We start from the raw sequence: 965,386 nt of genomic DNA on the forward strand, positions 1-965,386 counted from the left end.
GCAGGGTTAATAAGAAGGTTGCCCTATTAGGTCCTAAGTAAACGAGTTAATCCGACACACCTGTCGAACCGGAAAGCGTAGCAACGTGTAGCAACATCCGATAGACGGGCTACGTCGAATCCTTTTAACTTAACGACCTCATAAACCAGCCGTCTGCTTGTTACCGTATCGAGCTTTTTCCCCTCCTCCTCCTCCTCCTCCTACATGCTCCTTCCCCCCCCCTCCCCTCCCTTTCCAATTTTCTCTTTTCACCCTCATACGTATCCTCTTTTCATACGTAAAATATACGCGACTGATCGATACATCGTTACTCGAGTCGCGTTTTAATCGATCGATCACTTTTAACTCGAAATACACTGATATATACCGATTTCTTTTTTTAATAGAGAGTCGTCGATTTTCTTTCCATAGTCGCGCTATACAAGATTGTGTTATTATATCATCTCGTTTCGATCGTTTATACGCCTGTCAAGTATCGATTTAAGTGAGAGAGAGAGAGAGAGAGAGAGAGAGAGAGAGAGAGAGAGAGAGAGAGAGAGAGAAGAGAGAGAGAGAAATTGCAGCAGCATATATTTCTTATTTTGCGTGACAAGTAACGGAGTAAGATTAGACGATGAAATTGTTAATGATGGATAATTTCTAATTTCTCCAATCGTCTCGATATTATCCTTTTTCTTTCGTTCTCATTCATTTAAGTTCCACAAGTTAATTTTGAAGAAAATTGGACAATGTTTGCCGCGATGATGAGTAAGACGAAGGGAATATTTCAAAATTGTGCCGAAACGAAATTCTTTTGTCTTTCTTACGTAATAAATCCTTTTTCTTCATATGGAAAATTTTTAAATCGCTGGAAAAGATTAAAAACAAGATTCCCCCTTAAATAAAAAAGAACAAAAAAAAGGAAATGTGTGTTTCGAGAGAAGGAGCAGGATAATATAAAGAGAGAAAGAGAGAGAGAGAGAGAGCCTCGTCGAAGCCGCGTATATAAGGGAATTGAATGTTCCGATTACGAGGAACGATCGGCGGCTTGACGTACGTGCGTTACGAGAGCGATTACGTCTTTCTCGTTGATGGCACACCTCTGCGCATCTCGCGTATTAGGATAAACTGGCGCGATTACGACAGGTGGAGCCGGCCGTATTTTGCAATTTTCCTGTCGGGTGCACGACCGGGCCCGAGATGCGGCAAATTGCAGCCGCGGCTATTTATGACCATCGTACGCGCATTTCGTTGCATCACGCCACTTGAGACGGCTCGAACTGCGGCCAAGGAGGAGCACAGTGACTCTCATATCCCCGTGTATATAACAAACGTACATCGTGGAGTGGATTTTAAGCGAGGCGGATAGACGATCTTGGATAGAAATGATTGCTTCTTCATTCACCTGATTTCAATATATTTTCAATCGAGGCAAATTAAGGGAGAAGAATTTGGATTTGAAATAAAAGTTCCGTTCATTTTTTCCTTATTTTTTTTAGAATAACAATTCTATCGTTCGATTTCTGAAAAACTTGAACTCGATGATGATTTAATGTTAAGAGAAAGAAAAATCGAAAAGAAAATAATGGAATTCGCTCCCTGATTGATCTTAATTCACTTGTACATTGGATTTTAAGCGAGACGGATCGATCTTGGATAGAAATGATTGGTTCCTCATTTCAGGAAGGGTGTCAGATGATTTCGTAAATTTTATCGTTCAGATTTCTGAAAAATTAAAGTCGATGATGATTTAATGTTAGAAGAGAAAGAAAAATCGAAAAGAAAATAATGGAATTCGGTTTCTGATCGATCGATGCATCGATCTTAATTCACTCGTAAAACAAATAATGAAATGTTTGATGGATGAATAACGATGAGGACGAGTTTCGAGTGTAATAGAATAGCGAGTATTTGCCTGGGCGATCGGCTACCAAACCTTTTATCACTATGTCAAGTGAAGCGAACGCCAATTAACCGTGTTCTTCTTTCGGTTGAAAATGAGAGAAGGAAAGGAACGATCCACCTGTTGTAAACGCGACGCGTTATTATCCCCTCATCTGTTTCCGATGCTATCTTCATGCTCTTGTTAATTAACACCTATGCCTCGCTGATTGTAGCCCCCGGCTAAAAACGAGATCGCATTCACACGAAGATCTATCGAGATCGCCAACCTGAGAAGCTGAGAGAAACGTTCATAAACGCCTCTTTACTCGTAAATATTTCTCTCCACCTTTTGCCAAATTCCATTTCAATTCGAACGGAATTCCATTGTCGCAATTGTTACAAAGATTTAAATTCGAACATTTCGTTGGATTTTAAGTTTCGTCCAATATTTCTAGAAGAATTTATCCATCTGTCGATCGAAATATTCAAATTGTAAATTCTAAATTCTCTGCTTTTTCGAAAGAAAAATTATAAAACGACGACTTTAAGGATCTATAAACGAAATTATTCTCGCATAATAATAATTTTCTAACGATACAATTATATTTATATCTCTAAATAAAAACCAATTTTCTTAAAATTCCAAAATTCCAAGAATTCATAGACACCCAATTTAATTCGATTTGATAATTTGTAGCCTTAAAAAATTATTTCTAATCGCCACTTAATCGACGAAAGGAATTCGAAGCGACGAGATCGAGCTCGCAGATTGAAAGACGGTTGCAAAGAGAGAGAGAGAGAGAGAGCAAAACAACTGATAGACAGTTGAGAGAATAACTTCATAACTAATAATAATCTTAGCTGATTAAACGGAGAAACTTAATCACCGAATTTTCTGCACAAATATGTATATATATATATATATATGTACGCAACTTGTTCGTACGAAACTTTAAATCTCGCGTGTTTATCCTCCTCCGTTTATACGGGAATCGTCGAAATTGCATTCCTGCGAGGAAATGATACGATCGAGCGAACAACACGCGTACAAACTTGCCAACTCGTTCGCGAAACCGTACAATTGTACAGCTTGAACGTTTGAGATTGTTTGTCAGAGTTGGACGAATTATTGGAAATGTCTGTGACGTTGATTAATCAACGATGAAGAGAGAAAAATTATTGGATATAATATATTGGAATGTAAGAAATGTTTTTTACGATCGTTGGTAATTTCTTATTTTTTAACGTTCTTAAAGAGAGTCGAGAATCTTAAGTTGATCCGATCTTCTCTCGAATTGGTAAAAAGAGAAAAAGTATTTTTTGTTCATTCTTATTAAATTCCTTTCACCGTGAGAAAATTTCTTGGGATTCGAATATCTGATTATTCGATTGTATTTTTCCAAATACTTTCTCTCCAATGATTAAATACAGAAGTTTCGATAAAACGAAATAGAAAATTAACTTTCCAAGATCCCATTCTACCGGTGTAATTCTATAATTCGATAAGCGTAACGTCGTTTTCTTCTTCGCGAAGGTATGTTAATTGGTATTAATTAGAAGTTAGCTGTAAGGAAACAGCGTAATTCTAATTGAGACGCTTCCTCGCATAAGCCTTTGCATTGCGGACGCGTTTCGCATAATGAAACAAAAAGAAAAAGCGCACGTTTTAAATTAGTTTCTAATCCCATCTTCGTTCCACTCTCTTCGTTAATTTTCAATCGAATACTCGATCAAATTTTCATTAATTTTATGAAGATAGTTAAAATTATTTACACACATCGAACAGAGAGAGAGAAGAAGAGAAAGAAGGAGATAAAAAGGATATTCAACGATATTTGGTTCATAAATTATCATATAAAATTTCCTTTCCTTCATCGTATCATAAATCATCGTCGAAGAAATTAATCGTAATACAGCTTGATACTCTTTTTTTACGCGATATTTTTTTTTTTTTTTAATGCACACGTCTCGTTTCATTTATATTTGTTAAAACAATCGTTTCTCTTTCGTCTCCCTCGACACGTTAATTTTTCTTTTCATTTTTATATTTTAAAGATATTTTTTGGATGTAGTATACACACTGTAACCAATTATATTTATATTCGTGTGAAAAGGAAAGACTTTCAAGGATCGAATATTTTAACATCGAGCAAAATTGTTCCAAACAAATTATTCATGTTATGTTATCGAGAAGGCTGTGTCGTGAGAAAAATTGATCGAGCATTTAACGCAAAGGGATGACGAGAAACCATGGCAAATACGTTAGCCGCGTGAAATTTTCCTCCTCGTCGGCTTATGCCACTATCTTTGCACTCTATGCAACACCTTTAATGGCATACTTAACGTTCGAGTATTAAGTTTAATTACATCGAATACCCGATAATTTGTCTTCACCCGTCCACCATTCACCTGGCAATCGCGCGCCTTGCAATTACTTTTCCAAACGCTCTTTAGTTAAGTACCATTCTCATTTTACTTTTTTTCTCTTCCCTCCCCCCCTCTCCCTTCCTTTTCTTCGGTGTAAATAATCTTGAATACAGTCAACGAGAGAGAATATCTATCTATACCTCGCCCAGATGATATCCCTCGACGATGATTTATCACGGAGGAGATGTTTTCTATTAAAATAGATCTTCCAAGATCTCCTACACGCCGCCAATATGATCAAAGACGAAGAGAATTTCCCGAACTTTTAATTTTTAAATTTTTGTATATCTTTTCTAACGTCGAGATTTTTCGATATGAGAACGAATCTATTTTGCCAAGAATTGAAATTCTTTAAATTCGAATTAAATACTAAGAAAAAGTATATCTTTTATTCTAATTTCGAATTGCAAGAAAAATAACAGAGATTTCAAGAACTTTTCGAAAACACAATTTTTTTCGAGATTTCCGATTTTTAAATTTTTGTATCTTTTCTCCGTCGAGATTTTTCGATATGAGAATGAATCTATTTTGCGAAGAATTGAAATTCTTTAAATTCGAATTAAATACTAAGGAAAAGTATATCTTTTATTCTAATTTCGAAAGTTTCGAATTGCAAGAAAAATAACAGAGATTTCAAGAACTTTTCGAAAACTCATTTTTTTTTTTTTTTTCGAGATTTTCAATTTTTATTACACTTGCGCGACAACGAAAAATATTTTCCACTGGGATCACGAAAGGAAAAAGCTATCGCTATCCTTCGTCGCATACCCTCATCATTTACACGAAAATAGGTAAACACGCGGAATGCGAGCAGCAACGTAACGTAAGTTAGCGTAACAAACAAAGAGTGAAAAATATACAGGAGAGAGAGAGAGAGAGAAAAGAAAAAAGCAGATCCGGACTTCACAAATCCACGTTGCATCGCGCATAGAACCGGTCCCGGACTCAGGTGTGCGAACCAACTCTGCTCTTTCTCTCTCTCCTCCTTTTCTAATACCCCTCAGTAGTATTTCATTAGGTTTGTTGACCATTCGAAACCGAGAAATATAAATAACCTTACTATAAAACATTAATCCGCCTTCATATTTATCCGTGAACGTGAAAATAAACGCGTTACTACATGGAATGGAATCGTAATTTATCACCGCGTACGGATATGAATCAAGCGACGCGTTGCGTTATCAAACATATATTAATAAGAATAAATATCAATGAATATCACGATATATACTTTGAATCATTCCCTTGAAAAAAACTTGCGAAACTCTGAATCTAAATCGTCGTTTAGTGTCCCATTATAAACAGAATGCAAGAAGAACCTTCTTTTGAAAGAAAACTATCGATATATTTCCAACGATTAACACCATTCGCTTGGATCCGTAATATCGATCCTTTCTTTTCACCGCGTTAATTCTCCTCTTTCCTCTTTTTCTTTTCCAGAACTCGGAGATATCCCTCTTCGAGACGAACATTCGTTTCATGGGAAGCTTGCTGGCCTGTTACGCGCTCACCGGGGACGTGATGTTCCGGGATAAGGCGGCTCAGCTCGGCGAGCGGATGTTGCCCGCTTTCCAGACGGAAACCGGAATTCCTCATTCCCTCATCAATCTGCACACAGGGGTAAGTTGGAGGATCTCGTGGTCTGGCGTTGAACGTGTTAAGTCATTTCTACTCAATGCCTTCGCAAATTTACAACCGGCTCGAATATATCCGAGGCGGCACAACAACGATTTCTTCGAACTTTTCTCCCCCTCCTCTCCGTTGGCGCGGCTTTTCGAACTTTTGGCCCTCCCTCCCTTTTGCCTCAACTCGGCCTGATTAACGGGGGTGGAATAGGATTACACGTGGAATGGCAGTGGGATTGGGATCTAGGGAAATGTGAAGGGTGGGTTGGTGTTAACTCGGGTTTAATAATTGCATTTGGTCGAAGTTAAAGGTTGAGAAATTGGAGATAGGAGATGAAATTTCCAAGTTGGGTATTGTTGCGATCGAGGGACGGCAATTGGAATTGAAAGGTTTGAAGTTTCGAGTAATCGAAAGAGCGAGCAAGTTGGGAATTAAATATTAAAAATCGATGGTTGCTGCGAGGTGGAACTCTTTTTTTGTCCTTGTCATTCTCTCATAAAGAATAAAAAATAAGAGTAAAAATGGACGTTTACAGGATCATTTGTCTGGAAGAAAATTCGTCTTTCTTTTTTTTTTTTTTTTTTTTTTACAAATAAGAGGAGGCTATAGTTGGTTTTTTACGCGTACGTTCGTTGATTTGATCGAAACGACGACGTTCAACCGAAGCGACGAGGCTATGATTAATATGCAAATTCTTAATTGGACGAATAACGAGGTGTTTTCTGTCGTCATTTTGTCCATCTTACGATATCCTCGTCTTCGTCCCTCGCCTATTTCCTTTGAACTTCCTTTCTCCTTTGTTCTCCATCCCGTGATATTTGAATTTTCGACTCGTGTAACCTCTTTGAGAATTATGATAATGAAATTTGTAAATTTGTCTCGTAAGCAATAATAGAAATCTTTGTGGATTTATCGAAAAAATCGAAATAGAATATTTATTCAGAATATTTATGTATTTTTAAAGAGTATAAATTGAAAAATAGAATCTTTCTCGTTATATTTCTTTCTGTATTATTCGAGACCTTGATTTTTTCGACCAACGCGGCATTTCCAAGTTCTGACTTTGAAAAAAAAAAAAAAAAAGAAAAGAAAAGGCTATTTATTCCATTTTTTCTACATCCCTCTCTTTCCTCTCCTTTCTTTTTTTTTCCCCCATCCGTTCTCGCACTCCCTTTCTATCCAATTCTTTCGCGCTGAACGACACGAGTGCCGATTCCGACGGCTTTTTCCATTCACCCCTCCTGGGTGAGTGGTGTAACGCCGTGAAAATCGTGGTCCGCCGGAATCCGGCTGGAAAACTTGGCCCCTTCGAATGGAAATCCGGTTGGAACTGTTTTGTCTCGCGCAGACAGGAAAAGTGCACTAAATAAATGTCGAAATCAATTTCGATCCCTTTTACTTACAAGATATTTAGAAATTTCTGCAAAGAATATATATTTCCTGAAGCTGAAATAACCTCGTATTCTCCACTATTATACCATCACACGAATCTAAAGATCAACGTTTAAAAATTAAACTTAACTTTACTTTCTGTTTTGATGATTAACGACTCGTGGACAAAACGTGGAAAACTTTTTCTTTCTTGTTGTTCTCGAACATCGAAATCATCGGTCTAAAGCCCCTGTAATAATAACCTTGAAATAATTTCTGCTCGAGAAACCGATAACCAGAAACCAGTTAAATTTTCTTCCGAAAGGCAATCAAGTATCGTTTCTTTCGCGGGGCGAAAATTCGATCAAATTTCTCGAGGGGAGGGGATCGTTTTCACATGGCTGTAATTTCCACGGTTCTCAGGTTAATATTTATCTTGGTGGATTCGTATTCGCGAAGTATTCGAAACCGTCTCGCCTTTGTTATTCCGTTTAATTGGATCCGTTTGATTCAATCGCGGCCGACTTTCGTCGCTGATTGCTCTCTTCACCTCTCTATCTCTCTCTCTCTCTCTCTCTCTCTATCCATCGTCGAATTAATTCGAGAATCGGTTTGGAAATTTTCAGGCGAGCAAGAATTACGGGTGGGCGAGCAGCGGGTGTAGCATCCTGTCCGAAATTGGCACGATGCACCTCGAGTTCACCTATTTAAGCGACATCACCGGGAATCCGGTTTTCAAGAGCAAGGTCGAGAACGTGAGGAAGGTGCTGAAGAATCTGGAGAAACCGAAGGGCCTCTATCCAAACTATATTCATCCGAAGACGGGGAAATGGGGCCAACGTGAGTTGCTTTTTCATTTATTTATTTATTTATTTATTTCTAAACGCTAGAAGATATCTCGAAAAAGGATCATTAATCCACGAATTTCCAATCCAAACTTACTTAAACAGCTAAGAACATTTCTAATTTATTTTTATTTACGTTTTGTTCATTATTTCATTCGGGTTTAACGTATTTTGTTAAAACTTTCGAAATTAAAACTTTCATTTTAATGCTAATGAGGAGTTAAGAGGCATCGTGTATATCAAATCTATCAAAATTTTTTTTCAAAATAAGAGTATATATATATATATATAGCAACAAATTAAATTCCAATTTCCGTTTCATTCATACGCGATACACGCGAGAAAAAGAGAGAGAGAGAGAAAGAAGACGAACCTCTTAATAGCAACGATAAATCTCGCAAGGTGGTATCAAGCGTAGCCGAGTAATCCCGAGCAACTTAAATCATCGTGCGCATCAATTCCGGCGGCAACGATCGGCCGCGAAAACAACACGGGGGCTAATTATTCCTGCTCTACGCGCAATCATAAATTTCATCTCGCTCGCCTAATAAGAGGAACTCGAATGAACCATCGCGTCAATTCTTCTCTCGACGTGACGGAAATTGTTCGAATTTGTAGCAATTTCAGAAAGCGAGCTGGGAACGAGAAACATCGATTCGACGAGGCAGAAAAAAGAGAGAGAGGCGGTTCGAGGAATGTTTGGAGGAGGGATAAAGAGGAGCGAGAGGGACGTGGTGGAGCAACGATCAATGTCGGATGTAAATGCGGCCCGATGCTTTATTACTGTAATTTCATTTAATAAATCTTCCTCTCCGGGAGCGAGAATTTCAGGCAAAATAGATTTTTAATCTGACGGCTATCAATTATAATCGGTGGAATAGTTTCGACGCGACACGAGGCTAAAGATATAGCGGAGGGGTGTCGCTCTCCTCGGCTTCCTTTTGCGCTTCCGCCGCCTCACGGGGGAAGAGGTGGCCACTCTTTGCACACCGAATATCGCATTTATCACGCGGCTCGCATCCCCTCGGGCCGCTGAATCCTCTTCTGCCTGTTCTTGTATTTTCCTCCGTCCTATGACGAATATTTATCATCTCGATCTCTCTCTCTCTCTCGTTTACATCCCCTTCTTGTATTTTTCTTACACCTTATCTTTTTATTCCTTTACTCCCCTCTCTCTTTTTCCTTTCCATCCTCCTATTGTCGTTCCCCCTTTTCCTTTATCCATGGATGGAAGAACGGCTTCCAGCCTGTTTAAATTTATATATTCCATCGAATCTCGCGAGGCTAGAGAAGGGAAAGGTAATTACCCGGCCAGGTAATAAGAGATCTCCTGTTTCCGAATGGAGGGGAGGAAGAGCAGCCGTGCGAAATCGAAGCATTCTTCGAGGAGGATTTGAATCTCTCTATTCTAATTTCTCCTGCGATATAAACAACTGCGAAATAGTAGAGAGAGACAAGAAAGAGATTCGAGGAAAAAAGAAAAAAATTCATCTCGGTTTGTTTGAAAATCTCTCCTAACAATTTACCTTCTTCCCTCTATTTCGATCCCTTCGAGCGTGGTTTCGAGCAGCGAGAAAGGGTTGGAGGAAAACGGAGGGAAAGTAAAAAACCTCGCTCTTTGTCCCTGCACCCTTGTCCCAGACGAGTTGTCGGAGTCGGCCCTCTTCTCCGTGCAAAAACCTCGCGGATATTCGCCCAGGCCACCCCCTCCTATCCTCCTCGCCTTCGAGGACCTCGTCCATTTCGCTGCCTCCCCTCCCAAGATGATTCTCCACCAAGATGAAGCGATCTTAGCAGCTTATCGATCCGCCACCGGAATCGCTTTTAACGAAGCCGAGAATGTATACTTAGCCAGGATCGTACGTGGAAAAAAGATTCGTTCGAAGAAGAAGCTCTCAAGTTGAGACCGAGAGAGTCGCCGTCGTTTCCTTCCCCTCTTTGTTTCTAATTCAATGAGGAAAAGTTGTCTTCCAAGGGATGGAGAGAATTATGAAACGGATAGCTCGTTGCCTTCGTTCCAATTCGAGATGTCTCTCGATTGTTATTAAGATAGAAACCCGTTGTCGACAAGGAAGGGCGGGGGACCCCTCAGAGCCAGGATTCTCGAAGCAGCTCCTTTACCCATCCACCTTTTCAAACGTGTAACGAGCTTAAGAGGAACGGATTCGCGAGTTGTTTTAATAACGAGCTCGCTGCTCCCCTTCCCTTCGTGATTTCATAAACTAATTCCAGAGAATTTGGATTGAATTTGATGATGAAATTTATTTATTCTGCGGTTCGGTTTTAAGTAACCGTCTTCTTTCGCGAATGGAATTACCTTAATGCACCCGGATCCTTATTGATTACGATGTTTATCGTACTCGACTATTCGGAATGATTCAATTTTTAACTTTTGTTTTATTAGAGTTTGGATTATTATTTAAAATTCCGTTCAGGGAAAAATTATTCTTCTGGAAATTTATTTGCATCGTTAGATTTATATTTCAATGGATTCCTTGTTAAAATAATGAAAAATAAAACGAATGCAATTCTTTTTCCTCGTCGAATCGACAGATCACATGTCGCTGGGAGGGCTTGGCGACAGTTTCTACGAGTATCTTCTGAAAGCGTGGATCCAATCCGGCAAGGAGGACGTGGAGGCCCGGCAAATGTACGACGAAGCGATCGTCGCCATAGATCAACACATGATCAAGACGTCGCAGGGCAAGCTGCTCTACGTTTCAGACTTGAAATACGACAGGTTGGAGCACAAAATGGGCCATCTGGCGTGTTTCGCCGGTGAGTTAACCTTCCCTCTCGTGACAAAATGTGACAAAGATTTTTAAACGAAAGAATTATCTCGTCTCGAACGAAAGTATAAAAAGGGAAAAAAAAAATTGATTCGCAGGTGGTATGTTCGCGTTAGGCGCGAAAACATTGCAAAACGAATTGTCCGATAGATACATGACGATAGCCGCCGGTCTGACCAACACGTGCCACGAGTCCTACGATCGAAGTTACACGAAACTCGGCCCGGAAGCCTTCCATTTCATCGAGGGGAACGAAGCGAAGAGCTTGAAGAACGGCGAGAAATACTACATCCTTCGGCCGGAGGTAAGAAGGTGTTCGCTTGGTCAAAAGAATGAACCGGTCGGTCGAAGCAAATGTCAAAAGAGAGTAAAGATAAAAATGTTTCGAAAGCATTAACGAACGAAAGAAAGAAAGAATCCTTCGAAAAATCCTTTCGCGAGCCAACTCTTCGAAGTGAAGTCGCGATCACTTGGCTCCATTTTTGTTACAAATCGAACCGAGCAATTCGAAAAATAAATAAATTAACTGTTCCTCGATTCTTCGTGCGAGAATGCGTATCGTTTTGAACGATAAAGAAGGGGAGAAAAAAGAGGAGGGGGACAGAGGAAAGGAAAGGGGAAGAGATACGCGTGCATAAGTCGTTTTAAGCGAAGCCATTCCATTGGAAGCAATGGAGCGAGCAAAGAAACGAGAGGAACGTTTCAGCATTTATTTCCGGATGTTTTCTCGACCGGTAATGAAAGCTGAAATATTCAATCCGTTCTTTTTCGCGTGATTCGCGACGGGACAAACGGAGAGCCGCTCGCCAAATTCCGAGGTAAAATATTTTTCTTTCAGACCTTCGAATCGTACTTCGTGATGTGGCGGCTGACAAAGGATCCGAAGTACCGTGAGTGGGGATGGGAGGCCGTTCAAGCTCTCGAGAAATACTGTCGTGTTCCAGGAGGGTTCACGGGACTTCACAATGTTTACCTGGTCGATCCGCCGCAGGACGACGTCCAACAGAGCTACTTTTTCGCCGAGACGCTCAAGGTACGAAGATTTCTCTGAAGAGAAATTTTTCTTTCTCTCTTTCTTTTTTTTTTTTTTTTTTTCTCTCTTGGAGAAGATTAATCTTAATCGATGAGAAATTTCATCGTTAAATTATATAGGTCTGTTCTTACAACGATTGAATATCTTGTGATACGATCCGCATATGGCTATAGTTAGAAATCTCGAAATAGAATCGCACGTGGAAACCTATGAGATTAAACAGGCGTATATGTAAATGCATTTCCTATAGAATGGAACTTCGCTAATACTTCCCTTAAACTTCGCGTAATTCCCTTTATTAGTTACTAATCAAAATGATGGGAATTCGCGTTCGGATAAGTGGATTAAATACAGGTTCAATTAACGGAATATTAGCTAAAATTCTGCTGCGAGAAACGTGGTTTTATTTCGATGCAAAATCCAATTTATCGTGTTATGATTTTTTTTAATCGACATCACAGAAAATTTTTCATTCATTAGAAAGTAATAGTAATTGAATTAGGCGGATCACACTTTCCATAAAAACATACTGTTTGTATTAAATAATATATCTATTATCATTCATATTAAGTTTAATTTTCCTCCAATGGTCCCACGATATTAATTAAAAGTGGAAAGAATCGAGTGAAAGTGAAAGATATCGTGTTACACGAGAATATTTTATATTTCTTTATCGCGGATATTAATTGTGTTACGAAATATGATAACGGCAATAATCGTTTAAACGAAAAAGAAAAAAAAAATGAAATATGTGCATGAAGAATTTTCTACCTTGAAATATACCTTAATCGATAGAAATAGTAACATGAACGATGCACTTGTTTTATCTTCCACTTCACAGTAAACTAAGAAGATCAACTTTAATACTGCTATTAGCACGTGGTCCGCCATGTTCTACCACAATCTATTCCCATTCCCAATTAACGAACATTTCTCTTGCACCGTTACACCGTTCGCGTTCACAAATTCTCGCTTAAACTTTCGCGTGCCCGATGAAATATTTTTCGACCGTTTGCAACGCGTTTAAAGTTGCATTATCCCGACTTGCCGAGCTCTTTAACTTCGTATTAAAGGTGGTGGTAAAAGGCAAACAACTGGTATGCAGGAGAAACGATCAAAAGGCACGTGAAAGCAAAAAAAAAGTGAAGATTCTAGATTTAACGAAGAATTTGTAAACACCGGATTTTCCACGTAACTGTTCAAATATTTAACCATCGTCATGGAAAATATATCGTATTGCGTGAAACATGCTACGTTACGTCCTTATATATTTTATATCACGATAACGAACTGTTGCATGCTTCGACTTTTCGCATAAAAAACGTAGGAAGAAATTAAAAATTTTGTCATCGAAATCCACTCGAAAGATAGAGGATACTATGCCATTGAAATTGCTTTTTGTTTTATCCCGATATCTCGATCCGTTACCGAGATATAAAGAGTCAAAGTTTTCATAGCGGTGGAGACCAGCGCAAAGATTATGAATGGGCTCGCGACCCAGTGGCCTACATTATTTCCTGGAAACGCCTACTACGTTTTTCCAGGAATCGCGTCTGTCGCTTGTCTGCAATTGGGATAGGTCAGCGAGACGAGATGCGAGCGAGAGGCCCGAATTAACAACAAGGACGGTGATAGTAAACGATTAAAAATTACCCTTTGCTTTACACGACGATATCTCGGGAACCGGAAGTCGTATCGGGATGAATGAAAAGGCGTTTTAAAGGGGAAGGTTCCGCGCTTCGAATGATCGCTCATTCATCGACCGGAAGTAATTATCTTCGGAATTACAGCGATTCAAAGTTTTCCTAATTTTAATAGCGTTTAATTAGGTTTAAGGTAAATGTTTAAAAATCACCCTTTGCTTCACGCGATGATATCTCGGGAACCGGAAGTCGTATCGGGATGAATGAAAAGGCGTTTTAAAGGGGAAGGTTCCGCGCTTCGAATGATCGCCCATTCATCGACCGAAAGTAACTATCTTTGGAGTTACAGCGATTCAAAGTTTTCCTAATTTTAATAGAGTTTAATTAGGTTTAAGGTAAATGTTTAAAAATCACCCTTTGCTTCACGCGACGATATCTCGGGAACCGGAAGTCGTATCGGGATGAATGAAAAGGCGTTTTAAAGGGGAAGGTTCCGCGCTTCGAATGATCGCTCATTCATCGACCGGAAGTAACTATCTTCGGAGTTACAGCGATTCAAAGTTTTTCTAATTTTAATAGCGTTTAATTAGGTTTAAGGTAAATGTTTAAAAATCACCCTTTGCTTCACGCGACGATATCTCGGGAACCGGAAGTCGTATCGGGATGAATGAAAAGGCGTTTTAAAGGGGAAGGTTGCGCGCTTCGAATGGTCGCTCATTCATTGATAAAGGATCACTGTCTTCGGAGTTAGAGCGGTTTAAAGTTTTCTTTGTTTTAATTAACGGTTTGATTGAACGATGTTTTAAAACCCTATATAATAAAATTTTATGAGTTTCTGAAGGAATTTCCTGTAATTAATTGAGATATAGAAAAAAAAAAGTATTAAAAAAAAATGTAACAGATAAAACTTAGTTAATAGTTAAATTGGGGGGTAAATGATGAATAATCGTTAAATTTATGTTCTTTTCTCTTCCAGTATCTCTACCTGCTGTTCAGCGACGACGATCTCATAAATCTAGACGAATGGGTGTTCAACTCCGAGGCGCACGTGCTTCCCATCAGGGGCAATCCCCTGTACCGGCCAGCTCCCTCTTTATAATTCAAAGAACCCTCATACCTCGAAGAAACCACGCACCGATGACGCAGTGAGACCCCTCCAACGGCTCTTGAAACACCGGAAGTCCTCCGCTGCGCACCAGGAAAGAAGAGCAACGTGATCCATGAAAAGAAGAAACGAAGTCGGAACGATTTTGCTACGAGGGATATAAATAAAGAAGAACGCGAAAAAAATTCGACGGTGTACGTGATACGAGGGGAAAAAAAAAAAAAGTAGAACAGTGATCGAACGTTTCTGAATTTAAGAGAGAGAGAGAGAGAGCGAGAGCGAGCGAGGGAGAATAAGAACAAATCAGAGAAAAATAGTTATATATAACTGTGAAATTGTAGACAGATCGACAAACAATGAAAATAGGAAAATGAAAAGAGTGGGGGAGGCGATACGACGATGTGAATACTCATCCCGAAACCGCATGTCGCCGCCTGTGAATAATTAAAAAAATAATTATTTTAGGTAAAAAGAGATAATAGGGGGCGTGGGGAGATAATAACGAACATTATTTAAACGAGGAAATATATTGCATCTGAGACACTTACACGAAGATATGCACACACGTACACACACTCACAAGACAACAGAGTACGTTTGTAAATAGCGAAAAAAAGGAGCGAATGTGTGAAAATAAAAATAATAATAGAAAACGCGCGAGAAAGTAGAAGTGAAAGAATGAGAGAGAAAATAAGAGGATGTGCGAATGGGAAGGGAGAATTTTGAATTAGGGTGTGAAAGGACGAGAGAAAGAGAGAGAGAGAGAGAAAGAGAGAGAGAGATCGAAATTTTTAACCATTTTGCCTGAATGCTTCGCCCATTTCTTTTTTTTTTTCGCCTGCGACAGAAAAACGGTCCAATCGATCGAAGAAGATCGTTATGATATATATTCTAATATCGAACGTGTTCCACTCCACGAGTTATATACCGACGATTATGGCGAAACAATAACCGCCGATTCGATCGGTGTTTCTCTTTTCGTTCTTCCTTCTGTTCGAGTTTTTTTTTTTTTTTTTTGAAAATGTGGCAAACCAAGGAGGAGGAAAAATTAAAAAACAAGAAAAAAAAGATAATACATCAAAAAAAAAACAAATATTATAAAGATATAATTGGTATATTCGTAAATATAAGAAAGAGATCGGATGGAAATAAATAATAATTCGTCAGGAATATTTTCAAGGAATACCGTGGAAATATCAATCCTTCGTGGGATGATCAGAAGATCGATCGATGGATCTTTTTCAACCATCGTTCGATCCTGCCACTTTTCAAACATCACCTAACCCTTCTTCTTCGCGGCATTTTCTACCTTTTTTGAACAAACATACTGCGCCTCGATCATCTCGGTGGCAGAAAGCGCCGATGGAAATAATTCCTTCGATTTCCACAACACGTCGCGCTACGTTCTCTGACGCGACGACTTCATCCTCGTTTCATCCTTTATTTTAATAACGAACAATTTCACGGAATTGTTAATCGAGATTTGAAAATTGACTTGTTTTAGAAACGTGCGATATAATTTAATAATCGGCGAAGGGTGGCCCTCCTTTTTTCCTTTCTCACGGCGCAATATATTTATAATTCAAACGACAAACAGAACAAAATACAATATTTATCCTTGCATTTTATAAACTCGTGTATAAATCGATACGAACCCATTTACGCTTACGAGGAGTGTTGCCTCGAGTCTCTCCTCTTTGTCCCTTGAACTTGAACACGATTGAAAGCGTTTGCAGCGAGATTTGAAAATCTTGTCGGGGTGGAAAGTTTAAGGGAAACGATGGTGGATCGCATAAATGGGTTACGTTTAAAAGTTCCTCACATATCCCTTTGTTTCCGCGCTCGATCGTTCGGCTGAATTTTAAAACGAATCGCCAAGTGCTTCCATGTTACTCGATGGATAAAATTTCGAAGAAGTTTCGCGCGAAACTTTTCTTATGGGATTCGTAGTTTGAATCTTTATGAATCTAATATGGAAAAGAAACGGACGTGCGAGGAGGAGCTCTCGAGGAAAGATTCCAAGAGGTTTGGTGGTGTACGTGTGCGTGTGCGTGTGCGTGTGTTCGTACTTGTGGATCGACGAAAGAATTAACTTATTTTTAACAACTGCTCGACCACTAATATACATGTAATACACGTATATTTATAATTGTTTGATATATATATATATATATTTAAGGTGATTTTAAATGATATTTCGATGTTTCAGCCAATATACGCGAAAAGATAAGATCGCTAGTGTTGGTCAATTTTATTGGCTAAATATTGGAATATTATTGAAATTAGTTCGTAAGTTTTCATTGTAATATTAGTTCTTTCTGTCGTATTCTATCTGCTTTCGAAGTGAAATTCTTCCAAGTTAATTCTTTCGTTGGACGAACGAGAAACCAAACCGAAAAGTCAATTATCCACAACAATCGTGCCTGTATTCTATCATCACTTTAAGCCTCGAGATTTTTCAATTTTTAATATCTAAATCTATAGAGATTCAAATTTCATTCGAAGCAAGCATCGCATTATTCCAAAATCAAAAAATATCAAAGATCAAAGAGGGTTACCCTTCGAACAACAAAAACACACACATATATATATATATATGTATAAGCTCATCTCATAAGTATTTACTCACGATTTTTCTCAACAACAACAAATTTCTTATTATTGACGAACGTTTCAATTGTTCACCGTTTTTTAATCGAATTTTCTATTTATCTTTTACAAAGTTTCCAAGAAACATCGTTACTTATGGGATGATCTCGTTAAACGATGTTAAATATTTGTAATCACCGTTGCATCGATTCTCGCGTTCAATAGCGTCACCCCCAACAAGAGTTCGTCGCGAATGTCTTTCAGCCATGATCAACGTGCAGCCCCTGTACTTTCCGGTCTTTATGCGCGCGGATCTTTTATTTTTCCTTGTATGTGCTAAACGAATCGAGAAACGCGTGTCTCTCCGCCCTCGCGACGTCCTGTTCAGCACGCAAAGTGGTTTGCAACGCGACGTTTCTGAGATTCTGAAAGAAAGAAAAAAAAGTAGAAAGAAAAGGTGTACGATTGATTTATCCCTTCTTGAATTATTGATCGCGACGTCGTCCCGATTCGACATTGCACGATTCGATATTTTTATATTTCCTATATCCATGGCAATATCGTTTTCTTCGTGTACATTTAGAAATACAAATTGCGTGAAACAATTTAAAAATATAAAGAGTTGTTCGAATCGTACAGCGTCGTCGCCCCTTCGAAATCGTGACGTAACGTCGAATGATATTTAAATAGAGGCGATATATTGCAATTGCGTCGATTTCAGAATCGAATCGAAACATAATTAATAGACTGCCGATTTTTGTCAAATATTATATCGCGATCACCAAATGGAATTTCAATTTTTACGTAAAAAGCGCGAGAGGGAAATTCGATGGTGAAAAATCTACTCGAATATAATATAAATTTGTCTTAATTTCAACGTGGGATCTCGATTGAACGAATTCAAAAAACAACAGACGTTTCCAAGAAGAGTAATATAGAAGACTCTAAATCGTTGTAAAAATAATATGTTCGATAGAACAGGACGAAACTTTGTTACGATTATAAAAGGAATCGATGACCATGTTCCATGAAAATCCGCAGTCTAATTAGTCATCTTAATTAGGCGTCGCTTAATTATCATTGATCCCTACCGTTTCTCGACGACCTCGTGTCCCCATAATTAGAAGACGAATGTTAGCAATTATTCCCGATTATTACTGAATACACACGTGCGATGGGTCGTCCTCTGGGGATTATTATACAAATTGCGCTCCAAAATCTCAAAGGCGTTTGCTTGAACGAAACGACGTCGACGAAGGGTCGGTGAGGCGGCCGCGGTTTCCGGTTAAAGGGGAAAAGCGAAAAAGCGGCGCGCGGGGCGACTCGCGCGCGTGTAGTTTAGAGAACGACCGTAGCAATCGTTAAAAAAAAGAAAAAAAAAAAACTAGCGTGTACATAGAAAAGAAAGAGGAGAGGAAAAAAGAAGAGGAAGAGATTTTCAATGGAGAGAAGAAAAGAAAAAAAGAAAAAAAAAAAAAAAAGAAGAAGAAAGTCATATTCTATACGAGGCATGTAGGGAGCAGAGTTATATATAGCGGTAATTGGGGACGGGGGTGTAATTGTATAGGCTTTGCAACGAATGTGCGCAAGAGAGAGAGAGAGAGAGAGAGAGAGAGATGTATGTATATGCGTGAGATATTGTTTGAAAATTCGAGCTCTCTCGAATTTTCGAGTTCAAGAATTTGCATTCGAATCGCGGCAAACGAATAGTTTAGATCGGATATTCAGATACGAAGGGAGAAGAGAAATTTTGCTTTATGGTTTTTTGGAACTTTGCCGAGAAGAATTGGAAAATTTTGATAGATTGACACAATGGAAACGGATGGAAAGTATTGTAATACGAAGGGGAAGAGAGATTTTGAAAGAGTTATTTTTTTGCAAAGAACGAATGGACAACGTGGAAATTGATCGGGTGTTGATTTGGCAAGTGTCGATGGTATAAACGCGACTTGTCTCGTGATTAAAGATTCCCGAAGAGGAAGAAGATTCGTTCGCCCCTTACACGTAAATTTGCTTACAAATAATCCGAGGCTCGTCCGACGGAAGAACGAACTTCGAAAGTTCGAAACACTGCCCTCGTTCATCTCGCGTTCGACGACAACCGATCCAACCTTCCAATCTTCCTCTTCTTCACGAAGGAATCTTCATCACGAAATTGCGAGCAAAAAATATTCTTCGACGAGAGTGTGGTCTCTGGTGGTCTCTCGTGGAAAGAGGAAACTTATATTTTTCTAACAGGAGGAGAGACAGAGAGAGAGAGAGAGAGAAAGAGCAATAATGAGAAAGAATCGAATCGAAGAAAGAAAGGTTTATTTTTTCACGGGTTTGAGGCTTATCGTTTGTCGCGGTTGAACGCAGGGGGCCGGGAATCGTGGAAGAATGGAAGCCGTCCTCCTCCTTGCGCGAGGACGATTGCCGATCTCGACCACTTTTCCCGCGTCCGCTTTCCAAACAATCAGCGAGCATCGCACTCGTCGATGAGTTAAGACGGCCAGAAAGTTACTTAAAATACATATAAATATAACGTGTATACTTTACGCCTCTTGCCTTTCTCGTTCCTCGAGCTCGGATGGCCGCCCAAAAAAAAAAAAAAAGAATTCACCTCCTTTTTCTTGAGCGTTCATCCTCGGAACGCGCGAAAGCAAGACAGCATAAAAATGTACATCCATAGAGGTATATACACGCGAGGTTACACACGTGGACGTTTCTTTTTTTTTTTTTTTTTTTTTTTTTTTTTTCTCGTACAGAATGAATGATAACACGAAATGCTCGATACGATGATACGAGACAACGAACAAGTGTTTCGATTCGGATTTCTCGTACTCATCGTCGCGTTTCCAAAAGATACGTTAATCCTTTGATATAATTATTGAATATATATATATATATATTGCGAACGTGGATTCGTTCGTGGATGATTCATTGTTACTGTAGTTCTTCGAAACGATTTGCTTTGCGTTTGTTAAATATTCATTTTCCTCGTTTCAAAGTGGCATAGTATAGAAGAAATTCATGGTAAAAGGAGAAAGGAGAATATTCTTAGAAAGTGTTCGATTGCAGATTTTATTCGAGAATATTTGTTATAAATTTTTTACCGGAAGGATAATTGAAAGAAACGCGTCCATTGTATTCCTTTCAATTTTTTTTTTTTTTTTTTGAAAGAAAACAACGAGTATCGCCGAAATCCAATTTTTCCAAAGAAGAAAATCGTTTCTACGACTCGGTAACGATGGACGAGACCACTAAACTTCAGTGTCTTCTAGCGCGTGAACCAGCTCACTCGGAATTGGACGAGCAGAATCTTCGTTTTCCTCCATTTCTCAAGAACAAAGGAAAAAAAAAAAAAAAAGAAACCAATTGCGAACAAAACAATTCTATTTTGCTGTTGATATACTTTTAGTAGCAAAGAGAGAGAGAGAGAGAGAGAGAGAGAGAAGAAATAAAGAAAAAGTAAAAAAAAATAAAAATAAAGAAAAAAAAAAAGGGGGAAACCGTTGTAAGCCGTTGTCCCGTCTAAAGGAAATTGTAAAACGTAGTAAGAGTTAACCGATCAATAACGACGACGGCGACGATGATCGATGAGGATAGATTGACGGTGATGAAGATAGTAATAATAAAAATGATAATTAGCCTATGCATATATTTGTGAATAGATATTTAATAATTTATTGTTAACTAGAGTATTTTATTTGAAGGATTTTCATTAAACGGGGTTTCGGGTACCAATTATATCGTTTCTTACGCCAGAGAAAGGGATTAGAGAGAAAAAGAGAGAGAGAGAGAGAGGGGGGGGAGTAAATGAGGGAGAAAAAGTATGTGAGAGAGAAAGAGAGAGAGAGAAAGATATATAAATATATATATATATAGTGTGAAAAAGAAAGAATAAAAAGAGATAAGGAGCGAGAATTTCTACGTGCGCTTTTGTCGAAAAAAAAAAAAAATCGAGAGAAAGATAGAGAAGAGAAGATAGAGACAATTTTTTAGCTTTACTTACCTAATTTTTGTAAGCAGAGCGACACAGACACGCCGGGGAAAAGGAGGAATAAACAAATGAATAAAAAGAAAAAAAAAAAAAGGAAAAAAAAGAAAAAACGGTGTAAAAGGAAAAAGAAAAAATTATATATATTATATATATATTTATCGTTGGTCGAAGAATGGAGAGAGAGAGAGAGAGAGAGAGAGAGAGAGAGAGAGAGAGGAGAAAATAAGTGAACGAATAAAAAGTAAAAAAAGAATAAAAAAATGGAAACGATGAGCGCGTCGTATGCGAGCATTCGACGAATGCGCGAACTAATAATTATACTTGTAAATACAGTAAACGATTTAGTGATAACGGGGGTTTTACTTTTAACAGCTTTATGTGATTATTACTTTGTCATGATCAGTGAAATAAATAAATGATGATAATACTTTAACCATTGTTTAACGATCGTTCTATTTTATTTTCAGATTTGCACCCTTTATATACTTAACATTTCTATTTTAAAATTTACGTTTTTTTTTTTTTTTTTTACACATACTTCCAATTAATCGAAATATTGAATTTGAATTGAAAAGATATTTCGACTTCAAAAACTTTAAACAAGTCTCTTATCAAGAGTATCCAAGTATAAGGAGGACAAATGCCTGTACTGGAAGATATATATTCCTTATAGCATAGTTGGACGGATATTGGGAATTTCGATGGTGAGTAGAATTATTGTTCAATAATGCAAATCAGGCGCAGCTGGTTCACGTGCTAATTAGGTCTACGGGGGGATGGAGAATCTCCATTGACTTCGGAGTAACAAATCCCTTTGATGGCCGACTGAATCCTCCTAATGGTCGTGCCGCTGGCTATTGTTAATAATCAATCAGAAGTAACTGTTGTTTCGTTAATTATTAATCGATTCTAAATTCAAATTTAAACATGTTGCTCAATTTTTTTCTTTGAAGCAAAGACATTTTTATAGCATTTAAAATATATTGGAATTCATACACGTGATACTTTTTTGCAAAATTTTCTTGCAAGAATGCCAACCCTTGAATAATCAGCTACACAAAAGAGAAAGTTTTTATCGTGTGCACGTATAATATAATCAAATTTCAAAGGAATCTCTTTACTTAATAACTCGATTAATAACACACGATTACAACGTAATCACATCTTCATCTGGAATAAAAAAAAAAAAACCAAAAATATAACTTCACGCATTCTCTCCCTCTAAGATAGTAATCTCATTGCGCACAATTCTCACCTCATCGGAAAAAGATTCGCCCCACAGATATATCGTAATTCTCCCCACAAAGGTAATTACATACACTTTCAATCATCGATTTTCACCTTAACAAAGATTCTTTCCCCAAGAGTAACTTCTTTATTTATAGAATAACCTACGTGATCGTGTGCCATTTCCAATTACCACCGATTCTCACCTCTTCTTCACTCAAGAAAAAAAAAAAAATTCAAGGATCAACTCCAAGAATAACTTGGATTTATTTATAAAGTAATCCAATACAAATATTTTCTACAAATTATCATTGGACCGGCTCTCACTCGCTCAAAAAACGAAGAGATTGAAAGATACAATTTTCAACCTCATTCACAATTCCTCTTGGCTTCCTCGAAGGGTAGGTACGCGGTTTGGACGACGCCTCCTCTTGTGCTCGCATCGTTTCCATTCCTCTTCCTCCGTTCGTCATCGGGTTCGCGACGGGGGATACAAAAATATCATGAATCCTCGCCGTCACGCGAAGACGACGGAGTCGTAGAAGGGGAAGAGTTGGTCGAGAGGGAGAGAGAGAGAGAGAGAGAGAGAGAGAGAGAGAAACGACGACACCGACGTCGGTGTCAGTGGAGTAGGTTGTGGAGGCGGATGAGGCGGAGGCGGACGGAGCGAGGAGACCGAGAGCGAGACAGAGGATTAGCAGAGTGAACCAGTCGCCCTTTCGTTTCTCCATCGTTCAAACACCACGCTCCAGACAAACTTCGACGTGCATAGACAATGCCTGAAGAACGTTGATCTTCCTCCTCTTCCTCCTCCTCCTCCTCCTCGACCCCTCCTAATCTTGTGCCCTTAACCAAGTGTCTCTCGTCCAAAGCGTTTCCTCCGCTTCATGGCTCCGAGTGGCAAGTGACAACCAAGTTGTTGAATCACCGTTTCCAACCACCGGATTCTTCTACGGGAAGGGAGCACCATTCAGGATTTTGGTTTGGTACGAGGATGATCGGTGTAGTGTTATTTTCTTTTCCTACGATTGTTATCCGCGTCGATAATTAGTAAGTGTTGGTTTTTAACCCTTTCGAGATATTTGGAATTGAAACGATTAGCAATAATAATATTTATTGGCTTCTATTGCAATTTAAACAATTCGTAATTATTAAAAATTTGTTTTATTTAATACATATTTAACGCAGATGTCAAAAGGATTAATTTCCAAGTGGGGAAGAATTATTTACAAACTTTGAATCGTTCGACTCGGTCGAGCGACATTCGCGCGCGGTTTTCAAGAAACGAAACGAAACGTGTTTGTTCTTCGAGCGAAACAATCGCTCGAAAATCATTGGAAACGAAGAGTTTCGAGGGGAAGCTCGTCGAACGATCGACACGCTGCCGGAAGAGGAAGGTGCGCGGTGGTGATTGGTCCGCAGACTGTCAAAAGATTCGAATCCCGGAACGTTTCTTCGGCTTCTGCCGTTCTCCAGTTCCTCCCTTCCTCAACGTGTTCGGTGCTATTATTGCTGTGCCGCCTAAATATAGGTGAGAGCGTACGCTTGACGCAAATCGAAAACAGAACTTGTAAACGTGCGTTCACGCTTTTATTTTTTTTTTTTTTTTCTATTTTTTTTTTTTTTTACTTTTTTCTCATTTCACCTCGAACGCCACGATTTTATTTTCCTGCCTCAGTGTCTCGGTGGAAGCATCGACGCGATGAAGCAGCCGATGCAGTGGATATTGGTCTACTTCTGGACTCTTGGTAAGTACCCACAAATTCTTTCTGGATTTTTTGTTCCGTAAAAAAGGATTTACGTGTTATAAAAAAAAAATAGAATTTTACATTTATCGTATCACGTTTGAAAATGAATAATGAATAAATGGAATAAAAATGTCGTGGAGTCAGGATATTAGAAAAGAGATTGTTAATTGCATAACTGTAATTGTGTTTGATAATTTATTGTTGAAACGAGGATTAAAGATGCTTCGAGACAGATGACTTCATATAATTGGTCGAATGAAGAAAGATTCATTTGTGGAGACGTATTATACAATGGAATTTTAACAGATGAATGAATATCGCAAGAATTATTTAATTAGAATTCCATGTTTCAAATTATGTAGAAAATAGTTTGAAACATTGGAATTTATAAAAATTTATAAAAATTTATGAAAATACACGTGTATGGAGCAAACGATTGTGTATTTTATTCTTGTTTTTAAACATGATGCAAAAAAAAGTTATATAACATTTACATAACATTCTCTATAAGAATGATTAAACATATCTCGACATTTTTTTATTCTGAAACATCGAAGCGTCGTAATTTCTTAATAAATAAAGCAAAAAAAAAAAGAGAGAAAGAAAGAAAAAAAGAAACAGGAAATAAACAAAAACGGAGCTTTCCTCTCCAGTGATTTTCACTCACAAAATAAAGAAACTTCTTCGTGGAAAGAATGAAACTTTGAAAAAAAAAGAGAACTATAAGCAGAGAGAACAAATTTGAATATCTTTTTTAAATTTTCGTTTGCTCAAATGCTGACTGAAAATGTAAATTTGCAAATGTTAACAAGGTCGACCAATGCGATGCCTTTATGCTCCAAACGAAAGGAGCAAACCGTTTCTGATTAATTAAAGACATTTCGTTCATACGTGAAATCGGGTTAAGACGCGTTTCCACGCGGTTCTACGTTTTTCGAAAACTTGGCAATTGACAATTTCAGTGGGGAAAAATGTAAAGGACGTGGTTTGAAAACGACGTATATCTTTCGAGGATTGCTTCACAGCGTTTAATTTTTTAATTGCACGTCGCACATGCCATAAAGTGGAAAAGTCGTAACTATTGACATAGTTGATAACAGGATGAATTAATAAAATCTGACTCAAAGAGATCATTGTCAAGAAATGTCATTGAGTAATTAATTGTTTTGCAATTTTTAATTGTAAAATTATTACAAAGAGCAGGCAAAAATTGCGTATAAAGGAAAAGAAAAGTCTTTCTAATTTATTCAATTGCCAATGAATGAAACTTATAACGCACGATCAGATTTAATTAATCAAATAATTAAATCAGGATGAAGAGGATGAAGATAATAATATTGAACTGCCGCTATTTCAAGATAAATTTATCTTGGATACATATTATCAAAGTAGAACATCTGATTACAAGAGAGAGACATCAGTATTTCATTTTTAAATAAAAATATAACAGCTCGTGTAATAAATGAAATCCAAATGAAATCCGCAGACAGATATGAATAAATTTCTACCGACTAATTGCAACGGCAAATAACACGGAGACTGACGCGTTATCGTGACTATGATATATTTCATGATTACATATATAAAACTATGATAAAATCCAGCCTAAGATTGACAAATGTAATTCCCTTGATCAAATATTGACCAAGTCGAATCGGATAATTTTATTCGCTTTATTGCGATTTCTGATCGCCAGATGACGAAAACGGAAGTTATCCGTTTATACATGTGAAAATAAACACGGTCCCCGATGAATCGAACTTGATTGACGTGATTATGATAAGGAAAACCGATATATCTTTAGAAACGTCTGTTTTCGTCCGAAGATAGAGAGAAATCGTGGGATTGGAAGATAGATAAATGATTGGGTTCGATCGTTCGAATGGATTTCTCGTGTTCTCGTGAAGAATAAACGCAATTTCAATTTCGAGATCGAATATTCTTACAGTATATATATATATATATAGTAGTAGAGTATTAATTTATTTAATTAACTAGACAATAAAAGTGTTTGCAAAGCTTCGATGCTCGAAGCTCGTTTTATCAAAGCCACAAAATTTCTGAAAACAATAAATCGCGGCTTCTTACCTTAAGAGAAGAAAAAAGAGAGAAAGAGAAAAAAGAAAAAGTATCCTCGAAATTCTCTTCTCTAATTTAATTAATTAAACCAGAATTTAAATCCAAGCTAAGTCCAAACACAGGTTAAACACAAACGGAAAAGCAGAACAATAGTCTTTGCATTTCTCTCCCTCTGTTAAACAAAACTCCCTCCATACCCGCGTATAAATATCAGCGAAACGGTTATATTATCCCCAACCGTGGAACGATTCCAGGTCGCTATCGTCGCGAGTGGTGGAAAATTGATAAAAAAAAAAAAGGGGGGGGGAAAGAGCGAGGGAATAAAATAAAATAAAATAAAAACAGGCCGTGAAAAATGTAACGAGCGGAAGTGGCCGCGGTGTTGGAAAAAAAAGAAGTTCGATCCCGGAAGAACTCTCTCTCTCTCTCTCTCTCTCTTTCTCTCTTTCGCTCAGCCCGCTCGTTTCAAACTCGATGAATTTGCGCGGACGAGTTTTCGTGGCTTGTTTAAATCGCGGCTTTTTTTACGATCGGCGGAAGCGATAGTGGCGATCCTCTCGGATGCTCGGATATAAAAACATGGAGGGGGGAGGGGGAGGAGAAGGAAAAAAAAAAAAGAAAAAAAGAGACAAAAGAATAAAGAGGAGGGAAGAATGGATAAACCGATCACAGGGAGGACGGTTTGTTTCACGGGAAAATCGAGTTTTACGAGTGCGCGGCAGTCGCTAATCCGCCATTTTTTCCGGCGTGAAAAAGCGTCGCGCATCCAGTTAACGAATATTTATTAAGCTTTTGAAACAAAAGAGTTGTTTTTACCCTCTCTCGCGTTTGCCTCTTATTTGCATCTTTGCGCGCTCGTGAATTGTGTTCTTTCTTTTTTTTTTTTTGGAAAAGGAGGGAGGGGAGGAGGAGATAAATATATTGGAAACGAGCAATGCGTCCTTGGAATTGTATTCTTCTTGTCTTTCGAGAAAGAAGAAGCGCTCTTGTTCGTGGAAGCGTGCGTAAAAGTGTAAATGTGTAATTTATTTTACCTTGATTTTGAAAGTGCGTAACAAGTGTAATTTTTTAGGATTTCTAGGACGAAAGGTGTGATGATTACATTGCACCTTTACAAATGGAGAATTTTGTAATTAATTGTAATCACGACATTTATATTTAATTAAAAAAAAAAAAAAACCATTGGATATTCACCGCGAAATTGAAATATTTCTGATCAACTGAGCATCGCGGAAAATCCGTATTCAAAACCGGTATATCGGATCATCTTTCATTGAGAAATTGCACACCGTTTGTCGCATTTGCGAATGTCCCGTCTGCAAATCGTTTATGAGGCTGGACCCTCGTCATCTGTCATACTTGCCGTACCGGCACGCACACGTCATTTTTTATCAACGAGAAAAAAACGCGACAAGTGTTTAACCACAGACGTGTTACACGTGAGCCAAGTGTTAACAGAGCGGCTCCATAACTTTGTTGCGCTCGTTCGTATCGTGTGTAACGCTCGTATCACGTAACGATACCCTGTTGCAACATTGTTGCAACGCGGAAGAATTACACGCATCGTTTAAACGCTCGTTTTCGAATTTCGAACGTGTTGAATCGTGTCGATGATTTATGAATGTTCGACGGAGGAGGAGGGGAGACTCTGTTGCATAATTCGCGTTGCAAATTTAAAGGAACGAAAGATGAAAAGTTTGTCTATAGATTGGATATAGCCGGAGGTTATTAGCCAGTTAAGTTCAATGTTACATCCTGTCTGAGTGTGATAGAAGGTCCCAGCACTCCCCAGTTGACTTGTGACGTTGCTCGGATAATCTGTTATGATCGACGTCATTTTATCCCGTCGATATTGTTGTTATTTCCGGGTCTGTGGAACAAGCAATCGGACGGACGATTAAAAACTGAGATACATGCTTCTGTCTTTTTCAAAACGTCGATCTAACTTTATTCCATGTCCCACGTTAATTTGAATAGCAATTCTGAATTATTTGCCAATCCTGTTTTTTTTTTTTTTTAATCTAAGATAATCAACGTAATTAACAATATCGGAGAAGAGGAATTGATTAAATTTTTATAAAATTATTTTACCATTGAAATTCAAATATTTGTCTCGCCTATTGAAGATTGTATACAATTTAATCAAATATTCAATTTAACCCATATAATTTTCGTCGAGAGAGAGAGAGAGGAGTTGGCTATATGTAAACGTAAGGACGGAGAATAGGTTGCAACATTGTCGGCATAGATGTATTATGTAGAACAAGATACAGGATGGAAATGAATTTATCATGGAATTGAAAATTGTTATTTAAACGAAGTTCACGTTTCATTTAACAATTGGCCCGCAGCATGGAACACGTGCCCTGTACCCCATCCAAAATTTATTCTGCTTTATTACATGGCGATTCGCGCTGATAAATTATTACACGAGGAGTCCTCGACTTTTGTCAAATGTTCTTCATTCGTGGATTCGAGTAAATTTTAAACTGAAATCTAAAAATAATTCAGCAACATAAATATATAGAGATAAATAAATATATAGAGAAAATTTTTAAATTGCTCCGTTCTTCTAAGAATTGATAATTCCTAGTAGATTCGATAATTTCACGCAAGACATTACGTCACCTCTAATTTAAGAACTGATTCGGCTGTAAGAAAAGAATTTCGCGGGGGTTGATTTTCGAAAAATCCAAGGCTATAGAGAACGTTTATATTTAAGCGCATCGTCATGCAAAAAATTTTAAAAGATGCGTACTCGTCGATCTTTTCTCAAACTTTTTATCTTTGCATAACAACTTTGCGTAACTTCAGAATTTGTTTCGTAGTTAAGAAAAGAATAATTTATCTTCTGCAAATATAAGCATCTAATACTTTTCTTATTATTTATAACAAAATTTGCTTAAAGATTTTAAAACAATATGATACTGCTCGATTTAATTAACAGGGATAAAAATTGAACAGAGATAAAAAACTTCGAAATGTAAAAACGTGATAACATTTCATCAGATTTACATCCATTTGTCTTCAAGTACGGTTACGATAAGATAAATCTTCGAAATGAGATGGAATATTTTATTCGATTTCGCGTACTAGAATTTGTGCACCATTATCTGTCAACTCTATTTCACAAAGCTGCCGGCTAAATCTTTCATCGTCTTATTTATCTTCAGGTCAGAAAGTGGAGCCAAAATTACTCGAATTAAAAAATTCCACGATTCGGTTGCAAATCGAACGAACTTGGATAACCAAAAAATTTAATTGACTAAATTGAAAGGAAAAATTCTAAATAAACCAGCCATAAATTGTGAAAATTTTCGGGTAGATCATGACGAAACATCTCGAATACATTGAGAGATATCTCTAGGTCAACGAGATGAAGAGATTTGAATGTTGTATCAGTGGAATGTTGGATCAAGTGGAACGAAGTTTCTCGCAAGTGAATTTTGAATGAAAATTGGAAAATTGGAAGTTTGATCACACTGATAAAATAATCCTAAGGTTAAAATTTCAATTACAATTATAATCTTCGATCATTCGCTTGAAGAACGTGTATATTTTAAAATTCTATTGAAATTCATGATTATGATATATTTTAAAGTTCTATCGCCTAAAAAAAAAAAAAGAAAAAAAGTAAGAAATTCGAATATTTGCAAAAATTTTTAAAAATCCATGATTCTAATTTAAATTTCATTTACGACTAAATAATCCAATAAATCTATTTGAAGAAATTGCTCGCTGAAATTTGGAATGCGTCAAATAAGGGGAACAAATGACGCAGAGAACGAGAATACGAGTGATGAAGGTATGGGTGGGTGGACAAGAGGTAACATTCATTACGTTCAAACTCAAACGTTGAATTCTAGATTCGATTGGCCGGTGAACGCACCCAGGGAACAGATAGTTGGTCAGGTTGCACTATAAATAACGGAAGTTTGCGAGCGCGAAAGTTATTTCCATGGCGCCTTGGGTCAGACATGCACTTGACTCGACAATGCTGACATAACGAATCGCCACGTGTTCGATTAAGTTTAACCTTTGACCAGTTTTCGATGATCGGAAAGGAACTGTTCTCGGATAGATTTTTGTTTCGAGGAAAACTCGATAAATCAGTTTAGAGGGAAATGATGTAATAAATAGGTAACGCGTGCTTCTGTTGATTCTAGGATTAAATTTGGATCACGAGGGAGTTTAAGCTTCCTGTGTTTAAAATTCGTCGAATTTCTTTCTTGAAAGGTTAATTTCTCCGTAGTTCCGATGAGAAGTTTTGTATTTTTAAATTTTTTTTTTTTAGTTCGAATCATTTTTTATGATAATGGAAAATCATAACGGGAAATAAGTTTTAAAATGTCTCCTAATTAAATGATAAAAATAATTTCGACGAATGGCAATTACTCGTAATTTGAAAATTATTTACACGAAAATCATTGAACTCGAATCATATATGAATTTAGTACAGACTTTGCTTCATAACATTGTTGAACTAGTTCACAGTGTAAGTATTCGCTTTCAATATAGTTGTATCATAATCGTTGGCAGTGTTCACCATGTTATAACTGTCTGGAACGAATAAACGCGTCTCACACTGACTGCATATTTTCTTGCATGCTCCTTTTCTCATAGAGGAAATGCAGCTGTTATTCGAGAACCGACAAAGGTCAATCTCGAGTATGTTTCATCCTCGGAATGATTCGCATAAAAGCAGCTTTGTGTTGAGCTGCGTATCCATAAGTCGAAACTGAATTAATGATCTTCGATGTGGAAACAAGCCATAACACAGTGTAATTGTTATTAAATACTTAAATGGGCAATTCAAAACGTTGAGATCACTTGGTAGTTGCATAATTATATAATTCAAAAATTGCGTTCTTTCGAAGATATTCTTTAAGAACGATTGAAGTTTAAATAATTCTTGTAATGATCCAATAAATCGTTGCTTGAACGTTTCCTATGCATTAATGAAAGCTAATAGCAAATAACATCTTCAAGAAGAAACTTGCATAAAACTTATAATTATAATTGCGAATTTTTATTGCGAATACATATTTTTTATTTTATCGTTAATAAGAGGATCATTGTGAGCAATTTACTTTCAGAAATGAAAATATACATCGGCTTAATTAATTTAATCTGATAAATAAATCTTAAATCTGATAAAAATCTTATTAAAATTAGGAAAACTTTGAATCGCTGTAACTCCGAAGATAGTTACTTCCGGTCGATGAATGAGCGATCATTCGAAGCGCGGAACCTTCCCCTTTAAAACGCCTTTTCATTCATCCCGATACGACTTCCGGTTCCCGAGATATCGTCGCGTGAAGCAAAGGGTGATTTTTAAACATTTACCTTAAACCTAATTAAACGCTATTAAAATTAGGAAAACTTTGAATCGCTGTAACTCCGAAGATAATTACTTCCGGTCGATGAATGAGCGATCATTCGAAGCGCGGAACCTTCCCCTTTAAAACGCCTTTTCATTCATCCCGATACGACTTCCGGTTCTCGAGATATCATCGCGTGAAGCAAAGGGTGATTTTTAAACATTTACCTTAAACCTAATTAAACGCTATTAAAATTAGGAAAACTTTGAATCGCTGTAACTCCGAAGATAGTTACTTCCGGTCGATGAATTTGCGATCATTCGAAGCGCGGAACCTTCCCCTTTAAAACGCCTTTTCATTCATCCCGATACGACTTCCGGTTCTCGAGATATCATCGTGTAAAGCAAAGGGTAATTTTTAATCGTTTACTATCTCCGTCCTTGTTGTTAATTCGGGCCTCTCGCTCGCACCTCGTCTCGCTGACCTATCCCAAATTTCAGATAAAAAAGAGACGCGATTCCTGGAAAAACGTAGTACGCGTTTCCAAGAAATAATATAGGCCAGTGGGTCGCGAGCCATAATTCATAATTCCTGCGTTCTCTACGTTTAACTTTAAATCCTTATATCTCGGTAACGGATCGAGATATCGTGATAAAACAAAAAGCAATTTCAATGGCATAGTTTCCTCCATCTTTCGAGTGAGTTTCAATGACAAAATTTTTAATTTCTCCTCGTAGTTTTTATGTGAAAAGTCAAGAAGTTTCATTTATGACTCGCGTGAATACAATTATTTGTCGTTATAATATAAAGTATTATACGTATTTTAATTAAAAATCCGTAATTTATTTAGAATTTAAAAAAATTAAAATTTGGGTAAGAATTATTTATTATTCTCCATATGCAAATTGATGCATAAATATATATTCGATCACTGAATACGCGCTCATGGTCGGAAGAAATAAGAAATTTGTTAGTTCTATACCTGTTTACATGCAGATAGTTCACTCAACAGCTCAGACTTTGAACCATGTAACTGCAAAGTTTCCAGAAAGCTAGGCCAACTAAACATACCGGAAATTCCTTTGAAAACGTGAATCTTGCATAGAGTAACTTTGTGTTCATTCGAAGTATAAGTTTGGAACGAGATGTTTTAAAGACTAACATTTCTTGGAATATTAGTATACATCAGTTACAAATGAAGTCGTTCTAACCATCACGAGAAATTTGAAACGATTCAAATCGTCAAAGGAAATATTCGTAGCAATTTTTCGACAGAAATAATGTTATCTATTTTTATATACAAGTCCTTTCGAAGATAATATTACGCGATCAAAAAACATATTTCCTTTAATATAAAGTAATTTACCATTTCTTTTTGATTTATTCTTTCATCTTAATTTCGTCTTCATTGTTTGTTGTAATTTAACAACAATAATACATAATGCTTGATAAACATGCCGATTATAGAAATATTACATTACATTTAATTTCCAAAATAATTTAAATCACTTACATCTCTCTGTATCGTATGTAAGAGTGGTAACGATATAGAGCCATCGTAAAATTAATAAATCCCCGGAAAAAGCGAAATCGCGAGAAGAGGGAGAAAAAAAAGGAGGGGGAACGGACGACGTGGAACGAAGAAGGGAATAAAAAGAGAGGGTGGATATCGGAAAATAAGAGCAAACGGTGAGCAGGGCCGCAGCCTTTGAAAGGAGGCAAAACGGGAGTCACGTTAAACTTGTAAAATCCAAAACTCCATCACCTCGAATTATTTTTACATTAATGAGGGGTAAATTATCGGAAAAGAGGCTTGGTGACGTAACAGGACGTCATAGGGGCAGGGAGGTTTCGCAGGATCTCTTTCTCACGGTCACACTTTCACCGTTTGTATCGACTTTCCCTTTCCGGTACGCGATACCACTTCAAAATCCGATAAATCCGACTCTCTCCATTTATGGTTAACGCCGAAACGAGCAACGTTGTTATCCTGGCACGTGGAGTCGCATTCGAACATCGAGAGGGATGCAATATCGGGCGTGCGGCCCTGATCGATTACCCATTCCAACCTCATCCGCCCGATGAACCGCTGCTCTCGACCAGCTGTAATCCAGTATTAAAGCCGCGGATTCGTGATTTTTCAACGGTTGGCCATTCGAGGATAGAAGGTGGATAGGAAAGAGGATCGAAAAGTGTTCGAAAGCTTCGCGAATTTGAGAGGAAGAATTTGAAAGAGAAAATGAGAGGAAAGTTGAGAATGGAAGTTGGAAATTTGAAAGTTGGTAGAGGAAATGATGGGTAAGAAGTTAGAACTTAGGAAACGTAGGAGAAAGAAATTTTAGTGAACGTATCGAATCAAGGAAAGTATGCTGCATTATTGAAATATTTATTTTGGTTTTTGTGATATTAAATATAAATTAAATAAGTAGAAGTAAAATATTATGTTGATGCAAGATGATGACATATTTTATTATAAAATTTAAGGGTAAATATATTTTTTCTTCTTTTTCTTTTTTTTTTTTTTTTTGAAAAAAGACATTATTTCAAATCAATTAAAATTTGCTATCGTCTAAAAAATGTAATTTTGTTTATTTTAATCTATTATGAAAAAGGGAAAGTGTTAAAACATTTGGTGATAAGATAAGAAGCCAAGATAGCGCACTGCACGATCTTATTTATTCGCGGATTTCATCCTCCTTTATGTTTCTGAAATCCTGTGAACAGAGTGGCGCCATGTGGTCAAATGAGAAAGCAAATGAAACAAGTGGGGGATGAAACGTGACACATCTTGAAGGACAAGTAATTACACTCTAAAAAATTTTTATGATTCTTTAAAAATTACATCGCAATTCTTATTCTTTTTCAACAACGTCTTGGATATAAATTTAACAGTATATTCTCTTTATTATTTTTAGTTTAATGTATTTTTTTATTCTGCAAAAACAAAAAACAAAGTTTTATTTTTAAAACTTAAGCTATATTTATAATACGATAGAATTAAAAACGAAGAACTCATTATACCTATATAAAAGATTAATTATTATGGAGAAAAGGATGAATTTTAAAAATGATCTTTGATTTTAAGAATTTTTTAACTCACTTGTAAAAATTATAAAATAAATATTTTCCGTTATTTGGTAGATTAAATGCCAGAACTCGAGTTGTGTTAAGAAAAGAAATCTGATAACAGGGGGCGTAGCTCAGATGGTAGAGCGCTCGCTTAGCATGCGAGAGGTACCGGGATCGATACCCGGCGCCTCCAATTCAATTTTTTTTTATTTTAAATTTTATATATTTTTTTTATTCATTTACATTTTATTCACTATCTTTAGCAGAATTGTAAATAATATATCTAATACAAACATCTTTTTTACACTGTTCACGATAAATATTTTTCCGTATTGTCAATTAATGTTTATCAATCATTTGATATTTAAATTATTTAAAAATTCAAATAATTTCTTCATCTAGAATAGAATATTCTTCATGAATTATTCATAAAATATATTCATTTGAAAATATATGATTATTTTCTTAATTGTGTCATATCACAAATATCTATTACAATTTTTCTATTATTGTTATATTCGCATGAATTTATATTATTTATTCGACAATAATTCATTCACTTTCGTTTTATACACGTAGTGACAAATAAAATGTTAATGGATGAAATGTTAAATGGAATGATTATCTGTTCTTAAAGAGTAGAACTGACCAATACACGAAATCGTAGTGATTTCGTAGTAGCATAGTATAGCGCGTGTGTATACACATATAACCAGGTATAGCGTTTAGACACGTTCTCTATACGGCGCTGTCCTAAGTTCGTTTAGCTCCTCTGAAGACCTCTTCGCAGAATCTGTTTTCCGGTTGATTCTAAATCATGATTTACCAACAACTGGCAGAGAAACTAGTACTGGTTCGTCATTCACGTATCGCCTAATCGCCTCTCTCTAATCGGCACACACTCATAGCCGTGTTTCATGACTATGCGCGTTAAAACCTGTTATTCCAATCTTGAAACACGTATATACACGTGCTCTTTTATCTTTATCAAACTGCAAATCGATCTAATTTAAAGTAGCATGTGTATTAAATTTATTTATTAATAAATAAATTTATTTTGATTCAAGATGTTGCAAGAAGATGAGTAAATAATTTTGTAATAATTCTATCTTGTTCGTTTCTTTTTAATTCTTTAACTTTTTTATCTTTTATAATGCAATTTTATTAACTATGATGGTTTAATAGGATGGTGTAAATAGAAGAAGAGAAGATTTTTATAATTGAATCATTTAAGTAATATTGCATAGAAGAAATAGCAAAATAATTAAGACATGTATATATATTTAATAAAAATTTTGTTAATCGATATAATTTAATAAGATCAAAATATTTATGGTAAATATTTGATTGATTTACTTATATTTCTTATATAAAAACTTTAAATGAGTATATGATATAATTTAAATTTATTTGTCATTTATCTTTCATTCATAAAAAAATTTACTTAATAAAACAACATGATGTATGTATATATAGTAACTGAAATATCATGCACCCCCGCTGATTTCTGTGATCCTGGTTCCTACCCCGATCTACGTTCTCAGAGCTATTGTTCAGATGCGGTCAAGCGTCTTTTTTAAACCGCTCTGCGTGACCATTATCAAGATGCATACCTTCATAAAAATTCACCTGCCCTTTTCCAGTATTCCTCGTTCTATTCACCCCATTTAATTCCATTCCCCACAGAGGATATGTATTGAATACGTGTGATAGTTTTAAAAGATCTATTCTAAACACCAATACAATATAAATTATTCATGCAGACAAATATCTGAATGAAATTTATTTTTCAAGTTATAAATAAATTAATGTTTTCACTTTTCTCCTTGTTTTCTATCTGAAATTATCTAAAAAGTATTATTAATATTACCTATACATTTACAATATCATCAAAATACAATCAAGATATCAATAATTTTACAAATTAATCACGTTAAATCTCTAATTGATTAAATAATACATTAACACTAATTCGTATTCTGTGCTCGCTTTAATTTTCGCCAGATATTCGTCATTTTCGTCCCGTATCCTCGCATACGAGAGAAAGCGAATCGTTCACATCCCCCTTTGATCCGGTCAGGGTTGAGAAAAAAAAGAGTCACAATAAAAGGATCACCGTTCCAAAGTATCCACAAGCAACCCCCTTTCATCTCGTGCTCTCCTGTTGCCCCACGTGTTTTTTCTTTGTTCAACGTTTCAAAATTTACCACCCTTTATCGTACGTATACGCGGGATCAAGTGTATACAAGCGAACATCCCCCTTTGAAAAGGGGGACACGCATACCCCACGTACGATACGTGCGCTGATAAAGAGACGGCGAACCGGTTCTGCAACCCTAATAATGCGTGTGTAGACAAGGTGACGTAATGTGCGTGCCACGTGTACTTGTCGTGAATGAAAATGCGTTTCCTGGCACACGCGCACTCCTTTGCTCTACACATGTGTCATTTCCCTTATTTTATCTTATGCAGCGTAATATTATTGGTTAAATTGAAATTCTTAATTCTGTAAACGAAATGAATGGATCGAATGGAAAAATGAAAATTTTAATTAAGAAAAATTAATTGATTAAATATTTGGAAAATTAGTGGAAGAGATTTAAAAGGAATTAGTGATGATAATTCAGATGCATGTAGGTCCAAGTTTGATATACTAAAACATTTACTATAATCTATATATTTATGTGAAATGAAATATTAAATATTATTATCTAATCTGTTAATTATAAAAGAAAAAAATATCATTTTGTAACGAAATAATTTGTGCTTCTAATCAAAATAATTGATACAGTCATTGTAGAAAAATTTTCAAAATTTTAAAAACATATAAATACAAGGTTGTATTATAAAATTATGAAAGAAATAAATTCGTCGAAAGAGGAGATTAAACAAAAGGATATTCTACACGTACGTGGAAGGAAGTATTTCGAGGAAATGGATATCGAGTGACGTATCTCGAGGATACTCGTTGTTTATGCGTCCCTTGCACAATTGGACCGCAGTCAGGCTTTGGCCTCGCCACCAAAAAGGAGTAAAGGAGGAGTCACAGGAGCAAGGTGGAGATCATGCTTCCCCGATAACTCACGTTCGTGCAGCAGTGCGTGAGTCTAACCAGTCTGCAAACCGTGGTAAAGTTATGGTGGTGTCACGTATAAGCGTACAGTGTCGACTAAAACCCCGAGAAACGAATTAACGAGGAAATTAATCGATTCACCGTGTTTGCTTTGGCGCAAAAATTCGATAATTGATGGAATATCTGGTGATCGATGGAAAATCAAAGCCGTGACAATATTTGGAAATGAGATTGATATGAAGTTATACAATAAATTGCAATTGAAAATTTAACGACTGAATCATTTTCGTATCAAGTATGGGAAGAGTAAAATTAATCAATATTCATATTTGAACGATATGATGATGAAATCTCAAGAAGACTTAAGTTATCTAATCTTAATCAAAACACAGAACATTGAAATATTTTACCGATGATTATTTTATATAGAAAACGTGTGAATTGAAAAAAAGTTATTGAAAGTAAGTTTTAGCTTGATCGAGGAAAATATTGGAATTCTGTTATATTATATATTTTTCACGAGATATTTATTTGAAATATTCGCAATGATACGAATATGAAGAATAACTCTTGTAAACTCTTAATCGACACTGTACGTAATAAAGTGTGCGTACGTGCGTCTTCCGACTGTGTGCATTTATATGTGGAAAACATAAGAAGCAGTCGGGCCCTTTGAACACTCCCTATGAGGGCTGATTCCTTGGTAAGGCCACGCATTGCCCCTCAGGCCCTTCGATCCCTTCTTGTCCTTAATATTCCTTGATATTCCCTTCTCACAATCGAACGCTTCCAACGTTAAAATAGAATAATTGCATTAATTTTATTTTATATTATTGAATTCTTATTATGTCTTATTTTAAAACAAATGTTGTCTTTTAGAAATTAAAACATCTAAATATTTTTAACATTAATATTATATCAATATTCAACAATAGATTTAATTATAATTTCTCGATTTAAATAATATACTTGTTTTTAATTTTTTTGAAAAATTATTCACAAGAATATTTAATTGATATTATTAATAAATTATAGTTATTCAAAAGATTCAAGATTTGCACAAGTTGCAAGCTCCATTACGATTCAACGATATATTTGATTATATTTATATATAACAATTAAACAATTAAACCGATTGAAAAATAATTGAAATAAAACGCTACAAAGGAATATTATCGTGCCAACTACTTCTTCCTTATGTCATAAGTATCAAAATATTTAAAACATCATAAAAGACACTCGATCAAATTCATTCCCAATCGATAAAATAAAATAATTTCCAATAATTCGATCAAGTGTGAAATAAAATACTTCGTTGTTACACAAGAGATTATTTAACAAAAGATTCTAATATGAGGAAAAAGAGGCTTGCAATAAAAATCAAGGTAAAAAACGCGACATACACCAGCCATTCGTTCGTTCGAACCACGGCCATCGTTCGATTTTGCTCGCGTCGACTGCAATGCTACTCCCACGCCTCGATCTCCTTTACCCGATGCTTTCCTGGTAAAAATTCTCGTTCTCTATTGTTCCACCCTAATTAATGTCCGCAATGCACGTCCCCCGGCGCCGAGCACGCGCTTCTTTGAATCACGTGCGATCCTGTTACCCTGCGCTGTCACTTATCCAATATCTGTAAGCAAAAAATGGTCATTGACAACGGGTGGAGGAAGATGAATGGATTTCCTCTTTCGTAGTACGCATGTGTGTACGACGCAACGTATATACGACAAAGAAATAATTGTAAAAGTTTTACGAAGAAATTTTAATACGTCTTTTATGTGTGGTGTGATTTATCTCATGTGATTTATGTATAAGAGTCGACGATTAAATGGAATTATTAAAATTAAAATGATAGAAGAATTAATGAACAACTGATATTCTTTACTTTTTTTTTTTTTTTTTTGAAAACTGTAAATTAACAATTTATGAAAATAATTTATTCGCTATCGTATAGATCCTATTACGATAATTTCTCTTGATTGAAAATTTAAATTGTTTTCATAGAATTTAAAAAATTATATCTTTATTTTGATAAACGTTGCTTGTAAATTTCATTTAATTATTATTATGAATTATATTTGAAGATTATGTAAAATTTTGATGCATATATTGATTTTATTTTTGTTAAAATTTGCATTATTTTAATTTTGTTACAGAATCAGAATATTTATTATGTATACAGAATGTTGATTGCAGAAGATTTCCGACCAATAATAAAAAAAAGTTCGAGTAATTTAATTTATTACATTTATATATATTTTCCATAATTCCATATCATTTTATGTTAACATTGATCTTATATATTTTATTAATTTCTACATTTTAACATGAAAATTTTAATTTGCAAATTTCAATACAAGAAACGTATACATATTTAATTGAAAGATTAAACGAGAGTCTATCATGACTAATGCAGAAAGTTTGCTTCCTCATAAATACGCTCCGATAAATCGTATTATCGAGTGGGAGGGTTAATGAGAGCGTGTCGAACAATCAAACCGTTCAATAATCGAGCTTTTTTTTAAATACAAAATGTCGCATCGCGTACCAGGTTAGCACGCGTCGAGTAGGTGAACTTTACAAATGTAACGCGGCCAGCTTATCGGTAATACATCGCTGTACCTTCTGTTTTCCTGTGTAATTGCAAACTTTACTTTGTTTATAACGATTTGTTGCAAACCTCGTTGCCAAGAGTGCAAAATTGAAATTGGTGCAACGGTTAAGCTTTTACACAGCCTACCCTATTTTCAACGTAGAAATGCCTTCTCTTCTCGCTTTACAACACGCTCGTTTATAATTTTTTTATTATTAACTTTTAAATAAAGTTTTTACAAAATTTACAAAATGTACAATCGAATAAGTATATAAATGATAAGTGATCGTAAAAGAGCAAATAAGAATTAATCACTGTTAACGAATTTGAGAAATAAAACGAATCGTACACGGACTTGTTCATCCTTCGAAATGATGTAAAATGTTAATTTTATTTAATTATTTTATTTTATTTAACGCTACATATATATGTATATATAAATATAGAAGAATCGTGTGATTCCAACGCCGATCGAAATCAATCTCGTTTCTCGATCCTCCTAGATTCCTAATAACCGCGTGTCTCTTCTGTTCTAACCCATTTCTTTCCATGAATGGCAAACTGCTTCCGATTCTCCCTATCTCCCATTCGCTGTGCCTTTTATTCGGAGGTGGCTCACCTCTCTCCATCCACGGCATTCGCGACGTCATGATCGAACATTAATTCATTGAAGCGAACGAGAATAAACTCCCGCAATGTTGATACTCCTCTAATATCACGGCAACGTGCAAAAGCCACCTCCTTAACGCCGTTTAATCTATTTGGCAGGTCTCGTTCACTTTTTTTAAGATCGAAGCAACGCCTTAATCCTTAATGCTATTTCCATACGTCTGCACGATGCTAATCGATTGCAAACTGTTTTCGTTGGAATTGCATCAACGAATTCGCGTTGGAAAATTTTAATAATAGTTGATCGATGTCGATCAACAATTATTTTTGTTAAACATATTTTCTTGGTTTTTTCGTTTGTCTGTCTGAGATGATGGATAATTTTTTCGATGTGATAAAGAAATCTGATAAGCTTCTAAGATTATGTTCCAATATTGTTTCTATTCAGATTTTGAAATTGACGAAGGATGAAAATTAGTATCCCTTTTTTTTTTTTAATGATAATCATTATATTAAAATATAATATTTATTTATCTTTTATGTATCTAGAAAAGTAAATAATGTAATGTTTATATTCGAATTACATAAAGAGGAATTATCTAAGATAATAATATTAAATCGATTTTTTTTTTTTTAGAAATATCAAAAGTATACGATATTTTTTATTGTCATTAAAAAATTAACCTTTCTCTTTCTTTTATCATTAATTTTCAAACATATGTATATATGTGTGTGTGTGTGTGAAACAAATCTACAAATAAATAAAGCATTAAGAATAAAGAAAAATATATCTAATTTCCAAAAATTTTTGAATATTTTAATAAGAATCGATAAAAAATAACACGACACTCGAACATCACTCGCACAATCGCAAACCAGCCATTTCCACAAGTTGAATAGAGTGTGTCACCCGACCCTACCACCACAGTAAACCCACCACTCGTGAGCGCCCCTAAGAGCCAGCTGTGTGAAACCCCTGCGGGGAAACAGGATACAAGCAGCGACCAGTCAATGACTGTTTCGTGATTCATTGAGTGAACACACCGGGAACACCGAGCCACCCTCCTTGGGGTTGAAAATAACCCCCTGCAGCCTCGTGTTACCCTGCTACCAAACCGCCCTTGTTTTCCAATAAATACAAAGTGGCGCGGACTCGTGCAAACCGGCCGGCAAAACGCGTTCCCGTCCTCATTTACAACCCCAACCCCAACGGGGTTAAGGGTGAATTTATTCGTCCAACGTCCAGAGAGCCCGAGGGGGGTGATAGATTTTATCGAAAATTATCGGTAGCCAAACCTTCTGAGAACGATGGAAGCCTGCTCCATTTCCGGTCGAGTTTCCATCGAGAGTGCGAGCGGTCGCGTTCGATTTATCGATTCCCCCCTCCCTCCCCCTCGATGGTCGACCATGGAAGGTACGAGACCTCTAGTACACGCATGCATCCCCGTTCCGAGAACCAATCGGGAATTCCTATTCCCGATCGGCGGCCACCCCTGTATTTATTGGTTATCGAACTCGTCGATACGCACCCCCGTGCGGTTGATGAGCTCTCGATACTTCAAGTTCTCCCAAGATATTTGCAGCGTCGCCGTTTATCTTAACGACGATGACGTCTTGGATCGAACGTGGTGGAGGGAAACGCAGATAGGGGTGGTCGATTGGAAATTTTTTTTTTTTCTCTCTTCTTTTTTCTTTTTTTGGTAATAACTTTTTTCTCTTTATGGTGGAACGTGGCGTGGAAGAGGAAGAGAGAAGGTAGATGGACGCAGAGTCCGATACGCGTGGTTACGGAGGGGTAGTAGATTCGTCGTTGCGCGATTCGTCTTCGATCCTTTCTTTAATTTTCTTGTACAATTATGGTTTTACGTAATGGGATACGTGAACGTGTATTGTAGGCTTGAGTAAGATGAAGGATTCTTTATTAATTTTCTTCTATTTGTTGGTGAATTTATCGAGGTTACACTTGAAGTTTATGAAGTATAGATTTGTTTTTTTTTTTTTTTTTCACCGTTCTTGTTTGTTAATTGTGTCTAAGTGTTTGTACTAATGAGAATAAAGGGGAGAATAATTAGAGGATTGTGAAAATATCGAGTCTTGAAGTTAAATTAGAAATGTTAAAACAACAATGAGATATCCTTATTCGAAGAACCATTACTCCTATTAATGATCCTGTAACCCTGTTCAAAAGGTAATGCCATTGGCAAACCTCCTTGTCGTATTAGTTTCCGATAATCCTTGTCTTCTTTTCTCCTGCCTTCCAACGGATTGATTATAAGATATAAAAATCGCGTCCTTTTTACAATCACCATCTCAACTAAAAGAAACATCTTCTCCCACTAGTATTTCATCGAGAAATCTAATCTCTTTCCAAATACATGCTAAAAATAAAAAAAAAGACAGGAAAAAGAAAATATATATTACAAATGTTAAACAAATAAAATATAACTAACCCCTTAAAAAAAATCCCACTGTCACAACTTTCTACAAACAAACTTATCTCCCCCATGATATTCCAAAACTACTAATTTGAATATCAATTGACATCGCGTCATCGAATTTACACAAGCAAATATTTACGTATTTCGTTTAAAACGTTTTAAAAAATATTCAAGATAAGAAGAAAAACGTGAATAAAAATTAAATATTACACACATAAGTATCGTTCAACACCTTTACACAAGTATCCGGAACTTAGAGAATTTCATTCTCGAAAAAAAAAAAAAAGAAACCATCGAAAAACTCTCCTAAATTCCCATCGATAATCGAGAGAAAGAAACGCGAAATCGATAAGCCCGTCCTCCATATTTACGCTAAACGCGCAAGCATGGCGGCGGTGAGCAGAAGAGAAGGAACGGTGCCCACTCTCCGACCGCAGGGTGGTTTAATCCCCCTCGACGAGGCGCATGGCAGTCCGTGTCCCCTTCCAGCTGCTCGCAGGAGAGGTAAGCTCCAACCGCGGATGCTCGCCTGGCAGGGTGGCGGGCAACGGCGACGCTTCGTCCCTCGAAAGGAGCCGATAAAAACCTCGGGAGCATCTTTTTCTCGGCCCGACTTTGGACGGGCGAACGCCTGGAGACAAGGGAAGGCGGGAGCCTTGGAACGAAGGATCGGCCACTTAAGCAACCTGCCATCTCACTACGGCCAGGATCGTATGTGCACGAGGGGGTTGCGTTGCGGGGTGTCGCGGATCGGCCGCGCGATTTATGATGTCTTTTTACGGCCGCCACTTTCTTCGTTTTTCCTTCCATCTTTTTTTCGTGTTAACTTCGACGGGGCGAACGTGTGCACGCACACCAATCCCGGGTTATCGATCTCTGCCGATGATGGCTGACAGCGCCACCGCCAGCCACCCCCCGTCGCGCGCATATTTCCACGTGCCGCTTATATATATATATATATGTATATATATATATATATATATACATATGTTACGATGTTATCAATGGATTGCAAATCATGTTTTTTTCATATTTTGTATTCCTTTTAATTATCTTTATCGTTTGTTTCTTTTCTCTTTTTCTTTGCGAAGTTTGATTTATATCAGGATAATGGTGATCGAGATTGAATAATAGTTGTAACAATAATAAGTAGTAATCGTTATTTTTGAGATTGCTGCTTTGTATGACATTATAAGGATAGTAAATAGAGGATAATAATCTTTTGCATAATGTGAAAAGGCGCGATGAATTGCTGCCTGTTCTTTCGTTTTACGATTACAATTTTTCCTAGATTATGCAGTTTATTATTTATTCATTCTTCGTACACATCCAATATCCTTTTATTGGATAGATAAATTAAAGATTCCTAATGATTACGTAGAATCGAAAGATTTCATAAACTTAAAGAGATATTGTTAAATTGAAAATTAAATAATTATTAAATGGGATATATTAAAAATTTTTAATTTGCACATTATATCTGTGGATTGTTAGATCGAAGTAATTTTTACCCATATAAATTTGAAACGAAAAAATTAGTGTGTACATCTTTCATTGTAATAACTGAGTCTCGACAAACGTTCCTCTCGACCAGTGTGCAATTCCAATCGTGCGAAAACGAATTCTTTCTCGAGAGAAGATAATAATTCGAAGCTCGAAGAAACAAAAGATAAAAAGGACCTTTATCAAAAAAACAACCCTTCGACACTCAACCCTTCTTCTGTTCTCCTGTTGTAAAAAGCCTCGAGCCATCCCAAATCGAAGCCTGTTCGACCGCGAAACCAATATACGTCCCTGCTACGGTCGAATAAAAGGGGATACCGAGGAATTTTTCGCGTCGACACTTTCTCGATCGCATAAGTCGCTGATCCAACATTCCTTCTTTCGTCTGCCGACGAGCTCGTCGATCTGATAAGACAACGCGACAGACAACGACAGGAGAAACGGTTGCCCGTTTTCTTGAGGGGAAAACGATCGAACAAGACCGCATGAGTACAAGACGAGCGCTCTCTGCGCGTCTCGAACGAACGAGCACGAAGAGGCCGCAGGGATAATGAAATGATGGAGGTAGCGTGGACGAAACGTGGAACAAGAAGTCAGAGGATACGGAGAGAAGTGGTCCAGCCACGGATGAGATGAAAAGATCACTTTGCATCATAAATACCTGATACGTAGAAGCTGAAGATCATCTCGACGCGCGATTCGAATGCGATGAAACGGACTTGTGACTGTGACGAGATTCGACAACTGTTCGAGATTACCAGATAATTTCTCTTCGCATGTATCGTAGAAAAAGGCTGACCCTTTCTTTCGATTATTTAAGAGAATTGAATTTTCGGTGAATTTTTTCTTATGTCGTAAAATTATATCGGAAATTTAATATTAAATATTCTTATGAATATTGTAGATTATGGAAGAATAGATACATACATGTATTCCATAATATGGTTGTTTTACTACGATAAATTGACACGAAGATATTAATAAGATTTCTTTTGAATAATTAATACAATTTTTTGTATTAAAATAATTAATACAGTTTGTCCTGTATATGCGTCAAAATTTTATTTAAAAATTAACAATGCAGTGTATAGAAAATGCAAGAAGTGCAATATTAAATCGATACAAAGTAAAAAAATATCGGGTATGAAAATTAAATGAGAATTTAATTCGATTGATTTCTATACTCAAATATCTGAAGAATAAATGATAAAAGTGTAACGATAGGACAGGTTTATGTGTGTGTAAGATAGGTATAGATAAAGTAAGAAGTTATACAGCTTGAATTACTATAACTATCTGTGAACCTCTTTAACTAAAATGCTATCCTATTACGATGGAAACGCGAAAGTGAGTGACGAACAAATGCGACAACATCGACCTCAAGAAGTTTCTGTTGACACGGAAAGGAAAACGCATTTTTTGTTGCATTTCCCGTTTTCTAATGTTGGAGTTTATTTATACCGGCAATTGCATCACTTAGTACGGTTAGCATTAATAAGTACATGTATACAGTTATTCCTCAACAAGAAAATGGTTACCAGTGATGATACCTAACGCTATAAAACCTTTTAAGGAACACTGATTAATTCTTCCCACGTGTAAACTTATTTAACATCGAATGAATTAACCGTTGAATATTAAATATTAATTTTAAGGATAAAAAAAAAAAATTGAAAGTTTCATTCGTAGAATTTCACACAATCATCAAGTAATACGAGTTGAATTATGCTCTTTAATTTTGTTAGTAAGGAAATGATGTTTATTTATTTAGGAATAAAAAGTGATTTAATCAAATCTATCCTCTACGCTGTATATATATTCTTATTCAGAATGCCAACATCCATTCACCATTAGTGACGGATTTATCGGGTGTCAAACCTAATAATACCAAGAAACTCAATTAGACTATTTAATTTTTCAAAATTTTACTCATTTTTCTCTTCTAATATATCATTTTGTTATAAGCTATTATATTTTTTGTTTATTTTATTTGTATGTATATTTATTGTATATATTTTATTTCAAATTATATCTTTTATGTTGTTACTACGCTAAAAGAGAAAAATAATTGAATTCCATATATATTCCATATATATATATATTATTATTTCTTTTTCTTTATGGTCTTAGAAATTTTAGTTCATTTTGTTAAATTAACAATTTTTCGCCATTATATAAAATATTTATTCTTTAATCTCTTATTATCCGTACACATAATGCAATATTTAAATTGTTTCTAAATCTAAGTCACAAAAAAATTGCATATGTCATTAATTTATCATTAAATAATACAATATTATATACACAAAATGAATAAATTGAGAAATTCAACATAAATATAAATACATATAATTATATAAATACATATAATTTATACGTATAAAACAGATTATATCTTATAAGACAGATTTATTGAAATATTTTAATTAATTATTTTATAAAATACTCTTCCTATTTGTTCATTCATATAATTAAGAAACGCTTTATTTTTCGAATTGTAATTGATCTTTTCCTATACTGGTTCGAGAAATAGGAAATTAGAGAGTGAACAAAGAAGAAGTAGCCAAGCTCGAGCAATCAAATTGGTCCAGAGATTGTGTAAGATGAAATAAATACCAGCTATCCTTACATGACAGCCGGATCAACAGATGTTGAAGATCATCTCGAGAAACGGTCCACTGTCGCAGAATCTCGATCATCTATCTGTTCTCGCAGTCTCGAGGTCATTCGATTCCTCCGCGTCCATCGATAAAATCGAATGATTCGAGCGATGGGAATTGGCGCGTAAATTTAATTCTTCCGCTACGTTCTTCCACGTTTTCTCTATCTTTTTAACGTAACTTCACCGAGTAAAATTTACCATTTCAATCAATAATAACATTTACAATTAAATGATTCATCTATAATCCCAATAAAGAAATTTTATGATATAATTAACTATTTCGATAATGTTTAATCTAAAACATTTAATAAATATCATTTCTGTCGTAAAAAAATTAATAAAAAAAAAAATATGTACAATTTTCTTACCATCTTTTTATTGGACAAATAATACGAAAATTTTGATATCGATTTAAAAGAAGAATAATTCTTTCTCATTCTCGTACTCGAAATTAAATTTATGCGAAATAAATAAGCATAACTAGGAAAAGTATTATCCATCATTCATATGTAAAGCATATGCACGTATGTACAATAAATGTATATTTACGTACGATCAATTCTCGTTTCGTATTCTCTTCGCCAAGTGATGACTCGTGACATATGAATGAAATCGTTTACGCTACGCGCGTACTCACTTATACGAATATGTGTATGGGTCGAGGTCGAGCAACTCCTCGCTTTCATACGACTCTATTACAAGAGAAGCAGAAAAGTGAGTGGTGAACAAATGGTAGACGAACGACGGCAACGTGGTAACGACCAAGAAAACAAATGGCGATGCCCGTTTCACAGAGGTCACTCTATTTTATCATCCTCCCTCATTTAACTTTTTTTCTATCATCTTCTATCATCTTCCCTCTTCTATCTCTTTAATATCTTTTTCCTCTTCTGTCGAGCATCAGTTTCTCCTTTCCATCCTTATCTTTTCATCTTTTTATCACACATTATCTCTCTCTTCTCTAATTAATACTCGTCGCTCTTTCTCTCTCTCTCACTTCCATTTCTTCATAATTATCGTTTTACTCTCTTTATTATTATCTTTTATCCTCTCGTTTATCCTTGCATTTATTAATAATAAATTATTACTCGTTATTTTTTTTTTCTACCTTTGTCTCCCTTTTTCCCTTTCTTTTTATAATATTCTTTTTTTTATTTCTCTCTTTATTAATGTGAAAATATTGAGAAAAGATTATTTCATTCATGTCGAGTGTAATATCTTCGATAATTTTCTCTTTTATATCGATTTCCACGTGGATTCTCCAAATATGTATGTGATGATAGCACATCTCTGTAATCCGAGATTTAATCCGAAGGTTGATTCGTAAACGAGCGAGGTGACTAAACGTTCCTACTAGAATATGGGATCCTGATATCTACAGGACAGGAATACGAGTGGTGAACCAATAGCCAAGAATGAGGCGAGACGAGAAGAACAGAATGGTGCTCGGTGAATGGAAAGTAGGAAAGTAGTTTGATAACGTGACCTGGAAACGTTTAAAAGTATTGGTGTGTCGATTAGCATAGTGAGTTTAAAGTTGTGTTGGAGCGACACGTATTTCGAAGATAGTAGACGTCGTTCTCCTTCTCTCAATTTCTTTCGTTCGCTTTCTTTTTTCATAAACTTGACAATTTTTTTTATTGCTTTAACTATTTATTAGTTCTTGATAATTGTTTGTTTTTGATAATAATAATAAAAATAATAATGGAAATGTAAAAAAAAAAAGAAAAGAATATTATATAAAATATTGTGGAATATAAATCGTATTCTTATATTGATAAGATTGTATTATATGATGTCATAGTTAAATTACAGTTATTATTTTATTGCATGTAGATATCTATTTTGTTTGATTCGAATAGAGATATATTGATATTAAAGATTTTATGGCATGGCATTTTTATATTTCTCTTTCCAATAATCGAATTTATCACTCATTAGATTTTTCTCTAGCTTTGGTTCTTCGTTGATGTTAAGATAATAATTATCACTTCCCATTGGCTCCCAATTCACCGTCACATCTTCATCTAATACCGATGTTGGATTTCTAATAAATATAAAATATATTATATATATTTTATCAATAATTGTTTAATGTACAGTTAGATATTTGATATAAAAATAGCATTACTAACTCATCTTTTGCAAAATTTGTCCACATTTTGGTCATAATATTTATCATCTTCTCTGCTGAGGAATCTGGTTCGGGTAAATTCTTGAAAATCTTGGAATAAAATAAGTAACCAACATCATCGGAATGTGCAACTCCTGTTTGGACGAACAAATTGAAAATGTTTAAAAAAGAAAAAATAGAATTTTATATAATTTTATTAGAAGAAGAAAACTTACCATCGCTGACACCAAATAAACTTTTCATAAAACCAGTTGGCGCTTCATAAGAGAACAGATATTCATAAATAGGAGACGAAATTCGATTCTTCATGATATCAAGCGATAACAACTCTCCAGCATCGAAGAAAATGTCGCTCAACATCTATAAAACGTTTTAAAAAGAATTTTTAAAAAATAGAAACATTTTTTTATTCGACAAACTATAATTACCCTGATATATTCGTTCAAATTATCTTTCGACACTTGCTTCTCCCCAAAATAGAATTTTTTCAAACATTGTCCATTTTCCTTCTTCGTACTCGAATCGGTGTAATTCAAATCGTCTGGTAAAAATTGCTCTGGCTCCGTGTTTAATACTTCGATTCTATCTATCATATCTATAACATTCAAATGGTATTTAACACTTTGAAAAATTGGAAAAATAAATATAAGCTAATATATTTATAAAGATGTTATTTAAGACGATATTAATTGAGTAATTTGTCGTAAAATACATAATTTAAAAATAGTAAATACTTTCTATAATTTCACATACTTTGTGCCATAAATGCACATTCATCGGCTGTAATCCCAGACATCACGGGCACATCTGCGATTCTTCCAGATTTTAACAGGGTCCAAGGATCAGTCGGGAGGAATATGTCTTGTCCCAGATCGACTTCAATGGATGGAACGAAAGCATTCATATGCCCAGATAATACGTTCTATAATTATAAATAATCAAACTTTCTATATAAAAATTACAATAATAATTTCTTCTCGTTCGTTTTAATATTTTCATAAATATGGAAAATTTGATTGCCCAATACAAAAGATCAGAAGGAAGAATGCAGAATATCTTACCTGTTTCTTCATTATTTCACCACTTGCTGCAATGATATCTTTAACATCGAACTCGCTCAATTTTTTGACCAATTCCTCAGAATCTGTAGTTTTTATTCCCAAAGCTTCACCCAACATAAAAGCTTGTTCTCTTGGATTGTAAGTTATCGCCCATGGATTGAGCACTGTCCCACTTTGCTGTATAACAGCTTTGAACAAACCTAAAATATAATTAAAATTCAATTTGCAATATTATTATTACATTACATTTCCAAGAGAAAAAAAAAAAATATATATATATAATAATTTTTATAATTTTAATTTTCCATGCACTTTGATAAATATACCTTCAGACATGGGAGATAACATGTGATACTGAGCAGAAGCACCACCTGAACTATCACCGAAAATAGTTACTCTGTTAGGACAACCACCAAAGTAATGTATATTATCCTTCACCCATTTCAACGCCAACACTTGATCCTTCATTCCAGCATTTCCGGGAGCGCTTTTATCTTCGGTGTTCAAAAATCCTGCGATAAAAAAACACAAATTATGAATATCAATTTTCAACAATATATTCCTTACTTTTAATTCCTTAAGTTGAAATCACGCGTGCCACTCACCAAGTGCCCCGTGTCTGAAGTTGAATGTAACAAGCACCACGTCTCTCTCCACCAAGAAATCTGGACCAAACAAGATATCGTCCCCCATGCCACTGTTCCAACCACCGGGATAAATCCATACCATAACAGCTTTACGCGCTTCTTTGTCCAGAACCGGAGTATAAACATTCAGATAGAGACAATCCTCGTCACCGATTATTCCCTTTTTGATCATGCAATAGAATGGGCAAGCAGAACGATGCGTGGTTGCATCGTACACGTCTTCCCATGGTTCAGCTGGTTCTGATATCTGAAAATTATTAAGATATTGTTAATCAAGAAATTAAATTTTAACATTTCTTCCCATTTTGTTGTATCATGCGTAATTATTTTAATTATACGGAGAATTGTTAGAAGAATTCTAATTTATCATAAAATTCACATCAAGATCGTTTTAAAATTAATTAAAAATATCTATACTTACCTGAAACTTGTTCGAGCCGACATTCGGTTTCGCATAGGGGATGCCCTTAAAACTGTAATACAGCTTGTTGTGAAAAACTGTTTCGGTTTTCAAACCCTTCAACAAACCCTGAGGAATCTTCAGTTGTACATCCTGCTCGGCACAAACCCAAACAATCGCAAATCCATAAAACAGGAACTTGGACAGCCACATTTTAAACTTCGACTGCTACATATAACGTGATTTTATATATATATATAAAAGATGCGCGCTGTGACGATGCGCATTGTCTAAAAAGAAAAAAAAAAAAAAAAAAAACAGAATGCGGAAAAATAGATTACGTAAATCGACGCGAAAAACGTGATCGTAATCGTAAAACGAGTATGGATGATTTTTTCAGAATTCCGTGAGACAATTTTTCCATCGTACGTAATAATCTTATGACGATGATTTTTCATAGCTAAATATCGGATATCCTGATAATTGACATCCTCCATTGTTGATGAGCGAAAACGTTTCCGGAATTATCGAGATGAAATGAACGACGAGTCTAACGTCGTGCATCCTAAAATATTTGTTTTCAAGTGCATTCTCATTACGTCGTAATGGATTTGCAATCAGTTACGCTAGCACAAAGGTATTATTACGCTTTTAGAAGTATTATTAGGAAAAGAATGTTCATGAAAATATGAACAATATTTCACTTTTTTTTTTATGATCTTCAAAATTATTTTTTGAAAAAATTCCTCCATATTTCTAATCTTTGAATCAGTTATTATGTAATTTTCTATTAAACAGAATAATGATCGTTATCATAAAAAGTGTCGTACAATTATATATAATTTTTTGTATGAATATTAAAATTAAAATATTATTAGGAAAATAATCGAATACATATAATTTTGTTTCTAAATAAAAGCTAATACAAATAATCTTATTTAAAATAATTTCGTTACAATTATTATTAAAAACTTGGTTTTAAAAATATCGATTATACAAATTATGACACAAAAATGAAATTAATTTTGTGTCATTATCGTTCGTGTTTCATTTCAAAAAGTTTATCCTACGATTCGTTCTTAATACGTGGAATTACAATTTCGATGCTTACATAAATACTCAAACATTACGATGAAGATCATATACGTGAATGACACGTAATAATTTCATTCGAAACTTACCATTAAGATAAAAAGATATGCAACCAGAGAGAAGAAAGAACGAACATCGAGAACGTTTGTTGATGAACCGAAATGGAGGAAAATCGCGATAATGCGAAACATTTGAAGAACAGGATGGAAAACTCGCGGGGATGAAAATTGTAAAGTTACAAACTCACCTACTAGACGTTCCTACTTTCCTAGTAACATATTTAATATTACTTGATATTTACGTTAAATTATTAAATTAAACAATTTGGTAACCTGGTTACCCCTTTGCACGTTATATAGTTATAACAAAAAGATTCTTCGTCTTCGTATCATTTACGTCATATCGATTTTCCCTAAATTAAATGATCGTAGTATATATCATATAAAGTACGACTTGACGTTTGGAAATATATTCAGTCGTTGATTAAAAATCGTCGGTAAATACGATTATCGTAAGGAAATCGTGTGAAATTATAATATTATTATCATAAAATATTAAGGTCGACGTTGAAATCGATCGAAACGTGAATTTCGGAATGGTTGACCTCTTCGGATGAACTGCATTCCTGTTATATAAGCACCACTCAGCACACCCTCTGGATTCCCACAGGATATGCATGTGTCACTCCACGGATATTAGTATCTATTTTTATACAAGTTACCTCTAATGGTTTCTCTGGGATGAGGAAATTTCGAGAATATTGAATTATTAGATATTCTGTGAATAATATTGTTGAATATATAGAAATAATTATATGGAAATAAGAAAATAATAAATATGATAAATTCTTTATTTAAAATTTTGAATAGAGATAGAAATATTAGTTTATTTGAATATGATCTTATTCTTAGTTTATTGAATAGAATTAAACTGATGAGTATTAAATTATTCTTGTTATTATTATTGATACTCGAAATTGATCAATTTTTAAAATAATAAACCAATTTTATAAATTAAATTGAATTATATCAAGTATTTTTCACAAATTGAACAAAATTTACACAATCACAAATTAGATAATTTATGGTTTAAAAAATAGTATTCTTAAATAATATATATTAAAATATATACTATATAAAATATATACTTATTATAAAATTTAATATATAAATAGATATAATAAATGCATTTAATGAAATTATTCTTAAATTTTTATCATATATGTAATTGTAAAATATTATATAAGTACTATATAATATCCTTAACACGACTTTCGTATCGGGGGCGTAGCTCAGATGGTAGAGCGCTCGCTTAGCATGCGAGAGGTACCGGGATCGATACCCGGCGCCTCCAGAGAAAATTTGTGAATTTATTTTTTTTATTATTTAAGTAATAAAAACTTTGTAATAAAAAATAGAATTATATTTAATATTATTAAATTAAATAAAATACTATTAATATATTAACATTAAAAATCACTGATTAAACTTGAAAGAAAATTTGTTTTAATAAAAAATCTTAATTTATAATTAGGCTTGACAAAGGCGTACCATTTTCAAAACGAAATCGTCGAGCCACTTTTGAATTACAACGGAGCAAAAAGATCCCATTGTCCAGCAATTGCACACAAACAACCAGCCAATAGACAAGATACATCATTAAGATTGAGACAATTAAGATCGGAAATGACTCGGGTCGCTTCCATTCAAGGACCGCCTCTTGATGGATATATAGTTACTTCCGATGACGCACATCAGGTGAATATTATATATATATTATATACATATATATATACATTAAAAATAATAAATATATTATATTTATTATAATAACATAAAATATTCATAACAAAATTTATTATTATATAAAAATCTTGAACTTAAAATTTTATGTTTGCAAATTATTATATAAATAATATTATATAATAATATTAAAATATTATTTCTACGATTCTTTTCTCGATATCCTTCAATTTTCAGACAATGAACTTGGTTTATCATGGCCGCGAGGGCCCTTTGGAGGTATAGAAGTTCGTGTGAATTTATATAATTTCAAAGCTTTTCATCTCAAGCTTTTTTAATCTTCAGCAATCTCAATGCTAATTTAATCTTAGAATATTTTAAAAAAATATTAATATATAATATATATAATAAATAATAATAACAAATAATATCATAAAAATAAGAATCTAGAAAAATTTGTGTTACAAAAAATATTATTTAATAATATTTTCTAGGATTAATAAATAAATATTTATCCTTTTCAAAATATTCCGGATATTATCGAAGCTTCATTTAATTTCGAGTGATTTTCTAATCATGAATGCTGCTCTTTTTTTATTAGCGACCATTAGCATTTTATAATATTTTAATTAATAATGTAATGTTATATCGAATGTATAAGATTAAATCGCAATATCTATTTTGGATAGAGTGATTCTCTAGATCCTCGTGATATGAGAAGAGAATTCATCACTGGATTCTACGGAAGTGCTGGAGAAGCTATTATCACTTTGAGCAAAGCTGTATTCTGGACTGATGGAAGATATTATATTCAGGCGGATCATCAGCTTGATTGCAATTGGATACTCATGAAACGTGGTAGAGAAGATGTAAGTTCAAGATATGAACTTGTATTCAAAAATTTAAAAAAATTTAAAGAATGATATATCTCTATTGCAAAAGAAAAATAATATGAAATATAATATAATTCGTCTTTCTTTAATTAGAATTTTATTTGAATTTATTTATTTGAAAAATTATTATTGCATTTTATATTGTTATTTAATTTTGATATAAATAAAATTATTTTAATCTAAAATATCAAAGTTATATTAATACATATTTGAAAACTATAAATTTTAATCAATTATAGATATGAATTTTTTTCATTAATTATAATATTAGTAAAATAAAATTAATAATTATTTTGCATAATAACAATTATTCTTAAGAGATATATTAGTATACATACTATATATACTTACGTATACCATATAAACTATACGTATACTATACTATATATACTTACTATATACGTATTATGTATACTTATACGCGATTCCATGCGCAACCTGTTATTTCAAAATTATACCGCTAGATGGCTAACTAGTTAAACACTCTCTCACAGTTGAGATTGAGCAGTAAGTACAATATAAAGGCTGCAATAGGAGTGGAAAACTAAGATCGTACTTCACAGGATCGTTTCTGTAGTAGATCTTCTCAAAGCTCTGCCCTAACGTAGAGTTGATGCAGCCACGATGAGGAGGCATAGCATCTTTCCCTGAGCGTGAGGAAAACTCGAGAAATTGACTTTGTTTCAATTTCTCAGTTATCGATGATCGTTCACTCCTTGTACTCAGTATGAGGGGGATGGGAAAGAGGCTTTCTGAGTGGTTTTCTCTTTTAGTATGTTTAAACATAAAATAACTTTTATTAATAAATATAATATTCTAATAAAAAATAAAGTAGTAAGTGTTTATAAAAACCTATATAAAATAAAAAAAACTATTAAGTACACTTACAATATAATTATTACATTTTTTAGATTCTTCTTCATATCAAAATTCATGAATGGATATGATATAATAATTAAGATAAAATGAAATTACAGGTTCCTTCTATAACCGAATGGTTAATACACGAATTTCACAACCAAGCTCTTGTACGTATTGGCGCTGATCCAACACTCGTATCTGCCATTGATTGGGAAATCTGGGAAGATGAATTAGGTAATAAAATGTATCGTAAAACATTTGACTAATCATCTATTTTAAATTTATATGCGTAATTTTACCATTTATCACTTACAACATCATAGTAAATCCTGAAACGTTAAACACATTAATGAATATGTATATCAAATGACCATTAAATTTATGAATATATATCATTATGTAATAATATTTGACAAATTTATTAAAAAAATAAAAATGGCTAGCGTATTAAAATAATATATAAATTATTTAAAATAAATTTCGAGTTATTTTATTATTGTATATTCTTTTTATTATTTTTTTTAAATATCATAAAGTATTTTCTAATACGATCTCAAATAACATTTACAAATTTATATTAAGTAAGTGAGACTTAAATATATTAAACTCATTATTAATCACAATTCTACGATTAACACGTGCAATCTTTTTCATTCATAGTTTTTATTCATAAAATTTACCTCATTCCCAAACGAGATTGCTTTCGAATTAACAATAGCGTTCGTGTCCAGCAAATTCGTCCATAAGATTGGTTCCTGTCCGTAACAACCTGGTGGACTTGATCTGGCAGGTCAATCGACCGAATTACAATCCACATCCGGCGTATCCATTACCGGACAAATATTCCGGAAGAGCATGGCAGGACAAGATTCAGTCGATTCGAATCGAAATGGAGGTATCTAAAGCAGACGCCCTGGTCCTCACGGCACTCGATGAGATAGCCTGGTTGTTCAATGTTCGTGGATACGATTTGCCACACACCCCTGTTCTTAGAGCGTACGCCATAATTACTGGTGAATCGATACATCTGTACACACCACGACACAAGATTTTACGATCGGTAGAGGAACACTTAAAGATGGATTTTTGCTCGCATGCAAATTGCGTGAAGTGAGTACAGCAATGATATTTATAGAAATATTTATATTTGCAGAAAGAATTTCATGCTTTAGTTTTGGAATATTTATTAATTTTGAATGCACATGACAATATATAATTCAAAATATAGTTTTTAATTGATATTTTTACAATTTTATAATTATATTAATATACATATACATATATGTTGCAGATGGCATAATTACACTTCTATTTGGTACGATTTACGAACAATGTCTCAAGCTTGGAATTCAGTATGGTTGCCAACGAGATGCGGTTACAGTCCAGGTGCTTCTATGGAGATATTCAACTCTGTACGTATAAATTTAGTTAATTATCTAGCCTGAAATTATCAAATTCTTATTTCAGACGATAAAATAATCTAAATAATTCATAGCCGATTAAAAAAGAACTTTGATAAAATTTATTCCTTTTTCACTAACTCGAAAATTTTTAATCATCGATATGTAAAATATATTCACGTTCATTGAAATGAAAAAAAAATTAAAAACCGTGTTATCCAATAGAACGAGCTCCATAATTCCCGCCATTTTATCGAGGCTCAACTATACACGTATTAGAGCGGATAATCCTAGGCGAAAGTACACCTTCTCTAACATGTTCTCCTATCTCCGTAGAGCTTGTTGAGCTTAGCTTGATCCCCACGTGACAAACTGACACACGTTCATAGACGTAGACTAAACATTTCCTCCATCTTCATCGTCCATTGCACATGTTCTTGTTATCGAATATCATCGAGGCATAGAAGTGAATATCGTGAATAAATAAATAGGATAGAACAGTGTGTATAATACGGTATTTCCACGATCCACATGGTGGTGAACGGTTTCACCTTCTTCCCAACATGATAGCCGGTGCTTCGAGACGCCTGGACGCCCGCGGCATCAGAAATCAGGGAGCAGTTTTCTTCCCATTCTGTATATACGAGTAATCTTGCAATAGTATTCGATTAATAGGCATTGATCGATTAATTTTTGATGTGATTTTTATAGGGATGCAAAAGGCGAATTATCGTAAAAATTATTATTTTCGAGTCTTATAGTAATAATATATTGAGTAAACGAGATGTTCGTTTACAAAAAAGTATTGAATACATTCGTGGAAGTTCGATTCTATCGAAGCATAAATGAATAAAAAAATATTGGTATACAAAAATGTTGTCGATTGATGATTATTTATTAATTTAAATGCTTGTAATTTAATAAACAACGAATATGTATAAACATTATATTAACTTTGCCACAAATTCTTCGAATATTCTAATTTTCTTTTTTTCAATGAATTAAAAAAAAAGTTTTAACCTTTAACAAGAGATATCATGATTCTTACAGATTCCTCCGGAGAAACGGTTACCAAAACCATCGCCAGTGTTAAGCTTGCGAGCCCAAAAGAATGAAATCGAGGCGGAGGGAATGAGAAGATCCCATTTAAGGGATGCTGTAGCAATGTGCGATTTCCTCGCATACATGGAGTGGCAATACGAGTTGAATTCAGATGGTTGGGATGAGATGCAGGTAGCCAGATTGGCGAACGAGTTTCGTTACGAACAGGAGAAGAATAAAGGCATCTCCTTCCCTACCATCGCTGGATATGGACCCCATGCTGCCATTCCCCATTACGAGCCAAACAATTTGACAAATATTAAAATTGGAAGGACGTCCACCTTGGTGGTGGATTCAGGAGGGCAATATTTAGGTTAAATTATATATAATTAATTATACCATTTCCTTTCCTTTCCTTGCTATCTTCGTTGATTTTGTATAATTTGCGCGAAAATAATCCAGAATTGAAACCTTGAATTTCAATATTTTCTAATTTTTTTTTTTTTTTTTTTTTTTCTCTCTCTTTTCAGACGGAACCACCGATGTGACAAGAACACTTCATTTTGGTACACCAACGGAAGAACAAAAAAAAGCGTATACAAGAGTGTTGATCGGCGCAATACAATTGTCCTCTTTAATATTTCCAAGCAATTTAAAATCCAATCAATTGGACATCGTCGCAAGAGAGCCATTATGGAACATCGGTTACGACTATTTGCACGGAACTGGCCATGGGATCGGTCACTTTCTGTCTGTCCACGAATGTTTGTCTCATTACTTTGGAAAAATTAAAGATTCAATTTCATAGACGATTAATCGTACGATTCAAATATATTTCAATCACGCTCTTTCTATTTGACCAATGATGATTATCATCAATCAAAGAGAGTTCTATTAATTTCTATAATAAAAACATTTTTAAAATTTAAAAAGAAATAAGAAAGAAAGATACCTACAATTAATTAAATTCAAAAATTGAATTTAGAATTTTGTAGAAATTATATTTCTTATAGTATTTCTCGAATATTATTAATGATTCGCACTAATCATAGTGTTCATATTTTTAGCACCTATTGGTATATCGTATGCACATGTTACAACATCAGATAAAGTTTGCGGACCTATTGAATTAAAACCAGGATTCTTTTTATCGAATGAACCTGGTTATTACAAACAAGGCGATTTTGGTATACGTTTGGAGAACGTCCTTGAAACAGTGGTGGCAGGCAAAGTCAGTAGGTCAATCAAATCAATTGATATTAATTAAAAATTCGAAAAGTATATTCTTGGTAAAAAAATATATCTTTTTTTTTTTTTTTTTTTTTTTTTTAGAAAGGCTCAGAAATATTCTTGAAATTCAGGGATGTTACGTTAGTTCCCTATGAACCAAAATTGATCGATAATAATATGTTAAATCCGTCTCACGTAAGTATTTTTATGAACATCTAGCATTCGATCATTTTATCGCGATAGAATTAAGATATTCAAATTATTCATTGCATAATTAATGGTGTTTTTGATTCGATTCTGTTCTTACAATTATATACATATCTTGATTATTTTCAGTTAATTTTTTCTATATTTATATTTTAAAAGTTTATTATAAATAAATCATCATTTTTAAAAATTAAAGAAATTCTTCTCCAAAAAAAGATGAATTTGCAATAATATTTATTTGTTAAAAAAAGAAGAAGAAAAAAAAGGATGGAAAATTTAAACATAATAATTTAGAAGATTTATTGAATAATAATTTTATATTTTTATTCAATAATATATTTCAATATATTTGTACAGATACGATGGCTGAACAATTATAATCGTCGAATTAGAGATGAAATAGGTGCAGAATTAAAAAAAAGATTAAGAATGGATGCTTTCGATTGGATGATGAAAAAAACTGCAACCATTCCAGAAATAAGACGAATCGACGAAGAATTGCTTTTCAATCATTCACATTCGACACCAGCTATATTCAAAAAATTCCATGTATTAATTTATCTTATTTCTGTATATCACATTTTATTCAGTAAGTATTTATATGACAGTGAAAATTTATATGAAATTTTAGATTTCCAGAATAAAAGAAAATTTGAAAACTTGTTGTATTTCAGATCTTCCAGATATATGGAGTTAATTAAGATTCAAATAATGAACAAATTTTATATATATATATATATATATATATATTATACATATATATATATATATATATATATATATATATATATATATAGGGTTTAAAAATAGTTTATTTAAAAAGCAACTTGTTTTATTAACTATATTTAATATATGTTAAAATTATTTTTTTTTATACATTACTGCCAATTCTAGATTCAGGTTTTGCAATCATTAAATTCACAAAATCATTGATTAAAATGAGATATTATCACAGAAATACAGGATCTAATAGGACTTTATACCCTATTATATTGTATGTTCTAAAATATCTATTTAAAATATATAAAAATTGCATCGAAATTCTATTAAGATTTTTAATCATTATGTTCAAGCAATAAAATTAATCAGATATCAGAACTCTTTCTTAAACGTATTTTCCAAAAAAAAAAAATAGAATAATGACAGAAATAAGACAAAAATTGTACAATTAGCGCCATCTCTAGGATACCATCATCAAACATATAAATAAGAAAAGTAAACAGTGCAACAAAGATAGAAATATGATAAGAATTAAACATACAGTGCCATCTCTTGGATATCAAAGACATTTTTTCATGATAAGAAAAAATAAAGATAAAAAGAATTACGCGCCATTTTTGAATATTTTTGAAAATAGATTTTGACGGAAAAATATCTTTTACTCAAAATGACACTGCCTATCAATTCTTATTCTATCTTTTTTTTCAATTATTTGCTCTCATTTGAATCTTTTGACATTCTAGAAATAACGTTGGTTGCACAATTTTTAACTTATGTTTTTTTCTCATTTTTTAAAGATAAAGTGCAAAATGTTAATCGAATATTTTTCATTTCTTTTTTAAAATTAGAATGTATTTGTCTTAATCTTTAATATAAAAATTTTGAATTTTTAATATAAAAAAATATTACATATATTCCAAAGATATGAGAAAAAAACTGTATTGAATATTTTAATTTTAATCTATTCTATATCTGATTTGTATAGTATTATTAAAAATTAAAAAACAAAGAATTAAAAAAATCTTTTATTCATAGAAAATCTAGCATACAAATATAAATATTAAAAAATATTTATAGAATTACATTTTGTAAATAAAATTTATATGTGTAAAAAACAGAGATATTAGGATGTATTTTACTTATTAGTAAATAAAGATTTTTTTAGAAATAATTTTAATTTTCTGTAAAAAATAAAAGAATTAAAATATTTTCATTATTACTTATTTTTATTATTTCTTTTTTTTCTTACCTCTGTTTTTGTATTAAAGAATTTACATATAATAACTAAAATAAAATAACATAATATAAACAAGATAAGTATATATTGAAATAATAGTTACATTTTTATTAAATTTTATCATTATATAATAAAATGAGATACAATAAAATGAAGATAAGTATATTTTTAATAAATTAATATTTATTTACGCTATCTACATGGTTATAAGTTGTTTAAATTTTATTGTAAAATAAAATTATTATTTTTTCTTACCATCATTTAATTTCAATTGTTCAGCATCTGCTACACAATGTAAAATTTTAAAATATGTTAAAATATTTTCTGAAACAAATTAATATAATATAGTTAATTAAAATAGATATATTTTCAAATTCAAATAAAAAGAATATAAAATTCAAATAAAAAACTTTGTTTATAAGCATTTCGAAATAAATGATATTCATAAATTACTTTTGTAATAACAATATATGATTTTTAAACATATGTATATATATTTATTTAAAAATAATAATAATATATTACATATTAATAATATATTTACCTATTATTTGTTTATCTAGTTTGTACTTTTGAGATATTTTTTCTACAGAATATTCTATAGGATTTTCATAGTGCATATTCATGAAATGTATAACTTGTTTTATATTACATTTACCCTCATAAGTTTTAAAATCATAGTCAACTGAAGAACGTTGACTTCTATCCTGTGGTAATTTGGGTGTACTTTGTTTTGGTATATCCTTAAAATAAAAAGAAAATTATTTTCTATTGACAGTTTAATAAACATATAATTATATTATGATATACATTTTAATGAAATACCTTTGGATCTTCTGATTTAACAAAAACATTTTTTAAACGGTCATATAATTGAGAATCCTTCTTATAGTGAATTTCCATAAAATCAGATTTTACTAAAATAAAAAGAAATTTCTATTATTTATCTTAATTTAAATAAATTAATATTATATAATAATAGTTAAATTTTTAAAAAATAAAATATTTAAATAGAAAATAAATCAAATCTTAAATAATTAAGATTTAATTTTTATTTAAAATCTTAAATAATAAATAAATATAGTTGATATTAAATTTTAATTGAAACATAAAATGTTAATATAATCACATTCTATAATTTCTAATAATTTATTTTCTTTTTGAATAGAAGAATTGAAGAAGAATTTTTTTTTGATAAGAATATTTATTTAAAAAATAAAAAATTAAAATTAAAAATTGAAGTAAAAATATTAAGAAAAAATATACATTTATCTACAAGCTTCTTTTGTTTCTGTACTGATGAATGTAAAGGAGCAGGCACTGGTTTATCTTTTGAAATAACTCGTTGTACACGATTTTCAATATTAAATGTACGAATTGGTCGTAGAAGTAGAGAATACACTTTTCCCATTTTATTGACTTCCTAACATAACAAGAAAGGAACTATGCATCTCTGTAACTTAAATTATGTTTTATCTTTCATATAAAAAAAACAAAATTATTATTTAAACAGAAATGATTAAAACTATGTATATATATATATTTAAAAAAGAATCAAAAAAAATTAATTTATTATCAAATTTTTTCAATTATTTGGTTAATAATTATTATCAACCTCACTACTGATCTTTATACTATTGTACTATTTTACTTAAAGCGAATTTTTAAAGTATCAAATTATAAAGCAAAAATTTTTACTTTAAATTATGATACTATTAGAAATTATTATTATCTACTATTCAAAATATTTGTTACTTTGTAATCACATAAATTATAATAATACTCTTATGAGAAAATAATGATTTTATTAAATATATTTTATATTTTTTAAACTTAATTTTACTCAAATAATGTTTCTTAAATAAATTAAATATAAGCATTAATATTTATAAATTATATACAATAAAAAAATATTTTTAGAAAAATAATTTAAAATTCTGAATGCTATTAGTAAAAATTAAAATTTTAATAAATTTTTGAATATTAAAAAAATAATAGTATAATTTTCTATTAATCCATTTTTCAATATTAGTATATTTATATTTTATAAAAAACAACAAATAAGGATAATTATCCAATATATACTGAAATATTTGATAGATATTTAATTTCTATCAAAATATAAATATAGATTTCAAAGAACAAACTTTTGTAGATTTACGAATACAAATACTTATCATTAATGGAATAAGTTTTGGAACGTTCAGTAAAATTAGTTGCAGGTTCTTGTGAAGACGCGCTGAAAAGAAACATACCGTATGTGCTAATGATTTTATAATACAATAATTACATATGATACTTTATATAAAATATGAATATAATAATTTAAGATTTATCGATAACGTCATCGTAATACATTTTATGTGGAAATAAATAAAACATATTACGTGTTCAACATACTTACGCGTAACCGCCAAAATTGTAGATAGAAACGCCATCTTGTGCAAAGATGTTGATATTTTAGTAAATTAAGAAAAATTACATGATTATTATTTGTTCGAGTCCCATGACTCAATTTGAGTATTTATAAATGTTAAAAATGTTAACTTTATATATCAATTGACACATCAATTGGTTTTATCATTATAAGGTGATAATTATGTTGCTAACGAAAGTTCATATTAACAAAATAGTTCTGTTAGGCTTTGTGTTTACAAACAATATGAAACTTTTTTAATAAATTTTATTAATATGATATTACTTTATTTGTAGAAGTGCATATAACACAAATTAAAAATGTTTTACGCACATTTCGTATTGGCCAAGAAAGGCCCATTAGCGCGTATTTGGTTAGCTGCTCATTGGGACAAAAAATTGACAAAAGCTCATGTATTTGAAACAAATATTGAAAAATCTGTGGATGGTATATTACAACCAAAGGTATTTGAAAATAAATTTATCTTAATTAATCTATTATTTTTATTTATATGTATAAATTCAAATTATAGCATTCTTATTGTTATTTTTGATTTATAATAATTCATATTTTTATATTTTTCAAGATTGTATAATATCTATTAAAATAGAATATATTTTAATAAATTCATATTAAATATAAATTTTTTTTTTTCATTTAATTGATATAGGTAAAAATGGCTTTAAGAACATCTGGTCATTTATTATTGGGTGTAGTACGCATATATTCAAGAAAAGCTAAATATCTTTTAGCTGATTGTAATGAAGCCTTTGTTAAAATAAAAATGGCCTTTAGGCCTGGAATGGTAGATTTACCAGAAGAACATAGAGAGGCTGCTGTAACAGCTATAACATTACCAGAAGTATTTCATGATTTTGATACAGCAATGCCAGAATTAAAGTGAGTATATATATTCAATTTAAATAGTTATTAATTAACTAATTAATTTATTATAAATAATTTTATAAAAATATAAAATTATTTTAAATTATAAACATTTTTTAATATTAATTTTTTATTTTAGAGATGTTGATATTGAAGCACAATTTAGTTTAAATCAGTCACGTGCAGAAGAGATCACTATGAGAGAAGATTATGGAAGTTTAGCTTTGGTTACACATGACCAAGGATTTGGTGACATGAGTTTTGATGCAGAACCTCCAGAATTACTTAGGCATGCTAGTGCTGTAGAACCATCATTAGATCAAGTATATTTTTTTTTATCACTTTATATATTAATATTGTTTATACGATATAAAATTTATATTAATCTTTTAGACTCATATGTTATTCACTGATGGACCAGGAATTGAAGCAACTTTAGAACAAAAAGAAAAAGAACCAGTACCAGGTCCGTCAGTAACAGCACAAGCAATGGATATAGATATGCCTATTAGAGATGATGGTTTTGGTGGTCATCTTGGTCAAGATATCATATGTAAATAATTTAAATTAATATAAATAGAAAAAATTATATTATTTAATTATTAATTGTATCATTATTGTATGTATTATATATATCATTTATTTTTCTAGCTGGTGGCTTATTTGAAGGTGGTTTATTTGATGAAGCACCTATGGGTGAAGTACCTGTGCCTGAAGTTAGTACAGTAACAGAAGCTCAAGAACCAAGTGTGGTTCCTGGAGGACCACCTTCTGTACATGATGAATCAGAAGAAGAAATGGGAGATCGTTTTGGAGGTCCACCATCTCCCATGGGAGGAATGAGGTAATCAAAATAATAAATTTAAAATGTATATATATTGAATAAATCTATATCTATCTTATTATATTAAATTTAATATCTTCTGTGCAGTACTGATGAATCCAGACCTGTTTCTCCAGCTGCTCCTGGTGAAGAAATTGAGGGAAGAATAAGTGTTGCAAGTCGTCGTTTCACTCCTGCTCCACCAACTATTCCTGAAGAACGTCCAATGGAAGCTATTGAAGAAGCTCCGCCTTTACAAGATCAAACTACATTGTTACATGATGAAGAAGAAAGTTTTGCTCTTGCACCTGTTGATGCATCTGCTTTAAAAGGTTTATCATATTATAATATTATTTTGTTTCAATTGTTTCAAAATTTATATAATTATTATAAATATAATTTTATATAAAATATTATTAGGATTCACAAAAGCAAAACGTAAACGCAAACTTATTGTGGATGAAGTAAAAAATATTTCTGGTGAAGAAATGAAAGCACAATTATCAGATACTAGTGATATTATTACGACATTGGATTTGGCTCCACCCACAAAACGATTAATGCACTGGAAAGAAACTGGCGGAGTTGAAAAATTATTTGCTTTACCAGGAAGACCAATACCAGCGCGTGTATTATTTAAGGTAGACTGTTATTGATATTTTTCATATTTTCATTTTCAAAATATATTTTTCATTTTACAAAAACTAATTTTATTTTTTAATGACATAGAATTATCAACGACATTTGACTAGTAAGTCTTATGATCATGAAGATTTTGGACGTTTAGTAGGTGAAGAAGAAAGCATGTCTTTAGAACAAATGAGAGAACCTGCAGAACCTGATGCATATGAACAAAGTATCCTTAGTAAACGAATGTCTCGCAAACGAAAAGCACCAGCAGATGAAGAGGTACATTATATTACTTATTTTTCTTTTTGTTCTCTCTTTATCTATTATTTTCCAATTTTTCTTTTTAATATTTATAATTTAATTTTCATTAATGATAAAATAATTTAAATATATTAATGTTTTATTATTTTTAGATAAGGCCACCACCTCCAGCACCAGTACCTCCTCCAATAGAAACTGTCCCTGAAACAGTGGAAGTTCCTAGCATAGTTCCTCAATCAAGTCTTCCTCCTACAGAATCACCTATACCTCCTGAAGTATCTTTACCAACTGAATCATCAGTATCTGAAATTAGTGGTATAGTGCCTCCTATTGAAGAAGTAGAAATGGTTTCTTTACCTTCTGAAGCACCTTTGCTTCCTTCAGAAATCCCTGAAATTTCTACTAATGATGCTATTACTACATCTGAAGAAGCAGTTGTTCCATCTACTCCGGTAGAATCAGAAGTTACCCCTGCACCACCTGTTGAAATGCCTCAGATGGAAAATATGGGCTATGATCAGGTTAATTATATTTCTTATATGTAAATAATATAACATATATATATTATTAAAAAAAGTGAATATATAATAGGCACAACCTCAAGTACCCTACATTGGTTATGATGAACATCCTCCTCCACCACATACACCTGCTGTATCAGAAAGAGGACCAGCAACACCATGGAACCATGAAGATTATGAATTTCCTCCATCTGTAGGACCTGTATGTATAATGTTAATTTAATTATATTAAAAAATATAAGTATATTATACAGTTTATTTATTTTGATAGCAAGAAGAACAACAAATAGATGAAACTTATGAACAATTTGAAGAACGAGTTCTTAATAAAAGAGCATCACATATGTATCATGTTATTAAAAGTAAATTAGATACCAAAGATAGACTGACATTATCGGAAATGGCATATAAAAATAATCGCAAACAGGTTCGTATTCCAGAATGTAATTAACAGAAAATTATATTATTTATATTATTAATTTATTTTTTAGGTTGCACAAAAATTTTACACATTATTAGTTCTAAAAAAATTTCAAGTATTAGAACTCAATCAAGAATATCCATATACTGAAATTGTAGTCAGTAAAGGACCAAAATTCGAAAATCCTGCATTATAAAACTGCTAAGTATTTCTTACCATACACTTACTGTTAAAAATGATGGAAAAAGAAGATTGTAGCTATTTTTAACCACATAAGATAAGCGATTTGTCTAAGTTTTTTTGGAAAAAAATTTGAATATTGTAAAATAATATAAAATTACTATAACATGAAATATCTACATAAGATAAAAAAAATTTTGTAAATCATGTTTTAAACTCCTGGTTGGGAAATGTATTCGTTTTGTATAAACAAAAGAAGAAATATTTTGGACCTTCTGCATTTTTATTATGATAAAAAAAATTCAATCAAAAATATACAAATTTATTAACAAATGTTTTATATTAATAAAAAATCAACTGACTTCATTAAATTTATTATTATCCAATCAGGATTTGTATATAATAATAATATATAATAAAAATATCTTATATCTTAATATTTAGAAACAATTTTTTGCATCTAAACTGCAGAATGGTCCAAAATTACTAATAATTGTGTAATTGTGTAAGATAATTTATGAAATTTGATCAAAAATTCTGTTAAAAATTTCATAAAATGAGATTATGTATTTAAATTCATTTTTAAATATTTAAAAATTTTTCAAATTAAAAATTATCAAACACATTAAAATTTAATTTTTTTTTGTTTATTATTAGAGTACTTATATATTAATTACTATTAAACAATTATTAATAAAGAATCAAGGGAATGTTTTATGGGTAATACTTTTACATATTACATACTTTAGAATCAATAGTGTATTTAAATTATTTTTCAGATTTATATAAATATTGTTTACTATATATTTTGTGTACACTTGACATAACCTGTACAGTTATTGTTTATAAATTACTGAAAATTTATGCGATCCTCTCTAATTTATATTTACATTGTGAACAACATTCCAAAGAGCTGATTTCTCTTTCAATTTGCTTTTCTCTTTTAATATTTTTATTAAATGATTTCATAGTATATTTTAAAAAATTTATTAATTATGTAAAATGATAATTGTTCGATTTCTATTTTTTTATATAATTTTATAATTTACATAATTTGATCACAGTATTCGATAATTTATTGTTATACATATATGTATACCAGTTTTATGGAATACAAATGTTAAATCATATTTTTTAAAAAATGCTATATTTTATCAAATTGATATGTTGATAATTTCTAAAATCAATCGTATAACATTGTAAATATAAGGTGCACAGTAAACAACATAAATTGTCATGACGTATCTAATGGTGTTAAAAAGCGTATCATAAAAAAAAATCGATTGCTATCATATATTTGAAATGCCTTTTGTAAATAATCTCATAATTCACTAATTAATATCTGTTTATAAAATAAAAAAAAATTTCTGAAATATTTTCTTTAAAATTTAAACCTTAAATTACATATCACATATTTAAAAATATTAATTTATTATTTTCTATTAATAAATTATTACTTATATCAGAATTATTAAATGTATTAAAATATTAATATTAAGTATATATTTTTTTTAATACAAATACTACATATAAATATGTGTGATAAATAATTATAATATATTAAAATACTTAATATAATTTTAAATATAATTAAATATATTAAATATTTTTCATATAATAGATGTATTCAATGCATTGAATATATTCATAAAATTATTATTTTAAGTTAAAATTTTTTTTCAATATCATTATAATTTTTAAAAATTACATTTTGAATAATAAATAAATATATTATATTTAGTATTTTTTAAATTCTTATCTTTTCTAAAATTTTCCGCATTAAATCGCATTAATACGATAATTTCATATAAATAATAAAGTTATATAATAAAATAATTTTGTATATAATCTTTTTCATATTAATATGTATTATATAATTTTTTGGAATAAATTCTAAAATACATACACAACATTTTTCTATGTAAAAGCTTTATTTTATTTATTATTAGCAAATTCATTTATGAGAACATATTAACATAAATGTTAGTGATTTTTTTATCGCTAAATTTTAAAATAGTAGTAAATTATAATTTAATCTTTTCAATATAACAAATTATAAGAAAAAAGTAAATAATATATTTTAATATTATTCTTCCAATTCACCAGATTCCATTGCATCACGATATGATTTATCCTTTGATCGTTCTGGATCTAATTTGATCATATCATCAATTCTAAGAATAGTTATCGCTGCTTCCGTTGCAAATTTCAGAGATTTTATTTTTGAAATAGCTGGTTCTAATACACCAGCTTTTTTATTATCTTTAATAGTACCTTCAAGCAAATCCAAACCAACCCTATAAAATAGTATTAATATAATATTATATTTCCTATATGAAAGAAATTTTAATATATAATTTTTTATTAAAAAATATTACCATTTTAAATCTGCAAGATCTGCTTTCGTTTGACTGGAATTATGATAAGCACGTAATTTAGCAACAAGATCTGTAGCGTCTTGTGCCGCATTAACAGCTAATGTTTTCGGTATAACCAATAATGATCTTGCAAATTCAGCAATAGCTAATTGTTCTCGAGAACTCTGTAAAATATAAATATTTTAATACAAATAATTTAATAATTTACAACATTATAAGAAAACTTACAAGTGATGTAGCAAAATTTTCTAAATAAATTGAAAGTGCTGCTTCAACACAACCACCTCCTGCAACCACACTTTTACTCTCTAAAACTCGTTTTACTGCACATAATGCATCATGCACAGATCGTTCCATTTCATCACAATAATAATCATTTGGTCCTCTTAATATCATAGAACTTGCTGTTCTTGCTTTTGGTCTATTATAAGAATATGAATTTAATTTCAATTTTAATTATATCATCTGTATCAAATAATAAATAATCTTAAAAAACGAACCCTTTAATAAGAATGAGCTCATCATCACATATCATTTCTTGTATTACTTCAGCAGCTTCTCCAAGAAAACTTGAATCAAAACTTTCCTCTCCTTCCATATTAGTTAAAGAAGTAAGAAATTGTGCACCTGTAGCTTTTGCAATTCTTTTCAAATCTGCTTTTTTACATCTACGAACTGCCATTGCTTTAGCTTCTATAAAATACTAAACAAATTAAAAATTTATATATAATTTTATTCTTTTTAAAATAAGAAAATATGATAATATTTATATATTATGTATGATAATATTTAGTATACCTTTAAACAAAGATCATCAATTCCTCCAGATACAAGAACAACATTTGTACCTGCTGAGAGAATTTTTTGTATACGTTCTTTTGTAATATCTGCTTCACGTTGGCGTACCGCTTCTAGTTTTTCAGGATCTGTGATTAATACTTCAACACCTAATTTCATTTTTGTTTTTTGTAAAGAGAAATCTAAACATGCAATTTTTGCGTTCACTATTCTTTTAGACATTGCTTGAGAAGCTACAGTACAATTTAATGCATAACCCTGTACTAATACAGATTCTCTAACACTCTTTCCATGAGCTTTTAAAACATTAACTGCTTTCACAGGATATATAAATCCTCCTTTTCCATCACTAACTTTTACTGCATTTGCAGCATCTACAACCATATTTCCAAAGAAATCAGCATCACTAAATAAATTTATTAAGGAAATGATAATAATAACAATATACTTAATTAATATTGCATATATTTAATTTTTTTATATGACAGAATAAAAAAAAGGATACGCTCCAATGATTTTACTAGACATTGAAGTTTTTGCTACATTAACTAAACAATCTCTTCCAAGCTCATCTACACCAACTGTTAAATGTTCTTGAATGTATTTACAAGCTTCCCTAAAATGTAAATGATATGATGTTTTTACCATTATATAAAATGTAAATATATATATAGAATATTTTTACTATTTTATTTTATTATTTAAGAATATTTATTTCTTTATCTTTAGATTTCAAAAATAAGTTGATAATTATTTACTTGCAAGCAAGCCTGTAACCACTAATTACAGATGTTGGATGAATCTTTTGTTTTACAAGTTCATCAGCATTTTTTAATAATTCAGCTGCCACTATTACCTGTTTAAATTATTATCTTATTTAAAAATAATATATTTAAATAAATTATAAATATAAATAAAAATTAAAAATTAAAATAAATTATATATAAATAATATTATATATTATAAATAATATATAATAAATTAAATAAACTTACAACTGAAGTAGTTCCATCTCCAACTTCTTCATCTTGTAGTTGTGCTAATTCTACTAAAACTCTTGCAGCTGGATGTTCAACTTCTAGCAAACGTAAAATAGTTGCTCCATCATTAGTAACAGTAACATCCTATAATATTAATTTAAATATATAAAATACAAATTTAATTAATTTTTATATAGATAGATTAATTTTTATATTATTTAGATATATTTTACAAAAATGTTTACATACACCAATATCATCTACGAGCATTTTATCCAAACCAACAGGGCCCAAAGAACTCTTTACTATATTAGCAATTGCACAAGCAGCCATGACTAGAAAATAAAAAAAATAAATAAGAAAATAAAATAATTATAATTAATATGCAAAATTTATATATTTCAATATATAAATTCAATAAAATATATATTATAAAATCATTGAAATTTATATTTGAATTTTATTAAGTTTTTTTAAAAAAAATAATTCATAAATATTGAAATTCTATTAGAAATTAGAAAGAATAATTTAAATATTATCTTAATGTATTATAAATAATCATATCAATATTATATTACTTATATTGCATAAAAAAAATAAAAATTATAAATATACATTATTTTATAATAATAATTTCATATAGTTAAAAATCTTAATAAAAATAAAACTATTATATAAAATAAAAAATCTGTATTTCATATAAAGATTAAATAAAGCATAACCAAATTCTTATACAAAATGAATTACATACCATTTTGTGTTCTTACAGGAGCTCCAGATTGTCGAACACCACCAACAACTAAAGGACTAGCTACAGTTGACATTTTGCAATATTTTTTTTTATTTCAATCAATACTATATAGTAATAATAAAAATCTCAATTGCCGACAGAAATACTACCATAAAATTATCCGCGTGTATATACCATTGATAATAATGATGATCAATGCCTCTACCAACTTTCCTTTTAAAGGTAATTTTAATATTATTTCCTATTGGTTGAATTATTTTGTATCACTATTTAATTGGACAAAAAACTCTTTCTATTAGTTTTCAGAAACTAATACATAAACATCCGTTTAATATGTATTATAAATTTTAAAACAAATATTTATTTGTGATACAATGAAATCATTTAATACATATCCAAATTATAAATTAAAATATAGACTAAATTTATGTTTTAAAATCTTTATTTCGATCAATCAAATTTTTAAACTTTTTAATATTTTATTTATGTATAAAATTCGAAAATAATTAATATTCAAAAATATTTGTATGCAAAATTACGAAGTTTTTAAGAATTATATTGAATTTTTATTCAATTTGATTGAAACACCAATCAACATTAAATTCAAATTATTTTTCGGTTAAAGAAAGAAAATTTTGTGTACAATTTGATTGGACAATAAAAATATCAGCGGAATTTACATTTTCTATCTAAAAAATTTTATGATTATTATAAAATGATATATTAATTTTTTTACAATTAATCTAATATATAATTATTTATTTAATAAAAAAATTGTCATGATAAATATTTATATAACTAATATCTATAATCGCAGAGATATTATTCTCTTCATATTTAACTTCTAGAATATTAGTTTTAAATTGGATTATATTCAAATTTTCAATTATTATATGATTCGAGTTGGATATATAATATAATACAGTTTGTATTTCCTTGAAAAATATTTTGAATTTGTCACGTTCTGTTCTTTTATTGTTCAATCACAATTTAATTATCGAATTAAATAAAAAATCAATATGGCGTTATGATATATAACGTATAAAAACTTGCAATTTTGCATGCAAATATTTTCTGAACTATTGAATTTTAACAATTAAAACTATTATTTTTCGATTTTATATATCAAAATCTAAAAATATAATAAAAATATATATAAGTTTAAAAATATAATATCTCAAATTTCAATTTTATATTTAAGATAAAAATTTATAAATATATTATATTTTTACAAAAATAAGCGGTTTATTTGGCAAAAGTCATAAAGTAAGTATATATTACAATATCAATCCTAATATTTAGAAGACTTTGCCAACTAACAATTGAAGCATATATCACATAATTTGATTTATTTCTAATGATTTGACTTTATAAACAGACTTTAAATAAAACTAATGATTATAAATATTTAATAATTTTGTTTAAATATATTATTTAAAATTGAAAAATTTATTATTAAAATGATATATTTATTTATATATATTATTATATATTATTTTTATATAAATTTCAGATATGATACTTTTAACACAATTATTTACTTGCATTAAAAATTCTAAATTACTTGTGAAAAGTACTACTACTAATTTAGGTGTGTATAAAGTAAATATTTTCTTAATTTTTTTATATAGTAAATATTTTATATAGTAATCTTAATATTCTTAATTTTTTTATAATAAAAAAATGATAAATATTTTAAATTCATGTAAAAAGTATGTTATTTGTTTATATAATAATTTTTTCAAGTTTTATGAATTAAGAAATTTTTAATAGCATATGTGAGATATGCATCAAAGAAAGCTAGTAGTAGTACACGTAATGCACCTATTAACACAAGACCAAAACATAGAGGATGGAGAGTACAAGATGGACATTATGTTAAAGAATCTACAATATTAGCTACACAACTTAAACCTAGATTTCATCCAGGATTATATGTAAGTATAATTCTAATTTTATTTGTATATAATAATCATTTTGTAGCATGTTCAAATGTTTTTATTGAAATATATATTAATTTATTTCATAGGTTGGTTTTGGTAAAAATGGTACATTATATGCTTTAGAAAGTGGGAAAGTGATGATTACCTGTGAAAAGATTAATCCAAATATGTCTCATTCTTGGGCTAAGTTGAATTATGCAGACAGAGAAAATAGTGTTATATATAAAAAATATTTTAATGTTATTCCTGAATCACAACATAATAGATTTGTATTGATTGATACTCTTTAAGTGAAAATACTTATATTGTATTATTTGAATTAATTGTAAATTAAAGATATAAATAAGAAAAAAAGTTATTTAATTTTTTTGTAAAATTTAAATATTTTCAAGCATAGCATTTTCTGCCCATTGAAATGATTGATATTTTATATTTTGATTTTCAGAAAAGAAAGCATACACTTGTGTTTTTCGAACATGACAAGCAATTCGACACTGTGCTGAAAGTTCAGTTATTGGAATTTCTTCATTTTCATGTTTACATAAAATTATAAATTGAGAATGAAACATAATAGGATCTCCTATAAAAAATACAAATTATTAAAATATTTATTTAAATCTATTAATCATTTATAATCATAAACAATATATAATAAAATTTTATCTTTACCAGGATATACTAAAAAATCTCCTCCAAATTTTTCTCCACTTGACACATAATATCCTTTTTCCCATAAATCTTGATATGTTTTATATCGAAGTTGTTGTTTATAATTAAAGGGATATTTCCATTCTACTATTTTGATATCTTTATCTATCCATGGATACACTAAAAACATATTTCTATAAAATATTTACGAAATAAAATTATAGATATACATAACTATGCATATATTATTGCATTATCCTATATATATTTCATATTTCTTTTCAATACCTGTATGAATCTGAATCAAAGCTTCATTTTTATCTAATTTAGGTAATTTTGCCATTTCTTCTTCTAATAGATCCTGTCTATTTATCTCAATATTATTTAATGCTGCTTGTACTTTTGGATCTGATAATGATTTTTTTGTTTTCTTCTTTTTTGTTTCTATCCCAAGTATTTTTCGTTTTTTTCCTTCTATAATTTTATCCATCATACCAATTACCTATAATAATATATATAATAATATATATAATTAATATATTTTTTATGCATTTATATACATATAAGATATATATTATATTTTTAGGAAATATTTTTTTAATAACCTGTTTTTGTCTTTCTCTCCTTAAACATTTTTCTTGTTCAGCATATAATATATTTCTATATTCTTCAAAAATTTGTTTTAAAGAATCAGATGGTGCTTTTTGAAAACATGAATATTGTATAAGCCTTGCAATTTTTTTTTCAAGTAAAAGAGATACTTCTTCTGGCTGTAAGAGTAATGGAAGACCTAAAAATATATCTTGTCTTGGTTTCTTTGGAAGACAACCAATGAATTCTCCAATTATTCGATAATCTTTTCTAAGTTTTAACCAATCTAGAAACAAAATAAAAAGTAAAAATTAAGTTTAAAAATAAATTATTATTTATTACATAATATTACATAATATTATTTATTACATAATATATTCATACAAATATTCATACAAATTTCATAAAAATAAGAATAGAATTATTACCTTCTGCACTCCATACATAAACATTGTTTCTTGATAAAATTAAATCTATCATTTCTGAAATATAAATTTTTTTTTAATTTTTATAAATATGTGTAATTATTATTACTTTATATAAATATATTTTTTATATATAATATTAAAAATGTATATTTTTTATCATCATCTATTATTATTTAATATCATAATATTAAATTCATTTTATCATATTTTTGATTTTAATAACCAACCACAGATATTAAATACTGATATAAACATATATTAATAGCAGAAATTAAATATATTTAAATTGACAAATCATTGATATCAAAAATATCATCATATATGTATCAATCATACTATATCTTTGAACAAATACTATATTTAAATTTTATAGTAATGTTTTACGAATTTATGTTTTATAGATTTTTTATCTGTTCTCTAAACGAATTTTACGTGTTATCTGCTCTATCATTCATTTATATGCATGTATATCAATGATTTACTTCAATCACTACACATCATAATCTTTGCCAATCTGTTCTATTTACAATTTTAAAAAACTCATGAATTAAGAATACATAATATAAAGAAAAAAAATTAGGATGTAAATATATTTTTTTAAAATTGATGATTTAAAATTATTAAAATTATAAGTAAATTCTTTGTTCTATTTATATATATTATAATGATTTAATTTAAATAAAATTCTGAATACAAAACTGATTGATTAGGCGTAAAATAATTACGTTAATTTTTTTAATAACAGATTTGACTCATTTAAATAAAATTTGTATTGTATTATCAAAAAAAGGAAAGGACTCGAAATATGAAATTTCAATTTAGACATATGTAAATATATAAAAAATAATTTTACTTTTGTTGCATTCTATACATAATTTTTAAATTAACCGCTTTAAATTAATCATAGATATATATCAAAACTGTTCATTTCTTGTACAATTAGTATTTTAAAACACAGAAAAATGTCATTTTAATGATCTAAACTTATCATATATTTTGTAAAATTAAATTATATGTAATCAAATCATTCAAAATTTCTAATTTAACAGTCGATAATTTAAATATGAAATACTCTGATAAGATAATAGATCTAATCTGTCTTATTTGTGGCTAAGTTTATTCTGTACCTCATTTGTAATGATATATCTTTTCTGTATCTTGTCTCTGTTAAAACATTAAACATAGCAAAAATATTTTAATTCAACAGATGTCGCTATTTATCATTTCTGAATAATTATTTTGGTAGAAGGGGAAGGAAGAAGATTGTCGAACATCTGTCACCAAGCGAAGGCTACGTCCGTTTCAGTCCCAAAAACCGCAATACCGTCATGGCACCCGGTTTTATAATTTTTTAAAGAACGTCCAATATATTTGTAATTGGAGTCACATTAAAACAGTGATCTTTTTTTGTACTCAAATATTTGTTCATATTTGGTAAGTGTTTATATGATATTTATAAATCTCATTTACTAATTGTATAATGAATAAATAAATCAAAATAGAAGGACAAGCCCTTCATTAAAAAGCTGTTCATCTTTGTGACTAACCTTTAAATTCGAAACGTGCATTCTTTTGTTTTTTCGAATGTTCCTTTTTTTTTTAAATAATATATATCTTATCACTATAAAATCTATTTTTCTCATAATATTTACTTCGGATAATGTTTATCTTTATTTCAATATGTTCTGTAATTGTTTACAATTAGAAATATATAATTAATACTTAAAATGTTAAATAATGATAAATTTACTTTTCTTATAAAATGATTTACTTAATGTTTAATAAATAATTAATTTTAGATAAAACATTTAATATTATTTTTATTATTAAATATAACTATATTTTTATTAATATATTTTTTATATTATTAGTTTAAAACATATTTTTTTTTTGTTTGAGATATAATAATATGATATTTTTATTATTACTACAGTATTGGAAACATGAGTTCAGGTAGACCAATCAAATGTGTGGTAGTAGGAGATGGAACAGTAGGAAAAACATGTATGTTAATATCATATACCACTGACAGTTTTCCAGGAGAATATGTTCCTACAGTGTAAGTATCATTTTTACATAAGTAAAAATATGTTTCAATTATAAATATAATATAAATAAATGAAAATATATATAATATGATCTATATCAATTACATTTTTTTTTAGAATATTTAATAAAATAAAATAATAAAAAAATACTGGTTATCTTTTTTAAAAAAATAATTTTTTTTATAATTTATTTTTTATATTATGTATTTAAAAATTTTAATATAATGTAAATTTTTTAAATATAAATTTCATTTATTTGACATAGGTTTGATAATTATTCAGCACCTATGGTTGTGGATGGAATACCTGTTAGTCTAGGACTTTGGGATACAGCAGGTCAAGAAGATTATGACAGGCTTCGTCCACTTTCATATCCACAGACTGACGTTTTTTTAATTTGTTTCTCAGTAACAAGCCCTTCATCCTTTGAAAATGTTACCAGCAAATGGTATCCAGAGATTAAACATCACTGCCCAGATGCTCCAATGATACTTGTTGGAACTAAAATAGACTTACGAGATGATCGTGAAACACTTACTGCCTTAGCTGAACAAGGTCTTAGTGCTATAAAACGTGAACAAGGACAAAAATTGGCAAATAAGGTTAGAATAAATATTATAATATAAAAATAAATAAAATAAATTACAATAACTTTTTAATTAATAATTAATTTCAAATAAAATCTATAGATTCGTGCTGTAAAATATATGGAATGTTCTGCACTTACACAACGTGGTCTAAAACAAGTATTTGATGAAGCAGTTCGTGCTGTTTTAAGACCTGAACCTCAAAAACGCAGACAGAGAAGATGCATTATGTTATAAACAATAAATAATCAAGATTCAATATAGGTAAAACCATATATAAACTGACAGACTGAAATTAATTTTCTCACAAATAAAAAGAACAAAATATGAATGTTTTGAAAAAAGGTAGTAAATCATACATTTTAATAAATCTCTCTGGCAGCTATAGTTTATTTCAAAAATAAAGTACAATTTACAGTTTGTATTTTTTTACAAGCAATAAAATTAATATAAAACTAAAAACCTAACATAAAAATATATTATTATTTTAAAAATATTTAATATTTAATTAAATAAAAATAATTACAAATTTGTAATACATCCAAAGTAGTAATTTCATAATTTTATACATGTACTAATCATGTATTAATCTAATAATTATATTTTATTGTTTATTATTTTTTCCATAAATATAATAATAAATTCGTATTTTTAAATATAGTGATTTAATTAATAAAATAAAACTATATTACAATAATTTTAAATATTGAATTTTAAAATTTTGATCATAAAAGCTGCCAGATTTCTAAATTTTTATACCTATAATAGTAAAAACATTCATTTAGTACATTCATATGATAGATATAACAATCAATATACTAACAATTTTTATAAAATGTAAAATAGCATTATAGAATTATTTAAACAAACAGTGCCATAGCAACGAAAAAAAAAATCAAATCAATGACACAAACATTTTTTATGTCTTTTAAACATATGTATTTTTTAAATCTCATATTAGAGAACGTAAAAAAAAAGATGTAAAGGAATTGAAAAATCTCATAAGAAATATTTTATATTTATCTTAAAATTTTTTATAAATATTGCAATTATAATATTTCATTATACTTTAACAAAAAATAATATATATTATGCATGAAATACTGCCAACAAATATTCATGTTTTGTGCATAACAAATTTAATTTATATGGCATATTTTTTTGCTAGAATATAAACATTCTTTTTATAATGACATAATACCAAATACATTTTAATGTATTATGTATATATTAATATTTATTTTATTTTGACTGTCTATTAATTATATTCTGAAAAACATTTATTATAGAATACTTTAAATGTTTTTACATTTGAAATTGTATTCCTGTTAATAAATGTGGCAGATATAATTTTTATTGATTATTGCACTGGTGCAATTTGATTAATAAAAAGTTCTAAATTATTTTTCATAAAAATTAAAGAATGAAAAAAAAATCAAAATATATATTGAGTTATGAAGAAAATGTAATACCAATAACAAACATATGGTGCAAAGTATGCCTATAATACAGAGAACATAGCACAACTTTATTTAAAAAATAACTATAAATTTTTAATCTTTTATTATTATTTTTATAAAATTCATTTATATCAATTTCCATGTTTACAAAATTAATAATACATATTATTATAACGAATATATATATAGAATAAATATTCTTTTTTTTTTATACTTAAAATATTTACACACTCATATGTATATTTAGATTAATTATTATTATAAATTTTTTTTTATTATGTTATAACATAATTTTCATTTATATTCAATAATATTAAAACACATTTTGATACATATTACATGCTCTCTATAAAAGGATTCAATAAAAAAATAGTGTGATGATATCTAAAAATATTCCACCATTTGTGAACATGCTATTTTTTTATATTTGAAAAAAAGCTTAGAATATAGAAAGATAGGACGTGCGTGCCATATGCTTACAGATTTATAAAAAAATATTATACTTTATTCGTACTTGTACTCAATGTGCATTTTGAGTAAATTAAAGATATGTCAACATATTTCAAACAGGAAAGAATTCCTAATGTAAGTGAGAATGAACTAAAAATAGGCATATTAATGCTTGCTAAGTGTACATACTGTAGCATAGCAGTAACATACTCTAAATTTCAATCAAATTTTAAAAATGCTAAACTTTTCCTTTTATTTTCTTTCTTATACATATATATTATATATCTATTATATATATTTCAAGTGTACAATCTATTACAATTAATTATATGATTGAAATATAGAGTGTCATAAAATATTTGCAGTAAGCTTTTCATACTTTGTTATACATGCTATAATCTTAAACAAAACAACATTTTTTAATACTTTTTGTTGCAATATTTTATAAATTTATGTTTTAGTTCCTGCATAAAATAATTGTTTCTTTAATATTTAAAAAGCACAATTGAAGACATTATTATTGTTCTAAACAAAAGGAACTAAACTTAGAAATTTTTTATATTATGTACATACGTACATAAATGATATACATACATTTATTATATGAAATAATCAAATATTAGCAGTATGTTATATAGGAATTGTACGTAAAGTTTGCATTTATTGTAAGTAGTGCATTTATTTTACAGTTATTATATAAAGATAAAGATAAAATTATATAAAAATTAATTGAAAATAAGAACAAAACAAAGCACAATTTTTTAAATAGTATTTAAATGATATTTAATTTTTAAGATTAATATGAGAAACTTTTTCGCAGTATTATGATGTAAATAAAAATTTTAAGCTATTACTCCAAAATTTACTACTTATACCTGAAAATTTTCTTATATACTTAAACGGATATTTATTCGCAATTTATTATAATAAGAATTAATAATGATAGCTTTAAGTGAGAAAAAAAATTAAATTCAGGCAGCTAGTATCAAATATGCAAGTAAATTGTTTTTTAATATGTATATATGATATTTTTTGTTTATTAAATAAGATCATCGATAAAAATTTCTATAAAAATAATATAATGAATTCATACAGGTTGGTAAGATGAATTACACTACTTACAACTTGTGCATTTAATGAAAAATATTTAATATTAACATTCTCCTTTTTTTTCTTTTTTGAATAAGAAAGTAACAGTAATAAATGCTACAAACCAAAGTTGAATGTTACTTTTAATGTTACTTATAATAATTTTTATTACATATTATTGCATAGAAAAAATTAATGTATGAAATGTAAAAATATTCTAGTCATCAAAAATCTGATTTTGTTTGTAAAGGAAATGTGTTTTATTGAAATTTATATTCAATTTACATTTAATTAAAAAATATTTTTTATTAAAAAAAAAGAAATAATCAAATTAAAATAATAAAATAAAGAACATGAAAGTATTGATCTAATTTAAGATATTATCAATTTAAGTGAAGCAGAATAAACCAAACAAGGATAAAACATTAGAATACAATATATGTACATGTATTAAGTAAATTTAATCACCAGTATATTTTAGAAATAACATTATCTATTTTCTTAAAATTTCTGTAAAATTTCTAGTTTCTGTACTAATAAAACAGCACAAGAGGATAATACATTAATATAAATAATATTTTATTTATATTTCATTTATAATTATTAATATTAAATTAAACAATTTATTTAAATTATGTTATTATATCATATAAAAATTGAATTTTGAAAAATTAAGTATTGTATTTTCATAAACTCTGAACTCAGAACTCTTTTGCTGTTAGTACAAAATTGAATAAAGAAAAAAAATTAAAAAACTACTTTTAACACTATCCTATTTTCTTAAAAAAAAATTCAAATTATAATGTTGAATAATAATCAAAATGTAACTATATAAATGCATGTTTTACATACCACTTGCATTTATATTTTATTTTTATTTATGTGTATTTTGAAAAGAACTTCTTAAAATAAAGTACACAATGAAAAATAGTTAATTTTTAATTAAAATCCCATTATAATTTATTTAATTAATAACAAAAATTATAATTTAATTTTTATTTACAGTTATCACAGTTACGTTAAAACATTTGAAATAAAAAATATTTATAAAATATAATTTATTAAAAATTAATTAAATAATTAATAATATAAATAAAATGAATTATTTATATTATTTGTATATAATTGGTTCTAAATAAATAATTTTTATGAAATTATATAAAAATAAATAATTTTCGATTATTAAAATTTTGAAGACAATATATATAAATAAAATTAAATAAATCAATATATCATTTTTGCCATAATGTATGTATAATATATTTAAATAAAATAAAGATTTATATTATAAAAATATAAAAGACAAAAAAAAAATTATAAATTATATTACAAACTAATAAACAAAATGTAATTTCAATATAAAAAAAATAATGTATGATAAATAATATAAATGAAATAATAAGATAAATGAAAAAATGACTTTTTTAAAACATATTTATCTAAAAACTTATCTAATATAAGTGAAAATGAAATGAAACTTTTATAAAAAGTAATATGATATATTAAAAAATTAATTTATTTAATATATGTTGATTTTGAATTTTTATTTAAAAATAGCTCATTTTGTTAATAATAAAAAAAATGCTTATAGATTTTTTTCTGATAAAAAATTAAATTAAATATAAATATTTAATAAGATATTTAGTTTGGCATTAATAAATTTTAAAATATTTGAAATTCATAAATTTTGCATATAACATAAAAATAGGTTCATAATCAAACGTGAAATATTGCTATGAATAATACCTAACCTTTTAAAACCGTTTTTGATTTTAAACAATATGTTACATTGGATAATTTTTAATGTAATACGAAGAACAGTATGTACAAATACACAAATATTTTATACATTAAAAAATATATCAGAGTTTAATTCTAAACGTTATAATTTACATATAAATTATTTAAATCCACAACAAAATCTTATATCTGTAACATTTATAAGATTCAATAGCAACAAAAAGATTTCAAAACAAGTAAGATAATTTTATTACAAATACGTTTTAATAATTTATTTTAACATTCAAGCATCATATTTTTATTTATATGTTCACAAATTATTAAAATTATATCTTGATAATTGAAAATATATTATTAATCAAATATTAATTAAATATATATGCATATGTATATATAGAATAAATACAAAGAAAATCAAACAGAAGATGATGATGAATATGATAATAATGACAATGATGCAGTTGTTGATGATTATTTAAATACAGAAAAGTCAAAAATAATAGTAACTACAGTACCATCTCTTCGATTAGATGCTGTTGCTAAAGCTGGATTTGGAATGTCACGAGCGTATGTTAAATTATTATTTATCAATAGTGATTTTTATAAATAATTTATTATAATCAGATATTAAAGATCAAAATTTTAATGAAATTAATTAATTCTTATATTGTTTTATATTAAATAATTTAAAATAAAAGTTATACAATTTTTTTGGTTTTAGAAAAGTGGATAAAGAATTTTATATGAGTAATATACGTTTAAATGGAAAAAAATGTTTTAAAAAAGGAATAAAGGTATTATAATAAAAATAAAAATATTACATTAAATATTACATGTTAAAGCAAAAATATATCAATTTTAATATGCAGGTTAATCTTGGAGATGAAATAGATTTTATTCAGAAACGAAGTCCTGATAATCCAAACTATTTAATAATAAATCGATGTATATTATTATCAATTAAGACAGAACCAGAAGAAGAAAATTTTAAAATAAAATTACTTCAAAATAAATCTTTATTAATTGAAGAATATCAAGATAAATGGCATAATAAATTATACAACTAATTGAAAATAATTGTGATTATTAATGATTAATTAATAAAGCATGCAATGTATATATAAAATCAATATATAATATATATATGTATAATAGATATATAATAAATTTAAAAAAGGAAATATTAATGATTAACATGTAATAAATTTATATAAAAATAGAATATATAAATGAATAGTATAAATTTCAAATAATTTTTAATAATATATATATATAATAATATAATTCAAAAAGAAATTATTTATTATTTTTCTAAGACAAAAGCTATTCATATTTTATTGAATGTTTATTCATGTTTGTTAATGTATTTTCTATAATTTTATTACACTGAAAAAGAATATTCAATTTGAAATTATATTTTATATTTATATAAAATAATATTTAATATACTTACATAAGCTGTACAAAGTACTCCACTTGAATGTAAGTTATTCAAATTTTCTAATATTTTTGTAATATTAGATGTGCATTTAATTTTCTATAAAAGATAGAATATGTAAATATGTATAATATATATTAATATGTAAACTGATATGTAAACTGATATATAAACATAAAATAACAATTAATACAATTAATATTTTATTAGTTAAATAAAATACAAAAATACTTACTTCCAAAACAAATATTGTATCATCATCATTTAAAAATGGCAAAAATGCAAGTACTAAATGTAATTGTTGGCATTGAAAACAATATTTTATGATGTTAGAGAAATTTAATGCATATAAAACTGGACATGAATATAAAAGTTGTAAAACTTCAATACAATTTTCAATTTGTTCAGAAGTTGGATTCATATCCATTTTTTTGAAAGGTTCTGAAATTATTACTTCCCATCCAAATAAATATCCATTAGAATTTACAATGGTATTTATATTTTGTACTTGTAATAAAATTGTTTTTAATTCATTAATCTGCAAATATAATAAAAATATATTTTTTTTTACATTACTTTAATATTATATTATACTTAATATTATATTAATGATATATACCATTAACAATTTAGCCATTTTTGTTAAATTTTTGTCCCAGAGAGAATATTCGTATATTTCAAAATCTATACAAAGTTGTGCAATAATAATCAGTGCTTGTGGCGAATAATTTTGTGTTTTCCATAAAATTTCTACAAGTTCATGTTTAGAACACATTTCAAATGTATTTATACTATATCCTATTCCTAACAATTCCAATTTACTTATGTATTTCAAAGATCTCATATAATTTCTGAAATACAATTATTTAAAAGTATTATATAAAACAAAATAGTTTTTAACAGTTTTTAATTTTATTACTTGATAAATGATATCAAATAATTTAGAAATAAAATATTTACTTAATTGTTTGGTAATCTCGTTTAATTAAATCTTCTAATTTAGCAGTATCAACTATAGATTGCAATACACAAAGAGCTCTATAACGAACTTCTGGACTATAATCTTCATTTTTTTCACTAAAACCTATATTTATAAGAAAATTAGCTGATAATTCAAGATCTCCACATTCTAAAATATAACATGCTCTGAAAATAATATTGATATTTAAATATTTATATAATATATGTAAGAAAAAAATACTTCAAATAAAATTAATATTATAATATACCTTAATAACTTATCATCACGATTTAAATTCGATTCTGAATTTGCTATTATCGGAAATGTTTCTGTTATACTTTGATTAAATTTCATATATTTAATATCTGGTTGTAACCATTCTTGTAATAATTCTATTCGTAATTTTATCAGATTAATAGAAAATAATTGACTAATTGAACTAACTGCCGAATTTATATCAGGTCTATGATCAATAACACATCGATATCTTTGAGGTATACTTTCATCTGTATATAATTCATGGACTAATTTATTCGGATTTCCGATTAATGATAAATACTTTTTATTACCCAAGCCATGTACATGTAAAATATGTTCCGATGTAAAACGTAAATATTTAACTTTTATTTTCTAAAATAAAAAAGAAAATATTTATGAAAATTAAATTATTATTTTTACTAAGATAAAAAAAAAAAGCAAAACAAAAAATATACTTCTAACATTCCTTCTTCAAACATCATAGATTTTTGAGCTGATAACTGTGCATACTTATAACATTCTTCAACTGCTGCCACTTGATCAGCTCCTAATAAAAAATGAATTATTTTATTTTAATTTATTTTACATATTTTTCTAATAAAATAATATTTTTATTAATATTTTATTATATAAAATACCTGGTGGTGTATGATTTACAACATAATATAATGCTGCAGTGCCATAATACAGTGCATCTGGACCAGTCATTCTTTCTATACATTTTTTTATATGATTTAACAAACTTTTATTTTTTGAAGAAAGGGACCATTTAGCTGTTTTGTGTTTATTTTTCCAAGTATGTGCTACTTCACCTTTTATAGCTAAAGTACATATAATATGAGGTTGTAATTTAAGAATAGCAGCAATATCTAACCATTTTTCATAAGTTTTCAAATTTAATTCAGGAGCTGAAATTGTATTAATATTAAGAGATAATTATATACAATTTTGTACCATTTTATTAAATTTAAACTATTCATTAAAACAAAATAAATAGAATTTATATTAAAACTTTCAGTATAAATTGTATTTTTAATATAAATTTACATTAGCATTACGACTAGCTTTATCAAAAATCGAATAATATAATAATACATAATATATACGTTATTAATCTAAAATTATTCAATCTCTGATGAATGCAAATAAAAATATTGAAAATTATTTATATCTAAAAGTTTTCATTCTATAAATTCTATTCGATATCAGATTTTGAAAGTCTCTGACAAATTTTTGATAAAATAAATGAATAAAATAGAACTCAATAAAAGAACTTTACTTATAAGTTTCCATAATTCAATTTTAGGTAAAAAAGGTAATCGCCATTCTGCTATAAATGGTAAGGATGTATATCCTGGATTTAAATGCATCCATTCATCATATTCTATTTGTGTAGGTGGACTAAAAAAAAATACGAGATATATAATATTTAAATAAACATCGAGTTTCGCAAAATATTATTTAATATCTTAAACATATACTTACCCAGTGCGAATATAATTTTGTAAAAAACATAAATAATTCCTATGTTCAATATTTTTATCTTCTATGAGATCCATAAGAATTATAAATATTTCATAATGATAAAAATTTATCTGAAATAATAAATTTATAATCTTGAACATATTATATCTATTATGTTAATAGAAATAATATTTTTATTCATACTTGTGAGAAAATCGTTGTAACCCAATTTTTTAAGGCAATTTTATCCAAGATATAGGCAGTAATAGAATTACATTTTGTATTTAATTGATTTACATCATCTTCATTAATATGTAATTCTAAAAACATAATTATGATGTTAAAAATATCAAATAATGAAATGAAATTAATTTTTGTATTATTTTACCTTTTTTTCCATTATAATTGCTTATATTTAATTTTGGATTCCATGTTTTTATTATTGTTTGTAGATAAAGTAATAAACAATCTTGAATATCAAAACCAAAATCAAAACAAAATTCTTGAAATAAAGGAATCAGATCTTCATCATAACTCATAATACGTTGTAATATTTCTCTTTTAGCTACTGAGTCACTTGTTAGGATTTCTGTATGTATATATAAATATTATATTTTTTTTATTAAGCATATGTGTATATGCATCTCAAAAATGGGAACATCAATTAAAATGGAAATTCTTGAATTTCAAGTAATTTTCTTTTGTTACAATTTTATTAATAAATTATTAACAAAAAATTGAGTAAATTGGTTACGATTAATCAAACATTAGATGCCAAGCATGAGAAGCAATATCTTTAAGGAAATCTTGAATATAACAAATATTTTTTTATTGAAACAAAATTATATCGAATTTTACTTAAGAATAATAAACTAATTAATTATCATTCGCATAAAATGAATAAATTGTTCATTTGATTTCGCGCTCTGTAAGTCAATATTTTTTGTTAATAATTTGTTAATAATTTTAATTTGTTAATAAAACCGTAAAAAAAATTTTTGTAAAAATTGAAAATATTACTTGAAATTACTTCAAGAATTTTTAGTTAATTGGTATTTCCACATTTTTTGGATATTATATGTATGATAAAAGATGAAATAATAAATTGATTTTTACCTTTATATGAAACTAAATATTTAGATAACTTTTGTGCCCAATAATATAATATTTTATTATTTTTAAATGTTTGCAAAGTTTGATTTTTTGTTAAATAAAAATATTCATATCCAAGCATTGTTATTCTTAAATGTCGAGTATAATCTGATTGAAATCTAAAAAATATTTTTACATTAATTATTATTTTTACATTATATTTACATTAGATACTTACGATTTACAAGTAGAAGAAATCCATTTACATGCTTCAGAATCAGATAACATAAATAAACACGATAGACTAAGCTGAAGATCAAACATTCGATTATTTATTACTTTTTTTAATAATATTATTAAAAAATGAAAATATACTAATTTAATTTCTATTAATATATTATCATTTATGTTTGATATAGCACAAAAATTGAAATATAATGTTTTAATAATTTGCAATAAAATATAATCGCTATGTTCCATTTTTAGTTCCATAATTTTATTAAGCAAATCCTTTATGGGTTCTTCTATATTTGACTGAAAAATACACACATACACACATATATATAATAAGAATATACATATTTGTTATAAAAACATATATGTGTTAATTACCCAATTTTTTTTGTAATTTTGAACATCATCATTAATTGCTATAATGTAAAATAAAAAATTATTTATATATAAATATATTTAAATGTGTATATAAGCATATTTGTTATAATTATTATTGATAAGATTTAAGTTACCAGGTTTTGATATATTCATATAAAATCTTTCTATAGAAATTACATTTCTAAATAATGGTAATAAAAATTCATCAGTTTTAATATTTAAATCTTTATATATTGTATACAATTTCCAGTTTGATCTTGTTATTTCTTCATATTGTACATCCACTGTGTTTATGTTTATAAAGTTTATATTACAACATTTAAAACATAAATTTATCCATATATACAATAATAACATAGATTGTAATTCATCTAAAAAATTTATAAAAATATATATTTTTTTAATAATGTTTCAAATTATTAATATTTAAATAATTTTCTTACCATCTAAACATACACATAATGCAGCAGAAATTAAATTCTGAATTGTAACTGCAATATCTGCATCTATTTTAATATGCTGCATTATAAATAAGCACATTTTATATGCATAATAGCATTCATTTGTCATTATATTTAATTGTCCTTTTTCACATCTAAATAAAAATACAAATTTTCAAGAATAATATTATTGCTTCTTTTTCCATAAAAAGATAAAATTCATTTACCTAATAAAATAATTTAATAGTTTTACATTTTTTGACCATTCAATTAATATAGATATTGCATAAATTCTTTGTATTTTAAGTAAATCTGCAGCTTGAATAAGTTTTTTATAAGTAGTAAATAAACTGTTATCTTTTTCCATATCTACTGTAAATTTATCATTATATAAACTATTTTATTATTATAAAAATTAAAACTTTAATTTGATATTTAAATAAAAAATTATTTCATACCATCACATAGTTTTTTAACATAATTTTGTAATATTTGTTTTTTTTTAATTTGATATTCTTCAAATGTTACATCAATTTCGAGATTTTTTTTTAAATAATATATTGATTTTATTTCGTCTATACTATTAATAACATTGTTGCAATGATATGATTGAGTTTTACATTTTTTTGAAAGTTTTTTTAATTGTATTTTTATCCAACCCAACATCTCAATATTGTATATGAGAGATTTAGGTATAATCTATATAATAAATATAAATATAAATAACATATGTGTGAAAAATATAAATTTTTTTTAAATAAAGATTTTAACATTTTAAATTACTTTTAATGTTAAACTAGCTGTTATATAGTTAACAATTTGTATACAACAATATAATAAAACGTCATCCTCTAAGAAACTTAATATCTTTGTTACATTTTCAAAATTCCTATAAAATCAAAAATTTTTTTTTATTAATTTTTTTTAATAATTTTTGGAATTGTTATAATTTATATTTTTTATTTAACAAATTTTACCCTCTAATTAAATAATAATTTACACAAGATGAAAATGCTTTTTTTCTTGAAAATAAATCATTTTTAGTTATTTGCTGAATATCAGAAATCATACTATCATGATTTTCTTTTATTATTCGGTATATTAATTTCTGCAATAAAATTTAAACATTTATAAAATATTTTTTTAAAACACAGTTCTTTTTTTTCTATAAAAAATTAGTAAAGTTTACTAACATTATTTATACCAATGCGTTCATATCCATATTTTTTTAAAATAAGCTTAATTGGAACAAAGTTATGTTCCATTCTAATTTGAGATGTTAAAATATGATCAAAATCGTAACTTGTTTCTATTAGAGATACAATAGTTGATGTCCATGGAACTACAGCTTTTTTTAATACTTCTAATATTTGCTGTAATTTAGTCTGCAAAATAAATAAATTTATATAAGTTATATCATATTTCTTATATAATCAACTTATATAATCAACAATATAATCTCTTTAGTTTTATATACCTCTATATCTTGAATTAAATCAATAATAATAACAATTTTTTTTTCCCAAGGAGCTTCCTCTCCTGACCACCAACTTTTAGAATTTTTTAGAGTTTTCTATAAAAACGTAATTATTAATATATATTTATCAATATATAATAAAATTTTAATAATTTTATTTTGAATAATTTTAATTAAAGCATACCTGTACATACGAGGAAAAAACATAATCACTTTGTAGAGAATTATTTAACATGTATTGGTTTAAAAATGTATTCACAAATTTTAAAATTATATCTATATGTATTTTATCTAATAATATGTATGATACTTCTATAGGATCTCCAATGTATGAGTTAAGAGATATTGTTAATCTGCAATTTTTTATTCTTATATTAGTTTAATAATTATTTTGAATAATTAAAAAATTTTAAAAATTGTAACACATACCTATAATTAACTTTCAATTTTTGAATATCAGACAATATTTGTATTAAAGAAATAAGCTGTTTTAAATTAGTATCTTTGTTTAAACATTCTTGAAAGTATAAAGATTGATGACTTTCTTGAAATTTCAACAATTTTATAAACTTTCTTGTGAAATCAATTCCAATTTGAGGCCATTCTGAACGATGAGATTGTTCAAATGATTTAACTTTTTTATAACCCCAGACAATAATTTCAGACATTGCATTAGGAATAAATGACAATATATTTGGAATAAAATGTGATAACCACGTCCAAAGGGAAAGTAAAGATATCTTGTCAGGAAGAATCCCAAATATATCCTTTACAATTTCTATAGATATATCTTTCATTATATTTGCAAGATGTCTCGTCCAAATTAAAGTAGCTGCTTCCATTTCTCCCTATAATAAAAAATTTAATTTAGAATTTATAATTAAATTCATTATAAGTTTAGTTTGTACCAAACTCAGATGTATTTTATATTCTTCTATTAAATCTGCTCGAGAAAATCTAATCCATTCTTTCATAGTATCTTCATCATAATATTCTAAATTTTTTTGGTATCCCCAAATCATATGAAAAGTTTCTAATTTATGCAATGTATTATTAATTGAAGAAAGAAGACACAAATAATTATTTTTCTAAAATCAATAAGATAAATATTATTAATATGAAATATAAAAAAATTAATTAAATTTTGTTACTTACAGAGATATTTTCTATTATTCTTGAACGTGCATATAAATAAATTTTTTTCATTTGTTTATAATCAGGTATAAGTGCTTTGCTACAACATTCTACAATATACTGTACATTTTCTATTTTATCAAATATATTAAGAATCATATCTAATTGAAGAGAATTGGGCTTTTCTTTTGCCCAAGGTCCAAATTGTGACAAAAGCAATGCAATCTTTGCATAATAAATAGGATCTGTAGATAAGTTAAATTTTTTTGCAAAAAATTCAGCTGCATCAAATTGTTCTTTTCTTATTAAGCGTTGTAATTGATATTCAGGATCACTTTCTGATATAGTTTTTATTCTAACTGTATCTATATAATTAGTATCATTATCAAAACCATTAATTCCTTCTAGATATAAAATTATTTCATCACAAGGATCCATAATTTCAACAAGGTGTATTATAGTTGGTACATTTATTTGAAACTTTTTTTCAAAATCTGAATAAAATAAAATAAATATATATAATCAATGCAAAAAAAAAAAATATAAACATAAAATTATTACGTTTTTATACCTGGATATGAGAGAACTTGTAATGTATATTCAGTGCAATTAGTATCAAACATTAACACAAGAATCTGACATAAAGTATTATCATTATTTTCAATAATTACAAAATCTGATACAGGTTTTGAATACACTTTTATACCAAGTAAAGTTTGAGGACATATTAAGTTTAATATATAATCTGAACGTAAACATAACATTGCACTAAAATAAAATTATCAAAATTAATATAAATTATTAAAATTAATAATTTTATTGATTAAAAATTTTACAAATACTTACATATAATTTTTAAAAAATTTTATTTTGGTATAATTATAATGTAATGTATTAAAATTGATATAACATTCATTAGGCCACATAAATAACATATTTGAACATAACATAGCTATTGATATTTCTTTATTTATCAAACTTATAGTAGCATATATTACCTATAAATTTTTTTATTATACTTATGAAAAATCATAAAATAACAAATAAAATTACAATAGAAATATATTTTTATATATATAATATATAAACATTGAAATATAAATGTAACTTACTTCATCACAAAAAAATCCTTTAAATAACTGTACACATTTAATTTTTTCTGTCAATTCCATTAATATATTAATATCTATTTCATTTGTAATAGCTGATTGAATAAGTTTAATATTAAATTTTGATATTCTAAAATATCAATAATTTAATTATTTATAAAACTTAATAATAATTATAATGTACATTATACACAACTTAAAGTTGAAATAAATTTTTTTAAAATACATACAATTATTAGATATTTACCTATAAATAATTCCACTTTTTGTGGTAAGATATATATTAATGTATTCTTCAGATTCATTTTGTAAAAATATTGTTATTATTTTATTTTCAGTTGTTGTAATATTTCTACATATAAAAATAGAATAATGTTATAAAAAATATAATTTTTAAAATTATAAATATATATAAAACTTACTTTGTAAAGATTACTTGTCCCTTATTTAATAAATGAAGACAATACAACATTCCATTTGATAATGCAACAAATAAAAATATTCCATCATGAGAAATGCAATAACTTGTTATTAATAATTCAAAATTAACATTTAATAATATTTTTTCACATGTTTCATTTTCAAATATAGTAATTGATTTATCAATTAATACACAAACTCTTGAATATTGTATAGATGCTAAAATATTTGGTTCTTGTTCTACCTTATAAATATAAAATATTTAATATATATATATATATATCAATTAAAAATTTTTTTAATATAATCAATGCTTAAAATATAAATATATTAATAAAATAAAAATATTAAATTAATATATAAAATTTAAAGGATAATAATATTTATAATTATAATTATTAAAATATATTTAAAATATTAAATTTCAATATGATCAGGTATGCATTAAAATTCGTCAAAATTTAGATAAAACTATAAAGTACCCTTCCATTTGATTGTATAGTTGCAACAGTAGAAGTTTCATACAACAAGCCATTATTTTCCACTATAGTTCTTGTTCCAAAATTTACCGTTTCTTCTTCTTTATTATAGCCTGAAATCACTTTATTCCACAACGCCATTTTACCCGCGAAATATTTTAACTGCGCTAATGTGGGGAATTTCACCATGCAATACCATACTGTTTTATCAACTTCAGAAGTTGTGGATCATTTTGATTGGTTTTTACGAAAACTATGTAGTTTATTCAAATTTGCATAAAGATCGAATATTTTGGGCTATTTTTTTGAACATATCTACTACACTATATACATGTATTTACAAGTATTAAAGATAATAAATTGTGAAGTTTATGTACATAAGTGTTTCAAAATCGTTTAAACGCAATTAACTATTATATATATTATATATAATAGTTGATATATAATGCAATGTTTTTTGGAGCTTAATTTTACTTTTGCAGACATAAAACTTTCAAAAATTTTTAAAAGTTTATTTTTCCGAAAATTTTAATTTTAAAAAAAAATTTTTTTTTGCAAATTAATAAAATTTGACAAGTAAATTTTAAAAGTCAATTTTAATGTTAGGAATTCATGAAATAAGTGTTTCATAACATGTTTAATAATACTTTATTTTATATTGATCGCCATATTGACTTCTCTGATTATCCATGTTTACAGAAAATATAGATAGATATTAAGACTAATATTATTATAAAGTTTATTATACTTTCAGATTGTTTTATATTTTATTTTTGTATTTCGCAGATTTAAAGAAACTTAAATTTGAATAAATACTAAAATATTCTATCGAAATATTATTTGAATATATTGTGAATCATTGTGAATATGGTAAATATCCATGTTACTAGTTATTGTTTATACATATGTTACGCTATTACAAGAGGAATGGGAATGAACTTGATTTTTTTTTCATTGGTCAAGCAATAAAAAAAATCAATATGGCGGCTAACACATAAAATAAAATTTTAAACAAAATTTCAATTCTATGCATTTCTAACATTAAAATTTTAAGTTTCAGATCTCTTAAATTTGTACCAATTTGTAAAAAAAAATCTCATTTTTAAATAAATTTCAATTGGGATCTAAAAAAATATAATATATACTTGTATTCATATACTTTTATAAAATAAGGAAAAATTTAGATACATGATTTTTAATATACATATGAGATATATGGACTAGTAACAATAAATTAAAAAAAAAATTTTTTTCCTATAAAATCTTATTTATATTGGTAACAAAAAAAGTTTACAAAACATCTATATGAATAAATGAATAAAAAAATAAAAAAATTTGTGATAAAACGTTAAATTCATCTTTACTATTCCAAAATTTTCATATATTTTTTTAGTGAATCTATCAATAAATCTATTAGGCCAAAAAAACGTTTAATGAATTGGCATATTATTTCAACTTTTAGTTTTCATAATCTTATTACTGCACGACTTGTTTTTCCCTTTCTTTCAATGTGAAATTATCCTTAAGTGATTCTTTACTCTTCACTTACAATTTTCCTTTCCTATACATGATGATATAAATTCACACCAAGAAAATCCATCTTCCTCTCATTCTTTGAGTTATCATTCCCATATATTCCTATTGGAATTATAATATTATTTTAGAAATAGTTTCATCATAATTTTATAAATAATTTGTTTTCTATTGTAATAAATAATATAATTAACTACTCTAAAGAAAAAAAATTAATGAAAAAATGTTATTACATATAAAGAAAAAATATATATCTCAAAATTTAATAATATATTAATAATATATTAATAATAATAACATTTAAAATATATAATTAATAAAATTATAAAATTTACGTACGTGAAAAATAATTTACATCTTATATTTCATTTATTATTATATTAATGATATAGTAGTAAATTTTATCCACCTAAAATCATACTTTGGAATGTATATGTAATTGAATCTTTCTTATTTTTCAAAAAGAAAGAATTATATAGTTTTTTTAATAGAATTCATAAGTATAGTAGCTTTATTACAATATTTGATATTAAATTCACAAGGATGTTGATACCATGGTTCACCATCAATTTGCATAGCACAAGATTTTATTATTTTTACCTACATATATATTTTAAAATTATATAAAATATATAAAATATTATAAATTTTCATTATTCCTAAGATTAATATTCTTAAAAATTTTAAATTATTCAAATAAATTTTATTTATGATAAAATACCTTTACACTATTAGCTTGCCCAAGCCGATAAGGTTGAGATAATCCGACTTGAAGTTGAGCCATATGAAATGAAGAATAAAGTGCAACTATTTCTAATTTACCATCATTGATACTTTGTTTACTGTATTTTTCATGACCTATTCAATATAAAATATTTATATTTTTTTAATTGTTTTATGTAGAAGGATATAAATACCTTCTAATCCCATATTCCACAGGTTAACACCAGCAGCCCATGATGGAATGTTTAATATTACAATACTTTCAATGGATGGCAAATTTATTTTTTTATCATCCAAATATAATTCTATATTTTTATTAAGATCTTTACATTCTCGTTCAACTACTTGTTGCATACCAAAGCACAAATACAATAGCTATCAAAATAGAAACAAATATTGTTTGCTACAATTTCTAAATAATCATTAAATAAAATACAATACCTTATTCAATAATCGACTACTATAAAAATAAAAACGACTCTTTCTTGTACGATGAAAATTTAATGTTACTTGTGCATCTACACCCACACTTAAATAATTATACATGTAGAATATTTGATGGGAACTTCTAAGTCCTAATCCACCATATGGTTTTATTATTACAGTCCATCTAAAAAAAATATTAAAATAATTATACATATTGAAAACAATTTAATAAATTATATTGTTTTATATACCTATCAAGTTCCACTTTTTCTGCTACTTGTATTTCTTGTAGAATATCTTCAGGCTGTTTGTTTAAATCATGCTCTTTTCCCCATCCTAATACTCTAGATAAGTCATTACCTGTTCCCAAAGGAATTATTGCTACAGATGGAATTGGCTGTTACAAATATATTTATTTTAGATAATATCTATTTGTTATTTTTTTTGTAGATTTTATTTAGAATATATTTTAAAAAATTATTTTAAATAATTTAAGAAATTACAAAATAACAAATTAAATATATAAGGCATACATATATACATATTTTACCTTTAGTCCCACTTTATGAATAGCATTTAATAAAGATGCTATTGTTCCATCTCCACCTGCTACAAGGAGTGTGCATGTTACTTTTCCAAGTAAACGACACCATTCAAGAATGGCAACAGGATCACATTCTGATAAATCAACAATTTGTGCAGGATTTAATAACCTCCTAAACAGAGACAAAATTTCTGCTCCATCATTATTACCAGATTTTTTATTTGCTAAAAAAAATGTCGTAAGTTGGATTGTAACCATTAAAAAAATTATATATATACATATATGTATATATATATAATATATAATTGTATTAAATAACCATGCTATAAAAATACCTCCTCAGAATTTTAAATAAAATTTTTTTAGTTTTTATGTGACATAAAAAATTAAACAATTCAAGATAATTGAAAAACATCAATTTGTTTAGCATAATCATTGGGAATTATAATTTAGTTTAATAATTTAATTCGATATTTATAACTAACTATGTTAATGCATATTAGCAAATTAATTATTTTTTACTTAATGTAAATTATAAATTATAAATTTTTTTTTTTTAAATGATTGGAATACAGTTCTTTTTTCTTTTTTTTATTTTTCTTATTACATGTATATTGCAATGATTTGAATAAAAAAAAATTTCTTTAAACTGTGAGAAGGTAACTTTTTAACGAGTTTTTTTTATATTATTATAATATTTTAATTTAATTTACCAACAACTATAAGAGGATTCCATTGAGGCCAATTTGGAGGTATAACTTTACAGAGACGTAATCTACGTCTTACAGTATTTCGTAGATTTATTACTTCTAAACTACTTGGAGGAATGATCATTAATTTAAATTTCCCAAAATCACATATCTAAAGAAATTTAATAAATAATTTTTATACATTGTAAGTAACTATTTAAAGAATATAAAAACATACTTTAGAAAGTTTAAATTTGCAGTCATCATGGACACACCTATGACACCAACAACACCACCAATCTGTTAATCCAGGTTCCATATCACAATCTTCATTACATATGTCACAAATGACATTTAGTGGTAAATTTCCTTATATATATAAAATGAATGAAAATTAATTTAAATGACTTAATACTTTAATTTAAATAATTCAATATCATAATTTTAATAATTTATATTAAAAAAATCAAAGTAAATAATTTAATTTTAAATATTATATTATGCATGATTATTTTTATATATGCATTCAATAATTACATCATTTTTTTAAATGAAAATGTATTTTTTTTACAGATTAATCATTCTCTTTATTTTATGTACAAAAATATTGAGATAAAAATGGTAAAATATAATTTACAAGATATTTCAATAAATATTTTTAATGAAGATATTCAAATACTTCTCTATTATATTCTAAACATTTCATATAACTTTTTTGATTATTTTTATAATTATTATATATTTTAATTTTTATTATTTATTTTAAAAATCTATACTTTTAAATCTTTTTTATGATGTGATGATAAAGAAAAAATATTTGAACATCTTCTTTAAGATAAAAATATTTATAAAAATATCTTATAAACTATTTATTTTTTTATCATTTTATTTTAATACTTTTTTATATAAAATGATTAAAGTATTCAAAGAATGTTCAATTTAGTTAAAAAAAATACATGTATCATTGCACTTATAAAAAACTATGATTCTGTAATATTTTAAATTATTCATCTTCTTCTTGATATTTTTCTTTAATTCTATTGGTAACAAAATTATAATCAAACACAATTATTTAGATGTTTGCTTATACATCTTATATAATATATATATGTAAAAATAGAAAAATAAAATATACCTTTTATCCAATGATGATTCATTGGTTCATTTACATTTGTAGTAATAATTTTACATTTTAATTGCTTATCTGCAATCTTAACACATGTAGGATCAGCACAAACTCCACATGAATCACAGATTAAACCACTAATATTTAACAACAAGCTTTCACAAATACTACAATAATATGCCTATAAATAAAATTTTTAATCATTGCATATTCATATAAAAAATATTATATCACTATGTTATAAAATATTATATAATATATAATATATTTATAAATCATATTTTTAGAGTCACTTTTGGTCAAAATAAACACAAAAGTTGATATATGAAAATAAAACATTTATAGACTTATTATAAGTAATTGAAATTTGTTAAATAAAGTGAGATAAAGAGAAAGTGTGATGTCACAATAATGTGATAGAGATAAAACTGTTTCTCTTTATTTATTTATATTTTATTTCATCTAATAATATAATATAAATTTAAACTATTTATAGTTTAATAAATTTTTATATATAATTAATACATAACATTTTTGTATATCAATTTTTGTTTGTTATGAAAATCTCTCTAAAAGTATTCTATGAATATTAATATCTTATTTATATATTATAATTGTACATTTAACATCTTAAAGAATAATGTTATCCAAAATGAACATTAGTCCTTTATGATCTAAATATGTGCAATATTTTATTCTAATTGATAATTTACTTTTATAAACAGTAACATATCTATAATCTTGAATATTAAATTAATATATAATATAATGTAAACTAACTAAACTAACTAAACTTAATTTGAAAAGAATATGAAAATATATGTTTTATACATATATATATTCATATATATAAATTTACCTTGTTTTCTTTTTTAATGGATTTCCAGTTATGCTCTTTTGTAACATCTCTAATATGAATATACGATTCTCTTGCAAGATATTGAAAAAAATTTAATATAACTACGAAAAATATAATAAAAAATGTACATAAAATAGTAGTAGTAATTCCGTCTTCTAACATGTTATCACATAAATTTTATTTCTTCTAAAATTATCACAATTCTTCATAAAATATTAAATACATATATGTATATATATTTAGTATCATATATCTTTTATACATTTCAAATTTTTATATTAGAAAAGTTTTTTTTATATAATTCAAAACAGTTTGAATTTTCTTTTTTGTTTCAGTTGCACTAAGAAAACGTACATTCACTGAATCAATGGAACTTAAATCACGTGACAAATGCTGCGTCTTCAGCTATTAACTGATGAAATGATAGTATCAGGATCGATTTATTTACATATGTTACTGCGTATTTGTATCGATAATATAAAATTTTTATTATAATTATTATTTGTTATTTATTTTGTTATTATTAATTATTTATTTGTTGAATTTTTATCTCAGAAGTAATTTATATTTATTATTTATGTTTATATTGATAATGAATGATATAAGAATTTAATACATGAAGTAATATTCTTGATTAAATCTTTATTTGGAGCACTAAAATTTTTAAACTCTTTTTTGTTTTTATAGATTTGACATATAGAATCTCGAAAATAATAGCTATCGTAAGTCATTTTAAAAGTGACTTTAAAATTTTCTAATAATTAGTGCTTTTATCTTCTAAACATAAAATTATATTAGATTTTTATATTATATTATAGAAGATAAAAACACTAATTTAAAGAATTCCATGTGATACAATTAATATTCTATATTAATATTCTAATAATAAATTGATATATACGATTCAATATAGATTTTTCGAAAGAAAATTTGAATTTAATGAGCATTGATGTTTCTATTAATTAATTATATAAAAAATTGACATGATATTATAAAATTCTTTAAATGAAAGATAATTTAAAATTATCGCGTTTTTATATTATCCAATCAGATTGGATAAAAATTCAACATGGCGTTATATTATAGAATAATATAAAATATATTGTAATTTATAAAAATCCCTAAAAATGCGAGACTGCATATAATTAATTTTTAAATTGTTAAAATTATTATTTTTAAATTTTGCATATCAAAATTTATAAAAATGCATAAACTAGTCAAAAAATTTTAATTGTTTAAATTAATATTTAGTGATAATTATAAAATATTAATGAAAATAATAAAATATATCTGTAAAGAATGTTATAGAATGTTTTATTATATTTATTACCAAGTCAAAATGCAAAAATTACTTTTCATTCACAGTAACTTTATGCTATATCTTGTAGTACGTTAGAAATTACTTTAAGTTTGTAGTTAAACGTTCCAATTTCATGTTAATTACCTTGCTAGACACAATTGGAACAAGTGAAGATATATCATTACAAAAATAGGAATTACAATGGCAGGTTTTATAAAATTAGTAAAAAATGTTTATTATGATCCTTTTAAGTGGTATGTAATAATAAACTTTTTTTTATATTTTACATAACCTAAATTTTATGAACTTCCAAAATTGAGTAACATAACATTATTTATTAAAATTTACAGTTATTATTTAATTAAGTAAATAGATGAAGTACATTCCAAATAATCATGCACAATCTTTTATTTACAGGTCAGTAGTTAAAAGCATTGGATTATTTGTATTAGGTGTAAAGATTGCTGTTGAATGTAAAGGAATGAATGTAATGCCACCAATTTCTTAGAAATTAAAATGTGGAGCTAAAAAAAAATAGAAATTATTAATGTATTTGTCTTATTGTATATGTGCATATATATTTTATTATTTCCATATAAAAAATAATATTAAAATAAGCAAAATATATTTGTTTTATCTTATTTCCTTGAATTATTTATTTATTTATTATATAATTATTAACAATATATCAGCATTATTATATATTATAAAAAATATAAAACTTTTAACTATATGATTATATATCACTATAGGATGTTCCATTAAAATCAATCTTTTTAAAAACTTTTTTATTGGAAAAGTTTTAAATAAAAGTTGAATAATTTGAAAAAGTATGTATATGAATAATTGTTATATATCTTTGACATCATTGTTACATATATTATATATATTTTTTTTATATTTTAAAGTTATTTATAGCAAGGTATTATTATTTTAGAAAATATTTTAACTTAAATTTTGTAAAAATAAACATAACATCTGCATCTTTTTTATATATTAAATTTTATAAAATTAAAATTAAAATATTTACTGAACTTATGATTCCTTCCTATAAGTAAAAAAATAATTTAATATTTTTTTTTATAAAAAATGACAAGTTTTATATATAATTTCATTTAAAAATTCAAAATTAATAAGCAAATAATGTTATATTGTTTTTAATCTATATATAAAATCTTATGTACAAAAAATAGAACTTTGCAATTTTTTTTACAAATTTATCAGTTAAAAAAAAAATATTCAAATACAAAAAAAATCTATATGTAACTATATTTCTAATAATTTTATATAATTATATTAATTAATTAAAAATTTAGAAAAAATAATTTAAAATATTAAAAAGATTTAAGTTTTTGAAAAGATTAAAAATCTTAAAATGAAAAATAATTATATATAAGTATATAATATATATGTATACTAATGTTTCACATAAAATGTTAAAAGATGATTTCTCTAAAACTAATACAAATCTTAATATGATTATTATTAGATTATTGATAAATAAATAATAAAAATTAATATATCATTCCATTTAAAAGATGAAAGTTACCATTGTTTTATTCTCCAAAGTCTTTTTTAAAATTTAAAAAAAAATTACATCAATATTTATGAAAGTTTAAAAAAAACAATTTGTAACAATTTATATAAAACATTCTGCATAAAGTACATATGTATATTCACAAAAAAAAATAAAAATTTTATATAATTTATGTTGTTTATATATGAACTAATAATACTTTATAAATAAGATATACATTCTTCAGAATGTAGTACATTTTCCAAAATTTCTCAATATAATTGAAGCTTATATCTTTATAAATTTATTATCAAATATTTCATTGAATAAAACAATTCATTTAATTTCTTACTTATTTTATTCTGCTATTACATATAAAATAAGTAAAAAAATATTTAATTATGTAATATAATAAAATTGTTTAATACTAATCTAGAGTTTATGTTGTGTAATATATTTAACTATATTTATTATTAATTATTGTATAAATAAACAGATGTAATTAATTTTGTTTCTTACTCTTTTAAAACGCTACATAACATTTGTACATAACATTCTCTTATAAATGATTATTTTTTAAATTATATATATTAATATCATTAGTTTAAAATATCGTTAATTCATTATTATTTCAATTATATTTATTAAGTAAATCTGCATAATTTGGATTTTATATGTAATTATTTACATGACTTTGCTTTCTGTTTTAAAAAATTTGAATACAAAAATTATTATGAAAATTATGTATAAATCGCATATTGAATAAACAAAAAAGTGAACTTTTGAAGAAATAATTTTTTAAACAAAAGTTACACATATTCTGTTTTATAGTATATTTCAATTTATAGTGCATGTATTAATGAATAATAAATGATTGATGGAAATAGATATAGAGAATTGATTAAATAATTTTGATACATTACGAAGTTACATTAAAGATTATGTAACATATTATAATAAAAATATTTGTATACTATGCTGATTACTCAACTTCAGGAATATCTAAAATATGTTCAACAAATTCAGCAACATTTGTTTCCTTATTGGCATGTTCTGTGATAAAATCAAGTTTTAATAATTGATTATAATTTGGACGGGCAATATAATCTTTCATTAAACTGAAAAAATAATCATTAATTGAACTATATATATAGTGAATTTAAAATAATAATAAAGATAATTAAATTTACCATTTATTGATAAATTCTTCAAAACTAGCCGAAAATTTACCAGCTGGTAATTTGGGCGCTTCATCCTTTACAACTTGTTTTAATTGTTCAAAAGGTGTACCCCAAGATTCATAAGGAAATTTTCCTGTTGCTAATTCAACAAGAGATATACCTAACGACCAAACATCAGATCTGATGTCATATTGTGAAGGGTTACCCAATGGGTCTATCCTTTCTGGCTGAAAAAAAGGTCATGATGGAGAATTTATTGAATAAACTTATTGAATAAATTAATAAATTTATATATATAAAAATTTACATATACAAAATTTCTAATTAGATAAATTATATTTCACAAACAATATCTAAAAAATTTGTAATTAATATTAAATAAAATAAAAATATTACTAATTTAAAAACAACAAATAAATTTTTATTTTTGATTTACTTATTCGCAAAATTCATTTAACTGGAAGCTTTTTAAAAAAAAAATGTTAAAAAATTACGTACAGCCATATATGGTTTACAACCAGCATCAATAGTTTTGGCAACAGAATCTACAAGGTAACCAGAAATACCAAAGTCACAGATCTTAACTTCTCCTTTTCGATTAATTAAAATATTACTAGGTTTTACATCTCTATGAATTACTCGCAACTGTGAATACAGGTAATGTAATGCACTTACTACCTATAATTTTTAAAATTAAAATTATAATTAATATTGTAATAAATATTATAACGAATTAATTAATAATTATTTTATTTTTGTTTTCTTACTGCAAAGGCAATTTTTCCTAAAATATCTTCAGGAATGGCATGTCCATGTTTATATACTTTCATATAAAACTTATCCAGACTCATATCCATGACTTCCATACATATCCAAACATCTCCTTCTCTAAATAATGCTCCATAAAATTGTACTGTATACTGGCATGCTGAACTACGCATAGAAATATCTAAATCCATAAGTAAACGCTTTTGTTCCTGTGTATTAACTGTTGCAGTTATTCTCTATAAAATACATTAAATAATTGAATTATAAATATCAAGAAATACATATAAATATATATTATTACCTTAACTGCCATAATAGTACCACTTTGTTTATGTCGTACTTTATCAACAATACCATATGCTCCACGTCCAAGAATACAGATTGTTTCTAAATCATCTGCTTCTACTACAAATGTTTTATCACCTATAGTTATTGTAGTTCTTTTATCCAAATTTCTTGGTGGTGTGCTATAATATATAGAATTAATTATTAACTTCATAAAAAAGTCAATTTATTAACAATGTTTGACAAATTACGATATATTTGTTTTCTTATTAATAAATAATAATATTAATAATAATTATATAATAATAATTTATGATAAAATTAATATAATATTATTTAAAATAAACATATATATAATACATATATAACAACATTTTGGTAATATAATAATTTATATTGGTAATATAATAATTTTGATGATTAATAATTTGATGATTAATAATATTACATACACAGGTACAGGTGTCTCTTCAGAAACCTGCAATTTCAAATTTCTTTTTCCACGACGTACAGCCATACTTCAATAGAAAATTGATAAATAATATTAAGTCTGCAAATGTCGCAGTACATGCAATTGAATATAATACATATTCAAAAAAATTATAATAAGTGACAGATAGATATTCTGTAAAAAATTATATATATTTAATTTTTTAATTGTATAAAAATAAAAATACTAGTTTAAAAAAAGTATTGAAAAGTGAAGGTTATGCAGTGAAAATTTATCGTAAACAAATATGAATAAATTAATGGATGAAATTATATCATTTTGAAAATAACTATATTGTAAGATCATTAAAAGATAATTTTCATAATACCTTATTAATAACATGACAATATTGTAAAATAATAATGATAAGATTCCAAATTTCCGTTGCCCATATATGAAGTTTTCAATAAATTACGATACTTGCTTGAAATTGCTCACAAAAGCCAATTCAGTTTTAATTCATTTAAGCTTTTTATAAACTCTATGATTTGTTCCATTTCAGATATAGTATAAAATTTTTAAAAAAAGAATTATAATATTTTGTTTAAAAATTTCATGATATAATAATACATATATAATATAAATCGTTTAATAAATTATAAATAAAATTATAATTATTTATATAATATGAAATATTGAACACTTAATCTTAAAGTCACATTCATATGAATTTTCTAAATATATTTATAAAGTTCAATTTCTACTTTATAATATATCAACATATATATTATATATATTAAATTTACAAAATTCTGAAATGAAATTAATTAATAATATTTTTAATAATTAGAAAATTTGTGAAACAATAAAAAATTTATTGTATATTAAACAAAAATTTAATTTACAATATTTAATTAAAAATATAAAATTAATAAAATATTTTCATAAATAGAAATTTTTTGTTAAAAATAACAAAGAAATTGATTTTAAATCTAAAAATGCTTATATCTAAATAATAATCTTTTGTAAATGAAATATAATGAAAAAATATATGTATATTATGGTATTTCAATATTTGTGTTATATATTAAATAAATTAATTAAATAAAAATTTTATAAATCAAAATTAGTTTCAAATTAAATGATTTTTAATGATCTAAAATAATTTTAAATGATTTTTAAAATTAATTTAATTTTTTTATGTAAAATACATTATTTTATATATCAAATAATTATATAACGTTATTTAAATATTATAAAATACATTTAATGATATTTTTATTTAAAATTAACTTAAAATTATGATTATTTAGTGAAATAATAATGAAATTATTTTTCTATATTTTTCGTATATTGTTATTTATATTTAATAATAGAATTTATTTAATGTTACTATAATAATATAGAAATATATATGATGTAATAATATAAAATATAATAATATATATAAAAATATATACTATCAATGAAAAATAGTTATATAAGTTTAGGAAGAGAAACAAATTTTATATGATTATGAATGATTTTTATTATAAATAAATATTTGGAAATTTTAACATATAATTTATTAAAAAATAAAAATAATAATTTTAGACTTTTAAAATTATTTAAAGATAGTAAAAAAATGAATTATATATTTAAAAAGATTTTTTTTTATTAAAATTATTTTAACCTTTAATATCGATAATAAAATTAATATTAATAGTGAAATATAATAATATATATATAATTGATTTACATATAAAATATATCTATAAAATAAATCTATTTAGAAATTATAGAATTTTAAAATTAATATAAATAATAATAAATATTTAAATTATTTAAAATATATATATATAAAGAAATTTCAAAATACAAAAATATGTCTAAAAATATAAAAACAAATTAATTTTAATTTTTACACTTAAAATATTTAAAAAATATTTATTTGATTTTTTATTATTAATATTAAAAAATATTAATTATTTAATTGTCCAATAATCCAATAATTATCTAAATATAATATTGTAAAAGATTATTAAATAAAGTTATTGATAAGATGCCTACTGCGCATGCGTTACTGGAATCAGCTGGTTTCATTACATATAAAAAGATATACATAAAATGTACATTTTTTCTACAAAATCGTATTATTTATTACATGATATTTCATTTAAAATGATTTTTAATGTAACACGATAAACGATATGCAATAAATTTATGGATAATTCAATCTTTTTTATATTGGAACCATCTTAATTGTACCACGTCAGATTTTTGGTGCGTAGTAACTGTTATAGTAGTGATGGTTATAAAAGGGGTTATGAACATGGTGATAGAGGCGATGATAATAGCGGTAGCGGTAGTAACGGCGGTAGTGACGATAGTATAGTGGTAAAGTGATGATACATTTGTACATTTACAAAAATATCCATTTATTGACAGTAAAATTTTTGATGAGAAGAGTAATGTAAGCACTTAAAGAAATGAAGATTTATATTACGTACGTGTATCAGATATTACTTTTTATATCAGTTGCTTCCAGGTAAGTATTTCGTCTTTTTTTCTCATGAACAATTTACATACATGTGTAATTAAATTATGAAAAATGAAAATCTTTAATAAAAATAATTATTTTTGTATTTTTATAATATTAATTAATTGCTTTTTATTTTTATATATATCTTATATATTTTATATATAAAATGTATAAAAGACTTTAAAATTGATATTTGAAATAATATATTTTTTACTAAATTATATTTTGATTACATACTTTTTGTTTTTACTAAGATATTTTAATTTCTTTTTTTAATATTTTAATATAAAAATATTTAATCTAAAGATAAGAAAAAATATTTTAAATGTTTTTTTTATTAAACTATATACAAATAATTTACAAATAAATAAAAATACATGTTATATGAAATTTATTGCAATATTCTTTTATGATATAACTAAAATTAAGTGTAAAAAGTATATTAAGTTATATAAAATGAAATTTGATGAAAATATTTTAGAATAGTTTATATAAAAAAAGATTAATTTTATTTATATTATATTTTTTTTTGAAAGAAATAATTATTAAAAATAATTATTAAAAATATATTGTATAGTATTATAATTGTAATAAAATTATCTTTCTAAAAGTTATATATAATATTTATAATTTCAAATTATTTATTGTTTTAAAATAAGATTTATATCTTTTTATATTACAAAATAGAAAAAAAATATAAGATACGGATTTTAAAAATATTGTCATTTTTGTAATATAATATTAATTTTTTTTTATCTAAAAAACAAAACAGATAATCTATCTACATTTATGATGTTTAGCATTTTATATAGTTTTTGTAATAATATATATATACTAAAATATTATAATTATTATATAAAAATATATATATATGTATACACACACACACACAGACACACACACATACATATATATGTAGGCATAAAAAATAATTATTATTCTATTATTATTCTTATCAAATAATATCAAAATAAAAAATACCATATTAAAAATATAAAAATAAAAAACTTAATATTATTAAGATATTATTTTTCATTTTTGATTTATTTTTTTAAGAAATTAATTAAATTAAAATTATTAAGATTTTATTTGAATGAATGAAACAACAAGAATATTATATGTTTCAATTTTGAATAATTCATCTTGTATAATATTAAATATTAATATTAATTATATATATATATATCTTTCTTTTTATATTATTTTATTAATTCATATGTTAACATATTTAATACATATTTTTTATAATAATTACAATGAATTTATCATAAAAAATGGAATAAAAATAATAATATATTGAATAGGGAATGATTTTGTAAAAAATAAGTAAAAAATTTAATATGAAATTTTTGTATAAAGCTTTATTTCCAAGAAAATTGATTTTAATAATTCATCAGATATATATTATATATATTATATACATATAAGTAAGTATATTATGCATTGCTGGGAAATATTCAGCTCCCTTCTTGTTCACCTACATGAGATGCTATTATGATTTTATTTGTAGATATGAGGCCAATATCTATGCCTATTTTATTATGATTGTATTCCCTTTATCACAAATATCCATTGAAACCTGCATTCCTTTCAGAGGACTTCTTCTCAATAATCTATAGTAAGAGTATTTCTTTATATTATTTGTGTCTGAATAGTGAATTGGCTATAATAATTTTGTTACTGATAACAAATATTTTTTTTATATTATTATAAATGTTGATACTAATATAATTCAAATGATACAACAGGTTTTTGCAGATTATTTGTTTGTGTTTTTATTATTTTTATTGTTGGAAATGTTATCCCTGTTGTTGCATATATAATTCAGTATTTTAAATTAAAGAAGAACTAATGGACTCTAATATGTTTTCGCTTTTTAATTTTTCAAATTCTTGCATGATTTTTTGTTTCAGTTGTATAATATTTTCAACATCTTTTTATACCTGCTGTTTGATATGCTCTCATAAGTGAAAATCAAGGGGTTAAAATGTGGCGATTAGAAGGTACTGTACCAACGCGACTGATTTAACACAAATAATTTTAATCTCAGAAACTTATAACTGATATAGTAAATTATGACAGTATTCTATTTTATTAAATTAAATAGTTTCTCATCAATAGAAGTACTTTTTTTAATACAGAAGATAATTTATTGCTATATGTTTATAAATCATGTATTTGATAAATTTTTAAAATCTATTTTTTTGGAAATGAAGCCTTAGAAAATAAAATTTCATAACAAATTTTTTACTTAATTCTTTATGTAAAAAATAGCTTTTTTTACTTATATTATGATTTTCATCTCATCCTGATCCTTTACATTAATATTAATACAATTAATGTTATATATAAATTATTTATAAAAATATAAATTAAATTTATTTCATAATATATATTTTTTAATTTTTATTTTTTGTTTTAAATATAGTTTATTATAAAATAAATACAAATTTTTTTAAATATGCTCAACAATTCATGCTTTTTATTATTTTGATATAAAAATAATTTAAGAATTTTATAAAATTTTAAATTATGATATTTATTATTATATTTAGATTATTATGTATTTATCTTTGTATAATTTAAAAATGATTTTATTTTATTTTTTAAAACAAAATAAGAAAAATAATTTTTTCAAATATTTAAAACTTGTCTTTTTTACTATTTAGTATTTTTTTATTTACAGTGCACTTTTATTTATCATAGTAGCTTCTGAAAATGCACAAACCAGTTATTACTCTTCTTCTATTAAAACAAATGAAACATCTGAGACTGATAATAATACGGAGGTGATAAATATGGGAGTTGATGATTTAGATACAACTATACCAATTACTGAATTATATGATCTACACAAATTAGAAGTAAGGATTAAAATAAAGTATGTTATAAATATAATAAAATATTAAAATGTTAAATATTGTTAAAAATTATTATATTAATTTTTATTTGTAAAATATATATCTATGTAAAAATATTTAATACATATTTAAAAATTTAGGAAAAATATATTGAAGAATCTACAACCTTTGAACCTATCATAAATGGTGAAGCAAGAAAAAAAGAGAATTCTTATAAAGATACAGATATTGTAGTGGAAAGTTTTACTCAAGCCAAGTAAGTTTTTATATTTATCAATATTATATAAAAAGATCTTATTATATTTAATTACATAAAGAAAGTTTATACTATTATATTCTTTTTGATTTTGTTAAATATGAATTGTTTACAAACAAAAACATTATTTTATATGCTTAATGCTTTAATGATTGTTAATTTTTATTTAGAATTTTTTAAAATATAATTATTGAAACATACATTTAAATTTTATATATATTTTCTATTATATTTTCTATTAGAATTTATATAGTCAATATATAAAATTCTATATATATTTCAAAAGTTTTTCTTATTAGAATTTCAATTTAAACTTTATAGTTATTAAATTAAAAAATTAAGAAAATGATAAAATAAAAATTTATTTTATATTTATATATATTCTTGTAGAATGTTTTCAATGTTTTGTACAATAAATGAAAAATAAATAAATCTTTACAGAAATATATATGTATTGGCTTTAATTTCTATTCATTTTACTAAAATAATATTTGCATTCTAAAAATTTTTTATTTTTACATGAATATTACCATGATATCTATGTGAGACTATTAAAGTCACAATTAATTTGAAAAATCCTTATATACATAAGTGATAAATTTATTTAATATATTACACATAAAATTACTGAAACAATGAGAATAATTTAAAAAATATTGCAGCATGATTGTAATAATGTATGAAATATTTAATTTTCTAATAGTCTTATTAAAATTACTATTAGAAACAAAAAAATATGAACAATAATTAATAATTTGTATCTGAGAAATAAAACAAAAGATAAGATAATGTTAAAATAATAATTGATAAGATAATGTTTGTAGTTAAGTGAATAAATTGAAAATGAAGAAGATAAAAAAAAAACAAAAAAAAATCTAGATAGAAAAAATATAAATATATTATTTATTTTGATAAGTTATTATAATAAAATGTATATTTTATTGTATAAAAAAGAATAGTAATAATTATAATAATCTTTAACTAGTTTTATGATAAAAATATTATTGCTAATTAAGGAAAAAATTAAATGATATATTTTAAAAATACAACATTTTTGATATGTTTTAATTTAAACAATAAAAAAAATATTGTAGTAAGAATTACTTTAAACATCTCTTTATTATTAAATATAAATAAATCTGATAAAAATTTTTAATTATATTTAAAAAATTTTAAATCATATTACAAAAGTTTTAAAATTTTTTACATTAAATAAAAAAATTTGATTATTGATTTTTTTAAATAAAAAATAAAATAAAATTTTTGGATATTTATATTATTAATTATTTCATATAAAAAAATATTTTGCAAATTATCAAAGACATTTATATATTTAGTTTTCTCTGTTACAGAATTTCTGAACATGAACAAACAATTTTAAGTTTGATGAATACGACTGTAACAGAATCGCAAAGTTTAACAGAATCAAATCTTAATCCTGAGTTTTCAAAAAGCAAGAAATTAAGAAATATAGGTCAAAAAATAGAAAAAGAACAAGAAGAAATTCTATCTAGTATACAAGCACTACCTATTATAAATGAAATTACTGAAAAATCTAATGAAACAAATAGTCTCAACATAGAATCTTTATTATTGACAAATTCAGTTAGAGAAGAAGAAACACCTGAATTAGTAGTAGTAGTAAGAGCTGAACAAATACCTATTGTTACTGATGGATCAGACTCAAAAGTTGAAGATAGTATTAAAGTACTTCCTACTAAAGATGAAATTTCTAAAATTTGCAATAAAATGACAACAACTCCAGAATTAAGTGATACTGATGCTAAAGCCCGATTAGTAGGAGATAATAGAGATGAAACTGCTGCAGTTGTTTTTGGTGAAGGAATTGGATCTGTAGGATCTTCAAATCCACATGAAGATATTCCATCGTTTAGCGAATGGACACAAAAAAGATTAGAAGAAGCTGAAAGGAAAAAAAGTAAATGCTATTTATAAATTCAATAATTATAATATTAAAAAATATAAAATTAGTACAATTTTTCTTATTTTTCTATAACATCTATATTAAAATATTTTAATAAAAATAAATAATTTATATATTTTTATATAATTATAATATAAAATTCAATAAAATTTCAAATAAATATTATTTTTAAAAATAATATTTTTGTTTTGCAAAAAAATTGCAAAATTTTTTTACTCATTTTGCATATCAATTCTATTTGAAATTTTTATTCATTTTTCAAATATGTTTAAAAATATATATATATTTTAAAGATATAAAGTTTGGTATTTTTAAATCATGTTCTATTATTTATAAAAAAAATTTCTTGTATTAAATTTTGCTATTTGATATTAAATTATTGATATTGAATATTAAATCTTATATTATATTATCAGTATTGATTTAATTTTTAATTATATTAACTATTTTATATATATTTATATTTTTTATAGCACATCCAAATGTATCTGTTCAGAATTCTGGAGCGCCAACACGAGGAATCGGTGGAATGAAAATTCGTTCTAAAAATTATGCTTCTCCAGATTGTGGTGCAAAAATTGTAGCTGCAAATCCAGAGGCGCGAAGCGTTAGAAGCGTTTTAGTTTCCACTAGAGATGAATATATGCTTAATACATGTACATCACGTATATGGTTCGTGGTAGAACTTTGTGAAGCAATTCAAGCCAAGAAAATTGAATTAGCCAATTTTGAACTTTTCAGTTCATCACCAAAAGATTTTTCAGTTTATATAAGTGATCGTTTTCCTACTAGAGACTGGAGTCCAGTTGGTCAATTTACTGCGAAAAATGTAAAAGATATCCAAAATTTTGCTTTACAACCACATCTTTTTGGAAAATTTATAAAAGTAGAACTTCAAACTTATTATGGATCTGAACATTTTTGTCCTATTTCTTTATTTCGTGCTTATGGTACTAGTGAATTTGAAGTTCTTGAAACAGAGACAGAGAATCAAATTCCGAGAGAAACGCATGTAAATGTAGATGACGAAGAAGATAGTGATGAAGAAGAAGTTTTGGATGTTGAAAATGGTGAACCACCAAGAAATTTGTTTGGTAGTGCTAGAGATGCTGTATTAAGTATTATGAAGAAGGCAGCTGAAGTATTAGTAAAGTCTAGTGATTTGACTTGTAATAACATTACAAAAATTCAACAAAGTATAGATAGTGGTAATATTCTTGAAAATTCTTTTGTTAGTTGTACCACACCAAGATATACTATTCTTTGTGATCATTGTTCAGATCAAAAATTTGCAAAAGTTTTTCAATTAATTAGTTGTAGGGAAAAACAGTTAAATGAATTACTTAAAATTGACCTTGTGAATAGAACTTTAAGACAAAATGGACTTTGTAAGATTCATGGTGTAGAATTTGAAACTTTTGCAAAGAAAGAAATAAGAGAAAAAAATGAAAATGTAAAAAAAACAGAAAAATATGACAAACTTGATAAAATGTTTGATTCAAATTTGCGTTTTCAATTAACATTTATAACGTCCATACTTAAATCTGAATATATCGCGGCACTTTGTAATATATTAGCAATAAAAGAATGTAAAATGGTAATGAATGCAAGCCATGAAATACAGTTTGATAATTTTAAAGAAATCATTAAGGAAGATATATCAGATAGAGATAAAGAAGATTCCAATAGTAACACAGTTAAATCATTTCATTATACAGCAACACGTACTTCGAATTCAAATATATATACATCTTCTCAGGAACTTAAAAAAGATACTCAAGAACTATCTATAAAAACTAGCAAATTCACTAGTACACCTGTTGAAATTTCATCTAGCTTTAAAAGTATAGCTTCGCAGATAAAACCTACTAAAACTTTTGGAAAAGAAGAAATCAAGAATGAAACATCATTACCAATTTTAGAAATTGAAGAAACTATTCAAGCTGAAGTGTTAACAACTGTTCCTGTATCTTTAAATATTGATCAACATTCAATTTTAAAAGCTTCTGAAGAACCATTTACAACTCCTAGTATTTCTATTGAAAATTCACCTCAAACAACTGTTTCTGTTTCAATAACTACTACTGATAGCAATGAATTTGCAAGTGATGATATGATATCAGATATAGAATCTTTGGAATTTGCTAATATACCAAATAAAGTGGAGAAAGAATATCTGGAACAAGAAGGAAAACAAGAACAAATAGAAATTCCAGATCAAGAAATTAAATTACCTTCTCAAGATTCTTTAATGTTTGATAATTTATTGTCTGATCTAAAAGATTTAGAAGGAGAAGCAACACATATTCAAAATGGTCCTACTGCAAGTACTTCAGTGACACAACCACAAAAAGAATCTGTTTTTTTAAGATTATCTAATAGAATCAAGGTAGTATAATTATTTATTATATAAATAATACTTTTATCATATAATATATAATAAATATTATGTAATTTTTTAAATTTTTATATTTTTACGATAAAAATATAACATTTGTCTTAATACTTGTACATAATATATATTAAAATATATAAAATAGGTTTTAATAATATTATTATTTTTATTAGGCATTAGAAATAAATATGTCTTTAAGTGGACAGTACTTAGAAGAATTAAGTCGTCGATATAAAAAGCAAGTAGAAGAAATGCAAAGATCTTTTGAACGCACAGTCTCAGCAATGAATGAAGAAACACGAAAAAGAGATGAACGCGAAACAAAGAGAATAGAAGAAATTGCTATTTTAAAAGAAAAAGTCGTTAATCTTTCTAATTCAATAAAAGATCTTTTATATGATCGTGAAAGTTGGCGTGGAAAAATTTCTATGATAGGTCAACATATGTTGTTAATATGTTCAGAAGTTCTTGTGATATATTTAATTTTAATTTATTGCTGGGGAAGTAACCATAAAAAAGCTGAAGTAAAAGTAAAACAACAGTCAGAAAAAGATGCGATGCGTCGTAAAAGTGCAGAGAATTTTAATTCACATATGAAAAAAACAAAAAAGCGAAGACCAAGCGAAATAGCTTCTAACATTACGGGTACATATCGTGAATTAATGATTATTGATAAATCTCATGAAATAAAAAAGGAAAAAAAAAAGAAACGTAAAAAAACAACTACATCAATTAGTAATCAAACAAATGTAAATAATGATATCAATATGTATCCAATTACACAGTACAGAAATCAAATAGATGTTACACATGAAGCGGATATAACACCAGAAATTGTTTCGTCTATTGAAGTATTACATACAAATGTTTCTCGAAAACAAGCTTGTGAAAAGTTTAATTGGGTCCCGGAAAATACAATTGAATGGTTCAATAATGTTCACGAAACAGGATGTAATATGATGTTATGCACTAATAATTCCAAAATAGATTCTATTCAAAATTCTGAGTTAAATAATTCATATATTAAAAATTCAAATGAATCAAATTTGCTGTCATCAGATGTGTTTCCAGAAAAAGTTCATTATAGCGAACAAACTGCTATTGAATCTGAAGATCTTTTAAATATTAGTGGCATATTAAAGGATACAAGCTTAAGTGTAACATCTTCTTTTATGAAAACTGCTTTAAGTACAAGAAAGAAAAGAAAATCTTATTCAAATGATATGAATGAAGAATGGAATAAAAATTCAGGTGATTCTAATGATAATACTGTACAAGTAAGTCTTATTTCTTCAAAACCATCTTCAGAAAATATTGATCCTGATATTGAAACAAGCAGTAATGGTCTGTTAATGGACCAAAGTGATGAATCTAGAAGTAGTAGTATAACATCAATATCAAAAAAAAAGGAAAAAAAAAATACTAGTTTTAGGAAAATGGTGAAAAAATTTTTTTGATTAAAATAGGTTTACCAACGATAGTTGGTTGAAAAAAATAACTTGAAAATATTGAAATTTATGATTCTTATTAAAGCATACAATATGCTTGGTTTGAATGCTTCGCTCGTATGAAGTCATTTAAGGTGTGTATAGATTTACAGGCATTGTCTGTAAACATATACTCTCATATAAGGATTTTAGATGCTGCAGATAGATCGCGGTTAGTTAGTGAAGTTTTGTAATATGTAATATTAGTATCATCTAAATGCAATATAACAATATACAATATCCTTGAACAGATTTTCAGTATATATATAACATATATATAATATATATAATTATATATATATATATATATATATATTATGTATCTATATGTTATAGACCTTCATCAACTGATCGCAGACTATCTTCAGAAATGTTGTATATTTATCATTGTATAAGCTATCTACAGAGAATGTCTATATGGTTACAATGGATATAAATTCACACGAGTCGCTCTTCTGAAATAAGGTACTATTTTAGTAGATATGTATTTATTTTTATACGCGCGAACAATCAAACAAATAAATTCTTATACATATGGTTAAAAATTCTAAAAAATAGTTGGGTTTAAATGATGCACAAATTTTCGATATGTTAAAACGAGTTTGATTTTTCGCTCGTGTTCATGCTACAATCAATTGAAAAATTAACGAGTCTAATGCATGAAAATCATTGAATTTATAAATTTTTAGAGGTGTGTGGGAATCTTAATATTTATTCGGAATTTTGAAAGTTTTGAAATCTCTTTATAAAAAAAAAGAATAAAAATTTAAAAAGATTTATTTTTTTCACAGATTTTTTATCATCAAAAACATTCTGTTACATTAATATAATTGAAAAATTTATAAATATTTAAAATTAAAGATATATTTAAAAATTGGAGGAATTCCAAAATTATGGACTAATTTAGATGCGATCAGATGAAATCTCAAAACTTTCATATTGTTCATATCTAGAATTTTTTGGAATAACAACAATATAAAAGTTTCGAAATTTTGTTTAAGCCCATCCAATTTTTCCATTCCAATCGGAATCCCATACAACTCTAATTTTAAGTACTTATAAATTATGATACTTTTCTTAACTTCTTATAATAGAATGTTTGATGATTGAAAAATTCATAACAAAAATGACTTTTGTCAATTTTCATGTAACAATTTTAATTTTTATTCAATAAATTTAAGTATTCTTTATGAAAGTATTCATAATATATTATTACTTCAATGTTATTACATAATATATTATTATTATTATTTATAATATATTATTATACAATTATTAGTTATATGTGATTATATTACAGAAATATTATATTTAATCATAAAATTATATGAATTAACAATTCATGATTAAAATTGGATAAAAGTCATTTTTGCTATGTATTTCTTAATTTAAAATACTTAGAAAACTTTTTCATTGAACTTAGTAGATCTTAATTGAATATTTATGGTACATCTCATTCTTAATAAAAATTTTAATAAGAGATTTTTTAAATGCGTATTCTTTTAAATTCGACAACATTTGACAAAAAATTCGTATATATTCGTATTTTTCCTCATAAGAATTTATTCGTTTCATTGTTTGTGTGAATATCTACATATCTATTGAAACAGTAATATTATTCTAAATAATTCGTATTCACATGAACAATTTTTCTGCAATATAATTATATTATGTGTCCATAATAATGAAATTAATTTATTTTATTATTGTGTGCGTTCGTATACATGAATGTATTTCCGCGCATTCTCGTGAATTGTAGTGGAACTCTGTACATAGTATAATAAATGCAATATATATTCAGATCGTAAATTAGATATATTACGAGATAATATTTATTGATAATAATCATATTTAGAACATCTTTTAAAAATATTTGGTACTTATATAGTTTAAGTTGGAATCAGCTCCAATGACCTTAACTTTTTAATAATCTGAAAGAAATAACAATTCTGAATAATTTTCAAAAAGTTTTAACTATTGATTATTATTTATTAGAAAATTATTAACAAAAAGTTTTGATAATTCAAAAGAAAAATTATTTTTTTATTTATTCTTTACAAGTTCTTTTGTAAATTTGTGTCAATCTTTTATTTCTTCTTCTAGGACACTTATCTTTCTCTTATTTATACATATATTCTTTTATTCTATTATTTTAATCTTAATTTCTTTTATTTTATATGCTTTTCTTAATACTATTGCACATTTTCTTTAAATTTAACTTTATATTAAATTAAATTAGATCTAAGAATGTATCATATATTTTATTCATTATATTTCTATTCTTTCTCCCTTCATTTTTTAATTTATCTTTATTCTATCATTTCCTTTTCTCTTTCCTTTATCTATTTTTGCATTTTCATTTATTTTCTTCCTCATTTTTTTTTCTTCTTTGTTATTTTTTTCAAACTTCTTAAAAAAACTTCCTAAACAATAAAAAATTAATCATCAATTTAATCAATTAAAAAATTGTTCTTTATAGATTGTGAAAAAATTTAATCAATTAATTTAATTTAAAAAAATTTAAAAATATAAAATCCAATATATGTTTATATTTTGAAATGAATTATATTTTGAAATGAATACATTGAAATGAATAAAATTGATTATAACATTTTTTAGATGTTATAAATTGAAGTCTAATCTAAAATTGATTAAATTGTATAAAAAAAAAAAAATAATATTAAATATATAGTATTAAAAATTTTTTTGTTTATCTTATCTTAAAATAAAATGATTATATAAATGAATGTGTGAAAAATTATTTAGAATGTTATGTGTGAATGTTGTGTTTAACAAATATCAAAAAACATATCCTATTGAAATCAGAAAATGTGATTATTTTGTAAATATTTATCAAAATTTTTATTATTAACAAATAACAAATATTAAAATAACATTTTAACAAATATCAAATATTTAAAAGTTTTAAACATTAATTAAATTGTTTTCACAAATATTGAAAATTATTTTCTTTACATATATGCAAATCAAAATCGTTGGAGTTGATTTTTTTATATTGTATAATTATCAAATATTTTGAATCTCAGAATCGAAAATCATGAATTGATATATAAAATTTCTTCATAATATATATATGCATTGTTTGGAATATACTAAATTTTATATTTCTAAATTTGCTTTAAATGTTATATACTATTAAGAATTATTCTTAATATTTTTATTTATAGTTAATACTAAATATGTAATTGCTCCAATGCTATAAAATCGGTCACATAATTTTATATACATTATTATAGTTATTTCCTTTATTTTTGGCGTACAGATAGCCCTCAAACAACATGAAGGTTAGAAATGTCAAATTTCTGCATAATCGAGATTTTGTATAAAATTTTTCATCTTAAAGATCTTAACTGTACAATAATTTTGAACTATTGAACAATAAACTTTATTTTGTATACATACTATGTATGTATATGTGTTATTATATATTTAATGTATATTTTTACAATAAAATAAGTTTAAAAAATTAATTAGAAAAGTGATTAAGACAAAAAATATATATATAGGTATAATATATATACATATACATATAAATATATTTATTTATATGTATGTATGAATGGATCCAATTGGAATCCAATGGAAAATATTGTGCATGTGTGTGAAATGTAATTTATAATTTATAGATATATGACTCTAAAATTTGTCAAAAAATATTTGCGTGTAACAAAACCTGTGTTGTTTGAGGGTAAACTGTTCTTTATTATTATTGTTACGCATATCATTTGTTTTCTATTTTTTTTTTTTTTTTTTTGAGACTTTCAATAATGAAATGTGAATTCTATTGATTATATTTTAAAAAGTAGATATATCGAAATAGAATCTAATAATTGGAGCTGCATATTTTCTATTGCATTGCTTCTTATATTAGTTTTGAATTAACATGCTTAAAAGTTTTTTTATGTGAATATATAGATTCACTATATGAAAATGAAGAATCCAAGTGGAATAAGAATCAAAAAAATGAAAATAGATTTGTACGATATTTTTAATCGTCAATTGTCAATTAGTTACAATGGAATGACTTTATGATTGCAGTCATTTGACGATCTTTTTAATTGAAAATATATGTTTCATCTAATTCATTTATTGTCATTCGAACTATTCGAATTTATTTACGAATATAAAATTTTTGGCCAATATTATTTCTTGATTATATTAGATCTATCAGAAATAAGAATCCTTTTAAAGGATTTTTTTAAAATATAAAAAAATGTTGAATTAGTGAACAGAGATCTATAAATAATCTATAAATAATTGTTATCTATATGCTTGGTTTTACGAGTTAAAATTTTCACTTTTAGAAAAAATCATAATAGAATTTTATATTACATCCATATTAATAAAAAGATTAAAATGGCCAGATAAAGAATATTTTTAATTATCAGAATAATTTTTTTTTTATATTAAATTTCATTTATTTAAATTCAACAATTTAAATAGTTTATTTCAATAAATTTTAAGAATTTGATTTTTAAATTATATAAGTTAACATAATGTAAGTAATGTAAATAATTATAAATAAAAATTAAAAAATAATTAAGTAAAATTAAATTTCTTTGCAAATATCCAGATGTTGTATATTATGATATATTTCTTTAAAATCTATATATTTTTATATTTTGAATTCATTAATTTTTCGAATAAATAACTCTGAATAAATTATCAAAAATTGCCAAAAAAATTACATTTTTAATGATATAAATAATTTCTACTTGTAAATGATATAAAAATATATATTTCAATTTTTTTTTACTTGTTTTTTTTTTTTTTTTAGTAGTTGCTTCGAGAAATTTAAAACATAAGCTAATATTATAATTTGGAAAATAATGTTTTCTTTTCATATGCATATGTATTTTTGTAGATTTTTTTTGAATTCTTTGAATGTTTCTAATATAATTTCTATAAAATATTTTTTCAATCTACCAATATTTAATTGGTTTTTGTAATATTTAGATATCATTATATTCTGTAATTTCTTGTAATTTTTTTTTACTGTATACATATATAATATAAAAACATGTTATACGCGCGCGCGCGCAAATTTCAGATAATTTGATCATAAATAAATAAAAATTTTTTATATTTTTTGGGTAATATTCATATTTTGGTTTGCTTTATTAATATTTATATTATCTTTATTTAAGATATAAAAATTTATTAAAAGTAAAAATAATTTAAATTGATGTTAAATATTAAATTGTATAATCTTTATTTATTGTTGTACTATTTTGTATATATTATTTAAAAATATTATTGCATATATATATTATTTAAAAATAAATATAATTAGAATTTAAAATTAAAGTTAATAGAAAAAAAATATTTTCTATTTCAAATAGAATTAAATGAATATTATGGAAAATAAGAAGCATATTAAAAATGATACTATTAAATAGCATCATATTTTTTTAAAATATATTTATTTGTAAAAATTATACAAAAATATTTGTGAATGTTAGTGACTAAAAATAGATACATGAAAAATATAAATTTTATACATATTTTGTATGCAATATACATCATATATTATAATTAATATATGTAATTTTGCAATTAAATTTGATCTTAGGAACATTTTTTCTATTTATCTATTATTAGATAATTCACTAAATCTAAAACTCAAATTTTATTAAATAAAATTTAAAAATATATTAATAGAACTTAATTCTATAATAAATTATAATTAAAAATTTAAAAATTTTTTCGAAATTACAAATATATGTATAAAATATTAAAATAATATCATATCATTTTTAAATTATGTTAATTTAAAATCATTAAAAAAGGACATATTCAAGAACATATACAAAAAGTATTATTATATTTAATATAAATGATTTTTTTAAGATGTCAATCTACATATAAAAGTTAATTCCTTTAAATTAATAATAGACTTTTTATCTATATATTTTTTACTTTAATAGATACATGAAAACAAATGAAAAAGATATATGAAAGAAAATATTATTAAAGTAATAATTTGTCCAAAAAATAAATTCATTAATTAGAAGACACTTCATTCAATAATAATAAATAATCAGTCAAATAAATTTTTTTAATTTTACAGTTCATTATGTCATAAACTAATTACATTTATTTTGGCTTAATGAATAACTTTAATAATATATTTAATTTTTTCATTTTTTTTATTTTAAAAATTATGATTTAAATAATTATGAATGATGGTATATATATAATTATTCAGTAGAACAATTATTTAAACATATAAACAAATATTTAAAAAAAACTTAATAAGTACTATTTTATAAAATAAAATAATATAATAATAATAATAAATTGATATTTAAAAAGTATTAAATACTAGTTCAGATATTTTACTAAATAGAATAAATTGTTAACTGAATAAACTAAATAGTCATAATTATCATAAAAAAATTAAATATATTTTAATATACTTGTGATTGTAATATTGCTTTTTGTAATAACATACAAAAGGTCTCATTAACTTCATGACATAAAATATCTGCAGATTTGTCTCCTAAAGCTGCTTGTGCAGAATTAACTCTTCCAAGTTGTAATAATAAACCTGTAGTATCTTCAGCTAATGGTGGAAAAGCTAAACATATACGTGTTAATGCTGGTAATACAGGCATAAATAAAATCACTCTGTCTTTAGCAGATAATACTCCTAAAAGTGTTATCAAAGTATTAATAGCTAAACGAGAAACACTTAAAGCCTTTGGTAAAGCATACTGAATTGCAAGATATGAAGCTAAATCCACAGCAAAAATTTGCTTTTCTGGTTCTGGTTGTGACAATAATTCAGGAATCCAATCAAGACAAATATGCATAGAAGGAATACCAGTAACTGTAATAGGTAACAATTCTCTTGGATAACCCTATAAATATTATAATGATATATTATACTAAATTTTATTTTATATAATAATGACATATTAACACTTAATATTAAATATATTTTATTTATTAATGAGCAAAAATAAAAATAAATTATACACATACTTGAAAATGAACTAATTTAGCCAATGATGGATCTGCTATAAATACTTGATGTAAATATGAACAGATTATACTTTGTATTTCTCTTAATGACCACATTTGTCCAGGAGTTTCTCTATCTTCTTCTGTTTCTAAACATGCCTCTAATAATATTTGAACAGCTGCACTTTCTTGACCTGCTACTAATGCTGTTCTTAAATCTTCTCTTTCAGCTTCATTTGATAATTGACCAATTTTTTCTGTTAATGGTTTGTCTTGTATATGTCTAGATAATTGAGACCGAGAGGCTGCTAATGCGGCTTGTAATATTCTAAAAATATTTATTATGAAATAATGATATTAACTAAATATTAAATGTTTAAAAACTCGTTTTTCAATTTTCAATTTTTTTTTTTTTTTTTTTTTTACCTTAAAATAACAGATAAAATTGGAGCACATCTAAAAACTCTTGTATCACATCTCAATACTTGTAAAGGATCTAGTACAATATTTTCTTGTGTTAAAAAAACATTTTTTACAAGAGAATTTTCTATCAATAAAGCATTTATTGATAAAACCCATAAACATCTTGGTAGAACTGTATTTAGCCTAAGCCATATTTGTTTATATAATTCTGAAATAATTAAATTAATTTATTATTACAAATATATTTAATAATGTATTATAATATTTATATATACATATATAAAAAATATTAATAATATTAATAATACTAATATAATATTTTATTATTAATTATAAATTGAATATTATATTTTTATTTTATATATATATTTATAAATATAAACAATATTAAAGAGAGAAAATCTACTATAAATTGTATATTGTGCATTAGTAAAATAAATTAATAATATTCTATTAATTAAAATGATATATATTAAATATTTGATTTTTGAAAAAAGAAAGAATTACTTTCAAAGCATTAATATAGTAATTTTCATATTTCATTTAAAGAAATAAATTATTACCTTGAATATACCTAGGAACTCTTGGACTTAAGGTTGCTTTAAAGTAATGAATTAGAACTTCAGCATGAGGCCAAATATCAGTTGGTTTCATTAACATTAATTGTCTCAGAAGTCTTCCTGTTCTTGAAGGACATGTTTGAATATGAGAAAATGTTTCTATAATCATGATATCAGTAATTTTTACATCTTCATAATTTGTTACTGTAGAATCAATGTTAATCATTTCATTATCAAGCCAATCATCTACTAATGAGAGATGAGGAAAATGTGTAGCTAGTAGTCTAAGAAGAGGAGAAAATAAACCAGCATAATTCATTTGATCTCTTTGAACCAGTTGAAGTAAATATTTTATTGGTAATTCAGATAAAAATTCAGTTGAATATGATTTAACTTTTCTATCTTGTGATATAAAAGTATGCATATTAGATAATCTGACATCTTCATACAGCAATAAATAATATAATAATAATAGTTGTGATGTAAGAGAAGGTTTTGAAATATCAATATCCATACCATCTGTTTCAGTTTGAGGAAGATTGTTAATATTCTTCTTAAAATCAAAATTTGCACCAAAAATACTATTTTGAAATACTCTTCTAATTTCATCTTCAGTAATTGGTTTGTTTGTATGTTCTGATGTTTTATTATTTGTTACTAATATTGAATTAACATACACTTCAACTAAAGCAGGAAGAACTGGATGCAATGGTGGCACACTATTACAAATTTGTTTATAAATCCAATTTTTTATGGGTACTCGATGTTTAGCAAATGCTCTTGACTTCAATAATTGGTGAATACAATGAACAGGTAAAAATCCTGGAATGTTAGCATTTAAATTGGCTGTTACTGGTACTTTTACAGCATGAGAAGTGACAACTTGTTCAGTAAATATTTCTTGCATAAAAATTTGCTTCATTCTAGTTAAATTATTTGGTCTAATTGGTATTTTCATACCTAAAGTTGCACATACAAGTTCACAAATAGCTGATAATTGATTGCTATGAAAATGTATTGCCATTAAAAGTAGCATTTCTCCAAAACTTGCTGTTACACCACTAGCACTTTCAAAATAAGCTTCTTCTCGTACAAGCCATTGCACCCATTCTATGCTTCGTTTTTCAAGATTATGATGACCTATTAAGGAAGAACATGCAATAAGCATACAAAGACCTAAAGAGACAAATCTCACACCAGCTGGTGATGGAGGAGGATGAGATGTCAGTAATTGTACTATCATTGCTACTTCATCATCTTGAAATTTAATACCACCAATGCCTCTTAATGCACAATAAAGACGTAATAATGCACTAGCTTGAACAACTTGACTTTCTTGTAATTGACCTGCATTTTGAGAAGTCATTGCTTGTAATCGCTTAAGTAATTCTTCTCTTAAAGACTGTAATGCTGTATGAGATTCCCATTTACGTTTTTGACCATTTCTAATAAACATTGCAATCCATGTTCTTACTTGTTGATCACTACCAAGTAATAATCCTGATACAAAAGCAACTATATCACTTTCTGATAATGTATTATTTATATTTTCATGTTCCAAACTTAATGTTATTGCTAAAGCAGGCATTCTACAAAGTTCTACACATTTAGCTCTTACTGCTAATGCTTGACTTGGATTCATTTGACACAGCATTGTCAAAGCCATTGTTCTAATTCTGCCTAATGCCGATTCTTCTTGTCTTTCTCCATTAGCTATTAAATGTGCACAAACTTCAGAAAAACTATCAGGAATATTAGCAACTATCCAACAAATTATTTCTGGACCATATTTAACATGTAATAACGTTTCTGTTATATCCAATATTGATAATACTGTTGGTAATTCTGATAAAGCAACACAAATCACATAACTAATCTCTTCCATATATACTGCATTATCAAATAAATCAGATTGTTTAATTTGAAATTCTTGATTTTTCTGTTGTTCTTGTACTTGAGAAGCTATGTATAATAATTCACTCAATACTAATCTTATTCTTCTAGTAGACTCACTGCGTTCAAATTCCAAAGCAAGACCACTTTGTAATGACTGAGTAAGTACACTATCTCTTTGTAAACTTCCCATCTTTTGTCTAAAAAAAAAATCATATTTTTCTTGTAAATATATTTCATATAATTTATGATATATTTAACAATACTGAACAATAAAAAATGTCAACAATAAAACTAACCTTAATTGTTGTTCTTTTCGAACATCTGTTTCTAATGCATGAAAGTCAATTGAAAGTAATGCAATTATTGAATTTACTGATTCAATTCCAGATAATATTGTCAAGACCTGTTTTCTTTGTTCTACACATTCTTTTGTTACATCTAATGGAGATATAAGACTCATTCGAACTAAACATGGTAAAATTGGTCGTATTTCTTTATGAGAACATACAGCTAAAACCGGTATGTCTACATTTTGTATTGCAGTAAAAACCCGTGGTGATACACGGGCACTTTCTTGCATGATTATTATTTATTTGCTATTGATTTAAATTGATTAAATATGAAAATTATACACTATAAAATAAGTTTATGAACTAATGTAATTGTACTTTTATCTATCACGATATATATATTTATGTTAAAACTATTATTTATAAATAAAATTGTATTGCGAATAAAATATTTTATAGTATTTATTAAATTCATAGAATTAATAGTTTAAATTGATCAAAAGTATTACTTCATTCAACTTCAATTAGGTTAAGTAATATAAATCTGTCATCCATTCGTACCGCCACATGTGTATAAAATTAGATGGAAAAATTACTCAGAATTTCTTTGACTAATATATATGATCTTATTTATTTATGAAATTAAACTAAAATTATAATATATAGTAGAACATAATTTAAAAATAATAAAAATATAAAAATATTAAAAATATTGGATTAAATTTTATTATAAATTTTATTATTTTGAAGCACTAAAAATGTTAGACTTTTCAATATCATTTTATAAACATTAACAAATAAATTCCAAAAATGTTAGCCTTATTTAATATGCAATTAATATTTAAATTGAATCAAAAATATAATATTTAAAATATAACATTCTTTAACAAAGAAAAGTAATTTGAATTTATCGCATGCTGGTATTTCTATCCTCCAATTAGGTTGAGTAAAAATCCAACATGATGTTATAACTAACATAACTAACAAAAATTCCAAAAAATTTACAAATTTGTATACAAATAATTTTTGAATTATTTCAATTATAACAATTAAGATTGTTGTTTTTGAATTCTGCACATTGAAATCTATAAAAATACATAAAGAAATTTAAAAATTTCTTTTTTTAAAAATATGCTTATCATTTTATTAAATCTTATTATATCTTAATTTTAAAATAAAAAACAAATTATCAAATTAAATTCAATTTAAGCAATAATAATAATAATTTGGCACGAAAAATACAAAGAATATTATCACAACTGCCATCTATTAAATATCCTAATAAATGTTGAAGTATGTTATTTTAAAAGACGACGTGATTATAGTGCATATAATATTTTAATTTTGATTTAAATATGGAATATATATATCGTTTACCATTTTTAGCATTAGAAGTACCTAACTTAAAATTAAAGAAGCCATCATGGTTTGTGAAACCTAGTGCTATGATAGTTTTTTCATTTATACTTTTATCATATTTTCTAGTAACTGGAGGTTAGAATTGCATAGAACAACAATTTTTGGAACATTCTTAGCAAACTCTCAGGAAATGAAATATATGTGATATATATTAATTTTTTTGTCTTAATAAATAAATCACAAAATTATAAGAATTATTTTGTGAAAATTTTTTTAAAAAATATTTAAAAATTAAAAAGTTAATTAAAGTTTGCTTTCATGAAAATGTCATTAAAATAATCACTTAGTTTATATTTATTTCAAAATTCAATAGAAAAAATATTTATAATATTTATTTATAAATATTTATTTGATTTATATAGATATTTTATTAATATTTTAACAAATTTTGATAAATTTGTCAAAAAATTACTTCTCATGAATCTAAATGATATATATGTGTATGTATTAAAAAAAATAAAAAAAGAAATCAGTAAATATCATTTATTTTGAAAAAAGTAAAAAAAAATTAGTTTCAGACTTTTAAGGCAAGCAAAATAAATCTAATCCAATTTAAATCTAATATTCATAAAAAAAATCGACTATGTTAATATAATTATAATAACATATAATATATCAAAATTTTTTTTTCATATTCTTGTCTATTAATATGTAATATATATATATATATATATTAGTATATATTATATTATTTTGTTATTTTGCTATTAATTATAATACTATAAATATGAATACTATTTTAAAAATATAAAAAAATTTAAAATAAAATTTCCGAAAAAAACGCTTTCTGAAAAATAATTTTTATAATTTATATCTCTATTTATATCTTTTTTAATCTTTGAATTGATTGAATATATCATATATTGCATTTCATATTCTAAAGTTTTGTTAGGAATATAGCCAATTTTTTTATAAATTTTTTTAATAGAATGAGATAAATATTATTTATATTTTTATAATAAATTTTTTAAAGGTATAATATACGATGTAATTGTGGAACCACCCAGTGTAGGTTCAACAACAGATGAACATGGTCATACAAGGCCTGTAAGTAAATGAATTAAAGATAATTTTATATTAATATTTCTTAAAACTTATATTATTCATTTTTTATAGGTAGCATTCATGCCATATCGAGTAAATGGGCAATATATTATGGAAGGATTGGCATCTAGTTTTCTTTTTACTTTAGGTGGAATTGGTTTTATAGTATTAGACCAAACACATAATCCATCAACACCTAAGCTCAATAGAATTCTTTTAATATGTGTTGGATTTATTAGTGTTATTGTCTCATTTATTACCTGTTGGGTTTTTATGAGAATGAAACTACCGTAAGATTTTTATATATATATTGTACATTGTAATTTGTAAGAAAACATACTTTTATCTAAGTAACATTGGTTAATTTATAGAAGAGTTACTTCTTTATGCTTTTGAATGAAATTTCTTTACATATTTTGTTGCAATATACATATATAATACAAATATATACATAAGAAAAATTAAAAAAAAGATCAGATTATTTTAAGAAAAATTTTAATCATTTTAAGAAAAATTAAATCATTATCAGAAGTTTATATTTTATATTCTTATTTTTTAATTTAAGTTAAATATTTTTAATTACTTTGTCATATATAAATCATAAATAAATGCATATTAAATCAATTTCAAATATCAAATATTAGGAATTTTGTTTAATCTCAGATATATATAGATCATGTGCAACTAGAAATTTAATCATTCCTTAAAATCATTTTGTTTAGAATTTGTTTTGAAACTATTGTTAACTGATTCATGAGATTAGATTAATTTAGATTTTAATTTGACATATATATCACAATAAAGTAATGAAAAATTATTCTATTCAAATCCACTAAAAACTTGTCAACAAATTTAAATTCTTTTTAATTTTATTCAAAATAATATTTATTCTTATTTTTAAAATGAATCATCTAAGAGTGAAAGTTGAAATATTTTTAAAATTATTAAAAAAGATATATATAAAAGTTGATGATAAAAGTGAATGATTTCAAAAAAGACATAATTTGATATAATTTTATTTAAGAAAATAAATTTAATTTTTATAGTCAATTTCATTTCGTATCACGTGAAAAAATAAATTTGATTTCAACTTTGATTTTAACTTTTTTTGTTACATATATAATTAACGCTTTCGTAAATATTTTGCCAAATTAAAATAAAATATTTTATATATAATTTTATATATAATTTTTGTTTCAGGGGATATCTGCAATCATAAATTTAATAAATTTAAAATAATATGGCTTAAAGCTCAATATTTTGTACTCATCAAAGTTGCATTTTGTATTAAATATGTGTATTAGAAATATGATTTATAAATAATATTATAAAAAAATTCTATCAAATATATTTAAAAAAAAATAAATTTTTATTTTTATTTAATTTTTTTCCTAATTTCTTTAAAAATTTTCTAGTTTTATCATTATTTAGTTTAACTTGTTATTGAAACTTAATATTGGTTATATTAAAAATATAAATTATTAACAATGAGCAAATTATTATAAAAAAAAAATATTCAGATATTAATAACTTTAATTTTTGTAATTAATTCACATTTATAAATGTACATAAGTTAATAAAAATATATAAAGAATAATGTATTATTCTATTATTGAAAAATAAAATACTTTTGATTTAGTATAAAATATTATTTGAATATTGAAAAAAATGTAAAAATAAATAAATTTTCATGCTATAAAAATATTCAGACATTTCAAATTTAATTTAAGGAATTAAAATATCTTATCTGCTATATTATATACTGATTTCTTGAAATTAATTTACAAAGAATATTTAATATACTTAATTAATAAATGTTTTAAATTATAATTTTTATTTTGATATCAATATCTATTCAAAATACTTTCTTGCATGAAAAAGTCGAATTCGTATGCGAATTTAACTCTACATAAAATAAATTTTACGATATAATTATACGATATATCAAAATTGAAATTTGAGAAATATGAAATATTAAAAATTATAGAGCTGAATTATAATTTAAAATTGAAACAATAGTAAATATTAAATGAAATATTAAATGAAAATAAGAATTAAAATCAAAAAATTATAATCTTGAAATTATAAAATGCAAGTATAAGAAAATCCTAACCTAAACTACAAAATGAATATTAAATAAATATTAATATTCATGATTATTAAAATATTTGTTATTCACAATATTTTCCATATCATATTTATATAAACATATAATAAAAATAGTTAAAAATTACTAATTAAATATTGAATAAAATATTATAATTATATTATTAATATTATAATTATGATTATTAATAATATATGAAAATATAAGTGATTATTTATAGATATTTTATTTTAATTAATAAAATATATATTATAATGAATAATTAGAAACATGAAAGTAAGGTTTATTTTTGTAATATTTTGTACCAGTATTTTATTTATTTTATTTTTAACTATATTAAAAACAGATCTTGGAAATAATACAAAATATTTATATAATGCAAATAACACAAATGAAAATATTTCTTCAATCATAAAGTTTATTATTGAACCAAAATGTGATATTAACTTTATAGTTTGGATTGTCACATCCTCTGCAAATGATGTTGCATATAGAACAGCATTACGATATGCATATCCAAGTGAAATGTTAAAAAGTTTGAATGTCACAAGAGTTTTTTTATTAGGAAGACCTAAAGAAGAAAATATGTGGAAATATATATTAAAAGAATCACAAAAGTTTAATGATTTGTTACAAGGAGATTTTTTGGAAAATTATAAAAACCTTACATTAAAACATTTGATGGGTTTAAAATGGGCATCAAGTAACTGTAAAGCTAATTTTCTAATAAAAACCGATAATGATATTGTATTAGATATTTTTGAGATATTAAAACTTTTACAAGAAAAAACAATAGAAGAAAATACTATGTCTGGATATATTTTAAGAAATATGAAACCAATTCGAATATCAAGTAATAAATGGTTTGCTACAAGAGAAGATTTTCCAGGTGAAATTTATCCAGATTTTCTTTCAGGATGGTTTTATATAACCAATTTAAAAGTTGCACAATTATTAGTTAATACAAGTGAAAAATTTAAAAATTTTTTTTGGATAGATGATGTATTTGTTAGTGGAATTTTAAGACAAAAATGTGATATTAAACTTAAAGAATTAAATAGATTTTATGCAACAGATTATAGGTAATTATATGTAATTACTAAAAAATAATTATTTATTTTATAAATTTTATCCTTTTAGAATATTTAGACTGTACTGAATAAAATAAAAAATTTTTCTTATATAAATAATAAAATTCTTTATTTATTCAAATTAAAATTTCAATATCAAATTTTTTTATTTACTATTTTAATTAATTTTATTAATTTCTAAATATTTTTTTCCTATTTCTTTAAAAAAATTATAAAAAATTTTCTAATATTTATTAAAATTATTAATTTTTTATATTTCATATTATATATTTTATATTTTAAAATAAAAATTAAAAATTATAAAAATTAAAAAAATATAGATATAAATATAAAACTTATATTTTCTAGTAATAAATTATTATGAAAAAATGATTTGGTCATTATTGATTATTTATTTCATATTAATACACACATTAATTATTTACATTAATTTATATTTGAAATATTTTTAAAAACTTTAATTATTTCATTATTATTAAATAATTATTAAAATTGATTAAAATTTTCATTAATTATATGCAATAAAATTTATAAATACAAAAGTTTAAATGGATCATATTTTTAATTTCATAATCTTTCTTATTAAGTTTTTTTATTACAGTAAATTATTGTAAATAATAAGTTTTCATAATTTCATTTTTCTTTTATTTTTAACTTAAAAAAATAAATTAATTTTTAGGTATTTGGAATGTTGTATACGAGATAAAAAAAAAAAACTCAAATGTGAGTTTATTGCAGGACCTGATGGAGGTAAAAAAGAATTACATATCAAGTTTAGAAAATTTTCTGAATATTGTCAATGGAATTGCTATAAAAGAAGAAAAGAACAATTAGTATCAAAAACTTGTGTAGTTGCTTATGAAGAAAAAATGCATATTGTGAATTCTAAAGCTTATGTTTATTATGTATAAAATTTATAAAGTTAAGTAAGTTATATTTGTTAAATTAATAATTAATAAACATAACATATTTTTAAATTATTAATAATGATAATAATGAAATTTGATGTTTTTATCAATTAAATTTTTTAAATTAAAAAATAATTATTAAGTACTAAATATAAACATGTTAAATTATATAATTTAATCTTTATTTCATTTCAAATTTATTATAATAATAATGATAAATTTATAATTTTTATTTGTAAAAATATTTTATTATTATATATAATTTTATTTTTGTTATATTATATTAATATAATATTATGTTACTATTTTTTAAATATAATTATTTAAATATATTTAATATAGATATACAATTACAAATTACAATATATATAATATACATAATTATAATATATATAAATGTTTACATTTAAAAATAAACATTTATTATTATATATTTATTATTATATTATATATATATATATATACATTTATATATTATATATATATTATATAAGTTTCTCAATTCTTATTTCTTGATTCAACATAAATTAAATTAAATTAAATGAGAATTGACATATAATTAATAAACACATTAAAAAATTGCTTAAATATAAATAATATTTAGGATTAATCAGAATTATCAGCTATTAGAAATAGGAAAAATGTATAATAATATGAAGAAATAAGAAATAAATTAAATTTAATAAAATATAAAAACTGACGCACATAACGATTTTGAATTATTATAAATATAATATATTTTTATATATTATTCTGATTTTTTAATTTCTTTTTTTAATGATAAAAACAAAGCTTCTAAAAAAAGTCAGAATCAAATAATTAAAATTAAAATAGAAAAATTGAAAAAAAAATTAAAAAATCCCTAAAGTGTAGTATAATTTTTTTTAACTATTAAATTTAAATATATTTAAATAACAGAATTTAATTGATTTCAATAAGAATTCAACAATTTTTATAATAAATTTAGAATTAATTGAAAATACATTTTCATATTTCAAGATACAATTGTAATAAAAAATAAAAAATAATCTAATAAAAAATTCTTAATATGATGAACAGGTTATATTGGAATTATCTCCAATTTAAGTCAGAAATGCCAAATTACAACTAACTTTGCGATATATGATATGAAGCAAATACACAACACCAAATTCATACAATATTATAACAATAACAAACTAATGCGCATACGTAAATTAGTTGCGCGAATGGCGATAACTTGAGTTTATATATAATCTTTATTTAAATAAACTAATATTAAATATAATTAAAAAAATATATATTAAAAATAAATATGATGGAGGCTGAAACTGTTGGTAATCTCGTCCAAAAAATGATTATTTCGCTTTGTGGAGAACAAAAACCAGGTAAAATTTAATTTTTCTATATATTCTTTAATATTAAAAAAGCATTTTGTTAAATAATAATTGTAAATGAAATATTTATAATTTTTATTTGTAAATTATATTTTATTAAAAAAATTAGAAATATTTCATAATGAATTGTTTATAAATAATTCACATTTAGAAATTAAAATTTTATGTATTTTGTATATATTATATATCAATTAAATTATCAATATATTATAATTATAATTAAGATTATTAATTATATTTTTAATTTGAAAAAAGTTATATTTTTTATATTAAATTATGATTTCAGAAATAATAAGAAAATGGATGCGTTTCTCTCTTGGATTATTATCATCAACTCAAGGAATAGAAACATTACAAGAGGATGAAATTAGTATAGGAAATCAAATAAGAGAAAAATTGTCAATATGTGATGCAACACAGTTTGACAAATTATATAATGAATTAAAATCTGGGGTATGATATAGATTTAATTTTTAAATTTATAAAATCTATATTTCATAAAATGAATATATTAATTAATGATATCAATTAATGATCTTAAATATACATTAATTATTTAGGGAATAAATATTTAACATATTTTTATATTAGGATTATAAATATTTTTATTAAAGTTCATTGAAAAAATATTATTCAATTAAATTTTGTTTTAAGGTATCAAAAAAATTTTGTTAAAAAAATTTTTAGCTAATTTCTTAATAATTTTCAATAAATAAAATCCTAAAATATCAAATTTAAATTTAAAAAATATTCATAGTTTGAAAATTATATTTTATATTTGTAGTGTACAATATATATATATATATATATATAAAATTTATCTTGATGCCACATTGGTATATACATAATAAAATTACAATTGATTATAACTGCATATTTTTTGATAACAAAGCTTTTTAACATTATTTGATAGATAGATAAAATAAAATTGAAACAAAATTAAATTGAAGTTTTACTATTTTAAAATGTTTTCAACATATTCTATAATAGTTTTCTAAATTTAAAATTGAAATATCAATTTTCAGTTTTCAAAATTTTATTAAATTCTACTCTTCAAATATTTTTAATATATAAAAATTTGTCAAAAATTTTATTTTAAATGTTTTAAGACAAAATTTTACCATTATATTTAATAATTTTTATTAAAATTATTATTATTTATATATGCTCATCTGTTCCTTAGCCATTAAAGAACAGGACACAAATTCTGATATTCTTGTTAAACATGTGTAATTCAGCAGAACAATTAAGGGGTAGAGTCTTTTCAGCACCTGAATTAAAATTAGGTTTATCTTCATCATCTGCATCCACTAGTGGTAAGCAATATATTTTATAATTTAATTTTTTTGAATTTTTTTATAATATATAAATTATAATATAAGTTTTAATATTTAATATTTAATATATTTTCTCATTTAGGACAATCATCTGAAATTTCTGCATCACCACAAATTGTGTCCATAAATAGTGCAAACAAGAATACAAGAGACTATTTAACAAGTTCTAATAAAATATATGGAGAAGAATATATTTCAGAAGATGTATTGATTCAAGACCTTATATATTCTTTCTTAGGTATAGAAGGAAAAATATTAAAATTAGATTCTAATTATGGCTTCCAAATAGATCCAATTATTAGCATTGATAGACCACGAAAGCAAGCAACATTGAGATTAAGTGAACTTGGATATTTACATAATATAATACAAAAAGGTTTAGAAAGAATGTCAGTTGCTTCAAGTGGTCAAGTAGCTGATAGTTTTGTTGCAGCATTACATTCTGAATTGTCTGAATACTATAGGGTTATTGCCCTCATTCAAGAAGAAGTAAACAGGTATTAATATAAATATAAATATAATATTTTACAAATTTGTTATAAATGGTAATATATCTGAATATATAATAGAGCTCAGTCTGAATCAGGATTATACAGAGTTACATTATCCCATTTACATCTTTGGGTATATGATCCTTTAGAAATTTTAAAATGGCTAGCAAGTATAGTAAAAGCTTGCCAAGGACAAAAAGGTGGTGCATTAGCTTCTGCAGTGTATGAATTTAGTAATCATGGTGATACTAATGTGAAAAAATTAGTTAAAAGGATTTTACAAAGTGTTTGCAATCCATTGTATAATATGTTGATAAGATGGATGGCAGATGGTGAATTAGATGATCCATATAGAGAATTTTTCATTGAAGCTTGTGCTGATATTACTGGAGATAGAATGTGGCATGAGAAATATCAAGTTCGCAACAATATGTTACCATCTTTTATTACAAAAATACAAGCTAAAAAAATTTTAGGAACGGGAAAAAGTATTAATTTTCTGCGTGAAGTATGTAAAGATTTTACTCCATGGCAAGGAAAACATACAAAAATGTTTGAAAATTTTAGTGAAGAATATAAAGGTAATTTAATTTAATAATTAAGTAATTAAATAATTCCTTATAGATATAAATATAGATAAAGCTATAGATCACAAGATTATTTTATCTTATAAACAAAATCGAACAAAATATATATTTATATGTAAATATTATATTATATTATAACATAAATAAATCTATAATTTATAAATTTAAATATATTTTTTAATTTACAGCTATTGTGATTATTTTTAGCAATTAATTTTTTCTAAAAAATTAAATTCTCTATAAACTTAAATATGTTTTAGTTGATGTTCTTTTTGACATGGATCCTGATGGTCGATTACAAACTATGATGGATACAGCTTATAAAGAAACTTCAACCAGAGTAGTGGAAATTTTAACAAAACAGTATCATCTTATGGAACATTTACATGCAATTAAAGGTTATCTATTATTAGGAGAAGGAAATTTCATTCAATATCTTATGCATTTATTAGAGTAAATACATATTATTTTTCATTATAAATTTTTATATTTCTATGTGGAATATAATTATATAATACTTTTAAAGGATTAATTTTAAATATCAAAATAAATTCGAAAATAAATTTAAAAATTTCGATTATAATTTTTTTTTTTTAAATTATAAGTATTTTAATTTTGCATTAAAAATTTTTGTATTTAAGCAAATTATTGATTATTAGCAGACTTAATGAGTTGAATGACAAAAAAGATTTATAGATTAGACAATTTGCAAAACTTTTTTCAACAAAAAGTTATGGTGCAATATATTATTTTACATATATAATTATAATGTATCAAAACATAAATGCTTAAAATTTCATAAAATTTTAAATATATTTTATTATACAATTTAACAAAAGCTTATTTCAAATAAGCTGTAATAAATTCTATGTAACTCCATATATAATAAATAGTAAATTATATATTATAAAATCCATATAATTCACCAATAATTTTTCTTGTTGATATAGTTAGTTATATATATTTCAATAATATATATATTTGATAATAAATAATAATTTAAATAATTAAATATTAATTTTAGCAATTAATTTTTTTTATTTTATTCACATTTAATGTTAATTATTTCAGTTTTCGATAAACATAAAAATTGCATTAATCGAAATTTAATTTTCATAATATATTCTTGATCACATTGATACACATATATTTTATTGAAAAAAACATACTCATTGTGATTATTATATAATATATAATATAATCATACATTATATAGAAATATAATACAAATATATTATATAAATATATAATAAAAATAACAACGAATACGAAAAAAAATTTTATATAAATAATAAGCTGATATTTTTGTACAAAATTTTTATATTTATTTTGATATTTAAAATTGATGTTTCAAAGATTTTGTGTATTTTTTAATATCTTATATAGGGATTAAAATACTAATCTATTATTCAGATTATTTCTGTTTTTCTATTTTGTTTTTTTATATTTGTTTATTGTAGACCAGAATTAGATAAACCAGCAAGTTCTGTATATCCACACAACATATCTTCAATTTTGGAAACAGGAATAAGAGCAACTGTTACAAAGATAGATGATTCAGATACACATAAACGTCTTGATGTAAGATTATTAGCACCTTCAGAAAATGAAAGAGGATGGGATGTTTTTATTCTCGATTACAATGTGGGAGGTCCTATTGGAACAGTATGTATGAAAACATGATGTACAACAGTATGTATGAGATATAAAATTTTCATTTGTCACTAACATTAAAATTTCTATCAAAGAAATACTCTAAATATATTAGAAATTTGTAAATTTAAAAAATATTCTTTTATCATTTTTAAAAATTTAAAAATTTTTTAATATTTTTTTGTAATAATATATAAAATAATATATATTCAAATAATTTTATTTATTTAGATTCTAGAGCCTTGTAGACAAATCTATCAAACTGTATTTTTTGCTTTATGGAGAGCGAAACGAATGGAATCTATATTATCTGCGATTTGGAAACGTCAAATAACTTCAGCAAAAATGTTTCGTAAAATGCCCGAAGTATTACCTATTCAAACTCATATTCATTTAATTACAAGTAGTATGGTACATTTGGTTCATCAAATGCAATATTTTTTCCTATTTGAGGTAAGATAGAAAATTTTGATGAAGTGTTAACAGTATATTATTATAAAATATTATATTTTTAAAAGAAAGTATTTTAATTAATTAATTAATTTTAATTAATTAACGAATTTTAAGGTAATTGAATGTTCTTGGGATGCTTTTGCAAAACAATTGGCACAAGCAACATCTTTGGATGATATAATTACAGCACATACTCATTTTATAGATACCGTAAGACGTGGTACCTTGCTAGATGAGAAATCACAAGTAAGTATATATGTATTAATATAGGATATCAGAATAAAAAATTATTATATAGTATATAATATTATTTTCAATAGGAACTTATGGATCATTTACGTTCTGTATATGGTCCAATTTTAGACTTGCAGAACCTAGAAGAAACATTTCTTGCGCGTGCGACACATGAATATGAAGCACGATTAAAAGATAATAAATTATTAAATACAACTGTTGTAATGTCAAGTCATTTAGATCAAACTATGGATGCAGAAATCGCCAAACGTCAAGCCACATTTTCGAAATATTTAAATACACTTTCAATTCAACTCAGATTGCTTTCAAGAACATATCAGGTAACATCACTTAAATTATTAATTTTAAATATTATTATTAAAGTATTATTATTAAGTTTTATTATTTTTTTCTTACAAAACTAAATTAACTAAAATGATCCTTGAATTAATTTTTAATAATTTTTATATAATAATTAACATAAAAATTAACAATATATTAAATTAAATAAACAAATGTTGATATTTTTAATTTTTATCTAATTTAATTTTTATATAATTTTTAAATTAATTTTTTTAAAAAAACTATATTTTTATGTTTTAACGAATTAATTATAATATAAAATAATCGAATTTCAAAATATTCGATTTTCAAGAATTTCGATTAATATTGAAATATAAAATGACTCGTGTTTGATTATTTAATTTCTTAATTATCCGATCAATAAAAATATTTAAATTTAAAGATATATTAAAGATAAATTAAAAGATATAATAATTTTTTATTTTTTTATAAAAATATAATTTATTAAATAATTTTTTATATAAATATTTTTTATATAAAAATATTTTTTTACAGGATAGAGTAAAAAAGTTTCTTATAATGCTTGCTTCGGCGGAAGATGTGTCTTTACAATTATTAAGCGTACGATTAGATTTTAATGAATATTATAAAAGTAAAGATAATCGTCTTGTTGTGCCATTAACTTATTTGCATCGAAGACAAAGTGATCAAAGTTATCTTAGTTGTAAATGATAAATATAAGAATCATTTTTTTTATTATTAATTAGATATAAATATGATTTTTTGAACATGTTATTTTTTTTAATAAAAATTTTTCAAAGAAATATGTGTCTATAGTAATTTCTCTATGTATATATTACTTTATCTATAATTCTTTAATTTTTGTAATTTATACGACTTGAGATATAAAGTATTTTCTCTATTGATTCTCGTTAATTGTCCGATCTGTCAATCATTTTTGCCATTTTCAATATTTTTCCATAAATTCAAAAACACAAAGCTCTAATAGCTAGAAGCCGATCAATCGAACGCATTTATTTTATACAAAAATGATGTACTTTAAAAGAGAAAAAGAAAATATGCAATCAATAAGAATCTTTTATTTTACGATAAGAATGAAACATTACGAACTCAATATTTTCAATTAAATTTATTTTATATTGTTATTATATTGTTATTTAATATTTTTAATTGCATGTTTCAACAAAATGATTTTTCGATTTTTATTAAATATATTTATATCATTATATTTATATGTTAACTTTTTCTATATTAACATATTCTATGTTAACTTTTTTACAGGGTTCAAACAATATTTATAATTACTATTATTGCAATTCGCTTTTTCTATTAAGAATATCCTAATGAATACTATATTAAAATATTATATCTGATTTACTAAAATTTGTGATTCAGTTTTTTTATTATACTTTTTTATATTTTAAATATGCAAATGTGAGTTTCGAATATTTCAGAATTATGCAATTATTTTTCCTTAAAATTCAAAGATAAAAAAAAATAAAACAGAATTTATTCTGAAATCAAATATGGAACAAAATGTTTAAAGCATATGGAAAAATGTATTATTTTGTTGATAAATAATTTTTTTACATAAATATATAACACATAATAATAATAATATGTAATATTATGTTATTCATATGTCATAATTATATAACAAATAATAAACTTACTAAAAGAAATATTATACTAATATTATACTAATAGAAATATATAATATATGTGTATAATGATTTACATTTTTAATTCAATTTCTATGTAAATAAATTCATAATACTCCAATTAAGAGAGAAATGAAAGAATATTTTTTTTAAAAAAAGAAAGAAGATACATAGGAAATACAAAATATATTAAAAAATTTTTTTTCTCGTAACAACGTTTTTACTTTTACAATAACTAATGAATATATAATTAAGAAATGTCATCAATTTTTGAAAGAAACACTGGCTTTATTTTTATGAATCAGCTCAATGTTCTGATGTTCTAATGACGACTAAAACTTCTAAATTTAATCACATTCAACTCTTTTCATATATTTAATAATACGATTCCTTTATCAAAAGTAAATTCTATTTAATTGTATTAATTAAATGTAATTTTATTTCTTAAAAGAATAAATAAAAGAATAAATAATGAAGTTATAAAATTATAATGATATAGCAAAATCTATAGAGAAATGCCAAAAAATCGTAATATATATAGAATTGTGTAAAATACGAACAAGATTTATTCGAGAAATCTGAAAATATTTTCATTGGAAAATAATTGTCTTAGCAAAGTATTTTCGGTATAGTCCTATTTCTAGCAAAATGTACGTTTTAAATGCGAATTTTAAAAAATATTTATTTAATAGTATTATTATTTAATGGTATATATTATTACACAGTTTATAAGTATATTATATATAAGTTATTCATTTATCAAGAAGATGCGTAAAGTACTGAAGAAACTATTTATTTCAAAGTGTCAATTATTGATTTCCCAATATTAGCCGATCAAAATTATTAAGTAGGTATGAAAGATTGGTATTAGAAAATGTTTTGATATTAAAATATTTACGGAAGATGAATTAGAAAATAGTATTTTAGAAATGATAACTAATAAAGTGTAATATTACTAATTAACTTTCATATTATAAAAATGTTAATATTTTCATAAGATTTTTGAATTATTATATTAAGTTGATTCAAGAAGTTAAAATAAACACAAGCCATTTTTGTTAAGATTTATTTATTAAATAAGTAATTTAAATTTATATTAGATGAAACAAGAATCTTTTTATCTTTGATACAATATATTACGAATTTAACACATAATTGTTTTGATTTGATTAATTACCTGACTGAGTTCGAATTAAATCGAATTATGAATATATTGATTTTTACATTTAAATTCGATGCATAATCGATTACATTTTAACTCGATCAGCTCAATTCAATAAAAACTAAAATTATTCTGTTTCATCTTTTACAAAGAAAGAATAACTTATATTCAATTGGGTATGAAAGATGTACTACTTCATAAGACTAAAAAATCTAAAAAAAAATCTCGTTTGGTGGATAGAATATGCAGACGGACAAAAGATGCTTTGCATTATCACTTTAATTTGGATATCTTGGTACCAATATTATGACATAAATATTATATTAGTTTAATAATAATATCAATTTTAATTGTTTTATTTATATTTTATATAATAGCAAAGTTTCTCATATATATTTTTAAGAGGATGAATATTTTTATATGTCAAAAACTAAAGATAAGTTAATCAAATATGAAATATAAACAAAAAAAAAAAATGTTGAATATCTGAATTATAAGTAAATTAATTTTATTTATGCAAATAGAGTTAAATACACATAATAACCAATAGATAGATTATATTAGATATTAGATATATTAGATTATATTCAGATTTTTTACTTTTCTTGTTATGAATAATAGATAAGATTCATAAATTGAATTATTCATGAATTAAATTAAAAATAAATTATTTTTAATTTATTTTTGTTTGTATTTTTTTTATGACCCAATTTAATAATAACAATTTATCATATTGATAGTTTAAAAGTCTTAAAATTTTCAATCAATAAGTTAAACAAAGAAATTAATAAAATCATATTAATTACATATCATACACATATACTTCGGAATGAATAAAGTTTGCGGAACATGTATAGACAAAGAGAGCATATAGTGAGAGAAAGACAGAAATAGAGTAAAAATATTGAAATCAGCGCCATCTTCAGAGTGCCGCAAATGAAACTCAAAAAATAAGGATAGAGAATAATGGAAGAAGGACAGAGATAGAATTAGAATTAACTACTAGTGCCATCTTTCGAATACCAAAAGTACTTTTTCAAAGATGATAAAATAGAGTGAGAAGAATTAAAAAGCAACGCCATCTCTTGAATTTTTTTTGAAAAGGTACCTTTGATAATTAAGAGATGGCGCTAATGATCAATTCTTATTGTATTTCTGTCCTTTTTCTACTATATTTTATCCTTATTTTCTGAGTTTCATTTGCGGCACTCTGAAGATGGCGCTGATTTCAATATTTTTAGCCTATTTCTATCCTTTTCTCACTATTTCTTTTCTTTGTCTACATGTTAGTTTCATTTAACATTCTACAGATGGCGCTGATTTTCTAATTTTTATTTCTGTTCTTTTTCTACTTAATCTCTTTATTTATATTTGTTCTTGATATGTAATAAATTAGATATGGGATGTTAATTGAAAACGATTTTCATTTTTTTTAACAAAAAATTACAATTTCTAACTGTAGAACGATGACTGTATGAATTGTGTGCCATCAATAGTTTGTAAAACTAAAAGAAGACATATATTAGCAACATATTGAATGCTATGTTTAAACAATGGAATTTTTTATAAAAGATTGAAATCATAAAAGATTTTTACACGTATGATTATAATTAATCAATATTATTGATATTTACTTTGAATCCTTTAATATTTTTAATTTAAATATTTTATTTGTAAAATATAATATATTCCAAATTTTATATAAAATCTTGTATGAGTATATGCGAAAAATTGCTAACAATTATTTCTAAAATTATATTTACTGGAATATAATGTTTATTTCACATTTTTCATTATTAAATATATTTTAATAAGAGTAAGAGGATTTGGAAAAAAGAAAAGGAAAAGTAAAATACACAAATTAATTAAATAAGATATCTGCATTTTACAAAGCAATAAGTTACATGTGTAAGAAACCAAATAACTGAGTCGCAGCTCGCGTTTTATAATACAAACTGTATAGCCAAGATTGTTGGCTACGTATAGCGAAATGTTAAAAAAGCGTGAAATGCTTTCCATTTCTGAGGAAGTAAGGCTTGATATTTTATTCTTCATGGTATGTTGCATGTTCGAACTTTGGACTGTTGGAAAGGTAACCATTTTATAATTGTATAAATGGACGTGTTTTCACATATCGAAGTCACTGCATCGAGAAGTCTTTTCTTTTGGAAGACTGGAACAACAATATAGTCCATCAATAAAAACTACTGTCGGATTATATAGCACCAAAAACGCGCAATAAAAAGCGGAATATAAATAGCCACGACATCAACACGTTTCTTGGGATTTGAAATTAGCACCACCTATAAACTTATTATCTTTTCGATTATATTGATAAAAAAGTCACGAGTATGTAACTATGATCGTACAAATTGATAAATTCACTCATTATTTTTCAGTTTTTGTTTATGAGTTTACTCTATTATGATAGACCTTTATATATAGAGTTAATAATTTGATTTTTAGCTTTCAAATTTGATTCGCCGTCGTTAAATTTGAATGCAACCGACAGTGGTGATGATGTTGATAGAAACAAACTAAATCTAGCAATTTTGACTAATGTGTCTTCTATCTTTCTTCTTTTGATATCGCCTTTGCTGTTTATTTTTATTATTTTGTTGTTCTCTTTCAGCCTTATAAATCAACAAGTATCCATCGATGATTCGACGAATGACAATTCATCAGCAATATTTTCAGCTATACGTTGAACAGTCGATTCCTTATCTTTTTTTTCGTCGGATTCAAGATCCGACAACTGTTCGCATCAATCACTAGAAACAAAAAATAACAATAGTTATAAATAGATAGTTACGTACAAATATTAAAGCATTTTTTCATAATACAATAAAAATATATAATATCATTAAATTGTTAAATGATAATAGTGATATAATTTTACTTTATTACTTTACTATTTACTAAAACTTTTGTTAATTAAAAAAATGATTAATTTTTATTGATTGAATTGATTGAATCGTATGTATTTTAATATTTGTATTTTAAAATTTTTTAAATTTTACTCATTTAATTCCTTACAAATTAATTATTCAATTCAAATTTAATTCATATTATATTGTTGTTAATTTTCATAATATTTCTTTTATGATATTTGCGAAGAAAATATAAGAAAAGGAAAATGAAAATATCAAATTATTAAATTTTTAATTATTAAATTTATTTTGTATGATAATATATTATGTAAAAAGAAATATTTATTATAATAAATATTTTTGATATCATATATTTCATAAAATTAATATTGTAAATTAATTCTAAATTTAAATAAAAAAATTATATTATTTGATATATTATTTATTAGAAATTTTTAATGGAATTTAATTATTTTAACTAAGTTGCAGATTTTTACAAATATATAAACTAAATTGTATGTAAAAATATATGTAATAAAATGCAGTACATATATGTATCATATGTGCAAAACATACATGCTGGGTTTTTTAAATAATGATGAAGTAGGAAATATATATGAGTATGTAAAGAATTATAATATATTAAACATATATATTATTGTATTATATATATTAAACAAAATATATTAAAATATGTGTAAAATGTAAAAAAAACTAATATGAACAGAAGTATTTCATATTTTTATTATATATATTTTACATATTCCTATGAATATTTTTGCATATTACACATAATTTATCATGCAACATAATAACATACCCATCAATCATTCCATTACTTAATTAAACAATTAATACAATAGATACCTATCACTATTTTCCGTTGTCCCTTCCTCGCTGCAATCCAAATCAAGTTCACCTTGAATAGCGCTTTGCAGATCATCGATTCTTTGAAGCGCCAATCTAAGATCGTCTCTAGCAACTTTAGTTTCTGCTTCAGCAGCTTCAAGAGATTTTTCCAATTCACGACGGGCACGGGTAGATTCTTGTTCACGTGCTAGGGCTGAACTGGCCTCTTCTCTTGCTTCCCGTAATGATCTTTGCAATCTTCTGGAAGTATCTTGGGCACTCTGTTCTTTCGTACGAAGTAGTGCACATTCAGTTTGTAATTTTTCCACACTTTCTTTCAATCTTGCTATTTGAGTCTATAACAAAACAATATTAAAAACTTATTAAAAAAATACTTAAATATATACAACCAGATCTAAATTTTTTTTTATAATTTTTTTTTAACATTTTTTAATTTGTATTTTCTAATATTTAATTCTTTTTATTTGAACAAATACATAAATTTAGAATCTTAATTTTTAATCTTATTAATTAAATCTTTAATTCAAATAAATAAAAATTAACTTACTTCTAAACGTGCTCTTGTGGTTTGTTCCAATTCTAGCTTACTTTCAAGTTCCTTTGCACGGAACTCGAGTCGCCGTGTAGCAAGGCTATTGGCAGTTGGATCACCGAGTTGTTCAACGGATTCGAGTCGTTGTGTCAACTCTGATAGTTGATCCTTCAACGCAGATTTTTCTGCCTCTAATGCAGCAATCTGTACTTGTGCTTCTTGCAATTGACTCTGTTCTGCCGATACTTGCTGCACTGCTGCCCGATATTTCTTCAAAACCTTTAAGACCAATTGTAAATTATTTATTTTATATATATATTATTATATATTTTATCTTAGTGATCCAAGACATTTGTACGATATTAAATAGAATATAAAATAAAAAAACATACTTCAGCTAACTCTTCTTCGTTTTCTTCCAATTGTGATAATAATTCAGTTCGTTCACGACTAGCTACATTTGCCCGTTCTTCCGCTTCAGAACGTTGTCGTTGAGCTTCTTCTAGCGAAGCCTGTGTCTCATTTAATTCTTGTTCCAATGCTTGTTTCGCTTTGACAGCAGCTGCTCTAGCACATTCTGCATCTTCCAATTGATTTTTCAATTGTCGTAGAGCTGCCTTACCAGTTGAATCACCTTTTGATCTCTCCAGCATCGTTTGAGCATCTCTTAGCAAAGCTTTGGTTCTTTTCAAGTCTCTCTTCAGTCTATAAATAAATTAAATATTATTATTAATTATAAATTGTATTATTATTAAAAGTAATAATATATTGAAAACTTAAAAAAATTTTTTCAAATATTCTTCTGGGAAAGAACAAAAATTGCTTTAATGACGAATCTTTCAATTCAGAATAATTGATTTTATTCTATATATAAAAAAAGAAATAATATGGTACAATGTTACATATAATATACCTATGCATAGTTTCAGCTTCTGCGGCACGTTCAGCACGATCCTGTTCTTCGATAGCTACCAAACGACGTTCTAGTTCGTGTTTTTCTCGAAGCAATATCGTTCTCTCTTCGTGTTCGTTTTCCAGTTGTGATTCCAGAGCTTTCACTTTTTTCAACGCGTTACCACGAACATCTTCCAATTCCTCGTCCCTTTGTTGCATCTCTTTGCGTATTTCTTTACGCTGTTGCTCGATACTCATCTCTAGCCTCAACTTCGCTTGCTCAAGAAGCTGCACTTGACCAGCAAGGTCATCCAATTCTTCTTCTTGATCCTTTACTCTTTTCTCCAATTCGTGCTTCGCTTTTTTCAACTGTGCTACTTCCTCTTCCGTTTTCCCGCCAAATGTTAATTCTTCGAGTTCCTGACTTAATGTCCGCAGTCTTTCTTCCTTTAATTCAATTTCTAATCTTGCGTCCTGTAATTTATAAAAGTGAAGAATAGTAATAAATTAAAGTAGAAATTAAAGCACGTTTCATATAGTATTAGATTAATTGTCGATATCTCGTTACATTTTCTATGATCAAATGTGTAAAATGTGAAATTTTTTAGGTATTATTTGTAATAAAAATATGAAAAATGAAGCTTCCAATATCTCATAATTTCTAAACATTATCTATAAATGTTTATTATAAATGAATTACAATTTTTTTATGAATATTAATGTTTTTATGCTTTATATATTTATTAAACTGTAAAATAAAAATTCTATAGAAATAAATATATACAAATGAATATTTCATTATTGTTAATAAATAATATATATTCATTATACATATTTCAATTTAAATTTTTACTTTACTTACGCTAAGATTTTGCTCTATGGTAAATTTCTCTGCAATCGCAATTTCTTTTTCTCTGGCTAATCTTTCACGTTGCGCTTTTTCTTGTCGTAGATCGTTCATTAAATTTTGAGTTTCCGAATCGAACCTAAATGAAAAAGCATTTCAAATTTAAAAAATAAAAGGAAAGTTCAAAAAAATAATTAAAAAAAAAAAAAAAAAAAAATTTTCATAACATATACTTGATTTATCAAATACATAATTGAACGAGTTTTTTTATTTTTTCATTTTTTCTTTCTTTTTTTTCTTCTTTTTTTTTTTGGAATAACAAGGAGATCCTAGTTTCGAGGGCGATTATAACAGCCTATATTTGGAGCAGTCAATCACTTTATATGCATCCAACGAACTTCCAACCAGTGGCTGATGTCGTCGGATGCACAAAATTACTGATTTGGCAAACTGCCAGAAACACTTGTTGCCTCATACGAAATCGGAATAGAGCAAATCTCGATAAATGGAAATTCGAATTTAATGAAAAATAGAGAATCGTTCATAAATAAAAGTGTCCTTGAATAAATAAATATTATCAATTATTATTAACAATTAACTATCAATATAAATTTATCAAAATATTCAAAACAACAAAAATTTGAAAAAAAAATGCAATAATAAGAAACAATATATATATATATGAAATAAAACAACAAAAGAATATATCACATCAAGGAATTTCATTTTAAGAAATTTGATCATTTCAAAAAATCTTAAATTTCGGAAAATTAAATATAATATAAATTTTGAAATGAAGTGACGTTTTACATACATAATGTACAATAATTAAAAAATTAATAAATCGATATTTAAAATTTCATCAATAGATGTGTTCTTCTTGCTTATGATTTATCATGATTTTTTATATTAAAAATTTATATTCTTGAATATGTGACATTCTTCGAACCTGTTCAATCATGCTAGCTCAGTAACCGTTTACGTAGAAGTATCTAAAAATAGTTTCTACCTAGTCGTGATGAAACAAAATCCGTTATTGAAATATTGAACAAAAAAAGATAGTGTAAAAAGAATTTTCAAGAATCACTTACTTGCGCTGTTTCTTTTCCAGAAGATTATTCCTGGCTGTTTGTTCCTCAAGCAATAATCTTAGATCATGCATTTCGCCATTCAATTTTTGCACGCGTCTCTTCCATTGTCCGACGACTTGACGTTGCTCTTCAACCTCTTCGTAAGCATCGGCTAACTAGAGGACGAAAAAAATATCTTTAAGATTATTATTTGCTTTTTTCAAATAATAAGAAGATCCATCAATCGTTCATTCCTTCTTCCATACTCAAGAACCAGACACGTATCTATCATATATTTTTTGATATAAATACAGATAAGATCACAAGTTTTTAAATTTATACAGAGTGTTCTATTATTCATGATACAGGATGATTTCTCGTAATTCAAACTGTATATTTCCATATTATCTTTCAGATATGTAGAAAATAATACATTTTAAAATAAAAAACTCTCAGAGAGTTGTTCTCTGCGTATAACCTAATAAAATTATTTCTTGCTAGTGGAATTACTACATTAAGAATAGCAATTATTCTCCATACAAATCTCAAACATATTTGCATCGTATCCTAAATTTTCATCCTTCTATTTACCTTCTTTTCTAATTGCTTTTTAAGCCCGACAAGCTGTTCAAGATCATCCTCGTGCTGTTGTGCCATTTTTCTTTTCGTGAACTCGAGCTCTCTCACGGCGTGTTCGTATCTCTGCTTGTATACGCCACCGTCTTCGCCATCCTCGGCATCCGATGCGACACCGTTCAAATCTGCGGCCCTTGCATACAAAAGTTCCATCTCCAAACGTTCAGTCGTCTGCTGAAGATTCTTATTCGCCTCGGTTATATCCTGGAGTTCACGTTCCAATCGTAGACGTTCCGATGTTTCGGCGTCAATCCTCTCGGCCGCCAATGTCGACGTCGAATGCTCTTCCGCAAAATCGGCGGTCATTTCGCTCAACTGGAATAAAAAAACAAATTATTCATTTTTTTCATTCGTCATTCGTCGATCATTTAATTCTATAAATGCAAGGGTAGGACGAAATTTTTACTTCTTGATTTCTAATAATTGCTCTCTAACACTCTCTCTCTGGTAATAAACTGTTAAAAATCTAAATTTAATTTTTTTTTATTGTTGCAAATATGAATGTTATTTTAAAATTTATAATGAGATTAAAGAAAAAATATTATAATTGATATTGCATTTAAGCAGAATAAAATAAAAAAAAAAAAAATTCTTTCATCAAAAATTTTACAGAAATTATCATTTATAAACATTGTATCTGGAAGATTAATAGATACAATTTTACTTTTTTCTTTTCTGCTTATATCTGTACAAATATCGGGGGTTAAATAAATTGATCTTTGTAAATCAATTTGTTGATCAGAGATTAAATCATATTACATATAATTCTCGTTTGTTTCTCATCTATCAAATGACACACTTCTCGATGTCACGTATCAGGATTTACAACTTCATCCTGTGTTCTAAAACGAACACGACATTTAGAAACGTATTTTCCGAGCTCAGTATTAAATATAGTATCAAAAGCTGTTACTCGAAAATACAAGCGCGGTATAACAGTATAAGTGGGTGGTCCAACATCCATCGACATGTTATTTCGTGAAAATCGATTCAACATTGTTTTCCCAATTTTAAGCGTTCTTATTGACCGTTTGATTTGAAGAATGACTATACAAACGTTCGAAAAGAGTGTTACGAAGATTTATTTTGAAAAGTCAATATTCTTGATTGATGTGTGAATTAGAAGTGGAGGAAGAATGATTTGGAAAATTACTGTGATTATATGATTTTTAAGCTTCGTTATATCCTTTCTTTTATATATTTTTATTCTGAAGAATTATATTTTAAAAAAATTTCCTTCTATATTTATCTATTATATAATTTTCGTAACAAGATATTAAGGTAATAAATTATACTGTAAGGAGGTCTACTACGTGATGAAAACACAACCTAGAACGTATTTGAGTTCAAGGCATTCTGCACACGTGAAACTAAAACAGATTATAAGATGTAACAATAGTTCGTTGGCAAAGTTTATGAAGTTATGCGTGTGAATATTCGCTATCGCTCAAACATAAAATCTCTCGCAATTCATACGGGAAATAAATTCAAAAGAAAAATACATATAAATTTTCTTTTTTAAAAAAAAAACAGGTTTCAACACGTCATTTTTAAATCATTTTTTCAATCATTTTTTTCATATCTTTAAAACGATAGAATTATTTAAACCTCTTATTTAATCCTTTGTACTATAATTTTTTTCCAAGGAAAAATAGCATGATCTCGATTTCATTTCTCTACGTCCAAATTCGAATTTTCATAGAAATTCGCAGTTTACCGATAAATGGTAAATCTGCAAATTAGAACTCCATATACCTCCTGACCGATACTATCGGAAATGGTTCTATCTTCCGAAGCACGAGAAATGGAACGCCTCGAACAAGAGTTTTTCCCAACGCTGTTCGACCTGCTGTAATACTGATAACCGCGAATCATGATGTTCGTGGCGCTCTGACTTCTCCCCATCTGCCCTCTCATCTGGCCTCGCGTCATCATCGAGTTCAAATCGTTATCCGTGTCGTCTCTGTGGCCCAGGTTTCGCCACTCGTCCATTATGTGATCGGTCCTCTTGAGGAATTGCGAGATCTTGGAGGACAAGTAAGAGGAGGCGGTCGATGGCTCCATGTGAGAAGCTGTTGGTCTGAAAGATTGTCTCACTTTTTGCTTGTCGCAGCCCAAGACAAAATTGAGGCTGGCATCGAACACAACCGGAGCCTGTTCCTTCACGGACAGATCCTCCATCGAATCCAAACACGAGTTATTCTCCACGGGAAAGATTCTTCTCGGAGGTGTGGTGAGATTGGTCGGCGAGTCGAGGCCAGCTCGAGTCCTGGAGGACAGGACGGATGCCGATCTCGAACGACAGGAGATGCTGGACGAGAGGCTGCACGGCGATGGACTCCTGGTCAAATTCAACTTGCTAACCGGTCTCCTGAACGGTGGCAACGGCGGTCTCTTCGCTAAAACGTTCAGCTCCATTGGTTTCCGTAAATTCTCCATGTCCGTCGAATCGTTGGACCCATCGACCAACAATTTGCCGATACGAGTCTCCTCGAAAGTTTGCGGGTTGTCGCTCGGAACGGGCGACATCGAGCTCGTCGAGTACGTGATCGGCACTGACGGCATCCTTCACGATTATCTTCCGATAAGCTCGATCTCTTACTCCATCGGGTGAATCTCGAGACACTTGCGAGAACTTACATTTATCATAATCTTTTTGATTTTCCTCTCGCACGTAGCATCATTTCTTTCTTTTTTGTTTAAGCGTCGTTTACTTTTTCCATTGAAATTTCACATAGACATAGACGAGAAGGTAATTCTCTTGTCGCTAACGGGAGATAGCGCGACGATCTTCTCAATGGGAAGGGAAATAGCCAAGAGAGGAGATCTCGCGAGATAGGGTCCACCGATCGAATTGCATCGTCGCTATAGGAAGAGGCGTCGTTGGCGGAGCAGGGTACTCTCAGGTTCGGTTGGCACGAGGACTTAATTGCGTAACGAGTGGAACCACGTCGACGCCCGTATTGAGAGGGAGTCGCGGTGCAACTGGCCGACTCTTCCTGGGTCAGCCGATAGACCGGTGGCGGTGGTCCGTTGGTGGAGACGGTCACCTCCGAGTTATTCTAAGGGAGATGGGGTGCAAGCGAGATGGAAAACACCGGGCGAGGTGTAGATAGTACGGTCTCCACGATTTTGGATCGAAGCCAATTCTGTCGGCGTTATACCCGCGAGAAAAGTGTCGAGGAGGCGAGCAGGGGATCGCGAGCAGCTGAAACGAGAGGTGAAACGAGCGGAAAATCGTTCGATAATTCGGATGAAGTGGTCAAGCGTGGCGGATGAAAAGAGATAAAGTCGAGAAACGAAACCGGTTAGAAATCGCGAGAATAATAAACTAAGCGGCGATCAGGTGAGGTATATACGGCAATGCCAAGGTCGTGAGAAGAATTTTCATACGACACCAGGAAATGTCGGTCACTGGAACTTTTATCCGAGATGGCAAAGGCAGGTCGCTTACGATGCTTCGTTGATCATAAGATTCATAACTGCGGCACGCTTCGTCTCACGCAGTTAACCCAATTGCGCGATTAACCAAGGATCGCGAGCATTCGGAGATACTTAACGAACTTTCCTGTATTTCCTGGACAAACGAATTTTATTGTCGATTGCCTCGTACAAATATATCGTTGACGAAGTGGCTTGACGCGATGAAGTAGGCGCATAAATGATCTACGTGTGGCTCTTTGACGGGGAAAAAGGAAATATTTTAGAATTGTAAAAGAACGACATTATATGTACTATTTAATTAGGGTGGTTATCATGTTATTATTCGGAGATCAAAAAATTAGTGGTAAATACAAAAAAATGTATTTAACGGCGGAAAAAAAGAAAAGCAGAAGTTTCATCATACCTTAGCTTCCAATCTATCATTGTCGTGTTTCAGATGATTCCGTTCCTGCTCCAATCGTTCCACTTTTGTTTTGAGAATCTCAAGTTCCTCCTATTGTATAAAAATACAATTATTCGTTATTCAATTTATAATTAATATTTATATTTATTATTATTATTATTATTAGATCAAATAATGATAATAAAATAAATTAATCAAATGTAATCTACGTTAAAATAATATTTATGATATATTGATTGAAAGTCATTCGAACAAATTAGATTTCTTTAAAAAAAAATAGCAAATTCTTGATCAACTCGTTTCCAATTTCTCTCACAAGTCTGGCGATGAGAAATGGTAAGTATGTAAAAATAGATAGCATGTGCTCACCGTCTTTGCCTTCAATTGATCCTCTGTTCGATGGACGTTCAATAAAGGTGCAACTTTCACGTATAATCTCCACCAGGGCCATTCTCTTACGGACATCCACTTCCTCACATTCCTTTGTATGCATCTAACTGCAAGATCTTGCAGCTGAAAAAATATTATTATTAAAAATATATCATCTCTCATCATTGAATTATTAACTATTATTTAATTCAATGAATTATGCTCACGGGCAATTATCATTTTTCAAAAATAACCTTATTTTTCAAAATAAATAATATTGCTTATATATAAATATGCAAAATTTTAATTGATTTTATCTCACAACTTTCTAAAAATTATAAAAATTTTAAATAAAATTTATTATTAAAAAAAATCGATGCCATATTAATTAAGCAGTTTCAAAAAATCTGAGATGATGTCAAAGATTACGTTTACAACACACGTTCTTGGATTATTATGAAGGAATACAATGGAATTTACCAACACTAACTCCTTTCTCACAAATACTTTGTGAACTTGCTATAATTGGATACAATAAACATTCTCATTAAGGAACAATTTCAGCTATTCATAAACTGTTCATACTCAACTTTTTCAAATTTACAACAATCAATTGCAACATCGAAAAACTGTAAAAACAGTTTTGTAGTCTTTTCAAGTCATAGATTTTATAAAACAAGTACCTATAAGCTTATTAACGGTCGAGGAAAGCTAATTGGCGTGACTATCGGGAAAAGATAATTGTATGTCACAGTTGCTATTAATAATAAACGAAATGATTATTTTCTATACTTTTTTTTTTTTTGCAATTCTCTTTTCTCTTATAATAAAAATTTTCTTGATGAATAAGAAGTTTAATGCAAGATATTTCATTATAGAAAAATAAAAATAGAAATTTAAAATCTTAAAGACTTATCTTTCTTTGCTCGTAACAATATTATGAAATTAATCCTAATATTGCTTCGATGAAAGTTACTTTAAAGACAATGTACTTAGTTTAATATTCATCTTAAACGAACATGCAAAAAAAAAAAATGTTATAATAGAAAATACGCTTTCACAAAAGTTGATGCTTATATTTTTTATATTTTAAAAGAAACAAAATAAAATAGAATTGTAAAAAAGAATCATAAGAAAGAAAAAGTTATTTTATCGAAACGCGGAAATAAATAAAGGAGCCATTTCGAAATTTCTCGATGAGTGAAAACTACCGGTACAGGTTCACAAGTGAAGGTGCACTTTTATAAACTCAAGAAGATGTCATGACATACTTTCAAAGTGTTGAGTTTACGACGTGCCAGATAACCTCTACACCTTGCTTGAAGAAGAATAATGTGTCCAGTTAGCTTCTCGTCTCTCTGGGCCTCGAGTCGCTCCAGGGTACCTGATCTGAAAAACATCTATCGAAAAGAAATCGAGAGATTAATTCACAGTATTCGATATTTTCCATCGCACCATAATTTTTTAATTTTTTTCAAATACGATATCTTTGCATTTCACATAACTCTTATATATATTTTAAAAAATAATAATTTTCCATTCAATTTTCCTTTATCTTCTGTTAATACATCGATATAATATCGATTTAAGAAAATTTTTTTTAACAAATTTTTTTAATAAAATTACGTGTTATGGAAATGTAAGTAATGAATATTTAATTTATCAATTAAAAATCTAATTGAAGATAATTTTAATCGTATCGTGTGAAGATAAGATATTTCATTAAAATCAATTAAAATGGTGTTTATGAAATGGTATGTATTAGAATTCGCGAGAAAAAGAATAGAATGGAAAAAGGAACGGAGATATCCCTGACACGATTTTCTCGATTACATTCAGCGTGAAGTGCATTATAGTAAAAAGTAGTCACTCTCTCTTAGGAGTAATTAAACAATAAAATATCACGTATGAAAATCACTGTTGCTTCAAGCCAAGCAGGCCAATTAAATTCTTAGTAAATTTAAAAAAATTTTTCAATTATTTGTTTATGCTAATTAAGTAGTAAAAAATCGTACTTATTTTTAAAATTACATATTTAAATATAAAAAGTAATATTCCGTCTACAAAGATTTAATCCAAGAATCGTTTTCACGTCAGAAATATGTTGCAAGTTTATTTTAATACCGATATAATAATATATTTGATGCTTCAATCCAGCATAATTGTATCCACTTAGACACTTGCAATCAACATTTATTATCTGAAACATCATCTTGCAATCTTAATGTTTCTAAACATCCAGATAATACAAGGTGAATCATTTTCAAACCGTTCTCTTCGTAGGAGAGCAGTTCAAGTTGAAAGTTGCAAGAGCACTTTCTATCAGGAAAGTCGATCGAATGGTATCAACACAAGTACTACTTAATACTGCTATATGATTAAAAAAAAAAAAAAAAATGTTTACTTGACTTTTTCTTCCTGATCGAATCAATATTTTATAACGATATTATATATAGCTAAATATCGTAAGATTTCACAAATAAGAAAGATACATACACCTTTTTTCCCCCCCCTTCAATATCTACTAATCCATACTTCATATCAAAATCACTCTAAATACCCGTGCAAACTTATCTTCCTACCACAATTAAACAAAATTTTCAAATTCACCGATAACGAGTCATTTGTATATAGACTTATATATATTTAGTATACGCCTCAGGTTAGTAAGAACATTTTTATCGGTTAAACTTATCGTCGATATTTAATTAAATTAGCGATCGTTCTCGACAAGTATCTAATGGATCTAGAAGGCCAATAATTAAGCGACGGACCTGTCGTTCATCGTTGTAGGATCTGCAAGCTTTCCACTGGTCTTTACCCGCTTGCTCGCCAACTTTCGCATTCTCTCCTTTGCAGCTGTCGATGCTACTAGCACCGCTCGAAGTCGATACGCTTCCTCGAACGACCACCGACGGCTTCTTTTCCGGTTCTAGCCTGGTCACGATCGACGTAGCGTCGTACACACCGATCTCACGAAGCTCGTTCCGCTCGAAGAACGGTTCTTTGCCAAAATCCCGGGTCACACTTTGCACGCCTTCCTTCCACTCGATCTCGTTCTCGTTGCTCATGTGGCCACTGTCCTCCGAGCAATTCCCATCCGAAGTGTACCCGTTGTAGTCGTGTATGTTTTTAACATCCATACTCTTCTTCAACGTGGTCATCGTCGGTTCGATCGTGGCCGTGTCAGTTGTGGATCGCGCCTTGATCCAAGGATCCTTCACCTCCTTCGACGCTTCTGCGTTCTTACAATTGAAAAAGTTCACCAGATGCTCGATCTCCTTGGCCCTCTTGCCCACCGACGACTGTTTACTCTTCGCCTCCTGTTTTACCTCGTTGTTCCTCTGACAATTGGACTTTACCTGTTCCGCACCCGCCTCGGATACATGCTCGATCTTCCTCTCCGTGTCTTTGACCACCTGTTTCTCCCAGTTCTTCCTCAACTCTTGAATATTCGACGTCTCCTTTTTCTTCTTCGATAATTCCTCGTTAACGTACTCCTGCCTCTCCACCTTCTTCTCGTACTCCATCCGACTTTTCAACCCTTTGGCCGAGTTCGCTATGTTTTTAACCTCCGCCGAGTTACTCTTTTTCTCGTTGATTTGAATCTTCCTCGTCGATTCTTCCCTTCTCTCCGAACTCTCTTCGATCCTGATCACGGTATATCGTTGAGACTGGCCGATCTTTCTATCGGATTCGTCGTTCCGTTTAACATCGATCCCTTGCGCCTCGTAGACAGGACTGGCTCTACGAGGGGGAGCAGCGTCCACGCAGTCGGTAGACGCGACCATGGTCGCACGGGCGTGCTCGTCGTCATCGACGTCGTCGTCTAATTGAGCCATCAGTCGGGCGACGCGTTCCTCCAGGTTGCTGGTGTACGCTCTTGCCGGCTGACGACGATTCTCAATCGGGGCGCAGCTGAACGCTTCGCGACAATTCTCGTAGATACGTTCGTCCATAGAACGATCGAGGTCGACGTCGTCGAACGACACCGGGTGCATCGTCGGCTCCACGGCTCGATCTACCTGCGATAGATCGGCCAGAGATCGACCCACACGAATGTTTCGATGCGCCAAAAGGGGGATTTTACTTGGTTTCCTGCCGGGGATATCGTTCTTGTTCGAAGCTTGTACGCTCCATAAGCTGGCCGATCTATTGATCGCTTTCCGCCGTGGAACATCTTGCTTCTTCTCCATCGTCATCCGTCTGCTCGATTCGCAATCGTACGCCCCGAACGATTCCTCCGCACCGTTTCGAGGGTCCACGGACACGCAGCCCAAACTGACCGAACGATCAAGGGCAGCCTTCTTCCTCAGTGCTTCCGGTTTCTTCGGCAATTTTCCAGGAACGTAGGACAATCCCTTTTTGAGGAGCGCTCGATCCTCGAGGATCGTGCAGGAAGAGCTGATCGATCTCGTCACGTGTCTCTTCTCGTTCCGCGTTATCTTCTGATTCGACGTGCATCTCGTCGATTCGACGCCGCTGTCCGGTGTCGAACGGCCGCGTAGCTTGCCGCTCGGACATGTGACGCGCGTCTTCGTCGATTCCACGGAAAAACCGGGACGAATGGTGGTGTAGTCGTTGGATACGATCTTGCCGCTCGTTCTAGCAGGTGGCACGGTTTTTACCACTCGTGGCGACTTACTTGCGAGTGTCGATCTGCTCTGATCCGGCGTGTTCATCGTCTGTTTCTGTCTTGGAACCGAGAGCGGTGTTTTCGACACGTTCGGGCTGCTCTTCGCTTTGACCAACCGCGAACCACCGTTCCCTGGCCATCTGGCTGCGCTCTCTAACATCTTGCCAATATATAGAATATATATGTATATATATATATATCTTGGAAATTAATTGGAAACAAAGAAATCTTCTATAGACACGATAGATTTTTGTTTTTCGATCGATCAATATTCATCCAGTTTGAAAAGACAACAATTGCCTTTGAATAAACGTGGCGATGTTTCTTCTCTCGTTGGACGATCTCGATATACAGGAATTCAAGCGACTTTTCTGTTCACTTGCTTCAATACCCGGTACTCCGTATCTCGTCTTCCTCTTCCGCGCCGATCAGCACCGGCATTTTCCTCGAACCAACAGCCGTCATTGGCTCTGAACACCGGCCGCTCCTGGACAACAACCGTGTCGTACGTTTCCTGCACTTGAACACGTTTGGGAATGGAGCCTCGAAGAGAGATAGAGAGAGAGAGGGAGGGGGGAGGGCTTCCTCTTGCGTGGAGAACGAGCCGCGACTAAGTACCGTAAAAGCTGCGTAAAAATGGACGCGCGTTTTATGGTTGCAATAGGAGGGGGGAGGAGAGAGAGAGAGAGAGAGAAAGAGAAAGAGGAGAGAATGCATCAATAATGGCGAAGAGAGAGAGAGAGAGAGAGAGAGAGAGGAAAGCTAAATGGATACAAAGAGAGGGACGTAGAAAGAAAAGAAGATAGAGAAAATTTGAGAAAGACATTAGAGAGAGAGAGAGATAGAGGAAGATCGTCTCGTTTTCTTCTTATATCTTTATAATAAACTCTTAAGACTCTTTAAGATGATGGAACCATTAAGTACTCGGCCATTTGTCGATCATCTTAATTGAAACCAACAAAGTTTCTCTTTTTCGATATAAAATATTAGACATTCCAAGTTGTTTTTTTAATTTTTTCTATTTGTTATAGAATTTGGTAATATTTCTGAATAAATTGGTTAACTGGGAATGAAATATTGAAGTTTTGTATAATATTTTTTATATATTCATTTTAAAATACATTTAAGAAAAAAGAAAGAAATATTATAATTGGATATTCTTATAATAATGCTCGGGATAATTAGCATGATAATCAATTATTGGTGCAAATCATGGTAATCACTATATTAAGTTTTATCACTATATCAAATGCTGTTTTATACATAGGTCGTTATTTATAAGAAACCGTAGTTTAATTTTTATATTGTAAAATAAAATTAAATATTTTGAAATTGCATAATTTGATTTAAATTGTTATCGTCCATTTATGTCTCAAAAGTAATATGGAATTAAGAAGTGCTTCATTATTTGATATTATAAATTATCGAGATACGAATTTTCTTTTTATTAATAAGAGATGGATAGAAGAAGCTTTCTTATTTCTTTAGAGAAAAGCAGGATAATTTCTTTTAATTGAAGACTCTTGACTTTCTTCTTATGAATTGAATCTGTGATATTAAGAAGTCAAAGGATTTACTAAAATAAAATGTTATCCATGATTAATTAAATCCTTGTTTTAAATTAGCCATTGTAAAGAATTTAAGCATATAAAATGGAATATTTATCTTGGAAAAGTTTTCTTAATTGAATGCATTAATGATCAAACAATAAAAAAAGGATTTCCCTCGCATAGAATTAATTCAATTTAGTCAAAGAGAAATTAAATTGAATCGAATGAAAGCGATAAAATATTTACCACGTGTCGTATAAATTAAAAAAATCATATATATATTTACTTCATTTCTCAAAAGAATGACAATGTAAAACAATGAATGACAACGGAAGAATCATAAAAATGGAGAAACATATAAAGAAATGAGTTAAATGCAAATTAGTCATTGTTTTTCAATTCAAGAATACGACATACAACAAGCTCGTAAATTTCGTTTTATTTGCCAAATAAGGACATTTAATCTTATTCCGAGCTTATAAATTACCTTATTAGAAAAGTATATAAATCGTGTAAAAGTTCCAAAATACGTAACTGAAATATCCCACAATTTTGACATTAATAAGTCAGACGTAAGTCAACGTAAGAAACTTTGAATAAACTCTGCCCATAAAACAACTATTTATTATTACTTTCCTTTCAAACTAAGACCAAGTTTTACTTGAAATATTTTTCAAATAACGAATCAAATGATTTTGCGTAGAATTTTGTACACAATTTAACAAAACGGATTTTTTTGTTTCGAGATTATTAACAATTTTAGACAATCCTCCAATTCTTATCAATATTTCAATTTCTTACTTAAAAATTCCTGTTCTCGTCGAAAAAACGATCTAAAATTCTACGACCCCGTTTCATCAAAACGTTTGCAAATAACTTTAACGATCAAATCGACTTCTTCTCGAACAATTTTAACTCTTGCAGGTAATCAGTTCTACGATTATCCACTAACTCTAGTCATCTCCAGTAATTACTATACACGTTTATTTTATCACTTTCTTGCAACACATCTTCTTACACGTTATGCTTCTCCTTAATAACTCCTTACTCGTTATAATTCCCCAACTTAATGCCTATTCGCAATAACGTTTAATTAGCAAATAAATAAACAAATGACACCTGTGACGAATTTCCATCAACAATTGCATCAATATTTTTTTTTTTTTTTTTTTTTTTTCATAGATTCGTGGATCTCAAGCGCGAGATCCAAAATTTCGTCTCCGAACGTGTGTAACGATCGGTCGTCCCGAAAAGAATCCCGTTACGCCACCAACTTTCTATCGTTAAGCTAAAACGCCGCTCGATTTGTCGTTGGACGCGAGAGTACGTTAAGCAAATGGACGACAAGCTTTACGATAGAACGATCGAGCAATGATGCTTTCGACAGGATAATTCAAACGAAGATGATGATGAAGCGGTGTGCGCTCGCGCGAATGCGAGTCCGCTACTTCCAACTTGATCTGTATTTACCGTTATCGAACTTAAAAGGTACCATACAGGCCATAGACTCTCTTCTCTTTCTCTCTCTTTCTCCTCTCCCTCTGTATCTCTCCTTTCTGCTTTTCTTACCGAGTTAATTGAGAAATCGACCCTCCACGTTATCCATTCTTCCCTATCTTCCTCCGTCCGTCTCCGCATGATCAAGGCAATCGACGATCGTTAAAGCTCGATTCATAATAGCGATCAGAAGGCACGCTCAGACATCATTTTCATGCGTACGGAGAAAATGTTCAGAAAGTGATTTGATTAAATCGAATGAAAAATGTTGATCAAGATCGAGATACTTATTATTTAACTTGGATCGTTCACTGAGAACGAACGATCGAAAAGAAGTATGGATGCGATTAATAGAATTCGAAGATTAAATTGTTATGATTTCAGCAGTGAAAAGTAAGAATTAAAATTGCGGATCGAAATAATTCCGATTATTTCCCTTGGTGAAATTTTAAAACATTAGCTCGAGATCTTTGACCGCTACTGTGAATCAAGCTTAAATCGGTATTTAACGTGCTCGCTCTCCACGACAATGCAGCCATCTCCACCGGCTGCTCGTTTGTTTCTTACATACCTACTTGACAATGGGAACGTGCTTTACCACACTTGTTCCGCGCACGAATACGAATCACCGAGGGGTGGTTCTTCGTCACGCTTGATACTCGAACCTCGATAACCTCCCTCGATTAGGAAGAAATCCTTCGAGAAGCTCAGGAAACACTTTGATCGCCTGTCGCGACGATCGACTCGATCATGTCGAACGAACGTCCCATTCTTACGAGCCCTCCTTGTTAACCGCACCAAAAAAAAAAAAAAAAAAAAAAACGGAACCACTGGAGGTGAAACGGATGATGAGAAGGTGGATGATGGGAGAGTGATGGCGCGCGGGTGATCGCGAACAAAAATGTTAATGGAACGAAACGAGAGTGATTAAGCGAAGCGTTTCCAGCCTGATACGCAAATCGTGGAACCGGAATGGAAACCGATGCCCCTGATCGGAATCGAGACCAACCGCGAACTGACTGAGTGCAGAAAACTTTGTACGAGTCAGGTGCAAGTTCCTGCCCCCCTCCTGCTCGCTCGCTCGACCCCCCTTTACTCGCGATATGCTACACGGTCTCTCCTCCCGTGGTGCTGGCTCCAACAGTTTATTCCCTTTTACACGCATCGTATTATTCGTGTCTCGAGGGAACAATCTAATGGGGAAGAGAAAAGGGGACGGAGGGAGGTAACGTTAGAATCTCCGTAATCTTGTGAAAAGTGGGAATAGCTTAAAACCAGCCAGACGTTCGTAATACGGCTACATAATGGTATAGTTATCGAAACTTTTTCTTTTCTTTTCTTTTTTTTTTTGCTTTTCGATAAAATAGATTTCTACTTAAATGTGCGTCCAATATCTTTCAAATGTGTTTAATTTTTTTTGTAACTTTTCTTTTGTCACGGATAGATTTTATTCTCGTTATTATCTTCGTAATGGAAATTTCGTGAGGATTAATGCTAATAACTGTTTCGTTACACATGCGATCGCGCAAATTCAAGTATAAATTAAAGAAGAGACTAGAGACTGCGTCGCCAAGAATCCGATTTAAATATGCAGAAGTTGTTTCCGCAAACTAAGTAAGATTACGTTTAAGGGTAGCGGTGCGGGGGTGATCATTGCATAATGATCGAATTAGTATTCTCGTTAGCAGAGATACGGGGGAAAACGAATTACAATTGATCCACGCTGGAATCTTTCTCTTTCTTTAAATTTCAATCCAAAGAATTCGAAGGATGCGAGCGGAGAAAATGCGCATGAGACTGTCCCACACTGTTTTTACGGATTCGAACAATGCAAATTTATGGTAAACCGAGACGTTAAACGATTTTGTTAGTAGTCGTAGCAAGCTTGCAATTAAATAATACTTTCATCATTGGAATACGTAGGTACTAATTAAAAAGCAAACGGGCAAGAGTGAAATAGAGAAAGAAGATTTTGTTTCTTATTTTAACCAGCAACCTCCATTTATTTTAATGCCTTACGATTAGCATGGGATATCAACAGGTACCACTAATAGCTTAGCATTTCGTGTCTAGGATTTATGACACGTTTGTCTCGTTATTAAAGATATAAATTTCCTTGTTCATCCTTTTATTTCCAACACGGATATTCACACAATGCTTCCGTCTCCAATACCTGTTAGTTAATTTGTAGTTTATGCCATATTAATCCCACCGTGTCTAAATATATCCCTTTGATGTTTAATGTTTCCTTTTAAAAGGAAACATTCGTATATATTTACAATTTAATAAGTATACGTTATGCGATACGAACGATTATCGCCACCAATAATCAATCCAACCAATCTTCTCCCCACCTTTCGACACTTTCGAATTCGAGTTTTTTCTGAAAATCAATAAATTTTTTAAAAAAACATTCCTCGACTTGCTTCCAGACAACCGCCGTGTACAACAGGCGGTGCACAGAAGTTCGGGACGGAAATTTCGCAGGTCTCGCGAAAGCGAGGTCGTGGGGCCGTTCCTCCCGTACGCATAGAAAAGGCCGCGTTCAGTCCGATCGATAGATCTTCGCGGAGATGGCAGTTGCATCGCGAAATTGGAAGCCATGTCGGTGTTGGAAAGCTGTTGTCGGGAATGTCCGCTGGCCTACTGACGAACAGGAGAAAGGAGACGACATGGGAGGAGAATATATACGGGAGAGCATCGGCAGGAGAAAAGAACATTGGCCGCGTTATGAAATCGCGGGATTCTTTTACTCTTAAAATCGAAAATATCGGATTGCCCGTTCGGTTCGTGACGATTTTTTTTTTTTTTTTGGCAACGATTGAGAGGCGAACGATTCGATGATACGATTGTATAAACTGTTCGCTTCGTTCTTTTGGCAAAGATCTAAACTAAAATTTGTCTTACTTATTTTTTTCCCTTTCTCTCGATTTAAATTTAAAATTGCCGGAATCGCGAGGATTTTTAAGTAGCTCATGAGTTGAATAAGATGATTCGAGGAATGATATTAGAATTTTTTTCATTATGAAAAGATGAAGTTGTAATTGTAGAGGAGGATAGTTAGTTTGTATGTAAATCATTATGAATTTAATGTCAAGTAATAATAAATTCATTAACCTCATTAATGGTTAAAATTAATTTGTTAATTTGTTTTTCCAATATCGCTGTCATAAATTTCTAAATATTCATGTTTCTTCATTTAAAGAAACAATTTTTCTTCCATCTAATTATAAAATAAATTAAATAAATCTAATTGTAGAATAAATTAAATTTTCTTATTAATCTTTTGCAGTTAGTAAAAGGAATAAAATGCGGTTGGTGATTAGTAACAACTCGGTAAACATTTCTAAGTAAGAAAAGATATCAGATTCAATCAGAAAAGTGAAAGCGTATTAACATCCTGAACAAATCTATATTTACGTCTAATTTATGAAAGATGTTCCGCGTGAATTATGATTGATATTCACGATAATTCCAACGAATTTCCTGACGCGACAACTGGAAGATTTTTTCTCGTTTTTTTAATTGATATCGAAGGTGTGCGACGTGATAAACGGCTTTCTATTTTGTCCAACTCTTATTATTGAATATTTAAAATCGTGTTGATTTTACATTAGATTACTTCCTCCAACTAAATTTCACTTGGATATCGATTAAATTCAACGTGAATTAATGCCGTGTGTATCTTTTAATCGATTCAATTGACTAAGTTAAACGAGGCTTTAGTTCTTCAACAGGATAAAAGAAACGAGGAATTCAAGGTGAACTTGGACGATGTAACAGAAAAGCTGAAGAAACCGCTTCTTGGCATCCGCTTCCGCCAGAGAAGAACGATCACGTGGGAGAAATTCATTGTAAACTATGAATACTAAGATCTTCGATATATCTCCATTGATAATCTTGATGTTCTTTCATTTTGTTACTTGTGTGTTAAGTAATGTTATTCTACTTAATATTATTTTTACTTTGTTTCTCAAGAAATATTATGATACGTATCAAGTGCTTTTCAAAAAGCAAGTTTATTTCTTTTCAACATTCTTTAGAAACATTTATCTAAAAAAATATTATTATTATTATTGTTGCAAAATTTTTTTGCTCGTTAAATGCAAACAACGTTACAGAATTTATTTCCAAAAAGAGGAAAAAATCATATTCAAAATTTTTGCATTCTTTTTACATTCTACATTTTTTGCACCAAGTTAACTTTTGCTATCTGTCATATTCATCAACATCATTCACTTTTGTTTTATCCACGCTCTTTTTATTCCTTTTTTAGTACACTTTCGATCTTTTTACGATTCGCACCTGTTTCGTGACAAATATGAAATTATTCATACGAGTCACGAGTCATTCTTTTCAAAGGCGTTCAAACAGATCCCTCGAAGAACCAGCGTACCAAATTTATATTCCGTCTCGTCATCCATCTTTCCTTTGAACCTGATTTCGATTGAAACAAGGTAAATACACCACTGTCTATTCGTGAACACGCTTGCTTACACAGTATGTGTATACTATTAAATCGTGTATACTAAGTGTAATTTAAATTGGGAAAAGCTACACATGTGAAATTGTTTCTTACATAATAACACGCGCAATAAAATCTTTCAACAAATAATAAAAAAAGAAAAAATATATATAAAGATATATATATATTTTTTTACATTTCTTTCCATTGTGAATTCCTTTAAGAGCCAACAATAATTAAACATCAGGGGTGACTGCTACTGGTTCCGTGATCTCGATCACGATCTGGCAAGTTACCGCGTTTGTCGTGCGAACCTGACCTAGCGCGTTAGCCAGTTAAATTAAAACTTGTCGCGTTTCTCTATTACCAGGCTACGATGGATTTCCAAACGCGCCAGAGGCATTAACAGCACGCGGAAAACCGACTTAAGCCTCGTTCAAATTAATCGAACGTTACTTGAATTTAAATAATGAAGAATGATTCGAACTTCAAACGACAATAATTCAACAGCTGAAATGGCGATGAAGAAGACGATAAGTAAATGTAGCGTGATCAATAATAATAATAATAACATAGAGAAATTTTGAACTTATTGTCAAATCGCGCCTGTGTGTGCTTTCACCTCTAACATTTCGATTGCGATTCACCGAGCGGAAAAAAATTGATCGAATGCAAGAGACGACGAGGTCTGATCGCATCGAACGTTAGTATCGATATTAATTTCCAACGAATCCGTTCACGCGTCTATTCGTGGTGCACGGTATCGATTGGTGGAATCGAACAGCGAATTATTTGCGATGCTAGACACGCACGAATAGCAGGCGTACACGATCAACGGTCACATTTCCGCTGTGGAAACCTTACTCCGGATATTTCGGGAGTGAAGATTCCTAGCCACGTATTTAAACAGAAGCGATACTATTCGAACAGCTGTGTACGTTTGTTATCGATTGTGTTATCGATTGTGCGGATTCTGTTCCACCACCTCTTTTCTTCGATTAATAATTTTATTAGGAGGACTTGCATTCGTAAAAAGGAGGTTATGTTAGGTTTTTATCCGATCGAATTTCATTCTCTTCTCTCTCTCTCTCTCTCTCTCTCTTCTATTCTATAAAAGTAGTATATAAATATTATTTTTATATATATTTTTTTTTATTAATTTTGTAATTTATTACATAACATATAAGATACGTAAGTGGGTAATATTGAAATATATATATATCTACATATACTGGTCCTACATGATGTTCTTCATTTTCTATTTCGATTGAAACTTTCTATGCGGTACCCACATAAGACAAAACACTTTAAATGTATTTTCATAATATTATATGGTGTTTACGATATATACTTTCTAAAATTTAATGTATTGAGAACCGTTTCTACTTATATATTCAATGGGAGTTTAACTGTCTTCAATTGGTGTCTTCATCCACATACACATTCAGTGGGGTGAACATTTAGTCATATTTAATATCGACACATACAGGTGCATCATATCAGTGAACTAACAGGAAAACCTATAATGGCTATGATGTTTAGAATGCGACGCCAATCGTACACACAGTAATGTTTATCAATATAACTGTTCAACGTATTTAGGATTTGGAAATTGCTTTTAGTTATCATTATCTTATAATATTATTTTAATTTAATCTCATCTTAATTTGCAATATATTTAAATATTTCTTTTACTTTAAATTTTTCAATTAATATAATATGTTAATTTAAGAAAAATCTCTAACAAACTTTACGAGTTAAATAATATTTTGTAATAATTCGTTACTTCAAATAAATTATTTTTTAAATTATTTCTTTATTTCAAATGAAATTTGCACAAGCTTGTTATGAAATATATTAATCTAATAATTTGTATAAATTAATTGATGTTCGAAAAATTTCAAAAAAAAATCAAGAGTATAAAAGTGTCTGGTTAACTGGTTCAACGACTGTCCTATAAAAACACCCGAATCATAAGTGGTCTGAACATCAGGAAAGAGTTGCAATTAATGTAGGTCAATTATGTACATCTTATAATATACATTTTAATTTTTTCTAACTTTGTTTACATAGATTATTTATCACCATGACTCAATAAAATTAATATCAAGCAATGATTATTAAAATAATAACATTTTATTCAAATAAAATGTATGATTTATCTTAATTAAGTCAATAAATTATGTTTCATATGATTCGAGTCAATAAATGTTTCATTCAAACCTGTTATTTTATTGTGGATGCAATTATTAACACATTATTGAATTTTACTGTGAAAGGTTAATAATTATGTGTGGAAGCATAAATATTTTTTTCGTCTGGTGCAACTGAAACTAGCAGAATGCTTTCTCGTTAAATAATTTATACTTCAATGAAATCCTAACTTCTCGACCACCTTTAGAAAACGCACTGTGCACATTATTCTTCATTCCATTATCTCCGTCTAAAGCATAATTACGTCCCACAACATAATTATTCTCGTCGTATTCGCGTCAAAAGAAATTCGATCTTTCCTGTTGTCCAGTAGATCTGGACACGTTCGTAATAATGTTATATAAAATAATTGTTGTTGTTTTTTTTTTTTTTTTTTCATAAGTTTTTTCTGACACATGGATATTCAATAGAATTTCTGTTTCTGCGTAATAACATTATTACGCGCTTATCATGATCATTATTATATTTATTACTCGATAATTCTCATTTTGAATTTTATTTTTAAACAAATTTCGAGCAAATTAATAAACAAATGGCATCGATTGAAGCACGCTACTTATCAAACAATTATCATCAAATAATAAGAATTCTTATTCTTCGATTTTTTATTTCAATTTCAAATCAAATTTGGCCAGATATATCATATAAACATCATGGTGGCTCGTATTTTTTTTCTACTTCCGTGTTCGTTAATTCGTTGCGGGGAACAAATTGGACCACACGGTTGTCTCGAAGAAAAACAGACGGTAGAAAGAAAAGAAAAGAGGTGTACGTGCAAGGTGGAACACTTTCGCGACGAAAAGGCCCCGGGCAACGCAAGTTCTGCGAACAAGCAGAGGTTCTGAAGAGTGCAACGATTTCTATATGGGCCACGAGAAAGTCACTAGCGCGTGTCGCTTTTTTTTTTTCTTCCACGGGTATTCGACCCTTTTGCACTTTCGCGGTCAAACGATCCTTTTGGCTTCGAGAATTAACCTTGCCACGATAATCGATGATCCGAGTTGATAATGAGATCAAGAGTCTTCTTGGATCCAAAGATTCCAAGATTTTTGTAGAAGTAAATATGATAATAGGTATATTCGTGAAATTTTGGAAAATCAATTTTTTTAAGACCAAAACAAACAAGAAAATTGATGTATAAAAGTATCGGTTAAGAAGTTTATTTATTTAAATTGAACAAGTAATTAAAATTTTATTTAAACGAAGCGAGACAGACAGAGAGAGAGAGAGAGAGAGAGAGAGAGAGAGAGAGAGAGAGAGAAGAGAGAGAAGATAAAATAAAGAAGATAAACTTAAGAATAATTAATTAAATTGTTTATGACTTCGATATTTTTTTGTATCAACTTTTGTGTTTGTTTTTAGATTCGATCTTTCAAACATGTACCATGAATATATAAAATAAATAAATTTTCGATTAAAAATCACAGCAGTAATCGAGAACCATTGTTTTATTACACTGTAATTCTATCTATTAATTTTCAAAAATTTTATCGTGTTCAAAAATTTTCGTTTAATTTCGATCCGCAAAGTACATTATTTACTTTTTACTTTACTTATTTTAGGATTATTCCTATAACGGAACATTCTAATAATCGGAGTTCATCTTTTAAATGTGCGTAGTAATTTCACATTTCGGAAGAAAAAAAAAAAAAAAAAAAAAAAAAAAAAAAAAACAAGAAAAAAAAGAAGGAAAGAATAGGAATAACGGTATTTTTTCCCTTAAGCAAACTTAGTTACATCAGCAATGTTCTTCATATATCCTTAATAGCATAAGAAATAATTGCATGTACATAAATTGAACACATCATTTAAATGAATATACTTATTGCATATATGTTAAGTGCACGTACAAAAGATCGTAACGACATAAAACGAGTCTACTTTATAGCTTGTGTGACATTTTCTTCCCCACAGGTTAAATAATATGCAATTATAAATGTGTTTTGTTTTCTTTCGTTGTTTTTTATGTACACAATCGTGTGTTAATTCATTAGGAATTGTGTTAATAGAATAACTATTTTTTTTTTTTTTTTTTTTTTTTTTTCAGTCAAAGATGACACACATAACTGTTGCTCGCAGCTTGTTCGTATTACTCTGCATTATTGTTGAATTATTTTGACACTTGTACACAAAGAAATAACAATGAGAGAAATAAAAAAAAATTTTTTGTAAAATTAAATACGTTTACCGTTTAATCAAAAAACAAACGATTATAAATTACAAAAAAAAAAAAAAAAAATTAAAAAATATATACAAATCATGTCATGTAATTACAATGTTACTTTCATGCATCGTAAAGTAACGACATAATAATTCATCAATAGAAAATACGCATTAATGTTCATTTCTAATGTACAAGCAAATTGCCAGTAGTTTTATTCTCACTGTGTTATTCCATTGTAAAAAAAAAAGTGTCAATAAAGATATGCAATTGCGGTTATTGCACATAAAACTCTGTTTGATTTCGACAACATATCACATTAATTATGATTACAATTTCCATGGAATTATGAAGATGCCCGTCTATTAGATAGAATCATCAAAGACACAAATCGTGTTTCGTAATTGCCCTCTAATCTATATTATGAAACATTATTCTGCATAAATCTACAGTGTGTACTGGCAACGTTTGTCCATATTATTTCTGGTAAAAAAGATTTCCACCAAATAATACGTAATTCTTTAAAAATGCTATGTAGTTTTTAAAATTGAAAATATTATAAAGAATATATGATAATAAATAATAATAAATCGTATAGTAAACAACAGATAATACAGATAAAATATAGTAAAAGGAAATACACAGTGAGCATATAATTTTCGAATAATATTGATAATTCAAATATGGCCAAGTCTGATTCCAACGATGTTGTACTGACGAAATCGTAATCGAATTCATGGAGAAAGTTGACCGAAATCACGTAAAGCAATTCTCCTTGAGAAAACGAACGTTCGTTTCAGACGTATGACGTTACCGAAATTCTCGATCGAACGATCAACGGTGAATCGAATCAAGGAAGTGATCGAATACATGTAAATCCAGGTAATATTGAGCCATCTATGTCATCGATGATATTTAAGACCGGTATTACAAGTTAGGATAACACCTATCGATATGCCTTTCCATTTCTTTTGCTTTGATAACGAGAACATCGAGTAAAAGCATTATTGCCTGTACAGAAAAAAGTGAAAGTGCTTCTACTGTGTGCGAAAGATATGATATTGTAAATTCGATCCTTGTTGGAATACGCATGGTATCGAAATAGACAAATTGAAAGTCGAAGAAGATAAAATGAGAAAGTTAAGCATAGCCAATTTGCATAACAATAAAAGGTTTGGATGTCTTTGTTGTAAGATTAAATTGCGAAAAAAAGAAAGATTTAGAAATTTTGAAATTTATTCAATTATTAGAATATTCAAGATATTCATAAGTAATTGATTATTTCGAAGTTAGATATTATATGTAAATGAATTTAAATTTTTTTTATCATTCATCAAATAAATTATACATTATGATCCTTGCCATCTTTTTAGTAAATTTTTGATTTCTCATTTATAAAAATGTGTAGGCTACGATAAAAAATATGATTCAAGGTGAACTTCTCAATGATTTTTTATTTTTAAAATAAATTTTCTAAACTGAAGTTAATATTTTTTCGAAATCCCAATCCTCCGTAGATATTACAAATATATATATATATGTTATTTTTTTTTAATTATTCTTGCAATGTTCGAAAATGAAACAAAACGAAATTACGTAAGTACTTACGCATTCCCTTCAAGATTAGTAATCCATTACGAATAATAATATTTGATAACATTAGAAAATAATCAAAATGTTTGTATAAGATGTATTATATACATTTATATTTTTAAAAAATTATCTTTATGATATTTTTTCATACAGATTTTATACTACAAAATTATTAGCTATTAAAAAATTTATTTCATAGTGAAAAGTACAATAAAGTTGTTTGGAATGCATAGTCAAAAGAGAAAGTTACTAGACACCAAGAGTATTAAAGCAACAGAAATAAATTTGTTTTTAATTAAAGAAACTTTTAAATTTATAATCAATTTAATTAACTTGAACTTAATTAATCTTTTATGACACATTAACGAATTTCTAATACATACCAAATATATTTGTTTTGAATAAAAAATAAATAAAATAATTTTGTATACAGTCCTTAAAATTTCGCGTATTTTTCAATCCAAAATATTAATTTAATATAGTGAAAATATGTAAGACAGTGACTTACCTGACTTTGACCAACTCGATATAAAGCTGGATCGACATCGATAGTAAGCATCATATCTTCCACAGCACGACGTTCATCAGCTACGGGACTACCTGGTCGCGTATTTACATCGTTTGATAATAAACTGAATCGTCTTCTGAATTCGCCCAACGCTATATGCTTAGGAAATCCGACTTTATGTAATCGAACTGCATCAATTATTTGACTTCCACGGATCTGTAACAAAAATGAAATTTTCTTTTAATATTAATATTGAAAACTGATATATTATATTTAAATTTATGATAATTTGAATATTGTATCAACTTGAAATCATCTTATTAATTTCTGTTTTATCAATTGTTCAAAATTATGAATTATATTTATAATTATGAATATATAAACTCTGATTAGATATATTTATGAAATAAAAATTATATTTTTACCTGTGATCGAAGAAGAGGAACATTAATAACACTGTCCTCGCTTTGATTAGATTTTACTGATAACAGACTCTTATTATCTGTACAGCCAGCGTTGTGTTGTGGTAATATACAGTGGATGAATTTAACTCGTGTTCTTCGTAAAGTTTCAATTAGACCATCCTTTAACAAATATTTTTAAATATTTTAAATATATTTTAAATATAAAATTATAATTAATTTTAATAATTTTTAATAATTTTAATAATAAAAAAGGAATTCATCTATTGTATCTTGTTTTTCGTATTCGTAATAACATAGAAACAATGATATCATAACATTTTCAACTCTACTATCTCGTTTATACTCTCATACAACTTTATATAACTCGTTCATAAAATGAAAACCAATATAATTTCAATTACTCGTAAAATTATGTAAATTAAATCATTGTTTGAAGATAACATAATATATAATGGCACATAATATAATTATCTTTTATACAAATATGAGTACACACATGAAAATCTGAATATTTTTAGATAAATATGTACTTACAAAACACAAGTCATTTATGGAATATTTACTTATGATTACTAAACAGTAATAGCGTTATGATATTAATACTTACAACAGTAAATTTGACTTGAAGACAGATATTTTTTCTTTTTACGGCAGTGAATGTTCGTCGTATACTAGATGCTCTTCTTAATGATTGTGATCCCTCTAAACCAGGCATGGAACTGCATAAAGTTCCAGAAACTCCAGCTCCACGTGCACTAACGAACAGCATACTAACATCTTCTCTGTTATCAAAATAAAATAAAATATAAAATTAATTATTAAAACATAAAACAAATAATATTTTTTTAGGAATAATATATCAACAGTACTTAATTTTTTTTTATATAAATTTAAATTAAAATATGATACTTATTAAAAAAACTTAATAACATTTATATCAAATACCTTGTACTTTCTTGAAGTATTGTAATGGCACTTTTAGTAACAGGATTTTCTCGTGTTGCTTTTAGCCATCCTGTTGCTGTGTAAAGTACAGGATTAGTACCCAATAGATGTTGTAAGACAAACTGATTGTTTCCAGGTGCTTTTCTAAGCAATATTTGATGATCTATCAAAGAAAAAATTAGCAAAATAAGTTAAAATTTAATTTTCAAGATCATATATGATATATAAAAGTGTTTAAGTACCTCTATCTCCATAATGAGAGAACAGTCGATCTAAAAATGTTTCGTCACTACCACCAGGACATACTGTTTCTTCGTCTAATAACCACAGGAGACCTTTTCGTTCCATTTGCCTACTCCCACTAAGGTCACTTTGACTAGTTCGCAACATAGTCGCACCTTGCGAACTTCCACGATCTAATAGCGAAATTAAACCCTGAGGTGATCCAATTCCATCTTCATCGCAGTCATCTTCATAATCTACATCAATTCCTTCTTGAACGTACCTATATTTGGAAAACATTTAAACGAATCAATAATTTTACATATAATATTTATTATAGTTGACTAGCACTATTCATTATATATTTAAATAAAATCATATTATATCCTACAATATCATTTTCAAAACAAATTAATTTTAATTATAAAGTTTTTATAATATTACTCGTAATTTTTATAATTTACGGCTTGACATACCTATCCTTTGGTGCCACCAATGTCGTATGATGAAACAGCAGCTGCAATCGTTCTTGCAAGTAATTATGACACAGGTCTTCGAAACAAGCTCCAGTTTGTTGTCCACAGGAGGCTGGATTTTGAAAACCTGGTGAGTCACAGAGTAACAAAGACGACACTGTGTGTACAGAGGATGATATGGATCTGTAAACGCATAAACTCGACATCATCATCTTTACTTTTGTTCAGTTGTTCAATATCGATATTTAAATTAAGAAAAAAAACATACCTATTGATGAGAGCAGCTACGCAGTGAAATATTTCAGAATAAAGTCCAATCAAAAGACCTTCCAATGCATCTAAACCCATGATATCTTTGCTCTGTTCCGTAGGACTCGGTGTACGTAGAGCAGGTCTCGGAGTACTTGGTGTACCAGCACCACCTCCATTGCAAGAAAATACTATTCTACTCAATTCCTCGACAGTAGTGCCTAGCAAATTGGCAGCTTTTTCTGCACACTCTACTCTCGCGAACTGCCATCGACTTTGCGAACTGGTGCCAGCTTTAACTGCACCAGCACAACTCAGATGATATATACCGGCAAGAACCAGCCAAATGACTTTCTCGTCGGCCTCGGACACCCCAAGAATTCTAAAGGCGGCTACGATTCGATTAAACTCGACCATAGCACGCTGCTTATCCTCGTGTTTTTGCAGAGGTGTAATGAAAGTATTATTCTCTGCGACTAGATTTGTAAGGTGCAATTCTTTTCTAAGAGCACCCTCTGCGCCTGCCAGCAAACGATAAATCGCATGGAAAGTTGGATCTCCATTTGCTCTTCTGCCTATTCTTGACTTTTCCAAAAGCAACACCTTGTGAAGAAGAAGACAGTTAAATTGATATCTTAGAGATCATTTTAGATATAAATTATGTAGATAGATTAATATATAATATGTCTTCGAATAATCCACATATATATATTATTTTCGATGCTTTATCAAAGTTATTATTTTTGGAACCCATAACATTAGTATAGTAAAAAAAAACTCTATAAGTTAATTTTTAAATTTTCTTTCTAAAGAATATCAATAACAATAAATTAAATAATACTGAATTCTTTCTGATTATATAAATAGATACAAAAATATTAAATATAATTAATTTATGTGGATTAAAACAATATATATATATATATTATATTAGAACGATTAATAGTTGGATAATAAAAAATGATAGTAAGTAATATAGATATTACCTGTAAAGAAGCTGATGCTATTTGCCCTGATTGGTCGAAATCTAAACTAAACAATTGTGTAAATCGCGTTGCATTGGAATTCATATGTGTTCTACTATTTCCAAAAGCCTCCAAGACTGTGAATAAGGCGTTGAGTTTCTCGATAGTCAAAATCTTGAAAAATAACATAATTTTCTTAAAATTGGCCACAATTTAAAAAGATTTTATTAGTTTTAATCTTCAAATAATTTGAATTTTAATTTCATTATTAATTCAAAATTTTTAAACAATTTTTTCAATGTAATATTGAGCATGTATTTTTGTTAAAATATATTCCTTGATGATATATCCATGATAATAATACATCGACAGTATTATTAAATAATGATAGAAAATGTTGGCTCACCTTGTTAACTGTACCTGCAGCCAATACAAGATAATGAAGGGCATGTTTAAAATTTGTCGTTTTTCCTGATCCGCTACGACCAAGAAAAACTAAGGAATGATCTCTTCGAGTTGCCAACATCCCTCTATAGGCTGCTTGCGCCATCGCATAAATATGCGGTGGCATATCCTCATTTTTACATCCTCTGAACATATGTGCTACCTGAAGAAAGAAAATTATGTAATGAAATTGAAAAAAAAAAAATTATTTCGTCAAATATTAGTTATTATAAACATTAACTGACGAGTTTTATTGATTCTTTATTTAAAAAGGTAAATTAACTCCTTCCTCTTTCATTTCTTTTCTTTTATTATATTTAATTTCACTAAATCAATAAGACAAATGCTTAATCCCTTAAGTTCAATTCAAATTAAATCGTCAATTTTGAAAATGAAAAGAACTAAGAAACCTGTAAACACCACTTGCCTTTTCCGAGTAAATTGCCAATGGCGCCACCGGATTGATAATGATCATGCTATCTCCCGCATAAGTGTGGATTAAATTACTGGCGTAACGTTGTCTCAGTGTGTGGAGAACAGAAGATTCATTGAGAAAACGTAATTGCGAGAGTTCCTCGGCCTTGTCAAACTGAGGGGGATTGGCCTGTAAAAAAAAAAAAAAAAGATTGGTTTATTTAATTTAATTTAACCTACTTGTTAGACCACACCGCATTTCTACGAATCGCAATACATTTTTTTTTCTTTCATTATATCGATACTGCCATAAATCAACGAAAAATTAACAACCGAGTTAAAATATACAAGTTAAAATATAAGCGACTGGTCTAATAATTTCTCATTGACGTTAATTGACTATTAAACGACGATCATAAAAAGTCGTAAATTAACGAAGAAAATAAATGTATCTCGATACAAGTTTAAAGAAAATAGCAGAACTTTTCAACAGATTTAATATTACGTTTAAGAAATCGATATTAATCGAAGAAATTTAATTTAAAGAACAAAACCTTCTCAACGTCCTCTTCGTCGACCAAGAGTTCTTCGCCGGAAGTAGTCAAACGAATCCTCAGCTTTCCTGTATCTGGATCTGCCGGACCACATTTTGTCGCAGGGGTGAAACCGCCCCGATGTAACAACCAAATTCTCTCAGAACTCATCCATGCTTGTTCTTGTGCAAGATGTTCCTCGGATCGTGCCTATTTATCGATAAAAAAAAAAAGAAGAAAAATAGAATAATGAAAAGAACCAAGACTTCAAACGTACCTACATTGATTTTCTAATCGAACGTGATTTATTTTATGAATGAGAAATAGGAAGATCATGATCGTTTATGAGTGAAGTAGAAATTGTATAGCAAAATACCATATATCTTTGAACATTATATATACGCGTCTTTAATGTTTAAAAATTTATAATAAAATCATTTGATTGATTAAATAAATTTGATTGAAAAATCTGTAATTTTTTGTATCATTTCATACAAATATAAAACGATTTACACGATGTCGAAAAAAAAATGTTACTAATATCTTCTAGATGTAATCTATTTATAATGGATAATCTACATATGGATCACTTATTTTACATGGAAAAATACTACTGAAAATACTATTTCAAACATTTTACGATTACCTTAAAATTCCTTTTCCTCTCTTCAAGTGTCTTTTAATTAAAAATAAAACAAGAAATTTATATTTCAAAGTGAATGAAAGTCTTTTATCTTACAAATAAGAGGAAAAATAATTCAGAGAGCCAATTATTTCTGAATGGCTATATAAAGAAAACGTTCTAGGGAGCAATTAATTGTATTATTGTTACTTAGCATTACCACATGCTGCGTTACATTCATTTTCGATGACCAGGAAGAAGCTTGTTATGAATTCACCAGAGATGTATAAATCTGATTTGATTTCATCTAATGTGCATGTACAGGATATTTGTTGAGAAGCGAATGCAAGTATTTCCCCAACTATATATACATTATTCCTTTTTAAATATGTATATATGTAGAATTTACTTCGTTTCGAATGCACAATTTGATAGAGATATAAGAACATGTGAAGATCAACTTCATCTTTTTTTAATGAAACTGTTTTTAATGTTGCTTATGTCATAAGCAATTGAAATTTGCATTAGATGGAATAGAGCGATATCTTGCTTCATTAAAATATTTCAATTGCTTATACGTAATTTAATAAATAACTTAATCAATTTTTATATTTGTTTTGGAATCGATTTTCGAAATCGACTATCCACCCTGTATGTTTTTTAATATATAAATCAAAGTATAGTAAAGCACGTATGTGTTTGCTCATTCGATCAATAGTCTCGATTAAAACACAGTAACCGTACATAAAAATTTATAGCGAATGATATAATTCATTAGGAAAATGTGTATCATTTTTGAAGTTCTGTTAATGATCCTTCTTATAATCGTATTTTTAAATTTTTCGTTTTTTTTCCAATTCGTAATAAAGATAAATTTTACTAACGAACTGGCAATAACATTATAAAAATAATTTGTAGTATTCTTAATCACTAACATAAACCATTTTTAACGATATAATATTTTTAAAGTAAATACGAAATTTAAATTATCAACATCCTTCAAAATGACAGCATTATTAATACCGGTTTTGCACGCCTAATACACTATCGTTTGCATGCTATCTTTGCTTGCCTGACCTTAATCAAATAGAACAGTTTTATGAATTCAAGGTTTATAAAAGTCTGATACTAGACACTAATTCTAATCGACCAGATGAATTTCAATTTTATAAATGTTAAATGGATATTATCAGTATCACGACATTTACCTCTTTATCTATACGCATCTATACATACTACATCTAATTTCATGATTTCATAAAAATATCATAAAAATTTGTTCATCCATAATGTATAAAATATAAAATCCATATTTATCATTTTTCCCTGCTAAGAAGAATACAAATAATTACTATAACAAATAAAATTTTATTTTCTAATTTCTTGTATCCTCTTGAACGACAAAAAGCTTGTTAATTGCTAATTGTTAAAAAGAAATTTATTAGATGTAAAAGTCGCATTAAAATTAATCACTCGATTTCTCGTAAGTTTCGAAATTCTAGCCGAAATTAATTTTCGCATGGTACGGAAGGCACGAGGAGTGTTTCTGTTTCGATAACAGTTTCCCTTAATTTCGTGAATCACGCGGTGAGTCGCAAATGCACGTATAGTACACATATCGATTTCCTTGTGTCGTGTCAGAGGCGTTTTGCTAGAAAGCATACTGACTCGTTCTATTCTACCATGTAAGACGACTTCCTAGTAATAAATTACCATGAATCAGGCCCCAGGCTCCACGGATACAGTGTATACAACGGTCGCATTGTTTCGCGAGACAAACAGAACACGGCATGCCTTCAAACACGGAGAGTTCCTAAATGGGAAAATTACACGATTACGAATGTGTTGCCCTTTTAACTACGTTCCGTACCGCAACAACCGACCTCTATTTCTAAACGATTTGCTCAATTATACCTTGTCGGTAATTATGCTATATATACGTATATAGAGAAGAGCGTTTAACGCTTAAAATTAACGTTGTGTAACGTTTGCAAGCTGTACGTGTTTACATGTAACTACTAGAGATGCGTGAAATTAGTTGAAAATATCCGGATTCCTTTTTTAATAAACATTACATTTAGATTAAATTTTACACGTTTTCAAAATTTGTATACATCATCCGCACGATGCGATACAATATCAGTTTTTCAATTTTTTAAAAGATATTTAAAGCAACGTTAAAGAAACGATCAGCAGTACAATATTTGCATAGAGATTTAGTTTACAAGACGTGAAATACAATTCGAACATCTATCGTAAAAACGGTACCTAATTAAACGCCTCCGGAACATGGCACCGCGAACAAAACGATCAATTCATCAATCGTGAATAGCCATATTCATCGACTCTTAGGAATCCCTTTATCGCTATCGTCGAAACCTTAATTTCCACATACATGGCTCACCCAACTCCGTGCGTTTATACGTTCCACAAATAAAGGCTAACGAACTCTCGTTTCCAGAGGCGTGTCGATAATGACATACCTCACCCGTTTGCGGCGGTAGTCTATTCTGCAGAAGCACCTCGAGCCGTTTCATGCACAACCCCATGTCGTTCGCCGGCTCACCCTCCATTCGCCCACGATTCACGCCCTCGTCGACCACGTCCTCGCCGTTCTCGCGCTTTCTTTTCCTCTTTCCACCTCCTATCTTCTTAGCAAGGGCCATTTCCACGATCTCCTCCCACTCGACGATATCCTCGATCGGCTTCAATTTCCTCTGGGACACGGTATTTTTCCGGTTTCGTTTCTGCGGCCCATTGTTCCAACTCCTCAACGGACCTCCTTTCAGCCCCTGAATTCTAAAATCACCCGCTAACTTGCCACTAGGCACCCTTTGTTCTATCTCCGCCGTGATCCTTCTCCACTTCCGCTCTCTAGGAGCCTTGATCACGCTGCTGTCGTCCCAACCCTCCTCCATCCTCTTGATCCGGTCGTCGATCGAACCGACCCGCAGCGTATCCGCCCAACTCTCCTTCCTTCTGCTGCTCTTCGCGCCAGTTTTCGACAGGCAAGGGGACACGTATTGGTTTCGATTAGCCTTCTTCTTCGCGCTCGTGCCACCGTGCACTCGAGCAGGGGTGCAGATCGAGATATTCCCGGACGAGTGTAGACTGTCGCTGTCGCTGCATTCCCATGAACTGGTGCCATTCCTGTTTATTATTCTCCTATTGGCGGAGTTAGTCTCGTCCAAGGTGATGGAATCTTTCGAGTACCTGGTGGCGGGAAAAGAGATGGTCGCGCGACGATTGCTTTGTTTCGCTATTCCATTTCCGTGCGCCTTGCCGCGACATGATCTGTGAAGCAAGTGATGCGCCCTCAGCGACTCCTCGTCGCCTTTGTTTGTAAGTGGCATCTCGTTGATAAAGCAAAACTTTCGAAGACTTTCTTTCTCTTTTGTTTTCGCGCTCTTTCCTCTCGCGATAATTATCTTCCCTTCCTCGTGACACGGGAATCATCTATATGCCCGAGATTCACGCGCGTTTTTCTCACTCGAGCGAAGTTTCATCCGCCAGTTTGAGCGCCTTGAGAATTCTGCTTGGTAGCTCGCTTGAAAAAAACGTACCTCAAGCTAGTTTTTATTACGGTAAAAGTAGAAATGCGTTTGTGTCTTGTGGGACCGGAATCGTTCGCCGATACTGTTGCTTTTTACTCCCTTCATCCTCGTATTTGTTCATTCTTTCAGAGCATATTCAGACACTTTTATATATATTTTTATAACAATCATCCTCTGTAAATTGATGTCTTTGATCGATCGAATTGACGACAAACAAATTTTACGCTTCTCAACAACAATCCTAAATTCACTAATCATATTAACAGTAGAGAAACGAAACCATCGATGTTACACACACGATAAACTTTTCTATAAACTCATTACATACAATGCAATTTATACGCACAAATGTCAACGAATTACGGGACGAAACTTGGAAAAGATCGAGGAGATCAAAATAAGTTGCGATAAAGTTTCGAAAAATGTTGTTCTCTGTTTGGACGATCGAGAAATCGGGAAAGAAGATAGGGCTCCATTACGAGAAGCGCCTCGAGCTCACCGAGTCTCGACTGAGGCAGCGGTGGTACCGAAGACCGAAGCAGATCAAAAAGAAACGATGGAGGCAGGCGTGCTCCCACGACTGAGACGCTCTTTCTCAGCACCGTCGTGTCTTTCTCTCGCTTCTGCCACCATCACCGCCGCTCGATCCCTTCTTCCTTCTATTCTCCATCTCCGTCATTGGTATCCAACTCTTTCACTTGGCGAGTGTCCTCGTCATTTTCGCTCGCGAACATGATTTTACCGATTACGATCCAATCGATTTGCTTCTGTAGTAAATACGGAAACAAAACGAACAATCAAAAGTGATAACTGCTTTGTTTGTTTTGTACGACAAAACTTTGATTTACAAGTGTATTGCTTCTTAAACAAATTATATCTTAATGATTTTTCATATCGGTATTGAATTATTCGCGTGTAAATAAACATAATAATAATTTCCAAGAGAATTTTCTTTATAGCATAGAATATTTGTTATATTGTTCTGAATTACATGTATATATACAATATAGTTACATGTGATAGTTGATAACTTATTATAATTATAATAATTTAATAACAATGGCAATGCTTGATTATGCACAGCAAATAATAGCAAAAATAGAACAATATAACCGATATTAATAGATTAAATATATTACAAAAAATATACAATGTTTTTTTTTTTTTTTTTTTTTTTTTCATTATAATTCATCGAGAAAAACAACAAATGCTAAAACGTTGTAAAGCGAGAAACTATCGATTCATCTTTAAACACCATCCTTTCCATTCGAAGGGAACAATTCGCGCGCGCCTGTTTTGCCGACAATTTGCATAAACACAGTTTTCACAGACACAACGTAGGAAGAAAAGAAGATCCATAAACATGGAGGATATATTTTTGTCTATAATCTTTTCGATGGCCTCGTCCTCTTTCTCTACACAAGTACATATTATTGTATTAGACATCGCTAGAATTCGATAAATATAAGGAAAAACAAATTGAGTTCAATTTTTTAAATAATGTAAGGGATATCGATTCAATTTTTCTAGTGAATTTCTGCAAACTCTTAAAATCTTTACGGTGCAAAGCATGAGAACACATATGAAACAATTAACTTGCGTAGTTTAAATAATTTAATTATATAGTTGTTACATCTGATTCTTCATGATTATGAAAATTACTTACTCTGCCTTGTAATTAAATGATATTACAACAATGAATTGCGCGCATTTAAAATACGTCACATTATTTTAAACAGGAACTTCTTCATAATGAAACTTATCATCATGCGGATATTAATAAAAATAAGAAACACTAAAAAAGATTAAGATATAAGATTATAGAAAACTTTTTTCATGTAATTGTAAATGTTGTTTCGAAATATTAAGAGTGCGAAACATATGAGAAACAATTGAATGATATGAAAATAATTATGAACATTATGAAGAAATAGATTCAATATCATTATGATTTTATAACTTTCATATAATATAATATAATGTAATATGTGTAATATGTAATGATTATAAATCCAAACTTAAACTCGATTACTACCTAAATTAAATACAATAACATATAATCAAAAATTTAATCTAATTCAAACTTAATTATTATAATTCAAATTTAACTTATATTTATACCAAATTCAACAAATTTATCTAACCTGAATCTATCCTGTATTAATCTAAATCTATTTCAAACTTTAAAAATACATATAATATTGAAAATTAACTTAAACATAACCTTAAATTTTTTATTCTAAACTTTAAAAATACGACATTTATTATCGAAAATTTTAACAGTTTCATTCATTCATTTTTGGATTTCATAAATTCAACAGTAATCCTAGATATCAACAGTTTCTGGAAATAGTAACCTTTTTCAAATTCTTGTGTCTCTTGTTACTGTCTGAACACACGGAACGCATGCACCAAGCGCACGTGACGAGTCTGCGAATGCCTACTCTCACAGCTGGGGACTTGCTTTTTTTATCAAGGCTTTTTACACACGTTTAAGAAGTTCCAGCTTCTGTTTTTGTGCGATCCCGGCATCCTCTCGGTGATATATGCCTTCACAGATTTTCGTGTATTCATAAAATTAACCAAGTTTGCTCGATTACACTCGTGCGGCGAAAAAAATTGAAAAAAAAAAATGACTAAGCGGAACGAAAGTTTTTTCATTTCGTTCCTACACACAACACGATTAAATATAGTCCTCGCATTCCTTTTAGGTTCTCTTAGGTTTAGAAATATATTAATTATTACATTTAAATTCCATTAGGATATATAAGATATAATAAATACATTATTAAAACGTATATTTTCAATCACATGATTGCATTTCAATCATGATAAAATTCTGAAGATTAAATAGTTAGCAATTGAAAAGATTATTCTATGCTATATTTCTATATATTATCAATTGATGGATATGGAGAAATGAGCATTGATGAAGTATCGCAATGATCAAATTTGTAAAATATATGTTTCTATATTCCAAGCATAATTTCTATTAACAAATAATATTCTAGCTCAATGTAACTCTAACATTTAAATATGTATTAATTCAAAAGTTTTTAATATTCTAACTATACTATTAAAAAAATTGTTACATCTATAAGAAATAATTATTATATTTATTTAATAATTTATATAAAATAGTTTTAATTATATCAAACAATTATTCATATTCACTTTTGTTTCTAATGCTTGATATAATTAGAACTACTTTAGAATATTTATATGTAAAATATAAATGTTTAAATATGTAAAATTTTTCAATTTGTCCAATGGTTATTTACCAACTTAATAAATCGTATTTCTGATCCGAAAGACAAATAGGTTATGTACCTGCGAATATTTTTTAAATTTATCACTTGAAAGAACTTCTTATTTCCAAGTCACAATGAGGAACAAATGATGTATAAGATCTGTAAAAATGTAGAAGACCGAACGCGTGGTTACACGAAGAATTGAAAGGCGACACGTAACAGATGAACGAGAATACATTGCGGAAGGCGTGGGAAGTTGGGTTCTCAATCGCGCTGAAGAATTCCTTTGTCGCTGGATTTTTAAACGAATGAAATATGTTGTCAATGTTCCACCTCGTATCTAAAATCATCGTGGACCGATGACATATCTACGTCACACGTTCTTCGACAGACCAAAGACTTATTACTATTCAAGCAAAAGACGAGAAACGATGAAATCGTACGAGGCATGCGCATGCGTGTGCACGTGCGCATGCGTGGGCGAATTACCGCGGGACAATTTCTATGCTCTTGTTACATGAAACGCCGATTCATAAAAGTCTAGAGGGACACGACATAAATATATGCATAAGTATATAAGTATGTGTATTAACAAGTTCCAGATCTAACAAAGCCTTCCAACTTGCGCAAGTTAAGAAAGTATAGGAGAAAATTTGAAACACGTGTTTGTTGGCGTATTGCGCATTCAGAATACCTTCACTAGGTTATCAATTTTATTATCAAATTTTTAAAAAAATATTCTAGAAAAATAATTTTTATTATGAATTTCCCTATTATTTATTATAAAAATCATGTCGTATATTAAGATGTAAAAAAGTTTACTTTTATATTTTTGATATAAAAGTATAAAATCAAATAAAAAGTATGGAAAATATAAAAATTATTTTGTGTTATACTTTCGAAATAATTTAAAATTTGTTTGTCATTTAATTATTCATATCAAAATTAAAAAATTTAGCATAGCATTTTTAAAAGTAAATTTACGAAATTTTAAATTAAAAAAAGAAATTGAAACGAAACGAACAGTTTTATCTACAAGCAATTTTTTTAAATTTATGATAATTATGATGTGAAAGTTTATGAATTATTTCAAAGAGTTATTTGTTCATTATGTTCTCAAGAATATTTGAAATCTTGTTGAGTCGAGCGCAACAACTACTTCAAAGACTGACGACACTGCATTAAAAGTTATATTTGGGAATGGCGACTTACCGCCCTATTTCTTCTCCTTACTTCTATTTCACTTATTTCCCAAGTACCAGCGTTACCCTGCTTAAAAATGTTCGTTCTCAATTTAATCTCCCTTAGAAAAACCTGGTCTTAAGTTCAGTTTAATAAATAATTTTGATTTATAGATTAGAAGATTAATTATTTTATGGATTAAACTCAATCAAAGCTTTATGATTTGTTCAAATTTTTCCTATGAACATTCTAAATAAAATTTGCCTCGTGTTCGATTTATTACAGTACGAGTAGAATAAAACCTGTTACAGTTTTTAAATGTGTAAAAATATTTGCTTACGTGAAGAATGTCATTCAGAAAATACATATATACATAGAGAACTCGAATGTAGAAAGGAGAACATAAGAGGTGAAGCAACTTAGAATTAAAGCGTAGGCTTAAGATGCCGGATTCCTACCAGGCTTGTAACTCTGCTGTAACCAATACATTCTGCCTAGTAGCAAAGCAAATCATAGAGAACAATCGCGAAGATTTAATTAGCCGTTACTTTCTAACGCGTTTCGATACAACTTCTATTCCTGTTAATCCAACAAAGAGTTTGCTTCATCTCGCTTTCATTCCTTCCTTCTACAAATCATCATTTCACGAAACGATGATCCTTATATATATGTATAAAAGATCTGATAATAGATTTGATAGAGATATCTAGAAGTTTGCAGATATCTTTCCTTATAGATTATTTATCCCAATATTTGTTCATCGAAATTTAATTTGTTTTCTTCTTTTTTTTTTATTCTATCTCACAAGAATCAAATTTGTTTATCAATCAATAATCAATTTATCACAAATGATCAATCGTTTTAAAATGATTGCTAAAATTATTAGCTTTTATGGAGCTAATTACAGAACTATTAGATTTGCATTATTTACAATATCGTTTTCATTTTGCATTGACAAAGACAATTATTTTATGTGAAATATCAAATTTGAAAAATTAGAAGTTCAAATTTCTTTTATTATTAAAAAAATCGTATAATTTTAATTACTTCTATCCTACTCATCAGATTCAGCAATTTTATTTTCTTCAGTAACAATCTCTTTTTTTTTTTTTTTTTTTCTTCAAAAAACAAACCTTGTCAATTTTCATTCAAAAAACAGTAACCCCATTTGCATTCTTTACTCGAGACCTTTTCACAGAGTTTATCCGTGCATGCATGAACAAACGCAAGCACAAGTCACATTGATTTTCAACCAAAAAACTGGCAAACGTGACACGAATGATGTTTCGACTCGAGAATTGCCTTGTTTCGAATAGATGTAAGTATGCCACGGCTTTGTTGCAAGTATTGGTGTGCGTATTCGCGACAATTCGCAATATTAACCGGTGTACTTATTCACCAGTGTCAGTCCTGCCTGTTACTCGATATGAGTCATCAACCTTATCCTCTTGCAAACGACATTCAATATTTGCATAGGAGTTCATTCTCTACACATCGTTCCTCTTACCTATCGATTATTTAATCACGACCAGATCTACGTTTAAATTTCACCGCGAATTTACTACTGTTTCTCCTCAATATTTTGATCCTCCTCGTGTTTATCGGTTTGTTCCAACGAGTTTCTTTTTCTATCTTAAGATTAACATATACTAATTTACAGAGAAATTTTAGAATTAGATTGGCGAAACTTAAATTCGAAATTTTGCGAGATTGTCAAATTTTCGAATTTTTGAGAACATTTTTTTTTTTTTTTTTGAGAATTAAAAAAAATTAAACTTTGATTTTTAAAATTCTTCAAAAAGCAGTCAACAGTAAAAATAGTTTTCCTTTTGGCTTGCAAAATATTAAATATTTATGGTTTATTAAAAAAAATTCAACTCTATCCTATCACTCGTAAGAAAGATTAATATTATAGAATTAAATGGAAAAACAAAGAAACCTTGCATGGTAGCGATTAACGGAAACTCCATAATCTAGGTTCGGTGCACGCAATCCCATTATCATCGATCAAATGTTCGTAAGTACGCAACCACTCTTGCTAGACTGACTTGCTATTCTGTGAACAATAAAATTGAAAGTTTTAAAGAAAGTAGGATTCGTAACTTTGGATATAGTGGAAAATATGTAATTAATGCAAAATCCAATAAATCAATCTTTCAGCAACATATCATATCTAATTTTAATAGTAAATGAAGATTGGACGTACTATGAAAGGATTGTAAGTGCCACAATACCGTTTAAATACTCCTATTCTAATAATAATATAATACTTACAAAGTGCCTTACAGGGCTACTCGTGAGAATATCAAAGATTTAGGCAGAAATGGCGATGAAGACGGTCATTAAACTCTCGTAACTTGTTGTTCGCGTTGCAAGCGTGGGCAACGAACTTCTTTTGGAAACTCGATATTTATAGAAAGGCAATAGGTTGACGTCATTCTCGGACTGCACCTATAAGTGCATCCTTTTCGGTGCCTTCTGTTCCTGCGTTATGTTACTTCGAAACCCTAAGTGACGATGCAAGTAATGTTCAAGAGTCTTGCTAATATCTCACGATATGTATTTATTACAACTCCGTTAAGCAATATCTATCATGTGGACATTGATTATTTTTAGCATAGTCGAACAATTTTAGACATTTTAGAAAATCTTTGAAACTTCTTCTATTCATTATTAAATCCCTTTTTTCAAAAGGGAAATTATTAATCATTGTATACGATATAATAATTATCAATAATATAATGAAATATAAAAAATTTTTCACAGTCTGTCAAATTGTCAAATTTATCAGTTTCGTGTAATCCAATGTTTCTCAACTAATATACTGCACAGATATTTTAAGAGTGTTCATCAAAAAATATCATTAAACATTTCTTTTCTGATCTGTTTAATTGTAATTATTATAATTAAAGGAAATTGATTTTTTTCGTGAAAGATCTCGTGAAAGACGATGTATCTGCAGTTGTGTAATTTATTTTAAGACTTGAAATATATTAGCCACATCTATTACATGGATCAATTTCATGATGTTATCGAATTAATCGTTATTCGATCTTATTTCAATTATATCGATAACTGTTGGCCAATGATATAGAAATAGACTACTTCTATAGCTATAGCAATTACATAATATAATAGTTAATTACTTGTTACCTAAATATTATAATTAACATTAAAAATATTGTAACATTAGAAATTATAACGAAAAGTAAGATATTTAAAGAAACATAATTTACTATTGTATCCTTACTAATGAATATTCATGTTTATACACATTTTCATTCAATTGTTAAAATATCCAAATTAAAATAATAGAATTTCTTATTTTTAATTACTATACGTGTAAGATAGATAATGACCATGTAATAAAAATAAAAAATATAAATTGAAAAACAAAATATCAAAATCACTTTCTGAATGAAATTGATAATTCTTAATTTAAAAATTATTAATATTATTATTTTATTTATTTTTTCTAACTTTTCGATTTCTATTTTTAATATATACTTAATATATTATATAACGTAAAATCATAAGTTCAAATTTAGAATTTATTTTTAATTTACTTAAAAATGTAATAAACCTCAATGTTTCCCTTCAGAAAGGATCATTTATTTTACTTATCAGATAAAGAATACTCATAGAGTAAATTACTATGAGAATAATAAAAACGAAAGTTCAAGAAAATACATTTTTTTATAACAAAATAAAGTAATTTGATAATATATGAAAAAAGGAAAGCAAAATGCAATACTATAATATTTATATATATAGTATTAAATTAATTATACAAATTAATAAAAAATAATGCATAAATTGATAAATAATTAAATAAAAAATTTTTAAAAATTAGTTCTTTATCGAAAAAAATGCATATATTACTTTAATATTATTTTCTCAATTGTAAAATAATTAATTATTATAAAATTATTATTATAATAATTATAAATTATTATATTTTTATAAATTATTAAATAACAATTAAAAAAAAAAAAATATAAGTAATTTGAAAATTCATAACGTAGCAACTGTTGATACTACTAATTCCCTGATGTATTCTATTTTACCGACTGTTAATACATAATTCAAATATCTTTCGTGTTTTTAGTAAGGACACAAACCATTTTTTAATTATAAATAAATTAATAATAAAAATATACGTATATATTTACAAATATAAATTATAAATTTTGTTATGAAATATAATTAATATAATTACTTACTCATACCGAATAATATAATTATATAATATATATTAAATAAATAATTAATAATTGAAAAAATAATCGAGAATATATTATAGATTTTTCAATTAATCAATATGAAATTTTAAGAATAATAATCTATAGAGAAATAATAATAAGGATTTTATTTCGAATTAATATTTTCCCATATAGCATAGAATAATTTAATAATGAAAATTGAAATAAAAATTATTAATATTTTTTTATGAAATAAAATTCAGTGATGAGTATTAAAAAATTCTTAAAAGTAAATAATAGACTTAGATCATCCACCTATGGGAAAATTCTAACGATTTACTTTTACTTTCTTGCCATTTAAAAGGTTAAAGGCTATCTATTGACCTTACTTTTATTGCAATATTACTCAATATATATGAAACTAAATAGAATATTTTAACTAACAATTTCGTAATAAAATTAGAAAAAATACAAAATATCAGATTTTATCAACTAATTACTTTATAATGATGAAATTCAATAAATTTTGATAATTATTAAAGTTAATTCATAAGCAAATAAATAAATACATACATAAGAAACATAAAGAATATATAGAAAATGTAAAAAATATGCAAAATGTATAAACTAAAATATATTTTTGAAATCCTTTAATATTATTTTCCTATTATCATTTTTCCTAATATTATCACGACAATTAATAGATAGTAAAATGTTTTTCTCTTTTCTAGTTGAATTCTCGTTATGTATTAACTTGGAAATGATAAGAAATTGTATACGATATTTATCGCGAATATAACCATTCATAACCATTAGAAAGAATATTTTTCATTATCAAGAATCTATTTGCTTTTGAATGATATTAGAAATAATTGATTGATTATTTAGTATTTTTATAAACAATACGATGACAAAGCAAGAAATATGATTGAAGAACAAAATAGTCTTCACTAAATAATGGTTTCTTTTATTACATTTGATTAAACTTTATCTTCACTACTGTAATATTTCCAATAATCTCATTGCAATGTTGGCAAATACTTTCAGCAATTTAATACCAATTCGTAACAATTCAATGTTAAACAATATATATATAATATTTGAATAATAATCAATGCATACGTAAATTTTAACCTTTTTTTTCTTTAAAATTTATGTACATAGTAATTAACGAGGAAATATCATTGCAGCTAGAAGAATAATTTAATTTATTCGACTTTGTTCGTACATTTATTTCGACAATTTAGAATGTTTAAAAAACTGATTCAGCAAAAATTAAAAGATTACAAAATTTAAAAAATATTTATATAAAGATATATTATACTTTATTATTATGTTTATAATTTTGTTAGATATTTTATAAAAAAAAACTTAATCTTTTCTGCTATTTCCTAAGCTTTTATGGAAAATTATTTACCAAGTTTGGTAATGATTTTTCCAAACTAAATAATATTGGTTAATTTTTATTTTAAATAAGAATTTTTACAAAAATTTAATATATCGATTCCTAATTTTTTATAGAGAAGATTAATATATATTTAAATAATTATTAATATATTAAAATGTAGGAAGATTATTGTTTTAAAAATACACTGATTTCATAAAAATAATAATTTTATATGGAATAACTTAATACAATTTCTAAAATTACCATTTTGACTGCTTAATTTACGATGTTAAAAAATGACAAAGCCTTATTATCGTAATAATAAATCGTTAATAATTGCATTATTATCGTAGAATTACGGTTTTCGTTTCAACCGAAAGCTAGTATTATGGAACAGGCAAGTCAGTAGAGAACCGTTAACCCATTACTATGCCACTGCTCTGCCGCGAGGAATGTGGGTGGAAACCATCCTACCATTGTCTTTTTCTCTATAGTTACACCTTTTCTACTATATTACAACCGAACATCAACCGATCCATCGCGTCTTTCACTTTTTCCGCTTCCTTAATTATCATTGCTATGTCATTCTTTTTATATTTGCGGTATTTTTGTATTTGTCATTTTTATAATATTCTTTTTTATATTTCGATATAACTATTCTAGATAAATGTTATTCTACAGTAGCCATTTGATAATTGAATTTATGTTTAATTTAAGTTATAACATTCACACCCAAGAGATAACACAAAGTTAATATAGAATAACAGTTTAATTAATTAAATTTTAATCCATTTTCAAATAAATCTAAATTAAGATCAAATTTATTCAATTGCTAGTTAATAAACTGGATTAAAAAAAATAACACATACCTGTCTATTCCGGATAACTTAATACAATCGAAACCTAACCTAAATCTATCCAAAATCTAATCCAAATATATTTCAAATTTTAGAACTAGAATATTTAGAATTTAAAATATTTTTATTTACATTTCGAAAAAATAAAATTATATGTAGATATAATAGTAAAAAATTGATCAGAATGATAATTTTGACAACATATTTTAAAAATACCGAAACAATTAATACACCATATTTTAAATAATTACCTACACATTTTTTATGGTGACAAAAAAGACATCTTCCAGATCTCTTTGAAAAATGATCCCATCGTAGTCCCATAGAATTAGAATAGAAAACAAAAATACTCACCATATTTTGATGAAACCGCAAACTACCAGATCGACGAAGTGTACCGCCACGAATATTCGCGGCCGCAAGTTCAACCTGACGTCCGTCGCTACCACCGCGTCTTGATAATTCCGACAATTCTGCAACTGGTTGCACCTGCAAACAACAAAGTATTCGATTACATTCTAATATACATTTGTTGTTATATTTTCTTGCTTCTATTGTCTCTTGTCTAGGTGGCTCCAATGTCTCCAACGTTCACAGTGCTATTCTAACAATTCGAACATTTGATAACATTAATGGACTAACCGGTGCATAAATGATACGTATTCTTCTTTGTTCAAAAAAGTATTTTATAAAAGAAAATATATTTTAAAATCCAAGAATATCGATATTTAACAATTGTTCTGATATTTTTCATTTTCATCTTTTTGTTTTTTTTTTTATTTCGCACAAAGTTTTAGAACAAATTTTTGATGGAATATATTTTCAAAGCCCAAAAGATTGTCTCCTTCGTTTTTTTAAAAAAACGGTATCAATAAATAGTTCATGATAAATCAAAAAATCGATTGGTTGTCGTGAAGAATTTGCAAATTATTTACAAGCGTTATTTGTTAAAGCCACGTTTTCAAGGAAAACGATTTTTCAAGTTGCATATATCTTGAAAAAGTCAATCTTGTTATTTATTTTTATTCGAAGATAAAAGAAGATATTCCTATAAGTGTTTATTCTCTTAAAATAAGAGGCGATAAAAAGTTGCTCAATATTGTTTTAGTGAAGACAGAGCTTAAATGACTTGCTATTGAGTATGCACCTTAATAGATACCATGTAACGGGTGCTTGAATCTACTTTCTAACCGCATACACGCGCTCGCAAAGATTAAAGCGGTTTCCGTCTATCCTAACAACACAGGAAACAGGATGTTGACCAAAAGAACACCTGCAAGCAGCTTCATTATAGATAATATAAGTATGTAAATCACGTAATGTTCTTTCTGTTAAAATCGTTTCGTTTACCAAGAAGGAAAACCAGGGCATGGACCCTGAATAGCGGAATCTAATCGTTACATCTTTCTCTGTTAAGTTTACAATTACAACTTGTTCTATCGGCAAAACTAAATAAACTGGTACAATTTGTTTAAATAATATATTTTCTTTACGGTTTCATATTGAAAGTTTTTATAAAAGTTTTTTAAAAGTCACATTCAAATCCATAAAAAAGTACCACGAAAATTTGAAATAATTATTTTTATCCATATTTTTAAAATGGTATGCTAGCAATATTAGCAATATATAGTAAAAATAACTGAGACGCTCTATAAAATGCACAAAAATGTATATTTTATAGAAAATAGCAAGAGAAAATTTACATGAAATTCTAATTTATTCTTTTTTTTAGCCAATTTAAATTTGCATAATAAATTGCTTTAGTCCCTATTTATATACATAACGCTTAATATATGAGAATAAAGCTAACAAATGACACGCTCGTATATTCCATTCTTGTAACAAGGGCGTCTCAACATTTTTGGCATTCCACTGCTACAATACAAGGTCGAATGATGTTCCAGCTTCGACTCCGCAACTTCGGTTTTTTTTTTTTCTCTTCTTTTTAAATCGATGATTCACAAGAAATACATTATAAATGCTATACAATTATAAATACGATTTAAAGAAAAATTATAAATACGATTTAAAGAAAATTATAAATTAAATATTGTGTTAATACTCTGTAATATTGAATGGATTAATATATTAGAAACTCGATTGTTTATAAATTATCTTTTTATATCAAATCATAGGAAGATGGAAAGTTACGTTAAATAAATATATATATTAAACAATATATTATATGAAAACGTGTAAAGATTTCATGACAATTATATAAATAAATATTATATATTTATACATTTATTTTAAATTGATTAAATTTTAAATTAAAATTAAATTAAATTTTAAAATATTTTACTTTTTACTCAGAAAATTTAAATGATCGAATTGTAAAACTTTAAAAGTTTAATTAATGTTTAATAATGTTAAGTAATATTTATTTTTTGTAATAAAAAATTTACTTTTACATATAATTTAATTATAAGAAAACATATTTAAAAAAAGTTCAAAACATAGAAGAGACCATTGGAATTTATTTGTATAACTTTTCATTAAAAATGAAACAAATATAATTCTAAAATATCTTTACTTATAGCAATTACATTAATTAGATTTCTCTAATTTAAAAATATTAACATTTTTTTATAATACTTCAAAAAATGTTCATGTTTACAAGTAAAATTAAAAGCTTCGTACTAATTTATTAAGTAAATCAACATTGATATTTTTGCGGAAGTTTCTTATTAGTTGATCAAATTAGATGATCTTGTTTGGGAACAAAAAGAGAACAATTTATTTAATTCTTACATAAACTGATAATTCGCACTTTTGATAAGTTTATCTATAGCGGAATGATGAATAATTCAAAAGATAAGAATTAATTATTAATAAAATATAAAATGAATATATAAAGTAAACTGTATTTATTATTATGCCAATATCACTTTGCATTAGAAAAAGAATTCTCATTGTTAGAATTAAAATTAATCATATTGAATTCATATTAAATCATATTTAATTTTATAAAAAAATTTATATCGTAAAATTTTAACTTTTTTATATTTATTATATATATATATGAAATATAGTATTATGAAAACTTATATTATATTTATCTTTCATAACTTTCTATTAATCTAAAGAATGCTTATAGAATATACTTATATAGATGAAAATTTATTGATTTTTACATAGCTATTATTATCTTTTAATATTTATATTTTTCCTTTGTTTTATTCGATTTTTAAAATATAAATGATAAAAAAAAATTGATTTCAAAGAAAAATTCCAAAAAGAGATTTTTAAGTGGAATAAATTATAGTCTTCATAATATCAATTACAAATTTATAATAACGAAATTTAAAATAAAAAAATTTAATTTCCTATAAATCTAAAAGATGACTATTTTTATTATTAATTATGAAATTTAAAAATTTCCAGAAATCAACATTCATTAAAACTTCAACTAAAAAAAAATCATTCTGAAAAAAAAGAAACAAAATAGATATTCCATGTTTTAAAGTTTGAGACTTCAGTTTCATGAATTTAAAAATCAAATTAGGTAGATCTCTAGTTCTTCGATGAATCAGAAGAAGGCTAATAAAAAGAAAATTCGTTTACCGGCTGTAGACACTGAAAATATACAAAATAATCATATTTCAAGTTCATATTATGTGGATGAATCTAAATGTATAATTTTGAAAATCCAAGTATAACTTTTAACAATAGAAGGCATAAAAATTCTAATGGTGCAAATATATTTGATTCTTTCGATCAACTGTCGCATCAAACGACCAATGGAAGATCATCGGTTGAATCTCACGGTAAGAAGTTATTTTCACGCAACTCTCCCGATCCAAGTATAGTTTTATTATGGGCCATGAGTCACGATCCCGCTATATTCGGTGCACCAGTGGCAATGAACCAACCGTCATCGGGCGGGAAACACCGGTTTCGCTGTTCCGTACACCGATCACCTTTCGAACCGACCAAGCGTACCTATGAACGCTCTCACTTTTACCGGCAACACCATCGAGACCTCATGTAACGTCCAGGAGAGCGAAACGAAGAAATGGCTACTGAACCTGTTATTTTTTATCATTTGGTTCGTATTTTTAATTAAAATAAAGAATTATAGAATTTACATATCAAAATTATTTAAAATTTGGTTTGTGACACAATTTTAAATTTGGATAAATTATATTTGCAAACGCAATAATATTTAAGCATATTTAAAGCATATAATAAATAGCTTTACAAATTTTTATAAACATTTTCATCATATTTTTATAAAACACCCTGTATAAATCTATAAATATATATATATCTAATCTATATCTAATCCAAATAAAATTTCACTTAATTGTTGAAACCAATCGTCTTATTATAGTATGATCAAGGAAAATAATCTAAATCTAATCTTAAATCTTATGAAGTATTAAAAACATAGATGAAACATGTGAACAATGAACAAAATCATGGTCAACTTCTTAAAAAACAAATTTTTTGTAAGCTAAGATGAATCTAACCTAAATTAAATATAATCTGATATTCTTTTAAATAGCATTGGGTAAATAAAACTAGTGTAGAATATAAAATTGAATGCAATTAAAATATACATTATAATATATGTATTTAGAAAAAGAGAAAATAGATATTTCATAATCATAAAAATTTTTTCGTAAATTTTTTTAAACTCTCGAACATTCGCTTAATAAAACTTGTTATAAAAAATCGTGACGGTGCATTTTCTTTTATTCCTTTTTAAGACATTATAAATTTTTTCAATGGCTTAGGTTATATAATTTCAATCAATTTAATATTTAATTTTTGTTATTATACGTATAATTATAATATATATATGAATAATCTTTTTGACAAGTCGATAGTCGATCTTATCTTTGTTTATACTCAGGTCGATGCTCCCTCACCACGATAACTCGATCCTACACTCACATATATACAAAATATAAAACAATTGATCAATAATCAACATTTGTAGTATTTATCTTTGATTTTTAAAATTTTCGCTAATTTTAAAATTTCCACAATCAATTTAAATTCTACAATAGAATATCTTTTAAATATCATAAATCTAACCTAACCTAAATGTAATTCAAACCTGTGTCAAATTTAAAAAAACATAATATTAAAGAATTAAAAATATTTTTCAAAAATTAAAATCAAATATCGATTGTGTATAAAATGTATAAAATATTAGCTTATTGATTTTGATAATATATTTAAAATTATTAAAATTATATTATATTTACGAAAATATTTACGCGATCAAAATCTTTAATCGAAATCATGAATAATTAAGATCATTATATAATATATAAATGTCATAATAAATGATATATTTTTTGTAGCTTTATACATTGTAATTTTATATATTGTTTCTTAACTTACCTTTACAGTAACACTGTTAACGGAGCCTTTAATAAGATCGATGATTTCCTCGCGCGATTTGTCATCAACGTTAATTCCATTGACTTCGATCAATCTATCACCTGGTAGTAAACCGGTATCGTTGTTGTGTTGTATCAATGAACCAGGCTCAGCAAAGATCACCGGCCTCATTTGGGTGACACCGTTTGCGGTTCGTTCCACGATCACAGCTCGGCGCAATGAGAAACCGAAATCGTTTCGCGGCGGTGGTTGCCTCTGAATCGTTAGCTCTCGAGGTTCAGGCAGTTCCAGAGGGACAATCTCTGGTAACTGCAGCTCGACCCCTTGCTCTTCGAAGGATGCCGAGGATCGCCACCTCGACAAACCCTGAGATTCTCCTACAGGCGACAGACTGAAAGGTGGTGTAGCGAAACTGGAATTCGTTGTATCTGTTAGAGAATCTGCAGAGGGACTTGCACTGGTCACCACCTGTAAAAGATGAAATTTCAATAATGAAATCAGTGTAATAGATATTTTTATATTAATACTAAATAAATAATAAATATATTCTTTTTCGGTGATACAGAATTCAAATTTTAATAAATTATATCTTCTTAGAAAAATATCTTATAAAAAATATGTTTTTATTATTAATCATTGATTTTCCGAACTACATCAATGCTAATCAACAAATTTTAAATGAATTTTATATATAAATATAGTCCAAAGATTAGAACTGAAAAACTATTTTAGTTTAATGAACAATAAATATATGGTTGCAGTTTCTTTTCATAAGAATATATAAAGAGAAAAAAAAACCATGCTAACGAGATGAAAGTTTACAAAATATAAGTTTACAATAAAAAATAAAACTAAATAAAAAATATAAAAAAACGACATTAATAAATACATAGATTGTCCTATAGAATATGAACCGTTTCAAAAATGGATTTAGCACATGAAATTGATAAAAAAACATATGTTTTACTTAATCTTTGTTTTTGAGTTATATATTAGTTTTATACTACAATTCATTTGATAATATTTGAATTAATTCCACCTAATTATTTAATATAACTCAATATCTGACATAGAACTTATGATCTAATTTTATAAATACTTCTCCTTACAATTATCTCATATAATTGAATCATCAGAATATTAGATGTTACATTATTGCAATATTGAAGTAAAAATAAAAAATTATTCTAATCAAAAAATGGTAAATGTATATCTAATTAATTGACAATTTCTATGCTCAATCCATTTCTATGCAATATCTGAAAATTATTTATTTAAAAAAATCTTAAAGTTTAATTTGAAGAATTAATTTATCAATTTAAAGAATTTATGAATATCTCAAACATTATCAAACATTATTATAATATCTTCTAAAATCAATTAATTTTTTTTTAACTAACCTGCAGCAATTTGGTGTCGCTTTGATGATGATGGTGATGATGATGATGATGATGATGTTGTTGCTGATTTTGTTGTTGATGTTGTTGAATCTGCTGGGATGTTCGCTGAGGCGACACTTGCCACGAACTCTGTCCAATTTGTGTCTCCTCCTCGCTACAAGCTTCTTCTTTGTTAACAGCGTTCCCAAATCCTGATAAATGAGTGGGCACGTTCTGATACGCAATCACTTCGTTCTGCAAAGTGTTTCTGACCAATAGATTGCTAGCCTCCTGATAATTTGTCTCGTTTCCGTTTGGCAATTGATTTTCCTCTGACAATGAATTCACAGTGCTGCTGACGCTTAAACGTGGTCCTTTAAGAATTCCTCGTTTCGGAGGTTTCGGTGGCAGTGGTGGCAAATTTTTTCCCGATTGACCAGACACGTTCGTCGGCGTAACTGAAGAGGTAGTTGTCGTAATGGTCAAAGAGGTTAAGGAAGTTTCTGATGAATCGCTTTGCGTTAAACCATCTGGTGTCCTATTGGACCAATTATTACCGGCACGAACACTTTGGCCTGAGCTCGATGAGTTTTGCGAATTTTCCAAGAGATCACGATCTAGATACGCGAAAAATGAAGCACTATAGTCCGCAGTGATACCACTCGGTAACTTTTCCTTCTCCTTCCGCCGACCAGGAATCTTCAATGATCTTCGAACCTGCAAAATAAAATAGATATATTTTGTTATTATATTTTACATTAATTTATTTATTTTAAAATTCAAGAAACTTATCCGAAAATTCTGATTTTATTTTTTAAACTTGGTAAATTTAAACGACTTTGAGAGAAATATCAAAGAATTTCAATCATAAAAATATAACGTGAAATTTTTGAACATTGTTATATTTTTTTTTATATATAAATATTATATATAGCAAAGCAAGGAATTGAGAATATTTTGTAGATTCCATAAAACTCATAAAATAATTCAATATTAATATCATTATTTATTAGAAAAAGAAATATAAACTGTGAAATATAGTTTTAAAAAAATATAGAAGATGAAATTATAAATTTTTGTATAAAAATCAACCAATTAAAATAATTTTTGAATAAATTTTTATATACGGATAATATATATAGAATTTTATATAAATAAATAAGACTTCAAAACCATGCATATATTATTTCATAATATATGCAAAATTACATTTTTTTTATCTATAAATCTAAACGTAAAACTATTTTATGAAAGATGTATTAATGTAACGTAATGTAATAATTATGTGTATAATATAATAATTATATATCCATATATAAAAAGATATAATTTCATATTTTTTAGTATAAATATTTAGATTCTGAATAACTTAATCACCATCAACTGGGAATTAAGCTTAATGTTACTTTCACTTGAGTTCTACTACTTGCTGATGAAGCATCTGTATTTCCTCTTTAATTACAAAGTGCTATTATTACTACCGTACTATTACGATATTTCTCTAAGATAAACAAATTATAATGTAACTATAAATCATACGATTTATCATGATATTTATCATTATGCACAATAAAAAATATTTTTCTGGATAAAATAATAATAGAGATAAAAAATAATTAATGTTATAAAAAAATTATATTAGCATAGAAGAAAAAATTGAAGGAATATATAAAAATAAAAAAAAATCCTAAGTTATAGTAAACTGTGTTATAATACTCTATATTTTTTTTTATTTTCTTTCTAAATGGATTAAATTTCTTGAATATATTAACTATTCTTAATTAAATAATTTGATTAACAAAGCTGTACATTAATAGAGTCAAATTTATGCGCGATTTGTTTATATTCCGTTAGTAAATACTTATATATCTATTTCCCGTTATTAAATACGTACAATGCTATGTATGCTAATTAGATAAATACAGATAAATGTTATTACATTGTATCACTATACTAATAAAAACTATTAAATTTTATAATATTATAAAACGATTTTTCAAAATATTCTTCTAATAGATCATTTATGTATCTAACAATATTTCGTCTTTAAAATATGATTTCGCAAAAATCATTATAAAAAAATTATTATAATTTAAATTTATATATTTACCCAATAATTATCGAAATCGCAATAATGTTCTGTAATAAATGATATTCAATTATTAATTAAAATTTATTTTTATTTAATTTTCTAAAAGAAAATTTGATATTATAAAAAATCCTTGAAGAATTTATGTTATAATCAAGATAATTCTAACTTTAATAAATTCTTTGAATATAAGAAAAAAAGTTACGTAAAAAAATATAATTAAAAACTATATTAACTAATATTTTTGTACTGTATATTATATAGATCTACTACATATAGATACGATAAAAACGACCTATAGATATTATCATTTATCTTATCATTTATCATATTCTTTCTAAACATATTTCTCAAAAAAAAATTTAATCAGATTCGAAATCGCTATTAATTATAAAGATAATAATAATGAAAAATATATGAAATATTTATATAAAAAATATTTTAATACATGATTAAATTAAGAAAAACTATAATTATTTTAAAACATTAATAAATCGATTAAACCTTCGTATGCGTTTAAAATATTTTGTTATTATATTGAATGCTATCATTTATCAAATGCTATTTTAAAACAATTTGTTTAAAAATGTTTGAATCCAGAAAAGTAGATTCATAAATACAAAGCTTAACCATGATGAATCAAACTTGACAAATCTACTTATCTGTATATATATCCACACTGTTCTTGATAAGCAAGAAGAAAAAAATATATGTATGTAAGTAAAGTCAGTATGTATATAAAGATCAACACTCAATATTTTCAGCATAATACTTCAACAATTTTTTAATCTAATAAACGAGATAAACATTATAAAATAGACTATATATATTTATATATATTTTATATATGAAAAGAGTATATATTTTATGAAAAAAGAAATTCTTAAGAATAAAAAATTATTTATTGATCTATTATATCTATTTTTTAATTCGATTAATATTATAAAAGAAATAAAAAAGAAAACACGTACTTCATCTAAACGTAGTAATTCCTCAGCGGACATACTACTGCGATCTCGTTTCTTGACATCTTTTCGTTCTTTCTTCTCGCGCTTCCGCTTCTCCTTGTCGTCCTTCTCCGTAGCCTTCTTCATAAAGTTAAACATCTTCTCATTCACAGCACCAATCTTGAGTCGAATGTGAGAAAGAGATAATACAAGATATCTCTTCTCTTTTGATTATTCGCGCGTGTATAGTTTTACGCGCAGACGCGTATTTCGGTTGGCCCCACACGTATAACACGACACTGTCCATCGAAACGACTATATGTGCTTGGTCACACTGTCGTTACGTGCAAACACTAAACAACCAACAAAATCACTCCCCTACGACAACTACACGATCACTAGAAACACGAGAGGGGAAGGGGCGTGTACGCTCGCGCAACGTTGCGTACGCGCCAAGCGAGCGCAAATCGGTAACAGGAAATTCCCTGTCACGAATGAATTCCGAGTAAACGATACGTCACTTTCGATGCCCCGTTATTTTACGATACAATACGAGGCACGTTTTCAACACGTTTCAATATATTCTCTCTTCGAAACACAATGAATAAAAGACACGACCACCACTCACGCATTACTCCGATTAAATTTCCAACACTAGGTTTTCACGCAACACAAATCACGAAACACTATATACATTGATAGATTTTCAGTCGATGATTGACGATATAGCAAGACGTGACGCGTATAGGGGCGTGAACCTACCAGAGCAAACTGTTTCTTCATGGCCGGTCGTTTCCGGCATTCAATCCCAACAAGATATTTCAAAGCTGAATTTTTTCTAAGATTCTTCCATTTCTTCTATTTCGTGCGTCTTTTTATCAACAGGAAAATAATTTTCTTCTCAATTAAAACGAGTTGAAAATGTTCTTCTATATACAATGCAAGATAATTGATTAAAAACACAATTTTAAGCACTTTAATAGTCTTCCTTTATGTTGATCGTATTAAATTTTTTCTTCATTACTTCATCACGGAAAGTATCGTTCCGTGTGAAAACAATACCGTGACAATCGCGCGTGACAGCGAACTTTTACCTTCGCAAGGCTTTCGAATCGCCGGTATACGGATGGGTGAAGGCAGGGAAGAATGGATGAAGGAAGAGAAGAATAGGAATACGCGTGCCTAGAACAAAGAGGAAGGGGAAAAGGTTGGAAAGGAGAAAGAGAAGCAGGAGTGAAAGAGCAATGAGAATCTACATGTCATTTTTCACCACACCTTACTCTCGCACTTTTTAGGCAATCGTAAACTTCTGCTCGTAAACAAATGCCACACAGTTATGAAAAGGAATGTTAAATGTTACAACAGCATATATATTTAATCCTTCGAGGCACAATTATGCGAACTATAAATACGATCAATGATGTCACACGAAACTTAGAAATGATGCGATTTTTGATACATGACAAAACTGACAGTCAACGCGGCACGAGACACACGTCACAACACCGACACCACACCACTCGCCGCCATTCACTAGGCCGAAGACGCGTGCAATATAATTCTGTAGATCTTAATTGCTTATTATAATTGTGCCGTCGCTTCAAAATGATTATACGATGTGTTGTCAGAACGTATAATAGCTTAGTTCATTGGATTGTTTTCTTTGTCAGAAAGATACAGTCAATAATAGATGAAAGTTTAATAGTGCACTCGTGTGACACCGACGACTGTCATGGCAGACTATGTTGCAAGTTACAAGTTGGACCGGTGGCGACTGCTGGCGTCTTAAACTGAATGATGGTCTATAGATTCGTACCCTTCTTTCCGTTACATATTTTTGCGCATGCGCTGCTAATCGATAATACGTTATCGACTGAACACAAAATAAACGGTATGTTTTGAATTTAAAAATTTTAAGCTATATAATTATCAATTTAAGAAGACAATATTACATAAAAAAGCAAAGAAATAATTATAAAATAATTATATTTTAAAATAAATTATAATTGAAAAATAGACTTTTCAAACATGCAGAATACATTTTTATTTTATATTATTTTTGAAAACCATATATTTTATTTTTCTATTTAATGAATTTTCGTATTAAAATATGTATTTTATATATATATATATGTATATATATAAATATTTATAATTAAATAAGTTGATAATAATAATTTACTTGCCCCATAAAATATTTAATTACTTCTTCTCAACTTTTCTCTGCACGATCGACGTTGTAAGTTGTATTGTAAGTAAAAATAATTAAATGTGTTTGTCAATAGCTGGCAGCACATACTAGAATTTAGCAGAGAGTTAAGAATTGTGAGTTTAATAAATAGATAGAATATGTATTTAAGTATTTTGTATGTCACATGTACACATTATGTGTAATAATTTTTCGTTAAAAGCGTAATTGATTAATAATAAATTATTTTATATGAAACATAATGTTTCGCTGTCTTTCGAGTACTCGATCTTTCTTGAGTATTTTAAGTGCAGAAGCATATGTACAATGTAGTAAAGCTAAAATAACCACATTTAATCGATCAACACGAAATCTATCCACAATAAACGTACAATGTCCTACTGTCGGTGAAATAATCGAAGAATGGAGTAACCGGTTTAAGAACGAACATATTCCAGAACCCGTAGAATCGATTGAGCACATTGTTGCGCACGTCATAGGCACTAACAAGGTATCACCATTATTATACTATTATAAGCATTAAATATTTTGTAATATAATTTTAATTTTTTATTTATATACTTTTTTTGCTATTAAAAATATTATAATTAATAATAAAATATTAAATCTTTGCATGATCTTTAATGATTTAATAATTATTATTCAATGTTATGAAATTAAGTAATATATGAGAAAAAATATAAATAAATAACAAATATAATTAAAATAAATACAATTATTATTTAGTGTTATAAAAATAAAATCAAAAATATTTCAGTTTACTTTCAAGTTTTAAAATAAAATTATAGTGTTAAATTATTTTCAGATATTAGATCTTGTAGATATAAAAAATAAACGACTTACGTCAGTTCAGCGCGATACATTAGATTCATTATGCGAATGTCGATTATCGAGGTAAAAATTTAATTGTTACAATTATAATTCTATAAAATTTATATATTTGTTATATATATTATTTTTTTAATAAAATCAAATCTTTACAGAATGCCAGTTCAATATATAATAGGAGAATGGGATTTTTGTGATATTACTTTGAAATTAGTTCCGCCAATTTTTATTCCGCGACCAGAAACTGAAATATTAGTCCATTATATTTTAAAAGCTTTAAAGTCTTCTGATAACAATAAACAGGAAATTTTAGAAATTGGATGTGGTTCTGGAGCCATATCTCTTGCGATTGCACATGCTAATAAAACAGTAATTATTATAATAGATCATTAACATAATCATACATTTATTTGATTGAAAATAATTTCTTATAATGTATAATAAAAATTTTATTATACAACATAAAATTATTTTGTAGGTTAATTGTATAGCAATTGATTCAAATCCAGAAGCATGCGAATTAACTAAAGAAAATCGAGATAAATTAGATTTAAAAGATCGAATCAATGTTGTGCATGCAAGTCTTAAAGATAATGGATCGATAGAAATTTCGAATGTATTAAATGAATCTAAAAATCTCGATTTGAATTCTAAAACTTTTGATTTTATAGTTAGTAATCCACCTTATATACCAACTAAACAAATATCTACATTAATACCTGAAATTAAAATGTAATTAAATTATTTTTTATATAAATTTATATATTTTATATTTATAATTATATATATTTATATTTATAAAATTGTATTTTTTATAATCTTGCTTTTATTCTTTAGTTACGAAGATGTAATGGCATTTGATGGGGGAGATGACGGTTTGAAAATTATTAAACCTTTATTAAAATATGCTGCTACTGCTTTAAAACCGGGAGGACGATTGTTTTTAGAAGTTGATACAACTCATCCTGAATATATACAATTTTTTACAAAAAAATATCCTATTCTTAAGCTTCAATATGAACATACATACAAAGATTTTTGCAATAATGATCGATTTATTGAAATATTAAAAGTATGATAAAAAATTTATAAATATCTTTAAAAATTAATAAACCAAAACAAAATAACGGAATTTATGTATATTCATCGAATGTACAAAAATAAAAATATCAATAATTTATTTGTTTCGATTATTAAAATATACATCGTATTTAAAAATAGTCTTTTATATTGGACGGAACTAATTATAAAATTGTATTTTTTAAATTTATAAGATTTATAACATAAAATTTAAATAATTGTTAAGAAGTGAACGATTTATATTAAACAATTACAAATACAATAATACAAATTAGTAAAACGATTTATATTAAACAATTACAATAGTATAATAATATGATTAACTAGTATAATAATATGTACAACGATAAATTGAAAAATATATTAATTAATAAATAAATAAATGATTTAATAATAACTTATAATGACAATAATAACAACATACCAATTTTTGTCTATTCAAATATATTATTTGAATAAACAAAAATAGAATATAAAAAAAATATGCAAAAAAATATTTAAAAAAAAATTTTTTCTAATTTTGGCAGTCTTTCTATATTCAATAATTGTAATAATTTAGTATGATATATAATACATATATAGTTTTATAGAAAAAATCGACTAAATCGCTAATAAAAGTCACACTGTATTTGTATATATCATTTCAATGAATGAGTTCAATCTCAATAGATTTCAATACATTATGTTATATATATTACATGGAATAGAAACATTGATTGTACATATAAAATTTTGTTAAATATTTACAATTATTATAAATGCAAATTTAAATACTGATTTTTATATATTTTCTTCCCATCTTACAAATTACTTATAGAAATTATATAATTTCTATTATGTGATATTTTCATACTAATAATCATCATAATTAATTTTTTTAAATTATAATCAAGAAAATCTTGTCATATAATCATTTTCGGTATAAGAAATATAACAATTTTTTATTTGAATATTTTCAATAATATTAATCTTTATAGAAAATAAAAATAGAAATATAATTGAAATTATACTTATTAATCTCTTTAATAGTTTTTTTCAATTATATCTTTGGATTATATTTAATTGTACTTCAGTTTTTAATACTTTTTATTGCTTAATATCGTAATTCTTTGATTGTTTATTGCGAAGAAAATTTTTCAAGTTCTTTCTTAATTGAAGCTATCAATGGTATTGCTGGATCTTCTTGTGAAAGTTGACAATCTGTAAGTATGCGTCTCGAATTTACAATCGGTAAATTAGGCTTATGAAATGGACCAGCACTTAATGGTCTGGAACCCCAATTATTACGAGATGATACAAAATGTCCATTTTCAACAGTTCTATTGTTATCTATCGTATTATATTTTAGCAGTAACGATGTGCGAGGTCGAGTATGCATTTCTGTTGATGGTGAAGATACAGGACTAAAAAACAATATTAAAATAATTATTTTAAATTTTAAATATAAATAAATTATAATTTATTTATATTATAATATTATAATTAATTATTATGAATATTTTATTATTATATTATATTATAATTATTATATAATAAATAAATATAATTATATATATAATTATAATTATAATATAATATAATTATAATTATAATTAATAAATAAATAATTATAATAATAGTAACAAAAAATATATTATTATGTATTTATAATAATATATAAATTTAACATAATATTATAATCTTATATTAACATAATATTAACATAATATTATAAATTGCATTTCAAAAAAAAAAATCTAAAAATTTATTTAATCAAATAAATAATTTTTCTTCATCAAATTTACAGTATATAGATACAAATTTATTTTTATTTATTAATGATGTTTAATGGAAAATATTTAAAAAATAATTACAATTTAAATACCTCGCATGAGTAGATCTTTCTTTAGTTTCTGAAAATATTGTAAAAGTGTCTGGTATACGTCCTATTGAAGTCGATTGTGTGGTATATAATTGTACATCTGATTTTTGATCTCTACTTCCAAAAAGACTAAAAGAATCTTCAAGAAGTTCGTGAAGTCTTTTTCTTGCTTTTCCTACAGGTCCAGATGACATTATGTAACTTGAATCAGCTTCTGTTTCTAATGTACCATTATCTGAAATTATATTAAAAAAATATTATATATATATATATATATCTATAATATTTTTTATATGTGTTTTACTAAGAAATTACTAAAAATTATTTAAAAATTAATTTTAAAATGTAAAAATAAGTATGAATAAATTATATAAATAAAATAAAATAAGTTTGAAATTCATTTTTATTTTAATTCATTATATCAATTTCTATAATGCACTTGAAATATATAAAAATATATTAAAAACAAGGCTATATAATAGAAAAATAATATAAAAAATATTATCAATAAATTAGTATAATAAATAAATTAAAAAAAAATCGTACTTTCAGCAGATAAGTTTTGTTTTCGAAGATTCCAAACTATAGGACCTACAACTCCAGGATCTTTGATTGCACTTGAAGTTCGCGCAAAAAATTTATCTTCATCATCTCTATAAACATCAAAATGATCTTTTTCTCGTCTCATTTCTTTTGGAGAATCTATATCTAAATGTTTGACCTAAATAAAACAAATATATATATATATATTAAAAAAATTTTAATAACATAAAAATTGTGACAAATATGAAATGATAAATCATTTTTAATATTTTTATTTTAATAATTTTAAATTTTTAATTTTATATTTAATATTATGTATTCCTTATAATTTTAATTAAGAATAAAAATAGAATAAATAATATAAAAATTTGCTCACCATAACTGGTTCCAATACTCTGGAAAGTGGTTCAACACTTTTCATGCTGGGAAATGTCTTACAAGATGGCATAGAAAGATAAGAATATGGTGAAGCAGTAGCTTCTTCTTGTTTTGTATAATTATTTTCCAAAGAATCTAACGTTTCTAAATGATCTACAATTACATCTGTTGAATCAGAAGTTCGAGGTGTATCAATGGCATTTGTTCGAGACATTCTTCCATGTATGAGTCTACAATTAAACAATATCAATTAAGAATACATTAAATATTACAAATTACATTTTTTATAATAAATGCAAAAACTTATATTTATTAATTATATTTATCAATTTAATATAAAATAAATAATTTAAAATATTTATTAATTTATTATAAAATTTAAAATTATTTTCAAAATACAAAATATAAGTACAATTGAATCTAAAATTTAATAAAAAAATATATAAACAATTTTAGAAAATTCATTTTTTATTATTTTTATAATTTATTATACCTTGATTTTTTTAGAGAATGTTCCCACGGACTTGATTCCCGTACTTTACTTTTTTGTTCGTCGTCGTTGTCGCTCGAAACTTCATGAATTCCTGCCTCAAGACTATCGGGAGTTTCAATAGAGACTGGAGTTCTCGACAAACTACCAAGGGTTTGTCTCTGACTGGTACCGTCAGTCTATAAAGAAGGATAGAATTTGCAAAAGATCAATAGGACTATTTCATAACAAATCAATTTAGAAGAAAATACATTATTTCACTGATGTCAATAACTCATTATCATCATCAAGAACAAATACATAAGTTTGTTGCTATGATTCTCTGTAATTTTAACTGTCTATTTTTGTTATAATGAGTCTAGATTCGTTATAATATGAATATATAATTTTATTATATTTATTATATGAATATATATTTTCTTTCGAAAATTTTGCATTTGTATAATTAATATTATACAAACTATTAAGCGAATTATAATTTTTTAAATTATAATTGATATTAAAAACTAATCAATATACATATTAATTAAATAAATATACCTTAATTTCCATTTCCGATGTTGAACAGGCATTATTATCAACAGTTGCTTGTATATATTCTCTTTTTTTCTTTAAAATATGATGACTTGGAGGTGCAGCTACTGCACTATGTGCTCTTTTTCTTTTTGCTGCAAAAATTAATCCCATCACAACAAATGCTAACAAAATAAAACCAGCACTTGCTGCACCAATTAATAGCCATGCATCTCTTTTTCTTGAAAGAGCCAATGGTCGTGTTTCTTTCAAATAAGCTATAAAAATAAAATAAACAAGCTATAAAAAATACAAGATAATCCTATTAAAAACGGTTCATACTTCTATTTTTTAATATATTAATCTCTTTTTAAAAATATTATATAATTTTTTAAATATAAAAAAACTAAAATTATAAGTACTGTAAATTTTTTTTTATATCATGATGATCAATTAATAAAATAAAAAGTTGCAAAAGATAATTGATAAATGTATTTATAAATAGACATTTACGTTCACTTTGAATAAGAACTGGTGCACCAAGTTCCAATGCAACTTCTTGGGATGACAAAAGAGCCATATCTCTAGCAGCTGTTTCTGCAGGTACAGGTTTTCCACCTAAGTGAACAGAGTAAATCAACTTTGTGGCACCATTTTCAGTTATGCTTGTATTTTGCATTCTAACTTGAACAGTTTCCTCTCCAGTATGATCTAATAAACGTAATTTAGAATGTTTGCTTATATTCTTTCCATCAATATTAGATACTTCTTGTTCTGACATTGAATAATTATTTTTATAATCTTGAAGATTATTCATCATGGAAGACAAATTAAAGGATACGTTATTCTCCAAGGAATGTTGATTTGTGTAATTTGTGATATTTTCATTGAAATCTAATGATGCTGTTGTAGTTGGTACATTTTTTTTATCTTTGATAAGACTTAATCTTTTTAAATAAAAATTATCCATTTGAATATGTTCACTATGATTTTCAATATCATTAACATTAGATGTTGGTAAAAGAGTATTATTAAAAGTAGATACTTGAACCAATTTTATGCTATTTGGCATTGTTGAAATTTGAGCTTCTGAATTCGTTTGAACTCTCAATTTAGTAGGTGAGTTTGCAGGATTTTCATATATTTCATTTTGATCAGCAATTTCTGACTAAAAAAATATTTAAAGAATATTTTTTTTTAAATTTTGATTTTAATTTTATATATAAATTAATATTTTTAATATATAAATTAAAAATTATATTTATATATTAAAAAATCTTATTACTTATTATAAATTATTTATTCATATTTTTAATTTTAAAAACATGCAAATTTAAATATGTCAGATTCATATATACCTTAGTTTTAACAAGTGCGTGTCCTCTTGTACTTCTTCGTAATCGTGTATTTGTTTGTAAAAGTCCAAGATGACGTTGTTGTTGTCTTAAAAATGCAGTCTTATATAATCGAGCTAATTTCAGTTCAATTTTAGGTGGTATAGATTCACCTGCACGAAGAACTGTTAGCAACCAATATCTAAAAAGAATAAACAATAATAATATTAATTTATTTAAAAAATTAAAAACAATTTATTTACAATATTTTAAAAAATTATTTACAATAAATAAATAAAAAACTAAAATTGTAATGAATAATGATTATATTAAATATTATTTTTAAAATTTGTTTTATATAATTATATTTATTTTTATGTTTTATATAAACAAACTACAATAATTATTTGAAAAGACTTATAAAAAAGACTTACATATCACTAATTTTAATGACCTCGAAATATATTATTAAATACATTATTAAGATACTGTTAAGCATTATAATACAATTTTAACTTAATTTTTACATAAAATTTATTTATATAAAAATAATAAATAAATACCTTGGTCCAGGATCTTCTCCAATAAGGATACCAATATTTTGATTTTCATCATTATTTAATCTAGGTGTAGGTTCAATACAAGTAATGCATTTTGGTTCAGTAGAATCAGTTTGATCAGGAAATAGTGATTTATGATTATCTTTGTCTTCTGCAGATGAATATAATGTTACAGTATGATGAACTGTTTTAGTTTCATAAAAAGTCAACCCTTGATCTATCCATGATGGAGCATCTTTTGCATCTGACCAAAAAAAATCCTGAAGATGTACCCGACGTCCTGGTAGATGTTCAATGAGAATAATTTCATCCTCTGTGATAAAATATATTTATTAATAAATTATAAAATTTATAATTATAAAATTAATAGAAATTAAAAAAACATATTTTAATATGATTTATTTGATTTATTAATCAATAAATTTAAAATAAATTATATTGAAATTAGAACAAAAAATTTTATAATAATATTTCATAATAATAGAATGTAAGGAGTAAATAAAATAAATAAATGTAAAATTTTATAAATTTTTATAAAATATATTTTTTTTAATTTTTTAAACATTGTAAATTTTCACATAGCTAATAGTAAAAGAAAAAAAGACAAATGCATGAATGCATCGATGCTCAAAAACTTTACTTTTCTAGGAATTCATTGGCTATTGATAAGGACAATAACCTTGTGTCATGCAAATCGTTTGCGAAACTGCGATCGTATAATCGCAGACGAACTCAAATATTGATAGAGTTATCACGCTATCTTCTTCCTTTGTGAAAGTTGCAAATTATTCTCCCTGTATATAACAGGGAGAGAGAAACAGGAAGTAAAGAATATTACTATTTAGATTTTTGTTTTAAAAATAATCGAAATTGAATAATAATTAAATATTTCGTTATTAATTTTTAATTTTATTTATTTTAAATTTATTTTCGAATAATTTTTTGAAATAAATAAATTGTTTTAAACTTGAAAGAAATGAATGAATTTGTTTGGTATTACAGCAGCTTGATTTTATGGTCTGTTTGTAGTTCCGGACCGGAAGTATCATCCGTATGTACTTTGTCGACTACAATTTTGTGATTAGATTACCCATACATATGTATAGTCAATATTTTCAATTATTAGATAGTTATATTATATTTATATTATAATTTGGATATTTAATACCTTAATTAAAATAAGTTTTTCTATTTGAAACATAAAATTTGAAATTAATATATAAAATAAAATACATAAAATAAATTCATAAATATTATTTCATTATTCTATTAGATAAATGAATTAAATCTCTAATAGAAATCTCTCATAAAGAAATGATCTCTAAATAGATAATTAAGTTAACTTGTTTTTGATTCGATATTATTGAATCGATCGATATTAATTATAATATATATAGAACATGTCAATAACAAATTTGGAAAATTATTTCAACAAGTTCAAGAAATATGAGATTATCGATTAAAATAAAGTGCACAAACTTACTACACAAACTTCCAAAAAGTTTGTCATGCCAATGCGTGACTATAAATTACTTATTACTTTATACGAAGTCATTGACCAATGAAATTATTATAATATATAAAATGAATCACTTAATTTTTTTTTTTTTTTGATTAAAAAAAAATTTCATGATCAAATTTCAAACTAGATAAATCTTGATTTGACAAATAATTATCATTAAAATAAAAAAGATGAATAAAATTATTCATTTATTCGTAAATAAATAAAATTTGCTACTAAGATCATCATATAACCAATTTTTATAGAGAATTTTTAATATAATAGAGATTTTATTCTATTCTAAAATAAAACAAACATAACAAATAGAAAGATTTTACGATTACGCAAACTTTTGATTTATAGTCGTTTAATGTAAAGATTCATGATGTACACCTTGAGTATTTTTAGACAATGATGGTAGTGTTAAATCGATAGGGAACTGAGTTCCTATGGTGAAAATAATGTAAATTGATTCTTATTAGTCTCCTCGAAATTTTACCTTCTATTCTATTACAAACCGTGCCTTTATAATCCTTTCTGATGCGCATTGTTACAACTTATTGTTGGTTACGTAATTAAACTCTTACTATTATCTAATTTCAATTTATCGTACGTAAAACTTCATTGCCAAGAATTTAATTGCATGGTTTAATCAGTTAATCATTGCAAACGATACATTTTGCTTTTATTAATTATTAATTATATTTAATTAATTAATAAATTTCGAAAATATTTATATATAAATACTTTAATTGAATCTTAAATGAAATTAATTCTCTTCTAAGGTGAAATTTAATATATTCGATTTTTAAAATTTTTAAAATATAATGTATAAATATATATAAACATTGTGTGCTTTATAAAATATTTATAATTTTTTTCTTTAAATTGATATAAAATTGAACAATTAAGATTGTAATTATGCACAATTAATGATGTATGAAATAGTATTTTTTTGAAAAAATTAAATTATGAAATTGTATTAAAATATTAATAATGTTTTAATAAAATATAATAATATAAATTTCTTATGATTTTCATATTTAGATACATGCAACGAACTCAAATTTTCGTTGTCTTATATTTGCGAAAATAATGCATATCGTACAACTACTTACATATCCTATAATTCGCAGTGTTTATTTTATTTGTACTTCCGGTAGTTCTGTTTCAAAAAATTTTAACACGCAACAATTAAAAAATTATCTTTGTCAAGAAAAATATTAAAAAAATATCTAATATTTTTATAATCTAACATTAAAAATGTCATTACGTTTTATAATAATTATTTACATATGATAAAATTACACAATGGATCAAATTTGCGTAAAAATAAAAATATAAAAAAATACACGATGAATTTATATATATTTAATGTGCTTATTAGGATACAAAAATACAAAATCTATAATTATTTAACTAAACTCAAATATCTATGTATCCATTAAATTATTATTAAATTATGTTAAATTTAAAGATTTTTATCTTAAAAAAATGTATTCTTTAATTAAATTGTTCAACAGAATATAACAGAGTATAACATTTGTTATATTTACTTTCAAAATTTCATTGAAACTTTGCACCAAATTATATAGACTACATATTTGTATACAAAATAAATTATAAAATGATCTAATACGATTTGCCGAAGGTCTTTGGCATTCAAGTTCAATATCATTCGCATCCAACAAATAGTTCTGGTTGCGTGGGAATGTTCAATGGAAGCGTGACTTTAGTCGGTATTAAATGTTCCGTATGTCAGCGAATTGTATAGTACTTACATAAAACTTGATGTTATATGTGCATATGTATGTACTTATGTACATCGGGAAGTGTGGCGTCGATAATAATATCGATTAGTGGATATATGCAGCTGACCGAGGAATTACCTAAAGTCTTCTAAATTCTGCCACCTAATTTCTTCAGCGATTTTGAGTAGGTCGACATGAAACTCACGCATTACAATAATATACATGGTCACGGAAACTTGAATTCTATGACGTACAAGTTGCAAACTTTCTTCAACTGTGACGTATCCACACCATCATATAAGTTATACTCGTTTTCGAAAAATGCGCGCCAATGAGAAACTGAATGAATGAGAATTGATAAATCATATATGTGAGCGAAATAAATGTTCACTTATAAAATATGAACATTCTATGTAGAATTTTTATTATTTTTCATCTAATATAATATTTGCAATTCTTTTGACTATTTAGGAATTCATATATATAAACTAGTATAACGAAAAATATACATATGAACGATAAAATTAAACAAAATCTAAACAATAGAAACTATACTGGAATAAATTTAATGCATTATCATATAAGAACTAAAAAAACGAATATTATGAAAATATTAATCTTATATACATATATATATATATATATATATATATATATATCGTAGATTTTCTGACATTAACCGGCATAACACAAAGTGAAACAACAAGCCCTTCAATTTTAAATCTATAAAAATATAATATGAAACACAAACTAACCAGCTCCCGGTGGAAGGAAAGCTTGCACTTTCAAGATATTTGAATTTTGAAGAAAAAATATTAGAATTTGTATAATTGCCCCGAAGGAAATTGATAAAACAGTACGTAAAACAACATATAACAACATCACGCCGGATGCACTGTGCTATACTAAAGAGTTAGATGCTGTTCACAAATCTACTGAACTATACAACCAATCCAAACTCGAATATTTATGTATTGCGCCGGCGCAATTTTATGAACATGCGCAAATATATTTTATACTTTGTTTCAATAAAAAACTTTCACTTTTTTTTATTGTTAAACATTATTTAACGAATGTTGTTTATTCTGAATTTAATATTATTCATTTTAAAACTTTAATATATATTATATATTGAATAAATTATTTAAATAAGTTGTTTTACTTTAACTTAAATTTAAAAGTGTAAGTATAATTTTTGAAGTTCCAATAATTTATAAATTAATTATCCAAAGTAAAAATTTATAGTTTTTACAACTTCATTTTTGATATTATAAGTATATTGTCTACTTTTTTAAAAATATTTTTCTGATATAAAATTTTTTAAAAAATATTATAAATATAAATAAATATTTATCCAAAATATAAAAAAGAAAATTAATTCTGAATATTAAACAATTGTGTTATATTAAGTGCATAATTTTTAAATGTCATATTTTTATATTACTCAGACTGTTTTGTTAGAATGATTTTATTGCACCACTGCTTAGTTAGTCACATAAAAAATTCAGGAATTAAAAGAAATATATTAATTATTAAAAGTCTGAGAAACAAAATTTACGATACAAAATAATATGGCAAGAATATAATATATTTTTTTTCTTTAATCATACGAATCACTACCATTTAAATCATTATCATTAATTACAAGTCATACTGTGGTTTCTCGGAGGATGTACGTGTTTATGTAGGTGTATATATTTCATTACGAACTTATTATACCGTTATTACTATTCTTATCAATATCAGTACCATGATTCATATTTCATGTTCTATTATACTCATTGCCACCACTTTAATATTGCCATTATCATTAATACCTTTGTTAATAGCATTATCGTCAGTTTTTTAACTATCGTTTGCATAACCGCATTACCATTATTATTTACTATTGTCATCGACATCAACATTGTTATATTTGATTCAACACAGTAAGACAAAGTGGTACATAATATGTTAACGTAAATTAAATACATACATACGTAATAGATTCTGCACTTTGATAGCGTAGTTCTATTACATAAAACAACTCTTGTTTTTTTCTGTATATTAGAAAAATAACAAAAGTTGTTATATGAATTGTACATATTTTTACCATAATAATATGTATTTGCGGTTCATACAAATTTATTGCGTAATTTCTGACTTACGCATTATAGATACATACATACATACATACATATAACATATGTTGAAACATACATACACACACGCATGCACGCGTAAATACATGTGAATATATGTATATATAAAAAATTTGTATCTATATATATATATATATATATATATATATATATTTATATTTTATAGACGCGTAAACTTGATTGTCGATGCGTATATACAAAGTTATTTACATAATCGTTGTTTAGAAGATTTTTACTAATCCTCCAAAAACAATTCCAACTAGGTTCCTCAATATACATACAAAATGATCATGCATAAAATTGAAATTTAAATTCTCATACTTTAAATTTAAATTCTTATACTAATATAAATTTTTTTACAACAATTTATATATATTAGAATATTCTTAATTAATTATTATTTTTGTATTAATTTTTAAGAAAGAAACGTATAAAATAATTAAATAATTTTTACAAATAAAAGTCTTTTTTTACAAATATTATTATATTAATTCCGCTTCAATGAAATAATCACATTTTTAAAATAAAAATAATTTTTAACAAATCAGAATTAGTATCTTCAATAACAATTGCAATTTATTAATTATTTTTAATATTTAGAAATTCCAATTAGTATCCATTATAAATGATATAATACATTTAATAATTTTTTCAATGAATATAATCTCGAACTCAATCTCTCTCTCTCTCTCTCTCTCTCTCTCTCTCTCTCTCTCTCTCTCTCTCTCTCTCTCTCTCTCTCTCTCTGTCTGTCTTTTTTTATTTCTCTGTATTAAAAAGATATTCTATTAAACGAAAAAAATGAAGAAAACAAAGAATTCGTGCATATGCATACATATATATAATTTGTGCCAATATTATATACAAACAGTTGCACGAAAAGACATTTGCAATTTGCTTTGATTCTACAGAAAATTATTTAATTGAAACGGAACATGGCTGAACTCAACTCATAATAAAAATATAATAAAAAGATAATCACTGATCATATCGTAGCCAAGAATATAAGAAGGATACAAGTATCCGAAATTGTAACTACAAATTACAAATGGCAGTAATGAAATCAAGGCAGAATTCAACCAACCAGGGCGATAGCCTTTTCCTCTTTCCTTTTTGCCTCTTTTCCGTTATTTATTACATTTTCTATATTGCAGTCCAGCTGCTCAGTGGGACCATTATTCTAAAGAGAAAAAAATAAAGGATAGCAAACGAAGCAATTTAACATAAAAATAATGAACCGGGATTTAAAAGAGGAACCCAATGGAATTGATTAAAATTAAATAATTCTCGCATAAAATCTCATTTAAATAATTTACGATTTTCGTATGTACAAAGCGTTCATCTCACGCATTTTTTTCTATAGTTTCTTTCTATAGTTTTATAAGTCTTTCTAAAAATTTCTTTTGTGGCATCGCGTTCTCGCGTCAAAACCAATAATAAAAAAAAAAAAACAATAACAATATCAGTAACATTTTGTTCAATTTATTATATTAATTACACTAGCATCACTACGTATGTGCTGTTCAAATGTACTTCGATAAATGTACTTTATCTATTCTTTTTTCAATCATCGTGCATGGCACTTAGAATTCGAAAAAAGCAAAAAAACAATATTCTATTGTTTTTTTTTTTTTTCCATTCTTTGTTTTTGCCCGAAAGTCACTGGATTGATACGTATTAATTAAATTATCCAATAATTTGAAGAACTTATCCATTGATAAAAATAATAAGTGTAAACGTTACACTTCAACACCGAGAACTCTATCGACAACGTATTCGTACCTTCTTGGCTCTTCACCATCATTCGATGTATTTTCATTAGGAACACTATCTGACTGAACGGTCAAATTCGAAACATCTTGAGCACCAAGTTTAGTAACCATATATTCGGTAGTAACTGGCTCCGAAGTGTGTCTCCTATGCTGAATAAATGATGGTGATGATAGATTTTCACATATTGAATCTTCGGGTGGAAGTACAGGAACATTGAGATTAACGCGTGTAAAAAACGCCATTTTTTCTCTGAAATTAATTTATAATATTTCCAATAAAAAAATATAATTTAATCAATGCAATATTATAATATTATATAGTTCATAAGAATTAATTTTTTTTATTATACAAATATTATTATATTAATTAATATCACTAAATTAAAAAAATTGATAGATGTTATAATAAAAGATAAACATTTTAAATATATTAAATAATAAAATATACATACTTGAATGAAATAATATCTGGTTTTCCTTTACCAGCTTTTGTTTTCCGTAATTTATAGATTTCTTTTGAAGTCTTTTTCAACATTTTTTCTACTCTTTTGTCCTCAGCACTTTTGCCATTTTTTCCACTTTCAGCTTGTGCCATTAAATTTTGAAATTTGTGATCCTCCAACAACCATGTTGTAAAGTCGGTATCCCCTTTCTCTCGCGCTTGCTCTAACCTTTGCTTTAATTCACGTAACCTACTTAACTCATCTTGAAGATTATTTAATCTAGCATGTTGTGCTTGAAGATCCAATTCAAGATCTAAAGATGTTCTAGCGGTAGGTGGTAAATTTGTAGATTTTTTTGAGACAGTTTTACAACTGAGTGCAGATAAAGGTCTCCGCCATCTAAGTGATCGTCTTTCGACTGAATTTCGTTGAAAAGGTCCGCCTCTACGATAAAGTGGCATGCTACTATCACTATCGCTACGATTTAACTATAACAAAAAAAATAAAATCGATTAAAAAAATAGAAAAAAAATTTGAGAATATCTTAAAAAAGAAATAAAATTTACCCGACAAATATAATGATTTTTGCTGACTGCAGCACTAGGTGAAAACGTTTGACTTCTTTTAATTACAATAGAATTTTTGTCATCGTGAATAGCGCTAGAAACAACACCAGCTGCTGAAAGTTTCCTCTGTTTTCCTTGTTCTGGGATAAAAACACATTCAGTATTGGTTTCTTTATCCTGAGTCTGTCTTGCTTCTTCGTTTAATTCTTCATCTTCCTATAAATTTTATTTATAAATAAAATTTACAATTACAAAAGGATCATTTTTATATAAACTAAAGAATTATGGATGAAGTAAAATATTATATAATAATTTAAAATATTATTTACCTCATGCTCCAATACATCCTCCAGAACATTATCTTCCATCGTAAACTCCACAATGATACCTTCCTCATCGCTATCCTCACTTCCGCTTTCGCTACCACCATTTTCATCCTCTTCTTCTGGACTTCCCAAACAATTGGCTAATTCTTCTAGTCTTAACGAAATTGCTGTCTGAAGTTCATCGCATCCCTGATTTCTCGTCAAAGTCGATGTTTGAGAGCTAATGATCGTGCTCTCGTCACTACTTTCTTCTTTCATATTTTGTACACCACGATATACCGATAAATCTGATTCTTGTTTGTCATGTTTGGCCTGCCTCATTACGCTGGTGGAGATACTATTGCTATTGCTGGTGCTAGTACTTGGGCTATCGGATGGTTGCATGAAGCGGAAAGAGAGTATGTTATACCATTTTACACTTGGTGATTCTGGACTAAAGTCTGCAAGAGACACTTGGGCGGATCCCTGAAATAAAGAACATCAAGTATGAATTGGAGAAATGATGAAATATATGAAAAAAAGTATATTAAAATATTGTAATAATTATTTGATTGACATTTAATCAAAATATTATCGCATATTAATCAAATATTCAATGTAATTTTTTATATCTTATTGTCATCTGTTCTTTCAAAAGAGAGAAATAAAAAGAAATCAGAAGACATGTACCAAGCATTCCTCAGACTCATTGCTCGTGCACCAAACGTTGACTTGTAATGTCTTCGTATATAATTTGTTGAGCGGAACTGCAATCGGGAATGTTTCACCGAAGGTTGGTTTGCGCAGATCCACAACTGGTTTTGTACAACACATGTGATTAACAGGCGGTTGCATTGGAAGCAATGCAGCCTTTATATATCTAAATTTAAACAGAGAAAAGACAACTATTAGTTTTCACAATGTTTAATTTTCATTCAATAATTTATTATAATTTTATATAAATTTCTTTTCTCTCAATACTTATCATTAAATATGTATTCTTGCTTTGAATATTTTAAAAGAATATCTTGTATAAAAGAATTTTATGGCTAGGAATTTTTCATTCTAGTTAAATAATTTGTAATTTGTAATACAAATTAAATTGAAATTTTTATTAAAACAAGATTTTAATAAAACAATATAATAAAAATCTATTATACGATTAGAAAAATACTTACACTTGCGCGTTGTTAGGAATAAAAAGAGCAGCCAAATTTCTGGCACGTTCAATTCCAACATGGAGCAAACCGTCACTTACAGAATATCTATACAAATAAATTATTTATTTAAGTATATATATATACTTAAGAAATTGTATGAAATTAGAATTTTTTTAATTAGGATTTGTTAATATCATATTTAATAAAAATTAGATTACACTTTAAAAATCTTTTTCAATAAAATGATTCAAGCCCTGATTATTTCAATAATAAATAATGTGTAATTTTATACATACTTTATCATATTTCATTAAAATGATTATTAAAAAGCAATTTTCTTCAGCATAATCTTAAATAATATTCAAATATTAATAATTCTTTGTATATTGTACGTTTGTATATTATAGAAAAACTATAAATATGTAATTCAATGTTCCTTTCTATCATATTTTCATGATTTATATATAATCTATTTAATTCAGTCAGAATCAATTATTATTCATTCATTCACGAAACGAAAATTTCTCAATTCTTGATATATCTTATAAAGCTCTTTTATCAATTACTAAAACAATAAACAAAATTAAAAGCTTAAAACAAACCTAAGTTTAATTTGCACCTGTGCCGTCTCTAAGCTCATCTCCCCCAACGCCAAAGAATTCACGTCATCAATTGCTCCAGGTAGTTTCCTTCGGTTAGAGGCCTCGAATACTCCTGAATCACCTGCAACACTTTCATCGGAAACGGCAGCCGAGACAGATCTGGTATTCGTACCGGAACTGCTAGCTCTCGAACGAATACCGGTGGGAGGAGGTGTTTCGCTGATAGGTGAAAGAGGCGGTGGATCCTGCGAAGGATGCTGCATCACGCATACAGGCCTGCCAAGGCCGCTGCCTTGGGACATATTTCCAGATTGCAATTCGACCGGTGGATGTGGACCACCGACCAACTTGAGACGATCTTGGGAACCAGCACAGGTTTGTTCTTGCGACGACGTTTGCTGTTGACTAAGCCTAAGCTCCGCCAAACGATCTTCCAACTGATTTCCGTCTAAGTGAACGTTAGACGAGGCGGTGAGTCTCTGATGTCGTCTCTGCATCTCCACGTGTTCGTACGCGGGTGGTGGGCCCATCGGGGCATTTTCGTATAAGGGTGAAACCGGTGGACTGACGCTAGACAGGCTCGATCTTGGTGACAAACTTGGTTGCGATCGACCCGGCGATGGTGTGCTCACAAGATTGTTCTGTTCCGAGCCTCTGAGCAATCTCTCCACTCGTCTATGGAGATCAACCATGTCGACCGGTCTGTCTTGTTGAGATGTGACAGGACCAAGGCACTGGGGGCCACCATAAATATCGGTGAAACTCAATCCAGAACTTAGGGAACCTTTACTGCTAGTCGTGCTCAGACTTCCAAGACTGGAACTACTACTGACCGAAAGCGTGCTCGCGCTAAGAGTTTTCAACTGACCCTCGAGCATCGCCATCGAGCGTAAAGCGTCCCTCAATTGCTGTAGTAACAATTGTTTTTCTTCGTGTAGCCGCACGCGATCGGTAATCGTCTTGTTCGACAATTCAAGCGCGTTGTTTAGATCCTGCTCGAGGCGGCGGATCTCGTTCTGGATCTTCTTCATATCTTGTTGCGTTCTGGTACGTGGCGTGATACTTCTTAATTCTCGGAGCAATTGTTCTTTCTCCTGGAAGAGCAGCAATTTGTCCTTGTCGCTTTCCGTCTGGCCAGGAGTTACCTTTTCCTCGAGATCCGCTAATTGTTGTTGAATGTGCTGTATCCTCTTTCTCGCCTCGTCATATTGCAACCTCATCCGAGCCATTTCGGCCAAACGCGTGCCGATAGGCACTAATTCGCCGGATAAATCGGTCTGAGATGCCGTGCTAAGTTTTTCCTGAGGTAAACTGAGCGTGCTGGCCTCGGGACTACCTTCGCAAAGCTGCAATCTCGTCAATTCATCCTTCAATTGAGCTAAAGACTGCATCAGCTCAGCTTTCTCCTTTTCGCCCGAGCTCAGCGATTTTTGAATATTTCGAAGCTCTGTCATAATCGCCTGAGCCTCCGTGATGTTGTAACAACCGCCATGATGACCACTCAATTTTTGCTCAACACTGCATTAGAAATAAGAAGAAAAATTAAAAATTTGATTTTTTTTTTTTACAATTATGATTTTAATTATAATTTTTACCGATATAATACGAATTATTTCTTTTATTTTATTATAATGTAGAAGGAGAGATATTAAATGAATTTTAAACGAATCTCACATGAAAAATTTTATTCTTTAAAATTCAAATTAATATACTTCATGTTCATTTTGCAAACCAATTAATACAAATAAACTCTTTTCTTGTAAAAATATTTTAAAATATTAATTTTAAAATATTTTCTCTTCTCTGTATTATTAAATTTTTTCAAACATTTCAAAAATTGTGTTAAATCATATAATAAGACAGTGTAAAAGAAAAGGAAATTCATAATTATTATTGTTATAAATATACATAATATTGTTATAAATTTAAAAATGAAAAAATGCATCTATCCACATGATCATATCGATCAACAACGTTCAATTTTTATCGTTGATCTCGTTATCTATAATTTTAAGGATCGAGTGCTTAGAATTCGTTCATTTGCTTCGTCACACTCACAAAAGATATATATTCTTCTTGTTCAGCTACCCTTTAAAGGTGAATCTCAAAATAAGACAATGACATACCTTGCAAGAGTGTCCACTCCTCGTTGTGTGCAGTTCATTTCAGCTCGGATCTGTTCGAGCTCTCGTTTCAGGCGGGAAACTCTACTCCTTGCGAGTGCGACATCGGATTTCAAGAGATCCGGATCGTACTTGGTACTCAATGAACTTGAACTGGAGCACACTATAGGTAAGATAAATCATTATTGTCTCGTTTGATTTATTACACGTTTAAAATATATTTTTCATCGATTCTTTGTAACTCATCATTATAATGAATTATAACAAAATGAAAACGAAATATTTTCGAATAAATATTTTATCTCGATAATTCGAGTTTCGTATAAAAATAAAATTCGCATAAAGATAGAATAAATATTTTTATATCCAGAAAATATCGAAAGATTAATAAAATGTGTGAGATTTGCCAAAGATTGAACGCGATAACACGGCAATAATTGTTTTTAACGTGATACTATCTAGATGAATAATTACTTTGCACAGTAAATTAGATACTTTGAATGGTAAAAAAAAAATAAATACCGCTAATATCAAGGTGTACTTACAACTTGTACGCGAAGCGCCAAGCGTCGTTAAAGCGTTGTTAAGGTGATTGTACTCATCTTGGGCCAGACATAGCCTCTGTTGTTTCACATCGTAGATCTCCTTCTTCGCCTGTAATACAGATGGAAAAAACATCGTCGAAATGAAAATTCATTATCTTTTCAAAAGAAAACACGTTAAAAATTTATATATAAATATTTATACATTACAAAACGAATTTGCATTCGTATTAAAATATTCATTTGATCTTTTAAACGATTTATTTCATAGTAACGCTTTACCCTCAATGTATAGACGTTTGCGTTAAAAATAATTCATATTAATAAATTAAAACTTATCTAATTTTTGTTAATGCCAATTAATTGGATCGAAAAATGACTCAGTCATCGAACCATGAGAGTTAAAGATACGTTGTGGATAAAATTATTGAAATCAATGGTAATTACTTCATATATAGAAAGATTCAATTTTCGCGCGTATACAATGTATATAAAGAATACTTATTAGAAAGAATTTTCCGATTGTAAATAACATTTGGAATTTGGAATAGCACGTCGTTTACATTTTCACGTCGATCACGCTTAGTCGAAATCCGATAGAAGCCACGCAACATCACGTACCAGCATTCTTTCGGTTTTCAGACAAGGAAATACCATTACACATGATTTATGTAGCGCTACGAGTGCCGAACGATCCCTTCATCACCTCAAATTCTTCCATAGTTGGTCGTCGTAAAACGAAATAAGAGGGAAATAAAATAACGTACGACGGAAAAAAAAAAAAAAATATTTTAAATTTACAGAATCCCGTGAAATTTTGCACTTTCCCCACTCTATTCTTAAATAAATTTTTCAAACAACTGCTTTGAACTACTTCTAATTATCATTCGACTTCGGAATGAAAAATCATTCAACGTCGACATGCGAATGGAAGCCAAGAAAACAAAAAGGAATGATTCGAAATTGAAACACGAGATTACAAAAAGATAGAGATATTTTCAACGACACGTTCGCAACGAAATATTAGATCCGATAAATACAAAAGAGAAAACACCGACAGAATCCGCGTTGATAATACACCATAGAAATTTCACTTCGACAGATTTAAAACGATTCGAATAATGCACAAGGCACAAAATAATCCTGGAAAAGTCCTTACATATTCACAGTAATAGTATGCAGTGGCGTCGGTATCTTCACGTCTATAGCATTGCTCCCAGTAAAACCTCTGTATCTGCTCGTCATTTTCATAATCGTTATGATAGCACATTCTCATTCGATATTGAGATACGACGTTCTCGTAAATTTGTTCCTGTTGATAAGGCTGCTTGCACGAACGTTGTTGTTCGGAATATTGTTGACGTTGATGTTGTTGTAACCGTTGATGCGCCTGTTGATGGTAATTGTTCACGTAGGTGCGGTATTGGTGCGCTGGTACGAGTACGCAGAGTGTGTACTGACGGTCCATGCCGGGTACACAGTAGACTAGGCACGATTCTTCTTCTTCTTCTTCTTCTCTTCTTCTTCTTCTTCTTCTTCTCCTTTTTCTTCCTCTTCTTCTTCGTTGTAGTCGTGATCGTTGTCGCTTCTTTCTTCTTCTATATACTTCTTCCTTTCCTTCTCCTTCTGGTCTCGGCGTCTTTCTCTTCTTCTTCTTCTTCTTCTTCTTCTTCTTCTCCTTCTTTTTCTTCTCCTTCTTCTTCTTCTAACCCGTCGAACGTCTATCTTCTCTTCTCTTCACCTCATCTTCGCGAAGGCCTTCTCGAGACTGGCCGGTTTACGGGGCCCGAAATTCCGATCCCCACCTCTGTGGGTCTCAATTTTTAAGGGATCCCACCTTTTTTCCTCCTTTTTGCCTTCTCTTCCTTCGTTTCTTGCACCACCCGGTCGATTCTCTCCTTCCCTTCTCGTTTCCATCCTGCTTTTACCTACCACCCTTCCCCCTACCATCCTATCCCACATCCTTTCTTTTTACTCTTCTATTTCTCTCTCTTTCTCTCTTGTTCGCTCGCTCCCTCTCTCCTTCTTCCGTTTAATCCTTCGATCTTTGCCTCTGTCTTGCTTGCTTACACACACTCGCGGACTCTATCTCTCTCAATCTTATATAGACCTTCTTTCCTCTTCTCTCTTTCCATCTACTCTTTCCATAGTATTTTCATTTATCTCGCTTCAACCACGGTGGCCTCAAGCGGTTCTTTCTTATCCGGTGTAAAAAGGCGGGCCTCATCCTGAGGCCTGGCAGGACCGTCGCAATCGAGCCCTTGCGCTGCCCCTTGCTCCCCACCCACCACTCGCTTTTCCTATTCTCCCTCTCTATCCAATACTGTCTCTAAATCCCTTCTTCGTCCTTCCTACCTTGCTTTTTTCCTTTCGGATATTATACATTTCACGTAAACATTTTCGTGAATCTAATTGATAGTAGAACGTACGTACGTACGTACGCTACGTTTTACTCGCGCATCATGAATATTTATGACATTACATGTTGAAATTTTGCTCCTCCTTTTTAACCTTCCCGCCACGTTTAATCTTCTTTGATTCTCGAATCGATGGAAATTCCATTGAAATGAATTTTTTTACTGGCCAAAGTTATCCTGACCTAAATTTCTCTAAAATGAAAAAACATTTTTTTTTTTACCCATCGACAGATATTTTGCATCAACAGGAACATCATGTCCGATGAAGAGGAACCATCAGAATACATCAGAATACATCAGAGTATTATTCGAGTCTATCCGTGGGGAGTGTAAATTTTTTTCAGCTCAACGATCATAATGGTATGCAGGGGCTCTATATGCAGGGCGCTGCGGGGCAAACGCACGATCCTGTTGCTGGCGGAGCCCAGCCTGTAAGGGACGACAGCAGGGACGGAGTAGGGGGTTTGTGAAATGGGAGGAGAGGGGAAGGAAGACCTGACGAGGTCACGGTACGACCCTGCTGAACGTGGTCCCATCTCGGACTCTCTGGTAGTAGAACCGACCTTGAGTCGCGCATTATGCCCCGTCCTTGTTGGAATTTCTGGGGCCACTACTGGCCCATCAGCCGTGTCTCTGATCATCTAAGAACAGGCCCGGTGGACCTTGGTATATGTCCCCTCTCCATCAAAAGGTCCGTTCTGTACCAGTAGTGATGGGACCAATTTCCCTTCCTTTGTATATCTTATCAATCTTTTTCTCCACTATTCTACTCTTTTAAAATATTAATCTAATATCTGATTGAATTATACACAAAAATTAATTAATAATTAAATATATTTTCCTCTATTTTTATTCGAAATTGTTTTCTACATAATACCATATATATTATTATATTGGCGATTTAAATGTTTGTATTAAATTAATTTATTTAACGCAAAAGTTACATTTAAAAAAAATATCTCGACACGATCCAATTCCATTTATTAGAAAATTTATATGTATATCTATATTATATTATATTATAGCGGATTGATATTCGTATTTTTTAAATAACTTCGATATAAAAATGAATAAACAGAATTTAGAAAATATTATATAATTTACAATCAAAGAGAAAATCGGAAGGATAAATTGTTTGGAAATGACAAGTACCGGATCGATTCCATCACTACAAAGCGGAGAATTTCATCCCACCAAGCGGACTTTACCTCCGTACACCACCTCACCACTCCAAAACCACCGAAGGATTCACGAGGCTCGGACTCCGCGCGCATATTTCTCGGTCCACACTATTATTGTCGGAGGCTCCACAGATGCTATCGAATACGAGCCGGTTCGCTCGCCTCGCGGAAAGAGCCTCTTATTTTTCCCCTCCTTCTCCTCCCATTCTCCTTCGCTCGTTCTCCACCTCCACGAGGCGAAGCTCTTCTTACTTCGATCCTTGCATCTCCCTAACGTATCTATCATTCCTTTTTTTCTCCATGTAAAAGATCGAAGCAAGTCGCTTCCTCCTCATCCTTCCTTACCACATCCCGAAATCTCTTCCGCTTTATCCGGCTTTTTATGCCACGCACAGCCGGTAGATATGTCCGTCGTGATGTCACGCGGCAATCTTATTTCGTTCCGAACAAATTCCAGTTAGAGAGTTAGACGGTCCATCAATCGATTGGAATGTCTCCCTTCTGACGTGTGTTATCGATCTATTATGAAGCTAAGCTATTGCTCCCTGTGAGAGAGTCATTTGTCATTCTACGAACAGAGGTCAACAGCCATTTATCATTAAATTTACCGATGTATGCATAGAAGTACCTACTTGTATACTTGTATTCTCTATAGCGATTATTTTTAGTATTATCTTATTTTTTTATTTTTTATCATTTTTTAATTTAAATATGTGTGTTTTTGATGAATGAATTCTTTTCTTTTTTCTTCTTTTTTATATCGAGCTTACAATGTTTGAGAAATATTTTAGTTTATTATATATTCTGTCCTTATTTCTTTATCGTACTTAATTTCTTCAAGTTGTTTTCAAAGTCTTGCTGGTTATTTTTGTTTATTAAGAATAAAATGGATAAAATGAGTTCAACTTCAATTTTTTTCAACATCTTTTTTACATATTTTCTAAGTTCTCATTTTGTAATTTTTTAGCATCCTGTATAGTATTGTGTATTTTTAAAATAGAATTTTCAATATAATCTATTTCATTTGTTGTGCATCTGAAAAATTCTAACGTATGATAAACAACAAAATAAAAATAAATGTATACTTATTTAAGAAAGTAGCAAAGAATGAAATAGCAACGTACGAAACACGAAATATGCAGTAATATTCAGTGTATCATTAAGGAATTCCTCTTCGAGAAATATTGGTAAGGAATGTCTGTATGGTAAAAGGAGATCTTCGACCATAAGGGTCAATCTGTAAAGGTCGTATGCATTTTAAAGAAAGATTCACCATTTACAATGATAACTTTTGTGAAACAACTTCAATTTAGTGCATAAAAAAAATTTTCTGATTCTCTGATTTTCAAATTGCAAAAATGAGTTTATCTCTTTTTCTATAATTATTAATATTGACATATAATAAATACTTCGAAAAATATATACAATATTTCCAAATGAATTTTTCATTCGGACATCACGAATCACAATATTTGTATTCTGAATTAACAAAATTTATCTAGAAATTTATTTATAAAATCCTATAATATTTGAAAGAATAAATATGTATATTTATTTTCATTTATTTAAAAAAAATCTCTTTCCTTTTATTCATAACAAACCTAATTTTAATAATATTCGTAACGAAAGAAAGATTTCAGAAAGTGTCACATGAAAAGGAGAACCTAACCTATCTTAATCTAATACACGTTAATAATTTATCGTTGCATATGCACAATGTGTTACGTAATATTTCGTTTAAAAATGTTTTATAGCTATTTTTATAGACATGTTATAACAAATTAATATGAATTCATTAATTTATATATTAAAATTACCATAAATGTAATTACATCTTTTCATCATGATCTTAAAATTAAATATTATAAAATAAAATAAAAAAATAAAAAAAACTTTACTTTGCAATCGAAAAATCACAATACCATTAAATTTCTATGGAAATTCATAATATAATATCATCAATATTATTACTGAAAAATTCAAAAACTTGATATTTACGGTTATTATTATTGTCACTGAGATAGTGATATTTGTTGGTATTACTGCATCACTAGGTTTTCCTGTTGCTGCGTGGTTGGGACGATGGTTGTGTGTAACAGAGTGCAAATAACGACGACCATGCGCGCGTGTAGTAGTGGTGAGATGGCGGAGGAGGAAGAGCGATTGGAATGCAGCCGAGTGAGGAATTCCGGCCCCTCCCGCATATTTATCTGAACGCTGCTCACCGGTCCGCGGGGCCCCGCTCCGAGCGAAGGGCCTCTTTTATAGTACGGCAACTACTCTTCGTCGCTCATACCAACGGAGAAACGAAAGAGGGATAGATAGCAGCAGCCGCACGAAGTATCGGGCCACTATGCGTACAGATCTCAGGAATGCCCACGGTGTTTTGTAATTGGGCGCATGCGTGGCATTTTCTCCTGAATACGCAACCGCGTTAAATTTCGAAGATAACGTTTTCTGGCCAATATTAACAACATGGATGCATGGACTGTTCTTTTCGAGAATTTTTTAAAATAATTTATGAAGTAAATTACTGAGAGTAGAATAACGTTTTCGATGTATTTTTAGAGATTTTAAAATGGAATGACATAGATAAATGATATGGACATATTCAATTCGAGGAAGTGGAATTTGTGATAATTTCTCCAAGGAAACGGTGTCTCCACAAATTTAACGAGTATGTTTCTTTTCTGGAAAAACTTTTCTAAATATATGTAATGATCGCTGTATTACATTTAATTTTGATTTTTTTTAATTGTATTTTTATTTGAAAATTAAAATAAGAATAATCTTTGAATTTTGGAAATACTCAGAATGGAATATTTATAAAATTGAATTCAACCTAAATTTTTTAAAATTTAATTTTAAAAAATAAATAAATAACTGTACAAAAAAAATGATTGGAATATTAGAGGATCTTTCTTTTTCTTTATATTTAATTTTTTAAATATGAAGATGAAATTTCATATTTAACGTTTGCTATAAAAATAATTATATCATATTTTATGATCATAAAAAATATTCACCTATACGTTTCACATTAAGAATTCTCAATTTATTTATTTATTTTATTTTTTTTTAATAAATTCACAAAAGAAGTCCGGTAATCAATAATTTAATTCAAATTTAGATATGGTAGCTAATATGGAGAGAAAAGAATCAGCAATAAGCAGACTGACGGAGAAAAGCATTTCTTCGGCCGGACAGCTGTTGCCGAACAAAGGCCGAAGGATACAAAAGAGGAATTTCTTGGGCCGCACGTGGCTCCCGAGAGAAAGAGAGAAGGGAAGGGAGAAGAAAAAGGAAGATTCACAGCTAATGCAAGGGACCGACTATATACACGTGACCTGCTGCACCCTTTCGGACATTCCTCCCCTTTCGTCAATTTCCTCTTTTCCTAATTTCAATCATCTTTCATTTCTCTTTTCTGATTATTTTTTTCTTCCTTTTTTTTTTATTAATCTCATAAATGAAACTGTAATTTGAAGAATTATCTAGCAGAAAAAAGTGAAAAAAATGCAAAATCTAATTATTCTTGTTTAATAGAATCTTCCTTGATAAAAACATAAATATTCATTTTCATTATTTGACGAAATGTAATTGTATTTATAAGCTTCAATCTCCAAGACTGTGAACCAACTTTCCACCCATAAAAAGTAGATTTATATATTTTACATCTGTTTCAAAGTTGTTTTATTTTAGATAACATTAGATATAGTCATTTTAATTATATTCCTACATTTAGAAGAATGTAATTTTCTAAAAAATTAATATTTAAATATTTATCAAATACGATCAAATGATTTTGATATATATCTGAGATATTTTCAATTTATATATATTTAATGTAATTTTATTTTTTGAATCAATTTTTTTTTTTCCTTTCTTTGATAATTCTCAATGAATTAGCATAATGACAAGCGTTAATAATGTATTTTCGGAATATTAAAAAGAATCATTGACTTAACGAATTCATAAATATGTATAAATGTCTAAATAAATATACACCCACGTGTATAATTTATTTATTTATCATATTATAAATTACAATATTAAATTATAATCTTGTACTTTAATGTAATTTTTTTCATTTCGATTTCGATATTATTTTTAAACCAGTAAATAGCTTGTTAATTAATTATATTATATATATTATATATTGTATAATATTGAACAATATTTTTATTTTAGATCAAATATAAAATTTAAATTCATAAGATTATTATCAACAATTAATGAATGTAATGAATCTTTATTATTTTAATTAAATATAATTCGATTTTAAAATATTAATATTTTTAATTGAAATGAAAATAAATGAAGATTCTGAAAATTCAATAAGATCAAAATTGAATAAGAATATATATAATGTATTTATATATTTTATAAATTTTACATATATTTAAAATAAACGAAAATAATATAACTGTAAGAATTTTAGAATTATTATTCTTTATGGATAAATTATGATTCATTGCATTCGCGAATACTCAACGACAAATAATGCGATTGGAATATGTAATACATTCTCATGAATTTTGAAATAATATGCGAATAAAAAATAAATAAAAATAAATTATTTTTAAATTATATTTTAACATTGTAGAGTTTTCGAAGCAAAGCAGAAAAGAACGAACAAAATTTTAGTCTTACAAAAATTTTCGAGTTACAGAAATTTGATTATATTTCTTGCTATAAAGGTTGAACTACTCAGAAATATGTAAGATCTTGAAATCTCCTAACATATAACACATAACATTAAGATAAATCTCTCCTTTGAGTCAAGATATCATTCTTTTAATGCTACTATACAATCAGCCACAATATTCATACATTATAAAATATATTAAATATAATACTAAAAAGAGAAAAAAAATAATTGCACATCTCTTTCTTTATCTTAAAATAAAAACACAATGGATTCAACGATAATTCATCAAACAATTAACACTCGAACAAATAATCAATTGCGTTATAATCATGAAGATATTCTTTGATTAAAAGAAGTGGCTCATCAAAGGATAAATCCATAAATCCAATCAAATCGTGCGAATTGGCGTGTGAAATAAGATTTATTTTTATATTTGGTAGATATCGCGATAATCAAATGATTGATACCGACGCGATCTCCGTTTCAAGCTATATTTATATGATTTCAATTGTATGCATCATGTACATATATTGCATATAATGAATTGAAAAAAATATTATGAAATATGTTTTGTAATGCTTGATTGATTTTAATAAATATTTTATAAAATTATTTTTCTTTCAACTATATATTATTTGAAATAAATAATATAAGAATTAAATGACAAAAAATATGTTCTTAGCAATATTATTATTTTTTATATAGAAATAATTTTCAATTTAGATTTATTATAATCATATAGCTATTTTATTTATCTCCATTTCCATTATTTATACTAATTCAAATACATGTCAATTTTATTATTTCATAATAATGAATATTAGTGATATTTTTTCCTCTATTTTTAACGAGTTTTTTAGTATATAAAATAAGAAAAAATGGAATAGACAACAATATTATGCATCTTGTTTGTTAGGTACATGTTTGTATATATTTTTATCGTATATTTATCTTTCTTTATATTTATTACATTTTCAACATTATTGTAATAAATATAATTTTTTTCGCACCCTTTTAAAAATGAAAAGATATACTATTAATAATTTATGCATGGTATATAAGTATTGTATGCAACGATTATTAAATTCCAATAAGTTTGTAAAAAGAAAGAATTTATCAAATAAATAAATCATAAATCATGTATAAATAATAAGAAGGAAAGTATATCTGTACAATGATATTTGACACCGTTACCTTATCATTAAAATATAAGAATTCTTCGTGGAGAAAGTTTGAATATATTTACTATTTGTTATAGTTGTGATACACTAAATGGTGAACATATAAAAATGTTACAAATATAATTTACAAATATATCGCATTCAAAATGTATTCAAATAAAAAAACGCGATATAATTGATATTATATATATATTATAGATTTTCTTTTTTTTTTTTGCAATAATTTTTTGTATAAAAATATTATTTAAATTATTACATGATCTAACTTATTTTTAATTCGTATGTAATACGAACAACACTGAAAAGTATATACAGCTTCTCAAAGTTATAGTCAATTTATATTTACTTTTAATCTGGCAAAAATAAAAAGATATAGAAGAACATCACTTAACCTGATATTTTATATAATAAGAAAGATATAAAATATATTAAAAATAATATTATAAAAAAAAATACATTATTTTATGTTATAAAAAAATACATGTAATTTAAAATCCATAATCTTCAAGAAGTTTTATTAAGAATAAAAGGTATTTTATGACTTGAGAGGGAGCATAATATACGTAATACATGCCATTTACGTCACCGAGGCCTAAAAATCTAATTATAAAATAGGAAAAAAACGCCATTACCGACGAAATCGGTGCAATCGAGACCGAACTGCACCGCTCTCTCTCGAGATAAGTTTTCTCGGAGAGCCGTTTTCCAACAGTTGCAGAAGGAATGTACACCAGGTGAAGCCTGCATGACGATCGGCCGCGTAAAGGTGCGTTCACATTCAGTAATCGGTCGGGTCGTGTCAGTTTGCGTTCCAACGATGCGCGCAACGCGATGGAACAAGCCTGCGCATACGCGCGTCTGACTACGGAGAGGGAAGTAAAAGGAGTGGGGAGCGAGAGAGCGGGTAGGCTGCGGTGGCGAACGAGCGATGCTGATATGAATGGAATGCGATGCCATTATCGTGGTGTATATACCGATAACTCGATGCCCCGTTCAGCGAACGAAGGTGCTTGTACGGACCAAGCAAAATCTCTTAACTTTCCAACAATCCTATCTTTTTGTATAAATGCATCTTCCATATGTTTTTTCTTTTTCGCGTTTTCGAATTTAACAGACTCGCGAAATTAAAATTTGAAAATCATACGATCGAAACTATCCTGAAACTATTTTATAAAATAAAAGAGGATACCAAAAAATATAATATAAAGCATATATAAAATATAATTATATTTAATATATGTCTATTAAATGTATAAAAAAGTATAGATTTTCTTTATTTTTGTATCAACTTTACTATCAATAGATTTTATACATGATTTAAATTTTTCTATCATTCATGCATTCCGGTCATTCATTCCACTTAATCATTCCACATATTCATTCGTGTTTGTCGCTTTCACCAACGTTTCAATGGGGCCATTGGACAGTTGTCCAGTGAATATAATCTACATAATCTTCAATATTGGCATCATACAGTCTTTCATCGTCAAATTTTTCCAAGTTTTGATTTTATTTCAATATTTTTTATTAATGTTTTAGAATGTTAATTCAAAGAAATATTTTCTCTGTCGTGTCATTTTAATTGTCACAATCAGTAATTTCAATTAGATTATGCAGTTCTAATATTATTTTAATTATATGTATATATATATATATATATATATATATATATATATCAATAGTTATATTCTAAAACAATGTTTTTATATATATATATATATATATATATATATATATATATATATTGTGGGAATATCTAAAATATATCTAAAATATAAAATTTTATAAATAAATTAAATTAAACAATTAAATCATATCATTGTTGCAACGAGATATAATATTTTGTTTATTTCTTTTTTGATTAATGTATGATTTGTTGAGTAAAATATGTTATATGAATTCGTCTTCTTAACTATATTTCTATTATGATGATCTGTGTTTATATTTCTTATATTGAATAGTTTTTTCCTTGTATTGAATTTCATCTTTTTATGCTCCTTCTCATTTGATATTGTATATATATATATATAATAGACATATAATAATGAAAATAATTGAATGTTAAATGAAAATAATGTTTTGTGTGCTTTCTAATATATATCTTATGTTATTAAAAAATTGTTTGGGTTCCTTTTCTTATAGTCCCATAATATTATTTTTATATTCATTTCTTCCATCACTTTATTTTATTTATTTGTATTTTTCTTTTTTTTTCCTTCTATTCTCACACCGAATATTAACTTTGTGAGTGATCAATAAATTCAATCTTAAGTAGAATTAATTTTTGCCAATAGCATCTGTAGCACTATTGAATTTTTAGTAAATATACGAACAATAAATTTTTGAAATCCATATTTACCTTTAAAATTATAAAAAAGAGAAAGAAAAGAAGAAAAAGGAAAAAAATAAGAGGAAAAAAAAGAATATATTGCAAATATTTGAAAAAAGAATACAGAATACATCCACATTTTTGTGTCGCCCTTCTAGGAAGAACAGCGTGGAGAAAAAGTTAGAAATCCTGACGAATGTATTCGGTATGCATATCACTTTACCGAGCTCTCCCTTTCGGAGAAATCGGCATCTGATGCTCGTGCATTCCCTTTGAATGAATGTCGAGCGTTATATTAAGATTTCAAAGAAATCAGCATATCACCGAAACAAACATGACCAGTTAAAAGCAGCCCTTAGGTCAATCCGTTACGCGATCGTAATAATGACTCGATATCCATTTCGGTAATTCTATAATTAATTGCGTTTTCCAATTATTATTATTATTATTTTATTTAATTTAATTTAAGTTTATTTTTTACTTTGTCAGCAAAAAAAAAAAATTCAAATCAACAGAATTTGAAAAAATATTATATTTTAACCTTGCAATAAAATAAAAATTTAAGAAAGCTCAATTTAATATGTTATTTTCTAAATTTACATAATAATTGAACTTGAATGCGAAAAAGAATAAAAAAAATTAGATATTTACCCTAAAGTATTTGAAAATAAATTTTCTTAGATTTTATTTTAATTATATATCAATATAATATAACAAAATAGTTAAAAAAATTTGAAAAGAATTTCATTTATAGTATAATAAATTTTTTTATATAGTTATAATAAATTTTTTTAATTTTTCCTGGCTTTCTTTTTTTAGTGATAAAATAAAGCTTCAAAAAAAAAAAGAAAGAAAATGAAAATATAAGTCAAAATTAAGAAATATTATTAAATTGCAGAATTAACAATTTCAATCACTGTCGACGAAGAAATGTAATATTCGTCGCGACAATAGCGAAATGGCGTTTTATATGAATATTTACAACTCGCCATGATTCATTGGAAATGATAAGAGACGATCTTGTAGATTTACGAAAAGTTCTTGCATTTCATCGTCTGTTTTCATAAATTAAAAAAATTCGACACATTCAACAATTTAGATAATATTTCGACAATAAAAAATATAACAACTGATCGAAGTACATTGTTATTGAAATTCCGAATAAATATTTTTTTTTTCATTTATAGAGGAAATACTTGCTTATAAATTAAATAATTTAAAAATATTTTTAAATGAGAAATGATAAAATATAGTTGATTAAATTCTAAATCCTTGAGAAATTGCGATAAGGGGGGAAATAGTTTTTTTTTTTAAAGAAACTACGATAACCAGTAGTCAAGATCGGAATCTGGAATACGTCATTTAGCTGTTAATTATCAAGCCACGATAACTTTCTGACAATCAACCTTCATGCATTCTTGTGTTGATAAGAGGCAATCATTTTGTGAGTCAAGCTCATTTCTATAGTCTAAAACACATACACATTTAAAGAAAAAAATGCAAGTTATCGAATGCAATGGCAACTCCATCAACTTTTGTATATATTTGATTAAAAATTACATTTTTTATAGAATAATAAAAAGTAAAATTTTATAAACATTTAAATATAATATTTAAGGTTAAATGTTATAGTTTTGATTGAAATTAACTTTATTAAAATGTTCGATTAAAGAAGTCAATATATTGCGAGCATTTGTAAATATAAAAAAAATAACAAAATTATAATAATATTGATAAATCGTAATCGATAAATTAACATAATTTAAGATAGAAATTTCTACAAATTGTTCAACTGTTATAACAATTTCAAAAGTTTTTTTATCTTTTATTTTGCCTTTTATTCTACAGTATTAACTAATCTCTAAATTTGATAAGTAACATCTTTAATTATGATAATTACAAGTACCAAGGCTGTTACTTCTTTCAGCTTTTTGTATGAAATGTGAAAAATTTCCGATATTAAAGTCACTTAATAACATTGTAGTTTGCTTAAATGACTTGATTAGATATCTCGCGACTATATTATTTTTAGAATCAATTCCGGAACATTTCAAACTTGTTTTTGTCATAGCATAATAAATTATCAAGAATAAAGGGAAAAAAATAAAAATGAAAATTCTTTTTGATTTTTTCTCGATTTTTTTTTCTGATTTGATAGTATAACATATATAGATGTTATAATATATAAAATTCTACAATTATTTCTATATTTTTTCAACGATTGTTTTTATATTTTATCACACAATTCGTATTATTCAATTTTATTAAAAAAAACTTTCATTTTATATTATAAATCTATAAAATCGATCTCAAATATGATTATTAGAATAAATGATGAGATTCAAAAAAAAAAAAATACAAGAAAAGAAAGGATAAGATAAAAGTAGAAACAAAGAAGAAAAAAAGAAGCGTGAAATTCCAACGAACGTCTAAAAATAATCAGTTACAAAAAGGAATAATAACGCATGTATATATGTATATCTGGTTGCCGAGTAAAAGCGTCGGCCTATTTATGTATCGCATGGTAAAGATGGAATTTCGATCTCTTCGCGTGGTAGTTAACATTGTTTGCCCCTGAAGAGAAGCTAAGGAATGTGAAAAGCTGCGTTGGCAAATGGCGAGCAACAACATCGTAATGCTGGTTGCTCTCCTTATTACTCCTTATGTTCTCTCTATTTTCTTCTATTTCGAAACTACGTCCGTATTTGAGAATATTATCCAAAATCTTTTGCTTGCTATTCTTTAAACAAAAAATAAATTGTTTTGTCTTTGTTTGTAGATAAATATACATTATGCAGCGAATTTGAACTTGGTGAATATATGTAATACATGTTTTGAAACAATGTATTATATAAAATATGGGAATATGTATTATATACATAATGGGAAAAAAGATAAAAATATGCGAGCCACATTGCTATATAACGATAATATTCTGTGTTTCTTGGTCATCCTATTTCTTTCGCGCGCAAAAGAGTAAACGGTATAGTCGATTTGCAGCACCACGGGGGCATCATCCAGAGTATCGAAGGACAGTAGCACATCCGCTCGTGCACACGATCGTACACCCTCGGGAGTCCTCGTAGCTCTTCGTGAATCCGTTCTTGGACCGCCTGGGGGCCCTACGAGCGTAACACCGGTAGCCACTACGCCAAAAGGGTCGCATTCGCGCGGGAACAGAGAGAAAAAAAGAGGAAGACAGAAGGATACAGACAGAGAGAGACAGAATGAAAGAAGCAGCCGAGGACGGAATATCCAGGGCCGAAGCCTGAGAGAAGATAGACTGTAGACTTGAGAGAACTGGCATCTTTTCTTCAAGATGCATTTAAATTTAGAAAAGGTATACATTTTATCGAGCGATCAATATTTTTTCCACACCAGATTATATTATTCATAATTTATTTTTCTTTCCTTCTATCATTCTACTAATGATATTCACAAGCTGAATGCATCAATTTTTTGGATTTATAACACATTTATTATTATCTAAATTTAATTGAAATTTTTATAGGCAATATAGAAATGATGAGGAATAAGGAACAAGAAAATATCTTGACATATAATTGCTAGTTAAAGATCCTAAAATCAAATCTCAAGGCAAATTCCTTCATATTTCTTCTACTTTTATTGAAAAAATACAACTTTTTATGTTTATATATATTGATTATAAATACTATTTTATATATTGTATTTTATAAATTTAAAATCATAATTATGTATATTGAATTTTTTAACAGAAATCTAAAGATCATTCAATCAGGAAATAATTCCATAAAAAGTTATATCTAAAAAACAATATTATTAAACAATTATTTTACAAACAATATAATTTAAAATAAAATAATCACACATGAATTCTAACAGCGAGCATGTCATGTAAATTGCGAAGTACCAAATAGCTTGAAAACTATGAAAACGACCGCTGACGATAAGTTAAGCCCATCACTAGCAATTCCTTTCGTCTTTGACTGTTTTTCTCTTTCTTACTATTCGTCGCTACCTTGCACACTGAGATTCAGCGAAATAAGAATATAACATTAGATGAACAGAGAGAGAACAGAGCGGGGGAGGAGAGAGGAAGTCACTGGCAGCGGCCACTATAGGAGCTACGGAGGGAAGGAGAGGAGGAAGAGTGAGGAGGGGGACAGGGTTCGAACGGACGGGAGACATTCCAATCTCTCGTGGCAAGCTTGCCTGCTTTGCTTCGTTCGCTTGTCTGCTTGCCCGTTTACCAAGATATCGTCGTCTTAAAGCCGACCCACGCTATATCGAATGGCATACAGCATCGTAACCATATAATCTCACGATACGATTATTAAAGTCGATTTTGAAGAGAAAAGTATTTCTTAAAAATCCAGTTTCAATATATAATATATATATATATATATCATATACATATACATCAAAATCATCCTCGAAGAGATTCGATGACATACGTTCGAACGGAACGATGTCCATGATAATAAAGGTTACGTAACGTCATTTTAATGTTATTCCACTTATAGATATTTTTATATTGAATTCGTTTCTTTAAAAGAAATTTTTAAACAAATTTAGAAATCTAATTTAAAAAAAATTGATCAGAATTTAGCTCTACTGACTATACCAATGACGATGTCAATGACTGCAAAACCGTTATGACGCATATATGCAGATGCAAAAGAATGTCCTTGGTGAAATACGTCTGTTATATATATATATGTAATAAGTATGTAGTATTTCGAGTGTAAAGGTATATGTATTTCGATATATGTACTTTCTTCGACAAGCACACTTGTGCTTGCATAACTAGATAGAGCCAATATTGCTTTGGAACATTAAACTGTTGGTATGTCTTAAATTAAGTCAGACATCGGCTAATTGTTCCTATTTACTAGGAATAATGATACTTTTTATTTCGTTTGCATAGACTAATGTGAACAAGAATGAATTGAGACTGGTCAGTGATAAGAATAGTCACGAGAAACCTATTGTCTATTAATTATAGAGTAAAACTCCTTATTTTTTTTAAAATGAACTTTTCAAATTCAACAAAGTTTCAAATTAACAGTTTTTATATATTATGAACTAATGTCGAATATTATTTCATATGTATATTATATATAATATCCGTTCTTCAGTTATATAAATCAATGAAAACAGAAACATAATGTATTAAATTAATACACTACATAATTTGAAAAATGAGATATATAATTGAATTCAATTACATGAACATAAATTCTTGATATATAAAAAAAAAAAAATGATGATTTTTCTTTAATTGATTGCAGATCTAATCCCAATTTTAATTTCTTCGTTTAAAATTATTTTTAATAAAAAACATTTGGTAAAAATAAAAAATTAAAGTTCTGTAAGTTATTGAATAAAATAAAATCAATGAAAATAATTATTTTTAAGTGATTTGCAACATCTCCAAAAATTTATTGATCAAACTTAATCTCGAAAATTTTAATCATTTGGAAATTCGAAACAATTCGAATAATATTTCTTTTGAAATTTTTACATTATTAATTTAGATTCACAAATTACCTTCTAATAATATCATCAATCGATTTTGTATCTGTAAGACGACAAGACGCGAAATGACGAGCGATACGAGAACTTAGCGAACAAAAATAAATAGCAATTAAAATTCTATTTGCACATTTTGCTACCTCGAGAATCATGAGACATTGTAGAAGAGGAAAGAAACCAGCAGAGCATGCCGAGAGCATGTGAAAAAATTAAGAAAAATATTGAACGCGATGAATCAACAGAGACAACGAAGAAAAGATGACTAATTTATATTATGCAATTTACATTCCAAATTTTGAAAATCCTTGATTTTTCACAATATGATTTTTTTCTCTTTTTTTAATTAATAATCAAATAAATTATGATTATTTAAATAAATTTATAATTTTAATTCATTCCACCGATAACTATTAATAATATTTAATGATATTAAGTTGTACGAATCTATTAATCTAAGGATTATTCATTTATTATAATTTATTTTCACATAAATTTTCATTATTCTCTTTTCTTCTTCTTTCCTTTTTTTTATTAACCTTTTAAAATTCAAACAAAATTTTTAGTTTTTAATTTGTATTTTTGTATTCTTATATGACATATTTTCTTTAAAATACATAAAAAATCTATACGATTCATTTTATTTTAAATCTACTCAACTAATTAATTAAATACCGTGAAGAAAACACTAACCCAGTTAGATTAATGAATTATTTAAAAAGATAAATTAGCGGAAGTATTACGGTATATCCTAGTTTTTTCTGTTGTCTATCTCGATTATGATTTTTTTATATATCTACATATGTAGAAAATCCAAGAATACATAAATACATAAATAATTTCTTCAAAAATATTTTATTTACTATATGGATATTTATAATTATTCTTAATTATTATATTATAATTATATATTAATATAAATATATTAAAACAAGATTCTATTTTAGTATTATTTTTATTATTATTTTTTGAATATTCATAGTGCCAATTAAAATAACAAAATAACATTTTACATTAATACTAACATTTATTTATAACTAATTTAACTCGATGAATTTTAAAATGAAAATTATAATAATTTATTTTAGAATAATTATAATAATTTTTTTTAGAAATTGAAGAATTTCAAATTTACTGTTGCAATTTAAAATTATTATTATTAATTATTATTAATAAATAATAGAGAAATATCACAAAATGTGATTTAATTGGTCTCTATTGGATCACAAATTAAAAAATACCGATCATCTAATCTTTCAATAAATAAATCACCACATTAATCTTCATCTTTGAATTTTTCTGTATGAAACTTTCGAAATTCCTAAAGATTACGTCATGTCGTGTCATCGATGTTCTTTAGTTTGTCACGGAATGTCACGGAAATTGTTTATTAAAATTGCGTCACATAATGAATCAAAAAAATTTATTTTATAATTTTAATTCATATGATATGAACTTGAATATGATATAAATTATTTTAACATCTTGTTATATACATATACTTTATATATGAAAAAAATACTAATTAATTGCAATTTTTTACTTTAATCAAAAAGTTAGCAACTCATTGTTGCAAATATAATACTTATGTAATTTTTAACAATAAATACAGTCAAATTTTTATATCCTTATAATTATATACAACTACAATTTTACTTATTTCCTTCAATTGCAAAATAAAAACATTAAAGAAACAAAATCTTCATCCACAATCAATGGTTTGTAACTACACTAAATAATTAGAGATACATATATATCAATGATTGACGAATGTTTTTTACGATTGTTGCAGGATAATAATCCAAAATGCGGCAGATGATCCATTACTCGAAAAAAACGCAGTTTCGTATGAAAATTATGACAAAGAGAAAGACATAAAATACAAAAGAAAATACGTGAAAACGCAATAGAAGAAGCAAAAGAAAGGACTATTTATCGGAATGCAAGCTATCGACCAAGCCAATTGCGTATACTTGTGATAGCATATTACTTACATGCAACGTGCGTATCTATCTACTTAACGCGTGAAATTTCCAAGGAAGGAAGCCTTATGACGAGTCCTCGTGAAACACGTGTCTCGACGATCGATTACCTTTTGCCCTGACACATGAATACGTGTCGTCGTGGCGGAACAACTACCGGAGAACGCGACAACTTCCGACCGGAAGTTCTTCGCGATTTCTCGACTCTTCAACATTTGAGCTACATTCTCTATGCAATTTATACTTTTATAATTATTGAAGAAATTAATTCTTCACGATATTATTTCTCTAGTTATTCTCTAGTTTTTATTTAATATTAAATTGAGCGAAAAATTATTTTCACTATTTGTGTATAAAATGATTATGAAAGAAAAATATTAGAAAAAATTTCTATAATAGATTTTAATAATAGAAAAAAAAGAATTTAAGGGACAACCTAATATTTATAAATATAATTTCAAAAAATAAATATAATTTTCTTCTATAATTTTAAATTTTTGATTGAAAATTAACAAAATTCATTATTTATTTGACGAGTTTTCATACGAGAATTTCGAATGAAAGAATTTTATTTTGCATATGTATCATGATTGATCTTTTTCACGTAGAATCTTTTCACGTTTCTCTTCCTAGTTACGTCATGTTTACATCATGAAATACTTTATATACGTATAAAAATATATGCATATTATGTACATATATTTCAATGAAAAAAAAAAAAAAAAAAAAAAAAAAGAAAAAGAAAAATAAGAGATAGCGAGACGAGTTATTCTTTAATCTGTGAGACGAATTCCTCTTGCTCCTCAAATTACGCTGTCACTTCGTCTCAGAAATCTTCAGACAATCTCGAAACTAGAATCAAGCCGCGAGCCAATCTCGAAAATCGACGATGACATCACGCGAACAGTATTTCGACCGAAATAAATATACCGTACATCGACATTCTCCCTCTTTCTGACCTGTTCCACGTGAAAAACCATCTTTCTTTTCTTTTCGCGACCTCGTGCAGAAAATTCATCTGCAAATATCATCTATATTATATATCTATAATATCAATGTTTTCCAAACGGCGAATTCGCGAAAAAGTCGTAAAATAGCTTTTGGAGGATCGTCGCAGTCTTATATACTTTTATTTGTAATTACTTATATAGAAAATTTTATAATTTTTATATAGTTGATAATATAAAAATACAAATAGAAATCTTTCATAATTTTTAAATCATTTTTATGATATTTTTATAATGTAAAAAATATTAAAGGTTCGTCACATATTAAAATTTCTGTACATTCTTGTCTATTAGATTTTTAATATTTCACTTTAATATACATTTCACTAATATTCTCTCGAACCTTGATTTATTCCTAAAAATAAATATGTATTATGAACCGCATATAATAATGTTTGTTCGAATGGAATCGCATCACTACTGCTCCACATTTATGCGGATAATGTAAACTGATCTTTGTGCGTTTCTTCCTAGCAATGCAAAAAATTTATTACTAAACTATAAATTTGTAGAATTGTAAAAAAGAAAGAATGACTTTTAAAAAACTTTATAAAAAAAGTTAACAAAAATAACTAGAAATTATCCTATCATCATAACTTATTTTATGAATATTTTATAAAAAAATATGAAAGAGAAGAAATGAATGAAATATAAATTGAAATTGGAAAAGAACTAGAAGTAGCTGCAAGACCAATATAAAATATTCGCAGTGGCAGCGAAAATTTTGCACATTTGGCATTTATGGAAATTCACGTTCCGCGAATAGGTTAAAATAAAATATTGCCAAAATGTGTTTCCTAAGATTTTTAAATAACTAATCCTTTTTTTAACTGATTACATATTTAATCTTATTCTCTTAAGATTTTTCACATTTTTTTCAAGATAAAAAATGGATTAACTTATTAGTCATTAATTACAGTAGTATAATAACAATCTACAAATTTCATAATCAAAAACTTATTTTTTGAATGACGTTCAAAACGTAAACTTGACATGACTCGAGAGGAAAAAATTATTTAATCCATAATCTAGCGACAGATATTAATACAAACAGACGAGAGGAAACAGTTAGTGACCGGAAGTAACATGATTTCTCACGAAATAACTTCCTGTGTAGAGATTCTACCGTCCCTCGTTTAAAAGTTTATCGTTCCCTCGTTATTCATAATCTCAACTAACAGAGGTTCATCGACATAAGAATTGAAGAGACAAAAAATGCAATAAATATTGCATTATTGAATGTTACTGTCTATTGTTAATTTTCCATCGTAATGAAAATTAATACATGAATAATTGAGAAATCTTTGCAATATATAAATGAATGGAAGTTAGAATTGTATACAAGTTTCAATATTCACAACTTTTAAAAAAAAATTAAGAAAATTTCAAATATATCAACGTAAACTTGTATCATATACATACATTACATATATTACATTATATTGATTAAAATGTAACAAGTGATCAATTATTTTTCAACTGTTCTATTTTTAGAATGGACAAGGACTAGTAAGGAATTTCTGTTTCATAACAGAAAAACATCTGGATTCAATTTCCACCGTTAAAAATATATATAATATTTTCTAATCTTTCTTAAGAAAAAACTTCTCAACTCTACATGCACATTTTTTATCCATAAATAAGCAGACGATATAATTATATAATTTGATCCTAAATGAAGAAGTTAATTCTACTTAAGTTTATTTTTTTACATAGTAGAGCTCAAAGTTAAACTAAATATCAATTCGAACAACATGTAATAATATCTCGAGCATTTCGATTTACAATATTGTTCTTCAAGAATGTATCAATTTTCCTAGAATATATATATTATTCGATAAAGTATCATATTTTACTATATGTATATGTACTTAATGATTTTAACTTAAACTATTATATTAAGAAGGAATTGACATTCCTGTTAAATATCCGTTTCCATAGACGATTCAGACGTATTTAAGAATGATTGAAAAAACTTTTCAAAACTTACCTCGAGTACATCCTGTGCCGTCTGAAGATATTCTCGAAGCATGGCCTCCTGAATGGCTCGCCATTCTTGCCTTGGATCTTCGAGTTGCGTCGTCTCTGAAATTTTTTTTATTTAATTATATAAAATGAAAGAAATAAAAGATTAAGAATATATCTTCCAATCCTCCAAAATGATAATTTTATACTTATAATTATTTCTTTTATGATATATATTTCATATGATAAGACTTTTTTGATTTAAGATTTATGAGAAACTAAAATAAATCTGCAAATATATATATATATATATATATTCTTGAGAATTGTTTTCAAAAATATACTTATTTTCAAATTTTTTACATATTGATAAATAAAAAATTATTTAATATAACATTTAAGAATAACAACGAATTTATATTATAAGTTAATTACATTATAAATACAATAATCGAATTATTATTTGATCATATAATGATCAAAAAAAATCTTTTTAAATATTCAAATCTAAAATTTTTAATATAATTTGGTGTAATTGAACAAAAAAATATTTTTGATATGATACTCACGATTGACATGATTAATATAATATGCACCCACGTGTTTGTCATAAGCTTCCTCCCATCCAAGTGGAAGTTCGTTTCCGATACAGTCTGCAAATGTTTGAGGTTTTGTAAATCTGAAATTAAAACAAAAAAAAAAAAAAAATCTTTAATTCACATTTAAAGGCATATTTTTTTTTTCAATTAACTATAAAAATATTCAACACGCGAGATCTCGTCATTATTAGAACTAGAAAAAAAAAATCTTATAATCATATAAAAAATAGCAGATTTTCATTCTTTTCCATTTCTATTATAAAACAAATATTTGCAAGAAAAATAAGTTAAATAAGAACAGTAAATATCTTGTACATTAATATCTATGCATATATGTAAGAAATACTGTATATATGTATGTATATTTTTATGAAATTAAATAAGTTTAATTAAACATAAACACTAATTTGCTTGTTTAGTAAAATTAAAAAAATTAAAAATATAATTATGTAGAATAAATATTTCATCATATTCATAATTCCAAAAATAATTGTTATAATCGACTTATATCACTAGGTTTATGATGTCAAAATTTTATTAAAGATTTAAATTATCATTAAAGTAAAGTCGCTCGAAATAATACAATAATACATAAAACATTTTCTGAAATCATATGAATTAAAAATAAGATTTAATTTTATTTAATATTTATCGAAAATTTTAATATTTGTAAATAAATAGATTATATTATTCGATTCTAATTTCTAAAATAAATCAATATGTACTTGATCCTAATTCAATTTCCGCATTTTTTTATCCAAATTTTGCAGGTAAATATATTTCTAAATTAAATTTATCTTAATACCATTATAACTTTTTAATTTATATTTAAATTTTTTCATCGTTGAAATATTTTTCACTTTTTTGAATCATTAAAATAATGACATATTTGTTTGTAATTTATATTATTAAATATATATATTTTTTACATTTATTGTGCATTGTATTTTTATATCGATAACGATTGTTTTCGTATTTTAATGGCAATGAGATCAAAGAATACCGACGAAACTATGGCGTAATCCTAAAAGATTTCCAAGATTCACAGAGGAATTCACCAAAATAAAAACTAGCCTTGATTCAAAAAGTTTAATATTGAAAAATCGTAAAATCGAGCCTGTAATTTTCCATATTATATACGTTGTTAAATTATCGATTTTATTTTTTAAATTTTTGCCTTGAAAATGGCTTTTCCTTTATTCTTCTTTCTTAATTAATTATTTTTGTTTCTATTCTGAAAATTCCCATCAATAATTACACAATGGCATTAATTAGGCAATTAATTAGATAAATAACAATGATTACTAAATATATTAAATAATAACAAATAAAAAATTACTTTGATCAAATACTGTCATATTTTCATATGTGTATGCGCAACAACGAGATTATATCTTGCATACAAAATAACCTGACCTCCAGAGGCCAGCGACCAACTCGAGTTTATCGTGTCGAAAGTGAAATGGAATCGGTAATCGGCACAAGAAGAATGCGAATACCAACAAGTACATATTACAATGCAAGAGAAAGAAAGAGAGATTGCATATGTTTGAATAATTTTTTTTTATCATCGAATTTTTTCTATCCTTCATTCAAAACTATCTATTACTTAATTTTTAATAATATAACTATTAATTCGTTTTTACTATATTTCTTTGCTAATACTTGTTAATAATTTCGTTGCCTTGAAATTTTATTTTTATCATATGCATATCTTCTATATTTAGTATCACGATAGCGTGTGAACAATGTCGTTCATTTCATATTAAATCATGTACATAGATATAATATATATTTAAGCATATGTATATACCTGTTATTAGCATAAAAATATTTAAAAATATCTAAAAATTGTACTACATTTAAATAATTATTTTTTTACAATAATTTTTAGATACAATTATTATAAAATTAATTTTTTAAAATTTCAAAGAGCATATTATTTTATCATTGAGAAATAACAATGGAAAATTTACAATATTAAAAAGATTTTATTAACAAATTGTTTTTTATTCTAAATTTTATACTTTGAAGATAATTATTATTTATAGTTTTAGCTTGTGATAAATTTTGTGATATACTGACACATGAAAAATCAAGATTTATTTCAATTAAATTTACTTCAAATTTAAAAATGTAATATACGAATTAAATAACAAATTAAATAATTCATGAATAATTATTAATTATTATATTCTTGCGTACAAAATACAAATATATGTGTATATAAAAATGATTTTTTTTATTCAACAACAATTTTCAACCTAAATATTACTTTTGCACACATATTCAATATAATTCTTATTCATCAATATAACACGTTAAGATAAATGTAAAAAAATAAATTGTACTATATATTTTTTTATTATTTTTATATACAAACATTTTTATTTTTATATGAATTGTGATCCTAAGTTATTTATTTACATTAAAATGAATTTGTAAATTTAGCTACTTATCTTTTCGATATATTTACTTACTGTCATTATATTAATTCAGTGTGACAAAATGAAACTAATAAAAAAAAAACAAGCTAAAATTTTTTCGAAACTTTCATTTTTGCTACTTATATTATTACAATATATTACAATATATCACAACAAGTAAAGTATTTAAATATTTAGAAAATTGTACATATATTAACGACAAGAAAATACTAAACGTCATCATAAATAATATAAAAGCTTTGAAAATATTAGTTGTCGATACAGAATTTCACTGACAATTCCTTAATTCCTTTTCCACCGCGTGATTCACGTTTTAATGTGCCCTTGGCCTTACCGCACCGTTGTCCTACAATACGAAGGAGGAAGGAGAAGGAGGGTCAAGAATGTACATCATGACGAAGAAATAACGTGAATAAGAGAGGAGGGGGTCAGTTGAAGGGGCAAGAGGAAAGGAGAAACGACATTGGAGACGGCGCAGTAGAAATGGCAACTTAAGAAGAAGGAAATTTAACTTTGAGATAAATCGAATGTTAAAAAATTGCACAAATGCAATAGATTCTATATCGATAAAGTTATGCTATATACATTACAACCTGCGAAGTGCAATGATAATAATAAAATCCTTTCTTACAAGTTTACGATTTTCTTTACGAAGTAAATCAGTAATAATAAATAGTTAGAAAGTTTGACATTGACAAAATTTATAAATATTTCAACATTAAAATTATTCTAAATAAATAAAATAGTATTATAAAAATAATTAAATGATAATTTTTTTATCTAAATAAAAGATGATAATTCATTTTTTCAAATATTATTCAATTCGTCATCTTATAATCATTTATATTATAGAAAAAATTATTAAAATTAATAAGTTACAATATTAAAACATGATATTTCGATATAACATGGAATTTATGAACTTATATAAGCTACTTTTATTCCAATATATAATATATCATAACAAAAAGAGAAAAATGCAATACAGATTTTATTTTTGTCATTGAAATATCTCTTCGTATAACAATAAATGTCCTTTTTTTGCATTGTTATAAAAAAACACAAAAAAATGAACACATCATCAATGACAATATGGTATTGTTATATCGAGACAATAAATATGTATATCGCTAATGTAACGCTACTCTATCAACATACCATTTGTTAGAAATTTCAAAGGCTGCGTTTATGATACATTCACCTGACTACTAATCTTCTACGAAGGAAGCTAAGAAGTGATGTTTACCAAGGGAAATTACAACAGAAGTCATGACAACGACAGGAAGCATAAAATAACTATTACTATCACGTCTGTTTCAATTATACTAGATGTATTGCAAACTCATGAAATAGAATGGCGAACTGATGAAAACATTATATTGCTATACATTGATTATTGAATTCGATTCTTCAATTCTTTTAAATAAAATCTATACGAAAAGGAAATAGAATATCTTATTTCAAAGTTAATAAGAGGAAAGAAAAAAAATACAATATTTTAATGTAATATTTTATATGTAAAAAGAATTGTGTATAACATATGATATATATGACATATATGATATATATATCTAAAATTAGTTTACTTTAGATCTTTTACATTAAATAATTTGAAGAATCAATTTATATAAAAAATTTTAAGCTTTCATTGAAAAAAAAAAATATAATTTCACATTTATGATAAAAAATAATAATATAATAAATTATATTGAAGTGCAAAGTTTTTTTCTAATTTTTCATACGATAAGAATTATAATCTCTATTTATTTATTAGATATATATAAGATATTACTTAATTTATTTATCAGTAACATTCAATTGCAGAAATCTTCCGCAATATACTATGTATATCAGATATTTTTAATTTACGATGATAATCAAATGAAAATCGAATTTGTTGCACGATAATAAAGATTTCTAATATAAAAGATAATTTACAATTTTATTATTGTTACAATATATTATTGTTATTATATATAACAAATTATACAAAAATTAAAAAGATTACATTTGTATTTCTTTAATCTTTTCTTTTATCTATGTCAAATATTCATTTTTCTAAATATTTTTTAGGAAAATAATTATGAAAGAATTATAATACACAAAAATATTTTATTTTTAATATTAATTAATCTTTTCATTTTATAATTCATCAATAATAAGAATTAAAAAATTGGGACTAGAATCGATAATTTATAAAATAGAGAATTCGAAATTTAATACCAATATAACTCAATTAAAATTCAAAGTTTAAAGTTTTGTATTTTATCGAACACAGAAAAAAAGGAGGAATGAAAAAAGATCTTTGTTAAATATTCCTTAATATTTGTTTCATTTCATTTAATTAAATTTCAGTTAAAAAATCAACGGAAAAAAAAAAACATTAAAAGAATTTGGAATACTTTGATATTATGATCCATGTTAAATTTAATTTTTCATTCTTATAATAGTTATGTAGTTATATAGTTAAAATAATAAATAAGATTCTTATCAGAAGCTAAAGTTAAAGTTATATATCTTTAAAAATATAAAAAAAGAATCGGAATTAAAATTGGAAATGTTATCAAACTGAATATTTTATGTTCGATGCAATAAAAATATGATATCTATTTTTAAAATAAAAAAGAACATAAATTAGAATGAAAATTATCCAATCGTTAAATTTCATTAGTTTCGCTTCTGTTTAAGAATATTGGAAAGCAGGTGTGGTTATTTATTTCATGATTAGATGAAACACACGGCCCTGAATGTAACGTCAATCGCGTAGTATAAGCATGTATATATGGGCATGTAAATTGCGTAGGTATTCTTCGATTATATATCTAGCTTTGACCCATTAATTGAGTATTAATGCGTAAGTTGAATATTGATCACATTTTCATATTTTTATCTATTCAACCTATTTTTATAAATCAATTCGACTATTGAATATTATTAGCTACTATTACCAAAAAAAAAAAAAATTAGGCAAATAATCTGGTTATTTAATATTTTTAATTAAATACCATAATCGTGATGTTTATTTTTATATAATCATGTTTATACTATGATAACTTTGAATATTTATTCTATAATCTAACATTCTATATTTTATATATTTTATACTTATTTTCATTGTTTTATTTTAAATAGAAGTAAATAATCAAAAAAAAATGTTAAGTGATCATTAAAATCGTTTGCAATTTTATTAAAATGCCATTAAATCTAACAAAAAATAATAATTGAATGAATCTTGATATACATATACACATATGCAGAAGAATTAAAACATTATCCTAATGATTTCTTATTTGCATTGTTTTATTTTTTAAATGAAATATCTGTTGCTTTACTGATTTTTGCTTCAATATTGAATGATCGTATACATGATATATTTCCAAAGTGAGTTTTTCGATATTTTATTTTGAAAAAAATTCATTATTTATTTCCAATTTATTTTCCACGTATCTTTCATTAGTTTGTTAGATTTAAAATGTTAAAAGTTTATCAGAATAAATAATTGCAAGCAATAGTAAGAGACAGTTAATCAAATTGGTGAAAATATACAAAAACGAATTGAAAGCATTTAATTGCGACGGGCAAGAAGAATATTCTACGATGGGTCACGTAGAGGCCGGTTAAGCATATAAATCGTGATTACGAATGATAGCTGAAAATATTTCTAACGACATAATGACTGTTTGCGTTGATGGCGAGACGGTCGAGTTGCCGAGTCGTTTTGAAACGTGTTCGAGCGTAAAAATTCCAAGAAGAAAATAATAGTACTCAGCTTACAGGAATCTCTTTGCCTTCATTCTCTGTACATGGATGTGTCATAGCCTAAGAATGTCTCGAATTTCCAAATTTGGGAACATTGCTTCGTAATTCGTGCCATGGCTTTGGTCATGCATGTGTGTACGCAATATCATGCTGTCCATCCCTTTATTTCTTTGCGCTAACAATGATAACTTCGTAAATTATATCAGAAAATTTTGGTCAAATTCAATTTCATTATAATTAATCAATATTCATATTTTTATAAATATGTTAAAACAAATACTTTTTCTTCTTTAATTCAAGTAAGATAAAAAATCTAATTCAAACTATTTTAATTCTATTAATTTGCAATTATAATAGCATAAGATAAATTCGAGAGAAATAAATATTATTTTCTCAATGTTTCTTTGTATAATGAACATGAATTATAATATAAAATTTATCATACTTAACAAAAATAAAATTTTTAACATAATTTCTCCCTTTAAATATTTTATAACTTTCGCTTAGAATAATTTTTCGAAATCCAAATCACTATTTTTAAAAGGATATAATATAATAATATTTTTTTAAATTAGAATATTGCATAATGCAGGCGAGAAACAATTGTTATCTCTTTTTTTTCAGAATATTCTTCCAGTCTTCGTATAAAGAAATAATTTATGTTTCATTTTATATAAATATAATCAAATAATTAAGATCGTATCGAATTTCAAATAAGAATTTAAAAAATCAACTTATATACTTATAAATCTATAAACAATCGCATATTGAATCGTAAATTCATGAAACGATATTGTATGTATATACGAATAGTTGGCATCTGCTCGACATCGAATTCCAACCAAAAGAATGCGATGGAGAGGAAGAGAGACAGAGAGAGCAGTTGTGAGCATGCGCGCTTGTGAGAGATCGAAAGAATTTTCCTAAACACAGATGTCGAGCAAATACCATACATTGCAGTGCATAAGGAACGCACAGTAAGAAACTGGACGAATGAAATAAACGCGAATTCGATTCAAAAAAGAATTTTTAAAAAGAATCAGAGGCGAGAGGCAGTGAGAGAAACTAAGTAATTTCAGAGAATGAAATTTCGAGATTTCGAGGAACGCGAAATTTCGTCATTATACGAAATAACCGTACATCGGTTCTGTTGTTCGCGTGCCAAATGTGCAAACGAAAACAGCAGCAAACATAGATCGTGTAATTTGTGCTCAAATTTCCGAACGATAATTTGAGTGAACAAATATTGATTTTATATCAGTGATATTTAAAATATAAAATATATATATAGTTTTCAATTTGCATTATTTTTATATATAGATATACAGACACTGATGGTATTAATATATTATATTTGAATTGATCAGTTAAACAAAAAATTATTTAAATATAATATTACTTGTGTACTGTTAATAATGAATTGCTTATTGCGATTTATAAATATATGAACAATCTCTCCGTAACAAAATTTATTTGCACAATAAAATTTATAAAAAATTTTATATATTAAAAATATTATATTTTTGTATCACATTAATATTTAGATTTTAATAAAAAAATATTTATTTATATTATTATATTTTCGTATTAAATAGAATAATAAATTTAAATAATTTTTTTATAAAGTAAAAAAATGTTAATATTAATGTTAATAATTTTATATTATATACATTATATACATTATATTATATTATATTATATTAATATTATTCATCAAGATTTAAAATTGTTGCATCAAAACAATTCATTTGTAATATACACTTAATAATTTAAATAATAATAATTAAATATTTATAAATAATAATTAAATATTTAATAATTTAATAATAAATTATTTTATTTTATTATTTTTTTAATATTATAATTATAGAAAAGTACTCCAAGAATTTGTTTAATATTTTTTTCATTTTTTTAAAATTAACAAGATATTATAAAAATATACATATAGGATTTTAAAAACTTGAATTTTTTGTTAAACGAAAGAAATATCTTTCATGCTTAATGTTATTTATTGTATAATGAGCTTCTATATAAAGTGTATTATACTACTCTTTGTATTATAATACTCTTTTGATAAGCTGAAAAGCTAATTGTTTAAATTTTTTCATAATATTCATATTTTTTTTTATTTTGGTAAATAAACTATAAAACTAGAAAATTTAATAGATTTTATAATTATTCAATTTTTTTTAAGTTTCAATATTAATATGTTTCAATGTTAATTCAACTATTAATACACTTATTCATATATATATATATATATGTAAAATATAATATTTTATATATCTCAAATATATTTTCAAATAATATATTTTTAATTTCTTACATAATATTTTATATTTTTTATATAAAATTTTTTTTAAGCATCATCAAGTAAATATGTATAATTATTTCGAAACAAAAAAAAAAATTAAATGAAAAGAAATATGCATAACGAGATTGATGCTTAATAACAACATCAAAATCAGAAGAATAATACCCTTGTACCAAAGTCTATTTTTAGGTACGGGTCAGTTGCATGTAGTAGATACATATACATATACCGGTTAACCCCGTAAGATGGTTCACTTATATTACATCGCTCTGCGATTACACGTATATACATTAATCTAAACAACGTGAACACGTGGAACACTATGCTATGTAAACCAGTTTTATAACAAGATTTTAGCTTTTTACTCGATAATAAGCATTATTCGTTGGATTAATTATGAGATTAAAATTTTATTTATTTGTTCGTTATTTCGACAAAATCAAAAAAAAAATTTTATATAATTTTGCATATTAAAAATATTAATATTGCTAATTGCATTCCAATATCAAACAAGTAATTGAATAATTAACTAGAGAAATTGATTCAAATATAATAATTCAACATGTAAATTATTATACCACATGTATTAATTAGTATTTAATTTTTTTCCTTTTTTATTTATTATCAAAAATAAGTAACAATTAATCAATTAAAAGAAAAATGTCCAAATTATATACATTTTTATATATTTATTTATATAAAAGAATAAATTTATTTATATAAAAATAAATAAATTTTATACCATAATAGTAAAATAATAATAAAAAAATAATGTCCAAATTATATACATTTTTATATATTCATTTATATAAAAGAATAAATTTATTTATACGAAAATAAATAAATTTTATACTATAATAATAAAAACTTATTATCAGATTCAATGTAAAAAATTTTATGTTTTTAATTGCCATAATTGCTATGAATTAAAATACAATAATTATTAAAATGGAATTTTATCATCAAAATGTTGAAATGAATAGTAGTTTTATTTTCGCATGCGACCATGGTCACCAGATTTCTCGAGTTTTTCATCGAGAACGCGGCGGCCCTGGCGACTGGAATGCGGGCGCGGCGAGTCCTCGGTGTATGAATATACGCATACACATAGTTGATACACACATTTAAGAAACTTAAGGGGCGCTCACACGAGGGCAATATAATTTTAAAAAATGAAAAATATTTCGTGTTCCTATTTATATGTATCTATGAATACATATAATATATGTTAATTATTAGAAAATTTCGTTCGCTATGTATAAATTCGCAAAAAATATGATCTTGCATAAAGACGCACTTAATTTCATATATATATACTCGCTATTTTAGCACGTGTACGCATGCATACAACATATACATAGAAAATGGCATACCTGTCTCTAGGATCGATCCACGTTGTTTTTCTTGTGTTATGATCGATGAAATACACTTTTCCATCAAAATCTTGTGCGACGTCCCACCCTTCCGGAAGCGGTATCTCCCCATTCCGTCTCCTTGGCATATTTCACTGCGCTCTAAATCCATCCAAAACTCTCTATCACCGACCAGTCGACAGGCACATATCTGTGCGCGCGAGCACATACTCCCCGTGCCACATACACGCTGTATTGATGAAAGAGAAAGAAAGATAGCTAATGTAAGATAGACAAAGAGGAACAATCGAATATTGGTAAAGAGAAGGCATACAATAGTAATACACACTGATATACCAATATATACAGTAGAATGGAGATAGAAAGGATGTATTGCATACCACATACGCACACATGCATAATATACGTATACCCGCATATACATATTTCATCGAAAAGAAAGAGAAAGAGAAAAAAGAGACAGAAAAGAAAAGAAAGTATATGTATATATGTGTATATTCATATATACAATATGTAATATATATAATATATAGTATATATTACATATATAATACTTAGCATACCTTGTCGCTTATACACGCGCGCACACACATACACATTATATATCACACACGCGCACATTCTCTCTCTTTCTTTTCTTCATGTACTACTCCGCCATCATGAATACCTCATTATCATGAGCGGAGTGACGTCAGAGTCCCCGCCTTCAGATTCCTCTCGAGCGGAATTCCACCGTTAACATAGCTGGCCGTCAAAGAAAAGTCCACTGTTGATATCTTGCCTTGAGACGATACCGTGGTTCTACATTTGTACAGGAACATATATGTACTCGTTATTGTAACACTTTTTTCTTTAAATTTCGCACTGTCACTTTGTAATATCGCAAAAAAAAAAAATATAGCACAAAATTTTTTAAATTGCTTTCTTCACATCACTAAGAAAATTAAATTTAGTAAAAGAAAAACACTTTCACTGTCTTGTCGTCTCACTTATAGTGCACTTTTATTTACACTCTTACCCTCTATTTATCTCGACCTTGGTTTTACGTATCACGTGTATAATGTTCTTTTTACACATTTTTCGATTTTTATTGTTCTCATGCAATTATTATACTTTTACACTATCAAAAAATAGGTTCACTCTAAATATATTTACGATATTGTTCCGATACATAAACGCCAAACATTTGTAAATATGATTCAGATGTAGATTCCATTGGTAAATTTAAAGACAAAAACTGGTAAATTGTTCCGGTATGTAGGAATCACGTTCTCCTTTTCGAGTAGCAGAAACAACGACTTTCTGAGAGTAGAGACAGGGCAGCATCTGCGGCTGCGACCCGCTTTAAGAAATGCACACTAATGCCGGTACTGTCGCGTACTTACATTTCACTATGCTTCCTTTTTCTTCTTACATTAAACTTTGCTTTCGTCGTCTGTAAAAGATATAAATCAATGCGACGTTTCTTCTTGAAGGAATGTCAAAATTCGCTTTATGTTCCCCCACACGTTATTTCATTCCGTTTTTACTTACACAGCAGGACACTATTACGATTACTGTAAGACACTTTTGCTTGTTCATATGTCGAATTAAACATGGCTTCGTAAGAATTGTACACTTTGTCAAGTCCGTTGTTTCAAGTGCAAAGAATACGCGCAAACTACTCTTTCGTTTCAACGATATTACAACCTCGCGCCAACTACAAGCATGTTGAGTGTTTGAAACATGCCACTGAACGTTCATACCGTGTGCGCTTGGCAATGCTTCTCACTCACTCTCTCTTCCTCTTCGCCTCAACGCGTACATCGATGAGAACCGAACGTAATCCCTTCCCAGTTTCATATTCTCCTTCTTCTTCTTTCTTTCTCTCAAATTACTCTTTCCACAGACTGAAAGCTCTCGTGTCTCTGACCGCTGTGCACGAACGACGACGGGAACAGACGAACGCGATGCCCTTTCAATAGTTTCGCATATTTTCCGTTATATTGCATTGGCGGCACCACCATACAACTTCTATCGCAGGTGCACTCAAGATTATTGAACATCCGGGACGAATGAGTAAACTGATAGTAATCCGTCGATGCCCCTTAGAGAATGTCTCATAAGCTGATGGTATTCGCATATGCTTCCTTTTTACTTTTTTCGTTATTATTTTATACTTAATATATAACTTCCAAATGTCATCAGAATTTTATTAAATTTTTTACTTAAATTATTTATTGCTGTTTAATCTTATTGTTTTGTTTTAATAATAATTTAATTTGTATATATTATTGGAGTAATTATATAAATATTATTTCACATTTTTACGATTTTATACAATTATTAAAATTTTTATTTTATTATAATTCTAAGAATAACATTCTAATATTTATAATATGGAAACATATTTTTAATATAATTTTTATTCGATCAAAAATATGAATATTTAATTATACTTAAAAATATATTTGATTTGTAGAAGTTCATATTTGCTTTATAATTTCTATTTCTTTTATCTTATTTTAATAAAAGAAATATTAAAATTAAACGAAATTAAAGTATGTTTCAAAATATTTTATAAGTGCATTCAATTTTATAATTTACAAATTTGATATAAATTTTACAAAATAGATATGTAAATTGTTACTTACTCTGTAAGAGACATGTGACGTGTACATATATATATATATATATATATATATATATATATATATATATATGCATTGTACAAATATGGACGAGTATTCTTTAAAAACGATAACCTTCTTAATTCAAATTTTATAAAAATTATACAAAAATTGAAATCAAGATTATATCGTAAACCTATTATATACAAATCTAAAATTATCTAAATTATTTTTGATTAAGAAACAATAATTTAGTGTTTTATATTAAGTTAATATGGCTACATCCGAGAGTGATGACTTCGAAAGTGCTGACGAGGAAATGAACCATGATATACCAACAAAGAAATGTATTCAAACACAATGGAATTTACCAACAACAATAGATTCAGAATCTGATGATGATACAGAATATGTACCTCGACAATCACATACAAATATATCTTTTGGTAGAGAGAAAGAAAAATATTGTTCAATGATAGATACAACAATTGACAAAAAAATTTTTGATAAAGATATCAATATTAGTGATACACATAATTATAAACATGAACAACCAATTATGAATATTGACAAAACTTGTGATAAAATTGATGAAGATATTATAATTCTTAATTCCAAGAAAATAGAAGATCCACAGACCAATATTGATACTATAAATTTAAAAGTGAAAAATAATAATAAAATAATAGAATTAGATAATGAAATAGATACATCTCTTGAAATGAATATTAATATGAAATTATATTCTGAAACATCTAAATTTAATGAGAAAGAAAGAATTCATAAAGAACAAAAGTTATATAAGAAGAAATTAGGAACTAAAATTATACCAAGTATTAATCTTACAACTAATACAATTAACATGAATACAAATATTAATGAAAGCAATATACCAATGACAAAAGAAAATATTATGTTTGATAAGACAGATGAAATAACTGAGTCAGAAATGCCAGAAGAAATGAAATCTAATAAAACATTCAAAGAAATATTTAAACCTCAAGGTTGGGAAGGACTTGGAGATGCAATTGAATTACCAGAGGAATTAACTGAAGAAAAATTGCAACCAGTATTAAAAAGATTATCATTGTCTGAAGAAACCGATAACTCTTCAAGTTGGGGTTGGGCTAATTGGGGTGTAAGTTCGTTAATTAATACTGCTACTGCTGGAGTTTCTACATTAACTAGCCATGTATCACAAGGACTTACACTTTTAGAAGAATCTATAACTATATCTGAAGAACCAAAATCTATTATTAATGAAGAAAAACAAAATAATATAGTTAATGGTATTATGTTGTTTTATATTCAATTCTACTGAATATGCTATATATCTATTTATGAATGATATAGGATAAATATATTTAATTGTATTTTTAATTAGCCAAATTAAATTATTATATTTTGATTTTAGTTAACTTAATTTCCAGATGATAATAAAAATGATCAGTTCAAAGAGCAATTATCTTTTGGATTTGGAAATTTTATATCAAGTGTATCATCAATAACAAAACTGGTTGAATCAACTGGAAGCAAAGTTATGAGTGGAGGATTAGATACATTAGAAGCTATTGGTAAAAAAACAATGGAAGTCTTACAAGAAGGTGATCCAGGATTGAAGAAAAAAAGAGCTTTTTTTATAAATGAGCCAGACAAGCCAAATTTATCTCAGATTCTTCGAGAAGCTAAAGAAAAAGCAGACAATGTTGAAAAAACAATTGAAGAAAAACAAAAAATGAGAAAAGTACATTTTGAAAGTCTTTTTGATGATTATCAAGGACTTGTTCATATAGAAGCATTAGAAATGTTATCAAAACAAAGTAATATTAAAATACAACAGCATTTGAATAGTTTAGATATAAATGAATTAAATTCTGTACAAAAAATGTTGGAAGAAGTTGAAGAACTATGTGAATTAGGAGAAGATGAAAATGATGATGAAACACATGAAAAAGATTTAAAATGTAAATTAAAACAAGCTACTTGTGACCTTGGAATTAACATTACATATGATAAATTGTACGAGGTAAATAATTATTATAATTTCTATACTATAAATAAATACATATAAATTTACTATTACATATAGGATACATTATACAATATATATAAAATTAAATATTATTTTTTAGATTTGTCAAAACTCACAAATTTATACAACTCAATCTATGACATATACCAATCAAGAAATATTTGAACATGCTATTTCTATTTTGGCACAATTTACAGCAGTTTCTGTAGAAAGATTTCATAAAACTGCAGGATTACTTTTAATCAAAGAACATCGAAGCACTGTTAATGAAACTGATTCATTAGTTCAGTTAACAAATATTTTGTCTAATCAAATTGGAATATTATCTAATACTTACTGTAGTATTTTATCTAAACTCGCTGAAATTTCAGACAAATCTGATAATATTAATTCTAATATAACAACGATTTTTATGGAGGTAAAAAAATACTCTTATATATATATTATTATTATTATATATATGTTAAGAAATTAATCTTTATTTTTTCTAAATAGGCTTCAAATGCAAGTTCTTATATTCAACATGCCTTTAAATTATTGATTCCCATTATCCAAGTTGGTGCTATATAATGATTATTAATTATATTTTTTAATATTTGAATAAATATATATATATATGCAGTCTTTCATATATTCTTAAAATAAACAATTCATTTATTTGCAATATTAATCCAAATAATTTTTAATTTTATTATATTGCTTTTCTAATATGTTTCAAATAAATAAAAAAATTTTTAAGTATGTAATATGTCAAAAACTTGAAAATAAAAGAAAAATATAAATAATTTTTATGTAAATTGTATAAAGTTATAATTATATATACTATATATAACTATATATAATATAAATAGTTTTGATAAAGAATTAAAATTTTGACATAAAAATATAAATAGATATTCTTATAATAAAATCACATTTTTTACATTTCTATCATTTCATCATTCAAATATCATATATCAATTATAATTAGGATTAAAAATTAATATATTTTATAAATGAAAAAATTTAATATAATATAAAATATATCATGTTGAAGTAAATAGAAATCAGTAAAATAGTAAACATGAAATATTTTTAATAATTTGTTAAATCTAAATAATTTCTGTTTAATTTATTCTTTTTAAAAAATTATATTCTAAATATTTTAAATATTTTTAAAATATTTTATGAATGTTTTTGATTTATTTTTAAATTTTGTATTTAAATTTGAACTAAAATAAAAAAATAATTATAAAAAATTTTTATAAAATAAAATTAAAAATTTTACATGAAATATATTATTTGTGCATGAAAAATATAAATATAAAAAACAATAAAGTATAAAATATTTAGATATAAATAAAATATTTATTCAAAAGATAAAAAAGATTTTTAAACTTCTTTTTTGTTGATTTATAATACTAATTTTTAAATCTTTTATGATTATGACATATAATCCTTTTATTATTCTTTAAAATATATAACTTACTTTAAAATAATATTTAAAAGAATAATTATTTAACTATAATAATATTATGTATTTTTAAATATGGTTATATTATTCAACATATATGAAATGTTTATAATTATAAAAATTTAAAAATTACACATATTTTTGTCTTTATAAATCATTTTTAAAAAAAAATAAGAAAAATATATACTATACATATTATATTAAAAAAAATTATATTAAAAAAAATAAAATTTTAATGACATTTTGATGAAAAGTATAGCAGAATAATTATCACACATTTGTTGCAATAATAACATAATTCAAAAATTAACGACTTTAAATCTTTTAAATTGCTATAAGCATAAAAATTTCACATCAAAATATCAAAGTGGAAATATATAATTGGAAAAACATTTATAAGATTTTATCAATGAAAAATACAGTAACAAGGATTTTTTTTGTACCAATAATTCAAAAATTAGAAGTTTTGAGTTAATCATTACAAAAAAATGTAACATGTTAAACATATTTAATATAATAAATATTATTAAAAAAATAATATTAAAAAAAACAGAATTTTAATATTATTTCATGATAAAAACTAAAACAGAATATTTATAACCATATGTTAAATATACTTAATATAATAAATAAACATAAATATGATTTAATGTTTTCCTCTTTTATTACCAATAGGAGGTTTTTGAAGTTGAAAATTTGAATTAGATTCACTCGTTGGTAAAGGTGTAGTAAGATTTGATGGAGTATTAAAGGTCAAACTTGCTGTTGGTGGTTTCAATGATGAACTTAGAGTAATGTTAGTAGCACATGGTGTTGATATTGTATTTCCCCAAACTGTAACAACATATATACTAAATTATTTTGTATCTATTTTTAAGAATTAAATTAACTTGCAATTATAATGATGTACTTGTCAATGAATTTAATATATATCACATATATCATATATATATATATATATATATATTATTTTTTTCATATATATTTATTTTTATTCATATATATATATTATTTTTTTTGAATGATACACACACACACACACATATATATATATATATATGTATCATTCAAAAAAAATAATTGAATAATATTAATGTCGTTATGAAGTTAAAAAATGTTTTGTTTTAATGCAACTAACATTTCTTGATATTCTTAAATAATAAATAATATTTTTGTTTTATTAAATATGTTTTAGTTAATATGACTCTTATAAATACAAAATGCTGATTCTTGCACAATAAATATATTAAAAAGCAAAAACAATTAAAGCACATATAAAATATACAGCCATTCTTTAATAAGCATAAATTTCAATTTTTTTTTTTATTATTTATTACTTTAGAAAAATTAGCAAATTAAACAAAAAAATAAAAAGACAAAACGCCATTTATGATATTATTATAAAATTAAATATTCGTATGTATAATTAGTAAATGTTATTAAATACAAAAATTATGTCCCTTTTCATGTTTGACAGCACAAACAGAAACTAAAGAAAAACTTAGTACCTCGTAAACTAAAATAGATTCCTTACTCTTTTCCTGGAAAAGTAAAATAAAATCAAATCATCGAAATTTTCAAATCACATTTATACAAAATATAAAAGTCTTAATAATTTCACTATTGATGTAATTCTACAATATTTGATAAATAATATATGTTAATTATATATGTTAATAAATCTACCTTATACTAAATCCAGGCAAGACCTAAAGATAGGAAATATTTATGGGATAGTTAAAACAACAAAAATGTTGTTTTAGATATTTTTTTAAACAAAAAAAAAAATATATATTAATGCTATAAATTTATATAACAATTTCATTTACCTAATGGATTTCGTGTTTCATAACTTCCTGGTCTATTAGAATTTAATGCTGTTGATGAAAGAAAACTTTTATTTCCTACAAAAATATAATTATATATATATTAAACTTATTATACATTAAAATAAATTATTATTATATTATATTTTATAAAATATAATAAATATTAATAAAAAATTTTTAAATCATTAATTACCCGGGCCAAATGGAGTAGGACCTGGTATTTTTCCAATACTATTTCGTGATGTTTTTCCATCTATTTTAATATCTTCAAAAACATTGGTATTATCTTTTAAAACATATTTTCTGAAGTTTAAATATTGTTCTTTTTGTTGCTGTACTTTTGAATGTACACCTTGTAATTTACCAGCAACAGCTACAAGAGATTCATGAAGTTTACTCATAGCCATTGTCAATTCTAAAAGCAGACAAATAGACAATGTAAAATTTTGTAAATATTAATATTGAAATAAAATTACCTTGTGGTGTTAAAGTTTTTGGAGTCATCATTGTTTGTATATGTTTTTCTGTTGTTTCAATTTGAGATCTAAATAACATTAAATCGTGTTCAAAACTATCAGCTAATTCCATAAAAAATAACAATGGTGCATTATTTTCATATTGTAATCCTGATGGAGTATCATGTGTTCTTTGAGCTATTTCAGCATTTTGTAATGCTTTTGCAGTATCTTGTTTTAATTTATCAGCAGCAGAACGATCTCGTTGAACAGATCCAGCTAATGTTGTTAGAAGTTCCATCAATGATGCTGTATCTTCTGCACATCGATTCAATGGTCTTGCAGAACCTCTTGCTATATCTGAAGACAGTACTTTCTGTTCTTTTACAAATTCTCTATAAATAAAAATATACATTAATTTAATTATCTTTATAATAATCTATATAATTTTCTAATATTTTTCAACAATTACTTGAACTTTTCTATTGTTTGTAATAATTCTGGTGGCCAAATATTTTCTTTAACAGTTTGATTAACATTTTCTTGTGAAAGTCCTTTATTACTTAAGGATACATCTATTCCACCTAATCCTTTGTTTATAATACTTGTAGTAGTTATAGTACCAGTACCTAATTTTGATCCTAATAAACTACTACTACCAAATAATGATGCTATAAATTAAATTATAAATATTAAATATATATCTTAATTATTAATAATAATAAATTATTTTTAATTATGACATACTTGTAGTACTAGGTATACCAAAGGTAACATTTCCAGTTGTAGATGTTGCAGATGGAGCACCAAATGTTAAAGTAGTATTTGCTGCTGGTGTACCAAAAGTAAGGCTACCAAATAATGGTGCAGATGTAGTTGGAACTGGAAATAAACCAGCTGTAGTTGTTGTGCTAGTTATATTTGATCCTAAAAGTAAACCACTTGATTGTGTTTGTGCAGAAGTTGCAGGTGCAGTATTGAATCCAAAACTAAGACCAGTAGTTGTTGCTGGCGTAGAAGAAGTTCCAAAAGTTAATGTTGATGCTGAAGTATTTGAACCAAAAGGTGTACTAGTTAAATTAAAGCCTGTTGCAGGTCTAAAATATAACAGAAAATTAATATTTTAAAATATTTATATGAAAATTATTAAATTTTAAATACAAGAATATTTATTTCAATTTCATACAGAAAGGATTTAATATAAAACGTAAAATTGTATTTACTTTTGTCCAAATCCAAAATTTGTGTTGCTTGAAGTTGCAGGCGTTCCAAATGTAAATGTTGACATAATTTTGGTATGTAATAAATAATAATATAAATGTCATCAAACGACACAGCGTATTATATATAAAATATTAACTTTTTATATAGGTTAAATTGTTCTCATTTGTACGAAAATAGTTATTCGAAAAGCGCCATCTATAATGTAAAGAAATTTGATTTAAATTTGAATATATATGTAAGTAAATACTAGTTATAATATATAATTCATATATCATTTAAAATATATACATACTATATATACACTTTTATAGAAAAATTTTTATGTAATACAATTATTTTATATTTATTTATATTTATATTTAAAAAATAGAATATTTAAAATGTTTATAATTAAAATTTTACTTAAAAATATAATTTAAATATAAAAGTATAATATATATATATATATATATATATATATATATATATATATGTATTGTGTTTTATTAATTTATTAATTATTGTATGTTTTTAATAAATAAATAATAAATAATATTATTATTAATAATTATATATTATATTTATATAAAACAAATATCATATATCAATTATATATTAATAGCTAAGTCAATAGAAAATAAAAAAATTATAATATTAAATTATAAAAATTAATAAAAAATTATAAATTATAATTTTATTTTAAGATTGAATAACGAATAATTTCTAGATAATATTTCGATTTATTATTAAATGTACCTATACTACTATATTATATAAATCAAGGGACAATACAATGTCTTTATTATTTCATAAAGTAATAAATGTCTTCTTTGTATGTACGCGACAAAGTTCTAGTAATTATACATTTCATCTATAGGAAATGGGATCAATTCAACAAAGTTTGCCAAATCGGTACACAGACTATCACAAAGTTGATTGCTGGTTCGGGTTCGTACGTGGGCGTTTCTAAAATGATCACAGTCGTATAGACAAAAAGAATGCGTGTAAAAACAGTTTTTTTTAGTAATAAAATTTGTTTTTAATATCTTTAGGAATTATTTAATCTTTTCTTTATCTTTAATAATTTAATAATTTTAAATATGGTTTGTATTCATATTTTTTTGAATATGTATTTCAGTCTCATTTAAAATGAAAAAAAATAATTTAACGCTTGTATACAATTTAGAATACACCCGGTACGTAACATCGTACAGAGTACGAATTATTTAATAATTGTAAAATGACATCGCAATATTATATACTCTGTAATTACAAGTGTAATGACATATCGTACTTTTTTAAATTTTTTTTTTTTGCATTAAGAATATATTCCTAGGTACTTTGCGATGACATACATCCTACATCTTTTGCTCAATTTGTATAAATATTATTACCGTTGTGCTAAAATGAATAAATAATATTCAATAATTTATAAAAAATCGATAAATTATTCATTGACTTTAAATTTTTTCATTGACTTTTTAATATTAATGATAATTCATAAAATATTTAATAAATTATTTTACACTTTTTAAAATTTATGCTATTTGCAAATAAATTTTTACGTTTCCCATATTACTATCATTTCTTTATAATTTCGATATATTATTAATTTTGTTATATGTATCTAATTTTCTATTTCTTACTTTTTAGTCGGCTTAAGCATTGTTTTAACAAAAATGTGTAAGCAAAATAACTTACGTATATCATAAGCGGGATATAACTTAATCAACTTCATTCATTCTTAATATAATAAATAATTCATTTTATGTACAAATTGAATATGTTTTAAAACGCTCAAATCCACAAAGACAGTTTCCTAAAATACCAAACACTCTTATTCGTTCGCCGTAGCATTCTCAACCATAAACGTTGCTTTCAGAATAATGATATTATTTCGTGCTTTCAAAACTTTTTAAAAGTTTTAACAATTAAAATGCAAACATTAAATATTTATGTCATATCCATTATTCTGATAGTATCGCCGGACTCTCAGGTGTTATATTCTAAAGTGGAAATATTATTTATAATATAATTTTTTCAGTAATTATATAATATTTAAAATAGAATATTTTTCTTCGAGAAAAAGTACTATAATATCATATAGTGACAACGGAATGGGCCTCTATAAAATCGATAAATTATTCATTGTTGATTAAATATTTGTTATAGTATTTTTTATGCTTTGGTATGGCACAAGGATTATTTTTAATTTTTTCAATTATGCAGATGCAAGTTATGTTTGAAGAATAAAAGATAAAAAAAGAAAAATATAAAAATTATATGTTATATTTAATTGCATGCTTTCTTTAGCATTTTTGTTTTTGTATGTACAGATGAGACTTATTCTGAACAATGATATAAAATAATTAATGTTTCAAATTCTTACTATTTAGAATATAGCAGTCGAATCTGTTGATTCAAATTAAAATTATTATAATAATAAAAATTATTCTTTATTTTTCTTATATTTTTTTAAGAAAATGTATAATTATAGAAATCTTTAGATTATTTTATCTGTAAATTAAGGCCATTTTATACAGAAACTATAGAGTATTTCTATAAGAATAATCATTTAAATGATTAATTCTTTTTATATTTAAAACTTAGATAAATTTTAGACATTGTTTTAATGTAGAAAAAATAATTTATGCTAATAAATAATTTTTGTTCTTTTAAAATTTCTATTTTAATAACAGATTGGCTTAAGATTATCACATAGTGTTGAAAAGGATTTTGATATTTTTAAGAACAATATAATTTAATAAAAATAAATAATTCTTAAAATTATTAGGCCATATTTAAAATTAAATCTATTTTTCAAAAATTATAGAATAAAAATAATTTTTTTCTGTTATTTCATAGAGAAAACAATACTTTAAACATAATTTATAATAATTTATAGTATAGTATAGTAGTATATTTAATCTTATATCTTATATATTTAAATCTTATAATAATAAGAATCAAATATATAAAATATAAACATATATGTATTTAATCCAAATATTCAGAAACTTTTCTTCAATAATTGAATATAATTAATATAAAAAATATAATTATATATAAAAAATCTGAAAAAATATATAAATGATTTAATTAAAAAAAAAAAAAGCTATTGCCAATAAGTCTCATAATGCTTATATTCATAATTATTTTTTTATGCATTTGAATTAAATTACTGCATTAATAAATATTTTGTACTATCATTGAAATAATATTTGTGTGCCTTTTCATTCATCAGAATATATTTTAACTGTCGTTTTAATGACCAAAAATGTCATTGGCTGATCACAGCATTAAATATTGTCACATCACCATATTCAATATATATAAAAAATATTAGATAAATTTTCAATCAGATCCAACTGCCATCAAAACATTTCAGTGCCAATTTCATTATTATCTGGAGAACATGGAACATGGCAGTTTTATGTTAAAGCCAAAGCATTGAGTTTTCCATATAAAACTGGATGTTAGCTGGTTTATGATACATAATATATCAATAAAGATCAAGAATATTTTTCGATTTTGTTACAAATAAGTATGTATGAAAGAAAAGTCATATAAACTTGTATCTGCAAATGCTTATCTTATTAATTATACTTCATAGAGAATATTAATAAATATCATATACATTTTTAAATGAATATATTAATTAAAATAATATTAATTTTTAACTAAATATTTCAATAATAATTCTTTTATATATATAAATAAATTTTATATATATAAACGAATTTAATATAATAAAATATAATAAATATTTATTTTAATCAGATTTTCTCTCGAAAATTGATTTCTTTTAGAAATTATTTTCTTAACTATGAATGTTATTTAGCCATACAAAAATAGTCTTTATACAATATAAATTTAAAAGAATCTTTTAATTCATAAATATAAAAAAAGTTGTTTAAATACTTAAAATATATATTTCGGAATCAATATTTTAATTCAATAATTCAATTTGATTTATTTTAATACATTAAAATAATTCGAAAAGAACTAATTTAAATAGATCAAACAATTTAAATATTTAAACAACTTAATTTAAAATAATAAATATTAATGTTTTTTTTCGAGCTAACTCTTAAGTACTCGATTAATGTAAAATTTGAATTGATTTAATAAAATCAAACCATTCAAATTTCAATTGTTCGAATATTTCGGATATTCATAGTTTTAGATACAAGATTATACAAACTTTTTCATTGTGTTTTTATAATAAATAAAAAAAAAATCTCGATTTTTATTAACTCTGAATAATATACATAAAAAAGAAATTTAGAATAAGCCGATATATGTCACATTTGATACATATAATAAATATATTTAAAATCACTATTTGGAACAGCATTAATAATAATTAAAATTCTTAGTTTTTTTTTAGTATAAAATTTTAATATTAAATTAAAATACTAATATAATAATTTAAATAAAAATTTTGTATATCATTCCATGCCAATAATATATATACATACCAATAAAAAAAAATATATATATATAATATTTATTCATTATTTAGCAATTTTGTTGACTAAAAAAGGGAATGTAACATGAAATTATAATTTCTTTTTTTATATAAGATCATAATTTGATAAATGTATTTTTTCAAATTAGAAAAAATTATTTATATATTTTACTTTTCATGATTATTTGTTTTGTAGATAAAATACATATGTATATATATAAAAATAAAACGAATCTATATGTATAAAAAAAATTTATAAACGATTGCCGCGTAGATGACTGTTCCGATGTCATGATTACAAAATGTACAAGACTTATAAAATTGACTAACTCGTTAACTGCCACGCTTGTGTATGTATAAAGTTTAAGATATGTTTTATAAGTTAACTCAACATAAAATATATATAACAACTAGTCATAATAATTTTGCTAATAATTTACTAAAAAAATTTTTAACAACAATGAAGTGAAATGTACATCGCACAGAATGGCAGTGAACGTGTCATTATATTGTAAAACTTTCAAGAGTTTTGGTTCTGTAACTATGTGCTATGTCCATTTTTAGCACAAGTATTCCATCCAATTATAAGATGGAAACAACAAAAGTTTAGATCAGATAAAAGTTTTACAATATAACCAATATTCAAAAATCCTCACTTAAACGATTAATAACATTTTCATGCATAATATGCGATATATATTTTTTTAAGTGAGAGTTTTGAATATGGCTTGGGTATTTGAAAATAGAATTGTGAGATGCAAAAATTGAAAAAATTTCGATACATAATTATACTCTAAGCAATTCCAAAAAGAGTGTATATGATTTTCATATGTTATTAATGACCATTACTTATTTCATTTAATATATTATTACTGTATACTTTTACGCTTTTATTTTTTATGGTGCTTATATGTTATGTTGAGAAAATAATTTTTTTTTATATAACAAGCAATGTGTTTAATTTGTTCTTCCATAAATATTTAATTTGCCTTAAGTCTTCTTTATAGATCAATGGTTCCCGTAGAAATGCTTGATTTGCACGCAAGTTTTAAAGTATATCCATTTTCATTGATAACAAATAATTTCTATCTAATTAAAAAAAAAATTTCTAACCACTGATCTCAGAATCATATTATTAATTATTATTGTATTATATCCAATAGTGAGCTTGTCGTAATGCTAAAAATTTTCATACAACATGAATAGCTAGAAAGCACAAAATGTGTTATAGTTTTGGTACCAATTTTTTCTGTACCAAAAACTTTCTAGCTTGCTTTGGTTTTAGTAAATTTTTGGATATCACGAGTATATAATAAATCTCTTACTTGACAAACGAGATAAATTTAAACATTGCCCTATTTATTATAAATCACTCATTTGTTCACGTGATTAAACGAGGACTATGTAAACCTTCAACTTGAGTGTCAATTTGTGGACAATGTTGAGTATCTGGCGGACCCCAATCATGCAAGTTTCCACTATTTGCTAGTCTGTGCGTAAGTCGATGTGCTATTGAAAAACCTCCACTACCTTCCAATTGTGTTAAAACTATAATGACTTGTCTATAATAAAATTATTAAATTAACTGATGTAAATATCAATTTCAAAAATAGAACTAAAGAATCTTATTTACCTGTGAAGAGGGGGAACACTATCGGCAGTTCTGAGTTGTCCTCTTGTGGACACAACATTATAGCTTTCATGGCAGTCACATTTTACATGAATCCACTTATTTACATGACGATTTTCTACCATTACTACAAGTCCAGCCCAACCTTTAGTTAAATAATAAGCAGTCATTCCTTCTCTTCCCTATAAATAAATATATATTATTAAGTATTATTAAGTATTAAGAATTATTTAGTAATATAAATATAATAATATAATATAATGTATATTAATAATATAAACATTTTTATAATGATCATGTAAATTACAGAACTATTCTTACTTCATGTCGCTGTCCTTTTGTTAGAGTTAAACTTATTATAGCATCAGCTAAGACAAATGCTGGTGGAGAAATTTGTTCAACTAAGAGTCTTTTCGAACTATGGATGGCAAGAACATATTCAGGATAGCTAGAAGTATCTTCCATTCCTGTATGCCAATGATTAAAGGCCAAACAAACAACAATATATAAATCCCTTTCTAGCATTTTGTGACATCCAACAAATCCACGTACTTGTCGTTTGCTATGTTCTACTAATCTTCCCACTTCTGGTGCTGCTGGCGAACGTGTACGAAAAACAACTACACACAAGTCCAATTGAGAACGTTGTGATTTTTCAGAATTCCTAAATATATATATAATATTTTATAATTTAATATAATTATACATGTTAATTACATTAAATGATAAAATGAAATAATAATATTTACCTCTGTCCTTCTTGAAATAATGTAAATTCTGTTTCAGTCGGTTCTAGTACCGTTAAAAGTACACATGATAAATGTCTAAGAGATGATAAAGGTGGAAGTGTTCCGCGCAATCTAACTTCACTCCATCCAACTCTAGTTTTACAAATATCAATACAATCAAAATATTTTAATACATCATCAAAAGAAATCCAGAAAACACCATCAGAAGCACCATGTGGCATAAGCATTTCTCGTAATTGCGGTGTCCAGATAGGACTATCATCAGACCAATCACCCTTCCAACTGTAGTGACCCCATGGATTACGTAATCTCAATAATCGTATTCCCTGTTAAATATATTATTGAAAAACATATTTTATTTTTAAAGTTTTTAATTAAACTTGTATATTTTTTACCTGTACATCCCGTACATCAAGAACAGAATAAGCATGCCTAAAAAAATTATATATATATTTATATACATATATGTCATGTATATTTTAAAAAACTAACCAAATATACTTTAAATTTTTAACATTTTTTGAACATTTTCTACCTTGGCCTTAAACCTTTACGTTGATATTCTTCCTCATCAACTTTCATGTTACCACCTCCACAACTAGCACCCATTAAAAACATAGCTTGCCTTGAAGATAAAAGTTGAGCCCATATTAAATCCTTATCAAGTTCATCTTCACTTGGCAAAGCAGATGGTTGTAAAGGCACACTCTCACAGGGAGCACCTGTAAGTGTTGCTAGACCTTCTATTGCACGTCCTGATACTAAAGCTTCATAGCAACCATGAATTTTAGCCACTGCTTTTTCAATTAATGGCACCCAAAGTTGTTTTCTTTTTGCCTATATTTTATCAAAATTATAAATAAATAATTAAAAAAATAAAATTTATTCATATTTAAATACCGATTTAAATACCAATAATAATATTAACATATGAACCTGAGAGTATACTAGATGGCCTCTTTTATCACAGGGTAATAAGTCATCAACAAGTACTGTGGTCCATTTTCCATCTTTACATAGTCTTACTTGATAAGCTCCTTCTGGGCAGGTTTCTCTCATTACTAAAACTCTCTTTACAAGTTCATCACTTTCAGCTAAAACAGCTAAAGCTGAAAGTAACCAACAATTTCCTAATACACCTTGTGAGATATCAGAAGGTAAAGGTTTTCTAAAAACAGCCCAAGGCAGTTTAGAATCAACTGTAGAATCAACATTAATTTGATGAGGCCTTCTCCATTGAACAACATGGTTATCTTTTGTTTCAGCTGGATTATAATATAGAGATTTTGGAGCTGGTGGAAATGAATCATCGACAAAAGGTTCATTCGTCTATATAAAATAAATAAATTAATTATTATTAAAAATATTTTATTCTTTAGAAAATTTTAGAATTTTCTCTTTTATTAACTTTGTTTTATTTATATGTATATTAATATTCATTTGTAGAATGTAATCTACTTTTTTTATCAACAATCAAATAATTTCCTCTTATAATTTTAATTCTTTTTATTAATAATTCAATTATTATTTTTGAGAAAATATAATATACACACATATTTAATATAAAGTTAAATATTCAGCCAATTTTCAAAAATAAATATATAATTTTTTCATTAACATAATGATATAAAAATATAAAATTTGAATAAGATAATAAAATTCAAATTAATATAAAGAAATATATGATATTAAAAAAAAAAAGAATAATGATAATTTACATATTTGAAAACGAATTAATTTCGATATATTGTTTTTCTTCTATTATTGTTTTAACTATAAAATATATATAATTGTTTTCATTCATTTTACGCGTAATAATAAATTTTATGTTAATAATTAATCAATATACCTCCTTGCAATAGCGAACAATTCGTTCCCATTTTTCCAATGCTTCTCTTTCTTCAATTTGTCTCAAATTTTCCATAACTACACTTTCTTGCCGTTGCATTGTAAGAGTACTTATGCCAGATTCAATTCTAGGTCTTTCAATTGGTAGTTGAGATAAATTTTTTGAGATTTGGCACATTTCACAAATTCCATTTGTACTCTTATTTTCATATGTGCACAATTTACACTGCCACTATAAAAAATAAAATATATATAAATTTGTAAAAGATAAAAAGTAAAGAATTAATAAAAAAATATTAATAATATTTATATTAATAATATGCAGTTATATATAGTTATAAAAAAATCATACTTGGCCATGAGCAGAGTCTTTAATTCTTGAATGTCTTTTATCTCCAATTGAAGAACTGTTTCTTCTTACAGAATTTTTATGTCTTGAAGTAACAATTTTTGAATTTATAGGAGTCGAACAGAGTCTTGGACTTGGACTTCTTGATCCAAAAAATTTGTTATCTTTTGGTATATCTAAAAAATCTGCTAATGTCTTACAAGCATTACAAGTTTGTGCTGATAATGGATTTCTTAATGTACATGATGGACACACCCAGCTTTCTCCTTTTCGTAATGTTGCATCTTCTAAATGCATAATGCTTTTAAGCTTTGAACCACCACATGCCTCACATGTTGTTCTTGAAGCAGCATTTAATAATGTACATTTTTTACAAGTCCATACAGGAGAAGGTGGATCAATTTGATCATCTAAATCAGATTCAGCTGTAGCCAATGTAGCAGTTTTTTGTGGAATGTATCTTACACTATCTCTGGATACTACAATTGGAGATTGTGTATGCATTGAACAATTTGTTTCATCTTTTGTGACAGTTATTAAACTAGGTTGCATTAATGAAGGCGGTGATCGAGAAGATCCACATATATCGCAGCCTGTTGACCATAAAGGATTATAGGCATAAGAACATTTTCGACACGTCCACATACGTTTTAATGAATTTACATTTGGTACATCAACAGGACTAGTTGCTTCACTATGTGCTTTTGTGGGTACAAGACCTAATTTATTATTTTGTTTTTTTGGCAATGGCGGTGGTATATCAGGATCAGTAATTCCAATATAAGAATACTTTGGCTTTGTACTAAAACCAGCAGAATGAGGTGGTACTGCAGGTGGTTCATCTTCATTGAGACTTCTACGATTGACAATTTTTTTCTGAGATACATTTGTAACAGATTCAACATCAGAAAAAGAACGTCTATAAGAGAGTGAACCTGCAGAAGATAGAGTTCGTGGTTCCCAGGCAGGTACACTGATAACTACTCCACTGCAAGGAGCTGGACTTCTAGGAGCTTCACATGCTTCACATTGTTCTAGGCCAGGAGCATTATCAAGAGTACAATTATCACAACTCCAGAGAGCATCATCTTGTTGCGATTCTGAGACTACTAAACTTGTTGGTCTTTGAATTGCATGTTCAGATAACTTATGTACAACAGATCCATTAGATAAAGAGCGACTAACTTTAGATTTAACTCGTTCATATATTGAAGGACTATGTCTTTTTGGTGAACGTTGAGAGGTATCAGCAGTATTTGTAAAAGAAAGTGTAGTAGATTCCATAGTTTCTATTGGTGGTAAAGTCCAGTCTTCTCTATCTTGTCTCCTTTCACTACGGCTTATACTTGTTAATTGTGCCATATCTATAAAATATATATAAAATAATATTAATCTCATTTCATTTGAAGTATAGTAATTTTTATTAAAATTCTAATTAAACATTTATTATATACCTTTATTAATTTTTGCATCATTTGTAGAAGAATTTGTATTGAAACCATCTAAAATATTCGCCAGAAGTTCAGAGGCAGCTTTAAGACGATTTGTTTTACGTAAATTTAATTTTTTACTTCTACGTGCACCAATCTGTTTTTTGTCAGTTTCAGCTATAGAAGAATTTGCATCACAAGCTATGCAAATTATACCAGAACTGCAATTGTTGTCTAATAGACAACGAACACATGTCCATTGTGTTACTAAGGAAGGTAGAGAAAAAGATCGTTTAACTGATTCCTTTTTATAAGATTTTCCCTTCCATAAATCATGATGAGATTTCTTTGTATGATTAGATAGAATTAAATTTCCCTCTGAGCTAAAAATTAATATAAAAAATAGTATAACAATTAGTAAATAATATGTGAAATAATATGTGAATAAGTATGTGAAAAATATTTATATATAAAATCAAGGAAGAGGAAAGAGTTAAAGAATGTATAAATTTTTTTTTATAATGTAATTATGTATTTATTTATCTTTTAAATATTGTTGTAATAAAAATTTAAAAACTATCTAAATATATAAAAAAATAAATACTATCAAAATATATACTAATTTTGATATTAATCTAAACATAATATATTGATAGTAAATGAAAGTCTATATTCGTAGATGCAATAGTATTTGTCATATCTACGTTTATGTGAACATGCAACAAATAAACATTTGTATTATATTCCCCTTACAAACCATTGTTTTGTGTGAGGTACAAATCCTTGGCACAAATTAAACTTGTTCAGTGAGAGGTAGAGGAAATCTCATACTAAAATATCTTGCTCAAAAAATGAGATATTGCACCAAAATGATTGCACTGATAAAAAATAAGTATTAGACTTCAAGAGAATTCCACAAAATTGTGGAGTTTGGTAGACTGTGTACAAACACGCGAGAAATCGAAGAATGGTAGGAGGGGGGAGAAAGGAGAAAGGGTTGTGAATAGATAGAGAAAGAGAAAGAGAGAGAGAGAGAGAGAGAGAGAGCAGAGAGAGAGAGAGAGAGAGAGAGAGATGAGTTAACAATTTTCTCACCAATGTATGAGATCGGTTTTGACGTATTTATAAGCTGTCGGACATATATCGTCCACTGGTAGTTTCTTCAAATGAAGTTTTGGTAGAGATGTTGGTGCAATGGAGACTGAGAAAGAGTCACCTTCCTTGTCGTTTCTTTGCTTTCCCTCTTCTTTTTGTCCTGGAACTTTGTGCTCCAAACTCAGGTTCAACCTGAGATTTGCCTTCTCATCACTCCTAAGACGAGTAATGCCGCACCTGGCGCATCGCGTGCTCTCCGTTGGATTTATCAGAGCGCACTCCGAGCAATGCCACTGCAACACCGATGCGATCGAGCCCATTCTTTACACGTAGTCATGGCTCCTTTGCTAACAGGATCACTGACTTTTATAGCCACGATCCCTTTATTTGAAAAATCACTACACCTCTACATGAGGACGAAGATCAACGATATCGTAAAACACATTTCGTGAAAATTGTTTTCGGCTGCGGCGGTTGCCCGCCGTTCTTTGTCATATGTTTCAGAACGGCCATCTTTTTTAGCCCCTTCCTCTTACTCATTCAATGTTTTATTCTATCTTTTTCTTTCTTTTTTTCTTTTTCTTTTTGTCGTCGCATTACACAGTAGAAATCCAAATGTACACAAAAAATTCAGTGAATCTTATTTTTATCTTTTTTTTGCCTTTTTTACATTCTGTTTTTTAATAATTTCTTTTTTCAATTTATTGTTAATAATAATTACATTCTAATAAACAATAAATACAATCATTTAATCCATTATTCAATTTCCTTAAAAGAATAAGAGAAAATATCAATGGATACGAATGGATAAATATATCTATAGTTTGAATTGATGTATTAACTACATCGGTTGTAGTATTACATCCATCATAATGAAAATGTAATGTTATGGTGAAACTTTTTAAATTTCGAAATTATTATAAAATTATGTCATATTTGCATTACTAAATATGAGAATTATTATTTAAAAATTATTTTTTTATAATAATTAAATTCGAAATTATTAATAATGTAATATGATAATTAATTTGGCTTTGAATATTTGAAATGTATTTCATTATATAAAAATGTTTTTTTTTTATTGTTTAATTTATGTAAAACTTATTATAAATACAATATGATATAAAAAAAGTTTATACTATATTTACAAATAAAATATATTTATAAAATTAGATAAAAAATATCTTATCTTATTATACAATCAATTTTAAAAAATTCTTTAATATATTGGTTAATTATCTAGAAACTTATATTTAGTATTTTGTTTTTTTTTTAACATAAACTATTATTTATATTAGTGACATCTATGAAATATATAATTTACAATAATATGGAATTATAAGAATAATTATAACATCAAGTCCCTGTGGCGCAGAGGATAGCGCGTTGGACTTCTAATCCAAAGGTCGTGGGTTCGATCCCCACCAGGGATGATAAAAAGAATATATATTTTTATTTACTTTTTTGTCATTTTCATTTATAAATTATTATATTAATATTAAATATCAATTTATAATTACTTAATGATACTAATATATATATATATATATGATACTACATAATTATTTAATGATACTAGAGTTTTTATTTTTTAATATTTTAATCATAAGTATAAAAAGCGAAAATACTTCTTTATTTTATTAAGAATTATTTTACTTTTACCATACTTATTGTCATATTTATAATTCCATTATTATTCTTATTTTTTAGTTTTAGTTTTAGTCATTTATTTTTGAAACAAAAATAATTCCATAATTTCCATGAAATACAATTCCATAAATAATCCCATGAAACAATAAAAGATTATAATTATGAAAAATATATAATAAATACGAATATATAAATACGAATAAATTTCATTTAAATATTTACATATATATCATAGATGATTTTTTGTTTATTATTTAAAAAACTTTATACCGCATTATTTAATAAAAAAAATATTATTGCATAAAAATACAGATACAATAATGATATAAAATAATAAATAAAATGAATAAATAAAAGTAATGATATCAATAAAAATAATTATACAATAAAATTTTTTATATAATTATATTTTTTATTTAATCATTTTTTATGTAATTATATATTTTTTAATACGCATTTTTTAATATTGTAAAAAAGAAACAAGATAATTTCTTCATAAAGTTATATGAAATATCCAATATATTTTTATAAAATTTTATAAAATTATTTTATTAAAGAAATTAATTATATAAAATATAATATATACGCAAAAAAAAACTTTCAATATCTCTACATTTAAGAAAATATTGAAAAAATATTTAAAACTCAAAAAAATAGCAAATGCAACAAGTAAGTATGCAAATAATAAATATTTCACAAGTAACCAACAATAAAATTTCATAAAAATTCTTGTTTTTGAAAATATTAGAAAAATTTCGCATATTATCTCCTATCCAATTATATTCTTTTTACATAAATTGAAAAAGTTGAAAATTTAGATAAAAATTTTTACTTCATTTATATAATATATAAATATATAAAAATAGGCATATAAACTTAAATTATAAACTTACGACATATAAAAATTGGCTTGAATTAATTCTTTTAAGATTTTTAATCAATAGGTTAGGTAAAGACAATAAAGTTAATCAAATATCAGAATCGTTTCTTGAACATATAAATGTTACAGAATAAGTATAGACAAGGAGAGCAAATAATAAAAGAAAGATAGAGATAAACTAAAAATTATGAAATCAGCGCCATCTCTAAAATGCCGCAAATGAAATATATAAAAAAAGAAAATAATAAAAAATGAATAGAAATATCATAAAAATTAACTGCTAACGCCATCTTTTAAGTATCAAAAATATTTCATCATACGATAAAGTATGATAAGGTAAGTAGAAATTATAGATCAGCATTATCTCTTCAAAAAACATATTTTTAAAAGATAGCGTTGATTTCCAATTCTTATTCTACTTTATCTACTATTTTTGAAGAGATGTCTTTGATACTTAAGATTGCGCTAGCAATCAATTCTTATATTATCTCTATCTCTTTTTCATTTCTTTCTGTCTTTTCTTTATATGTTTCATTTGCGGCACTCTGAAAATAGCTCTGATTTCAATATTTTTTATCTTATTTCTATCCTCCTACCATTATTTTTTCTTCTTTTTTATATTTCTTTTTGATACATAATTACAGACGAAGATAATATGAGATATCAATTACACATTTTTCAATTTTTCTTTCAAAATTACATGTCGTTTAATCTCCAATGTGAAAAATATATATATTACATCTTGGCTTTATGATGTACTTTTATTTTACTCAACGATTTGAATATTTTGATACAAAAAACGCCTCGACAAAAATAATTTAATTATAATAATATAATGATTTAAATAATATATTATTAATTTATAGTTTGTAATAAGTTGATTTTTATTGCTAATATAAATTAATATCGATTATTAAAATAAATTATTAATAAAAATCTAATAAAAATAAATTATAAATTTGAAATAATAATAATATTTTTTCTGTTTTCTAAAATAGCAAAATTAAATTCAATTTTTATACGATAAATACAAATATTGTAATATAATATAATTATACAAATTATTGAATACAAATTATAAGTTCGCGTGAATCATATTCGCAGAATTAATTTTTTTGCAATTTTGCCACATATGTCAAATGTAACACTATTCAATTAATATTATATTTATAAACAATATTATTTGTAAAATAAATTCACTTATTATTAATATTTATTATTCAATACAATTTTTATGTTATATTTTTTATTTTTAATTATATGATATTATTAATAACATTAATTTTATTTCCTATATATATTATTTCATTTTTATACATATTATATTTTTTCTTTTATATTTTTTTTTTTTTACAACAGAAAATAAAATAGAGATAAGATAAGACATAATTAAATAATATTATAGTAATAAATAAATATATATTTTCTAAGTCAAAAAATTAATTGAAATAAATAGTTATATATATTCGTATGATACTATCAAAATATATATATATATATATAATGAAACAGTTTTTATTTCTTACTTCATATAATATAAAATTAAATTATTTATAGTTAATAAAATACATACTTTATATACAAAATATATATATTATATATACTCTATACAAAATATAATGTATTTTATTTTTTCAGAAAGCAAACATTATCGCTTATTTATATTATTTATCGGTATTAAAAATATTATTAAATATTAATAAATATTAATAAAAATTGTCGAATAAAAATGAAAGTCAATAGCAAAAAAATTGTATAACCAAATTATCCTATATTCGCATCAAATATATTCGGATACGAAATTGGCTTGATAATAATTGGTTTGGAAGTTATTTTTAGTCCCATTTGACGATCATGTACGAAAAACGAACATACATGAACAACACAGGGACTGTGGAATAGAAATATTAATAAAGAGAAAGAGAAAAATGGAAAAATTCGAATAAAACCTCAGTTAGTTTTCGAACCTACAACTATCTTCTTACGAAACTTAACTTTTACCTACTTCGCTATTTTATCTTACATGTAATACGAGAAATATATATATTATATATCTATCAACATGTTAGTATTTAGAAAAGTTATTTTAAATATGAAATTATTTTAATATGCAAAAATTCAAATGCGGTTTATTCTTTAAAATTATAGATAATTTCATTTTATAGTAAATTAAGTAAGATAAAGATAAAATAAGACTTTGCGCAATAAAAATAGTTTAATATTGTATTGTTTGAACAAAAGAAAAAGTTACATTGAATTTTATTTATGCAAATAAATTTTACATAAATTATTGCAATTTTTATATAAATTATGTAATATTTCGTAATAAATGAAAAATAATATGACAAAATGATTGAAAAATGATGGATAAATATTTGATCGAATAATGATAATGACATTATTGAAAGAATGTCATATGATAATATCATAGTAAAATCCATAGTTGAAATAAGAAAAATACGAGAAAAAGGAAACAATCATTTTAATAACATATTTATTCGTTTCTAAATATTCACGGTGTAAAAACAATTCGACGCGTAAATCTATAGAAAAAGTGATGACATTGATAGGATTGAGAACAATGCGAATGAAGCATAATGGAGATTATATTTCTTAATTAAAATGATAATTTTATAATAACAGATCCTTTTGAATTATACAGAAAGAATTATATAATATAAATAATTTTTAAAATAATAATATTATATATAATGAATATATAAATTATATTAATTGTAATGTAGTTAACTAATTGTTATAAATACATAAAATGATATTATAAAAATTTTACCAATGATTTAATAGATATTACATTAATAGAATAAAATTGTGAAATAGAACATAAATATATTAAATTCACTAATTTTACAAAAAATATCTTTTTATCATGTTTAATAATCTAAAATAATTATATTTAATTTATGTTTATATTAAATTTTAAAAATAATTACCTTATTATGTATCGAAAATCTATATTTTTTTCTTCATTTTTAATTATCATTAAAAAATTTAAAAAACTTTGAATTTTAAAAATTATAATATGAATGAATTAGATAAAAATAAATAAATAATGACGTCAAAAAAAGATAGTTAATAATGAGCAGTATTGTCATCGTTAATTAAATAGGGAGACTGGGAATAAGATGGCGATCGGGATAATATGGGAAGCTGTTTTTAATTCCTAAATTGACATTATATAACCTCGCTTATTGGGATGATAAGTTAAGAAATGAATTTTTTAAAAATGATTTTGATAGTTTATACAAAGCATATAAAGATTATATAGAAATATTTTTTAGAATATTAATTATTTTTTAAAATATTATATACGATATTTTAATTATATAATTTAAGATTTTAGCTTTCTAACGATATATTAATTTCTAATTTCTAATTTCTAATAAATATATTAATTTTTCTAATTAATTAATTTCTTATTGCTGATTTATATTATAATGTTATTTTTTAATATGATTTTTTTTGTTAAAATTTTTTCTTCAAAGAAAATTGACAAATGTAAAATTTTAATTCGTTAATGATTTTATATTTTAAAATTATTTTATCTCAAAATTTTTTATTAAAATATTATTTTTTGTATATTCAGAAATTTGCGTTTTTTAAATTCACAATGTTGATGAAGAAATAAAAATTTTACTTGTAAATTCTAAGATAAAAATGATTGAAAATAAAAAAAAATATTTATTAATTGTTATTAATATGCTATTATAATTGTTATATGTTATTATTTATTATATGTTATTATATCTTTAAAAATATTTATTTATCTTTATTTTTATTTTTCATTTCATTCAAATATATTTTTTATTATTTAAAATACAAATTGAAAGATAAAGTATTATTTTAACAATATCATCAGCATATAACATTAAATAAATACTTAATTAAACAATATTTTAAATTTTAAAAATCTTATAAATTATTTTTCTTAATTTTTCTTATTTTTCTTATCATCATAATATTATGTCTGAGAAGAGAGGAAGTTCCCATATATAATATATTTATACCATACTTTGAATAACCTCACATTTTTAGAAAAAGGAAAAATCGATAAAAATCATTGAACCTAAAGCGCATTATCATAGACATCGTAGACAATAAAGAATGTTTTATTGTGATTCCCATCAAACTATTGCACGGAGGATATAAAGGAAGAACGAAAAATGTCATAAAATATCTTTATTGGAAAAATTCTAATTTTAACAACCGTTAAAACTAATTCACGTAATTGTTAACATAATTGTTAACAGGAATGGAAATTTACTAAAAAACTTATATAGTCTTATTGCAATAATTTGGTTTTATTATTTGTTGCCATGCAGTTATATCGAAGCGAATTAAAGTTATCATCTCAATCTCAATTGACTTGATAGAGATCATCCAGACCCCCTATGAGTTTATTTGCAAATATATATATGTATGCAAATTAAAGTCAATTATGGACAAATAGTTATGTAAAAGAGATGATACTGTTCAATTTTGTGTAACAGAATCCGATATCATAGTGAAATTGCTTTAAACGAACAGCATTATATAATCTTAAATCATGTCGAATTGTAATAAAAATAAATTGCAGAAAAAATAAATTCTAAAAAACAATTCTAAGAGATATTTCATCCATTATAAATAGAGTGATGAATTGATTATAAAATTATTAAATTATTAAATTATAAAAAGCATTCAAAAGCATAATTAATAAACAGAAACAATTGTAATAAAAAAATTAATTAACAATTAATTGTCAGTTCATAATTAATTGACAAGAAACAAAGAGAGATGAACAAGGAGGATGAACTGTTTTCGTATTTTAAAGAATCTCTTTTAAAGTTAGTCATTATGATTTGAAAGATCTGCTGCTTTTGAGATTGACAAGTCGTAAAAAGTTATTGCTCGTTTCTATTATTTGTATTTCTCATGTATTCATTCTTTTATTCCGACAAATATTACTTGCAGTATCAGTATAACTATTATTTTTGGGAATAAAAAAATGAAAAATTATTATATATATATATATCGATTACAAAAGTTGAAAAATTCTGTTCCAAATGATTCTTTAGATTTATATATATATATAAAAATTTTTTTAATTTATTTTTTAATTTATTATTTATAAATTTATAAATATTTATTTATAACACTATTACTACAACAATTCATGTTATTAGATACTTGTTTCACAATATAGTATCTATGCATTATCTATATTGGGAAACTATATTTTATTTTTATATGATGAAAAGTATTCGATTCTATATTCAGATTTTCAAATGTCATATTTATGATCTTAAAATTAAAAGTTTTAAAAGCATACGATATAATGTTAAATTTAAGTTATATTAATGATAATTATTATATTACATACATTTCATATTATACAAATCGTACAAATATTTTTTCAATAGAAAATTATTAAATAGTAATATTATAAATTTAAAAATTAAAATATATAAATCAGACTTAATCTAATTAAATATTAATTATAATATTACATTCATAAAGAAAACATACAATAAATAGATAAAATTTAAAATGTCTTTATACTGATCCAAGTTTTATGAAGTATTAAAAACCACGGCATTTTTATTAATAATAGCAGCAACTAAAGGATTATTGAATATAAATAATAAGTTTTCACCTTTAAACTTTAACAGTTTTTTATATGATTATGTTAGAAGAATATTATAATTATTATTTCATACAGGATATAAAACGATATTAACAAATCTACATTTTTTCTTTGTCATTATCTATGTTTTGCTTCTTTTTTTTTTCATTTTGTATCTTTTAAACAACTAAAGAATATCAGAAGTTTTTACGATAACAATAAAAAACATTGATAATAGAATAAAATGTGCGTTACGTTAAATAGTATTCTATAAAATATCTTATATATATTCATTTCGCTTTTATTCTTTGAAAAACTTTTCAGAACTTTTTACATGAATTCAGAAAATGTACATAGATGTTTATTTACATCAAATATGATTTTATCTTAAAGTAAATTTATCTTTAGATATTAGAAATAGAAGATATTTATATAAAAGATACACATGATAACATTGCAAAGAATTTAATATTCTCTATTTCAATAACGAAACACAAGGATCAGGAATCTATTTTTCGATCTTACGAAATAAAAATAATAAATAATATACAAAATTATAAAAAACAAAATCATCGTAATGTACCATGTTAATATATTCCTGAAATACTTTTGATTATTTATTAGTTATTTTTCGAAGCCAAATGCAAAAAATGTGAATGAAGATTTATGTTATAAGTAATTGATGAAATAAAAAAAATAGCTTTATTTATATTGCACTTCTGCTTCGTTCTAACTCTTTATTTAATATAAATTTAAATTGCTTATAATATAATGAATAAGTTTCCACCGAAATTTGTATATATCAATTTTTGTATATTAAATTTCTAGTTCATTCTTCTATTTCATTTAAATCTCTAGAATCGAGGTAAAATATTCTATGAACATATTAATACTTTATGTAAATAAACACTATATATATATATAATCAGACGTTAATAAACAAATAAAATTATTTTACAATACGATACATAAACATTTCTATTTGTAAATAATAATATTGAATTTCATAAAATCAACTTAATTTAATATATTAATTATTATTTATAAATTATATTTATAAAAAAATGCAGAAATGAATATTGTTTCAATATATTACATTTATTTCTAGAAATAGAATGTAGAATATAGAATATAAATATGAATATGTAAATATTGAAATCTAAAGTTAATATATATTTTATATATTAATAATTTGCTTTTAATGATAATAGGAAGAAATTTTTTAAATTACATATTTGAATTTTTTGAATTATATATTTAAAAAAACACATTATACATAAAATTATGATTATTGAATTATAAATAGCTTGAAAATAATTTATGATTGGTTAATATTTTTTAAATTTAATAAATTTATTTATTTGAAAGTAAATTCTATTATAATAATGAAATTAATAAGTGGACTGAAAAAAATTTAATCAATGATTTTGATAATATGAAATTTCCAAATAAAAGAATAAATTAGTCAAATATCTTTTATTAATAAATTTTCTATTTATATCTATTTTTTTAAAAAATTAAATAAAACTTAATATATAATTAAGTAAAAAAAAATTTTCTTTATTATATATATAATATGCTTGATATTTATTTGTGATATACATTCAAATACAATTTTTAATAATACATATATACAAAAGTTGTTGCATATATATATAGTATATAATGTAAACATGAAACTACAATATTTGACTGATATATAATCTTAAACGGAAAAATTTGAAAGCAGATTGTTGCTATTAATTTACATGCAAATTTTATGAAAAATCTCTCTAAAAACTATATAAGACTATCATGTATAAGAGATTATCATGTATCAATACAGGATTATAATAATCTTGAATGACAATTTTATAAGAAATTACGAAAAACTTAATTACAATATATACTTGAATTTATGTAATGTGATATATATGTATATATCCATTCATGCAAATGATAAAATTTAAATATTCACAATCATTTGTTCAATATATTCCTAGTATTTACAAAAAGAAAAAAGTTAAGATAGAAAACAAATATGATATCAATATATTGATAACAGATTTGTTTCGTTCTCATTTCATAAAATTAAATATTTCATATAAAATAATATATTTCATAATAAAGTAATCGAAAATAAATTTTTCGAGAATTCTTTTTATTTTTATTGTGCATGGATTGCTATAACGTAATATGGATATTGTGTTTGAAGCCTATTGTAACTATGATTCCATCGTCTACGTAATATCACAGACAGTCTTAAAAATATCACGAATTGATATCATCAACAATTCAAGATAATATCAATTACAAAAATGCTTCATGATTTCTGTTATATCGAACGAAACATATATCTGGAACGAAACATTTTTGGAAATAACGTATAAAAAAAAATGATAAATATCTTTGGATATTTCACAATAACAACTACAATTCTTTATATATATATATATATATAAATATGCTTGATATTTTCTTGACAATATATTTTATATTACGAAAAAAATAAATTTTTACTATATATTTAAACAAATATTTAGTTTAAATTCCTAATAAAAAATGAAATTTAAACTATATACATGAAAACAATGTTATTAAGTTCAACGAAAAACATAAAATAATTTTTTAACAATTTTTCTTATTTTTGCCCCTATCTATCAAGATGCAGATAAGTTATACAAATATAGAAATATATATTATTAGAAAAATATTTAAAAAATCAAATTTGTAATCATTTCATCAATATTCAGCATTTTAATTTGCAAATCAATAATTCTTGATTTGATTATAATAAGTTAAAAATGAATACGCAAATTATTTTATATATTCTGATATAATCTAATAGTTATTTATTAACCATATTAATATTCGTATTATTTATATATACAGTACTGTTCATTATGCAATCGTGTAAAATATTATCACATTACTTATAAATTAAAAAAATAACTGGTATTAAAATTGTTAATTAATATAGTTGTTAAAATTATATTAATTATACATAACATTTCAATATTTCAACATTTCAATTGAAATTGAAAATCAATAATAATATAAATGTGTACTTGAAAGAAAAACGAACAAATTATTTCGATTTTATCTAGATATTGATTATAACAAATAAAAATATTAACCGATATGTATTAATTGGCAGCTCAGTCAGTCACATTCATATAATTTATTTTGAAATGTGACTAGACAATTTAACTTGTAAATACAATATTTTAATTTTAATCACATTAATAATCAACAAAATCATCGTAACATGTTTAGCTAGTGATATTTCCTGAATGAATGTTTTATGAAAAATAAAAAAAAAATGAGACAAAAAAAAGATTAAAATAATAATGATAATTCGTTGATTATATATATTTTTCATTTCATTTAAAAGGTTTCAATAATTTTTCAGAAAAATTTATCGAAATTGAATTCTAAAAAATTATTCTACTATATGCTTTTTTACTTCGACAAATCATTTGAAAGCTTTTTCTTAACTGATGATCAGTGAAATATAACTGCGATAACTCACAGTTGCCAGGTCAAAATTAACGGTTATTTTCACATAAAAAGAAAGAAATCACCGATGTGCACAGTCAAATTGCGTAGTTTTATATTCATAAGAGAAACGTTAACTTCCCTCCTTTTCTTTTACTTATTCCTCCTTTTTCACTTCCTCTGATTTTTTTTCTTTTATCTTTGTCTTTCTTGCTTTTTCGTTTTATAAAGATTGATTCTTCTTCATGTTCATTCTATCTTCCTTCATCTTTCGCAGTACGCCGGTTAAAAGGAAAGCTACGATTGGTCACAGCTGGCTAGGATCGATGATGCTGCAGTTGTTAGAGCCTAGTGACAACATGGCCTCGCACTACAATTTTCTAGACTATTAAAATAATATGTTCATAAAATAATATATCTATGATATATGAATACTTTTATGCTTGATCAAGATTCCATAGAATTCAATAAATTCAAATGACATGTGATTACATTTCTCAACTCTTTATCAACTCTTATTTCAATGTAAATTTAGAGATATATAGATAAATCGGTTCATGACCCATCTTTGTATTGCATAGCTGGACATTTCTAGAACCAGCAAAATCCATTTTCTATCAACAATAATTGGACTTTTCTAGAACCAGAATTCTAGAGGGACTTTTTTGATATAAAAAAATCAAAAAATTCTTCCCAAATTACATAGGATGAAATTATACGTAGGAAATTGGATATATTAGGTCGAGGAAGCACAGCAATTGAGTATAAAAATTAATACTCTTCTTTTTGTTAAACTTTTCTTCTAATGTATGAAGAAGGATTAATCAATATAATTTTTGAAAAACATTTTTAGATCTCTTCTTCTTCAACAATTGGCAAACTGCTCTGATGCATCAACGGACTCGTTCTTGCAGTAAAAGCCATTATCCAGTAATCAAGTTCCTTTTTATTCTCCATAAGAAAAGTTAACGCAATGGGCGAATCGAAACCTTTTTGTCTAACTAGAAAACCTTCTTCCCCATAACGTTCGATCATTGTATTTCTCAAATTCAATACGCCTAATGGTCTGCACACCTTTTTTTGTGGATAAATTACGGCGAAATGTTCAACACTCGTCCGGTAAACCTTCACTTGTACGCCTTGGCGATGGCCATTCGGCCCCATTAAGGTCATATAACCGCTCATATTTTCAGTATTCCAGCAAGAATCCACATTTGAATCTTTTAAACTCGATTGATTAAATTGCAGGAAGCTAGTATGCATTGCTACGTCAGCCGGCATGTTATTTTTTTTCTTTCTTTTTCTATTTACTTTAACCAGAAAAATTAATTAATTCTCAAATCAAAAAAAAAATTAAAATGATTAAGTATATACGATTTAAATTACAAAAAGTTAATGATGATTTGTCTGTATAATTTTTCTCTGTCCGAGAAAAAAAATACAAGTACACTCCCAAAAACCGCACAAAACTGTTTTTCACAGTAAACTGTCTGTATGAACTTTCACCGCCTCTATTTATACGAGATGTGCATTTTGACAATATATGCGCATGCGCATTACTATTATGTAAGTATTTAATAGATGTCACTATAAACGAAACTACATATCGAACGAATTATGATTCAAAATTATTGGTTGAATTTATAAAATTTAGAAAAGAAAATTATTCTAACTTCTGTAAAATGTGAATTAGAATTTAGTTCATATATTCTTTTGCCAAATAATTAGTCAGTATAAATATTGATATTTATTAACCATCAAATGTTTTTATTTCTTTTTTAAAAAAATCATTTCTTTCTTACTAAATTTTTTTTTAATAATAATATTTTAATAATATAATTGAAATTTATTAATAATAATAAATTATTAATATTAATAAATTATTAATAAAAAAAAAATTAATATCGAACATAAAAACAATTATAAAATATTATTATTTATTTATTATATTTATTATATTATTATTTATTCAAAACCTTAAGTTTGAACGAGTTTGCATATGAACTTTATTAAAATTTAATTCATTAAAATTTAATTGCATATTTATAATGATAATTTATTTTTGGTTAATAAGATTATTATTTAATAAAATACTTAATTATTTCATTGTATTTTCATTTGACATTATTTTGATATTTTGATGATACATACTATGATAAAATTTGCATATTACTATAAGCAAGTATTTAAAAATATTATTTACATATAAAATTGAATATCATAGAAATCCAAAGTTGAATGAATTAAATTATTCCTACAATGATTTGTAAATAAAGCCTGATACACATTACTTATGTGTATTAGACTTTATGTCATTTTGTCACAAACTATTGTTTGAATTTGTATAATGGCACTACGTCATTAGATTTACATCTATGTTAAAATAAACTATGGTTATGTACATATACATAACCATATATTCTTATTATCTTTATCAATATATGTTGAAATTATACAAGTGTAGTTAAATGTTTATACATATTACATATTCTGCATAAATTGTAAGTAGTTAGTATTTCAGAAACTATCTTTTTTTTTTAATAATATAAAGTGTATATTATAATACATATACCATTGATATTAATTATATATTCTATAATAATATTATATTACGATTTAAAAAAAAAGCAAAATGAGACAACAAATAACTGATATAAAAATTAATTCTCACACATCTGGAGAAGCTGATGAATGTCTTTTCGAATATCTACATTCCGAAATGGTTAATTATGCTTTAAATAAATCATGTAAAAATAAGGTAATTATATATTAATGCAATAAATTTTTTATATAATTTGATAATTTTATATAAATTAATAAAATGTATTTATTATATCTTATTTTTTATTATTCAATATATTTTATTATGTTTCTTATGTATCTTGAATAAAAAAAACAATTTAAATCTTTTTTAAAATATTCTCTATGATATAATAATGATTTTATTTTTTAAAAATATTTTTAATATATAAATAAAGTAAGATCTTTCAATTATATTTAAATTATTAATACTATTGTTTTCAAATATTTTCATTCATTATATGAATTATTTATTTCTATAAATTTGTTATTCAATAGCTTTGCAAATCATTTTCTTCAATAATATACATTATCAATTGAAGAATATACATAAAAATATGTAATTTTACGTTAGAAAATTAATATTATTTTTTAATATGAATATATTTTTTAATCTTTAAAAACGTGTAATAAAAAATTATTGACTAGAAAAGAGCAATTATAAATATTTCATATATTGAAATTTTTTGTAATTGTATTATAATTTTGAAAATAATAATAGTAATAACTTTTTCTTAATGAAAAAATTTATATTACATAATTTTTAATAATATATAGAAATTACAATATGTAAATTTGACAATGTACTATGAACAATATATTAATATATAATAAAATTATTTTTCTGAACTAAATATTAATTAGATTATTTTTATTTATATGAAATAATATATAATCATTTTCTTATAAATTTTTAATGATTCATTGAACTTGATATTTTAGAAATATAAAAATATAATAATATGATATAATCAAAATTATAATTAAAATGTGCAATAATAAAATTTGTTTGAAGTTACATTTGATATTTATCATATTTGTTATAATTATAACTGATTTTAAAATTTCAAAAATTATAAAAATTTATTTTAAAAATTTTAAATTATATTTTTAAATAAAATATCAATAATATTGCACTATAATTTTAATATCTATCTGTCTATTTGTAATAATAATAATAATAATAATAATAATAATAATAATAATAATAATAATAATAATAATAATATTTAAAATATAAAGGAAGGAGAAGAAGAACTATCTCGATTAGAATGGATGGGATTCAGTGTTGGTTACAGAATCATTGAACGATTGACACGAGAATGGAATCGATTTAAAGATGAATTGGATATGATAAAGTTTATCTGTACTGATTTTTGGTCAAGTCTTTATCATAAACAAATTGATAATTTAAGGACAAATCATCATGGTGTATATGTATTACAAGATAATTCATTTCGATTATTAAATAAAGTAGGTGCTAATAGTAATAAGCAATATTTACAAGAAAGTCCACGTTTATTAGCATTTACTTGTGGACTTTTAAGAGGAAGTTTAGCAAATCTTGGAATTATTAGTACTGTTAATGCAGAGATTTCTACATTACCAAGTTGTAAATTTCATGTACAAGTTCAAAGAATTTAATATTAATAAATGATACAAAATATGTACAATAAAAATTAAAGCATGTTATAAAATGATATAAATCATATTAAGAATTTTATGAATAATTAGAAAAAATTATAAAATTTTATATATACAATTATATTTTAATTTTATTCATATTAATAATAATAAAATATGTTTTTCATATTAATTTTGACATAAAATTTTGAAATTTTATTTAACTATAATATAATAAATAAATATTGATATAATAACACCTGAGAAAACACTATTTTCTGATTTTTTCAAATTTTCTGTAACGAATCTTTTTTATTGAAACATGAAATACAGAAAAAAATAAACGAAAATATCAAAGTATTGTCTTCATCATATTTTATGAGACATTATATTTATTAATTAAGTAAAAATAATTAATTAAAAATTTACATGTATTGGAAAAATTTTTAATCAGAATGATTTCAGAAATTTAATCAATTTCACATAACTATTGAATATCTATATTCTAAAAAAAGAAAATTCGATCACTCAAATTAAATATATGTATAAAATTTGATGGGAATAAAAAAGATGTGTTTTCTGAGGCATTTCAAGTTGTATTTTCTGATATTATGTATATGTATTTTATTTAAGTTTAATTTAAGTATAAAATTAAATCATATTTATATGATCTAAAAATATATAAAAGTAATTATTTAATTATTTATTTTAATTTTTTTAAAAAATGGAATATATGTTTTAAATATTTATAAATTAAATGCATAATTAGACTTTTACTTATATTATAAGTTTCTAGATAGATCTAATTTTCGTTTTTAGTTAAAAATTAAGTATAATAAAAAACTTGAGAAATATAATAATATAATCAATTTCAATAATTTTAAAAGCATTTTAACAATTGAATGTTATGTTTAAAATTTAATTTATTAAATAATTATTAGATGTACCATTTTTCGTTATAAATTGCAAAATATGAAATTGATTTATAATTCCGATAAAAGCATCATCATGTTCATCATCTAAAATTATTACATATGGTTCTTTTTCAAGAATACGTGATATGTAACCAAGAGTTGCTGAATGTTTAACTTTCACATATTGTTTAACCATAGTTTTATCTACAAAATCTGTACATTTTACTATACCAGATATTATATATGACATAAGTTTGTTTAAACTAATAACACCTTTTATATGTATATTATCATTACTAATAATTAATAATTGTGAATCTGCATTTTTGAGCATATACATAGCTTCTTGACATGTTACTGTATTTTCCTTTAACAATGATTGTCTATCAAAAGATAAATTTGAAATTTTTATATTCCACCACCATTTATTCATTTCATTTTGACATACAGGTTGCTGTAAATTATTTAACAATTCATTATTTAAATTTATAAAAAAAAAATTTTTAAATAAATAAAAATAAGTAATTTACCAAAAATCCTCTAGTTTCCATCCAATAATCTGATACAAATTTAGTTAAATAGTTTCGTATTCCATCAGGTAAAACAATCACTATACGTTTTTCTTCAGGAATATCTTTAGCTATCTTAAGAGCAGCTATAAGAGCAGCACCACTACTACCACCACAAAGTAAACCTTCTTGGCGTATAAGCATTCTAGCAGCATTTAATGATTCATTATCTTCAGTCTTTATCCATTTATCAATTACATTACGATCTAACACTGTAGGTATAAAATCATAACTAAAAATAATTGATTATTTAAAATAAAAAACAAAATTGTATACAATATTAGTACATAGAATAAATAAAAAAATGTCACACCCAATTCCTTCTACTTCATAAAAGCCAACTTCATTTTGTGATTCAATTGATGGATCTAAAATACTTCCTTTAGGATCTACAGCAATAATTTTTATATTTGGTGATAATTCTTTCAGTTTTCGCCCAATACCTGAAATAGTACCACCTGTACCAGCACCAGCTATCAAATAATCTATTTTGCCTTCACACTGTTTCCAAATTTCAATTGCAGTTTGATCATAATGAGCCAATGGATTTCCAGGATTAGTATACTAAACATAATACAAATAGGAAACAATTAAAATAAAACTATGCAATAATATAATAGTAGTACCTGATCAAGAATAATACTATTTGGTATTTCTTTTTGTAATTTTTGAGCAACACTGATATGTGCTTCTGGACTATGCCAAGTTGCTTCAGTTGGAGTTCGTATAATTTCAGCACCAAGTGCATAAAGCGTTGATACTTTTTCATCAGACATTTTTTCTGGCATAACAATAATGCATTTATATCCTCTAACTGCAGCAGCCATTGCTAAACCAATTCCAGTATTACCACTTGTAGGTTCGATAATGGTACATCCAGGTTTCAATAAACCTTTATCTTCTGCATCTTGAATCATTCTATATGCAATTCTATCTTTCACAGAACCACCAGGATTAAGAAATTCACATTTTGCATCTAAAAATAAAATTATATTTATAAAAAAAAAAACTTTATAAATAATATAATAAATTAACAAGATCAATACTAACATATTTCACATTTTATACCATAAGATTTAGGAATATTATTTAATTTTATAAGTGGTGTTTGTCCAATAGCAGTTAAAATATCAGGCATTATCTTAGTACAATCACCATTTCTGAAATCATATTAAATCATATTAATGAAATATAATAAAAAAAGTCTATAATAAATTTAAATTTAAAAGAATAAAAAAATAAATTAAATTTTCTAATTAGAAATTTAAGAATATATAAAAACTAATTAAAAGATAATATTTGTAGCAAAAGTAATTTGTTTTAAATTTTTCATCAGTTATATGGATTTTTACATAAAATAAAATATCAATGAAATTAAAATTATTATTAATCATAATAAAATGAATTATAAAATATTTTTATAATCTTAATAATAAATAATATTTTAAATATTAAATAGATTCACATTCAAATTATATTATACAATTTTTTATATGATATATCATCAAATTTTCAATATTTTTATATTAATTAATTATCAAGATTAATATAATAATTTATATAATTTATGAAAATTGTAATATTGTAATTGTAATTGTATTATTATATATATTATATTATATATGTATTTATATATTTATTATTTTCATCATAAAATAATATATAATATATAATATATGCAACAATAAATTTAAAATTTCAAATTTTTTATTTTTGAAACAAAATTATATTTTTATTTCAGATCTTAAATTTTTTTATAAATTTAAGAAATATTATTTAAACAAAAATATGAATACTTACATAATAAAAAAAAATATTTTATATTAAGTTTAAATAATATATTAAAATTTAAAATAATTTTTAAAAATACTGAAAGTAATTTAAGAATACTGCAAGTTTTCATTTTTATTTTATTTATTAAATTATTATTAAATCTCATTAATAAATATTCTTATTACAAACTTACTGTATTCTACATGTATGTGGTGAATTTGTTGCATTTAATTCCCATGTGCAGTAACTAGGTCGATTAGGTTGTTTAAATTCCATAATTAAAATTTAAATTATAATTGAATTCTTCAAATTTATTAAAAATAAATAATAAAAATAAATTTTAAACTTTTTTTCAATTCAATTTTTAGCAACTCAAATATTATATTAAATTCTTTAATGTTATGTTGATTTCAAGATTGAGGAAAGCAAACTGCTTGTAATCATGTAATCATGCTGCGTAACTTTTGAAATACTATTCGATCATATAATGATGTAATAATTAAGATAAATATTAGAAAATAATTATGACTTCATATGTGTCTTTTGACTAATATATATTTATCATATATAAAATGTAATTTTTAAAATATGAAAATAAAACGACTAATAAATTAATAAAATTGAAGTTTTCATGAAAACTATTGTATTATGAATATTGCATTGAAAACATTCCATTTAAATTTAAATCTAGCATTATTTTTCAACAGTTCGATCAATTAGCATATGTATGATTTTATCAAGAAGTTTTGTTTCTTGATAATATATAACTATCATTGCTATTTTATTTAATATAAATTGCATATATAAATATTAATTAAAAAGAAGATATACACTTATAAGATTTCTTTTAAAATAATTAGTACTATTTTATATTATTAATTTTTTTATATTAAATCAAAGCTTTATATTATTTTTTTATTAATAGTTTAGACATTTTATTATATCTATTCTAGATGTTTAGATGTTTCTTCTACTAGATGTTTATAATATTATATTCATATTAATTTCTTGAATTTTTTTTCTATATTTCGAAGCGAAAAAAATGATATACTATTTCAATATGGTGGATCGTTTTTGAAGTACTCAAGTATTTTTTGTTTCATTTTAAATAGTGATATGCATTGATAAAGATTTTAAATGATAAGAAAGTGTGAATTTAATGATTAGAAAAAAACTTCATAATAATATAAGACTATATAAATGACAATGATTGATGTATGTTATTTGAAATGACTTGTCATTTCCGTAACGATTATATAGTTCGTGAAAATTACACATATGTTGTGTTTCCAAAATGTATTAACAATAAACATAGTGTATTATATTATTAGTAATTATTATTGAACATTAATTGTAATGCTATTATGCTTTAATGTAAATTATTGTATTCTATTCTAAAATTGTGACAAGTTCATAGATTCAGTAAACAAAATTTATAAGTACGCTATATAATTATTATGTACTTTGAAGTAGAATCTATTCAAAAATATCCAACCGCAACCATGTATGTAATATTATAATAAATTTTATCGTTATTTTAATAATGATTTTATTTTTGATTTTTTTATTATCTATTTATTTATTATTTATTCATATTTAATTTTTAAGTTAATTTTTTTTAATAACTTATATTGATTTAATAGGAATAAATCAGTGGAAGATTTGTTAATATCTAGTCGTGAAGTTATGACTAATGTAAATTCTACTGGATTTGAAAATCAGAATCCAACAATGAATATAGGAAATGGTATATCAGATAATATTCAAGAAACAATTATTGGAGGAACTGGAGAAAAAAGTAGTCCAGTTTCAAGTCCAAATTTATCTCCACGCCCTAGTCCAAAAGTTCGTAATAAACGAGATCATTCTAAACTAAATCATGATTCAAATACCAAAGAATCTAATAGTATGAACAAATTGGATGAACATCAATTACATGTAAGATTTTAATACTAAAATATTTTGTATTATATTTATTCATTGATATCCAAAATTTTTTTTACTATAACATTATTAATAAAAAACATGATATAGCAACAACAAGATATAACAAACAAATCATCAGATTCTTCTCAAGCCGTAAAAAGTTCACATGAAGGAAAAAAAGAAACACGGAGTAGTGAACGAAATAAAAAAAAATCTTGGTATCATGTTTTATATCCAACTTATAAATCTAGATCTGATGATTTTAAGAGAATATTTAAAGATGTACCAGATGATGAAAGATTAGTTGTTGGTAAGTAATGATTGTTGATAAATAATTTTATATTCATTTAAATAATTTAAATATTAATATAATTATTAATAATTAATTATTATTGTTATTATTATAGTATATTAATTATATTATATAATTTTTAGATTATTCATGTGCACTGCAACGTGAAATATTAGTTCATGGAAGACTCTATGTATCTCAAAATTATGTATGCTTTTATGCAAATATTTTTAGTTGGGAAACTTTAGTATGTTTACGTTGGAAGGATGTTACATCTATTACAAAAGAAAAAACTGCACTTGTAATTCCTAATGCAATTTTAATATGCACTGCCACTGATAAATTTTTTTTGACCTCTTTTGGTGCAAGAGATAAAACATATGTAATGTTATTTCGTGTATGGCAAAATGCACTTATCGGTGAGGTATGAAATTAAATATTTTTATAATGTTAAAATATATAAAAATGTTATAAATATATAAAGAAAATATTTAAATTGATTGATTTTTATATAAAATAACTTAAAATTTAAAGTGTAAAAATTCATTAATTACATATATTTACATGTGAAATTTATTTGTCATACTATTCTTCAATTTATATTATTCTTATATCATTGCATATTATTTATATTGTTTCTATATAACATAGAAAATAATTAAAATTTATTTGATGTATTGTATTCAAATTACGTTTGTAAAAATAATAAATTGGATATTTTAGCCAATGAATGCACCTGAACTATGGCAACTTGTACATTCTTGTTATGGAGATGAGTTAGGTTTAACTTCAGATGATGAAGATTATGTTCCACCATTACCTCCAGCTGATGAAGAGAAACTATCTACAAGATTATCTGTAGAATCATTCTCTGAGGTAATTTATTGATTGTATTAGAGATTAATAGAACTATAAAAGTTTATGATAAATTTTATCAATATATATAATTTCTAATCAATAAACTTTTATTTTTTGATATTTTATATAAACTTTAATTATATTTTTAATTTTATATTTTATGAATTAAAGGTAGAAAGTGGTAACATAGAACATTCAATAACTGGAGCACCAGATACAATTGAATCAAAGGCAGAAGTACATCATTTACCTCGACCAGATCCTACTATTGATGCAACAGACTTAAGTGATACAACAGAAAGTGAAGCTGAAAAACATGCATGTAAGTCTTGATAATAATACTTTTTTTATACTTTTTCTTAAAATTTTTCTATTATAGAAGAATATACACAGAATTTATTTATTTCATTATTTTATAATATCATTATTTAAGACACACAAGATACATAATATATATTATTTAAAGATAAAAAAACTTACATTATATATTGAAAAGTTATATTGATAATTTTATAAATATGATATAATTTAATTATAGTTGATTTTGTCATATATATTTAAAGAAAAATTTAAAAACAGATGACTTAAAATGTTTTATGTTTTTGTAAATTAATTATTATTTAAAACATAATAATTATAATAATTTAATAATTTTTATTATTTATAATAGATATATTTATAATATAAGATATATATATATATTTTTTATATCATATTTAAATATATTAAAAAATTAATAGAAAACAAATTTTAAAAATGTAAAAAAGAAACCTAAAACATTTATTTGAATATTTTATTACCTTTGTATTCTTATACGAATATAACAATATATTTTGTTGAATAATATAATATATAATAAAATTATTTATTCTTTCTAATTTAGCAATATTATAAATGTTTTAGGTACTAAAATTAAATGGATGTGTGGAATACTTCAGAAATAAATAATCAAACATTAGGAATATGTTCTACTCACCTTGAAAATGAACAAAATCACATTAGGATAGGTCCAAAAACATATCTCAAAGATATAAACTTTGTTAACGATGGAATTTAGAAAATATCTGTTAAGTATAAAGTACTGTCACTTTTTCTTGTAAGAGTCAATAATATTTTTTTTTTAATTGGGTAAATTGAAATGACAATATATGTCTATGCTTATGATTTATTCATAATAACATCAATTTTCTTATTCAATTAATTTTTTTACTTACTTTTAACACTTTCCGTGCCGAATTTTTGATGATTTTCCGTTCAGATCACAAATATATTCTTCACATTATCATGATTAATAGCTTTTTCTGAAATATTTGCTTTAGAATATTTAAAATATTATAAAAATTATATTTATCAAGAAAAAGGTATAAAGTTTATAAGTTATAAAGATGAAAAAAAAATATATGATTTTATAATAAATTTTTTCAAAGATTTCTATTTCACAGAAAAAATTTCAAACAATTTAAACGGAAAGTTCAGCGTGAAACGAAACATATGGCACGAAATGTGTTATTAACAATAATTATAAGCAATTTTTAAAAATAAAATTTCTTATTTTTTCGATATTTTATTAAAGAAATAATAGTTACATAAAGTTTACATGTATATGATAGAATCCTAAAAATTTTTAATCATATAGTTTTCATTAATTCAAGAAAAAATCAATTTTTATAATTTACATATGTAATATGTATCTAATTGATTTTAATATTATTTTCATTTATTATTTCTAATTATTATTTTTATATTTATTTATTATAAAACATCTCTCGAATTTTTAAATATTTATGACATATAAAATTTTTATACAAAGTACATCTTGTTATAGTACTATATGAAAAAAATTATTTTTAATAATTATTATGACAGATTATTCATATTCTATAAAAGTTTTATTAAAATTTCGAATAAAAATATTTTAATTATCAAATATTACATTTTGTTATAATTATCTATATGCAGTTAATAATAATTAAATTAAAAATAAATTTAAAAATGTATTTTTCATTATTATATGAATATTTATATTATTATGATTGCAGTAAAATTAAGTGTTCGAGGCACTGTAGTATGTACTTCACCACATGAAGGTCGTCAAATAGGCAAAGCTACATTTCCTATTCATATTGATCAACTATTTACCTTGCTGTTTACAAATTCAAAATTCTTTCTTGATTTTCAAACTGCTCGCAAAACTACTGGTAAGATAAAAATAATTTACATAATTATAAATAAAATTTATGAAAGTATAATTAAAATTAATATAATTAGAATAAATGAGAATATATTTATATGAGAATATTATTTTATAACAAAAGAATATTATATTTTATTAATAAAAAATCTTTAGAAATTATCTTATTAAATGATTTCTTTATTTTTAATTTATTTAGATTTAGTACAATCAGCATGGACTCAAAATGAACAAACTGGTCAAAAAGTTAGAAATTTATCATTTACAATAGCATTATCTCAAGCTATTGGACCAAGAACTTCTAATATATCAGAAACTCAGGTATTATTATTTTTATGAAACTATCATTAATATAGTTTTATGAAAATAATAAAATTTTTTAAATCATTCTATAAATATCTTGATTTTATTTATGTATAATTTTAAATTATGATTTATTTTTAGATAATGTTGCCATGTAGTAGACCAGGTTATTTATATAGTATTGATGTAGAAAGTGTAAATGCTGGAATTCCATATGCAGATTCTTTTTCCGTTTTAATTCATTATTGTATTACTAGTATTTCTGAGAATGAAACAAATATGGCAATTTATGCTCAAATAAAGTACAAAAAAAATGTATGGGGTTTTGTAAAAAGTAAGAATTTATGATACAAATTCTTTTTTTACTTTTATAAGTGATAATTATATATTTTAAAAAATAATAGGCGTTATTGAAAAGAATTGTTGGGCTGGAATGGATGAATATTTTACAAGTTTAATAAAAGCATTAACTATAGAATGTGAAGAAAATAGCGGAAGTGGAGGAGTAAAAAGGAAAACGAGAAGAAGACGTCGTGTTACAGGTCCTGGTATTTCTTTACAGACTCATTCTTCAGATCATACATCTTCCACTCTACAAAATTCTTTAAATTTGCCACATATTAATGATAATACTGGTATGATATTAATGGTATAATAATCTATTATAATACAATTAAATAAATTTAGTAATTTTATAAAAAATTAATAGTGTTTACAATTTAAAACTTTTATATACAAATACAAATTTTTATGTACAGTTTCTGCTGCACGAGGTGATTCTAATATGATAATTAGTTCAATGCTTTTGATTGCTGTCTTATGTTTAATGGTAATTAATGGTTTATTATATTATAAATTATGGGGTTTAGAAGAAGCTGCTGCCTATACTATTATGGATTTACATGTATTAAAGTATGTATCTTATATTTAATATGATTTAATATTTGTGTATTAATATTTAATATTATTTATTATATAGAAATACACCAAAAACTGAAGAAGATTGGATTCATTTATTACAACAGCAAGAAAGTTTACATAATATAGAAATGAGAAAATGGCAAAGAGTATTGCATACTGCTGCACAATTGCTTAGACAAGTAAAATATTCATTTTATTTTTATGGAATTATAATACTGCATTTATTAATTACAGTTTTTTAAATTTTAAAGACAGAAGAATCATTAACAGAATTACAAATGAGTATTCATCCTACTGCAACAGAAAAAATGTTTTCTGTGTTAAAACCAAGTTTAAAAAGCTATAATTCTCATACAGAACAACGAAGTCATTCAGAAATATAAAAAAAAGGAATATATAAAAATAATCTGACAAAAATAACGTGAGTATTATAATGTCATAATTCTGTAATCAATTTTAGTAAACTTTAAGTATTTGATAAGAAAAATACACTTCTTATTACATATAATTTATAATTAGGTATACAGTGCGCTGTGATGATGATGATGATGATAATGGTGATGATTATCTATAATTCCAAATGCACAACAATAATATGTATCTAAATTCAAACTATTTATGATCAATAGAAAATGCAATTTAAATTTGTTCGTTTTTATTACTTTTAATGTTTATAGAATATGTTATGTGTAAAATTTTTTTGCACATAGAATATTATAATAACTTAAGTTACATTATTGTGTAATATATTCCTGTACTACACACATTCAAATATATATAAATATAAGTATGAATATTTATATTTATATGTTTTTGCATATGAATAAAAGTTGTATATTAGTACAATGTAAAGGAAAAAAATAAATCATTTTTAGAGCATTATTGTTTTAAAAAAATATATTTTCATTTTAATAAAAATATATATTTTTTATAATATGATTTGAAATAATATAATTGTGAATATACATTATATTAATTATATATAAAATGTAATCATAATATATAGAAATATGCAAAATCATCCCATTTCTTAAAATTCCATTCTTTAAAATGGATTGAAAAATTTTAACAGAAACTCTGAAAATTTTAAACGATCCCATCTGCTTTAATTTTTTTCAGTAATATCTAATTTGTATAATAATATGAATATATAAATAGTTAAAAAAATAAAAAAGCTTCGTATTTATGAAATTTCTTTAATTAAGTAAAATTACATGTTTTTAATTTATTTATCTTCTGGTTTGTTAAATACAAGAGTATAACCGCATTTACCACAATAATGACGATCTTCCATTGCAGCCATAAAAACTCCCGCACCACATTGTTCCATGGGACATTCCCTTCTTAATCGATGAATTTTTCCATTTTCATCTACCTGTTTAACATTGAACAAAAATGTTTTATATAAAATTGTAATAACAAATATTGTAAAAATTTTTTCACTTAAAACTTGTTTAAATTTAATTTAATAGAACCTAATATAGAAAAATATTATTTACAGATATAAAAGTTTTTAGTTATTTTCAAAATGTTTTAAATCTTGGTTTATTCATTTTATATTTTTAATTAATGTTACAATTTTTTTTGTAACTCAAATTATAATTGCATTATAATTATTAAATTGTTAAATTAAAATAAAAAGATTATTAAAATAGAAATGATTATTTAAATACCTTATAAAATTTGAGTACAGCAAGTTTAACCTTCTTCTTCTTATGTTTGATTTTTTTTGGAGTTGAATAATTCTTCTTCTTACGTTTTTTAGCACCACCCCTTAAACGTAGCACCAAATGTAATGTAGATTCCTTCTGAATATTATAATCTGAGAGTGTCCTACCATCTTCCAATTGTTTTCCAGCAAAGATTAATCTTTGTTGACCAGGTGGAATTCCTAAAATTCAAACTCAAATATTTAAGAAATTAATATTTAATATAATGTATTTTATATATTACCTTCTTTATCTTGAATTTTTGCTTTAACATTTTCAATGGTATCTGATGCTTCAACTTCAAGAGTAATAGTCTTGCCTGTTAGAGTTTTCACAAATATCTGCATGGTGAATCTAAACAAACAATATATGAAATTTATTTATTTTACGATTTATGGTTTAAAATTTTTATAATCATCAAAAATTTTTGCTATTTATATAATTTATCTATTTACAATATTATTGAATGTAAAAATATTTAAGTAAATAATAACAAATTATGTTTATTATATTATTTATTATAATATTTATTACACATCATACAAATCACAATATAATTATTTAATAAAAATTTTTTATACAAGTAATATGGCATTAATGCAACCATCATTTTCAGGATTATTTGTAACTTGAGCATATTTTCCCCAAACCACTTTTCCTGATTGAGTTACAAGACCTAATTCTGAAATGTTTACTTCAATAATTGTTCCTTTAGTAATAACACCTAAACTTGTATACATTGGTGAACTTGGATTTTTTTTTACTCCAATAATTGGCAAACAAAATGTAGCTTTTAATTCAGGATGAGTTACATGTGCCTTTTTAAAACGTAGTGCCATTGGTCTAATAAATCTTTCAAATTTAGGTGGTTTCCTGGTAAAATTTTCATTAACAAATGTTACTTTTGTTACCATTCTTTTCCAAGATTTACGTTTAGATTTTCCACTTCTCATTACTTTAAAAACTTCAGATTCTGATTGTGTTTTAACTTTAGGTATTGGTACATCCCATTTTCCAGCTTTTTCTTTACGTTTTTGTTTTATCATATTTGATAATATTTTAGCATCTTTTTTAATATCACGATCTAATAGATATACTGGTAACGCTCCTTCTGGTACATTATTTGATTTTTCTTTTACTTTCTTTTCCATATGACATTTTATTTTCTTTTTCATTTGAATCTTTTCATTTCTCCGTTCTTTATTAAAAATCTTTGCTTTTATACCACGTAAAGTACGAGCACGTTCTGCTCGTTTATGTGGTTCACGAGCTTCCTTTTTTCTTTTCCTTTCTTCATAGTCTAAACGTCGTCCATATAGTTTACGGTGTCTTTCAATATATTCGTTTTGAGGCATGTTGAATGTTGATTATTCTTTTTTTACAAATTATCTGCAAAGCAAATTTTCTTTTCTTTTTTTCAAAAATTTTTAATCTTTATAAAGATTTTTAAGAATTGAGAATTTTTTAGATTCAAAAAAATTTTAATTCTAAATATATCCATATTTAATGAAATTTATCTTACAAATATAATTATATTTAAATTTCAATATTAATTAATTTTGAAAATTTGTAATAATTAAAAAAAATTATATATATACTATTATATATATTATTAATATATATATATTATATTATATATATTATTAATATATTTAATATAATACATTTTAATAATACTATAATATTCTTTATTATTATGATACATATAATAACATATACTTTTATATGTATTTAAAATCTAAATTAATAATATTTATTATATCTATCAATATATATTTTAATATTTGTTTTTTATTTTTTAATATTTATATGCATACATATATTTTGATTTTTATTCAAATGTAGTATATTATAAATCTTAATTTTTTATAAGTTTATTAGTAATAAATAAATGTAACGAAATAATAATCAAACATTAATTTATATTCGCATTTTACATGTATGTGCATTGAGAAATCATTATATATTTATGATACTTTAAAAACAGTTCTAATGCTTCATATAATTTATATTTTTTGTTTTCATGAGATAAACATGAGATAAACATATTTTATTAATTCTTAATATAAAGTATCATTTTCTTGGACATACACAACCACGTTTATTAAATGTACCATGTGTACTATTTTTATTCATATTATATATATTAAAATATTATGATTATAAATATAAAGATTTAAAACAAAAATTTATAAAAATTATCAAATTATTATTCAAAAAAAATATCAAAATGATTGCAATTTATCAATAATTTTAAACATTTTATTAATTTAACTTACCTTCACTTACGCCATGTACATGTAAGAAGAAATTATAAGAACGGACAATCTATTGTCAAAAAAGAAACAGCGTCATCTGTGTTATGCAAACTTAAGTTTCTCATACTAGTAATATGAATTCTTTACTTAAAAATATATTTTGTAAAAACATATTTTATATTTTATTAACAAATATTTAAATTCTAATTTTAATTACTTTTTCATAAAATCAATTTATATTGATAATGATATAGAATATAATATTTTCTAAAAAAAATTGATTATTTAAAAATTTCGATAAACGATAGAAAAAAATATATAATGTTATATGATTTTGTTTGTTAATATGTCTATTTCTATGAATTAGTCCTATCAGAATCAATTCAAAAGATCCATATCTTTTATCTAGTTTATAAATTATTTTTATACATTTTTATAATGTATATTAGTTTATAAATTATTTTTATACATTTTTATAATATAAATGTAATGTAAATGTAATGTAAATATTATAAATGTTAAAATAGAGGTTTGAAATAAATTCATAATTTATGTACAATAGAGCAATATATATATAATAAAATCGTATTCTAAAAAATTTTGGTTCTAAGATTTTTCGCGATTAGTTGAGAATTCTATTATGTATATGTGTATATATTTATGCTAATATTTTATTTATTAAATATAATTACTTAATTAATTATTAATATCAAATTTGCAGTATTATACAACTTATTATAAATAAATTATATTTGAAATTTTCAAAAAGTGATCATGAATATAAAACATGAGAAATAAATAATTATTTCAAATTAGTACACATATATATATATAACCAAATATAGTATATATAAGCTTATTTAAAGATAATATTATATCTATTATATGTTATAACTTTCTAAAAATATCTTATTAATTATAATAATTTATTATAATAATATTATATTATAATAATTTATCCTTTATTATTAAAAGTATATATATATTTTATATGTCTTGCAAAATGTTTTTATTTAAAATTATATTATATTAATGTATATTTATTATCTTTTAAATATTTAATAACATCAAAATCAAGAATATTAATAAAATAAAAAGGAACTAAACTTATTAAGCTTTTCCATCAATTATTAATAAATTAATTTTTAAATTATTAAATTAATAATAAATAATTTTGTATATATTACATATCAATTAAAAACATTAATAATTTATAAAAATAAAATAATCTATATAATAAATTAGTAAAAACAATAATATAAAATTGAAAATTATGAAATGTAATATTAATAAATTTTAATTATTATAAATTTTATATGTATCAATATTTTCAAATATCTTTTATTATTTTTCTTTATTTAATAAACAATTTAAAAAACAAAATAAATATATAAAAATATTGTTTATTGCACTTTATTTAAATACATAGTATAAATATTAATAAATAAATATTAATTAGATATTTTCAAAATATTTAAAGTTCATTAATAAATTATTTTTATACCATAAAAAAATAATGAGTTTGTTTCTAAATATATATTGTTCTTACATTATTTTTATTGTTTCACATACATATTTAGTTCAGAAGATAAAAATAATATTAATATTTGTATTAATCCTTCTTGTAATGAAATATTATTGGGTAGAGAAAGTACAAAATCTGTAAGTTTTTTGATATTTTTTGAATTAAGAAAATTAATTATTAATTCTGCTAATTTTTTTCTTTGTTCTGGAGTAGTTTCATTCCAAATAATATATGGAACAGATTTAAATTCATTTTGTGCAACATAAGTTGTTATAAGACTGCTGACTGTACCTCCTAAAAATAAATTATTTTTATGTTGCAATCTTATATCTTAACTTAAATACATGAAAATAAAATTTAAGAATAATACAAATTCATAATAAAATAATCAATATAAAAAATAACTACCTACTGCTAGTCCAATAGGTCCACCAAGTATACCACTAACAATTGTTGATAAACCGACGATTATTCCATATTTGATAGAAGATTGTATCGAAACTTTCAAATTTTTTACAACATCAAGTTTTAGAACTTCTTCTAATAAATCATTTGTTGAAAAATCCATCATAATTTATTTATATGAAATAGAAAATTAAGCAAGTTTAAATATTTAATTCTGACATTAAATTATTTATAACACTACTTAAAATGTTAAATAATGAATAAACCTTTTATAGAATATATATATGATGTATATATGTATTTATGAAATGTGATAATAAAATGTATAAGAGTAGGAAATCAATTACGGGAATCCAAATCTAGAATATTTATCTGACAAAATAAATCATTGGATGTGAATATAACCAAATCAATGTGATCAACATTTAAAAAAAATAAGGCTGATTTATTTATTAAAAAGAGTGTTTCACCAAAAAAATATAGGATTTAAAAAATAATTTTCGAGTTAAATTTTTTTTTATTTTTTCAATAAAATCATGCATTATAATTGTTTTACTCAAGTAAATTGTAGTTTTACTCAAAACGATAAAAGAAATGAGAAATTTAATTTTGATGCCATTTTAGAACAAAAATGGATAGAAGCCCAAAAAAATAAAATATTTCGTTATATATTAAACATTAAAGAATCAAAAATATTAAAAGGCAAATATCATTTTTTAATCCAGGTAATATTTAAAATTATTTAATTATTAATTACTAAAAGAAAAATAAAAATATAATATTGATGATTTGATTTTCAAATATATTGATTGCTTTCATTCAAAAAATACATCAAATACATCAAATATTTTCAAAAATTTCAAGAACTTACATTTATGAAAAATTTAAATTAACTTAATTTTTTTGGAATAAATATATTAATCATTTCTATAATAATTAAATCATTAAAATTATTGTTTTTATATATATATTTTATAAAGTTTGAAATATTCTAAACAAAAGAATAAAATGAACTCTTCTTATAACATAAATTAAAATTCATGAAATAGATTTACTTACTATAACATGAATTTCAATTATTCAATTAAATTTCTATTATTTCAATAATCTAATTATTTGCATTATTTTATCTTTTAATAAAATAATTTTATAATAAAAAGAAAATTTATTATTGAATTTTTTATTAATTTCAGCTCAATACTGATCGTGGTTATAAAAGAAGATCTCCAGAGAATATAATATCAATGAAACAATCATTCAATGACAAACAATTTAATTTTACAAAAGTTAAACCAGAAGAACAAATAATGAATTTAGGTAGTATAGATAAAGATGATGTAATTGTAATTAATGTTAGTCCAATTGAATATTGCCATTCTTTATTGCTGCCACAAAGAAATAAACAATTACCTCAAGTTATAACCAAATATAGCTTATTTAAAGCTATTGAATTATTTTCATTAAGTTCTTCATTGTAAGTATATTAGAAAGTTTAGAAATGAGACAAAAAATATCAAATTTTTAATTAAAATTAAAATTTTAAATTAAATATTTATGAACATAGTAAAAACAAAATATATTATAAAATTTATTTTTTGATTCAAATTGACAAAGGAATTTTTAAATTATGTCTTTGAATAATAATGTATATTATAAAATGTTATAAAAAGTAGTGTGTTTCTAAACTTTCTCTAAATTTTGACTATATTTTTTGCCATTTCAATTTTATTTCAATTCTTGTTAAAGTAAATATTTATATATTATATTGATAATTGAATGAATATTTCATTATATATATGTATATTATTTTTTTAGATATCTCAGAGTGGCTTTTAATAGTCTTTGTGCATATGCATCTGTAAACCATCTTCATTGGCATTTATATTATTTGAAATGGAGAATGTTATTGGAATACATTGTAAATAAATTTATATATATTTTTCTATATTTTCTATATATTAATGCTTAAAAAATTGAATATAGGAATTTATTCATTGTTTAATTTTTTAACCTTAAATATTTCTTTTTCAAATTTTTCAATTTTCTTTTTTTATTATTATACTAATTTTATAAGGAGTATAATTTTTAATTTTTAGTTTTTCTATTTATTTATTTAAATCTTCAAAATATATACAATATGCATTTTTACGTGTTCAATAAATATAATTATACAATATTCTAATTATAATTAAACAGTCTAATACTGTGTACTTTTAATATATACTATGTTATTTTAAATATAATATCTTTAATATATTAAAATCAATTTTAATTAGGCTTAATAATCAATTGACTGTTATAGGATCTCAAAGAATATATAGGACCTGTACAAATATTAGAAAAATATCCAGCAAAGGCATTTTGTATAAAGTATTCTAATGTTCAGAACATAGATGATTTTGTTAATTGGGCATTTTTAATAATAAATTATTTACAAAATGCACAAATAGCACATAATGTTTATATTACAAGAGCAAAATTAAATTGTACAGAAGAATATAAAGATTTACGGATTTATATTTGGAGTAGGAAATCAAGTGAAGGTACAAAAAATATTAATGCTTTTAATCCAGCAGCTTGTGAACTTTTTGGACATTTATTATTAAAATGTAAGTAATATTTTAAAATCAAAATTATTCACAATAGATTCTATTAAATTAGATATTAGAATTTATCTGTACTAGCATATAATAAAATATTTCTTTCCTATAATATTTTATTTAAATTAAATAATTTAATATTTTATTCAATTATAATTAAATTTTTTTTTTTTATATCTGTTTCAGCTGAAGAAACATATAAGAACATTTCTGAGGAATATGTAGTGAATATTTTACAAAATATAACTGAAGAAACTTTCTATTCAATTTTTTCTGAAATAAAAAATTTAATAAAATATCAAATAAAATAAATTTTTAATGAATTAGAAATTCAATTACTGTCTTCTTCAATTTGTTTATTTTATTAGAAAATTTATCTTTTATATCATTATTTTTCCTTAAATTTTAATAACGTTTATTATATTATTTAAAAATTGATTTAATTTCCTATATATTATATGTTATATGTTATTATTTTTTTATTTTATTATATAAACAAAATTATACACACATACATGCGCGCGCGCGTAAGTAAAATAAAATAGAATGCTTAAACTACAGATATTGCAATATATATAGTTTGTATATTAGGAAAACCATCGCGATATGTAAGTTACTTTGATATTTTCAGGATATTCTCTATACGAGATTGATTCCAAAAATTTCATATTACGCGTTTTCTTTCTTGAATTTCGGAAGTTTTTAAAAGATTTTTCCCACATACAAAAAAAAATACTGCAATGGTATGTATATTATAATTATTATATATTATAATATATTATAATATATTATAATTTTTTTGTAATACATATGTCCTAATTCTAACCTTAATATTTTATATAAGTAATAAATATTAACAGGTTTTTTATTTTTTAAAATAAATTTTTTAATAATTACGTAATATTTATATATATAAAAATATATAAATTATATATTAAGTATTTAATTATTTTCAATAATTTTTTTCTATTCAGATACTTTATACACATATATCACATACAACATTCATTGATAAATTAAAAAAAAAATTGATTATATATATATATATACACTTTCACAATTAAATAACAAAGAATGCAAAGATAACAAACAGTTAAGTTCAATTAGATGATATAAGTTATATAAAACATTGCTAATTGATATAAAATGTTTATGTTTATAACTTTTTATATCCTATATTTGACATTACAATATTATTGAATTCATATTTTCTTGTGTAAGATTTACAATAATTTTTTCTTTTAAAATATTTATAAAAATTGATAAAAAATTATTAGTTATGTTTTTATTCTAATATGTAATATAAAATATGACAATTGACAAATTCAAATCTGATTAAAATCTAATATTTTCTCTTAAATGTAATGAATTTATATTTTCAATTTTATATTGTATATAAAATTATACTAAAGATTAAATGTTTTATATATATGTGTGTGTGTGTATGTGTGTGTGTGTGTATAATAAAATATTATTTAAATACAATAATCTAGTCTTAATCTAGATTAATTTTGTTAATACATAATTGCCTGTGATGTATTGATACTAATCCAAAAAAATAAAAATAATTTAATAAATTAATTATTTTAATTTGAATTGTTGCAGTTACATCATAAAAATGTATACAATATATTATATTTACATTTGTATTTGTCTGGTAATCATTGGGAGAATATATTTTGTAATATTTTATACATATAAAATGAAAGGGAGAAAAAAACCAATTCGAAATAATCCAGCTAAAATAATGATAATATTAGGGTCTGGTGGACATACTGCAGAAATGATAAGAATCCTTAAGTATTTAAACTTCAAAAATTACTCACCAAGAATATATGTACATGCTGATACAGATTTAATGAGCATTGAGAAAGTTAAATATTTAGAAGAAGATAACAAAGATTATAAAATTATTAAAATTCGTAGAAGCAGAGAAATTCATCAATCATATTATACAACTATTTATACTACTATTTATGCAATTCTTGAATCAATTCCTCATTTATGGAGAGAATGTCCAGAATTACTTCTATGTAATGGTCCAGGCACTTGTGTTCCTTTGTGTATAATAGCATTTTTATTTAAAGTTTTGTATATTACACAAACTACTATAATATTTGTTGAAAGCATCTGTAGAGTGAAAACTCTATCATTAACAGGAAAAATTTTGTATTATATAGCTGATTACCAAATAATACAATGGCCATATTTAAATAAATCAAATAATCAAAATAATAAAATATTGTCCATTTAAATAAAATTAATTCATATTTTTTATTAAAGTATTTTTTATTTTATTAAAAAAAATGTTTTTTTTTATAAATGATATTTATTTTAAATGCCATTTATAAAAAAAATTGTATAATTTTACAAACATATAATATTATTTACAATATATCACAATATTCAATTCATAATATTGAAATAAAATTATATTTGACACATTAAGGTAAATGTAAAGATATTAAAAATATTAAAATAAAATCTAAAAAAATTTAAAAATTGACATAATTATAGAAATTTATTAAATTGCAATATGTAACTTTTAGTGAACATTATTCATCATTATTATCATTATCTAATATTCTATATTCAATATAATCAATATATAATTTCAATTTTATATTTTATTGTAAAATAAATTATTATATATTTAGTAATATTAAAAATAATAAATATTTAATATTATATTTCTTATAAGTTAAAAATATAAAAATTATATCCATAATTTGAAAAAACTATCAAAATTATTTTAAATATTATTAAAATTTTAAAATCTTAAAATATAAAAAAATTATGCATTAATATTAAAATATTACGTTACTTTAAAAAATACAAAATTTTAATTTGTAATATATTAATAATATATTAATTTTACAAAATTAATATATATAAAAAATAAATTTATTACATAATTTATTATACATTATTTATATATTACATACATTTATATATTATATACATATAATACATTTTATAAAAATATATTATATTGTAATTTTATTAATGTTTAGTCAGTGTGTTTTAGTATAAAAATAAAAAATAAATATATTATTAAAAACAAATAAAATCGTGAGAAATATGATTAATATTTATAATCATATAAATATTAATTTAATATTTATAATGATTAATAATAAATTATTTCTTTCATGTAATCAAATTTTTACTAACTATTTATAATATTTATTTATAATATATTACAAACTATTACATTTATTGCTAGCTTATATATTAAATCGATTATGTTATATTAGTTAGTTTAATTTAGTAATTTAATTTAAAAATTAATATTTAAACCTTTTTTATATCTTTTACAATTAAAAATACAATTTTTTGATGAAAATTAATTTTTATGAAATGAGATAATATATCACCATAAAAATGAAATATTATTAAAATAATTATTTTATAATTATATAATAAATATAACTTTTTAATTTAAGTAATATTAATTGTTTTATTATTTTATAAACAATATTTTTTATGAAAACATGTCACAAGTATAATGAAAATAGATTTAATATGGATTATGAAATATACAACTAGTTGTACATCATATATTAGACTGTACATCGAAGACCTTTTATGAGCGCTCACGCCATTTTTATTTATATGTGGTGGGGGGTAACAAAGTGTGCAACATTGTATATGGGATTTATAATTATCAAAAAATTGATCTTAGAATGGAACTTGATTATGCGATGTAATTGTAATATAAATTGTGATTATACATAAGATAAAATTATATTATCGCCAAGCATATAAAGTTATTAATGCAATTGCTGGACCTTCGTATTATTGGTGTTAACTACAGGTTTTTCTACAATTACAATTCGGATAAAATGGATTATCGTCAGAAGGTAATTATAAACTTATTATAAAGATTAATAAATCAAAATAATATATTATTCAATTATTAATATGATATATAATTATTCATTTCCGATAATATATATAATGCTGTCATAAACTATATGTATAAGTCACTTTAAAATTGTTTAAAAATTGATAGTGCATGACTACTAATTTATAATATTTTATATTACTAATTATTAAATTTTGTCAATATATAAATGCGCGTATAAATACATGTGCATATGTATACACACATATACGTACACGCGCGCGCGCGCGAATATATATCTTGTTTATTTTATGAAAAAAAGTATTTTATATTATAATTTTGAAAAATTACAAAATTGTAAAATTGTAAAATATTAAATTGTAAAATTGTAAACAATTTTAGTATTTATAATATATATAATTATGTATTATATTTACAATAATATTTACAATGATTGTAAAATTTATATAGTTATATTTATTATCGACAAATTTTAATTATTTAATATTTAAAAATTATTTGTATTATTTCTTATAGATGGTTATACCAAACAATACTCAACAAAATACAAAAAATGATGATGAAGATGATGAAGATTTAGAAGCATTGCGACTTGCAGCTCTTCAATCATTAAGAACTAAAGATACTGTGCATAATAAAAAACAGCCCCCACCACAGAAGAATATTTCAGATATAATACATATATCTCATTCATCTTATAAAGGCCAACGACCTTTAAGAAGAGGATATTTCCACAATCGAATACAACAGCGGCAAAATGGCGTAAGTTTCTAATTATTATTATAATATTTATAATAATTATTCATAATTCACATTTACTTTATGTATAAATAGTTTATTATTAAATAGTTATAATATTTATATATATAATATATAATATATATATATATATATAATATATATATAATATATAAATAGTATTATAAATATATATAAATAGTTATTAAATAGTTAATATTAATCAGTTCATTATTTAATATAAATATTTTATTAATAATAGTTTTTTTTGCTATTATTTTTAATTTAAATGAAACAATATATGATGAAAATTTCTGATTTTTTTTTTGAAAACTATTGAATCTTTTTATTGAATAATAAAAAGTAATTGCATTTATTATATGTATTTATAAAATTATGATATAATAAAGTATTATCAAATAAATTCTCTTTTAATTTTTATTAAAAGTTTATAAAAAACATTTGAATATTATTTAATAAAAAAGTATGTAAAAACATTAATATATACTTAAAAAATTGAAGAAAATGTGAATCAAAATTTCAAGAATTTTTTTTTTAAGTGTAATTTTATTATATTTAATCTACAAAAATTATATAAAATAATAATTTATAATATATTTTTATTATAAATATCAAGTTATTTTAAATATTTGTTTAGAAAATTTATTTAAAAATAAAATTAAATAAATTATACATTTTATATTATCATCATATATTATTACATATTATATTACAAATTTTTTATTAAATATTTTATATTATATTTTATACATTTTATGACAAATCTTTATGCATTTTAATATATTTAAAAAAAATTAATAGGAATAATATTTTGATCTTAGAAACATTATTTGAAATATTAATATATTAGTAGCTTTTTTATTCTTTTGTTAAATAATAATATTTATTTGTGATATTATATTTTTTAACAACTATTTCATATAATTTTGTTTTTCATAATTTGTTGTTCATAATTTTCAGCATTTCAGTTTTTAATTATATATCTTATTAGTAATATATATAAATATATTATAAATATATATTTATTAGTAATTCTTCCATTATGAGATACAATGATTTGGAACAATTTTCTTGAATAGTGCAACAGATTTGTTTTAGTAGAAATCTTTTGATTATTTTGAGCATTATATATAAATAAAAAATTCAATTTTTTGTAAATTTTATGTGATTTTTTTGTACTTTTCTTCTATTTCTTTTATAATTTAATGAATATAATATTAATGATTAATTCAAACAAAAATCTAATTTCAATTTATTATATAATTTATTGTTATATTTATTGTTAAAATTCTTATAGAATTTTTTAGAATTATCAGTGATACTTTTTTTATTTGTAATACTAAATTATATTGTGATATACATTATAATAAAAGTATAATAAATACAAATTGTGCTATTATACTTGTAATAATATCATTTTTAGTTTTGATAAAGTTTTAATCCATAACATAATCAAGAAATATTATTGTCAATATTTTAAAACACATTAATATTTTTAATACATAAATAGAAATAAATAATTAATTTGTATAATTTTAACAATGAATAAGGAATGAATTTATTTGAATCTTATTTAATATTAAATATAATGAATGTTAAATATTATGTAATGAATATTAAATATATTTTATTAAATATATTTAATTAATGAATATTATTATATATTTAATCAATAAATATATATTTTATTTAAATATCATATATATATATTATTTATATTATTTACAGAATTTATATTATCAAAGTCCACGTAATCCAAATTTGATAGCAATTGTTCCTGTAGATGAACGTTCTGTGCTGCAGCAAAGTGATTTAACTTGTTCAGTAGAGAAAACTGTTTCAAATATAGACTCTTATTCTGCAGGTATGTAAAATAATAAAGATATTTAATATTGTCATAGGATATGCTACAAGAAATTAATTGGTTTTAGAATTTCTTTTTGTTATTGTATCTGTTTATTGTATCATAAATTAAAATATATATACATATATTTTAAAATTAATACATTTTGATACATTGATACAATAAAGTTCTTCCAAATAATTTAAATATAAAAAATAACAAAATAAAAAATATAACTAAAATTATAAATATAGTTGTAATAAATTATATTTTTATATTTATATTTATACATTTGTTCATTTATATTATTTTTAATAATGAAAATCATTTATTGTAGCATTCATTCATTGTAATATTGTTTGTTATAATATACCTCACTCTAGTTATGTTTTTTGTATCATTTTCTGAATATTTTATATATAAGAATAATATTTTTAGAAGTATCAAAATTTCATCGATTCAAAGATAGTGGAAGTGGTTCAGATGAAGAAGATAACAAAGAACAGAAAACTGTAATTACAAAATCAGAAGATATTAAAAAAGATGGGATAGATGATAAAACATCTATGATAAATGAGAATCAAACAGAAATTATAGAAAATTCGAAAAAAATTGAAGAAGATCAAGAAGTTAATGACGATGATGATGATATCATTATAATGGCTGATCTTGAAGAAGAAGATAGTTTAGAACGCTTAATGGATGAAATGGAAAGAGAAATGAATGTTGATAAACCGTCCGAGAGGAAAGAGAAGAAAGGTAATAAAAGAGAAAATAGAGAATATATGAAAAAGGATGAAGCAAACAAGAATATGAACCAGAAAAATAAAATAGATGATAATAACACTCGAAAAGAAAGATATAGTCCAGCACCAGCAACAATCATTTTAAAAAATGAAAGACGGTCTATATCTCCCCATACTGTCAATCGAATTTCACAAAAGCGTAGATCATTATCACCAAGATCACGATCAAGAAAAAAATCACCTAGGAGATCCCCTAGAAGATCACCCATTCGACAGTCAAAAAAGTCTCAACGAGAAATAACAAGGTATAGATCACCTAGAAAGTCTCCCGTACGTTATTCTCCACGATCACGATCACCCAAGCTTTCATCACGTTCGAGATCACCACGATTATCACCACGTAGATCTCCAAATAAATCTCCAATAAGAAGATCGCCTATTAAAAGATTATCTCCAAGAGGACGTTCTCCAAAACTTTCTCCGCATTCCAGATCTCCTAAACTAATACGATCGCCTAAAACATCTATGATGAAATCTCCAAGACTGGCAAGATCACGTTCTCCAAAATTTTCACCACTTAGATTATCTCCTCAATCTAGATCACCATTAAGGTCAAGATCACCTAAGTTATCTCCAAGACGAATATCACCTATACGTAGGTTATCACCTAAATCAAAATCTCCCGGATTATCTCCTCGAAGAGGATTGTCACGTATGTCACCAAAAATATCGCCTCGAAGGATGTCACCACGATCAAGATCACCGAAATTATCACCACGTAGATCACCATGGTCATCACCTAGAAATTCTCCTCGAATGTCTCCTAGACGAAAAAGATCTCCTAGATGGTCACCTAAAGAATTATCTCGAAAACATGGGCCTCGATCTATTTCTCCAGATGGAATATGTAGTCCATCATATACAAAAAATTTATCACCAATAATTAAAAATAGAATATCTCCAGAAACAAATCGTGTGAAAGCAAAGCAAAAAGAAGAAAATTTGGAATCTATTATAACAGAAAAAGAAATTGATGATATTATTAATGATCCTGTATTAGAAGCCAGACGAAGAAAGTTTGAATCTACAAGGCCTATAGATCCAATAAATGCAAATAAAAAAATTAAATTGAATAAAAAAGAAAACACAAGTAAAAAGATAGATTTTTTAGAAGGCGGAGATATGCAATCAAATGTAAGAAAGATTAACAAAATTACAGAAGATTATGATATTCAAGAAACAAATTTATGTTTAGATACTCATTATGAGTTTGAAGAATTTGAACAAAATATGGAAAATGCTTCTCCTATTGCTATAAGTTCCGTTAATTCATGTATAGACTTAGAAATTCAAAATCCAGAAAAAGAAAGATCATCAAAAAAAAAGAAAAAACGTGATAAAGAATTGTATCAAGTGGGAAAATTAAAGAATGAACTTCCTCTTTCTGAACGTATTGGGAAGGATAAAAAGTGTAAAAAACGTAAAGATGTTATTTCGGACGGATCCAGTGAAGATATGGACGCTATTTTCGAAGATTTAGTAGTTGATAAGGAAAGTGATTTACGAACTGAGTTAAGTAGAAGACGCGCAGAAAGATTAAACAGGACAGTGCCAATTCAATCTGCAAGATTAGTGCAATCTGCTTTTAAAGGAGTTGTTAATGAGTACGTATTTATAATATATATTATAATAAATAAATACACGCTTTTTTATTATATAATTAAAATTTAATCTTATTTTTTCAAATTTGAAAATAGTACTATAGATATTTTTTCTTCTAAAAAATTAAAAATAATATATATTTTTTAAGCTTAAAATTAAAAATGTGTTTATATATTCACAAAAAAATAGATACATATAATTATATAATTATATTATTTATTTATTTATTATATTTATTTTCAAAGAATCAATATAATATATTTTTATCAAAGATTTTAAATATAGATAGATATTACTTAATATATATATATATATATATATATATATATATATAAATGAAAAATTTTTTTTAATATATCTTTATTCTTTAGCACATTATTTTTTGCTTGAAATATATATTTTTTTTATTTTTTTTAATCCATATATTTTTTTTAAACTTTAACATATTTTTCATAAAAAATATTATTTTTTTGCAGAGTTGTCAAGAGTAATGCAAAAGTAAATCAAAGACATTTAGTTAAGGCGGATGAAAAAAGTAAGTATACATAAAAATTTTTATTAATTTTTATACAATACAAATTGAATCATTTCAGTAATCCTACATAAAATAGTAATCTAATATTCTTTTGCTTAATATTATATTATTTTTCTCTTTAAATTATTCAATTATAGATATTGCAATATTTTATGAAAATTAATTTGATTATTTTATGAAAATTGAACATTTTTATAAAAATATTTTAAATTATTTTTCTATTGTTTATATTTTATTAATCATAATAAAACACTTTAATAATAATAATATTATATTAAAATAATTATTTATTGATTGCAAATTAAATATTCGATAAATAAATAATTGATAATAAATAAAATCTAATAAATAAAATTGATATATAATTGATTGAAATATAATTAAAAAAAGAATCAAATTTCAAAATTTGTAAATATATTTAAAATATGTTTAAATATATAACTTCATTTTGTATATTTATTTTATTTTGTATTATTTTATATATTTTTATATATATTTATTTGATTTCTAATTTTATAAAATATATAATTTGTCTTTTTTAATTCACATTTTTTTTTATTTTTCAGCTAATCAAAAAGAAGTTAGACGAGTTACTGTTCTTCATAGGTCAATATCAGATATACATGATTCTGAAGGTTTGTATGTTTTTATATCAATATAAAAAATATTGTTTTGTTTTTACTTAATAAAAATTGTTTCACTTTGTATATCAAATGTACTTTTATTTCTAAGAATACTATAGCAAAAGTTAAAAATAATCGTTATTTAATAATTTCTTATTATATTAGTAATATAATAAATATTAATAATTTTTTATTAAAAATTAGGATTAACTTTTTATTAGTTTTTCACTTATTAGTTTTTTAGATTTTATTAAGAAAATGTAAAAATTATAAATTACATTATAATTTATTTTTCTTAAAATCCCATTAAAAATTTTTGAATTATCCCATTGATATTAAATGGAAATTAATTCTAATATATATTTAAATTTCTAAAATTTGAAAAACTAATGTCAATTGTACAAAGCAATTAATGTCAATTGTATATCCGCAAACATTGTATATATTATATATTATATCATATGTAGTTTAATTTTTTAACTATTAAGCATTATTAAATGAAATTTCAGGAAGATTTTGTTGTTTAAAATAATATAAAAATTCTAATTTAAAAATGATTTTTGAAAAATAAAAAATTTTTTTTATGGATTACAAATTGTATTTAAAATATATTTAAATATATAACTTTATTTTGTATATTTATTTGTTTTCTAATTTTATGATGATAATATAAAATGATGATAAATATATAAACAATTTTTATTTCGTAAATATTCTATATAATTCTATATATATTATTTATGTTTACAGATGAGAGTTCTCTTGATTCAAAAATGCCTGTGCGTTTTAGACTGGGTTTAAATAAACAAGATTCCAGAGAGTCAAAAGTTTCACGAAAGGCATCTAAAAGACAGGGTCGCAAGGTAAATCATAAAGTCAATTTGGCTGTAACAAATACAGAACATATTTTATAGTATAAAAGTTATACTTTATAACATATACAATTTGCATCTTTAAATTCTTTTAGAAACATAATATGTGTACACAATTTCATGTATACACTACTAATATTTTATTTGCTATGTTTGCTAGATTTGCTATATGCCAATATATTTGGCTTCAATAAATTAATTGTATCAAATATTATAAAAATATTGCAAAATATTGTTAATTCTCTTTTTTAATAATTAGAATCATAAAAATGGATCAAATAAATGTATATAATTTATATTCACAGTAACAAATTTATGTAGAAACTTTATTACAGATAAAAACTATGAAAAAAATAATTTTGTTGATAAACATAAAAAATTAGTTTTGAAAAAAATTTATTTATCTTTTTATCACTTTTGAAAATATAACTATATACGTTAATTTTTGACGTTTAAATTTTTAATTTTCTTAATAACATCACATTTATAATGTTTAATGATAATGAATTGTATGATTTTGAATCATCATTTTACATTAGATAATACTTGTATGTATGAACTTTTTAAATATCATCTTAAAAACTGGATAGTACAAAATAAATATTAATTTGTGTCAAATGTAGCATTTAATATTTCACAATATAGTAAAATATATTTAAGAATATATTTAATATAATAAACATGTTCATTTATAATTTCTATTTTTTTATAATTATGTCATTTTGTTTTATATCATAATATTAAAATAATTTAAATAAATTGTAGCAAAATGAATATTTTTATGAATTAAAAATTTCTTAATATATTTATATAAATATCTTCTATATTCGTTAAACAAATATAATAAAATTAAAAATCTTAAATAATTTAAAAAATAAAATTAATTTAGGAAATATTTCTATAAAATTAATACAATTTTAGATTATTTACAAATTTATATGAATATTAATATATTAGTATCAATTATTTATATTATTAATTTTAAAAATTAATATTTTTAAATTTGTTGTATTAAATATACTTTCAAATAGTAAGTTTTAAAATGAATATGCAATTTATCAGTCTTTTTTTTATGTTTTCGTGTTTAATTATATAATATTATAGTTCATAACTTATTATTTTAAATATATTTTTTAAGTAGAAATCTTAAAATAAATATAGCATAATAAATATTTGTAATATAATATGAATAATTTACAGATAGCATTTTTTAAATATTGTATGATGCATTATATATACATATAGTAAATATATTTCATATATTCATATATGTATATTTAAAAATAAAAAATATATAAAAATGTTTATAACATTTCATTTTTATTATTATTATGAAAACAAATTACAACATTATTGATACTGAAAATTGTATCTTGTTCAATATGCTAAAAATATTTTAATATATTATAAGTATTCAATTTTATTTTAAAATATTATTTAAAATTTTTTTTATCTTATTTTTATAAATGAATAAACATTATATGTATTGAAATCATATATACATATATTTCATTTAACATTGTAATTATATTTACAAGTAATTAAAGAATATATATAGCAGAAATCATTGGACACAATTGTTGAAAAGTATAAATTTTAAGGAAAGTAGAACAGATATATTTGAAGTTATTTAACAAGTATTAAACCAATTTTTTCTTTTTTGATAAAGTTTAAAAATTATAAAATTATAAAATTTTTAAAAAAGCTCTTATAAATTTAGATGAATTTAGTTTCTTTTGCCAAATGATAAACGTATCTACTCTTTTTTTTTTGTTTAGGAGTAAACTAAACGTGTGTTCTTCTGATTGCTTATATATATGAAGAGTGCATAGCTGTTCATCTTACCTCCTATTTTATTATCAGCATATGAAGATAAAATCTATTAAAACTTTAATTGTATTAAAAATTGCACTCTTGTAGAAGAAATATCTGTTTTATTTGGCGTGTGATCTAGCATAAAAATGAAAAAAACATTCTTCTAGATGACAATATCAATATTTCAAAGTACTTTATGTATGATTGTATCTAATTATTTATTGTTAAGTGTTATAGTAGATAGTTGATTACATGTGATTATAAATCATTTGTTGTGTTAAAGTATTTGTAAATAATTTACATCAGTCACTCATTTAATAAATAAGTATCATTAATAATCCCAAAGTCACCTTTTGTAAACCTAAGTATATTAATATTTTAAAAAATTCTGTATAAAGGAATCAATTGTAAATAAGAATGCTGTTAATAAGCGTGTAAAGTGAAAAATAAGTTGTATATCATGTAAATTGAGTTATTAATAATATTATTAAGATATTGAATACATCATATAAAGTGACTTCTATAGCAATAGAAAAATGATTTTATTAAAATATATTTTATTACATAGTTTTCAAAAGTGACAAGCACGAAGATTTGAAATTTGAAAAATGCAGTGTACCTTAAAATGGCTTTTATCGGCTTGTTATTTCATACTTGAATTATTGCAAATGATTATATTATATTTAAGTAAAAATAAGAGGGTGTATCTACATATAAAGATTATATGTAATTAAATATTATGATTCAATTATTAGAATTATATAATTTTCCAGAATTAAAGAATTATTTAGTAAATTATAATAATTTTAATTTTTCATTATATTCTCTATTATAATATTTTAGAAAAATATATAATATGGTTTTTTGTATTTTACATGATATTAATTATGATTTTCTCATATAATTAGATTTTATCATTATATCTATAATTGTTTTATTTTTATAAATAGCATGTAAAATACATATTGAAAGTAAATTAGTTAATCATATGTTACCAATAAGCTGATTTAGTAGCTAATATACTTACAAATGTAAATTTAGATTATTTCAGATATTATATTTCACATATGAAATAGCATACTTCATAGTATCTATGAAGATGTAAGTGTTATTTTTAATTAAATAAAAAGATAATTATTATATTTATATGAACTTTTTTTAATAGAAATTTTGATATAAAAATATTTATATATGATACCTTAGAATAAATTTATATGATTCTGAAATTTATATGATATGATTCTCATAAAAAATTTAATCATTATGTATGTTATGATTTATATTTTGTTGGTCATATCATAATGATATAATTTTAAATATACATTAAAAAGGCAACATATGCCTTGTGTCAAACTATGGTTTTTATATTTTTTTATTTATATGCCTTTATGCATATGTTTTAAATATCAACTCCAAGAGTTGAATAATTATATTATTGTTATAAATATAAAATAACTCAAAAGACTTGCAATTGTTGAATTTATCTACCGTACAAAATGTGATACATAAAGACTTTTACAATCTTATTAATAATAAGAAAATGACTTATTGTAGAATAACACCGGTAATTTTTCAAATTTATTTAAAAACAAATCATAAAATATAATGCATAGTTCATGAACATAAAAATTTATTTTATATTACATTTAAATTATTCTTCTTATTTCTTAATTTTTAATTTATATGCATTATTTAAATAATTATTTTTAATATAAGATAAATATGATAATAAATATATATAATATATATATATGAAAAGTAATTTAATTTATTTATGAATTTTACTTGTAATTGTGTTATTCTATAATAAGAATGTAATAAATTTGTAACTTTGATTACTATTGTGATGTTTGATTTATTTATCTATTTTTTGTCACTGTAGTAAATACAGATGGAATTAATTAAACAATTTTCATAACAATTTACAAACTTGAATGATAAAAGATAACAATAATTTGCATATTTTCATTTTAATATTTTATTATTTATTATATTATTATAAAATATAAACTTTATTATCTATTTATTATGATTTTATTATTAAAAATTTAATTTTCTTTTCCATCTGTAATTTGCTACATAAATATTCTTATTATTGCGTACAATTGTACTATTTGTATAATTATGTACTTGTACTTACATTTTTTTACAAAATAACATATAGGTTTTAAACTGTTTAGACATAACAAAATACAAATCTCAAGTATTAATATGAAGTAAGATTAGTAATATATAATAATATATTCATATTATTTAAAATCAAGATTCTTATTTCAGAAAAATATAAAATAAAATATTTTTGACTAAACTGTTTAATTTTATTTTTTACTATCCTAAAATTCATGAAAAACAATATATTTTATTAGATATAATTACAATTATTTTTAAACTATTTAATTATAAAATAAAAATTATGTATCTTTTTTTTATATTGTGTATAGTTTATAGTTTTTAGCTATATTAATTTCAATAAATCATATAATTTAAATTATTAATATAAAGTTAAATTTAATAAATTATTTAAATACTAATTCTAATTATATTCTGAATATTTTCCTACTTTTTTTTCTATATTTCATAGTACTTGAATTTTTTTTTTTTTTGTAATTTTTACATTTAGAATATAATGCTCAAATACGATATGAAACATTTTTAAAATTTAATTTGAATTTTTGAATTTAAAATTTAATCATTTGAAATATTTTTGGAATAAAATCTGATAATAATTAATTTATAATAATTAATTAACCATAATAATTAAATAACTATAAACTAATAATAATTAATTAACTATTATTAATCCATAAATAAATTAAACACGATTCAATATATAATTTTTCAAAACTTGATGAAGTAAGTAAAAAGCGCAGACGCAACTAGAGTGTTTTAAACGGGTGGTAGTACGAAGTTTACTAGTAATCAATGGCGTGACATAGCATACTTAAAACTTGAAGATCATTAGTGTAGACAGTATTGAATTTAACTGTATTAAAAATAGTTACATTAACCTGGATCTTATAATGTTGTGTTTCATTATAATCAAATAATCGCGTATTTAAAAAAAAAATTATTTCTTGATAAGTATAATAACATTATTTTTAATTTGAAAAATAATATACTCTTTAGACACTGTAAAATACAATTTCTCTGCTAACTACTGTATTATTAGATTTTCTTAATACGGCAGCCATAAAACATTTTAATTTAAAGAATTGTTGAAGTAACAAAAAATGAAACAATCATGTGATATAATTACAATAAAATTAAAATGATAATGTATATAATATATAATAAGTAGTTAAATACATTATGAATGATAGATTAAATATAAAATATGCTATTATAATCTTTGATGAAAAATGTAAAGAAGGTATGTCATATTTTGTGATTTAAAAAAATTTGTTTATAAAATAATATATATTTAATATATATTAAATGTAATAAAGTAAATAAATTATAATGTTAATACACATTTTTATATATTATTTACAATAAAAGATTTCTTTATAATAATAAAATTCTTTATATTCTTTTAAAAATTATAATATTTGATATAATATTTTATAAAAGATATATATTTTATTGAAATGACAATTTAATATTTTTTCTTTTAAATTTAAAAAAATTTATAAAATAATTTATATTTATATAATTATACATAAATAATATTATTTCTAAATACATAAATATAAAATTTTTCTTATTTTTTTTGATATAATATAAATGATTTTTTAGCATTCATTATAAATATTATATTAAAAATAAAAAAATTGTTTTAAAATATTTATATAATTGATTTTTAAAATAAATATTTTAAAATTTATTAATGTAAAAGATAACAAATAAATTTAAATTAAACTTCTTAAAATTTTAATATTAAAAAGAATATCAATATTTCTGTTATAATTTTTTTTGTAACAGAATATTTTATCATATCATAAATTTAAAAAATGATTCATATGAGTTAATATGAAATGAAATTACACATTTATATAAATATGATAATAATAAATATTACATGTTTCAAAGAATAAATAAACCTAAATATGGGTAGTAGAGGAATTGGGGATATTCCAACAATATTTCATCCCCAGCAGACTTACACACCAAATATTATTCTTGGTGATAATCAGCAGAATCATGGCTCTCATAATACTGGTCAAGTTACTCATGACAATTCTGGTAAGTATTAATTATTTATGTATGATATAATGTGTACACACACACACACACACACACACACACACATATACATACACATTATATTACTTCTTTTGCCAATCTTGTATAATTCTAAAAATAATATTTTCAATTATGTTTTTAATCTTAAAATTTTTTGATATCATCATCAATAATCATAATCAAAGAATATCATAATCAAAGAAGCTAAAATTAAAATCTAGATTTAAAAATTAGATTTTTTTAGAATTAAAATTAGAATTTTAAAAAAAATTGTATAACAAAATTAATTTTTGTAATAATTGACTTTAATATAAAAAAATGAAATAATATTTTCTTTCAAAAAATTTTATAAATATTAAAATTAATTTTTATGATAATTGATATAAAAAAATAAAATAATATTTTCTTTCAAAAATTGATTTTTAACAAATTTTTTTTCTTCTTTCTTTCAAAATTGATTTATAATTAATAATTAATAATTATATAATAATTAAAATTAAATCATATTAAATGATATCAATTTTAAAACATTATTTATATATTTCTTTCAAAAACTTACTCATATTTTTGTTCAGTATTCTTTAATTTGATTCTTTAATTTGATGATTACTATGATATTCAATGATTGCACGATTAATATTACTTATTACTATGACAATTAATATCAAAAAAAATTTTACTTGAATTATATAATTTCTAAATATTTAGGCTGTGAACAGCAACAGGGATGTAGCGTTAGTGGTGGTTGTGGTGATTCCGTACCAAGTTGTCGTTCCTTGGAGACAAGTGGTAGCGGAATCGCTTCTGGGGGAACCGATAATCAAGGGCACAATACGAGTCAAACTCAAGTTCAATCCCATGTGACAGTATCGCCAGTTACTTATCAACAAAGATCCAATTCTCTATCCGCTTGTTACGCATCTTGTTGTGCCGAATCTGCGAAAAAGGTTTAATTTTCATATCTATATAATTTATTATTAATAATCTTAAAAGAAAATAGAAAATTATATTTTATATAATTTAAAAAATTCTTATTTTTAAAATTAAGAGCTTGTTTTTCTCTTTTTTAAAGTACAAATTTTGTAATCATTTTATTTTTTTGTATAATTTTTCGAATTCTAATTCTTAAAATTAATAATTTTCTTATTTTAAAATCCAAAGTCATAAATTTAATAATATAATCACATAATTTATTATATATATATTTCCTTTATATATTCTTTTATATTTATTAAAAATATATAATTTATTATCTGATGTTCGCATGTTACAATTTCAGATATATTTTGGGGTGTGCGTTACAATATGTGTTACAGCAAGTTGGGTCGGTGCAACACATTGTATTAAATATTTATATTTTCACAAACACGAAATTTCTACTTATTCACCGTTTTCTAACTCGTCTATTACAGGACATCACCAGCATGTAAATATATAATATCTTTGCAGTTTTACAAATTTTTATTATATTTAAATAAATCCGATATATTTCTATAAAATAAATTATAATTAATTATAGTTATATGTATTTCTATATAAATTTGATAAAAATTTAGATCTATTTATTTCAATTTATTTCATAATTCAATTATTTCATAATCATTATTTCATAAAATAATTCAATATTTTAGTAATAAATAATATAGTATATATAAAAAAATATAATTTTCAATCGAGTTATATTTATATTAATTGTTACATCACTTATTATGTAACAATTTAAATTTTATAATTTTTTCGTTTTACATAATAAGACATAAAATCTAAAGTTCAACTTAACTAATTTAATTTATTTTAGTTAATTTAATTTATTTCAAATCAAATATTGTTTTTAAAATTTTTTTTTAATTTTTCGATAAATTCGATATTATTTTATTTTTGAATAACTATTTTAATTTATTTGTTACATATTTTTTTCTTTTTTTTTCCAGTTTATTTCTTTTATTTTGAGATTTACATTTTATGATGATATTTTTAAAATATAAACAATACATTGCAAATAATTCATTGATTTAAAATAAAAAAATGAAGAAATAGCATTTATTCTTTTAAAAATTTTCTTTTCAGAATAAATGTATAAATTGCAATTGATATAATGATTATATGATACGAATGTCGATATTTATAAATAATTATAAATAATATAATTTATTATATTATTTATAATTATTTATAAAAATATAAACATAATATTAATTTAATTAATTATTTTATTTTAAATAAAATCTATTATCATTCTTAAAGTTATATAACATTCTTAAAGTTTTTTTCATATCTTTCTTTTTAGGCGATTCCATATAATGCTCCATTCTTTACAACTTGGTTTTGTACAAATTGGGAAATTCTTTACTTCCCAGTTTATTTTCTTTGCCAATCTGCAAGAATTAAATGTAATAGTCCATCCGAAATAATTGCAGAAAGTTTACGAGGTTTTCGTGACAAAGGATTTACCGGTGGTCGTTTCTTAATTAGATGTAGTCTTTTTTGTGGACTTTGGGTAGTTACAAATTATATGTATATTTATTCGCTTAGAATATTATTAGCTACCGATGTAATGGCACTTTTTGCAACAAACGTATCTTGTGTGTATTTGTTATCGTGGGTTATTCTTCATGAACAATTTGTTGGAGTAAGGGTGAGTATTCATAAAATTTATAATGTATTTTTAATTATTAATTAATGTTAAATTATTGTACTTATTAAGCTATTTATAATAAACCTATTACAGATAGTAGCAGTCATTTTATGCAATACTGGAATTGCACTTTTAGCATATATGGACGGCATAACTGGAAGTCCAACTTTAGGAGGTGTTGTTTTAGCAACATCGGCAGCAGCTGGTTCAGCAGTTTATAAGGTAAAAATCAATGTTTTTATATCTTTATTATTTCAAGATTTCATGCGCGTGACTCCAAGCATGCTTGTTATTACTCATTTCATTGAATATTACTTTACTATTACTTTCGAATATTTGTCAAATTTTTTCTCAATGCGACCATAATTGTTTATGTTAAAAAAAAGATAATAACTATTTAATTAATTATATTTGAATCTAATAAAATAAAAATAAAAATAACAAGATAAGCAAAGACAAAGCACGCTAAATAATTCGAGCGATAAGGATTAAGATTATAATATAATTTATCTTGTTACTATTTTAATATTGTTTAAATTATTAATATATCAATATTATATCAAGATAATTCAATGGATCTTATAAAAGTCATAATATAATGTTAAATTAGGTGCTGTTTAAGAAAGTCATAGGGGAAACAACATTTGGTCAAATGTCTTTATTCTTTTCACTTATTGGATTGTGCAATGCGGCATTATTGTGGCCAATTTGTTTAGCTCTTTACTTTTCGGGAGCGGAAAGCATACAATGGGGACGATTACCATGGACGGCATTACTTTTGGCAAGCATTTTGCATTTAAGTTAGTATTTTACTTAATATTAATTATCTAGAATTCAAAAAAAGAGATTAAAATTATATTTTATTATTATTTAGTTGCAAACATGCTTGGTAACTTCAGTATTGCTTTGACCTATGATCTATTCATTACATTAGGATTGATCACCGCTGTACCTGTATCCGCAGGTACGGTAAAAATATAACTTTATTAATTTAATTTATAATAATCATATTTAATAATTGTTCAATATTATGATATTACAGCATTGGATGTTCTTTTATACGGAGCTCATTTTATGGGCATGAAATTGGCAGGAATGATTTTTATAGCAGTTGGCTTCTTTCTCGTGATGTTTCCAGATAATTGGCCAGATTATATAACCAGACTACTCCGGTATGCACTTTAAATATAATTTTTATACATAATTTTATGGTATGTTTATAACTTTTAAATGAATTTTTTAAATGAATTTTAGTTTTTAGTTCTGTAGATATTCTAAGCGTCCTATGTTTGTCCTTTTTACATACACGTGTGCGCGCGTGTATGTGTATGTATATATGTATACATCGTATGTATATATACATATTTATATATTTCTTCTTTCCATTTTTGCAAGAATATTAAAATGTCGTTTATTTTGTTTTGCACCATAGAGGCAATGTAGTCTCACTGATGTAGGATATGCTTGATATATAAAAATGGCCTATAAATATCTATCTTTCTATTATTCACTTCTGTATTTGAATTTCTTTGAAGCATATCTAACTTCATATTTCATATTTGTGAATAGCTTTTAATAAAAAAGACAATCTATTTTCAAATTATGCAATTATATATAATATGTTTGTATATAACATTTTAATATTATGCATAAAATTATCACGTATAGTGCTTCTGCTATCACGTTAATTCTGTCAATAATTTTAAAAAAGTTGAAATATTTATAAATATAAATAATATATTTTTATATTAAAATTCTATTACGTTAATATTTTCATTGATAATAATATTATATTTTTTTTTAAAATGCTGTACGTGTGTTTACATGTATAGGTAAATTTAAAAGACTGATTTGGTCTAAACAAAATATTTTTTTATGTTTAATTAAAATATTATGCTTAATTAAAAATGTGTGATAGTTCATTTAATGGTTTTATATTTTTGCTGTGTAGAAAAGATTCAAAGCAAAGAGTAGACATTTTCTTTGCCATTAGAGGTACTGTGTGTTTCATGAATTAACAAAAATGAAAAATGGCATTGATATTATTTTGCAGGATGCCTGGAATATGCAACAGGTTTAAAGTATAATTAAAAAAATATCTTTTATATCCAAGATAAATATTTCATGATATTGAATAAATTAGTTTTTATTCGTTGAAATGATAGACTTACAAAGCTCAAAGTTTATAATAATAACTTGAAATTGCTATCTTGTTAATACAGCTTTTAGATACTTGCAAATTGTGGAAATATATAGTAGTTAGAATATATACAATTTGCTAATAATTAATGTACAATATAATGATAAATTAAATGCACATAAATTTGTTGAATGAAAGCTACTATTATTATAAAATATCTATAAAAATATTTAATTTATTTCTATATGCAATATTTCTTTTAAAAATTCAATTTTTAAAAACTGTCAGACTGACTACAGTCTAATCAATTAATAATTAATTTGAATTATTATTATTAATATTAATATAATTATTAATTATCGTTCATAATTTAAAAATAAAATATCGTAAAATATTTTTTGTTAATAATTAAAGAATTTAATTAAAAACTATAATTTTTTGTATTTTATGCATTATAAAAAAATAATTAATATTGAATCTTAATTTATAAAATAGAAGAATTTTTATTTGTATTTGGTTTCTATTTCGTTAGAAAATTTTATTATTATTTTTTTTTTTTTTATAAAATTTATCTTATTTTTTAATTTATTTTTAATATATTGGTTACTAAAACATTTGAAAATAATATCATATATTATATTCTGTTTTTTGTAATCGAAAAAGGATTTTTACGTGTTCATTAATGATCTTTTATGTGTTTAGAATATTTTAGAGTAAAAAAATAAAATTTAAAAATAGAATTATAAACATACTAATAAATTATATATATATTATAAGCATATATATATTATGTATTTTATATGATATTTTATAAATTATTTTAAAAATATTTTCTTATCTTGTTTTTAATACAGTAATATTAAAAAAAAAATTAGCTGCGATTGATGATCGACATATTAATATAAAATGTGTATATATAAAAACAAATAAGAAGTAAAGCAACAAGATTAAAATTAAATAAAATAATTTAATAAATTTAGTTTAATTTAATTCAATTTAAAAAATAATAAATAAAATAAAACCAATTAAAATATAATAAAATATATAAAATAAATTATGAAGAGATAAAAAATCTGTAACATTTTTTTTTTTTTTGCGTTATTTATATTTTAATTTACATTTTCGTTTTTTTTCTATTCGCTCACTTTGCTTATTTAGATATTTCTAATGTTATAATTTTACATTGCTCCATTAATCCTTTTTAATATTTTTAATATTAGAAATAAAATTATATAATAAAAATTAATAAAATTATATTAGAAATTAATATTAGAAATAATGATATTATATGAAATAATAATGAATATTAGAAATAACATACAAGAAATAATTATATTTATACTTGTATAAATACTTGAATAAATGCAGGCATTATAGTACATGAAATATATTTGCAATAATTATTTTTTAATATATTGAAACAAATATTATAATTAATATTATAATTAATATAAATATAAATATATTAATATAAATATATTTTATTTCATCATATATATTAAATATTTATTCTACTATATTAAAGAACAATTAATTAATTCATTTATTAAAAAATAAATATATATATAATGTTTCGTAAATCATTTTATTTAAATTTTAATGCGAGTCATTAAACTTAGATATGTTTTTTCTTATGGGGAAAATATCTTATTTAATGGAAAAAAAAAGGCAAAGTAAAAGATATAAAAATTATAAATATAAAAAAATTTCTGATAAATGAAATTTTGTTTATACAATATAATTGATTCTATCTGTAACTATGTTTTGCACAATATATAATTTAAAATTTAATATATAAATTTATAAAAAATATTGAATATTTTGAATTTAAAAAAAAAAATGAAAAATTGTTATATATTTTTGATTTAATTTTTGCAAAATTTGAATTAAAATTTTTAAAAAATTAATTTAATTTTATTTATTAGTAATATATTTCAATTTTTTTTAAATTTAATTTTAAAGGTTAAAAATACAATTTACTTGGATATTATATATTCAGAATTTGTTAATGTTACTTTCAATATGAATCGGAACATTCAATTACATAAGAAAATACAACAAAATTGCTTGAGCTGCTTGTTGTGTTGTTTATGATTCAACGTCAACACTTCATCACTCGCTTCCCAACAATCAGGATTATATGCTGTTACAGAAACATAGTCCTCATGAGTCACAGTTCGAGGTAAGAAAAAACATCGCCTTCGTTTTATATGTTACTTATATCGAAAATTCATCTGTATTAATATCATGTTAATCATTATATTATCACTTATAGTACTTAAATATATATTACAAAAAATTATTTATAATTAATAAATAATAAATAAAATAAGCATTATTATTAATAAGTAATGTATTAAATGAATAGCATTGGATATGATATTTTTATATTTTTTATATTATATTTATATTTATATATCAATTATCTAGTATTATATATTTTTTTATATTATATTATGTTATATTTTTCAATTATCTGTGTATTAAATGCAAAATTTATAATAATTATCAAATTATTTTTTTTAATTCAATAAAATATGTTAAAAAAATATGATAACAATATGAACTATTGTTAATTACTAAATATTAATTAATAATATTTCTTAAAATATATATTTTATATTTTAAAATGTAATTTTTAAAATTTTCAGATGAATTTTCTTCAAATGACAAATATAACGAAATGCATGATATGTCGGATGTTATGTTACGTTTAATATCTTATCTCTGTATTTATAAAATTCTATGTGCCTCTTTTTTTTTTTTTTTTAACTAAAAAGCATGTACGTTTGTTATTTTTATACACTTTTATGTTATATTTTAATCTTTACTCTAATCTTAATGTATTATATATTTTATTAAATATCAAATTTTTTTCTGAAACAAAATAATAAAAAAAAAATAATACAAATAAATCAATACAAATTTAATTTATTGTTTTATATATTATTGAAGAAATGTTGTCTGTGAATTAATGTTAAAAAAGAAAATTTTTCGTTCATTAAATTTTCTATTCGATATTTTCTTATGATATTGAATATTGATTTAATCGACGTAAAAATTCTATAAATATAAATTGCATCTTTTAAATATTTAATATATTTTTTTATATTGTCTTTTTTCTTCTTATAAATTAAAAATTTATATATAATTGTAATATAATTCATTCAAGAATATTAGAAAATTTTTTTTATATTATATTTGCATACAATTGTGAAAAAAAAATAAATTAAATTAGAATAAATATTATATGAAAGTTTGAGCATTCAAACTTAGATTAAATTTTAGTTAATGACACTGAAATATTTATATTCTTTTATGTTTTTAGATATGTATATAGATATTTATGTAAAGGGCTAAGAAATGATGATTTTAACCAATGAAATTCATTGGTTAAAAATTTTGAGCCAATGAGTTTCAATATCAGAGGCAAACATTTTTTGAATTCAAATCTATCAAAATCTAAAAAAGATAAAAAAAAAGTTCAAAATTTTTAATGTCTTAAATTAAGATTTAGCATTGATTTATATATGTATATATTATTTTTCAAATCGGTAGGACGGTGAAACAATAAAATAAAATGAAAGAATAAATTCTTTCTATATTAACGAACTATCTATAATTTCTTTAATAATGATAATAATGCATACATATCGTATAATAATATATTACAACATAAAAAAAAAACGGATAAAACTAAAACCACTGTCGAAAGAAGCCGTCTACAGGTCCTCGCAGGAAATAACGAAAATACTGATGAAAGGGATTAATATATGCAGTACCACGGGTGGACAGCAGCGAAGGAGCACTTTTGCTAGAAGCCGGTATTCCTCAATTCAACAACGGCAATATCGGCTACGAAGCTACGGTGTTTCATCGGCTTATGGTGATGGCCAAATGTTACTGCCAATGAACAGCACTAACAGCAATCAAGTTAACAGCAGCCAGTCAAGCAGCGAGATGCCGATGACAACGTGCGCGAATCTGACACATCGGCACATTAACTCATCCCAGCAGAACAACACGGGTTCCGAATCCCAACGTCGCCGAATCCCTATTTCCATTACGACCTCAACCTCAACTCCGATTTCAACTTCCATCATGACAACTATCTCGACTTCGACCTCGACCTCAACCTCGATCACAACCTCGACCGCGACGAATAATCATCAACGTTCCCATCCCCCTGGCCTTCAGAACTAATGACAAGGTATGGCTGAATATTAAAAGCCGCGAATTGAAGTTCTGAATTTATGTGAAGTTACATCGAAAAAAATTATTAATATTTTTGCAATCAATTTCGTCGATAGGTTCATTTTTCTTTTTATGTTTCTTTTTTTTTTATTTTTCATGTGATATCGTTATAAAAATTAATTCCATGATATATCCAGATAAATAAGAAAAAATAAAATTAAAAAATTAAAAAAGAAAGTTAAATAATATGAAAGTTTATTTCATTTTGTAAAAATTATGTTGAACGACATTCAAGCAGTAATAATTTATATGCGATTAATCAAAATACAAATTCAAATTTCTCTATAAATTTATCTATATAAATTATAGATTTATGAAGGGAAAATTGTATCAATCTTTAATTGAATATGATTTGTCTAATCGATTTATTAATTATCTTACAAAAGAATCATTCTAAATACAATTGAAATAAAATATATTAATTTATATCTCCTATTTTTATTTTCAGGTTATTGAAAAATACAAAAAATGTTTTGTAAATTCTATAATTTTTTCTATAAATTTATAAATTTTTGTTTAATATTAATTTTTACGAAGAAAAATGAAATGTAAAAACAACAATGTCATATAATTTTTTATGAAATCAAGTGTTGTTTCTTACTTAAATTTTTCAGCAATCAATTGGTCAGCAAAAAATTAAAAGAAATAATAAAAAAAAATATGTTTATTATTGGATTTAAATAATTTTTCATATTAATCATAAATTTTATATAATTATATTAAATATGTGTTTGTATATATATATTTTTTATATATATGTTCAGTATATTTCATCGTATGTATTAAATGTATCACATTGAATGTAACTTATTTAACTTGACGACTTCAAATTACTTGCAATTTACTCGTTGTATGATGATCGTAGTATTAATTATTTTGATGTGTATTTGTTTTAATTAATTTTTTGCTATTTAATTAATTTATTTCTGTATCTATACAAAAAATATCACTATTATAAATATTTCAATTATCTATCAGTTGAAATTGTGTTATATAAATTATATAATTAAGGATTTTTATTTTATGGATTTTAATTTTATTTTTATTTTAATTTTATAGTAAATTCTATAATATTATGATAAATAATCAATGTTTAGATTTAGATAAACTTTATACATTTTTTGTTCTCAGAAAACGGTCCAATTTTCACCTGTCATCGTATCGAGATCTACATGGAAGAAACTTTGAATATCGTACACAGTTTTGTCGGTGGTTTCATTTATTAAATTAATATTTACTTGTTAGTACATAGTTCGAAATATCATTTGAAATAACATTTATCTTACAGGTATTTTGGTACTCGGTACCTTTGGCTTTCATGTGTACGTCTTTCAATTGGCTTTTAATATTACTTTTCGTGTTTCATATTTTTTTGTTAGAAATCTTATCGAACAAATATTGATAATAATAATTTATATACATCGGTATTCTTTTCGATTTTAATCATATAATTTTTATCAAAGCGATTTTATTATGCAATGAAAAGCTGTGAGTACTTTAATGTTGTCGAGTTAATCATTTTATATTTTAATATTTTAAATAACGAATGATCAAAGTTTTAAAATTTTATCTAATAAAGATATTTGCCTTTGTAATATATATAAATATGTAGATATCATATATACAGAATGCAATTGATATCCAAAAATTTAAAGAATGATTCGAAACGAAAATCAAGAATTTACTTTCTTTTTAATCAATGACATTAAAAAATACATACAAATACAAATATGAATAATTCAAGTAAAAAAAAGAAAAGATTGTCAAAAAAATTTTCTCTGTGAAAGAGAAATAGAGATAATAGAACATAATGTATTTTACCATATTCTACTATTAAAGATCTTGCCCTATTTTAATAATAGAATAAAATATTTCTTATTTCATTTTTAGTTCTATATTATTCCATTTTTTAAATTTTTTTTACAAAAAAATTTTTTGCAAATCATCAGTAATAAGAATATAATGATTTTCAAATTCAATAATGGATAACAACTTATCTCATATAAATCATAGAACTATAACTTGAGGATCATTATATTATTTTTCATTTCTTAAATTATTGTATATTTGTTCATAAGAATTGTATACATCCAGAATTATTTTCATTAGTTTTTTTTTTTAATTCTGAATAACTAAGAAACAAAGTCGAAAATATAATTTTTATAATCTTGATTTTCGATTTATTTTAGAAAATTGTTTAATTCATCTTTTAAATTTTTGCATATCTGTAACTAAATCGTTAATTTTGAAATGTTAGTTTCTGGTAGATTGTATTTTTATCAAAATTATTATTACTTAGTACATGCAATAACATGCCTGCATTTAAGAATGACTGGAAACTTTTCCCTGTAGCTAGATAATTTTGTTAGTATTTCTTTCTCCTATTCTTTAATGTAATATTCATTTAAATGTAATTTAATGGAATGAGAAGTCGTGACTAATGTCATGCTGCTTGGCGTTTCGCGTAACAATTTTCTTTTTTAAATTTAGTTTATGATGTAATGTATTGTTAAAATTTGCGGATACTTCTATTAATATTTTTCTATATTTAAAAAATCTTTGCTTTTAATTTATTAATCAATATAACTATATTTATAGATAATTTTATAATATACCTTACATTTTCTTGTTGAAAAATATTATACATAATATTATATATTTCATTTAATTAATAAAATTTTTAAATATATCAAAAATAGATGAAATATATTATAAAGAATTGAACAAATTAATAATTTTCTATAAAAATGTTTGAAACATTATCTATATAGTTCAATTCAGTATTTTTTTTTATTTTTTCTTTGAACAAAGAAACAAACCGCAAATTTTAAAATTAAAGATGTGTAAAGCTATCTTTGTAGAAATTTTCTATAATTCATATTAAATTAGAAAAATTTTGTTCAAATTGTATGAGATAATTAGATAATTTCTACAATTTAGCCGTTTATTGCTGAAAAAAGAAAGAAAACATATATAATATTTGCATGTAAATGAAGATGTTATTTAGAAAACCAAGAAATGAATAATCAAAGATTTAATTACAGATGGAGCAGAAGACATGGACACGGAGTATCAGGAAGTACGCAACGTGACGTAATTGATTATCGTACTGGCTATATAAAATCACATCTTCGTTCTCCTTCAGGAAGAGTTCGGTGACTACGAATACTATCATTTCAGGTAGAATTAATTTGCCAAAACAATAATGTGTGGATCTTCGAAACGTTTACATTTCAATTTTAAAAATCTCAAAAAAATATTGATAAAAAATACAAAAACTCGGATAAAAAATTTTAATTACACTAAAAATTATACTTCAATTTATTCGTCGTATTTTATCTAAATATTTATTTTAGTTTATATTATTATTTTCAAAATTTTTATAAAAACTGTTGAATTTTCTCTTTCAATGATTCTATAGTAAATATTACATTATAATTCAGTTAAATTATTTACACTTAAAAAAGTTCAGTGAATTTTTTTTTTCAAATTCTGAGACATTATTTATTAAATTTATAATCAAAATATGTGTTTACAATTTATTATTAAAATATTATTAAATATTTATAAATTATATAAAATTGAATAAATTTGAAAAATTTTTTATCGAGATAATATATAGATTTTATCTTTGATAACTATCATATACACATATCTCTAAGAAATTTATTACCAAAAACTGTTAATTTTTTAATATCGACAATTATAATAAAATTCATTCATGATTTTCGATTTTAATAATATTTTTATTTTTAAAATTATAGCTACTTTATATAGTTGCTTCTTTTATGAAAGAAGATATATATATATATATATAAAACATCAATTATTATATATATAAAAAAAAATATATAATGCTATATGTTTATATATAAATCTATATGTTTTATATCATAAAAAAAAAGGAATATTATGAATGATATTGAACAATCATATCTCTATAGTCAATAGCAGATTAGAAATAAGATATACTATAATTAATTAATCAAATAATTTAGATTTTTATTAATATTACAATATAAATTTCATTTAAATTTCTTTTTTTTAGAAACGTGATGTACAATAAAAATAATAGATATATTAAATTTTTATTTCTTAATTATATTTAAATTTTAGTATTATTCATAGTATCATGAAATTAATTTTATAATTAAGATAATTAAATTTAAAGAAAGAAAATCAAATTAGTTTGAAAGAGAAAATAAAACAGTCTTAAAATTTAATTATATAGATCGTCTATTAAAGAAAAATATTTAGAACTATTAATATAAAATATTTAGAAATCGTTCCTATCATGTTACTCACATCAAGTAGAGATATCTAACTTTTTATCTTGATAATTTTCCTTTTATTTATAATAAAAATTCTCTTGAATATTTTACATTCAAAGAAATACAAAAATTTTCATTTTTTTAGAAGCTTTCCATCAGTATTAATGTAATATAGTCAAGATTAGTCTAGAAATACGTGATTCATATATATACTATAAAGACAATCAAATATAATAACAATGAATGAAATGAAAAGATTTTAATTTAATGCGATGTATTTAGTTATAATTTTATAAAATGCAATCTTATAAAATTATTATTTTATTATATATATAATTTTATTATCTGATTTAATACAATATTTAAACGATTTCTTAATGATTGAATAAGAAATAAATGTTCTTTAGTAAAGTGTTCTTATCAACAAATAGTATTGCGAATTTTTGGTTCGTGTTATCAAAAAAATATAAAATATTCGCTCAATTAAATTATATATATTATATATAATATATCAGTTAGTTTATTTTATAGTATAGATTTGAACTTTACTTCCATTTAAGAATTACTTATTTTTAATAACTAAAATTAAAATATAATTTTGCATGATTTATTTAAAATTTACGCAATATATGACAGTGATTTAAAACTACTTGAACGCATTCTATTAAATAATAAAAATATTTTAGATTCAAATCTTAAAAAACAATATTATGTTTATATTAACATTTTATGTTTTAGAATAATATTGTTTTCAAAACGTAAATTAAACATAAAAATTTATATTAAAATTTAAAGTTCTAATGGCATGTATTCGAACATTTTTGTGAGCTACTATGAAATAAAGTATGTAAGTACTTAAAAGTACTACATATCAGAGGACTGCTTATTAGATATGTATGTCATATTTATATTAATATTCATTCATAAAATTAATATCCATTTTTAGAAAATTTAATTATATTAAAGTCTATTAAAAATTATAGATCTCAAGAATTTTTAAACTTTTATATTATATATATGATAAACAAAATTGTATACTAAACTATCATTACGGTATTATTATTCCTCTTTTAAATAATCAAATCTTTGTTAAATAAAATGGAATATAAAATTAGATTACAATACTTGTATGTATTTATTTGATCATATTTAAAGTATATATCAAATTTATATAAACTTTTTTCCAATTTTAAGTGCAAATATAAATTTGTTTGATTAAAAATTATTCATTATTGATATTCACATATTATATAACTTTTTAAAAATGAGGAATTAGTAAATAAAAGTAAATAATAACACTTATGATACTAAATAAAAAGTATTAAATTATACAAATTTCAATTATTATTATTTAATATTATTTAGAAATAAATAATTTGTGTAACTGTTCTTGTTTTGTTTAAAACATATGTATATTATATAATTTATATATTATTTGACATATAGCTTTCAAAATTTTCTTAAAGTTCCTGAAAAATTTTTGGAAGTAAATTCTGTATATTTAGATGTACTTAATCAACGTATACAAAATTATAATGAATCTTCATGTTATTTTTAATAAGAAGAATTATTTATATAATGAATTTATTAATAAAGAAATTTATTAATAGGTATGGACAATTGTACAAATATACAATAAATTGTTATCATTATTTGTTTATTTCAAAATTAGATAAACTATACATTTAGCTCAAGTAAAATATCTTGTAATTTATAATGCATACGTCAATTATACAAATCATTAAACATTCTATATAAAATATATATAAATATATATAAAATATATATAAAATAATTGTATCTGTATAAAAAAATATAATTATTAGAGTATTTAATACATATATGTATATACAACGTAGCTTTAGTTAGTTTGAAGTTAATGTTTAAAAAATTACAAATATCATGTATGTCAATAAAAGCATTCAATTTATTAAAATATAATCGATATATTGACATCTAATTTTAATAAATAATTTATAAATATTTTAACATTTTTAACATATGAAATTGTTTGTCACTTATAACTTGTTTGTTACTTATTAATTTTACGAATTGGATGGATTGGATGATCTATATTAGATAAATCAGGTGGATTCTTCTCGTAATAACTAAGTTCTTGCATACCTTTTGCGGCGATTTCCCATAATTCTGGATGTTTCTGTTTAAAATTATTATACCATTTTTCTAAATAAGACCATGTATTTAATTTGAAATCGATAACTTCTAGACACATAGTTGCAGTAATTAAGGGGAAATCGGCGATAGTCAGTGTATCTATTAAATAAATATAATAATTGATATGTAACAATAGAAATGATACGAAGCGAAAGATCTAAAACTATCTCTTTTTGTAAAATATATCAGTATTATTAAAAAGTATTGTTTGTTTTTACAAATAAGAAAATAAATTTCTTAAATCAATTAAATTTTCGTACATTCACTGAAAAATCTTATAATCTTTTTAGTAATGTCTATTTTAGGAAAGTTTCATATCAAAACTCAAAATACTTACTACCCGCAGCATATTCTGAATTTTCGCGTTGTAGATATGTATTAAAAATATCTAAAGCCATTTTCATTTTTTTCAAACCCAGAGGAGTTCTTTTATAATCGAAGAATATAGGAGTTATCTATATAAATATTTTAATAAAAAATAATTTTTATTAGTAAAAAAAGTATTACTAAATAATTTCATATTTAATTTTTTGAAATTAATATATAACAAATATGATAAAAAAAGAATTTAAAATGTTGCATTTTTATTTTTATAAAAAAGCAATTTTAAAATTCAAATATTCTAAATCAATTTCACATTATTAAATTATCAAAACAACATTTTTGTTTAATCTTAATCAAATATGATGTTTCTTTCATCTTATTAAAAATTTTAAAAAATTAAAAAAATAAAAAATAAAAACTGATAAACTAATTTTCACAATAAAAAAAGACAGAGAATTTTAGATGATTGACATATGTTGATCAAATACAGGAAAAGTTTTTAATCAACAAACAATTCCGATATTTTTATTGCATCATATTTATAATTGTACTATTGAATTATATTATAATAATATCATACAATCTTAATACAAATAAATCACTATGAATGAATCAATATAAAAACTTGTAAAAAAGTGTAACATTATACTTACCACGTATTCAGAAATATTACGATAATACATAGCCAAATTAAAACACAATCGATGATTAATTATTGCACGGGCTTTTGGATCCTTCGGATATAATTTTCCCATTTTATCGTATTTATCACCAAGATATTGTAGAATGGCATTGCTAATACATACATATTTAATGAAATAAATTAAAGAAAAAAAAAATATGTATCAAAAACGAAAATAATATTAATTTTATCTGTTCTTTCAATTCGTTACATTTAAATTAAATACATATTTTTTTATAGTCAGTTAAACAAAATAATAATATATGTGTATTTATATATATATTCTTATTTATTCATTAACATATACATAAGAAAACTTCTATGCATTTGACATTTGTATAAATTGTAATCTATTTTGAAACTTTGATATTTAATGTATTATTATTTTGTTCAGAATCATATTATCATAGATATGTATCATTATATTAATATATCGTTTATATTAATTTACAAACAATATTAATATAAATAATATTAATTTTTATAGAAATCATTTATTATAAAATAAAAAAAATATATTTAATTTATTAAATTTTTTTTTAATTAAGTAATGAAATTTATTTTAATTTATAAATACCTTTCTCCCATTACAAGATCATCATCAATTAATACAGGTATCTCTTTTTGTGGATTTAACTATAAAAATGATTACACGTATTAAATATTATATTACGTAACAAAATATTTATAAATAAATTATTAAAATAAAAATACTTGTGCATATTTATCTGTTATATGTTCTCCCTTGCCAAAATCTACATCGATCAATTCGTATTGAATATTTAAAGCTTTTAAAGCTTGACGACAAGCAAGAGATGGTGGTCCATCAGAAACGCTATAAAGTTTCATTATAAATCTAAAATAAAATATAATTAATATATGATTTTATTATTAATAAAATAAGGATTCAAATTTTTATATTTATTATTTATATTTTACAAATAATTTTTAAATCTCAATATGACAGAAATTTATCTATTTTTTTAAATTAAAAAATTTTTAAAATTTTGTAATATCATTTTATTAAAATTTTAATTTTATTTAAATATTATCGTATATTTTTAATTTGTCATTTCGGCAGATATATATAATAATATTAAATTCAAATAATATCAAGAATGAAGTATTAGAAAATAAAAATAAATTATTGATGTTCATTAAAAATTATATAATATAAAAATTATATAAATATTTTGCAAAAATAAAAAAAAATTTTTTTATAATTATTTTTTTGCGTTTTATTTTACATATCAATTTTCAACATATCAATTGTATTAGTATTTATAATATATAATTTATTTATATTTCATATTTAATATTTCATATTAATTCAATCATTACAATATATTGAATTTAAAAAAAAAGAAACTAATGTATAGTAAATTTTTAAAGAAATAATACTCACTTGAAAATATCTAATTGACAATAATTTAGGAAAGAAAAGTCGTGTAGTATTTATTTGAATGTAAGACTGTACTGACATTTTATTGCACAAAGTTCCTTTCTCTTTACTGTTTCTCAAGGTTTTGATGTTAATGATAACCTATTTATAGGATAATTATAGAATGATAACTTAAATTATAATATATAACAGTATTAAAACAGTATATACATATACAATAATATTTAAATATCATATATGCTGATTTAGATATTTGATAATAAATATATATTATTAATAAATATATTTATATTTGTAATAATATAATCTTTTATTTAATAATATATTAATATTAATTTTTTTAATATTTCACATTTTAAATATTAATGATTTATTTTAATATTGTTAAATAAGCTAATATTTTTATCATTAAATACTAAAATACTCTGAAAATATTTGGAAAAACAAAAAATATAACTTTTAGGGATATATTCTACCTGATAATATCATAAGTTTTTTCAATTAAAAATTTTAATCATATATTAAAATATACATGTGTTCTAATATATGCATAAATAATTATAAATATACTAATATATATACAGATTATAAATACATGCTATATGTTATAAAAAAATCTTATGAAAGCAGAAAAATTTGTTATTTTTTCTTTCTGAATTATATTATTCTAATGTAAAATTTCTAACAATAATTCTAGAAATATATTGAATAATATATTGAAAAAAGTTCTATATTTTGAAAAAGATTTATATTTTTTATATTAAAAATTGAAACGCGATTTATTTTTAAAAAAGAATGAAAGTAATGATTAATTGGTATTCTGTATTTCGTCTTTAATAATGCGCAAAAAACAAGGATAACAAATAGTAGAAGAAGGACAGAGATAAATGGAAAATTGTGAAATCAGCGCCATCTCTAGACTACTATAAATGAAACTAATTAGATAAACAAAGAGAATAATAAAGAAAAGACAGAAATAGAAAAAGAATTGACTATCAAGACTATTTTGCGCTACAAAATTTATGTAGTTAATTTTATTGTTTTCTAAAATAATGATACAAAAGAATATACAAAAAAATATATCAAGGCATACATACATATATAAAAGTGATGTGTATATATAAATACATATAATAGAAATATATTGTACCTGTGTTCTAAAAATTATATAGATTGAATTATATAGATTGATTTCATTTATTAGAATGTACAGATATATTTAGATAAATCTATATATATTTTTTTTTTAAATTTTATATGGTTTTATCAATATCTTCTAGATTTTCAAATTTATCATCAAAATATTTTACGTTAGAAAAAGTATATTAATAAATTTAGTACATAAATTAAGAAGTTTAAAGTAAAAAAAGTTTAAAAACTACACTGATTGTTATATATAAATTTCGCTTTTATTATTTAAAATTATTATAAAAATTATTAATTCGTTTTAATATTGAAATACAATATTTATATATATTTATTATATTTATATTATATACATTTTTTTTGTAATCTTTTTCCATAAATATTAAATTTTAGTAAAAATCTGCCCTTTTTTTTTTATTTTGATTGTTGATTTTTTTTTCATCTTTCTTGTCGCATTCTCATTGGTTTCAATTTCTAATTTATATAGTATTTTTTTTCCAATGATTCTTAATGGTTGGTTCTAATTTATGTAATATCTTTTTCCAATGATTGGTTGTTTTATGTTATTCTAAATATAAGATATTTCATCTCTATATATAAATATATTCATGCACAAATTAAGCCTATTTACAATTCAGTACCGCATGGACGAAACGTATTTCAGTATTTATTTTATTGAATAGATATTTAATTTATTAAATAAATATGTCAGTACCCGATAAAGTATTGATGCGAAAAATTAAGAAACGAGAAAAAAAGAAATTTGAAATTTTAAAAGATCGAGAAAAACAAATACAAAATGGTAAGTATATCTAGAACATTTAACCTAATTGAATATTGAACCTATTATAACTTATTCTTGCATAAAATTATTAATATTAATTGGTAATTTATTAAAAGGTGAAACTGCAATTGAAAATTCAGAAAATAATAGTCAAGAAAATAAACTAAATGATTTAAATGGATTAAAACGATATAATATACAAGAAAATGGACCAATAAAAAGTAAGTTAAAATAATTATTTATTTAAAATTTGTTATTAATTTTTGCTAATATTTTATTAATTGTTCAAACCAAAAATATATATTATATTTATATTAATATGATATATTATATTTGTATTATATTATACTTCTAAAATAAACAGATATTTTATGATTATATTATATTATAGAGAAAAAAAAGAAAATAAAGAATGATGGAATATTAGAAGATAATATTAGTTGTACCACAGAAGGTGGTATTGATGATGCAAATTCTACAATAAAAAATAATATTGATAATATAACTATAAATTGTAAGTATATATATATATATTTTATATGGATAGTTATGTGTATATTATTTTGATTTATTTTTATGTTGTAGTACCTGGATCTACAATAGGCTTAAAAGTAGCAAATGATACTAATTTCAAAGTATTAGAAGAAATTGTTTGTGAAAATACTTTGAAAGCAATAAAAGACATGGGTTTTACAAATATGACAGAAATACAAGCAAAAGCTATTCCTCCTTTATTGGAAGGAAGAGATCTTGTTGGTGCTGCAAAAACAGGATCTGGAAAAACTTTAGCATTTTTAATACCAGCTATTGAATTAATTTATAAATTAAAATTTATGCCTCGTAATGGTATGTGAATAAGAAAAATATTTATGATATATTTTATTACATTATTATTTGTAGGTACTGGTTGTATAATTATATCTCCAACACGAGAATTATCTATGCAAACATTTGGAGTTTTAAAAGAATTAATGAAATATCATCATCATACATATGGTTTATTAATGGGAGGTGCTAATAGACAAACAGAAGCTCAAAAACTTTCAAAAGGAATTAATATTGTTGTAGCTACACCTGGTAGATTATTGGATCATTTACAAAATACTCCAGATTTTTTGTACAAAAATCTTCAATGTCTTGTTATTGATGAAGCCGATCGCATTTTAGATATTGGTTTTGAAGAAGAACTTAAGCAAATTATTAATATTTTACCAAGTTAGTTTAATATATTTTAAACATAAATAATAAAAAAAAGAAAATATACAATTAATTATAAAATATTTTATTATAGAAAAAAGACAAACAATGTTGTTCAGTGCAACACAAACTAAGAAAACAGAAATGTTAATGACTTTAGCTTTAAAAAAAGAACCAGTTTATGTTGGTGTTGATGATGATAAAGAAAAGGCAACAGTAGAAGGTTTAGAGCAAGGTTATGTTGCATGTCCCAGTGAAAAAAGATTTTTACTTTTATTCACTTTCTTGAAAAAAAACAGAAAGAAAAAAATCATGGTTTTCTTCAGTTCATGCATGTCAGTTAAATATCATCATGAACTTTTAAATTACATTGATTTGCCAGTATTAAGTATACATGTATGGTCATGTAATGTAAAGGATTTGCAATTAACATAAAAATATGATTTTTATATTATATATTTAATTATTTAATAGGGAAAACAAAAACAGACAAAGAGAACAACAACATTTTTCCAATTTTGTAATGCTTCTTCTGGTATTCTTCTCTGTACTGATGTAGCTGCACGTGGTCTTGATATACCAGCTGTTGATTGGATTGTACAATATGATCCTCCAGATGATCCCAAAGTAAATTTCTTATAACATATAAAATTTTAAAATTCATAAATTCATATGTTCAGAATAAATTTTTTATATATCATATATAAAGCTGATAATGATAATATTAAAAATGAATATTGTTTTAGGAATATATTCATCGTGTAGGTAGAACAGCTCGTGGAGAAGGTAGCAGTGGCCATGCTTTACTTATTTTAAGACCAGAAGAACTTGGCTTTCTTCGTTATCTTAAACAAGCTAAAGTACCTGTAAATGAGTTTGATTTTTCATGGAATAAAATTGCTGATATTCAATTACAAGTAAATATATAAATTTTCTTTTCTATTATATATATATAATTAAATACTTTTAAAATTTGAAAAATTTTATGTTTGTTACATTCATTATTTTATTAAACTTTTTTCTAATTAATTTTATTAAATTTTTCTATTTGATTTTAGTAAATTTCTTTTTACTATAAGATTAAGTTGTGCTAGACTTTCTTAGCAAGTAGATTTTAAAACAACTTTAACACTTAAAACAATATAAAAAAATACATATAAACATAAATTTTAATATTTTCATATTTCCAATTTTTTATTTAATTCTTTTAGATTTTATTTTTAATTAATTGCAAATGATATATTTCTTAAATAAATCAACTAATATTTATTACTTATATTTATTGTTTAAATTTATTGTCATTTAATGTTAAATTAAAAATTTCTTATTATATTTAAATATTTTAATAATTTATTATAGTTTATTTAACAATTGTTATTTTATTATATGCTAATTGTCATTATTTAAATTTTATTATATTAAAATAAATAAATTGCTTTTTATCTTTTTAGCTTGAAAAATTGGTTTCAAAAAATTATTTTCTTAATATGTCAGCAAAAGAAGCATTTAAAGCATATGTGAGAGCATATGACTCTCATCATTTGAAACAAATTTTTAATATTGAAACATTGGACTTAGCAAAAGTTGCAAAATCTTTTGGATTTGTTGTTCCTCCAGCTGTGGATTTAAGTATCCTTTTTAATATTATATATAATTATTAATAATTTAAATTTTAGATTTTATTTAATTCTAATTATTACATTTATTATGTTTTTATAGAAAATTAAATTTATTTATATAAAATATTGAAAATATTTTATTTCTTATGTTTATAGAATATAGAGTACAGAAAATCTCTTGTTTATTATTTATATAAATTTTTGTATGGATTATTTTATATTTTTTTTGTTTTTATAACAATTATAAAAGATGCTTTTTTCTTAACATCATATCACTGTAGAAGTAGGAGTTAATAAAAATTCACGTCCACGAAAGAGATTAAGTGAAGGCGGTTATGGATACTTCAAAAATACGAACAATTCAAATTCAGAAAAACAATTACAACGCAGTAAAACTTATCGTTTAATAAATAAACATACAAAAGATAATCGACAGTTTGTTAGATAATTATTAATATAAATATTTCTAGTAAATTAAATAATTTTTATAAATTATATTTACGATTTTTGTTTATATAATTCAAAAAAATCGATAATTATCTGATAAAAATATAACTATTGTAAAATTCTTATAATAAAATACTTTTTACAATATATACATAAATTACATATAAATAATAGTATTTAAATTTAATTTACAGTTTAATTTTGATGCTTAATAATAAATAACTTTATAAAGAAATAACAAAACTAAAAAATATCTAACTGGTAAGAAATAATAAGAGAAATACTTTATAATGTGTACACCTACGCTATTTCTCAGTAGGACCATGTATGGTACATGTTGTATGACGTCAACGCTACTTTACATTACCAACACATGTGTGTAGGCGTGTTGGATATGGCGCAAAAGGTAACGCTCATGGAACACTAAGGTGACAAACTTTAAAGTCGATCTTTATTTTTGAATATTTTTATAGATTATTATTTATAAAATTGTTCATTTTTTAAAGATCTAAATATATATATATATGTTTTTGGAATTTATAAACATAATATATTTTAAACATTAAGAAACAATATATTGATACATTATATATGTATTGAATTTAATGATGTTAGATTTGTAACATAATATAAAAACAGATACTAATTAAAAATTTTTAAATTGTTTTTATAAAATTAAAAAAAATTGACTTTTTATATTGAAAATTTAATAAGATTATTATCCTTAAAAAAATATATTTTTTTTAAATAAAATATAAAAAAATTTTTTCTTAATAATATTTAATATTTAATACTATTTTTTTTATATAACATCTTTCTTTATATTAAAATAAAAGAATATGTATTTTATTATGAATAAATAATAAAATAATAAATTCATTCTATTAATCAAATAATTTATTTAAATTTGTTTCTATATATAATGATATAAATATATCTTGAAAATTTATAATATTATTCTGTTATTAATTATTTATTCAATTATAATAAATAACGAAATAAATAAATACGAAAAGCATAAAAATGTAAAATATTGATATGACCTTCATCTACAACTTTTGCTAGATACTGTTGTACAGCACAAGTTACAAGTTCTGAATCATAATTAGATTTATTTAATTTAATACATATGTATGTATAAAATTTATATATATATATGTCATTTTATAATATTTAAAATGAAAAAATGTTTTAAAAAAGAAATATAATTAAATACACTAATTAATAATTGTAAATTTACGATTTTAAAACATATGCAATGATAAAAAGAAGTCTAACTTAAATGGATCAGATGATTTTTAATTCATATTGATATTAATACTTAAAAGAAAAAAATTTTTTTTAATTTATATTTTTTTTATAATTTATAATTTCAATTTCAAATACATTTGAAAAACTTCTAATTGCTTTTGTTATTATAATTTATATATTCATTTTATTTTACAAACATTAACATACATATTTTTAGAGATCTTCATTGATTTATCGAAATCAATATCCTGTAAAAAATAGAATTTTACATTTTAATGTAGAGATTTAATATCGATTGTGATACCAATATTATGCAAACTTATCGATAATATCAAAATCGCATATCAAAATTGATTTTTTATATTATATTTTGTATATTTAAAATCGATTAATTTCATCATTTTATATTTTTCAAATTTACATAAAAATAATCTTAATATAAAAAATAAATTTTATATAATATATTTATATTGTATGTTTTTTTTTTGAATTTTGAGATTTATTAAGAATCAATTATAAAAAATATATATATATATTGAAATTAAAACTTTGCCATAAAAATTATTAAAAATATAAATATAACATTTAAATATTATAAAAATATATTGTGTAATTTTAAAACAAAATCATAAAATTGAGATTTTTTATTTTAAAATGAAATAATAAGATAATTTGAAAATATTGTTGATAATGTTTTCCTTCGAAAACTGATGCTGTTTCAGACAAATGAAACATTTATAACTATCTTATTGATCATGGATCATTAATGACATACTAACTATTTCAAAAATAATATCTTTTTTAAAAATTGCATATTATTTATTATGTTATCATTATTAGATTATTAATCAAAATACTTGAAAACAAAATTTTTTAAATTTTTTAATTGATTATTCTTTATTAAGCCAGGATTTATTACTTAAAAGTTAAAAAATACTAGTTAAGAAAATAATCCATTATAATTAAAAATAAGACTTACAGTATTTTAAATAAAAATAATTTGTCATTCGAGATAATGAAAACTGGACAAGCAAAGAAAATTAATGAATGAATTCCGTTTACGATAAGTTAAACAATATATAAAAACTTAAAATGAAACTAGTCATTTTATTATATCAATAAAATAAAAATATATCATAATTTATGACAGAAAATCGTGATCATAATATTCAGTAAAATTAACATTTAAATAAGTAAAATATAAAATAAGTAAAAATGTAGACATTATGTAGATATTAAAATCAATTTCAAGAAAAATAATAGTGATGATTCGATGATTCATTTGTAAGATTTATTTATTATGTATTATATATTCAATTCGATATTATAATTAGAATAGGAGATACTGTAAATAAATGCATATAAAATAAATATGAAACAATTTATTAGTGAAAAATTAGAATTTTATTATATAAATTACATATTTGTTTGTATATTAAAAATAATTTCATAAAAATTTTAAGAACCAAAATACAAAATTTTCTGGAAATCTTTATTCACAATCTTTATTCACAAATTATTATTTTTAAAAAATATTTTAATGGAAAAAATATTAAAAATTAAGAATTTTAATCTAATATGTACTCGCTTCATAGAAAAAAAAAAGAATATTAATGAAAAAATATAAAACAAATAAATAATATCTTGATTATAATATAGATATATTTTGAGATATATTTTCTTTAAACATAAATTTCATTCATTTTAGTTAATTTTTTTGTGCAATAAAGTTTAATTCAAAAAACATTATTTATTAATTTTTTGCAATTTATTAATGATTATCATATCTCCTATGCGATATATTAATTAATTCATAGTTTGAATCTGTATGATATGACATTCTGTGTGGTTGCAAATTGAAAGTAGGTAGTACTAAATTAATTATGCATTCTTCAAAGTATACTGCTTTGAGATTATAACGTAGTTAAATGCGTTGATATTTCATAATATTATAATCGGAAAGATTTTGCATGCTAAAATAAATCCTATGTTCATGTTATGTGATCAATTAAAAATTTTTTTGATCTTTTAATATACTTAACAATTTATTTTTTTTATAAATAGATAGTATACACAAAAACAAAAGATATAAAATAAAAATTTATAAAATATAAATAAATAAAAAAAAATAAATTTATATTTTATTTGTAATTTCTTTTAATATAATATTTTTATTATAATTTACATAATATAGATTTAAGAAAAAGAAATTTTTTATTAAAATAAATAATTATATAGATTGATATTCGTACATATTATATAATAATGCATAATAATATATTATATAATCAATTTCTTGATAATTAGTTTTCAAATAAATGTTTAAATTATAAATAATATTTATATTTATACTATATAATATAATAATTTTATATTATAACTTTATTTATATATATAAATATTTATAAATAAAATAAATATTTAAATTAAATAAAAGTTTTTACGCTACCATAAATTAAAAAACTATTTATAATAAATATTACAACAATTATTTTATGATTATTTTATGGAATTTTATTCATCTATAAAGTTTTGTATACAAAATGATTTTCAGCTGACTCTAAAATATCGAGTTAAAGCCGAAATCTATATTTAGCTTGCAGTTTATTTAAAGCATTACATGTGTTTCGTTAGATGATCAGTTAATTTCATCGAACTTATAAAAATCAGTCATAAATGATAAATCAGAAATAAAGAAAATTATTAAAGAAAAGTAAAGATATGTTTAGAAATAAACTTATTAAAAATTTATCAAAAATGTCCAATTCATTTTCTTATATTAAATATATAATAATTAAATGAATAAAATTTATATAATAGATTGATTATTTGTAGATAAACATCCTTCAATCTAGTGGTTCTTTACATAACGATAGAATATGTGAATATATATTTCACGATGTCCATTAACAAAAAGAGTTTTACGAAATACTCGTCGAGTTGTGAATCATGAGGATTATAAGATACAGGGTACAGTAGTAGATAACTACGACCCTGAATTATCCAACTTGTATGCGACGATAGTATGGTGCGTACCTCAGTACTCGCGCGTATGCAGAGGCCGTATATGGTAGTGGGCGGTAGAAGCGCGCCGATAGAGGTACGCAAGAACCAATGCGCGCGGAACATATGCGCAAAATGAATGCTGCGCATGCGTCTAAACTCAAGAATCTATGGGTAGTTCACCGCGGCACATGCACGGATGGTGCAGTAGAGCCGAGAATCCCGTAGCGTGTGTTTGTTTTTAATTTCGCGATCTACGATCTAACTTTTTAACCTTAACAGAATCCGATTCGTAAAAGAGGCTGTATTCTTTCTCTCTCTTTTTCCCCCCTCTTTCTCTCTTTTTCTCCTCTCTCTTTCTTTTAGTGTCTAATTTTCCTGCCTTTTCCTTCCTCTATCTCTTTTCCCTTTTTCTCCTTCCCCCTCTTTCGTTCTTTTTCTTTTCCCCTTCTCTCTCCTCTCCTTTCCTTCTTTTCCTCCTCCTCCTCCTCCTCTTCCTTCTCCTCCTCTTCCTCCTCCTCCTCCATATCCCCTCTTGCTTCTTTGCTTCTCTCTTATTCTGAACATTACTCTCTCTCTTGCTCTCTCTTTTTCCCTCTTACTACCTTGCCTGTTTCTGTCGCTCTTATATACTTTTCTTCCCCTCCTCCTCATCCTCCTTTTCCTCCTCCTCCTCCTCCTCCTCCTCCTCCTCCTCCTTACACATAGTATACTGACTCCGCTATTTCTAAAAACGTAACGCAATCGTGGCGACGTATGCGAGGAGCGCGCCAGAGAAAACACGAGTGAGAAGGCGCGACGTACGAACAGCAAGTTATATTAATTACGAGATATAATTGTGCGAGAAAAATAAAAAAGCAAAGTGATATAATAGTGAATAACGAAAAAAAACAGCATTACCATTGTGCAAAACTAAACGTGGAAGGATTGCTGTTGTTTTGGATCTTAATCGCAACGTCGTCTGTCTCTTGCTCGTTTACGTTTAACGTTCACTTTTTCTTTCCGTTTCCCTTTCTTTGCAATACCTTTTTGTTTTTGTATCTTTTTCTATTTTCGCGTGACCGCCATAGGAGTAATCAAGTAATTGCGATGTGTGATAATACTAACACGACGACGCAGAGTATAGCGGACTACCTGTCACAGTTACTAAAAGATCGAAAGCAGTTAGCTGCTTTCCCTAATGTCTTCATACATGTAGAGCGCCTACTAGACGAAGGTAAGCAACCATTAATCCACTAATATCTTCTATACCTTCGGTAATGCATCATTTCATTCGCGACACGCCTTACTTTGGTTTGCATGATTAACGCCCACAGCGATTCATACTTAGAGTTCGGTCCAAACATGTTTTACATGCCTGTGAAACTTTCGCCATGGTTTCCAAGATCTTATGGATTTCGTTACGGCATTCGTGCACGCGAAAAAAATACATAACGTCGAGAAACGTTGCTCATGCCATGCCATGAAAGACTGGTTTTTGTTGCCTTGTAGTTTGCCATAATCGGCAACGAACTGTTCGCAAACATAGTATCTCGATCATGTGTCACGTGTTACGCGTCCCGGTCTACTCTTCGTGTCTTCGAGCCTGCCGTTCACTTTATTTTTCCAATTTTCAACATCGGAGTGAGAAGAACAGGAAATTAACTTATTCAATGTAAGTTGATCAAAATAACTTACAATTTCATGTGACTTACGATTCATATAACTGATCGATTCCACTAATTTTCACACGATTCGGTCTATTCAAGTTTGATACAGAATGGCATACTATTGAGAAAACAAAATATATAGAGAAAACAATTATTAATAAAAATTAAATATATCAAGTATTTTAGAACACTGAAAAATATTGCGGAAATTTGTGATAAACATTTTTTATGAATTTTATCTAAAGATATTTTTTATGTACCTTTTTTTATTTTTAATATATATATATGTATTTTCTAAATAATTTGTTTCACTTATATTAATTGTATTTCTGAAGAATAGTTTTTCGCTCTCTACTTTCTTTTTTGGACAATTTTATGCGTGCTTATATGTACACATATGCGCGAATATATGCTACGTTTATATTTTTTTTATAAAAAATTTATTTCTAAATAAACTTAATATTGTTTAATAAATATATTGTAACATATATATGCTAACAAATCAATTTTATGCATATGTATATTTAAAAATTATTTGGAAATATTAGTATTTATTTTTATATATAAATTATTTTTTTGTTTTTTTGAATTGTATTTCTATATTCTGTTGTAATAATATATTATATATATAATTATAATATATAATAATATATAATTATAAATGTATATATATTATAATATTATTATAATTATAACAATTATATATATATAGTGTATTATATTTGCAATTTTATATATAAGCATATATATATATTATATATTTTATATATATAGCATACAATTATTTGATTTCATGTTTATATTTTTTTAATTTTTATAATTTACAATTTCATTTATATATATATGTATATATATATATGTATATATATATATATATATATATATATATATATATATATATATATATATATATTTATACTATACTATATATTACATTTATAATATATATATATATAATTATAAGAGTGTTTGTGTTAAAAAATTACTAAACTAAAATTTTATATTATAGTTCATAATTATATATGTCATGTGTTTGATTTTCTTTTAATTTTAAAAATAATTCAAAATATTGATTTTTTATACAATTTAAAAATACTTAAGGAATTTAGATGAAAAGGATTATTTTTTTTTTAAATAAAAAGATAGCATGTGCTAATTAAATATGATAAAATATGACAAAATTCTTAAAATTGATTCGGTACATAATTGTATAAATTACATTAAAATCGACATATTAATCACTATTGGTTTCTTATTAGTATTAAAACTATAATTAATAAGCATTAAAATCTGGAAAAAATAAATATATAAAAAACATATTAATAATTGCAAGAAAAAAATATCTATGTACATTATATATTACATTTATTTTAATATTATTTATATTTATTTAATGGGAACGATAATTGATTGATTGATTAAATTTCTATTATAAAAGAAAATATTTTTAATTTATATATAATATCTTGCTATATTTATCACAATAATTTTTGTTTGAAAATGAAATAATAACTATTTCACTTCAATTTAACTAAGTACTTCAATTTAAGTTCAATATAAAAAAATTCAATTCAATAATTTCATTTTTATTATTGTTTAAATATTGTTTTAATAATTACAATAAATAATAATATATATAATTTTTTTAATACATATGTATTTAAAAAATTAGATGAAAGTTTCTGTTATTAAAGTTATTTTTTATTAAAAATAAATTTAAAAATTAAACATTATTTAAAGTATATGTGTATTTGAGTCGTGTATATTGCTTCACAGGAAATGTGTCAAATGACGTTTACGACGAGAACCGGTTTTACGAAAGCTCTCGGATCTCGCGCATTCCTACGAGGATATAGTCCTGTTGATGCAAAGAAATTCATTTTATTCTCCTCTTTTTCGATTCAATTTATTGAAATATATTATTGAGTAACGTCCATAATTTTATTGTTTCTTGTTTATATTGATTTAAATACATAATTTAAATTATGTACAAATCTATAAATGAATAAAAATCACAATATAATATTTTTAAGAACTAATTTCTTATACAAAAGTTGAATTTATTCGAAAAAACATGATATATAGCTTTGACATATGTATATATTGTCTACGCACAGCGTCCGAGGACGAAAACACAAATCCGATTGTTTTTAGTTATATAGTAATTTTTATTTTCTTAATAAATTTAAGAATTGTAACGTATGGAAAGTATTTTACTAATTATAAATTAAATTAATTTAATTAATAAAACGAAAATATATAAAATATAATTAAAGAAAATTAGTAAAAAGCATGAAAGGATAAACATCGAATGTACTACATTATGACACGAACCTGGAATTTGTACACAATGTTGTTCATCGTAGTGCATAGTTCATGATGGCTGAACCGTATTGCAATCGTGTCCGCGAGATCTATTTCGAACACGACGTAGCAAGTTTTCTCGGTGACCTAGTGGCGTGAATAGAACTCGTTGTCAAGCGCGTCCTTTCGAAACTGTCTAGCGAAAACTTGGACAGACACGAGGTCTAGTTTTCTTCTGCCACTAGGTCGTTGTGCTTAATCATTTCAAATGGAAACGTATGAGATCATACATGTTCCAAAATATAATAAATTGATTGTGTGGAATTGCACACAGTTACTGAGCAATTCATGTTTCAAATGAATTGAACATTTATAATCAAACTAATAACATTTATATTAAACATGTCTATCTATATTATATTAAAATTTATATTGTAATAGTACAAAGTATAGTACAATGAAGGCAATTTATTTTATTTTTTTTATCTATTTCTAAGATTTTAAAGCTATTAAAAAAATATTGTTATTATTTTATTTTATTTTTAATTGTTTTTGTATAGATATTAAATCTTTTAACTAATTAATTAGTAGTTAATTAGTAGTAATTAGTAGTAGTTTTAATTAAATTAAATTTAAAAATAAATTGAAATCTTGCTCTTTTTAAAATTTGTTGTTGAGTGAACTTTCAAGAGTTGCCAATATTTTGATTTTTGTCTGTTCATTTTCGTCATTCATTAGTAACTCTCTGCTCTGAAATTTCTTGCACTTGACCTGACCTGTTTACAAGTATTCAAAAGATTAAAGCGCAATCGTTAATCTACTATAAGAAGATATATAAATAATATATTTTTTATGTCTATATATGTATCAAAGAGTTTACTAAAGATGAATTAATTAATTAATTTAATTTTTATTTATTATATAACAGTGTTTGATATATTCTTTCTCTTTTTTTTTGCGTCAAGGATGTCTCAGATATGATATAAGCAGATAATAAATGATTTTATGTAAAAATGAAACAAAAATAAGAATAAAATTTGAAAAATTTTCAAATACAAATAAATTTTATTAATTTTCAGTTGGAAATATATATATTGAAAAACTATTGCTAGAAATTATTTATACATATAAAAATAAATGAAAAATGTAGAATTTTCTTTTTTAAAAATTAATTTTTAAGGAAATCAAAATTGAAAATTCATTGAGTAAACTATCGAATTATTGACGATTTGAATAAATTTTAACTATATATGTTCAATTTCAATTACATAATAACATATTTTCAATTTTTTAATGTATGAATTATTATATATGTGTAAAGAGATACGTATATATGTATGTGTACCTATGTTATCTTTTTTCTTTTCGCTTGTATATGCAATATATGGTATATATATTTACTTCTTGAATATTTCGACATATATTTAATATTTCAAAATTAAAATATGACGTTTATATATTTTTGAATATATCAATAATCACATTCATACAACCAAATAACGTTAATTTCAGTTTTTTTTTTATAATATAATTTGTAAAATCAATAGTTATATTTTAATAATTCATGATATTTTCTTTATATGTTTGAAAATATTATATGTATGAAAATATTTTGTCGAAATTCGATATATTTAATAATGATAGTGATTAAACGGAATATACATATAATTTCGTGTGTGATCAACATGAAATGGTAAACATACAGTGTATGATAGTTTGTTGGTTGGCATTTGACCTTAAATGTGTTGTATAAGTCAAAAATGAAAAAATATCCACTGAGTAAGTGTTGCTCACAAATGACTACCTACGAGAATGATACATGTATTGTTAGTTGGAAGAAAGCTGCTGAGGAACGTGATTTCCTTGGAAGAAGATCGCGTATTTATACTTTCTTCATTTCGCTTTGATTTCTTCAATTGTTAAATAGCGAATAACATGTTCATAGCCATTACTAGAGTTTCAGAAGTTGGTCGTCTTTTTTTTCTGATTGTTTCTTTTAATTAGTATTTAGTCTAATGATAAGTAGCAAGGCGACAGTGGCAATAGCGACAGCAGTGGCAGCAAAGACCGTAGCGGCCGCATTCCTTTTTTCTTCTTTGTTCCTCTTTGCTTTTCTTCCTTTTACTTCAGCGAAGAGGTTACATATACCCGTTAGCGATCGTGGCCAATATCGTACATAACTACAGTATACATAAATATTTGCCGAAGCAGAAAAATTTGATTAATACTTCTTTTTTCTAATACATTCAATGAAATTCTAATTCCCAATATTTTTTCTAATTAATTAGATTCAATAATTAATTTCTTTAGATTTCATAACTACTTGGGGTTTTTGACCGTAATAGCAATATTTAAATGATTTTTATCTGATATAATAGCCACTTCATAATATAAAGTTTTTCAAGTATACCACGCGTTTAATGTCAATAGATCATAATCGTTTGATAACAAATTTTTCTGATAAGTAACCGATAACGAATATTGTTTTAGTTACGTATAAAATTATAAGTGATATCTTGAATAGATATATGGTACATTAAATAATGATTAGCATAAATGATCATTTAAAAAACAAGTTCATATAATATTATATTTCATATTTCATTTAGAATGTTAAATGTTATAAGGGATTAATCGCTTTTGATATAAAAAGAATTTTTTATAATATTATATTATATATATTTATAGCTCATTTTATATGAAAATTTTTTAACAATTATTAAACTTAATTTTAGTCGTAAGAATATAAATATAAAATTATTATTATTAATCAAAAAAATTGATATGTTTATCTTAATGTTAGATTTTAGCAATGGATCCATTATTATTAAAATAAATTAATATCAATATATTAATTAGAATTGTATTATTAATATATTTCTTTTTTGAATAAATATTTCTTTATAATATATATTTTTATATATGAATATTTGTTTTAAATGTTAATTATTTAAATTATAAATATCTTTTCTAATATCATTTTATTTTCTATATATATATAAATAGATAATTATTTTTTAATTTCAAATTTTTCTTCAATTTTGTACTTTTATATTGAAATTATAAAATAAAAATTGTTTATTTTTAAATTAAATAATACATTTTTAAAATATTTTTTGTAAGTAAATAAGTTTTATAAGTTAAAAGATATATAAAATAACTTTATAATTTCTAATATAAGAATGTTTAATTTAAAATTTTATATTTAATTGTTGATCATACTATCCAAATAATTTGTATTTAAATATTATGTAAAAATATATAAATATACAAATAATATCATAATTTTATTTAGATTTTCTGTTTTTGTTATAGTTAAAAGTTATTATATTCTAATATTAAAAGTATAATATTATAAGTTTTACATTATTGCAAAGTATGGAAGTATTGATATAATTGTCTCATATATATTTTAAAGATATTTTATTTTATTATTTTATTTTATTTTATTATTTTGTTATTTTATATTTATTTTTCGTGCAAGAAGATTTGAATTTTAGCAAATACGCGCGCGCAAAATAGCTGCTTCACTAGGCAAAGACGTTTCTCTGTTTCTAAATAAGGAAATGCTACGCATCCCCACTTTTGCGGTCCTTACCATGGTCGACACTATCGTTGTTTTCGTCTCACATAGCCACCATATACATTCTTACGTATGCATATACAGGGTGTTCCATAAGCTTGCCATATATATATATATAGATTTTTTAGTTATTTGTAAATTTAGTTTACACATATGATTATATATTCATGCATGCATATTAATTGTCAGTTTCTCAAATTAACAATCATTTATATTAAAATATTTAATATTATATAAATAAATATTTTTACTTTATATTTTTTTAAATACTTTACCTATTTTAATATAATACTAATATAAAATTTAATATAATTAAATTTATATTATATAAATATATTATATATATTTCAACATACTAAATTTTTATAATATATCAATATAATAATGAATTCATATTAAATATAGAAAATAATGAAATATTTATATCATTTAAAATGATTAAAAAATTTAATTCAATAAATATTCATATTTCTTTCTAAATATCAACGTGTTAGTAGTTAGTTTATATAGATAAAAAAACTAAAAAAATTGTAATATTATATTTAGTAAATTCAAAAATGATATATAATTATTTTATAATATATATTTACAAAATAATCTTGATATCTTCTATAATTATGAATCTTTTCTTATCAATGTCTATAAATTTCAATTTTTCAAAACAATTTTAAAAATTTATATATACTTTTATATAAAATTTATATAAAATATATTTATAAAAATTTTTAAAGATTTATATATTATTAATATATCATCTTAAAATTTAATATATCATAATATACATGTTTGAATAATAATGTGAAAAATAATAGTTATAATAGTATATAATATATTATAATAGTAATAATAGTAATAATATATTATAACTATAATAATATAATAATATAAATAGAATAATAATATTTTGTAAATTTTTGATGATATGATTGAATCGATAATATATAAAAATGATTAAATTTATTAATTATTTTAATTAATGATATTATTTATGAAATCTATATTTTTATTATAAAATTATTAAAGTGATGGAACTTATTTTTTTATTTTATACGGTATTAATTTTATTTATCTTATATATTATTAATTTGTAATACTTACAATATTTAATATTGCAATAATGAAATAATGTCAATAGCATGAATGGATTGAATTTTTTATGATGTAATTACGTTTACGAGAATTTTATTCTAAAAACATTGTAGAAATTATATAAATTATCTCTTATATGCATATGCATCAATTTATTAATATTAATAAGTGAAATAAATAAAACAATAATTAGTAAAAACAATTAATAATATAAAAGGAAACAAATGAAATGATGGAAAAATTAAAGATTTAGATAAGAGAAAAATACCATGAAACACCCTTAACAGTGGCCCTTGAGAACACATAGGGGCCGATGACCGGATTGACCTGCAGTTCGCTTCATGCCGCATGGCATCTACCAACAGGCTCGTGCCACTTCGGCTTCGTTCCATTCTCGTCATTCTCTGTCTCTCTTTATTCCTCTTATTTTGTTTGTTCATTCCTTCACTTGTTCATTTGCTCGCTCGTGCGTACTTTTAACTTCTTTTTTTTTTCATCTCCTTAAGATGATTTTTGTTATGTTTCTGTCTTTAATAAAAGAGAAAATCTCATATTCTTTAAATGCCTTGATTATAATTTTGTATCTTTTCTATTTCGAATATCAATTTTCCCTCTCTTTCTTCTTCCACTCCCACGATTTTCATTCCATCATTTTTTAATCTCCTTCTCTTCGCTTTATTGACTCCCTCCCTTCTACATATCCTCGGTATCACCATTTCTTTCCCCCTCCAGGCAATTCAAGTCTTTTACTTTAAGCTTTGAAAAGTAGGTAGGGTGAAAGGAATTCTCTACCGTCTCCGTTTCCAAGCAGCACTCTTCGCTCTTCTCTTCATCATTCTTTCTGCTTGCCTTGAGTTGGGCGTGCACTCACACACATTTGCTTGGGTCATTATACCAACCGTATATTCCCGTACTGTACTCACAAGCCTTAGTCGGTCAGCTTTGCTTCGAGTTAAGAAGCAGGTTCAACATCTACAGTTGTAGGAACTTCAAGACACCAGCGTTTATTCTGGTATTTTATATATATATTCTTTATTTTTGTTGTTAACTTTTTCGTTGATTTTATTTTAATTAGTAATAACATACTTTGTTTTCTTTTTTTCTAAAAATTTATTAAAAATATTAATTATTTAATTAAATTTTAATCAAATCTTTTTATTGAAATTAAAATTAATTTAAAATATATCATCGAGAAATAAGTAGAGAAATAAAAATTATACTAAATATATTATAGATAAATATTAAAATTTTATTTATAAATGATAGAAAATTTTATTTCTTTTATTTTACCTTTCATTATTTCATTCCTCTAGTTTCTGAAATTGATTAAATTAACCTTGATTTTTAAATTAACATAGTACATATCCCTAAATTTTTCATGCATTATTTCAAGCCATATCCAAATAATTAAGTAATCATTGAAATAATAATAAATAAATATATATATATATATATATATATATATATATATATATATATATATAGTTTTATAAGAAAATATTTAAAATTTATTTTCTAGATTTTAATTATTTATTTATCATTTTTTCTTAAATCATATTTATTTTTTTTGTTGACAATTATGCAGTATTGTGTGCAGTATTGAGTTATATATAAAACAAAACACTTAACATATATATAATTTAAAAGTTTAGAAGTATAAATATAAAATGAATATTAAATCCTTTATTAATACTAGAATTATTTATCAGTCTATAGTATCTAAGTATCATATTTTATAATTATATATCATATATATATTTTATATATAAATAATTATAATTAAAATAATGTTATAAAAATAAATAAATATTTCTATTTCAGTAAAATACAATATTTGGCCAAAATATTTTCATATTTTCAATAATCATGAAATAAAAATCATTATTTTTGACTGATTTGATTGTTTTAAAATTAAATTTTTTTACAAGTTAAGTTACAAGTATTTTTCTTCAAATATTTCTATACATTTTTATAAATTAAAAAATTAAAAATTTATTAATATATTATAATATATTATATTATGGATTTTTATTCCATTATATTAAATAAAAATATTGCATATATTAAATATGAATTATGAAAAATATTTTATTACGAAATAGATTTAATATATTTTGATTAAAATTTTCAATAATATGAATGACTTTTCTAATATTCCAAATATATTAACATTATATTGAAAGAAAAGATTAAAGATATGACTACTCTTATATCCTAATTAATTTAATCGAGTTTAATATATAACGCGAAAATATCTTTTCCAGTGATATTTTTAATGTTATATTTGTATAACTAATTTCTGTAACTAATGTTGGAAATCACAATTTAGTATTGGTATAAAATTTCTTGAGCACCGATTTATAAATATATCCTTGTGACTCATTGTGTGAAAATAAATTGTGAATTGCTTAAGAAACTTGGCTACTAAAATATAATCTAATATTCAATACAGGTGACATTGATTTAAATCTGAATTTGTAACATGATTAAAATATACTTTGTATTAATTACAATCCTGAAAAAAATTAGTCTAATATTTTATAATAAAAATTATATATAAAATTTATATATAATAATATTATTATATTTATGGTACAATAATATGTTTGTCAATATATATATGTATAATATATATAATATACTTCAATTATATAAAGTATAATATTAATTTATATACTATTTAATTCGTCGTTCGATCAATAATATAATTGGATAAAATGAAATAAAATTTCTTATAATATTTGTTTTATGACTTGAAAAACAATATAAAAATGTTAAAAATAATACTCACAATTTTGTGTTTTTATTTTCATTTAGAGAGTTAAATTAACTATTAAAAAATATATAGCAAATTTCATATATAATTTTATTCTTATGCAAAAATGCAAATGTAATGTGTACGTATTTTAATAGATTTTAACTTTGTAAATGTGTATACTTAATGATTTAATAAATCATAATGATTTTACATTTTTATATTTTTGTTTTTATTGTCTTTTAGTTGTATTTAATAGGTAATATAATGTTTTTAAGTATTTTTTATTAATTATTTTATAAATATATTATTTATATATAATATTTATGATATTTAATCATAAATATATAGATATAATATTAATCATAAATATAATCGTAATCATATCATAATTCTATCATAATTAAAATCAGCTATTATGTTCATAAATTAATTTTTTTTTTACGTTACATACTTATTTTTTTTTGATGATATATATTGTTGAATATAGTTTTTTACGTAAAATGTTCACTTATATTGCTATTTATTCTATTATGCAATATCTTAAGTGAATCGAGTTACATTTCTTCAAATAAACATTAAATTTTAAAAATATATACTTAAATTGTTTTTTTGAAATATTCTTTTTGAAATATTTTGAAAATCATGTAAAATTATTTAATATTATAATATAAATTATTATATAAATATAAATTAAAATATAAGGTATTATAGTTATTATAATATAAATATTATAATATATATATAATATAAATATTATATTTTTAAATAGAATTTAAAAACATAAATATTAATTTGACTTATAAAACTATGGAAACAAAATTATTATTTTTATATTTAAATTTATTTGAAACCGTTTATTTTTATAATTATTATTATTAACATATTTGTATTTGAAAAGATAAAATTTAATCAATTAAAAAATTGATATTGTATATAATTATTAGATATAATATATACCTAATAAAAATAACAATAACTTTCATATGTACAATATGCACAAAAGTGAATGTAAAATACAAAAATATATTTTAAAATAATTATTGAAATATTTAAAATATTTAAATTTCATTAAAATATTTAAAATTTACATTAATGATAATTATAAATAGAATTTTTAATGAATATTTAAAATAATACTTTCTATTAATGATTTAGATATATAAAAATATAAATCTTCTTTCTAATTGCAAATTAAACATCTATCTTTGTAAAATATGATTGTCTTCTTTAACTATTTGATCTGTGTCATGGATCGTAGTCTTCATGATTACGCCATCGATGATATCATAGATGCTGCAACTAATACCAACATCGATTCAGCATCATATTCTACGCTTATACAGATTTTTATTTTCACATAAAAGAATTTTTATTTTATCCTAATATTAATAGTTTGATTTTGATTTTATTTTTTTGTTAGTTTAGAAATAATTTCATAATTGCAATTTTTATTAAAAATTTTATATATATTATATATTCATTGTTTGAAAATAATTATAATATAAAGTTATAGTTAATATAATTATTAATATATTATAAATTATATAATTATAAATTATAATATAAAGTTATAATTTATATTTTACGAAATAATATAATATATATAAATTATATAATACATAATATAAAATAAATTAGTTACAATATGACAAACAATAAATATAAATAATATATATTTTTGTTTTTTTGAATTATTTATGTTTTATATAACTATCTAAAATATTTTTTCTTTTATATCATTTTCACATTATTTGTATTTACTCTAAAATAATATAAATAAAAATTATATTTCCATTAATGAAATTAATCAATTATATCACATGACATACAATATGAGTTAAACATGTATGTAATAATATGCTTCATGTTGTTTAATATCAATTCTTTAAAAAAATTGTTCATCTTTATTCTGTGTTAAATATTATAAATATTTTAAATATTTTTATTATCAATAATAACTTCAAATATGAATCTAATAAATCTAATATTATTCATATTAGATTTAATTTTTAACGTTAATTTTTATTTCTTATTACAATTCATAATATAATATATATAACATGACTTGTATTTAAAAAAAATTATTTTAAATATGTAAAACATTAAATTATTAAAACAGAATAAAACAGATGTAGTAGAAAACAGGAAGGTAAGAAAGCTATGGAATATAATACAGCTGATGTCAGCTGTAATGAGCAATGTTGCTAAAAGTGGATATGATGCTGTATTCTTCTTGTCTATGTATTTCGTCTACCCTCTCTTTTCATTCACATTCTTATGTCTACTCACGCATGCGTACTACGGTAAACATGTATCTGTCACTCTATAGTTAGTGATACTTAAATTCATATATAAATAAAAAAAAATTTAATTTTTTATATAATAAAAAAATAAAGCATATCAATAATAGTTCTTAATAGAAGAAAAGAAACATTTTTATGCATTATATTTTATGCATTTTTATTGTTATTATTGCATTTTATATATTTATATATATATTTTAAACATATGTACTTATGGTTCATATAATGAATAACTTTTTGAAAATTTTTTGAAAAAATAAAATGATATGCTTTTAATTAAACCGAATTGTATATTAGACTTTGATAAATTAAAAATGATATTTTTAGTAAGTTTTTGATTTGGTCTACTAATTCACTTATACATATATAAATAATTCTAATGTGTCAAAAATTTTAAAGAATTATTGTTATTTGATAAATGTTTGTAGTGGAGATGATAATAAGAAGAGAGATAAAAGAAAATAAAAAATATATACAATATATATATATATATTTGCAAATATATACAGTATAGATGAATTAATATATATAAATGGAATAAATAGACAAAGTTAGATTTTTTTTGATTATTATATTTTTTTATATTTATTATATTTTAATAATAATTATATATATTTCCTTGATAAAATAAAATTTCTTTTTATCATGAAAGATGTCATGAAAGTCAATCAAAAATACTTAAGCTTTAGCATAATTAAAACTATTTCTATTTAAATATTTAAAAAAAAAATTAAATAGATTGAAATATATTTACTTTCTTTTTCTTGATTGATTTTATAATATGTTTAAATTTATTATTTTATTATATCTTCGTTATATATATATTTTTTGGTATTGAGTGATATTTTCATGTTTATATTATTAATCAAATCTAGCATTCTAAAAATTAGCGATTTTAAATTGCAATAAATAATTTTTTTATAATTTTTATTCAATAAATTCATTTATATAAATAGATATTTTTAATTCGTATAATTCTGTCATTTATTTAGTATTATTATAAAATAGTTTTAAGTATTTAATCTTTAATTTTTTATTATATCTGTTTTTTGACATAAAACTCATAAAAATAGAAAGATATAACAAAGATGTTTTATATGATAATAGCGCTATATGTATTAAGTTTATTTATGTAATAAAAACAAATAAAACGTAGAATTTTGTGAAAAAAATGAATACTTTTTTATTTTTAAATGATGGATTAAATCATTTAATATGATATTTAATTTTCGTTTTATTCATATTTCATAATCTTGTTTTATTCCATCTTATTATTCTAAGAAAAAACTTTTCACTATAAAATTTTGATAATGTAATATAATATAATTAGCAATAATTATACAAGATATTACATAATATAATATAATAATATAATACAAGATATTTTTAAAACATCAAATAAAGAGTTTCAATTAAATTTTTTATAAATATTTATATTACTATCAATATCAAAAAATGATACATATAATTAAAAATAATTAAATAATTTTGCCTTCCTGTTTTATTCAAAAAATAATAATAAATCGTCTGATGAAAATATTTTAATTGGAATTAAAATCAAATATATATTTATTTATGCATATTCATATTTTGTTACAGAAATTGCAAAAGTACGAGCAAGTCTTTTTCAGATCAGTGGTGTCAAAAAAGAGCCACTGGTCTTGCCAGAACCAGAGGGTGAAGTCACAACACTTATGGAAAAAGTTTATGTACCTGTCAAAGAACATCCAGATGTAAATATTTATTTTTATTATGATATATTAAGGAAAATTTAATTTTTAAGAAATATCTTGAATCATATACAATTAATGTATATAATGACTTTTTTTATTAATTTTTTATTTTTTTTTATAAATAAACATCAAGAGCGCATATAAAAATCAATTTAAATATTTACTCAATACAAATTCAAGAAATATTCAGTTTATTTATTAACTAAGATTAATACTTTTATGTTTTTATTTATTATCATATTAATATTAATTATATAATTAATATACAGTAGATCTGTTAAAAAAATTATATAATTTTAAGTGTTAAAAAAGAAAAGGCAAGTAAAACAAAGTTTTTGAAATGAAGTTTTTAATGTTAAATTAATGCTAAACATATATACTATATATATTATTAATTCAAATTTCTATTATGAAATGAATAATAATAATAATAATGAATAAAATTAGAATAAGAAACAACAAAAATAAAAGATTAGATTATATTAATAATTATTATTAGACTAAAGCAATTATTTATTTATTAAAAAATATTTAATATCATATCTATTTGAATATGAAATTTTTAATTTGATGTCTTATTAAATACTGAGTTTATAAATTATATAGTCCAAAGGATATAATATAACAATAATATATATACATTGAATCTATTCATTTATATAAAATTATAAAACTTTTTATATAATTTTATTTAATTAGAAATATGAAAAACATTTATAATAATAATATATAAAATTTATTTTCAATTTTATATATATATATATATTTTTTCTAAATTTGCTTATAATTTTGTTTGTTATAGTTCAATTTTGTTGGAAGAATCCTTGGACCACGAGGAATGACAGCCAAACAATTGGAGCAAGAAACAGGATGTAAAATTATGGTTCGGGGGAAAGGCTCTATGAGGGATAAAAAGAAGGTAAAATTTTTTATTATATCCATATTTTATTAATTTATGTAAATATATTTTTACACTTTTTTGTAATATATATAGATATAGCTAAGTTTTACAAAAAAATACATAGTGTTAATGTTGCAATTTTAAATTAAATATTATTTCCAAGCTGCGTATGATTAATGAGAAAAAATTTTATCGTAAGTAAAAAAATAATAATAAGAATGTAAAATTTATTTTTTATATTTATTTTTTTATTTTTAACAGTATTTTGAATTGATTATAAGCAAATTGATATTAATATAAATTGATTATATACGGGATAATTATAAAAAAGTTTATAATTTTTAGATACTTATCAAATGAAAAAAAGATAATAACTTTAAAATTATAAAATTATAAAACAACAAAATTTTTTATATAATTTTATTTAAAAAAATATTAATTTTTTATTAATATTTTTTAAAGTTATAAACAATTTCTCAATTAACTTCTTGAAAAAATATGTTGTGTAAAAACAATGAATTACCTTATTTATATCTTATTTATCTATATTTTCTATTTTTTTTAATTAAAAAAAAATTCTTTATTTACATATCCTTTTTTCATTTCATTCATTTGCATAATTTTTTGAATGAAAATACTTAATTAATACTAATTAATCGTCTTTGTCGCATGAAAAATGTTGTTAACTCTTTTTAATTATTTATTAATTGTGAAAAAAATATAATAAATATAATAAATCATAGTAAGATAATTCTATGATATGTACAAAGTAAAAAGATAAATAATCCATTATTTACATGCAGTATGATAATTTCTGAAATGATCTCAATTCATTAACTTACTTTGATGGAAAAATTATTTATAATTTTGAAAATATTAATTTTTCAATCCATTTTTTAAAGTTTCTTTTTATTTATTTTATTTACTAAATAATTACTAATATTCTATTATATAATTCTATATAATCTAAAAGTTATGAATGCTTTTTTGATTATCTTATATTCAATTCATTTTTTAAAGATTCTTTTTATTTATTTTATTTACTAAATAATTACTAATACTCTATTATATAATTCTATATAATCTAAAAGTTATGAATGCTTTTTTGATTATCCTATATTCAATCCATTTTTTAAAGATTCTTTTTATTTATTTTATTTACTAAATAATTACTAATACTCTATTATATAATTCTATATAATAGTTATGAATGCTTTTTTAATTATCCTATATGATCATCATATTTATAGAATATACATATGATCTATACACATATGATACATATATATAGAATTTCTGTAATTTTATTTAATTATTAATTGTGATTAAATGAACATGAATATCATTTCTTATTTTGAATTAATTATATAGTTGTATTAATAGTTTACGAAAAAATATAAACATATAATATTGATTAAAAATAATTAAAACTGATTAAAAATTAATAAAATATTTATTTTACTTTTTTTGTGTAATTAATATTTATATTGAATAGTATCGACGGTTCTTATAATTCTAGATAAACTATTTTAATTTAATTTAAATTATTATAAATTAAGTTATACTATTATATTACACACGATATTAATTCGTTTATTAGGAAGAATTAAACCGAGGTAAACCAAACTGGGAACATCTGACAGATGAATTGCATGTTTTATTGACAGTCGAGGATACTGAAAATCGTGCCACTTTGAAACTTGCCAGAGCTGTAGAAGAAGTCAAGAAACTCCTTGTTCCCGTGGTGAGAAAGTTCCTATTATTAACTATAATATTTAAATTTATTGTAATATTTTTTCTTTAATTTTAATTGATGCATTATATTTAATGAATATTTAAAAAAATAAATATAATAATAATAATAATATATTAATCTTTCAGATTATATCATGATTTATTTAAACAATATTGATATATTTCTTATTAATTATGTTAATTGTTAGCAGGCTGATGGAGAGGATGAGCTAAAGAAACGACAATTAATGGAGCTTGCTATTATCAACGGTACTTACCGAGATTCTAACACAAAAGTTGCAGCAGCTACTGGTATATATCTTAAAATTTATTTTTTTTTACCTTATAAAAATAAAATATAACACATCTATATAATACGTTAGTTTAATAATAACATAATAAAATAGATATTTTAGGGACATACAAATAATTATACAAATTGTTGATATATTCATGGAATATCTTTGAAGAATCAAGAAAAGTCAAAATAAAAATTAATATACAAAAATATCTTAAGTCTTATTTATTAAATTATAAGCAATCAAAATTTGCGTTAACAAAATAGAGATAGAAATAAGTCATCTTCGTTGCATCGTTATCTCGCTTGATTTTTTATTTAATACAAAATTGTTGATACAATTAACTTATAACTTAATAAATAAGCTTTAACTGATATTTTTGTATACTAACTTTTGTATTTATTTTAATTTTTAGAACCGACTCCTCAAAGATGAATATATATTTATATTAACCCTCTTTATACTATATATATACAATATATATATGCTTTCTTATTCCTTACAAATAAATTATCATTATTTTTTCATCATAATCATACATAAAAATGTATTCAGTTTTTATTTATAACTACGAGTCATATATTATCATATATAATCATATTTTAGCTTGTGACGAAGAATGGAGACGTGTTGCAGCGGCTGCGGCAGAAACGCAGCGACTTCTTCCAGGCTTGGCCACACCTATGAGGACGCCCAGTGCTCCGTTGGGAGCACCGTTAATACTCTCTCCACGGATATCTGTTCCAACGACCGCAGCGTCTCTTTTGAATGGTTCCGGCCCACCAGGATCGCTCCTTTCTGCCGGTGATCCACATGGTTTAATTTACACACCATATGCTGATTATGCCAACTACGCAGCCTTAGCAGCATCGCCTCTTCTCACGGATTACACAGCAGCTGATCATTCTGGTGGGTTGTTTGCACGCTGATCTTAGTTGCAACAACGTTTTTCATGAATATTTTCTTTGATTGCTATTATTATTATTATTATTACTATTATTACTATTATTATTATTATTATTACTATTATTATTACTATTACTATTATTATTATTATTATTATTATTATTATTATTATTATTATTATTATTATTATTATTATTATTATTTTTATTATTATTATTACTATTTTTCCTATTTGATCTCTTCTCGATCTTCTAGCAAAAAAAAAAATAGAGTTTGCGAAAAAAAAAATAAATAAAGGAAAGAGATAAAAAAGGAATAATTCAGAGAAATGAAAAACGATATAATATATTTAGATTTTTTATCAATAATTTTAAAAATATTAAAATTTTTAATATTTTTTTGTGGAGAATCTTCTTTCTTTTATCTTCTTTAAATATACTTAAGTAATTGTACATTTATATATTTTGTAAAAGAAAAAAGTTGTTGTTAAAATTTTATTTTATATTTAATTCCATATGATATGATGATATGATTTTGCATACAGAGTATATCCTATTCAATTTTAAATTTTCTATTGATCTAAATAAATAATTGAAAAGTTAAATAGTAATAAATAATATCAAATTGAATGTTGAAAATTAAAATTATATTTTTCAATATATATTTAGAAAAAATGAAATATTAATTTATATAAAAACAAACTTATTAAATATTTCACATATTTATTATGAAATTATATATTTTTATACTTTTTGTTCTTAACTTTTACATAAACAATTATATAACATTTTATTAAATTAAATATTAAGATGTTTAAATCTTTCAAATTTACTAGAGTTCAATGCCTATGAAGAAAAGATATCGTGAAAAGTGTTTTAAAAAAATTTTTTAAAAATTAGAAGCGTAACAATGGTTACTCTGTATAATAATGTTAACATATATATATATATATATATATATATATACACATATCATTTTATATATACACATATATAAAATGTGTATATATATATATTTTTTGAAAATAAAAATAATAAAAGGATTCTCCATTGATAAATAAAAAAATACATATTTACATATGTGTTATATGTATTTTTTTATATATATCGTAAAAAAAGTTATATCGTAAATTATTTTATCGCACTTAAAAACGATTATTATTATTATTATTGATATTCTTATTATTATTTATTATTAATATTATCATTATTATTATAGAATTCTATTATCATTATATATTATCTTTTTATTATTATTATTATTGATATAATCTTTTATTGATGCTATTATTGTTTTTGATATCATTACATTAAATTTGTGATTATCATTCTGATTGGCATGGAAATCGTGATGATTTTAATAGATTCAGAATTCAATAGTTAATATTAAAAAATAAAAATTAAAAATTTGATATTATTTCAGGTAATAGGATTAAGTGGTATTATTTTTATTATATTATTGAAGGTTTATATTAAGAAATTCACATCAGTCATTTGCTAGTCGTATCAATTTTGATAATTATTTAACAATGATTAATTATTCAATAATATTATAACTCGCATTTCTGAAACAACAGCTAGAAATACTAGAAGTATTTGATGTAATATGTATATCGTAAAGAGAAAGTCGTGGAGTTCCAAAAAAAGGATTATAGTAGTTGCTAGATACTAAACATGTAATATTATAAATTTTTGTATCATATCGCGTATTTATATGAACAAGAAAAATATTAATTTTGACAAGAAAAATTTTCTTATTTAATTTTTAGATTATTTTTTCTAAATATTTAAATAATTTTTGGAATAACTTCGTAAGATTATAAATAATTTATTTTCTCTTATATTTTAAGTAACAATGTTACTTATTTTTATCCGGTATGACTGTTTTCTCTTTTACTCTCAAAAAAAGTAAAAGAATTATTTCTTTAAAGGTTGTATATTGTTACATTTTTATTGTTAAATTTTCTATATTGTTTAATAGAATTATAAATCCTATTCATATAATTACAAATTTATTAAAGTCATATTATGATTTAAAAAAATTTAATCAATCACATTTTTATTCGAAATTTATCAGATGATATATAGTTTTAAAATGATGTTCTCTTGAGATTTTTTAAGGTATTTTAATATCTTTGTTTTATATACTCGAATTTCATTAATTGTTTAAAACAAACAAGATTTCAATACGTACAGTATTCAAACTTTTACGCGATTAATATAAGAAATCGATTCGCATATATGTATATACATAGTTACGCATAATCGTATCGATTAAAAATGAAGATTAATCTTCTCTTTGTTAATAAAATACTCGATTATTGTATGACAAATTATACACTCATACATTCGTTACCATTTATTACACATAGTGTAAATCATCAATGTGTTCAGTAGGTATGATATGTTTGAAAAATAAAATACTCTCAATTCAATTATAAATCTTATTATAATTGAAAATAATAATAATTTTCTCTGTATAAATACGTACATGAATAAATAATTATCGAAATTAAATTATTTATTAAAGGTTAGATTGATTGAAATTTATTTTTTATATTATTTTATATTCATTATACAATTTTTTATTATATTGTTTGTTTTTTATTTATAATTCTTATATATTTTATTTATATTCTTATATCTATCATCATTTTCTTATTGCATTTAAGTACTATAACATGCTCGAATATTATATTTATAATATAAAAGAATTCGTAATCAAAATTTCAGTAAAACTTTGATATAGATTTTATTTAAAAAATTAATTCCTGATATATAAAATATTCGTATAAAACAAAATATTAATTAACATATTTACTTCAATTAAATAGATCGAATAAAATCGATTTAAATGTAATTTAAAAATTATGATTGAGGATATATATAACTCATATAAAATAATAAATTTTGTAATTATAAATATAAAAAAAAGAGTCGCTTTTATATGAATTTTTTTTAGAAGAAAAGTTCTAAAATATCTATAAATAAGCCAATTTTGGATATTGAATATTTATATATATAAACATTAATCATAATTTTTGTTTTTACATTTGACATTATTAAAGGAGAGTAATTAATAAAAAATTTTATTTTTTAAATATATCAAGTCCTATGACATGCAACGTATTTTATTTGTATTATTTAAAAAAATATGAAAGAACGAATATGCACATGTCAACACATCTGTATGTCGATTCTATGGTGCATTGCTATATTGATTATATATATATATTATATAATGAATATTTAATGAAAAAATCAAATATTATTTATTGTTATAATTTTAATAAAATGATCAATATTAATATAATTTAAAGAATAGGAATTAAGAAAAGAAATAAGCCAATTTCTCGTCAAAGAAAACATTAAATATATCTCTTTTCTTTTTATATTTTCAGATTTTCAGTTTTTATATTTAATTAATATGACATATTATACAAATGGATTTAATTTTTATAAGTGCAAATATTATATTATAAATCAAATATAAATTTTATTAATATTATAAATTTTATTAACATAAAATATAATTTAATATATTTTATTTATTGTTGCAAATTTTGAAATGTTATAAATTTCACTGTTATATATTGTGGAATTATATTTTTAAATGTTTATTATATATATTATATTTATTCTCATTGGTGCGAGAAATTTGTTTATTTTTAGTCTTAAAATATTTTAAGGCCTTTTACAAGATATAAATTATAAATAAATTTAAAAGTTACATCGCATTTGAAAAATGAAAATATCTTAAGTCAAAAGAATAAGGCCATTTCTTATATTTATATATGATATTATTATTATTTATTTATATAAAGTTTTACACTATAAAAAATAAATAAACATTAAATGTACGCTTATTAAATTTATGTAAAATTTAATGTACAATAGTTTGATACATAATTTACAAATGCACATCTATATTTCTAGTTTTTTTATTCTTCATTAATAATTGCTTTCTAAAAAAATTATATAATTAGACATATTAAATATTTCTAATTATATGCATAAAAAATATATTACATTATCTATTTATTTCGTTTTTATTAGTTTTTGTCACTTTATTTTTTATCTTTTTAAATCATATTGAAAATTGTATTGAAATCATAAATGTAAATAAATATTTTTCAATTATATGATTATAATGTTTTTGAAAATTTCGATATATATCAATATATATATTGAAGCTGGATCATACATTAGATGTGCATAAAGTAAAAATAATTTAAGGATTAAGAAAATTAAATTGAGATGAATAAATTGCGCTCAATTTTTATCATATATTGAATATAGAGAATCATCGTACAAAAATATCTTGTATATATCTTTCTTCTAAAGAAAGAAACGTATAATAGACATATTTAACTCTAGAAATTGTATTTTATGCATAAATAATAGTTATCACTTACAAATTAAAAATAGATATTTTTTATATATTTTTACTTTATCCATTTTTACTTTCTGAAACTAATCGAATGTGATTTATAAATAAATCACAATTTTTTTATAGCAAATGTTATAAACGACTGTCAAAACTTGGAAAATAATTATAATATGTACATGTATATTTCTTAAAAGAAAATCAGTCTTTTTTTATACGTTAATAGATTTTTTTTTACTAATCATCGTTTAAATAAAATATTATATTAACACAAAAAATATAAATTTTTCAAATTTATAATTATAGTAAAAATTTTTTTTAAAGATTTTACTCAAAATTGATTAAATATGAAATCAAAACCAAAAATAATTTATACTCAATAGTTTTTGGTATTGTATTAATAAAATTATATATTTTAGGAAATATTAGTAACATTTTCTGAATTTTTTATACCAAAACTATATTTTTAAATTGTCTTATTATTATTATATTTTATATTATTTGTTCTTTCTTTAAAAAAAATAAAATTTATTTTTAATATTTTTTTTATTAATATTTATATCAAAATTACACAGATTCAAAAATAAAAAAAAATTTGACAGCTAAATATTAATAAGAAATAAGAAGTTAAGTATTCTTTTAATGTTGTTATAATATTTTATATTTAATATTAAAAAGTCTCAAACGTATAAAAATTTTTATTCTAGAATTACTTTAATAATAATTAAATGCAATTTAAATATAAAATATATAGGAATTTATTTTATTGAATTTTTTTATTCTAACAAAATTTTACTTGATATAGATTTAAAAAGCAATAATAAAAACAATGTTTTAGGGACCAAATATTTCTATGCAATTTTATATTAGTATTAAGTATTAATATATTATTAATATATATTTAATGTATTTGATAGATAATAAGAAAGGAAAAAAAAATGAAAATTTTGTAATGCATATATTTAATATTTCATTGATATATATGATATATTATATTATTGATATTATTTTTACGATGATTATGCATGAAATATATTTAAATAACAAAGTATAAGACAGATAATCAATTTACTTCTAAAAGTCATATTGATCTATCTGAATTCTTATAAAAATTACATCGGGTTTTGCAACACAAATGAATATTAAAATAAATTAAAAGTATTATAAATATAAGAAATTAGTGATTAAATGATTTTTAATTAATTATAATTTATTTTAAACAATTTTCAAATAGTAATAGATGCGTGCTAGTAGTTTAAGCATTCTAAGTTTAATTAATAGATTAATAATATAAATATTCTATAAATTTTGAATGTTAAAAAATAACGACAGTTTAATATAATTAATGTTTTATTGTTAAATATATATTTTTCTTGCTTGCTCTTTTTTATATATACAAGTGTAAAGTATTAATTATTTATAAATTGATGAAAAAAATTAAAATTTTAGAATGATAAAAATATTTTAAATATATATAGCAAAACATAAAAGATTTAAAATAATATAATATTAATAATTAATACTATTAATACACGTGTACATATACTTTCATATTAATTAATATATTGAACATATCAGATATATCATGTATAAAATATAATATGAATATGATATGTATGATATGAAATATAATTTCTGTTTCGAATTTAAAAATTTGCTTCATTAAACGCAAACTGATAGAAGGCAAAGAAAATTTCTGATTTATCATATCGCACATGCAAATATAAAATATAAAATTTAAATATAAAAAAGAAGAAAATACTTGGGAAAATGTATAATATTAAAAGTATTGGTTTGCGTTTTAATTATCAATTTATGGATAATTTTAATTTACTATTATTGTTTGTAGCGGCGGTTAAGTGACCTGCCGAGGACTGGAAATTGATATATGCATATGGAAGCAGATGAATTATACACATTTGTATGTTGGGGACAGGTGCAGCAGCCGCTGCGAAACAACGTAGGCACTTGGGTCAGATTCGCGAACACCCTTATCAAAGGGCTGGTGCTTTGTCGTGAATCCGGAGAGCGCAATTTCAATACTGTACGCGCCTCCGCGAAAAGGTTAGTTTCCTAGAAACGTACCATTTTTTATATTTTATTCCGATTTACTTTATTCTTTTGTAATATCCATATATCGTGTATCTCTATATGTATATAATATCCATATATATTATATAAAAATACAGATATATAGATATCACGCTGTTATACATTATATTTAGAAATATAATACTCGAAATTTTAAAACTCTTTGAAATTCAAAAATTCAAAAGTTTCGAAATTTTTTGCTAATTTTGCGATTATAAAAACTGAATGTTGTAATATGATTTTATTTTTATTTAATCAATACTAATCTTAAGTGTTTAAAGCGTTTAATTTATTTTAATTGCTATAATTTTGCATTACAATAATTTCTATAGAGAAATCGAAACTTTTGTAAATTAAAAAAAATGATTGTTATTTTTATTATCTGACTATCAATTTGCATTTGAAGAATTTCAAAAATTAGAATTAATAAACATTTCTTGGTAAAATCTTTAGATAAAAAAAAGAAGAGGAGAAAAAAAGATTTTGAGTTCTGAAAGTTTCGAGTATTTTGAAATCTTATTTTCGAATTCGAGCTTCACGAATCTGAAAATTAGGTTTCGTCCCATTTTTAATTGTATTTTTTTTTTTTCACATAGCTCGCGTTACTTGTAAAAGAAGTTTTTTTTTTATAGAATTCGCTTATTATTCTTGAACTTTGTTACTTTCAATTATTATATTAATATTAAAATAATTAATTATTTGTAATAATAAAAATTCTATATTTATTTCAAATTAGTGGAAATGAATGTCATAAAGATGTATTATTTACTTGAAATTTTCTTTATCAGAAATTTGTCAAAATAAAAATATTTCTTATTATTTGATTATAAAATGTTTACAATATAATGATTTTACATATATTAAAAAAATGTACTCATATATTAAAAAATATATGTATAAAAATTTGAATACATATAAAGATAAAATTTTTTGAGAAAGCTTCAAAGTTCAAGAAAAATTATTGAAATTTTTTAGAAAGAAATTCTTTCTTTTTCTTCTTCATTCTATCTTTTTTATTTTTTTTAGTTATAAAAAAATTAATAATTTATTTATTAAATATTTATATTATTTATATTATGAATTTTACAAAGCTTATATATTATTACAAAGATTTTATAAATAGCCTATATATTGGAATTTTTTCAAAATTATAAATCTTTTTAATTATATCGTAGCAACAGTATATTTAATTAATAAAATAAATAATTTTAAATCTTAATTTTAAAATATACTTATCATTTTAAATGTGTTGTTTCTTAGACTTTTTATATTTAAAGATTTTTTAAAATATGTGATTCTCAATTAAATATGTTTAGTTTTTATTTAAAAAATGTTTATAATATAAATTTTATATTTTTATAAAAATAAATTCTAATTCATATTTTTCTACAGGAGATTTTAAATTAAGAAAAAAAGAAAGAAATATATTAATAATTTAGTTTTTTCTGCAAAATATTGCAATTTGTTTTATTAATTTTAATTTATTATCGTTATAAATAATTTTAAACTATTGTTGTCGCATAAATTGATAAAACTGATAAAATATATGTAGCATTACAGTTTTTATATATTACTCTATATCTTTTTAGATTTTTTTTTATATACTTGATTATAAAAGTTTTAAAGTTTCAAGATAATGTTAACTCCCCGCAATTAGGTATCAAAACTAAAAATATTTAAAAAAAAAATATTGTTAGTCATTCTTTCTTTTTTATGTTATAAAACAAGAAGATAGATGATCGAGAAACTACGGTATGGTATGGGTGCGCACCTATCCATTTTTTTTCAGTTTTATAGCAATTTCTCGCATTTTTATAATATTAGTATTAAAAAAAATATTTATTATTTATTATAATTATTAATAATTAAATAATAGTTTATAATATAAAGTATATAAATTAAAAATAATAAAGGTGAAAGGGAAAGAAGAAGATGAAACTTTCATTTTATGACTAAATATGAAATCAATTTCGAAACAACATTACTACAAGAGATTTATACATAATATATATATATTTTTTAAACATATATAAAAATCTATAATCACGATCAAATTATCAATCATATATCAGAATTGATTAATATTTTGGCAACTTGTGCCTGTGGAACACTTATTCATTCCATTCACGTCTGCCGTTTTATGCGTGTATATGCGTATCACGCGCGCATTTAAAATAAATATTTATACAAAATACAAAATATTAGTTTATTTATTTCGAACGAAGATAACAGGGGTGGTACTACGATACGATGCGAAGGCTTGCTATATATCAACATATATTCAAATATTATTTTATTGTATTATTTTTCAATTTAGGATGTTTTCGTTCCACCTGAATCCAGGACATCACTTAATATCGCACGAAAATATACAAATTTAAAAATATACGTACCATAAATATTTTCCTGTAAATATCACATTTATTTAATCGTAACTTTCTTTAGCATCCCAAGAAGAGAACATAATCAACTAATTTTACTCTATTAGTTCAAGTTTTTTTGTCTCTTCATGAAGCAATTTTCTTTTTTTTTTTTTTTTTTTTTAATAATAATTTTTGGTGAATTTCTATATGTAGAAGTAAAATATTTCATAATTTAATCCTAAAAATGCATCCTATCCTTTTTTATGTATCACCACTAACAATACCACGCATAATTTATAATGGCACCTTTATTATAGAAGCGATTTCATTTTTTTACACGAAACGTATAACTATGCATTGTCTTTATAAAACTAACCAAAAATGCTCCACACGGCCAAGTTGACACTAACTTGATGTTTTTATTTATATAGTATATATATTTTCATGTAGTGTATATAATATATTTCATAGCAATATATCTATAATTTAATAATTTAGATGAAAACTAAAAAATGTTTGTTATTTTAAAGCAATTTATATGCTTTAATTATTTATATCATTTTATATTTAAGTAATATTACGTATATATTTATCATATGTTACAGTATTAAAGAGTTAATTTTTAATTCTAAAATCATCCAGAGTTTGAGGAAAAAAAAAAGAGAAAAAGTAATTTATCAAATTCAAAATTATAATGAAAAAACATTGGACGTGTTTCATAATATTCTAATATCAATATTTATTGTAATATAATATTATTTTTGAACTTAAAAATAAAAAATAATATCTCATATTTTTATATAATTAATAACTTTTCTTTTACATTTCATATATTAATGAAAAAAACAAATATTATCAATAATAATAGAAATAAAAATGATTTAATGCATTAAGACAAGCAAGTGATTAGCTAAAAAATTTATGAAATTTATTAATTTGTTATATATATATATATTTCCTTTCTACATGTTTTGCTAGACAATTAACGCTACATATATATATATATAGTTTAATATATACAAATTTTAACACTATACAACAGTATGCTTTTTTTTTAAAAATTGTACAATAAATCCTTGTTGTACAACACGCGTGTAATTCATTGGCCTTTTGACACCTGCTTGTTGATAGGATATTAATTGTTATAATTAATACAATTCAGAATAATAATATTACTGTAACTATGTATTTAATATCATACACACGTACAATGTCATTTAACGCTACTATTTGGTGGCAGGTGCACACCCAAGCTGCCTACAAAATGATACCAAGTTTTTTGGGAAATAACGAATTCCTTGCATTTTGAATAACTAAAATCATCTTATCATCTACTATTCTAAATCTGCTTTTTTACATTTGTTTATATCTTAAAATCATTTTGTTTTAAAATTTTGTACGATTTATCTTCTCAACTATCCTAAACGCGGGGAGGGTACATGATTATATAAAACTTATAACTAAAATACATAGTTTTAACTCTCTAATTATCGATCAAATTTTTTTTATAAAAAAGAATATCATTTTTTAATATTTTATAAATATCATAACTATTTTCGTCAAATCATATGCATATGAAATTCATTATTTTTCTGTAATTAGAAGGCCTATTAATTGTAAACGATGAATGACAAGTAACGAAGTATGAGCTTTATTTCGTCGATATATAATATTCTGACAATGTCTCTGTCACGTTTTATATAAAATAAATGCTTATATACTAATATTGATCAAAAGGAAGTGCGAAGCAGTTGCTTGTTAGTCGTTATTTGTTTTATTATATTCGTTTCTTCTAATATATTAATTTTTATCTCTCATGTGTGTATGCAAAATAATGTTGAAATAAATGAAACAAATCTCTTATTAGATTTGTGTAAATGAATTTTTTTTTTTTAATCGTACAATTTAAAATAATTAAATATCTAAGGAAAGGCAGTGCTTCCCACTAACTGTATTTCTTTCAACTATCGAACTATTCAAAAACTTAATGTTAACATGAATCAATCATAATTAAATTACTAACAAACTGTTTTTCTTTTCTTTCTTTTTAACCTTGGTTGCCCATGGCCTATAGGCTTGGAGTGCTAACAATGGAATCCACTCGCCCCGTGCTAACACCTGGACTCTGGAACAACATCCGCGTTCGATCGGTTCACCAACCAGATGACCACCTTCGTCGTTCGCATCACCAGCCCTGTTCTTCGTCAAGTTTATCCATCCTGTACCCTCGTGTCTTTAAATTGTAAAGCCTCGTTTAAATTGCTTTGTTCGTTTTGTTAGCGTTTACTTTTACTGGCGTTTACTTCAACGTCGGACAGGTAATTAAGTCTTTGATTCTGAGTTACTTATTGATGAAAAAGGATTCATTTTCTGTTTTCGAACAATAAGAAATATATCATTCAATTTAAGTAGGATCATGATTAAATGTATCTTGATTTTCAATATAACGAACAACACTTATTCTATTCTGCAACAATGGGTTACAATCATGCCTATTTTTCTATTGCGCAGATCTTTTCAATGAATAGAAATTTATTAACAATGCAAATATAATTTATTATTAATTTTTTTCTCCTTAAAAAAAGGAGAATCATTCGAATTATTATTTTTTAATACATTCTATAATGATTGATTTTTTATCAATTTGTTTAAATATCGGATACAATCCGATACAATTTATGAAACAGTTCGATTTTTCACTTAAAATATTAACTTATTCATTATTAAGATACGCAAAATTTTAAACTTTTCCATATATAAAACGTTTCATAAGGCGTGATATAACTAAAAAAATGAATGATTTTTAATAAAATATTTGTTGAGAATTATTGAATAATTTATAAAAAGTCATTTGGCATAATTTATAAAAATAAAAATATTTTGATATTAAGATACATTTTTAAGATTTATTTTTTTGTTTCAAAAAATTAATTTTTTATTATTATTTCTCATTCATGAATTAATTATTTAAATTGACTCGTAAATTACTTTAAATTGATTCGTAAAATTCACTGTATTTAATAACTTCGATACCATTTTTCAAATATATGTGATTAGTAAAAGTTGAATTTCTGACGATATATATTATAAAACATTAGTAGGTGCATTATTATTATTATAACATTATCATAAATAGGAATTTATAATGTATATAAATAATTTTTCTTTTATTATACTTATACATTGTTTTTAGCTAGAAAATATTCTGAAAATACTTGGTTCAATCATCATAATGATGATAAAATATTAAATTTTTAATAATGCATTTTATATTTATGATCAATATCTGATACATTTATAATTAAGATAAATTTTGATTGAGATTATTTTAATAGATAACTTCATGATTGAGCATAGTAAATGCAATTATTTGATTACATGCATAAGAATATTTATATATAACTAATGGATAATAATATTGCAATTAACAATAATATTGTTATTTACAAGTTATTTTTTAAATTATTTTGTTACTAATATAAGAATCTCATTTTTTTTTGTTATATCACACTTTTTAAACGTTCTGTCTAAAATAATAAAAATTCATTTTAAGATCACATTATGATATACACATTTTTTTTATTTAAGACAATTATCGCAGATTATAAAACGAAATTTTTTTGCATAATAGTTATATCAATTTAGTACTTACATCTTTATTAGAGCAAAATGAATAGGAAAAGAAAATGGGCTAAAAATTTAAATAATATTATATATTTTATGTAACATAGAAAATAATATATTCATGTGTAATAGGTGCAATATAAAATCAAAATTTGTTTTCATTTTGATTAAGTGAATTGAATACTTTGACTCAGGAAAAGAAAAAAGCTTGAAGATACAAATTTAAGAATATTTCTATTTAATGTAAGTAAGACAGTTCTTCACATAGGTAAAGTTTTAATGGCATATGAATTAATTGTAATATTAATACGTACTTTAAATACGTATTACATAATATAATATAAACGAATTCTTATAGACTAAATATTTTACATTTGTTTCTTCGAATTTACTTATTAATTTGATCAATTTACTAATTCTTATTAATTTGATCAAAGAAAAGTAAAAAAATCAAAATATTCGATTATATTAAATAGATATTAAGAATATTAAATGTTTCTTTAAATTCTTTGTTGTGTGGCTAGAAAGAATCTCCATTTTTTAACATAAAAAAGATATAACACTTTATTATTTTATAATTTAAAAATTCTATTATATAATTACGGTGCAATTTACTTGTAAAATAATAGATATTGATCATTTATTGAATATTTTCAATTTTGCTTATTTAGATAAATTTGCATTTTTAGACAAAAAATATCTTTTTATTTTTTTTTAATAAATGTAGATAAAAAAATCATGTTTAAAACTGATATTCTTATACAAATACAAATCGTAATTTAAATTAATTAACAACAGTTGTTTTAAAAAAGAAATTGTTTATTATTATCTTTTTCGTTATTTGCAATATATCTACATTTATAATGTTATATAATGAAGTTATCTATAGATGAGAGTGTTTATATGTGAGATTGATTTATTTACTATTAAATATACCATTTAGATATACAAGAATATTTTGTTGATTCTTTAGATTTGCCATATGTACATGTATTAATAAGAACTTTTTATCATGTTCATTTGTGTATATTTAGTAATCTATATAACAAGCTTGTATTTTAAACAAGCATTTCGAACATTTTCGATTATATAAGGAGAGATAACTATTATTTTGTGTAAATAGATTATATTTCTTGGTCTAATTGTACTCTAAGAGTGATCTGAATTCTACTTAAGTTTATAGCTTAAAGTAGTATATTCATTATATTATATTCTACAATATGTATAATTAAAAATATATTATGCAAAAGAAACATAAATATTTTACAAATTCATATAAGAGTAGGGGAAGTTGAAAATTGATGAAACTTTTGCCGTGTATTTAGTGCAATAATATGATTAGAATATGTATTTCTTCTTTTATTGACTTATATGATTTATGATTATGACTTATATTGACATAAATGAATATAAATATAATATGAACATATATAAATATGAATATAATATGAACATAAAGATTTCTTTTAATAATAATATTAATCATTTATTAAATTCATATATTATTCATTATGAGCAATTTTTTACTGTAATTTCTTTTAATGATAAGGAAAAAATTGAATAAAAATATTCTAAATTTCAAAAATTAAAATCAATAATCGATATATAAATTAATTTGTATAATATATACAATGATATATATATATAAATAAAAGTTATATATTTTCTTAAAAATTAAACATTTTCCAGTTTAAGAGTATATTATTATTATATAGATTATGAATTAGTTATGAATTAGTATGAATTAGTTTGATTGAATATATATTCAATCCAATATATTTAACATATTTTAAATTCGGCAAAGTAATCTCCACTTTTTAACTTTCCCTTAAAATGGATATTCACTTGTTTTTTTTTCGCGTATGGTATTATCACTACATATCAATATGAATAAGCAAATGTTTCACTGAGCATGTTAAAATTTAATATACAATACGAATATAGATCAATCGATTATTTAGTTTTTTTACTATGATACTAAAAATATATGATATATCTATTCTAAATCTATATGATTTAATCTATATGATCAATAAAAAATGTTTTATTTTTAATTTCTTATTTACTTTTTGTTTATTTATGTATACGTTTTATCAACTTTGCGTTTCAATAAGTCATACTCATCTTTTGATACAAATACGTAATGATGAAACAAGTGGATACCTGTTAACATTATATTGTTAAAACTATTATATATATATCTATTGACTGTTTATATGTAGATGAACTTACATGTTTTTTAAGCTTTATACTAGTATTGCAGGTACATACGCATATTATGTTATAAAAAATATATACAGAATTTTGAAAATTTAAAAAAAATGATAAGAGAAATTATAAAATTAACAAATATTATGTGTAAAATATTTGTATTGATATGATGATATTAATAATACTAATACAAATCTTTGATTGGTATTATTAATGATTAATAATAATAAAAAATATATATTTGTTTATTTCTATGTATATTAAATATAATAACAATATGGAATATATTGTTATAAAATGTTGAAAAAAACATTATTATTTAAATAAAAAATTTTTTAAAAATTAAGATATTAAAATTTATAATTATAATACTTTATATAAACAACATGTGTATGTACCCTTTATGCATATATATGTTTTTTGTGTGTATGTGTGTGTGTGTGTATACGTGCGTGTGCGTGTGTGTATGAATGAAAGTTTTGTTAATATTTGTATTTACTATTTACATTTATCGCAATAATTGCTTAATTCTTGTCAAAATTTATTAAAATGATTTGTTTTATATTTTATTTTATTATTGATATTCAAATCAACAATATAAAATATGTAGTAAATACAGGTCAAAATATAAAATAATTTTATTTTCAAATTATTTAAAAAATTTATTTATTAAATGTACTTTGTTTTTCCATTATTTACTGAAATTGTTTTAAATTTATTAGAAAGAATGAAGAAAATTACTGTAAAGATATAGTAATGATATTTTAATATTTTCAAGTACAAATAAGATAGAAAAAAATAAATTGTAATTGAATAAAATTAATAGTATGTCACTTCAAATTTTATTAAAATGTAATATTTATAATTTAATTATATGTATATATACGATTCTTTACAATGTTATATAATATACTAAAATTATCTATATCTATAAATATTTACAATTTACGATGCTATGAATTTAACTTCATTAATAATTGAATTTATTATGTATATATTTTATTTATGTACAAATTAGTATTTTATTTATATTATTAGCAATTATTTTCTGTTTGTAATATAATTCATAAATTAGAAAAAAATGAATTTCATTTGATTTCTTTTGCATAGTGCATAATAAAATTTAAATATTAATATAAACTCTATTCTTTAATGATGTTATCAATGTCTATAAATTTTGAATTTTTAAAAACTTTATTATTATGTAATTAACTTTTTAAATATTAATAGATTTATTACATATCATTATAATTATAAATAATTAAGTAATAATTTAATAATTTTATGATTTTGGTAAACGATATAAGCCACCTGAAAACAATAATTGATGTTCTCTAACTTTTCTATCAAGAAATTGCCTCAATTCAGGTAAGCCACATTCCATTGCTCCTGGACCTTGAGATGCAAACATTTTTAACATCTGATGAATTCTTTCTAGAGGCATAGAATCTAAATTAGTTAACATGCCAACAATATAAGACCAGAACACTTGAAGTTCTTCTTCTCTTTGATCACTTGCAGATGCCATTGCGCTTTCTATTTCTTCTTCTTCAACAATGTCTGTTACAGATCTATTTTTGGTTGAACTTTCTTCTTGTAATATAAAAATATCATTGGAAATTTCTTTTAAAAGACCTTGGGAAACCCAAAAAGTTATTTTCCTTCTTAATACAGTTGCAGGAGCATGCATTATTTCTGCAAGTTCTTCTAGAGCCCATTCTTCTGCAAATTCAATAATATAATAACATTTAATAAATTAATAATAAATTTAATAAAAATTTAAAAATTAAATGACCTATAATGAATTAAATAAAATGTAAATATTTCTTACTTTTATCTTGAAAATGTAAAATAATTGTGGCATGTATTGGTGTTACATTTATATCTAATTTTCTATCTTTTAATTCTATTTCTAATGTAACATTTCCAAGATGAGGTTTCCAACAAAGTGTTCTATTTCCTTTCAAAGTTTCAAATGCTTTTACATATTTATTTAATTGATTTTGTACAATTTTAGGTAACTCCAATTTCCAATTTTCTTTAAATGGTGGCCAAAATTGGGCTGATAATATTAATGCAGATGTAGGAAAATGATCTTTCTCTAAAGTATAACTAGTATTAGATTGTATATGTCCATCTATTCTTTTAGAATCATATACATCTTTTAACATAACTTCACAATAATGAAGTTGATTTTCTCCAAAACGCCTTTTTAACAATTCTAAATGACGAATTTCTCGTTCAGTATGATAATTTAATTGAGATAATAATCTATCTGCTAACAATGTACGATATTCATTTACAAATAAATCTTGACTACCATATACATTTACTAACATTGATATTATATCTGACATTCTGCGTTGTGCTGATTTTGCTATAGAAAAAAGAAAATATAAATATATTATATATTAGTAAATAAAAATGCATGCTTTATTTTTGTATTTTAGTTTTTTGTATTATATAAGATAATAGAAAAGATAAGCTAATATTTTAAATGCAAGTATTATAAAAAAAACTATAAAAAAGAAGTCAAGTAATGAATATCAAAAATGAAAATAATTATTTAAAAAATAAATTTACAAAATTATTATAAGTATTTTTTAAATATTCTATAATAAGCAGAAAAAAATAGTTTCTTATTCTATATGAAAATTGCAAAATAAAAATTTTTACATATTTTAAAAGATTAAAAATATTCAAATTAATAAGAAATAAATCTAATGATCATAAAATGAATTTTTTTTATTCATTTATATTTAATATTAATAATCATTTAAATAATTTACTTAAATATTATCTAATCAAATGCTAAATATTATTTAATCTAATGAAATGAATATAAAAATGAAAAATATGTTAAATGAGAATGAAGATTGAAAACAAGATTGAAAATAATTAATGATAAAATAAAATATATATTCAGTGATTTAATTAATTTTTTTAATACATTATAAACATACCAGGATCAGCATCAACAGGATCTGGCATCCATTTATCCCAATCTTCATTTTCTTCATCACCAGAACCATCATCTAACTGTAAAGATTCACCCTTGACTAATTCATCTGCTAGATCACTTGGTGAATCATCAAGCAAATCACTTACTACACAACGTACAGTATCTTCTCTGGTTCTTAAATAAACTCTAAAAATATTCAAATAAATTGCAAATTCAATAATAATATTAATTTAAAAAATTAATTCACTTTGAATATTTTATAATAATTACTTAATAGGTTCTGTTATTGTCTCAAGAAGAACACCTGTGGGATCCAACTGTCTCAGTGCTCTTATAGCTGCAATATATGCTGTTATTATATCTGGTGTATTTACACCAGGATGTAATAATCTTGTTTTTAAAGCTTCTTGTAAACTTTCTATTAATATTTTTCGTAAATCAGTTCTTTCTAAACAAACACGTAAATCATCTATTGCAGGTTGAGAATCAGGATATTCTACACAATAAAAAAATTAATAAAAATAATATATAAATATATATATATGTATATATAAAATAATATATGAATTGAAACAATTTTTATGACCTATTATAATATCAAAGAGTTGTTCAATTCTAAATCTTGTATATGTTTCATATAAGAAATGAGATAATTTTTGTTTAAATTTGTCTATTGCATTACGGGTTTGATCACTTAAGAATGTAATCTTTGAGAAACCACCAGAATATATTCTTATTAACCAACTCATAACAACTGTTTCAAGCCACTAAAATATAAAATATTGATTACATTATTTATTGGATATTCAATAAATAATATAAATATAATATGCATTATATTTATATTATTTACTGAATTATATTATATAATTTATATTATACTTATATTATATGAATAAAATATAATAAAATCTTACATTTTCTAATGATGTTAATTGTGATACATCAAATGTTTTATCACATGATTGACTTACATGATTTTTAATACGTATATGTATCAATGATGTAAGAACATTACCAACTAATCTTTCTAATAATTCTAATTCAATTAATTTCCCATTTGTTTCATGGAACATGTATACTATCATCTGACATTGACATTTTTCCACTTCTTGATAACAACCCATACATTTTCCAGGATCACTTCCAATAGTTACTATAAAATAAATAATTTTATTTGAATTTAAATTTATACTATATATTATAAATTACATTTATATACTTTAATGCTTAAATTACATTATTCTTTATAATTAAATTATAAATTTAGCCAATTATAATAATAAAAAATTATAAAAATAAATATTAAATAAATAAAAATTAAAAACTTGTAAAATATTTTATAATGTCAAATACCTTGAGCAGAACCATCTGCACTACAGAATATATTGAATGCAATTTTATAAAATTGTTCAACTATATGTTCATAGTGAAGTGGTAATTGACTTAATAATGTAGATCTCACAATTAATTTAAATCGACTTAATACATTGTTTCCATTTGTTATAGATTGAGTTGTTTCATTTTGTATCAAATATTCTAACCTTTTCAATAATGGTAAAAATTCTGTTAAACTTGTATATAATCCATCTACTGCACTTTTAAAATATTCAAAACCTTGTTGTTCATTTATATTATTTGTAAACTTCTTCCAAAATGCAGGTGCTACATTTTGTCGGATATATAATTCTATATGATAAATAACTACATCTTCAACAAATTGTGTTAAATTCAATGTTTTTATTTCTTTAACCACATCAATAAATTCTTTATCTGAACATTCATTTTGAATCTGTATAAAATAAATATAAATTAAAAACAAATATTTCAAGAATATCATATATATTTGATTGATTATTAATAAGTAATTAATAAAAAAATAATAATTAATATATTTTTTATATTTATATTTATTAGAATATTTATAAAATATAAACAAACCTTTTCATATAAAATAGGAAATGCATATTGTATACGAAGAAAAAAGTCATTTTTATTACTCTCAGATTTATCCATATTATATGTAACAATATAATTTTCACTTATTCTAAATTCTCTTTAATTTATTTATATAAATTATATATATAAATTTTGAAAATATAACTTTTCAAAACATAAATTAAGCACTATTTTCTGAATTATGAAAACATTATACATATATAAACAACATGAGAATCTTCTAAAATAATATATGTATATTATTTCGCTATATGAAGTTTGTATTATATGAAATATGTATTATAAACGAAATATATTGAATTATATTCATAAATCTTTTGATTTTTACGAAAATTGAATTATTTTATAAAGTATTTTGTAAATTAAATTATGCATAAATTATTCATGAATTATTTTTTATTACAATATAATAAATATAAATATCAACTTATGAAATCTTGTCATTGAATAATGTTTAATATAATGCTATTATATATAAGGCTAAATTTATTTATACATATTGTTAATGTAGTTTATACAATTGTAAATGTTATTATTATTTATGTAATATAAACAACAAAATATCGAAATTTAATAAAAATTTTAATAAAAATAAATATTAAAATAAAATATAAAATATTTTATTTAATATTCATACTATAAATTTTTAAAACGCATAAATTTTACAAAACAAATATAAATTAGAAAAATAATGAAAGAAAGATAGAGATATTATAAATTTGAAAATCAGCGCCATCTTTATTAAGGTATTGTAAATCAAACATATAAACAAAGAGAACAAATAATAAGAGAAAGATAAAAATAAGATAATAATATAATATTAGTATTAGTTATTTTTTGAATGTCAGAAAACATCCAGAAATGGCGCTGATTTTCAATTCTTATTTTTTTACTATTTTTAAAAAAACGTTTTTGATACTCAAGAGATGACACTAGCAATCAATTCTTATATTAGCTCTATCCTTCTCTCACTATTTTCTGTCTTTTCCTTATATATATTTATATATTTCATTTACAGTATATTGAAAATGGCGCTAAATTTAAAATTTTTGCTCAATCTTTATCCTTTTCTTAATATTTGCTCTCTTTATTCGTACTTCTTTTTAGTGCATAGTCACAAATGAAGTACAATTAAATAAAGATATCGATTGAATATACTTTTATCATTTTTTAAAATTATAATATGTCTAATTTTTAATATAAAAAATACAATTATTACATTTTACAATGTTTATCTAAAATAATGATTTTATAAAAACATAATATATATAAGTATATGCAACTATTTTGAAACATCGATCAGCGATAATATAAGATTTAAACGAAAAAAAAAAAAAACTTAACTCAGCAATAAGGTGAATAAAATATATGTAATATATGTACTTTAATGTACGTTCAAAATTATATTTATTTGTACAAATTGATATCAAATTCAAATCATTGTTTATTATAAATTTTATAAATATAATATAAATATAATATATATAAATAATATAATAAACAAAATCCTATTCAATTAATATTTTATTATACTGAATCTGATTTCAAATTATTATTTACTACAAATCCATTTTTGATATTAATAATTGATTAACGCTTGGCGATCATTATCAAGTGTTATATTTGAATTTTCCTTTAGTATAAAATATATAAAATCAAACAATAATAAATTAATTAATAAATTTGCACATAATTTAAAAAAATATATATAGAATAAAGTAAAAAAAAATACATAGAATATAAAATCTTCATATAATTTAAATAAAAATATATTAAAATAAATATAAGGGAATATTAACAATTATACTACATTAATTTCCAATTTAAAATTTAAATTATACTTCAAATTGTTATATATATTTTTGGAATTAAAATTTCGTGCATTTTAATTAATGATTACAATTTAATAGAAACATATTTAAAATAGTGTTATTATAAACTAGAGATTCAAAAGCTAAAACATTATTATAATGGAAGAAATTCAAAAACAAATTAATAAATTTATTAAAATTAAATCACTATTCTCAATGTTTCATAATTTTAAACATTGATAAATTCTCTATGAAATATCTTTTACACGTCATCTGGACAAGAATGAAGTTGCTTCTGATTTTGTACTTATAGCAGATTGCAAACTCATCATGGAACCCCTAAACATTAAATTATATAATTATATTTATGATATAGTAATTATATAAAAATTAAGAATTAAAGAAATACCTATAATGAGTTGAAGATAATGTCTCATAGAAGTACATAAGTTGTGCTTTATGGCTACTAATGGATGGAAGAAATTCTCCTGGATCATCTTGATTATGCCATTGTAATATATATATACCTGCTTCTTGCATTATGTGAGAACCCTGTATAAAAATAAATAAGTTTTATATAATTATTACGTATTATATTGTAAATTCCTTATAGAATCTTTAAAATTATTTAAAAAGAAAAAATTTAGCAAAATTTAAAATTTTTTATTTTTGATTTCTTGCTTTTGTTTGAAAAATTACTCTAAAATTACTTAAATTTTTTAATATTTGTAATTGAATATGCTGTACATATACTTATTTTATTTCTATAACTATTATTACTTTTATTACAAATTTGATAAGAGAAAGAAAATAATTTCGGAAATTAGTTATTTTTTATTTTCGAGTTTGAATATCATTCAATTCTATTATATGATTATATAGATATATTATATATTATATGTATGCTATATGTTATGTAAAATATTTTACATAACATATAGCATACTTGTGTTATATTATGTACAATAAGGAATTAGTAATAGGAGATTTTATGTAAATTATTATGTATTTTAATTGTACTTCTTATTTAAATTTTTTTTTATACTTACTTGAATACTTTCACCATCATGACAAATAATACTAGGTTCAACTTTAATGAAATGACCTTTTATTTCTTTTGTTTCTAACAGTTCTGCATCTTCATCTGTAACAGTTTCTGAAAAATTTATATTAATCATTTATACAATTATATACAATAATAATAAATGATAATAATAAATAATAAAATTATATACAATATATTACAAATAATAATTGTTAAAGTTAAATTTTAATCTGAGTACTAACAATTTTTTAAATATTTTTTTCATTTTAAAAGTTATATGTATAATTTTTTAAACTTAAAATTATTTTACATTTTATTGATATATACATACCTAAAGAAGGATTAATTGTATCATCATGACCTTGATAAAGTACGGTAAATATGATATTATGGCGCATTACATCAAAATCCCATGTTAAAACTGATCCTGGATCATTTGAACGAATTATTACACGATGAATTTGTCCACGACTTAAACTAATCGAATGATACAGATTATGTTCTTCTTGAATAGATGTAGGTTCTAATTCCATTTTATAAAGATGTTTGGGAACAATTCCTCCTTCGGTGATGTAAGTCTAATATAAATAGAAATATATGTTAAATATAGTTCTATTTATCTTATAATATATCTTATAATCCTTTATAAGTATTATAAAAGATAACATAATAAATAATGCATACAGTATTTATTTGTTATATATTTCGAACTTTTCACGCAAATACGTATGCATAGATATCATCCCCATCATTAAAAGGGAATCCCCATTGAATTCAGTAAAGTGAATATCAGGTATTTCAATTTTTTTTTTAATTTAATCCTTTTAAATATAATAATTAATAATTTTTCTTCTTCGTCTTCAATTTCAACGGGAATGCCCTTAGGCACCATTTTTTAAGTCCATAATGTATTACGTATATTTTACGTATATAGAAAGGAATAGCATAAGGAAACAAATTGGAGATATAACATGATGTGACATTTTTGTATTAATATATGTGTAAGTACATAATTTATGAACATATATGAACTGTAAAAATACTACCACTAATTCTCACATCACATACTTAAATTGATACGCAGTAAAAATTGAATAATTGCTGAAAAATCGACATCCAAATTAAGTACTTATAATAGCAGTTGTATAATAATATTATAATATAATAGTTGGATAAAAATAGAATACTTATAGAATATTTATAGAACAGTGAAAGTAAAATTTAATATAGACCAGAATACAAAATTCTTTTTATCCAATAAATAATCTCTTAATAATTTATTTATTAATATTAATTTAGATTGTCAATTATTCAATTTTTATTGTATAAAATTCTATGTGATGAATTTTTTCCTATAAAATTTCATAAATTTTTAGAAATACATATATGTAAAAAACTATTTTATATTTTATATATTTATCTTTATTGTGTTTTATCATATTTTTTAATAGCAATTTATACAATTATTGATAAAATATTGTAAAAAACGATGCAACTTTTTTCTATTCTAAAAGATGAAAATATCATCCGAAATAAATATCATTACATGAAACAGATATTATTAAATGCAAAATAATAATAATTTTGAAAAATATAAAGAAAAAGTTATAATATTATCTCATTTAATAAAAATGCCGATTAAATGTTTAATTGTTCTATACCTATTTAATATACCATATTATAGCATAGTATATCATTCATTATTATAACATAACACTTAATTACATTAATTATCAATTCTCACCTTATATCTTAATAATTATTAACTTGTTATTCTTTTTTTTCGTCAATTAATTATTTTTTATTTAGCCAAAAATTTAGTTATAATATCTAATATCTTATTAATTCTTTTATATATGATTTATATGAAATTCATAAAAAGAATAAATGAATTCATATATTTAATTACATTTTAAATTAACATGATACCTAGAATTTAGTATTTTCGTGCATCAATTAGATAACATTTTACATGTATATTTCTTCTTCTTTTTTTTTTTTTAATTATTAAATCAATTAATTATTAAATTAAAGTATATTTTCAATAGGTGCAAATATTTCATAAAAAAAGATAATAATGAAACGTAAACAACACAAAATATAACTACAATTTTCAACAAATAAATCAAAGATATAAAAATCCTTACGTTATTAGCAGTTGCGTTGAATATATAATATCTTCGAGGTACCATACCATATATCTCGCACACATTGTCCTACCATATTAAAATATATTATTGCTAAGTATAAAATTTAATACTAAAAAATGTTAATCACTGGAAGTACTAATTCTTATATTACTTTTTACCGCATATAAATGAAAACATACACGTTCACATCTGAGAGAAAGATATGTTTTATTAATATTAAAATTACATTTTATACCTAAATCAAGAATCAATAAATTATAATAATTCATTCTTACCTCAGACGATCCTCCAAGAAAATCTGGCATAAATTCAGGATCAATATAATCACTTAAATTGCCTGGACCTTGTTCTTGATAATTGGTGCCACAGTAAAATATGAACTTTTTTCTTGTATTTTCATCTGTGTGTGAAAATTAAAAATATTAAAATTTTATACATAAAAATTACATATAATAAGATATTATTTTTTTTATTAATATTATTAAAAATATTCGAGTTGATCTGTTAAGAAATAATAAAATGTAGATAATTTAGTAATGTTAAAGAATTTATTTTTCTAAAGCAATTCTATTTTTTTATCAACGTCGCTTTGTCAAAATCAACTTATATTTAGATTTTTTTCTTTCATCTTTTTCTTATTTACTATATAAATTTAAAGCTTAGAATACTTTAAACATATACAACACAATATATAAATGTATAAAATATATTTATTTCTTAAAAATAAATAAATTAAAAACAATAGTGGTAAATCAAATATTATTTTTAATTATAAGAATAAAAAATTAAAATTTTAAAAAAATATATTATATATTATCTGTAATTCTGTATAATTTCGCTAAAATTCTTTTAAGGATTTATTGAAATGTAATGTTTTTTTTTTTATTTTTGTTATTGAATTATTAATTAATTTAATATTTATAAGAAAATTGATTTATTTTCTTATAAATCGAATTATTTATAAATAAGTATTATTGAAAAATAAACTCATTAATAGATATATAATTGTGACATCTATGATTAGAAAATAATACTGTTATGTTTTTTTTTTATATTCGCGATATATTAAGGATTGAAACCTTTTTTCTTTCTTTCTTCTTGTTTCGGACGTCGAATAGTAAACATAGGTATGTAATATAATACATCTTTGTAATAATGTAATAATATACCTTTTATAGAATTAATAATTATAATTAGATATATTTAAAATCATTATTAATCAATTTATAATTCAAGATAAATTTAATAGCTGATTTATAATTTATTAATTTTATTATTAATTTATTTTATATTATCATAAAATCATGAATTTTGAATAATAATAATAATTCATTAAGAGAATCGGCATGCCGACTAAATTACGTATTAAGTAAATTTTATACAAAATTATTTTTATTTAGTTTTTTTTTTTAATACAAAAACTAAAAATCAGCAGTTATAATTTTGTTATTATTTTATTAAATGATATTTTTGAAAAAATATCATTTAATTATTATGGAAAATTATTTTGAATGAAATGAATATGAAAATGGTAATATTAAATGTAATAAAAGTTATTTCTATAATTATGTTAAAAATAAATAATTCTTTGAATTATGCCTCGTAAAAATTCATTAAGGTAATAAAAATAACGTTCATTGAAATTTTAAATGTATTGATTCTGTAGATATTTAATAAAATCAAAAAGTGTTGACAGTCATTTGTTAAAGATAATAGGAATAGATTTAACGAAACTTATAAAGATTCCTATTGCTTTAAAGATTGATTAATTTTGAAAATAAGAATGAATATTTTTCATAGATCAAGAAATTATTTTATTTATTTATTTATAATTTTTATAATAAATTTTTAAATTAATACTTTTTATTTCGACAAATATTATCTCTAATAAAAAGACAATAATAACAATAAGATTTTTTCTTATCATTAGACAAAAATTTTTTTATAAAGATTTTTATTAGATCAAAGATTTTTTGTTATTAGATATTCAATCACTGGGGATAACTATCAAATATTTAGACTACAATTATTTTTAATGAGTAACTGAAAGAGAAAATATAACTAAAATAGTTCGAAGATTAAGCTATAGACAAGGACAAAGTTAACCGGCTGAACAAATCACTGGGGAATATGTGGATTAAAATAAGTATTTCAAAATTTGGTATGTTAAAATCCATTTTTTATTAATAAAATTAAATGTAAAAATAGATTTTTTAATTTTTTCTGCTATTTCTATAAATACTTTTATATGAAGGTATATATTTATATGAAAGTAAGCTAAAAATTAATATTATAATAATTAATATTTTAAAATATACTTTATATTATATATTACAAAGTAATTACAAATTTATATTTGTATTATATATTAGAAATTCAAACATAATTCATATCAATTTCTTTATACAAATATGATTTAATATCATATTAATTTTCTGTATAAATGTGGAATATTTATTAATTTTTTACATTTCTTAACATAGATTAAAAGTAATATAAGTAATAGTTTAAAATAATCAATTTTCAAATATATTAATTTTTTCTATATCGATATACATGCATTGTTTGCCCGCTGTGTCATTCAAAATTATAAAATTGTTTCTCTATGCTTCTTAATAGAGATTGAAAAACTAAAATAATCAATTTTTGTATGCATCAAATGCATTAATTTTCTATATATATATATATATTTTTTTTTCAATTTGATCTTCTTATTTTTTTTCTATTATTTATCTATTTTTCTTGTTTTTTTCTTCCTTTTTGATGGATGTATCCAAACATTTTGAATACTTCGAAAGAATTGCTTTCATATATTTCGTGCTTCAAACATTTTGAATAGTACGGAAGAATTGTTTTCATTATTGACAATTTTCTACAGTTAAGCTATTCAGATTAAATTGATTGAAACTCTACTTCATAAGTTTTTAATTTTTTTGCCAAAATACTTCTAAAAAAAATCAAATGATTATTTTAATGGAATTAAACAATTTAGTTTTCATATCGCTAATTCATTCATATGGGTGCTTTCTAAGAAGCTTGCAATCTTATCGAAGGAATGTATTCAGCTGTAACAAGCGAGAATAGATTTTTTTTCAAATTTGTAAAAATAAAATGAATAATTATATTAAAACAATTCTTCACCTTTTTGATCATGTATCAATATAATGTATATGCATATTCTGTGTTTTTTAATTTTCTTCTTTATACTAGAAATTTGTCTAATAAATTATTCGTTTTTATCCAATAGTAAGTTGAGAATAATACCAATTTTTACGAGAGTTGTTCAGAAATATATATTCTTCATGAATGATAATAAATTATTGAATCAATTACATATTTTGACATTTAAATTTCAAATTATTTTTTGGGGAACATCGCTGGATTACGATTTCTTCATTGATTGCATTCTTTGTTGTTATTTTTCTTTTCTAATGGCGTTTAAAATGATTACAATAATTATTGTTCTTTAATTTTCGTTCCTTTTGAAAAGTACATTGTAAACAATTCTATAATTATTTTTTGATTTGATATTTCAGTACTATGAGAAAATTCTTATTTCTTGTTAACCATATAATATTTATCTTGAGTATTTTTTCAACAAGAAGAATTAGATGATAATACAATCTTTAATTTTTTTTTTGGCAAAATATTAAAGAAAATTTTACAACTATTTTTTAATTTGATTTCTTTCGGTATTATTATAAAAAAATAATTATTTAAAATAGCTAAGAGTTGTGATTGTTCATTTCTGCTAGGTGATGGATTTTCATTGATATTATTAACACACTTGCACATTCTTGGAATAAAAGAGTAGATGAAATCATAAATCAAAATCATAATTAAAACATTATTCATTATCATATACAATCATACACGGTATGTATTATTTAGTTAATTGAAATCTTTGAATAAAGTTAAATTAAAATTACAGTTACAACTTTTATTCAAAGCTACATTTAATTGTTCTTTGATGCTTCGAATAATGAATAATAGTTAAAATAATTTTATTTATTATTTTTTTTATTAAGATTTCCATCTGTATAATATAGTCATAACAGAAAGTAATATAGATATGTTCTCATTGAACAAGAATTATTAGTACGATCTAATTACAACCGAATGAAAATATATAATCTCATTCTGACAGAATGCAATATAAAAATGACGTAATTGAATAAAAAATAAAAATTGTAAAATATAAATAGATAATATCTGAAATATTTTTTACTATAAAAATACTATAAGTATACAATATTTTTATTGATTTAAGATCGAATGAAATTGTTATAATTTTCAATTAATTAAAAAATAGCAGTAATTTTTTGATTATTATCTTTTCTATTTTAAAGAATAAAATAAAAAATAATTATAAAATGAAATAAAGCTTTTATTGCATATATATTTGCATAAATTTTTATTTTCATGAAAGTAGAAAAAAATTACAATTAATTATTTATACTTTGAAAAAAAATATGACAAGCAAATTTTATATTATATAAATTAAAATTAAAATCGTTAATGAAGTTGTTCTATATTGTTACTTAAAAATTGAATTTTGAATATTACATTGAGCAATATGATAAATAAAAATTCAAAATAATAAACAACAACATCTTTAAAGAAAAAACAGCAAAAAGAAGTTTTATATATATATATATATATATACATTAATATGTACATGTATAATGAAATAATATATTAAAATATTAGAATAATCTTTTTATTGCACAAAAATACAATGGATATTCTTCCAATAAAATAATGATTCCAAGCATAAAAGTGAATAATTAAAATAAAATAAAATAAAATTTTTTGAAAATAATATAAAATAATATATTGAAATAGTTTCCATGAAATTTAAATTCGAATTCTATGGAACATTTATGCATCTTATAAAAAAAATAAACTTTATAAAATGTATAACTTGAATCGCCATAAAAATATATTATATACAATAAAATATTTAGAAACTCACATAGCTTCAGAAACTTATCATGTCAACATAAATTATTTTAAAATATAAAAAAATGTAGAATATATTAACTTATTTTTATATTTTATATAAGAAAAAAAAGCTGATTGATTAATTATCTAAATCAAACGCGAATCTTCCGCTTGTCAGGCAATTGTTCTAACTATTAAAAACTACCTAGAATCGACTAACAATTCTTTTTCTCTTTATCTATATAATAATTATAAAAATAAACAAATGAAAGATATTGATGCATATATTCCTATATTTATTCTATTAATTATTATGTAAAAAAATTATGTTAATCTACAAAATTATCTACAAAAAAAGAAATAATTTAAAAATTAAAAAATTAGTAACTGTTATCAATAAAGTTAACAATTTCATTCGATTTTTGTTCATAAATTCATATTGAAATTGATATGTAATAATGATATGATTTTATAAAATTTGATTATTTACTTACTTATAAACGTGCTTATCAGCGTCCACAAAATAGGAAAACATCTAGGTGCTCGCATAATTAAAACTCTTCCCATTGTTTCTGGATAATTTATTTCAACGATTTCAATAATATGTAATAAAGCCTAAAACAAAATATAAAAATAATAATTTGAAAAGAAATTGTTTACCTTTCAATTTCAATTTGCTATGTGCATATTATATTAAGTGAGAATAATATGAAAAAAATAAAATCTAAGTATGTAAGTAATAATGCATATTATTATTATTATTATATACTTATTAAACAAAAAATATATTATAGATTATATTAAATAAATTTTATGTACCTTTATACCAGGTCTCCATAAGTGGCGCATATTTAGACCTTCAAGATCTATAAGTAAACACCATTGAGAAACTGGATGACCAGAAACAGCAGTTGCTTCTTCCATTAGAACTAATCCTTCTTCACAAATATGTAATACCTATAATAATTCTGAACATTATAAGAAACTATATAATATAATATACAATTTTATCATATAAATAAGATTTACCAGCATCAATAAATCATCTTCTCCAATAGATTTCAATAATCCTTTTACATCCATTTGCCCCATTCTTAAAATATATAAAGGTTGACCATCTATAAATTAATAAATTTTACTATTTTATTATTATTAAATTACTATATTTGTTCTGATAAGATCTAATAATAATAATAAAAACTTTAATAAATAAATATAATAATAAATATGAATTAAAAAAATTTTTCTTAAAAAAATATTATTTTTAACACAGTTATAAAATAGATATAATTATAATTTTTATGCAGCATAAAAAACAATAAAAAAATATTTATTGCATATAAAAATTCAAATTTCACATACAATATTTATATGATAAATCATTGAATAAATCATTTAATGTAATGATTTTTAATATATATTTTATTCTATAATAATTAAGAAATACATGTACTTTTTTATATTATTGACAAAAAACTAATGACTATAAATAACAATAGAAATTAAAAATACCTTTATCAAAATAATGCCAGCCACCAGGAAAATAATCTTTTACAACTTGTGGTACTTCATATTCTTCAAGTAGTTTATCTATTTGGTGCTTTTTTCTCCAATGTAATGTTTGTGTTAGCATTTCCTTTGCTTTTTCAATTGAAAATTCAGTTGCTCTTAAAAATCTCAAAAGTGTTGCGTCTCCCGGTACTGAACTTCCCCGCAATTCTTTTATGCCTTGTCGTAATTGAATAAGTTTGCTTTCTTGCATCATATCAAGTTTTCCTAAGTATCTTTCTATGTAATCTGAAGATAACTGCATTTCTAAAATTATATTTTTTTTATTTAAAATTTTAATATAATTTCAATATAATTTTTCATATTTTTAACTCAATAAATTTATAAATATTGCGTATAAAACAATAAATAATATAATTTAGTATACCTCTATTTTGTAATTTATTGTCTGTATAAGAGTAAGTTTCTTCTTGATTAAGAGATTCTTGATTTTTTACAATATTTCTAAAAAAAGAAATAAATAAACTGATATATTTATTATTATACAGATATTTATTTAATTAATTTTTTTATATAAAAAATAGAAAATCTTTGAAAATAGTAATAAAATTAATAAAATTAGTAATAAAATTAAAAATATAAATTTATTTTTTAGAATTTTAAACTTACCCTTCATTCTTTTCAGACATCTCATTTGGATCTTTCCATGGAGCTACATATATAATACCTTCCTCCTTCAATTGATTTATAAAATATTCAATTATCTCTTTACCCTAAATAATATTCATTATATAACATTCATATATTTCATTAAAATAGGAAATATTATTTTAAGAAAAACATTATCAATACCTTGGCAATATTTTGAGCATATTGTTTCATTGCTAATTTTTCCATTGAATTTTCAAATCCAAAAAAATTTTTAATATCTAAACTTGCAGTTTGTTCAAAACATGTCCATTCTGAATTCTCAGGATGAACCTATAATTATACAAAATTAATTCTTCTCCAACATTCATTCTTATAATTTACATTAAATTAATATTATATAATAATATATTTTTTTATTTAAAAAATATATTATATAAAGATACTTTATTTATAAAATATTAAAAATTATTTGATTAAACTAATTATATTAGTTTTTTTTATATTTTTTTATAAACTTTACATAAATAAAATCACAACTAATAAATTAATTTAAAAACTTTACATAAACTTTATATTTTTATATAAACTTTACATAAATAAAATCACAACTAATAAATTTTTTTATATTTTTTTATATTTTTTTATAAACTTTACATAAATAAAATCACAACTAATAAATTAATTTAAATACTTACAAAATACCTGCACTTTTCGATAACCGTTACTCTGGACGAAAAACTTTCATTGTATGCTTCTATTTCTAGAATACTATTTCGTCGGTCTAAAATATTTTTTTGAATAAAATAGACAAAATCTACACCAATGATCTGAAATAAGAAAAAAGAAAGTATATAAAATATTGTAGTAGAATATATAAATTATATAATTTAAATATTATAATATCATTATCATATTTTAATAATTGATATGAAATAATTTATTATGTTAATCAAATCTAAATTTTTGAATTACAAAATTTAAATATTATATACTACATCATTGAACTCGTTTTAAAATAATACATTTTAGAATTATATTAACTTAAAAAAAATTTGATTAATTAACGAACTTTTACATATACGTACTTTTTTTAAAATATATGGAGCTTCAACGTTTAATTTACATCGCCGTTCCGTTATTCTAATAGAACCATTTTTACTTTCTTCATCAGAAACTATTTCGCAACCAACAAAAACAGGAATTTGCGGACAGGTCGGAAATCTGCGCTCATATGCCTATAAATAAAATAAAGATTTATAAGAATTAAATGTAAAAGCTTTCATAAATTAGTATTAAGAGTACATGCAAAAATCATAAAATAGAAAACGTAAAAATATTATAAAATGAAATTTTAATGTATAATATAACATATAAATTTACAAAAATTTATTGATAAAAGTAAGCTTTAACTTGCTCTTTCTTAAGTCAAATAGCAATGCACTCTATTACAATGTTTTTTATATAACATATTTATATTTTCAATATATCAAGTTGAAATTGACATTTAATAATTTATTTATTATTTTGTATATATATGTGAAATGGATTTGTATGTATGTACATGTGCGTATTTTCATTATTTTTTTTATATTTTTTAATTTTCATTGGTATTTAGAGACAGAAAAGACAAGAGAAAAGAAGAGAAGAGAAGAGAGAGAGAGAGAGAGAGAGAGAGAGAGAGAGAGAGAGAGAGAGAGAGAGAGAGAGAGAGAGAGAGATTCAAAATTTACCACTTTAGAAAAATACTTTTTTATATAAAAATACTAATAAATTGTTTTTCATATTTATAACCAATATTTATGATTAATATATTTTGTACTTTCATACATATATAAATATAAATTTAATATAATATATGATACTATTATTAGTACAAATTTTAATAAATGAAGTACCATCCACTAAAAAATTTTATATTTTCGCTTATAAAAGTAATTCTATAACTATTTTCAAATCTTTATCATGCAATGATTTTGACAATTTCATATTCTGATTTGCTTACTGAAATGTATCCATTGCTCGCTGGTGTTTAACTTAGCTGTAGCAACTTGCAAGCTCGCATCATGACAATTAAGGAAGATACTTCAGGAATTGTCTGCTGATATTTGCCTTCTGCTTTCTTGAATCTGAATTGATGATGAGAATGAGAATCAATGAAAGCGAATGATATAATGAAATGTAATTTAATATTGTGTATTCTATTGCAATCTTTGTATATAAAATTTAAAATCTGAAATCGTATATATGGATAAAAAATCGTAAAAGCGGAGGAAAGATTTATGATATTATAAAGAATATTGTGATATTTCGATGATATGATTTATGAATCGAATGTTTAGATGAATTTTTTTAAAATATCAAATAGATATATGATTTAAATAATTAAATCGAACTAAGATTGTAAAAAATACAAGAATATATTTACATAGCAATCAAGATCAAGTACAAGACATATAAAATTATATAAATTTATTATTATCGTGTTCTTTATGTATATAATGTATATTATTTAGAAAATTGCTCAACATAATATTATCATATGCATATATATAAAATAAAAAATAAATATATATATAAATATAAAAGCATTTATAATTAGTCACAATAAAACTATAAGATACATATGTTAATTTTGCAAAAAATTAATACATAGAATTCATTTTTATATATTTTTATATTCACTAATAATATTTATTATTATTCTTATTTTTTATAATTTCTAACATTTTTTTATAGATATAGATTTAATTACTCATATAGTAAATGTTTAATAAAACAAATAAATTGCATATTATTAAATAGCATATATAGAATAAAAATGATGCAAGTTTTAAATGTTAACATGTTAAAAAAATATTCAAATAACAATAATGATTTTATGAAACAGTGCGATATAATAAATAAAACAATTTTAAAATCTTATCTATCAAGAATGAGAAAGAATGTTGTATCTAGAAAATAAAACGATATATTCTAATGACATTATAACAAATTCTAGATCTAAAATATATATAATATTAATTATAATTTCAAATAGTTAGTCTGTATAAAATTAAATTAATATTTAATAAAAAATTAAAAAAAAACTTATTAAAAAAAAATTATAAAATTATTAAAAATTATATTATAAATATTTTTAAGATAAATTGAATTTGTTCGGATGATTATCTCAAGAGATTATAGGATTATCATTTAAGAAAAGAAATATATTTCGAAGAATATATTGTATATATATATATATATAAACAATATATATATATATATATAAAGCTAAAAAATATATAAAAATAGTAATTTCATTAATAAATTGAAATTATTATTCACTAAATTAATAAGATGAGGTTATGTATGGTATTTCGCCGTTTGAAACATAAGTATGCGTACATCCAAAGATGATACGATAAATCGAAAAACAAGAGATATTGTAAATGTTAAAAAGTATCATAAAAAATGCAAAAAAAATAAATTTTGTATAAATTATAAAAATATTCTGGTAATATTCATTAAGAATCTAAAGATTCAACAGATACATAGCCAGCATCCGGTTTTTGATTATTATCTCTAACACCGAATGACTAAAATTTTATTTTATCCTTCTTTTATTCTTACACTTTATAATATCAATCTATATCGTTATGTTTTCACTGTCAATAAGGATACCAGTGATTAAATCCATTAAAGGATTTATAAAAGCGAATACGGATCTCAATCTAATACAATTGCCAAAATCAAAACCCAAAAATTTTATTGAAATCTTATAAAAATATTATATTTTATTTTAAATTATTTATTGGTATGCGATTTTTTTACATTTTCAAACGTAATTAAAAATATAATTTAATGAACAATATTTTCTTTTTCATTGTATAGTATATATTGCTTGATATTTTATGGAATCATCTTACAGAACATTTTGGGATTAATATTATTCTTTTATATATATATGTATAAAATTTTATATATGTGAAAATTTTATATATATGTGAAAAAAAATTTATAAATAGATTGTATGAAATGATATTAATAAATTATTATTTCCAATCAGTTTTAATTTATTTTATCACTTATATTTGTTGTAAATTTCTATCTCTATATTTGGCTTATGTCTTTTCTATTTCTTTTATATGATAAAATATTATTAGAAATAAATATTTCAATACATAAAAAAAAAAGAAAAAAATACAGCTTATATTATAAAACATAACATATAATGAACAAGAATTTTTCTATAATTAAAATTATTGTAATAATTGCAAATGAATACTCCTGATTAATATTATAATATATATCTTAGATGTATAATTAAATAGCAAGATGCATAGTGTTAAATATAATGTATAAATGATATGTAGGAATAAAAAAATTATGCATTGCTCAATATAAATTTAAAACATTATTACAAATATTTAAATAAAATAAAGTTAATTTTTTTTTGTTATTAAAAATTTGGCTGTGCTATTGATTTCAAAAAAAGAACAAGTTACTTGTGATTTGTATTTTAAATACAATATAAATAATAAGGAATTCAATAATAATGATAAATATAGAATATAATAATAAAAATATAAAATAAAATGTAAATGAACTATTTTTAATATCATTATTTTAATTACTATGCACAGCAAAAAAAAAAGCTGAATAACATAGAAGCAAGAAAAATATATATAATCTGGTCTCTTAGTTGTTATAGAAAATTATACAATCTTTATATATATGAAACTTTTTGACAAAAGTTTAATAATATTATCTTTATGATTATATAAAATGCATTGAAATGACTAATTAATTTACATTTCTTTTAATTACCTTTTTTTTGCTTTGCATAATATATGGTATTAAAATTATATTTTAATTTACAAAATTTGAATTATTAGCATCAACATTTTAAAACAAATATATCCATTTGTTTTCAAATTCAAAAATTAACTAATAATGAGTTCATTTTATTAATTTACATATTGTACGTAATTTAATATTTAATCTATGAGTTACGTACATAATATACATATATTATGTTATATACTAAACATAATACAATGATTTAAAAAACAATATAAAATATAAAATAACACAAATAATTTATATATCTATAATATTAAGATAAAATAAATGTATTAGATACTATTACTATTAAAATAAAAAAATATATAATAAACGCACCATCATCACGAGTGGAAAAGGATGCTTATACACCCGAACAGGCGATTGATATTGTTGAACCATATCACGTCTTCTTATAAATTGACTGCTAACAAAAACTGTAAAAATATAAATAGAACTAAATAGAACTATTATAATGATTAATTTAATTAAATAATAATTAAATATATTAACTGACCGAGAAAAAATAAATTTTATAGGTTATAATAAGTCAATTTTTAACCTTCTTTTATTTCATTTGTCAATATCAATGTCTCTTCACTTTATAATTATTAAAAAATATTTCAATATGAATTATAAATTATGCAACTTATAAACAAAAACTTGATATAATTAATATTTCATTATATATTATACAACACAGAAACAAAATAACATAAATATCACAAAAACAGTTTTTGCTAAATGGCACAAATATAGATTACAGTACAACCAATGAGCACAAATCATATATGTCCCTAGACTAGAACCAATCAGAAAGATTACATTAATTAAAATAGATAACATTTAAATATTTAAATAACTTTAAAACAAATTATATATTTATAACTATTTATTGTTTAAAAAATCTAAAATATAAAAAAATATATACGTTTGTTTAACATAATTAGATATTAGTTTCCGGTGATACCTAACCTATAAAAAATTTATTTTATAATTTTTAATTTATAACACTTTATAATATTGAAGCTTATAAAATTTATTAATTATTATTTTATATATTATTAATTTATAATTTAAAAAGAAATTATTATTGACATTATTTTACATTATCTAGTAGATAAAAGTCTTTTTAGATGAAAGGTATTTATCGATCGTTTCAGACGAGTATATATATACGAGTATAATGCAAACACCAAAACTTTAAAAAAATAGACATCTCATGTATGAAAATTGTGTATACAATAATAAATAATAATAAGCTTTTTCAAATTTTTTTAAAAATGGGAATAGGTAAAAGTCAGTTTTCTGAAGATGAACTACAAGATTATCAGGTACTATTATTTAATAATTGAATAATTCATAAATTTTATTTATATTTTATATTTTAGGATTTGACATATTTTACGAAAAAAGAAGTTTTGCAGTAAGTATATTTATATCATTTATATAATATATCTATAATATATCTATTTAATAATATCTTAATAATTACATTAATAAATTAAAAATAAACTATTTAAAGATGTGCTTAAATTTCAAAATAAAAAAAATTTATTTATTCAAATTATAATATTAATAATATTAATAAGATTTTATTGTAGTAATATTATATTTTTTTATAAAATTATTATTTTGTATCAAAAATCAATCAAAAATCAATTTTTATATTTTTATATATTATTTTTATATTTCAAATAAATTATTTATAAAAAATTACTAATTAATGTTTAAAATTTTTATTTTGTATGATAGTGCACATCAAAAGTTTAAAGCACTTGCTCCAGAAAAAGTTGGTCATAACAGAAATGCAAAACTTCCAATGTCTAAAATCTTACAATATCCTGAATTAAGAGTAAATCCCTTTGGAGATAGAATTTGTAAAGTTTTTAGTTCAAGCCAAGATGGAGATTGTACCTTTGAAGACTTTTTAGACATGATGTCTGTTTTTAGTGATGCAGCTCCAAAAGCTGTCAAAGCAGAACATGCATTTAGAATATTTGGTAATATTTATATCTTATTTTTCTTATAAATTTTATTTCTATATAATTATTAAGTTATAACATATTATATGTAGATTTTGATGGAGATGATATGCTTGGTATTGGAGATTTAAGACAAGTAGTAGATAGACTTACTGCTCCACAAAGATTAAATGAAACAGATATACAACAAGTTCTTCAATATATACTTGATGAAGCAGATTTAGATGATGATGGTGCACTTAGCTTTGCAGAATTTGAACATATTATAGAAAAAAGTAGTGATTTTTCAAAGTAAGTAATCATTTATGATATGAATTTATTAAATTACACATTGAATATGGTATTTAATATTCATATTTGTTTTTAGGAGTTTCTGCATACGTTTATGAAATATAGAATATTAGTAAAAAGTAGTAAAAGAACAACATAAGACTGAACATTATATTATTATTGAAGTATTTCAATATACTCAATAAGCCTAATTATTATAATATTTAGTATAAAAAAAAAAATAATCTTATGAATTTAAAGTGTGCCAATATTTTCTAAAGGCCTACTATATTAAAAATAACTTTCTTGTTTTCTAAGGAATATAGTTATAGAATTGTCTTAAACTAAACTGCCATATATAACTAGTAATATACAATATAATAGTTTATTAAAATGTTTATTGACTTTAAATTAAATTTTTTTGTTTTAATATTTTGATGTAAATTCATGTTGTATAGATTAAAATATTTACATATATATAAAATTATTATCACAAATTATAAATATATATAAATATTTATAATATAATTTAATTAATTTATATAATTATATGTTATAAAATATAAAATTTTTTTTTATTACAATATAAAATATTATGATTAATATCCTATTATTTAATTGATGTTTATTTATTATACACATTATTATACACATACTAATTTTTAAAAAATATATGAATTTATATAGAAAGGAAAACTAATATTTATTTATTGATTTTTTTATTAATTTATATTAAAAATATATATAAGGTCAGCCACTAACAGTTGTTGTAGAAGTGCAATAAATTATTTATAGAATATTATTATAGAAATTAATTATAGAATAATATTTATAATAATTATTGAACAAATAATAGTTTGAAAAAAATTATGGCCTGTGTAAAGAATTAAAATATTATACTAACAGAATCGAAAAAGTTTTTTTACTTATTTGTAATTTTATATTGAAATTTAATTTTAATTCCAACCATTATTAAATATAAATTAACGAACACATTTCTTGAAAATATCGATTTTTTTTCGATATAAGTTATAAATCGAATTAATGAAAAATATCGATAACTACCTAGGTATCGAATCAATAAAAATCATCTTCATTCCTCAAAAAAATATTTCAATCACAAAATGATTATACCGTTCATATATTAAAAGTTATAGCATAAATTTATAGAAAAATAAAAATGATAAAAAAAGAATATATAATATATTATAAACGTTAATTTATTAGAAATTTTATTTTGTAAATATTTTGAATATTATATTAATTGAATATAATGTTTTATATAATGTATATAATTATAAAATGATTGTTGATGATTTAAATAATATTATATTATGAAAATAGCATATACAAATATTTTTAAATAAATAAAAAACATACAAAAACAATGGAACAATGTTTGAACTGATGCAACTTTTCAAATGCTTACAGCACATACAATTTTATTTTCATTAAAAAAAGAATAAATTAATTTTAACCTAATAACTTATCCAAAAGCAATTATAATGATATATTATAATATATTTTCTTAAATATGAAAAAGTTATAAATTTTTGAGGTTAATAACATTTTTTTATTTAAGTTGTGCAAATCTAAATTATTGTGTTTTTGTAAAATGAATTTAATACTTTCGACTACATAAAGAGTATTTATATTTTTTTCAATATTTTGTGCCTTTTAATATTCATAATTATGAAATATAATTTATAACATATATTTATTTTATTTATGGATTTGCTTTAATTAAATATTATTATTTTTCGATTTTTTTTAAAATTTCGCTTAAAAAACATAATTTAATATTTTAACATGATTATTAATAATATAGAAATTTTGTTTTAATAAGTATTGTCATAATGAAATTTGCTTTTAGTTATTGAATCATAATACTTACTTATGAAGTAAGTAATGTGTGAGATTAATAAGATTTTAATCCCCTGTGTACAATTATCGTTTTATCATTACTATTACATTAGTCTTTTATTAGCAATACAATTAATATAATATAACAATTAAAAAATTTAATACATGTATGAACAAAAAAAATCGTATAAAGTAATATATTTAATACTAGCTTAAACGTAATTATTTTATATTTAAAATTTTGAAAAAGTACTTCCTTTATTTATTACATGATTTTAGTTTGCATTTATTATTTTGAAACGTATTAAGAACATTTATATTATTAACAATAAAAAATATGAATACGAAATTTATTCTAATAAATTTTATTAATAAATAACAAAATAAAATTATGACTAGATCATAACAATTAAAAAATAAAATCTATATTAATATTTTCTAAATACCTGTATTTATAGAAAAAAAAATCTTTTAATTACCATATATTTCCAAAATCACATGATTTTTTTTAAAAATTATTACTTTTTGCAGTTTTGAAAAAAAATGTATTGTTGATTATTAAAATAAATAATACATTCTATATAATAGTTATCATTTGTATTAATAAATATAATTTGTTAAAGATAATGTAAAAAACATATATTTACATTTCTAATTACACATGGATAATAGAAAGAAAAATAAACTATATTTATTTATCTCAATAAGAGATAATAAAAATTACACAATGTAAAATAAATAATAAGTTATTTCATAGTTTTGTAAAATATTGAGCAAGAAGAGCATATAGAAAGAATAAAATAATGCAAATCTAAAAATTTTTACTGAGATTAAAATATTTTGTAGATTCTTAATATTGACTTTAGTATCGAAGGTATATTTTTATGAAATAATAATTTATAAATATAAAGTTTATCAATAAAGAAACATTAATTCCAAACTAACTACCTACATATTTTAATAAAATTATAAATAATATTTTTATTTGTGTGTGAAATTTTAATAGTGTATAGCTTTAGAATAAAGTTTTTTTAAAACCTGATTAATGTATTACACTTAATCATTTTTTAAATGGAAAACTGAAAAAACAATGAACGAACTCATAAGTATGAAACTGAATTATATATAGACTTGAAATAATAAAAACAATTAATTAATTATTTTTGTTAGCATTAAGTGTAACGTCCAAAGGTTCATCGATATTTTGCGAAGGACTGAGTTCTTGCTGGGGTAATTGATGAAATAAAGTGGCAATCGGTGTGTGTCGAGGTGGACCTTTCACAGTGAGATCCATTTCAGCTTCCTGCGGCCTATCTCTAACACTTAAATTGATATCTCTTTCTATTGGACTACCGCATATTCTTGGTGGAGAACCACAACCACATTTCATTCTCTCTGGAGATTTTTCACACGTCAAAGAATATCTGAAACAATAATTATTTTTTATATATAAGAATGCAAATTCAAGTAGAAATATAATACAGAAAATTATAATATAGAAGTAAAATACAGAGAAGAAGCGATATTTTTTTATTTTGATTTTTTTTTCAAAGTTATATTAATTATTAATTAATAAAATTCAAATTTATTATATATAATATAAAATATCGATATATTTAAAGGATAAAAAAAAATTATTTTGTTACCCGTGAGGAGGTGGCAAAATTCTATAATCTCTGCAAACGGATAAAGTTGAAGTGTCGGATATTTTGTCAGCATTGGTTGCCGTCAAAGATGGTCCATTGGTAGCAGAGGCAGAAGATGGTGGAGGCGGTGGGGGTGGCGGTGGTGGTGGTGGTGGTGGTGTCGTAGCATCAGGTCGTTCTAAAGAGGTTGTGGGTGGCGGCCTCAAAAGAAGAGGTGCCGCACTTCCTAATCCCAAACATCGCATTCTCCATGCATCTTGTAACAATTGCAATCGGGCTTGTTTTCGCCATTTTGCTCGCCGATTCTGGAACCAAACCTAAAACAACAAATAATTTTTTTTTATCTTTATCACATAAAATATATGCATTTACAAATATTATTAATTAATTTACGTTTATGAAATATAAATATTATGTATTATAATAAATGACATTATGCATTTAATGTTATTATTTGTTAAATTTTTTTAAAATAAAAATAAACATTTATAAATTCACATTTATTTACAATTATTATATTATTATATTATAATATAATAATAAACAACATAAATTATTCTAAATAAGAACTAAGATTAAAAAGATAAAGAAATATAAAAGAGATTAAGTTCTTAACAAATTATCATTTATTCTAATTCTATTAATTTGATATCAAAAAAAAAATAAATAAAATATGTAACAAAAAAATATTTATTTTTTTTAACCTGAACACGAGCCTCTGACAGCGAAATTCTAAGAGCGACTTCTTCTCTTAAGAAAACATCTGGATAGTGGGTCTTCTGGAAAAGTGATTCCAATTCTTGAAGCTGTTGTGGAGTGAAAGTCGTCCGATTGCGTCTCTATTCAGACATGATTAAGGATAATTAATAATCATACATAAATATTATTGTATTTTATGTTTTTTAATTTATAATAATTTTGATGGAAAATGAAATATGCAATAATATTACTATCTACATCATATGAAAGTTAAAGAATCGAATTAAATATTTACAGAAAAACCATAACTATACTATTTATTTATATATTCCTATTTTCACTTATGTTTTTGTTTCATTCTTTTATTTCATTCTTTCAAAGCCGAAGAAAATATTTAAAGAAATATCTAATGATATAATTTTTTTGTACTAGAAAACATGTGTATTACAAAATAATTTAATGTATTATGTTAAAAATAATACTATATAATTGAAATATAATTACTAATACAAATTAATCATATTATAATTCTGTAAATATTAGTAGTATGTTTTATATAATCTCTCTTTCTTTCAAATTAATCTTTTAAAAAAGAAATTAAGAAGATTATTTAATATAAAAATTTAAAAATTTTTTTAATTATGTAATGAATTTATAATGAATTTTTTTAAAAAGTGAAAATTTTACTTAGTAAATGTTTTCTTTTTTAGAGATAAATAAAATTAAATGTAAAAATAAATAGTTAAATAATATATATTTAAATTTCAATTAACAAGCAAAATAAAAATATAGAAGATATGAGAAAAATACTACTAACAATCAATGATTATTTATATAATAATTCATGAAATTTTATAGAATTATATAAATATAAAATATAATATAAATATAAAAAAAATTAAGAAAACTCTATGTGCATTTTTAAATCTTTATGAAATATACATTTATATTTAAAATTATAAATTGAGTAATATCTAAGATTGTTCAAGATCTACAATAATGATATCATATTTTACACATATTATATATATTTAAATAATATTTTACAAACATGCTTTCTAATTTACATGCTTAAGTACATGCTTAATGGATATAATAAATTTTTAAAAATTCAGTAAACAAGGAAGAGAAAAAAATACATGAAAAATATATAGGTTTAAAAAAGAAATAATGAAAATATTGACGAAAAGTATATTCGTTGAAATAAGAGACATAAATAATGAATTAATAAAAAATGTCCAATTGACAGAATTTTGAATATCAAAGAAACACATCTTATTAAGTAATTTTAGAAATACAAGTAATATGCATTATTTAAATTAATAAAAAAAATAAAATTAGAAGAAATAAATGATGATTGATATTTTTATTAACTCTAAGATTTCTTTAAGAAGTTTTTCTTATAACTTATACATGTAAAATTTGTTTTATAAATACATATTTCTATAATTTCACTTTAATTACGCATTACATTAAATTTTAATTTGAATTATTTTCATAATTCATAACATATCAAGAAAAATGATAAATAAGAAAAATATATTTTCTAAAATATTTATATCATTTATATATTTATATTACATTTATATTAATATCTTTGAATAATTATTAAAAAAATAATTTCTTTTTGATTTTTATTTTATTTTATAATATAATATTTTTTTTCTAATAAATTATTTATGAAATAATAAATTTTATGTATTATTTTGTATTGCGAATAAATAAATATATTTTTATGTCTATTTCTTTTAAATTCTTTAGTAGTAATTAGTAATTATTAATTAATTGTTTCTGAAAATTATAAATGATATTTTTTTATATGTAAAGCTTTAAAAAACCTTACAAATCACAAATTTTATATTACATAATATTGAAATGTAGAATATATAAATTGCCGCCAAAACAAATGAATCAAGTACAACCGTAAAGAATTAATGAAATGAATTAATGATTAATTTAATTAAAAATGTATAATAAAATGAAATATTTGTTTATAGACAGAAACATATTATATAGAAAATTATTAACAAGATTACAAATTATAAAAGTGTATAAGAAAAAAAAGGATTTTGAAAAGAAAAACTAGAAAATATTGAATATGTTTTGATTATTTTCAATAATATAAGCGTAAATATATGAAAATATAAAGAAAAAAGTAAACAGAACCAAAAAAGAAACGTACACTGACCTGACGACGTCTCCCAAACATATATTCGGTAAGTAAGTCAGCCTGAGGGCCCAGTGGTGATAAATACGGGCCTGCCATCCTGTTGTAATCAATTGTTCGACAAAACTAATAAGGATGTAGTTCTGCGACTTTTTTTTCTTAATAAATTTTTTTTTTAATCTGGAATCTCACTGCAAGAGAGTCGTTTTATCGTTCTCGATAGACGACACCGAGAAAACTGAAGTCTCCTTTCGAGAGTTCACCCTCGATCAAGCTCCGAGTTACGTGCGGAACGGGGGTTGGTTTATATCACGGGATTGGTCCGTCTGTTTTAGGGGCGGTACCACTTCCATGGAGATAAGTACACACCCCTCTTGTGGAAAATTCACTAAATCGTACCGCGCAGAATTTTTCCTTCAAAGAAGGACGATACCTGATTTTTGGTTCTTTCAAGATTTTCTTTCACTTTTTGGAATTTATGTTCTCAAAACTTTTCTTCGTTTCGCGTTTCATTCTATTTCTTAGTTAGTCATTTTTCCAAAATTTAATATCTATTTAACATTTTATTTTAACATTTAATTAAATTTTAACTTTCTTAATATTTTACTTTGATTTATGTTATAAAATGTTGAATTTATGTTATAAAATATTATTAATTAACATGAACAATACAAAACAAATCTAAATAAATAAAAAATAAATCGACAAATATAATCGACACATATATGAATAGATTAAAGTGAAATTTAATAAATGTAACATAAAGTATAATTAATAAATGCATAATATATATAATATAAATGTATAAATGTATAATATAATTAATTTAATTGTTATAGATGTATTTAATATCTAAAAAGTTATTTGGAGAAGTAAAATCTATTTTATTTTATATAGATTAATAATTTAATGGTATTTCTAGATACATTCATTTTTTATTTTATTTTGTAAAGTAAGTAATTAACAAATTAAAAATTTGTAATAATTTAATGAAATCATTAATATCAAATATATATTATCACTCAACATCATGGTGATTCTTAGAAATATTTAATATATTATAATACATCATAAAAAATAAGAAATGAATAAAATAATGAAAAAGAGAATTTAAAAAGTAATTAAACAATATTTATTCTTTTTATCAATATTAGAGACATAGATTAAAATATTTTTGTGACTTATTTTCACTTATTATCTTTTATTTTATATGATATCAAATTGCATGTATATTTATTATATGAACAATGAAATAATTTCAAAATATTAGTCTTGTAAAAAAAAATTTTGTAAAAAAATATATAAAACAGAGCAAAAAAATAAGAAAAAAAATAATAAAAAATGGAAGCAAATGAAAATGAGGAAGTAAGAAATGACCATGGAAAACCGGGTGAAAAGAAAAAAGGGGTAAGAGAAGAATATAAACAGAAGAAGGAACGTAAGAAAAAGAAGAGATACGGAGGAAGAAGATGCGCAAGTTTAACGATAGGAGCCTAAGCGAAAGCTAGAAAGTGATGCTCGATATTCGTGTAGCGCATCAGACAGGCATATACCCCGAAGCCATGTAATTCATTACTAAAGCAATCTCACCCTGCCCTATCTCTGCCCCTCTCCTGAACCCTATCCCGGCCCTGCACACCCTCTCCTGACTTCGGCGGTGCGCGCGCGTTATAATATAAAAAAAAAAGAAAAAAAAAAAAAAAAAGGAAGAACCAGCCGGATGAGGAAGGAGAAGGGCCCGAATAGAATAGCGCCCCTGACGACAAAACAAAATGAAACACAAAGCCGTGTTTTCATAATTAAAAAGATTGCATGCACTGAGTACAGTTCTCTCTTGCTCTCGCTTTTTCTCTCGTTGGCGTTCTATGCTCGCCTCCTGTACGGAGCCTTTCTGTTCGCTACGCTGTATTTCTCTTTTTCCCTTTCCATCTGATTTTCTCTGTGATTGTCCGCCGAGTCTTTCTTTCTGGACGACGCTCTCTCTTTCTCTCTCTTTTTCTCCCCCGTCTCATTCTCTCTTACTTCCGACTCTTCTCTTTATATTCTCGCCATTTTAATGATCCAAATATACTAGCGAAATATTTTCATATTAATTTCATTATAATTACACTTTATTAATAAATTTACTTTATTAATAAATAAACACACATGCACGCGTGCGCGTCTTCCTTGTAAAATGTAAAATATAAATTAAATTATTCGTTGAATATTTTTCTTATTTCTTACAACCTGTAAACTTATTTATAGAGAGGTGAATAAATAATCATTGTATTCGTATATCAATGGAATAACATTAATATAAATAAATATGGGTGGAAGATTGTAAAAAAATTATCAAAATTCATGTATATTTATTATTCTCTCTTTGATCTACTTTTTTATTTTTTTTTATTTTTTTTAATTTCAAGGAATGATGCATTTGATGAAAATGTAATGGCATGTGTGTTACGCATATCGTATATTTATTTATCATTTGTCTATTATTTTTCGTATATACAAACTTATGGATATTAATATTAATATATTAAATAATGCGTTTTTAACTCTCCATATACATTTAATTTCTTGACAATTATAATTAACATTTGATTTCGAAAATAATTATAAATAAATTAAAATATGGAAGGATTATATATGACTTTTATTATATGTGAACTCTTCTCATTTAAATAAAGTTAATTTAAAGTTATATGAAATATGTTATTTCATTATATAAATGTTCAATGTTAGTTGTTTCAATAGCAACGGGAACATTACATTCCATTTATGTTCAAAAATAGTAATAATTACAGTTATACACATAAATTATAGACATTATATTTATGTTATATGTAAGTATTATCTACATATATATACATTAACATATATATACATATATACATCTACATATATATATATTAAATATGTACACATATGTATTCAATAGAAAGAAAATTAGTAACAGGTTGTCAAGCAAAAAGGGGGTCTTCAAGTTCATTTATTGGATAGAATGTTAACGCCCAGGACCGCCCCTATGATACAGCCAATTAGCTTTTATTAATGCACCCTTCTCTCCATAACCATTATGGAGAAATTTAATCGTCTATTTATTTCGTTTTAATTATATTTTAACACATATATTAATTCTATATAAAGAATAACAATATAATAAATAATTAATGAAGATAAAAATATAATAAAAGAATTATGATAAAATTAGAATTATATCATATGTACATAATAAATTTTACTTTAACTATACAAACTATACAATTATATGTTCATTAATTAATAAGATTTATTTCAAATTTATTTGTATTTATTTATAAAATCTTTTATTTATAAAATTTCTTTAAATTCGTATTATTTTTTTTGTTATATATTGAAATTTTTTTATCTTACATTTCTTGCTGTGATATTGATTAATTATATATAATGATTAATTATAATATATAATTTTTAATAATTTTTTGTTTAATAATTAAAATATAAATTTATATTTATATATTATATTATTACAATTTATCCAATTCACATCTGACGTTGTTGAACGGGTCACCTGCAGCTCTTCTCTTCTCCACCCGTCGTTTTGTCCGATGCCCTTGTCATGACGATTTCCTAAGCCAGACGATTACTCATCATCCCCCGACTAGTTGTACAACAGAACGACTACACTGACGAGGTTATTTTAATCAACGAAACCACGTCCTCCCCCTGCCGCTACCACCTCCAACCCCTTACAATAAGGGTGCACATGAAACCATAGTGCTACCAGGGAGATCAACAGGACGGGCCAGACAACCGGATGTTATCATTTCTACAACATTTCCATTGTATTCCGCATTTCATCCCCCAGAACTTGTTCTTTATTTCTTTCTTGTTTGCTTATTTTTTTTTTTTAATTCATTCTCTTTTACTTTTTCTATCACATTTAAATATTGCATTTTAGCGAATATTAACGTATACGGAATTTTTTCCAAAATACTTTTTAAAAATTTTTGAAGATTTTAAGATCTTTTCAATATTGTTTATAGTAATTGCTTATCTTGATGTATAAATTAGAATAAAAAAGTAACAAATAAACAAATTATGGAAAAAATATTGAACATTGTATCAAATTTTTTTCTAAAACTTTACACTTTTTCTTATATAGATATTTTTCTTGATATAGATATTAATATCTATTCTAGTTTAAAATTTTTATGAAAGTCAAAATAAGTGAAGACTGAATCCTGTAGATTTCATTATTCTTTTAGTTTATTCAATTTTTGTCAACAAAGTCAAAAAGATTTTTACAAGTCCTTTTTCATCTATATAAATTTTTATTCGATTTTCTAAAATTCATTCAAGAAAATCATTTTATAAGATACTTATAAATATTTTAAATAATATTAAAATGAACAAGGAATTTCTAAAAAAGTACTCAATCTTCAAGAGAAAGATAAAGAAAGGTGTTTCCAAGTTATCAATTATAAGGCTATGAAGGAACATTTTTCTATGAAATTTATTATTCTCATTAATACTCCTCATTAATATTAGTAATTCGAGAGAAATGTTTCGATCCTTTTAATTTAGATATTTTTAATTTCCACATTTCCATCAATTTTTAAAACATTATTTTCTATTTTGAAATTTCTACCTTACATCTGTGAAACATTCTTTAAAATTATTTTGTAATTTCAAAGAAAATAAGAAAATAGGAAAATAAGAAAATTCAATAAAAAATCGTAATAGGTATTCACATTTAAGTGAAAATCAATGATCTAATTTAAAAGAAAAAATATTAGGGAATATATAGAGAGAAAATATCGTAGAGATATTTATACTTTTAAAGAATTCGAATCTGTCGATTCGTCGATGTTCGAATCTATTTTGTATATTATTAAATGCAATGTAATTGATTTGATTGTTAAATATTGGGTACCAACAATAACGTTATTACAAGCAGGTTTGGTACCAGTACTAGTATTAGTGTACCAGCATCAGTATCAGCACTATCCCCACTTCTGATATAGACATCGTTGTCGTCGCTGGTGCCGCAACCGCCACCGCTACTACCATCAGCACCACCCTCGTAACAGTAAGAAGGTAGTAGAGGGAGTAACAGCACCAGTACTCTATTCATTTATACATTAACGTAGAGCTCTCTGTAGAAGAGAGCTGCGCAGACTCACGATCAGTAGAAGAGGACAGTCGGGAGTCAGACTCGAGGAGAATATAATAGAGCCTCGGTCGGCCGTTTTTATGAAATGCATAAATAAACGAAGTCGAGGGGCGATTCTTCGTTTTTACAAGGGAAAGGAGATTAAAAATCTCCGCTTTTGTCCCTTCGTTTCCCTCCTACCAATCTGATTTTTTTTTCTCCGTCCTCTTTTCGTTTATATTTATATTTAGCCAAGATATCTATGTTCTGATAATGTATTTCTCTATGTTGACGATAATGAAATGGTCACAATATAACTTTTATATTATACCTTATAAAAATTCTGAAATTTCTGAATTTTTCTTTTAATGTATTCAATATAAATTATATAAAAAATAAATAAGTTTTAAAATTCTTAATAAAATTTATTTATATATATATATATTATTAATTATAAATTTTATAATAAAATTTAATTTACAAATTTTTAATAATATTTATTATAAAAAATTCTTAGAAAAATATGGATATATAAATGTAATGTATGAAGAAATATATGTGAAAATATTTTTATTGTTGATCATCAATTTTCTTCTTTAATTCTATTTTTTGAAAAAATAATGCATTTAAATCTATAGTCTATATTTCTTATCAATATATAACTCTTCCTTCTTTATTTCGAGAGAATGTAAAAGTGTATTGAGTGTTTTAAGATAAATGAGAAATAACAGATGTGATGAAACTCTCGAATATAGATGAAAGATAAAACTTACTTGATTTTATTGTTCATCTTTTTAAAATGCTTTAGGTACTTTTACATATTAGTTTAGGAATATGTTTGAATTTATTAATGTTAATTACTGAATATGAATAAAAAAGGATTAACAAAAAATTATTTTTATTAACAACAAAACAAACAAGAACTAGAGAATTAAGCAAAATGAAAAAGAAGGAAAACTAAATTTTAATAACATTGATGCTGAGTACACATAAAGTAATTTTATAAAATTATTATATATATATTTAATATATATATATATAATATATTATAAAATTTGGGAGATTATACTTAAAATTTACGAATTATTTAATCAATTAATTATTTTTCCTATGTTGATTTTTATTTTCTTAATAATCATTTTTAATCAAAAGTTAAAATGTTAATATCATGATACTTACACAATAATAAAGAATCTGTTCATAAATATTTTCGACTTTTGTATGATTAATATTATAAAAAATAAGATTATAAAAAATAATAGACGAAAATTTTATTTATATCTAAATTTTTAAAATACATGTCATAGATTAAGTTACGTTTCTTGAATCAAGGAAAAACATTTATCATTAATTTTAATTTTTATCTCTGTTAAAAAGATTACTTTTCTTGTTTGAAACCTGTCGAGAGGAAACTATTTCCATCAAGCATACTTTTGTGACGGAGTAGCTGATAGAAAAAAAAAAAGAAGAAGAAAGAAGAGAAAGGAAGCGAGAAAAAAGGCAGCAACCCCTTTTCTTCATAATGCGACAATGCGACCCGTTTATCGAGTCTCCTTTTAACGTCATCGAGGCGATTCCGAGTTGCATCCACGGGAGTGCCGATGCGCAAATCCACGCATGGACACCTTTCCTCCCTCTCCCTTTCTCTTCCTCTTTCCGCCCCTTCCTTCACGTTTCTGTCTCATTCTCATTTTGCATTAAAAAGCAGAAACAAAAAAGGAAAAAATGCGAGATTAGGAAAACGATGGAAAGAGAGAATACGAAGGAACACCTTCTTCGTTATCGTTATCGTTCTCTATGAAAAAGGAACAGCAACTCATTGTTATAGAAGAGAAAAGAGAAAATAGAGATAGTTATATCGAAACCGAATTCGATTCATCTTGCTTTTTTAAATTATCTATAACATTGTTATAAAAAATTCGAAATATATTACACATTTATCAGCATAGTATTAATATCATCTCTCTTCTTTCATATCCCATTTTGTGAAACAATTAACTGTAACTTTCATTCTTTTTTGCTTTCTTATTTTATCTCTGTTTAGATTAGAATTGTCACATAAAATTCATCTTTCCGTATATTCTCAAACTTCATAATAATCAGTTTACAAATAATAATTGTTACATAGATATAGGTTAATCGCATATGCTCATATTTTTATGATTTTTTAATGATATTTCTTTGTAAATAAAAAACATGCTTACAGTTTTCCTTTGAAACAAGTATAAAAAATCTAAAAATGATCGAACCTCCATTGAAGATGACTCAAGAGCCGGAAGGCCATCAACTTTTACCACTGAAAAACATAAAGAAGAAATCTTTCCTTCGTTTCTTCGAATTGTCGTTCAAAGAAAGTTTAGAGGAAGTATCATACGGTTCACGATAGGCAATTGGCGATGATCTGAATTGCAAAAGAGTTTAAAGTTTAATCTTTTTTTAAAAATTTGTACAATTAAATAAAACAGAAATTAAATTGCAAAAGAAAGTAAATTGAAAAGTCGAAATGAATATTAAAGCATATTTTGCAACATATTAACTGTTTATAACTTTGGACTCTTTCCAAATAGGACAAAATTTTTTATATTATGTATATTTTATATTATATTAAAAATTATATAATAAAATATTTTATCTCTTACGCAGAGAATGACTGTCACAAACTATTGAATCGATTGTTTCAAAATTTATCAAAAAGAAATTTTTAACTTAATTTTTGACATATAAAATAAAATATTTTGTCTTTTCACTTAAAATATTATATTAATGTTAATTAAAATTAAAAATGTTATTTAAAAAATTTTATAAAAAATAAAAATCAATTGAATTGTTTATTTTTTCTAACGTTGCTTGCTTTTGCTTTGTATTATTTACGTTAATGATAAATTTTTTTTCAGTTTCATTATATCTTTCTTTTATCAAAGTCACATTTAATTATTCGTTATAAATTGTAATCATGACAAGTTAATTTTATTTAAAAAATTTATAATAATCGATTATTTAGAAACTGGATTTCTAAAAGATTAAAGATCAAATAAAGTGAATGACACAGAGGCTAAATTGATCATCGCCAAAATTAATTATTCGATTTTTGAAAAATCAGATTAATCATACATTCTGGCGCTAAAATAAACAATTTTTCAAAAAAATGAAATTCATCACTTTGGCTCCTGAATGACTCAAATATAAAGAACCTACGAACTTACTAAAATATAATATTCAAACGTAGCTATGTGAACGCGCGTATATATACATATTCAAATATATATTTGCAGATGAAAGTATGTAAATATCGAGAGAGAGAGAGAGAGAGAGAGAGAGAGAGAGAGAGAGAGAGAGAGAGAGAGAGATAAAAACACGTATATATAAGTATATATATCTTCAGGTATGATAGATAGCGGGAGAGTGAGAAGGAAAGGAAGATAGAGAGAAAGGTGGAAAGGGGTTGACGTCGAAACGAACATTGTGCGCACGCCATAACGTAGCAATAACAGTGTTCCATTATATGTAGGTAGACCGGCGAGAGGGAGAGGTGGTGGTGGTGGGAGTGGTGGTGGTGAGATTGCAAAACATGCCTAGATTAATGTTTTCTCATTCCACGGACCGCTTGTACAACCTCCATTCCCCTCGCTACTGTGATTCGTTCGCCAACCGCTACCCTTCCTAAGCCACGTTCCACCCCAGAATCACGGTAGCTCTGTCGCGTGACAATGAAAACTACGAATTGCATTGCGTTTCTACCTTTCCATAACTACCCCTCCTTTCCCTCCACATCCTCCGCCTCCTTCGTTCCCTCGTCTTTTATAGGAAGACCTCTTCACCAATCTATCCATCTTTCTTCCTTATCCTCGTCTCTGATTCTTCGCCAACTTTTTACCTTCCTATCTCATAGTTTAATATTCTTTTTTTGTTACTTTCAAATTTAGGTATTGTTCCGTCTGCTTCGTAATTTATTAGCTTTCATAGCGTATTCATCGGTTACATTTATAGATGATTGAAGGAATTACACAATTAACGTATTATGATATTTAATGATATTTAATTATTAAGATGGGAAAAATAGTGTTGCGTAGGTATATTAAAAATGTAAATCGAGAAGAAATAAAAAGAATATAATATTTTTTATTAAAGAAAGAGATAGGTCTGGATTTATATTCTTATTGCAAAAAAAAAAAAACAATATAAATAATCTTCAGTAAATCGTTTGTTTTTTATTAATAGCATGCGAATGTAAGAAATTTTAAAGCATTAAAAAAAAAGTACGTAAATAACAGAAATAAAGGTGAAAATATTATTACAACTATTAAACTGTTTCCATGGAAATGAATAAATATAAATAAACATAAAAGAAAAAAAGGAGGAGGGAAATTTCTTTTTTTTCCATCGTTATGTCGAGCATACTTCAGCTAGAAGAAATCTATTCATTAGTACCATCTTCTCCCGGGGCTGAAGGTGAACAAGCGGGAAGTGAAGGAGAGTAGTCTGGACTCCGAGAATTCCCTTTTATTCGCATTATTATGGTAATGACACTGAAAAGCCGAAAAATGTCAGGCTTTTGTAACAGAAGGTTTGTCCGCCTGGTCCATTCATTGATTACGCCCCGCCTCCCCCCTTTCCTCCTTCCCTCCCATCCTCCCTCCCTCCCTCCCAGCCCTTCCTCTCTAGACATAGCTTGTATTTGTCGAGCAACCCTCTAGAGAAAAGTTAGTGGCTATTCGTACCTTTGGACAATGTTTCAACCAGCTTGTGCTCATCGATGTCGAATAAAGAAAAATACACCTCGTTTGTTTTCTCTCTGTTTCATTTACATATGTATCAAATTTGCACTTATAAAATATGCTTCAATCACGATTTTATTTTCTCAATCAATGATCGACATTTCCTTTTTATTTTATTACAAGTGTATAATTTCGTCGTCTCATAGCCAAAATTTTAAATGTGCGTACATTCTTTTGATTAATACAATTTTTTGATCGCTTATTTATAAATTTATGAATAAGAAAATTACTTTATGGTCATATTTAAGCTATTTTTTGATCAACAAACTTTTAAGATACAAATAATTTACATATTAATAAATTTTATAATTTTCATTGATTATATAAATATTTATAATTTAAAATAAATTATATAGTTTTATCAGCAAATATATATTTTTTACTATGCAAAAATAATTTTGAGGTGAAGAAATTTGTACTAGATTTGACAATTAAACTAGATTAAAAAAAATTATCATTTCACAAGTAATTACTCTTAATTTACTCATTTATGTAATGAACAACATTTTACATAGTTACTTAAAAATTTTAGTAAATTTATAATGTTACAATAAAAAAAATATTAAAAAAAAATTAATTTTATAGAAAACATTTTTTGTACATAAAATCTAAAAGATTAAAATCAAATTTTGTCCACTATTAGAAAATAGTGATAATATAATATATATATATACAATAATATAATATATATCTTTGTTTAAGCCTATTGTGCAAGTATTGAAATATTAATTAATGCATATCTGTTAATCAAAATCAAATCTTAGAACCAATTAAAAATTAAGTAATTACAGTAAGATCGAATTATTAATTGTTTAAATATACTGAAAAAGATATCGAAGCATACTCGTTACAATTAGGATTGCTATAGCAAAGTATGTCTCTGGAGATCAGAATAAGCGTGTCGAGTCGATCGTATGAGCCAGTAAGTGAATTACCGATAATTAGAGGATGGTTTTACGAAGAATGGGGAAATTGGATGCGCGCCTTTCTGAATCTTTGTTAATCAGTTCCATTTTGCAAAGCATCACTGCCGCAGTTCCCTCGACGACTGAATCGAGAATTCCAGGGCCGCTGGTTCTTCTAGAATTTCTCATCATACATCGTACGTCAAATGTTTCTCTTTCACTTATAATGAGTAAATTATATGAATCAATTATAATATAATTATAATATAATATAATTACTAATTCCATACAATTAATTTATTTTCAATTGGTTTTATTATTATATTTAATTGATTATTATTGATGAAATATTAAATTTTTAGATTGTGTAATATTTTCTTTGTATTTTTATAATTCTTATATTTTTTATTCTCTCATATATCTATTAAGACAAGTAAATCTGAATATGTTTAAAGCTAAGTAATCGAAAAACTTTCTACAGTTTATCTAATAGTACATATATAGTGTTATGTTATAAGAAATATCATATCGACAAAAGTATAAAAAAAAAAAACTTCTTTTTTATTAATTTTTTACATATGAATTAATTCAGATTAAACGAATCGATTATAAATTAAAAGTTCGAGTTTCAACTAGGATCGTAAAAAGACTTGTGATAACTTATTTTAACGCAAAAATAAATTTACTAATTATTCGGAAAGAAGATATTTCGAAATAATAGCAAGCAATTACCAATGAAAGTTCATTGCTGAATAATTTTAGTTTATCGTGGGATTGCGGCCCTGGAGAGTGGATCTAGCTCGGTCCGCATCCGCAGAAGGGTGGTTTTAATTACCCCTTCCATTACTGCAAAACCAACCCCGTTAGTGGATTCATTTAGTCACATTACCAGACCGCCTTCCTCTCTCTACCAATCCTCCCTCCTCCACCCCTTTTTCTCCTTCCCTGGGTCTTTCTCTTTCGTTAACTAGTGGTTGGTGCATGTTTCAAACCAATATTCTGTCTCTCTCTTTTCAAGTTCTTAAATACAACTCGTATATCTTCACATGCGTTCAATTATTGCACTTGAGGTATTATGTTGTTAATCTTATTGTTAATCGCTTTTAATATGTTTTTGTGTTCCTTCTTTTGCAATATGCAACTAGATATTTTTACAAACTGTTTGATTTTATAATATGAATAATTAGAATTTATATAAATTATATTTATTATAAATTATAATTTATCATAAGATAATATTAGTTTAAATTGATTAAGATAATTATTATATGAATACAACAACAGTTTTGTTGATATAAAATATTAGGATGAAGAAGAAATGTTCGACAGATTTAGAAATATATGAAACGTTATGAGTAGTAAATATTTCTTTTCGGAAAAAAGCAAAATTGACACTGTTTTCGAATTTGTTTATTAATATTTCTATAAATTTATCTTAATTGATAGTAACATTACATATAATATTTCCTGTTTAAATGTATAAATATGATTATTTTCTTAATTCAAAAAATTCAAAAAAATATTCCACAAAAATATTGTATGATATCAAAAGAAATATATCATGATAATCTTAATTTTACAAAATTTTTAAAGAATACTGAGGAATTCAACATCGAAATATTTTTAAAATTCTACCTATGTATATATTCTTTATAATGTATTGACTAATTAATTCAAAATTAATAATTATTCAAAAATTAATATACTACAAATATTATATAATATACTGTAAATATATAATTTATCCGATTATGATATATCGAGAAAAGATTGTTTGATTGGACTGTGAACATATTGGTTTTGAAAAGAGACCGATCTTCTTCTCCACATTCTTGCCCCCCCCCCCCTTTATCCCTCACTCTCAAAAGAAAGAATCAGTTCAATTGTTTCTCTAACGTATAGAAAATCAATTCTTTATCTATATTTAATTCTCGAATAATGTTAACATATAGGCTTTGTTACATATAAGAACGTCAACTTCTCGCAGATTCAAGAATTCAAATCCCCAAAATTTTAACTATAAATTTTAACGATATCTTATGTTTTATTATATATCGTGTATATTTAATATTTAAAGCAAATAATTTAAATAAATATTTGAATAAACAAACAAACGATTCTTTCTCTCCTTTTTCCTCTTTCTTTCTTCTCTTTTATATAAGTACACGTTGTATCAATACATATGTGTATCAATATAAATAATTATTAAACATTTAATGCGCATACGTATACATATGAATATGTATAAGAGATGGCGGATAAAAGAGAAAGATAGTAAGAACGGTAAAAAGGGAAAAGAAGAGAGATGACGAAAACATGATAGAAGGGATGCTGGCAATAGAGTGGTTTCTTGGAGGGTGGAGGGTGCATACAAAATGCGGTTTCCTCGAGCAGTACCGTCTTCGAACTTCTGAAGCTGAAGGCCTTTAGCAGCCCACCCTTCAGCTAGATTGGATGCGTTTAATTACCCCTGAAATATCGTTAATTACTCGGCCTCGGAGCAAGTTCGAGCACGGTTAGGAAGTTCGAAACACACGAATTTGGTTGTTCCTTGTACAAACTCGTCCTTTTCCAACCTGGTTTTCCCCGATTTACTGATTCGCTGATTCGCTGATCCACCGATCCACCTACCCAACGATCTACCGGATTCCACCTCTTTTGTCCTCATTATCTCGGCCGATGCGCTTTTCATCTTCCCTTCCGCCTCTCTCTTCTCTTACTTCTCCACACTCCCTTCTCTACTACCAGCCCTTCTCGTTCTAATCTTCTGTAAGCCACTTTATATACTTTCCTAAAAATACCACTATCGTTTATCGACGGATGCATTTCTTTTGCCTTTATTTAAAAAACAGTCATTATATCAAATCATTTTAATTTTTTAAAGAGAGTGACATATTTTTCGAATGAAAAATTTTCGAAAAATGAAAATCATAAAAAAACAACTTGCCTTCAATCTTTCAAGTTTTGTATGCAAAAGATAATTTCTATAATAATCGTGTTAAAAAGATAATTTTTGAAGCGTCACTTTAAAGTTTAATTATTTGTTTTATTTTGATATTCATCTTTTTATATTCTTTGACTTTTTTATTCTTATTTTTATTAAATAATTAGTTATAATATTTTTTTTCTTAACTTTTTAATATACATTTATCGTTTATTATTTATTATAATTTGAAAATGAATGAATATAAGATATTATATGTAAATGATAATTATAAATGAAATGTAATAAATAATTCGAATAACAATCGATGCATAAAATCATCAAGTAATTGGTAATATGATTGAAATATAGAAACTTCGCTCGTTACGCATCCTCTTTTCTGTGAGGCTAACCCTTTCAGTTTGTGCTACGGAGAGATTCTAATTAATCAACTGGCCAATGTCCACGCTCTATCTGGAATAAATGCACGCATTCAATCAATAGGTTCCTTTGAAGCGTATCATTTTTTTCAGTATGACACATTAAAGTATATTACGTTAAAACATTCGGGTAATTTAATTTGTAACTATTACATTGTACATTCCACTAAACTATGACTTATAAAACTTTAACATTTAGAGTTTGACAAATTTTCGATTCATTTTTATTCTGTATTACACATTATTTTAAACAATATTTATAAATGATAATTACATTTTTATTTTCTTCTTTTTTCTTCAATTATTATTGTACTTTCACTTGTATCATATGCATATACATAATAGTAATGGAAAAAAAAATCAAATCAAAATAAATTTTTTTGGTATCAGTTTAAAATAAAACGATATAACACGATTCAAAATGTCATTTAGTAAAGATGCAATTTTTGATTATATAGTATGATTATATAGTAAACTTATTAATTATTATTTTAAAGTGTTTTTTAAGAAAAAACATATCAATCCTAAAATTTTAACTTATTATAATAACAAAATAATAAAATTCATTGTTATGATCTTTATTTCTTATTTTTTATTTATTCTTATTTATTATTTCTTATTTTTATTTAGTTATTGTTATTATAATTTTAGTTATTATATCTATGAAACAATGAAACGGTCAACCAGATTTGTACAACGGTATCATTCTTAGTATTGTGTGAATACTAACTGGCGCTATACCCTAAGAGGGTGGTTAAACGAATGTTAACGAGACCGTAAATGGAACAACGCAGTGTACAGGGGCTTGATTAAAATATTAATTGAGATGGAAATAATGATTCGTTACGGTTCGATGATTAAATCGCCCTACTGTACTTCGTATCTTTGACTTTTTAATATATGCCACTGAATAGATTCTCAACTCTGATCAATCTGACCAATGAATCATCTGATACTAGAAAGCAATGCTATTTGCTTATTTATAACAGATTTCATCAAACAAAATATCACGATACAATAAATAATTTTCTAGTATTTATCGAAATAAAATAAATTTTTTTTTTAAAGTATTGTTTTCGAATAAATCAAATTTGGAAATTTTTCAATTAATTGGATGAATTCGTTAAAAGTTTCACATTCTATATGTGAAAATAAATGAAACATAGAGAATGAAAATTTTCTCGTTTACTCAATCTTTTTCAATTACACTAGTTTATTTAGATAAAAGATAAAAGAAAACAGAATTACTATTCAGCTCTCAATTGCATATCAAAGACCAAATCAAAAAAACGTGTTTGTAAGAAAGAATTAAGCGAATATGCAAATATTTTCTCTAAAGAAAAATCGTCAATAATAGAAAAGTCATCACATTTTGATATTATATATCTATATATTATTTTTTCAATAGATTCATCATGTAATTAATGATAACATTTCATTTCTGATCAAAACATAAGAGGACGAAAACACAATTTGAATGGTAATCTTTTCACGTAATCTATGATCTATTGTGGAAGATGTTAGAGGGGTTGGTGATATAGGGTAAACAATTGAAAAGAGAGTCATTGTTTGGGATCCGTTGAAAACATAAAGGAACAGTTGGGCTTCCATTAAAATCACTTTCTATGAAAACTAATCACATAGACTGCACATGCTCAACTGACTTTAGGGTGCGTCAATATGTTAAACCATTATATCTTATTATTCCGTGTTTTGTAGTCGTCACAACAAGAAGATTAATTCGTTAAATAGAATCCTCATATCTAGTTTCATTTCTACCTTTTTATTTAATATTTAATATTTAATATTTAATATTTCTCAAGGATAATATATTATAAATTATTGTAAAGAATTAAATCGTATAATATTATATATATATATATAGATAATAGATTATATAAATAAATGAAGTTTTATTGATTACTTGAAGTGCCTCTTCTCTCGATTATTGAATCATCAATGAATTTTTTTAGATTATTAACGGTAAAGAAACATAAGCTAATTAAATTATTATACTTTTAAATTAAAACTTACATATTTATATAAATATGTACTTATCTAAATATTTATATAAATATGTACTATATATAAATCATTGCAATAACCCATTCTCAAAATACGGAAAATATTTACTAAAAATATTATCGCGAAAAAATATCTATAACAATTAATTAATATTTAAACATTTATTTTAAATTTGACTAATAAAATAATTTATAATCGACATTAACATTAGGCTATTGAAAAAGACAATTAAGCAAGATGCGTAGGAAGCGAAGAAGCAGAAGTAGAAGTGGAAACAGAAGTAAAAAAAGGGGGTAAGGAGAATAAGGAAAATTCCTATTGGACTCTCGTTTTCTGGAAGAACGATTCGCGGATCTGAGTTTCCCAGCGAAGCTACCGATTCTAAGCAACCAGGGACGAAAAGCAACTATGGTAGGAGGCCAGACACGGCGATCGGTTCGAACAATACCCATTGTCCAGCATATCATTTTCACGATTTTCCATCGGTCGACTTTCAACCGAGGAAGACTTCGTTCGGAGCCACCGATGAATATCGTTCCTCGATTTTCACTACCGTTACGGTACCAGCACCTTCTCGTTTCTCTTTGGTAAACCGCTCGAGCGGATAAAACGAACACAATACCTTTTGTTTCTCATCTTCAACGCCTATCGATGCGGAGATTCGTCATCCTCGAAGAATTGATTTTTTGATCTGCTTTTCGAACATTCTTTTCATTGACTATAATCAACTTTTCAACGATTAAATATGTCTATATCTTTCTTAGTCACATATTATTTGGGATTCTTTATAAAATAAAATAAAATCAATTGAAGATATTGCTATAAGATATTTTTGATAATTCGTCAATGTAATTTGTGGATTAAACTGTTTGATCTAAACGTGCAATGTTTTTCAACCTGTGGATCGTGACCTCCAATGGGATTGTAAAATAGTTTTTGGGAGATCCTATTGAGACTGTTTATCTATTATAAAAGAATAGCGTGTCTTCAAAAAATTGGAAAACAGATTATTCTAATGATATAATATTATAAATTGAAATTATTTCGTTCTCTCTACATTATTTCTCTACATTATTTCTCAGATTAAAATCATCTGATATCTAATTCTAATTTCAATTCATTATCGCTTTTTTTTTTTTTTTTATAAATTTTAATACGTTTTAATACAAATTTTAATACATTGCATTATTTTAATGAGTTCTTATAAGTTGGCTGAAGATTAATCATTTTAATTAATATTTTCTTCTTCATGTATCAAGTAAAAATTCGCTTTTCTTTTTAAATAAGATATGTACGTAATAAAAAATGGAAGTGCTTATTGCTGTAAACTTGTTTTTCAATTTGTTCAAAATTCAAATAAGAATTCAAACCAAAAAATAAATTGGTTCAAAATTAAAATTGAAAATAAGATTAAAATGAAAATGAAATTCTATTAATTTATTAAACCCATTCAAAATATTGAAATAAAATTTTATAAATAGAACAAACGTTTCAGGGATCGGAAATAAATTGAATAAATATCATCCATTGTTTATAACAAATGAATCGAATAAATACCATTCGTTTTGAACGTTATATTGCATCCAACTAGGTGTAAAACATGAGAAAGACTATGGAAGTAGAGAAAGAGAGAAGGACTCGTCTTCCTCCGAAATTCTAGAATGACGAGTAATCATAATTTCGACAGAGTCAGTAGTATTCCGAGATTGAGATATATAATAAGCCTGAGGCTGCGTTCACATTACAGAAAGACAGTCCGATACGAGTGAGTAGGTACATTATACAAACGGAATACCTACCCCAACCTATGCCAACCTACCCGCCCATTGGCATCAAACCAACTACCACTACTATCATCGCTACCGCCACTACTCACTCTCTTATTGCGTGACTGTATCCTTGAGAGGTACTCCCACTATCTACAGGGTGATTTTCTTGAAGTATTTGTTTATAATAATATTGCTGCATTCAAATTGACTGAAATGAGTTTTATAATGCTTTATTTATTATACTCGCATATATATAAATTTGGTTCCAAAAATATCCAACCATGTTCAATATTTGATATATTCTATAAAAATAATATATTAATAAAAAAAATTATTCGGTATAATTAATAATTATATATGTGTTTATTATTTGATGATTCTATAATGATAAACTAATTTGAAAATAGATACAAATGAAATGCATGGTAAAAAATCATATGTTAAAAATTAACTATGAAATACTCAAAAAACATGTTTAGTTTTAGATACATTTTGAAACAATTATGCACATAAACTAATTAACAACTTAATATTTTCAAACTTAATTTTCAAACTGTCAATTAATTCAAATGAATCAGAAAATCTAACAATTTTTTTTTTTTTTTGTATTTATTTTGGTATGATTCACAATAAATCCATTCCAATAAAATTTAATTTTAAAAAATGCAAATTTCATTGAAAGAACATTATATTATAAAGTTATGTTATTTTTTTAATTATTTTTCATATTTTAATTCAAGAAACTTTTTAAATATTTTTTTTACATCTTATTAACTAACAATATATCTATATACTTCTTTATTCAAAAATATTCATAGATAATATAATTTTTCTTAAAGGGAAAAGATTTATTAAAATAACGTAGCATTTTCATTTCCTGTAGCATAATATTTATCAAATTATCATTTAATTAATCAATTATCAAATTTTACAATTATATCTGCAATTTTGCAAATGAACATGGTAAAATAACAATATTATTTTAATGAGGATGAATTCATAATAATTTTATATTTTGACAAATATATAAAAATATATAATATAATCAAATAAATTCATTTATATTTTATTTTTTTTCAATAATTAATTTAAAATCGATATATTTTAATTTTTATTAGCTAGTTTAATTTGCAATATGATATAAATACTGTTAATATTATTTCGTATCATAATTGTTTTTTTTATAATTGCAATTAAATATAATAATTACATCATTGTTCAAGAAAGATATTTCTTATAATATATTCTTAATATTTCTATTTTTGTATATCTTATATAGCGTATTGATATTATATATATTTATAAGATATTTTTGAAGGAATAATTCTAAGCCAAAATATAAAATAAATATAATGTTAAGTAATTTAAATTTATGTTAGATAAAACAAGATACAAACAGATTGAAAGTGGTATGACGGAAATATCTAATAATAATAAATAATAAATTTCAATCTACCTTCATCTCTTCGTCTACCATCGACTTCGTCTAATTAGTTAAAATATTTTTCTAGTTAAAATATTATATTTTCATTTTTAATTAAAATTTCAAATTTAATTTGTGGTAACATATTCATATATATCGTTAAATTTAATTTCCTATTTTTACGATGTGTTATTATATAGTAAATACAATTAATAAGACATTTAATTATTATTCAAATGTATACAATTATTTATAAAATTATATGAATTTTTCATATATTATATGTTTGTGTGTGCATATAATAAAACTGGCAACAAATAAATTATAGAATTTAAGCAATTTAATATATTAGTATATAGTTACAAAAATATTATTTCCTAATAATAATAATAATACAGTGATACAGTTTTGCTGATGCAACTTGTTTAAAATATTTCTAATTTAAAATAAAAAAAATATTGCCTTACGCTGCGCATTATTATTATCAAAAATAAAAAAAAGATAATTTCGAGACATGTCACCCGTTAGATACGCCTACAGATATACTGATACGACAAAGAATTGATACGTTCCTTTCGTAAACGTCTCTCTTTTTTTCTTTCTCTTTCTCCTTTTCGAGCAAGAGTACCGATAGACCGACAATGGAGCACATCTGTAGGTACCACGAAACAATGGCTACCGAGATTGTGGAACCTATTGCGGATAGTATTCCATAATATACCCTGTTGTTTCCGCTCCCTCGGATAGAGCTACCAGCGTGCTCGATGAAAATATATGGCCCCCTTTCCAAGGTCTATCTAAACTGACACTAGATATGCTTGTTATTCTTTCATAAATTTTCCTTATTACACTCTTATTTTTAATTTTACTCTTATTATTGTCATTATTATCACTGTTATGTATTGTATAATTATAATTATACTTTTCTTATCTAAATTTTAAGATAATTAAAAAAACTTAACTTATTACTTAGAAAATTTTTTATTAACTTTCATTAGCAATACAAAAAATACATACAATAATATATCATATAACATATTTGGTTATGTACATATTTATTCAAATATATATCCTTTATATATTTTAGTCTTATACATTTTCATTTTTATATTAAATATGGTTTAATTATATAATTGATAAACCAATCTTCCGTAAATTGCAAATGATTTCCAGGTAAATGAAGGAAATGAATTCTTCCCGCGTTATGTAACATTTTTAGTCCTAAGCGATCCTAAGAAAAGAGTTCTTCATTAATGCATCTACATTATACAATTTTTATTTTATAATTGTTATCAAATATGATTCCAAGAATTTAATTATTTTAAATATATTTTCATAAAGATCACATTCGATTGAATATTAAAATATATTTAAAATAATTAAATTCTTGGAATTACATTCGATTGAATGACAATTGAAAAATGAAAATTATATAATGTAAATGAATTAACGAAGAATTCATAATATAATATTATATATATTTTAATTATAAATAAGTATACCTTATGATAGAAGTCACTTTGTTCTAATGTTTGAATTAATCTTTCCTGTCCTGGCTTATAAAATCCAAACAATTCTGTTTCTGCTGGTTTAACAATAGTATCATTATCAAATTTAACTAATACCATGGTATGTAATTTTTGAAGATTTTTTTTGTACGTCTGAAAAAATTTAATCAAAAATGAAATGATAATTATTCTTATATTAAAAATATATCGCAAACAACAAATTACTTTATTAATATAATGTTCATTATTAATGTCTGCCAAAAATGTACTTTTTTCTTTATATTCTTCTTCATGATATGGATCATGCCAATATGTAGCTTGAATAAATTTTTTTTGAATAAATCTATAATGAAATAAAATAATTTTATTATATAAAAGTAAAATATAAATATTAATTTATAAAATATTAATCTACAAAATAAAATCTATAAAATAATATTATAATTATACTTATATATTTATAAATAATATTTATAATTATAATTATAATTATTAATTATATACTACATAATTATAATTATTAATTATGTAAGATTTGAAAATATATATTTATTCGATAGAAAAGTTCTGCAAATATTTATTATGAATCTTTCAATTTTAATTATTAAACATAATAATAATTTATTTATTTAAATTAAATTTCAGAAAATAAGAATGAAAATTTAAAATTAATACTGTAAATAAGCTCCATATTTGATGACACGAGTGATATAATGGCAAATATCGGGTTTCAACATTCCACAATTTGGCAATCCAAAAACACCTTGATGTTGACCACCCAAAGAAATAAAATTCTTAACTGAAGGATTAGGACATCTTTGAATTAATGCTCGGCTATAATGTGTAAAATATTTAATAATTATTATACAATTACTATTTATAATATAAATAAATATATTATATAAATTTAAATTTAGATTTAATTTAAAGAAGTTTATCAATTTTAATTTATTTATTTAAATTTCATTGATCTATTAGTAGTAAAACATATCATTAAACATTTTTTTATTTCTAAAATTTTTTTCAACACCTTTTAAATTACGAAAAATTATATATAAATAAATATTTAATCATTTAAAGATACTTTTTATTAGAAAGTTGCAATATATCATAAACTATTTAATTTATAAAACACTATGTAATAATTACTTTATATGTGGACATAATTAATTGCAAAATATGAGGCATTAAAAAATGAAAATAGTTTGTGTACAAGCTACAGAAAAATAAAAACAAAAAAATAATAGATAGAATATTATACATGCAGGATGTTTCATCTTGAACTTTTTTTTAAATATCTCACTTATTATTAATAGAAAAAAATATTAGAAATCAATTTTTATGAAAAGAATAAACATAAATATCATAAGTAAAAAATTTGCCTCAAGATTATATTTTTTAAGATTTTAAATAATTTATTATTATTTTCTACTAACTAATTTTATTAATTTTCTCTAATAAACTTACAAAAATTGAGCACCTTGCGAAAATCCAATAGCATTATAACCATTTTTAAGATATTTATCTTTTGATAATTGATGACAAACTTCTTGTATTTGATCATTAATATTTCCAAAATAACTATTTTCAACATCCTGAAAAGTTATATAAATATCAATAAATATTTAATTTAAAGCAGTAAAAATATTTACCAAAAATGAACAATTAATTTTAATAACAAAATGATTAATAAAATATATTTATCGAAATATTGCTTGTTTGAATATTATTATAAATGCTTATATAATGAAAATAAAAATATACATAAATATAAAGAATAAATATAAAATATTTAAATTTAGTATTTTAAACTTTCAAATATTTTATTCAGAATTTTCAGCTATGCAAGTGTTACAAAATTTTAATTTTTTAAGCCAAAATAAGAATGAAAAATAAAAAAATTGCATTTAAAGGCTTGTTTTTTACTTATTAATAATTAAAAATTAATAAAACTATCTCTATGAAAAAGCAATCTTTTACAAATGATATATATTTTGAATTCAAACTTGACAATATACAAATAATAGCTTAAATTGCTTCTGATATTTTTTCCCGAAAAAAATTGAAAATTTATTTATAAATATTGAAATAATATAGAAAATTGAAAATTGAAGGAAGATCTTAGATTAATTATTTCTAAAATATTATAATAAACATTCTTGAAATATTATTATACAGAAATATATTAAACAGAATGCTGCATATATGAATCGTATTTATCCATCTAAAAAAGAAGATATGTCCAAAAAAAATGCAAAATGAAATTAATTTTTTAAAAGAAAGAAAAAATATTTAACAAATTCTTTCTTAATTATAATATATTGTCTAAATTTTTATTCAAAGCATTCTTTTTTTTAAATTGTTAAAATTAATTTTATCATAATTGAGATTGATTAACAATATTATATAAAATTGTTCTGTTGTTTAAAATTATTATTATCTATTATTTAAAAAAATTTACTTACCTCTATTTCGTTATTTCCTAATCGAATAGAATATACATAAATATTAGGTATTGTATTCTCTATTAATTTTTTTATTGCTCCCAAACTAAATGAAAAACAACAACTGTCTCCTAAAATATTATTTTATTATAATATTTAATATAAAAAATAGTACATACCAACATATGATAATTATAATTATAAAATGATTTATATTAAAATTATAATTAAAATTAAAATATAGTAAAAAAAATCTATTAAAAAAATTTTTTTAAATATTTTTTTTTATTAAAAAATTGAAAAATATTTCAATTATTTTTTGCATAATATTACGGAATTAAAATATATAAATGAAAATATATAAATTTGTAATAATCTAATAATTTATTAAAAATAATTAAACATAAAAACATAATTTACATTGTTTTTTTGGTAGAAAATAAAACAATATAACTATCATATAATATCATATAACTATCATATAAATTTTCAATCTAAATTTATTATATCTACTATTATAATTTCTTAAACTAAGCATTAATATAGATATATGTAAATAATAAAATAATAAAAAGATTTACCCATTCCATGCCAAAGAACAATTGGAAGAGATTCAGTTTGAATACCATTAAATTGGTATATACATAAAAAAAGTAATATTAGTAAAATATGTTGTTTTTCCATAATCATTATATTTTTTTATATATAAATTGATTGTATGAAATAATTATTCCTAAAAATAAATAGATACTTAATATTTTTAATTGATTAAAAATTTTTATAAGCAAATAAGAATTGATAATACAACTCGAAAAAAGATAATCCCATATAAAAAAGAAAATGAAATTAAAGACTAACAGTTTATCACTTGAGGTTTTATTATATTATACTATTTATAAACAAAGAAACATTTTAGACGTTCGATATACTAAAAACATATTAAACACATCTTCTAAATATCTTATGATAAATAAGAATAATAAATAAGAAGTTCTTTTATAAATAAATATGATAAATAAATCAAAACCAGAATGATAAAGACAGAAAAACTAATACGATTTAAATATTCGAGTATGTGTTCATATATATATATGTAAATAATTATGTATATATAACATTTTTTATATGTATATTTTATATATATATTCATATATATTTTTTTATCAGTATATTTTTATGAATAAATTATTTATATATAATTGTAATTTATTTATATATAATTTTTTATATAAACAAATATTTTAATAAAGATTAATGATAAAATAAATATCTATATATAATTAATACAATATTAAATATTTTTAATAATAATGTTTTCCAAATATCATGAATGTCATAAAAAGTCTTACTAATGTCTTATGAATGTCTGTTATTTATTTAAATTATTTAAATACTTATTTATATTACGAATACGTATCTTGTTTGTAACATAATGCGTCCAGAAAACTTGTTTAAGACGTTCCTAAGACATTATTAAACATATTTAACATTTTATGCATCTAATACAAATGTTTTAAAGTTATTCTTTTGTGTGCTGTTACTATGAGTTATGTAAATTTTAAACAAGATATTATACAATATTTAAACTACAAAAATTATATATGCATGTGCCCGCACGCGCGCATGTGTGTGTACAAAATATCTCGTATTATAGAAAGTATAAAGTTCAATTTAAGATTCAAATACAAAAATAAATCAAAAATATATAGTTTTTATTATTTAAAATTTTGCTAAGTATTGCTATTATTAAAGTTTTTCCGAGTAAATTAAGATGTATAAACAAGTATGAATAAAACGCAAAATTATTTTACCAAAAAAGATATTATCTTGTAAAACTTTCGTATATTTAATTTTATTAAATAACAATTATTAAATTATTGTGATAATAATTAAATAATTAAACTTTTTTATTAAAATTATTATTTTATAATTTTTAATAATTATGAATTTACAAAAAAATAATATCATGCAATAAATTTCTATCTTTGTAGTACAATCTTAAATTTACACTTAAAATAATTATTTTCAAATTATTACATTTTTTAATTATTCTATTTAAAATTAATATTACTATGAGCTTTGATATTTTTACTTTTTAGGTTATGTTCATTATGCATATAATGCGTACTCTGTAAAGCTATGTAAGGTTTGATGTAATTAATTAAATAATTATTAAGCTAAAATAACTTTACATGTATGATTAAGTTATATTAAAAAAATATATTATATGAGCAATATAAATTATTTTTACAACAAACCTCTCGAATCTGTACGACTAGAAGAAAACTAAGTTCAAATGACGTTTGACAAAACATCAAGTATGATATAAATAATGTATATAATACAAAGAAAAAATTAAAAGAAAAAGAAATTAAAACAAATAAATATGAACAGATTATTTTCATTTGATAATAAATAATAAAAACAACATAATTTTAAAAATATATTTTTTTTAAATATACAATTGTTTTTTTATATATTTTATTATAATATAGATATTAATTATTATTATTATTAGTTTAAAAATATTAAATTTACTTTCTTTATAAAATATAATTATTTAATTTTATATATTAAATAATAAATATTAATTTTTAATTTTTTTTTTATATAATTTTTTTATCAATTATATGTAATTATTTATTTAATGTATATTATTTAAAAAATTTTTTGAATTTAATAATAAATATTTTTATTCTTTTTTAATTTTAAATTTTATTTGTTTACTTTATTATTACAAATTATAATTTATTTTATATTATTTCATAAAAGATATAAAAATTTAACAAATAATTTTCAAAAGTAAAATATGTAAAAATTTATTTTATTTATTTTTATATAACAAATCAAATTTTTTTCTAGTACTATTTGAAATCCTTTTTTGTATTATATTCTTACTAAGAAAGAATATAGTTTTTTATAAAAATAGACTTTAATTTTTTAAATAAAATTATAATTTAATTCTCTTACATATAAGATATTTAAATAGATAAATTGTATATAAAAAAATATTCAAAATTCTTTAAGGATTTTAATTTGATTCTTATAGATTCTAAATAGATAGATTGGTAAATATAATATAATCTATTTTGTAAATCATAGAATTTATTTATAATTTTAAATAAAATATAGTACAATCATTTAGCACAATCAGTGGTAAATATAATGGAATTGGAATATTACAATCTGTTCAAAGTAAATTTTTGTTAAATAATAAATAAATTTCATTTTGCATAAAAAAAACATAAAAATTTTCTTTTTTATCATATACATACATTGCATATTACATTAAAATTCTGAAAAAGTTAATTGTACTTTTAAAAAAATATCAATAAATTATCTTTTTGTTGAGATAAGATTCCACTACACAAGCGACACTATAGTATAATACTATTACGCGCTCAATTGAATATTTCATCGTCATCTTACTCAATCTAATATAAATTTCAATTGCTTATAATTCATTAAATAAGCATATATATAAATGAATTTTTTTTATCGTTTTGATATCTAGAATCAACCACTCAAAAATGTTCTATATTTTTATAAACATTCTAAAAATTATATAGAATATATAATATAAATAAAATGTATTATATATGTATGAATAGATATATATATATAATTAATATTCAATACATGATTCAATACATTTAATCAAAATTATAGTAATTTTAAAATATTTTTATTATATTTATTAATTTAATAATAAATATAAATTTAATTCGTATACTAAAAAAATTACTTTATAGATATATAATACAAATTTTCCAAAATATTTTTATAATATTATATTTAAAATTATTATAATTATAATAATACACATATAGCTTAATATACATTATAAATATTATATAAAATATATTAGTTATTGTTGTAATATAAAACTAAAATAAATTTAAAAAATTTGTAATTAAAATTTTATTATTATTTATATCTATATATTATATTATTAAATATCTATTTGTTATTCGATCTTTTTGTTCTTTTGTTAATCTATGATTATAACCTATTTATTCCAACTCTTTGTTTTTAAATATATATTTAAATATATATGTATGTATATATATATCATATATACATATATATATATATATATATACATATATATATATATATTATATAATATATAAATTTATAAATAATATTTCATAAAAACAATACACTAATTTTTTATATAAATATGATTTTTATGTAATAATATTTATAAATATTAAATTATATTAATTAATAAATAATATATTAATAAATTGACTATAATAATATTTTGCATTATTTATATTTTTACAAAAAATATTCTTAATGTGTAATATTTATAAATAATAATTATAAAAATTTTATTAATAGGAATAAAAAAATTTAATAAACTATCTAATAAACTATCTAAACCTAAATAAGAAAAATCTTATTTAGATATTTTGTATAATATATATGTATATGTTTTATTTTATATTATACATATTAATATTTATTATATTCTTTCTTTTAATAATATATATATTCTTATATATTTTTAAGTGTAATTTAATATAATATATTTAAAGTTTTAAGAGTTATATATAAATATAAAATATATATATATATATATATAATAAATATATATTATTTAAAAAAATAATAATAGATCACATTGATTGTGTATTTAGAAATATTTCATAATTTAAAAAATTGATACATATAATATTAATAAGCGAATCTTATATCTACACATATCTTCTCTTTTCTAATTTTCTATTGAATCATTTGTTATATTTATTTAAAGAGAAGAAAATTATAAGAAAATTTTAGTTTTCAATAGAAAATTTGCGTCACATTTCAATAACGTCACTCGTGATTAGAGTAAACGCGTATAAGATAGTTGGTATGACACATAACCTAGAAATATTTAACTTTCAAAACGACTTGTGGAAAAAGTTTTGTTGTAGTTATTATGTAAAATATTTGTGAAAACCTATAAATATTAGAAGTACTGTTTTAATTTTTATGACTTATTATTTATTTCTGAATTTTTTTATTGACTTTAAAAAAACATGATCATTTATTTCATAACTTTCTGCATTTATAAGAAAACTCATGTAATTTAAATCAGCATGTGTGTAATTCTACATTTCTAGAGAATACGTTTTTAGAAGAATAATTGTGAACATTGTAAATATATGAACAAATATATCCATATTTTCTTCAAAATTTAAATTTTATGTTTGTATTAAGTGATAACCTTGGAAAGTTTGAAACAAAGATTTAATTTAAAAAACTGAATGATTAGAATTTATATATTATCCAAAAGGTAATTTAGAAAGAAATATTTTTTTAATATGAATGTTAATAATACATTAATAATTAATTCTACAAATTTATAGGATGTTTTTGGAAAATAATGATTATTATCAGAATGATATTTTTAATGATTATCAAAGAAAATAATTTTAAAATACATAAGGAAAGATAGGAAAAGATTTTTTCAATGTCATGTGAAAAGTTGCTTTGTTGTTTAAAGTTGGTAAATTTATTCTATAATAAAATTATATCTTAAATTATATTATATATTGTATTTTTAAATTTTAATACTCAGATAATCATGGATGAAAGGAGGGTAGCAGATTATTTTGTTATTGCTGGTTTACCTGGTCAAGACAATGATTTTAATAGTGATAATGAAAATAATGACCAATTAGAAGATTGGTATCAAGAAGGAACACATGTAAAAGATATTAATATGAAACCTCCTATTACTGATCTTGCTATCATATTTCCTGCATTGGGTGAAAAATGTCCAGAAGGATATGTTTTGTTAGAACATACTGTTTCAGGCTTACCTGCTGATTTAAACCATGGAAGTCTAAGAACAAATGAATGTTATTTATGTTATCGTCGAGGGCGTGATAAACCACCATTAGTTGATATAGGTAAGATAAAATTTTGAAAATATTAATACTTTATATATACATAATTTAATATTTACACTTTATAATTTATATATATTTTACATTATATATAATAGTTATAATTTTAACAATAAATAAAAAATAATAAAAATAAAACATTTATAATAAACTTAAAAAAAAATTTAATAAATTCAAAAATATTTTTATTAATCTTATATTTTAATACTTAAAAAATATTGATAATTTAAATGATAGAATATTTTGATTTTATATTGAATATAATAAAAAATCGTTATTTATATATAAACTTGCATAAAAAGATTATAGTTACATGTTATTAGAATGATCATAACTAATCAATATCACATTTATATTTTATATATTTTATATATAAATAAAAATTTAATTCTTTCATGTTATTTAATAAAAACATAATAAAAGATAATATATTAAATTTTTATTATTAGTTTTTGTTTTATAAATTATTTATTGTTTTATATTATTTTATATAATTATTTTATACTTTGTTTATATTATACTATATTGTCACAAGTTTTATGGAATATAAGCATACAATATATAATAGAGAAATATTTTGTAATCTTCATATTTAAAATATATTATAGTCTAAAAAAATACAAATAATATTTAAAAAATTTATTGTATAATATTTAATTATATTAGTTTAATAAATATTGTAAAATTAATATAAAATCTTTAAAAAAGAATGTGCAATATTTATGTATAATATGAGATGAATTATTAAATCTCATTACAAATTTTCATATAGAATAAATGAAAAATTAAAATTATTGCAATACAGTAAAATATTTCAAGATAAACCATTTATTATTTTTTTGCTTTTAAAATATTGATCATTTAATATAATGATCAAGATTATTGTTAATTAAATAAATATAATGTTATTTTATGTAAAAATTTAAAGTATGATACAAGCAATAATATATGTTTAAAGTTTTTCATTAAAGTTACAAAAAATATAAAATTTTTTTTATAAAATTTGATAAATTTTGAAAATATAACTATTAAAATTAAATTCAAAAAATTTTTTATGAAGTTTTATGAAATTTTTAAAATATATAGAAAATATTTAGATATAATCATTAAGTCAGGTATCATAGTTCTTCCACCTTCCAGTTTGGATCTTTAGGTTCTTTTTGGAAAATTTTACAAGGCAAAAAATTTATTTTACTCAAGTTGAAACCAAGGACATATAAATTGTGATTAAATAACAAATAAGTTTGAAATCCTAGAAGATATATACATTTATTGTAAGTAATGGAGAAACATGATAATTCATTAAAAATAGGTCATTTTAATATTTTTATTAGATTGACCTTTAACAAAAAATATAAATTAATGTAATTAGAAGAAAAAGATGTTGGATTTGTAAATATGTTTTATATATGTTTTATATTAATATTCAAATAAAAAATATCAATGTATCTTATTTGCAATGGATATTACTCAATATATCAATATATCTATTTATGCTTCATTATATTCTCTTTATAATTGTCTTAATTATATATTACACATAAAAATTATACATTTTTTTTCTAATTTTTATAATTTTAGATATTCATATAAGTATTTTTGACAATGTTGAAAAAGTTTTTTTTTTTTTTTTTAATATCTTTTTTATTTTTTGTTATTGTAGAATATTTTGAAAATATTTTATAAAGCTATTATATTAATTTTTCAAATGCTACTTTTCCTTAAAATCTAAAAATTTCTTAATTGATAAATTAGAATAAATAATGTAATATTAATATTTCAATTTTATTTTAGGTTTTTTGTTTTGTATTAATTTTATAGTATCAACTTATAATTATTTGAATTAATTTTTCAATTATAAGTAATAATTAATATATTAATTACAAGTAATAATTGCTATAATAATTAAATTATAATTAAATATAATAATTAGTTTATATATATATATATATATATGAAATAATTAATTGGTATTTAAAATTTTTACACACTTATAAGATGATTTGACTTTTTGTATATAAAACAACTTTTATAATATATTATAAAAGTTATATATTTAAATAATTAATAAAATAGTGTGTAATTTATATGTGTAAAATATTATTAATAAAATTATAAAAATACATCAAAATATTGCTTATTATACTTGTTGATATAACTACTAGAGCTAGGTATACAAATCATTATTTTTATGAAATTATAATATTTCAAATTTTATTTAAAAAAATATTGCATGTTCTTGCTTTTTATAATCGCTTTATATAATTTTAGTGTAGTATATAGCATAGAAATTAGGTTTATCAATATATTTAATAAAATAAGTATTTTAAATAATATATCATAAATTATTAATAAGAATTATTAATATTAATTAATATAAATTAATTTATAATAGATGTCTTTAATTGTGTTTTAATTTAAAAAATAAGGAAATATTAAGTTTATCAATTTTTTAATTTAAATTTTTCAATTATATCATTAGTAATATTTAATATATATAAAGAAATTATAATTTTGCAATAAATATTGTAATTAAAAATAAAAATTATAATTTAATAGGATAAATTTTTTTTTAATTTTAGCTACATTATTTTAGTGATACAGTTTAAATTAATATACATTGAAAATTTTGTAATTATATAGAATTAATTAACAATTATTAATATAATTGAATTAATATCATTGTAAAATATTAAGAAATACATATTACAGGTGTAATATATGATGGTAAAGAACGTATAATGCAAGATGCAGAGATGATATTAGAAACTCCGAAAGGATATTTAGCTAATGTAAATAATTCAACATCAAGAATATTTGTGACATATAGACGTGCAAGTCGTAAAATGCCATGCAATTCATTAGTTGTGACTGATATTTGTGTGATATTAACAAATAAAGGAGAAACTCCCCCACATGCATTCTGTGTCATCAATAAAAATTTAAACAAAGGCATGCTGGGTAGTGATGTGTTTTTGTGTTACAAGAAATCTATGAATCGGGCAAATTTGATATCATTTAAACCTGCAATATTATATAAATATCCAATAGTTGATTATAGCAGCTTCATCTTCCCAAATTCTGTTGCAATGTTTTGTTTACCAATGGGAGCAACAATAGAGTGCTGGCCCAAAGTAGCATGTAAACCTAAACCAGTATTTTCTACATTTGTTTTGACGGTTGCTGATGCAGCTCAAAAAATATATGGATCAGCATTAACATTTTATGAGGAACTTGAATTAGAAATGGATATTCCAAATTTTAAAGAAAATCAACAACCAGCTGATGTATTTATGGAAAATATAAAGAATTCTGGTAAGTATTATATATATTACTATAAATACATACTTTAATATCATGTTATTATAATATTATAATATCACTTATTATAAATTTTCGAATAAAAAACCTAAACGCCTAATAAAAAACGAGATATTTCATCCATAATTGCAAAAAGTTTTTGATTCCAATTTAACAAAACTTTAGTTAAATTTGAAGAATAAGCAAAAATATTAGATGTATATTCTTTTTTTTTAGCTGAGCTAATTCAAATTTTAAAAATCATTCTCAAAAATTTGATTTGATCTTGAAATTTCGGAAATAGAAATTAAAGATACAAAAATTATATGATTTCTAATTCACAAGAATAAAATTAGAGTTAGAATTAGAGTTAGAACTAAAAAATTTTAAAAAGAAAATTGAGATGATTTTATTTATTTGAAAAATGACTATTCATATATCAAAATTATATTTTTATTCCAAAAATAACGATATACATATTATGTATAATTACTTCAACAATTAATATAAAATTCCATATTTTTTGTTACTTGTTTGTATCAAACCGATCACTTACGATATTTGCATCAATGCTAAATACGTAAAATTTATTAAAATTATTACGATTCATAATTTCTGTATAATTACAAAAACAGAAAGTTTTTCTAACTAAATATATAATTGCAATTTATCTAGATTGATTTCGTCTTATATAATAATAATATTATATCGTCTATATTTATACATTATATATTATATCTACGTAATAATAATTCATTACAATTATAATTCGCTATTTCTTCATCCTATATATTATTAATATTTCTTCATTATGTTAAATAGACATCTAGATGATTGAAATCTAACAGTGAATCATCATTTTCTTCTTCTTTATTTTTTTCATTTTTTATTATTTCTAGTATATTTTTTCTTATTTAATTTTATAATTCCGATAGAATTTACCAAATATTGAATTTTTAATTTCTTGGTTAAATCCAAAATATTATAAAAATTATTTATTCAAATGATATATCTAGGATAAATTCGTAATTGATTCGTAATATCAATAAGTTTTATATATATATATATATATATTTTCGTTTATGAATATTGTCAAAATTCTATGTTTAAAATTTGTAATTCTTAATTTCTTATGAATCATTTCCTTAAAACATTTTTACGAAAGAGAACATAATTATACCAGTATGGGAATTGAAAGATTAAATGAAAATTGCAAAAATGAAAAAATTTATAGGATTTGGTTTGTTCATAGAGAAACTTAATAGTCGATCGAGTTTTGACATCGAAATGATAAGATAGCAAAAAATTTAATTCTTAAAAAAAATAACAATTTTTGCCAAAAATATAAAATTCTTCTTATTTTTTTGTTTCAGTTGAACATGCAGATATTGATTACCAACAAGTAAAAATGAAAACATATAAACAATCTGGAATATTCAAAAAGCTTACAGAATCGCAATTAGAAAAGTTGCAATATACAAATCCTGCAACACAATCTTTGAATATTAGTAAATCTATATGCATCTTATCACATTGGCCATTTTTTGATACTTTTGAAAAATTTTTAGTTTTTTTACATAGCATGTGTAATAACAAACCTCAATCAGTTCCTATTGAAAAATATATAGCATATTTTTTGTATGATATACCATTTCCAAGTCCGCAGAGACCCAGAATTCTTGTGCAGTTAAGTACTAAGAACAGATTGATTTTGACACAACCAGAAGATTTGGCACTACCTAGATCGGGTGCCAGTTTTCGACAGTTACTCATCAATTTAGGGCCTGATAATTGTTTACTTATATTATTATTAATCCTTACTGAACAGAAAATACTTGTACATTCATTACGTCCTGATGTACTTACATCGGTGAGCGAAGCAATCGCTATGATACTATTTCCATTTAAGTGGCAATGTCCTTACATACCTTTGTGTCCTCTTGGATTGGCCGAAGTAACGTATTTTATTTTATCGGTTTAATTTTAAACCGACAAAGGTAATAATATATTTGCAATTGTAGGTTCTACATGCTCCATTGCCATTTTTAATTGGTGTGGATTCTAGATTTTTCGATTTATATGATCCTCCTTCCGATGTTAATTGTGTAAATTTAGACACAAATAATATAGCGATTTGTGATGACAAAAAATATTTAAATGTGAAATTATTACCGAAAAAAGCAGCTAGACAACTTAGAAATTGGTTAGAACATCTTTATTCAAAATTGATTTCTTTGGGCAAAAGTTATTCATCCATGAAAGGTACTTTATTATTGTACTTTATTATTTTTATATTTGTTTATTTTTTACAGTATTTTAATTAATTTAATTTTTAGATACAGAGGATGAAGAATTCAGTGTGGACAAAGAATTTCAACAAAAACGAAAAGAACAAGCTTTAGAGCTTGAAATACAAGACGCTTTTTTAAGATTTACTGCTACTATACTCAAAGGTTACCGCGCTTTTTTATTACCAATTACAAAAGCACCAACAGTTGGTTCTACAGATCCAACTAGTTTATTCAACATATTAGCGTTTCTCAGAAGTCGAGACAAAGCTCATGCAAAATTTTATAGTATGTTAGTAAAAACGCAAATGTTTATAAGGTTTGTTCTTATTAATTTCTCTTATATAATTCATAGCATTTAATTTAACAAACTATTTATTATATTTATTAGTTTGTATTATATTTATTAGTTAGTATTATATTTGAATATCGATTCTTTATAGTATTCTTATTGCTGCTTGAATCAATTCGAATTTTAATAATTATTTTATCTAAATATCTGAATATACATAAATATAATTCAAATACATTAATTAATTTTGACAGAACTCTTATTATCTGGATATGTAAATACAATTATATTTCTTGAGCACTTGGATATTCAGATTATAGTTCTAATAGATCAAGTTCTAATAGTTTCTAGAGTTCTAAGTTGAATAATAACAATTCTGAAGTTATATATTCATTTATATTGATTTTCGAGATGGAATTTAGATTGTAATGATTATTTTGACTATTTGAATATTTGGATAATCTTAGCTAAAAATCTTAACTTTTTATCTTAGCTTAATGAAAAGCAATCATTATTTCACATTGTTACATTTTGTTTTATATATAGAAGCAGCTTAAGTTTTAGTAACAAGTTATATAATTAATGTTCAATGTATAATAAAATTAAAAACAAATTTATTATATAACATGTTTTTACAAATATAGATTATACAATATTGTTCTGATGGAGAGATCTGGTAAAAATTATTAACACTTTATTTATTGCATTTTATATATTATATATTATATAAAGTGTCTATTTTTATACAAAAACTTTTAAAGATTCTTAACATATATACAGTGAATAATATTGAAAATTGTCCATTTTGTTTATCTTGTAAATTCTAATATAATGTTTTTTAGTTTAAATCGCGACTCTCATGAGATAATTGAGATAAAACATAACAATTCTATTTTGATGAAATTATTATAATTATTTTTTTATTTATTTTTATTTGTAATTATTTATATATAAAAATTTATATAAAAATACAATAATTTTATATTTACCGCAATGGATCGTAAAAATATCATATATTTTATATTTGCTACGACAAATTAATATTTAAAGAAAAATAGATCATTTTTTTATTATTTAATTATGTAAGACAATTGTTTTTCAAAAAATTGGAAAATCTCTTTGTTTTTAGTAATAGAATTTTTTTACTATTCTTTTATGCTATTTATTTTATCGTAAAATATTTTCAATTTTTTTTACATAAATTTTCTTATTTAAATATTTCCTTACATCTATAGCAATATTCTCGTTTTTTATGGTCTATTTTACATAAAATGTTTTTTTCATCATTATCATCATTTTAAATTTTCTTATTATTTTTTTTATTTGATTCTAAATATAATTTTTGTTTTTATATATCTTAAAAATGTATTGTATCTTTTTGTTTATTATTTCTATAGTTTTTTTTTTTAACTTTTTTCAATTATAACGATTAACTATTCATCGAGTCAATCATAATTTACGAATGGTCAATATGATGAAATACAATATTTGGACATTAATTAATTAATTTAAAATTTAAAATAAGTCATTAAAAATTTTATGATTAGACTAGATTTTTTATGGCTAAAGACAAAAATTATTAATTCTACAAAATGTGTTTTTTTATAAGCATTCACAAAAAATACAAAAAATTAATCTTGAAAAATATTTATGTGCAGACAATCAATAACATAATTTATATAATAATTATATTATAAATTATAAATTATATAGTATATTGAATACACATATATTACAACAACAAGATTTATTTATAATGAGATTTAATTTAACAAATTTAATAAATTTTTATTTTTGTAATAATATATCAGGTATGTTTATAAGTATGCTGAGATAAATCGCTAATAAAATATGTTTTATTTTTATTTTTTTTTTTCTATTTTCTTTTTTTTCTATTATTATTTAAATGATATTATAAAAGAATTTTGTAATTTTTCTATACGTGTCTTCATATCATTAAGATTGATATTTTTATAACATATCAAATTCTTTTATATTTTTTTAGATTTATAGAAGAAAGAAGTTTTGTATCTGATATGGACATGGCAGGTTTAGCATTTTTTGACGAATGTACCGAACGTGTTGAGGACGAAAACGGTGAGAATATTTTTATCAATTTACAAATATACAATCACAAAATAATATCACAAATAATTAATTAATTTAATAATTGATAATTATCTATATTAAAAAATAAATTCTATTAAATTTAAAATACATATTTTAGTGCCTCTTTTGGAATTGGATGAATCTCAACATAGCGAACGAACAGTATTTATACCTCCTCCTGAATCTGTCCCAAATCAGCTACCGATTATATATCGTACATTTAAATTGAATCCTGAATTAATAAGACCACAAAAAAATTTCAACATAAGAAATCCAGATTTAAGTGCCTTTGGAATAGTACCAGGAAGTCCTATGGCACGTAGAACTAAACATGAAATTAAAGTGGCACAAAGGATGGCACGTAAACAAGTAAATAAATTCTCTAAAAATTATATTTTTCAATTAAATTTTGAATAAAATTGCACATTCAATATTAATTTATAATATTAATATATTTAGTAAATTGCAATAACGAATTTTTTTTTGGAAATCTATATTATTATATTATAATTATTATATCAAGTAGAAAATATTATTTAAATAAAATCTTACTCTAATATTACAATTCTATAATTAAAAAAATATAAAAGTTTTTTTTATTTTTTTTTTTTTTTATATAATAATTTGAAATGTTTTTCTAGGCAGCAATGCCAGATAGATGGGGTAGATGTCTGCTTGGAACTTGTTATAGTCTTTGGTTTTTGCATTTACCGGCTATGCTACAGACTTCCAATCAACCAGCTACGATCTTACATCAAGCTTATGATTTATTAGTTAAAATGCCGAAATTACATCTTGATCCTATTGAAGAAGTAAATTTTTTTTCCGTTCTTACGTATTAAAATATTTTTTTTACAATTAAATTATGTTAACGAATCTTACCGTAGAAAATATCGATTTTAGGTTTGCTATAGAGCTATGATGCAATTATGTGGCGTCTATGGGCAACCTGTTTTAGCTGTAAAATTGTTATTTCACATGAAACGTAGTGGAGTACAACCAAACGCACTCACTTATGGATTTTACAATAAGGTACAATAAATAGCGATATTATCTTAGAAATATAAAAAATCGAAATATATTTTCTTGTTATGCTTAGGCTGTACTTGAAGCAACATGGCCATCTGATATGACAAATTCCAGTCAGTTAATGTGGAATAAATTAAGAAATGCCATAGTTGGAGCTGCTCTATTTAAAAGAGCTGGTAAAAGAAGTGCCAGAAGAAGATTAAGTTCAAATGCAGAATTGTTATCTATTGATGGCAAAACTACAAGTATGGAACATGCATTTTCTAGATCTAGTCTTGATAGTTCTCATTCTCAAGATACAGAAGCCGCTCATAGCGATTGTGAGTATTATTTTTTTTTTAAATTATTCTTTTTCTAGAAATAGATTTTCATTTTCTTTTTCTTTTTTTCTTTTTTCTTTATTATTATTATTATTATCAACGTCATCATCATCATCATCATCATCATCAACATCATCATCATCATCATCATCATCATCATCATCATCATCATCATCATCATCATCATCATCATCATCATCATCATCATCATCATCATCATTATTATTATTATTATTATTATTATTATTATTATTATTATTATTATTATTATTATTATTATTATTATTAATATTGGTAGCTACTAAAGGAAGCTCTGTCTCAGATCTGCCAGAATATGGACCTTTTGAAATAAAGAAACTTCCACGACAAAATAGTATTGTTAAAGATTCCGCAGCATTAAATGTTATACAAACAGAAGAATTGGATAATTTAAATCAGAGGTAATAATTTAAATTATGATAATTTTATTTTTATTTTTGAGCTATATATTTCTAAAAAAAGAAATTATATCTATTTATGTATTTCTTTTTTATTTCCAGAATAATTCGAAACTTAGAATCGCCATTAAAAAGTCCTATTCGTACACCGGTCACAGAAAATGATCCGTTAGGCGCTTTAATTAATGATGAAACTCCGATTGTTTCACCTTCTGAAGAAAATGATTCAAATTGTTCAACAAGTACTTTAACTGTTTTTAATAATGCCGAAGAACGACCAGGAGGACCACTTTTATTTCGAAGGTAAGTTTTTTAAATAATTAATAAATTATGCATGAGCATATTATAGTAATTTCTAAAATTACTATAAGATTTCTTAAGAATTCAACATAAAAAGTTAAAAATAATATTTCGAAATATCGGCTATAAAAAATATGAGACTAGTTCTTATAAAACAAAAAATTATTTATTTAATAGAATAATGAATATAAAAATTAAAAATCGTGATTTTAAAAATATATAAAAAAAAACACACATATATAGCAAGCAAAAACGAATGAATTACTTTATTTTTATTTTTTTTTTTTAAATTTTAATTGTACGAATTTTCGTCTTATAATGATCATAATTTTATTTTTCATGATATCTTAACTCTTTTAACTTTTCATGATTTCAAGTATATTTTTCTACAATCTATGTATATACATATTTTCTTTTTCTGCTCTATTTCTCATTTAATAAATTTTTAATTCACACAGTTTTTTTTTTAAATTTTCAATAGTCGAACATTCTTCATTCACATGATCGTCTGAAATATTCAATTCAAACATTTTTTTAAAACTTTTAATTTTTTAAAGTAAATATTTATCATATTTCTATCGTTTTATATTCAAAAAATTTTTATCTTTTCAATAAAAAGATTTCTATCATTCTCATATAAAAAATCAATGCTTACAACAATACTTCCTTTTACAAAAATAGTTTCTTTATATAATTTAGATCATATTTTTGTAAAAAAACATATTATTTAGTTTTATTTTAAAATAAAGTTTATAATTCATTGTATTCATTTCAATATATTCATTCCAAATATTCTTGCAAATTCAGAGTACATTTTTTTCAATTTGTTTTTATAAATTCCAATATTCAAATATTTTTAAGAATAATTGTATATTTTAAAAATTAATTAAATAATAGAAAAATGCCTTGAAATTTAATTTAAACATTTTAAAAACTATTACAACAAGAATACTATTACAACACGGAACAACAAGAAAATGTACAAGATATTTTTATTTATTTTTTTCTGCAAAAAAAATTCTCAGAAATAATGTAAAGTTTAGATAAAGAATGACATAATTTTTCAAAAGATTTTAAAAATTCTTCGAATTTATTTACATTTAATTTCCTTATATTTAAAATACTTTTGAATGTCATTTATGCAACAAAGAAATTGTTTTTTAAATTTAAATTTTAATTTTATGAAATATTATTTCTAATCAAATTAAAATATTAAGAATATACAAAAAATTCGTAAAGTAGTATTGTATTGTATCTAAATATATCGATAAATTCGATCTTATTATTTTCTTGTCACACCGTGTACATCATTATTATAATTGTCATTTATATTACAGTAATATTCTGCCTCGTAGTGCAACATTTCATCAAACAGTAGATGAAACTGGTGTAACGATAGGTGGTCATTTACAAAGAAGTGAAACTATGCCACATTCTGTTGCACAGCAAGGCGAACAGGATAAGGAAAGAGAACGATTAGAAATAAGCAGTCTTTGGTCTCAAAAGGACAGCGTTACTTCCAGTCTTTCAAGCTTAGGTTCGAGTTTGAAACTGAGCTTCGGGTAAGGCAGATATTATTATTATTTACTAACATAAACCTACAAATTATCCATTAACTCTTCACAATTTCAATATTTAATTTCACACAGCGGTTCTCAACCGTTTTGCCTGTGGCCCAACATACAGGGTGATTCTCTCGCTAGAAGCCCCTAAAGCAGTAGCTGCAATTCGTCCGATCGTAACATAATAACGACATCAAAGGTCGATACTGTCTCTGCATCATCCGCCGCAAAATATTCTTTTTTAAAACAGGTGTTGAAAGTGACTTTCACAGTCTAAGTCTCTCTAAATTTTCGACATTTATAATGTAATCTGTGTAATAGTAATCACCTGGGCTAAACTTCGTTTTAGGAGACATTTTTTATTTATTTTTCTATTATTTAGTTGTATTTGATGAGTAAAAATAAAAAAAATTATTATTAATATAAATTAAAAGAATCATCGTATCAAATGAGTGTTAAAAAAATGCACATTTTAAAATTTATTTTAAAATTATTTTAAAATTCATAGATATTGGTTTTGTAACATAGTACTAATCAATATTTAATCACAAACTAGATATGTTGAAGATATGTTGTCTCTGTGGTAATAAACAAATTCGATAATTATTTAGAAAAAAGACCATTTCCATTTTAATGACCTTAACAATAATTTCAAGGTCATAAAAATCGGTAAAATAATGTTTTTTCTAAATAGTTATTATATCTGATTGTTTATATTATTCTCATTTTATTCTCTTTTATTCAAATTTTACTTTTCAAAACTAGAATAATTAAAATTATAATTAATATTTTAAAAAACTATCCATTGATATTCTCTAGATAATACCACAATATACTTATATCTTTTCAATAAAGCTGTTTACAAAGCATAGAGTCGATCCAATTAGAATTGCTTTCTTCCATTTTTTATCCTAATTATCATAAAATATTTCACAATATTTATATATAAATTTATAATTAAAATATTTATATAAATATTTATATACTTATTATATTATTTTTATTATTTATTATTATATCTATAAAATAATTTTTATATACGAAAAATAATATAAAAAAATAACGAAAATATATAAATAATGTAAATGTAAAAGAAAAACTTTCAAAATCTATTTTTAAAAGTATGATATTAATAATAATAATATTAATAAAATTTTAATACTTTTTTCAATAAGATTAATTAATTTCATTATTTTTATAAGAAGATATTTTTATTTTGAAGATAGTAAAATAATCAATGATTTTTAGGAGTTTATACAAATATTTTCAATTTTCATTGAAGAAAGTAAAAAGAACTTTAATAAATATTTTATAGTCAATTTTATAATTTATTGATGTAGATAAATCACATAAAGCCTTAAAGCTTTATTCGCTTCAAAGATATTAAAATCATCTTTTCATAGAATTCAATAGATTTCAATTGAATGGTTTTTTATATATTACTTTTGTACAACATGAATTTATTTTATTCATAATTATGCAATTACTAAATATATTTATGATATCTAGATTATATTTTTAAATTTAATTTTTGACTAAAAAATTCAAAAAGAAACCCGAATTCTTTTTTTGTGCCTGTTCCATTTCTATTTCTTTATTTTATAGAAACAAAAATTCAATTTTATCAAATTTTAAAATATTAAAAATTTAAATTTTTAATAAATAATTTAATAACATAAATATTTTAAATTTTAAAAAAAATTTATTTTAGGTTTTATAACAATTTCTTTTCACTTATTTTGATGAAAATTGTTAATTCTTTAAATTTTAGATTATTTTCTATTTATTAACATTAATTATATCAAATTATTATCATGAAAATTATTTGTTTCAGTCCTACTAGTTTGACGGGAAAGAAATCCAATGAAATAATACTTGGTGGTTTAAATAGTTTAAAATCTGCTGCTACGACAGTAGTTAAAAAATTTGACGAAATTAAGGAAGCTATTTCTGCAACAAGTACTCCAGTGAAATTAAAGGAACGCGAATATAAAATAACACATGGAGCATCGCATGAATCGTTGGATTCTATGACGGATGGTTCTTTACAAGATAGAAATGAACCTCTTAAAATAACTGGTTTGTAAAAATTAAATTTTCTATTTATATAACAAAAAAAATGAAAGAAGTATAAAAAATTATAGGGTAAGAGGTCCGAATAATGTCCCTCTAATGTTTTTTTTATTTGTATTCAAATTTTCATAAAAATTTATTTTAATTAACAAAATATTAAAAAAATACAATAAAATTTTTGTATGTGTAATAAGTTTTTAAAATTTTCACATAATTGAAATTAGCGGTATTAAAGAATAGTATATATTGAATAAGTGTCAAAAAATCAAATTTCAAATTATATATTTATTTAAAAAATGATATTAAAATCTGATATAACTCAAGATAATTTTTTTTTTTATATTTTGCTGAACATAGAAAAAAAAATAATGAATGAAAGAGAAAGAAAGTCAAGAATCACAATAATATATCAATGATATTCATAATGTCAAATAAAATTTCTAGCAATAATGGAGATTACCGAATATTTATACTATATTCGGGTTTTTGCTTATCTAAATCTCATTGTATTGTAATAAGCAAATATTGAAATTATAAAAACAAAACTTACAAAATCCTTCATAAATGTTCCAAAAGTTTTTTTAATCCATTGATAGTAAGATTAAAAAGAATTAATGAATTTTTTCACAAGACATTATATTTGTATGATATTTTAGTATTTAATATTATTTAATTATTTTCATTAAACTTTCGAATTCGAATTTTAATTCTTTAACACTCTCTCAAAATCGGCATCTGTTTCATCAAAATCGGCATAAATAGAATATATCTTTTGTTAACATGATTTGATTTTTTATTATTATTAATAAACTGAAGGATAAAATTCGGCCTTCTTATCTTGTATATACATATGAATTCCAAACAATTCGCTATCTTATTTAAATAGGAGATGGAAATCTAGATCCGTATGCGTTATACGATTTAGCTGAATGTTTATATCCAAAAGGATCGAGAGAATTAGAAGATCGGATTGCTATTGAGCTTGTACTCTCTAGTGCAAGTAGATGTCATCATTGCGCCACTATTCTTTATGATGAAGAAATAATGGCTGGTTGGCAGCCAGAAGATTCGAATTTAAATACAGTTTGTCAGTACTGTGATAAAGCAACAGTACCTCTACTTACTATTACAATATTAGATTATAGGTATGTTAAATTTACAAAGATATTTAAATATAATTTTTTCTATAAATTACATATGTATATTATTTATATTATTTTTTTGCTCATAAAGATGCGAGGAAAATGAAAAGAAAAGTGATCCTCTAATGGGAGCTTTGGTTGAATTATTAGATAAACCAAGAGAATTATTAGAACCTATTACGGTGCCATACTTAAATCCTCTAGTTTTAAGAAAAGAACTAGAAAGTGTTTTAAGTCAAGAGGGTGATGCGTGTCTTATTAAACATAAGTTTATTGAGGAACATCCAATAGTATATTGGAATCTTATATGGTATTTCGAAAGAATTAATTTAACGAGTCATCTTCCTGATCTGTGGCTAAGTAATGATAAGAAGAAAGAACACATGAATTATAATGCTGTAGGTGTCAAAACTATGTGGGATAATGAAAGACTTCACATGGATCGCTTACCTATGTATCTCCAATGGAAGTTAAATATTGCAGATGACAAAACGTAAGTTAAACTTTCTATATTAACACTAGGTTTACGGGACGCGTCATTTTGACGCATTTCGAATTTTATAAGGAAAATTACAAAACACGTTTGCATTTTTATTTTATCTCTTGTAATGACTTTTATCCATTGATCGAGATAAATATATATTGAAGTTTATTTTCTTCAAAAGCGTTGAAATATTGAAATTCTCTAAGTGTATAAGAAACGTCCATAAACCTAGTGTTAATAAAATATATAATATATATATATATAGCTATCCAGCATTAGTAATAAAAAAGATTTTTATTTTATTGTATTTTATTTATAATAATTTATTTATTAATAATTTCATTATTGATCGATTTGAATCGATATAATATTGATAATGGTAATATAAATACGATTAGAAACATTACTAAGATATCAGCATATCATTTAATGCCTAAAGAAAAATCCTAAATATTCTATATTTTTACAAATTTAAAATAGAAATTTTCTTTTTCAAGTTATTCTTACAACTGATATTTTCCAAATAATATACAAATATGAATGAAACTTCATCAATAAAAATCTTTTATTTTAAAAATTTAATAATCAAGAAATAAAAAAAAGAAAATCAAAGAAATTAAAAAATCAAATAATCAAAGAATAAGAATAAATAAAGAAATATTTTTAAATTTCATTTTCATTATTTCGAAATTTTATTATAAAAAAATTTTATATACGAAGATTCTAAAAAATTATCGAAATTTTTCATAAATATTTTTTTTAAATTTTAGAAATATTTAATTATTCTTTAATAGAATAAAATATCATCATAATTTTAAATTTTAATTTTTTTAAACGTAGAAATATTTCGATTTTAATATTTTAATATCTTTTTTAAATCAAGAACATAAGTAACATAGTTTTCGTTCATTTGCATGATTATTATGCTTTAATTATTTGTTTATTATTTATAATAATTATTAACGAATGAAAGATCTTTAAAAATTCTTATTTATAAAAATCTACTCTATATCCATTTATAATTTTTTATTTATCATTTTATTTTATTTTATTTTATAGAATGATTCAATCATTTTCATAATTGCATAAATATTATTTTTATGTATTTTAGATTAATGCAATCAGTAATTACGAACGTTCGACGAAATGATTTAGCGGAACCTATAAAAAGAGTGGCCTTAGAAAGAAGTAAAAATCAATCATCTAATCAACCGCTATTTTCTATATATCGAGATATTTTGTTTCTGGCATTTACAGTTTTGGGAAGAGGAAATATTGACCAAAGTATGCTAATTTTTATTAAATTATAAGATAGGATTTATTTCATTCTTTTTATTTATTTAGATATTTATTTATATTTCAATTTACCGTACGCATATAATAAAAAAGATAGTTAAATTTTATTACAAATATAATTTATGGAAATGTTTTATTATTAATATCAAAACATTCAATGTGACATTAAAAATCAAAAACATATCTCCGTAAATGATATTGATTTTTTAATGATAATAAAATAAATTTTAAAACAGTGAAAAATAAAATCTAAAATGACTATGTATACTGATAATAGTAGTTATATTGAACGTGTATACAAAAGAAAAGCTGAATAAGTGAAAAACTTTTATTTTTATTTTTATTTTTCAATTTCGGGAGAAAGTTCATGATACGTATATTTATAATTTATATTTATAATATATATATTGAATGTTAATTTTTTAAATTTACATTTTCGTTTTCTTTTTTTAAAGAATTAACCAACATCAAGAATTTAATGAATATAATTCATTTTGTTATTATATTACATTTCAATCTATACAAAAAAATTAATAACTTTTTAAAAATAAAAATAATACAAATATTATTATATATAAATTTAAATAAATACATACATATTTATTTTTTATATTAAATAATAATTATATTATAAATAATTAATAATTATAATTAAATCATACTTATTTTTTATTTTATTATTTATTATTTTATTATTTATTTATAATATATATGTTATATTTATTTTATTATTTATTATAATTGTTTGTTTATTTCAGGTGTTTTTGACAGAGAATACACTTTAGCTTTAGAAAAATTAACGGAAAGAGAAGAAAAATTGTTATGTAAAATTGATGCTCCGCCCTCAATGATGTCAGTGTTTTGCAGACATTACTTTAAGCAACTAAACGTGTAAAATTAAAACTCAAATATTAATAATACGGATGTAACATATTGTGAAAATGAATAGTATGTTCGAAATGCTATAGATTTATCTATAAAGCCTGATTTTCGATATAAACACAACATGTCAAAATTAATAGTAAATTATACATTTTAGATAAATATTTATGATTATTATTTCCAAAAGAAAATTAATAATTAATATTATTTTAAAAATTTAGACTTTTTTCATAATTAAAGAATAAACAAATGAAATTTAGCTAAAATCGTAAATATTAAAATATTTGATTAAAGAATAATGTATTCTTCTTTATCAGAAATATGCAATTACTATCAATAATTTTCTATTTAAAGAAAAAGAATATATTATATAGTTGCATATATACTTTGTTATTAAAATGTGAATATTCATAGTTATATGTATGAACGATAAGAAAAATCATTCAGTACCAAAGAATCTGACTTGATCTAAAAACTATGAATGCAATTGTTTTAGTTGATATAATATAATGATAAAGAATGGATATAATTTTCAGTATACAAATTATTACATTTCAAACTATATTCTTAATGTAAAAATATGAATCATCAATTTTAATCTTAATTTTTATTTAAAAGTAAAAAATAACAAAATTTTCAAAATTTATTATTCTGTTTATCTATTTAGAAAAGGCAATATTCATGTTTTTACACTTTTATGAATAATTCAATAATGCACGACCAATTAAATCATTATCTTTCTCAATGAAAAGTGCTGTTTATCATTGATACATCTAGCATTGATATTAATTTGCTAATTATAATATAACATTCGTAAAATGAATCACAAGACGTGATATTCGAATTAAATATTTTTAAAATATAATACAATATAATCATCATTATTTGTGATTAAAAATAGATATTTCAAATTAAATCTTTGTTATAGAATCTTAGCTATTAAATATAATTTTATTCTACAATTCTTCTATAATATGTTTTATTCTACAATAGATTAAAGATACAGCTTTAATACTTGAAAGTTTTCAACATTCTTATAGATGTATATTTTCAATTTATTTAACTATTACTATGTATATGGTGTTATCAAATATTTTAATATAAGAAACATTTGATCAATTTGAAAAAATATTACATGAAAATATTTAAATATTTGGTCTTGTAATTAAAATAATATTCACTTTTAATTGCAAATATTTATAACAAAATATATATTGCTTTACTAAATATTGCTTTCTGAAATATATTTTGATGTAGAACCATTTAATAGAACATGACATTATATGTCTAATATCTGTAATATCATTTCATCGCATAATTCTTCTTTAAGTTATATATTAAATTGATTATTAAAAATTCTATTAAATTATGTATACATAATTTAAAAATGCTCTGCACTTTTCAATTTGATAAATCTTGTATAATATAATACTGTGTATCGTTCGTTATTAAATTATAAATGTAAAACATAAATAAAAGTCAGTCATGGTATTTTACATAAATGAATTTTATCATTGTGATATATTGGATTAATCCTTATTATATTTCAATTATAAAAAAATATTAATAATATAATTTAAATTAGTTTATATTAGTATATTTAAAAGATAAAATGAATGAAGTTTTTGCAATAAATAAATTATATTATTTAATATATGAAATTACATATAGATAAAATTGTTTTTTATAGGCTATTATAAACTAAGCATATAATAGAATTAATGGGATTTTGTCCCATATTATGAAACGTATTTATGATACATAAAAATTAAAAAGAATATCTGTTAAGATTTTTCATTAATAAGTTAGAGAATATAAAGAACATAATAAAATTGATTAAATATTGAAACGTCTCTTGAGTATATAAATTTTCTAGAACTATACAAATAAAAAAATAAATAATGGGAAAAAGCCAAAGATAGAATAAAAATTTGATAATCAGTGCTAGTTTAGAAAGATTAGTATGAACAAATGAAACGCACAAAAAATATAAAATAATAAAAGAAAGATAAAAATAGATAAAATTTATCATCAGCACCATCTTCTAAAGACGATTCTTTAGAAATATGATAAGATAATAATATAAATATTGAGTCAACGCCATCTCTTGAATACTGAAAACATTCTTCTAAAACATTCAACAGATAACGCTGATTCTCATTTTTCATACTATCTTATCATGCATTTAAAAAAGTGTCTTTGACATTCAAAAGATGACGCTAGCAATCAATTCTTATGTCATTTCTATTTTTTTCTCTTTTTTTTCTTTTTTTTATTATTTACTATTCTTGTTTGTATGCAGACAAAAATTTAAATATCAAAAAATTCAAATATATAATAATATAATATTTAATAAAATTTATTTAAAATATATATTCAATATTATATATATTTTTTATTAGTTATTCATAAATTTTAATTTAATAATTTATTAGAAAGTTTAAGTTAAAATAAATGTAAATTAATTTTTTTTATGTAAACATTTTTATATGAAATAAAATGAAATTTCACTTTAAATTATTTTTTATCCTCAATAAAAAAATTTTCAAATCAAAAAATATTATAATTTAAAAATATTGTGATGCAAATATTTAAAAAAATATAATTATATTTACTAAAATATCAAAAAAAATAAGTATAATAATGAAAATATCAATATATATAAAGAACAATAATTTTGTATTATAAATTTAGTCTTTACACCCTACATAAATATTTTAATCTACACAATACATACCATATTCTATATTATAAATCATTGTAAACTACAATATTTTCTATTTTTATCATTAATAATTAAGGAAAATAGCGACTTTTTTAATTTTTTATAACAAAATAACATTTTGTATATTATCTTTTATATTATTTTTTTTATTCGTTTAATATAAAAACGTGTTCTATGTGTCAAAGTTAACAAGTCAACTTTTACTATATTATATAGAATGTTTGTATATTTGTGAGATTTTTGGAAAGTTGATTTTTGAGGCTAAAATAAATACAAAAATTGATACAAAAATATTGGTTGAAATTTATTTATTGAATTATAAGTAATTGAAGTTTTCATAAGATAACACGAAACGAAGATAGAATATGATATTTCTATCTTTGTTGTATTATCATCTCATTTTGTCTATTCAACAGAAATTTTAATTACTTATAAATTGATGAATAAGCTTTAATTTTAATCAAATTTTATATTTGTTTTGATCTCTAAAATCACTTTCCAAAAATATTCCATGAATATATTAACACTCTATATTAACATAATATTAACAGTTTTAAAGCTTGCTTTTATGTAGTTTAAAAGTCGCTCCTAAACAAAAATGATCACTACCGACTGCAAAATTAGGTATTGCAGGTAAATTTTCGCATTTCGTAGGTAAATTATATTTCTCAAGAAGTTCTAGACCACTATAAAAAATATAATCGACAGTAATCCATTCGCCTTGATTAGTTGTAACTTCCCGTTCTCCGTGATAATTTTTATGTTTGTATACGCTATTAAAATGAAAAGGATGTGTTAAAGTACCAGAACAGAATTTTACATGATAATCATCCGCAATTTCTATCGTTTGAAGATTTGTTGTGTCTGTATTCACTTCACAATAATTTGATGAATTATTTGCTGAAATATTTTCTTCTAATTTTTGATGCTCACTATTTTCCAGCTGCAACAAATAAAGTATTTAATAGTAATAAGTACTTAAATAGTTTAAATACTTTAAGAGAAATTAAATACGTAATTAATTAATCAAATAAAAAAATTATAAATTTACATATTTCAAATATTTGAATATAAAACATAAGAAGAAAAAAATTAACAATTTAATATTTTTTCATAGACAATTGAATAATTATATTTTTTTAATTATTTATTTTTTATTTATTCATTAGTATTAACATACCATTACTTTATCTGTCCCTTCTCCATGTAATCTATGTTTTAATACATTAAAATGTTGACAATTATCAGTAATAAAAAGTCGAGGAGGAATAAGAGAATTTGATAAAGGTCGATATTCTGTTTGTTCAAGATTTTTTCCTTTTCCTTGATATTCAAATGCTCCTTCAACAATAAATTTATATACTCCAGAATGAGGTTCCAAATTAAAATCACCCATTAATATAATTGGAAGATATTTGGAACCCGTCCTGTCAAAATTACAAAAATTAAATACTTTAATTAAATAAATGAAATGATTTATCTGAAATATATATTTTTTTTATTAATATTCTGCTGCTAAAATAAAATGTAATAATATTAATAACAGTAATAATATTAATATTGTTTCAACTATATTTTATGAAATACATGGAAATAAATAGAAATAATTAAAAATATATATAAAATTTAAAAATCATCTTAAGTAATATAATTATATAGTTAATATTATATAGTTAATATAGTTAAAATTTATGATATAATCATTAGAAAAAATTCAATATTAATTATTATATCATATATAAAAAATATTTAAATATGAAATTATTTAATTTCTTTTTTACCATATCCTTCTATATTATTTATATAATATATTACATCCAGAAAATTCATATGTCTTATGTAAATTCTTAAATTTAATAATGAATTTATTGGGTTAATTATTCAAATAATTCACATATGTGTATTGAATATAATATCAGTTCATGTGCATTCTTATTTTTTTTTCATTATCATAAGTGCAACCAAATCAAAGATCTCAATAAAAAAAACTCATTTGCTAATTCAATATTTAATATTTGTATTTATATGCGATTTAATTAAGTGCAAAATGATCAGAAATAAATAAGAAGACATCTTAAATATTAATATAAAACCCCAAATCATTAATTAAAATGCGCGGGTTCAAATTTTAATTAAGTTTTCTCATTTCTTTTTTATCCCTATATATTATTTACATATGAACTTTTAATGCTAACATTTAAAGATTTATATAATTACAAAAAAAATTATAAAAGTTTAGAAAATTATAAGAGTTATATAGAATTTCTGGATATATAATACATATTTGAAAACTTATATTGAAAAAAATTATATGATATTTGAGTATATTCAAAACATATTTTTTATAAATATTACAATTATTTTACAATTATATTACAATTATTTTACAATTACTTACATAGTATTTTCTAGAAAAGCAACCCTTTCAATTTCTGCTAAAAGAAGTTGAGTTTGTCCTAATCTTACATCATTTCGTCTTGGATTATAAAGTAAATGAGTTGTAGCAATTACTAATTGTATTTGAGGATTCTTTTTAACTGCCAGTTTTGCAATAATTCCGACATTATCTCTACTCAACAATTCTATACCAGATTGATAAAGCTCAACTTTTGAATAATCTATTAAAGTGAGTTGATCAGAATGATAAAGAAATAACAATCCATCTTTTTTATCATTTGTTCGTCTTTTATATAAATAATTGTAACCCAATTCTTTGAATGGAATTAAAAATTCTTCCAGATGTTCTTCCTGCATTTCTTGAAGACAAATCACCTGAAAAATAATATACATTTTTTAAATATTCTTAAATAATAATTTAATATTAAAAAATAAAATTTTCAAATTTGATTACAAATAATCTTAACAAAAATTATAAAAAGAATTTTAAGCCTTTATGTATGTAACAAATTTCCGATATTTTATATTAAAAATCTATTTTCTATTCATTCAAATTAAAAATTTATTTATATACGAATATCAAAAACGAAACTTTAAACGAAAAAATATATTTTTTTTTTATTTTTGCATCATATCCTTATAATTATATTATAATTATTTCATTTTATATATTTGCGATTACATTTTATCTTTAAAAAAAAAAATTAATATATAATGTATTTATTTTATATAATTAATATATAATAATATAATAAAATAATAATTTTTAATTTAAATTCTTATACAAAACATTCTGAAGTATTATATTATAAAAATATTAATATTGTAAAGATAAAATATTTCTTTATAATCATAGAATATTTTATTTTTTATCACATTTAATAATTATTATAATGTTATCAATTAATTTTTTTATTAATTTTTAAAGTTAAAATATTGAAATGAATATGATATTAAGAAAGCAATAGTATATATATATATATAGTAATAGAAATGTAATAGAAATGAAAAGTTATAACAATAGCAAAGCAATGTTATAGAAATGTATATAAAATTATTAGAAACTAACATTAGCTTGTGCTGCTAAAATTTCTTCTAAAAGAAGTTGCCTCCTAATCTCCCAACATAATGCCTGTTTGTCATGTTCTTTGTATAGAAACCGATATGTTTCCAGTAGGTATTGTGCCAAAATGTTGAAGGATAATACTCTTAAAATAAAACATTCTTCAGAATTAGAAGTCAGCTTTTCTGAAAAAATTATATAATGAATACCAAACATTTCGTTTTACACATATATCTGTATATACAATATTAATAATAATTTTACCTCTTTTAGAATATTTCCATTTTCTCATTGCTTTATATCTCTGCTTATCAGTAATGTATTTATCCTTCAAGGACATTGAAGTTTCAACACATGTATCTGTACCAAGAACGACTGTTTGCATACTGCTTTCACATGCTAAATTTTCTGATGGACATGTTAAAGGAATTTCATAACCATTGCTAGAATTATAATATGTTTCCAAGAAAGGTTCCATTGATGCTTGATTTAATTTTTGTTGTGCAGTTGAATTTGCCATTGTGCAGCTGAATTTGCCCATCAAATTATGCCAGGATAATTTTTCAGATATTGATATATTTTCATAAAAATTTCTCAAAAAAATTTGTTTTATTGCTAATCTGGGCATATGAAATGGTGAAAATGGAACAATATCATAGTAATGATGCTGAAAATATAACAAAGTTATTTTTTACATAAATACTAATTTTCAAAATTTTTATATAATCAATTTTACATCAATTTTTTATATAATAATATATGATATACTGATATTATTGAAATTCATAGTATAACACTTAACTAATATGACATTCAAATTTTCCTTTTTAATAATGTATTTTGATAATTTATGAAATTACATCATAGATTTTTATAAATAATATAATTTATTTTCTATAATAATATAAATAATATTATTTATCATAATTTATTAAAAATATTTAAAAAATTGAGATTTTCACAAAATCTAATTTAATAAATTTTATCAATATATTTTTTAATTTTTGATAAAATGATTTATAATACTTGTAAAATTTTTAAAATTTCTATCAAAAAAACATGACTTACATCTAAAATATTTATAATATATCTATTATTCAATATTCATTCATTAACATCCAATATTATACTATCAAAAGCAAGAGATCTTGCAAATCTTATAGAAAGAAAGAATATAATTTAGTATTTCTATCTAATTATTAAATTTTATTATTAATTCTCTATTAAAATTCTTTCTTTATTCTAGAAATTATTAAGTTAATAAGAATAAAATTTAATTATTTGACAAGATAAAATAAAGAATTTAGAAAAAAAGAAAGAATTTGTATATTAAAATAAAATAAAAAAATATATAATTAAATATAAAAATTAATTTTATTACATTGAAAAACATAAAAAAAATTCTATTATAGGACTTTTTTAATCCAAAATAATTTAATATTAATTAATGGGATTACTAATATTTGAGCAATATATCAATTTTTTTAATAAATATTTGGAAAAATTGATGAAAAATATTATAAATATTACTAATAATTTTGTCTTCCAACAAGACAATATTTCAAAATATAAAATTAAAAAATATAAATAGAATTTCATAATAATATTGAAATAATGGTTTTAGATTGATCATCATATAAATCTAAAATCAAAATTAAAAACATATAGTCTTACTCGATAAAAAAGTATACACCAATTATCAGCAAATAAAACAGCATTTTTTGATAATTTATGTAAGTATATCATCAAGAATAAGATTAATTACAAAATAAATGGATTATTTTTTTAAATAACTTAAAAATATGAAATATGAAAAAAATAGAAATGTCTAATCAATTTTGTCTATATTGCATTGTTCATTTTTAGTTTATAATATAATATTTATTAATATTATATAAAAAAAAAAAAAAGACATAAGAAGATCATAATTTAAATTTAAAATTTCACATTTTTTTTAATTGCCTAATAATACTCTCTCAAATATTTGAATGTATGTTGTTAAAATTTTAAACAATAAAAAAATATATATAACTTAAATTTTAAAAATAATATAACTAATAAGATACTATAATATAAAATATATTAAAATTATATTAGATTTCTTGAAATATTCACTTGATAAAAATATGCAAAAATAGCATCATAAAAAAATTCGAATATGTATTAATCAAATAAATATTCTGTTAGAAAATATAAATATTGATAGGTTACAATATAAAAATATCGCAATGAATTTCATATTGCGATATTTTTTTATCAATTTTGTTGTTTGCTATGAATATATTATTTTATGTATAAAATGATAAATTATATAAATTATACAATCGAAATTTGATATTAAATATATGCAAAATCAAAAAATTAAAAAAAAAGGGATTTTTGTAATATATTTTAATATTTATGCTATTTTTATATTAATATCAGTTAAAGTTAAAAAATTTAAAACTTTATGATATGTTCAATTAGATAAATAATGTTGAATTAGATAAATAAGATAATTTAATTAGTATTCTAATTCTAAAAAAAATATACATATATAATATTATACAAAAAATATCTTACATAATAATTCACTATCATTATCAAATTTTATATTAAATAAATATTTTAAGCTATTAATAATAAATTCATGATTATTTTTTTAATGATCATTTTAATTATTTAATTATTTTATTTCATAATACACTATACGCAATACACTATATAATTTATTAAATATTTTTTAGTAAAATCAATTAAAAATCACATAAAATGAATACTTAAATTGATTCTTAAATATTTTACTCAATAGATAAATTTTTTAAATGTACTATATTCTATTAATTATATTAACTACATTTTATACAAAATTAAGTATTTTATTATATATTATAAAAAATAATAAAATTACATTATTTAATTTCTATAATAGATTTATTTATATAATTTATTCTAACATCAATTTATTATTTTTATTATATTTATAAATATAATTACAACTATTTTTAAATTTTTTTCAGAACAAAACTCTATGTACATATATATTTTCTAAATATATATATTATTATATATATATATATATTATTGAAATTATAATTTATTGATATGTGTTTTAAAAAACATAATTATTAAAATTTATATTTTTCTTTTAAAATAATATTTATTATAATTTTTTATTTTATAAAATAAATAATATAAATCATTTATATTATATATTAAAATATATTAAATAATAATAAGTTGAAAAATTTTACTACAATAAATGAATTTAATGAAATCCAAAGTGATTTTTTACATTGATATAATTATATTAATATTTTGATAATATACTTTTGCATAAACTTAATCTGATTATTTTTGACTGTTTAGTTATTTTATTATTGAATAATAATAAAAGAAATATAATAAAAGAATATATATAAATAATATATAAATAAATTATAATAGAACCATATCATATCTTAATAAAATATATATAAATTAGTAAAAAAATATTTATATTGTATAAGAAATATTGATAAACATAAGAAAATATCAATAAAATATTAATATTATAAATTTGAATATATTTAAATATATATCTAAATATAAAAATAATATATAAAAAATAAGAATTATAAATTTATAAAATCATATAAGATAAAATTATAATATATAGCACTATAATTTTACTCAAAGTAAAAAATCCAGATTAATGTTTGTACTACAAATTTTTATTTATATAATTTTTATAAATAAATTCTTAACATTATGAATATAATTATAATAAAAAATAATAAAAAATAGTATTAACCTTATTGTATAATATAAAATGATACATAGATGCAACAAAAGTAAAAAATAAATAATATTAGCATACCTCAGATTTGTAACGAAAAAGTTTGAAGAAGATGTCAAGTCTTTTAACGTAAATTTTCCGTGGTAACTTGCTAGCTGTATTCATTTATTTATCAAGTAGAGGGGATATTAATGCATAACTATACGCAGGTGCATAGGTTAGGTTATGTCATCTGTTGTTAGAAAACGTAGAACATATTTCTTACAACCATAGCAGAACACAGATAATTCAATACACAATAGACAATTGATACAATAATCAATTTCTAAATTGTATGATCATCTAATTGTATTTATTATTTATATTTCAATGAAACACATATCAATAAAACACATAAAATAATTGGATAATGATATAAACGACATATTTAAATTTAGATAAATTTAGATTAGACAAAAAAAAGTTTATATTTTATTTCACAAAAACTTTTAATATATAATTATTTTCTAAAAAAAATATGTATATATAATTTACTATAATTACTTAATTCATTATCAATTTTTATTAAAATTTACAATTTTTAAGTAATTATATATATTTATATTATTAATTTACTATTGAAAAGGAATATAAGCACATAGACATTTTTCAAATTTTAATTTAATAAATAAAAAAAAATATTGTGAATCGGTAATAAGTTTATTATATTTGAATGATATTATTTCTTTTATATTAATATTATTATTCCTTTCGAAACTAATAATTTGTAAAACCATAATCATAATTTTAAATAATCTTATAGAAAAAAATTTGAGTAAAAATAATTAATTTATTTCTTCGTCAAATTCAGCATCTAATCCTTTATCAAATTCAATATCTCGTGATATCGCGTGATAACTAATTTCAAATATCGCTTTGCATTCGTGATAAGAATAATAATAATTTCAAACGTCATGTTTTTTTTAGATTTAGAAAAAAAATTGAAATTATTTCTATATTAATTTTTATATCATTATTCTTATTTTAATTTTTTTTTATATCTATGAATGTTATAAATCATTTTGTACTTATTTATTTTTTATTATTTAAAATAGTTAAAATATATTTTAATAAAACGAAAATATTTTTTCATATAAAAAACAGAAAATTACTAAATTATTATGTATTATTATTTAATTATAAATTATCTTTATAAATAAAGAGTGATATATAAATTATTTATTTTTAAAACTAATAAAAATATAATAATATAAAGTTTTTATTCATTTATAAATATATAGTATTTACAATCAAAAATATTAATATAAATTAAAATTTAGCATAAAAACCTATATAAACTTGAAAAGACAATTTTATAAAATACATTTTTTAAGTCTTTTACACTATGAATTTGATTGAGAAATGTAATTTCAAAAAAATTCATGATGGTTAGTTTTTGAATAGAATTCTTTTAGAATTATAGATAGAAAATAATATGTAAATTATAGATAAAAAATAAAAAAATTTTGAATATGCATTGATAATTCAATAAATTATCTTGAAATAAAAAAAAATTTCTATTAAAAAATATTCCTTGATTAAATTATATATAATAATAAATATGATAATATGATAATGATAAATATATAATGATTTTTTAAATTAGTATTAACATCAATATAATCATTTTAAACAATTTAAAACCATAAAAATAGAAACATTGCATTTGTTTTATTCATTCATACTTATTCATTCGACCAATTGATTATTTTATAAAATTTTTTATTATACATTAAGTTTAGATTTTTGCAAATTTGATATGATTATTAGCAACAATTCAATCTTAGAGATAAATTAAATCAATAGTAATGAAAATGGGGATAATAATAATAATAATAGTTTATATGTTACATATTGTATTATTTTATTACTTGAATATGTAAATAAAATGTTTTATAATTCAGAGACATCATACATGATTGTAAATATGATGTAATAAATTATAAATTTTATATATTTTTATTTTCCTGTTAATTATATTTTTAAAAGTTCGTATTGCAATTTTTAATTATTATATGATTTTTGGGAAATATCTTCTTTTAAGTTTTGCAGCTAACATTATAATACATTATATAAACTAAATAATGAAATTTTCACTGAATCAACGAAAAAAATTAAAAATAAAAAACATATTAACATTACATACTAAGATAGCCATGAGCTTGATTTCGACGACGACCGATCAAGTACGCGATCAACACTATAATTACTAATCCTGCTAGTGCACAGCCTACTGCTATTGGTACGACGTCTGGTGTATCAAAAGCGCAATCTTTGGCTGTAAAATAATAATAATATTAATAAATATTATTGATTTAATTAAATTTTTATATTTTTATTATCTTTAAATTAGAAATTAGACAAAATTAAAAATTTAAAATTAATGAGCTGACATAATAATAATATTACTTACTTTTTTATATATATTAAAAAAATGTTATTTAAATATATAATACAAATATAGAAATTAATTTTTTAAATACATACAATTATATTGAATATTGAACTCATTACCTAAACCAAACACAGTAGAATTATCAACTTTGAATGCTTGAAATTGGAGTCCTGATATAATTAAATAGCCAGATGTCTCGTTACTATTATTCTGTTTTAAATTGAGTGTTTGTTGTTTTAAACATCTATAAGAATTGGATAATCTAACTTCAAAATCAGGTGTTTCATGTATTAAAGATACTGATCCATCTATTTAAGAAGAATATATAATTACATATTAAAATATGATAAAAATATAAATTATATAATAAAATATTTATTATTTATATAAGTTTTCATTAAATTTTACAAAATGAATTGAATGACTACCAATAACTATTGATATTAATGTCATAAAATATAAAATATTCCTTTCTAGAATTTTTCATTTAAAATATAATAATTTAAAGAAATGATTTAATTTGATCAAAGTTTTCAAGATAATTTGAAAATCATTTTATACATTTATATTTATTTTTTATATTTTTCAAATTATTTTTTTTTACACTTAAATAATTTTTTTTTATATATTAAATAGTTCTTGATATATTAAGAAAACAATTTTTTTATCTATTAAAAATTTAATTTAATTTTATTTAATAAAATTTTTAATGAAATTTAATTTTACTTTTTAAATATTAATATTATTTACATAACAAAAATATGAATTATTCTATATTAAAAAGTTAAAAAAGTTAATATATATTTTAATATTTTTTAAGAATATAGTATAGATATATAAAAATATTTTTTTTTTGCTATAAAATGTTGTTAATAATAAAATATATTTCTTACTCAATTTTGAATCTGAAGGAAAATCTGATGCTGGAAGAAAGACTTCCAAATGGTGAAGAGAATAATCATTTTCAGTTGCATTTCTCATAAAATGCAATGTCATACTACCATTAGTTATATTTTTAGCAGACCATTCTAATGTCAAATTTTGTTCCAATTTGCCACAATATCCACTTGCTTTGGTAGTAATATTATCTGTCGGTATATCGAACGTTATAAAAGATGTCTGAAAAATTAATTTTTTACGTTAATAATAATTGAATCATAATTTTGAAATATTAAAAATATAAGTGTTGTATTTCGAGATTAATATAATATAAATAAATATCTAAAAATGAAAATTGAAAAGCAAGCAACAACCAATATTCTTTATGAATATTTCAAAGGTACACAATCCCACATTGATAGCAAAAAATTAAAAAAATTCATTTAATGTGAATTAATAAACTTTTTCACTAGACATAAAATGTGTATAACATTTATAAATATATATATAATATATTTTTTATTCTCATTAAATTTGTTCGAGCTTGGTGAATCTAATTTTTTAACATGATCTTGAACTCTGCATTTTACATTATTCTATATAAATCATATTTGAAGGCATAATATAATAATTTTTATATATTTCTTAATTTTTTTTTTTCTTTTACAATTATGTATTACAATTATGATTGTAAAGAAGATATTGAAAGTAACTAAAAAATAAATGATAATATAGATAATGTATATAAATAACAAAAGTGATAATCCATAGACAATGAACTTTTATATATTAATAATATTTATTACAATATCAAATGTGAGAAAACTCAAATAACACATACAATTTTTTTTTTTTAATAACTAATAAATCAGGATTAGTACTAGATATACATAATCATACATGTATGATATATACATATATATTACATATATATGCATTTTATATAATTATTAAAATATTTTTAATATTTAATATAATTTTTTTTTATTTTTATTAAAATAATAAAATATAAACAATTATATAAAATTCAAAACAATTGAAAAATAAAATAATAATTTTATATATTTGTCATATTTTAATTTCGTCATTATCATATGACATGTATATATATTTTAAATCAATGTATAGAGTTTAATGAATCAATTAAAATTTAAATTAGATTTGATAATTTAACATAATTAAAAAATTAAATAAAAATTTATTGATATTAAATAAAAAATTGATATAAAAAAAATTTTTTAAATTTTATTTTTACATAAAAATTTAAAAGTAATTTTATATTTTCTCATATTATATATTTTTCTGTTTATATTTTTTAAATACATAATAAAATATTATTTATTCGAAATAATTAAAAGACAAAATCCATGCAAATAAATGATTTTTCGAATGATTGGTTAAAAAGCATTAAATTTGTCAAAATTAAAAATTAAAACAAAAATTAAACAATTTTTAAACATATAGATAGAAAATATAGAAAAGATATTATATATAAAAATATATATCTAATAAAAAAAATTAACTACAAAAAACAAATTAATTCAGATACTGTTTCAGATACTGTTCTAAAAATTTAGTAACATAGTGCCATGAATTATTTTAATCTTTAATGCATATATATCATCTCTGATATGCCATTTTTATATAAGCATTTTATATAATGTCCAATAATTTTAATTTTATTAATGAATATGAAATCCAATAATTGATTGCTGATAAATAATGTTTACAACTTATATTTCTATTCTAATGTGATATATTTATATTAATTGATGGTAAACTATAAGATTCTTCATTTTTCATACAAACCTTATTATTAATGTTGACATAAGAGATATTAAACATCACAGACATCTGTATTACAATACAAATTTGATCTGTTCCATTAACAACTGTCCATTTACCAGTTGTATGAGAAGACAAGGTAGAATTTACTGGAGTATGTATAACTATTGGATTAGTTATATACGAAATTTTTTTAGATGTTTCATTTGTAGAAATTGGGATATCTGTCATATCTAATGGTATGACAGAAGAATGATTGGGAATAACTGTAGAAGTTTGAAAAGAATTTTTAGTAACTTCTTGTGGCTTTATTTTATTCTTGCCTGAAATAATTCCTAAATCTGTCAAGGAAATATTTTTATCTGATAGAATATTTGCTTTTAAATGTTCAGAATTATTTTGTAAAGATGTCCTGGGAGAAGTGAGAAGAGCATCACTCTTTTTAGATAAAACATTTTCTTGGTCTTCACCTGTTTTAATATTAAAATTAAATTAGATTAATTAATTTTTTATATGCATACACAAATACAAAATAAAATTTTTTCATTTTAATTAATTTTTTAAATCAAATTTAAAAATTTAACAAATGAATATCTAATTAATATTTTGATTAATAAGATAGTTTCCACTTTTCATTAATTATTATGATTTATTATATTTAATGTAAGGAGCATTTTTTTATAAATCATATTTTATTTCATTATTTATATTAAATTATTATATTATATTATATTATATTATATATTATATTATATTATATTATATTATATTATATTATATTATATTATATTATATTATATTACTATATTTGCAGAATCTTTTTATATGAATCAGATATATAATATAATAGATTCATATAAGTTGAACTTTAATTAGCTAATATAATTTTATTATCTATTATTATTGTATTATGTTAATAATTACACATATGTTAAAACAAATTACATTGTTTAATATTCTTTGAATTTATATTATATTTGAATCAGTTTTATAAATCATTTTTTCTACTTCAGAATATACAAAATTATTTTTAAAAAATTTTTAAAAAATAAAGTTATTATTATTATAAATTAAATATTTATTAAATAATATATATATATATATATATATATACACATATACAATAAGGAATAAAATAAAACTTATGTTTTTTGATATTTATATTTTTCTAAGAAAATATAATAATCTGACAAAATTTAAAAATTAAAAAATCAAAATAAAAGATTATAATTTAAATCTTTGGAATGACACAATATATGTATAATTATTATTATTAAATATACTGTATAATTAATTATTATTATTAAAAATAATGGCTTTATGATATCCTAGCTTAAAATAATTTTGGAATATTAATTAAAATAAATAATATAGCTAATGGAAAAGAATCTATTTTTCTATATTTTTTCATATAAACAAATAAATTTTACATTAAGGATTTAATTAATGTGTGAACTTCAATTTTTTTATAATGTGTCATATTATTTTGTTTTAAGATCATAGATATTAGTCATATATATGACTAATTATAGTCATATATTTAACAATTTAACAATTTATTATATATATATATGTATATATATATATATATATATGAATTTTTAATATTAAAAATTTTTTATTAATCTATATATAAATTTTTATAATACTAAAAAATGAACACAATTATGTTATTTTACTAAATATTAATTTTTTTTTATGCAAGAACATAATTTAAATAATCTTTATTTTTGATTAAATCTAATGAAATAATATGATTATATGTAAATTGCAACATGAAATATTTATAATGAAAAATAGAAAAGATAATTTAAAATAACATATTTTTAAATATTTTAATTTAAATAAATCAAATCAATAATTTTAATAAATCAATGATTTTAAATGTCTTATATTATTATATCTTTAATTTTTAAAATTCTATTATAAATGATATTATTTTATAAAGAAACTATATATATTTTCAGTATATTAAAAACACTGAGATAATGCATAATAAAGATAAAAAAATTCTAATTAAACTATAAATTTACAAGTAATATATAACTGTAATAAAAAGTTTCATAAAAAATGATTTTATTTATTATATAAAAATATAAATAAAAAATGTAATTTCGGAATATACAAAAAGAAATTTCATTATTTTTTTTTGTAAGGAACATAAAAATTGTAAGCATTCAAAAATTCATACCTAGAACATGAACAGCAGTAAAGCAAAGAAGCAATAAAAACTTCGACATCATTAGAAGTTTTGAATTGCTAAAAATAAGTAAAATTCACTGAAAATTCAAACGTTTATAACTATTAAACAATTTGAACACGAATATAAGTGGACAAAAAAATATGTGAAAATACACCACGTATGACGACACAACGTAAATGTTCGATACAATTCTATGTGTAATTTCTTGAAAATGTTCACAAATACATATTGAGTGAACTAAAGCACATATTTTCCTTAAGGGTTGGTTTACATTATATCGAATTAAATATATTCTTTTATTAAATATTAAATATGCTAAAAAAATTATTGAATTTTATATATTTAAATATTTATCAAAGAAAAAATTTTTTCTAAATTTTTAATGTAATACGATAAATATATTATTTTAATAAATAATATATATATATATATATATTATAATCTATATAACATGTTTTGAATTTTTTTAAATTCAATGATAGGTTCATTGTATGTAATAATTTATTTATAAATATATTTCTTATATAACTTGAAAAATAAAATTTTTACTATATGTGAATTGATAAAACTTGAGTAAGTGTTAATAAAATTAAAATTAAAATATATAAATTTTGTTTATAAAATTTGTATTACAAGGAAAATTCAATTTTAAATAGAAAATTATCACATATAATTTATTTATATATGAATTTATATTGTATAATTAATAATAGTTTTTGAATTAAATATCAAAACAATGTTTAAAAAGCATTTTTTAATTAAGCTATATTTTTATAATATATTCCTATTTTGTAATTTAAACCTGATAAAAATATATATGAAAATTATTATAAATACTATTGGATATGTATGAAAATTAAAATTTATATTTTGTCTAATTTTTAAATATATAGAATGATTGATTTTTTCATATATTTATCAGTAAATTTTTAATTACATATTATTTGCTATGATTACATATTATATGTTATTTATGATATAAAACAAAATTTGTTGATAAAAAAATTTATCTTTTATTGATTAAATAAATAAGACTTTTGTATTGTATTGTATTATATTGTATCAATTACACGAGAAATTCTGTTTTTTCATAAAAGTCTTACTTTGAAATATTACATATTGAAATTTATAAAACATTATAAATTTTTTACCAAAGCATTATATATAATGTGAAAAAATATATGTTTGTATTTCAGTTTTTAAATTGACGATTTGATTGATGTAAAATAATAAAAAGATTTAGATGTTAAATTTATAATTAAAAAATTGAAATAATTTTTAAAATTAATTAATTAATTATAACAATAATATATATTATATAATTTTAAGAATTAAATTTTATAAAAATATTATAAAATTTTGCATATATTTATAAATAAGTTAACCTATTTTTAAAATTTATACGAATGTTAATACATGCTATGTAAATACATAAAGATATCTTATAACACATTAGGATAACTGCATTTTATAAGTATGTTTATTTATATTTTCATCCAAAATACTAATAATTATAGTAAATTTTTATAATTACTTTGAATTTTATTTTTTGATATTATTACATAATTATACTAATTTTGTATTTAACAATATAAAAAAATATTAAATTTTGTAAAAAAAAATTATAAAAATAAAATTTTAAATTTTAATAATATTTATATAAAATATATAATCTTTAATAACATTTTTATTTTATTTTAAATAATTAAATTAAATAATTAAAGAACATTAATAACATTCCATTTTAAATACGAAATAAGTTTTAGGTTAAGTTTCAATTGTATACATTAAATATTAAAGTACAAGCTGTTTTAACAATATCTCCTAAATAATAAATGAATGAAAAAAGATAAAAAGATAAAAAAAATTAAGTTTAGATATTACATTATAAAATATTATTATTTTTAGAAATAATGGAATCAGATTATGATGAAGATCGTGGAACTTGGACAGAAGAAATGACAAGAACTGAAGATTGTAGTGGAGAAGATAATTTTGATAATCCTCAAGAGATATTAAATGAATGTTTAGATAAATTTAAAACACCAGATTATATTATGGAGCCTGGTATTTTTGCACAACTTAAGAGGTATAATATTTTATAACGATATAATTATTTCATATAATTATTATAGCATTTAATTATATATATTGAATTTCAATTATTGTTACAGTTTTATTGTTGAAATTATATTATTTATTGTGTATTTTGATATATGAAAATTATATTATAATAATAATTTATAATTTATTTTTTATAATAATTAATAATTTAATTATAATATAATTTTAATTTTATAATATAAATGAACAAATATAAAATTGATATTTCTAAATTTATTAACTATTTAAAAAATTCAAACAAAAATATTTATATTTTAAAATATTATTTTTATTCTAATTTATAGATATTTTCAAGCTGGTGGAAATCCAGAACAAGTAATAGAATTATTATCTAAAAATTATACAGCTTGTGCACAAATGGCAAATCTTCTTGCAGAGTGGCTTATTCTTGCTGGAGTTAAAGTTACAGATGTTCAAGCAATGGTAGAAAATAATTTAAAGGACATGATATTAAAAACATTTGATCCCAAAAAAGCAGATAAAATCTTCACAGAGGAGGGAGAAGTAAGTTTGTAAACTTTTATTTGATTTTTGAATTATAGATTAATTTTTAATTAATATTTAAAATTTAATATTTTATGCATTAGACTCCTGCTTGGTTAACAGAAATGATACAACATCCCACTTGGCGATCACTTATTTACAGACTTGCAGAAGAATATCCAGACTGCTTGATGTTAAACTTTACAATAAAGGTAAAAAGATAGAGAAAGGTAATCTCATAATTTAGATTTTTTATAAAATGTTTTATATTTACTTTTAGATTTAATTTATATTATTAATTTTTATTATTATATAATATTAATGATTTTAAGAACTAAACTTTACAAATCAAAATTCAACATATATTTTATATATTTATTATATATATTGTAAAATATATATATATATATATGTAATAAATGTATCATATATATATGATATATTTATTTATAAATCAAAAGTTATTAATATATATTTTATGTATATTATAAAAGTTTTTTTTCTTAAATTTTTATAAATGTATTTTTTTTTTTGTATATATTTTTGACAGCTTATATCTGATGCTGGATTTCAAGGTGAAATTACAAGTATTTCAACAGCTGCTCAACAAATTGAAGTATTTTCACGAGTTTTAAAAACTGCAATTGCTGGATTTTTACAAAATACAGAAGATTGGCAATCAAGTATACAAGAATGTGCGGTTAGTATAAAATATGTAATTTATATGTAAAAAGTTACTTATATGTAAAAACAAATTTTTTTAAAAAGTAGATTAAATAAAAAATATTTCTAATTTAATAATTTACAAATACAAAAAGAAATTAAAATTAAGATCATTAATATTTTTTTATGATATATTTCTCTATGATTTTTTATGTGATAATAAATAGTAGCAAAATTATATCTAGGATATGATTGTTTTGCTAGAATTTCTGGTACTATTATGCTGTTTCATTTTGTTTCGTGCATACAATATTTATATACATAAAACAATCATCGATCTTCTATTCAGAAATGAAGAACAGTTGCAGATTATTTATATGAGATTATATATCAGGAATTATGTGAGATCAGTGCCACAGTATATTTGATATATAGCAAGAAATTCACAATGTAATTATACACTATAATGCATTTATTATATTATTAACAAAGTTTTAATTAATTGTTTTCCAATCAATAAGATTGTTTTAGTATTCTGATATTTTAAATAATTAATAATTATTAAGTATAAAAAATATAAAAATTATTTCGTATGATATCATACTATAAAAAATGATATCATACAATTATAAAAAAGGTATAAAAAATTTTATTTTTCTTTTGAATGATTTTTAAATAAATTATAATGATATTTCCAAAGATCGTTTAAATTATTTTTGAAATTTTTTGCACCCTTTTATTTAGATTGTAAAAAAAGTTTATATTCTACTTTTCTAAATCAATTATCATCGAAAATCGGGATATAAAATATGATTTTGCAAAAAAATAATAATTTAACATTTTAAAAATTAACAATTAATTTTAAAAATTAAAAATTAACAAATAAAATGAATTTCTTACAGATCTTGTATATATTGGAATATAAATTTCATGTTTAATCTAAGTAAAATAAATTAATAAATAAAATAATCAGAAAATTTTAAAAATATCAATATAAAATGTTTACATATTATAATTAATATGATTTTTTTGCTGTTAGAAAATGGTGTGTCATGGACAGCATACTTACGTCTATAGTCAAGTGCTATTACAAATTCTCGCACAAGAATCTCGTGGTGGATTTATGATGAAAAGGCTTTCTCAAGAAATCACTAAATGCGCTCAACAAAAGTAAGAAAAAATTTTTTGATATTTTATTAAATATATATAATAAAAATATATTTAATAATAAATAATACTGAATTTCTTTTTTAAGAATTATTTTTTATCATATTTTAACGCAAAAAAATAATTATTCAGAATAGGAGAGAATCCTCATCGATTTTTTGATATATTATAAAAGACAAAATTTTAAGTAATTTTAAATAATTTTTTCCTATTATATATGTATTATTCTGCCTTAATTTTCGAGATATTTATAAAAAAAGATTGTTATTGTTATATAAAATTTCTCTTATACATATATAACTTATAAATACAGCGACCAAAATATATATTAATAATAGATAATCCAAATAAAAATATATTTACTCATTTATTTTAGCTAAAAATATCTCAAAATCAATACCGAATTTAATTTTGGATCCATGGAATATAAAAATAAAATATATAACAACTCTTAAACAATCAAAATTGCAACAAGATACTCAGAATGATGCTGATATTTATTATTTCGATCAAGCAAGAGTTATTTTATATTTTATTTTTGCATTCTGTGAATATGAAGAAAGCTTTTCTGAAATAAAATAATTAACTATTTGTTTATTCCATATATTAGAAACATTGCATAAGCAAAATTGAAAAATTTTATTTAATTAACAGAGTTTTGTAATTAATATGATTTAAATTGTATAATTCACATTAAAAATGGAGCATTCAAAATTTCGAAAGTCTTTGAAACTCTTGAAAGCCAAATGATAAATAATTTATACTTTTGAAAAATATAAATAGCTTATTTATATTGTGATCATATTAATTTATATTTATTTAATGAATGATAATTAAATTTGTTTATATTTATATTTTTAAATTTATTTTAATTTATATAATTTTATCAATTCATTATAATAATTTATGTAGAGAAAACATACAAATTATTTTATGTATAAAACATACAAATTTTATTTTTTTCAAAATTGTTATTTTTATTAACTGTTTTCGAGTCTGAATTTGAGAATTCCAGAAATTAAAATTTTTTAATAAAATAGATAGTCCTTAAAAAAAGAAATGAAAATAAAAAGTTCTCAAAGTTTTGAGATTCACATAGTTTTCAATTCAAATTTAAATTTTTATCTATTTCTAATTTATATGTATATTTATAGTCATCATGATGTTACTCCAATAACAATGGCACTTAATGGAGCTTCAAGTAGTCCTGGTGCATGTCAAGCATTGGCATCTATGTTATCACGAAATACTTTGAATCCTGCTGATATTAGTGTATTATTTCGAAATTATTCAACAGCGGAACCACCGCCTATAGAGTTACTTCGTAATCCACAATTCTTAGGTATTAATATAATTTATTATTATTATTGTTTATTACAATTATTTTTAGAATTACTGCACACAACGTTATAATTAATGAATTCCAGAATTATTGGTTGATGCACTTTTTAAACCAGGCGTAAAAATTAATCCTGAACATAAGTCCAAATACATATATTTATTAGCTTATGCAGCTAGTGTATGTGATATTCCAGCCAAAAAAGGACATTCACGAAAATTAAACAAAGATGAATTGAAAACAACTATTCAAGCCATAGAAAAAGTTCACAATATTTGTAATATTAATAAAGGATCTACTGAATTGATAGCAGAATTACAAACTTTATATCAAAGCATAAGGTATAATGATATACTAAATATTATTTTTATCATTATTTATAACAAAATAATATTTAATTTAATTTTTTTTTTTTAGGTTTCCTGTTGTAAGTGTAGGTGTAATTAGATGGGTAGAATGTACTGTAACAGAGCCATCATATTTTAAATTATGTACAGAGCATTGTCCTGTACATCTTGCATTACTTGATGAAGTTGTAGTTTGTCATTCTTTATTACATCCAAAAGTATTACAACTTCTTGTACAATTATTTGAAAGTAAACAAGATGAACTAGAAATACTTGTGCAGGTAAAAATAGAATAGCAAAGAAAATATAAATTACATTTTTATAAATGAAACAAAATGATTTCTCTTTTTTTAAAATTTAGATTCGAATCCTTTAAATAAGAAATGTTCAGAGTGTGGAGAATATACACTTTTGAAGAACATATATTCTTAAAATTATTTACCATTCAAAAAGTTGAAAAAGAATTTATTCAATTCATTTTTTTATTTGTAATTTGTAATTTATTTAATTCAATTTTCATTTCTTTGTTTATAACTATTCCATTCTTTATTATAGATATTATTTATTTTGAAAAATCTTATAATTCATTTATACGATACAATAAATATGTATTTAAATATTATTATTTATAAAAAATAATATAATTATGAATACACAATTGTAAATGATTAATTGTTAATACTATTTTTTTTACATACAGTTAGAAATGAAAAAAATGTTAATTGATAGAATGGTGAATTTATTAAGTCGAGGTTGCGTCGTACCCGTCGTATGTTACATTAAACAATGTTGGCAACGTGGAGATACAGATGTATCTTTAATTAGATATTTTGTTACAGAGGTATTATAAAATTATTTTTAAAAGGAATATATACGTTATGTTTAACAATATTATAATGATTATATTTTAGGTTTTAGAAGCAATAGCTCCACCATATACAGTTGAATTTATTCATTTATTTCTTCCTATGGTTGAAGATGAAGAAATAACAGGTACAATGCGTGGTGATAGTGATAATGATCTTGTCTCAGAATTTATAGGTGAGTTTATAAAATGTCTTACATAGAAATTATATATTTAATTCTAACATGTATATTTTTTTTTAGTACATTGTAAAGCCCATTGTCCTACTATAAGATGATCTTCTAAGAGAAAAATGGATTAAATTAAAAAGAAACAGATAATGTTATAGGATATTTTTACTTCTTACAAGAATGTTGAATTACTATACATAAATTACTATTTTATTAAATCTCTTATTTGTTTCATATACAATATGCAAGAACATGCATATAGATATATATATGTATATATTAGAAGAGTAGGATGATTTCTCCATCAATCTGTGATATTATAATTTATGGGTTTTCTGAAAAAAAACAAGAAAATGTAATTTTTATAGATTATTACATTTTTTTAATAAATAAACAAAAATAAATAATTTTTACAATTTAAAATGTTAAACTCATCACACAATAAAAATGATGTTAGAAACAATTTTTATATAATCCAAAAATTTTTTTATATATAATCTAATAATTTTCGTAACTTTTTAAAAAAACAAATTGTTTAATCGAATCTTAAAATTATTAAAAAAATTATTCTATTTTAAAAAATATATTTATCAAATTTTTTGGAGTTTATCAAATACTTTCAGAAATTATATTCTTACTAGTTATAATCAATTTCAAATATTTAAATATTTAAATAATAAAATTTCAACATATAATTAAATAAATATATATTTGAATATTTGAATTCTTGGATCTAAATTAAGTGAGTATCCAAATATGTATAAAATTATTTAAAATTTTTAATCATATTTTTATTTAAATTGAAGATAGAAATAAAAAAAATAAAATGAAAGATAGATAAATGTGAAATATTTGTGATTAATTCAAGCAAATTTTTTTATAGAACTATTATTTTATAAAACTATTCAAAATAATTTAAACATTGATTTAATGAAAAATATTATGTTTTACATCATACATATATGTATTTATAATGAATGAAATGAAATGAAATTTTGTATTCTTTAATATCCTATTATATAATATACGATCATATTAATATCTAACGATCAATATAAATTTTTTTAAGTAATATTTATAACATAAATTACAAACTTTTAATAAAATAATATTAAATAAAATAAAAAAAAATATTAAAATCTGATTCTGCATTAAATATAAATATACATATACATGTAAGATACATGTATTATATATGTATCATATATAGTATATATATGATGAATATACATTGATTTATCCAAAACTTCAATTCCATTTAAAAAGTTTTCTTTTTATTTTTTTTATATATTTTTTTTTAAATTTGCTAATAAATTACTAATTAATTATATGGTTATTTTGTATAGAAATATAAATTTAATAATATATAATATAATATAATAAAATATCTAATAATAAATAATATCTTCCTCCCTTCCTTACTCCTTGCAAATACATATTCTACAAATATTTTTGTTAATAAATATTTAATAAATATCATGCATTTTTATATAAATTTTTATATAAAAACAAGTAACACTTACATACAATTATAAATATTTTTATTACTTTTCAGCTGTAATCAAAATTTTACCATAAGTAACATATATAAGTTAATATATTATGATTAATGATGAGATCAAATTCAATATATTTATACAATATATTTATAAATTCATTGCAAAAGATATATTTTATAAAAATTAAATATTACCAATGAAATATAACTATTTATTCATTTACATGTATGTATTATATATAATATTTGTACTTAATATAATAATTTAAAATAAACATAATCTCATATTTATTATAAGTATTTATTATATATTTTTTTAATTTTATATATAAAAAATTAAAAATATAATCATAAAAAGAAATACTTATAAAATAATTAAATAAAATAAAAATAATATACTTACTAGCAGGTTTACCATCTTTCCATTGAGTAAATTTTATATTTGTTTCATCACGTTTCAATGCTTCTGCTCGAAACTCTGGTTTTAATGCTTGTCTAACAAGTTTAGCAGCTATTTGAGAATAATTGATGTAACTGAAACATAAGCACAGGTTATATAACATTTTTTAATAATTTTTGTGACAATGTGAAATTTAAAATTGTATTTTACTTTAATCCTGCTTGTCTCCACGCAGACATTTTTAATGACAATTTTTTTAAAAAAAAATTTTTATAATTTAAATATAATAAGATAAAGTGAAGTAAATGTCTGATAACTTTTCCGATAAGTATATCTTACATCTATATTTTATAAGGAATATTAGTACAAACATAAATACTACAACTATAAGATAGGTAAGTACGATTGAAAAATATTTCGTTTTAAATTTCAAGATTTTAACTTTTATTATGAAAAAATGTATTATGTAAGTTACATAAATAAAAAATTTGATGATTTTATTAAGAAATTTATATATTATAAAAATACATATTTTATTTGAATAATCATAAATATAATAGTAATAATATTTAAATTTGAAAATAAAACTAGAGATATTACATACATAATATATTTTATAATTTTTTAATATATTTATAATTGTATTTAATAAAGTAAAGTATATTTCGAGATTTAAAATAATAAATAATTATAAAAAATTATGAATATTATTATATTTACATATAATTATTGCAAAAATTTTAACACTAGGGAAATTTCATGTAAATTGATACAAAATTAAACTTTATATGCACCGTAAATACATGAATGGAATATCCTATAGAAGCTGGTCACTGACTTCTAGGAAGTTTCTAGCAAGATGTCGGGGGGTGTTTTGCGTGATAAGCCGCTGGTATGCTTTTGGACGATATGACTTATCCATTGCAGTGTATGTATACAAAATTCCGGCCTATATTAAATCCCAGAGTGTTGTCATATTGCTGAAATTAAGATTCAAATTTAGACTATTCTTATAACATTATAAATCAAGAAAACTAGGACTATTTGCAAAAATTGTCAGTGCGTGTATCACTGCCAAGACTAATATTTGGAATAATTTTAATTTTTCTTTCAATTGTGGATTAAAATTTTTATTTTAAACAAAAAGTTTTTATTAAAATTGACAAACACGTTATTATTATTTAAAATTGGGATGGGAGCTAAAGCAAGTACTGTGGCACAATCTGCTGGAGACAATGGACAATCCTCTACTGGAGCAAATGAAACTGCAATGCAAGGATTTTCTATGCTACGTTCTCTTCCTGGAGGTGTTAGCATGTTACAACATCAACATCAGCAAGGAAATCAATCACAAACTTCTCGTATATCTGGAGATAATAGGCAGCGTGCTCGTTCTTTAAGTTCAGTACCAGATCTCACATCTGGTGAACAAAGCAGTCTTGCTTCTTCAGTTGGAGTTGGAGTTGGTCAAGCACTTGGTTTGCCACAACTTGATTCAGATGATGCTGATGAAGAAAGTGGACGAGTTTATGCAGCACATAGTTTACCATCTCATATTTGGTCCCTTAACGGTAAGTTTATTAGTTATAATAATATATTATAGTATTCAAAATAATAATTATTTTTCCATTTCATTTATTATTACAATATATATATATATATATATATATATGTTAGTAATTATGTTATATATATATATATATATATATATATATATATACATACATATATATCTAATGTAATCACTATATCAATCTTTAATATAATATTTATTCTCAAAATTTTTAATGTGAAATTATAAAAAATTTATATAATCTAAAAAGTAAACATGATTTAATTAATATAATATAAATAATATTATTGATTACATAACTTTCTTTTTGATATGCAATTATCTAAAGTACTTATATATAAATATAGATAAACTTCTGTTTTCAATTTTGTTTATTTTGGAAAATATTTATTTTCATTATATATTTTTTGTATTTTTATTAATATGTTATATATGAATTACTAAGTATAATTTTTTTATTTTTTGAATTGATTATATTTATAGATTATGTATGTAATTTAAAATGCATTATATGTTATAATGTATTAACTGAAATGAAATTTTGAAGAAAGTAAGGTTATGTTACGATCTTAAAATTTTTTGAAATAATTATGGATGAAATATATAAAAGGTATTTGTTTGATTGATTCGTGTTGTCATAATAGTTGGCCCGGTAACCATATATGAATCGATTATGTGATTTAACCTAGTTGCGTAAATTTTAAATTGCGACTGTAAAGTAATAATTCTAAACAAAAAATTTTGTGCAATTTTATAATTTGTGATGGGTATAATAAAGTTGTTTGAATTTTATTATGGGAATTATAATAAGTTCATGCCTAAATGAATCTGAAACAGAAGTTGTTCCAGTAAATCAAGTGAGAAGAATTTTTTATGGTATAATTTCTCTTAGTTTCGTGACAATATGATATTATTAAAATAGCAAATAATATTTTATTTTATATTCAAGGTCTAAAATGTCCTGTTTGCTCCAAGTTTATTCTACCAGATGATATAGAATGTCACTTGGTTATGTGCTTAACTAAGCCACGTCTTAGTTACAATGGTGAGTTTTTATTTAGTAATTATAAACTTTTTTCAATTATTATATGAGTATTATATTTTTATGTAAGAAATAATTAAAAATAATTAATTTTTTTATACATATTTTTTATATATATTTAAAAATTATTGTTAATTATTTGCATAAATAGGTACAATTGAATAGTTTAAAAATAATGTAATTAATTTTAATTAGTTATTTAAAAATATTTTAAATAATTTAAAATTTAAACAAAATATTTTTGATCAATTATGATATTAAAAAAAAGAAATCTTTAATCAATTTTCACATATAATGATAATATATAAAAAAAATTTTTTAAAAATATTTTTTAGAAATTTTTTAGAAAAATTATAAAGATTTGAAATTTAAAATGATTTGATTGATTCATATTCAAATTATTATTAATAAATTACTATTAGTATTATTAAATATAATATATAATTATTAATAAATATATTTTAAATATTCATTTATTTAAAAATAACAATTATAATTATTTCTTTAAAATATTACTTCATTTTTGTCTTAATTTTATATATATTTGAAATTTTATAATAAAATACTGCATGATTATAGTTCCTTTTTAATATATTCAATTTTAAATTTCTTTATTTTAAAATTTTGGGTTTCCATAATATAACGATATGTATAATTTATTTTATTTTATCAAATGAAATATTTTTTTATTATTATTGTAGAAGATATATTATCTGATGAGAAAGGGGAATGTGTTATTTGTCTTGAAGAATTACAACCTGGAGATGTTATAGCTCGTTTACCTTGCCTGTGTATATACCATAAAAAGTAAGTTATATTTATTTCATATTAATAAATTTGCAACTTTCAATTAAATTGTATAAAATAAATTTATTTTATAATTTCTTGTAAATATAAATATTTATAATATGAAATTAATAAAATACAATTTTTTACAGTTGTATTGATAAATGGTTTCAAGTGAACCGTAGTTGTCCTGAACATCCTGGAGATTGATTTATACCTATTGAAGTTGTAATAGCACAATGCAACTTGTTTATTTCAAAGACTCTCATTATAATGGGAATAAAGAGGATGGAAATGAAAAAAATATGAAAAAAAGCTAGTCAAGATGGCTGCTAGTCCACTGTGCTGGTTGGTGTATGCAATTGTTTGACTGAATGAGATATACTCAATTTGATTATAAAAGCAGACATTGAACTAAATCCTTGATTATACTGTAAGCAGGGGACTTAAAAAATCGCCATAAGATTCAACGATACAATGCTATTATCTATATGTATCTGTAATTAATCTACTACTACTCTATAGCTTACTATCAATTGTATCATATTTACAAATTTTACTTAGTTTTATATTTTTGAGTCGGATTAGGGATAATTAGGCTAATCTGTTATTGATCATTGTATATTATTTTTGGAGAAGGGAATATCATGAAATTTAGTCAAAAGCTTTGAATAACAATCGGGGAAACTTTATGTTATACAAGTTAATTGTAATTTTTATGGTTTCATTATAAATCTGACGTTTCATTTTTGTTGTTTGTTGGGAAATGTACACCAGAAAGGATATTTTTGATACTTTCATAAAAGAAAGAGTTGGATATATAAAAGTTTTAAGAAACAGACTTTTAGTAATAATGATGTTGAGAGAGAAATGCTGTACTAACAGTATATATAAAAGATTAGATTTAAATTCCTTTATTAAAATTTCAACTTTGTGATAAATTTCATTTATGTTTTTAGAGAATAGATGTCCTGCAGTTATGAAATATAATTTATTGTTAAAGTTATATCATAATTAATATCTTTTTTACATGATAGGAATTAACTCATAGGAGTTTTTATAACAAAAAATAAACGTGGTCTGTCAATTTTCCAATAATATATGCGTTGTATATATCTGAATTAGACTTGTATCATATAAGATAAAAAGTCTAATAAAATAAAAATTTCAAACCAAATAGAATTATAAAAGTGATTTAAATATTCGGTATAATATCTATGATATTATAGAAATGAAAATAAAAATTCTATGTTAATAAAAAAAAAAGTAAAATTTACTATTGTTTTCAACATTATAAAAAGTGATCAATGTTAATGTTATTTACAAATTATTTTATCTCAGGACGTAATATTTTTATAGATTATATGAATAACTGTTTTCTTTATAAACATTCAATACATTTTAATTATGATAGAAATATACAATGTATGCGTTTATAATAGTTTTTATATTTCAATGTCACAATATAATTTCTCTATTTTATGTTTTAAATAATATGAAAAAAATGATTCAGTTTTTTTTGAAATATTAATTTGCTGAAGTTTTACTTTTATATGTAGCCTTATATTCACTTTGTTATTTATGGAATAAATTTGAATAACACCATATAATTTACATGTCGTAATATTACACAAGAGAAATGTATTTTGTACATATTTTAAAACTAAATGAAAATTTCATATTTTATAGAATATATTTATCATGTTATAATACATCCAGGTATAGATATCGTGTTTAAAACAATTTATTTTTTGAGTTTTTGTTAGAATTTAGAATTTCTTTATATTGAAATAAGATATTTGAACATGAAAATAATAAAAAATAATTACATAATTCTTTAAAAAATTAGTTAATAATACTGAACGGAAATGTTGAAATATAATTTTTAAAATAAAAGATAAATAAAATAAGAATGAAAAAATTGAATTCTTGAATTCATTTTTTAAGAAACCTGTCTCAAATCTTTCAATATGTTATGAAATAAAAATACGTATAGAATTTTCGAATGAAGTAAATAGAGAATTTAGTTTTCGTTTAAAAATTAAAATAAATTATAACACAAAATTTAATGCGTAAAAATTTCTTTTATTTTTCAATTTTATGAACAATGTAATCTTGCATTAAATCAATTATAATTGCTCGATTTTTAATCGATAATTGTGTCGATTTGTTAATCGATAAATTATGCATCTAAATTATCGATATATTTTATTTACATTTCTTTATTTAAAAAAAAAAAATTATATGAAGAAATTTTTCATTATTTTGGATGAACTCAAATATACTACATAATCATTAAATTTAAAACAAATAGTCTAAGATTATTTATAAAAAAATCAAGACAAAATCAAAAATATAGAAATTATTTCAAAAATTCAAGACATAAGATAACATATAATAATATTAAGGTTTAAAAGTAGAATAGTTAATAGTAATAGAATAATTGAACCGAATAAATAATTTCTAATAAATCCTGATCAAATACCAACATATCTTTAATTATATTCCTAGAATATAATCTAGTAAATTTATTTTCGATATAATATGATTTTTTTTAAAACATTAAATGACTTTTTATAAAATTTTAATGATTATAAATTTTACTCATTATCATTAATGTAACAATATCATTAAAATCTATTAAAAAGATATGATTATATATATAAAATCATATATTATACATATATACTAATTGAATTGCTTTAGTACTATAATGAAAAAAAATCTTTGATTTAAACATCGGACAAACGTTTTCATGTGCATTTAAATTTCTTATTTTAAAATAACAAAATTTTATCTTTTAATAAAATAATATTATATACATAACATATATTATCTTTATAAAGATTCTTATAATATATAATCTTAAATAAATATATATGTAACAAATATCATAAAAATAAACACTTTCTTTTTATTATATAATATATATTATAATTTATAAAATTCTTTAAAAATTGTTATGATGTTAAATCAACAATGTGCAATATTAACTGCCATTGACTCATATATTGAACCACTTTTAATTCGCGTTCTATCGACAGAAAAACTTGGTTAGTTGCAATATATAAAATATATATTATTATAATTTTATATTATATTAATTTATTTTTTAATTCTTTTTTTACAAGGAGTTTGTTGTGAGACAATTAAGATAGATTCTTTGTCGTCTAGTTGTGGAAAAGAACAAGGAGATCGTTTTAAATTATCTATTCCATATGCTAAACAAAATTTAGTATGGAATGTGTTTTTTGATTCACAATGTCCTGAAATGGGCCCTGATTTTATATTTAATGATAATACTTTTTTAGCAGATATAGATGTAGATGCTTTATCTGCTAAAGTACCTAGTCTTGCTAAATGGAATCCCAATGATGAAAATGCATTATTAAATGTTCTTAAAGAACTTTTATTATGTTACAAGGAACATCAGGTTTGTAATATTTTGTTTATGAATTTATTAATATTTAAACTATATTAAATTTATATATTTTTCTCATACATTAGATACAATTAATTCAAAAACAAGCTCGATTACAAATAGAATATAATATGCTTGTGACTTCACAAGAAATCAGGCAAGAAGATATTGAAATGATATTATTACCATTTAGTTCTAAGCCAACAGAAGCAAGATTTTTAATAAGTTTATCAGTGGATCTTTCTCAATTACAAATTCGTACTTGCAAATCAGAGAATGATGTTGCAGTGCTTCTTGTAACATTTTCTGGAACAGATTGGAATCGTATTACTTCACAATTGCAGTTTTCAAAATCCTTAGAAGGAATTCTTAGTGAAATAGTTGAATTATATGTACCTTATTTTCCATCTGATACACATTTAATACATTACATATTAAAAATAAAAAAATTTATAGCAGCAAAGGTAATTTTTTTTAATTCATTTGTTATTATTGTTTATAAAATATATTTTTATTGTAGGTAAACTCAGTTATTCAAAGTTTAGAAAAAAGAAGAGAGTATATAGCAGCATTTTTACTTCTAAAATATGAGGCTATTTTAGAATTTGATAGTATAAAATATACCTATGTATCATGTTTACTATGTGAAAATGATTTCTATGCAGTATTGTATATTCATCTTCCATTAGGATTTCCTCGAGAACCACCTACTATTGAATTATGTTCAATATATCATATAACATCACAGGATACTGTTTATAGAGAAAAAGTAAAAAACTATCCTTATGAATTCATATGGACACCACGTGTTATGATTAAGCGATTACTTACATTCATTCAACGAAATGTAGAAACATTTAAATCCAATTCTATTAAAAATTGTTCTGCAATTCATGGTTAATTTATTAAATAATATAAATTATTGCATTTATTTATAATATAAATCTCTTATTGTACATATTTAAGATTATTCTTTTTTGCATAAATGTATAACAATAAATAAAATATTACAGATAGGAAAATAAAAAAAATTATTTTAATGATTTTATTATAATATTAATATTTGTTTTTTATATAATTAATAACAATAACATTTTTTTTATATTCAATTTTATATAATATATTTAATAAAACAAAAAAATATACATCATATATATAAATAGCTTTAAAAACATTGAGGTCAGTTCATTGTTTTGTGAATTATAAAATTACGAAAAGATTTCAAAGAACATAATAAAATTAATACGTATAATTTTATATACAATTATTATTAAAAAATATTACATAATAAGAATAATCAATATTTTATAATAAGATTAACATTTATTTATATTAATAAATCAAGTAACTAATATACTATAAGAGGTTATAATATTATTTCTTATTACATATTTGTACGTAATAAAATTAATAAATGATATATATTAAGGGTTATATAAAACCCTTTTTATCTAATAATAAATTTATTTTCTCTTTTGGAAGAGCATTATCCACTATGGTGAAATATTTGAATCAAACGGAAAGCATTAATATAGATAAGGATTTATTTGAAAAATATAAATTCAGTGTTGATCAATTAATGGAACTTGCTGGTCAAAGTTGTGCTATTGCCATTGCTCGTACTTATCCATCACTAAAAAACTCTGTACATAAAATTTTGATTTGTTGTGGTCCAGGAAATAATGGTGGTGATGGACTTGTTTGTGCTAGACATTTAAAACAATTTGGATATTTTCCTGAAATTTATTATCCAAAAAGAACAAATAATATCTTATATGAAAATTTGCTACATCAATGCATTGAAAATGATATTCCTTTATTAAAAAATGATATAGAATATATTGCTTCAGAACAATTGCATCAATATAGTCTTATAGTTGATGCATTATTTGGATTTAGTTTTAAACCACCTGTAAAAGATTTATTTATACCTATTATTCGTTTATTAGAAAGTACAAGTATTCCAATATGCAGCATAGATATACCATCTGGTTGGAATGTTGAAGATGGACCACCTACAGAAGGTGGAATAAAACCAGAAATGCTTGTATCATTAACAGCACCAAAATTATGTGCGAAAAAATTTCAAGGAAAATATCATTATTTAGGTGGTCGATTTGTACCAAAAAAATTAGAAAAAACATATAATCTTAATCTACCTGAATATGTAGAAACTGACTTAATTGTTTTATTAAATTAACTTTTTATATAAAATTTAATTATATAATTTTTTTATTAAATATATTTAAAAATTTATTGTATTCATATAAAATATACAAATATGTATTCATATAATAATTAATAAAATAAATTTCTAAAAAAGAATTGTAAAAAAAATAGATAGTTATTCCTAAAAAATCTTTAAAATATTTTATTGTTAATAATTTATATTTTATTGAAATCAAAGAATACAGAAAATTGAGTTTATATATATATATATATATAATATTATATTTGTAATCAGTATTGTAACTAAATATAATTTTAATATTAAAAATGAATTTTTATATATTTTTATTTTATAAATTTCATCTATATTATAATAGATTTTTCATTTAATATTGTTTTATATACATATATATATATGATTTAATTTAAATTTACCGCTTCATGTATGTATATATACATATGTATATATATATATATTATTTTTATGTAGATGGCGGTTAATGTCTAACAAAGTAACATCTATACATCTTCAATGTAGATAGAAACACATGAATAACTAATGGACGATAATCCAAGTGATACTTTGTTGAAATCAAATTCATTATAAATTATTACAAATTTTATAATTATTAATATTTATATTATATATAATATAAATTAATAAGTTTAAAAAATGGTAGGTTTATTATAAATAATGTATTTTTAAATAAATTACATAAATACTTTAGATTAACATATCTTTTCTAAGGCACAAGAAGTAGAAGAAACTATGAAACGCATTCAATCACATAAAGGAGTGGTTGGAACAATTGTAGTTAATGGAGAAGGTATAGCACTTTGATATCTTATATAAATTATTGTACAAAACTTAAAAAAAGTTTATGTAGGTATCCCAATCAAATCTACATTGGATAACACTACCACAGTTCAATATGCAGGATTAATAAGTCAACTATCGGACAAAGCACGATCTGTAGTAAGAGACTTGGATCCAACAAATGATCTTACTTTCTTACGTATTCGTAGTAAGAAACATGAAATTATGGTTGCTCCAGATAAAGAATTTATACTCATAGTAATACAGAATCCAGTTGATTGATAACTAAAAATTAAAATATAAAATATTATATGCTTTGGTAATTATTGATAAATTATTTCTTTTAAAATAGTTTATTTTAATATATATAATATTTAATGTTTTAAATAAAAAATTTTTTAATTTATAAATTAATAGTAGAAATTGATTATTATTATTATTAAAGTTTCAAGCACTGCAAAGCAATTAATGTAAGCATAATTAAGTCACCTATATATAAATATAAATCTCTAATTAAAATTGTAATTTAATTAATATAGTTAAACCATTTGTGTTATAATTAACATTTCATTATTGTTGTTTCTAAAATAAATTTTTATTTCATCAAAATTTGATAAATCTTAAAATTTTTATCTAAAAAGCATTTATTATTGTATAATATTTTAAGTGAATTTAAATTTGAATTTTTTATTATTTTTTATTATTATTCTTATGCAGATGTAGTATTAAAATTTTATGTATGTGTAATATCAAAATTTCATGTAAAAAGATTTATAATATATAGATATTATAAAAATAACTGATTTTATTTATTACAAAATTATTATAAAATATTTTAAATATACATATAATAAAATATACAGATTTACAATATTTAAATTTAATATTATTATAATTTTTGAACTTATTACTTGATTTTTTTATTTATAATTTTATATTATACAACAAAATTATAGAGAGCACAATAAAAATTATACAAATACTATATTATAAGTAATTTCAATTTTATTTTTTAAACTTTTATAATAAAAAAGAAATTTATAATAAAAATTTATAATAAAAAAGAAAAATTGATTTAATATAAAAATATTAAAAAGAAACAATAAAATACTACTAATTTGTAATAATATTTGTACAACTTTTATGAGATAAATTATATAATTATACATAAATTAAATATATTTTACTAAAATATTGTAAATAAAAATAATAAAAATTATTTGTCTATACATTTTGATGTTTTAAAGATGGATGAAAAACACCATAATAAATAATCATAGCTGTTATACCTAATAAAAATGGTACAACACAAAAAGTAATAAGTATATTAAAATACCAAGAATTTTTAACTTCATTTGATGAAACATATATCCAAATAACAGTTGCTATTATATTTTCAAGAAAACAAATTATATAAAAGAACACATGTTTAAGTAATGTACTACCATCTATTGTATTTAAATATATGAACACATGTATTACACCAACTACCATAGAAAATAATATAGAATAAATACGTTCTTTAATTTTTGGGGTACAATGTGGAGCATGATTAGAATCTTTACAAAATTCCAATATACCATGAGAATCAATAATAATCCAAATAGTCATACTTATCCAATGAAAAATACAACCAATTATAGTATATATTGGCCAAATACTTGCCAGAACACTTAAAGATAATATTCTTGAAACTGAAAAATTAATTTTAAAAAATAAATTTTAACTTTTTTGTATAATAATCATGTATACACACCTGTTATACAAAAATGCCATACAAATTGTAAAATTATTCCTATAATATTAATATTTAGTTTATCTTGTTGAGCCAATCTAATACTTCGATGATAATTAGCCATTGCCCACCCCATACTTCCAAGTGAACTAATAATACTAGCTATCTGATGAACAACTATAATATAGATAAATATTAATTTTATTCTGTTAATATTATAAGATTAATTATATAAAAATTATATAAAAAAACATACATTCAAAATTAATATTATTGTGGTCATGTTTTAATAATATAGTTAGTTGTAAAATTTGCTGAGGAGCAGCTTCAAGAAAACATTCAGATACTCTTAATAATGCAACATCTTGATCTTCTTTAAGCATTTTGAGATAATATCGTCTTTGAGCATTACGATTATTCTGCTTTTTGAACTTATAAGCATTAAAAGCATATTTTAAAGTTCGATAATAGCGTAACACTGGTGTTAATTGAAATGTTATAAGTATAATGCAATATAATTTTTTTGATAACATTGCATGTATGCATTTAAGATCGATAGAATCTGATGTTTCATTTGTCTAAAAAAAAAAGAAAACAATATTACATATTATTATTATATTAATTATATCAATGTTTTTATTCAATATAATTTTTTACCTTGTCATCTTGTTGTTGCATTCTTTTACTAATTATAACATTTATAAATGAAGGTAAAAAAATAAAAACAGTTGTCCATGTAAAATATATTACTTTTTCAGCTAATAAATATCTTACTGCAAGATTTATATCAATTGCTACATCCAAAATATGCATAAGAATTGAAGATATAAGAAAAAAAATATCCAAATAAGATACATTTGGATTTTTCAAAGGAACATCTACATCATCAATATTTATTTCTAATATAGGCAAAATATTAATTTGTCTTGTATGCAATTGTTTAGTCTGAATTTCCATATTTAAGTATTGTCAAATAATCTTCAATAACAATAATAATAACAAGTATTAAGAATTATAATTTTAATTATTGATTTATACAAAATTTATTATACTTTTATGTCAAAAATAACCTTAATATAGAGATTTAATTTTTGTAGTCATTTTAGAATTTTCGTTATATTATATATAACTTTTATTTTGATTAATTATCTGTAATATGAAATACATACTTATTTATTTATTTATTTTAATTAATGTAAATATAATTTGATACATTTTAATGAATACAATTTTTAATTTATTGATACGTCATACGATACATTATTGATACGTCATAATGTAAATATTAAATTTATAGTATAAAATGTTATAATTAAATATGCACTAAAAATTTAATATAATTTTTTATGTACATTTTATTATGTTACATATAACATTTTTGAATATGAAATTTAATAATTTAGTACTATATTATTATAATATCTTTGATACTTTATATAAATAAAAGAAGTACATAAGTAAATAAAAAAAAATACATATTTAATTGTTTTTCTTTTATGAAAGAATATGAATTATTGTTGTTGATTCTGCCATGATACACTTTTTTTTGAATATATTGTAATATGAAATATATTAGAGTTAGGGATTTCTTAAAGAACTTTCATATTTAGTTCTTTTACGAAAAATAAATATTTTACTTAAATATTTTGCAAAAATTATATTCATAAAATATTATTAATTTAAAGAAATTTTTTAAATTATACTTATTTAATATATATATATGCTGTATTAAATAAATATGTAGAGTTTTATTTTTTCAAATTTTTTAATTATAAATAAAATCTCAAATCTTATAATAAATAATAAATGTTTTATTTGATAGTTTTTAAGATATTTGTTATAAATATTATTTTTCTATTTAAAAAAGTAAATAAAAAATGCCTAATTATTAATTTATGTTTATTAATTAATGAATGAATTTCATACATAACGTAATTTTTATTATAAGTTTCAATTACATTCATAAATTATAACATTTTTTTATTTTTTATGGATATATAATTATAGATATAAATATTTTGCAGTTCTTTTTTATTTTCTAATTTAAAAATTAATGTAATAAATTATAACTTTTCTAATATGTCAAATAAATTTTTTATTCTAGCATAATATATTTTTTTTTTATATTAATTTAAACATTTTATTATGTTTATATTGATTTGTATGATATATATCAATTTCACCACAAAATTCATTATGTATATCAATATCAAAATTTTATAAAGTAGAGATAATATTTTTAAATAAATTATTATTTATTTATAGTACATAAAAAATTTTGAAATTCTTGAAAAAGCACATGTCATAACCATATTAATAAAGATGTGTATTAATATTAAATACACATATATGCGATATATTATTTTGTGTTGTCATAGCAACTCAAATTAGTAGAATATAAAAATACAACCAAACACAAAGAAAATTGTTAATTAAATGAATTATTTATTATATCAGTGAATTATTTTTTCATAATAAATGAATACAATAAATACTAAAAGATATTTCATCGTTATAATTATACAATATTTAATACTACTTTTTGATATCTTTGTTAATTCATTTGCTAGCTTCTCTAGATCAAATCCAATCAATTTATTAATTCTCTATGTGTATGTGTTTTTTACTTTTGTAATGTAGTAAGAAAATAAATATATTTATATAAATTGAATTTAATTTTTGTTTTTAAGGGCTCAAGATATATGTATTATTATGACTATCACACTTCTACTAGTTAACTTCTTTTCCACTTACATTTTTCAGGTAATTATTATTAAAAATTATAACAAAATTTAAAAATTAATTTTTAAATAATATTGTAAAAAAGTATATCCTTTTCATATAGATAGGATTAATACAATTATTATATACAAAATTTCGTATAACATTAATATTATGTATTATATATATGGTATTAAGCATTAGTTTACATATATGGGATATTAAACTGCATTGGTCATCACCTTTCAAATATTATTGGACTACAAATTTTCATATACTCTATTCATTACATAGAGGAGGTAAACATATTTTCAATCATATTTTTTAAATACATATATTATTTTTTATAATTTCTTTTATATTTAGTTACATTAAAGTTGCAGTTTTATACTATTATTTCTATAAGAGGGCATCTCTTCGAATCGCAGATCCAAGATTCTATGAAAATTCAACATGGATTCAAAGTCAATTCATTTTTTCATAATTAATATTTATAATTAAATGTTATAATAAAGAAACTAATAAAAAATTTTTATTTGAAATAAATAAAAAAATAAGATAACAAAGAAATTTGATATTTGTTATAGTAAGTATCTTTACTTTGTTCACAAGAAAAATATAATTAAAATAAAATTTGTTTGAATACAATTTTTACTTTACTTTTGTTACTTTAATCTTAATTTTTAAAAAATAATTAAGTGTGATGGATATGCTGTAGATATAACATACAATAGTAATATATATTTTTAAATGTATTTTTTAAAATAATTCACTTTATATACAATATAAAATGTATTGTTATAGTATTCTTTTACAATTATATTGATACTGTACAAAAATAAAATATAAAGTCTTGTACAATTTGTTATAAATACAAATATCAATTTTTAAAATAATAAGAAGCACATGCATATGTAATTCATATTATACAACGTTATATTACATTTAACCATTAAATTATAAGTCATTAAACAAATAAAAATACATCAATAAAATATATCAATAATACAAGTATTATTTATAATATAAATTCTATTTCATAGTATAAAATATTAAGTTTGTACTACTTTACTTTAGTATTTTTAAAGAATATAAATTAATATCACATAAATACACTTAAAGTGTATTACTGACAAAGTAGTAGAAAAATTATCAAATAATTTATTTATTAAGGTATCTCATCATTTTTATCATTATTATTAGAAATAAAAAGAATTGGTATGAAGTTTACAATGTTATTTAACTTAACATTTTACTGTATAAAGGTAAATTTATTATAAATTATTTATCAATCATTTTATGTTTGTATTTTAACTTTAGATGAAGTATTAATAATACTTCTTTGTAAAAAATACAAAGATGTAAAAAATTTATTTTTGCATTTTTATGCAATATTTACAATATTAATATTTTATTTTCAATGCTTTATAATATTTAAGAATTTTTATAAAGCATATCATAAGTAATACATTATATGTGTTACAAATGCGAAACTATTATTTTTTAATTTAATTTCTATAAATAATATCTTTTTATTGAATTTTTATTATTTTTTAGTTTTTTAAATATTCTATACAACTGTTTTGACTGGTGAATTTTTGTTAATTTAATTTTATTATCTTAGGCTCATTTGAATAATAAAACTGTATTATATATAAGACTGTATTATATCATAATTCCAAATATTCTTTCATTTGAAATACAATTTCAAAATATGAAGTTATATTATATTTTTGTGAAAATAAATATATTTCTCTTTTGTAAGATATTTAACAAACTTATACATTCTCTGATTTCAATTTTTACTTTTAGAAAATGTAAAATTCTGATAGTTAAATAAAAGTAAAAATGAAAAATATAAGCTTTATATAGTGGCTAAATAAATTATATATCATAAAATTGGAATACATTGATGTTATATTAAAACTAATTTAAATTAATAACTGACTTGGCTTATTCTTTTGTTCAAATTTGCCTAAATGTTTCATTTTAAACTTAGATTATATAAAAGCTATTAACATTATAATTTAATTGAACTTAATGCTTTCTTCATATAGTATGATTACTATGAAGGAAGAGTAACTTATCTATCAAATGAGGAGGTAAGGCCGTTCGCCTTGTATCATATAAAACTTGCACTTCTGCTGGAATTCTAGAGGGTGGTGCACAACATGCAGGTACACAATTATATTTACAAGCCAATTTTCCTAAATTTGGACATTTTGCGGAAATTTTTGCCCACCATTGAAGAGGACAATAATCAAGTGGTGCAGTAGATTCAGAATGATATTGTACAAGTTCAAGATCTGCTTTTTCTTCTGCAGGCATTCCACTTTTTATTGAACATAAACCTCCAAGTAAAAATTCCATGCCTGAATATAATTAAAATATATATATGTAAATATATATATGTATATATATATATTTGTTAACAATTTAAAAAATTAAAATTATTACATAATTTAAATTTTACCTGATACACGACTTTTTTTATTTAAAGGTTCCTCTTCAACTTTGATGCTTATATTATCACCAGATTCTTCTTGTATTAATTTTGTCAACATTTCTTTTATATCAGTTGCTACTGAATTTTTGTCTTCTTCAGTAGCATATGGTAATTGTTTAAACCTAGTATATACCATATGATATTAATTATATTTCTTTTCACTTAAAATAGAACTTATTTTAGTAATATGTAACTACCTTGGATCTAAAGTAGTTGCAATTTGAAGCAAAAGAGTAACATTATAATCTGCATATCTATCATAAAGCATATCAGATAATGATTCTTTGAAAGATTTTGCTTTCTCACTATCACTTTCTTTTATTTTAAGATGAGAAGATACAAGTTGCCAGAGTAATGGTTTTAATAAAGAAATCAATGGCATTTTCTCTTCACTAAGTGTCATAATAGTAACTTTAAATGGTTCAAGTACATTTACAAGATCCTCTACAATTTTCCATTGATCATTTGTTAAATCAACTACTTCTTGATCAACACCTTCCATGCTCTCCAAAATTGATGTTACAATATTACGACGTAAAACCATTTGTTCAAGCATGTTGTATGTTGATGTCCACACAGGTGGATAATCCATTAACATAGCATTTTCTTCTAGCTACAATTATATTAAATATATTTTAAAATTATAAATATATATATATATATAAATTAATTTAATAATTTAAATAACTTATTAATAATAAAATTTACTTACTTCTAATAATTGTTCTTGCATAGCTAATGCTGCTGATGCAGCTGGATGACTTATAATAGCTCCAATAGCTGCTCTACATTTTGACAATATAGTTGCAACTTCTGGACTTTCAAAGCAAGCTTGAGCACATACTTGTAAGGTATAAAGTAAACAAGGAACTAATGTCAATCCTCGATTTGTTAAAGCATTTAATAATTCTGTTCTAGATGTGGCTACTACTACTGCAGTTATCCTTTCTATTTTCAAATCCCAGTCAAGTAATAAAGAGTCTATTGTATTACCCCATTGAGATTCTTCCCAATCTAAAGGAGCATGAATAGTACTTAACACTTTACATTCTAACACTGGTTCACCAGAGTTTTGATAATATACAGATACAGTAACAAATCGTTCATCAGAATTTGATTTCCATTCTTCAATAGTCAAACCTACTTCACTTGTAATACAAGAAAGAGTTGTTGCTACTGATTCACGAAAAGTATCATATATCTTTGGTATTATTTCTTCTTCTAATTTATTTTTACTTGGAATTTCACAAGGTGAACGTAAAGTAGCAACTAATCTCTGAAAACCTCGTCCTTCCACTACTTCTGGTAGTTGTAAATCCATTATAATAAATTCAGCTATAGCATCTGATACAGTTTTTCCATCAATACTTGATTGATTAATAGAATTATCTTCTGGCATGAGAAAGGCCACATTTTGACTATTACTTCCAATGTTAGAACCACTTTTAATCATAACTCTTAAAGGTTGACCAATTGTGATATCATCTTCAATATTGGATAAACTTACATTTGGATCAGTTACAAATTGAATATCTCCATCTATTTGAACAGTACCATCTGCATTAGTAGTATAAATATGTTGAGTAGAAGTTAAACCTGTTTTCAATAATTTTTTTTGTGCTCTTCTTTCTTTTGTTTCCTGAGAAAGTACTTGTCTGCGTGGAGGATTAGTAGCTTCTAGTTCTAAAAGTTCTTGAGCATGTTTATTTTGTAAATGCATACGTAAATTACTGGTGTTACGATTATATGCAATTTGAGTTTTACATAATATGCAAACGATTTTTACTTTAGTAAGAATATCTCCATCATCTGTAGCTGGAAATCCGAAAAATTTCCAGTAAATACTTCTCATTGACATAGGTACTACTAATTTTTTATAAGTATAAGTATACTTTTCTTCCATCATTTTGGCGAGTACCATTTGCATCTCGCTTTTCGAATCATCTGTTGTTGTAGATTTTCTGTTGTTAGGCAATGTTATTGGTTTATTTTCCATAATTGTAATTCAAAATACATAGGTACCGGTACGTCTTATCTTCTAGATATTAAAATATACATATACAATATTTCTCACAATTGTAATATTTCATAGCGTTTTTTCTCGTCAAAATGGAAAATTTTTGTTGCATAATTTAAAATATATTTGTTTATAAAGATGCATAATCCTTTTTACACGTTCTCGTCTTTTTATGGTTATAAAGGAATAACAAATTTACCGCGAATACTACGATATCTCAAAGCAATGTTTGACGAATTATTTCACAGATATCGAACTTCAATTTCTCGTTTCGAAAAGAACGATGCACGATCGGTTATCGACCACCTCTCGTAACGATGCTATCGACTTTAGTTCACTTACTCAAAGAAATATCGCTACGTAGAGTTCTCTAATCGATTCCATAAAATAGTTAGTTTCAATGAAGCGCCATCTGTATCGATTATTCTTTATTTTGTTCTTCAGATGAAACGTAAAACATTTATATAAAAATTAAAAATTAAAAATAATATTTTTCGCTATTCAGATAATATTGATTATTAAAAACTATAAATAATGTTTTCATTATATCATTAATATTAATATATTAAATATATTATTTTTCGATCGAATGTAAGAACAGTATCTTGCTATATCAAATATTTTGTTATTCTATTAAAATATAATTTATAATATATAATAATAACTAGTAATTTAATTAATAAAAATAAAGGAACTTTTATGAAAACATAAGTGATTACAAAATATTAATATTTAATGAAGTAAATACTTATTTTTGGAAAATTAACCTAAAATTTTATTTGTATTATTCACATCATCATTTTGTAAAAAGTTCAAAATATACTTTTTATTATTTTTATAGCGCGATATATTAATTTTAATTAGAGTTATTTAACCATAAAAAATGTATCTAACTAAAAAAATGAAAATATTTTTATATTTAATATTATGGAGGTTATTTTCTGTCTTCATGGTTCAAACTGCTCATGTACCAGATGAATATTGGCAATCATTAGAAGTTGCTCATCATTTAGCATTTGGATATGGATATCTCACATGGGAGTGGACAATGAAAATTCGTAATTATATTTATCCATTTTTATTATCTATCATGTATAGAATATTGACATTGATATCCTTGGATTATGTAATAATTTTAACAACTGCACCTCGAATTCTTCAAGCAATTTTCAGTGCTTATGGAGAATACAAATTCTATGAGTGGACTAAAAACAAATGGACATTATATAGTTTATGTATAAATTGGTATTGGTATTATTGTGCTACACGTACGTTAATAAATACTATAGAAACTACATGTACTATGATAGCTTTGTCAATATTTCCATGGCATGGTAACAATATTAAAACTGTAAAATATTTATGGATTGTGGGATTCCTATGTATGATTAGACCTACTGCTGTTGTTGTATGGTTGCCATTGTGTTTTTATCATTTATGTACAAATTTACAAAATAAGTGGAAAATAATATATCAATATAGTGTAATATGCATTATTTGTTGCGTAACTTCAATATTATTAGATACTTATTGTTATGGTATTTTAGTCATTTCTCCTTGGGAGTTTTTTCGTATGAATGTAATTCATAAAATTGGAGATTCATATGGTACGCAACATTTGTTATGGTATATTATATGTGGATTACCAGTACTTTTAGGATGTTATTATATTGTGTTTTTATTATGTATTTGGCAAATAATGAAACACCCATCTTTTTTTCATTATCAAGCAGTTTTGTTATTTGTTATATGTTGGACACTTAGTATTTATTCTTTGTTGTCTCATAAAGAATTTCGATTTTTATTACCTCTTTTACCAATGTGTATATATATATGTACTTCTTGTACATTCCATTTGAATATGAAATTTATGAAAACAGCAAGAAAAATTTTTGTAGGATTTTTAATATTATCTAATGTATTACCTGGTTTTTATTTTAATTTAATACATCAACGTGGATCATTAGATGTAATGAATATTCTTCATAAAGAAATTGCTAATAATAAGAATACAAACAACATATTATTTCTAACTCCATGTCATGCTACTCCTCTATATAGTCATTTACATATAAATGTATCTATTAAAATATTAACTTGTGAACCTAATTTAACTAATAACATAAACTATATGGATGAAACAGACATATTTTTTACAAATCCAATGCAATGGTTGGTTGAAAATTATAATACTAATAAAAATATTACTATTCCGAATTATATAATATTGTTTGATAATATTGTACCAAAAATAGATAGATTTTTAAGTCACTATCAATTGTTATCGGAAGTTTTTTATACACATTTTCCACAATCAAATTATGGAAAATATATTCATGTATATAAACATAAATGAATATAAATGAACTTCTTCAGTTTTAAGTTAATAGAATAAGTTATTAGTAGTTATAACAATAGTTATAAGTTATACAATAATAAAAATAATTAAATTTTATATTTTGTCAAATGATAGATTGGATAAAATGTAATAACGAAATATAATAATAGAGAATAAAAATGAAAAGTCGAAGAAAAATCAGACAAATTTTATTAAATCACAATTTGTAAATATAAGAAGTTCCGATAAATAATGATTGTTATTCGATTTTTGATGATAAAAAATTAAATTGATTGAAAAATTAACTTATACCAAATAGTTTTAAATTTTAGAATTTTTATATGTACAATAATATTGATCTACATGTTATTTATATTAATTAAATAAAAATCTTTTATGATATAATATCGTTTTATAATATTAAATATTTAATTATTATATTTAATTATTAAAATATTTAACTATTATATTGTTTATGTGAATATCAGTATAAAGTTATAGAATTAAATAGAATGTTATTTCAATTGGCAAATAATTTATTTTCAATAAATTAAACAAATTAAAAACTAATGGAAATTTCTGATTTTTTTAAAATTAAAAGTATATCATGTCTGATTATTAAAAAATAAAGAGAGAGAGAGAGAGAGAGAGAGAGAGAGAGAGAAATTAAGTTAAATATGAAAAGAAATGAAGAAAAGATGTTATTCATAAGATGTTAAGTCAAAGAATATAGTACAAAAACGCGAATAAAGAAAAGCGGACGTGGTAAAGTAACGCAAAGTAAAGTAAGGTAACTCATGGCTATAATCAAAGGTACAGTAAAATGGTGCAAGTGGGATGGAAGAAAATATAAAGAGGGGACTGACTACATGGAGTCAACGTTCCGAGCGGGTCAGCGACCAGCTCTGTCTTCTTCTCTCTCGACTTCTTCGTATCCTTTCCTCTATCATGATACTCTTCCTTCATAGCTGTTTTTCCATATTAGAAATTTCATTTTATACTTTATTTCATCGATCGAAAGAATTTTAAACGTGTTATCGGAATGTACATATGTTTAATAAATTTCTCCGATTTCGAATAGCATTATAATTTAATATAAGAAACAATTCATTGCGGAAGAAGTATTGTGATTTGTGATGGTTTGAAAGTTACGTATTGCTATGTGTACGAAAGGTATGGATATAATCCTTGTCAGAGAGAAAGTTCTGTACAACGGTGAATCCACTCCCCTTCCTTCTCTATCGTAAAAGAGCATCCAAAATGAATTGTTCATCACAAAATATAAGAAACCTAATACATTGAAATATTTTTAAATAGTGCAAAAAAGACCGATGATTAAAAATATATCAAATTTTATTTTAAATATTTTTTTCTCGTTATAGACTAACGATTATTATTCTTTTTGTTGTATAATTTCATAAAACGACAAATATATAAAATTATTCCTAACTAAATGAAATGTATATACATTGAAATTATAAACATCAGATTAAATTATACCATAATTTTCGCATAATATATTTTACTTCTATCAATTTATTTAAAAAAAATTTTCATGTAATTTTTGTATTTCCAAAATATTTCCATAAATTATAAAAACATTAATTGCTGATATTACTAATTAATAATTCTAAATTTATGTAGATATAATTAAGATCGGATTTGGGATTCAAAAGAAATAAGTATTTGATAGATGTTCCTAACTTAAAAGTTTCCTTTTATATCTTTTATTTTATTTTATTTTTTTTTGCTTTTTTTTTAAAGAATGAATATTAAATAAATAATAATTTTTTATATTATTAAGAAAATTATCAATTTCGATTATTAATTATATGACAAACTTAATCTCGATTATTAATATTTATCATAATTATATTTTATATTTTTTTTCTATATTTTCTATAAATATTTATGATATAAAATATCAATTGTTTTTTATTATTTTTTATTGATTATAATTAATAATTTTTGTAATAACGATTTCGATCATGTATAAATTGTTTATTTTTCTTGATTCTTCCTATTTCAGATAAAAAAAGAATTCGTTAAAAGTCTTAAAACATCAAATGAATGTACAAAACACTTAAAATTTGCATTTATTTTATAATAGCATAGTAGTATAGAGAATCGATATTAGATATAGACACGAAAAGTTCAGAGTCCGATATCATAAACCGGCTTTCCTTCCATCATCAACGCAGACTTTGCTCCTCAAGTGTAGACTTTAGTCTTGCGCAATTCTTGTCATCTATTCAGTTTTCTATATCTGTTCGATTTGCAAAAATTTCATCTTCATTATTTATCACATATTCATTTCATTTGATAGTCATATTTTAAATAAATAAATTAAATTTCTCATCAAATATATATATATATATCTTTCTTTTATCTCACGTACAAGTTCTCAAATTTTATCCAGAAATATAAATAATTCGAAGGTAATGCTGATAAATATTTATGTTGTAAAAAAACAGTTTTAACTCATTATAAATGAACATTGAAATAATAATCGGGATTTGGTTATTGTTTTATAACGCAAAGATTAATAAAAATCTATGTGAATAAATATATATCTATTTTGTAATTTCAATATGGTTAATTTGTTCGCAAAGAAAAGCAAATAACTTATATGTATATAAATATATATAATAAAAATACGAAATTAACATTCTTGTATTTATTTTTGATCTTGGTCCATCATAAACTAACCGACAATGCACTTGTCTTCCTCTTGCTGTCGTTACGCGCTGTCGAGCCCGACCAATCACAGCTAGCGGGCAACAGGTGACCGACCAATCCGGTCTCCTTGCCACGACATCGTTCTTACGTAGTGCTAAGCATTTCGTTTCTACGGATATTCCTATCAAATCCAACGATGATTGCTTTCCCGTTTTCTGCTTCTCTGTCTATAAGTACTTATATAGTTCTTCTTATTCTCTCATTTCCCCACCCCATACAGAGATCGTGCCAACTTGTTGCTTGTTAGCTTTCCTTCATTCTCCTTCGATTCAATGTAAACTATAGATATAATATTACTATTTATATATATATACGAATTTATATACGAATTTTATAATAGATATAACAAATAAATAATTTAAAATTTTAATTTTGCGAAATTTGATATTGAGATTTTTAATTTTTCTATGTAAATAATCAACATGTTTGAAAGAAAATTTCTTAAATGACTTATTATTTTTGAGTTCTCATGTCTAATGAATAAGAATGTATGGACATATATTTTGTTAAAAAGATTTAAGATTAATGGCTTACAATATTATTAAATAGAGAGCAAAAAAATATTAATAATTGATATGTCTTCCATTTTTATAGATAAATAAATCTAATTTAAATCGAACTAAAAAAAGAAAATTAATTTGATTATTATGTAAACAAATTGTATTGAATATTCAATTTATTTTCAGAATATTAAATTATATGCACTTTGTATTTGTATTTGTATTTGTAAAAATCCAGTGTTTTGATGAAAGAGAGAAAGAGAATCTCGACAAATGAAGCAAGATATACATACATGCACGTTATCAAGGCCGTGATCATGTTATGGAGGGAGCACCTCGAATCGAGGGCATAATCGACAATATACGTACCTGTGATCATTTATAGAGGTTCCTTATAACTCAGAAGTGCGCCAGGTAGCCGCCATTTTTGTTTCTTTCGATCACCATCCTTATACCTCTTCGAATCTGCCAACCATATATATTTCTGATCAAAAGGGACGAACATTCTACACTTCGAATGTTTACCTTCTTCGTGGAGAATTCATTCATACACACAATACTATCGTTTTGGATCGGTTCGATGTATCGAATATATCGTTCGATCCGCCATGAAGAAATAAACGTGGAGCTCCAGGTAGAAAATAATCGCGGCCGGGGAAAGAGGGGTGAGCGTACCGCAAGGCGAGTGGAATGTCTGCGCACCTGGCCAGTGCGTCGCTGCTTTGACCTGCCTTTCCCTTCGCCTCTTTAACCTGCACTGTTCCGTTTTCGTCATGGCAACGTGTAGCGATATTCGAATCTAGTATTCTGAAACCAATTTCACAAATCATTGTAAAGAGAATATCCATCAAAGAAGTTTCTCGAATTTAAACATTCAATGTCCGTTATCATCGTGTGAAGTTTCCGCGTTTTTTCAACGTGACTTGTTCGATCCTTGTCTTGTACGTTCGTTCCGTCGATGTTAACTATCCTTGTTGCACGAATATGTACTGAGTTCACCGTGCGGGAAACGAAGCGCACGGGAATGAGCAAGAGGGTCTCTCTAGCCAACGAACGACGGGTTCGATGCGCAGTCGCCAGGTGAGGCAACGACGACGTGTGCGCGCAACGGTTGGGGTTCGCCAGTGTTGCACGAAACCTTGCCACTCGCGACGCGGCGAGTTCGTCGACGGTGAAAGAATCGCGGAAACAAATTTTTATTCACGTTTATTGGGGGGCCGAATTAGTCAAGTTATTATTACGCGATATCTGCGCAAACGTGGCGCGTCGCATATCGCGATATCATCTATCGGCTCGCGAACACGGTTGTCGATTCTTAACCTCAAACAATAAATAAAATAACGATGTCATCGAAAAAGGATACCAAGGATCTGTGAACGTGTTTAACTTTAGTGAAACGTGTAAAGGTTTTATCAGATTGGAAAAGAGCATAACAAGAGGCCTGGAGTTAGTTTTTCAGCCTCGTCCAGGACACGGTTACGTGTCGTACGATCCGTGTCCGTACGGTGTGCTACTTTGATAATAGGGTTCAGGTGTACATTGACCCAGAAGTGAGTAGTGTCCGAGAACGGAACGGATCGCGACGAAAACGAAAGATAAACCCTGGCACGATGCAGACTATGGGCGCTACGAGGGGACCGACTCACCTGGTTGCCCTTTACGTGGCGACGGCCGGTCTCCAGGGTAATGCTCTCGGTTCTGATGAAGAAGAAATCACTCTATTGGTTTATGTGCTTATCGACGTACTACAGAATAAGGTATGTTTTTACAATATATAGAATGATTATTGAAAAAGAAAAAAAAAAAAGATAGGAATGAAAAGAGAAAAGTTGAATTAATTCAAGAATATAAAATAGTATTAAATGATTCACCGATTTGTGTCATTCATTTTCTGCATGCGGTTTTTATGAGCAATATATAATAATTACAATTCTTTGTATGATTTATGACATTCATACAATATAATTCACATATGTTATATTAACTAATTGAAAATCTTGGTTTAAAAAATCGTTCAAATTTTTCGAGGGACTTGAAATATAATTGATAGTTTTCCTTCGCGTTTCTATTTTCGATTCAAAGATAATTATCAATGAACGATTCCAAACAATTAATTAATTATTTCATCGAAGCTAATGACCAAAAATTATCGATACATCATTTAATTTCCACAAAAGTTTCTTTACCGCTGTCAATCTTCGTGTTTGCACTGAAATCGTGCCGCCGTGCCTCTGCATGTCTCCGGCTGCCATTGTTTCTCGAATTATCCGGTGGGGGCGGAGCGTCGCGCCCTCGAAAGGTCGTCCATTACCTCCAGCTTTGCCATCGAGATTATCTGGCGCCATGGATTCCGTTTCTTATTAATTCTCTTATATTATGATAGCGAAACTATACTTCCTATTGAAACGTGATTTTTAATCGATGTTTGATATTAGTTATTTAGATTTACAGTTTTTTAATATCATATAAAACATAAATTTTTATTATCATTAATTTTTTCCTTATGATTGTTTCAATTCAAAAGTACATAAGAATTTTCAAGTGAAAGTAGAAAATATACCAATCTTATAATTTAATATAATTATAAATAAATAAATATAATTGAAAAAATCATTTTAAATTATTTTCAAATTAATTATAGATGTTATAAAGTAATGATCAATAAAATCACCTTGTGATTAAGATGACGATATTTTTTTTTATTATTGTAGATTATAGACAAGAATATTGATTAGAATTCACAAATATGTTAAATATTATTAATATTCAATGTTTTTTTCATTAAACTTGATCGATTGAAATTGGACTTTTACCATAACGAGTTTTTATTAATATTCAAAGTTAAGTAATATTCGATTCATTTTCATTTTAATCGCATTCTTTCGTAAAATATTGAGAAACTTTCATAAATCGATCGTTGTATAGAAAAGTAAATGAAATAATTTTTAATGTTTAATGAATTATTATATTTATTTCGATGAACTTTTGAGTTTCGATTCGATTGTGACAAAATAAAATTTTCTCAGCAGTGAATTTGAGGAATAAGGGAACATCTAACGCTGCAACAGGTGCATCTAGTTTTCTTTATTCTTTGTTGTGAATCGCCTTGCACGAGTGCACCCGAGTTCCAGCTGGACGATCGTTTCCTTTTTCCCCTCAAGTTACATACCTGACTATCTCCAATCGAAACCAATCGAGGATAATGGCCGTCAACGGCCCTTTCGTTTTGCTAAATCTTCATGCAAATCCAACAATTGATATATCTACCTACAAGTAGTAAATATAAGTAGTATGTATAATATTTATGTATATATCTTATGTATATATAATATCTACACACTTATAAGTATTATTATTATTATTATTATTATTATTATAACTATTCGATATTACCTATCAATAAATTTCGTTGTACGAACAATTCGTACAACGAAAAATTTTTTAATTTTAGTATCATTTAGATATCCGATGTATTTTTACATTAATATATTAAATAAAATTAATGATAATGATAATGATTAATATTAATAATATTGTCGATTAATTATCAATTCTGCGCATTCAATAATATTATCAAATGCGATACTACTAGTCGTTAAATGTATATCAGCACCTTTTATATATACATTAAAAAAAAAAACTTTTTTTTTTATAAATTGGAAAACGGTTTTGTAAATTACAACAGCGAAAAAGATTTAGCAAAATTTTATATATTTTAGAATTTGAATTATAGGAATTAAAATTAATATTTAATGTAAGTAAAAAAAAATCAATTTAATCAAAATGTTTGTATCTATACTATCTTAAATAATTTGATTTCATGTAACATTCATAAATTAAATATCAGAGAAAAATTCGTAGAATAGGAAAATCGAAAGTTTCTAGATTCTAGTAACTTCTAACATAGGATTGTGAAAATTTTGCTTTTTGACAGAAATAATAGAGATTGTAAGGTATGAGATATACAGCTTTTTAGAGATTCAAATCTATTCAAAATTAGATTGAATATTTTGATAAATATTACATATGTAAGTAAATATATTCCTGTATCTTTGAATTTTTTATCGTCAGCAAACGCCAAATTGCCTCTCGCTTTCCTTTCGTATATTATAAGCGCAATAACTTCTCTATTCTCTCTTCGGTTTATTTCGCCAAGATCCATGAAATGTTCTTCATCATGTGAAAAGAGAGGACATTGACTTAAACCAGGAAAGAAAGATTGTGCTCGTTAAGATTGAGACACGAAAACACAAGCATCGTGTGGTTTTATTTGAGCAAACAAAACCTCCAAGTTGTGTATAATTCTTGTAATTCTAAGGAATTCATCACGTTGTCCGTTTTTAAAAGCAAAAAGAGTTTTTAAAAGCAAAATATACATTTTATCATAATTTTACATACCACAAAATTAGTCATAGTATGAAACGAATTTTACTAATAAAACTTAATATAGTTATTTCTCTTTTTTTTTTTTTTTTTCATTAAAATGGCAATTAAAATGTTCAATATTATTTGAATGGTTAGGAAATATTCGAAAAACTTTCGTTTTAAGTATTGTCTAATTCTAATTTGATTGCAATCGTAATTCGTTTAAAGAATGCTTGCACAACTCACCTATTGTAATTCGTTTCCGGCGTTTAAAGTCGATCGTCAAGTCGAACTATAATGAGCGACGTTGATTTATAGGCTTAACCTTTGCTGTGTATTTCCTTATTCAATGTTTCAAATGGTTTCTTTTAAATAAAACATGTATCTTTATTTCACTATTATTAATTTTACATGTCATTTCTTTCTACGTCATGTAAAATCATAATACGATTTTGATTGCGTTAACTCATTTTTAATATTTATTCGATTCTGTATATTCGATTTACCAAGAACCACTTCTTTCTTTATTTTTTCTGATTTTCTGGACTTTAGATATTACGCGTACAGTCTATTATTTGCGTCCGTCCCATTCCGGTTCACCATTCTGAAACCTTTTTTCTTTTCCCTCCATAATTTCTCTCCTTCTTTGTGTTGATGTCGTCGGGTTCCAGTCTCGTAAATACCGCTAAGATATAATGTATTCTGTGGGAAAAAGATTCGAGAAGAACTCGAAGGACGTTGAAATCCTTTCCTCCACTATTGTCACTCGACGATAGAAATAATTCTCCCGATTATTCTGTATGATTGGGACTTGCATAAAAATGTGTCACTTACAATATTTAAATATTATAAGTAATGGTAAATGGAAAATAACCGTTTTGTGATAGTGACAATATTCTTTTTGTAAAAAATTTATATCTTAATAGATCGTTATTATTTATTCTTTACTGATAGAAATTCTCTCTAGATCGAGAAAGAATTCGAGAATGGCATTAAAAAAAAGGATTTTTTTTTCCTCATTACTTTGATTGGATCAAAAAATTTTGATACTTTTTGGAAATTGGAATTTCTTGATTATTTTAAACTATAAATAATAACAGTAAAGTAGTCATTAATATTGTTTACAGGATATATATCTTCTATTTGTACATACACAGAAAATTGAAGACCTTCAATGAAGGAATTTCGTGTTTCCTTTGCTTCATTGTTATCCTCAACGAGGACAAGATAGTTTCTGTGAGCAACGCAACTCGTGACTTTTGACCCCCCGCCCCTTTCCCTTCCAAGCAAATATCGTTCTTTTGCTCGTTGACCGTCTCGCATTTGCGCTCTGACTTGTTAGATTTGCAATTTATGAGTTTGCTTCGAATCATGCTTCACGCTTTACTTTGTTGCCACGACAGATATTCAGGGTTATGACACTTTAATGTGCAACTATATTGCCTATTTTCATAATACTTTAATTCGTTTTATCATAAGATTATTCAACCAAGCATGATCGTTACCTGATTGTTACTTATACAATAATATCTAATAAAAAAATCGATTAATCAATGAAAATGAAAAATAACTTAATAATAATTATATTTCTAACTTCATATTATTTGCATATCATTATCCAATACCAATTTCTGTACGGATTCGACAAGGATTAAACAAATCTGAAAGTAATCAAAAACACGAAATCTTTTAATAAAATCAAAAATGTTTGATGAAAAAAATCTTCAAAAAAATCTTCTTAATCTCTATTTCGTGTATAATTGACAACTTGTCTTGAAAGATTCGAATATTTGTAAGCCTTCTTTGAAAACAAATTCTAATCATAGAACGTTATCATTATTCCCTTAATCTCGATTTGCAGGTGTAGAATTCTGTTATCAAAGCTCTATATGCATTTGTACGTTCTACTATATAAATAACTGAAAAAATATCTATTATATAAATAAGTAAAAAAATATTTGTACATTTATATTCAATTATGCATTAAGAATATGAATATTCTTATGGATTATAAATATGTAAATGTCAAAAATTTTTTATTTATATATATGTATGTATATAGCAGTATTATTACGAAATTAAGTTGTGAAGATTATAAATTTTTGCAAGTAAAAATTGTACATATGGTGTAGATATCATTTACAAAATACGATATTATTAAATTTTTTTTTAAAAAAATATGATCAAAATATAATTTTTAATAAAATAGAATTACAACTTGATAAAAATTTGTGATTTTCCATATTTTCTATTTTAAATTATTAAATAAAATTTTATTACGATCTTCGAAAGATACGACTATTTTGCATTTTTTTTAACAAAAATTAATTAATTATTATCATAGAAAAATTTCAAATTTAAATAGGAAATATTTCTGCTCATCGCGATATTTCATGATATTTTTAATATTTATTCAAAATGGCGATTTTATAAAGCTGAATAATTAGTAATTAATATAATTAGCATTTACGTAATAGAATACTAGTTCATCTACGTCGTATACGAGGTTTTATCGACGAAGATAGTCCAAGACGATGGCTTATTCGTTACCAAACTACCTTGATCCGTTAACCCCACATCAAAGAACCTGCCTATTAAGTTTCTTGTACTTACTTTACTTCTTTTTTATGTCTTTCTACTGTGTCGATATGTAGCTACCATGTGACATTTACGAACATATATTTAAATACATAAAATAAAATCTAATAAATGAAACGCTATAAATTTGTGATACATTTTACAAATATTCAAAAGAAATTTGTATATGTTTAATATGTTTATTTGTATCAACTGAAAATTAAAATATATATATATATATATATATTTTTTTTATATATATATTATAGCAATAAGAAAATTTCAGGAAAACATTTTAAATGTTAATAATTATTTAATTTTCATATATATATATTTTCTTACTTATTCTTATTTATTTTCATATTTAAAAATATCTTATGTTGATAAATTATCTCTTATTATATATATATATATATCTCTTAAAAGTACATGTGAATAAATTTTTCAATGTTTCCTTTCCTCAATTGAGAAATTCAATTGAGAAATCGGGTTCAGTGTTCATATTTATTCCGATGAAGAAGTTTTCATTTCTAACCGGTTGATACTTTCTATCCGTATTTGAAATATAGTAAAAGTTTAAACCGCAAATGATTGTTAAATAGAATGTTGAAATTGATGATATATTGATGATCATTATTTTTATATTACTTTTTCCTTTTTTTTCAATGTTTGTTTCATTGTTATTCTTCTGTATGTTATAAATAATTATTTCATAGTATTATTTCTAGTAATTATTAATGATTTGTGGTATAATTATAAAGTTTATTTTTAAACTCAAATAATTTACTGTATTTCAAAATACAATGAGATTTTTACATAAATAGTCGAAGAATTTATTTGCTTAAAAAAAAATTTCTATTTTCATTTTAATTTAATTGTAAATTAATTGAAATATTCGGTTTTTATAATAATTAATTAAATTAATTATTAATTAATTAAAGATATATATCAATGAATATATATTTATCAATGAAATTCGATTCTTTATATAATATTATTGAAAAAATTGTTACAAAACATAATATAAAATGATATAGTAGATGATATGTAATTTACTGAATAATATGATAATATGATATGATAAAATATAATATGATAATAAAATATATACATATTAATTCTTGTTATAATAAATATATTAATTCTTGTGTTAATTAAGTATTAAATTAATCTTTCAAAAAAATTTTTGAGATATAGATATAATACTTTTTATAATTTTTATTTTTTATGAATACTTACTTGATGAACATTCAAGTAGAAGATAATCTTTATATGTTTAATATGAAGGTAATTTAAGATTCATATTTATACTTTAAAAGAAATAAATGAAAAAAATAATACAGTTTATTGCTAATAATATAATTTGTTATGATTATATCGGAAATTTAATAAAGTATTTTTGATTATAAAAGTAAAGATATTAGATAAATATTTGATAAGAAATTTTTGTTATTCGTTTCATTGACATACCCCTTTATACATGCAACCTGTTCGGTTAATAAGTAAGTAATGCATGACACATTGCATAGTAACAGGAGTCTATTGAATATTAGAATTATTGAATTGTATTATTGATAAATTATATAATTTTTATTAAATAGCATAATAAATATTGCTAATAATTTAAATTTAAATATTATATAAAAAAATATATAAATATTATTGAATTTTTTATTCAATAATTTAGTATATTACATAAATATTTAAAATTAAATAATTCATATTTTTTTCAAAGATTTTTAATGAAGAACGAATAAGTAAAAATATATTGTAGAAACTGATTATTTACGAATACAATTTTCATAGGTGCTGGGAAGGCAACAATATATTGTACGACCGATGGTAATGGACGAAAGTTGTACACCTGGAACCGGTAGCGACAATCCGGCAGTTGCCGGAAGTAGCGGAGTCATCAGTGAAGCAGCATTGGCGCATGCTCCAGCGTTAACTGAGAGGACAGTTCGAGAACACGGAATTCCTTTAGAGCAAGCCATTCAACAGGTGACTTTTATTGAAAATTTCTACATGATTTTAAATATATATTATATAAAAATATAATTATATTATATAAAAATAAATAAAAAATATATGTTATTATATATTGTCTATAATTGATAAATGAAAAACTGAAATAATATATATTTTTTATAAAACATATATGAAACATTAAAAAAAAAAATTCATTTTTAATAAAAGTTTGAAGCATGGTGGTCTTCCATGTCGTGCGTGACATCCGGTTCCGCACCACGTTTCGTCGTAGACGGTCAGGCGCCGATGAGACAATGCTTGCATCCAGAGGCATGTAACAAAGACATTGACGTGCCAGAACATTATACTCTCTTTCATGATCTTCGAAAGGAATTTGTTGCCTGTTATTCAACCCATGGAGAACTTTCAACATTTGGGATACAAGAGATGTTGGAATGTATCCTTTTTTAAATTTTATTAAATATTAATTTTTATATTATTTTTATATAAAATGTTTTGCTTATCTTTATCATCTGAAGTATTGAATTTCACAAAAATATTTTTTTAAAAAATTGTATAAAATTATATAAAAATTGTATATTTTATGATTATAATATATATATATATATATATATATATATATATATATATATATATATATATATATATATATTATTTAATATTTACATATGATAATGATATATATAATATCTTATTTTATTAGAAAGAGTTTATTAAATAATTTATTTTTTTAAATGAAAGGTTATACTTTATTTCTTTGTATACAATAACCATTTTGAATTTCAATATCATGTTTAATTTAATTTAATTTTTAATTTAATGTTTAAAATCACTAAAATTTATATAAAAAAATTTCATTAACAGTAAAGTAATATTCTGTTTGATTTTGATCTATTCTTAAGAATATTTCATATTTGTCATTATACTTTAAATGTCATATACATATTTAAATATGTTAAACAATTCTTGATTAAATTGTTATTAGGATGATATTTGTTTAGGATGTTAATATTTTGCCTATATTTTGTAAAAATTGAAAAAGAAAAACAAAATTATATTTATATAATTATATATTTATATATTTATATAATGAAATGTTTTCAAAACTTGAAAATTAAATAAAATATTCACAAGAGATTTTAAACAACTTGAAAAATTTAAGTTTACAAATCGAATTTCGAATTTCAAGATATTTCAAGTGATAAATTTAAGCAATACATACTATACACTTAATATAATTGTTTAATAGTATATGTTTATTTGTATACGTATACTTCTCAGCATGCCTTGCATAAACAGATGTAGGATCGTAATATCAAGTTACTCCCTCTTTCGAAGTATTGAGACATGAAATATTTTAATTTTTGAATATTTAAAAAAGCACTCAAAAAAAAAAACGAAAAACAAAATAATAGCATATTAAAATTTAAATGTTATGAATATTTTAATGATATTTTATTCATAGTTAATTATTGAACTCGATTGGTCGTCATAAGCGCAATTCGTTATACAAAGTCGAAAGTTTAATTTTCGATATCATAAAATTGCCTTAAGGCGACGACTATGGTCGAAACGAGAATTCCAAAGCGTGCAGCCGTTAGGCGGCGCGACAGAAGTCGAATCCAACATATTCGATGAACTTGACGACGAACTAACCGCTGATGCAAAGTCAGTCTGTAAGCGAGTGGAGGGTGTATACGTATCGTGTTAACTGCGTTCCTACCGGTCAGCATATATGTATACGATTATAATAAATTATAATTCAGTTTTTTAACTGTATCTCTTGGTTTAATTTTCGCGAAATAGATTTTTTTGAATAACGTGTGAAAGTGTATAATTATATTTATTGCTTCAATCTATGTATTGTAAAAGTGTATTATAAAAATGAAAACTTTTTTGATAATAGGCGTAACTTACTAAAACATAAATTAAAATTTAAACTTAAGGTATGTTTTTTATTCTTAGTATGTAATATTTGTTGAAGTATTTATTCATAAACTTATAAAAAATCATTTGGTTTTTACATATATTACTTACTTTTTATTTAATAGCAGTTATATTTTAACATATATTTCTTTTTTATAAAATATTATTTATAATCATAAAAGTCATATTGAAGATATTTTCAATTATTTTTCGATATGTCACTTGTATTTTTATATTTGTTTTGAATATGTATGAATAATATAATAATCATATATATATACAATATATTTTATATATTGTTTTTATATTTGAGATTAAAATTAAAAATCTGTTTTTGCATCTAGGTATATATCGGATTAACTTCTTTTTTCATTATATAATTTCTTGTATAATTATTTGCATAAAAGTTATAGACATATTTGTAGATGAGATTTAATCCAAAAAAGGAAAAGTTCTTAATACAAATGAGTATCTATCATGAATCTAATCCAATCTCGCTATTAAATACGAGTAAAGATTATAGTATTATAATCATTTCACGACACTATCTGATCGTGTTGTGTGTACATGTGTCCGTCGTTAATAAAACAGAACCACCTGTGGCTAACGAGACAATATACACAAATATCGATCGATGTTAGTGTCATATCACAATCAATCGACACTTTTTTGATTTGTTTTTATCTATTCCAATCGAAAATTTCTTAAAAATATTTCAATTGAGAATAACAGTTATATAAATTTATCCAGGAATATTATATAACTATTTGAATCATCTTAATCTTTTATTTTATTTCATCTTCATTTGAATCCTTGATAAATAAATTAGAAATAATCTTCTTTTATTTTTTATTATAAAAAATTTTATTAAAATTATTACGGTTGTTTATATTTTTTGTTTGTACTTTGAATTTGATATTAACTTTTTTAAATGAGAGATAAAAAGCGACGGAAACAGATGAAATCAAAATGTACTGTCAATATCAATCGAATGACTTAAGAAAGTCCCAAGAAGTAATCATCGCAGTCTTATCACGCGCAGAACACGGTTTAAAGGTCATGCTCGTAGAGATATTGCTAACAGCCTGACGACCAACTGAGATATGTGGATAATTATGCGCGTAACAAGTTCGTTCGATTTCTCGACATTTTAGTTATCCATGTTTTTCGCATAGTCATGTCTATTCTTTGTGAAATATTATAAATTCATATTCATATAAATTTATTTTTTTTGATTTGAAAAAATAATACTGTAATTTTTATCAGTATATCATAATTTTAATTAATCTACATCATTTTAACAAAAGAGATTGAAATTAATTATCATTTTGTGATTAATTTATAATTTTTTTGATGATAGTATGTTTGATAGTAACGTTTGTATTTATTTCAATACATTTTTAATGCTTATATAAAAGAATCAGTTATTGAAATCTTCATTTTGTATTATGATATTGATAAACAAATTACTATTATTAAATTAAAACTGATGATTTATCCTTGACTGATGAAAATTAGATTTCGGTTTACCATTAGATACTGAGAATGATTATCATGTAAAAGAAATACAAGATATGATCTGTGTAATACAGAGAATGATAAAAGATGGTAAGTCGTTGATTAGTAAATCTTTATACATTTTTTAAGTTTGAGTGCAATGTGAAAAATATAAAAAGAAACAAAACAGAACAAAACAAAGAAAGAAAAAAAATATATTTATTTTTTTCATCACTATACATGATATAAATTTTTTCTTTTTTTTTAATTAATGTGCCAATTTAGCATATTAAAAAAAAAGTAGTCTTTTTTATTTCTCAACAAAGATTAAGGTTCATATATGATATCTCTATCTTTTGTGAAGTATATTTTGTATTGCTCGTACTCTGTAAATGTACTTGAATCATTTTTTTAATCATGGTCGTTTTTGATTGATCGATTTTTGATTATACTGTAATTAAGAACTACATATAGATTTATAAATTAATGTTATACTGTTCTCAATTCTATGTAACTGAATTTCAATTAATTTGTGATTAAATCTTTGAGTCTATTTTTTTGTCATTAATAATAAATTATTCAATGATATTTTTCAAAAAATCAAAAGTTCTTTATATGATATGAGATATATGTAAAAAAACATTTTTGATGTTTTAATTTTAAAAAAGTTATTTAATTTAAAAAAAAATTTTTCTTATATATTTATAATTATCGTAATAGTAGAACATAATAAAATGTTAAATTAAATGTAATTTCACAATGTATAAGTTATTATGAATTTAAAGTTTTTTCATTGCAAACATAAAACATATTAGTTTTTTATTAGATATTCATATTATAAATATTTTTATTGGATATTCATATTCTAAATGTTTCTATATACAATACTCATCATATTAGTTTCCAATTTTACTTAGTTATGCTTGCCTTGCTTAAATGAAAAAATACCGAAGAAAAAACATGAAGCAAAAAAAAAAGAGAATAAAAGAATAGAATAACGAATAGTTGTGTATATTTCAGATCTCTATATTAGTTCCTTATGTGTGTTCATAGTTTATGAGTGCAGGTCAAGCTATGTAACATTATGAGCAGTGACGGTCATAATATACTTCTTATCACAATGGTGCTCAACTTAAACTGACTTTAATTTTCAATCTTGTACTTACATATCACGTGCCAACTATGACAAGTGCGTGCGCGCGTTTAATAAGCAAAGAATTATTATTTGCTTTAAGACACGAATGCACGTTTATTTTATAAGTATTTAATGTTTATTGTATTTAATTTTGCAAAATTTATATATATATGTATATCTATTGTGTCATTTGCAAACATCAGATAAAATTTTCTTCATATTATAATGTATAAATATTTTTACAAAAGAGAATTTTAAAAATGATGATGAAAGGAAAGTTTCAGTTCATGAAATATGAAAAGTTTTTGAAAGGTGTGCTGACACGTTACATTGAGTAGGTAAATCGAAACTAAGCATTTTGCTCAAGCTTGAGAAATCGGAGACAAACTTGCGATATATGATTACGAAGAAAATGCGAATGTTAGATGGGAATTTTGGAACGATGATTATATTTTTTTTTTGCGGGAGAATTAATTTTTTTGTTTATAATAAGATAAGATTTATATTAAAAACATTCTGTTACATACAATATTGAAATTTATTATATTTATATTTTAATTTTATTGAATATAATATTTTTTTAAACAAATATTTTAATGAATAATATCTTAATGATTTATAATCGTTTTTTGGATCTAAGTGAGTCATTGCAATTATGACATAAGCAACTAAGGTTAATCGCTATTTTATTTTTTTTGTATTATTATAAATTTTATCAAAATGCTATTAATTATTTATTTCAATATTCATTTCAATATTTATTTCATTGTTTTTACTGTATTATTTTTATTGTAGGTCACGTCTTCCAAAATCCTGAAACAGTTAATATTATTTTAGAACCTGGTATATGGTAAGTTCTTATTGAATTTTGATTTGTTATTAATTAAATTTATTTTATTAATTTCATGATATTTGTTTAGCTCAAAAGATGAAGAAGTTGATAATGGCTGTGTAGTAAGAGCTAGAGGTCTTCCTTGGCAATCATCTGACCAGGACATAGCAAAATTTTTTCGTGGCTTAAATGTTGCTAAGTAAGTGAAATTTTTAAGATTGAAATTTATAATAAAGTACATTGTAATAATTGCTGTGGTATTTATATACAAGCCACTTGGAATCATATAAAAAAGGTAAAAATTTATATCCAATTTATAAATAGTTTTATGGATGATATATTACTCAAATTATAATGTTTATTTTATATATATATATATATATATAAGATTTATAAGAAGTAGAACAATAATTTAAAATATTTTTTAATATTTATCTCTTGCTTATGCAATGATAAGTATTATCTTGGGTCATGAATCTCGTGTATTATTTGTATAGAGTTTTTTAATGATTTTCAAGAATTATTCTAAAATAATTACTTCTAAAATATATAATTTCTATATTTATTTTATCTATATTTTCATTATTTTTTATTTATTTCTTATATTATTATTTATAAAATTTTAATTAGTATATTGATTCGTATTACAAAATATCATTATTTTACAGGGGTGGTGTAGCTCTGTGTTTAAGTCCTATGGGAAGACGTAACGGAGAAGCATTAGTACGATTTGTTAACAAAGAACACAGAGACATGGCATTAAAAAGGCATAAACATCATATGGGTGGAAGATATATAGAAGTATATAAAGCATCTGGAGAGGATTTTGTCGGTGTAGCTGGTGGAACTAGTGGTGAAGCTCATGCATTTTTATCTAGAGGAGCTCAAGTTATTGTTAGAATGAGAGGCTTACCATATGATTGCGTTGCTAAACAAGTGGTATATATATAAAATTTTCTATACATTTCTTCATGATTTTTATTCTCATTTTATCCATACATTATATTTTTCAGTTGGACTTCTTTTTATCAGGGCAAAAACCTTGTCATGTATTGGATGGAGAAGATGGTGTTTTATTTGTGAAAAAACCAGATGGTAGGGCAACTGGAGATGCATTCGTTCTTTTTGCAAAAGAGGAAGATGCTGTGAAAGCCTTAAGTAAACACAGAGATTGTATCGGAAGTCGATATATTGAACTTTTTCGAAGTACGATTGCTGAAGTTCAACAAGTACGTACAAATAATGAGAGTAACAAAATAAAAAAAAAAAAAACAAAAAAAAATTAAAAGTAAATATTATATATATGCATATTAATTTTAATTAGGTTTTAAATAGGGCGATAGATCCTAAACAAGTCGTACTTCCAACACCACCTATTCCACAACTCCCTCCCATAGTTCCACAGCATATTATCACTTCTGGTACACGTAAGGATTGTGTTAGATTACGTGGTCTTCCGTATGAAGCTCTCGTTGAACACATTCTTGAGTTCATGGGCGAACATTCTAAGAATATTGTTTATCAGGGTGTACATATGGTTTATAATGCTCAAGTACGTACATGTGTTTCTTCTATATCATAATCATAATTATATATAAATTATTAATATATATATATATATATATATATATATATATATATATTGTTTGTTTATTCAGGGTCAACCTTCCGGTGAAGCGTTTATTCAAATGGACAGTGAAAGTTCAGCATACGCATGTGCATCGCAGCGACATCATCGTTACATGATATATGGCAAAAAGCAACGGTATATCGAAGTATTTCAGTGCAGTGGGGACGATATGAATTTGGTATTGACAGGTGCAGTAACTCCACCATCAACCAAGGCTCTACTATCACCCGGTACGTTGACCACACAAACTCCCGCAACTTTGACACATCCGCCTCCGCCGACGCCGGTACCGGTACCGGTACCGACGGCACAACCTCCCCTCTGGGACATTCACGCGTTAGTACAGGCTCAAGCCCAAGCACAAGCGCAGGCTCAAGCGCAAGCTCAAGCTCAGGCTCAAGCGCAGGCAATTCGAAATCAAGACTTTTGGTTAATGGCTCTAGCCTCAAATCCTCCTCCGACCTCTACAACTCCCGCTTCCCCTACTTCATCAGCTACAACTAAAACACTTGCTCTACCGGGTCCGAATCCACAGCATCAGATTCCTGCCTATGCCATGGCACCTTCAGCAGCAGCTGCAGCCGCTGCGGCTGCTGCAGCGCTTCATGCTCAACCACCCACGCCAACACCTTTTTTACTCTTTAATGTACCCTCTCGAATTCCTATTTTACGGGCACCGGCACCGCATAGTCTTCTGACACCTATTGTTCAGGCTGCCCCTATTAATCCGGCTGCCATAATGGGATTAAAAAGAACTTGGGAAACTGCATTTCCACCTGATACATCAAATACCGTCGCGAAACGTGCTACATGGCACACACCGGCGACTGCATTTCACGCGCAAGCTCCAGCTGCGGCACCAGGCTTGCCTTATCCTGCTCAATTTTATCCTCAGATTTAAAATATTGTTAAAATATTGATTATGATCGTATACTGTGTGGCCGATGTGTCTTCTTTTATAATGAATCTTTTTTCTATGTATTTTTTTATGCCATTGTAAGTAGATTTTGAAAAACATTCAATAATCATTCGTTCCTTCATACATTTCTCGTAGCTATTGCAACAGAAGGTTGTGATTTTGAGACATTTATTTCTTTATACGACGTACAGACAAACTTATTTTAATTGCATCATTATTGTGTGAAAGTGTGTTACAATGGATGATTTATATTCTTCTACGAATATATATGGTAAATGCTTTTGTTCATGATAATTATTTACAACCGACATTCCGCATGATATTTTGTGCAACTTCTTTTTTCATATTAGTACATTAATACGGTGACTGTTATTTTTATTAGCTCATTTTCTCTTAAATCTTTTTCTTTAGAGAATATACACGTTATATATACAATCATTTCAGAGTTGATATTTTATACTTAATTGTGCAACAGTACTTAGAATGATTTTCTTCTTATGTTACTTTCTTATGTAACATAAATTTTTTGACGGTCACGTTGCATCCAAAAGAATATATATCATTGGAACGTGATCGTGTATTCCTTCTTCTTTCTTTTTTTTTTTTTTTTTTTTTTTTTTGTTAAATAAATTCTTATATGTTACAAGAGCAATTATTTTGTATTTTAGTGTATAATGTATGCAGTGTAAAGTGCCTTATCACGAATCAAGAATTCTTCGATCTAAGATATTTTCTTATTTTCTTGAAGATTTCGTGATTTATATGCGCATGTAAATATATATATATATATATATATACATATAGATTTATATAAATATAAAAATCGAAATATGGATATAAACATATAAATATATATATATATACGAATGATTTATATATTTTGCTAAAAATATTTTTATTAGCGATAAGTAAATGGACATTCCATCCAATGTTATCAGTTTTTTAAGCTCCAATTTATGGAATAGCATCTTCTTTACGCGGCATCTACTTTACGCACGTCTAATAAAAAAATTTTTTAAAAAAGGAAAGAGCCTGCAATTATATTGTAGTTTCATATTAGGACAATATTCGATTGCAATTGCAAAGCGCGAGAGAGAGCTTCCTGAGCCAATTCTATGTGATTGACCAAAATCCCACGACAAGATTTACAAATCTATTTCTAGCCCTCACTATACATAAAAGAATTTGCTTTTCTCTGTGCCGCGTAGAGAACACTTTGAGCTCGATACAGGAAAACCAATTGAAGCAATATATATCTTGACATATTTTACGCGACTCATAATCCTAGTAGTGCAAGTATATTTATTGATTGGATTAAAATAGTGTGAATGAGGTGAATTTGGTGAACAATATATAAAGCACGAAGAAAAATGAATTAAATTATATAAATTATGATTCATTATTTATTAAATAATGAATATTATAGGCATCATAGATATTTCTCTTAATAAAATATTTTTTTTTTTTAGCTTTTTTTTTTAATGTTTTTTCTTTAACTTTTTTTCTTTATACGTTTACTATGATAAAATTTATATAACATTTATATTTCATAATTCAAGCATCGCTCAAAACATGGCATATTTTATAAAATGATGATAATGCCGTCAAAAAGAATATTAGATTAATGCCTAAATATTATTTTGCACGATAATTTAATTTTCTTTAAACATAATATTTTTCATAAAATATAATCAAAAGAAGAAGTGAAATCTTCGTGCTATATCTAAACATCGTAGCTTGTGGTTTTTTTTTTAACTTGGTGTTGGCGGCATTTATTTTCTTGATACTCTTTTATATTTTTGTGAATGGTAGACAAGCTGGAGGAAAAAATATGCCGAGGGACCTGACGAGAAGTGTACGTGGAAAATTTATATTTCGAAGAATGAATGACAACCAATGTTTTTATTGCTGTTACTTATGAAAGAACTATTTTTTCAAAATAGTCCACGTAATCACAAAACTCGTTCAGCGTTTCATTCTTCATTATTATTCTTAGTTGTTTGGTTTTTCTGTGCGCTCGATCTCAGTGTTACCGCGGAGCAGCGTGAAGTGCTATTCAATGATTACGCAATTTTTTCTTGCCACATTTTCTCGTTTTTTTCTTTTCTCTTTTTCTTTTTGTTTCTTTTTCTCTTTAGATATTTAAATATAAATATGTAAAACGCGATTTAAAAAATGGAATTTTACAAATCATAAAAATAGCATGAAACGCATTCAATCACAGTGATCGTTCTTATTGCTCCAAAGTATAAAGTCCATGGGCATAGAAATGATTAGTTTGCATGTCGTGGTTTTGTGGAGGGACGTGCATACAAGTACCTGTAATATCCTTCATTACCTATCATTCATGAGACGACATTACATAACGCGTAGAATTATCTTTTCTTTCCTTTTTTTTCCCCTAACGCGTAACTATGTTCATCATTAATTTTTTATTTCTTTCTCTTTTGAAAAATCGTTTAACCCTTTCCTTTCCATTACTTTCGCATTCTTTCCCGTATCATAATGCACACAATATCCAATAATACATCTTGTAACAATTTTTTTTTCTCTTTAATACTTTTACATGTAATCCTATAATTTTCGCACAATGCCTCTCTCTATTTGATAGAATACGGTAGCATATTACATAGAAATGAGTAGTACCTTTGATATACACCTAGTCCTGTTTTGTTGTTACAACATTGCAGTGTAAAGTGTGTACGACATTCAATAAATACTTTATAAAAAATAAAGTTTATATGTAAATGAATAGAAATCGTTTATATGAATAATAGAATCGTTGAACAAGAGTTTGATAAAAAATTCAATAAAGTACATAAATTATTTAAAACTATAAAGTGATGGATGTGTACTTTGATGTTCTGCTCGTGCACATTTTGCATTCCATTTTACTGATGTAATTCGAGAATCGGGATATTGCCTGCCGAAATATTATAATATTTATGTCGGGATTACGCTTCCTGATTCGGCTTTTATATAGCATTATAGATATTTTAGAAATTAGATTTTACCGAGGTAACGTGAAACGGATCTATCTAATCTTACTTTTATTCTAAAAGGTATCTCCCCCGACAGGTGAGATTTATACAGTCTCCGTTTCTTGTTGCTACCTTGGGGGCGCATCTTGGTATGTTTTCAAAACTCGAATGGAGAAATAATTAAGAAATGTATCGATCGAGAGTATTAAGAAGTTTCCAAGTTTCGTAAATTTGAAAGTTTGTTAAGAACACAATTATTAATAAATTAATTATTCTTACAGTATTTATAAACTGTACGTGAGAATCTCTTGATACGCTCGATACTCGCAGAGATTCCTCTATATTCCTCGATATATTGCATATTTACGATCATCAATAATTGCGGCCTGTAACGGTGTACGTGAGATGCGCCTTCTCGAAAAAACGAGATAATGCGTGCATCAAATGGACAATCTTATACATCAATAGATCACAAGCGTCTATGGAATAAAATCTATGATTCAATTATAAATCCAATAATTTATTAATGAAATATAATTAAATTCATCAATGCTAAGATCACCTATAATGATCTTTAAATAAATTTTATCTTTTTTTTAATCAATCATTATTTTTTATATAAAATATAATTTTTTTTTCATATCATAAATCCGCTTGATACTATTGTTGTAATAATGTTATCCAATTATGTATTATCTGCCATTAGCTTTCGCTGGGCACTCACACGAGCCGTATTATACACGTATCTATGGGGTACCCAAGGGGAGAGTAAGAATGGAGGAGTGTGAGAAAGAGCGAAAGAAGGGAGAAAGAACGAGAAAAAGATATAGCATTTTTATTTTATTATTATAATTACAATTATTATTATTATTATTATTATTATTATTATTATATACTACTACTATTACTACTAGTACTACTACTACTACTATTACTAGTACTACTACTACTACTACTACTACTACTATTACTAGTACTACTACTACTACTACTATTACTACTACTACTACTACTACTACTACTACTACTACTACTACTACTACTACTACTACTACTACTACTACTACTACTACTACTACTACTGTTGTTGTTATTATTATTATTATTATTATTATTATTATCATTATTATTATTATTATTATTATTATTGTTATTATTATTATCATTATTATTATTATTATTATTATTATTATTATTATTGTTATTATTATTATTACTATTTACTATTACTATTACTATTACTATTACTATTGCTAGTATTAGTACTATTATACTTATTATTACTGTTATTATTATTATTATTATTATTATTATTATTATTATTATTATTATTACTATTATTACTATCATCATCATCATCATCATCATCACCATCATCATCATCATCATCATCATTATCATCATCATCATCATCATCATCATCATCATCATCATCATTATTATTATTATTATTATTATTATTATTATTATTATTATTATTATTATTATTACTATTATCGTTCCCCGTACTAACTCCAAAGCTCGTCACCATCAAAAGGCGTGGCATAATAATTTTTTCTCTTTCATTGCATTGAATGTGTTGAATGTGTTGTCTTTGGTATTTTGTGATCCGCTAACCTGGTGACTGACAGTGTTGTTCTCCCCTCCCCTTTATAAATTTACATCTTGACTAATCGTGAATAGTTACGTGAATAATTACTATATTATTGTTAGTGCGTCACATCTGTCGCTATTACCTAGAAATTGATTAAAAATAGATAAAAGCGGCACGTTCATGTTAATGATTCATTTAGATCTTCTTAAGGGTTATTCAGGTGAAATGAGAATCAGATTCTTGCCTTCCTCGAAATCTTCTATTTTAGATAAATTATAATTAATTAATCGATAATATCGTTTTATGAATTTTGATTTTATATATAAAATTTGAAAGTTCAGAAGTTTACGAGAAGGGCAAAAAGTTTCCGAAGTCATTAATGACTCTAATCATATTCTAAGAATTTTCACGGTTAATCGTGATTGTCCTGGCGAAAGTTAATTAATAATTATGACGCAGTACTAGCTTCATGCATACTGTCCACGATGTAACAAAAATGGGACGAGTTCATAACTGTGCGATACACTTTTTCTCTTTTTTTTTTCCTTAAATCCCATCCCAGTTATGAAAAATTGTTTTTTTTTCGATTGCGTTTTATTTATACTGGGATATAGGGTACACAACATACACAATATGCATATACACAGAAACAGACAAAAAAATACAAGATATACGCACAATAGGCACATATATACGAAACAGGATTATATCTTTTTTTTATTTCTTGTATACACACTTTTTTCTGTATAACGAAGATTATATCGATGATTAATCGATCATGTTTAATAAATGTGCCTTGTGGACATACATATCTTTTTGCTTGCCGGGTTGGTGGACTCTTACCCTGATTATATTACCTTGCCTGGTGGTGGTAATTTTCGTAGACATTTCAATATTTAATTTAATTGTAATTTTCTTTATTTATTAATCTAATAAGAATTTCTTTCTCTTTTAATATAAGAAATAAATAATAATACCCTGATAGATCGAATGAATTTTATCAGTATTTAAGGATGGAACGAAGATTGCATTTCTATAAGGAAGTATTGTGATGATTTTTTATTCTTATGGTAGTCTGTGAAAATTGCGACCACTGTTATCCTGTTAGGTTCTATACATTTTTTTTCACTGGGCTCGCAGGTATCTTTGGTGTCTACAGATCAAGTTGGAGATTTCTGTGTCGTAACTTTTATCTCTCTCTCTCTCTCTCTCTCTCTCTCTCTCTCTCTCTCTCTCTCTCTCTCTCTCTCTCTCTCTCTCTCTCTCTCTCTCTCTCCTCTCTCTCTCTCTCTCTCTCTCTCTTTTTTCTTTTCTATTTTTTGTTTGTTTCTTCTGATTCACATATAAATTCTTTCTTTTTTTAATCTTTTGATTTATCTCTCTTTTTCTGTTGCGTCATTGCCGTTTCTTCCGCTCTCTCACCTTTTCTTGTTTATCTTTTATCTTCCTTTTATTTATTAATTATCGATCCCTCCCTAGTATTGGATCGATTTATTTTTTGTATCTATTTAAATTAAAACTAAAAAGATTACAACTTATAGTATATTATAATTTTTCTGTCGATGTTAATATAACATTAGATAAAGATCTATGATGAAATTTAATATTCTAATTTAATTTAATAATAATATAATATAATCTAATTTAATAAATTGTCTATTTTGATTCGGATTTATTTTCATTTCATTAATTTTTTTTTTTTTTATTTTTTAAATCTTTCTTCAATCTTTTTTGTGGCATATTCCGATTTTTCTTAACTTCTGTTCAGAGCAAGAAACTTCCTTGTGAACTTTCTCATTTATGCAGTGGCTCGATTTAATAAAAATTCACTTATTAAAATTATAATTACAATTATAAAATGCAAAATTCAAATTAAATTAAAGAGGATAGAATAATTATTGTTAATAAGAAATAAGAAATATTGTTTGGTAAAAAAATTTGAAAAAATGTTAATAATATTTTGTTATTTATCACAAGGGGTTTTAATGAATTAGGGAAGAAAAAAGGAAGAAAAGAGAAAAAGCGATTTGAGAGAGAAAAACAAGGAAGAAATATGGAGGGGAGAGGAGAGGAGAGGAGAGAGAGAGAGGGGAGGGAGAGGGAGAGGGGGAGAGAGGGGGAGAGGGGGAGAGAGGGGAGAGAGAGAGAGAGAGAGAGAGAGAGAGAGAGAGAGAGAGAGAGAGAGAGAGAGAGAGAGAGAGAGAGAGAGAGAGAGAGAGAGAGAGAGAGAGAGAGAGAGAGAGAGAGAGAGAGAGAGAGAGAGAGAGAGAGAATGAAAAAAGGAGACTCTGAGCGAATTTTGGTGATTTGGCAGAGGGGCGAAATCGCAAGTTGGTGCTACATATATATAAAACATACGTATATATCGTGTTACAATGGTGCAGTGTCGATTGCTGTTTGGTAGCGGGATCTACAAATACTAACTCCTGTGCTTCCAGGTAGGCCAAGTCCAAATCATTATTCCATTGGATGACATGCTTTTATACGATCCAGGCGAGATTATGAATAAAAATCTAGAAAAAATAGAAAAACTTTCGAAGAAAGAAATTTTCGCATGGACCGTAGAAAAACGTCAGATTAATCGTGAAATTGTGTAGGTTGCGGGAACACGTGATAGAAAAGCAAATATAAAAAATTATAAGCTTAATATTATAAAAAATAACGAAGTAAATAATAATGAATATATTTGAATATTTTGCACGAATATCATGGACCACGAGTCGTGGTGTGGTTACATAGTTGGGCACTTTTCTTATATTTGTATGTACATAGAATCTATGGGTATTGAATTTTATTTTCATTTTTTTAAATTTTTTAAAAATTATCTGAAAATCGTAAATTCATTAAAAATAATTGCTTGAAAGCAAAACAGCAAAGCAAAACATAAAAAGATTCTTTTGTTTTGAATAGTTATATTTTCTATAATTTTAAAGTTTCTTTTTCGAAGAAAGAAACTTTCAAATCATTAATGCAATTAAATACAGGTATAATATATCGTTCAATATTTTGAAATTATATATATGATTTAATATTGATCGCATTATTAATAAAAATATTAAAAATTTAAATATTAATATTTTAAATATTTATATTTAGTATAATAATCAGATAAATTTGATCGAACGTTGATTATCTTTCCTCTTTTTTCTATCTATAGGAGGCACGATGTTGCCGCCGCCACCAGTCGCAATATTTCCACCTGCGGCTGCAATGCTACCACGTGGACCACCACAGTTTGCGGCACATTATCCGCCTCCAATTTTCTATTGGCCTTATCCTTCGCCACCAGTTAGTCCAACTAATTATTATAATCCAGCAAATGTCGGTGGTATTGCGGCGATTCCTCAGCAAGCAGCTTTGGTAAATATTCCAAAAGAACAAAATAGTAATTTTTTTAATTTTCGAACTTTTTACAAATAATTTAAAAAATATTTTTTGATAATTTCTTATTTCATATAAATGCATTTTCAGTTAACTCCAGCTGAATGCTTGCAATTAGCACCAGGAGCGACTGTACCTGCTACAACTACACCAACTGCAGAACCACGCATTGAAGCTTTTCTTCCACGAATGGATTTAGAAAAACGTGTTCCTGCACCTTCTCAAGCAGAATGCAATCCGTTCGTCGAAGTATTTATGGTTTGATGATCGTTTTTCGATGATCAAGATTCATATGGCAAATTCATCTTAAATATTCTGCAGCACGTTCGATCATCGGCAGAATCGAGTATATCTTTCAGCCTCGCACGACAGAAACTGATTTCCTACTACTTGCAAAAAAAAAAACGTACGTATACTTACGATACTTAGAAGAGTTCTTGTCTAAAACTTCGAGGAAATTTGTGAAACAAGATCTCGAGAAGTATCCAGAATGATGACAGGATTCATATATTTTTCTTATCTTCAAAAGAAGCCTTTCCCAACTCCCACCCCGTAAATGTAACGTGTCTCAGTGTGACACGTTTCTTTCTAGTCTAGAGGCAGATGCAAGTCGTCGTAGCATAACACAGTGATGTCGTTTCTTTCTCATCGTTTATTTCACAGAACGTGCACAGCACGTTTTCTATTCTCTTGATTCCTTTATTTTTTTCTGAGCTTTGACTTTATTACTTCTTCATTATATTTCTTTTTCTTTTCATTTTATTTAGTGCTCTATGAGTCAAGTATCAGAGCGCTATATTTCTGAAAATAAAGAATCGCGATCGAGCAATGTCGTTTGGTTGTGTTAGATTTTCAATTATTTTAAATAGGTCTACAGAAAATAAATGACCACAATGTAAATTCGATATTCAAAATTCGTATAATAAATTTGATGAATATCGTATTAATAAATATCAATTCGCAATCATTTAATGCTTTCACGATCCGGTGATCACATTATTATCAAAATCGAATTTTTTTAAAAATTTCGTTTTCAAAAAAAAACATATTCCAATGTTTTATTAACATTGCTAGTTTCATTAAGAATTTAATGATTCATTGCTAATAATAATATACTTTTTATACTGACTTGCTATTTAAAACATAAATGTTTATACATCAAATTTTATTACTCTACTAATCAGAGGAATTTTACTTGTCAGTTAATAGTTTCATGCTTCATTATTAATATCACTTGCGTTCCCTAATAAAATTAACTGTAATGTTGGCGAAATGTGTTCGGAATATGTATTTCGATTTTGACAATTTTGTTTGTAACATTGTGGTTTCATGTATCAAATTATAATTTTATATTTGATCACATTTACCATGTTAATCTTTTTCGTTTAACATGATGAAAGTGATCGAAGATATTAAAAAAGAAAAAAACAAAAAAAAAAAAAGAAATAAAATTATTAGCGAAATAGCGTTTTTATTTTTTAGAATTTTACTTAATTTAATTTAAAGTTTTAATATAAAATTTAATATATACCTTATCTCTGATCGTTATTCAAACGAGATACGTTATTATCGTTAATTCATTGTAAAGATTCAAATTTTATTATATCGAGTAAGTTATTTGCAATTCCAAAGTGTCGTTTCATATTAGCTTTCGGTTCATTGGTTTATTTGAATCGCTGTAGGAGGCTAAATCGCACGATAATGCGGTTTTATAATTATTTTTTATTAAATCTGTTATAAATATTACAAATATTTCACGAACATTTTCCGTTAAAATACTATTATTACTGCCTCCTATCACCATTTTAATATTGATTCATTCTTATAATCGATTTTATTTATATGTAGCAAAATACATAGTTATAATTATAGTTCTTCTACAGTGATTTATTATATGATACATTTGTTATTAATTGTTAACTATTAGATTGAGAACGTTAATACTTGAGACTTACTGATCGCTCAATCACATAATTTGTTTATACAAAGTGTTCCATAGGAAGTGGAAAATATTCTGGAAATTTCATTCAGCATCTAAAATAGTGAAAAAAATTTATATAAACATGAATATATATTCATATGAATCTATTTATACATATTTGATTTTTATAAGTTTTGAGTTGAGTATAATATTTGTAAAATATCATTCATTTGTATTTTAAATATGTTTATATAAACTTTTTTAAATTTTTTAGGTACTGAATTTTCAAAAAGTTCCTTCTTTATTATGGGACATTCTGTATAATATTTCAACTTTATTCTTTTCTAATTAAATAGTACAGTTATTATTTTTTTCATCCCTTTCCCATGGCAATGTGATATTAATATTTTTTGTAATTAATTTTCAGTTTTCTCAATTTTTTATTTTAAAATAATATTTGTTGAATAAAAAAAACTTAGTTTTAAAATTAAGATCTTGAAAATTTTAAATGTATTAAGAACAATTGGCTTTTATAAATAGGGAAAGGAATGAATTAGATATATTCAATTAAATTTCAGTTGAGAGAACATATTTCTGCAATTTTGCAAATATTTTTCTCTGTTTTTGTTCCTGTAAAGCGCTCGTGTATAAAGGTGCAATTTTAGATGTAAAAAGATACATTCAAAAAGCCAGGGTCATTTTATGGATAAAAATTAAGAATTAAATGTTTGGTATACAATTATACAATATTCCACGAATATATGTATGTACAATATTTGTATATACAAATTATATGAATATATAAGTATACATATCTTTTATAAATATTACACTATAGTTAAGTTTGAAACGAGCTTCAATAATCGACAATCGATGTGTAGCAGTAACCACCAAAAACTTTACGTTTTAAAAAACCGTACGTTTTAAAAAAAATATCAAAGTATATATAACACAATTATCTTATTTCTCAAGATAATTTATACTTTATTTTATAAATACAAGTTATAAAATTAAAAAAAAATATATAGAAAATGAAAGATTAGTAATACAAATTAATTTGATAATATTAAGATGTTTAAAGGATATTTTCACTATGGAAAAACTCTCGAATTAAAAGTACCTGAAGTCATCTGATTAAACGTACGCGCCAAAACTGTTAGTGACACGCGATTTGTTGTATTTTATTCAGCGATTCTTGTCGCGATGAAGTGTGCAATGAAAAATGACAAGATGATTCGAAAATACGAGTGCTCCGAGTTAATATTATTGATTCATAAACAGAATTCGTTCGTGTTAAATGTTTTAAGAATTAAGTTAAATTGTAAGAGATAAAATAGTGCTCTAAATTAATAACGAGTACTACGAACAAATTCCATTGTTGATTATTTCTCGTTACCATAACGTGCTATATCACATGATATTGGTGCAATAATTTTCTTTATTTTTTTTTGTTTTTTGTTGTGATGTGTGCAATAGAAATAAAAAAGCTAGTTTCTCATATTAAAAAATATAAGGTAAAGTACTATTATTGTTATTTTTGTTAAATTAATTGCTTCGAATTTAATTATAATTCCGGAATAAAGTTTCAATATTAATTATTTAAATGATTTACCTTCAATTTTTTTTATGAAATAAATATACTTCTTTAATAATAAATTGAAAAATTTAGAAATATTATTTTGTAGTTTTTCACAAAAAAGAATAGTAAATCATCAAATTGATCAATTTGATTTTATGAGTATAGTTCCTGATTATTAAGATATTTTCTGGTATTAAATCTGCAAAAAATTTTTTGTTTTAAATTATACTTTTCATTTTCTAATATGAAAAAAAAATTGAAGCAAAATATTTAAATAATTTGTGTACTATTAATATAATAATATAATTTGTGTAAATTTAATAGAAAATACTTCATAGAAATTTTTATCTATTCGATCTCGGCAAGATTCTCCTATCACTTTTAGTATATTAGAAAATTGTATATACATTTATATGCCTATCTTATAACAAGGTTCAGCATATTTAAATGAAAAAAGTTGCATCTAAAAGATGCAGAGCAAACAAAGCCGTTTTTTTGTTTATATGTGCACCATAATCTTAAGTACATAAAAAATTTTATAAAAAAATAAAAAAAAATGTAAGATGCTTTTGTCTTATTATAAACATGGGTGATCTTTTGTTGCCGATTGATCGTTTTTGCGATTTAAAAAAACGGCTACGACGAATAGTAATCTGATCCTGATATTTAATAATGTTATTAACGATATTAATATTAATATATTCAATATTGTTTTAAAATAGTCTTCCATAATTTATTCGTCAATCCTTTCATTATATCATGTAATATATTGTATACACATTTCAAAATATCTATTTAATTATAACATATATAAAAAAAATAAAATTGTCTTTCTTTAATTTCGCCACGATAAAATAACAATAAAAATTTTAATTAAATTGTTTATTAGTTTTGCCAATTTTTAATGTATAAATATTAAGTTATATATAATTTAATATTTAATAAAATTATATATAATAATATTCAAATATAAAATACATAATTATGCTCTAAAAATATATAAAAAATACTTTGCACAAAAAAAATTAACGCTTATTCTTATTTGTTGAAATATTTTTTGATTTTTCTTTGGAAGAATGTTTTATTATAATAGATCATTGTTTATTGAATTACTGTTGCTTGATAAATTGTATGCAAAATGTAAATTTGTGAATCTTTATTACAATAACAATATAAAAAAATATGAAAAAAATATTTTAAGTCAATTCATTAAAAGACATTCTTTGATATTTATATTTATACATGTACATATAAATACATATATTGCATTGCCAAATAAGGCACTATCATTATAATGAACTTAAATGTATGGACGGATAATCTGTTAATATGCTTATAAAATTTTTACGAAAACGCTTGGTAAGATCATCTATTAAAAAAAAAATTATATCTATTAAATAATTCACATGCTGAATCAAATATTGTATATGTGTATATATAATGTATAATTGTATATAATGAGAACAAGTGCATTCTAATAAGATTAAAATGCAATTTATGCTCAGCTAGAACTATTTATCACAACGTTAACACGCAAGTTTATTTCTCATCGTGTTAGTATAATAATGTATACTGTTTTACATGTTTGGCAGTGTAATACCATGTATTTGTAACATATTTTTTTATTCTTATATCGTGTTTTTTTATTTGTTAGATTTTAATTATTTAATTATTTAGCAATTCCTAAGAATTATGCAAATTATTTTAGATATATGTTTCATAATTTTAGATAAAATTTCATAAAATTTAATTCTTTAAATTATCTTAATTTATTTATTAAGATTATATGCTTTTTATATAAAATATATAATAATCTTTATAATTCTTCAAATTCGAAATCTATTAATATCTATTAAATTAAGAACCAACCGAATATCGAGATCTCGACTTCAAACTACAAAAAGATGATAAATATAAAATATTTTGTTCAATAATATTTTATTTTATCTTCTTCTTGAGTTCCAGTAACTTAAATATTAAATTCGGTGGGCTAAACAATAATAATTGAATCGAAATTTTCTCCATATAAAAATCCTTTCATCATGAGCTATAATATATAATATAAAACTTATAATTTAACATTAACTTATCTCTGGCAGTTTTTCTTTTTACATTTATAAAAAATAATTGAAACTATTTTATTTTTTATCAACAATTTACATTGCTGTTTCCAAAGGCTGACTTTTGCTTCGCGCTCCAACTGAAAGCTGTGTCAATTCTGTTGGCTCATTTGCCAAAAATACATCCAAATTAGTCTCTAACAAAGCTTCACTTTTTGAACGTAAAGGTTTTTCTTCTCCAGTATCCAAATTAGTTTCTAATAATGCCTCACTCCTAGGTCTATCTTCATGATAATGATAAGGATGAGGTGGTATTGGAGGATTAAAGTTTGGAGCATATTCTGGAACAGGCTCTGATGCTTGACTTGGAGTTAATGTTGCATTATCATAACTGCGTTTTGAATCATAGTCCATTGGACTGTAAGATACTGATGTTTCAATGTCACGTTTCAGTTCACTAATTGAATCAGTCAAGGCAAGGCTGGAATTTAATGGAAGAGTAGAAGTATTAAGATAAGAACTTTCGTTAGTAGCATCAATAGCTGCCGTTTCGTCAGTGGTAGTTTCTGCAGCAGATTCTATAGGCCACACATTGGTGCTCCTTGAAGTAAATGTGGAATGATTTCTAAAACCTTCATTACGATAAGTTAAATCAAATACTGGATTGTCTCCGCTTTGTGAGGCGCCATATTTTTGAGTATTACTTTTGAAGTCACTTGTACTTGGAGAATATCTTAGATTGTGTGCTTCGTATACATCATAGCTTTGATTGTCTTCCATAGAAGAATTTAATTGAGATTTATCCATTGAATCTATGCTTCCGCCATTTAACATTCTTCTATAATCTAATGACTTTGAATTTAAAGTGTCTGTAGAGTGTTTTGTCTAAAAATATTTTGATAATAATTACATTATGTTAATATTATTATAGAAAAGTTGAAATAAAAAATATATTTACTGCAATAGGTTTGCGTCGGTATGCAAGTTCACTAAATCCAGATGTAGAGCCAACTGATCGTAAAGAATGTAAAGATTGTCTGATTGAATTTCGTCTTTCTAATCTTTCGAGATTTCTTCTTTTTGATTTAGATATCCAAAGTGCAATAGCTGCTGTTAATAATATTAAAGCTATGCCAGCTGATCCTAATACAGCCACTGCAATTATATCCTTTCTCCAGGATAATGGATCAATATTTACTCTAGGATCTGTAATGAAAAATATATCTTTTAATATATTTTCTTAGAATAATAATAGATAATATATAATTAACATACCAATTTCACAAATGAAAGGACTCAGTTGATTACAGTAATCAATCTCAATACTTTGATAAGTGAAAGTTGTGCATTGATCTACTCGATCTAATTGTTGTACCCAAGCACGATCAGAATAATCATATCGAATTTGTTGTTTTCGCAAAAATTGCCAAAGTTCCAAATAATTACCCATAATGAATGGCATAGATGCGTTCACAGACTAAGAATGTAAGAACATATTTATAATAAATTAATCTATAAATTAGATAATTAAATATATTAAGAGTTGAATAATTGATGACTTACTCTACAGAATTCTCGAGCACTAAAGAAATCCATAGGGGCACCAATATATATATAGCATGTATCGCCTACCAAATCCCATGCTGGTGGACATTTACCATTTAAAACGGATTCATTGTTCATGTGAAAAGGTTGATAGTCAACTTGTAATAATTCTGGAGAATCTCCTCTATCTTTAATTCTACCAGCTACAGCTAGTGTTTCATTATATCCCCACCAATTATGTCGTGCATCTATATGAGATCTCCACATTTCTAGCTGCCTGTGTAATTAAAAATTATATTATAATTTTAATATTCGATATATTATATTGAGTTAGAAAATATAAATATACATATAAATAACGTTAATGTATAAAATATAACAATATTAATATCTAAAATTACATACTGTGATCTATTTGTTGTAAGCATTTCATAATCATTATCTGGATTGAAGAAAACATTATCTACATATTGCTGGCCAGGAGTTCCAGCAACTACTGTACTGCGACCATTAGAGTCCATTGCATAATTTCTAAAATCATTTTTTATAGAATTTATAAATAAAATTCATTACGTTGAATAAAAAATAAAAGAATGAAGAAAATGCATACTTATAAAAACCATTGTGAGATGTGCTTTGATAAATAGGTAAGCGAACTCCATCAAATCCGGAAATTTCCAAAAGATGTGCACCAAGATTGGCATGCAAATAATTAAGAGTCATGTTGCTAACTACTTGTTTCAAAATAATATTATTATCATAAGGAGCATTATTCTTTGTAAAATAATTCCTAAATATGGTAACTTCTTGATAAGGACTGCTTTGACGACCTTCTACATATAAAGCAGGCTTATTAAAATTTTCTGCAAAAACATTATTATAGATCCATCCTTCTAAAGAAGTCGCCGAGCCTCTAGAATCAGCTCGAATTGAAAGACCGCCTTGATTTTGTCGAACAGCATTGTTCTAGAATGAAAATAAATACAATATAATTAAGAAAAAATAAAAAATGTTATTAAAAATATTGTAATAAATATAGAAATATTTACTCTGAAGAATAAAGATTGTGTATTTTGCACATCTAACCATACAGCTGATTTGCAAGTTGAAAAATTACCATATAGTTTCTCACAATTATTCGTAAATTGATTATATTCAAGAGTCATTATAGCATTTACTTCACCAGCGCTAGCATATTTAATTGCTCCTTCACGGCAGTTAGATATCACAGAATAAGAAATATTATGTTGTACATCACGATCTAAACGTGAAGAAAAAAATATTATATTAATATTCTGTATTCCAGTCATATATTAAGTTTACTTACTGAATCCAATAGCAGAGATTGGTAAAGTAACTACTTCTGCTATAAATCCATGTACATTACTTGCACCATTAGCAAATAATCTTATACTAAGACTTGGTCCCTGAGTTCTAAATAATTTTTTCTCATTAATACTATTAGCTTCCAAGTGACCTATACTTTTAGCACTAATATTGTAAATATCTCCATCATATAAAGTAATTGTATCTGTTCGGCCAGGTTTTGCAGTAGAGTTAAATAAATTAAATTGCAAAAGCCTAAAAAATACATATTAAATTTTTTAAATAGTTAAATATATAAAAAATTAATGAGATTTATATGAAGAAAATACAAACCTAAATCCAAAAGGTTTTGCTCTATAAGCACTGCGGAAAATTTTAACACAATTCACAGGATGATTGTCATATTTGTAATAAACTATAACTCGTTCTTCCAGAATAATTTCCTTAGTAGTATCGCAAATATCGATCATACTGAATAAATGATAAGGAATACTAAGATCTTTAATTGGCGTAAAGGAACTTTCATCTGCCTCACGGCCTTCTCCCGTTATCGAGAGTATATTCACGCCATTTCCAAGCACATTATTAATAGTATTGAATAATAATTCGATCTACATTAACAAATATTAAGTAAATTAATAATAGTATACACATTCATTTATATAAAAAGATTTAAAAAACAAAAAAAAATCTAATACAAACCGTGTGAGTTGGTGATATTACATTAATTCCATGATAAGCGCTGTGAGTAATATTAACGTGCGTTATTATTGGAGATTTCATGATTGTTTGCAAAGCAGCTGATTTTTCAAAATGCAAAATACCAGCACCGGTAATATTAATATATTTTAAGATCGATTCAACACGTCTTACAGTTTCGTGAGTTACAACATCGTGAATACGATGTTCATATAAATGATGTTCAAATTCACTATTGGCAATTCGTATTCCACCCCAATAATCGTGTATATCATCTAGATTCCGTTTTCCACAACTTATGAAAACGAATTGACTATCCCATGGACATTCATGTCGATGTCCATATAATTCACCGTTTAATCTAATTTGACAGTCTTCTAATTTTTCTTCTTTTCCAGTACACTAAAATAAAATATCTATTACGTTTAGAAAATGAAGAAGCATAAATTTAAAATATTTAAAATTTCTATATACCTGCAGTGGTTCTGGCCAAGACCAAACGCGTATTAAAGAACCAGGATGAAGCTCATATCTACGATCATAGGACACATAAACATTAAGTACATCGTAGCCTAATTGTCGACAGGCAACTTGTGCATTTCTTTCAGTAAATCTAGTGTCACATAAAGGTATCCACTGTAACGTTGTTTTATTAAAAAATTCCAAGAATCCTGTAAGAACATTTAATATTTATTTATATTTTAATAGAATATTAATATTTATATATGTGTCAATATATAGTAATATATTTATATATTATTATATGCAATAATATTATAGTGTTATATTTAAAATTACCTTCATTATATAAGGAAGAACATCGTCCATTTTTACAAAGACGAATAGTTTCCTCGGACAAAGAAATGATTTTTCCATTTCTTTTTAATTTTCCGTTCATTTTATTAACATTTTCACGTTCCATTGGTTTCATTATGATTTCATGATTAGGTGCGCCTACAGCTTTTAATGTACCAAGAACAAGAATTCCAATATTAGGAGCGAATTCCATAACAACATCTGGATAAATGTGTAATGTAGCTTCTGGCATAATTGTGATGTCTGATTTTACAATATAAGGCTTATCTCTAGCATGAATAGATAAATTTTCTATTATTCGTCCACCTAAATTATCTAAGTCTATTTCTTTTACAATCTGCCTGGATGCAGATATTGAAGAGTCAAAAGTATCACTGATTAAGAAAGGTCGATAATTGGCAACTGCATGATCATTCCAATCATCAAAATCGAAAATACTTTGTCTACAAATAAATAATAATAGAAAACATTTTAAATAAATGTATATATTACATATAAATATTTATTTTATATGTATATTTCATGAAATAATTAATTACCTTATTTTAGTATCATTAGCTGTTCCCCACCAATTCTCTGTCACATCGACTTCATTATTAATTTTAGCTGTTCTAATGCCAGCCAATAATTCATAGTCTAAAGAATTTTCACCAAATAAATTTCTATTTATTTGCACTTTTTGTATACCATGAAAACCAACAACATAACTAGGACTATTGTCTGTTCGATGTGCGCCCATATCAACTAAATCGTAACTATTTCGTTTAATTTCATTCTCAAAAAAACGTGCATCGACATTTCCTAAAATTTCTGATTGACTGTTTGCCTTGAATTCCACCATATATATCCCAGTATTATTTTCAATATAATTGTAATTAATTTTCATTTTTTTCTCCATTCCTTGAATAGAGATTAAACCAGTTTTGCATCGATTTCCCTCAAATCGATTATAAGAAATATTTAAAGTAGCATAGTGTCCATCAATTATAAAGCCAAATTGCTCGTTGTTTCGCCAAGTATTATTATCGAAGTATAACGTGTGCGTGAAATTTTCATTGTATTGCCACACATCAGGTAAAAGTATTTCAAATCCTCCTCTTTTGTTTCTTTCAATTGTACTATCTTGCATTATCCAATGGAAGAGATTATTCGAATATCTTGCATCACGACTGAACTGATATATTCCTTTACCATTGTCCGTAATTAAACTACCATTAATATGAATTGCAATTTCAGATATGTTATTTTGGAAAATATTCCAATGGGGTGAATATATATAAATAGCTTCCTCTTGATTATGAGAAATTTCACAAGCAACTAATTGTATGGTTTCATTTGCTTTTCGAAGAAAATGATCGCCAATTTCATCTAAATATCGATTGTAAAATGATGCAATTATACCTTTCTTGTTATTCTTTATTTTAGATTTAGTTATTAACAATGTTGGAATAGGACCTTTTACAATTTTGTTTCGTATATCCTGCAAATTATAAATTTTTAATATATTTATTTTACTATATTGGATTATATTTATATTATTAAATATTTGATATGTTAGTTTTATACTTGTATCGGAGCTTGAAGAGACGTAATAACAAAAACAGCTCCTCCAAGTGCATTTATGCCACTATCATATTCTAGAATTACAGCAAAAGAAGTTGATGTTACAGGAAATACTGACAAATCGCGTTTTAAGTTCCAAGTTTCATGATTACGATCAATATATTGTGAATCATGTAAAATAATTTGTTCTGTACTGCGATTTTCAATAGGATTTAAAAGTTGAATACCAATAATGTATCCCGGTGTACACTATAAATAAAATAAAAAAATAATATTATTTCTTTCAAAATAGAAAAAAATATCGATAGATAAACTTTTAATAAATAAACTTACTTTAATAACAATACGATTTTGAATAGAATCACCAGTAATTTTAGTTGTTATTATATATTTAGTTTCTTCATTAGCCAGCTCAATATCCTGTACATGATAAGGTATAACTATTGGATTATATGATAAATCAACTAAATCTGGTACACGCAAAAACCATCCTGCGAATTCTCTTTGTTGAACTGCAGAAAGGGCAGGATTATGTCTTATTCCTGCAACTTTATTGTTTTCAATTCGAGAATTAATAATTTCCATTCCTAATTGTTTGAAACTGATTCCACTGCCTCCATTTCGTGAAAAATCGCTGTTTCTGACAGTATTTACAGCATCCGCTGAATATATATCTGAATATAAAATTCCTAAACCATCTTGTAGATTATCAATTATTCGAACATTATCTAATGAATGTCTTGAAAAATCGATTTGAAGAGCTAAAAATCAATCATTTTTTATACTTTATAACATAAAAATTGTTAGATACAATAATAATACAAAATATTACCTGGCTTGAAAGAATTAGTGGTATAGTCGAGCAAGCCTGCTTTTTCTATTGTTACAAATTGGAGATCACTTCTCAAAGCTAAGGGTCCCAATCGTAAACCTGCCCATGCCGCTTCTGAACATCTAACACCTACATCATTCTCGTGAGTACAAGAATTTTCAAAATTCTGTTCTGTTTCCGCTTTACATTTTGATATATCATTATCATCCTCGGTACATCTAACATTACTTAGGATAATGTCTTCATTGATACCAGCATTTGGAATTTGAGAACGTTCCATAAACCAATTATCAGGATCTAAAGTGAGACCTAATTGATGACAAATAAGTGCTGCATCTCGAATTGTCCAACCATAATTACAAACTGTTCCCCATTTTTCACCTATTTTTACCTATAGGATATAAATTAGAATTTATTCTACAAAAATCAATATCTGATAATTTTAAATAAATAAATTTTACTTGTAATCTTCCTTCAAGATTTGTTTTTCCTCCAAGAAGCCTCACAGATGCAAATTCCATTTCATTTATTTCATTAAATTCTTCGTTCACAAAAGTTTCGTTAACTGAATCCATAATTATTTCTTCTTTCAGTGTAAATAAAATATCACTTGGTCGTTTTCCATGGGCATCTAATGATCCAGCAACCATCATTCCTACAGCTGGTGGAAAACGTAAAGTGACACCAGGGTGAAGAATCAATTTTCCACCTGGTCGTACATTGATATCTCGTTCGACAATGTATTCACCAGAATATAATGACTCAAGACCATCAACTTCACCACCAACTAAATTTGTACCAGGCGTCAAAAATCGTGGTACAAATGTTGGGTTTGAAATAATTGTATTGGCTCCCGGATTACTACTATGTAGTAAGTACGGCAAATATTCAATTTTAGCAAGATTGTATCTGTCTTTTCTGAAATGGAATAGCATATTAAAAACCTAGCTTATTAAAACTAAGTTTTTATAAATGAATAGAAAAAAAATATAATATAAACCTATGAAACAATCTTTCAAATATTTTGTTCTCTTCAGCAAATCCAAGCCAATTATAAGTACAATTAATAATTTTACTTTGATCCTCTAAATGCGAGCCAATTTCATATCGTGATTCAGGATTATGTAAAATATTACGAAAAATTTCGACATTGCTTGATGAAACAACAACTGCAGCCGCAACTCTAGAACGCGGAATTAATCTCGATCTTATAGTATTGCCAATATCAAATAGTTCTCGAACACGATTATCTCGCAAAAAATTTCTAGTAAATAATAATTTTTGTACATCACTATAGGGTGAAAGTCCAATATTGACTACAAAAGCACCACGATTATTATAAAATTCATTATATCTAACAACGATATCCGTAGGTAGAATATTAAATTCTTCATAAAGTGGATTTTTGATCAATATACAACCATTAGATTGTTCTCTAAAGTGATTATATTCTATTGTTGCTTTTAAATTGAGAACAGGAAGCAGTTTGATTCCAAATTTTGCATTTTGTACGAAAGAATTGTGACCAATTTGAAGTCTCAATAATCCTTGATTGTGTCTCCAAGTAGATTCCACTTGCACTGCAATCTCAGCGCTACTATTGAACCAATTACCCGTCACATTCACATACGAATTACCAGTTGCATTTCCAACCTGTAGATAATATGAATATTAATACTAACTATGAATATTTGTTTTTGATATTATTTAATGATATATTAAGTATATACAAAATTTATATATATATCTTTTATAATATAACATATACTTACTAGAATGCCAATATCTTTGTTTCGAAATATTTGTGAATATTCTACTATAGTGGTTTGATTAAAATAGAGATATTCTGTTGTTAAACTATCATTTAACCATACTGCAAAACCGTAACCTTGATTGGAGGAAATACTTGTCCGAGATATATTACGATTTCCTCCTGTGAGTGTAATGTTCACACCATCCCCTATATTAAAAGATATACGACTACTTGTAATATTCACATCCGCGGCACCACCCAATACATGTACACCAGCTAAATGTTTATTGCTAGATATAGAAGTTTCATGGATATGTAGGGCTGATCGTAATTTTTCTACTGCAATTCCTCTTCCATTATTACCAGCTATAATACTTCCAGTCACATTAAGATCGCAGATTTTTTCTGGAATAAAATAAATGTGTTAATTTTTATAATTATTCTAAACAATTATAATACAAATATTTCTTTAAATCATAATTATAAAAACTCATTATTATTATGTTTAAAATTTTCTTAGCAATTTACAAAAATTCAAAAATCTTTATATAATTAAATATTTTATTTTATTTTATTTGAAAATTCTACTAAAATTTAATTATTTCGTGATAATTAAATTTATTGAAATTTTTTAATTCTTTGAAAACTTACTGTAGCCTGAAGATAGACGAACGAAAACAATCGTGTTTGTGCGTGGTTCAGCAATAAATTTTATATATAAATTCTGTCTAGTTGTCGTGACACTTTGAGGCAATGTACCATTTTTCACTTTTATTCTGGCTAACAACTTTTCTGTTTCACTTATGCCATCATAAATTTCCATCATAGCGCTATTATTTCTATCAGTTTTCATTTGCAAAAAATGCATAGTCAACACGTGTCCTGGTCTCGTAAAGATATGCTAATAAAATTAAATTATATTATAAATATTACATTTTTACATATTTTCAATAATTATTTATAAAATAATTTATAAATTTATTTACTTGTGGGCAATGTTTTATATTAGGCGCATATTTGCTTTGTTCCATAGATATTATAACAGGAAAAGTTTGACTAGCCGTAGTTGGAAATGTACATAAATCGAACACTTCTGTACGGTCCAATCTTTCATCAGGTCGTTCATCAAAATTAACGTATTTAATTCCATCAGCACCATTATCCAATATATTACAATCATTAATACATGTCATTCCAGATGAACTGTTCACATAAATTCCATATCCTATAATTTAAGGATGAAATAATATTTAATACAATTAATTAATATGATACTAAATTTAAAATTACCTCTATTGTTTTGAACAGTACAATTGTTAATTATGACAGGAGCATCGGGTTTAGTAACATTAATGCCTGTAAAGGCACCATGAAGAACTGAAATCGATTCCATTTGCGGTGGAACACCTTCGACATCGATCGCGGAAGTAACATTGTATTCTCGACCTGTTCCTGCATATCTTTTAAATAAAAATAATGTTACCAAAAATAAATTCGTTAAATTTCCGAAACTATTTTATATAGAAATGCTTACTCAATTACAACATTTCGTAAAATTGACTTTGATCTTCGTATATAAAGCGTATTCTCTTGGATCAATGGTCGAGTATATAATGCTTCCTCAAAACGAATACCTCGCCAATGTTTTATCGCTTTCGTGGCTCCATCATGATGAGAAAGACAAGATATTCCCAAATCAGGATGATAATCTGAAATTTTACGATGTTGATATCTTCTTCATAAACATATATATATTTATAAATTCAGTTAAAACTTTACCACAAACACCACCACCAAGCTGCCTTTCGGGCCATTTCTCGCAATTCATTAAAGACATTTCTGTGCCTCGACAACCGGGTTGTTCGTAAAGTAATCGTGGTTTTGCAGGCCATTGTCGATCCAACCACGACCACCATCTTCCACCTTGGAAACCTAGCTGTCTGCATGCTGTTTCTAAATCAGCTCTGGTCCAACTGTACATTAATATATTAAGATATCAATATATGTATTAAGTATTTATATAAAATATTTATATTTACATAAATGAATGATGAATACTTACTTCCGAGAATTTGTGCATACAGCTCTCCAATCACCACGATGAAAAAGTTCCAGTCTACCTTCAAATGGAGTTGATCCATCGACTAATCGTATCGAAAGTGGTGATTCGACGGGATGAACTTGATTATTCGTTTCTGCTGCGGTTAATATAATTGGCGCTTGTGGTTCTCCCTTAAATCAGAAATTGACGATGTTATCTATATATATATTTGATATTTCTTTCTGTATTCGAAATAATAGATTCTAAATTTGATACTCAATGCTCGCTGTATATTTTTTGGAATCAATATTATCTAGTATTTCACAGCTTCTTAATATTCCAAATTCATTCTTCGATATTAATTTTTTGATTGATATTAAATATTAGACATCTGATTATTAATATTCAATATTAAATTATCAAATCACAAACAATTTCTTTCAATTTCAAATCATCTTTTTACTTTAGACAGGCCATTTATAAAGATACAAAATTCTAGGCTGGAAATAAATTTTTCTTCCTATTTCTTTTCTATTTTCTAAAAGAATTAATCACGAAGCTTTACGGTTGATCCATGATCAAGAATAATTTATATACGCGCATAAGGTGAAAGGAAGATCTCATTTGAGCCTCTCATTCCAAGCATAAGAGGATTAGTGAAGTCAAAGGTTAACAATTCAGGCCAAGAACTGCTGTTTGATCCGTGACCTAAGACGCACCGCATGACGGAGGCGATATAGCATAGAGCTGATTCACTCGTTCATGTTATTTTTTTTTACATTGTGTTTCGTATCATATTCTTTAATCAGCTTATTAGTTATCTTTTCGATAGCTTTCGCTAACTGGCCTCATGGAAACGTCATGATTAGAAATCCCTCGTTTAAATAGATTACTTGCATTTGTTTTCTCTAAGCGTTTACTCGCTAGAGGCTTCCCTTGCTACAACATCGTTAAACAATTCTACTTTTAAGCCTTTAAATACCTATCAGGTATATGTCACGCGAGGGTATCATTAAAAATAACAGAAATTTCTTTATTTTCAGTCCATCCATTTATGGGCGAAAAAACATAGAATTCTAATTTAAAATATAAATGGTCTTTTTTTTTATTTCACAGTGGCGATTAATTTATTTAAACAATGATGTAATTTATTTAAATAAAATTATTAGAAATGAAAAATTAGTTTTCTTAAAAAAACTTATAACTCATATTCATATATCTGTGCTAGAAAATATATCATAATATATTGATAGATAGAAAAACATTTTTAATTTATATAAGATATCTGAAAAATTTCAATATATCTATCTAACTCATTTTCGAAGCCTTATCTATATCCTTATCTCGCTGAAAAAACTGAAAAATCTAAAAAGAAGATAAGATATAAGATCAAGTTATAAACGAACCTTCCATTAGTTCCAATTCTCTTTATTTCAATAAGTATTTGTTTTCTGAAAATCGGAATATTAATGCCTATTCTGTGTATCAGCCTGTGTACTTACGTACGTAACAAATGGTACGATAGTACGATCCTACATTGTCGCTACGTGATGCGAATAAACTAACAATCAGCTTAACTCGCGTGTTTCTGGAATTTCCGGTCATTCAGCATCCTTTGAAAAAAAGACATTTTATCCCTCGAATCCCTTTCTTTCGCAACAGATTTAAAAGTATTATTTCGAGATTTCTTTGATTTTGTAACTTTAACTTTAATTTCGAATCTGTTTGGAAGAAAATGATGAAATTAGATATGTTAATTATTCTTTGTTTCTGGAATTCATGAAATTTTTTTCAGTCAATTCTTTCGGAAAAATCGAAATAGGCAAAGAATTCAAAACAAAGTGGAACTTAAGTAGCACGTAACGAGAAATGAAATAATTTTAGTATTCGAGTATTCGAGATTCAGGCAAATTCTTAATATTGGAAAGACAGATTTAAAGCATATATACTTTTAGGGAACTAATTCTATAGAATTAGTTCATTGTAGATAACGAAAGAATAATATGAAAAAATTAGTGTATTAAAAGACTTTTAAATATTTAATTATTAGAAATAATTAATAAATTCCTTATCCTATAATATAAAGTTACGTATATTATATTGTTATATTATTTAAAATATTTAATATCAATTGTAATACATTTAATTGCTAAATATAATATTAATTATTTATGAGAATTATTATGAGAATTACTTAATAAATATGAAATTAATATCGTAACTTATTAAATGATTAAAATTCTATAAACCATATTTTTTGGGAAGGTAAGCGTAATTTTTTATCATTTATCAGCACTATAGTAATATCGATTCTGAAAGATATTATATTTATTCAATAAAGAATAAAAATCATTGGATAAAAAAAAAATTATTAGATAATTAATTATATGAATAAGTTCGTGAAGAACTGTAAAAACTCTTTTTTGTGAATTATGGCGAAATCTAATTGAAAGTATAATCATAAAATTTTCTTGGAACTTGAATTATCACTATTCGTTATTTGTGGCATGTTCGTAGTAACACGTGTATAACCAGATGACTCAGATTCATTCAACGTAGCATGTTCATATATTCACATAAATGTTCATAATAATAATTCATGTTTTTATCATTAATCAATTCATTCTTTTGTAATGTTTGTAATTTTTTACTTCAAATTAAATGATTAAGTTTTCTACTTTTTTAACTATATTTATTAATTTATTGATTCAAATAATTGTAATTTATTTCAATAATATTTTATTTTTTTAAATAACTCATTTATAAATTTATTTTATTCTGTCAATAAGTTTTATTGTTTATTTATATTTTTATATTTTATTTTATCTATTTTTTAATATTAATATTTATTCTATTGTCTCATATTATATACACACACACATATATATATATATATATATATATATACACATACTATATATATTTCACAATAGTATAAATTCAATTTTATTATTTCTAAAGTATTACCTTTGCAGTTATGATACCACGAACCGTGATTCCGATCATGGGACCAAATCGGATCTCTACCCCTGATTCTATCACGAGTTCGCCCTCACGTTCCACGATCAAATCTTCTCGCACCAGATAAGGACTTTTTGATCTTTCCAATAATCGTTGGCCTTGAACAATGTAGCCACCGTGTAGTTCCGTGAGACCATCGTTGGAATTACTGATATTGATGAAAGTTGGTTCAGTGTAATAAATTGACGTTTGATCAAATCCTTCTTCTGACTGTCCATAAACAGTCAAAAAAATTAGTAAAAAACACAAAATACGCATTTTTTTCGACACTTTCAGATTTTTTTTTAATATAATAATTATTATTAAATAAACTTTAAAAAATCACTTGAACGATTCATCACTTTAAAAAATAAAATTCTTCGCACAATATTAATCACTAATTTTGTTATTGAGAATAATAACAGTTTTCGATTTTTTATATTGTTTTTTATTTCGTTTAAAAGCTTCATTAGATTTTGGTGACACTTGTTGCAACATTTTTGATAATTTTACATACACTGCTTTTTAAAAAATAGTGATATTTATTTAAAATATATAAAATAGTTCATCAAAAATATTAAGTACTTTGGTTGTTACGATTTTCCTTTTATAAATCTTCGTTATTTATTGTAATATTACAAATTATCGATAAACGATGATTCGATTTGTTAATGCGTAATCAAATTTATACTTTTACTAAATGTATCATTGCAACAATATATCGTTGATTATTATCAATATAGTTTTAATATTTATAGAGAAATAATAATATTTGCACATAAATTTTTAATTTTAGAAAATTTAAAAAATTTTTTTTTATTAATATTTTATTAATCACATTTAAATAACTTTTTAGTTATTTAGGATATTTTTACTATCATTTCATTGAAAATTTCTTTTGGTTAATTCAAATCACAAATTTTTTTCGACATACTTAGTTTAGATTTTATAAATCACGACCAAGATTGATTCTTTACGCGACAATACTGGAACTTTTACGTAAATGCAGAGCTATACTGTATTTTAAATTCGAGCGTTAACCTTTCTCTCGTTGTGCTTCTTCACGCGCGAGAGATCGCAGCTCGACTGTGGCGACTCGGTTACACCGCTGTTGTTAGTCTCCCGTCATGAAAGTCTTTACCAACCACAATCTGAAAGACGCCGTTTATTTTTATGCATCCTAATAATATGATAAGAAAATCTATTCACTATTTTTTATGTATTACAATTTATCAAGATTCCTCATTACATTGCAATGCAATAAATATTTGAAATTTATTACACTTAAAATTACAATCATTCAATAATATCAAAAGATTTTGTGTAATTATATGTAATTATATTAGTAAGGAATAAATAAATGTAAATTGCAATTTATAGCACGATAGTCACCTGGCGTCATATTGGGCGCGGTTTAACTGGTTTTCAATTCGTTATATTCTTGTAGTCTTTCCAATGGTCGCGTCTTACCTCGCGTCGTTCTCCAGGCTCACTACTGTTCCTACCATAAGGAACTATAGTATTGTTACTACTAACGTTGAAAGGTAAACGTGTCACGTGACATGGTTGAGTATAATACGTCACACAGGTTGTGAAACAGGTGAGTTCCTCTTGAAATTCAGAACCTCTCTTTATTTTAACTCTTTATAACTTTTGAAAGTTTTGAATTCATCATATTAATTACATTATTTTCTAAATTTTAAATTAAATAAAATTAGACATATTAAAATAAATTTATTTATTTAAAAATTTAATTTATTAAAAAAAAAATTACTTTATTAATCTAAATAATTAAAATACTAATTCATATATACGCATTTCAAATAATTATATTATTTATATTTATATAACTCTTATATATTATATAATATTGATTATAATGCTTTTTCAAACAATTTGTAAACTTCGTAAAATATTTCAAAAATAAAATATAATTATTAAATATTTTAAAATTTTACTTAAATTAAAGCAATTTATGTTTTAAACGCGTTTTATATTAATATTAATAAACTTAATATTTTTAAAACATAAATAAAAAATAGATAGAAAAGAAAAGAAGATAAAATTGTTACTATTTCTTCAGAAAAATGGTTTTAAAAAATATAGTAATTGATAATAATAGCTCTATTTATTGATAATAAATATCGCTTAAACTAAGAATAAGAGCTTTTATATCTCATATGATATTCTCGTAATTTGAAAATCAATCATGAAAAAAATTAATATACTCTTTATAATTTAGAATTATATTCAATTTAAGTATTAATTTCAATTAGATATTAGATATTAATTATATATAATTAATTGTTGTTTACTTAGATAAAGAAAATAATAAAATTAATCAAATATTGAAACTTTTTTGAAGGCATAAATTTTGCAAAATATAAATAAATATAAGAAAAGGATAGAAATAAAAATTAAGGAATCAGCGCCATCTATATATATAGTGCTATAGATGAAATGAATATAAAGAGAGAACAAAATAGAATAAGAATTGATCAACAGAGTCATCTTTTGAATATTTTTAGAATACTTTTGATATTCGAAAAATGGCACTGATAATCAATTGCTACTTTATCAGCTTTTTAAGAATATCTTTAGCATTTAAAAATAGCTCTAATAATCAATTCTTATTCATCTCTATCCTTCTTCTATGTACTCTTTTTTTTTATATTTGTTTTCTATGGTACTTTAAAAATGACACTGATTTCTTAATTTTTATTCTTCTACCACTATTTATTTTATTTATATTTATTTTGTAAAATTTATGTGCCTTAGAAAATTTTATTAACATATTTTATTTATTTTTTTTTATTTTTTTTATGAAATTTTATTTTATAAAAACATTTTCATAAAATTATCGATTTTTTGTTTATGTTGCATTAATATTAATATTTATAATTATATATATATAAATAAATTTAAATATATAATATATAATATAATTTACATATAAAATTTAGATTATATATCTATAATAATAATTTTTATATTTTTATATGTAATTTATTTTATATATATAATATATATATAATAATATATATTTATAATATATATTTCTATATATATTTTTTTTATTTTTATTTACAAGCTGTATAACTGATACAACAATATGTCATTAGATGATAAGTGATAAATCTATTTTATATCTATATATTCTATAGTCTATGGTAATGCATTATCATCAGCTGCATTAATTTAACATATATAAATCAATGCAGTGCAAGTAATTCTATTTTTTTGCAATTTATGACTGTATAAATATTATATGACTGTATAATATTATACAAATTAGATAGTTATATTTAATATTAAGTTAATAGTGAAACAATTAGCTAATCTTTAATTTTAATAATCTAAATATTTGAAAAAAATTTTATCAATATGACATCATTTTTAACTGATGTATTAATTACAGCAGGTATGTATACAAAATGTAATATATAATATAATCAAATGTAATCATACTAATTATTTATAACATTACTAATATAATATTACTAATATGAAAAATATAAAATATAAAATTGATTACGAAAAATTTTAAATATATATATAAAAAAATATATCATTAATTTGTACATATTCTTAAATGAATAGTTATGATTTTTATTTACATTTCAAAAATAAAAAATATATGTTTTATAAAAAATTAAAATTTTTTTTGTTTTTTTTATTAGGAAAATTAGAGAAAGTTAATTTACATGAAAAGATATCAGAAATACAGAAAGAAATAACAAAATTAAAATATGATGTCAAAGATTTCATGGATGATAATTATGTTGAATTTACATCAAAACTTACAAGAGATCAGCATTTGGTATTAAAAGGAGAAAAATTACTTGAAGAAATGAATGCATTGCAAAAGAGAATAGATGATCATGTATGTTTAATAAAATATAATATTAAAAATATAAAATATAAATTATTAAAATATAAGTTATATCATGTTATATTATTTATTCTAGGTCAAAATAGAATTATCTGGTTCCACAAAAGAATTAAAAACTCTTTCTCAAGCATTAAAAGAATCAAATATTATGTTACAACTTTCTAATCAGCTTTTAAATTTACATGAATGTATTAAATCCATTAAAAATTATCAAGAAGAAAAACTATATGTGAAAGTAGCCAAAACATTATGTCACATGCAAACTATTTTGTACAATTCACAAACTGATTTATGTGATCTTGATATTTATACAGCGATTGAAGAAGAATATTTAAATCTTTATACATCTTTTTTATCTGATACATCGTCATTATTACATGAACGAATTTGTTGGACAGGTATTGATGATCAAAATGCAAAAGCTATTACATTAAATGTAAAAAATGAATTCGACGATATACAAGATTTAATTCAAAGTTTGCATCATATTGATAATCTCTCAAATCATTTACATAAATTCTCAATGACACTTATGGATTATATAATTAATCCAATCATTAATGATGATTGTTCTGTATATGTAATTGATGAGAAAGTTTTCACAGTTGAAATATTTAAAAAGAACAAATCATCTGGTTATAAAAGTGTATTATATAACTTGGAATTATTGTTTAAGTTTCTTCATCAGCATTTTCAATTTACAATTTATGATGATGAAACATTCCTGAAAAAAATACAACCTCATTTGCTTGAACAATTGTCAACTTCATTAAAGAATGATTGTATCTCACAAATTACACCAACATCAAGCGCTGATTTAAAAAACTTCACACCCATTGTCCAAGCAATTAATGATTTCCAATACTTCTTGGTCAAAATTGGTAGGAAATTTGTAAGTTTTTTTTTCATTTTTTTAAAATTAAATATAATTATAACAATCAATGTTCAATATTTTAGGCTTTATTACAAGTGATCAACTTTTTTTATCAGAATATACAAAGGATATTGATAAGCTGTTTGTAAAAAAAATTTGTCAAGATTTATTAGCAAAAGCACGAAATATTATGAAGAAAAATTTACATGATTCTATTATATATGAACCACAGGCAAGTTTATTTATATTACAATAAAATATGCAAATTTGATACAAATTTTTATTAATTTCAAATTTTAGGAACCACTTGAATTTCTAGAAGATACAGATGATTATAATGAGATAAAAGTTAATAAAAAAATTAATGACAATACTTTTCAGCTTCCAAAATGTCAAATAAGGTATCAAAATTATTTGAATATTTCTTAATAAAGTTAAAAAAAATTTATATCTCAAATTATATTTTAGTAAAAATGCAAAAGAAATATTAGATCTCGCAAGAAATATCTTGGACGAAGCTTGTTGTAGTTCGGATACGTGTGCGATACAGTTATTTTATACATGTAGAAACTTTTTTGAAATGTATGCAGGATTAGTACCAGAGCATCACCGAAAATTTTTAGAAACGATACCGCAGCAAGTTGGTAAGAAACAAATAATTTAATAGATAGAATATCTAAACAAAGAAAATATTTTTTTTTATTTTAATCATATGTATGTTTTATTTAGCCATGTTTCATAACAATTGCATGTATCTCGCACATCATCTTCTCACATTAGGATACGAATATAAAGATAAATTACCGAAATCCTTACAAAATCTTAATTTAACTTTTGCGGATCAAGTATTAGTATTAAGAGATGTTGGATCATCATGTTTTTTAGAACATATGAAATATCAACGAAATATTATTTTTGATATTCTTAAAGAATCTGGTTAGTATTGATTTATATATTTTAATATATTTTTTTAATATTTTTTTAATTAATAATTTAAATATTTTATTTTAAATAAGGTTTATCTGCATTGGGTCAAACTTCTGAATTGCATCCTAATACTGAACGTGCAATGAGACAATGTAATAGACAATTGGAATTATTGAAAACAGTTTGGTTAGACGTATTACCTGAGAATATTTATTGTAGAGCTGTAGGTCAGTTCATATTTTTTATTTTATATTTTTCAATATTTAATTAAGTGATAATTTCATATTTTAGGATGCATTATGAATTCAATGATCGAAGATTTAATAATCAGAGTACTATCTGTTGAAGACATTCCTGCTGATGTTGCAACTGAATTAATAACATTATTTAATTTAATTGTTAAGCGTGCACCACAAATATTTCCGGTAAGTTTACAAAAAAATATAATTTTTTTTATTAATTCTTTCTTAATTTCTTTTATTAAATAAAAACTTTCATTAATTTAATCCATATAAAAAATTACATTAAAATTAATTTAAAATTAAAACATTATTTTAATTTTACATACATAATGTCACAGAAAAATTCCTATAAAATTAAATTGGATAATACTTTTTGAAGATAATATTAAAAACATTATACTTTTAGGATCATCAAAAGATTTATCAATATGTTAAAAAATGGGAAAAATTTTTAGAATTAATTCAAATATTGGGTGCATCACTTAAAGAAATCGAAGTTAGATGGGATAGCGGTAAAGGACCACTAGCACGAGAATTTACAGCATCCCAAGTCAAACAATTAATTAGAGCGCTATTTCAAAATACTGAACGTAGATCGAATTTATTAGTTAATATAAAATAATATTAAATTCAAAAATGTATATACGAAATAAATGATTTGCATTTATTAGTTTTTATAACAAATTATCATTAATGTTAACAGTTAATATGAAAAAATAATATAATTAAATTCATTTTAAGTTATATTTGTTATTTGATTTATATATTATTATATTATTATATTATTATATTGTTAATGTTAATATCTTTTATTTTTAAGATTTTTAAATTTTTTTTTTGTATTTATATTGTAATACTTACGTTAATATCCTAAATATTACCGAAATTATTGACAGGATATAAAAATGTATAAAAATCATCATTTAAACATTTTTTTCATGTATTCATTAGAATACGAATTACTACCTATTAATTATATATAAACTTTGAACAATATACCAATGATGTTTAAACATTGCGATTATTGCAAAATATTTTCAAATTTTTTTATCAATTCAAATAAGAAATCAATAAATATTCAAAATTCTAAAAAAGTAGGCAAGCAGGCAAGCAGGGTGGCGGATAGTAGTGAGAGCAAATCATTTAATTGATATTCAATTTCATATCATTTACAGTAATGGCAAACATTATTACCACAATTTCCTTCTTTCACCTGAGTATTCATAACAATAAATACTCCAAAGTTTCCAAATGCAATACTATTTCTGCACATATATTCCAAGGCCATAGTTTGAATTATCTATAATAAATCAATTTTGCAGCTTCTTAAACTTTGATTTTGCAAGCCATATAAAAATTCGTAAGGCAAAATTGCACAGTTCAATATATACGAGCAGTAGTGTGCATTTGGCTAAAATTGGCATTTTCCTTGTAATTTTCCATTTTTTATAATAATATTATTATTACTCATTAATCAATAATGAACATGTCTATAATAAATAATAAAAAATTATAGACAATTAATATTAAATGTTAATAACAACAAAAATTAATTATGAATGATTTTATCTTTTTATAATATATGTTAAATTTTTTTAGCTATATTTTCTTCAATTCTATAATAAGAAACTTAAAAAAGTACACAAAAAATAATAATAATAATAATAGTAATAATAATAATAATAATAATAATAATAATAATAATAATAATAATAATAATATGTAAAAAAATTATTTGAAACTATAAAATATATGTAATACCCCAGATTTAAATAAAATAGAAATTGTATATATAAATACTTTAGACTACTATTCATATAGCTTCAAATTTTGTTCATGATTCATTTTCATGTTATATAAAGTTTGCAATGATTTTGTTTGTGAATAATGAATAATGTTTCTGAAAACGATTACAAACTGTAGAACTAAAGTATACTATACAAATGGTATTGCACAACTTGATCTGCAATGGTAGTTCTTGTCTATATACAGGTCGCTGCGTAGATTGGATAGAAATGTAGTCATCAGGATGGGCTGTTGATTGGCCCGCAGTTCAGATTGGCAATGCAGTGTAGATCTTTTATGTGCATTCACGAAGATGACGATGACTGTGAACATGGAAGTGCAAAATAGAATGTCACATAATTTTCGCCTTTATTTGGCGAATATCTTTCATTAATTGAAAGTATATTTTTCTAGTATATATTGCACAATATATCTGCTCATGCAATAAATTTATTCAGTGCCAATTGGTAATATTATCATGCTTTTTTCTTTAATACATATAAATACTTTTTTGTGCTAAAAATCAATGATTTAAATCTGAACATAAATCTAATATTTAAATACTGAATATTCATCTACCTAACAATATATTTGTATAATAAACTTAAATTCTTTATGTTTGTTTAAATATGATTAAATTTGTTTTCATTGATAGTATAGACAAATCAATTGTTACTATTATGTCTTTGAACAATTCATTTAAGAAACTAATTTCATAGAATTCATGTAAGTACAATACAACTTAAAATCACTTTACAAGGACTGGGTATTATTAATACCTGCCACGACCAGCTGGGGAACGACTTCGATACCTTGATGTACCAGTGCCTTTGTTGTTATAATAATCAGCATTTGGATCTCCACTATTATAGACATCCTGTGTATATCCATCTCGAGTAACATACCCACTGGCACGATTAGTCATATAATCTTCTCCATAATAGTCTCTACTTCTACTTCCACCACCCTTGCCTGCATAATAACCTCCATAATCTGCATACATATTATTTCCTCTATAATTGAATGCAATAGAGGCAGCAGAACCATAACCCCTAGCTGCACCTCCTCGATTTCCTCTGAATCCTCCCATACCACCCCTGCCTCCGCCACGACCCCTACCCCGTGAAATTTCAACCCTTAATTTTGCACCCATAATCTCTGTACCATTCATACTGCTGCAAGCAAGTTCTGCTTCATTCATATTTAAAAATTCAATAAATGCAAAACCTGGCGGGTTAAATGCTACCCAAACTTTGTTTAGCTTGCCATACTTTTCAAATTCTGTTTGAAGATCTTCTTTTTTTATACTTTCATTTAATCCACCGACATAAACACGCGTATATCCTTCTGGTGTCATTTTTTACCTAAAAATTCAGAGGTACACAAAACTCTTTTTACACTTAGAGAAATTTGTTAATATATATAATACAAAAGGAGTACAAATAGTGTACTATATATTTTAATTTTATTTCATTATTAAAATTGTTAATAAAATGATATAATTCGATGTATTAAGATAATAAATTTTCACAATGGATTCTTTATAAGCTATAAAACAAATCTTGAATAGTAACATATCAAAGGCTTGCGCGCCAATGTTTTCACAGATAGTTATTAACTTCACATCGATGTACTTACTTGTACTTTCCCTTATAATTTTCAATTCTTAACTAAATTTTTCGAAAAATTGAGTAGAAAAAGAATATTCAGTACGCTGTTACATACAATCAATAGGGAAGAATCAACCGGGGTTCACAGTGCACAGAAACTGCATCCGACGTCTTGGCGTCTCCAACCCAGACGCCAAATGCACGTACAGTCTGCTCGGATAAATTAATTTATTTTAGGAGAATATACAATATGAATGGAAGATTTCTCTCATTTGAAACTTTTCTCTTGATAAAGTATGCAATAATTATTTCTAAGTAAATTATTTTAACATTTAAATAGATGAAATCTCTCATTATATTTTATTTGTATAGAACAATTTACCTGAATAAATCATACTCATACTTTTTGATGCTGCTAATTATATCGAAAACAATATAAATATATAACAAAACAATAATTAGTTAAAATTTTTAACAGCTTCATGATATTTTAACTTTTCTTGTAAAATAAATATTACATTTTGCAACAATAAAAATATTTTTAAATATTCTAAACATTCTAAACAATTGACTATTGATTTAATAAATTATTGGTTAAATAACCAAAAACTGCTTCAAAAAATCCATTTTCATAATAATTTAATAATGTAAATATAATTGAAATTATAGAATTAAATATAAATTTATAATAAATGATTGATATAAAAAATTTATTTAATATTTTAATTTAAAATATCGTATACCGTTAAATTTGCTAACTGCATCATATAATAACGCGTATGCATAATATATAAAAGATAGATAGAGTAATACTATAGTTATATGAAGATGGCAGTTTAAACGATATTGACAATTTTATTGGGATAACCATAACTTTCATAACGAAAATGTCATAATTAAATTAAAGAATTTTATTTTGTTTATTGATATAATTTATTGTTATCCAACAAATGGAAGTTACCTGATGTTATTAATATAAAGCTGTATAAATTTATTTGCCAAAATTTTTGACATTTCATTTGAATCGTCAAGTTGAGTTTAATAAAAATGCAACGATACGATATTCTTATTCAAGAGATAGAAGGCATAGATGATTATTTGGGTCCAACTTTTCGGTAAGTTTAATTAAACTGTTTTCTTTTATTAAAAACGTTGTTAAAAGACGCGCTTTTGGAATATTATCCCTTCACGCAGATGCGACATTTATCATGCATATGCGCAGAAGGGTTGAAAAGGGGGTGAGCACCCCCGTAAAAGAATAAAGAAAAATTTAATTAGGGCTCTATTATGTCAAGATTGTCAACTAATCAAGTTGACAATCTATTGTCAACTATGGTTCCAAAACACGAATATCTTTTATATGAAATAGAATCTACAGATACTAATAGTATAGGCCTTGTTTTCAGGTATTATTATTATTAGACATTTATTGGAAAAAAAATTTCAGAAAAAAACAAAAATCAATCATTATTATTCTTATTATTATTTCCTTTTTAGAGCAATTTATGATGGCCATGAACATCAAAAATTTATGGAAAAGCTTGATGAACGCATTAAAGCACATGATAAAGATATTGAAAGAATGTGCAATCATCATTATCAAGGTTTCATTGATTCAATTAGAGAGCTATTACAAGTTCGTTCTCAAGCACAACAGCTTAATGTTAGTCTATAGCTTAAAATTAATTTTCTACATAAAATTAATTTTCTACATATAAAAATGTATGATAACAAAATATTTTTTTATAGGCTGAGATATTGGAACTTGATAAACGCATCACTGCCACTGCCACCAAAGTAATAGAAAAAGGAGAAGAGCTTGTTAAAGCACGTAAAGTAGAAAGTAATATGGCTGCAGCAGTAGATAGTCTCACTATGTGTCTTCCTGTTTTAGCTGCTTATGCAAAATTACAAAAACAATTAAAAGATAAACGATTTTATCCAGCTTTAAAGACATTGGAACAGCTAGAACATCATGATTTACCAAAAGTAACAAATTACAGATTTTCTTCACAAATTACTCAACAAATTCCGCAGTGAGTAGTGTCGTAAGATAAAAAACTATTTATTTTTACAGCAGAATGTAACTAGAGAATAATTTACACAGACATATTAAGTGACATTAAGTGATTGACAGATTACAATAATTTTAGACTACGTGAAAATATAAAGGATGCTTCCATGTCTGATTTAAGAGACTTTTTAGAAAATATTAGAAAATATTCACCAAAAATTGGTGAAGTCGCTATGAAACATGTAAGTAAGAAAGAAAATAGAAATTAAGAAAAATAAATGTCCTTGACTTAAATTTATTTAGTAATGAATTATATGATTATTGATATATATATGATGAGAGTTACTGAGAAAATATTGTACATTCAAATTTCAATCCTGTAACTCAGAAATTTAAAAAAATTTTTAAAAAAATGTTTTATGAAAAATCTGAAAAAATTCTGACTTATATATATTATTAAAACTTATATATTTATAAATTTTTTTTAAATTTATTTTTAATTAATGGAATTAATTTATATTCTTTAATTTATTGTTTTAATGTAAAAATATTTAAAATCTCATAATATATAATAAAGGAAATATTTAAAAAGTTAATTCTTTGCATAAAATATCACAAAAAATGAATTTTGAATTTATTATAATATATTTAAAATAATATGAAATATTTGAAAATGTTTTATGTCAATAATTGCAAAAATAAAAGTACTTGCTTTAGAATTTATATGAAATTTATATATTTAAAAGTTTTTTACTTTTTTAATCTGTTTGCATCTAAAAGATTTAAAATGAAAAAATCTGAAAAAATTTTGTAATATAAGTTTGATTTTATAATGTATCAGATTTTTCAAAATTTTCTTTAAATAGGAAAAATATGTAAATTTAAATTTATTATTCAAATTTTTCTCAGTTAAAATACAGGATCAAAATTTCGTGTAAAGTTGTATATAAACCTAATATATAATCCATTATCAAATAAATTTAAGAGCACTTATGGTCGTCTTGAAAATTTAATTTTTATATATACAATATGTTGTCTTTTACTTTTAGACACAAGAGCAATTAACTGTTGAAGCAGAAATTATTGGTCGAAAAAAAAAAAGATCACATATAACAAATTCAAATGAATCAGAAGAAGAATTAAGCGCTCAAGACTTAATGGATTTTAGTCCCGTTTATCGTTGTATGCATATTTATACAGTACTTCGTGAAGGAGAGACATTTAAAGCATATTATAGGCAACAAAGAAAACAGCAAGCTAGATTAGTTTTACAACCGCCTATTAATATGGTAAATATTAATTTTCACAAAAATATTTTCTGTATCTTAAATTTTTGTTCTTTTGATATATATTGTTTTCAGCATGAAAGTATAAATGGTTATCAAACATACTTACAAGGCATTGTAGGATTTTTCGTAGTAGAAGATCATATTTTAAATACCGGTAATGGCTTAGCAACACGCACTTATTTAGACGAATTATGGCAAATGGCACTATCGAAAATCGTAAATGCATTACGTACCCATTCCGTAAGTAATAAGGATATCTTAATAATTTTTAATAAGTTTAATAAAATATGATAAAATATTTTAAATATTTTAAATATTAAATATTTAAATTATAATATACTATATTAAAAAGATATTTTTTTAGGCCTACTGCACAGATGCGACACTTATTCTAAAAATAAAAAATCTTATAATGCTATTTAATACAACATTAAGAGTAAGTAATTTATAATATTATAAATTTATTATTAATTATAAAATTATAATATAATATATAATTTTTATTTATTTTTTCTTTTTGAAAACAGAATTATGGATATTCAGTAGGTCAACTTTGGGATTTATTACAAGAAATTCGAGTACATTATAATGAAGTTCTAATGCAACATTGGGTTCAAGTGTTTAGAGATATTTTAGATGAAGACAGTTTTTTACCAATTCATGTATATTTTTATATATTATAGAAGGTTTTGTTATATTATTTACAATAATATTTTATATATATATATTTTAGGTCACAACACAAGAAGAATATGATAATGTTCTTGATTTGTTTCCTTACCATGATGAGGAATTACAAAAAATAGAATTTCCTAAAAAATTTCCATTTTCGGATATGGTACCAAAAGTTTATCAACAAGTAAAAGAATTCATTTATGCTTGCTTGAAATTTTCCGAAGATTTGAATTTCACTCAAACAGAAATAGATGAAATGATTTGTAAATCAACAAATTTATTATTAACAAGAACATTTAGTGGATGTTTATCATCATTATTTCGAAAACCATCATTGGCACTTTTACAAGTAGTTCAAATTATAATAAATACTGGTTATCTTGAAAAATCAACTAAATATTTGGAAGAATTTGTGTCTAATATTACAGGGTAGGATAAGTAAATAAATTATTTAAAAAGTATTTTTTTATAATATGAATAAATATATACTTTTACAGAACACCACATGAAGGACAATTGAGTTGTATGGATGTTGAATCAGCTATGTTTAGAGTTGCAAGAGATGATGCTGAAAAACAAATATGTGAAAAATTAAAAAATAAACTTGATGAATTTTTAGAATTGGAAAACTATGATTGGAATTTAGCAGAACCTCAAGGACACGCATCTGGTTTTATTACTGATCTCATAGCATTTCTGCAAAGCACCTTTACATGTTTTACTAATTTACCGGTATTGCGTATATTATTAATTTACAGAATTTTATATTTTTTATTTTATAGATATTAAAATAAATAATATATTTCAGGATGAAGTTGCACAAGTAGCGTGTGAATCTGCCTGTTCTCATATAGCAAAATCTATATTAGGAATATTAGTTAGTGAAGATGTAAAACAAATATCTATGGGTGCTCTTCAACAAGTCAATTTAGATACAATACAATGTGAGCGTATGTATTTTTTTTTTTTATTCTTAAATAAAACGTACAACATACGGTTACAAAATATTTTGTGGCGATTTAAATTGATTCGAATATACTATTCTAAAAAGATTTTTTAATTTTTAGAATTTGCTGCCTCGGAACCTGTTTCTGGTTTACCCGAAGGTACCTTACTCCAACATTTTGCACAATTAAGACAATTATTGGACTTATTTATGAGTTGGGACTGGCCTACTTATTTTCATGACTATGGCCATGAATCAAGTAAATATCATTTAGTAACTCCAAATATGGCTGTACTTTTATTAGAGAAGTACGTATTATATTTTTTTATGTGAAATAATACACTATTGTCATTATCTACATCTTAAAAATATTATACTTACAGATTAAAAGAATCCGATAAAAAAACAGTATTTTCTGTATTAAAGAAAAGTGAACGAGATAAGAAAAAGCTTTTAGAAACTGTATTAAAACAATTACGTCAATTAGCACAAACGACACAACAGCAATGAAATTAAAGTCATGTACATACCTCAAAGAGATTGTAAATATATAATTTTTAATATATAAAGCATATTTAAAAACATATTATTAATAAAATAATTATGACAAAATTTCGATTTATCAATCACATATGATTCCTTATTATCACGATATAATGATTATTAACATGCATATTGATTTTCGTACTATGTCGTCTTATAGTTTATTGTGCTTATGATATCAATTTTTTGATATTTACTATCATTTTTTTTCATAATTATTAACAATTTCATTTGAATTTCAGGCAATAGAATGTAATACATCATTTAAATTCCCATTACACTTATTATTTTAATTGTTTTCCTCCTAAATTTGCATTATTATTTTACATGTAAATGAGTTACATATTGTACAATAACTGTACAGTGAATAAAGTATGATGTATAAAGTCCCAATTCCTAAGTCTTACAGATGTAATTATCTTCAAAATTAAATATTAAAGAAATCAATATAATTCGTTAAAGTTATCTGAATTTTCACATCGATTTAATGATGCTGAACATTCATATTGAAATATAAAGTAAATACATATGTAGATAGATAATTATATTACGAGTAATAAAATAGATTAAATATAAATCAACAATAATTCCTGTAAAATAATACCAAGAGCTTAGAGTTTGATTCGTGAATCAATTCGATAAGTATTTAATAGAGGTAAAACAAATTAATAATATGCATATATAGACTAATTATGATGCATGTGGCACAATTTAATGGATGATAATGATTAGGACTAATCATCAATATTGTCAGGATCCACATCATCAGGTAGCATAGAATACTTGTTGGAAGCTACGAAATTCTGAAATAAAAAGTGATCATTTACAATTATTGGAATTAAAATTAATTAAAAAGATTTTTCCACTTACTGGAGCTTGTTCATCTTTTGCCTTTGGCATCCTACTAATATCGTCTTTTTCTCTATCTCTTCGGTCTCTGTAAATATAATGCAATTATAACATAAATTTATTTTTAAATAGTATTTTCATTCGACTATTACCTATCTCCACCACGAGTATCATTTGATCGTGGAGGACCTCTTGAAGATGGTCGTCCACCACGAGAAGAAGGCTGACCTTTAGAATCTCCATATTGATCTAAATGATTAAAAAATCTTAAGTATATGATATAAATTATTTTAGATTTATTTATTTATAATTATATTAAATCAAATTTACCAGAATGAACAGGATGATTTCGTGGTGCCGATCTTTCGTTTCGTCGACTTCTGTCGTCTTCCGATCGCCAAGTTTGTCGACCCCTTTCTCTTTCTTCGCGACCCTCCTAATAAGAATAATATATAATAAATGAAATAATACGACATATATCATAAAATTTTAATTATTGATATACTTACTCCATTACGTTTACCCCATGTACCTTCTCTAGAACCACGTTTTTCTGAATCTCTACAAAAAAAATAATTGTTAAATATCTTAAAATTAATTGATTTAAAAATATAAACAATGTTTCTTGTACCCCTCTTCTTTGGATTTTGATTCAGCATATGATTTTGCAAGACGTTCCTCTATTTCTCTTTCTCTGGCAGTGGTATCTACAGGTTTTGCAGCACCAAATATATTTGTTGATGAAGCAGGTGTAGCAGCAGTTTGAGCTGCAGATTGTTGTTCTTCTTTTATAATAATAGGATCAATAGGCTTTGTACGAGGCTGAAGTTGTAATTTTGGCCTAGTTCTTGGTTCAGCTATAATAATTGAAAGAAATTTTTTATATATTTTATTGACTAAATTATAAGTAATACCTACGTTTATTTTCTGTAGGGGGCTTTCCTTGTCTACGTTGACTATCACGATCCCAATCAGAATCTCCATAATTACGACGCGGACCAAAACTACTTCCTCTATCTCCACCATCTCGATCTCTACTATCCCTATCATAACGAGGCCAATCTCTATCTCTATCCTCATCTCTAAAGCCACCTCTATCTCTAAATGTTGGTCTTCCTCTGTCACTACTTTCACGCCATGCACCAGGTTTATTATCATAATCAGAATCTAGATAAGAAATACATTAATTTTAATTTTTCTATCTAGATGAATTATAAATACATGCGAGAATTAATATAATATAAACATACTTTCACGATCATCTCTTCGATCTCTATTATCATATCGACTTCGATATGAATCTCCTTCTGATGTCAAATTTTCGTCTCGTGGACCACTTCTCCAGTCTCCAGATGTACGTTCAGGATCATCATAAGTATCTCTACGATTATCACGACTCATTCGACTTCCACGACGATCATCATTAACACTATTTGAAATATCAATTCGTACTCTTCTTGTCTTCATAGGCTAAGCAATATTTTACAATAATTCATAAGTAGTTATTTTAATGTAAATTATTTCAGATTATAAATATAAGTTTTTAAACTTACTGTATTAGATAAACAAAGTGCATCAATCAAACTTTGACGATCTTCAAATTCAACGTATCCATATCCTTTAAGTTTGTTAGAATCTTTAGGCAAACGTATATTAGAAATCTAAAGAAAGTGATAATTTAAATTAGCATAAAATAGCATAAAGTGAATGATTTATTAATATTTAATAAAAAAAAATTGTGTTAAGATACTAACCTTCATATTTGCAAAAAATTCTGTTAAATATGTTTCATCCACTTCATATGGTAGATTTGAAAGATATGCTACATAAGGTGGATTAGTAGGAATATCCTCATCTGCAACACGAGGACCTCTTGCAGCTCTTGGAGCAGTGGGTAAAACTACTGGCTCTTTGCTACTTCTTGATGAAAATCCTTCTGTAGATAATAATAATTGATATGTTTTAGATATTTATTTTAAATTATATTCAATAATAAAAATTTAAAATTATATAGTATATATATATATATATATATATATATATATATATAAAATAAATAAATTATTGTATATGTATATGCATATGTGTATACATATAAATATATACATATATGTATTATATATGTATGATAAAACATTATACATATATGTACATAAAACTTTAAAAATAAATATGTAAATTTTTTATACCATGTTCTTCTTCCATTTCATCAATCCAACTGCTAAATGGTTTTACTGGCACAGTGGGTGTTCCACCCCCATCAGCCAAGAATGACATTAAATCAACAGTTTTACACTTCTTCTTTTTTCCTTTTTTACCTGACAGAAATAAACATAGATAAAAGCTAACATTTTTTAAAAAAATTTTCAATGTATAAGAATGCAATATTGAAAGCATGCTGCGTTTTGCAAAAAGTTTGGTTATGTCGTGAAAAAATAATAGAAGTAGAATAATATTATAATTTTTCATATCAAAAATATTCTCAAATAATCAAAGTATTAATAGTTCAATTTTATTTAATAGAAATGTTTACCTGAAGACATGGTTACGACTCGAATTTAAAGTAATGCAAATCAAATCCGCGTTCCAATAGACCACACGACCAACCTCAGGATCCATAAGGCATGAAACATGTTTTAGAAAGATGCAAGTCAACCAACATTGAATACTATAAACTCAGACAGAAAGTTTATGCATTTATGTAAATATTTTATATAAATGAAATATACAAATAATTTAAAATTGTTATAATAACGATTAAAAATATTTATTCGTTTTTATTATCATATTCTTTTACCAAAAATATTAATCAAATTTTTTAAATTTTTTATAACATTATTAATTATAAAATTTATAAAGAAATATGAATTTAAAATAACATTATATTATTTAAAAATTACATATTAACGTAAAAGAAATATTCATAATCATAGAAATAAAAGTATTATTAAAAATATAATATAATTAATATATAATTAAGATGGTATTTTTTGCAATTTTTAATCAAAAGAAACCAATAGAGATCATTCATAGAAAATTTCGGAACACATGGTTAACTTAAGAGTGAGTAGCGCTGTTACAGGAAGCAACTGCAAAGAGGCTCTAAGTCACGTGATCGTAACATAGTGTGCTGAAGACATGGCGGACAAAGAGGAGACAGAAAGGACCATCGCCGAAGACATCGTTGTCACCAAGTATAAAATGGCCGGTGACATCGTAAATCGTAAGAAAACGACTTAATGTTCACTAATGAAGCTTGTCAAACAAAAGTGAAATTGCCTGATTCATGCACAGGCTCCTTAATGTCATATTTTCTGCCTGGCCATATGGAATGTGGCGCGCTAATGCCGGGCTTTCTTACCATGTGGGATAGATAGCATTGACTATTACATTTTAATATTTTATGGATGCATTGAATATTTTATACTTTCTTAATGATTGATCTACAAGAAATTACTATATTTTTATTATAAAATATCAAAAAATGCTTATTTTATATCATTGTTGCAACGTAATAATCTTAATAGGAACTATAATTTGCTTATATTTCTATATCAATGTATTTCCATTTCCATAAAAAGAATAGACTTTACATATTCAATGAAAATTTTTACATTGAATATTTTTATATGAGTATTTTTGTTTTACATTACTTTTTATTATTGTTTGAATAATCTAATTATATTTTTATATGTTGACTAAAACCTATATTTAAAATGTCCATAAAATTAACTGAAATGAATTTGTTTTAAATTTTACATATAAATAGGTCATCGATTCTTAATATTAATTTTTTATATTTTTCTTGAAAAATAAAAGTGGAAAAAATTAAAAATGAATATTTTACAAAACAAATTAATAACTATAACTTTTTGTCGAAACAAAATATCGATATGTTTACGCTAAAAATTAGTATTTTTTTAATTCGTAAAAAATAAAAATTAGATGAAAATTATATATAAAAAAAATAAAATATATTATATTGACGATTTCTTCTTGAATTTTTTATAGTATTTTATTATGAGAAGAATTTTGATATCTTCTTTTAACATTTTGCAAAGTATTAAATTTGTTTTATATTATATATATATATATTAAATATCTTATTTTCATAATTATAATAAAATTCAAAATATTCCATTATATATAATGCTTAAAATATTAATTAGTAATTATAAGTGATAAATTATAAAAATTTAATTATTTTAGTAGTTTAATAATAAATTTTTATAATTTTATCATTTTATAATTTCAGGGGTATTAAAACAAGTTTTAGATAAATGTACTGCTGGAGCATCTGTAAGAGAAATTTGTGAGTTTGGAGATAAATTAATATTGGATGAAACTAGTAAAATTTTTAAGAAAGAAAAAGAACTGAAGAAAGGAATTGCTTTTCCTACATGCATATCTGTTAATAATTGCATATGTCACTTTTCACCAATTGCAAGTGAACCAGATCTTATTCTTAAAGATGAAGATATGGTAAAAGTGTAAGTTTATGATATATATGATATATAAATATAAATATAAATATAAATATATATAATGTAAATATAATATAAATATAAATATAATATGTTTATTTAAAATTTTAATTTTTAAATAATAATTTGTATTTTTAGAGATCTTGGAGCACATGTTGATGGCTTTATAGCAGTTGTGGCACATACTATTATTATAGGTTCTTCACCAACAAAAAAAGTTACTGGTAGAAAAGCAGATGTAGTGTTAGCTGCACATTTTGCATCACAAGCTGCACTTAGGCTTTTACAGCCAGGTACAGAGGTATGTTATGTACATGTTCTATACTTATAAATTATATAATTTTCAAGAAAAAAGCTTCATATAATTTTGTCTTCTGTTATAGACTTATACAATAACAGAGACAGTAGAAAAGATTTGCGATGTTTACAAATGTAAACCAATTGAAGGAATGTTAAGCCATCAATTGAAACAATTTAAAATAGATGGAGAAAAAACTATTATTCAAAATCCAAATGATGCACAAAAAAAAGAACATGAAAAATATACTCTTGAAGCATATGAGGTATAATTAAGTCAATATTATATATAATAATATATAATCAAATGAAACAAAGAAAAATCTATGTGGATTTTTTTTGTTCAGGTATATGCTATGGATGTGCTGGTTAGTACTGGTGAAGGAGTAGGTCGAGAACAGGACACTCGAGTTACTATATTTAAAAAAACAGAGGAAACATATCAGCTAAAATTAAAAGCATCACGCATGTTTTACTCTGAAGTCACTCATAAACATGGTCTTATGCCATTTAATTTACGTACTTTTGAAGATGAGAAAAAAGCAAAAATGGCAGTTGTGGAATGTGTAAATCATAGGTTGATTGAACCATTTCAAGTGAGTTTTTATTAATTATATATAATTTTTATGCTTTATCATAAAATTTTATAATATAATTAATATATAATTTTATATTATAATTGTATCATTATTCTAGGTACTCTATGAAAAACCAAATGAATTTGCTGCACAATTTAAATTTACAGTACTATTAATGCACAATCGACAACATAAAATTACCGGAATTCCTTTAGATCTTGATATTTATCAATCAGAATATGTTGTTAAAGATCCTGAATTGAAGGTATAAATTGAATATTTTTTTTTTATGAATTTTTTTATTTTTTTATTAACTAATATGATTATATTATAGACACTTTTGTATACCTCAGTACATCCAAGAACTACAAAAAGGATGAGAAAGAAGGCTGAGAAAGCTGCAGGTGAAGTGACAATGGAAGTTGATGCTAAGGCCTAACACAACCATTCTAACGTTCTTTATAACGTATTAACATCGTGCACTTTACGTTATTCTTGGTTGAGCAGCTTCAGAGCAGAAATTAGACACTTTTCAGCGTCACTGTACCTTAAATATTTTTCCTTTGATTGGAAAGCCATTGATAAATTGTGATTCTTTATATCATTATATATTTACTATACCCATATTATTGTTTGTTTAATTACATGACTACATTTACATTTCTTAATTCAGGAAGTGCTCGTATCTGTATTAGTTTAAAAAAAGTGTCGAGTTCTGCCCTGAATGAATCAGACTTTACGACACTTATTATGCCACCACTTATTGACATTTATGTTTTTATACTGGAGTATCTTTTTCATGGACCATGGTATTATTATACACTAAACAATAATTATTCATAAGTCATTTTGCAGCTAATGTATTACATTTCAAACACATGAAATCTATTTTGCAAATGGTCGAAATATAATGATATAATTGTGCAACTTAATTCGACCAGAAAGTGAATCGCACGTGCATTCATACTGTGTGTTTCTTTCGTAAAAGAAACCAATAAAATATGATTTTGATTTTGTAAATGTTTTTACAAAATTATTTCATACTGAATGTCTACTTAATTATGCTAACAAAAAGATATTTTAATAGAATCACAATTAATACGTTCTACAGTTTCTGAATGCACTGCCGAACGTGATAATTCACTTTGACCCTGATGCTAGTTTTGCAATTTTGTGCATCTTGTGTCTAGTGAATGAATAACCAATATCATAAAAAAATCTGATTTCTAATTGTATAATTGGAATTAGAATGTCCATATTGGAATTCCGTATAAATAATGAAATGCCAATGAACTTCGAAGTGTTTCGTTGCAAGAACTTCCCAACCGTTAAAAAATTTTTTATTCTTATTCATTTTGACTTTGTGCAATTTTATTGAACATTGAGAGTAAATATTACTCAAATGATCATAGGAGCATTTTATGTTATTCTCATTCAAGTGAATGAAGAGAGGATTATCTAAGAGCAAAAGATTCTTGGTCTTATCAAGGTAAAAAAAGCGAAAATTATGAAGTATTGATACAATGTAATGATAGTTTTGTATAAGGAAGATAGATAATGTATTTGTTCTAGATATTTTTTCTACTCAAGTTGTGCATATGTCGAATGTTACCGAGTGTGCTTGTAAAACAAAAGATGTCTTAGATTATTGTACACTGTCCTTCATTTGCTCTAATTAGACTATCTTTTCATATTTGATATCATTTATACTTACAATAAAAATATAATAAATATGTACTAAAAAATATTTATTAATATTTTTATTATATATAGGTAGTATCAAATATAGAAAGATTGTATTTATGCTATTTTCTTTAAAATTTTTAATGAAACATTATATTAATAATTGAAACAGATGTGAAAAAATTCATTGCAAATAATTTATCAATATATGATACATATGTTTATATAAGGCAAAAAGGACTGTGTACAAATTTCATATTTAACTTAAAATTTAATATGGTGATATGAAAGAGAAATTGTTATTAAAAAATATTAATGACAAGCTAACAAGTATTTTGACACGTGCATATTTCGAGAATCATTATACTGCTCCTTTTTTCTCTTTCAAAATAATCATACTAATGCATCTGTAAGATACTGTCTATTTCTAAAGAATCTACAAAATTTATTGACTAAAAATTAACGATCAAAAAAGATAGAATTTTATGAATAATATATCTTACTAATTTTTCTATAATATATAATCTCTGATGTGAAGAAATGAAAATCGAAACATCAGAAATATAAAATCATATTTGCAGCTGTGTCTTTATTGTTAATATAACAGGTATGTCGTATAAACTAATATAGTTTTAATACTTGCTTCTGTTATATATAAGAATAGTCAAAAAGATTAGTATTATAAAAGAATAGCAATATCAATTAATTACACGAAATTAGAATCAATATATTAAAAGTAACGTACAAAATAACATCGCCGTGTCCATTTATAGATTCATGAAAGAATGATAGATTGAAGAAATTTTTATTTTTATTATTTTGAGAAGAATAATGTTAATGAATTTTTTTATCTTAACATTATTTTTTAAATTGACAAAAAAAGCAATATAAGTACTGTAAATATATATGATTTATAGTCATAAATTTATGAAAAAAAATGAAGGTTTTTCTGTGTGATTATCATACATCTATATTACAATACAAAAATTTTAATTTTAACACAATTGCATTAGGAGTAGTAATATCAGCAACATTTATCTCACTGTCATTTCTAAGTCCCAGTTCTATTAGCGTTTTTGTTAAATTTTCACGAGTTCTTTCCTCGATACTTGCTACAGTTTGCATATACAATGTTTTATTTTTTCCATCAATGTATGTTGTCAGACCCGGATTTTTCATTTGCAAGTCAGGTCTCTCACATAAAAGTTCTATCAAATCTTTTAATTTAAATTTAGGATTATTAATTTCAATTTCTTTTGGAATTTGACTACATGCCACACAGTCTTCTTTTTTTTCGGCTTCATAAGTGTAAGTATAAATTCCATCTACATTATTGAGTACCTTCACAAAAAGAAATTATTTGCATATTGTTTTATTTTTACAATTATAATAAATCAAAATAATAAAATACCATATAATTATTTAATGAAGCACTGCAACTGCTAGCAAGTTTAAATGCCTCAGTAGCACATGTTGCAGCAATAACAGCATTAGTAGATGCTACAGCAGGTATAATATTTTTTACTACTCCTTGCACTAATCTATATGTTAAGCCTTGTATTCCAAATTGTGCTGCTCTTTCATTAGATTTTTCATAAATCCAGTTTATATGTTGAGGATCATCACCATCTATTGCACAATCAAATGGATTTTCCTTTGGCCATTGAATTACTTTTACATATTCTATACAATGTTCTGGTAATCGGGGAGTATTTGCTATTGTACATAATGGATATGTGACCTATATTTCAATATAATGATAATTCAAGAAAGAAAAACTATATTATATCAGTTATAAAACATATTGGGAAAATTTACCTGTGGAGGATATAAATCTAAAGTACATTCGATACAAGCAGTCAAACCAGGTAGTATTACTCTTGCATTTCCTTTAAAACCTTCTGTACCTCCATCAATCATTGGTATTACACTTGATCGATCTAATTCTCCATTTTCATAAATTAACAACGATAACAACATGCCATTAATCCATCTTCTTGCAACTATTGAATCTAAACCACAAATTACTATGTGAAATTGTCTATAAAATTCTTCATCTTTATCTTGTATCTTGCAACAATGAGATATGACATTACAGCCTGGAATTCTATTATTAACAAATTTTGCAGCTACTTCTGCCTTTGATGAACCAATATCTTTATGATGGAAAAGAAATTGCCTGGAAAATGATGGAAAATTTTTTTTGGTAAAATTTTTCATACTTTTTTTTAAAGAATATATTAACGAAATAAAAATATCTTGATAAATTATCGCATTAATTCCGATAAAGGATAATACCGATTAAGGTTAGATAATTCAATGGTGTCCATATCAATTACATGAATTTGTCTAAATCCCATTAATGCTAAATTTTTAAGCAATTCACATCCTAAACCACCAGCTCCAACAACGAGAATTTTACAATTATCTAATAAAAATTGTAAAGTTTCTGTCGATGGTTCGAAATCTGGTCTACAAAAGGGACCCGATCTTTCTAATACTTTTCGTAAATTACTCCATCGTCTATGCATATGATCAGAACCCATTTTTAAAATACTGTTAAAATGTATTATAAATCACTTTTAAATAAATATTAATTAAACATTTTATATACTTTATAACCTATATAGTTCAGACATTCACTATATTCAAAATATCTTATGTCAATAACAGTAGCGACACCAAACTATCACTTCTAGATGTATAAAATAACATATAATTATAATAGTGCATTATTTTGAAACAGTTTTAAATAATTTTTAATATAATCTATAATTCTTTTTTTCTTGAAGAAAGATCAATCAACATTAATATATATTATTTTCTTTATAAATATATTGATTTAAATTCAATTGAAATATGTATATAAAATCTATAACTTTTTAATTTATGAAATATTTGATTTACTATATATTTAATACATAATACATATTTGTTTATATGTAATTTTCATTTAATTAATTTCTTCAATTTAATTAAATCTAATGACGATTTAATTATTTTTTATATACCGTCTCTCGAGCAAATTGCCTTCCATCACGGCGTATTTTTAGCCTCATAGTACATGCTTCAAAATCGATATGTAAATCAGTGTTATACGGATGAAATGGTGAGTAACGCTTGATAGTATTATATCAGATTAAACCGATTGCATTTCTATATAATCATGTATACATTGACCGCGAATTTTAAAATTGTTTCGATACATTTTCTCTTTTTCCCTGTAAAATAAATTTATTTTTTATGAGCAATAATATATAAATTCATAAATATTTGATCATACAATCGTTACAGTGTCGACAACCGATAACTCACAAGTACATAAAAGAAATTATCAAAATCTTTTTAAGACATTCGAAAAATATATATACTAAATTTCAAGTCAAATGAAATACTTTCAATCTTTTCATTAATTTATTTTTATTTTTTCCTATCAGTTCAGAAATAAATATTAATATCGATATTAGCCTTTTCGCCTGTAGACATTCATCGTTCCCCTTCTTTCGAGATTCAGCAAGCAAGAGATATACAATGAGTCGCGCTCTTAGCAAATAAAAAGTTGCGCTTTCACGAGCAAATATTATTCGACGATGTAGCGATGCTTATATAAAGCAATTTGTATACGTGCGAATAACATGTGATCGATGATAATATAAATTGAATGTAGTTTAATAAATACAAGATATTTGTTCGATTTGTGCTATTATAAAGCGGAGCACTTGAGTAGTGTGCTTTCATGTTTACATGTTGCGCGCACGTCAAATCGATACGTCGTGTGCATGTGCGACCGAGTTTAATGAGTGAATTATGAAATTTGTACATGACGGAAAAGCTCGCACGTGGTTTATAATCCATCGCGTTGTGCAAATGTACTTTTTATTTGGAATTTAGATACATAGAGAACCTGTAATAGCAAACTTGGAAAATATTGAAAGACGTCGATAAATATATATTTATCAAAGTATAACTGAAGAAGTATTAAAGTTGTTGCTGGAGATACGTGTTGGAGGTGAATATAATTCGAAACGATTCAAAAGCTTCTATGGGATATAATATTGCGAATTGGGAAATGATACGCACGAGGGAGGAATTGGTGGAGAAATTAGGTCTGGACGGCGTGGATGATACTAATACTTTGTTGAACAATATGGTAGACGTCAGAGCGTGCTACAAACCTAGCGGAAAAGTAAGATTTTTATGTCAAAAGTTTTTCTTCTTGTGTTCATGAATTTAAATCGATGCATGTTCGTGGATTTGTGTTAAATGCAATTGTTATGTCTTTGTTTGAGCCACATAATTTAATTCGTTTTATATTAATATTATGAAGAAAATATGTTTATTAAAATATGTTTTAAATTATAAAATTCATTACGAATAATTAAGTGAAATTTATTATCAATATTAATTCGTATTGATTCGATCTACAAATATTAATGAGTATTGATCATTGATTACAAAATTCATAAAGTATGTCATTAATCTTTGTTTATAAATCAAGAAGCATTTAAAATGTTCTATTTTATCGTTTGACTTGATTTAAGGAAATTGCTATTGATTAATGTTTACAATAGGGAACCTTTTTTAAGGAAGCTATTCATTATGTTTGTAATTTACCTATTAATTTAAAGTAAATTGAAAAATAGATTAGATAGAACATAATAAACTTAAATATTTTTTAGTTTCGCGAAAAAAATAAATAGAGTAGAATATGAATTCTCGAAATAAAGATTAATATCGAATTGATATTTGATTACTTGATTTGATCATTCGATTGCTCGATTCATTTTTCGAGTTTCATTTTATATTTCATATTGATATTTTATTTAATTGAAATTATCGAATTCCATTTTTTATTTTATTTTATTCGATTATATTATAAGCAATAAAAATTCTAAAATTATCATCCATTTTCCATCTAATCTTATTTATCTATATTAATTTATACTTTTAATTTATTTATAATTTTATTGCATTCCATTAACATGCATCGGATCATTAATGTTTATATTTGATTCTTTCTCTTATATTTGATGCATCAGCACTCTAATTGCATTTGAACGCATGAATTCTTAATTATTGTTAAGTTTGCGATTTTGCATCTCTCTCTCTTTCTCTCTCTCTCTCTCTCTCTCTATATATATATATATATATATATATATCTATTTATCTATCTATCTATACATATCTATCTTTATCTATCTATCTATCTATCTTTATCTATCTATTTTTCTATTTATTTATTTTTCTCTCTCAATCTATTTATCTTTCTTTCTTAATCCAAATTGTTCACGCATTACACTAGCACAAAATGTTTTAGTTTATATGATAAACAATGACAATGAACTAGTGACAAAGCATGGTAAGATATGCGTTCACACGAAACGTTACGTCGCTGCATTAAATATGCTCCGACAAGCCACGTGATATATTCAGCTGGCGGTCGCTATGAAGCCAGAAGTCAGTGCTGGTTCGACGACTTTTGCGATCTAACGCGTGCGTCTGGAAACTCTGCTACGATTGCAGGTAATATACGCGCCACTTCTTTCGCGCCGGGGCCTGTCTCAATGAATCTACATCGCGTGACTGCGCAGTCGAATTGATAAATGTTTTTTTTCTACGATTAAGTAAATTGTGGGAATTTAAATACATTTTTTAAATTCAGAGATCCATTAATTTTAATTTTGTCATAATTTTAAATTAATTGAAGATAACTTTGGATGAAGTTTTAAATCTTTTTTTAAAAAAATAATAATGGGACTACAACAATGCATAAATAAATAAAGGAACAAGAAACAAAATATACAAATAAACAAATAAACAAAATATTGCGTATATAATAAGAATGAAATATAATAAAAAAGAAGTATATACTTTCTGATTTTTGCAATGCGTGTGATTTTGTTCTCATCTACATACGTGCGCATTCTTTTCAATACAATTAAAAAATGTAAGCGAGTAAAAATTACATGATGGAAGATGTTGATTTTTTTTTTCTTCTTTTCTTTGAGTGAATTGGAAAAATCAAAATTTATCATCAAAAATTATAATGCTATTCATATTACTAATATTGCGATGATATGATGATAAAGAAAGAAGAACGATTTATTGGATTTACCGAATATTATCGATTAACAAATTAAGATTGCTTATCAAACTTATTTAAAAATCGTAATTGCAAGAAGCATATATTAATTGAATAATCTTATAAATATGTATCTCTTTTTTTCTTTTTTTCTGTTACCACTTCTTTCTTTTTCGAGGCTGAGGCAGACAAGAAAGAATAGGTTGTTGCTATGACCGCTTAAGTATTAGGTTAGTTCATAAATAACGGTAGTTTTTTTTGTTTTAAAATAGTAAAATATTGTTATTTAAACAAATTCGAAGATCTTTCATTATAAACTGCATATTTATATTTACTATTATCGAATAATAAATAATTTTGTGCTTAAAATGTTTATTAAAAGCATATTTTTTATTAATTTTATTATTTTTTTATTACATAATTATTTATAATACTTATTTTCATTTCAATTATTATATTCAATTATAATCTTTTTTTTAAATCTTGTGACTTATTACAATTATTGCGTAATTGTTATAATTATATAATTTTTATAATTATTTTAATTCAATATCTTTTTTTTTCATTTTTTTTTATTTTTATGTTAGATAAAGGTTTGTTAATAAGCAAATAAATTTATTTTATGCATATTTTTTTAAATTTGACATATTTTTAATTCCTAATCAAATGATATGAATATTAAAAATATTCCAAAATATCATGATAAAAAAAATTAATTAAACTTTTTTTTTCTAATTCATTACTTATAATATATATGTATATATATATATGTATATATATACATATTCATACACACGACATATTATATCGTATTTTGTGTAGAATTCTAGAAATTGGAACAAGTGTCGTTTTTAGAAACTCTTTTTTTAAGTGCTATAGCGTAATTGAGGTTTGAAGAAGATCGTTATTTTTGTATCAACTAGTTACAGCTAGCTTTGTCGAAAAACATAAAATCTTGTTGACAATATGCCTTAGTTCATTTTTCCCATTCCAGTGACAGAACATTGATTTTGAAGCGTGACGCAAGCAGAAAAAACAGTACAAAAAGTTATTTCTGTAATGAAATTATTTTCTGACAATAATCGATGTTTATTTTATGAATAATCAACATTTAATAATCAATCTCTTTATATTTTTAAAAATCTTTAAAAATAATTATGCTAATGCTATAATATTAGCTAATGTTATTTTCTGGAAGAATCAAATAATTATATTTCAATTTTGATTAAAATAATACAATGTTATTATTTTTTTTTATATAAAACAAATACGTAATAATTAAATTTATTGTAATTTTATTATTTTAACTTATTTTTCGCATTTTTTTTTTGTTCAAATTTTTGTTCATGATTTCTTCTTTTTTTGTTAGTTATTTTTTATTAAGTCTTTAATAAATCATTGAAGAATTCACTAAACACTGAAACAGAAGAAATAAAAATAAAAATTGCAAATTGAAACATAATAAAAGAGAAAAATTTAATAAAACACAACTAGTATCAATATGTATCATTAAATATAATAACTAAAATATATAATTAAAGTATAATGTATCATTAACTATTAAGTATAATAATATTATTTTTCTTGTTCATGTAGATGTTACATATTAATGTTGTAATTTCAAAAATTGCATAATTTAGATATTTAAATTTCCTTCAAAAATTATTTTTACAGAAAATCAATTTGCAAACATTTTTTTTTATAATGCTTCATTCAAATGAATATTTTCATTTCGTGATAAAATTAAATGAAAAAGAACAAATAAATCAATATAAATGTATGAATTGATATTCTTGAATTTCGCGTGTTTTATTCAAATAATTTCGTAATTAGATGGGCCCCGTGTTTTTTTTTTATTTCTTCCAGTAAAGCGGAAAAAAGCTTGCCGTTGCATATGCAACGATTTGGTCACGAGCGCGAGTTTTGAAGTAGTTGAATATCTTCTCTTTCTTCACATGCATGGGTCCTGGTTTATTCAATTACTACGTTCCTGTTGTGCACTATCGACGACCATCGTCATACTGCGCACGTGTATCGGCTCCCTGAGCTCGATTAATAACAGAAATGACCAAGGATAAACAGGTAAGTGCTTTTGGTGTTTCACAATTAATTTTTTCTTCTTTTCTTTTTCTTTTAATGAACACGAGTGTTTTTTAATAATTCAATGTTATTGAATATAATTCAATTGTATCGTAATATCAGTAATTGGAGATGTGTGATTTTTTTTTATTTATAAATTGAATATCATTTTTTAAGAATAATTTCGATGATTTTAAATGCATTTTTAAAATATCTTTACTTAGGTGATTAGTTTTAATTCTTGTATCAATATTTCCAATTCCAAATTCTTGATATGATTCAATTTTCTCATAATTTTAATAATTTTCTTCATTTATTAATATTAATCTTATATAAATTTAAATATCAAAATTTGTATTTCAAAGGAATAAATAAATTAATCTATTTCGATTCAAATATCGAAACTTGAATTATTTATGATATCTTCGATTATTATTAGTATTATTTAATATCGGTATCATTTAATCAATATATTTTGATTATTTAATCAAAATATTAATATACTATTATCAATACATATGTAAATAACAACTTGTTCAATTGTTATTTTAGAATTGTATTACGAATTTTCAATAATATTTGAAATTTCAAATCTTCAATTACTGAAAATACATATTTTTTTAATATATACGAAATTTATAAACTTTTATTTGCTGATTATAATGAATGAAAAATATACTTTATTTCTATTTTGAACAGATCTATTACAAGAAAAAGGTTATGGCACAATGAATCAAAATATTCTTTTTTTTTGCACAATGCACGCATGTACTTATTCATGTTCAATATCTTAAATTTATTTATTTCTTTTCAATTTTGTTCAATTTTTTATATGAAAAATATTTAATTAATTATTTGCATGCTCAGGCAAGATAATAATATATGTATGTATGCGATATGTATTTTTTGTTTTTCATTTGCTAATTTTGCGTTTAATTGTATCTTTCTGTATTTCAGGAGAATTATAACATTTTGATAACATTGTGACTAGACAAAGGCGATTAATATCGCACGCGTGCATAATGCTTGTATGACCTTAATTGCTGTTAGCATGCCACGCGATTATTACTCGTGAAACACGATCGATTCAGTTGAATCTGATCACTCTTAGTGAACGAAAGAATAGTACTATAAAATTATATTGTCGCAACAAAGATCGTTGCGAACAATTTCTAATTATAAAGATGATTTTATACAGCTGGAATCATTTTCTTCTTTTTTTCAAAAATACAGTAATTATAAATAAAAATCACATAGTAATCACATATTTCTAAGTTTTATCGTTTACATTCTTTTATATTTTTATATCATATAATAAATATATTATTTCACTTATTTCTTAAGTTAATCTTTTTTTTCTTTGTTAAAAAGAAAAAGATTACGTGGATTAACAAAAATAATATTTAGAATTTATTTTAAAATTAATTTTAAAAGCAAATAATTTATAATGAAGCTTCTATTAATAATCCTAGTTACATTGCGTTTTAATTTAAAGATTAATATAAATTTATTAAATTTTTATTATTAAATTATATGATAATAATTAGGATTTTTGTTAAAATTGTTTTTGAAATTTATTTTGAACAATAAGAATTTATCTTAATCATTTCATAATCTTTTGCTAATAAACATAGTCACGTTTCTATTAGATTCCAAAAGATTTTAATGATCATGCAACAAGAATTTCAAATATCTCATGCAACAAACAGTGCAAAAGATAAAATGTATTTTCTAATAAGCTTAGACAAAAAATATCATGAATAATGAATCATAAAGGTTGAAAAATGTACGTGATGATTAATCAAAAGCATTGATTATGCTTTCGACATTTTTTAAATCCATAAATCTATTAAAAGATCATCTGAATACTTTTTTCTTATATAGATATAATACTTTTTATGTCTTATAAAGAAGTAAATATTATAAAAATGATGAAAAATAATATAAAGGCGTTTCGATTATCTTTTAAATCTATAAAAAGATTATGTGGATATTTTTTTTATTGTCCTTCATTCACCATAAATGTAGTGATAAATAGAATTGATTAAAAATGTTATTATGAAGTGAACGAGTTATCAATATTTTTTAAATTCACGAAGAAATCATCAGATTGATCTTTTATCTTTCATGATCATGATATATCAAATAATAAAAAACTATAGTTTTCATTACTTTTTTTAAATTTATAACATCATTAGAACATTATTTTATTATTCTTGATCAAAGCATGATTGTGACGACGTGTACAAAAATAATGAAAAGTGACGCAAACATGTTAAAGCGTTAATCACGCTTGCATTTATAAATGAAGTTTACGATTAAAATTTTGCAAAGATCGGAACGTAAATACGTTCGATGTATATTTTCTTCATTATTTATCAAGAAAAAGTCGCATAATTTGCTCTGTCTCACTGCGCTACGTTGCTCACTACATGCACCATGCGCGACTAACTTCAAAGATTTCACATTATGGTGATTTTGTGCGAATACAAATGAGAATCGAACGTTAAAATATAGTTAAAATGAAATTTGTATCATTAGCGCGAAATCACGAACAATAAATGATTTTTTTGAAATTTTTCTTGATTTCTAATGAAAATATTTAAAAATCAAAAAAATCAAATTGAATTAAAATTTATAACATTATTATTTTTGCAGTATAGGAAAAATTTATTTCCTGAGAATTAGAATTAGATTAAAAAAAAATTTAAAAAGAAGATTGAATAATAGATAAGATTACTGATTGTCCATGAACAAAAATAGTGGATTTTTTTGTTCAGCTCTAAAAAAGAAATTAAATAAATTATGAAAAAATTGTTCGTTTAAAAGAAATAATAAGTTTTTTTTTACAGCATTCAGTTACTTTAAGAAAAAAATTTTGTTAATTCTAAAACAAATTAGAAATCAATATCAATTTAAATTAAAAATTCAAAATATTAAGAAAACTCCTAATTAATATTTAAAATAAGATAATTTGCATTGCTTTTCATTTTATTTCTATAAAAAACAACAAGAATTTTTATAATTTCTTTTGATTTTTTAGAAGAAAAAAGAATATTTTTTTAAAATAATTTCGATAAGAATTCGAATGATTTTCTTATCAATAATAGAAATGTTCAACGACTTGGTAACGTTGTTCACTACATCTTATTTCACAAAACTTTCTTCTTCACGGTTTCTGAGTTGGAGAGAGTTTTAGGAACGTATAAATATGTTCTGCTCATCGTGTTATTGACCTTGCTGCAAATAATAATGCTCAGAGTAATATTAAAGATGAATTCGAACGATCGAAGATGATTGTATAAATTTCGATTTAATATTGGGCATGCTCAAAAATGATTGGACGAGCTATACGGTTAATAATGATTAAGCGATTTTTTTTCAACTCATTATATATCTTCAATAAAAGTATTTGAGAATAAATATTTTAAAGTTTCTTTTTTTAATATTATTTCTTCTCTGTATAATTATCTCGAATAATAATATCCTAGGAAGTTGATTACTTGATTAATTTCATAAATTATATAAAGTAGTTAAAAAATGTTTGGTATAGATATTTTTTATTTATCTTGAATTTCACACAACAATATTCTATCCCTTTATAGCATTGGAAAATTCATTGCCAGTATACAAGTGATAAAATTTATTTTAAAAATAAGAATGTTAACAATTCTTACATATATCTGAATGAAAAATGAATTGCTTATTTTTAAATAATTTTAAATAAACGCAAAGATTAATAATAATAATAAAATATTTATTAAAAATTGGCAAGGATTGAAAAGAAGCACAAGGTTAATTTTAAGTTTTCTTTCGAAGAATATTTATATATTTATATTTATTATTTTCATTTTAAGTTCATCGACCTATCAACGTGATAAAGTGACTTTGCATGTCATATCATCGGTTTTTATTTAAGAATTGATGATACGATGATGTGATTTATAGGTAGTAATTAAAAATCTTTCGATTTTCTTACAATTCTAAAAAATGTTTTAATTTAAAGAAATGCCGCAATAGGCTATGCCATAATTTCTTTCTGTATTCCAAGATAGATTTATAAAAATAAATACTGAACATTTTATAAAATTTTTTTATATAAATAATTGCAAATAAAAGTAATCGTAGTGATCTTTTTGGAAATTTATTAATCTACATTTCAGATTTAAGACAATATTCTTTCAAATTCTACTTTATCGTCATTTTTATCCGTTTAGTTAATATATTTTTTTATCCACAATGATAAATCTATCTGAATTTTTCCAGTCATGGTTTCGTGGCGTTCGAAGCAGTAAATTTCGCCACGTTTACGGTGTACCTGCTAAACGAGAAAAATGTTACGACAATATCAAGATCACGAAGAACGCCCACGACTCACAATTTTGCGCTGTGAATCCCAAATTCCTTGCCATTGTGACGGAAGTGGCGGGCGGCGGGGCATTCTTGGTTTTGCCGCTTGATCGCGTGAGTTATCTAACTTATCGGGTTATCGATTTGCTATTCTTATCATGCATACGAGCTAATATTGCCTGATAATATATTTTGCCTGAGCTATCGTGAACGGCCGACCATGAATTATAGATTGACGCAAATACCTTAATATCGGATGGTAGATATAGAATTAAAAGAATCGTTATTAAAAGAAAGTTGTTCTTTAATAGATATAAAAACATAACATAAAAATGAATTAAGATAAGAATGCGAATTAATGATTTATTAAATAAGATTATTAAATTGAATAATAATAGTTTATTTGATCGAATTTAAATTTTTCCCTTCTTCTTTCTTTTTTTAGACTGGTAGGCTAGATTTTAACGCCAGCAGAGTAACTGGACACACTGGACCGGTTCTGGACATCAAATGGAATCCGTTCAACGATAATATCATCGCTTCCTGTTCCGACGATTGTACTGTACGATCACGTTCCTATTTTTATATATCATTATTTAAAATATTAGACAATATTTATTTATTGAAAGGATTATTACTTTTATGGTATTAAATATTAAAAATTACATAAAAGTTTAGATGAAAAAAGTAAATTGTTTTTCGTTATATTTTCATTGTTGATTTGAGCTTACAATGAAGTAAGTCGAATGAAAAATATTTTGTCAAATGACCTGTCGGCGTGACAAATTGCTATTATAAGCGACTGAATCGTAAAATATGGAATCTATCATTTGCTATCTAAAAGACAGAATGTTTTGTTAAAGTTAAAACGCAATATTTTGTCCTACTTACTTTCATCATCTTCGATATGTATAGCAAAAATGGCACAAAAGATAAAAATATAATATAAAAATTTCTATTATCATCTAAGAAAATTATTTTTCAATAATTTTAAATATTTTATAAGCTCTAGCGATTTAGTTTTATTTCATAATGCTTTTTTTTTCTTAAACGTAGATAAAATTGTGGCACATTCCTGACGGTGGATTATCACGAAATCTCACCGAATGGTTAGTGGAGCTGCAAGGACATAAACGTCGTGTTGCATACATAGAATGGCATCCTGTTGCTGAGAATGTGCTATTCAGTGCTGGCTTTGATCACCTTGTTATCGTATGGGATATAAATAAAGGAGAGGCTGTCAATATAATTGATAGGCATCCTGACGTGATCTACAGTATATCATTAAATCGTGATGGTAGCTTATTGGCGACAACATGCAAGGATAAAAAATTAAGGGTTTTTGAGCCAAGATCTGGTATCGTAGTCTCTGTACGTATTAGTTTTATTTTATGTACTGATTACTTTTATTTTAAAATTAGAACTTATTCGAATGAATATTTCTATAAATCATTCCCTGTTAAAGGAAGGGATCTGTCATGCTGGAACAAAAGCTAGTAAAGTGGTTTTCCTTGGTAGTTCTGGTCGTCTTCTTACGACAGGTTTCAGTCGACATTCTGACAGGCAGTATGCTATCTGGAGTCAGCATGATTTGAATATACCATTAACATGCGAAACAATTGATTCTTCCAGTGGAGTAGTTTTTCCATATTATGATAACGATACGAACATGGTATATTTGGCAGGAAAGGTAAAGAAATAATGTCACAAGATTATATATATAGAATGGATATTTTATATTTTTTTTTTTATATTTTTTTTATTTAGGGTGATGGTAATATTCGATATTATGAGATAGTAAACGAAGCACCTTGGATGCATTATCTTAGTCAATTCATCTCTGGAAATCCTCAACGAGGATTAGGTGTAATGCCAAAAAGAGGCGTTAATACTGCTATATGCGAAGTATTCAGATTTTATAAATTACATGCGACTCGAGGAATGTGCGAGCCGATATCCATGATAGTTCCTCGAAAAGTATGTAGAAATGTAAAAAATTAAATTAAAAAAATGTTTTTATTCGATACGATATAATTATCAATTATTTTTACTTTATAGAGCGATCAATTCCAAGAAGATTTGTATCCCGATACTATAGGTACTTGTCCAGCTTTATCAGCTAGAGATTGGATAAGCGGGATGAATAATCCACCAATTTTAATTTCTTTGAAAACCGGTAAGTAAGATTATAGAATTTCATTTCATCTTCTATTTTTTCTCCTTATGTATTACTTGATTTTATTATTTAAATATAAATAGGTGGTAGTATTACCACGCACAAGCCACGAATATATAAACCACCTCAACTTCCACCAACGACTGACTTGAATAATAAAAAGAAATTCGCTTTCTTGTCTACCGAAACTGTACCAGATTACAGGCCCATCGAGTTTCACGATATGTCGGAGAAAAGTCAAAAGACATCTAGTAATCAAAGTACTAAATTTCAGCAACTGCAACAAAAATTCGGCAATGTTGTATTACAGGTATAAGTATTTCTATAATATTTTTATTAATATTTTCATGAATTTAACACTAATTAATAGATTTTGTAGAAAAATATCATTTCTTCTCCACTGAATGATAATAAGGTCTTAGAAAATGTGGACATTCCTAATAATGAAGCGGAATTGAGATTAGCATTTGTTCGCCAAACCGATGAATTGAGATTGGTACGAAGACAACTTGCAAACAGTCAGTTACGCGTTAAAGAATTGGAGGAACAAATTCGCAAACTTCAGCGTTAGTAAATATACAATTTTTTCGAAATATATAACGTATGCGCCGAATAAAATTTTTTGTAGCTTTGTTGCTAATTGTACAACAAACATGGTACTTAACAAAGTGATAAAACGAATATACGTGTATTGTTTATGGCAGTCTAAACGCCTACGCTTTTAACAAAATTTACATACACATAAAAAAAAGAACAAAAAGAAAAAGAAGAAAATAAAAGATATTTAAAGATAATCGAGAAACTTTATGAACTGGAAATGCTAGTTACAATTATACATGCTATAATATAATTATATAATTCTCTCTAATGTATCTTATGAATGATACATGATGCATTTTATAGAATTTCGCATTTTTCTATATCTTTGTTGTATATCTTTTTTCTTTGCAATTTTTTACATGGTTCATCATCACATGGTTCATATATCATTGTTAGAAAAAAACGCAGCAATGAAGCAACAATAATTTAGTCAATTTTTTTTAAGATACATAAATGCAGTACATTGTTCTGCTCTAGAGAAACTGAACAAAAAGATGAACAAATAATTGTGATTTATACTATTGCCTTCACTATACAAACGAGTTTTTGTCTATATAAAATCTTAATATTTCTCCAAGATGCAATGTTTTATCGAATGACTTTTAAATATTTCATGATGATATGAAGTTCTCTTTTGGTTCTATGAAGTTTAATTTTTTTTATTTGCATATAAAAAATATAATGTATAAAATGTATACATATTATTGATTGTGCAAACTGTCTTATCTTTTTAGAAAATAATTTTTTAAAATTATATTATCAAAAAGAAGGAGAAAGATTAACTTGATATAAAGACGCAAAACTTGAACGAAGTATTAAATGTTCAGTACATAAAGAATTGTACCTGTCTTGTGCATATGCACGTTTATCGTATGCGATTCGTTTTATATATATAGAATTGTCATACATAGAGTGATAAATAAATGCAAAGATATTTAAGAGTTGCGAAGAGGATATTATGAATGTAATAAAACGATCATTCGAAAATAGCACAAGATGCAAGAATTAATAATGACTAATAATTAAAATTAAAATTTCTTTCTAAGAGAAGAAAAAAAAAATAATTTGATAAATTTTCTTTAATATAATTTAATAATATTTTGTTAATTTCTTTAAAATGAATTTGTTAATATCTTAATGATATTTATGATCATATTTATTGCTTGATTTATTTTTTATACTTTAATTAGTGAACATTTATTTTTCATTGTTGATAGTCAATAATATTTATGAATTCCATTATAATAATTGTATATTAATCGATCAATTAATTTAAAATTATTATTATTATGATTGTTATTATTAACTTTCATCCTACGTCTTATTTTTTTTGTCTCATACATAAGATAATATAAAGATGATGTATTTAATTTATTAATGTTTAAGCTATTCTGTATTATTCAATATATCGATCACTGCCATATTCACTGCCATGATATAAGTGGCAATAGAATTTTTTTAAAAACGCATGACAGTGACGATATTTATTGTACTATTATAAATTAGTTTTGAACTTTAAGCTATTTTTTTCATATAGTTAAGAACGTAGAACTTGATGTGCATAATGAAAATTCTAAATCAGAAAAAAAAAAACAAATGCTGAATGATCAAGGATCATTAATAAAGGAAAAAAAAAAGAAAAAAAGTGTATTATCGTACATCGATTGTTTTTGAAGAAAATATAGCAATTTTTTATTCACTTATATTCACATTATATATATATATACAATAATACCAATATATGTGTGTGTCAAATTATACATTTCTAGGACCAACAAACTGAGAAAGAAATTATTAGTCACAAAATATTCTTTATTGCTTAATAGCGATCAAATTTAGTAATAGTTATATATACTGTTTATACACACACACACACACACGCGCGCGCGCGCGTGTATTTTTCATACAATATAATTGTAATATCGACAAAGATATAAAAAACAACTTTGACTGAACATTCTATTAATAACTAATATATAAAATATGCTTGTGATTAGTGCACATTAATTATTATAACAAAAAGAAAATAGAAAAAAAATAATACAAAATATAAATATAAAAAAAAGAGAATAACATTGGCGCAATTTTTATCGTATAATAATAAATTATTTAATTTGATTTATAAATTGACTAAGAATTAATTATTAAATGCTATGATGAAAAAATATCATTCTGAAATATCATTCTGTGTTTTTGATTTGTAAAACACAACTATACAGATAGAAAATTATTAATCATTGTGTCATCAAACATAGATATATATATATATATATATATATTGTCAGATATCGTAATATTATAGATATTAAGCTCGATATTAGCTTGTATGTATATTTTATTTTGTTTTATAATTACAGAAAGAAAAACATATAGAAAAAGGCTTTTGCATGAAAATATATATTCTTTAAAAAAATTTCCATCATGAAATGCAATTCTTAAACGATCAATTTTGCAATATTATAACTTTATATCCGACTGAGATCTTTTATTTAGTAAATATTAATGAACTCATATTGTTGTATCGAAGAGTGCTATCCTATGTATCGTTCATTGTATAAACATAGATGTACCAAAGAACGTGCAAGTACCTTATTACAAATATCGTCGTGAGACAATTTGTTAAAAGCAGTTGATCGACTATATTATATTTATGCAAAGAAATAAATGTGTATGTAAGATGAATGAGGGATCTCGTTCAATGAAAATAAAAAACAAAATATTCGATCGTATTTATATTGTCTTATAATCCATACAAACATTTTTTAGTTGTGAAGTTTAATTATAAATATTGAATAATTATGAATCATATATATATATGTTTTTAAAAGATAAAAATAAAAATAGGTTTTTGTATTTACATCGATCAAACACTATAAAAAGATCCACATTTTGTACAAAAATATACAAAAATAAGTAATCTAGATCTTTGTTAAATAAATAAACAAAACAAAGTAGAAAAATAATTATATGTATATAAGTACACGATTTAATAGGTTAGATGTGTACGAATAAAAACTTAATCCTATTAAAATTCGATTTTAAGAATAGTTAACATATTTCTTATTCACGTTTATAATCATATCATATGAGAAAAATATAATGACGCAAATTCAGTCTAAGTATTCTTCAATTAAGTTACAAAATTTATATATTATAAAATGTGTTAACACTATAATTATTACAGCTAAATATCTTTATTTAAAATTCTATCAGAAAGAGAAGGCACGTCAATATTATTTTATGAAATAAATCAAATATGAATTATTCCTTTAAAGATTAATATTTATTCTATTCGTATTAACATATTAACGACGAATAACATTCATTATGAATTTATCATAAAATGCACTCAAAAAATTATTTTTAATGATATAAATATCTATCTTTTAAGGAATAATTTATAAATTATTAATAATCCAACTAATATTATCCATAAAATACTTGGTTTCAACATTGTCGCTGGATTGCATCCATCGCCGGCACAAGTATAAATACAAGTTCGATAAGTTAACTTGTCACCTTGTTGATTCACGTAATCGCAATAATTTCCCAAATCCAGTGCTGAACAAAATCTTTTTGTGCCTATTCCACCTATTTAAACATATATAGAGAAAATAATTTTATTTTATTTAACATAAATGAAAAGTTTATTAATTACACACAAAAACAATAATAACATGCTTTTATACATATAAGATGAAAGATGTAGAGGGATAACGTATTTCTAAAAGCAGCATGCAATATATATTTTGGTTATTCATTTTTCATAAAATTATTAAATTCATTATATTTATATATAAAATATTCATTTATCTAAAACTTTTCTTTGATCAAAGTTTCAAATGAAATAAAATCTCTGTGTATCAGAAAGTCTACAAGTGAACACTCGATACCGAGAACACTCAAAATACAATATATGAACCTCCGAATCGTCCGATCGATTTGATGCAGTATTGTGCATCGTAAACATGATTGCAGTTCGCTGGTCGTAAGGTACTTAATACCAATTTACTATCTCCGCAGCTCAGTTCTTCTTCCGATGTACACTGATAGCAATCCAGAGTAGTCGCTTAATCGATTGAAAAAGTACTGAATATAGCGGTTATTGTTATATATACTGCATCAATTAAATGATTTGTTTAATTAGAGACTTATTATAGTGTACATTGCAATTTATTCAACACATTTTCCAATGCTTAACGATTTGTAATAATATATATATTTTAAATAAATAAATTTTAATGATAACCAAAAATTAATAGTTTATCATTATACAAATATTAAATATAAAATAGGCCATCCCTTTTTATATGCAGATATGACTTAAAATACGTTAGTCACCTAAAAACCAATTCGAATTGAAATGATTATCGATTGTGCTCTGACTGTTTTCACATGCTTCGATAAATCGATATGGCAATGTCATTATATGATTAAAGGTTAGTTTTCATTTGAAAGTGCTAAATTTCGCAATTGATTCCCTTTTCCAATATATGTAATCTGATCAGCCGATATTGTTTTACCCTCGAATCGGCCTATATGCTTCACACAATATTGTGCCTCGAAAACAGCATCACAAGGTTCTGGCTTGATATCGATGTCGCTCGAAAGAAATTCGTTGCATTGGAAGGGATGCGAGTTGTTTGTGCTGATGCATTGATAGCATTGTAAACTGTGGACTGAATGAAAAGAAAAAGAAGAAATTCTGTTTATTTTTTAATCCATGGTTTTGTCAAACTGAATCGAACAATGTGATTCAAATAATATTATAAATAATAGTTAATATTATAAATTAGTAATATTATAAATTATAATAAAAAATAATATATTTTAAATATTAGTCAAATATTTAATTCTTAATTGATTATTTATTAAGAAGAATAAACATAAGATATTTTTTTATGAATAAATATAAATAAATATAAAATTTAAAAAATTTTATTATTTATGATTATAAAAAATATATAATTTCCATAAAAAAAATAATTGACCTAGATAATTTATTATTATGCTGTGTGAAATTTTAAACAAATAATTTCTTATTAAATTCATTATATGTCATTTCTTTATACGTATGTATTTTATATATACGTATATATATATATATATATATATATATATATATATATATATGTGTGCATCTATGAATGATAATTTGTTTTTATTTTAAAGATTAATTATAGGAATAATTTTTCATGCAATATTAAATTTTTAACAACGAAATAATCTACTAACTTCAAGCTGTTATTTAAATATAAGTGTTCATTTATATCGATTCTTTCGCTCAATGTTTATAAATTAATAAAAGATTCTACATAATTTAATGATTCTAATAATTTTATCACAGTTCTTAATAAAGAAAACAATGTAAAAATTTATAAATGCCCCACCCAAAGGACGCCACGATATTCACATCTATAGTTACATGCATTAACCTTACCACTTTTGATGAAAAATAGAAATGCCGCGAAAATTGCGTAGCTCCTAATCTTGCTGATAGCGTTCATATTGTAAAATATTTTTGTTACGGATTACACACAAAACACTTTTATGAAATATTAATCGATGGTTTTATATTTCTTTCTGGCACTTCTTGCTAAAACAATCACAACTATGCACGACTGTAACTTCCGTTCGAATTTATATCCATCCAAATGAATATAACGACGACGCGAAAGCGACTGACTAGACAGAGAGAAGGGGACCGCACATATATCATGTGACGCAGTCGAGTTGTTCCGATTCGAATCGAAAATAATCGAAGTGATTTAACATAATTTAATAATAATTTTTATAATTTGTTTATTTGTATTTTTTACTTTTTTAAATATTTAGATAATATATGATATTTAAAAAATATTAAAATTTATTATTGGAGATAACTTAATGTTGTATGCTTCTTTATTCTTATTTTTTTTACAATAAATAATATAACTTTATATATTTTGAAATTTATATACATATATATGATACATAATATATGTATTCACAATAAGAATATTACATAGTATTGCAATTTGAAATGAATTTTAATATAATCTAATTTAAATGTATAAATATTATATTTTACTTAAATGATTTTATATCGATTTAATTATTTATTTAATTTTGAATTTTCTATTTTAAGAAAGAAATAAAAAAAACAAAAAATTCCTATTTTTTTTAACAATATGATAAATGTTTACATGTATATATTAATTAAATAGTTTATACTTAATATACATAATTTTCTTATATTTAAAGTATTCATCTAAAAGAATTATAAAGTCACAATTGATTATTAAACGATTATTTTTCTATATAACGACTTGTTTTATAATCTAATTTAGAATTTTAGTTGCACTCTCATTATTTAATTTTTCAATCACTACAATATTTCTATTGATTTTTTCACTTTGGAAGACTTCAATTTATTTTGCTCCATTTTAGAACAATATTTTTTTGTTGTTTTTGAAGTTTTTTTTACATTTTGTTTATTAGACATAAGTAATGACGGTGATTTCATAGTTTCCGAGACAATATTAGATGGTTCTCCAATTTCCGGTTTTCCTTTATTTACTTTTATAGAAACAATTTTTAATCTTTTTGCTCCATGCTTAACAATAGTTGTTTCTTCAGAAGACAAAGCCATTTTTGAATATTTGTTTATTGTTGTTAATTTTTTATTCTCATGTTGAATATCTCTTATTTCCGAGGAATCGTTGATACATCCAAAACAAGAAGTTTTCAAACGATTTTCTGAATTTTTTAAAAATGATTTCATAACATTTTTTGGTCCAATTACAGGGATTTTCGAAGTACTTTCGATATTATTGACGCACTGATTTTTTAGCGGTATACGAGTTACAGTTTGTCGAGTTTTTCTATTATTTTTTATTTTTTTTACTGCAGTATAAAGAGATGTGGTGCGACGAATAATACATGATTTTTTTATGAAATTCGTTTCACTTTTCATTGAGTTCTTTAACCCAACAGAAGAGTTAATTATCTGAGATTCAATTTCTTTCAAATTATAAGAATCTGAAGGCATAACATTATTATTATCCTGTGAATAAAAGTATAAATAAGAAAATAAATGTAATACAATGAATATTATATAATATATAATTTGTGAGAGAGAGAGATTGATTTTTTTCTTACTTTTCTTACAATTTTTCATCCTTGTATTTGTGATTAAATTAAAGAAGAAAAGGTAGATAAACAATATTTCTTGTTCAATAATGAATTCAATGATATTTAATTTATTCATTCAATAGTTTCATTTAATTTATAGTTGCAAACCTAATTTATATAGTAGTTTTTGAATGAAATATTTAATATATTAAGAACATATAGATTATATAACAATTAATATAATAAGAGGACTAAGGATTATCAGGAGAAAAATAAAAATAAGGTAAATAAATTATCACTAAAAATATTATAAATTTATTAAAACAATAGGACATGTATGTATTCATATATGTGTATATAAAAGTATATGTAGAATAGAATACATTATAGAACTTGTATACATACATAAATTTATACATACTTTCTTTGATCAGTAATAGCACTTACATTCAAATAATAGAAAGCATGACAATAAATATTATAAAAATTATTTCAATATTTTTAAATGAAGTAATTTTATGATATTTACGATATTATATTAATATTAATTTTATATGATAATAAACATATACTCTTTTTTTTAATAAATACATGTACTTTGTATTTTTTTTTTAAAAAAGAAGTACATAATACATAAAATAGCCACTTTTATTATTTTAAATCATACGACCTATAAAAACTACTCAAATAAAAGATTTGAAAAATACATAAAATATTATTCATTTGATGAATTTTAAAATAAACAAACTTTCATTTCAATGCTAAATTCTAATTTAAAATTCTGCATTTTTTTAAAAGATTTTATCAGCTAGAAATATATGTTTGAATTATTTAAAACAGCAAAAAACATTATTTATGTTTTGCTTTTTTTTTGCTAAAGAAATAGATATCATTAATTACTGTGTGTATTTCTTATTACTACTCGCATCCATGATAAAATTCTTAAGTGCATATAATATTATTGTAAATGCACTTATCTACTGTCACCACAAACATAGTGCATCAAAAATGGTCTAAAGAAAATAAAAAAAGAATGTATTTTTTTGTAAAAAAGTCAATCAACATTGATTTTATTCTATATTATTTGTTTGTAATATAAAACAATAAACAATTATACAATTTTATAAAATTTATATATATATATACACTAAACATTATATTATAAAAACATCATTAAGCAATAAAAAACGATGTATATACAAAATATAACATATTTGTTAATATATTAAACGCAATAATTAAATTGCAAAAAATTGCACTTTGTACACACATTAGTAATTATGATTAAAATATGTAATAAATCTATAAAAACGAATAGACGAACATTTTTTTTTTTAACTTTTATATAAAAGTATAGCAAATATTATTGTCATGCATACATATATTAGATTGGAAGACCCATTAGTTCAATATAATAAAAATTTACATAATACAAGATTTGTATTAGTCGCATATTTAAAATGTATTAAGTACCTAATATGTTATTATTATAACAATTTGCTATATATATCATAATATTATATCATAATTTTATTATAAAATAAGAATAGATTTTTCTTCTAGAATAAAAAATTTATAATGTTATACTATTGAATTAAAATAATATACAATTTATATGTATACAAAATCTCTCTCCCACATCTTTAACTAGTAACAGAATGCAATTTATTTAGGCACTAATGTGTCTTGATATTAATATGAAAAAGCATCAAATAAATAATTATTGTGAATTAAGACAGTACACACTGTCTTATATTAACAGCTGAAAATTCATTCTCGTTATTTACATCAAAATTTACCTTCTGTAGAGATTTGCTATTCGGTGATGAAAGATTGTTCACATATGCTAATTTTAAATAAGATTTTACACCTCTTAAAGAGCGATATTGGCTATTTGGCAATCGACTATTAGGATTATTATTTGTTAGGTCAAGAATTGAAGGACCTAATGCTGCTCCAACCTATAAACATAATTAAAACATGTAATAATTATATGATATATTTAAGAAAAATTTCTGAATAAAAAATAAAAAAAATATTTTACCGCTTCGAAAACTGTTGGTGTATACTTTGGTGGAACAAATATATGAGTCATAGCTCTATTTACACCATCACGAACTCTTGCAGGTATTGTATTTACTAAACGTCCAGAATTGTAGTTACATTCAAGCGTATAACTACGTATAAGTCCAGTAAGTTTATATACAGCTACTCGACCTGATCCTTCCCTTGACATACCATCTCTTTTATCTCTACAAAAATAAAAATTTTATACGAAATATAAGAATATATTGTTCATTTTATTTTGATAATAATAATAATAATGATAATAAATAAAACGTACATAATATACATATTTTTTTCTGTAAAATTGCATGAAGTAAAATGGAAATTTGGATTGTTAATGGACATTAATTTTGGCAAAAGCATACATGTTATTGTATCTTCTGCATTATCAAAGTAATTGCCATACATAAAAACACCTTTTTTTGAAGCATGACCATGAAGATCAATGTATAGATATAATCCAGAATCTTCTTTAGGTAATTGTCCTATGCCAACAGCTGTATATGTTTTTTTATCAGATTTAAATTCTACAGAATTATTACTTTCTTCTGTTTTATTACATAAGCCTTCTCCACCACCTTCACATAATGTGCATAAATAAATAAAAGAATTTTGTTGATCGCATATTTAATAATTCAATTTAAATATCGTACCCTGAGATATGTTATTCAAATTTTTTGGTAATGTACATTCCTGAAAAATTTTCGGTTCATCTTTATGTTTTTCATCTAAAGTCATAAGTGTTACCTATTAAATAGTAAATTAATATTTATTTCATTTATATATATTTGGATATATTTATATTTAAAAAAATATTAATATTTCAAATAAATTATTAAAAAATAATATTTTTTTATTACCTGCTGAAGTAATCTTGTTGTTGTATCACGTACTATATTTGCAATTGTGGAAGAAGAATCAATGATGGTTAAAGTATTTTCACCATTTCCTAAATATATACTTGATATCTCATCTTCTTTTGGCAGTTGATATGTATGATGATAATATCTTAATAAAAATTATTCTTATTAATTTCATCTTTATTATAACATTGGAATATTAAAATCATTTTACTTATTTACTTTATCAAATTTCTTGCAGCATATATTGTTGGATGATCCTTTAAAGAAGGATTGAGATAGACTCTATTAAGATTTATTCCTCTAGTATCCATTCGATAATGACCTCTGGCTACACCATCAGGATTGAGCATTGGTATTAATTTGAACACATAAAGGCGGCGAAGATTAATTGCAATGTGATCCTCGCGATTTATAAGAAAATTAAGAAAACCATTAAAAACAAAGCTAGATGGTGTTTCTCCTGGATGAACTCTTGCGCTAATGAAAATTACCTAAGAATTTTAATGAAAATTCATATATATGAAATATATATATCATGTTATATATATATATATAATTTTATATAAATTTCATAATTTTATAATTTATGTACTTTTTTATCATAAAATTTAAAAGGTCTTTCTTCATTTTTTTCAGGAAACATATTATTCAGTCTATCTTCTCTCTCTGTTGATATGTTATGAAATGAACTTATTGTTATTAGATCCATTCTTCGTCCTTCCAAAGATTTTATTGCACATTCTCTATGATAATAAATATCATCAGCAGATGTTAAATTCCTTTTTGATATTTTTACTTCAATTCTTCTTAAATAATTTTGTAGATCAGTATAAGAGAAAGGATAAGTAAATGCAAAATATGTTATGGCTTTTGAATTTTCAGGAGCATTATAAAGAAACGATAATGTAAAATCATTTCCTTTTTGATCCAACTGAAATGTTGTAAATTTATATAGATTTTTAGAAACATAAAGTATTATTATATTTAAAATAAAATTTACAGTGTAAGTAGGTTTATCTTGAATCCGTTCCCAATGTAGATGACCAGGCACAATTTTAAAAACTGGACACATTCCTTGACTGAACATTTTAACTTGTTTATTTAGATTAATTATATTGAATTTGATATAAACATTTGGAGTGTTTGTTTTAACACCAAAATAAAACCATGTTCTATTATTATTTTGAAATTGTGTTCCATGACAATCATGTTTTGTCCATAAGTTAAATTCATAATCTATTGTATCTTCTGAATTCAAGCTTCTGCATGATTTATTTTCTGTTTCACATCCATCTAAAAACAATTAAATATGAAATTATCAATCATATATTAATGCATATAATAAAAAAAAATATGTAAGTCATAATATATAAAAATAGGAAATTACCCTTTTCAAAAGTTTCTGGTAATTTTACTAGTTCAACTTTTGCTAAATTAGCCGAATCAAAATTATTATAAAATGAAAAACCCCCACATATGATAGAATCGCCCGGATTTGCCATAATGTGTCAAAAGGTTATACGATTGTCTGTAAAATACTTGTATGAAATGTTTTATGCATCTATAAAGAACATTATACTTTCAATGATGTAAAAATTTGTAATTATATTCTCACTTTTTCTGATATTAAAAGTAATTTTTTTCATTCGTAGTGTTACTTTCATATTAAAAAGGTCATGTTTGACAGTTATCTTGAAATCGTTATGATTTCTAGTTAATCCACGCTTTATATATTATAAATTAATTACTACCCTTTAGAATCAAAATTAATTCTTTTTATATTTATTTTTGTTTATACGATATGCAATATGTTACATTCACCCAATATTTCCACCAATACCATTGTTGTACCTAATGCAAACATGTTTACGACTTCATAGTTTCCCATGTATTAGATTGACTATTAATTATGACAGAATAATGAATGTCATGAATTTTCAATTGTTTTAAACTTTTCCTGACATATTTAATACAATGTTAATAAAATTTATATTCGTATTTGTTAAATCACATGCAAAATTAATATAAGAATTCATATATCTTTTTAAAATATTATTTTAATATGGAAAATTCAAATTTATTATTTCATTATATGTTACATAATTTTATTTGTTTTATTTTTTATTTTTTTTATTATATATACCTGAGAGTCAAAAGAAAATTGTCAAAAATGTTTAGAATAATAAAGAATAAATATCACAAAAAATTTATTCAACGATTTAATTCTAAAAGAACTAATTATATTTTAATATAATAAAATAATATTTAACACAAAATTATTCATCAAATCAATCATCGAATATATAGGCGAGTTTTCTATTAACAATTATTACAGCATAATATTTGGCACAATATTCCAATTATTACGTATGCAACTCAGACTCATTAAATTATAAGGCGCGAATAGAAATATCCAATCAAATGTGATTATTGAAAATTTTAGTAAGTAAGTAATTGTGAACAACATTTTACATAAAATTTTACATAAAATTCATTTTTGTATTTAATTGGTTTTTACATACCATTATATATATTAAGATCGATATATATATATATTTAATAATAAAAATAAAAGCTTTAAAAATTTTAAAAGCGTGATATCTAAATTATCGATAGGTAAAATTATTGACAGGTAGCGCACTCTACCTTGTGCTTTTACAGTGTGAATAAGAACTAAGTCAACAAGATTCCAAACATTTCACTTTTTCACCATTTCTATGAATATTAATGTGTTTCATCTTTCAAATTTATTTATCATTTTTTGCAATTGAATAAGGAAAATCAAGCAAAGAAAGCGATCCTAATAATTCATTTATTTATGGATTGTGAGTGACATTTACGGTGTGTGTTTTGTGATATTGTTACAAATAGTTTTACCAATATATCTCATTATTACGATCTCCAATGTTTTTGCATTATTTGTATTTACACAGTGTTTATCTATGTGTTAACTAAAAAATCCATAAATAAATTTTCTGTTGCATTGTCAATTTGTTAAAATTCTTCATATGATACGATACGTCAACGTGCAAATGATGTGCCCACTGTCAATGGTTCGGCGTGACAGAATTACACACACATATGAATCAACTATCTATAGGTGCAATTGTATCCACACCCATATGAAATCTCATATCATAAGAGGCAGCAGCACGCTGTAGTGTAGCTCAGATTGTGCTTCACAGTAGTTCAGAACATTACGGAGGTAGCTAGTGACATTCTGATTGCTTTCTACTTGTGTCCAATCTTATTAACTTACGTGGCGGGTACCCAACAATACATACAACATGTGCGGTGAGTAAATAATGATTACTTGATATCAACTTGAGCTTCTCGTTCTATCATATTTTTTGTTAGAATCGACGATATCGATGGATTGTTTGATTGAAAAATTTTTATGACGAAAATATACATTCATATAAACCAAATAAAAAGTGTTGACAGATTATTTAGGTACAATATAATATTTTGTTCTATATAAATGTGCCACCGGTATGATTCTTCCGCCACGTTAGTCAAGTCAACATCTGGCATCTCCAATACTTAATTTGCTGATCTAAACATTGTTCACAAATAGAGAATGGATATTTAAAAGTCTGATTATTATGTAAAATTGGATTTATTAATGTGTTAATATCAATCACATAATGAATCTGAGCATTTATAGGGATTTCGCATGTTTTAGATTTTTCATTTCATAAAAGGAAGAGATGAATGTAGAATAATTTTACTTTTTTAATTTTAATTTTTTACAAAAAGATTTTATCAAAATAAAAAATTTTTCAAATGTTATTTCTTTAAAGTTAATTTTGAAATTAATTATTATTATGAAATTAATAACAATTGATATAAATTAATAATTATTTATTATATTAAATATATATTAAATCTATTACATAAATTGTAAAAATTATTTTAATGAAAATTTTTTACATAATTTATCACAATATTTGCATAATGTATTAATTTACTTAAGTCTATTATTAAGATCAATGGAATTTGCATTAATGTTATTTACAAAGTCGGTATGAAATTTTGCTTTCGATAAGAGGAAATTGGAGATTCGAGAGAACGTAATTGAACAGAAATAAAATAGATAATTATATTAGAATATCTTAGAATCTAATAATGATTAAGAATAATTATTATTATAGTCAATAAAGTAATAGTTTAAAAAAATTTGGAATAACAATAAATAAAATATTATACAGTAAACGGACATATAAACGTCCTATATCAATGAACAAATATATGAATTTTAATAGTTTCCGATAAGCATTTTGAAAATCTACGTTGCATTGGTATTCACTTCGATGAAGGAAATTAACGGTTCATATTTTTTCTTTGTGATAATCCTCTCTTTCTCTCTTGGAAATTACAATATTTATTTATTTTCTTTTGGTAAATTTATCTTAAAAAAAAACATTATTTATAAAAGCAAATGATTTACAGATTACAGAAAACGAAAATATAATATTAATTATAATATTAAGATATTAATATTAAATATCAATAAACATTATTCTTTTATCATTCAAATCGTAGCGAAAGTCAATTTCTCTATTTGTTACAAAGAAAAGGAATTCGTTGTGTACGTAAGACTTTTTTTTAAAAATCATTAAACAATATTCAGTCATAAATTAATTAAAACGAAATATTAATTAAACAAAGACAAACAATTTTTTTAATCCTTACCGATTGAGCAAAATAATTATTATATTTGGAATGAATATTATTTTTAAGATCAATATTTATAACTAAATTAATAATATTAATAATATTAATAATAGTTTTCAATCATAATATCTCTGATATATAATCTCGATTTTTTTTTTAATATTCTTAATTTTTTATATTATTATTTAAATCGCAGGATTTCTCATATAAAATAATGCAACCACAATCAATGAAAATTTATGTTCTTTTGTATTTATAGATTATTGTTTTATAGTTAGAACTATTTTATTACGAAGGTTTAATTTAATTAACAAGCCCGCTCGAATATCTTGAATAGAAACTTTCTTTTAATTCTATCTATAGCTAAGTGAATAAAATCTTGTTTAGCTTTAATTAAGTTTTATACTGTTAATTGATATTGTATTTGGTAAATTCGAATGTATTTTCCAGATATACTCTTCCATTTTCATTTTTCCCTCGAATAATCGAATCGTAATTGTGGCCAACGACCCAGATATTTACGTTTTGATGCTTAATATTTAATGAATGCCAGGAATTTTGCTTGTCAAAGTTTTGATGAAATTATCAAAGAATGATTAAAAAAAACATTTTTCAGATAATAGTCGTATAATTGCCATATTAAATATTTTCGAAAGGAGAAAGGAGAAAAATATTTTCGATTAAATATTCCGACGAATAGTAAAAGATGAGTTAACTTTTTTGAATCGTTATATTGAGATTATGTCGAAATAAAGACTAAGAAACTAGAGAGTTGCTGCAAAAAGAGAAAGATTCTTCTCAATTATGGAATTACGAAATCGGTTGATTACATCGACATTTTGTTGGTACATATAAATTTAATTATTGATATAGAATGTAGAAAATTTTACGATTAATCCTAATTAATTTATGAATTTATAGAATTTAATAATTCTTTTTTTTTTTTTTTTATAGAATTGTTATATCTGCAAAAAATTATTAGAACTTAATTTCTAAATTATAAAATTCCATACAGATTTCTAGCGTCATAAATTTTATGAAAACTAACTTTTGATTCATTTATCTAAAACTTTCACGAAATTTTATATAAACTAGAAAATATAATAAAAAAATGAAATAAATAAGTATTCATTTCATTTTATTATCTATGCAGTTGGTTAGAAAATGCGCGTTTCAAAACTGCATTCCATCAAATTACGGAAGCATGTAGACTCGGCATTACATTCTCGCAGGTAACAGGACTATAATAGGGTGTTGCAACGAGACAACGTGATTCAATGAAACATTTGTGTCCACAATCAAGCTTCTCAAAGTTCATCGAAAGTTTATCGGAACAAAATAGCAGTCCATGTTTCCATGTGTGTTATATATCCTTTCATGATTTTGTCAACACTCATAGTATCTTACAATAGAATCGAATTGAACTTTAGTATCGATATGCCTGCCTCGAACTACGAGTGAAAGTTACCTGGTGGCGAATCTGACGCCGACGAGAGAGGGTGCAGCGTTTTACAGGATAGTTACATGTGACATTTAGACGATGGCCTCGTGTTGTATGCTATATGATACGCGTACACGTATACATTACACTAAAAAAAATTAGCATTTAAATGCATATCAAATGAAGATAAATTTTATCAAGATTAATTTTGTTGTAATCATTGAAACAGTAATAAAAATTTTATTTTAATAAAAACACTATTTTATCTATATTTATCAGATATCTCAAAAACAATCAACAATTAATTATAATTTTAAATTATAATTTAAAATTTAGAAATGCAAACAATATAAATGATTTATAATAATATGATAATGATTAGTAGTAATAATTTACTAATGTATTAAAATATAATGATATTTTTTATAAAAATAAACGATCATTATCATTTTTGATTATTTATATATAAAATAGCGAAAATATAAATGAGACGAATAATAATATACTTTGACTAAAAATTAGAATTTTAAAATCTTATATGATATATATAGAAGCCAAATTGATTATTTTTATCAAGATATTATTGTATTTTTATATACAACTTCTCAACAATTCTCTTTTCTTTGATCTTTTACGATTTGAAGGAAAAGATTTCTCTATTAATTATATCTACATTTGTTCTACTGCTTTGTAATAAGATTTGAATAATTATTATAATTATTTTATTAGTTGTTTTAATCTGAATTACTTTTGATATAATTTGGATATGTATTCAAGATAACGTAATAAACCTGGTTAATCCAATCCAATTCAAGGCCGTGGTCTTATTATAAAACGATCATCAGGAACTGGTACATTTTCAACTCTTGATTACCTTGGCTCTACTTAAATGTTACTTGAACTTCAAACATTTATTTTGTCGATTTAAATATTATTACAAATCGACAGAAAATAATTTCTTTCAACAATGCATATAATATATTGATGCATTTGATTCGTCGATAATCTTTAAAACAATAAAATCGAAAATTACGTACGTATCTTTTTAAATTGAACGATTCATAATTTTTTAAAAATATTGTATACTTGCAAACAGCCATGTTTCTGTATATCTTCGAGTACATAGGACACCAGTTTACCTTTACCTTTCTCACGAAATTCAAACTCATAGCCTCGCTACAAGGGAGAACCTGATTTTTGTTTACGTCCATGGAATCCTAAGTAGAGAATTTGTTCGGCCCACGACGAAAATAACTCGTTCAACCGCGTAGGAATTTGTTCATGATTCATCTTTTTACTTTGGTTTTCCTTTCACCAATTTGTCACTTGTTTTTTTTCGATTTGATTTGGTAAATATATACATTCCAAACGAATTGACATTTCAAATCTTTCATTTCTTTAAGTGATTTTAACTTTTAGTTCAAAAACAAATTTCTTTTTATTCATTTATAAATTTTTATTCCATTAAGTTAGTACTTTCTATTTTGTTAAGCATTATTTTTCTATAAGCATCAAAATAACATAAAACTTTAATTCATTGAAACCATAATTAAACAAAATTAGTTATAAGATTTATTATCGATTAAAAAGTGCTGTAAATAAATTTTTTCTAATCGAAATAAGAAACAATAAACGATAAAATCCATATCTATCTAGAATATTTGTTAACTTTCGTTATATTTATGAATATTTAATAGCGTGTTTTAAGATTTGGAAATATATATATATATATATATATATATCTATTAAAGCCAAATTTATCCACATTTTTTCTCAAATTAAAAATTTGATGTACTATTTACTTTTTACGATATCTTCCATTACAAAATTTAAAGTAAGATGAATAGAAAATGAAACAAACTACGTTCCAATTGTGGTCGCAACGAAAGAAGGAAAGAGTTAGGAAAGAGTTATATAAATTACATATATCACATATCAGAAGAATCATATACGATTCAAGGTCTAAAGGAAGGAAATCAATTATATGAGATACATTTCTGTATATATGTACCGTTAGCATTTCTCGTCGATTTCTTGAATTAATCGAATCATTTTATGTCAATAAGTTACAATTATATTGTAATTATTCGTTCTATATTCCAATTATTCGATTTCATGAACATTAGATGTATTATAATAAATTTTCAGATTTATTCAAATTGAATCGTTATTTGATAAACAATTAAATTATTTTAAAGAAGGAAATCAATTGAATTTGATTGATAATTGGAAAGTAATATTGATTCCTGACTTTATTAAGATAAATGATTTTAAGTTATTAGTGTAATTCAAAATATATTCAAAATCATTATCTATTTTTTTAATATTTTCTTTTTCTTTTAATAAATTAAAATATAAATTATCATTTAATAAAGAAATGTTATTTAATAATGAAAAATATTTAATAAATCTTTTTTTTAAACTTTTCTTACTTTATTAAAGTTATAAATTATTAATGTTTCTTTATTCCGAAATGTAAATGATTTACCAAATTTGATCAAATTTCCAACTATAAAATAATATTTAGAGAAAGAACGATAAAACTATTGATATGCATAGATTCTGCATAAATCTGGGAATATCTTAAAAAAGGAATATCTAAAAAATGTAATTATTAGAAGACTATATATATAACAATTTTATAATATTTATATAAAATTTAAATAATTGAAAAACTAGCTACAATTGAATAATATACTAACTGTATAAATTATAATAAATTGACTTATTTCTAAGTTTACTTTTCCAATTAGTGCAACATATCGAAAACATATCAATATCTGTAAGGAAAAAAATCATGTCAATACCTATATAATAGGAAGTAAGTACTCGAATAAACTCGATTATTATCAATTTCTTATCTATGAAGTATATAATTTAAAAACTAGAATTCTAAAAACGATTATTCAATAATTCACTTATCTTATATTGTATTATACCTGTATTAAAAAATAATAATAAAATAAAAAAATATAATCATATCATAAAATGATTCAATATCAATTATGATGATTTAATAAATTTTAAATGCACAAATTAAATAACAATTTAAGTTATATATTATTAAAATTACATTATTATTAGCACATTGAGATTTTTAATTACCTCAGAATAATTAATAATCTTCGCAAAATTGTTGAAAATATAATACAACTTTCTTTTCAACATCTAATTATATATAGTATATAGTTAAAAAGATAGATATTTAGAAACATAGAAATTTGAAAAATCTCATTGTATAATTGCATTCCAGAAATTCCTGAAAAAAAAAAACGTTATTGTCGTATATGGATTAACTAATTAAGATTTTATATCTTTCATGGATTTACTAATATTTTGAATTAAAAATATTAAAAAATCGGGATTAAAGCTTGATCAAGCTTGATCAATAGGGAATTACTTCTCTAGATAAATGGAATCAAACTTATCTTTTAGATTTAAAATCTAAAAGAAAATTTTTATTTTTCCTTTTTTTCCTTTTTGCAGATCATTTTTAGGATGTTTCTCTATCAGAAACTTATCGACGATTACAGTAAAGCGCAATCTAATCGTGACGTGATCGTTCGATCGTCTATTGTCGGGTCGGCACGAAATCAAATTACATTTACGCGCCGATGCACTGCTCGCGATTGTTTCGCTTTTCGTAAGTTTCTCCCCGGTGACAGTTCCTCGATCGGTGATCTTTTTTCTTCGTACTTATTCATCGTATCTTCTTTAGTGGCGATGGGTGGTAGGTTCAGCGATTCAATTATCTTATATCTCATTACAATGTATATTACTCGAGTGCACTAAAGATACAGTTATTTATTCTTATTTATCGTTATCAAGAGATGTTTGATACTTAAAACAAAGGAAAGAAAAGAAATTAAGGAAAAAAAATTATGAATTATTAGCACTCGATTACAATTGATAGAATTGGAAATTTTATTTTCGAAGATAAAGCAAATCAATTGTTAAGTTAAGCTACTATAATAACGAGACGTATATAGAATTTTTATTAATTCGTAAATTTCATTACGATACACGATTTCTTATGAATTTCACTATAATCTGTTTCGCGATTATCACTGGAAACATAAAAATAATACGCATTATTTTATATCAATTCATATAAAAGAAAGTTATAAAATAATCTATGTTACACTTGATTGTTGAAGTGCATTCAATTTTTTCTTAAAATATTCTCGAAAATATTCTTAATACGTTTAGTGATTAAATTTATATATATATAAAATCTACTTAAATTCAAATATTTAAAACTTAAAATAAATACTTCATTTATAAAAGTTTTAAGCAGTCAAAATTTAAATGAGTTGATTGAATTAGTTACCTTTTTCAACTTCTTTCTCTTTCTTTTCTTTCTTTTTTTTATTCTTCTATAAATATATATTATAATATTTTATAACTTATTTTTATTGTAAAGAGATTTAATTTGTAAATTAAAAGATTAATTCGCATCCTAAATTCAATTTTATATCGTATGACAATTAGAATTCAAGATATATGTTGAAAACGTATTAAGCTTAAAGCTGTGGCGAAATCGTGATAGATATTCTATTTCAGTTCTTTTTTTAGTTTTAACGTATTATGCTATGATTTTTTAGATAAATTTTTTCTAAAACAAATTCATAAAAACAAATAATATAAAATCTAATAATAATAATAATATAAAATATAAAAACAAATTATTACTTTAAATTGTCTAATTAATCTAATATAATTCTAATATAATTAAGAAAATATTTTAATGCAAATAATTTTATTTCTTATTTCGAATACTATTCGTGCAAGACTGTTTTCATTCACTATGATTCTATCGAAACTGAGTTATGAAAATCGATTATCGCATAGATCGCACAGTTTGCTTTTCTAATCGAAGCAACGCCATCTTTTCAAACTCGATACTCTAAATTCGCGCTTTAAGACTTGCGCATGCGTGATTAATTATCGATAGTAATCGAATCATCGTCCGATAAAATCATGTGTAACTTTTTAACGTAACTTTATACAACGTATTGTGTATTATCGATGAAAAATCGATTTAATACATAAGTGCATATTTCTGTGATGTTTTTTATTCTCAGATTTTCGTTTTTTAGAAAAAAGCATAGGATGAGTAGACAAGAGGTGCGTTATTGCAGAACGCATGAGACATTCTAACAAGCATTTCGTTCGATCTCACGTATATGTGAGCTTTCCCTTTCACTTATGTGCATGTATGGCGAATTATACCTGTTTTCATGCACACATCTCTTTTCTCTGTGTTGGTTTGTTCACGGGCGACGACTTTTTGCATTTTTGTAATGGCATATAGAGGATTTCAAACACGAACTCTCGTATCGATGCGAATACACTATAATACTTATTCAAAGCAGGATGATTGGAATTTTGAGTCGATTCGAAAGTTTCGTAGTTTAACTCAATAAAATATTGAAAAAAATAGGAAAAAATGTGAAATTTCTTTTATTTGAATCAAGCAGAAAATCTATTGCAATGATTGAATAGTGTTAAAGCTACCCTGAGTAGTAGAAGAATTGATTATTTTTCATGTGCTTTATCTCTATTAACTAGTATTCTACATAAGTTTTATATTTTGCTTATATTTTGTAATGATATGTTAGATATAACGTATAATATGTTTGATAGATATATTTTTCTGAATTATTCATATTTTTTGCATTGCTTTCAAATATGTTATAATAAGTGAATGTTACATTTTTAAAAAGGAACTGTTTATAAAATTATTATTTATATTGAAGACAATACATTTGTTGCTTAATTATAATTAAAATAGTTAAATAAAAATTAAAGTATAGTTAAACAAATTTCAGAAATCTTGTATCTAGGTGATTTAAAAGAAGTTCATTGGATATAATTTGGAAAAAATTATATCCAATGAATAAAAAAATCATTAATTTCAATTGATGATCATGAATATTCAATATCTCTAATAAAAAAAAAAAATAAAAACGAAAATACTGAAATCTTAAAAAAAATTGATTATTTAAAGTATACAAAAAGATTTTCTAATATGATACAAATTTATCGGATGAAATGAATTATAAAGATATCATATCTTTTTTTTTCTAGGAATATTCGCGTATATCAATTATTTGACACCAAAGAGCAGAAAGGAAATTCTCGAGTTCCTGGTTGGTGGTTTAAAGAGATTGGAATATCGAGGCTATGATTCAGCAGGTATGAATCAATTATTGATATTATATCGATATTTTCAAATAATACGAGGAAAAATTGAAGAAATCCGATTTTAAATTCGAATATTCTGTTTCTGAGAATAGAAAACTAAGAAATATTCGATAAAACTGTTCGATACTGTTCTATGCAAATTTTATATTCTTCCAGGTGTTGCACTTGACAGCGCCGATGGCAAGGATACCTCGATTATTAAAAAGCAAGGAAAGGTCAAGGCTCTCGAAGAAGAGATCTTTTGTAGTGAGTACACGTTATTATTTCTTACTTTATTTATATTATTTATAATTCGATAATATATTTTATTATAATGAATAATGAAAATCTAAAAAATAAATTAAAATAAATTGAGAAATCTTATTTTTCTTGAAGAAAATTAAAAAAATACAAAAAATTAAAGTATTGTGCCTTCAAATCAAGAGAATATATTTCGAGAACAAGTAATCGTGCAAGTATTCGCATGATTAAAGTGTGTAAGATACAATTATGAGAGATAGTAAAATTCTAAGCAAATTGATGAAGACAATTTATAAAATTTCTTCGCAAAACCTTCGCTCTATTAATGAGCGGTTAAAAAAGATTGTCTAATATAGAAGTTTCTGCATTTATAGTAATTCAGTTCATCAAGATATTATAAGTATTATAAAAATTATATTCAATAAAATAAAATTCTTCGTGAAAATTGTTGTTCACACTCGGTGAATTCAAATTATTTTATAATATTTTTGAATTCAGTTTCTTTATTCATCCTATGAGAGATCATATTTGAGGAAATAAGGAAAGATAAAATTGATTAAAATTCATTATTTTTTTACAGATTCTAATATTGATTTCGACTCAAAGATTCATAGTCACGTTGGTATTGCACATACTCGTTGGGCGACTCATGGTGTCCCATCGGAAGTGAATTCGCATCCTCAAAGATCAGACAGTGATCATGCTTTTGTGGTTGTACACAATGGTAAGAATATTATTTGATCTTTGGTAATTATTAGAAATTATTGTCTCCACTGTTTTGCTAAAGTCACGTTTTCTATAAAGGTATCGTGACAAACTATAAGGAAGTGAAGACATTACTCCAGCAAAGGGGTTACAGTTTCGAGAGTGAAACCGACACGGAAGTAATCGCCAAACTCATTCACCATCTCTGGGTGCAGCATCCTGGTTACTCGTTTCGCGAACTAGTCGAGCAAGTTGTTCAACAATTAGTAAGTATTGTTGCTGTAACACGCAGATTATTAATTATTATTGTTTGAACAATTGAAAATTTTATCGCAGACTATGAATTACAATTGTTTGAACTAAATTTTATGGCTTTGTATTAGGAGTAATTATTTGAACAATTGCAAATTTTATCGCTTAATACAAAATATTATAATATTGATTTTAATAATAATTATATCAGAAAGAATTTTATAAATAAGTTAGGAAAAGAATTTAATTAAAAAAAATTTATATTATTCGATTATTAAAAACAATTGAAATTTTAGGAAGGTGCATTTGCTCTATGCTTCAAGAGCAAATATTTTCCAGGCGAATGTGTGGCAACGAGAAGAGGATCACCACTTCTCGTGGGTATTAAAACAAAAACAAGATTGGCCACCGATCATGTACCCATCCTATATGGAAAAGGTAAGTTGACGGATGTATTCAAATCCACCCGCATTTTAATTGAAATATTAGCGTATTTGAAAAAGGTATAAAGATTTGGTAAATCTTAGAAAAGATCACAAGGCTATCTTTGGTCGCTCGGGCACCGAGGGCTACAATTTAAAGTGATATTGATAGCATTGGTATGAGAGGTGGAAATATATGCTTTTTTATTTTAATTTTTAAATATTTATCATATCCAAAAAAGGTGAATTAGTGATTATTTCCTTTATCAGGTTTTATTATCCCTCTTCTCTCTTCTTGAAAGGAAATTGTTATGTGATAATACTACGGTGAAAATATTCTAAAAATAACTATGGTCTCTTTATGTATCAACTCTAAGGATTAAACATGAGGTATATTAATAGCATGTCTTCAATTTAAAGCTTGTCTACTCTTTAAAGTAATTAACGCGAAGCAACACACTAAGTCGCATCATCATCATTCTTTTTTATGTTTTTCTTTAGTGTTTTCAATAGCGATATAGACTTGTGTTGAATAAAAATCTTTGTTTAATAACAACAATTAACAAATAATAAATTATACTAATGCAAAGTATTTTGTGTTTATCGCTATCTTTTATTTAAAGTATTTAACACTGAAATTGTGAAGATTAGATTTTTTTGATAGCTGCTTGAATCAAGCAATATTTTGAATTAATATTTTATTTTTGAATAATAATGAAATATCAATTATCCGATAAATTTATTTAATTAATAGATTTTCAGTTTTATCAATATTTCAAAATATCATATAATTTCAAAATCTCATTATATGGAAGAAAATTTATAGAAAATATTTAGTGTAAATCAGTGTAAAGTTATTCAAATATATTGTAATATAATTTGTAAGATATTAGTATATTCATTTTGTATTCATATGATCAATTCTTTGGATAACTGATATTTTACTGTATTACAATTATATTGAGCATATTATTATTAGATGATAGAACGTTATTCTGCAAAATAATGTTATTTACATAATATTTGTTCATTCAAGTTATATTTGTTATTTGTTTCTTTTTAAAAGTCAATGAAACAGTCGTTGCATGTACATTTATAGATACTATATAATGTTTCTTTTGCATGAACACCAATGGTTATGTTCTTCTCAACTTTTCGTCTCAACAGATGAATCTCCACGCGTAAGCAAAGGTATATACACTACTCTACACTATTCTATCTCACTTATCTCACTTTCTTTTCAACTTTGGACCTTTTATCTTTATATAATAATTTATATTGAGAAAAGATATTTTAAATCATTTATATTTTTACTACTTAACTATTGCGCAAAAGGTCCATTGTCTGAGAAATGCATGTAAACTAATTTCGCTTTTTATTTTTAATGTGTATTTTACAAAATTTTTCCGCGACATTATTTTATATACCATGATATTTACATATTTTATTTATGTTTTCATGAAATTTTTTGTAATCGAATTTATTGTTCTAACAAGAATAATATTCTCTTCCTCTTTGGTTCATTCTATACATATATTTATACACATTTCTTAATTACAGGAAATCACTATAAAAATACTTTAATTTGCTTTGAAGCATAGTAAGTGAAAAAGATCATAGTCATAAAAATTTGCAAATTACTTTGCACAACAAATAAAATTCATTTTTTTCTGCAAATCCTCGGCAGAAGCTTATGCATTGAAGCTTTGTGATTAAAAGAATATGTTTGATTGCATACAAGAATTTGTGAAAAGATATTTAATGGATGTTATTCAATGAAAATTGTTCTCTTAAATTTCTTCTAATAAACATATTATTAAATATCTTTTTTCAAATTTTCTATACAAGCTAGATTTCGTATACAATTGATTCGTACAGCGAATATAGCGCGTGCATCATGTTTTCTTATTTTATTTTCATGTCACTATATTTTGTATTGCTGTTGTTACTGCATTACTTGTTTGCTAATTATTTTGTTTTCTTTTTCGTCACCTCCCCCGCATCCAAATTTGAGCAGAAGGTGAAGCGCCCACTCAAGGTAATACTTTATAGTCATATATGTCTCTTTTTCCTTCTGCTTGCCGTCGATCCATTTATAATCACGCTTTTAAAGCAACATTCTAAGATGTTATTAGTTTCGTTAAAGCACGAACCATCTGGGATTGGATTGCTACACGTTAATCTTATGGAATTTAAGGAAATGGCATATGCCTTACCTTGCTTTTCAGTACGTATACAGAATGCATTTTTCTTATAATGTTAAAAAAAAAAGTTGCAAAAAAGAACAGAATATATCTAACACGACAATCTTCTTCGATAGATATTGTTTTCCCTCTTCTTTCTTAATTATTAATTAAATGGGTGTTTTTTTTTCTTCTCTTAGGATATCCCTTTTTTTTCTTCTTTTTAAATTACTGAAATATATCAAAACATTTCATCATTTGATTGTTTAATATCAGTCACAATAATTAATGAGTTGCATTTTATATATACATGTTAATAATTGTATTTTTCCAATCGCTTTGTTATTATAATCGCCACGGTCATGTTATGAGTTTCACCACTCTTGTTATTGTCGTTCCACGAACATTTAATTACTTAATATTAATATTGTTCGTTAATTAAAACTACATTGGATAATTAATTACATTGCTGCGACTTATATGTATTATTACTTATCGCGTTCCCGACTAATTTGGTGTGGGGCTTGTAAAAAACAAAGAAATGGCAGGATGTAATCACTTATGGATATATTTTTTAATGCTCTCTTAATTCAATTGCATCGTGCTATTTTTGGTATATCAACCACGCCTCTTATTCAAAGAGTTTAAGTTTTATATATAAATTTTGAAGTTAATCTCTAAAATTATGTTTAAGCTCGAAAACTGTACTCCATATGATATTATGGATCATTAATAATTAATTAAAAAAGATGTTTATATATCATATTGGATTCGTGAATTTATAAAGTGTTCATATGCTATAAATAATGGATATATTTGATGTGTTTCAGTAATATAGAGAAAATTAATTTCTTTTTCTTGATAGATCATCGTCCGCATGGCCGAAATACTGAACTTCCGGTGATACCACGCAGCGAGAGCACTTCTGAATTTCAACCATTGGAGGATAAAGAAGTCGAATATTTCTTTGCTTCCGATGCCAGTGCTGTGATCGAACATACAAATCGTGTTATATTTCTGGAAGTAAATAAATCTTTTTTTTTCATTAATTAATATAAATATTTTCGTTTCAATAAGTAAATTAAAGATCAATAAAAAATTATTAAATCATAATAATTTTACTCAATATCAGGATGATGACGTAGCTGCGGTGAAAGAAGGTGCTCTTAGCATTCATCGACTCCGTCGATGCATGGATGATCCTCATGCGAGAGAAATTACCACATTGAAGATGGAAATTCAACAGATCATGAAGGGTAATTATCAATATTTCATGCAGAAGGAAATCTTCGAGCAACCTGAATCAGTGGTAAACACTATGAGAGGACGTTTGAATTTCCAGGATAATTCTGTCACGTTGGGAGGTATTAAAGTAAGTTTATGACAATTTGATCTTTCTTTAATTTTTTTTTAATACAAATTAATCTAATTTGATTTACTGTTAGGATTACATTCCTGAAATCAAAAGATGTAGACGATTGATGCTTATTGGCTGTGGAACAAGCTATCATTCTGCTATTGCTACTAGACAACTTTTGGAAGAATTAACTGAATTGCCAGTTATGGTTGAATTAGCTTCCGATTTTCTAGACAGAAACACGCCAGTATTTAGAGATGATGTTTGTTTCTTCATCTCACAATCAGGTAATGAATATTATAATTCATTTATTTATTAATGAAATATGTGAAATGATATAATTTATTTTTATTATTTATAGGTGAAACGGCAGATACGCTAATGGCTTTGCGATATTGCAAAGGACGTGGAGCTTTAATAGTTGGTATTACCAATACTGTAGGCAGTAGTATTTGTCGTGAATCACATTGCGGTGTTCATATAAATGCTGGTCCTGAGATTGGTGTTGCCAGCACCAAAGCTTATACCTCTCAATTTATTTCTCTTGTAATGTTTGCTTTGGTTATGAGTGAGGACAGAATTTCTCTTGGTAACAGACGTCAACAGGTATTATTAATTTCTTAATTAATTATTTTTATGAATTTTAAATAATATAATACGTCACAATATTCTTGCATTTAATAGATTATCGAAGGATTGAAGAATTTGGATAATCTTATTCGTAAAGTTCTGAAACTTGATAGTAAAGTCAAAGAATTAGCAAAATCTTTATTCCAACATAAATCCTTGCTGATTATGGGTAGAGGATATAATTTTGCGACGTGCATGGAGGGTGCTCTGGTACGTCTAAATTTAAAACATGATATTTTTAAATTATTATTATGAACGTATTTATATTATAATTTTTTTTTTTATTTACAGAAAGTTAAGGAATTGACGTATATGCATAGTGAAGGTATCATGGCAGGCGAATTGAAGCATGGTCCTTTAGCACTTGTAGATGATTCGATGCCAGTAATAATGATCGTTATGAGAGATCCAGTTTATATAGTAAGTAGAATTTTTGGTAAATTAATTTTACTTGTGATTAATATAAAATGTTGTAATAACTATCTCATAATTTTTTTTAGAAATGCATGAATGCTCTACAACAAGTTACAGCACGAGATGGTAAACCAATTGTCATCTGCGAAGAAGGAGATAGTGAAACGAAAATGTTTGCAGACAAAGTTCTTGAAGTACCTAAGACAGTGGATTGTCTTCAAGGAATTCTTACTGTTATTCCAATGCAACTTTTATCTTTCCATATCGCAGTTCTTCGTGGATGTAATGTTGATTGTCCAAGAAATTTAGCAAAATCGGTCACAGTTGAATAAAACTTTCTTTAAGAACATCAGGGACTTATTTCAAATATTGTTATTGTTAAATTTTGAATTTGAATTACAAAAGATAACAATACAGCAAGAACAATTTTTGAAATAACATGAAATTGTTATCGATTACATTTTGATATGTTTCTAAGTACTTAATAATTATTATATATCGTATTAAAGTACGAATGAGATAAATTGTATTTATTTCTTGTATTCGTGAGCCTGTTAGAAAATATTTACGATTAGCTATTAGTCTTTATATTAATCTTATATTAAAAGACGAATATTTTTTGGTAAAATCAATGAAGACGTTCCTTACACGGAATTAAATTAATTGACTTTCCAGAAAATGATTCCAGTGCATTTAATAGTTGTATATATTTATATCAATTAATAAGAAACAAAAAAAGAGAAGAAAAAAATATAACGCTTTTCAGATTATGGATAAAATGTAATTCTATTCTTTTCTTATAATCAAGTTGAATAAGACTGCAGTAGAAAAAGAAAAATTATATCGTGAATGTATCGTTATGCTACGATGTTTACATACGATGGCTATTCTGAAAAGTGTTCATATGTGCGTATGCGGATGTGTGCATTTCATAAATTTCAATCAAGATGGAAAAAGCAAACCATAATGGATATAGAAAATTAGATGATTGAAAGAAATAATAATTTACGTATATGATAATCGTATTTTTTATATAGTAAAATATGACGTTTATCATATGCTTTGAAAAATTTCTATTTTGTACAGTATTTAAGACAGGAACAAATATGAAATTTTTTTATTTAATAATAAATACTTTGCCTTCGATTTTGCTACAAAAAATATATGAAAACAACTTATAAATAAATTTTGTTATTGATGTAGTATATCATGTTTAAATTTAAATGTTTAAATTTAAAACGTTGTAAACTTTATGGATTTTATCTATGATATATGTAGTAAAATTTTCTTGTTCTATCTCATAGCTGTAAAAAATTTCCAGTTTCTTGTTTGTTGACAAAATATAATAGAAAAATAAATGTAATTTTTATATTGATTAATTAAGGTGTTGGAAAAATAATATAATCATCTATAATTTACTTATAAAGTCATAATATCTTCTGATATATTAAGCAATGAATAAACTTTTAGAAGATACAAATATAAATATATATATATATATATATATATATATATATATATATATATATATATATATGTTATTCATATTAAATTATAATATGTGTTCAATAAAATGCACACGGATGTAAATTTTTTTAAAATATAATCACAATTAAAATGTAAATGTATTGAATAAATTGTTAAAGAAAAATAAAAAATGTTATATAAAAATTCTATATTTAATAATATTAATATAATTCTAATTTTAATATTGTCTTGGCAATATAGTTAAAATTCATATATCATATAGAAGTTTGTACGTCTTTTAATTTCTCGAGATCTATGCTCGTATCAAGTGTACATGAGTGTATCGTTCTAATTGGACGTGCGCCAAAAAGTCGATCGAAGTGATACCAAAGCTTCGTTTGGACGGCGTATGCGCCAGTAGTAAATCTCGTGTTTATGTCGGACATGCGGAATCGAGTCAGTGCGCGGTATCCCGTCTAACCAACGACGGTACGCAACTACTTTCGATTACTCGTAGAACGTAAAAGAAATCGATGTCAGTTTTATTTGTTCGATATTATAAGAAACGATCATAATTTCATCAATACGAGTTTATTTTTTGATGGATTGTATTTATCACGTGGAAATAAATATTCTTTCGGAAACTACGCTGTTGCGTACAGTCGCGCGACGATCGTTGCGTTGATGAGAGAGAGAGAGAGAGAGAGAGAGAGAAAAAATAACGGATTAGAAAGTAAATTATACCGTGAAGCGTGATCTTAAAAAGTTAGTCGCGTGATCGAGCATAATTCCAGGTGCTAAATTTAAATGTGTTGCCTCGATCCCCTTGGGTTATTTCACCTAGGTTGGCTGCGCTCGAACGGCTTGCTAGCGAAGCTCTATCGTCAGCCCTGCCAGCAGTGGTATCATTGTTGATCGTCGTTACCAGATATATACGTAGTCGTGGTCGCCATTGCCGGCGGTAGCGGCACTGTGAACATCGCCTGCGCCATCGCGAGCTACCACCACTACGCGAGTCAGTCGACAGTCTGCCGGCGAGCAGTGCGGACGCGTCGTGGAAGGATTTAGTCATCGTTGCTCGCAAGTATTTGCTGGCACGACCGCGATTTGCCCCACCGTCGGTGCCACGGTAACGCACGGCTCCCGCGGACAAAACCATTTCCCCTCTGCCCGGCCCGACGACCCTCCCTCCCGTCGGTTACCCGGTGTTCTACCAGCGCCGCGGCAGTTCCCCTCTATTGATCGAATTTGACCTGCGAAGTTTCCCCTAGCGTGTGCAGTAGTGGCGGCCGACAGTGGCTCTCGCGCTTACGTTCCTCGGTTAGTGCGGTAAATAATCGCGATACCTCGGCATGGCTACTCCGACCGCTTGCACGCGGTTTAGTGACAATTACGAGCTCAAAGAGGAACTGGGCAAGTAAGTACAAAAAAAAAAACATTCATAATATTTAAAAGTAACGAATGTGAATCGAAGATGAAGAAAGAGAGACAATGAGAATTTGGTTTAACGTTACCGCGTGTCACGTTTGCTTCGTTTCTCTACTTCGTGTATACACACTTCGTATCTTTTTGTCTTTCTTGTCTTTTCATCCTCTCTTTCTTTCTCTTACTTATATACTTTTATTTCTTAATTCATCTTGATTTTTATTCCACACGAACCTATATCGTAATACGTATTTCGCATATCGTGATGTATCTCGTGTCATTGATCAATGGTAGCGTTCGTTGTGTGATACTTAGATGAACACGCGAGTGACGATCAGTTTAGAGCGCGATTTTACTAGCAGACGACGCCGTGTTGTCGGCCATGATTATTCTCTACGTACGCAGGGTCTCTTTCTTCTTTGGCTTTTTCCTACTTCCACTGTCGTCCGTTTATCATTCTCTTTCTGCCCGTCCTTCTTTATCTCGTTATTTCATGTCCCTTGCTCGCACGCGGGAGACACCCCGTTGCATTTCGTCTATATTTAAGCACGGCCTGTCTGCTTGTGGCTCAGGCTCTATATATAAAGCGTCAGGGCGCTTGCTATCGTGCCTTGTGCCGTCGTGGTGGTCTCACCGTCGAAAACGAGGCATCCGCATCGTACGCGGATCTGTCATCAAATCAATACGATGTCGTCGCGCCGCTTTTTACCTTTATCCCCCTCCTTCGACCTCTTTCTCACACTCTTGCTCCTTTTCTCTCTTCATTTTTTTCGTGATTTCTCTTTTTTTCATTCGTTCACCTCTTTTTCTTTCTTCTCTTTCGCTTGTATGTCCTTATTCGATCGGCTGCTTTCTTTTTATTGTTCAACGATATTCTCTCGTGTTCACCTATGTAACCACGGCAGGTGGTTGCAGTCTTGTATGACGTTGTTCCTAAAAGTCACTAGATCTCGCCAGCACTTTGTTTCCTTCTCTTCGATCGTCTATTTCTATAATACGGTTTATTCGTTCGATGTTATAGCAGGGAAGTCACATTTCAATATTGTTTTTATTAATATTTATAGTTTTTAATCACTGTTCTTGAAATATGTTATTATTATTTATTAAATCATTTTTATTAAACGTTAGTTTCGATAGTTTCTTAATAAAATTTTAATTATCGGGAAATAAGTTAAAACGTCATGCGATTTTTTCTAGGTTAGGAGAGTTTTGACATTTCATAGATAGTCTCAATAGAATATCAATATCGTTCATGTCGTATCATTCGTGATCTCGAATAACCTCGACTCATAGTCACGAAATTTTCTTTGATCATGAATCGTGTAATATAGGAAAAAAGGAAATTTTCTGACCACACCCCGTATCTTTTTGGAAGAGTTTGTGGTACGGTCGATAAACATGGAGCGTAGAGCACGCGTAGAGCACGCGTTACACAATGTCACCTGCTCGATTCAATTTGGAATACTTTATTATTCTCTTTCTTCTCTTTAAATCATAATCAATCGATTATATGTATCTAAAAGTAAAAATAAATATTTTTAATTCAAATTTTCTTTAATATATATATATATATATATATATATAATTATTAAAGGTTATGGATCGTTTCATATTAAGAATGAATCTATCGATTCTTTCTCTTTTCAATTTCAATGCTATTTTCCTTCTCATCAATTTAATATTCGTTAAAATGAAAAATTTCTTGTTCAATCGAATTTTCTCGAAGCTGGTCACGTTACGAACGATTCCGTTTATCTATACAAATTGCAAGGACGATTCGTGACGAACGCGATCGCTTTCGATGGTTGTTCCTGACTCTAACACATGTTTCCAGCCACGAAAACAGAGCGAATTTAATTTGAATGGCAGCACCACGAATTCGCAATTAGAATTGGCTGATTTAGAATATTGTCCGCGTGTGTAAACACGCTCAGTCGATTTCCCATTTGTTTTCGAGTATGTGAAAATATATCATGCCATTGTATTCCGAATAATTTTCGTTCTGAAATATCGAAGCCAAAGATTTGATTTTCTAGAAATATTTTTATTGCAATCTTTTTTACTTTTGCAATTAGATGAATTATATACGGAAAAATATGTATTCAAATGTTGAATGCAATTATAGATAGAAATAGAAAACGTATTTCGTAATAGGATAACTTGTTTCTTAAATGTTTTAAATCCAACAAACACGCAGCCAAGAAGATATCCTTTTTTTTAATTATTTAAAATATCGACCATGTTAGTTTGACCAAGAAGTGCATCTCGCGAATCATCATTCGCGTGAAAAGAAAAATTCGACTTTATTAAATTTAAATATTTAAATGATGAAATACAAGTGAATGATTAAAATATGGCTGTCTTTAGTGTATATAGTGTGTATAGTAATAACATAAAATGATATTAATTTCTTAATCGTAAAATCAATTTTTATTTTGAGCTGACAGCTTTTACAGCTTTATCCCATTCAGAACTACAGAAACGGCAATCTATTTCTAGACCTTCTGCGATCCCAGTATCTCGAAACTTTTCAACTTCAACGAGATCCACGTAATTTAAAAAAGTTGATCAATTGAATCGTTCGTCAGATCGGTTTTCAAAGAACAAATCAGATTCTGTGAGAATAATTTATTTCGTCGTTATTTTTAAGAGTATATTATTATTCTTTAATTCGCATCTTGCAAAACAATCAATACACGTTTATCTTTTATAAATCACCTTCCAAGTTTCCTTTCTATGGATAAATTTTAATTTTTTTAAAGTTTTGCTTTTAATAGATATTCAAAATTTTGAAACGTACAATCTTCTTTAATCGTTTCTAATAATCGGTGCTTTCTTTTCTTCTAAATCAAACTTCGTTTTCAGAACTCTCTATTCAATAAAGATTTGAAACAACTATTATAAAATTTTCTTTCACGGAATCCCCCAGAGATCCTCACTTTCGTTTTCGTTTTAAAAAATCTGGCTTCGTTAAAGAATCGAATCTCGACATTTCGAAAAACACTTTTTCTTCCCTTCCTCTATCTAAAATCTAATTTCATACTAGAGATTAATCTCTCTGTGCGATGGAAAAATCCAATTTGCAAGCATTATCGTTCTCATTCGACTCGACGCATAACTCTACGCATTCACTTTTATAATAGAGACGCGCGCAAAACCATCTCGTCTCTGCTATTTTCGTTAATTATTCGGATATCCAACTAATTTCGGCCGTGGCCAGCGCGCAGGGAATCCGTGCACACGCGTGCGTGGCCCGGCATAATCAAAACATTTTCCTCGCCTTCGGTTTGAATAATTCAACGTTTCTTCCACGGCTGATATTGGTTCACGATTTTCGAACCATTTCAGAAAGGGAAGGACAAGAAAAAAGATATCAAACTTTTTTTCCACGACCTCCTAAGTTTTATTTCCCTTAGCAAGGGATTTTCCGTTTACTTGATTGATCCCTCCATCCTTCTTTTCAACGATGAATTTCGCCATTTTCCTTTTGTTGTGCGATGAAAGTATCCGATTAAAATAACGTTTATTCTGAAATTAGAATAATTGTTATCGTCTCAGATGATTTTATTTGGAATTGGAACAAATTTTTGAAGCAAAGTATTATTAAGAAAGTTCTATTCTTTGTTTCGCGATAGGAAAACATGTATAAATAGCTTGTTGTACAATGTTGTTCCACGTAATAAATGCGAATGATCGCCGAGACATACAATTAAGCGTTAGAATCGTATATTTTTGCGTATACTTACTTGTGTTTCGATTACAATGAATTGAGAAAACAATTCTTGATTCGATTCTCTCGACGTTTCCAATTCAGACTTTTCAATTATTGTACGTATTAACTCTTGTTAAATCATGGACAATCATCTCCAAAATTAAAAATATCTTAATAGAATCTTTTATCCTGTCGAGTGTTTTAAGATCGTCGAATGATCCGAAGTTAAGTGAGAATCTTGGAAAGCTTTGGTTTATTTTTTTCAACGTTTAAAAGGCGGGAGAGACTTGAGAATTTACGACGGTGCCCTCTCTTTCTGTCTCTCTCTTCCTCTGGTGATTTATCACGAAGGGTGTAGAAGCGTTTCTCTGTGCGTCACGCTACAACTCGAAATATATATGGTTTCGACGCGTGATAAAGTGTCGCGTGTTGAGAATTTATTAAAAAAATAGGGGGAAAGAGAGAAAGAAGAGGAAAATATGAAAAGAAACACGCGTTAACCGATTGATATACCACAATTTCGCTTTGTTTCTAATAATTGCAACATAATAAAATTCTTTGAGATTCTTTATTTATTTATTTAATAGGCATCGATTATGCGTATCTAACATTTCTTTTTATGCCAGAGACACGAGGATGTAAACTCTCTCTGTTTGAAATAAAAATACGGGTCGTCTTTTTTTTTTTATATATATAATTTGACTCCAAGCTACAACTGCAAAATAAAAAATTTTACAAAAATTGAACTACAAAGCTATAAAAATAACAATACTGGTATCTCAAAAAATCTTGATAATTATTTTTCTTATAATTCTTGCGTATAAATTATCACGAATTTGAGGATGATTGAGAATTTGATAGAGAGATTTATACAAATTTGTGTAATAGCTCTTATTGAACAAAAAATTTACAATCGTAATTTTTTGAATTATATGCATATCTCGTTAACGATTGAAACCGGGTAAAATCATTATTTCGCGAAATAATCACGTTGGAATCAGGTTATCAAGTTTAAGGAGATTTTAATGTAACGCATTGGAGATATAAGCGATAAAGTAAACAAAAGTGGAACAGATTTTCCAGTGCAAGATACGAAACCTCTTTAGACATTTTACCTGATGCGCTCCCTAGAAGATTTCCGCTTCATCTGTTATTCCTCTAAGTCTGAAACTTTCCTCCACTTTGGCGACATACTATCTGCTCTTAAGATTAGTCACACCGCATAGAAACTCGCGAATAGGAATGCATAAATATGTGTGTATTTTCTTACATTTAAATGTCGTAAATGTTCTTCATATTTTTATTAACGAAACTTAGATCTTTGTGAAAACAAGAGCAAAAATATTGTACATAGAAATAATACGTAGGAATACGTATTTTCTTACATTTCGCTGCTAATACGTTTAAGTGTTGCAGTATTTTATTTTTATTAATGAAATGCACATTTTTCTGAAAATAAGAGCAAAAATATTGCGTGCAGAATATTCATTAAAATAAAATGCGAGAAATAATTGATGTATAATCTGTAAATATTTTTTCAAATTTTAGATGAATTATTTAAAATTCTAATGATAATTTGTTTCTATACGAAACGAAGTACGAAACGAGGAATATGAAAGGCTATGGTAAAAAGTAAAATTTCTGTTGCTGCATTGCGCAATCGCTTTCTAAATAAAGATTATCAGGCCTGTGGTTGGATCACTGATTATTACGGTTATCAAGCAATAATAATTAGGCAATATATAATCAGACTATAAAAGAATAAAACGACACACGTATAAATTACAACGCAAGATCCCTGCGAATATGAGATAAAAATACAGTGTCTCGTGAAAACATTCGAACAATATTTTTAACAGAAAAATCAATCCTTACCTTAAAATTCTGATTTTAATACAAGAAGTTTGTATACGTATAGAGGGCAACAAATCTTTCTTCCAAATCTATCATTTTTTCAACATGTAATTTCACATTGCCATTTTTCTTTTGAATTTTTCACTATCCTAAGAAAAATTATCCCGCAATATAGCTCACAAAAATATATCATACTCACAAAAAAATTTCACTTCTTCCAAGTATTGACTCTCATAATATCATAAAGCCAAACGCAAAAGTTTTGAAGAAAAATAATTAGATTAATTAATTTATAACCAATTGAACATTATCTATACGAAGATGAAGCGAGACGCAAATATAAGAATACACCGCTGCGCGACGAAGATAGAGCTAAATCGCTTTTTAAATCGCTGCTCGTAACTCGACAAATAAGCCCCGCACCAACTTTTGTTCTCCATAATCGATCCTCCAAATACACGAATATATTAACACCCTGTACATATAATATACAGTATATACAACGGTATCTTTGGCTATCGATCATAAGGCGCCAGTATATCTGTTTACACGAGCACGTTTACATCGATGATACACACAGTCGGTTCGTGGCCTCGGATCACGGTTATCCCCTCCAGGGGCAAACAGACGTCCCACATTTCGGCTCTGGTATTCAGCCAGATATCACCGACGACGGCTGATTATAATTACGGACGAGGGGAGGGGAGGGCAGGGGTTGCCCGCTCGCGTGAATCGCGAAATCCTTCCCCTCGAATCCTTTCACCTCGAATCACTCTTCTCGAGAGTTCATCAATCACCGGCCTACTGCGCACCCTTCCCCTCGATCACGCGTTCCTTCTCGTTTGACGAATCGTGACGAAAGGGAGAACGAAATGAGGAAAATATTGGGGATGGAAACGTGTTTGACAGTCGTTTCGGAATAAATATGTCGTGTGTATCTAGCTTTCCGTGAAATTATCCAAGTTTTTGCTTTAGAAATTTTGGAAATTCGTCGAGGGTAGTGATTGCGCAGCAAAATGTCTTTCACTCGTCTCGACAACACGGAAAAATTTGAAATGGTTTGTGTGTTTTGAAATATCATTTCACAGAAATTATTCGTGGAAATTTGTTCGAGAAGAATAATTTGTTATTTCAAAAATAATCACTTTCTCTCCGATCCTGAAAAATTTTCCCAAGTTGTATCATCGTTGAAACGAAAGAGAATCGTAATGTGCGAAGAAATATCTATCCAAAACTTACAAGATTTTATTATTAAAATATAATATTATTTATATTGGTCGTCAAAGATTCTTTTCTTCTGAATGACGAGCGATGCTTTTAATTGAACCGATCGAGTGTAGTATTTTTCATTATTAATCGTGTGGTCAGATGGTAAAAGTTCAGGATGAAACACTCTCTCGTAATCCGTAACTGAACGGACAACAAAATCCTTTTAATCGACGCGTGAACAACTTTTATAAAATTCCATTTGAGAGAGAGAGGATCGAATCAAACTTTTTTTTCAAATATAATTCCATTTCGAGATATTTCCTCGCGCGAAAGGCTTACCTGAAACATTGAAAAATAAATTAATAATTGGATGTTTACGAATATGATTTAAAAAAAAGAAAAGAAAAAGGAGCTAGAACATAGATTCTTTCTTTCCACGCCGATTTTTACGATAAACGCATAAACATCCTTGGTTTGTCATAAATAAAATTAGCAGAGAATTGGGAATTTAATTGGGAAATTTTCCAAATTTTATTCGCAAAGTTCCATCGAAAACGGAATTTCCACGAAACATTCACGATCAAGAATTTTCAATTTCAATCCATCGATTCGTTAATTGAAATTCGTATCACATTACCTGCCTAGAAGTATATCGCGTAGATAAAAGTTTTTCCAACAGAAGTGTTTACATCGCTGTGTAACGATTATGTATATATACATAATATTTGTATTTCAATAATACCTATTCTATAAACACCAAATCCGTTTCCCAAAATCCTAACATTTATTATCGGCGAATAGCATTCGAAGCGTACGCGCGTAGCCGTATTCAACCGACTCGATATCGATAGACTTCTGGTATTACGAGCAAACCGATTCATATGTTAGTTTTGGCAACTGTCTACGCCGACATTAAGACCGTGGGTAAATATTAGCTCTATCGAGAACCACCAATGGAAATGCCAATCCTCGTACGACCACGTTTTCACTTTTTCTCGGTTCCCTCCTTCGCGATTCCCTCCCCTCCCTTTCGCCTGAACGATCGTTTTCAAGGGGATGATCGTTCGATCGATTCGGTTTTTCTGGGGACGATCCAGCAAACGCGATTACGACGAAATTCGTGAAACGAATTTCCTCCAACTTCCATTATGTACCTTGAATCTTCTTTCTCTCAACATCTTTGTTACAAACTACGGTACCATTGTGTACAAAGTCGAGGGGGAGGGGAGGGGGGAGGGGGGCGGAGAGGTGGATAGAGCCGAGGATAATTGGCTAAATCTTGTTTAACCTTTTTTTTTTTTTTTTTCCCGATCTAAACTTTTAAACGACCAGACGATTCTTCTTCTTCTTCTTCTTCTTCTTCTTCTTCTTTTTTTTTTTAATCGTGCTGGAAAATATCAATATTTGTCATGGTCTGGAATAATGGAGAATTCTTTAGTTATTTTATGATTGAAAAATTGAACACGTTCGATATTTTTTTCTTTTTTTTTGTTAAATTGGAAACTCGTTAGCTGAACAAGAGATGGCAAATATTAGGTGTGACAGTTGAATTGGAAGTTTATTTTATGAAATATTTAAATCTGCGTACAGGACACGTGAAAAGAAATATTCGAAGCAAAGTGTGTATATTTGTGATGATTTAAATGTATCTTATCTTATTCGTTTTCTGTAGCTGTATTTATGAAAATTTAAATTTCCATAAGTATATATATAACCGTTAAATGTTAATAATAAAAGTTTCGAAATATATAAATATATGTCGATTGATATTGGAAATCGTGCATAAGGTATCGATGAAATATCGTCGAAAGTTCAGTTGCGTAACTGGAAATTCCAACGTATGAAACTGATGATTCTGGCTGTCCTTAATTACTGGACGACGAGATTTTTCGACGGGAGAAATATGAAATAAATATTTTATTCAAAACGGTTATTAGTAACATCCATTTATTTCGAATCGTATGACGTCCCCTTTAAAATATATTTTTATAATATGTATATAACGATTAACAAATTGTATATATTTTTTAAAAAGAAAAAAAAAAAACTTGAAAACTTTTTATTACCATTTCATTCGAGAAAAATTTTATCCGAATTCGAATTCGGAATGGCGATAAGTTAAATATTATCACTGGTAATTGTACGTGTCATCGTACAACTCGTCATAAATCGATACTCATCCCTCTCTTCCTCTTAACTCGAGCCATAAAACATTTTCATTTCGATAAAATCTTGGCGCAGCAGAGAGTTAAGGTGGAAAAATGACTTTCCGTTTTTCTTATATTCCATTGAAAGCGTTATTATGCTCGTCTTGTTCGACGAGGAGAGAGGGGAGAAATTGCCTCGTAAAGCGGAGGAACGGCTGGCAAAAATGTCGTCTTTTAAGGATCGTAAAAAGAGTGGAAAGCCCTGGTAGATCCCCTCGTAGGCGTGGTGGTGATTCGAGGCAGGATAATCTTGCCTCGAACCGTGCCGATTCAACCTTCGGCAAATTCTGGCGGAATTGCAGCAGGATCGGATGAATCGGATTTTCCAATCTGTTTGCTAGTTTACACGACAATTTGTCCTCGTTATCTTCGATAATTGAACTTATTTTTGAAACGTCTTATCTTTAGTTTCTCTTAGAATTTGAAAAAAAAAAAAAAGAAAAAAAATGATCGAGACTGTTCACAGTTTTAGAATTAATTCGTTCATCGAGACGCGAGAAAAATCCTTTTCCTCTTCATCTTTACTTTTGAAACAAGTAAGGAAAAGAAGGTTCGCAAGTGCCACTCTTATCCTTTCGTACAATTTTACGAGTAATAAATCGATCGGAAAATATATAATTACTCGAAGGAGGAAAATAACACGAGGAGAAAAGAACTTTTGTTATTCTTGTAAGCTGTATACAACTCGTTTCGTGTTTCTCTCGTTTAAAAAAAAAAAAAAAAATACCTTTTTCGCGAACGAGGAGAATCACAACGATCTCGTTAACGAGGCGACCGATAATCCTCCGTTCAACAGGTCCACCATTGTCGGCGATCGTCCACAGATTTTCCTCAGATCCCGAAATAATTCGAAAACAACTCACGTGAAAATTCGTGGATGTTGTTGTTGTACGCATCGTGAATCGAATGATTTGCACGGCCCATTTCCGGTTTGGGGAAGGAGGAGGAGGGGGAGGAGGGGTTATCGATCTGCCGCAAGTTTTATCTGGCAAGTTGGAGGATACGTGGAATAAAAACAGCGTAAACTTGGCGATAACCTCTCCTTCTCTCATATCGATTTACTCTTCCACGTGTGAGAGACACGATAAGAGAGGAAGGAAAGTGACGCGAGTGTGCGCGAGTTTAGTTATTTGTCTATTTCATGGATTTGGCGTTGCACGTTGATCTGTGGTGGAGGGAGTTTCTTCAGATGGATTCTAATATAAGCAAGAATAATGGAATTACGTTTTCGTTTGAGAATCCAATTTGATTATTCCGTTGCTACGATCTATTTTTCAGTTTCGCAATTTTTACGTTGGATGGATTTTCGATTTATCATTCGTAATTTTATTTCCAATATTTCATCTTCTATCTTCGCGTGATTTTTATGACGAATAAAATGAAACAATCGAAAGGCAATTGGCAACGAATTCGATCGATTTATCGGAATATTTTTAAAACTTTTCTTAAAAGGCAAGATATAATATATATATATATATATAGAATGTAATCGAAATATTTCGAATACATCTTGTAAAACAAGAGTTGGATCGGAGTATTTTTGTTGTTAAATAAAAAAAAATTTTCCTTTCTTTCATTGCGAAATCCCTTGTATATAAAGTTATATTTGCACCAAGAATTGTGGCCATTGTAAATTCGCACGAAATGCAAATATAGGTTTAATGATCATTTAGCGAATACACGTATTAATAGCGGGATCGTGTTTATATCGAACGTACTATTCTTGACAGGATACGTTATGCTACATCGAAACGTCCCACGCCCGTGTCTCTTTCCCTCTTTGCGTGCACGACTTCAAAATTTGTTGCTCCAATTTAGCGAATGTAACAACCGGTGTATTATTCACCGAGGCATCGTCTAAACGTCCCAAGAAATATATATATATAAAGCTGTCCACGGCACCGATAATTTTTAGACACGCGCTTCCTGAATCACTTTTCTACGACGAACAAACCGTTTCAGAAGTGGATTGTGCCATAAAGAACGGAAATATAAATACGAGACCTGTCTGTTCTGATAAACCGTGCGGCCGATAATAATCATCGATTTGAATCATTTGTGAAAACCCGTGACTCGACACGAATAATTAAACTAAATAAGAAGTATTATTTTAAACTTTTCTTCGTGATTGATTGAATTGTTTGAAATAGTTTCGAATCCCCTTTTCTTCATCCTTCGTAAATTACGCGCAAATTAATTTATTCCGTATGGATGGAAAAAGCTACGTATTGACAAGTATTCCTACAAGATAATACAAAATTTCATTTTTTCGATTGGCGCGATTAAAAAAGGATAAATTTTCTTTCAACAATCAATTTTTCAACCTACGATTTTTTTTTGACAAAAGGAGGATATTAATTAAGAGAGGGTATTGAACGCAAACGCCAACAACCCATGACTCTTATGGATTTAGTACACGAAGTACGTTAAACTGATTGATAAATAAAAGAAATTTTTTTTTAACACGTTAAAAATTCCCCGCAATTAACATTGCCTAAACCTAATATTTTCTTTTAAGAAAAAGGAACTGTCGATCGAAGGTATACAACGTTATTAATCGTTAAAAATAAAAACTTCTCACCGCACAGGATATTTCTTACATGCAATAACAAATATTTTCGAGGAGGAAAAGATTTTTGAATGGAAAGTTGAATGAAATCTTGGAGAAACAGGAAGCGGAGGAATCGTTGTTACATACGCGATGCGCATGTCAATGCTCGTGGCTGCACGATTAACACTTAATTGCGGTACACGAAAACGTCGATACCTCGGTGACCTTTAATCCTTTCGTGCGGGCCACGTTCGAAAACGTTCCGATTCGAAGCCTTGTTGCTACAATCTTCCGCCATAGCTACTTATAGACCGATCCAAACGGTGGATCGGCTTTCTCGCAACTGCACACTCCTCCTTTCATCGCGTCGCTTCGATCAATCCCTTAGGCATGAGAGACGGGCCTATAGTTAGCCCCGTGGAGGGAAACCGTTCGATGCAATCGAGTCACGTTGCTTCTACACGTACAATTTTAAAGAGAAATGGCGATGCAGAGATTATCGACGACTTCTCTCGCTCTTTCGATGTATAAGCTGCGTTCTTTCGAGTCGAAGATGCAGACCGTGCAGGAAACACACCTTTGTTTCTCCCTTTGTTTGTTTCTTTCTTTCTTTTTTATTGAATATTAATATAGAACGAAAAAGGGAAGAGGGGGTTTAGAGAGGGTTTCTCGGAAATTTTCCACGTAGAATTCAATTGCCATTTTTATCGTACTTTATCGTGGGCGATTGTCCGCCTACTATCTGATTGGTTCGTTGATTTTTAACGTATCGAAAATAAATGGATAAAATGTATGTATATATATATATATTTTATATGTGCCGATTTGTATCGTAATACTTGCAAAAAAGAAAAATTTGAAAGGTAATATTATGAATGTTTATATAAAGATTTTTGAAACGAAAAATATGTTTTTTATTATTCTTATTACTGAGATAATAATACGCTGGAATATATATATATATATATATATATATATATATACACACGTTTGTAGCGTATTAATAACTCGACGTATACTTTTAATTCAAAAGATTCTTCTTTTTACTTGATGGCTACGAATAAACATTCCATTAAAATTATCGCCGCATATGAATTGTACGTAAGTTATATAATCTTGAATAACAATAGAGTACACTATCATACGATAATAAATAGAAAAAAAAAAAAACAGAAAAAATTGGCTGCAATATTCAAAATAAAACACATCTCAATTTAAATTCTATTTCTTTTCACGTAATCGAAATGTTTCGATAAAGAAGCAAGGATCGTCCTATAATTCCTATGTTGTTGGATTTTTTTATTTTCTTTATCTATAGTTCAAAAAAAGAAAACAATATCGACTCGTCACACTCTGTCACATATAATCATAAACTTTTCAAAGATATCGGCATTCGACTTGTAAAAGTTTAGTTATTTTAAACTCGACGAGATAAGCTCGATTCTTTTATCGATTTACAAACCAAAAAAAAAAAAAAAAAAAAAAAGAAAAAAAGCAGTCATTCGCAAAAGCTTGCGAACTCCCAATGGCGCGCGAGAGAGAAAGAGAGAGAACGTTATCGGTCGTAAAAACTTGATAAGCTTCAGATACGGAAAAATCGATCGATAACTCCCACGGGTTCGAGTGGCTCGAATATTAGGATGTTTTGGATGATGTGCACGGTCGGAAAATTCATCCATCCTTGCTCCAAGTTGAATTTGTCGGTAATATCCGCGCGGAAAATATCGCGTGGGGAGGGCAGAGGTTCTCGATTCGATCGTATTTAATGAGATTTTGCGCACTGGTCGTTCCTGCACCCTGCACCATTCTCGCTCGTATTAATTAACGCGTTACCTTTTCATTATTATTATGCTTATTATACTTATTCCCCTTATTCCTGTTTCGATCCTCGCGTATCACTTGTCTCTGATACACTTGCGCGTTTTTTTTTTTTTAATCTCATTCTCGACGGAGAAACGCTGTGAAGTGGAAGTGGAAAGAGAGAGAGAGAAAAAAATCGAGGGTTGAATACCGAGTCGAACTTTCCGCAAATATTTGCCATTCGTGTGCCGGCATTTTCGCGAGTTATTCCTATCCTTCCTTGTCCTCCCTTGGGCTTGTTACCATTCCACGTATCGATTCTTCGGATGGAAAATTGCCAACAGGTTTGGCTCGGCTTGGCTGAATTTTTCGGGGGAAAGATGGAGATTGTATCGATCTTTCCACTCGAGGCGGGTCTTTTCTTATTTGGGTTGGAAAGGATTATTAATGAGCCGCGTTTTTCAGGCTTCTCCTACTGATAAACAGTGGATTGATTTGCTCGTGAAATACGTACAGTGTAGAAACTATTTTCTACACGTTCATCTTTTCATTCATCCCTATTTCTCCTCAAATTATTATTCGTTTTGGAATAATATTCTATTTATACCTAATAACTTTATACTTTATACTTATCACTTGCCTCTTTCTCGTTTCATGCGGAAAACGTAGTAATATTCGTTACTTATATCCCAAATTTCCTCTAAAAAACACTCCCTAAAAAACACTCCCTAGTAAACCATCTTCTATGTCAACGTTATATCATATATAACTATCGTACATAACCTACATCCACAGGTATTCCATCTATGGTATTCCATTTCCTTAAAATCATGCCCGCGTAAAATCGTTCGAGCGTTGCGAGCCCCCCGAAAACGCGGCTAGTAATAACTATACTAGGATACAGAAATTCCCTAGTCCCCAGAACAGCCGTAACAATTTGCCAGTGACTCGTTAGAGAAATTTCTGTTCACCAGAATTCGCGTGAGCGTCTAGCCTAGACTTCGGCACAACTCGTCTCGATTCGGATACGCTCGGTGTAAGAGGGTAACTCACGTGTCCTGGCGGGTTCCTCCCTGGAGACATTTCCCCGAGGCGACCGGCTCGATCGATAAAACGGAGCTCGTGTCTACGCTTACTTATACATACCGTGGAATATTGTCGCGTGTTTTTACGTCGGCCACGTATTATTAAAACGGTGGTTGCGTAAGATAAGGAGGAATTAAATTGCCGTATTCCGCACACGTATAACTCGCGTTTACAACACGTGGAGATGTTGCATTTTTTATTACGATAATCTAAACGTTATCGATCCGGCCCTTCTCTCTCTCTTTTTTTTTCATTTCCTCTTTACATATTAATTTATCTCCTTTCTCTTATTATGAAAAAAAAAAAAAAATTGGCGTTTCATTCGGAAAATAATTTTCTTTCGTTATTTTTTACGATAGAAAATTTACGCCAACTTTTGTTCCACCGGTGCTGCAAAATAATTTCAGTTCGGACTTTTAAAACTGAGCTTCGATAAAACCGTTATTTTCTTCGAATTAAAAGTAAAAGGGTGATAAGATTTTTATTTTCAATTCGTTCAACGATACAGAAATTCGTGCACGACAACCTTTCGTTTGAAAATTGTGATTAATGGAAATTGAAATTCATGGAAAACGATGGTGGTCGTTCCCAGAGTTTCAGGGGGGGACTGTTTTCGTCCGACGGGGTTAATGACGGGAAAATAAGGGAGGCAGGGGCTGGAATCAAATTCGAGTTCACCCCTGTGCGACACGTGCGCACGGAATTGCAGGATTTGCTCGTAAATTCATTAGCCGTGGCGCCTCCGGTGTCGCCTCATTTTTTGCGTCCCACTGATTAACGGGAACAGACGTGCTCCCGTGTAAAACGTCACGCCGTTTTAGTCTAGATGAAATGAAAAAAAAAAAAAAAAAAAAAGTAGCCGAGTGTGAAACGAGCAAAGCAATATCAAGCGCCAATTCACGTTTTCGTTCATTTTCATCGCCTCTTTTTTGATAAAAACCTTCCAAGAATAATTGATATTCGAATTGTATCGATCCCTTCAATTCCTTCTGACACTTGTCAATTTAATTATATCGGAATCTTCTTCACGTCAAACTCATGCATTTGTATCCGTAAAAATTTAAATTTCCATAAACTGCGATCTATTCTGTTTCGTTAATACGCGAAATAATTAATAATTTTCGGATCCCTGATAATTCACTCGAGGATTAAAACTCGATAGAAACAGTTTCGTACGATCGAGGAATATTTTTCATAAATTCGGCAAATTCGGCGAAATTCATCGCTCAGTCACGGGCCAAAGCCACCGCGCTATAAACCAAATCTGATCGTTTCTGCTCTGACTTTCGAATTGGCCTGAATCACCACCACGCCCATCGACCCCCATAACAATGCATCACCAATTCCCCACGTCCCATATTCGCGAGAGAATTAGCAAATCAGCTCGAGCCGAGTGCTTAATGTTCATTACATAATTGACGCATTGCGGCTTATCTCTGTCCTTCCTTCCATGAATCGATAGCCTAAATGGGCGACTATTTAATTTAACGCTGGCCAAACAAGAAGAAAAAAATATCTACTCCGATATTTCATCTACACAATTCCGCCATTTCGCACCAATTCGTTCCAAATATCTTTCAATAATTCAATAATTTCTAAATGCTGCATATCGATTATCGCAACCGAAAAGAAAACAAAGTTCCCGCGATTCAGTTCCCATAATTCAAAAACATTTCAATCGTGATCGAGAGAAAGAAGAAATGAGAAGAAACCGAGACGATAATTCTTCCTCTTCTGGATCTGGCTCGCACCCGGAACAGGCTCGAGCGAAAATTGCAAACGAGCGAGAGAGAGAAGGTGGCACTTTCACCGTGTCACAATAGCTCGGTTGCCGTAGGTCCGGAAATACGTGTTCCGCGCTATTTTTAGGATCCCATCCCGCGTGTACTCCGCCACGGTACACTTAAGCCGCGCTCGTGCGCCTCGAAATAACACCATGGGCAGAGCGTGTTATATACACAGTGATATTCGATATGGACGCGCGCGCGTCGATCACGTGTTTTCGCGATCGGTGGACAAATTCGGCTCACACGTGTGTCGCGTGTCACGCACCGTGCGCACGTTTTAAAAGCGTGGCCGCGGTTGGGTGGACGTCGCATGTGTTGTATTCGCTCCACCATTCTCTCTTCCTATCTTCCCCTCCCTTCCTCTTCTTTTCCATCCTCGTCGCACCGCTCCTTCGTCGCCCGCCCCCTTCCGCCCTTCTCGACGGCAGCGCCTAATAATAGCAAGCGGTACAGGACGAAAATAGGCGTGCAGAACTATGCAACACGCGGTTCAGGAATTTCATCGTCTGCTGACCTCGCACCGGCCGTTTCCCTCGTCCTGATGACGAGACATCCATCCCGGCCCAGCAACTTTGCGTATCAGTCTTCTTTCTATCCCCTCCTCTATAAATAAAGGATCGTGAAATAAGACGGATTCGAGTCGTGGCGAACGAATCGCGATTATCGCGAAAGAATTTTCTTTTCGAGGCTAAGGATACGTTGTTGTATTTCGTAAGGACGTTACAAGTGATTATAATATAATTTATAATATTTTTCGATGAATGTCTTTTTGTAAAGAAGAGTATAATACTTTTGATGAAAAAAGTATAAAGTAAGGGAGGTAACTGTTTGGAACATTAATCTAGAAGAAAATTTAAACTTTAGGTGTTGCTCCCAAATTCTATTCAATCGATCAAAGAACCATCATAGAAAGAATGTTCGAGTAGAACTTGAAAATTCAAATCTAAATCCACAACTTTCATGCTTCGCCCATGTACTTGTAACGCGCCGATTCACATTCGAAATCCTCTTTGTTTATCGATCGAAAATTAATCCGGCCGCGATATTTGCTCGCGAGAATTCGAGAAAATTCAAGGCTGGACTCCCGATTATTCGAATATTCGAAACAAAGCTCGCCTCGGCGTGTCTCGAAGGAAATATCGTTGGAAGGGGATGAAATCGGGCAAGAAATTTTACACCGGCAAATCCCGAGGCCTTAAAAGTTTCACGCCACTTGCAGCCCACGAGAAATCGTTCTCACGAGAAGTCTTCTAATCCCGCCCTAGCGCTTCTCAAGTTTAATCGATATCACGGCGATCCCTCCTCGCTCGAATTAAAATTTCACGCGCATCCCCTACATCCATCCCGTTCTCTCGGAACGAAGGTACACGTGAATAATTGAGCGGGATCAACCATTACGGACTCGAAATTGCGGATCTTGTTGTGGATTTAAACAATTGTTTAGCATTGAATTTATTGTTTTTAATCGAGTCGACGAACGATCATCGTTTCGACGAGTTTTCCATTTTTATTCTTATTGTATTGTAAACGTATGCGTGATTAATTTTTCTTCTAATTTTCGTAAGATTTATCGTGTATTAATGAAATATAAAGAAAGAAACAGCGTGGAGATTGAAAAATAAATAAGACAGTTTGTGCAAAATAATAATCGAGCTGAATAATCTTGGTTAAATATTACCGATTCGAATTGATAATGATTTCAAATTGATTTCTTCTTCTTCTTCTTCTTCTTCTTCTTCTTCTTCTTGGTCGAGATTCGATGATTTTACGAGCGATGTTTCTCGGGATTTAATTGGTTTCTCATAGATTTCTCGGGGATTAGCGAAGGTGGAGAAAGTTGTTCTTGGTTTTTACGTCGAGGCTTAAGGTTCACGGAGTGATCGAGTACGTGAGCTGGATCGGTACTTTCTGATAGGAAATTGCTTTTTTAACGCTCGGCTGGAAGATTAACCGAGAGGTTCTTCGACTTAAGTGAAATACTACGGTTTTACTTATTGACTCCTCTTCTGTTTGCGATTTGAAAGTTTCAAATCGCGATGGAAAAATCGGTGTTAAGAGGATGGAGATATTGCTTTTTTTTTTTTTTTTTAACTATTGATTTTGTCTATGAAAAATGTAATTGAGGATCTTTTCTTTTTCTCTTTTTTTAAATTACTCGCTCAATAAATTAAAAATTGATCTGTCTCCTTCTCGATTTAAAATTACTCCAAGTGACTCGAAGTCTTTTCCTGTAGATTCCACCTTGCAAATATTATTTTTGGGCGTCCGGATCGAAGGCAGACTTATTTTCAGCCACGATACGTCGAGGACCCGCGTTTATATCGATACCCGTTTCTTTTAATCTTTCGATAAACTTGCGATACATAATATTAGAATCAGTCAGAGCTATTCTTAATCGTTGAAATGTTCTTTTATAAAGAGAATGAAACTGATACAAAATTCAAAGTATTCGATTCAACTCCTTTTATCTTCAAAAGACGCACGCAAATAATAACAAAAACGTAAAAATTTGAAAAGACATACAATAAAAGTCGCGTATACCCAAAATCCAAAGTATTCAATCCCCAATCCCTTTCATCCTCCATGCATCATCCTCAAAAATCGCAACAACGAAAAAGTCTAAAAAAAAATTCAAATCCCAACGGATAATAAAAATTCCCAAAATCCAAAGCACTCGTCCCAACCCCTTTCATTCATCCTCTAAAAAACAAATAATAACAAAAAACTCAAAAACCCAACAATTTCGAAAAGTATACGATAAAAATCCAATCTTTTCTTATTCACTCTCTCCATCCCCCAAAAAATCCAAATCGCAAGAGATAATAAAATTATTCCCAAAATCCAAAGCATTCGCCCCAACCCTAAAAAACAAATAATGACAAAAAACTCAAAAACCCAACAATTTCGAAAAGTATACGATAAAAATCCAATCTCTTCTTATTCACTCTCTCCATCCCTAAAAAAATGCAAAAATCCCAAGAGATGCGAATAATAAAACTATCCATCATCAGTAAAATTTCGAAAGCATCGATCGATTAATATTCACCATTTTCATCACCATCCTCTCGATTTGTTCGACGAATCAGATTCGAGGAATCCGATTTGTTTACTCGGGTCGATTCGATACAGCGTGCTCGAACGCGTCTCGTTTGACTAATTCGATCGTGGACAGATCGATGCGGAACGGCCTCGACTGGAATATTCGCACGAAAATAATCCTCCTCTCCTTGCGTTCAACGAAGATAATTCCCTTAGGTTGCGTGTTAAGCGCGTCACTCTTACGTTCTCGCGGGACAGTTTTCTAATCCAAATTCGACCGGCCCCGCGTGTATGTTTAGAACGACTATAAATAATCGACGGCGCCAGAATTTCGCTACACGCACGGACAAATGTCATAACCGCGTGGCTGTCTCCGGGATAGAATTAACCCTTCGAATCCACGCCCCTCGAGTTTCCAAACTTTTTCGTTATTTAATATCCCGTTTTTTCTTTTTATAAAAATTAAAAATGAACTCGCTCGTTCGAGCATTTTTTGATTTAAAATTCGTAACGAAATATCAATTATTCGACCGAATTTCAAAGTCTGTCCATTTCTCAAAGCAGTATTCTCGTTACACCAGGAGAAAGGAGATAAGCTGTTTCGCACTCTGTAACACGAATTCATATGACACGCTGCGAGATAAAATATTCGCATACCAGGCGTTCGTATTACGAGGCATCCACTGTATTCGGGGGGGGTCTTGTATCGGTGTGGCGTTTGTGTGGTGGTTTAGGGTTGGTAAAAATTATGGGGCACGCTCGGGGATTTCTACGCGAATCGATATCCTTTTTCCACCTTGCGGAGAATCGTATTTTATTTCACGCCGGGATTTGTTTATACGCGGCTCTGCCGGGAAATTGTACCCTTTCAGGGAGGGGGAGGAAAACAGTATATATTTGAAGGGAGGAATGAAAAATGGCAATTGGCCTCCTCGCGTTTCATATGCTGCTCGATATAATACGATCGTTCGAGAGATCGGTGTTTATGGCAGCTGCTTTTCTTTTTTCGTAATATTTTATAGACCGGTGATGGCGTGACGAGGAATAAATATATCGGATATAGCATTGTATGAATTGTAAAGGTTAAAGTTATTAGCTCGTTCTCGCATGTGAAACGAGCGATTCTATTAAACGTGTAAATCTATTCAAGAATAGATTGAATAATATCTCTTATGTGTCGATTCAAATTAGTGAACGATAATTTGAATGTTATTTTTATATATACGTATTTTATCACGAAAGAGGGATATACGCGTATTGCGATGAACTGTGTAATGGCAATTGAAGGAACAAATTAATAAAATTAATAAAATTACATTAATAAAATAAATCGATCGAATTAATTAATTGTAATTAATTTTAAGATCGTGTATTGAATATGAAAACGTTAATTCATTTTCGATAAAGTTAAAATTCTTATCCGCTTAACAACTCGATACACATAGAGTGTCGAGTTTTTTATCTGAACGAAATATTTTTTAAAGGAACGAATTTTATGAACTGGAAAAATTTATTGATACAAAGTGACGATACAAAGTGTTATGCAATGTTAATAATGTTTTCTGTGAACGGAATAAATATAAGGTCACGTTTTAAATGGAATTATCTAATTTTGCGTTAATTAATGCAATTTGTTATTTCTTAAAAAAAAAAAAAAAAAAAAGTATAGCGAGCTATTTGCATCGAAGAGTCATTAGTTTGGAGGATATTGTAAATTAAAGTTATATATCTTGTATAATCGTACGAAAAACACGAAACACTTCGAAAACTTATTCTCTTCTTGTCTTTCACAATAATAAGTTTCACAAATATTAACTTATATCTTCTACGCTATAATGATTAGACTACAAATGGACTACTCGTGGAAACTATTCGTGAATTTTTACGACCAAACGCATGCAACAGAAATTTCTTTCGATCTATCATCATAATCGGTGTTATATCTTGAATTTTTTTGCATTTGCATTCGTGTGCAAAATTTCTCTATCTGTTGAAATTTTTTCTTCGAAACGCATGTAATAAACGTTCCACGTAAACAGCTTCGATATCTCTTTATAGGGAATAACCAGCTGCATCGATTAGCATGTTACAAATTATATAATTCCATTTGAAAAATTGAAGTTGATATCCATACGACCTTTACGACTTCATCTACAGAGAAACTATTAATAATCTCTTCTTTCATTTACAAACGAAAAAAGGAAAAAAAAAAAAAAAAAAAAAACATTTTTTCTCTAACATTCTTTACTTTTGACTTTTCAATTTAATATCAATCGTAACAAGCCTTTATGAAAATATATTCGAAAAAAACACTTGTCGTTTTCCCATTGATATTTATCTTCTATTTTTCGATCGGTGAATCGAGTAAATGATAATTCTTGGATTATCATTAAATGTGAAATTTGGATCAATTTTGAATAAAAGTAAAAGACAGTATCTACGATACTTGATCTTATGAACGAACAGCTTTAAACATAAAGGAAGATACTTGTGAAACGATTCTCTTCGATCGATGGAACGAAATTTGTTTTTCTTTTTTTTCTTTTTTTTTTTATCATTTTCTAATTAGCATATGAACAATCGCGAACAAAAGTTCGAAAAATTACATCTTTCTTTCCCTGTTTCTGATAATTTGAATGCAGTGGATGCAATAGATGGTGTTTTGCGAATCGAATTATCCTGAATCGAATTGGAAAAACGAAAATTTACGTACGAACGAAGTTTCGATTCTCGAGATCGCAAGTTAAGTTTCTGCTCGCCAAGTGAGAACGAAATCTCGTTAGTCTGGAATAATTAAAGGAAACGACTGTTTGGATTAAACGGAGGAACGGATTAAACCTGGTTTTATTGCGAGCGTAAAAATGTCTTCCAGTGTTACATCCACTGGATTAAACCTCGTTCCAAGAGCCCGTGCGCATTATGGGGATGGAGATTTTTAAAATTAATTTCCAACCTCAAGAATTGGTTTTACCGAGATTCGAAGGGAGAAGAAAGAAAGAAAGAAAGAAAGAAAGAAATATTAAGAAAATTTGCGAAATTTCTCGTATTAAATAAAATTCAATGGCAATAAGATTGGAATTGAAATGTTGTGTTAATTCACCCCGACGAGTTTCATTATTGGAGATCATTTTCTCAAAATTTTGACAATCATTAGAGCTTTTTAAAAAATTCTGTAAAACCTGTAATCACGAACGTATGGAGAACAAAAAAAAAAAGAAAAAAAATGATTTAAACGTGTTATCGAGACAATTGACAACGCGTCAATGGCGGGAACGATTCTTTCGAGAATTGAAAGTACTTTAACAGAGGAGAAATAATAAAATTGAAAATTGTCGGGCGAATTTATCGACAACGATTTAGAGAAGAAGCTTACGAATAACAAAATTCGAGAACACGTAAAACGAGAAGGGGGGAGAATTGGCTGAAAAAGAAGAAGGGAATCGAAATTGAAACCGTTGCCCCGTCTATCCGCACACCATTCAGAAAGGGAACAACGACACTACTTCCGTTACGTGGCAATCGTTCGAGGTGGCAAGTTTCATTGGTGGAAGCAATTTTTCCTCCACTTTCCTCCTCCTTTTCAACGGCTCTCTCTCTCTCTTCCCAGAGATAACCACGGTGCCAAAATAATGGTCGAGAGGATTGGCTAATCGTTAATCGATACACACGATTTGTCTCGATCGTGTCTTCTTTGAGTCTCGTAAAGTAACTGCACTGTAAATATAAGGTTGATTAAAATTTTGATACCCCTGTCGTTTATATTTATGCTCAAGAAAAAAAAAAGGATTTCATTTTTATTCGTCAAGAAATCGTAAAAAGAAAATTTCTTTTCTAAATCAAAAGTAAATTGTGAAAATAAAACGAAGCGACAAAGATTTCAAAAGGATTTTTGGGATATTCTCACATCGAGCATTTTTATATTTAATATCTCCTCTCCTTGGGACGAGAGGAGAACGTTTGTTTCGAATGCTTCTTCGCTTTTCGTTAATTCTCCGTTTGCTCAGAAATGCCATGGTTTTATTGCGACGTTCATCTCTGATTTTATGGACGAGGAAATGATCGGGAAACGTCTGAATTGAAAATTCGATCGTTTCTTCATTTCAACGCGATGTTTTTCATTGTTTTTCACTTATGTAACGATATTACCACTCATCGTGAGAGATGTAAACAAATAAATCGAAAGCGCGAGAGTAAAATGCAAATGACATCCACTCACCATGAAATTTATTTTCTTTTTCGAACGATCATCCTCTCTCCTCCTCTTCCCTATTTTTCTTCCTCTCCTTGCATTTTCCTTTTTTATACATCGGAGGGAATTGATTGATAAACTCGGCCTCGGATTTTCCACCGTTTCGCCATCTTAATTGTACGCGTTCCAGTTGTCGAGAGAAGCGCAATTCCAACGATTCTATTTATCGTGCTTGCTCGAAGAAGAACGATTGGTTTCGTTAGTTTGGCAACCCAGTGGTCTCCTTTGACGCCTTTCGTTCCTCTTTTCCATCTATGCATCTATATATATATATATATCCTTGTAATTTCATTGTCCACGGATTGATATATCTATTGGGAGGTTTTGTTTGTTGTTGGATTTGTTGGATAAATAAATCGTTTTTATCGAGAAGAAGTTTCGTATCGAGTGCAACTTTGTGCAAAGATTGTTTCTTTTTTTTCTTTTTTTTTTCTCCATCGAAAAGCCATCTGAATCAATATGAATTTGCTATCAATTTGCTGCGATACGTTTGTTGATTCTCTGGTTTCAGTAAAAAGTCTGGTATTAAAAATCGAAGTTTATATTCGTAAGGAAGAGGGATCGTGTTTCTCGTTGTTGGCCTTTTTGGAAAGAAACTGAAATATTGTTGGTTTTAAAAATATTATTGGAAACAGTGTAATGGAGCGAAGCTTGCCCCGGACGGGAAAAAAAATATGGAAGCGAATATGAAATTTGTAAAATAACCGTGGGAAAGGTTAATATCGATTAATTTAATATGATATTTTTCTTAACGTTGAATAAATTGAATTCATTATTTATTTAATCTGCATCTACTAAAAACACATTTCTTTCTTTCTTTCTTTCTTTTACGATTAAATTTAATTTAATTAACCATCGAAATTAGAGAAAATGTTGTAATCGCTATCGCAAAACAAAAGAAAAAATTTATAATAAAACGTTACACGTAATTCATCACGTAAGAAAGGAATGTTGTGCTGCTCGTTAATGAACGAAGAAACTTTCTTTCACAAGTTTCGTACGAAAATGATGCGAACTTGGGAGACGAATAATTATCTTATAGCGATTCCGAAACGCGACGGAAACTTGGCTTCTGTGTCTATGTGTCACGCTTTGATTATTTAACTCTGTCAACAGGCGAGTTTGCCTGCAACAATCACCTGAAATATGTAACCCGTTCGATCTTGTCATCATTTTATCTCTTTTAAATTTAATCTGTACGATATTTATCTTTTTAAATTGGAAATAAGAGTTTTTGGGACGCAACAAAATTTCCTCGAAATTTCGAAACTTCCCCCCCCCCCCTTTTTATTATTTTGAAAAAATAATTTTCGAAACGATTTAAACGAAGGATAATTATCATGAATTATTTATGAAAAATGTGTATCGATGAGCATAAGATTGAATATAAAAGATATCTGTTTCTTCTGATATTTTCAATTCATAAATTAATTAGAGAGTCATAGATGTTTATCTTGTTATTCGATTGTTTTCGAGGGGATATAAGTAAACGTTAACACTGGAAGTAGAAGAAAAAAAAAAAAATCAATCAATCTTATGATTAATTCAATGGATACAAGGGTCGAGGGTGGCTCATTACGTAACTCGTGTTACAATCAGAATGAATAAAATAATATTCCTATTAAAATAAATTTATATAAATTGCTCGAAATATTAATTTCATTTTCTTTCTATCCCGAGCTTTCGAAGAATGTAACAGATGATTATATATAATTATTTTCGTTTCTTCAATCGAATGTTAATACGTGTAACAAATAAATTCTGAAATATGAAAATATTTGAATTCTCTAACCTTTTTACTCATTTTATTTTAAATTTCTTCCCTGACAATATTAATACGATAAATCATTCGTTCATCTACATAATTAGAATTCAGATACGCATCGATCCGAAGTTTCCACGCGTATTTCCAAAGCAAAGAATCAAAACTCGCTTATTTATCTAATTAAAATCGATATCGAATCCTCCAAAATACCAAATTCCACGCAATCTGTAATAAAGCGTGCGAGTTTAAAAAAAAAAAAAAAAAAATGCTTAAAAAATTCTCTCGATTTTCAATTCTCTCGTTTTATCGCCATTCCATCGTCTCTGTATTCGCACATGTACACACAAGGTGATCGATAAATACGTGACTTTGCAATGAACGTGCGCCAAGCAACGTGGAATTCTTTTTTTTTTTTTTTCTCCCTGTCCTGTTTATCCTCGATACCTATCCATCTTTTGGTACTGGTTTTACCGATTATGAAAACAACTCGAGAGAAATCGATCTCCAGCTAAGGAGCATCAAGATTCTCTTCTGAAGAATCGTTCGAAACGCACGTTCGAAAGATCTCTGCAAATTGCAGAATCAAATGCTCTGTGTTTCATTTATTATTGGACGAGCGCTGTCTTTATATATATATATATATTTTTTTTTTATCATTTTTATCGAAAAAATTGAACGAAAAAGACAAAATTCTCGATACTTGTAAATAAGTATGTTGGCCATTTACTTCATCCTTTCGTTTGTAATTGCTAATTGGTAGCTACAAATATGGTATATTAAGAATATAAATTAAGAATCGACGAGGATAGACTGTTCAGATCGAAGAGAAAAGGAATGCCGATTATTCAAATTATGTAGATCGTGCCGGAGTCAAGTGACTCTGATTATCCCAACACTCGATGGATATGTATTTAAATTGGCGTATATTTAACGTAATTACTTTTTATAATTTTCGTTTCTTTTGCGTACGAAAATAATATTAAGATTGTTACTCTTTTGTGTAATGAATAACCATACGAGAAGAATTGTTTAATCGTTTCAATTATATAATTAATTTAATTTCGAATAATCCAAAATTAACGATTTAAAGGATAATCATCAGGCTTGATTATTGACGATGGCACGATTCGAATTCATTTATTCCAACAAATGAATACATACTATATCCGTGAAAAATTTTCTACACACTTCCCCCCCATCCCCCTATAATAATACCCCATTAATTTTTAAGAAATCTGTTTACCAGAATTGAAATTGTATGGAGCGACGAACAGATTGAAATATATAACAATTTTACAATTGTTTGCATTGTTCTATTCCAAGCGAGCAATTGAAAGTTCAAAAGAGAGATTTACCACGCCATTAATCTTCAAATTGTTAATATCACAATTTCTCCGTTTCTCTTTAACAATGCCATTCGTAAAAAAAAAAAAAAAAAAAGAATTCGAATTCGTTCGTGCCACATCGAAAGGAATAATAATTCGTGGATGATTCGCAATAATTCACGATTCGTCGTGCATTGTCTTCGATATTAATCGCGTTTCACGGGTTTGCCGAGGGGGAGAGAAATGTGGATCTGTCGCCAACGAGCCATATTAACTGTGTCACGCTGTGTTAAGTAGCTGTTCTTCCGTTTTCAAGGTTCCCATTTTCTCTCTTCACTTCGCTCGACCTCGTCCTCGTGTATCGTAATTAGATCGGCCTTACACATGACTAATTAGCACTTATCTCGGCTATCGAGTTAACTCTCGAGTGGGGATGGGATTGGATAGAGGAGAATGACACGAAACACGTTGGAGTTGGACAGAGAGAGAGAGAGAGAGAAATGATCGAAGAAAGGTGAAAGTATTTTTTTTCCTTTTTCGAATATTAATTCTATTCCACTCCACCATACTTTTCCATCCAACGTATTCGTGTACCGTTGCTTCCCAAGATGAGGAAGAGGAATCTCTCCGTTGGCGAGATGCAAAATTTACGTATTTCTCTATCTTTCCTCCCCCTTTCTCGACTCCTCCGTGAAGAGCGCTTTATCCGCGCTTGATTAGAGGCGGATGGAAGACGTAACACTGGGGAAAATAGAATAATTCATCCGGCGGGCTTTTATCTTTTTACGCGGGGTTGCGTTCGAGGATGGGTGTGGGTCCTCTTTGAAAAGCAAATTTTCCAGTAGTCCTCTTTCCCTCGAAAGAAGAAAAAAAGAGAGGGGGTACGCGTACGTGCACGAGGTGGGATCAATTTCTGTGCGACCGATGCGCTTAAGTGGTGGAAAGAGCCGTGTCGGTTCAAATTACTTTCTTAACGATTCTTTTACGCGCCAACGTCGCGTCTTTCATCCTCGACTTTCGGGATATAAGAGAGAGAGAGAGAGAGAGAGAGAGAAAGAAAGAGCATTTCGAATTTTCCCTTTTCTTGCACGATAATGTTAAAAATTCATAAAAAGATCGTTTTATCGCGTCTCTTTGAGAACGGGTTGCAGAAACTCGGTGCGCGTTTCCAATTTAAACGATTCTCTCTTTTTTGGGTTTTTTTTTTTTTTTTTCCCCTTTCTTCATCGTTCTCATATTCTTATATTCTTCGATCGTAGAGCGTGATTAGCGAGATTATTTGGTAGAGAGTGTGTTTATCTATGATGATTTTTTTAAGTATTGATTTGACGATAAGTTTTTATTTTGATCGTATCGAAATTATAATGATTCTCTTTTGATTATTAGATTAGCGTGTTTCGCAATCGATGGATCGCGAAATTGTTTTTATTTGCGATTGTTTATACGCGTGGAAAATATCGGGAAGAAAATTGTTGATTTATTCGATATTAAAAATTCATCGCGATTGTATATTAAATATTCTGTGTATTTCTTGTCGAGATAAATTTTTCTAACATTTCACTGGTATTTTTATTTGAACCTTGTGCAAGTGTGGAAACTCGTCGGATGCGTTCACTCGTTCCCAAAAATAATCAAAATATCACATTTATTTTATCCTGTAAAAATCACATCGTGATCCAGGAATTTTCGATCAACGAATGAAACCATCATTCGAAAATGATATAATCTCGCTCTTTAAAACCCATTTTTTTCATCTCAATACTCGATCCTGATTCCCGTCAAAGAAAAAGAATAATTTCTAATCCTTTCACCTCAAAACCCGATTGAAAATTAGGAAAACTTTGAACCGCTATAACTTTCGAGGATAACGACTTCCTGCGAACTCGTGAACGATGATCAGAAGCGGGGAACCTTCCCCTTTAAAACGCTTTTTACTTCATCTCGATACGACCTTCGGTTCCCGAGATATCGTCGTGTAAAGAGGAGAGTAATTTTTAATCGTTTACTATCTCCGTCCTTTTCGCTTATCCGAACCTTTCTCTCTCGCTCGTATTAATCCCACTGACCTATCCCAAACAGGCACAAGTGACAGGCCTGAGAATTGCTGGAACAAACGTAGGTATACGATTCTTGGAAGATCGTAGCGCGCGTTTTTTCCAAGGGAAAAAATGTAGGTCACTGGGTCGCGGACTCATTCATAATCTCTTGTCTTCGATACTGCGAGGACGCTTCCTCGAGCGGTTATATCTCGACGACAACCGATTCAGATATCTGAACACAATTTCCTCCATTCTCCACGCACGTTTTTCAATTATATAATCTTATTCGCAATTCAACGATCGTTTTCTCCATACGCCATTTTCATTATCTAATAATTTTCCATTCTCGTTAGGAAAGGCGAGGAAAAAATCTAATCCATCTAATCGAATTCGATTCACGAGATGTATAACGAAATGCAATTAGATGTTAAGTTGTTGAAGAATTCGAGTTCGGCTTTCCCCTTCGTCTAATAAATCCCTCGTCGGGCAGAATTTCAATAATCGATACGAGCGATTAAACACGTACAGAGAACACAGGATCCCCGAGTTAATCAGCTCGCGAAACGACGCATAAATTAACGGCGCGAGTAATATCCTGACGTGGCCCGAGCAGACAGATATCTTCTCTATCGTATTCGCCGGCGTTTAAACAGCCTGGCTAAGGCATAATTTAGATCGGGGCTAGGTTTAGCCACCATTACCCGGTTACCTTCCTATTATTGGTAAATCCGTGTGTTATACACATGGAGAAGGGGCCGAATCGATCACGAAGGAAACGAGCCGGACCGGGTTTCCTTACATCCGCGTTTAAACACGCGAATCTACTATTTTTATCTCGCTCCCATTCGCGATCATTATTTGTTTGTTTGCGTTGGAGGAAACGCCTCCAAGCGCACCACTTGTCAACGTGGCGATTATTTACGATTGATTTAACGATCTACGGATTATTATTATTATTATTATTACCATTTTCTCATTCGATAATTCGTTTTCTCTAAGTGAGTGTATCATCGATGGATGGAATAGAACGGGTTCGATGATTTAAAAATTCTAGGAGAATTGGAAAAAATTTTTGGGAAAAAATGGCGAAATTTGACGCTTCCGGTGCCGATTATTGACAATTGAGAATCGAGTAAAAAGAGTCGCAAAGGTTTTTTTCGATCGTCTTATTATCGACGCAATTTCCGGAGAGAAGAAAGACCGGGATTCCGAAAGGCGCTTCCGAAACGTTGGGATGCTCTCTGAATCGATCTGAACTTTGACCCTTCGAAACGAGAAACGCGTCGTGACGTTTAATTAATCCGTGTCGTCGATATTGGTCTGGTTACTGTCCACTTTTTTTCCCCTCCCCCCACGGTAAACAAGGAGGAGGAGGAGGAGGAAGAGTTGTCAGGAGCAGCGATTTCTAATTTTTACCAGAGGAGTTGGCCACGAGTTAATGTCCAGCAACGCGTTTCCTATTTTTATACGAGGAAATGGAAGGGACGCGCTCGTTCCTCGACGAGATTACGCGAATCGATATCGACGAAGTCGCCAGGTTCGATTGGCGGAAAAAAACGGACGAGGGCCTGGTATTGCTTCAGTGTTTCGCAGCAGGATTTGTTCGTTGAATTTTCTATCGTTTTTAATTTTATCGCTACGATATTCATTGTATCATTGTTTGCTTGCAATATTTCCTTCGTTTGTCTCGCGCGGTTTTGAGACTATTTTTACTTTCAAGAAAAGAAAGTATGAAGTCAAAAGTAAAATTGAATTTAATTTTTGATGATCGATGCGCGACATCCGCAACTTTATAATTCGATTCAACTGTAATGCAGTTGGAAATAACGTTGGTAACAATTGTAACAACAGCGTATAACGGAAAATAATATCGGCTTTTTGGAAAATTAAATTTACTATGATGTCTAAAACATCCACATGTCCATGCAAATCATTTAAACTTTGCGTATTGTTATATATTTTAAAATTACATTACGCTAGCTATTACGTGCTCTTTCATTTATCCACGTTCACTTTATCCACATCTGTTTTCTTCAAAATCGAGGAACATATTTCTTCCTTAAAATTTGTCATTAACTTTTCACAACTTTTTCAAAACTTTTGTTCAATCTTACTTTTGATCTCCAATTCAATCCGTTCAAAATTTTCGTTAAACAAAATACTGAATATTCAAAGTGATGGAAAAAAAAAAAAAGGAGGAGCAAGATTGTCCAGCTCAGTAGGTTAATTCGATAGGTGAACGTACCCGAATATCTTCATGCTTGGCATCCGTCTTAGCTTTCTTCCGCGATTACACGTCCGGCTGGCAAACGTCGATGTCCGGCCAACAGGATCAGGGCTGTGCCACGCTCCTCCCGCACCCCTTCCCGGTGTAACGCTTGTGGAACCAAGTATCGACCGGTTAAAGCCATCCCCGCCCGGCTAAAGCGGCCAACCCTCGCCCTTCCACCACGGCCTACTACTCGCCTTTCGTCCATCGTATATTCCTCCATCGCGAGAATCGCTGAAAAATAGTTGAAATTTAAAATTTCTTATGTAAACTTGCTTTAAGAAATAACCTATATAATTGATCAGTTGTAATCAATTTTTTTTTTTTAAATTAAAATCACTACTAAAAGTAAGAAAGAAGAAAGAATTTGTCGAGGAATCCATGGAATTTTTTAATGCTAAAAGAAAAAAGCATAACGATAATATTTTTCATCCTACTTGATCACAATCACTGCTTTGAAAGTGGTCGTGACATTGCATCCTTTCACGTTTTATAATGTTTTCTTGAAGAGGTTCTATTCGAATGTTTCGAATAATATTCGTTAAAGTAACTTTATCCTTTTAGCTTCGAATATAAAATTTTCCACGATCGAGTCGAGGAGAACACGAATCGTATTCGTTCCGAGGAAGGCGGGGTGGTTACACGTGCGGATTATGGGATCGTTTTTCAGGGTGGCACGATTCGTGGAGAAAATTTAAATTTAAGGAATTTAAGGGGTTGGTCCTCGAACTCTCGCGGAAGAAAGAAACGAGAGCATTGGGAATAGGTAGTGTAAATTCTCGTATAAATTCTCTTTCTGAAAAAGTCGAGAGTTTTCACATTTAAATCGGGGGAACGATGAGAAATTTTCCTAGAACAGATTCTATATAAGCGCGATTCTCTTACGTCTTTTCCCCTTTCCTTTTTTTCCCGCTTCGAATTCGAAGCAATTCAATTTCCGCGAGGTGAAATTACTTCTCTCGTGTTGCATTAATCGCGCGATTACGCCTATTTTCACGTTCAACGTTTAAATTCCCTGATTATTATTTATAATTCAATTACACAGACAATCTTCAAAAGATTGCCGCGATTTATCCAACCGACTACTTCGCGTCACTCTTCACCGGTCCCTCGTATTTTCCTCGAAGGATATACGCTTTTATATACTGAAAAAAAAAAAAAAAAAAAAAGAAAAAAAATCGGGGACAATCGGTTGAGAATTTACTCGTGGAATTTCACAAGCGTAAAGCGTATAAAGATGTGGGTCGACGGCACAGGTGATGTCGAACGTGATGTATCGATGTAGTGGTAGTTGTTGCTGTCGTCGTCATCGTCGTCGTCTCGTCTGTCAAACCGTGGCACGATTCATTCCTCACCCCTTTTCACCCATTTTTCCTCCTCTTCTCTCCCTCCCTCCATCCTCTCCCATTCCTCGTGGCTTCTCCTTTCTGCATCGCGGCCACGGATGAATAATGCGAAACGTCGGCAAAACTATTGCAGCCAGCCCCGGCTCGCCGCTCCATTGTTCCGTACGCTGCTCGGCAGACAGTTGACACGGAACAGCGCGACACACAACGCGATACATACGCGCGTGGCTCGGCGACAAAAAGGCGAAAAAAAAAAAACAGGGGAAGGAGGAGGAGGAGGAGAAAAAAAAAGTGCTTTCAAGCGACGAAATGAGAGTGAGAGAGCGGTGGAAGGGGGAGGAGGGAGGATGGGAGGAAGCTTTGTTTGGGCTGAAAATGCCTTGGGGTCAGTGTGAAAGGGATTTATGACGATCCGGTGATCCCCAATGGCGAGCAAGTGTGTAGCAAGTTACACGGGTAGTTTGTTTAAAGATCAAACTTTGCCACAGTATCTTTCACCGATGATGATCCTCGTGCTTGGAAGCGAGTATCGGGTTAAGTATCGGGTTTTGCTCTTCGTGGGATGGAATCGAGGATGGAAGTTATATTGAAACGATGGAATTTAAAATTTGTGGAAGATTTGAATTCGATTCGAATCTTTTTTTTTTTTTTTTTTTTTTTTTTTGAAAATGGAAACAAAGAAATGTGGTTGATTCGTGGAAATCGAATTTTGCTCGAAATCTATCCGTTTGTTAATTTATCAGATATTTTCCAGAGAGAAGAAAAGTATCATTTTCCATCGAAGTTATATGTTGGATCGATTCTTTTCAATTTTTTATTATTAAAACCCTATGTCGTAACCCCCCCCCCCCCCTATTGAACTTGCAAGTACGAGGAGAACAATCGAGAACGTTCTCTAAAAATATTTTTCACGGCACAAAATACCGTTCTAGTATCGAAGTTTTTTTCTAGGCTAGATAGGTACTGTAATCACGCTTAGTGGAGGAAAGCCATTTTCGAGAATGATTAGGGATTGTACAGAGGAAGGGTGGAAGGTTACACGAGAACCGGAATTAACCGAATTTCTGGCTTTTTCGTCTAAACAGACGCGATCGTGATACCGTAACGGTTCGTCGGGGAACGAGATGTCCCGAGGGAAATCATGTTGCAAGTGCGGTGAGATCGCCTTCTTACTCCCTCCGCACTGGATAATTCTTTTCGTTCTCTCGTGGAAGATGAACCGTTCCGCGTGGTGATCGTTACCTTCGTGCATGCTTCTTTAATACATCGATCATCCATTTAGGAATCGGCCAATCACGTTTAATCCACCATTAGGGACCATTTCGATTCTACTCCCCTCGAACGATCTTCCTCGCTCGTAAATTTTTCTTCAACTCGATGATCAACCTTTCTTCTCTTTCGTTCGACGATAGCTAAGCTTTCACCAGGATCTCAATATAATTACGTTTCGTATAATTTGAAATCATTTCGCCCATTTACGATTCTATTCCTATTTTAAAAATCGATTAAAAACGATCCCCTTCCCCCTCGTATTATCCTATTATTTTCTCGATGCACATCCTATAATCCGATGCCACGCACGCGATGCATCTTGATCGCCATTTCGCGATGGGGAACTGGGGCAGGCATCGGGCTAAGTATACAAAGTATAGAGACACGTTTTACGATGCGATTTTATGCCAGAAGCCCGCGGGTCAGGATTCTGCAGGATCTGCGCGCGCAACCGAGCGCCTATTGTAAAGGCAGCTAGTTAGATTTTTGAGGTTGGTACGAGTGTGCCAAGTTGGCTGCCAAGTCGAGATCATCGACGAGGTCGTGGCTCTTACGGAGTTATTAAAAGTTCTCCTGAGCCAGCAAGCGACACTCGATAAGAATCTCCTCCCCTTTTCCTCGAACGATACCGAATAAGAATAGCGAGGGGAGGGAGTTGCTAGATAGAGTAACTAGATGGCTCGAGGATAACGCGAGTTTGAATAGAGGAAGGCTCTACTTTATGAATAAATGCGGTTTCTCTCCATCAGGCAGGGTTAACCAGTTAGCCTAAATCCAAAAGTCTTTGTATCTTATTAAAACTTTTCTCCGCTCCAACCGAGATTGGCATCTGTCTACGATTCCCTAGTAAATTACCAGATGCACTAGGATTACAAAGAAGATCAGATGTTAGCTACGACGAGTTTGCGAATAATCGTTCTCTCCAATCAATGATTTGCTACAAGCTCGTTACGAATTAAACTCAATTATTTTCTTAAACATGGCGATCCGTTTACGGTCTACTACTAGTTAGTTCTCTAGTTACTAGATACACTAGTTAGTTACCAGATGCACTAGGGTTAAAAAAAAAGACCAGATGGTACGATAAGGTCAAGTTTGCGAGCAAACGAGATTTCCCTATACCTATAACGCTCTCAAACCGTTCGAAGTCGAGTTCGTAAATAAGCAACGCATCAATTAACCTCAAACCACTCTCGATCGTCTTTACACAAGAAAAATTGCAAAGTTCCTAGAAGTAAATTCGAACGAGCCCGTTCTCTGCGAGAAAAGCTACTACCAACTCTCTCCCGATTACCGTCGAGCGTAGTTTCGGTCGACTTCACGAATTCAAGGATCCCTGGGTCGCGTACAAAATACAGAAATACACGCGACACGTAACGTAACGGCGATCACCATTCGGTCGTGAGGGAAATCGATCGGCGATAAAATGGTGGACACCGTTTATAACCGTGTGCGGCTCCTATCGTCGTCTTTCTATCGTCCCCGTGTTCTCTAGAATCCCTATCCTGTCGTGCACACGGGGGTAAAAGGTATTTAAAGGCATCGACGTGTCGTCACAACGTTGTGCACCGTGTGTCGCCAGGAAACTTCGCTTTGAAGGCTCATCGTTGCTCTTGCACGCCCTAGTTGCACGTCGACCGGCTCGATTCAAGGCCGACACTGTCACTCGACCACCGTTTCTGCGTCAGTGGCTTCCTCCGACAAGAGGCTTCTCTTAGCCTTTTCAATTTTTTTTTTCTTTTTTTTACTTCCTTTCTTTCTGGATCTGGATTTCTGGAGTGACTCTAGTTTCTAGTTTCAGATTTTTTTTAAAGAATTTCTCTAGAGGTTATATATATATATATATATATATATATATATAGGTTTCGCGTTTTGAGAAAGAAAAAAAAGATGAATTTTACGATAAGCAAACGGATGGTGGGTTAGGGTTGTTCGTCCTCTTTGCGATTAAATTTACTGGAAGCATCTTGCACTCGTGCTTTTCGTTAATTACTTTTTAACTTTCTTCTTTTTTACGGTAAGCTGCGGGAGAGGCTCGAGCGGGATGTAGGCTAGATAATTAGTCTCGTAAAATTTATTACGCGTAAACGGGTGAAGCTACGTAGCTTTCTTGTTCGTTATGCAGGAAATTAATTTGGATGATAAAAAGCGTTGCAGACTTTCCCCCCCCCCCTCTTTTTAGACTAGTTACTTTGATATAACGTCGTTTTATTCGTTTTTATTATTGTAAACGAGGATAATAATGATTATCTTCTTCTTCTTCTCCTCTTTAAGGAATTTCCTTGATTGCGTAATTAAGACGAAAGTTGATTTACTTCACGCTCAAGTCAATTGCTAAAATTGTACCACGAATATTAAAAAAAAAAAAAAAAAAAAAAGAAAATATTCATTCTATCTTCTTTTAAAACGCAAACTTTGAATCAAATCGAACTTTAGCCCCTTATTGTCTCATCACGCTGCTAATACCAGCATTTTTTCTTCAAATTTCTTTCAGCCTATTACATTGGCCAGGGACGTAAACAACGGTAGAAAAACGAAAAATGAAGGCCTTAGGAAAAATAGGTTGAGCAGCGTGTCCTTTGCCCGTTGCAGCGTGCAGGCTTTGTGCAAGGCGAGCGAATAACGATGACGTTAGCCGCAAGAATGGCGGAGCGATTAAAAAAAAAAAGAGAGAAAAAGAGCGCCGGTCGACTTTTCTTTCCCTCCTTTTATTTTCGCTTTTATTCATTCTCGTCTCCCGGGTAGACGATAAAACTTTTCCATGCCGGTCTCCGTCCACGTGACGGATATTCATTAAAAAAAAAAAAAAAAAAAAGACGAAGGCCGCCAATCCACCTGACGAATGGAATTGTAATACACGATACGTATCGCGATAAAACCGAACGAATCACCCTCAGGTTAGGATTCTATCTTTGGGATGGAGGAAATTTCACTCGCGCCCTCGTCTCGCGTTTCAATTCTCCACGAGTCTTTCGCCGTTTCCATTCGAATCTGATTTTGCGGCATAATAGAATATTTCTAAGGTAGGAGAATATTTCCTCGTTGGGCTCTGCATTCGAAATCACTGCGTCTATCCTTTCGTTCGTGGTTGTCGAACCATCCGCATCTGACTTGACTTCCGCCGTTTTCGAGAATTTCGATAGATTCTTGGATGTAATCAAATTATCCATCTTGGAAAGTTGTGTAAAGAAATTTTCAATTTTTCAATGAATGGAGAACGGTTCGTGAGGTAAACATGAACGAATTTTCTATTTTGTGTTAATTATTATTTGATTTTTGGAAACTGTCGATATATTGGTCCGTATATTTTAAAATGTTTTGAATGGATATGTTGAATGTTTCTATTTCGTGAGAGGGATATTCTAATTTTTTTTTAAAGCTTATTTTATTATCATTTGTATGATGAACTTTGATCGAAAGATTCTAGACTTTAATATGAATTTCTAGATTTCCTATATTTCAGTTCCATTGGAAACTTACTAACTCCTTATTTATAAAATATTAAATTTATAAATATTATTACTGTATAATAGGGAAAATATTTCAAATTATTCTAATTTATAATAAAAATAACAACAATACTTAATGATACTTCGTCTATTATCGTTTACAAAAAAATGCAATATTTTATCGTTATATCATTTAATAAATTGATACATACCGATTCTCTATCGAATGCAAATTTCCTCGAATGCAAACAAACATTTGATTAAGTGTTCACAAACTTTGGTTTAAAGATTTTTATGAAAAAATTACAGTTAAAATTGCACTTTCACTAATCAGATGGACGCCATGTTTGAGACTCGTAAGAGATTCGATAGAGAATCGATATCGTGTCGTATCGAAGAATGTTTCGATTCCTCGAATCTTCTCTCGATCGAGATACGATCGAGAAAACGTTGAAATAGAATGAAGAATTTTTTTAATGAAAATTTAGAATATTTTATAACATGTTGAGTTAATTAAGTTTGATCTGTTAGTAAGAGAAATTTCAAAATATCTTTGAATTAAGAGATCAAAGAATCAAATACTGTTTGTGAAATTAGGACGAATCAAATAATATATTATACTGATGCATAGCCAATTTAAGAAAAAGTTCAAAGTGAAATTTTAATTTATAAAAATTTTCTGTTAATTTAGAAGATTTATAACGTACAAGAAGAAATTAGATCATTTATGTCAATTTTCTCATTGCATTTAAATTAACAAAAGAGGGAAAATCGTATCACGTTCACGACTTTAACTAAATTATGCTAAATTGCAAGGATACTTTACCAAAACATCCAAATCCTGAGTAAACGAGCAATTTCCTGTATCACACACAACTCACTTTAATTAATTACACAAAACGCTTAAACATTCACACTCGTAATCATTCTCACAAATAAAACTTGCCTCGTTTCATCCACTCAGAGCATTCTTAACCTCAAAGGCTTCCATGTAGTAAAGATATACACGTTAAACACGACCAAGTTTCTAAGCAAAATTTAAACAGTATCTTCGGAATAGGAATATTATAGAACATCGAGCCAACAAACTTTATTGTTAATATTCGCGTTAGATTTGGAGAAATTCGCTATTTAAATCGCAATACATCACGTTTCGCTAATAAATGTATAATATAACTAAAAAGATTCTAACCTTCTGAAGTATGCTACGAATCATCGATATTATCGCATTTTTGACACTAGTATAATCCAGTGAGCAGCACGTGATACAGATAGATCGGCAATCTCCGGTAATGATCGGTCTCCATGGGGACTGAGAGGTGGGGGGCCTCGCCCTTTTTCCTTTGCAGACCAACTAAGCGCAGGAGCAACCGCGGCGCTGCAGGATGAAACATTAAGGTTGCGTTTGCGCCGATGCGCTCTGCCTTGAACTACTTCAACGAAGGATACTATACGCGACGGCCCTCTGTGAAACGTTGTGCAAGGCTTGACCTTTCGTCCTTACGTCGCTTTTATTCCTTTTTTTTCTTACTTTTTTCTCGTCTTTTGTTAAGCTTTTCTCCTTTTTTTCTCCCTTTTTCTTCTCTTCTTTATCGTGATACTATTACTTTGGATGATGGATGGTAGGCAAAGATATTTGAAATTTCGAAGAATCGTTTGAAAAGTGAAGCTGAAAGTTTTTAGGTTAAGTTTACCGTTTAATCCATTAAGAGTTAATTTGGTAATGTTTTATTTGCTATTTTATTTTATTTTTTTCAATTGATTTGCGTTATTCAATTCTCTTTTGCAATTTTGATTCTAGGATTTACTTGATATTCTTATCATTATTTCTCTTTTTATGTCAATTATAAAGTTAATATCTGATTATTATATAATTTATTATGGTTAAGATTTATTCACGTTTTCTAAATTAATATATGACTTTTTTTTAATGTATTATCTCATTTTTTGTTTAGATTTTTCGACTTTGTGAACAAATAATACATAATATGAAGGAATATGAAGGAATATATGTAATATGAATAATGAATAGTCGAAGATTGTGGAAATTTTACCAGAAATATCGTAAGGAATATTTGAATCGCAATAGTGTTAATATTTGAATATTACGAAGATATAAGATTTACCTTATCATGGAATCTTTATGAGAGATGCGAGTATTCGATTGTCATGTGTATCAGGAAATTCATAAAAATTTCAATTTCAAATTGCCAGTTATAAAGTCACTTATGGAAATATTACTTCGTATCGAAGAAAGAATAGGATAAAATAATTTCACAAATTATAAATATCGATTCACTCGCTCGTTAATATTCTTATTATAATCCTCGACGATTTTTATGCTCACTTGGGGGAGGGGGGAAAAAACATTTCTTTCGAATTCTTAATTTTTCTTTGAGTATTTTTGCTCGCCTAACCTTTGAACGATCTTCGTCAATTTCGATTGATGAAAGAATAAGATCGACGAGGATAAATAATATTTCTGGAATAATAACGAGCTCCGGAAGTTCAATTCTTTTCGCTCGCTAATTGCATCGATGTGGATCTGGGTCATCTTTCGCCCACACCCGCTTCTTTTTTCTCGTCATCCAATTTTTAAGAGACAAAAGACAGTGTCCAGAGAAAACAATTGCGTTTCGAAGCCGATTCTCGACTTATATTCCCCTATCTCGATGCTCGATTTCCCATTCTTTCTAAGTCGTTTTTAATCGGATGTACATTGTACTTTTCCTATTATTCCAAAATTTAAAGATTTAAGATAAAGATCGATTATCCAATAACCATCTCTATATTGCACAGGCACAATCGATAGTGTAATCGACAAAGTTCCAGCCTCCAACGATATTCCAATATATTCCAGTCGTTCGAGGAGGCCAAACGTACATGCATACGTACACAAAGTTTGGAGAGCAGTTACGAATCGAGCTCGTTAACGGATTAATCGTATCGCATTTCGTTAGTTTTATCGTTCTCTCCTCGAGATCTTGTGTCCTGTTGGCGAATTTAACGATCTCTCTTCGTTTCAGGGGTGCCTTCTCTGTGGTTCGACGATGCGTTCAGAAGAGCACTGGTCACGAATTCGCTGCGAAGATCATAAACACGAAAAAGCTCACCGCCAGAGGTAAGTTCGTTTCGACGATTTTGTAGAAATCGAAGGAATGTTGATTTTTGACGAGAACAAAAAAAAAAAAAATAATTGTAAAACGGCGAATACACTTGTATCGAAATGTGTTTGCGAAAGAAAGGATTATCGTGGAAAACTTTTCTCCCTCTTTCATTATTTGAATAATTGTTCAGAAGATACAAATTGGAAAAGTAAGTTTAATCATCGTGGAGTAAGAAATTCTCACGAGACTTCTATCTTTATCCATATTGAACGTGTTAATAATAGATTCGAACAATCTGAAACGTCGATTGATAATTAAATATCGTGGATAGACACTGTGAACGAGCTATATCTAGGGAAAGTTTTCTGAAAGTTTGAGGCAGAGTTTCGATACAAGGGCATTAGCATTTAAAATACACAGAGATGTTAGGTGAAACGATTATGCTTGGTAAGCTCTGACGAGGGCATTATTATGAAAATGGTCTTTGGAAGTTTTGCGCAAAAATAGGAGATGTTTCAAAGTTTCATGACGTCGTTCCGTCTCTTTGAACAGTCTATTAATGGCCGATTCTCTTCTTATTTTTAAGTTGATCGTTGAATAGTTGCAAGTACAAAGGTTTGAAAAAAGAAACATTGAAACTTGGAATAATATAATTTATATCCAGTGTATTAATTTAAAATATTTTTAAATTTTATTACATCATAATCCTTACAATAACGTTGAAACCGTCACCTAGAGTTAAAGATATTTTATAACAAAGGAACGACAGTTTTAAACTATGTGCCGACCTTGAGGATTTGAGATCTATTGTTAAATTTAATCTAAAAGTTATTTTCACATAATTCTCTCTTGATATCCAACCAAATTTCAAAATTCCAAGGTACCATCATCCACGTGTTATTAAATTAACACTGAAATGAAAATTAATAATTTTTCGCAGGAAATCAACGTGTTATAAAAAATCGAGGAGAAAATGTATATAAAGGAAAAAAAAAAAAAAAAAAAAAAAAGAAAGAAAAAAACGAAGCAAGTTTGAAGAGTTAAGCCTAACCTAATAGAATTGACTCTAAAAATAGAATCAACACAGAGAGACAATAGATAGCTCGAGCACGAGAAAGGAAAAGAATATAAGTGGCTGAAGTAGAAAGATAAAATGAAATAAAATATGAAACTTCGATCCAAGTTGAAAACGTATCCATCACCACCATTAAAAATACCACCCTTAACCGTGACTTAGAAGATATGAAATTCCCTCTTCTCAGAAATAATTCAAAGAGTAAAAATTCAAAGAAATTATATTATATTTAATTTCAATCTTATATCAAATCTTATATACGAGCTTCGAATTATTCCTTATTCACGGATGTATATATATATATATATATATGTGTGAGTATATCCCTAAGCAAATCTCAATCCCGCACGAATGGACAACACCGACTCGATGGATTAGACCGCGGCCAAATCTTCAAATCCTCAAACTCATTTCGCTAATCGCCACCGCCAACACTGCCGTCTCCCATTTTAATCCGCATTTGTCCAGAAGACATTGTCGTTGTCGCGACGATACGAAGGATGGAATCGCGAAAAGAGGTGCGCTTTCTGTGTACCCGAGACAGAGGACTTAACGTCTAAAAACAACGAGCGACGCCGTTGTCAGTCTGCCAAAATTCCATTCCGCGACCGAACAGTTGCCAGTACCGTACCATCTTCGATTCGGAGGGGAGGGAGGAGGGGGCGGGACGCGATTGAAGTTTAGTATCCGGGCTGCAAAAATTTTTTTCTTCCTTCACGAATTTATTCTCGAATCGCCGGAAACGAAGATGATAATAAGGTTATCTCCGAATAAAGATAACTTTGGACACAATTGATATTTTCTTCGTTGATGGAATTGTTCGATAATTAAGGTAACGTGTCGAGGCTAAAAAATAAGCGGGACGAATGAAAGAAATAATAAGGCAGGCTTGGATTAATGTATATTTTTGGCATTTGGTGCGAAAGTAGAGTTAACAAGAGGAATAATAACAAACGAATGGAATTAAGAAGTCAAAGGAGAATCTTTTAAATTTGGATAAAAATCGTTGGATTCTAAAAACATTCTTTATATATATATATTGCGTGGAATTTTATTTACCATTTACTATGAGAGAGAAAGGGAGAAGAAAGTAGGAAAAGAAGGAGATAAAATAAAACGTTCCGGAAGCCAGATGAGTTCCCTAATTGAATCAATCAAAATATCGAGCAAAAGCGATTCGATAAACGGCGGACACGATGGACAATCTAATTAACGAGTTAAGAGTCAAGGCTTGGTCTTTTACTCTTAGTCTCGCGCAATGTCGAAGATGTCGCGCAGATTTTGGACTCGATGGAGTAAAGAGTTAGTAATACGTTATTTCGTTAACAAGAATTATTCACGAACGATGGCGGAATTTCGGAAGAATTTTTACGGAGGGAGGGGGAGAGGATATTTTGCTTGGGGAAAAATAGAAATATGAAAGATTCCGGTTCCAGTGGATGGATTTTTCTCGTGTCACGGATTCCTTGCTTAGAATATTTTTAATAAACTTTCTTCCTTTCCTGCGATACGTCTCGGCCTTTTCTTTCTTTTTAATAGACGATACAGGATCTATGAAGGGATCTTTCGTTGAGAAAAGTAAAGAAGCTTATAAGAGCGTCTTATTCGAAATTGAAGGGAGAAAAATGATAAATGTTTCAAGTTTAAAAGAAAGGTATTATAATTTAAGCGAAACTGACTCGTTGAAACAGCTTCTTGTCACGGTTTGTACACGGTTTTTTGTTTAGCAAGCATCGATCGGTAAATTTAGTATCAAACGGATCTCCACCCAAGCGAATAGTATGGGCCGCTATATCATAAGTTTTATTGTCCCTATCAATCGATCTTTTGGCAACGATCCTAATATGTGTTTGCGTGACTCATCCCGCGTCTCGTACCGTATATTTCGTACCGTGCTCGACGCGTAAAAGGGGAGCCTGATTCACGAGGAAATATTTACGATGGAATATTAGAGGAATATTTATAAGGAAATGGCAAAACGCGTGTTTCATTAGGATAAAATTAATATAGCGTTCGTATGAAGCGTAGGATTACGTTATTCGACACGATTCTTTGTGAAATTTTTCTTCCTGTATTTTCAACGCGCATCAAGACAATGTATGAACAGATTCTTAATTTATATATCCAACGCGAAATTACAGTAAGAATATTTATATTTTATATAAATATATATTTATTATTATTACGAGGTGTTAAAATCAATTCTCAAAAAGTATTTCACGAACATATATATATATATATATCAACATCTTGTACGTTCTAATTCCAGTTATTTATATGTACGGAATTTATATACGTGTTATTCATTCGAGAATAAGATAAAAAAAGGTGGAGATACGCACAGTTCTATAATAATAAGACTGTGATCTTGTTACGTAGATAGAAAGTCGACGCCTCGTTCACCCGTGTTTTCAACGTCAACAGGTCAACTTTGGGACGAAAGTTGGTTGTTTGCCTTGATGCTGGTCCGCATTGCGTTCGATCGGACGGGTGTAATCGGGCTTCAGAATCCGAGCGACGAGCGGAATTTTCGAGGGTCGCGGTTAGAATGCAGGGGCGACGATCCACTTCGCTAGGGGGAAACACCAAACAGGAGCAAAAAGTTGTCTGTTGGTGTCCACGATCGAGACGGCTCGAACAAACGAATGAACAATTCGCTCTCTTTGAGAAACGATACGAGATATCGATAGATTCTCGTTTCTTTTTTACTCGTACTTCGATTTTTCCAATTCAACTTGGAGGAAATTTATTCATCTAATTCCAATAAGAACTCGAAGAACTCTGTCGATCTGTGGGCTGTAGAAAATTGTTTTTAATATAATTTGACTAGTAATTTATCGCACGATATATTTTAAAACCGAGCACATATATTCTTTCCAAGTTTTTAAATCGCACGAATATATCGACAAATTAACTTCACCAACAACGAATCTTTACACCCTTTTTTCCACGATGCAATTCAAGTTCTTCCGCCTAACATTTCATTTAAAAAGAAGAGACAATAAGATGGAAGAATAATAAGAAAAGTAAATAAGTATCGATAAATTTTTCATCAGAGCGTCATCAGAAATCAGAATTTCGCGAATGAATCCTCGTCAATCAAATCGTATTCGCATTCTCTTCGTCACGTGGCGTTGCTAGGCGAAAAAATATCTGAAAAGGGAATAGGATATCAGGGGGTTGAAAGAAAAGTTCAAAAAAAAAAAAAAAAAAAGGAAAGGGACTTTCTTTCGAGGGGATAATCTCGACGAGGAGGAGACGAATCTCTTTCACTTTCTTTCGCTCGAGAGAACTTTGTCTTAAAAAAAAAAAAAAAAAAAAAAAGATGGCGGTTTTCAACGTGTATCGACGTCACCGAGATAAGGGGATTGACGTCACAAGGCTCTCCTAAGAGCTCGAGCTCCTCTCCAATGAAATTTTACCGGACGGCGAATTCTTTCGCGCATCTCGTGAAATTGCATCTCGATACGATAACAGGATTGACGTCAACGAGCCGTACAAACTTAACGCAAATTTTTCCAACTTTCTATATCTCTTTCTCATCGCGGATCGATTATCCCTCGATAGAATAATTTTTCATGATAGAGGATTATTTAATATTGTTATTCGTGTGATAATATTGCTTTGGTTTTGGTAATTGATACATGTTTCTTTGCCTCCGTGTTAATTAATTACGTTACGTGAGAATTGACATCGAAATGTAAGCTGTAAGCATTTCTTTGTTGTTATATAAATTATATAATAAAGATGAGGAGGGGTGGGGGGATTTTGATAGAAGAGATAGAATCAATGACTCGTTTGAAGAATTCGTCGAATTTACGATATTTCGTTAATTTCTTTTTTTTTTTTTTTTTTTTTTCTTTTTCGACGAAGGCTAACGAGATTTCTAGAAATTTTCTTTTATACCGCTTCCTAAGCTTATTATATTAGGCAACTTGTAAGTCGAATTGCTCGATTTCAGTTTATTTTATCCAATTGAAATGTTTACACAAACATTGATGCAAAATGGCCGAGCAAAAATCATTCAAACGTGTAAGATAAAATCATAACAATATCAATTTCACGATTTTCGGATAGCCAGATTCCAAGATTTAAGAAGAAATTAATATTTATATTAAAACAACGAATAATGCCACGTTTCTTCATATATTAGAAAACCAGATTCTCTGTCGCAATGAATTATAACTTAACATTATAACTTAAACTGCCATTAAAAAAAACTCGAATCAAACGATATATCGATGATAATTAAACGAGCACCTTATCGAAAATCCCCAAAAAATGAAAAATTTCAAACTATGATAACGCACCTATCCCCCAAATAAATATTAAAATGTTCGTTAAAAAGGTTGCAAAAAGCACGCGTATAATTACGGGAGCTGAAAGTTTGGTTTTTTAGAGCGAAAAGTTTTTCCCCGGCCACGTTTCGGGGAAGAAGTAGGGGAAGATAAATTCACGTCTATGTTTCTATTGGCACGGGCGAAGGCTGGCCAGTTTCGTTGCACGCGAAAACGTTACGACTGGGCCAAGCTTCAACAACGTATACAAACGGAAGAGGATAGGCTAAGAGAGATGCCTGCGCGCGAGTTTGTTTCTCTTCCCCGCCGGGTTTAAACCACTGCCCCGTCCGCTATTCCGTTCTTATGTTATACTCGCGATGGAATTGGGATTCGTTCGTTTTTTTTTTTTTTTTTTTTTTTCTCCTTAACTCGAGTCGAGTATCTTTCAACGGGAAAATTCTGCATGTTGTCGAGAAATGTAGATCTTGTTTCACCGTAGAATAGAAAATTAGAATTTGTTTGATAGTGATAAGATGATATTCGAAGATGCCAATTATCTTTTCGATATATTCGATAATCGGAATATTCGTGACATCTTCGTACAACTGTTTCATTAACTTTATATATATCCTAGCCATTCTTCGAAGAAAACTCCTCGAAGCAAGGATATTTTTCGTAATAATCATCCGTTCACCTCAAAACAAATCGAAACGAAGTTAAACATTCATCATCGAGCAAATCCATAGATCTACGTATCTCGATCATCTCATACCGCTACCATCTTCTTCAAAGTTCCATTCCACTTCCTAAAAATTCTCTTAAAAAAAAAGAAAAAAAAGATTCTCCTCCAGATTCCTCCATTCCTTCCATCGACCGCGGCCACGCACCCACGATTCCGCAGCGTTAAGGGTAAAACTATTTCGAGGGAATTAATTCGAGGCATCGCGGGGGAGGAGGGGGTGGACGTGCAACTGGCTCGTTTTTCTATCTTTGGCCGGTTCCTCTGCAGAGGTAAAAGGTAACTGGAGGGATGACGAAGATAGATAGACGAAGAGAGGTTGCAAAGTGGAGGGAAGACGAGCGACTTTCTCTCTCTCTCTCCCCGTCTCCCTCCATCTCTCTCGCCCTCCCTCTGTTCCTCTCGTTGCCAGGCGGAGAGGGATGGCACCCTCTCTTCCACGACCTTGCTCCAGTAACCTCTTGACCTACCCACGGACGCCGTTCAACCGCATGTTCCTGAAACGAATAAAGCGCGACCGATTCGTCGTTTCACCTTGAATCGGGCCGAGGAAGACCGGTGGAAAGAGAGAGAGAGAGAAAGGAAACGGCCTATCGCCGACCGATTTCCTTCGGGATTTCCAATTCTTCGCTCCCCCATTTCCTCCCGCATCTCTCCTCGGGAGAAAGAGGGGAAAAAAGGGATGCGTGAAATTGGGAAAATGGTGTATTGTTTTTTGGGGGGAGGGGATATTGTAATTTGGTTTGTTAGAATATAAAGTTTTCTAAAAGTTTCTCTCTCCTCACTCTTTTTCGAGATTTATGAAGAATACGTTTTCTAGTAGATTTGAATTTTGTTTTGTTTCGTTCGTGAAAGAAGCTTCGAAAGATATATATATATATATATAGAAATTTGTAGGAAAAATTATTTTCAAGCGTTAATAGTTGTTTAAAGTTGGAAAAGATCGAAGTTTGTCGCGTTGATTTTATGAGGATTTTCATTGAAAATTAAATTTTACTGGACTACGTATCGCGTTTTCATTTATAAGAGCGAGCGTAACGTTTCGTTTAATGGCGAAATTAAAAACTTTTCCCTCCCCCCTCGATCGAATCTTTGTTACGGGAATTTTGTTGCCGGAGAGTTTGAATTTCTGAATTAATTTTAAGGAAATTCTGGGAACAGGTCTTTCTTCCACTTGGTTCCACAAGAATTAATTAAAATTTTGTTTTGAAAATAGTAGCTAACGAGAACAATTTGACGATTGATAACTTTTCTCTTACCAAAGTTTCGGGGATCTTAATTTTGAAAGATAGATCGAGTTATCATTTCGTTTCAAGAGTAATAGTTTAATTTACTCTCGACGAGTAATTTGGGGATCATTCGTCTTTTAAACGTTTAATTCGTAACAATTACAATTTTTCTTCCTTCCATTCCCTCGAATTTTCGAATATCCACGTTAATTTCGGAAATAATTCGAAGGAATAAAAGAAGCTCTTCTCCCTCAAAGAGTTTCTCCATCTTCATCGCATAAATCTTTGAATGATTTGATTTCAAGTTTTTTACTTAAAAATAAGATCTCGACTCGAAAATTCCTGCGTGACCTGTTTCCTGGTTTTACACAAAAGACAGACCGTTCGAAAATTGAAAACTTTCTTCTTTTACGCCTAGTTACGCGTTGCATGCACGTATTAAATGGTATTAAACTTGAAATTTTAAAATACTTGTTGCATTTTAATTACGTAATTATCACGAGGGAATGGGTTGTTCAAGGAGTAAGTGGTTTACATTACCGTGGATCAAGAGCGAGGAATATAACAAGCGTCAAGCTCCATCCTACATAATGCCGGTATAATATTTTAAACGGTACTCGAGGTGTTTCGCGTTCAGTTTTCATGTTTTACAAACATTGTCCCTTGCATATTCATATTTACGAGTCTACGGATATTTTCATACTCGAATACGAACATACTACACGAACTCCTTCGAAACAAATCACTCTTTTTTTTTTTTTTTTTTTTTAAAGAAAGAAGAAAATTACCACATCCATCTTCTCTTTTTATCGTACAGGAGGAGGGGGGGGAGGGTCGATCTTTTAACAACACACGAAATCTCCACTTCTTCCCTTTATTTCCCTCGAAACTCCTTCATTTCGATCCTCGAAAATGGAATCGAACGAAAATATTACTCTCGAGAGATAAGATTAAATAATAATATTTATCGATAAAAATCGAATATGAAAATATTTTCGTGGTTTAATCGTGCGATCGAAGGAAAATATTTTCGAGTGAACGAACTGTATCGTAACTGATCTGTAAATTCTATTAATTTTATCTTAATGATACTTGGGATAAAATATAGTAATGCAAAATGATCTCATGCCATTTAAAGCTTGGCTTTAAATCTTTTGTTTCGAAATAGCAAGAAATTAATTTCCACAAAAGTTATTAGTCCAAGTAATTAAATATTCATATTTTTTTTTTTTTTATATAATCACGCTCGAAATGTGGTCACAAAATCGATTCTAAACGCAACGAGATACCGTCTTTCGATTTTCATTTTTCTCCGTTTCATCGACGAGAAAGAAATCGTTCCAAATAATTTCCCTCTATTCGCGTCTTTGCCTCTCTCCTTCCGTAACAACCGGTAAACCAGTTTATTTTTTTAGGTGCAATGGCCGACGATGATCGTGAAGTTCCCCCCCATTCATAAATTTCTTTTATCCATTTTCTTGTTTGCTCTCTCCCCTCCTCCGTTTCGTTCACTTGTTTCTATTTTAAATTCTAAGAAATGGAAGGGAAGTTCTTGTCCACTTGGAGAACTTGACCCAGTTACAAGCTATTCTCTTTGAACTGTATCTTCGTTCTCCTGAATATCTCTAAGTTTCTGCACGGGTTCTAATTATCAGTTAAGAGCGCCAAGTGTTTATATATATATATATATTCGGAAAGTTTCGAGTTATTATATCGGCGTTTCTCCAGGATACCTTGTTCCCCTAATTAAGTTTTCGCGTATAGCTCGTTACTCGAAAGTGATAAAACGACGTGGTTCCATCTTTGGAATTGTTCCCGCAATTGTTCGATCATTCCAACTCGACAACGTGCAAATTAAATATATATATATGTAAGATCGAACGATTTTACGAATTAATTTTAAATACAAAATAATGATAAATGTGCTAGTTTCCAGAAGATACATGCAATTCGAACAAATCTCTGGAAATATACGACCTTTTTAAAATTCAGTGGAAATCGCAAAAAGAAATATATATACATCACGTAATAGAAAATCCTCTTTCTCTTATCTCTGCCCATAGACCTGCAGAGACCTTTTTCGATGCACCGAATTCCGATGGACTTTTCCCCTCGAAGGCAAGACACCGAGCCTCGAGACAAGTTCACCGTCCCAAAGGACCCAACGTCTTTACCAACGTCTAAAACATAAGATCACGGAATAAATCAAATTCTTCCTAAACCAAACTTCACGAATCGAATTCCTCTCCCCCTTCGCTTCCTTCCACTTCGTTTCTAACCCTCTCCATGTACCCTCTTATTTCCTTTCGGCTAATTTTATTCATTTTCCATCGACCGAGCGTCGTGTCGAGTAAACGAAAGGAAATCGATTCGATACTTGAAAAAGTATCTTTTCTGAAATTTAAATGAACACGTAAACACATCTTCCTCCACCCTCGGCATTATTACACTCACCATGGCGAGTGTAAATCTGAGCGTGAATTTCTCCTTTATCGAACGGAATCCTCGAACAACCCATCGTCAAGTTCACGCCTGCGTCCTGCGGCGCAGGAAAAACACAGGGATGCGCACGCCTCGCGTCGAAGATAGCATGGAAACATAGCGGAATGCATCGTTTGCCCATCGAACACGCGCGTCTCCTTATCACGCTCGAGAGATCAAGAGCTCGCCCCCTGTTAGCCCCCTCGACGCAATCCGTTGCACGACACGAGGGAGGGGGAGAGTTTTTTAGCTCGAGTTTCGTGACATTCGTGCTCGATCGGACGCAAAGGGCTGCTCGAACGCAAGTCGTCTCTCAAAGTCTTCTCTCTTTTTTTTTTTATTTTTATCTCACCGGATTCTATCCTTATCTGGTTTCCTGTACATCTGCTTCGATTCCCTGTGTACGGGAATATGAAGATTGAAGATAATGGATTGGATGAACGTGGCCTTTTTAAAGAAGAATTTTGTTTTCACAAGTTTGTATAAGAGTGATACGATTAGGAATAATAACTTCCACCTTTTCAAGAGGATGAAATTCGATCTAGAAAATGTCAATTTTTTGTTATTTAAATTCTGGATATTTTGTAATTCGCAATTAGGATATCTTAAAACGAATCGATAAATATTTATTGTTGGTTAATAAAATGTTTCTCGTACCTCGTCTGTATAATTGTTCCTCTAAATTCTCTCTAAGAAACTTCAATCTTAATTTCACTTCGAAAATTATAGAGTAAAGATTGGAAAAACGAAATCCAAACGGAGAGAAGGAGATGTTTTCTCCTCTGTGCACGTGGCCTCTGCGCGTTAACGAGTTTAGCGGGGACAAGGGTGGTTCATCAAGCTTTGCCTAATCTTGGCCAAAGGCTACGTCGCGACTCGGTGAATTGCCTCTTTATAATCACGGCATTTTTTCAAGGCATGAGAGAGAGAACGTTAAATGTATTCGTGGGATATTTTCGAAGGATCGATCTCGCTGAAGGAGACTGGAGAGAGAAAAAAAAAAAAACAAAACAAAAACGTCGTCGTCGTCAACATCGTTGTTTATAAGTTGTTTATAATTTTAAACACAAGCTTATCGCCACGATTTATTATTAAAGATTATGTATCGTTCGTGGATGGATGGAATTTCAGAAGATTCTGAATATGAAATCAAGTCGATTTTCAATTCGATGGAATGGATCTTCTCTCGAAAATGCAATAATCGAGAGAATCGATTAATTGAAACGAGAGGCAAAATCGCTCGAACGTAGCAACGATTCTTGAAGATTCTCTCGAAGATTCTTCTCCTGTACACCTGAGAAATGACGAATAACCTAGTTTCCTTTTTTTTTTCTTTCTTTCCTTTTTTTTTTTATTCGTCAAGTGCTTCTGTCCTCCAATTTGCCTCCCCTCGTCTTGCTCCTGTATTCTTATTTCTTGTCGGTAGACTTGCTCGTTAATTCTGGTTGTTTGGCGCGGAATGCGAACGATGATTTCGTCGAGCCTCGTTGGAGATTTAATTATAGGCGAGGAAGGGTGAGGAGACGATTTCTTTCTTTAGGTTAAAACCGACCAGGAATACCATTACGTACCCAGCCGTTTGTCGCTTGGATAAATGGATAAATTCGTGTGTTTTCGAAACGATTTTCATAAACTTTGATTCTATTTTTTTTTTTTTTTCTTAATTCGTTTCACATTTATGATTCGATAACTGTTTAAAAGGATATTTTGCTTTTAAGGGAATGGAAGCATCTCGCCAACATCAAGAATTAAGAAATTATGTTTTTCGTTAGGAAAATATAATAGTTCGAAAATTTAAAGCGATGACTCTTTATACCCTTGTTTTTCAATAAATTTTCAAGGCACGATAAGAAACATTTCATTTACAATTTCCAATTATTATTCGTTATTAATCTAGAAAACGCAGAAATTCGAACGTGTCTGTGAAAGAACGTAGGTAGTTGCTCGTTTTCTCGAAAGGGAAATAAATTCAATGGAAACGTATGGTATATTTGACAAATAAAAGGAACGAATAATAGGAGGAGGAAATCGATGGAAAGGGACGGGCCCTTCACTCGCAACAAGTTCGCAACGGAAAAAAGAAAGAGGAAATCGTGCTCGAAACGAGCTGGCCTCGGAGAAATCCAATTTTATCGCGGTCCTTGGTGAATTGGCCACGAGGAAACTCGTCAAGGGAGCTCGTTGAGAAATTCGATTTCGCGGTAATGACTGTACTTGCTATCGGTTATGGTGAAATTTTCGCTCGATAAAGCTCGCCTAGGACACGCGGAGGAATGTCTCGAGAACACGCGCGAGTCGCGAATAATTCGATAATAAATAATAAATGAATCCTATAAATTGCGTAAACTCTGTCAACTTTAATATCAATCTGACTGGAGGATGTTTTCCTCGAGTCGAGTTAATAATTTGCTAATTTCTTTCGATTATTTTTGCTTGCTTTTATTAATTATCCCTCTCCTTTGTTTTCCTCGAGTCGAGTTAATAATTTCTTGCTAATTTCTTTCCATTTGTTTGTCTGCTTTTATTAATTATCGTTCCCTCTTCTTTGTTTTTCAGATTTTCAGAAGTTGGAACGTGAGGCACGGATATGCAGGAAATTGCAGCATCCGAATATCGGTGAGCGAAGTGAATTCTTTCTTTTTAATCACCTCGAGGGGTGATAAAAAATAACGTATTCTCTCCGGGATTCGTAACAATCGAAGGAGAACACGAAGCTGGATATTTTAGCTATGTAGAAGCTCCTATAACTTCCTAACTGGAATATTTCTTTCTTTCTTTTTTTGTTTCCAGTGTATTCCAGTTCAGTTTATTTATTACAAAACTGCAAACTGTTTTATTCTCTCACGAGAAAGCCGGTGTTCAAAGTTCGACTGCAAACGATTTTTCTACGATTAAACCCGATCGAATTTACATTACGATTCATACCGTTACTCGTCACAGATTTAATCTATGTTGATTCGGTTTATTTACTTATAATTCTCACAACGATCCGTTCATTCGTCAATTTTATCGATCGAACTTGCTTCTTGCGTACAGTCGATAAAAAATAATATTCTTTCATCGTCCAGTGAATCGAGACTGGAAATCGACAAGGAAGATTATCTCTTCTTGTCTAAACATCAACGATCCAGAGAGATAGGGAGATTTCTTTAATATTTTTCAATCGAAAAAAAAAAAAAAAAGAAAAACATCCCAACGCACTCTCTGACAATTATCCAACCAACGATCCTATCTCCTTCATCCACGATTTAACGATAAATCTGCACGAGTATTCTATTAAAGTACCGATTGATCGGTTAACCGTGACCGGTGAAGGGAATTCTTTAGCCAGGCAATATGGAAATATATCGATTGGGGTGGCGCGTTAAAGGGCACGTTGGATGCTCTTCATCGACCCCGATGTCGCCTCTTATCCGATGGAAAATTATAAAATTATATATATATAAAATGGGGAATAAGCAACGTTCGATATATTGGAATCCAATAAAGCTAGGAGGAAATAAAATGAATAAACGCAGGGAGAGAAAGAGAGAGATTCCTTCGATTTCGAAACAATTTCTTCCCTTTTGCACTTGTCCAACTTCTCGTTGGGTGAGAGAGCAGCCAACGTGGTGTGTTCGTCCCCAACTTCTGTTTCTTACCATTTCCCCCTCCTTTTTTTCTTTAGCCTCTCCTTTTCACGCTCGATTACTTCCGCTTTCTTTCTTCTTCTTCTTCTCCATTCTATTCTCCCAGGCAATGTTTACCAGCTAGAATCCAATTTTCCACCGATTCGAACCGATCTGCATTATGTGGCGTAGGAGCGATTTTATAACAGGAAATTTTCGTTGTTACGAATCGAGTATAAGGTTAAAAAAAAAAATAACGAGTTTTCATTATTGTTGAATCTGATTGAACGATCATATTTTTTTTGAAACGAAAAGTAATACTCGATCTACAATCTTTCCATCTTCTAATTTTACTTATCTGTGTTGATGCAATACATGAAGAAATCGAGTCTTGTCAAAGATGATAATTTAATTTCTCTAAAGGAAATAATTAATATTATATCCCTGGGTTTATGCTTTCGAGCCAAATCGAGATTAACAATTTAAGTTTTGAATTTGAAAAGAAATTAAAAGGTTGTTTAACGAAAATAATTCATACTTGGAGAATTTTGGTCAGGTTTTGGTAAGATTTGTACAGGATTAAATAACGTTTCAAGGACAAACGTTTGGACAGGTAGATTTAGAGCTTGTACAATTCTAGAAATGTTAGCCTCCCATTAAGACTTAATCCTTGGATGGTTTATTGCGCGAGATTCTCCCTAATGCATCCCTCATTTCGGTTTGGTGGTTTGATCTGGAAAATATGGATTAATTTAAATTATTGTATTTAATAGAGAGAGAGAGAGAGAGAGATTGAAATTTCAACGAATATTATAAATAACAATCCCCGAATATCCGAGTATCATCCTCGAATATTCATATCGATTTAATTTAATCACTTCTCACGAACAGATCGTTTTTACGATCCGCAAATTTTAAAAAAACTTCCCAAAACTTTCCAACGGAACGGATATAAATTTAACATTGGAAGATATTAAGGATTCATCCGTGAATAGAGAATAAATCTCTTCGTCTCTGTGAAAATATTTCACGACGCTGTGAAATTCTCTGGTGGAGCGAAAAAAAATCGCCATTTCAACAGCCTCGCCCCCAATCGCCCCTTCTGCCTTCGCGTTAATTTGTCAAGGAAGGCGTAATGAATACGCGGCGGGAATTATAGGATGGCGTGCTCGAAATCCTGCTCCGCGAGTGTAGAGAAAAAACCTCGGGGACACTCGGGTGCACGAGAGAGATTTGAACGTCGAGTGGTGAAAGATCAGGGGGGCTGGAAAGAGAATCGGGTAACGAGGATGACACAAACCTTGCAACTCGTGTCACCATCTCCAATCTCGTCCGTAGTAGGAAAGGATTCGATTCGACGAGTTTCCAATTATACACCGAGGTTGGCGAATTTAAAAAAAGGGAGGATAAAACGATATTATGATATATCATTGTCATTGAAATTGAAAGGTACACTTGGATATTTTTGCGATAACGATGTATAATGTAAACGTAGACGCAGCAAGTATACATTCTTACCTGTATACAGATTGTCGATATAATGTATCAAATTATTTTAATGTTAACTGAAAACATGATAAATTATACTCGTATGTATCTTATATCGTATAAATCAAAGCGACAAACTTTGAATTTCCGTGTAAAAATCGTGAAAAGAAGTTAAAATTTTGTCACCAAAATCCACTTGAAATACAGTGGAAGCCGTGCCATTCAAGTCCCTTTTTGTTTTATCCCGATATCTCAATTCGTTGCCGAGATACAAGGATTCAAAGTGGTCATACGGTTTATAAAAATAATGAATGGGTCCGCGACCCAGTGACCCACATTTTTTCCTGGAAATGCGTACTACGTATCTTTCCTAGAATCGCGTCTGTCGCTCGTCTGGACTTTGAGATAGGTCGCGTGAGACGAGGTGCGATCGAGAGATCCGAGTAGGAGACAAGGATAGAAATAGTAAACGATTAAAAATTACCCTTCCCTTTACACGACGATTTCTCGGGAACCGGAAGTCGGATCGGGATAAACGAAAGAGCGTTTTAAAGGGGAAGGTTCCCCGCTTCTAACGATCGCTCACTCGTCCACCGGAAGTCGTTATCTTCGGAGTTATGGCGGTTCAAAGTTTTCCTTATTTTAATCGAGGGCAAGGCAAACGATTAAAAATTACCCTTTTGTTTGCGCGATGATATCTCGGGAACCGGAAGTCGTATCGAGATAAACGAAAGAGCGTTTTAAAGGGGAAGGTTCAACGCTTCTAACGATCGTTCATTCGTCCACCGGAAGTTGCTATCTTCCGAGTTGTAGCGATTTTAAAATTTTCTTAATTTTAAGATAATTCAGAAAGTTTCGATATATATATATAATTCTTTCGTAGAAATTTACGTTTTACTATGTTCGAAATCCTAAGAGTTAAAAACATCTCGTCGAAGAAGAAAAGAAAGAAGGATCCATTTTATAGATCGACGAAACGAAAAAGAGTCGGCGAATCGGAAGTGGAAGAAGACAATTTGCATCTCGCGAGCAACCAATTACTTGGATGTAACACGATGTTCAGCAATTCTGGCTAATTAACCGTGCGATTCGTGGCTCCGCGAATAATTAATCGAAACAGAAACGTTTGCGACTACTCTGTACAACTGTTCCACGATTCGCAAAGGATTTTATACGACGGAATAGAGCGTGCGCGATGATTATTACGCCTGTTTCGCCAATCTTCTCTTTGCGCTGAACCCCGTTTAAACGCGATTGTACGCCGTCTCGATTATCCACCCGAGTTGCATCAGCCATTATTCATGCGAGACCGAGTCGGCTCTCGAGGCTTCCTGTCTTTGCAAGGTTTCGATGGTCAAGTTCACGAAACTGTAAGAACAAAAATTTCATTTGTGAAAGAAAAATTTGACTCTTCCAAATTTAATGCTCGAGAGACAAAAAATTGTCTCTGAATAAAATTGATTGTTAAGATGTCGCATCGAACGCGTTCGATGTTGCGAAAAAAATTCGATTGCCCTTAAAAATATCTTTCGAATATTTGTTCACGAAAGAGGGGGGGGAGGAAATAAAGGTGTGTTCCTCTCCAAGATTGCAATTAAGTTACGTTGGCGCAAATAATATTTGTTGGGGGTGCATTACGCCACGATTTCAATTAATTTGAGTCGGTCGTCCCGGAAGCGTGATCCCTCCCTTGGGAACAGTCGATACCGGTTTTCTGGTTTACGTTATTGACCATTATCGTTCGCGTGCAACACGCAGCGAACGATATTACCAGGAAATTAGACGAACAACTAACTTTTCGTTGAACGATCCGATTTTAGTAGAGTTAATTCACGGGGGCGGAATGATCAGATTGTTTATAATTCCTAGCTATTTCGCTCTCCCCGTTTTCGTGACTCTCTAAATATAATTACGCGATACAATTACGATATTTTAAGTCTATTACATTAATTTATTAATTATACATCGTTTGCAATTCTCAAAAACTTACTTTTATTTATACTTACACCGTTATTTTACACTCGTCAAAAATGCATCTATATTTAATCCAAATATCGAATCTACCGATCAACATGGACAATTAATCGAACAATTTCACTATTCATTCTCGTAATCGACGAGAATCCGTTTAACGAGATTCGAGACGCGTGAAAAACATTTTCACGGTTGTGTCCCATCGAATGGCGAAATTCAGCGGAACCGCACGTGCAACCGCGATTAGCACAATACCAACCTTGAACCGGCCCGGCTCTTCTAGTAGTATTACGACGAAACTCGGCCAAGATCTGGATGCTGGCCAATCGGTATCGTCGCCGCCCGCGGGGAAAATTTTCGGCTCGACGTGCCAAGTAAGGCTCGAAACGCAGCGGCATTTTTGCCGGATCGACGTTCAGGGAATTTCCCGACACGTTTCGACGATGCAACCTTCTCGAACACGCCTCTCTCCTACCTTTCTCCCTTCTTTTTCTTTCTTTCTCGAGAGAGAGAGAGAGAGAGAGAGAGAGAGAGAGAGAGAGAGAGAGAGAGAGAGAGAGAGAGAGAGAGAGAGAGAGAGAGAGATCGTTCGAATCAATTATCTGTTCATAATTTTTATAAATAATCCGGGATCAAGAGCGAAGTTTTCTCGATGCATTTCGATTATTTCGAAAAAAAAAATAAATAAATAATTGATATAAAACATTCTTACATTCGTAAACTTTCTCTCGAGTTGGGGAGGGGGGATAGTTTTCGTTATTTGAACAAATTAGTGTTTATAACTTTTATTAGATCGGATCGTTGAAGAGATATAATTTTTTTAATACAAGAAATCTTTTAACACAATAACATTTTCCAAATTTCGAGAAACGAGAGAGGAAGAACAAACATTTCTTTTTCGTTTCATTTACAATTTCCAAAACAATCTAGAAAAATCACGAGGCTGAACTAAAAATGATAAAAAAAGAAACGGTATTGCATTGAAACATCTGTACATCTTCAAAACTACCCCCTTTCACCCCTTTAACGAAGCCAACAAAGCGAGCGGAAGAGAAAAGGAATAAAGGCATATAGAGAGCGGATAAACGAAATAGGGTTGGAAGAAAAAAAGAAGAAATTTCTCGGCTCCGCTTCTGCCAATTTACGTTTTTATTAATCGATCCAACGTCTGTGCAAGCGAAACTAACAATTGGCATCGAATACATCGCATCGAGGAAACGGTCGAGCAGGTATCACACCCTCGCCCTTTTATTCGTTTGTAAACGAATTTCATTGATCATCTCCCCCCCTCTACTTCCTCCCCCTGTCGCGAATCTTTTCCACAATCGAAAACTATTCCCGTTCCATTCACGGGATGATCATTTGCTTTGATCGTTCGAGGGAAAATGGCGGTTTGCACGCCGTCTCTTTTTCATTTCTTCCTTTTCTTTCTTTCCCCTTTTCAATGGTTCTTCGAGAGGAAGTGAAAGGTCGCGAGAAATTGGGAAAAATTACTTTTATTTTATTGTTGTTGTTGTTTGTGCAAGATAAGATTTTTCTGAAAATTGGAAACAAGGAGGAGATTGTGAAATTTAAGGGTTAAGGGAGGGTGAAGAAATTGCGAGGATGCGTTTTTGTGGGTATTTTTTTGTAGGTGGAAAATAAAACGAAAATTTTTGCGAAAAGGAAGGATCGAATAAAATTCGTACGCTCGAATATTCATTGGACGCGATGGACAAGATTCTCTGAAGAATTTTTTCGCTCGTGTAACGACGCTCCCACGATACATGGATCCCCTCTTGCCGCATTTGTTGTAATTAGCATTCATTAGATCAGCCTCTACTGAATATTTATCGCGGAATTGTCGCATTGCGGTCAATCAATATCTGTTTAAACAAATCTCTACTTATTAACGTATTTTTGTGAACGTATCAGATCCTCAAAACCTTCCTTCGTTCCTTCAGTACCTTTTTTTTTTTTTTTTTTTTTTTGAAAATAAAAATCAAATCTTAAATTTATAGAAAGTAAAGAAAAGGAAAGAACGAAGTTTCGTGGAATCGTCCATTCTTGTTTTATCGCGTGGATTCCATCCTAAATAAAATATCGCGAACTAATTTCTGAAGGGTTACGATAATTATTTACGAATACCGTTGTTCCAAAATGTTTACTTATTTCCAGATAAAATTATAATTCGAAAATAAAACAATGCTGAAAACTTTGTCTATGCGAGTACTTTTGCGATTGAAAAGTGTTAAAGAATATAATATAAATAATATAAATAAATAAACGAAACGACTCGTGAAATATTTCGTCGAACATACTCTGATCGACGTTGAAAAGGAAATGTTACAACGCACATTACAAAATCTCGAAGCAAAATTAAAAAATAAAAGATACTTTTTTATCCCGATTTCTTCACACACACACACACACACACGGCCGTGAATCTCTGGAAAGTGCAGCGAAAGTAGCGTAGATTTAATACTCGACGTGCCTCCTTCGTATCTCTTTTTTTTCTTCCCAGCCAATTTTCCTCCTCGCATTTGACGGATCGAGCCTCTCCGTCAAATCGTGAACTAGCTACCATCTACTTTAGAAATATTAGATATATATATCTCGAACAAATCTTTTCCGGAAAGTTAAACCTTTCGAAGGGAACGATCCTCCGGATTTTGAAGAATTCATTCACGTGAAATTAATATCTCTTCTATTTGAATCTCGATCGATTTCGTATTATAATATTACTCTCGCGATTAGAATTACTCTGACGAATTGTTTGCTGATTAACAATTCGCGTTTAACGCGTCAGAATCAAAATGATAATTTGAACGAAACGACAAATTCTTATTTTATATTCATCGTATATTTGCCAATAGAATAAACTTTCATCCAACTCGAACATTTTAGCAAAACTGAACGTAATTCGTCCTTCGTGTATCACGTTTAATTTCATAACAAAACTGCTACACCAAAATCCTCAACACACGTGCATTACGTATAATCGCCACGATAATTCAAACGAATTATCTCTCGATCCACAATTATCGCTAAACTCTTCCAACCAGACTCGTCAACATTTCGCGAAACTATCATATCACGATTCAGATTTCAACATTCGTGTATTAACATAATCATCGATATATATTCAACGAACGTTCGAAAAATTCCATTTCTTCTTCTGGTCGAAGAGAACAGGTGTGAAAGGTGAATTAGAAGGGCGACATCCCACTGACAAAAGTCACGGAGGGGGAGGGAGAGGTTGGTTAAATCGGTCGAGTCGATTCCATAATTCATAAAGGCTGGTGGGTTTCTTTTATTCATCGTACGGCTCTATCCATGGAGGGTGGATGTGACCGATGAATTATCCACCTTCTTCTCTTTCCATCATGGCGCCCGACCATGGCTTACGTCCATTCCAGTCAACAAGTGAACCTATCGATCCTCCTTCTTCCTCGTCTCTTTTGCTGCCACCTCGATTCATGTTTCTTCTTTTTCCTTCTCCCTCGATTTCCCCCATTTTTCTTCCTTCCAATCCTCGCATTTCTTTTCTCTCTTCTTTTTCGTTCGATGATACGCGTTTCGTTGTTGAAATTTTTCTAGTAGCATTCGTGGCGTTCTTGGGATTAAGATGCGGAGATAATATATATATACGGAATAAAAATTCCTTTGTCGCAACAGGAAGTCTCTTGTGTATCGTCTTCGTTAAATATTAACGGTTTAACGATAGATTCATAATTTATCGAAAGTTACATGCTGCCTCGAATCTCTGTATATTTAATTTTGTTTAAATTCGGAGGAAGAAAGAGTAAGACATTTCTTACTCTTGATAATTTTCCAATTCGAAAAGTAAAAAAGAATTGTTTGTTCTCTTTCGTTAAAAATTATAACGAGAGATATTTTTTAAAGAACTTATTATCTTTTTCGAAAAACGATTGTTCAAATATAACAGGAAACTCGTGAATTCGAGATCAAGGGAGGGATATTTGACCTTTCACGGGTCGGCAGACGAGAGATAATCGATAATTTCATAAATCTTGGAGGAGGGAGGCGTGACATTTCGGTGGGAAATTTAATGGCAAAGGGAAGGAAAGTTCAACTGTGCTACGAGATCGCGAAAACGCGTAGATTCGGGACACGATGCGTCGATGTGCGGCTTCTCGGATCGATACTTGCCACTGTTATTTCCTTCTTTCCTTCCGTTTGTCATCAAATTTACTCGGATTTTCGACTCGAAATTTTACAACAATTTTGATCGAAATTAAATGGAATCTCGACTTTAAATATTTCTATTTCAATTCCGGTTCAATAAGAGTAGACATAGAAATTGCAAAATTTATTTTGGATAACCTGTACTCGCGTATAAAATTCTATCTTCGATAGAAAATACAAAAATTCACGATTCTACAGAAAATTGTGTCTTCGAACGTTTCGTCTTCGATAAAAATACAAAAGAAACATCGCATTAAATTCCCATTAAAATCCAATTCTATCCAAACGGGAGAAATTCTTTTTGTATTAAAAAACTCCAACAAATACGTACGAAGACGGAAAGTTTACTAGCGAAAATTAAATCGAATTAAATTTTGCATAAATCGATTGAAACGATCGTACGTAAGAAAAAAGAAAAATTCCACAGTTTTCTCCCCCCTTTCGATTTCGTTCCACGAAAGGATACGTCAAAACTGCCTCTCCTCGGCAACATTTATCGTATCTGAACGACAGAACCGATAGTTCTTGTAGAAAAATTACCTCGATTCGAAACCATCGCCACCATCCCCGCCGATAAAAATTCCCATAATAACGGCCGTTCCAACACCCTTCCTCGATCTTGATCCTTATTGGATCGGTGGAGGGTATCAAAGAAGATAGCCTCCTTCTCCTATTCCTCTCTCTCTCTCTCGAACAGATCGGTTTGAGGATCGTTCGAAAGGTGGTGAGAGAGGGTGGTGTCTCCTCCTCGATATCTCTTCCATTTTCATTAAATTCTGCCCGCACAGTGTCGAGCCGTGACAACCGAGATCTCTTTTCGTGCACGGATGTACGAAGGAAGGAAGGATGTTCGACCCGACTCGATGGATCTCGAAATTTTCGAAATTTTCCATCCCTCTTCTTGCGAATTATTTAAAAAAAAAAAAAAAAAAAAAGGGGTAAAAAGTGTAACAAATTTCGTGAAAAGACGAGTATTCGATGTTAATTGAATGGAAATTTCGAAAAGCGATATTTGGAAATTTTGTAGAAATTTTGTTTTTGAATAATTTGTTGTTGGATAATTTTTTTTTTTTGGAATTTTTATAAAAAATTTATAAAAATTATAAACAACGTTACGTTTATACGATATCGTTGCAATCGATACTCGTTTCTTCTCGAACACGCGTTTTTTACTTGTAATTATTTATACAAAATTAATTAATTTATTAAATAATACGATAATACGATTTAATTTTGCGGCGAGGAGAGAGAAACACGTCCGTTCCGCTCGGCGTTCGGGACACGACTCCGTTAAATCGATATTTTGATTATGAATGTCGAACGTTCGTTGTCGTCTTTTTCGCCGCGAATTCGTAATAATGTTAATATTATATTTAAATCAATTACACGCGATTCATCGAGATGAGAAGTGTCGCTATAATTTTTTTACGATCGAGTAAAAAAGCCAGCATCGATTTTTCCAAATCCGCGCGTTTTAATAATTACGATGGTAAAAAAAACAAAACAAAAAACGAAAAAAAAATCGAAACAAGCCGATTCGACCGATTCTCGTTAATCCTCGATAATCCTCTTAATTTTTCAAACATCACTGTGATGAAATTTCCCGATTTTCACGCGATTCGTAGTAATATTAATATAATATTTAAATCAATTACACTCGATTGATCGAGATTAGAAGTGTCGTTGTAATTTTTTACGATCGAGTATCGATTTTTCCAAATCCGCGCGTTTTAATAATTACGATTGTAAAAAAAAAAAAAAAAAATCGAAACAAACCGATTCTCGTTAATCCTCGACGATCTTCTTAATTTTTTAAACATCGCGAGGAAATCCATTTTCCAATTTTCACGATAGAAAAATATTTCTCGAGTCTTATGTATAAATAATGTCTAGTAATGGAAAAAATTGTAATTAAAATTGTGCGTACGTTAAATGAATAGATACCATCGTAAGTGGATAATCGTTGTATAAAGCAAAATATTGTAGCAAAATAGCGTTCGATATTTTTCTTTTTTATGCAAGATTGCATTTCGTCGAAACGCGCAACACTTTCCGAAAATTTCCAACTTCCGTCAACACTGGGCGCGATCGTTTGTTTGCGTTTCGAACTACCATCATAAACAGCCGTGGCGCATCCCGTACGGCGCCAACTTTTTCGCCTCGGTATTTATAGGAAAGTTGACCCCAACCATTCGGCCAACCAGTCACTATTTATTACACTCGGTTTATCGAGTGTTACGCGACTCGTCGTATTTCGTCGACTCATCTTGATTCGGCCGCGTTTAAGATTTCATTCTCGACGATTGGACGTTTTGACGATGAGAATGGTAAAAAATATTCTCATATCGTTTTAGAATTTAATCGCGTTTCTTTCGAAAAATAAAAGATCTCCTTGAAAATTTCGAATAGACGTAGATCTTTCTTCTTCCATCTTCTCCAATGCAATTATTTTTTTGAGACAGAATAATAACTTCGATTCGATTCGAGCTATGAATTATAAAAACACAAAATTTATATAATCCGTATAAACTTTTACAATCCAAGTCTCGAAATTAATAAGTTTCTAAACGATGATTATATTTCGAAATCAAATAATAACCCGGTTGAAATTAAACGGATTTTTAAATCTTTAAAGAAATGTCGAAATTAAATTTCTAAAATTCCAAAAAAATTTGCGCAATTCTGTAACGCAATTTCACGAGACAAAGAAAAGCATGAACACCAATTTAATTGATCCCTCCCAATAAAGTAACGTTTCACGCTTGGAGACGTCGATTTTCGCTTGCGCCAGGCAAGCCTCACTTGACATTAATTAAGGCCGATTCCACCACGATGGGACCATTGGTTTGTATCGCGAGGAATGTCTCTTCGTTGACCCTAATGAACGTCGTGATCGAGTAAACTGCCACGGATGCAAATGATACTCGGCTCGTGCATCGATCCATGGTGCTTCTCCTCGAAAACCGAATATCCAACCCTCCTGATACTCGAATTCTCCCCTTTATAATTCGCGTGTAAAAACTTTGAACACGCTTCTTTGGTCCTCCACGTTGGAATGCTCGAAATTTTGCTTCTCTCGAACGAATGATTAGATATTAACGTTATTAATTATGATACGATTTTAGACGATCTTAGAAAAATTCATGGTTTTTATCTTCGTTTCTGTTACAGTGAGATTACACGACAGCATACAGGAGGAGAACTACCATTACCTCGTTTTCGACCTGTAAGTAAAATTTAAGAAATATTAAATTTATTTAGTATTTAGTGATATTATATATATATATATATATATATATATATATAAAAATAAAAGTTAAAAATTTGATATTACGAAAATGAAACACGAAGAGGACGAATAATTTCTCCAGTATGAAATATTTATAATCGAGAAACAATTATTTATTAAAGATTTTCACATCGTAGCACTTGTTCCTTTTCTTAAAATTTTTTAATATTATCGTACTTGAAATCATTCTGCTACAAGTTTCTTTAATAAATAATCTTTCGTTTCACTCATCAAAGATATTTTCGCCCGAATAATAAGAATAACTCTTAACCGATGATTTTATCGGCGAAAATCGATATATGAAGTAATTATACATTGAAAGTTACACGGACGTCTTCATCTTTCTTCCCCGTTTCTCGCGATTCTGCCCGATAATTGTTAATTTGTCCCAGTCATCCGGCCAATTATTCGAACAGTCCCCTGATCGTGAATTTAAATCAGTCTTGATTTGCATATTAATGAGCTCGCATGGCCGCGAGGCTCCATCGATGCTCCATCGTGGAAAGCATCACCGTGGATAGAACGTTTAATTGCAACCTCCATCGAGTTATTCAATTCCTCCTTCGAGTTTTTATCCCCTCTCATTAATTAATTCATTTAATGTTCCAACAATTAAATTTTTATATTTCTTAAAATTCGCCTCGAAAAATTTCGAGATCTCCATTAATTTTTTTCTTACCTTCTCCTCCAAATAAATAAAGGTGAAGAAAGAATATAAGGGCGAGATAAAAATGTTTTGCCGATTTTCGATCAGAACAGATCGTTGTTCAATCTTGAAAATATTCCCGACTTGCAGCGTGACCGGCGGCGAACTGTTCGAGGATATCGTGGCGCGAGAATTCTACAGCGAAGCGGACGCGTCTCACTGTATCCAACAAATCCTGGAAAGCGTACACCACTGCCACCACAATGGAGTTGTGCACAGGGACCTGAAAGTACGTAGAGAAACGAATGTTACACGGATGAACTAGAGCGCCATGCTTGAGAGGGTCCAGTACACCGGGAACGCAAAGGTTCAGTGTGTTTAACCGAACATTTTCAGATAAACGTTTAGGGATCGTTGATCGAATGGAACGAGGGGGTTGAACAAAGAAAAGAAAAAGAATTGGAGAGGGGGGAGGGAATAGTCGAAGGAAGGTAAAAGAGCAATGGATAGGGAGGAAGTGTTCCGAGTCTTCTTCTTCTTTTTTTTTTTTTTTATATTTATATTATAATCTTCGTTTGAATTATCATATATGACAAACATTGGGCAACAAATTTTCGACCAAATACAAATTTTATGAATAATACTGTTGTAAGAATTATTAAAAAATAATGTCCAATAAGTGGGCAAGAATTTTGTTGAAATCTATCTCGTGTTATATTTATAATCGAGACTACGAAATTCAACGTTTGACAATTTATATTTGTATATTTGTAACGATCGATACAACAATTTGATCGAAAATTTCATGCCAATCGTTCCTTCCGAAATTGACGAAACGCTCGACCTTTCAAATTTCGCGCCAAATCACACACCCCCTCCTCCTTAAGATAAAAATAAATTCGACGCGTTTGCGAGAATTTTCTTCGCAAATGAAAAATTTCCAAATATAAAATTAAAAGTTTGAAATTAATCGTGGAAATAAGATCAATTCGACCGGGAGATGACAGGGAAAGGAAACGAGAAAGAAAGAAACGCGAGAACACGGCCGTACGAAAAGTGGCCGTTTCGTGGGCGAACGAAAAGAGACGATTCGAAAAAAAAGAGAGAAAAAAAAAAACAGAGTGAAAAGCAGCGCAGCGTAGAAGGTAGAGCCGCAAATGTGTGTCAAGCATGCACGTATATATCTCCTGTTGGTGGATCAACCTACAGCATGGCCGCGTAAAAATGCAGGACAACGGCAACGGTTTGTCGGAAGAGTGAGCAGGAATGTCGACGAGTCTGCTTCCTGTTGCAGCCCGAAAATTTACTCCTCGCAAGTAAGGCGAAGGGCGCGGCTGTGAAATTAGCGGACTTTGGATTGGCGATCGAGGTGCAGGGTGAAGCGCAGGCATGGTTCGGTAAGTCCTTGTATTTAATCTCGATCGATAGATTCGTGATTAATAGATTTGAATGCAGTTTACGTGATGTAATTAATATTACCACGTGAAAATTGTGAAAATAGATCTCGTCGTGATGTTTAAAAAATGTTCAGAAAAATCATCGGAGCCAACGAGAATCGGTCGAGTCGGCTTGTTTCGTTTTTTTTTTTTTTTTTTTTACGCTTTTCGATTTTTTTTACAATTATTAAAACGCGTGGATTTGGAAAAAGTCGATGGTGGTTTTTTTTTACCCGAAGACATTACAACGACACTTCTACTCTCGATCAATCGCGTGTAATTGATTTAAATATTAATATTAATATTACTACGAATCGCGTGAAAATCGGGAAATTTCATCACAGTGATGTTTGAAAAATTAAGAGGATTATCGAGGATTAACGAGAATCGATCGAATCGGCTTGTTTCGATTTTTTTTTCGTTTTTCGTTTTGTTTTTCTACCATCGTAATTATTAAAACGCGCGGATTTGGAAAAATCGATGCTGGCTTTTTTACTCGATCGTAAAAACATTATAGCGACACTTCTGATCTCGATGAATCGCGTGTAATTGATTTAAATATAATTTAAATATGATTTAAATATAATATTAACATTATCACGAATTCGCGGCGAAGAAGACGACAACGATAATGTTCGACATTGATAATCAAAATATAGATTTAACGGAGTCGTGTCCCGAACGCCGAGCGGAACGGACGTGTTTCTCTGTCTTCTCGTCGCGAAAGTAAGTCGTATTATTTAATAAATTAATTAATTTTGTGTAAATTAATTGTCGCGATTATTGTGAAAATTATAAATAAAAAACGCGTTACGAGAAGAAAGACGAGTATCGGTTGCAACGATATCATATAAACGTAATATCGTTTATAATTTATGAAGTTATTTAAAAACAAATTTCTATAAAATTTGCAAATATCGTTTTTCGAAATCAATATAGATATATCATTATTTTCCCCCTTTTTTCCTTGTTCGAGAAATAGATTTGTATTTTTAGGGAAAATAAATTCCATCATAAATTCCATTTTTCCCCCATAATTTTTCCGTTCGAAAAATATCGACGAATCGAAGTTTTCAAGGAGAAGTATACAAGAAATTAAATTTTCCAGAATTAAATACTTTTTGTCTTTTTATTTTACAATTATATTTTTTATGCATTTTAGAAAAGATTGAATTTTTCAAGAACTTTCTCTCTCTCTCCCTCTCTCTTTCTCTCTCTCCGAGAGACATTTTCGTTTGAAAATTTTTTATTTCTCGATACGATGAATCCCCTTCAATTCGTGCAACGAGCATCGCTCAATAATCTATGTCAAATAGCGTTGGAATAAAAAAGAAGAAAATAGTAAAAGGTAAAAGGATAGAAAACCTGGTTTACAGGTCGACGAATCGCCAAGGACTCGGTTTATTTAGAATCCGTTTGCATTTCCGCAATCACGTGAACACAAGTTTTCCAGAAATAAAATTTCATCTCTCCCCGTTTATCTCGTATCTCCATTTTTCGTATTAACTGTGTCGCTCGCTCGAATTCCACGTTTTCCTCCCATTTTCCTCCCGTGCATTTATCCAGGGTGTCCCAAAAATATGGAAGCTCGATCGAGAAATTTCGATCGAGATAACTTCAACCAATTTTCGAGAAAATTTTCTTATTAACTTTTAATCGTATATACAATTTATTCATAGACGAACGACAACCGATGATATAATTTTTCCTCGATTCGACAATTTACTTGATGAATTCCCACTCGTTTTGTTCGAACTCGATCGCAGTACGTACCCAACACTACAATCTTTCAATCTCGTCAAATAATTTAACAAAGTCGAAAGGAAAATTTTGTTTTCGAAAAAAATTGGTCGAAATCACCTCGACTTCCTACGCATTTCCTACACATTTATGGAACACCCCGTGGAACGACGTCGTGTCGTCAACGCCTGCCTCGACCGGGTGTTCTCGTTTGTTTTTACTTTGCGGAAAGTAGGAAGTCCCTCCCCTCCCCTCCCTTCTTCCCCCTCGTGCTATTGGAAAAGTTTCCGCGTTTTCGCAGGCAAAATAGATTCCCCACCCTTGGGAGATTTTCCGTATTGTGTTTGCGGTCAAAGAACCGTTCGGATCAAACCGGAAAATCTGTGCTCCCTCGCCCTCTGAGATTCCTCCATATTGTTCGGCAGAATTGAATGCTGTTTTCCTCCACGGCTCTAACAATCGAGGTCGAGACGATGCGCAGTTCGAATAGTCTTCTCGCGCGAGACTTTTTTTCGAGAAAGAAGAAGAAGAAGAAAAAAAAAAAAAGAAGAGGGAAAATTGAAAAGGGAGCAGAGAATTGTTCGAGACGAGTGTGAAAATTGTATGCATTTTATTTTCGTTGGTTCGATAGTTTTTGTTTTTTTCTTTTTTTTTTTTTTTTTTTAAATATTGGATTCTTTTTCGTTATTTTGTAATCTTTGATTACAGACGAGAAATATATTCGAGTTGGACAGATTCTTTTTCGTATTCGATAGATAGAATTTGAAATGATATTTAAAAGATTATATCTTCTCTTAAGGAATACAATTGAATGTATCAACGGATCGAATGATTTTGATGTCTGAGAGCCTGTGGAACAACCTTTTCATCATCCTCGGCTCGTCTATCAGTTTGAAACTAGCTGATGTTCGTTTCCGTTCTCGACAGCTCGAAATTCCCTCGACACTCTGACTTGGCCGAGGCCGTGGTTTCCGCATCGCATACGCGGCAAATTCGAAACTTGGATCGTAGAAAGTTGCAACGCTTCGTAATGGCCGACTCTCTGTGGCTCGAGAATAGAATGTAGATAGCAACGAGATTAGCTTCGATTTTCTCTATTCTCGGGAAATTACCACCGATTTCCCTCGTTGCGAACCGAAATTTCCTCGTCTAAAACTTTTCTGTTCTTTTTAGAATTTTTTTTTTTCCGAGCTGCTGCATCCGAACATCGTTAAGAAAAAAATATCGTTTCCTTCATTCAAGCGAAATTTTTTTAATTTTTCCACTTAGTATCTCGTGATACAATTTGTATTTGTATGGAAAATATTTACAAAATTCAAAAAGTTTATTTACAAAAAGTCACTTATCTTCGAAATTATTTTGCTAAAATTTCACCAATATTCTCTTGAAATATTGTAAGTACAATATTCAAATTTCTTACAATGACAAATCTGTAAAATAAAATGTTTTATCCCACGAAAAATATTACTTTTATCAATTATCAAAAAACGAAGGAAGTAAATATTGCAATTTATTTTAATCGTTGTTGTAAAAAGAAACAATTAAGAAAATACCGCTCCGATATTTCAACGAAAAAAATACACGTATTCTGTGGAGAGTGACCTCTGATAATCTGGTAATAAAAAAGGTTTCGCTGGGACGCCCGGTTACCTCAGCCCGGAAGTCCTGAAGAAAGAGCCATACGGCAAGCCAGTCGACATCTGGGCGTGCGGTGTCATTCTTTACATCCTTCTGGTCGGTTATCCGCCATTCTGGGACGAGGATCAGCATCGATTGTACGCGCAGATCAAGGCCGGATCGTACGACGTAAGAATCAACTGCTTCCACCGACTCGATTCCCCAAGAAATATCTTCCCCGATTTCGATCGACTTTTTTATTATCGTTTATTAATTTTCTCGACAACGATGTTATTTTGATTAAATTTCAAAATTATAATAAATTATTTGGATCGATCGAAATTCGAATAAAATTATATTATGAATAAAATAATATATAATTTCTCAAAGATCAGGAGCAAATCGATCGAGTTTGACGAATCATTCGTTCAATTTATTGCCGCAGTACCCAAGCCCAGAATGGGACACCGTCACGCCGGAAGCCAAGAACCTAATCAATCAGATGCTGACGGTGAACCCAAGCAAAAGGATCACCGCCAGCGAGGCATTGAAGCACCCATGGATCTGCGTAAGTGAAATCAATCTCGTGAAACTATCTATCTATCTATCACGTGAAAAACGTCTTCGATGATCAACGTAACAATTTCTCTTCTTCTTCTTGTGTTCCAGCAACGTGAACGTGTCGCGTCCGTTGTCCACAGACAAGAGACTGTGGATTGCTTGAAGAAATTCAACGCAAGGCGCAAATTAAAAGTAAGATCACTTTCATCCTCTTTTCAAAGAATTTCGAAAATTAGCTTGCTTTTATTAACGTACTCTTATTCCATTCTTCGCCTTAATCGATAATCGCATAATAAAATCTTAATTATTATCTGGATCGTTGATTTTCACGTAGATAAAATATTCAATCAACACAGAGAAAATATGTCAAGTTATATCAAAAAAGCACGTTAAATTATATCCTTATTTATTATATTTTATATCATTATAACGAACCGTTGCATTTACGATTGTAAAAGGACAAATGAAACTTTGATTTTTCATATAAAAAAAACGTGAGAAGAAACTAAAAATTTTGTCGTCAAAATCCGCTTGAAATATAGTGGAAACCGTGCCATTCAAATCCCTTTTTGTTTTATCCCGATATCTCAATTCGTTGCCGAGATACAAGGATTCAAAGTGGTCATACGGTTTATAAAAATAATGAATGGGTCCGCGACCCAGTGACCCACATTTTTTCCTGGAAATGCGTACTACGTATCTTTCCTAGAATCGCGTCTGTCGCTCGTCTGGACTTTGGGATAGGTCGCGTGAGACGAGGTGCGATCGAGAGATCCGAGTAGGAGACAAGGATAGAAATAGTAAACGATTAAAAATTACCCTTCCCTTTACACGACGATTTCTCGGGAACCGGAAGTCGGATCGGGATAAACGAAAGAGCGTTTTAAAGGGGAAGGTTCCCCGCTTCTAACGATCGCTCGCTCGTCCACCGGAAGTCGTTATCTTCGGAGTTATGGCGGTTCAAAGTTTTCCTTATTTTAATCGAGGGCAAGGCAAACGATTAAAAATTACCCTTTTGTTTGCGCGATGATATCTCGGGAACCGGAAGTCGGATCGGGATAAACGAAAGAGCGTTTTAAAGGGGAAGGTTCAACGCTTCTAACGATCGTTCATTCGTCCACCGGAAGTCACTATCTTGGGAGTTATAGCGGTTTAAAATTTTCTTAATTTTAATCGGATTTAAGGTAAACGATTTAAAATTACCCTTTTGCTTGTACGATGATATCTTGGAAACTAGAAGTCGTATCGGAATAAATAAAAAAGCATTTCAAAGAGCAAGATTGTGCGCTTCTAACTATCGTTCACTCGTTTACCGGAAGTGATTATCTTCGAAGTTACAGCGGCTCAAAGTTTTCTTAATTTTTTTAATAGAGTTTAATCGAGTTTTGAAGCAAATCACGCGATAAATAACGTTTAATAGAAAGAGTATTGCTCCACTGATTTTAAATTGATACAAAAAATCCTTCTCAATTTAAAATAATTTCACCTTCTTTCTTTCCCCTTCCAGAGCATCCCTTTCCAGATAATTGATAAAATCCGCAATCGCGGATTTTATATCGTAATAAAATTTACTTTTCAAGATATTTAGAAAGAATGAAAATACGAAACAACGGATCAGTTCACGTTTCCATCAATTTCTATCACGAATAGCAGCACGAGCGTTGAATAAAACGATAATATTACAGGGCTGTGTCCACGAAGGAGCAGTAATTAGAGGGTGGAATGGAACGGTGTCGCGAGTTTCTCGATTAACAACGGAAATTCGCCGGGCAACGTGTTGTAGCGGAACTCCGGTTAACTAGTTACACGCAAGTTTCGATTCGAGACGTCGAGTGTTAAGGTGCGCCAGCCCGTTAAATGATCTATAGTCGGTATGGGCCTCTGTCAAGATAAACCGATGTTTAGCGTTTAACCATCGGCTCCCATTTATACCTTGTGCAGAACTGCGTGGTGAACTGGTCAGAGGAAACTCGAAATTGAGTTCGCTTTGTCTTTCACCTTACCTGGCCATTTCCCTCTTTTACCATTGGCAGAGAACAATCGATCCATCTTCCTATCCACACTCGTACGTATTTCGTTCTTGTTTCAGATTTCAATCCTCTGATTCGATTGTTATCTCGATATTTAAAAAAAAAAATTATTCCTAATATTCGATCATTTTACGCTTTTCAAAAGAAAAAAGATTATTATTTCAAATCTACTAGATCCACGAGAAGAAATTAGAAATGGATAAAATAATTATTTAGATATATAAAAAAGCGCACAATCCTTTCCACATATATAATTATACTATTAACAGGTGAATAATATTCCACAAAAAAAATTTGTTTCTAATTTTTAAACGGAGAAAAAGGAAATTGAAATCGATTTGGATATATTTCTCCAAAACACTTTCGCGAGAATTGGAAGTGGCCCCTTCTTTGATTTGGATTTCTTATTCCCCTACCTAACGTCTCTCTTGATTCGACTATCGCGATTCCAACTGTTGCGAGCAGTATCGCTCGAATCGTGTGCGTGGTACGTTTCCACGGACGTTGCTGGCGGAATCGTAGCGGCAATCACGTCGAATGAAAATGATATAGTTATTCGTTGAGTGGATCGTTGTGTGTGTTGCGTTGAATATTAATCGAGATCGGTGAAATTTCGTTCGACCTCGATGATCGTATTTCTGACCTCGTGCAAAGGAGGCGCGAAATTTGATTCAAGTGTCGATTAAAACGTGATCTTTTTTTTTTTTTTTTATTTTATTTCGTTCACACAGCTCGTAATTCTTTTTCGTTTAATTATTTCTTTTTTTCTTTTTTTTTTCTTTTTTTTTTTTTATGTATACAGATACGATAATGGTAATAATTGACGTGGTAGTTTAGCAATTTATTTGATCGAGGGAGCGGTCATTATTTCGTTATCTTTGTCATTAAATATTTCGTTCCATAGACAGATTTTCTCTAATTAAAGTTTTCTTTATAATTTTATAAATTTCGTGTTTAACGAACGATCATCATTTTTATTTCTCTTAAATTCCTAATTCTTCTTCGTCGTCTTATTTTTCATATTTAGAAATCTGATATTTCTCTAATCCGTGAATTTGTGAAAAATGGACGAATATTAAACACGTTGCTTTAAATATTAAATCTAAATCTCTCTTCGCCTCGCCATCATCGCGTTCTCTAAGATTCCAAGTTATACAACATTGGCCAACAATCACTAATAATCCTCGTACGTGCGAATAACATCCCCTTCGAACCCTTTTTTTCCGTTCTCCATCTTATCGATCACGCGATCGTTCCATTAAACCGAACGTAATTAACGCTCGAATTTGATGGCCGAAACGTTTGGCAAAGTTTTTCGTGCGTTACTTCTTAAGGTGATTCGTGACGGTGGTTCAATTAAGGAAACGCGTTCCCTCGATGGCATTAATAATGATTTCGTGACCGGTGATGGCTCGACGAGAGAGCGATCTCGTTTAATGAAATGGTTGTTGTACGACTTGGTGATTAGGATATTGGTAATTAGACCGTTATACTATTTCGGTTTCTTTGCTTAGGATAGGAGTATAATTAGGTATAATGAAACAATGATGGATTGTCATTGTTGTCAATTTGAGAATTGGCAATTGAATTATAATTGATTGAGTTTTCCTTATTCTTCTTCTTTAATTATTTTATTTGTTCAATTTAGGAAAGTTATTGTGTAAACGTTGGAAATTATAATAATTGATCGGTTCTCTAATTTATTCCCAATTATTTCCAAATTCCAAGAGATTAAAAAATTGAGATTAAAAAATTGTTCGAGTTGAAATTTTATCGAAACGAGGAGAAAGTGTGCCGAGAAGTGTGTCAAGTATGAAAGCATTGAAGAATAAATTCGGATTGTGCAGGCAACAGGAAGCCATCTTTCCATTCCAGGTACACTTATCCTTTTACAAATCGTTAATTCCATCTTAAAATTTAAAAAAAAAAAGAGAGAAAAATTGAAAGAGAAACGATTAACATAAGACGTGTGATAAAAAAAAGCTAAAGTTCCTGGAAGATGGAAAATTTCAAAAACTAAAAATTGTTTTTAAAACGACCGATCGAACGCTTCGTTTTTAATTTTCTACGAAACGATCTTCAAACTTGAAACGTTAAAGAAATGTGACGAGGAAAAGGCAAGTTCTTAGCTTGAAACAAGGGTTATTAAACGACCCCTTTCCACGAGTTTGTTCAATCGTCACGAGAATTGTCGAAACTGGAACACAGCGATTCCATTTCATCTTCCCCCTTTTTCACTGCTCAAAAAGAAACACTCGAACCAATCCTCCGTAACCAAGACTCCTTCCCTTTCCTTTTTGTAATCTACTTTTTCCTTACCACTTAAGACAAAACGTTAATATATTCACGCGTTTACATTATTCTAAAGATCGAAGCTTATATTCTGTTCAATTATATCGAGATTTTTTAACGACGCCTTGATAACTAAACCTCAATCGATATTTTTGTTTTCGCGTTCAGATCCTCCAAACCTTCCCCTGTTTTCCTTTCACGAGGAAGGAAGAAATTGCTTTTAGAAGATTTTCACGCGTCGTCGAGAGATCGAAAGAGAAGAGTTTTTTTTTTTTTTTTTTTTGGTAAGAATTTTTTTCTCTTTCGATGGATGACGCGGGATGGAAATTTTTCCGTTTCCAGGAAAAATATTAATGCGAATGTTTGTGCGTATGCGTCCACGATTTATAATGCGAAAATTTTTGTTTGGAAAGAAAATTTCAGTTTACGGATTTCGTGGAATTTTTTTTTTTTTTTTTTTCTCGACGAGAAGTAAATAAATATGTTCCTCTAATTTACATATTAAATTACGCGCGTTTCGAGCGAAATTGTTGTTTCGAAATACCGATACGCACGGGCGAACGAAATGAAATTGGAAAAAAATTTGAAATTTGTGGTTTTATTTTCGAAGAATCGGCAGAATTCATGGATCGACAACATTCGACAAGAGTTATAATACGCTTCTGTAATTCAAATGTCACATTTGCTTTCCACTTTAACCGAAATAATTGCTTTACGTAAAAGTTAATACAATTCTGTGCATACGTTGTATTCACGGTTTCGCGAATATTTTACAATTAATATCTCTTTTGTATCTCGCTTCGAGGGAGAATGTTAATTTAAACGAATGTGTATATGCTTATTTCATGAATTAAAAAAAAAAAAAAAAAAAAAAAGAAAGAAAAAGAAAAGAATCACAGAATACGTACACACGCAGAGGAAAATAAAGCGTGTGTATAATTGCATGGAAAATTTAATAGTTTAACATTTACCAATCTCGAATGTTTCGTAAAGAACAATCTGGAATAAATACAATTTCCAATTCAAAGATACAAAAAAAAAAAAAAAAAAATTGAACAAGTTTTATTCGTCGTTTAATCATAAAATACAAGGATAAAGATAATGAGAAGAAATTTATTTTTTCAGAAATGAATTTGTTTCTAGTTTTCCTTTTTTTTTTTTTTTTTTTTTCTTACGCAAAAAAAGTAATACTTGAAATAATCAATGCGAGTTTAAACACGTTTTTCAACAGATTATTTCCAATGTAATATTTTCCATGCGTATCACAATCCATTAAAATTAATCTTGAAACGTAGTTTCGTTTGCAACGACTGCTCCAATACTTTTTGCTCGAAATGTACTCGCCGCTGAATAGAAGAAATAAAAAAAAAAAAAAAAAAAAAAGAATCAAGGCACACACGCATCGCTCCATCGAGTTAATCCGTGGAAATTGTTCCAATTAAACGAAGGAATTGATTTCTCGTTTATCACGCACGCGGACCGTGATAAGCCTTACGATTTGTAAGAAGACGGTGCACGGTTCTGTGCATGAATATTTAATAGGGAAGATGGAGGAGGAGAGGGAGGGGGAGGGCCTCCATTACCGTATTTTGATATTCGAAATTTAAATACACGCCGCGTGTGACGGCGCGTGTTACGAAAATAGAAACACGCCTTTAATCGAAATCGATTGTTCTGCGGGCAAATATTTGTCGTAAATATTTTCTGGATGCTCGACCGATAACGTCGGACGCGATGTATCGACTCGCCGCTCTTATTAGCGATGTTTGCTTTGCCTCGTTCGTATTTGCCGCGAATTCTACGCGTATCCGTTTTCGAAGGAATTCGTCCCTTCGCTGTGATTTCAATCTAATTTTGTTATTTCGTTGTTTGATTCGCGCGAATAAATATACGTATATTTACTTACGTTCACTTTTCGTTATGGAGAGACTTGACTCGTTATTTCGTTTAAGATTATCGAAGGATCGAATCGTGTATCGATCTGTGAAATTTCTTTTTCCTGCAAGAGGAAGAAGTTGTGTATAAGGATAAATCATGTTTCTTCATTGTTATTCGAATAAACGTGAATAAACGCGAGGAATATAGTTGAAGGTCATTTACAATATCGTTCAAGGTCAATTGTTACGCATACGTGGATATCAAAAAAAAAAAAAAGAAAAAAAATTCAGAGAGAGAATATAATATCGAAATATTCATCGTTGCATTCCACAGAATGGAACGAATCTCTTTTTATATATATATATCAAGTTTTCATCTTTATTATATTATATCCTGAGGATCTTCTTTGAAAGAGTAATTCTAAATTCGAACGAAACAACGATTTATTTTTACACATTTTCTTTTCTTTTTTATTTTAATAATTTAAATCTGCGTTGAACGAAGGGAGTTTACAAGAATGATATTACTGAAACGTAGAATATTTAAAAAAGACTTAACACGTTGAACAAGCGCGAATTCTACGCGAAGAGAGAATAAACGAGTAATCTCATTTACTACTCTCCTCATAAATAAAAATAAAGAAATCGGAAGGACGATCGATATCCCTCTTTCTACATCTGTACAATCACGAGCAATAGCGATTAAAAAAGAAAGAGAAGAAACCTCGATATTCCATCTTCAATTTTCTGTAATAAATTGAAATAATCGAAGCGTGTATCGAGTTGGAAATAAACACGCGCATATAATAAAAGAGGCCCATCTGGCACAACTCGGATGATAATAATAATACTAATAATGATGAATAATACAAACGTGTATTATCCGCCTCTTTTATCTATCTTTCAATGCCACGAAGGACGCGATCTCGATGCAATATCGCGTGGCAACACGAGAGAATATAATGTTCAATTTATAGATAAAAGACAACGGGGAGAGAGAGAGAGAGAGAGAGAATTATAAATGGGCAAATTATTAATCCATTCGTGTTCCATCCGTGTTCACCTTTGGAATAGAAGGTGGAAATACGCCTCGGGCGTAAGGAATTGTCGTCGCAGACAGATCGAGAGGGTCTAAAGTTCGGCCGACGTAATAACGTGCAATACCGACGACCGGAAGTGCCATCAGCCACGTACAAAGAAGCTGAGCTGAACGAGGCTCCAGTTTCGTTCGTGTGCGCGCCTCGTGCGTGTGTACACGTGTGCCGCTCGAGAAACAGTCGTGATCCAGTATTATTCGCAATATTCGAAAATCTTTGAAGTTTCTCTTTTGGACGATTCGACTCGCGAGAGAGGGTTAGTGATATCGATGAGTCGATTTAAGTATTTTCCTCAATGTTGGAAGAGTAGGAATTATTTGAATTTCAATTATCTGAATTTCGATTCATTCGAACGTTAATCTACGATTTAAAGTAGCGTATGTGAAAACGTAGATACTCTTCTGAAATATTTTTCTCGTATTACGTTACGAGTTATAAAAGTAAAGATGTGACAGATAAAATTATTATTATTAGAATATTAAAATTTTTGGCCTTCTTTAAGAATTATTCGAAATAAATTTTGCATATAATTAGAATCGTGATAACACGATTGGAGTTCGTAATAATAAATCATTGCGCGAGGATGAAATTAATAGTCGGGGCTGTTTAATGCTTTCTTCTTCTTTTGTTTTTCTCAAAAAATTTCGCGTAATTAAAAAGGCGAAATTTATCGTCGATTATCAGCCAGAGATCGGGTTACGAGTATTCCTACTATTGGATTTCGTTCGTTCTCTCGTGTTTCTCAAAGCATTGAAAATGGCGTTCATGCTTATATCGCGTTATTTTAGAACCGTTTCGATCATGTTTTAACGTGTCATCTTGATAAAGTTTCTCAAGAGAAACGCGAAATTGAAGGATATACATTGCCTTATAGTTATAGCACGCGATATAATAAAGTGCAATAAAGAAAAAAGTATAATTTTATTAATATAAACGAAAAAAGAAAAAAATGAAATTTTGAGAAGAAAATCAGAGATATAACGAGAAATAAATGACGAACGAATAAAAAACTGAGGGGAAAAAAAAAAGCCACGACAGAGAAGGAAGCAAGCTCATTCTCGCGCGATTAACTTTCATTTCGTCCAATATGTCTTATGCTAGCCACGGATTTCCTTGGCCCCTCCCCCCAAGAATTTGAACGACACAGTCGTTATTTCTTGCTTCTCCTCGATTAAGACGCAACAGAGAATAATCCGTGGCCTGTATTCTTTTTTTGTCCGCAGGGCGCTATTCTGACGACGATGTTGGCGACGAGGAACTTTTCCAGTAAGTATGATGCACAGGGTAAGTACCTCCGGCCCTCTTCAGCGCTTCATGGACCACGACAGACAGTACTTTTATATATCCCGTTAAATTTTTACGCCCAACCCCCTCCACCTTGTGTCTCTCTCTTTTCTCTCTGACACACACCCCCTCTGTCTCTTTTTAACCACCATTACATGTCCCTCCATTTTGTATCTCTTTCTGTCTTTCTCTCTCTCTCTCTTTCTCTACGACTTTCTACATAATTCTGTCTTTTTCTCTACCTTATTTATATTATATATACGTATGTATCTTTCTCCCCATAAGAATTCATAACCCATAAAAAGAATACCCATCTCGTCTCTTCATCCCATGTTTTCTTGGTAATAAATTCTCCTTCTTGTATATACATATGTATACATATACATATATATATATATATATGTATTTATATAAAGGATCTCTCTGTTCATCAGCCCTTTCGTTCTTTTCAAGAGGTGCTTCACGACGTGGCCAACCGCGTACTTTTATTTCGCTTATTAAGAAACCCACTATCTCCCTTCAACAACTCGAGTTCAAACAATTCCCTATCCCTCTTTGTTCCCGAGGGACAAACGCGAGTGTTTACGAGCCGTGGTCGACAATGGCGCGGCTTAACCAAGGGACCCGAGGTGTCACGCACTGATTTTCGGTGGACGAGCTCGAGTTTTTTCGGTGGACGAAAAAAAAAGAAAAAAAAAAAGGGAAAAAAGGGTAGAGGGTAAAGGATACTTAACGAAGTTGGGGAGGAAAAAAATGGTCGACAATGGGCTCTCTTTCTAAATTTTGCCTCGAAGGGAAATAACTGTTGTGCGTTACATACTTTTCTGTATTTGTTTTTTCCTTTCGAAAGGAAATGTAAATTGTTTTTTTTTTTTTTTTTTTTTTCTATATTCGTTTTTAAATGGTATCCACTCTTTTAAGCTTCTCTCTACGCGATGAAAATACGCGATGCATTGGATGGAAAAAAAGGAAAAGGAACTTTTAATTCGATAAAATAAGATCAGTGTACAGCGCCTCGTACAATTTCTCTCCACATTTTCTTAAAGAAGTATTTATTGTAATGGTATTCGTTTAAGTTATATGTAATCGATCAAGATGAAGGCGAGATGAAATTCTGAAAATGGAATAATCCACGAGGTGAAGCACCGTATATCATATTCCTGCACCAAACGAATTAAAGAGCCATTAAGTTGCGTTTATCCCTGCAATAATTGGGCGACACCCGAGCAGCGAGGTGAAATTTATTCTTCTTGATTCTCTCTCTCGAAAAAAAAAAGAAAAACAATCCTCACGATCAAATCTCTCTCTCTCTCTCTGTCGCTCATTCGACAAATTTCATCCTCGCTTGCTCTTGAGTTATTTAATAAATAATCATGATAATACTCTCATTTCACATTTTCGTCGTGTACCTCATAGTCGATGCACTCTTGGCTCGCACCTCATATCCTGCAAGGACTGTGTTATCCAGAAATTGCATCGTGTTAATGTCTCTCTCTCTTAGAACGACGATCGTATCCATTTTCTTTTCTCTTTTTTTTCTTCCCCCCGCCCCTCTTCCCTGTTTTTTTAATACAATTTAAAAGAGGATATCAGCATTCAAAAGTTCTGGGTAACGCGAATCGTCGTCACAGTGGACTCAAGCAGTTTTCTCCTCGTCGACGATCATGTCAGAGTCATGTCAGCTTCGAAACGCATATTATTCCTCCCCCCCCCCCAAAAAAAAAAGTAAAAAATTCGATTGGTGAAAGTGTCTCACGTGGAAAGGAAGTAGTAGAAGATATCGTGCAATGATGTTAAAGAAAGTGGAGTCAGCGAGGAATCGTCGATCATATTCATTCATTTTCATCAGTTTGTTTTTTTCTCTCTCTATCCCTTTCTCTCTCTTTCTCTCTCTTCATTTACGAATCGATATATATATATATATATTGGATTTTAGGACGAGGAAAAATTAATTTTTTTTTTCTCCTTTTAATCCTCGATTTATAATTTGCATTCGCATCGTTGAATTGTTAGGTTGATTGATGCAATTTTAATTTTGTAATTTTCTATATGCATGTATAATTGGAGAAATACAAACGAGAAGATTCTCCAAGGAATTAAATTTTTAATTCAAATTTTTATAAGATCCGGGAAGAATTTTATTATTTATTTTTTCCTTTTTTTTTTTTTTTAAGTATCCTCGAATTTTTTTGTTTATCCGTGTAGCAATATCGGTGCGTCGCGTTGGAAAAATTTTTAATTCGGCCGAATTATCTTCCTAAATCTTCCTCGCGAAAATTCGTTGGATATGAAAATCGAAACGGAGGAGGGAACTATAATATATCGTCCATATCGTGTAACCGTATCGCGTAACAACTGTTTAGGTCCACTGACGAATAGTGCCTGACGAATGATTATTGTGCGTTTAGTATTGCTGATCACTCTGTACCGCCTCTGTTCTTCTATCAACGAGAAACCGGCGAAATGCGAGAACACGCAACCCGTGCCCCACTTTCTTTTTTTTTTTTTTTTTTTCCTACTTGTCTTGTCTATTCATACCATTTTGGAACGACAAAAATGAGAATTTTTGGAGAGAAAAAAAAAAAAAAAGAACCATCGTTTCTCATTTTTTTCTTGCGACGAAAATCCTCGAAATATTTTCATACATCCAGCGTGAAAATGGGAACGCGTCGATCTTAACTCGATTTAAATGAAAAGGCAACGTTCCAAAATACCAAGTATGAATATTTACTACATGTGTGTATATTTGTATACGAAACGATTCCCTTATTCGATATATATATATATATTTATACAATCCATACATACGATGCATCGTTACACCATCAAGACGCAAGTATACGTGTGGCAGTCACACAGGTGTACTTGTACCCTTTTCACACGTACACATCTATATGATACACGTTTTAGCGTATACCAGGAAACATATATCCCTATGAATGCAACGAATTTTCACCTAGAACTTAGTCGAATATGTAGATGAGCATCTTGCATCCGTAGAGACGACACCCGGAACGCGATACGAACGCCACCTTTTGCTCCCCAAGAACACGATTATATTCATTGTCTGATTAATAGAGCCTGTGTGTAATTCTGTTCGTTTCTTTTTCTCTCTCTCTCTCTCTCTCTCTCTCTCTCTCTCTCTGTTTGTCTACTTTTTTTTATCTTTTTTTTTTGTTTATACATCTTAATCTCTCTTTGTCTATCTATCGTTTATTGTTGCGTCTACTGAATATACTATAATATATATAATATATATATATATATACTATGCAAAAGACACATCGTCGGGGACACTTCATGCCCGAAAATATAGAATCAGGTAGGACATTACAAGGGGGACAATCGTATGTTGGAAGTGCGATAAGTTGTGGCGGTGGTTTAAAAAAAATGTAAAAAAGAAAAAGGTGAATATTTTGACAGGTTGATACTTATTGAGCGTGAAACTTGGCTGGTTGGAAGGTAACGTTCTAGCGCGGGATATTCGAATGAATTTTTTGTTACTTGAATTTTTATCATTCGAGAGATTGAAATTACAGAGTTGTGTGGATTGAAAATGATTCCATTTTTGATTTTTCGAAGATCATTTTTCAAATTTAGAATTACAAATTTCTCGATCAAGTTATTAGATATTATAGATATTATATTCGATAAATCGATTTACACTTTTTAAAAAGCGTTTCAACAACTTTTTTTCATAGATCCATAAATACGTGAGAATTTCCTGAGAACGGTTAAATAAAACTTCTCTCAGTTTCACTCTTCTCAATTGTACGCATTTGTTTGATATGTCAAGGGAATAATAAAATTATAAAACTCGCAAGATCGATGCCAATCTTTGACAAAGAAAATTCGCGACGGTTTTAAAGGCAGAGGGGAGAGGGAACGAGGAGAGCGAGTTTTTTTTTTTTTTTTCGAGGTTTGCGTGCGGGGTTATCGCGCGAACCCATCAAATACTTTCATTACCATGTAACAATTTCCTTCCGGAAGTCGGTGTAGAAACGAGAGTAGTGGCTGGCTCTCGTCGCCGCCAATTTGTTTCAATTACCAACTCGAAGACGGCCAACGATCGTTCGTTTCCTTTTTCACCCTCTCCTCATCTTTTCTCTTCCATCTATTTTTCTTTTTTTTTTTCCCCCTCCCCTTCCATCTTCTTCTTTTTCAATCAAGTTTTCCCCGGAGGCAAACCCACCGGTATAATTAACCTCGAGACATTGTCTTTCGAGTTCGTTTCTATCGTTCGTTTCCACGAGAAGAGTTTAATTAAATTTATCTAATCGCTGTATTTCTTTTTTTTTTTTTTTTTTTTTGTTCCTTCCACGATAAGAACGTTACCTTTCCCCTCTGATCGATCGATTCTACGTCCAATTCTACGCAACAATAATGAGCAAAATGAAAAAAGAAAGAGGAAAATGATGAACATCGTTGAAACGTTAATTCGTCATCGCAATTCGTTTCCCAGGCTTCTCACCACGATCTCTCTCTCTCTCTCTCTCTCTCTCTCTATCAATCCAATCGACCATCGTTCCTTCGTTCGTTCGTTCGGCCATTCGCCATCGAATCGAAGTCACAAGCTCGATTCACGATCGATTCACGATGGCGGGATCATCCGAGAAAGGGTATCGTTCCATTATTTCGTAAATAGTTCGCAACAGAGGAGGAGAATGGCCAACGTACGAGGCAATGCGATCGACGTTTCTCTCGCGTGAAATAAATCGTTTTCCACCCGTTTCGAGAAATGAAATGAAAGAAAAGTCGAGAAATATTCGTCGTTATTTCTTTCTTCAAAAATTGTCGTCTATCTTCCCCTAGATAAAAGAGGGGATATCCTTGTGAAACGATCATCGATCGATCGACAGATCGAGGATCCTCTCGACCTTCATTCATGATACTTCGATCAAATTTTCGAGAGAGGAAAATTCGTGCCTCGCTCGCGTTCTCTCGCCTCTGTAAAATCCGTTTGCTTCTCTTCGCGGATGATCGAACATCGAAGGAAAAATATCTTGATTTATTTTTCGTGGGACGAACGATTGGAAATCGACGCGTTTATCCATGTTATACGATATATAATAATTTCTCCTCGATAAAATACCTTTTTTAACGAGATCTAAGACAGATATTCTAGATGCAAAGAAACTTACGATAGGATGATAGAAAATATTTAGAGAATCGACGCGCTTCCTCTATTTTCTTCGATTGAAAGGTTTCTTTCAATGATTCGTGTATCGAGTTTTCTTTTTATTTTTTTTTTTTTTTTTTTTTTTTACAATTCCAAGATCTTCAAAAGCAGAATCTCGAAAATTCATCGAATCGATAATAAATAAAATCTCGAGAGTAGCTGCTAAACGTCATCGAAATTTATGCGATACAATATATTTATATTTATATACACGCGTTCTTCTATATATAACGTGGTGTGTGCACATACCACGTTACATATATGGATAAATATAAACCAGGAACGAGAATCCATAAATTTCATGAATGACAAAAAAAGAATTCACGAATTCCATTTCGTGAACGAATCCAGCAGCGAATTCGGTTATTCCGGGCGAGGGGACGCGAGCCAACGATCAATCGTTTTCTCTATCCTCACTCTCTACTTTATACACCTTCCTTAATTCTATCTCTTTCTCTTTCTACCTCTCTGTATCTATCTCTTTCCGACTATGTCACCGATTTATTACTATCTTTAATTGACTGATTTTATTGACAAGATACGCGAAGTGGGTCGGAGGTGCAAGGACATCTCTTTCATCTCTGAACAAAAAAAAAAAAAAAGAAAAGAAAGAAATCACAAATTAAAAGAAAAAAAAAAAAAAATAGAAAATCTTTCCCGTTTCTAACGCTCTTAACTTTCGAAAGAAGATGCTTCTAATCGATCTAACGTGCTTGTGAACAACACACATCATTCGTTCACACGTGTATACACACATACACATATATATTTATATAGGCATACTGTACGCTGTAGGAATTGATTTGTACATTGCTTCTAAATCGAACGATACAATTCGTCGAACAAAATTCCTATATAAATTCGAGTCAATCGTTCTGCTCGAAACAATTAGGCCGGTCCTCTGTTCAAGGCTGACTTCCCCCCCACTCCTCGTAGCTGATTTCGACCCCCCACTCTTTCCTTTCCTCCTCCACTGGCTGTAACTTTTAGCTTGAGGAATCGACATATTTCGCCGCTTTTACGATCTTATCGTCGCTTCTCGAGTGGTACATCGCCCATGTTATAGAATTTCTACGTCTTAGAATTTCTGTGGCACGAAGATTGAGCAGCAAGGGTAATTCAGGCTCGGAGGATCGACCTAATAATATCTTCGAGAAACGTTCAATCTTGTAATTAATCCATTATCCTCGAAGATTTTGCGATATTATAAAGAGAATTCAAATATTTTTTTTTTTTTTTTCTTCAAATAAAATGATTCAACTTCTCCGATGGATTAATTACTAGAAGGAATAATTTGAAAGAATAGAATGTTCCGTTGTTAAGCGATGGAGGATGAGACTTTGAACGAGAAGAATGATCTCAGAACTCGAGGCTCGAAGGAATGAATGTTGCGCACGAACAGGTCGTTCTAGCATTTGGCATGGCTAACGCTTCCCGCCTTCGCTTTCTTTTGTTTCGTTTCACGCCTGGTATCCAGCCCCGTTGCTCGCATTTCTTATCAAGAGAGGAGCAGCACGGAGTAGAAAGGGCCGTTTTTACGGCGAAAGTCCGTTTATAGGGTCGCTCCGCGTCGAGGCAGCGCGCTTCCGGTCCATCTACTACACCGGAAACTCTTTTTAACTTTGAAAACTTTATCGAAGAAATTCCACCCCACACCGATATCTAGGCGCGTTTCCATGGAAAGATCCATTGGAAATGGTCACATCCCCGACTATATCTTTCCCCATTTCATACAAGAAACATGAGCTCCCTCCCAGAGAACGTGTATAAATCATCGCGTTTACGATTCGTATCGGCTGCGAAACTTTCATCGCGTACAAATTTTACCCGTGATAAAAACGTAATAAATAAATAAAGTTTATTTCCAGAGTCCACCTTTCGCCCGCTTCCTCTTCTTGAATTCTTATTAAAATCTCGTTTCGATGTTGCTTAAATTACAATAATAATTGATCATAAATCAGTAATTTGTAAAAGTGAATCTCAAATTAATAAATACGTCGAATCAAATTACTTAACGCAGAATGAAAGAAGAGGGGGGAAGAAAAATGGTAGAGGAGCACAAGCGTTGCCTCGACGGAAGCGGTCTCTGGTGGCGGAAGGGGATAAGAATAGGCGGAGCCGCGTTTCCGGCGTGCTCAACCCCCGAAAGTACGCGGATATTATATAGCTCCCGGGGTTGAGCTCCGCCACGGTTTGTGGATCCACACCGGCGCCTTCCACCCCTGCCTCTTCCACCTCATTTTTCCGCCATCTTTTCCACGGTAAATTTTATATATAAGGGGAGCGAAGTGGATACTCGGCCTCCGCTGTATAATCGCGTCACTCCCCTGTGCGATTCAATTTTTCTCTTAACCCTCCCCTCCCCTCCCCCCCCTCCTCCCGCCCATCCAGCAACCAAGAGGAGGAATCACGCTTTTTCCAGGCTCTCTTTTTCCATTTAACGGAATATATGCTGTTTTCCGCGGTTTTTATTATTTGAAAGGGAATGGGGGCATCTGGAGGAGCCTGAAAGCTTCCGGATGCACCGGTCAGACGAATGAATTTTGGATGGGATGGAAGATCTCGTAGGTTTTTCAGTTGAAAAGATGGTTGAGCAGCAAGGTTAAGAGTGTTTCTCTTTTCTTTTTTCTTTTTTTTTTTTTTTTTAATTAGGAGGGAGCTTTCAGAAGCTGCATTGTGCAGATTCGTATCGACGAATTGTTTGACTTGGTAACCGATTGTAAGCGAGGTGAGCAGGGTAATTTAGAATAATTAAGGGGGGAGGGAGGGGTCTCTCGTTATTTTGAGAGCGTAGTAATATTGAAGTAATTTTAAAGACAAAGTTGAGATACGATGTTTCATAGAAATGATGTGTATTTAAAATGTTCCACGGTAATATTATTATAATTCTACAATTCTGAAGGAGCTATATGTACGAGGAACATATTACGCAAAATTATCCCCCCCAAAAAAAAAGAAAACTTCGATGGGAAAAAAGCTTTTAGCGAACACGTGTCGCAAAACGGACTATACGATAATTAAATAAAATAAATAGAACGAAAATGAAAAGAAGAAAAAAAAAATCGCTGAAAACTGACCCGGTCTTTCGATCCTAAATTTGTTAATGATACCATCGCAAAAGTGTGTTCGTTTTGTCTTCCCTTCCAAAAAAAAAAAAAAAAAAAAAAGAAAAAAAGAAAAACCGACACGCAATCGCACGCCGCTCTCAGCATGCAATTACTATACCGTTGTTGTTTCTTCTTCTTTTCTTCTTTTTCGTTATTTTTCCGTGTCTTTCGTTTTCTTTCTTTCTCTCTTCTTTTTCTGTTTTTTATTTTTGTGAAACGTTGCAACGCTTCGCTGGCACGGAACGAAGCCGAGCTCTCGAGAGGAGCCATCATAAGGTAAAGAGGAACCGTTGTTTTTTTTTTTTTTTTCTCCCTTTTGCCCTGGCACCGATACGTCGTCTTGAGAGCATCGGCAGAGTTGCTCGAATTAATATGATTGATCACGATTTGTCTCGCATGCAGTACACGATGCACTGTTTTAACATTCTGAAAACATTATGATCCTGTTTAAAAAAAAAAAAAAAAAAGAAGACACCCTTTTCCTTATATATCTTTCTCTCTTGCTTTATACATGTCCTTGTCCTTATCTCTTCTGCGACTTCTTTTTGTCTATTTCTTCTTCTTCTTCTTCTTTTTCTTCTTCTTCTGTCTTCCTCGTTTCTTCTCAACGATTTGCATCCATCTTCTGTCTAGATTATATAATTATATGAAAATATGATTAATTGATAAAGTTATCGCTACTATTGATAAAGATCGATTATGATTCAGGATTGTTTCTTCTTTTTCTTTCTCTCTCTCTTTCTCTCCCTTTCTTGTTTGACGAATCTTTTCAAATGTGGATACTGTGATTAGACCGCATGGACGATTCGATAGAATAATCTTGTTATTTTTTTTTTTTTTAAATGATCGGATCGATGTCACGATGTGTTATTGAATAAATAATAAACTTAATGGTATTATTATTTTTTAAGGATACAAGATTTTCAATTCAAAATTTTCTTTTTAAATGTGTTCGAAGATATCGTTACGTCGATCTGCTGATTATTGGTTTAAAATCGAACGAATTGATATTGTTTCGATCACTCGAACGATGTCGAAATTTCTTCGACACCTAAGGTTTCCCTTCTTTAGAACACTTCTCTCTTCGATTTATCTCAATTCTTTTGACTTCTTTCTTCTACGTTTCGATTCTACAATTCAATCCAGCGATCGAGATACGCTTGTATAAAATTGTATTTGATTACTTAATTCTTACATCGATATCCCCTTCAAATAAATATAAAATTTCCGTCAAAGAATTTTCAAATTGTAGAAAAATCTACTTCGATTCACATTCCAAATTTAAAAAATAGAAATTACACGATATTGAAAATTCAGGATCTTTCTTATTTAATTTAAAAATTCTTCCTCCTTCGACTAGCGCTCTTTAACATATATTGTTATCAATTTATATTCCAAATTTAGAATTTTTCTACGAAAAGAAGATTACAGAGATTAAATATTCTTGTTTTAGCTTAAAAAAGAATTATTTTTCGTCCTTTAACTATCATACTCCAAAATTTTGCCATCGAATAATCATAAAGATTAAAAAAAAACAATTATCCTTTCCACTGATTCGAAAATTCTTTCTTTTTTCTTCTTCTTGAGAATTTCGCGTGTAATGTTTAATTCTGCATAGTCAACTGCACAGTAAAAAAGAAGGAAGGATGGAAGGAAGGAAGTAAGGATAGATGATTCTCATTCGTTCACCCCTCATTGTTTCCAAACTTCGCCTTCCAATCTCACCGCGACGTTTACTGCTCCTTAGAGCGTGTTTCCACGGGAACGGTTCTCTCTGATAGCTGGAATAATTCACCGTCGAAGGAAGCATCCAAACGAGAGCATCGTACTCGACGAGGTTACCTCTTCGATCAATTTTTCAACCGTAATTTCTTCCGGAATTTTCTCCGCATTTTTGCCTCATCTTTCTTTAAACGAGACAAATGAAGAGATCATCCACATGCGATGCTTTGCCCCAACACGATTCCATTTTCCATTCGAAATAACGTTGTTTCTCTTATCGCATCGTTTCATAATTTATCTGAATTAATTCTGATGGGAACTCTCTATCCAAAAAGACACGAGTTTATCTTGATCGCTGATACTTAGATTGTGGATATTTTTTTTTTTTTTTACAATTAAATGAATATTAATATAAATATGCGTTAAATGCGAAAATGTATATATATATATATATGTACATTTTAATACGTTATAACGATAAATTGGTATTTATTTGAGAATATAATACAAAATTTTTGCATTTCTCAATATTATATCTTTATTATTCTTTATTATTATTCTTTTATTAAGGAATGAACTTATATGAGAAAAGAAAAATATTAAATCCACAGTCTACTAATAATAATCTTTTCTGCTTTTCAACTATCTTTCTCTCTCTCTCTCTCTCTCTCTCTCTCTCTCTATTTTTAATACTATCACAGAATTCTTCTGTGACTTCTCTTTTTCTCTCTCTCTCTCTTTCTCTCTATTCTTCTTAAATCCCAATTATTCCCAAAGATCTGCCAAATCGATCGATTCCACAACACATCACCCCGTGCAACTGTGTGTGCTCTCGCTGTGATTTGTCCTTGTGAGAAAGAATAACCATCAACTAATCCAACAGCCTTCCAACATCTGGCCAATTGATCTCTTACTATCCACTACTATTCTCTCTTTTTTCTCTCTATTTCTCTCTATTACTTTCTCTTTATGTTATTCTCAATCACTATCCGTTCACTCACCACCAGTCAATGCCGATTTATTGAAACGCTCTGCGTGCTCCAGGTCGGAGCATCATCACGAAGAAGGGCGATGGCTCTCAGGTGAAGGAATCGACCGACAGCAGCACAACGATCGAGGACGATGACGTGAAAGGTAGGACCACCTAGAAATCCTCTGTCTCTCACTCTCACCTTTACAGAAAAAAAAAAAAAAAAAAAGAAAAATCTTCTATTCTAGCTCTCCCTCTTTTCGCGCGTGTTTTTTTTTTTTTCGTGCCCTCGATTCGCAACCCAGCCCCCCTCCCCCCAAATCTGAAATCTTATGAGAGGACAATTCAAAAATCGGAGAATTTTGAACCAACCACCCAGTTTTTGTGTCATCGTATTACACCCACGAATCTTTCTAGGGCCCCTGGCTGAACGTGTGCAACGTGGATTTTGGCCTTTCTCTCCCCTCTATGATCTCTCCCCCACCCCTTTTTCCAGCGTCGAGTGTACGCTTGGAATCTGCGCGGCTGATCGAACCGATCGGGATATACTCTTATTGCGCTTTGTTTTGTTTAAAAGGAACAGTTTGACGCTTGTACAGAGGCTGTTATCGATACTAGTATGAGAGGAATCTAATCGTTTTCTCTTTAACTTAAAATTCTTTTGCGTATAACTTGTATTAATCGAATTGATAATGTCAAGAAGTCTCACAGGATGTCTCACTTGAAATTACCATTTTGATTATTATTATTCGCTGTGAGAAATCTTTGGATGGAAGTTGAATTATGCATATATTCTGATATTATTGGTTTTTTTTTTTTTGCGCGCGCGTGTAAAGGTCAAATAAATCGTTTCTTTTTTTTTTTTTAGAAAATATCAAGTTACATAAATAATGCATCAGAAAACATAATTTCATTTGTATAAACAAACAACATCGATCTTTGCAAATCCTCGACACGTTCACCCTGAAGAAAGCTAATAATATCTCTCGAAACCATTCAATTCCCGTCCAAACATTTCTGTGCGGATAATAATAATGACAAAAATCAATTTCTAATAATAAAACTTTACATATTTATACGCACGACAGAATTCAAATGTATAGTAATATCCTGCACAAAAATTTCCTAGAAAATTTCGCAAGAATTGTCAAAAATGCTGTTCCAAACTTCTTGTGAACTGCCTATCGCGCGCTGAATTATCGAACAGAACAGCGAAAGAATCGATGCCAGCCTGTGTCACGGTTGAACAGGCTTCGAGATCTGTTCAAACTCGGACTTGGGTATCGGAAATTGGCGATGCCATTCGTCTCGGCCCTCTCCAACTTTCCACCAACGTTCCAAGTTGCACTTTCACAAGGGTGGACGACGATGAAACGGTTCGATCGGTCGGCCCACTGTTCCGCGCGTACACGCGGCCAACCGCTCGAGCCTTTTGAGCTCGTTAATTGTTCGAGCCAGCGAACCGGGACAGTTAATTCTCCCAGCGAGATTCCGCTAATGGATCGAATCTGAATTTACCGTTCTACCCGCGCTCGAAGCGCGGCTGTAACTGGATTTCTCGCTACCGGCCCGGATCCGAAATACCCTTCCCCGTGCTGTCGAGGGGTAATTGCGCGAATTTACTGAATTTACTTTATTTTGCTTTTCGATGGCATCGTAATTTTAAACGGTGGTCCATTTTGTGAAAATTTTTTCTGGGGGGGGTTGAAAAATGTGGAAGGAAGGAAACATAACGAGTTAATCGAAGTAATTGATGATTTGAATCCTCACAGATTGAGATTGGAAACCGATGAGGATTCGAGAAATCGGTCACGTCTCCCTCTGGATATAATATTATACAGAATATTAAGGTTTTCATTTGATTTTAATTGAAAAAAAATGGATACGCAGTTCGTAAATGGAGGAGGTATAATGTCTCTTTGGAAAGTTACTATTAAAAGAGAATCTCTCTCTCTCTCTCTCTCTCTTCGTCCCTTTGGAACCACGTAACGAAATCACGAGCAGGCACTTGCGCGCGCATATCGGCCTATTATTAGAGAGATAGTTACTCCTGTTCACGTGCAAATCGATCGTTGGACAATAGCTCGAGTAGTTAAGTATCCCCTCGTTGCTTTAACCTCGCTCTCTCTCCCCTTATCAACCGCCCTCTCCAGCTACGATCCATCTTATATTTACGTGTACTCATGTCTTGATTACCGATATATGTGTACATATACGACGTATATGTCGGTAAACCTGTCGCTTAGGTTCGTCAATTGCGCGACAATCTTTAGTGGATTATCATTGACGATTTTTCCTTTATTTAAATGAATCTTTTTGCCATATATTGTCTTTTAAGAGAATATAGAGAATTTATGATATATTTCAATTGAAATATATTTGATTATATTTATATTTAATTAAGTTTGTAAATTATTGTATTATATAGTGATATTATATGTATAAGTTTCAAGTTTTAATTTGATAGTTGTAATAAAAGCGACGATCGAATGAACCTTTATAGCACAGCCATGAGGATCGTGTTTAACTGTTAAAAAGATGTAGAGGAAGCTTTTTTTTTTGTTCGTCTTTGCCTACCGAATTTTTTAGTAAAACTGTCCTACAATTAATTATTATCCTTTTCCATGAAACTATTTCTCTCTCTTCGCCTCTTCTTTGTAGACATATAATTGCGTATTACTATTACTATTATAACTATACTATTACCACTACTATTTTTTCGATTCGCTCTATCGCGGATTTTCCCCCTCCCCCTTTTTCTTGGCGTGTATTATATTCGTGTATTATATCGTATCTTTCCACGAGATCGTTTCTTGTAATTTTCAGGAAATTAGTATAGTCGTTTTTATTCTGCGTTGCGATAAAGATATAAATATATATAGTTTTCTTTAATTGAAGAAATTTATTCTAATTATAATTGTTATTTTTCACTTCTATATAACTATGTAACTACATAACTATAACTAAATTACACTTTTTTTTAGTTACTCTAAATTTTTATAGTAATTTTACTTCATTATTAAAATCACTCTAAATATCTATATATGTTTTTAACTATATAAAATATTCTATATAAATATTCTACTACTTTTATAGTAAAGAAAACTCTATTATATTATTTTCTTAGATAGAAGATATAGAAAAGGGAACAAATTGATTAAATTCAAATTTTGAATATAATTAAAAACTTTTTATCGAAACATAATAAGAGTAGTTAATTATATAACACTAATATAATATTACTACTTAAAAACATTGAAATATCATTTATATACATACTATTTCCAATATGATACTCAAAGAATCAAAGAAAAACGAAGAATAAATTTTTTCGAAGAAATCAAGATTCGAACCCGGATCACTCTAAGTTAAAAGCGAACGCTCTATCCCCATCGCCACAGAGTTCTCAACCTCTATTATGCTTATTTTATGTATTTCTGTTGTTCAGGTTTATTATCAAGTTTTTAAAGATCAAATACTTTCACTTTCTTTATCGCAATGTAATCGCATTCGACTATATTTATTTTCTCATTCAAGTCACGTGAACATATACATATAATCTAGTAAAATCTTTAACCATATATGTGTAATAGCTATCTCTCGTCGCCTATCAGCGACTCTATCTACTTACTATTTACTCAATAGAACCATATGCTATCGAGAATATCACTCGAAAATGTACATATACAGTTTATATCTCTATCAATCTGAATTCTTGCCATTTTCATTATCGTACACCATCAAAACCAGTTCTGATAAACTGAACCGTTCCTGATTAACTTTTATAGCCTGTTCTTTCGCGATTTCTCGTCGATTACGATTGGAATACACGCACACACTATCATATCGATCATAGTAGATCTGTTAAGCCATTCATTCGAGAAACAAAATTATGTACTCGAAATTATGGAAAAATTTTAATTTTCAACGATGGGTGAACGTTTTCAAAAATTTGTCAAAAGATTAAAACGAGTTTTATCACAACTCAGAGATTGAAATTTGGAGAGTTTTAAGATTTGTAAACAATTTTTTTTAATCGTAACCACGTCAACATCCATCGTTTTTACGCGATTAAAATTTACTGTTTTTTTATTCAATGTGTTTCCGGAAGTTGTTTCCCTCCTCGGTCAGCTTTGAACTCACCTCTTTTCTTTGCGGTATATTTGGAGGAACTGGAAGCGTTTCGCATACATTGCCAGAGCAGAATCATTACAGACCTTTCTACAGGATTGTACTTTCGCGAGAGTGCAATTCGTAATTCTTTCTTTAGAAAGAAATCTCCCTGACTCTTCTCTCCCTTCAACATTATTTTCTCTAATTTTTCAACTTGCTTGCTGCATCACGTGATATATCATTGAATTGAAAAATAATTATATTATCGGTTAATTAAAAATCTTGCTATTTCGAACAAAATTTTTACATTCAATTACCATCGTTTATGAATTATTTTAAATTATTACTTTCATACATATTTGAAGTATAGATAATATCATACTTATGATAATATAATAAAAGTTGACTTCTTAATGCTGACCAATATAATCAAATGAAAGTAACAAACAGTGATTTTATCCAACGAATGAGAACGCGAAAGTGCAATCCTGATGATCCTTGGCGTGCATGCAACTAAGTTTCTCCTTTGTACACCGAAAACACCGATAGACAATGGATTTCATTCGCTTTCGAGATTCAGACACTTTATCACGGAGTGGATTGATTCTCGAAGCCAGACACGAGTACACTCGAACACAAAACGGCAATATTATAAAGCACAAACAATTGGATTCAAATATAGATTCGAATTCTCGATCCTTTATTCGCGATTCCTTCGATGCGAATCAAAAATCTGGAAATATCGAATCCATCGATATTTTTCATCGCGATTGATATCCTTCTCCAAATTCTTTTTTTTATACATGTGAAATTCGATTCGTGAATTGTACATCTTCTTCCACCGCGATTTATATATTCTTTCATTTCTTCTGTCCGTGACTTTTTTCTTAGAAGAGAGTCAAGTGATTAAACGGTACAAATAGATCGTTTCTAAATGGCCAAAATTTAACGACACGAATATAGACAATCTCTAGTTAATGACACCTGATGTAAGTTTATCCTCCGACATTGTTCAATCTCAATCGCCATTTCCATACAGCAAGCGACTCGCTTTTGATATGTCACACATAGACCACACGAGATTCACTAGTTACATTTGATATCCTTTGAGGCTTTCAGAAGTAGCTTAGGTATCTTACCACGTTTCAAACAGGGAACGCTTGTGGAAGCCTCGAATATCGAATTTCATTTCATAAGTCTTCGTTTACGATCAATTTACTCGCACTTGTTCCAATTGTGAAAAAGATATTTAACACATAAAATATCGGATAATCACAAATTTCCTCTCTAATTACTATATACAACGACTTATGGAACGACCTGTTGTCACAAGCATACAATTCACACATCTCGCAACAAGTACCACAAGTAATTCGTAGAACAGCTGCGATCGAGGAACGATCGAGAAAACGCTACTCTCTTCACACACGATGCTCACAAATCCATAACACGTGCGTACAATGGAATAAGGCGCGTAGAACATTTGTGAACGATAATCTTGCGAGTGTGTTGTCGACAGGAATCGATTATATATCGGGGTACGTTTCGATCGAATAAAAGAACACGGTAATTTTTCGATGTTATATAATATTAATTTTTTGCATATCCTTGAACTATGTTCGAAATATCATGAACCACCCTATAATATAATAATATATATTCAATCATTGTCCAATCTTTCGTTTCATAGCCTCGATCTAGCCTAATTTTCGACGTTCGATCGTCGATCACACTCCCTCTTTACACAGAGAGACTCGGGATTCCCCTCTCCGGTTGTTTCGAAAACCGTCGTGGCCATCAAAATTTCCAAAATGTAACGACATAAGCGTTGCACAAGCAAGTGTCCGACTGGACGCTCAAGGGTGTTCATCAAGTGGAATATCAAACGTTTTCCGCGAGTCCCCCGTAGTAGCGCGAAGCGAAATTGGTCGGGCAGTGGCTCGAGTAGCGTCAGACGGTATTGCGTCAGACAGAAGTATCGCTATCGGAAAAATGTAGGGTCCCGGCCAGTATTTGACGCGTTTACTGTTCGATGAATCATATGTGTGCCAGGATATTCCAACATTTATCGACATGTTTTTTCGATAGTGACGCAAGTTTTAGATTGTTATACAGGTACTTACATACACAGTTGGTCCCAAAAATATTCGTATATTTTTAAACATTTCTTTTGTATTTGATCTTTAACTATGCTAATTGTAATTTTCTTTTCGAAAACGATTAAGCTGTTTTGCCAAGAATTGGAAGTTTATTGGTTAGCTGCGTTTCTTAGCAATACGGAATTTTTCATGAATGATATATGATTAAATCTAAGGTGATCAAATATTTTTGGGATCAAGTGTGAATCTATATACACGAGAAATTTACTGTTTATTTGTTATTATTAATTTATCCATTAATTTTTATAAGTGTATTAAAAGTACGTAAGAAGTATTCCAAAAAAAAAAGAAAAAAAAATTAGAATCAATTTTCGATAGTAATTTACGTGTAATCAAATCCGAAAAGGAATTTTTTTCATTTCAAGTCAACGATACAGATTTTAATAGAAATTTTCTTCTTTTTTTTTATATATATATATATATCTGATTGATTGATCGATGAATTTTTCAAATTTCTCGAAGAATTCCAAATTTTTGCAATTCCAATGATATCGAACGTTCTTCCTACCTTTTTTTTTTTTCTTTTTTTCTCCCTCAAAAAAATTCTGCCGCGTAATCGGTGTGGCCATCACCATCCGTGACAGCCATTTTTCTTCTCGCTCGATCGTCATTTTCTCGTTCCACGATCGATCAATCGGACTAATTCGTAGAACTCGCTCCTCGATTCTCCTCTCGAAATATATATAACTTCTTCGCGATTCTTTTTTTTTCTTTTTTTTTTCTTTTTTTTTTTTTTTTCTTCTTTTTATTCCACGAGGATACCGCGGGATGGAGATGAGAGAATGAGAAGTTTATTTGAAAAGTCTCGATAGCGACCACCACCGTTCTCTCGTTTCTCATTTTCGTCCATGGGCTATGTATACCGGCACCAGTGTGCAATTAGCGTGGCACAATGAGAAAGTCGGGCTCGGATATAATAGAGTGGCGAAACTGTTGTGTGTGTGGCAAAAGTTAAATCCTTGGAAAAATCTCGTTGTTCGAAATTTCTCACCTGTAATTCGATCGAGACGTTCGACTTGCAGGGATATATTTATTCCTCGACAATTCGAACGATCGACAGGGAATATTGGAAACGAAAAGGGGAGAAATTTGATTGAACCGTGATCGTTCGACGATGATATAATCGCTTTCGCTTTGTTTTCTTTTTTTTTTTTTTTTTCACGTTCATCCAGCTTTTCTATCTTTTCTTTTTCTTTCTCCTTCCATCTCCCCCCTCCTCCCTCCCTTTCTTTTCGTCGTCGAACTGGAAATGAAATAATCTCTTTCACTTTCGTTTCATTATTTTAACAAGAGATTTTATTTCGCGTTGGAAAACGGAAGGGAAGGAGAATTTCAGTTCGACATTCGAGATACGAACGGACAGTGTCTCGAACGAACCATACAATTTCCGCGGCGCTTCTTCACTTTCGCTACCACCACGACGTTTTCCACGTTATTAGAGCGAGTCATTAGCGATTAGCCATCTAGAAAGTTAGATTTAGTTTGTGCCACGTTAGAGAAGCATCGTCCGCATTAGCGAGCACACGAGAGATCGTAGGGTATGCTGCGATCTCGAAAACACGTCATCATCAACACGGTGGTATACGTAAGTCGAGACGAACAGAAGGATGAATACACGATCGTTTATTATTTCTCAATCGTTTTCTCATTTTCTTCTTTTTCGTTTTATTCTCTCTCTCTCTCTCTCTCTCTCTCTTTTTCTCTTCTTTTCTTAACCTCGCCATTTGAGTTAAAAAAAAGATTCACAATTTTTGAAATTTGAAAATATTTGTTTCAATTGTGGAATAATAGATAAGAAAGTGGCATGGTTAAGAAACGAATATACATATTCTGTTCTAATCTCTTCCATTTACACGTTCACACGATAATTCACACGCGTTGGTTTCCTCGCTGTGCACCACCTCGAATTATTTTTCACAAGGATCTTTCTTCGAGTCGAAGATCCTCCATTTCTAACGAACACTCTGTCTGCCCACCTCTTCTATCTTCTATCTCACTTCTGTCTGTGCATCGACCACCCCTCCGGTCAAACACAAACCACCACCGAAGACGAGAAACCGAAATGCTAGACTTTACAGCAATCTTAGATCTTCGCATTCGCACAGTCTCTCTCACCGACTCATCATCACCGAAAAAAAGAAAAAAAAAGAAAAAAAAAAAAGGAATAACACACGTCACCCCGATGTTATGGATTTATGAACACCATCACCGACTTGCCTGTTCTCAGCTCTCGCCCATTTCTCTTCGCCACTATTATTCTTATTACACATTTCCACTACACATAGTTTTCGCATGGCTTGCATTCCGTTTTTATTGTATTACTTGTCAACGAGGCGGGGATTCGTTCTCGAGATTGGATTTCTTCTTCGGTTCTATTGAAATTTGTGAATATTCTCCCCCAAAAAACAAACAAATTTCGAAATAATACCCGATATATATAATTCTTTTTGTATTGAATTGATAAAGAAGTGATCATAAATGTTGACACGGCGTGCAATTGCAGATAAAGAAAGATTAATCACTCGTTTAAATTCCATTAAAATTAAATCGATATTCTCGCAATTTCTTCACTCTTTCACATTATTATTAGACGAACCCTGGATAAAAAATCAATACACCCTTTTCTATTTTTAAAATCTATACACACACACACACACAAATATATCGTAATACAATAATATATTTTTTACAGTCACAGTTCGAGAGTGAAGATTATTATATTTATCTTTTCCAATTGTTTATCACGAGTTGAAAATTTAAGCTCCCCCCCCTGTTGAGAGCGAAGCCGATGCGAAAGGGACAAGTTCACGCCTCCTCCGCTTTCAACCGCAAGCATGAAAACCGATCTGCTTTCTTAGATGCGTGTTTGTCGCATCCCATTCCGCTTGTGCATGCCTGTGCATCGACACAACCCACGCTTTCTCGGATGCCGAGCCGAAATGTACCGAAAAGCCGAAATAACCGAAGGGACGCTTCGTTTTAAACGTGAGAGATGCTTTTCTTTTTCTTTTTTTTTTCTTTTTTTTTTTTTTCAGCGATTCTCTTCGACACTTTGATCGAAATCGAGAATGTATATACCGCCTTCCAAAAAGGCGTGTCACGCGCTCTTGTCCGAGAAACAAGAACAAGGGATAAGATGTGTGAAATTTCCCTTCCTTTCTTTTTTTTTCTCTCTCTCTCTTTTTATCCCTGGTTTGAAACTCGAAATGAAACTCGATGGATGATATCGCGGATGAAATGTCGAGTTTCGAGATGCAACAATTGTCTCTGTCTATTATCTGTCTGTGTATATATGTCTGCCATCTATGCTCTCCCCTGCATCCACTTGTATTTATTATCCACTTCCATATTTCTCTGTCTGGTTTTGATAGAGGTTTACAGGGTGAGGTAATGTGACGTGTTATTCTTGATTATTCTTGTTATCGGTTACAATCATTTTTCCGTTTATCAATTGACAATTAATCGATAAAAATATTTTCCATCTCTACGTATCTTTTATTTATCGTCGGATCACGAAAACTCGATGAGAAAAAATCAGATCATATCCATGTTAAATTAATCCATGATAAATAAGAAAAAAGAAATGATTGATCGATTGATAGCGAAAATAATCGAGGCGATATTTTATACGCTCACAGTCACCCTGTATACGAACGAAAGAAGAATCGAAAGAAGAATTGTTGCTAATCATTGCTGATTTCAGAGTACACGTATTGAAATATTGATATATTTCAAGGAATTTTTCTTCTCCCCTCCAGGTTTATCTCGATTGTTTAGATCTTTTCTCTCCCTCTCTTTCTCTCTTTCCTCTTTCTCTATTTGCGAAAGTGTGGCTTATTTTTTTTTAATTGGTAGATCGCACTCAAGGGTGCAATTACCCGTATCCTTCGAGGAGAAGGATCGATCTGTCTTCATCGACGTTTTGCACGTTCGCCACACCGAACTGCACCCTCCAGCACCTTATGGATTATTTCATCCCTGGATAATTACCCTGTTATTCTCGTGGAAACAATGGATTTTGAGAGGGCAGGGTGTAATAATTATTCCATCGATTGGAATTCAACATTTTCAAGATTTCTCGAGGATATTTTTTGCAATTGGACTCTGACTTGAGAATGAAATTACTCGAATAATTTTCAACGCAGCGTTCAATCGCAAATGGAGAAAATGTTCTTTCCAGTTAATAATATATTATCTCGAAAGTGAACTATTCGAGAATATATTATTCTTAATAATTAATAAATTGGTGGAGAATCTTCGAATCGAAAACTTTTGAAATTTTGAAAAAAAAAAAAAAAACATCACTCTGTAAAAGATTCGTCGAATTTAAAAAAGAAAGAGATATCTTCTTCTATATCTAATCGTTTATCGTTTGACGAATTACCTCTCAAGACCTGCTTCATCGCACTTCGAACGTTTCAATTTTTCGACAGGAATGATTTTTCACCTTTTCTCTCTCTCTCTCTCTCTCTTTCTCTTCGTGTGAACGCCACCCCTTTCTCCACACCCCCTATTTCAAAGAGAACCCAAGTCGATACATATATATGATACTCGATCGAGAGACCAAATACGGAGAAAGAAGATAAAATATTCGGTGCTGTTACAACTCTCTACTTCTATTTCTTACTTTATCTATCGTCTGTCTTTATCTATCTCTATCACTCTCATCTTCCGTTAGTTAGACATTTTAGAATTGAACGAGCTAGAGAGTACGTTTTTTTTTATTTTTTTCACGCAGCCTTAGTAAATATTTATCATTATAATAATTTTTGTGGACTAGCTGGAACTCTGAGGCATTTGTAATGGAGACAAAAAAAACGAAAAATGTAATGGAATAATCGATTAAATGCTAAAAAAAAAAAAAAAAAAAGGAAAAAATGTACGCTTCCTTTCCTTAAATTTGAATCGCTTGAATGTTTATATCGCTTTGAATGTCGGCTTGATTGATTTATTTGACTACGACACAGCATCGAACGCGATAATTACTCGAAAATTTGATTCTTAGAGTACATTTGACCCGTAGTGACCCTTTCACGCTCGACGTATTATATAAAATTGGTAGTTGAACGAATCGATAAATTGGATACAGCCAGTCGCAAAAAATCTTACGGATTTAAATTTAAGACTTTTTTCAATGAAACTTTGTGCGTTTGTATTTCGGAAAATTTCATTTGAAACGAAATTTCGATTCGGATTGGAAGAGCAACGCTTTAAAATGCGTAGAAAAATTTTTGTAATTGACTGTATTACATATATTTTCATCATGTATATCATTCACACGTAATATATTTAAAATGCATATTAGATACTGCTAGTTTTAGTGTTGATACATTACATGTAAGAAGATGTATAAGAACATCAAAGGAACAAAATGTGTCATCGACTAAGAATAAGAGAATTATTCGATTCGGCTAAATATCCGTGGTTAAAAATTTTCTTCAAAACAAAGAAAAAAAAGTCGCGTTCGATGAAAAATCGAGCTTTCGATTGGCTGCGATCTGCGCAAATCAATGCGAATCTCGTCCAAGATTCGGTGTTCCAAATTTAACAGCCAAGGAGTCCAGCTACTTTGCATTAATATACGATCGCGATCAAGGTGCTTCGAAATCGTGACATTTGGCCTCGAGCCGATTCAGAAAGCAAATAACGAAAAAGAAGTTAATCAACAACGCGTTGAAATTATAAATCGAAGTCTCGTCGTCCTCGCAAATAGCTCTCCAGTTTTAACGAGTCTTTGTCTTTTAGTACAATCGTGCGAAACCTCTAAGTGGAATAATTCCTCTCGAGGAGGAAAAGGAGAGCACGACTACCGATAAAGTTTCACCGATCCAGATCAGATACTGGACGATTATTCGTTAACTCTTTGCTATTCTCGAATAGCAAACACGTGGAGGATGCGAGAAAACTTGGTCTCGAAGTTGCACGAAACTAATTAATCTCTTGGGAAATTAAAGGAAACGTTTCGATCTTTGAAAGCGTAGATGGTAATATTATATAAACGAAATATCAACTTGCTGGAACTTTCGTATTTAATTTAAATAAGTTTAACGGAAATAATAATAGATATTAATTATTATTAGAAGAGGGGAGAAAAATCAAACGAAGATAATTTTATTAAAGATAAAATTTCCAAAGGATCTTTGCTCTCTGATTGGCTCGAATCTAAATATTACGAGAAAATATAAAGATAAAAAAAAAAAAAAAGAATAAGACATCAGCTTGATTGAATATTAAACGCGCGTTGGCTGGTCTCTAAGTCTTTTTGTATACAAAAAAGATAAACGAAACGAAGAATGTAAAAGAATATATTTTATATATATATATATTTAAAAAAAAAAAAAAAAAAACGAAAACTGTCGCATATTCGTGATGTATGTGTGTATTGTTGTACAGAGGATAAGAAGGGCGGCGTCGACCGGAGCAGCACGGTCATTGCCAAAGAACCCGAAGGTAAACCTTGCATATCGAAGGCCGAGAAACGCGTAATACGCGTTTCGACGTCTCGTGTTCATGTGTATACATATATATATATATACTACGTACCTCCGTATAGATTTACATATATATATTTATATACGTATATATTTCCACGTGTGTTACGTGTAGATGTCCTCCGGTTCAGACCTGGCTTCTCCTGTTCCAATTGCACCGTGCGATCGAAGTTGCTTCTCTGGCTTCTGCTCGCGTTCGTTTTAAAAATATCCAAGTTGATCGTAATTTTCTTCCCCACTTTTTAAACGATCATATAATTTTTGAATCGTTCCAGCACCTCCGAGGTCCCCTCTCGTCTCAGAAAGAAAAGAAATACCTCTACTTTACATTAAATTCTCGGTCGAAAAGCTCAGAAAAATGTCTCGAAGAATTAACGAGCTTTCCCCTTTGTTTTGCATTCGAGAGGGGACACGAGGGGGAGCCACGAACAGGGGAAGCCAATGCCACTAGGGGCTCAGTGACGAGCTTCGAGCTTTTGCACCCCCTGTCTGTTCCAGCTTCCGCTAACTCGTACTTCGGATTTACCGTCTCTCCAGCCTCCTCTCGTTCCACCAACTAATAAGGATTTTGCGTGCGTTGCCTCCTCCCCCTGATCGGTCCGCGAATCAATCGGTGAACACCCTCCCCCTTTCTCCACCCCCATCACGAGGATCAATCAATCGTCCCTCCCCGTTCGTCGTGCACGATCGTGTAAACGCCTATGTGTCCTTAATTGTGGTGTTTGATAAAAAAAAAAAAAAAAAAAAAAGAATATATATCGTTGTTATTTATCTAACAACTTGGTCAAGGGGTTTCACGTGATGATCCAACGTTGGTTGGAAATCGTGGAAATTTATTAATGGATTTTGTTGTAGGTGGTGAAATGGTTTGTGAAATTTTGAGTAAGGGGATGATATTTGTAATGTTGCTTGGATTTGGATACACGTTCCCGGAAAAATCGAACGGAATAACGAACACGTGTCGTTACGCGGCAAGGATGTAATGTGCGAGACAGAGAAATCAGTGTCTGTTGGCGTTTGTTTCTATGCATATGGGCTATGAATATTTATAATATATCGTGGCCAGATTTAATTACGGTACACTTATCGATCCATACACACATATATAAGCATGGAACAATTATTCCTAGAGTATTTTTACTTACTTCACCGCCATTAGTGTTATCTTCGAATTAAATTGTAAGGCGAAGGAAGTAAGTAATATCAGAAATCTATCTAGAAATATAGAAAAATATGTATGTATAATTTATCGAACGATATTTACAACGTATTATTATATATATTATATATCAATTTTGTTGAGAAACAGAAATTTCACAAATCATCGTGAGTATAGCATAATTTATTCGCTCCAAATATTCGATCAAAATTGTGCAAAGATCACGTGATTCCCACCTAAGAGAACAAACAGATTCGCGGCCTCGTGAAAACGAAAGCGCCTTCCCTTGTTTGCTTGTTTTCCATCCAACGTGTGTAATTCAACGCTCGATTTACGAAACGAGAGCGTGATTCTCGACACCGGAAGAAGCGTACGCCGACCGATGTAGCGACGAGAAAATTAGCGTTCGAGAACGTCCGATCAGACATCTAGCGGATCTACTGCTCCCGAGGCGAGTAGAAACAACCTGTTTAATGTCGCGATAATATATCTCGATTACAACCACTTTTTATCACGCCACTGTGTATATTGTTTAGACGTACAATTAGACGTTGTTACGTAGGATTGTTGTTCTTGCGAACGTTATGCTGTTTAGGAAATTGAATAATATATATATATATATATATACGTGTATATTGTTATATCATCGAGAAGCTGGCTGTTTCTCTTTTTTTCTTTCTTTCTTTTTTTTTTTTTTTTTTGTTAAATTTTATTGTGATAAAAAGAGATTACTATACTTTTATCTTCATAATTTTTTTAATATATTTGTCGAGATTATCATATTATTAATGAGCAATATTGTGAAAGTTTTATTTGTTTGTTTGTTTTAACCTAATCGTACATAAATTATCAAGCTGGAATTTTTGATATATGTTGATTCTGAGTATATTCATTCAACTGGATTAATTTCTTAATCTGGTTAACAATGAATTAACTGATTAACAGCAAGAAGTAAAATCTTCGCATCATTGCTCAGAGTGATAACATTGATGATATATTAAAAAATCTTTTTTTTTTTTTTTTGTAAATAATTATATTTTTTTTTTTTTTACTTTCGAAACGATTTATCTTTACGTAATTAATTGTTTACGATCACGGATTCGTCGTGATCGAGATTAAAATGTCGTCATGGACGAGGAGCCTGTTGGACGAGACGTCTATGGCAGCTTGGCAACCTTGAACGATAAGTAGATCCAGTATCCAGTAAGCTTTAGCAAGTTTTAGTCGCCTGTGTTTGATCGAATAGATAGCCTGGATTCTCAGAGTTTTGTTGCTTAGTCGTTTGATCGTGTTACACACGTAGCCAAAATTCATCGTAGAAGATTCTCTTCTTCACAAGCATTTTGCGATCGGTGGTTCCAACGTTTCGAATGAAATCATCATCGATTAGTCTCTCGTTAGATTCGATATTAATCCGTGATCATTTTGATTGAAAGATATTGCATTGCAATCTTGAATGAATACTTTTTCTCATCGATTAGTTTCTCTTTTAGAGTTCATTGGAATGGCTGTATTCTTCTTCTAGTCGGGTTAAGATCGGTTACGGCTGCTCAAAGTTACCTCGAATAAGAACATCGTGTATAGAAATCATCTGTGTAGAAATCTCGATTATTACACGGATATATTATGCAGCATGAAAAACTGTGACTTTAGAACATTACGTGCCTCTTAACACATTGCGAATCGGACACTTTCATTGCCGAAAGTATTATATTTTTGCATCAAATATTTTTAAGTTTGTTGCCACTTGTCATTCGTTTAAGATTTTTTTTTTTTTTTTTGCATATCAAACGCGAGATAATTTTCCAAGAATTTTTATAATGAATGCCGATACGAATCTTCGATTTCGTAATGTGTTGAACTAATCGTGTTCTTACGAGAGAAAATAAGTTGATCGAGCAGTGTAGATTAGAGATCAAGATTTTGAAATTGTGTGTATTACAGAAACGCGTGTACAATTTTTAATGTTTTCAAACACGTATGCATTCGTTTAATTCATACGATTAAAAAAAATCTCGAGATTTTAAAATAAAAAAGATTGTTTCTATCAATGGAGATTTATCTAGTCAATGTATCTAAATTTGCTGATAATAAGCACCGTGGAATAGCATAGAGCAGATAGTTGTTAATTTAAAATTATATGTTATATACGTTAATTATTCATCTTTGGGGAGTCAATTTTAAAGATCGAGACAAGCAAAAAAGTTGATATACAAAATTGTTGACTTTTTTTTTCTCTTATTATCGATCAATATTTTTGTATATCTATCTTTTATAATTATTTTGCCCTCTCTTAGAATCGAGCTCCACCAAATAGTATGAAATAAAAATTTCTAGCATAGATATAGTCTGTTCGAAATCAATTGGCGTTCGAAGCAGCGCTCCCCACCATAGCTCGAGCGTACCCCCACCACTCTCGACCAGCCAGAGATTAGCAAGGCGGCATGGTGGGGGAAGGTAGCTGCGTTCCTCTAGCTTACAGCCACACCGTGACCTTGAGCAGTCAAAATCTCTAACCTGCACTACACAGCTTCAACTGTGTATCGGCCGGATAAAATGGAAAAATTCCGTACGACGATGGCGGCGAATTTCAAGGCGTGGTTCGATCTCGCGGGAATAAAATCTCGAGGGAGAAAACTCGAATATCGTCGGATCTCTTGAAGAAGCTCGCGTGGCGCGCTGTCAACGGAAATACCTGGCCGCTTGGCACCGCTTGAAAATAGATTGGCAGCAGTCCGCGTCGTTCGTTCGGCCATCCTCGAAGCCGGCCGTGCGGAGCGCAATAAAACCGAGTCGAACTCTTCGAGATTTTCCTCCGTTTCGCGCGGGACTAAGGGGCCTTCGAGATCGTTGCTCGATCCGTCACGTTGACGGTGGGGAAAGGGATAATAAGTGTTCGAAAGTGATAAATGCGTTTCGAAGGGAAGAGTGGTAGGTGAAGTCCTCGAAATGTCGGCCACCGCTGGCTTGCCGAGTTCCTCGAAGCAGCCTGATAATTACGGTGAGCCATAAACACATTTTACGTGACTTTAATCGCGCCAGGAGGATTTTTTTTTTGATGGAGTTCGTTTATTTGGAATTACGATTGGATAACTCGACTTAACTGAACGTACAGGTGGTTTCGTAATGTAACCCAAACCGAAACCTATCCCATTATTTTCACGTTTTTTTCCCCTGGAAATTTTTACACAACACATTTTTATTATATTTATAAATACGTTTTAAAAATACGAAAGGAAAAATTTTTCTCGAAAATCCAATCTAATCGAAACGGTCTACATATTTTCAATTAAGCTTGCTTTTCGAATTTTCGTGAAAGAAAATTCAAATTATCCGAATTGTACGGAATCTCTTCGAAGTTTCGCAACTCGCCCAAAAAAAGAAACGCTCCCTACTCTAATAAATTCCGCTCCAAAAACAACTAAACGAGCCGTGCCCCTGGCACAGGGACAAGAACAACTTGGTCCGGGCGGGGGATTTCGTATCGACATTTTCGCGTAAGATTTTCGGATGCGAGGCCGTGTGTCGGATGACTAATGTGCGGCGGCGTCCCACGCGAAACGAACTTCCGCCTCGAATCGAAGTGAATCGTGTTGGGTCAGGATCGGCTGCCAGCCTTTTCCAAATCTATTTTCAGCCGCGAAACCGTGTCTATGTCGGGCGAGAATCTGTCGTGGCTGTGCGTAACTATTCTCGTTCCACTTAGGCAAAGGTCGTCGCTGCTGCCACGTCGCAGAGGAACGTTTCCCGCTTGGAAACGTCTCGTTCGTTAACTCGCGCGTATCGTCGACGATCCTCGAACGCAGATGAGGTTGAAACGAAAAGCGACGGAGTTCACCTCGTGCAAACGTATTTTTTTTTTGCTTTTCTCTTACTTTCTTTCCTCCCTCCTTTTTTCTTCTTCTTTTTTTCTTCTTCTTTTTCGTGGAATTGACAACTACAGGATTGCTATGGTGAAACCAGAGAGAAGGAAGTGCGTTAAGTCAAAAAGTTGGACGAAAAGTTATTAAGAAATATCATCGATGAAGTGGAAGAAGGATCGAAAGAGTGATGATTTAACGCAAATTTTTCACGCTGGTTCTCACGCTTGTTGAACTCGCTTCTTCTACTAACAAGGAATGCTCTCTCTCGATTAACCTTGAAACCATCTTCCTCCTCTTCCAATTGATGAAAATTCTCGCTTCAACTCCTGGCGCCAATGGTACTTCTTTTTTCTAATCCTCTTTAACTCGATCCTCTCGATGTTCGAGCACATTCGAAAACAATTGTGGACGGAATGGAAATACGACTAACATCTAACGAATCGTCTTCTTCCCGATCTAAATAGACCCGATCCAGCGATCACGGTCTACTAAAACGTGTCCTCCTCCTCCTCCTCCTCTTCCTTCTCCTCCGCGCGAGAGGGTGTTTCTCGCGCGGTGCCTCGTGTTGAGTTTTGGACAATTTTTGGCCTGGTGTTGTTAATCAAAATCCGAAGGTTGGTCGTTTCTAATCGGTGAAATTCGAACTCTTCGACAAAGGCCCCGCCTCCCAGGGCACGCCCCCGAACAGTCCCGCCGCCGTGTCCGCGTTCTCCAGGGTAGTCGGGGCGGCGAGGGAGACGAACAAGCAGAACCAGGTTCAGGGAAACCCCCTTGGATTAGCCGCGGTACTCCTACAGGGAGCACAAGGTAAACCGGGTGGTGAGAGTCGAGCCGAGAGGGAAGCACGGTAGAATCGATACAATTTTAGGGCTGATTTATTTTCCGACTTTTTAATGCATTTCGAATACCTTCCCTGCTTTGCTGGAGATTCGTTGGAGAATATTTATTTCTCCAAGGAAAGCGAGAAGAGGGAATAACTTATAAGAGGGGGGAGGGGGGAAGTGTGTATTGGTATTTTAAGCTCTGCGAAAATTGGATTTTTATTTTCTCTTATCGGCTCGAACGATTTAAAAATGGATTCAACCTTTTGGCAAAGTAAATTTTGGAAATCCATGAAAAATTGTACGAGTGCAAAGCTACTTTCTAAGAACAAGCTTTGTATTTTTTCTTCCAAGTTGGCAATATTGTTTCTTAGAATTTTTTCCTTCCCTGTCTTCCAAAGAGATTCTTATCTTTAAAATTTTACGAATTCCATAAAATGTTCGGGTTACGTGTTTATAGTTCGTTCGGTCGAGAAGCAGTTAAATTTTAAAACCTGTGCAAGATATAAAAATAGAGAGGGTTAATATAGCTGCAGCATGTAATATCCCCGTGTCCTGTTTAACATTTTACGAGCGGCATAGTCGTCGGAAATAATTGCTCTTGGCGTCCCTTTTACGGCATTTTCTCTCCGCTCGGTGATGGTGTGACCGAAATGGGACAAGAATGGCGCGAAATATCAGCCCTCACCGTTTCTACCGTTCTTCCGGCTCTCGGTGGAGCAAAGTTTTTGTCACTTCCGCCTACGCCAGCAATCGATCCTTAATTCTCATCATTTCGAAGACAAGAAACAAGAATAAATGAGAGAAAACACGAAAGCAGATCCGTACACGAAATATATATATATATACGTATTTTTATATATTTCGAACACAAAGAAAGGAAACATACTACGTATTTTTCGAAGGAAACACATTCAATTATATACGCACAAATTCAACGAGAGATACAACAAGCCTTTTCGATCCTCGAAAATGAAAAAAAAAAAAAAGGGGATGGAAAGTCATTTCTACGAAGCCTGTCCATAACAATAACGATACTCGTTTCAACAAAAGTTTTAACGTTAACGTTCGAACGAACGAACGAAGGAACTCGATTCGAATTAAGAACAAAAAAAAAAAAAAAAAAAGGAAATCGAAGAAAAATGAAAAGAAATTAATGATGAACGAAGAAACGACGAAAATAATCTTACAATCGTTGTATTATAAATCATTCTTTTACTCTTTTTTTTTTTTCTTTCTTTCTCACGTCTTAAAGAATAATCGGGGATAATCGAAACTTCGTCGATTCTTTCTCTCTATCTACCTCTCTCTCTCTCTCTCTCTCTTTCTTTCTCTCTCTCTCTCTCTCTCTCTCTATATCGACGAATAAAAGTTTCTTTACGATCGGTCCCAGCAGAGACCCGCGAAATTGCAGACTCTCTTTGCGGCTGTTATCGGAAATTCGCCTACGTGGCGCAGGACACGAGGAAAGGATACTGAAATTCAACCAGACGAGCCCATCCCCCGACGAATCGGTAAGATTTTCTGTCGCGATCCAACCGTTTCTGCCTGAATTCGAGAATTGCTCTTCGAAAGCCTCGTGTGTTTGAAACGAGGGTGAAATTATCGATGGTTCTTTTTTTTTTCTCTCTCTCTCTCTGCGATGCTTCGAGGACCGAATTTTGAATTGGAAAAATTTTTCCTTGTGACAATTTTCGATTTGTAATTTCAAGGTGCCGTTGGAATTTTTTTCTTCCTTCTTTTTTTTTTTTTTTTTTTTTTTTGAGGGCTGAAAATTTCCATCTCACGATTCGAGATTTGATCTCGTGGTCCTTTAGGTATCAATTATCGTGAAATATACGCATATATACGATATTGTAAGTTGTGAATCATCGAAAACGCACACGGTTTCCAAGCAGAAACAAGACAGAAGACCGACAGAAATCGGTGAGTCCCTCTTAGAGTCGAAGCATGACTTGGATTTATTTTTCTCTCCCACGATTTTGTTACCTTTCTCGACATGGTCGAAAACGCAGGATATTATCACGCTTCGTGGCCTTAGATCTCTCTCACGCCCCCGAATGCTTGCTCTCCCCGCTACTTCTTGCGTGTTCTTCATTTTTTTTTTTTCTTTTTCTTTTTCTTACTGTTCTCAACCTCGAACAGAACACACAGCACCAATTGTCGATATTTTTTATAGCGCACACACGCATTTATTCCCTCCCCCCTTTTTTTTTTTTTCTTTTCTTCAAACATCAATCTCTACAGGAGGATTCATAGGAAACCGCGAGAGAATCGTCGCTTCGCCTTTTTCTTTCTTTTTTTTTTCTTTTTTTTTTTTTCTCTCGTTCGAATCTCGTCACGTTTCACCTGGTACAGTCTGATCTAGATGGAACGATCGAACGATCCAACACTTTGTTCGATCAGCGAGAAGCTCGCCTCCCCAGCGAGAGCAGAAAACGCCTGCATTTTAGCCAACTCGCTTCCGAATATATAAATATATATATATACAATTTCTTATTTATCCTCTTCAATCTTCTTCTATTTCTTTCTCTTTCTCATCTTTTTTTTTTTTCTTTTGTTTTCCTCTTTTGATATTCCTCTCACGACGCCTCGTTGCACTCTCGTGGAAAATTTTTTTAAAAATTCTCGACCCTCTATTTTCTCTTTCAATACACTTGGAGGACAAAAGAAACGATCTATCCAAGCTTTTGTCCTCCCCATCGTGGTTTCTCCCGATTTATCATTCGATATCCTATAAAAAAAAAAAAAAGAGATTCAAAAAGCGAAGGTTAATAAAAAATTAACCAACTCTTCTACTCCCATCATCTTGATATCAATCGTTCGATCAATTCAAGAGAGAATTCAATTCATTTTGATTCCATTTCTTTTTGAAAAATAATAATCTGACATTCTTCCACGAATTCAGATTGAAATTCCAAACTGTAGACTTTTCTTTTAATCATCGTCTCATCATCGACGACGAAAAGTCTCTCTCTCTCTCTCTCTCTGTTTCGAAATCGTCCTCTTCGATCCAAATTCGAAAATAACTCTCCAAGTGGCCGTGAATCGTCTTGTAAAAATCGTCGAGTTCAAATTCTCTGGTTGAGAGAATTCTTGGAAATTTTGAGAACACGCGAGAGTGCAACGATCGAACTGTGACGGTACGGCGAAAATCGGCCAGAAGCGACCGGGAGGAAGCTGTTCGGAGGCTGACAGTAGCTCGTCTTTTGGTTGGTTGGTTGCATGACTAGCTGGCAGCGCAGGAAGCGGTAGCAGCAGCGGTAGCAGCAGCAACAGCCAAAACAGCCAGACTGGCGCGTCACCGTCCTCGCCGGCGGCCATCTACATCGGCAGCAACCACGCGGCGACGCCCACGGCATCGTCGCGACGCTACGACTCCTCCAGCAACGGTCTGTATCCACCTTTCACGCACGCACACCTCTCTGCCTCTCTGGCTTTCTTCTCTGGTTCGATCTTTCAACCACGCGTCGAACAGGATAACACTCGATGAGAGTTAGTCGCGGATGAATTTTCGAAGATTGGTTCTGGAGGCGAAAATATAGAACGAGCATATGTGCGAAAGTGTCGTTTGAGATATTATTTATATATTTCGGAATATGGGCCAAATACGGGGATATATTCGTTTGTGAATAAAAGTACGTCTTGAATGGCATTTTTTAATATTGCTTGTTATTTCGTTTAATTGTTTCAGCCTTTAGAATTGAACTTTCGAAGATATTTTTCGAGTATATAGTGTGTATATATATATATATTGACAGCTTAAGAAATAATTTGTTAACAGGTTAAAAATCGAGGGGTTTATGAAAGAGTAAGGATTGCTATTTTGTATAAGTTTAGTTAGCAATTTATATATATTCTTTTTCTTTTTTTTTCTAGTTTATTCCTTGATTCTTTCTCTTTACTACATTTTTCATCTTTTTTTGTTTCTCAGTCTTCGAAGAAAATGTTTAATGCATCGTTGATCGAGAAGAATTGTATCATAGATATAATATAACGAGAACAAGAATCGAAATAGTCAGAGGATATATTTAAAGATAGATGTTTAATTTCGATTCCGGTCTACAATTTAATAATCGTTTGATCGTCAACTTTCAACGTTGGACAACGTTGGAGAAAATTGTTTGTAAAAATACGGTGAAATATTAGTGCATAATTTGGACGAAAATTACGAAAGACAAGGGTGGAAAAAATTCGATTATTTCTTTCGCCGTGTGGACAATGAATTGGCAAGATTTAAAATGGAAATTGGATGTTTTCCACGGTTGAGAAATTGCAGAGAACGTGTCACGAAACGATCGCCGATAATGCGTTTCATTGTACGGAAACACGGCTGCCATCGCGAGGCTTGATTGATTCCCGTAATGGGCAAAAGTGCATTTATCGCGATCGTGGCCCGTAAATCAGGTTCCCATTTCGCAAATGGAAGACACTTTTACGTTCGATTGCCGAACGCCTCGTTGAAAAACGATTTTCTCCATCCGAAAATTCGCCACCTCGATAATTCTCCTTCAAATTATTCCACCACCTGTGCGGCTCAAAATTATCCTGCATTTAATTTGCCCTCGAGTCGATTAAACGCAAAATTTTTGGATTAAAATTCTCTCTTTCTCCTTCGACTCGGGATTTATTCAAAATTATCCCAAGATTTCTGTTTGCAAAGACTCGGCAAATCGCAATTTTTCAACTTGAAACAACGATGCATCAAGCTTATTTTCGCGTATCGAGAAGAATTATTTTCCGATCTCATTCGCTCGTTCAGGCCAGAGAGGAAAGCGGTCTTACGATCGCCCTTTAATTTTTACGAAATTTTTCACGTTCGATGACCCCTCTTCTCCCTGTGTGTGTTTCTCTGCATGTTCCGGTTGCACGCATCGCTGACATGCCGCCTCGAATTCCAATGCATGCCACTTCGAAACGAATCGGAAGCGAGACTTTCCCTCCCCCCCCCAAAAAAAAAAAAAATACAGAAAAAATATCAGAAGCGGAAATTCGACGCGCGAACAACCCCGGATACATGCCGCTTATTCAAAACGAGTCAGAAGATGGTAAGAAGAGTACCAACGCCGGTAAGGCCGCAGAGAAGTCGAAAGTTAAGATTGACGAGGACGCCTGCTCGAAGATTAGACGCTGCTGCTCGTTGTCGTGAAGTTTTGAGCCTTGCGACGCTGCACAATTCTCCTCTCTCGAAGTTACTCGCTCGTTTCGATCCCTTCTTCTTATTATTATTATTATTCTCTGTTTCGGCTATTCGACGATTCGATCTATCTTGACTCTAGAGAGAAAACGCTTGACCGGAGAAAAGAGTTGAAAATTCGATTTCGAAGGAAGAAAAAAAATTATTGTGCACGATCGTTCTATCGCTCGAATAATTTTGTTTTAAATTGTTGTTGAAAATTTTGCTTAAAAGTGTTTTTGGAAGTTCCAGAGGTTCGTACAGTGTCGCGTACAGGCTCGCCGCATGTCTCTTGTTTTTTTTTTTTTTTTTTGCCTTTTGGAGACTGTCTCTTTTCTTTTTTTTTTTTCGCTTTTTTTTTTGTTTTTTAAATACTTTCAGTTTTTGAATGCCTGATTTAATCATTTGTGATTGAGTCGCAAAGTGACTTTTTTTTTTTTTCCTCGATACGACTCGCTGAATTGATCCGTGACGCGACGAAATTGTTGTATACATTGTTTCGTGAATGAATTGTTACATGGTTTTTTAACGATAAATTCTTGGATTCCCAATGATTCGCAAACGTAGCATTATATTATAAAACGATATGAAACCAGAAAGGTTTGTCAAAATTCTAATAAATTCTTGATTTTATTCGTCGTGTCGCGTGAATTTCAGTGGTCACGGTTTTAATTAATCGGACGGCGAACCGCAAGTAGTAAGTATCGATTTTGATCAGACGAAAGGAGCCCATCGACAGGATACAACGACGTTCAAGGATTATTCTTCGGTATTTTGATCTTCTTAACGATTAAAATATTTAAGGAAAATAAATAATCTAAGAAATTCTACGACATTTATCTCCATCCACTTTTTGTTCTCAAATAGAAGATTATGAGATGGGACTATGCGAACTCGAAATTGTCTCTCTGTACGCCCCCCATTGTTCGTTCTGCATTATGTATCGTAGAGTTTAGTGTGCAAGCAGATGCTCGTAAAATATCATTTCCACGTGAAAGAAGTTAAAGTCGTTTTCGAAAAGTTTTGCAGAAAGATTTGCAGCAGGGAAGAAAAAAACAAATAGAGATTCGTAAAATTTTATCATCTTCTTTTAATTTCCCTTTTCAAACGTGACATCATCTTCGTGGATGATAAATTTTCTAATTACATTCCAAGAAGTATGGATAATTGAAAAATAATTAATTCGCGAAAAAGTCTCGAAGAAAAAAAATTGAATAGAAGAAACTTTTGTGAAAATATCACACTGAACGATTATGAAACGATTAAATAATTAATACGAAATGAAATGTCATGAAATGATATTTTATTCGCTTATAAACGTTGATCAGGCTGTCGTCTACGCTACAAATCCACGTGTAATCCGTGTGTAGGCGCAAACTGTTAACGTTCTAATAAACTTGTGAAACCTGACACGTTGTGTTGTATGAGAACGAAACGAATCATCGGACAGGCTTCGTAGTTAATTACATTATTTTAAGCTAATCTACTGAAAGAGTGATCTTTAGAAAGAATGGTTTCTCATAATGGGCGTATCGCCTGTGGCATTCCTTGCTGGGAAACGAATGGATAAAAAGGATTCGTGTGCGTAGAAGGCGCGAGTTTATCAAATTGATTGATTGAGGCTTGAACGCTTCTCGTAATATATGCATACATTGATAAAATATGTTTTTATCGTCGTTTTCGACGATACTGTAAAAGCTTTATCTTCGTATATATCTTGGTTCACTCTGTATCGACTCTTTCTTGATATTGATTCATTTTATTTTTTTTTTTTTTGTTTCTTTCTTTCTTTCTTTCTCTCTTTTTCTCTTTATTTTACGTTTACATTGTACAAGAAATCTACTCTGATATAGCATGTACAGGATGTTAAATATCGCTTATAAAAAATGTAATTGAAAAGCAATTGATATTAAGAAATGAATAATTATCTCTTATCGTTTTTCATGTAACGATGAGAATGATGATTTAATAAGGAAATATATTTTGAAGTGAGTTTACAATGTCATTTGAAGGTCACTTTAATTACAATTAAATCGCTTAATATGACGTTGAAAATTTTTGTCAAAATATTTTTCCTTCGAATTATCGTACGTATCTTGTAAAGAACGTTCTGCATTTTTTTTTTTTCGTGATATCAATTGTTTAGCATTTACTTCAAACGACATTTAATAATAGACACCCTGTATATACCGTATATTTCTTACGTGCGCGTATTCAAAGTGATTCATTGACAAAACCGAGTGAATTTTGAAAGAAAACGACAATGAAGGATGCATATACGATGCATCATTCTTTACTCGCATCTATTTCTTTTTCCTTCGTTACATTTTTTTTTTTTAAACTTTGACATAAACTTTCCACTCTCCAATTATTTAAGAAATCTTTCTAACAATTAGATTACAAAATTAGATGAAAATTGTCCAAAAATTTTTATTCAGATTTGATAGATTAAAATTTTCTATTTTGAGGCAATATATCTTCGTTCGTGACTAAGTCAATGAATCATCAGCCAGATAAAATATCATCGAATCAATCATATCGATTTCTAGAAATTAATCGCGCTTTCTCGAGCGTAATGATAATTCATTATGTATCACTATTTTCGAATGCGTTCGATTTTCATCGCGAAAAACGCGACACAGACAAACGTCGTCGCATCCACGCGGCACAGTGTTTGCAAAGAAAGGGAATAAATGGGAAGAAAAATCGTGAAAATCGGTCGCGGAACGAAGAAAATCCGAAAGACACGTTGACTGACAAGGGGAAGAAGGCGCAGGAAGAAGAGAAAATGCTTTCGAGGACGAGATGGGACCTGAGGAGACGGTTAATCCTCTTGCGCGAGGATTAAGCTCCGCGACGTTTCTCTTTTCTCATTCAACTTCCCGTCTTTTAGAAATCTTGAAAAATCCAAAAAAAAAAAAAAGAGAGATATCCACGAAAATCTCGATAAACTTTAGAATATGATTTAAACCAACTTTTCTTTTTGCTAAAAAAAAAAAAAAAAAAAAAAAAAGAAATGAAAAAGAAAAATTCAACGGAAGAAATATCGAAAAAACTATTTTTCTTGCTGATAGAAATAAAAATCATCGACAACACCGGAAGTAATCCCCGCGGACCTTAATCTTCCGCGAAATCACGCTTGAGACACGCAAGAAAAGAAATCCTGCTGCGGAATAAACGATCCACATAATTGCCAAAAGAATAATTTCAAAAAAAAAAAAAAAGAGAAAGGAAATAAGAAAAGCACGTATGAGTTTAAGAAAAAAAAAAAAGGGTATCTATATATAAATATATGTATGTATATATTATATATATATTGCTTGTAGAAATAAGAATCGTGTGTCCTATCAAGACCTGCAGCCAGCTCTCGACGAACTCCCAGTGTTCAGGTAACGGAAGAACCTATCTCACTCTCACTCAAAACTCTCTCTCTCTCTCTCTCTTTCTCTCTTTCTTTCTCTCTATTTCTATCTACATCTATATCTATATCTATATCTCTTTTTCTCTCTATCGAGGTAATCACCGATGTAGCTGTACGAGAGGAGAGAATCATGTTGCAACGCTTTCCGTGTAGAACGGGACGCGTGTAGAATAAATTTTTCACTTTCATGCCACATGAATTTTACGCAAACGTATATTATACATATTTGTTATTTCGCTCACTGTGGTGCGCAGTAGGATAGTTACGGCACTGTGCTGTTACGCTGACGGTGGTGGTCGCCGGATTAAACACGTAAATTCATTTGTTTTTTTCATCGTATGATTTCGAAGATTAATCAATATGAAAGACCGATTATTGGTAATTTTATTTATCAATTTTTTCCAACACTATTCAAGGAATTAAAAGTTGAACGATACTTTTCTTTTTTCTTTTTTTTTTTTTTTTTTTTATAATTGAAATCGAAATAATTCGAATATTTTCGCGCCTTACGTTCGAAGGTTATGATTGTATTTTATAGGCGGATGAAAAAGGATAGGAATGTATCACGTAATATTAATATCTAAAGGATTGATTTTTGTACAAATAAAAAGTATAATACGAAAGAAGAGAAAAAAATAAGGTACTTATCAAGGAATTATTCTTCAAGGATCCAAGAAGCAGTCATGAACAACGAGAGAACAACGACATCTTCTTCTCCTCGATTTCGAATTCGTCGAACACATTTTTTCTCGTTGTCCGAGCGACGATAAATAATTAGAATTTTAAGCAAAGTCACTAAAACTTCGTCGTTGTCGCGTCGAAAAATTCGAAAACGGTCTAAATCACAATTTAATCTCGAAACAACTGATTCAAACGACGCGTGCAACGACGAAACTGTTCGATACACTTCCACTTGACTAGATGGCACCGGTGTCGTAACTTTTATAGTCATAAGGACTTCGTTCTCTCGTTATAGTAAAGGATATTCCTTTTATAAATCGGTACTTGTCAAGTGGGAAAAGAAAATTTATGAAGAATGAAAATTCGATTCTCGAATGGTCTCTTTTCATCTGTTGAAATAATTTGTATTCTATTAATTGCAATTATTTTTCTTTAAATTATAAATAGTAATGTGAAATGATAAATAATATGTAAAGATAATGAAAATGTAATGATATTTTTTAGGTTATGTATCTGTTCAGAACCATTTGAGAATCGCGTGTCATTGGAGTCTGATAGAATGGTAGTAGAATTTTTTGATTAGAGAAAAGGGTAGAGATTGTTGAATGTGATGTGCGAGGATAATGTCATTTTTTGATTTTTGAGACGACTCCAATGGGTGACACATTGATGTATGATATATATACGTATTTTAATTAATAAGAGAATCTTTGGCGTAGGACGTAGAAGTTGATAAAGATTCGTGCATGTGATTGTTGTGCCGTACGATGTGTCGGTATGAGCCCTGATCGTTTTATTTATTTTTTTCGTTGATCGATCGGGCATGCCGATCGTCCTGTTTTCATTGATCAATAATCTATTGACAATTCCAGCACGCCGTCAGGAGATCATCAAGATGACTGAGCAACTCATAGAAAGCATCAACACCGGAGATTTCGAGGCGTACACGTAAGTGGCAATAAATTTCAAAAGGAAGAAAAAACAAACATTTTTGCTGCAGTTTCAGTGAAAAAGATTTATCAGGATACCAAAGTTCCAATGAAAAAATTTATAAAGGAGCCGAATTTACAGGATAATATAGTAAAGACAGGAATAAAGTGCAAACAAAGAATAATAAAAAATAATATAATAATTCATAAAATCGTAATTCAAAGAGAAAAAGTCGTAATATTGTAATCAATTATTTTTTCAATTAAAAATAATTTAGGTTAATCTCTGTAACAATGCAAGTCTGCTTTCAGTGAAATTAAAGTAAAATAATTCAGATAATTCTAACATCTCTTACGCTTCCAGGAAAATCTGTGATCCACATCTGACTGCATTCGAGCCAGAGGCTCTAGGTAATTTAGTCGAGGGAATGGATTTCCACAAATTTTACTTTGATAATGGTAATTATGACTCATTTGCATCACTGTTAAATCGTATCGCGCTGACAAACGCACAATTGTATTTACGTTTGATTTGTTCCAATCTATTGCTGCATGATGTATTATATCCGAGAATCGAATATTTACATTCTTATTCATGTGGATGGGATATAAGCCAGCCGTTAAAACGTTTTTTATCCAGGAGTTGAAATTTCCGATCGATCGGTGCATTTGTCGTCGAATTTAATTGCATACTGCTTCTTATTGCACTTTTCATTGATATAAATACTGAATGCACAAAATTTCTTTTTTCTTTTTTTCACGATAAAATTTTTATTCAAAGAATGGATGAATATAAAAATTTAATATATTTTATTATTTTGTTCGTTCAGTATGACAATATTTAATCTATATTAGAATAATTTATTGAATTTGTTCATACGATCTTTCTTCTTATTAATTAATTATGTAGCTTTGAAATATAAATGATGAATGGTATATAAATGAACGTACAGATTCACAAATAACGAGCGTTTTGCTTTTCCAATCTAAGCAGTCTTGGGGAAAAACTGCAAAGCCGTGAACACGACGATCCTGAATCCCCATGTGCACCTACTTGGCGAGGATGCCGCGTGCATCGCGTACGTTAGGCTGACACAGTACATGGACAAGTGAGTAAAAGAAATTAAAGATCAACACTAAAGATTTATAATATGTCAATACATTAATCTTTCGCGATCCATAATTATTTAATATAAATAAATATGAAGTAACTTGTTATAAAATAAGATAAAATAATGATCTGGACAAAGATTGGATCTATTATAAAATAATATCTTCTATAAGCAATCACACTGGATGCAAGTTCAAAAAGGATGTTTGGATCTTACATTTAAAAATTTATAAATCTCGTACAAATGGTCGGAAAATTTCCATAAATTTGAAAAAATATTGCATATTTTTTCAGACAAGGAGTAGCGCACACCCACCAGAGCGAGGAGAGCCGCGTATGGCACAAGAGGGACAACAAATGGCAAAATGTGCATTTCCATCGTAGCGCGGTCACAGGGCCGTCGCCGTTCACCTATAATCACAAGTAAATCGATGCGACGGTTCAAAAAGAAATAAAGGGGAGGAAGTAGAAGAAAAGGGCCGATGTGTCGGTGGACGCTCGTCGCCTTCGACGCGTGGAATGGACGAACGAAACCGTGCAAGAAACGCGCGAGCACACGTTACACCTGAGTCCTAACACACGATCGGGATAAATAGATAAATACATAATACGAGCGTCTATCTATTTATTTATTTATCGATGTACATGTACACACATACACACGAACACCGACAGGACACGTGAACACGCGTATAAAAATTGGTATTAAACGCGAGAAAATGGAAAGAAGCGAGAATAGTCGCGAAAGTGATCGGATAAGTCGGTATTTTTGAGCTCGATTCAGTACCTGTTCAGCGTACTTACCATCAAGCACCGCGACTCGTGCCTCGGCCTCGATGGAGGAACGATTTCCGATGGATTCGAGATAGTAATTTTCGATAAAGAGGATATCGAAGAAAGAAGAAATTTGACGGCTAAACAATTCGGAAGACTGTACTCTATATATATGTATGTAACGAAAATCTTTAATCGGTGAAGAAAATTGTGTTCGAGATGTCTGAAAGTTTCTTAAGTGTCAATCAAGGAATAAATAATATTACTGAAATGCATGAAATACACTATATATACTAGAACATTAAAAACGAATATCATATAAAGAAGGGAAAAATAGAAACGGATTATAACCAAAGAATTTTCCAATGTCTCGATTTTCACATCTTCATTCCGTCTCCAACTCAAAAACTCGAGGAACAATCTTGCCAATTTTCTAAACGAAAGAGAAGCAACAAAAGTATTTGTAAAAATAATTGGAACGGGGACGTATAAAAGTATGAGAAGAGACGGAGCAAGATCATCACAAAACCCCGAAGATCCTAGGAAAGAAGAGAATCAAAAAAATGGTGGAAAATGAAGCAGAAGAGTGTGTGTTCCAGGTGAGGAGGTCAGCGGTGAACGTCAAAAACGGGAAGTACGCGTATATCCAGGAAATTGGAAGTATGCACGGATGGGGAAGAAAGGAAGGAATGGTGGTGAATGTTACACCGCATGCGAGAAAAATGAAGCCGCGAACGACGAGGGAGATGACGCCGGCACGTCGGCAACCACGCGTATTTAGTTCGTATGATAGTCGCTGTACAGAACAATCTTCCATTGTAATTTTTTTTCTTCTAATTTTCGTTCTCGTCTCTCGCTACGACGACACACCGGGGGAAAAAAAAAAAAGAAAAAATCCATTGTAGATTCGCGCGCGCGCGCGCGCGCTATCTCTTGTGAAACAAGTATGAACATACATACACACACGCGCGTACGAGAATTTGTCCAAGTGTACCTGCCGTATCGTTGCATAATAATTCGTTCGAATGTTTCGTGGCGTTCTATTTGATTCACGATATATAATATAATATTAATATATCGAACAGCGTTATTTAAAAAAAAAAAAAAAAAAATGGTTCCATAACACTCGTTCGTTTATGTAATTAATGAAAGCGTTATGTGTTATTTATATGATTACAAACGATACCGTACGTACGCTTACAAGCGTCTAGGATATGCTCGAAGCGAGCAAGCTCGGATCTATATAGGCTTTCGATCGGCAAAAAAAAAAAAAAAAAAAAAAGGAAGCTCCTCGCTCGAGATCGATATCGGTGCATACGCTCGCGTTGTACACACACATATAAACACACATATACACGTATAGAGATTACGCGCGATAAGTCCAAGAGGGAGAGAAGAGCGATCTTTAAACATTGTTACCTCATCGTCGTAAGGAAGAAATGTCGCGACTGACGCGACTTGTGAATCGGCGCCGCGATTCACGATCCGCCAGCCTCGCGCACGTTTCGTTTTACAAGTCGACCTCGAATCCTCGAGCTATGTCGAACGTCGAGACCAAGGCGAGGAGAAAAGTAGAGCGTAGAAATAGATAAAGCGAAGAAGATGGGATTTCGAATCGAGTCGAAAAAAAAAAAAAGAAAAATGTAAAGGATCGTGGAAAGAAGATGGAGGGGAGAAATGTGTGAAAGGAAGGAATGAAAGAGTGAGATTCGTTCGCGTAGCTCGGTGTACGGTATTCGGCCGTGTACGAAAGGATCGATCCACACTTCCGGCGTTCGTCGATGGAGAAGAAGAAGAAGAAGAAGAAGAAGAAAACGAAGGAATAAGAGAAAAGAAGACGGCATGGAGGAGGAAAATGAAGAAACGAAAGTCGCGGCGCAGAGTGAAGTAGATATAATAACGTATATCTCGGCGGACGTTGTTAGAAACACGGGGGAACTTGGGTGATCTGCGATCGAACGATTTTTTCGTCGGGTTCACGAGGCACCTTTGTTCAAGAAGGATAATAACGATAGGAAGAGAGCAAAAAAGTAAAAAAAATAAAAAAATGGGGGGCAGGGACGAAAAGAGGACGGAGGAGAAGAGAAAGAAAAGGAAGGGTAAAGAAAAGAAATTAAAAAAAAAAAAAAAAGATAACACACGAAAAAAAAAAATCTTTCTTACACCGTTCGTACATCCTCTATTAATTAATTAATTATTAAATACGACTTTACGAGAGTATAAATCGATTATATATATTATATATAAATATAAATGAACAAGATTATCTAGGGAAGAATATGAGATGAGGTACACGTTTTTTGAAGAAAGATGGGGGAGGGGGTGAACGTGAAAAAAAGGGAACGGTGAAGAAAGAGAGAAGTTCTCCATCCGCGAGAAAATGAAAGGAAAGAAATATCGGAGGAACATTTTTGCCATCTTGTTATATAATATATATATGTGTATGTGCGTGTGTGTGTGTGTATGCACACACACACATATATATATATATTATAACATTTAAATGCGCGCGTATGCGTGCGTAATAAATGGTACGCGCGTTTCTCTCGCGTTGGAAAACGGAACCGTGTGTTGCCACCATAATATAGAGGGAAAAATCGATCGTTGGATCGTGGATTCTTCGACATCATTAAGTTGTTAATCTTTGTTAATCTTTGTTAATTCTTGTTAACTCCATAGTTTTTATTTATTCATTGTACTCGGTTCAGCGTCGATTTAGAGATCGGTGGGATATCTAGGAAATTTTTAATTACGAGTATATAAAGTCCGATGTTAATATATATATATATACATACATATTTTGACTTGTTCTTCCTTTCATCGAGTTGTTTCGATAAAATAAAATCGTTTATCGCTGTTCACCGATTGAATTCTACGTATATATGTATATATATTGTATCAATTGAAACTCGATCGAGCGTTGAATCGACGCGGAATCGTGTTTCTCGCCATCGAAACACGCTCGAGAACGCGTGTCCACGCGTACGTGCGCGCGCGCTCGTTCCGCAAACTATCGCATATATATATATAAATATATATATATCGATACAGGATACCAGAACGAGAGAAGTGAAGGATGAAGGTGGAAATGGATGAAAAGACGATTAAAAGATGGGGAGAAAGAGAGAAAGAGAGAGAGTGTGTGTGTGTGAGAGAGAAAGAGAGAGAGAGAGAGAGAGAGAGAGAGAGAGAGAGACAAACGATTTAATATATTGCAAATACTATATTATAAATATAAATATAAACATAAAATTAAAACTTAAGGAATAGTGTTATTTCTACTACTCTAATTCGTCGCTTCTATACGTGTGATTGTTGTATAAAAAAAAAGAACAAAAAATACGATTATTGATTTATTATCATTGTTATTACACGATTATCATTACACGTTACGATTACTACTATTACTATAATTATTATTAATTATTGCCGAGCGAAAGCAGTATATTAAGACGAAAGAATGGGAGAATGTGGAAAGTTTGTTGTGGAAGAAAGGAAGAGAGGGATATAAGATGGGCGAAGATTGAAAAAAATGGAAAGTAGTAGAAATGAAGAAGAAGAAGAAGAAGAAGAAGAGAGGAACGTAGTTGGAGGAGTAAAAGGAGGAGGATAGTTTATACGACCCGATTTTTTTCCTACGATAAAAGGTATTCTTGATTGACGTACGAATGGATCCCAAGAGGACAGAAATCATGGACAAGAGTGAGCTTTCCGTGAAACCAGATGGAAAATGGAAAAGTGGCAACATCTATTTAACAATGAAAAATAGAAAGAGGGAGAAAGAAGAAATAAGTAATAACGATCTATATTACGTACCTTTATAAATACAGTGTTTACAATCGTGATCGTGAGAACGATTAAAAGAAGGAAAGATGGATAAAAAGTAAAGATAAAGTACGAGTATTGCCAATTTAGATAATCTTATATCGATTGATCGAGAAAAGTTGAAGGATATTGATGGAGTCTTGAGGAAGGCACACGCTCATTCGCGCGCGTTATTTAAAAAGTTGTTTCTTATTGAAAGAAAAAAGGAAAAAAAAAAAAAAAAAAACAGAAAATTAAATCTCCGAAAACGAGAGAAGAAAACGAATTGAATTGGAGAAAAGTATATAACGAAATAAAAGGAAGCACGATTTCATAACGCGGAGGGACGTGTCTCGCATCAGATTTTGCTGAAAGTCCTTCTTTCCAAACAGAATAAAAATAATAATTAAACCATTTGAGTTTTTAGAGAACAGTAATAATTAAACAATCATTTCTCCGTTAATATAACGCTCTCTTACAGATTATATATAAATTACAATTTAATAGGATCGTGATTTTTTATCTTTTTCCTCGCATTTTATGCAACGTTAATTATACTTGCTGTCATGTGTTTCGACAGTTTATCAAACTTCTTCATACTTATCCTTCGCCGATTAAAAATTTATGATTAATTAACCCTTGAAGCTTTCTTCCCTGTATCTTCTTTTAATATCTTCTTCTTTAACGCGCAATCAGAAAGTTTCCAACTCTTCAGAAAGTAGAACCTTTTGAAATTTCATCGAAGTTTCATCTGTAATCTCTTGAGATCTCTTTTCTATCTACAATTGAACGGTCAAAATCAATTAATTAGCACTTCTAGAGTATCTGAGAAGAAAATTCTCTTTCGTAATTAATGGAGCCACAAATTCGAATCCAAGCTGCAATCTTCGATCGTCCACGTTCTCTCGTTGACGAATCATCGCGATTCAAAGTCGACACAATCCGAAACTTCTCGTCGTTTTCTCGCCTTCGTTGCGAAATATCGATCAAAATCGAGTCAAAATCGTCTCGAACGTAACAGTTTCCTCGGATCACGAACCGGTCATGATGGTAATTAAATGTTTAATTAGAATTCGCATAATCGACCATTTCCACGCGTGACATTCCCCATCCTCGAACGAGCTACTTTCAGCAAGATCTGCTTTTTTGTTCGAAACGCGTGCAATCGTTCGAATATTTGAAGGCATCGTTCGAGGTTTTTTTTCAAACGAAGGGAAAGGAGGAGTTCGAAGAAGAATTTGAGAGATCTGGAGGGGAAAAAGGAAATGATAAAGGGAAAATTGGGGAGGAAGAGAAGGAAGAGGAAGTTTTTATCAACGAGGTGTTTTCGTCGCTAGCTTTTTTCTTCGATATATCCAATCGAATTTTAAACGAATTTAGATAGCGGTGAGGAATGTTGGTATCCTTTCAATTTTATAATAAATCCGTTCGATTTTATTATCATGCATGATAAACGTAATCGATCATCCATGTTGGACAAGCACATTTACTTTCCTCTCTGTAACACGATCTTCGAGATCTTTTTTGCTGCTTTCTAAAACTAACTCTAAAACTCTCGTCGTTACACATTTGCGCATTTCTCGTATCGAACGCTGACTCGAACAGTGTTTCAATCCAATCCCCCCTCCCCTATTGTTGCGCTCGAAAAAGTGTTGTTTTCTTCACTGGCAATTCTTCTTCAATCAATTATTATTATCGTTAAGGAAAAGAGATATATTCAAATAATGAACGATAGGGACGCTTAAGCTTGAAAAAAAGTTTTATATAAATTTTGAGAAGAATTTAAAGATTGAAAAATTTGGAAAGATTTAAAGATTTTAAAATTATAAATAATTCTATTATATATAACGTTCAAAAATTCGATTCGATTGAATTAAGTGTTGCGTTAGATTGGCCAGTCGCATGCCTTTTCGCAGCATGAATTGGAGGAAGAATCGACCGTGACGGGTGATGAAAAGTGTTGAAAAAAAAAAAAAAAGAAAAAAGAGGAAGAGTTTAAAAAAAGGAAAAAAAAAAAAAAAAAGGAAAACGGTCAAGAACCGTGACAACCGAATTATCGAGATTCAATCAACATCTTAGCGGTTAATCGTCGCCGTAGAATGTAATTAAACTAATGTAATTAAACTCGTGTTTTAAGAATGAAAAAAAAAAGAAAAAAAAAAAATCTATCATCTTCTACCGTGAGAGAACCGCGACACAGCGACATCATCGTCTCGCTGTAGCTCACGCGCGCACACACACACACACTGACCGATTGCTGCGTATGCACGATTTTATTACAGCGATTTTTCTGCGCCACGTTTTTAGATGAGTACACACCAGCGAAAAAAAACTCGAGAGTTTTTTAGGAATGCGGACTGAAACGAGAGCCATAAACCCGTGAGACGTGAAAAAGAAATAACACAAGTTCCTCCCGAGCGTTCTTCTTCCGGGATGCTCGACGAATCGCGTGATCTGAAGTCGTCGTATCACGAAATCTCGAAGAGATGCGATTGAAAAATATAGTTCGGTGTGTTTCTTTCCTTTCTCAGTATTTTGATCTTTTTTTTTTTTCTCGTTTTTTTATGATTAATTCTTTTCGTAATTAGAAGAGAAGTTGTTAAGAGTGATTCGTTCTGTCTTCAAAAAGTTAAGTCTGTCCGACCTTTTGAATTGAATGATTATTTTACACATCGTCGAGTATAATATTCGTCCGTTCGTTAATAAAGAAATATATTGCAATTAGAAACATCAATTATAAGTTTTTATAACCGGAAGTATAGATCTTGCTTAGTTGTAAACGATATTACACGAAGCATTGCTACCAAGTATTAACGTTTCCTTGTTAATTTCGTGGAAGTCGAAGGAAATATTAATACCGTGGAAGTATCGGTGCCTTAGCTAATTCTATTACAACTAAATTATCTTATTACTTCCTTTGCCACTTTTCATTACTAATAATCTCTCGTTACTCTCTGCCACTTGCGAACAACAAATATTTTCTAAAAATCAATAATCAATAATAAACCGATAATCGATTTACCAAACTTAACCCAAAAACGAAATTGTATAATAATTTTCCCGAGCTATATTTATATAATCGTCAATCTCCCAATGATGCAAATTTTTCACGTAAGGAAAAAAAAAAAAGATAAAAAAAAAAATCGGAAGATCACAGGTGATTGTATCCTTTTTCGATTGTTTCGATAAGAAAAAGCAAAAGGAAAAAAAAAAAAAAAAAAAAAAGAAAGTAAGAGCCGGAACCAAGGTTCCTATAAATCGAATCTCCGACGCAAATGATCTCGAGAGTAAAAAAAAAAAAAGAAAAGAACTCTCGAGACTCGCTCTCGAGAGAGTATTCTTCTCAAAGTGGACAACCGCGTTGGCGGGCCGATTTTGTTCGACGATTTTCACGCTCAACGCGATTGCCCCATTGGCGAACGAAATAAGTTTCGAGAGCGATTCCCAAGAAACAACTCGTTTCACTCGCGAAACGTATTTCCATCCTATAAAATACCGATCAAATATGGCGAGGAGAGAGAGCAACGTAAAAAAAGACACGGCTATTTCGACCTCTCCTTTCGTCTCCACGCTACTTCGAGAGTCCGCGTTTCGAAAGATTTTTTATCGTTCCGTAACTTTTTGCGATCCTACCTACTACTACTATTACTACTACTACTACTACTACGTACGCAATATAGAATTATTAATTAATGTAACTTTTTAGCGTGTGCGTGCGTCTATTTGTGCATGCGTGCGCGTGATACCATATAAAATAAATAATCTAATAATTGAGGTACAGCTCGGTTGATTTTGCACGATATTTCGGATCCGATCGTTTGCGATCCAGCCCGTTTCTTTTTTCGACCGTTTTCGACGCGTACGTTATCTCGAATTAAAGAAAAAAAATAATAATAATAATAATGAATAGTAATAATGATAAAGGGAAAGGAGTGTCGAAATTCTCGACTCGATTTCAACAAGCGTCGTTTCATGCGTCGATACACTTACATATCTTCTTACATTGCAAAATCGAGAGGAAAATGCATAGATGGAATGAAAACATAAATGGAACGTTTAATCGATGAAAACTCGCCAAAAAAAAAAAATATATATATATACATATATATTTAATCGCACACGCGACAGTGCGATTTTTTAATCCTTGCTTTTCATCCTCGAGCGTGCGCGTCGAACGGCCGAATTATGTATTTGGAGGCAGTTCAAAAAAAAAAAAAAATAGTAAACGATGAATTAAACCCTTTCGAGCTTAATAAAGAAATCAGGAAATAAAAATGCGACAAGGAAAAAATACACAGGATGATTCAAATGAGAAGAAAAGAAAAAGAATGAGTGTGTGAAGAAGAAATGCATACACGGATACGCGAATACCTGGAAAAGAGAGAGAAAAAAAGAAAGAAAGAAAGAAATGCAAAACGCGTTCGAAGAGTGAACCGATTTGATTTTTCGCGATGGAGAATGATGCGTTGAAGAAAAAAAAAAAAAAAAGAAAATAGAAAAAAAAATTACTAAATAATAAAGAAGAGATACGAATTCTTTAGCGGACGTGCGATCCAACTGTGCCTCGAATAAAATCTTGAGCGACGTCCCCTCCGACTAAACGAAAAAATGAAAAAATCACAAAAAAGGTGAAAAAAAAAAAAAAAAAAAGATTATGATATGTAATAGATTGTAAACGTTCACTACTATTCTTATTGATATTATTGTCATTATTATTACTGTCATCATTATTATATTGTCATTGTTATTGTTACTATGATTATCGTCACGCGCATTTTAGAGGAATTATTCACGTGCAATCTGCGATGGCGAATTCCGCGCGACATTCGTGTTTTTACTTCTTGAGCGTTGCGATGGAGAGAGAAGATAACAAGTAAAACAAAAAAAAAAAAAAAAGTGAAAGAAAGAGAGAACAATGTGGGGTGAAAGAACGGTGGTAAATTCGCGGACAACGGACAGAGAAAATTCCCGTTTAATTCCCGATTAATTTTCCATTGTTCGAGGAAAGATTCTCCGTGGCGAATTTTGGAAAAAAAGAAATTTCCACGATTCTCGAGATTCTTCCTTCCGGATCATCGATCTTCTCGGTATATCGCTATTTTTCTTCACTTAAATTAAGAATATTGTAACATTCGATTCTAGTTTTTATCAAAGTATATTCCATATATAAATTGTAGGAAAATTTTGAAACTTTTTAACGCTAAATCCATTTAACTTCCTCGTTTAAGATTAACAATTTAACGATTTACTTATCGATATCGAGTTTAGCTTATAATAGAATAAAGGAGGAGAAAAAAAAAAATCTAATTATAGCGAGGTAATCTAATCTCTCTTACTTACTACGCTCTAATAACGTTACGAGGCTTAAAGTTAAAAATTGAGCGATGATCGATGATCGAGATAGATAATGGATTTCACGCGAGAGTTTCGTGAATCACGTTTTCTGTTTGTAATCTTTGTCCGGTGTTACGTGATCGACGAGTCGGTGTCCCAAGAGGGAAGAGCGTTTCTACGAAGCCCAACTTCCGCTTGTTCTTGGCTCGATCTTCGTAGGCGAAACGCCGATCAATATCGCCCTGTTGGAGAAACGCCAATTGTAATTGGAAAGGAAAGAACGAAAATAAAAGTGAGAATGAATGAGAGTATACGATAGAGCGAGTGTGAGAGTGAGAGAATGGTATGAGAGCGTTAATTAGAGAGCAAGAGCGAGAGAGAGAGAGAGAGAGAGAGAGAGAGAGAGAGAGAGAGAGAGAGAGATTAGAAAATGTGTGATTATTAAAAGAAAAAAAAAAAATCTCTCATCGGTACATTTAATATAACGCTAATTCATTATTACAGACATTATTGGATTTACGGTAAACGGATAAGCGATTGATTACAATTTTGTCCTAATGTTCAGAGAAATAAAACAAGGAAATACACATCCGTTCCCGTTCTACACTTCCGGTTCTGCATAATACCATATATTCTTCCTCTTCTGTCGCTCGTTTTGAAGTTTAGATCTTGTTGGATTTTATTTATTAATTTCATTTTTTTTTTTTTTTGTTACAATGTATTTTATACAAAACTGTCAAATTTTTTTTATATTTGTTATTATTATTATTATTATTATTATTGTTGTTTATTATTAATGTTATTTGCCAATGAAAGAACGTTTCAAATATATAATTCCTATTATATTGAATTATATAGAAGGCATAATAATTTTTCTTGGCACATTTCGTTTACTACGTTTAAATATCTGTCGCTATTTTTAATAATTGTCTATCATGTTCTCATTGATTATATATTGGCTAAATATATTCTATCATGCTTGCGTTAATAGAAACGTACCAATGTATATTATTATGGTTCACTGAATATAAGATAAACTCTCTTGCAAATATTTGAAGATATACTTATAAATTTAAGCGAGTGATAGCCAAATAATATTTGGAACGAGCGACAGATAAGACGTAATCATTGCGTTTTATGTTCCTTTCTTTTTCCATTCGACTCGTTTATTTCGTTCCTCGTTCCTCTTCCTTCTTCTTTGTTTGTCAATCACACTCGAAGAGAATCCAGCAAACTTTATTTTTAGTCAGCTGTAAAATATTTTTCAATATTATTCTTATAACAAGAATATTTATTAAACGAAGAGAATTCAGATGAAAAATGATAAAAGTTGATAAAATCTTTAATTTGAGAAAGATTTAGAATTTAATTAAATTTATAAGAATTTAGAAAAATTTATATGCTTCCACGAACATTAAAATAGATCCTATTATATTTACTCGTAAAAAATTTGATAATGCATAAATGTAGACAATTAAATAACGAAAATTTAAAACTAAATAAATGTAGGTCTTATACGTCATTTACTATCTTTACTACCATTATTTCAGTATCACTTGTATCATTTTTCTATTGAGCCTCTCGAATATTATATTTCGCATAATTACCCAGTTATTAATTATATTCTCTTCGACTGGTGAGATCTCGTTTCGCGTTCGACAGTCTGATACATATTTCACATATCGACGAATATAATTTTTCTTTTTTCTTAAAAAAAAAAAAAAAATCATTTATTAGTTCGTTATCATAATTTTGTAACGCGATCTATCTCGTACGCTTCGCTCTCTTCGATATTAGGATTCGTTACCTATATTAATTACGATTATCTCAACCGATTATGTACGCCGCCATAGTTATTATTTTATTATTAATATTATTTTAACGATTATTATAATTACGGTTAATTTTATTACAAATGCAGCGTTCATATTTTGTTATTAAATTAGACTCTGTTGTTGAACGAATCTCGCATTTCATTTTATTATTTCCACTTATGTTGAGAATCCTTACCTTTACCCTCGTTTCTTTATCGTTATTATCTTTCATATTTTTGATGATACGAATGATTAATAATCATCAGTGGAAAAACTAAAGATACATACATATGGAGTACAGAGGAATACACGAAGATGTATTTTTACTGTTCTTCAGAATTTTTATTATAAATAAATCTTTGAATTGATACATCGTAGTATCCAACTACAACGACATTTTATTCTTGATAAATCCTTAATCAAGTTTGAACACCTTAGAAGAATAGTGCTCGCATCTCTTTGCAAGTGTTTTTTCTACGTCGCATCAAGCTTTCCTAATTTATCTGAATTGAGCGAACGAACTTCTAAAAGCTCAGACCACCTATATCTGTCTATCAATAAGTTATCTCAAAAAATCGGTTAATCTTTATAAAGCTTCGTTATTTCATCACACGGAAAAGAAAAACGAGACAAAACAATCGCACTTAAAAGTTTTGAATTGCACATAAATTAGACAGCAATAAAAAGAATATATGAAAGGTTAAATTTAAGAGTATTTATAAGTAATTGTTTCTAAAATTTCGAAGATATAAAGTTATTTAATTTGGTGAGAAAAATAGAATGTCAAGGTTCAGATTCTTAACTGAAACCTGATATTATATTCATCTTATGTGCATTCTAAGTCTCGTTTGATAGAAGGAATGAATAAAGTGCATTTCTGATCAATTATCACTCAACTAAAACAGCTATAATATATTATTAAGAAACACGTGATAAATAGTTAATCAACAAGTGTACTTCCTAAATAACGTGTATATATGGTTCCTTTTATGGAATCGAACCTGACATTAAAGTTCCTATATAAAATATCGAAAATATTTAACGTTGTGTCTTCTTCTCCAAACTAAATAACTTTATAAATTCAAATAATTTCAGAAGCAATTAATTTGCACAAACTGGATACATTGAACATGAAGTATAAACAGAATCAGAATAAGAAAAGAAGCGATAGAAGAAAAGAGTGAACAGAAAAGAAATCAACTTATCTCTCGTTGCGATAATGATACTCAAAGCTTATCAGATTAAATATCCTTACAATTAACAATTACTTTTGCAATGATAAATCATAAATATACGGACTTTTCTCTTCTCTTTTTTTGTTCTCGGTTTTTCTTCTTTTCATTTTTTTTTTTCTTTTTTCTTTTCAAAGACAAATTCGAAGTACGATCAGTCGACGTTGCGATAAGGACTGCTTCAATTGAGATCCCGGATCTTCACAGACGGCAATATCGTCGAAAACATCTTAACCACCTCGTAATTCGCCGGTCTCGTCGCCGCTCCTCCTCCTGTTCCGGCCGCGTCCTACAAAAGAACCAGAATTATTCTGTAATATCTCGTTCTAACCAGTGTAATCTAACGATAGACTACTTTTATTTGCTGTCGCATACGGATGACTGAAACACGGCGTGCTATCAAATGTTTCTCTACACATGTGAAGAAAAAGAAAAGATATATATATATATATATACGTGATAATCAAATATTAAAAAAAACTTTTATTTTTTTTTTTTATATAATATTTTTAAAATAAAGTGTACCTCACACAAACTTCTTAATAGAAGGAAAAACTGGTCTTGTTTTGGAAAAAATAAATTAGAAAATTTGATACATACATTTGAATAAATTTGAATATATGTAATATTCAAGAAAGTATAATATTTTGTAAATAGATTCTTTTTTGTTTTGTGTTTTATTTTTTTATATATTTATTTATTTATTTTTTAATCAAAGAAAATGATCATTATTGGTTTGATGATAAAATTTTAGATGAGATCATCTAGATGATCAACTGATGAACGAATGAAGAAATGAAAATCAATTATGTTGCATAATTTCGTTCAATACATGTTACGTGCTTGCTAATATTAATCTAATATTGAAAAGACAAATATATGTATTTATATGCATATTACGTCAAATACCTGTCCATACCGTGACTTAGTTCGTTAGCTACAATATAAAGAATTAATACCGTTTTAAATTTTATTCTAGAGTAGAAAAACACGAATTTAATTATTTATCGTTCGGGATAAACTTATAACGATAAAAAAAGAGAGAAAGAAAAAACACTCGATATTAAAAACACACATATCCTGGTATATATTAAAAATATTTCGTATTTTGATTAAAAACTTTATTTTCATCGCTACAATAATTTGCAATCGTAAAATACCTATGTGACATCACATGCACATGTCAATTTAATTAATTTTTGCCTCTCTCACTCTCTCTCTCTCTCTTGTATACATATGAAAATTTTTTATGTGCATAAAAAATTACAAAACTTTTTCTTATTTTTAATATTATCATTTATGTTATATTGATTCTTATCTCATATTTTTTATTTTTTTTTATCATTATATTTGAATAGCCTCTGAGACTTAAAAATAATAAACTATGATTTTGTACTTTTTGTCCTCCTCTGACTACTTTCTTCATTTTTTTTTTCTTTTTTTTTTTTTTTTTTTTGTTTTTTTCAAATTCTATACAGTACAGAATTTGTATAAGCATCTGTTACTTCTTTACAAATATCTTTATATATTTCTTAAAAAAAATATATAAAAAAAGAGAAAGGTATAATGAATATAAAGTGAATGGTGAAATTTAAAAAAAAACCTATGGACAAATTCACAATATGAAAAAAGGAAGAAGTCAGAAAAATTCTATACACCGTTATTTACTCCGATACCTGCACATTAAAGGGGAAAAGCGGCCGAATTTCTTCAGTATATTATTCTTAATTACGTTGATCATATTAATGTAGTGTACTATCAGAAGATCTTGAAAAGTATTATAAATTTTCACTACCTCTGCGTATCTGATTGAGACATGCCAGCATTCTAATCATAAAAACAGCCGGCACAGTCATTGTGTCTTTCGTCTCTTCCAACATGACTGCATTCCTCTTTTTCAACTGTAAATAAAAATGCATATCAACAAATTATGTTTTTATATTTTATATTAAATATTTAATGATAAATAACAAGATAAAAACTTACATCTTCAGCAAACTTTTCATCAAAACTAGACTCTTCATTTATTGGTGCCCAAAGCTTAACATCATAATCAATACCGGCTGTGGCCAGTAATGGCAGGTACGGATGTGGTTGTAAACAGTTAACGACGTGTTGGTCGGCTTCCAATAGCATACACAATCTGGCCGTATCTTTTTCCCATATGAAGACGTGGCCACAATCACTACCCGACATGACGAAATCGTTGCCCCAAAAGTTTGCTTCTTTGATCATAGTCCTAAAGAAACTAGAGTCAAACGGGGGAAGACCAACTAATGAGATGATATGGCGGCCTTATAAGAAATGACCCACACCGTTCGAAGGCTTTTTCGGAATTGAAAGCGAGTCAACAATTATGGTTTCCGAGGGAAAATCAAACATCATTGTACAGACACATTGAATACAAAAGTTAAGACGTTATGTACATGAAAATAAAGGAACCAAACTCGCCGAATAGAATTGGTGTTTTAAAAAAGTTCCATTAATATTCTCTACTATAATATCATCATTGTTGATTATTATTTAACATTTAACCAATTAAAGAAATTTCGACAACAAATTTTATGTTAATCTTTTAGTCACAATATTTAATCATATACATTCTCGCAATATATAGCCTTCTCAAGGTTCCATCATTTATTACACGTGAATTGCGTTAATCGTTGACGACCACCAGATTAAAATTACAAAAATGAAAATGAATATACCTAGCATTACGATGCCCCATATATTTCTGCTTCACACGAAGTTCTGTTACACTAGTTTTGTCGAAAGTCGCCGACTCTCGTCGTGTTCGAACATCTCCAATAGCCTCTTCCATTTCAGTTTCAGCTGAATTTTCTAATCTATATAATAAAAATTCACAATTTTTTTATTCGAATATTTTAATTTATTCATCCTAATTATAGAATTTAAAATGTTTATAATATACCTTTCCTCAGATTGTATATCTTCATCATCGCTATCACTAAAAGCGCTCTCATCAGTCTCTGTCAAAAAGATAACACCCGTGATTTCTGATATTCTAAAAAATATATCTGTTTATGCTGCATTTACTTACTTTCTTGTATCATATCATTATATCGTATATGTTTGTCATGATTTTTGCCTGAGAATGTTCCACTAGTTCCAGATGGTCCTAATTCATGTTCAAAATGAATTAAAATGACGAAATAATTATAAAATAGTTTAAAAAATAATAATATACTTACCAGCGTGATAACCATCACGAATCATCTCATCAGCTACACCAAGAGATATCGTTGCGCTTGTTGAACTTTTATCCGTATAAGTTAAACTTACAGCAGGTTCGCTGCCGTGTCTATAAGTAAAACGTAAACGAATAGAAATATTCGATCGAAGTACCAATTTAACTCATTTATATTATTCTTTCTTAGATATCATACTTTTCAAGAAACCCAACTCTCATTTTCGTCAATCTATCTTGAAGATTTTCCATCATATGCCCTTCCTGTTTATTTTCCATACTGCTACAAGGAGAATCATCATTGCTACTTTGATCATCTTCTGGTATATCATTGGTTTTATCCAAAGTATGCGATGAACACGGTTGTGTAGAATACTTTTGAGTTTCTACAAGACTAGATTCAATTTCCATAGGAATATTTGATTTGAGTTCGACTGGCGAACATTCCTCCATCGTTTGATTTGAAGGCATAGTATCATTAGATGACACTTTCTCTTTTGTTTCCACGGAATGACTTGTTCCAGGATTACTTTGCATGCCACTAGTACTTGGATTTTCAGATTTGTTCATTTGATGGTCTGTAATAATAATAAATTGTTGATTATCATTCCAAAAATATAATAAAAATCAAAAAACTTTAAATAAAATATAATTAATACTTTGATTAGATTGAATCTGAGTTCTTTCAATTCTTTCGACTTCGTTATCCCGTCTTTCTTCATTAGATTCTGTAACATTTTCGTTGTTATTTTGAGTATTATCTTGATGATCAATCACACCTTCCAAACTATCTTCACCACCGCCACATAATGCAGCTCTAGTAGCTGGATCATTTAACATTCTACTAAGAACATCCGTCATTCTTTGCATTAACGATGTTTGAAGAACAGGTCTGGCTTGAGCAATTTCTGAAACATGCAAAGATAAACATATATATTGTATTTGTTTTATAAAGTTAAAAATAACAAATATTTAATCTTCAAGTACCTGTACCGCTACGTCGACCTCCCTCACACTCAGGTCGAGCATCAGGACCAGTATCAGACCAATCTCCTCTAAGTCTTAATCTACGTACTGGTAATGGCGAACGTAATCTTTGCTTCTTACCCTCCCCTTTTCTAACTGCGATATCTTTCTTTAACTGTACACTAGCTTGGTCCTAAATAAAACAATCGATTTTGAATATAATACATATTTCTTTAAAAAGAAAATATATCTTGTACCTTCACATTGAACAAATAAAGATGATCACTGCTATAACTAACAAGAACATCCTGACCATCAGGGCTATAATTTAAAGATGTTATTCTATAAGAATTTCCTTCAAATTCAGGAACAGTGAAAGTACATAAAGGTTTTACTGCTCCAGGTGTATCTGTCCATCCTGAAATTATTTAACAATCTTTTATTTGTTTTTCTATTTAAGTTTTCTAATTAAATTAAATATTTTAATTACCAGTGGCAGGTGTTCCAAGTGTTCTTCTATCAAGTATTCTAACTGTACTATCAGAACATCCTATTGCTATTTGATGGGGTGAAGCAAGATTTACAGAAAGAGCAGTTATAGCTCTTTCGCACGAAACTAATACATCTTCTGTACATCTTGAAGCATTACATTTATCCTTTATTCTAAGATCAAACCATCTCACAGTTCCATCTTCTCCGCAACTTAAAAAATTATGCGGTTCGCCAGGTATTGTCGCTATTTCATATGTAGTACCAACATGACAATTAAATTGATTATTAAATGTTTTTGTTCTTCTTATTAAATCTATAATGGAAATTTTATTATTATAAATCAATTACCATGTTATATTTAATGAAAACTCATCAAATCTTCACCTGTATATAAAATAATACCATCACCACTACAAGAAACTATCCGATGATCTCCACTATTAGGCAAAAACTTTGCACTAAATATATTCGCTCTATGACTGGTTTTATAATCTGTTAATACCTGTAAAAAAAAAATCAAAAGTATTGATGGTTCTTTAACAAAATATTTTTGTCTATTAAGCATATTTTTACTTAAGAATAATTTTTATTTATTTTTTCATATTAAATATATATATATAGAAAAATATAAATAATTATTAAATATATATAGACCTTCTTATTAAATTAATAATTAAATTAATAGTTCTAGTACTAGTAGATGATAAAATTAGCATGCATGTATTACATGCAAGGGTTTTTGTTCATTTGGCAAAGCTACTACATTTCTATCTATGTCAATGTTAGACCTTGACTAGAATTAAATTTAATGATATTTCCTTGAAAAAAGATTATTGCCAATGAAACTTTCTTCAATATACTTTCTTTTAATCAAACTTACTGTCACTTAATCTTGTAAAAAAAAAATATATAAATATACAAACTTTGTAAATAATGACAAAAACATTTTTATAAAGATATTGATATGATATCAAAAATAATATTATTTTGTGGTATATTTATAGCAATATAATAATTTAATAATATTATCAAGTCAAACATAATAAAAATTATAAAAATGAAATATAAGAATATATATATTTTCTATTAATAAATAATATTAATCATTTAATTATAACCAAAAGATAAATATTATAAAAAAAATATAAATACAAGATAAATATTAATAAAATACCACAAACAAAGAAGCATACAAAAGCCTTTTAAATCATTTTGTCAAGGATGAAAATATAAATAACCTTGGCATGGAATTTTACAAGATATGAATATAAGTAAAAATAATATATATATTATATATGTATATATAAATTATAAAATATATTATAAAATAAAAATATTTTAATATAATAATTATATACAGCTTAAATTTATTGTAATATTATAATTGTAATATTATTGAAAAGTTTATTAAAAATATATTCTTTTAAAAAAATTAATTATGTTTTATTATATTTAAACTTTTTAATATATTTTAATTGAAAATATATAAATAATAAAAATTATAATCCTCTACAAACTTGACACAGATATATAAGATTCTAATTTAATTAAATGCATAGAAATATGGATTAATGAAAATAAACACATACCTCATAATTATAAGCATTTGTAAGGACAAGATGTTGATCATCACTACCAGATAATATCAATTCTCCAGTAGCATTCCAACAAACAGAATTTACACAACCATTATGAACTTTTAATCTTCTCAATAATGCCATACGCTGCATCATTTGAAGACTTGCTAAAATATATGAATACTAATTTTAATAGAATTTTAAAATAGACAAAAAATATATTTGAATTTATTTTTATTTTAATTTTGCATATATAATTGTCTTTATGTAAAAAAAAATTTATAATTTATTACAAATTTGTTTTATTTATATAAATATAAAAGTATTTAATTTTTAATATTTTTTTTGCAATTATGATTATTAAAATAAAAGTAAATTTTTATTTTATATTATATTTTACCACATGTTATTAACGAAATTTTAATTTCACAATATAATACGAAATACCTTTACTGCTGGAATAAAGCTTCATCCTCGTATAATCATTGTATGGCTGATAATAAATGTCACGAAATATATTTGAACGTGTCTTCTTCATGATTATTTCTTAACTATTATCGTTAAATTAAAGCGTCAATTTTCGGAGTACATCGATTCTAAATTAATGTCAGATTTCTGATATCTATGGTGAGTGACGAACAAATTTGTCAATCACCAAAAAAATCTTTTTTTGTATAGACCAAATCAAAGAGCAAGTAACATGCTCTTACGCAGCAAAAATCCACGAGGATCATACCAAGACGACATGGCACTGGTACTAAAAATAAACTCCAAAGCTTCGAAAATTTGTGCAATCAGATGAACCGCGATTGCTTCTAACCAGAACAGCTGAGCGAATATACACATACAATGTCGAGAAGAAAGTGCGCGAGAACTCGATCATTTCATAGGAGGTATAATCGATGTCGACAATGACGTAGCATAGATTTAGAGAACCCTTCTTTTACAATATTTACAATAGATTAAAAAAGAAAAAGAAAATATTTTTTGTTAAAATATACATAATCTTTAATCTTTAAATCTTCTAATCTTTATATTTTTAATTAAATTTTATATTTAAATTCTATTTATATTTTTATTTTTAAACAATAAGTTTTAATTTTATATATATATATATATATATTCAAAAAATTTATGATAAAATCTAATTAAGGTGATTTTCATTAAACAAGTCTTATCAAAATATTTCATGAATGTTCAGCAAGATAATCTTACATGAATCTCGAATATTAAAGAAACTATCGATATATCGAAATTCTCTATCGAAAAGTTTACATTTTTTCAGAAAGATTTTGCGAAGCGTGTGCCAAATGATTTCATCATTATCGTGATTCATTTGTGTCCATTTCCATTATTATCACATTTTCTATAAGCAGTGGAGAAGAAATAAATGTACTCTTCAAAAAATATTAACCAAGCCGTGCGAAGGCTACATAAGGTTATGACTATTTAGCATTTTAAAGAATTTCGATTAGCTGATACTAAAACATAAAGTGTTTTGGCATTAATAACATTAAAATGACAGTTATGGATTTTTTTGGTTGTGCCTTTTTGGCTTTTGGCCCACCATTAGCTATGTTTACATTTACTGTCGCAGCTGAACCTATTAGAATTATTATACTAATAGCCAGTGCCTTTTTTTGGTTAATTTCTTTATTGTTGTCATCCGTACTCTGGTATGCTGTAGTGCCACTACAAAATCATCTTGCATTTGGACTTGTATTTTCTGTATTATTTCAAGAGGCATTCAGGTAATTAAAATCTTAAGTTATGATATATTTATATTTTTTATTTTAATTATCTAAAGTTATATTTTTCGACTTTTTTGTCATTTTTGTACAGATATCTCTTATACTGGGTACTAAGAAAAGCTGAAAGAGGGTTAGATAAAGTAACAACAACACATGTGGCAGATAGTAGACATGTATTTGCATATGTATGTGGTTTAGGTTTTGGTTTTATGAGTGGTGTTTTTGCACTAGTCAATGTCTTAGCAGATGCTGTTGGACCTGGAACAATGGGACTTCGACAAGGCACAGAGTACTTTTTTGTAATATCAGCAGCCACAACTCTTTGCTTTATCTTGCTACATACATTTTGGGGTGTTGTATTTTTTTCTGCTCTGGATAGAAAAAATTGGGGGCAAGTTATTTGGGTTGTTGGCTCACACTTGTTTGTGTCATGTATGACCTTGTTAAATGTAAAAGAAGCTTATGTAGCTACTACTTTATCTGCCTATGTCATTTTGATGATAACAACTGCACTTGCATTCAAAGTTGCAGGTGGCAGACCTCAAAGTATAGTTCAATGTTTTTCAAGACAGTAAAAGGAGGAATTTTTATAAGAAGATTAAAATATAAATAGTTGTGTTTGATCTAAATGAACATTACAAAATGACAAAGTTTCTTTCCTTAGATATTAGACCACAAAGAGATTGTTCATTGCTCTAATATACACTATGTGTAAAAAGATATGATGTTAAATTAACAGACCATATCTTATTCTTTGATATTAAACAAGCTTATAATGATCAGGAATATATTCATATAAGTCTAAATTATATTAAATTCACTTAAATAAACTTCTACACTTGACCAAAATAAGTAGGAAAATCTATTAAGTGTATCAGTATTATTTATCCTTCATATGTAATATTTTACTACAAATATAAAAATTTTTTGCAAAAAGTTATACTAAATGATAATACGTTCTAGCACAGAATTATTTGGTCAAGCTGCTAGTCCGTCCCTTAACCCATCGAAACAATTATATAATCAAAACGCGATAATGTTTCGATCCAAAATATTATGAAAAGAAAAAATAAAGTCTAAAATGAGTGTGAATGTACATATGTAAGAATGTATGTATACATATATAATGTATATGTTCTATCAAACAGAGAGTAAATTTGTGTATTAATTCACGCCTTACATCTAAAAACAAACTATTTCAAAAAGTTATAAAAATGACGATAATATGTAAGGAATTGTTTAGTAGTTTTTGTATGTATATAAGAGTCATTAACAATTGTAATTTAGGTGTTTAATATACATCTGTATATTTGGCATTGTGTTTCACTTACCATTTCATGATTTATTACTCTTCATATTACATTTCATATGTCATTCAAATAAAAACCATTTTTATATAACTAAACGTATATTTAATTATATAAACCTTATTCTGAATAATAAATACCACAGAATGAAATAACGTAATACGTTTAGGGTATGAAAAGAAAACAACAAATTCACTTTCAAAAAGTATGAACATTTTAATCATTTTTTCGTTGAAAAAAGAAAAAATTATAAAATAAAATGAATCACAGTCACGAGATTACTCGAACAAATTCACTTATGATTCAATTATACAATAAAAAAGATATATATTAAACACAAGATAAAATTTGGATTTTTAATCATGTTTTCACCCTGTGGAATAAATTCCTAGTCAGTCATTGATAACATCTAGGAACTTGTTAAGGAAGCCATAAGTAATTCCATTTTGTTTAAAAAATTCTTTCCTTCCATTTTGTCCCACCGAACTTCTTTGAAAGAACCACCTAAATTTTCCCATTTTCTTTCTCTTACTAATTGCCCAGGAAAGAAATCTTTTCTGGGAGAATGAGCTATCGCAACTTGTACTCCTGTTTGTGGTTCACATCTAACAGCTATCATTCTAAAATCGCAATAATTGTTTTAAATGAAAATATTTTTTTATTTAAAAAAAAGAAAAAAAAAATCAAATACCTATCGCCTATTGGTGAAGCTAAAATACAACTACTGGCATTTCCTAGAGGTTCAACTGCACCTAGACCAAGGTGTGAACTATTAGCTAAAAATTGCCAACCCATACATTTTGCTAATGCTTGTACTGCTGTTATTTGATGCTGATAAATCTGTAATGTAATAATATAAGAAATAATTATGTAATAATATAAGAAATAATTATGAATATATTCAATAAAGATTAAAATATAAAATATATATATATATAATTACCTGACAAAATATTAAATCACGTAATTCTTGAGGTTCATAACTCATATGCATTACTCTACCATCTCGGCACACACATTTGAGAGATTTTTCTCCTATATGAACAACAAGTGATGTTCGATATACAGTGTCATATCCATGTGTTAAAATATTAATCTTTACACACGATTGTGTAGGAGAATTCAATGCATTCCAATGAGATACAATTAAAGGATCTTTCACTTCTTTTGCTATTGTATCTAACACATATTCGGTGCGCAATCGCATAAAATAATGTTGAGCCTGTTGGATAATTTGTTCTAAGAGAGTTTGACTTTTTGTCATTTCTAAAAGTTCGTATCGATCGGCAGCTGTTGGACCAGCTAAACATCTTCTTTTACTAGGTCCAAGGGGTCCAGAAGAAGGATGTGGAAATGGGTGATGAGTATTTTTGTGATGAACTTCACGTAAAAGTTGATGCAAAGAATGCTCTAGCACATGATCATGTTCGCTTTTATGAGGAGGAGGAGCAGTTGGTTTTTTATCGTTTCCCGTACTATGACAAAGTCCTATAATTAATTGAATTCCAGGCAGCACCTAAATTATAAATCTTTATACACAATGCACTATAAATAAGTATAACAGTTAATAACAAAAAAAAATTACTGTTGCCATGATTTGATTGCCAACGACCATGTGAGGTATAGGCGCGCGTAAATGTACAGCTTCTCTTGCTAATTGACTGAACAATTCTTTACAAAAAAGAACATTTTGTGCAGCTTCCAATTTTTGTTGCCAGTGCATATCTGCATTGGAACTATGTGCACTGTTATTAAGTAAACTTATATTTGCACTACATAAATCTTCTTGATCTACAAAAAAAATTAAATAAAAATTATATATTAGATAAAAAATTTAAAAAATAAGATTTCCAACATCAAAATTATCTATTCTTTAAATATACATAAACACACACACACCCACACACACACCCACCCACCCACACACACACACACCCACCCACCCACCCACCCACACACACACACACACACACACACACACACACTCTCTCTCTCTCTCTCTCTCTCTCTCTCTCTCTCTCTCTCTCTCTCTCTCTCTCACCTTTTTGACATAATACTTCTATATAAGCAACACCCTGTAATTCACTTGGAATAGTAACTCTCAATGCAGATGCTTTGGAATTTGGAGGATGAGTCTGACCAGATGTATTATTACTAGCATTTGGAGATGCAGGAGGGCTTGTACTATTTTTTTCTTCTTCTTCTGCTTTTGTAACTTCAAACATACCTGTCTGAGGGAATTTAGATCCAGCTGTAATGTTTCATAACATTAATATTAAATTATGTAATTTTAAATATTTATTTAATTATATAAAAAATAATTATAAACCTGTTCTATAACTAAGATCACCAATGATTGAATTAGAAACTTTTTTCAAACGCCAATTTTGTCTCAATCTTAATAATTCAATGTGAAAATCTGGAGTTGATCTATTTCTAGCTAATTCATTTTGACAATTTTTTAATCTATCAGCACCCATCATAATGACAGATGCAGCCCCAGCTAATGCTTTTTTCCTAGCATATACTTGTATCATAGGTTTTACTTCTGTTGGTTCTTGGGGTACTGGATCAAGAACCATATAATGTTTCTCTTTTGCTATTGCAAGAACATCTGCTAATACACATACTTCTGTCAATGCATTTCTGTAAATATAATTATAAATATAATTAAACATAAATATAAATAAGGGATTTTTTATTTCAATAAAACTACACTTAAAAAATATTAAATAATATGCAACCTTAATTTATTTCTAACGCTGTCCCATGGCCATAAAGATGACTGAAAAGAAGCAGAGTCTTTTGTGTCTTCTTCACTTTTTTCTCCATTTTCTAATTCCTTTTTCACATCTTCACCATTAGTTTTACTGAAATCGATTTTTTGCGCGATTTTTGCCAAGTTTTCGGATAATGTAAGAGGTCTAAAAAATTATAAATTATTGTTAATTTATAATGTTAATTACTTTAATTTATATAATGTTATAAATTGTATATTTTAAAATATAAATAAAATATTTTTTTAATTTAGAGGTTAGGAACATATAATAAATTTATTTGTTACTTTGTATATATTCATAATTAACTTTTTATTTTATTTTATTAAACATTAAAAGAATAAATTACATACGCTTGGTAAATTTCTTGACCATCGTAAGTGATTTCCTGAATTTGATTCTCGATCGGTGCTTCTACAGAAATATTCACTGAATACGCCATTATTGTTTTCTTGAGGCAGAGTTACCACTATAAGAAATTAAGTGATAGATAAAAATACAAAAATTTCTATAAAGAAATTAGAAATAAAATTTAATTTAAATGAATCCAAATCTAATATTGAAATACTATATCATTTTTCAATAAATATATCTATGCAAATAAATTATTTAAAAAGTGCATATGTTTTACTTAAAATATTTTTAAAATAAGAATTTGAATTTTTTAAATAATTTTAATATTTAAGAACGTAGACTAATAATTTAATGAGTTTAGGAAAGCTAAAGTTTTGCCGGGATTTTGATCTGTATTTGCGTAAACGGCACGTAATTCGAGAAAGTAAAATAAAGAATTTGCAATATATAAGTATTATAACAATATGTCGAAAGTGAATACATTATATAATTATTTTACATCGCCTAAAACTCCTAAAACACCTAAATTAAATAATAAACAAATATCTGATGAAAAATCTACAACACCGAAAAGAGCAAGAGGACAATTGAACAAAGGTATTATGACAATGTATAAATAATTTATTTAATATAACAATGTAACATGCGATAAAATATATATTTTGGACCGCATGTATTTTTATGTCATGAAATTAAAATAGAAGTTTATAAAAAATTAGATTTTATAAAATTTCGGGAAATATAATATATAAATAAATAATAATATTGATTAAAATTTTATATTTACTTCAGTACAGTAAATATTATATTAAATATTTGTTATTTTATTTTGTTATATAAATGATGTAATTTTTCATATTATATGTAGCTAAAACTCCAAGTAAAGGGAAAGAAAATAAGAATCTCGAAGATAGAAAAAGAATATACAAGGATGATGAGGAAGAAGAAAAGGAAGAAAATGAACCAATTCAAATAAAAAAGCGAAGACTAATTATTCCTGATGAAGAATCTGGAGAAGATTCTGGAGATGAATTTAAGCCTGGTTTGTATTTGGTTTGAACATATCTATATAATAATTTTTTTTTTTTAGAAATTATTATTATTATATTTTAGATTTAGATGAGGAATCAGAAGAATCTGATTCAGGATCTGAAGGAGTTAGTGAAAGTGAACCACCAACTGCGAGTGAAGAAGAAAGTCCAGAGGTAAAGAATTAATTATTAAAAGATAGAAAATTTTCATATTTTTTAAATTTCACATAGCTGAATATTAATTATATTTTAGAAGAAACGAAAGCTTATTAATTCTAATGGAAGAAAACCACAAAAAGGTGCAAAAAAAAATTTTAAAGAAGTAAGTTTATAATTATAAATTATTTTATTTTATTATTATTAAATTCATTATTTAATCAATCTAATAAATCTATTAAATCTTAATTAGGATAAAAAAGAATCAAAACTTCAACAACAAAATCAATCCCAAGGTTCAAATAATGTTATAGATTCTTGGCCACATTTAAAATATGATTTTCTTCAACCAAATAAAATACGAGATATTAATAAAAAACCACTAAGTGATTCAGATTATGATTCTAAAACTCTATATGTTCCTTTGGATTTTTTGAATCAACAAACTCCAGTAAGATATTAAATATTAATATCTCCAGTAAAATTAAATATTGTTCATTTTATTATTTATTATTATTTAATTATTATTTAATGTTTGTATCGTATCGTATTTAACATATTATTTAATATTTTTTATATCATGATTTTTTTCAGGCTATGAGACAGTGGTGGGAATTGAAAAGTAAACACTTTGATTGTGTTCTTTTCTTTAAGTTAGGAAAATTTTACGAATTATATCATATGGATGCTGTAATTGGCGTTAATGAACTTCATCTTACTTATATGAGAGTAAATTCTCTATTATTTTATATATTTTGAGAGTTTTAAGTTCTAAAAAAATTAATTATTTATAATTTTTTAGGGAGAATTTGCACATTCGGGATTTCCTGAAATTGGATATGGCCGTTTCTCAGCGAGTCTCATAGAAAGAGGATATAAAGTGGCGAGAGTAGAACAAACAGAGAATCCAGACATGATGGCACAACGCGTTAGCAATAGTATGATATCATAAAACATATTGCATATAATTTATAATTATTAATCTTAATTCAATCATACTTATTGTTTTTAGTGATTAGACCAACAAAATTTGATAAAGTAGTTAAAAGAGAAATTTGCCAAATAACTTCTAAAGGTACAAGGGTATACACTCCCCAAGATATAGAACCATCTACACCGAATTCTAATTATTTATTATCAGTAATTGAAAAATGTTCATCTGGTTCTAATATATCTCATTATGGAGTTTGTTTCTTAGACACTACAATAGGAGATTTCTATCTCGGTCAATTTGAAGATGATCGATGTAATTCTAGATTATTAACTTTACTCGCTCATTATCCTCCAGTTCATGCAAGTATTTGTTTTCATAATTAAAATTAAATAAATAAATTTATTATTTAAATTAATATTTTATAATTTATTAAATATATATTTATTTTTATTTATTATTATTTTTTAGGTTGTTTATGAACGTGGTAATTTGTCTCAAAGAACGTTACAAATTTTTAACAACAATTTAGCAGCATGTATTAAAGAATCACTTTTACGCGAATCTCAATTTTGGTCATCTTCAACTACATTAAAAGTAAGTTTAGGATATTTATATCAATATTTAAAAGCAATTATAGCAATATCTAAAAAATTTTATTTTAAAATTTTATTTAAAAAGTTTTTTTTAATTTACAGAATCTTCATGAAGGAGATTATTTTAAAAAATCAAATTCTGAGTTTCAATGGCCTACAGGCTTACAATCATATCTTAATAAAAGTAAATATTTTTAATATGATTTTTTAATAAAAGTTTAGAGTTTTTTTGACATTTTTATTTTTTTAGGTGATAGTTTAGGTTTAACTCCTGCTGAAGATAAAGAACTAGCGGTACATGCTTTAGGTGGATGTACATATTTACTCAAAGAATATCTGCTTGAACAACAATTATTGGCACAAGGACGTTTTAAAACATATATTCCTCCAGATTTTTCAAATAAAACATTTGAAGCTTCTAAATTTGCAAATAATATGGTAACTGAATTTTATCTAATTACATGTAATATTAAACATTTAATTTATTAATATTTATTATTTTTATATTATTAGGTTTTAGATGCTATCACGATTAATAATTTGAGAATTTTCGGGGAAGGTTCTCTTATAAAAACATTGGATCGTTGTTGTACCGCATTTGGAAAGAGGTATATCTAAAATAAATATATAAACATTTTAAAATCTAATAGAATATTTAATCGTAGATTGTTACGAGAATGGGTTTGTAGACCATCTTGCCGAAAAGATGTTATAATTGAACGTCAAAAAGCTATACAAGAATTAATGGATCATTCAGAAACAATACAAACGGCTCGTAGTATATTAGCGGGGCTTCCTGATCTTGAAAGATTATTGAGCAAGTGAGTTATATTATTAACAATTAAAGATTAAAAGTATTTGTATTTATAAGAGTAAATATTTTATGTACACAATTTTATAATTAGGATTCATGCTCAAGGAAATCCGGCAAAACAAAATAATCATCCTGATGGCAGAGCTATCATGTTTGAGGGGCAAACATATTCAAAGAAAAGAATTATAGATTTTATTACCACTTTGAATGGTTTTGAAGATGTCTTAAAAGTAATTGCTTTGTTTGAAGGTAATTATGCTATGTTATATGCAATAGTTAATTAAAATCGTTATATGTATTATTTATTTTCTAGATTTCTGTAGTATCTTAATAAGCAAATGTACTAAAGTGGAACCAGATGGTGAATTTCCTTCATTAAGAGAATCTTTAGATTATTTTAAGGTAATTAATATTTTCTATGTGTTATTAATCATTAATTGAAATACAAGTATGCAATATATATTTTAGACTGCATTTGACCATGAAGAAGCCAAAAGAGTAGGTTGTATTGTTCCAAAGAAAGGAGTCGATTCTGAATATGATGCCGTTTTAATGGAACTTGAGGAAATAAAAAAAGATTCAGAACAATATCTTGAAAAGCAGAAAAAACACTTTGGAGTGAAAGTCACGTTTCACGGATCGGATAAAAAGCGTTATCAGATCGAGATTCCAGATTCTCAAACGAAAAAAGTTGGTGCTGGATTTGAACTTCAATCACAAAGGAAAGGATATAAACGTTATTATACTGCAGAGTCAAAGGTTTAACTTTTTTTAAAAATGATATAACATTTTTAAATAAAATAAAATGATTAAAATATTTTTTTCAGGAACTTTTAAGTCGACAAATAAATGCCGAAGAACATAGAGATAAAGTATTGAAGGATTTAAATAGAAGAATATTTGCACAATTTAGCGAAAAATATGATATGTGGAATATGGCAGTTTATAAATTGTCTGTTTTAGATGTTCTTATTTCTTTAACAGAATACGCTCTCAGTGGTGATATGTGTGTACCGGAAATTAATGATGGTACAAATGAAAAGGTAAATTTAACATACTTCACTAATTTGATTATTATAAAATATTAAAAATTGTTAAAAAATATTTTCTTTTGCAGATATTTATTGATATTCGAGATGGACGACATCCATGTATTATTTCAGATACATTTATACCAAATGACACTTTACTAGCAACTGAAAATTTCGCTTCTTTCATGATTCTCACTGGACCAAATATGGGCGGTAAATCAACATTGATGCGTCAGGTTGCCCTTCTCACTATAATGGCACAAATTGTATGTTTTAATAATATATAATATGTCAAACTACAGAAAATTGATTCTTGTATTTTATAGGGAAGTTATGTTCCTGCAAGTTCCTGTCGTTTAACACTAGTAGATCGTATTTTCACAAGATTGGGAGCAAATGACGATATTTTGGCTGGTCAAAGTACATTCTTAGTAGAATTAAGCGAAACTTCTGCAATATTACAACATGCTACACCATATTCTCTCGTATTACTTGATGAATTAGGTATGAATACAAATTTAATTAAAATTATTATAGTGAGAAATTATTATATTATTAAAAAAATAATTTAATTTAATATTAATAGGACGTGGTACATCGACGTATGATGGTACGGCAATTGCTGCTGCAGTTGTAAATGCACTTACAAAATTAAACTGTCGTACTTTATTCTCAACGCATTATCATTCTTTGGTAGAAGATTATAAAAATGATAAGAAAATTACATTAGCTCATATGGTATATAAAAAAAATTCTTATACATTTTTCTTTTTGGTTGTCTTTTATTTTTAACTTCTTTAAAGTATTATTTTAATTCTAAAAATTGTTTTATTCTTATTTCTTAGTTTTATAAAAATTTATCTTGCTTTTTATAGGCATGCATGGTAGAAAATGAGGAACAAGATGAAGTATCCCAAGAAACAGTAACATTTTTATACAAACTCAGCGAAGGAGCTTGTCCGAAATCGTATGGTTTCAACGCTGCCCGATTAGGTGGTGTTCCAGCTATAATTACAAATAGAGCACATGAGATTTCAAAAAAACTCGAACAAGAAACAAATCGAAAACACTTATTTACTACTTTGTGTAAAGCGAATGGTTCAACTATAAGGGATCTAATTGCTGCAATTTGAAAAACTGTGAAAAATAAGTAGATATTTATCATGTTCAATTTTTAACTTCAGTTACCTTACAGTATTATATTTTTTATATAATATTCATAATGTATATTTATTATGGTTTGTTAAAGCTTACCATTTTTTTTTATTTTATATTACCATATATTTTGATAATAAAAGATTCTATAAATGCAAATTAGTATTACTTTTATGACGTGAATAGGACAATGAATAAAAAGAAGAAAACAATTGTTGCTTACAAAATTTTATTAATTAATGCCAGAGTACAAAAGAGCTACTTATGAGACGAGAATATGATGCAATACAAACAATATAATTTTTTACTCACACCAAAATGATGAAGAAATATTATTTCTTCTCTTTTTTTTTTTTTTTTATTTCGAGCGTAAGAGAAATCGTGTGCACGAATCTTACTATGAAATAATAAATACAATTCCTTACATTATTGTGAAATAACAAAGAAGCAAATAGCGAACAACTATAAAAAATGAATTATTGATTATTTCTGATAGAATTATGTTGAATCTTTGTTTCAAAAAGAGTAAGTATTATAGCGATAAATAGAATTAAACCTAATCCTTTATGTATATTGATAAATCGATTAAGAATGATTATTTGCGTAAATAGTAAATTTATTACTAATATTATTTTCATGATTATTACGCTTCGATGCCTGAAAGTCGTTTTTCTGTTTTTTCCTTCTTTTTTTTTTTTTTTACCGAACGAATGAGAAAACTTAAAATAACCGACAGAGAAAAAGGAACTGTGCTCTCTATAAAATTATACAAATGGCGTTCATGCAGAAGAAAAAACTAGATACAATTATTAAAAAGGCACAAAAATTAAGAAAGCACTTGACCATATTTTTTTAATGGGTTATATATGATGTATTTTTATTATCATTATTAATATTAATATTAATATTATTATTATTATTATTATTATTATTATTGTTATTATCTTTTTTTCTTCTTTCGAATAACATATGCCTACTTCTAATATACAATTCCGAGGTTTTTTTCGAACGTTTTTTAATTTTATAATTATTCCTTATTATTATTCGAGTTAATCACGATCTATCTTTCTATTTCATTCTGGACGTTCGTACCTTTTTTTTCTCTTCATTAATTTTTCGCTATTCATCATCGAATAAGTTACAATTTGTTTTATTTATCCGAAGAAGAAATCAATCGACAACAGTCTATCAATTTAAAGAAGCGTGATTCATGGCGCTCACTTCTAATTTTTTACCTTTCAAAATTTGGCAGGATTCATTTTTCAATCGATCTATTTTTTCTTTCTTCTCTCTTTTTTTCTTTCCCTTTCTACATCCTTCACAATTTTTATATTTCGAAAAACTTCATCGTGAAAAAAAAGAAAGAAAAAAATCATTTCGTCTTTTGTGTCTTTCTCTCTCCTTTTATAATATAATTCCATACTTTTTTCCTCTTTCACTCTCTTTTTCTTTCTCTTACTCTCTCCGTTCTCGTTATTCTCTTATCAATATAGGATTAACGAATATCAAAGAATATCGATACCGATAGAATAACACGATCTCTGAAATATTATAGAAAGGTGCGGTTTAAAAGAGAACGGTCGGACATTGGAAAGGGGTAGAGAGGCAAAAATTCTCTCGAAAACAAGATATATTCGAGAAAAACTATCTTACATCCTCCTTCAAAATTTTTTTTTTATCTTTCATGATTCAAAAAACATGAACAATTTTTATTTTCCCCTGAATAAAATTATGCGCTTACAAAAAATCGCGAAAATGGGGATTTTCAGAAGAGAAAAGAAATGACGTATTCATTTTCATTTTTCTCCTTTTTTTGCTTTTTTTTATAGTGAAAACCGAATAACTATGTTCTACTCGCTTCGGCAATTAGGACCTAAGAATTGTCACAAAGATGACCAGTTTGCTCTTTTCTATTTACTTTCTCTATATTCTTGCATTAACCCTTCCAGTGCAAAAGTGTCTAAGTTAAGGAAAAAAATATTATTTGGTCATCGTAAAAATCGATTTCTTTCAATTGAACAGAAAGATCAATAAAAAAAACGCGAAAGAAAAATAAATAAATAAAAGACAAATATCATTAACTAACCTCAATGACAATTCAGAGAGGAAAATCTAAAATATAAAACGAAAAATAGTCGAATATAAAAAATAACGAATGTAAGTCAACTTATGAATATATCCAAATAAGATTCGATTTTTGGAATATAAATTTAGAATACAATATAAATCTGAATAATTCATATTTATACCATAATCGATATAATTTCCACTTCTTTTCAATCTACGTAATATAAAAACTCACTCGTATTTCGAACGAACAATGTAAATCACGAACCACAATTAATATTGAAACGAATCTAACTACAAAGATCAACATAACACATCTATCTATCGTCGCATGTGAATAATATAAATCAGAAGAATACAATTCATCATTCGAAAGAATTCGTACAATCATTGTTTTCCTTCCTTTTCTTTATCGAAACAAGGGATCAACCAATTCACAGCAATATTCTTGAACTGATATTAATGAAAATCCGATTTTTGTCGAATTTGTCAATACTGGAAGGGTTTACGACGCCAATCGAAAGGAAAATGCCGATTAGCGGTTGTCAAGAGGCCACAGATTTTTACCACAGTCCGGATGAATATCCACCAGGTGGCACGCGTGTACGTGCCGGAACTTTTGCCGCTGGCGATGTATCGTTCGATTTCTCGCTGGAATTCGAGCTAGTCGTTCCATTTTGCACAGCCGGTCCGTTGTTTTGTGATTCTCCATAACCAATTCCGGTTACCGGATTACCATCTGTGAAGAATATTTTTTTATCTGTCAATAAACGTTCTATAAATATAAAGTATGGATTCTATATTCATTTTCATAAGAATTTTGTTTTGGATGGTATTTGTTTCGATTAAGACTAATCGAAACAAAATAAATCGAAAAATTTATAAACTGAGAGTGTATATAGGAATCGTGTAATATTATTTAATGGTTAATTAAAAGTTTTTGCTCTAATATTCGTGAACTGTTTCTCTATATATCTATTATGACGAAGACTTGGTGATTTTATGGTTTAATATAATTGAATTAATTTAATTTGGTTAAAATTTATTTCTGTGGTTAAAATAGAAATTTTCAAATGTAAACGGATTTCTTTTTGAAAAGAATTCTACATTTATTGAAACTCATCGAAAATTGATTGTTTCTCCAAAATATTATCTTCACTGTCTTCTACAGCTTTCATAGCTTTTGAATGAAAAACAGAAAAATTCTTTTATTGTTCTACACTATTTACTTTTGTATGACAATTTTAAAACATCAAAATATTCCCACAAAAAATCACTTTACATTTGAATATCTCGATTATTTTTAACTATAAATATCTACAGCATTGAAATTTTAGATTTTTTCACTTTTTCTCGTTGCTATGATTTCTCTATTTTTTGTAATAAAACTAATAATAAAATTGATTTTAAACAGGTCACATGCATATGATAATTTCATATCAGGAGTATAAAAAATTATTGTTATATTTAAACAGACAAAAAGAAAGGGAAAAAAATATTGACCAGATTATAATAATACATAATTGCGTTTATACACCTGATATTCATTATGGTGATATAACATCGATAGAGAAATCGAAATTTCACGCGAAATCCACATGCTGGCACTCTCCCTTCGCGATTTTTTCTCTATTTTCTCCCGGGCTCACCCGTGAAAGGGGGACAGGGACACACAGGTAATTTACTCGACAGGCAATTAAGCGTAAAACGTAAAGAACAACCAATCGGATTCGATGCATTGATAAAGAACGATTAGATATAAAATATTCGTGAGATCTACTCTGAAGGACTTACATTATGCAAGACAAGGAATGCGTAATCGTCTACTATATAGAATACAAACTTACCGTACTATATTATAAATTATTTTGTTTATGTGAGTATTGACCTATAGGAATTTTTTAAAGAATTGCTTGAATTCATTATATCTTTATCTTTATTTTTAAATACAAATATTTTTCAAAATGAATTCAAGCAAATCTAATTTAGGACATGAAAATATATATAAGATGAATATACAAGATACAAGCAATAATAAATTTTAATTTTGGATGGCAAGTAATTTTGGAAATTTTAATCAGAATAGAAATATTTCATATTTTTTTTTCCTTTAAATTACTTTCCATTTAGATTTAAGATTATAGATTTTTTAAAAACAAAAATTACAAATAAAATAAATCAACTAGTTAAACACTAAAATTAGTCCCATTATTTTAATTCTGAAACTAATAACATATATATATATACACAAAAAAGAACACACTGTAAAGAAAAGAAATACATAAAGATATATTATAAATAAATTTCAATGTTCAACAATGAACCCATAAATTGTATCGAAGAAGGCTATATAAGAAAAAGAAATGATAAAATAAAACAGTGAAAGTTGAAATTGATTAATAAAAAATCAAATTTATATCTTCTCTCTTTCTTCATAATGTCCAAAACCATAAAAGGATAACTCATATGAAAAAGAATTTATAAATAGATTTAATTTAATTGAATTATCACGATTTTAAATTGATTCTCCTAAATAATCGAATATCGATATCATATTGATTAATCTATGATTCAACCACATATAAGCAAATATTCATATAAACTCTTTCTAAAATAAAATCGAGCTCACTTTTTTGCGAACATACTTTATATTTTACCATGAATTAGAGGATGAATTTCATTCAACTTTTGAATAATACTATATACACATCTGTATTTACAGTTGTGTATAAACAGTTATCGAAATAAATGTTTATTCTAAAGAAATTTTTATTTTATTTGTTTCTTATGTTATAATCCTTTATAATTTTTCTCTAATTATAAAAATAAATTAAAAAAGATTAAATGATCGAATATTTTGATTTCATTACTATTTTTGTTTCAAATTAAAAAATTCCTATATTTCTTTAGTAACTTTCCCCTATGTTTCTTTAGTAACTTTCCCCTATGTTTCTTTAGTAACTTTCCCCTATGTTTCTTTAGTAATTTTCCCCTGTATTTCTTTAGTAATTTTCCCCTGTGTTTCCTTAGTAACTTTCCCTTGTATTTCTTTAATAACTAGTAACTTTTCTTTGTTTCTAATCTAGAAAATCTAGAAACGGTGATCCTTTGATAGCTTTGGACGATATTTATATGATCTTTTCTCCTGTTGTTATTCGATGGAAAGCTAATCAAATGAAGTGTTTTCTTGGAAAAGAAGATGAATAATCGGAGACTACGAAAGTAAAAAATGCATCGTCAAAAATGATCAAAAGATCTAATTATCTTGAAAGAAATAAACATAGACTAAAATTGAGAGAAAGAGAGAGAGAGAAAGAAAAAAAAGAAGAATAGATAAACGTTACCTCGACACCTTCGTGTGCTGCGCCTTATAGGCATCACGTCAACTCCGTCTCCGGTGACTGGGTTGCGCATTAAGCAGGACGATCCACCTGCCAGGGTTCGAGCGGGTAGGAAGGCGCAGAGGATGACAGTTTCACAGCCGGTGCACGCAAAGCGACACGCGCCAGAATTTCATCACCACCACCATCACCACCACCCCCATGCACCGACACACAGGTAGCAAAACCCACATAACCGTCACCCAATCGTGTATATGTGTTAGTGCGCGCGACTATTCCCACGGATGAATAAAAGATATTCGTTTCTCGAAGGAATAATTTACAAGATAGAAAGTAGAATAATTAATTTTTCAATTCGTTTTTTAATCTTTAAATATCTTGAAGATTCTTGGATTTGAAAATTTCTGAAAAAAAATTCTGAACTATTTAATTTCTGAATTCTTTAATTTTTTAAACTTTTGAATCTTTGTATTTTCGACTTTTTGAAATTTTATTGTTAAGTATCTAGAAGTGAATCAAAGTATTGAAACTAAATATTCAAATATAATTGAAATAATGATGATAATATCTTGAATTGATCCGTGCGAAGAGGAACGAGTACGAAAATAAGAAAGAAACAAGAAGAATGTTATTAATACTACGTTTTATGTGAAATAAAGTAAGCAAAAGCAAACAAACAAATTACAAGGAAATTAAGAAGAAAAATACAAAATACGGAGATTAAATAGAAAGAAAAATTACCGTTCTCAATCTGTTTTAATAAGTAAGAATGCCACACGTGTGAAATCCAAGCAATGAGTCGTGATGAAATCATACAAGTAAAGTTCGTGAACGATCGATGATCGTAAAAAAAAAAAAAAAAAATTAAAAAACAAATATGACTCGAATTATTTCTTTGGCTATAGAACAATTTTTATGGCGAGAATATTATTAAAAAAAAAAAAAAAAAATATCCATGCTTTTCAACCAATCGTTAAATAATTAAATAAATCGAATTGATTATAATATGTCGCAAGCGGAGCAGATGTTTAATTTAACGAGAAAAGAATTGAAAATGGCGCGACTAACTTAAAATATGTGTTTCTAGTTTCGTAGCAGGCTTTATGGTCGTTAAAAAATATTGATCGAGAAATCGGTCAATGATATGTACTTTAAGAAACGTTTCCGATTTATATTTCTACGAGTTTCTACGTAGAAAAAGAAAAGAAAAAGGGAAGAATCAAAACCTAATGAATAGGTTAATGAATAGGCTAAATAAAATTCTAAAAAGTAAAATTCTAGCCGATATACTCATCTTTATGCGAATTTGAAAACTTGATTTGCATTATTATTAATTAATTGTAATCGTTGCATTAAATGTTGAAATTCTCTTGATAACAATTTTTCTCTGAAATGTTAATGGAATATTATTTAATATAGAAAGAAACAATAATTTATTTATATTTTTTGCTTTCATTTCAAAATTTTTTTACGTATTTTTTTATACTTTTTCAATCTTTTATTAACGATTTAACAAATAATATTAAAATATTAGAAACAAGATTAGAATATTTCATAATTCGCGCGTGTTTGCAACTCGATCGATAATGTAAATCAAGTTGGAAATATAATATTTTCGAAACGAAACGCGATTACCCGTAATTAAAAAAAAAAAAAAAAAAATAACGTGTAAGAATGAGTGTCGTGTCATCTACTTGAATGTGTATTTTTTACACACTTACGAAATCGTTTGATTCTCCTAAAAGCTGCTTGCGAATAATTCAAGAGGATGACTTGATAAAAGCCATGGATTAGTCACAGAAAATAAGAAAAAAAAATAATAAACGTTCGTTCGTGTCTCGCTAGCTCCACAATAAAAAGATCAATAAAATTTTTCATTCTATATTCTTTTTCGTTACGTTATTTGCAATAGAAGCAAAGGAAAGATGTCCTAATTTGAAAACGAATCTTAGAAAAAAATCAATCAATCGACGTAGTGCATAATATGAATAAGAGCCTGCGACACACAGACACATATTTCAAGGTAGCTCGAATACAGTGCGAGTTTAAGTTATATATTGCAATTCGAGCGATTGCAAGAGCAGCGATAAAAAAATTAACAAAACCAATTTGAAATTATCATTCAAGTGTCATCGAATACGCGCGAGTGATTTGCAAAAAAAAAAAAAAAAAAAAAAAACAAATTATCATTGAAAAAAAGCTTCGATACCAACAGAGTCGCGTGAAAAAACTAAAAAAGAACCTTCATATCAAGCCGCTTGAAAAAGAAAAAGAAAGATTCGTCTCATTTTTACCATGTGTTGATAATCGCGTACGATTCAGTTATCGTTCGTCCAAAATAAATCGATTGCGCAAGAGAGAGAGTTCCCATCCCCTCCTCATCATCCACCACTTGATTAATACCAATACCAACCATATTATAACTTGTTTAACCCATTTCATCAATTGTTTAACTGTTACAGATTCAATCTTATCACAATCAACCCCAAGATTCTAAGATGAAATCTCAAAGGATAAAAGATAAAATACGCTGAAACGTTGCGTTTAAAAATAAATAAAATAAAACGATAACGAAATGAAATGTTGCATAAATATCTTGTCGAGTTGAATATGAAAAATTGAAAGAAGTAACCCGACGTTCGAGCATTCAATTCATTTTGGACAAATGACCAATTTTACCGAGCGAAGATCGAAAATCGCCACTGTGTAAATAGCGAACGCTCTAGCAGTGTAACTCGTAGCCGCGTTCCCTCGCGCTCGCACCGTACACCAGTTCACCTGACCAGATAGACAGTAGGTATATCCTTTTTTTTTTTTTTCGTGATACATAGACGGGGGAGGGGAGGAATGTTGCGGTTGTCGGATGCGTGGAAAGGAAGGAGAATTTACACCCTTACCTGTGACATCGTTGATCATATTGTTGCCATTGCTGGCCGCGTATCCGTTGAGAACGCCCGCGATCGAGTCCGAGCTTCCGGTGCTCTTCGCGGGCGACGTTGCGGCGCCTGATGACACCGACGAGGACATCGACTCCCCGCTGAGGGAGATATTGCTGCGCATGTGATTTTTCGCGTTTGGGGTGGTGGGTGGGGCATCGGGAGGGCCAAACAGGCGATTGTATGAATCATTACCGGGCTTGTTGCGCGGCGTTTCGTTGCTGTTGCTGTTGTTCGGTGTATCGCCGAACAAAGCGGAGCCCAACTGCGATTGGTTGTGGTTCTTCACGCGGCGGGGGCTAGTCTCTTCGGGCGCCGCGCCGAAAATGTCGCTGCTTCCGCCACCAGGGGGTTTCAACACCCTGAAACAATGGAACAATGGAGGCAGCATCGTTAGAGATTTATTAATGTAGTTTCGTGAATCGATAATTTTTTTCTTTTTTTTTATTGGATCCTTGAGATTTATTATTATTGGAGAGGTAGTTTGCACTTTTCTGAACGGCCAATATTCCTTTCATATTCGCTCCGTTGAATATTATATTAGAGAATAATATTATTACTACTTTTTTTGAAACTTTCCGAGGCAATCGGAAAGAAACTTGAAAAAAAAAAAAAAAAGAGCGGCCTTAAAACCTACAATTTTAATCTCGGTCTCCATACAGAGGGATCTGGGTGAAGACGTCAAATTCTTCGACGACAAAGGGCAATCTCAACCCTCCTCTCTCCCCTCCCCTTAAGTGCACGCGAAACTGCATCGTGTGTAATACACTCGTGGGACACTCCTTAGTCACAGCCGCGTCGAGTCAGCCACTTTCGATGCGAAAAGAAGAGGGTTGAGAACCATTGTTCCCGATCGGCGTTGGCGGCCGCCAACACGGGGAACAGAACACGACGGCTCGGCCCCCACGACGGAAGGACTCGATCCAATTTGCTCGATAAATCTGCGCTGATTTCTACGTAACGAGGGTCTCGCGCACGTCTCTCGGCTTGATGCATGGCACGCGCTTTGTCGCGTGCTCGCTCCGTGGCCGAGCGGAGGACAAAGCGGGAAAGGGACGAAGAGCGGTGATGAAAGGAGAGGGGAAAGAATATAACGGACGAAGGGGGAAGGGGCCAGACTTCGTCAGGACAGGAGCAATTAAAAGTATTGGGATCCACATTCTCTCTTTTCAACGAACGATGGGGGAGCGATAGTTTTAAAAGCAGGCCTTCATTAGCAGAACGGTTCAATTAGCGAGGGAATCGTTCGTGCGTGACGATTTTTTTTTTTTTTTTTTTTTTGAATAGAGACGGACTCGTCTAATCGCTTTCGAACGTGAGAGTTCGAGCAAAGAAATAAAGAATTGGAACACGATGAATCTCAGAACGATTCAGATAGGATCGAAGAATATCCTCCCCCCGTTGATCGACATGACAACACGATGATTTTTATTGCAAACTATTATTGTATTGTTTGCAAATGAAAATTGCGATAGATGAATTATTCTCACGGGAATTTAAAATTTATTATATTGAAAATGATTGAAAACGGAAACTCGGTATAGTTACAGTTTAGTTTCACTTGTAGTAGAGTCTTCTTAAAACAGAGACTGTTGCAATATCCTATTATCCAACAACACGATTCCTCGACTCTCTCCCTGAATATATAACCATGAGTATAGTATACCCAAGCGAACTAATTGATCCAACAAGTGGAATATAAAGCGGCAATATCCAATAATAATTCATCTATAATTAAATCTTCCAATTCCTCGTTCTCCTATAATCTTATCCTCGACTCGAGCCTCGACTGTAATATAATTTATAAATTCGAGGAAGCCGCTCCTAAGTCATCCTCCACCTGTTTACGATCCCTCCTCTCCTTCCTCTGCCGTGTAATAGATTTTCTAATTACGTTCAATTAACGTTCCTCCCGTATTCCACGCATTCGTTCTATCGATCGATGCGCAAAAACTCGTTAAACGTGGAGGATCGATCGATTATAATCGTGTTCCACTCTGATTAAGGGTGGCAACACCAAAAGCCTCTCTCTCGCGTTGCTACCTTCGTCAAACGGCCGTATCATAGCGAGTGTTTCATCGACCCGGCGATAAATCAACGCTTCCTCGTTACACTGTCTCGAATAATTGAACGAGCGACGCTGTTTGATGGAAATGCGTTCCTCTCTCTTCGCTTTATCATACAACATATGGCTATGGCCAGTTTAACGCTAGGAACTCGCGGAACCGTCGTTTCATTATTCGATCGATAAACAAAGATTCGGATATTATTTCTTATTTACTGTGTTTAACAGTAACTCGTTTCAATTTTTCCATAATTCGATTATATATATAATCTACGGAGGAGAATTAATTTTTGATTTGACCGTATATAATCAAGTATTTTTGTACGAAGATTGTAAATACCGTCCATAAGATTAATCTGATCGATATTCACACTCGTCTAACATCAACGTATATCACTTTTCTTCACAGATCGACAGTAAATATTCCATCTGAACTGAACAAGTGCATAAGCGGTAATTAATCTCATAATGAAGTCTCGAACGGTTGTTAAATTAACCCACACGGAAACCGGTATTCCCTCTAACACAAACCCCGAATAAGAAGCAATAGAGAACAGGATTTATCGTCCCCTTTCCATTTCTTCCTGGATCGTATCGAGGAGGGAAAGGAAAGGGTAAAAAAAAAAGAAGGCAAATCCACGTGCCGAGGGACGTGCTGCACGATCGATGATCCCCTTCGGTGATGTCGCGTCCGGTCTTTGGTCCGCTCTCTTGAGAGAGAGAAAGAGAGCCCACGACGAAACCGTGGAGAGACGGGAGAGCAAATAACGAGGATAATCAATCGGCCGTAGGAAGGAAAGGAATCCTCTGGAGGGGACACAGGATGGGCGCGGCGGGAAATACGTTGGACGTACACGTACGCCTCCTCCTCATCTTTTCGCCGCCGATATCCATCCCAAGAAACCTTGTAAGCCAACGGTCACAACCTGTTTTACGCGAATGCATTTTCATATTCTCGATGATCGAGAACGGTGTTATAAACGTCCCATGCTTCAACGAAGGGGCTGTTGCTTCTGCAAATCGTTTAATGACGTTTAATCTCCACCTGTGCGTTTAACCAGACGAGATTAACGCTAAACCTACCGACATTTCATGCATATCCTATGACCGCTGCAAAAAAACATTTGTATCTTAATATAGAAAGAGAGTTAATTGTAATTCGTAAAGTAAACAATAGAGAAAGTTGTGAATATCGAAAAATGGGTTGTATCTACGTTATAGAAAAAGTTAATAAGTCATATGGCGATACGGTATAACTTTGCATACAAGAAATTCTAAACGAAATTTCAAAAACGATCGTTTGACCGCGCCGTGGTAGGTTTAGCGTCAAAGAACGAGGTTTCTTGGATGGATCTCGATCATCCGCAAACACGGATGGTAGTCTAATGAGATTATCGATAGGCGGAGAAAATTGTTTGCCTCGGAGAGGAATATTTTTAAATATTCGGCGAATTTCAAAAATATTTGGTACAAATTTCGGATTCAGAAGAGTTTCGGATCGAAGAGAAACGAAATAGAAGAGAATTCGTAGAAGAAGATTATGAAAGATTATTTTCAATGTATATAAATTGATCCAAACGCTTTTTATTCTGATAAATCATCTAGTATGGTCTAGTAGTTTAAATATCCTGTTCAATTGTTTACTTCGCGTTGCTCGAATCCAATTTAAGGATTGACATGTTGAATTGAAGCATTTATTAACATGCCATTGATATAAAGGGACGTTTGTCTCGACGCTATTACTACTTTCAATCCAATACAACGAGAATATAATCACATCCAGAAAATGGAATTAAAATATAAATATTCGTGTCGTATGTTATATTTATCAGAATCAAATTATTAATAAACGAATGAAGAAATTCAGTGTAATGTGTCGATGATTACGCGTGCTATAAAGATTCGAAAATTTCATTTGAAATTTTTTTTTTTTTTTTTCTTTTCCAGAGAGTTTCTCGCGAAGGAAAGATGTTGAATCTCTTGGAGCGCTTCCGGTTAACACGTTAGCTCCCCCCGCTGAGAGGATTTTACACCGTGTGGGTTGCCGCTGACCCCAACGGTTGCTGAACCCTTCGCACACGTTGCCTCTCGTATAGACTCCCATCAGAGGCGCAACTTTTTATCTCTGTACAGTATCGATAAATACTGATACTTAATAATAATAAAAATGGATGATTTGTCGTCGCTGCGAGTAACCTGCGACGGGAAGTTTCACCGCAATTCACGAAACGGGATATTGAGGATAAGTGGTTTTCTCAAGTGATTGACCAACATTTTAGAAAATTCTGAATCTCACGTTTTTTTTTCCCCTTTTTTCTTTCTTTCGATACCGTTTTCAAAGATATCCCTTCAAATTTTTCGTCGTCGACATTCGTTCGATTCGCTTTTAAAAATCTGTAATACTGAAGAGAATATTATTGAGAATATTATTGAAGACACGAATAGACTTGTTTCTTTCTTTCTTCTCTTGGAAGAAGTCGTTCAATTTCTAAGAGGTTCGTCCAATTCCACCGTGAAATCTCTTCTCGACGCATTAAGCCGAGTGATGGACACAGAAATTCCTGAAGAAACCGCGTGAAAAGTGGATCAGGACGCTTTCGAAAATAATAATCATCTGTTACAATGACTCGACATGCTCGCGGAGCAAACTATGCTAATGCTTGTTGGTGAACGTCATTAAAGAGGAAATACGATCTCCGTTCTCTTTAAAAGTTTTTTTTTTTTTTTTTTTTTTTTTTTTTAATGCAACGTAGTAGCATAATCAGGTTGCTAGATTTTTTCATCCAGAGATCCGGAATAATAAATCATCGGGCAACGATCTCCCGCTGATAATTTTCTTAACTGGAGTAAAACTGGAGTGTATGCTAGAAATTTCAACTCCACGTAATTTTTCTTTTCACGCCTCGAGAAAAGTAAAATAATGATCACCCCTCGCGGTGCAAAGGATTAAATACGAGCTATAACTCCATTCTTCTGTACGAGAAAAATAATTTTCCAACAAATTGATTTACTTTTGTATCGAGAGAGAGAGAGAGAAAAAAAAAGAAGAAAATTGACATTCACTCTCCCATCAATCCAATATTTGACTCGTTTTCGTTTCATCCCGTCGTTTCGAAAATTGCACGATCGATCGTGGGACAAAATGGGACAGAACGAATTCTGATGGTCGTTAAATCGTCCATCTAAACGTCTCACGTACGACGTAATCGGAGGAATCTAGAAAATGGGACGCAAGGGCCATCATCTACTCCGCGAGTCGTAAAGTCGGATGAGCGGAATTAAAGCTCGCAATATTCGACGTGAATCAGGCTGCGACGTGGGTGAGGGAACGCTTTGCCCTACAAATATTCTTATCAAAGTATTGCGACCCCGAACGAGATTAATCGGTTTGATGCTTTAAAGCAGAATAGAAAGCGAAATAGTAAAAAGAAATAGTAGAAAAGTTGGCGAAAGAAGAATATTTCCAAAATCTCGTTCCTTGCCTATCTCGATCGATAATTACGCAAACTCGAAGGATTCGAGAACTCGTCCGATGTTCTTTTATATATAATCCAATTCCAAGCGGTGGGTGACTGGCACGGAATTTATTCGAGGCAATAACGAAGAAAAAGGAGGATGGATAATCGGTGCCATCTTCCGCGACGTCACCCTCGACATTCGACGTCCTCTTGTCACGGTATATCCGCCTATGTCGCGGACGAATCGCCGAGTAAAAAGAAGCGTTCGATCGATCACGCGACGTTCTTAAAGAAAAGAAGAAAGGAATACCAAATCCATCGAGGAATAAAGAAGGATCGGGTTTCTAGGTCGATCTTGAGAACCACGGCGTTATCCTCGTGAGAACGTATTTTATCCTGTATCACGATCGAAATTATGCGGGGAAAAATGCCTGGCGTACCATGATCTTCCATTTCGAGGCAGGATATTATCGTCGATCGTTGCACCGTTCTTTTACAACATCGAGCTTCGATCTCGTCCATTATTCGTAACATCCATCCCTTATCACCGAGAGGCTTGTTCTGGCTTCTTGATAGTAACAGATTTCCCATCGCTGAGAGTTTATTTCAGAATATATTTAGGTAAGGAGGAAGGCTTCTTCGTGTTCAAATTAACACATATTATAGATATCTATAGGATATTTATTCGATTTCTTAAAGACTTCGTAATAATTGTAATTTATCGTTTATATTTTGAACTCTTTGCACTTTTCGTATTATATTTACATTAGATCGGTAATCTTCTTAAGTATAAATATAAATACGAGAGGGAAGGGTTAAAGTATTCGTTTCATCGAGGCGCAAAAATCAGGGAGATTCAGAGGAAGAAGAAGGGGAAACTTGTTGCGAAAAGCGCTGGAACACGGAAGTTATAAAACGGGGGAGGGACGGTTTTTGTGGGTGCAGCAACAAGGAGTCACGCTCGAGCACTCGTCTTCGCTGCTGGCGAACAACTTCGTGTGAGGTCCTGGAATATCGATAGCAACAAGGAGCGGCATTGTGGCCAATCTTTATCGCGTTTCGGACAATGGTCATTGTTTCGACGTTTAATTACACATCAAGCGTTACACGCCGTCGATACTTCCTCGATTTCACGTCCCGCTAAATATTTACAACTTGGTGAAACTTCTTTTCACGCTTGGCTTTTACAAAATTATTATATCGCCAGAATAATATCGCTGAAAATGGAGACTGACACTTTACCAACAAATTATATTACTTGTTATTACATCGATGATAATTTTGTTCTTTTACAAACGGAGCGATTTTTAAAAAAAAAATTATTCCCATTTAACATCTGAACTGAAAGCTCGATTGGGCATATTATTGATTACAAATTAAACCAAGGAAAAAATTCGAGCTCGAATAAATAGTTTCAGAAATTGTATGGAAGAATTGTATCGATTAATTGAAGAAAAAAATTTGCAAAAAGATTTCTCGATTTTCTTACTTAACCATCTCTAATTTGAGATGCGCTTTTGATTAAAAAATTGGAACATGGAATGCTTCAAAAGCGATTCTTTTTCTCCCCCTCCTCTTTCCTTCTTTCTATCGATCCGATTCAAGTAAAATCTCGAAGGATAATTTAATCTCGATCAATCCTTCTCCTGTGGTCCATCTTTCAACCGTGGATAGATCATAGATCACCTCTAGCAGTACGCGATCCGGGTTGCCCACGTTCCCTTCGATTCGTTTCAATTAGGAGGAGGTCGTGGTTTTTGAACCACGATTCAGGAAGTTGCATCGAGTGTGATCGCTCGAACACGCAGCGCCACTCCAACCGGACAGCTTTCGATTCGATTCCTGTATAATAGCGGCAACGCGTGCGTTGGCGTGTAGACAAGGGGGATATGGGGGGAAGGAAGCTTGCGTCGGAGGTGGAAATTACGAGTGGGCTTGTGTTTCTTCGACACCTTGAAACGCCACGTCGAATAAATTATCTTTCATATTCCGCGAAAAAGAAGAAAAAAGATCCACCTTCTCGGAGGTTTCGTTGTACCGTTGGAATCAGAGAAGAATAAGCGACGATCAATTACTTTTTTTTTTTTTTTATGCATGTCGCGTACAAATAAAAAAGAACGTAGAATCTAATTGAGCATTTCGTTTGTAAAGGGCCTGGGAATCTTTCTTGAATTCAATGATACAATTCAAAGGAAGAGGAGGAAGAGGATTGACAAAAGAGGATGACTCTTTTCTTTGCAAATTATCTTTTGTTGTTTATTATTAGAGCTATTTGGATATTTGTGGAAATTTATATTTTTATATAACAAAGGAAGAGGAGTATATTGGAAAAAATAGTTGAAAGAAAAAAGATACGTTAAGTTGAATTGGCAATACGACTTATGATTCTACTTTGTATTCTTCACCTTTCTTCTCCTCGGAATTTCAAGAAACATTAATCTCAAGATAATTGCACTTTCCTGTCCCGACTAATGATGATTGGCGATGATTTGATCTAAGACTCGGTCCAAACAATTCTTCCTAACTTCGATAATACGTTCTTTTCTGTTTCTAAATCATCGAGTCATTTAAATACAATGCCTATCCTCCTCTCCTCCATCTAAACGACAATTCATCTCGAACCTATTATGTAAATACACGTATAGAGAAAACGGAATAAATAGGAGGGAAACTTAAACGAAATGACAAATGAAACCGATCAAGCAATTCTACCGTAAAACTACTTTCAACCCATATTTTTTTTCCAAATTACAGAATCAATTATGCTTCCATCTCACCGATAAAATTTCACATCGGACGCAATTTAAACTGGAAAACTATTTTTGTTCACCACGTAATCCATTCCGTCCGGAAAATAAAAGAAGAAGAAGAAGAAGAAGAAAGGAAATCTAAATAACCTGTGATCCGTATCAAAGACCTTAACATCCAAGCGATTCTTGCAAGAAAAAAACATCGAGTTCCTCTCGGGATAATCGTCGTTTCCTTTCTTGGAGTCGCGTCACACGGCTGATAATGGCTTAATCACCCTGTTCCCAAGTACGAAGCCAACTTTCACGAGCGGATCCGATTGTTCCAACCGTACACTCGTTGCGTAATGAACGCGAGTCACGATCATAAATTATGCGTGAAACCGGCACGTGTGAATCGTCGAGCACGTTGTCGCACGGCAATAATATCATCGACACGAGACAAAATTCAAATAAGGATGATAGGTCTGACGACGAAGTTTCCGAATCTTTCAATTTCACTTTCCTTGAGAACGATCGATTTGAAAATAACTTCAATCTATCCTATTAACGTCCTTATATTTAAAACGATAATTGCGTCAGAACACCCTATTTAATATGATTTTTTTCCTTGCAGAAGAAACGTTCAACACGTCGACTGCCATTCTTTTTAATATCAATTTATTATCAAAAATTCCAGATAATAAGGAAAGATTAATTAAAATTAAACGTATTAAAGGAAAATGTCGTAACAACAGTCCGAAATGGAGTAGACGAGCAACGATGATTATTATCGAGATTCAGATCTCTTACAACGATTTAAATTAACACGAATCACGAGCCAAAAAAAAGGGAAGAAGAAGAAGATTTTTCCATTTCGATTAGATTGAACTTAATTCGCGAGATCTACGAAAAAATCCGATTGCTCCTCCCGATATTCCATCTCGATTGTTCTACTCTTACCAAGGATTAGGCTGAGAATATTTTGATCGATTCGCCCTACGAATCATAACACGCTTAGCTCTGAACAGTTAATCGATGCAACGTAAAAATATATACGAGATAAATATATGTCGCTTGAATATAATAGAACGAGCCATGGTGGATGGATGGAGAGCGGCCAGCCACGGGGGCAACTGAATTAGATCGTGCAACTATATTTGGTTTAAGTGGTCGAGTTAGTATCGAGCAACCGTCGTATGGAGCGGTTTAGAATTTAGATAAGAATGTCGAGTATCGAGAATCTCGTTGTGAATACTTGTTGCTTAATTCTCTTTTATACGATACGGCAAGGTTTATTAGGGTTGTAAATTTTCTCGAGTGTTGCGGAGATATCGTGGAAGAAATTCGCTTCGAAAAGACTGGTTCGATTATAAATTTTTATAATTAATTTCCATTACCTTTTTTCTTTTTATATATTTACATTCGATTCGTGGCATCGAAAGTTTCCAATATAATAAATATGATAAACTATAAATAAGATAATAGTGAAATAATAGTAAAAATGGTGACACCGTTTGTACTCAATGCAACAAGATAAAGAAGAAACTCTTTTTCTTTTTTTCATCCTTTTGTCGAAAGAAATTCGTATTACTTCGAATATTCGAAAGCTTTGTACGATATCCAAGCACGTATAAAACAATTGTATCGAAGGAGAAGTTTCATTGCAAGAGAAGAAAATCGAAAAAGGTAGACGTTATTAGTCTGAATCGCTGTCGGGATAGAAATAACATCGTCAACGTCGTCACAATTGACAGAAGAAGAAGTTTGCGACATCGACGAGACACGGCAAGCATACCATATACAGCCAGGATTCGCATGCAAATGCGGCAAGTCTAAGTGGATCGTTCGAATTACTCATCGACCGCAGAGAAACGATTCCGTTTTGAAAAATGATCCCATCGATTAGATCGAGACGTAGATCGATTCTCTTTTTAACGCGGAATTCTTGATCAGGAATTGAAGATTTATTCGTGTATGAATGATAAAATTTATCAAACAGTAACTTTTTTTGAAAGTATACTTTTAAAGAAAAACGAAAATATTTTCTTTTCGAATTTTTATATTTTTATAATAAAAAGAATAAAAAAAATAACTTTCCAATTATTATTTCACCGTTCTAATTTTTATTAGTTTTTAAAAGGATCGTAAAACTTGCTTGTTATTATTATTTGAATACCCCGATTCTTTCTTACCAAACACAAAGATCCGTAAAATAATTTTCTTAAAAAAATGTTGTCCTTCCAACTTTTATACATATTTTTTTTCATCTTGATTAAATCAACGAAATACGCGAAAAAGAAATATATACAATCCACGAGGAGATAATTGCGCCATTGAAAGAAGCGAGAAGGCGCGAACGAGACCCGTATAAGGAAACCGGATCGCGAAAGGAAAATGTTCGGTGCAACTTTGTGCAATGGATCGTGGACTAAGTAATAGACGAAGTTTACGCGAAATTAACTAATTGGCCAATTACGCCTCCGCCCGGCCGATTCAATCGCTGTAATCGATCGACTTATTCGGTTCCTCCTCTCCGAACGATTCACAGACGTAGTAGTTGGCCCCCTTCTTCGCTCTGTCCGCTTTAACTTAAGCGGATAATCAGCGGTTATCAAAATTTATTTCAATGCAACGACGAAACAACGCTCACGATCAAGAAAAATTACTTTCGATTCGAAAAGCTTGCGATCTAATTTTTCAACGTCCGTCAATCGATTCACGATGCCGTTGGACGAATTTATCCTCGAGACAAGGGAACCGTGGGTATCGCGTTTCTCCGCGGCGCTATTCAGGTGTTGGCTCGAATAAGTTCGTGGCCCTGAATAATGCACAGGAAACGATCGAGGAACAAAGTATGAGTTATCGAGCGGGGACGGAAAGAGATAGCGGCGATGATTATCGGGCGGCGAAGGTAGACCGCGATCGATCGGCTTCCACAGACTTATCACGGGTAGGAGTCAATGCTCCGCGTCGTTATAAATAATACGATCGGTGTAGGAGGTGTTTCGTTCCTTCGTTTCCTCGGTTGAAGTTGAACGTGTGTAAACGTGGAGAGAGTCGATTTTGATTTTTCAAGCTCATCCTGGGATTCTTTTGGATAAATTGTTAGAAGGAGATATTAATTAAAAAAAATGATTGCTGTCTGTATAATTTTTCACAATGTTTCGTTTCAAAAAAATGTGAGCGACTCGGTGTCAATATTAGCTGGCAATAAATTGTATTTGTCGCGTGAATATCATGAATCATCGGTCGAACATTCCTAAATGATCGTCTGTCTGCAAAGGTCGTAAATTATTCTGATAACGGGTACGGAGAGAATCGCTAAACTAATGTTTGACTTTTGCGAAAGCGTTTGTGAAACACGGGTGACGCCCCGTTTTGACCGCAAAAACTTTCCGATTTTCTCGTCAACACCATTTATCGCGAGATTACACACAATCCGTGGAATTGAAAATTTACTTCGTTATCGAGTTTTGCGAGCAAAACTGGAATTCTCGCCACGCGCGATAATTTTTATTTTCGGTTATTGCCGCCGAATCGTCGCCCGATCCATCCACCCTGATCATTAGCCGCGCTCGTAAATTATCCCGATAACGCGCACGAGTTTTTATCATCAGACTGACGTTAAGTTTCCCGAATCCATGTGTGCTCGTTCCAATCACATGATTCTCGAATAAATGGAATATCGTTAAATGTTATTGCTTCGTGATATAGCGAAAAGGATGAGAAGAATCTAAAAAAAAAAAACCCCGAGAAAATTACAGAGAGTCGAAAACTTGAAAATCTAGGGAAATTAAAGAAAGCAAGGGAAGAAAGAAACTAGCTAGAAATACTTTGGCAATTAGGAGAATCTAGGGAATATAAGAAAACCAGTGATCTAGGAGAATCTAGGGAATCCCCGAAATCTAAATCCCTAGGGGAACAATTCGAAAATTGATAGAAATCCAAAAGAACTAGGACTCTAAAAAAAGAAAAAAAAAAAAAAAACGGAAACGGCGACACGAAAGTAAGAAAAATCGATAAGGTCCAGACAGAGTCGGGTACACCCAGGGCTTCCAACGCGTTACACGCTCGCAAAATCCGTCTTTTCTCCTAGGAAGCCCCGAGGAACGATATCCATAGAGAGTATATACGAGTTCACGAGAGGGAAGCCGCCGCCGCGCGGGGGGGGAGGGAGGGAGCACGAATGCGTGTCCACCCTTTCGTGTCCACGGGACAATGGGGGGTGAGTAACCCCATACCAAGGGATCCGGAAAGAACGTCTCGTCTCTTCGTAACGCGATATTTTTCGATCCACGTGGAAGACGCGTGTATAGCTCGACTCGTTTTACACGCGAAACACACGTAGCGTGGAACACGATGGCGAAAATTCTTCGTTACACCTCGATCCATGTGGATGGATTTGATGTTGTCCATGTGCGCTATCTTTCGAAGGAAAACGATCGTCGTGGAAGACTCGAGGATACGTTTATTTTGATTTAAGAAAGATGAACGATTGTCATTTTTAAATCAAGTATATTATTCAAATAAATATTTATCTCGTTATTGAATAATTAAAATAAAATTTCGTCTGGTTTCGCGACAAGAACACGCGTAACTTCGACTAAAGACAAGCACAGACTCTTAAAAATTTCAAAAATAAAGCAACATGGAACGACAAATTTTTACTATCCATTTAAACGTAGCCTATCCAACGTAGTCAAGCGGTGGGAAGCAGAATAGAAGCAGAAACATCCGCAATTCTAGAAGAACACTCGTTCATTAACATATATCGAACAAGCCTGAAATCAATACAATTAACAATTCTAATGCGCGTAATACGACGCGATTTTGCAAATCGTTTCGACGATTCGAGCGACGGCACAAGTAGGAGGGCCAGACACGAGCCGAGCTTGGAACAAAAAAAAAAAAAGAAAAAAAAAACACGTATCCTGCCCACGCGTCGTTTAATCGCGTATATCTTATTATCCTCGTTAGGAAAGGACTCGTTGAGAAGGTTAATCGTCGATTGATAATTATTCCAGAATTGGATCCCCTTAAAGGGGATTCTTTCGAATTTACTTCTCCGTCCTATGACTCACTCGTACAAATTATCCATCAATTATCGCTCCAATCGTCTTGGAACAAATTTTTCCTTACTTTCTTCTTCTTCTTTCTTTTGGATCAAAAGTTAGTTTCAAGCTAAAATTCAGTATTTATTTCACGATGTATACATCTCGAACATTAATTTTTCCAAACAATAATAATATTTCAATATCAAAATTTCTATAATTCGTGGTTAAGATTCCTCGCTCTACTGTATCTCAATACACTCAATCCCCAACAAAGTTGTCGATCGAATGCAAATCACCGAAGAATCATCTTGCTCATCAATTATTCCTTGTTCAAGTCTCGTCCAATACATCGTCTGAATTTATTATCCACACTGCAGCGAGATAAACTTTCGCGGTGGCTGCAATTTCCATCACACACGATCCTATCTCTCTTCACCCAGATTTCGAATCTTTTTTTTTTTTTTTTTTTTTTTCCTTTATTCGATCACGATAATCGATCAGAGAATTGGCGATAGACGGGCTGGTCTAGCGATTTTCCAGCGATTGGCAGCCATCCCGAACGGTTTAAGATTAAGTTCCGTTCAGGTCAAGATCGATCAATCTTATATACGGATTCACAAATAAGGGAGAAATTGTAGGAAAAAAATTCGAATGAAATTGCGTCAAAGTACATTCGACGATATACTGCGATAGAATTAATCAAATTAGGGCGATATTCGATAAATTTAAACGAGTTAAGTTTAATAATGTTTAATAATGTTTGAAATGAAAAATATTTTGAAAAATACTACCTTGTTGAGAATTATAAATACGTTTATTATTTTTATTATTATTATTTTTTTTTTGAAATATTATCGATACGTGCACAAAGAGTGTATGGGAAAATTTCTCTGAATTTATAAATCGGTTTAACAAGAGGATAGTCGGTCAACGTTTTCTTTATAGCTTCTTCTCCCGTTACCAGTAAATCAGCGACGCGAAACAACAACTGGTGGAAGAAGAAAGAACCGAGACTTGTAAGTGCAAAGATACACGTCTGGTTACGTATGTGCTTACGTAAGATCTGAGGAAGATATATTGGAAGAAAAAAAAAAAAGGATCTAGATGCACGATACCAGATGATCCTTTGGCGTTTTGAATTATACATAGGCCAGGTTTCTAGGAGAAATTACGTAATTGGATCATTAACCCCTTAAGTCACGCGTACGTAGAGAAATAGAGGGCTTTTTTTGGCTTCTTTCGCTTCTAAAATTAAAATAGGAAAATAGTCGATAACATCGATATCTTGATCAGGAAGACATTTGCACGTAACAACGAGTTTAATCTAATTATTTCTAAGTGTTCCAGAAAAAAGTGTTAAAAAAAAATAACCAAAAATCTGGATAAAATAATCAACAAAAGCGTTATTTCGACATATCTCGAGAAATTACGGGAAATTACCCTTAACATACGATCTTTCACTGCGATCTACTCTCACTTCTTTCTTCAAAAGAAACTAATGCTGTGAGAAAAAAGAATATGACAAAATAATTTCGTATCGAAAGAAACTAATGGAAAAAAAAAAAAAAAAATGACGAATTCTTGAAATTTTTCGCACGAGATTGGACACCAAGAGTGTCCACCCACTAAAACTTCCAAACACCGTGCTTTTTTAAACGTGTCTGTTTGGTGTGTCATCGTTTGGAACAGGTTCGAAAGATGACGATGGAAGAAACTCTCCCGCGACAGGGATGGGCTTAGTTTATCACTCGAGGACAAAGGCTGTACTGTACAGTGGCTTGTATAGAGCAACCATTATAACGGAGGGTATCGATGGGAAAGCACGGACGAGAGCTCGTCACCAGGGCGGATAAGCATCGATCTCGAGGACACGTATCAGATTGGAACGATAACCGAGTTCCACCGTGTCGTGACTTTGCATCCCCCCATTGTTTCAGATTTACAGGTGCAAACAGCATTGGAGGAGGAGGAGGAGGAGGAGGATAGTGTTCGATGATCCAATTGTTTCTGGATTTTTTATTTTTGACTTTGGAGATTATTGGAAGTGTACAAGTCGAAGCTTGTAATTCGAAATGTTTGTAGAAAAAAGTTTTTCAAAAAAAAAATATTCAAAAAAAAAAAAAAAAGGATTCTATACTGGTAGACGGACTCAATTAGAAATATAATATTCTTTGATCGATTCGACTTGCAGAAGTGAGTTTAAAAACTTCCATTGCCTTGACTCACGAGTGTTATTGTCGAACAATAAAGTTTGAAAACACGATATCAAAAGTTTACGATAGGTGAAGTTTCGAGGCTCGGATATCGACCATTTTGAAAAATATTCATTATCCTATCTTCGTTTTAAAGTGCTTCTTAGATAGACGAACAATCTGCTCGAATAATAATAACAGAATTTTATCGACAGACAACTATGAGAACTATCATCATCGAAATTCTTCTCAATCGATTTCGTTTTCTCTTCATTCGTTCATTCAATTCGAGAAGATGAAGTTTCTTAAACTAAAATCTCAAATATAAGAAGGATTGAAATTTATTTTACTGAAGATTCTACTGAACAACTCTATCGACAACTCTCCTCTCGAGGATTTATCATTCGACATAAAATATCGCGTGGGTGTTTTTTTTTTTTTTTTATGAAATGTTCACATAAAATAAGACGAAAAATCATGGTGGCAATTAAGCGAGAACTGGTCGGAGGTGACATCCGTGTAATTACACTCGTTCAAGTGCTGCGTACACGTCAATTACTCGAGGGCGTTGACCATTAAACGAAGCTCAATTGCAGAAATCTTTCGCCCAAGTGTCCATTCTTTTCTCGTGTTCTCCCAAACTTCCTCCTGATTTTCGAATGTAAATCATAAAATCCCGTTCAGATCTCGATAATCGAAAAAAGTTTCTTACTCAATACTTGTTCGTATTTCGATTATTGTTATTAAAAAAAACTTTCAGTCGAATCAAATTTTTGTCGAAAATAATCACTTCTCTCGGAGGAAAAAAAAGAAAGGAAATAATCTTTGTTTCAAAATTTCACAAAATTACGGATAAAAGTAGTAATATATTCTTGGAAGAAAAGAGAAGAAAAGAAGCAAGCATTCGATCTGTGTTTCTCCAAGAATTTTGAAAACCTCGCAAAGTTTCGAATTGAATTTCGATCTGTTTCTAGTAAAAATGGAATATTTTCTCTTGAATACGGTGTAATCAGCCGGTTCTAAATGTTTTCTAAAGCACTAAGGCTTCGAACAGAGACGTGTACACGGTATAGAGTAACAGTCACGCTTTCTAACTAAGCCCGACTTGTGTTCCGCTCTGCTCCTCTATTTTCGGTGTCGTCTCGACTTTTTGACACGTAAAGACGTGTTTGAAGGAAGATCTAGTTCCAGATAGAGAGAGAGAGAAATAGAATACTTCACGAGAATTCGTTTCTTTCATTCAATTCTGCAAAGATTTTGCAAGCATCGACGCGAGAAAAATATAATCACAATCGTTTGAACAATCCTTGCACGATAAGATTAAAATAAAGAGGGAAAGAAAAAAATTATATTATTTGTTCGTTCGATGACTGGCCATGCAAATTTTCTAGTTGCAGGTTTTTTTCTTTTTTTTTTTTTTTTTTTTTTTTCCCTCCCCAATAGGTCACATCGCTCAGCACGATCTATAACTTATGGATTGGCTGTGAGAGCAAAAGCAAGCTGAATATACGCGTGCATAAATTGATTCGAAACAAGCATGCGCCTGGCCTTAAAACTTTTGAACGAAGAGACAGAATCAATGTTATTCCAAGAAGAATAATAATTTTCGAGAGACCGTATATAATAGTCACCATATGCGATCATTTTCATTCTGATTAGATTCTGTAAAGTGAAATCTGTATCTTGGTAAAAATCTGATCGGAATAACGCGCGTTTTAATAGTTTTGCAGATTACTTGAGATTAATTAAATAAAAATGCACTCCAATTTCCCGTTCTTCGATTATGGTAATGTTAAGTTGTGCTTACAAACAAACGATTTCAAGATATCTCTGGAATGGAGTCGATCGAAAAATAACGAAACGAGATACATTACGATTCATCGAAGATTTTGAAGATGGCGCGCAATAATCGAAAGCAATGAAGCCGAAAGAAGGATCGTTCAGAGAATCGCGTTTGTCGGTTTTCATTAGAAGTGCAATTAGAAAATTGCTCTGAAAGGATGTGCGATTTCCTGGGAACCTCTGCCGACAATTTTTATCACGGAAGCCGGTCAACTAATTCCACAGATAAAACACTTTGCTCGGGGATACCGGGCGTGTAACAGTTGTTTATCCTCCGTCTACGAAAACAACGCCTTTCCTTCGCAGCAAGTTTCATAGAGGAAGAGGAAACGTTGAACGACGCGGAAAAATCGTTCGAGTGCAAATTTTCTTAGGAGAAGAGAAATTATACCGTTTCGAGATAAAAAGCAGGTTTGGAGGAAACGACGAGAAGAAGATCGTTAAATCGAATTTTCCGGAAGTTTTCGAAGGTTTCCTCTAAATCGAAGAGAGAGAGAAAAAGGAGGAAGAAGAAATTTTGGGTGGATAAGGAACGATAAATAGAGGATTATCTTCGGCATTGAACTTGGAATTTTTCAGGACGTAGTTTCGACGATGGCGGCGAGAGCGCTGCAGCACAGTTTCCAAAGCTGCGACAAGAATCAAGGACTGAGAATGCAAATCGATCGCGCCAGTCGCGGGTGGATTCTACCGCATCCTGTCTCCAACAAGCACCCAGAAAATCCTTATTACTTTTATCCCTAGGAAAATTAAAAGATAAAATTTTTCACGACAACCTCCCCTTCCATCCTCTCGACGAGTTGATAAAATATTTAAATAAAGGTCACAACAAATCTTATTAAAATTCCAAAATTATTATTTTTCCTAATATTCCTGACTATAACAATATCTATGAATAACTGTCAAAGTGACAGTTCTGTTTGCACACATATAAAAATCGGATAACAAACTGTTCGATAAAAAAAAAAAGAAAAAAAGAAACCAATGAAAAATCTGCTCGTAAAGAAAAAGAAAAAGAAAGAAAAGAATGGACGAAAACGTGGAGGAAGCAAACCGGATATCCGACGAATGAGTCGTCGATAAGAGCCGCAGTGCGGTAAAGAGTATCGGTTCCGGCATACTCTTACCTTTTCTTTCCGTATCCAACATTGTCGAGCTCGACGTGTCTATAGGTCGCGTAAGTGGCCATCGTTCGTTCGTCCTTCCTCCGAAAAACTCCCCCGCGTCCACCCTCCGCTGGGTCTTCCGCTCTTCCGTATCTCTATGCGGCGCACACAGCAAACAGACGTCGTCCTCGCCCTTTGGTGTCGCGACAGTTTCTCCCGAAGTTGCGCGAAAGGGACGAAAAGAGAAGAGTGGAAAAGGAGAGAAAAGAAAAAAAAAAGGGAACGAAAGATCAATATCCAGAGACGACGAGCCGTTCCACCGTTCAGAAAGCTGCACTCGCAGAATCTGTGTCCTTGACTCGAGATAAAGAGAGACAGACAGAGAGAGAGAGAGAGAAAGAGAGAGAGAAAAAGAAACTTTCGAGCTCTGTCTCTCTCTTCCTTTCGCTGTTGTTGTTGTTTTTGTTATTGTTGTTATTTCTTTTTTCTCGAAACGATCTCGAAACCGATTGCCAAGCCACGGGACAAAGCGCCACGAATAATGATATCGAAGCAGAGGTGCACTCGTACAGCCGCGTACAGCCGAGAAACTGGCAGCCCAATGAGGATCCAGCGGTATATAATGCCTCCTCCACCGGTGCTTCCCTCCTCTCTCTCTCTCTCTCTCCCGCTATTCCATCTCTCTCCCTCCCACCTTATCCTCCGCCTCCCTCTCCCCGCTTCACCCTGTTTGCAAGCTCCCTTTCAGCCCGACTCTCCCTCTCCCTCTCCTTCTCTCCTTCTATACAACTCTCTCTCTCTCTCTCTCTCTCTCTCTCTCTCTCTCTCTCTCTCGTCTCTCCCTCGCCCTATCCTCGTCCAACTCGTTTGCATCCGTTGCGTCCCGTGCAAGAAGAGCCACCGCGCATGCAACGGGCACCAGAGAGTTAGTTTTCATGAAACGACCGTCAACCAACCACCACCTCCACCATTCCACGATCGGGAACAACAGCATCACCATCATCAGCGAGGGATAAACCAGGCGCAGTACGGTTGCATGCACTTCCACCCCCGGTGGACACGGCGGAAAGGCCGACGACGCCGACGCCGGCGTCGTGCATTCACCTCAATCAATACGCGCGACTGGAGGCGGGAGCAGGAGGAGGAGGAGGAGAGGCTGGTGGAGAGGACACGCGCGAGGAGGAGGGAGAGGACGGTGGTGATCGTCGGTTCCGTGCAGGGAATCGCGTTGTCGCTGCATGTGCAGGCCGATGCACGTGCGCTGGACACGGACCGCGCACCGGAGATAATGAGCGCGGAGGGGGAGGGAAAGAAAGAGAGAGAGAGAGAGGGAGGGAGGGAGGGAGGTGGAGAACGCGGCGTCAAGGGCTGCGCCGATCGTTAGGGATGCCTTTCGACGCCGCCAGAGGCGGATGCCGTCGGCAGAAGCGTTGGTGGAAGCGAGTGAACGGAGAGGATGATGGTTGGATGCGAGTAAATATCGACACGATGACGAGACGGAGAGGAGAGGTGATTCGAGGTGGAGAGTTAAGTGGAAGAGGTGAGGACAAATGCGAATAGATGCGAATGGATGGGGGGAAGAGATGGTTAGATGCGATTGAATGCGAGGATAAACGAGTAGTAGAGAGAGAACAAAAGTAACTAGATGCGAATAAGCGCAGATATGAGCGGGCGTAGGACACTGGTAGTATAGATACGCGTTAATCTGGTGCACGGAAGAAGGGTGATAGGGGGTTAATGGAGTAATAAGATAGTAAGGAAACACTTTTGGCGTAATATGTATTCACCGGCATTGAACTAATTAAATTCGAGGCTTTTTACACGTGTCTTTTTAATTCCTCTCGAAATTAGTCCACCTTTTGAAGATGAAACAGAGGACACCGATGGATAAGCTTGAAAAGAATTCACGTTAAAAAATGTGTTCACGATGTCGCACGATTCGAACCACGTACGCTCCATCGAAACTTTCGTGAAATCAATAACCTAGAAACTTTGCCAAACGTTTACTCATATTTACATCGTTACTACTTACATACCGTCCAACTATCGTAAACACTTTTTAAACGCAAATTAAATCGTTCTATCTCTCCGCTGATCGTCGTAAATACGTCCTCGAATTATTTCTTGCATCGATCGAAAAAGTAAAGATTGTCGATCGCGTCAAGAAACCGATACCTCATTTTCTCAAAATTCTCGGCCGTTCTTCCATCGATTCGCGATCCTACGTAAAATGAAAAGAGCGACGAAACTCGAAAACCGGAGTTCACCGTCTTCATCGTGATTTTACACCGTTCGTAATGTTATTCGCATGTTGTTCGACGTGGCACGCGAGTTATAAGCGGGAAAAACACTGTCATTTCGCGAACTGTGCACGGCACGCATCGTGAAAAACTTTACGGTGCGTGAACTCGATGATTAAACGAGAAAAATAACATTGGTTCGCGTGCCGGATAATTTAACTCTTTCACGGTCGCGTCTTTTCTCGAGTTTTTCTCTATCGAATTTTCATTAAAAATTGGATAAAATGATCTCGTACGATTACATTATAGTAGGTGTAACGTAATTACATACAGATTTTATCTAAATATAGTTTTTTTTTTTTTTTTTTTTTTTTAAGGGAAGAAGTTGTTTGGTCCGAGATTTATTGCAGGATTAATAATGTTTACTCTTTTGTGCGCTCTTTAGAGAAGAGAATAGGTGTGAATTAGGGAGACTTGACCCTCGTCAACGAGCGATGGATAAAAAATTTCAAAGGTTTCGAAGGGAAGGGAACATTGAAAAGGGTTGCAGGAAGACCGATTGGGGATGTTTTTCGACCGGTCTCGTGACGCTGTTCGAGTAATCGGCCGAATTAAATTGCCGACCCCGTCTCCACACGCTCGCCAGAGGCATCGAGTTACTGGAAACCGAGCTTAAGGGATGAACCGTGAGGGTTAATTTCGTCGACGCCTGTGAAGTGCGGACGGATCGATGTTTATTCGATGACGAATCGAATTCAGGAATATTGAAAGGAATGTGTGTTTTTCATGCTGGAAAAATAGACGAGTTTACGATGGTTCTCCAAACGATAAGGAGGGATCAAGTTTATTTTTCTTGGGGATCATTTATCATCGATAATACACCTTTGGAAAAATTTCCAATCAAATTTAATTCGAGTTTTAAAGAATCTCGAAGGATCGTCAGAATTCTAATTTTTTTAATTACGATCGAACTCTTATTTCCTTATCCTCCTTCGAAATAATAAAATCAAAAAATTGTCACGAAACATTCTGCTCGATTCCAATATCATTCTCCAAGATTGCATATAGAATATTCAGGGAATTTGCAAGATGTTTACGCTGTATGGATATATGCAAGGGGAGTCGTCTACGTCTGAGTCAGCGCTCTTTGTTCTCGTATCTAGGACGACTGGTAGACGGAGGGTGAGAAAGATATCTGCATACATACATACTTTCGAGCTTTCCCCGCTGCTACATTTATTCCGAAATGTTGCATTCGCACACGAGATCACCTCACCACCACCATCTTCTCTGAATTATATATAATAAACGTCACCAATAAAAATTCCTACACCCTCGATAAAAGCAGAAGAATCTATTCCACGTATAGCGGTGATGCGATAAAGTAAAATTTCATTTATTTGTCAGGGGTGAATAATTTATGCAAATCAAAGCTCGTGCATTGTTACAAACGAAACAATCATTCCCGAAATAACGTCAAAACTCTTGTTAATAAAAACAATCGTCGAATACATCTCGAGAGTCCAACGAAATTCTATTTATCCAAATCTATTGCCATTTCATTATCCGTTCGCACAATAAAGGCATAAAATTTAAATCAATATCTTCAACGTTACTTTCTATATCTAAGATTCACAGAATTGAATCCGCTCGAAGCTGGATGATTTAATCGAAACCGGTTACCGATAAATTCTAGCAATTATTTCCACGATAATTGGAGATCGACGTAAAGATTTTCAACGAGCCAAACAAACGTATACATACATACATATATATATACACACACGAATATATACGCTAATTGCGGATTTACGTTAAGAGAACAACGATGGATCGTTGTCCGTGAACGATTGTAAAAAGACACAAGGATCTCTGAAGACGTTTCGTGCACGTACTATACGCGTTTAACCGGCCGGTACTACGATCGTTTGCGTGGCCAACCTTATTTCCGTTCCACGATAAAGAATACCAAGGCTAACTCTTTCATTCAATCCAACGAGCATTGGTTGGATCCTACCTACTGAACGCTACACGGCTTCCCATTCTTCACGGTGTTTCTTCCACGCCTCATAATGGGAATCGCGTTATATCGCGGCTTTTGCAAATACAGCAGTGACTTTTCTTTATTTTCTCCTCGTCCTTTTCTTCTCGCCCTCTCCTTCTCGCCGAAGAAGATTACCCGCCGATTTCATCGATGATGGTAAATAAATACAGGGAAATATTTCTTCTCATTTTCAAGGCTTTCATGAGAATTCGTTTTGTGATTTTTTTTACTCTCCCCTTTTCTTTCTCTGTTTCGATATCGAGAACAGATTTTCATCTCCATGGATAGTAGTGCGAAGTAGTGAAAGGGCAATTCGTTCTGAAATTCGTTAAAAACACGCGACGATACAGCGTTCCTCATAGTTGACGAAAATTAAAAGTCTAATTAAAGAGAGCTTTGCGCGAATGGATGATTAATAAAGAGGGAATAAAAACTCTTGTATCTTCGAACAATCCTTAAAAACTTTACCATTAATTCAGATAATAGAAGAGAAACGAAATTTCCAAATCTCCTTGCTCATTTCAGAAAAACCCATCGAAACCAGCGAGAATAAAAAATAATATTTTACTTCCCTCGAACGATTGAAAAATTATCCAGAGAGAAATAGTAAACGCGCGAAGGTACGCAAGGCTGGAACGCGTGATAATCGGTATCGGCGAGCACACGAATCGCGGCGAGAGCACGTAATGGGAATGAAGCGTGTTCTTAGCGAAAACGGTACCGAAACGCGGTTATGCGGTGGCCGGCTTCCGTTTCGAGCGCGTGTCCCGGCGCGGGGTTGAGTTTGAGGACGTTAAAACGAGCAGAGGGAAATGGTAACCGCGCTAAAATACACCGAGCTAACATTAGAAGAACGCTCTCTCGCTCGCTGGAATCCGAGATATTTTATTTTTACGATTATATTTTCCCTCGATCGCGTGATGAAAAATGCACGTGTGTAATAATATGGGTTGATACGGCGATTAGATTTAGATTGCGGTAAATCTGGCGAAGGAATGTATCGCGCAAAGTAAAGCTAAAAATCGCGTGGAAGAATCGTTGGTAAGATGTTATATAGGTGATAATAGGTGTAACAAGTAGGCTGGCTGCCGTTCATTATTCTTAATCGTGGAAGGGGATTGTGAAACGGGGCGGTGGCGTAGGTCGAGGATGTTTCGAATCTTCTCTGGATCGACGATGAAACGAAACAGCGTTTGATGCTGAGAGAGAGAGTTGAGAAGATTCGAGGAACAGAAGAAGAGTTTCGTGGTAAAAAAAGAAGATGTTTCATCGAAGAATAATAATCTTCACTTTTCATTTGTGAGCGGTTTGTTAAGCGCGAGCATAATTTAGCCATCAATTCTAATACAATCTTACGTCATCAAATTGCACGTACGGCTACTAGACACGGATCGTGGGTGGATGGAGATCTATCGGTGAGACGATTAAACGGATGGAAAGATAAGTCTTGCGCGATAATTTCGAGAGAAATTGTGTCTTCGTTCGAGGAACAAGAGAATTGGGAGAGAGATGTTTATCGGAGAGACTTGCAGAGACTTTAGAGACTTTAGAAAAAGAGACGAGAACCTTGACAATGAATGCTCTGAAGCGTGCAAAAAACCAGAGGGGAAGAATCGCTGGAAGATGATTCAACGGCGAATCGAATCTATCCTCGCAATAGAGACTGACATTGTATCGTTTCGCTTGCTTAATTAACCTTCGATCGATGATGCAACGATGCTCGTTCAAGATTTATATTTTTACGATCCCGCGAATCTTAAAATGCTTCTAGTCGAATATAATATATCGTAATTCTTTTAATCAATTTCTCGGTTATATTATAATATTCCTCGCCAAAAGAAAAATTTTCTCTTGTCGATTACCAGGACAATATGACCTGTAACAATATGAAATTGCCAGTGGCTACGCCTCTGGAAATAAAAATAAAATTCAATTTCGACGCGTGTACGTTATTCCCATATAACATATATTTTCTAAAACTATCACGAGATTTTTCATATTTGTCTCGACTATTGTTTAATAAACAAAATTGAGTGATATCCAACCGTATAAAAAGACAATCAAAAATTCGTAATGGAGGGGTGATAATTTTCGTGCCGGATTCCACGGATAGATAAAGCGTACAACGCGTGCATTGTTCCGAGAAAAAATCGATCGGGAGTCATAGAATCGCAATCGAGACGAATGCAAATGGTTCTCGGGCCGAGAAGCGCAATAATTTATGCTCGATGCCCATTTTTTTCCACGGCTGCTGCTTCGATTCGACGTAAACCACGAACGCCATCTCTTCGATCCCGGATGATTTATCTTACTTTCGATGTTTCCCCGGAAAAAAGGCCGATCTCTCTCTCTCTTCATCCGCTTTCGGCTTCAGTTTCATTAATCTCCGCCCGTGTTTCGATCCCGTTGCTTATCACCGATAACACGTGCGCACTGTTCCATCAGCCAGAAAGGAAACCACCGTGTGTCTCGTGAATTTTCATCGTCCGTGCTGAAACGGTATGAAAGTTCGCGTTACACGCTTTTGGAGAAGAGACGAGAGATTCGATCGATGTATACCGTTTCATCCGAATAATTTGGTTTACCTGTTTAAAGGAAGAAGAAGAAGGAAGAGTGTCAAATGGAGTCTGGATATCACAAATATCGAGGGTAATCGATGAGATTTCGATTTGAATTTTTCTGTATATATAATTCGCATTATCGAAGAAAAATCTTCGATAATTTTATCTCCATGGGCGAAGAGCGACCGAGGAGGAGGAGGAAAGGGGCAAAACCCTTCCATCACGATTCCTTTCTATTTATAACGTTATCACGAGGTGAGAAAGAATACAAAAAGGTCCTCGAAACGGAGCTATCCCAAAGAGACGTATCGTGGGTTCGATCCGTGTCGTCGTCCTCGCGACACGACCGAAACAGAAAGAAAAACGAAACGAAAAGAAAAGTAATAATAAGGAAGGAAAGAAGACTACCAAACAGATCTGACGCGATCAGATCTCCCATTTAAAGCGTTTCCACGGTGAAATCCTCGAAAGGCTCGTTATATAGAAATTCTAGAAGCAATTCCGACACGTCGTTTCCCCGACTTTCGAGAAATTCGCCAACCAAACCGGCGAGCCATTCCCATACATCTATATTAATCCGTGTTTAACAGAGGCTTCTTGATTCTGCCATCCTTTCATTGCGGATCGTGCGATAAATCCGCTCAATTTGCATAAAGCCGTGGCAAAGAAATCGGTCGTTCGAGATACGAATCGAATGATAAATCATGCATTGGTAGACGTGAACCACCGGAAACCGGTGCCGCTCGATTCTTCTGTCCATCGCACCTCGGAGAGGAGAAGAAGGTAAATCGGATATGAAGCGGAGAAGAAGCTTCATGGGTGGCAGCCGCGACGAAAAACGGGACATTTTCACCGGCACGCGCGGTTTCTCGAGATCTCGTTGTAGGAACGTGTCCCTAATAGCTCGTCATCTTCGATAATCGATTCGAAATCGCAGAGGGCAATACGATGCTTGAATGCTCGTCTGGAAAGTGGATTTATCTTGGACGATGTGCGTATAATTTTTTAGGATTAAAAGAAAAAAAAAAATAAATTGATTTTCCATTTAAACGAATTATCGTGTCTCTTAAAATCCAACTCGAAACACTCGAATGATATTATACTCGATCGCGTTATATGTCCGAACCTTTGACAATTAAATATCGAGGATGCGTAGGACAGAGGAAACAGGAGTAAGCTCTTCCGTTTCTCGAACGAGTAAATCATCGCGTAGTACATCGTCGAGCGAGATAAGAAGGAGCCAAGGGTCGATCATCGAGTGCGGAAAAGGTACGTGACGAATTCGTGCTCGCTCAGCACTTACGAACGCCCACGACGAATAAATTCGCCGATTGTCTGAAAACACGTGGCGCGTCCAACGTTCACGAGCACCCACGGCGTTGGAAAGATTAATACCGTCGCGAGGAAAGGCGAAAAAATTGTTGACCACGGTCGATTGGATGGTTCAAAGATCGTTCTCGAAGCGTTCATTGCGAGTAATCGAAGGGAGTCTGTCTCTGGTGAAAATATATACTTGTAACCGGTGTCTGGAAGAGCGTAGATGGGTTGAAATCGATGTAACGATACGTTGTATCATTACGTTGTAACGTGTTAATTTTTTGTGGGAAATATATATTTCACTCGTAATAACGTTGTGTGCATTAATATTTCTACAATACTTATTTATTTATAATATACAAAAGAATTTCGTGCGTATTGGGATGGATTGGAAAATTAATTTTCTTAATTTCACGCGTGATTAAGTTTGCTTCCATTTTTTTTTATACATTTCTTGATCGTTCGTATTTTTTTAATGATCGTTGAAGAGAAATTTCTTATAAGAGAGTAAGTATTTCAACAGCATCGGTGGTTCAGTGGTAGAATGCTCGCCTGCCACGCGGGCGGCCCGGGTTCGATTCCCGGCCGATGCAAACTAAATATTTTTGAACTTTTTTTAAATTATATATATTACAATAATATATAATACAAATCCTGGATCAAAAATTGAGACCGATTAAATAATTATAATATAATTGTTTCAACGATCATCGATGATGAATATTATCCATATTGAATTAATTATCAAATGCACGTGTTAATAAAAATATAAAAATTTGATTATTTGAAATTGCGGATTATTTAAAAATAAATTCGATTCACTCAATGATTTAATAATAGAATTTATCTATCTGTTAATACATTTGTGAGATTATTAAAAGATCGATTCTTAATAACTCAAAGTGCTACAACAGTAATCGACATTCTTTCCCAACTTTTATATTATTTTATCCTAGAATCAATTTTCTAGAGAACAGATCAACACCTAGAACTGACCTAGAACGGTCAAAATAATGGAGACGATTGAACTAGTTTTAAAGAGTGAGAGACACCAGCCACGAAAGGAGTTGATTGGATAATTAACCGTTTGGTGTAAATTAAAATTTATAGCACCGCGGTGAGACCAAAAGCGGGCCGATCATCGGTAATCCAGGAACCGGTGTTGCGTACTTTCTATGATACGTCCAAACTTTTCCTCGAAATCCTCGTTTGCCGCGTGTGAAAGTGCAAGATCTTTCAGATACCACCATCGTTTGTCCATTTTCGATATATCGTACGAACGATCGCAAACGAATCGAAAGTCACTATATACGATACCATAGATAGCCTCGAATTCATAATTTTCTTCGATTCACCCAGATTTCTACGGTGTTATATACAAAACTAAAAGGATTCCATACCCAACCGAGTCTAAAAAATAAATTCTACCCGAATTAACCAAATACGACACGATTCCAACGATATTGCAACGCGTTAGAGTTAACAAAGTCATCGCCGAGCATCAATAAAAATCATCTCCACAGCACACGCTGTGCACCCCTTGCGGTCTGCAACCCGTTGTGGCCGCCATCCGAAGGCGGGCGCCGCCTGACTCGAAGGATTCGCTCCTCGCAAAAAAGCACCAATCTTCCGTTCTTTGCGAACGGAACGACGCGAGGAATCCGAGCAAAACCAAATCCCCCATGAATCCACGCTATTTTTCCAATCCGCACCGCGCATCAAAATTAAATACCCGGTTTTGCGCGAAACGGGAGAAGAAAAAAATGCAGAACCTCGTCGTCGTGGATGGAAATCCGGTTACAACGAGTTTACTTAATGGTCGCGTGGAGCGTTCCAACTACTCCACGGGATTCGCCGTGACGAAATGACGGAGGGGTTGGGGAGAGTTGGTTTCGTCGAAACGGCCACGGTAAATCGTCGTCGCCACGCTCTCCTTCGAGATGATCCACGAACGATCGGTGGAGAGGTTGGAAAAATAACGACACGGTAATCGAGAGCGGCAACTCCTCGAAAGATGGAGCGATACACCGCGAGACACCCCGGGGCGACTGCCTTTTAATGGGCCATTAACGATCGTTTTGTTAGCTACTCGTTGACCGAGGATCGGCCGCGACACCTCGTCAATAGGCGATAAGTTGACAAGGATTGATATTGGAGAGATCGGGACACGAGCGTTCCTCGAGCTACTACACCTTGATTACGAGGAGAAGATTACGGGAAGAGATGGAGCTTTCCGTGGAACGTGCTCTGAGGATTCGTTTATACGCGGGAATGAATGCATTTCCAATTTTCTTGTTTTTTAGTTTTCTATTCATTTTCGAACGAAATTGTTGCGAATGAATCTGCTGTTTCGCTACCAGGTTTCTTAATTGGAGTCACGGTCGATGGGTAGATCGAGAGTAGATTGAAGAACAATTTTATAAATTAATGACGTAGGGAGTAAGTTGGAGCGAAAATTGGTATTGGGTGTTATTAGAGATGAAACGTTTGATCGGCGTATTGAAGCGAAGATCTACAATCTTGTGTAACATGGTAACTTTTTCCATTGCTTGCTGGTGTACCATTTTGAAGGAAAAGTACGAACCACGAGAAAGTGTGCTCAATTCAATTGAAACGTGTTTTTTCTAGGAAAAAAACATTCTACGTTGTAACTTCTTAAATGTTTTCTAAACTTTTCTTTTAAAATTTCCTTTCTATCGTATTTATCGTATAATAGAATTAAAATGATGATGGGCCTCGTCTTTGATACTCGAATATTATACACGCAAAGGCAAAGAGAATAATCGGTATCGGTAACTCGAAGAGGAAGAGAACTGGTCCCGCGCATAGATCCCGTGTAAAAATGAAAGGAAACGCGATCTCTGACAATAACAAACTGGCAGGACCACTTATATGGGAATGCAATCGAGTACCAGGCGGCGGTACCTTATCACTGTAACGATAAGAACGAAGACAAATAAGCTCTGTGTACCATCTTCGCGAAAGAAAATAGTCGAACGGCAAATTCATAATTTCGACGTCCGCCAATTTCCGGTAAAATTTCTTCAACTAATTCTTCCATTAATTCGGTCGTTTAATTATGCATTGTTCGTAAACAGAAAATTGCATACGTTAATTTTTTTTCAGGCGAATTTTTCGTGATCGTGGTGCAAGGTTGATGGATCTTCTTGGTATAATAACGAAGCAGAGAGAACGAAGGAAGTGGAGGACTGTGGCGGAAATGCTCGAAATCGTGGAACCGTTACACCGGTCATTTCGCATGAATACGAAATAATTTCGTAACAGTTTCGATTCACGTATGAATACCAATGTTGTATTCGTATCATTAATGAAAATAAAATAATCGTGCGATTATTTTAACGAAGTTGAAAAACGTAAAGATGAAATCCGATGAAATGTGATTTTTATTGCGAGAAGAGATTGGAATGCTAATCTTTTACGAATTGTAACTTTAATAATCCATCTGTAAATCAATTTTTACATTTATTATATATATATATATATATATATGTTTCTTATATATTCATCTTATCTCTTTATCTTAAAGCTGTTCGAGATAAATTTCATTGATTATTCAAAAATTAGGAGAATTTAATTATATCCTTCAACTGGTATACCGAAGAAATTTCAAGAAAAAGCGATATACTTGCGATAAAATAATCACACCTCAACGCTGTCTCAACAAGTGACAATCGAGACACTTTGTTGGAAAAAAGGATCGGGTAAACAAGGGTGGTGCTTCGTTCCACAATCGTGACTCAAAGTTAGAACAACCTAAGGTTGGTGGATACTTGTATCAATATTGAACACCATATATAATATGACTCGCCGATATCGAGTCAATTAAGCCTTTGATAAGCGAGACCATCCGAGTTAATGAACTCTAACGAGAAACATCCTTTTTCATGGGGAAAAAAAAAGAAGAAGAAGAAGAAGAAGAAGAAACCGAGCAAGAAGATTTAATTAAAAAGATCATGAGAAAGGAAGGAAATTAATAAATTTCCTTAAGAATATTCGTCCAAGGTAAATTCGATGGAAGGAATTGAAAGAGGAGAAGAGAGGCAGAAACAGGTTACGATGATTATTTCGTTCGTTGCGTGTACCGTTCCACGGTTTAATATTCGTTGTAAGATTATGCTCAACCCTCTAAGAATCACCAACACCGACGATGATCAGATTGAAATTCATTAGGATTCGAGCGATGCATCGTGCTACGAACATTGCACACGTGGATATATTTGACAAACGGTACTCCACGGGTTGCAGGAAGTTAGAAATCGTGCCGCCTTGTACATTGCGTTTCATTTTTTGGGTTACGTCCGTGATAATATGTACGTTGGAAACGTGTTCCTTGTGTTGATAAAGCGTTTCGAGCGAAGAAAAAAACAGATATTTCAAATATTTGAAACGTTGGATATTATTATTTTATTCCAAGCGTTCAATGTTATTTTTAGGAATCTTTTTAAGTAAGTAAAAGTTTGATCGTTGGAATAATTTAGAGGGAAAAATAGAAAATAACTTTTTCGTTTCGGCGTAAAATGTAAAAATATGTACGTGAAAGGATTCGATGAAAACATTTTCCACGCTTTCTTCTGGAAAAGGAAGAGCGAACGAATTTTTAACTTAATGTCATGCGCGTGTTGTGTAACAAGACTTAGCACTTTATCATCGTGCATGCACACATTTGAAAAACAGCTTGCACGCAGGAAAAATGTATTTACACGAATTTTACATTCCTTTCTTATCCTAATGAAACTTTTTACTTCCGCCGTTTATTCGTAGCTCACAACGCGACACAACTCGTTAATTAAATTACGTAGTCGTTTAACGATAGAAAGAGAAGGAAACGGAAAAACGACGAAATTTCTTTAATCTCAAAAATTCATTGGAAATAAAAAAATACTCGAAAACATCCAACCACCAAAAAAGACTCGAACTAATCGAAATTCTATCGACGATGAATATAAAAATAATAAAGAAAAAAAGAGAATATATTAAACATGAAAAATATATAGAAACATGCATTCTCCAAAAAAGGAGGACTCGAATTATTCGAAAGCGGATAGATCAAAAGAAAATGCCGATTAGCGATCGGAAATGGATAGTTTCACTTCGATTCGAAAATGCGGAGGGAAAGAGGGAAAAAAGAGAGAGAGAAAGAAAAAAAAAGGAAAGAAAAGAATAACGCAAAAGGTAGAGTTTAAATTTCCGCGTGTTATAGGTCAGCATTAATGATTTATGCGTTTACGATTCACTACTTAGGCGGCAGTCATCGATTTCCTACGACGCGTTTCGAAACAATTATAAAATAAAGAGAAAGCGTGTTGATGCGCGGGTACGTACGCGAGACCGTAAATTCGTGGCCGTACGTTTCATTTGATTCGAAGGCAAAACATTTATACGAGTGGACGAGAAACTGGCGCGTCGATTCGCGCATCGTTTCCATAGGGGATTTACGGACTGCGGAAAACGAGGCTTCAATGCCGGCGAAAGTAACATGCGCGAACGTTTCAAAATCACGATTCCCTCGAATGGTTAACCGCGGAAGTTGGAACACTCGCCGACAATCGAGTGTAGCTTTATAATAATAACTGTGAAGCAAAATGGAACGATCGATTGATTTCTCACGCCCTTTGTCTGGGGGAATTTATACCTAGGGTGCACTAGAACGTAAGTTTCGTTACTTTCGTTACTCGAATTTAAAAAAGGAAAAATTTAGGAATTTTAATTTTATCGAGGGAGTAACAATTCATCAGAGAATTTATCAGTGATTTTTATCTGCATGACAATTTTGGAATAATTTCTCGATCTTTCAACGTTTTTTTTCTAAATATATACAAGTCTTTTGTCTTTAAAATACAGCGATTCAATTAATTCAAATTTATTTTTTAATTTTTAAAAAATTAATCGACGATCCAACGATTGGAGGAAGAGTTGTTTACTTGCCATTTCGTTTGAAAAATCTTTTCTAAGAAAGGAAAAACGCAAGGAGAGACGCTTCGATGCCAGCCTTGAGGCTTCGCCCATGGAGACGATCAGGCGACCAAGCAACAACATCCGGTTATGTTTCGTGACGCGTTATTGTATTCCCTTGTGGTTATATAGGGAAGAGGGGTATGACAATGATAATGATGATTTCGTTCGACCCTCGATGAACCGCGCCCAGGTCATTCTTAAGCGTTACGGTCGACGATTTCGACCTCGAAAATAAACAGGAAAGGGGAGAGGATTCGTCGAGGTGTGGCGCAATATTAATAATTGTATGAAAATTTATCTCGAAACCTTCTATTATTAATCTTGAATCATCTTAATTAATAATTTTGAATAATTAGAAATAAAATAACATTTGAAAAGTAAAAATATATGGAACAATATATTCGCTAAGAATAGCGATATTTTATGATGTAAATGTGAAAAAAACGCGACGTTGGCGTGTATGGAGAGCATCGTTCAATTCTGATTAAAAAAAAAAAGAAAAAAAGGTCGTGAAGGGTAGATACGTCGCAGACAAGAGGGTGAGACTGCAGACATTCAGGAAATTACGAATATGGAGGGTTTATCGATTCGAATATTTGCCAATATTAAACTTCTCTGGCGAGAAGTATGATTAGTCGGCCTAAATCACGTACATCCTCTGTCCAACCTTGAAACACTTCGTCGTGAAACACCTCATTTTTTATTCCTATATTCTTATTTAAACGAGCAAATTTATATTGATCAATATCATTTCGTTTATCTCCATAAAATATTTTGACCAACAAGTAATTGTAATTCCAAATTAAAATTTCTTTCTATTCCTTTCCTCGAAATATATCATTTTTTCTTCTTTTAGAAGACCAGAGATTTCTTCTTAAAAATTTTTCTTTCACGAAGAAGAAAAAAATATTAGATTCGAGGTAATTTGAAAACAAAAAAAAATTTTCCACTACTCGAACAAATTTCCTCCTGGTTACAAATGCGCATCGAAGCGGGATGCAACACCTTGAATCTTAACAACCATGGCGTGTCTTTCGATCGTACGAACGATCTATGGATCGTTTCGCGAAGAAACGTTCGCACGAGTTATCGAGAAGGAAAACTGTTCAACCGTGTTTTTTTCAAACCGCGATCCATTGTGCTTAGAAAGTGATCCGTGGAACGGTGAAAAGGTGAAAATGTATATGAAAGGTCTCGCTTCGCTTGGCGCAAGAAAACTTGACGGACGAAATTCGAGTTATAGAGAGGACTTTCGGTTGTCACGATTGATTGGCGTGAAACGCAGCACACGCAGCCGCGTTTCAATCGGCCGGCTAAATTAACCAGATAACTCTGGTGTAACGGCCATCCCTCTCTATCTCTTTCTCTTTTCTATCTGCTCTTTCTCTAGGCTCGCCTAGATAGTGATAGGATCATAATCGATATGCGTTTATAAATTCAAATCAAAATTCGAAGAGCATTATGGGAGAGAAATTGTTAAATTTGTTCTTCGTATCTGTAAAGTATCCTTGTGTATGTAGGCTAGTTTCGAATCTTGGAATAAATTCTTACCAACTGTGTTAATAATAATGTTTATAATTAATAGTTTAGTTATTAAAAATGTTAGAGCATACTATTTTATGAGTTATCAAGTTAAATCATATGTGAAAAGTATTACAGCAATTACCAGAATTTCTCTCTCGAATTCCAATCGAGATATTTAGAAAGAATTCGAATCTCGTATGTCGATGTTCAAATTTACTCGCGATACGTTCAAACCCGTCGCTACTCTCAACAGAACGAATCCGTGTGCTTTCTTGACCCAGAAATAAGCAAAAAGGAGTATACTAAATGTGCACCTGAGAAGCGTGTTACACTTAAGACCGTATATACACGGTATGTGGAAAGTTACGTGTAAGAAATGAAGAAAAATTACAGGATAATAAAACGAGGCAAGAAAAACGAGATGATTTTACGCCAGAGAAATATAGAAGAACTTCTTATTCTCGTTACGCAGCCTTCAATTAGCGAAAACTTATCGAATCTAAATGAACCGAGGCAAATTATATCGAGATAATAATGTATGAGGAATTCTGTTCTGGATATATATCTAATTTCCCTTCCACTTATCTATTAACTTAATCTTCGATAGAACGTCGTGTATACGAGCCATTTTATGAATTCTGGAAGATCATCGCTTTCGTGAATAGTGAATATTTTATTTCATCGTGAACAAATATATATATATATATAAAGTCATTTCGAGAGATTTCAAAATCTTAAAATTCTCTTTCAGAGAATTTAAATAATTTTGTTTGATGCTTGGTTGATGCTTGAGATATTGCGAAAGATCATTCTGCTTGGAATTTTGCTCAATAGTATTGGGAAATTTGAATCGTATAAATGGATACAAAAACCGTTTCTAATTCCACATTTCACTTGCAATATTGAGGCTAATCATTATTGAAAAGTTAAACATTCCTTGTGCAGCAATAGGAAGGCATATAAGTATATAACTAGATATTATATGTAAAAAAGAAATTCTACGTCTATATAAATGCAAATATCGACAAAGAGAGTTTAGTTTCTTGTGAAATAGAAAATCTGTCTCTCGCATGTTTTCATGGAAAACGACCACTTTTTGTTGTCACAGTTGATAAATCTACTCAAACTATTCAATCATTACAGCGTGAAAATATTTTTTCCTTTAAAACAAAAATAATTCTTTTTTCTTAAATTTCTAAATCATCAGAAAATTTCGATTCGACCTGAAAAATTTAAGAAAGAAAGAAGATTTTCGTCGAAAGGAATTGACCAATCTTTCAATATCTTTCCCAATCTTTTCTTTCGAAAACAAAGAAGACAAAGATTTCGAGCTCGTCCTCGCGCTCGAACACAACCACCAACTATACCGCAAATTAACATTTTTCCGCGGCGGGTGCAATGGACCGTCTCGGCTACACCTTGCCAAGTGGATCGCGTGTTGCACGTCATTAAATGCAACTCCACGATCCACCGTAAAAACGTAACGTCGGTTGATGGCCGGTGAACCAGTGAAACTCTACTCTCCACGGATAACCATTATCGTTTTATACAAGAATTGAATCCGTGGAAGAAAATGAAGCGAGGGTTTTCGGTGTCGCGCTTGCTCGTCGGATATTAACGTCGGATAAGGAACGGTCGGAAACTATGTTGGCTTGTGCAGTTGTCGGCTAAGAAAGGATAAAGAAACGTGGAAGGGTATCGTCCAGTCCGATGGTGACACGAGTTTCCTGGTTGAAAACATGGAAAACCGAATAGTCCAGCGATTGTTTACTTTCGGCTTTAGGGATCCCTAGACGAATTTTTTTCTCCCTAGACGAAAGTTAGGTTAGAAATAGTGGGAAAGGAATGGATAAAGAAACGAGTTTCCTGATTGGGAAAATCGAATGCTTTGTGCTCCGGCGATTGTTTAAGTTTCGAATATTTCGGGGGCATGATCGACTTTAGGGATCCCTAGACGAATCTTTTCTTAAAATGTTCAAATTAAAAAAGAAATATTGAATAGTTTCTTGAAATATATTTTACATACATAAGTAGAAATAGAGAATCCAATTCCTAAAAAATTATGATTTAATCTATGTAATATATCATTATAATAACATAGGTATATTGGATAGATAATTATTACAGATATAATATTGTGCATCTTATCTTAATTTATCTTAATCAATTTAGATTAAATTAAAGCACCCTGCGTCGAACTTCTGATAGAAAAAATTACCCACGCAAAATCAAATGAAACGAAAGAAATAATTCCACAAAGCTGTAACACAGATCTTTCGACGTTACATTATATCTTACATCCAACGGCTATCCAATCATTTTCATCCATCACTGTTTCTCGATCAAAATTAAAAAAAAAAAAAAAAACGAAGCCGATTCCTAGGTAACAGGATAACGAGTTTCTTAATTTCTTCCCGTCATGCCACAATTCCCACGCGAAATTTCGAAGTGGTTTGAAATACTATATATTACACACGAGAAATACACGGATAACCGTTGATTTACACGTGTCGTTAATAACTGATACCAAGCCAGTTATATCTCGAATCCGATGCAACATGTAGAAACGAGTCGGTTGTTCCGAAGTACAAGGATTTTTTTATACGGAGAATCAAGAGGAATATATTACAAAAATGTTATTTACTTGATAATGCAATTAAATATATACGATAAAAATTAATAAGTACGAAACAAAATATTTTCAAGAAATTATCCCAATAATTTCATTTTATTGATAATAAAAAAAAAATGAAATCTCAATTGAAACATTGTAAATTCAAAACGAAAATTAAAATCGTTCAAAAATTTTCTCTTCGTTCTTTATCCGTTCAAAAAAAAAATACCTAAATGATATAATTAGAAACGTGTATTTCTTACATAACGCGTATCTCATTTCAACGTACAAAATAATTTTGCACGTGCGCGTGATAGCTTCGCACTACTACGTTTTCAATCAATCTCCAATGTACACCAATCTTCTTAAGTAACGTTACTTTATGCTTTAACTTCATCGATCAATTTCCAATTTGCATATACGCGGTCCGAATCCTCTCCTCAAATTAACCATCTCGTTTAACCATAACGTTCTAACGTTACATCGTTACTTATTTTTCCAATTAAATCCCTCCCGATGCGCACAACTTAAAAGCTTTATCAAACGGTTATTCACGAGATAATACGACGCCACATATACCACCGCTCACTCTCCACTCTCCTCCACCAATCGTGACGTTAACGTTACTCCTCGGTCAGGGACCAGGAAGAAGAAACTCGAAAACGCGTGCACACGCGTTTCGGTCAGTGAACACCTTTTTATGCCGTTCACACTCGATATTTAAGCTTGCGTTCCCGTTTTTCGCGGTCAACTCCCCCGATCCGATACACCACACCGTCCTACGTACACACATCTTGCATTTGTTGCCAACATGTGTGAGGCAAGAAAGAGGAGAATTTAGAACGTTGTCCGACTTCTTAATTGCTTTTTATTAGCGAGCCAGGTTGAATTAATCGTGAGCCAGGCGAACGACCGGCGGGGGAAAGAAGGAAAGAGAAAGAAAACGAGGAAAAACATCATCGGCGAGTGCAAGTTTGCCGAGTCACGCGATAGATATTCGCGTATGGTGGGTTTGATCGGATGTATATATATATATATATAATATGAGCCGCATGACTTGGAAATAAAAAAGGTATGATAAATTCTATGATTTCGGTAGTTTTTGTAACGTTCCGATGTAATTAGAGGGAAGAGTGTGTGCGCGCGAGTATGAGAGCGTTTCGTGAGATTTGATATGGGTGAAGGGTGAAGCGAATATGAAAGGTAAATGGAAAAAGATGGTTCCATTTTGATGAGCTTCATTTTGCACGGGTTCTCGATACAATAAAATAATAACGATATAATAAAATACTTGAATTCTTGCACAGAAGTCGGTCATTTTCAGAAAGAATGGGGTTCAAAAAGAATGCCGAGAGAGATGGAGAATGTTTGTAGAAAAAATTACGTGGTTCGCTCGAGTATGGATCAAAGAAAGGGAAAAAGATGAAAGTAATATAGAGGAGAAAAAACAGAGAATTGTAAATTCTCTCTGTTCTCCGATCGTGAGAAATGGATTTCTAAATCGAGGCCGGTTTTCCATTCCGATCCATTCCGAAATTAATTAATAAGAAGCGAATCCAAGGCTCGTCGTGGGAGATGTCGATTCCAAAAGCGTGGCGATTTTCGAATGGAAATGGAACAAACGAAGGAAGGAATTCATAATTTGGTCGAGAAAGCGTTTGCCTCGAATCGAATCTCGGTTGCGCAAGGAGGAGAGGACTAGGAGCCTCATTTCCAACCTGGCGGACCGAATCGAAACGTAGAAACGAGATCAAAACTGTCTATGGTGGAACGAGCTCGAAATAGCCGAAAGGAAAGGGAAGGGAAGAAACGAAATCGAAATCGATCGCGCTTAAATTGAAGCGAAACCGAGCGCTTCGACAATCCTCCAAATTAATTCTATAGCAGAGGAGAGAAAGAGTGGCGCGACGTAAAGCGTGGGAAAGAAAGCGATAAGGATTATTAATCGCTCTTAATCCTTGTCGTGAATGCGAATGCAAACGGTAGCGCGCGTACGTAGGAAGAAGGAGGTGAAGAAAAATATGGCGGTGAAGGTTCCTCGAACAAAAGAGGAAGAAAAAGAGTTTCCCGTTGGCCGCGTTCATCATCGAGGATACACCTCGGCTGCGGTGTTTTTGAATTCCTGGAAAGCACGCAGACGTGGCACGTGATGGTGCGGTTTCGCGCTCGCCACGGAAAACTCTCTCCCTCTTTCTCTCGTTCCAGCCTGGGGCACGGGAGAGAGAGGAAGAGGGAGATAACCTCGACCGCAACGGATCGTTTTAAAACGTTCGACGATAGCACGTGGTGCGCGCGCCTAAAACGCGCGAACAACGGTTCGACAACGATCGTTTCCATCGTCGAGTTTTTTTCTTTTTTTTTTCTTCTTCTTCTCGTCGGCCATTTTGAAACGGTTTTCGGTTTTTTTTTTTTTTTTTTTTAGGCAAGAAACGAAACGATGGTTCCACGTAGGTAACCTAGCGTGTCGAGGCAGAGGGACACCGATCGTGAAAAGATTTCTTTCTTTCCAGAGGAGCGCAGAGATCTGAGAAAAGTAACCGCGGCCAACTTTTCATTAGCGGAATTCTGTTGGGGAACAGGCGCCGTTTCCGGTACCAGAAACGGTGGAGGACGGCTCTATCGGTTTCTAACGGTCGATAAGGAAGTAAAACGCGTTAATCCGAATAAATGATAGGAAATGAGCGTGGAGGCAAGGTAATGAAAAGACAGCGGGCCGGCTTTCTATTTGCATTCTATAAGACCGATGACTTCCGGTCGAGCGACGACGAGTGTCGGTGAGTGAAAACGGGAACGTACACGTTCGATTCTTTGATTTACTCGACTATTCAACGTACGCGATTACGCGATCTTTCGACTCTCGACTACGATTGGATCGATATATATATATATAACCGATAAATTTTATGATAATTAATTTCCATTTCTTTTTAATCCAAATCTCGTCAATTCTCTTCGATCGGAACTGCTGATAACAATTCGATTCATCTCGTTCCAAGATACAAAACAATTTTAATTCTAAGTTATCCTGTCTTTAAATTCGTTCATCGAATTCGTTATCGTATTAACAAAACTTCGATCGATTGCTTTTCCCCGATACACGACACGACAGGTTTCGTCGAATAATTAAACATACATGATCGAATGAGGGAGACTCGTGGGACAAATAAAAGTCCCACGAAAAGAAATCTGTGAACGCGATATTTTAGAGGCGTTCATCGGTATCGTAATTAACGTTAATGGGGAAGGTATATCGCGAATAGAAATGATAGAAGCGCAACATTTGCAACAGTTCCACAATTACCATTCAGAGTGTGTGGGGTATTAAATAAGCGGGCAATCCGTCGTCGATTATCAGATCCCAATTAAACGTTGCGGAAAAGAAGCAACGAGAGCGTGGCCTGCAACCATGGTAACAGGGTGTTGCTGTATCCCTGTGTTCATTATGTATCGTCGGTAATTGCTCCCGTGGCATCGGCATATTTACCGTTAATAGTTTATTGCAATTCTGGTGTTATCTCTGATGGTAAATCCCTGGTCGAAGAAGGGAGACGCGTCGTTCGACGTAATTCAAAAATTATGATTTCAAAAGTAATTAAAATTATAGATTATCGATATCGTTTCTCGATAGATATTGTAATATTGATATGTATGTCGTCGATAATATCGTTAAGATACGACGTATGACGATGAAAATAAATGAAGTTGTGATTTTTTTTTTTTTTACTATAAGAAAAAAATTATTGGAAGATTTTGTGGATTAACTATATTTCGTTGAATTTTCGAATTATCGTTAAGATATCATCGATACGAATAAAAATTTATTTTTATTGCAACTTGTTGATAACATTTTCAATAGTAATATCCTTGAGAAATTATAAATTGTAATTATTTCTATCATTTTCGATAATCATTTCGAAAATTTCTTTCGGGAGAAATTTTGTTATTTCTCGTTTTTCGAGAAACGATTTTTTTTCCCCTCCTCGAGAAATGGTAAATTTTACGCTATATCATTGTTGCAACAAATGAGAAACGAGTGTTTAGAAACGAGGAGACAAAGGAAAATAAGAGGAGGTCCAATTGTCGTTTGAAAAAAACGATACGAAAATCGATATGACTGCTTTGTTAGATTATCTTTATACAGTTTATACAGTCTACATTATTTGATATTCGGTGGTAAAGAAGATCGATGTTATAGAGATCGATAGTTTGGACTCGAATATTGTTTTATGAAATAGGATATTTCATTAAAAAATTGTACAAACTTTAATAAGTTTTAACGAAAATATTGATTTTTTTTTTCACAACTCCGTTATTGTACATCTTTCAAAAATAGTTAGATTTTTACAACACTGCAAACTTTGTATAACAATTTTGTATAACACATTTATAAGAGAAAAAGAAAAGATTTTGCTATTAAAATAAAAATTTAAGAAGTGCGTTCCAATATTTTTTTTTTTTTATTGAAACTATTAACTGCCTAAATATACGCCTAAAAATGGTACAGAAAGGATTTTATTAAATTCATTATATTTCCAAATTTGAATGAAGTAAATCTCACCGTGTGAAAAAGGCTTTATCCCAGATCAAATCTGATAGCCACAGAAGAATTTAAAATGCACGTCAACTTTGCTAAAATTGAAAGCATCGTTCGATAACGAGTCACACCTCCCTAATCCTGTGATCCATGTCAACAGATAAGCTTCCTATTTTAAACTTCTAAACAGATTATCAACCTCTTCTCTTATATATGCTATCATTTACCTAATACGTAAACCTGAATCTAAAAGATCAAAAATCAATATTCGCGTTAAAGATAACGTATCGCATTATCCTTGTCTTATTCCAAAGTATTCCAAAGCTTCCTATCTTGCTCAGGGTGGAATTTAATTAAAGAGATCGGAGATAAAAGCGTAATTTTACACCTTTACTGTTATTTACCGTGATATCAAGCGTGATTTTTTCAAGACCACATTACAACAAAATTAGCATGCGTAAACGTGACAATTATTAAGTTTAGCTCGCGATGTATACAGATAATCTTTAATCTTGAATGAAAAAATGATTTAAGATGATTAATCCTTTGTATTTATATTTAAGAAGATCACTAAAGTAACAAAAGTCCCTAGAATGTAATTATATTATACATACATTTACTAATATAAAATGTAAGATGACGAACATACGAGTGCAAAGGTATAAAGATTCATCGTAATAAATTTGTCTTGCATCTGTCACAATATTCAGTATTCGTTATTTCTTCATTCGTCTAATCGGATTAATATACATCGCGAGACCCGTCTATCGAAAGGATAAAAGAGTAGGCGCAAATAAAATCCTCTTACGAAATTCGTAGCAAATAGAAAACAGGCGCGCTGTTAATGTAATTGCGATATAATTGTCCGGATTAATGTTTTCAACGTGCATACATAAGAAGGAGAGACCACCCCTCGCTGTAACTCGAGAGCGATCAGGAAGCGCAAAGTTGACATCGATTACGAGAAACATTTTCTTTCCGCGGTGTGCAGCACCGATCGAGAATGACACGTGGCCGACAGGTATCGCGTGACACCCTCGCCTACCCGTTTCACTTATAATTATACTAGACGACAATGGCCTGCCTATAATGACAATGCCGCGGCGCTCGCCTCTGTGTCCGATTTCCCTAAGCAATATGTTCTTCGAGCCTCTTAGTATACCTGGCAATAATAAGTCTTACCATAATGGATATCGTAAAATTATAAGTTTACCGTATTTGTAAAACGATCTAAAAATTTTTCACTATTGGTCTATATATATATATATGTAAAATTTAGTTCAAGAATCTCGTTTGGAAACATTGGATTGATCTTAAGTGTAAATATTGAAGTAAAGAAAAAAAAATTACAGAAATTACAGATGTAATAACTTATTGGATATTTTAAATTTATTTGATCCAAAAATTGATCGTATTAACTTTTTTTTTTTTTTTTTTTTTTCATTTTAAATCAAGTCCCAAGGAGAATATTTTTTTCAGAAAAATAGTTAAAAATTACCCTCGAACATATATACATTCTACGATTGTAATTCCAATAGTTCAACAATTGGTGATTTGCTGTTTTGAAAAATGAAAAGTATAAATTGAACTCGAGTACCAATTCCGTTCTGAACTTAATTAGACGCGATAAATAGACGTTAACATGGCGACAGTCTCGTCTGAGAGGCGACACGAAGAAAAGGGAGGACGAGACGACGTTCCAGACGACGAAATTCTCTGCAACTTTTTTTCTTTCCTCTGTAGCTCTATTGTCCAAAAGAAGAAGCAAAGTCGACATCGTTCGCAATTATTGAAGAACGACGCGACGCGGACTCTCCCCTGTCCAAGGGACAATGAGTTGAGAAAAAAAAAAAAGAAGAAAAGAAGAAAAAACGTAGCTCCTCTTCGTTTAATTACACCGTAAGGCGACAAAACGACGAGCCAACAAAAATGACTTTTTAAGCGAACTCGAAAGTGTTAAGGACTGCCTACTACCTTCGAGACATCCGATTACGATAATGCCACATGATTACCATCTCCGTTACACGCGAAACATTGTGCAACCATGATTCTTACACCTGGCCGTGCTAACACGTACGTACTGAATTCCTCGTGCAACGGTTCCAACCACGTTCCAAGAAAAGAACGATCATCCTTTTCAACGATTCACAATCGGAAGAAGAATTACGGAATTGTTAAGAGAATTAACAATTGGATCGATTGCAAAAAGAAGAAAATTAATCTTTGCAGTGATGATTTTCTTTACATCAAACGTTTAATTATCAATTCTAGTGAAGAACAGGAGAAATATTTCTATCGTGATTCTTTTGTTGAAAAAAAAGTTCTCATAAAATATTATAATAACCTTGTATCTTTAATTCCAATTGTAATTCTTTTTTCAACAACGTTTCAACGATTCGAACGGAATTGAAATTTGTTCTCGTGTTTCATCACGAGTAATTGTATAAGTATATACAGAGAAGCAAATTGTTGATGAAGAATATGTCTCGATTAATCGACAAGTTAATGGAGTAAACGCAGTTATTGGATAAGGTATCCCTTAGAAAGTTGAGGATCCATTAGAAATCGTTATTAGCTTCACCTCTCATGGATGCTCTCATGGTTCGGCGAAGAAAAGTGTAATTCGAGGAAAGATGGTAAAATCTATGGCAAATGAGTTAATAAATTTATAAGGAATTTATATGGAAGGAAGGAATGCAATTCTAATAAGCGGGATGGAAAAATCTGCAGCAAAAGTAGAATTTATGACAGTCGTAAAAAAGACAATTTTCACGTTTCATACTTCCTTCTATTGGAATGAAATGTGCATGTTATGAAGTCTTAATTGAAAATCGAAGAAAATTCTGTACAAGCTTACAATTCCTTTTTTTTTTTCTTTTTAAGAAAAAAAAAAGTATTGTTAATCGTCAAAGAAAATTTTTGAAATCATTGAAAATCCTAAGTTAAGAAAATTCATTAATTTGATTGGTTGAATCTAAGAAATTTGTTTTTACTTCTAATTAATTAATTTCCAAACAAATCGATTCTTTAAACACGAATGAAGAGAATCTTAAAAATCGAGTGACAGGAAGACGCTTCGTGTCACGGGTTGTGTGTCATTCCGCTCGATTAAACTCGAGGAAGACAGTTTCGATGAGACGCATCCAGGTAACTCGATGTACCCACGGCCAATTACGACGTTTCCCGTCATTACGAGCCAGGTAAGCGAAACCGATTTTCATGCGACTTCCGCACAACGAATTCGCTCCTCTAACGAACAGTCTGAAAAATGTGCGTTGCACGCATAATTTACCGTAGTCGAACGTAGTGGAATGTGGTGCACGTTTTGCGGCGTTTAGTTTAATTAATCAATAAAAAACTTAGAATAGTAAACATATTCAAACATTTCCTTCTAAAACAAGTTTTAGAAATTTAGAATGAAAGAATATTTGTTTGAATTTTTCTGAATTTTAGTATATTATGTCTTCTTTTTGAAAAAGCACGACGAAAGAATATCTCTAAAAAATTATATTCTGAATTATGGGTTAACTGAATTAGAAACATTTTTTTATACATCGAAAAGATGAAAAGGAATCAAAGTTACAGATTCTGTTTTCCATCAAAGATATCCTACACGTATATATTTTGTATGACGGAAATAGAAAGAATCGATTGACTAAAGTTAAATAAAATCGATAGTTTGAAGGAACTAATAATTTTAAAGATTAAAATATGATATAATAAAATGCGTAAAGATTGGCCATGAATGGCTACATATTGCATAAATTCCATAACCGATTATTACAATGATAATAATCACGAGATAGTGTACCGAGATATAAATTACTTAAAATTATGGTGTATCGTTTGAAAAAATAAAAAAAAAAAAAAAAAAAGAATAATAGAAAAAAAGTAAGTTTCATAATGAGAACAATTTTCCTTTTTTTTTTTCTTAATTCTTAAATCGTTCCAGAATTTTTTTTTTTCTAAGAAAACTATTATACTCTTAACTTCGTGCACGCGTGTTTTCTTTCATCTAATTGGAATATAAATTTAATCGAACGACCAATTTTCAATTTGCGACAATATTACCCGTGTAAAATTATACAGTAACTCGATTGACCGAAATTAAAAATTAAACACTTGCTTGCTAATTTTTTTTCTTCAAATTTCTTTAAATTATTGTTCCTATAATTAACGAAGAATTTATAAAAATACAATTCTATTGAAATAATTATTCAATTCGAATTTGTTATTTAATATAAAGCCACCTTTACATGTTTACAAATCTAAATTTCTAAATTTATATTTTTTATATATATATAAAAAACTTTATCCTTTCTTATTTTCATTTGTTGAAAATAATTTATTTCGTATTCGATTTATTAAACCCTTCTTCGAATCATTGTAGCAAACCGTAAAATCATACCCAAGTTACGAAATCTCTCTCTGACCAGAAAACGAGCGTTCATCGATCTTTGTTTCATCATCGTGTCATCGTGATCGAGGATCGAATCGATGCCCAAGAGGAAATCGATCGCGTTAGACAGGATCCTCTTACATAATCGATTCTTTTGCCGCTCAAAGACAAAGAGATCTTTTCTCCTTTTGTTCCTCGTCACGCCGCTCCTCTCGATTCTCTTCACTTTCCAACACTTCGTATTATCGAAGGAAAAAAGTTTAATGAAAGAGGAAGGGATAAAGAAAAAATATACACACAGAGAAAAGAAGAAGATTGAGAGAGAGAGAGAGAGAGAGAGAGAGAGAGAGAGAGAGAGAGAGAGAGAGAGAGAGAGAGAGAGAGAGAGAGAGATCAGAAAGTAACCACCGAGGCGAAGAACGTCCGTTTTCATCGAAGATCGAATGGAAAAAGGGAGGGAAAAATTGGAATAACCGTTTCATAAAATCGCACGAAACGGTAATTATATCCGATCAAGCGGAACGCACATTCTGACGATGTATAGGAGCCGAGGAGAAAAATTCGATTTCACAGACAATCTGTGAGCACACGATCGTGAAATTTCTATGAGCTTCGAATCACTGGGATTATCACTGGGAGAAAACATGGAAAGATCTTCTAAGATTTCACGATTGCTTGCCTCACCTTAACCGATTTCCTATCGTTATTACGAAGGAACGGGCTTCCTATTTCTGGATCCGGGGGCTGGATGGAACGATGGATAATCGCGGATCGAGAAGCGTGGTGTTAAATACATTTACGACGAAAGAAAGAAGAAAGAGAAAGGGATCGATCGATCTGCCTTCTTCCTTGCGGATGGAAACGGGACACGTGATCGAGAACGAGAGAGGAAGAAGGTTGTTCCTCTTGGAAACAACTTCCGGATACGCGAAATGAGCATGTAATGTAATTAATTGCGCTCGTGTTGTTCGTTCGATGATGTTGGTCGAGGATCTCGTGCGTTAAGTTTTGTATTTTTCATTAGCTCTTTCGAAACGATATAAAAATATACGAAAAGCTTGACGAAATTTTAAATTAAGCGACGAAAGAATGAAAAAAATTTGTAAAATTTCGCTAATATCGATTCCTTCGTTGATTCAATTAACAAAATAATAATAATAATAATAATAATAATAATATCTGTCTGTATATGCACAACGTATAAAGAAAATGCAACCGTAAAAGGTTGCGTTACACACAACACGTAAAAAAAAATACACGAAACCGCTTCTTGCGGTTCCTCGAATTGAGAGAGCAGTAACGGTGAAGAAAAAAGAAAAAGAAAAAAAAAAAAAAAAAAGAAGAAGCCAGGAATTAAAGATGTGCCCGGGCACGGGAATTAAATCAGGAACCATGACGAATCGTCGCGGAGACGGTCGTTAAAACGAGGATTTTACGATCGTCCAGGATTGTAAATCGTGAGAAACGCAGAATACGAGAACACGTTCGGGTCTCGACTCAACTCTGGAGTAAATCACGGATATCGTTTGCGGTGGGTATCTCGATTTTTGCGGCGAGGGTTAACGCGATACCGAGCCGAGGGGAAGGGACGAGGGGAGGGGATTAACCACAGCGTAATAAGGACCGTGCTTTACATCGTTCTGTTCCGTGATATTGGTTATTAATCCGTCCTCCGAGCGGAAGTGAGCAGTGCCCCCTTGCCCCCCTTCAGAAAACACGATTCGATGGGGTGGCCTCCCTTCGCGGAGGGTCTCTCTCTCGAAACCTTACCTTACCCTCTTCTTGTAGAAAAGTCACCAAATGGTTATCAAAGGAAGGACCACTTGCGATGAGGAAACTTGTTCCTCTTGTGTATAAGGAGGGGAGAGGGACGAAAGTTAGGGTGGAGAATGCATGCTCGTGGACGTGGGGAGAGATTGAGCATCCTCGATGAGAGCCCGCCTCGAGGAATGATTAGCAATGGAGATCGCTCTATTCGAATTATTTCGAATCTCTGCTACAACATCACTCGTGCTCGTGTACCCTTCTACGTGGTGAGAAATTTTCACTTGTCTGATCCCGTTAGGACAAGGTGGTAGGAAGACCTTGTCCCTTCGGGCAAGCGGAGGGTGGAGTACAACAGGGGTTGCACGTTCGTAGAAAAGTGTGAAGCGTCTTCTGTTTGATTAGATTTGCCTCGAGGCAGGTATAAAGTGGCGGATGGAAAAATTTTTTTGGAACGACGATACGTGTACTTTTCTATTGCATAGTATCTCGATTACCTTTTCTATCTTACTAAAATCTAAATACTGAATGTTCACAACGCTTTCTTTCAATTCAATTCAACTGAATAATGGCCACAAATTAAAAATTTCTTCTTGTAAGGAGGATTGTCAAGTTACGTCCATTCGACAATCGAATTTACCTCGTAAGTCGTACAGTGTTGTTGTTCTTTAAACCACGCATATCATCATCATCATCCATCATCGTAACGGTTACAACCCACAAATTTACGAAACAATTTGTCGACAATGTCGAGATTTTCCCAAGAGAAGAATAAGCAGGTATCGAGGGCATAGAATCAGGTTCAGGGTAGCCTCTTATTCACTAAACAATGCGATACGATGAAATCTTAATAAAGAGCGGAAGGGGCGAGCACGAAGTCGGGCTCTTAATTAACGCTCGTAACGCACCGAGACCCTTTTCGTTCCGCGTCCGCATCAACGTGTACACTACGTACATCACGTAAACGTGACCGAGCTTTATTAATCGACTAAATCGCGAGATTTATCATTTACTACCGAGTACGTCGTTTAGTTTGAGCGACAGGCTAAGATAAATACTTCGTTAACGCGTGGATAAAATCCCCGGTGATTTATTGGTTAGATGTTATTATTTTATCTTCGTGGAGGGAAATTGACAGGGATTCGAAAGTGTATCTATGTGTACAGACAGTCGCAAAAGTATTCGTACGTACGTTTATCTTATAAGGAAATTTTAATTTAAGTTTTAATTTCAACGATTTTATCGTATTTAACGTACAGATTTAACAAGATTTTCTTTTATTTCATATTCGTTTAAATTTAAACAAACGTTTCGAATATTCCAAGTTTTATTTCGTATCGCATTACGAAATTGAACCTTCGATTTTCGAAAACTATTTATACTGTATATAAAAATACTCCTGTGAATATAAAGAAGGGGAGAAAAAAAAAAAGCTATTCCACGTAATAGCTTCTCTGATAATTTTAGAACATACTTTTAAGATCTACTTTCGAGACTAATATTATCCCAAAGGGAGCGGTAAGAGTGACGCGGTTAAAATTAACCTACCTAAGACGAAAATGTAACTTACTCCTCGAAGATATTGTAATAAACTCGTGCGCGTGACTTGCCCCCTCCGCCCATGTTCTTAAAACTCTCCTTTTTTGGAAAAATCATCCAAACAAACGCATACGTATCGTCGTACTTGCAAGATGGAAGGATCACGAGCTCAAAAATATCTTTGAACGATCCTATTGAATTTATATGCTGTATGCTGTGATTGGAAAGGAAGTCAAAGTTCGACAAACGGAAGAGATGGATGAATCACGAATGAAATCACGATGAAAAGATCAATGCTAGTTTGCACCATCAGCTAATATAGACAAATCGAGGGCATTTATATTGTATACGTGTTAATATAACTGTTCCTTGTCAATGGATTTTTTCCCCAAGATCCGCCCGTAATATCGTGATAAATCGTCCAACACGAAACAAACACGTGATAACATTTGTAAGTAGAGACAAGTCTATATGTTGCTCGAAACATATTATAATTGCAGCCTCGATAAATACGGCGTCTTATCAGAAAGAAAGTGGAACGAAACGAGTGCAGAGGGGCGGTTCGTGGCCGGTTTCGTTCCGTTTGTTTCTATCGATTCGATGAAATTGATGAGGAAAATCATTCTGATCTCTACCTGTTTAATTGCGGATAGACGCTGATATTTTTTTCGATTTAGATACCGAAATGGTCGTAAATTAAGTGAGAAATTTTGATACGTGTTGGATTATTTTGTAGACGAATTCATAAATCTTTGTATCGAACGATAATACCGTGAAGATAACTTTGATATATAAACAAATATAGATATATAAATAAGATATGCAAAATATCTTAATTGGTCAGAAATAATGTAAATGAACACCGATCGCAAGCGAATAGAAAATATATACAATATTAGTCACTATAAATTAAGATTCTTAATTATCTTCTTATTAATCTCCATTCTTATTTATTTTCTCTACTAGTTACGAAAACAATCCAAAATTCAAGAAATGCATAAATTATATTTATATCCTCCACTGATTAAATTACACAATTCATAATTATACCAATTTCTACCAGCTGCAAGTTTCCTTCCCCAAAAAAGCTACCCTTTCTCCCACGATATCGTGCAATCCCTTTTTTTGCAACCCTATTTTAATTTCGAACACCTTATCAGAACGTCGAATCGTCCAAAATCTCGATAACATTTCGCGTCGAGTTTATCTCGCCATATGCACATTGGTAACGGTAACCAATCGACATTCTCGATCGCAAAACCTATTCCAACCGATTGTCCAACTGCAACGAGGGAATGTTGCGTGCGGATTTTTGCGTGGCGTGCACTCACGCACACGGCTCGATATCAATTTGACATCGGATCGAACGACCACCTTTCACGTCCTCGAAAACGTTCCTACTATAATCGCAAGCGGTGCGTTTTGTGTGTACAGCGGTGGTGCGCGTTGTCTGGTTTGCCAAACACCGGGGGATACGTAATAATTTATTATAATTATTCGTAACGGCCGAATAAGGCCGCTTATCGATTATTCAGCCGCACGTGAAAGGAGAAAAAGCACGGGTTGAATGCGTTAGGCGGACTGCGGGGGCGTGTACATTATACGCCGAAGGATGGACGAAAGGAAATTTTAAGGGAAGTAAATGCGTGAACGCGGTGGGTTGATCGAAAATACGATATTTTGTGTTTGGAGTATGTTGATGGGATTTCGAGCTGTTTCTTGATTTATTTATTCGTTAAGAATAGATAAAATATGATAGAAATAATATATAAAAAAAACTCTTATTATTATTTATTGAATTATTGATAGGAAAGAGAGAGAGAGAGAGAGAGAGAGAGAGAGAGAGAGAGAGCTGTCTCACTCTATCACTATCTCATTTCATCTAATGTAAACTTAATGTAGATTTCGAGATACGAGTTATTTGAAATCGTTTATCTTATCAAGATCAAAAAAACTCATGTGACTTTTCCATATTTTATAAGTACAAATTATAAATTTTACCTCTTAATGAAAACTGCATTCAAAGTTCAACGTTTCGTGTGTAGAGAGGAAAGAAGGTCGAAATGTGTGTCAGGTAGAGAGAAAATCACGTTTTTTCGCCAACAAAAAGGATCACAAGGTGCACTGGAGGTTCTATGAGCGTTTCTATGCGCTTAATTTCCATCGTGAATTATAGTTCCCGTGATAGAGTGTGGTCAAGGAAACTGCGAAAAATAACGTGCACACCGAACCATGATTCCGGTTTGAACTCCGGCCATCTTTCTTCTCTTCCGCGCATGCGTTCCTTCGCTCGTTAATGCGCACGCGCGTGATTAACGCGCGGAATCTCGCGTTTTTCAAATGGAAAAACGAAATGAAAGAGTTAACGAATTAAAAATTATTAAATTTAAAGTTTCAGAAAAAAGTAGATAATAAATTATTCGAAATCAAAATTTTTAAAAAATGTAAATTAATTTAGAAATTAAAAAATTAGTATCTAGATCTGAAAAATTAGGAATTAATTTTAATTTTAAATACAATATAACGGTATCTAGATACAATAGAAACACAAAAACTTCTTATTTTTCTTATCGGTACAATTCAGATCAGACAATAGAAAACAAATCCCGAAGAAACGAATCGAGGTGTCGATGAATAAAAGAAAATAATTGCGATCGAATTAACGGATATGATTAAATAGAGAAAAACGACCGTGGTTTTTTCACATCCTCGAAGAATTCAGGTTATCCATCTCGATCGAGAGAAAGAAAGAACTTTGAAACAAGCTAATTCAAAGATTACCGACAAGATCGAAATGGCCATGATTTCTCGGTGTATAGGACAAACCAGGTAGCTGACGTTTCAAAACCGTAACGAACCGTATCAGACCAATGTTCACCACTTTTTCATCTCGTATACTACACTTACTGACAAAAGTTAAGGAACAAATGTGGTTATTTAAAAATTTTAACATTCGAATAATTTAAAATTTTATAGCTTATATGAATAAATAAAAGAATTATATTTTACGTACAGGAGAAATTTCTTAACTTTTATCATAAAGATTTTATTCGATCTTTCAATTTATAATATTAATCATAGTTTTCATAAAAAAATATATTCCTCTTTATAAAAATAAATTGCCTTTCTCCATTACTTTTTATTTACTTAACTTATGAATCTCATTAGATGAAAAATGTACGATAATTTCTAACTTCTACTTCGTTTTTAAACTTTTGTCGTTAAGTGTATACCGCATTCCGTGACCAAACGCAGAGGAAAGGCGTGTTCCCTTTGGCCGAACGAAGAATTTTACTAGGAAGAAAATACGTTCATGGCCTTTCTAATAACAACGTCAAGGTTGAGGAGAAAGAAAAACAAGGAGGAGAAGTTGGAGAAGAAGGACTTAAAGAAACGAAAGAAAAGAAGAAAACAACCCTTTGGTTTACGATGAAAATTATCAATGGGGGAAGCAGCGCGTTTGTGTTATTTTCCAAGGCTCGTAATCGAACAGCGTAAAGCTTCGACCACAATAAACGACCACACTCTGCCCGCTGACAGCGTGAAGGCTGATCGATCATTCGAATAAAAAAAACCCATAAAATGGTACGATTATTGCCACGGTCGGAACCAGGTTTCTCGGAATGACATCGGCCGAGATTCGTTCCACTTTCAGCGAGAAAATTTAAGCGATATTCTCTCCGATAGACAATTCGCCAACGGGTTAACGTTCCTTGTGATCTTGTTGCGTGGATACCGGATGTTTCAGAAATTGCGAGAAAATTTCTATCATCGTTCAATTTTAAGTCTCAACAATCCTCCTTTACAACTATTTAGCATAGATTCTATAAATGGTCATCATTTGATAATCAAAAATAAGCCAAATTCTCCAACGCTAAAACTGACAAATAAAAATCAAATTTATTTTCGACAAAATTAATATTTACTTCTTCTGATTCAATCGGAAAGATAATTATACAACATCTTCGTTCAAAAAACATTTTTCGTACGTATCTACTTTTCAACAAGTGGTATCACCTTCGAAACTATTCATCCGTCGAAACATCGTCCCACGAATCTGAAACATCCCGTATAGAAAGAAACGTTTGATCGGCTCGTGCGGTCGTCGCTCTGTTAACGCGATGTTTTGCAACGAGAGCACGGGGGAGAGATCGGGATACAACGTTGTCCAAGGCTACTCTGTGTGGTCCAGCTTTATCCCCCGACAATCGGAACAACCTCGTAACGCTCGTAACGATAAATACACTCTAGGAATCTGGGCACGGTGCAACGGATAGGATTTGAGGGACGTAGATCGACGTGGCACGGTTACGGTCGCGTATTGGTACCATTTGGCCGGAGAGGACAGGTTATCGGATAATGCAACGTTTAATTCGTCTTTCCCCCTCCCCGTGTCGTTTATTTGTATGGAAATAATTAGGGTTGAAATATCTGAAGGCTGGATCGGTAAGTAAGTCGGGAAGTAAGTCGTTCGAGAGGACCGAAAGGAGTTCCAGTGACGTCTCGTGGCGATAAGGATTATCAATTTATGCAGTCGGTTGAGCGTGTAGAATTGGACGAGCGAGTGTTTAAGAGTCGTGGCAAATTTAAATAACGGGACGTTAGAGAGCCGATCAAAGTTGTAATATAGTTAGAACCGGGTAGAAATTCAAGAGAACACTTTTCTTTCCTATTTGCTTCTTTTTTTCTTCATTCTGTAACGTGGTACGAGAGAAAGGTGATAATGATAATAGGCGCAGCTTTAATATTTATTAAGTTACCTTTTGAAGATGACCTTTTTTATTTTCATTTTGGAATGAAAGTAATACGAATTAAAGCTGAGTTTAAGAAGTTGAAATGGAATTGCACAACATTTTGATAGTAGAATGTATTTTAAAATGTAGATTTTCTAAAAAAAATATTTTGAAATTTACGATTCTTTAACAAATAATAAAGCAACGTTCGTGAATTCACGAATAAGTAAGTTTAAAAGAGGATTTTAAAAATATTTAAGTAAAAAACCAAGTGTTTTACTTAAAAATTCCATCAAAACTTTTTATTTTATCGAAGCGGAGGGAAAAAACGAGAAGAGTTGTTCGAAGAAATGAAATGCAAGCGAGGCCAGCAATATCTTGGGCAATACAGATATTATCATCGTGATTACCGGTAGGAAAAACGCAACAACCCTTGAACAAGCATATTCCAAGTAATGACACCGAGCAAAACCATCTAGAAAAACAGAGATATTGGTTTACGACGAGCAATGGAGCTCAATCAGTCGATATTTTTTTATTTCTAATTTCACCTGGTCGAAAGAAATGTGACTCACGCGGTACATCCGCGAAATAAATCAACGACACCGAGTAATCCGAGGAAAAAGCTTACTCGAATCGTGCTCTATCCTATCCTAGCTTTAACTTTCTTTCTCGTTGCAATCAAGATACGTTAGATTTTGCAGAAGATTTTCGATTTTTCTGCATATTTATCTCTCTTTTCTACTCAATATCGGATCGAAAAAGAACGAGATGAACAAGAAACTACTTTTTTTCGTCAGATTGCAACCAAGAAGGAAGATTCTACGAGATCGATCCTTCTACAAAATGACTATCGTGACGACTTTACGAAAGAAGAAAAATTTATTTCTAAGAATTCATAATCCATTCCATGGACAAATAATTTGTCTCGATACACTTTGCATACGTGGAAATCTATCCTACAACAAATTTCTTCGCTTCAAATCCCCCAAAACTGATCTTCGGCCAAGAATTTTCACCGCGAACTCGACCACACCCTATTTAATTACGATCGATCATCCGTCAAGAATTCAAAATTCCCTCCTCCATTGCCCTTCTCTCGGCTAATTTTCATCGAATATCGGGACGATAAATGCGGAATAAACGTTGTGAAAGCTCGTCGAGAACACGGGGAAAACTATTTGTTCGAAGAAATTTGCGGTCGATCACGCGGTTACGTGCTAACGCGTGCACACGCCTCGGCCCTTCAAACGGAATATTAAATCCAAGATTTGCATATGCACGCTACACTTTCCAACCAAGATTCCCTGAAAGATTCTCTTGGGAAAAGACACTCTCTCTTTCTCTCGGGGGAGAGAGGGGGGAAGGGGGAAGGGGGAAGGGGAGGGGGAGGGGTTTATTAAAGAAATCGTTCACGAGCAGGTACTTGGCAGAGGTTTTAAACCGGCGTGTCGAATTGAATGCAATCACGGCTGATAAGCAGCCACAATGTACGAATGCGCGAATGGGGACCAGTTGGATAGGCATTGTTCACGACACCAAGCATCAGCAATGAGCCATTTGTCGGGGCCTTTCTATTCTTAAACGCCTTGAAATACGCGGCCAACCCTCTCGAACGGTCGATTCGAATGGAACGTTGGTCGGTGGAAAACTTGGTTAAATATCGCGCTCTGCCGTTCCGTTCTTCGTGTACGAATCTTTCCAACGATCTGCTAGAGATTTGGGAACGAATTATTATATTTATATAAAAAGGTAAGTTCCATTTTGGATCGTTCATTCGTGCGTACAAGTGTTAATATATCAGTGGGCCAATTTTAGGAGAATTGATTCTGAGGAACGAATATCGAATAACGAGTATAAAAATTGATGTACAAAAATGTTATTTATTAGATGAAGCGAGACGAATATAGAGAATATTAGATTTAGAATTAAAATTAACACTCCATTTACTTCTTACGAATTAACGTATACACGTATGATTTTTTAATTTTTGATTGGATAAGAAATTTTGCAAAATTTGGCGTATAAAAATTTCAAAGTATTATTGTAAAAAAGAAAATCTAATTAACAATAAATATTAAATTGGCAATTTTCTAATTTTTTTCTTTGCAAATTTCTTTGAAATTTCCGCTCTGCTAATTTTAAATCATTATTCCCTAGAACATGAATTACAAAAAATCCACGAAACCGAAGAAACCGCGCAAAATATAAAGCGAAAAAATATTTAAAATCTCAATTAAGATCAACGATAATAACGAGCAGTAAATTACACCATAAAAATAACGCACATCTCGAAAAAATAGAATAGAATAAAACTACGACAAGTAGAAAGTCTGAGGAAAAAAAAAAAATGATCAAAGATACAAAGAGCACAAAAGAGGAGTACAAGTATAAAACGAGCGTAAGATATAATGCGATTTTCGTACTTCGTACGAGTTTTCGAAGATTGAATCCATTTAATAAAAAAAACAGGGATAAGGGTAAACAGGAAGAAATCATGGTAGCCTTCTAAAATGACTTCCGTGTTTTCAATAGGAACGTTAATGACAGATGTCATTAAACGTGGCTCGATTATCTTTCGTTTCTCTTTTTCTCTCCACTGTCCCTCCTTTCCTTTTTGTTCGTCCACAATGGGCTTTTAAACCTTTAAATGGAACATGCCGTTTGAACATACTCGCTACCTTATTCGTGACCGTTTTCATCCAGTCAAAAACAACGCGTGTGTATTCATCGGTAAAACAACGTATTGAATGCACGATTTATTTTTTTTTTCTCTCTCTTAATATCACAACGGATTAATTTTCCTAATTTTCCTTCAAATTTCATAACAAATTCAATAATCAAAATTTTCGATGTTATTCCACTTCCGATTTCAATAATCTTTTTAATCGAAACTTAATCGTAAAAGACACGTAGATTGGAAATACCAATTATTCCTATATATCGCAAATCAACAATTTTCCAGTCATAAATCTCAATTTGCTATTAAAAAAGAAAAGAGAAACTCAGTATGTGACAATAGATAATTACCCTCGATTCCATATAATTAGTCTTCGAATATAAATTAACCTTTCAACCGTGGCCAATTTTTCCAATTTCCCCTTCAACCGCGAATGAAATATTCGTTTTGCATACTTTTAATTGTAAAAAACTTCTTATAATGGAATACAAAAAAAAAAAGAACTTAAACAACAAAATATACAGAACACAAGGTCGAATGTAGCTAAAGGATTGAATACAAAGAAAATCGATAAGAATTTGGCATAATTCGCAACGATGACGCAGAATGCGAGACTTTTAAAACCGGTCGAATGAGAGTAGGGAACACGAGAACATGGTGCAGAGGATCGGTGAAACGAGTCGGCGGAGAAAAGCGACGTTCCCACTGCAACAGGACACCGACGAGCACACCGTGTGTCGCGCATTTTGCACGGATGCGTGTGCAGCGACTAAGGATGGGATCAAGTTCGATACGTATCTACTAAATCCGATTCAATTCGTGTTTCGTTCCACGAATACTACTCGAAAGCAACAAGATTTCAATAACTCGAAATATATTTATTCTTCTCTCTTTCTATCAAAGAGATGATTATACCTCGACGTTAAAAAGAATCGAATTGTTGTTCGCATAGTACGAACAAAGTAAAAGTTTCGAATCCGATTAAAGTTCAAATCTATTCGCGAGATACTTGATCCCATCACTAGGTACGACACGGCTTCAGCCGCGATGTATCGGATGAAACGCGACACGCCCATGGAATGGAATAAAGAATAACGTGGATGAAAAAGCAATGGAAATGAATGGAAATCGTTTTCATTCATCGACCGCGCGAGCGCGTGCGTGCGATCGGTAAGACGGGCACGTATATACAATGTTTATGTGCAGAGCGATAAGTTCGTGCTTTAACGTTTCGAAGAAGTCCTATTGCGATGGGGATTTAGTTAATGAGAATTTGCAAAAAACGTCTGGATGGTTTAGAAATTAAAGATATAAAAGATAAAAATGTAGCGAGAAAGATTCGAAAAGTTCTTAAAAACTTGAAAATCTTGAAAGTTGTAGAGTAAATAAAAAAATTTTCAAATTATCGATTTAAATTAAATTTCCTTCCAAGTCGCATATTTGAAAATTATTATCAATTACGCGCTAGAAGCATTACCACCAAGCTCCAATTCTCATTTAACATTCAACGAAGAGAATGCTTTACCTTAAACTCGTGCTATCAACCCGCGAGTATCATAAATCATACCGCATTCTCCTCGCCGCACGCGGCAATTCCTACATCCATTAAAACGATGTCACCGCTCGACAATTCCTTCTACGACTTCCTCGATTGCCGGTGGAACGCGACACAGATCCTATCGACGTGTATCAACCGGAATATCTCTTCATTATCAACGTCCTGTGCTCTCCATGATCTTGACGAACAAAGTAAGAGACTTGTCCCGGCCGGGTTCGAAGATCAACGCGGATTCTTTGTGTCCCTCGCAAAGCAAGAACGAGCACGATCTTTCTTTTTGCCTTTCCAGACAAGAAGGAACGAGAATGGTCGCGCGAAACACCCACGCGAGACACCACAAGTCATCACGAGAATGATCATTATTATCTTGAGTGATCATCAGCCTGTACGAGTGGCCCTCCCTAGAAAATTGACAGCAATTAGACGACGGAAAGAGAACAAGGGAAAGCGGGGGGAAAAAAATTGACAAATCGAAAAAAAACGACGGTGACTGGAAGGGTCGATGCCCGATACGTGGTAGAATAGTCGAGTCTGACTTGTTAACGGATTTAATGACCAGCCTCAATGCCTTTCGTAAATAAATCACCTGCGTTCACTTCGACGAGACATTGAATATCACTAACATGAGGTTATAAAGGTACATCAATGCGTAACGACGCTTCGTTTTCTACATCGATGTGTATATATAGTGATGGAAATAAATAACTCGCGAGTATTTCGAAATTTATCCGATTAGATCAAATCTTTTATAAGTATTTTGGGGGAAAAAAAAAGTATTTTTAAATGTTAATATTTGAAAAAAATATATATATGAGGGGAATTTTATAGAAAAAAAAAACATGAATAATATTATTTTTAAATTAGAAAATTTTTGGAATAGGGATTATGTATCAAGCATAAATAATGACTTTGATTATTGAAATTCCCTAAGCTTCGCATTCAATTTTGTCTAATTCTTAAAAATTGTAATATTTTATTAAAAGTTCTTATAAAAAATTAAATTACAATACAAAAAAAAAATTTTCAAAAATAAAATAAAATTTATCATATGACCATTGGAACTTTACGCAACTTTGCAAAATTGAATACGTAAAAAGTGGAAAACACATGCACACATCAGAGTGTGGTACCACGAGACTGTTATTCACGAATGTTCGATATGATATTCAGTGAAATCCGGTCACATGAATGTACAGTATAGAGTCTTGTTTAAAAACGAGTTCTACCTACACGACAAAGTGAACCGTGTCACAATCGCCTTGCCTTTAATGTCTCTTTGTACAATATATATATATTATATATATATTTGAAATTGTATTATAATATAATCATAAAATAAAAAAAACATAATTATATAAATTTTATATATATATATAGTGATATAAGATTGCTATTTACGAATCATTTAAAAATTATATATATATAATAAATAGCAATCTTATATCACTTACTTAATATAATTATATATATTCCAAACATGAAAATAAAGAATTTCTCAAAATATCATATATGATTAGTTAAGCTTTAAATGATTCAACGTTATCAAACGTTATCAACGTTATCATGTTTTTATATAAATATATATTAAATATATATTTTTGTATTGAATTATTTATAGATTGTGAAATGATTTACATTCATTAAAACACGATTAAAACTGTCATATATGTATTATATATATTACATTTCTCTCTTCTCTCATTATTTTCTTTTTCTTTGTACAAAATTGCGAAATAAAATTATATCTTTCGTATTCTTAGATCTTATGGAATTTGAAATTTCAAACTTATAGAATAGTATGACTCTGTAAACTTATAAATATGATATGAGGAAGAGACAGAAGTACGTCTGTTCAGTAACTCGCTCTCGTTACACTGGCATTAACCTTTGTACTGTTTCATATCTGAAAATGGTGCGAACATTCTTATTCCATATAAATATCTCGCAAAAATAGAAACTAAACTATAGGCTTCGAAATTCCTAAATTCTAAAATCATAAATCGTTATTCGATTGATATCGAAATTTATCGATTAAGAAATCAAAAATGATAATATTATTAGATACCAATAAAGAATTTCTTCTTCGAAATTTTATAATTTTTATATAATTTAAATATATGACAAAGAACATTTTATTATATAATTATTATGTAATTTATATAATTTATTATATAATATATGTATCTTAGATTTGATTCAGCGTTATTAAATTATAATAGCACATTAATACAATACGAAAAAGTTAATAACAGCTATTTGTCCTATTCGGAATATTCTGAACATATGTCGATTGAAATCGCAAGGGAAGGTATTTGTATCACGGAACATAAAATACGACAGATGCTCCAAATAATAGTTTTGATGAACCGTTGAACCATCACAAAGATATAATTATAAAAATAAACGAAAAAAAATTTCACAAAAAGCATTCAATCGGTAAAACAGAGAGCACATGCGAGAAAAGCAACAGGCGGGACACAGAACGCGCCAGCCGTTGAATTCGCGCTTGATTCTATCACATCAATTAGTGATAACGACTCTATCGCATTTATGAAAATATAATTTCGATTATTCGATAGAAAAAAAGTCATCAAAAGTCTTGACGCTTGATCGAACAAACTTGAAAAAAAAGATTTTTCGAGATTAAATATAAATTGTCAAAACGTAAATGAAAAAAAGGGTTGCATGTTGAAACATAATTAATGAAAAACACGGAAAAAAGATCACCAAAAGAAAAATACTTGTGGCACAAACCTGGTTTTGAAACGCTGCGTATCGTCTTGGCCAGCCCACATTTTTCTTTAATTGCGGATAAAAAAGACTTCTTTTATACTTTCCAACTTGAAAATTACACAATAACGCGTTTCGATGTCACGACGCGACAATTCGTGCCGGTTATGCACGTATAAGCAAGTCTACGACGTGGGTCAATCAGGCTGGATCACGCCGCGGCTCGAGTTCCTCTTCCGTTTCTTTCTTCGTCGCACACACGCACTACCGAATACGAAAGAGAAAGATCACAGATAGAAAAGCGGAGGGAAACTAACGCACGCTACACGAGGAGGCGCCACCTCCAAAAAGTCGAGAAGCAGGAAAGGAAGCGTGCCGTGTTCTGTACAATCGTGAAATCCACTGACGGTAGAGAGATCGACGGCGTCGCAAGCGCAAACTTGCGTAGGGAGAAATGATCCTCGTGCACGTGTGCACAAGGCTTTAAGCCGGTTTATCCAACGCCTGCGAAATACTATGTGGACTCGAGGGATGTGTCCTTAAGCACAGTCACGGACACGATCTATAGAGACAATTCCTTTTGGTTACTTCTTCGGTCTAGCCAGCAACAGAGGTTATATTTATCCTTTGAATCGTACTCTTTTCGGATTTTCTTAGACATGAGAATATCTTGCGTTTGACCATAAATGGAAACCATTTGTTTGTCATTATACATTTAAAATTAAAATGATTCTCTAATAAATTTTAATTATTCGTTAAAACAGCAGATTTCTAAATTTGAAATTATAAAAGAATATTAAATAATAAAACAGCAAAAATTTTTTCGATACTACTTCTATTCTATAAAATAAAAATTAAAAAAATAATAAAATTCAATAATCAAACTGAAAATCTCTAATAATTATACAATTCTTTTTTTCTTTCTGCATACTATATTATCTGTTCATAGCAAAAATACATGCAAAAACGAATATTGCAAGAATACGAAAAAGAAACGAACAGAAATAGACAGAATAAAGAATAGGTACAATATCCATGCAATTATAAAGCTTCGAATCTAAATGTACACGCCTCTATGCAACACGCTAAGAACTGTACAATGCCGGATGAGTCACAACATGACTCGTGTTTCAGAACTATGTATATTATTCGTATACATTTCAAGAAATTATTTACAAAAAAAGAAAGATATCATTCACGTGTGATTTTCTCTCATACAATTATATTTAAAAAAATTTTTTTTTTAAATATTCATTTTTTCCAAATATATAAAGAAACAAGTAAAGTTTTTGTTATTTTCTGTTATCATTACGGAATTTTATCTCTAATTTTTTTAATTTTAATCTATATATGTTTCATATATATATTTCATATATATATGTTTCATAATTTATTGAAATTTTTACGGATTTATATTAAAACCAGTTGTGTATCGTCAGACATATAAAATACTTGTTCAAAAATATTTATCTTTATATCTTATGTACATTTTTTCATTTTATCGATAAATCAAATACTCTTTTATTAGAAACATACATTGCAATGTTTCGCCGCTATCTGTGGTAAACCACTAACTTTTTTTTTTAAAATATCAGAAATATGATATTGCTAAGGCAAAATCACTCACCAACATTTTACAAAATAAGAAAAGATTACATAAACTATACTACTTTCACAATTATAATATTTGTATTTTATATTATACACAAATAAAATTGACACAAATAAAATTAATATCATAATATAATAAAAATCCTTATTCTATAAAATAAATTTAATCATACTTAGTTATTAAAATCAATAAAAATAATTTTAAAAATTATTGTTATGATATTATCAATTATTTATCAATATTATTATTGATAAGATATCATCATTGCATTTAAAAAAAATTTATATAAATTTATATAAATTTTTTCAAATATTTATTATAAATATATACTAATTTAAAATATTTTTCAAAAAAAAAAATTCTACTAAATATTGCAATCGAATTTTTGAAATTTATAACAGGAACAATACAGCGAGCGCTATCTATTGACATTTCTTTGCACTTATATTTTATTTAAGATATTACCGACTCATGATCCTCAAATGCAACAGTTAAATCTTACATATTGTAATAAATTTATACATAATTAATTGAATTTTTGCGAAAATAATTTATTAGAATTGATAATATTATTTTTTCAAAAAAATTGAAATGAAAAAAATTATATATTTTATTTATTTTCAAAGTTATATAAGTTTAATATAATATTTAAAAAAATTAAAAAAATTGTAATTTTTAATAATATTATAGAAAATTTATAAATATTTGATTTAAAGTTAATATTAAATTTAACAAATATATGTAATTGTAAATGACATTCATTATAGAATTTTTATTTATATGTTTCATTTACATAAATACATAATTTATTAAACTTTTTCAAAATATACATTAATTTATATTTAAATTGCAAATAAATGTTTCTAATTTTCGTAATTTTCAATTTATCAAAACTTTACCAATACGAAAAAAGATTCATGGATTGTCCGGTTATGACCGGTTCAAACTGACGCACCATGCATAACAAAAAATCAGTAACCAACAAGACGCCATTAATTTATATTTATTATTATTGAATTAAATAAATAAATATTTTTATTTTATATAAAAACATAATCCTTAAAAATAATAGAAATAAAAAACCTATCAAATAATAAAATTTAAACTGTTAAAAGACCAAATTTTTTAATAATTGTTTTTAGAGATTAATAATAATATAATTAATAATGTCAAAAATATATTTTTAATGTAAAAATTTTAATCTTTTACAGGTTAAAATAAATAAACGATACACTACTGGCAGAAGGAAAATACGATTCCTTAATATAATATTTGTATAAATAAATCGTAAATATAAGTTTGTCACTTACTTGCTAGATTTCTTCTTCTCATCGCTAAATCCTTGGAAGGTTCCTGTGGATGTCATCTTCTAAAATTTGAATACAAGGAAACGAATACTTTTAGAACAACCGTCGCGCAGTTTTTGCGGCACGCGAGAACACAAACACGACTCTTTCTTCTACTTACCGAACGAAATCAAATAGGGTTGTGATACGGGATTGGTAGGTCGTACTACAAATTTTGACGTCAGAATAACTAGTCAAATCAGTGTTTAAATTACAAATTCTTTATCAAGAAAAAACAAATTATGATTGAATACTTTTTTAACATATAAAAAAGTTTTGTAAATTATTTTTTGTAATGAATGTAATTAAAAATTGTTAATATGATATGAAATAATCATAATTTTAATAATGATTTATGTCACTTTATTACCAAACTTTATAACTGTTATTCATCATCTAAAATACATATGAAAAATTATATATATATATAATTTTGTAGATGTATATATATATATATATAAATCTTTGATTTTATAAATCTTTAATTATATTATAACTATGTACTTTATAAAGATTTTTAATATTCCATGCTTGCCAATTATTTATAGTAAATTATTACTTATGTATAATTGTATTTTATACTACATCGTATGTGATTTTGTTTATTGAAATATCAAATAATGAATATTTATAAAAATTTTTTAAATTAAAATAACATCATTTATGATAAATTTATGTCTTGTTTCAAAAGATAAAGATGTAGAATTCTCTTAGAAACCAGCAGCCATGTTTGTTCCTTGTCATAAATACAGATGGAGTATCTAAAAAAGTCTTATAAAAGTTTAATTATATTCCGTATGATTTGATTGATCTTGATTGGTGTAATTATAAATGAAGTGATAATACATATCTGTATAAATGGTGCGACAAGTTCGAAAATCTAATACAGTGACATTCAAGAGTTTGTCATTAAATGGATCATTTTTATTTTTTAACCGTCGAAGGAAATTTATAAAAGAAGGAAAATGTTAAATCAAGCTGTAGTCGAAGCTTTATATTCTGCAACATATATTGAAAATTATTTAGATTGTGTGGAAAACTTACCAAATGATTTACAAAGACATGTTTCCCGGCTTCGAGAACTTGATGCCACTTGTCAAAGTAATTAAAATTAAGTTTAAAAAGTTTCTATAATATATTATTGATACGTTTTCATTACAAATAATTTTTTTGAATTGAAAAATTCATAAATGCTTTTATAAAATATAATATATATGCATTAAAAAAATAGATATAATAAAGAACTCAATAATTTTAAAAAATTGCATTTCTTTATAAAATATTAACTTAAATATAAACCTATTATTTTTTATCTTATTATATTGTAAAGAAGTGAAAAAAATTTAATTTTTGTTTTTCATTTTATTTAAATTTTTATAAAAACAAATTATTTTATATATATATTTTATTTATTTTTATAATTTAATTTAGCATATTTACGGGAAGTAGATCAACAGCAAGAAGCATTGCGAAATGATACAGATTTGACAGTTAAAAGAAGAGCACTTTTAAGACTTCAACAAGCCTTGATTGCAGCACAAGAAATAGGAGATGAAAAATTGCAAATAGTTCAACAAGTTCAAGATCTTATTGAAAATAAATCCAGACAATTAGACTTAGATTATCGTAATCTTGGTATAGCTTTTCTTTTATTAATTTTGCATATTTTATAAAAATAAACAATTATCAATATTTTCTATATTTTAACTTTTTATAGATTTTGGAAAAGAACAAGAAAATAATGAATCAATCCGTGAAACAAATGCAAATGTGACTTCTAATTCTTCTGGCAATGCAAATAATTCAGAAAGACAACCAAAAAGAGCTAGAAGAACAAGAACAGAGACAATGGTTGAGTCTTCCAACACTATGGATATGATTGTAATGGCAGAAACACGTTCAAATTCTTTATCAAATACAAATAATGGTAATCAAAAGAAAACAACTACTACTAATACTGGCAAGAAAAAGAAAAGGAAATCTAGACAAGGTAATCAGCAAAATCAACATCGTGAAGATACTCCACCACCACCAGAGGATGATCTTGCAATAGATCCAGATGAACCAACATATTGTCTCTGTGATCAAATATCATATGGAGAAATGATATTGTGTGATAATGACTTATGTCCTATAGAATGGTTTCATTTTTCATGTGTTTCATTAAGTACCAAACCAAAAGGCAAATGGTTTTGTCCAAAATGTAGAGGAGACAGACCAAATGTTATGAAACCTAAAGCTCAGTTCTTAAAAGAATTAGAAAGGTATAACAAAGAAAAAGAAGAAAAATCGTAGCAGGAGAAAATTGGTGAGCAATTTAAATATTTTGGAAAATTTAATTCAATTTAAAGACAGCTTCTATGATATATTTTATTAAATACTTTCTGAAATCTTATTAAGCAGATTGATTTATGATTTGTGAATTAATAAAAAAATAATAGTTTCATAAAAAAACATGAAATTATTCTATTATTAAATATATAATTGTATAGATATGCGTGTGAACTATCATATAATCAACTACAGTAGCAGATAAATTATATTTGTATAATATTGGCTATTGTAAATATTGTGACAAAACTAAATAATTACAGTAAAATAGATACTTTATAAAAAAAAAATATATTTTAAAATTGCTTTATATTTGTTCAACATTGAAAAATTAATGGGCCTCTATACTCTTGAGCAATAATATGTGTGTAAATACCATTTATCTATGGTAATTATCTAAAATATAGTATATTTCATATTTAAATTACAATAGCAGTATTAAAAGAAAAAAAAAAAAGGAATTTTTGTAACATAAATTAATTGTGTCATGAATAAAATGACTTAAGATCAACATCTTTTTTAATTAGTTTGTATTATAGTATATAAAATCTTACTAGTGATTGTCATCAATTCATTATGTATTAAGTTTCATTTATAAAATTCTGTTGCATTATTTGCAAAATGTATATTTATATAAGTATAGATTCTTACGATTGCATAAAGTTTATAAAATTACATGCATAAACGAAAATTATACATAGAATCTCTAAAAAGAAATTATATGTATAACTTTGTTTATTGATGAGAATTTATTTTGTACATATGAACATTGTATTTTTAGGATATAAATTCTCTTTAATATATAATGTACAATATATTTAATAAGATATAATTTTTTATAGTTGAGCAAAAACTCTAACATATAGCAAAGCATATCGTTTTTTAAAAACAATTTAAATGCTTTGCACAACTATAAAAGAAATTTTTTATTAAACATGTTTATAAAAAACGATTTTAATGTTTTTATTAAATTCAGTAATTTTTATTATGAGAACTGTCTTGGTTTTTGTTTACCTTTCCCCATCTACTGTTTATAAAAGGAGACTAATGCATATTATTATGAATAATGTTTCAACTTTATTAGGAAATTACAAGAAATTATTAATAGTATTATCATTTAAATTGATTATTGATTTTAATTCTATACTATATTATTTATACATTATAATTGTAATTAAAACAAATTATTTTTCCGTTTCCTTATTATATATTAGTAATTAATTTATTCGTTTTAACGTTATTTTATGCGGATCTTATATTTATATGTAACTGTTAATTGCAATGTAAATTAATATTACAAAACAGATAATTATATGTATATTTTTATTTTTATAATTTTGTTATGTAATAACTGGGATTCTAAACCCTAATTATAAATGAGCAAAATAATATACATTTTATTTATGTTTATAGATAAAGATCACATAATGCACAGTACAATTCCACATCACTCCAATGCTCTACACTTTTTTACATATTTAAAATATAATCAATATTAAATAAATTTTTTTATTTCTATATTATAAAATTAGATAATACTTTGAACTAGAGTGTGTAAAAAAAATTCTGTAGAACAGTGGAGGATTTAATGTCTTGATTTATTAGCATGGAAAAATATTTCAGGCCATGAATTAAAAAATTAAAAAAGAAAGACTCAAATAAACATCCTTAAAATTCTGAATGAACCATACTTAATGTCAGCGGCTATCTTCTGTATGACTTTCTTGGAAGTTCAACCAAGACTGTTCTACAATAGCATCTACTCTCTTCTCATATTCCCGCTTATTTTCTTGATATAATCGTGCGGCTAATGAATTTGCTGGAGAATTTGGATTTGGTTCATCCAAAAGGGACTGTAACAAATATTTTAGACTTTGTTATGATATAACATAAGTTTATTCTAAACATAAACAACACAAAAATTTAAAGAAAATCATAAAACTATAAAGTGAAATTATGTATTTATTATATGTGTATATATATACACATATATATACACATATATACATACATATATACATATGTATATATATGTAATATATACATTTATATACACATACATGTGTATATATATGTATATATATTTATATGTATAAGTGAATTTATGTACTATATGAAGTACTTAAATTTAATTGAAATATATTTCTACGCTTGTGAAAGACTGCTTTGAAGCACAAAAACAAAAAGCGCCAAATACCGATTATTTTCTACCATTTAATATTACTAATTTCAATCAAATGTCGATTTGTTATCAAATATCGAAATAAATAAATACACAATTTTATAATAATTTATTATTCAACATCGTAAAAATTCGGTCTAATGTTGCACATTGTGGTAGTTCAATAGAGCTTTAGGAAGAAACATGCTAATATTTAGCGTTAGCTTCTTGGTAAGGCTGCACGTTCTCCACTGTATTTGATGGCTGTAGGTGGCTGATTGATGCTGCAACAGCATTGTGGAAACGCCTGCGACTAATCCGTAAAACTCTGCTCCACACAAGCCTTCACTCGCTTCTCGTATTCACGTCGGTTCTCTTTGTACAGTTGTGCTGCCATTGAGTTGGCAGGTGAATTCGGGTTCGGGTCACTTAACAGCGACTGCAACCACATAAGTCATACTCATTATACATTTCTTTAATGATGCATGGCTATAATTATAAGTAAATGATGCCCTTACTTGGTATTGGTGATTAGAAGTACACACATAAGTCAAATAAATTACAAGCATAAATTTAATACTAACATCATATGCAAATAACTTTCAAATTTAGTGAATCAGACTTTGCTGAATTGCAACCGCTGTTAAGACAAAAACTTACAAATTTTTCGAATTTTTATAAAATTGATATAAAAGACATGGATTTAAATGTGAAATTTTAATAACTCTTAATATATTTCTATAAAAAAATAGAAAATTAAGCATATTCTATTTTAATAACAAATAATAAAATAAGTATTTAATTATTTTGAGAATTGTGAACATTTAGTCATTGTCATGCAAAATATATTTATTATACAAGGAAACTTAATTTCATATTATAGAAAAAAACATGATAACATATACAAACAAAAATTAATAATTATATTTTCATAATATTTCTCAGTTAATTGTAATAAATTTATTATTATTATATTACTTATTATTATTATATTAGTTTATGAAATTTAGCATGCAATTTTTTATATGAATTAATGAAAATAAATAAAAAATAATGTCATTGATGTTTGAGAAATATTGATTCAAACTAATTATAGATGTAAATTATCAAGTGTTTTAAATACCTGTATGGATGTTAAAATAGCAGACACATCATAAGTAGGGCTCCAACGATTCTGTAATATGTCCAAACAGATGCCTCCATCAGCATATACATTAGGGTGGAACATCTTACTAATAAATCTCACTGTAGGTGGTTTGTTTGGATATTCTTCCGTAAATTCTATTGTAAGTTTAAAGGTACCATCTTCAAATGGAGTATCATGTGGTCTAAAAAAATAATGAAATGTAATTATTTAATGAATATATAATTATTTTTAATAATTATAATTTTAAATTTGAATTATTATTTTAAAAAATATTCATATATATTCTTACCCAAATATAACTGCATTCCATATCATAATATTATTGTCTGTAGGTGCTCCTGATACTCCAGTGGGTGGATCTTCTTGTAATCTATTCATAAAAATATTAAATTTTATATTTAACATACTAAAATTTATTAATGTAAATACTAATTAATAATAATTAATAACAATACTAATTAAAAAAATATTAATATTTGTAATATTTTTATAATATTATAATACTTGTTATATATGACATATCAAAATATATAGATTTAAATATAATTACTTTATTATTTAAAGTATATAATATCTAAAGTATATAATAAATGTATAAGATTATACAAAAAAATTTTTTGTTAAAATCTTATAAAGTATTTATTTTATTTTATTCAGAATTGCTTAATATAAATTTAACAAAGAGAATAAATTTAGATTTTTAGAGGTTTCAATGTCGCTTCAATGCTTTTATATATAATATAATTATATATAAAACAATGCCTTTTTATATAAAACATTTTTTAATAACATATACATATATAAATACATATACATATATATATATATATATATATATATATATATATATATATATTCTTTTTTCTATTGAAAAATATCCTATTTATAACAAAAGTAAATAAATAATGAAAATTATGTGAAAACTATTAATATTATATTTAAAAATATCATTTATTTTTTTAAATTATTTTACAATTTATAAAATAATCCTTTTATGAATTACAATTTTTAAGAAAATTTTCTACAAATCGAACGAATATAAGAATAAATAAAAAATAAAAAATATGATAATATAAACAAAAACATAATTGTTCACAAATAATATGCTATTTCCTATACATTTTTTACATAAAAATAAATATAGTATTCCAAATTATCCATTAATCTTCGATAAATTTGGTTAGGAATGTAAATGAAACGTAATAAATGATTATAAACACCTAATAATAACTTTGTAAGATGGGCTACAATGACGTTCGAACGTCCTGTAACCTGATGAGTGTTGAAAAAATTTTTCAATGATTCAGAATGTACAAAAAGATTATAGGCAACATAATATAAATTTCAATTACAATGGCGATGAATGACATACGAAATGATGACATAGAAATCTTGAGAATCACTATACCTCTTAAAGTCTCTCATTAGTCTCCTTCTTGCGGGGGTAGACATCCCTCACAAATGGGCTCGTCGCTCCCAAATCGTTAAACGAATAAATTCCAGAACAATGCTGTCCACAGCTTACGTTAATGCTGTTTCTCAATAAAAGAAACCACAGTCCCGCACGACGGTTACTTCGACAACCTCGTCACATATACAAGAACGCCTGTTGTTTCTGCTGCGTACGTCTTTACCTTTTGTCAGTCCGAAGGCCACCCTATCGCACAATACCGTTATAGGTTGTTCAAAATTAGTTCTACCTAACAGGTTTACGATTGGCACTCGATTGTGTATTGATATTTTAACACCTTGAGTTTCCACTGTCGATCGTGGAAAAGGCCACCAACATAAAACCTACGTAATGATCACCCTGAGAAATTCGTTCACCGGACTGCCAAACCACGGACAGCTGGATAGATATACGGAGGGAATGAGGAATGAACTGTTTTGCGCATGACGTCACAAACTAAAATCGGACATCCCAACCAATAGTTTTTATTACTATATTCGTTATTTGATTTAGATTTATTGTTTTGCTTTTAAATAAGCACGTTTTGTAAAGAAAACGATTGATTTCGAGAAACAAAGTGCGATATGTTTCTATATAGCAGTTTTAAAAGTATAGTTATGCTATATCTAAAAAACGTCACACAATACAAATTATAACCAATCCGGAGCCCTCACTAATCTAAGTGTAGTTTTCATTATAACATTTTTTTTTAAATACTAATATTAATTTTCATGAATTATAAATTAATGCAATTACGTTCAAAATGTATATTTATAAATGCGTTTTTATTTTATACAACTTATTTAATTGAAGAAAGAATAATAAACATCATTTCTATTAATTTCTAATATATAGTTATTAAATTTATTTTATCACGTAACAAATTTTAATATTTGAATATTTGACTTAATGTTAAATTATATTTCTAGGGATTTTGTTTCTTTAAGACAAAAGAAATGCTATTGGTTACAATGATTATCGAGCGCAAAGTATAATCTAAAAGTTATAAATTAGAATTATTTCTATAACATTTATTATGTATTAAAATAAATACATAAATTGTTATTTTTAATGATAAGAGATTATAATATCATTAATCTTATATAAAACATAGATTATATAAATAAAATTTAATTTTTTTACGTAATATTTACTTATACGTAGTCAAAAATCGATAAGAGATGTAGGATACTGTTAAAAGCGCACGCGTGAACTAATGCTGATACCTGTCAGCTGTCCAGTGTTAAATACAATTGCACATAAATTGAGAATTAAAATATTCTCTATCCTATTACGAAGTCTTCCAATGAAGAAATATAATTTTAATCAAACTTAATGGCTTGTGATAATCGAACAAAAGTGTATTTGGGATACGAAGATGAATATGTCACTGATAAACACCGACCATATATTAATTTTATGACAAATAAGATTGGTGGATTTCCAGTAAGCTTCTTCATTTTTAAAATTAAATTTCAGGCATTTATATTTAAACAAATAATATATTTAAAAAATTTTAATTAAACAAAATATCTAAAAAATTTAATCAAATTTTAAAAATTTTTAAGTTACATTAAATTTTTTTTATATGTAAATTATTTTTATATTAAATATCGTATAATTATAATATATAGTTTAAATGAATAATTTAACATTAATATATTGAACAATTAATATATTGAATTAATTTTTGAACAACTTAATATTGTTATAATAATATAAAATTAGATATATATATATTATTAAATTAAATAATATTTATTGTTTTTATTTGTAGAACTGTTATGAAAAAAATTTACTATCATTACCACAATGTAGATTATGCAGATTATATCAACTTTTGGCTCTTCAATTATATGTTCCATTAGATAATTCTAAATATCATCGAACACTTTATATTTTTACTTGTATAAATCCAAATTGTTGGAATCAAAATGAAAGTTGGACTTGTTTGAGAGTTCAAGTATCAGAAGATGAATGTAAACCAAATGCTTTAGATAGTAGTAGCATAGTAGTACCATCTACAACATCATGGTTGTCAGATGCAGATGATTGGGGTGATAATTTGAATGATAATTCTGAACAAAATGGAAATAACGTATTACCAAATAATATAACAGATTTTCATTTTTCTTTGCAAAAAGATGCAGATGAAAATATAAGAGAAGAATTTTCTGCATTACATGTTGATGATCCTAATGCAAACAGGTATATAAAAAATTGCTAAAAAACATTAATATTTATAAAAATATATTTATTTATTATATCTAATTTATTTTAGCCCAGCAAGTATAGAATCTCCAGTTGGTGTAGGTGCTGTAGGTAGATTAGATTCTCCTCAAGCATCAGCTGAAATTGATGGTGAAGAAAGTGAAGTTGTTTGTATTGATACTCCAATTCAGCCTCAATGTGATTTAATTAGTTTATTACGAGAAGTAACTCCATTTCCTATTCAAATAGAATCAAATACTGATACAAAACTATCATTTGTTGAAATATTTCTTTCCGTCGAAGAAGAAGATTACAATCTAGATGTGCCACAACATGTATGTGATTTACTCCTGGAATATCAATATAGAAATCCAGACTTATCATCAAAATCTGGAGCAGATATAGATGAAGGTAAAACTATAGAAACAGATTCAGAAAAATATGAAAAAGGCATTCCTATGCATGGAGATGAAATGTTTCATAATTTCATCACTCAAATACAAAAGAATCCTGGTCAACTTTTACGGTAAAAATATATATGTAAATATTAATTAGATATTATTATTATCAAATTTTATATATATATTATATTATTCTTTAGATATTCCCGAGATAATTCTGCACCATTATTATTATATCCTATTAGTGGATGTGTTGGAAAATGTAGACATTGCGGAGGTGAAATGACATTTGAAGTTCAAATTTTGCCTACATTGATTTCCAAATTAACACTTCAACCACGAGTTGAAAAAAATTTTCAAATTGAATTTGGAACTGTTTTAATATATACTTGTGTAAGAAGTTGTTGGTCTCCAATGGATTTATACAGGGAAGAACATGTTATTGTTCAAGCAGAAAAATTATAGTGATACTACAATTAAAAATAAATTTAATAGAATTCCAAACTTCCAATTTTAGAAAAACTATAGTTGAATTTTTTTTTAGAAGAATACCGTCCACCTTTTGCGTATATTTTAGAATTCATAGTACTGGTGTATAAAAATAAATCTCTAATTCCTATAATATAAGATTCATTGAAAATACCTCTTTAAAATGTTGTGTTAGGATAGTTATGAAAAAGATCTTATTTTGCTTTTAAATTTAATAATAATGTATAATAGTATAAGAAGAAATATTATACATTACTACTTATATATAAATACATAATCATTAATAGAAATATGTTTGTTTATTCTTTATTTATCACTTATAACATTATTTTTACAATATATATTAAAAACAATTAAATTATCATAAAAGTTATATTAAATATTTAAAATGTTTTAGTCAAAGGATGACTCATAGGATATTTACGTTTTTCATATACAAGGTCCATTGCACTTGTATAACACTGATCACCATTAAATAATGGACCATTATCTATAGCTTTTGAAATTTCACATATTTTAGAATGTGTTACAAATGTCATTTTAAGTGCTACTTCTTTTTCAAGATCTGCATTTTGAACACCAATGCAATATGATCTTGAAGAACGTGATAAATTAGCAAATGTTGCATATATTTCTGTTAACATTTCAGTTAATCTTTCCAAATCTATATATTGTTCTACACACTGTGATCCACTACGTTCCAGTAATATTACAATACTGTTTCTGAACTTATCTATACAATCTTCCATATATCTACTAGCATGAGTTAATGATGGATGAAGATATTTATCAGCATTTAATTTTGCATTATATAGTTCAAATATTGAATTCAACATATTATAAAAAGGAAATTTAAAAGCATTTCTTTTTTTAAAGACATGATTATACGTTGCTTGTCCAATATGTTGCATAACACGTGCTGCTGCATATGCATTGGCATCTAAATTATTTACATCCATTGTTGTCAGAGCCATAGCATCATGAAATGCTTGTATATATGATTTATTATTCATATAACTTTGAGCACCAATTAATTGTAATCCTGCTTGAATACATTTTAAACACTTATTTGCACAATATGTTTCAGTAAGAATTTGTTCCAAATCAGCATACATATTTTCATATTCATCTATCATTCCACTTGTAAGATAAGTCATACTTTCCATGGTATACAAAGAAAATACTATTTCACTTAAAGTTTTTTTCACAACATCAAACTGATATAAATCTCTATCATAATGCCTCATTTGTAAAATATCAGGTATTAATATATTTATAAAGTTTCTTAAAATACTAATTGCTTGAGCAGATATATTTTGCTGTCCAGGCCTTAAATATTCCATTAATATTTTAAATCCATCACCTGGTGTACCAATGATATTTTCACTAGGTACAATTGTATCATTAAAATTAATTGTACAAGTAGGTATTTCACATCTGCCAATTGTTTCATATACATTTGTACAATTTATATTTCCAAAATCACGTTCAATTAGAAATAAAGAAAATGAATTTGTTTCAGTCACTTTTATATTTGAAGACATATGTCTTGCAAAAACTAAGAATAGATTAGAATCTATTCCATTAACAACATAATGTTTTTCACCATTTAATAACCATGAATTTTCTTCTTGTATAGCAAGAGTTTGAATGCTATTAATATTTGTTCCACGATCACCTTCATATACACATATTGTAGGAATCATTTCACCACTCATAATTTTTGGATAATATTTAAGTTTTTGACTTTTTGATCCATATTTAGAAATTATTTGAAGTGGTGAAATATGATTTTTTACTATATATGTACCTAACCAAGGTAAATTACTTAGTGTTTCTATTAATTTCAATGATTCTGTATTTGATAAAGTTAAACCAAAATATTCTTCACTAATGTGTGTTCGAAATACTTCAAGTTCTCTAAGTTGATTTAATATCTGATTTTTATCTAGTTTTTTATTAACACAACTTGACATATAAATTTCAATTGGTTTTATCCATTTAAAATAATCATCATATCTAAGAGATATTTGTTCTGGATAAATGAAAACTTCACTATCAACATCTTTTGTAAGTAGAGCTCTTAAAAAGGATATTCTTTGCGGTTTCTTTTTTGGAAGAGGTTCAAATTGAGTTTCCCGATAATTAATACGAGAAATAGTTTCATTTAAGTATTTTTTTAATATACAATTAGATTTAAAACTGAAAATTCTATTATTTTGCAATAATTTTCGTGAATACATTATTCAATATAATTACATGTAAAAATACAAAAAGAAATTTAATATATGATCGATAAAATAGTATTAATATAAATATTATAACAAACCATTGCTCGTAAAAACAAGATATCTTTATATATATAATACATAATATCATTTAATGTATTCTATGTTTAATAGCAATAGTATAAAAATAAAAAACTATACTGTTACTATTTATCAGAACTGTATAGTTTTTTTTATGTAGACAAAATAATATGTATATTTTATATTATATATTTTCAAATATTAATTATTTATAAGACATGAAATATTTATAACATATAATATAATAAGTTTAAAATAAGTCTAAAAAAACCATTCAAAATTTAATCTAATATAGGGATTTTTTATTTTAACTGCAAAGTTTACTGTACTTACTATAATACTATACGTGTATTAAAGATGGCTTAAAAAAAAGTTATAGTTTAGATTGAGAGATGTATCGTTTTATGACAAGGTGAATTTTAAAAAGTGTAATTTTCTTTTTCTAAATAATAACAAATATATATTCAGTCATGTCATATTTAAATCAACCCGATTGTGTACATTATGTATGTAATTGTGGTTCTTTAAAACCAATTTCGAAGATTTATTTCTGTAGACACTGCTCCAAAATTCGTTGCGGATATTGTGTCTGTCAAGAGGTATAATAATTTTTATTTTATTAAATATACATATAATGAATGTCGAATTATTTCTTATGAAATAAAATTATAAAAATTTGCATAAATTTTATATGTAAAAAAATAAATTTTTATTTTAATTAATAGGTTGATTCACATTATTGTCCTAATTGTATGGAAAATTTACCATCATCAGAAGTTCGTCTTAAAAAAAACAAGTAAGTTTTAAATAAATGGAGTTTTATATATATAATAATTTTATATTAATATATAATATCTTACTCTTTTTTTAATAGATGTTCAAATTGTTTCAAATGTCCTTGTTGCTTTCAAACATTATCTACAAGAGCTGGACATGTACCTTTAAGAGTAATACCAATTGAAGGAGAAGATTCTAAAGATATAAAAACAACACCTAAAAAAGTTTATTATTTATTTTGTTCACTATGTCGATGGACATCTAGAGATGCTGGTATACCAGACCAATCTGTAGGTATGTTTATTCAAAATATTATAATTTACAATATTTTTATAATTTTATAATATTATATATATAAATATATATATATTCTTATATTTACATAAATAAAATATATTAAAATGTCCTTTAATATTAAAATAATATATGTTAATTAGCTACAGGAGGTTGGCCTGAACAAGAAAATCCTCATACAAACCGGATTAATACTTTAATTGATTATCATAAAATATTGGCTTCTATAGAAAAACAGCAATGTGAGAAAAAGAAATTTCGACCAAAGCGTCCTTATATGCAAATTGTAATAAATTTAAAAATTCATTTAAAAAGAAGTCTATTTTAAACCATGTGATTTAATTTTTTTATTGTCATTTTAGGCTATGTTTAGAATAACGTCTGCTATGGTTCGTAAACGTATTGGACATCCTACAAAACCTGCTACTGAATCAACTGACCAACCATCTCCAGCTGTTGCCAGTACAGAAGTAGAGGAATTACCAATAGATATTTTTACAGAACCAATAGAAATAACCAAGAGTAGGTAGTATTTATTTTTATCAAAATAATATTTTTCGTTATTTTAAGAAATAAAGAAAGAATATCAATTTTCAAATATTAGTTACTACATTGGAACAACGATTACAACATCCCGATATACAAGCAGAAAATGTAAATGAATTACGTCCTCAACATAGACAATTGTTAGTTAGAAGATCACAACGATGCCGAGTTTGCGAACATAATCTCTGTAAACCAGATTTTTGTACACATTCTGCAAAGTTTAAAATACAATTAGCTGCATTGTAAGTTTATATTTTATAAATTGTTGTGTTTTTAATATTAATTTACATATATTTTTATCATAGTTATCATGTACCAGAAGTAAGAATTGTTACTTGTGAACCACTTCGTCCAGGTAAATCAAGTGAATTGCTTTTAAAATTTTGCAATCCAACTCAACATCAAACTCAGATAATACTTTTATCATTGGATACACCATTGACACCTATTTTAACAGCTGTTGATGAAAAAGAAGAACTTAAGCAAGAAAATACACAACAGGTAAATACTTAATATTTTTTAAATTATATTATTTTTTTAATAATTCCCAATAATTCCAGGGATCTGAATCTCCAAATTTATTACCTTCTATTGTGCGACAAGTGCCTGTAATAGAGGAAACGAAATCTATTAAAATTAATGCAAATGCAGATATAATTCTTCCTCACAGTGCTCTTATTTTGCCTCCTAGAGATGATGCTGCTGAATATGATGATACTGGTGATACTCATAATTTTCAAGATGATCCTAAGTATGAATTTTTGTTTTTTAGTTTGGAATATTTAATAATATACTAAGAATCTAATTTGTTTTTTGAAGGCTTGTAATTTGGCGAAAAGGTAATAAAGCTGTAATAAAATTACATGTAACACCACATGAAAATATACAAGAAAACGATAGTCAACCAGTTATAATTGGCTTTGTTATGCAATATGGATATGTGAATACTATTACTACATTAGAACATAAAGCACCTCAAAAACTAGATCTTAAAGTTAAACTTTATCTTACTATAGGCAATATTGTTGGAAGTGCTTAATGCTTATACCATATAAACACTAATATTTATAACTATTATAAAATTAAATTCAATTAACTTCAATAACTAATATACATTCTCAGGCTGCACACATATGTATTTAATATGTACCATTTATTATTTAATTGTTAATTTTATAATGAAAAGTCATTAATAAATGCATAATTTTCTTAATATTGAATTTAAAAAAGAACTTAGTATATAAAATAAGTATATAAACTTTCTTTTCAAAATATAAAAATGAATAATAAATACTATAAATGTATTATATTTTGTATTGATTTATTATTATTTTATATTAAATAATCTATTCATTATATAGAATTTCTTTAATACTTATATATATATATATATATAAAGTATATAAAAATATGCAACATTTATTTTTTAAATTTTTATTTTTGAAAGTTAATAAACCATACATAGAAATATAATTTATAATCTCCGACCACGACGACCACCCTTTCTACGAGTAGAGTCAGATGGAATTGGTGTGACATCTTCAATTCGACCAATTTTCATACTAGAACGTGCAAGTGCACGTAAAGCAGATTGTGCACCTGGACCAGGAGTTTTTGTTTTGTTACCTCCTGTTGCTCTTAATTTAATATGAAGTGCTGTAATTCCAAGAGATTTACATTTCTCTGCTACATCCTATTAAAAATAGAAATATTATTTTTAAAATGTTAAATTTTATTATATATGTAACTAAACATATAGTTTTGGCTGTATTATGAAGTATAAGCTGTATTCCTCTAGAATATAGAAATGATTCATGCAGATACATTTCTAGTAAATAAGAAAGAAATTTGTTTTACCACATACATGAACGCTCCTAATATTAAATAATGTCACTTAGAAGCTGCCTGAATGTGGATAATTGATATATATTATAATTTTACCTGGGCAGCAAGCATAGCAGCATATGGAGAAGCTTCATCACGATCTGCTTTGACTTTCATTCCACCAGTAACTCGTGCAATGGTTTCTCTACAGAAATAATTATATTAGTTCTTGAAAAGAAAACAATAATTTACTTAAAATTTCGATATACCTTCCCGAAAGATCTGTTACATGGACGAATGTATCATTAAAACTCGCAAAAATATGAGCGACACCAAAAACAACTTCTCCTTCACGCAATTGAGGTCCGAGAGATACTTGAACCTCTTCTTTTTGTACCTTTCCTCTTTTCGGCGGCATTTCTACATAAAATATTTTTTTATTCTTTTAATAAACATGTATATTTATTATAAATATAAATAAAAATAATTATAAATAGTTATAAATTTTAGATTTTAAAGTTAAATGAGATCTTAGAATTACCAAACAATTTTAATTTTGTAAGGTTATGTTTCTTGACAGAGATTCAGGCTGTGTACAAAAATCTCATGACATAAAATTAAGCCAACAACATCTTAGCATTTAATGAATAATAAATCAATAATATAAATACAAATTATTTAAATACATTTATTTCACTTATTTTATATCTTATTTTTTAAAAAATAACAATTTTTTCCTAAGAAAAATAGCTCTAAATCAAACTTACTGTAATTCCTCGATATAACGCGACCGACGCAGCAGTCTAAAGGAAGGTGACTTCCGGTGTGTAACAATCGAGACAGATTTCGATAGTATCGAAAATCGAAATATAAATCATTATATGTGTACAAATAAAATAAAATAAAATCCAATATGTCTTTTATATATCTTTTTTGAAGGAAGTGAATAAACATTGAATAAATGTAAAAACTTAATTTATTTTAATACAAAATATAATATAATTTTCTAAGAAAGAACTTTTGATAATAATTTAATATTTTAAAGAAAATCTCTTTTATCTTTTTTATAACAATTATATTTTAGTTTTATTTTTTTTAGATTCCACATAATTTTCTAATATATTTTGATCCTGATAATAAAAATAATAATAGAATAATTATTAATAATTTACAAAAAATTTTTTTTTGGTTTTAATAAATTATTATAATTTACCTGTTTTTTTGTCTGCCTTTTTTCAATTCCATCCATTTTTGATGAAATTTTCTTTGTTGTAAATTCTTTTGTTTTATTTCTTCCACGATTACCTCCTCGTGAACCTCGACCTTTTGTCGATCCTTCACCTCTTTTGGTTTTCGGCATCATATTTCTTTCTTCATCTTCGTCGCTAAGATTAATATCTGAATCAATTTCAAAACATTCTGCCTGATTTTTTACATTATTAAATACTGTTTGTATCTAAAAAGCAATAAGTAATATTGTAATTATAATTATAATTATAAATGACATAGATTTCAAATTATTTATTTACAATAATTTTTTTAACTTTTTTTAATTTAAATATACCTCCATTTTATCTACTATTGAATCTTCTTTTTCTTCTCCTATTCTTTCATCCCTAATATTTTTAATTTCATTTCGAATACTTTCAGAAGTGTCAACCTCACAGGTTTCCAAATGTGTAATTGTTTTTTGCATTTGATGACTTACAATACTTTTGAAAGCATCTAAATCTCCCATGTTAACAAATCGATTTAATGCTTCATTTAAACCATTAACAGTTAATACTGTTAATTTATCTTTATTTTCTTCCAAACTGAAATGCTTCTTTATACCTCCTTGTACAGTTTTGTTCCAATTTTTTTCACCCTTAAAAATCAATATTATTTAAAAAATATAATATAAAAAAATAATATCAATATTTATTTAAAAAATAGTAAAATATGATAACAATAATATTATTAATTTTTATTTACGTCGTCAAAATTGAAAACTTGAGCCATATCTTCAAGATCATCTTCAAGTGAATTTGAAGAGTTTGATTTTTTGTTGGTATTTTTTTGTTTACGAAATACAACTATATCCATGGGATTAGCAATTTCATCACAATATTTTTGTGTTAATCTGAAATATTATATTCTCTTATATTTGCTATAAAATGAATTCTTACAATAAATTAATCTAAAAGTTTAAATAAAAATAAATTTTACTTTATTTCATCAAAAATTTCTTCATCAGAATTATAAAATATTCTTAAACGTAATAAAGGTAAAATTGGTTGTTTAGGATGACCAGATAGTTGAAGAGCAGCTTTAGGCATAAGTTCATTTTGTATATAATTATCAATAAATTTGAATACTGATTCAGAAAGTCTCTCAGCATAATTTTTTGGTATTTCTTCATCTTTAAGAATTAAATTATCAAAAATAAATGGTCTAACAGTCTGCAGTTTTAATTTTTGTAATTTAAATTTCATTTTATTTACAGTTAAAATACCAATATGTTTGGGTTTTGATTCACCTTCACATAAAGAAGTAGCAATAGAACTTCCTACAATTTTAATTTTTAAGTATATATATATGTATATATTTATAAAATTTACATTCATAATATTTATAGCATTGGAACAATATAAACAAATTGTGATATACCTGGTTGTGAAATAAAATATTCAACATCTGGAATAAATTCTGGAGTAATACGACATTCATGTTCATGACCCCATATAATAAGATTAAGAAACTTTGGTAGTTTATTTTGTGGAATATATGTATATTCATCATGTTTTACACGATTTTGATGTAAAACAAGTATATTGAAGCAATCTGTTATTTCTGTTGGACGTAACATATCTATCTACAAAAAATTTATATTAATTAAAAAAATATTCATATTATATAATTTTTTTTTTTAAATACTTTTTCATAATTTTACCTTAAAATCTCTCAACAATCGAGATAATCTTTGATCATTTATATAACTCAAACCATACAATGCAATATGAGTTTCACCTTTTTTTATAATTAAAGGAGGAATATTTATTTTAGTAAGATCTGTCCATTTTCCAAAATAATTTATTAGACCAGATACTGATAATAAGTCCATTGATCCAATAGCTCCAAAGCCTATTATTTTATTAATAGTAAGAAATGAATAGAAAGAATGTTATAATTATATTACATTTGAAAGATTAACATTATATTGTTTACTTGGATCATCATGATTTCCATGAATGGAAAATATTGGCATACTAATATTTAAATTTGGATCTTCATAATTTACAGTTTTATAAGCACAGTGACGAAATATGACTTCTGGATCACTTAAGAATTGAATTTTAATTTCTCTAATAAAAAATATATATTTTAAATATACATATGATAAAAATGTTATAAAAATGTATATTCTAATAAAATATATAAAAAATGATAAAATTATTATTTACTTTGTGCCTAAACAATACTTTCTTAATAGCTCCATGCATCTTAATATTGCAGTTTGTGATGGCTTAGTATCATGAAATAAATCTCCACCAAGAAGTATAAAATCTACTTCATATTCTTTTCCATACTGTAGTATTTCTTCAAAAGTTATAAAACTATCTTCTGATTGCTGTCCTTTTAATTAATAAGAGATAATTTAAATATGATATTGTAAATAGTATGTTTTAATAATAAAAACGATAAACTTCTTAAAGTAAATAAAAATGTTATGAAATAATAAACACTAACCTCTTTTTTTATTATATTCAAAACCTAAATGAATATCGGTTGCAATTAAAATTTTAATTGAATCATCTGGATTTGTTTTTTCATTTGTATTATTACTTGGCGTAGAAGACATATTAAATGTTTCAAATTTATCAAGAATTATAATTTTATTTACTCGATTAATAATTATATACTATATATGTTTAAAGCAAAATAAAATATCTAATAAAAATTACATTTAAATATTATTTATTATTGCATTTTCCTCTTGTTAAAACAAAACAAGTGTCAACAAGTATATATAACAAGAGAAAAGACTATTATTTATATGATAAAATTATAACAGTACATAAAACCCCGAAATTTGCTACAATAAATTGGATTGTGATTGGATAAAAATATTACTAGAATTAATTAGTGAATATACTTAGTAAAAAAAATCGCAAAGTATCGATTGAAGTTACAAAAAAATGAAAAAAATTCAATAATTAATAATTATAAATAATATTTATCATAAGATACAAATTCAAATATTTTAAATTCTTATTTAAATATTAAAACAGAAGAATATTTTAGTAAAAATATTTAAATTATTATCAAAAACATTGTTTTGTTTATATAATTTTTAGAGTAAAATTAATCTATTAAACATGTAATAATTAAAACATTTGAAAAATTAAATAATTTAATTTGAGATTTATTAATTTAGATATAGTTATAAATTTAAAAAGATATATTTTTGATTTAAAAAATACAATTTAATTTAATAAATTAAATATAATTAAAATATAATAAAATTAAATATATCAAATATAAATTTTTGTCAATTCAATAGCAATATATTATGAAAATTTTATTAAAAAATAAAAAAAAAATAATAAAATCACGATACAATTTATTTGATATGAAATATAATATTACATGATAATGAAATTGTTATAATTTTAAATGAGAATATATTCAATATTATATTGCAGTTTTTACTCAGTTTTACTATTATATTTTATTTCATATACTTTAATCCAATTCATAATGAAAAAAAAATATTTTATATTTGAATTGCCGCGAAAATGTCGATGCGAAATCCGAAATATTCCGACTATGACCGAAATGATGACACGGGTAGGGGTCGTTGGGATGGCGTTACGATCGCCACCTAGCGGTCAGTCGGCAGTCGTTGCAGCGAGGCGCAGGAGGAGGTTTGCTCGCCATATTTGTTGTTGTCGTCGATGGGGTAGCCTAGCTGGAGTTTTGTTCTAGTGCAGTGGTGTAGTGCGTAATTCTAACGTAAAGTATTACGATTATTTGTGTGCCCGTGTCGGGCTTAACCTTCGTGGAAGGTACTGCGGACACAGTGCAAGATGTCTCTTACATAAAACTGGTGGGGCAGTGGTGGCTCAGCTGTCCTACTCTGTTGTCGAGTGCGCCGTTTTATGTGTGTATGTGTATATACATATAATATACATGTTTGTGTACTATTCCCCATTCTGTTCTGGTTCCGTACTGTTCGTTCGGTGGTGCTAGTAGTAGTAGTAATAGTAGTAGTAGTAGAAGGAAAGAGGGGTGTGAAGTGCACCAGTGACGGAACGGTAAACTTGTTAGAGAGGGTGAGGTAAGCAGGAAAAGGGTTAGAATCCATGTGTACAAAAGGTGTGAAAGGTGGAACAGTGAGACATACGGGCTAGGAGACATAAGAAAGGAGAGGGGTTGCTCCCCTATGCGGGGTCGGGGTCGTCGCACGTTCTTGACGTGGGTCTGTCGACCCGCCAAGGTCCTTATGCCTCTGTCTATCGCGTCACTGATATGCTCGTGTCCCTCTTTCGAATTTTTTTTGCTCTTTCTCTTGTGCGAAAGTTCAACTTAACCTAATCCTTTCTAACCTTAATTTTATGCCGCTCATTTGACATTCGCCACAAACTACATATATATTCTTTATTGACATATCAAACATTATTTTCTTGTCTTTTTACTATTAACATCATTATGTATATCAATATTCAAATGTTGTTTTTATTTTTTTTTTCTAGCTTTCTAGCTATATATACTCATAACTGGCGCGAAATTATTCAAAATATTGAAGTGATACTTTTATATACGAAAAATCAATATGTTTCTTTAAACATCGAAACAACATGAATCAGCTGTTTCTATTCTATCTTGTATTTCAAATAATTTAATATTTTCGAATACTTATTGTTGTATTTAATATTTGTTAATTTTTTTTTCAAATTTAGACAAATAGATTATTATTAATTTTGAATAAACGATTTATAGGATTTAATTGATCAATGTAATTGAATATCATGTATGCAATATTTTTATTATCATATTATCATTATAATATTATGCAAACAAGTATCGAAGAGAAGAGTTTCTTCGCATGATACTTTGCAGAAAGTTATCATTTATATATTTATATGATTGATGCTTTGCAATCGATGTTGAAAAAACGCTGCAATAAAAAAAGATATTTAATTATTAATTAATATCCGTTTCAATCTATATATTATAAAATTAATTTTCGATAATTTGTTATATTCTAATTTAAATTTATTCTCGGAAAATAAGCAAAACTAAATATATAGAATTGAAAAGTGAAAGGTGACCTTCCTGCGACATCACGGACAAAACATGACGACAATAATGACGAACAATATTTGAAAATGTGATCGAGTGTTTTGATTCGATTAATATGATTAATATTTGTATGTATTTTAAATGATATTAACAATGGTGCTAATCGAATTTTGAAATTAAAAGATTTTATAATTAATATTTTATTGACAATTAAATTATAATTAATATTTATTGACAATTAATAATGAAAATAAATTATTTAAATATCAAAATATTAAATGTTTTTCTTAAAGTTTATATATTTTTTCAATTATAATTTTAAATATTGAATTAAAATGAATTTGAGAAAAATGATTAAATTCTTTGTAAATGAAAAATTTCAATTACATACTACAATAAAAGATGATATTATAATGTTGCGTTTATACCGATTTGAAGAACAATTAAAAGTAGCGCATTATACTTGTGCAGCAGATAGATCTAATAAAGAGGAAGTATCGGGTGTTGTATTGGCGGTCATAAAACAATAATTAGGAGTATATGCTTGGATTTACTAATTATTTTACCATATTCTGTAAATTAGACTTCAATTAATAAATTTTAAAGATGCGTGGTTATAAAAAGTTTGATAGACATATAATTTAAAAACATCATATGCAAAATATCATTGTGATTTTCTTTTCTTTCTTTATCTCTTTTTTTCTTTTTTCTACAAATATTATTTAAACAATATATGAATAATATAATTCTATTTTATTTCGGATTTATTATTATTTCTATTGCATGATATAGTATGATATAGTTTTATTTCGTGACTGTTTATTGTTAATGCAGCATTGTATATGTTGTTTAATATTTTCTATTTTTTTTATATAAATTATTAAAATTAATTACAAGAATTTTAAAAAAGAGAAGAATTCTTAATATTAACTTCTTAATAAACTTTAGAAGATTGTGTTCTATTTCAAAAAGAAAAGAGATCCAAATTCTTTTTTTAATGACGATATGCTTGCTAATTTTATTACAATAATTGTAATTGTAATTAATAATTATAATGTATAATTTAATATAATATGCAATGTACAATTTATTTTAATATTAATTATAAAATGTTGTATAATTGGAAAGAAATTATTTTATAAAGTTGTTTTATTTAATGCTTATATAATCATAAAAAATATTAATTATTAATATTCATACATATTATTAAATACATGTAGAAACAAATTGAATTTTGAAGAAAACAATATTATTCATTAAATATATTATATTATTTGCCCATAATTAAATTATTATATAAGCAAGTGACGCATTCATTAATAAAGTGTCAAAATAGAAAAGGATTTGGACTTTTACAAATAAAAGACAACATGTACGATTCTTCCATAATAAAATAAAATAAAAGAAATATAATTCGACTTCCTAAATAACTTCGAAAAATATTCTCCCACAGGCGGCGATTCGCGTGGGGCACAGGGTTGAAGGGTTTGTTCGTCAAACGGTGGCTCGGCTCGTAAGAGACGGCGGCGGTATCGTCGCTTCGTGATCGCGGTGGGGCCGTCGTCGGAGCACGGTGGTCGTTCGGGGGCGCAGTGGCTCGTAGTATCGCGCGTGCCGATTCGTACGACAATTAAAACTGGCGGGCAATCTGGCTCGGTCTCTGGCGGGCAGTCTGGCTCGGTCTTTGGCGGTGGGTGGTAGCGGCGGCGGTGGCGGTGGAGGCAGTGCAAGCGGCGGAGGGGGTGGTGGCAATGGGAGCAGCAACGGTGGAAATGGGGGTGGCGGTGGATCCGGCGGCGGTGCTCGGGGCGCAGAGTCTGCTGCCGCTTCCGCCGTATCCGTGGCCGTGGATAATGTCGCTGGTCAACCGAGCGGTCCTCAGATAATCGAATGGGAGGAGACCGATCGTTATTCCTTCGACGACTCTGATCGCTTCGAAGAGGATTCTTTGTGCAGCTGGAGCAGTGAGCCAGAGTCGTTGTGCAATAACTGGAGAGGATGGCGACGACCCACCGCCGGTTTTGGCACCACCAAGAAGCCCATGGAAGGTGAGTGAAATTTTTTCTTTTTTTTTTTTTTTACATGTTAAATGATTTGGTATAGAGCGATTATTATTTACAAAATTATTTACAAAATAAATAAATAAAAGTTTGTTTTCATCAATTTTAATTACCTTGAAATATGTTGTCAAAAACAATATTTTGAACATGTTTTCTTGAAAATCATTCAAATCAATAAAAGCAATTATTTTGTAAATAATTATGCTGCATATTTAAAATTTGGTGGTTATTCAAAATTAAAAAAAACATTTATCTGAAAAATAAAAAAAAAGTATTATTATTAAAATAATTTGTTAATGGACATGATAACTTTGAATGATTCATTTATTAGTTTATTTATTTTTATTAGTTTCATTAGCTCATTTAGATTATGATAGTTAATTTGATCATTAGTTATATATATATATATATATATATATAAATTAAATTTTAATATAATATATGTATATAATTGAATCATTTTGTATAATTATATATAATGTGATACAAATGTAGCAGGAAAATTTTTTTATGACACATTGGAATTTTGTAATTTATCATTTTGAAATATCTTTAAATTTAATTGTAGATGTGTGGTCCAATATAGTAGATCCATTATCTTCGGTAGCTTTAAAGGAATGCATTGTCACTGCGTTTGCAAGATGAACGTGTGGCAATGCATTATAATTCTCGCGTCTCTTTAAGCGTCACATAAGATGCCCGCATATCCTATGACGCATACAAATTCCACGACCTGTTGGCTCGAATAAGCAAGGTTAATGATTTCCCATCTTCCTGATGCATCGTCACGTTTCTTTATGTTATTTCATTCTTACTTTTCTTCTTAGCTTTTGCAATTACTGACGTTAAACTTTCCATAAAAGAGATTCGATGATTTTAGATTGATCGATATCGATTTTTTTCTTCTTATTAGTGCCATCCATTAACTTAATAAAGCTTTCACTATGTGAAATACGTTTCTTCGTTTTTCTAGTGAAAATATTTCTGTGGGAGAAAGTAGTATAATAATAAAAAGCGAAAAGTTTAAGACATTATATTTCAATCGAAATGGAATATTCTTGATTCGAAAATTTATCGAAAATCCTTATTAATGTAAATTGAATAGGAGAAGTGTTGAAGTGGGATGGTTGAAGTTTTTCTTTCGAGGGTCTGTAATTGAGTTGGCACGTGGCCAATGTTCACGCGCAACGTAAATTACTTTCTTACCGTTGCTCAGGAGCGTATGTTACACCATGTAATAATAAGTTGCTACATGGTTGCATGCTATAAATTGAAACGTAAAATCAATTATTTTACTACAACATCGTCGATTTTTCGTTTGCCTCGTAAAAATATATTTTTTTGTAGTTACACAATTTTTTAAATGATGACGTTTCGAATAATATTAAAAAAATAAATTTTATACGATTCGATTTATTATTGTAATTGAATGCTATCATTTGCCATATATTTGTTTTTTTGTATAGTTGATATATTGATACATTGAGCAAAAATATAGATAGCGTAACCAAACTAATACGCGATATCTTGTCTTCTGTAAATAATGTTCCTAATTCTTACCTCATAATTATAAGATTGGAGAAAATCATTAACAAATATTGTTTCATAATATCGAAATTTTATCAGACATATGAGATAAATGAAAATATATTGTATATGCATATGAAGAAGCTTTCTATTTTATCTTTAATCTTTTATCATAAATATAAAAATAGAATTATTTTTGAAAATTAATTAACATAATGTCATTAAAATTTATTTTAATATTTCGAAAATTAATCAATAGATCGAATTTCTTGATTGAATTTGTACAGCCGTTTTTGTGTCGTTCTCTAACCTGCACACGCATGTATATATGGAGGGGAAGTCAGATTTCACTTCATCCTCGCCGCTTCTCCCTGGAATACATATATACTCCTTTCCTTTTTCTTCACGGTCCTTGCTCCGCGGCGAAGCGATCAAGGCCGAGAAAAAGACCAAACAGAGAATGAGAGAGAATGAGAGAGAACGAATCGTATTCGCTCTCATTTGCCCGCGTAAACACTTCTCGTGCATTTAAGATTTCGTACTTGCTGCTTCTACTGACGTTGAATGTTATCAGACGAAATGGTTTACCGCTAAAATATGTTAATTGTATGCGTGTTGAATTAATGCGTTCGTTTAAAAATGTTCAATCAGTGAATATTAAGACGATGTAGTAATTTTCAAATCAAAATAATTTTGATGGTGAATATAGCGGAAAAAATTTAATAAGTTTGGATATTATAATAAAATCATCGAATAGTATCAGCATAGTTAAAAAAAAAAGAGTTTGGAGAAATATTATTAAAATTAAAATATTATTAAATCAAAAAATAAATGATTTAAAATTTTTTAATTCTTTTCAAGATATTCGATTTTTAATTTATAAATTATTATTATATTTATATAAATTATAAATATATTATAAATATTATAATAATATAAATAATATAAATATTAATACATACCTCTATTTTTTATTTCATTAGTGTTTCTCTCTTCTTACATTGATTTGCAATTTAAAACCAATATAATACTTCTTAAGATTATGAAAATGTTCATCTTTTAATATCGGAATAACTAATACCAGAATGTTATAACGGTTGTTCCACACATGGCTATTTTTAAATACGATCTGTTTGTGATGACGAAGAAACACTATTCCAAATGTGTTGTGCTTTAATTTTCCATTAATAAGCATGCATGCACGCATGTAGAGTTTTGAACGGTTTCCCTAGCTATTGGTTACGACATGTGTTTCCTTCTTTTATTTCACGAGGCCATCCTTCAGAATTGCGACCACGTAGAGAAAGTATCTCATTTTACTTTCTCAACGCATGCGTGTACGCGACGCGCATACATTTAGAAAGTACGTTGTTCCCGGAGACGTGTTCCTTCTGTCATTCCATGATCGGTCACATCGGTTTTCCACATGACCAGGCGATTACTTTTGCCTAGAATTTTCAAGGTTATTGTTCATCTGCAACTATGTCGTCATGCGAGGATAATTTGCTACTTTCTGATACATGTTAACGCGCATTATGAATTCTTGTTTTTCACTGATATGACTCTTCACGAATAGAATATACGCGATTGTTTTTGCACGCATGCGCAAATAAATTGTTATGGAAACACTTATTTCATATAAAAATTAACCTCTATTTAATTTTTCAGATTTCAAATTCAAATTAAAAAATTTAAGTTCAAATTGAGATTATGTCAAAGATTTAAAATTTATTGATCATTTGCTCATCAAATTGCAAAGAAAATGCTTTATTATAGTCTATTTGGATTAGATCTGACGATTCATTACAAATCAAATCGATATCGTTCCGATTTCATTAACGATCGTGTGACAACGGTGATGATATCATTGTATCACCTGGTATATAGCAAGTGAGCAATTCTAGCATACATCTGTGATATGCTTATATCTATTTGAAAGCTTGACAGTCGAGACAGTGTGCGGTCACGCGCGCAATATCATCCGGATTTCAATTAGACTAATGCATCGGCAGCGTAGCGAGAAGAGAGTACGTTTCTCTTGCATGGAACATGAGATCTCTTATTGAACATAAGTAAAAAAACGCTTCTGAATTTTTATTACTTTAAATTGTAGGTTGCATTGATAAAATTTCAAAGTGCATTGTCATTTAAATAATGTAAAAAATGTAATTAATCTTTAATCTAATTATGCATAAAATATATATGTAATAATTATTAGTTTTTTTGATGAAATTATGAAAAAGGAGATATTAATATTAATTATTACTATTTAATAGTCTTTCTATTATTGTCTCTAAATCAACTTTTTATTTTTGAATTTTCCATTAATTTGAATAGCTGTATTATAATAAGGAAACACATGATGACTAATGGGAGAACAAAAAGCAATTTCATGAAATATAATAGTTTTTTTTAATTATTCTTCTATACTTTCAATTCTCTGAATTCCTGAAAATTTCATTTAGCTGATGTAGTAAATTTAAAAGAGCAATCACATTCTTTTGTATGTTGATTATTAGGGAAAATTACTTTTTATCAGCAATGCAAAACAATTATTGATGATATATTTATATGTACAATAATGTAAATAAATGTAATGTAATTGAAATTTAAAATGCAATTGAATACAAATTTACATGATATTTCAGAAAATGATTTTTTAAAATCTATGTACAAACTATCTATGTATCTACAAACAACCAATTGTTAAAATTAAAAATAAATTGAAATGGATTTTGAAATTCGAATTGAAACTTCAATTTGAAATTTTGATATCTTAAAATCTAAACTCCATATATATTTTTATTTTTTTATTTTAAAAGAAGTAAATATCTATCTATTTTGTTAGTTACAATTTTATTAAATTTTGATTTCTGGAATTTTTCATATTCCTTTTTTAGTTTGCAAAAAATTAAATATTCATATTTTATTCTTTAAATAAATTATAATGAAAAAGATTTTGAATAGCCTATCTTTAATATTTTTCCAATACAATCTTTTAATCATATTTGTTAATATCACATTTGCTTCACTTCACAGCATATCTAATATTTGTAAAAAGAAAAACAAAATTTATGTAAAATGCACGATATCAAAGAGATTAAAAATCAGCTCTCTTTCTTGTGTCCGTCCCTGGAAAACAATGGCGGGTATTGCAGGATGTATTGCTAAGAGTAGAAAAAGAAACAAAAGAAGGGGAAGGTTGAAGCAAAAGAGAGGGTTAGTAAGGACGGGATGAGAAGTGGGGCGAGGAGAAGGCGAGAGGAATGGCGAGGGTGGAACAAGCCGTTACTCGAGGATGGTCGCAAGAGATGAAGAACGGGCTGAAGGAAAGTTTTCACTGGTCGATGATGTTGTAGCTTATATTTTGTGAACATCCTGCGATTTAATACGAATAACGATGCAAGAAAATACATATATATACTACTATGTTCGTAAATAAGATAATATTAACTACTATAATACTTATAAATAATTTGATGATATTATGAATTGATTGGTTGAATGATTTTTGATGAGATAGCTTATTCCATTGAAATAAAATATTTGTTTTTTTTAATAAAAAGATTTAATAAAAATTAGAGAGTGAAATCCATGCAACGATTTGTATAAACCGTTTTACGTGAAGCATATTCTGTATTTTGTTGTCTATTGATACTGATAAGATTTAGTATATCATCCATATATTAATAATTCTCATTCTGGTTTTTAAGATCTTCAATCATGAAATGAAATGATATGTACTAACTTATCACGCGCTCCTTTTATCAGGCAAACATTGTACCATTGGCAAACCATTGACAGGGCTCTGATTCCAATTTGCTCACAAGCGAGACGATTCGAGCAACACCGATCGAATGGTCGATATCGGATTTGGATAATTCTATTTGTCTGATAATTGAATCTATCCAAGCATATCCAGTTCCATGGTTGGATACTGTTCGGGAAGATCGGTGAAAACATCGGTGGAAACATGCCTAGTTCATATCTACTTGGAAATATTTTCCAAAGGAAGAAAATCGACCGAATTAAATTCTGCTCCACATCCTTTCCTGGATTCATTTGCATCTTTGTTTTGATTATGTGTTCCCGTCTAAACGATTTCTTGTTTCATGCTACATCTACTGATTGTTTTAATTATACGTAGAAGGAATAAATCTGAAGAAGAAAATTGCAGCATGGTGTACTTGCTACTTAGGTTTGGATTGAACTCTTGATCTTAAATTCACTAGATTGTTGTTTCTAGGATATTGAAATATAAAATATTTCGTATAATCATATTTATATTATAATTGATCATTTCTTTTAATTAATGTGTTAAATACAAATGATATTTTTAGTTTTTTATATCTTTTTAACAATATCTTCCATATAAAATAATAATTTATATGATCTATATTTGAAGTATCAATATATATTCATAACATTTCTATATTTTCTTATTTTAATTAAAAAAAAAGTCATAAATAGATATAAACAGAGTATTATAGCGTATAACTTTCTTGTGTAAATATTATAAGACGTTGAAATAAATATCTATTCTATTCTGGGACATCAAGTTTAACCTTACTTGAATGGCAACAAATATTTCTTTTGAAATTTTAAATAATTGCTCTTTTTTCATGTAAAATATTTCCAAAACATATTAACGGTCATTTTAATATTATTTATTGTTGAATTATGTTCTTTTCAATTTTAAATATTAAATTACACAAAAAATATTATGTTGCACATAATTCAATCTAAAAAATCTTTCATTGTTCTGTTTTTCATTATAATTAATATCTTCATTTTCTTTCTTCTTCTATTGAAACAAATTCATATTTTTCTAACTTCCGGTTACTGAACATCGTCGAAACTTGTTAACAACCTGCAATTAAATAAAACAAACGAACGAGTTAGATTGGTCACAGATTTTATTAGTTGGTTGAAAATTCGATTCTATCACCATACCGAATTTATATTTTCGCCGTGTATACATAGCTGTATACGCATGCCCTTTCCTGTACGTAGAACGCGAGATTTGCATGCGAAGAACGTGCGTCCAGACGAAAGGGGATTCCTTTTCCTCTTTCTTCTTTGACTGGCAAAAATATTTTGCGCATAAATCGTTTCCATGAGATTCGTGGATGTCACTTTCGTGGAAAATTATGTAACTTCTCGATTCGTAAGTTATGTTTCTAAATATTATTTTATTTCCTCGTTCAAAATGTAATGCTCTATATAAAATAATCAATAGCACTGATCATCCCATCTATCATCAGTCTATCTATTTCTAAATTTCTAAAAGTTTTTTTTCCCATCATGTTATATGATTTATTTAAACTTTTTCTATTCTAATTCCAAACATATCTACACATCTGCTAAAACAATAAAAAAATTATTAGAGTTGAATATAAAAAATATTGTTGTTGATTTCATTGATTTTAAAGATTTTGGTTTCCTTTCGTTTCGATGGATTCGATGGATTCGTTTCACTATGGATTCATGGTAAATGTAAATTGTCAACCCTTCTCGTCGAGAGAGAACGTTCTTAGGTCGACAGTGATTAATGTCTTAAATTCTTGGAGACGACCGTGCAAGCATTAATGTATTTCAAGTCATCAAGTAACCCGGTTAATGATTCTACGAAGAATAACGAATGCACCCATGTATTACTATGTTTGATGTTTTAACGATTCTTTCGTTCTTAAGAGACTCATTTATTCAAAAAGATCATCAGTTCAATATTGTAACCGATATTACATAGTTCAGAAATTTCAATTTTCAAGGACATGAATTATTCTTTGCAAAATGTTACTAATCAAATTTCTCTTTTTTTTTGCATTAATTGGATAACATTTTTAAAAATGATTCTAAGGATAAATTTGATTCTTTAGATTTTAAAGTAATTTGTACTTTATAGAATATATTATTAGAGATCTGGAGATATTGAATTAAAGAAAGTTTAACATGATTCCAAATGTACAAGAATGTAATTCATGTTCAAATTATATCAATCATAGAAATAATTTTGAATTAAATTTATTAAATAGCTGTGTTAAGTTTTAAGCCTATCTTGCATAGGAAATTCTAAAGCTAAAGATTAAGAGGAAATTATTATTGAATTATCCGAAATTCAATTTGAATTATTATCGGAAATTTCTTGTCGTTCCGTTAACTTACACAAATAAAATTCTATTTGGAAATTTGTTCTCATTATTTTCCACCTTTATTCTTTTCACTTAATAACGAATTTTATTACCATTAATTTCTTAGAAGTAAATTGTATAAGAATATTCAGAATCATATAAAGATATTCAAAGTTATTCAAAATTATTTCATCTAAAGTCTATTATAAAGATATTTCAAAATCATTCAAGATTATTGAATGTTATTCAGGTTCGTTTAAAGTCATTCAAGATTATTCAAGTATTATATGAATGTTCTTTAAAGTTTTCTTTTGGCTGAAATATTTTAAAATTATTCACGATCGATTGTCATTTAAAGTAAAATAAAATATCGAAGAAAATAAATTTATAAATCATATAAAAAAATTATAAGTAATTAAATTAATTTTTATCTTTCAAAAGTGATCATTGATGTCTAATAAATAAAATAAAAGCTATCTTTTCAACCTCGTTATATATGTTTGTCGCATAAATTAAAAGCGAAATTCTAATCCACATTTGCGTTTCTAACTCCTTCGAACTTCCATGTTATCTGACTGATTCGAATTTGAACGATTCTCGACAACTTTACGCGATCATCGTTCCACTCAATTGTAACTTCCATTCTCCAGAATAAGAACATTATTCGCTTTCCAGGACGGTTTATACCTCGAATATTCTCCTCACTGAAATCTTTCACAAGCTCGTCTGTACTAAATTAAAATCCCTTTAGTTCATATTTAGCTCATCATTGTTCCAAATGGATTTCATGAATTTTATGGATTGTAATGTGACCTTTTATTCATGACAATGCATAAATTGATCCTGATTAATGATGCCACGATGTTTCACGTCAAGAATATTCTTTGATCTCTCATCGTTCTTTATGGATAGTTGATTTATATCTATCATGTTTTCGAGGTGGTGACTGACAATTGAAGAATTTGCAACAAGAGAAGGACAGATCCATTTTTTCATAGTTTTTGAACTATTACATTTAATATATCTAGAAAGAAATATAATATATTTAATATTATTTTTGTATATGAGCTAAATATAGATGTCAATAAAAAAAATAAGTAATTTATTATAGAATTTATTTTGCTTTTTATAATAAAAAATGTAGAATCGATCATATTTTTTTCATTTAACAAAAAATATATTTATTATAATATTTTGCAAACTAATATTGTTTTAAATTTAAAAAAATTCATAAAAATTAAAATTTTTAAAATAATTATTAATTTAAAATTAGCTTTTATTTTTTATTTTTATTTTTTCATAATTATCAATTTAATTAGATTTTAATTTAAATTTGAAATAATTACTGCTTTAAGATAGAATAATTTTATATTAAGATTGCACACTAGATTATTTCTCGGATATTATTTCCATGACAATTTCTTTTTTTACATTTGACTCACTGATTTTCCATTTTAATAGTCTGTTTAAATAAAGGAAAAGTCGGAAAGTTAGATTAACGATCTCCAGGTATTGTTCGAGGTGAATTCGTTAACAAGGATCCATCGCGTAGAAGGTTCACGCGACTCGGCTTATCGTCGATCGTAATCGCTCACGCCCGGAATATCGAGCCATAAATTCAATTAACCTGACGAGCGGTACGCTTGAATTGTCTTCTTGTGCACGGATCTATCGAGTCAACCGAAACTTCATTATCTTGCATCGATGTGTGCTTATCCTTGGGCAATGACCTTTCAAACTCCACACAGCCATACTGAAAGTGGATAATAAAATCCATATTGCGAAACTTTGATTCGAAATATTGTTTTTATCCAGTTTACTTACCGAGAATATAATTGATCTGAATAATACGAATTCAATTATATACTTATATATTTATCACTTTAATTAAATCACTTTAATTTTTTAATTAATTTTTTTAATTTAGTTTTATTTGAATGTATTATATTTTAAAACCAAAAAAAAAAAATTTATATGAATTTTTAATTATGCGAAAAATTAATGTTTTTGTGTGTTATTTCACAAATCAATTCTTCCAGAAATTTGAAAATCTTATGTTGTATTTTTTTGATTTTATTGTTCATTTGTTCAATTCTTCATGAATATGACATGGCTGGATCAGCAAAATGATGCTTTCATAGTAGCTTGTAGCTGTGATGAGAGTCACGGCATTTGAAAGGAATATTTTAAAAATGCTTACAAAAAAACAAAAATGAATAGATATGTTTGGCAGCCAAACAAGTAACTTATGATACGATTTAATAAAATTATTTGTACCTTTAAATTAGAGAAGAAGCTTAAAGATCTAAATTTCACAATACAATATGACGTCTAGTTTCTTTGCACTTCAAATAACAAGTTGTACCATTTTACACCGACTACAGCGCTTTTACCATGTTCATAATTTCGTATAATAGGTGTCGCTCCATTCGTCTTCTACATTTGTTTCGTTCGGACGCCAATCTTTCTTTTCCCGCGTATTCGCAGTGTGTTCAGAAGTTGCAATGAAACTTCACCTTTAGTATAACCACCGGACGTACATATATATGCACCAGGTAGAAAATTAGCGTAGAACAATGGAGCATCTCCCCTACGTAATTACTGTGCGGTTTGGCCGTTCGAAGGCGAGGGTCTCTATCCTCTCTTTTGCTCTGTTCCGTTCACCTAGTCCCTGAGACAGTGATTATCGGTATATACGTACACGCGCGTGCATATCGCTAGTTACATAGTTTTATGTGGATTTCATCGTGCACGTGTGCGTCATATAGTTATCCAGCCCTCTACCATAATTACCAGGAGGCAACAGATGCATATACTCTCATTTCTGTTGTACGCTTCGAAGTTAGCAAAAACGTTCTATGAACGTTCACGCACGTGTCACCATGAGAGTCTGGTTTGTTCTTTTCTTCATTTTTTTTTGTTTTTTTTTTTTTACACTTGATAAATAGTCGCACGCGATTCTCTTGAGGACGTTCAATTTCTTTAAGATCCTTTAAGCACATATTCAAAATTGTAGGTAAAAAAATATATATGTTGCTGCGATTTTTATCGATATTTCATAAAGATTAAGCTATTTAGAACTTTTCTTGGCAAACTTTGAAATGACAGTTATAACAGTTTAGAAAATTATAGTGGTTTTGTATAATAAAAAATTGTAATTGGATAAATATATATATATATATAAATGAATATAAATAAGTGATTAGTTTACATTATTATATGTTTTTGCTTTTATAATAATATTTTAGGTTAGTAATGATTATTGACTATATATTTTATATATATATATATATATATATATATGTATATATATATTCTATATTATTTGCTGAATCATTAGCTGTGTATATATCACTAAGATGTGTTCTGTCGATATTGATATATAAAATATTGGAATGAATTATTTTATCATATTCAAAATTTATGTTAAATTCTTCTTAACGATTTATTTATTTTAGTTTTTCGAATATTCATTCTGTAGCATTGAACATATATGATTTTTTATATTAATTTTTTAATAAGATCTATTCATTTTATTAATTTTCCAACGAGTTTAAATTGAATCAATCATTGTTGGTATTATTAATTGTATAAAGGAACAACGCATGAATAATACAACATACATTATGCACGATTTTACCGACGAAAGCGATCGCATTTTTATCGCCTGATTATATCAAGGATTTTCGTGTTCTTGCCGAGAGACAGCTCTTATTCCGCAATTTATAAATATTCCTATCAAATTCACTGTCCGAAATCGATCGACAGTGGGGTGCAAAATTGGAATATATCGCGAAATCCCGTGAGTACTTATGCACAATACCGCGATGCATTATGCACGAACTATATTAAAGCATGACGAGCGTGCCGCGCGCATTTCTAGTCTGTTTATTCAACTAGGAAGAACACCAGGGGCAGCACAGGCGAGTGTAAAAAGAAAAAAAGGATGCTCAAGGGAAACCTATTGGATAAAGAAAGTACTAGTTTATTATAAAAGTCAGAGAGCAAACACAGAAGTTTAGAAGAAATGAAAAAAGAAATTCGGCAGATGAGACAAAAAGAAAATAAGGAAATATTGAAAAGCAAAAGTGAAACGATCTACGAGAGAATAACAAAGATGGCGTTCTATCTTGATGGCAAAGCAAATAATAGTAGTGCGATGTTAGAAAAAAAGAAATGGTGAAAAGACGAGATAGAAAGAAAACAGACGGCTCTAAGTGAAGTATGCATAAAAATCGAAAAGAGAAAGAATGATGGTAGATGTAAAACGGCGGGACACGCGACCGAATGACAAATCGCTCGACGGCCAGAACTTTCGAGCTCTTTGTCTCCTGCTGGCTGGATGCGACTGAAAGCCTGGCGAAAGAGAAGGGGGTTTGAAGAAGGAAAAGAACAGAAGGCAGAACGGTTGGAAACGTGACAGGGATGAAACGATAAAAAGTAGAGGAATCTTGGTGGAATTGTGGCTTGATTTGGAATTGTATCCGGCTAGATTTGACGAGGTGACTGGATAACTTGATGAGAGGCGGAAGAGGGAAATGAATGAAAGAGAAAGAGTAATCTTCTGTCTTTCTGTTTCTTCTGTGCGAAAAATCCATTTTCAAAAATTTACTATAAGAAAGATTTCATGAACATTTTATCTTTTTTATACTCAATTATTCTTATAATCTATAGATGTTTAGTTTTAAAAAAACTTATAAGAAATTGATTTATCAAATTTATTTTTTATCAAGTTTTAAAAAAATGAAATCATTTAAAGATATTGCAGTTTTTATAAAATATACATTATTCTTTTTTATCCATTTTTAAGATTCAGATTAATATACAAACAATTTGATTCTATTAAAAAAAGAAAATTCATGTAATAATATTTCAATTGTAAATTTGACATTATTTTATAGATATAGTACTTTAAAAATTTAAAAATTATAAATTTTATAGATATACCTTAAATACAAAATTTTAAGCGATTGCGATCAAAAGTGATTTATAGTTTGTATAGTTATATAACTAATATAATTTATTATATACTCATTTGCTTGACCTATATGAATAGTTGACAACTTTGAAATTAAATACAAGCAATTAGAACTTTCGTTTTATATCTATTCTCTAATAAATAAACATTCAGATAGATTATTTCAATTTTTAAATCTAATGCTTAATGCATTATTGTAACATAAACTATATTCGTATTATTTTTTCTGTTGCAGGTGAGTGTTCTTAACGAATCGTCCAAAAATGAAACGTACAGGTAATATATAAAGAAAATAATTTTGATTCCCTTTTTTTTTATATTTATTATATTTTTATATTTTTTATATTTTTGACATAGAATTAGTTTTTAAAATTAAAGCAATTTTTTTAAAATAAAACATTTCATAAAAGTATATAAACAAAAAAAAATGCTTTTTGATATTTGAGATATTCCTAATGTATGTTTTATTTTTAATATTCATTTATTAATATAATACAAGAAATAAGAATGTTTTAGATTTATTTGCATTTTATTAATATTTAGGAAAAAAATCATGAAATCATTATTATTTGAACTTATACTTCATATTTGAATCGATTGTTAGAATTGAAGATGAAAATAATATTATGTTATCTTAAAGATAGTGATCATTTTTCTGAGAGTATATATATATCGTAATTTAAAGCGACATTATTTTGCTTTTGTATAGTAGAGTTCCTTGTTGTCCTTACGGATTCTTGTCTTACCGGTTGCAACAATCAGATAATAATTCTACTTCGAGATTTTGCTTCATCCCACGTTCTCCTTCTTTTCTCGTCCTTGTTTGCGGAGGGAGTTAAGTGATATAAGTACACGAAAAGAAAATTTATCTTCGTTTCGAACATATTAGTTATTTTCTTGAAAAAGTTAGTTAATTTTTAGATTATCAGCATTGATCTTCTAGTGGAAATATATTTGAAAAAAATATTAATTGCACATAATATATCGATTGAATAATTGAGTATGAGAAATATATATATATATATTTTTTATTGAGAAGTTTAATATTAAGAATATTCGTTAAAATATATATTTTATAATAAAATAGAAATACATGAAATATTATATTTAAAAAAAAATTATAAAAATAATTTACTTTGCATCGGCCGGGAATCGAACCCGGGCCGCCCGCGTGGCAGGCGAGCATTCTACCACTGAACCACCGATGCTCTTGAAAGTTATAGTTTCATTATTTAGTTTCCTAGTATTATTTATACTATAAAATCCAAATGTGTAATATTTTCAATTATAATTTAATATTTTAAATTTAATCATAGATTAAATATAATAATACAAAAATAATATTTAGTAAATCATTTTAAAAATGATTTTATATAAACATAATAGTTTATATGGAAATTTTTTTCGTCAAACATAACGGTAAACAATTGTAATATTTCAAATAAAAATTGCTAAGAATAAAGCATAAAGAAAGACAATAACAAATCGCTGGTCAGTTTTACCGACGACTCTGGTTCAGGGTCGGCCATTGCACTTTCGTGGTCCGAGTATAACAAAGAGGATGAGCTATAGAAACGACCATTCTCCCCTCCTGCATTAGACTTACAATTTACTATCAAGTACTAGACCAATCTTTATCGTAACAATGATTTGATTTTTGCAATAAATTGAAATAGAATTTTATAATCATATGCTTTTTTAATTTGTGAGAATTGCATCGATTTTTATTTTTTTTTTTAAATTTTATATAAAAAATAATTTAAAATTTTATCTTCAATATTTATAAGATTTAAAAAATTTTTTAAATTACATTTTGTCTTAAATATTTATCGAACATTATCGTATAATTTACTGTTGGAAGTCAATAAACTCAAGTGTAGAAAAGTATAGAACCTAGACCCTAGGGCAATCGACTTCGACATCCGGTTTGTCTCGGACCAAAGTCAATGCACCTGGCCCTGCTCGTCCAACCGATCCTTAAAGTGCATCTTTCTCTTACGCAAGTGAGACTTCAGCCATTTCGCTCTCTGTTTTTTTTTTTTCCTTCTTTTTATACCTGAGCTTACAGAAGACAAAAAGAATTTCTTCACCATCGGGAATCACCATGTAGCCATAACGGGTCCTATTTTTACCAGTGAGCTTACTATCTACCTTGAAAAAGTCGTGTATTCTCGAAAGCGTCTCTCCGGTGAAGAATCGTGCACTACTCGGCTTCGTGTGAGTGATTTTAACAGGGAAAGGTACTTCAACCGGTTAAACTGACATTTACTGGTTCTCCCCGTGTAGATGTGGCCTTGGCATCGTGTTTCTTTCGACTTGCTCTGTGTCGAGGTTATCACGATACTCAATTTCACCATGACTCTCTATCAGGATAATGACTATTATTTAAATTCGTTGATAAAATCTAGATATTTCTATAAAAGTTCCATGTTTTGTTTCAATATGAATTTGTGATATCATATTTATACTGGAATAAAACTGGAATGACTTTTTTCGAATTTTATAAAGATTCTAACATTTTCGAAAGAAATATAATTACAAGAAGGATAAAGATCTTAATAAAGAGAAGAAGACATGTATCTAAAAGATAGATAAAAGGAAGAGAGGATGAATTATAGTTTAGATGATTTTAAAATCACCACGAATGTGGTATCTCTTTGGAGTTCACGGCCATCTTCTTTCAGGGATCGATGCTCCAATGAGATTCAAGGAAAGGAGACAAACCATACTCATGGATTTTCCATTTTTTTTTTTTCTGTAAAGTTACGATTATTAGAAATTAATTAATGAAAAATGTTAAAAAAAAACATATTATTAAAAATGAAGTATCATATATTTAAATTAATGAGTGAAAAATGAAAAAACAAATAAATAATAATAATTATAAATCTATGAATGTTATAATTAGTAATTGTAGGAATAAATTATTTTTTATTTTTGATAGAATTAAAAAAAAAATTAATTGCATCGGCCGGGAATCGAACCCGGGCCGCCCGCGTGGCAGGCGAGCATTCTACCACTGAACCACCGATGCTTCGATTGAAAGAATAATTCTGAAAGTAAATGAAAGGAAGAGATCACCTACTTTCACACAATATCAGATTAATATAATAAAAGTATATTATTATTATTTTTTTCTTTTATATAATTTATTTTATACTAGAAAAAAATAGAAGACATCCTATTCTTATATTCTATAATATTTTGATAAATCATATGTAAAAAAAAAAAAAAAAAAAGTTACATTTGCATCGGCCGGGAATCGAACCCGGGCCGCCCGCGTGGCAGGCGAGCATTCTACCACTGAACCACCGATGCTGTTAGGATATGGGCTCCTTGAAGGAAATTTGTCCAATTATTTACGTAGGATTATAATGTCTTATTTTATTTATTTTTACATCTTTTGATTTATATTTATCTTATTTTATTCAATTTTTCATAAATTCATTATTAATTTATTAATAACGATAGATGAAATTAACTCAATATTAATTTTTTCATTTAATTTTATAGTTTAATGTATTATGATATCATTTTACTATATATATATTGCGACATTAATTAAAATTAAGTTGATCCCAATTGATTTAGGAACTAATTTTCAATTCAATAAATAAAAATAGATAAAATCATAAATACTTTTTAACACCAGTACAAATCTTCAAAATCTATTCATCTAATTCTACCTTCTACACGATTCTAATTATCTTTTTTTTTCATTCTGCTTCGTTTATTCTCAATTTTTTTCTCTCTATGATTACCACACAATTCGGACGTAGTTATTTTTCTTTTCTACGAATGCATCGACACGGTGGCTGTTCCTGCTGGGCGAATGCCATGTACACATGCAACCACGATAAAAGAATAAAAGTTTGTTAACCTCTTTGTATCGCGCAGAATCGTTAAAAACAGCGACGATGCACGAATGCGTTTCTGTTTTTCGAGGACTTTTTTCTTTCGTCGAACAGTATCACCAATGATAGTCAACTCTTCGCTAATAAATAAAGATCTTTTCATTTTGTTTTTCCCAGTTGTTTTTTTTTTATTTTATGATGAGTTCCTGAAATTCTGACTTCCCTCCACGAGATCGAAATCGTTTGGAATTGGATCTTCGAATATGAAAGTCATTTATCGATTGTTCAACTATGCTTTTCGATTCCTTTGTTTCATTTCGCTCGAAAATTTAATATCGCCTGAGTGAAACCTACCCTATGGATAATTTCCATTCTGGTAAAATTATTCTCGATTCGATTCTCATTCCACGGGGATTGGCATAATTGTCGGGTCATCGAACAACGAAGAGGCTCGATTAAGTCTTCTTGTAATCCGATACAAAATTCATCGAATTTTCCATTGATGATGCATGCTGCTCTATCACTCGTGTTATCGGCACATTTAAATATTCATGAATTATTTGAAATTATTTAAATCGATTAATCAGAGGGATTAATTTGTTTCTTTCGAGTTGAAATTTAACAATTTCGATCTCTTTATTTTCCGATCTCTGTGACGTTTCGATTCAATTCTTAAGGTCTCGTATTATTCGATTTTTATGTGAATTTTATCGAATTTTAAGATTATATAAAATTTTAATCGAAACACATTGTGGGAACAATATTATAGTCGATACATCGATAATTCAAACGTAATTTATTAGAAATCGAGAATTGGAAAAATAATACGTTTTATCCTTTTAAATGAACGTCGATCTTCTCAATATCTTTTTGCTTCGTTCCAATTATACTATTATGATTATTTTTTACGGAGGTGATTTTGATGGGAAGATTCGATAACTGATTTCATACATACTGTGGTGTTAGAAAATAATTGAATCGTATGCTGGTGGCTCGTGTATATCATACACGTGCATGCTCGCGCAGAGAACGAACAGCTCTCGTTTCTAAGATTGAAAAAACGACGTGAGATTCGAATCGCAGGTCGAACGGTAATCCGCCGGCTAATGGAATCAATTAAACACGATCCTCCTGCTTCAGCCCGTTCCAATTTCTTGCATCGACGAGAAATATATTCCTCTTTTAAATCAGATCGGTGGAATTCCTATCGATGCCTTCGAATTTCCTTTTTTCCCCGAGATTGTCGAAAAATAATTAATAATGAAACAAATAATGAACGATTAATTTGTAAAAATTGGAAAGCACGCTTAGTATGCAAATTTGGCGAAAAAAAAAAAGAAAAAAGAAAAGAAAAACGAAGATCTGGTGAAAAAAAATCGCGTGCTTCAAAATTTCAGAAATTAAAATAAATACTGAATGGTTCGATGATATATCATGGCTATTTGTTTTTATCCAAATTTGTTTTTTGGTGTATTATTGAGGAGAATGGCCTACATTTCGGCCATAATGAACGACTATTTTCGAGTGGGGGTGGACAGGTGGAATTGGAGCTCGAGCCGGCTCTTCTCTTATAAATAAAACCAATTACTCGATGGCAATTCATCAAGAGGATCCGTTGACAGGGCGGAGTTAATATCGGCGAGATGACGTTCCAAGATTAATATCAGCTCACGTGTTTTCGTCCCGTGGGTACTAAACTTCTCGAAATACTGTCGAAACAGAGAAAGAAATGCTTTTTCGCGGATCTATCATCCGTTCTCTTTCTCTTTCTCCTTTTTCTTCTATATTCTCTTCTACTCTGTTCCATCGTGAATTTGCTGTTTTCTCGTGGAAACAACGTATAGGTATTATCGAAGATAAATACCGACAATGTCTTCCTATACCTGTTTTCGCCATTGATCCATCGTTATTGATTTAAGTTTTGAAATCGTGCAACATCTTTTCCTTCGATTTTTCTACGATCACAATTTTTTCAAATCTAGGTCTCACGACGTTTAACAGGATTTTAAATCCATTCTTCCCGTACGAATCTTCATCGTACGAATTATCACATGAAAATTCTTCTCTATTTTGTCATTTTGTTTAATATTTAAAAATTGTTTAAATAACACGGTTTTGTTCGTGAATCAGAACGAAGGGGAAAAGTAAATTCTCAGGGAGAATAGCGACCAGTAATTTCCCTCCTGAAGGCGTGTAAGCCGCTGTTGGTAACAATTGCCCGTTGTATGCCTATGAATAAATGATTCCCCAACGTTCGTACGCGAAAAGTTTAGATCGATGGTGATGCAGGTGCGATGATTCTCACGGCATCGAGAATCGTCGCCAGCCACGTCCTCTCCAGTCTTTTTTTCACCGTGACGTCGGGAAAATAGCGAAAAAGTACGTGGCCACGATAATAAACAACCTGCCGTTCCTTCTTCTTCGATCCCGTTTTCCCGAGTTTTCACAAGTTGAAACGTTCTATTTCGTCGTCTCCTTCCATTTTCTTGGGAATTTCTTTTTCATTTCATTACGTCGTTTCGTAATTGAGAAATTAGAAGAGCCGAAAAGCGGAATAAAATAGTTATTCCTTTATATTATTTTATGAAGAATTTTTAAAGATAGAAATGATAAATAGTTGGATTAGAATGTCGAAGAATTAGTGTAGAAATACATAGATAATTAATTGATGAGACAATGTTTTAAAGAAACTCTTTCAAAGAGAATTTAATTGATCACTGTAGAATCATCCAAATTACATAAACATATAGATATATTCCATACATATGAACGACAACGTCATTTTTTCACTAAAAAAAAAAAAAAAAGCACGTAGGATAAAAAACGAGAATCATTGCGTGTATAATAATGAGTTAATCGTAGTTAAAAAAAAAAAGAAGTTTAGTAAAAAAAATGTACAAGTTTCTACAAGTTATATTGCACACTTGTAGAAACGCGGAGGAAGCTTATCTACGCGCATATTAATCTTAGATAGCTTTAAACTGTGTCAAATATGTAAACTTGCACTGCTACTTCGAATTTGGTTCACGTGGATTGACGTCATTCAGCCGTCAGTTACGAAGTAGCGTTTTCGATTAAAAGTGACTGTTCTTAGTTCTAATAGAGGTTAAAAAGCCTTTGCTACTACTTCGCCTACGAGGAACGATCCCATTTCGCAACTGCATTTTGCGTACTTGAGGGCGTGCCCACCGATTTCCGGTAAAAACCACCGATTCCCTGTTTACGACCTCCATGCTCTCTGGATCGTTTAATTACAACGGCGATTTAGATCGACGGAAAACTAAATTGGCCGCTGTTACTCGGGAAACATCGGCCAGAAGAGAATTTATAACACGAGGTTCGCGTAAAAAAAAAAAAACCTATCTTTAATACCGAACGATCCTGATCTCTTCTTCTTTTTTTTTTTTTTTTGCTCGACTTGTTTACCAACGATTTTGCTCTATGAATCATTGATTGATTTTTCATTAGTTGCTGGCCTCTGTTCCTTAAACTCGTTTCAAAAGAGAAATTAAGAAAAAATTCCAAAAATGTCTTCCGAGTGAAATTTATTTATTTAAACAAGCGATATTTTTTAAGGATATCGATAATTCAAGAATTACTCATTCTGAAAAAAAGAAATTCTTTTTAAGGAAAAAGACGAGAGAAATATCGTTTACATCGGATTAGCGGAAATCCGCCAAAATGGCGGCCATTTTGAAAGGGCCATCGATCGGCCGCTTAACCTGTTGAAACACAGAGAACGGGTTAACATCGACTGGATGGCGCCATTGTTTGGTGCACTTTCGCGCATAGAATCGAACGTTGCTGGTTCAGAATTCTCGTCTATACAGGAAGATCCGCTCCGACCTACGGCAATAACAATGGTGACGACCGAGGCGTGAATCGGCCACGCTCGACAAGATAACAACGAGGACGACAGGTGGCTTTCCGCCTCGTGGATATCAACCCGTTCTCCTCGTAAATTTGAACAGAACGTCCCTTTATTACCGTTGGAACCACCATTGACGAACGAAACGAAGCGCCGTTATAACGGCGATATAAGGCGAGCCGTGATAGCGGGATATAAAGGTTTCGTGGATTAGAAAGTGGAGATTAGGTCTGGGTCATTCTCGATCACTTTGGCCTAGGTCGATGTTATCGTCCCTGGGTGAAAAGTGGGCCAAGTGTGGCTTTAACTCGAGATATAAATGGCTCTTCGTTCCCGAGATATCTAGTATTTCCTGGGAAATAACAGGATTCCAAGAGGAATATTACGATGCTCGTGCGCGACATCGTTTTTAAAACATTGTCTCAACTTTTCTTCGAATTGTTTGTGTAAATTATTCAAGTCTTATTATCTAAATTATTCAATCTCGCTTCACAAATTTATGTTCGTGCTAAATCATTGCTTCAAAAATGCTTGAAGCAAATTAATGTCATTATCAATCGTGCCCGAGGAAAATAATAAATTAGAGAATTGATTATTTATTGATTTGATTTCCTGAAATATTTTTAAGAATATATATACATATAAAAATTGTATATCGAGAAACTATTTATTTTCATCAATTCCAATTTATTCCGATTTATTTATTGTGTCATTACTTTTTGCCCAAGAAAATTTGATATCTTTTTCTATTATCAAAACATTTGCAAGTAATATTTTCCTTAATTTCTCGTTATATTGTTATTTTTTTGGCGCCTACGTCAACGTGTAAAGATTGCAGATCTCGCGGATTCTCGTGAAACAGTCTGGTTTGTTACGCGACACGCCTCCGCGAGGACTCGGTCGGTGCGAATTTACAAATTTGCATTATGTTTTTAAGCGACATTACGCCTCTGTCTTGCCGTGGACCAAGGAAAACCGGAATACCCGTGCTTAATAAATTTTAAGAGGCTGTTTGACCTGGCCTCCGCAGAGGAATAAAAATATTTTAATTATGGGGTTGTGGATAAGCGGAGGCGTTCGCTTGTTTCCACCGAGTGTTCCGCGTTGCGTTGTTTCTTGTAATTCCGCTACGAGATATTTACGACCTCGTCGTCCCTCTTGTAACTCGGAATTTTATAAATGTTGCCGGAATTTGGAAATAAAATTTGCGAACGAGTTGCGTTCATTTACGCTCATTACGAAATTCGAAGGGGAATTTTTATTTCGTACGCGTTGCATCACCATATACTTTTGAAATGAGAAATTTTTATTTCAAACGTTATCATAAAATATAAACTAAATTTTAAGTAAACATTATACAGGATATTCATCGATAAAAAATATTTGCTTTAAAAAAATATCGTTATTCTTCTCTCTTCTTCTTCTTTTTTTTTTCTCTCTCGTAACTCAATCATTCAAACGTTTTTATCCTTTCGTCGGGTCGATGAAAAAATGTGTATGATACATCTTTCATTCTGCTGCAGAATTTCTTCATAATTAATTTGCAAGATCGGAATGCCAACACTATAGCCTCAATATAATGGAACAACTTGAAAGACACACGGATTCGAATTACGAAGTATTTGTCATTGTTGAATCGTGTGCACGCCATATTGCAATCAAGCATTCTGTTGACTCTATTAGAACTCGACAGAAGGTCGATCTACCAGCATGCATTTTTACATTATTACACCGGGGTAGGGGGAGGCGTATATTTATTTAGTTGTTTCGCAAGCGACTCGATCAAGCAAGAGAGAAGAGCAGGTGTACACCGTCGTAACATTTATTTTCGAGAAAAAGAGGTCATACTCCAGGTGTTTGATCGCCGTTGACGATCGAATAATGGTGGGGAGGAGAGAAAAAGAAGAAGAAGAAGGGAAAAAAAGAAGCGAGTTGCAAAAGTATCGCGCGTATTGTCGATTTGCGCTCGTGAAAAATACAGTGTGCCAGTCTTGGTGACTCATTGGCCGACCGTCTAACTCTCAACGGGGTCAGAAGTCTCGAATCGTTGACTTCGGGCCACGGCATCCATTTATTCCGGCGTCTCGTGAATTTGTCTCTGGAATACCATAGAATCTCGACACACTATCATATCTTATTCCGATCTATCGAGAGAATAAGAGAGCAGAATATATTTCCAGATGAACGATGTAAACGACGTTATTCTCCTGACAATGATCGTTCAATAATAAAAATCGATACGATATTTTTCCTTGTTTTTCAATTCGAGTCAAAATTATAGATTATCGAGATAGTTCATTTCGAATATATATATATATATAAATATATTCCATCCGTTAAAATTTTACAGTTCGTTGAAGAACGATCCATCGTTCTAAACAATTTCTCTCCTCCTCCTTCTTCTCCTCAAACTATCATCCTCATCGTCTTTTCGATTACCAAAAGCGTTCGAATCTCCCAATGCCCCGAGATTCTTAGCAACGATAAACGTGTGCGCGGGTAATGATTGTTCGCAAAATGCGAAAGGCATGCCGAACAGATGGTGGTTGGTTTCTTCTTCACAAAGGCGGACGAATGGAGCGACGCTGTGCGAACGAGGCGAAAAAGCGACGCGCGTCTCCACGCCACCTCCCTTTCTCCTCTTCCTCCATTCGCCATGGAGATTGATATTGACACGGGACACTGGAATCTCATACATTCGGCCGAAACTCGAACGCGTATGTTTGGCGGAAAAATAAGATACGCCCTCTCCCTTTTTCAGAAGGAGGGAAAATTTCAGAGTTTGGTGGGAGGGAGGGAATAGCTCGCGAGAAATTCTGTCGTCCGTTGGAACGGATAATCGAACGAGCGTGTTCCTCCTCGGACAAACAGAAGGGACACGACACTTTCCGTACGACGACCGATGCAACTGGTTTCCTCCAATCCTCGTGAAACGAGAGTACCGTATATTTACATAGGATCGTCGAGTGTGCTCGGTTTCCAATTTTCAACGGTGGTCGTGTCGCCTTCCGTCCTCCCCCACCTCCTCCCTCCCCCTCTCTCTAGAACTGTTCATTGTTTCCTTTATATGGAGATGCCTCGGAATAGGATTCGATCGAGATGGCTTTCGCTCGGTATGGTTTCATCCTTTACTTTCGATTTTGAAAAGTATTTGCGTCGTTTAATTTATAAATAAGGGGTGAGCGAAGAAAGGTTGGAAATTTTTGGATCTTTTGGAAATTAGAAATGTTCGAATACTTCATTCATTCGTGCAAATTTTGAACTATGCAAAAATATATATAAACTATTCAAAGTATGTATTCATTTTGGAAAATGAAGCAAATCTCTATTTTTCTTCTACTCGTGCGTTCTCGCACACAAGTTGCTCGTATAAATCATTCCTTGCTCCGAGCTTTTAAATTTTCGTAGTTATCAAACTTTTTGAGAAAGATTTCAAGCCAACTTCGTTCCAATTTAATGAACGGTTAAAAGTTGGACAATAAATCGTACGTTTGAAACTCGACTTGCATTCCTCATTCTCCGTGAACTGGTTCGCTAATGCGAGATAATCGAGGGATGTCGAAGCTGGTCGAAGCAAGGACACTTTAAGCGACTCTAGGTGCTAAGGTTTGAATTACCATTTCGGGAAATCGCGGCTGCGATCGATTCATAAGTAATTCCTTGCGCCACGTAAACGGGGAATAGCGAATACAGAGTGAGAAGTTTCAAGGATTTTCCTGAATCACTCCGTTTCCGTAAGAAGCGTTTCCTTGGAATTACCAAGTGTGCTTAGGGAACCCATCGTATCGAGTCATGGAAACTTCTTTAATCGTAAAAATTCATGTGTCGCCGCCGCTTGACCTACATGCGAAGGAAAATCCAGCTTTTTTTTAATCGTACTTACCTTTGATCCTTGCATGATAATAAATAAATTTTTCATATTACGAGATCCAGTAAATTCAAATTCATTTTAAGAGGTTAGAAAAATTAAAAAATATATAAAAAAAAGTTCGATCGAATTGAAACAACACGACTTGGATATGACGAATTTCGATACTTCGATTTCAAGCTTGGTATCATTCTTCGAATCCAAGAAGCGTTTCAAATTTTGTAAGAAACGATTATAGATAAGATCCCTGAAAAGACCACCATCTACGCCACCCATATCATCATCATCGACCTACGAGAACCTAGGCTTTCGTGAGTCATGACTTACCACGAATCGCGTAAGATATTTTTAGAGGTTTGCCTCTGTCAACGTCAACACTTTCATCGTTTTATTTATTTCGCTGTAATTATCACATTTTCACGGTAATAAAAAAACCGTGCTAATTTTTTTTAAATCTCCCCTACTATATATGAAAAGTTGTAAATTATTTGAACGTCACGAAAAAAGGAAAGTGGAAAAGGAACTTGAAAAGAAGGTTGGTTGGAAAAGGTTATTGGAACATTTTACGTAGTATATTTTCCAATTTAATCGAACTGTACATGACGAGTCGTAAATTGTTTAAACATTACAAAGGGAAGTCGAAATTCGAAAAAAAAAAAAAACTTTAAAAAACGGTGGAATGGAATATATAAAAGGTGGCGGGGAACGTTCAAAGATGTCTCTTCCGGTTTACGAGCATCTTTACGGAGTCTCACGGTTCGCAGTCACGGTGATTTGGATTTCTCGTGAGTCACCCGGCTTGCTTCGTTTTCCACCAGACTCCGCGCTTCGCTTCCTGTTTCTACATTTACATTTTACGGCTTACTCGGCCCGCGAGCACGCGACTCTGAAGGAAAAGAGCATTCACGTTTTTCACGAGCGAGCGAAACGTGAGCCAGCGGTGTTTCTCGAAACGACCAGGAAAGCTTCGATTCGTTTCATCTTTGCATATGCAGAATATGAACATCGATTCGAATCTCTCCTCGAGATGGGATTTTTAGTTTTTTACTTGAATCCTAAGTTTTTTTTTTTTTTTTTTTTTATTTCAGTTATTATTTTTAGAACAAGAAATCATATATACAAGAAGAAACGTTAAATTAATTGTGCGTGGTGAATTTTTTATCGTTGTATCTTCGTTATTTCTGACATAACGTGTTATATATCATTGTTTCTTTTTAAAATCAACGCGAAAGAAAATAGTTATGACGTATTAAAGATGTATAAGTTAGATCCAAAATGGCGGATCGTTGTACTCGGCGAGATGTAACGAGGAAAGAGAAAGAGCAGGGCGAATGACCCACGGTTATTTAACGAATTTATTGAAGGGTGAAGAATCGAGAATCGCTTAACAAAACGTAATATCTCCGTGAAAACGGAGAATTTTAGATTGTGTGCATAAATATTGTACACAGTTGCACGGTGTTTCCTTTCGAACCGGTTAAATAAAAGTGGCGATAAAATTTTTTGTTCATATTTTACAAACCGTAAGAGAGGGTTCGGTTGAGAAAAAACTTCGTTTCTCTACTTTTAAATTGTAATCAATGCGTATCAATTTCTGCATAACTTTTGAGCTTAACAACGTGTAAATACTTCTTTTCCAAATGCATTCTTCCTCGAGAAAGGATAAAACAAGTTTTTGATGATAAACTGTTGTAAAAATAACGAAATATCTACGCCATGCTTCAAATCAATTTACTCTTCTCGAGATTAAACGCAATTCTGCCCCGTCTTTTGTTCTCAAACGTCTCTTAAATTCTTCTATCTTCTATAAAATTATCCAAAAGGATGATATTAAAAATAGCGCGTTTAATTATCGGATATTGAATTGGAAGCGCTTCCAGCACCGATCTTCGCATTTCCTCGTTCGCCACCCGCTCTTTCTTTTTTGGCTCCTGACACTGCCCATTATCTTTGTTTCTCCATCTTGACGTATCAGCGTAATTTGACAAGGGAAGGGCGGTGTACGCGGCCAAATATGAAAGCGGCCGCGAGATGGAAGAAGGTGGAGGGTGAGAGAGGAAATGGCCCATTCGACAGAACTCAAAAGGAATTCGATTGTGTCCGAACAATGCGTTCCATTCCGTTGGAACGGTTGCTATCTGGATACGCGTGAAACCGAGAAACTCTGCCTCCATTGTTCTCCAACTCTGATGGTGACAAATAACGCGAGGCTAAAAAAGTTTCTTCTTCCTCTTCTTCTTCTTCTTAACTCTTTCTCTCTTTTCTTCCTCTATTTTCGAAAATTCAGTGGCGATCGAAGGTAATCGAGTTTCCTTCGAGGCGAGCAGAATTTAACCGCACGTGGATTTTATGCTCGACGGAGAGAGAGAGAAAGTTTCTTGGTGTTTTTCTCTTTTTCTTTTTTTTTTACGAGTTCCGTGATCACCGAGCAGCAAACGGAAATGGAAAGTTCTGGTGTTAAACGAAGTATCGATAGAGGATTGGAGGAATTAACGAACGTTTTCTTCTTCAAATATCAAGGTTATTGATCTTAATTTTATGGGATCGAGAAAAGAGGGAAATATATGATAAATCAAAATCTTTAAATAGATATATTGAAATTACAAAATAATTTTCATCGTGTAAAAGTGTATTCTTGGACGCGTTATCGCGTTTTCGTCGATTTGTTCGAACGAAATTCTCGGTAAATTTGACCGAGCTTTGACAGAAGGCGAAGGAAACGAACCGAATCCTTCTCAATCGGATCGAAGCTCGTTGAACGATGTCCCGATCTCTCCTTCTTTTCTTGCTCCTCGTTTTTCGATCCAAAACTCGAAATTCATCGCTCGATTCCCCTTGCGATTCAACGTTTCTCTTTCTTCAGACGACGTTCCATCAATTTTTGCAAATTCATGCAAAGTAAATAAGAGAAACGAATCTTTCCGATGATTATTGACCGTTTACGTAATTTATGAAATAAATGAAAATAATTTTCATCTTTTTTCGGACAAATAGAATGATATCTTAAAATCTTTCTTCAATTATAATTTCTTTAAAAAATCATCATAAATCGCAGCTCTAATTACATCGAAGTGAAAGAATTATGAATTTATTTTTATGAAGCAACTGAAATTGAAATTATGAAATCGTTGTATATCTTTTAGCTTTATGACGATAGATAAGAAGGATTCTTTTTATCGCGATCCCTTCAATTATTCGTTTACTTTAGTTTCTCCACATGTATTGTCTCACAAATAGAAATTCATTCAACTAAGTAGCACTTATATTTCCTACTCGAGCACACTCGGCCATCTTTTTAATCCAAATTGGATTAACAATTTTTTATTTATCCAATTCCATCCAAACATTATTTCACAATCCTTTCCTCTCGCGATTTAATCATTTTTCAAATTTTCAAACGCATATTATATACTGTTAAGAGAAGTATACCATGTGCACAAATTTAATTTTAATAGTAAAATTGTTAATTAAGTCTAATAAGGAGGGGGATAACAGGCCAGGCTAAATATACCATGTACGTATAGATCGTGGACCGCCATGAGGCCTTTATGGCTCGCGAAGTTAATAAGGTCGTGCAATATCAGAGGCAAGTCACCTAACGATCTCGTGGTACTGCCCTCTGCGGATGTAGTGTTGCTCTGAATCCCGCGAAATGTGCATAAAATTGTCATGTTCGAATCATTTCTATCGAATCATCGAACATTTAAGTTAAAAATTTTTGTTTCGAATATTTATGGAATAATTTTTTTTTTTTTTTTAATAAACATTGTTCTCAAAAGCAATATAGAAATTTGGAAGAGTTTAGAAATTATATCGATCGATTTTCTTATTAGTAATCCATAAATCTTGTTTTCAATGAAGGTATAATAAATTATATTAGTCAGATTTAATTAATGTTTAATTCTTCTTCCTTTTTGTTTTGAAATATATAATTTTCAGAATTGTCTTAAACTTCCGCCTGAATTTCGCTCGAATTTATCCTTCCAGTTAGGCAATCGCGAAATGTTTTCGCGGAAGTAGTCCAGCTGAAATCCAGCGAAGAATATGCAAAGTGATAACAATCCACTCAGCTTTTAATAATGGCGATACTTGAATTCGAGATTTATTTCGCTCGAGAGAAAATCCTCTTCCTTGACATCCAAGTAATTTCAAACTAAATTCACCGATCACGACTCGAGGTGTGAACCAAATTTACCTTTGTCGGAATATTTTTTCCCTTTTTTCAGATTCATTTCGGAATTTTGATTGAAATTTTACGATCATTTATGATTGTTGAACAGAAATCAGAAAGGTATCCTTATCGAAGATCATATCGTTACGATCTTCCCTTTCCAAGAAAAAATATTCAAAACCATCTTTATCATCTCGCTTCAGCATCCAGGAGCAACGATCTGTCTCAACCATTCTCAAGAAACGTCCATTTCTTTTGTCTTTCACGTACGCACGACATAAAAATACAAAATCATCATCAATACAAAGAAAAAAAAAAAAAACGTACATTTTCCATCCACGCTTGGCACAATCTCTCCAAGGCAAAATTATTCACCCTTGCACGATCCACCTTCGCGCCACCTTCCAACCATTCTTCCCTCCCCCCCCCTCTCCCCTCCCTCCTCTCTTCTTCCGCCATTCCGCCATTCTCGAGTATCCGAAATCGTCTTCAAATAATTAGAGAGAGAGAGAGAAAGTGGAGGGGAAAAGAGCGAGAGCCGGGCAAAAAGTCGTAAGGAGCGGGACAAAGAGCGGGGAAGAGGGTTGGGTGGCATGGCGCGAGGCAGGGCGAGGAGGTGGGAACGCGGTTGGGTCGGTAAAAGGGAAAAAGTGGGGGTGGTGGCGGCGCGCGGGAGGGTGAAAAGCACAGGCCGCTTACTCGTATTGAGATGTATCCCTGTATCTGTATCCCTATAGAGGAGGCCCCGCGTCGCCATGGCGACCGTATCGATCCCTCCACGGCCGCAGAGATATGTACGAAAACGATTCACAGTTAGCGAATTCTATCCCAGGGGCGTTAATGCGAGTAGGCTGCCACGAACGACACCATCGTGTGCCGTTTGTTCCTTCGATCGCACGATGATCTCGCCTCCCTTGCGTGGCGAAATCCGCAAGGTGCAAGGTATTTGCCAAGGTATTGGGATAAGTTGGCCCTTGCTCGCCTTTGTTCGCTAGCGACACGGATGGGGGATGGAGATAGCCGGCTGTTTCGTTATATGCCGTTGCTGCTCCCCATGTAATAAGTTTTTCTCCCCTTTGTTCGTGGAAACTTGGAGAAATTACTTGTTGTTCGATTGATACATATTGATAATTATCATGAATACACCGATTTGATAGAAATTTGTTGTTATAGGAGTTAAAAATTTTATCTTCTCCTCGATTATTCGACATCGATTGAAAATTGTGACTTTAGTATCTCTTAATAAGACGCAATAGAAAAAAGAATATATATATATATATATATATATGTATTTATTTTGTATGAATCAAGTTTTCTTAAAAATATCGTCACGACGATAAGAAGATTTATACGGATTGATATCGAAAAACTTATTTAAAGGGATATTTCGCGTTTTAATTTTGGGAAATAGCGAATGAATAGAACGAGCAACGTACCGAAGAACGAGAACGGATTGATTCTCATGGGAGTTCGGGGGAGGGGGGGAGGGAAGGAGGGTTGGTTTTCCCAATGGGCTTTTGCTCGAGCGCGACCATAGAAAGTCGGAGGAGGGTGAAACGGAGGTGAAGTCAAATGCACCGGCATTTTGACGTTTCGCCTCTTTCTTTTTTCCCCGATGCAAGAACAACCTCGTAATTATACAAATGGACTGGCGAATTAATTTTCCCGACTAATCGTCTTTACGTAGACGGAATACTTTATCGTTCGATTATGGGCGAGCCATTAACTAAATTGTTTCCAGTTTAGATAGAATACCTTCCTATCTGATATCTTCAACTAAGTAAAGTTCCCCACTATCTGTGAAATATTCCTTTGTCATTTAATTTAAAGATTTTCGATTTTCGATTACTAACGAAAATGTTTCCTCGTTTGATCAATTTTAAGATTTAAAAACGGAACAAATGATCATTTGTTCGATACTTTTAAATAACGAAAAAGATTAGTTAATGGAGATATTATAATTTTCGAGCTCTTTCGTTTACCAATTTTCTCAGAGTTCAGCTTTTATTTCGATGTTATTTCCTTTGCACTCGTTCGACTCGAAAGCGGAGGAAACTTCCGGTTTTCCTCGCTGGTTTTCGAAAGTTAAACCAATGGTGTGCTCGTGCAATCTCTTCTCTCTCTACGGACCACCCTTTTTCCATCCCTTTTCTTTCGCGGTTTGCTCCTATTTCGAACGGAACGGATCCCTCTGTTTCCTTAAACTTTCTCCCCCCCCCATCATTTTCCTAATCACTCGCCTTCTCATTCGCCAATATTCACTCGAATATTTATTAATTACTTGCCATTACTTCGTTACATCGTTGAATATTATGTTCATGCATATCATCGATTTCACGAAAAATCACCGTAGTTTGTGGAAAATTAACCAATTATATAACTTACACATTCAAAAATGATATTAAAATAATTGAAGATAAAAAGTGAAATGATTCTCAATGCAAAAATATTTTTGCATGCATATTTTTATTACGTGTAGGAATAATTGATGGAAGAAATCTGATACAGGTTGTTTTGAATATTTTTACATACTGGGTGTATTAATTAACTTTTCTTGCATCTATGATCCTTGTAAATGCATGAATTATTCGCACACCATCGATCCCTAACTCGGCCCCTTATAAAATTAAAATACTTATCCAACGATTAACCTACTTTCCATCATCGAGCCTATTTTAATTTAACCACAAAATTGCAGGGAAATCTGACCGTGGTTGTTTAACCGTTCCATAATAACCGACATAAAGTGTATAATTGTAAGCTAGAGCGGTGGTTTGGTTCAACGGTTCGAATTATAGTCTTTCCAGGCTCATTTCCCTGGCATCGCCGCGACAAATCTAGTTCATAGTTCGTTTCATGCTCGACAACACACGATCGAGCCCTTGGTTGCGAAGGGCATGCAACCTCTACAACAGTGTCTCTCAACATCCATCCCCCTTTTCCCTCATAATTACATAAAAATTTATTTTTAACGGGACAAAGATAAATTAAAATATAATATTTTATTTTTAAAGCATGCACGAGAATATTACTTAAACAAGTATCAAAAGTTCGTCCTGGAAAATATAAAATATCGAATTTCTAATATTTTTACAATGATAGATCGTGCAACATGTAATTTATTACATTTCCACGTAGCTGATGATTATCGAAACGTTAAATGAAACATCAATATTGAATCTTTGATACTTTTCTCAAATTGATAAATCTCAATTTGTTTTATCGTAAATTCAATATGTATAATTATATTAAAATAAAGGTTCTGAAAAATCTTATAAAATGTTACAAAATGTATTTCGTGTAAATAATCGAGCGATAATCGAATGAAAAGAAAATCGTAGCAACCCCCTTAAAAAAATTTCGTTTCGTTGCCAACCCACTGGTTGGGAAACACTGGTCTATAAAATAGACGTTCGTTCACGAGGGTTATATTTATACCGCTTGGAAAACATAAGCGTTCTTATACACGCGAGCTGTGCCCCGTTCGAGATATTTCTCTTACGTTCACTCTTCGTCTTTGGGAAAGGGGTAAGGTGTGCGGCTTCGTAAAATTAAGATCCACCTCGTGGATAAGCTGTTGATCGATCACGTGGATCGTTTTGAACAGATATATATATGTATCGGAATGATCGTTTAAAAAATTAAAAATAATGGTGTTGAAAATATGCGACAATTTGTGTTAATTGTGCAAATTGTATTCACGAGGGTGTATTAATTTCCACGATGCACATGGGCTTTTAAATTAAAGACGATCAGTTTAAAATATAGCAAGCATGGAATAAAAAAAATTAAATCAAAATGACCGATTTTCGAATTTTATTTCAATATATTCAACCTCGATATTGCGTGTAACATATAAAATGATGATATTAATAAATTTATAAATTCCCCCGTATTATATAATGAATTATATAAAAAAAAAAATCGTATTATACACGATTTGTATTATGTATTAGAAGTTTCATCGTTGCAGACCATTAAAAATGGAAAAAAGATGTAGAATAATATTTTTCGAAATTTGTCTGGAAGAAAAATTATATCATTCCCTGTCAAAGGAGAGTTTAAGAAGTTAAATGCCACTCAATTCTCACGAACAGTGGAATCACTACAAATGCACCCTCTATTTCCTTTCTGTGAAACGTATTCTCCCAAGGAATCGATTCGTAAATAAGGGTCAAGGAACAAAGGAGGAGCCGTGGCGTTTGTTTCGTCTACGGCCATAATCGAGCGTTTCGCACCTGGGGCACCGAAGCGGCCTTGGAGTTTCTACACCAGCTGAGCGCGATCAGCTGTCGCACCTATAAGCTCTTATAATATCGTTCCATTGATTCTTGCCGGCTAACGGATCTCTTATCACGATCCCTTTTCTATTTATCAATTATTCATTTAGATAAGCGCATCAATTTTTTAAAAAATAGAAAAAATTATGAAACGAGAAATCAAGATCTTTTTCGAAGAGCAAATTTATGGATACGTTTTTTTATAGGATTAGAGAATTATACCGATGATATCGTTATAAATTTATCGTTATCGATTATCGTTTTGGAAAACAGATGTTTGTGCTCGATACATTATCCTTGTTGCAATCAGTCAACTGTTGGAAAATCAAAAAAAAAAAAATTTGTTAATGAGAAATACGATAATTTCGTTCAACTTTTTTTTTCTTACTAGAATTCTTTTTATGACTTTATACTCGTTTAATCTGCCGCAATTTCTTGCAATCCTGTTTTTTATTATATTCATTTTCTCTGATGCTTTTTACTCTCTTTTCGTTCCTATATACGTATAACTTGCTTTCTTCGGAACCCATATTATATTTCTTGTTTTATTTTATTGCTGTACTTTTTTTTTTTTTTTCTTTTTTTGAACGTTGCTCTCGTATCATTGAAAGGTTTCTTTCTTGGAACTTTTACTCTATTATTGCAACTTCTTTTCCGAAAAATTTCTGCAATACTTTTCCTCGAAACTTGTCTCGTTCTTTTCTTCCTTTTTTTGCAATTTTCTTTTTCAGAAATTTCAATGCTGCTTTTCTTATTGCAGCAACTTCTTGTTCCCGAAACTATCCTTCAACGTTACATTTCTTCATATTTTCTCGCTAATAAAATGCAGATTCTTATGCAAGATTAAATTTTTATGAACATGACTAAAGAAGTGGAGTTTAAATAGAAACTTGCATTATTCCTCGAATACTATAATGCATACTCGTAAAAATACTTTGAATATTTTTGCATGTCGTGCATTCTCGAGATACATTTCATTTCAATTCTTGCATAAATGCATAAACGTCCGGTTATTTAATTATCGTTACCGAAAAAGAAAAAAAAAATTCCTCTTCGAATTTCTCATATCTTTTCTCGAACACCATAAAAAAAAAAAAAAAAAAAAGAAAACACTTTGTTTCCCATTTCTCATTCCTATCCCTCGTATCTCTCCATCTCTTTAAACCGATCTCTCTAACCGTTCTTCTTACTGGCCACTGGTCTTTTCTCGGTAAACCGAGTTCCATCTGTTATTCAGATACAGATAAAGGAGGATCCTAGGAGGATCCTGTAGCAAGGGAGATAATGATCTTGTTTGATGCGACCACAGGGCCTGGTCTGCCTACTCTCTCGCGTGGTCAAAATACGGATAGCTTCTCTCTCCGGCCATACTTATACTGTGTACACGTAGTACGAGGATTATGAACCACTTCCTGCTCCGTTTTAACCACTTAATGCACCCGTGACGTTGGATACGGTCACGCTTCATCGTTAGATTTCTGCACGCCTGTGTGACAATCGAGTATATGGTTATAGCTGATATCTCACTCGATCCATCGATCATTTATCTCGTAAACAGATGTGAACGATTGATATTTGAATTTTTGAAATGCGACTGAAATGAAATTAAAATAGGAATTATCCGTTGATTAATGCGAGGATAATAACGTAGGATAATATATTTCTCCTCTATAACTTTTTGCGAGATAGAACATTATGAATCATTTTTTAATTAATTATTCTTTACTTCCACCTTATCTTGTTGCCTGCCTATTTTCCAAAACAATTATCTTTCCACTTCTACGCAAATTTGAATTCATTTCACGCGGAACGATCGATGATAGTCGTTATAAGGATTTCGTAGCTTTTGAAAAGAGCTAAGATAAAAATTAAACGCACATCTCTCAAGTTGCTCTCCCGAGCAACTTTTTATCGCTTCCTCCGCACCTGGATGTGTCCCTTTCTTACGATATTTTTTTTTTTTTTTTTTTTTTTACTTTTCCCCGACAGTTAAATGGCACAATGCAACGGAAGAAAAACGAGCTGATAAGTCGAAGGAAACGATCCACCGAGATTACATCGGTCAGCCCCCCGACAACTGCGGTTGCGGCTTTAACCGAATCGCAGGGTCGTCCGTCTCTATATTCGCGAAAATACTTGGTCTCAGCTTGTACAACAGACCATTGTCCAGGAATCTTGGTCGCGAACAAACTCGAATTGGAGTAGCCTTAAACAACATTCCTCTTTGCCATTTCCATTTCTCGTCTACGATTATTTACGATTAATTTCGATTTTTTAATCTATTGGTGCGCGAAAAATAGTTATCCTATTATCCCTTAATCCTTGCTGATATGTTCGATAAATATTTCTGATCCGAGGGACAATATTGTAACTCGTGTTATTTTTTTTTTTTTTTTACTTTTCTTTCCGACATTATCTTTAGCGATGATAAGAAATAATCTTCGTAACCGCGATAATCAACGACGTAACCACCAGCTGGATAATCTTTACTTAAATAAATATATGCGTGGTCACAGGAATCGGTAGATATTTTTTTTTTTTTTTTTAAGAATTTTTATCGTAGTTTCGTAAAAAAATTTCGTAAGCAAGTAATTCAAAATAAAAGTTCTGTTATTCAGTTATTATCATTTACGGTATATACGTATAATTAAATATAATAATTATCTTTATGATTTTCTTGAAAAGAATAATTCGAGATTTTTTAATTTGCTACTGTTCCAATTAAAACATTAATTTTTCATAGCTCCTTAAAAGTTTCCCCAATATTTTAAAAATCGATCGAACCAAAAGTCTCTCACTGAATCTGACTTAAATTTTCTCGAAACGATACGAATTTTTCTCGAACGCCGATTTCAATCCTGTTCCTCAAACCGAGCGAACACTCTGACTGGCTCTAATCGCGAAATTCAAAGATGTCGACGATGGAATTCATCGACGCTCTCATCCCTCGTGTCGAACGTTTTGCTCGCTTTGGGAATCGCCTTTCCGGCCGTGTACACGACTTAAATTCCTTCGAAGCAAAACGCAATATTGATTCTATCCTTTCCAAAACCTGGGCCAGCTTCTTGTGTCAGCAAAAAGACCCTTCTCTCAAATTTTTTCGTGAACAAAATGCCCATCTTTTTCTTTCCATCCGTAGCTACCTGGTCGTCGAATATTCGTCGAATGAATTTTTCTGCCATGATATTTCCGATTCCATTTACCTCAGAGTTGTTCCTCGATGATCAAGAAAGACTGCATCGTGTTTTCGGTAAGATTTTGGGGTGGGATTCGTCAGTGAATAATCGATAATTAGTAGCCAAGTTACACTTTGTTTCAAAGTTTCGAAGTGAGATATTATACGTTAACGTTTAATTTCTCATTATGATGGTTAAGAAGAAGAGGAAAATAGAATGAACGAAACATTGAAGACTGTCGGCTAGTTTTTGAACAAACTGTAGATATCTTTGTGCGAAGAATGACTCATTCCGTACGTGTTACTAGCAATCACTGAATTTGCTACGCATGAATCAAAAGTTAACCTTAGTGCGATTCGGAATATTGCGTTAGAAGAAGTTTCCTGGAAAACACTTTGCAAATTAGTTGACTCATTCTTGATCGCATACAATCGACGGAATTGTTCGTAGATATAATAGTTGAATATTATGAATATTGATTTACCTTTTTTTTTAAGAATAAAATCATTTCGTATTAATTTCATATAACGAATAATCAATTTTTAAAAAGAATTAACCCAAATTCACAAAGTTTAAGAAATTATCATACCAAATTATTGAGAGAATTTTAGAAAATTGACACAGTAAAAGCATCGAATAGCATTCAAGATCTCATCACCCAAGTGTTCAATGGCACATCATCATCCATTGAATCTCGTTCATTTCCCAAACGTAACGTTGAATCGTCTTGATTCTCGTAATCGAATGAAAGCACCAGCGTCCATCTTTAATTTACTAAAAGTCGGCAGTTGCACGGTTCATTTCGATTTACGAACAGATGGGTGAAAAGGAAGGGAGAAGGGGATGGACGCGTCTTTTCCCACCGATTCTTTGACCGGTCATCGCCTCTTTCGAACGTGAAAGCACGCGCCCCCGTGAAAAGCTGGTTTCGACCGAAAGGGAACGAAACGAATGAAAAAAATTAGTATGCATCCACGACAAAGTTTCCAACGGAAACCGCGGCCGTCCATTAAGGGATAAATCCAAAACGGCCGAGGAAAGCAACGTTTCCTCTTTCGCGCTTTTTCTCCTTCGAATCGGCGAATTGAAAATTGCGCGGAGATTCCTCGAGTTTTTAATCGAAGGTGTGGGGGGGGGGGATTATCAAATCATCAGAGAAATTCCATTTTACGTCCATCCGTTTTTATCATGGATCGATGTTTTATTATTTATCGTGGGAGAATAATATTAGAGGTGATTTTTGTTTTTAAGAAAGAATTGTGTTTCGTTGTAGTTTACTTCTTTAAATAAATCAATATGAAAACGTATATTTATTAAAGAAATATTCAAATTGATCGATTTCGAGGGAGGAAGATGAAGGAGAATTATAATTTAAATTTTGTACGATGCGAATCTCTTTTCTTGATTTAAATTTTATTTTGCTCGAGTTGTTATTCTCGTCGAGAATTTCTCCTTTTTTTTTATTTTTATTTTTATCTTACACGGGATGATGGATTATCACGAAGGGAAAAATATAATAAGAAGAAGATGAAAAAGTGAATTTTTTTCATCGTTTCAGGAAATTGAATTTTATTATTACGCCGCATTCTTTTTCATCGGTTTAATTGATATCGATCTACTTTTTCTTCCAACCTCTAATTCTAAATCGCTGGTCGAACATTAAAAAAAATATTCCAATTGATTTAAGCACAAATTAATCAAATTTTCTCAATTCTCGCTTCAACGAAGCTCTATTCAACGAAGATTAGATATCATCATCGCACAACAACAATAGAAGCGTGCAACAGACATTTGAACACCTTAGGCGATACCACGTTTCGAGCAATCCCTGTCTCCTTAATGACTAAGCAAATTTTACCGCCCCAGGCCATTTTAATTCTCCCAATCTTAACACCTCAATCAGATCGATTCAATTCTTCCAGTTATTTAAATCGAAGAAATGAACTTTATCAATTTTACCCTCGATCAATCCCCTAAATATCAATCGCATCGACTTCTCCTCGATTCGTAATAATTTTTTTGAAAAGAAACTATCTAAAGGAACACCAGCGGGCCATTAGAACACTGAAGCGAGAGAAGATGGAAAAATGGAATGGAAAAGAAGTCGGGTCGAAAGGGTTAAGGGTGATCTCCTTTGGTCGATGGCACAGTTCCACGCTTCTCGCCTCGATCGCCTTTCGTAGTAAATTAAACGAAACAACCGTGCTGACCTAAAACACGAGCCGTCGACCCTGGCCGTGTTTCCGTGCCGTTCTCGGTGTGTACAGGGATCGGTAATGGATACGCTTTCCACGCGGCTAACAGGGTTACCTGGGTTGCCTTTCGCGGCTCCGCTCGATCGATCGATCCTCCCTCTCTCCCTTCTCTCTCCCTCCCTCTCTCTCTCTCTCTCTCTCCCCCTGCGCTGTGCATCAATAGAGCCGAGGATCCGTCGAACGTACGTCCTCGTCGTCGATGACGAGGACTAATGGGGTTCGAGTTCAATGGCTGGAGAACGCGCCACCTCGTTATCGAGAAACACGTTTCATAATTAAGCGTAATAACGTCTACGAGGTTGCCGCGTCCAAACTGACACGCTACGTTTCGTAATTAAAATTAAAGGAGGAGGGGTCGCGCGAAAGTTTATTTATTATCGATGGACAAAGGCGAAATTTCGAGGAAGAGAGGTGTCCGCGTTTCTTCGATTCTCGACGAGGATGGATTTGCAGTTTATACACTGCGATTTTACGATATCACATCAATTTTCTTTCGATTAATTTTTATTTTTCAATATAGAGTTTATTGTTTAGGTGTCGTGAGATGGGTATGGCTGTGTTTTCTTTTTAAAAAGAATAATTTTTTTCTTTCTACAGTCTGCTTGATGAGAGAGAGAAAAAAAAAAAAAAGGAAACGTGTCAAATATTTTTTCTTAAAAATTTCAAGTTTCTTAAAAGTCGGCGTGCACGATACGTTTCCCTTGCAACGATCGATACAACGATCACGGCCTATCATTATTACCATCCTCTTTCCGGAAAGCTGTATATACGCAATTCCTCTTCACGTATCTGGAACACGGCCAAAAGGGGGGAAAGGGAGGGGGAAGTCCCTGGTTTCACGAGGGAAAATCGAAACGCGCGAACACCTTCGATTAATCGCACCTTTGCCCAACAACCAATCTTCAATCTTTCCCGCGCGATTTCCCGCTTTGTATCTCGATTTTTCCGTTCCACGGAAAAAGTGTATCGTTTTCTTTTTCATTTTTCCTTTTTTTCTTGCTCCAGATAAGCGTGGTTCCTCTTTTGCATTTTAAGCTCGATGCCCTCGGTTCTTCCCGGTGGAAGATAATAAAGGAGAAAGAAAAATGGAGGATCTGACGGTGGTGGTAGAGGGTCGGACACGGTCGAGCCGTTTAAATTATGCAGGATGTTAATTGCACCGTGGTATAAGGCAACGTTTACGCGACTCTCGACGAGACACGTATTAATTAGCGTCTCGTGCAGAATTAAACGTTGCAACGTATGCAAACCAACGCGAGACACGTTACCTTAAGTCTTCTCTTCGCTTAAGATCGCGGTGGATAGAGAGGAAAGAGAAAAAGAGAGAGGGAGAGATGCTCTTTATCTCGTACGTGAATTAATTCGCTTAACGCCGTGTTAACGCGGAATTCTCGTTTATTCGGTGACGAGATCGAGTTCGATATACCTTTGGATATTTTTTTTTTTTTTATACAATGGATACAAACGATGAAAGTTGTCTGAAGAGTGATGCAGATACGAGATAGAGATATGTATTGTATACCGATTTGATTTATATAATAAAAGAAAAAAAAGGAATATTGGAGGTTTTTTTAAAAATAGATGAAACGTGTTAAAAAGAGATCTAGGTGTAATTTATATTTTACTAGCCCCTTTCTTATAATACGATATATATACTTTATTAAATTTATCACTGTCGAAGATTATAGCTGTTTTTTTGAAGTTCGAAGTTATCGAAGTAATAAACTTTCGTAAATAAAAGTCAATAAAAGCATGTTACGTCCAATTTTAAGCTTCATCGTTCATTTTCAGCTCGCACGAGTTTTACAAACCATTATTTATTTCTCTTAAGTAAAAAGTAACAACAGAATTTTCTTGGTTATCTGATAGATAAGATTCTGATAGCTGCGCGAAGTTTCAAGTTCCAAGAAGTAGATAATTGAATCGAAATTCAAGCGTTGCACGTGGCCACGAACCGAACGCGTTTTCCGCGGAATTGTTGCCTTCGCCATTTATTGCATAACGCTGTATAATGGGAACGACATTTCGCGTTATCGTACCAGTTTCCTATTCGACCTAACAATTAACACGAGATAGCGCGTTAATAGAAATAAAATCCTTTGTCGACTTCTCGTGACTTCACGATCAGAAAGAAGGGGCATGAAAATTCACGACGAAGAATCGAGAAATACGTTTTGCCTTCTTCCAAAATTTGACTTCTAAATTTTTTGCCTGTGGAATTTTAAAATTATCATAGGATAAAGATAAATCTCCATGTCGAATTGCTTCCAGACAATTAAAATAAATGAATATATAGATGGAGATATTTAAAAATTCGCTTAACCTTTAACATAAATTCTACTAAATTTATGTAAAAATTCCATAGATTTTTCTCAATAATTTAGCGTAAAAAAAATCTCGAATTTAAAAGAGAACGCCTCTCTCCCCCCCTTCTTTTTTGATTCTTTTAATACTCACTTTTCCTCTAAAATTATCCGGACTTCCGAGTCTTGTTTCCTTTATTTACTTTTATATTTATATATATAAAAAGGTTGATGAAATCGCAGCGAAATAATTCCTCAAAGGGGGAGAGTAATACTCGGATAAAAGGAAGAATTTATGATACGGTCGCGAAATGAAATTCCCTTGACGAGTCGTGGCGCGAATTACATGCTTGTACACGTCGTGCGGACAATGTCGTGGCTTCAACCACGACGACCCACCGTTTAATCGTTCGACGATAGCGATGCTCTATCCCAATCCCCGCCACGTGCTCCCTTCCCTTCCTCCTCCTCCTCCTCTTCTTCTTTTTTCCATTTTCCAACCAGCCCCAGAATTCGCAAGATTTTATTTCCAGATTAGCCTGGCCCGCAATTCCCCTCGAAATTGCTGCCATTTCTCGCGCAAACGAGCCATTATGCAAGCAAAGCCCGCGTGTAAGCACTTTATATTTCAACCGGTTGCTTTCCTTCCATTCGAAACGCCAGAATCAGGCTGCGCGGATCCCCTCGCCTTCACGATTTCCCCGATTCGAGTGGAATTATTAAAATTCTTACTTAGAGGGATGTTTCGGTTTCGATCAAATTGTTATTTTTCTTTTCTTTTTTTTTTTCAATTAAATTATTCGAAATTCAATGCAATTAAATATGTGGATATTTTATATGGATTTCGTGGAAATTATCGCGAACGATGATTGCAATGAAATGATTTTTGTCTTGTCCTTGTAAAAGAAATTGTTAAGAATTCATCTGTAATGAAAATTTTCAGTGCTTAGAATAAAATAGGACAGAAGTGGAACGAGCGATCTGTCATCATCGTTGACGCTAATAAAGATTGAAGATTTTCTCTTCTAATTTCCATCCAACCAGCCATCTTAATTTAAAAATAATGTATCATATTCATCTCTTTACGAGAGATAATGTATTTTTGTATAAATTATAAAGGAGAAAAAGATATCGTAACGTGGATAATATTGGATCGAAAGGGGAGTTTTTTAACATACGAAACGTGCTTATTAAAAAAAATATCTTACCTTGGACAATTAACTGGATGGTTGGAGGCGATCGATGAAGATTTCGCGCGGTTATCGAACGTTGTAGCACTTCCTTCGCCGGTTAAATACTCGGATTCATTGTTCGTGAACGGTCGAGGAAGAGGATGATGATGAACAGAGGGTTGATGGCTCGACTAAAGGAGATTAGATAGAGTACGTATAGGGAGAGGTCTTAGTCAGCATCTCCCGGCTTCTTTCTTTCCGTGAAACGGCCACGGTCTGAAATGAAATATTGAAGTAGATATAGACCTTCCAATCGACTGAACTCCAAAAAATATATTCGAGAAAAAAAAAAAAAAAAGAAAAAGAAAAAGAAAGAAGAAACGTTAAACATTCACATCGTCTATCATCGAATTTTTAATTCCATGGATTTTCATGGTAAAATTTCTACTTTCGAATTTCTAAAATTTTTAATGTATCCCTTTTAATCGGAAAGAATCTGAATTTGAAAAATTTTTAAGAAGCGCTAAGAAACGAACTATTGAGATACATCATTCTGTATATATTTCTAAAATTCCAATTGTCGTTCGAGATGACAAAAAAAAAAAAAAATCTAGCTTCTGTCGAAACTTTAATTTCCCCAGATTCAAAAAGACCACGCGTTAGATCTCGTTTCTTTCGTCGAATTCCTTTCGTAGATCGTAGCTAATAATCCGAATCGAACGGAACGCGTTGGATTAAAATGTAACAGGATTTCGAGATATTTCCTTCTTCCTTCTTCCCGTTGAAAAATCACGTTCTCCACGCCGATTCTCTCCCCCCACTTCCACCAGACCAGACCAGACCCGTGGGATTATCTTTCTATTTTGCCAGTTCGAGGATGAAAAAGGTAAAATTGACGCCAACTCCCTCGGCGACTTGTTACGGTTTGTGTTCGAGATTAGACCATCCTTCAACCTCCCCCGACCTCCTCATCCGTTGGAAAAATTGTCTTTCATCGAATCCCGGAAATGCCGCGAAAGCAATCGCATTTCCCGCGATCAGCCGATCCAAGACATCGTTCTTCCCGTGTTTTCTTACTTCCGTTACTGGAGGATCGTTTCTACGTTTAATCCTTTTCCCCTTGCAATTATCTCTAAATACGTTTTCTCGACGTGTAATCGAATTAATGCAATTTTTATTCGTAATTTCTTTTTTTTCGTTTTTAACGATAAATTTAAATAATCGTTGAAGGATTTTTTTTTTAAGAAATTGTAGCAATCTTCTCTTCTCGAAATTTTCGCGTTTTAAATTTCCTTGGAATCGAAAGACTATAATATCCATGAATTTATACAACACAAATTTCTCGCGTTTTCTCGTGGAAATATATATATATATATATACAAAAACACAAATATTCCATCCACCAAAACAATATTCGAAATAGAAAAAAAAAAAAAATCCTTGAATCCTTCCACCCATTGGATCATTCGTTCAGCTGAGTATCGAGCAATCGACCAAAGTCGCCCGTTCCTGGGCTGGGAACATCGTTCAAAAGATATCAGGGGGACGCGTTCACGGCGTGGTGTCGCGTGTAACAGAATCGTTTCAGCTCGAGCACGAAAGCTGACTGCACAATATTTCCGCGTTAACGATAACATCGACAGCCGGCGAAGAAATAGAATTTGCCGGATCGATTCGAAAGGCCGATTAATTCCACCTGTGCGTCGTCGCCAGACCCAAGTTTTCCTTCGATTCTCCTTTGTCGACCATCCTCCGCCCCGATCCCTTCGGGCACTCGCCCGCCCTCCCACGGGATTGTGTATGCGTTCACGGCCCATTAGTCCCGACAAGCACATCCTATTACGCTCGTATTTGACACAGGGACGACGAAATCTCGGCAAATTTTCCAAGAGAAAAAGGAAAAAGAGAGAGAGAGGGATAAGATGTAAGAGACGTTCTTATCTGAAATTAGCTCTCGATTTTTATCATTATTATTCGCAATAGAGAATTGATAGAGCAGTGGAAATTGAATGGCCATCTGAACGAAAAAAATGTAGTAAGTAATTGATATTTCTTGTTATGAATATAATGTAATAATAATGATGGAAATCAAGATAATTTAAAGGAACTATTAACGCCCTGATAACTGGATGGAGAAAAATTTGGAAGAAGAAATAATTATCGATGATTATTAATGAAAGAAAAATTCTATAAAATATAAAATATTGTAACGAAATTCGTGTAGAGAAAGGAAAGATGTGTTCGTTCGTGAAAATATTTCGTTTGAATTATTTCTTTCTTAATCGATCTTTATCATCAATTTTTTAAATATTTTAATTTTAGGAACCTCAAAGGAACAATAATACCTACCGAACACAGAGAGTTCATTGAACACAACTCTGAACTTGCTATTAAAAGCGCACTTGATTAAATTCCCTTCACTCGAACGCTCTCGTACTTCACTACACAATTTTGTTGAAATGTTTTCCACTCAATATATTACCGCCGTAAAATCCTTTTGCTTCGCGGACGATATTAAATCGTTCCTCGCTCGAATCTCTTTCCTTTGTAATATCTCAACTTTCTATTATCGCCTCCTTTGCTTCGATATCCGAATTCTACTACTCTGGTATAAATAAATTACGCGTTATCCAATTTACTTCCTGTTATCAATAATATCATTATTTTTCTTTGTAATTAAAATTTTTCTAATTTAACTTTCGATTAACTTCTTAACAAAATGTTATTCTTTCGATTAAATTATTATAATATCACAATTTAGCTAGCGAGTATAAAGGAAGGAGCTCAATTTAAAAGCACAACAGGTTTTATTCAAACCTGTGTTACTCTTTCGTCGATCCAAAAAAAAAAAAAAGATGAAAGCAAAATATCGACAAACATAATACACGATTAAAAAATAAAAGCAAAGCGTCATCCAAACTTCAATCCCCAACGCGGGTTAGTCCAGCAACCTGGATCGGAATTTTCCGTTTTGCGTCATCACTTTTTCAACCGTGGATGTGCGCTCGCACAAAGGGTAAAAATAACACCGGTTAAAGTTAAACGTGACGTCATGTCACCCCTTTTACCACGTCTCGCCGGTTCACCCTTTTCGACGAGCTTCCCACCACCAAGGGGAATCAGTCACGACCGAATCAATTATTAGAAAAAAGACTCCTCCTTCCTCTTCATTCTCGATCGTCGATTCTCGTGGCTTTCGTACGATATCTTCCGTTCAATACCACCTTCGTCCGACGAAGATAAATGCCAGGGAACCGGTAATAACGTAGCTTGTCCCGGGTTTCCATGGAACCTACCACGGCCAGCTCCGTGCACTCGTGCCCGACCATATTTCATATCCGTGACCAATGGGAGAGAATCGTAAACGGGGCTTCATCGATTTCGCCGTACCTACGTGTATAGATTCACTTGTGTCGAATATTTTAGCTGGATGCTCTCGGTGATACTCGATTGCCGATCGTTTTACGTCTGATCGAACTTGAAATTATATATGCACTTCGTTCGGATTAATCAAGCTACTTTGCGCTATGTGTGTATATGTGATTCAAGTGTTGAAACTCAGTTCAACGGGGGTAAATTTAATATTAAGCAACGTTTCATATTAATAAAGACGATATTGAATTAAACATTTTTAAACGAGCCATGGATTTATTAAAGATGGGTTTATAAGTTATACTGGAGTTTCTTTAGAATTTGTGTAACGAATTCAAGTAGTAACATCTAGGATTGACGCTACATTGACGACTCGCTACTTCAAGTTTTATAAATTGTCTTATCCGTTTATTTGTAATTTGAATTTATATATCAATGTACGTTGATATTATAATTCTGCTACGTATTTATATATCTATTTATACGCTATTTTGTACGATATAAGCGAGTTAATTTGGAGCACAACCTGTTTGTATTTATGAAAATTTAATATCGATCCAATATGGATCCGAAATGCGACCCGATTGTGGAGCGCGATTAAAAATTTAATACGATTCGATAGGTCACGATAATACAGATATAGAATCTGTATAATTTCTTTCGAAAAAAAGGAAGAAAGAGAAAAAGGGTTTAAAGGCTCGTGAAAAACTCGCAACTCTTAATGCCTTCCTGTCTCCTTTAAGGAAATATTTCGTCGGAGCGGCGTCGAAAGTAGGATCACGCAGCGGGATTAAATCGGTGACACAGAAAATCCTGTTCCTCCTCTTTCCAATTCTTCTTGCATGTCTTCCTTCTCTTTTTCGGGCCACCACCCTCGCGACGTGATGTATCGCGTTACGGCAAAATGCCTCTTTGTCCTGATTTTCGTGCGGCTAAGGGGTGGCTGCAGCCTCCCTTTCAAACTGCAGAAAGGGATTCTGAAATATGACCACCACCCGTGCCAAGGTGAATACGCGTTTACACGCGCGTCACCCGACCGCCTTTTGTCGATAACGTGTACGGGCGCGCGCACAATCCCTAAAATGATTTCTTCGAAAAAACGATTTCGGATAGAAATGCCACACAACGGGGATAGAAAAATCAAAATCGCGTTCCTAGTTTTTTTCGACGTCGAACGAAACAAATTTCTGTCTTTCTATTCTAAAAAGTGAAACGAGTTTATTAAAAACGAACGCGATCTCTTTTTTTTTTTCTCGAAAGATTTTCGAGAAATGCTTTTTTCAAAGCTTTCAAAGAGAAACAAACACTGCGCTTGGAAATCGACGATATTGGATTTTTCGTTTTTCGTATCTTTTACAGATTTTTTTTTTTTTTTTTTTTTTTAGATTTTAACGAATCGTTATATTGAATTTCCGATCGTGACAGATCGCTCTGGATGCATCGGCGAAATCCTCCGGGCATTATGGAAATAAGACCGTGTAGCGGAAACCGAATCGAGTGTCTGCCGATTGATTTTTAAAACGTCCGCCACGGATTCGTGAAAATAAATCTATCGTTTGGATCAGAAGAGGTCAGAAAATCCCCCGATCTCTTACATCGATCGATCTTACATCTTTTTCCTTTTCCAAAATTCAAAATCGAATATTAATCGTTCGTTCTCGTTCGAATCGATCGACGATTTAATTTTTTAATGTTACAAGCGATGAATTTCGAGCGATTTTTTTTTTTTTTTTTTTTAGAAGAAGAATCTTCTTGTCGGAGAAGATAGAATAGATTTTAAAGTAGGGGAATTATAGTTCGAATAAATGGATAGGAAATTGTATTCAGGTATTAATCGAGGACTGTTTCATCGAGATACAGGGTTTAAAGCATTCTCGTTCGCTTATTTCTCATTTTATTCCGGTACGCTCGGCCAGCCTCCGTGAAAGCTCGCCCCTAATGACGAGGGAGAGCATAACGGTAGCAAATTCTGCCTTAACAACCTAATAAGAGCATGGCTATTAAAGCGTGAAATGACAAATGCTTTAATAAGCCGTTCCGTCCTTCGAAGCCACGTCCTTCTATCTTCTCGGATTTTCAACGAACGTATTATTCGTATTATTCGGTCGAAATAGAATAGAAAGAATTTTACAAGCGATGGAGAGTGACTTGTGAAGAATTCTAACATTAATTCTTGCAATACGAATATGATGTATATTTCTCGTGTCTAATAAATTATTGTTGTTGTTACGAAATTTAGATTAATATTTTTCTTGAGGGGAAAGATGATTCACAAGCAAGGTTATTTTTGACTTCGAATATTTAAAAATTTTAAAAAAGGTAATTCTTTAAAATAAGAAAGATAGCTTAAGATAACTAAAATTTATTTGAAGACTCGATTAAAACCATATTAAAATTAGGGAAACTTTAAACCGTCGTAAATTCGAAAATAATGACTTTTGGTCAACGAGTAAACGATCGTTAGAAGCGCAAAACCTTGCCCTATAAAACTCTCTTTCGTTTATCCCGATACGATTTCCGGTTGCCGAGATATCGTCGTGTAAAGAGAAAGGTAATTTTTGTTCATTTATTATCTTCGTCTTTGTCGTTTACTCGGACCTTTCGCTCGCGCTTCATCTCACTGACCTATCTCACATTCCAGACGAGCGACAGACGCTATTCCTGGAAGAACATAATGTGCATTTCCAGAGAAAAGAATGGTGATCACTGGATAGATCCATTCGTAATTTCTAATATTATAAATTAAATATTTGAACACGTTTTGATAAAAATCTTTAATCCATTCATCATTAAAAGTACTTAAAGAGATTTATCTTCCAAATATTAATTTTTGAATCTCGATTCTAAAAACGTTTATTTATTTCGATATTGCGATATTCTATTCCTATTGATTGTTATATTTTTTCTTTTTGTTTGCAATTATATCCTTTTTCTATCGATTAGAATTAAATACATTTCTTTTTCGTTTTATAGATATCATATTTTTATGCGAATTCTCTCTTCTTTTTCGAAACAGAAATCGAAACACAATCATCGAGGATTTCTACCGTTTTCATTTTTCTCTGCTCTCTTCTTCTTCGTTTCCCATTCCGCCCAATTAAAACTTCCACGATTATCGTAACCGTGGTTCGATCGCCGATAGGATACTTACGGATAACGCGTTAAAATCGTCTAGAATTGTCGATTGTTTTAGCCGGTAATTCAAAACTAATTACAATATTATAATATTCTCGTAAATTCCAATTCACAAATATTTCACGGAAATATAATAAATTTCATCAAAAATCAATCCTCTTTTCAAAGAATCAACGACATCAACCAAGCATAAAAATTCAAAAAAAAAAAAAAAAAATAAGATTCGCTCCAGCAAACTGTTCTCCCACCCTCTGAACCCCTCTCTCCCTCTTTCGACGCCACTTCCGGTTCGCACGAGACGATACTTCGCGGTAAACGCGAGAAGAGATCGGAAACGATCGCAACTCTGCCGCAAGTTTTCGAGGATCGAACGAATTTTTCCCCGGGATAATACACGGGATAAAAATTGAAATCTCCCGGGTGAACATTTCCGTGCGTTAGCCGGTGCCTTCGCGAGACCCGACCGTGGAGGGATATCGATCGGCCGCGAGGTCGATGCACCGTCGCGTTTCACTACGTGAAATTCATTTTCAGCCAGCCCCCGGGGAGACATTCTGAAAATTCACGACCATTAAACGGAGCGAAACAAAAGTGTATCTGGACGAACGAGAAAAAAGGGGAGAGGGAGAGGGAGGGAGGGAGAGAGAGAGAGAGAGAGAGGTAAGAGGGAGGAGAAAAAGTGGAGGGAAGAGAAAGAGAGGGAGGGGGAGGTTGCCAGGCGAATTTCGGGGACGCTGCGTTTTCCGCTGCTCTCTTCTCGGACACGATGGAACGACGGGGCTGGGATTCGTGGCCATTTTTCCTCGGTTCGGTACTTGTTCGTGGGAGGACAAGGTGAAAAACGAGCGAAACGTGGCTCGTTTTTGTGGAAAAATCGGTTTCGAGAGGATTGTGATCGTGGAAAATGGAGGGAGGATCGATTTGGGATATCTTTGGAGGTTGGGCGTCGTAAGTAAAAACGATAGTGGATACGGGGATCAATTAATTGGAATTTTTGGATGATTTATGTATCGAATCAAACGAATAATAAAGAATTGATTAGAGAGTAGTTCAGATAAAGAGTTGATTTATTTTTTATAAATATTCGTATATTTTCTCAAATTTCCACAACAGCTTTATCAATTTTCTCTTCTAATTGAAAGAATGAAAGAATGAAAATAGAAAATATTTCTCTCTTAAAGATTCAAATATAATACTCTTAATAATTATTTTAATCATATATGTTTTGGAAAACAATCGATAAAACTTGGAAGTAAAGTTTACTATTACGAGTTTACTTATACTTCCAAGAAATCTATAAAAGCCAAAAGCTATCCGCGAAACCTTCCAATAAACATTACCACTATTTATATTTACGTTTGATCGTTGATTCTATATTTTCCTCGAAAATAAACTTGAAATATACTTTAGAAATCGAGCTAATATTTCCATTAATTCCTTAAATAACTAAAAACTCCATTAACAAGCATATTTTAAAACGAAAAAAAATTTTTTTTAATAAAAAATTGTACAAAACATATATATAAGTCGTATAAAAAAACTTTTCGACAAACTTATTTCAGTAAAATATTATATCTAACGTCTTAAACAGTTCTACTATAACTACTATAAACTACCACAAACTATTATAAAATTCACCGGAAGTTACGTGTCCATTTCACCGTAACAACTACGATAGATATTAAACTATCGATTTGTTTTACCCATTACAAGAAAAAAAAAAAAAAGAAAAGGAAACAAACAAAAAAAAACGAATACAGAACGAAAGATGGAAGAATACCATTGCATACAATCCCCCTCCACAATTTATCCACCCTTACTGAAACTCGAACGTAGCCAACGATAAGCGCGAGCAAATGTATCGCTCGTTTCATTTCTCTTTTCGATCCTTTGTCTCTTCCGTTCTTTCTTTCTCCTCTCCCTTCCAGTATATCCGTTGTACCGTTTCACAATGCGTTATTGTGGCAGCTTTATTCCCCAAGCCTCCTCCCTCCTCTCCAGAGAATCCCACGTGTGTTTACAAGCAGGCCGTATTGTGATATTATGTAGCCGGCGCGGCGTGCACACGTATGTTGTTGCACCGATGCACCGAACGCATCGTTGCAACGTATAAAGTTACGTTTCACGCACTATTTCCCGACGCGGGTCCCGCGCGCACAACCAACGCAGCCGGCGTCCCGTTAATTTATAAGCGAAAAGGTCGAGATCGCGTCGCTTCGCCCGATTATTTCCGAATTATACCGATAAACACCGAATGTAAACGTTCCGCGTTCCTCGCCGAAACGAGGCTCGCGCTCGTGTGGATAATTTTAATCGCCTACAATGATTTTTTTTCCTTTTTTGCAGTGAATGTTTTTTTTATCCGTCTAAACTTCGAAATCATTGTAGGTGGAGGTTGAGATTGGTTTTTCGAAAAATCTGGGGAACCTCAGAATAAAAAAGATTGGGAAATTGGGTTGTAAAAATACGTTCGCTAGTTGAAAAGTTTCGTATTTATGAGTTAAAGTTTTCGTGAAAGTTTGTATTTGAAAATTGGTTAAGCGAGAGTTTTTTCTCGTGTTGAAAAATTCTCTTGTACGAAGTGTTATTAATACAATATTAATTTGAAATTAACGATAAAATTAGGAGAAGATTTAATTTATAAAAAAGAAAAAAATGTGTGTATAAAATTGTGAATTTTGCAAACGTAAAAATATTCAATTCAGAAAATTCGTATTAATAGGATCGTTTCTTTAATGGGAATGATGATATTTGGAAACTTTCGCGATTTCTTAATCGTAAGACATTAAGACATTAAGTTTCGAAATCGAAATCTACTTCAGTGTCGAATCATTTGAAAATTTCTATAAAACTTTTAAAATCCATTTTCGATTAGATTATTCGAATCGTTTTAGTAAAGATAATTACGATTAAAATCACGCCACTTTTTATGCAATTGAACTTGCGTTTATTTCGAAATAATTAGACATTGCGAAGATTAGACGAAGTTTAAAAAAATAACGAAGCGATTGAAATTTTAATGCAGATTGACGTCGAAAATGGAACGATCGAAGTATCGAAAAAATTATTATAATCTCTTCTAAAATTAAAAAAAAAAGAAACGAATTGTAGAATAGGAAAAAATATTTTATCATAATTAATTCCATTACATTCATATGATTCATTTCAACAGATTCTCCCTTCAACATAAATGCGATATCAAAGTGTTACTCATTTACTCTCTTTTTCTTCTCGTAAAAGCTCCACGTTCTGAAGACAAACGAGGATAAGAAGGACACCGAACCGGAATTGTAAGGTTTGTTAGAAAACGAGGAGTACTAATTAAATCTAACGAGATATTTGCTCGAACTTGGTACGAGAAGCACAGGCCGCATTAAGTGGCTTAATTAAACACTGAATTCAACTGAAGTATCGCGTATTATCTCCACTGTAGGCACACGTATAATCGCCGTGCTTGTTAAGAATAAAAATTGCACGATTAAAAATCTTCCATTATCTTTCTTTCGTCTAAAAATATCGTCTGGAACAAACGTGAGCAAATTCGAGGAACGCTCACAAGTCTTTTCTCCTTGCAAATGAACCTTTCCTTCTCGTGTATTTTATTTTTCTATTCGTGAAAAGTATCGAAAATTCGTGGTTAAAATATAAAACATGTACGCCAAGTCAAGTCTTGAAAATTGAAAACGATTGCGTTCACCATCCTCCTCGTAACTCTGTTACGCTCGACGCTTCTGTTGCACTCGATAAATTTGATAGAAAAAGGAAAAAAATCGAAAGAAGAAAAAAAGAAAAAATAACGCATCGTCGGAGATATCCAGAGAAAAGAGGGAACGATTGCAAAATTTCTCGACTCTGCCTTTATTGCATTCGAATCCCTTTTTGAAATTGACGTAGTGAAATTTCAACGCGTACCGATTCTACGTTGTAACCGTCGCTGAAAAATGTAGAAAATCGAAGAAACATTTTTATTCTGTGGTTGCGACATCATTGATCACTTTTCAAACTTTCTAAGAATCTTCGAAGAATTCGATTGAAACGAAAATTATATCTGGATGAATTTTATTTAAAATTGAAATATTTATTTTTAAAAAAATTTTAATCTTCTTAAGAGATTATTAAAGAGACTGAATCTCTTCAAGAGAGATCTAAAAAAAAAATAATATTCCAAAAAATAATATCACCAGATCTCTTAAAAATCTCTTATAAATTTTCAGATTTGTAATTTCCAATTCATAATTTTTTCCTTTCTTACATTCGTAGAAAATAACTCATTCGATGAAAATGCATCGATAATGGCGGTCTGAGCGAAAAATCGATAAAAAGTTCACGGTTAAACGACTAGAAAAGTTTCATGGCGAAGTCGAAACCTCTCATAGATTCAAGATGGCCCCCGGCGAAAGGGGAACGCTTTATCTTCTCTATAGGTGGAAGTTTTTAACGGGTCGTCCGTGTCGTGAATCATATTTAATTTACGGCGCAGATCGGGGAACAATGGCCCGAAGAAAAGTTCCGCCCTGTCACGAAATTTTTGACGCTGTTCAACGAGGGCTGCTCCCGCGTTCGCGCGGTTCATTTGAAATGCAAAATAAAACGCGACGCGGAGGATCGTTTGGAACTCGTGCTCGTTCTCGTTATCTTCGAAACGATGTATTCTTTTTCTTTTTCTTTTTTTTTTTTTTTTTTTTTTTTTCGTTTCTTCGATAAACGATTACGTATCAGAAAAGAGAAACGATTATTTTGTTGCGATAAGATTAATTCTCTATCGTAGAATTGAATATATATATCTTTTTTTGATTAATAGTTTTAAATGCTTTATTTACATATTAAGATTAGATTAATGTAGGTTTACGTCAAGATAAATTTCATTTAAAATATATTTTATATCTTTCTATTATGTTCGTAAAAATTTATGCTTATGTATGTAACCGATTATATTAAATTTGTTGACAAATCTTGTTGACAGAAATTCGTGTATTTTATATCTCATTAAAGATAAATAAAATAAAAAGAAATTTTGATCAAATTTAATTTAGAAGAGCTTTTATAATATCAAGATACGATCATATGAATTCAAATAAAACAGGAGGATGAGTAAAATTTAATGATTTTTGATAGGCCATTTCTCTATATAATCAATATTTTAAATCTCAAATAAAGAGTAAAATTAATCCATTAATTATGAATTAACATTTTTCCAATTAAGGATTCAAATTTTTCACGTTTGAGCGAATTAAATGGAACGATGTTGTTTTGAACGCAAAGGTAGATAAAATGAAATTAATTATATTTGTCGGAAGAGAACATGATGAAAAACATTTGGAAAAAGGAAAAGTCAACAGCGAGAGGAGAAGAGTTAGGAAATGTTAAAATGAACGAGCCAGTGAACAGCAAGGTATATACTCGCGTTAAAACAGAGCTGGCTGTCCGCAACCGGAAGTTGCGGAAATTGTTGCGGCGGAAGGACCAGGTCGCTTAATAATTCATATTCCGAGAATTTTGCAAAAATTTGACAAAAATTTTATATTCTCATCAACGCTCTTCTCTATTTATGAAATTTTTATCATTGTTGAATTCTTGACCAATTTCGAAATGGAAAATTTTATAAAAGAAATTTAATTTTAAAAAAGAAAATGCCTAGGAAAATTACTAAATATCTCCCAGTTTCCAAACAATTATTTAGATTACTGAAAGATTTTTATGATAAAATAAAGAATCGTTCGTAGAAGTTGCGCGTTCCATAGATAAATTGTAAATGATTGTTCAGATTACGATTAGATTAAATCTCCGAATAATCTTAAATAATCTTAAAATCAACAATTCTTATTAAATCAGTTTCCCATATTTCTCACATTAATATTTCTCCGATAAAAGTTTCTTGATCCCTAATACGTATTATTTCTTAATTTTTGTGAGAAAATAAAGAAGAGAATTCCAGCAGTGAGTTAAATTCCAATTAAATCTAATCTCCTCTCTCGAACAAGTTTCGTCGATTCGTCGAATGAATGAATTCCCGTCATGACGAATCAACGAACACCATCATCACGACGACTTCGATCCTCGAGGACATCGTCGAGGAGTAATTTCTTTCCGCGAGATACCATGATTGGCGCGAGGATGATCGGTGGAGGAGGGTTAATCACGAACAGGGATGATTTCTTCCTGATCGAGGTCAAGAGATGCTCGTTCGTCGCCGAGAGAGGAGGCACGCGTGCGAACGTTTAAAACCACTCGAATGCTTTAACGTCGTTCGATTCAACGATTATCTCCCATGATCGTGGACGATGGGATATCGATACTGTTGAACGTCCAAATCCTATTTTTATTTATTTCTTCTTCAACGTTCGATCGAAAATTAATTCTTAGAATTCCACGATACAAATTTATTATATTAAACTTCTCGATGAGCGTACGTTAATTTTCAGACCAATCTACGTACGAAAATCTCTGGATATATCTATGAGTCATAGTTTGTGATGTATTTGGACATCGCTAGACGATACAACCATCTTTATTGAAGCAGTCAACTATCGAGTATGACCAATGACAGAAGAGATAGAGATATCGGTTCTCTTCGATATCTATAGGGTGTAATGAACTAATATTTATCACATAGCTCGGCATTATCTATTCGTAACGAGTTTGGGCATTCCACGGATCATTCGAGCGTTCCATTAGAATCATGGTGGGTGGTGTCGTGGAAATTTTTCACCGCGGATAAAACGTACGAGAAAGAAGTTTTGCTAGGAAAAGTAACGGTGGAGCAACGATAGAAATTTGGGTGGCTCGCGTCGTTACCAGATTGTGCGGCTTTTCTCCTTTGATAAACTGTAATTTCGACGATCGAACTACAACAACTTCCCCGTCAGGGGCAGAGATTTTACGCGGTAACGGGACTGGCACGACATGTCGTTGCAGAATTTCTCCACCCTTCGTACACGATTTTCCCTCGAAACTAATATTGAACCGCGCGAAGATCAAACTTTCGCGATCGTTAACGAACAAAGCGTGAAAGATTTACTGGAGAAGATTAAAAAATTTGTAATTTCTGGATTACGCGTTATAATGATTAAATGAGTTGCTTGTGTAAAGTAAAATATTTCGCACTGAAATAAAAATAGTAAAAAGTATTCCTGTAAATACAATATATTCTTTCCTGTGTTATAGAATTCTCTCTCTCTCTTTCTATATATATAATTAATTTGCATTTGTGGTGAAGAAAAATTTGATGCGGATCGTATGCAAATCCAGTGATTCTCGCTGGAAGAATAAAGAGAAATTGATGCACAAGCCCCGAATAGTTCGAGGAATGAACGATGATGGCGATGAATCGACCGGTCGTAAGATATGCGAAGGGGTTGCAACTAGAACGCGCACAGACACAGCGAGTGCAATTTCATCCGGCGCCGAAGAAGGCACGGAGGAACTTCCTTTATTACGTTAAAAGTTTTTACGACCGCCGCTCCACGGGAGCTGCCATCGTGCAACGTTTCACCGATGCCCCGCTCGAATTAAAATGCGGCCCCGCTGATTCGAATTCGTCGAAACAACATTTCCGTGACGAAAATTATTACCGGGTTTCATTTACATCTAAATGATTTAACGCGCATCGACTTACTACTGTAATTTCTCTGGCAGCAATGGAAGGGGAAAAAATAAGAATTCTGCGATCGTATTCTAACAAACGAGGAAAAATTTATTGGATACATTTTTACAATTTATTGGATACGATTTTAGGATTACGAATGATGGTGTTAATTTTTTTTAAACGCTGCAAGAGGAATTTCAATTTTGTTTCAATTAACAAAGGGATTATAAGACGATGATATAAATTGAGAAGGAAATTGAGAATTTTTGTAAAATAATTCTTTACTCCCTCTTTAAATCGAAATCTAAAATCTAGCTTCTTTATTTCTTGTTTTTTTAATCGATGTGTAATTACATAAATTATATTGTGGTGACATTAATTAATTTAAATCAAATGAATTTTCAATTTTTGCTTATTTTAAAAAAAGTTGATCTTAAAAAAATGTTTTTTTTTTTAAAGAGCACTTCAGTTTTTTTTTCAATCGGCCCAAGAATCCTCGATAAGATCAGAATCTTATTGTGCTATCCGTGCATCTGCAAGCAGGATCTAATCTTAATCTCTAATTCTTATGCAGTGGAGCAGATGTTTCTTTATCGAGGCGAAAGGTACCCGCATCCTTGTCCAGTTGAATTTTAATCGTTCATCGCGATTTAAATACGAAAGAAGTTTATAAAGTTGCGAAACGGAATAATTTTTATCGAGATAGAAAATCTCTCTTCGTTTCATTATTTATAATCATTCGAATAAAAACAAAAAAATGTATTTCGAGTTAAAAATCTCTATTTCTTTTTAACAGTAAAATCCTAGCAGTAGAATATTTATCCTACAGTTATTCCTCTTCCTTCTTCCTTCTTTTATACCGCATTTAACTTTCTTTATTCTTCTGAAATAACGTCGAAACGAGATGTTGACGTGACGATCATTCACAAGCAGGATTTATCGAGGCGACTAAGATTTTCAAGGATCATTCCTTCCCCCCCTCCCCTCCCCTCCTCGAGTTCTGAAAGAGATTTCGAGCTAATACGAAATTTACAGGCAGTACGTGCATCTATTTTCGTGATTTCGATGCTTCCATAGAAGATCCTTGCGTGACGTTTTCTAGTTTTTAATCTCCAATTTTTCCCCTTAACACGTGATATCCTAATTTACAAAATAAGTATTTATACGATGATTTAATAGACTTTCATAGAATAATATTACCAAGAATATTTATGTACCAAAGAATATCTTTATTAATTTATCTTTAATTCCTTTGATAGTTTATAATAAAAATTGAATCCAATTCTTTCTCAGAAATTTTACGTATAATCATAATTATAACATATACTTGGTAAATTTTGATTGAGATCAACGATTTTATTCCGTTTCGAATGATATTCTAAAAAAAAAAAATATGGACGTATCAAAAACCTATAGATTTTGATTAATATGATTTTATTTTAGAAATTGAGAAACGAGAGATATGCATTGCAAATTCTGAAAATTATGTTTTGCCTGAAACGTTTAGGGGTTTGTTTTAACGACACACGTTGCGAAAGGTTTTCGCGATCGATCGTCCAAACATTTGCAGGAAAAACAAAGGGGAAGAGTAATGGAAATTTTTGCAAACTGCCGGAATATTGACGAGACTCGGTAGAGAAGAATTTTTAATCGAAGCACTTCGAGTGAAAATCGGACTCGAAAAGAATTATCCCGTGAATCTCGTTCGGATAATGGAGTGCGAAAAAGATGGATTAATATTTTTCCCGGAATTTTAGCGAGATTCAGTCGAAAACTTTTTACTTTTATCCCGTTGAATTTTTATATCCATACTTTTATCTTTAATGCTTACGTTAGCTTAGTTCAAATATTTACTTGGTATCCTTCAGCATTCGTGACAAATTTAATACTCTCCTAAAATAAAATATGTTCCTATGATTGTAAATGATAAATACATCATCGATACGAATTTTTTAACCAAAATATGATAAATTTGTAAAACCGAAAGATCGAAATTTTTTAAATCATTCTAGCTTCTTTGAATTAAAAAAAAATGAATAATAAAAGAAAAATGAAGAGAAAAGTAATATTGCATAATTTAATAAAAAAAGTTATATTATTATTCATGATTCATAATCGTTTCTTTTTCCTTTATGGGGCAAATCGAATGCAAAGTTTACGATCGACGTAAAAAACATCTTGAAATCTTTCTTATTCCAGGAATAATCAATTAATTAACCAAAGTATAGATCGGAAACTTAATCAAAGTATACGAATCCTTTCACACTTTGATCAGATCGATCAATTGAGATCTGGATTCCGTTATTCCACCAAGAGAAAGTGCGAAGTTTAAACGCAGGTTTAAAGTTGGCGCGATAAATTGCCGATGCATCGATTCGTCGGTCTTATTTTGTCGGAGAAACGCGAATGGCTACATATGGCCTTCTTCGAGGCTCAAACTTACACCTCCGTCGACAGGGAAAATCAATAAGGGGTTGGTTACGTTCCCCTGGACGGACTCTGTTGCTTGCACTCGCGCAAAAACCGACTTTGGCAAAAGTTCCTCCGTGTCTATCTTCGCGATTAATCATGATGAATAAGATGATTTTGCTTTTTTTGCTATTAAATGACGATATTAGAGTTTATTGAATATAAATCGTTTAAAACGAAATCGAAGAACGTAAACGTGCATTAATTTATTTTCATAGAAGAATATATAGAGAAGAGGGAAAATTAAAAACTTAATTTCAACCGAGAAAGAAAATCAAAGATTTTTATCCGTTTTTTTCTTTTGAAAAAAATATGAAAATTGACAATTAAAATTCATTAACTCGATCAATGGATACAATCTTAAAAAATTATCCAATATTACAATTTCAATACAACGATAAACAAAGTTTCCATCGTACACACGATGATAAAAGAAATTCTCAATTTTATCAACTCAAACCAGTCACTATACAATTCTTGGAGAAATTATTCAAATATATTTATTCAGTATTAAAATTTCTCAATGGATAGAGTTTCGATCGAAACGCCGTTGCAACCAATTAGAAACGACCGCTTGGAGGGATGATTCGAGCCGGAAGCTAGCTGTGGATAATTCAAATTAGGTTCATTTACGCGTTGTTCCCGGGCAATCAATGGATGGAATCGAATTTGTCGATCGGAGGATTTCTCGTCTCTGTAGAACAGAAAATAAGTAATTAAAATGCATAATGTTTCATAGGGCTGATCCTAAACCCACAATTATGCAACATCGTTTGAAATTGTTCACGAGCCCGTTTTCATTATCGCGCTCATTAAGGCTTTCACGTGCGTGGTTATTGTCACGGGTTGAACGAGCAGGGGAGAAAAAGAGGGACATCTCTCACCGAGTCACAAATCGATTCTAATTGAATACAATTTAACCGTGAAATTAACGCGGACGTGAAACCATTGACTGCCCGCGAGAATCTATCAGCTCTCGTTTTGTCCTCTCTCGCATGATCGATTCTATTGGGAATAGACGATGGTTGCAGAAAAGTATTCGAAATGGAGATTTTTTTTTTTTTTTTTTTTTGTTTGAAAATTTGAAGCGTAGTTTAGAAACAAACAATTCTTTGTAAAAAAAGAAATATTTAATTTTAGATAGAGAAACTGTATATGTGTACGCATGGTATAATAGATCGTAAGTGATCCCATTTAGGAATGAAGCCCACGTCGATGTTAATCGATTTTAGAGGATTAATTCGTAATTAGTGTCAGTTGGATTGAAAATGATGTGCCCAATTGGATTAAGTTAGTTATTCCCGATTTGCAGAATAATTTTGTTAACCTCGGAGAAATTCTTTACCTATTTATAAAGTTTTTTTTGTTTTTTTTTTGTTTAAACTTTGTGTAAATTTTTATTCATATTTTCAAAATTCAAATTTTAATTTCTCTTCTCCCCAAAGTATAAAGAATTGAAATTTGATTCAGCTTGTTCCATCAACAAATATTATTTATTGCCAAATCAAATTTCTTATTCGAAACTTGCAATCGAGATTCGATCGATGTTTCATTATAGATCGCAAAATGGAAACTTGGTTATAAATTCCCCATAGATTATTAATCAGAGTTGCTAGCTGCATGGATATGATCGCAACCGCAACGAAATTTCGCAAAGAAGCCCAAGGGAGGGACGTATATATTAATAAAGTTACCGAGGCTGGCCAACAACACCGTTTATTAACGGAACTGTTCATCCTGTTCGGATAATTTGCAATGGAATAATCAAACGTACTTCTTAATCCACGAAATTTTCACATTATTCTTATCATTTACGCATATATCTTATTTATGATCGAAATCCATTATACACATAATTTTTTTTCTTCGAAAATTTTGCCTCCTTTATCGATGCATTTCTATCTTTTTTCGAGGCTTCGAGGATCGCCGTGCTTCCTGTCCACGATAAAAATGCCGACTTTTTCCTTTTCTCTCTCTCTCTCTCTCTTTTTTTTCTCTCCTGTCCCTGAGGGAAAAGTGTGGCAAAGCAACGATTCCAAGTGCCAAGCATCGCTATAACGCGAAACAGATGGCCGGAAGAGAAAGAGGCCGATTATTTTTGTATCGACGGTTTTGCGGCCTCTGTTCTCGCTTCTTTTTCTCGTCCTGGGGGAAAAAATTTGTTTTATCCATGCGTATATAATAACTTTTGCGAATAGATTTCGATCTCCTTCGAATTGTTTCGCGAGGGATGATTTCGAAGATTCGAAAAGGATTGTTGAGTAGAAATTTTTGCGACAAGAATTAAAAAAAAGGGGAAGAAGAACATATAAGAAAAAAATCATATAACCACTTAATAGATATTACCACTTGATAATATTTAATATATCGTGAAATATTGAAATTTATATTGAAATTTTTCAAGTCACTTTTTTAATAATATTCATCCATCATTTATCTCCTTTATATTCCCTTCTATCCCTTCACTTTCATAGAGAATTCTATCTATTTTTATCCTTGTACATTAAAAAGAAAAGAAGAAGAGAGAACATTTTCTGACATTTGAAACATTTTATCTTACAGATGGACAGACAGTGCCGACGTTGTGCGAGCTCGCTGCACGATGTGTCGCGTCGCACATACCGTTCGAGCTGGTGGAGCACGTATATCCCCCTGTCCCGGAGCAACTGCAGCTCAGGATAGCGTTTTGGAGTTTTCCAGACAACGAAGAGGATATTAGGCTGTACTCATGCTTGGCGAACGGTAGCGCGGAAGAGTTCCAGCGTGGCGAACATTTCTTCCGGTTGAGGAGCGTGAAAGACCCCCTGCAGATCGGTGAGCGATCGATGAATTTTCCTTTGAAAATTATATTCTTTTCTAAGTAAATCTCTCCATCGATTTGTTGGATTATTTAAGATTTTCTAAGAGCTATAGCGAAATTAAAACGCTTCTTGTTTCGACGTCACTTGGATAATTGGAATCATAGCACTGGATGTCTGTCCATTTTCTTCTTATACTACTTGCGGGCGGTCGCGTCCAGGAAGTCGGCTATAGTTTCATTTTATTCTTCGCTGTCTTTTTATTATCGTAATGTATGAATTATTTATTTATTTATTTATTTTACTTGTATGATGTAAATTGCGTGATTATTTCTGTACAGTGGGATGGACAAATATTAAAGGAATAAAAAGAAGCTTTGATAATCAATAATAAAGAAATAATTTTAAAGTATCAAATATATTATTGTGTTATATATCGAAACATATACGTCGTTTGGGTTTTTATTCCTATATATATAAAAAACATAAAAATTATATCAGTTTTTAAATAAGTATAAAATTAGAAGAAACAATTTTAAATGAAAATTCATTTATATTTTCATTTATCTGATCTAATTAAACAATAAAAAGAGGAAGAGAAAAGAAAAAATAAAATGTGGGATTAATGAAGGCATTTCTGGAGGATAGTTTTGTTCCACGTGTAGACGTCGGTGATTAGTAGACCGATAACTCGAGAACGGGTCCACGATACGACAAGGTATCGCGATTCAGGCGTCTGAAAGTTGACCAGCTTCTTTATTCGAGAAACGAAAGGGGCATTATGTAAAGTTCTGCATCGAGAAGGCGTAGGTTTGCTCGAAGGCTTCCCTTTTAGACGGAAAACAAGACGGGATAGACGTAATTGGAAACCTGACCCTAATAATGTCTCCTCTATACAAAATAGTATCACAGAATCTCCTCTTTATAAGTCGAAATGAACGAATAAAATGTGACGAGGATCAATGAAAGAAATCATTTAATACGGCGAAGAACCCGATGGAATTAATTTTCCCCATTTATTATCCCTTTAATTTTTCTTTTATATTTCTTTTGTATCATTTTCCCGTCAAGTGAAATTATTTATTGGCTTAGGAAAATTTGAAACTTTGAGAAATAGACGTTTTATTCGAAAGTTGTTATCCTGTGGATGGATATTAAAGTGAAAGTGGTCTTCGCGAGCGTGGTGTGGGGCTTTTATCGATGTAAAATCTTCGGAATTTTTTTGAGAAACGATCTCTCCAGACATCATAATTATAAATTAATATTTAATACGATGGATCTTCAATTATCGAATATTGAAAACGATTGAAAATTCTAAAGTACATGTAAAAATAATTGCAACTAATACTTTAATATTTCCAATTATAAATAGTCGTTCTTCACGATTGTGAAATTTTGCGTTCCTTTAAAGCGATATAATAATACTTGCAAAAATAACAGTATACACGCATCTCTCGACCATTACCTGAATATTCTTAGTGACAAGATTTATGATGCATCGATCAATTATTGAATCAATTCGGTAATTTAAAATCCATAAACAATTTCTCTCGAATTATTTTCTTTAATATTCTTATAGCTGCGACTATATAAATAATTAAAAAAAAAAAAATGTCTAAAACTCTATTAATTATTCTTATTTTGAAACGTGAAAGTAATTTCTAAATTTCGATTTATCCTTATAAATTGCGTTATATTTCACGTTTCTGAAAGTGGCTATATTTTCACTCTTTTTTGTCCCACAAAACAATTTTTTCGATTCAACGTATTCCTTAAGAACGAGCTTATATACGAATCAATTTAATCCCTAATTTCATTGTTTTATCAAGCTGGTTTCGTTAATTTGCGCTGCGCTCCAAATACAGAATGGCGCCGTTTTCTGTGTGTACCGTTTGTTGGGCGTTTGTTTCTTAATGCACTCGAAACGACGGCTTTATCTCTCCTCTTAGAAACCTCGTGTCCAACGTCTTGTTGCTGTATCGTTTCCATTCGCTTCTAATCTGATTCTTCTTCTTCTTCTTTCTTTTCTTAATTAGTAATTGCCATGAGATCTCTCGAAGGATATGCGATGAATCGTTGGAGGAATTTGTTAAGCTATCGTTACTTTTACGAATTTCCTTTGATTTCGAATGAAATGTAAATTGAATTTTTTAGTAATTTGTAGAATCTTAAGGGGATAAAATTTTCGAATATCGAAGTTGTTTCTTATATTTTTCTATACTTTAACGTTGACGAAAATTCAATTTCGAGATTTTGTTGTTCTCGAGAGAAGTATTCAAAGATGAAACAATAAAAGGAGATAAATCCATTTTCTGATAATTTTCGAATTGTTACGAATAATATATACTTATAAATAAAAAAAAATCCATGATGTAAAATTAAAATTCGAGGTATAACAATGATTTATATTCAACAGGATTTCATCTGAGTGCAACAGTGAACTCGCAGGGGGTGATGAATGGTGTCAGATCACAATTCAACGTCGCTGTCACTTTTGATCGGAGGAAAATCACATCTTGTAACTGCACTTGTTCCTCTAAGGCCTATTGGTGTGCTCACGTGGTCGCCGTTTGCCTTCATAGGATACATATGGTAAATAAAATTATCTTCCTTATTCAATTCGATCGATCGATCAATCAAAATCATTAAGAAATGTTTTAACTCGAACTTGAATCGTTCGTATAATTTTTTTTTTTCAATTCTAGAATAGAGAAAGAACTAAATAATAATAATAATAAAAGAAACAATCCTTTAGTCACGTAAGAGATTAATAGCGTGGTCATAGGATCTAACTCTTCCTCTATTTGTATTCAGCCGACACAGGTGTGCCTGAGAGCTCCAGTTAGCGAATCCTTGTCACGTTTACACCGGGAACAACTGCAAAAGTTCGCGCAATATCTCATCAGCGAGCTGCCGCAGCAGATTCTGCCCACTGCCCAGCGTCTGTTGGACGAGCTGTTGTCGGTTCAGCCAAGTACCATCAACAGTTACTGCGGTGCCCCGGATCCCACGGCAGGCGCCTCTGCTCACGATCAAACCTCCTGGTACCTCGATGAAAAGACTCTTCACGATAATATCAAGAAGATTCTTATCAAATTTTGCGTACCCGCTCCTATAGTCTTCAGGTCATTATCGTCTTTGTATTATTTGTTCTTTCATTTTTATCACTATTATATTAAAAATCAGATTGCAATGTTTTTGAATATTCAATTCAATAATACATAGAAAATATAATCATACTTCAATAGATTGATGAGTCGAGGATTCAAAGTATCCATAATATTTAAGACAATGCAGAAGTTATGAATAAATCCACAACACAATGATATATATTTTTTCTTGGGACTGTCTTAAATTTTTCTAAGAATTTGTCATTTGATTTTGGATAGATGTAGAGAAGATTTAATATGAAATATATAGTGGATAAAAATCTACAAATATTGATAATTATTTGTGATAATTATTTATCATTCGATACAAGAAATTTAAAACTCAGCTTCAAGATATCTTTTAAAACATTTTCATTAATTCTTTTATTTTCTTGGAATTACAGTGATGTAAATTATTTGAGCACTACTGCGCCTCCTGCAGCTGCCGAATGGTCCTCGTTGTTGCGACCGTTGCGAGGTCGTGAACCGGAAGGCATGTGGAACTTATTGTCGATCGTGCGCGAGATGTTTAAGAGAACCGATCGTAATGCCATACCATTGTTGGAAATCATCACAGAGGAGTGCATGGCTTGCGAACAGATACTCGTTTGGTGGTTCAACACGAAAGTAGCTCTATTGAACGGGACCGGATACGGCGGTAAACACAACATGAATAGCAACGTCCATGCATCGCAGCACGCTTGTTCGTCCCTGTGCGACGAGATCGTCGTACTTTGGCGATTGGCTGCTTTGAATCCTGGATTATCGCCTGCTGAACGAGATATGCTTCACAGTCAGTTCACTGCTTGGCATATGAAGATTATTGATAAGGTATTGCATTATATCGTCACAAATATATACGGTTTGTTCTTGATTTTTCATTTGATTTTAAATTTAAAATTGAGCAATACACGCATAATAAAACTATTGTAAAATATAGATATAAGATTAATTTTTTTGAAGTTTGAAATGCAATGCAAAGAATTTTAAGTTGAAATATATATATGTGGATTTTTTCTTTGTTTAAGGTTACAAAAAGTAGAGGCAGTTCGGTAACGCACAATTCACACAACAGAAATAACGGTGGCGGACACAAAGATTCATTAAAAAATGACTTAGCCGTGTTCACCGGGTTTAAATCAGCGCTTGAGGCCTGCTACTTGGATTGGGAAGAATACACCTTACCCGGTATCACCTACACTGCCGGAAGCAATCCTATGTATCATTGTCCGTTCACGTGCTTCCGACATGCAGGTGATACTAGGACTGAAGTGAACCAGGTTAGTTTATCCGCCATATTTCTGAAATTTAAATTATTCAAAAAAGAAAAGGAATTTAATCAGAACATATCTAATTTAAAAAAAAAAGATAAAGTTGTTGTAAAAAGATATTCTAATTAATATTTGATAAATTGATTTGATGATTATAGGTGAATTCGAGTGCTGCCGTGTTAAATTGTCAACCACCGGTTTCGCATCATCACGGTCGACGACCTTTGAGTTTAGGCCTGGTAGAATTTAGTTATATGGACAGAAGACGGCTGAATCCGCGCGAATGTTCAGGTCTATGCTCACGAAGCGGCGGTGGTGATGGGAACCGAAGTAGTGTCAGTTCTGAAGGTTTCTGCGAGAATGAAACCGATATGCCTGATATTTCCGAGCCTCAAGTAGTTCTCGTTAGACGATCTTGCGCTCAATTAAATAATTGCGGGGACACAGATTCGCAGGTTTGTCTCGTGAAAAAATTTTTTCCTCGAATGAAAAATAAATTAAAAATAATAATTATTGTCTATTTACTATAAATCAATGAAATGTTCTAGGAGGGTGGTGGTAGCGAGTCGTCCTCCAATAGTAATGTCAGTCTGAAGAACGCTCAAGACTCGGACAAGCACCGCTCAAACGCCTCGTCCGAGACTCATAGTGATAGTAGTGATAGTAGTAATAATAAAGCTACCTGCGACGCGAAGTGTAGCAGGACGAATCTCGATTACCGAGAGAAATCGCGAACAGTGATGCCTAAAGCGAACAGTTCGAAGAGCGAACAAGAATCCGACCAGGAGAAGGATCCTTCCAGGAGACCCTCCAAGGATGAGAGTTCATCATCGAGTAGCGACAGTCCGTCTGGTGATGAATATCATGTTTATTATTATGATCCTAAAGCTGTGGTAAACACGAATGGCGCATCTAGCAAAGATTCCAAGAATGAATCACAATCCACGTCCACTCCGAACGCGAGTACTGTGTTGGGTAATCTGATGAAAACGGAAGATCCATGGGACATCTTGTTCGCCAGGGCGGAAGGACTCTACGCCCATGGCCACACGAGGGAAGCTTGTATTTTGGGTGTTCAACTCGCCGAGGAACTGTTGGCTAATCCCCCAAATCTCATGATTGATGAACCGCCAGCACCGGTCAAGGGGAAAAAGAAGAAGGTAGATTCATTGGAAAGACTTGGTTTCGTTTGTTCGATTCAGTAAGGCCCTGTTCCAATTGATCAGTTCTAGTCACTGCGTAACAAATACAACGACAATGTTTTAGCAACAAGTTAATCCGGCGTCCCATCAGCTTACGTGTCTTGCATCCGCCACATTGGCTAAATGCTGTTTCCTGTGCACCGTTCTCGCAGAAAATCCGGAATACTATAACTTGGCGTTTAGAGTTGGCTTATTTGGATTGGAAATGGCTAGACCGCCGGCTAACACAAAACCATTGGAGGTAAATTAATATAGCAATAGAATGAAAGGATTTTTTTTACAAATATGATGGATATTTTAGGTAAAATTGGCTCATCAGGAGAGTGAACTAGTGGGATTATTGAAAAAAATTCCACTTGGTCTTGCGGAATTGGCCATGGTTCGACAAAGAGCGGAACAACTGAGGGATGGAGTATTGAGATCCAGGGGACATGCGCTACTTCCAATTATGTTGGCTAGTTTTATATTCGACGCCCTTAATACATCAAGTATGTATTTTTTTTTTTTTTTTTTTTTTTAATAAAACTTCTCTGAGATTTGATTGAGTAAAAATACAAGCTTGCGTAATTCGAATCGAGGACGAAGGATATCTTCTTTCAGACAAGAAAGAGTTAATGATTAAATAGTGTAGACGGAAGATAAAAGATTGTGGAATGATTCGCAGGACTAAAACACCTGTCCTCAGACGTTGACGAGAATCTTGGGTTTGATGCGGCCGTGGCTGCTCTGGGCTTGAAGGCGAATGTGAGCGAAGCTGATCATCCTCTTCTTTGTGAGGGAACGAGACGCCAAAGGTGTGTTATTATAACTCGTATAAATTCAATTTTGTCTATATAAATTTTAATAATCGATTTCTTTTATTGAACCTTGTAAATAATATAATTTTTATACCAAGTTTTGATTTGATTATTTTAGAGGAGATTTGGCTATTACATTGCTCGTGCACTATAAGGATGAACCTACGAAAGTAGCAAGAATTATGGACAAATTATTGGATCGAGATGTTCATCAGTTAATTAAATCACCAATTCTCAGCAGTTATTACACCTCTAATCCTCCTACTAAGAGCGAGGTAAAAAATTGTTTTTTCAAATTCATTAATTTTACATATCTAATGCAATAAATTGGAAAAATAAATTAACAGAGAGAAACAAATTAATTCTATTTCAGATGACAAGATATCTTCATGATGAAGAATGCTCTTCTCCTCTTGCTGGAACGGATGCTGGAAATGGCGATAGTGTGGTTGGTACTAGCAGTAGACCACACAGTAGCACTAGTGCAGAATTAGAAACTGGTATGAATACACTAACAGTTCAGCCGCAAATAGTTCAACAACCTGTGCCTACTAGAACTAAAGAAACAAGGTTCGTATTTTAATATAATAACAAATGAAATTTTAATAAATTAAGAATGGAACATTAGATGATAAAAAGATGTAAATCTGGAACTTTTAAAAATTCTATTATAGATACAAAAGCAAGAGAGTATATCCATCAATTCCCAATCAACCATCAGAAGCAAGTGCACACTTTATGTGTGAGCTAGCAAAAACTGTTCTCATAAAAGCTGGAGGAAATAGTTCCACCTCTCTATTTACACAAGCATCCACAAGTCAGAATCACCACGGACCGCATAGAGCTCTTCATATGTGCGCCTTTCAACTTGGTCTATATGCTCTTGGGCTTCATAATTGTGTCACTCCTAATTGGCTTAGTCGAACCTATTCGAGTCATGTATCCTGGATCACTGGACAAGCAATGGAAATTGGAGCACCAGCGATTTCGTTCCTTATTGAAAGCTGGGAGGGACATTTGACGCCACCTGAGGCAGTCGGTATAGCAGACAAATCATCTAGAGGAAGTGATCCTAACATGGTTCGAGCAGCCGCAGAACTTGCATTATCTTGTTTGCCTCATGCTCACGCGCTCAATCCTAATGAAGTCCAGAGAGCTATTTTACAAGTAAGCATGCAACAAGATTTATGTTTTCAATAATAATTTTTTTTAATGATGTTTGTAAATTTTTTAAAAAATGTTTAATTATTTTGTTTGTTATTATAGTGTAAGGAACAAAGTGATCTCATGTTGGAGAAAGCTTGTATCACAGTAGAAAATACAGCTAAAGGAGGAGGGGTTTATCCAGAAGTACTGTTTCAAGTGGCTAAATATTGGTATGAGCTGTATCTCAGAGTAAGTACATTTAAATAAAAAGAAAGATATATATCATAAAAGAAAATCTGATTAATTGAATTTTTATTTTGTATATTTAGCATACTCCTGGTGGAGAACAACAAGATGATATGCCACATGATCCTTTGCAATTGGATCTCAACGGAGTGCTTCTAGTAGAGCCTGGTCCTCCAGTAGATATGTCCAATGGGCAAATGATGCCTGGACCAGCTCAAGCAGTTGTCGTGACTAGTACACAGCCACCTCCTCAACCATATCCAACGCATCCAACTATAACTACGCTGGCTCCTTTAGGTATATTTAAATTTTTAATTTAACATATGAATTTAATAGTAATAAATTTTAATTCTCTAATTCTATTTAATTAACTTTAAATTATGATTCTTTTTTTGGATTTCGGAGGAGTTGGTATGCCATACGCAGTTGGTCCTTATAGTTTCGTGCATCCGCATCACTCAATTCCAACTTTTGGTGGGCCGATGCCGTCGCATAGGGTAACTCTACCACCAGCACCACCACATATGCAAATGTATCATGCGGCATTCCCGCCTCATCCTGGTCATCCGCAACATCCACAACATCCGCAACATCCGCAGCATCCACAACATCCACAGCATCCGCAACATCCTCATCATCCAACACAACCTACGCAACCACCATCGCTGCCGCAATATTATACACCGCAACCTCCACCGCCTCCAGGAACTCATCATTTGTTCACCATGCAACAGCCTATGCCAGTTAATGTAGGTATTTCAGATTAATTAATTTTAATCTCTTATAATAAAATCTTCGATATGTACATATTTTTCATTAGGTACAAGCGGGAGTGACAGGACCTATTCCTGGTCAAGCACAGCCTATAATATCTACAGTAAGAACTCAACCACAGGTATGTTATTATAAAACTATTTTTGATTTTTCTTTATATAAGTATTTAAAATTAATAATAATTAATATTTATTTTTTATGTGAAGATTCACAGACAAACTCAGGCCTTTAGTCAACAGCAACTTCGAGCTTTGGTTGCTGCGTATCGTGTGGGAATGTTAGCATTGGAAACTTTAGCTCGTCGTGTACATGATGATAGACCGCAAGCGAAGTACGCGCGAAATCCACCCTATGGAGAAGACGTGAAATGGTTGTTGAGAGTATCGAAACGTCTCGGTACTCAATATCTTCATCAACTTTGTATTTGTACAGTGAATAGCATCGTTAGTCCTTTCGTTCTTCATGATGTCGCATTGGAAGCTGCACTTTATCTGGCTAGAAACAACCGGGCTCTAGTACTTCAACATTTAAGATCTGCTTTGTTGGCACCTCTTGTTCATAAGTGTCAACAAATGTTAGTTTCTTCAAATTCTTATTTGTATAAATTTAATTATTTTTAACGAAACTATTAAAATAATTATGATTTCAATGATGACTTACAGGTATATTCAATGTATGCATCAAAAACTATATCATTTAACGTCAGGCGAGTACGAAGACTTTGTCAACGTAGTGTGCGCGGCGAGGGCAGCGTTTCACATTACTCCAGAAGGTCATGTTCAATTCAAAGAGCGGCTTCAATCCATTAAAAGGTATTGTCTATTGAAAAATAATTCCTCTTATTAGTAATTTTCTTTTTTTTTGTTTTCAAAAAAAGAGTAAATACTCATTCTTTTAGTTCAATATGTAAGAAATTTTATAATAATAGTGATATGTATGATATTAGTTATTAGTTATATATGATATTAGTTATGTAAAATAAGTAACTGATACTAAAAATATAATTTTATTTTTAGATCTCAATCCTGTACCAAAGAACTGTGGGCACAAATTAACGCAGCGCTACAGCAGAACGGCAAATGACATAGAGCGGAGCCAGGCGTGACGTGGCTCACTTCTCTCCCTCATCCTCCACCACCTCCGCCACCTCCTCCACCAACGACGACGACAACCCTTGTGCTTCAACACCAGCATCCCTGTCTTTCTCATCCACAGAGCTTCGCATGCGTTCACGGGCTGGCTACCCTCGATAAGCTGGAACAGGATCTCCATAATGTGCATCGTCGACGTACAACCGTCGCGCCGACAGTGGCATCGATCACAAATGACCATCGGACCATCAGAGCTAGGGACGGCCGATAATCGCTTTTTATCTTCAACTTTTTTGAGGAATAGAAAACATAGATCGATTCCATTGAACGGAAATATATATATATATATATATATATATATATATATATATATAAAATATATATAATATATATATATATATATAAAACTTTCTGACTTTAGTTAATGTATCTGACTAATTAAAAACGAGAAAAAGGAAGAAAGAGAGAATTTAGAGAGAAAGAGCGTGCGCGAGAGAGAGTATGATGATTATACTTTTAATTAAGAATACGCGATATGTATGAATGATAGAGAGCAAAAAGAATGACGTTAGGTTTTGCAGTTAACATCACCGACCGTTTTTGAAGATCGAGGAACGATATGTATGATGTGGTAATGCATCGAGATATATCGTGTTGTGTACGTCGATCGCTAAAGGCACCATATTTTTCCTGCGTTTGAAAGAATAAAAAAGAAAATAATAAAAAAATATATATATATAAAAATAAAAAGTAAATATAATAAGAAAAAGGAAAAAAATAAAGACGAAACATGAAAGCATGATAGATAAATCAAAATTTCAGGTTTCGCCAAATGCGAGCAATTATCAACGGAAATTTTAAAGAATCGTTGGTTTAATACTCGCAGAAACCTCTTTCTCTCACTTTAGTTAAGTCTCGATAAACGTCTTTAGCCTCGATTAGATAGGAAATTTTATTTTTCATTCATAGATAGGATGAATTGTCTTGCGTTTTATTTTATTTTTGTAAACGAGTAAGCAAATTTTTAAAATATCGATAACGCACGTCTATTTATATAATGGAAATAACGAACAAGGTCCGATTCGTTAATACATAAGAAAGCGACATACTTTACTTAAATCATTGAACGTCGATGAAAAAAATTTTTTATACAAAAGTAAAAATAATTTTTACTTCTTCTAAAATGGCGACCGACTTCGTCCAACATTATTACCACCATCACTACAGTACCAATTTCCTTATTTTTTTTTTTTCTCTCCCTCTATTAATTTACTTTGCTATCGATTATACTTTAGTTCTCTATCTGAATTTCCTTCAATTTTTTTTTTTTTTTTTTTTTTTTTTTTAATTATATTGTAGGCGTATGATATACACGTTCGCATATTCTCGTTTTTTGTCATTGGTGACAATCTATAAACGAAAACATGATCTCTGTAATTTTTAAATTAAAATAATTTGAAGTATAAATAAAGCAAAATTATAGCTAATACTGATGATTCGAACTTGAGCCACCTATCCATATTGCGTCTTATTATGTAAAGAAAAAAAAATCAATAATTTCTAAATGTATACCTTGACAGTATTCATTTTCTATTTATGTCATTTATGCATTTAGTTATATTTCCTTTAAAATAAATGTTGCTTTTATCAATCCTTACATCCTATCATCTATCACAATGTTTAAACATTACTTATTAAGCACCATGTAAGATATTGATCAGTAGAGACTTTAACAAATAATAATATTTGTTTATTTATTGAGAAACTTGGTGGCTGCAAGATAATTTTCTTAATTAATCTTTATGTATTATATAATTATCTCTTAATTAATAAGAAATCTGAATTAAAATAGCCTTTATAATATTTAAAATTTCAATATTCTTAAAAATTCAATCAAATATCTAAAATGTTTAAAATGTTTTAAAAATTGCTTCATTTATTTTGCATCATATCCTTTTCATTTTGCAAAAATGTTAATTATTATTGAGAAAAAAAAGATAAAAAAGAAAGTCTTAGAATATTAAGAATAAGAATAAGAAATTTACTTTCTAAAATCTAGAAAACAAATGTGATGTCAGAAATATATATATATATATATATATTTTTTTTTTAATAGTTTAATTAATATATTAAATTATTTTTTTTTTTAATAGTGCCGAGCGACTGAACGTACCGTAGATAATAAGAAGAAAAGAAACATGAAAAACACCATTGCGTTAGCTCAATGTACTCGTGTTCGAGACTGGAAAATGAGAAGAATAATAGTAAATGGCACTGCCACTAATTAACAATACCGCGACAGTGGTTATGGAAAGAGAGCAATATTTTAAGCGTTTTAACGCGATACCATGAGCATTAACAGCATAGTACTATTTCATGTTTCTACAGAGTTAAGGCTCCAGAAAAAACAATTCAATAAAAATCGATTTGTTGTTAAAATTTTCTTATTTCGATTCATTACAGTATATGATAATTTAAAATAAAAACAAAATTATACATAAAGATTATAATAATCTTTCAATTTTTTGTTTTTATAATAGTTTATCATTTACTATTTAAATGATCTAAATCTTTTACATTATTAGTATAATCTTTAAAAAAATTATGAGATAAATATTATCAAAACTATTTTCAATATATCGTAACGATAAGATTTTTTTCAAAAATATGACGTAATAAATTCTATGAATAAATTTTATTTAAAACTTGAATTATAAATATTTCCTTCTTTTTTCTTTGAACAGAAAAAACTAATCGATGAGCCTTAACTCTTGTAAATTCCATCCACTTTAAAACTGACAGGTAATCATAAAAATTGTACAAATAATTCACATTTCATTCGTAGATTATGAATTTACTTACGATAATACGTTTTGCTTGTCATCCTTCAATACATGAAGTAATTCGATATCGAACTTTTGATTGATTTTACGATTGAATTCGATATATATTTCCATCGAACGAGTATCGATTATTAATAAATCTTAGAAACGAAATCGATTCTGTCATTATCGAATATAAGAAAATTTTAAGAAATTCATTAAACTATATTAATTAAGCATTCTTTTACTCAATAGATATTATTTTCGATATTGCATTAAATTATTCTATTTTTCGTGATACTATTTAAAATAATAATTGTTCCATATTACATGGAATATTATTTCATTCGATCGTGGATTTGACAAAATTTTTATGACTTCGATGGATTGTTCGATGTTACACATTCTTCATATTATAATCTCGAAAAAATAAAAATTGTATAAAAAATGCTATTTTTTATGCTTCAGACTTATCATTTCGTTTCATCGATCGAACGATCTCTCGAATCATTTCAAATCCATGAAGAATTTCAAATTATCATAAAATAATGAAATTGGGTGACAAGATATGAATGTATATTTCATTTCCTGTCCTATATGTATATATATGGATATGAGCTACAATTGTATGATGATTTAGGTGATAAAATTGATCCATAAGTGAAGTAGTGTTTGCTCTAGGCCCACTTCTGCGTGTATGCATATTACGATATCGATTAATAGCGATTATCCATAGGCGTAAACAACTTTACTAGCCTACTTAGTATTTAGAGAACGATTCTAGCGATTAACAATCCCATTTTTTCACACAGAACGCAAGACGTTGATCAGTGACTGGAATTATCCTCTTCTGAAGATAAATTGTAAAGGAAAACAGAAAAAAGATCCCAAATTCAAACGTAGAACTGCTAGATTCCCTTTGCTCCCCAAGTGTGACGTTTTTCCAAACGGAACTTAGGTTAGAATAAGCCAAATCTAGAAACTATGAACGGTTTGTGAAAATATTTCAAATTGCTGTCTCAAATGATCATAGGATAATTATAATTACTATACTCGAACATTTTCGAGTTAGTGTAATTCTGTAATTTCTTTTAATACATTTATTCAATTGTTCAATTTTTTTTTTTTTTTTGATTAAATCGATCGTTCAATATTCAGTCGATGCGACAATTTTATGCTTAAAAAAATATCATATTAAAAAAAAAAACGCTTTTCTATCTAAAATTGCAAAGAATTTAATAGTTCATTTCCTTTGACATTTTATATATGTTCAGTGAATGTTCTATAATTCACAAAATTCTAATGTAATTAATCAAAAATGGATAAATCAAAATCTATTAACTGAAAATATTACAAATCAGAGATATTAAAGATTCAATTATTTTCAATTTGTCGCAAACAAATTTTGACTGGTATTGATCGAGAAGTTATAATTAATCGATTTTTCATTCTATTCTATTATCAATAAATAAATTATCATGATACTTATTAAAATATTTCAAATACCTTTAGAACATTTTCTGAACATCGTTATATTTTTCAGTTTTAAATGAAAAAAAAAAAAAAAAATACAGAAGAAAAAATATATCGGAAGGCGATAAAGTATCTATTTTTGCACTTAACTGAAAAATGATAAAGAAAATTATGAAGAAAAAAAATAATAGACGAAGAAAAAGATAAAAAAAATTTCCTTTTTAATTCCAAATATTTGGTCATTTGATAGAAATTAAAGATTCTCTGTGACTCGATCTTCTATTAACAAAAGGTACATATATTTATACATAGATTAAAAAAAGGAATAAAAAGAGCAAATGGAGATATGAGAGTGGAGAATGATGATAGAAAAATCCAATGTTCGTAAATAATCGCAGATCGTTCTTTCTTGTGCGCGAACAATTAATAGAACTTTTTTTATTCGAATGATATGAATAATTACTTGATAATTAATAATCGAATAATCATTATAGATCAATGCTATTAGCATCGATCTTCAATTGAGATCGCGGCAGGACTGTAAAATTTTTGTCTAGCTGTTATTGCAATTCAAATTGCACTAAAGCTTTGTAGAAACACAAAGTCCGATGCATGACATCTTAATTACGATAAATGGAACTGTGTGAAATTGATTTTGTGGAAATACTAATCTCAACGTTCTGATTTAAAAAAAAACATAAATCGACAGTTATAAGATTGTATATATATGTTTACGGCCATATTACACTAATAATAAGTATCACGAGTTCTTAAAACGTGTGCAAATTAAAATTATTTGAAGGTTAAGTAACCTCAAAAATAAGATCATCAGGAATATTTCCTTTGAAATGATATATCTCGAATGATGTGAAAAATAGACCTTAAGAAAAAATAATCTAATGAAGTAAAAAATTTTGTTTAAATTGTTTTTTATCTCTATCAGATAATATAAGAAAGAAAAACGTTGATTCAATGAACTTTGAGTTCATAATATTGTAAATTGAGGAATGATAAAGTTTCTGAAATTTTCAATAACGTTTAGATTCTCGAATATGTAGCAGGTTATGCAATTCTGTGTTCAATTAAAGTATTCAAAGTTAAGATATCTTAACAGTTTCTTGTGAATGCAATTTTTGGAGGTGTATAAATATTCAGAGAAATAGAAAAATATTGAATAATTCTCCATAAAACGTACATTCGACATAATGTTGAATAATCGTATGTATTTGCTTTCAAGATGAAAAGAATGAGTTCTTTAAATTTATGAAATTGCGTTACGATAAATGATATTCGATCATTCCATTGAATGTATTGCAAATGAAATTTTGCTCTTTGCTGTTAATAAGATAATAATTATGTAGTATTCATTCTATTTGTAACTTCCTTCTAACTTGCATTCACCGGACAGGAAACACTGTACATTATAAGCGTGTGTCGATTGTCATAAACTGATGTAATGCAGAATATATGAAAAGGAAAAATAATAATGAGGTTAATTATTATGCAATCTCGAGAAATTTTTTTTAGAAAAGTATGAACAAAATTCTATTATAAATCAAGTCATTTGATTTCGCTGTACTTAATTAACATAACTAATCAATATATTATAATGTCTATTAAATAAATTTCGATTTCTAATTGCGTTCTTTATCTGTTATCTTTCTAATGTATTAATCCACTGAAATATAATTTCTCATTTCACTAGTTAATCTCCATTTATTCTTCTGTTATCCTTTTAATTTTTTATTATTATTTATTATTTTATATTGTCGAAAAATATAATAGCTATAATTCAATTAAAATTTAATTATCCGATAAAATTATGTCATGAATCTTGAAATTTTATTTTAAAATAAAATAGTTAATATTTTTATTATTTTTACTTTCAGAATATTCTAGTTTATAATTTTCAATTTTCAATTTTCGATTTTCGACTTCGAATTAAATTATCGAACTTATCATTTTATAATCCTATTCTATATATTTTTCTTAATATTATACAATTAAAATATTTTTAATTGCATTTTCAAGAGAGATAATAATTTAGTAATTCTTTTTGAAATATAATAAAATATATTATGAGAACATAATATTCTATTATATATTTTTATTAATAATTATTTTCTAATTATATACAATATATCTTTTTTATCATTTTATGTTATAAAAATTTATATTAATAAAATTTATATTATAATTTATCATTTAATATTACTATAAAACTTTCAATTTTATATAACCTCACATCGAAGCAGTCGTGGCCGAGTGGTTAAGGCGTCTGACTAGAAATCAGATTCCCTCTGGGAGCGTAGGTTCGAGTCCTACCGACTGCGACTTCTGTGGATAGATAATTTTTTTTTCATCGTTTTTTTTATTATTTACATAATTTTTTTTAATATATTTTTCATAATTTTTTTTCAAAAAACTTAACAAAAAAAAATTGAATGCAAATTGATAAACAAGTTATTTTATTTTTATTTTATAGTATTTTATTTTACTGACGAAATAGCAAATGTAAAATATTGACAAGAATTACATATATTTGCTCATGAATATTGATTTGATTTCAATATCTTCAAAATAAATTTTTAAGTTACTGGCATATTAAAAAAATAATCGCAAATTACAATCAACCTCTGATACATGTTCATAATATTCTGTCACGATAATACAAAAATACGTAACAGGAAAATATGAAATTGAAATCAAACGATTTCGAAACAGTCCAGTCTTTTTTTATCTTTTACAAACAGAACCATTTACGCAATGCGACTAAATTTTTATTTAATTTATTATCTTCAACGATAGTTTTCTGCTCGTTTTTTCGCAATGAGCTCAATTCATCGAACAAATTGAACGAGTTAAACAAGATTAAACTAAAACAAATGATCGAAGAAATTATAAAAAAACTTGGGTTATCCACGATCTGACTCTTATCTCTTATAATAATAATCTAGACAATAAAGGAAAATTAATCACTGTTGAAATAACAAATGCAATAATATCTCTATGTCCCGGAAATTATTTCCAAACATCAAAAATATTCAAATTTATTCGCCGAACTTTGATTATTTTCGTGTATAGTTCCTCATCGATGCTTTCTATAAAGGCAATAACATATTATTTATTCAAAATATGCTATACAAAACATTTTTTTGAAAGATTCTTTTCGTACTGATATCGGACAAAGAAATGATCGAAAAAACAATTAAACGACTTTTGGAATGAGGAATATCCATACGTAATCATTTTAAAAATTTCTTTATCTCATCTTCGATATATATTCATCATTATAGAAAATATCCACAATCAATTTACATTCGAACTCTTTAATAATGGCAACATTTCCTATTGGATAAATTTCGAAACATCAATAGTGCTGTACTTTACTTAGATAATTATTTGAATGAAATAACGATCGATATACAGAAAGTGGGACTAGATAATGAAAGAAAAATAAATAATGTTTCCTGATAATAAGTTCAAAAATAATGACAATGGACATGACGTATAATATCTTCTATTTATTTTATAATTTTAATTAACAATTTTTATAATTTCTTTGAGGATCAAAGAGTTTATCGTCTATTCTCATGGATAGATTTTTGCCTCAGTGAAGTCGATTTAGAAGATGATATTTTTTTCAATGGAGATATTAAATCGAAAGTCGTATAAATTTTCCAAGATAAAGACTAATCTCTGCATAGGAAGCATGTTGATAGTCCAATTTATTAATTCAAAATGATTATTTAAGAAATGTGTGAATGATTTATTTTGAAGAATAAACGAGCACGTTTAAAGAATATGTTTAGAAAATATTTAGAGAACAATCAAAACGAAAATCATTTATTGACACACAAAAGAATGGCGGTAATATTTTTCATTGGTCGTTTATTGTTTTTGTATTCGTAAGTGAATTAGTCGTTGGAAAAATATGGAAGAAGAAATAAGTCTGAAACTAATATATCGTTTTATAGTTTTATTTGTGACGTAAAAGAATAATTGATTAAATGTAGTTTGCAAGTATTTTGTGAAATATTTGCAAAAAATTGTACAGCGTATTTTGTTTAATGATTGCGATAATTGCACAACCATAATTTATCGTTATTACATATAATCACGTATTTGAAAGGTAGATTATTTTTTTACGTGCGAATGTTATGTTGCTTCGATCATTATATTCAGTTTAAACATAAAATATTCAACGAATTAGAAAATGATACATTCAAAGAAAAAATCCACAAGCGTGAACAATTGAACTATGTCAACTTAATATTCCCCTAACTATCAACCTCTGTTATGCGTTATCAATAAATTGAGGCGTTATTGAAAGATTATGATATTATGTAATCTTGTCTATAACATTCTGATGCAGTGACATAATGTTATTCTTTTGATTAAAGATTGATATGACTTTCGAACTAAAAATTCTAATTCAATGGAATTTTAAATAAAAAAAAAATTCGAATTTTGAAATTCACACGAATTTTAATTGAATCTTTCGAACTAATTCGAATCTTTAAATAAGTCAAAGAATTGTCAAAGAATAGTCATCGTATAGAAAATTTATATGATCTACTATGAGCTTATTTCGCTTTCGTATTGCATTCGTATCATCAAAAAACATGCTATCAATGATGTATGTAGCATGACCTTTGAGCAAATAGAATACATAATCTCGACGAGGAACATGCCGTTTAACCAATAGTCTCTTGTAAAACAATTTTCAATTTGTTTACCGTTTAGAAATCAGTAATCAAAGTAAAATGAAACTTGAACGATACCTAGGAATCAAACTCATTATCTCAAATTCGCAAGCAGCGAATTATCTACAATTACATATTCTTAAAAGCATTCAGATATTGATATAACTTTCATTTCTATATCTGGAATAAAATAATAAAAATTTTATTGATAAAGTTTATTTGATTCGATAGTCCTTTTGACATGTTGTCAATAAATTTTATGAAAGTTAAACGATTTACTAATTAAGAAGATGAATATATTATATTTTCTTGTTACAAATCAAATAGAAAATAAAGTAGAACGATGAAAATTAATGATTGCGTTTCATTTCCCCTAGGACATTTCAATTATTTAATCATGATTCAGGGACACGAGATATGATAGGAAACAGTTGGTATGCGATTCATTCAAAATTTATTTATTAATATACATTTAATTATTATAATATATACTTTGTTTTGAATAAATTTTTTTGCATATTACGTATATTCTATATAGATTTTTTCATATTTGAATTTTTAATATAATACAAAGAATTTGATAATTTGATTATTAAATATTTATTAATTTGCATAATTTTTTTATCGAAAATATTTCAATGAAATATCGAATTTTTTTAAATTGTACTTATATTCCTTCTATCCGTTTATAAATTTTTTCATTCATCAAAGGCTTCTTCTTAATATATAAAGAGAATAAATAAAGAATATAGAAAAAAATTATTCGTATTCAAAAAATAAAAATCATTGTTTTCAATATTAAAAAAAATTTGCAATATTATTAAAATATTAAAAAAATTTTATATTTAAAGTTAAATTTTAACTATTTCTCATAATTTTTCATATTCAAGCTCGATAAACAATCAATAATTATAGTAATTATCTTTTTGGTTCACGAAGAATTTAATTTTTAAAGAATTATTTTTTATTTGACTTTTCAAAATTTCATATTATAAAAATAGCAGGGAAAAAAAATAATTTTCGCGTGACTTATCTCTAAGATTAAAATCTTATTAATTACCTTGATAATAAATAAAATATTTTAAAAGATTAGTTTGTAAAAAAAAATTGTATAAGATATCAAATCATATATTTATCGACAATTTAATCAGACACGTTCTATTTCTTTTTCCGTTTGCATATAAAGAATTTTTATCGACGTACGAATGTTCTTATTTACCATGAATGTAGCACTAGAAGCTGGATATCATACAATTATCAATCAGATTAACAAACTAATAACAAATTATCACGTGCGTATCATTATCATCCACGTGCGGCACGTGCGTCGTACGTATTTTTGCTCGTGTTATTGTTTGCGATTGTCGTTAATCCTGTGCGTAAAATACCGTGATCAAATAATGTATCCGATTTGATAGATGAAAGACGAAAAAATAAAATATTGATGAACGCGATATTTTCTTGTAAAATTAAATAAAGTAAATTAAAAGATGTTTTGTGCATTAAATTTTCAAAAACATGAAATTGATGTATTTTTCAAAATGTGACGAATTATTTAAAAATCATTACTTTTATTAATTTTTATATTGTTGTTCACTAATTTTGTAATTTACTACAATTTAACAAATGATGTTTTTTCCTATTTTTCTATAAAAATAATTTTGGACAAGGATATAAAAATTAGATTTAAAATAGATTAAAGGAAATTATTTTTTATTCATTTTGAAATATTAATTTGTAATATAAGACCAAGAAAAAAATATAATAAATAATAAAAATTAGAAAGATTAAACGATATGTTTAAAAATTAAAATTTCGATAATACCCTTGAGCCATTTAATTAATTTTTCTTAAGTTATCTTTGTACTAAATCTGAAAGATTAAAAGCAAGGTTTTTACAATATTAGAAAATTTTTAATTTTTTTTGTCTTCTTCACTGTAACGAAAAGGTTATCGTTATCATTTTTTTATTTTTTATCATCTGAACTCATCTCAATAAATTTATTCTATTCATATTCTAATTTTCTTCTTGTCATTGAGTCATCCACTACGCAGAATTTTAATATTGAAATAATAATTTGCTTAATTTAAAATTCTATTAAAGACAAAGGTAAATATGTTTATGTATGTTGCACTCGAATGTTCAATGATCTGCCATGAAGTACGAGAAACTTTAAACGTGTAAGTACAAATTATTTTTCATTGCGACTAGATAAGATCAATAATTGAAAACGAGAACATCGATAATAGTTTGCATGAATGGAAAATTTCTGAGATATTACAGTGAAAGAATGCAAGAAAAAGAATCGTATTCGTAAATGAGATATTCGCAATTCTTCATAATGTTGAAATATAAATTTATTATTCAAGAAGATTTGACTCGTCTTCAAAAAAATTACATTTTAATTAAGCTTGATATCAAGTTAAGTGTAGGATTCATAAATTTTCTTTAATTTTTTACAAACAGTATGATTTATTTCTTTAACATTTTAACAAACAAAGAAGTGATTTATCTCTTTAACATTTTAACAAATAAATAATGTAATTTATCTTTTTAACATTTTAATAAAGTTTACTTATTTTAGAAAATAAGATTCTGTAATTTTAAGTTTTTTAAGTTAATGAAAAATTTAATTTTAAATTTTATTTTTTAGTTAATTTAAAGAGCTGTGAGAATAAGCTAACTAATTTCAAGAGGAAGAATTATTCTTTCTTTTAAAAAACTTGTTTATTAAAAATATTAGAAAAAGGAATATGAATCGAAAATTTATTTTTTATTATATAGTTTATCGCTCTATTTATTCGGTTTTGTTCAACAATTTGCACGTGCGATCAATGAATAGAATTGTTCATATTTGTTTGCACCGATATCACAAACAATGATAGTGACGAAAGCGGTCAAGAAACTTTCCATTAGAAATGTAAGATTTAGAGAGAATAATTTGTTTTTATTAAATTATAGTCATAATTAGAATTACGATTAGTATTGGATATTATTAGGCCAGAGATAAAAACAATAAAATTATTCGATAAATATCATAATTATGAAAGTAAGAGAGAGAGAGAAAGAAAATCTAAAAATAATTTATGATCAAAAAATAGAAATAAAATTAAGTGACGTAAATCTCATGAAGGGATTATTATAAACAAAATTGATCTAATTCGTATGAAACATCCATCAATTTCACTGGATTCCAAATTGCAATTAGTTTAAATTAGTTTTCTAGAACATTAATTGATATAAATTTTCGATTGGATAAATATTTATAAAATTTTAAACATCTCTTAATAATTTATCGAGAGAAAATGATTGAATTTTAAATTTACTAGATTTTACTAGATTTAAATTTACTGATTATTTGATTATTAATTTATTGTACATATCACTATTTGAGAATGTTTGAGTTATGTAAACTTTGCCTTCAGCAATTTTTTTCCATTGCAAAGTCATAAAATCAAATAAACTTTACTTGTTTTGCGTGTTTTCGACAAGTAATTTATAATAAATATTGTATCGTTATGTAACAAATTTTTCTAAATTCTAAAATATTGGTATAGACAAACTTTTCTTTTATTTTGTTTCATAATTTAAAAAATTATGACTAAGTTATCATTGAAAGAGAATTTCCATAAAGAAAAATAATTTGTATCAAGTATTTAAAACAAAGCTCAATATCTTAAAATTAAAGAAGAATATAACTTTAAAATATAATTAAGAAAAAATTTATTTTAAGATATAACAAATAATCTTTTAATCATAATATTATAATGTTTTAATTGCAAACATATTAATTCATTTTTCTTATGAGATTATATAAACTATATTTGATAAATTTAATCTGCGCACACTTACGTAAAATTGATCACACGATATTTATAAATAATAGCTATAACTTCAGAAATTTAAGAAACGTATTCAAATATACATATTGAGAATTTTATCATGCTAAATAATTTGTCAGTGCTTATTTATATAAAGTAGATCTGATTAAGTAAGAATTAACTTAGATCGTAAAAATTTAGAAATTTTACAACATAAGGAAAGTTTCAAGAATATTCAAAAAAGAATCTTTTTTCATGAGTGGAATTTCAGGAATTAGCAGAAATTTGAAGATATTAAAGCAGTTTAAAAAAATTTTACGAAATAATTCGTGTTCCTTTTTTAATGCTATTTTTATTTTAGGTAAATTATTGTTATCATTATTATTGTTATTATTGTTATCGTTATCACGTAGAAAAAGAAAAAAATATAGCAATGTGAAGTCTATAGTTCAAAATGATAATAATTAAGAATGGATATCAAATTTTTTTATTGTAATATTA

At 27.8% G+C, this 965,386-nt stretch overlaps 83 protein-coding genes, 14 long non-coding RNA genes and 9 other non-coding genes across 249 annotated transcripts; 53 read left to right on the plus strand and 53 right to left on the minus strand.

Annotated features, from left to right (window-relative positions):
- Positions 1 to 5,736: 5,736 nt before the first annotated feature.
- LOC100866324 (mannosyl-oligosaccharide alpha-1,2-mannosidase IA) lies at positions 5,737 to 21,706 on the plus strand. Its single transcript, XM_086903219.1, has 6 exons — positions 5,737 to 5,910; positions 7,914 to 8,127; positions 10,686 to 10,910; positions 11,020 to 11,225; positions 11,760 to 11,954; positions 14,574 to 21,706. Exons 1-6 carry the CDS (start codon positions 5,770 to 5,772, stop codon positions 14,694 to 14,696), a joined length of 1,104 nt encoding a protein of 367 aa, XP_086759345.1. The 5' UTR covers positions 5,737 to 5,769; the 3' UTR covers positions 14,697 to 21,706.
- A 1,462-nt stretch (positions 21,707 to 23,168) lies between these two features.
- Positions 23,169 to 61,071, plus strand: LOC100869850 (xaa-Pro aminopeptidase 1). 7 transcript variants are annotated; one of them, XM_086903229.1, is made up of 15 exons: positions 23,169 to 23,486; positions 23,689 to 24,031; positions 24,179 to 24,248; positions 54,466 to 54,689; positions 54,912 to 54,953; positions 55,364 to 55,543; positions 56,545 to 56,662; positions 57,160 to 57,538; positions 57,720 to 57,840; positions 58,879 to 59,242; positions 59,400 to 59,633; positions 59,937 to 60,104; positions 60,206 to 60,294; positions 60,664 to 60,895; positions 60,981 to 61,071. In XM_086903229.1, exons 3-15 carry the CDS (start codon positions 24,203 to 24,205, stop codon positions 61,001 to 61,003), a joined length of 2,220 nt encoding a protein of 739 aa, XP_086759355.1. In that variant the 5' UTR covers positions 23,169 to 23,486; positions 23,689 to 24,031; positions 24,179 to 24,202; the 3' UTR covers positions 61,004 to 61,071. The 7 variants fall into 7 exon arrangements, with proteins under 7 accessions (XP_086759355.1, XP_086759354.1, XP_086759358.1 ...); XM_086903228.1 differs by having other exon boundaries at positions 59,937 to 60,100; positions 60,202 to 60,294; XM_086903232.1 differs by lacking the exon at positions 60,981 to 61,071 and having other exon boundaries at positions 60,202 to 60,294.
- TRNAA-AGC (transfer RNA alanine (anticodon AGC)) lies at positions 34,838 to 34,910 on the plus strand. Its single transcript has one exon. It is a non-coding gene; the product is annotated as a tRNA-Ala (tRNA).
- LOC100866205 (esterase FE4) lies at positions 49,344 to 52,081 on the minus strand. The gene is made up of 9 exons (XM_003689610.4): positions 51,862 to 52,081; positions 51,399 to 51,687; positions 51,120 to 51,305; positions 50,794 to 50,993; positions 50,486 to 50,654; positions 50,161 to 50,327; positions 49,948 to 50,092; positions 49,734 to 49,866; positions 49,344 to 49,645 (listed from the first exon to the last, which is right to left on the minus strand). Exons 1-9 carry the CDS (start codon positions 52,051 to 52,053, stop codon positions 49,483 to 49,485), a joined length of 1,644 nt encoding a protein of 547 aa, XP_003689658.1. The 5' UTR covers positions 52,054 to 52,081; the 3' UTR covers positions 49,344 to 49,482.
- Positions 54,213 to 54,285, plus strand: TRNAA-AGC (transfer RNA alanine (anticodon AGC)). Its single transcript has one exon. It is a non-coding gene; the product is annotated as a tRNA-Ala (tRNA).
- On the plus strand, positions 56,114 to 56,328 carry LOC116415633 (small nucleolar RNA U3). The gene has a single exon (XR_004226265.2). It is a non-coding gene; the product is annotated as a small nucleolar RNA U3 (small nucleolar RNA).
- A 1,357-nt stretch (positions 61,072 to 62,428) lies between the features above and the next one.
- On the minus strand, positions 62,429 to 64,373 carry LOC100869729 (NADH dehydrogenase [ubiquinone] 1 alpha subcomplex assembly factor 4). Of its 4 annotated transcripts, none has more exons than XM_086903242.1 (5): positions 64,349 to 64,373; positions 63,530 to 63,686; positions 63,089 to 63,180; positions 62,808 to 63,006; positions 62,429 to 62,587 (listed from the first exon to the last, which is right to left on the minus strand). In XM_086903242.1, the coding sequence occupies exons 2-5, from the start codon at positions 63,672 to 63,674 to the stop codon at positions 62,505 to 62,507; spliced, it is 519 nt and encodes a 172-aa protein (XP_086759368.1). In that variant the 5' UTR covers positions 63,675 to 63,686; positions 64,349 to 64,373; the 3' UTR covers positions 62,429 to 62,504. The 4 variants fall into 4 exon arrangements, with proteins under 4 accessions (XP_086759368.1, XP_012350217.1, XP_086759366.1 ...); XM_012494763.3 differs by lacking the exon at positions 64,349 to 64,373 and adding an exon at positions 64,019 to 64,131; XM_086903240.1 differs by lacking the exon at positions 64,349 to 64,373 and adding an exon at positions 63,962 to 64,126.
- Positions 64,374 to 64,461: 88 nt separating this feature from the next.
- On the plus strand, positions 64,462 to 69,773 carry vtd (RAD21 cohesin complex component verthandi). Of its 2 annotated transcripts, none has more exons than XM_012494618.3 (13): positions 64,462 to 64,519; positions 64,976 to 65,143; positions 65,350 to 65,579; positions 65,704 to 65,887; positions 65,958 to 66,117; positions 66,216 to 66,408; positions 66,496 to 66,719; positions 66,808 to 67,028; positions 67,117 to 67,296; positions 67,431 to 67,799; positions 67,870 to 68,001; positions 68,071 to 68,226; positions 68,291 to 69,773. In XM_012494618.3, the coding sequence occupies exons 2-13, from the start codon at positions 65,000 to 65,002 to the stop codon at positions 68,414 to 68,416; spliced, it is 2,319 nt and encodes a 772-aa protein (XP_012350072.1). In that variant the 5' UTR covers positions 64,462 to 64,519; positions 64,976 to 64,999; the 3' UTR covers positions 68,417 to 69,773. The 2 variants fall into 2 exon arrangements, with proteins under 2 accessions (XP_012350072.1, XP_003689657.1); XM_003689609.4 differs by having other exon boundaries at positions 64,469 to 64,853.
- Positions 69,774 to 70,312: 539 nt separating this feature from the next.
- On the minus strand, positions 70,313 to 73,629 carry CCT1 (chaperonin containing TCP1 subunit 1). Its single transcript, XM_003689606.4, has 10 exons — positions 73,308 to 73,629; positions 72,806 to 72,891; positions 72,572 to 72,700; positions 72,335 to 72,432; positions 72,082 to 72,192; positions 71,577 to 71,982; positions 71,279 to 71,481; positions 71,007 to 71,199; positions 70,779 to 70,942; positions 70,313 to 70,697 (listed from the first exon to the last, which is right to left on the minus strand). The coding sequence occupies exons 1-10, from the start codon at positions 73,378 to 73,380 to the stop codon at positions 70,487 to 70,489; spliced, it is 1,674 nt and encodes a 557-aa protein (XP_003689654.1). The 5' UTR covers positions 73,381 to 73,629; the 3' UTR covers positions 70,313 to 70,486.
- A 69-nt stretch (positions 73,630 to 73,698) lies between these two features.
- mRpL27 (mitochondrial ribosomal protein L27) lies at positions 73,699 to 75,604 on the plus strand. The gene is made up of 4 exons (XM_012494774.3): positions 73,699 to 74,573; positions 74,821 to 74,898; positions 75,081 to 75,244; positions 75,337 to 75,604. Exons 2-4 carry the CDS (start codon positions 74,823 to 74,825, stop codon positions 75,538 to 75,540), a joined length of 444 nt encoding a protein of 147 aa, XP_012350228.1. The 5' UTR covers positions 73,699 to 74,573; positions 74,821 to 74,822; the 3' UTR covers positions 75,541 to 75,604.
- Tsen34 (tRNA splicing endonuclease subunit 34) lies at positions 75,283 to 78,281 on the minus strand. 3 transcript variants are annotated; one of them, XM_086903235.1, is made up of 6 exons: positions 78,045 to 78,281; positions 76,918 to 76,971; positions 76,504 to 76,775; positions 76,187 to 76,400; positions 75,920 to 76,078; positions 75,283 to 75,830 (listed from the first exon to the last, which is right to left on the minus strand). In XM_086903235.1, the coding sequence occupies exons 2-6, from the start codon at positions 76,967 to 76,969 to the stop codon at positions 75,628 to 75,630; spliced, it is 900 nt and encodes a 299-aa protein (XP_086759361.1). In that variant the 5' UTR covers positions 76,970 to 76,971; positions 78,045 to 78,281; the 3' UTR covers positions 75,283 to 75,627. The 3 variants fall into 3 exon arrangements, with proteins under 3 accessions (XP_086759361.1, XP_086759362.1, XP_003689682.2); XM_086903236.1 differs by having other exon boundaries at positions 77,771 to 78,056; XM_003689634.4 differs by lacking the exon at positions 78,045 to 78,281 and adding an exon at positions 77,145 to 77,459.
- Positions 78,189 to 101,570, plus strand: Mtl (Rac family small GTPase Mtl). Of its 4 annotated transcripts, none has more exons than XM_086903238.1 (5): positions 78,189 to 78,351; positions 78,851 to 78,976; positions 79,231 to 79,567; positions 79,655 to 79,816; positions 101,411 to 101,570. In XM_086903238.1, exons 2-4 carry the CDS (start codon positions 78,861 to 78,863, stop codon positions 79,787 to 79,789), a joined length of 588 nt encoding a protein of 195 aa, XP_086759364.1. In that variant the 5' UTR covers positions 78,189 to 78,351; positions 78,851 to 78,860; the 3' UTR covers positions 79,790 to 79,816; positions 101,411 to 101,570. The 4 variants fall into 4 exon arrangements, with proteins under 4 accessions (XP_086759364.1, XP_086759363.1, XP_086759365.1 ...); XM_086903237.1 differs by lacking the exon at positions 101,411 to 101,570 and adding an exon at positions 81,924 to 82,315; XM_086903239.1 differs by lacking the exon at positions 101,411 to 101,570 and adding an exon at positions 81,368 to 81,405.
- LOC105737285 (mitochondrial transcription rescue factor 1) lies at positions 84,078 to 85,541 on the plus strand. Its single transcript, XM_012494730.3, has 4 exons — positions 84,078 to 84,527; positions 84,689 to 84,858; positions 85,013 to 85,085; positions 85,161 to 85,541. Exons 1-4 carry the CDS (start codon positions 84,333 to 84,335, stop codon positions 85,356 to 85,358), a joined length of 636 nt encoding a protein of 211 aa, XP_012350184.3. The 5' UTR covers positions 84,078 to 84,332; the 3' UTR covers positions 85,359 to 85,541.
- Positions 85,290 to 95,856, minus strand: rod (kinetochore component rough deal). 3 transcript variants are annotated; one of them, XM_086903227.1, is made up of 33 exons: positions 95,179 to 95,856; positions 94,699 to 94,936; positions 94,524 to 94,628; positions 94,280 to 94,406; positions 94,014 to 94,165; positions 93,739 to 93,935; positions 93,189 to 93,661; positions 92,942 to 93,121; positions 92,463 to 92,881; positions 92,218 to 92,386; positions 92,034 to 92,129; positions 91,750 to 91,941; positions 91,534 to 91,664; positions 91,340 to 91,445; positions 91,015 to 91,255; positions 90,784 to 90,928; positions 90,560 to 90,711; positions 90,251 to 90,487; positions 90,117 to 90,154; positions 89,743 to 90,038; positions 89,529 to 89,683; positions 88,801 to 89,001; positions 88,617 to 88,732; positions 88,434 to 88,543; positions 88,228 to 88,349; positions 87,587 to 87,856; positions 87,404 to 87,495; positions 86,959 to 87,320; positions 86,690 to 86,875; positions 86,349 to 86,580; positions 85,965 to 86,267; positions 85,745 to 85,828; positions 85,290 to 85,677 (listed from the first exon to the last, which is right to left on the minus strand). In XM_086903227.1, exons 2-33 carry the CDS (start codon positions 94,746 to 94,748, stop codon positions 85,615 to 85,617), a joined length of 5,802 nt encoding a protein of 1,933 aa, XP_086759353.1. In that variant the 5' UTR covers positions 94,749 to 94,936; positions 95,179 to 95,856; the 3' UTR covers positions 85,290 to 85,614. The 3 variants fall into 3 exon arrangements, with proteins under 3 accessions (XP_086759353.1, XP_086759352.1, XP_086759351.1); XM_086903226.1 differs by having other exon boundaries at positions 90,784 to 90,925; positions 94,699 to 94,940; XM_086903225.1 differs by having other exon boundaries at positions 94,699 to 94,940.
- Dgkepsilon (diacylglycerol kinase epsilon) lies at positions 95,805 to 101,774 on the minus strand. 3 transcript variants are annotated; one of them, XM_031919644.2, is made up of 11 exons: positions 101,076 to 101,774; positions 100,226 to 100,397; positions 99,329 to 99,459; positions 99,115 to 99,262; positions 98,408 to 98,625; positions 98,109 to 98,254; positions 97,873 to 98,041; positions 97,626 to 97,806; positions 97,430 to 97,566; positions 97,048 to 97,308; positions 95,805 to 96,813 (listed from the first exon to the last, which is right to left on the minus strand). In XM_031919644.2, the coding sequence occupies exons 1-10, from the start codon at positions 101,235 to 101,237 to the stop codon at positions 97,180 to 97,182; spliced, it is 1,593 nt and encodes a 530-aa protein (XP_031775504.1). In that variant the 5' UTR covers positions 101,238 to 101,774; the 3' UTR covers positions 95,805 to 96,813; positions 97,048 to 97,179. The 3 variants fall into 3 exon arrangements, with proteins under 3 accessions (XP_031775504.1, XP_086759360.1, XP_012350501.1); XM_086903234.1 differs by having other exon boundaries at positions 96,318 to 96,813; positions 97,048 to 97,117; XM_012495047.3 differs by having other exon boundaries at positions 96,605 to 96,813; positions 97,118 to 97,308.
- Positions 101,775 to 102,557: 783 nt separating this feature from the next.
- LOC100865486 (uncharacterized) lies at positions 102,558 to 103,016 on the plus strand. The gene is made up of 2 exons (XR_001113152.3): positions 102,558 to 102,629; positions 102,793 to 103,016. It is a non-coding gene; the product is annotated as an uncharacterized LOC100865486 (long non-coding RNA).
- A 1,214-nt stretch (positions 103,017 to 104,230) lies between these two features.
- On the minus strand, positions 104,231 to 107,303 carry lic (dual specificity mitogen-activated protein kinase kinase lic). Its single transcript, XM_003689603.4, has 7 exons — positions 106,944 to 107,303; positions 106,578 to 106,750; positions 106,142 to 106,307; positions 105,840 to 106,076; positions 105,571 to 105,750; positions 105,082 to 105,299; positions 104,231 to 105,009 (listed from the first exon to the last, which is right to left on the minus strand). The coding sequence occupies exons 2-7, from the start codon at positions 106,640 to 106,642 to the stop codon at positions 104,874 to 104,876; spliced, it is 1,002 nt and encodes a 333-aa protein (XP_003689651.1). The 5' UTR covers positions 106,643 to 106,750; positions 106,944 to 107,303; the 3' UTR covers positions 104,231 to 104,873.
- Positions 107,304 to 108,064: 761 nt separating this feature from the next.
- LOC100869170 (SUN domain-containing ossification factor) lies at positions 108,065 to 122,584 on the plus strand. Of its 9 annotated transcripts, none has more exons than XM_086903249.1 (9): positions 108,863 to 109,082; positions 110,587 to 110,694; positions 110,990 to 111,079; positions 111,763 to 111,940; positions 112,078 to 112,193; positions 113,546 to 114,132; positions 114,612 to 116,527; positions 116,707 to 118,115; positions 118,357 to 118,474. In XM_086903249.1, the coding sequence occupies exons 4-8, from the start codon at positions 111,875 to 111,877 to the stop codon at positions 117,988 to 117,990; spliced, it is 3,969 nt and encodes a 1,322-aa protein (XP_086759375.1). In that variant the 5' UTR covers positions 108,863 to 109,082; positions 110,587 to 110,694; positions 110,990 to 111,079; positions 111,763 to 111,874; the 3' UTR covers positions 117,991 to 118,115; positions 118,357 to 118,474. The 9 variants fall into 9 exon arrangements, with proteins under 9 accessions (XP_086759371.1, XP_086759370.1, XP_086759369.1 ...); XM_086903247.1 differs by having other exon boundaries at positions 108,940 to 109,082; positions 113,531 to 114,132; XM_086903248.1 differs by lacking the exon at positions 108,863 to 109,082 and adding an exon at positions 110,381 to 110,503 and having other exon boundaries at positions 113,531 to 114,132.
- IntS2 (integrator complex subunit 2) lies at positions 120,307 to 128,751 on the minus strand. 2 transcript variants are annotated; one of them, XM_086903252.1, is made up of 6 exons: positions 128,183 to 128,751; positions 125,994 to 128,083; positions 125,434 to 125,638; positions 125,029 to 125,335; positions 124,759 to 124,904; positions 120,307 to 120,443 (listed from the first exon to the last, which is right to left on the minus strand). In XM_086903252.1, exons 1-6 carry the CDS (start codon positions 128,464 to 128,466, stop codon positions 120,431 to 120,433), a joined length of 3,045 nt encoding a protein of 1,014 aa, XP_086759378.1. In that variant the 5' UTR covers positions 128,467 to 128,751; the 3' UTR covers positions 120,307 to 120,430. The 2 variants fall into 2 exon arrangements, with proteins under 2 accessions (XP_086759378.1, XP_003689648.3); XM_003689600.4 differs by lacking the exon at positions 120,307 to 120,443 and having other exon boundaries at positions 123,853 to 124,904.
- Positions 128,730 to 132,005, plus strand: LOC100865095 (oligosaccharyltransferase complex subunit ostc-A). The gene is made up of 4 exons (XM_003689601.4): positions 128,730 to 129,670; positions 130,569 to 130,642; positions 130,712 to 130,929; positions 131,840 to 132,005. The coding sequence occupies exons 1-4, from the start codon at positions 129,532 to 129,534 to the stop codon at positions 131,856 to 131,858; spliced, it is 450 nt and encodes a 149-aa protein (XP_003689649.1). The 5' UTR covers positions 128,730 to 129,531; the 3' UTR covers positions 131,859 to 132,005.
- A 1,011-nt stretch (positions 132,006 to 133,016) lies between these two features.
- On the plus strand, positions 133,017 to 136,112 carry LOC100869056 (beta-1,3-galactosyltransferase 5). Of its 2 annotated transcripts, none has more exons than XM_003689631.4 (3): positions 133,017 to 133,828; positions 134,517 to 134,763; positions 135,805 to 136,112. In XM_003689631.4, exons 1-2 carry the CDS (start codon positions 133,017 to 133,019, stop codon positions 134,746 to 134,748), a joined length of 1,044 nt encoding a protein of 347 aa, XP_003689679.2. In that variant the 3' UTR covers positions 134,749 to 134,763; positions 135,805 to 136,112. The 2 variants fall into 2 exon arrangements, with proteins under 2 accessions (XP_003689679.2, XP_086759379.1); XM_086903253.1 differs by having other exon boundaries at positions 134,517 to 134,758; positions 135,805 to 135,874.
- Grip91 (gamma-tubulin complex component 3) lies at positions 135,972 to 142,003 on the plus strand. Its single transcript, XM_003689630.3, has 11 exons — positions 135,972 to 136,112; positions 136,408 to 136,574; positions 137,305 to 137,437; positions 137,541 to 137,955; positions 138,028 to 138,530; positions 138,797 to 138,989; positions 139,997 to 140,201; positions 140,421 to 140,642; positions 140,757 to 140,888; positions 140,963 to 141,217; positions 141,735 to 142,003. The coding sequence occupies exons 1-11, from the start codon at positions 136,040 to 136,042 to the stop codon at positions 141,909 to 141,911; spliced, it is 2,475 nt and encodes an 824-aa protein (XP_003689678.2). The 5' UTR covers positions 135,972 to 136,039; the 3' UTR covers positions 141,912 to 142,003.
- A 3,881-nt stretch (positions 142,004 to 145,884) lies between these two features.
- Positions 145,885 to 205,853, minus strand: LOC100864737 (Myosin heavy chain-like). Of its 4 annotated transcripts, XM_031920437.2 has the most exons (27): positions 204,105 to 205,852; positions 201,066 to 201,761; positions 199,666 to 200,133; positions 194,665 to 194,799; positions 179,902 to 179,931; positions 179,277 to 179,465; positions 178,736 to 178,912; positions 178,271 to 178,471; positions 177,886 to 178,038; positions 176,919 to 177,502; positions 176,651 to 176,833; positions 176,195 to 176,457; positions 175,953 to 176,115; positions 175,615 to 175,789; positions 175,008 to 175,166; positions 174,583 to 174,798; positions 157,230 to 157,358; positions 155,959 to 156,102; positions 155,590 to 155,679; positions 151,698 to 152,057; positions 151,128 to 151,282; positions 150,052 to 150,175; positions 149,209 to 149,663; positions 148,688 to 149,000; positions 148,311 to 148,574; positions 147,761 to 148,098; positions 145,885 to 146,794 (listed from the first exon to the last, which is right to left on the minus strand). In XM_031920437.2, exons 1-27 carry the CDS (start codon positions 204,237 to 204,239, stop codon positions 146,788 to 146,790), a joined length of 6,306 nt encoding a protein of 2,101 aa, XP_031776297.2. In that variant the 5' UTR covers positions 204,240 to 205,852; the 3' UTR covers positions 145,885 to 146,787. The 4 variants fall into 4 exon arrangements, with proteins under 4 accessions (XP_031776297.2, XP_086759380.1, XP_086759381.1 ...); XM_086903254.1 differs by lacking the exon at positions 145,885 to 146,794 and having other exon boundaries at positions 147,177 to 148,098; positions 204,105 to 205,853; XM_086903255.1 differs by lacking the exons at positions 145,885 to 146,794; positions 179,902 to 179,931 and having other exon boundaries at positions 147,177 to 148,098; positions 204,105 to 205,853.
- Positions 205,854 to 206,347: 494 nt separating this feature from the next.
- HemK1 (HemK methyltransferase 1) lies at positions 206,348 to 208,297 on the plus strand. The gene is made up of 5 exons (XM_003689598.4): positions 206,348 to 206,779; positions 207,095 to 207,183; positions 207,273 to 207,486; positions 207,596 to 207,849; positions 207,955 to 208,297. Exons 1-5 carry the CDS (start codon positions 206,531 to 206,533, stop codon positions 208,193 to 208,195), a joined length of 1,047 nt encoding a protein of 348 aa, XP_003689646.3. The 5' UTR covers positions 206,348 to 206,530; the 3' UTR covers positions 208,196 to 208,297.
- On the minus strand, positions 208,279 to 218,137 carry LOC100864503 (uncharacterized). Its single transcript, XM_031919962.2, has 10 exons — positions 217,884 to 218,137; positions 213,880 to 214,189; positions 213,341 to 213,518; positions 212,496 to 213,150; positions 212,010 to 212,260; positions 211,473 to 211,648; positions 210,978 to 211,209; positions 210,605 to 210,779; positions 210,062 to 210,293; positions 208,279 to 209,600 (listed from the first exon to the last, which is right to left on the minus strand). Exons 1-10 carry the CDS (start codon positions 218,008 to 218,010, stop codon positions 209,315 to 209,317), a joined length of 2,622 nt encoding a protein of 873 aa, XP_031775822.2. The 5' UTR covers positions 218,011 to 218,137; the 3' UTR covers positions 208,279 to 209,314.
- Positions 218,138 to 219,022: 885 nt separating this feature from the next.
- On the minus strand, positions 219,023 to 261,433 carry kibra (WW and C2 domain containing protein kibra). 5 transcript variants are annotated; one of them, XM_086903258.1, is made up of 14 exons: positions 260,169 to 261,433; positions 259,502 to 259,730; positions 249,579 to 249,688; positions 249,035 to 249,129; positions 226,786 to 226,894; positions 226,244 to 226,403; positions 224,118 to 225,635; positions 223,534 to 223,620; positions 223,046 to 223,235; positions 222,380 to 222,841; positions 222,051 to 222,266; positions 221,494 to 221,972; positions 221,052 to 221,291; positions 219,023 to 220,449 (listed from the first exon to the last, which is right to left on the minus strand). In XM_086903258.1, the coding sequence occupies exons 2-14, from the start codon at positions 259,627 to 259,629 to the stop codon at positions 220,413 to 220,415; spliced, it is 3,831 nt and encodes a 1,276-aa protein (XP_086759384.1). In that variant the 5' UTR covers positions 259,630 to 259,730; positions 260,169 to 261,433; the 3' UTR covers positions 219,023 to 220,412. The 5 variants fall into 5 exon arrangements, with proteins under 5 accessions (XP_086759384.1, XP_012350609.2, XP_086759383.1 ...); XM_012495155.3 differs by lacking the exon at positions 219,023 to 220,449 and having other exon boundaries at positions 220,730 to 221,291; XM_086903257.1 differs by lacking the exon at positions 219,023 to 220,449 and having other exon boundaries at positions 220,730 to 221,291; positions 260,065 to 261,274.
- On the minus strand, positions 230,016 to 232,402 carry LOC147658280 (uncharacterized). Its single transcript, XR_015290719.1, has 4 exons — positions 232,279 to 232,402; positions 231,505 to 231,617; positions 231,013 to 231,415; positions 230,016 to 230,925 (listed from the first exon to the last, which is right to left on the minus strand). It is a non-coding gene; the product is annotated as an uncharacterized LOC147658280 (long non-coding RNA).
- Positions 232,435 to 234,812, plus strand: LOC116415578 (uncharacterized). The gene is made up of 2 exons (XR_004226202.2): positions 232,435 to 233,057; positions 233,511 to 234,812. It is a non-coding gene; the product is annotated as an uncharacterized LOC116415578 (long non-coding RNA).
- Positions 241,542 to 246,794, plus strand: LOC147658281 (uncharacterized). Its single transcript, XR_015290720.1, has 2 exons — positions 241,542 to 241,881; positions 245,848 to 246,794. It is a non-coding gene; the product is annotated as an uncharacterized LOC147658281 (long non-coding RNA).
- Positions 261,400 to 264,763, plus strand: LOC100868825 (protein FAM114A2). 2 transcript variants are annotated; one of them, XM_086903259.1, is made up of 5 exons: positions 261,400 to 261,613; positions 262,380 to 263,399; positions 263,541 to 264,136; positions 264,243 to 264,560; positions 264,638 to 264,763. In XM_086903259.1, the coding sequence occupies exons 2-5, from the start codon at positions 262,385 to 262,387 to the stop codon at positions 264,710 to 264,712; spliced, it is 2,004 nt and encodes a 667-aa protein (XP_086759385.1). In that variant the 5' UTR covers positions 261,400 to 261,613; positions 262,380 to 262,384; the 3' UTR covers positions 264,713 to 264,763. The 2 variants fall into 2 exon arrangements, with proteins under 2 accessions (XP_086759385.1, XP_003689677.1); XM_003689629.4 differs by lacking the exon at positions 261,400 to 261,613 and having other exon boundaries at positions 262,049 to 263,399.
- A 1,477-nt stretch (positions 264,764 to 266,240) lies between these two features.
- On the minus strand, positions 266,241 to 269,317 carry Nup58 (nuclear pore complex protein Nup58). Of its 4 annotated transcripts, XM_012495272.3 has the most exons (9): positions 269,103 to 269,310; positions 268,627 to 268,976; positions 268,352 to 268,550; positions 267,901 to 268,274; positions 267,618 to 267,839; positions 267,425 to 267,499; positions 267,282 to 267,304; positions 267,104 to 267,136; positions 266,241 to 266,429 (listed from the first exon to the last, which is right to left on the minus strand). In XM_012495272.3, the coding sequence occupies exons 1-7, from the start codon at positions 269,165 to 269,167 to the stop codon at positions 267,288 to 267,290; spliced, it is 1,302 nt and encodes a 433-aa protein (XP_012350726.1). In that variant the 5' UTR covers positions 269,168 to 269,310; the 3' UTR covers positions 266,241 to 266,429; positions 267,104 to 267,136; positions 267,282 to 267,287. The 4 variants fall into 4 exon arrangements, with proteins under 4 accessions (XP_012350726.1, XP_012350734.1, XP_012350731.1 ...); XM_012495280.3 differs by lacking the exon at positions 267,282 to 267,304 and having other exon boundaries at positions 269,103 to 269,317; XM_012495277.3 differs by lacking the exon at positions 267,104 to 267,136.
- A 3,981-nt stretch (positions 269,318 to 273,298) lies between these two features.
- LOC100864152 (calpain-D) lies at positions 273,299 to 281,181 on the minus strand. Of its 2 annotated transcripts, XR_015290718.1 has the most exons (12): positions 280,655 to 281,174; positions 279,584 to 279,942; positions 278,133 to 279,493; positions 277,782 to 278,012; positions 276,869 to 277,261; positions 276,468 to 276,769; positions 276,328 to 276,364; positions 275,933 to 276,258; positions 275,736 to 275,847; positions 275,505 to 275,650; positions 275,187 to 275,365; positions 273,712 to 275,115 (listed from the first exon to the last, which is right to left on the minus strand). XR_015290718.1 is itself a non-coding variant. In XM_003689594.4 (11 exons), exons 1-11 carry the CDS (start codon positions 280,972 to 280,974, stop codon positions 274,935 to 274,937), a joined length of 4,032 nt encoding a protein of 1,343 aa, XP_003689642.2. In that variant the 5' UTR covers positions 280,975 to 281,181; the 3' UTR covers positions 273,299 to 274,934. The 2 variants fall into 2 exon arrangements, 1 of the variants encoding a protein (XP_003689642.2); XM_003689594.4 differs by having other exon boundaries at positions 273,299 to 275,115; positions 275,505 to 275,847; positions 280,655 to 281,181.
- An 833-nt stretch (positions 281,182 to 282,014) lies between these two features.
- Positions 282,015 to 282,087, plus strand: TRNAR-UCU (transfer RNA arginine (anticodon UCU)). The gene has a single exon. It is a non-coding gene; the product is annotated as a tRNA-Arg (tRNA).
- A 9,519-nt stretch (positions 282,088 to 291,606) lies between these two features.
- LOC147658282 (uncharacterized) lies at positions 291,607 to 293,792 on the minus strand. The gene is made up of 2 exons (XM_086903260.1): positions 293,671 to 293,792; positions 291,607 to 293,594 (listed from the first exon to the last, which is right to left on the minus strand). The coding sequence occupies exon 2, from the start codon at positions 293,563 to 293,565 to the stop codon at positions 293,134 to 293,136; it is 432 nt and encodes a 143-aa protein (XP_086759386.1). The 5' UTR covers positions 293,566 to 293,594; positions 293,671 to 293,792; the 3' UTR covers positions 291,607 to 293,133.
- Positions 293,793 to 294,603: 811 nt separating this feature from the next.
- Positions 294,604 to 296,680, plus strand: Trs33 (trafficking protein particle complex subunit Trs33). 2 transcript variants are annotated; one of them, XM_031920432.2, is made up of 3 exons: positions 294,604 to 294,785; positions 294,913 to 295,042; positions 296,107 to 296,680. In XM_031920432.2, exons 2-3 carry the CDS (start codon positions 294,917 to 294,919, stop codon positions 296,506 to 296,508), a joined length of 528 nt encoding a protein of 175 aa, XP_031776292.1. In that variant the 5' UTR covers positions 294,604 to 294,785; positions 294,913 to 294,916; the 3' UTR covers positions 296,509 to 296,680. The 2 variants fall into 2 exon arrangements, with proteins under 2 accessions (XP_031776292.1, XP_003689641.1); XM_003689593.4 differs by lacking the exon at positions 294,604 to 294,785 and having other exon boundaries at positions 294,793 to 295,042.
- A 406-nt stretch (positions 296,681 to 297,086) lies between these two features.
- Cbs (cystathionine beta-synthase) lies at positions 297,087 to 300,826 on the minus strand. Of its 2 annotated transcripts, none has more exons than XM_003689591.4 (6): positions 299,937 to 300,826; positions 299,021 to 299,130; positions 298,597 to 298,946; positions 298,284 to 298,534; positions 297,932 to 298,202; positions 297,087 to 297,855 (listed from the first exon to the last, which is right to left on the minus strand). In XM_003689591.4, the coding sequence occupies exons 1-6, from the start codon at positions 300,017 to 300,019 to the stop codon at positions 297,406 to 297,408; spliced, it is 1,515 nt and encodes a 504-aa protein (XP_003689639.2). In that variant the 5' UTR covers positions 300,020 to 300,826; the 3' UTR covers positions 297,087 to 297,405. The 2 variants fall into 2 exon arrangements, with proteins under 2 accessions (XP_003689639.2, XP_086759387.1); XM_086903261.1 differs by having other exon boundaries at positions 297,932 to 298,182; positions 298,258 to 298,534; positions 299,937 to 300,357.
- On the plus strand, positions 300,779 to 307,113 carry LOC100863435 (GRAM domain containing 1B). Its single transcript, XM_031920449.2, has 14 exons — positions 300,779 to 301,247; positions 301,387 to 301,681; positions 301,778 to 301,979; positions 302,105 to 302,385; positions 302,685 to 302,837; positions 302,991 to 303,141; positions 304,859 to 305,017; positions 305,210 to 305,331; positions 305,455 to 305,647; positions 305,718 to 305,948; positions 306,072 to 306,225; positions 306,293 to 306,413; positions 306,486 to 306,655; positions 306,754 to 307,113. The coding sequence occupies exons 1-13, from the start codon at positions 301,201 to 301,203 to the stop codon at positions 306,615 to 306,617; spliced, it is 2,241 nt and encodes a 746-aa protein (XP_031776309.1). The 5' UTR covers positions 300,779 to 301,200; the 3' UTR covers positions 306,618 to 306,655; positions 306,754 to 307,113.
- Positions 307,114 to 307,414: 301 nt separating this feature from the next.
- Positions 307,415 to 310,360, minus strand: RpS27A (ribosomal protein S27A). The gene is made up of 4 exons (XM_003689589.4): positions 310,223 to 310,360; positions 308,188 to 308,297; positions 307,908 to 308,125; positions 307,415 to 307,609 (listed from the first exon to the last, which is right to left on the minus strand). The coding sequence occupies exons 2-4, from the start codon at positions 308,288 to 308,290 to the stop codon at positions 307,460 to 307,462; spliced, it is 471 nt and encodes a 156-aa protein (XP_003689637.1). The 5' UTR covers positions 308,291 to 308,297; positions 310,223 to 310,360; the 3' UTR covers positions 307,415 to 307,459.
- Ip259 (NSA2 ribosome biogenesis factor-like IP259) lies at positions 308,441 to 309,298 on the minus strand. The gene has a single exon (XM_086903262.1). The coding sequence runs from the start codon at positions 309,296 to 309,298 to the stop codon at positions 308,519 to 308,521; it is 780 nt and encodes a 259-aa protein (XP_086759388.1). The 3' UTR covers positions 308,441 to 308,518.
- Positions 310,361 to 311,738: 1,378 nt separating the features above from the next.
- Positions 311,739 to 312,297, minus strand: LOC105737316 (uncharacterized). The gene is made up of 2 exons (XM_012494912.2): positions 312,135 to 312,297; positions 311,739 to 312,020 (listed from the first exon to the last, which is right to left on the minus strand). The coding sequence occupies exons 1-2, from the start codon at positions 312,295 to 312,297 to the stop codon at positions 311,758 to 311,760; spliced, it is 426 nt and encodes a 141-aa protein (XP_012350366.1). The 3' UTR covers positions 311,739 to 311,757.
- A 93-nt stretch (positions 312,298 to 312,390) lies between these two features.
- On the plus strand, positions 312,391 to 317,008 carry LOC100868601 (GDP-D-glucose phosphorylase 1). The gene is made up of 6 exons (XM_012494881.3): positions 312,391 to 312,856; positions 313,325 to 313,605; positions 313,947 to 314,049; positions 314,434 to 314,740; positions 314,918 to 315,474; positions 316,337 to 317,008. Exons 1-5 carry the CDS (start codon positions 312,668 to 312,670, stop codon positions 315,040 to 315,042), a joined length of 1,005 nt encoding a protein of 334 aa, XP_012350335.2. The 5' UTR covers positions 312,391 to 312,667; the 3' UTR covers positions 315,043 to 315,474; positions 316,337 to 317,008.
- On the plus strand, positions 316,350 to 317,008 carry Alg14 (ALG14, UDP-N-acetylglucosaminyltransferase subunit). The gene has a single exon (XM_012494897.3). The coding sequence runs from the start codon at positions 316,350 to 316,352 to the stop codon at positions 316,983 to 316,985; it is 636 nt and encodes a 211-aa protein (XP_012350351.3). The 3' UTR covers positions 316,986 to 317,008.
- A 569-nt stretch (positions 317,009 to 317,577) lies between these two features.
- On the plus strand, positions 317,578 to 327,792 carry LOC100863084 (uncharacterized). 2 transcript variants are annotated; one of them, XM_086903263.1, is made up of 8 exons: positions 317,578 to 318,594; positions 319,116 to 319,361; positions 321,087 to 321,222; positions 321,640 to 323,611; positions 324,086 to 324,144; positions 324,711 to 324,779; positions 325,518 to 325,630; positions 327,418 to 327,792. In XM_086903263.1, exons 1-8 carry the CDS (start codon positions 318,508 to 318,510, stop codon positions 327,421 to 327,423), a joined length of 2,688 nt encoding a protein of 895 aa, XP_086759389.1. In that variant the 5' UTR covers positions 317,578 to 318,507; the 3' UTR covers positions 327,424 to 327,792. The 2 variants fall into 2 exon arrangements, with proteins under 2 accessions (XP_086759389.1, XP_012350245.1); XM_012494791.3 differs by lacking the exon at positions 327,418 to 327,792 and having other exon boundaries at positions 325,518 to 326,257.
- A 2,566-nt stretch (positions 327,793 to 330,358) lies between these two features.
- On the plus strand, positions 330,359 to 344,403 carry LOC100863199 (solute carrier family 35 member F3). 10 transcript variants are annotated; one of them, XR_015290722.1, is made up of 12 exons: positions 330,359 to 330,824; positions 331,484 to 331,636; positions 332,345 to 332,583; positions 332,916 to 333,062; positions 333,924 to 334,271; positions 334,365 to 334,493; positions 334,882 to 335,071; positions 335,146 to 335,235; positions 335,314 to 335,443; positions 340,140 to 340,621; positions 341,797 to 341,874; positions 343,710 to 344,403. XR_015290722.1 is itself a non-coding variant. In XM_003689586.4 (12 exons), exons 2-11 carry the CDS (start codon positions 331,501 to 331,503, stop codon positions 340,612 to 340,614), a joined length of 1,863 nt encoding a protein of 620 aa, XP_003689634.1. In that variant the 5' UTR covers positions 330,359 to 330,824; positions 331,484 to 331,500; the 3' UTR covers positions 340,615 to 340,621; positions 343,710 to 343,849. The 10 variants fall into 10 exon arrangements, 8 of the variants coding, with proteins under 8 accessions (XP_003689634.1, XP_086759391.1, XP_086759390.1 ...); XR_015290721.1 differs by having other exon boundaries at positions 341,797 to 341,905; positions 343,710 to 343,737; XM_003689586.4 differs by lacking the exon at positions 341,797 to 341,874 and adding an exon at positions 338,564 to 338,593 and having other exon boundaries at positions 340,191 to 340,621; positions 343,710 to 343,849.
- A 2,173-nt stretch (positions 344,404 to 346,576) lies between these two features.
- gfzf (GST-containing FLYWCH zinc-finger protein) lies at positions 346,577 to 350,689 on the minus strand. 2 transcript variants are annotated; one of them, XM_003689584.4, is made up of 7 exons: positions 350,617 to 350,689; positions 349,523 to 349,660; positions 348,832 to 348,973; positions 348,695 to 348,753; positions 348,089 to 348,230; positions 347,449 to 347,566; positions 346,577 to 347,210 (listed from the first exon to the last, which is right to left on the minus strand). In XM_003689584.4, exons 3-7 carry the CDS (start codon positions 348,964 to 348,966, stop codon positions 346,969 to 346,971), a joined length of 696 nt encoding a protein of 231 aa, XP_003689632.2. In that variant the 5' UTR covers positions 348,967 to 348,973; positions 349,523 to 349,660; positions 350,617 to 350,689; the 3' UTR covers positions 346,577 to 346,968. The 2 variants fall into 2 exon arrangements, with proteins under 2 accessions (XP_003689632.2, XP_086759394.1); XM_086903268.1 differs by lacking the exon at positions 350,617 to 350,689 and adding an exon at positions 349,996 to 350,446.
- Positions 350,690 to 351,117: 428 nt separating this feature from the next.
- On the plus strand, positions 351,118 to 354,859 carry pit (probable ATP-dependent RNA helicase pitchoune). Its single transcript, XM_031920399.2, has 10 exons — positions 351,118 to 351,467; positions 351,566 to 351,670; positions 351,841 to 351,963; positions 352,035 to 352,295; positions 352,350 to 352,664; positions 352,741 to 353,042; positions 353,121 to 353,273; positions 353,393 to 353,563; positions 354,098 to 354,275; positions 354,547 to 354,859. Exons 1-10 carry the CDS (start codon positions 351,371 to 351,373, stop codon positions 354,711 to 354,713), a joined length of 1,872 nt encoding a protein of 623 aa, XP_031776259.1. The 5' UTR covers positions 351,118 to 351,370; the 3' UTR covers positions 354,714 to 354,859.
- A 4,313-nt stretch (positions 354,860 to 359,172) lies between these two features.
- On the plus strand, positions 359,173 to 391,948 carry how (protein held out wings). 7 transcript variants are annotated; one of them, XM_086903273.1, is made up of 8 exons: positions 359,173 to 360,182; positions 374,252 to 374,385; positions 375,188 to 375,304; positions 376,887 to 377,027; positions 377,233 to 377,332; positions 377,926 to 378,228; positions 384,548 to 384,675; positions 389,140 to 391,948. In XM_086903273.1, exons 1-7 carry the CDS (start codon positions 360,056 to 360,058, stop codon positions 384,628 to 384,630), a joined length of 1,005 nt encoding a protein of 334 aa, XP_086759399.1. In that variant the 5' UTR covers positions 359,173 to 360,055; the 3' UTR covers positions 384,631 to 384,675; positions 389,140 to 391,948. The 7 variants fall into 7 exon arrangements, with proteins under 7 accessions (XP_086759399.1, XP_086759396.1, XP_086759397.1 ...); XM_086903270.1 differs by having other exon boundaries at positions 376,887 to 377,030; positions 377,230 to 377,332; positions 389,140 to 390,622; XM_086903271.1 differs by having other exon boundaries at positions 376,887 to 377,030; positions 389,140 to 389,959.
- Positions 362,186 to 363,156, minus strand: LOC147658283 (uncharacterized). Its single transcript, XR_015290724.1, has 2 exons — positions 362,950 to 363,156; positions 362,186 to 362,610 (listed from the first exon to the last, which is right to left on the minus strand). It is a non-coding gene; the product is annotated as an uncharacterized LOC147658283 (long non-coding RNA).
- Positions 391,949 to 393,723: 1,775 nt separating the features above from the next.
- On the minus strand, positions 393,724 to 398,691 carry morula (anaphase promoting complex subunit morula). The gene is made up of 8 exons (XM_003689626.4): positions 397,804 to 398,691; positions 397,219 to 397,654; positions 396,780 to 397,018; positions 396,449 to 396,629; positions 396,133 to 396,358; positions 395,864 to 396,048; positions 394,732 to 395,277; positions 393,724 to 394,622 (listed from the first exon to the last, which is right to left on the minus strand). The coding sequence occupies exons 1-8, from the start codon at positions 397,876 to 397,878 to the stop codon at positions 394,183 to 394,185; spliced, it is 2,328 nt and encodes a 775-aa protein (XP_003689674.2). The 5' UTR covers positions 397,879 to 398,691; the 3' UTR covers positions 393,724 to 394,182.
- Positions 398,692 to 399,211: 520 nt separating this feature from the next.
- On the minus strand, positions 399,212 to 415,528 carry retm (real-time). Of its 2 annotated transcripts, XM_012494814.3 has the most exons (17): positions 415,270 to 415,528; positions 415,092 to 415,189; positions 411,017 to 411,166; positions 410,627 to 410,758; positions 410,133 to 410,261; positions 409,950 to 410,053; positions 409,708 to 409,784; positions 409,284 to 409,586; positions 408,801 to 408,889; positions 408,591 to 408,728; positions 408,266 to 408,386; positions 403,103 to 403,227; positions 402,825 to 402,893; positions 401,009 to 401,255; positions 400,682 to 400,788; positions 400,042 to 400,184; positions 399,212 to 399,971 (listed from the first exon to the last, which is right to left on the minus strand). In XM_012494814.3, exons 2-17 carry the CDS (start codon positions 415,152 to 415,154, stop codon positions 399,902 to 399,904), a joined length of 2,067 nt encoding a protein of 688 aa, XP_012350268.2. In that variant the 5' UTR covers positions 415,155 to 415,189; positions 415,270 to 415,528; the 3' UTR covers positions 399,212 to 399,901. The 2 variants fall into 2 exon arrangements, with proteins under 2 accessions (XP_012350268.2, XP_086759395.1); XM_086903269.1 differs by lacking the exon at positions 402,825 to 402,893.
- LOC100868234 (calcium and integrin-binding protein 1) lies at positions 415,517 to 417,703 on the plus strand. Its single transcript, XM_003689625.4, has 5 exons — positions 415,517 to 416,086; positions 416,144 to 416,178; positions 416,508 to 416,755; positions 416,830 to 417,028; positions 417,105 to 417,703. The coding sequence occupies exons 1-5, from the start codon at positions 415,979 to 415,981 to the stop codon at positions 417,124 to 417,126; spliced, it is 612 nt and encodes a 203-aa protein (XP_003689673.2). The 5' UTR covers positions 415,517 to 415,978; the 3' UTR covers positions 417,127 to 417,703.
- A 2,017-nt stretch (positions 417,704 to 419,720) lies between these two features.
- Positions 419,721 to 423,622, minus strand: LOC100872871 (uncharacterized). The gene is made up of 4 exons (XM_003689582.4): positions 423,404 to 423,622; positions 421,221 to 421,355; positions 420,517 to 420,833; positions 419,721 to 420,294 (listed from the first exon to the last, which is right to left on the minus strand). The coding sequence occupies exons 1-4, from the start codon at positions 423,479 to 423,481 to the stop codon at positions 420,024 to 420,026; spliced, it is 801 nt and encodes a 266-aa protein (XP_003689630.1). The 5' UTR covers positions 423,482 to 423,622; the 3' UTR covers positions 419,721 to 420,023.
- Positions 423,623 to 443,726: 20,104 nt separating this feature from the next.
- Positions 443,727 to 449,071, minus strand: Ppt1 (Palmitoyl-protein thioesterase 1). Its single transcript, XM_012495321.2, has 8 exons — positions 448,975 to 449,071; positions 447,298 to 447,449; positions 446,738 to 446,847; positions 445,740 to 445,867; positions 444,948 to 445,106; positions 444,498 to 444,615; positions 444,267 to 444,425; positions 443,727 to 443,995 (listed from the first exon to the last, which is right to left on the minus strand). Exons 2-8 carry the CDS (start codon positions 447,404 to 447,406, stop codon positions 443,870 to 443,872), a joined length of 909 nt encoding a protein of 302 aa, XP_012350775.1. The 5' UTR covers positions 447,407 to 447,449; positions 448,975 to 449,071; the 3' UTR covers positions 443,727 to 443,869.
- A 2,471-nt stretch (positions 449,072 to 451,542) lies between these two features.
- Positions 451,543 to 471,635, plus strand: Crag (DENN domain-containing protein Crag). Of its 3 annotated transcripts, none has more exons than XM_086903277.1 (20): positions 451,543 to 452,003; positions 452,077 to 452,212; positions 452,289 to 452,622; positions 455,332 to 455,934; positions 457,293 to 457,873; positions 457,941 to 458,181; positions 458,256 to 458,526; positions 460,505 to 460,596; positions 460,727 to 460,977; positions 461,250 to 461,420; positions 461,512 to 461,640; positions 461,708 to 461,957; positions 462,256 to 462,397; positions 462,497 to 462,697; positions 464,032 to 464,256; positions 466,091 to 466,335; positions 467,216 to 467,474; positions 467,563 to 467,964; positions 469,067 to 469,239; positions 470,010 to 471,635. In XM_086903277.1, the coding sequence occupies exons 3-20, from the start codon at positions 452,295 to 452,297 to the stop codon at positions 470,144 to 470,146; spliced, it is 4,701 nt and encodes a 1,566-aa protein (XP_086759403.1). In that variant the 5' UTR covers positions 451,543 to 452,003; positions 452,077 to 452,212; positions 452,289 to 452,294; the 3' UTR covers positions 470,147 to 471,635. The 3 variants fall into 3 exon arrangements, with proteins under 3 accessions (XP_086759403.1, XP_086759404.1, XP_086759405.1); XM_086903278.1 differs by having other exon boundaries at positions 462,280 to 462,397; XM_086903279.1 differs by lacking the exons at positions 451,543 to 452,003; positions 452,077 to 452,212; positions 452,289 to 452,622 and adding an exon at positions 453,769 to 453,893.
- Positions 471,636 to 472,793: 1,158 nt separating this feature from the next.
- On the minus strand, positions 472,794 to 480,531 carry angel (protein). Its single transcript, XM_003689567.3, has 6 exons — positions 480,157 to 480,531; positions 476,583 to 476,985; positions 476,325 to 476,503; positions 475,257 to 475,630; positions 474,039 to 474,285; positions 472,794 to 473,801 (listed from the first exon to the last, which is right to left on the minus strand). Exons 1-6 carry the CDS (start codon positions 480,238 to 480,240, stop codon positions 473,412 to 473,414), a joined length of 1,677 nt encoding a protein of 558 aa, XP_003689615.3. The 5' UTR covers positions 480,241 to 480,531; the 3' UTR covers positions 472,794 to 473,411.
- A 1,422-nt stretch (positions 480,532 to 481,953) lies between these two features.
- On the minus strand, positions 481,954 to 487,691 carry Lamp1 (lysosome-associated membrane glycoprotein 1). Its single transcript, XM_086903281.1, has 5 exons — positions 487,365 to 487,691; positions 485,198 to 485,643; positions 483,403 to 483,628; positions 482,629 to 482,817; positions 481,954 to 482,392 (listed from the first exon to the last, which is right to left on the minus strand). The coding sequence occupies exons 1-5, from the start codon at positions 487,414 to 487,416 to the stop codon at positions 482,253 to 482,255; spliced, it is 1,053 nt and encodes a 350-aa protein (XP_086759407.1). The 5' UTR covers positions 487,417 to 487,691; the 3' UTR covers positions 481,954 to 482,252.
- A 193-nt stretch (positions 487,692 to 487,884) lies between these two features.
- On the plus strand, positions 487,885 to 495,527 carry TH1 (negative elongation factor complex member TH1). 5 transcript variants are annotated; one of them, XM_012495126.3, is made up of 12 exons: positions 487,885 to 487,949; positions 489,285 to 489,465; positions 489,785 to 490,004; positions 490,088 to 490,195; positions 490,534 to 490,683; positions 491,686 to 491,816; positions 492,968 to 493,155; positions 493,241 to 493,493; positions 493,570 to 493,780; positions 494,200 to 494,340; positions 494,411 to 494,540; positions 494,607 to 495,527. In XM_012495126.3, the coding sequence occupies exons 2-12, from the start codon at positions 489,290 to 489,292 to the stop codon at positions 494,639 to 494,641; spliced, it is 1,743 nt and encodes a 580-aa protein (XP_012350580.1). In that variant the 5' UTR covers positions 487,885 to 487,949; positions 489,285 to 489,289; the 3' UTR covers positions 494,642 to 495,527. The 5 variants fall into 5 exon arrangements, with proteins under 5 accessions (XP_012350580.1, XP_086759420.1, XP_003689608.1 ...); XM_086903294.1 differs by lacking the exon at positions 487,885 to 487,949 and adding an exon at positions 488,418 to 488,850 and having other exon boundaries at positions 489,877 to 490,004; XM_003689560.3 differs by lacking the exon at positions 487,885 to 487,949 and adding an exon at positions 488,567 to 488,850.
- On the minus strand, positions 494,682 to 496,768 carry LOC100872036 (protein stunted). 2 transcript variants are annotated; one of them, XM_012495148.3, is made up of 4 exons: positions 496,643 to 496,768; positions 496,436 to 496,566; positions 496,058 to 496,089; positions 494,682 to 494,869 (listed from the first exon to the last, which is right to left on the minus strand). In XM_012495148.3, exons 1-3 carry the CDS (start codon positions 496,669 to 496,671, stop codon positions 496,079 to 496,081), a joined length of 171 nt encoding a protein of 56 aa, XP_012350602.1. In that variant the 5' UTR covers positions 496,672 to 496,768; the 3' UTR covers positions 494,682 to 494,869; positions 496,058 to 496,078. The 2 variants fall into 2 exon arrangements, with proteins under 2 accessions (XP_012350602.1, XP_031774040.1); XM_031918180.2 differs by lacking the exon at positions 496,058 to 496,089.
- LOC100871248 (E3 ubiquitin-protein ligase ZNRF2) lies at positions 496,519 to 501,759 on the plus strand. Of its 2 annotated transcripts, none has more exons than XM_086903301.1 (5): positions 496,519 to 496,827; positions 497,256 to 498,003; positions 498,955 to 499,050; positions 499,749 to 499,854; positions 499,986 to 501,759. In XM_086903301.1, exons 2-5 carry the CDS (start codon positions 497,625 to 497,627, stop codon positions 500,041 to 500,043), a joined length of 639 nt encoding a protein of 212 aa, XP_086759427.1. In that variant the 5' UTR covers positions 496,519 to 496,827; positions 497,256 to 497,624; the 3' UTR covers positions 500,044 to 501,759. The 2 variants fall into 2 exon arrangements, with proteins under 2 accessions (XP_086759427.1, XP_086759426.1); XM_086903300.1 differs by having other exon boundaries at positions 496,709 to 496,827; positions 497,183 to 498,003.
- Positions 501,760 to 501,908: 149 nt separating this feature from the next.
- On the plus strand, positions 501,909 to 504,285 carry LOC100871364 (BRISC and BRCA1-A complex member 2). The gene is made up of 4 exons (XM_012495332.2): positions 501,909 to 502,886; positions 502,965 to 503,266; positions 503,341 to 503,718; positions 503,775 to 504,285. Exons 1-4 carry the CDS (start codon positions 502,796 to 502,798, stop codon positions 504,153 to 504,155), a joined length of 1,152 nt encoding a protein of 383 aa, XP_012350786.2. The 5' UTR covers positions 501,909 to 502,795; the 3' UTR covers positions 504,156 to 504,285.
- Positions 504,286 to 504,383: 98 nt separating this feature from the next.
- Positions 504,384 to 505,591, plus strand: Naxe (NAD(P)HX epimerase). Of its 2 annotated transcripts, none has more exons than XM_086903298.1 (2): positions 504,384 to 504,648; positions 504,737 to 505,591. In XM_086903298.1, exon 2 carries the CDS (start codon positions 504,750 to 504,752, stop codon positions 505,452 to 505,454), a length of 705 nt encoding a protein of 234 aa, XP_086759424.1. In that variant the 5' UTR covers positions 504,384 to 504,648; positions 504,737 to 504,749; the 3' UTR covers positions 505,455 to 505,591. The 2 variants fall into 2 exon arrangements, with proteins under 2 accessions (XP_086759424.1, XP_086759425.1); XM_086903299.1 differs by having other exon boundaries at positions 504,399 to 504,598.
- Positions 505,592 to 505,822: 231 nt separating this feature from the next.
- On the plus strand, positions 505,823 to 507,039 carry robl (dynein light chain roadblock). Its single transcript, XM_003689580.4, has 3 exons — positions 505,823 to 506,099; positions 506,172 to 506,250; positions 506,311 to 507,039. Exons 1-3 carry the CDS (start codon positions 506,097 to 506,099, stop codon positions 506,520 to 506,522), a joined length of 294 nt encoding a protein of 97 aa, XP_003689628.1. The 5' UTR covers positions 505,823 to 506,096; the 3' UTR covers positions 506,523 to 507,039.
- Positions 507,026 to 509,583, minus strand: LOC100871595 (XK-related protein 6). Its single transcript, XM_003689572.4, has 4 exons — positions 508,633 to 509,583; positions 508,232 to 508,553; positions 507,997 to 508,152; positions 507,026 to 507,934 (listed from the first exon to the last, which is right to left on the minus strand). Exons 1-4 carry the CDS (start codon positions 508,930 to 508,932, stop codon positions 507,465 to 507,467), a joined length of 1,248 nt encoding a protein of 415 aa, XP_003689620.2. The 5' UTR covers positions 508,933 to 509,583; the 3' UTR covers positions 507,026 to 507,464.
- A 447-nt stretch (positions 509,584 to 510,030) lies between these two features.
- Positions 510,031 to 511,344, plus strand: LOC105736006 (transmembrane protein 138). Of its 3 annotated transcripts, none has more exons than XM_012489099.2 (4): positions 510,031 to 510,587; positions 510,666 to 510,738; positions 510,821 to 510,995; positions 511,074 to 511,344. In XM_012489099.2, the coding sequence occupies exons 1-4, from the start codon at positions 510,454 to 510,456 to the stop codon at positions 511,178 to 511,180; spliced, it is 489 nt and encodes a 162-aa protein (XP_012344553.1). In that variant the 5' UTR covers positions 510,031 to 510,453; the 3' UTR covers positions 511,181 to 511,344. The 3 variants fall into 3 exon arrangements, with proteins under 3 accessions (XP_012344553.1, XP_012344502.1, XP_012344606.1); XM_012489048.3 differs by having other exon boundaries at positions 510,226 to 510,587; positions 511,063 to 511,344; XM_012489152.3 differs by having other exon boundaries at positions 510,226 to 510,587; positions 511,080 to 511,344.
- Positions 511,345 to 512,426: 1,082 nt separating this feature from the next.
- LOC100870294 (E3 SUMO-protein ligase ZBED1) lies at positions 512,427 to 515,523 on the minus strand. Of its 2 annotated transcripts, XM_086903286.1 has the most exons (5): positions 515,095 to 515,147; positions 513,915 to 515,017; positions 513,400 to 513,815; positions 513,170 to 513,324; positions 512,427 to 513,068 (listed from the first exon to the last, which is right to left on the minus strand). In XM_086903286.1, the coding sequence occupies exons 2-5, from the start codon at positions 514,920 to 514,922 to the stop codon at positions 512,746 to 512,748; spliced, it is 1,902 nt and encodes a 633-aa protein (XP_086759412.1). In that variant the 5' UTR covers positions 514,923 to 515,017; positions 515,095 to 515,147; the 3' UTR covers positions 512,427 to 512,745. The 2 variants fall into 2 exon arrangements, with proteins under 2 accessions (XP_086759412.1, XP_003689610.2); XM_003689562.4 differs by having other exon boundaries at positions 513,915 to 515,523.
- A 91-nt stretch (positions 515,524 to 515,614) lies between these two features.
- On the plus strand, positions 515,615 to 517,962 carry PIG-B (phosphatidylinositol glycan anchor biosynthesis class B). Its single transcript, XM_031918535.2, has one exon. The coding sequence runs from the start codon at positions 516,103 to 516,105 to the stop codon at positions 517,573 to 517,575; it is 1,473 nt and encodes a 490-aa protein (XP_031774395.1). The 5' UTR covers positions 515,615 to 516,102; the 3' UTR covers positions 517,576 to 517,962.
- A 1,575-nt stretch (positions 517,963 to 519,537) lies between these two features.
- LOC105737331 (uncharacterized) lies at positions 519,538 to 523,232 on the minus strand. Its single transcript, XR_001113129.3, has 5 exons — positions 522,983 to 523,232; positions 521,322 to 521,603; positions 521,166 to 521,261; positions 520,267 to 520,575; positions 519,538 to 519,823 (listed from the first exon to the last, which is right to left on the minus strand). It is a non-coding gene; the product is annotated as an uncharacterized LOC105737331 (long non-coding RNA).
- Positions 521,601 to 558,983, plus strand: LOC100867990 (RNA-binding protein fusilli-like). 4 transcript variants are annotated; one of them, XR_015290725.1, is made up of 13 exons: positions 521,601 to 522,553; positions 529,545 to 529,739; positions 529,935 to 530,163; positions 533,172 to 533,261; positions 535,081 to 535,135; positions 535,206 to 535,316; positions 535,786 to 536,056; positions 536,131 to 536,346; positions 536,442 to 536,669; positions 536,776 to 536,977; positions 545,399 to 545,601; positions 545,713 to 546,028; positions 558,557 to 558,983. XR_015290725.1 is itself a non-coding variant. In XM_086903283.1 (12 exons), exons 1-12 carry the CDS (start codon positions 522,407 to 522,409, stop codon positions 545,884 to 545,886), a joined length of 2,121 nt encoding a protein of 706 aa, XP_086759409.1. In that variant the 5' UTR covers positions 521,601 to 522,406; the 3' UTR covers positions 545,887 to 547,085. The 4 variants fall into 4 exon arrangements, 3 of the variants coding, with proteins under 3 accessions (XP_086759409.1, XP_086759410.1, XP_012350393.2); XM_086903283.1 differs by lacking the exon at positions 558,557 to 558,983 and having other exon boundaries at positions 545,713 to 547,085; XM_086903284.1 differs by lacking the exons at positions 536,442 to 536,669; positions 558,557 to 558,983 and having other exon boundaries at positions 545,713 to 547,085.
- Positions 549,990 to 566,303, minus strand: bark (C-type lectin domain-containing protein bark beetle). 2 transcript variants are annotated; one of them, XM_086903282.1, is made up of 28 exons: positions 566,150 to 566,303; positions 564,725 to 565,908; positions 561,779 to 561,948; positions 561,496 to 561,689; positions 561,251 to 561,425; positions 561,007 to 561,176; positions 560,703 to 560,941; positions 560,368 to 560,617; positions 559,736 to 560,121; positions 558,964 to 559,616; positions 558,425 to 558,881; positions 557,964 to 558,354; positions 557,465 to 557,892; positions 557,135 to 557,380; positions 556,108 to 557,048; positions 555,551 to 556,011; positions 555,227 to 555,423; positions 554,756 to 555,154; positions 554,387 to 554,664; positions 554,055 to 554,308; positions 553,777 to 553,988; positions 553,338 to 553,693; positions 553,133 to 553,258; positions 552,746 to 553,004; positions 552,458 to 552,659; positions 552,141 to 552,388; positions 551,887 to 552,067; positions 549,990 to 551,814 (listed from the first exon to the last, which is right to left on the minus strand). In XM_086903282.1, the coding sequence occupies exons 2-28, from the start codon at positions 565,034 to 565,036 to the stop codon at positions 551,279 to 551,281; spliced, it is 8,721 nt and encodes a 2,906-aa protein (XP_086759408.1). In that variant the 5' UTR covers positions 565,037 to 565,908; positions 566,150 to 566,303; the 3' UTR covers positions 549,990 to 551,278. The 2 variants fall into 2 exon arrangements, with proteins under 2 accessions (XP_086759408.1, XP_012350386.3); XM_012494932.3 differs by having other exon boundaries at positions 549,990 to 552,067.
- Zw10 (Zeste-white 10 kinetochore protein) lies at positions 566,169 to 571,614 on the plus strand. Of its 3 annotated transcripts, none has more exons than XM_012490277.3 (10): positions 566,169 to 566,357; positions 568,438 to 568,640; positions 568,726 to 569,530; positions 569,607 to 569,755; positions 569,824 to 569,924; positions 569,992 to 570,167; positions 570,253 to 570,459; positions 570,540 to 570,677; positions 570,742 to 570,875; positions 571,099 to 571,614. In XM_012490277.3, exons 2-10 carry the CDS (start codon positions 568,524 to 568,526, stop codon positions 571,312 to 571,314), a joined length of 2,043 nt encoding a protein of 680 aa, XP_012345731.2. In that variant the 5' UTR covers positions 566,169 to 566,357; positions 568,438 to 568,523; the 3' UTR covers positions 571,315 to 571,614. The 3 variants fall into 3 exon arrangements, with proteins under 3 accessions (XP_012345731.2, XP_003689611.2, XP_086759413.1); XM_003689563.4 differs by lacking the exon at positions 566,169 to 566,357 and adding an exon at positions 567,917 to 568,178; XM_086903287.1 differs by lacking the exon at positions 566,169 to 566,357 and adding an exon at positions 567,917 to 568,178 and having other exon boundaries at positions 571,148 to 571,614.
- Positions 571,615 to 571,818: 204 nt separating this feature from the next.
- Positions 571,819 to 574,901, minus strand: Rsf1 (Repressor splicing factor 1). The gene is made up of 5 exons (XM_031918622.2): positions 574,831 to 574,901; positions 574,470 to 574,502; positions 574,116 to 574,297; positions 573,257 to 573,841; positions 571,819 to 572,800 (listed from the first exon to the last, which is right to left on the minus strand). Exons 4-5 carry the CDS (start codon positions 573,832 to 573,834, stop codon positions 572,773 to 572,775), a joined length of 606 nt encoding a protein of 201 aa, XP_031774482.1. The 5' UTR covers positions 573,835 to 573,841; positions 574,116 to 574,297; positions 574,470 to 574,502; positions 574,831 to 574,901; the 3' UTR covers positions 571,819 to 572,772.
- Sec15 (exocyst complex component Sec15) lies at positions 574,463 to 579,623 on the plus strand. 2 transcript variants are annotated; one of them, XM_003689558.4, is made up of 13 exons: positions 574,463 to 575,202; positions 575,585 to 575,750; positions 575,837 to 576,123; positions 576,241 to 576,343; positions 577,151 to 577,390; positions 577,463 to 577,630; positions 577,755 to 577,826; positions 577,918 to 578,052; positions 578,124 to 578,494; positions 578,563 to 578,797; positions 578,874 to 579,015; positions 579,133 to 579,319; positions 579,395 to 579,623. In XM_003689558.4, the coding sequence occupies exons 1-13, from the start codon at positions 575,135 to 575,137 to the stop codon at positions 579,519 to 579,521; spliced, it is 2,301 nt and encodes a 766-aa protein (XP_003689606.1). In that variant the 5' UTR covers positions 574,463 to 575,134; the 3' UTR covers positions 579,522 to 579,623. The 2 variants fall into 2 exon arrangements, with proteins under 2 accessions (XP_003689606.1, XP_086759411.1); XM_086903285.1 differs by lacking the exon at positions 574,463 to 575,202 and adding an exon at positions 575,281 to 575,493.
- Positions 579,624 to 579,817: 194 nt separating this feature from the next.
- Positions 579,818 to 583,535, minus strand: eIF4B (eukaryotic translation initiation factor 4B). Its single transcript, XM_003689561.4, has 12 exons — positions 582,937 to 583,535; positions 582,593 to 582,721; positions 582,158 to 582,339; positions 581,957 to 582,064; positions 581,654 to 581,873; positions 581,322 to 581,570; positions 581,035 to 581,260; positions 580,913 to 580,964; positions 580,734 to 580,839; positions 580,556 to 580,652; positions 580,425 to 580,491; positions 579,818 to 580,357 (listed from the first exon to the last, which is right to left on the minus strand). Exons 1-12 carry the CDS (start codon positions 582,944 to 582,946, stop codon positions 580,289 to 580,291), a joined length of 1,515 nt encoding a protein of 504 aa, XP_003689609.1. The 5' UTR covers positions 582,947 to 583,535; the 3' UTR covers positions 579,818 to 580,288.
- On the plus strand, positions 583,042 to 586,388 carry LOC100870891 (proliferation-associated protein 2G4). Of its 2 annotated transcripts, XM_086903297.1 has the most exons (8): positions 583,042 to 583,104; positions 583,475 to 583,626; positions 584,659 to 584,893; positions 585,026 to 585,188; positions 585,271 to 585,450; positions 585,532 to 585,780; positions 585,881 to 586,027; positions 586,097 to 586,388. In XM_086903297.1, exons 2-8 carry the CDS (start codon positions 583,542 to 583,544, stop codon positions 586,199 to 586,201), a joined length of 1,164 nt encoding a protein of 387 aa, XP_086759423.1. In that variant the 5' UTR covers positions 583,042 to 583,104; positions 583,475 to 583,541; the 3' UTR covers positions 586,202 to 586,388. The 2 variants fall into 2 exon arrangements, with proteins under 2 accessions (XP_086759423.1, XP_003689614.1); XM_003689566.4 differs by lacking the exon at positions 583,042 to 583,104 and having other exon boundaries at positions 583,414 to 583,626.
- Positions 586,389 to 588,009: 1,621 nt separating this feature from the next.
- Uba3 (Ubiquitin-like activating enzyme 3) lies at positions 588,010 to 590,666 on the minus strand. Of its 2 annotated transcripts, none has more exons than XM_086903296.1 (4): positions 590,457 to 590,666; positions 589,264 to 589,624; positions 588,857 to 589,186; positions 588,010 to 588,786 (listed from the first exon to the last, which is right to left on the minus strand). In XM_086903296.1, the coding sequence occupies exons 1-4, from the start codon at positions 590,480 to 590,482 to the stop codon at positions 588,406 to 588,408; spliced, it is 1,098 nt and encodes a 365-aa protein (XP_086759422.1). In that variant the 5' UTR covers positions 590,483 to 590,666; the 3' UTR covers positions 588,010 to 588,405. The 2 variants fall into 2 exon arrangements, with proteins under 2 accessions (XP_086759422.1, XP_086759421.1); XM_086903295.1 differs by having other exon boundaries at positions 589,744 to 590,457.
- On the plus strand, positions 590,475 to 605,461 carry LOC100870642 (coronin-2B). 5 transcript variants are annotated; one of them, XM_086903290.1, is made up of 13 exons: positions 590,481 to 590,554; positions 591,337 to 591,631; positions 592,763 to 592,968; positions 595,394 to 595,609; positions 599,873 to 600,070; positions 600,402 to 600,518; positions 601,013 to 601,327; positions 601,422 to 601,646; positions 601,724 to 601,933; positions 602,015 to 602,132; positions 602,216 to 602,442; positions 602,512 to 602,698; positions 605,090 to 605,461. In XM_086903290.1, the coding sequence occupies exons 4-13, from the start codon at positions 595,592 to 595,594 to the stop codon at positions 605,155 to 605,157; spliced, it is 1,683 nt and encodes a 560-aa protein (XP_086759416.1). In that variant the 5' UTR covers positions 590,481 to 590,554; positions 591,337 to 591,631; positions 592,763 to 592,968; positions 595,394 to 595,591; the 3' UTR covers positions 605,158 to 605,461. The 5 variants fall into 5 exon arrangements, with proteins under 5 accessions (XP_086759418.1, XP_086759415.1, XP_086759416.1 ...); XM_086903289.1 differs by lacking the exons at positions 592,763 to 592,968; positions 595,394 to 595,609 and having other exon boundaries at positions 590,478 to 590,554; XM_086903291.1 differs by lacking the exons at positions 590,481 to 590,554; positions 592,763 to 592,968 and having other exon boundaries at positions 590,953 to 591,631.
- bou (glycosylphosphatidylinositol anchored membrane protein boudin) lies at positions 605,452 to 608,440 on the minus strand. Of its 2 annotated transcripts, XM_012492872.3 has the most exons (4): positions 608,173 to 608,421; positions 607,256 to 607,411; positions 606,655 to 606,801; positions 605,452 to 606,323 (listed from the first exon to the last, which is right to left on the minus strand). In XM_012492872.3, the coding sequence occupies exons 1-4, from the start codon at positions 608,237 to 608,239 to the stop codon at positions 606,112 to 606,114; spliced, it is 582 nt and encodes a 193-aa protein (XP_012348326.1). In that variant the 5' UTR covers positions 608,240 to 608,421; the 3' UTR covers positions 605,452 to 606,111. The 2 variants fall into 2 exon arrangements, with proteins under 2 accessions (XP_012348326.1, XP_086759428.1); XM_086903302.1 differs by lacking the exon at positions 606,655 to 606,801 and having other exon boundaries at positions 608,173 to 608,440.
- Positions 608,441 to 608,615: 175 nt separating this feature from the next.
- Positions 608,616 to 614,686, minus strand: LOC100870528 (cytosolic carboxypeptidase-like protein 5). 2 transcript variants are annotated; one of them, XM_012489305.3, is made up of 11 exons: positions 614,391 to 614,686; positions 614,163 to 614,303; positions 613,776 to 614,068; positions 613,368 to 613,706; positions 612,995 to 613,266; positions 612,773 to 612,920; positions 612,566 to 612,659; positions 612,190 to 612,490; positions 611,890 to 612,097; positions 611,645 to 611,806; positions 608,616 to 609,777 (listed from the first exon to the last, which is right to left on the minus strand). In XM_012489305.3, the coding sequence occupies exons 2-11, from the start codon at positions 614,275 to 614,277 to the stop codon at positions 609,100 to 609,102; spliced, it is 2,610 nt and encodes an 869-aa protein (XP_012344759.2). In that variant the 5' UTR covers positions 614,278 to 614,303; positions 614,391 to 614,686; the 3' UTR covers positions 608,616 to 609,099. The 2 variants fall into 2 exon arrangements, with proteins under 2 accessions (XP_012344759.2, XP_086759430.1); XM_086903304.1 differs by having other exon boundaries at positions 614,163 to 614,425.
- Positions 614,687 to 615,414: 728 nt separating this feature from the next.
- On the plus strand, positions 615,415 to 632,974 carry Gfat2 (glucosamine-fructose-6-phosphate aminotransferase 2). Of its 4 annotated transcripts, XM_086903306.1 has the most exons (16): positions 615,415 to 615,616; positions 615,843 to 616,069; positions 624,984 to 625,091; positions 625,257 to 625,346; positions 625,921 to 626,064; positions 626,145 to 626,311; positions 626,594 to 626,735; positions 627,887 to 627,910; positions 628,737 to 628,757; positions 629,768 to 629,925; positions 630,035 to 630,274; positions 630,348 to 630,546; positions 630,621 to 630,865; positions 630,944 to 631,099; positions 631,181 to 631,309; positions 631,390 to 632,974. In XM_086903306.1, the coding sequence occupies exons 2-16, from the start codon at positions 616,063 to 616,065 to the stop codon at positions 631,633 to 631,635; spliced, it is 2,076 nt and encodes a 691-aa protein (XP_086759432.1). In that variant the 5' UTR covers positions 615,415 to 615,616; positions 615,843 to 616,062; the 3' UTR covers positions 631,636 to 632,974. The 4 variants fall into 4 exon arrangements, with proteins under 4 accessions (XP_086759432.1, XP_086759431.1, XP_086759433.1 ...); XM_086903305.1 differs by having other exon boundaries at positions 615,415 to 616,069; XM_086903307.1 differs by lacking the exon at positions 627,887 to 627,910.
- On the minus strand, positions 628,076 to 671,524 carry LOC147658284 (uncharacterized). The gene is made up of 3 exons (XR_015290728.1): positions 671,367 to 671,524; positions 665,064 to 665,321; positions 628,076 to 629,133 (listed from the first exon to the last, which is right to left on the minus strand). It is a non-coding gene; the product is annotated as an uncharacterized LOC147658284 (long non-coding RNA).
- Positions 633,238 to 764,593, plus strand: CaMKII (Calcium/calmodulin-dependent protein kinase II). Of its 30 annotated transcripts, none has more exons than XM_086903314.1 (19): positions 633,238 to 634,187; positions 674,181 to 674,275; positions 686,622 to 686,681; positions 698,495 to 698,549; positions 699,409 to 699,547; positions 700,553 to 700,655; positions 704,062 to 704,240; positions 704,497 to 704,619; positions 704,721 to 704,804; positions 713,132 to 713,192; positions 724,245 to 724,334; positions 736,836 to 736,892; positions 742,613 to 742,762; positions 746,010 to 746,168; positions 747,747 to 747,845; positions 752,927 to 753,002; positions 753,348 to 753,442; positions 753,975 to 754,092; positions 754,389 to 764,593. In XM_086903314.1, the coding sequence occupies exons 1-19, from the start codon at positions 634,123 to 634,125 to the stop codon at positions 754,519 to 754,521; spliced, it is 1,941 nt and encodes a 646-aa protein (XP_086759440.1). In that variant the 5' UTR covers positions 633,238 to 634,122; the 3' UTR covers positions 754,522 to 764,593. The 30 variants fall into 30 exon arrangements, with proteins under 30 accessions (XP_086759440.1, XP_086759462.1, XP_086759441.1 ...); XM_086903336.1 differs by lacking the exon at positions 747,747 to 747,845 and adding an exon at positions 751,279 to 751,341; XM_086903315.1 differs by having other exon boundaries at positions 713,132 to 713,174.
- LOC147658285 (uncharacterized) lies at positions 636,809 to 638,287 on the minus strand. The gene is made up of 2 exons (XR_015290729.1): positions 637,942 to 638,287; positions 636,809 to 637,723 (listed from the first exon to the last, which is right to left on the minus strand). It is a non-coding gene; the product is annotated as an uncharacterized LOC147658285 (long non-coding RNA).
- On the minus strand, positions 674,930 to 678,038 carry LOC147658286 (uncharacterized). The gene is made up of 2 exons (XR_015290727.1): positions 677,679 to 678,038; positions 674,930 to 675,172 (listed from the first exon to the last, which is right to left on the minus strand). It is a non-coding gene; the product is annotated as an uncharacterized LOC147658286 (long non-coding RNA).
- Positions 764,594 to 766,140: 1,547 nt separating the features above from the next.
- On the minus strand, positions 766,141 to 774,167 carry LOC100871086 (DDB1- and CUL4-associated factor 6). 4 transcript variants are annotated; one of them, XM_012489377.3, is made up of 16 exons: positions 773,743 to 774,167; positions 773,308 to 773,462; positions 772,103 to 772,220; positions 771,717 to 772,031; positions 771,484 to 771,644; positions 771,248 to 771,419; positions 770,920 to 771,168; positions 770,460 to 770,838; positions 770,265 to 770,374; positions 770,114 to 770,191; positions 769,985 to 770,042; positions 769,761 to 769,898; positions 769,039 to 769,300; positions 768,848 to 768,953; positions 767,962 to 767,989; positions 766,141 to 767,341 (listed from the first exon to the last, which is right to left on the minus strand). In XM_012489377.3, exons 1-16 carry the CDS (start codon positions 773,831 to 773,833, stop codon positions 767,254 to 767,256), a joined length of 2,508 nt encoding a protein of 835 aa, XP_012344831.1. In that variant the 5' UTR covers positions 773,834 to 774,167; the 3' UTR covers positions 766,141 to 767,253. The 4 variants fall into 4 exon arrangements, 3 of the variants coding, with proteins under 3 accessions (XP_012344831.1, XP_012344890.1, XP_012345057.1); XM_012489436.3 differs by having other exon boundaries at positions 769,039 to 769,291; positions 773,743 to 774,166; XR_001112469.3 differs by lacking the exon at positions 767,962 to 767,989 and having other exon boundaries at positions 768,729 to 768,953.
- A 273-nt stretch (positions 774,168 to 774,440) lies between these two features.
- On the plus strand, positions 774,441 to 776,446 carry aph-1 (gamma-secretase subunit Aph-1). Its single transcript, XM_012492685.3, has 2 exons — positions 774,441 to 775,046; positions 775,138 to 776,446. The coding sequence occupies exons 1-2, from the start codon at positions 774,814 to 774,816 to the stop codon at positions 775,619 to 775,621; spliced, it is 717 nt and encodes a 238-aa protein (XP_012348139.1). The 5' UTR covers positions 774,441 to 774,813; the 3' UTR covers positions 775,622 to 776,446.
- A 98-nt stretch (positions 776,447 to 776,544) lies between these two features.
- On the minus strand, positions 776,545 to 779,609 carry MED17 (mediator complex subunit 17). The gene is made up of 8 exons (XM_012490354.3): positions 779,484 to 779,609; positions 779,098 to 779,277; positions 778,683 to 778,999; positions 778,395 to 778,604; positions 777,939 to 778,144; positions 777,297 to 777,869; positions 777,045 to 777,193; positions 776,545 to 776,973 (listed from the first exon to the last, which is right to left on the minus strand). The coding sequence occupies exons 1-8, from the start codon at positions 779,570 to 779,572 to the stop codon at positions 776,763 to 776,765; spliced, it is 1,935 nt and encodes a 644-aa protein (XP_012345808.2). The 5' UTR covers positions 779,573 to 779,609; the 3' UTR covers positions 776,545 to 776,762.
- A 259-nt stretch (positions 779,610 to 779,868) lies between these two features.
- Positions 779,869 to 785,357, plus strand: Msh6 (DNA mismatch repair protein Msh6). 2 transcript variants are annotated; one of them, XM_012489230.3, is made up of 21 exons: positions 779,869 to 780,081; positions 780,353 to 780,526; positions 780,598 to 780,689; positions 780,769 to 780,837; positions 780,925 to 781,122; positions 781,266 to 781,400; positions 781,474 to 781,609; positions 781,684 to 781,964; positions 782,074 to 782,199; positions 782,301 to 782,382; positions 782,449 to 782,636; positions 782,712 to 782,806; positions 782,864 to 783,019; positions 783,104 to 783,261; positions 783,326 to 783,414; positions 783,481 to 783,771; positions 783,840 to 784,055; positions 784,130 to 784,309; positions 784,370 to 784,547; positions 784,630 to 784,781; positions 784,919 to 785,357. In XM_012489230.3, exons 1-21 carry the CDS (start codon positions 779,949 to 779,951, stop codon positions 785,174 to 785,176), a joined length of 3,387 nt encoding a protein of 1,128 aa, XP_012344684.2. In that variant the 5' UTR covers positions 779,869 to 779,948; the 3' UTR covers positions 785,177 to 785,357. The 2 variants fall into 2 exon arrangements, with proteins under 2 accessions (XP_012344684.2, XP_086759466.1); XM_086903340.1 differs by having other exon boundaries at positions 780,604 to 780,689.
- A 53-nt stretch (positions 785,358 to 785,410) lies between these two features.
- On the minus strand, positions 785,411 to 857,350 carry Jupiter (microtubule-associated protein Jupiter). Of its 12 annotated transcripts, none has more exons than XM_086903343.1 (6): positions 857,281 to 857,346; positions 857,124 to 857,182; positions 793,504 to 793,904; positions 792,328 to 792,351; positions 790,610 to 790,696; positions 785,411 to 788,004 (listed from the first exon to the last, which is right to left on the minus strand). In XM_086903343.1, exons 2-6 carry the CDS (start codon positions 857,177 to 857,179, stop codon positions 787,829 to 787,831), a joined length of 744 nt encoding a protein of 247 aa, XP_086759469.1. In that variant the 5' UTR covers positions 857,180 to 857,182; positions 857,281 to 857,346; the 3' UTR covers positions 785,411 to 787,828. The 12 variants fall into 12 exon arrangements, with proteins under 12 accessions (XP_086759469.1, XP_086759474.1, XP_086759472.1 ...); XM_086903348.1 differs by lacking the exon at positions 792,328 to 792,351 and adding an exon at positions 854,226 to 854,763 and having other exon boundaries at positions 857,281 to 857,339; XM_086903346.1 differs by lacking the exon at positions 792,328 to 792,351 and having other exon boundaries at positions 857,281 to 857,350.
- LOC147658287 (uncharacterized) lies at positions 790,352 to 793,242 on the plus strand. The gene is made up of 2 exons (XR_015290732.1): positions 790,352 to 790,823; positions 793,069 to 793,242. It is a non-coding gene; the product is annotated as an uncharacterized LOC147658287 (long non-coding RNA).
- On the plus strand, positions 820,673 to 820,743 carry TRNAG-GCC (transfer RNA glycine (anticodon GCC)). The gene has a single exon. It is a non-coding gene; the product is annotated as a tRNA-Gly (tRNA).
- On the plus strand, positions 848,841 to 851,318 carry LOC147658288 (uncharacterized). Its single transcript, XR_015290764.1, has 2 exons — positions 848,841 to 848,985; positions 850,446 to 851,318. It is a non-coding gene; the product is annotated as an uncharacterized LOC147658288 (long non-coding RNA).
- Positions 857,351 to 857,642: 292 nt separating the features above from the next.
- On the plus strand, positions 857,643 to 860,481 carry LOC100872159 (inhibitor of growth protein 2). Its single transcript, XM_003689656.4, has 3 exons — positions 857,643 to 858,260; positions 858,591 to 858,794; positions 858,877 to 860,481. The coding sequence occupies exons 1-3, from the start codon at positions 858,125 to 858,127 to the stop codon at positions 859,452 to 859,454; spliced, it is 918 nt and encodes a 305-aa protein (XP_003689704.1). The 5' UTR covers positions 857,643 to 858,124; the 3' UTR covers positions 859,455 to 860,481.
- Positions 860,482 to 860,544: 63 nt separating this feature from the next.
- Positions 860,545 to 864,934, minus strand: Ubc6 (ubiquitin conjugating enzyme 6). 5 transcript variants are annotated; one of them, XM_012494442.3, is made up of 5 exons: positions 864,547 to 864,893; positions 864,207 to 864,455; positions 863,088 to 863,168; positions 862,775 to 862,979; positions 860,545 to 861,343 (listed from the first exon to the last, which is right to left on the minus strand). In XM_012494442.3, the coding sequence occupies exons 2-5, from the start codon at positions 864,248 to 864,250 to the stop codon at positions 861,188 to 861,190; spliced, it is 486 nt and encodes a 161-aa protein (XP_012349896.1). In that variant the 5' UTR covers positions 864,251 to 864,455; positions 864,547 to 864,893; the 3' UTR covers positions 860,545 to 861,187. The 5 variants fall into 5 exon arrangements, with proteins under 5 accessions (XP_012349896.1, XP_086759479.1, XP_086759481.1 ...); XM_086903353.1 differs by having other exon boundaries at positions 864,597 to 864,782; XM_086903355.1 differs by lacking the exon at positions 860,545 to 861,343 and adding an exon at positions 861,364 to 862,090 and having other exon boundaries at positions 864,597 to 864,934.
- trus (programmed cell death 2 like trus) lies at positions 864,906 to 867,639 on the plus strand. Its single transcript, XM_012494262.3, has 4 exons — positions 864,906 to 865,694; positions 866,026 to 866,456; positions 866,530 to 866,985; positions 867,061 to 867,639. The coding sequence occupies exons 1-4, from the start codon at positions 865,584 to 865,586 to the stop codon at positions 867,323 to 867,325; spliced, it is 1,263 nt and encodes a 420-aa protein (XP_012349716.1). The 5' UTR covers positions 864,906 to 865,583; the 3' UTR covers positions 867,326 to 867,639.
- Positions 867,640 to 869,749, minus strand: LOC105736987 (complex I assembly factor ACAD9, mitochondrial). The gene has a single exon (XM_012494007.3). The coding sequence runs from the start codon at positions 869,590 to 869,592 to the stop codon at positions 867,733 to 867,735; it is 1,860 nt and encodes a 619-aa protein (XP_012349461.3). The 5' UTR covers positions 869,593 to 869,749; the 3' UTR covers positions 867,640 to 867,732.
- Positions 869,750 to 869,980: 231 nt separating this feature from the next.
- On the plus strand, positions 869,981 to 872,579 carry DCTN4-p62 (dynactin subunit 4). Its single transcript, XM_012494086.3, has 9 exons — positions 869,981 to 870,257; positions 870,384 to 870,454; positions 870,533 to 870,729; positions 870,873 to 871,015; positions 871,092 to 871,251; positions 871,334 to 871,517; positions 871,581 to 871,776; positions 871,836 to 872,026; positions 872,095 to 872,579. The coding sequence occupies exons 1-9, from the start codon at positions 870,129 to 870,131 to the stop codon at positions 872,312 to 872,314; spliced, it is 1,491 nt and encodes a 496-aa protein (XP_012349540.1). The 5' UTR covers positions 869,981 to 870,128; the 3' UTR covers positions 872,315 to 872,579.
- Positions 872,580 to 872,693: 114 nt separating this feature from the next.
- Positions 872,694 to 873,519, minus strand: Rps14 (ribosomal protein S14). The gene is made up of 3 exons (XM_031920500.2): positions 873,369 to 873,519; positions 873,217 to 873,304; positions 872,694 to 872,968 (listed from the first exon to the last, which is right to left on the minus strand). The coding sequence occupies exons 1-3, from the start codon at positions 873,515 to 873,517 to the stop codon at positions 872,750 to 872,752; spliced, it is 456 nt and encodes a 151-aa protein (XP_031776360.1). The 5' UTR covers positions 873,518 to 873,519; the 3' UTR covers positions 872,694 to 872,749.
- Positions 873,520 to 874,057: 538 nt separating this feature from the next.
- On the minus strand, positions 874,058 to 877,278 carry mre11 (double strand break repair nuclease mre11). Its single transcript, XM_031917513.2, has 10 exons — positions 876,829 to 877,278; positions 876,543 to 876,714; positions 876,307 to 876,443; positions 876,032 to 876,222; positions 875,749 to 875,953; positions 875,308 to 875,647; positions 875,074 to 875,221; positions 874,664 to 874,966; positions 874,313 to 874,555; positions 874,058 to 874,229 (listed from the first exon to the last, which is right to left on the minus strand). The coding sequence occupies exons 1-10, from the start codon at positions 876,938 to 876,940 to the stop codon at positions 874,173 to 874,175; spliced, it is 1,908 nt and encodes a 635-aa protein (XP_031773373.2). The 5' UTR covers positions 876,941 to 877,278; the 3' UTR covers positions 874,058 to 874,172.
- Positions 877,279 to 877,299: 21 nt separating this feature from the next.
- Positions 877,300 to 878,894, minus strand: LOC147658289 (uncharacterized). Its single transcript, XR_015290733.1, has 2 exons — positions 878,180 to 878,894; positions 877,300 to 878,089 (listed from the first exon to the last, which is right to left on the minus strand). It is a non-coding gene; the product is annotated as an uncharacterized LOC147658289 (long non-coding RNA).
- Dora (zinc finger SWIM domain-containing dorado) lies at positions 878,059 to 953,249 on the plus strand. 5 transcript variants are annotated; one of them, XM_086903357.1, is made up of 22 exons: positions 878,059 to 878,246; positions 880,838 to 881,432; positions 942,151 to 942,402; positions 944,803 to 944,978; positions 945,201 to 945,511; positions 945,940 to 946,366; positions 946,564 to 946,815; positions 946,965 to 947,261; positions 947,355 to 947,966; positions 948,073 to 948,249; positions 948,310 to 948,496; positions 948,673 to 948,802; positions 948,924 to 949,080; positions 949,179 to 949,375; positions 949,480 to 949,972; positions 950,072 to 950,200; positions 950,281 to 950,494; positions 950,603 to 950,946; positions 951,018 to 951,092; positions 951,178 to 951,545; positions 951,634 to 951,783; positions 951,988 to 953,249. In XM_086903357.1, the coding sequence occupies exons 2-22, from the start codon at positions 881,426 to 881,428 to the stop codon at positions 952,052 to 952,054; spliced, it is 5,022 nt and encodes a 1,673-aa protein (XP_086759483.1). In that variant the 5' UTR covers positions 878,059 to 878,246; positions 880,838 to 881,425; the 3' UTR covers positions 952,055 to 953,249. The 5 variants fall into 5 exon arrangements, with proteins under 5 accessions (XP_086759483.1, XP_086759485.1, XP_086759484.1 ...); XM_086903359.1 differs by having other exon boundaries at positions 878,059 to 878,242; XM_086903358.1 differs by lacking the exon at positions 878,059 to 878,246 and adding an exon at positions 878,283 to 878,419.
- Positions 881,891 to 884,519, minus strand: LOC147658290 (uncharacterized). Its single transcript, XR_015290734.1, has 3 exons — positions 883,934 to 884,519; positions 882,260 to 882,428; positions 881,891 to 882,177 (listed from the first exon to the last, which is right to left on the minus strand). It is a non-coding gene; the product is annotated as an uncharacterized LOC147658290 (long non-coding RNA).
- LOC116415506 (uncharacterized) lies at positions 889,495 to 891,297 on the minus strand. Its single transcript, XR_015290735.1, has 3 exons — positions 890,927 to 891,297; positions 890,730 to 890,855; positions 889,495 to 890,126 (listed from the first exon to the last, which is right to left on the minus strand). It is a non-coding gene; the product is annotated as an uncharacterized LOC116415506 (long non-coding RNA).
- On the minus strand, positions 895,218 to 895,288 carry TRNAG-GCC (transfer RNA glycine (anticodon GCC)). Its single transcript has one exon. It is a non-coding gene; the product is annotated as a tRNA-Gly (tRNA).
- TRNAG-GCC (transfer RNA glycine (anticodon GCC)) lies at positions 897,044 to 897,114 on the minus strand. The gene has a single exon. It is a non-coding gene; the product is annotated as a tRNA-Gly (tRNA).
- On the minus strand, positions 897,328 to 897,398 carry TRNAG-GCC (transfer RNA glycine (anticodon GCC)). Its single transcript has one exon. It is a non-coding gene; the product is annotated as a tRNA-Gly (tRNA).
- Positions 953,250 to 958,608: 5,359 nt separating the features above from the next.
- TRNAS-AGA (transfer RNA serine (anticodon AGA)) lies at positions 958,609 to 958,690 on the plus strand. Its single transcript has one exon. It is a non-coding gene; the product is annotated as a tRNA-Ser (tRNA).
- The last annotated feature ends 6,696 nt before the right edge of the window (positions 958,691 to 965,386 follow it).

The sequence above is a fragment of the Apis florea genome, unplaced genomic scaffold, assembly GCF_048593485.1.
Source record: "Apis florea isolate Af1SG1 unplaced genomic scaffold, ASM4859348v1 contig_2291_pilon, whole genome shotgun sequence".
Classification (NCBI taxonomy): Eukaryota; Metazoa; Arthropoda; class Insecta; order Hymenoptera; family Apidae; genus Apis; species Apis florea.

What these genes read in the sequence shown, in the direction of transcription:
- MED17 (XM_012490354.3), bottom strand. Translation starts at nt 779,572, where the DNA reads ATGGCGTATTCAGTGAATATTTCTGTAGAAGCACCGATCGAGAATCAA. An exon ending in GCAATCAAATCATGGCAACA is followed by an intron (nt 777,870 to 777,938) that starts GTAATTTTTTTT and finishes TTTATAATTTAG; the next exon opens with GTGCTGCCTGGAATTCAATT. An exon ending in GCTTCACCAATAGGCGATAG is followed by an intron (nt 776,974 to 777,044) that starts GTATTTGATTTT and finishes TTGCGATTTTAG; the next exon opens with AATGATAGCTGTTAGATGTG.
- gfzf (XM_003689584.4), bottom strand. Translation starts at nt 348,966, where the DNA reads ATGAAACTTTATAGCGTTTCTGATGGACCACCATCTCTTGCTTGTCGT. An exon ending in TAACAGATAAATATGCACAA is followed by an intron (nt 348,754 to 348,831) that starts GTATTTTTATTT and finishes TCATTTTTATAG; the next exon opens with TTAAATCCACAAAAAGAGAT. An exon ending in TTCAGAATATGCTGCGGGTA is followed by an intron (nt 347,211 to 347,448) that starts GTAAGTATTTTG and finishes TTTATTTAATAG; the next exon opens with ATACACTGACTATCGCCGAT.
- Cbs (XM_086903261.1), bottom strand. Translation starts at nt 300,019, where the DNA reads ATGGAATTTAAACAACCTAATCGACCTAGTTACTGCACATGGGAATTA. An exon ending in CCACATACATGTAGAATACA is followed by an intron (nt 299,131 to 299,936) that starts GTAAGTTTGTAA and finishes ATATGATTTCAG; the next exon opens with AAATGGTGATTGTACTAAGA. An exon ending in TGGTATAAAATGTGAAATAT is followed by an intron (nt 298,947 to 299,020) that starts GTTAGTATTGAT and finishes TTTTATTTTTAG; the next exon opens with ATGCAAAATGTGAATTTCTT.
- LOC100872036 (XM_031918180.2), bottom strand. Translation starts at nt 496,671, where the DNA reads ATGTCTGCGTGGAGACAAGCAGGATTAAA. An exon ending in TGGAGACAAGCAGGATTAAA is followed by an intron (nt 496,567 to 496,642) that starts GTAAAATACAAT and finishes CTTATGTTTCAG; the next exon opens with TTACATCAATTATTCTCAAA.
- Naxe (XM_086903298.1), top strand. Translation starts at nt 504,750, where the DNA reads ATGGTGAAATATTTGAATCAAACGGAAAGCATTAATATAGATAAGGAT.
- LOC100869170 (XM_086903245.1), top strand. Translation starts at nt 109,024, where the DNA reads ATGAAGATTTATATTACGTACGTGTATCAGATATTACTTTTTATATCA. An exon ending in AGAAGCTGAAAGGAAAAAAA is followed by an intron (nt 114,133 to 114,611) that starts GTAAATGCTATT and finishes TATTTTTTATAG; the next exon opens with CACATCCAAATGTATCTGTT. An exon ending in GATTATCTAATAGAATCAAG is followed by an intron (nt 116,528 to 116,706) that starts GTAGTATAATTA and finishes TATTTTTATTAG; the next exon opens with GCATTAGAAATAAATATGTC.
- Grip91 (XM_003689630.3), top strand. Translation starts at nt 136,040, where the DNA reads ATGATGGAGGCTGAAACTGTTGGTAATCTCGTCCAAAAAATGATTATT. An exon ending in TGGGAGGTCCTATTGGAACA is followed by an intron (nt 140,202 to 140,420) that starts GTATGTATGAAA and finishes TTATTTATTTAG; the next exon opens with ATTCTAGAGCCTTGTAGACA. An exon ending in TGCTTTCAAGAACATATCAG is followed by an intron (nt 141,218 to 141,734) that starts GTAACATCACTT and finishes ATTTTTTTACAG; the next exon opens with GATAGAGTAAAAAAGTTTCT.
- RpS27A (XM_003689589.4), bottom strand. Translation starts at nt 308,290, where the DNA reads ATGCAGATATTTGTGAAAACTCTAACAGGCAAGACTATTACTCTTGAA. An exon ending in AAAAATTCAAGATAAAGAAG is followed by an intron (nt 308,126 to 308,187) that starts GTAATATATAAA and finishes TTTGAATTTTAG; the next exon opens with GAATTCCACCTGGTCAACAA. An exon ending in CTGTACTCAAATTTTATAAG is followed by an intron (nt 307,610 to 307,907) that starts GTATTTAAATAA and finishes AATGTTAAACAG; the next exon opens with GTAGATGAAAATGGAAAAAT.
- LOC100864152 (XM_003689594.4), bottom strand. Translation starts at nt 280,974, where the DNA reads ATGGGCTCGATCGCATCGGTGTTGCAGTGGCATTGCTCGGAGTGCGCT. An exon ending in AAAACCGATCTCATACATTG is followed by an intron (nt 279,943 to 280,654) that starts GTGAGAAAATTG and finishes ATTAATTTTTAG; the next exon opens with CTCAGAGGGAAATTTAATTC. An exon ending in TTGTTCGCTATTGCAAGGAG is followed by an intron (nt 277,262 to 277,781) that starts GTATATTGATTA and finishes TATTTTATATAG; the next exon opens with ACGAATGAACCTTTTGTCGA.
- pit (XM_031920399.2), top strand. Translation starts at nt 351,371, where the DNA reads ATGTCAGTACCCGATAAAGTATTGATGCGAAAAATTAAGAAACGAGAA. An exon ending in AAAATTTATGCCTCGTAATG is followed by an intron (nt 352,296 to 352,349) that starts GTATGTGAATAA and finishes TATTATTTGTAG; the next exon opens with GTACTGGTTGTATAATTATA. An exon ending in TTGCTGATATTCAATTACAA is followed by an intron (nt 353,564 to 354,097) that starts GTAAATATATAA and finishes TTATCTTTTTAG; the next exon opens with CTTGAAAAATTGGTTTCAAA.
- PIG-B (XM_031918535.2), top strand. Translation starts at nt 516,103, where the DNA reads ATGTATCTAACTAAAAAAATGAAAATATTTTTATATTTAATATTATGG.
- morula (XM_003689626.4), bottom strand. Translation starts at nt 397,878, where the DNA reads ATGGATAAATCTGAGAGTAATAAAAATGACTTTTTTCTTCGTATACAA. An exon ending in ACTCTTTGATATTATAATAG is followed by an intron (nt 396,359 to 396,448) that starts GTCATAAAAATT and finishes TTTATTGTGTAG; the next exon opens with AATATCCTGATTCTCAACCT. An exon ending in TTTACATTTTCAAGATAAAA is followed by an intron (nt 394,623 to 394,731) that starts GTAAGAAATATT and finishes TTGAATTTGCAG; the next exon opens with AAGAATGGGCTCTAGAAGAA.
- LOC100865095 (XM_003689601.4), top strand. Translation starts at nt 129,532, where the DNA reads ATGGAATATATATATCGTTTACCATTTTTAGCATTAGAAGTACCTAAC. An exon ending in ATATTTTCTAGTAACTGGAG is followed by an intron (nt 129,671 to 130,568) that starts GTTAGAATTGCA and finishes AATTTTTTAAAG; the next exon opens with GTATAATATACGATGTAATT. An exon ending in AACATGGTCATACAAGGCCT is followed by an intron (nt 130,643 to 130,711) that starts GTAAGTAAATGA and finishes CATTTTTTATAG; the next exon opens with GTAGCATTCATGCCATATCG.
- LOC100870528 (XM_012489305.3), bottom strand. Translation starts at nt 614,277, where the DNA reads ATGGCAAATCCGGGCGATTCTATCATATGTGGGGGTTTTTCATTTTAT. An exon ending in ACCAGAAACTTTTGAAAAGG is followed by an intron (nt 614,069 to 614,162) that starts GTAATTTCCTAT and finishes AATTGTTTTTAG; the next exon opens with ATGGATGTGAAACAGAAAAT. An exon ending in GCTGCAAGAAATTTGATAAA is followed by an intron (nt 612,921 to 612,994) that starts GTAAATAAGTAA and finishes ATTTTTATTAAG; the next exon opens with ATATTATCATCATACATATC.
- eIF4B (XM_003689561.4), bottom strand. An exon ending in TCGAAGAGATGATCGTGAAA is followed by an intron (nt 581,571 to 581,653) that starts GTATGTTTATAT and finishes TTTCTTATCTAG; the next exon opens with ATTCTGATTATGATAATAAA. An exon ending in GATACTCGTGGTGGAGATAG is followed by an intron (nt 580,492 to 580,555) that starts GTAATAGTCGAA and finishes TTATATTTACAG; the next exon opens with AGACCGAAGAGATAGAGAAA.
- LOC100868601 (XM_012494881.3), top strand. Translation starts at nt 312,668, where the DNA reads ATGCATTATAATTGTTTTACTCAAGTAAATTGTAGTTTTACTCAAAAC. An exon ending in AATATCATTTTTTAATCCAG is followed by an intron (nt 312,857 to 313,324) that starts GTAATATTTAAA and finishes TATTAATTTCAG; the next exon opens with CTCAATACTGATCGTGGTTA. An exon ending in GAATGTTATTGGAATACATT is followed by an intron (nt 314,050 to 314,433) that starts GTAAATAAATTT and finishes TGACTGTTATAG; the next exon opens with GATCTCAAAGAATATATAGG.
- Trs33 (XM_031920432.2), top strand. Translation starts at nt 294,917, where the DNA reads ATGAGACAACAAATAACTGATATAAAAATTAATTCTCACACATCTGGA. An exon ending in ATAAATCATGTAAAAATAAG is followed by an intron (nt 295,043 to 296,106) that starts GTAATTATATAT and finishes TAAAATATAAAG; the next exon opens with GAAGGAGAAGAAGAACTATC.
- Zw10 (XM_003689563.4), top strand. Translation starts at nt 568,142, where the DNA reads ATGACATCATTTTTAACTGATGTATTAATTACAGCAG. An exon ending in CTTCCAAAATGTCAAATAAG is followed by an intron (nt 569,925 to 569,991) that starts GTATCAAAATTA and finishes ATTATATTTTAG; the next exon opens with TAAAAATGCAAAAGAAATAT. An exon ending in AACGATACCGCAGCAAGTTG is followed by an intron (nt 570,168 to 570,252) that starts GTAAGAAACAAA and finishes TGTTTTATTTAG; the next exon opens with CCATGTTTCATAACAATTGC.
- LOC100871364 (XM_012495332.2), top strand. Translation starts at nt 502,796, where the DNA reads ATGATGTTAAATCAACAATGTGCAATATTAACTGCCATTGACTCATAT. An exon ending in TCTATCGACAGAAAAACTTG is followed by an intron (nt 502,887 to 502,964) that starts GTTAGTTGCAAT and finishes TTTTTTTACAAG; the next exon opens with GAGTTTGTTGTGAGACAATT. An exon ending in AAAAATTTATAGCAGCAAAG is followed by an intron (nt 503,719 to 503,774) that starts GTAATTTTTTTT and finishes TTTTTATTGTAG; the next exon opens with GTAAACTCAGTTATTCAAAG.
- retm (XM_012494814.3), bottom strand. Translation starts at nt 415,154, where the DNA reads ATGGTTCAACAATATCAATCGCCTGTTCGGGTGTATAAGCATCCTTTT. An exon ending in TATGGAGACCTGGTATAAAG is followed by an intron (nt 408,387 to 408,590) that starts GTACATAAAATT and finishes ATTTTGTTTTAG; the next exon opens with GCTTTATTACATATTATTGA. An exon ending in TACAATTAATCCTTCTTTAG is followed by an intron (nt 400,789 to 401,008) that starts GTATGTATATAT and finishes TAAATTTTTCAG; the next exon opens with AAACTGTTACAGATGAAGAT.
- LOC147658282 (XM_086903260.1), bottom strand. Translation starts at nt 293,565, where the DNA reads ATGCCGGCTGACGTAGCAATGCATACTAGCTTCCTGCAATTTAATCAA.
- Gfat2 (XM_086903305.1), top strand. An exon ending in TTTTGTGGTTGTACACAATG is followed by an intron (nt 626,065 to 626,144) that starts GTAAGAATATTA and finishes TTTTCTATAAAG; the next exon opens with GTATCGTGACAAACTATAAG. An exon ending in AGCAAGTTGTTCAACAATTA is followed by an intron (nt 626,312 to 626,593) that starts GTAAGTATTGTT and finishes TTGAAATTTTAG; the next exon opens with GAAGGTGCATTTGCTCTATG.
- LOC100867990 (XM_012494939.3), top strand. Translation starts at nt 522,407, where the DNA reads ATGCAGACTATGGGCGCTACGAGGGGACCGACTCACCTGGTTGCCCTT. An exon ending in TAGAGCAAGCCATTCAACAG is followed by an intron (nt 529,740 to 529,934) that starts GTGACTTTTATT and finishes TTTTAATAAAAG; the next exon opens with TTTGAAGCATGGTGGTCTTC. An exon ending in GATACAAGAGATGTTGGAAT is followed by an intron (nt 530,164 to 533,171) that starts GTATCCTTTTTT and finishes GATGAAAATTAG; the next exon opens with ATTTCGGTTTACCATTAGAT.
- LOC100863435 (XM_031920449.2), top strand. Translation starts at nt 301,201, where the DNA reads ATGTACTTTGAAGTAGAATCTATTCAAAAATATCCAACCGCAACCAT. An exon ending in TGATGAAAGATTAGTTGTTG is followed by an intron (nt 301,980 to 302,104) that starts GTAAGTAATGAT and finishes TATAATTTTTAG; the next exon opens with ATTATTCATGTGCACTGCAA. An exon ending in TGAAGCTGAAAAACATGCAT is followed by an intron (nt 303,142 to 304,858) that starts GTAAGTCTTGAT and finishes TTATGATTGCAG; the next exon opens with TAAAATTAAGTGTTCGAGGC.
- Ppt1 (XM_012495321.2), bottom strand. Translation starts at nt 447,406, where the DNA reads ATGATTATGGAAAAACAACATATTTTACTAATATTACTTTTTTTATGT. An exon ending in TAGGAAATAACGAAATAGAG is followed by an intron (nt 445,868 to 446,737) that starts GTAAGTAAATTT and finishes ATAACTTTTCAG; the next exon opens with GATGTTGAAAATAGTTATTT. An exon ending in AAATATGGAGCTTATTTACA is followed by an intron (nt 444,616 to 444,947) that starts GTATTAATTTTA and finishes ATTTCATTATAG; the next exon opens with ATTTATTCAAAAAAAATTTA.
- LOC100869729 (XM_086903242.1), bottom strand. Translation starts at nt 63,674, where the DNA reads ATGGGAAAAGTGTATTCTCTACTTCTACGACCAATTCGTACATTTAAT. An exon ending in AAAGAAGCTTGTAGATAAAT is followed by an intron (nt 63,181 to 63,529) that starts GTATATTTTTTC and finishes TTTTTATTTTAG; the next exon opens with TAAAATCTGATTTTATGGAA. An exon ending in ACTAGATAAACAAATAATAG is followed by an intron (nt 62,588 to 62,807) that starts GTAAATATATTA and finishes AATTTGTTTCAG; the next exon opens with AAAATATTTTAACATATTTT.
- LOC105736006 (XM_012489048.3), top strand. Translation starts at nt 510,454, where the DNA reads ATGAATACAATAAATACTAAAAGATATTTCATCGTTATAATTATACAA. An exon ending in AATTTATTAATTCTCTATGT is followed by an intron (nt 510,588 to 510,665) that starts GTATGTGTTTTT and finishes TTTGTTTTTAAG; the next exon opens with GGCTCAAGATATATGTATTA. An exon ending in CTATTCATTACATAGAGGAG is followed by an intron (nt 510,996 to 511,062) that starts GTAAACATATTT and finishes TTTTATATTTAG; the next exon opens with TTACATTAAAGTTGCAGTTT.
- LOC100868825 (XM_086903259.1), top strand. Translation starts at nt 262,385, where the DNA reads ATGGCTACATCCGAGAGTGATGACTTCGAAAGTGCTGACGAGGAAATG. An exon ending in ACAAAATAATATAGTTAATG is followed by an intron (nt 263,400 to 263,540) that starts GTATTATGTTGT and finishes CTTAATTTCCAG; the next exon opens with ATGATAATAAAAATGATCAG. An exon ending in TAACAACGATTTTTATGGAG is followed by an intron (nt 264,561 to 264,637) that starts GTAAAAAAATAC and finishes TTTTCTAAATAG; the next exon opens with GCTTCAAATGCAAGTTCTTA.
- LOC100871248 (XM_086903301.1), top strand. Translation starts at nt 497,625, where the DNA reads ATGGGAGCTAAAGCAAGTACTGTGGCACAATCTGCTGGAGACAATGGA. An exon ending in GCCACGTCTTAGTTACAATG is followed by an intron (nt 499,051 to 499,748) that starts GTGAGTTTTTAT and finishes TTATTATTGTAG; the next exon opens with AAGATATATTATCTGATGAG. An exon ending in CTGTGTATATACCATAAAAA is followed by an intron (nt 499,855 to 499,985) that starts GTAAGTTATATT and finishes AATTTTTTACAG; the next exon opens with TTGTATTGATAAATGGTTTC.
- mRpL27 (XM_012494774.3), top strand. Translation starts at nt 74,823, where the DNA reads ATGATACTTTTAACACAATTATTTACTTGCATTAAAAATTCTAAATTA. An exon ending in AAGTACTACTACTAATTTAG is followed by an intron (nt 74,899 to 75,080) that starts GTGTGTATAAAG and finishes AATTTTTAATAG; the next exon opens with CATATGTGAGATATGCATCA. An exon ending in GATTTCATCCAGGATTATAT is followed by an intron (nt 75,245 to 75,336) that starts GTAAGTATAATT and finishes TTTATTTCATAG; the next exon opens with GTTGGTTTTGGTAAAAATGG.
- Jupiter (XM_086903341.1), bottom strand. Translation starts at nt 812,071, where the DNA reads ATGGCCACTTACGCGACCTATAGACACGTCGAGCTCGACAATGTTGGA. An exon ending in GTTGGATACGGAAAGAAAAG is followed by an intron (nt 793,905 to 812,009) that starts GTAAGAGTATGC and finishes CCATTGTTTCAG; the next exon opens with GGTGTTGAAACCCCCTGGTG. An exon ending in CAGCACACGAAGGTGTCGAG is followed by an intron (nt 788,005 to 790,609) that starts GTAACGTTTATC and finishes TATTCTTCACAG; the next exon opens with ATGGTAATCCGGTAACCGGA.
- mre11 (XM_031917513.2), bottom strand. Translation starts at nt 876,940, where the DNA reads ATGTCTTCTACGCCAAGTAATAATACAAATGAAAAAACAAATCCAGAT. An exon ending in TGGAAATCATGATGATCCAA is followed by an intron (nt 876,223 to 876,306) that starts GTAAACAATATA and finishes ATAAAATAATAG; the next exon opens with GCTTTGGAGCTATTGGATCA. An exon ending in GATTGTTGAGAGATTTTAAG is followed by an intron (nt 875,954 to 876,031) that starts GTAAAATTATGA and finishes AATTTTTTGTAG; the next exon opens with ATAGATATGTTACGTCCAAC.
- DCTN4-p62 (XM_012494086.3), top strand. Translation starts at nt 870,129, where the DNA reads ATGTCATATTTAAATCAACCCGATTGTGTACATTATGTATGTAATTGT. An exon ending in AGCGTCCTTATATGCAAATT is followed by an intron (nt 871,016 to 871,091) that starts GTAATAAATTTA and finishes TTGTCATTTTAG; the next exon opens with GCTATGTTTAGAATAACGTC. An exon ending in AATTTTCAAGATGATCCTAA is followed by an intron (nt 872,027 to 872,094) that starts GTATGAATTTTT and finishes TGTTTTTTGAAG; the next exon opens with GCTTGTAATTTGGCGAAAAG.
- LOC100872871 (XM_003689582.4), bottom strand. Translation starts at nt 423,481, where the DNA reads ATGGCAGGCCCGTATTTATCACCACTGGGCCCTCAGGCTGACTTACTT. An exon ending in TGTCAGAGGCTCGTGTTCAG is followed by an intron (nt 420,834 to 421,220) that starts GTTAAAAAAAAT and finishes TTGTTGTTTTAG; the next exon opens with GTTTGGTTCCAGAATCGGCG. An exon ending in ATTTTGCCACCTCCTCACGG is followed by an intron (nt 420,295 to 420,516) that starts GTAACAAAATAA and finishes TTATTGTTTCAG; the next exon opens with ATATTCTTTGACGTGTGAAA.
- Tsen34 (XM_003689634.4), bottom strand. Translation starts at nt 77,172, where the DNA reads ATGTTTATATCAGTATTTAATATCTGTG. An exon ending in TTATGTATGGAGTGCAGAAG is followed by an intron (nt 76,776 to 76,917) that starts GTAATAATTCTA and finishes TTTTGTTTCTAG; the next exon opens with ATTGGTTAAAACTTAGAAAA. An exon ending in TTTGATTCAGATTCATACAG is followed by an intron (nt 76,079 to 76,186) that starts GTATTGAAAAGA and finishes ATATGTTTTTAG; the next exon opens with TGTATCCATGGATAGATAAA.
- Crag (XM_086903277.1), top strand. Translation starts at nt 452,295, where the DNA reads ATGGATGAAAGGAGGGTAGCAGATTATTTTGTTATTGCTGGTTTACCT. An exon ending in AAAACGCAAATGTTTATAAG is followed by an intron (nt 458,527 to 460,504) that starts GTTTGTTCTTAT and finishes ATATTTTTTTAG; the next exon opens with ATTTATAGAAGAAAGAAGTT. An exon ending in TGAACCTCTTAAAATAACTG is followed by an intron (nt 466,336 to 467,215) that starts GTTTGTAAAAAT and finishes TTATTTAAATAG; the next exon opens with GAGATGGAAATCTAGATCCG.
- LOC100869850 (XM_086903229.1), top strand. Translation starts at nt 24,203, where the DNA reads ATGAAGCAGCCGATGCAGTGGATATTGGTCTACTTCTGGACTCTTG. An exon ending in AATCTGGGAAGATGAATTAG is followed by an intron (nt 56,663 to 57,159) that starts GTAATAAAATGT and finishes GTTCGTGTCCAG; the next exon opens with CAAATTCGTCCATAAGATTG. An exon ending in CTTTCTGTCTGTCCACGAAT is followed by an intron (nt 59,634 to 59,936) that starts GTTTGTCTCATT and finishes TCATATTTTTAG; the next exon opens with CACCTATTGGTATATCGTAT.
- Ip259 (XM_086903262.1), bottom strand. Translation starts at nt 309,298, where the DNA reads ATGCCTCAAAACGAATATATTGAAAGACACCGTAAACTATATGGACGA.
- bark (XM_012494932.3), bottom strand. Translation starts at nt 565,036, where the DNA reads ATGCGTATTTTGTGTTTTTTACTAATTTTTTTGACTGTTTATGGACAG. An exon ending in TTACGAAATGTTGTAATTGA is followed by an intron (nt 561,177 to 561,250) that starts GTAAGCATTTCT and finishes TTTATTTAAAAG; the next exon opens with ATATGCAGGAACAGGTCGAG. An exon ending in CTCTTCAAGCTCCGATACAA is followed by an intron (nt 557,049 to 557,134) that starts GTATAAAACTAA and finishes TATAATTTGCAG; the next exon opens with GATATACGAAACAAAATTGT.
- CCT1 (XM_003689606.4), bottom strand. Translation starts at nt 73,380, where the DNA reads ATGTCAACTGTAGCTAGTCCTTTAGTTGTTGGTGGTGTTCGACAATCT. An exon ending in TGCTCGTAGATGATATTGGT is followed by an intron (nt 72,701 to 72,805) that starts GTATGTAAACAT and finishes TTAATATTATAG; the next exon opens with GATGTTACTGTTACTAATGA. An exon ending in GGTTACAGGCTTGCTTGCAA is followed by an intron (nt 72,193 to 72,334) that starts GTAAATAATTAT and finishes TTTACATTTTAG; the next exon opens with GGAAGCTTGTAAATACATTC.
- LOC100866324 (XM_086903219.1), top strand. Translation starts at nt 5,770, where the DNA reads ATGGGAAGCTTGCTGGCCTGTTACGCGCTCACCGGGGACGTGATGTTC. An exon ending in GACGGGGAAATGGGGCCAAC is followed by an intron (nt 8,128 to 10,685) that starts GTGAGTTGCTTT and finishes TCGAATCGACAG; the next exon opens with ATCACATGTCGCTGGGAGGG. An exon ending in ACTACATCCTTCGGCCGGAG is followed by an intron (nt 11,226 to 11,759) that starts GTAAGAAGGTGT and finishes TTTTTCTTTCAG; the next exon opens with ACCTTCGAATCGTACTTCGT.
- robl (XM_003689580.4), top strand. An exon ending in AATTGTAGTTAATGGAGAAG is followed by an intron (nt 506,251 to 506,310) that starts GTATAGCACTTT and finishes AAGTTTATGTAG; the next exon opens with GTATCCCAATCAAATCTACA.
- Sec15 (XM_086903285.1), top strand. Translation starts at nt 575,375, where the DNA reads ATGTCAAGATTGTCAACTAATCAAGTTGACAATCTATTGTCAACTATG. An exon ending in GTGAAGTCGCTATGAAACAT is followed by an intron (nt 576,344 to 577,150) that starts GTAAGTAAGAAA and finishes TTTTACTTTTAG; the next exon opens with ACACAAGAGCAATTAACTGT. An exon ending in CATGTTTTACTAATTTACCG is followed by an intron (nt 578,798 to 578,873) that starts GTATTGCGTATA and finishes AATATATTTCAG; the next exon opens with GATGAAGTTGCACAAGTAGC.
- Rps14 (XM_031920500.2), bottom strand. Translation starts at nt 873,517, where the DNA reads ATGCCGCCGAAAAGAGGAAAGGTACAAAAAGAAGAGGTTCAAGTATCT. An exon ending in GTAACAGATCTTTCGGGAAG is followed by an intron (nt 873,305 to 873,368) that starts GTATATCGAAAT and finishes TTATTTCTGTAG; the next exon opens with AGAAACCATTGCACGAGTTA. An exon ending in CTGCTATGCTTGCTGCCCAG is followed by an intron (nt 872,969 to 873,216) that starts GTAAAATTATAA and finishes TATTTTTAATAG; the next exon opens with GATGTAGCAGAGAAATGTAA.
- Rsf1 (XM_031918622.2), bottom strand. Translation starts at nt 573,834, where the DNA reads ATGACACCAGAAGGATATACGCGTGTTTATGTCGGTGGATTAAATGAA. An exon ending in TCCCCAGCTGGTCGTGGCAG is followed by an intron (nt 572,801 to 573,256) that starts GTATTAATAATA and finishes CCATGTTCACAG; the next exon opens with TCATCGTCATCTTCGTGAAT.
- LOC100870891 (XM_086903297.1), top strand. Translation starts at nt 583,542, where the DNA reads ATGGCGGACAAAGAGGAGACAGAAAGGACCATCGCCGAAGACATCGTT. An exon ending in GGCCGGTGACATCGTAAATC is followed by an intron (nt 583,627 to 584,658) that starts GTAAGAAAACGA and finishes TTATAATTTCAG; the next exon opens with GGGTATTAAAACAAGTTTTA. An exon ending in ATACTCTTGAAGCATATGAG is followed by an intron (nt 585,451 to 585,531) that starts GTATAATTAAGT and finishes TTTTTTGTTCAG; the next exon opens with GTATATGCTATGGATGTGCT.
- LOC100866205 (XM_003689610.4), bottom strand. Translation starts at nt 52,053, where the DNA reads ATGTGGCTGTCCAAGTTCCTGTTTTATGGATTTGCGATTGTTTGGGTT. An exon ending in CTTCAGACACGGGGCACTTG is followed by an intron (nt 51,306 to 51,398) that starts GTGAGTGGCACG and finishes TTTTTATCGCAG; the next exon opens with GATTTTTGAACACCGAAGAT. An exon ending in GTGAAATAATGAAGAAACAG is followed by an intron (nt 50,655 to 50,793) that starts GTAAGATATTCT and finishes TTATAATTATAG; the next exon opens with AACGTATTATCTGGGCATAT.
- LOC100863199 (XM_012494839.3), top strand. Translation starts at nt 331,501, where the DNA reads ATGGGTAGTAGAGGAATTGGGGATATTCCAACAATATTTCATCCCCAG. An exon ending in AACAATTTGTTGGAGTAAGG is followed by an intron (nt 334,272 to 334,364) that starts GTGAGTATTCAT and finishes AACCTATTACAG; the next exon opens with ATAGTAGCAGTCATTTTATG. An exon ending in CTGGTTCAGCAGTTTATAAG is followed by an intron (nt 334,494 to 334,881) that starts GTAAAAATCAAT and finishes ATGTTAAATTAG; the next exon opens with GTGCTGTTTAAGAAAGTCAT.
- vtd (XM_012494618.3), top strand. Translation starts at nt 65,000, where the DNA reads ATGTTTTACGCACATTTCGTATTGGCCAAGAAAGGCCCATTAGCGCGT. An exon ending in TCTCCCATGGGAGGAATGAG is followed by an intron (nt 66,409 to 66,495) that starts GTAATCAAAATA and finishes TCTTCTGTGCAG; the next exon opens with TACTGATGAATCCAGACCTG. An exon ending in TGATGCATCTGCTTTAAAAG is followed by an intron (nt 66,720 to 66,807) that starts GTTTATCATATT and finishes AAATATTATTAG; the next exon opens with GATTCACAAAAGCAAAACGT.
- LOC100869056 (XM_003689631.4), top strand. Translation starts at nt 133,017, where the DNA reads ATGAAAGTAAGGTTTATTTTTGTAATATTTTGTACCAGTATTTTATTT. An exon ending in TTTTATGCAACAGATTATAG is followed by an intron (nt 133,829 to 134,516) that starts GTAATTATATGT and finishes ATTAATTTTTAG; the next exon opens with GTATTTGGAATGTTGTATAC.
- LOC100872159 (XM_003689656.4), top strand. Translation starts at nt 858,125, where the DNA reads ATGTTAAATCAAGCTGTAGTCGAAGCTTTATATTCTGCAACATATATT. An exon ending in ACTTGATGCCACTTGTCAAA is followed by an intron (nt 858,261 to 858,590) that starts GTAATTAAAATT and finishes AATTTAATTTAG; the next exon opens with CATATTTACGGGAAGTAGAT. An exon ending in CTTAGATTATCGTAATCTTG is followed by an intron (nt 858,795 to 858,876) that starts GTATAGCTTTTC and finishes AACTTTTTATAG; the next exon opens with ATTTTGGAAAAGAACAAGAA.
- angel (XM_003689567.3), bottom strand. Translation starts at nt 480,240, where the DNA reads ATGAATACAGCTAGCAAGTTACCACGGAAAATTTACGTTAAAAGACTT. An exon ending in GCTTTTCTAGAAAATACTAT is followed by an intron (nt 474,286 to 475,256) that starts GTAAGTAATTGT and finishes TAATTTTGACAG; the next exon opens with GACGGGTTCCAAATATCTTC. An exon ending in AAGGGACAGATAAAGTAATG is followed by an intron (nt 473,802 to 474,038) that starts GTATGTTAATAC and finishes TATTTGTTGCAG; the next exon opens with CTGGAAAATAGTGAGCATCA.
- LOC100864737 (XM_086903254.1), bottom strand. Translation starts at nt 204,239, where the DNA reads ATGTTTAACTTTATGAAGAAGGCTACGGAGAAGGACGACAAGGAGAAG. An exon ending in AAAAGCAATTAGAAAAGAAG is followed by an intron (nt 151,283 to 151,697) that starts GTAAATAGAAGG and finishes TTCGTCCTCTAG; the next exon opens with TTAGCCGATGCTTACGAAGA. An exon ending in CCACAAGAGCACGTTTAGAA is followed by an intron (nt 148,099 to 148,310) that starts GTAAGTTAATTT and finishes GTTTTGTTATAG; the next exon opens with ACTCAAATAGCAAGATTGAA.
- Dgkepsilon (XM_031919644.2), bottom strand. Translation starts at nt 101,237, where the DNA reads ATGTTAGAAGACGGAATTACTACTACTATTTTATGTACATTTTTTATT. An exon ending in GAATCCTCTTATAGTTGTTG is followed by an intron (nt 98,626 to 99,114) that starts GTAAATTAAATT and finishes CATTTTTTTTAG; the next exon opens with CAAATAAAAAATCTGGTAAT. An exon ending in GGCAAGCTAATAGTGTAAAG is followed by an intron (nt 97,309 to 97,429) that starts GTATTTTATCAT and finishes ATATATATGTAG; the next exon opens with GTAAAAATAATAAAATCTTG.
- LOC100863084 (XM_012494791.3), top strand. Translation starts at nt 318,508, where the DNA reads ATGCAATTGCTGGACCTTCGTATTATTGGTGTTAACTACAGGTTTTTC. An exon ending in TTTAAAGGAGTTGTTAATGA is followed by an intron (nt 323,612 to 324,085) that starts GTACGTATTTAT and finishes ATTTTTTTGCAG; the next exon opens with AGTTGTCAAGAGTAATGCAA. An exon ending in AGTTAAGGCGGATGAAAAAA is followed by an intron (nt 324,145 to 324,710) that starts GTAAGTATACAT and finishes TTTATTTTTCAG; the next exon opens with CTAATCAAAAAGAAGTTAGA.
- Dora (XM_086903356.1), top strand. An exon ending in ACTAGAACTAAAGAAACAAG is followed by an intron (nt 949,376 to 949,479) that starts GTTCGTATTTTA and finishes ATTCTATTATAG; the next exon opens with ATACAAAAGCAAGAGAGTAT. An exon ending in AACTACGCTGGCTCCTTTAG is followed by an intron (nt 950,495 to 950,602) that starts GTATATTTAAAT and finishes TGGATTTCGGAG; the next exon opens with GAGTTGGTATGCCATACGCA.
- Ubc6 (XM_012494442.3), bottom strand. Translation starts at nt 864,250, where the DNA reads ATGTCTACCCCCGCAAGAAGGAGACTAATGAGAGACTTTAAGAG. An exon ending in TGGAATGCAGTTATATTTGG is followed by an intron (nt 862,980 to 863,087) that starts GTAAGAATATAT and finishes TTATTTTTTTAG; the next exon opens with ACCACATGATACTCCATTTG. An exon ending in CTATTTTAACATCCATACAG is followed by an intron (nt 861,344 to 862,774) that starts GTATTTAAAACA and finishes TATTTGTTACAG; the next exon opens with TCCCTTTTGGATGAACCAAA.
- lic (XM_003689603.4), bottom strand. Translation starts at nt 106,642, where the DNA reads ATGGCTGTACGTCGTGGAAAAAGAAATTTGAAATTGCAGGTTTCTGAA. An exon ending in GAAGAGACACCTGTACCTGT is followed by an intron (nt 106,308 to 106,577) that starts GTATGTAATATT and finishes TATATATTATAG; the next exon opens with CACACCACCAAGAAATTTGG. An exon ending in GAAGAATTTATCAATAAATG is followed by an intron (nt 105,010 to 105,081) that starts GTAAATTTAATT and finishes TTATTTTTTCAG; the next exon opens with TTTAATGAAAGATTATATTG.
- TH1 (XM_012495126.3), top strand. Translation starts at nt 489,290, where the DNA reads ATGGAATCAGATTATGATGAAGATCGTGGAACTTGGACAGAAGAAATG. An exon ending in ATTTTTGCACAACTTAAGAG is followed by an intron (nt 489,466 to 489,784) that starts GTATAATATTTT and finishes TCTAATTTATAG; the next exon opens with ATATTTTCAAGCTGGTGGAA. An exon ending in ACTTTATATCAAAGCATAAG is followed by an intron (nt 493,494 to 493,569) that starts GTATAATGATAT and finishes TTTTTTTTTTAG; the next exon opens with GTTTCCTGTTGTAAGTGTAG.
- LOC105737285 (XM_012494730.3), top strand. Translation starts at nt 84,333, where the DNA reads ATGTTACATTGGATAATTTTTAATGTAATACGAAGAACAGTATGTACA. An exon ending in ACAAAAAGATTTCAAAACAA is followed by an intron (nt 84,528 to 84,688) that starts GTAAGATAATTT and finishes ATGTATATATAG; the next exon opens with AATAAATACAAAGAAAATCA. An exon ending in GTTTTAAAAAAGGAATAAAG is followed by an intron (nt 85,086 to 85,160) that starts GTATTATAATAA and finishes TTTAATATGCAG; the next exon opens with GTTAATCTTGGAGATGAAAT.
- Msh6 (XM_012489230.3), top strand. Translation starts at nt 779,949, where the DNA reads ATGTCGAAAGTGAATACATTATATAATTATTTTACATCGCCTAAAACT. An exon ending in AAGAGGACAATTGAACAAAG is followed by an intron (nt 780,082 to 780,352) that starts GTATTATGACAA and finishes TATTATATGTAG; the next exon opens with CTAAAACTCCAAGTAAAGGG. An exon ending in CTTGAAAGATTATTGAGCAA is followed by an intron (nt 783,020 to 783,103) that starts GTGAGTTATATT and finishes TTTTATAATTAG; the next exon opens with GATTCATGCTCAAGGAAATC.
- LOC100871086 (XM_012489377.3), bottom strand. Translation starts at nt 773,833, where the DNA reads ATGAAGAAGACACGTTCAAATATATTTCGTGACATTTATTATCAGCCA. An exon ending in ATGGGGCATCGTAATGCTAG is followed by an intron (nt 769,301 to 769,760) that starts GTATATTCATTT and finishes GTTTGACTCTAG; the next exon opens with TTTCTTTAGGACTATGATCA. An exon ending in TCTCAATCAGATACGCAGAG is followed by an intron (nt 767,990 to 768,847) that starts GTAGTGAAAATT and finishes TTTATATTGTAG; the next exon opens with CTAACGAACTAAGTCACGGT.
- LOC100870642 (XM_086903289.1), top strand. Translation starts at nt 591,488, where the DNA reads ATGGGATATAATATTGCGAATTGGGAAATGATACGCACGAGGGAGGAA. An exon ending in CCATGATAGTTCCTCGAAAA is followed by an intron (nt 601,934 to 602,014) that starts GTATGTAGAAAT and finishes TTTACTTTATAG; the next exon opens with AGCGATCAATTCCAAGAAGA. An exon ending in TTTAATTTCTTTGAAAACCG is followed by an intron (nt 602,133 to 602,215) that starts GTAAGTAAGATT and finishes AAATATAAATAG; the next exon opens with GTGGTAGTATTACCACGCAC.
- Alg14 (XM_012494897.3), top strand. Translation starts at nt 316,350, where the DNA reads ATGTATACAATATATTATATTTACATTTGTATTTGTCTGGTAATCATT.
- LOC100864503 (XM_031919962.2), bottom strand. Translation starts at nt 218,010, where the DNA reads ATGTTGTTATATGTTGTTTTACGTACTGTTTTATCAATTTCCTTCGGG. An exon ending in GGAGAAGATCCTGGACCAAG is followed by an intron (nt 213,519 to 213,879) that starts GTATTTATTTAT and finishes TATTCTTTTTAG; the next exon opens with ATATTGGTTGCTAACAGTTC. An exon ending in CATTCTCTAAAAAAATCAAG is followed by an intron (nt 211,210 to 211,472) that starts GTATAATAAATT and finishes GTTTAATTGTAG; the next exon opens with ACTCATACATGGAAGAATGT.
- Nup58 (XM_003689595.4), bottom strand. Translation starts at nt 269,167, where the DNA reads ATGTCAACATTTACATTTGGAACGCCTGCAACTTCAAGCAACACAAAT. An exon ending in AATTTTGGATTTGGACAAAA is followed by an intron (nt 268,977 to 269,102) that starts GTAAATACAATT and finishes GTTATATTTTAG; the next exon opens with ACCTGCAACAGGCTTTAATT. An exon ending in TCCTACTCCATTTGGCCCGG is followed by an intron (nt 267,500 to 267,617) that starts GTAATTAATGAT and finishes ATATTTTTGTAG; the next exon opens with GAAATAAAAGTTTTCTTTCA.
- LOC100868234 (XM_003689625.4), top strand. Translation starts at nt 415,979, where the DNA reads ATGAAAATTGTGTATACAATAATAAATAATAATAAGCTTTTTCAAATT. An exon ending in ATGAACTACAAGATTATCAG is followed by an intron (nt 416,087 to 416,143) that starts GTACTATTATTT and finishes TTTATATTTTAG; the next exon opens with GATTTGACATATTTTACGAA. An exon ending in ACATGCATTTAGAATATTTG is followed by an intron (nt 416,756 to 416,829) that starts GTAATATTTATA and finishes TATTATATGTAG; the next exon opens with ATTTTGATGGAGATGATATG.
- Lamp1 (XM_086903281.1), bottom strand. Translation starts at nt 487,416, where the DNA reads ATGATGTCGAAGTTTTTATTGCTTCTTTGCTTTACTGCTGTTCATGTT. An exon ending in ATGTCAACATTAATAATAAG is followed by an intron (nt 483,629 to 485,197) that starts GTTTGTATGAAA and finishes TTAATTTTTCAG; the next exon opens with ACATCTTTTATAACGTTCGA. An exon ending in TTCTACTGTGTTTGGTTTAG is followed by an intron (nt 482,393 to 482,628) that starts GTAATGAGTTCA and finishes ATTATTTTACAG; the next exon opens with CCAAAGATTGCGCTTTTGAT.
- kibra (XM_012495155.3), bottom strand. Translation starts at nt 259,629, where the DNA reads ATGCCAAGGAGACGGAATGGGGAGATACCGCTTCCGGAAGGGTGGGAC. An exon ending in CGGCACAGGATGTACTCGAG is followed by an intron (nt 226,895 to 249,034) that starts GTAAGTTTTGAA and finishes TCTGTATTACAG; the next exon opens with GCGAAGAAGGAGATCTACGA. An exon ending in GGAGTGGACACTCTTGCAAG is followed by an intron (nt 225,636 to 226,243) that starts GTATGTCATTGT and finishes TTTCTAATGCAG; the next exon opens with TGTTGAGCAAAAATTGAGTG.
- trus (XM_012494262.3), top strand. Translation starts at nt 865,584, where the DNA reads ATGGCTTGTGATAATCGAACAAAAGTGTATTTGGGATACGAAGATGAA. An exon ending in ATAAGATTGGTGGATTTCCA is followed by an intron (nt 865,695 to 866,025) that starts GTAAGCTTCTTC and finishes TTTTATTTGTAG; the next exon opens with AACTGTTATGAAAAAAATTT. An exon ending in AATCCTGGTCAACTTTTACG is followed by an intron (nt 866,986 to 867,060) that starts GTAAAAATATAT and finishes ATTATTCTTTAG; the next exon opens with ATATTCCCGAGATAATTCTG.
- how (XM_086903270.1), top strand. Translation starts at nt 360,056, where the DNA reads ATGTGTGATAATACTAACACGACGACGCAGAGTATAGCGGACTACCTG. An exon ending in AGAAACTCCTTGTTCCCGTG is followed by an intron (nt 377,031 to 377,229) that starts GTGAGAAAGTTC and finishes GTTAATTGTTAG; the next exon opens with CAGGCTGATGGAGAGGATGA. An exon ending in AAAAGTTGCAGCAGCTACTG is followed by an intron (nt 377,333 to 377,925) that starts GTATATATCTTA and finishes ATCATATTTTAG; the next exon opens with CTTGTGACGAAGAATGGAGA.
- Uba3 (XM_086903295.1), bottom strand. Translation starts at nt 589,991, where the DNA reads ATGGGTTCTGATCATATGCATAGACGATGGAGTAATTTACGAAAAGTA. An exon ending in GAATTATCTAACCTTAATCG is followed by an intron (nt 589,625 to 589,743) that starts GTATTATCCTTT and finishes ATCATTTTCCAG; the next exon opens with GCAATTTCTTTTCCATCATA. An exon ending in TAGATTTATATCCTCCACAG is followed by an intron (nt 589,187 to 589,263) that starts GTAAATTTTCCC and finishes ATTGAAATATAG; the next exon opens with GTCACATATCCATTATGTAC.
- aph-1 (XM_012492685.3), top strand. Translation starts at nt 774,814, where the DNA reads ATGACAGTTATGGATTTTTTTGGTTGTGCCTTTTTGGCTTTTGGCCCA. An exon ending in TTATTTCAAGAGGCATTCAG is followed by an intron (nt 775,047 to 775,137) that starts GTAATTAAAATC and finishes ATTTTTGTACAG; the next exon opens with ATATCTCTTATACTGGGTAC.
- LOC100871595 (XM_003689572.4), bottom strand. Translation starts at nt 508,932, where the DNA reads ATGGAAATTCAGACTAAACAATTGCATACAAGACAAATTAATATTTTG. An exon ending in CAATAATATTAATTTTGAAT is followed by an intron (nt 508,153 to 508,231) that starts GTATGTTTTTTT and finishes TCTATATTATAG; the next exon opens with TTGTTCATCAGATAGCTAGT. An exon ending in ATGGCATTTTTGTATAACAG is followed by an intron (nt 507,935 to 507,996) that starts GTGTGTATACAT and finishes TTAATTTTTCAG; the next exon opens with TTTCAAGAATATTATCTTTA.
- CaMKII (XM_086903309.1), top strand. Translation starts at nt 674,038, where the DNA reads ATGCATACGTACACAAAGTTTGGAGAGCAGTTACGAATCGAGCTCGTT. An exon ending in GAAAAAGCTCACCGCCAGAG is followed by an intron (nt 674,276 to 686,621) that starts GTAAGTTCGTTT and finishes TTTGTTTTTCAG; the next exon opens with ATTTTCAGAAGTTGGAACGT. An exon ending in CAAATTTTACTTTGATAATG is followed by an intron (nt 753,443 to 753,974) that starts GTAATTATGACT and finishes TTCCAATCTAAG; the next exon opens with CAGTCTTGGGGAAAAACTGC.
- rod (XM_086903225.1), bottom strand. Translation starts at nt 95,364, where the DNA reads ATGGTGAAATTCCCCACATTAGCGCAGTTAAAATATTTCGCGGGTAAA. An exon ending in CAGCTAGTTTAACATTAAAA is followed by an intron (nt 91,256 to 91,339) that starts GTAATTTAAAAT and finishes TTTATTATATAG; the next exon opens with ATTATACCTAAATCTCTCAT. An exon ending in ATTTCTTCTACTTGTAAATC is followed by an intron (nt 89,684 to 89,742) that starts GTAAGTATCTAA and finishes AATATTTTTTAG; the next exon opens with ATTTCAATCAGATTATACTC.
- LOC100870294 (XM_003689562.4), bottom strand. Translation starts at nt 515,198, where the DNA reads ATGGAAAATAAACCAATAACATTGCCTAACAACAGAAAATCTACAACA. An exon ending in TGCAAGAACAATTATTAGAA is followed by an intron (nt 513,816 to 513,914) that starts GTAAGTAAATTT and finishes ATATAATTGTAG; the next exon opens with CTAGAAGAAAATGCTATGTT. An exon ending in TAAAAAAAGTCGTGTATCAG is followed by an intron (nt 513,069 to 513,169) that starts GTAAAATTTAAA and finishes AATTATATTCAG; the next exon opens with GCATGGAATTTTTACTTGGA.
- LOC105736987 (XM_012494007.3), bottom strand. Translation starts at nt 869,592, where the DNA reads ATGTATTCACGAAAATTATTGCAAAATAATAGAATTTTCAGTTTTAAA.
- bou (XM_012492872.3), bottom strand. Translation starts at nt 608,239, where the DNA reads ATGAACGCTATCAGCAAGATTAGGAGCTACGCAATTTTCGCGGCATTT. An exon ending in TCTATTTTTCATCAAAAGTG is followed by an intron (nt 607,412 to 608,172) that starts GTAAGGTTAATG and finishes CTTTTCATTCAG; the next exon opens with TCCACAGTTTACAATGCTAT. An exon ending in GCATATAGGCCGATTCGAGG is followed by an intron (nt 606,802 to 607,255) that starts GTAAAACAATAT and finishes CAATCGATTAAG; the next exon opens with CGACTACTCTGGATTGCTAT.
- LOC105737316 (XM_012494912.2), bottom strand. Translation starts at nt 312,297, where the DNA reads ATGATGGATTTTTCAACAAATGATTTATTAGAAGAAGTTCTAAAACTT. An exon ending in ACCTATTGGACTAGCAGTAG is followed by an intron (nt 312,021 to 312,134) that starts GTAGTTATTTTT and finishes ATTTATTTTTAG; the next exon opens with GAGGTACAGTCAGCAGTCTT.
- HemK1 (XM_003689598.4), top strand. Translation starts at nt 206,531, where the DNA reads ATGTTTCGCTGTCTTTCGAGTACTCGATCTTTCTTGAGTATTTTAAGT. An exon ending in ACGTCATAGGCACTAACAAG is followed by an intron (nt 206,780 to 207,094) that starts GTATCACCATTA and finishes AATTATTTTCAG; the next exon opens with ATATTAGATCTTGTAGATAT. An exon ending in TTGCACATGCTAATAAAACA is followed by an intron (nt 207,487 to 207,595) that starts GTAATTATTATA and finishes ATTATTTTGTAG; the next exon opens with GTTAATTGTATAGCAATTGA.
- IntS2 (XM_003689600.4), bottom strand. Translation starts at nt 128,466, where the DNA reads ATGCAAGAAAGTGCCCGTGTATCACCACGGGTTTTTACTGCAATACAA. An exon ending in CGAAAAGAACAACAATTAAG is followed by an intron (nt 128,084 to 128,182) that starts GTTAGTTTTATT and finishes TTTTTTTTTTAG; the next exon opens with ACAAAAGATGGGAAGTTTAC. An exon ending in AGTTCCTAGGTATATTCAAG is followed by an intron (nt 125,639 to 125,993) that starts GTAATAATTTAT and finishes TAATTATTTCAG; the next exon opens with AATTATATAAACAAATATGG.
- Mtl (XM_086903238.1), top strand. Translation starts at nt 78,861, where the DNA reads ATGAGTTCAGGTAGACCAATCAAATGTGTGGTAGTAGGAGATGGAACA. An exon ending in GGAGAATATGTTCCTACAGT is followed by an intron (nt 78,977 to 79,230) that starts GTAAGTATCATT and finishes TATTTGACATAG; the next exon opens with GTTTGATAATTATTCAGCAC. An exon ending in GACAAAAATTGGCAAATAAG is followed by an intron (nt 79,568 to 79,654) that starts GTTAGAATAAAT and finishes TAAAATCTATAG; the next exon opens with ATTCGTGCTGTAAAATATAT.